Raw genomic sequence first — 1,153,433 nt, 5'->3', positions numbered from 1 at the left:
TTGAGCAATCATCTCATCCACACAAGCCCACTGAATTTCTCAGAGACACTTATACCAGAATCCTTTTTTTAAAAGAAAAGTTGTTTGTTTGTTTGTTTATTTATTCATGAGTAACAGTGAGAGCGAGAGCAAGAGGGAGCATGCTCCTATGTGTCAGTTGACCACCAAATGCCTGCTGCAGCTGGGACTGGGCTAGGCCGAAGCCAAAACCTGGACACTAAGTCAGGGTTTCCCTTGTGCATGGCAAGAACATAATCAACATAATCACTTGAGTCATCACCACTGCCTACTAGGGTCTGCATTAGCAGGAAGCTGGAATCAAGAGCTGTAGCTAGATATTGAGTCCAGATGATCAAATGGAATGTAGATCTCTTAACCAACATCTTAACTGCTACGTCAAATGCCTGTCCCCCACATTCTTTATGTATACGCCCATGTACTCACTAAACAAGATTCAAAGAGGGTGAGAACTGTGCCTGTCTTCTTCACTATTTTTAGAGCAAAGCTTTCCAGACATCACAGACTCTGTAAGAAGTGAATACACTAGAATGAATTGGCTTTTTTGCTTGCATTTTAAAATTATTTTGCTGAAAATATTTATCAAGTATTTTCTCTATGCCAAGCACTAGGGAGTCAATGATGGGAAAGACAAATGTGGTCCCTGCCTTATTTGAAGTTAGAGATTATGAAGGAGACAGCAAAGTAAATAATGTCAAAGGTGGCCAGTGTCACTATAAAACATGCACAGGATGCCAAGAAGAAGGTAAATCTGTATTTCAATGGAAAGTGACATTTAACTTGAGACCTGAATAATGAGTATGGATTATCTATGTGAAGAATGTGGGAAGGGAGAAGCTTGTAAGATGAAGGAACAGCATGTAACAAAGTTTGAAAGAGGAAGAGAGTACGTGGCATTCAAGAACCTGAGAGGAACTCTGAGTCAGAACACCAGGGATAGGAAGATTGGGGCTGATGAGGTTGACAGGAGTCAGAATGGTCATGGCTTTCTAAGTCATATCGTGGAGTCAGACTCTATCCTAAGAGAAAAGAGGGACTTAAGATCTTTTGAAATATTTTAAGCAGCAAGGCAACACCCCGATTGCATCTACTCCCATTACTTCTTGCTTGCATTACAGAGAAGGGGAGTGTGGATTCTGTCTAGATGTATAAGGTGATCACCAGCTATGTCCTCTGCACCAACTTTCTGTTCCTAAAGCCAGCCACCATCTGGTTTTCTTGCTTATAAAAAAAAGGACATTTCTCTGCACTCCATATGATCTCTCCTATGGAAGCAACATCTTGAAAGTTGTTTTCTGTTTGGTTAGATTCTAATTCCTGTTACTTAACCTCCCTGCTTCTGCTCTCCTAGACTCTCCTTTACATAGAGGGGTACTTGGCTATAGCCTCTTCACTTTTCACACTCCTCCAATTCTGCCCTTTTCCAGGCTTTGCTCCTGGCAAGACATCTGATGGTGCTGAGTCCATCTCCAGGTTCCTTGTGACTGCCAGCCCAAGCAGATTTGCAATTTGTTTCCACATTCAATTATATAGTTTTGAACTGTAATCTCTTTGAGTAAAAATTTTGGTTTGTGGTGCTTGAAAGTTCTGTTTACATCTATCCCAGTCTCTGAATACATGCTCCCAGAAATATACATAGCAATTCCCAAAGTTGTGTTGAAAAATCACTTCCCAGGCTCCATTCTGTCTTTGTTTTCTGTCTTTGCACGAGTTCACAACACAGTTTATCAGTCCTGAGGCACTGTCTTTGTGGCAAAACTGCCCTGGCTCATGAAAGCCTTACTGGAAGCAAGCCTGAGTTTGGCCATTTGCGTTCTCATAAGAACTTCTTTGGCCTTGTAGACATTGAGTTTAAAGTTTCCTGTTAATGTTCCAAAAATTACAAATCATTAGAAGATTCTCATTGTTGTCATCCATGTAGCAAAGTTGCACTACCCAACACCAGGGTAATCATTTGAAGCATTTTGACACAAATATTTAAGATAGCATGAAACCTTCAAAAATGATAATAGTAGTGATATAGCAACAGGCAAGCAAGCTGTGATAAGAACAAGAGGCAAGCTATGAACTTGCATTTACAGCAATCATAGCTGTGAAATGTATACATGCTTTCAAATGAGAGCAGGAAGAAAATATTAAAGATGAAAATAATTATAACCAAAGTACCCAGTAAATTACAGTTATGAAGTACTTTCAGGCAAGTTATTTTCATTTAATGCTTAACAACAGCTGTGGAAGGCTGGTGTTATGCTCATTCTGCAGCTGAGTACAACTGAAGTTCAGTGAAGCTGAGCATTGAAGATACCATTGCTATTGAGTGAGGGAATTGGGATATAAAAACTGATTGTGGCTCAGTAATGATGTCCTGTTTGATCCATTCAATTGATGGAATTCCAAATGTATCATTATTTATTTTGATTCCTATCAATATTCCAATATTATTTGTGCTGAAAATACTGAGAAATTTTGAAAACCAACTGGAAAAAATACATTGAGAGCATCCTTTAATAAGGAAGTTAATATAGCTAAGCAGTTGTGACTGTGAGAATATTTTGTAAACGTATTTGCCACATTTTTTTGTAAAATGTTAACCCGAATATATATTCTATTTCTCTGTAGTGATTAACAGGGAAGTTATGACTAGAAAGAAGGAAAGAAAGAGGAAAGAGAGAGAGAGAGAGAGAGAGAGAGAGAAAGAAGGAAGGAACGAACGAACTTGTAATAATTCCTAGCTTTCTTCACATGCCCCTGTTACAGACTTAGGTATTCTTCCTCCCTGCTTTCTTCTTTTCTCATAGAATTTGTTCTACTCCAACAGTTCTGAGAACTCCACTATCCCTATGCTCCTAACACCATTACAGCCATAAAAATACTTCAAGAGCTAGGCCACCAAAGATCTATGATGATTGTTTCCAACTTTGGACTATCTACATGTTTTTCTAACAAAGATTTTATTGCCTGGCCCCATGCTATGGTATGATGTAAGAGTTTAAAGCTGAAACACATGGCTTCTGTCTTGTAAAAGTCATTAGAGAAGAAGTCATAGATTGAAATCCTGATCCATATCTTCCTGGCCATGTAAATAGCTCTGAGTATAGGTGAGGTAGTGATAGAATTAGGCCGCAAAGCACATCTCAATTAACTGCTTTTTAAACCAAAGTTTACCATTTTTACAACTTTAGCTTTTAATATATAAATGGGATAAATATTTCACATATACAATTTTAAAAGCATGATAGTTCCACTATACAGTACCTTGCTCCTCACTCCCACCCTCATTCCTTCTTCTTTTCCTATCTTTCTTTTTTTTACTTTTGTAAAACTTTTTTTTAGTAAATATAAATTTCCAAAGCACAGTTTATGGATTACAATGGCATCCCCCCCATAACTTCCCTCCCACCCGCAACCATCCCATCTCCCGCTCCCTCTCCCATTCCATTCACATCAAGATTCATTTTCAATTATCTTTATATACAGAAGATCAATTTAGTATATATTAAGTAAAGATTTCAAAAGTTTGCACCCACACAGAAACACAAAGTGTAAAATACTGTTTCAGAACAAGTTATAGCATTAATTCACATTGAACAACACATTAAGGACAGAGATCCTACATGAGGAGTAAGTACACAGTGACTCCTGTTGTTGACTTAACAATTTGACACTCTTGTTTATGGTGTCAGAAATCTCCCTAGGCTCTAGTCATGAGTTGCCAGGGCTATGGAAGCCTTTTGAGTTCGCCAACTTCAATCTCATTTAGACAAGGTCATAGTCAAAGTGGAAGTTCTCTCCTCCCTTCAGAGAAAGGTACTTCCTTCTTTGATGGTCCGTTCTTTCTACTGGGATCTTACTTGCAGAGATCTTTCAGTTAGGTCCTCTTTTTTTTGCCAGTGTCTTGGCTTTCCATGCCTAAAATACTCTCATGGGCTCTTCAGCCAGATCCAAATGCCTCAAGGGCTGGTTCTGAGGCCAGAGTGCTGTTTAGGACATCTGCCATTCGATGAGTCTGCTGTGTATCCTGCTTCCCATGATGGATCGTTCTCTCCCTTTTTGATTCTATCAGTTAGTATTAGCAGACACTAGTCTTGTTTGTGTGATCCATTTGACTCTTACACCTATCAGTGTGATCAACTGTGAACTGAAATTGATCACTTGGCCTAGTGAGATGGCATTGGTACATGCCACCTTTGTGGGATTGTATTGGAATCCCCTGGCACATTTCTAACTCCACCATTTGGGGCAAGTCCGATTGAGCATGTCCGAAATTGTACATCTCCTCCCTCTTATTCCCACTCTTATATTTAACAGAAATCACTTTTCAGTAAAATTTAAACACTTAAGAATAATTGTGTGTTAATTACAGAATACAACCAATAGTATTAAGTAGAACAAAAGATACTAAAAGCGATAAAGTATTAAATTGTACATCAACAGTGATGACAAGGGCTGATCAAGTCACTGTTTCTCATAGTGTCCATTTCACTTCAACAGGTTTCCTTTTTGGTGCTCGGTTAGTTGTCACCCATCAGGGAGAACATATGATATCTGTCCCTTTGGGAATGGCTTATTTCAGTTAGCAAAGTGTTTTCCAGATTCCTCCATTTTGTTGCAAATGACTGGATTTCATTTTTATTTTTACTGCTGTATAGTATTCTACAGAGTACATGTCCCATAATTTCATTATTTGCCCTTCTGTTGATGGGCATTTGGGTTGATTCCAGATCCTAGCTATTGTGAATTGAGCTGCAATAAACATTAAGGTGCAGACAGCTTGTTTGTTTGCCAATTTCATTTCCTTTGGGTAAATTCCAAGGAGTGGGATGGCTGGGTTGTATGGTAGGGTTATATTCAGGTTTCTGAGGAATCTCCAGACTGACTTCCATAGTGGCTTGACCAGTTTGCATTCCCACCAACAGTGGGTTAGTGTCCCTTTTTCCCCACATCCTCGCCAGCATCTGTTGTTGGTAGATTTCTGCATGTGAGCCATTCTAACCGGGGTGAGGTGAAACCTCATTGTGGTTTTGATTTACATTTCCCTGACTGCTAGTGATCTTGAACATTTTTTCATGTGCCTGTTGGCCATTTGGATTTCCTCTTTTTAAAACTGTCTGTTGAGGTCCTTGGCCAATCTCTTAAGTGGGCTGTTTGTTTTGATGTTGTGGAGTTTCTTGATTTCTTTGTAGATTCTGGTTATCAACCCTTTATCTGTTGCATAGTTTGCAAATATTTTTTCCCATTCTGTTGGTTGCCTCTTACTTTCCTGACTGTTTCCTTTGAAGTACAGAAACTTCTCAATTTGATGCAATCCCAAATGTAATTTTGGCTTTGACTGCCTGTGCTTCTGGGGATATTTTCCAAGAAGTCTTTGCAGGTGCCTATATCTTGAAGGGTTATTCCAATGTTTTCTAATAATTTGATGGTGTCGGGTCATAGATTTAGGTCTTTAATCCATGTTGAGTGTATTTTTGTGTAAGGTGAAAGGTAGGGGTCTTGCTTCATGCTTCTGCATGTGGAAATCCAATTTTCCCAGCACCATTTATTGAATAGACTGTCCTTACTCCAGGGATTGGTTTTGGATCTTTGATCAAATATAAATTGGCTGTAGATATTTGGATTGATTTCTGGTGTTTCTATTCTGTTCCATTGGTCTATCCATCTGTTTATGTACCAGTACCATGCTGTTTTGATAACAACTGCGCTGTAGTATGTCCTGAAATCTGGTATTGTGATGCCTCCGGCTTTTTTTTTTTTTTATAAGATTGCATTAGCTATTCGAGGTTTCCTGTGCCTCCATATGAATTTCAGCATCATTTTTTCCAGATCTGAGAAGAAAGTCTTTGGTATTTTGATTGGTATCGCATTGAATCTATAAATTCACAATTGATCATACCGATAGGATTAAGAGTCAAAGGGATCATGTAAACAAGACCAGTGTCTGCTAATACTATCTGATAGAATTAAAAAGGAGAGAATTATCCTACATGGGAAGCAGGATACACAGCAGATTCATAGAATGGAAGATGTCCTAAACAGCACTCTGGCCTCAGAATCAGCCCTAGAGGCATTTGGATCTGGCTGAAGAGCCCATGAGAGTATTTTAGGCATGGAAAGCCAAGACACTCTTGCAAAAAAAAAAAAAAAAAAGGACCTAACTGAAAGATCTCTGCAAGTGAGATCCCAGTAGAAAGAACGGGCCATCAAAGAAGGAGGTACCTTTCTCTGAAGGGAGGAGAGTACTTCCACTTTGACTATGACCTTGTCTAAATGAGATCAAAGTCGACGAACTCAATAGGCTTCCATAGCCTTTCTTTTAATTTTTACAATGACATGCTTTCGATTTTCTTTATAATCACAAGCTTAACCCACCATGAAATAAAGAATTCAACAAGTAGTAAATAAGAAAACTTATATTCCATGTGAGTATAAACACAGGCTATAAGCAATATTTAAAATCAAAATGTAAATTTCATTCATGTACATTACTTTTTTTGAACTCCATATATTAGTCACCACAAATCAGGGAAATCATATGATATTTGTCTTTGGGGATAGGCTTATTTCACTAAGCATGATATTCTTATAAGATGAGGTTGTGATGGAGCTAGGCCACAAAGCACCTACCTCTCAAGTAAGTGCTTTCTAAAAGATTTTATTTATTTACTTGAGAGGCAGAGTTATAGACAGAGAAAAGGAAAGACAGAGAGAAAGTTCTTTCTCCTTCTGATTCACTCCCCAAATGGCTGCAATGGCCAGATCTGCGCTGATCCAAAGCCAGGAACCAGGAGCCTCTTCTGCGTCTACTTGGATGCAGGATCACAGCGTTTGGGCCATATTATACTGCTTTTCCAGGCCATAACAGAGAGCTGGATCAGAAGAGGTTCAGCCAGGACTAGAAACAGCACCCATGTGGGATGCTGGTGGGGTAGGCAGAGGCTTAACCTAATATGCACAGCACCAACCCCAAGTAAGTACTTTTTAAGCCAAAGATTATTCTTTTCCCAAATTTAATAAGATATATATATACATACATATATATATATAGTATGTTTTAATGTAACCATTCAAAAATGCTTTCTTTATTGCCTATGTAAGTTAAATGCCCAGTAGGAAAGGAATCTTCTCCTGTTCAACTCAGTGCCACAGGTTTTTTGCTTCAGTACTGAATGGCCTCAGATGGCATGGTTTTTCATCATCTGCTTGACTGCCACTGTAATGTGGAGTATAGATGATAGCACACAGGCTGGGACTCAGGCCATTTTTCATTCATACCATAGTTCTCTAATTTTATCACTGTGTTTCTTTGAGAAATTCATCTAATCTCTCAGTCCCAATTTGTTCATCCCTAAAATAGTATGGAGATGGAGCAAAATGGCAGAAATAAGAAGCCTCAAATCTCATTCCCCAAACAGAAATGCTAATTTAGTAATAATACATAGTCAAAAATTCTGAAAAAGTCGTGTAGAACTTGAGGAACTAGTTATGTCTCTGTAGCACAGGAAAACACAAAGAATAGCCAAACTGAAACCAATTGGAAAGGTTTATCCTTTTCCCCTGTGATAAACTTTTATCAGTGGTACAACTTGATGCCACTGGGAGAAAACACTCAACTCATGACTTATACCATGGGAATAAAAGAGAAGTATGGAATGTGTGTTTAAAATATCCTAGTTTTCAGAGGGTTGCCAAAGCACTAGTTTCTATCTTGCCAAATAGAGAGTGTTGTTGGAGAACTATCATACCTGGAAGTCCACTTAGAAACAAAGAGATTTGCTAGCTTTTTAAACATCCAAATATATAGCAGAGAAAGGAAGAAATGATGAGATCATGAAAATGAAACCAGAAAGCTTCTGAAGCTCTGAAATTAGATGCAGAAACCTAGAGAAAATACTTTCTCAAAGAAGGTTTTTGATTTCCCCAGAATCTCTAGCTGGTTAATTGGTAAAGTTCTTCCTTTGTTCAAAGACAGTTCATAAAAACTGAGAAGACTGTCTTTTTTTTTCATGCACAAATGCCAGCATGAACAAATGAGAAGGCATATGAAGAAACAGGAAAACAATAGCCCAACCAAAGGAGTAAATAAATCTCCAGAGACTGAGCCTAAATAAATTGAGATTGGTGAGTTAATTTGACTAGAAGTTCAAAGTAATCATATTTAAGAACTCAATGAGCCATAACAGAATAAAAAGACACAATGTAAAAAAAAATCAGGAAACTGATGCATAAAAATGTGTGAATATCAGCAATCAGATAGTAACTATAAAAAGAAATAAACAGAAATCCTGTAGCAAAAGAATACGAATAACTTAACTGAAAATTTCACTAGAGGGGTTCAAGTGTAGTTTTGATGAAACAGAAGAAATAATGAACTCAAAGAGAAGTTGAAATTATCAAGTCAGTGGAATGAAAAGAAAAAATAGTGAATAAAAGTGGACAAAATCCAAGATACTTAAGATATCATCAACTGGAACAATATGCACATTAGCAGTTTTCGAAGAGAGAAGAAGGAAGAGAGGAGAGAGAGAGAGAATTTGAAAAAATAAAAGCTGAAAACTTCCCAAATCTGAGGAAGAAAATGGACATCCAAGTCCAACAATCTAAAACAAGGGTAACAAAAATGAAAAAGTGGTCTACACAGTGATGCATTTTAATAAAACTGTCAAAAAAACATGCAAAGAAAGGATCTTAAAATCAGCAAGAGAAAAGTAACTCAACATGTCCAAAGAAACTCTCATAGGATTATCAATATATTTCTCAGCAGAAATCTTACAAGCCAAAAGTATGTGTGATGATAAATCGCTGCTGGAAGAAAAAAATCTTGCTGACCATGAACACTAATTGTGACAAAATTGCCCTTCAAAAAAGAATTAGAAAAAAAAGTCCTATTCAGATAAACAAAAGCTGAGGGAGTTTATCACCACCAGGGATGCCTAACAAAAAATGCTATTGGGAGTCATACAGTTGAAACAAGAGGACTCTAGGCATCAACAAAAAACATACAAAAATACAAAATTCTTTGTGAAGGTAAATATAGAGACCAACACAGAATACTGTAATTATGGTGCATAAATCACTGTTAATCTAAGTATAGCATTTAATAGATAAACAGATCAACACTAATTATAAAACTATGTTAATGAATACAAATTTTAAGTGGTGTAATTTGTGACATTGATAAAAATAAAAGTGTGTGGAGGGAGGAGGTAAAGAAGTAGAGTTTTTGTATTCAATTCAAGTTAAATTGTTTTCAGTTTAAACTATATCATTATAGTTTTAAGATATTTTGTGTAAGGACCTGCATTGTGGTGCAGCAGGTTAAATTGCCACTTGCAATGTGGGCATCCCATACCTGAATGATTGCTCTAGACCTGGCTACTTCATTTTCCATTCCACTTTCTACTGATGCACTTGGGAAGACAGTGGAAGACGGATAAGTATTTGAGCCCTTGTTACCCATATGAGAAAGCCAGATGGAGTTCCTGGCTTCAAGTTTCATCCTGGTCCAGAACTTGTTGTTGTGACCATTTGGGGTATGAACCTGCAAATATATATATATATATATATATATATATATATATATGCCACAGAGGCTTGGTTCAAAGATTAAAAGCATTAGAGAAGAAAACCAACACGTATTCCCACAAATGGCTAAAAATAAATGCAGAAATTCAAGAAACAAGGATAAAGAAGTGAATAACACACACACACACACACACACACATATATATATATTATACCATGCATCATTTCTGACCACAATGGAATGTAGCTGGATATTAACAACTTAAGAATCTCTAGAATATATGCAAACACATAGAAACTGAATAACATTCTCTGGAATGAACAGTGGGTCAAAGAAGAAATCAAAATGAATATTAAAAAAATTCTGGAGAATGAAAGCAATACAACTTATCAAAACTTATGGGACACAGCAAAAACAGTGTTAGGAGGGAAGTTGATGGCAACTGGTGCCTAAATCAAGAAATTAGAAAGGCATAAAATAAATGAGCTCTCAATGCATATCAGTGATCTAGAAAAACAACAAACCAAACCCCAAAGTAGTAGGAGGAAAGAAAGAATTAAAATTAGAGTAAACAAGCCGGCTCCGTGGCTCAATAGGCTAATCCTCCCCCTTGCGGCGCCGGCACTCCAGGTTCTAGTCCTGGTCGGGGCGCCGGATTCTGTCCCGGTTGCCCCTCTTGCAGGCCAGCTCTCTGCTATGGCCCAGGAGTGCAGTGGAGGATGGCCCAAGTGCTTGAGCCCTGCACCCCATGGGAGACCAGGAGAAGCACCTGGCTCCTGCCTTCGGATCAGTGCGGTGCGCCGGCCACAGCGTGCCAGCCGTGGCAGCCATTGGAGGGTGAACCAACGGCAAAGGAAGACCTTTCTCTCTGTCTCTCTCTCTCACTGTCCACTCTGCCTGTCAAAAAAAAAAAAAATAAAATAAATAAAATAAAATAAAATTAGAGTAAACAAAACTGAAACAGAAAATAAAAATATCAGTGAAATAAAAAGGTTTTTTTTTTAAAAAAAATAAACAAAATCAATACACTACTGGCCCAACCAGCAAAAAAAGAAGAGAGAATATGCAGATTAATAAAATAACAGATGAAAAAGGAAACATAAATGTAATAACAGATACCACAGATATAAAAAGTAGCATCATCAATTAATATAAGAGTTATATTCTTTCAAATTGGAAAATCTGGAAGAAATAGAGAGATTCCTGAACACATACAATCTACCAAAATTGAATCATGATGACAGAAAACCTAAACAGACCAGTGACCAAGCCAGAGATTAAATCAGTAATAAAGACCCTCCCAACAAAGCAAAGCCCAGGACCAAATGGCATCACTGCTCAATTCTACCAGACATTTAAAGAACTAATTCCAATTCTTCTCAAGGTATTGAAAACTATTGAAAGGGAAGGAATCCACCCAAACTCCTTCTATGAAACCTGCATCACATTAATTCTTAAATCAGAAAAAAGATATAACACTTAAAGAGAACTATAGACCAATATCTCTGAAGAACATAGATGCAGAAATCAACAACAGCCGGCGCTGCGGCTCAATAGGCTAATCCTCCGCCTAGCGGCGCCGGCACACCGGGTTCTTGTCCCGGTTGGGGCACCGGATTCTGTCCCGGTTGCCCCTCTTCCAGGCCAGCCCTCTGCTGTGGCCAGGGAGTGCAGTGGAGGATGGCCCAGGTGCTTGGGCCCTGCACCCCATGGGAGACCAGGAAAAGCACCTGGCTCCTGGCTCCTGCCATCGGATCAGCGCGGTGCGCCGGCTGCAGCACGCCGGCCGCGGCGGCCATTGGAGGGTGAACCAACGGCAAAAAGGAAGACCTTTCTCTCTGTCTCTCTCTCTCACTGTCCACTCTGCCTGTCAAAAAAAAAAAAAAAAAAAGAAATCAACAACAATTTAGTAGTTGATCGACTCCAACAACACATAAGAAAGATCATTCACCTGTAACAAGTGGGATTTATTACTGGTATGCAGGGATGGCTCAACTTTCACAAATCAATCATTTATTGTGGTATGCAGGGATGGCTCAACTTTCACAAATCAATCGATGTGATGCATCAACAAACTAAAGAACATAAACTAGATGATTATCTCAATAGATGCAGAGAAAGCATTTGATAAAATACATTATCATTTCAGGATAAAAACCTTAAGCAAATTGGGTATAGAAAGAACATTCCCCACCACAATCAAGGCAATTTATGACAAACTCACAGTCAGTATCTAATTGAAATGGGGAAAAGCTGGAATCATTTCCAGTAAGATCTGCAACAAGATAAGGATGCCCACTTTACCACTGCTATTCAACATAGTCCTGGAAGTTTTAGCCAAAGCCATTAGGCCATAAAAAGTGATCAAAGGAATATAACTTGGAAAATAAGAATTCAAATTATCCCTATTTGAAGATGACCTGATTCTATATACAGGGGAACCAGAATATTCCACTAAGAGACTACCGGAACTCATAAAAGCATCTGTTAAACTGGCACGATATAAAATCAACACACAAAAATCAATAGCCTTTGAATACACACATACTGCCACGGCTGAGAATGAACTTTTAAGATCAATCCCATTCATGATAGCTACAGAAGAAATTAAATACCTTGGAATACATTTAAACAACGAGGTGAAAGATCTCCATGATGAAAATCACAAGACATTAAAGAAAACATATAGAGCAAGACACAAAAAATGGAAAAATAATCTATGTTGTGTATTAGAATTAATATCAGCAAAATGTCCATACTACCTAAAGCAATTTAGATTCAATCTAATTCCAATCAAAATACCAAAGACATTCTTCTGAGAGCTAGAAATAATAGTGCTAAAATTCATATGGAAAGACAAGAGACCCTGAATAGTTAAAGCAATATTATACAACAATAACAAAGCTGGAGGCATCATAATACCAGATTTCAAATCATACTACAGGGCAGTTATAATCAAAACAGCCTGGTACTGGCACAAAAATAGACATGTAGACCAATGGAACAGAATATAAACTCCAGAAATCAATACACACATCTACAACCAACTAATATTGGACAATGGTGCTAAATTCAATCCTTGGAGAAAGGACAATCTCTTCAACAAATAGTACTGGTAACTTTGAATCACCACATGAAATAAGAGCCCTACTGTATACCTTATAGAAAAATCAACTCAAAATGGATTAAGGACCTAAATCTATTATTTGATACAATCAAATTACTAGAGAATAACATTGGGGAAACTGCAAGACATTGGCATTGGCAAAGACTTCTTGGAAAATACCCTAGAAGCACAGGCAATGAAAGCAAAAATAGACAAATGGGATTACATCATGATGAGAAGCCTCTGCACTACCAAAGAAATAGTCAGCAAAGGGAAGAGACAACTGACAGAATGGGAGAAAATATTTTCAAACTATGCAACCGACAAATGATTAATCTACAGAATCTATAAAGAGCTCAAGAAACTGAACAACATCAAAACAAATAATACAGTTAAGAAATGGGAAAAGGACCTGTGCAGGCATTTTTCAAAAGATAAAATTTAAATGGCTAACAGACACATGAAAAAATGCTCAGAATCACTAGCCATCAGGAAAATGCAAAGTGAAGTTTTGAACCTTAGTGAGGTGAAACTTCAAAACCACAGTGAGGGTTCACCTCACCCCAGTCATAATTGTTCCTATGCAGAAATCAACAGACAATAAACACTGACTGTTGGTGGGAATGTAAACTAGTACAGTCATTGTGGAAGATAGTGTGGAGATCATCCTCATTTTTGTTTTGGAGATAACTCAGAAATCTGAAAATAGATCTATCATATGGCCCAGTAATACCACTCCTGGAAATTTACCCAAACAAAATGAAATCAGCATACAACCAAGTAATCTGTATCCCCATGTTCATCACAGCTCAAGTCACAGTAGCTAAGATATAGAATCAACTCAGATGTCCATCAACTGATGACTGGATAAATTACACACACACATCATGGAATACTACCAGATGTAAAAAAAAAAAAGAACCAAATCCTGCCTTTCACAAAAAAATGGATGCAACTGGAAATCACCATACTTAGTGAAATAAGCCAATCCCCAAAAGACAAATACTATACATTTTCCCTCATTTGTAGTAACTAATACAGTACCAAATGTAATATGGAGGAATGAAATTAACATATTGAGCTTTGGTGATTTTTTACAGCCATGAGCAGTGTGTTTTTTTTTTCTTCATATTATTTTTTTAACTCTTAACTTAGTATAGGATTGATCTTATGAGTATAAACTACTGAAAGTAGATAATTCTAAAAATTAAGAGAGGGATTAGAAGAGGAAAGAGGAAGAAGGATGAGAGTGTGGGCAACAGAGTGGGTAAAATGAGAAGTATCACTATGTTCCTAAATTTGTATACACTAAATACATGAAATTTTTATACCTTAAATATCATTTAAATTAAATAAATATAAAAAGAAAAAATGAAAAATTAAAACATATCATCACAAAAATAATTAATTAAATGTGAATGTATTAAACTCCCCATTACAGACTGAATTGACTCCCCATTCATATGTATTTGGGGAGGTGTAAATTCATGCATTTTAGGGAGGTAATTAAGGTTAAATGAAGTCATAATGGTGGATACTTAATGCAATAGGATTGTTTTCCTTAGGAGAAGAGGAAAGCATACCAGAGGTCTCTCTCCAGATGAGCACACAAAAAATGCTATTTGAGGAACAGGGAAAAGGTGGCTATACATAAGCCAGGATGTGAGCCTGTAACAGAAGCAAAATTTCCTGGTACCTTGACCATGGACTTCTAGCCTTTAATACTTTGAGAAAATACATTTCTGTAGTTTATGCTACCAAGTCTATGGAATTTTTGTTAAGGAAGTTCTAGCAGACTTATATCTTCACCAATCAAATATATGGATTAGTTGAATGGATTTAAAAGACTCTACTATATCCTGTCTACAAGAGACCAATTTTTTTTTTTTTTTGTCAGGAAGAGTTAGAAAGTGAGAGAGAGAGAGACAGAGAGAAAAGTCTTCCTTTTTCCGTTGGTTAACCCCCCAAATGGCTGCCATGGCCAGCACGCTGTGCCGATCTGAATTCAGGAGCCAGGTGCTTCCTACTTGTCTCCCATGCAGGTGCAGGGCCCAAGGACTGGGGCCATCCTCCACTGCCTTCCCGGGTCACAGCAGAGAGCTGAACTGGAAGAGGAGCAACCGGGACAGAATCCAGCACCCCAACCAGGACTAGAACCTGGGTTGCCGGTGCCACAGTAGGAGAATTAGCCTAGTGAGCCCCGGCGCCGGCCAAGAGACCCATTCTTAAATTAATGGACACATATAGGTTGAAAATAAGGTAATGGGTAAAGATATCTCATGTGAAATCTAAGCAAAAGAAAGCAGGGTCATCCCTATTTATACGAGACAAAATGGACTTTAATAAAGAAACTGTCATGAGATAAATGATGTTCTATAATTGCAAAGGGGTCAACTTACCAGGAAGATGTAACCATTATAAACATAAATGCTCACAACATCAGAGAGTCCAAATATACAAAGTAATAGTTGGTAGACTTAATGAGAAAAATAAGTAATACTAGGAAATTCCAATAGCTTATTTTTATTAATAGAACAAATACACACAAACTCAAGAAGGAAACATAAGACTTGAACAACACTATACACCAATTTGATCTAAGAGACATACATGAGGGCATTTCAAAAAAGGCATGTATTTAATAGGGATCACTTTTCAGTTAAAATATCCCTGTTAAATAGAAGAGTGGGAATAAGAGAGGGAGGAGATGTACAATTTCGTACAGGCTCAAGGTGACTTGCCCCAAATGGTGGAGTTAGAAATGTGCCAGGGGATTCCAATACAATCCCACAAAGGTGGCATGTACCAATGCCATCTCACTAGTCCAAGTGATCAATTTCAGTTCACAGTTGATCACACTGATAGGTCTAAGAGTCAAAGGGATCACACAAAAAAGACTAGTGTCTGCTAATACTAACTGATAGAATCAAAAAGGGAGAGAACGATCCAACATGGGAAGCGGGATACACAGCAGACTCATCGAATGGCAGATGTCCTAAATAGCACTCTGGCCTCAGAACCAGCCCTTGAGGCATTTGGATCTGGCTGAAGAGCCCATGAGAGTATTGCAGGCATGGAAACAAAAAAAAAAGAGGATCTAACTGAACGATCTCTGCAAATGAGATCCCAGTAGAAAGAACGGGCCATCAAAGAAGGAGGTACCTTTCTCTGAAGGGAGGAAAGAACTTCCACTTTGACTATGACCTTGTCTGAATAAGATCAAAGTCAGCGAACTCAAGAGGATTCCATAGCCTTGGCAACTCATGACTAGAGCCTAGGGAGATTACTGATGCCATAAACAAGAGTGTCAAATTGTTAAGTCAACAACAGGAGTCACTGTGTATTTACTCCTCATGTAGGATCTCTGTCCTTAATGTGTTGTCTAATGTGAATTAATACTATAACTAGTGCTGAAACAGTATTTTACACTTTGTGTTTCTGTGTGGGTGCACACTGATGAAATCTTTACCTAATATATACTAAATTGATCTTCTGTATATAAAGATAATTGAAAATGAATCTTGATGTGAATGGAAGGGGAGAGGGAGTGGGAGATGGAAGGGGTGTGGGTGGGAGGGAAGTATTGGGGGGGAAAGCCATTGTAATCCCTAAACTGTACTTTGGAATTTATATTTACTAAATAAAAGTTAAAAAAAGGCATCTAGAAAATGGAATTAAAAGAAAAATTTGTTTAGAAGCAAAAATTTTCCAATTCATGCATATATGTGGTCTTCACAAATTCATGAAAACTGCACATTATGAAAAAACTATGCCTGTAGTTCCATTTTTTGACCAAAATAAGCTTACATTTTACTTCCATTTTCGCATATTTTGAAGCACCCTCATACAGAACAGTCTACCTGTGAGAAATGAGAGAAAAGCAGCCCCTGATATCTGGAAACTTGTTGGTATGCACAGTTAGACTTTGGTGTTCTACTGTTGAACATAACCAATTTCACAGACCATCTATTTGAGTCAGGGATACTGTATCGCCCTGATAAATGAAAGTAATATTAAAATCACTTGTAATCAAGTCTGAGCACAGGATAAAACCACAAAACAGATGCAACATCCCACTATCCTTGTTAGTATGAATAACTGCCATTTCATTTGTTTAACTATTTTCAGTGCTATTCGCATTTTGTTTCTTATCTTCTAGATGAAAATTGAAGTACTTTGATCAAATAATTACTCCCATTTCCTAACATCAGCCAATCCATAAGCAGAGCCCCATCGCCTTGAAAAAATCACCTACTGCAACTCAAATTCTATAATAAGTGCTTTCTATCTCCCTCTTCCTGTGATACCATACAATTCCCCACAGTGTGAGGTCACCCTTTTTGCAATGAATCCATGACTATGATTTGTTTGACTTCATACAGTATGTTCATGATGGTTTCTCACTGTATGAAACTGGAATTACGGACTGTGCACATCAACTGAGGCACTTGGAACAGCATAACATTATAAAGGTTCCCCTGTAATGACAGTGTACTCCAATGAAGTCTGCCCTCTCCTTAGAGTATTCCAGGATTTACCATATCAGAAACAAGCTGTACCACCTCAGCTGTCCCATAGCACTTGTTATGTATCCCATTATCACCCTAGTGCCATTCTTTCTGGAGCACATTCTGGGAGATGGCGGAGCCTCATGAGGGAGAACTTGAGCATCAGAGTCATAGGACTCCGGGTTTGGATCTTAGAACTTCCTTTCATGAGCTGTAAGGCCTTAGACAAGGCATGACATCTTTTAAAATCTTATTTCTGCTGTGTTCCGAAAGTGCTAGTATAAAACTTATTTTGTATTTTGAGGATTAATGAGATAATATACACAAAGTAGTTAATTAGACTAATGCCTGGCATGCAGTAAATACTAATGCCTTGAAGCTGCCAATATTCTGTTTATTATGCAACATTTTTAGCCCTGAAGAATTTTAGACCTCACAGGAAAAAAAAAGGATTAAGGGTACTAAGGTCATGAATCATATTTAAGGCCTCTGTAACTTCACGTGGGAGTGTGTGGATTGGCACCTCTGGGACACTCCTCCCCTTGGACAATCTTGATTTTATCATGCAGGCTGGCCTGTATGGGGTAATAGCAAGGTCAAGCACACTGATGTTGGCATTATGTAACCTTCCATTAATTTATTTTATTTATCCCCACGGTTCATTGTCAGATGCTCCACACCTTTATTGCCTTTCTCTTTTCCTACCTTTTATTTTCCATACTACTGGGTACCTCTTCTGTTCCTCAAATTATTGCCAATAAAAATAGCTTCTTACTAAAGTGTACTGGACCTAAAACTCACACTGAAAACCAAAAGTGAGTTTGCATTACCTTGAATGATATGTGAAGTATTATACTTGAGAGAGATAGCTATGCTATATACAAAGCTGGATGAAGGAAGTCCTCAGAAGTGGTTCAGGCAAAATGTTATAAGAGCTTAAAAGAAGGAGTGTGGGGTATGGCGATTCATGGAGGCTATGTAGAGAAGTCAGTCACTGGTCAAAATGATGGATAGATAGAAGTAGCCAGAGAATGGGGCAGGGAGACCATTCAGAAGGTTCAAGAAGTACTGTGATATTGATTTAGGAAAGTGGGTGCAGATGGGGATGGAAGGGAGGGGACTTGGGACACAGAAACTGCAGACTATATAAAAGCAGCAAGCTGGAAAGGAAAAGCCTGCCAATGAGCTCTGGGATGCCATGCTTATAGATGCATACCACTTACAAGCTGGGTATTGGGCATGCCACTTCCCTTCTCATGCCTAAGTTTTCTCATCTGTAAAATGATGACCATAAGTTTCTACTTCAGAAGATTCTGTGGAAATTATATTTGATAAAACGCCATTCTGTTTTCTTTACTTTTGATGTGACGGTTCTGTAAACATCTTCTTGGAATTATTATTAAAAAAATGGAGTCAGCATCAGGCTCTGTGATGGTGGCAGGTAGACTCCCGGGACCATTTGAAACTTCACCTTTTATCTCTTCAGGATCATCCTGGATAATTCTCCCTCAATAGTGGGGGCATTTCTGTCCAGTGAGAGACCTTCCCAGAGCATCTTCATTCTAAAGCAGTGGGAATGTGAAAGGTCTTAGGACAGAACTGTGTCTGGCCACAGAGAGAGAGTCCGCTGCTTGATTGGTTAAAGAAGCATTCAATCTGCATTCATCTGTGACTGCAAATAAAGAAAGCAATGGTGTCTACTAGGGATGTCTTATGAGGGACTTCCTTCACAAACCACCTTCTTAAGTTTCCTGATTCTGGAAGGAAAATATTCACACATGATACTTTTAAAACATGCCTTGATAGCCATTCAAACAATAGTAAAGCATGGTGCCTGCTTTATTTTGTTTCTTTGGCTGCATGACTAATCAAGACTGGAAGGATGCATTGGGCAGCAGACCTGTTTTATCTCTTATGTGCTTTGTTGCTCTCCAGAGTTCACGGTTCCTGTGTGCAAAGAGAAAAAATGTGAACACCTGCAGCAGCAACTGCTTATGGTTTCCTTGCTCCAACTCAGGTTTAAATGTCTGTAAAGCATAAAGCAAAGAAGTGTAAGCAAGAGAGCCTTCAGACCTCAAAGAAAGCCTAGCACTGTGAAACCAGAGAGGAGAGAGCAGCACTTTCATATGGCTGCCACAATGTTTACACCAATTTATGTTTCCACCAACAGAGGACATGAGACTTCCTGTTTCCCTATGTCCATTCTGATAGCGAGAATTGTCAGACCTCTTAACATTTTCCATTGTTTTGTGTGTGAAAGGATATGTCATCATGATTGCAATGTGCATTCTCTTAATGGCTAATGAGAATGGTCATTTCTCCAGAGAATCTGCCATTGTTGCTTCATCTTCATTTGGTTCTTCTGTCCATATTATTTTGTATTAGCATATGTATTTTTCTAATTAATTTATCATTTATATGTGAGACTATATATTTATGTGTTACAAATGATAAATGTTACAGATATTTTTACCCAGAATATGCTTGTTTTAATATTCCCTTCTTAAATTTTTTTTTATTTAATTGCATGTATTTAGAGGGTATAGTATAATAATTCATTATTTCTACCTCTTTTATTACCTCCTTTGATTTTCATTTCCTTTGTAATTTGTGCTGTTTATAAAATGTTTTAAATTTTTCCTCACTCTGAGGTTCTAAATATATACACCAATATTGCTTTTATAAAAGTTTGAGAAGTTTTACAGTTCACATTCAAATCTTCACTTGGAATTAATTTTTGTAATATGCTGTCTAAAAGGATCCAATTTTATATTTTTCTTTATGTGAACAACCAATTGTCCCAGTACTACTTATTGAATGGCATTTCTATTCATGGTCCGCAATCATACATCATTTGCATATATATTTGGGTTTATTTCTGGGATGTCTATTCCTGTAATCTTACACAGCCTGAAATACTGTTGTTTAAAATTATGTCTTAATATTAAGTAAGGTAAGTCTGTCTACCAAGTTGTTTCTTAGGAATGTACAGACTATTTTAAGATATTTTCTATTTTCATATAAAATTTAGACTAAGTTTAACTGCCTCTGGGGAAAAATTGAAACTTTTACTGGAATGGTTGTGAATCTATAGATCAATTTAGAAAAAAATTACATTTTTACAACATTGTTGATCTAGCCAGGAACATCATTCATTTTCCCATTTATTTAGCTTGCTTTAATGTCTTTCAATAAAAGTTTAATACGTTTTTCCACAAAGTATTTATGTATCTTCTGTCACATCAATGTTTCCAAATATAGTTTTGGAACTTTTAAAATGCTTAATTATTTTTATTTATTTGAAAGAGAGTGAGAGAGGGAGGGAGGGAGGGAGGGAGGGAGGGAGAGAGAAAGAGAATCTATTACATTTGCTGGATCACTCCCCAAAAGCCCATAACAGCCAAGACTGGGATTTCTGGAGCTCTGAATACATGCAGGTCTCCCATCTAGGTGACAAGGACCCATGTATTTGAGCCATCATTTTCTGTCTCATAGGATGCATTAGTAGGACACTAGATCAGAAGTGGAAGGGCTAGAACTCTAACCAGCATTCTGATATGGGATGCCGGCATAACAAACAGTGGCTTAACTTGCTGTGCCACAATGCCCAGGAATTTTTGTACTGTTAAAAAGTATTTAAGACCCCAAATAGTTTTTTTTTATATGGTATATAGTTATCAATACTTACCATACTCAAATTAAAACTCATTCTATTTTAAATAATTATTTATTTTAGAAAAGCAATTATAAACTATTTACAAATGTCTGATTTGACAAAAGATAGTTGAATTTTCACATATCAGCATATGCATTCAATCTGTTGTATTTTATTTTTTTGGTTGAAATATATGAAAGCAATCTTATCCCACAGAGATAAATAACTGGAGGAGTGAAAAATTATTTAGTAGCCCTTTTTATAATTATGGATAGTCTTCTTTTATATTATACCAAATTCTACAAGCAATAGTTTCTTTTTTCCAATTTAAGTCAGAATAATTTTAATATTTCAGAAATTCACTGTATTGTTTCACAGTTTCAAATTCTTTTTTATTGTTTTTTTATTTTTTTAATTTTTTAAACTTTTATTTAATAAATATAAATTTCCAAAGTACAACTTTTGCATTTAGCAGCTTTTCCCCCCATAACCTCCCTCCCACCCACAACCATCCCATCTTCCACTCCCTCTCCCATCCCATTCTTCATCAAGATTCATTTTCAATTCTCTTTATATACAGAAGATCAATTTAGTATACACTAAGTAAAGATTTCAGCAGTTAGCACCCACACAGAAACACAAAGTATAAAGTACTGTTTGAGTACTAGTTATACCGTTAATTATTTATGGCATCAGAAATCACCGGAGGCTCTTGTCATGAAGAAGCATTAGTTTCTAAAAGTTGAAATCTGAATAACAAAATTATATCAAAGAAATTTGCATACTTAGTTATATTAAAATTCCCTGGTCTTGCTTACACTTTAAGTGGATTTTTTACCCATGCATAAGTTTGTAGTAGTATACATTGGCATTTTTTGGTAAACTCTGGTTCACTGAGATATGCAGATCTTCCACCTGTTAATTCATTTCAATATGCAATGTCAAAAAATCTCATTCATTAATATTACTACCTAACTCATTAGAAAACTCATTAAATATTGGGAACATGTCAGATTCAAGGTGTTAAATCCAAATTCAAATTTTCCAAAATTCTAATTTTTAATATTGTTTAATTTCAAGGAAATGTCTAATGAATACTCCAAACTAAATCACTACAGATAGTCTCTGAGCTGTTCTTTCTATTTTTCTTTTTCTTTTATCATAATAGAAAGAGACAGATATGTTATTTCAAGTAAAACTGTTTTTCATGGAAAAAGCAGCTATTGAAGCTTATGACTTCAAATTGAGGCAATCATTGGACTTTATTATGATGTACAAATACGTCTTTTGAAAAATAACTTCTTATTTATTTTAAAGACAGAACAACAGAGATAGGGAGAGTCAGAGAGAAGTCTTCCATTGATTGGTTCACTCCCCAAATTGCTGTAATGGCTGGAACTAGGCCAACCCAAAGCCAGGAGCCAGGAGCTTCTTCTGTGTCTCCCACACGAGTACAGGGGCCCAAGAACTTGGGTCATACTCCACTGCTTTCCCAAGCTATTAACAGAGAGCTGGATCAGAAGAGGAGCAGCCAGTACACGAACTGGAGCCCAAATGGGATGCCATTGCTGCAGGCAGAGTCTTAACCCACTACGCCACAGTGCTGGCCCACACAAGTGCTTTTATAAGTACTTCCCATTTTGTCACAAAATATTAAGAAAACACATACTCAAGGGTCAAGATTTAATTCAACTAAACTTTTAATGATTAATTGAGGACATTTTTATGTGAAGTTGGGACTTATTTTACTGAAAGCCCATAGCACTGAACACTACAATGGCTATTATGATGTTTTATTTTTACCACTGCCTTGATTCACTAAAATCACACTAAATAAACATGCTGTGTATTATTAGAATTGTATCCATGAGCTACAATGAATCTGTTCTCTTTGTACTAATATCACATTTACATGAGAATCATGTTGTAGTAATTATTCTGCATTTGCTTTGACCCTTTAAAGCTAATGTATTAAATTCCTTAAAAATAAAAAAAAGATATTTCAAAGTTAAAGCTTCAAACAAAGGCACTCTCATGAATTTAGTCAGCAGAACAGTTTCTAATCAGAAAACATGCTATGAAATAAAGTTGAATTGTGCAATAAGTTTAAATAACCACACAAAGTGTGGCTTGGAAAACACATGCCAGGTGAGAGATGAAGAGATGGCTTCATGTGTTGTGCTTGTGCAGTATTCCAATTATGTTTAATTTTCTCTGAAGTTTGTTTCCTATTCTATCATTTTTTAATATAGCAATTCTTTTCCCCATACCCTCCCTCCCATCCCCAAATCATCCCACTCCTACTCCCTCTCCCATCCCATTCTTTATTAAGATTCATTTTTAATTATATTTATATACGACAGATCAACTCTATACTAAGGAAAGATTTCAACAGTTTGCACCGACACAGACACACAAAGTATAGAGTACTGTTTGAAGACTAGTTTTATTGTTAATGCTCATAGTACAACACATTAAGTACAGAGGTCCTACATGGGGAGCAAGTGCACAGTTACTCCTGTTGTTGATTTAACAGTTGACACGCTTAATTATGACATCAGTGACTACCCAAGGCTCTTATCATGAGCTGCCAAGGCTATGGAAGCCCCTTGAGTCCACAAACTCTGATATTATTTAGACAAGGCCATAATCAAAGTGGAAATTCTTTCATCCCTTCAGAGAAAGGTGCCTTCTGCTTTGATGGCCCCTTCTTTCCACTGGAATCTCACTCAGAGAGATTGCTCATGTAGGTCATTTTTTTTTTGCCACAGTGTCTTGGTTTCCCGTGCTTGAAATACTCTCATGGGCTTTTTAGCCAGATCCGAATGCTTTAAAGGCTGATTCTGAGGCCAGAGTGCTGTTTTGCGCATTTGTCATTCTATGAGTCTACTGTGTATCCTGATTCCCATGTTGAATCATTCTCTCCTTTTAATTCTATCATTTCATTTTGGTCCAAGAAGATGCTTGGTATGATTTTTATTTTTATGAATTTTCTGAGATTTGCTTTATGGCCTAGCATGTGTTCAATCCTAGAGAAAGCTACATGCACTGCTGAGAAAAATGTGTATTCTGCAACTGTAGGATGAAAAGTTTTGTAGATATCTCTTAGGTCCATTGGGATCTGCTGTTTCCTTGTTGATTTTCTGTCTGGTTGATCTATCCATTGCTGAAAGTGGAATATTGAAGTCCCCCAGTACTATTGTATTGTGGTTTAAGTCTCCCTTTAAATCCCTTAACATTTCTTTTACATAGCCATGTGCTGTGTAATTAGGTGCATATACATTTATAATAGTTATGTCTTCCTATTGAATTAATCCATTAATCATTATATAGTACCCATCTTTGTCTCTTTCAAGAGTTTTTCTGTTAGTCTATTTTTTCTGATATTAAGATGGCTATGCCAGCTATTTTTTGGTTTCTGTTGGCATGGAATATCTTTTTCCAACTTTTCACTTTAAGTCTGCATGTACCTTTGTTGGAAAGATATGTTTCTTGTAAGCAGCAAATAGATGGGTTTTGTTTTTTAATCCATTCAGACAGTCTATGCCTTTTAACTGGAGAGTTGAGGCCATTTATATACAATGTGACTATTGATAAGTAATGAGTTTGCCCTGCCATTCTCCCAAAGATATTCCTAATTTATAGTTTGAAATTTCTTTGATCTTTAACTAAGAGATTCTCTTCCTTTACCTTCTTTCATATTGCTGAATATGTTTCTGTGTTCCTGTGTGTAACACATCTTTAAGCATCTTTTGCAGGGCTAGATGAGTGGTGACAAATTCTTTCAGTTTCTGTTTGTTATGAAAGGTCTTTATTTCAACTTCATTCACAAATAAGAGCTTTGCAAGGCATAATATTCTGGGATGAAAGATATAGTCTCTTAGGACTTGGGCTATATCTTGCCATTCTCTCCTAACCTGCAGGGTTTCTCATGAGAAATCTGCTGCGAGTCTAATTGGAGATCCTTTGAAAATAATCTGGCATTTCTCTCTTGTACATTTTAGAATTTTCTATTGGCCAGTGTCACGGCTCACTAGGCTAATCCTCCGCCTGCGGTGCCAGCACTCTGGGATCTAGTCCTGGTTGGGGTGCCAGATTCTGTCCCAGTTGCTCCTCTTCCAGTCCAGCTCTCTGCTGTGGCCTGGGAGTGCAGTGGAGGATGGCCCAAGTCCTTGGGCCCTGAACCCACATGGGGGACCAGGAGGAAGCACCTGTCTCCTGGCTTCGAATTGGTGCAGTGCACTGGCCATAGCGGCCATTTGGGGGGTGAACCAACCGAAGGAAGACCTTTTTCTCTGTCTCTCTTTCTCACTGTCTAACCCTGCCTATTGAAAAAAAGAATCTACTCTTTATGTTTCACTATGGTGAGTTTGATTACAATGTTTCATGGCAAGGATATTTTCTGGCCATAGTTATTGGTAGTTCTGTGTACTTCTTCAATTTGGACATCTCTTTCTCCAAACCCAGGAAGTTTTCTGCTAATATTTCACTAAAAAAGCTTCTAATCCCTTCTCTCTCTCCATGCCTTCAGGAATTCCTAGAACCCAAATTTTTTTTTTTTATAGTATCCTGTAGATTCCCAACAGTGTTTTTTTAGATTTCTAATTTCCTCTTCTTGTCTTTGGTTTGACTGTATACTTTCCTGTGCTCTGTCTTCTAAGACCAATATTCTCTCTTCTGCCTCACTGATTCTGTTTTTATGGCTCTCCACTGCATTTTTAATTTGTTCTACTGAATTCTTAATTTCATTTTGATTTCTCTTTAATATCTCAATCTCATGTTCTATTGAATTCTTCATTAAATTTTGATTCCTCCTTAAGAATTCAATTTTATGGGAGAAATTTTCTTTCACGTCTTGCATGGATTTCAGTAGTTCGTGTGTTTGCTTTTGATTACTTCTATGTAGTCTGATGATCAATTTTTTGAGTTCCATTTCTTGCATTTCTTCTATCTCATTGTTTTCATATTTTAGTATTGAAGTGCCATGTTCTTTTGGGTGCATTATGATGTCTTCCTTACTCTTGTTTCTTTGATTGTTGTGTTTGTTGTTCAGCATTTGTGGAGATACTCATTGGTTTCTTATTCCTTTTTAATGCTATCGTGGCTTTTATCATTGTACTATGACCCTGTAGATAAGTGGACTGTCTGCTTTCAGTGAATCTCTAGAGGCTTGTAGTGGGTGTGGCCAGAGAGCTCTGTTCAGTTCTCCAGGGTTAAGGCTGTGCCTAAGGTGACACACCCAGGTTTGGCATGGTAAATCTTCTCTCTCTCTCTTTTTTAATCAGAAGGGAAGTATATTCTGCTCAGCTGGGCTCTTCTCCTCGATGGAGACCTGTGCCTGAGTGCTAGCTCCAGTGGGTATAATATTTTTCTGCTCTGTCCCAAGGACCACAAAGTCGTTCAGGGTAAGTTCTAATTCCTCAGCAATGTCTCTCACCAGGTAACCAGGAACCCCCAAGCTTGTGGTGTCTCCCACTGAGACTGCTCAAAGTCCCAGCCACACCATGAGTTCTCCCACACACCCTCAGGTTTTTTTTTTATTTTTCCACAGTCCAGGTTCAGAAGCTTCATATGGTCACAAGCTCCTGACCCCCTGTTATTTCTCCCCACCAGAGTCAGGAGTCTCTGCTCAGCTGATTGTCAGGTGCAGACATGAGCTGGCGCAGCTGTTGTGTTTGTCCAAAATGGTGCCCACTTTATCAGTCCTTTGTAAGGTGATTGGAGAGAGAAATGTATCTGTACCATCCTCTTCATTTCTCCTCTAGTTTGGCTGGTGCACTTTCCCCCATGGGGCTTCAAGCCTCGTTCCCTCTATGCTCTTCCTGTCACTTCTCCACTAATGTCTTGGGCTACTGTGGTATCGTCTCACCTCACGTTTCAGTGCTTGTGTATAGGCTCTCGGCTGTTGGAGTCCTGAGGCATGGGCACCCAAGCCCTCCACGTAGGTCCACCATGTCCCTGTAACATCAGTAGATTTTCCTCTGCCGTTTTTCCCCTAACTCTTCCCTGAGACTATACTGTCTCCACTTTTTAAAAACCATCTTCTCCTGGGCTAGAACAGTAAGTTCCCTCCCTCCTCCACCATCTTGGAACCTAGGTGTAGTCTTGGTATAAGATGACCATGAGCTCTTCCCTCCCAACAAATCAAGACAATGATGAATAAATAATATAGAACAAGTGTAATAAAGCCTTTATTATTTTATACTTTATGTTCCAATTATATTTATTTTTATGTTTTTATGAAATTATTTTCAGTGTTCATTTATCCAATTTCATTTTTAAATATATACACTAATTTGAGAGACAGGGAGAGAGAGACCAAGAGACTTCCATCTGCTGCTTCACTCCCCAAATGCCCACAAAAGTAAGCATTGGGGCAGGCTGAAACAGGGAACCTGGAATTCCATCTGGGTCTCCCATGTGAGTGGCAATGGCCCAAGTATTTGAGCCACCACCAATGGCTTTCAGCATCTGCATTAATAAGCAGCTGGAATCAGGAACCAGTGCTAGGAGTTGATAGATGAGATGGGTGACTCAAGTGGCATCTTAACCGTTTTTCCAAATGCTCACCCCTGTTTGGCTGTCTTTGATTCAGGTGAGCATATAATAATTTATCCAATTAAAATTAAATAAATTAATTAATTTAGACATAGATATGTACTAATTGGTACTTGAATTATATTCATCAGGTGTATTGTGCAAGATGTCTAATGCGCTTCATTAAACAAATTAATCAGCTGATAAATCAATGTAAAGGTGTCTCTATGTTGAGTGTAATCCTATGAAGGGGTCTCCAAAAAGTTCATGTAAAATGTGTACTATAAAAAAACTGTGTGGATTTCAAATTTTAAATGAAAATACTTACCTTTTAATTCCATTTCACACAAAATGAAAATACCCTCATATTTCTCACAATAAAATCTCATTCTCAATGATTGATTCACCACTGTGAATGTATACCTTTATGGATTTATGTCTCTATGCTTTGCAGAAAGGTTTGCAAGAGCTAACAGTGAGGTAATCTATTCGAAGCTCCTAGAATATTATATGGAAAGCAGTGAGAACTCAATAAATTTTGCTGTTGTTGTCATTATAAGACTACACATTGATACCATCAATATAAAATCAGAAGTTCTAATATATGCACATATAAAGGGAAAACAAGCTAACATTAGGGACTAAAAGCTACAGTGATTGAGTATTAAAGTTCATTCTGAGTTCCCTGGCAGCTAGAGAAAAGGTGCAAAACGATTCTCTGATAGAACGAAGCTTATCAATTCTTCAAAAAAAACTTGCTTCTCTAGTTTTTATATTGGGGACTCTGAAAAAATATAATGAACAATGTCTTACATCATGGTCTTGAAGTAAAAGTGTCAACTAATTCATTCATCCATCTTTTTACTCACTCATTTAGTAAATATGTTGTCATTTTCTTTGAACTATCCTTGATAAAGGCTAAGGACATAAAAAGAAAGCAAAACATGAGGAAGGTGTTTTTATAGCAAGCTAACCTAATGAAGCCACATAAAAAGTTTCCCCAAAATTTAAATTCATGAAGGTTGGAATTTACACTACATAGAAGAATGCATGTATATACTATCTTCTTTGATTTTTGTACCTGCTATATTCATGACATGCAGTTCTAAAGTTCATTTTTCTATTATATGTGGTATTCTGTTTAGTTAATTAAGGTAAAAGTTTATACAATTTAGCTCAAAAATGGAGCTATCAACAAGTTGATAAGGCTATTAAAATTGAATATACTGACCAATATTTTTAGTTATATAAAGTTCATCCTGTAGGTAGAACTTTCTGAAAATACAGATCTGCCTCAATTTAAATGTTAACTTCCAAAATCTTCCATCTTAAATCATTTTAACATAAAATCCAATACATTTTCAAAGCAGAGAGACACCAGTTGAACTGTATATGGCCCCCAGGCTAAATATAACAGCTATCCTTGGTGACAGTCCTGGAAGTTACTTATATAACTCATGAGGGTTTGGGGATGGTTCCTCTCACATTTTGAGTAAAATCCTGGAAACAGAATAGAGAAAATTACTTTTATCACATACATTTTTGCCAAATGTAAACTTTTGATTCTTTACTGTGCCATCTTTAAAGAAAAAAAATTCCATAAAAGTTTCTGAGCTCATGGTACCTATCACAGTGAACAATTAGGGGAACTCACATCCTTCTCTTTGAGGGCTCAGGTTCAGTAGGGGAAATATGAAATCTATCCAAATAGAAGTTGAGTGTGAAGAGCCCTGTCTTAGGAACACATAGACTTGAGAGATTCAAGTTCAAGTTCCTCTCCTTATTAGATGAGAACCCTGTGCAAGTTTTTAATCTCTCTCAGCCTTAGGTTCTTTATTTAAAAAAGAGGAACAAAAGAGAATTAACTACATAATGTACATATGATTCTTAGAGACAATGTACAGATGGTGCTTCAAAAATGTGAGCAATGGTTGCTATTATTGTGTTACCATTATAGTTTGAGCAGAGGGTAAGAGAGTTGAAAGTCGTTACAGCTAGCAGGAAGATCTAGCAGGACTACTTGAAGGAGAAAAGATGGCTTTTGAAGATAAATAGGATTAGAATTTGCAATTGCTGGAGGTAAGTGAGGGAGAGTTGAATTCAAAACAGAGGAATATATATATATATATATATATTTGTATGATCAAGGAGAAAGTCGTGCATAGAGAGGTATTAGGCTTTTTTAAAGATTTATTTGAAAGATAGAGTGATAGAGAAGAAAGACAAAGAGAGGAAGAGGAGCAATGTTTCATCTGCTGGTTCACTCACACTCACACACACAAAATGACTCCAACAACCAGGTCTGGGCCAGGCCAAAGCCAGTGGCCAGGAAGTCCATCCAGGTCTCCCAAGTTCTTGGGCCACCATTCACTGCCTCCCAGGAGCACTAGCAGGAAGCTGGGACAGAAGGAGAGTGGCCAGGACTTGAATTGGCACTCTGATATGGGATGCTGATGTTGCATTTGGTGGCTTAAGCTGCTGCACCACATTCCCAGGCCCAAGGGACTAGGGTTTTTATATTGGTTACTTTAAAATGATGATGAAATGTGATAAGGGAAGATGATAAACATTTCCTTTATATATCCTTGGATGGTTTTATTTATTTTGACAAGCTTTTATAATTTTTATAATAAAATATTCATTAATGAAAATTATTTTTATAGATGAGATAACATGGGTGGGAGTGGGAAGAAACCTTAACCAGAGTATGTTGCTATCTAAAATGTGGCCAGTTTATGGAAAGTAATAATTGAAGTCTGAGTTTTCCCTAAATTTCTTGCAGTCATGGTAAATTTTTGATTGTGAAAATAGTTTTAAGAACTGTCTCATTCTTTTTTTAAGATTTATTTATTTGAAACGATTACAGAGAGGAACAGACAGAGTGAGAAAGATTTTCCATCTGCTGGCTCACTCCCCAGATGGCCACAACAGTCTGGGCTGAGTCAGCCCAAAGCCAGGAGCTTCATCTAGGTCTCCCGCATGGGTAGCAGGGTCACAAGTACTTGGGGCATATTCTACTGCTTTTAAAAGGGTGACTTGCCTCCCCGTCAGGGAAACAAACCCCAGTCTCCCACATGACAGACAGGGATGCTCACCACTTTACTAAGGAAGATGGCTTTTTTTTCATTATTAGGTATTTAGTGAGATTCTTCTACAGAATTCAGAACACCAATGTGTGAGGGTAAATTCCATTTGTTAGAGCAAAAACAGATTGCAGGTAGCACTGGAGCTGAGGAATACCATTGATTTTTGACAATATTTGTGAATCCACAGCTTTATGATCAACCTGTTATCTTGTATTTCTCTTTCTCCATGAAGAAGAAAAAAAGAAGTTATGTTTCCATTATGTTGTAATCTATTATTGTAAAAAGCATATCTAATAAACAGTGTATGTGCCTTAATTAAACATACTTTGTCGGTAAAAAGTGCTATCAACTCGGCCTTCACTGAATCATAATCTTTTTTCCAATGTAGGCCCCTGTCTTAATGTTAATGGCTGTTGATTGATCAGGTTGGTAGTTGCTGAAGCTTGAGGTAGCTGTGGAAATTTATTAATGTAAGATAGCATTGAAAAAAAAAAGAACTGTCCCATTCTTAAATTGTATTGGATATTCATTGTTCGATTCACAATAGCCAAGATACAGGATTGACCTAGATGTCTAACAATGGATGAACATATAAAGAAAATGTGATATACATACACACAAAATGGAATATTATTCTGCATAAAAGAGAATGAAATTCTGTTATTTGCAGAAAAATGATGGGGTTGAAGATTATTATGTTAAGTGAAACAAGCCAGACACAGAAAGTTAAATACCACATGTTCTCTATCATACATAGAAGTGCATGCATATATATGACTCATATTTTATGTAGTTCTGACTATAAGTATGGAAGTGTGGAGGGGTCGGGGAGGGTTGGACAAGGGTATTTAAATATTAGGGTGAATTCAACAGATTCCAGTGCATTGCAGTACAATGAGATAACTGGTTCATGATGATGTAAGATATACTCTATAGAAAACTGGGAAAGAGGAGTTGTTATCCTTCAAACACAAAGAAATGATGAGAAAAGCTGATTGTATCATGTGGTTAGTTAAAATTATGGCCATGTCTTGAAAATTGCATTATACACCTTAAAATGTGCAAACATTGCATGTTAATCGAAAACTTAAGAAAATAGACATTTTTGAATGAGGGAAAAAGGAAGACATGGCCTTCTTTGCTGGGAATTGAAGACATTTTTACTTAGGGATTTTGGGTTTAACACATCTCAGGAGCTTTCTGCAGAAACTCCTGGTCTCTTTTAGCTTTGCCTTTGACTTTTGAGTGAATTGTTTCCATGGCTGTCACTTTCATGTGACTCCAAGCTCTCTGAGGGTACATCTTTATCCCTACAGTCCCTCTAACTTACCACTGCTACCACAGGCCATAACCACATGGGGACCATCAATGAATGTTTGCTGTATAGAATGGGAATTTTGCTGTGAATTTCTTTGGTGCCTCTGACATAAGACAACCCCCTTCCCTAGGCCTGAAAATTTAAGAAGGAGGCAAAATCTCCAGAGTTATGAATTACTTCTTACCTAGTGAAACTGCAGGAAAGCCCACAAAATTGCCTGTAAAACAGCAACCTCATTAGTTGAAATTATAACAAATAGCAATGACTCAGTAGTCCACAACACATACCCATAGGTGTAGAGGCCATCTGACAGGCCTCCTCAGTGTGCAGGCCTAGCTCTGGGATACTCAGGAAAGATCCAAGTCTGTCTGAGGGGATTCTTTAGGCAGACTGCAGCTTAAACCCACTCCATGTGAACCCCCCAGTTCTATTTTATACACAAAAGCCATGGAACAGAAGACAGAGCAGACAAACCCTAATCTACAAGTGTGCCTGTTTAAGAACACCATGCCAGCAAGTTTGGGAAAATGTTTATCTCTTGTCAGTTTGATTCTCAAAGTGTGCATGTAATTTATTGTTGACAATTCCTCTATTGGAGTCTGTCCTTCTTTTGAACAACATGTTTGAAAACTGCACTGAGTCACTCCTGAATCTGGCTCTCTCCAAACACTCTCTGGTATGAATTAAACATCAACAGTCTCCAAGCCATGGACATTTTGCTCCACTATGCCAGTGGTGATATTTGACAGATTGTAGGGTCAAATCCATTTATCAACTGATGTCTAATGATCTTGGCAGGTGCTTGCATTGCTAAGCATAAGAAAGCTATGTGAGATGATGTAGTCAGGACAGAAATTAATGCTGCAACAAAGTGACCTTCATATTTCTGCAAACTTAGAATTTTCAGACAGATTTTGTATTAGTTATTGATGATGCATTGGCGATTATTGGGTATTTTTTATTTATCTCTTACAATATTTTTTGGCTTTGTTCACCTTATTTTTTTTCCATTTGTATTCATTTAATTTGTAACTCACACATAAAAATTGTCCATATTTATGAGGTACTATGTAATGTTTCTATACATGTAAACACTGCATAATGTAAAATAAAGACCAGCATACCTACCTTTGGAAACACTTAGAATTTCTTTATGATGAAAATTCCTCTAGTTAATTTTTACAGAAATATGCAATATGTTACAATTATCTATCGTCACTCTACTTTGCAGAACACCAGAGCTTCTTACACCTGTCTGAGTATAACTTAGTCCTTGTTAATCAACCTTTGCCCATCTCTCCACATCCCCACTTTCCTAGATTCTGGTAACCACTGTTATATGCTTAACTTCTACAAGATCAACTTTTTTATATTCCATATATGATTCAGATCTTGTGGTACTTGTATTCCTGTACTTGGCTTCTTTCACTTAACATAATACTCTCTGCCTCCATCCATATTGTTGCATCTGTCAAGACATCAGCTTTTTATATGACTGAGTAGTATTCCATTGTGTATATGTACCACATTTTCCTTATCCAGTCATTGGTGAATTAATACTTAGGTAGTTTCAATTTCTTGGCTATTGTGAATAGTATTGCAGTAGACATAGGAGTGTAGGTCTTCCTTAGACAGAGTTATTTCACTTCCTTTGGATGTACGCATAGTAGCAGGATTGCTGGATCATATGGTAGTTCTATTTTTAATTCTTTGAGGAATTTCCATCCTGTTTTCCGCAATGGCTGTACTAATTTACATTGTCATCAACAATGTGCAAGGGTTTCTTTGCCTTCATGTCCTTGCCAACATTTATTAACTTTTGCCTTTTGATAACAGCCAATAAAACTGAAGTGAGGTGATATCTCATTGCAGTTTTTATTTGAATCTCCCTAATGATTAGTGATGCTGAACATTTTTATATATCTGTTGGCCATTTGTATGTCTTCCTTTGGGAAATGTCTGTTTAAATCTACTGCCCATTCTTTAAAGTGGATTATTTGGATTTTTTAGCTACTGATTTGTTTGAGTTCCTCATTTATTTTATTAATCCCTTTGTCAGATGTATAACTTGGAATTATTTTCTCTCATTCAATAGGTTGTCTATTAATTAGCTGTTTCATTTTTTGTGCAGAAGCTCTTCGGTGTGAAGAGATCCCATTTATCTATTATTGCTTTTATTTCCTGTGTTTTTAGGTCTATTCCAAAAAAATCCTTGCCCATTCCAGTGTCCTGAAGCACCTTACCTGTTTTCCTATAGTGGTTCAAAGTTTCAGGTATTACATTTAGGTCTTAAATTCATTTTGAGTTGTTTTTTTTACATGGTGAGAGAAAGTTGGGGGGGATCTGATTTTATTCTTTTTCCTATGTATTTTCAATTTTTCCAGAACCATTTATTGAAGACTGTTCTTTATCCAATGCCTATTCTCAGTATCTTTATTAAAGATCAACTGACTATAGATGTGTGGATTTACTTCTAGGTGGTTCTCAACTATTTTCTGTTGGTCCATTTGTCTGTTTTTTATGCCATATCATCCCATTTTAATTATTGTATCTTTGAAATATATTGGAAAATTAGATAGTATAATGTCTCCTGCTTTGTTCTTTTTGGTCATGATTTCTTTGACTATTCAGAGTCTTTTGTGATTCTGAAGTAGTGAATTTTATAGTTCTGTGAAAAATATCATTGATATTTTAACAGAGATTGCACTGAATCTATATATCACTTAGGGTGTTACAGACATTGTGATGATATTAATTCTTTCAATCCATGAACAAAGGCTGTCTTTCCAATTTTTGTGTCCTTTTCAATATCTTTCATTGATGCTTTTATAGTTTTCCTTGTAGAGACATTTCACTTCTTTGGTTAACTTTTTCTTAGGTATTTTACTTTATTATTCATAGCTATTGAAAATGGGATTGTTGGGGCCAGCACTGTGATGAGGTGGGTTAAAGTCGCAGCCTGCATTGCTTGCATCCCGTATGGGCCCTGGTTCAAGTCCAGCTGCTCCTCTTCCCATTCAGCTCTCTGCTATGGCCTGGGAAAGCAGTGGAAGATGGCCCAAGTGCTTGGGCCCCTGCACCCGTGGGGAGACCCAGAAGAAGCTGCTGGTTCCTGGCTTCAGATCAGCTCAGCTCTGTCCATTGCAGTCATTTGGGGAGTGAACCAGCAGAGTGGAAGACCTCTCTTTGGCTCCACATCTCTCTCTAGCTCTTTCAAATAAATAAAATAATTTTTTTTTTAAAAAAAGAAGGAAAATGAGATTGCTTTCCTGGTTTCTTTTTCAGATAATTTGCTATTGGTGAATAACAATACTACCTTTTTTTGTATGTTGACTTTGTATCCTGTAACTTTGCTGAATTTATTAATTTTAATAGTGTTTTGGCGGTGTCTTTGAGGTTTTCTGCATATAGACTATATCATCTACAAATGCAACAATTTAACTTTATCCTTCCTAATTTGGATCCTCTTTATTACTTCCTAGTTCCTAATTTCTCTGGGTAGGACTTCCAGTACTATGTTGGATAAAAGTAAAGAGAAAATAGGCATCTTTTTCTTGTTTCAGATCTTGCAGAGAAAGCCTTCAGTTTTTCCTCATTCAGCATAAAGTTAGCTTTTGGCTTGTTATATCTGGCCTTTATTATGTTGCAGTGTATTCTTTCTCTACCTAATGTGTTCAGACTTTTTATAATGAAGGCATGTTGGACTTCATCAAATACCTTTTCTACATCTGTTAAAATGATCGTATGGTTTTTATCCTTCATTTTCTTAATATGATGCAACATGATTATTGATTTATGTGTTGAACCATCTTTGCATTCCTTGGATTAATCCCACTTGATCTTGTTGAAAAGTCTTTTTAATGTACTGTTGGATTCAGGTTGCTAGTATTTTGTTAAGGGTTTTTGCATCTATGTTCATCAAGAATATTAGATGTAGTTTTCTTTTTATTTTTTCTTGTGTCCTTGTCTGGTTTTGGTTTCAAGATAATGCTGGTCATATAAAATGATTTTGGAAGAATTTTCTCCTATTTTTCAAGTAATATAACAGTAATTGGTGTTAACTCTTCTTTAAATATTTGGTAGAATTGATCAATGAGGCCATCTGGTCCTGAGATTTTCATAATTTTTATTTTAGAGAGAGAAAAAGAAATCTCCCATCTGCTTGTTCACTTCCCAAATGCTCAATAACTGGAACTGGGCCAGCACCAAGCAGGACGCTGGTAACTCAATATAGGTCTCCCTCGTATGTGGCAGAGACTCAACTACTTGAGCCATCACTGCTGCTTTCCAGGATAATAATTTTTTTTTAATCAGTCACTCTATATCTTTTATTTTGACAACTTAAGCTATTTGTATTTAAGGTAATTGTTGATACGTAAGATCTTATCATTGCTATTTTGATAACTGTTTTCTAGTTTTATTGTGGCTAATTTCTTTTTTCTCTATCTCTTATAATCTTCCTTGTGGTTAAGTGATTTTCTTTAGTAGTGTACTTTGGTTCCTTATTATTTTCAATTAGTCTATTATAGCTTTTCCCTTATGATTACTGTGAGACTTACAAAACATATTTTTGGTTATCACAAACTATTTTGAAGTGATAGGAACTTGACATTGATTATAGAGATAGAAAAGAAACAAAAAGAGCTATAGAAATGCTAATTGAGAACTATGCACTTATACTCCATTCCTCCTGACATTTTGAATTTTTAAAATACATTCTAAAAGTTTTTGAGACATACAGAGGGATAGAGACAGAAAATGAGAAATAGCTCCCATCTGATGGTCCAAGGCTAAGGGTTGTAACTCAATCAAAATCTCTCATGAGGGTGACAGGAATCCTATTACCTACCTTCTGATATTTTCTTTTTACTTATTAGTTTATCTTTCTTTCTGTTTCAATAACTCCTTTAGCATCTCTTGTAAGACATGTCTACTGGTGATAAGCTCTCTAATGTCTTTACTCTCCTTTATATCTAAAGGACATATTTTCTGGATACAATATTCTTGGCTGGAAATTTTTGTTTTCCTTCATTACTTTAAAAATACTCCCTCTTGGCCTATAAGATTTTTTAAAAGATTTACTCATTTATTTGAGAGGCAGAGTTACAGAGAGAGGGGAGAGAGAGAGAGAGGTCTTTCATCCGCTGGTGTACACCCTGAATGGCCAGAGTTGGCGGATCTGAAACCAGGATCCAGGAGCTTCTTCCCAGTCTCCCACATGCAAGGAACAAGGGCCCAAGCACTTGAGTTTTCTTCTACTGCTTTCCCAGGCCATTAGCAGGGAGCTGGTTTGGAAGTGAAGCAGCCAGGACATGAACTGGTGTCCATATGGGATGCCGACGCTGCAGGCAGGGTGTTAACATATTATGTGACAGTGCCAGCCCTCCTCTATAAGATTTCTTCTTAGAAAAAAATGCAAGCAGGTAAATTGGGACCTTTTCATGTGTTATTTGGTTCTTTTCTCTTGCCTCTTTGAGAATCATCTCTTTATCGTTAATATTGTTTATAGCATATCTTGGATAGGCTTTGTTAAGTTGAATTCGACTGGTGATATATGACCTTCCTTTCCATGAAGAGTATCTTTCTCTAGGTTTCAGAAGTTTTCTGTTATTATTTCTTTGAACATGCTGTCTACTTTTTGGCATTCTCAATTTTCTCTTCAACTCAAATTATTGGTTATTTTCTCTTTTTATGGTGTCCCAAAGTTCCCATAAGCGTTCTTCACTCCTCTTGGTTTCTTTTCCATTTTTCTCTTCCAACTGCATATTTCCAAAATAACCTGTCTTCAAACTCACTGATTCTTCTTTTTTATCTATTCTGCTACTCATGCCTTTTATTGCATTTTTTATTTTGATTCACTTACTTTTTAGTTGAAGAATTACCGATTTTTTTTTTGACAGGCAGAGTGGACAGTGAGAGAGAGAGACAGAGAGAAAGATCTTCCTTTGCCGTTGGTTCACCCTCCAATGGCTGCCGCGGCCGGTGCGCTGCGGCCAGCACACGGCACTGATCTGATGGCAGGAGCCAGGAGCCAGGTGCTTTTCCTGGTCTCCCATGGGGTGCAGGGCCCAAGCACCTGGGCCATCCTCCACTGCACTCCCTGGCCACAGCAGAGAGCTGGCCTGGAAGAGGGGCAACCGGGACAGAATCCGGCGCCCCACCCGGGACTAGAACCCGGCGCCCCACCCGGGACTAGAACCCGGTGTGCTGGCACCGCTAGGCGGAGGATTAGCCTAGTGAGCCGCAGCGCCGGCCCTACCGATTGTTTTTAAACATTATTTACATCTCTCTGCCAAGTCTCCCTGTTAGAGTATTAAATTTTTCTCTGTGTGCTCTTGAAATTCACTGAGTTTCCTTAAAACTTCTGTTTTTAATCTGAGCATTTGACAGTGGAAAGACCAATGTGATTGGTTTCTGACATCTTATTATGATCATTTCCTGAGATTTCTTGATACTTGTTAACATGACACCATCTGAACTTGAAGCATGGATTGTATTCTAGTCTTTTAAATATAGCTTTTTTTGTGGTTGTCTTTTAGAAAATTTTAAGCAGCCTAGTTATTTTCTGTGGGTTTGTGGAAAATTCAACCACTACAGCACTAGGCGGTGCCTTAAATTGAGATTTGCCACAAGTCCACTGCTAGTACACCATTGCTGCCTTAGTGACATCTTGACCTCGGATTTGTCTTAAATCCAGTTGGCATGCTGCTAAGAATGCATCAAAAGGAGGGGGGGCAGTCCATTCCTACAAGCCTCCCTCTGAGGTCAGAGAATGCACAAATACCCAATCCTGTGACCACCAATTTCACAATGCTAGGTCATACCCAGAACAGAGAAGCATGGGGGTAGGACAGAAGCTGTGGTTGGACTCATAGACTGAGACCATGCCAACTAGGCACACATGACGCTGACTGGAGTATAAGTCTAATCACCTGGGATCATAGGACTCCTCCTCACACTGGGGCAATTCCAGAGACTCTTCCCACTGGGTATAGCATATTGAAAGGGACTGTTAGGAACTTCCTAATGTTGAGTTTTACCAGCTTGGCCAGCACTGAGTGCTGATACAGTCCTGCTGGTTCCTTGATGTCTGCCCCAAAATGGAGGAAGGGTAACAAAGGCCACCCCTTGAACTTCCAGGCTGGTACTAGGCTGGAACACACTGTGTCTCATAGGCATCAGCACACCTCAATTTCAGGGGTGCATACCATGACCATAAGACAATGGTGGTGATGCATACAAAAATGAGTCCCTATCGCCATAGCACAAATCTTTGCCTGTTGCTTCAAAAGTATAGAGCCTAGCATCCAAATCTCTTGTGAAGGTTACTTAGTATATGGATATCTTCTATGGGGAGATGATCATTCAATCATATTACTTAGATGTCATTTTGCTCTATCATCCCTATTATAAATTTGAAGGCATATATCTACAAGTAAAATACAAAAATATAAAGAAGTAGGCATTTTGTGCAGTGGCTGAGGCACTATTTGGGAAATTCACATCTCAGAGTGCCTAGATTTGAATCCAGGCTTTCTATCCCAGCTTCCTGCTATTATGCCCCTGAAAGGTAGCAGATGATGACTCAAGTACTTGGATCCTCACCATCCACATGGGTGACTTAGATTGAGTTTCCAGCTCCTGGACATTTGGGGAGTGAACCAGAAGATAGGAAGTCTGTACATTAATATATTCTTAAGTATTTATAGATAATACTCTGAGAAGTTCATGTTAAATTTGATGCGTGAACTCTCCTCATTGAATGGTAATTTATTGAAGGCTACCAAGATTTCTATTATAGTCTCTTTCTGTTACAGATATGAAATTCATAAGCAGCTTAGAATAAACATTATTACATGGTTTTAGAGCAGAAAATTACCTTAAAATTCCATGTCTTTCAGTGTGCATAAGGAACATCGATTCTGAAAGGGGGAAAAAGACTTTTTGTGGTCACTCAGCAAGTGAGAGGGCTGAATCAGGAATGAACCCAAGTCTGTAGACTTACAGGGCTATGTTCTTTTCAGAGAGGTAACTTATCCAAGATTCTGACTTCTTATATTCAAATGTTTCTGAATATCTCTACTTGTTTACACCTCTCAGGCAGTTCAAATAATATATATTTAAAAACCTTTTTTTTACTTAATTGCATCATTATTATCAATTATGAACTTAAAAAGATCATTTGACTAGTAAGATAGCATTGGTACATGCCACCTTGCAGGGATTGAATTGGAATCCCTTGGCACGTTTCTAGCTCTACCAATTGGGGTATGTCCAAGTGAGCATGTGCCGAACTGTACATCTCGTCCAAGGGATCACATAAACAAGACTAGTGTCTGCTAATAATAACTGATAGAATTAAAAAAGGAGAGAATTATCTAACTTGGGAAGTGGGATACACAGCAGACTCATAGAATGGCAGATGTCCTAAACAGCACTCTGGCCTCAGAATCAGCCCTTAAGGTATTCGGATCTGGCTAAAAAGCCCATGAAAGTTTCTCAGGCATGGAAAGCCAAGACACTGTGGCAAAAAAAAATGACCTAAATGCAAGATTTCTGTGAGTGAGATCCCAGTGGAAAGAACGGGCCATCAAAGAAGGAGGCACCTTTCTCTGAAGGGAGGAGAGAACTTCCACTTTGACTATGGACTCATCTAAATAAAATCGGAGTTGATGAACTCAAGAGGCTTCCATAGCCTTGGCAGCTCAGGACAAGAGCCTCGGGTGATTACTGATGTCATAAATAAGAGTGCCAATTGTTAAATCAACAACGGGAGTCACTGTGCACCTACTTCCCATGTAGGATCTCTGTCCTTAATGCGTTGTACTATGCAAATTAACGGTACAACTACTACTCAAAGAATACTTTATACTTTGTGTTTTTGTGTGGGTGCAAACTGATGAAATATTTACTTAGTATATGCTAAGTTGATCTTCTGTATATAAAGATAATTGAAAATGAATCTTGATGAACAATGGGATGGGAGAGGGAGTGGGAGATGGGATGGTTGCAGGTGGGAGGGAGGTTATGGGGGGGGGAGCCGCTATAATCCAAAAGCTGTACTTTGCAAATTTATATGTATTAAATGAAAGTTGAAAGAAAAGCCAAATTGTTTATTTCCCTATACTCTACTAAAAACATCCTCTATTGCTTCTCATCTCCACTCTTCCTTGCCCCTTCAACCTCTTACATTATTGCTTTATTTCTCTGATATGTTTTACTTTCCAATAATGTATTATATAAAGATACCTCAAAATGGTGTATTACCACAAAACATTTATTTTGCTCATGAATTTGCAATTTGAGTAGTGTTTGGCAGGGACACCCAACTCCATTCTACTCAGCCTCAACTGAAGTCTCACTCAAATATCTGATAGTGTTTTTTTCTAGCAAAGTAAACACCCAAAGACTATAGCTACAAAGCTTACAAATATCCTTTCCATGTGGTCAATTGACTTTGTCACATCTTAGTGATTTGATTCCAAGAGCAAGCATTCCAAGAGAGCAATGGAGTGAGTAGGTGGAATTCATATTTCTTTTCATGATTTAACCACACATTGTTACTTCTGCTACATCATTAAAAGCCTGCTCAGGTTCAAAGGTAGGATAAAGCACTCCGCCCTTTGACAGGAGAATAACAATATTCTGCAGAAGTATGTAAACCATAATCAATGCTACACCATCTTGAAATCATTAATCTACATCAATCTCTGAAATACCTCCAGTTTAGGCTTTGGAGGCTACTTTTCTCCTTCAGAACTTTAAGAAAAAGGCATATGGGGTTAATGTGTTTTTTTTTTCATTTTTTAAACACTTTTATTTAACAAATATAAATTTCCAAAGTACAGCTTTTGGATTACATTGGTCCCCCCCCCCCATAACTTCCCTCCCAACCGCAACCCTGCCATCTCCCGCTCCCTCTCCCATTCCATTCACATCAAGATTAATTTTCAATTATCTTTACATACAGAAGATCAATTTAGTATATATTAAGTATAGAGTTCAACAGTTTGCACCCACATGGAAACACAAAGTGTAAAATACTGTTTGAGTACTAGTTATAGCATTAATTCACATTGGACAACACATGAAGGACAGAGATCCCACGTGGAGAGTTAAGAGCACAGTGACTCCTGTTGTTGGCTTAACAATTTGACATTCTTGTTTATGGTGTCAGTAATCTTCCTAGGCTCTTGTCATGAGTTGCCAAGGCTATGGAAACCTTTTTTTTAACTATTATTAAATGAATATAAATTTCCAAAGTACAGAATATGGATTACAATGGCTCCCCCCCCATAACGTCCCTCCAACCCGCAACCCTCCCCTTATCCACTCCCTCTCCCCTTCCATTCACATCAAGATTCATTTTCTATTCTCTTTATATACAGAAGATCAGTTTAGCATACATTAAGTACAGATTTCAACAGTTGGGTTAATGTTATAGAATGAGAATGCTGAACTGATTTTTTTTTCATTTTTCTACATAAGCTCTACAATATGACTATTAGAAAGTCAAGAAAAAGGATATTTTTAAAGATTTTTATTTATTTATTTGATAGGTAGAAGTTACAGAGAGTGAGTGGGAGAGGCAGAAAGAGTTCTACAATCCACTGGTTCACTCCCCAAATGGCCACAATGGCTGGAGCTGGGCCGATTCCAAGTCAGGACCCAGGTGCTTTTTCTAGGTATCCCACATGGCCATGAGGACCTAAGTGCTTGGGCTATCTTATGCTTTCCCAGGCCATAGCAGAGGGCTGGATCAGAAGAGGAGCAGCCAGGTCTAGAACTGATGCCCATATGGGATGCTGGTGCCACAGGTGGAGGATTAAACTGCTGCACCACAGCACAGGCCCAAAAACAGATCTTGATAACTGTTGCTGCATAGGCAGCATTGCATTTTCCAGGACCTATATCCATAACTACTTTCAATGCCCATGGAATTTTGTACACACCACAAACTCAAATGTAATATGAATGAGTGTATTGACAACCATTTTGCAAAAGTTTATGACCTCACACTTTAAAGAACACCTATTTCTTTGGAGAATTTACATATATACATGCATTCACATATTATGATAAGTTTGTTAAAAATCATGCTATTTCAGTAGATCCTACAAATATTCTAAAAGGGTTGTTTTTCTTAATGAAGAATTAACTAAGTATAATGTGAAAATGGAGATAGAAAACTTTATAATCAAGTAGTTAATTGAATCAAAGTATTCATACATTAAAATTAATGGAATCTCGGGTTATATAAAGTAGAATTTCAGAAAAGAAGGGGTAAATCAGCTCCACTGTGTATATTTTAAGCAATACATGGCACAAGAGCATACACAGGCCATGGCCAATATAAAGGTATGACCTCTTGTTTATATCTGCGGATGATCAACCCTTCCTGTATTACACAACCACGAGACCATGCATGAACATAGGAATAGAGAAAATGGCCATGATAAGAAGAAATTTCCCAGGGTGGGGAGAGGTCTCAGAATCATTTCATATGAGGAAGAACTGAAGGACCTAGGGATGACACGTTAGATTAAATTGTTGCCACCAATTCATCACTCCCATGCAATACAGTGGTATATCATCATCTTTGCCATTGCCTTATGGTGGGAAGAGTGTATTTTCCCACCACTTGAGTTAGGTCTTACCTAATATGATATCCACAGATGTAATGCAAACAGAGCTTGAAATGTGCATGTGAAGTTGGGTTATTGTCTTGAACTCCTACATTTTACTATAAGAATATATTCATTTAGCTAATGACCGAAGCAGCAGCAGACATGGATGAAACCTACAACTTGGATCTAAGCCCAGTTCATCCTAGTTTTGATCAGCTTATCATCAGCCAATCCACTGTTGTATGAATATACATGAAATACCTGTTACTTCAAGGCACTGTGTATTGAGCGAGTTTTTTATGCAGCTTGACTGTGATAATTGCTGACCAATACAGATGATGATAACTTAGATTTTAGATAGGATCAGTGTCATAACATACTTAACTATCAGATGGGGTGGGATAGGAGGAAGGTTTGACTATATGAGTACATCATTTTAAGGTCTCTTATAGCCTTCACATTTTTCCAATTTCATGAAAGGAAAGGTTTCTGAAGAGAGAAAATTGGTTTTGATCCATCAATTTTCACAATTTTAGTCCAATCAGATAAATACTCCATGAAGACAAATGCATAAAATTAGATATCAATCTCACTTCAGCTCCTTAAAAGTGTCCATTTTTTACAGGCTGGAAAATAATTATCTGCTTCTGTTGCTTTAGACCAACTTCATTATCTCCAAAAGTTTGGTAAAGACACTGACTCAATGGAACTGTGATCCACTCAAAGTCAGAAGAATGAATTTGAACATAGTTCTTTGGTCAGTTCTCCCAGAGGTAAGCACCCACAAATGATGACTTCCTCAGCTTTAATACATGTCAAGGAGATATTCTTCCTTTAGTAGATTATATTCTACTAAGTACATTTCCTACCCTACAAATTGTATAAAGGGCTAGTAGTGGGTTGACAATCATTTTAATCTCTGTTTTTATAATGAATTTTGTCTCTGAATGTTAGTATATTAGTAGTGCAGCCAGAGATTTTAAAAGTCCAAGGATCTCTGGAGTTAAGGTTTCTTTTATATTTAAAACAATCTGAAGTTGGAGTAAAGTAACAGCTAGATAGGAAAGGAGATTGTAATTCATCATACCACTGACTGACTTAAACTGATTTTCAGTGATATTAAAATCTCCACTAGTATGATTTTTTGTTAAATATTATTGGTTTTGTGCTTTCCTTGCTCCCAACCTCCTAATACAGACTCCACCCTTAAAGCCCTGAAGCATAAATCTTCCTGACTTGAACCTTTGTCCTGGCTACAACAGTAGGTTGAAAATGATTGGTTGAGACCTGCAAATACAGAAAACACACCAGGGTCAACTTAAGGAAAGAAATAGTGTTTTTTGAAGTGCAGGCCTCAGATCGCTAGCATATCACTTATGGTCGATCAAATTATTCCAAAAGAGTTACATTATTTCAGTGGAAAAAGTAATACAATTACTTTAATCACATATACTTCCCAAGATTTAGAGTGTAAGATTAGTTTTGATGGTTACAGAAATTCCTTAATGGTCTTGAAAATCATTGCAACCTTAAAGGTACACATCTACTGTAAAGACAGAATTGATTAGCTTGTCTTACCTAGTATTTAATTACAAGATCAATTTTCACTTTCATATGTTATGTCATTTGTATTGCTTGAGTGCTTTGTTTTTGTGATTCCTGTTCTTTGATTTAATATATCCTTAATAGAAAAAAATTCAATGACTCAAAATGATTCAGTGAAGTGTGAAAGGAATTATGAAAATGGTGACATAAACATCACAACTCAGCATAATGCAAATTTATATAGTGCAGTAGGACTGAGGTACATATACTGACTGCATATCTATATGTTCTAGAACAAGTGAAGGTATGACTGGAATGATTCTGCATAAGCAGTAGAGAGAAAAAGAAATAGAGTGAACGATGGAGAGAAAAAAAGGGAGAGAGGTAGGAAGGTATGACTAGGAAGCTGATGGCAAACTGCTAAAATGCTTTTTAAAAAATTGTTAAATGGTGGCATAAAGACATAATAGCCTTCATGTCCATGTCTAACAGAGTATGTGACAGTACATATTTCCAGTGTAAGTACACAATAATTCTTTCTGATAATAAATTAATGATTTTTCACTAAAAGCAAAGAACAGGCTAAAATTGTAAGAGCATTCAAGGATCTGCTCCTTGTAGCAATACCAGGATGTGACACAAGTTGCAAAGATCATCCAGTTCTGTCTCCTCTCCTTTTTCACAAAGAGAATTTCTGACATTTTATTGGGACACATAGACAGTCAGAATAAATATGGAATTTCTTAGCTTCTTTATAGCCAAGTGTGGCCATGTGACTGAATTCTAGACAATGGAATATGAAAGCAAATGATGAATATGACTTTTGGACTGTATCCTTAACAGCAAGGGTGCTATGTCTATTTCCCTCCTCCATCTTATATCTACTACCTTGTATGTGGATGCTATGGTGAGCCATTGGATTACAAAGGAGTAGCAACACATGAGAGAAGGCAGAGCAACAAGCTAAGAGGAGCCTTGATCTCTTGATGAACTTCTGGAGCAGAGCCTCCCTGTTAGTCCTGAATCTTCTAACTCCAGACTAATATAGACATAGAAATTAATTTCTATTCTGCTCAAATATCTGTTGATTTCAGTCACCATTTGATGCAGTCAAATGCATACTCAGATTCAATATACAGGTATTAGACCACCAAATGCCAGTAAGTTTGTGATAGAGCTGCAAATTTAATTACAAATACAAGTCTGCTCAGAGAGAAAGAAGAAAAAGGTGTTAAGTGACACTATTGGGTATTATAAAACATCAATGGCAAAAAAAAGGAAGAGCAATTACTATCATGTCTACATGAAAGCAGGTATTTCACACTATAGTTAAAAGTACTGCTGACTGGTGTACACAGTATAAATCATTTCTTGGAATGTTTGTGGCATATATGAGTGTTGCATTCCACTATTTTTGTTATCATTCTGTTTGTCATTGACAATCAAGAATACAAAAGGGAAGAGTAGAATTGTTTTTTTTCCTCAAGTAGTTAATAACTGTTTTGTGAGTGATGATTTGAACCTGTGTAAACAGTGTGACTGGATTAATTATGATCTGAAATGTGCATAGAAAAGAAGGGTGTTGTCAAACAAAAAGTTAGAGATTGTGCTGAATGCTCAAACATACACAGGATTCTTCATAGGATATAACTGATGGTTGATAATTTGTCCCCTGATCTTGTCTCGATTTTGAAAGTAATGATGACAATCATGAATATGATCGAATATATCCTCTGAGTGTACTTCTCTTCATGCTGCTGTGAGGAGAGTCAAGCAGTGAATCCAAGAATGTTTTTATACAGCGAAGCAGGCTGGCTGTCAAGGGGTGAGGCAATACATATGATTTTGAAACAAAGGATGCAATTTCCTCAAGACACTGAAACAATGCCAGTAAAGAACATTTTGACTCTGACAGACTTGCTCAAGTGGGGCATTTCAGTGATAGGTTCTTTATCTAGAAGAGTTTGTATTTATGCCTTCAAGGTTAAGCTGGCACAATGTTTTCTGTGGAAGATAAGATACAGGATTTCTCAAAAACAAACTGGGTCAAGAGGCTTTATCTTTGAGAGTTGGACTCTTTCCCACCACCTGCTCATTGTCTTCACTTGTAGGAAAAAGCAACTAATGGCATATTATTGCTTGTGAAGGGATGATGCATCTTATTGGCTCTGATTTCTGTAACAAATTATTATAGACTGAGTGGCTTAACAACAATTTATTTGTTACAGTGGGAGAGGCTGGCAGTCTGAAATCAAGGTGCTAGCATTCATGGATTCATTTGTGTACCTTCTTCTGAGCTGAGGACTGCTATCTTCTTACTATGTCCCATCGTGGTGGAAAGACAATAAGCTAGCTCTTTGAAGTCTGATTTATAAGCGTGCTGATTCCAACTATGCAACAGATAAACGGTTGATAACCAGAATCTACAAAGAAATAAAGAAACTCCACAACATCAAAACAAACAACCCACTTAAGAGATGGGCCAAGGACCTCAATAGACATTTTTCTTTTTCTTTTTTTTTTCAAAAGAGGAAATCCAAATGGCCAACAGACACATGGAAAAATGTTCAAGATCACTAGCAGTCAGGGAAATGCAAATCAAAACCACAATGAGGCTTCACCTCACCCCGGTTAGAATGGCTCACATTCAGAAATCTACCAACAACAGATGCTGGAGAGGATGTGGGGAAAAAGGGACACTAATCCACTGTTGGTGGGAATGCAAACTGGTTAAGCCACTATGGAACTCAGTCTGGAGATTCCTCAGAAACCTGAAGATAACCCTACCATTCAACCCAGCCATCCCACTCCTTGGAATTTACCCAAAGGAAATGATATTGGCAAACAAACAAGCTGTCTGCACCTTAATGTTTATTGCATCTCAATTCACAATAGCTAAGACCGGGAACCAACCCAAATGCCCATCAACAGAAGACTGGATAAAGAAATACTGGGACATGTACTCTATAGAATACTATATAGCAGTCAAAAACAACGAAACCCGGTCATTTGCAACAAGATGGAGGAATCTGGAAAACATTATGCTGAGTGAATTAAGTCAGTCCCAAAGGGACAAATATCATATGTTCTCCCTGATCAGCAACAACTAACTGAGCACCAAAGGGGAGACCTGTTGAAGTGAAATGGACACTATGAGAAACAGTGACTTGATCAACTCTTGTCCTGATGGTTGATGTACAATGTAATACTTTATCCATTTTAGCACTTTTTTTCGTTCTAGTACTATTGGTTGAACTCTGTAATTAACACACAATTATTCTTAGGTGTTTAAATTTTAACTGAAAAGTGATCCCTGTTAGGAATTTGGAAAGCATTATGCTGAGTGAAATAGCCCAGTCCCAATGGGATAAATACCATATATTCTCCCTGATCGGTGAAAACTAACTGAGCACCAAAAAGGAAACCTGTTAAAGTGAAATGAACACTATGAGAAACGGTGACTTGATCAGCCCTTGCCCTGACTGTTGATGAGCAACTTGATATGTTATCCCTCTTAGTATTTTTTTTGTTTGTTCTACTTAATACTTTTGGTTGAATTCTGTAATCAATACACAGCTATTCTTAAGTGTTGAAACTTAACTGAAAAGTGATCGCTGTTAAATATAAGAGTGGGAATAAGAGAGGGAAGAGATGTGCAATTCGGGACATGCTCAAGCTGACTTACCTCAAACGGTAGAGTTAGAAACATACCAGGGGATTCCAATTCAATCCCATCAAGGTGGCATGTACCAATGCCATCTCACTAGTCCCAGTGATCAATTTCTGTTCACAATTGATCATAATGATAGGACTAAGAGCCAAAGGGAGGACATAAACAAGACTAGTGTCTGCAAATACTAGCTGATAGAATAAAAAAGGGAGAGAATGATCCAACATAGGAAGCGAGATACACAGCAGACCCATAGAATAGCAGATGTCCTAAACAGCACTCTGGCCTCAGAATCAGCCCTTAAGGAATGCGGATCTGGCTGCAAAGCCCATGAGAGTATTTCAGGCATGGAAAGCCAAGACACTCTGGAAAAAAAACAAACAAACAAACAAACCAAACACCTAAGTGAATGATCTCTGTGAGTGAGATCCCAGTGGAAAGAACATGTCATCAAAGAAGGAGGTACCTTTCTCTGAAGGGAGGAGAGAACTTCCACTTTGACCATGGCCTTGTCTAAATATGATCAGAGTCGGTGAACTCAAAAGGCTTCCATAGCCTTGGCAACTCATGACAAGAGCCTAGGGTGATTACTGATGCCATAAACAAGAGTGTCTATTTGTTAAGTCAAAAACAGGAGTGACTGTGCACTTACTCCTTATGTGGGATCTCTGTCCTTAATGTGCTGTACATTTTGATTTAATGCTATAACTAGTACTCAAACAGTATTTTTCACTTTGTGTTTCTATGTGGGTGCAAATGTTGAAATCTTTACTTGATATATGCTAAACTGATCTTCTGTATATAAAGAGAATTGAAAATGAATCTTGATGTTAATGGAAGGGGGGAGGGAGAGGGAAAGTGGAGGGTTGCAGGTGGGAGGGAAGTTATGGGGGGGAAGCCATTGTAATCCATAAGCTGTACTTTGGAAATTTATATTCATTAAATAAAAGTTAAAAAAAAAATAAGTGTGCTGATTCCATTCATGAGAGTTCTACCCTAATGATCCTTAATCCCCTCTGCAATACTTTAAACAGAATTTGTATCTCCAATGCATGAAGACATTTAAACTGTAATGTATTAAATTAATGGTGATGAGACTCTAGGAATGTAATAAAATTATGGTGTCTAATGGCATGGCCTCTGAGAAATAATTAGATTGGTTTAGGTTGCTAGGGTGGAGCTCCTATGATCAACTCATGGTGACTTTACAAGGAGACAGCACATAAACAGGGGAAAAACATGTTCCTTGTCTTTCTGCTTCCTGCCTAACCATGTGATCTTTCTTCTGCATGCATTCTGCTATTCACCACATTCACCAGACACCAGATCAGTGTATTCACTTGATCTTGCACAGTGAACCTCCCAAACTGTGAGTCAAAATTAATGTTTTTCCTTCATAATTGTCTTCTTTCATATATTTATTATAGTGACAGAAAGAGGACTAATACAACCTCCCAAAGGCCCCACTTCTTAATACCATCATGTTGGTGGGAGTAGGCAAGATTTTAACATGAGAATGTGTTGGGAGAACACATTTAATGCATTTCAATGCATGAAATAATATTTCACATATTTTCTGATGCATAGTATTTATTTATTCTATCATCCTTCCCGTTCAAACTAGGAAATATATGCCTTAGCTTATTTGGGAAAGAAAAAGAGACTAAATACATCTTATTCAGCTGTGTTTTAGACAAGATACAGTATGAAAAGTTAGGTCATGGACCTGGTAAGAAAAAGTGGATTTACTGGGCAAGTAACTGGATATACTCATCACAAATGCGTGGTTAGAGTTAAGGGAAATGAACAACAAATGATAAGGAACCCAAGAGTTAGAGAAAGGAAATAATTATGGGGATCCAGAGAGTACTGCAACAGTGATTGTAACAGGGAGCTGTCTGAGCAGAGCTGTGACCATTACTAGGTGGAAGGAGCCACCGTTAACTTGTTGTCTGACAGGAAAGGAGCCCAATGAATAAATATCCTGATTCTTTTCCCTTCCAGCATCCATCTTCTGCTGGTACTTCACTTTGGCTAAACCCAATCAGTATGCATAGCACAATGCTGACCTGTATGGAACTCGTCAGCTCTTTGGGTAACAGGGCACAGTGGAAAAGGATAAAGAGTAACTATGGAGGAAGTAATGCAGAATAACCATTATAAGGGAGAGGGAGGGCTTAAAAGACCTGCCTGTCCCCATTTTCATAGAATTCACACCTAACAACTCCACTTCCCATTTCATTTACTAGCACAAAGTTAGTTACATGAACATGCATATATACAGGTGATATTTGTATTTTTTCCTGTATTTTCATCTGGGCACATTCCCCTAACAAATAAATTAAGATCCTATTACAAAGGAAAGAAAGGAGGATGGATAATGAATAGACAATTGGCAGTTTTTGCCACAGCCTACTTTATTTTCTACCAGAATTGATTGTCTAATAATACTTTTTAAAAAAATGTTTGCATGGAGAAAAGGGAACACTTACAAACTGTTGGTGAGGGGCCAGTGCCTTGGCGCAGTAGGTTAATCCTCCACCTGTGGCGCCGCCATCCCATATGGGTGCCGGTTCTATTCCCAGCTGCTCCTCTTCCAATCCAGCTCTCTGCTGTGGCATGGGAAAGCAGTAGAAGATGGCCAAAGTGTTTGGACACCTGCACCTGCATAGGAGACCAGGAAGAAGCACCTGGCTCCTGGTTTTGGATTGGCACAGCTCTGGCTGTTGTGGCCATTTGGCGAGTGAACCAACAGAAGGAAGACCTTTCTGTCTCTCCCTCTCACTGTCTGTAACTCTACCTCTCATTATGCTGAGTGAAATAAGCCAATCCCAAAGGTGACAACTAACTGAGCACCAAAAAGGAAACCTGTTAAAGTGAAAGGGAAACTATGAGAAACGGTGACTTGATCAGCCCTCACCCTGACTGTTGATGAGCAACTTGATATGTTATCCCTCTTAGTATTTTTTTTGTTTGTTCTACTTAATACTTTTGGTTGAATTCTGTAATCAATACACAGCTATTCTTAAGTGCTGAATCTTAACTGAAAAGTGATCACTGTTAAATATAAGAGTGGGAATAAGAGAGGGAAGAGATGTGCAATTCGGGACATACTCAAGCTGACTTACCTCAAACGGTAGAGTTAGAAACATACCAGGGGATTCCAATTCAATCCCATCAAGGTGGCATGTACCAATGCCATCTCACTAGTCCCAGTGATCAATTTCTGTTCACAATTGATCATAATGATAGGACTAAGAGCCAAAGGGAGGACATAAACAAGACTAGTGTCTGCAAATACTAGCTGATAGAATAAAAAAGGGAGAGAATGATCCACCATGGGAAGTGAGATACACAGCAGACCCATAGAATGGCAGATGTCCTAAACAGCACTCTGGCCTCAGAATCAGCCCTTAAGGCATGCGGATCTGGCTGAAAAGCCCATGAGACTATTTCAGGCATGGAAAGCCAAGACACTCTGGGGGGAAAAAAAAAAAAAAACTAACTGAAATATGTCCGCGAATGAGATCCCAGTGGAAAGAATGGGTCATCAAAGAAGGAGGTACCTTTCTCTGAAGGGAGGAGAGAACTTCCACTTTGACCATGGCCTTGTCTAAATATGATCAGAGTCAGTGAACTCAGGGGGCTTCCATAGCCTTGGCAGCTCATGACAAGAGCCTAGGGTGATTACTGATGCCATAAACAAGAGTGTCAATTTGTTAAGTCAACAACAGGAGTCACTGTGCATTTACTCCTCATGTAGGATCTTTGTCCTTAATGTGCTGTACATTGAGATTTAATGCTATAACTAGTACTCAAACAGTATTTTTCACTTTATGTTTCTGTGTGGGAGCAAACTGTTGAAATCTTTACTTAATATATACTAAACTGATCTTCTGTATATAAAGAGAATCGAAAATGAAAAAAAAAATTTCAAAAAAAAAATGTTGGTGAGATTGCAAATTGTCACAGCTCCTGTAGAAAACACTATGGGAGGCCTTCAAACTGCCAAAAATTAGAACTGTATGATCCAGTAATCCTGCTTCTGGGTATGTACCCAAAGGAAATGAAAGCAGTATCTGGAACAGATATCTACACCCCCATGTTTATTGCAGCATTATTCACAATAGACAAGATATGGAAACAACCTAAGTGTCCATCAACAGATAAATGGGTTAAGGGGATGTGTGTTATACATTCAAACACACGCATACACAGAAACTTTAGAAAATAAGAAAATTCTGCCACTTATGACAACAGAGATGAACTTGGAGGACATTGTTCTAGGTAAAATAAGCCAGAAACAGAAAGATACTGTATAAACTCATAGAAACAGAGAGTAAAATGGCTGTAAATAGGAGTTAGGAGATGTTAGACAAGGGGTACAAACTTCCAGTTCCAAAGTGCATATGTTTTGGAGATCTAATTTACAACATGGTGATTATAATTAATAATACCATATTCAATACTTAAAATTTTCTATGAGAGATTTTAAATGTTCTCATTATAAAAATTGAAATGTGTGAGGTGACAGTTTAATTAGCTCAATGGGAGGAATTATTTCAGAATGTGTATATATATGAAAATATTTTGTACCTTAAAAATACACAATTCTTGTTTGTCAATCTCCATAAAGCTAAAAAGAAAGTATTCCAAGACTTTGTTTTTAATGAAAATGTTTGCAAGTATACTTTTAAAATAAAATTTAACTTCTATGATAATAAAAATCAAATCAATAAAATCTTTTCTTTTTTTTTTTTTTTTTTTTTTTTTTTTTTTTTTTTTTTTTTTTGACAGGCAGAGTGGACAGTGAGAGAGAGAGACAGAGAGAAAGGTCTTCCTTTGCCGTTGGTTCACCCTCCAATGGCCGCCGCGGTCGGCGCGCTGCGGCCGGCGCAACGCGCTGATCCGATGGCAGGAGCCAGGTGCTTTTCCTGGTCTCCCATGGGGTGCAGGGCCCAAGCACCTGGGCCATCCTCCACTGCACTCCCTGGCCACAGCAGAGGGCTGGCCTGGAAGAGGGGCAACCGGGACAGAATCCGGCACCCCGACCGGGACTAGAACCCGGTGTGCCGGCGCCGCTAGGCGGAGGATTAGCCTAGTGAGCCGCGGCGCCGGCCTTCAAATCAATAAAATCTAAAGTTAATACAAAACAGCAACAATAATGATAATAACTAGCATGTGTACACAATACCTGGCACTCTAAATATTAGTTAATTTGTTTCATAGTACTTAAATCATTTAACTTTCACAGGTTTCTTTGCTAACTTCTCTTTCTTGAATGCCACATCATCTTTTTTATGTGTTTCTTGCTCATTTTGCTGAAATATAACATTAAACGAATTCAAATGTGACTGTGATTTGTAATTGCTTTTAGTCCAAATATCTCTGAAGTTATTTCTTTTTTACATGTATGCATGAAAGCTTGTTTGGCTTGAGATATGATTGTAGCTTCAAATTCTCATTTTAACTGTCTCATTCTCTTCTAACATCCAGTATTACTGATGAGACGCCTTGATGTGAATCGGATTCTTATTCTTTTATATGTAATCTCTGATAACTTGTAGGATAGGATTTTTTCTTTATATTTACAATTCTGAAATTGCAACATGATGTGTGTTTTTTTGAATAAAGTCATTTCATTTATTTAAAAGAGAGAGAGAGAGAGATCGCTTTTTTGCTCATTGGTTCACTCCTCAAATGTCCACAATGTCCAGGGCTGGGACAGATAGAAGCCAATAACTGGGGGCTTCTGGGTCTCCCATGTGGCTGCATGTGTTCAAGTACTTGCACCATCCTCCTCTGCTTTCCTAGGTAGATTGACAGGGAACTGGATTGGAAGTGGAGCATCTAGGACTCAAACCAGTACCCATATGGAAAGTCAGCATTGCAGACTGAAGCTTTACCCATTATGTCACATGGCCAGCTCCATGTGTATCTTTTTTTTATTGAAACTATTTTTCACTTGGTAGGTCCTAGCATCTAAAATATCATGCCTTCCTTTGCATATGGGGAATTTTCTACTATTATTTGTTTGAATTTTTTATTTTATTTTACATTATTTATTTATTTATTTGACAGTCACATGAGCACACAGGCAGAGGGAGAGAAGTGGGGGTGGTATCTTCCAACCACTGGTTTACTCTACAACAGGCAGGGCTGTACCAGGCTGAAACCCTGAGTTGGGAACTCAATCCATGTCCTCCAGGTGGGTGGTAGGGACTCAACTACTTGGCCATCACCCACTGCCTCACACAGTTGCATTATGAGGAAACTGGAATTGGGAGTGGAGCCAGGACTCAAATCCAGGCATTCATATAGGGGAATGGAGCATTCTTGTGCCAAATGCTGGCTCCTGTCCTTTTTAAAGCTTTTTTTCTCTACATTCTCTCTCATCTCTTTTTCTAGAACTCTTGCTGGAGATAGTGCCTCAATTTGTTACCTTGACATTTATCTTGGAGCCCCTCCAGCTACTTGTATCTACTATTTGAAGAGATCTTCTGTGTGTATGTTGGTCTGTTTCAGTCCAATCTGTTTTCTGTCTTCTAGTCAGGCCTTCACATTTCTGGTCTTCCAATGATAATATTTTTTGTTTATCAGCACTTTCTCACATTTATTGCTTTGCTATATAACCTATTTTCTAATGAAGTGGGGAGGAGGGTTTTCAAATGTATATTCTTCATCTGCTATCTTGAGCTAAGCCTCCATACTTATCTTTGGTTTTCCGAAGAGGACATCATCTATGTTTTCTTACAATCTTTGTGGAACTAGGCAGGTTAAAAATAACATACATAACATCATAGAAGTTATCAAGGTATTACCTGCTCACTTTCACACAATATTTATTGCAAATTCTGCAACTCAGAGATCAGCTGGTCATGTGTTATTTCACAGTTTGGGAAGTTGTGTCCTAAATTATAGGGACACCAGAATCAGAAAGATGGTACATGGTGGAAGAACACCCTTCCACATCCCTCAGAGCCACAAAGGGGAGGAAGAAGTAGATTATTAGGCCATTTATTCAGGACCACTTTGATACCAATGCTCTCTCTCTTGTGCTTGAGCCATTTGTGTTGCTCAATAAGTGAATGGAAATAAAAAGAACTTGTTGCTCAGAAAGATGGTGCCAATGATGCCTTCGCTCTTCATTCTTCCTATTCTGTGTAGAGGACAGAATGATATTTGGACCAATCTCAAGGACAGCCATGTGGGCAAATTCTTCTCCTAGCAATAGTCCAGAATACTTCTTCTATCAGTGAAAATAAAAGCTTACATTTTCTTAGTGCTTCCTCCATGTCATTCTGCTAAGTGCTTTATGTTTGTAATCTCAGTTTATCTTTACAGCAACCCTCTGAGGTAAGCTCTGTGATTATTGCCAGTTTTTAGACAAGAAAATTGAAGCTCAGAGGCATTAAGTTGTCCACATTGACATAGCTAGTTGTAGTGCCAGGATTCGAACTCAGGCAATTGGATTCCAAGGCCCACTGTCTACATGCTGGATCCATTTAAGTGGCACCTTATCTTTAAAAATGTCTTGAATCCTTTGGAGCACTGCAACCTGATTCCACAATCTTTTGGGACAAGGCTTTTAAGTGCTCAGTCTGGTCTTTTATCAGTCAATCCCATGAAGTCAAGACATTGAGCCAGATCTGTGCCAGTGCACTCTGACCCAGTGCAATGTTTCCTCCAACAAAGGTGTCTTGCCTGAAATATTACATATATATATATATATAGAGAGAGAGAGAGAGAGAGAGAGGGTTGTAAATTCTCATAAAAAGCTTTAATGGATAGAAATAATTTCTGAAGTTAATGCCATTAGTGAGGAAACAGTCATTTAACCAATGCTGTACTGTCTTTTATAAGTGATATGACTATGTGCCTCTTCCTACTGAATTACTGACCATACATCTGTGCATAAACTATTTTTTAAGTCTGTCACACACCTCATAAAATGAGCAGGACCAGCTCACAAGTGATGTAACAGTTCTCTCTCCTCCCAGAGGGGCCTTCTCCTTCCTGCTTGATACACATAGTGCTTCAAATCCAGCAGCCAATCGCTTACACATTTATATTTGGTTGTGGTCATTTTTTCCATGTTGCAGTCACAGCTTTTAGCCATGTTTATGAGTGAGATATTATATTAAGCAATGGATTGAGGTATTGTGTTAACCAGTGTTTAGAATAAACACTCTATTTTTGGCTCTATTTCACCATGTTTTAGCCAAGTAAACATATATCTAGAAAATAATTTAGATTTTTCTTTACTGCATGCTAATTTTCTGCTAATTCTTTTTTGTTTGCCTTTTCTTTTGGTTCCATTCTATTTGGACATTTTTAATTCTTGAGAATATGCTCCAAGGACAGGGAAAAATGCCACAGAAAAGTCACGTGTTTTTGTTCAAGGACAAATAATTCATTAAGAGTTATCACAGTGTGTGTGGTGGGGGAGATCTGAATCCTGTAAATAAGGTTACCAACTTGGTCAATATTTGATAGAGGAACAAATAAATTTATCCTTTAGTGATCTGGAAAGGTCTGTTTCTTTACACCTCTCATATTTATATGTTGGAAACTGCAGAGGGAAATATGTCCTGTCTGGAAAAGGTTAAAATAGATTTGTAACCAAAGGGATATGTCCAAGGTATTTTTTCTCCTTTGAGACTCAAATAAACTAAAAAACCTGCCCTTCACTTAGATGGATTGAGTCCAGATTTTCTCTTAAAAAAAAAAAAAGGAAAGAAATTCGAGACCCTCACCTCAAATACCAAAGGTCTCTTACCCTCCTATTGAGACCTATGTAGGTGGGATCAGGTTTCTCTACTTGCAAACACCATTGAATTGGAAACTAGCCTGAACTGATCTCCCACCTGCACTCACCCTCTACCCCCCCTAACCTGGAACTGAAGCCAAGGAATAATTTCAAAGTCACAAATCCTAAGCACAAAAAACCTGTGGGATATTTCTAATACTATTTAAAAACTGAGCTAGCTAAAATTGGCTTGGTTCTCTCTTTTCTAGACCTAAATATATGAGGGATAATATCAGTTACATCTCAAAGGAAAGTTTGCAGGTGAACTTCTTGGATGTAGGCTTTTTTATATATAGATCTGATTAAAAACAATTCCTGTTTTAAAGCAAGTAGCAAATTTTATTCAGTAGGATGAAGGAAAAGCTGACTTATTCTAAATGGAAATCTACACATCGTGTATGTGTGGTTGTGTCTATAGGGAGAGACAATGTGTGCAGGAGGAGGATAGTATGATTTGTGTGTCACAACTCTTGAAATTGTGTTGAAGCTGACAACAAGGTAATATGTCACTTAGCCTTTAATTTCAGCAGAATCTAATTATACAGTGGATTGTCTAGGGCTACTCTGTCTTACCATCTTCACTCTGCAAACTGTATTTGAAATTCTTTCCAACCAACACAAAGACTGTATCTATGCAGCATTCATTGCCAGGGCAAAAATCACTCCAGTGAGAAATTTCCTGAGGGATACCCTTCACCCCCCCACCCCCCCCCCCCGCCACAGCAGATATCATGGTTACTGCCTCATGTTGTCAGCATCTGGAAAGCACATGAAAATTTTCCAAGATGAAACAAACCTTGGGATTTCAGTGCAAGAAGTGAATGGATAACTGTTTTTCCCAGTTCAATCCAAATGACTAAAGTGTAGGTGCAATAAATAAATTTGTCTCCAGGTCAGACTCTGGTCTCTGATACCAACTGCTCTTGGTGTCTTCATGGTGGCGATGTGTGTTGTCGAGAACAGAAATCTGTTCTTGTTTCTGACTTTTATTAATCTGGATTCAAAAGCTCAAATTTTTTTTACAGAACTGGAAGTCTTAACAAGAGAAGTGCAAAAGACAGTGGAAATAGAAATGCATGCTTCCCTGTACAGAACAAAAGGCTTCGGGTTGAAAATGAGCAAAAATTGAATCCCATTTGAAAACAGAATTTGCAATACTAGGTAGCAGCTGTCTGTGAATGTCTGTGGGGAATTTATTTTTTCCAAGTTACAAATTAAAAGGGGTTCTTTGGATAAAGAAAGGTTTGAGGGAAAAACAAACTCAAACTGCCATAAATCTGAGACAAAAATATTCTGAGTGGTAATGAGAGACATTTGGAAGTAATAGCATTGTACGCCTCCTGAATGATTGCTTGATTTTAAGGAAGCAATCTTTTCTTCCTTTTTTTCCTCAAAGGAAACCTTTTGAACTTTCAGGACTCCATTCATTTGTGTTGATCCAATTTTTCAAGACTAAAACGTGCATCTGGGTGAAATTGACACTGGTCTCTCGGCATACATTACATGTCATAACCAGATTACTATTTTCCTGATCCCTCTCCACTGTTCTTCCTCACTGATGAGTCATTACATTGTGGGTTACCACCTCAGGTCACCCGAGAAGGTCTCCATACATCATCACGGCTGGAATCTGTCACTTTTGACTGGCCTTTGTTTTGAAGCTTGTGATCTGGTGTTAGGGTAGTTGGCACCCTTTGACCTTTCTGGTGTAACTCCTGACACAGACTGCTTGTTTGGCTTTTAGAGCCTTTAGGTTGATTAGACAGAGTGATTAAATCTCCCGGATATGTTCACTTACATTTAATGTTCTTGGACATTAATTTTAATGCTCGCTAAATGACTTGGTTTGATAAGGTGTTAAGTGACCTAAATGGATAGAAAACAGCCCAGGGATCTCAAACAGGCTTTTCTCCAAACTTGGGCAGGGAAGGAGGGGGAGTAATCTGTACATTCTTCATCTCTTCTTAGTATCAGGAGGCTCTTAGCTACTTTGTTTCTGGGAAGGATTTGAATGAGTGGTGATATAATGTGAAAGGGCAAACGTGCAAGCATTATGCATAGTAGAGCCATCAGAAATTATTGAAACATTTTATTTCTGAAAAGAAATACAGTTCAGCTACTAAAATACAAAAGCAATTCCCTAAATAAAAGCAATCCTATGCATGGCTATTTGTTTTCATGGACAACCGCAAAGAGAGTAACAGACCATTTTAATCTCCAAAAGTGGTACATTTTCAGTAACTTGTCTTTCATAATCAAGTATTTCACAGTCAGCTCATGACTGACCCAATTGTGCCTAAATATCACATCTCAAGATGAAAATGTTCATTGATCTTCAATAATTGGTGTTAGAGAAAAACGATTTCTAATCTGTGGTGACTCTGCTGCTTGTAGTCCTCATTAGAGTGACATCAATACATATTAAAATGCATGTTAAAATAAATATCATCAGGAAAATAGTTTAATTCCTATTTAATGACAGTTGAATCATTGACATATGTGATCAAGCAATGATATCTTTATAAAATTGAAAATCTTACAAAAGAATTCTCTGTTAATTATGATGGACTTGCTTTCTTTAAAATGAGTTAAAAAAGGTAGAAGAGGAAGTCTGTTTCCAAATTGCAATCTGTTTGATTTTCTCCAAGTGCATTTTAAGGTTATTTTTTAACTTGTATTTAATGAATATAAATTTCCAAAGTACAGCTTATGGATTACAATGGCTTCCCCCCCATAACGTCCCTCCCACCCGCAACCCTCCACTTTCACACTCCCTCTCCCCTTCCATTCACATCAAGATTCATTTTTGATTCTCTTTATATACAGAAGATCAGTTTAGCATACATTAAGTAAAGATTTCAACAGTTTGCTCCCACACAGAAACATAAAGTGAAAAATAATGTTTGAGTACTAGTTATAGCATTAAATCTCAATGTACAGCACACTAAGGACAAAGATCCTGCATGAGGAGTAAGTGCACAGTGACTCCTGTTGTTGACTTAACAAATTGACACTCTTGTTTATGCATCAGTAATCACCCTAGGCTCTTGTCACGAGCTGCCAAGGCTATGGAAGCCCCCTGAGTTCACTGACTCTGATCATATTTAGACAAGGCCATGGTCAAAGTGGAAGTTCTCTCCTCCCTTCAGAGAAAGGTACCTCCTTTGATGACCCATTCTTTCCACTGGGATCTCATTCGCGGACATATTTCAGTTAGTTTTTTTTTTTTTTTCCCCCAGAGTGTCTTGGCTTTCCATGCCTGAAATAGTCTCATGGGCTTTTCAGCCGGATCCGCATGCCTTAAGGGCTGATTATGAGGCCAGAGTGCTGTTTAGGACATCTGCCATTCTATGGGTCTGCTGTGTATCTCACTTCCCATGGTGGATCATTCTCTCCCTTTTTTATTCTATCAGCTAGTATTTGCAGACACTAGTCTTGTTTATGTCCTCCCTTTGGCTCTTAGTCCTATCATTATGATCAATTGTGAACAGAAATTGATCACTGGGACTAGTGAGATGGCATTGGTACATGCCACCTTGATGGGATTGAATTGGAATCCCCTGGTATGTTTCTAACTCTACCGTTTGAGGTAAGTCAGCTTGAGCATGTCCCGAATTGCACATCTCTTCCCTCTCTTATTCCCACTCTTATATTTAACAGCGATCACTTTTCAGTTAAGATTCAGCACTTAAGAATAGCTGTGTATTGATTACAGAATTCAACCAAAAGTATTAAGTAGAACAAACAAACAAAAATACTAAGAGGGATAACATATTAAGTTGCTCATCAACAGTCAGGGTGAGGGCTGATCAAGTCACCGTTTCTCATAGTTTTCCTTTCACTTTAACAAGTTTCCTTTTTGGTGCTCAGTTAGTTGTCACCTATCAAGGAGAACAAGTGGTATTTGTCCCTTTGGGATTGGCTTATTTCACTCAGCATAATGTTTCCAAAGGGGAAACTTGTTGAAATGAAATGGACACTATGAGAAACAGTGACTTGATCAGCTCTTTTCCTGATGGTTGATGTACAATGTAATACTTTATCCATTTTAGTATTTTTTTTGTTCTAGTACCATTGGTTGAACTCTGTAATTAACACACAATTATTCTTAGGTGTTTAAATTTTAACTGAAAAGTGATCCCTGTTAGGAATTTGGAAAACATTTTAACATTATTAAAATCCATATGAAATAAAATGACATTTTGAGGACAGATTATGTGTCTCTTGGGCACTCATTTGGGGTAAGTACTAGAGATACCAAGAAGGAGAAAACAAATAATCATGGAAGTTACAGGTAACAGGCAGGTTTGCAAATAATAATGTTGGAAGACATAAATGATAAATATGATCAGGAAAGTGCACACAAAGTGATCACAGAAAAGGAGGAAACTCAGTTCGTAATGGCAGAGACATTAGAGGTTGATATGAACTTGAGTAACGTGGCAGAAGGCTGAAAGAATGGGAATGCATTTACAGGTGTAACTAGTTTGCACAAAAGTGTGAAACTGTGAGAGATGATCATATATATATATATACACACACATACAGAAAGGTAAATAGTCCCAGCATAACCCAAATTTTGAAAGGGGTGTTGTGATATAAGGATAGAAAAGTAGTTTTAGCACTCATCATAGATCCAAAGAACTCTACTAAGAGACTATTGGAACTCAGAAGAGTTTGGCAAAGTAGCAGGATATAAAATCAATGCACAAAAATCAACAGCCTTTGTATACACAGACAATGCCACGGCTGAGGAAGAACTTCTAAGATCAATCCCATTCATAATAGCTACAAAAACAATCAAATACCTTGGAATAAACTTAACCACGGACATTAAGGATCTCCACGATGAAAATTATAAAACCTTAAAGAAAGAAATAGAAGAGGATACCAAAAATGGAAAAATCTTCCATGCTCATGGATTGGAAGAATCAATATCATCAAAATGTGCATTCTCCCAAAAGCAAATTACAGATTCAATGCAACACCAATCAAGATACCGAAGACCTTCTTCTCAGATCTGGAAAAAATGATGCTGAAATTCATATGGAGACACAGGAGATCTTGAATAGCTAAAGCATCTTGTACAACAAAAACAAAGCTGGAGGCATCACAATACCAGATTTCAGGACATACTACAGGGCAGTTGTTACCAAAACAGCATGGTACTGGTACAGAAACAGATGGATAGACCAATGGAACAGAATAGAAACACCAGAAATCAATCCAAACATCTACAGCCAACTTATATTTGATCAAGGATCCAAAACCAATCCCTGGAGTAAGGACAGTCTATTCAAAAAATGGTGCTGGGAAAATTGGGTTTCCACGTGTAGAACCATGAAGCAAGACCCCTACCTTTCACCTTACACAAAAATTCACTCAACATGGATTAAAGACTTAAATCTACAACCTGACACCATCAGATTATTAGAGAGCATTGGAAAAACCCTGCAAGATATTGGTACCGGCAATGACTTCTTGGAAAAGACCCCAGAAGCACAGGCAGTCAAAGCCAAAATTAACATTTGTGATTGCATCAAATTGAGAAGTTTCTGTACTTCCAAAGATACAGTCAGGAAAGCGAAGAGGCAACCAACAGAATGGAAAGTAATGCTATAACTAGTACTGAAACAGTATTTTATACTTTATGTTTCTGTGTGGGTGCAAACTGATGAAATCTTTACTTAATATATACTGAATTGATCTTCTGTATATAAAGATAATTGAAAATGAATCTTGATGTGAATGGAATGGGAGAGGGAGCGGGAGATGGGAGGGGTGTGAGTGGGAGGGAAATTATGGGGGGAGAAGCCATTGTATTCCATTAACTGTACTTTGAAAATTTATATTTACTAAATAAAAAATTTAAAAAAAAAGAACTAGTCATAGAACAACCTTGAATGCCCAGTAAAAGTGAGAGTTGATTTAACTCTTCAACCCCCTAAACTTACAGCCAAAAATATTGCAACCTAGTCAGGAAATGTGATAGGCCAGGAAGAATGAATCTTGAATTAGGAGAACAGTAAATAAAGGAGGAAGGAAAATAGGCAAGAGAGGAGACAGCTTGGCAGAGTGATGTGGTTTGTGTTTCCTCATTTTTGTTTGATATTACTAAATATGTCATTAAAACAAATTTCTACTTTAGATTGAATGTGAAAAAGATCAAAATTCTTATTTTATTATTATTCTGTGAGATAAACATACACAAAAGAGCTGATAACTGAAATTTTCATAGCATATTACCAGCACAAATATTTATTCATCTGTCTGGGAGATAACCACATTCCCTTATGTGCCAGGCATTTGACGAAAAATTGAAGATGCAGAAAAGAACCAGAAAACTGTGCCCTTAGTCTTCAGGGAGATGACAGAGTATAAGAATAAGAGATACAAAATCCATTCCCACCCAGATGGATCTGTGCTGAGTGCCAAGTTAGCATAAAATGGCATCAAGCGTGGGATGGATCAAGTCTGTTTGTGTGGACCTAAGAAAGTTTCCCAAGTGGGGAGCAACAAGAGCTGCATCTTGTCTCAAAAAAAAAAAAAAAAAAAAAAAGCAGTTCCTTGTTAGCGCTACTCGAGTATGTAGAGAGAAGCCTTCAGGCTGCCATTGCTGGGAATCCCAAGCTGAGAGTCCAGATGTGTAGAGGAAATAGTAGTAGGTGGAGGAGAGGCGTTGATGCCTCCAGGAGTCTCAAGGTTGAATGGACCCAAAGATAACATAGAATTGGATGACAGGAAGGTCAATCATTGTAAACTAGAAGCTCAGAAAGCAAATAATATATGTTTATTTTCTTCTGGGAACAAGATATTATCAATATTTTTGAAGGCTTAGAGCAAAAATTCATGGAAGACATGGTTATTGATCTCAATTATTAAAATGGATTTGAATTAATCACCCCCACCTATTGCTAAGTGTTCTTTTTAGAACAGAAAAGTCAACCTGTTTCTCAACTTGTCATGCTACATATGGCAAAAAAGAGATGGACCGACAAGAGCTAAGCTACTCACAGAAATGATTTGAAGAAGAGATTCTTAACACGAGAACTTACTCTTCTTCAGTTTGTCCATCGTGGCCCTTGGATTCTCCGTGTTCCATTTCCCCCAACCCTGCTGCTGCCACCCTCCTTGTCGGGCACTACCATCTATCTTGCCTCAAGATTTGCTGCAATTCTTATTAATCACAAGTTACAGAGCTCAGATTGGGCCTTGATTACCTAGAATCACCCCAGTTATTTGATGAAGCAGGTAGAATTTACTGTTTCCCATCTGTAGCCTGGTCCTCAGGAATGTTCATAGGAATGGGGCTTGTATCTTTTGGTGAGAGCATCTCTTGCAGCGGCAGGTACTGACATAGATTAAAGCCTGGAGAGCAATTAAAGCCGCTTGCAACCTTAGTAAAGAAGAGCTTCAGGGGTCAAGAATGAGGCCTGTGTATAGAGATAGCAATGGAGCCTCAGTGTGTGCAAAGGGTCCCTGTGTTGTTTTAGCAGATATCATCCTGAAAATACAGTTCTCAAATAACAATGTTTTCCTGTGAAATGGAATTAAAACTTTTGTCTTGCCATTCATTACGTAAAGCATATAAATTAGTTGTTACAGTGTTATAGTGTTGCAGTGTTATAATGCAATATCAACTTCCAGATTGAACTAAGCACTCACTCTCATTCAAAACAAGTATGTGGTTTAAATAAGCAATAAAGAAACAAGTCCCTCAAACATGCTATTTGTGATAGACAACACAGTGTACATGCCTGGAGCTTGTGTTTATGCTATATCATCTAATGATGAAATACAAATGGTCTTCAGTAAATCCATGAAAAATGGGTAGTATGGAAACAACTTTTTTTTTTAATTCCATTTTCCCAAAAACTTTTGGAAGTCCTTCATAGCAATCCCTATTCACTGAGGATCGATTATGTTTCTATAGTTATACATGATTTCAGTTAATCATCACAAAAACTTTCCACAGTATGCACTATTTTACCAATTTTGCAGAGCCAAAGAGAAACAACTTGCCTGAAATCATACTGCCGATATGTCAAATCCTTTCTATACTGTTCCAGTTTGTCATTTTGTTTGTATTTGCATTACTTTGTGGATAGATAAACAGACAAGCCCAACAGTTAAAAAGTATATATTCACTTTTAACTCACTGCTCTGTATCTTGCCTCCCATACTTGTTTCCTTATAGAAATTTTACCTCCTCTTTATCTGGGCTTTTGGCAAAATTAATCCTCCCTGGAGGAGAGAATTGTTGTTGGAAGGGGTCATGAGGGAGTCTGTTGGGATTCAGGTAATGTACTACGTCTTGACCTAGGGCGAGTATCGTGGATATGACTGATGTTCTGTGTGCTTGGTAAATGTATTAGCCCTTTAATCCTGGTTAAGTAATGTTAAAATTTATGGGAGGCCAATATTTTGAACCAGCCTCCTGAAGTAGGCCCCAACAGATCAGGCAAAAACCAGAATGGAGTCACTCATGCTAAATGCCACATAATCAAAGTGAAATGTTAAGGAAACAGGTCAATTCCCAACAGACCCATTTTTCTGAAAACAGGAGATTTGCAGTAGCCAGTCAGGTGGACTCAGTGTATCTGAGTCAGAGTAATAAGGAGGCCCCCCTGCTTTAATCTTTATATGGCTTTTTTTTTTTTATCATTCTACTTCCTTGTTCCCTTTCATCAACTATTTTGTCCTGTCCAGTGAAACACATACTCTGTTTTATAGAATGAAGTGTTGCCCAATTTTAGAGTCACAAATAAAAGCCAATTAGATCTTTAAACTAAATTTGTTTTAATTTTGTCTTTTGATAGTATGATTATGTCTATTTCACACATCAGGAAACTGAAGACCAGAACAAGGAAATGACTTGTCAAGAACATAAACATTGATTATGGTGGAAAACAGGTTAAACTTTATCCTTTCCACTATTCTATAATAACTATAAAGCCAAATCACTTAGCAGGAGGAGATAGGTATATGAATGGAGTCAAACAGCTAGTTATCATCCTAATAAAATCTATTTAACCCTCTCAGAAAGAAACTCCAACCATATATATTTTTTAATATTGATAAGCAGGAGTTATAAAAATCAGGATGGGAGGAGCAAACCTGGGTTTGCATCCTGACTATGTTTATTTTTTTAATATTTTATTTATTTATTTGACAAGTAGAGTTACAGAGAGGGAGGGACACAGACAAAGATCTTCTATTTGCTGGTGTACTCCTCAAATGGCCGCAACGGCCGGAGCTGGGCTGATCCAAAGCCAACAACCAGGAGCTTCTTCTGGGTCTCCCATGTGGGTGCAAGGGCACAAGCACTTCTACTGCTTTCCCAGGCCATAGCAGAAAGCTGGATTGGAAGAGGAGCATCCAGGACTAGAACCAGTGCCCACATGGGATGCCAGCACTTCAGGCCAGGGTGTTAACCTACTACGCCACAGCACCAGCCCTGATGACTGTGTTTAAACTATGGGTCCTTGGATAATTCATTTCAGTGTTCTAAACCTCAGCTTCTTCCCCTCGAAAATGAAGAAAATAAAGCCTTCTATATGACAGAAAAAAGTGATCACAAAGACCAAATATCTTAATCAATGTGGATTGGTGTGACCAAAAACCCCAGATTGAGTGGCTTATACACAATATAAATTTGTTTATTTATATCCTCACAGTTCAGGAGGCTGTAAAGTTCAAGATCAAGTTGCTGGTAGATTTTATGTATTGTGAGGGCCTGTTTCCTGATTCATACACAGAGCCTTCTCCTTTGGGCTTGTTTTATAAAGGCTGCTAACTCCGTTTGTGAAGGTTCCTCATTACCTGAACACCTCCCAAAGACCCCATCTTGTCACAGCATCACACTGGGTATTAGATTTCAACATATGAATTTTGGGATTTGGGGAAGACAAAAGCATTCAAACCCTAACACCAAGGTATATAACATTTAAAAAATTAGTTAATAGATTCAATATAGTTAGTAGATAAAATTCTAAGAATATGAAATTCCCTTCCTCCTTCCTTACCTCCCTCCTCCCCTCCCCCTCTCTCCCACCCCCCTTCCTCCCTCTCTCTTTCTTTCTTTTTGGTTTTGAGATAACATATTTTAAATTTACATTACAACAAAAGGCTTAATGTTTCACCAAATAAGTTTAACGAGTAAAAAGCAAAAAAAAAAAAATCTTTAGTTTAGTGGGAATATAGGCAACAGCTATAAACAATAAGTGAATGGAAAAGTGACCATTATTACAGATCATTAAAACTATAATAGTATAACATTCTTAATCATTGGTTTGACAAAGGTATAAAAGTTTTACAAAACTATATCTACAGCAATAGTGATATACACAGGCATTTCTTTTTCTCTTTTGGTTTTCTTGACTTTTTTCTTTTCTAAAAGAATTTTAGTTCCCACATAAAAAGGAGGACATGCAGTATTTGTCTTTCTCTGTCCAACTTATGTCACTCAATATTATGTTCTCCAGCTTCATTCATCTTGATGTAAATGGTAGAATTCCATTGTTTTTATATCTGAATTATATGCCATTGTGTGTGTGTGTGTGTGTGTGTACATATATATATATATATATATAGAGAGAGAGAGAGAGAGAGAGCACATTTTCTTAAACAATCATCTGGTGATGGACACCTTGGTTAAGTCCAAATTTTGGCTATTGTGAACAGTGCTGCTATAAACATGGTGCTGCAGGTATCTCTTTGATAACATTGTATTGATGTCTTTTGGGTATAGAGCCAGTAGTGGAGTTTCTGGATAATTGGCATGTCTATTTCTAGCTTTTTAAGAAATCTCCACACTTTTTTCCACTGTGGCTTCCCTAGTTTACATTCCCACCAACAGTGTATAAATACCCCCTTTCTCCCACATCCCCATCAGCATTTGTTACTCTCCATCTTTTGAATTTTAGCTATTCAGATGGGCATGAAGTGATATCTCATTGTGGTTTTGATTTCTATTTCCCTGATGGCTAATGATGTTAAACATTTTTCAAGGTATATGGCAATTTTTGAAATAAAAATACTATTACATGCATAGGGAAGAACTATTCAATCACAGACTGGACAGTGACAAGGCATAGAAGAGGCAAAGTGCAAGTAAGTATGAGGGAGAGGGACAAGGGAAGGCCATAGAAAGGAGTAATCATTTCTAGCTGTGTGAGACAGAGAATACATGATTGAGAAATTGACCTTTGAACTGAGCCTTGAAGGATGGGGAAGATTTGTATATGTAGGTGTTGGGTAGAAGAAAAGTGTGAAAGATGGAAAGCATCGCTACAACAAGGGGCCACGGCTTGGTGTGTGTCAGGTTTGTGGAAAGCAGCATGTATTTTAATAGCCTGAATGAGAGGATGCATGAAGAGAAATAGTAGCAAAATATTGGTGTGGAAATATAATACTGCTGTAGTTTCTTATTCTCATGACAAATGATCTTAATGCCACATAGTCATTGACAAGTCTATAGGACTTCCTTTATTTAAAAATTATTATTTATTTGAAAGTCAGAGTTAGAGAGAGAGAGAGAGAGAGAAAGAGAGAGAGAGAAGGGTCTTCCATCCTCTGGTTCACTCTCAGATGGCCACAACTAGCCAGAGCTGCACCAATCCAAAGCCAGGAGCCAGGAGCTTCCTCCAGGTTCCCCACGCAGGTGCAGGGTACCCAAGGACTTGGGCAAACCTCCACTGCTTCCCCAGGCTGTAGCAGAGAGCTGGATCAGAAGTGGAACAGCCAGAACTTGAACTGGTGCCCATATGGGATGCTGGCACTACAGGCGGTCCTTCACACCTCACTAGCACCGCCCCCCCCAAAGGACTTTCTTAAGTAAGCAAATTGCATATGCAAGCATATTGAAGTCTTTCAAACTCTTGTAATGAGAGTAATGGCGGGGCGGGTAGGGTTGGCAAGTGACCAGAGATGAGCTTCAGGATAGAGCTCCTACACAGTGTGTTGGGTGCAACAGCACAGGTGCATTCACTGGGTGGAACAGCACGGGAGTGCAGACCCTAGAGGGATCATTACAGGATTCTAACAGGAGGTAATGAGGTGATGAATAGGGGAAGCCACAGAGAGGATAGAGCAGAGGAAAAAGGCTGTGAGAAAGAAACAACAGGACATAATATCTGATGAGAGGCAGAGAACAAGAGAGAAGGAGCCAAATGTGCTTCAAAGCCTGGGGCCAGAGGAAAGGGCAGGATGGAGAGGACATGGAAAGGGATTGGTCTTTAATATTCAAGACTTACTGCTTACGTCTGGAACAGCGAACTTCCCAAGTGCAGGTACTGGTTAAACTGCTTCTACTATATCATGAGGTCAAACGGGGAAAAGTCCACTCAAATTTGTGTTAAATAAAGCCACTGGTGAGGGATAGCTTTTCCATTTTTTTGTTGCTAATAATATAGTCCCAATTATATCTGTACAGAAAGTTCCAATATGTATTTGCCACTCTCCAAACCCCAAGTTGTTCCAGCACCAGTGACATTGTATGTAGCATGCACAGCAGCCCACTGCTCTCTGGGGTTTAATATGCTGTGAGCACATTTTTGCATCTTTAAATGAACATAAAGCATTTACTGAGGCCTCTGGCCTTGTCTTGGTCCCATTGTTAATATGATAGACCCAGGCAAATGCTATCAGAGAACTATGATTTATACATGAAAGGTATTGTCAGAAATGGTTGAGGAACAATGTATGAAGGAAAATGGGCATTTCATTTGTCTTCATGTAACTCTTTAAAACCAGTGAGAGTAGCAAGATGACTGTATTGTTCAATAAACCTTTGATAAGGCATTAGGAAGCTGACATGGTATCTCTTGATGGGCCATTACTACCTGCTTTGGATGCCAAGTGCTTTCATCCACAGCAGAAGTATATTAATGAGGCAGGAAAGGCGTATCTGGGAAATAAAATCATCATCTAAGCATGGCTTTTCTTCTTTGTTAATCATCTCCTCTTTCTCTTTTCTCCTTTACATTTCAAAAGTTTCTCTGGGTAGAGTGAAGCCTGCTGGGGTTTTAGGAATAAGAAACACATGCTATTGGCTCCCACTGGGTTTCACTGATTTTTTCCCCTAACACATGCAGGGTGCAGGAATTTTGATGTTTGCTCTTGGGCAGCTTTTCTCAGGTGCCTTCCTCCCTCCAATTTCCCCTTTTTCCTGGGCTTCAAAGGGATAAATGAGGAGTCAGTGGCCACATTTAGCAGTTGAAATAGAAACAATGGCTTTTCAAAGGGGTGCCACCGAGGCAGAGGTTTGGAAGGTGGCTCCAGCGGCATTTCTGGGAGCAAGAAGAGTTCAGCAGTGCATGGCAAGTTGCTTCGTGCAGCAGACCTTTGCAAGCATCCGAGAGACTTTCAAATCCAAGCTGCAGTATTTATTTTATTTTAAAGGGGGCAAGAAAAGGAATCAGGAGCATTTTTCAGATGCGAATCACTAGGCGCCCTGCCTGTCTTCACACGGAGGCCTGTGTTAATCCGTAAAAAATTGATTTATGTCACTGCCAGTTATGTGCTCGTGTGGAGACAAGAGCAGGCCCCACGGAGATGAAGGGCTGCTCTTCATGCTGTATTCGTATGAAGAACTTAGTAACAGAATTGCCCTCATCTTCTGCCTCACTCCCTTCTTCTTCTGGGAAAGACAGATTCCGGGTGTGTTAAAGAATAGTGTTTGCTTAATGATGCACTTAATGAAAGTCCTTGATCAATGATAATTTGTGGGCTCGAGTAGAAGAGGTTTGAAAAGCACAATCATTTAGCTAGTAACTATTTTCTCAAGCAAAAAAAAAAGGGAAAAAATCAATGCTTTGAGTCTAGCAATCTGTAACAATATGACAGAAAGATACGGATGGATAAATGCTAGATAGACGAAAGCTGCAGATGAGCCTGTGGGAAGGGGTGTAAAGCAAAGCAAATGAAAAGCAGGGACAGGGAGCACAAGTGTAAACAGACGGGTTAAAAAAAATGAGAGAGGGAATAAAGACAGGATTGAGCAGCAAGGGCATACTTGCTGAAATCAACAAGTTGGGAGAGCAAAAAGGGAAAAGCACAATATGGAGATCAAAACCAAAATTAAATTGTCTATAAAGGAAGACAGCGAAACAAGGTAAATGGTTGTTAAAGTAATCAGCCACTTGACATGTAGCAGGCGGTAATTCAATCAGTAATTCATCAGGGTGGGGAGCTCCTGGGCAAGGAGAGAGCACTGCAGCTGAAGTCCCTCTCCCCGCCAGACCGGCGGGTGGGAAGTCAGGCAGGCTCCTGAGAGAGAAGAGGAGTGACGCCTACCAGGCAGCTCAGCAGGGGCTCCCAAAAGTAAGTGGGACAGAAGCAAAGGGGCTGTGATACCTGTCCCAGCCCTGCCTGCCACTGCAGCACACTAAGTGTGGTATTCTCTACTTCTTCAAACCCATGGAGTTCATGGTCACCAGAAAATGGTAGCGTACTACTCCTCCCACCCTCCTTCTCCTATGCAAACTAAAACCTCACTTCTATGTTCCTACCACTCTAGAATGCTACCTTTGATCTTTGGTTCACATCTGCAGTTTGCAATGCATAAATGGTAGGTTTCCTTCCCTGCACACCTGATTTTTGAAATATATGATTATAATATTAAAAGTGCCTTTTGAAGGGAGGCCTTTTGTGGCACCTGGGACACAAGCACTCCATGTCAGAGTGCTTGGGATGAAATCCTGCCTTTGCTTCTGAGCTAGCTTCTTGATGGGTGCACGTTAGCTAGAGGATGGCTTAAGTACTTGGGTCCCTGCCACCCACATGGGAGACCTGGATGGGGTTCCAACTCCTGGCTTCGGCCTAGTTCAGCTCTGGCTATTGTCGGCATTGGTGGATGAAGTAACTGATACAGGGTATCTCTCTGTCTCTCTTCTCTTCCTCTCCCTCTGTCATTCTGCCTTTCAAGTAAATAAATAAATCTTTTTCAAAAGTACTCTTTGAGGGCCAGCGTTGTAGCATAATGGGTTAAGCTTCTGCCTGTGATGTCAGCATCCTATATGGGTGCTAGCTGCCCTACTTCCAATCCATAACCCTACTAATGCGCCTGGGAAAGCAGCAGAAGACAGCCCAAGTCCTTAGGCCCCTGCACCCATATGGGAGACCTGGATGAAGTTCCTGGCTCCTGGCTTCAGCTTGGCCTAGCCTGGGCCTTTGCAGCCATTTGGGAAGTAAACCAGTAGATGGAAGATATCTCTCTCTCCCTCTGTCTCTCTAACTCTGAATTTCAATAAAATAATATAAAGTAAAATAAAATAAAAAGTGTTCTTTGAGATTCAACACACTCTAAGATTCTGATAGTCATGCCAATGAGTATTTCAGCCCCCACACCCCAGTGAGAGTTACTTATCTAAGGTATCTTTGAAGAGTAAAAGCCAATTAGTATGCATACTTATAGGCAGATTTGGAGATAAAAGTTGAGTCAGGTTTGGTACCTCACATCTCTTGAGCTCCAACTTTGTTCTGTTTCTGCCTCGTTCCACTAACCTCTAATTCATCTTGGGCTGAGTTGAAATATACTTGAGCTTGATTAATAAAAAATCAGCTAGATGAAAGAATTTTGTTACTCAATTTTAAAGGAAGTTGTCTCACCTATCTACTTCAGTCTGGAAACCACACAGGAATCGACCCCAGTATCTAACATAGAAGGTGGCACATCCAAGAATACAGAAGCTATTTGTCAAATAAATAAAAGAAGGAGTACATTTTCAAAATCCTTGGAAATTTGCCATGTCTAGCACATGACCTGTGGTGCTCCTTTCTTGGGTGAGCCTCAATTTCCTAATCTGTTCAAGAAGGATAATGATGTGCCCTGTCATAAGCAGTTCTTGTGAGGATCAAATGTATATCAAAGTGATTTGTAAACAGGGAAATGCAAATATTATACAGAAGAGCACTGTGACTAGGTTTGATAAGAAGCCCAGAGAATGAAGATAAAGTCCCCAAAGAAAAAAAGGAATTATACAAATCCTTTCCCCACTGTGAGTTTCCCTCAAGCAAAATTCCAGTGTACACAGCTTTATCTCTGGATACTCCACCAGAAACAAATCTCTGTGTGAGTAGATGGGAGTCAGTTCTGACAGGGGTAATTAGAGAAAGAGGAAACTGAGGCGGGTAATGGAAAGAAGAGTTGAGGAGTGTTTAAGTTAAGGGGTGGACTTTGGAGAACTGAAAAGAAGCTGAAGCGTAAAAGGAAACTCTGCAGCATCACAGTGAAAATGAAGGCAAACATTTCTAAAATGCAGTGCAAAATTTGAAAGACACAGGTTTAAAAATCACACTGTCTCACATCTTCATGATATATTGCAGAACATATTTACATGATAATTTTTAAAGCACAATGTCAATCTTAGTTAAAATGAAAAAGCAGACAGGGAAAAGAGCCTTTGAAATAGTAGGCAAAATAAAGAGAGGAGAAGAGTAAGATTGCTTATAAATAATTGAAAGAATGGTAAACAGCCCATTTTTTTCCCCTTTAGCTCAAGCATATTTGTTTGGTTACAGTCATACGACATTTAACAGTCAAGATACTTTCTGAAAAATGCAGCTAGCTGATAGTGTCATTTTGCAAACATTTTATAGTGTACTTACACAAACTAAGATGGCTCCGATGTCAGTAGACAATAGAATCTTATGAGACTGCCACCACAGATGCAGACAGTCATGGACTTAAATGTAGGTATGGGGCGTATGTCTGTATGCACATACCTCTATTACCACAGCTAGAGTGAGGCATTTACAGATCAAGCATCCAATAATTGGGTTCTGAATAAAATAGGTGATAGATTGATATGTATAAAACAAGGAACATTACTATGAGGAAGAAAGGAACAGAAGCTAACATGTGCTTTGGAGTGAGTGTTTGGAATTTTGGAATACAGGAAGAAGTGGCAGTTCACAATACAATTGTAATATAGGAAAGTTTTTGAACAAAGAAGCAGACATAGAAAAATAAAGCTGTCTTCTTTTCCATACCTTATGTAACAAAGCAGAACAAATCTAGAAACCTTTCATTGGCAATGTTGGAGGGCAAGATCCAGGGAGCTTTCTAGTTAGTAAAGGTAGATGTGTTGAAATAAGTTTGACAATTTTAATGTATCTGATTTATGATTTATAAACCCTTGTTGAAACCTATATTTAGTGATCCCTTTAAATTATTCTACTGCTGTGAAAGAAGAAATAATTGATAAGGATTTTCAATTACTACTTTGGTGGCACAAGACTTTTTGGGGGTAAGATCTGTCAACTGTGGATCGCAATAGGCACACACGCACACACACACACGCACACTCATTATGGTTAATTCTATGTTACTTTGATTAGACTAAGGAATGCCCAGGTACCTGGTAAAACATTATTTAGTAGTGTGTCTGTATTTGTAGAAGACATTAGCCTTTGGATGGGTAGACTGGGTAAAGAAGATCCACCCTCACCAACATGGATCAGTGTATTACCCAATACACTGAGGATCTGAATAAAACAAAAATTTAGTGGAAAGAATTTGCTTTCTGCTGAAGTGGAGACATCTGTCTGCTTTTATCCTTAGATATCAGAGCTCTGATTCACAGGCATTTGGACTCAGACCAAGACTAATATCATTAGCATTCCAGTTTCTTAGGCTTTTGAATTTGGCCTGAAAGTATACCACAAATTTCCTTGGATCTCCAACTTTCAGAAGTTATGGCACTTTTTAGCTTCTGTAATCATGTGAGCCAAACCCTCTTAATAAATTAATAAATGTATCTTTATCTATATGTACACATGCAAGAGATCTTCAAGAAGTTCTTGAAAAATATTATAAAAAACTATGCAAAGATTTCATATTTTTAAACTTTTATTTAACAAATATAAGTTACCAAAGTACAGTTTATGGATTACAGTGGCTTTTCCCCCCTATAACTTCCCTCCCACCTGCAACCCTCCCATCTCCTGCTCCCTCTCTCATTCCATTTGCATCAAGATTCATTTTCAATTCTCTTTATATACAGAAGATCAATTTAGTATATATTCAGTAAAAATTTCAACAGTTTTCATCCACACGGAAATACAAAGTGTAAAGTACTGTGTGAGTATTAGTTATAGCATTAATTCACATTGTACAATACATTGAGGACAGAGATCCTACATGAGGGGTAAGTGCCCAGTGACACCTGTTGTTGACTTAACAAATTGACACTCTTGTTTATGGCGTCAGTAATCACCCTAGGCTTTTGTCATAAGTTGCCAAGGCTACGGAAGCCTTTTGAGTTCATGAGCATCGATTTTATTTAGACAAGGTCATAGTCAAAGTGGAAGTTCTCTCTTCCCTTCAGAGAAAGGTACCTCCTTCTTTGATGGCCCGTTCTTCCCACTGGGATCTCACTCTCAGAGATCTTTCATTTAGGTGTGTGCTTTGTGTGTGTGTGTGTGTGTGTTTGCCAGAGTGTCTTGGCTTTCCATGCCTAAATTACTCTCATGGGCTCTTCAGCCCGATCCGAATGCCTTAAGGGCTGATTCTGAGGCCAGAGTGCTATTTAGGACATCTGCCATTCTAAGGTTTCATATTTTTGATTGTTAGTTTATTTTTATTTTTATTTTATTAGAAAGATAGGGAGAGAGAGAGAGACAGAGATGGAGAAAGGGAGAGAGAGAGAAAAAAACTTCCATCTACTTGTTCACTCCCCAATATGCACAAAATCAGAGCTGAGCCAGGTCAAAGCCAGGATCTGGGTATTCAATCCACATCTCCAACATGAATGACAAGGACCCAACTACTTGAGCTGCCCTCTATTGTCTCCCAGAGTACACATTAGCAGAGAGCTGGATTAAAAGCAAAATAGTATTGTTTCACACCAGGCACTCTAATATGTTATACAGGTACCTCAAATGGTGACTTAAACACTGCACCAAATGCTCACCTTTATTTCAATTATTTTTACACCAAAATAAATTTATCTTTTATTGCCCTTTCCCCACAAATCTTTTTAGTTTCCTCATATACCCTATTCATTCTGTTTCTCTGGAAACCTTAACTAATATATACACCATGATAATGTGTTGATTGACCAAGCAAAGCCCATTTATTGGTTACTAAAGTAAGAAATATCAATATTTGATAGTCTTAGTACCATTTAGGGCAGGATAGATAAAGATGAGATATGCAATAAGATTTGGGGATCTGATTTAAAGTAAGTAGTTCAATGCTAGGCATGATTAGTATTTGAGATACATTGATGATGTGAAATTGGTAGACACAGTGAGATCACGGGTTTAAAGCAAGCTTTAAACAGTAACAATAACACAGAAACCCCTCTGAATGACCTATCATTTTGAAAAGGGACAATTGCAATTCCCGGGGATGGCTAGTTGATTTTTTTTGTTCGAATATATGTATTTCAGGAAAACTTAAGTGGCCACCAAAGGCATAGTGTTCTGTGAGACCAAAGATGGTAGTGGAAAATCCAGGATTACACAGCATATAATTTGTTAAGGACTTAAGAACAGAAGTGTAGTCTTGGGTGATGACAAGAATTGTGGCTCCCCATGCTATGAAACAGGAGAAAACAGGGTTTATAGACAAAGGTGGCCTGTGGCTAACTGGAATGTACCTGGACTTTCTCAAGAAATATTAACATTCCATGCATCAGATAAGAGACATTCCAGGTGTCAATCCCTGGAATGAAAAGCTAAGTAGATGATTTTAATGACTTTGTTTATCCCATAAGGTTGAGGATGACTGTCAGGATCACCTAAAGGGTAAGATGGTGGTTATGATCAAGATGGCAGCAGTTTTGTCAAAGTAGATCTCTACAATATTAACTCTCAGGAAGTCCCTGAAATAACCAAAAATATACAACTCCATCTTCTCATATAAAAACTTCCTGGAAGAGAAAGATCATATTCTTTAATACAATTAAACTGTGTGACATAGGTGTTTTCAGTTTTCAGGTGGAAAAATTGAAGCTGAGGGAATTCCACTTTCAGATAAGATAGAGTAACTGTACTCCACCTTGTCTCTCCTACTGAATGCACCTGTATAATTTAGACAGAATACATAGGCCAGTTCTTGTATATGAAGATGTTAAAAACAGTGGAAGACCAAAAAGGAAGGCCAGAATTTTAAGTACCATAAAAATGGTGGTGAGTTTCCCAGATCTTTCCTCCAGTTCCAGGCCCAAGGAAGCCCAGAAGCCAGACAGGGCTCCAGGAGAATCCTAGTTCTGGCTAAAGAAGTAAAGGAAATCCCTCCCCCCTTTTTCTCTTTTTAATTATTTTCCACTTACCATCCGGTTTCATGGTAATGTGCTTGGGAAGGTAGTGAGTGATGGCCCTAGTGCTTGGGTCTCCATCACCCATGTGGGATTCCCTAGTAGAGTTCCAGGTTCCTGGCTTTGTCATGGCCCAGCTCAAGCTATTGTGGTCATTTGGGTACTGGACCAGTGAATGAAACATCTCTCTCTTTTTTTTCCCCCAGAGTGTCTTGGCTTTCCATGCCTAAAATACTCTCATGGGCTCTTCAGTCAGATCCGAATGCCTTAAGGGCTGATTCCAAGGCCAGAGTGCTGTTTAGGACATCTGCCATTCTATGAGTCTGCTGTGTATCCCACTTCCCATGTTGGATCGTTCTTTCCCTTTTTTATTCTATCAGTTAGTATTCGCAGACACTAGTATTTTTTGTGTGATCCCTTTCACTCTTAGACCTATCAGTGTGATCAACTGTGAACTGAAATTGATCACTTGGCCTAGTGAGATGGCATTGGTACATGCAACCTTGATGGGATTGTATTGGAATCCCCTGGCACATTTCTAACTCCACCATTTGGGGCAAGTCCGATTGAGCATGTCCCAAATTGTACATCTCTTCCCTCTCTTATTCCCACTCTTATATTTAACAGGGATCACTTTTCAGTTAAAAAAAAAAGGACCTAAATGAAAGATCTCTGTGAGTGAAATTCCAGTAGAAAGAATGGGCCATCTTTCTCTGAAGGGAGGAGAGAACTTCCACTTTGACTATGACCTTGTCTAAATAAGATCGAAGTCAGCGAACTCAAGAGGCTTCCATAGCCTTGGAAACTCATGACTAGAGCCTTGGGAGATTACTGACACCATAAACAAAGTGTCAAATTGTTAAGTCAACAACAGGAGTCACTGTGCACTTACTCCTCATGTAGGATCTCTGTCCTTAATGTGTTGTCCAATGTGAATTAATGCTATAACTAGTACTGAAACAGTATTTTACACTTTATGTTCTGTGTGGGTGCAAACTGATGAAATCTTTACTTAATATATACTAAATCGATCTTCTGTATATAAAGATAATTGAAAATGAATCTTGATGTGAATGGAATGGGAGAGGGAGCGGGAGATGGGAGGGTTGCGGGTGGGAGGGAAGTTATGGGTGGGAAATAGCCATTGTAATCCATCAACTGTACTTTGGAAAATGATATTTACTAAATAAAAGTTTTAAAAAAATAAAAAAAGAAAGATCTCTCTCTCTGTCTCGTTCTCTCTCTCTCTCATTCTCACACACACACACAGACACACACACATTCAAATAAATCTTTAAAAACAGCGTCTTAAAATTTCCTACGTTTGACCAAAAAACATAAATCTGTAGGTCTGAGGCGCTCAGTCAAATCCATGTAGCTTAAATCTAAAGAAATCCATGCCAGATATATCATAATCAAATTGCTGAAAACTAAAGATAAAGAAAAAAAAAACTTTATTGCAGTCAGAAAAATACATTACTTATTAAGAAAACCATTACTTAAATATCTGTGGAGTCTGTGGATTTATCACAGTAATGATACAGGTTTACCATGGCACTCTTGCCACCTTGCATTTATCCACCATTAGCCTTGACGTGTAGGCAAGGCAAAACCATAAACCTGTGATCTTCCTGACACCTGCCAAGGTAGACAACCTGCGAGGAGCTATCACAGGAATATTTCACATTTCCTTCCTCTCCTAAGAGAGGCTGCTATGAGGGAGGTCTGTGTTAACCTCCCTGATTCTGGTGAACTGTAGGGGAGGGAACCAATGGAAGGAAGATCTTTCTCTCTGTCTCTCTCTCTCACTGTCTATAACTCTACCTGTCAAATTAAAAAAAAAAAGAGTTGTAACAATGTTTGATTGGATTGACTTTAAAGATTTATTTATTTATTTGAAAGGCAGGTTGACACAAATGGAGAGAGACGGGGCGGGGGAGAGAGAGAGAGAGAGAGAGAGAGAGAGACATCTTCCATCTGCTGGTTTACTCCTGAAATGGCCACAACAGCCAGCTCTGGGCCAGACTGAAACTAGGAGCCAGGAACTCCACCAGGGTCTCCCATATGGGAAGCAGGAACCAAGGACTTTGGCCATGATATGTTGTCTGTCAGATGCATTAGGATGGAGCTGGATCGGAAGTAGAGACAGAACTCAGTCCCATGCACTACAATAGGTGTTGCAAGCATTCCAAGTGGCAGCTTCACTTGCTGTGTCACAATGCCTGTTCCTGATTAGATTTCAATGTACAAGAATGTAATACATCACACAATTATGACATAGCATGGATGAGGATAAGGGAACCAATATTATTGTACGTTTTCTATATTCCTTTGAATTTGCAATGTTTTAGTTCTCTGTCAACAGTAAAAATATAAATATGTGTATTACAATCACATGAGCAACAAACAAATTGAAGTCATCAAAAATATAATCAGAAACATAATAGACAAATTAACATACATTATTAATGTTCAAATAATGCTGAAGAAGAAAAAGTATAAATAAATGGTTTAAAAATATGGAAAACTAATAATGTATGGGAAATTAAAATTCAGATCTATTAGCAATTCTTCTAAATGCAAATGGTTTGGCACACAAATTAAAAAGTAGACCATCAGAATAAATTAAAAATCCATATGACCCATTCATAAGTTGTATACAAGAAACTCTAAATATAATGATGTTGCTACATGAAAGGTAAAAGAATGTAAAAATATATATAACATCAATGATTAATCACAAGATAGCCAGAGTAGACAAATAAATAGCATACAAATTAGAGTTCCAAACAAGGAGAGTTGTCAATGATAAAGAGGCTCATTAAACAATCATCACAAGATAATTCACCAAAAAGTCTAAATGTGTATGCACCACAACAGAGATTTATAATATATGAAGCAAAAACTGACAGAATTGAAAAGTAGACAAATCCACAAGTATAACTACAGACTTCAATGCCTCTTTCTCAGTAATTGATAGAAGACAAAAAATCATTAAGGATATAGAAGAATTGAACAATGCTATCAACCAAGAGGAATCAATTGTCATTTATGGCACACTAGCCAAAAATGTCAGAATAAACATTCTTTTAAAGTGCATGTGGAGCATTCTCCAAGATAGACTGAATCCTGGAATATAAAAGCAAACCTTAACAAGATTAAAAGAACTGAAATGAAACAGAGTATGTTCTCTGACCACAATGGAATTATGCTATAAATCATAGAGAAGAAAATGAATAAAAACACTCAAATACTTGGAAATTAAATAACATTCTTTTAAACTATCAATGAGTCCAAGATGCAATATTGAGGAAAATTATAAAATATGTTGAATTGAATCAAAATGAAACTAAACTTTTCAAAACTTTTGAGATACTGCTAAAACAGGGATTAGAGGGATATTTAAAACAATAAATACTTGTATTAGGAAAGAATTGCCTCAAATAAAAATATAATATTGTACCTCAATAAACTCAGAAAATTACTGCCAAATCAGAGTAAACCATACAGAGGGAAAGAAATAATAAAGATACAAACAGAAATCAATGACAGAGACAATAAATTGAAAAAATCAATGAAATAAAAAAATAAAATTTATAAATCTTTAGCAAGACTGCTGAGGAAAGAAAGATTAATAGAGACGAAGACATAAAACTGACTCTTTTGCAAATGAAATGATTATTTATGGAAAGATTCTACAGGAATGTAACAATGTAATCACCAAGAACAAATCAGAGGTTTCAAATACAGCATCAATACATAAAACTAACCATATATTATAGTAACAATGAACAATTGAAATGAAATATATACATATACCATTTTTATTCATATTATGTTCAAGAAATTAAATACTTGGACATGTATCTAACAAAATATTTACTGTTAAAATCTTATGAAAAATATGAAAGAAGTTCTACATGATAGAGGAACATACCTTATTCATGGATTGGAAACAAACATATTATGCTGTCTATTCTCCCCAAATTGATTTATGGGTTTAATTCAATTCCAATTAGCATTCCAGAAGGACTTTTTAAAGATTTATTTATTTATTTGAAATTCAGCGTTACAGCGAGAGATGGGGAGACAGAGTGAGAGAGATCTCCCACCTGCTGGTTCTCTCTCCAGATGGCCACAACAGAGGGCTGTGCCAGACTGAAATCAGGAGCCAGGATCTTCTTATGGGTCTTTCATGTGGGTGGCAGGGGTCCAAACACTTGGGCCATCTTCTGATGCTTTTCCTAAGCCATTATCAGGGAGCTGGATGGAAAGTAGAACAATTAGGACATGAACCGTCTCCCACATGGGATGCCAGTATTGCAGGCCACAACTTTACCAACTATACTACAATGCTGGCTTCAAGAATGACTTTTAAAAAATAGATTGAGATAATTTGATTTTAAAATTTATAAATAAAAGTGTGGGCTAGGATAGCTGAACCCGTTTTGAGAAAAAAGTATATATTGGAATACTCACATTATCCTACTTTAAAACTTACTGTAAAGGCACTCATCAAGACAGTGTAGCATTCGCACAGTGATATACAAATAGATGAACAGAACAGAATGGAAAATGAAGTAGTTCCAACATGCATCGCCAATTACTTTTTAAAAACAACTGTATTGAGGTATAATTTATGTAAGTTAAATTCACCCATTTTAAATGCACATTATAATGACTTTTAATAAGATTACTGAGGTACAGTTTTAGAAATTTGCATTATCTCCATAAAATCCCTGAGGCTAGTTTACATTTTATCCCCATTCCCATCTCCATCCATACGGAAGTCTATTTTATTTATCTTTAGATTTTGTTTTTTGCGGACATTTCCTATAAATAGAATCATATAATACATGGTGAATGTGCCTGACTTTGTTCTACGTTGTTCTTAAAATATGTTCAACTAAGTTTATTGACTCTCCACTTTATGCCAGGCACTATAAACTAGACTCCTGGTGACCAAAGTGAGACATGAATCTTAAGGTCTAGTAGTGAGAACCGTTACTACATAACCATACAAATAAATGTAAAATTTCAACCATGTTTCCAGATGCTCTGGGAACATGGCTAAGTTGAAATAGTCTTCCCTTAGGGAGTAGCACAGGATTTAATTAAGTAAAGAACAAAGCATTTTAGATAACTGGAACAGGATATACCCAATAGCAGGAGGGAACATGTTTAACACAAGTGAGAAAATGTTGTTTTCCTGTAGTTCTGAGAAGCAAGAAGAATGATGGAAGATAAGGCTGGAGAAAAAGGCCAGGGTCAGAGCACCTTGGATCTTGTTAAACCATGTTAAATATTTTGGTTTATTTTAAAACTAATGGAAAGTTTTTGAGGTATGTTAAATTGGTTTATAAAGGGAAGGTGAGTGACACCACAGCTTTGCTCAGAAAGACCCACTCTAACTACAGTGTGAGGAATAAATGGAAAGAGAGTCACTGCGGATGCAGGGAGGTCGGTTAGGGGGCTGGTGTGCCAGATAGGTCCTTTTTGGGCCTCCACTGGCATGTCAGATGTGTCTCTTCAGGATAGTCAACTGTCATTCATCAGCCTTTGGAATGAACTTCCCAAAGTCACAAAGCATGGGCTAAGGGCTAAGCTTTACTGAGGAAAATTAAAATTTACAGATCCAGGAAAAAAATCCCATCCTGCTGTCAACCCATAAAGAGGTGAGCCAAGGGCCAGAACACTGCTGGGTCTCAGTAAGTACAACACGCCCCATTTATAGGGCACACATAAAGAATTAGTCTTATTAATGGAGAAACACAGTGCTCAGCAACAGGCAGTCGGATTTTGAGTGCCAGTGCTTTATAGGAGCTGTCAGGAAATGCCAGCTCTCCATGGAGTGCCATAATGGTCCTTACGGGGGTCAACCAGGCATTGGTCCCATAAGAACCTGAGTCTGGGTGAAGATCCTTCCCCTAAGAGAATGAAGAACTGCCAGCCCCAGCAAGTCTATTCTGTAAGGAAAAGGGGCGCAGAACAGAGACGAGACAGGATATGAACTCACAGCCAAATTTATTCACAGAGGTGGGTGACCAACTGCCAGTATGCACACAGACCAAACATGTGGCAGAGGGCCCAATCCTCAGCAGGCTAGGTTTTTTTTTTATATCTTAGGGTGGACTAGTGGTCCAGAGGAGAGGGACTGGGGCAGAAGGAGGTGAGTTTCTCCATACAACTTTTTCGCATTTGGTGCTGGCTTCCAAACCTGAAAAAGAATGCAGGGGGTGGGGTGGGGAATAATAATAATAAATTCTGAATTTCAAAGGATACAGGGATAAGGGTAAATTCCAATTTTATCTACTTTCTGGCAAGGAGCTAGAATGGCTGAGGCTTATGTCCTTGTTCCATCACATTCTCTAAAGCAATCCAGAAGGAACTGCCAATGTCATAGGTTGACAGTACTGTTCATAGCACTACAGCAGCCACTGCTGTAGTCTAGACTTGAGGTAGCAAACTTTTTCTGTAAAGGACCAGATAGAAGAAAATAGTTTCAGCTTTATAAGCTACGTGTTCTCTGACACAACTACTTAACTCTGCTAGTGTGACACAAAAGCAGCTATGGAAATACATTAGCAAATAAATATGTCTGTGTTTCAAAAAAAAACCCAAAAAACTATATTTACAAAAATTAGCAGGGTGGCCCAGGTTTCACCTGTGGGCTACAGTTTATTGATCCCCTTCTACATAAGAGATGATAGTGCCCATTGATTTTTGACTAGGGTAAAAAGCAAGTCGATAGAAGAAGCATAGCTTTTCAACAAGCATTGCTAAAGCAATTGGACATTCATAGGCAAAAAAAAAAAAAAAAACTGGACCTCGATGTCATGTTTTATACAAAAATTTACTGGAAATGTATCATAGATCTGAATGCAAAACCTAAAGCAGCAAAACTTCTAGAGAAAACACAGAAAAAATTGTGATCTGGAGTAAAATAAAGAATGCTTAGAAATAGCACTCCAAAAATAATGTACAAAATAATTAAAACATGATGCATCAAATTTTATCAAAATTAAGCATTTTTGCATTTCCAAAATGACAGTCAATTTAATTCAAAATCAATCACAGACTAGGAGAAAATATTTGTAAACCATATATCAAAGGATTTGTATATAAAAAACATATAGAATACCCAAAAATCAAGAGAAAGGAACCATTCCAATTTTAACAGCACCACACTCTAACCAACTGAGCTAACTGGCCAGATGTGAAACACACAAATTTAGAAAAGTGAGGAAAATGCTTCAATAGATCTGTCACTGGTGAAGACATACAGATGGAAAATAAGCACAAAAAGGTGTCCAGCATCACTGACATGAGCGTATATTAATACAGATTCGTATGCACTGCTACTACAAATCTATTAGAATGGTTAACAATAAAAAATATTGACAATATCCAGAGCTGACAAGGATGCAGACCAACTGGAACTCTTCCATGTTGCTGGTGGGAAACCAAAATAGTCAGTCACTCTGGAAAACAATTTCTTGTGGTAATTTCTTTGACATCAAACACATACTTACTATGTGACTCAGCATCATCTTTTTCAAGTAAAATGGAAGCTTATGTTCACAAAAAAACTTGAACATTAATGTTTATAGCAGGTCTATTTATAATCACCCAAACCTGAAAGCAACCTAAATGCCCTTCAGTGGGTGATTGGTTAAACACATCAGGGTACATTTATACAGTGGAATACTATTTAGCCATAAAAATGGGAGATCTATTGATTCAACACCCTAAGTGAATCTCAGAGGTAGGCTGAGTGAAAGATGCTGATCTCAAAATGTTATATACTGTGTGATTCCATTTATTTCACATTTAAAAGATAAACTACAGTAATAGAGAAAAGATCAGTGGTTGCCAGGGAAGGGTTCAGGTGGGACTGTATTTCACTAAAGAAAGATAGCAGTGGGGAGTCTTATGGATGATGGAGATGGTCTGTATCCTGATGGTGCTGGTGGGAGAACACATTTTTACTCTGTGTTAAAATTCATAGAAGTATACATGCCCAAAAGCCAATTTTTATTTCATGTTAATTTAAAAATGAAAAATAATGTTTGCAGATAATCAGTGATACCTAGAATTATCCTAATTTAATGAATAAAATATTTAATGTTTATATGAGAATTATAATCAGAATAAATGATCTTGTTAATTGGTTTTATTTTTGTTAGTAAACAGTTTCTAAATTCAATGCCTTTGGGATATTTTTCAATAAGTTTGGAAATAATCTTCAAAAAACTTACCTCAGTCTGAGAGAAGTTAACTAACTTGCTAAAGGTCACATGACCAAGAATTCTTCCAGAGGTTTGTGACTTGAGCTCCCACTTTGTTTCCTAGCATGCTTAAGCAGGTGTTTGTTGCTTTCCCCTGTGGCACTACTGTCTCCTCAGTAGCCACGAAGGTCACACATGAGTTTCCTGGGCAGGAACTTGGCTGATTGGCACCTGAGGACCAGCTTTGCCTCACAGGCAGTGTCTTCCTGCCTCTGCCCCACTCCCCGAGAAGCTCAGTACTCTTCTCCATGTTTACAGCCTTGACTAAGTGCATCCCTCTCCAGGCCCCAGTAAACACACTTTTATGAGAATGATGGCTTACTGTTTAGAGGTGGGAAAAGAATAACTTAAAGCTAATTTTAGAGCAAATTAATAATATCAACAATGATAATTACTATATGTATTGCTATTCTTTTAAGTCAAATTAAATGTTGCTATAAACCAGACCTAAAATATGACTTTCTCTACCAGTGAAGTCTTAATTAAAATGATGCATTTTAATATACTTTTGCTGCATGGTATAAATTATTTCTCAGTACCTTGATTTTTGCATTCTTTCCTCTAATAATCTTTGCTGTGCCATGTTAAAAGAGAAGAAAATTGGTTATTAATAAAGAAATGAACAGGTGGCTACACTGCTTCTAAAATATCAGTAGTATAATAATTTCTTAATTATCACTATCCCCTGTAAAGGTTTTTAAATACATGATGATATATTTCCTTCTTCTACTTCTGGCACCCTATAGCTAGTGGCATTACATTTCATTTTGAATAATAATTAATGAGAAGTGAGGTATCTGTATACATTTTATTTCTCCTGTTTTAGTCTCCTAAGTAAGGATCCTGTCACACTTGTTATGCAAATGACAAGGCAACACTTTGTATAATTTCAGCAATCTGGGAGACAGCCTCTTAGAATGCCTTCAAGTACTTTCTCAGAATTAACATTTTATTCCTGAACACGGAATTTTCCATATGCCTTTGAAAGAAAGAAGCAGATGAAAGCCGCATACTTGCTCTGTTTTCATCAAGGTGAAGGAACCAATGAAACATTGCAAATATCAGACAATGGAGGGAAAAAAAAGAAACTTGTCTTTCCTCTGGCATGCTAGTGTCTGTAAAGGGTGCTAAATGTACAATTAGATACAGAGTACCTGGCATCTCCTTAATAACCACCCACTTAGGCGGATAAGTGTCCTGCCTGTCCAGTAAGGCCTGTGTTTGATTAAGGAAAATCATTCAATGTAAATGCTGGTCTGTGTAGCCAATCAAAGATGGAGTCAGTCTGTCTATTATGGATCTGTCAATCTTTTCTGTTTGCTTATTAAAGTTTCTTAAGCAAGCCCAATGGCTTCCCTTTGGTATGCTAAGCAGGCCTAAATGTTGCTAACATCTTGGAGTGAAGTCACAGGCCCCTGAATGACTCTGAGAGAGTCTACAGGCCTTTCCCAATTTACCAAAGCATTTTGTTCCAAAAGTTTGTTTTAAGTCAGTTGTTTGGAATTTAAGAAGCATTTTTCCCATGGAAACAATGTTACAAATGGTGCAAAGTTTCCCAGGCCAGACCACAAAAGCCTATTTAACGGAGAATATGACTGGACTATAGGGCCTATAGCACTGGGGAGTTAGTCGCCATTAAGATTATTGTTTCTATGGGAAAATGTAGTCTCAGGGCTAATTGTGGATGCTAGCAGTGGTTCCCCAGCCCTGTCTAGCCTCTGGCAGCTGGAGCCTGGACTCACTAGGCCCCTCTTTCCTTGAGGCTGCTGAAGAGGAAAGGTGGAAAGTCCTAGGAAAATCAGAGTGGAGACATGGGAGGTCCAGGAGCTTTGGAAAGGAGTACTGGTAGGGACAGGTGGTCAGATTAGCAAATAAAAATACTGAGCACCTAGTTAAAGTTTACTTTGTGAGAAACAATGAGCAGATGTTGATGTTTTTTATGTATGTCTCATGAAATGTTTGGGGCGTGCTAAACCTGTAACAAGTATTCAGGGTATATATCTGAAATGCACATTGAACCAGAATCACCTCAAATTATCTCAAACCATAGGTAGGGATTACAGGCTTGGTGGAATGTAATGGTTGCAAAGATTCTAGGGCAGAAAGACAGGGGTTTAAGCGGGAAAAATGAAATCTTCCTAGAACAGGGAAGGCCTCTTCAAGGGAGACAGCAGAATGCTACTCTTCCATATAAAGGAACATTGCAGATAATTGAAGTTTATAGCTTTTAGCTCAATGGACTTCTTTCAGTTGGAAATCTTTCTAGGGCATTGTCCTTGCTTTCTTGCCTTCATAAATGAATGAAGGAGGGGTTCATGTTGATGATTCAAGAATAGAATTATGACCATGTGCAAATTGCTAACCCCCTGTATCACAATTTATTCACCTGTGAATGAAGATAATGATATTACCTTCTCTGTTGTTTTGTTGTGTGGATGATATCTGTTAATATGCGTAACAAGTTTAGTACTGTGCTTAGCTCATAGTAAATGTGCTATAGGTGTTGCTGATTCTTGTTTAGCTATTGTATTGTGTACTATTTTAACTATACTCTCAGGAACAATGAGCTCTGTGGGATTTCTTGTTCTAAAGCTAAATAAATGGCTCTAGATAATGTAGCAGAAAATGCTTTCTTTCCCTTCCTTCCTTCCTTCCTTCCTTCCTTCCTTCCTTCCTTCCTCCCTCCCTCCCTCCCTCCCTCCGCCCCACCACAGGAGCAGTTATTTTCTTTTTACCTACATATTTCAATGTTTCTAAACTGGTGGCTTATTTAGTATAATTGATCCACTGAAACCTAATTTGGCTACGGGTTGCAGCAAAATGCAGAACACAAATTAGGATATATGCAGGTACTGCAAAAATCTTTGTGAAAATGGAATTAAAAGATACATTTATTTATTTTCATGCAAAAATTTTTTAAATTCACCCATGTGAGGGGTACTCAAAAAATTCACTGAAAATGTGTATTACAAGGATCTATGCATGGATTTCAAAATTCTTTTGCACCAAAATAAGCATATTTTAATTCCATTTTCCATGAAGTTTTTGAAGTACATGTGGGTACACATGTGTGCTAATTTTCACAAACATTTTGTAATGAAAATGCTCACTTTGCAGTAGATCCCCTGTGGTAGACAGCAGTTTAAGAAGACCTTCATCCAATGATACCCACATTCTGATGTTGAAGCCTTTGTGTAATCCTCTCCACCCTGAGTATGGGCTGGACCTATTGTCACTTGCTTCTAATGAACAGAATATGACAGAAGTGATGAGGGTATGCTCCCAAGATTAGCCTACAGAAGACTCCTGAGTTTTGTCATGCTAGCACTCTCTTGTGTCCTCTTGGTGGTTCACCTGTAGGGAAGCTCACTGCCATGTTGAAAGCTGCCCTATGGAAAGGTCAATATGATTAAGAATCAAGGGAGGCCTGTGGTCAATAGACTGCAAGGAATTAAATCTTGTTAACTACCTCTTGAGTGAATTTGGAAATGAATTCATCCCTAGTTAAGCTTTAAAATGATTGCCATACAAGTGACACCTTTATTGTACCTTGTGCAAGACTGAACCAGACAACCCAGCTACACTGTGTCCAGATTCCTGACTCATAATAAATTTGAGGGGATGAATACACGTTGTTGGAAGCCATGCAATTTTGGAGTTATTTGCTATGCGGAAATAGATACAAGACATCTCTATATACTCATACCCTTCAAATAACTTTTTACTACACTGATTTTTATGGCTATACCTGCCATATATATCTAGCCATTCATCTTTCTATTCATCATCAATGTATCATATTTGTTGTTGGTGGTTGTGGCTTCATATTCTTTTCACTTCTATGTTGATGGTTGTTAGAGATGCCTGAGGATATCAGAACATTGGCCATTGCATAATTAAAATAATAGAGTGTTTTTTCCTAAAATTCCAATCAAAAATAATAATTCCATATCCAGGGATAGTCTAACAATAATTTCACTCAGAAAGATGAAGCTGTTGACTCCAAGCCATCCTTCTTTTTTTATATATATTTTCTTTCTTTCTTTCTTTCTTTCTTTCTTTCTTTCTTGACAGACAGAGTGGACAGTGAGAGAGAGAGAGAGAGAGAAAGGTCTTCCTTTTACCGTTGGTTTACCCTCCAATGGCCACCACGGCCAGCGCGCTGCGGCCGGCGCATGGCGCTGATCTGAAGCCAGGAGCCAGGTACTTATCCTGGTCTCCCATGGGGTGCAGGGCCCAAGTACTTGGGCCATCCTCCACTGCACTCCTGGGCCATAGCAGAGAGCTGGCCTGGAAGAGGGGCAACCAGGACAGAATCCGGCGCCCTGACTGGGACTAGAACCTGGTGTGCTGACACCACAAGGTGGAGGATTAGCCTATTGAGCTGCGGCGCCGGCCTCAAGCCATCCTTCTTACTCTGGTTTTACTACATTCATTTGTTCACCTTTTAAAATTGCATATCATGATTTTGTCACTTTTCAGTGCTTCAGTCACATTTTTCTTTTATCATCCTTTCCCAGTTACTTTCACATAATGATTTACTCTGCAATTTAATGTCATAAAATGACAACCATTCATTATGCTCAAGGATTTGTGGTTCAAAGATTTGAACAGGGCAGTGGGGATTGTTCCATGTATTCTGTGGCCTCAGCTGAGAAGACATATGGCTAAGGTAACTTGAATGGCTGGGGACTAGAATTACCTACACTCATATAACTGACACCTAGTCTGTGATGTCTTGAAGGGTGGGCTCAGCTGTGACTGTTGACCAGAGCACCCACATGTGGCCTATCAGTATGAACTGAGCCTCTTGCAATATGACAGCTGTTTTCTGAGACGGAGCATCCTGAGATAAAGCTTTCAAAGAGAGCAGATGTTTCAGGAAAGCTAGGCAGAATCTGTCTAGCCTTTTATTACCTATTCTTGGAAGTCAGTGTTATTTCTGCCATACTCTAGTTGTCAAAGAAGTCGCAGCCCACCCAAATTCAAAAAGAGGGGGCATGGATCCTATCTTTCAATGGGAAGAGTGTCAGAGAATTTTCAGTCATGTTTTACAATCACTTCACATCTTAATTTTTCTTAACTGCTTACTAAAGATGTAGGAATTTTGGAAGATACTGTCACTGTTGTTCACACATCACTTTCAGACAATCACAGGAAATGATCATTGACTCAGTAAACAATGAAATTTCCAAACTATGGCTGTTCTGTGATACTGACGGAAGTAACTGATGACTAACTCGCAAATTAGGAAATCAGAAGCTGTTGATATTATGGAGCAACAGAATATGTTGCCAGCATCATATTTGAAGCACACACACACACACAAAAAGACAAAACTGAATGAGAAAATTTCTCCCTTAAATGACGCTTCTATGGATTCTTTTTTAAAAATATTTATTTATTTATTTGAAAGTCAGAGTTACATAGAGAGAGAAGGAGAGGCAGAGAAAGAGGGAGAGGTCTTCCATCTGCTGGTTCACTCCCCAAATGGTTGCAATGGCTGGAGCTGTGCCTATCCAAAGCCAGGAGACAGGAGCTTCTTCCAGGTCTCCCACGAGGGTGCAGGGGCCCAAGGACTTGGGCCATCTTCTACTACTTTTCTATGGATTCTTTTTTTTTTGTTTTGTTTTACTTTTATTTAATGAATATAAATTTCCAAAGTACGGCTTATGGATTACAATGGCTTCCCCCCATATCGTCTCTCCCACCAGCACCCCTCCCCTTTCCCACTCCCTCCCCCTTCCATTCACATGAGGATTCATTTTCGATTCTCTTTATATACAGAAGATCAGTTTAGCATACATTAAGTAAAGATTTCAACAGTTTGCTCCCACACAAACATAAAGTGAAAAATAATAGATGATTTTTTAAATGCTGATGAAATCAGATCAGACCTATTGTCATGTTTAATCCCAGTGAGAGTCAAGTTGGGAATTGATAATTTCTTTCTTTTTTTTTTTTTACAGAAGATCAGTTTAGTATACATTAAGTAAAGATTTCAACAGCTTGGACCCCCATAGAAACACAAAGCGAAATATACTGTTTGAGTACTCATTATAGCATTAAGTCTCAATCAATGTACAGCACATTAAGGACAGAGATCCTACATGAGGAGTAAGTGCACAGTGACTCCTGTTGTTGACTTTACAAATTGACACTCCTGTTTATGGCATCAGTAATCTCCCTATGCACCAGTCATGAGTTTCCAAGGCTATGGAAGCCTTTTGAGTTCACCGACTCTTATCTTGTTTAGACAAGGTCATAGTCAAAGTGGAGGTTCTCTCCTCCCTTCAGAGAAAGGTACCTCCTTCTTTGAAGACCTGTTCTTTCCACTGGGATCTCACTCACAGAGATCTTTCATTTAGGGTTTTTTTTTTTTTTTTTTGCCAGAGTGTCTTGGCTTTCCTGTTCATCAATATCATCAGAAGTTGATATATTATTTTTTCAAAGAACAATTTGAACTTTGATTACTGTCTCATAAAATATAGGTTTTCTATTTCATTACTTTAAGCTTTTCTTTTATATTTCCTCCTCTCTTTGGGTTTATTTTCCCTAATTTCTTAAGATGAATATTTACTGTAGTAAATTTAACCTCTAAGTTTTCATCTAGCTACTACTTTATCTTGAGATATTTAGATGCAGAATGTTGTAATTTCCATTATTATTTCTTATGTGATCCATAAGCTACTTGGACATGTATTTCTTTTATTTTATTTTAATGATTATTGGATTTATAAAGGATTCGCTTTTTTAAAAAGTCACACTGTGCCCATAAATATGTACAATTATTAAGTGTTAGGATGTGGGGAAAAAGAGACACTAATCCACTGTTGGTAGGAATGCAAACTGGTAAAGCCACTATGGAAGTCAGTTTGGAGATTCCTCAGAAACCTGGATATAAATGTACCATACAACCCAGCCATCCCACTCCTTGGAATTTACCCAAAGGAAATTGAGTTGGCAAATAAAAAAGCTGCCTAAGCCGGCGCCGTGGCTCAATAGGCTAATCCTCCGCCTTGCGGCGCCGGCACACCGGGTTCTAGTCCCGGTTGGGGCGCCGGATTCTGTCCCGGTTGCCCCTCTTCCAGGCCAGCTCTCTGCTATGGCCAGGGAGTGCAGTGGAGGATGGCCCAGGTGCTTGGGCCCTGCACCCCATGGGAGACCAGGAAAAGCACCTGGCTCCTGGCTCCTGCCAGGATCAGCGCGGTGCGCCGGCTGCAGCGGCGGCCATTGGAGGGTGAACCAACGGCAAAAGGAAGACCTTTCTCTCTGTCTCTCTCTCACTGTCCACTCTGCCTGTCAAAAAAAAAAAAAAAAAAAAAAAAAAAAAAAAAAAAAAAGCTGTCTAGACCTCAATGTTTATTGCAGCTCAATTCACAATAGCTAAGACCTGGAACCAACCCAAATTCCCATAAACAGTAGACTGGATAAAGAAATTATGGGACATGTACTCTATAGAATACTATACAGCAGTAAAAAACAATGAAATCCGGTTATTTACAACAAAATGGAGGAATCTGGAACACATCATGCTGAGTGAAATAAGCCAGTCCCAAAGGGACAAATATCATATGTTCTTCCTGATCTGTAACAACTAACCGAGCCCCAAAAAGGAAACCTGTTGAAGTGAAACAGACATTATGAGAAACAATGACTTGATCAGCCCTTGTTCTGACTGTCGAGGAACAACTTACTATTTTATTCCTTTTAGTATATTTTTTTGTCCTTCTTAATACCATTGGTTGAACTCTTTAACACACAATTATTCTTAGGTGTTTAAATTTAACTGAAAAGTGATCCCTGTTAAATATAAGAGTGGCAATAAAAGAGGGAGGAGTTGTACAGTTCGGCACATACTCACTTGGACTTACCCCTAATGATAGAGCTAGAAACATGCCAGGGGATTCTGATTCAATCCCATCAAGGTGGCATGTACCAATGCCATCTTACGTGTTAAAGTGATCAGTTTAAGTTCATAATTGATCATAATGATAGGATTAAGTGTCAAAGGATTACATAAATAAGACCAGTGTCTGCTAATAGTAATTGATAGAATTTAAAAGAGAATATTCCTTCATGGGAAGCGGGATACACAGCAGACTCATAGAATGGCATATGCCCTAAACAGCACTCTGGCCTCAGAATCAGCTCTTAAGGCATTCAAATTTGGCTAAAAAGCCCATGAGAGTTTCGCATGCATGGAAAGCCAAGACATTGTGGCAAAAAAAAAAAAAGGCCTAAATGAATTATCTCTGTGTGTGAGATCCTAGCGGAAAGAATGGGCCATCAAAGAAGGAGGTACCTTTCTCTGAAGGGAGGAGAGAACTTCCACTTTGAATATGGCCTTCTCTAAATAAGATCAGAGTTTGTGAGCTCAAGAGGCTTCCATAGACTTGTCTGCTTGTGACAAGAGCCTTGGGTGATTGCTGACGTCATAAATAAGAGTGTCAATTGTTAAATCAGCAACGGGAGTCACTGTGCACCTACACCCCATGTAGGATCTCTGTCCTTAATGTGTTATGCTATGTGGATTAACAGTAAAACTACTACTCAAACAGTACTCTATACTTTGTGTGTCCGTGTGGGTGCAGTCTGTTGAAATCTTTACTTTGTATGTACTAAGTTGATCTTCTGTGTATAAAGATAATTGAAATGAATCTTGATGAAGAATGGAATGGGAAAGGGAGTGGGAAATGGGATGATTGCAGGTGGGTGGTACGTTATCTGGGGAAAAGCTGCTATAATCCAAAAGTTGTACTTTGGAAATGTATATTTATTAAATAAAAACTGAAAGAATAAATAAAAAAGTGTTAAGCAAACTTTCAAAAATTCAAACTTACAGAAAAGTTGCAATATTAGTAGAAATCATTCGTACCCTTCACTATGACTTATCAACTGTATTGTTAACATTTTTTCCAATTTGTGGGCAATGTCCAATGAATTTTGCCTTTTTCATCAATTCTCATGTTAATGTGATATTAATACAAAGAGTTAGATTCCATGTAGTTCATAGATATAATTCTAAAATATAATGATACTTCCCTTTCTCTCTTCTCCTCCATCCCCCTTCCTTTCTGCCTGCCTGCTTTCCTACCTTCCTTCCTTTTTAAATTTTTGAGATAGCGTATTTTTAATTTACATAATACGCAATGGCTTATAATGCTGTGCTAAATAAAGAGTTCAGCAACTAAACAATAAAAAGATCTAGTTCAGCAGGAATATAGGCAGGGACTACCAGCAAAAATCAAATGAAAAGAAGTTCATTTCATTCTATATGGTAAATTTTAAAATAATCACAGATCATTAAACCTCTAGTAGTAAATTATACTTAAACTCCGGTTTGTAAAAGATATAAAACAAAGTTTGGCAAAACTATATTTGTAGAAATACTGATACACACAGGTTTTTCTCTTTTTTTTATACTTTTTTCTTTTTAAATTTTAGATCTCACATACAAGGGAGAATAAGCAGTATTTGTCTTCCTGTGTCCAGTTTATTTCACTTAATATGATGTCTTCCACTGCATCCATTTTGATGCAAATGGTAGAATTTCATTCTTTTTATAGCTGAATAATATTCTTTATTCATTCATTTGGTGATGGATACCTTGGTTGATTCCATATTTTGGCTATTGTCAAGAGTGTGCTATAAATGTGGTGATGAAGGTATACCTTTGACAAAATGTACTTATGTCTTTTGGGTATATACTCAGTAGTGGGATTATTAGATCATATGGCAAGTCTATTTTTAGTTTTTAAAAGAAATGTCCATACTATTTTCCACAGTGGCTGCACTGATTTATGTTCATACCAACAGTGTATAAGAGTTCCCCTTTCTCTACATCCTTGCTAGCATTTCTTACTTGTTGGCTTTTGGATAACAGCCATTCTGACAGGCTATTATGATGACATCTCATTGTGAGATGATAGCTCATTGTGGTTTTGATTTGAAATTCCCTGATGGATAGTGATATTGAAAATTTTTTTCATATATTTGTTGACCATTTGTATTTCTTCTAAGAACTGCCCATTTCTTAACTGAATGGATTGTATTTTGTTGATGAGTATTTTGAGTTGCTGACATATTCTGGATATTAATCTTTTACCAGATAGGTAACTTGAGAATATTTTCCCATTCTGTTGGATGTCTTTTCACTCTATTGATCATTTCCTTTGCTGTATAGAATCTTCTGTGTTTGGTATATTCCCATTTGTTCAGTTTTATTTTGTTGCCCTTAATTTAGCAATCTTATTCAAGAAGTCAACACTTACACTGATGTCTTGAATTGTTTACCCTATATTCTCTCCTAATAACTTCATAGTCTCAGGTCTTAAATTTAGGTCTTTGATCTACTTTGAGTTGATTTTTCTATATGGTGAGAGGTAGGGATCCAATTTCATTCTTCTACATATAAACATCCTGTTTTGCCAGCATAATTTATTGAAGAAGTTATCTTTTCTCCCATGTATGGTTTGGGCACCTTTTTCAAAAATCAGTTTGCTGTATGTATGTGAATTAACTTGGGGTCTCTCTATTCTGTTCCATTGATCTGTGTCCCTGTTTTTTATGCTAGTATCATGTTAGCTTCAATAACATAGCTTTGTAGAGCATTGTAGTATTCTTTCAAGTCAGATATTGTGATTCCTCCAGCTTGACTGGCTTTTGCTCAGAATCACTTTGGCTATTCTGGATCTTTTGTGATTCCATATGAATTTCAGGATTGTTTTTTCTAATTCTGTGAAGAATATCATTGCTATTTTGCTAGGGATTGCACTGAATCTATAGATTTCTTTAAGTAGCATAGACATTTTAATGATATTAATTCTTCCAACCCATGAGCAAAGAATATCTTTCCATTTATTGTGTCCTTGATTTTTTCATCAATGTTTTATACTTTTCATTATAAAGATCTTTTAATCATTTTGGTTAAATTTATTCCTAAATATTTGATTTTTTGTGGCTATTGTGAATGAGATTTCTCTTTTCCTGAGTTATCATTTAGTATATTAAAAAAAGCGATTGTTTTTGTAAGTTTAGTTTTTAACTTTACTGAATAGGTTTACCAGTTCTTACAGCCTTTTGGTGGGGTGTTTAAGTTTTTCCATGTACAACATCATGTCATCTGCAAACATGGATATTTTTACTTCCTTCTCTCCTATTTTGATGCCTTTTATTTCTTTTTTCTCCATAATCACTCTGGATAATACTTCCAGTACTATATTGAATAAGAGTGATGAAAGCAGGCATCCTTGCCTTGTTCTAGATCTTAGGGGAAATGTTTTCAGCTTTTCTGCATTGAATATGATATTAGCTATTGGTTTGTCCAATATAGCTTTTTTAATTTCGAGGTATGTTCCTTTTGTACCTAATATGTGGAAGGTTTTTTATCATGAAGGTATTTTGAATCTTATCAAATGCATTCTTCACATATATTGAGATGATCATATGGCTTTTGTTTTTCATTCTGTTGTGATTTATGACATTTATTGATTTCTGAGTATTGTACCACCTTTGTATCTCTGGGATAAATCCCACTTGATCATGATGTACAATATTTTTAATGTGGCTTTGGATTCATTTGCTACTATTTTGTTGATAATTTGGCTTCTATTTTCAGCAAGTAGATAGATCTGTAGTTTTTGTGTTGTTTCTTTGTTTGGTTTTGCTATCAGAGTGATGCTGGCCTCATAACAAGAGTTTGGGAGAGTTCATCTTGTCCAATATTTCAAAATAGTTTAAAAAGTATTGGAGTTAGTTCCTCTTTAAATGGTTTGTGGAATTCAGTAGTAGTTCCATTAGTCTTCTTGAATTTTCCTTGACAGAACACTTTTTTAAACTTTTATTTAATGAATATAAATTTCTGAAGTGCAGCTTTTAATTACTGCTTCAATTGCATTGCTTGTTACAGATCTTTCTAGATATTCTGTATCTTCTTGATTTAATCTTTATAAGCTACAGATATCCAGGAATTCACCCATTTACTTGAGGTTTTCCAGTTTGTTAGCATATAATTTTTCATAGTAGTTTCTTATAATCCTTTTTATTTCTGTGGTGCCTGTTGTAAGGTCTCCATTCTCCTCTCTAATTTAATTTATTTGTTTTATCTTTTTTTCTGTAAGTCTGGCTAAAGGTTTGTCTATTTTTTTATTTTCTAAAAAACCCAGCTTTTTGTTTTGTTGATCTTTTGTATATTTTTTAATATCAGTTTCATTTATTTCTGCTCTGATACTTATTTATATTTCACGGATTTAAATTTTCATCTCCAAAATTTCTACTTGGTTCTTTTTAAACATTTCTATCTCCTTACTGAATTTTTTGCTCATGTCACACATTGGTCTCTTCATTTTTTTTAAAAGCTATCAGTATTCTCTTGCATCACATTGAGTTTCCTCACAACCATTATTGTGAATTCTGTTCCTGGCATTCATAGATTTCCTGATGATCAAGACCTATTTCTAGAAAACTAATAGGATCCTTTGAAGATGTAATGCTACCTCGCTTCTTCGTGTTTTCTGTGTCCCTACACTGATGTCTGTGCATCTTGTGAGATAGTCTCCTTTAATTCTAGAATAGGTTTTATTGGAAAATAGTTTAGGGTTTAGATCAAATGCAGGCTATCACTTGGCTTGTTGCTTTGACTTTGGTTCTAGATGAACCCAGAAGTGTAGCAGCTGTGTGATTTCTTTTGTGTTACTAAATGTCAGCTGTGTCTATAAGTAACACTGTTGTCTAGTCTGCTGTAGTTGATAGTGGGTAGAGAGGTGGCTTTGAGGTGAATGTGAGCTTCCTAGGGTGTGTATCTTCAGTCCCTGGAGAATCTGGTGCCAGTTATACTAGATATTGTGGCAGCCAGGGCCTTGTTATTGGTGCTAAGAGACACAAAGGGAGTTGTCCCTTTGTTCCACTGTCCAGCCTGAGTGATGCTGGGGCTTGTGGTGCCAAAAGTTGTGGCTCAAGATTGGGTAATGTGGATGCGCACTGCTATAGGTTCTGCTGGAAGAGTGCAACTGGTGCTGGGGCTTATAACAACAAGAGCCCAGGCCCAGGAATGAGGGATGTGAACTGAACCCTGCTTTGTCCTACAGGGTGACTATAATGTATACAGGAGATTCTGCACTGGCAAGTATGGGTCTCGAGAGGTGGAATGCAGGTAGGTTCTTCTCTAGAACCCAGAGGGTAGATTCCAATAGCTTTTAGCAAATTATTACTGATTGTTACAGTTCTGGTTTTGCTGGGTTCAGTAGAGTCATTATCCAGATTTCCCAGGATGAGAGCCAGGTGTTACAGATAGTGGTAGCCATCTGTCTGAAGCAGAGTGATGCTGATAGTGAACTTCAAGTATTGCAAGTGATTGTTACAGTTCCGGTTGTTGCTGGGTACAGTGGGTCATTGCCCAGATCTCCCAGGGTGGGAGCCAGGTGTTGGAAATAGTGGTAGCCACCTGTCTGAAGCAGAATTATGTACATAGTGCACTCCAGATACTGCAAGTGAGTTCAAATTACTCCAAAGATTATAACACCAACATCAACAGTCCCAGTTATGCAAAACACAGATAAAACATTCCCCAGTTCTCAAAAAGCATATAAGTGTATTGCTGGAGTTTTTGCTCTGGGCTCTGAACACCTTGTGCTAGGAGGTGTGGAGGGAACTTCCTCTGCTCAGATCTGAACTTTTTTTTATTTTTATTTTTATTTTTATTTTTGGACAGGCAGAGTGGACAGTGAGAGAGAGAGACAGAGAGAAAGGTCTTCCTTTGCCGTTGGCTCACCCTCCAATGGCCACCATGGCCGGCGCACCACGCTGATCCGATGGCAGGAGCCAGGTACTTATCCTGGTCTCCCATGGGGTGCAGGGCCCAAGTACTTGGGCCATCCTCCACTGCACTCCCTGGCCACAGCAGAGAGCTGGCCTGGAAGAGGAGCAACTGGGACAGAATCTGGCGCCCCGACCGGGACTAGAACCTGGTGTGCTGGCGCCACAAGGCGGAGGATTTAGCCTAGTGAGCCGCGGCGCCGGCCTCAGATCTGAACTTTTTATGGGTTGGTGCTGATGCTAGTCCCAAGATCTGAGGGAAAACACTTTGGATCATGTAGAATGAGTGAGCAACAGCTCTGAAACTTATTCCCAAAACTCCCAGAGTTGCAGTATGCAGTGGTCTGCTCTCTACCCTGCAAGCTGTCCTAACTCTGGCTCTGGTTGCTTCTGATAACAGCAGAACAGAGATCAGCTGCACAACTCTATGCCACGGAGTCCAGTGCTCTGTAGTTGTGGGGGAGAGGAAGAAGGCAATGTGGCTTCCCTTCTCAGAGCCAAGCAGTCTATCAGATCCCAGTCAGTTCCCCAGGCTGAAGTTAGTCAGGGACTGTGGAATTCTCCCTCAGCTAAAACTCCCCATGGCAAGGTATGCGGCACTTCTTCCTACCTTGACTCCCAGCTAGCAGCTGGCTGTAATGTGTTGCCAGCCTGAATAGCATGTCTGTCCTCTTCCCTCACCTGTCTTCCCTCTTCCCCACAGATCTCTGTTCTGTTCTGTCACTTCTCTTGACAATTTGTTAGTCAATCCTTTGGAAAAAGTGCTTCTTCCTTTGTTTTTCTTGTATCCTGTGCAGCTGAGGTCAGTGTGTCTTCTCACTATTCAGCCATTTCAGCCATCTTGGATCTCCCCTGGATTTGCATTTAAATTGCTTATTTCACTTCAATTTAAGAAGGCCTATTTGGTCTTTTTTGTGTCTGTTATGTATTTTTTGTAGTTTTCTACTTCCTAGAGGTAATTTTGAATTTGGATTTTTTTCTTCCAATCTACAAAATAGGAGCAGGCATTTAGCATAGAGCTTGAGACACCCTTTGGGATGCTTGCATCCTATGTTGGGTGCCTGGGTTTGAGTCCTGGTTCTACACCTGATGCCACTTTTCTGCTAATGCACACCTGGGAGGCAGCAGGTGATGATTCATGTACTTGGGTCCCTGCCACCCGTATGAGAGACCTGGATTTTCAGGCTCCTACCTTTAGCCTGTCCCAGGCCTAGCTGTTGTGGGCATTTCAAGAGTGAACCCTGCTTCCCTAACCCTTCCTGTGCACTTCCCACCCCAGCCCTCAGTCTTCCTGCCTCATAAATAAAAATAATAAAAAATAAGTCTTTTAAAAACAAAGGGACAAAACAGTCATCAGACCAGGCCTCATATATTTCAGGGATTTTGGAATAATCAGACAAAGATTTTTAAAAATATTTATTTGAAAGGCAGAGTTACAGAGAGGCAGAGGCAGAAAGAGAGAGAGATAGAGAAATCTGCTGGTTCACTCCCCAAGTGCTGAAGCCAGGAGCTTCTTCTGGGTCTCCCACATGGGTGCAGGGGCCCAAGCACTTGGGCCATCTTCCACTGCTTTCCAGGCCATAGCGGGGAGCTGGATTAAAAGTGGAGCAGCCAGGATTTGAACTGGTGGCCATGTGGGATGCGGGCACTGCAGGTGGCGGCTTTACCTGCTACACCACAATGCCAACCCCCATACCAAGAATTTAAATCAACTGTACTATACTAAGGACTCTAATGGAAAAAGTAGACAGCTTAGAAGACTGGATGGACGATGCAAGTAGAGAGGTAGAAATTCTAAGAATGAATAAAAGTTCATGAATAATCATAAATGCAGAGAGAGAATAAAGAAACAGAAATTATCATGGTTAACTTATACATTTATATGCTGGACTCAGTGTCTCATTCTATACAGATCTATTATTATGTCTTCAAGTACACAAAGTTTTCCTTCTGTAATGTTAAATTTACTGTTAATCTAATCAAGCATGTTGATTGTCATAAATGCTGGTATTCATATCTACAATTATAAGTTCTTTTTTAAAATTTATTCTCTGATTCTACTAAACTGAACATATCAAACAGTTATAATTATATAAATGTATTAAAATATTCCACTTTTAATGATGAGTTTTCTATATCTCATTGTAAGTTACTTTTTTCTTTATTTTAAGTCTATATTATTCTGTGCATAGAAATGTACATTTTTACATATTCTTGGTATACTGAGTCTTTCTGCATGGGTAGTAATTTTTCATCTCTAACAATATTTTTTGCTTTATACTTGTATTGCTGATAGTAATAGTGCAATTTTCTTTTTGTTAATATTTACATAAAATTTTATCCATCTTTTTATTTCACTTTTTTGTGCTGTGTTTTATTTGTCATTGGAACATCATACAGCTGGATTTTTTTTAAAGATTGACTCTGGTAATCTAATTGGAGTGTCCATCCCATTTATACTTGTGTTTACTGATATATCTGGAGAGTCTCCTGACATGTTATTTTATACTTTTGATTTTTTCATCTCTCCTGTGTCTCATTTTTCTTTTTGCCTTCTTTGGACTAATGAGTATTTTCTTTGAATTCCACGTTGCTTCTTTGAATGTAACGCTATTTCAATCATTTTGTGGTCAATGAATAAATTTTATCATGAGTGCTAGGTATATTAAAATATACCATTAATTAACTTCTTTACCCAATACACTAACAATACAAGAATCTTACATTTTTCTCTATTATTGTGCAAAGAAATTCTTGGATTTTACCTTTTTTTGAGGAAAATTTGAACCTATCACACTATTTTGTAAAGTGTTATAAATATTCCCCACCATGTCAAGCTACAATATGCTTTGACAAATTTCCACTGGACTTCTCTCAAGCATCTCCAGCTCAAGTTACCTTTAAATCTTTATTTTCATCACCAACATGTTTATGATCCATCTCAAATTTTGACATTCATTCTCATCTTCCAGAAATCTGTGCCTCTTTTGTGCTATTGGGAGTTCAATGTTTTTCTAGAAAAAGAGAAGTTTTGCTTCCAAGTTTTCAAATGTGATGTGGGTTGTTTTTATCAATTTTTCTTAGGCCTGATACCCTGGTCGTATTTTGGAAATTGTATTGTTTACTGAATACGTTCTCGTTTTTTGAGAGTGGCTGAATGTGTTGAAAGAAATTATTGTCAGCAAATGTTAAAAAGCTCTGCTTTTTTAGTTGGTACAGTGAAGAGTTAAGGATAGCTATACTGGAACAACATATTAAAATAGAGATTTTGCTTAAGGAATTGAGAAAATCAATATTATATTTCTAATAATGTGAATGCTTGAGATTATATGCAGGATATATGGAATGGAGTGTAAAAGCAGTTGTAGGGCTCTTAAATGTCTTATCCAGATGAAAGGGAGAGTAAGTTAGGGAGATAGTGATCATGAAAGAGGATTTCTTTGCAGAGAGCTGTGCTTTTCATACAATTCTGTCTTCCAAGGAGTAGATTTTAAGAGACATGAGGCTTTAGTCAGTTGAAGAACTTAATAATTTTTCACAGGAAGTTTTAGGGGGAACAGTAACCTTATGTTTTTCTTATTTCTGAAGAATCTATAGGGTAAAAGTTGAAATAGCTAGTTGTTTTGATAGTGGGACCAATGAAAGATTACATTTTGGCCAAATTTTCTATGGTTAATTGCAGTGAAGGCTGTGTGAATTTCACATGAGTCATGTATGAGAGAGTTAGCATGAAGTCATATTACAATCTTTGTAGGAGGGCTACCTGTCAAAACAAATAGAGCTTATCCAAAAGACCCCTGAACTCTCTTCCAAGGGAGTTTTTCATGTGTCTTTTTTTTCTTTTCCCACTAAGCAAATCAACCATGTTTTTCAAATTCAAATAGTCATTAGACAGATCAACATGTTAGTTTAATCACCATTATCCTGTTGGAAAGAGTCTTCATGCAAACAACTTGTAAGCAACTGGTCATTCATTTGTTTATTCAAAGAATATTTAGTGCTTCAGGCTTAGGGGATGGTATTGCACATTGGCCAGCCTACAGATTGGCTTCTTTTGGACCATTGATCCTCTGCTCCACTTAGCAGTGAAGGGTGAGTTTCATATGGTATGGAGCATACCTACATCTGCTAAATGAAGTATACTGAAGTGTTCATGGCAACTTTTAGAGTCAGACCGAAATATTTCCAAATCCTAATCCTATGATGTACTAGCTTTGTGTCTTTGGGTGAGTTGTTTAAACTAAGTCTTATCTAGAACGCAGCAAGCAGAATCTATCATATAAGATGATTATATGATTAAGTTAAATAATATGTAAAGTTTGTCTAGCAAACTATCTAACCATGATAAGTGACCAGTAAAGTTTAGTCATAATAATCATTCCTGAGTAGTAGGATGTATGTGGCATGAAATGGGCACCTACATGTGTATATCAGATCTCCTGGACCTTTGAATCTTAATAGTTCATGTTGGAGGGTTGTATTTTAGGTACAGTTACCTGAGAATAGTTGGCCTCTGTGATAAACTTAGAACTTGTAGTTAGCCCTTTTCGGTGTAAAAGTGAGACCAACAATCCCCATGAGGCAGACCATGGCTAAGAATCAGGATATTGCTTCAAAATAATCATTGAAAGGAATTTTTAAATGCGTTCACATTTTGTTATTTTGTTCCCTTCTTGATAGATTTGTGCATAACTTCTGTTGCATGGTACCAGGCATATAATATGTGCTTAATGAAGTATTTTATTTGATAACTATTTGAAATAATATGTGTCTTATCAGTAAGTGGCAGCTATACTCCCTATGAAGGACACTGAAGGTGCATTTAGCATTTTGAATTTTAGTCCATAAGCATACATACCGATTAGTCTATAGTAATCTATAAGTCAACAGAAAGCTGGTAAAGGTTAAAAATGTTCCCAAAATTATATAACTGGTTTATGGGGGAAATGGGCACCAGGATATAGCATTGTTTGTGAAATTTGAACCCAGTGAACTATTCATAATCTCAGAGTACTTGAAGTTTCCATTAGAAATATATTGATTAGGCCGGCGCCGCGGCTCACTAGGCTAATCCTCCGCCTAGCGGCGCCGGCACACCAGGTTCTAGTCCCAGTTGGGGAGCCGGATTCTGTCCCGGTTGCCCCTCTTCCAGGCCAGCTCTCTGCTGTGGCCAGGGAGTGCAGTGGAGGATGGCCCAGGTGCTTGGGCCCTGCACCCCATGGGAGACCAGGAGAAGCACCTGGCTCCTGGCTCCTGCCATTGGATCAGCGAGGTGCGCCGGCCGCAGCACGCCGGCCGCGGCGGCCATTGGAGGGTGAACCAACGGCAAAAGGAAGACCTTTCTCTCTGTCTCTCTTTCTCACTGTCCACTCTGCCTGTCAAAAAAAAAATAAATAAAAAAATAAAAGAAATATATTGATTAAACTTCTGCATATAATTTAGTAACAGGGGCAGCAATTATACCAATAAAACTATTTGGATCAATTTTAGAAAATAATGAGTCCAAAGGCAAAGTGGATTGAAGCTTCAAATGAGGTTGGATACTGGGGTTGAAAGGAGATTATTATGTAAGAGCCAGAAATTATCATGTAAAATGATTATGTGGATTAAGTGAAACAATGTAGAAGGTTTATCTAGCATAATCTACCTCTGATGGATTTGGTTACTCCAACCTTCCCACTCATGGACAAGGACGGAACTTGTAAGACTGGAATTCTAGGATTTCTAATCCCTATTCATAACTGGTTTATAGCTTTCTAGAAAAAAATAAGCATTGGCATCCATTTTGACATTTAGAAAAGAAATTTTGTGGAAGATTTTAACCCCTATTCTCTCAACAGCTACTCATCCCCAACTTTACTTTCATCAACATAGAGTTTCTATAAACATGTCCCTTCATAAAATTTCATGCCACGGAGATCCTCATCACCAGGTATATTTGCTAGCATTGCAGAGCAAAGAGGGCATATTTAAATGGGTTTAACTGAAAATAATTTAATGAAAGGATCATTTACAGAAGTATGGGCAGACCTGAGGGAATTGGCACACTGATTACCTATGTAGCAGGGCACTCAAAAGCTAGCAAGAGGGGTAAGCATTGTGGCATAGCACTTAAGCCACTTCCTGCAACACCAGCATTGCCTATTGTTCTGGTTCACATACTGTATGCTTCACTTCCCATTCAGCTCCCTGCTAATGTGCTTAGGAAAGCAGCGAATGACGGCCCAAGTACTTGGACCCCTGCCACCCACCTGGGAGACCTGGATGAAGCTCTTGGTTCCTGGCTTTGGCCTGGCCAAGCCCTGGCCATTGTGGCTATCTGGAGAGTGAATCAGTGGTTGGTAGATCTCTCTCTCTCATTGCCTGTGTGTGTTTGTGTGTGTGTGTATGTCTTTCTGTAACTCTTTTACATAAATAAATTTTTTTTAAAAAAAACTAACAATAGTAGGAAGTTGCTACCATCCCTAAGTCCTGAAGAAAATGGGAAAGAACATTGTTAACACATCCCAGTGACAATTGGGGCCATGGAGCTTAAAAGCTTCCCTCTTGGGCTACAAAGGGTAACAGACCCTGACAATTTAAGGCACTGCAGCAGGTGATGCAAGGGAATCAATATCCCAATATTTATCCTCTTACCCTCCATCTCTCACTGTTTCCTTGAATTGGCCAAATTTGAGCAGAAGTTAGAGGCAAGGGAGCTCAGGTGATGTTGTTCATCAAGGTTAGCCTTATGATATACAGAGAAGCAACAGGTGAATAATGGATATGAGTGTGGGGAAATGGGAAATAAGCACTACAGACCACATTGCAACATTTATTCTCATCCTTGCCTATGTGAATAAACTCCCATCCCTAGCACAAAGTCCAAACAGCCAATGTATCACTACAAGTTCATGACATTTCAATCATACTCTCATTTATAACCTACTTTTTAAAGTTAGACATATCAAGAGGACTTGATAATCTTCATGTAACAGCAGAAGGAAGAGAAGATGATTAATATGACACACAGACAAACATTGCTGCTACAATACCTTTTTGTGTACTTGATCGTCAGGAATATATTGATCAATCATATATTTCTTCTTTAATCACTCATTGCATGTTCTCTCTACCATCTGTTATTCTCAAGGTTTTCTGTCTGGCATCATGACCCAAAACTTCATTCCCACAGGATCTAAGTGATTACTGGCTAATGTTTTATTAGGTTGCCTGGTCTTAAATTAACTATCGTTATTGGCAATGTGAATACTAGGAAGACTTCAGGGACTCATCTGGGTCCACATCCAGTGGTCCTGGCCACCACTGTGTATCAGGAACTCAATTTCCTCTCAGCAATCAGACCAATAACCTCACAAACTGTAGTTATCTCCTTCTCAGCTTCTTAGCGCAGAATATTGAGGAACAAAAAGTGATCAGCAGGCAATTTCAACTTCTTATTCATCAACTCCTGATTCAAAAGTTATGTATGATTTTTCAGGCCTGATCATTGGAAATTACAAAGTTTTTATTTGACAGGCCTCATGGGGAAATCTTCCCCCTCCACACCAAATTTGGTGTACAGGAAGGGAGGTAGAACCAAGGCTTTAGGCCCCTATGGACAGCTCTTCATGCTCTTTGCATATTTGCATTCTAAGTTTGGACACCTTCATTCCTGGGTGTCCTCATCTGAGGCTTGCATCTCAGCCACCTCTGCTGGAACCTTTTCATGGTGAAGGAGGGGAAAAACCTTGAAGACATTATTCTCGATTCTCATTCAGTACCTAGTACATTTCAGCTTTAATCCTTCCACTTTCATTCCCACTGCCCAATCCCAGGATTCATTAAATAGTCAAGCCTGTTGTTCGGGTAGCCCTCAATAGTGAGGTTGATGTGGGATAGACAGGCAGTTAGTTAGGTCTATGGAGCAGGAAGTCACAAGCTGCCACTCCACCCCATATATACTTCTACTTGTCAGGCAAAGTGCCCCCCTTCCCTGTTGCGTCTAGAACCAAGAAACACAGGAGATAAAAGGAGGTAGAAGGCAAGAGAGTGCTCTCTTTCTACCTTGGATCTCCCTTACAGGTACTTCTCTGGTCTTTGGCACTCAGATGGAAATTTTCCATTCTTCTGCACTCCTATACTTGGACAGACTTTCCAAATAACAGGTACCATCTTTAGTTTTTCTTTTCTCCCTAATTTATGGGCAAGTCTTTGGCCTACTCATATTGTATATTTTGCTGTGTAGGGAAACCCAGACATTTATTCTCCCACTGCCAAATATACTCTGCTTCTCTTTGCACATAATCCCAGTCTCTGTTTAGTATTTCTGTCTCTGCAGGAGACAAGAAACTGGACTAAAAATTAATAAATTAATTGTCCACATCAATATGACCACATCTATGCTGATTTTCATGGCCCTTGATCTAAGTGCTATTCTGGGGATGAATGTGGGGGAGAATGAAACAGGGACTTGACACTTCCTCTAGTTTCACTCTTGTTTATACTGCTTCAGTAAATGATTAGAGGCTTAATCATTTCATTTGTGACTTGTAGTTTTAATTGATGACACTAACACCTGACAGCCCTGCTCTCACCTAGCTCTACTGAGCACTTGACAAACAGAACCATGATGACTCTATTCTCTGGTGGAAACATTTTTCCCCTGGGTAGTAGCACATCAAAACCCGCTAAGCTGAGGGTTTTAGAGACAGGAAATATAATTATGTATTGTTCATATTGATTGAGCTAATATCTATTTTTACCCTTTCATTCTCAGAACTGTGCATTCTGGCTGGGGTTGTGGGGTATGGGTGGGGATTGATTTATAGGTCGGCTACTGTTTTAAGGCATATATACTGTGCCCTATAGATCAGTGCCTCAGCTTCAAAGTGTTGTCTGCCAGCTGCCACCATAACTGTCTTCAGTAGTCTGATCCAACTCATACTAAATCAGTTGCCTCTGTGCAGTGGGATACAGGTTAACACTAGTGAGTTCCATGGGCAAAATCCCATTGCTTCATTTCTTATTTCTGCAAAGTGAGTCAAAGAAAATAATTTTGTAGGAGATAACAAAGTGAAGTGTAAAATGTTCCATGCATGTTGGAGTTGGAAGAAATGAAGATTTGAAAACAAATCACTGTCCAGAAGAATATCTCTTTTTAAAAAATTTTCATTTAATAAATATAAATTTCCAAAGTACAGTTTATGGATTACAATGGCATCCCCCCCCCAATAACTTCCCTCCCACCCGCAACCCTCCCGTCTCCCGCTTCCTCTCCCATTCCATTAGCATCAAGATTCATTTTCGATTCTCTTTCTATATAGAAGATCAATTTAGTATAAATTAAGTAAAGATTTCAACAGTTTGTACCCACACCGAAACACAAAGTGTAAAATACTGTTTGAGTACTAGTTATGGCATTAATTCACATTGTACAACACCTTAAGGACAGAGATCCTACATGAGGAGTAAGTGTACAGTGACTCCTGTTGTTGACGTAGCAAATCGACACTCCTGTTTATGGTGTCAGTAATCACCCTAGGCTCTTGTCATAAGTTGCCAAGGCTATGGAAGCCTTTTGAGTTTGCCGACTTTGATCTTATTTAGATAGGGTCATAGTCAAAGTGGAAGTTCTCTCCTCCCTTCAGAGAAAGGTACCTTGTTCTTTGATGGCCCATTCTTTCCACTGTCTTTCCACTGGGATCTCACTTGCAGAGATCTTTCATTTACTTTTTTTTTTTTTTTTTTTTTTTTTTTTTTTTTTTTTTTTTTGCCAGAGTGTCTCGGCTTTCCTTGCCTAAAATACTCTCCTGGGCTCTTAAGCTAGATCCGAATGCCTTAAGGGCTGATTCCGAGGCCAGAGTGCAGAGTGCTGTTAAGGACATCTGCCATTCTATGAGTCTGCTGTGTATCCCGCTTCCCATGTTGGATCGTTCTCTCCCTTTTTTATTCTGTCACTTAGTATTCGCAGACACTAGTCTTGTTTATGTGATCCCTTTGACTCTCAGACCTATCAGTGTGATCAATTGTGAACTGAAATTGATCAATTGGACTAGTGAGATGGCATTGGTACATGCCACCTTCATGGGATTGAATTGGAATACCCTGGCACGTGTCTAACTCTACCAATTGGGGCCAGTCAGATTGAGTATGCCCCAAATTGTATATCTCCTCCCTCTCTTATTCCCACTCTTATATTTAACAGAGAACACTTTTCAGTTAAATTTAAACACCTAAGAATATTCGTGTGTTAATTAGAGTTCAACCAATAGTATTAAGTGGGACAGAAACATACTAAAAGTGAGAAAGTATAAGTTGTTCATCAACAGTCAGGAAAAGGGCTGATCAAGTCACTGTTTCTCATAGTGTCCATTTCACTTCAACAGGTTTGCTTTTTGGTGCTTAGTCAGTTGTCAGCCATCAGGGAGAACATATGATATTTGTCCCTTTGGGACTGGTTTAATTCACTCAGCATGATGTGTTCCAGATTCCTCCATTTTGTTTTAAATAACCGGATTTCATTGTTTTTTACTGCTGCACAGTATTTATAGAGTACATGTCCCAAAATTTCTTTATCCAGTCCACTGTTGATGGGAATTTGGGTTGATTCCAGGTCTTAGATATTGTGAATTGAGCTGCAATAAACATTAATGTGCAGACAGCTTTTTGTTTGCGAATTTAATTTCCTTTGGGTAAATTCCAAAGAGTGGGATGCCTGGGTCATGTGCTAGGGCTACTTTCAGGTTTCTGAGGAATCTCCAGACTGACTTCCATTGTGGCTTTACTGGTTTGCATTCCCACCAACAGTGGGTTAGTGTGCTTTTTTCCCCACACCCTCGCCAGCATCTGTTGTTGGTAGATTTCTGCATGTGAGCCATTCTGACCGGGGTGAGGTGAAACCTCATTGTGGTTTGATTTGCATTTCCCTGATTGCTAGTGATCCTGAACATTTTTTCATTGTCTGTTGGCCATTTGGATTTCCTCTTTTGAAATATGTCTGTTGATGTTCTTGTCCCATCTCTTAAGTGGGATGTTTGTTTTGTTGTTGAGTTTCATGATCTCTTTGTAGATTCTGGTTGTTAAACCTTTATCTGTTGCATAGTTTGCAAATATTTTTTCCCATTCTGTCAGTTGCCTCTTCACTTTCCTGACTGTTTCTTTTGCAGTACAGAAACTTCTCAATTTGATGTAATCCCAATTGTTAATTTTGGCTTTGATTGGCTATGCCTCCATGGTCCTTTCCAAGAAGTCTTTGCCGGTACCTATATCGTGCAGGGTTTCTCCAATGTTCTCTAATAATTTGATGGTGTTGGGTTGTAGATTTAGATCTTTAATCCATGTTGAGTGGATTTTTGTGTAAGGTGTAAGGTAGGGGTCTTGCTTCATGCTTCTGCATGTGGAAATCCAGTTTTCCCAGCACCGTTTGTTGAATAGACTGTCCTTGCTCCAGGAATTGGTTTTAGATCCTTGATCAAATATAAGTTGGCTGTAGATATTTGGATTGATGTCTGGTGTTTCTATTCTGTTCCATTGGTCTATGCATCTGTTTCTGTACCAGTACCATGCTGTTTTGATTACCACTGCCCTGTAGTATGTCCTGAAAGGTGGTATAGTGATCCCTCAGGGTTGGATTTGTTGTACAAGATTTCTTTCGCTATTGCAGGTCTCCTGTGTCTCCATATAAATTTCAGCATTATTTTTTCCAGATCTGAAAAGAATATCTTTTGTATTTTATTGGTATTGCATTGAATTTATAAATTGCTTTTGGGAGAATGGACATTTTGATGATATTGATTCTTGCAATCCATGAGCAAGGAAGATTTTTGCATTTTTTGGTATCCTCTTTTCTTTCTTTCTTTAAGATTTTGTAATTCTAATTGTAGAGATCTTTAATGTCCTTGGTTAAGTTTATTCCAAGATATTTGTTTGTTTTTGTGCCTTTTTAATGAGATTGATCTTAGAAGTTCTATCTCAGCCATGGCATTGCCTGCGTATACAAAGGCTGTTGATTTTTGTGCATTCATTTTATATCCTGCTATTTTGCCAAACTGTTCTATGAGTTCCAATAGTCTCTTAGTAGAGTTCTTTGGTTCCCCTAAATAAAGAATCATATAATCTGCAAAGAGGGATAGTTTGACTTCTTTCCCAATTTGTATCCCTTTAATTTCTTTTCTCTCCTAATGGCTGTGGCTAAAACTTCTAGTATATATTCAATAGCAATGGTGAGAGTGGGCATCCCTGTCTGATACCAGATCTCAGAGGAAGTGCTTCCACCTTTTCCCCATTTTATAGGTTGCTGGACATGTATTTTTCATAAATTGCTTTGATTGTATTGAGGAATGTTCCTTCTACACACAATGTGCTTAGAGTTTTCATCATGAAAGGGTGTTGTATTTTATCGAATGCTTTCTCTACATCTATTGAGATAATCATATGGTTTTTCTTCTGCATTTTGTTAATGTCGTGTATACATTGATTGATTTGCGAACATTGAACCATCCCTGCAGACCAGAGATAAATCCCACTTGGTCTGGGTTGACGATCTCTGATGTGTTGTTGCATTCTATTGGCCAGAATTTTATTGAGGAGTTTTGCGTCTATGTTCATCAGGGATATTGGTCTGTAATTTTCTTTCAATGCTGCATCATTTCTGGCTTAGGGATTAAGGTGATGCTGGCTTCATAGAAAGAATTTGGGAGGGTTCTCTCTCTTTCAAGTTTTCTGAATAGTTTGAGAAGAATTGGAGTTAATTCTTCAAATGTCTGGTAGAATTCAGCAGTGAATCCGTCTGGTCCTGGGCTTTTCTTTGTTCGGAGGGCCTTTATTACTGTTTCAGTTTCTGTCCCAGTTATGGGTCTGTTTAGATTTTCTATCTTCATGGTTTAATTTAGGTAGGTTGCAGGTGTCCAGGAATATATCCATTTCTGATAGGTTTCCCTGTTTGCTGGCATACAAGTCCTTGTAGTAATTTCTGATGATTCTTTTCATTTCTGTGGTGTCTGTTGTTACATTTCCTTTTTCATCTCTGATTTTATTGATTTGGGTGTTTTCTTTTTTTAGTTAGTTGGGCCAGTGGCATGTCAAGTTTGTTTATTTTTTCAAAAAACCAGCTCTTCGTTTGGCTGATATTTGGATTCAATCCTGTTGATTTCTTCTCTGATTTTAATTAGTTCTCTTCTCCTACTAGATTTGGGTCTGGTTTGCTGCAGTTTTTCTAGATCCTTGAGATGCATTGAAAGCTCATTTATTTGGTGCCTTTTGAATTTCTTGATGTAGGCACCCATTGCTATAAAATTTCCTCTTAACACTTCTTTTGCTGTACCCCATAAGTTTTGGTATGTTGTGCTGTTATCCTCATTTACTTCCAGAAAGTTTTTGTTTTCTCTTTTGATTTCTTCTATGACCCAGGGTTCTTTCAGGAGTGTATTCTTCAGTCTGCATGTGTTTGCATATGCTCTAGTGATTCCTGAGTTGCTAGTTTCTAGCTTCATTCCACTGTGGTCTGAGAAGCTGCATGGTATGATTCTAATTCTTTTGAATTTGCTGAGACTTGCTTTCTGGCATAGTATGTGATCTATCCTAGAGTAGGTTCCATGTACTGCTGAGAAGAATGTAAAGGCTTTAGATGTAGGATTGAAAGTTCTGTAGATATCTGTTAGATCCATTTGGGCAATAGTGTCATTTAAATCTGCTGTTTCCTTGTTGATCTTCTGTCCTGTTGGTCTGTCTATTTCTGAGAGTGGAGTATTGAATTCCCCCAGTACTATTGTATTGGAATCTAAGTCTCCCTTTAAGTCCCTTAACAAATCTTTTAAAGAAGCTGGTACCCTGTAATTAGGTGCACATACATTTATAATAGCTACATCTTCCTGTTGAATTGATCCCTTAATCATTATATAGTACCCCTCTTTGTCTCTCTTAACAGTTTTTGTGTTAAAGTTTATTTTGTCTGATATTAAGATGGCTATGCCAGCTTTTTTTTTTTTGTTTCTGTTGGCATGTAATAACTTTTTCCAACCATTCACTTTCATTCTGTATGCATCTTTGTTGGAAAGATGTGTTTCTTGTAAGCAGCAAATAGATGGGTTTTGTTCCTTAATGCATTCATCCAGTCTGTGTCTTTTAACTGGAGAGTGGATGCCATTAACTTTCAATGTGACTATTGATAAGTAGTAATTTTGCCTTACCATTTTCCCAAAGATATTTTCTAATATATGCTTTGAACTTCCTGTGACCTTTTACTAGGAGGTTTTCTTCCTTTACCTTCTTTCATACTGATGGCTGTGTTTCTGTGTGTAACACATCTTTAAGCATCTTTTGCAAGGCTGGATGAGTGGTGACAAATTCTTTCAATTTCTGTTTGCTGTGAAAGGTCTTTATTTCACCTTCATTCACAAATGAGAGCTTTGCAGGATATAATATTCTGGGCTGGCAGTTTTATCTCCTAGTAACTGGGCTGTATCTCGCCATTCCCTCCTAAGCTGTAGTGTTTTGGAGGAGAATTGTGCTGTGAGTCTAATTGGAGATCCTCTGAGAGTAATCTGACGTTTCTCTCTTGCACATTTTAGAATCTTTTCTTTATGTTTCACTGTGGTGAGTTTGATTACAACGTGTCGTGGTGAGGATCTCTTTTGGTCATGTTTACTAGGGGTTCTATGAGCTTCCTGTATTAGGATATCTCTACCCTTCTCCAAACCCGGGATGTTTTCTGCTAATATCTCACTAAAAATACCTTCTTATCCTTTCTCTCTCTCCATGCCTTCAGGAACTCCTAGAATCTGAATGTTGTTTTTTTTAATAGTATCCTGTAGATTCCCAACAATATTTTTTAGATTTCTAATTTCCTCTTATTTTCTTTGATTTGACTGTATACTTTCCTGTGTTCTGTCTTCTAAGTCCGATATTCTCTCTTCTGCTTCACTCCTTCTGTTTTTAAGGCTCTCTAATGTGTTTATCATTTGATCCATTGAATTCTTCAATTCATTATGATTTCTCTTCACTATCACAATTTCATGTTCTACTAGTTTCTACATTTCATTTTGATTCCTCGTTAAGATTTCATTTTCACGAGAGAGATTTTCTATCCTGTGCAGTAAGGATTTCTGTAGTTCAAGAATTTGTTTTTGAGAACTTCTATATGTTCTTATCATAAATTTTTTGAAATCCATATATTGCATTTCTTCTATCTCCTCATCTTCATAATCTTGAATTGGGGTGTCTAGTTCATTTGGGAGCATCATAATGTCTTCCTTATTCTTGTTTCCTTGGTTTCTGGGTTTGTTGCTTGGCATTGTGGAGATATTCTTTTTTTTTTTCCCTCGCTGTGGTGGGTTTTCTTGGTATACTATGTCCCTAGATTAAGTGGACTGTCTGCTTTTGATGGATCCTTAGAGGCTTGTGATGGGCGTGGCCAGAGAGCTCTGTTCTGTTCTTCAGGGTTAAGGGTGTGCCAAAGGTGACACACCCAGGTTAGGCATGGTAAATCTCTCTCTCTCTTTCTCTTTATTCAGAAGGGAAGTAAATCCGCACAGCTGAGCAGAGTTGAAGGCAGTACTGAGCTCTAAGCTCTGGCCTCTCTGGGTATAATATTTGTCTTCTCTGTCCCTAGGACCACACAAAGGATCTGTGCAGTCTTCAGTGTAAGCTCAAATTCTCCTATACTCCCCCACCAGGTTGCCAAGGTTACCGAGATTGTGGCATCTCCAGAGAGTACTCACTTCTCTGGTACTCCATGAGTCCTCTCACACATGCTAGGTCTTTTTTTTCCCACAGTCTCAGTTCATTAGTTCCACACATTCACTAAGTCCTAACCTCCTGTTATTTCTCCCCACCAGAGTCAGGTTTTCCTGCTTGGCTGATGGCGGACGCAGCTTTTACATATGTCCAAAATGGCGCCTGCTCTTTGTTTGCTTGCCTTTGTAAGGTGAGTGGAGAGAGAGAATCGTGTCCATACCGGTCCCTTTTATTTATTTATTTGTTTGTTTGTTTGTTTGTTTTTCCTCTCTTCTAGTTAGCCTGGTGAACTTTCCCCCAAGGGGCTTCAAGCCTTGTTCCCTCTAGGCTCTTCCTGCCACTTCCCTGCCAGTGTCTCGGGCTACTGCAGTTTCCCCTTACCTCCCTTTCCAGCGCTGGTGCATAGACTTGGTGGCTGGGGTCCTGAGCCATGGGTGCCTGTGTCCACCTTGTCCCACTTGTTCTGGAATAGTTTCCTCTGCAGATTTTTCCCTAACTTTTCCCTGAAACTACAGTATCTCCACTTTTGTTAAAATATCTTTTTCCGGACTATCAGTGGGCTCTCTCCCTGTCCCGCCATCTTGGAGGACTCCAGAAGATTATCTCTTGCCATACACAAATTTCTGCTTCCTTCATTATGGTATAGAATAAACCTGCCACTTGGTACTTGGTGTTAGTATATAATCTTCAGGGAATGGTACCATACTGGGGGCTCAGCATTGGCCTCTACTGTTGACAGGTTTGGCATTCAGTGGTGACAGTAGCCAAATCAACTTTAGTGAGGGGAGGCCATGTTATCAAGCCCTGGCATGTCCTCCATCCCTGCCATTGAGCAAGCACTGAAGTAGTTGGAGAAAGAGGTTGCTTGACATAAATAGAATGTTTTCTTTTATCCATCAAATAATTGGGGACCTCCTCTGGAATCGAAAAAAAAAAACTCTTTGGCAAGCACTTATATGGGAGGCATATATACTCACTATTTGTATGTCCATTCTGGAATATTCATCTACATATCTCTCCCCAGCCTTGTCATCAAAATTCCGATATTGTTCTTACCAATGGAATGGCCATCCCATTAGCCATAATCAGGAGACCTGGATCTGAAAGTCCTAGAAGTCAGTCTCCTAGGGTGGAGAATACGGCTAATAACTAATGACAAGCATAAAGACTGCTCTGTATTTCACACTCTTTGAGGGATTTGGATATATTCCCCAACTCAACAAGACCAAATTTTAATTATAAAATGACTTCTTTCTGTTCATGGTGCCAGTGGAAGTGGAGGAAGCAGTAATTCTGTCATTGAATTTGGCTTGTGCTTCCCTTTCTCCACCACACATCAAAGTGCCCCTAGACAAGTAAATGTTCAGGAACCTGGGACAGTCATTGTGGTATAGCAGGTTAAGCCTATACTTTGGAATGCCCACATCCTCTTTGAGTCCTGGTTACTCAGCTTCCAATTTATCTTCCCGCTAATGCATCCTGAAGGAAGAAGATGATATATCAAGTGCTTGAACCCCTGCCACCCACATAGTAGACCTGGATGGAGTTCTGGGATGCTGGACTAGTCTTGGCTGTTGCTTCCTGCCTTTCAAGTAGATGAAAAATAAAAATTCTTCTAAAAAAATGAGGAGCCCATAGAAGTAACAGACAGACCTCTAATATGTTTTCAGCTGGCTTTTCAATCATTCATACTTAGTTAAATAAGCCAGTCCCAATGGGACAAATGCACATGTTCTCCCTGATCTGTGATAACTAATAGAGCACCTAAAAGGAAATCTGTAGAAATGAAATTGACACTTTTGAGAAGCAATGACTTAAACAGCCCTTGTCTTGACTGTTGTGGAACAGTTTTTTTTTTTTTTTTCTTAATGGAGAATGGGATTGGGAATGACAGAGAGAAGAGGATGAGGAGTGGGAGTGGTGGTGGGAAGGCAGGTATGATAGGAAGAATCACTATATTCCTAACGTTGTACTTATGAAATTTGAACTCATTAAACTAACAATTTCTTTGGGATAAAATAAATCTTTAACAAAAGACCTCCGTTGGGCTGTTTTTCCTAGGAAAAGACTTATAAGAGGAATGTTAATGAGTTAAATCATAGCCCCCATTTTTGCAGCCTGTCTTGAGGCCCCAGATGATACTCCATGTTTCTCTCATCTTGTTTCCTTTCTAGACCCCTTTTGTCCTCAGTTAGTGCCTCTAGTGGTTTTGATGGCCTGCCTGGTGGCATGATGGTGATCCTTATCTCTGAAGTGTCTGAATCCCCTGATCACAATTCTTTTTTCAGCTGTACATGCCATTCTTATCTATTTATCATCAAGGTTGGGCAATAAACTGGGTCATCTAAGTTCCATGCATATTATTCTCTAGGTCTACAGCCCTACTTTGAAAAGTTTTATGGAAATGAAATTAAAAGATAAGCTTATTTTGGTATAAAATGTTTGAAATACATGTATAAATTTTTCATAGTATGCATTTTCCATGAGCTTTGTAAGGACTCCTCATATTGTATGATTGCACTCCTCCCCACTCTTGATGATTATGACCAATTACCTCTTCCAGGATGGTGTCTTTTTTGCATACTGGTTCCATAGTACAAGAAGCATGGGATATCTAGGCAACAGTTGTAGTTTACAGTTTAATGAGACTCTTACTGTTTTCCTAGTGGAAATGTTTCCACTTTGGAAATCATGACTTTTAAGGCCACAGAGTTCAGATTTGTAAAGGTAGGGAGCACATTTCTCTACTTCTGCCTTTATCTCTTGATTCCAGATCCAATTTATTCTACCCTCTTGGAACACAATACTATGCAAGTGTTGGGTCAATTTATAGTATAGACTGAATCCTTCAGTATAGCTCAAGGGACAGTTTTTGAGCTGTCATGTCCACTATGCCTTCAACAGGCTTTACTGTAACTCTGTCAGGCTGACAGCTTCCAGATGATTGTAGATTTTCTATGACCAGTAGCACCCTCTTCAGCACCTCCTTTGCTATAAAATGCATCCCTTGATTTGTTTCAATGTTCTATGCAATCCTATTCAATTAACTGAAACATTCTTGTGTTGCTGAGGTCATTTCCGCAATATATCTCCATTCCTGTCAAAACGAGTCATTGTTCTGGAGCACACATTTAGTCTAGCAGTGAAGACATCCACATACCATATTGGAATATCTGGGTTGGATTTTCAGCTCTAGCTCCTTACTCCAGATTCCTGTTAATTCAGACTCTTGGAAGCAGCAGTGATGGCTCAAGCAATTGGGTTCCTACCTCCTGTATGGGAGAACTGGATTGTGATCCTGGTTCCTGGCTTTAGTCCCAGCCTATCCTTAGTCATGGTGTGCATTTGGATAATGAACCAGCAGATGGGAGCTTACTTTTGTTTGCTCTCTGCCTCTCTGGAATAAATATTTTTAAAATATGTCACTATCACATGGAACCCCCTTCCCTGGTGGAGTTCCCATATAATCAGTTTACCATCAGATGTTTAATCATTTCTTCAAGGTGTCATACTGAGGACTTAGTGTTGTTGCCTATTGCTGGCAAGTTGAGAACTCTACTGTGGCAATTACTAGATCAGCCTTGATGAGTGGAAGTAGACTCATGCATAACTGCCATCTCTTCCATATGGCTACACTTTTTATGTGTCCATTGGGACAGCACTGGGGTGGCACTGATGTCGATCAGCTTAGTCATTTTGTCTACCTTTATGTCTTTCCATTGTAGAAGTTCTTTGATGGGATTTAGTGTGAAATTATACAAAAATCTTCATAGTTCATTCTTACTTCCATAAGTTCATGCATAGCTCAGGCTTCCCTATTTCCAGTCTGACAATATTTATATTTGTATGCCTCTGACAAACAATTTAACCATTCACAATTTCCCATAAGTCTTTATATACCCTAAGCGTGTTATATTTCTCTTTCCAAATAAAGTTAAGGGACAATTGCACCATCACCCATAACCCTGCACATTCAGAGGATTTACATTCACTGCTGTTTTTAAGATTACCCCTTAGTGGGCTAAATTTCAGCCATGGTTCTCATTTTCAGCTTGCATCTACATATTGATCCCACTCACCTGTAAAACAAGTCCTGTACTTTCCCTCTGCCCTCAGTTGGTCTCACAATAGATTGCTGATGAGCACACCTAACTTTTTGAATGGAGTTCTAAAAGAGCTCAGTTCATGCACAGTAACCCTGGCTGCGAAGTCCCTTAATGGTTTATGGCCAAATAGTTCATCTCTCCTAGGGCCCAATATTATGCCAGAGACTCTTCTTTAAAAGTTGTATAATTTTCCACTGCAGATGGAATGGATTTTCTCTAGAACCCTAGAAGTTTATGTTGTGATGCTCCTATTCAGGTTTTTAATAGACCCAGATGATGCATGGGGCTTCTATTTGGCCTTCTTCACTATGATACCTCTTACATAGCAAGTCAAATAACTAATGTGGGTCTTGTGCCAATTGTCAAATATGTCAATTGTAATTATACATTTGGATACCAGAAGATTAAATGATCATCAAGTGAATCTGGATCCTGTGGACATAATGTAAGCCAGACCTAGTCTAGGAGTGCATATATTACCTAACCCTCATATGCACCTACTGTGATGGAGGTTCATGTAATACTTCAAGCCCTTGGGTTATCAATGGAAACTTATGTTTCATGAATTGTTTCTGCATTCCACTTTCTTGAGCATACAAGTAAGTGGCCAGTGGTCATTATTGAGGAAATCTGTAGGTACAATCACCATATACACTGGCATGGTAATGTATGATCCTTCCTCTGGTGGACCCAGCCTTTCCTTTATTCAGTGGTTCAGAGTTTGAAGGGTTTCTTAGTTCTGGAAACTAAAACGAAAGATTTTGACATTTTGTTGGTGTGATTGCCCACCTTTTCTTGTTCATCCATCCTTGATTTCTTCTGTTTGTATAGTCTGTTTACTGCTTTGCTGACCCCCAAATATCTTGTCCCTAGGAATGCTGTGTTTTAAAAATTCTATCTCTAGTTCTATGTAGATCAAACCATCCTAACAATTCTGATCTTGCTGCACACTATAGTAATTGCACCAATATAGCTTTGGATAGCAAAATTTATCACCTTGCCTCTATTGTTTTCCATGTTGCTATCAGTGAGTTAAGTTCTGATTTTCTTTCTTATCATCTTCCCTGTCATACAAGGGAGATCCACCATGGTCTTCTTAGTGATGCTATTGCTTCTTTCCTCAGTGTTTCCTAATGGCATTGGTGCATGTTACATCCTTTAAGCTTGAACATAAGAAATATTCTTCTGGTTGTGATTCCAGAATTCCATGGGATAGCAACTCTAGCACACCTACTTCTCAAGAGTCTTTAATTCCTATTTTAATTTTTTGTCTCAAAATATGGCATTTCTACTTTGATTGTTGTGGACTATTGATTTTTTCATACTTATAAGAATCATCCTGGGGCCAGCGCTGTGGCGCAGTGGGTTAACGCCCTTTAACACCAGCATCTCATATGGGTGCCGTTTGAGACCCGGCTGCTCCACTTCCTATCCAGCTCACTGCTGTGGCCTGGGAAATCAGTAGAAGATGGCCCAAGTCCTTGGGCCCCTGCACCCACATGGGAGACCCAGAGGAAGCTCCTGGCTCCTGGCTTTGGATTGGCGCAGCTCCAGCTGTTGCTGCCAGTTGGGGAGTGAACCAGCAGATGGAAGACTTCTCTCTCTCTCTCTCTCTCTCTCTCTCTCACTCTCTTTTTCTCTCTCTCTCTCTCCCTCTCCCCCTCTCCCTCTCTCTCCCTCTCTCCCTCTCTCTCCCTCTCTCCCTCTCTCTCCCTCTCTCTCCCTCTCTCTCCCTCTCTCTCCCTCTCTCTCCCTCTCTCTCCCTCTCTCCCTCTCCTCTCTCTGTGTAACTCTGACTTTCAAGTAAAATAAATAAATCTTTTAATTAACTGAAATGTGATCCCTGTTGAACATGGTGGTGGGAATGGGAGAGGGAAGAGATGTATAATTTGGGACATGCTCAGGCTGACTTGCCCCAAGTGGTGGAGTTGGAAGCATACCAGGGGATTCCAATTCAATCCCATCGAGGTGGCATGTGCCAATGCCATCTCACTGTTCCAGGTGATCAGTTTCAGTTCACAGTTGGTCATGGTGAAGGGACTGGGAGTCAAAGGGAGCACATAGACAAGTCTAGTACCTGCTAACGCTAACTGATGGAGTAAATAAAGGGGAGAGTGATCCAACATGGGAAGTGAGATACTCAGCAGACTCATAGAATGGCAGATGTCCTGGATAGCACTCTGGCCTCAGAATCAGCCCTAAAGGCATTCGGAGCTGGCTGAAAAGCTCATGAGAGTATTTCAGGCATGGAAAGCCAAGACACTCTGGCAAAAGATCTCTGTGAGTGAGATCTCAGTGGAAAGAACAGGTCATCAAAGAAGGAGGTGCCTTTCTCTGAAGGGAGGAGAGAACCTCCACTTTGACTATGACCTTGTCTAAACAAGATAAGAGTCAGAGAACTCAGAGGGCTTCCATGGCCTTGGAAACTCATGACTGGAGCAGAGGGAGATTGCTGATGCCATAGACAGGAGTGTCAATTGGTAGAGTCAACAACAGGAGTCACTGTGCGCTTACTCCTCATGTAGGATCTCTATCCTTAATGTGCTGTACATTGAGATTTAATGCTATAACGAGTACTCAAACAGTATATTTCACTTTGTGTTTCTATGGGGGTGCAAACTGTTGAAATCCTTACTTAATGCATACTAAACTGATCCTCTGTAAAAAAAAAAAAAAAGAAATTATCAATTCCCAACTTGACTCTCACTGGGATTAAACATGACAATGGGTCTGATCTGATTTCATCATCATTTAAAAAAAATCATCTATTGTTTTTCACTTTATGTTTCTGTGTGGGAGCAAACTGTTGAAGTCCATACTTAATGTATACTAAGCTGATCTTCTGTATATTAAGATAATCGAAAATGAATCTTGATGTGAATGGAAGGGGAGAGGGAGTGGGAAAGTGGAGGGTTGTGGGTGGGAGGGACGGTATTGGGGGGAAGCCATTGTAATCCATAAGTCGTACTTTGGAAATTTATATGCATTAAATAAAAGTTAAAAAAAAATCTTTTAAAAAATCATCCGAAGCAAATTTTTATATTATCTTTCAGTGAGTGTGTTAATATCTGTATATCTTACCCAGTTTTTTGTTCTGACTCCAATTTGATTCAGTACCCCCAGAATTCTGTCCTATGCATTCTATCCTGGCTCCTGCTGATTGGTTAATGCTGACTAAGCCCAGTAGCTCTCCTGAGGTCAAGTACTTTTCTTCCTTTAGCAGGCCTATCCTTGCCTTCAGCCAGGTTATATTGTGACACAACCTCACTATTGGACTACCATCCAGAAGAGGAGACTAAGACAGATCCTAAGGATGTACATGCTACTTTCAGGGCACGACTTGCCCTCATCCTCAAAAAAGGAAATAAAATTTCTGGAAAAGAGTGGGCTGCTTCTGCAGATGCAAAAGGATTCGAAGAGTATTGAGGCTTCCATATTTGCAGATGTTCTACCCAAGTGTTCCAATGAAGTCTCATTTTTTCCTAATCTAAGCCCTGGCTTTGGCCTAATAGGCCTGTAGTTAAGAGATTATACTCCTTTGGAGCTCTGCTATTCTGATGATTCATTTTTACACCTGGCCCTTAGTTTTCTCTACTCTCTGGATGAAAGAATTGAAAACCTCTTTAGCTTTACCAGGAAAACCCTCTAGGTTTTGCAGTTACCTTTTAATTGCTGACTAATAACTCATAGCATTTTGACCTTGTAAGTCACAGGAAAAAAGTTGGCTTTATAATGCAATGGTAGCTTGAAGGTTGAAAACAAGGAAGAGATGCATGATTAGACTTTTTTCATTAAAACAGCTCTAATTGCAGTGTTGAGACTAGACCAACAATTATCAAAATTTTTTCTATCAGCTAGTATTTGCAGACACTATTTTTGTTTATGTGATCCCTTTGGTTCTTAGTCCTATCATTATGATCAATTGTGAACTGAAATTGATCACTGGGACTAGTGAGATGGCATTGGTACGTGCCACCTTGATGGGATTGAATTGAAATTCCCTGGTATGTTTTTAACTCTACCGTTTGAGGTAAGTCAGCTTGAGCATGTCCCGAATTGCACATCTCTTCCCTCTCTTATTCCCACTCTTATATTTAACAGCGATCACTTTTCAGTTAAGTTTCAACACTTAAGAAGAATTGTGTATTGATTATAGTATTCAACCAAAGGTATTAAGTAGAACAAACAAACAAAAAGTACTAAGAGGGATAACATATCAAGTTGCTCATCAACAGTCAGGGTGAGGGCTGATCAAGTCACCGTTTCTCATAGTGTTCATTTCACTTTAACAGGTTTCCTTTTTGGTGCTCAGTTAGTTGTCACCTATCAGGGAGAACAAGTGGTATTTGTCCCTTTGGGATTGGCTTATTTCACTCAGCATAATGCTTTCCAAATTCCTAACAGGGATCACTTTTCAGTTAAAATTTAAACACCTAAGAATAATTGTGTGTTAATTACAGAGTTCAACCAATGGTACTAGAACAAAAAAAATACTAAAATGGATAAAGTATTACATTGTACATCAACCATCAGGACAAGAGCTGATCAAGTCACTGTTTCCCATAGTGTCCATTTCATTTCAACAAGTTTCCCCCTTGGTGCTCAGTTAGTAGTTGCCGATCAGGGAGAACATATGATATTTGTCCCTTTGGGACTGGCTCAATTCACTCAACATAATGTTTTCCAAATTCCTCCATCTTGTTGCAAATGACCGGGTTTCGTTGTTTTTGACAGCTGTATAGTATTCTATAGAGTACATGTCCCATAATTTCTTTATCCAGTCTACTGTTGATGGGCATTTGGGTTGGTTCCAGGTCTTAGCTATTGTGAATTGAGCTGCAATAAACATTAATGTGCAGACAGCTTGTTTGTTTGCCAATTTCGTTTCCTTTGGGTAAATTCCAAGGAGTGGGATGGCTGGGTTGAATGGTAGGGTTATCTTCAGGTTTCTGAGGAATCTCCAGACTGACTTCCATAGTGGTTTAACCCATTTGCATTCCCACCAAGAGTGGGTTAGTGTCCCTTTTTCCCCACATCCTCTCCAGCATCTGTTGTTGGTAGATTTCTGAATGTGAGCCATTCTAACTGGGGTGAGGTAAAACCTCATTGTGGTTTTGATTTGTGTTTCCCTGATTGCTAGTGACCTTGAACATTTTTTCATGTGCCTGTTGGCCATTTGGATTTCCTCTTTTGAAAAATGTCTATTGAGGTCCTTGGCCCATCTCTTAAGTGGGTTGTTGGTTTTGTTTTTGTGGAGTTTCTTGATCTCCTTGTAGATTCTGGTTATTAACCCTTTATCTGTTGCATAGTTTGCAAATATTTTTTCCCATGCTGTCAGTTGCCTCTTCACTTTCCTGACTGTTTCTTTTGCAGTACAGAAACTTCTCAAATTTGATGCAATCCCAATAGTTGATTTTGGCTTTGACTGCCTGTGCTTCTGGGGTGTTTTCCAAGAAGTCTTTGCCAGTGCCTATATCTTGCAGGGTTTTTCCAATGCTCTCTAATAATTTGATGGTGTCAGGTCGTAGATTTAAGACTTTAATCCATGTTGAGTGAATTTTTTTGTAAGGTGAAAGGTGATGGTCTTGCTTCATGATTCTGCACATGGAAATCCAGTTTTCCCAGCACCATTTATTGAATAGACTGTCCTTACTCCAGGGATTGGTTTTGGATCCTTGATCAAATATGAGTTGGCTGTAGATGTTTGGATTGATTTCTGGTGTTTCAATTCTGTTCCATTGGTCTATGCATCTGTTTCTGTACCAGTACCATGCTGTTTTGATTACAACTGCCCTGTAGTATGTCCTGAAATCTGGTATTGTGATGCCCCTGGCTTTGTTTTTGTTGTACAAGATTGCTTTAGCTATTCGAGGTCTCCTGTGTCTCCATATGAATTTCAGCATCATTTTTTCCAGATCTGAGAAGAAGGTCTTCGATATCTTGATTGGTATTGAATTGAATCTATACATTGCTTTTGGGAGAATGGACATTTTGATATTGATTCTTCCAATCCATGAGCAAGGAAGATTTTTGCATTTTTTGGTATCCTCTTCTATTTCTTTCTTTAAGGTTTTGTAATTTTCATCGTAGAGATCTTTAACATCCTTGGTTAAGTTTATTCCAAGGTATTTGATTGTTTTTGTAGCTATTGTGAATGGGATTGATCTTAGAAGTTCTTCCTCAGCCATGGCATTGTCTGTGTATACAACGGCTGTTGATTTTTGTGCATTGATTTATAACCTGCTACTTTGCCAAAATCTTCTATGAGTTCCAATAATCTCTTAGTACAGTTCTTTGGGTCCCCTAAATAAAGAATCATATCTTCTGCAAAGTGAGATACACAGCAGACCCATAGAATGTCAGATGTCCTAAACAGCACTCTGGCCTCAGAATCAGCCCTTAAGGCATGCGGATCCAGCTGAAAAACCCATGAGACTTTCAGGCATGGAAAGCCAAGACACTCTGGGGAAAAAAAAAAAACTAAATGAAAGATCTCAGCGAGTGATATCCCAGTGGAAAGAATGGGTCATCAAAGAAAGAGGTACCTTTCTCTGAAGGGAGGAGAGAACTTCCACTTTTACTATAGCCTTGTCTAAATGTGATCAGAGTCAGTGAACTCAGGGACTCCCATAGCCTTTGCAGCTCATGACAAGAGCCTAGGGTGATTACTGAGGTCATAAACAAGAGTGTCAATTTGTTAAGTCAACAACAGGAATCACTGTGCACTTACTCCTCATGTAGGATCTTTGTCCTTAGTGTGCTGTACATTGAGATTTAATGCTATAACTAGTACTCAAACATTATTTTTCACTTTATGTTTCTGTGTGGGAGCAAACTGTTGAAATCTTTACTTAATATATGCTAAACTTATCTTCTGTATATAAAGAGAATTGAAAATCAATCTTGATGTGAATGGAAGGGGATAGGGAGTGGGAAAGGGGAGGGTTGCGGGTGGGAGGGACGTTATGGGGGGGAAGCCATTGTAATCCATAAGCTGTACTTTGGAAATTTATATTCATTAAATAAATGTTTGAAAGCAAAAAAAAATTGCCCATTTTGAATCATCTGGTCTTTTTAAAGATTTATTTATTTATTTGAGAAGCAGAGTTACAGATAGAATGAGGGAGAGATCGAGAGAAAGATCTCCCATCTACTGGTTCACTCCCTAAATGGCTGCAACAATAAGAGCTGGGCTGTCCCAAAGCCAGGTGCCAGGAGCTTCTTCTGGATCTCCCATGTGAGTCGGCGGCCCAAACACTTGGGCTATCTTCTACTACTTTTTCAGGCCATAGCAGAGAGCTGGATAGGAACAGAAGCAGCTGGGATATGAACCATTGCCCATATGGGATTCCAGCACCGCAGGCAGAGGCTTAGCCTAATAAGCCACAATGCAGGCCCCCTGGGAGTGATTTTAAAACTATAGACTCCTGGCTCTCACACTCAGGATTTCTGATTTAGTTAGCTTGAATTGTGACATGGGCTTGAGAAGCTTTTAAAACTCACTTGCGAGGAGCAAGCCAGGAAGATTTTGGTTGAGGTTTAAAACCCCAGGATCTGATTTCAGGAAAGTTGTCCTAAGAGCCCACAAGTCGCAGTCTCACTTGGCGAAGAACCTGTCACTCAGAGTCTACAAGCCCTCTACTGCCCGATCTGTATGTCAGAGTGGGGTTTGGAATTCCATCAGCAGAGATTTTCAACCATTCTTTACTCTGTCCTGTCTTATTATCTCAGTGGACACCACCCCAAAAGGCCCAGGACACTTTGATTTCAAGGAAGGGGGATCCTAATAGTCCAGCGAGCTCCTACTCTTATGTGGTGAGAGGAAGTAGTTAATGGAGCAAACTGGAACCCCAGCAGTACTTAGCAATGCCTTCTGTACACATGTAAAACTCTAGCCACTGTATGTGCATATGGCAAACCTACAATAAGTATTAGTCACTGCTATAATGCTAAGTGTCTTGCTCATCTGTGTGGTTTCTCTACCAAGGAGCTGCCCTAAAGTTGTGATGATTAAAGGAACACTGTAGCACAATGTTTCTCAATTCTTTTGTTCATTATTGATCCATACACCCGCATCACCTAAGGAAATTTTCAGATGTTTTTTCCCTTAATTTTTCCAATTTGTCTTCCCCATATATTGTATTTCCACTTGTATTGGCTCATTTCATATAACAACTTGGTTGGACCATGGAGAGCCAGATATTTGTCAAACATTACTCTGGGTATTTCCATGAGAGTATTTTTGGATGAGTTTAACAATATATCAGTATACGTTGAGTAAAATAGCTAGCCCTCCAGAATGTTAATGGGTCTCATCTAATAAGTTGAAGGCCTAAGTTGAACAAAAAAACCTAGCTTCCCCTAGTGGGGAAGACTTCTCCAGCAGACTCTCTCTGGACTTCAACTGTAATATCGGCTCTTTCTGGTGCTACAGCACACAGCCTTGAGACTTGAACTGGAACATGGGCTCTCCAGGCTCTCTAGACTGCCCACCCACTCTGAAAATTGTGGACTTGTCACCCTCCATATTCATGTGAGCCAACTCCTTCTAATAAACCTCTCTGTGCACAAATACATATACCCATTCTGTTAGTTCTATCTCTCTGGAAAACCCTGACTGACATACTATTTAAGTGCTATACAAGGAGTCTTCAAAAAGTTCACAGAAAAGTTAAGTGAAAAAAGTTTATTTTATGCAAAGTATCTTAAATCCATGCATAGTTTTTCCTCATACTATGCGTTTTTCTTGAATTTTTGAAGTACCCCTGTATCTAAGTCATATCCATGAAGAATTCTTTTATCCTGCCAAGTACAAATTATTGTCCCCTTAGGGTCAATATTGCCCCAATTAAAAATGTATGTCTAGAGACATACTGCATGGCTTCAGATACAAAATTCAACTCCTGCTAGCTCTGTGACCTTAGATGATCTGCTTAAATTCTCTGGGCCTCAGTTTCTTCATCCGTCATCATAGATTACTAGAACTGATCTGATAGGATTAGCATGAATATTAAAGCAGTTACTATCTGTAAGACAGCGCTTAGCACATAGCACTTAGTGTGTAATCATGAGCTATTTAGCATCTTTGCACTTAGGCAGTGAACTATAATAGCTAGAGTGGAGACTCTGGAATTAACTGAGTGGGTTCAAATCCTGAGTCACAGCCACTGCTAACCTTTAAAACTCTTTGCCACCTATGAACAGACATTTAGTAAAAACATGAGTTAACAAAAATAAAAGGAAAAGAATAAATATTTCCCAGGTGATTCTAATACTCAGAAAAACTTGGAGCCAGTGCAATAGATTGGAAGAACCGAAAGCAGAAGCTGGAACATGACTGAAGGAGGCTGTAACACAATCCACAGGAGAGACAGGGTGATTTAAAGCAAGAGGGTAGTAATGTGAGCACAGATTGGCTGGCTATTTTCTGACCCCTTCTACTCTGGTTTACTCCTAACACCCATGCTGCTCTTCCAGCTGATTCTGGCCTTTCCAAGCTTGTTTATGCCTATAAGTCTTTGTACTTACTTTGCCATTTGACTAGAACCCTTTCCCCAGACTCAGTGCTTGCCTTCCTATCACACACAGCTCTCTGTTCAAAAGCCACCTCTGCAGAGACACGTTCTTCAAACAACCTCTCTTATAAGAACACCTACACCCTTAACTTCACATAATACGTCACTCATGGACCCCTTTCTCTGATACATTTTGCTTCCTAATGCTTATCACTGCCCTGTATCATATATCCATATGTTTGTTATCTATCTCCCCTGTTAGACTGTAAGCTCCATGAAGGCAATCTCTGTCCCACTTACCTATGCCTGTATCCTTTGTGCGAGATTTGAGTATGTTGTAAGCACCTTCTGGGAAGCTTGTGAACATGTCACCCTGATCCCTGCTGTACTGTGGATTTATTATCATTACTGCAGTGTTCTTTAGGCATGCTCTGTGATGCCGAGTAAACCACAGGGATGGGATCACAAATGAGTGTTCCCTGCCTGGGGTGAATTGATGTTCCTAGTCTGCCTCCATCCATCCTCTCATTCTTTATCCCTGCACTCAGAGCCCCACTCCTTCTCACTTTGGCCTTGGGGACCCACATGTTTATCTAATGGATATTGATATAGATATGAGCCCCTTTAGGAGCTATATCTATAATTAAATGTTGGCACCCAATCTGATTAAATTTCAAGCCACTGAGAATTTCTAGGCTTAGGTTTCTCCTTCTAACCAGTGTCTGTGTTCTGGGCTCATTCCCACAAAGGCAGCAGAAGCCCCTGACTAAAATATGGTTTATGGGATCTAATTTTTATATCATCCCCAGCTCCTGCTTATAGAAGGAAGGATATCTTTCAACTCTTGCAACTATTATGAAACCATTCATGATTTTTTTTTATATTTAGAGGATCAGACAGGTTATATTGCCATTTCTCAGTTGTCATTTCATGAGACAGAAAGAAAATGGACACTTACTGAGCATCTTCTGTGTGCCAGGCACTATGTTACATGATTTTATTTAAGCTATGCATCTGATTTTCAAAGCAAACTGAGAACTAGAGGCCCACTTTACAGGTAAGTAAAATGAGATTTAAGCAAACAAAATAATTTATTGCTAGGAGGTAGTATCCCACTTGGGCTTTGTTAAATTAGGTTTTTAATACATGTTTCTTGAGTGCTCAATGGAAAAGTGGAGAGTGGAGCTGGAATGAAAAGCTAGGTCCAGTCAGTCCTAAATCCCAATTCTGTAAGGAAATGGCTGGAGAAGCTCAAGGGTCATGGATTAGTTGCACTATGGGAACTGCCATCCTTCATTTTGTGCACACAGAGAAATCATAATGCTTGAACTTGATTTGGTTACATTTTAAAATAAATTTATATTTCATTTATTATAATAGCATCTGGAGGCATTTGAAAAATGGTAGCATGCATGTAACAATGATCAAATATTTATATGCTTCACATATTCTCCAGCAAATAGTGTTGTGCATCTCAGTCACACAGATGAAGAAATAAGGAAACCATGCTAGTGTCAGAACTGAGATTTAAAGCCAAGCAGTACATCTGTGGAGCCCCCGCTCTTGTCCTTCATGCAAATGTACCTCTGTGAAGCACCTGTACCATTTTTTCAGTCCAGGGTTGCTTCCATTTCCATGCTGAACACTCTGCATGAACTCCAAAGACCTTCAAGGCTCCATGGTTTTCAGATTTGGGAGTATTGGTCTAGAACTCACATGAAAAGGTCTTTGTCTTTTGTGTACCTCAGGCCAGTTTTCTTTACAATTCCCTCTGTTCAATGTCAGCACATAGAAGCCATGCAAATGGGTCTGAGATGATGATTGACCAAGCACGTACATGAGGGTTCATAATCATGACTGATGGATGAATGAGATCCATCAAGCACACTGTTCTGGCTCTATAATGCTAGAACTCTCCTCAGCCAATGTCAGAAATTCCAGGTAGAAACTGTCCTGTGCCATGCTAGCTCCAGACTGTACAATTTGACTGCCTGGAATGCCTATTGGTACAGTGGACTGAATGTTTGCACCCTTCCCCCTCCTCCCAGTTCCAATGTTGAAATCCTAACCCCCAAGATGATGGTTCTGGGAGTCGGGGGCTTTGGGAGGTGATTAAGTCATCAGGGTGGCACTCTTGTAAGTGGTATTCATGCCTATAAAAGAGGGCCCAGAAAACTGCTTGGCCTCTTTCTACTATCTGAACACTGAACAAGAAGACAGAATTCTGGGACCCAGGGAGGCCCTCACAAGAGCTGAACTATGCTGGCATCCTGACCTTGGACTGCCAGCCTTAAAAATTTTGAGAAATAAATTTTGGTTGTTTATAAGCCCCTCAGCTTTGGCATTTTGTTATGGCGACTGGAATACATTAGGATACTCTGGCTCCATTCCTTGTTCCTGGTCTGTTCTCTTGCTAGCTCCTTTCCTTATGGCATATCAGGACCCATGTAGTGCTTGCACTGTGTTTGGTGGAACTGGTGATTTAAGTGGACTTTCAAGATACTGCTAGACATGTAGTCACTGGTGATTTAAGTGGACTTTCAAGATACTGCTAGACATGTAGTCTATTTTCCTCATTTAAGAGGAGGTGTCACATATCATAACAAATTATGCAAAATCATTTAAGTTGGAAAGACAAGAGGGCTTGTGCCTAAAGTGTTTCTGGGTCCCCTACACTTCCTTGACTCTTCTGGTTTGAAGACGATAATCAAGGTCCTTCGCAGGCTACCACATCCAGCTACTCACTGCTACTATAGATACCTCTGCACATAAATGGTTCTTTTTTTTATTGTGATCAAAAAGCATATAAAAAGAACTCTATCCTTATAACAAAATTTCTACCAACTGCACAGTATATTACTGGTCATTATTTATACATTGTTATTCAACACATTTCTAGAACTTTTTCACCTTACATAACTGAAACTATGCCCATCAAACAACACATTCCCATTTTCCCTTCCCCCTAACCCCTGGAAGCAATCATTCTACCTTTTGCTTTTAGGTGCTTGACTACTTTAAATACTTTACATATGTGGATTCATGCAATATTTGTGATTGACCTGTTTCACTTAGCATAATATCATCAAGGTTCATCCATGCTGTAGTGTGTGACAGGATTTCCTTCTTCTGAATGCTGAATAACATTCCATTATGGGCATATAACCTATTTCTCCTGTATACTCATCTCTTGATGAGCATTTATGGTATTCAGAGTAATCACTGTGAACAGTGTTTCTATGAATGTGAGAATACATGTACATGTTCCTGATGCTAATTTTATATCTTTGGCTATATTGTCAGAAGTAGGGTTGATGCATCATATAGTAGTTCTAGATTTATTTTTTGAAGAACTTCCATACTGTATTCCATATCAGCTACACTAATTTACATTCTTTTTTTATTTATTTTTTATTTTTTTTAGAGGCAGAGTAGACAGTGAGAGAGAGAGAGGCAGAGCGAAAGGTCTTCCTTTGCCGTTGGGTCACCCTCCAATGGCCACCGCGGTGGGCGCGCTGCGGTCGGCGCACCGCGCTGATCCGATGGCAGGAGCCAGGTACTCATTCTGGTCTCCCATGGGGTGCAGGGCCCAAGTACTTGGGCCATCCTCCACTACACTCCCTGGCCACAGCAGAGAGCTGGCCTGGAAGAGGGGCAACCGGGACAGAATCTGGCGCCCTGACCGGGACTAGAACCTGGTGTGCCGGCGCGGCAAGGCGGAGGATTAGCCTAGTGAGCCACAGCGCTGGCCACTAATTTACATTCTTACCACCAGTGTATAATTGTTTCCTTTTCTCCACATCCTCTACAAAACTTACTATCTGTGTGTTTATATGTGTTTGTATGTGTATATATATATGTGTATATATATACACATATATATCATTCTTTTTTCATGAATTTTGGCATCTTTTTTAAAAGTTTTATTTGATAAATATAAATTTTAAAAGTACAACTTTAGGATTATAGCAGCTTTCCTCCCCATAACCTCCCTCCCATTCACAACCATCCATCTCCTGCTCCCTCTCCCGTGGCATTCTTCATCAAGATTCACTTTCAATTATCTTTATTTTTTTATTTTTTGTTTTTATTTTTTGGCAGGCAGAGTGGACAGTGAGAGAGAGACAGAGAGAAAGGGCTTCCTTTGCCGTTGGTTCACCCTCCAATGGCCGCTGCCGCCAGTGTGCTGTGGTTGGCGCACCGCGCTGATCCAATGGCAGGAGCCAGGTGCTTCTCCTGGTCTCCCATGGGGTGCAGGGCCCAAGCTCTTGGGCCATTCTCCACTGCACTCCCGGGCCACAGCAGAGAGCTGGCCTGGAAGAGGGGCAACTGGGACAGAATCCGGCGCCCCGACTGGGACTAGAACCTGGTGTGCCAGCGCCGCTAGGCGGAGGATTAGCCTGTTGAGCCATGACGTGGGCCCTCAATTATCTTTATATACAGAAGATCAACTTGGTATAAACTAAGTAAATATTCCAACAGTTTGCACCCAAACAGATACACAAAGTGTAAAGTACTGTTTGAGTACTAGTTATACTGTTAATTCACATAGTACAACACATGAAGGACAGAGATCCTATATGGGGAGTAAGTGTACAGTGACTCCCATTGTTGATTTAACAATTGACACTCTTGTTTAAGACATCAGTAATCGCCAGAGGCTCTTGTCATGAGCTGCCAAGGCTACGGAAGCCTATTGGGTTCACAAACCCTGACCTTATTTGGACAAGGCCATAATCAAAGTGGAAGTTCTTTCCTCCCTTCAGAGAAAGGTACCTTCTACAGATCTACAGATCGTTCGTTTAGGTCTCTTTTTTTTTTACTTTTATTTAATGAATATAAATTTCCAAAGTACGACTTATGGATTATAATGGCTTCCCCCCCATACCGTCCCTCCCATCCACAACCCTCCACTTTCCCACTCCCTCTCCCCTTCCATTCACATCAAGATTCATTTTCAATTATCTTAATATACAGAAGATCAGCTTAGTATACATTAAGTAAAGATTTCAACAGTTTGCTCCCACACAGAAACATAAAGTGAAAAATAATAGATGATTTTCTTTAAATGATGATGAAATCAGATCAGACCTATTGTCATGTTTAATCCCAGTGAGAGTCAAGTTGGGAGTTGATAATTTCTTTCTTTCTTTCTTTTTTTTTTTTTTTACAGAGGATCAGTTTAGTATACATTAAGTAAAGATTTCAACAGTTTGCACCCCCATAGAAACACAAAGTGAAATATATTGTTTGAGTACTCGTTATAGCATTAAATCTCAATGTACAGCACATTAAGGATAGAGATCCTACATGAGGAGTAAGTGCACAGTGACTCCTGTTGTTGACTTTACCAATTGACACTCCTGTCTATGGCATCAGTAGTCTCCCTATGCTCCAGTCATGAGTTTCCAAGGCTATGGAAGCCCTCTGAGTTCTCCGATTCTTATCTTGTTTAGACAAGATCATAGTCAAAGTGGAGGTTCTCTCCTCCCTTCAGAGAAAGGTACCTCCTTCTTTGAAGACCTGTTCTTTCCACTGGGATCTCACTCGCAGAGATCTTTTGCCAGAGTGTCTTGGCTTTCCATGCCTGAAATACTCTCATGGGCTTTTCAGCCAGATCTGAATGCCTTTAGGGCTGATTCTGAGGCCAGAGTGCTATTTAGGACATCTGCCATTCTATGAGTCTGCTGAGTATCTCACTTCCCATGTTGGATCACTCTCCCCTTTATTTATTCTATCAGTTAGTGTTAGCAGGTACTAGACTTGTTTATGTGCTCCCTTTGACTCTTAGTCCTTTCATTATGATCAATTGTGAACTGAAATTGATCACTGGGACTAGTGAGATGGCATTGGTACATGCCACCTTGATGGGGTTGAATTGGAATCCCCTGGTATGTTTCTAAGTCTACCATTTGGGGCAAGTCAGCTTGAGCATGTCCCAAATTATACATCTCTTCCCTCTCTTATCCCCACTCTTATGTTTAACAGGGATCACATTTCAGTTAATTTTCAACACTTAAGAATAACTGTGTATTAATTAGGTCTCTTTTTTGCCATATGTCTTTGATTTCCATGCCTAAAGTACTCTCATGGGCTTTTCAGCCAGATCCAAATGCCTTAAGGGCTGATTCTGAGGCCAGAGTGCTGTTTAGGGCATCTGCCATTTGAGTCTGCTATGCATTCTGCTTCACATGTTGGATCATTCTCTCCTTTTTAATTCTATCAGTTAGTATTAGCAGACACTAGTCTTGTTTATGTCATCCCTTTGACTCTTAGACCTATCAGACTGATCAATTGTGAACTGAAACTTATCACTTGGACTAGTGAGATGGCATTGGTACATGCCACCTTCATGGGATTGAATTGGAATCCTCTGGTATGTTTCCAGATCTACCATTAGAGATAAGTCCGAGTGAGCATGTGCCGAACTGTACAACTCCTCCCTCTCTTATTCCCACTATTATATTTAACAGGGATCACTGTTCAGTTACATGTAAACACATAAGAATAATTGTGTGTTAAAAAGTTCAACCAGTGGTATTAATAAGGACAAAAAATACTAAAAAGAATAAAATAGTAAGTTGTTCCTCGAAAGTCAGAACAAGGGCTGATCAAGTCATTGTTTCTCATAGTGTCCATTTCAATTCTACAGGTTTCCTTTTAGGTGCTCAGTAGTTGTCATAGATCAGGGAGAACACATGATATTTGTCCCTTTGGGACAGGCTTATTTCACTCAGCATGATGTGTTCTAGATTCCTCCATTTTGTTTTAAATGACAGATTTTTTTTTTTTACTGCTGTATAGTATTCTATAGAGTACATGTCCCAGTCTACTGTTGATGGGCTTTAAGGTTGATTCCATGTCTTGGCTATTGTGAATTGAACTGCAATAAACATTAAGGTGTAGACAGCTCTTTAATTTGCCAATTCAATTTCCTTTGGGTAAATTCCAGAGAGTGGGTTGCCTGGGTCATGTGGTAGGGCTATATTCAGGTTTTGAGGAATCTCCAGACTGACTTCCATAGTGGCTTTACCAGTTTGCCTTCTCACCAACAGTGGGTTAGTGTCCCTTTTTCCCCACATCCTCTCCAGCATCTATTGTTGGTAGATTTCTGCATGTGAGCCATTCTAACCGGGGTGAGGTGAAACCTCATTGTGGTTTGATTTGCATTTCCCTGATTGCTAGTGATCCTGAACATTTTTTCATGTGTCTGTTGGCCATTTGGATTTCCTCTTTTGAAATATGTCTGTTGATGTTCTTGTCCCATCTCTTAAGTGGGATGTTTGTTTTGTTGTTGTGGAGTTTCATGATCTCTTTGTAGATTCTGGTTGTTAAACCTTTATCTGTTGCATAGTTTGCAAATATTTTTTCCCATTCTGTCAGTTGCCTCTTCACTTTCCTGACTGTTTCTTTTGCAGTACAGAAACTTCTCAATTTGATGTAATCCCAATTGTTAATTTTGGCTTTGATTGGCTATGCCTCCACGGTCCTTTCCAAAAGTCTTTGTCGGTGCCTATATCTTGCAGGGTTTCTCCAATGTTCTCTAATAATTTGATGGTGTTGGGTTGTAGATTTAGATCTTTAATCCATGTTGAGTGGATTTTTGTGTAAGGTGAAAGGTAGGGGTCTTGCTTCATGCTTCTGCATGTGGAAATCCAGTTTTCCCAGCACCATTTGTTGAATAGACTGTCCATGCTCCAGGTTTTGGTTTTAGATCCTTGATCAAATATAAGTTGTCTATAGATGTTTGGATTGAGGTCTGGTGTTTCTATTCTGTTCCATTGGTCTATGCATCTGTTTCTGGACCAGTACCATGCTGTTTTGATTATAACTTCCCAGTAGATAGTCTTGAAATCTGGTACTGTGATGTCTCTGGCTTTTTTTTTTTTTTGATATGAGATTTCTTTAGCTATTGCAGGTCTCCTGTGTCTTCATATGAATTTCAGCATTATTTTTCCAGATATGAGAAGGATGTCTTCGGTATCTTGATTGGTATTGCATTGAATCTATAAATTGCTTTTGGGAGAATGGACATTTTGATGATATTGATTCTTCCAATCCATGAGCATGGAAGATTTTTCCATTTCTTGGTATCCTCTTCTATTTCTTTCTTTAAGGTTTTGTAATTTTCATCGTAGAGATCTTTGACATCCTTGGTTAAGTTTATTCCAAGGTATTTGATTGTTTTTGTAGCTATTGTGAATGGGATTGATCTTAGAAGTTCTTCCTCAGCCATGGCATTGTCTGTGTATACAAAGGCTGTTGATTTTTGTGCATTGACTTTATATCCTGCTACTTTGCCAAACTCTTCTATGAGTTCCAATAGTCTTCATTCCTTGTGACCTGAGAAGATGCCTGGTATGATTTTGATTCTTTTGAATTTGCTTAGACTTGCTTTATGGCCTAGCATGTGGTCAATCCTAGAGAAATTTGCATGTACTGCTGAGAAGGATGTGTATTCTTTAAGTGTAGGATGAAAAGTTCTATAGATATCTGTTAGATGCATTTGTTCTATAGTGTTGATTAAATCTGCTGTTTCCTTGTTGATCTTCTGCCTGGTTTATCTGTCCATTGCTGAAAATGGAGTATTGAAATCCCCCAATACTATTGTATTGAATCCTATGTCTCCCTTTAAGTTCCTTAGCATATCTTTTAAATAACCGGGTGCCCTATAATTAGGTGCACATAGATTTATAATAGTTACATCTTCCTGTTGAATTGATTCCTTAATCACTATATAGTGCCCTCTTTGTGTCTCTTAACAGTTTTTGTGTTAAAGTTTATTTTGTCTGATATTAAGATGGCTATGCCAGCTCTGTTTTGTTTTCCGTTGGCATGGAATTTCTCTCAGTAAAAGATCACAGGAAATTCAAAGTATATATCAGAAATATCTTTGGGAAAATGGCAGGGCAAAGTCACTACTTATCAACAGTCACATTGAATGTAAATGGCCTCCACTCTCCAGTTAAAAGACACAGACTGGCTGAATGGATTAAAAAACAAAACCCATCTATTTGCTGCTTACAAGAAACACATCTCTCCAACATGCAGTTGCATGCAGACTGAAAGTTAAAGGTTGGAAAAAGATACATATGAAATTCTAAGAGTGTGAGGTATGTTATCCTTTTTTTGCATGTTGTATTTCTTTACTTGTTTAATTTTTGCACATCACAGGAATGAAGGCAGCATCCTTAAAGGCAAGACAGACAAAGCACCATTGTGGATCCCACATGATTTGGAAGCTGTGTGTGCCTTTGGACAGAAATTATGACTGTTTTTCTGCCTTCTCAGTCTGAGGCATATTTGTTTGTTAAAAGATAATATTTATGTCTCTCTGATTAGTATCCTTTGCACTCTAGAGATTCTTGTGCTTCTGGGAACTGATCTCTCCAATGTGAGAAAGTTGGGATGAGGGCTGAAGACAGTAACTGGTCAAGCCTACTTCTGAGATCATTGTTTGATCACTGTTTTTTGGCACTGTTTTCCATTCAATGGGCCTGCTTCTATTAGTGGGAAATTGTGATATTGGATGTTCACAAACCAGGTAACCAACAAATCATCTCAAAAGAACCTAAAAGGCTCACTCCAAAAGTGAGCCCTTCCATCTCTTTAACAGCTAGATCAGCTAATTCTCCATTAGCAAAGAATGCTTAGATTCTTACTTAGATCTTTGTCCTTTCTGAACGGGGTTTCCTCATGATATGCCAAAGATAAAGGATAGGGAGGCTAGCCAGTATGTTCAAGAGCCACTGTTAAAATGGCTACCATAGTACCTATCCCACCAAGCCCATTTGTCATGATCTTTTGCCTCCAAACACTCAGAATGGACAAAAGTCTTTTCCTTCCATATTTCAGAAGTCGCTTCTCACCCTACTTTAAACATACCATAATGTAAGAGGACATGGAAATAGTGGTGTGGTTTGCAATTATTGAGTCAGAAGCCACTTAGAAAGTGGAACCCATGTGCTCTTCCTCATTCATAGAAGAAGCTTAGCAGAGGAGGTGGTACAGAGAGGAAATCCTTCAGGATGAATTCCTAGCAGGTGCACAATGCCCTTTGCTGTAGTTGAATCACTTATGTCTTGGAGTAACAATGAAAGAAATAGATGACAGAGCTCATGTCCTACATGCCAGGCCACAATTCTGATTTTGACTGGCAGATTAGAAAAGGCAGGGATGAAAGGAACAGCTTGTGGTGCCCTGAGTGCACCATCTTCCAATAAATGTGGTGATTCACCTTTGAAATCTGTTTGCTCACATCTCCATGGCTGCTGGAATAGATGGCAAAAACCAGTTTCCAGGCAGAACAAGGCTCTCTCTTTGGCTTAAACCACACATGGGCAAGACAAATGAGATTTTATCTGGGGTCCCCACATCCTCTGCTGCTTTTGGCATTCGGCCAGCATATTTTGCTCATCACTTTTTCCTCATGTTAAAATTTGTGAGAGCTTCAAGCAAAATCTCATCCAGATGTGCTGAATCCTTTACAATTATAAAAAGGTCATAAGGGTCTTTTAATGTCCTGACAACCTACAAAGCCTCCAGCCCCTTTCTTCTGACTCAGAGGCAAAGAACACTATAAGGCTCCATCAGGTCATGGCTCATGGCCTCATTTCGCAACTTAGAAGTCAAGAGTATTCAAGGATTTCAACTCCAGCCAGCAGCCATCTTGCCTACTTGGCAGGGCTGCCCTGGTTTTAAGGTATGGGTTTAATTGGCATGTAAGGGAACAAATTCCATATGAGTTTTCCAGATGCAGACAGGAGGTTCCACCAGCTGGTGTCTTGGTTTTGCATGTCTGCCAGATTTGGGAGCTGTAGCCAGCCAGCATGAGAACCTGCTGTGAGGAGTGTCCTGAGAAACTTATACTTTGTTGTCTACGTCTTCATGTGTTTTCCCTGTGAAATAGGAGAGAGTCAGAACTGTTAGCAGATGAGAATCAGCACAAAAGTGGGACTCAAGCCCTCTTACTTAAAGGTATAGCATTCACCACAAAATCCTGAAGTCTGAGGGTGAGGACAAAACTGCACAATTTGCAAATGTAGTGTGAAATGAAAGTGCAGGGCCTTTTTAAAAATATTACACATTTCAAGACTCCTGCAGCAGAGCATTAAACCAAGTTCACAGAATTCTTCTAAGCATGGGGCCCTGTGTGGGCACACAGGCCCACACATCATGAATTGGGCTCTGGCTATAACAACCTTACAGCTTGTTGAAGGTGGAGACACTGTGTGGTCCCACCCTGCGCAAATTGTTCCTTAAGTAAAGTCCCTCATGTGGGTTTATGGACCTGAAAGAAAGGTGTGATTGGGTTTGTTCAGGTCTTAGGTTCCTAATCAACTGGCAGATTCAGCCAGCATGTGCTCCTTACCTGCACACATACCATTTGGCTTAGCTAACCTTTCCTGGGTGGGTGGGTGGGAGGCGCTTAGGCAGCATTCACTTCCTGGTGTCCACTGGCTGCTATTCATCCAAGATGCATCACATTGCTTAAAATTTTAAATGGTATGGGCCGGTGCTGTGGTGTAGTGGGCTAAGCTCCTGCCTGCAGTGCTGGAATCCCATATGGGAGTCGGTTTGAGTCCTGACTGCTCCACTTCCAATCCAGCTCTCTGCTATGGCCTGGGAAAGCAGTGGAAGATGGCCCAAGTGCTTGGGCCCCTGCACCCATGTAGGAGACCCAGAAGAAGCTCCTGACTCCTTGCTCCTGGCTTCAGATTAGTCCAGCTCTGGCGGTTGCAGCCATTTAGAGAGTGCACTAGCAAATGGATGACCTCTCTCTCTCTCTCTCTATTTCTCTAACTCTGCCTTTCCAATAAATATATAATTATTTTAAAAAATAAAAGGTAAAATACAACATTTCATGATATAAATCAAAAGACAACTGAAAAACTGAGGAAATATCTACAAACTATAGGGATACAAATATTTGTAGCTTAGATAGCTAATATCCCTGAGATATAACAACTCAATTTTTTTGAGCAAATGACCTAAAACCTGATAGGAAGAGGTGAAAAACATATAAACAATTTTAATAATGAAATAGAGGTAGACCTTAATCATGGGAAATTTTTTAACCTTACTGAGGTAAGTGTAATAAACTGAATATGTACAACTTCCTAAAATTCTTAAGTTAAAAACCTCAGGTAATGAAAGGATGTTAGGAACTGTGGCCATTGGATATGATTGCACCAAGAGGGTGGAATTCTCATGAGTGGGCATATGGCCCCTAGAAAAGAGGCCAGCAGAAATATGTATCCCTTATGTCATAGGAGAAAAAACCTCCTCAAACTGATAAAAAGCATCTACAAAAACCCAACAACGATTGTCATACTTCATGGTGGAGGACTAAATGTTTTCTTCTTTTTTTTTTAAGATTTATTTTATCTATTTGAAAGACAGAGTTATAGAGAGAGGTAGAGAGAGAGAGGTCTTCCATCTGCTGGTCTACTCCCCAGGTGGCCGCAGTGGCCGGAGCTACGCCAATCGGAGCCAGGAGCCCGAAGCTTCCTCCAGGTCACCCATGTGGGTGCAGGGTCCCAAGAACTTGGACCATCCTCCACTGCCTTCCCAGGCCACAGCAAAGAGTTGGATTGGAAGAGGAGCATCTGGGACTAGAACCGGCACCCATATGGGATGCTGGTGCTCCAGGCCAGGGATTTAACCTGCTGTGCCACAGCGCCAGCCCCTAAATGTTTTGTTTGTAAGAATGGGATCAAGAGGCTGGCGCCGCGGCTCACTAGGCTAATCCTCCACCTGTAACGCCAACACCCCGGGTTCTAGTCCTGGTCAGGGCTCTGGATTCTGTCCCAGTGGCTCCTCTTCTAGTCCAGCTTTCTGCTGTGGCCTGGGAGTGCAGTGGAGGATGGCCCAGGTCCTTGGGCCCTTCACCCACATGGGAGACCAGGAGGAAGCACCTGGCTCCGGCCACAACGCGCCGGCCATAGCGGCCACTTGGGGGGTGAACCAATGGAAAAAGGAAGACCTTTCTCTCTCTCTCTCTCTCTCTCTCTAACTCTACCTATCAAAAAAAAAAAAAAGAAAGAAAGAAAGAAAGAATGGGATCAAGATAAAGATGGCCACTCTCATTACACTAAAGTTCTGGTCAGGAAATCAGACTATAAAATGATACAGAAAGCATCATTTGGAAAAGGAGAAGCAGAACAAATTATTTGCCTTTCTGTATACTAGAATAAATAGTCAAAAATTCAAATATATTTTTAATAATTTATTTCATTTTTCATTTGACACATTAAAATTTGTACATATTTATGCAGTGCTATGTGATATTTGTAAAGATTCAATGGGTGTGCAGAAGTTTTTTTTTTAACTTGATGTAATCTAATTTGTCTAGTTTGATTTTTTTTTTGCTTGCCTTTTGGGGCTTAGATTAAAAAAAAAAATCATTGCACATAGCAATGTTATGTAGTTTTCCTCCTATGTTTTCTTCTTGCAGTTTTACAGTTTATGGTCTTATATTTGTCTTTAATACATTATGTGTTACATTTTGTATTTAGTGTACGAGAAGGAGCCAATTCTTCATGTGACTATCCAATTTTCCCAACACCATTTATTTAATAAACTACCTGTAATACTTTTCTTATTCATAATTTGTAGAAAAGGTACGTGCTTGGTTGAAGTAATCATAGGAATCGTCTATTGATTGTTTATAGCAAATTAAGTTAAACAGATGATTGTAGCATAATGAGGTTCAGAACAAAGGAAATGAGAATGTTCTGCCAAAAGTACCTGTACCTGTATTCTGTGTAGTTGTATAGTATTGTTTGAGGATGGCCATATACCATTTAACACTATATATTGTAAATCACAGGGTAACAAACACTGAAAGCTTATACAAGTCTAGTATAATTTATATGTCACAAAAGGGGATAAATTGGAGTCAATAAGATGTTCAAATAAAAGCAAACACTGGAATAAAGGGAGAAAAAGAAAAAAAATCAAAGAAATAAAGAGAAAATTGTTCTAAAGATAAATGTGAATTTTCTAAATAGAACAGTTAAAAGCTGAGGTTATCACAATGGCTTTTAAAAAAGGCCAAAGTATATATAAAGTTATTTCAAAAAGTTAATGGAAAATGGAGTTAAAAGTGTGAGTTTAGGAGCAGATGTTTAGTCTGCCCATTAAGACTCATGTGTCCCACATCAAAGTGTCTGGGTTTGATTCCCGGCTCTGCCTGTTGACTTCAGCTTCCTTATAATGCTCATCCTAAGAGGCATCAGATGATGGCTTGGGTAATTGTGTTCCTGCTGCATAGGTGGGAGATCTGTATTGTCATCCTTGTTCCTGCCTTGGGCCCTGATACATCCCTGTCCATTGCAGGCACTTGGAGAGTGAACCATCTGATGAGAGATATCTCCCGCTGCCTCCAAGAGTGCACATTAGCATTCAGCAAGAATCCAAAGAAGAGTTGGAACTTGAGCACAGGTGCTCCAATATGCAATTGTGGACATTACACTCTGCATCTCAAGTGTTAGGCCCAATGCTCACTCCTAAAACACACATAATAAAACACAGATATGAGTTATTATATTTGTATCTCATGTGTTCTGAAATGGCTAAAATATCTGTAATCCTCACTTTCATTTTAGAGGTGAGACAGCTGAGACTTCAAGAGATAAAGTACATAGCACAATATTATTTAGGCTTCCAAGTGAAGAACTACAAACCACATCTGATTCCATGCTCATGATTTTTCTGTTCTATCTAAGCTAAAAGAAGACAGGTAGTAGAGAAATGTTACTGTATTGTAAGACATGTTTGCCTTGCATGTTTAGGTCATGAAATTGATGGTTCTTCTTCTGGTTCCACTTAACCCCTAATGTGGATTCTTTCCATCAGACAAGAGGAAGAAACATAAAAAGCAACTTGGGCTCTCTCAGAACTGTTCACTGGTATGTATTTTGAAGAGTTATTATTACTCCAATCTCCCTTTATCTCCTCCAAGTCCTCAACTGGCTGAGTTAAAATAGGATGGAGGGTAAAGAGGTAGAGAAAGGGATAAAAAGAGTATCTCTTTTTTTAAAAAAAGATTTATTTATTAATTTGAAAGGCAGAGTTAGAGAGAGAGAGAGTCAGAGAGAGAGAGAGAGAAAGAGAGAGAGAGAGAGAGAGAGAGATGTAGGTCTTCCATCTGCTGATGCACTCCCCAAATGACAGCAACGGCCAGAGCTGAACCCATCCGAAGCCAGGAGCCAGGAGGTTCTTCTGGGTCTCCCAGATGGGTGCAGGGGCCCATCTTCCACTGTTTTCCCAGGCGCATTAGCAGGGAGCTGGACCAAAAGTGGAGCAGCTGGGACTTGAATTGGTGCCCATATGGGATGTCGGCATTGCAGGTGGTGGCTTTACCCACTATGCCACAGCACCAGCCCAGCAGAGTATCTCTTAAACAAGAACTCCCCAAGCTTATCCGAAGACCCAGCAGAGTCACCATTTTCACTTTTCCATTATCAACCTTGGTCAAACTCCCTACAACACTTATTGTAGTGCACCTATAATTTGCCCCCATTTACAAATGAGCTAATTGGAACTTAACAAAGTTAAATGACTTATCCAAAAATTATCCAACCCTGAGAAAGAGAAACAAGAATGGACCTCGATAATACTAAGGCAGATATCAGAGAATTGGGCATAGGGAAGAAATTGAGTTTGGATTCATGCCTCAGCTTCAATTTCCTCAGTGAAGTAGTGCCATAGGGAACCTAGGTGTTCCAGGTGGATCTAAGACTGGTAGTGAATGGGTAAGAGGAGAGATACTATTTAAAATATCAGACATTTAGGGGTGTCTTTGTTAGCATCATTTGTAGTGAAGTTATGTAGGCAGTAGACACTCCAGGAGAATCAACATTTTCTTTGCAACTGAAAATGGACAGAGGGAAAGAAATCATCTAAACTAGTTATTTGACAAAACCCACAGTTGATTGCCTGATATTTTCACTTTTCAGGTGATTTCATTGGCACTTGTATAGAGAGCCTGAGGCTAGGCCTACAGGCCTCTAATTATCTAGGCAACTAAGTCAGTGTTTTCTGTAATTATACAGGAAACGAAGGGGAGAAAAGGTTTGTTTATTTTTTAGGTTAAATTATAAAATATGAACAACCCAAATTTATAAGACATTGCCAATCCTCTGGACTTGGCAGTCTGGATTTGTCTATGTGTGTTTTAGCTCCTGTGTCAACTCCCACACTTAGCCTAACTGGGAATGAATACCTTCCTTACTACACCAGCCAATTTGTATTGTGAAATATTTTATTTAAAACCTTTTAAGGGGGAAAATATATTCCTTCCCTGTGCTGAAAAATGCAATTGATCTTCTCAACATAAGTCATCTACAATTGTTTTAGCTGCCATGGAATCATGATTCAATCAAAGCCTAGTAATTTGACTTAAAAGGTTATTATGGCATCTCAACTGAGTTTTGCCTTCCTTTCATTCTGTACAATTGCACTGCTATTTAGTAGGCATTTAAATGAAAAGAGGTGTTTATCAAGTGAAGGCAAACCATGTTATGTGCTAATTTGGTAAAAGAAAATGTGTTTTTATGTTAAAAATAGCATATTTTATATATCTGTGAACAGCAGACAACTATAAAAATACAACTTTATGGCAACCGAAAATGTCCATCCATGCCAAAGCAATTCCTCATTCCAGGAAGTAAGATCCAATAATGGCCAGGTTGTGTATTACAAACTACAAACACTAAGGGGCCTGAGTGTACCAGTCTATCAAAGGCAACTAGATGAGCTTCTTGTGTTGCTTATAAGGCCTTGGACAATAAGCATCTCAATGACCACCAAGATACGATGGTCACAAGAGTATAGGTTCTTCCTCAAATTACTTGAGTGGAATACACCCTGTTTTTTCAGATACAATGTAAGTGGACAAAATATTTTAAGGAGTGTGGAGCTTTCTCCATCAAGAAAAAGAATCAAAATAATAGAATCCTGTAGAAGGCAGATTAATGGCCCCCAGAGATATCAATGTTCTGAATCAAGAACCAATAAACGGGTTACTTTAAATGGATAAGTTAACTTTTCAAATAGAATTCAAGTTAAGGATATAGAGAAGGAAGAGATTTCCCTTGATTATCCAGGTGGACTCTCAGTCAAATCAAATGAGTCCTTAAGTTGCAAAGAAACTTTTCTGACTATAATCAGAAAGAGATGTCACATGGAAGAAAAATCGAAGAAATGTGACATTGTATACTTTGAAAATGGAATAAGCAGCTATTAGCAAAAGAATTCAGGTTGTCTCTAGAAACTTGAAAGAGCAAAGAATTAGATCCTTTCCTGAAGTCTCTAGAATGGAAACAGTCCTGAAAACATGCTGATCTTTGCCTTGTGATACCTAAGTCTAAATTCCAAGCTCCGGAAATATAATATTATAGGTTTCTACTGCTTTAAGCCCCTAAGTAATTTGTTAAAGCAGCAATACAAGACCAATACCATCTCAGATACTGACCAATAATTGCTTGGTCAGGAAGGTCATTTTCTCTATTAGAGGACAGCTGTGGCAGCATAAATGGGTATAGTCTATGTCTTTTTAACCAGTAGGAGTAAATTCTAGAATAGGTCAAGTGGAGCTCAGAGTAACCACCTGAATTTCGTGCTCTAGAAAAACTGACCCTCATCCAGTTGGTTGCTCTGACATTGGATCATCAGAACTTCCCAACGTTCACTGATTTCTTGACAAGATGCACTTATATGAAAAAGATTGCAAAATTCAGAGAGCAGCAAGGGAGAGGAAACAGGAGTAAGAGTATGCTTCCAGATGTTTTTGGTTAAACTTAGAATATTTGAGCTTGAAACCCATTTTAAACATCAAATTTAGAGTTTTAATGGCTTAATCTTAAAGCATAGTCTCATAGCATACATCATTTATTCTCCCATACAATATCTTCTAATTCCTTAGTTTCAAATTGCTGCTTAAATTGGTTAATGTATACACGCACACGTGTGTGCCTACATGCCAAATTGGCTAAATGTGATCTTTGGCTTCATTCAGAAAAGAACAGAATAGAAATATAAGAAGTCACTGAGAATGTAGGTTTAATGGACTCTGTCATTTTTCCAAATTTTGGCCAAATGAGGTTCCCTTTTTCAAAAAATAAAGTCATGTTAGAAGCACTTTTTTAAGATGTTTATATATGTGGTTAGGCTATTCGTTCTCTATTCACAGAGCCATCCTAATCTAATATGTAACAAGAGTCTAAAAGCTAATCAATAATGGAACACAACTGCCTATGGAAGTACCAGTGCCTCCTCAGAGAGGAAGCTGCACAGGAGAGCAAGCCTCCAAGGGCAGTTCCAACTTTATATTTATTTTATGATGATTCAACTCTATGTGCAATTCTTTGTGTTGTCACTTCCAATTATTTTTGGAACAAAAACGCCAGGGAAATGAGTTACTCATTTCAAAAAGCACATTCATATTTGATAAATAGCTTACAGATTAGAGAGAAGATGTTTACTGAAACCAGGATTCAAAGCTCTTTCTTGGGGATCATACTAAACCACTAGATTAAGGATGACAAATCTGTGTTGCCCAGATCATCTGAAGCTAATAGTGTAAGGCTGGGCTGAGTTGCCTGTTTTGAAAGCATTTCTTCAGGAAATCTCATTAAGATGAAGCTTTCCTTGAATTTCTGGGCAGATGCAAGACTCTGTGAGGCCTGAAGATATCTCCTAACTTCATGTCCAATAGGTCAGAGGGCAGAAAGAGTGGGCAAGGGCCTTTTATGTTGGAGGGAAAAGAACCAACATCCCCTTTTACTGTATTGTATGTACAGTATCCAACTGTCCCCAAGCTTCATGCTCCCTTGTTCCTGAGTTCTGAGTTTCTCTCCTACTTCCACTTCAGGACATAGTGAGGGTCTTGGATACCATAAAATTTTTCCTCTGTATTCTAGCCTCTGGGTCTTGGAAAGTAGAAGTGAAAAGTCTGTTTTTATTTACTGTATTTTATTTACTTAGTTAGCTACTGGATCATTAAACATAAATCTTCTCTGAGAAAATACCTTTTCTTCATTCATTCACCTATTCCACACTTACTATCTCAGCACTGTAAGGCCAGTGCTGGGCACTCAGATCATTTCCATTATTCCAAAGGAAATGCTTCTAGGGATGGTGCTGTGGCGTAGTAGGTTAGGCCTCTGCCTGTGGCAGTGGCATCCCATATGGGTGCTGGTTCATATCTCACCTGCTCCTCTGTTCATCCAGCTCTCTCTAATGCCAACGAAAGATGGCCCAAGTGCTTGGGCCCCTGAACTCCTATGAGGGATCTGGAAGAAGCTCTTGGCTCCAATAGGCTAGCTTCAGATGGGCCCATCTCCAGCCATTGTGGGCATTTGGGGGGGTAAATCTGAGGATGGAAGACCTCTCTCTACCTCTCCCTTTCTCTGTCTGTAACTCTGCCTCTCAAATAAATAAATAAATCTTTTTTATAAGTAATTATTTTCTGTATTCTTCTTTTTCCTTCCTTCCTTCCTTCCTTCCTTCCTTCCTTCCTTCCTTCCTTCCTTCCTTCTTGCTTACCTTAACTGCACTTAATGCACAGGTAGAGAATAGCTTGTGGTACAGAAATGATGGCTTCACACCAACATATCCTACATCAGTTTGATTTGGTACTTTGAGGGACTGTTAGGATTTAAATGTTTGTCCCCTCCAAAACTCATGTTGAAGTTTCATTGCTATTGCAATGGTATCAAGAGAGGGAATCTTCAACCCTCTCTCTTCAACCCTGTGAAAGCTCAACCCTGATGGATAAATGCTGCTGTTTCAAGAATGGGTTCGTAACAAAAAAAATGATTTTGGCCCCGTTTATCTCTGTTTTCTTGCTCTCTTGCTTTGTCTTGCCCGTCTACTTTTCACAATTGGATGACATAGCAAAAAGGCCCTTACCAGATTCAAGCTTTCTCATTTTGGACTTCATGGCTTAAAGTATCACGAGTCAATAAATTTCTGTTCTTTTGAAAATATCCAGTTTTGGGTATTCTGTTAGAGTAGCACAGAATGAAATTAAACAAGGACTAAGCAGCTCCAGGAGCCTCATTCTAGCAACTGTCTAGAGAAAAAAAGGTTGAACACTTGACCTCTCTGACCATATACTTCATAGAATTGTGAGTATTGAATAAATTAAGTACATACTAAATGCTTAGAATAGTGTTCGGCATGTAATAAATGCTCTAAAAGTGAAAGGTATAAGTTAAAATTACAGTCATGCATCACATGATACCATTTCAGTCAACAGCTGACTAAATATACAATGGTGATTCCATAATATTATATCACTTAGTGACATCATAGTCATCCTCCTCTGGGTCCAATATACTCTATAACGTTCACAAAATGACAAAACTCACTTGATGATGCATTTATTAGCACATTCACCAACATTAAGCAATGAATTGCTCTATTAAAAATAATTAAGACTTGGTTTATTCCAGGTGCAGCCTTGGAGCTTGCGTTAGCCAGTGGGTGTGCTATTGCCAATGCCCTGCCTTCATGGATCCTCCAACAACTGCCCAACTGGTATGTGAAACTCTAGTACTTTTTCAAAGAGGGTCTAAGCTCTTGCAGATGAGAAAGACATCTTCTTTCTGGTGGCCAGGCCTAGTAGCAAGACTTTGGCTTTCAGATATTTCTACCAGGCAACTTTGCAAATGCTGGGGAAGTGGGGAGAAGGGTTACTATGGTTTAGGTCTCAGCTGATGTGGTAGACATCTCTGGCCTGAGCTGTGGAAGTCTTACTTGGGCATTTCCCTGAAATCACATTTGTTGAAGGCTAGTGAGTGCACAACAGCACAACTAATGGGAATACCAAAGGTTAGATTTAGCAGTGCCGTAGACTCTTGAATCCTCAGAAAACACCTGTTGACAGGCTCAACCATATTCAAGTATAGCACTTACTGAAGACATTCACCTTTTTATCTTCCAGGGAATCTAAACTACAGAAATACTTTGAGAAAGTCATTGGACTTTTCTTGAGCACAATATTAAAGTAATAATGGCAAGCATAGTGATAATGTATTGAGGACTTAATGATTTCCAGATACTGTACTTATTGTTTTACATATACTGTGCTATTAATCTTCACAACAACTTGATGAATCTAATACTGTTATTCTTTTTATTTTATAGGTGAGGAAATTGAAATCCAGAGGAAAAGAGATTTTAATCCTACAATCACTAAGTATAAGAGCTGGAATTTGAATCCAAGGGTTCTGGACTCTAAATCACTACACATTACTATCTCTCCCAATAGGATTATGTGCTTCCTAAGAACGGGGTCTCGGTCAGATATTTCCTGAGGACTCCATCCAGTGAGTACAAGGTGACTGGTAGACTTGTGCAATGGAAGCTTGAGTGAAGACTGCCATTTCTGAGTGCTGCAGAACCATCCTAATTTTCATTCATCCTGAAGACCACTTGACCAGATATTGGTGGAGAACAAAACTTGCTGTAGCAAAGCACTGGGGGATCCCAGACTTCACTCCATGAAGCTATTCTTTGCCTTTCAAGGGCTTTTGTTGTTTAACATACAACACAGATTATAGAGAGCTCTTTTCAATTTAAATTGGAATACCACGTCTTCCATGTTAGGAGTCTGATGATCCTTTCCCTTGCAGAATAAATACCATTATGACTATTGAACACATCTATCATTATGGATGACCTATCTCTGTCTCTCCATCTCACTCTCCATTTCAAATAAATAAAATAAATCTTTAAAAAGACAAGGAGTAGTAAAGGAGAGGGTACTATGGCAGCACTCTGGCCAGAATGATGGGTAATAAGGTAGGGGGTATCCCCTTGGCATCATACCCTTTCTTATCTTCATGTAGTGATAGTATGTGATCATGTCTGGAATCACTGAGGAAGTCATAGGACAAAGGAGCAGTTTTGGTTTCAGATAAGGGTTTAAGATACAGCTTGCAAAATTTATCTGACCACTAGAAGAATATCCTTCTCCATGAGCGTTTCCAGCCTTGAAGATATGCATCAAAATTCAGAGAGGAAGTAAGTCCTTGTTCATAAGAGCAAAGCTGGGGCCAGAAAAGCTGGGATGAGGACCCAAGACTCCTGTGAACTTTCTTCACTGCCCAGACCTGTTCCAGGATCTCTAAAAACCCAGAGTGGGAGGGTCAATTAACATTATCTTGGAGAGCTGTTTCTGTTGGGAAATATGGATCTTCCACATGGTTGCAGGTTCCAGAATCATTGTCAGGATTTCCTCAGATCACATAGACACTTATTTTTAATTGTTGACTCAATAAATAATAAAGGTTTTTAAAGCATATGATTAAAACCATAATTTGTATATGCAATGTTCTCCTTTATCACTGATTCTGTTACCCCCACCCTGCATTGCTCCACAAGCAGCCTATAACCTCACCTCCAGATGTGTTAACTTGGGCAGTGATTTTGACTTTGGTGGAAGGTCATAGACCACTCTAAATTTGTATAAAATGACCTCACACAATACCCAGCATGCAGTAATACTCACAGATAACTTTTCTTGAGGACATCATTTGTGCCAAGCACATAGTTTTTTATAGACTAACTTGTCAAATTTTCACAACAACCTTATGTGGAAGATAAGTTTTGTTATTATCCTAATTTTATATAAGTATATATTTATTTATTTGAAAGGCAAAGTTACAGACAGGCAGAGGCAGAGGCAGAGAGAGAGAAGTCTAGAAGTCTTCCATCCACTGGTTCACTCCCCAAATGGCTGCAACAGCCAGAACTGCGCTGATCTGAAGCCAGGAGCCAAGAGCTTCTTCCGGGTCTCCCACACGGGTGCAGGGTCCAAGGACTTGGGCCATCTTCTACTGCTTTCCCAGGCCACAGCAGAGATCTGGATTAGAAGTGGAGCAGCCAGGACTCAAATTGGTGCTTATATTATGGGATGCTGGCACTGCAGGCAGTGGTTTTACCCTCTATGCCACAGCACTGGCCCCATCCTAATTTTTAAAAAGGGGAAATTAAGACACAAAGAGCTGAAGTAGCTTGCCCTAACTTCACATAGCTGCAATGTGGCATTGCACATAATACATTCTTAGTAATAAGTAATATTGCTATGTAATTGCTACAAATATTTTAAACTTTTGACATGTTATAATTGTATAAATTGATAGAGTATAATGTGATGCTTTGATACATGTTTATGTTGTATAATTACCAATTCAGGGTTATTAGTACATCTGTCACCTCAAACACTTATCATTTGTTTGTGGTGAGAATATTTATTTTCCTATCTCCTAGCTATTTTGAAATTTACAATAAGGGTGGATATAGTGGTTAAGATGCTGCTTGAAATGCCCGCATACCATATAGGGGTGCCTAAGTTTGAGTTGTGATTCCAGTTTTTTGCTGATGAGCACCCAAGGAGCCAGCAGATGATGACTCGAAGCGATTATTTCTCTGTCACATATGTGGGAGAACCAGAATGAGTTCCCAGTTCCCGGTTTCAGAATGACACACCCCAAGCTATTATAGGCATTTAGCTAATGAACCAAAAAATGGGAAATTTCTCTCTTTCTCTGTGATTTTCTTTTTCTCCATCTCTATCTCTGCCACTTAAATAAAACAGTAAATATCCAAGATACTATTATAAAGTATATTCACACTACTGTGCAATAGAACACTATGACTTATTCCTACTACATAATTTTGCATTTATTCTCTAGCTTCTCCCTCTGTCCACAACTTTCCCAGTTTCTTATATTAGGTGACATACAGCAGGAACAAGAAAAAAGATAACCTACCGCATGATCTTATTCATATGTGAAATGTAAAAATGTTGATCTCATAGAAATAGAAAATAAAATGGTGGTTACCAGAGGCCATGAATATTTTTATCCATCACTAAAAATTTAAAGGTTCCTGAATGACCCCTTATATATCTCATTCAAACTTTTACTTGTGGAGAAACTGGGTCCCAGAAAGTGGAATGGCTGGGGCAAGGTGTCCTTGGTGGTGAATGAAGAACATGAAGGCAGGTCTCTTGTCTCTCATATGGCTCAGTGAACTTTCCAACCCATGACTAGTTTGTGTGGAAGAACAAGACTGCTGTGGAAACCTTTCCAAGCTCCCTTCCCTACCTTCTCTTGCTTGTAGGAACCAATGTTGTCTTACAGCTGAACCTGAGCTGTAAGACAATTCTCAATTCTACTCAGCAAGACTGCTGCAGAACCTGCACTGTAGCATAGTGGGCCTAGCCTCTGCCTGTGGCATCCACATCCCATGTGGGCACCAGTTCCATCCAAGCTAATCCTCTTCTGATCCAGATCTATGCAATAGCCTGGGAAAGCAGTAGAAGATGGCCCAAGTGCTTGGGCCCCTGCACCCACATGGGAGACCAGGAAGAAGCTCCTGGCTCCTGGCTCCGCATCGGCCCAGCTCTGGCTGTTGTGGCCATTTGAGGAGTGAACCAGTGGATGGAAGATCCCTCTCTCTCTCTCTCTTTGCCTCTCTTTGTAACTTTACTTCTTAAATAAATAAATAAATAAATCATTTTTTAAAAAGACTGCTACGGTGAGTTCCTACGGAATATCTTATAAATGAGAATGGAAAGTCGCTTTGTTCACTCTTCTGTGAATAAGAGAAACAGGTGTCATTACCAAGGTCTCACTTACCAGGAAGATTCAGTAACACTCATTTTCAAAGAGTCTTTCTTTCTTTTTTGACAGGCAGAGTTAGACAGAGAGAGAGAGGCAGAGAGAGAGAGAGAGAGAGAGAGAGAGAGAGAGAGAGAGAAAGGTCTTCCTTCTATTGGTTCACCCCCCAAATGGCCACTATGGCTGGCGCTGTGCCGATCTGAAGCCAGGAACCAAGTACTTCCTCCTGGTCTCCCATGCGGGTGCAGGGGCCCAAGCACTTGGGCCATCCTCCACTGCCTTCCCGGGCCACAGCAGAGAGCTGGCCTGGAAGAGGAGCAACCGGGACAGAATCCAGCACCCCGACCAGGGCTAGAACCCGGGGTGCCGGCGCCGCAGGTGGAGGATTAGCCTAGTGAGCCTCAGCACTGGCTGAGCCTTTCAATTTTTAAATGAATTTCAGGACACCCCCCTCCCCAAGCCTATGACTATAGGCTCTTTGATTTAAATGGAATGCACTTTGTTAACCTGGGACCCCTGGGAAAGAGTTGCCTGTGCGTCTTCCCAGGCAGTGCTGACCTTGTATGGACTCCAGAGAAAGAACTGCAGGCTCTCATAGAAGAGCAGTGGTGCTTCTGGGACCTGCTGGCAATCGGAAGTGACAGAAATGAAGAAGGCAAGAGCAGTTTACCCTTCACAAATCTGGATAATTACACAAAACGCAAAGCTATGGCAAGATTCAGAAAGTTCAGCAGGAGTCTTGGGAGCTTTCTGAACTTCTGAGCATTTTTTCTGAAATGAACCTGTACCCTTTTTGCAGTTCATCCTCAGCTAATAAAAAGAAATCAATTGCAGTTATAATTGTGATGCATCCTCCAAGAAGGAAGCCATCAGAGAGGCAAAGCTTGAGACATATTTGTCCTTGGAAAATGGGATCTAAATACAGGAAAACATCCTCTTTAGTTGATACTTCTTTGGCAAGCTGCCTTCCCACTTTCAATGTGTGCAAAACCTTCTTACTTTAGAGATGAGGAAAAATAGTGCTATTATGTGCTTTGAGGGACATTAAAAGTGGAATCCATGCTCTACATCAATCACAGAAGCACACTTCTCAGGGTCAAGGTTTCACCAACATACCAGTGGTTTCTGCAAACAGTCCATGGGAACCAAGCAATTCAGTTCAAACCATGAGGGTCTGTGTCCTGTTTCAAGCCCCTGTCTTTCTGGCTGTGCCATCCAACTTCTAGAAGTCTTAATTTCCTTTCATACAAAAAGAAGATTTTTTAAAAAAGATTTATTCATTTAGTTGAAAGGCAGAGTTCAAGAGAGAGTGAGAAAGAGAGGAAGAAACAGAGAGAGAGATCTTCCATCCTCTGGTCCATTCCTTAAATGGACACAGTGGCTGGAGCTGGCATGGTCTGAAGCCAGGAGGCATGAGCTTCCTCCAGGTATCCCACACATGCACACAGGCCCAAACACTTAGGCCATCTTCGAATGCCTTCCCAGGCACATTAGCAGGGTGCTGTTTCAGAGTAGGACTTGAACTGGCATCCATATGGGATATTGGCATGGCAGACGGCAGCCTTACCCACTATACCACAGTTTTGCCTGCAAAAGGAAATTCTCGTTCTACTAAAAAAAGAGACCATTGCTAACAATAACAGCCAAGTACAGTGAGCATTAACAGAGTGATTACATTGAGGTGGGCACATTTCTCAATACATCTCTTATGTTATATCATTAAATCTTTTCTATCCTCCTAGGAATAAGATGATATTAGGGTAAATCATACAAAATGGCAAAATGGCCAGTGTTTAACCATTTATTACCTACTAAATGGCAATATCATGTGGTGCAACCTAGTGTGGTCCATTTTACAGATGAGAAAACCTAAACATACGAAGGATAAGTAATTGCCTGTGGACACAAAACACTTAAGCGATGAAAGCAGTAAGAAGTAATATCTAGCTGTCATAACAATTTGATGAAGGTAATGCATGTATACCTAGCACAATGCCTAGCCAGTACAAGTACTCTCCTTTATCTCTCTCTCTTTTACCCTCCCTCCCTCTCTTCCTTTCCCCCCTACACTATATATAGCTACTATTATTATTGAATGTTTACTGAAGACAGAGATAGATTCACAGTTCTCAATACATGGTGCAAAATAGAAACATGGGCTGTTGTTCAAAATCACACATATAAAAAATAAACATGCTGGGGCCAGCGCTGTGGCACAGTGGGTTAACACCCTGGCCTGCAGTGCTGGCATCTCATATGGGCGCCAGTTCTAGTCCCAGCTGCTCCTCTTCCAATTCAGCTCTCTGCTGTGGCCTGGGAAAGCGGTAGAAGATGGCCCAAGTCCTTGGGTCCCTGCATCCTAGTGGGAGACCCAGAAGAAGCACCTGGCTCCTGGCATCAAATTGGCATAGCTCCGGCTGTTGCGACCAATTGGGGAGCGAACCAGTGGATAGGATGGAAGACCTCTCTCTCTGCCTCTCCTCTCTCTGTGTAACTCTGACTTTCAAGTAAATAAATAAATCTTTTTTTTTTAAAGAACTAAATGAAAATTTTTGAAAAATGTTAAGTCACAAAAATACAATCCTTTTTCCTTTCTTCCACCATCTCTCTGTGGACCTGTCATGGTGACTTGTCTTTTTTTTTTCTATTTAAACTCTCATTTACTTGTACATAGAGGTATTTCCATGGTGAGTACAGACCCTCAAAGGTACCTGGAGCATGGGCACGTGAGGCTCACCAGTTGCTGGATTCCTTTTTCTCCAGTTCTCCGACATATACAATGCTCTGGCTGAGAGTTCCAGGTTAGAGGGGTCAAGCCCAGCATCCCTTCTTCACAGCAGACAGACACTGCAACTCAGTGCATACAGAATCCCCAGAGACTACAACCTCTGCCCTAGGATACCTGCTGTGCCTGGATAAGGGTCAGATGAGCAGCTCATTGTTGCCTAGTTCCTGAATGTGCTTTGCTGCTATGTCCCGCCCTGACACTCCACGGTGCATGTGTGCTTGGCTGTGATGCACAGGCACTTGCCAGGGACAGAGAGCAACTGCACTCCCTAGGAAGTCGAGTCAAAGGAGAGGCCTGGTGGTGCCTGGGTCAGAAAAGCAGATATCTACAAACCCATGCCAGGGACAGGGATTTCATTTATAAAACACAAATACCAAGATAAAATGAAGAATTTCAAATCACATGTAATAGAGCATTAAGCCGAGCATAAGGACCCTTCTAAGATGAGCATGAAGCCCTGGATGCACGACCATGAGACCGGCTCTGACAGACCACTTCCTCTGTATCAGTCTCTGTGCTGCTTGCTGAAAGTACTCTGTGTGACTCCACCCCAAGAGGTATGCACAGTCCAGTAGCAGAAGCATCCTAACTCCATGCTATGCTGGGTGCTGTGTGAACTCATGGCCTGGGGGTGGATCAGCCACAGCAAGGGTGCTGAATAAACAGAAGGGAGGAACTCCAAGGTTCCAAACAAAGAATAATGACAAGGATAAGGAAATGTCAGTGACCTTGAGTTGATCAGTACACATTGCATACATGTATTGAAATATCACACTGTACCCACAAAATATGAACAAGTATAACAAGCTAATCAAAATTGTAAAAAAAATGTTTATAGTGTCCATTTCACTTCAACAGGTTTCCTTTTTGGTAAGTAAAGATTTCAACAGTTTGGACTCAGCCCTTGTCCTGACCGTTGATGAACAACTTAATACTTTATCCCTTTTAGTATTTTTTGTCCTACTTAATACTATTGGTTGAACTCTGTAATTAACACACAATTATACTTAGGTGTTTAAATTTAACTGAAAAGTGATCTCTGTTAAATCTAAGAGTGGAAATAAGAGAGGGAGTAGAGGTACAATTTGGGACATGCTCAATCGGACTTGCCCCAAATGGTAGAGTTTGAAACGTGCCAGGAATTCCAATTCAATCCCATCAAGGTTGCATGTACCAATGCCATCTCACTAGTCCAAGTGATCAATTTCAGTTCACAATTGATCACACTGATAGGTCTAAGAGTCAAAGAGATCACACAAACAAGACCAGTGTCTGCGAATAATAACTGAGAGAATAAAAAAGGGAGAGAATGATCCAACATGGGAAGTGGGATACACAGCAGACTCATCGAATGGCAGATGTCCTAAACAGCACTCTGGCCTCAGAATCAGCCCTTAAGGCATTTGGATCTGGCTGAAGAGCCCATGAGAGCATTTCAGGCATGGAAAGCCAAGACACTGTGGCAGAAAGAAAGAACGAAAGAAAGAGAGAGAGAGAGAGAGAGAGAGAGAGAAAGGCCTAAATGAAAGATCTCTGCGAGTGAGATTCCAGTGGAAATAATGGGCCATCAAAGAAGGAGATACCTTTCTCTGAAGGGAGGAGAGAACTTCCACTTTGACTATGACCTTGTTTAAATAAGATCGATGTCCGTGAACTCAAAAGGTTTCCATAGCCTTGGCAACTTATGACAAGAGCCTAGGAAGATTACTGACGCCAAAAACAAGAGTGTCAAATTGTTAAGTCAACAACAGGAGTCACTGTGTACTTACTTCTCATGTGGCATTTGTCCTTAATGTGTTGTACAATGTGAATTAATGTTATAGCTAGTACTCAAACAGTATTTTACACTTTGTGTTTCTGAGTGGGTGCAAACTGTTGAAATCTTTACTTAATATATGCTAAATTGATCTTCTGTATATAAAGAGAATTGAAAACGAATCTTGATGCAAATGGAATGGGAGAGGGAGCAGGAGATGGGAGGGTTGCGGGTGGGAGGGAAATTATGGGGGGGGGAGCCATTGTAATCCAAAAGCTGTACTTTGGAAGTTTATATTTATTAAATAAAAGTTAAAAATTATAAAAGATGTTTAAAGAGATGGAAGTGCTAATTAGTTTAATTTGATCATGACATATTGAATATATGTATCAAATCATCACACTGTTCACATAAATATGTATAATTAAATAATAAACTTTAAATGCAATGAAACTGAAGGAATACTGAGGGGTGGATACATCAGAGGGGCAAGCTGGTCATTGAACCTGCTGCCTGGCCTGCTATAGGTCACCAAGCTGTATTTCTGGCTAATGTCCTCTACTCCCTACCCTCACCTGGCTATTCCAAGCTTTCTTACATTTCCTCAGACTTCTCCTCAGCCACATACCAAAAAGACAACTGTGAATTGTTCTTTGATGTAAACTCTTCTTTCTTACATCATTCTATCCGGTTGTCTACCCTAGATTTCCAAATCATAGCTAAGAGTGCCACTCCTCTCTCAGGGAATGTGCCTCAGCAGGCCTCTCACTCCACTGCTCCCCATGTAAAAGGTGGGAGAGATAGCCATTCACTAAAGGAACACTGTGGAGCTTCGGGAGTTAATCTGGCTAAAGCACTCTAAAGATGAAATGTGCGACATTAATTCTACATTCCATTATTGCTAATAAAGGTTCAACCTCTGCACATCAGAACATCCAGAAAGAGACATTTGATTCATGATGAGTCAAGAGTGATTTAAAATGTTGACCCCTGCTCTAAGCATAGCCAGAATTTTATGTGCATCATATAATGCAATAATTGCTATGGTAACTGCTCATTTATATTAATTAGAGGAGTAAATAGAGTTCTGTAATATATATTCCACACTAACGCCAAGAGCATAAGTAAGATCTCCCCATTGAAAGGTTTAATTGATGCACTTGCCTTGTAGGAAAATTTGCTTTTTTTTTCCTTCATAGGTATATTTAGCCCATTTAAAGCAATTTTCTTTTATTCTCCCTCTCCCTTCTGCCTTGCACTGCCTCTGGGATTACAAGGCAATTAGCCATTTGTGCAGAGGAAAAGGAGGCCTTTTAATGCACAGCAATCCTGAAATGTTTTTCTCTCTGTGGGTACTGGAGACATTTCATAAGTAAATAATACCAACAAATCCTTTTCAAACCCTAGTTATTTTAGCAAATCTAAGTATGAAGTCATCAGCAGATTTTATGCCTATCACTCAGAAGATATTAGGGGTGGTCTTCTGGGTTCATTGGGTTCTCCAATTTGTCAGGAGAAAATGAGAAAACAACAATATTAATTGAAAAAAATCTGTCCAGACAACCCAAAGATCAATCACAGACGAGAGATATATTGGTCAAATGAAATCCACACAAACTTTTCCTATTTCCCATAATGCTTCCAAAACTTGCATTTGATGTATAAGCAGACATGAACTGACTTCAGGTCCTAACACTCCTTATTGTAGTAGGCTCAGTCAAGGCATATCATATACTTGTGTTACCTGCTTGTACTCCAATTGTCTAGCAGATAGGGTCAGAGAGCAGCCAAAGGACTTGCCCAAGCTCACACTGTGGATCAATGGCATACCTAAGCTTCCTCGTTCCTGAATCAATGCTCTTTCTGATATTCCACAAGTCACACTGGGGACATACCTATTGGTTTTCGCCTGTGTGGCCTTGCACTTCCATGAATAACTGGACTGGCTGCATGACTTGTGCACCCCCATCTCTGCCCCTCCAACAATGTATTTGTTATTGCCACATGCCATATTCTACATCTTTTCCACTATAGGTCAATTTCATGGATTTCAGCCACTGTTTTTACCAAGTTAGTAGGATACTGACTTCAACTGACACCCGGGATGTGGTAGAAGGTTAAATCCTGAGCCACAAATTGTGGGGAAGCCGTGAATATCTTTCTCTTTAATTAATTGCAAGATGCCTTTCCTATGAGAAATGTCTAAAAGGATTTGCAAAGGCTCAGGCCTAGTATATCCGAAAATTCGTTCTCGTGCAATTTCCTCTGGTGGTTGCTGTCCAGTGAGGTCTCTCTATTGATTATTATTTTTTTTTTTGACAGGCAGAGTGGACAGTGAGAGAGAGACAGAGAGAAAGGGCTTCCTTTTGCCGTTGGTTCACCCTCCAATGGCCGCCGCGGCTGGCGCGCTGCAGCCGGCGCACCGCGCTGATCCGATGGCAGGAGCCAGATGCTTCTCCTGGTCTCCCATGTGGTGCAGGGCCCAAGCACTTGGGCCATCCTCCACTGCACTCCCTGGCCACAGCAGAGAGCTGGCCTGGAAGAGGGGCAACCGGGACAGAATCCGGTGCCCCAACCGGGACTAGAACCCCGTGTGCCGGCGCTGCAAGGCGGAGGATTAGCCTAGTGAGCCGCGGCGCCGACCCTCTCTATTGATTATTGTAAACTGAGCAAGATGAATCCCTCAGGCGCTGCTTCATGACAAGGCTGTGAAAGGTACACAGCTGGTTTTTGGTGTGATTTTCTCAGAGCTTTCAAAGGGAAGCATAACAGAGAATACAGACCAGACTCTGCTGTGGTAACAAACTGGTCCCAATCTGAGTGGCACGGCCTACCAAAGGTCTTTTTCATGCTCACAATACATGTCCAATATGAGTTAGCATGGGGGTTCTGTTCCACTGCAGCCACCCAGAGACCCAAGCCAATGGAGGGTCTATTGCAAGAGTGATCTCATGTGATTACCTCCACACGTGAAAGACAATGTAGGCGCCTGTACCCAAAAGTGACACTATAACTTGTATTCCTATTTCATGGGCAAATGGAGTCACATGACTAAATCTAATTTCAAGGAAGGTACGGGAGTATAATCCCATCATGTGCTCCAGAATAGAAGGAGTCAGAAATATTGGGTGAACTCCATTAATGACTCCCACAGGAGCAATCTTAAACTGATGTTAGAGTAAGGGTGCAATGACACTAGTTTACAGTATTTGAACAAGTTTTACCTTGTTCAACTCTTCCATCCCCAACCCCCCCCCCCAAAAAAAAAAAAAAAAAACCTCAGGGCCTAGGAAAGATAAAAGTGCTTTTTTAAAAAGTTCCTTGTCATTCATCTTGATGAAATTATTTTATTATATTTTTAAATTATTTTATTTATTTATTTGAGAAGCAGAATTATAGACACAGAGATGGAGAGACAGAGACAAAGGTTTCCACTGGTTCACTCCCCAGATGGCTGCAATGGCCAGAACTGTACCAATCCAAAGCCAGGAGCCAGAAGATTATTCCAGGTCTCCCATGTGGGTGCAGGGGCCCAAGCACTTGGGCCATCCTCCACTGCCTTCCCAGGAGCATTGGGAAGGAGCTGGATGGGCAGTGGATCAGCTGACCTAACCTATTATCCACATCTCCAGCCCTGAGATTATTTTATTATCATAAAAGTGTATGGACCCATTCTTGGGGATGCCCTACCCCAATAAAATTTGCTACTTTGCTTACTGCTGCAAAAAAAGTGTATGGGTGCTGGCATTGTGGCATATCTGGTAAAGCTGCTGCCTGTGACTCTGGCATCCCATATGGCACCTGTTTGTATTCAAGCTGCTCCACTTCCGATCTAGCTCCCTGATAATGTGCCTAGGAAAGCAGCAGAGGAAAGACCAACTGCTTGGGCCACTGCACTCATGTGGGAGACTCAGAAGAAGCTCCTGGCTCCTGGCTTGGACCAGCCCAGCTCTGACCACTGCAGTCATTGGGGAGTGAGCCAGCAGATGGAGGATCTCTCCCTCCCTCTGTCCCTCTCTTTTTATATAAAAAGTATATGTTATTATATTAAATACTTATGAAAATAAGTGAAAAACAAAAAAATTAGCAGCAACACATTTCTTAGATGTAATCTGTAAGTATATCGTATATCTTTCCTATCTAATCTTATTTTGCCTTTTTTTTAATCTGAAGATACATTATCTTGGATAGGTATGTATGAGTCCCTACTTCTGGTCTACTTCTTTTTTACACCACCTATATTTTTTTCATTTTTTAACTTTTATTTAATGAATATAAATTTCCAAAGTACAGTTTATGGATTACAATGGCTTCCCCCCCATAACGTCCCTCCCACCCGCAACCCTCCCCTTTCCCACTCCCTCTCCCCTTCCATTCACATCAAGATTCATTTTTGATTCTCTTTATATACAGAAGATCAGTTTAGCATACATTAAGTAAAGATTTCTACAGTTTGCTCCCACACAGAAACATAAAGTGAAAAATACTGTTTGAGTACTAGTTATAGCATTAAATCTCAATGTACAGCACACTAAGGACAGAGATCCTACATGAGGAGTAAGTGCACAGTGACTCCTGTTGTTCACTTAACAAATTGACACTCCTGTTTATGGCCTCAGTAATCACCCTAGGCTCTTGTCATCAGCTGCCAAGGCTATGGAAGCCCCCTGAGTTCACTGACTCTGATCATATTTAGACAAGGCCATGGTCAAAGTGGAAGTTCTCTCCTCCCTTCAGAGAAAGGTACCTCTTTCTTTGATGACCCGTTCTTTCCACTGGGATCTCACTCGTGGAGATCTTTCATTTAGGTGTTTTTTTTTGTTTTTGTTTTTGTTTTTTTTTTGCCTAGAGCGTCTTGGCTTTCCATGCCTGAAATACTCTCATGGGCTTTTCAGCCAGATCCGCACGCCTTAAGGGCTGATTCTGAGGCCAGAGTGCTGTTTAGGACATCTGCCATTCTATGGGTCTGCTGTGTATCTCACTTCCCATGTTGGATCATTCTCTCCCTTTTTTATTCTATCAGCTAGTATTTACAGACACTATTCTTGTTTATATGATCCCTTTTAATTTTATTTTTAACTTTTATTTAATGAATATAAATTTCCAAAGTACAGCTTATGTATTACAATGGCTTCCCCCCCATAACTTCCCTCCCACCCGCAACCCTCCCCTAAATACATCATTTCAAAGTGACTTTTTTTCTGTTATACATTTTCAGAATTTTTGGCTTTTGAACATTTCGACACATATAGGTATTGATTCTCCCAGATCAACAAACAACTAAAATTATTAGAGGGTGATGGTTGTCCCCTATATTATTGAGGTCTCTTAATCTCAGTCTGTCCTGAGACTTGGCTCTGGGAATCCTACTGCCTGACATCTTCATTTAGAATTTCCACAGGCACTTTAAAGTTAGCGGCCTGCCTAATACTAAATTCATGGTATCTGTGCTCACCTCAAAGCACACAAAACATGAAGAAAACATCCTGTTCCAAGTCTTTTAGAATGGCAACATCATTTGTCTAGTTGCTCAAATGAGATGCTTGGAAACTTCTGTTTTTCTCTGCTCTTTGTCTTCTTAATTTATTAAATCACTGGGTTCTATAGATAATGATGATGATAATTGCTAATATTTATTGAGTTAATCTAGATACAGTGCTATGCACTTTGAAAACATAATTTCATCGACCTTTTGAACTACTTTTCTTGTTCAGATCCTTTTCCTTTCTTAGCTAGGTAAGTGCATAGCCGTCTAGTTACCACATTGCAGCAAGTCACATCGTTCTGCTGCATGAAACCCTTCAATGTCCTTCACAGAGAGAGACAAAGAAAGAGAAAAGGATGCTGGTTCACTCCCCAAATGCCCCCAACAACCAGGGCTGGGCCAGCCCCAAGCCATTAGCCTAGTGGCTGAGACTCAAGTACTTGAGCCTTCATCTATTGCCTTCCAGGATGTGCATTAGCAGCAATCTGGATTGGAAACAGGCTGTCTAGGACTCAAGCTCAGTGCTTCAGTATGGCATGCAGCTTAACCCACTGTTGCACAATGCCCACTGCATGTTTTCATGAATTTGACTACCCTAGATACTTCAGTATTTGTTTTTTTGTGACTGGCTCATTTCACTTAACAGTGTCCTCAGGTTTCATCCATTTTGTCGCACATTGCAGAATTTCCTTACTCATTGTTTTAGTGATTTATTTATTTATTTGAAAGGCATAGTTAGAGAGAGAGAGAGATATCTTCCATCCACTGATTGACTCTGCAAGTAGCTGCAATGGCCAGAGCTGGGCTGATCCAAAGCCAGGAGCCAAGAGCTTTTTCTAGGTTTCCCACATGAGTACAGGGCCCCAAGCACTTGGGCCATCTCTTGCTGCTTTTCCAGGTGCATTAACAGGGAGCTAGATCAGAAGTGGAGGAGCAGGGACTTGAATCGGTGCCCAAATGAGACACCACCTATATTTTGCTCGTCTAGTTTCTGCACAGGCTTCCTGCACTCATAAAATGGGTAGTCCTTCTTGTTTTCCTCATGACAGAGAAGGAGGGAAAGCTCATAATGAATGTCTCCAAGTCAAGCAGAACGTTCTTTGATTGATATTTACCAGTATTTATGAAACAATTCCAGTGTCATTTTGAATCCATGGTCTTCATCCCTTTCCTGGGACTTACCACATGGTTCTTATGCAAGGGAGCTGTGAATGGAAGAAGTTCTGCTGTCCACCATATGCAAGTCATGCAACCTACTGAATGCTTTCAATTATTCATCCTGTTTGTTAGGGCATACATTGGGGCCTAATGTCTCCAAAAGTGCTGGATTATATTTATGATGCTTCTTGGTAATAATAAAATCATATCTTGATGACATTGTTTCAGCTTCCTTTTCATGCTGATGTGACAAGTTTTCCACTTGAATGCCATTTCTGTAGTTTCTTGGCTCTCATTCTTTCTTCTTGGATTACTTTTCCCACCACTGAAGTATATCCTTTAGTAGTGGTGACAAATCACTCAGTATTATTTGAGAAAGATGTTTTTATATTACCTTTAACTCTGAATATTATACCAAGTATTTTTTAAAAACTATTTGAGAAGCGCACAAAGAGAAATGAGAGAGAGAGAGAGAGAGAGAGAGAGAGATCCCATTCATTAGTTCACTTCCCAAATGCCATCAAGGACTAGGACTGGGCCAGACCAAATCCAGGAGTTGGAAACTCAATCCAGGTATCCCATATGAGTGGCAGGAATCTAATTAGTTGAACCATCACTGCTGCTGCCCAAGATCTGCATTGGCAGGAAACTGAAGTCAGGAGACAAATCTGGGAATCAAACTTATGTGCTCTTGTATGGGATACTAGTGCCTTAACCACTAGGCCAAGCACTCACCACCCCCCAAATTATCTGAGAGTAGAATTCTTGGTATTTTAAATGAGTTTTCTTACTGTCAAGAAATGATATTTTAAATTTTTTAATTTTTTCTTTAATTTTTTCTGGTTTAGCTTGGAATAATGGAATAAAATTCTAAGTTGCTGGCTGTTTTCCTTCAGTATTTGCTAGAAGTCTAATTTTACTTCCTTTTAAGTAATTTGCCAGTGGTAATACACCTGTATAATTAATGGCACATAACAATCAACCTACTGTCCTTGTGTAGTCACCTGCTCTTGCATGTGGGCTAGGCCTAGTTTCTTTCTTTCAATGAATAGAATATGGCAAATATGAAGAGATGCCCCTTCTACAATTAAGTTACCAGAAACCTTGGATGCCTTCTGTTCTTCTCCCTCTTAGTTGCTCTGATGAAGTCAGACACCCCATTGTGAGTTTCTCCATGGAGCATTGTCCATGGAAAGGAACTGAGAGAGACATTTAGCCAACAGTTAAAGAACTAAGGTCCTCAGTCCATCTTGAGTAAAAAAGCAGAACCTCTGCCAGCTGAGCCTTCAAATGTCACTGGTGTCCCAGTTGATGCCTTGATTATAGTCTTCTAAGTGACCCTAAAGCTCAGTCAACCAGTTAAGCTGCACTCAAACTCCTGATCCATAACAACTGTGAGATAATAAATGTTTGTTATTTTAAGACACTAAGCTTTGGGGCAATTTGTTATACAGCAGTGGGTAAGCAATAACACTTTCTTTACAGCAGTGCTTAAGATTTTCTTTGATTCATTCATATCAGAACATGAGGTTTATTACAATGTGTTTAGGAGTGGATGATGAAAATTTTGTTTTATTATCCTGAATTGGAATTTTAAACACATGTTAAAATACTTTAAGCATAGTCCTTTCATTATGATCAATTGTGAACTGAAATTGATCACTTGGAATAGTGAGATGGCATTGGTACATGCCACCTTGATGGGATTGAATTGGAATCCCCTGGTATGTTTCTAACTCTACCATTTGGGGCAAGTCAGCTTGAGCATGTACCACTCTTATTCCCACTCTTATGTTTAACAGGGATCACATTTCAGTTAATTTTCAACACTTAAGAATAACTGTGTATTAATTACAGAATTAAACTAGTCATATTAAGTAGAACAGGCAAAAAAACTACTAAGAGGGATAATGTATTAAGTTGTTCATTAACAGTCAGGGCAATGCTGATCAAGTCACCGTTTCCCATAGTGTCCATTTCACTTCAACAGGTTTCCTTTTTGGTGTTCAGTCAGTTGTCACCGATCAGGGAGAACATAAGATATTTGTCCCTTTGGGACTGGCTTATTTCACTCAGCATGATGTGTTCCAGATTCCTCCATTTTGTTGCAAATGACTGGATTTCGTTGTTTCTTACAGCGGTATAGTATTCTAAAGAGTACATATCCCATAATTTCTTTATCCAGTCTACCGTTGATGGGCGTTTAGGTTGGTTCCAGGTCTTAGCTATTGTGAATTGAGCTGCAATAAACATTAGGGTGCAGACCGCTTTTTTGTTTGCCAATTTAAATTCCTTTGGGTAAATTCCAAGGAGTGGGATGGCTGGGTCGAACGGTAGGGTTATCTTCAGGTTTCTGAGGAATCTCCAGACTGACTTCCATAGTGGCTTGACCAGTTTGCATTCCCACCAAGAGTGGGTTAGTGTCCCTTTTTCCCCACATCCTCGCCAGCATCTGTTGTTGGTAGATTTCTGCATGTGAGCCATTCTAACCGGGGTGAGGTGAAACCTCATTGTGGTTTTGATTTGCATTTCCCTGATTGCTAATGACCTTGAACATTTTTTCATGTGCCTGTTGGCCATTTGGATTTCCTCTTTTGAAAAATGTCTATTGAGGTCCTTGGCCCATCTCTTAATTGGGTTGTTGGTTTTGTTTTTGTGGAGTTTCTTGATCTCTTTGTAGATTCTGGTTATTAACCCTTTATCTGTTGCATAGTTTGCAAATATTTTTTCCCATTCTGTCGGTTGTCTCTTCACTCTCCTGACTGTTTCTTTTGCAGTACAGAAACTTCTCAATTTGATGCAATCCCAATAGTTGATTTTGGCTTTGACTGCCTGTGCCTCCCGGGTCTTTTCCAGAAATTCTTTGCCTGTGCCAATATCTTGAAGGGTTTCTCCAATGTTCTCTAGTAACTTGATGGTGTCAGGTCGTAGATTTAGGTCTTTAATCCATGTTGAGTGGATTTTTGTGTAAGGTGTAAGGTAGGGGTCTTGCTTCATGATTCTGCACGTGGAAATCCAATTTTCCCAGCACCATTTATTGAATAGACTGTCCTTGCTCCAGGAATTAGTTTTAGATCCTTGATCAAATATAAGTTGGCTGTAGATGTTTGGGTTGATTTCTGGTGTTTCAATTCTGTTCCATTGGTCTATCCATCTGTTTCTGTACCAGTACCATGCTGTTTTGATTACCACTGCCCTGTAGTATGTCCTGAAATCTGGTATTGTGATGCCTCCGGCTTTGTTTTTGTTGTACAAGATTGCTTTAGCTATTCGAGGTCTCTTGTGCCTCCATATAAATTTCAGCACCATTTTTTCCAGATCTGAGAAGAAGGTCTTTGGTAGTTTGATTGGCATTGCATTGAATTTATAAATTGCTTTTGGGAGAATGGACATTTTGATGATATTGATTCTTCCAATCCATGAGCATGGAAGATTTTTCCATTTCTTGGTATCCTCTTCTATTTCTTCCTTTAAGGTTTTGTAATTTTCATCGTAGAGATCTTGAACATCCTTGGTTAAGTTTATTCCAAGGTATTTGATTGTTTTTGTAGCTATTGTGAATGGGATTGATCTTAGAAGTTCTTCCTCAGCCATGGCATTGTCTGTGTATACAAAGGCTGTTGATTTTTGTGCATTGATTTTATACCCTGCTACTTTGCCAAAATCTTCTATGAGTTCCAATAGTCTCTTAGTAGAGTTCTTTGGGTCCCCTAAATAAAGAATCATGTCATCTGCAAAGAGGGATAGTTTGAGTTCTTCCTTCCCAATTTGTATCCCTTTCATTTCTTTTTTTGCCTAATAGCTCTGGCTAGAACTTCCAGAACTATATTGAATAGCAGTGGTGAGAGTGGACATCCCTGTCTGGTACCAGATCTCAGTGGAAATGCTTCCAACTTTTCCCCATTCAATAGGATGTTGGCTGTGGGTTTTTCATAGATTGCTTTGATTGTATTGAGGAATGTTCCTTCCAAACCCAGTTTGCTTAGAGTTTTCATCATGAACGGGTCTTGTATTTTATCAAATGCTTTCTCGGCATCTATTGAGATAATCATATGATTTTTCTTCTGCAGTCTGTTAATGTGGTGTATCACATTGATTGTCTTGCGCACATTAAACCATCCCTGCATACCAGGGATAAATCCCACTTGGTCTGGGTGGATGATCTTTCTGATGTGTTGTTGCATTCTATTGGCGAGAATTTTATTGAGGATTTTTGCATCTATGTTCATCAGGGATATTGGTCTGTAATTCTCTTTCAGTGCTGCATCTTTTTCCGGCTTAGGAATTAAGGTGATGCTGGCTTCATAGAAAGAATTTGGGAGGATTCCCTCTTCTTCGATTGTTCTGAATAGTTTGAGAAGAATTGGAGTCAGTTCTTCTTTAAATGTCTGGTAGAATTCAGCAGTGAATCCATCTGGTCCTGGGCTTTTCTTTGTTGGGAGGGCCTTTATTACTGTTTCAATGTCTGTCTCAGTTATGGGTCTGTTTAGGTTTTTGATGTCTTCCTGGTTCAATTTAGGCAGGTTGCATGTGTCCAGGAATCTATCCACTTCTGATAGGTTTCCCTGTTTGCTGGCATACAAGTCCTTGTAGTAATTTCTGATGACTCTTTTTATTTCTGTGGTGTCTGTTGTTACATTTCCTTTTTCATCTCTGATTTTATTGATTTGGGTCTTTTCTTTTTTTAGTTAGTTGGGCCAATGGGGTGTCAATTTTGTTTATTTTTTCAAAAAACTAGCTCCTCGTTTGGCTGATTTTTTGGAATGTTTTTCTTGATTCAATCCTGTTGATTCACTTTGTTTCTGCTTTGGGAGAATGTATTTTGTTTTCATTTTCATTATTTTTGCTTTATAATTACATGAAACATAAGTCTACCAAAGAATCCAAAGATACTCAGAAAGATATTGATTTTATCTCTATTCTTGCAAATTGTGTCCTCCATTATCTTGTAAGCTGTCATTTTAACAAAATGTTCTGGATGTCTAAGCATATTCATTTGGGGGGGCAAGAGTATAGCAAAGATTCAGATATGTGTGTGCTCATGTGTACATTTATGTATATACATATGTGCGCATTCACATCCTCTCCATTTTGAGATAAATGAGAACACACCACATTTTTTCTACCTTTGCTTTTTTTTCAATTAGGAATGTGTTCTAGGGATTTTATATGGTTTTTATCCATTTTAAGTTTTTATACACATGAAAATGCACAAATCCTAAGGGATGTAGTTTGAAGAATTTCCACAAAGTGAATTCATCAGTGCAAGCACCATCTAGATCAAAATATGCATTGGCAGTATCCAGAAGTCCTTCTCTTGCAATAGCCTCATCACTTCCTGTACCACCTTCTCAAGGGTAATCATGATTCTGTTAGTGCCTTACAGTAATCTGTCTTAAAAAAATTCATATATGTTGAAATCCATACTTGATGTATACTAAGCTGATCTTCTGTATATTAAGATAATCGAAAATGAATCTTGATGTGAATGGAAGGGGAGAGGGAGTGGGAAAGGGGAGGGTTGTGGGTGGGAAGGATGGTATGGGGGGGAAGCCATTGTAATCCATAAGTCGTACTTTGGAAATTTATATTCATTAAATAAAAGTTTAAAAAAAATTCATATATGCACACAGGATCGTATGTTTTCTGCTGATTTGGGAATGGATGCTTCTTTTCAATCCTATTTGTGAAATATGTTCACATTATTACTTGTATAAGGAGACCGGTTTTCCTTATTGCTGTATAATGTTCTATTCCATCATTATAACATAACTGATTCATCTGTACCATTGATAGACATTTGAGATTTTTTTCATTTGGGGGCTTTCAAAAATAGTGCTGCAATGTAGTGCATGTCTTTGGTGTACTATATGTATTTTTCTGTTGACTTCATCTATGAGTGTAAGTGTGGATCATGAGGTATGCATGCACTCAGCATTAATAGATATTGACATTTTTACAGTATAGTTGTATTAATTTATATGCATTCCACTAGTGTTTGAGAGTTCTGGTTGTTGTATCTCCCCACCAACACATGATATTCTTGTCAATCTTTTCTCTAAACTAGCTTGGCAGGTATGTGGTGTTATCTTACTATGGTTTTAATTTGCATTTCCCTGATGATTAATGAGGTTGGGCACCTTTCATATGACTGCTGACCATCTGGGTAACTTCTCTCAACAAATGTCTACTTAAGTCTTTTTCTCATTCTTCTAAAAATGTCTTTTTCTTTTTGGATTCCAAGGATTCTTTAAATATTCTGGATGCAAGTTCTTTATCACATATTTATTGCAATTATATTTTCTACTTTGTTTCTTGCTTTTTGCAATTGTAATGTAGTCCAGGTTTCAATCTTTCCCTTTATAGTTAATGATTTTTTCCCTTCTCTTTAGGACATCTTTGCCTACCCCAAGAATATGAGGATATTCTCTTATGTTATCTAGAGTTTTATTTTCTATAGGTTTTATGATTTTTCTGTAATATTTAAGACAATAATCTGTATGAAATTGATAATCATGCTTTTGCATCCTTAGTTAGATCTGGAAAATTCTCAGCCACTAACTTTTCAAACACTTCTACTGTTTCTTCTTTATAACTCTTAAGACTTGTATGTTAGCATCTCTAAAGCCATTTTTATGCTTATTAGCTGTTTGTCTTAACTTTTTGCATATATGTTTAAAATGTACCTTAATCTCTTTAAATGGACTGTAACATCTTTTAATCTTTGAGCTGATATTTAGATGAATTCTTCAGTATTACCCTCCAATTTACTTATTTGCTGATTCGTTTTTGTCTGTCACATTTATTGGTTGTTATTTCAAACTTTGTGTGTATTATGGTATTTATAGTTTCTAATTGCTTCACTTATTCATATTTTTCTTTCATAATTTGTTATTCATTGTATGGGTTACTCCTTACTTCATCTCTTCTAGAATTATAAACATACTTATTTGAAGGTCCCTGTCTAGTGATTTTGCATTTACCTTCATCCCACATCTCACACTCCCAAGTCCAGCATCAAATCTTCCTCCCCTCAATTATACTGTGAATACCAAAAATCCAACCATAGAAACTTCAGCAGCTTGGCCCAAGACCTAGAGGAGCAGTTTTGTATGCTTTCTGCCATGTAGCTAGATGTACAGGACGGCTTTTGGTAAGCTGTAACCTTCAGTGCAGCCAAACACAGCTGGTTTCAACTTCCTTTCACAGTGAGGGAGCCCTATCCTAGCCCTTCATTTCAAGCAACAAGCCATATCCCTTTCCCCCTACTGTGTAGTGTCTTTCCACATCCCATTAACCCTCAGACACTTCTAGACGCTTTTGATTATTCTTAAAACCAATGCCCTGCAGAAACTCTTGGGCATTTCACCTTGTATGTTGCTTCGTTTTCTGTGTCATTTTAAGTCCAGAGATACTATTTTGTTTATGAACATGGCTATATATATTCTTTTTTTAGTGTTGTTTTCTAACATTTCTCTAACATGTTTTCTCTAAAATTTGTCTAAAATTGTTTCATCTAATGGTGATGTATGTTGGCAGAATGAGAAGGGGAGAAACAAAGAAAATGGGTGATTTGGCAGGACACAGCTAAAATTATGACTCGTCAATGCTATCTTGATTAGAAGCCTCCAGTTTTTTTTTTCATTGCAAGAGTATTCTTGAATTATCACTTCTTATGTAACACTTCTTGTGTAACTTCTTGTAAAACAGCATTATCTGTTTTTTTTTTTTTTTGTAATCTGCTATATCTTGAACAGCTTTGCATATTATTCTACATGAGTGCACTTCCATCTATACTGATGATGATGCTGTTTTTCATGCTGGCTCTCTCTGTCTTTCTCATATAACTCCATTTATTGGCTGCACAGTGTTTCTTGTGGTCTCTGATAGATGGATAATAACAGAAGAAGAGTTAAGACTTACTGGGAACTCCTAAGGTTGGAATAAAGCCACGGCATTTCCTATTGGGTTGAGGTCCTGTATTAAAACAGCTAAAAATGAACTGTAGTTTCTGCTGTTTTCTGTGGCCTGATTGCTGTGTCTAAAAATCCCAGAGTTAATATTTGGGGTCCTTTGACAGCTACTTTCTGACTATAAGTTTACAGTTCTTGAAGATTCCCAATTTAATTTAGAATTTTTAATGATTGTCATTGTCTTTTTTTTGTTCTATTACAAGGCTTCATCCTGTAAATCTGGAAACTGCTCAGCATGGATACTGTCAAGCACTAAAAATGTCAATATGTTTCAAATAAGTACTGTTACATCACATAAAAATCTGTTCCTCATGAAAATCTCCCATTAAATCAATATCATCCATTATTAGTGCTCTATATACCGTATTTCATAGAACAATGAAGACTCTGAAGAGCTGGGAAATCATGTAGTCAATCAAAGCTCTGCCTAATAAATTCAGGGAACACAAATCAACCCCAATACCTCTCTTTATACTTTTTTAGTCTCAGAGTTAACCACCATTGTCTTAAACTCCCTATTTCGAAGATGGTTCCTGAACTTTGGTGGAGGAGTGGTTTGTGGAGAGCTCAGACTCAGCACTCAGAGCCTCAGAGGGAAGAATCATTTTCACGGAGCACAGCTAGAAAGACAGGCTCACACCTCTTGCTAATCCTTCTTTCCTGTGCTGTGACCTCCAGGCATTTGAATCTTCACCTGCTGCAGTATCATTGAATCAAAAGCTCCACTTAATCTAGAGTCATAGTATAACAAGAAAAAGCACCACAGTGAAGAAACCAAATATCTCCAATATGCCAAATAACAAACGCAAAAACCGAGGTAATAAAAACAAGGAAGTCACCATGACGCCCTCAAATGAAAAAGACACCCCAATTCAAGATTATGAAGATGATGACATAGAAGAAATGCAAGAAGCAGATCTCAAAAAATTGATAAGAACATTAAGAAGTTCTCAAAAACAAATTCTGGAACTACACAAATCCTTAATGGACAAGATAGAAAATCTCTCTCGTGAAAATGAAATATTAAGGAGGAATAAAAATGAAATGAAACAACTAGTACAACAGGAAACTGTGATAGTGACTGAAGTGAAGAATTCAATAGATCAAATGAAAAACACAATAGAGAGCCTTACAAACAGAATGGGTGAAGCAGAAGAGAGAATATCAGACTTAGAAGACAGAGAACAGGAAAGGATACAGTCAGACCAAAGAAAAGAAGAGGAAATTAGAAATCTAAAACATATTGTCGGGAATCTTCAGGATACTATTAAAAAACCCAACTTTCGGGTTCTAGGAGTTCCTGAAGGCATGGAGAGGGAGAAAGGATTAGAAGGCCTTTTTAGTGAGATATTAGCAGAAAACTTCCCAGGTTTGGAGAAGGACAGAGAAATCCTAGTACAGGAAGCTCACAGAACCCCTAATAAACACGACCAAAAGAGATCCTCACCACGACACGTTGTAATTAAACTCTCCACAGTGAAACATAAAGAAAAGATCCTAAAATGTGCAAGAGAGAAACGTCAGATTACTCTCAGAGGATCTCCAATCAGACTCACAGCTGACTTCGCATCAGAAACTCTAAAAGCTAGGAGGGAATGGCAAGATATAGACCAGGTAATAAGAGAGAAAAACTGCCAGCCCAGAATATTATATCCTGCAAAGCTATCATTTGTGAATGAAGATGAAATAAAGACTTTTCATTGCAAACAGAAATTGAAAGAATTTGTTGCCACTCGTCCAGCCCTGCAAAAGATGCTTAAAGATGTGTTACACACAGAAACACAGAAACACGGTCATCAATATGAAAGAAGGTAAAGGAAGGAAACCAAGGAAGGAAACCTCACAGCAAAAGATCACAGGGAATTCAAAGCATATATTAGAACTTATCTTTGGCAAATGGCAGGGCAAAGTTACCACTTATCATTAGTCACTTTGAACGTGAATGGCCTGAACTGTCCAGTTAAAAGACACCGATTGGCTGATTGGGTTAAGGAACAAAACCCATCTATTTGATGCTTACAAGAAACACATCTTTCCAACAAAGATCCATACAGACTGAAAGTGAAAGGCTGGAAAAAGATATACCATGCCAACAGAAATGAAAAAAGAGCAGGCGTAGCCATCTTAATATCGGACAACATAAACTTTACCACAAAAACTGTTAAGAGAGACAAAGAGGGACACTATATCATGATTAAGGGATCAATTCAACAGGAAGATATAACAATTATCAATGTATATGCACCTAACTACAGGGCACCAGTTTATCTAAAAGATTTATTAACAGACTTAAAGGGAGACTTAGACCCCAATACAGTAGTACTGGGGGACTTCAATACTCCACTCTCAGAAATAGACAGATCATCCGGTCAGAAGATCAACAAGGATACAGTAGATTTAAATGACACTATAGCCCAAATGGATCTAACAGATATATACAGAACTTTCAATCCTACAGCTAAAGATTTTACATTCTTCTCAGCAGTACATGGAACCTTCTCTAGGATTGATCACATACTAGGCCATAAAGCAAGTCTCAGCAAATTCAAAAGAATTAGAATCATACCATGCAGCTTCTCAGACCATAAAGGAATGAAGTTGGAAATTAGCAACTCAGGAATCCCTAGAGCATACGCAAACACATGGAGATTGAACAACATGCTCCTGAATGAACAATGGGTCATAGAAGAAATCAAAAGAGAAATCAAAAATTTTCTGGAAGTAAATGAGTATAACAGCACAACATACCAAACCTTATGGGACGCAGCAAAAGCAGTGTGAAGAGGAAAGTTTATATCAATAGGTGCCTACATCAAGAAATTGGAAAGGCACCAAATAGATGAGCTTTCTATTCACCTCAAGGATCTAGAAAATCTACAGCAAACCAGACCCAAATCTAGTAGGAGAAGAGAAATAATTAAAATCAGAGAAGAAATCAACAGGATTGAATCAAGAAAAACATTACAAAAAATCAGCCAAACGAAGAGCAGGTTTTTTGAAAAAATAAACAAAATTGACACCCCATTGGCCCAATAACTAAAAAAAGAAGAGAAAAGACCCAAATCAATAAAATCAGAGATGAAAAAGGAAATGTAACAACAGACACCACAGAAATAAAAAGAGTCATCAGAAATTACTACAAGGACTTGTATGCCAGCAAACAGGGAAACCTATCAGAAGTGGATAGATTCCTGGACACATGCAACCTGCCTAAATTGAACCAGGAAGACATCAAAAACCTAAACAGACCCATAACTGAGACAGACATTGAAACAGTAATAAAGGCCCTCCCAACAAAGAAAAGCCCAGGACCAGATGGATTCACTGCTGAATTCTACCAGACATTTAAAGAAGAACTAACTCCAATTCTTCTCAAACTATTCAGAACAATCGAAGAAGAGGGGGTCCTCCCAAATTCTTTCTATGAAGCCAGCATCACCTTAATTCCTAAGCCAGAGAAAGATGCAGCACTGAAAGAGAATTACAGACCAATATCCCTGATGAACATAGATGCAAAAATCCTCAATAAAATTCTCGCCAATAGAATGCAACAACACATCAGAAAGATCATCCACCCAGACCAAGTGGGATTTATCCCTGGTATGCAGGGATGGTTTAATGTGCGCAAGACAATCAATGTGATACACCACATTAACAGACTGCAGAAGAAAAACCATATGATTATCTCAATAGATGCCGAGAAAGCATTTGATAAAATACAACACCCGTTCATGATGAAAACTCTAAGCAAACTGGGTATGGAAGGAACATTCCTCAATACAATCAAAGCAATCTATGAAAAACCCACAGCCAACATCCTATTGAATGGGGAAAAGTTGGAAGCATTTCCACTGAGATCTAGTACCAGACAGGGATGCCCACTCTCACCACTGCTATTCAATATAGTTCTGGAGGTTCTAGCCAGAGCTATTAGGCAAGAAATAGAAATGAAAGGGATACAAATTGGGAAGGAAGAACTCAAACTATCCCTCTTTGCAGATGACATGATTCTGTATTTAGGCGACCCAAAGAACTCTACTAAGAGACTATTGGAACTCATAGAAGAGTTTGGCAAAGTAGCAGGGTATAAAATCAATGCACAAAAATCAACAGCCTCTGTATACACAGACAATGCCATGGCTGAGGAAGAACTTCTAAGATCAATCCCATTCACAATAGCTACAAAAACAATCGAATACCTTGGAATAAACTTAACCAAGGACGTTAAAGATCTCTATGATGAAAATTACAAAACCTTAAAGAAAGAAATAGAAGAGGATACCAAGAAATGGAAAAATCTTCCATGCTCATGGATTGGAAGAATCAATATCATCAAAATGTCCATTCTCCCAAAAGCAATTTACAGATTCAATGCAATACCAATCAAGATACCGAAGACCTTCTCAGATCTGGAAAAAATGGTGCTGAAATTTATATGGAGGCACAAGAGACCTCGAATAGCTAAAGCAATCTTGTACAACAAAAACAAAGCCGGAGGCATCACAATACCAGATTTCAGGACATACTACAGGGCAGTGGTAATCAAAACAGCATGGTACTGGTACAGAAACAGATGGATAGACCAATGGAACAGAATTGAAACACCAGAAATCAACCCAAACATCTACAGCCAACTTATATTTGATCAAGGATCTAAAACTAATTCCTGGAGCAAGGACAGTCTATTCAATAAATGGTGCTGGGAAAATTGGATTTCCACGTGCAGAATCATGAAGCAAGACCCCTACCTTACACCTTACACAAAAATCCACTCAACATGGATTAAAGACCTAAATCTACGACCTGACACCATCAAGTTACTAGAGAACATTGGAGAAACCCTTCAAGATATTGGCACAGGCAAAGAATTTCTGGAAAAGACCCGGGAGGCACAGGCAGTCAAAGCCAAAATCAACTATTGGGATTGCATCAAATTGAGAAGTTTCTGTACTGCAAAAGAAACAGTCAGGAGAGTGAAGAGACAACCGACAGAATGGGAAAAAATATTTGCAAACTATGCAACAGATAAAGGGTTAATAACCAGAATCTACAAAGAGATCAAGAAACTCCACAAAAACAAAACCAACAACCCAATTAAGAGATGGGCCAAGGACCTCAATAGACATTTTTCAAAAGAGGAAATCCAAATGGCCAACAGGCACATGAAAAAATGTTCAAGGTCATTAGCAATCAGGGAAATGCAAATCAAAACCACAATGAGGTTTCACCTCACCCCGGTTAGAATGGCTCACATGCAGAAATCTACCAACAACAGATGCTGGCGAGGATGTGGGGAAAAAGGGACACTAACCCACTCTTGGTGGGAATGCAAACTGGTCAAGCCACTATGGAAGTCAGTCTGGAGATTCCTCAGAAACCTGAAGATAACCCTACCGTTCGACCCAGCCATCCCACTCCTTGGAATTTACCCAAAGGAATTTAAATTGGCAAACAAAAAAGCGGTCTGCACCCTAATGTTTATTGCAGCTCAATTCACAATAGCTAAGACCTGGAACCAACCTAAATGCCCATCAACGATAGACTGGATAAAGAAATTATGGGATATGTACTCTTTAGAATACTATACCGCTGTAAGAAACAACGAAATCCAGTCATTTGCAACAAAATGGAGGAATCTGGAACACATCATGCTGAGTGAAATAAGCCAGTCCCAAAGGGACAAGTACCATATGTTCTCCCTGATCGGTGACGACTGACTGAACACCAAGAGGGAAACCTGTTGGAGTGAGGTGGACACTATGGGAAACGGTGGCTTGATCAGCATAGCCCTGACTGTTAATGAACAACTTAATACATTATCCCTCTTAGTAGTTTTTTTTATCTGTTCTACTTAATATGACTGGTTTAGTTCTGTAATTGATGCACAGTTATTCTCAAGTGTTGAAAATTAACTGAAATGTGATCCCTGTTGAACATGGGAGTGGGAATGGGAGAGGGAAGAGATGTATAATTTGGGACATGCTCAGGCTGACTTGCCCCAAGTGGTGGAGTTGGAAGCATACCAGGGGATTCCAATTCAATCCCATCGAGGTGGCATGTACCAATGCCATCTCACTGTTCCAGGTGATCAATTTCAGTTCACAGTTGGTCATGGTGGAGGGACTGGGAGTCAAAGGGAGCACATAGACAAGTCTAGTACCTGCTAACGCTAACCGATGGAGTAAATAAAGGGGAGAGTCATCCAACATGGGAAGTGAGATACTCAGCAGACTCATAGAATGGCAGATGTCCTAAATAGCACTCTGGCCTCAGAATCAGCCCTAAAGGCATTCGGAGCTGGCTGAAAAGCTCATGAGAGTATTTCAGGCATGGAAAGCCAAGACACTCTGGCAAAAGATCTCTGCGAGTGAGATCCCAGTGGAAAGAACAGGTCTTCAAAGAAGGAGGTACCTTTCTCTGAAGGGAGGAGAGAACCTCCACTTTGACTGTGACCTTGTCTAAACAAGATAAGAGTCGGAGAACTCAGAGGGCTTCCATAGCCTTGGAAACTCATGACTGGAGCATAGGGAGATTACTGATGCCATAGAAAGGAGTGTCAATTGGTAAAGTCAACAACAGGAGTCACTGTGCACTTACTCCTCATGTAGGATCTCTATCCTTAATGTGCTGTACATTGAGATTTAATGCTATAACGAGTACTCAAACAATATATTTCACTTTGTGTTTCTATGGGGGTGCAAACTGTTGAAATCTTTACTTAATGCATACTAAACTGATCCTCTGTAAAAAAAAAAAAGAAATTATCAATTCCCAACTTGACTCTCACTGGGATTAAACATGACAATAGGTCTGATCTGATTTCATCATCATTTAAAAAAATCATCTATTATTTTTCACTTTATGTTTCTGTGTGGGAGCAAACTGTTGAAATCCATACTTAATGTATACTAAGCTGATCTTCTGTATATTAAGATAATCGAAAATGAATCTTGATGTGAATGGAAGGGGAGAGGGAGTGGGAAGGGGGAGGGTTGTGGGTGGGAGGGACGGTATGGGGGGGAAGCCATTGTAATCCATAAGTCGTACTTTGGAAATTTATATTCATTAAATAAAAGTTAAAAAAAAGGAATAAAAGTAAAATAGAAATCAAAAAAAAAAAAAAAAAGCTGTGTCAGCCTTAAGGAGGTTGCTGACAACTGAATGCTTGCAGACACAATTGGAGAGCTTGAACACTGTCTCATGCTCACTTTTTAATGTAAACCCTGTGTAAACTCGGGCTGTGCATTCTGGGAAAAATTGTTCCCTGAAAGTGGACCTCACAAATGTTAGTTTAACAGAATCAAAGTTTGTTTCTTACTCAGAGGGCAATTGTTATGGAATATTTTGGTATCTTTTCCTCCTCATGGTAATGCAAGTTCCCAAGTTCCTTCAATCTTGTGGGTATGTCACAACTTAGGACCTCAGGGAACTTTGCCAGCAGCTGACAGGAGTGGAAATACAACGTAGAAAAGTTGTATCTGCTTTTCAGCTGCTGTAGCCTGGAGTGTACACAAATTACTTCTACTAGTTCTCCTTTGGTGAACATTGGTCTCATACTCCACCTACATGCAGGCAGAGCTTGGAAATATAGTCTGTGGCTGCATTATCAACCTCAGAGTCAAACATGTGTGTCCTCTGTCACAGTCTCTGTTCTTCTGAGAGCTCCCTACCATGAAATAAATGTCCTCTAACGTTTTATAAGAACTTATCTGGGCTAATCCTCCGCCTTGCGGCGCCGGCACACCGGGTTCTAGTCCCGGTCGGGGCGCCTGATTCTATCCCGGTTGCCCCTCTTCCAGGCCAGCTCTCTGCTGTGGCCCGGGAGTGCAGTGGAGGATGGCCCAAGAGCTTGGGCCCTGCACCCGCATGGGAGACCAGGATAAGTACCTGGCTCCTGCCATCGGATCAGCACAGTGCGCCGGCCGCAGTGCGCCAGCCGCGGCGGCCATTGGAGGGTGAACCAACGGCAAAGGAAGACCTTTCTCTCTGTCTCTCTCTCTCACTGTCCACTCTGGCTGTCAAAAAAATAAAAATAAATTAAAATAAATTAAAAAAAGAACTTATCTGATTCCTGTAGCTTGCCAGGGCCAGTATTGCCATTCAGGCTTGGGGTTCAAAACCTAGACTGGGCATTTTGTAGGTTCTAAACACAATAAATGCCTTCCTCAAACCTCACTAAGTATTTTTCTAGTGCTGGGGATTAACCATGTTGGTGGTACCATCAGAACTCAATGCCCTGAGTATAGACAAGGACACTCATGGGGCCCTGTCCCCTCTCTGGGTACTTTGTTGTTATTTCTCAATGGTACCCTCACTCCTGATTGTGAGGTTAACCAGATGTCATGATGAGCTCCCATACTCATACCTACAATTTGCTCTGGTGTATTGTGTGGTCTTTCTTTAGTAGCATTGTGTGAGATTGCACTGCCACCAGCACTGAAGTTTAACCTGCATGTTTGGATTATGTCCATCTGTGGGATGACTGCAGAAAACCTCCAGTGCTGGAGGTATACCTCCAGTGGTAGCGGCAAGAGTGCTTTATCTGGTATGTCCGCCTGGCACTAGTACCCAGGTCACCACTCCGTCTATGAGTTCTGTGCCACTTGTCAAGTAACCATAGAGAAACATCTTTGCTTTGAGGGCTGCTTTTTTTTTGCTTTTTTTGTTTTTGTTTTTGTTTTTTGCTTGCTTGTTTTATAGTGGTAAGCATACTAGCAAAGTTTAATGAAGATAAATAATAAAAAGTATACCTGACAGACAAGGCGAGCATCTCAGTAAAAAACTGAGAGGCAAGTTTGCAGTCAGACTGAAGATTTTATGGATGTTTTGTGTGGGCCTCCTTTATTCTCCCATACACCTTATATGGAATGGTGGAATTCTTTCTAGGTGTGGAATACCTCCCAGAACTCATAGTAGTCCCCTTGGTTTAGAGAAGATGAACTTCTCCTGACTCTAGGGAAAGGGATGAGACTCCTCCACCAGGTTATTGAACAATGGCAAAATTTTGATAAATAAATGCTGGTTTGTTTCCAAGTCTTGCTTCCTTGTTCCATCATACAGAAATTCCCATTTTTTTCTTCAGCCCGTCACACACACATAGGCTCATATCTACTTAGCTACGTTAATGTTCCCCCTTCAAGAGAAGTAATCCATAATCTTAGGAGGTCAACATGGATGAAGGTCCATCTTCTGTGTTTTCTTCAGAGCTCACATATGGGCATAGAACTGGTTATGGGTATTCTTCTCTTGCTATCTGTCTTATTATGTTCACAGGTAGCCTGGGAAAAGATTGTTTTGCATGGTCCAGAGGTCATATCATCCAAAGGGATAAGCTAGAAGATCTGTTTCATGAGCATCTGGAGCAGATAGCTTATACTCTGTTGGAGGCAAAATGTTTGACAGCATTAAAAACATGTGGTCCAAAGAAAAGTAGCAACAGTATATAAGGAGCTGTTGGTACAAGGAGAGACAATAGCCAGGATTTCCATGACTAGATGTCAGGTCCAAAATTGCAGACTTTTTCAGCCTGGTCCTAGAGTTGCTTGGTCTTAGCCAAGAACAGATCTTTATGGTTTTGTACCTATCCAGTTTAATTGACCTCCCTCCAAAAAAAATATTTTTAGACCATGATAAAGATGAACCTTTGGGCAGCAGTTGGCATATCTAACTGCCTGCCTGTTTTGAAGGACTGGATTTAGCAATTTTAATGCATGGGCCCCCCAATTACATCTGCTGTTAACTGGGCAAAAGCTGTGTTTTGTTCTTTCCCAAAGTAGGGGGTCCTGCCTTGACTTGTTCTTGAGAGTCTGATACATAGCCTGCTACAGGAGCTTAGCTATTTCCCTTTACCTAGAGATCTATAACCTGTTAGTTGGACCTGTATTAAGGTTTTAGGAACAGGAATCTACTCCATTTATTGTATTCTCTCTGTGGGCTAGCCTCTGCTCCCCAGAGTTGAGGATGAGCCCAGATAGTTTATTTCCTGATAGATCGGTTGTGCTTTTGCCTGAATATCCAGAAGCCACACTCTGCTTAGAAGTTAAGAGTGATAGTCAAATGCCCACAATTGGAATCTCAGATGGGAAATAGACTAGCAAACCATCTTCATTTTAAATCATCTCTCCACCTTTCCTCAGGATATTGGTCTTTTAGGTCCTCATAAAGGACCTTTCTAAATAGGAAGGAACTGTCTGTAAAGCTTTGTATGGCAGTACTGTCTAGGTTAGCTGTCCAACTCCAGTCAATGGATTTTGAAACTCAAAAAGGGACTGGCTTTCTGGGTCTAGAGATATGCAGAAAAAAGTGTCCTTAAGGACTGCATGGAAAAGAAATTGTCAGTTTGGGGTGTCTGGGTCAGGAGGTTATAAGGATTGGGAACTACTGGATGGAGCAGAACCACTGTCTCATTAATAAGCCTCAGGTCTTGAACAATTCTCCATTTATCTGACCCCTTTTAGATGCCAATAATGGGTAAATTGTAGGGGTTGACACATTCTTTAAGTAATTGCTTTTTTGAGGAGGCCCTTAATGTTAGGTTCCAACCCTCTTTTTTATGTCTGGATAGAGAGGACATTGCTTTTGATGGGGAAAATGGGCAGGACCATGAAGTCAGACTTTTATGGGAGTTGCTGTCTTTGTCCATCCCACAGTTGTCTCATCCATCCATACCTGAGAGTCTACCATTAGCTCAAGGAGGGAAAAACAGCCTGCGACTCCTGGTGGTAATGGGAGCTGTACATCGATCTGGGAATGGATTTCGTGGCCTGATAGGGGAGCGGGTGTTTCTAAGATTAATGTAAAAGAGTGAGTGAAGTTGAGGTCTCTAAGAACAAGTGACACGTTGAGAGAAATATCTTTCTATGGGCTGTCCAGAAACTCCATGGCCACCTTATTATGAGACCTCGGTCCAGGGAGAAAGGGAATGGTAGAGAAATGGGCTCCTGTACTTACCAGGAAGTTTACCAGTAGACTCCATACTGTAAGTGTCACCTAGATCTCCTTGAGTTGTACTGTAGAGTATGTCCCAGGGACCAGTCTTCTAGGGGCCTGGGACAAATTATTTTTCTCAGTGGTCCCCTTTACATATGGTACAGGGTCTATATGTGAGTTGTATCCTCTTGGGACATTACCTTTTGAAGTACCCTGTTTTCTGACAATCAAAACAGATTGGCTTTTCTGCTTCCACTATTTAGCCTATCACAGAGGTGCCTGGCAAAACTGCTATCATTTCATAATGTCTCCTCTCTCTTTTCTTATCTATCACCAGGTCTCAATTATAATAAATCTTTGTGGCTTCAGATACCAGATCATGCAGTGTTGTGTTAGCCTCTGTCACCATATTTTGGAGCTTAAGGCATATGTCTGGAACAGATTGAGGAGCTTGTCCTTGAGAAGCACCTCCCACTGAGGGCTTCTGACATTGTTGCCTCCATTCTACCATGGGCCTTTTTGATAAATATCCTCTTTTGCTTTGCATCAGAAAATTATGAGGTAGTCATTCTGTACATGACAGAGACCACTCTTCATGCTCCACTGATATGCACATTGCTCATGCTCCTTTGGGTGACAGTATGTGGAGTGCAGGAGTGCCATCAAAATGTAAAGATACCCCATTCTAAGAATGCAAGGAGTTCAAGAAAGAACATTGTTCAAATGTGTATAATTCTACATTTATGCTATAAAGCTCCAAACATTATATTGCACCTAACAGCAAAATGAATTATTCACATTTTTCTGGATACTCTGGGGAAAGTACACATTTGTGACCATCATCAACAAAGTGCAGTGACAACATTTGAGAGAGTCCATTGGAAATCAGTGTCCACAGGCAGCCTGATGGGTAGTAGCATCATCATGACTGATGATATAACCAGCATGAAGTTAATGGCATCAGGGATCTGCAGAAGCAAGCAGATCTATATACCAATACAAGTTGGTGCTGAAGAATCATGGCCCTGTGAGTAGCAACAGCAACCCTTCCTTTTCTTCTCATGGGTGATATCAAATCAGCCATACTTAGTAGATGTCTATTTAACCATGGTGTACTGAATAGGAAGAAACCTGAAGACATGATTTCATTTTTCCTCAGAAACTTTGTATTTAATGCATGCAAACTTCATGCATATTTCATAAATACAACTTTAGGAACATAGTGATTCTTTCTACCATATCCCCCCTCCCACCCACTCTCCCATCCTTCTTCTTCCTCCCTCTCCTATTCCAATTTTTTTTTTACTAAAACCTGCTTTCAATTAATTTTATACGCAAAAGATTAACTCTATACTAAGTAAAGAGTTCAACAAAGAGTATGAAAAAAACTGTTCCTCAACAGTTTTTTGATTTCTTTTGACCCACTGTTCATTCCAGAGCATATTGTTCAGTCTCCATGTGTTTGAATACGTTCTAGAGATTCCTAAATTGTTGATTCCCAGCTTCATTCCATTGTAGTCAGAGAAGATGTATGGTATAATTTTAATTTTTTTTGAATTTGCTGAGACTTGCTTTATGGCCTAGTATGTGGTCAATCCTAGAGAAAGTTCCATGCACTGGTGAGAATAATGTGTATTCTGCAAATGTAGGATGAAAAGTTCTATAGATATCCATTAGGTCCATTTGGTCTATAGTGTCGATTAACTGTTGTTGTTTTTTTTGTTGTTTTTTTTTTCTCTAATTGAGTTGTCTGTTGTTGAAAGTGGAATATTGAAGTCCCCCATTACTATTGTATGGGGTCTATGTCTCCCTTTAGATCCATTAACAGTTCTTTTTAATAACCAGGTGCTCCATAATTAGGTGTGTATACATTTATTTTAGTCACAACTTCCTGTTGAATTGATCCCTTAATAATTGCATAGCACCCTTCTTGTCTCTTTTAACAGTTTTCATGTTAAAGTCTATTTTATCTCATATTAGGATGGCTACACCAGTTCTATTTTGGTTTCTGTTAGCATGGAATTTCTTTTTACATCCTTTCACTTTCAGTCTGTATCCATCTTTGTTGGGGAGATGTGTTTCTTTTGGCAAAATATAGATGGATTTTGTTTTTTAATCCATTCAGCTGGTCTCTATCTTTTAACTGGAGAGTTTAGGCCACTTACATTTAAGGTAACTATTGATAATTAGCGACATGGACTTGCCATTTTTCCATAAATATTCCTATCTTTTACTTTGGATTTCCTTTGCACTTTTACTTGGAGATTTTCTTCCTTCACCTTCTTTCATAGTGATGACCATGTTTCTGTGTGTAGCATATTTTAAATACCTTTTGTAAGGCTGGATGAGTGGTGACAAATTCAATTTCTGTTTGTTATGGAATGTTTTTATTTCACCATCATTCATAGATGAAAGCATTGCATGGTACAGTGTTCTGGTTGACATTCCCTTAAGACCTGGAATATATCTTATCATTCTCTTCCAGTCAGTAAGGTTTCTGATGAGAAGCCAACTGTGGGTCTAATGGGAAATCATCTGAAAGTAATCTGGAGTTTCTCTAATACACATTTTAGAATGTCCTGGTGAGGATCATTTTTGGTCATGTCTATTAGGATTTCTATGTGCTTCCTGTACTCAGACGTCCCTTTGTTTCTCCAAATTAGAGATGTTTTCTGTAATTATTTCACTAAAATGCCTTCTAATCCATTCTCTCTTCCCATGCCTTCAGGAAATTCTCAGACCTGTATGTTGAATCATTTGATAGCATCACATAAATCTCCAACACTGTTTTTTATTTTTCTAATTTCTTCTTCTTTTTTTGTTCTGACAATAAAATTTCCAGAGCTTTGTCTTCTTCTTCTTCTTCTTTTTTTTTTTTTGACAGGCAGAGTGGACAGTGAGAGAGAGAGACAGAGAGAAAGGTCTTCCTTTTCCATTGGTTCACCCCTCAATGGCCGCCACAGCCGGCATGCTGCAGCCAGCGCACCGCGCTGATCTGAAGCCAGGAGCCAGGTGCTTCTTCCGGTCTCCCATGCAGGTTCAGGGCCCAAGGACTTGGGCCATCCTCCACTGCACTCCTGGGCCACAGCAGAGAGCTGGACAGGAAGAGGAGTGACTGGGACAGAATCCAGCGCCCCGACCAGGACTAGAACTGTGCTGGCACCGCAGGCAGAGGATTAGTCTATTGAGCCGCGGCGCTGGCCGAGATTTGTCTTTTAATTTGGATTATCCTTTCTTCTGCCTCACTGAGTCTGTCGTTAAGGTGTTTTACTACACTTTTATTTGATCTATTTAATTATTCATTTCCAATATTTCATTTTGAGTCCTCTTTAAAATCTCAATTTCATTGGAGAAATTTTCATTTATGTCATGTATGGATTTTTCCAATTCATGTATTTGCTTCTGATTACTTCTAAGTGATGCTATGATAAATTTTTTGAATTCCATTTCTGGCATTTCTTCAATCTCTTCATTCTGTTTCTTGAATTGCTGCATTTATTTCTGGACTCTGGAGATTCTTGTTAGTTTCTTTTCCCCTATGATGGCTTTTATCTTTGGACTATACCTCTGTGGCTTAGTGGAGTGTCTGCTCTTTCAGTGACTACCTTGAGGCGTGTGCTGGGTGAGGCCAGGGAGCTCTGTTCAGTGCTCCAGGTGATGGGAGTGTCCAAGGTGATACCCAAATTGGGAGTGGTAAATCTCTCTCTCTCTCTCTCTCTCTCTTTTTTTTTTATCAGAGGGGTAGCTTAATCTGCTCTGTTGGTGTAGTCTCACACTCACCTCCTCTCTTCAAAGGAAACCAATGCCTGTTCACTAGCCCTAGTGGGTACAATATTCGTCCCTGCTGTCACAAATCCATGTAAAGGATCCTTGCAGTCCTCGGTGTGAGCATGGATCCTGTAGCAATGACCCTCACCAGGGATTCAGGGAGCCCTGAGTGTGTGGAGCCACCCACAGCAATTGTCCAACGACCCAGCCACACCCTGCGCCCTCATGTGCAGCCACAGTGTTTTCACAGTTTCAGCAAACAGGGATCCCTGAGTCACAAGCACAAAACTCCTAAACATGCTCCCAGCCAGACTCAGCTGTCTCCTCTCTGCTGGGTGCTGGGCATGCAGACACGAGCCAGCACAGCTGTGCAGTATGTCCAAAATGGCGTACACTCCCTCTTGGCTAGTTACAGGATGCTCGTGCTGGTTGGTCAGGGAGAGAGAAACCTGTGCCCTTTTTTCCCCACTAGGTTGTCAGGTCTACCATCCCCCGCAGGGCTCCAAGCTGGACTCATGCCAGTCTCTTCCTGAAGATTTATCTCCACTGGTTTGGAATGCTGCAGTCTGGTTTCTTCTTATTCTCCAAAGCTGGTGCTAAGGCTCTCGGCTGCTGGGGTCCTGTGTTGTGTGCATCCACACCCTCCGTGAATATCCACAGTGTCCCTCTAATTTGCATGGAGTTTCCTTTCCTGTTTTCTCCCTAACTCTTCCCTGAGATTGCACTCTCTCCACATTTTTTAAACTATCTTCCCCTAGGCTACAGCAGTAAGCTCCCTCCGTATTCAAATATCTTGATTTCTCCAAAGACATGGTTTCTTGTCCTGGTCATGAAAATATGGAATCCAAACCCTATGAGGAAACTTTGTGTGCAGTAACAGCATAAAAATCAAACACCTAAATACCTCTTCTTCTCCCTGCTGTATCAGATCTTCATTGGCAAACCACTTTACCTCATACAGACCCATGAATTTGGTAATACATGTTATCATTATATTGTTCAAACTTTTTTAAAAAGATTTCTTTCAAAGGCAGAACAACAGAGAGAAAAGAAGAGATGAGAGAGAGAGAGAGAGAGAGCCAGTGCTAGAGGTCCATTGCTAGGTCACTCCCCAAATAACAGCCAGGTCTGGGCCAGACCAAAGCCAGGAGGCAGGAACTGTATCCTGGCCTCCAGCATGGGTGATAGGGGCCCAAGTACTTTAACCATCATCCTCTGCCTTCCTGGGAACATTAGCAGGACGCTAGATCAGAAGTGAAGCAGCGAGGACTCGAATGAATCAGCAGTCTGATATACGATGATGACATCACAAGTGGCGATTAACTCAGTGTGTCACAAAACTGGGCTAGATTAAATTGTTTCTATAGGCAGACTCCCATAAAAATATTTGCCTGTATAGCCTAGAGGCAGCTCTAACCATCTCAGGAGCCCCTTCCTAGCATTATTCTACACTATAGAATGAGGAGAATAAATTAATTTTGTGTTTTCATTTAAGGTCAATTCTTCCGTGACAGCAGCGTCAGGGCCTGAACAAGGTAAGGGCAGCATTCACATAGCAGGGAGGCCTGGCATAGGTAGTCCAGGATGAGGCAGGTGAGACTATACATAAAGAAGATCATTTTGTGCTATGGAAACCAGACCCCAAGCAAGTGAGGAGAATGTTTATAAACAGGGGTGACCTGATGTAAGAACATGCACTTTTTCTGGGATGTGGAACAAATTTCTTGTAGATTGTAAAAGGTCCATGAAAATCATGTGGTCTGGCCCTTCGAAGGCAACTGCAGGAGGGACTTGAAATTAATAGAACTATGGCAGGCTAACTTCTCAGTTGAAAATTTTGTGTAGTCCGTGAGTGGTGTTATAAATATCCAAATGGTGGGCTGGCACGGTGGCGTAGTGGGTAAAGCCACCACCTGCAGTGCTGGCATCCCATATGGGCACCAGTTCGAGACCCGGCTGCTCCACTTCTGATCCAGCTCTCTGCTATGGCCTGGGAAAGAAGTAGAAGATGGCCTAAATCCTTGGGCTCCTACACCCCCATGGGAGGCCTGGAAGAAGCTCCTGGCTCCTGGCTTCAGATCGGCGCAGGTCCAGCAATTGCAGTCAACTGGGGAGTGAACTAGTGGATAGAAGACCTGTCTGTCTGTCTGTCTGTCTCTCTCTCTCTGCCTCTCCTTCTCTCTGTGTAACTCTGACTTTCAAATAAATAAATAAATAAAATCTTTAATAAATAAATAAATATCCAAATGGATCTTAGCAGAAAAAATATTTGCCACCCCTATCATTCTCAACATCCTTCCCTCCATCCATCCAGTTGAGCTCCTGCTATCAGCCACATACTGTGCTAGGCCACAGTGGGTGCAACAGAAAGGTCTTATTCCATGGCAGTTGCTATTCTCATGCATATAAAGCTCACTTCCGGGCCGGCACCGCGGCTCACTAGGCTAATCCCCCGCCTTGCGGCGCCGGCACACCGGGTTCTAGTCCCGGTCGGGGCGCCGGATTCTGTCCCGGTTGCCCCTCTTCCAGGCCAGCCCTCTGCTGTGGCCAGGGAGTGCAGTGGAGGATGGCCCAGGTGCTTGGGCCCTGCACCCCATGGGAGACCAGGAAAAGCACCTGGCTCCTGGCTCCTGCCAGCGGTGCGCCGGCTGCAGCGCGCCGGCCATGGCGGCCATTGGAGGGTGAACCAACAGCAAAAGGAAGACCTTTCTCTCTGTCTCTCTCTCTCACTGTCCACTCTGCCTGTCAAAATAAAATAAAATAAAATAAAGCTCACTTCCCTGTTGCCTGCCATCCTTCTTGCACAAAGTTCGTGCATCTTCTCTAATACCTGCGATCTTCCTTTCAAATATGGCATTTGTTTTTAAATGTGCCTCTCATGTCTAAGAGGAGCTCAAAGAGCTATTTGCTGTGCCTCATTGTGGTTCACTCCAACCTGTCTTCAGCATAACTTTCTTCCCTAAGGGGCCTCCTGGTGCCTACTCACCCAATTTAGAGGGAGTGTCATGAAAATGAGTAGAAAAATGACTCTTGAAATGTGATTCATGGACTCATGGACATGCCAATACCCTTTGGAAGAATGGTTAGGGTTTAAAAATGTGTTATTTTTTTTTCTTCTGAGTTGATCTCTGAATTGATGATGCAGAAACCATGGTGGGCAAAACTGCTAGCACCTGAGCACAAGTCAAGCCAGTGCCACTGTATAGTAGTCTTCACATTCTTTACTGCTACACACTTGCAATTTTAAAAAAGCCAGCTTCACTTACAAATGCCTTTGATGAAGTAGAAAAACAATTATTAATTTTGTTAAAGCTCAAACCTTCAGTAAATGTCTTTTTAATATTCTGTGTAACAAAAATGGGAATTATATATAAAGCATTTGTTATAAAATGTAGCATTATGTTTGACTCAAAGAAAGCCACTTGTATGATTGAGCTGTGAGCTGACTGGCTGATCTTTTCTTTTACACAAAAATCCATTTTGATTTGCAAGAATAAAAGACAAACTATGGTGCTTATTTAGTAGACATTTTCTTAAAAATTAACAAAGTGAGCCTACCTCTTCAAGGTAAACAACTGACAGTAATTTGTTTCCAGTGATTAAATTTGAGCTCTCAAGCTAAAATTTGAATTTTGGAAAACTTGGCTTTACCACTGTGATCCTGATAGCTATACAGTACTTATAGACTTTTGCCATCAGATCAGTGGAGATGTTAGCAATAGGCTTTGGAATACTGACTAGTGAAAGGTATCATAATCTAGAGAACTGGTACAACTCAGGGCACCAATGTTTTCCAAATGACCAATGCATGGTGTTACAAAATCATGGCTGTTGAAGAGTCATTCAAGCTGCAAGAAAGACCAAATGTGTTAGTATAGCAGAGTACAAAAATCTCATTGATGTGTCTTCAGATCTTTACTGTCACTAATTTTCAAAAACTTCTCTTGCTGATATGCTAAAATTATATTAAAGAAAAATATCCACAACTCTGACAAGTCTATTACAATACTTTTCACTTTTCCAAATGTATGTCTATTACATTTTCTTTGTATCACAATATTCTCAATGCAGTATGTATGACAATGCAGCTAGATTTCATTAATAGAAATATAGTTTTGCAAAACTACAAAACAATGCAATTTTCCTCATTAATTGTTTTTGCTTGAAAATATATACTTATTAAAATATGAAACTTATGTCACTTAACACTGGATTTATTTTCTCTTTTTTTTAAAAAAAGTTTTATCTATTTATCTGAAAGGCAGAGCCAGAGAGAGAGAGAGAGAGAGAGAGATCCTCCATCTACTGGTTCACATCCAAAATGGCTACAATGAGCAGAGCTGGGCCAGACTGAAGCCAGGATCTGAGAACTGCATCCAATCTCCCACATGGGTGTCAGGGCCCCAAGTACCTGGGTCATGCTCCATCGCTTTCTCAGGTGCATTAACAGGAAGCTGGAATGGAAATGGATCAGCTGGGACTTCAACCAGCACCATATGGGATATTGGCATTGCAGATGCTGAATTAACCCACTGTGCCACAATGCTGGCCCCATGTCCAGTAATTGTTAAATTCATGAGGTCATGAATGAATGAGACACTGAATAGCTTCAGAGAATACAGTGACTGGGAAACCAGGTAGAACAGTTTCAGCGTGAAGCTAAACCCGGATGGAGATCAATGATGACATGGTTCCAGAAGATCCAGTTTAGTTTCTTCAAATGTGCTACCTGTGGTCATACATCTGCTGTCAGGGTTTGGGCCCATGACACAATTGACCAGCCTAAGGCATGGACATCCTGGGGACGACTGCTACAGGAAGAAAACTCACATGATATTTGTTGCTTGGCTCTGTAGTAACAACCTCATTCAATTGGAAATATGCATCATCCTGGCTACTGTCACCATAGCAAGCAGGTTGGGGAAGGTAATAGGAAACCAGCAGAGTCTGCATGGACACGTGGCAGAGAGTAGAACCCACTCCAGCTACAGGAAGGGCTGCACATGGTACACAGTCTGACCTATTTCATCATTTCTGGCTGGCTTCAGTTTCCATGAGTCATGCTCATTCTCCAATGGTCATTATAGGATGTACAAAGGCAATCTGCTTAGACATGCCACAGAATCCCATCACTCCTTCCATGCAGGTACAGATAGACCACTACAATACAAATGTCCTTAGTGGTTCAGTCAGACCAGAAGCTTGAAATCCCTGACAATGGGAATTTTCTGATTAGAGGGTCACAGATGTCCCACTGGACTTTAACATATTAATTTGTAGCCATAAAGGCTTTGGTGCATTTGGAATTTGGGCTGCTGTTTGATGGGCAGGACTAGAAACCTGCCTGACACCCTTAGGAATTTGATCAATTGAGAAATATGCCCCCAGCTCTCTGCACAAGAAAGCACTGCCAGATCAGTCTCATTCCTGCACATTTTTCCAAGTGACTATTTCCAAATTAGCATAAGTGTGTGTTTTTTAATATCCTCCCCACTATGAACTTCCTGCTTTATAATCTTAACGTCTTCCATATGACGGAGACCTTCATTTCGCAATCCCTCACTTTGGACTAACTGGGTCCTAACAAGCTCCCAAAAATCTTCACAGGGGATCAACTTTCTGTCTTGCCCTTCTATGGTCTCCAAATTTCTCTCTCCTGGCATGAACCAGGCTTTTATTAGCTATTGTCTACTTTGCCTGAGGAAAGGCCCTGATTGTTTTCACATGCCACTTTGTAGTAACCCATGAATCAGAGTAAAGGGCCAGAGCTAGTTTTGGCTGGGCCTTCATTCTCAGAATTCATAAAAGGCAGGGAGCGCAGAGCAACTCTGAGCTTTTCATACTTCAAACAGGGCTCCCTCTGAGGTCAATTTGGGGGACCATGAGGCCAGAGGCCATAAAATATTTTGTGTTCAAATGGAACATGACAACCTATTGGATTGGGTGGCCTTCTGGGGAGGCTCAGCTTTCAGCTTGGAAAATTATGGGAGTGGTTTTGCTTTGGGAAGGCATGGGTTCACTAAGCAAAGGGAAAGGTAGAACAGTCCAGGTTGCCAGTTACTTTCAGAGCTCCAAGCAAGGCCATATGTTAACTGAGAAGGACATGAAGATCCCAAAAAACAACCTTTGTCACTTAAAGAAAGCAGTGTAGGAAAATGAAGCTACACGTTATTTGGGGGTAAAATGGAAAGTAACTGGGTATTGCAGGATTAAAGAGCTGTATGGGTATGTGTTGGAGGGGTAGACAAGCAAGGGACAAAGTACAGTGAGAAATTCAGCTGGAGTGAGGAGTTTCTTATCTAGATAGCATTTTCTGAACAATGTTTCTTGGAACAATGTTTCTAGAACATTTTATTCTAAGATGTCTGTGCCAATGTGCCTTGACTTCTTCTATCACAATAGATGGACTGTATACTCCTGTGTAAAGTCATCCCTTTGCTTTTTCATTTGATCCCTTCCTCAGCTCTTGCCTTACTTTAGCAGCACTTATCACCTGATATTTTATATGAGTTTACTTTGCACTTTGCCTGTCTTCCTCAGTGGACCTTAAGCTCAATAAGAGCAAGCTTTTTTTTCCTTGCAAATGGTGTATTATCTCTTTTTTTTTTTGACAGGCAGAGTGGATAGTGAGAGAGAGAGACAGAGAGAAAGGTCTTCCTTTTGCCGTTGGTTCACCCTCCAATGGCCACCGCGGCCGGTGCACTGCGGTGGTCCAATGGCAGGAGCCAGGTGCTTCTCCTGGTCTCCCATGGGGTGCAGGGCCCAAGTACTCGGGCCATCCTCCACTGCACTCCCTGGCCACAGCAGAGAGCTGGCCTGGAAGAGGGGCAACTGGGACAGAATCCGGCACCCCGACCGGGACTAGAACCCGGTGTGCCAGCGCCGCAAGGATTAGCCTAGTGAGCCGCGGCGCCGGCCCGCAATGGTGTATTATCAACACCTAGACAATTCATAGCACAACCAACAACTGAATGAATGGTAGTAGTAGTTCAATAAAAACCTTTATCAAATATATTTGGGAACCTGAGTATTTGTGAAAATTAAAGAGTGTTTCTTTTCGAGGAGACTTCTTTAAAAAATATTTATTTATTTACCCCACATCCTCACCAGCATCTGTTGGTGGTAGATTTCTCTATGTGAGCCATTCTAACTGGGGTGAGGTGAAACCTCATTGTGGTTTTGATTTGCATTTCCCTGATGGCTAGTGATCTTGAACATTTTTTCATGTGCCTGTAGGCCATTTGCATTTCCTCTTTTGAAAAATGTCTACTGAGGTCCTTGGCCCATCTCTTAAGTGGGTTGTTTGTTCGGTTGTTATGGAGTTTCTTGATCTCTTTGCAGATTCTGGTTATTAATCCTTTATCTGTAGCATAGTTTGCAAATATCTTTTCCCATTCTGTCAGTTGCCTCCTCACTTTACTGTTTCTTTTGCAGTACAGAGACTTCTCAATTTGATGCAATCCCAATAGTTAATTTTGGCTTTGACTGCCTGTGCCACCAGGGTCTTTTCCATCAACAGATGCTAGCGAGTGGGAATGCAAACTGGTTAAGCCACTGTGGAAGTCAGTCTGGAGATTCCTCAGAGACCTGAATATGATCCTACCATACAACTCAGATATACCACTCCTTGGAATTTACCCAAAGGAAATTAAATTGGCAAACAAAAAAGCTGTCTGCACCTTAATGTTTATTGCAGCTCAATTCACAATAGCTAAGACCTGGAATCAACCCAAATGCCCATCAACAGTAGACTGAATAAAGAAATTTTGGGACATGTACTCTATAGAATACTATACAGCAGTCAAAAACAATGCAATCCGGTCATTTGCAACAAAATGGAGGAATCGGGAAAACGTCATGCTGAGTGAAATAAGCCAGTCCCAAAGGGACAAATATCATATGTTCTCCCTGATCGGTGACAGCTAACCGAGCATCAAAAAGGAAACCTGTTAAAGTGAAATGAACACTATGAGAAACAGTGACTTGATCAGCCCTTGCCCTGGCTGTTGATGAACAACTTAATACTTCATCTCTTTTAGTATTTTTTTGGTTGTTCTACTTAATACTATTGGTTGAATTCTTTAATTAATACACAGTTATTCTTAAGCGTTGAAACTTAACTGAAAAGTGATCCCTGTTAAATATAAGAGTGGGAATAAGAGAGGGAAGAGATGTACAATTTGGGACATGCTCAATCGGACTTGCCCCAAATGGTAGAGTTAGAAACATACCAGGGGATTCCAATTCAATCCCATCAAGATTGCATGTAGCAATGCCATCTCACTAGTCCAAGTGATCACTTTCAGTTCACATTGGAGCATAATTTTAGGACTAAGAGTCAAAGGGATCACACAAACAAGACTAGTGTCTGAAAATACTAACTGATAGAATAAAAAAAAAAAAGAGAGAGAATGATCCAACATGGGAAGTGGGATACACAGCAGACTCATCGAATGGCAGATGTCCTAAACAGCACTCTGGCCTCAGAATCAGCCCTTAAGGCATTCCGATCTGGCTGAAAAGCCCATGAGAGTATTTCAGGCCTGGAATGCCAAGACACTCTGGAAAAAAAAAAAAAAACAAAAAAAAAAACCCTAAATGAAAGATTTCCGTGAGTGAGATCCCAGTGGAAAGAACAGGTCATCAAAGAAGGAGTAGCTTTCTCTGAAGGGAGAAGAGAACTTCCACTTTGACTATGACCTTGTCTAAATAAATTCAGAGTCAGTGAACTCAAAAGACTTCCACAGTGTTGGCAACCCATGACAAGAGCCTAGGGTGATTACTGACGCCATAAACAAGAGTTTCAATTTGTTAAGTCAACAACAGGAGTCACTGTGTACTTACTCCTCGTGTAGGATCTCTGTCCTTAATGTGCTGTACAATGTGAATTAATGCTATAACTAGTACTCAAACAGTATTTTTCACTTTGTGTTTCTGTGTGTGTGCAAACTGTTGAAATCTTTACTTAATATATACTAAACTGATCTTCTGTATATAAAGAGAATTGAAAATGAATCTTGATGTGAATGGAAGGGGATAGGGAGTGGGAAAGGGGAGGATTGCGGGTGGGAGGGAAGTTATGGGGGGAAATCATTGTAATCCATAAGCTGTACTTTGGAAATTTATATTCATTAAATAAAAGTTAAAATAATAAATCTTGAAAATTTATTTATTTATTTTGAAAATCAGAGTTATGGAGAAATGGAGAGAGAAATCTTCTATCTGCTGTTTCACTCCCAAGATGGCTGCAATGGGCATCATTGGTACAGGCCAAAGCCAGGAGAGGAGCCAGCAGCTTCTTCTGCTTCTCCCACAAGGTTGGCAGGGGCCCACATACTTGGGCCATCCTCCACTGCTTTCCCAGATCATTAGCAGGTAACTTGATTGGAAGTGGAATAGCTGGGCCTCAAACTGGTACCCATATGGGATACTGGCATCACACACAATGGCTTAACCTGCTAAGTCCCAACACTGGCCCCTCCAGGAGACTTCTAACAGTCTTCCCTGTGATAACTGGGAGTGAGGGGAGAGAAGATGGTGCCTTGTCCCAGGGTGGAGGCAGTGGACTTGGAGGGAAGCATATAGATGACTTTTGGATCTGATCTGGAAGCAGAGCTGACGGGACAGGACTACTGATGGATGATACACATGATTATGGAAAGGAGAAATGCAAGGATAATTCTGTGAATCTGTGTGTATGTATGTGTGTGGGGGCAGTGGGTAGGTGTGTGAGTCAACATGAGCCGCTGACTTGATTATTGGCCCAGTTCACTAAATCTCTCAAGAAGTGAATGATTGGTTGGAAGAGAAGGGAGAGGACAGCTTCAGAGTAAAAGTAGGAACCAGGTCATTCAGTCTCTTTCACGTTTCGTGAAAGGCTTCTGGATATTTTCTCAGAAGTGATGAAAAACTGTCTTCTAAGGATTTCAAATAGAAGAATCACACAATCAGATTTGCATGATAAAATGATACCCCTGGGATGTGGCATGGAGGGGTTAAACAGATACCTTGTGATGCTGGCATCACATATCAGAGCTCTGGTTGCAGTACTGGCTCTGGGTTGTGTTCCAGAATCCTGCTGATTTGCCTGGAAAGGTAGCAGCAGATGCCCAAGTACTTGAGCCCCCACCACCAATGTGAGAGACCTGGATGGAGTTACACGCTTGTGGCTTTAGCCTGGCCCAGACCTGACTGTTGTAGCCATTTGGGAGTGAACAAGCAGATGGGAGATATTCTCTCTCTCTCTCTCTCTCTCTCTCTCTCTCTCTCTCCCTTCTCACTCCCTTTCTCCCTCTCTCCCTCTCTCCTTCTCTCCCACTCTCACTCTTCTTCTTCTTCTTCTCTTCCTCTTCCTCTTCTTCTCTTCCTCTTCTCTGACACTCTAATAAAGAAATAAATATTTTAAAAATATCCCTGAGGAGTAAAAAAAATGCCCTTGGCTGCTATGTAGGCAGAGTATTGGAAGAGCAAGAGCAGAGGCAGAGAGAACATAAAAGAGTCTTACTACATTGTCAGGAGAGGGCACCATGAATCTTAAATTTTGCCAGGCAGGTGCCAATCAGTACACCTGAACCAGCTACAGGTCTGATCCACTCAGTTCCCATATGGCCCCTCATTTTTCCCACTCCCTCTTGCATAGGGACCTGCTTAAAATGGACTCTTCACACATTTGTATGTAGTGAATGAATGTGCCCACATACACATAGACCCTGAGCCTACTACCAGGTCCTGGTGCTGAGCCTCAAAAACACTGTCATGGACATCCTGGCATCACATTGATTTCTACTCTACAATTAGCAATGGTACAACAAAGGGCCTACATGTTCAGCTGGACTCACCATTTAATATTGGTTCAAATTTCCTTTGCTGCCTTTTTAGTCAAATTCTAATTTATTTTACGTAGATCTGCAAATCCTAACCTATGCACTATGCAAAGCCCAGTCCATGGGAAGAGCATATGCATCACACGGTAGTGGCTGGCATGGTTCTGGCTTATTGGAACATGTGGGTCTTGGATTCATGATATCTAGCAGTTCAGGGGAGAATGATTCAGTGTTAATGCCCAGGGTGTAGGGATGAGACTGGCTAGACATGCACATGTCCTAAAGGCACAGATAGGGTTGGGCAAGCTAACAAGTATCTTCTCCAACCCCTGCCATCTGTAAACAGAGAAGCTGGAGTATGGAAGGGGAGGGGAAGATGAGATACCCAAGTCAATGGATTCTGGCAGTGAATAATTTGAAGGTGGCAGCACAGGTTGAAAAATATTGAGATGATCTGCCCTGAGTGTCTGCAGACCTACTTTTAGGCAGAACTCTGCTTCTAACTCCTTGGACCTCAATTTCCCCATCTGAGCAATGAGAGGGCTAAGGATGCAGCTTAAATATTGCTCAAAGTTCTTGCAACATCATTCAAATGTATCTGAAAATCCCAAAGTTCATTCCAAGTTGTCCCCCATCTCTACTATGGACAACAATGAGATTTTAAGGGCAAGAATTTCAATTCAGCTCCTGCATGGCCCTGTATTTTACAAAGAGCTTCTGAGATTACCAGTCAGACCCTGGCCTCTGGACTTCAATACAGTGAAAAAAACAGCCCTACCTACTCCAAAAGTTTACACCTGAGCAAAAATAAAATTTTATCCAAACAGCAAGCCTGCTAAGCTGCAAGTTTAATAAGCCATTAAACGGCACTGTCTGAAACCTGCAATCAAAGCAAAAACACTGTAAAATAAATCAAGAGAGATAAGAAAAGATTTCACATTGTTAAAACTTTATGCTATTTCTGACTTCCCAAAATGTTACCATTAACCTGGGAGTTAATCAGGCTTTTTCATTTACTCGTTGTTGGAAGCCATAATGAGCACTTTAACAGGGTAAATAAAAAGATCTAAAGAAGCAATAAACGCGAATGTCACAAGTGGCAATCATCTACCTTGTGAGGCTCACGCGGTACAAAGCATCGCACAGCTGGAAACAAATGATTCCACAGAACACTGTAAATAACCTCCAAGCCCACTCCTAATTAAAGTGAAGCCCCACTTTCTCATGGGCATTGAATATATGAACCAATTAAGGAAATATCATTTCTTTCCTAGAACTATGTGTTCTCTCTCCTCTCCTCTCCTCTCCTCTCCTCTCCTCTCCTCTCCTCTCCCCTCCCCTCCCCTCCCCTCCCCTCCCCTCCCCTCCCCTCCCCTCCCCTCCCCTCTCCTCTCCTCTCCTCTCCTCTCCTCTCCTCTCCTCTCCTCTCCTCTCCTCTCCTCTCCTCTCCTTTTCCCCTCCTTCATCCTCTAAAGAATTTCCACCAAAGACCTGGCCCCCAATGTTCCCAAGCCACAGTAATAAGACATCCCTGCTTTAAGCAAATTTTGCACCTGTAACCTGCAGAAATATAGCCGTAGCATTTGAAAAATTACCTCCATGCTGCACAGTGCCATGAAAATTTATCTTTGAGATGATTTTATTGCATGGTTACCCTAGGCAATTAAATCAATAAATCTTAACTGTCAGGAAGGTTGGCCCAGTGCCAGAAATAAATGAAATGCGCAAAATCAGTAAATAAAAGGTTCCTGACAACTCATTCCAGAAATTATTTAGCAGTTGGGGTTGTGGGGGTTTTGTGTTTCACTCCCCAGTCTTTATTGACATCCTTTCTAAGAAATGGTTATGCTAACAAACACAATGGCTCTACTACAAAGAAGTCAGAGTTGGCCAAGCCATAAATTACAGTCCCTGGAAATCAGGAAAGAAATATAGCCACATGACCAGAGGTGATTACCGGTACCAGTTTGGGTTGCAGACAGGTCTAGGGAGCAGGTCCCTGAGACCCTGGGGACAGAGCCTGGCCATGCCTCCTCCTCTTGTCTCATACATCTTCATTTCCCTTGCTTTTGCCCTGATGCTTCCTTAAGGGATCCAACTTGATTTGCCTTGTCATGCTATACCACATGTCATCTGCTCGTGGTCTAAGGAAGCCTATTCTTAGGGGTATGGTTGGTCTGCCCTTCTGCATTTACAGAAACAATACCAATGCCATATATAAGTGTACAGGAGTGGAGTAGGGACTAGGATCCCTATATTGATAGGATCCCTATGTTGATATTTACTGCATATTTCTCCTGTGCTATAGCCTTTAGATTGGCACAAAACTGGGTAGCATCTCATTATCCCAATTTTCCAAACGACAAAATTGAGACTCAGAAAGGTTAAGTGATGTGTTTGAAATGACTGGCAAGTGGTAGAGTGGAGATTGAAGTCAAGGCTAGCCTCCTTGTGGCTCCACCATGCAACATCTATGCTGTCTTTTAGTATGTTTCCCATCAACTCCAGGAGTAGAAAATTCAAGCCAGTGTTAGGGTATGTTTGTTCTTGTTTTAATGCCTAGGCTATTTCTCTTCTGAATTCTTCCTTCCTTTGATGGTCAGTACCTTCCAGTGATGGTCCTTTGGAGCTGTCCCTACAGAGCTAATGATGATAATGGTACTGATGCATGAACCATAATGACCACAAGCATGTTTCAGGGCTGTTTGAGTGTCTACCACAAGGCTCATGGCAAGACCTATCAAAGTGGCGGTGCTCCCTAGCCCTAAGCTGATCTTCATTCTCTTCCTAGTTTACTTGAGGTTTGTTCAGTTTCCAGATTTCAGCTCAATTAACACCTCCTCTAGGAAGCTTTCCTTGACTTGTCATACCTCCAGTTATAGGCTCTTACAGCACCAGGCCATTTTTTATTCCCGTATTCACCTTAGTTGCAATTTCACATTTATTTGTGTGATTTTTTTACTGACTGACTCTCTCTTCCACTGGAGTATAAGCTACATGAGGGCACAGGACATCTGGTTTTGCTCTCCTATTACCTCATATTGTGCACATAATGATTATTTACAGTAGAGGCATACCAATAGACTAGGGATGCTGTAATGAAACAACATAGACTGGGTGAAATAACAGACTGGGTGTCTTAAAACAATAGAAATATTTTGTGGCACAGTAATAGAGACTGGAAATCCAAGGCCAAAGATTCATCAGAGTTGGTTCTTTCTGAGTGCTGTAACAGAAGGATGTATTCCAGGCCTTTCTTCTTTACTTGTAGATATCATCTTCATGTTCACTTGGCATTTCTTCTATATGTGAGTCCATCTCCAAGTGTCTCCTTCTTGAGGTTTGTTCAGTTTCCAGATTTCAGCTTAATTAACACCTCCTCTAGGAAGCTTTCAGTCATATTGCATTAGGGACTACCTAATCACCCCCATTTTAACTTGATAATTTCTATAAAGATCCTGTGTCCAAATAAGGTCACATTCTGAGGTATTGAGGATTAGGGCCCCAACATATAAATTTTAGGGTTAGGAGTGGGATATAACTCAAGGCATATGACCCAGTCACAGAAATTCCTTATGCTTCTCCATGGGAAACATTTAGAATAGTTTTCCAGCTCCAGGCTAAAGAGCATGGCTGGTTTATCCCCTGCTGCTCCCACAATCATACAAATTCAAAACTGGTCACTCTCTTCTGGCAGAATTATGGCTTCATAGGGTCTGTTACAGTTGTTGAGGAAGTCTTAGCAAATGCAAAACTACAGGACATCCATTGGCCAGTACATCAAGTGAGAGGCATGGCAGTAGCCATGGATATGAGGCTCCAGACTTCAGTGTCTCTGCATCGAGGCCCGTTTTCTTTGGCCTTTCACCTATTCAATCCTGTCTCCTGCAGTGGAGACTATCCTTCCCCACAGCAGCTCCCACAGCAGGCCCAGAGAGTTTGAAGCTAGACTGGGCCTGAGATTGCACTTGGGAGGTCTCTCTGGGGATCTGAGCTTCTGGAGAGAAAAGGGTGTGTGTGGAACAGATATTCCCCAGGACCGATAGAGTGGGGGTAATACAAGGAACCATCTTGGAAGAGCACTTACAGCCCAAGAGGAAGGAGTACACACAGATAGAGACTAGAGAGGGAGGAATAAGTTTCCTTGGAAACTCTGATGCTTTCTGGAGAGCAAAGCTAAGATCTTCTGGGTGGGGGCATCCTGAGAAACAGAGACAAAAGTGAATTTTATCCAGGTGTGTTTTTGCAGTATGAAACCCCAAATCATCTTGAAGAAGCTGAAGGCTGTAGTCAGAGGAAACAGGACATTGCTTTGCACCCTGCCCATCAGGTCTCTTAGGGATTGGGGAGATGCTGGAAGCCTAGACCATGGCCATTCTTGGGGTTAAGAGAAGTGAACGGTGGCAAGATTTTCCTCTTGCTTTGTCATCGGTTTTCTTTGAATTTCAGCTAGTGCAGATTTTTTTAAATAATTCTTGCTGGCAAGTTCCCAGGGCAGATAATTCCCTATCCACACATCATGAGCACCAAGGCGGTTATTTTCAATTTAATGGTTCGAAGCAAAATACTAGCATTGTTTTTTGAACTGGGGGCTGATAGATGGCAAAGTGCAAACTTTTTAGTGACAGCCACAAGATTCAAAAAAACAATAATTTACAATTCTACAGCTCTTTCCATCTGACTAATGAGCCTAATACAGTTAATTCATTAATTTATTACGCTCCCTTAAGCACCACAGAAGTGATGCTTGAATAATTTTTCGCTTAGAGAAACTAAGCCAAGGAGAAAAGGATTATGTTGGTGGCAGGGCCATGGTTAAAGAAGCTCTAGGCCCTTGCTGCTAGGATCACAGGGCAGGGGAAGAGTCTTCTGTGTGCGATGGGAAGTCTTCTTATGCTTAGAAGGCACAGAGTAAGCAGAAATGGAAAGTAGCTTGAAAGACTCCTGTCCCCAGTGTACACACTCTACATAAGCACCTCCACCCCCCACAAAGTATGGGCAGGGCTCGTGAATGAAACAAATGCCACTGGTATCATTAGGATTTAAGTAATTAAGGCCCCTAATTATAATGAAGAGGTCATCAAATGGAGATTATGTTAAGTGAGCCTGACCTCATCAGGTGAGTACTTTGAAAGCAAGACTCTATCTCCCATTGGCTTTGAGGAAGCAGGATAACCTGAATCCTAAGGCTGCAAGGTAATGAATTCTGTATCAACCAGAGGATGTGTGGAAGCAGATGAGGCCACAGCTCTGACTAGCACCTTGATTGCAAGCTTGTTAAGATCCTGAACATAAGACCCACCTCCAAGGGCACCGACACCTGACTCATGGCAACAATGAGTTCATAAGCGGATGCATCATTACTCTGGAAGAGAAAACTAATATAAGACATTACCTATACTTTTAAAAAAGATTAATTTTTATTCATTTGAAAGACAGGGTTACAGAGATAGAGACAGATATAGAGAGAAAGGTCTTACATCCACTGGTTCATTCCCTAAATAAATGGCTGTAATAGCCAGAACTGAGCCCATCCAATGGCAGGAGCCAGGAGATTCATCTGGGTCTCTCACGTGGGTGTAGGGGTCCAAGGACTTGAGACATCCTCTGCTGCTTTCCAAGGTGCATTATCAGGGATCTGGATCAGAAGTGGAGTGACCAGGACTCATACCAGTGCCCATATGGGATGCTGACACTGCAGGTCAGGGCTTTAATCTGCTGCGCCACAGTGCTGGCTGCATGCATTATCTATGCTTTTAAGTTTTGTTTTCTGAGATTATTAAGACTCTGGATTCTACTGAAATTAAAATGTAAAGTCCCAAACAGAGGAAATATTTTCTCCAGTTATTGCCACTAGACATGCCCCAAATTGTGGTGTCTCTCTTGAAGAGTCATTCCTTCACTCAAAGACTAGTTAGGATTGGTGGGATCTGAGTGCAAGTCTCATTTCTTTGACATATGCTTTTGGAAAGACTTGCCAGTCAGAGCAGATACATAAAATAACTCGGGATGGGCTCTTAGCAGTGGAGAGGGATACCTTGCCTCTGCTGAACATTGCTCCAGTCTTCCCATAGCCTTGGTTATAAAACTCCCACTTGGCCAGACTCAAAAGGGCATTATGCTCTGCTCCATGCCCAGGCCCTCCTCAGAATCTTTACAACACTGCAACTCTACCCAAGGATTTGTCCTCACCAAGGATTTGGAGCTTTCTGCTCTCTCAATGCTCCATGCCTTTGTACCCCTGCTTGCCCACTTCATCGTGTGTCCTTCTTCTCTTTAAAATTGTTGTAACTGCTGCAAACACCACCTCTTTCAAGAAGTCTTCCCTCATCCCAAGCTTTCAGTCAGTTAATACTCTGAGCTCCTTGTTCAGGCTTCTATTATCATTTAGCTCAAGGAATAACAGCTATTTAGATCTTGGTCTGGTGCCATTCCAGACACCTTTTAGTCACACACAAATTCACACTGAGTGGTGCTGGCTTTTGAGCAAGGCCTTGAGTGAAAAGTGGGGACCATGAAGTGGCCATGAAGGACAGAGGGGAGCATGAGCAAATGATGGAGGCAGTAGAGGACATTAGGAGTGAATAGTTTCCTGAGGCAGAAATACAGGGTATGTGTCCTAGAAGGAGATGATTCTGGGAGAATTTACTGGATTGAAACTCATGAGTTTAGCCAATGTATGAAAAGGACCTGCTAAAAAATTGCAAATTAAAGAGTGACAATGACCAGCCCTATGTTTGGGAAAGATTAACACTGGCTCAACAATAGGGAATGGATTGGATTATAGTGAGGCTAGAGGAAGGAGGTAATAGTTGAAAGACTGTTTAGGTTGTCCACGTAGTGATGAGCACTTCAACTGAAGTAGGGGCCAGGATGATAAACTGAAAGGTCCAAGTTCGAGAGCCACCTTCAGATGCCAATTCATAGTGGGTTTGAACTGGAAAGGACCTTAGAACACATCCAAACCATGGTGATACATTCAAAGTTTGCTGAAGACTCATAGAATGACAATTGCTTTAAGTAACACTCTGACCTCAGAATGAACCTCAAGGCATTCGGTTGTGGCTGAAAAGCCAATGAGAGCATTTTAGGCATGGAAAGCCAAGACAACTGTGGCAAAAGAAATATCCTACATGAAGATCTCTGTGAGAGAGAGCCCAGTGGAAAGAAGGGGCCATTAAAGAAGGATATACTTTTCTCTGAAGTGAGGAGAGAACTTCCACTTTGCTTATGGCTGTGTCCAAATGCTGACGGAGTCTGTGTTTATGAAAGGCTTCCATTGCCTTGGCAGCTCATGGCAAGAGCCTCGGGTAATCACTGACCTCGTAAATAAGAGTGTTATTTTTTTTAAGATTTTATTTATTTATTTGTAAGGCAGAGTTATAGAGAGGCAGAGGCAGAGAGAAAGAGAGGTCTTGCATCCGCTGGTTCACTCCCCAGATGGCTGCAACGGCCAGAGCTGTGCCGATCCGAAGCCAGGAGCCAGGAGCCTCGAGCGTCCTCTGGGTTTCCCACTTGGGTGCAGGGGCCCAAGGACTTGGGCCATCCTCTACTGCTTTCCCAAGGCATAACAGAGAGCTGGATTGGAAGTGGAGCAGCTGAGACTTGAACCGGCACCCATATGGGATGCCTGCACCCCAGGTGGCGGCTTTACTTGCGCTGGTCCCTAAGAGTGTTTATTGTTAAATTAGCAACAAAAGTACTGTGCACTTATTCTCCATGTAGGACCTCTGTCCATAATGAATTGTACTATGAGAATTAACTACAAAACTTGTTCTCAAACAGTACTTTGTACTTTGTGTGTGTGTGTGCAAACTGTTGAACTCTTTACTTAGTATAGAGTTGGCCTTCTGTATATAAAGTTAAATTAAAAAATGAATCTTAATGAAGAATGGGAGGGGAGAGGGAGTAAGAGGTATAATGGGAGTTGGGGTGGGAGGGTGGCTATAGGGGGAAGAACTGCTATATCCCTAAAGTTGTACTTATGAAATTTGCACCCATTAAATGAAAGCTTTAAAAAAAAGTTTGCTGAGTTATAGAATATGCAAAAAGCATCTTTCTGGACCATCAGTTTGGAGATTTTGGGGATGAAAAAAGTGATTTTTATATCAGAAGTATGGAAGTCTTATGGAGTATAATGCGAATGCAAACTACACAAAAGCTTTAGGATGAAACAGATTTAAATTGTTTGCTTTGAAAGGGTACTTTGGGTGATTCTTCAGATTGTAGGGGACGATGGGCAGAGGGGAGGTGCATTTTGGCTCAGCTCCATCCTTAGTGATAACAGTCAGTCTCGGCCCCACAGCAGTCCATCTGTCAAGGATTGTATGTCATGCCCTGATCCTTGTTCTCACCGGGCATCAAGAAAATCTTGTCATTTTCATAGTACCAATGGGACACTGAGGTCCAGAAATGGAACAATATCAGGAAGTACATGTGGCGTCAGATACAAGCCTAGGGCTCTTGTTTGCCCCCAATTAGCGATTATACTCTACAAAGGCAGTGGTATGTCTTGATTCATAATGAGGTACAATTTACAGTTGACAGTTGTGTTAGTAAAGGCTATAATTATTTTGCCGATGATTTTTAACTCTAGAGCTATGTTAAGGATATTCAGGGATCCAAAGAGTAAGTATCATGTGGGGTCTGGATATGGGCTCCCAAGTTTAAAAGTGTATGGGCCTAGAAATTCTGCACCAAAGCCAGATATGGTTTTGAGTGGAGGTGTGGGATGCAGCCTCATTTTCAGGAACTTTGGCCATATTCTTTTTAAAATTTGCTTTAAAGAATTTTGTTATTCATTTGAAAGGCAGAGCTATAGAAAGAAAGGAAGGGAGAGACAGGGAAGAACAGAAAGAGAGAGAGAGAGAGAGAGAGAATCTTTCATTTTCAGATTCACTCCCAAAATGGCCACAACAATCCAGGTGGGGCCAGGCCAAAGCCAGAAGCCTGAAACTCCATCCTGGTCTCTTATGCTGCTTTCCCAGTCATATTAGCATGGAGCTGTCTCAGAAGTGGAGCAGCCAAAACTCTAACTGATGCTCACATAGGATGCTTGTATTGCAAGTAGAAGCTTAATCTGCTACACCACAGCCCTACCACAACGTTAGTAGATGTTGGACAGTTTCATGGGGTATGCAAAAAAGGTAGGCTGTAAATGGTTAAAATGTTGCCTATTGGAACTATATTTAGAACAGGTGTGAAAATAAACACCATAGGCAGGGGCCAACATGCACAAGCTATGTGTGCCCTGCCTCTAAAACACCAAGAGACATTCAGGAAGCCTCATCCCCTCTACTCCACTTACCCTGCTGTTTTCAGTCCTGGGAATATTCCAGCCCAATAAGAATGTAGGGAAAGGCTTTTCAAATAAACGCAAGTGGGATATGCTTCCTTCCTGCTCTTATGATCATCTCTGTGTTCTCAGAATGGTGTATTCTTGGAAAATCTCATATTGCCACCATCCCCCACCTCTCAAACCCACCCACATACAAGAAAATCCTTCCAGATAGGTGGGTCCCTCCTGGTGAGATTTCCCTTCACAACTCTGGGCTCTGGATCTTATTTGGGACATGGGAATGTGTGTGTTCAGTTGAGTTGTGATTTCAGCTACCTCAGAATTCTTAGAGTGACAAAAGCGCAAAAGGTAATCCCTTCTGTGGCGAAGAACACCAAGAGCTTGGATTCCTGTGGGAGGTTTTCTCTAGATTGCTGGTAGCACCATTGGCTCCTGTTCCCATAGGAAGGTGGGGGTGGGCAGGAAGGAGCAACTGGGCTGTTTCTCTAATAAACTTGTAACAATGGTTTTTCATACTGGTTTCACCTGAGAATCAACAAGGTATCTGGTGTCATGGATCTCACACATGCTTGTGAAGTCAGACTCTCTTGGGGTGGAATTTGCACTTGTATTTTTAAATGTCCCCCACCCTCACCAGGTATTTCCTCAATACAGAGCATTAAAGACCTAGAAAGATCTGAATTAATGTCATTTCTTGCCCCTCACTGATCTCCTGAACATACACTAGGTTTTGAGACTGTCAATCACAATAGATGCTGAGTTAATAACTTGCGCAGTTGCAAAGGACCCTGACCACATGCGTCAGTTTCAAATGACTATACCAAAGATGTGTTGGCAAAATGTTCTTTACTAAATTACATGGGTTGCTCTTACACTACAGCTAAAGTTTGGACTATTTTCTTTGCTTTTCTCGAAATGGATGAGTGAGACAAACCATCCCACCTAAGCCCATAATACTTTCTAGAGAAGATCGTAGAGCTGAACATGTTCTCCCTCCAAGACACAAGACTTGGTGGACTACTAGCCCTCAGTCACGGCCTGCCCACTTGTGGTATAATCTCTGCTAAAAATACAACACTGAAGTTGCCCTAACTACTCTTATACCCTCAGAGGATTAAGACTGTTGGCCTTGATAATGACTGTGTGTCGGAGGGAATTATTTGAGGCAACAAAATTCTCGGAGTTACGAAGAGGAAATGTAGGATGAGAAATTCCAGTCTATATGATATCTTACCTCTGGTGGCAGGGGCCAGGGCCGGGCTGGGGGTGGTGGTGCTGACAGCAACTCTGTTTTGCAGAGGAAGAAAGTAGGGCACAGAAAACCCACATGTCATGCTTATGTGAGGCAGTATGCACAGACCCTAAAAATCCTGCCTCCAAGCCCAGGGCACCGCCCCTGCTGCAATGTTCCTGTTCCTTCTCTCAGCAACTACAGTTAGGATCCTAAACTTTGCAAGCTTTCTGTGCTGTGTATTAGGAATCCAGATAACTAAACACTGCAATTTTCTCTCAAATGGGCTTTGAATGATGGTCAGTGGTCTCTCTTATAAAATGAATTGGGTAGTGTGAGTTATTTTCTTTATGGCCCTTAGCTATACAGCTGTTGAGGTAAGTGGAAGCAGTGGCTTTCTACTATAACATGAAAGAATTGGGAACAAGGTACTTATGCCTGGGAAAGTCTGTAAGCAGAATAATCTACATGTCTAAAATGATATTTTCATAAAAATTTTATTTTGCATTTTTAAATAATTCAATGCATTGGCAGTATAGTTAATGCCTCTATGAGAGAAACCAACGCACCAGCTCAGCCAATATCATTTTTACAGAGACATCTTGTTGGAAAACAATAAAAACCACATTAAAATGTTTGTATACAGAGTTACTGTACTGAGAACAAACCACCAACAAAATGCTTGTGCCCCACACATTTGAAATGCAAAGCCACAAAGGCAGATACAGTTTTTGACATATAAAGCACAGTTTTTAGCAACCAGATGACATTTCATTAATTGATGTTAGGACAGTTACCTGGGTCTATACAGAACATCGGAACTTACTGAAATTCTGACAAGACGAGCATGCTTGTTAAGAACAGTGACAGTTGGTGGATCTGCAATGAATGTGAATATCGGAAAGCTGCACCCAACAAAAAGTGGTTCTAAAGACTAACTGGGTTGTTAGACCAATGGGATACTTTCTGAATAGTCATCACATCTTAATGGCCAGCTAGGGTGCCATCAGTGTGGGAGAAGGTCTTTTCCTTGGAGAATGACCAGGAGATTTCCGTCTTTAGGAGCCAGGCCAGGCTATGCCTGCTGAATCTCTTCCTTAACTCACTTGGAGGGCGCCCAGACCAGCCATCAGCCCCAAGTATTTGTACAACATCTCAGATGAGGTCCACTCCAATCCAGAGGGCTCAATACAGTTCAGGTTGCTCCAGTTCACGTGGCCTACATCTCCCCTCCCATACATATTGACCTGCAATTTTCTCTTGGAAACTCAGTGGAATTTAGACAGAAACTTTTCTCTGACCAAAGCCAGTGGAATTTCTTTGATTGAAAACTATATTATGATGAAAGCTTCCAAGAGAAAAGAAGTTTCCGCTTCAAATTTTTGCCTGCATGCAGTAATATAGCCGTGGCCTCTTAGAAATAGAAACCGATGTTTCACAGGAAGGTAAAGCTATCTAGATGTCAAACACACACACACACACACACACGCACACACACACAAGTGATATGTTCTATTTGTGTAGTTATGGCTTGCCACAGTGGTCCAGTGATGTGGTATTGGCAAGCACCCCCCAATACACATACATACACACACACACACACAGAGCATATGATGACAATGAAATTCCCATTTGTATCCAATAAATATTTTCCATGACACTTAAATATATAAAGTTTCTGTTTATGTTATGCATGAAAATGTCTGTTTCCAAGGACAGAGAGTTATAGAATCACCTCTTCATCTACAGCGTGATGGGATAATCTCTCTGGGTATTACATACAGGCTAATTTGAATGTTAGGAAATACTTCAGATGACCATACAAAAAATGAATGTGCCTCTTAGATACAAAGCAAACACATGTACTACAGACTAAGCAGAAGACACCCCTGGCAACTATCAGGGAGTATTTTACAAGTCTCAGTCAAATTACAGGAGATATAGGTGGAGTCATTTGTTAAGCTGCATTAGGTCTCAGAGGATATTATGAAAATGTTCTGCAAAAACCACCTCTGTCCTTCAGACCATTTGTCAGGGTAGGGTGCGGAAAGGCCCAATGAATTTTAAGTGTTCTTTCAAAACTCATCAATGTTCACCTAAATTTCATTCCTGGTCTATAAACTGATCTAATGCAGATTTACCAAAGACTCCCAAGTTCACAGTATTTTAATGAATAAGGGATGGAGTGAGGAAAGGGAGGAAGACAGGTAGAGAAAGAGAGCGAGAGAGAGAGAAGCAATCAAAATATTTCTTCAAAAATAACAGACAGACCCTCTCCAAACAAAAACAAATAAATGAAATACAAAAGAATGGAAAAGGAAAAGGATAAAGGAAAAAAAAAGAATCTAAAAAGTCTTGAATGAAGTTCTCTACGGTATTTCTTGAATAGAGATGTATTGTTCACATTTATAATGGTTAGAGCAGCATCTGAAGATGTTTGCCTTTGCCTGACTTCCAACTAAAGTTCATTGAAAAATCCTGGAATGAACATTGTCTCATCTGCCTGCACACACTCCACTTGTGCCAAAATTATGTAGCAAAGATCAAAATGCTGTTCCACAAAGTTATACAATTGGACAAATGAGTTCAACAGACTAATATTTGTACTGCCACATAATGATGTAGTTATTATAGTATTATGATATCATAACATAGTATGCCTTTGCAGGTGGTATGTTTTAATTCAGGACACACATATTTTTATTAATCTGTTATGTCTGAAAAGAATGAATAAGTACAATTTCACATTTAATCGAACTATCCATTTGTTTAGAGAGAGAAAGGACACTAACAGGAAAGCAAAAGCTGAAGCAAGAGCGAGAATGCAAGAGATAGAGGGAGAAGTAACAACAACCACAGCTACAGGCACAACTACCACCACCACAACAAAAAGGAAACTAGGCTTTTCTTTGAAGGATCTAAACAAGTGTGCAAGGGGGGAATTTTAGGCATCTTCTGATACCAAGGATCATTTCTGAACATGGTATGTCCACAAGATTCATTTTTGACATATTCATTTTATTGAAGACAACACCACATCAACCAATCTTTAAAAGTACTATTCTGATGAAAATAGAAATACAAGAGCAATTTGTACAAAGGAATAAATGTGAGGGATTTCATAGCAGTTACTTCTCTTTATAAAATATCCAGAGAGTAGCATCAAACAGGAGGAAAACTATTTGACAAATTCTCTGGAGACAGAATCAATTTCATTTATAATATTTGTGGGCGAATATGCTTGATTGGTGAGTATGGTTTTGCAATAAGGGATGCATGGGATGATGGTAAACACATTTCTAGCTCTTTCCGGCCATGAAAACCTGCCCATTGCCTAGGGTACTCAAGAGTCCTGGTGTAGGTGTAATGCCAATAAAACAGACCCAACGTCACCATTCTCCAGTTAGGACAAATGTTTCACGAATTGCAGAGGGCATAAAATTCCAAACTCAGCTATTGTGCAGGCCACAGAAAGAACTGCAGATGCAAAAGATAAGAAGTCTAGAAAGAAGGAGCAGGCAGGGATGTCTTCAAGGACTAACATACAAACAGGGACACAGGCCTGGTCAGAACACGGACATGTTTAAAGAGAAACAGGATTTTATGAAAACTTCTTCAACCTTTGCACTTACAAACCTCTCATTAACTGCAAAAGATGCAGAGGACCAGGGGAATGGATTCTTGGAAATTTTTCTATTCTACTCTCAGGATGATTTATGACGAGGTGCTCTAATAAGCAAAGGTGTGTGTGATTGTGTGCATATGTGCTTAGCATCATTCTCTTAGAAAAAATAGACTGCACTCTAAGCCTTCTTGTTAGTGACCTTAGTTTTATCCACCCTGGGTGGAAAAGATAATTATTTTAGTTTGGACAATCCTTTCTGAATATCAGTGAAGTAATTGATACAGAAAACATTCTGGTTTAAATTCAGAGCTGAGACAGTAAGTAGATTGGTTTAATTAAAAACAAATGTTAAAAAAAGACTTAGATTCCTAGTAATATAATATTACTAGAATAGAATACAATAGAATAAAATAGAATAGAATAGAAAGAATAGAATCTCCCGAATAGCAATGTGGAGATGTGGGAATTACTGTGTTTCCATGTTATGAGGAAACATCTAAGTAAATTGTGGATTGTAGTATTCTCCACAGAGGCTCTGTAACTACTTTAGCCAAGTTGGATTTAAAAGTTTGGAATCCTACTTGGGAATCAAAATACTGATAATAGTAATAATAATGGTAAACCACTCACCTATCCTTTAAAACCAATCATGAGTGTTTTCTAAGTGCTTATTTCACATTTAGTTAACCTATGAGATGTAGAGGTGAGGAAATCATTGCCACTGCCTCATCTGTCCTTTCAGCTCAAAAGGGCTTCATCTTTTTAGCTTTCTACTGCTGAAAACCTGGGCCTCCAGGGTGGCTGCTATGTCTCAGGGCCTCATTATGAACCACCCATTCATAAAATACCGATTGATGTTTTAAAACAAAGTAGCAGTTTTAGTCATTGCAACTTGTGTATGTGTTTGTGGGTGTATGTCTTTGTGTGTGTGGTGGGGTGTATATAGGCATGTCCTCAGGGACAGATGTGGGAAACCTGAACCCTCTTTGCCTGGCTGCATGCAGTAGTGTGGTGGAGCTGGCTCATTCAGGCTCACAGGAGATGATTATGTGAAACTTTTCCCAAATCTGTATGCAGTGATGTCACAGTTTGTGGCTTGAAGCCCGTCATGGTGGCAGTATGTACATGGAGGAAATTGGCCATTGCAACAAATCAAGTGTTTTGTCTTTGTCTTTTCAAAGAGCTGACTGATAAACATTTTACCAGCACACCATTGGCTGCACATTAGACTGACTGAAGGAGATGTTAGCTCTTAGGCTGAACTACATGGCAGCAACCCAGCATCTCTGAGGTTTCAGAAATTTGGTTTCCTGCCCAAAAGCTCCTTCTGCCCTGGTTTCACAAGCACTGCAGAACCACAGAAGGACGTGAACACCTGGGATGCATTTGGTGACTCATCATCCCGACTCCGGACTCTACTATCAGAGACCCTTTTGGTGTTTTGTAGGCACACAAGTGATGCAGGAAAAAACCAAATAGGGGAAGCAGCTGAAATTCTCCCTGGATATGGCAGCTGGCTTCCTGCTGCAGAGACTGGAGAATAGTGAGTCCTGGGGGAAACAAGCTATCCCCAGCTGAAAGCGTCCGCTGGGCATTTGTCAGGAAGTCCCCCAGCTGCTCTGCATGCAGTTGCTCACCAGCAACTGCTGCTGGGCAGGCGGGCTTGGGCTTGCCGCTGCAACGTCCTGTCGGGGGCCTGGTAGCAGTTTTCCTTTGCTGTCCCCTTCCCTCCTCAGAGCTGGATACAAATCAAAGAGCCAACAAAATGGAGGTCACTGGCAAAAGAGTTTGAAATTTTGAATGATTTTTATTAAACACCATTAGTCTACACTGCACAGTTAATGAAACAGCAAAGCTCCAATCTCTTTGAAGAATGATGATCGATCATGGATCTGAAGAGCAGTTCAGAGTCCCCTAACCCAATGTGAGTGCTATGAATGATTCTTTAACATCTCATGTCAGAAGCAGAAAGGGCAAGAACTGCAGGCTGGCCTCCCAGGGGCCTCCCTACCCACCACTCCCAATTCCTACCCACACCCCCTCTCCACCTTCCTCACTATGTAATCTTCTAGTAAATAGATTACAGAGAAAAATTTGATACTCTTGGTAAAGAGAGCATCTAGATCTGTGAGGAGGAGAATGGAAAGGGAGTGAATACTTTTTTTTTTTCACCAAAAGTATCAGATGGTAGGATTAATGTCTGAGATCAGCCTATGTGATTAGTCTCCTGCCAGGGTAAATGCTGATTATCAATACACAGATGCCATTTCTGTTGTTGGAGTTTGCTAACACCAAAGAGAAAATGAATCAGAGTTTAATTATAAGAATAAGGCTGTGAGTGGAAATGAGAAACAACAGCAACAACAACAATAACAACGACGACAAAGAATTTAGTCTGCCAGTTGCATAACAGAACACTGACAACTGGCTCAATATTTTTCCCCACAGAATTGAATTTGGGGGCACTGAATCAACCCATTCATTTGATATTGTGTAGCTATATCATCTCGCCACACATTTTTCTCAATGGGGATAGTGATGCTTTTCTAAGCAAACAATTCATTGCTTTACTGAGTAGTCCTACCCAGTGATCCAGTTTGGCGTTCCCACCTGCCAGCTCATGCAGGTGAATTTTATCATGTGTGTTGAGAAGTTTATGAGGGTTTTACCCTCACAGCTCAGTCAATTCTGCCTTCAAAATGCTTTGTGACTCCAAAGTCCAACTTTAATCTCTGGGATACAGATTGGAATAACACAAAACTTTGAAATTGATAGCTTAGGGAAAGACATGGTAGAAAAATATCTTTCCATTGCAGACCAAATCCAATGTCTTTCTTGATGGCTCATCCAAATGAAAACCCATCCATTTGGAAACTCAAAAAAAAAAAAAAAACATTTTAGTCAATGGTATCTAATTTTGCAGCTTGGTCATTGACTAAACATTCAGATCTTTTTATTTCAATACACAGGTAAAAGGGGTCTCAGTTCCAAGTCTTTTAAAAGTAGCAACATCTAATCTGCTTTTCCAATTATGTCATCCAAATATAAAATGACTAGCATTTTCCCAATGAGATTATTAAGTAATTAACAGTCTACAGGCTGGCTAACAACATGCTTATAGCTAAATTCTACCCCAAGAACCACACTAGTAAACTCTTTTCAAATCAATCCTACCTACCAAACTCAGACAGTAATATGACAAAACCACTAAAAAATCCAAAGCTAATTAAAAATACAAGCCAAGCCAACGTTCTAACACAAACTTGTCAAATTCTCTGTGGTTGGAGCTTGGGTGACAAATGAAGGCATAGTGGTGGCCTTATCTGGGTCACCCTGCAGAGCTGAGAATGGGCCATATATCTGCTGAGATGCAGCTGCTCCTTACTCTGCTTGTTACTTTACCTCAATGTGATTATTTAGATGTGTCTCTCCAAGTCTTTGTCTAGGTCTAGAGGCAGTTTCTCTCACTGCCAGCCACATGTCTTGTAACCATCCCACAAACTGGTATGCTGAAAAGATTAACTTGACAACATATTTCAATCCCTTAATCCCTAAAATAGCTGCACACAAACAACACACATTGCCATTTACACTGTGATGAATAGAGTGCCCAGAAAACAGCAACAATCCTTAATTATGACACCAAAAGACCTCTTATCTCTAGGGATAGGAAGGTAATTTATCCTCCATGTTTAATTGGCTTCTAAGCTGCCTTAAAAGCGGATCTACTAGATAATCAGGTGGTGATCCAGAGCTCAACTGTCAGATTGATAACTATGCTGATGACTTGGCACATACTTCACACTCAGCTACCAGAGATGACATAGAATCCTCTTACCACCCTGTTGTATGTACGTAGATATAACAAGTCACTGAAACTAGAGCTGGAAGTCTTTCACACATGAGGCAATATGTTTATTTTCTTGGGAACTGCCCCTAACAGTCTAATATCTAGTTTCTGGAGATTTAATTTCAAGAATCTACTTCTAAATCCATGATGGTTTAGGATTGTGGTATAGGTTGAACTTACAAGTCAAGCAAGTAGGCTTCATTATGCAGTAGTAGCCAGGTACTCTACCTGGTAGGCCATGGAAAACCAATAATTTGAGTTAATGCAAAGTCATCAGGTTAATTTTTATATGTGATACCCATCTTGGGTGTTCAGTGTCTTTCATATTACCATTCTCCTCATTGAAGAGGCTCAGAAAAGATTCTTTCCAGTTTCGTGTGTGTGTGTGTGTGTGTGTGCATATATATGTGAGTGGTGTTGTTGAGACTGTAAACATAAGGCTCAACCACAGTGGGAGCATAAAAAGTGCTGGGTTCAGCTGCTTGGATGCTCCCATCAGTCATATTAAAAACATGCTTCGTCATTGGAGTATAACTTCCACAACCTTATTATACAACAAAGGGCCTTAAAATCAAAGAGGACCAGAGCAGAGCTCAAGTCTGGCTGTTTGCAACTTGGGATATACCTAACCTTGACAATGAGAGTGCAAAATGTTGATCTACTGCTTCTTTCACAGACTGCATGACTTTCTTTAAAAATAATACAAATATGTATCTTTCATGTGCATATCTATTATTTACTTGGTCCTAATTCAGTGAACAGAATTCGATAGCTCAATGGAATAAAGGTTAAATGGAATTATATATCACCAGGTAATTACAAGTAACTAATACATGGATAGTGTTTACTAAAAGTGGGGATTCTTCTGGTGAGTTGGAACACCAAAAAGGATATTTACATTGTGGTTTTTAGGGACAGAAAATGAATGCGTAAGATCATAAGGAATAGGGAAATATTTCCAAATTAGATGAACTCTTCCCATTAGTTAGGGCTTGTTCAGAGAACTGCAGTATGAAGCACTACCACAATACTCATTTTTCTTTATAAAAATGTGGCTACTACTTAGAGAGTTTGGGGTTTTCTTTGGAATTTTCATGTAAATGATTCATGTTAATATTAACTTTAGTAAAATTAGTGACTTAATTTTAGTCACAATCTAATGTGCCCCCAATAAAAAGAAAAGGAAAGGAAATAAAGATAAAATAAAATAGAAAACAGATAAAAGAAATACGGAAGAATGGAAAATGTAGATAATAATTGGAGAAGTCCAGATTTCAAAGCCAGTAGGAAGCAAACTGTATATTATTACTTCTAGGTAATGATAACTTGACTTTTGTTTCCATAGATTTGAGCAAAATGCAAATTAAAAATCCTGCCAGTTAAGGAGGCAGAGGTGTGAATTTCTTGTCAGACATTTTTCAGAACTAACCTATCTCCCAATTCTAAGACTGGAGTGCAGCATTTTGGTTACCAAACTGCTCTTCAAAAGAGCTTTGCACAAAGAGAATCCCAGGTGATCATTTATGCTTCAATTCAAAAATATTTATGCCAGCTGACACCTTAAAGCTGTCAAAATAAATGTTGCCTCTCCTTATCATCATTAATATTTTGAAAAATAGGGAATCAGGTAAGGGATAACAAAAAAATCCTATGCTCAGACATGGTATAGCATCATTTTACAAGTGGGATTGCTATGCTCATTTATTTTCTCATTACTCTTGATTTTGCGGTGTTGCTACAACATCTAAGGCATGGGTTTGACAATGAAAATTCTCATGTGAAGATTGAGTCTGTGGTAATCACCAGAGTTTATCAGTGGATTCTGAAATATGTTCTTTTCTGGACCTAACAGCATAGTTAGCTGAAAATCTTTGCAGGTCCCTATGTGTAAGTTCTCATCCATATTTCATTTCTCAGGAACCTGTCATCAACACAAATACCTCCCATTATTTGTTTTTGATAGTGTGGACTTAAAACAATCTTGAAGGGATGGTCATTCTATAAAGCACAAAATAAATGGTGGGATCTGGGAAATGCATATCAAACACTGAAAAATGACTAAGTAAAAAAACATATACTGCTATCAAGTTGTAGTGTCCACTTAAAATGATTTAAGTTTTTTTTACAGATATCAAAAGAAGCATAAAAACAAACAGAACCAAAGAGAATTTTCCCAAATGAGTGGAGTTCCACCAGTGACCATTGCTGTGCTGGCAGAGGTAGAGTAATGGGTGGTGATGCTAGAGATGGGAGGGCACCAACTACAACAAATGAGCATCGATGCGCAGCCAACACAGTCCCTGGCGAACGTAGCGGACAAGATTGGTCATGCTGCTGTGCTGTGTCAGAGGCCCCATCAACGTGTCCAGGTCACCAAAGAATTCTGAAAATCAGAGCAGTTCTTTGTCAGGCCTTTAAATGCTATCATGGAAATATGCGCCAGACTAAAAAATGGCCTTCACATAACACCACAACAATTAATCATTTGTTCATTCATTCATTCATTTAACAATAATTTACAGAGTAACCACTAGGACACCAGAACATCATATGGACATGAAGTACTGCTATTTTAATCTCTAGCGAACTCCAAAAACTCAGTAGCACAAATGATGTTTGTAAGTGTTATTATGATTAATAAAACACAATTCACTTAAATCTGTATTTGAATTCATACTAATTTTTTAAAAAACAGTACATATCTTCTCAGATATCAGATTCTAAGAGCAAATTAAAACTCCATGAAAGTTTGTTATACACACACATACACATGCACACACACGAAGGTACTTCAAAAAGTTCTGTGGATGGTGCAGGTGTTGTAGTGCAGTGGGTTAAGTCACAGCTTAGGACACTCACATCCCATATCAAAGTGCTGGTTCACATCCTGGCTACTCTATCTCTGATCTAGCTTCTTGCTGATGCACACCCTGGGAAACAGCAGGTGATGGCTCAAGTAGTTTGATCCCTGCCACCCATGTGGAAAACCTCGATTGAGTTCTAGGCTCCTAGCTTCAGCATGACCTAGCACTGGCTACTGAAGTCATTTGGAGAGTAAACCAGGAGATGAAAGATCTCTCTCTCTCTTTCTCTCTCTCTCTCTCTCTCTCTCTCCCTCCCTCCCCTCCCTTCTTCCTCCCCTTCTCTCTCTCTCCAATGCTCTGCCTTTCAAATAAATGAATATATAAATGAATATTTTTAAAAAATTACGAATAAATGGAATTTAAAAGTAAGTTTACTTTGGTACAACAAATTTTCAAAATCCAGGCACACTTTTTTCATAATATTCATTTTTCATGAACTTTTTCAAGACTCCTTGTGTGTATATGTGTATGTGCATGTGAGTGTATCTGTATATACACACATCTATTACTATGTATTATATATAAACATATATTTGCTTATATTTTATATGGAAATTCATATATAATATGTAATATTTATATATGTTTAAAACATAAATTACATGTAAAAATGTATGTCCTATAAGGGGACTGCAAAAAGTTTAAAGGATATTCATATTATCTCTTTTTTAAGACTTATTTATTTATTTGAAAGGCAGAGTTACAGATAGGTAGAGGAAGAAAGAGAGAGAGAGAGAGAGAGAGAGAGAGAAAGACCTTCTATCCACTGGTTCACTCCCCAGCTGACTGCAATGGCTGGAGCTGCGCCGACCCAAAGCCAGGAGCCAGGAGCTTTTTCCAGGTCTTTCACATGGGTTCAGGGCCCAAGGACTTGGGCCATCTTCTACTGCTATCCCAGGGCATAGCAGAGAGCTGAATCGGAAGTGCAGCAGCTGGGACTCGAACCAGCACCCATATGGGATGCCAGTACTGCAAGCAGTGGCATTACCTGCTAAGCCAGAGAGCTAGCCCCTCATATTATCCTTTAATTCCATTTCCAAGAAGTTTTTGAATCTCCTTTGTTTACAATAAAATTGTTGTTAGAAATGTGTATCCATAAAATTGTCCTTATACAAAATATTTCAAGAAGCTCAGTATCAAGCGGTTTCTCATCTTACATGTTTTTGAATTAAAAATTCTCTCTTTTCTTTTTGTCTAAATGAATTGTGGTTACTTATTTTTCTTGGCATTTTATAGACAAAGCTGGAGAATCTGGACAGCAATTATAGTCATCAGCATCCAGAGCCACATGACAGCTAGGATGCATCTGATTGGTAAGTTTTCTTACCAAATACTTTGGAATGTAAAGTGACCTGTGGATTTCTGTCACATCAGGACATGGTTGGTAAGAAGGCGTGGCTGATTCCCATTAAGTTGATGTAAGGAAGGGGCATTCCTGAGACTACTCCACTAACTCATGCAGCAAGAGGTTTAGAGCGTCTGTCTTGGGTGGAGAAGCATGTGAGAAAAACAATATGATATCTGAAAACTAGCCAGATGTCCTCTTTGCACATTTGAACTGATTTTCTAGCACTTGGTTCTGAGAGGGTTCTATGGTGTCCTCTTTGTTAGCTTCTGAAAGAGCAGGCCGCCTCAGTGGTGAGTAAATCACACCTGTGCTGGCTGGAGTGAGGAAGCTGGTGGGGTGGGGGAGCTGGTGAAGACTGTCCTAAACTGGTGGGGATGTTCTCCTGCCTTCTTGGAAAGCAATTTTTGTGTATGGGTTACCTGTGCTTGACTGATCAGCAGATGGTATTTCACTAAATAGTGCATTTACTCTTCATGTTATGTATAACATGTGGGTTGCTTCTTCAGGCATCAACTTCATTTGATTACGTGATAGATATTGTTTTAACTTGTACTATGCAATAAAAATAATTTCTTATAATAAGAGAGCAAATTATCATTGGCATCTAAAATATTTTCTTACATAATACAGTCTTAAAGAAAATGTTAAAGTACCCAGTCATTGTGGAATGAATGTGAAACCTTATATGAACCAGGACGTCCCCTGAGTGTTTTGTAAAGATCTCTCTATGGCATTCTTAACTAGACACCCAGGTCATTATTTTAATAACTGTTTCAAGTGAGCAGTGTAAACAGTTTGGCAGGTAGGCAACAGGACTTCTAGACTAAACGCCAGAGGGCACCATGAACTCCATTGACCCATTTCAACACCAGAATTGTCTTCAATAAGCCACCTGTATCTACATGGGTTGGAAGGTATGGGCTGGAGTGGAGAACTTCCACTGGGACAGCCAACCTTAGTTGTCTATATTGTATCATTGGACGGGAAACTGTGAAAGTACATAGCTGTCTCCAGTGGGATGCAGAACTCCAACCAAATGGAAACCCTCACTTCCTCCATTTCCATACTGACAAACCAGATGAGAGAAGAATCCCCAAATCTTAGCAAATCAAATATTACAAGTGACTTAAACTCAAGCTTTGAGTTAATGAATCCAAACTAGGTCCTCACCATAGTGCACTGAAGGACCCAATGGACAGCATTAGCAGGACACATTTTCTCTCTGCAATTGGGGTGAGGGAGCTGTTCTGACTCAATATTAGAGAATTTAGCAACTCTTTGACATGCTGAGCTAATGACAAGATTACCATTATTTCACTCTAACATCAGCACATTTCACCATGTCACTCCTGGAAAGTTCTGTAGCTAATTTAGAAGGAATTACTTAGAAAGGGGGTGCAGTTTTAGAGAAAATCCATAAATATTGAACTGCCCTCCAGACACCAAAACAAAATAAGAGAAAGGGTGGAGGCAGACAAGCTTGGCAAATTTGAGATGCCCATATCTTTGCTTGCATTCTAGAACCCTGGGATGGTTCTGGTTTTGGGAGCCAGTCATCTCTGTATTTCCAGAAATCTGGAAAAGTAGACAATTTGTGAATTTCCCATTGCTCAGACAACTGAGTTCAGGATCTCACTGAAAGTCTTTGGGGATCCATTGTTAATCTTCCTTGCTTTATGGGCAGTGTAGTCTATTGGTTATGAATTAAGACTCTGGAATCAGACACTTCTAGATATAACAGCTGCTTCTAATAAACATTGAGAGCTGTGATATCATGGGTGAGTTTGTTAATCTCACTGAGTCTCAGTTTTCTTTATAAAATAGGGATAAATGAAGCAACAAATGATCAAAGTAAATAGTATAGTTCCTGGCATACAGAACTGCACAAAGAAATGTAACCAATACATGCACAAATTTCCAGGAGTCTGAGTAAGTTTGTGCTTGGGCTGAGATTTGAAGTCTCAAATTATGTAATGTGCTTTGATGTCCAAAGAATCTTTGTGTTTATAGAAATATAATAATATGGATTAAAAAAAACTAGGTGCTTTACACATATGATTTAATTCAGCCTGTGGCCCCAGTCTGATTTCTGAAATGCCATATAACTGCTCAGACCTGGCATCACCTAAGCCCATCCCATGTACCTTAGATTGTGAAGAATGCTAATGCCTCCCCATTACTGGACATAGGTTTCTACTGTTCAAGACTGCTGGTTATATCATTGTAGTCTGATTCTGAAAGGCCCAAATCTGTCCCCACCAGTAACTGCTTGGCTCGAGTCAGCCAAGCCAAGTGAATGGCCAGGGCAAAAGTGTAGCTAATTTTTTCCCCATCTTCATTAGGATAGTGACACTTTGTTGTGCACCTAAATGACACCTTGTTGTGCACCCCTTTCAAAGTAATTCCTTCTAAATTAGCTACAGAACTTTCCAGGAGTGACATGGTGGAATGTGCTGATGTTAGAGTGAAATAATGCTAATGTTTATAATGGCAGTTTAAATAATGTTCATGGATGGCAGTTTGAGTCACCAAAAATTACTGACTCACTCTCTGGTGAAGTGGAGTTCTCTTTGCATTTGTTTTGTAGCAAACCTCATGCATCACCATGAACAGGAAGGACGCTGATTCTTCATCCAATCTGTCAGTGTGTGAAAAATACCAGCTTAGCTTTGGCCTTTGCTTCCAAATGCAAGCCACAATATCATGTACTCAAGTGGAGGTGATAATTTTGATGAAGGTAGCAACCCTTAGTTCTACTTTACCTCTCCAAAAAAAAAAGTTAACAGAAGCCAGCAGGGTCTTAATTAATTTGCAAATCATTATTTTTGCTTTTGCCTCTGTTTCTCTGTATTGATCTTTATGACTGTGTAAAATTCTAAAATAGATTTTTGCCAACATCTCACAGTTTAGACTTGTTTAAGTTTTAAAGGAGAACACAATCTCAGGCCTTTTTCACTCTTTTGGCAAAAGTAGGTCACTGTGTCAGCTCTGAGATAACTCTCTCTTCCCTCACCTAAGCCCTGGAAGTAAGAAATGCAGGGAGATATAAAGCCACCAAAACTCAAGTCCTTCAAAGCACAATTGACTCCATCAGTATGTGAGCAATGGGTATAGCAGATGATCATACCTTTGTTCTCTCTTGTCAGTTTGTCAGCCATGTCCCAGTGTTCATAGCCCCGTAATACATTGCTAGTGATGTTGACATGACTGGCAGCCATGTGGTGAATACGCTGGGGGATGGTGACAGGGCCGTTGTTACAATTTCCCATGGCATTGATAGGAGAGACATTGTTGAGAGACACTGGGGAAGGAGTGTTCCTGGGAAATGGAAAGACAGTCCTTGTTATAGGCTGACAGGGAAGAATAACAGTGAGCCTCCAATTGACCCTCATCACTCTGGGATCTCCTCAGTATATCATTTGCCAGTGTGACGTTTAGCATGGTGCACAAAGATGATGCCCTCAGTGGAGTGCAGCCTCCCAGGATCTCTTCTTAGATGGCATTCCATAGTTGTTTCCAACATAATACACAGGGTCTTCAAAAATTCTTGGAAGTATGTATTATGAAAAATCTATGCATGCATTTCAAAAAAATTTTTGTACCAAAATAAACTTATCATTTAATTTAATTTTCCATATTTTTGAGGTATCCTGATAGCTTTTTCCAGAGGCGCCAGCATAGAGAGAACTTATCACCACAGTACACCTGCCCCCATAGGGCTACAGTGCCAGGCTGTAGAAGCAGCCCCTTCTCTTTTTCTAGTACAAGGCACCCAATTCTTACTGACTTTGACAACCACTGAGGGCTCTGTGCACACTGCTGCTTTTGTTTGAAAATGCAAAACAGAGTTGAGTGAATCTTTCTCTGGAACGACTCTACCCACAAATGTATCTCTTACTTTGAATATATATGACAAGTTTTGCAATGTTTCAGAGAAAGAAATAGCTCAGAGCTATGATGATTTCTCTACCTGCTGCCAGAAAAGCTACTGGCAGTTAGAAAACACTTGATGTGCAATATCAGTCCATCATTGAAATGTTTTGTGGAAACCACAATGACAGTTTGCTCCAAATACAGTTACCGCAATAAACCAAGTGCAATTGTAAAAGCCCCCCAGGGAGCAGTATTAGGAAAGCTGAAAAAGTGGGATTCTGAATATCTCTTTAAGATTCTTTAAGGCATGTTGCAGGGATGGGCTGTTAATTGCTGACTGTTCACCTGCATGCTGGTTTATAAAAAGAAATCTTCAGAGTTCCTACATTGGGCTGTGTTTGGACACAGATTATCATTGCAATCTTTAACATCAGCAACAAGAAATCACCTGCTGTCTGAAATCACCATAGAGCATGTAGGTAATTTTTCCTCCATGGTTTAGGCTTAGGTAGGCCTAGTGTAGGCTTGCCCAGAGACACGTACTTAAGGGTTAGTGGCTTCTTGTGCAATGTCTTTCTGTTCCTTGGCCTCCTTTCACTCACACTATCAGCAAATGCTCAAGCAAGTGCATCATTTTATCAGGACAAAAATTTTTGAGGGAGTATAAGAAATGTGAGGATTCTGATAGCATATTGATATATATATATCTGATGGCATATTTATATATATATAGATAGTTGATCAATATATTAAACAAGTGGGAATATTCCTTCTTCTGACACCTTTAATGTGGCACCCATAACCACCTGTTTCCTGAAACATCTCTTCCGGAGGCTTCAAAGAGCCTCCTTCTTTAAAAATTTAGTACAATTCCTAGCCGTCTTTCTTTTTATTATCTCTCTGTGACACTGTACAATGTTGCCCAGCCCTTTTACAGTCTCCAAAATGTTAACTCTACATCAGGAGTTGGTAAATCTGACCTACCTTCTGTTTTGTATGGCCTGTGAGCCACAAATGATTTGAAAAGATCAACAGTTGAATCAATTTCATGAGAGAAGACAATCATTTTTATGATGACTTAATATTTCTTATTTTTTTTAAATAATTATAAAAAGGGAACAAATTTCATGTATTTCAGATATACAGTTTTTTTTTTTTTTTTTTTTTTGGATAGGCAGAGTTAGACTGAGAGAGAGAGAGAGAGAGAGAAAGGTCTTCCTTACGTTGATTAACCCCCAAAATGGCCACTACAGCCGGCGTGCCGTGCAGATCTGAAGCCAGGAGCCAGGTACTTTCTCCTGGTCTCCCATGCAGGTGCAGGGCCCAAGCACTTGGGCCATCCTCCACTGCAACCGGTGCCCCAACCGGGATTGGAACCTGGGGTGCCAGCACCGCAGGCAGAGGGTCAGCCTAGTGAGCCACAGCGCCGGCCTTTGGATATACAGTTTTAAGAGCATAATGATACTTCTCACCCTACCCTCCCTCTCTCCCTTAATCCCATCCTCCCTCCTTCTCTTATTTTTCTTTTAATTTTTTAAAATGGCATTCTTTCAATTTTCTTTATAATCACAAGCTTAGTATATGAGTGAATTTGACATTTTGAAATCTGATTATTGTTTATAGCCTTTGTCTATACTATTTTGAAATAGTGTTTTTTCTACTTACTACTTGTTGAATTCTTTATTTAGTTGAGGGTTAAGCTTGGGAACATTCACTCTGAACCCCAATGAGCTAAAATGTTATTTAAAAGATAATTCCAGGGCCGGCTCACTTGGTTAATCCTCTGCCTGCGGTGCCAGCATCCCATATGGGTGCCGGGTTCTAGTCCTGGTTGCTCCTCTTCCAGTCCAGCTCTCTGCTGTGGCCCAGGAAGGCAGTGGAGGATGGCTCAAGTGCTTGGGCCCCTGCACCCACATGGGAAACCAGGAGGAAGCACCTGGCTCCTGGCTTTGGATCAGTGTAGCTCCAGCCATTTAGGGCGTGAACCAACGGAAGGAAGACCTTTCTCTCTGTCTCTCTCACTGTCTAACTCTATCTGTCAAATAAAAAAAAAAATATAATTCCATTCTTATTACTAGATTTATATTTTAAAAGTTACACTAGTTATTATATCTTGATTTCATTAGTAAAAATATAGAAATTGTTTTTCTCTCTTCTATTCTATATAGTAGCCTTAGTTTTGCTCTTGACCTGTAAACTCCAAAACATATAGTACCTATCCCTTTATAGAAAATGTTTGCTGGCATCTGCTCTATAGTAAGGAGATTTTTCTCTTCCTTCAAATTGCTTCTCCGCACTTTCTCCCCTAGTTCCATAGATGCTAGATTCTAAAGGTCTGTTCTCAACCTTCTGCTTGTGTCCCTATATACTTTTCCATGGAACTCTCGTGGGCAATTGACTTCCCAATCACTATCCAGCTTAGCTGGGTTTGAAGTCAGAGAGTGTTTCTCTGGAGAGGTGCCACTGAGAGGCCCTTTGCTGTGACTGTCATCCTTATTTACTTGGAAACCTGGCCATAGTCTTTCTTGCAGATAGAATGCCCTTGCTGGCCATGCAGGAAGGCACAAACTCTCTCCTGATCTTCCACAGCACTTGGTTCACACCTGTCACCTTCTTCTACTAACCTCTGTGCTTCTGGAGTACAGGGTCCACATATAATTCAGCTCTGTGTCCCCAGCCCCTCCCACAGGGCCTGATATGGAAGAGCTGTGCCCAAAGGGCTTGCTGAATGAATGGGATTTAACCACTGGATGGCTGTTTGGAGCTGCCTCATTCAAAAGCTCTATGGCTTACCAAAGGGAGTGTGCTTTGTTCAGACAGAAGCTGCTTAAAAATCATTTCAGGAAGCTTTTAATGTGACTTCACAAGCTTAGGATGTATTCGAGTTTTTTGGTTCTGAATTTTTTTAAATGTGTTTCTCCCAGTGATCCTTTAATACCTGCTTACCTGACCTTGCCCTTGCTTCGCTCTGTGCTCAGATAAAACAACTTTCTCTGGCCTTTCAATAGTTATTTTTATTTCTGAACTTCCAGAGAGAAGCGCTCTTTCCCTTTTGTTCATCAATCTAAGAGTAAGACTTAATTCAACCATCTAAACACTGCTTCCTTTCAATACAATAATTGAGTTAATGTGTGTTTTTTTTTTTTAAATGGATCTGTTCCCTCACTCTGAATGTTTTTATGATCTCAAAGTAGAGTTCATTGTCCCGCTGCTTTTGGAGTATGCTTTATAGATATTTATAAGTGGCAGTGGAAACTATTTTACTCTTAAAGTATTTTGATCAGTGACACAAGAATTTGAAATGATGAGAAATTGTAAAAGCAGCTTGGAGTTATAAAGCAAGCTCCTTGTGAAAACATGCAAGGGATTTTTAAAAAGTCCATGGGAAATGCATATTATGAAAAACTATGCATGAATTTAAAAAAAGTTTTGCACCACAATAAACTCATCTTTTAATTATATTTTTCCATGAACTTTTTTTTTTTATTTGCAGGTCTTCTTTTTTATCTTTTGCCAGGCAGAGTTAGTGTGAGAGAGAGACAGAGAGAGAGTTATGGACAGTGAGAGAGAGACAGAGAGAAAGGTCTTCCTTCCCTTGGTTCACTCCCCTAATGGCCGCCATGGCCGGCGCTGCGCCGATCCGAAGCCAGGAGCCGGGTACTTCCTCCTGGTCTCCCATGTGGGTGCAGGGACCCAAGCACTTGGGCCATCCTCCTCTGCCCTCCCGGGCCACAGCAGAGAGCTGAACTGGAAGAGGAGCAACCTGGACTAGTACCTGGCACCCCAACTGGGACTAGAACCCAGGGTGCCGGCACTGCAGGTGGGGGATTAGCCAAGTGAGCCAACGCGCCGGTCTCCATGAACTTTTAAAAGTACTCTTGCTTGTCCACAGTTACCTAGATTCTCTTCCCACTACTGGTGGGAGGTGGGTGCATGGTGGTGAGGAAGGTTTTGGAATCAGAGGAAACAGTGATGCTCAGACAAGTTAGCAAAACCCATTGCTAACTTAGTCACTTTGTGGATAATATAAAATCAGGATTCAAAATCAATCTAAGAAGCTTCTCCTCAGTGCACCACAGAGGGTCTTGGGGGAAAGTCCCTTCATTTTAGAGATGAAAAAACCACGAGAGAAGAATGGGCTCACTTGACTTAGCCTCTGAGGTGAGGGCAGCTTTAGGACCAGGTCAATGGTTTCTGGACTCTCCTGGTACTGCTGCTTGGACTGAGCTCCTCCAGGGGAGATGCAATTCTAAATGAGGCCACAGGCATGGGGGAGTTTATGCAGCCTCACATCAGCATTACAGTAAATGCTTTTGTACTTTAGACGATGGTCCTTTAGTATTAAATATAGAAATCCTCATGAAGGCCGGGATAATTGGCTAAGTGTCTTCACATTTTCAGCCCTACAATGCCTCTGGCTTTATTAAACAGCACTTATTATATATCAATAAATATTTCATTGGTCTTTCATTACTGAGTGAATCATTGACAAATCACTATAGCGGAGTTCATTTTACCATGCCTCCCTGAAATGGCACGTTGTTTACCATCTCGTTAGACTATATTTTATGGTTACAATTTGGCTTAAAGAAAAAATAGAATTTGGAACAAGATTGTTTTAAACTTTTCTGTCTTTCTGTTAGCTGAAGCCTTGATAAAATTTTGTGTGTGCACAAAAATGACTGTGGCCCTTGCTCCTGAATTGTCAATGCAAAACATTTGGGGTCTATTCAATCACTCACTTTCATGAAAAAGCAATTTTCATAAAATACTTACTTTCCATTGCCTACCCATGGAGATGGTATCTGAGCGACTTTTGAAGCATTTTGCTAAAAGAGAGAGAGAGAGGGAAATAAGGACATCTATTTTGTGTTTTATTAATTCAGAAACAGATGGAAGTGTGATTTAGAGTACATTAATATTGATTGCAGCATTTCGGATGCAGAGCTAGGATGTATGTGCACGTCAGCACACCACAACGCATACTCGATGAAAATAGCTGGGTAGGATAATTAGTGGGCTCCAATCAGGACCATGAAAGTCACTTGATGAAAAATCTTATATACTAAAAGTCCCAGTGAAATCAGATGCGGTTCTCCAAGAAGTGGTTTAATTATCCTCATCTGAAATTTATTCTGCAAAACAAGCTCTTCAGAGTACAAGTAAGGTTTTCACCTTTAACTCCAGTTGCAAACATTTTCCCTGGGATGTAGGGTGGGCTGCAAACATTTTCCCTGGGATGTAGGGTGGGATGTACGGTGGAATGTAGGGTGATATCTCAGGAATGTACCAGAACCAAGCAGTGACTTTGTTGCTATGGTTGGTTGTTCGCAAGAACCATTGATATGCTATCTTTACCTGATCTTTCCTATCATAGCTGAGGTTTTCTCTGGTCAGCAATGCAAATGGTCCAGGGGTTCATTGCATCGGGAAATCGAACTCTAAACATTTTGTTTCATGTCTCTGATGGAACTGGCTGGCTGATAAATGGGCCCCCTGCATTGTTGTGGCCATTTACTTGTGGATCAGTAGGAAACCTGACATAAGTATGACTCCAACAGGACAGGAATCGGGGTCATATATGGCCTGGCCAGGCTGGAGCTTGAGCAGCACAGATGGCCAGGACACCTGTGGCACACAGTCTGTCTTTGCTCTTGGCAGTCATGGCCCTGGTGATGTTTTTCCCTTGTTTCTTGGAATCTAGCCCAGCCCATTTTGCAAAGGGAGTATTAGAGAGATAGTATTTCCATGAGTCCAGTAAGAAAGCAAGGCTTATCTGAAGCTTGGAAACTCACAATTAAGGTGCATTCTGCATATTCCAATTTTTAACCTCAAAGAAGCTCAACACACTCCTGGATGAATGAGTTACTGAATATCTATTTGGTTATTTTACAATACTCTGAAAGATACAGAGGACAGGCAAAGGAGGACAAATGCTAGAGCAGTGGCTCTCAAAGTGTGATCACAAGACCAGCAGCATTAGCATCATGTGGTCACTCATTAGAAAGGCACATTTTGCAAATATGTCCCAGATCTACAGAATCAGATGTTGTTTGGATGCAACCCAACATTCTGTGTTCTCACAAACCATCCAAGGGACTCTGATTTCCAATGAAGTTCAAGAACCACCTTCCAGAGCATAGATTAACAGGGTAGATATGAAAGGATGGGGAACTGTTGTAATGTGGCCTCCTTTCACCTACATGAGCACTAGTTTTATGGCATTATGACCATATCACAGAATAGCTAGGGATATTGGTCTTTTTCCCATTTGAGTCACAAAGTCCCCATACACTAGATGTTTGATGCAAGGTTGTGATCTGATTTATTTCAAAAATAGCTTTGAGACAATTTAGCCAAAAGTTCTCAAGTACTCAGCCAAAAAAAAAAATCATATTTTAGAGCCCTGCCCAACTAAAGGAGATTTCTGCATCCCCAAGGAGGACAGCAGCAGTATTGTGGAGTATGGTAGTCAGCTCCTTAGATGATGGCTTCATTTGTGTTTGTTTGCTTTGGTAGCCAGGGCAATGGGTTATCTTAAATTGAAACCATTGCACTCCAATAGTTTCCATGACCACAAGGCTTCAGAGGGTGTGGATGTCCACCCAGAGCCACGGTGACCACAATGACTTGTCTGGCTACTGGGAGAATCCTGGGATGACCTCTCATTTAACAAGAGATTGGCCATACCTATAGCCACAATCTGTACCCACCTTAGAGGTTGGAGCACACAACAACATCCCTCTGACTGCAACTAAGAGGTCACCAAGGGCCATTTGGTCAGTCAAAAAAAGATAGTTAGGCTTTGTACTAATGTATCTTCTTTCCTTGGAATCAAATCAGGTGTTAAATTCCCTGCTTATCCCCAGAGGATGTATGAGAGGCTCTGGCCTGCTGGGATGAGAAAGGTTAAGCCTTTGGCCTCAGCAACCTTGTTTTTGTCATTTGACATCTAATAACATTCCTGTCATGTCCCATTAGTGCTTTTATCACCTTGTACCTATAAACTACAGAAAATAAGGATTACCTTAAAGTATTCCATCAGTGATCTAGAGTACTTCATAGCATGGTCCTTCTTCAGTTTAAACATCCTCAAGTAGAGAAGTGATAAGCATCGGTAGCTATGGTGACAAATGAAATGATTATATTAAAGCCAGTGTTTAATGAAACCTATAAAATGTAAAAAAATGTTCATTCATATTTTATAGTTACTCTTTTATGGTTAAATTGAGGGATAGAAGCAAATAAGGAAAACTTTAATACAGGAAGGGGGAAGCATTAAAACCACATATTGATAAGTGTATAAATTAGGAGAGTAAATGTTGAGTTAGTGACTAAAGAAATCCACAAGTTGTCTTTTAATAGTTTAATGGAAAACAAAAATAATGATCTGAGGTAAGCAGCTTAAGTTGATATGGAGTCTTTGGATCCTTCTGGGACATTTCAGTGGTATCCTTGTGGCCTCTACGTGACTCACCATAATACTGCAAGTTTTTTGTCCCCATCTGAAGCCAAGGGGCTTGCAAAGTTCTTCAGCCTCATTGCATACCTTTGAAGAGAAAGAAAAAGCTCAAGTGGAGTCTGGATGACCCTTCTAAGAAAACTACCCAGTCATTGATATTCTGATGGACTAACTAGTTGAGCCTAGATTTGCTCTAGAGATGGACTAGTGCTTTCCTGAAAACATCTACAAAATGATGATCAAACAGAATAATAGGACTTGTGTGGCATTCAGAACTGAGCTCCAGACATCAGCTCAACCCTGAGCCCATGTTCTAGGACAATGCTATGGAATTATTGTGAGTTTGTATCTATGTAAAAATCCTGGCAAAACACTGTTTATAGTGTCGCTCCTCCGCGGGCTTGCGGGAGAACGACACTGGACCCGACGCAGTTGTTTAAGCGAATGACTCTGCGTTGTGCGCTCAAGTTTGCTCCTGTGCTAACCGCATTCTAACCACATTCCACTTGGTGTGTGTCCACATTCTTGTTATTCTTTCATCGCGTGGTGGGAGATGTCTGCAGCACCTCGCGGCGCATAAGTGAATTCCCCTGTGCTGCTTCTATCTCGCCTTTATAGTCCTCTCCCACCAATCCGTGCTCTGCTGCCCACATGCTGAGCACGCTGTTCTCCTCCAATCAGAGGTTGGATCAGGAATCAGCTAATTGACGAAGCAGCTGTGTAAGATTTGTTTACTCCCTCTCAGCGCCATATGGTGGGAGATCAGGCGCATAGAGTTAGTCTCAATAGTCTCAGTAGTTATTTCGCCATGTTGCGGGAGACAGGCCCTGCTCCCCACAGGTCCCCCTTCTTTTTATTCTTTGTGGCGTTGATACATGCCTGTCTTCGGTGCCCCGCGACGCATACTCTGTTCTGCTAGAGTTGCCCGCAGGTGCTTATCGCCCTAGGCAGTCTGAATCCGAGCCCTCTCATCGCCATGTTGTGGGGAGACTTTCTTATTTTTTTTTTTTTTCTATTTCCCAACTCTCTTATTTTCCTTTCTCCGGCTTTCTTATTTCTCTCTATTTCCCGGCTTTCTTCTCCCCCTGCGACTTTTTTCCCCCGCGGCTTTCTTTCTCTCCCGCGGCTTTCTTCCCGCAGCTTTTTCTCTCTGTCTCTCTCTCCCCCATGGCTTTTTTCCCCCATGGCTTTTAGTCTCTCTCTCTCCCCCGCGGCTTTTAGTCTCTCTCTCTCTCCCCTGTGGCTTTTCTCAGTCTCTCTCTCCCCACGGCTTTTCTGTCTCTCTCTCCCCCGCGGCTTTTCATCTCTCTCTCCCCCCCGTGGCTTTTCTGTCTCTCTCTCCCCCCGCGGCTTTTCATCTCTCTCTCCCCCGTGGCTTTTTTGTCTCTCTCTCCCCTGTGGCTTTTCTCCCCCACGGCTTTTTGTCTCTCCCACAGCTTTTCTCATTCTCTCTCTTCCCTGCGGCTTTTCTCAGTCTCTCCCCACGGCTTTTCTCCCTTTGTCTCTCCCTGTGGCTTTTCTGTCTCTCTCTCCCCCACGGCTTTTTTGTCTCTCTCTCCCCTGCGGCTTTTCTCCCCCACGGCTTTTTGTCTCTCTCTCTCCCGCAGCTTTTCTCTCTCTCCCCGTGGCTTTTTGTCTCTCTCTCCCCAGTGGGTTTTCGTCTCTCTCTCCCCCCGTGGCTTTTTTGTCTCTCCCGCGGCTTTTCTCAGTCTCTCTCTCCCCGCGGCTTTTCTTCCTTTGTCTCTCTCTCCCTTTACAGCAGTCCGCATCCGAGTCACGGCACCACTTGTCGCTCCTATGCAGGCTCACTCCTCTGCAGGCTCACGGGAGAACGACACTGGACCTGACGCAGTTGTTTAAGCGAATGACTCTGCAATTGTGCGCTCAAGTTTGCTCCTGTGCTAACCGCATTCTAACCACATTCCACTTGGTGTGTGTCCACATTCTTGTTATTCTTTCATCGCGTGGTGGGAGATGTCTGCAGCACCTCGCGGCGCATAAGTGAATTCCCCTGTGCTGCTTCTATCTCGCCTTTATAGTCCTCTCCCACCAATGCGTGCTCTGCTGCCCACATGCTGAGCACACTGTTCTCCTCCAATCAGAGGTTGGATCAGGAATCAGCTAATTGACGAAGCAGCTGTGTAAGATTTGTTTACTCCCTCTCAGCGCCATATGGTGGGAGATCAGGCGCATAGAGTTAGTCTCAATAGTCTCAGTAGTTATTTCGCCATGTTGCAGGAGATGGGCCCTGCTCCCCACATATAGCAATACTCTACTTCAACAACATTATTGGTTTTCCATGAGAGGTGGGCAAAAATGTCAGTCTCAGCTCAGTTTTTGACAGATGAGGTAAATAATACACAGCTGCGTCTGACATGAGCCTGGGGATACCTCAATCACACAGTTAAAATGTCTTTTCTAATGGCTCAGGTTTTGAATATATTCCTATAGACAGTAGCTTGGCTTTTTTTTTTTTTCATTAAAAGGCAGTCCATTTCACAGCATTTTAAGGCCTCTGCTCTTAATTTATGATGCTTGTATATTTTGTCTTCCTATTCTCTTTAATTGTTACTGTTCCACACCAGTGATAAAAGGTTGAACAGTTTCCATCTTTTTTTTTTTTTCTTCTAGCCAAGCACATTCCATTCTGGGCATTTAGACTCTTGAAAAATCAATTCATTGCATAAAATCATTGTCTGAGCTTTAGTGCAATTTCACAGGTACTTGTAGGAGAATAAGTAATGGAATCCAGTGTGGTGGAAGGACGTTTAAAGTGTGTGCACAGGCAGCTCAGATGAGTTCTCATTTACGAGAAGGCGATAGAGACTCTGCAGGATGCAGGGCTTCCACACTTGATGCTTCATTTCAGCAGCCTCTTCAGAACACCAGGGTGCTCAAGTTCACTCCCCCAAGACTCTGAGCCTCCTAATCATTCCACCCTTCTGGTTACTGCTTCAGTTCTTTTGAACGCTTGATATGGGTTCCATTGTTCTTACAGTATTAAGCAAAAGGATTTTTATTTTATAATAAATCTAACTTTGACAGTTGGATAACTGAAATGTCAAGTCTTTGTGATGCCCCACTTGTTTTCACAAATACATTTCTATTGCAGATTCCCAGGGCACAGAGCAACTATAATAACTTGAATGAGGAAAATGGGGCTCTCTCTCTCTTCTCTCTGTAGCCTGCATACTGTCAGGGAGTAATAAAAAACTCGTCAACATAATATTGCAGTACTAAAACTATGTTCATATTACAGTCACCCTCTAATTGTATCCATATTTGAAGTGACTTGGTGGTGGAGTTTCCATTGCTTAAATGGACCAGAAAGTCTAGTTGCTTTAATTCATTTTATTCCCAACTGAAATTTCTCTCATTAAAAAAAATTATACACATATGCATGCAAAAGAAAATAAAAAATACAGAGAAGACACACAAATAAGTGCATATAAAACTGGTGAAATCTGAATTAAGTCATAGATTATATCAATGTCAATGTCCTGGTTGCAATATTGTACTATAGTCATGCAAGATGTTACTATGGGGAAAACTGGATGAAGGACACATAGGAACTCTGTTGTAGTTCTTAAACTGCATGTGAATGTGAAATAATCTCAAAATAAATTTTAAAATATTGATTTAATGTCCATAATTTTTCCATTGACTTCCATCAGGTACCACTGAGATACATTTCTGTGGGGAGTAAAATATGACCTATTGAAAAATAAATGATGGAGCTGGCGCTGTGGTGCAGTGGGTTAATCCTCCACCTGCAGCACCAGCATCCCATTTGGGCACCAGTTCTAGACTCAGCTCTCCATTTCTGATCCAGATCTCTGCTATGGGCTGGGAAAGCAGTAGAATATGTTCCAAGTCCTTGGGCCCCTGCAATCACATGGGAGGCCAGGAAGAGGCACCTGGCTCCTGGCTTCGGATCAGTGCAGCTCCCACCATTGCAGCCATTTGGGGAGTGAACCAACGGAGGGAAGACCTTTCTCTCTGTCTCTTTCTCTCTCTCACTGTCTAACTCTTCCTCTCAAATAAATACATAAAATCTTTTTTAAAAAAAGAAAAATAATTGATGCTTACAAGAAATTAATATTTTTGGAGATAAATAACTAAGGGAAAATGTCTTCTAATGGAAACAAATATTATTTAATATCTCAGTATGCATTTTTACCATAAAATAAAATTTATTTTGCTTTTTATGTTTTTAAGAAACAATGTGTTTCCCTAACGGAAAAAATAACAAAGTATATAGAGAGGGAAAATACTCATAATCTTACTCTTCTATTACAGCTATGATCTCTTTCCCTTCCAGTTTCATTCAGATGCATGTAGAAGCTTTTCATGGTCATACTTGTAGTGTGAATATAAATTTGCAGCTATATTTTACTTGAACATAATATTATAAGCATTTTGTGCAACTGTACAATCTCTACCTTTGCTTCATTTCAATGGTTATAAAGTATTCTCTTGAGTGCACTATGATGTAATTAATTACTCTCCCATTACTGATTATTAGGTTTGTAATTGTGTGCTATTATACATAATGCAAAACAACGCCATACAGATAACCTGTTTTCTTATAATTATTTTATTCAGTAGAGGAAATTCAAATCTCCAGAATTTGAAATACTGGATTTAAATGTATAAATGTTCACTTCTGGAACTTTTTCTACATAATGCCAAGTTTCTCTGAATTCACAATGACCAATTCCACTCCTCTCAGTAGCTTACGAGAAGTTTAATTTGCAGGGATTTTTTCCTTCCATTTTTCTTTTGTTAACTCCAGGCATTAATAATGTAACATTTTCTTGTTAATTTAAAAATACCATTTAAAAACTTGCATTTTTGAATGAATATAGAACATGAATTTTCTCCATGTTTGATCACTAATATTTCCCTTTGATTTTGAATACTGGTAGTTTTTGCCAGAATCTCATCTTGCACATATTTGAAAATCACTGGTAGCCTTGACTGAACACTAAGACATCAAATTTCACTTGAAAGCTACTAAATGGTGATGATGCATAAAGTAAGTCAAAGCGAAATACTATACATTCTTCTCTGATACCTATGCCTTGGAGCAGCACTAAGAGAAAGATGCTTTGACTAATTGGGCAGGCAGAGCTGGGATTTGCTCAGAATCTCCTTGCTTTTGTCACTCTGACAAAACTTCTGATTTTATGTGAGTGGAAGCTTTGTTTTCTTTTAATAATTCCTTATTTTGATCTTTTGAAATTTTTCACTGGGAAAATCTATATACTAAATGTGTCCAATGTTTATCTGAAAGTTTAAGGACCAATGCCCTCAGATTTATAACAGTTTAAGCATATACAAACAATATTGGAAAAATCAGTCTTGGAATTATTGATTAATTGAGCTTGAGGAGCCTGAGACATAAGGGTCTATCAAGTAAAGAACTGCTCACTCAATCAAAAGGGATTATTTAGTTCATTCAGCAAATGATTCTGCTTATTCACTATTAAAGGATGGCTTTAATTATTTTACAAATATCTGCAAGTCACTAGAAAACACTAGAATGTACATTTCTTCTCTTTCCAATTCTTCCTCTTCTTGTAGGATTTTAAAAAAGCTATTTATTTATTTATTTGAGAGGCAGAGCTAGAGTTGAAGGTGGGGAGAGACAGTGAGCTCTCATTTGGTCGTTTATTGCCCACATGCCTAACTGAAACCAGGAGCTTGTAACTCATTCCAGGTCTCCCACATGGGTATCAGGGACCCAAAAATTTGAGTTACCACCTGCTGCTTCCCAGGATATGTATCAGGAGGAAACTGGAATGAGGAGCTGAGACTCAAACTGAGGCATTCCAATATGGGATGCAGGTAACACCCTGCAGCTTAAGCAGTAGGCTATATAATTGCCTTTACAAAATTTTTTTAATAACCCATTAACTCCACTCCAGTATGACCAACAGGCCACAAAATTTCATTTAAAATTCAGGTGAAACCAACAATTACATTTTCTCCTATTCTCATGTTCTTCCTCTCTAGCATCACCACACTCCACCACCTGTTTCCCTTATTCCAGAATCATGGAAAGTCTACTCTATACCTGTGACTTTAAATAGTAACTTTAATTTGGAACAGTATCCTATCCCTTTTTAATAACAAAGATAGAAATTCTTAGAAAATGTGGTTTTTAATAGAAATCTTGAGAGAACAACTTTTTTTGAATTATGAAATTGCACCTTTAAAAAGGCAATCCAATGCCAAATGGTAAAATTATATTTTATTTTTACCTACCACATTTCCATTTTAATTTTATGAATATTGCAAATTATAATGCTCTCATTATAACCTCTGAAGGGAATCATTTATAAAAGCAGTGTCCATCAATTATAAATTTCCCATGGCATTAATGAAATAGCAAGAACTAATTATGATGATTTCTAAGAAGAAGATGCCTTGGACAAATCATTAACATGTGGAAATTATACTTTTTTAAAATAAAGCAGCTTCTAATTCTGGTTGAAATGAGCTTAGGAAGATGACATCAGAAAGACCATTCACCTGAGGAGCTCCACAGTCTCGGAGTACATGGTGTATGGGGACTTTGCCTCCAGAGGGTCACGTTCCATGGCGTTACCACATTCGGTGAAGGAGAGGGCGGCATCGGCATAATTCACAGCTTTGCCAAATTTCTCGAACTGAAATAGGAAGATGACTTGTCAACATGCGACTCCTCCTTTTCCCCTTCATATAGAGGAGTGGTTTTCACATGAGGATAATTTTGTTTCCTTCTCTGAAGGAACATCTGGCAGTCTGGCACATTTTTGGTTGTCACCATTGGCAGAAGGACATCTAGTGCGTGTGGAGGGGGGCAGAGATGCTACTAAGCATCCTGCAATGCATAGGACAGTCCCCACAGTGAAGAATTACTGATCCAATATCTCAACAGTGCCTTGCCTCAGAAACTCCAATATGCAGATAGGACAATGTATGAACTGGTATTAACAGTGACCAGCTAGTTGAGCATAGAAAAATGTAGCCAAGTTCTCATACAGTTCACGGTATTACTATCATCATCTTTTTTAGTGGGCCAAAACCCAAATCAATGCCTCAACCAGGTTCTATTTCACTAAATTTACTAAACTAACTAGTCATAGAGGCAGCACTTGCAACTAAGCTCTGCTTTAAAAAGTGATTTATTTATCTACATGAGAGGTACAGCTACAGAGAGAGAGAGAGAGAGAGAGAAAGAGACAGAGACAGAGAGAGAGAGAGAGAGAGAGAGAGAGGTTTTTCATCCACTGGTTCCCTCCACAAATACTCCAATAGCTAGAGCTTGGCCGACTTGAAGCCAGGAGCCAGGAGATTCCTCTGGGTCTCCCATGTGGGTGCAGGGGCCCAAGGACTTGGGCCATACTCCACTGCCTTCCCAGGCCATTAGTAGAGAGCTAGATTAGAAGCAGAGCAGCCAGGACTCGAACCTGCACTCACGTGAGATGCTGGTACATCAGGTGGAGGCTCAACCTACTACATTACAGTGCCGGCCCAGCTCTGCTTTCTATAAGCCTCACAGACAAGGAACACATAGAGCATTTTATTTAGAATTCTTTGTGAGCACATCAACTCATCCCCAGGAGAAGAGTAACAAATTGATGCTATTGTCATGAAAAATGTGAAGCTGTAGTATGACTGTTGACAATAATCGAATCACTTTCATTGTAAATGATGATCTGAAATAGTGTGCCAAAAACCCCAAAAATATAGCACCACTAAATATTTTAGTTGAGTAAAATTTTATTGCAAAAGGTTTTAGTCCTGATAATGGTCACGATTAAAGTGACTTAGACATACTGATTTCTTTTTTATGTGTAATGAATATTGTATATGACACTTTTATAGTGAGTATTTTATAGCAGGATTTAACATTTTCAATTTTTGATAGCTGGATGTAAGAATTTCAGTAATATGGTGTTTTATCCAAAAGAAGAAATATAATATAGATTTAGCTATTTTAATTTTCTTGTATACCTTCTATCAAAATATTTTCCATGCAACTCTGAATGTTTCAATTCTCAAAATGGAAGAGTAGCTGCGTCTAGCAAAGGATTAAGTATAACTATGAAATTATTAGTTATATGTCCTACAAAATCTCTTATTGTAAATGACTCTTTTTACAATAAATGTTCTCCAGCTTTTATGCACTGAAGGAGTTCTGTGGTTTACCTTCTGTAAGCTATTGTGGAGAAACATCAGTTTCAACAAAATTCAAAGTGATTTGACAAGAACCTGAATGTGTGAATGAAAAGCACCTTCTTTCACTCTTGCCTTACAAGATAATTTCCTTAGGTCATTGGGCTCTGAATGACTTTTCCATTGGGAAATTAATCTTTACATTCTAGTTTTTGAATGTCACTTTTCATTCCCAACTCCAGAGCTGGAATGACCATTATCTATCACGTAGCCCCAATCTTTCCTTGAAAAGGAGGAGACATTGAAGTCCAGAGAAAAAATTACATGGCTACAGTGTTCACCTGCCTAGTTTTCCTCATTTATAAAATGAGGGGCTTGGGGGCCAGTGCTGTGGCATAGCAGGTAAAGCCGCCACCTGCATTGCTGGCATCCCATATGGGTGCCGGTTTGAGTCCTAGCTACTCCACTTCTGATCTAGCTCCCTGCTAATGTGCCTGGGAAAGCTGCAAAGGATAGACAAGTCCTTGGGCCCCTGCACCCACATGGGAGACTCAGAAGAAGCTTCTGGTTCCTGGCTTAGAATCAGCCAAGCTCTGGCTGTTGCAACCGTTTGGGGAGTGAATCAGCTGATGGAAGGCCTTTCTCTCTCTCTCCCCTCCTGCCTCTGCCTCTGCCTCTGGCTGTGCCTCTCTTTAACTCTGCTTTTCAAATAAATAAATAAATCTTTAAAAATAATGAGAGGCTTGGACCACCAAGGTGCTTCTAGTGCCAGTATAGACATATGTCCAACAAAAATATCAATAATCTGTTTCTCAACATTTTTTTTGTACTATCATCACCCAAACGGAGCTTTTTAGATTTTTTTTCATTCACGCCAGTGAAATTTTAATATAAAAATACAATGAGTGTCTATTTATATTTTGGAGGGTCACAAACCACTGTAATGTCTAAGACTTTTCTATCTCACCCCTAGACCTGATTTTTTCCCCATTGGGGCAGTATCTCTGCAGATGAGCATAAATCCTCTGAATAGATTAGACCCAAAGTTATTAAGGACCACATATAAATACAACTCTGGAAAGTAGACTGATGTTAATCCTTACTCATAGATATGTATCTCTGTGGCTCTGAATTGTCTCAGAGTTTCAAACATTTTACCCACATGGCCTCATATGTGTATCCTGGTCTTCACTGGCTCATGTAACAGCTTGTCAAAGGGCATCTATGTGCTCCTTGACCTGATTTTGACAGAATGCAAACAATCAGAGCATTTCTGCAGTGCTGTAGAGTTGAGGACATTTAGAGGAAATCTTTTATCTTTGAGCCAGTAACATTGCCCCCAATGCCTTCCAAATATCTCACTACCATGCAGTAGTCACAGGCTCAGTCCGCCTGGCATCTCTAAGGGAATTGGCAGCCATCCTGCCTTGTCAATTTTGTGTGCAGGAAGATTTTGTGTGCAAATTATTTCCAAGAAGCAATTCATACCACAGAAAGGTTAGTTGTGGACAGTAGCTGAGAGATTTGGCCCATGAGGGGGATGAGAGAAAGCAGAGAAGTGGCAGGTGCAAGAGCCATGGGTAATTGATGTTGGCTACACACTGGTCATGTTGAAGACTATCATGATATTCCACCGCAGTGTTCTCAGTGTCAAACACCTTGGTTTAATTAAGTCCTGGCTGTACAGAATACAATGATGAGAGATGCTATTTTTTTTTCACACAGTGGGGTTGAACTGATGGTTCTAATTGTTAGGAGATTTAGTCAAAGCTGAGGAACCTGACTTTAGTGAATTATCTTGGAACAGTGCTCTCAAATGGCAGCATATGGAAGTCACCTGGGGAGCATTCATACGCTTGCCTGGGTTCCAGTCCCAGAAATTCTGATTTCAATAGTTTTGGGTATAGCCTGGGAATCAAGGTAATTTTAAGACTCTCCAAGTGACTGTAACATGTGTTTGAGATCCACTGTTAGGAGAATAAATCAAGTTAAATAACTCAACATGCTGGGCTGATCACTGGCCTAGGTGGCTAAGAACCTTCGAGGCACTTAGCAAAGTGTCTTGGCGAATCCAGATGGTACCACTTCCTTCCTCTGCTTAGGGTCCCAGCCTTGCTATGGGTCTCACCCTGGGAACATGTAATCAAATGCAGCAAAGAGATGAGATTTTTCTACAGATCCCAGTTTCCTAGAGCCAAATTTTGGGGTCACTTAACCAGCTTTCAACCACCCTACTATTTCCCAGACTAGCTCTGATTTACCAGAGCTAATGGGAAGTCCCATCATCTCAAGAGAAGTTTCAAAAGCATTTCAGATTCACTTTAAGGATAACGACAGTAGTATATGCTGTTAGACATTTGAAGTGGGTGCGAGGGGAAGAAGAGTGGGAAAACAATTAATGACAGGGCAGCCTAGCTCAAAGAACTTTGGGAATTATGGTGCCAATGAGTTAACCAGTTCCAATCTCCCTGTGTCAGAGCCTTAATCCATTGCAAGGTAAGTTTGCATTGTGCTACCAAAACTTTGACTTGTTTATAAAATGTCTTATCTATTTTCTTTCAAAGCATAATACCTCAATTGGAGCAAAGCTGTGAGAGGAAGGAAACCTACCAGTGCATCAGCTTTGTGCTTCAGCTTCTTAGCCTCTTGCATATAATAATCAGCATTGTGAACCCTAAACAAACAAAACAAGCTCTCAGAAACCACTGGGTCATGTTCTTGTTAGAAGATTGAATAGTCAAAAAAAATTCTTTTCCTGTAAGTTCATTCTTCTACAATGTCTTGGAAAAGGTAGACTAAGCTATCATTCACGTCATAACCAACCTTGACATAGTACCACAAATGAAAGCTGAAGTATATAATGGCCCATTAGGATAAATAGCCACATCCTTCAAACCCCATCTTTACAGTTGCCCAAATAGATCAAACAAAACTAGCTCTAAATAAGCCCTTGAAAACAGTAACAAAGTTCCATTATTAAAATAAGGCAAAGACATTTCTTGCTGAGCACAGAGATGTGTGAGTGAGGGGAGCAAGGGATATACTTTCACGGAGATAGGAATGGATGCTAAGGTCTTACTGGGGGTGACACATTCATGACACCAGAAAAGCCATAATACCTCCACCCTCCACCCCCCTTCACCACTTCCACATTATGTCAGCGATAATCTGGGGACAACATACGAGTCATCAAAAGTGAGCTTGGGTCTCCGGACGTTAGTGCTGCTGCTGGACAGAAGGGGCAGTGCCGCCCAGGATGTCATCTCCAGGTGACTGCTATCCATAAGGCCAGTAGTGATGGTAGAGGTGATGGTGGAAATGGTAGTGGTAGTGGTTGTGGTGGTGGCCGTGGCAGTGGTGGTAGCTGTGACAGTGGTGGTGACAATGGAAGTAGCAGTGACAGTGGCAGTAGCAATAGCAGTGTTGGTGACAGTGATGGTGGCAGAGGCTGCCTTTTTTGGAGTGTCTCCCTCCTGGGAAAAAGGAGGACAGATTAAGTTCCATTAGGTCCAGCTTTTCAGAATATCTTTTTGTAAATGCTTTGAGTATCAAGCATACGAGGAAACAAAGTAAGAAAAAGAAAGCAATGCACCCAGCTTGCTATATTTTACAAATGCCATGAAACACTAGCATTTATTCCATGATGATACTGTCCTAATCAGATGCTATCATTACAGAGATACATCATCCTATTAAGACAACCATGCTGAGGTCTAAATCCAGTGGGAAAAATGAGAGAGAAGGGAAAGGCAAAATATAGAGAGGAGGAGAGAGGGAGACATAGGGAGAAGGCAGGAAGGAGGGAAGGAAAGAGAGAAAGAGGGAGGAGGAATAAGATGGGGAGAGGAGAAAAGGGGATTAAATAGAATACTTGATGCAAATGTGGATATTTTTTGAAAAGGGAAAAAGCCCCCAAAATTTCTGTAGGATAAATAAAGTCTTCAGATCACTCTACAAAGTACCAGATATAGTTCACAAAATACCAGGACACCAGCCATCATACTGCAAAAATGAGTGCCCTGGCTGACCTGAGGTTGAAGCAGCCCCTTTGTTCATGTGAGGCCCTTGACCAGTTTCTGGATAAGTAAATGTCAAGTTGAGTGTGCCTTCTCATCTTGAATTCTTGAAATGGTGAAACCTCATTTTAACCAGGTCAACAAGCAAAGGAAAGACTTAGCAGAGCTTCAACTTGATTTGTTACTGCTACAGGCAGAATAGGATCCAAATGAAGAAAGTAGGTGGTAAGATTTGTAATTATGTGACAGTGTGTCACAAAATCACCTGCTGTGCCTCTCTAGCAGACTATGCTCTCCCCACCTGGCAAACATAAGCGATTCCAACTATTTTACCTCTGACCATACTTCACATTGATGCCTCTTCCTCTTTATGCCATTCTAAGTTCATTCCTCAGCTCTGTTCTCTCTTAATCACATTTGTCAGTCTTGTAAGTGTTAACAAAGATTCAACAACAAGCTAATAACTCCAAAATGAAGACTTTAGTCTTCTCCAAAGCACCATATCTGCAATGACCCCTTCTGGACACTTCAACTTTCTCTCAAATAAATTGATAAGTGATCCAGTCCCCTATTTCTATGAATGGTGGAAGATCTTCCCTGTCATTAAGGCTGGATTTATCCATGTCAATGAGGAGTCTCCAGTTGAGTTTGGCACAGTTCCCTAGGGAATTGTGGTAGCACGTGGAATTGGAGCATTAAAACTGGCAGGATGGGAACTGTCCAGCTTGCCTTCCATCTGATCTGCTCTGCTTTTATCAGCTTTAAATATTTAAGTCCTAGAAATGATTTCATTTTGAAAAATGATAATGCTCCTAAAACCGTTTTTGAAAGCCACCACTATACCTTATATTTAAAGTCTTCATCCTTATTACTCTTATCAGATTAGTTGCAAACCCCTATTCTTTGTATCTCTCCAACATGTATAAAATTTGTCTCTCCCTCCTTTGAAGCTTCAAAGTACAGACCATCAGGGTTTCACACTGACAGTAACACATATTCTCCTGGTCAGACTCCCAGTCTCCCCCAAGCTAGCCTCTCTATCCACCCTCAATCCACTGCCTGCCGCTGAAGCTTCCTAAACCAAGTTTGAACATTTCAGTGCCCTGCATTCAAATGCAAACTCAAGACTGAGCTTCTGTGCTAGTTTTAAAGGTCTTCCCTGATCTGGTTTCATCTTTCTGCCTAATCCCTTCTTCTTCTTTTCCATGTACCTTGGTTTCAATGAGACTGCACATATCATTGTATTTTTTACTTTCCTGATTCATGAACTGTCTTAGATTTCAAGACTTGGATTTCAAGAAATTTCATTTCTTTCTTTCTTAAGTTTGTCATAATTTACTCTGTTTATTATTTTGACTTGATTTTTTAATTTTATATTGTGGTAAGATATACATATCATAACATTTTCTATCTTAACCATTATCAAGTATACAGTTCAGAAGTGTTAAATGCATTCACATTGTTGTGCAACTAATCTTGAATTGTTTTCCTCTTGCAAAACCAAAACTCTGTATCCATTAAAAGAAATCACTCATTTCATGCTCACCACAGTCCTTGGCAACTAACATTATACTTCCTGTCTTTATGAGTATGACTATTCTAAGGATCTCATGGAATTGGGACCCTGCAGTTTTGTCCTTCAGCAGCTGATTTATTTCTCTTCGCATGCTGTCATCAAAGTTTATCCATTTTGCAGCATATGACAGAATTTCCTTTCTTTTCAAAGTTATTGTATTGTATGGATGAGTCACAGTTTGTTTATCTACTTTCATTCACTTTTATACTCTAATCATCTATTAAGGTTAAACTCAATAAATACTGGCCCCTATGTCTTACGTCTAGGGCCAGGGACACCTTCATCCTCTTTGGATTTCACATAGGCTTGTCTCTCTCCCTTCTCTAAGATATCAATCACTAAAGAGTGCAAGTCTCACTGTTCACCTTAGGTTGAGAGCTTTGTGAGCACTGTAGCCATCTCTGATTTACGACATAGCCCTTCCACCTCACAGCCTAGTGCTCTCAACTTGCATTGAATGCATATATACACATATGCCTGCATGTAAAATTAAAAGCCTAATGCAAGCTGGTCTTTGCCACTTGATTGTCAAACTTCTGTTTCTCAAATAATTTTTACCACCTACCTATATTTCACTGAGATAAATGTGCTTAGAGGCAACACATCTACAAATTGTTATGTTTTGGATATGCAGAAAATATTTTAAAGATCACTATGGATTTTATTCAGCACAATCATATAAAGGAGGCAGAGCTCTTAAGACAGCCCCATGCCTCCAATGCCAGAGCCTGACTGGCCCAGACCAAGCAGAGGGATAAGTCACAACAATAGTACTTGACTCTGTGGCCATGATAAGTGATAAGAGACCTGAAACACCATGTCCAAAACCACACAGCACTGGTGTCAGCCGTGGCACATTTGAATGGAAATGGTTAAATTCAGCCATGATTATGTCAATTATGTAAACATGTCATCTGTCCACATTCATTCACCCATTGAGTCAGTAGCACTTCATGCCTAAATGGAAAAGAGAAGACTCTGAGAACACAAAATTGAAAACACTCGTGGGGCTAGAAGAAGGCTTATAGACAACCCAGTCAAATCCATTCATTTTATGAACTAAGATATGTTTAATGACTTACTCAGGGTAACAGAGCAAATTCATTGCAACGATAGCACCGTATCAGCTAAGAGTCAAGTCGCTTAATACTTAGACTCAGGCAAACAGTATCAAAAATGTAATGTTAAGGAGTGAAATGGATATTTTAAGATTTGATAATTGTTCACAGCCCTTGTCTCTACTGTTGAGGAAGTGTTTGTTTCTTCTTACTTTGTTGAACTTTTTACTTAGTGTATGGTTAATCTTATGAGTATAAAGTAAACTGAAAGTAGATGGTTGTGGTGGCATGTACCAATGCCATCTCACTATTCCAAGTGATCAATTTCTGTTCACAATTGATCATAATGAAAGGACTAAGAGTCAAAGGGATCACATAAACAAGTCTAGTACCTGCTAATACTAACCGATAGAATAAATAAAGGGGAAGAGTGATCCAACATGGGAAGCGAGATACTCAGCAGACTAATAGAATGGCGGATGCCCTAAACAGCACTCTGGCCTCAGAATCAGCCCTAAAGGCATTCCGATCTGGCTGAAAAGCCCATGAGAGTATTTCAGGCATGGAAAGCCAAGACACTCTGGCAAAAAAAAAAAAAAAAAAAAAAAAAAAACCACCTAAATGAAAGATCTCTGTGAGTGAGATCCCAGTGGAAAGAACAGGTCTTCAAAGAAGGAGGTGCCTTTCTCTGAAGGGAGGAGAGAACCTCCACTTTGACTATGACCTTATCTAAACAAGATAAGAGTCGGAGAACTCAAGGGGCTTCCATAGCCTTGGAAACTCATGACTGGTGCATAGGGAGATTACTGATGCCATAAACAGGAGTGTCAATTTGTAAAGTCAACAACAGGAGTCACTGTGCACTTACTCCTCATGTAGGATCTCTGTCCTTAATGTGCTGTACATTGAGGCTTAATGCTATAATGAGTACTCAAACAGTATATTTCACTTTGTGTTTCTATGGGGGTGCAAACTGTTGAAATCTTTACTTAATGTATACTAAACTGATCTTCTGTTAAAAAAAAAAGAGAAGAAATTAGCAATTCCCAACTTGACTCTCACTGGGATTAAACATGACAATAGGTCTGATCTGATTTCATCATCATTTAAAAAATCATCTATTATTTTTCACTTTATGTTTCTGTGTGGGAGCAAACTGTTGAAATCTTTACTTAATGTATGCTAAACTGATCTTCTGTATATAAAGAGAATCGAAAATGAATCTTGATGTGAATGGAAGGGGAGAGGGAGTGGGAAAGGGGAGGGTTGCGGGTGGGAGGGATGTTATGGGGGGGAAGCCATTGTAATCCATAAGCCGTACTTTGGAAATTTATATTCATTAAATAAAAGTTAAAAAAAATGTAAAAAAAAGAAAAAAATAAAAAAAATCAAGAGAAGAAATAAGAGAGGAAGGAGGGGAAAGGGTGGGAGTGTGGGTGGGAGAGGAGTATGGTGGAAAGTACCACTATGTTTCTAAATCTGTATATAATGAATACATGACATTTGTTTACCTTAAATAAAATAAAATAAAATATAAAAATGAAATGATCTGTTATCCTCATGTTATGATATATACATGCAATAAAATATTATATAATATGTAAAACAAATAAAAAAGTATACCTGAAATTCTCTCAGATTTCAAACTATTAACAGAGAGAAGGCATGGCCTTAGAGGCACTCCCTGTTCATTCCTATCAAATGGATTCCTAGCAATTTCCTTAAGAAGGATGATACAGTTCTAGGAGTAGATGTAAACATATTTCCACATTTCCCTAGTAGTTCTTATGATGCATGGAAATGGATTTGCAGATTCTTATAATCATTATTGTCATTATAACATCTAATTATTTGTGACAATATATTAGGTAGTATCCACAGAGAATTCATTGGATATGTTGCATGTGCTCTAAAAACTTGCAACTAAAAACAGTATCAGTTGGACTTTATAATATAATTACACTCAATATGAAAAATAGATTGGAGAGTGTAATTACCTTGTAGAATAGAGGGTTTAACCTTCAGCATCAGAGTCAGCATATTTAAATGTGGATGGCAGTATCATGTGTGCACACACATGAATTTCACATAGAAAATGGAAACTTTATATTAGTACAATTGCTTCATATCAATGATGAGACTTACCAAGATATATATGTCATCTCATATGATGGAGTACTATAAATTGAGGTGCTTGAAGCTTAGAGGCCTCATGGCCTTTAATGTAGTATAAAAGTGTATTTTGGAGACCCAACAAGTTGGCATCAGACATTTAAAAACATGTTGATTTTCACTCATTTGCTTTGTATTTATTTCGCACTTAAAGGAGACTAAAAACATATGGATGCTGCATCAGCATGCACATGTATTCACATGGAAAGGTAGATACATTTATTATTAACATGCATCAGCAACACGGTTGTTGGTGGTTTCCACAGTTTATGTACCTATACTGAACCTCTGTGTGGGGATATGAGTGTGACACATCTTCTCATTATTCATGCTGAAAGTTTATCCAGCAGCAGGAAAAGTTCAAAGGGCTGGATAATTCTTTAGTTGGGCTTAGAACCATTATGGTGTGATTTCAGCAAAAGATTCACCTTTTAAATTCCATCCTATTTAGTCACTGTAAGAACAATTTACATTTGCAAAGCTGATATTTGGAAAGATCCTACTTGGAGCTCCAGTTCTGTGACCCTGGGAAATTGCCTTCTATCCATTTTTTTTTATTCACTAACTGATTGGTGTCTACTATGTGCCAGGTGATGTGGTTATTTTTAAGGAAGTGTCCTCCCTATCCCCAAGACACAAAGATATTGGACCAAAGGCTGTTCATAGACCCTATATGTACAATATGTTTGGGAAAGCAAGATAAAAAATTGATCTGGAACAAAAAAAATCCTGAGTTGAAATAAAAAATTTGAATAATGGAGGTTTTGTTTATTTGTATAAACACACATAAGCTACCCTATATATTTTTTTCTGCATCTTCGCTCCTTTCTCCTGCATCATCCCCATCTGGTCAAGTCAGATTAGATGAGTTGGGTTAATTTGTTTCTTTTTCTTTTTTTGACGGGCAGAGTTAGACAGAGAGGGAGAGAGACAGACAGACGGACAGAAAGGTCTTCCTTCCATTGGCTCACCCCCTAAATGGCTGCTATGGCACGTGTGTTGCACCAATCCAAAGCCAGGAACCAGGTGCTTTTCCTGGTCTCCCATGCGGGTGCAGGGCCCAAGCACCTGGGCCATCCTACACTGCACTCCCGGGCCACAGCAGAGAGCTGGACTGGAAGAGGAGCAACCGGGACAGAACCGGTGCCCCAACCAGGACTAGAACCCGGTGTGCCGGCGCCACAAGCGGAGGATTAGCCTAGTGAGCTACGGTGCTGGCCAATTTGTTTTTATCTGCTAGTTATAATATTTCTTTCAAGATGCTTACATTTACAGATATTCCTTTGAAGGTAGCACAGAATTTGCCATCACTTCTCTTAGGTTTAGTAGAGGTGATCTGCCCACTCATGGAGATGTTTTTGTCTTGATTGAAGAGACCGTTATTGCCGCTGACATTTCTGCGACGTGGAGGGTCTTCTGGCAGTGGGGAAAGTGGGGGAGGGAATAGCTTTTCTTCCTTTCTTCTATTTGCTCTCCTGGATGAATTATTTCTGTGCAAACAGAAAGTGTAGGATGTCACAAAATCTCCTCTGCCTTTATTCTTATTTTCCTCATGAGTTTGGTACTTTCAACTAAAGTAATATTTTAATTGATGATCCTCTACCTATGATGAAGATTGTATATATATACATATATATATGTGTGTGTGTGTATATATATGGCATAGATATAGATATCTCTATATAGAAATATAGAGATGCATACATATGTGTCCAAGAATAAACACAGGTCTTTGAAGCAGAACAGTATGATGAATGTAAATATGCAATGGAGTATGTTACAAGGTGATAGTTGCAACATTTCAAGACAATTATTAATTAGATTTTTATGGAAAATACAATGCAGACTTTAATACCACCATTTTCAGGATAGTTCCTACCAATTTTGCCCTAGGATTTAATGTCACAATCCTGAAATAAATAGTAGAATAAGCAATCAGTAGAAGAGTATTTTCTTAAGAAATACTATGCTTATACATAGAAATTAATAACACATTAATACTATTGAAACACTACAAATTGTATGAAAAAATGTTCTATCCAATGCAAAGGTATTATGATCCCCTGACCTTAAATTATTATACTGAAAGATGCACATACTCCACTTTACAAAAATCCACTTTAAAAATTCTTTGGTTATAGTGACATGAGACATCTGCAATTTCAAAATACTTCCATGCTTTCAAACTGATTTATCTACCCATTAAATGGGTGCCATCAAATAGACTGAGACTTCAAATAAAACAGAACAACTAACATCTTACACTAGCTGCTTAACATAGTAATTGGGTCATGGATTTTCATTTTAGTTACTGTCTTAGACTAATCAATGAAGATTACTTGAATTTTAATCTTTTCTTAGACAACTAATATTGCACTGTGCAGCCATTTGCTTTTCATGATTATTGACTACAATTTTCAATAGCAAATTAAGTCAACAAGAATTTATGTTCTCTTCTTGGTCAATTTCAGTCAGTGTCTGGAAATATAGATTTACAATATCTCAAAGCCACAATTCAAAGATGAACAAGTATTCAAGTGGTTTGGTTTCCTGAAATAGCAGAAGTCAATGCAGTCTCCTTGTTACACTTCCACTGTGTTGCACAGATTTGACAAATGTAATAATATGTGTCATCTTCTCTGATTTTTGTCTCATAAATGTGGCCCTATATTAATTTCTGTCATGCAGTGAAATTTTTAAATATATTAACTGCTTCTGGCATTACATTAATAGGTTAAAATTAATTATAAAATACTTACCAAGGGATTTTTAGAATTGCTTTGACATGTAGAACTATTTTAAAGTTGTTGGGATACCTGATTAAAATAATTCTTGTCCATGAGGAAGTTCCATCAACAACAGACCACATTAAGTGTAATAATTACAAAAGCGCTGGATCTTTGGAAATTTACATTCATAGATACCAAGTACTGCTGTGAAATCTAACAGAGGCAAATGTTACATTAGTTGTAACCATTCCCTGAATACTTGAGCTGGTTAAGAAGGTAGTAGGGACTGCAAAGAGAAGAGCTGTTTCAGAGAAAGAGTTTATTTGTCATTGCTTACTATAGTCATGTAAATCCTCCCCATTTGCCACTAAATTGACTAGTGGGGACTCAGTGCAGTGTGTGCTTTGAGTATCAGTGACCTGGTCTCCTTTTCATCTGTCTCTTAGGAACCTGGAACCATGGGGCATTTAATGAATTCCTTGGCAAAGGATATCCAGGATATATTTTCTAGAGACCACTTTGTCATTGTTATGGCTTCCAAATTACAAAAACAGCCTTGTTTCTTTTGGTTCCTCTTTCAATAGGCCAGAAGAAAACATCAAAGAAGAGAAGTACATCATCACCCTAACTCATTGCATCAGCAGACCATCTGATGGCTCAAGTGCAAAAGTGAGATGGAGATTGCTCAGCAGGGTTCTTTGGTTGGATTATGAGAAACATTAGCTGTCAGACTCTGATGTGGTATCTTTGCTAATTTTAGGATATTTATTTATAAAAGTGAATCTTGTCTCATAAACATTTCTAAGGATTTGGTTTAAAAGGTCAACAAGGTACAAAGGAGTAAAGGAAGCTTAAGGAGAGGGTTCTCAGGAGAAGACTCCCAAGATGTCAGTGCTTAGATTGTCCCAGAGACTTGAATTTGTTTGATGAGCATAATAACCTGCTTTTGGCCCTTCTGGAATGATACATGCTACTATAGTAACACTACTTTCCTATCTACTAGAAAGGCAGAGAGATGGTAAGTACTGTGGGTTATAAAGGCCATTTTAAGAGAACAAACTCAAAGTATTAGACATGTACTTAATCCTTTGCTATCTGTCTTCTATAAGATGGAGAAAGTGAATCACCTTTTCACTTAGGGATACTAGTAGTGGAGACTGATGATCTCTGTGCCTCTTCTTTATGCATCTGGGTGTTGTGCATGAGTCAAAGCCTGGGAACTGAGGATGTATTGCCAACACAGCTATGGCACTTCAGTCCTTCCTCCTGTCCAAGACCTTGGAATGCCTTGTTGGACCACTGGGGCAGCACACTTCCTCACATGTCTGGAAGGAATGTAAGCTGATCCCCTTCACCTCAGTGGACCCTGATACAAAGAGGGGATCACCTTGCTTCATTGAATGAGTGTCCAGTTCTGAGAACTCCAAGTATGTGAAGGGATGTTTCAGAACAGTTGTACCAGGGAATATAGTTACTCATCCTCAGGGACAAGAGCAGCCCAGGACCCACCATCTCCTCTTTATATAGAGTACAATTAATCATGATTGGTCTTTTTCTACCATTAAATTGAAAACAAGAAGGATCTAGACCAATGCAAGCTGATAACTTATTTCCGACATCTGATATGTGGCAGATTGATGCCATGTCACTGATGTTAAACAGTAATCTGTGAAATCAATTGTTAGCAGCAGTTAGCCAGATTGCCTCTCTGCTCTGGGCTCCTAATAGGCTCCCAAACTGGGCTTTGATGGAAGCAATCTCTAATGTTGAATGAATTTATGGCAATAATTACCCAGACAGAATGGTTCAAGTAGCTGACATGATTGTTAGTTATATGATATTTATAACACAGAAAGAACTAAGACACAGTGCTCTGTAGAATCAGAGGGCAGAACTTCTCCAGGGAAGGCTGATGCTGTCTGAATGAGGAGGGAAGAAGGAGGCCTTTTGTCTGACTCTGGAACTTTCCACACAGTGAGAGAAGGGAAATGAGGGGCTAGCTGGTTGCAATGAACATATCCTGCCCTACCTAGCTATCCTGGGGAGGACAATTCCTAGACAGCTTTTATCACTGGCCTCTGGAGCTCAAAATGTAGCTATAGGTCCTCCAGCTTCATATTAATGTGCAGTAATGTCATTCAAGAAGCAGCAGCTGCATCATCATCCTGTCAACATCAAGCGGCTGCTTTTCCAGGGTAATTGTTTAAACATCATCAGGACTGAATCTGGCCAGAAGCAGGCAATCTGGTTAAAGTGATAGGTGTCCCTTAATGCTTCCTCTTCAATTTGTATATTCCGCTCTGCTCCTTCACTTAAGGCTAAAAGTTTACTTTTGGCTGATTTCAGTGATCGATCTTAGAGTGAAGAAAATTTGTTAACTAATTCATAGAATCACTCCAAATCTGGCAGCATATATTCCAATCTTTATCCTATGCTCGCTGGACCAGCGACCTGGGACAGCTGTCAGAATTGACTAACTTCTGCTTTTTTCCTAACATTCCTCTGAGACAGGATCTCCTTAAATGGGTTTAATTTGGATTTCTTAAAAGTCTGAACATTCACACAAAGACACCATACATAGACAGTTCAAACTCACTCTCTAATGTTGGGAGGCTTGTGGGGTGGGGCTGGTGAGATGCAAGGGGGGAGCAAGCAGATAGTTGTGGCCTCCTCCATGCGTTGCTTCTTCTCAGGGATTTTGTCTGAAACTTCTGTTGGCTTTAGTAGGAAAAAAATGCACACGGCTTAAAATACATGACACTTTCAGACAAGCACATTTCACATATTTAAAACAAGCAAGACAGTTTGCTTATACTTTAACTTTTAGAATAGGTAATGGAGTTAAATGTGCACCTTCAATAAGACAGAAAGCAATCAGCCTTGCCTAGCTTAGTGCTACCAAGAATTTGTCGTTTGAGAACGTTGAACTGTGATGTGAGCCTCTGGTTAAAGATTGGGTGACATAGGAATCTCAACACAAAAATAAATCAAATCTATGCTTTTTAGGCACTTCTCCCACCAACACCACCCCTACTGATGAGTAGTTTAGAACCTAAAATTGTAACCCCAACTTGGCATAAACCCTGTGCAAGCAGCATGGGAATTGTGGTTGATATATAAAAGCTGCTTATGCAATCAATAACACACAAGGAAATGAACCATGGCATGTCTTTGGAACTTGGCATGTGCTGGTTCTGAAGGTATATTTTCCACCCCTGGTTGTACTGTTGTCATCACTAAGAGTGAAAAAAATCAGTGGTATGGGTAGGGCCCCGCATTTCTTGGTCCCTATTTGGACCGTAACTCAGAGATAATAACCTCTTCTTGTTAATCACTGGGGTAAGGCTAAATGAAGATATAAATCATTCTTGCAGTATCCTATTTTGTAGCACAGCCTGGCCATGGGTAGGGCTGCTCCTTAGTGAGGAATCTGAGCCATTTCTGGCCAAACTTAGGTATTTCTGGAAAGAGACAGAAGAAAAGGGGAAATGACTAGAAGCCTCTTCTCTATCCACTACGGTAGTCATTAGAAATATGGCTATCTGAATATTATCATGAGGCAATGTACTCTAAAAAATACCTTGAGATCCAGAAATATATCACAGCGAGGTTATTGGCCACAAATTCATCTCTCTAGACATATTTGAAATGGAAAGGGCTGGGGATTTCATTGTGTTGCAGTCAGTTAAGCCTCCACCCAAAATGCTGACATCCCATATGAGCACCAGTTTGAGTTCCAGCTGTTCCACTTCTGGTCCAGCTCCCTGTTTATGTTCCTGGGAAAACAGCAGAAGATGGCCCAAGGTCTTGGGCCCCTGCCATCCACATGGGAGACTCAGATGCAGTTCTAGGCCCCTGGATTCTGCCTGACCCAGCCTTGGCCATTATGGCCATTTAGGGAGTGAACCTGCAATTGGAAGATCTCTCTCTCTCTCTCTCCCTCCCTCCCCTACCCCTCTCTCTGTCACTTTCCATTTCAAATAAATAAATGTATCTTTTAAAAATGTAAAGAGTAATTCTGGATCCACTCCTGTGATGATACTTTGTAGTTCTGCAATTCAGCCTGTACCTGCTACACGTGAAATGTTCACAAGTCAAGCTTGCTACATAGGCCAGTAATCCTAGCATGACGGGAAGAACATGAATCTGGAGTCTGGTAAAATCAAGGATAGAAAAAGATAACTGGATGGTGGGGGTGCTAACATTTATCCAGAGAAATGAATGAGGTCCTGAGAAAGCTTTTGGAAATTGAGGGCACATAAGCACCCTGCTGATCCAGGGGCAGCAGTTTAAGGAGAAATGACCTGAGTCTGAAAACAAGAGGAGCTTAAGGAGCTGATGCCATGGACCAGCTGCCTGGGAACAGAGACTCTTCTTATTCTTCTTTATGGCACATCATAAATCCCTTAAGTGCCACAGTGGACTTTCTTGTCAATAGATGCCAAACTCTGATAATTTCTAGCACTTCCTCCCTAGTCATGTATCAAATACTGCACTTCTCATGGAAAGCGTTACTGTTTTCACCAAACTGTGTAACCCACTGGCATTGGCTTCATTGAAAACAAGACTGAAGACCAATTTGGACAGCAGATAGCCGCTGCTAATGATCACATTGGACAGCTTACCTTGTGCTTACGCTTGCCCTTAGGGGGCAGTTTTTCCACAACTGGAGGAACAGTCTGACGCTTAGGTTTTGAAGCAGTCTCCTTGTGTTCTGCCTTGGATTGTGCTGTTTGGAGTGAGTTGTGGCCAGGTACCCTAGAGAGCAAGTCCAAATCAATTTTCACCCAAAGGTTTTTCAGATTCTCCTGATCTTGTAGAGGGGACAGCAGCTCAGTTTGTGTGACAGGAATCGGTGAAAAAGTTGGCTCTTCATTATTGATTGTTAAGTTGTTGCTGCTGCTGATTAAGGTGTTCAGGGCCAGGTTGGCACCACAGGGTTCCTTGGATTTAGCAGTATTACCTCCAGGAACAATGCAAGGAGGCAGGACTTTGATCGGCGGGGTCTCTTCCTGATCTGTGTTGGAGTCAGACGTAGATGAATCTGTTTCAATGAATTCCCGGGACTTTGGGATGATTTTTCCGGGCCCTCTATACTTTTTCTTCTCAGCAGCCAAAGGGATATTAGGCCTTGGCTCTTTCCTAGGAACTGGTTTGTGAGCAGCGGCTTTGTTGCGGCCTCTTGGTGGATCAGGAAGCTCTATGCTCTCTTTTTCTTTGGGAGTACTGCTAGTAATGTTTGGTTTGGGCCAGGTAAACTCCTCAATACTGGTGTTCTTCTCCATCTTTCTGGGTTGCTTTTTCCCAATTGTCCTTTGAGAGGCTGTTTCAATTGGTACCGACAGCTTATGTTTCACAGCCTTTGCTTCTGGAGTTCTCTGGGTAGGCCGTGGACGGGCCTTCTCCCTGATGAGACTGAGGAGAGGCCGTTCCTTAGGTTCAGCCAGAAGCTGGCTGGGGTTTGGCTTCACTTTGAGCTGTACTTCCATTGGTTGGATGATAGGAGGAGGCAGAGAAATGGTCTCCATGGGTGTTTCATTTTGACCACAAATAAATGACTTGTTCTGTGATGTCACCTTGTTGAGCCATTTATCCAACTGCCACTTGTTGGTTGAAGGTGGGTCAGGCTGCAGATTGAGAAATAGTAGGTAGAATGCAGTTCACATTTGGGGAATGCACTTCACATTCAGGGGGACTCTCAGCACAGCGACATAATAAAACCTTTGGACATTAAGTGACCAGTTACCCTTACCCCCGCAACATACATATACACACATGTGCACACGATAATCAGATTACCTCAGCTATCCAGAAACAAACCAGCTGTACTCTACATATTTAAACTAATTTTCACACTTCCTCTGAAAACATTCTCCGCTCTGATTAGGAAGGAAAGAATTATTCACAGGGAGTTGTTCCAGAAGGTGTGTAGGCATCTCTGGGAGGGAAACCTATTCACAAAACCTTTTGTTGGGAATCATCATTCACTCTATCACCAGGAGGAAGAGGCAATGGTCTCTGATCCTTAAAGAAATCTGAAGGCACTTTAAATATAATTGAAAAGGAAAGGCTTTCCATCCACCAGGTCTTGCAAGTACCTTGTATATGATGCTGAAATTCATGGCAAATAGAATAAGTCGGGTATTGTTACAGAAGGATGAAAATATTTCACTTACACAAAATCCACTGCACTTACCTTGGTGTATGAGCAATGACCAATTTATGGGGACATGGATGCAGACATTAATGTCTACTGGTAAGCCATGGAAATGATGTGTACAATTTAGTTTCTTGATTCACAGCTCTGAATTCTACCAGTTGAACTGGAAGAGCCATAATTTGTATGAGTAGAGCTTTTCTTTTGGAAGCCATTAGCTGAGGCTTATGGAATTAGTCAATAGATGATGACAGAGTTCAAAACATTTGAGTAGCTGCAATGCCAATCTGCACAGGACAATGGCAGGTAAGAGTTAAGAAAACTGTATTGGCTGCCTCTATCAGTGGTGTAGTTCTGTGGTTAAAAGCACGAGCTTTGGCAGCACACTGACTTGGGTTTCAGTCTTGGCTCTATCACTCTCTTATCTGTACAAGCTTGGGAAAGTTTTTCTTAGCTTTCAGAACCTTATTCTCTTATCCATAAAAGGGATTTTGTAATAGAAAGTGCCCTGTAGGGTTGTTATGAGGATGGAATGAGAAAATTAAAATCACCATCTTAGCACAGTGTCTGATACAAGGTCAATGTTCAGTAAATATTTTTTGTTGTTAACAGTAGTAATATTACTACTGCCTTATTCTATTATTATTTTCTGATTACTGAAAACCAAGTGTTTGAAGAGCCATGGGGTGTTGGGATTCAGTTGCTGTATCAGGTATAGTCTCAGCTGAACTGGGCAGCTATCCTGAACTCAGAGAAAGGAAAAGCCAATTTTTCTTCTTATTATTATATTAATAAAGCAATATTATTATTTTCTTATTTTACAGGGCTGAGTTAAATGTTTTATTATATTATGATCATTTAAAACATGTGACTTCTTGATCATTATAGGGAAAGCATTCATTACTCTAATGGAGAGTAAGGTTGGTGTCCCAAGAAGTAGATTTGATTGGCTTCGTTGGTGCTCTCAAAAGAGAAGTTGCTATCCCAGTCATTACTATTCTCATTTTACACATGAGGAAATTTGCAATTCAGAGTAGCTAAGTGAGTCACACTGCAAATCAGTCACACAGCAAGAAAAGTACATATTTTGGGATTCTGTAAATATATGCTTTAGAGAAAAACAATTCTATCAAGCACCTGGATACTTTTCTGCTGAAGTAGTTATTGTACTAAAGCAATTTATATGCTGAAAGTGTGTGTGTTGTGTGCATGGATATGTATGTATGTATGTCAGGATGCTGTCTGGGGAAAAGTCAGATGGTGATTTGGCCCTGACAACTTCACTCACCTCTGGAGTAGCCACACGAGGTGCCTCATTGGATTCACTGTCAGTGGTGCTGCTTTCGCTGTCTGAGTCTGACTCAGAGCTGCTCTCTGACTCGCTGGAGCTGCCAGACCCTCCGCTGGGTTGTGCTACAGGTAGAGGCTGGGATGTAGCCAAGGGTGGGCTGAAAGAAAAATGACACCACTTATTGCCTCATTCCATCTCAAACCAGATGGAAATAGTTCAGTTACTCGTAAAAGGCCTATGACCTGTGTGCTACAGGCAGAGTAACACGGACTATTCCCATTTTACAGATGTGAAAAGTGAGGCTCAAGAGGTACAGTGACTGGCTCAAGGTCCAATGTTTGATTAGAACTAGATCTGCATATATCTAAGTTATTTGGGTTCCCAAGAAACTGTCTCCCTTCCCAGGAAAGCCATGCCAAGGTTTCATGCTTTCCAGATGCAGTAGAAACTTAGATAATGGTCTCATTTCTTTTTCAGTAAGATAGTGTTTCATTTTCTGTTACTGTCTAATAGGTTTGTTGAGAGGCTCTGATCTTAGCTAAACACAAACTATAGTCCTATTACAAAAAAAGATGAGTTCAATCTTCCTTTTAGTTGGAGGAAATTGAGACCCACAGAGAAGGAAGGGCTTGCCTCTTCCTCCCAGCTGGTTGGACAACCATGACTAACTCTTCTCACATTGTCCTCCCACCTCCCTCCATGGGCAGTGGCTGTGCCAAACATATTCACTGATGAGCGCCCAGCACTCAGCACCAACCTGACTAAAGTTGGCCCTCAATTGCTGTCTGTTGGGTGCATGAATAAGAGAATGAGAGAATACTCTTCTTTGCTTGCTCCACCACAATTTTCGTAAAATTTTGTTGTAAAAATTTTACCAAGAATTATGATCCTAGGGGACAAACCATCTCTAATGATTGATTTTAAATTTGTAAAGCTGACCAAGCAAAGCATTTGCAAAGTGACACCATTTACTACTCTGCTTTTATTGAGAATCGATATTCCTTCCCTACCAATCGTTTGCTCTCTGTGCCCTGTCACAAATCAACCTCAGCTACCTCTTAGCATACTGGGGTATGCCATTGCTTTGCTTTTGCTGGTCTGATTTTTTGGACTGAGTTTTTTTTCTGATTTTTCTCAGAAATTGGGCTCCTAATTTGTGGGAGGGTTCTACTTGCCCTCTGGTTCTTCTACCTAAGCCCCTTTGGAGATAAGCTGAGCTCAAGTGCAACTTTCCTGTGTGTGGGATCTAGTCCACTAATCTGCCTAGCTGTCTTCTGGCCCTCCCTCCCTCTCACACAGGGCAGCAACTCATCTGGCTTTCCTGCCCCCTATTCCCAAATCTGAGGCAGCAGCTCAGTCAAGAGAGACAAATCCTGGCTTTGGATATCATTTGGTTCTGTCATTCCACATTCAGACCTCAAAGGGTCCAAAAGGATTCTTGTGCCTGAGATTATGCAAGCATAGCCATTTATTCTTTGCCTAAAGCCAAACAAGGTTATATTTCCACTGCATATCCTTACTAGAGTCTCTTCCCAACATTACAGCCCTCACCTATTGGGCTGGAGTCATAGCCAGCTGCTGCTTGGGGGAAAAAAAGGGATCCCTTTGAAGCCATCATGGGCTCCTCATCAGTCACTACCCAGCCCCAGCATTGAGACCTTTGCATTGCTTGTGCCTTCCATCCCTAAAGACTGGCCTTTTAATCTCCCCGGTAGGTATTTCCTTTCATAGAGTAAAATGAAACTCATTTAAAAATGCTGTCTCCTAAGTAAATACTATCTGCAAGTACACTGCTCTGCTAAACATGCCAAGAGATTAAGGAAGCACAAGAAATTGGGGACTATATCCCCTGGAGACCTGTGTGTGCTGCCCCAACCATGGGGGTGCTCCTATTTCCCAGCATTCCCCTGCAGCTCTCACTTTAATGTAAGTAATGACTTCATATTTATGCAAAGTCCCTCTTAAATCTAATCAATTCTTCCCTTTGGTTACTAAATAAAGATTGAGAAAATATATCCAAGTGAGACTAATCCAGAGATTACGCTAACTTGGTCTCAATTCCCCCCAGGTGAAATTTTGAATATAATAGTTCATCTACAATACAGAGAATATTGGGTGGTAGATGGAGGGATAAAATCTAATTTGTATCCACATTTATGATTTTCAAGTGGAAAGGCTCTTCTTAGTAGTCTTTCACATTTATGCATTAATTTTTTTTTCTGGCTCCTCATAAAAAGCTGGTCATCCTGCTATTACCAAACCAAAATAGACTCTTTGGAATATGATTGGATAAAATTCCCATTTAAAGAGTTATTTTTGAGCAACTTCTATAAGAAAAAAACAATCCCAGGAATTGTTCCCTCAAAACCAAATGCTCTGAAGTGTTACAAATAAAAAAAGAGGCTGGATTTACACAAATCAACTTATTTCTCAGCTAAATCAAAATAAAAGCTTTATGGGTTTAGTAAAAAATGTGTGTGCGTGTGTGTGTGTGTGTGTGTGTGTGTTCATGTTCATATACCAGTGTCCTTATCCAAATTCCTTCTAAGGACAGATGCATTTTGCTCTTTGGACGTTTTTATTTTAAATAGTAGTAAGGTGAATATACTATATAGAAAACTCCCAGTTGAGACCTTAGGAAGTCCTCCTTAACAAAACTTATTAAAATGCCTTGAGTAATGTTCAGAATAAAAGGAATAAATAAATACTCGACATAAATATCCGCATATCAGTTTACGTCATGTTTTGTCATCAAATGAGTTTGTCTCAGTAAAATAACAACTCTCAGAACTTTTTGAGTTTCAAAATTCCAATTAAGAGGTTATGGACATGATAGAGGCCATATATGAAAATGATTATAATCTTATAACTAAGTGGACATATTGAAATTATTTCTCTTAAGAATTCTGACAGTTACATCTTTTGTTGTGTTCTTAGAGGGGACCCAATGGCCAGTCAATATTGACAATGACCACTTAAGGGAAATGAGTATAAGAATTGGCCACTCTCTACAATCAAGCTGTGTGGGCATCAAAAAGGAAAAGTTCCAGAATGGGTAATGATTTTGTAGAGGGAAATATACATGGGAAGATTTGACAAAAAGTCCATAGGATACTGACCTTGGCAGCACATTTAAAAGACCCAGAACTTTCCAAAGGCATGTAGCATGAGATGTTTGATGCAGCAATCCTGTATTAAAATCTTTTTCTTTTTTTGACAGAGTTAGTAAGAGAAAGAGAGACAGAGAGAAAGGTCTTCCTTTTTCCATTGGTTCACTATACAAATGGCCAATCCGAAGCCAGGAGCCAGGTGCTTCCTCCTGGTCTCCCATGCAGGTGCAGGGTCCAAGCACTTGAGCCATCCTCCACTACCCTCCTGGGCCACAGCAGAGAGCTGGACTGGAAGAGGAGCAACCGGGACAGAATCCAGTGCCCCAACTGGGACTAGAACCCAGGGTGCCAGCGCCGCAGGCGGAGGATAGCCTAGTGAGTCACGGCGCTGGCCAAAATTTTGAGTTTAGTTTAGACTTGCATGAATTTCATCAGCATGATTGTGAGTTTTATAAGGATCCAGTGTAAGTCTACCCAATAATATGGAATGGTTTCATATTTCAGTTCATCATTAAGTTGTAAAAGGATAGGCCTGGGGCAATGGACTCAACATCAAGTAAAAAGTGGGAATATAGGAAGGACTATAAGCAATAATCAAGTGTAAAGATGTCCATTTCACTCATGTAATATAATTTTAAAATAATCACAGATCATTAAGACTATAGAGTATAGCAGTCTTAGTCATTGACAAAACTAGTAGCAATACTGATACACACAGGCATTAGTTTATTCTTTTTTTTTTTTCTTTTCAATCTTAGCTCCCACATATAAGGGAGAACATGCGGTATTTGACTTTGTGTGTCTAGCTTATTCCATTCAATATGATGCCCTCTGGTTGCATTCATTTTGATGCAAATGGTAGAATCTTCTTCTTTTTTCATATGTGAATAATATCCCATTGTGTATATAAAAATATATACACACATATACATTACATTTTCTTTATCCATTCATTAGATGATGGACACCTTGCTTGATTCCATATTTTGGTGACTGAGAAAAGTGCTTCTATAAACACCATGGTGCATGTATCTCTTTGATAAAATGTGGCCATGTCTTTTGGGTATATACCCAATAGTAGGATTGTTGGATCATGTGGCAAGTCTATTTCTAGGTTTTTAAGAAATCTGCATACTGTTTCCCACAATGGCTGCACTAATTTACATTCCTACCAACAGTGTATAAGAGTTCCCCTTTCTCCATATCCTAGCCAGCATTTGTTACTTTCTGCTTTTTGGATAATAGACATTCTGACAGGGGTGAGGTGCTATCTCATTGTGTTTTTAGTTTGCATTTTCCTTATGGCTAGTGCAGTACTAAACCTTTGACTATAATGTAAATTTAAAATATGTTATCTGAAAAATTAAAAAAGAAAGAAAAAGAAAGAAAGAGGGAATTATTTGAACTGTATCTACAAAATACATTGAATTTGTTCTCTTTGTATTAATATCCCATTAACATAAGAATTGATGATGATAGTGTTATAATTATCACATATTTATAGTGACCCTAAGAATAGAATGTATCAATACATTCATTAAAATAAATAAAAACAACTATCATTACAAATATTAAAAAAAGGAATCAACAACCACAGCTGATTTTCTGTATCTTCCTCCCTCATTTTTCTCTCTGAATTCCAAGTTCTAGACATAGAGAAAAAATGTATCTGGTTCATCCCACTAGACTACTAGAGGCAGATCCTCTGAATCCTGAATTTATTCCAACAGGGGGGTGGGATGAATCCATTTTTGTCTGTGTCAGTTCTTTTGAAATATACCCCACCTCTTCTACCTTCCAACAATGCATTTATTCTATTTGTTCAATCAAAAGCATACTGAGAAATAGAAAGCAATAAAAAGTGTTTACAGAAGCATATTATAGTGTAAAACAGACAAAAGCTGAGTTGCTGTGGTGGAAATAATGGGTGTAGGAACAGTGAAGGGCCAGTGGTTTCAAGTAGCTTTCCCGCCTCCATGATATGGGTCCTGAAAATAAATACTGCAAACCCCAATATTACCACAAGAAACTCCAAATCAAGTCTAGTCTGTCCACATACTCTTTTGCCAGTGATGAGCAGATATTTCATCATTTTCTAGTCATGATGGGGACCACAGTCTGATACCGAAAATTTTATAAGGAGATATATAAATTAAGATAAATTTCTGATAAGGATAAATTTTGGCTAATACACATACAATGGGTATTTATCTTGTTTTCTATCCTGGTGTTTAAGATATAGTCTGCTTGATTTATTTGCAAATAATAATGAGATCGACATCTATCCACTCATATGCATGTTCTTGGATAAGTTAATGCACATGACAGCGTTCAAAGGCCTGAATGACTAAAGTGATCTCCGGTTAGCACAATAATGACTCACCCAAAGATGCCCACATCCTCATCCCTAGAACCTGTGAGTGTTTTACCTTACATAGGAAATAAGATTTTGTAGATATGAATATTAAGATCTTGAGCAGATTATCCTGGATTACCCAGGTGGGACCGAGATAATCACAGGGGTCCTTAAAAGTGAAATAAGAAGGCACAATTGGAGGTCAGAGTGATGCAATTTGAGAAGGACTTGCCCTTCTGGCATTGAATATGGAGGAAGAAGGGCAAAAGGCAAAGCATGTAGCTTTTTGTGTGGCTTGCCACTCTCCTAACCCAGGGTCAGTGTCAGCAGTATCCAGTATATGTTGACAAGTGGTCAATGCTGGCTAAAGGCCAGGATGTCTTGAGAGTATTGCAATTTACTCATGAGAGAATAAACTGATATTTCATTTCACTGGAAAGTCTTCTAGAAGTTGGAGCTGGCCCTCAATTTACAACCAGGAAGAAAATGGAGCATTTTGCTCTGTAATCACAAAGAACTGAAATCTGCCAATAGGTCCAAGGAGCAGGAAGCTGCTTCTTCCTTAGTGCTTTCAGAATGCAACTTTGCTGACACCTTGCCATGTTAGCCTTGTGGGACTGAAATCTGACTTCTGACCTCCAGAACTCAATGATAACAAACTTGTATTGTTTTAAACCACTAAGTTTGAGGTAATTTTTTATGTCAGAAACCACACTAAATTTGAGGTAATTTGCTATGGCAGCAATAGAAAGCTAACACAAGATCCAAAAAATTAAATTCTGAGCACAACACATTTTCTCTTGTTTATAAAATTTAGTTTCTCTTCAGAGAAGTCCAAAAATATAAGTCCACTCTGGGATGGGAAACTTGTTTGCCAACTGATGTGTTGGGAACTAGAGCTTGTATCAGATAGAAGCCACTAGATTACTGTCACAAGGAGAGAGATCACAGAAGCCGCAAACCGGCTTCCAGGATACTTTCATGACAGATGAAAATGATTGACTCCTCACATTTTTCAATCACCAGCTGTTAGTACCTATTTCTTGTAACTTACCTGACACTTCCTTTCTGAGGTGATAATAATGAGTGATTTTAGCAATGGCTTTTCATAATTACATTTGACTTACAATCAGTCAGGACTTGGTTGTCCTTTTTGTGGACTGATGAGACCCAGGCCCTTGGCTACTTTTCCCTTCTACTCCCTGTCTCCCATTTTCAGTCCATTTCACACATAGAAATAGCTACCTTTCCCCTACTCGTCATAAAGAGACAGTTTTAGTTCAATATCAGGAGCATGCGATTGGAAGTCAGATGTTATGATCTGCTTTTGACTATCACTTCAGTTACTTTATCACTTTGCTGTGTTATGTTAGGCATTTAACATAGACATCTCAATGTCCTTATCTTTAATCTGTAAAATGGGCATGACACGTCTCAAATGTTTTTAAGAGGACTGGATGAGGTAATTTTGGTGAAAGAACTCAAACATTACTGTGTACAGGAATCACCTGGAGATCTTATGAAAGCATGGATTCCAATTCTGTAGTCCTGAGAAAGGGTCTGAAGCCTGCATTTCTAATACAATCCCACGTGATACAGATGCTCCTAGTAGATGAAACTGAGATTAACAAGGCTAAATTCTACACTTGGCTATGTAGATACAAGCTGTTGGAAGCAAAAAGAAGTTGGTAAGGTATGACTTTGAAGTTAAGGGTTAAAACACAAATTTGAGTCAAGTGTAGATTTAAATTTTCCATAATTATTAAGTAGAACAGATAAAAAAAAATTAATACATTATCTCTCTTAGTAGTTTTTTTATCTGTTCTACTTAATATGACTGGTTTAGATCTGTAATTGATGCACAGTTATTCTTAAGTGTTGAAAATTAACTGAAATGTGATCCCTGTTGAACATGGTGGTGGGAATGGGAGAGGGAAGAGATGTATAATTTGGGACATGCTCAGGCGGACTTGCCCCAAGTGGTGGAGTTGGAAGCATACCAGGGGATTCCAATTCAATCCCATCGAGGTGGCATGTACCAATGCCATCTCACTGTTCCAGGTGATCAGTTTCAGTTCACAGTTGGTCATGGTGAAGGGACTGGGAGTCAAAGGGAGCACATAGACAAGTCTAGTACCTGCTAAAGCTAACTGATGGAGTAAATAAAGGGGAGAGTGATCCAACATGGGAAGTGAGATACTCAGCAGACTCATAGAATGGCAGATGTCCTAAATAGCACTCTGGCCTCAGAATCAGCCCTAAAGGCATTCGGAGCTGGCTGAAAAGCTCATGAGAGTATTTCAGGCATGGAAAGCCAAGACACTCTGGCAAAAGATCTCTGCGAGTGAGATCCCAGTGGAAAGAACAGGTCCTCAAAGAAGGAGGTACCTTTCTCTGAAGGGAGGAGAGAACCTCCACTTTGACTATGACCTTGTCTAAACAAGATAAGAGTCGGAGAACTCAGAGGGCTTCCATAGCCTTGGAAACTCATGACTGGAGCATAGGGAGATTACTGATGCCATAGACAGGAGTGTCAATTGGTAAAGTCAACAACAGGAGTCACTGTGCACTTACTCCTCATGTAGGATCTCTATCCTTAATGTGCTGTACATTGAGATTTAATGCTATAATGAGTACTCAAACAGTGTATTTCACTTTGTGTTTCTATGGGGGTGCAAACTGTTGAAATCCTTGCTTGGTGCATGCTAGGCTGATCCTCTGTAAAAAAAAAAAAAAAAAAAAAAAAAAAAAAAAAAAAAAAAAAAAAAAAGTTGTCAATTCCCAGCTTGACTCTCACTGGGATTAAGCATGACGGTGGGTCTGATCTGATTTCATCATCATTTAAAAAAAAATCATCTATTATTTTTCACTTTATGTTTCTGTGTGGGAGCAAACTGTTGAAATCCTTACTTAATGTATGCTAAGCTGATCTTCTGTATATTAAGATAATCGAAAATGAATCTTTATGTGAGTGGAAGGGGAGAGGGAGTGGGAAAGGGGAGGGTTGTGGGTGGGAGGGACGGTGTGGGGGGGAGGCCATTGTAATCCATAAGTCGTACTTTGGAAAATTATATGCATTAAATAAAAGTTTAAAAAAAAAAAAAAAGAAGTAAATAAATAAAAAAAAAAAAATTTTCCATAATTATTCTGTCTTCCTTTGTCAAACAGAGAAAGCTGATTCCTTGTGTCATTTTATTTAATTTTTTATTAGTAAATATAAATTTTCAAAGGACAGTTAATGGATTACAACGGCTCCCCCCCATAATTTCCCTCCCACTCACATCCCTCCCATCTCCCGCTCCCTCTCCCATTCCATTCACATGAAGATTCATTTTCAATTATCTTTATATACAGAAGATCGATTTAGTATATATTAAGTAAAGACTTCATCAGTTTGCACCCACACAGAACATAAAATGTAAAATACTGTTTCAGTACTAGTTATAGCATTACTTCACATTGGACAACACATTAAGGACAGATCCCACATGAGAAGTAAGTACACAGTGACTCCTGTTGTTGACTTCACAATTTGACACTCTTGTTTATGGCGTCAGTAATCTCCCTAGGCTCCAGTCATGAGTTTCCAAGGCTATGGAAGCCTTTTGAGTTTGCCGACTTCAATCTTATTTAGACAGGGTCATAGTCAAAGTGGAAGTTCTCTCTTCCCTTCAGAGAAAGGTACCTCCTTCTTTAATGGCCCCATTCTTTCCACTGGGATCTCATTCACAGAGATCTTCCATTTAGGTCTTCTTTTTTTTTTTTTTTCCAGGGTGTCTTGGCTTTCCATGCCTAAAATACTCTCATGGGCTCTTCAGCCAGATCTGAATGCCTTAAGGGCTGATTCTGAGGCCAGAGTGCTGTTTAGGACATCTGCCATTCTATGAGTCTACTGTGTCTCCCGCGTCCCATGATGGATTGTTCTCTCACTTTTTGATTCTATCAGCTAGTATTTGCAGACACTAGTCTTGTTTGTGTGATCCCTTTGACTCTTAGACCTATCATTGCGATCAATTGTGAACTGCAATTGATCACTTGGACTAGTGAGATGGCATTGGTACATGCCACCTTGATGGGATTGTATTGGGATCCCCTGGCATGATTCTAACTCTACCATTTTGTGCAAGTCCGATTGAGCATGTCCCAAATTGTACATTTTTAATCTGACCTGATCAAGTTTAAGCTTTCTTTAAACAATTGTACCTGAAGAATTCTTATATTCCATCTGATACTTGGGCTTCAGTTTACAACTTCTGAGGCTATGTGCCTGTAATAGTGGTTCAACAAACACTTTTTTTTTCCTTGAAATGAAATGTGTTCTGTGGATAGCTAATGAGGTTCAAAGTGGCTTGCCACTCTCTTAGCTCAGGGTCAGGGCAGTAGCAGATGTATCCATTACGTGTTGACATGGCACTGGTCAATGTTGGCTAATGAACCATTGTGTCTTGAGCACACCCAGATTTGTGCAGGGGAGAATCAACTGATAGTTTAATTTCTCTGGAAATAATTAACATCCTGCATTGACTTTTCTGCCATCAGAAAGAGCTATTCCAATCAAAGAACCAAACATGTGAGAAAAAATCATACAGTGAAGTATCTATGTACCTTTTTCCTTTGAATTTCATTTTTATAAATGGGAGCCAGTGAGAGAAGGAAGGCAAGCAAGTATTGTGTGAATTCTGATCCCATGAGCCTTGGACTCTGCCAAAACACAGAATGAATTTGATTGGCAGCTTACATTCATAAGGTACCCAGAGAGGGCCAACTTCAAGGAGGCTATAAGAAGGTCAAAGTCTTCCAATAAAGAATTACATATGTCACAAATCCTAGGTAGAGCTGGGTATGTATTTAACTGGTTTCCTTAAACTTAAAAACTAATACTTTTTTTAAATTTCAATAAGTTTTTATTTTGGAATAATTGTAGATTTACAGAAAACTTGGAAAGAGTCCCAAGAGTTTCCACATAGCCCTCTCCCAGATTCTCATTTATCTACTACACATTTGTTAGTGCACTGGTGCTCGTGCTCCTTGATACATTAATTTTTTAAACTTTTATTTAGTAAATATAATTTCCAAAGTACAGTTTATAGATTATAATGGCTTTCCCCCCATAACTTCCCTCCCACCCGCACTCCTCCCATCTCCTGCTCCCTCTCCCAATTCCATTCACATGAAGATTCATTTTCAATTCTCTTTATATACAGAAGATCGATTTAGTATATATTAAGTAAAGACTTCATCAGTTTGCACCCACACAGAACATAAAATGTAAAATACTGTTTCAGTACTAGTTATAGCATTAATTCACATTGGAGAACACATTAAGGACAGAGATCCTACATGAGGAGTAAGTACACAGTGACTCCTGTTGTTGACTTAACAATTTGACACTTTGTTTATGGTGTCAGTAATCTCCCTAGGCTCTAGTCATGAGTTTCCAAGGCTATGGAAACCTTTTGAGTTCGCCAACTTCAATCTTATTTAGACAAGGTCATACTGGGAAGAGACAGTTTAATAAAAGTGGAGATACTGCAGGTTCAAGGAAGAATTAGGGAAGAAACAGCAGAGGAAACTCTTCTGGAACTAGTGAGCAAAACAAAACTAATTTTTTTTAACTTTTATTTAATGAATATAAATTTCCAAAGTACAGAATATGGATTACAATGGCTTCCCCCCCATAATGTCCCTCCCACCCGCAACCCTCCCCTTTCCCACTCCCTCTCCCCTTCCATTCACATCAAGATTCATTTTCGATTCTCTTTATATACAGAAGATCAGTTTAGCACACATTAAGAAAAGATTTCAATAGTTTGCTCACACACAGAAACATAAAGTGAAAAATACTATTTGAGTACTAGTTATAGCATTAAATCTCAATGTACAGCACACTAAGGACAGAGATCCTACATGAGGAGTAAGTGCACAGTGACTCCTATTGTTGACTTAACAAATTGACACTCTTGTTTATGGCCTCAGTAATCACCCTAGGCTCTTGTCATGAGCTGCCAAGGCTATGGAAGCCCCCTGAGTTCACTGACTCTGATCATATTTAGACAAGGCCATGGTCAAAGTGGAAGTTCTCTCCTCCCTTCAGAGAAAGGTACCTCCTTCTTTGATGACCCATTCTTTCCACTGGGATCTCACTTGTGGAGATCTTTCATTTAGGTTTTTTTTTTCCCCAGAGTGTCTTGGCTTTCCATGCCTGAAATACTCTCATGGACATTTCAGCCGGATCCGCATGCCTTAAGGTCTGATTATGAGGCCAGAGTGCTGTTTAGGACATTTGCCATTCTATGGGTCTGCTGTGTATCTCACTTCCCATGTTGGATCATTCTCTCCCTTTTTGATTCTATCAGCTAGTATTTGCAGACACTATTCTTGTTTATGTGATCCCTTTGGTTCTTAGTCCTATCATTACGATCAATTGTGAACAGAAATTGATCACTGGGACTAGTGAGATGGCATTGGTACATGCCACCTCGAGAAACATACCAGGGGATTCGAACAAAACTAATTCTATGCTTGGATTTCCCCACCGTCTTTCAAGAACTGGTTTGGAGATGGTATCCCCTTATCAGTAGAGGGCAGCCAGTCATCAGACTGGATCTCCTAAGAAAGTACAAAGCACACTGTGGTAGTTTCAGGTATTCCTGGAGATATGCTCAGAGCAAGCCTCTGCCTTTCCTCCTGCTTGTTTCCTGTTGCCCAACATGCTTAGACCTGCTATTCCATTTGGCAAGTGGGTGTCCCTCTTCCAATTTCTCCCTAGACAACACTTATTCTGTAATATTTCTCAGTGCCAATCTCAATCTCATTATCAGTATTGTCTGCTCTCCTTCATGTCCAATCTGTTGTCTGATGTATTGCAGCTACCTGATCTAGAAGGTAGGCCAGAGGCTTTATCAACCATATATACTGTAAAGCCCTTGATATATTTAAGACACCTTAGAGTAAAGACATAAAGAAATCTTCTCTATAGATCTTAGAGAGAATTCTCCCTAGACACATCCTCTGCCAGTAGGTAGACACTTAACATCCCTGTTGCCCTGTGCCCCTATGGTCCCAACAGGATATCAACATCATTGAATCAAAAAGACCAGAATACTTTCTTAGGACATTACTCTTGATACTTTTCAAGCAATTTCACCTCCATGACCTTGCCATTTGTGGCAAAGAATTTGATTGCCACAAGAACATTGGGAAATAGAAGGAGCAGCTATCCATCTTCTTTACTGACGAAGCTGCAGGGTCTCTTAGCTACTCTGACAGTTGCCTAAGTACCGAGTCTAGTCTGAGGAAATGAAATGATTAGGAATTCCTGTGAAATCGCTCCTTTTAATCATATCAAAAGGAAAAGAAACTCAGATAAGTTGCAAAAATTTGGTGTTGAAAATACCAAAGGACATCAGCACTTTATGCTAGTAAAACTTGGAGCCATTGGCTCATTCAAAGTCACAAATACAATTTCTAAATTAAAACAGTTTCCTTACTTCATGTGTCTTACTTCATAATTGTGTCTGATATATAGTGTATGTATTCAAGTTAAAAATCTAAGTAAACTGCAAGAGCTGAAACTTGCAAGCTTGCTGTGTCAAACCCTAACAAGAAGCAATAAAACAACACATTGCCAGTAGAGATAGATGCTTCACAAGAAGCCCTACTTGGAGGACACCCAGACCAGATGGCACTTTTCTAATCAGAAGTTTCCAACTGTACTCCTCCATGAAACTTCTTAAAGAAGTGGTCAGAACTTGCTAATTTCATGTCCTCACCACTGGAAGCTTCTTTAGATCTAGTATTCAGGCTTTGGAAATCTTTGGTCAACTAAAACTGCTTCTTAATTGCCACCAGCAACCCTTCTTCCTGACCACTGTCCATTGCAAATAGAATATTCCTTCCTTACTCTCCTAAAAGATTAAAATATTTAACTGGTTTCTACTGGGCTTGTGGCAGCATGTTGTGCCATGAGGTCTCTTGGTTGTAGAATTCATAATGTCCTGCTGGCAGATGGATGTACTCTTCTCTATTAGATTTTCTGTGATCTAGCTCCATTACTGCTCTGCCTTAGCTTCAGTCTTATTTCCCACTGTTCCCAGCATGCTGGCTACTTTTGTCTCCTATGTTCACACACTATCTCTATACCTTGCTTCTCCTATTGGCCCTGTTTAAATTGATGCTTTTTCTCTCTCTTCCACTTGACTAAAGATCTTTCAAGCTCTAATTCAAATAACAATAGGTCTTATCCAATGATTTTAATTCATACAGATGTCTCCCTGTTTTGATATATTTTCATTAACTAAACTACAGTTTATCATTTAATTATTTTCAAGTTAATTTATTTCATTGCACTAACCTGCACGCTAAATTATAACTTCCTTAACGACAGCTACTATACTTTAAAGGCATTTTGTGAATCCTATGGTGACTGGTGTGATAACTTGTATGCAATTTTCTTATAACGAAAAAGGTCCTAATTGCCTTATATTGCCTAGAAATGCAACACAGATAAATTCTCAGCAGAAATCAATACTTACGCCAGACTACTGAATGCCAAAGCATGCTGAGGTCTAAGTTCATTTGATGAAAATAATTAGGCAAATAGGTTGACTGATAATGAATTTATAAACTTTCAATCGACTGTACGGAGGCTGGCCTGTCACAGTAGCAACACCTTTTTGTAGCTTCATTTCCACTCACAAATGCAACCTATTTGAATGGATATTTTCAATGTAATTGATATTTAGAGCAATAGCTGTTGATGGGTCAAAGAATGTATACACATGCATGAATATCAGAAATAAATTGCATGACTCATACAGAAAATGATTGCTACACTCCAACAGACCTTCATATTTTTAATTAAAATGATGATTCCGTTATTTCGGCTTGTGTGAGACACAAGCAATTTTCGTCATATCATTTTGATACATTAACTAGCCCAGTCTGCTTTGTGCCTGATATTAACTCCCTCTCTAGTTGATGATTTTTCCAGTGGCATAATTAATGTCCTCATGGAGGAAAAATATTCAATAAATTTAGGATTAAATACGATGTTGAAGGACTTTCACAGAAGACAGAACTAAATCTCATAGCCCACATGCATTGCTAATTATGACACACTCATATTAAGAACAAGAAGGTGTTCCCTTCCCGTGATAAATGGGCCTGAAAATCCTCCCCAGCGTTTACTATAAATCACAAAATCCATTAATAAATAGGGAGAGAAATGACAGTTTCTACTAGAATTCACTCCCCATCCTTTGCTTAAGACTATCAATGTCACATTTAAAGTCGATGTCTTAAATCTTCAACAAAAAAGCCCTCTAAGTCAAAAAGCCTGGCTATTTTAAACAGAATTTCCTACATCTATTATTTTGAATGACAGCAAAGGAAATACTTACTCTTTAGTCCCTTAACATTATCTTCCTGAAAATCCTACCTTCCAGCTAATAGTCTCCCTTTTCATCAATGCTAAATTGAAGGAGGTTAGTACAGGTAGGAGAAGGGGGACCATGTTTTGTTCTTATACCCAACTTGCCTTTGCATCAGGAGTGAAAGTCTATTCATAGCCACCAGTAATAAGATAGCTAAGTACAAGCAGCCTTATTCAAGACTGACTCCTGTATGGGAACGGCAGGGTGTACAAGTGAATCTAGATCAGTAACAACGGGAACTGCAATCTCGTGTAACAAATGCACACAGAGTCATTAAAGGCTGAGCTAGAAAGAAATGGAAACAAAGTCTGATGTTTCACCAGCAACTGGTAGGACCTGTGATAATGAAAAACAGCTAGTCGTAATAAGTTCAGGGTGGTTGAATTTGTTATTAACAGGAATTTTTATGCAGAGGAATTTGGGAAATTTAGTAGTTCCAAAGAAGGCAGAATTTACAATAAAAAAGGATTAAGAAACTGGCAATTAAAAATACCTTCTGGGGTTAAGTAAATTACATTTGGAGTTGTCTCCATCAGGAAAACATGGGAATCTATATTCTGAGGGTTAGGTCACATATTCTTTTACGAGATTAACAGTAAATCATAATGCTACAGAGTCCCCACCAGCTAAGCCCAAAGAAATGCACATTTTAGAGATTATAGAGTAGACAAGGCCTTCAAAACTTGGGGTGGTGTTTAAAATGTCCCAAAGGAGAAAAATATGTCATTTTCAAACCATGCAAGACATGGTTTAGTGAGATACGAGTATGTTTCTAGCCTGATGGTATCAATATCTCAAGTCTCAAGGCTGTTTCTATGAACCTGACACTACTCTAGATTCCTAATGACAAAATCTGGCCACATTATTCCGCCAGTTAGAAACTTAGGCAGCAAACTGGTAGAGAAATATTTTCCAGAAAGGTTAAATGTCAAAAATGTTCCTTTTGACCATAATTATACTTCAATATGTATTTCAGACAACTATGCCTAATTTCCAGATGTTTGAATGAGAGAGAATGTGAGTGTATGCATATATGTACCTGTGCCTATTAATGTATGAGAATGTGTGTGAAAGTGTGTGTGTGTTCATGCATGTATGCATATCTGTATTTGAGATAGTATATGTATGAACGCATATATACCTATTAGCTAAAATTCAAGATAGCTAATACCAAGAGAAATAAAATAATTTCAGCATTAAGATGTCTATGCAAGAATAAATATATTTAGAGGAGCATCATCATTCAAACGAGGTACATGATATTAATTTTAAAATAATTTTGCTATTAGTAGACTAAAGACAAAAATGTTGACTTCTGTAGCACATTACATGGCCATTAGTCATTTAATAAAGATGATATTTTTGTCAGCCAGTGTTTACATAACCTTTACTTCTGTTCTACCCATGTCTTAACTGCACACACATATTTACTTTTATATGTGTGACAGTCATATGTTACCATTTTGCTTGTATACGCACAATTTAGTATTTAAATAAAAATATGTGAGGCCAAAAAGTCTCAAAGAACTGAAATGATGGCTAATTTTTTTCTGTATCTGTTGGACATGACTCATCAAATATCCAAGGGAAATTTCCACTCTTTCAGTCAGCCATGGAACTCAGGAAAACTGGTAGACTTCCAGTGGTTTGGAAGAACAATGAGAAATTCTCAAGGTAGGTGTCATGTTTTTGTAGATCTAACCTACTCTTCTGGTGGTACACAACATCTAGTGCACATCTAGGATAGATGATCTATTTGATATTGTCAATTAACCTTTTTATCTTCTCAAGAAAAATAAAAAAGAAGAATTATTTTCATTTCTTCCTTCTTCTTCCTCCTGTACCTATTCCTCCTCTTTTCCCTTCTTCTCTTCCACCTCTTTCTAGTATCTTCCTTGCAAAAGGCTCAATTACTCAATACAATACTGTCCACTGGCTCTTTATTTATTAATTATATTATAAAATGACTCAGGAAACTCTGTTTTTAGAGGTGTGTCCAGTATATACTCTTTTTGGATTATTTCAATCATTCTAAATGTAGAAGAATTCTTTCTCCAAATCCCTTCTAAATATCTTGTATGAGCATATTGGAATAATGCTATGAAAAAGAACATTACATGTCAAATACTTAAAAGTTTTTAGTATCTGTATTTGAAATATTTCACAGACAACTCCATTCTAGAATAAATAGGGAGAAAGAAGTTAACCTATATATAACTTTCATGTCATTAACATTATTATAGAAGGGCAAGAAAGGGCAAGACAGATACTGAAACGTAAAGAGATTTTAATCAATGCTTTCATTGCTGTGCTCCTCTTTAGAGATTGCATCTTTGAGAGCCCAATCTGTGTTAAATGTGTTTCCAAATTGTGCACGAATCTGCAAGAGAAAACCAAAGCAACTTTTGCTCTGTGATTTTACTTTCCTTTAATATGATCATTTATACACTAAGGTTTATTCATTTATTGGTCTAATGGCTTTTATGAGTTGTGATTCAACATAGGTTCTTTTCCAGTATCATGTTTTATAAAGATATGGGGAAGGTAATATAAGTCTGATACAATTATGATTATGTGCCATGCAAGACAATACTGTAAATATAAAGAGTCTGAAAAGCTGCTTAGTAAAATGATCTTAATATACCAGGCAGTGTGAAAATGTAAGAGGCATCTATAATGACAACGAAGATTAGCCATTTGCTCTCTAACCTTATTTACAGAAGCAATCAGAGGTATTCAGGTCGAGTTAATGACCCTGTCTCCAATTAATTCAATTGTCTACAAACAACACTGGTGCAGTGGCTGTCTCAAAGTCTGCCACACAGTCTCAGAGGGAATACATAAGACTCCATTAAAAGTGACAATAATAATGCATTTATTACTGAAACACTATTGTATTATAAATAAATTCCTCATGTTAAATTATGCTCCACGCTTTAACAGAAATTCAATTACTGAAATAATAAAAAGACAGTGTATTTGCCAAGTGCTTGGACTATAATTTGGCTGCTTAGTTACCAGCGGTTGGCTGTTTTGCAATTTTTTTCTTCATAGACTATTTCTTTTGAATAAATGCCAGACTTTTTCATACAAATTTTATGAACAAGTTGCAAAATGAAATTTTGAGCTTTTGAATCCAATTATGAAAGACATAACTAAATCTATTATTGAAAAAAAAATTCTAGTAAGCCCTTTCTGCCGTTGTTCAGAACTGTCTGGTAATTGAGGTAAGCACAGGTGCTGCTCATTATGGACCATTGTGCACCATCTGAATTCTGGGAACTGTGAATTCAGATGGTTTAAACTCTGTTTGTGTGAATAACAAACAGGCCTGATTCTGCGCTTGTTTGTACAAGCTTGTACACAGCTCATTTGGGACTTCAAAGACACCTGCTTACCCTTTTGAAGCCAAAACAGTATCATTTATGTTCTGGCTATCCTTTCGATGACAATTTTGCAAAAGCAACATATTTTGTGCTCTCTCTTCATTCCACCATCTCATCCTCCGTGCAGTTATTCCAACATACCCTTGTCTTTGATTATAGAAAAATTAGTTGGGTAAAGCTATTGCAATTATCCAATGACAGGAGAAAACTAGAAGTTGTAGGATGTTTGGGGTGGGGAATGAACCAATTCTTCCCATGGAAAGATGTCTTTGACAAACCAGTGGTCTAAGTTTCAATGGGATTATTTTTTTTCCTGCATTTAGTACCAAGAGATTTTCTTTTCTTTTTCACTTCCATCTTTGGGGTTCTCGCATTTTTCTTTCTGATGTCAAGTCTTATGATCTTTAGAGAGGTCATTTGGAAGAAAAGAACCCAATAATCACAGAAACTTGGTTCTAGCTTTCAGAAGATAAAGAAAAAACTATTTGTAACTTGGATCTTTGTTCCTCTTCCACCAGCAACCAGCAATTGAGCTAGCTTGCTGGAGGAGGCTGGAACCTGCACTGTATTCCTGAGCTTTTGAGTAATGGCATACAACAACCTGAACATTCCAGATCTACAGTGGCTTCTCAGTGCTCCTATAAATTATTCAATGATGTTGTATTTTCTCTTGTTTTGCTGAATTTTTACCCTCTTTAAGGTAATATCTACATCCAATAAAGCAGTGAAATTTTAATTCATGTCACAGAACAGAAAAGGGGGGGGGGGGCGCTGTGGCATTGTGGGTAAAACCACCGCCTGCAGTGCCAGCATCCCATGTGGGCGCTGGTTCAAGACTGCTGCTCCACTTCCTATCCAGCTCTCTGCTGTGGCCTGGGAAAGCAATGGAAGATGGCCCAAGTCCTTGGACCCATGTACCCATGTGGGAGACCTGGAACAAGCTCCTGGCTCCTGGCTTTGGATGGGTGCAACTCCGACTGTTGCAGCCATTTGGATCATCAGTGGATGGAAGATCTCTCTCTCTCTCTCTCCCTCTGCTTCCCTCTGTGTGTAACTCTGACTTTCAAATAAATTAAATAAATCTTTAAAAAAACCTAGGTATTCCTACCTGCAATTCCAACTCTGTGTCCCCCCAACTACAGCCCTGCTCCCATAGTGAGCAACCATAAAAGGTGCATTCTAAAATCTTATATTTGTGAATCTTTATGGCAGTGGTTTACTTTCATATGAATGAAGGAAAATAGTTGAAGGTAAACATCATAATAAATAAAAGCAACAGAATAAATTATGAATGCAATTTTATAGGCGTGAAAGGTCCGCTAGGAGACATCTCAAGTCACCCACAGTGTTACAGAACCTGGAATAGAATTCTTCCAATTTAGCAAATACTTGTACTTCAAAGTTATAGGAATGTCTCGTTGTCAAGCAGAGTAGTCAAGCCATGTCCATCTGAAAAGGCATAATTGAATATTAACTGGTACACTGCTAACTTGATGCTTGGTTACACCTATTTACTTTGTCCATCAGGCAAAGTTATGGTCTTGACAATGCCTAATAAAGACAATCAAAGTGGAGATCAGCCAAAGTAAGTTACTGGATGTCAGACCTTAAATATATCTAATGTGGTTTGACAGTGCTCCACAGAAGCCATATTGAAATCTTACCTTTCCCTGTGATATTATCACACAAAGTGCAAGGTAAAGCTCTGCAGGAATATAAATAATTTGGAAACCCTTATAGACAATATTCTGCCGTGTGTCTCATTTGCACTTTAAAAAAGCTGGCCTACAGACCTATGTACTTTTAAGATTTATTTGAAAGATACATGAAGAAGACTTCCAGCCAAAAAAGTACATATTTAATGGAATTAGATCTCTAAGCAAGAAAATGTCAAAAAAGGGAGAAATACTAAAGTGAATGCGAAGTGCTCCTTTCTACAGTTTGCCTGCTTTGATAAATATCTTCTGGGATGCCATTTACTAGAAAATCATGATTTAACAAAACGAGAAGAGAAAGAGTATAAAATATACTCTCTATTGCTGAAGTTGATATTTTCACATTTCTCTCTGAATTCTGCTTCTGTTACCCAGGGATATTGATATTTGACTTAATATCTGCTTTTTAATACTCTTATTGAAAACATGGTAATTATTGTGAAGTACTCAAATTTTAGGCAGGGGCAGAGGTAGGATCTCTGCTTACTTGAAGTTCTCATCTCCCTTCTGGTCTCTAGGAGGATGCGATTTCGCATGAGACCAAACATTACAAAGTTAGGGTGATTGCCCAGAGCTATGTAAGGTCTTAGAATGTAGTGATATGGACCTAAGGTGTCCAGGAGAACAAAAAGCACAGATAGCATTATACATGAAAATATAGGAGGATTGAAAAAACATGAAATTTGGGTTTGGAGTTGTATAAGGCATATACAGTTTTTTCCATGATGTGCATTTTCTATGAACTTTTAGGGGATCCCTCAGATGTGTGGATTTAAAAAACTTTTCACCACAATGAATTTATTTTTTCACTCCATTTTCAGTGAACTTTTTTTATCTGTTTAAATTTATTTTCATTTTATATCAAAGGCAGAAAGAGAGAGAGGCAGACAGACAAAGTTCTTCCATCTGCTGGTTTCTTTCCCAAATGCACTTAACAGCCGGCAGTGGGCCAGGCCAAAGCCAGGAATCCAGAACTCAATATAGATCTCTCATGTTGGTGATAGGGACACAAGTACTTGAGCCATCATGTGCTGCCTTTTAGGGTGTGCATTAGCAGTAAACTGAATCACAAGCAAAGGGGCTAAGACTTGAACCAGGCACTCTGATATGGGATGTGTGGTGTTCTAAGCAGCAACTTAACAGCTGTGCCAAATGCCTACCCCTCCATTAACTTGAAGTTCAATTGTATATCAATTTATATATATATATATATAATTTCAAATAACAAAAATATTAAGCTTATTGCCATCCTACCAATAATCCACAGCTTAAAGAGTCTTACATAAATCTAATTTTTAAATTAGTTTATGCTCTCTCTTTTCAGTTCGATGCATGAGAGTAAGACCTAATAAGTTATTAGGATATCAGTCACATAAATCATCTTCCATATAAATCATCTTTCATCCAACATGGGTCTTTTACCACTATTGTGATTTACATTACATGTAGTAATGGTAATACTATTAAGACTTAATTTTGTTGAGTTCTTAATATAGGCCATTACTTTGTTCAATCTTTCAAAGCCAGTAAGTGGCTAGAAAGAAACAGTTATGCTTTTTGTTTATGTTTGTTTGTTTTGCCCAAACATACTCTGAAAAGTTCTAATTCATCCAAATGACTGTCCATCCATATGTATATTTTCTGACAGATCTATTGAAGAACAAGTGTTAAAACCCTTAAACATATGCTTTCAAAAATTATTTGTAGCCTTTTCTATGCCTTTCACTGACAAATTTAAGATGTACCAATTATGGTAATGATGATGGCAATGGGTCATACTGTGTGCCAGTACAGTTCTGACCATTTTTCTTAAAATAGGTCTGAGATGCACGTACTGTTTTTAATACACTTTGCAGTTGAGAAAACAGGTTAAATAGTTTAAGCAGCTTGGTTGAATATTTTAATGAACATTGTTTTGTTTTGTTTTGTTAGTTGTAAGCATGCTAGCCAAGTTTAATGAAGAGAGTACACCTGACAGACCAGGTGGGCATCTCGGCAAAGAACGAAGAGTGCCCAGTCTGCAATCAGATTGGGTATGGGTCCCTTCTTTCCCTGGGATATGGCTGGGTAGAGAGCTCCTCAGTGTGGAATTCCAGAAATTTCTCCCAGAACTTCATAATGGACCTAATAGCCCCTTTCTGGTAACAAAAACTATGGTCTTCTACTACTATGCTATACTGACTGACTAGGAATTAATTCTGATATGCAATTTAAATAAAACATACATCATCATCATTTTGATTTCTGGTTCTATAAATATTCAGTTTTAAGAAGCAAATGGCTTCCTTACAGCACTTTCATAGCTACATAGAAGAATCATAGTATCAACGAATCATATGGAAGTAAAGGACCTTGGGGATTTATTAACCCATCTCCATAAATTGTCAGAAGATGAACTGAGGCCAGTCAAATGAATGCACACACAACTAAAGAGCACATGAGTAAGTTCATCAACCTCTTAACCCCCAAATTGATGAGATCAGTTGCTTTGGTGGTAAACAGGAGCTGATGATTTCAGACAATCTGGAGAGGGAAAATACTTTGTTTAAAACAATCAGCCATTTTACTTTGAAAGCTGTTTACTGACCACCCACAAACAAAATATTTGAGATTCAGTGGCCTGAAAATATAAGTAAACTTGCAGTAGGTGTTTGTATATGTGTGTATATGCTTCACACATAGGGTCAGATTCCATGGGTTTGGGAGGGTGAACTCACATCTAGATTTCTTAACAAGTTCCATAGGAATTCTGTTGCAAGTTTCAGAGACACAGGCTTGGGTTATGGAACTTCATGCTAGGTTTATGAGAACACATCAGAGAAATGGCCAGGAGGGAAAACAAGGGGGAAGCATAGACCAGTATGAGAAGAAACGTGCTCATGTATTTTGGACATGTCTCCCTCAGTATTGGTAATGGAAACATAAGAAGCAACTAACATTCTCCCAGCCAATTTGTCGGGGAAAATGATTTAAATATTTCTATGTTCTTTCACTGTCATCAAGCTGCCTGTTAATAATAATTCTGATAAATTGTTCAGTTAATAGCAAATAACTTCTTTCTTAATGCTTGAGCTAGTATTTTTTTTACTATTCTTGATTTCTCTATTTTTTTGCATTTCCTCAATCAACCTGGCAGCAATTCTTCTCTGTTCTCCACTCAAAACATATTCCCAATCCATCCACACTTCACCACTCTCCCAAGCACTCCTCTGTTACAAGTCATCATCCTTTTCAGCTGGATTATAGTGGTAGCCTCTTACTCTTCCTTCTGCATGCAACCCCACATGCTCCTATAGTTTTTTCTTAATAGGTATCCTATGGCTATATTATAAATCATATAATTTCTCTTGTCTGCTCAAAATTCTCCAATTATCTCCAACTCAATCAAAGCCAAAATCTTTCAAATAGCCAACTAACTCTTGCACAATCTGACTCCCAGTGAATGCTCTGAGCTCCTCTCCAACATTTTCAACCTTGCTTATCACTCTGTGGCAGCCAAACCATCTTCTTTATTATTTCTAGAGTATACAAGATATATTCTTACCTCAGTATCTTTTCATGTGCTGTTCCTCTTGCTGGAATGTTCTCCCTCTAAGTCTCAGTAGGGTTCATTCTCTCTCTTCCTTTAGGTCTTTTGCTCAAATATCAGCTCTTAGACTGCCCTTGAATACTTCATTTAAAATGATAACTCTAGCCCATTCCTGTCTAGCATTCTCCCCCTATTTATCTTAGTCTATAATTATGATAAGCTTCCAATATATTTTATTATCATATATTTATATTTCTTATTATCTGTTTCCGCCCAAGAGTATACAGACTTCACTAGGGCAGACTTTTCTACTGCTTAGCTTCTTGCTGTATCTATAGCTCCTAGAACAGTGCCTGATACTTAGTAGGTATTTGATAAATATTTGACATATGCACTAATAAATGTGAATAAATGTAAAATTATGGTAAGTTTGGTGGATTCAAATATGGACAAAATAAACTACTAATAACAAATAAGAATAAGAGCACCCATCTATTGAGCAACTACTCTGTGATAGGGGCTAAGTATTTGATGCAAGTTACCTCAGTCTATATAGTAATTCTCTGAAGAAAGGAGAATAGTACTAAGAACCCAACTGAACATAACTGAGGAGACAGTATAAGTGTGTGTATATGTGAGTTTGATGCTAGAGGATGGGCAAGAAAGGCTCCTAAGCTAGGTCAACATTCCCTGAAACTGAGGTTCAGGTAGGTCTGCCTAAGAACACAGAGCTAACAGTGAGAAGAACCAATAGCCATATCCAGGTCTGTCTACCTCTAAGGCTCTTCCCTATTATGCAGAAAGGAACAACAAAAAGACTGGTAGGTGCTCAAATGACTCAATCTTTCCAAACCTAAAGATGAATTGGGTCCTCTCAACAGGCTTGAAGTTCAATGTGAAACCACAAGAAATTAAAAGTAGATCTCACTTCCAATCTGTAAAATAATTGGGAAATAAAGTAGCCACAACCATAACCAATCTTATACAAGTGGTACCTTCAGTTACATGATTCATTCTCAGGAACAGATCCAACACATAAAATTCCACATAGAAATTTTTAGAACTAGAACTGGAGAGTAACTCACTCATTCATCCCTCTACTTGAAAAAAGAATACAGTGAGGCTCGGACATAAGGAACTTGACAACAGTGACATGCCAAGTTGAAGGCAGTTTTGGTAGGAGAGTACTAGTATCTTGCCTTCCAATAGAGTCTACTACATACATATTTCCATACTGAAGATGACGAAATGAGGCCTAAGACATGTTTCCTGGTGTCAGCATTAGTAGCAATAGCAGCAAAGGCTATAGAAATAAAGACCCCATGACACAAGTTAGCAAATTAACAGTACAAATAAGTGGGCTTAAGGCTGAACCAACAGTGATTACCATGCCTTTCTTTTTGGAGTGGATCCTTCCCACTAGAGTATTCTGAGCTGGTCCTCCAACACTCAGTCAAACAAAAGGCAGAATTTCTAATGTTTTTCATAAAGAGAAACCGACTGCTTTCTGAGGCTAATGCAATACCTGGAGCAGGATAAAACCAATCATGAGGGAAAATAAAAGTTACTTGCCTTTGTCTTTCTGAATCACATTAATAAACTTTCTTAACAACATACGTCTTACAGATGATAAAAGTAGTGCAAAGAACACGAATTAGAAGATGCTAGGTGGTGTGATTTGTGATTATGCAATAGGTAAGGTTATAAATTAATTGAAGAAGTACTATTTATAACTGCACAACTCTGATAAATGGGTTATAATGGCTATTATAACCTTCACATTTTTTCCTTTTATTCTAAGAAGCAGAGATATTATTTAAAATATCAGTGTACTGCAATGGGCAGATACTGTGAAACAACTCAGTGTTCAGAATGCAAATCACAAACATGTCTTGCATTTGAATTCTTAAATGCTCATCTTTGGACAACCACTTGCAAAATGTATACAGTCTTTGGTGAAATGAGTGAGACCCATTACACCGAGGCATTTGCATCTTTCAAAAATATCACTTGTCCCAAGTGATATATATAAAGTCAGCTGGAAGCAACTGCCAAAATAGCACTGTTGTGGCCATGAAACCAGCAGCCCTGTGTTATTTAAGCCTCCATCAGCTGCAGGTTAATAGTGAACAAGGTGACAGACATGTTTCCAGGTCTGGTAGCCAGAGGCCTCAAAAGATCCTTGCTTTATTTGTGATGTACATACAGGGTTTGGACAAATGCAATTCAAATTAGCAGGTTAGAATTCCAATGGTAAATGGGGAAACAGGACAGAGCATTTTGAGACATAGTGGGTTGTAGGTGAGTCACTGTTGCTAATTGACCCTGGCCATTTGATATGAACACTAGCTGGGGAAGGAATATTGGGACAGAGTATGCCACCGGTTCTCAGTGGTCCATGCTCTGGGACACATAAGTCTCTTGAGAGCCCATAAGAAAATCCATTCCTGCATAGAAATAGCAAGTGTTGTGCATAACTCCAATCCCTACCAAAACCACCAATTTGGTCCTTTCCCCCCTTAAATAAGAGGAGCTAATGTGGTTCAGGGTGAAAAGTCTTCCAGATACATGGCATATTCTCTAGTGCCACGTAAGATACTTCCTATTGTTTACTGCAGGTCAAAGTGTGTGGAGAGTCGATATTTTACCTACCTCTACAGCTAATTTATGGTGATAATGCATACTTGCATGTTAGTTTACAGTTTCTTATAGTTTACAAATTATTTGAACCAAGAACATTCTCTCTGTTCCTGGAAGGAACCTTTTGGGGAAGTAGTTGCAGAGAGTATAAACCCACTTTACTAATAACCATTTGTCCACGAAGAAACTGATGTCCCTGGAGGGAACTAGACTAGCTCAAAATCAGAGAACTTGAATACAGCAGTGTCAGAAAGACTCATGTATGACACCTGGATTTTCACGTCACAGTTCTGCATGAAGTTATGATGCAATCCGACCCTGCACCCCCAGGGAAAGTGTGCTACTTTGTGTCATTTAGCCTTCTATGCTGTGGCTACCCACCCACTCTCATGCACTGCGGCTTAACTCATTTTATAGGGTCTTTCAGAAGCTGATCGTGAACCCTGGGGACTTTCAAAACTATTCTGGACTGCATAGGAATCTAGGCTTCTTTTTCATCTTTGGTTTTGTAGGTCAGGAAGGGGATAACACACACTGCAAAGGTTCTTGGCCAGTCTCCCTTTATGCTAAGAGTAGTGAGACATCATCAGAGAGTATCATTCAGGTATGGATTCCTGGGGTGAGCAAGGATTCTGCAAAACACAGACAGAGATATTTCTATCTGGAATCAGAAAGGCTACTTAGATGACAAGAACACCCAGTGCAATCTGTTTTGTCATTTGAAGAAAGTACTTCAATGAATCACAATATGGTGCAAAAATACTTGGATCCTTGTATCAGCTACACTAATACCTGAAGATAATTGCGAGATGTAAGGTTTTCTAATGATATTAAAAGAGGTAGTATTACTATCCATTTGTTTGCAGAAATCAGATTGAGTACAACTGTGATGGAATTTCACTACGTATATCTTTATTAATGGAATGTTGCTCTTTAAAGAAAAATGTTAATTGCAGACACCAGAAGGAGATAAAGACCTGGGTATATTGGCTGTTCATTAGTTTGTAATCAAAAGTGAATCATAAAGATTCATGCTAAAAGATTGGCAATTGTAATATAATTGATTCCCTGACTCTTTGGCAAGATTAATTTAAAGCTAGAGCAAGAAACACAGAATTATAGGTAGGCAGGAGATCTGTCAACTCTTTTCCCCAGTTTGGAAGAACATAAAGATTAAATCTCAATTTGGTAATGCCAACGGGAGCCCAGGTAGATAAATGTGTGTGATGTGTGCCTCAGATCATAACTGACTCATCAACTGACTCATCCCAAGTAGGGGAACCAAGCAACCACAGGTTTGATTCATAACTACTATTAACATCTTGGGGCCTCAGTTTCCTTCTCACTAAAAAGATAGTAAGTGCTTGCACAGAGGCTGAACTGATTTGAGATGATGCATATAGAATTTACAGTTCCTAGAAGCCTCCAGTATAGACAGAAATTATTACTGTGATTGCTTTCAGAAGGCTGCCTGAGACTGCAGAGCCTGAAACCACGGATGTGGCTGGATGTCTGACAGATTAAAATACCAAGCAAGGTCTGCTTCCACATGCCATTTTGGAGTCTGCATCGGCTCCAAAATCCAGAGTCACTGTGTTATCTACTGAACTTCACAAATATTCATTCATAATTTGCTAAAGGATTTTGAAAGATCTAAATGTAACATACAGGGATAACTCCCAAACTTGTTAGTGACAAATGGTTTTGGGTGGCACCTTTCCATTCTGTGGTTAAATAAATCCAAGAAGCACTAATTGCTTTAAGTTAATAAAGACTTTATTGGTTTCAAATAATTGGTGTTTGTTTGGCTGCTATGATGATAGTTACCACATTGTCTCTATATAATGTAAGCTGGCAAAAGTTTCTACCTTTTACAAGTTTTAAATCCCAATAGAATTAACAAAAAAAGCTATAACCACAAATTGGTTTGCAATTTTCCTCTTTCTTCCCAGAAAGTCCTGTACAGTTATATTATGAACTCTGCTTCGCACAAACTGCTTGTGACTTTTATGGCCCTTTTGTGATCTAAATGGCTATCTCATAAGATATTCCATTGCAGCTTCTTTTTCAATTGTTTTCATTGTGAAATGCCCTCATGTAGAGAACTTGGGACCACTTCACACTCTTATGGTATTGATTTGTTAAAGCTGATGATAGGTTTATATTTAAGATAAAGTATTCTATATGAAAAAGAATGGGAAGCTTATGAAAAACAGAACCAAAGCTTCCATTGTGGAGATCTTGGATACCATGTTTAAGAATACAAGAAGCCCTAATCACCATTGCTTTCATATTAGAAATGCAGCACATGGAAATACCATCTGAAAAATTACAGTTGGATCTACTTCCTTAATATTGCTAATTCAGACATACTGCAATCCAGTAGTGAGTATATGAACACATAATAACATCATTTGTCAGGTCTCCAAAAGTAGAGACTTTTGCAGTACTTTTGTCATAAACATTTTTCCTCATCCCTCAAGAGAGAAGTCAACATCTGGTTATAATGAGGATTATTGGACATCTCTTTGCTTGTGGACTGAATTGTAATTTAGTGCTCAAAATAATGACCAAGTCCAAGAGGTTGTTTGGAAACCTCTTATTTCTAGTTCAGCCCCTACTTATCTTTGTTTTTGTTCTATAATCTACAATCTTATGAGAACCAAGCTGAATTTGAATCTGGTGAGTAGAGTATTTGTAAGACAGAGAAGAAGGAAATGAAAGAAAAGAAAGGACAGGGAGGAAATATAAAAGAGAAAAGGAGCAGGAATAGAACAAAAAAGGAAATAGATGGTAAAATTAAAGAACGAAATGGAGTGAAGGAAGTAGAACGGAAAGAATGATCTGTGGTTAAAAATTTGGGGGGGTTGTTTAAACAGAAAAATTATGAAACAGATTGGTTTCACTGTTGTAAGGTTTCTGCTGAGACAGATTCCTTCTTAAACCTTGTCTCAGCCACATTGTCTCTATCTCCAAATAGAATTTACTAACCATAGAACTAGTAGCATAATAAATATTCATGTTCAAGGTCCCAATTTGTCTTCTTTCCAGAATTGATTAGTTTATGGATAAATTGAAAAGTAAAACTCTCAGGCATACTATTAAGAAAAATCTTAACAATACTCAAAGTGGAACCAAAAAGTAAACCAATGATTAGAATTCACCACGACAACCACCAACAAAAAAACCCTCAAGTGCAATCACTAAAAAAATGAGGTCTTAGGTCTTAAGGTGAAATGACCTTAAAATAATTGGTAATAAACAGAGCTATTCAATTGGACTTACCCCAAACGGTAGAGTTAGAAACGTGCCAGGGGATTCCAATTCAATCCCATCAAGGTGGCATGTACCACTGCCATCTCACTAGTCTAAGTGATCAGTTTCAGTTCATAATTGATCATAATGATAGGATTAAGAGTCAAAGGGATCACATAAACAAGACTAGTGTTTGCAAATACTAACCGATAGAATCAAAAAGGAGAGAATGGTCCAACATGGGAAGCGTGATACACAGTAGACTCATAGAATGGCAGATGTCCTAAATAGCACTCTGGCCTCAGAATCAGCCCTTAAGGCATTCGGATCTGGCTGAAGAGCCCATGAGAGTATTTTAGGCATGGAAAGCCAAGACACTCTGGCAAAAAAAAAAAATGACCTAAATGAAAGATCTCTGTGAGTGAGATCCCAGTGGAAAGAATGGGGCCATCAAAGAAGGAAGTACCTTTCTCTGAAGGGAGGAGAGAACTTCCACTTTGACTATGGTCTTGTCTAAATAAGATCAGAATTGGTGAACTCAAAAGGCTTCCATAGTGTTGGCTACTCATGACAAGAGCCTAGGGTGATTACTGACACCATAAACAAGAGTTTCAATTGTTAAGTCAACAACAGGAGTCACTGTGCACTTACTCCTCATGTAGGATCTCTGTCCTTAATGTGTTGTGCAATTTGATTTAATGCTATATCTAGTAGTCAAACAGTACTTTACACTTTGTGTTTCTGTGTGGGTGCAAACTGTTGAAATCTTTACTTAATATATACTAAATTGACCTTCTGTATATAAAGATAATTGAAAATGAATCTTGATATGAATGGAATGGGAGTTGGAGTGGGAGATGGGAGGATTGTGTGTTGGAGGGAAGTTATGGGGGGGGGTATCCACTGTAATCCAAAAGCTGTACTTTGAAAATTTATATTTATTAAATAAAAGTTAAAAAAAAAACAGAGCTATGAGGAAGGCATTAACTGAATACATCATATAGTTCTTAATTTGAGTGTTGAGGGAAAACTCATAGGCTATACTTCCCACGTGACTTTGATGCTTTCACTCTAAGAGGTCATTGAAAGAGATCCACCAATAAATAAAAATCAATGAACTTGAATTGAAGTGGTGTGCACGGTTCAGTCACCAGGAAAATGGTGAAGAGGTCACTGCAATTTGGCAATACTCTGATGTGGGAAGGAGTGTATTGTTGTGAACACTAGCAAGATGGACTTTACTGAATATCCTCTATAATTATGAGCTATAAATTCCACTCTGTAGTCTCCATACGCTACATCTTCATTTAGAAACCATGGCAGCTGGTGCCGCAGCTCACTTGGCTAATCCTCCGTCTGCAGCGCTGGTACCCTGGGTTCTAGTCCCGGTTGGGGCACCAGATTCTGTCCCCTGTTGCTCCTAACAAGATTTCAAATCCAGGTCTTCATATACTAGATATGGAGCTCTTACTACTGACCTCAGATGGCAGGCTATTCAGTACAGGGATGAATGTCACTGCACATGCTCATATAGCTATACCACTACAAGTACCTTACACATATCAATTTATTTAATTTCTATCACAACCCCATGAGGTATGTTCTATCACTATTCCTGACACAGATGATGAAGTGAAGGAAAAAGGAGAAGAAGCAATTTGCTTAAAGCTACCCAATGAGGACATGTCAGAACTGAGAACTGAACCGAGACATTGGAGACTGTGCTCATCACTACTCTAGCCTCTGCCTCACTGTAGAAATGCTGTCCTAAATTCTGAGGCAGTTTTTAATAGTTCTTATATTCATTTCATTTAAACATACATTAATTTATTGCTGTGTGTGAGAGACTCTTTATAAACTGGTTAGACATTCAAATTATTTTTTCAATCTGTAAAATTTACTCTAAAAATGAAAAGACAACGTCATGTCCTTATGATTATTTCTTTGAGATCTCAGTGCAGGGGACAACCGTATATTCTCAAATTTCTCCCTATAGCTGTTCATTGAGAGGAAGCTAGACATTAGTAGATAATAGATTAGGATGCATAGATTAGGCAGGATTTTAATCACTTGGAGCCATAGAATTGATGCACTTTCCAGCCCCCGACACACTTCTTTTGATTCAGGATGAAATGGAAGCAAACTGGACAGCTTCTCTGAAAAGAAAATCATTATAATAATTCAACTCAATATCATGTAGATCTACTTTTCTTCACTGTATAATAGAATGTTAGATTTGATATGTGTACAAGTGTCTTATGTATTTATTTATTGAGGATATGTGACTTGGTGGTTTTATGATAGACTACAAAGTGCCTTCTGGAAAATCTGAGATAGATGAAGAGCACAGAAACTAGAATTCCACAGAAATGGTGTAAGCCCATGTTACCCAAAGGTTGTTGGAATCAGCAGGATTTGTGGGAAGTGTTGGACTGATTCTAACATTTTAAGAATGATTCTGTTATCACACTTGGTTTGGCATCTATCTGAAAGTAGGAGCATCTGTGTATCTGAACCCACCTCCTTGCCTGCATAAACTCTAATGCTCCTGTGGGTGGATGTTGGCATCCTCATTTTGGCATCCCCTAAAGTGTCTAGCTGAGTAGACACACAAAACATTCCCATTCAAGTGCATCAACTCATGCAGAATGCTTTCCTTGGAAGAGATACTAATTGGCTAAGTTATATCCAATTTCATAATCCCATAAAATCAAGCATTGTTCATCTAGATGGAAGTCATGGGGTGCAGATAAGAACCTTGAAGCTAAACAGATTTGCCTTCAGTGACAGAAAACCAATGTTTGCTGAAAGTGTATACAAACACAAACATGCACATAATAGATTTTCAACAAGTCTCACGATCTCACTAGTTTTTTTCATTAGCTGGTAGGTTTAATCACTATGTGTGGGCATTAATTATGTTCCTGAAGCAAATCAAAATGCACACAAAGAATTTTATAATTTGAGTTCCTGTATTCACCCTGTTATTCTAAGAGTTGTTGAGTCTCCTACAAGATATACAAACCTGAGACTCAATTCACTTTTTATAGAAAGAAATGTAAAATCTAGTGATCATTTCTAATGTCATTATCTATATCAATAGGACTGAAGTTTTAAATATAATTAGGCCTCATTTATCTTTAGGAATTTCCAGAATCTATGCTGTGGCTCCAATTGGACATATTCTACATTTACACAAAAGTTAAAGAGAGCCAGACAAACCCATATGACTTCCCTTTTCTGTAACAAATATACTCAAACAGTTCTCCTCCTAAGGTCTAATACTCACCAGCCTCATAAACATATGCAATCGAAAAAGCTTTTTGTTGGATTTAGAAAGTGATTTGGGATCCCGTGGGAAGAAGTATTTGGTACACTGTGGATTCCCTCACAGAGAATAAAACCCTTACAGGCAAAGACTATATACATCCCACAAAGTAGATAGTCATGTATTTTCATAGGAGTTGAAGTATTTTTCAATTCCCTATGCTGTATCGGTGGGACCTCGTTCTACTCTGCGAATACACACTTTGATTTTTAACATATGTCCGTATTTTATCGATCACACATGCTTTATTTTTTACTTAATAGTGAGTTATATATTGTTTGGTAGTTTTCTGTTTCTGATTCCAGAACAGTAGTAGAGTTTAGTAATAATTCACTTAGACCAACATATAATACTGATCTTAGAGGCACTACTGAGGAACGCTTTATTAGGGAATCCAGCTTTTAACAAGGGCTTTTGCCATTTGAAGGCCAAACCTGCTTGTGCCAGACATGTGAGGTACAAAGGTAAACCATCTTAATCCTCAAACTACATACTTATAAAAAAATCTAAATGTATTAAAATATAATTCACCCTATTACATATGGGCCATCATGGTATAGATTCCACCCATTTCAGATTCGTTATTTGGTTTATTATTGTAAAAATGACTATGTACTTTATAAGAGGCACCTGTATAACAAAGAACATGGCATGGGCCAAAGAACATTAATGCCCAAAGATTGCCAGCCAGTAGCATGTTCCAGCTTCAGAATCTGTCAGTGAAATTTGGCAGAATCATGTGCTTCCAATAATAAACATGTTCCTGCGCCAATGGCTATTGAACCTCCTCCACAAGTCAATGAGCTGTTTTGAGTTTGAAGCAAGAGAATACACTTTGGCAAAGAGGAAGCATTGCCATGAATAAAGTATGCCATCTCCCCTTTGATTAGGGAAATGAGAGAGATGGAAGGGGCTTTTCATAGGTGACTGACTTTTAGTGTCAAGAATAAGGTTGGGAAAAGGGATGGAAAGTGAGAAACAGAATCAGGTGTTGGCATTTTGCTAGAAACACACTAACAACTAGGAAGAGATCACGAATGTGTGAGTACCCATTAATAGATAGTAACAACTTAATCTAAAATCCTTTACAAAGTCATTCCAATATCTAATAAGATGGGTATGGAAAGAAGGTCTTTAGATATGAACTACTTTCTAATTTTTCTTATTTTAACAGAAAATATAAGACAGCAGGAGGATGATTCACTGAATTCCAAAAAATCAAAACCACACTCCATGGGGACCAAATGGTGCTGCATTTGAATTATTCTTTAGCCACAAATTAGCACCTCTTAAGAGCTTCATGTTTTTGAGCCATTGATTTTTGATAAATCCTGATTGGCAAATGTGAGAACAGATGTAGGTATGCCAGATGGTTTTTCCAGACTTACTCAGGTCTAACTGCCAGACTTTGGGCCAACTAAAACTGAGGGAATTAAAGAAATAATTTATTCTCTTTTTACTGACTCTGGGGACAGTGGTCTCTGTGCCCACTAGTTCAGGCACTGTGTGCAACAGCATGTATTTGGAAGAAATTCACTTATTCATCTTCTAGGCCAAAAGAAATATGCCATGGGCAGAGGGACCAGAAAGTAGTTTTAAAAATTAAAATATGCCGGGAAATAGGGAAAAGACCAATTATCAGTTATCCAAGATTTTATGAGAAATGCTTGAATCCTTTGAGTCAACAGTGTTTACAGTTGCAGCAATGAAAATTCTAATTTTGTGCTCTAATGAACACAAAACGATCCATACTCAACCTTGGCAAAACTTATAATGACTGTGTAATTGAAGTGACTTTGCCATATTAAAATATTTCATAAAATTATAGGAAACTGCCAAGATGTAAGAACACGGATGAGAAAAATTTAGGCATGTGATATAATAGCCACTCTGCCTCTTTGTTTTGCAAGTAGGATGAACAGCTTACAGAATCAAAACACAGTGTATATACTTAGCATCAGCTTATTAAAAACCAATCCACACAATGTTAAATGCTTTTGAGAAGGCTCCACATAATACGACCATTTTATTTTAAGCATCAGAACGTATCATGTTATAAACTACTTCCGTTTCAGTATCTTTCAACATACATAGAATACTATCCAATTCCCCTTTGATATAAATTTGCAATGTAGAAAAAGAAAGACCGTTTTCCCCTCTAGGACATTCCCTAATTAGAGTTAACTACTTGTTCTCACCCATGCTAAAACATGAAGGAAACTTGAGAGCATGCTAAGTGAAAGAAGCCAGACACCAAGGTCACATATCGTATAATTTCACTTACATGAAATATACAGGATAGGCAAATTCATAGAGATAGAAAGATTAATAGCCAGGGCCTGTGGGAGGGAGAAATGGGAAGTGGTCTTTAGGAGTGCTGGAAATGTTCTGAAACTGTTGTGATAGTTGTAAAAGTAAGTAAATATAACATAAGCCAATTAATTGTACATTTTAATTTTTTTGAGATTTACAATGATGTATTAGAATGAAAGACCTCCAGCCAGAGCGGCATGGAGAGGGGCTTCCAAGAGAGGAAAAAACGCAAAGAACCTCATAGCACTGGGGTTTTGAAGTACAATTTTGAAGGCCAAAAAATTTATGAATTTCATGGTATGTGAATATATGCCAATAAAGCTGTTTAGAAATTATGTAACCCTTTCAAGAAGTCTACTTTATATGTTTACAGTGGAAAAAGCTGTAACAGAGAATTAGACATTATAGGAGATGCTGACCTACACAATATGGGCATTTGTAATCATCTAATTCATTTAGTCATAACTCTCAAGTTTTATAGTTCACATTTCCTGCTTGCAGTGAGTCTGTGGCTTGAAGGCTGTTCAGGACCACTGTCCAATTTGGTCATTCCTGTGGTAGACTGGTGAACCTTCCAGAAATGTGCCCCAGTTGCTACAAATACCAATAACATATTAGTGAAAGATTTTTTTTTTTAATTTCTAACTCAGCAAGGTAGGCTCACCAAAGAATTGCTTTGCTTAACCCATTGATGAATTAAATTTACTAATGCAGCCCAGCTCTACTCATCCCAGTGTGTATCAAAGTAGATTCTGGTATTCCATAGAAATAAAGCTGCCAGGGTCAAACAGGCATAGGAAACACTGAAGTAAACTATATTCTCCTTGTAAGAGATGCACAATGTACACTAGAATATTAAGGTCTCAAATTTCACTTAGAAGAAAACTTTTTTTTTTTATTTATTTTTTTGACAGGCAGAGTTAGTGAGAGAGAGAAAGAGAGAAAGGTCTTCCTTTTTCCGTTGGTTCACCCCCCAAATGGCCGCTATGGCCAGCACTGTGCTGATCCAAAGGCAGGAGCCAGGTGCTTCCTCCTGGTCTCCCATGCGGGTGCAGGGCCCAAGCACTTGGGGCATCCTCTACTGCCTTCCTGGGCCACAGCAGAGAGCTGGACCAGAAGAGGAGCAACCGGGACAGAATCTGGTGCCCCAACCGGGACTAGAACCCCGGGTGACAGCACTGCAGGTGGAGGATTAGCCTAGTGAGCCACGGCGCCGGCCAGAAGAAAGCTTTTTAAAATATTTATTTTATTCATTCATTCATTCCTTTGAGAGGCAGGGAGATAACAGACAAGAGATAGAGATAGTCCCACCCCAGCATCTTAACTGCTGCATCAAATGCCTGCCCCAAGAAAACTTTTAACCCACCATACCACATAGTTATTTGAAAACTCTCCACCAAAACATATTGGCATGCCCACACACATGTGTTTTGTCTTCCTGCACAATATATATTAACATCCTTCAGAACACTACTTAATGGAAAATACCTTGGGAAATGCTGAATTAGCCCATAAAATGGGCTGATGGAATAGAATCAAGACATTATATCTTTTACTATCTGAGTGCCTTATTTTATAACATTTTAATCTTTAAAAAAATTAACATGAATGCACAACATCAAAACCCCAGGATACTATTCCATAACCTTTTACACATATTGGTCCACATAGGGAAGGATTGCAATAGTAGGCCAGGATAAACTAAGAAGTCAAGAGGCTTTAGTGCTCCTAGGCCTGTCATACCAAGAGTTACAAGGAACAGTATATCTGAATTTCTGTGGTGTGTACCATTAAAAAACTTTGGGGAAGTTCTTTTCTAAATAACCTACCACAAAACACCCCAAATCAACTGTCTTCACATAGATTTTTTTAAAGAGCATCTGTCTAGGTAAATCTTATATAGACAAAAGAGACACTGCCACAATGTTTTTCCCATCACTGTGTGATTGACTATCAATTTTGCTGAGGTAGTAGAAAATGCATAGGAAAAAAAAAACAAACAAACAAGTGATTCTACACTGATCTACCAAACCCAGGAGCAGGACTGGAAACAAGTGAGAATGAGACTGAGCATGATTGCATATAAGTATCTACAAATTTTGAGTAACCAGCATTTCTGAACAAATGACACAATGAGAACTATTTGCAGTGATAGTCTTGTATGGTCTTTCTAAATCATCAAAGATTAGGTTATGTAGTACACTGTTTCTTGTTAAGTGTATTCATTGTCTTCTAATTCCTTGAGAAACATTCTCTCTACATGTGGTAGGTCTGTTAAAATTATTTTGATTAACTAGAGAACCTCTTTTCCTAGACCTGTCAAATATCAAAGTCAAAACTATAATTTTTTTTCAAATATAGAAATTAAATTTTATTATTTGTTTGCTATATTATTCTCACTTCAGTGAAATACATATAAAATATAAGATTTTTGTAGCAGTAAAAATTATTTCAAGGATAAGACTTCAGAAGGCTTCAGATTATGTTTTCACTTGAAAGACAAATCCAATTTGACATGAAATTTCATTATAAAGAAACTGTTACATGTGATGACACTGGTTATTGAAAATTGAAATGAAGTGAAAGGAAGCTAACACCAAAGTGTATGAGATTCTTCTTTCTTTGAATAACACAAAGAACTCAATATATCTAATCATCTCTGTTATGCCCATTGGGAACTGAGTTACAGTGCTATTCCACAAGGTTGATTGTTGATTGCTTGAAACCCAAGTATTAAGCTATGTGCCACTTAAATAATAATTAAAAAGCTTTGTGTGTCTGTTAGGTCCTGAGAATTGTTTTATTTTTGCTTTCTTGGATAAAGAATATAATAGTAATAATATGGACAGAAAATTCATAAAAGAAGGGTATCAGCCAATTAGCATAGAACACTTTGGTGTCTACATAAATGTCTGAATTATTACAAATCTAGAAGAATGCACAAGGCACATAATTTCTAAACAAGGTTTTAGTGTCTCTCTGTGTGTGGTCTAAGCAGAAATTTTTAACAGCAACACAACAAGGTTATCTTTGAATCTTCTCCTTGTAGGTTTTACCAAGAAGTAAAGGGCTAGATGTATTATAGGGGCACTTCAAATGGTTCATGAAAAATGAAATTCAAAGATAAATTAATTTTGGTGCAAAAAATTTAGAAATTATGCACATTTTTCATAATACGCATTTTCTGTGAAATTTTTAAGACCCCTTATATGCATTAATTTCAGAAATTTTGTGCACTAAAATAAATTTAACCTTTAATTCTATTTTTCCATGCAATTTTTGAAGTACCTTTAAATGTAGTTCAATGAGATTTGCTGTTTCCCTCTCTTATCCTGGTGTTTCTTCCAACTCTCCCATCATTGTGAATCAACTCAGCTTTTGAGTAACTGTCCTCCAGCCTGCAGAGTTAATGTCATCTGAAAGTTACCAGAGGTCTCTGTTTCCTCTTCCCCTTCCTCCCTCCTAAATGGCTTAATGTATTCCATTTATAATATTTAGTTTACACTTGGTGGAATTTGGGAGCTGGAATACACTTCTGAATTTGGGTCTCCTCATCTCATGGTTAGCTGTGCTGCACTGTACTGCCAAGATAACCTTGGATTCTTTTTATAATTAAAAAAGCCAATAAGCAGGAAATGATTGATTGATGAGTCCTAGCTACTAATGCAGAATGAGGGCTTCACTACTCCATACTGCCATCTTCTTTTCCTCATCCTATTCTCCATGATTCTGCCCTGCCCATCAGCATCTTTGAGTGTCTCAGTCCATTATTAAAAATAGCATTACATTAAGTATTTGAAGTAAAAACAACAGAGTCCTACCAATACTAATAAAACATCGAATGTGCATGTAAACAGCTATAATTTTATTACAGATTTGTTAGTCAATAAGTCTCCAAAACAATTATCTAATATGCCTAGTCATTCTACCCCATCTGAAGAGTTGCTAATGAATGTGTAGCATGAATGGACAGAAAGGTTGGAAATTCAAATTGTGCCATCATGAATAATGTGCCACTTCCACCCGAGGCCAGCTTGTCCTATGCAAGGTTTCATCCAGAGTATGTGCCTCATCTAGATGTGATTTTTCAATAAAATCAGTCTCAGTTATTGTAAGCATAGGAATAATCTCCAAGTGAGGAGATCACACAACTCACTTCTAGAAAATGCTGTATGAAGCAAAACTAACCTTGTAGTACTGCTATTTCCTGATACATTACCTTACTTTTTAGTTTCTTTTGTACTTATCAATATGAAGTGAGAGTTTTTTTTACTGTATCACTGATATGTAACTAAAGATTTTAATTATACATTAAAAGAACATGAATTGAAAGAAAGCTTTTTTTTTTTTTTTTTTTTTTTTTTTGCCTCTCTGCGGTTATTCTGGGTACTCTTCTGGCTAGAAACCTCTGCAACTGTTCTGTGTCAAGCCTTGTTGCTGAAGGACAACTCCCTTAGAGCTCTCCACTTTGTAGGCATCTAACTTATGTATCTATTGGCCAATGGGCAAAGCTACCAAATGCTTCTTCATCCTGTGATAGTGAGGTGTAGCAGGAAGGAGAAATGGGAGATCAGATGCATCTCAGACTTGGTAGCTTTGGGATCCACAAGGAAGGCAGGCCTATACTTCCGGGAATGGAGAGGTCCCTACCTGGACTTGCTGGGAAGAAAAGTCCTTGTCAAGGTCCCTGCGGGTGCCTAAAGGTCAACCAATGAGGATCAGACCCGCCTCAACCTTTAACCCCCATGCCCTGAATCTATAAAAGGAGCCCTCCCAATCTCTGACGCGCGACTTCCCCTGCCCCTGCTCTGTTGCTCTGTTGGTACCGGGGAACTTCGCCCAGGAGCAGAACCCCAATAAAAGCCTGTGAATGAATTGATTCGTCTGCCTGGGAAGATCTGTTATGCGCTGGACACCTTACAAGACTCCACTCACAGAAGAGGGCAAATGTGAATGTGTTGGCGTTGGCTGCCATGTGTCTAATCCTGCTTATCCCTGAGCATTAAGATGGTCTTTCAAAACTGGGAAACAGCATGTGTTATCAGCTGTTAAGTTAATGACCTTTTTTCAGGTTGGTAAAATTATTATATTTTCTTTTTAAAATGTTATTTAAGTTATACAAGTTTCATGTATTCATCATATATACAGATTTAGGAACATAGTGACATTTGTGGCAAAGATTTACCTTATGTCATTATTATCAACACCTAATGACTTCAAACATGGCTGCCCATGCATAATTGCCACCCATAGGAAGGTTGACCAATTTATCCTTGTACCTATTCTTCAAAATCAATAGTGGAAATATAAGGGTATTTTCAAAATGTTCATGGAAAATGGAATTAAAAGATAAATTTATTTTGGTGTAAAAACATTTGAATCCCATGCATAGTTTCTTCATAACATGTGCTTCCCTTGAACTTTTTGAGGTTCTCTGGTATTACTTGAGGAGGAAGGTGGGAACAGATCAGAATAATTACCTGTGGGATAAAACTGAAGTTCTAGAAAGACTATAAGACTAACTGAATAACTTTATATAAATGTCTCATAGTAAAACCAATATGGAGCATAGTCTGTTTTAAGAAAAGCCTGATTCTTTTCTAGGAAAAGTCAGTAATTCACATAATGAGGAATAATTAGTTCAGCAATTGGCTGTCCAAAGGGAGTACAATTTAAGACTAAAATGATACTGAAGTCGGATGGTTGAACTTCAAATCATAGATACCTGCACTCATTCATGCAAGCTATTGAGATCCTGCTACAAAAGAGCTATCATTAGAGATGCTAGGCTTCCAGAAGTGACTAAAACAAAGTTTTCACTCTTATGGCCTCTACATTCTTGTGGGAGGTGACACTTCAAACTGCAGACAGATAGGTAGAGTATGATGATTATTGCTGAAGAGGAAAAAAATAAAGTAAGGAGAAGGGTAGTGGAGTGTCTATGTTGAAGTGGTTGCTTAAAGCCCTTATAAAACTCATCTTCAGGTCAAACACTATCCAAAAAAGAACAATCACTCTCATTTTGAATCATTGTCCACATTACTCACCTTAACTGACCACTTTTGTCAATCTCCAAGTCTCTGGGTCATTGTCTTGGGACTAGTTTACAAAAGTTGAAACCACATTCCAAGGTGTCCCACCCATCACTAAGGAACAGCAGAAGAATCTCACACCTGTTTTGACTGTACTCTCCACAGGGCTGTCTCAGCAGGCTTTGCACTTACCATAGTGTCACTACAAGAAGGGAACAGCTGCACTCTGCTCTGTCCCTACAGGACAGCCTACATGTGGGCATTAATTTAAGAACACACAGCATTTTCTGGTGATATCACATATGTAAACAAATATTTATGTTGTGCTTATAAATAGTAGGTTCCTTATTTTATTTAAACATTATCCTCTACATTCTTATTTCAATCATGTCAAATTCCTATTGGGAATCCTTGCATCATGGTTTGAGTGAAGTTAAACTGTTACTCATTTAGTGTTGGAAGTTAGTACGAGAGAGATGACTAAATTTGTATTTCTATGTGAAGATGTCATTACTAGCAGATTCCCAGCAATGCATGCAGCAGTGTTTTATAATGCAAAAATGAATGAGTATGAATGAGCTATTTGGATGCCTGGGGTTTTCCCTGCCAGGCTTCTTTGGAGAAATACAATTGTGTATTTCATAAGGCTGCTTAAACAAAGGTAAAAATCAACAAGACTTTTCTGAAATGTTTACCTACATATGTGGAACACACTTGTGAGAATATGGTGCTGAGGGGAGATGGAAGGCAATCAAAACATTGATAGGAGGATGAGAGCTGAGAAAAAGATGTGAGAACTTCTCTATAGCTGTCTCAGCCTGCTTCATCATCAGCAAAAATTCTGCCTTGGATTTCAGTTACTATGGTGGATGACAGTCTATTGCTCTCACATATAAAAATACATTGTGCATATAAAATCTGGATTATAATGACATGCAAATCTATCTGTACGTTCTAAATTCTACAAATGGAATGCTTTCCTGCAGAAGAATGATTTACTTTTAAAAATGTTGGCTCTCTAGAAAACTGACATTGGTTTAGGCAAAAGCCTAAGAACGAAGAAACTATGTGGTTCCTTTTTCAGTCCCTGGTCAAAATGGGCCATGTCTACAATTCTCAGTCCCACTCTGCCAAACTGAGAGTCCCCCAAATAAAAATTTATTTCCTCTGGCTCTTGACTTTGGATCCATTATGAAATCAATGGCAGCGTGATTTACTATTTGGAACCCAGTGTGTAGTTACAATTGGAGCATGTATCATTTTGCTAGATATATTAATAGCCCTCCTGTGCTTACATATTAGGCTGATAAAAAGTACATTCAGAAAGAAATTTTAGGTTTTTGACATAAATTCCAAACAATGAAGCTAAAATAATAGTGTTATATGCCATACCTAAAATACTGTATCAGAGTGTAGCCTAGACATTTGAATAATGTGAAAAGCACTGAGTGAAAGAAAAAAAATGTAAGAAAAAAATCAAGGATCCAAGAAACCACAGGGGAACAGCTGGATGCCTAGAAGAACTCTACATAAGCTAAGATTTACATAAAAAGGTCCACAGAGAAGGATTAGCCAGATATAATCAGAAAGGATTTGATATGTCTATTTCTTTGCAAGCAGTTTTAAAAGACTACCTTATAATCCTTAACCAACTCTAACCTATAACTTTCTAGAATAAAACAATTATTTCCAGCATTTTCTTAGTTTTGCTCACTTTGTACTCTCTCCTCTGAATGCTAAATTGGGGGTACAAATCTTTGGCAGTGTGATGCTTTAGGTAACCTGGTACATCCAACTACTTTCTTTTCTAGAATACAACTCACAAAATTGGTATTCTGTAATACTGTGAAACATGTTCCCTCTCCTAAGCCACCTCCAAGTATGAGACATTGTTCACAAGCCAGCATCTGCTTTTGCCTTTTTGGGCTTTTGAAAGTGTTTTTTCAGTGCTCTTGAATGGGCTCACCCCTGCTGTTCACTGGGAAACTTCTGCTGACATAGGGAAGACCTGCTCCAGTTGATTAGTGCTTCATATGTGCCCCCACATGATGTGGTACATGTTCAATCACAGAACCTGTCTATGCTGCAGTAGAATGACTCGTTTGTTTCCCTATTAAAGTGTGAGGACTTCGCATGCAAGGATCTCACTTTACTCAGCTCTCTATCACCTGAGCCTGTCATGTTATAGGTACACAATTAATGTTAGTTAAAAGAACAAATGTATACATTGTTCCTGAACTTCTGGTAGATTAGCTACATGCTTCTGAGGTTTTCACAGTTTTCTGAAAGTCACTAAACGCTAAAGTTAAAGTAAGATTATTGGTGTCATTCCTATGTACTAAAAACTGAGCTTCTTTATGTGAACAAATGAAACAGAATTGTCCATTTTTGTCTAAGCAGCAAACATTAAGAAGTACAGAGTCAGCAATAACACTGGGATCAGGTTGCGTTTTATAAATGTTGTTGCTTAGAAAATGTGGCTTAATTTCCTTTGAAAACATTTGTACATTTGCCAGTTTACTTGAGATTCCTCAGATTCAACAATAAACGAGTGCTTTCTGTTTAATTCTCATGATTATTAGGTGTTCATTTACCACTGAAAGAGATAACGTTCTCATCAAACTCTTGCAAAGATGAGTTATGATAGCTAGGCAACTAATGTGATCAAACGTTTGAAGAAACCCTTTCTTACAGATAAAAAGTTAATATAATTGAAGTTAGCATAATTGCTAGTTTCTGCAAATTTGATGATCCATTAACTTTTGATACACTTGGTGCTGTGCTTTGAGACAATAAACCATTACATAAAGTTGGATAATATGTCTTTAAATAGCAATAACAAGTTTGAAAATGAGAGTATGTGTCACTTAGAAGCAATGAGTGCAAAGTAAAGTTTCTGGAAATGGGGGGGGGTGGTCTAGGCAGTCTGCTTTTTGAGTCCCGGTTGTCTCATCTGAGGTCACGTGGATGATACAATCCCAAATGACAATGAAAAGGTAGGTATCTGGAAATTTGTGCAAGTTTCATTAGCTGTGAGGATGATTTTTGCAAATTCAGGCATCCAACTGTAGCTATCTGAATAATATAAAGAGCTCAAATCATTTTAAGAAGCTGCTTAGAAAGAGATATAATGGCTATATTTGCATTAACTACCCTTAAAATGGCCAGAGCTGATAAGGGATTGACTGGAGGCCTGGCAAGATGGTAAGGAGCACATTGGTGTGGGCGCCTTATTGTCATGAAATGAGTGGACCAGGCATTTCATCTGCTGCTCTGATAAGGCTCACTAGAGTCTGTTGGACTTTACCTATGCCACTCAGATGTATCCATGTTCAAATTTTCCTGTCATTGAGGACTGAGCCTCTGACATACTCAATCCATAAAAATCATTAGAGATGCAGGAGATATTATATGATAATATCTTGGAGGATTTTTTTCTTTCTATGGTTACCTCTTTTTTAAAGATTTATTTATTTATTTATTTTTTATTTATTTATTTGAAAGTCAGAGTTACACAGAGAGAGGAGAGGCAGAGCCAGAGAGAGAGAGAGAGGTATTCCATCCTCTGGTTCACTCCCCAATTGGCCGCTATGGCCAGAGCTGTGCTGATCCGAGGCCAGGAGCCAGGAGCTTCTTCGGGGTCTCCCACGTGGGTGGGAATTGGGCCATCTTCTACTGTTTTTCCAGGCCATAGCAGATAGCTGGATCGGAAATGGAGCAGCCGAGTCTTGAACCAGCGCCCATATGGGATGCTGGCACTTAAAGCCAGGACGTTAACCTACTGCGCCACAGTGCTGGCCCCTATGGTTACCTTTTAAAATAATGTGTTTATTTCAAATACCTTGTTAAAGATTGAATGTGAATCATTGGAGCACTAGGTTTCTAAAACTACCTAGAGAGTCAAAGATTCCATGTGATCATTTTATTTCATATGGAGTTGAGCATCTAATTTTGCATTTGATGACACATTTACTCTGCTGGTTAAAGATGCCCTTTGGTCAAATACATTTGGGAAACCTTGGGTAAGACAAAACCAAATAGAATTCTTTCCACAGACTTTCTTTGAGCCTGAACAAATATGTGAATGTGCACAGTGATGCTCCAGGCAAGGGATGTGAGGGTGTATGCCAAGCCTCCTCAGTGCTGAAGCCTTCTGTAAAGCACAAAATCCCGCAAGACTAATGTTCAGCAAAAACACAGTTCGGTATCAACTGCATTCTTATTCTAAATCAATGTGGTGACTGCTGACATTCTTCATGTGCTGTACACGTGTCCAAGAGGATCATAAGAGATAGGGACTCCTACTACAAAGTTACATTTGGTCAGAAGGGACCATTTCAAAGGCTTTGCCCAACATCCATGGAGATATACTTTTATTCTACCAAACATATCTCTTTAAAACTCTAATGATACAAATTCTTGTCCTTCATTCACAGATGTACCAGACAGAAATGAAGGAGAAAGCCATTATTTGTGATTGTGTGCACATCTGTGTAAGAAAAAACACAGATTTATTATATGTGCAACACCTATAATATATATGCATGTATGAATCTATAACAAGTGATTAAAATATTGTTCCAAAATAAGCATAGTATTAAAATAGGCTTTAAAGCTTTGGCTATTTGTAAGATGTGGAAAGATTATTTCAGCAATGTGGCTGAGACCTGTCACAAGGAAGGGGTATGTCCAATTTCATATTGCCAGGTAATATTCGACTCAAGACTAGAAATCAGGTCTATCAAGTCTTTAATGGTTAATAATTAGTAGACTAGTTGATTATTCACATTCAGCAACAAGAGCTCTTCAATGGTATTTGATGCCAGCAAGTGAATCTCTTGCATTTGGATAAGCCTTGAGTGCTCTAAGCCACCATTTCTTCTCTGCCATAGTTCCAACATGGCATTTTACATCTTGCATAACTTTGGGCAGCCTGGGTTCCTCACATTCCCCTACTATCCCTCAGCATCAGTATCTCAAACCAAAGGTCCAAAAGTGCTGATGCAAAGTCTCTTCTTATTGTCGCTCTTGACCTCTGAATCTCTGATAGTGTTAACTAGAAGCACTTTTTCTCCACTGAGCTTCCTAGTAACCTATCTGTTACCTACTTAACAAATAGCTTTCTATCTTGTATTTAGTTTTTATAAATCAGTTTTTTTTTCTCCTACTGGACTCTGAGCTCCTTGAGTTTAAGGCCTACGTCAAATTTGTTTTTAATTACCTCAGCATCTATCACAGTTCCCTGAATGTTGTATATCCTAAACAAATATCCATTGGAGGAATAAATGACTAATGTCCAAACATCAGGGTTAGGAAAATCTTCATGGCTATTTTTCATTTTAAGTAATGAAACCATCATAGCTGTAAGATAGATCAGTTCCTAAATAAACCTGTAATTTCCTAAGCAGAGTGGATTCTGGTCTTGATTTGTGAAAGACAACCTCCATGTTGTTTAATGTTAAATGGCATAAACAGGGAAGAATTTTATACTTAAAATTTTTTTTCTTTCTTTCTCTCTCTCTCTCTCTCTCTCTCTCTCTCTCTCTCCCCCTGTGTTCACTCTCCCCGCTGCTGTTTCTTGTTTCTTTCATTCCCTCTCTTTGCTAACAGACTTCAACCTTGGTTAGATTCAACTCAACTTATTAGTGCATGGCTTTTAGCCAAAAGCAATTCATATTTTCAGAAGTGTACTATCACATATGTCTTAATAACAGAAATGTGTTTTAAAAAATGTATGTGATAAATCACATATGGTAAAAGAAATCTGTACATATCTCAGGCCTCGCTGTCACAATGAAATCTTGGAGGTGACTTCTGTGGAGTATTTAACACATGAGTTGAATGTCTCTGACACATTAAAGAGCCATAGTTTTAACATACTTATAAGGCTTTGATACTGAAAGGCTTACAACATATTGAGAAATATACCAGACATCTCTTGTCCTGATAACAGACCATAAGAAAATTCAGTTTGGAGTCTTATCTTCAGAAGTAATACTTAATGTTTCAAGGTAAATTCATTAGTGTATTGAGGAGAATTATGTGTTAAATTCATGAGGCAAATATTTGGTATCTCCTTTATATATAGTGTAATTAATGTGTACCACAGTTTTCCTATGATGATGAATGAAGCTTACAACCATGAATGTATTAAAAATAAACTGAAAAAGTAGTTGAGAAATGAGGGCTAGAAGTGAACTTTTTAAAATGGAAAATATTCAAATTAAATGAATATCATAAATTGTTTATCATCACCCTAACTGAAAGCACAGATAGCCTTAGTTAGATGTGTAAATAACAGAGCTTTAAGAAATGCAAATGTTCTTTGCAACATGCTAATCTATACACAACCTGGCAAGTTCATAATGTGCTCTAGATATGAGTGCACTGAGTTCTGTGGCATCACTGCCCTGTTCATGGATCTGATAGCCATATACTTTTCAAATGTAATGAGTGAAGAATGAATCTATTTGCTATGAATTTAATTAGGTGATACCACAGCTCCAGAAGGTCCTGAACATGTGTTAAAGGCTCAGTAATTATCTACTTATTGTATCTAAGACCAAAAGAAAAAGTGTTAATAGTTTAATCTTCAGTTTCATGAAAAAGCTTAGTACCTTTTTCTACTTGACCAATAAGTGCAAGAGTTAACAAGCTTGTTCCATGAAGAGTCAGATGGTAAATGTGCATGTTTGGCTTTGTGTGTTATACCCAGTCTCTGTTGCAACTATTCTACTCTGCCACTGAATGGAAAAAAGCAGCCACTGACAATATGGAAATGAATGAGAGTGGCTATATTCCAATGCACTTTAGTACAGGTACTGAAATGTAAATTTCATATAGTTTCCATATGTCATTAAATCATCTTCTTTTGACTTTTTTCCAATATTTGTCAAACTCTACACCAAAGTACTATATAAAAGTGCTATGGATGATCTTCACCAATCTGTATTCATTCTTCAGTTGCCACAAGACCTTGATTTTCCAAAAAACTGTACACACTCCCATTTTTATTTGCTCAAAAACAATCAAATGTTAATTATAACATACAAGATCAAACAAAGAACTAGTCAGAGGTAAAGAAGCTGAAATAAATGAGAGCAATGTCAGGATATTTTTACATATGGTATGAGTGCAGAACAATAGGACTGGATGAGCTGGGCAGTTACAATAACAGGGGTCCTCCTAACCAAACAGTGGATCCAAATTGAGTTTTTAGGCCAAGTTATTGAAAGGGGTGTTTTTTTTAGATTTGTCCAATTTGTTTATCTGTTCATTCACTAAGAAAACATGGATTAAACATTTAATATGTTTGGGGTCTCAGTAAACTGTGTGTAATTGAAATTTTCTAGCAGACACCAGAAATAGCCATTATTAATCATTTTAAAAAATAAACAAACACAAAACCCCCAACTCTGTTCTTCTGTCAAAAATGTGCTCTGGAGTTACCATCTCTAAGCTGAGGTCTTGGAGAAGAGCTCATCTTAAAGTGTCTACATAGCTGTGGCTGGCCAAGTGAGTTTGGTATCATAAGCCCCAATGCAACAAGATACCCAAACTCATACTGAGAAACCATCTTATTGTAATTAGTAGACAACTGTAAACATGTTCCAGTCATCATGACATAGGTTTATTACTAGATAAATTTTCTAATATATTTAAAAGTAAAAAACTCCATAATCTTTTAACTCCTTCAGTTTTCCTTTGTAACACTCTATAAAGTTCTAGAGGCTAGAGTCTGCACTGTGAATTAACAAGAACTCATAAAAATGTCTGTAGGGGCAAATTCTCAGAGCAAAGAAAAAACTGGCCCCACTTCCAGACCATTTGAATACCATTTAACACAGCCCCACACACTGCCAACTGGTTGTCCTTTGCACATAAAGATGGAGCTCTGGACTCCTGATGATGGGCTTGGAGATGTTTGCTCCACCAAAATCCTGGATTTACACTTCTCCAGCCCTTGCCCCATCCCCTGTGACCTAGGACACACATCTATACACAGGCAGACTAGAGGGAGAAATGCAGGAAAACTGTAGGAAAATCACTAATGGTCCACCCAGGGACTAAAGTTCTGGCCCTGGCCTCATTAGCAGTATTCTCTAATTTGTGAGCCTTGTCAGCCACAGGCTTGCAGTAGAGGAGCCTTTAGGGCATTCAGACAGAAAAGAAATCAGGCTGCAGAAAAGATTTCAATCCTAAATGAACAACGACAGGACAGCTACAACAAAATACATCTCCAGATTAGAGACGCCCCTCTAGAGGCTACCAGAGCCTGATAAGGAATATGCTGTGGCCTAAGAAAAACAAAATTTAAAAACAATGTGTACAGCACATTTTAGAAAAAATGTATGAAAACTTGGATTTAATGGTATGCTAACACTACCCAGGTGCCCTGGAAAAGTTAATTCTTTTACAAAACCTAAGTGGCCTTCTTATCATTGGCATTAGGTGATCTGTTATCTCAAAAACTATTAAAAGTCAATGCACTCCTCATTTCTGTATCTGATATGAACTATAATGGAAGTTGGTGGACATAAGTCAACAGGTAATTTCAAAAGATGTGTTATTTCGAGAACTATAGTAACTCAGAAAATAGAGCAAGTCCTCCCTTGGCCACGTGGCTCACAGGACCAGTATGTATCATAACACTACAAAAAAAGTCACAACCCAAATGACAAGACAACTATCCTTCTTAATTTGAAACTCTCTCTTCTGGAAGAGGCAGGATGTCTAAGAACTACTATATTTAAAAGAATGCTGTGTAGGTTGTTTATAATTTGAGTGTCTTGTAAAATGCCTTGGAAATAGCTCTCTGTTAGCTAGGAAACTTTTAGTTAAATATATTTTTACGAGCTTTTCATTAACAGAGCAATGAGGCCTTGATGCCAAGGTGCCAAACCTTCCCACGTGGCTAAAAATTACTTGGCACACTTTCAGCCATTTACATCTCTGTCATAGGTCCAAGGTTTGCAATTAAAAATGTAATCTTTTTAGCATGTGCAAAACCCAAAGGTTTGAAATACTATTCACTAAATACAGCTATAATAGTACTTGGCAGCTATTCATAGAAAGCAGATATTAATTTATGTAAACTGGGTACAACCTGGGGCATTTCCTCACTAGGGACATGGAAAAATATAACCTGGTCCCTGCTCATTGGACGGTTTTGTTATTGTTGTTGCTTGTTTTGTTTTTGTCTATAAATTATCATAAACACAGATTAACTCAAAATCCAAGTTCTCTTTTATGACCTTATTTTTTCACATGCATAGAGTCCATTAAAATTAACATTTCCTACTAATAAAAATAATAACTTACTTCACGGGATTATTCTTAGGTTTTGCCTTTTCAACAGCCTGTAAACACAAGGAGAAAATGCAATTAGACAACATTAGAAAGCATAATCTTTCAACTAGTTACCAAAACAGTAAGTAATATAAAATGCTCTTCAGAGACATAAGGAGCTAACTGAAGCAGGCTGCAGCAGATAAGCAGACTGGAGACTCAGAAAGCAATTTTCCTCTCCTTGGGATTGTGTTTACCTGTCTAAATGCAGCCTTCAAATACAGGTGGATATTATCTAAGATGCTTGGAAAGTTCATCAGAGGCCATGGAAGTGGCTTTTAAGAGCAGAACTAGGTCCTCTTCCCCAACTTTGATGTAATTTTACCCCATGTGGACCCGATAAGGTTATAGCGAGAAAGTAGAGAGGTAGGTCTGGGGGGAATGCTTGCAGTAACATCCTGGATTTTGAGGTCTGTAATAAGGAACTGTCCATACTGGCATTACTAGTGACACCTGGTTATGCTTGCGCTGTGAAAGAAAAGCTGAAGTGTCCATTTCCAAAATCATTTTTATTAGCAGAAACCACGAAGGTGCAAGAAACGACCCAATGCTGAGACCAATTTCCTCCCACGGAACCTTTAAGAAAATACCCACCAAATCATCAAAATGAGGAAATCTCTGGGTCTCTCGGCCTGTATCACCTTAGACATGGAGCCTGGTTCCAGTTTATTGCTGAACCCATTGATCTGTGTACAGTCCATTTATCATTCATGAAAAGAGCTAGTGATCTTCACAGTATATTAGAAGAAACAACACAGATCATCTGTCAACAGCCCTCTTATTTCTGTTTCCCTCTCCACAGGGATTTCATCTCCTTCGATTCTTCTGGAATTAAAATGTTGCTAAGCAACACAGCTGGGGGTGCTGATGGCAGAATGGCTATAGTCTATCAAACTGTTTAAGCACCTGGAGGGTTTTAGTGATGATTTTTTTTCAAATTTCTGTAGCATAATTATGTAATCAGAACCAAACTTGTACTCTCCTAGACTGTTTGAGTCTATAGGAATAACATTTATTGTGAATAAAATTGAAACAGCCCTTTGACAACTTTGGGGTTGATCAGACCCTTTTGAAAAGCATCCGTTAGGGGCTCTTTATATTTGTGAATTCTGGAGGTGGGTAATGGCTAAAGAGAAGAAAACATTGTCATAAATTGCAATGTCCTTCTAACAGAGAGAATATACTGTCAAGCACTGAACTTTATATTCTGGGTGACAAGCAGTATTCAGAATACTGAACCTTTCTGTGCATATCAATTAAATTGACTAAAAGCAATAAAATAAACAAAACTCTTCCCAAGTTTAGATGTTAGTGCTGGAAACTCAAGTCTTCCTCATTTATTAACTCTTAGGTTCTGCTGCAAGATATACCCATTAATAGTTAGGCACTTTCTTTGGCTTGATAGGCAAAAATCATTTTCTCACCATCTGTGCCTGAGGTTGAATTTTGGCAAGTACTAGGATAGGAAGAAAGCTAGGAAATGAGGCAATGGGTGAAAATTAGAAAACAAATGTGTGGCTGGCTCAATTCACTTCTCACAGATATCTAGGATATGAAATCCTGTCCGTGGGTAGCCCATGTAGAGGATGTTAGCATCACTCATTATGCAGATTCTGCCAGGTCAGATGAACAAAGGAAGAGGAAATAACTGGCAAAGAGTGGAAGACTGGAAATCATTAGAAGCACTCAGTCTGCACACACACACACACACACACACCAAACCCTGAAGTTTATCACTATAGCCTTTATCCCTCAAACCTGGCTAGTTTGGTCAATGTTATGGTAGTGAAATGAAGATATGTCACTGTGGAATTCACATGAATCCACTTTTTTCAATCACTTAAAATCCAAACAAGTCTGTCCTAGAAGACTTGAGTTATCATAAAGTAATGGGCGCTGTGTTCAAGTGGTTTACTTTTAAAGTATGTTGGAAGTGATACGATGAGAATGCCACTGGCAAAAGATGGGGAGCTGTGACATTGCTTCACCTAACTTTAATTCAGGGACGTGCCTTTTGAAAATGTCCTCTCTACTCCATGCTTTGGAACTGTCAGTTAGACCTAGTCCTTTCTTTCTCTGACCAGGAAAATATAATCATGTTTGAGACCAGTTGCTTTGAAAAAAGGTCTTTTTATAAAGCCATCATAGGAAAATAACTAGTTCAAATTAATTTTTCTGGGTTGCTTGGCTATTGATTGAAAATATTTATGCTGAAACGGCCTCTTTTCTTTGGAAATTAACTTACGATCATTCCAACATCCCCACAGCACTAGTCAGATATATGTATGTCATCTTCCTGTGTGCTCATCACCTTGAATTTCTAAACCAAATGGTGGCAGGGAGCAGCTGCCAGATGAGGCACAGCTCACAGATTGTGTTTTTAATTTTCACTGTAATTTGACTTTGTTTTAGAAATGCTATAAGAAATTATTACATTAAGAGGTTCTGAAGAAAAGTTTTTAAGTGAATTATTTGTGTGCCAATGATATACACCTTTAAGGAATAAGGATTATTCTACAAAATTTACAAGGAGAAAATTCCTCTTTTGAAGTGATGAGATATGAGAAGACAATCTCAGGTTCTAGAAACATGTGCTGTAATGTAAGACATGCTGCAAAAGTGGGCAAATTAAAAGGAAAGGAAATGACATAGTGCAATTCACCAATCATTACGGCAGTCACATGTTGGGATTACAGCTATATTTGAATTCAAAAATATGCATTAAAGTATTTAAATTGATTGTAAAATGGTGCCTAGAGGGGCTGGCACTATGGCATAGCAGGTAAAGCTACCAATGCTGGCATCCCATATGGGTGACAGTTCCAGTCCTGGCTGCTTCACTTCTGATCCAGCTCTCTGCTATGGCCTGGGAAAGCAGTAGAAGATGGCCCAAGTCCTTGGGCTCCTATACCTGCATGAGAGACCTGGAAGAAGCACCAGGCTTCTTACTTCAGATCAGCCAAGCTTCAGTCATTGTGGGTCTGGGGCATGAACCAGTGGATGAAAGAAGACCTCTCTCTCTTTTTTTTAAAAAACGATTATAAATTAAAGAAAAATAATTTAACTGTCTAGCTTCCATGTTTTTTTTTAAAAAAAGATTTATTTATCTCTCTGTGTATCAGATTTACACACAGAGAGAAGGAGAGGCAGAGAGAGAGAGAGAGAGAGAGGTCTTCCATCCACTGGCTCATTAAGATTCATTATTAAGATTCTTCATTAAGATTCATTTTAAATTATCTTTATATACGGAAGATCAACTCAACGTAAGTTTTTAAAATCAAATAGAGGGGCCGGCATTGTGGTGTAGCAGGTAAAGCTGCTGGCTGTATGGGCACTGGTTCGAGTCCCAGATGCTCCACTTCCAATCCAGCTCTCTGCTATGGCCTGAGAAAGCAGTGGAGGATGGTCCAAGTCCTTGTTCCCTGCACCCACATGGAAGACCCAGAAGAGGCTCCTGGCTCCTTCCTGTCTTCGGATCGGCACAGCTCCGGCCATTGCGGCCAATTGGGGAGTGAATCAGCAGATCGAAGACCTCTCTCTCTCTTTCTCTCTCTCTCTGCCTCTGCATCTTCCTCTCTGTAACTCTGCCTTTCAAATAAATAAATAAATCTTTTTTTTTTAAATGACCTGGTTGTAGTATCAAACCTACATAGTTATTCCAACAAGGGTTATTCCTTATCAGTAGCTGTGGAGTGAACAGAATACTTCTGTCTTCCAAAGTCCTATCTGTGGAAGACTTCAGTATGTTTAGATACTATTGACATGCCTACAGCAGGTGGTAGAACCTTGGGGGTTTGTGGTAGAAAGGATAGGGCACCTGAGGTGAGAGTGGTGCATGTGCATACAATCAACTCACCCCTCCTCTTTCTTTCTCTCAGCCTGGGATGATACATTCCTGTTTTCAGGTTCTCCCTCCTTTAGCAGCTCTCCTTCCACACCTCACTCCATCATGGAGGCTCTTTACTTTTTCGCTGATGTTTCCAAAAGGGTGGGGAAGCCATGAGGATCCTATTGCAGGTAAGACACCCATGTTTGTGGCATCTTGAGAGTTTATATGCCAGGTAGAAAGCATTTCTCTGATTCCAAGGAGTGTTTATAAGCTGATTCCTCTCTCATTACCAGCATTGTACTGTTCGAGGTATTCGTCTAAGCAGTAAATTCATTTCCTCAGGAGAGATGATGTGGCTAACACAGCCTCAGAGTTGTTCTTTCATTAATCTGTTTTCCTAAAAATAAGAAGAACTTTTGCTTTTATGGGGTGAAACTTTGTGCTGCACTGAAGGTAAAGTGACTCAGAGATCACACTGGATTACAAGATCCATATAATGTAGAGCTAGTGCCAACAAATGTAGAAAGAAAGAAGGATGCAAATAAAGTAGCTGGCATGCAGCAGGTTAAGTCACTCCTTGTGATGCTGGTATCCCATATGGTAGTGCTGGTTTGAGTTCTGTCTGTTCCACTTCAAATCCAGCTTCCTGGTAATGCATCCAGGGAGGCAGCAGAAGATGCCCCAAGTACTTGGGCAATTCCCACCCATGTGGGACACTTGGATGGAGTTTCAGGCTCTTGATTTTGACCTGGCATCTGGACCTGGCTGTTATGGCTATTTGGGGAGTGAACCAGAGACATAGATCTCTCTTTCCCTCTCTATCTGTCTGATACTCTGCTTTTTAATTAGCTAACTAAATAACCAAATAAATAAATAAGGCATTTAAAAATAACTTGTTATCTATTGAGACCCATCCAGTGTAGCCTACATGACATCATATGTATTTATTTTAAGATGTAATTTCATTCACTTCTTCTATAATATATATTTATGTATTTGAAAGATGAAGGGAGGGAGGAAGGGAGGGAGAGTTAGAGAGAGGGACAGACAACATTCCCATTCTCTGGTTAATTCCCCAAATACCTAGAATGGCTGGTCCTGGGCCAGGCCAAAGCCAGAAGCCAGCAACTCGGTCCACATATCCCACATGAGTGGCGGGGACCAGTTACTTAACCCATCACCCCTGTCTTTCAGTGTCTGCATTAGTAGGAAGCTGAAGTCAGGAGCTAGAGACTTGAAACAAACCCAGGTACTGTAATATAGGAGACAAACATCTTAAGCAGCCTCTTAACCACTAGGCTAAATGACATACTTCTTTAGAGTAAAAATGTCACATATAAGGCACTTAGAAATTTTAATGAATTATATATGTTATCTTCTATGATGATTGATAGCTTCAAAAAATTTTTGAGGGGCCAGTACTGTGGCATAGTAGGCTAAGCCTCCACTTGAGGCGTCAGCATCTCACATGGGTGCTTGTTCATGTTCCGACTGCTCCTTTTCTGATCCAGCTCTCTGCTGTGGCCTGGGAAAGCAGTGGAAGATGGCCCAAGTGCTTGGGCCCCTGCACCCAGGTGTGAGACCCAGAAGAATCTCCTGGCTCCTGGCTTCAAGTGGGCCCAGCTCCAGCCATTGCAGCCACTTGAGGGTGAACCAGCAGATGGAAGTACTTTCTCTCTGTCTCTACTTCTGTCTGTCTATAGCTCTACCTCTCAAATAAATAAATAAAAATATTTAAAATTTTTTGATAAGGTAAACCCGTCTCAGTACTGTTAATTGCTATTCTAATCCAATGAACACATGTATTTATAGAAAATTTAGAGAAACTTTTTGAGTTTTAAAGAAGTATGCTATGAACATTTATATCTAGATTTATGATTACTCCCATCCTGAAAAATACAGAAAACAAGCTCAATGTGATATGTTTCCTGTATGCTGAGAACATCAAAGTGAGCATTCAGATGCCCTATAGATATTGTAGTTATGGTCTCATTTTACAAGGCTATGCATTCAGGTCCTTCTTTTTTCTGTAATCAGTAATGCTGTCACTCAAGCCTAAAAAGTGATTTTATTAATATTATTCTACATGGATTTTACATTTCCCATTTATATGTTTTCCCTGGCATTCTACTACCAGATACACCCAACTTGGGTGTCTACATTTCTTAATACAAAGGGGAAAGTCAATCATTCAGATAAATTAAATGAGGAAAACAAGACAGGATAAAAACCAAATCATCAAGAACAATTCATCACTTTGGCTTTTTTTTTTTTTTTTAGCTTTTCACACGATTATTCTGAGACACAGCTACACTCTAAACTAGTGGCATGTATTGGTAAATTGCATTGATTGCTTAAGTTCAGAAGTGAAACTCCTTTATTAACAAATGAACTCATCATTAGGGTATTCAGATGGTATAAAATCAATACCGATGGAATTGGTAAAATCAATTAAATAGACGTATACTGAGAGTACTTGCCCAAATATAAAAACAAATTGTTTAATTACATCATTTAAATAGATTTCACTTGAATGAGTAAAACAGCAACAGGCATTGTATCATATAATAGCCTGGGTTTATGCTTATAGTGGGTTCACATAGTCAGAATGGCAGATTAAGAAGAGAAAATGTCACTCAATATTTTGCAACACCTGGATGTTTTGAATTTCTCACGCACAACCAAGGACAGCGATCTTTAAGAAAATGTCTAGAAACGTGCCAGGGGATTCCAATACAATCCCATCAAGGTGGCATGTACCAATGCCATCTCACTAGTCCAAGTGATCAATTTCTGTTCACAATCGATCACACTGATGGGTCTAAGAGTCAAAGGGATCACACAAACAAGACTAGTGTCTGCAAATACTAGCTGATAGAATCAAAAAGGGAGAGAATGATCCAACATGGGAAGCGAGATACACAGCAGACTCATAAAGGGGAGATGTCCTAAATAGCACTCTGGCCTCAGAATCAGCCTTTAAGGCATTCAGATCTGGCTGAAGAGCCCATGAGAAAATTTTAGGCGTGGAAAGCCAAGACACTCTGGAAAAAAAAAAAAAAAGGAAGACCTAAATGAAAGATCTCTGCGAGTGAGATCCCAGTGGAAAGAACGGGTCATCAAAGAAGGTGGTACCTTTCTCTGAAGGGAGGAGAGAACTTCCACTTTGACTACGAACTTGTCTAAATATGATCAGAGTCGGTGAACTCAAAAGGCTTCCATAGCCTTGGCAACTCATGACAAGAGCCTAGGGAGATTACTGATGCCATAAACAAGAGTGTCAATTTGTTAAGTCAACAACAGGAGTCACTGAGCACTTACTCCTCATGTAGGATCTCTGTCCTTAATGTGCTGTACATTGTGATTTAACACTATAACTAGTACTCAAACAGTATTTTTCACTCTGTGTTTCTATGTGGTTAGAAACTGTTGAAACCTTTACTTAATATATGCTAAACTGATCTTCTGTATATAAAGAGAATTGAAAATGAATCTTGATGGGAATGGAAGGGGAGAGGGAGTGGGAAAGGGGAGGGTTGCGGTTGGGAGGGAAGTTATGGGGGGGGAAGCCATTGTAATCCATAAGCTGTATTTTGGAAATTTATATTTACTAAATAAAAGTTAAAAAAAAAGAAAATGTCATCTGTATTTTTTAATCCTCTGGATAGGTATCTGGAATGGTACATAGAGATAGCCTGTGTTCAATCCTTGAACCTCTAGGAAACAAAAACCTATTGCCAATCTTTACAGCACTACTATTTTCCCAGTTTTGTTTAATTCATTTTTATATGCATCAATGAAATATGCTTGTGCTAGACATAACAGGGGCAGGGATAGATTTTTGATAGGCAGTGATTAGGAAACATTTCCTCGAGGTTGAGAGAACTATATCTTGTACCCAATTGTCACTTAATAAATATAGACTACTTAATGATCCAAGGATGATTGGGCAGTCTGAGAGTCCTGTACACTGTGCTGTGGGTCTGAAAGAATGTTGGAGTACTTTAAGCTACAAATTGAAGAAAAGAGAGGACACCAGTGGAAGAGATGAGCTCCATGCCTGTGTGTCTCTGGATCTATTAGGCATCTAACACAAAGTTCTTGTTCATGCACCAAAGCGGAGGGTGTCTGGAACAGCATTCCTAAAATGAATTTCTCATCCCACTTGCTGACAGAAGGGCTGTAGCTATCTGTTTTCCTCACTTTTGCTGTAGCTATTACATATCTCTGTCCTTATTACCTCTCACTCGGACTATGGTCTTCCCCTCCTCACTGCTCCACTGGTCTCTCTAGTATTGCCCTATTTTATGCTGTACATCAGGATGAATTCCCCAAGGATCCACTTTGGTCATGTTTCTCTCTTTCTTAGAATCCTTCATGACTTCCTCTTGTTCACTGAATTACATTTCAATTCACCCATCCTGTTATTCAAGACTCTGCCATGGCCAGTTAAATATGCACTGTATAGCAAGCCCTACTTGTCCCTGCAGGTGTGTTTCACTAATATAGCAATCAGTCAAGAACTTTTTGAGTGGCTGGCCAAAGATCAAGTGATAACAGGATTCAGAAGTACGTGGATTTTATCTTGTTTCCTATACACTGGCTATTTTGCTGGAACATAAACCCTTTAGGGACCAGTGTTGTGGCATAGTAGGTAAAGCTGCCACCCCTGATGCCAGCATCCAATATGGGTATCAGCTCGAGTCCCAGCTGCTTGACTTCTGATTCAACTCCCTGTTAATGGCTTGGGAAGAGCAGGGGAAGATGGCCCAAGTGCATGGACTCCTGCCACCCACAGAGGAGATCCAGATGAAGCTCCTGGCTCTTGGCTTCAGCCTGGTCCAGCCCTGGCCATTGCGGCCATCTAGAGAGTGAACTGGAGGGTAGAAGATCACTGTTTCTCTCTGTCTCTCCCTCTCTCTGTAACTCTGCCTTTCAAATAAATAAATAAATCTTAGAAACATAGAAAGCCCTTTGGCAAGATATATTTTTCAGCTGCAGATTCCCTTTATAGCTAAACTTTTGGTTCATAATAACTTAATGAAAAATGTACTGTCTTTCATGAAGAAGCATTTTCATCCATAAAACTCATGTGTCAACACCAATCATTCTCTAAGTGAAGTAAATATGAAGATACTAGGCAGGGCCCCAGTATTGGCTTGAGGTGTTTATATTCCCCATTAGAAGGGCCAATGTAAGTGGCACTCTGTCACTCTATTCCCCTGGGGGTTGTGGATTTGAAAATTCAATTTTCTTTCCCCAACCAATTTAAGCCCTCTTGCCCCTCATGCTGGGGGAGGGGGACACACATCACAAAATGACACGTGTCATTTGGTGTGAGACAATCAATATGTAAAAGAGGCTTTCCCTCTACCATATGTAGCCAGAAAAAAAATGAGAATAATATTCTTAGTACATAGTAGGTACTCAATGATGTAAAACCTATGTGGGAATAAATAGTGGCACTATGCCTTAATCATTAGCATAATAATGTGTTCAGGTTTTCTGTTCCTTTAGAGCATGTCATATTTTGGATGATGAGCTATACCCATATTTATTCATATACTAAATGCTAACTGATTTATTTGTACCTCAGTTTCTATATTAGCAGAATTAGAAAGCTGGAGTTAAAGACTCTAGAGTTCTTTTTAGGTCTGTGGCATTCCATATTTTAATACACATATAAGAACACTTTGTATGTACACATGTATGCACATATATATGATTGAGGGCTAAATATGAAATATGAGTCCATATCCTTAACAGTAAATAGGCTCTGACAAGCTTATGAATTTTTAGTAAAGTGTTCCAAAAACTCCTATGATATATTTACTATGTGAAATATGGATTAATTGATCCCATACATCTTGGAAAATTTTACTCCTTTTTTACGCCCATCCACTTCTATTTTGAATGGTTAATCTTTTATAGATAGCTAATCTCAAATTTGGGGAGCTCTTCTGTGCACTCACAATGCTTATTTATTTACTTTTTTGCTTTTGAGAAATAAGGTACATTCCATTTTCAGAACCAGGCCTTTGGCATTTGCAGCCTGCCTATTGGCTTTTCTAGCAGAGGATACATATTTGGGGGCAGAGTAAAGCATGCCTGAGCTCTAAACCAAAGCCCTCATAAATGTTTCAAAGCCAGCATATAAATTTCAAAATCTTACATTTTCTGTTTGGCAAAGTGTTTTATTACACAGCTGTAACTGGACATGTCCATACTGCTCTAGGTATATTCTAGAACCCTGATTAAACTCAACACTTGGAAACTTCCAATAAACTTAGGCACATGTGGTATATTTCCTGAGGCTTGCTTACTAATGACTCCAAGATGCAGTTTCCAGCCTTCAACCATGGAATGGAGCCCAATCAGGATGCTGAAGGTACCTGAGACAAAGGAAGTTCTTGGAACAAATGGATTGGGGTAACAGTAGAGAGAGGGCCAACATTGTCTAGCAACATCTTTCAGTCCAGTGGCAGTGACAAGGGCAACATGATGATGCTTCTTACTTCTAGTACTTCAAAGCAAATTTGTATTTAGATGTCCTTAGCTTGCTGGGGGTGGCTGTTATTTTCACTGCCTATATATATATATATATATATATACACTCTTTGTGGATGAAAGTGCTGTAGTCATTCTTTTCTTATATTAAAGCTGTCTTCTGCAAAATAACTGATAAGAACCATTTATATTTCTGTTTCAATCTTAGGGCAAGTAGGACATCCTTGGCAGTGTCAGATTTAAGTTCGCTGCAAGGAAAGTGCTAAGTTTAGGTAAAAATACCATTAAATTTGCAACTGAAATATCCATGAATAGATAATTCATAAAGCACAGTGGGTATTAGCCAGTATTTGGTCATTATTGATCATGGAACAAGCAGAACATGTAGAACCATTGCCCTTCTATGTACCTCTGTATGCTCAAGGCATTCTATTCTATGGATATTACATGTCAAATATTTAGTAAGAAAAGTAGAAAACCTAATTACAATGAAAAAAAATTCATGATTCAGGTTTCCAGACAGTCATAGACTTGCCTCAAGCATATTAAAAATCACATCATACAAGCCCTAAGCAGTTTCTTATTAATCTAGTCTCTGTGCTAATACAGCCAAATGGGAAAAACAATCTTGGGAATATGAAGGCCAATGTTATTCTATTAACCTTATATGTTATCCTATTTACTTTCTTGTTTTTAATGAACAAATTAAAATGTCCTCTCATCCTCTAATTGCTGGAGACTTTGATTATGACAACATGCACATTTTATTCAGCTACATTTGGTAGCCTTAACAGCCCAAACTTTATCATTTTGCTGAGGATTTCAATGAAAGGCAATGGCAGATAAACTGTTTACATTAAAAGACTCTATCAAAGTTATTTTGCACCCGGTTTTATCCTAATCCATCTGCTGTTTCTCTAGCTCTGACAGGCTGACCTCTCTTGCTGTGTGCTGTGTATTGATGTCATTACCAGAAGAGGCCTTCCTCAGTCTTTCTGTTGATAACAAAGTAAATGGAAATGTGGAGAAACCTTGGGGAAGTAACAACTTGTTCAGCATGATGAGGGAGCACTGTAGCAGCAAAATAGGAATGATTACAGCAGGGAAGACTATCTGTTGTCACAACTAATGTATTCACTACAGCACACCAACTTTGAAAGACGCAGCTGATAGTAAGAGTAACTTTCATTGCATCTTTTTCATTAGCAAAGTTTAAGCATTAAACTGGACCTTTGATTTAATCAGCTTGCTATGTTCTAAAAATCCAACACAGATCACGGATATAAGGAATACATCCTAAAGCTGCCTGATGTTCAGGTTTTCAACTGCTATATAATTAATTTCATTTAAGATTACCAAATAGAAACCTAGCCAGTAAGCTTGTGCAACAACAACAAAAACAAATACAGCAGCAAAAACCAACTAAACAAAAAAGGAACAAATATATAACCAAACTCAAGAATCTAGATTAAAAGCATGCTTTCTTTTGTGTGATTAATTGGAGATCTTTAGACAAGAAAGTAAAATTATGAAGTGGAGTGAAATGGCTATGAAGACAATTTTGTTTTTCATTGGAGTGTAGCTCTTCTGTAAGATATAGGAGAAACAGCCACATTTCTCCAGGAACATGTTTCAAATTAAGTACATATTTCAAAGAGCACCAGGGTAATTTTCAGGTAACTAAATACAATAGGGTGCACTGAAGCCACTTACAATAATGTAACCAGACACATGCACATTAGAATTTATTTGTGCTCAAAGAAAAATTTTACTTGTTCAGCTCTGCTTACAGAACATCAGCATACCACTTCAAGCTTTATCGCGAGTGACCTAGCAGAGCCTGGTCACTAACCAAACATTTCCAGTTAGATTAAACATTTTCTGAACTTCTGTGTTACATGAAATCGTCTAAGATTTTTGTCCAATTCACACTGATAAAAGGATGGTGTTCATATTAAAACATGCTAAGGGCAATTTTTAACAATATCTATTTTATGGTCATTCTATTTTTAAATACTGCTGATTCTAATTCCAGTCTGAGATGATCGGGGCATGAGAGCCATGCAAAGATCTAACCAGTCTTCTGAATCCAAGCATCTCAAAGAATCCTGCCACTAGTGGATAACAAACTGTGTGCTTAGAGCTGTGTAAATTAAACATCACAGCAGCATTTGATGAAACATTAAGTGGACATTTACCTGTTTCTACGAGTATGTGCTGGAGGGAACTCAGCAGTTTGGCCACTACACATTCTAGAAGCCTTTGGAATAGGTCAAATTGTGGCTTGTTTAAACTTTAAAGACAGTGACTTTAATAAACGTGTCAATAAAATTTCTTTGTTAAAAAAACATTTGAGACTGATTAGGCTGCTTAGATTGAAAGAGAAGCACGAGGTCTATATCTTTAGATCTTTTATTGAACTGCAAGCACAGCATCAATAACTGCTTCTCAGCTGTAAATGAAAATTGATTCCAGGTTGAACTCCTCATTTTCAGGGGTTCCTTTAATCCCAAGAAACATAAGAAGAAAAATTTGACAAAAAGGAAAACAAAAGCTACAATGCCATGAGGTTGGAGAATGCAGGGAACACAACACATCCCGCCTTCCAAGAAGCCTGTCCTCCTGGATCAGGACACTCCCTAGCCATACCCCAGTGGGCTCATCGCAGCATCACTGCTTGCCCTGGATGACTGGCTTGAAAATGGCAATTCAATAGGTGTTACATGGGCAAGGTCATGCAGGATATTATATCAGATGACAACAGTTACAGCTGAGAAATAAAAATGCAGTCAGCTGGGCAATGGACATCATGCAGTCCCTATGTCCCAACCATGTCATTGATATCTAATTTTTTCCTAAAAGAACATACTGCAACATGTATACTTATGTAGAAATTAACTATAAAGCACTGTATCCAATTATAACAATTGTGGAATATTGCAATGTTCAATGTCAATGTCAAGTGGTTATTTATGTCCTGTTCAAGGGTAATTCATGACAGACTACCAACATGAATACAGCATCACCACAGAATCTTTGAAATGTTTCTTTAGGGCAGAGTAGGAGCTCAGAAAGAAGAGGTAGGAACTGCAATCAAACGGTATGATTCAACTTTCTACCCACATTGATTCTTTGAGGAAAAACCTTTCACATAATTTCCTGGAGGAGTTGGAGTAGCATTCACTACCTGGCCTTTCTTACTGAAACTTCTAGTTTAAAAGTTGTCAGGGAGGCTTAGAGAGGAGTTGAGGTTATTTGTGTCTGATGGATGCCTTTGGGGGCTACTTAGGACAATCAACCCAGTTCTTAGCAGATCCCTACAGATACCTCAGCCAAAACTGAGGCAAATGTATTTCCCTACAGATCCAAAAGAGAGGCCTTTAGTTAATTTTTAAAACAATCACAAGGAAGAATAATCACTTATTCGTGTAGTATTTGTGGTTTTCAAAGCATTTTCTCATACATTGTCTTCATTCAATTTTTACAATATTCCTAGGAGTTAGACAAGACTGTTTTATCTTAGTTTATTGGTGAAAGATATGAAACAGAATGATGATAAAGATGATTTTCCTGAAGTGATGCAGTTAGTATGCAAGAGCTGGTATTGAAGCCCAGGCTTCTCTATTCCACAAACTAATGCTGTTGACAACTACACTTAAAATTCCTTCTGGCAAGACACACACAGTAAATAAGTGTTAGTATAAGGGGAACTTTTCATTTGTCACATGTATATAATACAACTGCTCTTTAACAACCCATTTTTAGAATAAAAGTTAAAGTAGATCTATCAAACATCTTTAAGAATATGAGACTTTTCATGCCATTGTTATTAGTAATGATGATGATTATGCTCATAGAAAGTAGTAAGTACTTACTGCGTGCTTAGCATAGCAAGCATAGTGTCAAGTGACCTTTTTTTTTTTTACATTGATTCACCTAATCATTGAACTCCCACTATGACCCAATGAAGTAGGTGCTATTGGTACCTCCACTTTATAAACAATCTTTGGCCCAACATCATCCAATTTGAAACTAGAACAGTTAGGATTCAAACCCATGTCTGTCTGACAACAGAGCTATACTTTTACTCACTTTTAGACACTGTCCCAGCTTTTTCCAAAATACCTCACAACATATCATGAGTGTGCCTAGTTCTTAAATTGCCCCAACCAAGAAAACAAAAATGTACTCAGATGTGAAAAGAACACTCAAACTTTTAACAAATGTTTTCAGAGTACAATTACTTTTTGAAATCACATGCATATTTTATTGTGTATCATATCTCTGACTTCAAAGGGTAATTAGACAGTGCAATCTTCTTTTAAAAATACTGTTCTGTGACCCTAAGTCTCCATGGATGACAATTTGGAATCTTAAATTTGTATATTATAATGTCCCATTCTAACTGCTTGCTCCATTTTCCCATTTGAGGAAATGATCTTTAGTATTTAATCACATCCTAGTTCTTCTATTGGTGTTTATGCACAGGGCCTATCAGCCAGTTCCGCATGGCTTATGCTTCTGTGGAAAGGTTCAATGATGGGGCAGGAAAAGGGAAGATTGTTTTGACTATAAAATACATGGTACCAAAATGAATAGTTAGAGAATGACAAGCCTAATCTTGTGTTTAATTTTGATACTTGGTTTGTATGGTAGGGTTATATTTAGGTTTCTGAGGAATCTACAGACTGAATTCCATAGTGGCTTAACCAGTTTGCATTCCCACCAACAGTGGGTTAGTGTCCCTTTTCCCCACATCCTCGCCAGCATCTATTGTTGGTAGATTTCTGAATGTGAGCCATTCTAACCAGGGTGAGGAGAAACCTCATTGTGGTTTTGATTTGCATTTCCCTGATTGCTAGTGATCTTGAACAATTTTTTTCATGTGTCTGTTGGCCCTTTGGGTTTCCTCTTTTGAAAAATGTCTATTGAGGTCCTTGGCCCATCTCTTAAGTGGGTTGTTTGTTTTGATGTTGTGGAGTTTCTTGATTTCTTTGTAGATTCTGGTTATCAACCCTTTATCTGTTGCATAGTTTGCAAATATTTTTTCCCATTCTGTTGGTTGCGTCTTCACTTTCCTGATTATTTCTTTTGAAGTACAGAAACTCCTCAATTTGATGCAATCCCAAATGTTAATTTTGCCTTTGACTGCCTGTGCTTCTGGGGTCTTTTCCAAGAAGTCTTTGCCAGTGCCTATATCTTGCAGGGTTTCTCCAATGTTCTCTAATAATTTGATGGTGTCGGGTCGTAGATTTAAGTCTTTAATCCATGTTGAGTGGATTTTTGTGTAAAGTGAAAGGTAGGGGTCTTGCTTCATGATTCTGCATGTGAAATCCAATTTTCCCAGCACCATTTATTGAATAGACTGTCCTTACTCCAGGGATTGGTTTTGGATCCTTGATCAAATATAAGTTGGCTGTAGATGTTTGGATTGATTTCTGGTGTTTCTATTCTGTTCCATTGGTCTATCCATCTGTTTCTGTACCAGTACCATGCTGTTTTGATTACGACTGCCCTGTAGTATGTGCTGAAAACTGGTATTTTGATGTCTCCGGCTTTGTTTTTGTTTTACAAGATTGCTTTAGCTATTCGAGGTCTCTTGTGCCTCCATATGAATTTCAGCATCATTTTTTCCAGATCTGAGAAGAAGGTCTTCAGTATCTTGATTGGTATTGCATTGAATCTATAAATTGCTTTTGGGAGAATGGACATTTTGATGATATTGATTCTTCCAATCCATGAGCATGGAAGATTTTTGCATTTTTTGGTATTCTCTTCTATTTCTTTCTTTAAGGTTTTGTAATTTTCATTGTACAGATCATTAACGTCCTTGGTTAAGTTTATTCCAAGGTATTTGATTGTTTTTGTAGCTATTGTAACCCTACCATACAACTGAGCCATACCACTCCTTAGAATTTACCCAAAGGAAATTAAACTGGCAAACAAAAAAGCAGTCTGCACATTAATTTTTATTTCAGCTCAATTCACAATAGCTAAGACCTGGAAACAACCCAAATGCCCATCAACAGTAGACTAGATAAAGAAATTATGACATGTACTCTATAGAATACTATACAGCAGTCAAAAACAATGAAACCTGGTCATTTGCAACAAGATGGAGGAATCTGGAAAACATTATGCTGAGTGAAATAAGCCAGTCCCAAAGGGACAAATATCATATGTTCTCCCTGATCGGTGACAACTAACCGAGCACCAAAAAGGAAACCTGTTAAAGTGAAATGAACACTATGAGAAACTGTGACTTGATCAGCCCTTGCCCTGACTGTAGATGAACAATTTAATACGATATCCCTCTTAGTATTTTTTTTTTGTTTGTTCTACTTAATACTTTTGGTTGAATTCTGTAATCAATACACAGTTATTCTTAAGTGTTGAAACTTAACTGAAAAGTGATCCCTGTTAAATATAAGAGTGGGAATAAGAGAGGGAAGAGATGTACAATATGGGACATGCTCAATCGGACTTCCCCTAAACGGAAGAGTTAGAAACATACCAGGGGATTCAAATTCAATCCCATCAAGGTGGCATGTACCGGTGCTGCGGCTCACTAAGCTAATCCTCCACCTTGCGGCGCCAGCACACCGGGTTCTAGTCCCCGTTGGGGCGCCAGATTCTGTCCTGGTGGCCCCTCTTCCAGGCCAGCTGTCGGCTGTGGCCAGGGAGTGCAGTGGAGGATGGCCCAAGTTCTTGGGCCCTGCATCCCATGGGAGACCAGGATAAGTACCTGGCTGCTGCCATCGGCTCAGTGCAGTGCGCTGGCCGCAGCGGCCATTGGAGGGTGAACCAACGGCAAAAAGGAAGACCTTTCTCTCTGTCTCTCTCACTGTCCACTCTGCCTGTCAAAAAAAAAAAAAAAAAGGTGGCATGTACCAATGCCATCTCACTAGTCCAAGTGATCAATTTCTGTTCACAATCAATCATAATGATAGGACTAAGAACCAAAGGGATCACATAAACAAGAATAGTGTCTGCAAATACTAGCTGATAGAATCAAAAAGGGAGAGAATGATCCAACATGGGAAGCGAGATACACAGCAGACTCATAGAGGGGAGATGTCCTAAATAGCACTCTGGCCTCAGAATCAGCCTTTAAGGCATTCAGATCTGGCTGAAGAGCCCATGAGAAAATTTTAGGCATGGAAAGCCAAGACACTCTGGAAAAAAAAAAAAAAAAGGAAGACCTAAATGAAAGATCTCTGCGAGTGAGATCCCAGTGGAAAGAACGGGTCATCAAAGAAGGTGGTACCTTTCTCTGAAGGGAGGAGAGAACTTCCACTTTGACTACGAACTTGTCTAAATATGATCAGAGTCGGTGAACTCAAAAGGCTTCCATAGCCTTGGCAACTCATGACAAGAGCATAGGGAGGGGGCGGAGCCAAGATGGCGGAATAGTGAGGGCGCGCACCGATAGTCCGGGAAAATTTAGTTTAATAAAAGGGGAGTTACGGTAGCCGCAGAAAAAAGAACCAGGAAAAAATTGCACGGGAATCGTGAATCGGAGGACCTACTGGGAGAACAAGGTCGCCCACCGCGCGGAAGCCAAGTCGCGGGACCCAGCCGCAGAAGCCCCAGTGCTCCAAGGGGAGTGCATGCCACACAGACAACAGCGGGGAGACTTGGGACGCTCAGGGCTCCGAGTCCACACATCGGCGCTGGAAGGGGAGGTGAGCTCAATAACCCGAGACATTGGTGGGGAAACGGGGGCCAGAATCTAGAGGGGGGCCAGAAAGTGCAGCAAACTCACTACCGGAAAGAAGGAAAAAAAAGCTTCGGGGGTTTCTCTTCCCCCTAACCTTGCAAAGGTTACAAGGCTGTGAGGCTAGAAGAATTCCCAAGAGACAAAGAGCAGGCCTCCTCTCTGGATTTACATATCAATGGGGGAGAGCTAAGGAACTGAGTCACTACAATTCAGTAGCCTAGGCAACCCAGTGGGAGTCCAGAGGAGCCAAAGACTGGAAGCTAAATACCATCAATTCTGCACAGCCATGCCCTGCGGTGTTACTTACCCCCTGAATAAATAAAATAAATAAATAAATAAAAAGAGAGAGATTTACCACGCATAACCTGAGGGTGTCACCTTTGCACACCCTTAACCTGGAAGAACCAGGCAGAGCTCTCAGGCCGCACCCATCTCAAGCCTCCAAGGCTCCTCCAACAGCAGGCAGTCCACTTAACACGGACACAGTATAAAAAAAAAAAAAACGCACAGTGACGCAAGAAGAATTAACTATGCCGAGTAACAAACACAGAAATAGAGGGAGCAAGATCAACGATGACACTATGATGCCTCCAAATAAGCAAAACACCCCAAGCCAAGAGTATGAAGATGATGAGATAGAAGAAATGCAAGATACGGATTTCAAAAAATTTATGATAAGAACATTTAGAAGTTTTCAAAAGCAAATCCTTGAACTACAGAAATCCTTAATGGACAAGATTGAAAATCTCTCTCGTGAAAACGAAATTTTAAGGAAGAGTCAAAATGAAACTCAGAAACTAGTAGAACAGGAAAGTGTTATAGTGAAGAGAAATCAAAATGAAATGAAGAGCTCAATAGATCAAATGACAAACACATTAGAAAGCCTTAAAAACAGAATGGGTGAAGCAGAAGAGAGAATATCGGACTTAGAAGATAGAGCACAGGAAAACATACAGTCAAACCAAAGAAAAGAAGAGGAAATTAGAAACCTAAAAAATATTGTTGGGAATCTACAGGATACTATTAAAAAAACCAACATTCGAGTTCTAGGAGTTCCTGAAGGCATGGAGAGAGAGAAAGGATTGGAAGGCCTTTTTAGTGAGATACTAGCAGAGAACTTTCCAGGTTTGGAGAAGGACAGAGATATCCTAGTACAGGAAGCTCATAGAACCCCCAATAAACATGACCAAAAGAGATCCTCACCACGACACGTGGTAATTAAACTTACCACAGTGAAACATAAAGAAAAGATCCTAAAATGTGCAAGAGAGAAACATCAGATTACTCTCAGAGGATCTCCAATCAGACTCACAGCTGACTTCTCATCAGAAACCCTACAAGCTAGGAGGGAATGGCGAGACATAGCACAGGTGCTAAGAGAGAAAAATTGCCAGCCCAGAATATTATATCCTGCCAAGCTCTCATTTGTGAATGAAGGTGAAATAAAGACCTTTCATAGCAAACAGAAATTGAAAGACTTTGTGGCCACTCGTCCGGCCCTGCAAAAGATACTTAAAGATGTGCTACACTCAGAAACACAGAAACACGGCCATCAATATGAAAGAAGGGAAAGGAAGAACACCTACCAGTAAAAGAGCATGGGAAGCTCAAAGCATATACTAGAAAATATTTCCGGGAAAATGGCAGGGCAAAGTCACTACGTATCAATAGTCACATTGAACATTAATGGTCTGAATTCTTCAGTTAAAAGACACCGTTTAGGTGACTGGCTCACAGAACACAACCCAACTATTTGTTGCCTACAAGAAACACATCTCTCTAACAAAGAGGCATGCAGACTGAAAGTGAAAGGTTGGAAAAAGATATTCCATGCCAACAGAAACCAAAAAAAAGCAGGTGTAGCCATATCAATATCAGACAAAATAAACTTTAATACAAAAACTGTTAAGAGAGACAAAGAGGGACACTATATAATGATTAAGGGTTCAATTCAACAAGAACATGTAACTATTATAAATGTATATGCACCTAATTACAGGGCACCGGTCTATTTAAAAGATATGTTAAGGGACTTAAAGGGAGATTTAGATTCCAATACAATAGTACTGGGGGACTTCAATACTCCACTCTCAGAAATAGACAGATCATCCGGACAGAAGATCAACAAGGAAACAGCAGATTTAATTGACACTATTGCCCAAATGGATCTAACAGATATCTATAGAACTTTCAACCCTACATCTACAGACTTCACATTTTTCTCAGCAGCGCATGGAACCTTCTCTAGGATTGACCACATACTAGGCCATAAAGCAAGTCTCAGCAAATTTAAAAGAATTAGAATCATACCATGCAGCTTCTCAGACCACAGCGGGATGAAGTTGGAAATTAGCAACTCAGGAAACCCCAGAAAGTATGCAAACACATGGAGACTGAACAACATGCTCCTGAATGAACACTGGGTCATTCAAGAAATCAAAAGAGAAATCAAAAATTTCTGGAAGTAAATGAAGACAACAACACAACATATCAAAACTTATGGGATACAGCAAAAGCAGTATTGAGAGGCAAATTTATAGCAATAGGTGCCTATACCAAGAAATTGGAAAGGTACCAAATAAATGAGCTTTCAGTGCACCTCAAGGACCTAGAAAAACTGCAGCAAACCAAACCCAAATCTAGTAGGAGAAGAGAAATAATTAAAACCAGAGAAGAAATTAACAGGATTGAATCCAAAAAAACATTACAAAAAATCAGCCAAGCGAGAAGCTGGTTTTTTGAAAAAATAAACAAAATTGACACCCCATTGGCCCAACTAACTAAAAAAAGAAGAGAAAAGACCCAAATCAATAAAATCAGAGATGAAAAAGGAAACGTAACAACAGACACCACAGAAATAAAAAGAATCATCAGAAATTACTACAAGGACCTGTATGCCAGCAAACAGGAAAACCTATCAGAAATGGATAGATTCCTGGACACATGCAATCTACCTAAATTGAACCATGAAGACATCGAAAACCTAAATAGACCCATAACTGAAACAGAAATTGAAACAGTAATAAAGGCCCTCCCAACAAAGAAAAGCCCAGGACCAGATGGATTCACTGCTGAATTCTACCAGACATTTAAAGAAGAACTAATCCCATTTCTTCTCAAACTATTCAGAACAATCGAAAAAGAGGGAATCCTCCCAAATTCTTTCTATGAAGCCAGCATCACCTTAATCCCTAAGCCAGAGAAAGATGCAGCACTGAAAGAAAATTACAGACCAATATCCCTGATGAACATAGACGCAAAAATCCTCAATAAAATTCTGGCCAATAGAATACAACAACACATCAGGAAAATCATCCACCCAGACCAAGTGGGATTCATCCCTGGTATGCAGGGATGGTTCAACATTCGCAAATCAATCAATGTAATTCACCACATTAACAGACTGCAGAAGAAAAACCGTATGATTATCTCAATTGATGCAGAGAAAGCATTTGATAAAATTCAACACCCTTTCATGATGAAAACTCTAAGCAAATTGGGTATAGAAGGAACATTCCTCAATATAATCAAAGCAATTTATAAAAAACCCACAGCCAGCATCCTATTGAATGGGGAAAAGTTGGAAGCATTTCCACTGAAATCTGGCACCAGGCAGGGATGCCCACTCTCATCACTGCTATTTAACATAGTTCTGGAAGTTTTAGCCAGAGCCATCAGACAAGAAAAAGAAATCAAAGGAATACAAATCAAGAAGGAAGAAGTCAAACTATCCCTCTTTGCAGACGATATGATTCTGTACTTAGAGGATCCAAAGAACTCTACTAAGAGACTATTGGAACTCATAGAGGAGTTTGGCAAAGTGGCAGGATATAAAATCAATGCACAAAAATCAACAGCCTTTGTATACACAAGCAATGCCATGACTGAGAAAGAACTGCTAAGATCAATCCCATTCACAATAGCTACAAAAACAATCAGATACCTTGGAATAAACTTAACCAAGGACGTTAAAGATCTCTACGATGAAAACTACAAAACCTTAAAGAAAGAAATAGAAGAGGATACCAAAAAATGGAAAAATCTTCCATGCTCATGGATTGGAAGAATCAACATCATCAAAATGTCCATTCTCCCAAAAGCAATTTATACATTCAATGCAATCCCAATCAAGATACCAAAGACATTCTTCGCAGATCTAGAAAAAATGATGCTGAAATTCATATGGAGGCACAAGAGACCTCGAATAGCTAAAGCAATCTTGTACAACAAAAACAAAGCCGGAGGCATCACAATACCAGACTTCAGGACATACTACAGGGCAGTTGTAATCAAAACAGCATGGTACTGGTACAGAAACAGATGGATAGACCAATGGAACAGAATTGAAACACCAGAAATCAACCCAAACATCTACAGCCAACTTATATTTGATCAAGGATCTAAAACTAATTCCTGGAGCAAGGACAGTCTATTCAATAAATGGTGCTGGGAAAACTGGATTTCCACATGCAGAAGCATGAAGCAAGACCCCTACCTTACACCTTACACAAAAATCCACTCAACGTGGATTAAAGACCTAAATCTACGTCCTGACACCATTAAGTTATTAGAGAACATTGGAGAAACCCTTCAAGATATTGGCACAGGCAAAGAATTTCTGGAAAAGACCCAGGAGGCACAGACAGTCAAAGCCAAAATCAACTATTGGGATTGCATCAAATTGAGAAGTTTCTGTACTGCAAAAGAAACAGTCAGGAGAGTGAAGAGACAACCGACAGAATGGGAAAAAATATTTGCAAACTATGCAACAGATAAAGGGTTAATAACCAGAATCTACAAAGAGATCAAGAAACTCCACAAAAACAAAACCAACAACCCACTTAAGAGATGGGCCAAGGACTTCAATAGACATTTTTCAAAAGAGGAAATCCAAATGGCCAACAGGCACATGAAAAAATGTTCAAGGTCACTAGCAATCAGGGAAATGCAAATCAAAACCACAATGAGGTTTCACCTCACCCCGGTTAGAATGGCTCACATACAGAAATCTACCAACAACAGATGCTGGCGAGGATGTGGGGAAAAAGGGACATTAACCCACTGTTGGTGGGAATGCAAACTGGTCAAGCCACTATGGAAATCAGTCTGGAGATTCCTCAGAAACCTGAATATAACCCTACCGTTTGACCCAGCCATCCCACTCCTTGGAATTTACCCAAAGGAGTTTAAATTGATAAACAAAAAAGCGGTCTGCACCCTAATGTTTATTGCAGCACAATTCACAATAGCCAAGACCTGGAACCAACCTAAATGCCCATCAACGGTAGACTGGATAAAGAAATTATGGGATATGTATTCTTTAGAGTACTATACCGCAGTAAGAAACAACGAAATCCAGTCATTTGCAACAAAATGGAGGAATCTGGAACACATCATGCTGAGTGAAGTAAGCCAGTCCCAAAGGGACAAATACCATATGTTCTCCCTGATCGGTGACAACTGACTGAACACCAAAAAGGAAACCTCCTGAAGTGAAATGGACACTATGAGAAATGGTGACTTGATCAGCATAGCCCTGACTGCTAATGGACAACTTAATACATTATCCCTCTTAGTAGTTTTTTTTTGTCTGTTCTACTTAATATGACTGGTTTAATTCTGTAATTATCACACAGTTATTCTTAAGTGTTGAAAATTAACTGAAATGTGATCCCTGTTAAATACAAGAGTGGGAATAAGAGAGGGAAGAGTTGTATAATTTGGGGCATGCTCGGGCTGACTTGCCCCAATTGGTAGATTTGGAAACATACCAGGGGATTCCAATTCAATCCCATCAAGGTGGCATGTGCCAATGCCATCTCACTACTCCAAGTGATCAATTTCAGTTCACAATTGATCATAATGAAAGGACTAAGAGTCAAAGGGAGCACATAAACAAGTCTAGTATCTGCTAACACCAACCGATAGAATAAATAAAGGGGAGAGTGATCCAACATGGGAAGTGAGATACTCAGCAGACTCATAGAATGGCGGATGTCCTAAATAGCACTCTGGCCTCAGAATCAGCCCTAAAGGCACTCGGATCTGGCTGAAAAGCCCATGAGAGTATTTCAGGCATGGAAAGCCAAGACACTCTGGCAAAAAGATCTCTGTGAGTGAGATCCCAGTGGAAAGAACAGGTCTTCAAAGAGGGAGGTGCCTTTCTCTGAAGGGAGGAGAGAACCTCCACTTTGACTATGACCGTGTCTAAACAAGATAAGAGTCGGAGAACTCAAGGGGCTTCCATAGCCTTGGAAACTCATAACTGGTGCATGGAGAGATTACTGATGCCATAAACAGGAGTGTCAATTGGTAAAGTCAACAACAGGAGTCACTGTGCACTTACTCCTCATGTAGGATCTCTGTCCTTAACGTGCTGTACACTGAGGCTTAATGCTATAACGAGTACTCAAACAGTATATTTCACTTTGTGTTTCTATGGGGGTGCAAACGACTGAAATCTTTACTTAATGTACACTAAACTGATCTTCTGTAAAAAAAAAAAAAAAAAAAAAAAAAAAGAAAGAAATTATCAATTCCCAACTTGACTCTCACTGGGATTAAACATGACAATAGGTCTGATCTGATTTCATCATCATTTAAAAAAAATCATCTATTATTTTTCACTTTATGTTTTTGTGTGGGAGCAAACTGTTGAAATACTTACTTAAGGTATACTAAGCTGATCTTCTGTATATTAAGATAATCGAAAATGAATCTTGATGTGAATGGAAGGGGAGAGGGAGTGGGAAAGGGGAGGGTTGTGGGTGGGAGGGACGGTATGGGGGGGGAAGCCATTGTAACACATGAGTCGTACTTTGGAAATTTATATTCATTAAATAAAAGATTAAAAAAAAAAGAGCATAGGGAGATTACTGATGCCATAAACAAGAGTGTCTATTTGTTAAGTCAACAATAGGAGTCACTGAGCACTTACTCCTCATGTAGGATCTCTGTCCTTAATGTGCTGTACATTGTGATTTAACACTATAACTAGTACTCAAACAGTATTTTTCACTCTGTGTTTCTATGTGGTTAGAAACTGTTGAAACCTTTACTTAATATATGCTAAACTGATCTTCTGTATATAAAGAGAATTGAAAATGAATCTTGATGGGAATGGAAGGGGAGAGGGGGTGGGAAAGGGGAGGGTTGCAGTTGGGATGGAAGTTATGGGGGGGAAGCCATTGTAATCCATAAGCTGTATTTTGGAAAATTATATTCATTAAATAAAATTTAAATAAAATTGATACTTGCATTTGAAATGCATTCTCTTGAGATTCTTTATGCTCCAAGCCACAGCATAAGATCTTAGAAAGTTTTAAAAATTTTTGGGGGGAATTTGAGTTTTTTCACTGTCAGGGTGCGATGATTACAGATGAGATGATTTGAAGATGCCTCCAGAAAGCAAATGGCTTTTATACTGGACTATGTGGGCATGATTGCAATCACTGGTTTCTGAGAAAGTTTCTAACTACAATGTTGGCTGAAATAAATTGTATGGTCCAGATCTTGGGCACATTTTTATAGGCTAATGCATTTGTTTGTTTTACCCCAAATATTTTGTCAAAAATAGAAATATCCTGCAATTCTATTGCTCAGGCAAGAGGCCCAAACCTACCTCTGTGGTTTTCTATGAGGTCTGAAAGATATGTTACATCTAACTTGTACTTTGCACAGAGCAAGAATGACTCCAAAAATGGAAGTTTCAATAGTTCTCCTCCTTCTGTTGCTGCAGGTACAATCGTTTGAGTTGTAGGGGAATAATATGTTATCAAAAAGGAAGTGATTTAGGTAGTTCATCAATAAGCAAAACATAGAATTACCATATGACCCAGCAACTTCAATTCTAGGTACATACCCAAAGAATTGAAAACATATGTTCATGTGAAAACATTAACAGAAATGTTTTGGCAGCATTATTTGCAATAGTCAAAATATGGGAACAACTGTAATGTTCATGTGATTATGAAGGATTAAACAAAATGGATTTGACCATATGATGGGGTATTATTCAGTTATAAAACAAAACGAAGTACTGACACATCTACAACAGGGAAGAACCTAGACAACATTGTGGTAAATGAAAGAAGCCAGAAACACGAATCATATGTTATAGGATTCTGTTTTATGATGTACGAAAATACATAGAGAAAGAAGGCAAGTTAGTAATTGTCAGGGCCTGGAGGAGGGTCAATGGAGAGGAACCCCTTAATGGATATGGGGTTTCCTTTTGTGATGATGCAAATGTTATGGAACTGGTGATGGTTGCACAACCTTCTGAGTGTACTAAATGTCATTGAACTATCCCTTTTAAAATGATGAATTTTATGTTATATGAATTTAACCACAATCAAAATAAATTATTTTAACATATATATAAGAGTAGTTCAAAATTTTCAGGGAAAAAGGAATTAAAAGATAAATTTATATTACTGCAAACATTTTTTGAAATCTATGTATATTTTTCATAAAATGCATTTCCATGAACTTTTTGCAAACCCTTTTTTATCTCTAAAATAGAATTTTAGGCTTCATGAAGCCAGAGCTCACCAACCATTGTGGTCATCACTACTATACAAGCATTCTCATTTGATCTATAGCCTTATGAGCCTTTTAACTAGTTCTCAAACCCCATAAGGAAGGTTCTTTTACAAGAGTTCATAACCTTGTACACACTTCTTGCATCCTGATCTCAGCTAGGGGAAATGAGTTGTTATTTGACCTTAACCTTTGACCCACCAGTTCAATCATTCAATCTCTATCAAATTTTAAGTGAGAACCTAAGCCTTGTTGAGGAAGGCATGATTGGTCATGTAAAAAGTTCAACGCACCAATCCTAATGAACTGAGGGTATCAGTACTTACAGAAAATCAGTATATATATATATCCTAAAAATATAGATGATTCAGACAAACAGACCCAATGCCATTTTAGGTCAATACAGATAATAATTTCATAAGTTAAAAAACAGGTTGCCTGTATGTAACCATGTAAAGATTAAGTCAATGTACAAAATCTACTTCTACTTATTGTTCAATTGTGCATTAAATATTTTATTAAAAAGTAAAATTATATCTGTCAAAATCAAAGTTCATAACTCGAGTAGGAAGGGGTTTCTTGCACTCAATAAATGTATAGCAACCCCTTGACAAACAATTGTGAAACTGACTTAATCCAGCACCATATAGCCTTCACTCACTCTGTGTTCTTGATAACACACCAAAGTTGCAAAGATGTAATTCTTTACATATGATCAAAATGCATTTGAGACAGTTCCCTCTCACTGGGAAAATGCACATGCATCATTGACACCACCAAATAACTATTTTTCTCATGAGTCCTAAATGCCACTTGGCTTTTTTGAATCAAGAAGTACAGTCTCATAGAAATGCTGAAAACACACATACCTGCCATCTCATGTAATGGGAAAGTACTGGAAATACTTAAAATGCAGAATGGAAAAATACAAGGGCAGTAGCAAGGTTTTGCCAAATGCCTTTTGCCTAAAGGTTCATGTAAGTTGCAAAATGCAGTGTTTTGTTTCTTAGCGGCATTCTGCAGTGCTGCATCTGGGAAGGGTGAATGGAGCAGTCACACTTATCCCTAAATTAATGAATATGGTCTATAAGCCTCACATTAGAGTCACCAAAGAAAAGTACTCATAAGTAGTTCAAGAGGAGGGAAGATATTCTCCATTGCATCCTGATGACCAGTGTCTGTATGGGCAGTAGACAGAAGTGGGGGTGTGTATGAAAACACTTTTAAAGGACTCATCCTCTCTCCTTACTGTAGTTCAAATGAAAGCATGAGTTCATTTGACTTATCCCAGAACACTATGCCTATCTTAGCTTCCTTCCCTTTCTCCAAAGCACAGGTATGAAGGAGAGAAGTAGAGCGATGTAAGATTTGTGTTTGTCAAAACCATTGCAGGGGCCAGTGCTGTGGCTTAGTACATAAAGCTGTTGCCTGTGATGCCAGCATCCCATATAGGCACTGGTTCATGTCTTGGCTGCTCCATTTCTGATCCAGCTTCCTACTTATGTTCTGAGAAGGCAGGAGAAGATGGTCCAAGTTCTTGGGCCCTTGCCACCCATGTGGAAGACTGAGATGAAGCTCCTGGCTTCTGGCTATGGCCTGGTTCAGCCCTGGCAGTTGCAGCCATTTGGAGAATGAACCAGCAGATGGAAGGCCTCTCTCTCTCTCTCTCTCTCTCTCTCTCTCTCTCTGTGTGTGTGTGTGTGTGTATAATTCTGACTTTCAAATAAATAAATGAATAATAATAAAAAAAACACCTTCCTTATAGTGACCCAGAAAGCCTAGTGCAGAATGGCCCAGACACTTCCCCCTTTTCCTCTTTCACTCTGTTCTGACACCCTTCCTTTAAAAAACATATTAATTTATTTTACTCCCTCCCCTTGGGCCCAAAGTCACAGCTTAACCTCTTCCTACCTGGTACAGCTCAGTAGCAGTGCACTGAGTGGTCAAGGTCTTCACAGGCTCAAGGTCATCTTCATCACTACTCAGCTTCAGGTCATCCTCAAGCATCCTGCAAAGATGTCAGAATAGAATTCACATTACAAAGTATATTTCCTAAATCATCCTCAAATACATCTTGCAAGAAGAATAAAATGTTGGCGCTACAATTCTGTGAAAGGTGCAGTGGGAACCAAAATTCTTTTAGCCAATTAGATTTTTGGGCTCTTATATTTATGTCATATTCTGTACATATATTCCCTTTCTATCTTCCCCCAAATAAATGAAAAAAAAGTATTTCAGCATCACCACAGACTGAAGCCTATATATTTTGACTACTAAAAGTGCAATCAATGTACTGTGTGGGTGACATGGGATCTCTACCGGACAAGGTGCTCTGTTCTCCCTGTAAAGAATAGGGGTATGATAAAAGACCCTAAGTCCTAGAGTCTGTTGGTGAAACCTGTTGGGACTCTCTGGATAACAAAAGTAAATGACCCAGTGAACTTCCAGTGCCCTCTGTGGCTGGGCAGTTCAGTGGCACAAAAAAGCAGTGTGGGAAATGGCTAGTCATTAACATTTTGATATATGGCCATTGTCTTCCTGTAAAATTTGTTCTAAGAGATATAATCCCATAATGTGGATAAGAAATCTTTCTCTCCCTAAGGCAGGGTACCTAAAAATATGAGTTATCTGGATTTTGGTGATGAACTAACACTTTCAAAATTGTTTATGGAGCACACACAGTCTTTTGTTTCTATAGGGGTATTAATTCCAGTGCCATCCATTTCCCCAACTTCAAATTTGAGCTACAGCAGAAAGGGTGGCTTGATATCTTATAATTCCAGTAGTGCAGGCTTCAAATATCATTAATGTCCATATTTTCATTTATTAAATACAAACTTTAGACCTCACTGCCAGGCTTCAGGTAGGGGCAGTATCAAACTCCCTGCATGAATCACCAATTCTCAAGCATTTTCTTCTCTTTCTTGCTTCTAGGCTCAGTACCAAGCACAGCTTCAGGACTAGAATTCCCTTTCCCAATTCCAGAAATCCTATTTTTCCTCTATAGCTCCACTAAAGCTTTCTAGGGAGAATTCCTATTTCAGAAAATACACCTTTTTCCTCTTGTCCTTAAGCTCTGGCTAGATCACAACACTCCTTTTCACTGACTCTCTCCCCAACCATTCACAAATTCCTTTATGGCAATGAGTGCAACTTATTCACCACCATGCTTCAGAGCATCTTCCCAGAAATGAGAGAGTCCACTGGCATCATTTTGCATACAAGGAAGGAAATATTCAGAGAGGTGAAATGTTTTGCTCAGCATCACACAGCTAGTTTGCACAATAGACAGTCCTAAATTCCCCATCTCTAGATTCCCACCTATGTGCTTCTTCCTGAATGGAAAAGGCAGATTCTCATTTGACAAATAGGGGGGAACATTATTTTGGAAGTTGTATTCAAATGTTATAAAGAGATATAGGTTACAGAAGGTATCGAATAACTCTCCAGAGAAAGCACAGCTCCCTCACTTTCACACTCAGCCACATAGGGCCAGGATGTTTTCACTGAGGTCTGAAAATGGAAACTGATATAAAGGATGATTGGTGGGAAGGGCAACTGTTACACTTTGTTTCAGATAAACTAAATTTGAAGGATTTATGACTGTCCTTCAAAAGACTAATGGATGTGTTGAAGATCTTAGAGAAGGAGGAAAAATGCATCTTGGTGTTTATTTTGCAGTTACAGGCTTATGACTCTGAACAAATAATTCTTACAATACATTGTGGGAAGAATGTATCACTTTCATAAGCTCTATGCAGAACTCAAGTACTTAAAAACTACCTATGCTTGTCATTATAAAGGGTTCATTTTTCACATGTGTGCATCTCAGTAATGGAGGGAATATGTACACATTATTTTATTTTCTATTTAAGTGTTCAGCCAGTAAGTGATAAATCATACGCACATTTTGAAATTTCATTTTTTGTGTCATAGAAAGTGCTAAATATCTGGCCAGCAACATGGAATTTGGTCTTCATGGTGATCCTGTGAAGGAGGTGCTGTTATTAGCCTTTATTCCCAGATAAGAATTCTGAGACTTAGAGAGGTTATGGAACTTGCTCATGACCAGCTTGGAATTATAGAGGCAAATATGGAACCCAGATCATCTTCAGCCAGAATTTGAGAGCACATAATATTTTCTTATAAGGTATAACTTATAAAGGATGGTGTATCAAAATCAATAGCAATAGCAAAAAAAAAACCCAGAGACCATATTAACATAGAGTCAAGATATGTGTATTCAACTATAGGATAACCATAAATTCTGATATCTTGGACAAGTCATTTACAACTCTCGGCCTCATTTGTCCCTCATTTGTTCAATGGGAACCTGGTGGTGAGCATCATAACAGCTATTACACATGACAATGTTTTATGACAGCACAATATTAATGCAGGATGTCATCCATTTAGAAATGTATAATCTTGGGGCCAGTGCTGTGGCATAGCCAGTAAAGCTGCCATCTGCAGTGTCAGCATGCCATTTGGGCACCATTTCGAGTCCTGGCTGCTCCACTTCTGATCCAGCTCTCTGCTATGGCCTGGGAAAGCAGTGGAAGATGACCCAAGTCCTTGGGACCTTGAACCCACATGGGAGACCCAGAAGAGGCTCCTGGCTTCAGATTGGCGCAACTCCCGCCATTGCGGCCATCTGGGGAGTGAGCCAGCAGATATAAGACCTCTCTCTCTCTCTCTCTCTGCCTTTGCCTCTCTGTAACTCTGCCTTTTGAATAAATAAATAAATCTTAAAAAAAGAAATATAAATCTCCTTTGGAAATAAAGAACATCATTAATACTATCAATAAATAATCATAAATGGACATCTTTGATCTTCTCATTTTTATTTGCTGAGCAATCCAAAGGTAAGACAAAGTGACTCAGAAAATGTCCATGGCAGACTCAAGGCTAGAGCCAGAAAGAGGCTCTTGATAATCAGATTACTCTCCTTCAGGTAGAACTTGCACATCCAGAGCCACAGCATGGGATTGCAAACTCAGCATTTAATTTGCTCTCCAATGAAGTCTATATGATTTTAACATAAAAATAAAATGCCCTCCAATGTAGTCTATATAGTGATTGCTATTATCGTGCCCATATAACAAGTTTGGTATGGATTTGATAACTAATAAAGGACAATATGATGTATACATTCAAGTCCTGGTAAAAACAAGGAAGTAACTAGGAAGGCAAAAACTGCCTAGTTATCTCTGGAAGTGTTAAGCCTTCATTTCATTCCATTCCTTCTCTGACCTATTAAGCTTTATTATTGAATATACATGTACTCGTTTGCATTTTCTTCCTTGGCTAATACTGAATATTACTCTAGGGAAAGCATAGGATTATGAAAGATTTTGCATTTAATTATTATAGCAGTATCATTCAGAGTCATTGTACTTAAGGTTGTCTCAGCAGAAAATGGTAATCTCTTTTCATGAGGTTATAATTCTGTAGACAAATTCATACACATTGGATAGCCCAAATTGTGAAAAAAGCATGCTCATGTGAATGTATGCTTGTGTGTATAATCTTTCCAAAGCAACAGTTAGGACCTTAACAGTTCTGAGAGTTAAAAATCAACAACAAAGAGTGATCCAGTTATCTGGATCCTTATACCTGTGGTGCTACTTGTAGAATAAGGTAAAGTAACCAAGGATATTCCCATACCCCCAGGGAATTGTGTTCACTTTGGGCAACTTGTCTCTCAGGAAGCAGTTCCCACATACACCTAGCTCTAACATTTGTATGTAAGACTTAGCTTAATATACTATTAGTTGACCTAGAATCCTTGCTCATCAGGACCTTGAGTTGTTCTCAGGGCTGCAAGCCTACCCACCACCTTTATTTGGACTAAAATTTGTTCTTTTTCTGAATAGACAGCACCACTTGGTATTCACTAGTTTCCAGATTACAGGTGTCTACAGCAGTAGCTGCAGTGTTGGTGATGGATACTCAGATATACCCTGACTTTTATGATTGGAAGTACCTATAAGTGCTATCTGCTTCACTGTGTCGCTGTCACTAGTCACCTAATAGAGATATTTATAACATTTCCAACATATCTCCACACGGCCTTTGTTTAAGGGGTAGTTGGGAATACCATACAATTGTTAACAGTAGCTAAGATATAGAATCAACCAGGATGCCAAGTTCATGGCTACCTATGACTGGAAAAAGAAATTTTGGTATATATACATGATGGAAAACTACTAAGTCAAAAAAAGAATGAAATCATCTCTTTTGCAACAAACTGGATGCAAAACTGGGGAACACTATATTTAGTGAAATAAGCCAATCCCAAGGAAACAATTATCATGTTATCTCTGACTTGCAGTAACTAATATACACGGTACAAAAAATGTAATGTATATGAGTAAAATTGACATTTTGAGATTTGATTTTTGTTTATAGCACTTGTCTATGCACCTAAGGAACAGTGGTTTTTCTAGTTACTATTTGTTGAATTCTTTACTTAGTGGAGGATTAAGCTGGTGATTATAAAGTAAATTGAAAGTATGTCATTGCAAATATTGGAAGAAAAATGAGAAAAGAAGAAGGAGGATGGGTGAAAGAGAGGAATGAAGGGAAGGTGGAGGAAGTATCATTATGTTCTTAAAACTTTATAAATGAAGTATGTGAAATGTGTTCCCTTTATATAAAAAAATCTGCACATAAGGGTTATTATGTACTTTTCCTATACCGCCTACCTGTTCTCTATAATAAACGCTTTGGGATTGGACTTCCAATGCTGTTGGAGATGGAGTAGGTTCTGTTGTGTCTGTTGCATAGGAGAGGGAGGAGGCTTTTTGTTTTGATTGAGTTTTAGGCTCTCAACAAAAATAAAGAACCATATCTTCTGGACCACCTACGTTGAGGTCTTCTAATTACCAGTCTAAATTATCAGTATCTTTCTGAGTACCCAGAACTGATGGAAATCAGATTACTTTTCTGATGGCTCCAAGTGAATAACACAACTGACTTTGGGGATAGCAATACAGTCCAGCGAATCTGGCTGATTCCTGCGGATTTCTCATCAAGCAGAGTCTTTCTGTGGATCCTATTCTAGAACAGTAATTTAACTCACTCGACTCCTTAAAGGACACTTCTTCTTCATAAAATCATAAAGTTGGGTGGAAGGAATGAAACATGATTGATTTTGAGTAACTTAGGGATTTGCATATTTGCCTATCTAGAATTTTTTAGTTTTTTTTTAAAGATTTCATTTATTTATTTGAGAGGTAGCGTGACAGACATAATGAGGGAGAGACACAGAGAAAGGTCTTCCATCCACTGGTTCACTCCCCACATGGCCTCAATGACAGGAGCTGGGCCATTCCAAATCCAGAAACCAGGAGCTTTTTCTGGGTCTCCCACATGGGTGCAGGAGCACAAACACTTGGACCATCCTCTATTGCTTTCTCAGGCCGTAGCAGAGTGCTGGATTGGAAGAGGAGCAGCCAGGACATGAATGGAGCTCATATGTGTTGCTGGCACCTTAGGCAGAGGTTTAGTCTTCTATGCCACAGCACCAGCCCAAATGTTTCATAGTTTCTGCAGTATTGAATCATTATTGGTAGTAAGGCAGGTGATAAGGATGAGGTGGTGACATATTCCAGAGCATTCCTTCTGTTTCCTTGAGGTAAACGTCCTTGGGTTTTCATTTTCACCCTGGGAAGAGCTGCATTTAATTTCCCCAAGGTTTTAACTTAAAAGTTTCTGATCTAATGACTACCTCATGGGGTATCATGGAAAACCCCAGCTGGAGGGTCATGACATGGACAACCAGTTTGAATATCTGTACCATATCATATAGGAATAAATTTCCAAGATCTGTCAGGTCAGAACCCCTAGCACAAGGTCCCCTATTGGGCTTACAGCCTGGGTAGAAACTTGATCATACACTCTACTCTGGGCATGCAGATCAGGAAAAGACTATCTTCTATAGCTGATGGTACTCTAGGGGATTCAGAAAATAGGCATCTCCTATGATTACTTTGGTTTCAAGTGTGCAGACCAAGAGTTCTCACAGGGACTATATAGTCTAGAAGTTGGCAAACTACAACCCTCAACTGAAAGCAGCTCTCCCCCTGTTTCCATTCTGCCTAGGAATTAAGAATTGTTTTTACACTTTTAAGTGGTTAAAAATTTCAAAAGAAAATTATTTCATGATTCATTAAAATCATGTGGAACTCAGAGTTCATTACCCATAAATAAAAGTTTATTGGAATATAGCCACACCCATTCATTATGTATCAGCTCTGGTTGCTTTTGTGTTACAATGACCAGACTGAGTAGCTGCAAGAGATCAAAGCTTAAAATATTTATTATTTGGGCCTTTAGAGAAAAAAAGAATTGCCAACCTCTTCTTTAAGCCAGTGCTTTACCAGCTCTTAAACATAAGCATCCATTCCCATGCCAAATGAAATCTTATAAGGAACCCCAAATAAAAAATAGATGAAAGCAGTAATGCTTTGGAGAGCCCCAGGGACTGGAGGAACATAATGTGAAAACAATTCATCTAGTAAAGTCTCCTCATGTTATGGAGATAATTGTGGCTTTGTGGATATTCCATAAGATTCAGTTAGTGAACTTGGGCTTAAATTACTTAACCTCTCTGAATCTCAGTTTATTCTGTTGTGTAATGGGAATAAAAACAATACCTATTTCAGAGATTTAGAAAATGCTGAATACTCTGCTGGGCCAGATTTCTAAGTTCACTAAAAGCAATATTAGGAAAAAGAATATAATTATTCTTTTTCAAGGCATATATGTTGCAGTATGAATTTACATCTATATTTAATATCTAAGCCAAAGCTAATAGTATGAACCCTAAAATATATGACTAAATTGACTTGTATCAAGCCACCAGCTCTTCATCTTTGGATTTCTTAAAAGTGGGCTGGCGCCGTGGCTCAATAGGCTAATCCTCCACCTGTGGCGCCGGCACACCGGGTTCTAGTCCCGGTTGGGGCGCTGGATTCTTTCCCGGTTGCCCCTCTTCCAGGCCAGCTCTCTGCTGTGGCCAGGGAGTGCAGTGGAGGATGGTCCAAGTGCTTGGGCCCTGCACCCCATGAGAAACCAGGATAAGCACCTGGCTCCTGCCTTCGGATCAGCGCAGTGCGCCGGCCGCAGCGCGCCGCCTGTGGCGGCCATTGGAGGGTGAACCAACGGCAAAAGGAAGAGACCTTTCTCTCTCTCTCTCTCACTATCCACTCAAAAAAAAAAAATGATCACATAAATTCTATGCAATTCTAATGCTCTACTCTTTGATCATTATTTTGAACTCGATTTCATTATCTTGGTGTATTTCTTTGTGTGATGTCATTTTCTTCCAATGTGGGAACTCAAGTTATTATGCAAGTGACAAATTACATAGTATAATTCAGATGGCTTTCAAGAATATGTTACACACAGAAAACACTATATTATAATTTTTCAAGTGTGTGTGTGTGTGTGTGTGTGTGAAAACATCTAAGAGTGAATTTCCTCAGAGAAGACAATAATCCAGTGGACCAACTTGGACTTTAAAACAAATGCTGGGATAATTCCAAAGGAGAAAAGAGAATCTCCTGTCTTAAAAGTTTCCTAAGCACAAATCATGATGACTGACATACCATTCTTCAGTAATATTGTACAAGTCATCTTGAAAGAATTTCCTGATTCATATTATAGGCAATATGGAAAGTCAACCAAGTGCAATAATAAGGATTTATTATAGACCACTGACTAGGCCTGATATTTACTGGTGGGATTTCTGGAAATGAAGGCTATACATTGACTAAAAGGAAGAGGCTACAAAGAAACTAGTTAAACCATCATTGTTGCAGTAGTCCAGGTAACAAGGGGCGGTGTCCTGTGTTAGGGTATGGTATGGACAGTGAGGATGGGGAATAGAAGAGACCAGATTCTAGAGACATTTCAGAATTAGTATCAGTTGAATGTAGACATTGATAATCTTGACATCCAAAGTCATTGTAGCCACTTTAAGGATACTGAATTTCTAACAGAGATTCTGCCATCCACTAAAGCAGTCCTTCACACTAGGCTGCCTCTTTATTTTCACAGGGCTCAGATATCTGTGCTACAAGGCAAAGGAGTGTTTACAGTACTCAGCATCTCTCTTTGGAAATAAACCCAGTTAATTCCATTTTTGATGAAGAAAGACAGGTTTCTGGCCAAGAAGCCTTCATTTTGGGGCTGTCCCTCTTAGTCTTCCTTCAACTTCTTAGAGCAACCATAGCTGATTAGAAAGAAGAAATCCCTGTGGTTATGTCCAAAGTACCTCACAGTCACAGAGAGCACTTAATTACTCATATCTCCAGACGATCTCCTAATTGTTAAAGGATTAAGTATAGAACTCCTTTATATAGTGGTCCATTAATCTGCAGGAAACTCTTCAGAACAATTGAAATATTAAGTTGGTGCTAAGTGCACTGCAAGTCCTGTCTGCTGGAAGCTACTGTGCTTTTCATTAAACTCAAGTGGGGCAAGCACCCATTATTAGTTACACTCATATGAGAGGTACTGTAAATTACCAGCCATTGATAGCAAAGCCTTTTTTAGTTTGCAGTGACTCAAATTATTACTCAGACTCAGAGAAAGGTTTTTGAGAAGGGCTATTTATCTGAATTGACATAACGGATAGGATTTCTTTTTCAGATTTTATTTCAGGTTGTTTAAGTAAAATATTCAAACCTGACAATTTTTGCCTAACTAAAATGTCCATAGCAATGTTGAGTTGTTTATAATTTGTATGCTCAGCTCTTTCTGCTGCATCAAAATGACTCTTGACACTTTAGGGTAGAAAAAGATAGTTTGCTTCATAATCTATATTGATACTATCTCAAATCTATAAAATCTAGAGCTGGCACATGTTGCCCAGGATCCCTCTGAACATTCCAGCAGGTGAGCATGGCACGACCTGTCACCTACACACATACAAGACAGTAAAAGTCAAGGTCAAAGCCTGGCTGATTTGACTGGTAAAGATAAATAGATATACTTCTAGATTTAGACATGTTAATACATATGGAAAGTAAGGGAGGAAGAATTGCCAAAGGTATCAGATCCTTCCCAATCCTTATCTCACACACTAAGAAGGTAGACAGCAAAACCAAAAGGGCTAGATTTCTGAGGTCAGTTGTAGGATTCTCTGTAGTTGAAGAGCTTATTGTTGGGCCAGCGCCGCGGCTCAATAGGCTAATCCTCCACCTAGCGGCTCTGGCACACCGGGTTCTAGTCCCGATCAGGGCGCTGGATCCTGTCCCAGTTGCCCCTCTTCCAGGCCAGCTCTCTGCTGTGGCCAGGGAGTGCAGTGGAGGATGGCCCAAGTGCTTGGGCCCTGCACCCCATGGGAGACCAGGAGAAGTACCTGGCTCCTGGCTTCGGATCAGCGCAGTGCGCCGGCCACAGCACGCCGCCTGTGGCGGCCATTGGAGGGTGAACCAACGGCAAAGGAAGGCCTCTCTCTCTCACTGTCCACTCTGCCTGTAAAAAGAAAAAGAAATAAAAAAAAAGAAAAAAAAAGAGCTCATTGTAGATTTCAGCTTTGTAGTTTTATAGGCTGCAGTTTTATTCTGTGGGAGGTGGGACAGGACTTCATCAGAGTCTGGAAGGTGATGGGAAGCAATTTCATAACAGCTTCCCAAAAGACACAGGGAAGTAACTGGGAAATTGCATTGAAATACAATTCAGAATCTTCCTCTCCTTTAGTGTGCAGAGAGGATCACTAGGTATTTCAGCAAGACACGTTAGCTGTGGTTCAAGCCTCTGTTTATGTGATCTTTTTGTTTTTGTTTTTTATTTTTTAATTTTTTTTTACAGGCAGAGTGGACAGTGAGAGAGAGAGAGAGACAGAGAGAAAGGTCTTCCTTTGCCCTTGGTTCACCCTCCAATGGCCGCCACGGCCAGCGCGCTGCGGCCGGCGCACCGCGTAGATCCGATGGCAGGAGCCAGGTGCTTCTCCTGGTCTCCCATGGGGTGCAGGGCCCAAGCACTTGGGCCATCCTCCACTGCACTCCCTGGCCACAGCAGAGAGCTGGCCTGGGAGAGGGGCCACCAGGACAGAATCCGGCGCCCCGACCGGGACTAGAACCCGGTGTACCAGCGCCGCAGGTGGAGGATTAGCCTAGTGAGCCGCGGCGCCGGCCAATATGTGATCTTTTTGGATACTTGCATGGTCTCTGTGGTGGCAAAGTAGAGTTTATCTCCTATAGCATCAGGCATTCTAGTCAATTGCTAACTATACGTTACAGGACCTGGCTTTCAGGTCCCAGATCCCTGAAGAATATTCATTTACTAATATTTCATGTCAAATGTTCTACCCCTAGTTAAGTTCAAACAAAGACTTGTTTCTCCTCTACAGGTGATATTTGTGAGCTAAGTTAGTCATAGCTCATCATGAAACACCCTTTGAGTTCAAGGGCATACATCTACAAGAACTAGCTAATGTCCAGAGTATTTGGAGACAAGCATCTTTTCTCTTTGCAAAGCTATCTGACTTGCATGTGGCTACTGAGCGTGGTGAAAGGCTCAGTGTAGGGTGTGAACCTGCTCTGCAGCCAAATAAGCTCAGTTCGAAACCCTCACTAGTGGTGTCATCTTGAATTAAATACTTTGAACTTCTGAGTGCCTTCATAAAATGAGGATCATAATAAGCACCATCTTATAGAGTTGCTGTAACTATCACATGAGATATCCTACTTCAGTCCCCTAGCACACAGAATCACTTAACATTTATTGTCTATTGGTTTAGAATAGTTAAGTCTAAGTTATCCTGAATACATCAGATGTTTTCTTTGGAAACAAGGAAAATTGGAGAAATATGTTCTCATGTAAAAGCAAAAATTGAAGGAAGAAAAAGTATTGTAGGTTTACACAAAAAGCTTTTGCATGCCAGCATCATAAGCAGATTATTTTCTTTGGTACAAAGCGAATCTATATTAATATTATTTTTGATGTCTTATTTGTGTATTTTCACCTATTTGTAAAGGAGAAAAAGAGAAAGTCTTCAATCCACTAGTTCATTCATCAAATACCTGCAACAACCAGAGCTGGAAGAGGCCAAACACAGGAGAATGGAACTTCATCCAGATCTCCCATGTGGAGTGGCAGGAGCCCAGGCACTTTAAGCCATCATCTGCTGCCACCCAGAATGTATTAGCAGGAGGCTGCATTGCAAGTGGAGTAACCAGGAATGTAACTGGCACTCCAATATGGGATGCAGGTGTCCCAAGTGGCTGCTTAACCACTACATCACAAATCCCAACCCTATATTGATATTACTATATTAACTTTCAAAATCTGGAAAATTTAAACTATATAAAATGCAGCTAAACTATGTATCATAAAGTATTAATATATCAGATTATAGGAGTGCAAAAAAGTTTGATAAAATGGAAAGTCTATTCATAAATCACATCATCAACAAATAAAATAATGATAATCATATGATCACCTCAATTGATACAAAACACATAGTTGGTAAAATGGCATACCCATTCCTAATCGAAATTCATTAAAAACTCGGTAGAGGGGCCTGCACTGTGGCGTAGTGGGTAAAGCCACCGCCTGCAGTACCAGCATCCCATATGGGCGCCAGTTCAAGTCCTGGCTGCTCCACTTCTGATCCAGCTCTCTGCTATTACCTGGGAAAGCAGTAGAAGATGGCCCAAGTCCTTGGGTCCCTGCACCCTTGTGGAAGACCTGGAAGAAGCTCCTGGCTTCTGGCTTCAGATCAGCATATCTCCAGCCATTGCAACCAATTGGGGAGTAAAGCAGCAGATGGAAGACCTCTCTCTCTGCCTCTCTTTCTCTCTGTGTGTAACTCTGATTTTCAAAAATAAATCTTTAAAAAAATCTAGATAGAATAAGATATATCCTGGGGCCAGTGCTGTGGTGCAGTGGGTTAAAGCCCTGACCTGAAGCGCCGGTATCCCATATGGGCACCAGTTCTAGTCCCAGCTGCTCCTCTTCCAATCCAGCTCTCTGCTGTGGCCTGGGAAAGCAGCAGAAGATGGCCCAATTCCTTGGGCCCCTGCACCTGCATGAGAGACCAGAGGAGTCTCCTGGCTCCTGGCTTCAAATGGGTGCAGTTCTGGCCATTGCGGCCATCTGGGGAGTGAACCAGCAGATGGAAGGCCTCTCTCTCTCTGTCTCTACCTCTCTCTGTAACTCTGTTTTTCAAATAAATAAAATAAATCTTTAAAAAAAGATACGTCCTTTCTGGATAAAGAATATGTAACAGTAAATAGTCAAACTAAGATATGTTTTAGTAAGTATAGGAGGTTAGATAAATTTTTTGAAGATGAATTAAAAACAAAAACGGAATCACAGATGACTATGTTTCAAGTGTTTTAAAAAAATCTGTATTAATGTTGATTCATTGGGTAGACAGAAGGAATACAAACAGACTAATATCATCCAATGATACCATTTGTTCTGATAATTACTCCAATTTATACAGTTTTGAGGAATCACATATGGCTTCCACAAGGAATACTTGCCATGTAGGTAAAGAATAAATTAGCAAAATGAAAAGTCTAGATTTTCATTTTTTATTTATTAATCTTTTAAAAACATCACCATTTTATTGGCATTCGTGATGGCCAGCAAGCTTTATAAATGTGGAGATGTTTGGTAACTTGATTGAAAATGTGATTCTATTGTTTTAGCAAAATGAGAATTGTTTTAGAAGGGGCTCCACAATGTCTGGGCATATATTTTCCCTAATGTAACAGTAGGATGCGTGCATTTCTCCTGAAACTTCAACATTTATGTTGATGCACTTGGCTGCAAAGCCAATCCTGCACTGACTCTAATACAGAAGAATTTTTCTGAACATTTTGAGTAATGGGACTGAAACAATTTAACTGCTCCTTCTGTGCATGTTAAATGAGTTGCTTGATATATTTAGCTTTTGCAGAAAACTTGTTTACATTATAAATTATAGCACATGGCACAATTACATTGATATAGAAAGAGCCATGTTGAGTCATTTTGGTCATCTCTATACAAATTTCAACATAGTGCACATGAATTCTCTATAGCTCACAATATCCCAGTTACATCCATAGTTGCATTTGATGTAGATTTAAGGATCCCAATATCTCTTCCTTTGATTGCAATTGCTTTGCTTGCAGTTCCTCTGTAAAGCTGAAATCATTAATTTAAGGGAGTAGGGAGTAGTACAATTGTCTGTATCACATATTTAACAGTCCAGTGCTAGCCTCTTTTCTGAGAGCTCTTGAACAACTCTGAGGCAGAACTGCAGATTACAGAACTTGAAATTCATTAATCACCACTAGAACTAACATCCTCCTGTTAGACTTAAATTGAAATGTTTTTCAGGAACTTCAAGCCTTGGTCCAACATAGTAAGACTGATTCTACCCCTAGACAGAGACAGATGGGAGCTCACATTTTACCATTTCAAAAGCATGTTGGCCCCTGCTACCATCTTATCAAAGGAAGACCATGTACACTGTGGAGGGCTACACACGAACTGATCATGCACTGCTTGTCTCAAGCTTTGGACTATAAGATTCAATGCCTTTACTGCTTCAGGGATTCCAAAAGTTGAATGATAGCTGCCAGTTTCCTTGCTTTATACATTGTAATGAAGACCTATTTTTCCACCATCCCAATGTGAGTAATTGGCTTTCTGAGGGCCTGTGAGTGGACCCAGTTCTGAGGTTCTATAGAAACTTTTCCAACCAGATTTGTGGTTATTCTACAGCATCACCAACACACTGTGGGTGAGTGTTTCTTAATCTAGCAATCCTGCTGAGGATGTGTATGATCATCATCTTAGGGATAGTGATTCCTAAATAACTATTGGAGTAGATGATTTCTGAAAGGGGAGGATTGTCAAGATATGGGAGGCCATTATTTCAATAAGTTTTACACACAACAATTTATTTAATTTATTAATTAAATAAATTTAATCAATACATTTAATAAATTAAATGTATTTATTTAATTAAATTTATTTATTTAATTTAATATTTAAAAAGGAAATAATCCAGGTGGCTAATAATCAAGCAATCTGACAAATCTAATTTTTCAAGAGAGGACAATATGAAAAAAACATAGGGAGTTGTACATATTAGGGGTCCAATCTGGAATCTTGCATTTACTTGCTGTGCAAATTCAGGCAAACTTAGTGACTACTTGGAGCCTATATTTTTTTATTATCTCTAAAACAAGGCTGCTGATAAAACTGTGTAAGTGTTTAATAAATTCTATTTTTCCACTATTTCTGATTTTAACATAAATTGGACCTGAATTCTTACATCAGTACATTCAGATGTAGTGTTAAAAAAATCACTGGGGGCAAGTTGGCGGAATAGCAGCAGGGCATTCCAAGTCACGCAGGGAATAATGGATAATTAATGAATAGAGGGGATATAAGCAGGTGGCAGAATCACCAAAAGTTCATGCAGAGTGGTCCGGGGTCCACCAGAGACTGTTCGGGTCCACGCAGGGAGAAGCAGAGAGGTGCCCAAAGTGCAGAGAAGGAGTGGCTCAGGGACCCAGCAAGGAAACAGGTACCGCCCCTTCAGCCAACCAAGTAAGAGGTTGCGAGCCCACAGAGCTGCAGACAGTGATAAGTGGGGAAATTTGGTAAATAGCGCTTGGAGCCCTAAATGGGAAAAAAGAGAAATTCTGGGGGACAGGCAGAAATTTTGAACACGCCAGGATCCATCGGTGTCTTCCCCCTCCCCCCAACTGGAGCTAAAGCTGGTGGGGAGAAGTCATATTGGTTATTTACATTTTCAAGTGTAGGCAGAGGGCTGCCTCTTTCGCCTCTGGTGCACAAACCCAATTGTGGGGGCCAACTCACAATACACCCCACCAAGGAACAAGGATCACAACAATTCAGAGTGACTTCCCCCCACATCAAGCAAGTTGTACTACAATGAATAATTCTAAACAACGAAAACCCAAGCTCATTTTACAAACAACTCAGGAGGGAACCCAGCCCCAGCAGGTGGGTCTTAGTACACCAAAGCCCTGGTACCCACTTCCATAAAGACCTAGAAATAAACAAAGTTCCAAGAGGTAGAGCTGCATGCTTCCACTTGTTATGGGCACAGACACACAGAGGCTCATAGCAGAGGGAAATCAATTTAAAAATAAAACCAATCAGAAACCAAACAGAAATGTCAAAGAACAAAGGAAAAATCTTGAATAAGAGTAAGGAAGAATTTATTAACTCACCAATGGAGCAATCTACATCTTCAATAATGGAGGCTGAAGAAGAAGAAATTGAGACCATGCCAGAAAAGGAATTCAGAAAATTAATAATCAGATTACTTAGAAACAATCAGAAACAGATTCAAGATCCGAATGAAAAGCACTCCCAAGAAATTGAGATTTTAAAGAAAATCCAAAATGAAATACTGGGAATTAAATATTTAACTGACCAGATAAAAAATGCAGTGGAATCTCTTAGAAATTGAACAGATGAGATAGAAGAGCAAGTATCAGAACTAGAAGACACACTTTTGGATGTAATACACTCAGGTCAAACACAAGAAGAAATTAGAAAATTAAAAATCACAATTGGAGATTTACAAGATTATATCAAGCAATCTAATGTACAGATCATAGGAGTTCCAGAAGGTGTGGAAAGAGGAAATTGATTAGAAGGCCTTCTTTTTTTTATTTGACAGGTAGAGTTATAGACAGTGAGAGAGAGAAACAGAGAGAAATGTCTCCCCTCCATTGGTTCACTCCCTAAATGGTCACCATGGCCAGCGCGTGCTGATGCATAGCCAGGAGCCAGGTGCTTCTTCCTGGTCTCCCATGCAGGTGCAAGGGTCCAAGGACCTGGGTCATCCTCCACTCCTCCCGGGCCACAGCAGAGAGCTGGACTGGAAGAGGGGCAACTGGGACTAGAACCTGGCACCCATGTGGGATGCCAGTGCCACAGGCAGAGGATTAACCAAGTGAGCCACGGCGCCAGTCCCGTAGAAGGCCTTCTTAATGAAATTATATCAGAAAACGTCCACAATAGGCAGATTGAAAGAGACATCTAAGTACAAGAAATACACAGAACTCCCAACAGATGACCAGAAAAGGAATTCATAAGAACACATTGTGGCAAAACTCAGCTCAGTGAAATACAAAGAACAGATCTTAAAATGTGCCCAAGAGAAACGACGAATCACATTCAGAGGTAATCCAATTAAACTCACCCCAGACTTCTCATCGCAAACCCTACAGGCAAGGAAACAATGGCGAGATATATTTCAAATCCCAAGAGAAAAAAAAAAAACTATCAACCCAGAATAGTGTATCCTGCAAAACTCTCATTTACGAGTGAAGGATAAATAAGGATTTTCCACAATAAACAGAAATTGAAAGAATTTGTATCTTCACACCCAGCCATCCAACACTGGCTCAAGGATGTGCTGCACACAGAAACACAGAAATAGGAAACAACCCAGCAAAAGTACAAATGAAAACCAAAATACATAAACAGTTCTATTAAAGGAAACATGGCATGGAAAAGACAGTATTTAGCAATAGTCACACTGAATGTAAATGGTCTCAATTATCCAATTAAAAGACATAGACTAGCTGAATGGATTAAAAAGGAGAACCCATCTATCTGATGCCTACAAGCAATAGACCTCAACAGCAAAGATGCATGCAGACTGAAAGTGAAAGGATGGAAAAAGATATTCCTTGCTAACAGAAACCAAAAAAAAAAAAAAAGAGCTGGTGTGGTCATCCTAATATAAGACAAAATAGACTTTAACACAAAAACTATTAAAAGAGAGACAAAGAAGGACACTATATAATGATTAAAGGATCAATCCAACAAGAAGATGTTACTGTTATAAATGTATATGCAGCTAATTACAGGGCACCTGGCTATTTGAAAGAATTACTAAAGGATTTAAAGGGAGATATAGCCTCAAATACAATAGTAAGAGGGGACGTCAATACCCCACTTTCAGCGATGGACAGATCAACCAGACAGAAAATCAACAAGGAAACAACAGAGCTAATTGACACTATAGAATAAATAGACCTAAAAGACATCTACAGATCTTTGCACCCCACAGCCACAGAGAAATCAACAAGTCAAGAATCTCTACATCATATGCAAACACATGGAGGATGAACAACATGTTTCTAAATGAGCAGAGGGTCACAAAAGAAATCAAAAGAGAAATCAAAAAATTTGTGGAAACAAATGAAGATGACAATACAACTTACCAAATGTTGTGGGATGCAGCAAAAGCAGTGTTAAGAGGAAAGTTTAGAACAATTGATTCATACATCAAGAAACTGGAAAGGAACCAAATAAATGAACTCCCTATGCACCTTAAGGATCTAGAAAAACAGCAGCAAACCAAATGCAAAACCAGTAGAAGAAAATAAATAATTAAAATTAGAGAAGAAATCAACAAAATTGAAACCAAAAAATTATACAAAAGATCAGCAAAATTAAGAGCTGGATTTTTGAAAAAATAAACAAAATTGGTATACCATTGGCCCAACTAACCAAAAAAAAAAAAAAAAGGAAAGAGAAGCCTCAAATCAATAAAATTAAGATAGTAAAGGAAATGTAATAATAGACACCACAGAACTAAAATGAATCATCAGAAAGCACTACAAAGAGCTGTATGCCAAAAAACTGGGAAAGCTAAAATGAATGGATAGATTCCTGGACACATACAACCTACCAATATCGAGGCATGAAGACATAGTAAACCTAAACAGACACATAACAAAGAAATAAATTGAATCAGTAATAAATGCCCTCCCAACAAAGAAGAGCCCAGGACCAGATAGCTTCACTGCTGAAATCTATCCGACATTTAAAGATAAAGTAACCCCAGTTCTTCTCAAATTATTCAAAACAATTGAAAGGGAGGGAATCCACCCAAATTCTTTCTATGAAGCCAATATTACCTTAATTCCTAAACCTGGAAAAGATGCAACAGAGAAAGAAATTTATAGATCAACCTCCCTGATGAACATAGATGTAAAAATCCTCAACAAAATCCTGGCCAATTGAATCCAACTACACATCAGAAAGATCATTCACCCAGACCAAGTGGGATTTATTCCTGATGTGCAGGGATGGTTCAACATTTGAAAATCAATCAATGTGATTCACCACATTAACAGACTGCAGAAGAAAAACCATATGATTATCTCAATTGATGAAAAGAAAGCATTCAACAAAATACAACACCCTTTCACTATGAAAACTCTAAGCAAATTGGGTTTAGAAGGAATATTCTTTTTTTTTTTAAACTTTTATTTAATGCATATAAATTTCCAAAGTACGACTTATGGATTACAATGGCTTTCCCCCCGTACCGTCCCTCCCACCCACAACCCTCCCCTTTCCCACTCCCTCTCCCCTTCCATTCACATCAAGATTCATTTTCGATTATCTTAATATACAGAAGATCAGCTTAGTATACATTAAGTATGGATTTCAACAGTTTGCTCCCACACAGAAACATAAAGTGAAAAATAATAGATGATTTTTTAAAATGATGATGAAATCAGAGCAGACCTATTGTCATGTTTAATCCCAGTGAGAGTCAAGTTGGGAATTGATAATTTTTTTTTTTTTTTTACAGAGGATCAGTTTAGTATGCATTAAGTAAGGATTTCAACAGTTTGCACCCCCATAGAAACACAAAGTGAAATATATTGTTTGAGTACTCGTTATAGCATTAAATCTCAATGTACAGCACATTAAGGATAGAGATCCTACATGAGGAGTAAGTGCACAGTGACTCCTGTTGTTGACTTTACCAATTGACACTCCTGTCTATGGCATCAGTAATCTCCCTATGCTCCAGTCATGAGTTTCCAAGGCTATGGAAGCCCTCTGAGTTCTCTGATTCTTATCTTGTTTAGACAAGCTCATAGTCAAAGTGGAGGTTCTCTCCTCCCTTCAGAGAAAGGTACCTCCTTCTTTGATGGCCTGTTCTTTCCACTGGGATCTCACTCGCAGAGATCTTTTGCCAGAGTGTCTTGGCTTTCCATGCCTGAAATACTCTCATGAGCTTTTCAGCCAGCTCCGAATGCCTTTAGGGCTGATTCTGAGGCCAGAGTGCTATTTAGGACATCTGCCATTCTATGAGTCTGCTGAGATTCTCACTTCCCATGTTGGATCACTCTCCCCTTTATTTACTCCATCAGTTAGCGTTAGCAGGTACTAGACTTGTCTATGTGCTCCCTTTGACTCCCAGTCCCTCCACCATGACCAACTGTGAACTGAAACTGATCACCTGGAACAGTGAGATGGCATTGGTACATGCCACCTCGATGGGATTGAATTGGAATCCCCTGGTATGCTTCCAACTCCACCACTTGGGGCAAGTCAGCCTGAGCATGTCCCAAATTATACATCTCTTCCCTCTCCCATTCCCACCACCATGTTCAACAGGGATCACATTTCAGTTAATTTTCAACACTTAAGAATAACTGTGCATCAATAGAAGGAATATTCTTAAACACAATCAAGGCAATTTATGACAAACCCATGGCCAGCAACATATTGAATGGGGAAAAGTTGGAGGAATTTCTATTGAAATCCGGTACCAGACAGGGATGCCCACTGTCACCATTACTATTCAATATAGTCCTGGAAGTTTTAGCCAGAGCCATTAGGCAAGAAAAATAAATTAAAGGGATACAAGTTGGGAAGGAGGAAGTCAAACTATCCTTATTTGCAGATGACATGATTCTATATATAGGGGATCCAAAAGACTCCACTAAGAGACTATTGGAACTCATAAAAGAGTTTGGTAAAGTAGCAGGATATAAAGTTGATACACAAAAATCAACAGCTTTTGTATACACAGTCTTGTATACACAGTCAATGCCATGGCTGAGAAAGAACTTCTAGGATTAATCCCATTCACAATAGCCACAAAATCAAGTAACTTGTAATAAAATTAATCAAGGATATCAAGGATCTCTACTATGAGAATTACAAAATCTTAAAGAAATAGAAGAGAATACAAAAAAATGGAAAAATCTTCCATGCTCATGGATTGGAAGAATCAATATCATCAAAACATCTATTCTGCCTAAAGCAATTTACAGATTCAATGCTATAGCAATCAAAATACTAAAGACATTCTTCTCATATCTAGAAAAAGTGATGCTCAAATTCATATGGAGGAACAGGAGGCCTCAAATAGCTAAAGCAATCTTATACAACAAAAACAAAGCTGGAGACATCACAATACCAGACTTCAAGCCATACAACAGGGCAGTTATAATCAAAACAGCCTGGTACTGGTACAAAAATAGATGGATATATCAATGGAACAGAATAGAAACCCCAGAAATCAATCCAAACATCTATACCAAATTAAATTTGACAAAGGAGCTAAAACCAATCCCTGGAGCAGACAGTCTCTTCAACACATGGTGCTGGGAAAACTGGGCGTCCACTTATAGAAATACGAAGCAAGACCCCTACCTTACACCTTACATAAAAATCCACTCAACATGGATTAAAGATCTAAATCCATGCCATGACAGCATCAAATTAATCAAGAACATTGGGGAAACCCTGCAAGACATGGCACAGCAAAGAATTCCTGGAAAAGACTCCAGAGGCACAGGTAGTCAAAGACAAAATGAACAAATGGGATTACATCAAACTGAGAAGCTTCTGTATAGCAAAAGAAACAGTTAGGAAAGTTTAGAGGTATCCAACAGAATGGGAGAGATTATTTGCAAAAAACACAACTGATAAAGGATTAATAACCAGAATCTACAAAGAGATCAAGAAACTCCACAAAAATAAAACAACCCAGTTAAGAGACGGGCCAAGGACTTAAATGGATATTTTTCAAAAGAGATAATCAAAAAGGTCAACAGACACATGAAAAAATGTTCAGAGCCGGCGCCGTGGCTCAATAGGCTAATCCTCCACCTTGCGGCGCCGGCACACCGGGTTCTAGTCCCGGTTGGGGCGCCGGATTCTGTCCCGGTTGCCCCTCTTCCAGGCCAGCTCTCTGCTATGGCCAGGGAGTGCAGTGGAGGATGGCCCAGGTGCTTGGGCCCTGCACCCCATGGGAGACCAGGAAAAGCACCTGGATCCTGGCTCCTGCCATCGGATCAGCGCAGTGCGCCGGCTGCAGCGGCGGCCATTGGAGGGTGAACCAACGGCAAAGGAAGACCTTTCTCTCTCTGTCTCTCTCTCTCACTGTCCACTCTGCCTGTCAAAAATAAAAATAAAAAAAAAATGTTCAGGATCACTAGCCATCAGGGAAATGCAAATCAAAACCACAATGAGGTTTCACCTCACCTCAGTTAGAATGGCTCACATACAGAAATCAACAAACAACAAATGATGGAGAGGGTGTGGGGAAAAGGATACTCTAACCCACTGTTGGTGTGAATGTAAACTACTAAAGCCACAATGGGAGACAGTATGGAGATACCTCTAAAATCTGAATATAGACCTACCATATGACCCAGCCATCCCACTCCTGGGAATTTACCCAAGGGAAATGAAATCAGTAAACAAAAGAGCTATCTGCACCTCCATGTTTATTGCAGCTCAGTTCACAATAGCTAAGACATGGAATAAACCTAAATGCCCATGAATTGAAGACTGGATAAAGAAATTGTGGGATATGTACGCTATGGAATCTACACAGCAGTAAAAACGGGATGAAATCTGGTCATTTGCAATAAAATGGAGAAAGCTAGAAAACTTCATACTTAGTGTAATAACCCAGTCCCAAAGAGATAAATACCATATGTTCTCTCTTATCTGTGAGAATTAATAGTACTCTTAAAATGAAAGCTATAGAAGTGAAATTGACAGTTTTAGAATCAATGACTTGAATAGTCCTTGTCCTGACTGTCAGGAGACAGTTTTTTATTGTTACTTTGTATTTTGTATTTCCTTTTTTTCTTTGTTTTCTTTTCTCTTCTTCATACTATATGTTAAAATGTTTATGTAACATAGAGTTAATCATATGTATATTAAGTCAATTGGAAAAAGATCCAAGTAAAAAATAAGAGAGGGAATAAAAGAGGGAGGAGTTAGTCTATAACTGTAATGCTTTATAGTTCTGCATACAGTCCTACAGACTTACTTCTAAGGGTACAGCCTAAAAACTTGTCATGGGACTCCAAACCCATTAAAATTGGTGGTATAAATGACATCTTAATTGTTGAAATGGTCATATTAAATGATAAAGTTAACATAAAAAGAGGTTATGTATGAAAGTGATCATATAAATAACATCAAGTGCCTGGTAATAATAATAGAACTAAAAAGGAAGTAATGTCTAATATGAGAAGCAGTCCACATAATAGACTCCTAGAATGACATTCACTCTAAATAACACTCTGACCTCAGCATCAACCCTTAAGACTTCCTGATCTGGCTGAAAGGCGGGTGAGAGCATTTCAGGCATGGAAAGCCAAGACTCTGGCAAAAATACTCTACATGAAGGATCTCTGTGAGACCTCAGAGGAAAGAAGGGGTCATCACAGAGGATATACTTTTCTCTGAAGGGAGGAGAGAACATCCACTTTGCTTATGGCTGTGTCCAAATACTGATGCAGTCTATGATGACAAAAGGCTTCCATAGCATTGGCAGCCCATGGCAAGAGCCTCGGGTGATCACTGATGTCATAAATAAGAGTGTTAGGGGCTGGCCACGTGGCGCAGCTGGTTAACACACTGGCCTGAAGCGCCGGCATCCCATGTGAGCGCTGGTTCAAGACCCGGCTGCTCCAATTCTGATCCAGCTCTCTGCTATGGCCTGGGATAGCAGTAGAAGATGGCCAAGTCCTTGGGCCCCTGCACCCACATGGGAGACCTGGAAGAGGCTCCTGGCTCCTGGCTTCGGATCAGCGCAGTTCCGGTTGTTGTAGCCAACTGGGGAGTGAACCATTGGATGAAAGACTTCTCTCTCTTTCTCTCTGTCTTTCCTCTCTCTGTGTAACTTTGACTTTCAAATAAATAAATAAATCTTTAAAAAATAAATAAATAATAGTGTTAGTTTTTAAAGGAACAACAGGAGTCACTGTGCACTTACTCCCCATTAGGACCTCCGTACTTAATGAGTTGTACTATAAGAATTAACTGCATATCTTGTTCTCAAACTGTACGCTATATGTTGTGGGTGTGGGGGTGCAAACTGTTGAAATTTGTGCTTAACATGGAGTTATTTCTTTGTATATAAAATCAAACTAAAAATGAACCATAATGAAGAAGGGGATGGGAGAGGGAGTAGGAGGTGGGATGGGAGTTGGGGGGGGGTGGATATGGGGAAAGAACCACTATATTCCTAAAGTTGTACCTATGAAAAAATGTATTAATTAAATAAAAACTTTAACAAAAATCACTGAGGTGGGTATTTGGGATAGTAGTTAAGCTACCACTTGAGACACCCATATCTCATATCCATGTGCTTGGGTTTCAGGTCTGGCTCCATTCTCGATCTCAGATTCCTGCAATTGTGCATATGTGAGGCTGCAGGTGATCACTCAAGTAGTTGTCATCCATGTGGGAGAGCTGGATGGAATTCTGAACTTGTGGCTTTGACCTGGTTCAGCTTAGCTGCTGTGGGCATTTAGAGAATGAACCAGTGGATGGGAGCTCTCTTTTTCACTGTATCTCAGCCTCTCAAATAAAAAAAGAATCACTGAAGATGAAATCATCAGATCTATGGTTGAAGAAAGCAGTTTAAGCAACAACAGACATCAGAGGAGATTTTACAAATGGTAGGTTAACATTTTATGAAATTGAAGATCTAGTCTTTCATGATTCACTTTCAGGTATGAAGATGACAATTATAAATTCTTTCCCTAGCACTAGGCTATTTCTACACTGTTATTCATAGATTTGTATTCTTGATAAATAGGTAACTAACTATCTAGGAAGAAAAACACAGAGAGATATAAATTTAGATACATAGGGAATGAAAGTTCCTGATACTGGCCAACAGTGATCATATAATATCTTATAACTATAAAATCTAATCATAATAAAATGACATCATCCGAAATAAAGTCGCTCCAGTCATTCTGGGAAGAACAACGTGTTAGTAAAATTAAAGTACTCTGAACATTTCAGGTCACACCCATTAAATGTATATTATGACTTGAGCATTTACACCTTGCCTCTGTCACACATTGAAGCTAAGCCAGCCAATACTAGCTAATGATAACTAAGGTTTATTGAGGTAAGCTTAATGGTGTCAGACTTTCTTTTTTAAAAAATATTTATTTATTTATTTGAGAGGAAGAGTTACAGAACAGGGAAGCAGAGAGACAGAGAGAGGTCTTCCATACGCTGGATCACTCCCCAAATAGCTGCAATGGCCAGAGCTGTGCTGATCTGAAGCCAGGAACCAAGAGCTTCTTCCAGGTCTCCCACGTGGGTGCAGGGGCCCAAATACTTGGGCCATCTTCTACTGCTTTCTCAGGCCATAACGGAAAACTGGATTGGAAATGGAGCGGCCAGGACTCAAACCAGCACCCATATGGGATGCGGGCACTGCAGGCAGAGGCTTTACCTGCTACGCCACAGTGCTGGCCTCTCGTGTCAGGCTTTCATTTCTTTAATAATTCTGATGAGTTACCTCATTGACTTTTCCCAAGAAATACTGGAGATTATACATGTTTTTTCTGTTTTCAAGCAAGGAAACAGGGACTTTAAAAAGCTAAGACAATTCATGGAATGGGAAAAACTATTTGTAGCCCATATATTACAGAATGGATAAAGGCTCTGAATAGACATTTTCTCATACAAGAACTTCTTAAAGGCTGAACACATGTTTCCTCAATTCATGTATTTAAATTCTAACCCCTATATGACATTATTTGAAGATGTTGCCTTTGAGAAGTAATTATGAGGGTGCAGCCCTCATAATGGGATTAGTGCCTTTGTTTGAAAAAATTCTGTTTATTTGAAAGGCAGAGTGACAGATTGAGCAAGAGAGAGAGAGAGAGAGAGAGAGAGAGAGAGAGAGAATATCTTTCACCACTGGCTCACTCCCCAAATGCCCACAACAGCAAAGCTGGGCCAAGCTGAAACCAGGAGCAAGGAGCTCCATCCAGGATCTTCTACATGGCTGGTAGAGGCCCAAGCACTTAGACTATTTTCTTCTGCCTTCCCAGGCACATTAGAAGGAATTCTGGATCAGAAGAGCTGCAGCCAGGAATTGAACTGGCATGCTGATATGAGATGCCAGCATCAAAAGCAGAGGCTTAAACCAACTGTATCACCACTTTCCCAGTATCCTTAACCAAACTTTGCTTCTTACCATCTTGTCTTGCTATGGCAGTTCATTCTCTGGCTTTGTGGTGGGACATTATGCAGAGAACCCACTGGAGGCCAAGAGACAGATCAGGCTGTTGACCCACATTTTTTTCTCTTCACTAAATCACAGTTTTCTTTGCAGGAAAGGTATAGAATTGTGAAGCTGTCAAAATGAGGCAGGTTAAATGGGCTGAAGTGTAGGCTCCTATTAACAATAGCAGCTATCTGTGTCAGATTCAAGAGCTTCAGACAGTTAAAAGGCAATTTGGCCCTGATAGGTAGGCAATTAAAAATAACAGCAGGCAAGAAGAATGAGAGGGGAACACCCCTATTACTTCATGGTCTGAAAACCAAAGGGGAAATTGAATATTCCACACTTGGCCCCTAGCCTGCAGTTAGTATGGCCTTTATAGTTTCATGTAAAGCAGGCCCAGAGAAATTTCATTCTCCCTAGAAGCAACCGTGGGTGTTTTCCTTGGTCCAGTCCGTGACTAGAAAATGGGGATAGGGGAGATGGCAGCAAGGCTTGTGTGAAGTTCAACGTAGCTGAAGAGTTCTTAATGCTGATAATGATTGGTATCAGAGTGTTACTGGTGGTGGGACTGTGTGTAGGGTGGATGCCCTTTCCAAGGAAAAGAGCACTGTGGTTATTTTGTTTACTGTCATATCTGAGATTGTGAAGGTTAGACAACAGACAACTAGAAGAGGATTGAAGGAAAATTACCTTTCAGTTCAAGCAAACTCCAATTTAAATTGGATTTGTGATCTAACATTTGCATTATTTTAGGAGCTTCATTCCAGTGCTGTTCCCTGATACAGGAGCCTGACTACCTAATTCCATGTGTCACAGTCTTCAAAATCAATGAGCTGGTGGAACACCAGGCTTGCTGTGGACTCAGCCAAACAGCAAACTCCTGCAGCCTGGGCAGCTTCACATCAGACCAGCAAGAACTAACACCTTTTCCCTCTCTTGAAATACATATTGAGACCCATTTTCCTGATGCTTAATAAATCCCTGTACAGAAAGATGAGTATAGTACCAAATCTGCATCCTCATCCCAGATTCTCCTTTAACTGCTAAAATGTGAGCCTCCCTCCATCAGGCCTGACGGCTAATTGGAGCAAATCATCCCAATTGTCAGCCCACATTAGACAGGTGCCTGCCTGTAGGGTTAATTGGGGGTGAGGCAGGTGATATGGATGGTGGAGAGGAAGCTACTGCACAGATATACTTCTTTCTGTACCAGCCTCGGGTTGGGAAACTGGGAAGTAAGGGCGGGGCAAAGGAGTCGTTATAGACAGGATCTTGGCTTGGTCCCCACTCCATCCAGACAGCTGTCCCTTTAATGTAATGTTTTGTCTCTCCTGGAAAAGACAAAGCCATTTTCCCTTGGTGGGAGTTCTGCTGGCTATATCAATTGCAGTTTTAATGTAGAAAAAAATGGAAAGAGAAAGGGATTGTGTGGGGGAAAATAGCTTTTTTTCTTGTGCCTTTTCTCCATAGATGTGAGTAGGAATGCATCTGAGACCTTCTTCCAATCTCTGTCATGCAGGGCAGTAAGCATGAGTGATTAGGGACATGGGCTTTGGCATCAGGCAGATGCAGGTTGCCATCCTAGCTCCTGCTCCCCATCTTGGCCAGCTGTGAGACATTTTTTAATAACAGTCTTATTGAGATGCAGATGTCATAAAATTCACTGTTAGTACAATTCAATGCTTTTTATTATAGTCTAAGAGTTGTGCAACCATTCCCACTAATTCCAGAACAATTTAATCACTCCAAAAGAATCCCTGTTACATTAACAGTTACTCCCCATTCCATCTCTCTCTATCCCAACCAATCTCTTTCTATCTATATTTGCTTATCGTAACCATTTCACATCAATAGATTAACAAGGCCTTTAGTGAGTGGCTTTTTCCAATGAGTATGATGTTTTTGAGGTTCATTCATGCTACAGCATGTGTCAGTACATCATTTCTGTTTATAACTGAGTAATATTTTACTGCATGGATAGATCACATCATGTTTAATCATTCATCAATTCATTGATGTTTGTGTTGTTTTCCACCATCTACTCCCTGATGACTAATGATATGCAGCATCTTTTGATCTGCTTATCGGTTGTTTATCTTTCTCTCAATCAATTTGGTCTGCTATAGCAAGAATATTATACTCTGGGTGACTTAAACAATAAACATTTATTTCTCACAATTCTAGCAGCTGAGAAGTCTAAAACTAGAGCACAATACTATTGGATTCTGGTAAGTGCCTTTTTATTGGTTTCCCCATATGAAAGTGGCAGGGCAACAGGAAGCAAGCTGCTTCTTCTCTCTTCTTAGAAGGGCACTAGAGGGCCAGTGTTCTGGCAAAGAGTGGTTAAGCTGCCATCAAAGGGTAAGCTGATGATTGTGATATAGGCACCCCTTACTGGAGTGCAAGTTCAAATCCCACCACCTCGGTTTTCTATCCTGCTTCCAGCTAATTCTCCAGGGAAGGCAGTGGATGATTGCTCAAGTACTTGCTTTTCCACTCTCTCTGGGTGGTATCATCCACTTCCCTGATACCTACAGCTATGTCTTCATCCTAGAACTGTCTACTGAGCTCCAGGACCCTAAATCCAGTTTTACCACAATTTCTCACAAATGCCTCAAGCCGAAGAAAGCCAAAACTGAATGCACCATCTCTCACATGCTCCTCTTACTGGTGTGTTTTATTTACATATCTATACAAGTATTCATTCACTCATTCATTTATGCTTTGTTTTTATCTATCAATCCATCCATCTACTTATTCATTTTGGTAGAAAAACATATAACATAAAATATAAGTAACAAAATTTACCATTGGGACTGTTTAACACCAAAGAAAATATTCTTCATTCCATCTATGTATATATATACTGTTGCTAACTGCTATTCAAAGATGTGCCATTCAAAGATGTGTTTTATCCTGCTCAATAAATATCTTGCTCTTCTGAAAGTTGCTCAGGTACCTAAGGGTCTTGCTTGAATAGAGAGCAACTGACTTCCATCATCTTTAGGCCTCTCACCAGGCTGGAACATCAATACTGTAGCTGCTGTGAGTCATTCTCCAGAGAGCCTTTCTCCAGAGATATTCCCTTGCTCTTGGATAGAAAGCCTGTATCTACTGACTGGAATGTGACTAGCCATTGACCAAAGACAGATTCCCTTGCCTCAGGGTAGGGCAATTCCATGGCGCAGTTATACTCCCGGACTTCCCATTGGATCAGGCTAAGCCCGGACTCTAGATGAGACCACCATCCTGCTCAACCTATCCAACTCTCTTCAATTTCTTCAAGGCTTCTTTTTCTTTAGAGTATATTTGCTGTATTAGTCTCTGTCTTCTGAGGAACTCAGAATCCAACCTCACCCCCACACAGAATTTCTTACACCTGTAGTCCTGATGATACTTCTTTGGGTATATTTAATTTTGGCAATCTAATGACTTTTCCTTCCTGGAAAGAAATAAAATGGCTTAATCCAGATTTAAGACCATTTCTTGCTATTCAGAAATGTATACCATAATGCTACAGCATAAGAGAATCTTTCATCTTACTAAAAATGACTTTAATCCATTTTTAGTTCCTTATTAGCACTTAATTGAATAAATGCAAAAATAACTACTTTTGCATAATTCCCTAGCTTGTACTTATGGAGGAGCATTTGCAGAAACCTATGGCACATTTCTACATAGCTTTGCTTAACACTTAACTAGTCTATACCCATAGGCTTCTTCATCATATATATATATACACACACACACACACACACACACACACTGTTTGGCATCACTCATTTTAGAGATAACTTGCAATCATAAGACATCTTTCAGGAAATATGAGGCCAGTAGTATTTCCCCATTTCACAGATGAAGGTGATTACAAAGAGAGCATTGAAAGTTGTGTTGCACAGCAGATTGCAGGGTTTCTGCCACTGCAAAACATTGCACTAGGGTTAACATCTAGAATGTGCTGAGACTGTTTTTCTCACCCATAATACAGCTTCTTTTTTATCCTTCTTCTTCTGCTTCTTTAAGCAAGGACAAACAAACCAACATAAAAGTGCCTGTCAATCTACCGTATTGTTTCCTACTAATTACATTTTATTTAATTAAAAATAAAAGGCAATGTATATCCTAGGCAAAGAATCTTACTAAGTTGACAGCTTAGAAATTTGAGGACTCTCTTTGTTTGGGGGCATAAATAATCCTTGAAGGCCAAGAGCATAAGTTTACCTACATTGCTCTCCCCTTGTCCTGGAAAGAACAGCTCAGGGAGTCAGCAGGGGCAGTGCCATAGAAATAACCTTGTCAATCCTTCCCTGTCAACAAGGGTGCTAATTAGTGCCAATTAAGAGCCTCGGGTTTTTTTTTTTTTTTTTTTTTTTTTTTTTTTTTGTCTGTGGAACATCTGTCCTTAGGCATTGAACTCAAACCCCCAACTCATTTTATCAAGGCCAAAAATATAAGGCAGTTATTCAATTTGATACCTGCTCATTGAGCTTGATTTTAAATTTGCAAGAAGTTTTCATTCTTATTTTTCCTAGTCAGGGTCAGCTACACTATCTCTGCATACTCTAATTGCATTCATATTTACTTTATTTTGACAAAGATATTCTTTTGTGAGATCTACATGTAGTAGCTGTGAAAAGAAGTAGCAAAGATAAAATCAGAGAGACTCAGGCTTCTTGCTTATCCCATATGCTGCACTTTGCCTTATTTTCTTAAAGTAATGTTTTGTTACCCAGATAAATGGTCTTTGTTTTGTCTTTTTAAAAAAAATCCTTGTGGGGGAAAGGCCAGTATGAAATGGCTTCTCTTTAATTGAACCTCTTCTGTGTACATAGTGTGTCCATAAAAGCCTCTGCATCATTAGCGTTTGGTGATGCAAATGAAGGTGGCCCTGCTGTTTCTTTCTCCCTTTATAAAATGCCCTTTCAATCAATGTTTGGGACAGGACAAGACCCTTGTGGCTTGAAGCTTGTTTTATTCTGTGTGGCCACGAGAGGACTTTCATTCATTCCAGGGCAGCTTTATAAGGACATGTTATCACATACAGTACCTAGACTATTCTTTCTACTGGAAAGTACATGGTACATTTTCTGAATTCATCACAGATGAGGAAAGCCATCTTATCTGGCAAAGATTCCTTTAATTTGGGTATTTCTCTGGATTCCATTATGAAGCCTTTGTCCTTTCACTTCAAAGTAAACAAACACACTCATTGATCTTTAGAGGGCTATCGAATTTTACTGTAAAACACATTATTGCCATATCATTTTCTTCAGTTTGCTAATAAAGTTATTTCACATTATTCAATTTGTGACCTGCTTTGTGCTGTGAAATGTCATGAGTCTTCTCAGAGTGCGTTAGTCTCACAAGAAGTAGAGAAATAAATTTATTTAAAATATGATGGAATTCAGGACTGCTAACACATTATAAATTGCTCTCTTTTAAATTCTGAACCAGGCACACTTAAAATACAAGGGCATATTTCATTAACATTTATTCAATTTTTCAGTCGACTTTTGCCAACATTTCACTCATCATCAGATGAGAAGAGAGAGCTTGTCAAGAAAAATTACAGTTAATGGTAGTTAATGGTGGCTAAATTCAATGGACTTGTTTCTGTTTTGTTTTCCTATTGCTGAAAACAATGAAAGTATTACATGAACAATCCTTATGTTGCTTGCAAAAACATGTTCAATTCCAATGGTAGGTAATATACGGCTTTATCTCCTTTATAAAACAATCTATATAGACCAATTTTTATGTTTTACTTGATTCTAGCCATTATCTAGGGCTACAAAGTCATTCTAAAATACATCTAATGGCAGAAATTTGCTGTACTGTGCCAAATTTATCTGCATAAATCTATACCTGTTTCTAGAATACTGGAGTGAATATGTTCATGAAAAAGAAATTCATTCATACTGTTATATTTGTGGAATTTTGGGTAAAGTCAAGCCATTTGGCTTCACTTAAAACAGCAATGATCATCTCCTCAGAGGAACAATCCATCATCTATGTTAACCATACCATCAATAAGACTGCAAATTCCCAATTAATAAAGTAGAAGTTATAAATGCATGGAAGTCTTTCCATCTATCGACTGACCTGAAATCATTGAGTTGGGACCTCAATCAGATGGAGCTGGATATCCTTTTCAAAAACCACATCAATTACCCATTTGAAGCAAGTTCTCACAGAACTTGTGAGAACACTGGGCCTGAATCTCCAGGCCTGATGAAACTGGTTGCAATTAGTTAATCTAAAGGCTACTGGAAAGTTTATTGCTCCAGAAAGCCCTACGCTAGGGATATTCTAATCTGCTAAGACAATGCATTAAAAGTGCCTTTCTGCATGCCCACCAGGTACCTTTTCAGGGTCTATGTGGTGCTCTGCACCTCCCCCAACAAGCAGCTTAAGAAAGGACTCTGCCTGCTGTTCAGACAGAATGAAGCCTAGCTTCAAACCCCCTGCCCTCTCTTGGGAAGGCTCAACCCCCTCTCTCTTAACACCCCACTCTGTCCCCCTTAAACTAAAGTCTTCACTACTTTATTTATTTATTTACTTTGACAGTGAGAGAGAGAGACAGAGAGAAAGGTCTTCCCTCCATTGGTTCACCCTCCAATGGCTGCTGAGGCTGGCGCATCGTGCTGATCCGAAGTCAGGAGCCAGGTGCTTCTCCTGGTCTCCCATGTGGGTGCAGGGCCCAAGCACTAGGGCCATCCTCCACTGCACTCCCTGGCCACAGCAGAGAGCTGGCTTGGAAGAGGGGCAACCGGGACAGAATCCGGCGCCCCGACCAGGACTAGAACCTGTGTGGTGGTGCTGCAAGGCGGAAGATTAGCTTAGTGAGCCGCAACGCCGGCCTTCACTACTTTAAGTAGTTGCTTCCTTTCCTTCTTTGAACCCTTAAGGCTACTAGTCCATGCTGACTTCTCTCCTTTACTGTCATTTCTGACTAAATGCCTCTTCCCTGAGTACCCTCCTTAGAGTGACTCAGGAAGGTTTGGGAGACACCTCTCCAGAACTCCCCAGATGAGTCAACAATTGCCTTGGCCTCTTACCTCCTCACTCCTTGCTCATGTTCTCTCTTCTCTCTAGAGGCTCACAGCCAGAGACCTTCTGCCAGATTTCTCCTCTGTATGCAACATCTGACCTAATTTTCAGCCTGTCCTACTGGTAAGAGGACAGCCCCTGACTCCCCAAAATATGCTGGAGCAAACCGACCATTTTCCCCTGCCTCCGGGAGGTCTGTGGTAGACTTTAGCCCCATTCCCATTTCTGTTTTATTCTGGGAACAAGAGGAGGCCTCCAAGAGGTCTGACGTGGGAGGAACTTGTCCCACTTTCAAGCATGGATGCCTGTCTTGAAAAGTCAGGATCACTCTTACTCTTCTCTGGGAGGAGAGTCCCATTGTGCGAGGGCTCCTTAGGGAATGCTCTAAGTGAGTGACCCTCCAGTCTCTGGACTCATTCTACCTGATCCATGGGTTCTGAAATTTCTCACATTGTGCCTGACTCCGCCATCTCTTGTCCCACCTATCTATATTCAAAAACGTGTGCATGCTGGGTCTAAGAGGGCAGATAATGCCAAAATGGTTAATTTCCTTCTACATTAAAACTTGGTCAGAATTTGTCACTTTTGACCTCCAAATTCTCCATGATCTTGATGGCTTTATAAAGATAAATGACAAATGTTCTAAGGTTCCCTATATCCAAGCATATTTCTCCATAACCACCCTTCATTCTACCACCTATCAGATTCTCTTCCTTAGGAATCTCTCTCTCTATCCAGAGGGATGACTCTCTGCTCTGATGGATGCCCTCCCCATTAAACCTTGTCTCTTGCACTGCTACTCTGCATCACATCTAAATTCTCTCTTGTGCAAAGACAAAACTTCTGTTCCTGCCATCTCCAGTAATATATTTGGCAGAGCTAGCCAAGAAAAAACACAAAAACACTGGTAAGTTCTGAGCAACTTCACTCCGAAGAATGCTCTATGCCTAACCTTCTTCTTTCTTTCCCTCTGTCTTGTCTAGTGGCAGTAAAAATATCTTTGCCAATATTTCATGGAAATAAAGCCTTGCTCACTCTCTTTTAACCTGTCCACGTTGGCATTTCCCTGCTCTGCTCTCTCTTTCAGCCAAAGTCTTTTTGCCATAATCATGTAGGAGGGATATGATACAAAGTGACTGACATGGTTGATCCTATCTGAAAGGATTAATAGCTGTTTTATGTGGTGATCTGCCATCAAGGAGACCCAACTAGGCCAGTCCACCCCCAAAATAACACCTGGTTTTGATGCAAAAAACTAGGGCATCAAAAATACAGCTGCCATGACAGAGGCTGGTTTCCAAGAGAGCCCAATCCACTCTGCCAAAAACCTGACCACTGGAAGCGAGACTGCCGTCAGCATTGCAGGACCCCTGGATCAGAATAACAAGCCTATTGGCCCTTCACTGAAGAAGTTCTTCACTCAACCTGGCAACCTTATTTAGCAGATCACCCAAGGTCCTTGTTGGCATTATAAGTAGGACCACAAATTTCTGTACCTCCTATTACTAGCTAGGTTTACACTAGCCAATGTGTGCAAGAGTGGCTGAAGGAATAATGTGAATTCTGTGTGGCTATATGAGCAAGAGTCTTGCCCTTGCTCATAATCTTGTCAAGGTGGGTTCTAGCACTCTCCCTGGGAGCATCCCAAGAAAATCTCCCCAACCCTGAACCAGAGGAGTTATTAGAACCAACAATTATAACTCATGCCCAACAATCTGGTTGGATGAGTCCCAAATTTCTCCCAGGAGCAGTTTAGCAAAAAGTTTCCCCACCCTATGTGAAGGGGGCTACTGAGTCCACAGTAAAGTCCTGGGAGAAATTTGAGGGATTCCTTGTCCAGGAAGCCATCCACCCAGCAATATTCCAGACAGGGAAAGGAAAGAAAAATGAAGGGCCTGTATACCCCAATAGAAATATCGCTAAAAGACCTTCCTCCATTAAAACTTGAATTCAAAGCCACTCCCATCTAGCAGGAGTGGACCTTTAAGTGAGTCACTTTAACTACCATAGCTACTAAACTGTAAGTCTTTCCAGCCTTCATTCATTTCTACAGGTTAAAACTTACCCTGACACAGGAAGATAAGTGGGGCAAGGCTCTGAAGAGGTGGTAATTACACACCCTGATACCCACATCTCTTTGCTTCACTGCTATTCTGGAAGACTCTGAAGAGATGATTGCTCACAAAACTGTGAGACTCCTCACCCTCCATTTGATCCTGGACACTTCCATGATCTTGTCCTAACCATTCTCAAAACTACCACCCCCATATCCAATCCAAACAAAATATTTCAATTTCCTGTGGGATTGTCTCCTTGAGGGTGATTTTATCACGTGAGTACCTTTATCCCTGGTCCTACTCTTCTACTTTTCTGAGCCCTAACACCCAAAGATGATTTTCATGCTGCTTCTACTGACCACTGACCTGCCTCCCTCCTCTCCATGCCCCATGCAGCATTTTTTGCTGCACATCCCTGAGAACATACACTCAATTTCACATTTTCACTTTTAAATAACACAAAGACCAGTCTCACAAAGGATTGCTGGTTATGTCTCTCTCTGTCCTTCTCTGCTTACACCACAGTCCTTGCCCACAGCCTGCTAAGGTTAACACCACAGCAAAAGGGCAGAATTTTCAAATGTAGCAAAAACTTTTTTCAAAAATTATCTTATAGCCCAACCAGACTAGACCATCAGGCTTTTCAAGGACTATATGTGCAGTAATGATCAAGACTACTGGCCCTTCAAACCAGCAGGCTCACTGGATTAATTACTGTTTCTCCCACCGATCCCAGGCTAAGGGCAAATTCACACAACCTGTTTTGTTCTCAAAGTACTCCACCCTCCTTGTGCCTGACTCCGGCTCTAACTCAAGTTCTGTATAGGCCATCCTTCTATAAGTTATCAGGAGCAACCCAAATTAACCACGACAATTCATTAAAACCTCTTACAGGTGCCACAATCAACATATGGGAGAATGAACCAAAGGAAGAAAGCTGCTGTTATGTAAGTAAGTCCACTCTTTGCTGCTTACAAGTTGGCAGAGCATCCAGAATTCAACAATAAATGTCTGACTCTGGAGACAACTGCTTCCAAAGCCCTCCTGGTTATCTTGGCATGTGTCCCTCCTCACCTCTCATAACAATTCTTCCTTCTTGTTTATCTAAGACTATATACCCTTCAGCTATTGAAATGGTTCATTCATTCAATGGTCCAGGACATCACTCAAACCCTTGTACAATATCCTTCTAGAAGGTACTCAATTCCAGCCAGTGCTCCAGTAATGCCAGCACTGAGAGAATGTGAAACCACTCCGGTAACTCTGCCCCCTCTCAGCAGGACGTAGCCATGGAAACTGTCAGCATCCCCATTCCCTGTTTCTTCCTCCCCCAGGGCTCTTGTCTATGTAACATCATTTTATTTTTCTTTCTTTCTACATATGTATTAAAATGCTGGATTTGTGAGAACACTGATCCTGAACCCCCAGGCCTGATGAAACTGGGCACCAATAGATAATCTAAAGGCTACTGGAATATTTTTAAAGACTTTTTTATGTATTTGAAAGGCAGAGATACAGAAAGAAGGAGAGGCATAGATCTTCCATCTGCTGGTCCATTCTGCAAATGGTCACAATGGCTGGGGTTGCGCCAGTCCAAAGCAAGGAGCCAGGGGCTTCTTTTGGGTCTCCCACATGGATGCAGGGACCCAAGGACTTGGGCCATCTTCCACTTCTTTTCCAGGCGCATTAGCAAGGAGCTGGATCAGAAGTGGAGCAACCGGGACTTGAACTGGTGCCCATATGGGATGCTGACACTGCAAGTGGAGGCTTAACCTTCTATGCCACAGAACCAGCCCCCTACTGGAATATTTATTGCTCCAGAAAGCCCCTCACCTCAGGACATTCCAAATTGCCAGACTATTCATTGTAAGAGCCTTTCTGCAAGCACCCCATCCACCTTGTCAGGGTCCATGTGGTGCTCTGCATCCCCCACAATGAGCAGCTTAAGAAGAGACTGTCTGCTGGTCAAGCAGAATGAAGCCTAGTTTCAAATCCCCTGCCCTCTGTCCAGGCCAGCTTAACCTCACTTTCTCTTTATCCCTTTCTCTATTTTGTCCTCCCTAAATAAAGTCTTCTCTAACTAGCCACCCCCTCTCTTTCTTTGAATCCTAAAATCCTAAAACCTAACAAGTTCACTCTGGGCTTTCAAGGTAAGCCAACTGGCAGAGTCAAATTAAACAATTATTTTGCTTGTTTCTTTTTGAATTAAATATCCCTCATTGTGCATTTACCAAGTGATACAGTCTTGTTCACAGGACACAGTGCATCAGCACATCTTTAAGCCTTTGATTCTGGTCAATTTATCTTTCTTTTGGCTTTCATCAGAACTCGATTGCAATGAAAAATGAAAGGAAAATAAGGACTTTCCGCCCTGAGGACAGATTCCCCAAGGGTTGGTTTGCTAGCAGAAATTTATCTTAGGGCAAACAAGAATCTACTGAATGCAAAAAAAAATCAAACTTCTACTCTGTGTGTAGATGGTAATACATATCCTTCTCTCACATTGCTACCAAGATTTCTAGCATCATTCACATCCATCCCACTTTCTCCATGTGGCAAAGAAAAATCTGACAGCAAGAGAAACTTCAACTCTCAGTGAGAAGCATCCATACAATATGACGACTTCTACTTTAAAAACTAAGCTTGGTATCTATATTTATACTTTCTCAAACAATAATCATGAATCTGGAATTGGAACACTCATTAAAAGTTTATTGGTGTTCCTTTAAATGGTCTTGAAACAGTAACTGTTGCTACTGCTTGGCTAATGTTTCAATATGAGACTCACAAATTCCAGTCAATAGGCAATCAATCAACCAGACTTTGCAAACACTAAGTACAATTGGATGGCTACTTTCTAGTCCAGGTAACTAAGATAAAAGAAAAAATATTCCTATTATTTACTTTGGATTTTTTTTGTACTTCTACTGGGGGATTTTCTGCCTTCTCATTCTTTCATAGTGATGCTGTAATTCAGGAGAATGTATCTCCCCCTGTTGAATTCATACCTAGATCATTTTATTATAAAATAAACAATGCTATGCATATTATGGATTTGGGGAAGCTGCTTCAAGGTTAGAAAGGCAGTGGGGGGTTGGTAACTGGTCTAGCTGTTAAGAAGCAAGAAGTAGTTGAGTAACTGCCACTCACCTGAATGTGGGAAACCTGAATTGAGTTTCAGTTCCTGGTTCCAACCTGAACCCATTCCCACAACCATCCATTGTGGGCATTTAGGGGTGAGTAAGTGTGCACCCTCATCTCTCTCTTTTTCACCCACTTTTTCTGATCTCCCATATATCTCTACCTCTACAGTAAATTAAAAAGACATACATAAAAAAGAAACACATTGGAACATGAGATCAATGGGATAGCCCTGTAGACTGTGCTTTATTAAACATTTAGAAACTGTGGACTTTCACTATTTTTTTTTCTGAGTTCATTTTTGCTATTCAAAGGGAATCATTGCTAATTTTTGAATTACAGACCACAGGAATACGTTTTTTTTTGTGTTAAAACACACTCCTGGAGGCATCAATTGATGATTCTAGTGGTTGGGTCCCTGTCACCACATGGGCGATCCAGATTGAGTTTTTTGATTCTGGCTATGGTCTGGTCTAACCTTGGCTGTGGCGGGCCTGTGTGTCTCTTCCTGTTTTTCAAGTTTAAAAAAGAAGAAAAATGGAAAATGGAAAAAAGCTATATTTACTTTAATAGGAAATTTACAAGTGTGCTTCTTTCCATTAAAATACCATTTTACATTAAAAAAAGACAAATGAGATTAAATCAAGCTAAGCAGCTTCTGCACAGCAAAGGAAACAATTCACAAACCTAAGAGGCAACCACAGAATGGGAAAAATATTTATAAACTATGCATCTGATAAAAGATTAATATACAGAAAAAATAAGGACCTTAAGAAACTCAACAACAACCCATCAAACAATCCAGTTAAGAAATGGGAAAAGGATATAAGTAGGAATTTTTCAAAGGATGAAATTAAAATGACCAACAGACACATGAAAAAATTCTCTGGATAACTAGTCGTTAGGAAAATGCAAATCAATACCACAATGAACTATGACATCACTCTAGTTAGAATGGCTATAATCCAAAAATCAAAAAACAATCAATCCTGGAGAGGATGTCGGGGGGGGGGGGGGCAAAGTTACCATAATCCACTGTTGGTGGGAATGTAAAATAGTGCAGCCATTGTGGAAACAGTACGGAGATTCCTCAGAAAACTAAAAATAGATCTTCCATATGACCTAGCTATCCCACTCCTGGGAATATATCCAAAGGAAATGAAATCAGCATATGAAAGAAATACCTGCATTACCATGTTTACATCAACTCTATTCACAATAGCTAAGCTATGAAATCAATCCACAAGTCCATCAACTGATGATTAGATAGAGAAAATGTGGTATATATACACAATGGAATATTACTCAGCCATAAAAAAGATTGAAATCCTGACATTTATACCAAACATATGATATTGGAGATCATTATGCTAAGTGAAATAAGCCAGACCAAGAAAGACAAATATCGCATGTTTTCTCTTATTTGTTGTACATATATAGAGTATACAAATTGGGTGGATATTATGACATTTAGCATTAAGTTATAAATATTACTTCACTGAATCATACTAAAAGAAATGGAGAGGGAGATTAGTGAGGATTCTTAGGGTACTTGCAATGCATTTATTCTTTAATTTAGGTGTTGGTTATACTCATTTACTTGTGCACTGTTGTGCAGTTCTTGGTATGTATACTGTATTTCAATAAAATGTTTTTAAAAAGAATCGCTTTATGTATAGATAGTGAATTTAGCTAGATTAGGTTTGTGGCTGTCAGCCACCATTCCTCAGGAACTTCCAACCTTGACAGTACGGTGTTATAAACTTTCCTAGCAAATTTTCAATATTTTGCAGTTTCAAGGTTTGTTATTTTTTGTGGATCATTCTTTTATCCCCAAGTTTGCTAATTTAACCCTACCAGTATGCGGAGAAAACTATTGTTTGAAAAAATAGCTCTTACATGCATGCATGAAATAAGTTGTGATGATGAATAATGAAAGTGTCAATATTTGTATTTCCCATATTATAAGGTAATTGTCATGGTAAAGTCCAAATACTATCATTGAACCATCTCTCTACAAATTTCAGGAATGCTAATATAGAGTATATGCCAGGAATAAATATAAAGAAAAATATGTAATAGGTGGAAAAAGAAAGAGTCAACTAATCAGAACTCATCTCTGATCCCCATTAATTTTTTGGGTACTTTCATATCCAATCAACTAATTATCTACCATCAATCTTAGAATAATGAAAATTATAAATTGCTTGAATGTTATATTAATTATTGTAAAATATGTTCAATACTAATGTTTAAGTCAATAAAGTAATTTAAAATGATAATTAAATGGAGTACTGTGTCCACAGAAACATTTTTGTTTTATGTGTGTAGTTCAGAAAACCAGAATCCCAGTTCTTGCAGCTTAACTACTTAGTAAATGCTTCTCACAAAAGGAGATTGGTTATCAAGAAAGTGCTTTAATAAAGGACACATTATTGGCCTCCTTAATGATATGATTTGGTTGTTTAAGAGGGACTATATCAGCTCTGGGTTCCTGGTGCTGATGGAGTCAAGCAACATAAAAAACGCGGGCAAAACAGGGAATCGTTTCTCTGAATTTTATGTGATGCATCATGCTCTCCCAACATTTCCTTAAAAAATTATCTTAATTGTGTTTCTTCTCAGTCTAATATTTAGTGAGTTTGCACTCAAAAAGCACATTCCCACAGAGCAGAGGTGGGGAGGGAAGCCTGGATCTGGGCTGTGTAGTTGCAGCAAGCCAGCTGGGGAAGACACAGTTTGAAGTGGACAATCTACATGCTTAGATTTGAGAGTTGACTTCATTACTGCATTTTCAATAATACCAGCATTCCGAATGGTCTCAAAAGTCACCAGGATAATAGGACTATTATCTCTCTCAGCAATATCTAATAAAAAGCTCTTAAGCACATCCAGTCCCTGGTTTTATAAAACATGGCAGCAAATTATCTCCCAAGAATGTTCAGTGAGTATGCAGGCTTTCTTCCTCTATTCAGCTAGCTTTTCATCCCACAGTGCAGGAAGATGATCGGAGCCAGCCACCCAGGAGACAATTTACAGTTGCAGGTGGCCTGGAAAAAAAACAGACAAAAGGCTCCACACAAAAGAAATCTTCTGGGTGAAAAAGTTGGTGGATTTCAGAACACCTTCAATATCATCAATACAAAAATAAAGCCCCCTGAGTTTTGAATGTTAATTATTTGTGATTTCACTAGACTGCCTCAAAAATGGACATTTAATTTCAAACTCAATTTCTCACTGGGTGGGGCAACTGCATAAAAGGTGGAATGACGGCGGAAAGATAAAAAATAATGAGCATCTATATGCCAGGTGGATATTAAACTGAGTTTACATATGCACGCAGAACTCTGTAATGATGTAGTTATCTAGATTTGCACAGCACAAATGAATCCACAGGATAATAGTAAGTATTCTGGGGAAAAAATTCTGTGACCAGAGCCAGTTTGGAAAACACTTCACATTCTACATCCCTTTGGTAGAAACATAGTAAACATTAGCATATTAAAGGCTCACAGAATTCCTACAATGAAAGGACTTGGTAGTTTTTATAACTCTGTCTTACCCAAAATAAAATTTCTTTTTTAATTTTTAATTTTTTTTTTGCTGAATACCAACTAATGTTTCATGGTAACTATTTCATGTGATCATTTAGGAAAGGTAGATCTAGATATTTCATATTTCAAATAATGTTGCCTATGTCTCCACATAATTGATAGGAAAGCAAGATTATTTTCTTCCCCCCTGATTTTATTTGTCTTAAATCTTCACATCATTTTTATGGCATAAATAAGACCACACAGCCTAAAGCTTTCAAGCAAAGTTGTTTGATAATAACAAGGAAATTTTTAAAAAGCTCAGTAAAAACCAGATTTTCAATTGAGATGAGCTAATATACTCAAATTCCCTACATAATCACCCAGTGACACATACATAAAACACTACCACTGACCTGTCTGGTGGCCCCAAATGAACACAGAAAGGGACCTTTCCTTTTTTAAATTGAGAAGCTCAATTTGTTCTCCAAAATTATCTGAGACAATTACATTTTAAGAAGTCTGAAATTAGTGTTCTATAAATAAAAAAATCAGGATTAACCCTGCGTATTTGATTCAGAAATACCTTTTTAAAACATTTAGAGCTAAATTTCATATGAACATTCAAAAAATGTGTTTAGCCAAGTTACTAGGTGAGGGCCTCAATGCTTGGTTTTATTTTAAGAGCTTATTATTTTCATGTAGAAAGGAACAAGTTTCCAAAACAAAGCTTCTTATTAGAGTGGAGAATCCACATAACATCTCCCTATTACTATGACTATTCCTGTGTGGTTTGACCCTTCCTCCATAAAAGATTAAACAAATTTGTTTTCAAAAATAAAGTCATTATACATGTTATTTAAAATATTATGGTGAGAGCAGGAAAGTGTGTCTTCTGCATTTGAAATGTGTTTGTAAGTTCTTAGGAAAACAGAACTCAAATAATGCTGTTTGGCATAGCTCTTGCCCCTTTTTACTGATATTTTTAACTGTCCAAAATGACGATTCCAGGTAAGCTTTCCATGTGGGTTGCTCAATGTTCTTTAGAAAATTCATGTTCTAATAGATACTATACCACTCTTCTAGTTATTGATCTGTCCATTGCATGCTGAAGGTGTTATTATGCATATCAAAGACTATATTTCAATTCTTTTTTATTACATTCTATTACAAATTTTAGTCATGAAAACCTAATTTTCTCACTAAATTATTGTTTGATTTTAAGCTCATAGAATTTGTCCGTGGAGCAAGCAAACTTAAGGGGAAAGAAGGGACTGGAGGATTAAGTTCCCATGAGAACAAAAAAGCTGTGTTTGATAGACTGCTGCAGAAATACAGCATTTCGCTAATTATGAATGAGCATGATGGAACTACCTCTGAGGCAGCCTGTGGCATCTCCATATCCACTTGTGTTAACAAAATCTGTTGGACTATGAATAATTAATATTAATGATGAACAAACACTTAAACCATAGACTCTAATTTTTTACAAAATAATTTTTGCTTTTTTAATCCTATAAAAGCAAGCATCACTTTCCACAATGGATTTGTTTCTGGCAAGTGCATGTAAATTGATGTTTTGAAAATCAAACAACATTGTAAATGCATGATAGGAGCTTATTATTTAGGGGAACCTGTGGTGAATCATTGTCAGAGTGAAGGATTCTTTTAAGGGTGAAAAATTATCTTTTTATGTGTTTGGAAATAAATGTTAAAATTTTTGTGACAGGTCTGCTTCAAGTGGGAAAACATCTATATATTTTTTTTCTTTTTCTCTCCCACATAAAATTGTGCATTATAATCACTCAGTGATAACTGTCATGCAGCCAAACTATATCGTAATAGGGTGGGCACATGAATGTGCGTGTTCTCAGTTTTTTCATTATGAGAGACTGTCATGATTCATCCTTGCCTAGAAACCAGTGAAACTCTATTTATAAGAATCATTGCTTTGAAACCTTTCCATACGTGCACCACTTAGATTATTGGAATTAAACTAAGAAAAGAGTTTTTTTATATCATCATTCAAATTTGGTAAATTATTTAATGTCTTTAAAAAAGAAATGTTTTGAAATGCTCTGACATGCATAATGAACTGTCTTACCTATCATCTATTTCTTTTCATTATATATCATTAAATTTTCTTTACAACCTAGAATTAAAAGACAGCAAACATGCTAGTAAGTGTTTTATTATAGATATAAAATGTTATCAAAAACAATAGATGTATTCATGCACTGGAACTCCTCCTTTTTTAAAAAAATAATTTCTGAACAGAGTTTCTAGGAGTTTAACACAAAACCTTAGGCAAAAATTCATCTTTGAAAGTGCTACTATTCCACAGATTTAGTCTCTTACACAGGATAGCAATGTTGTTCAGAGAAAGGTCACTTCTAGACCACAGGGATTTGTTTACTTATTTGACATACTTATTTTACCTAGCATCTTAGACTCTTATAATAAAGGTGCCAGAACCAAATATAATGGGTATGAAATGCTGAACTATATTATGTGTAGAAAAAAATTTAATTGAGTGCCTTTTGATTCTATTTTATAAAATTTATATCACATTCAGAATCAAATTGCAGAAGACATTTCTTTAATCAGGATTGTCACCGTCTAAAACTATTTTAGAACCTCACTTAATATACAACTTAGCTAAATTCCTTATGGTATACTTTTTTCTAGCAAGGGAAGAAAGAATTAGTCTATTGGGCCTAAATGAAATATTCTTTAAAAGAACAAATATTTTTAAACAGGGCATATCTACTTTATAGCAATATTCTCTCAACTCCGTGCTGAAGAGTAAGGGAAATAGTACCTCAGTGTATTATTTTTCACTCAGCAACCTGTTTACTAAGTCACTATTACAAGTATATACTTATGTATTTTGATATACAGTGTATTCTACAATAGTGTGTCTTCTGAGATTCCATTCTTATTTTAGAAACCTATTTAAATGTTATTTTACCTTCCCTCCCAGCAAAAGCAAGCTTATTTCTCAGGGGATTCATAGTCAAGGCTGATCATAATTAAAGGCAGAGTGAGAAGTGTCTCTTTAGATCAGAGAAACAGAAGCAGATATGTAGCATTAGGAGTGATCTGCCCAGGCAGGGCAATTGACTCTTTATTTCCCAAAATGGCACAGGTTAATTCTGCGAAATTTTATTCACACGTTTTCTTACTCAGATGACTTCCTTTATACATGCAAAAAATTGAGAATTCAGAAAATGATTCCTACTTTGATTAGAAAACTGGTAACATGCTTGTTAGGATATTTCAAGAGTAGTCACAGATATATAAACAGATATGAATCAGACAATGAACAATTATTACTCAGGAAATTATTCTCGTGGTGATTTTACAAAAGTTCAGGAGCCACCTTGGGAATCAGAAGCAGAGAATGTTTTGGTCAAGTTTTAAACTTTCCATTGTTTCCTCACTCTTGTCTTCCCTCTGTTCCCTCTGAGGAGGTTTTGCCAATTCCAAAAACAATTGATTCAAACTGAAATCTGAAACTGCAGATTGAACTGGAAGGCAGAAAGACTAGGGTTAAGGGCTCTCTTGCTGGAGTCAACCAAACATGGGTTAAAATAATTGATCCTCATATTGGCTGTAAGAATTTAGCTTCAATTCAGGAAGATAAATTCATTATGTGTAAAATGTGGGTTAAGTACCTACACTTTCACTGTTTTGTGAATAGTCAACTAAGTAATGGATATGAAACAGAATAGTGCCTGGCACATAGTAAGTCTCAGTTTTTATTTAAGATAATAATAAAAGTACAATTCTAACTATGATAAGATGTTGTGATGAGCACCAAGAGTGAGAAGAATGCTTCTAGTACCAAAAATACATGAAGAACCATTCTTCATTTTCATTCTGAGGATCAGAGTAGGTGAGTTGGCAGAGGAAATGTTCAACACAGTTTAGGTTTGCTTCTTTTTGGGAAGTCTGGCTCCAGCAGAGGTCCTCTGGAATGAGTCAGGGAGTGGAGTGAAAGGCTGCTCAGGTGGTTAAAGACTGAATGTAGTAGAAATGACATTCATTCAGAACACGGTACTAATCATGAATACAACTAATAACAACAGTTAGTGCTCATTGAGAATTTCTTATGTACCAGGCACTGTGATAAGCAGTTCATATCCTTTAATCCTATGATTCAGTCACTGTTACTATCCCCATTTTACAAATGAGGAAATTGAGTGACAGAAGAGGAGTTTAAGTAACATACCCAACATCACATGGTTAAAATAGATAGAGCTGATATTTGAACCCAGGCATCCTGATTCCAATGCCTGATACTTCAATGACTAATAGATACCTTGTATTGCTTTCTAGTACACCCTTCATCTCACCCCCAACCCCCAACACACACATGCCTGGGTTTTTATGATACTACCTTTTCATTATGGATTAAGGAATATAATAAGGCAACATAGCAAAATATTAATATTATTTCAGAATAACTAAGACATTTGAGGTCATTCTTTCACTGCTGGCAATACATTCAAATGTTTTCTGTTTATCTACTGTGTTGCAGGTCTTATACCAGTTGACCAGAAAGTAAGTGAATGCATAGTACCCCTTGTACTTAGAGATTCACAGCTTTGTGAGCCTATTGTGTTAGGAGAGCCAAAAGTGCTGCCATTTAAGGTTCTTCAGTCTTCCTGTGTATAAGAGTGTAGTAGAGTTGGTTAGTTTGTTGTAGGTTCCTTAATATTCCTTGGGTTTGGAGGAATTCAGTCAAGATTATCACAGTCTCTCTGGCTCCCAGAAGGAGAGTTAGGTGAGAGACAATGCTCCTTCCAGTCTTCAGACAGAACAACCCTTCTAGGTACTTTCTAAACATTAGGGGCTGAGAGTTCCCTTGATTTCAGTCCCTCTGTCTCGACTACTTGATATCACTCAACTGGCTTAATATTTGATAGCTGTTGTGAACAAAAGAATATGCCAACTCTCTCAGAGTGAAATGATCATGTATGGTCTGGAATTGTTCCTTTCAGAGAGTTAAATAATTGTTTTCTATGTGTAGCATTAGAAATAAAATCCTGTTATGAGCATGCCAAAAAAGAAAAGAAAAAAAAAGTCTGTCTATACTCCTCTCCTCCAAACAAATCCTGTTATGGAAATACAGATAAACCCGCAACCAATTATAAAACCAGACCTTCTGTGATGTGTTTGCCTTGAGCGAGAAATGCTCAAAGGAATCCCCCAAATTACAAATGCTTCAATCCCTCATCTTCCTGAAAGGTGATACAGTCTATATTGCTCATTGCATTCCCCTGGCTATAGAAACATCAATATAATTTCAGCTATTTATGGCACTAGACAAATCAATGAATGGTAGGCCCTCTTGATCTGGAAGTCTGTCATGCTGCTGCATTCCTCAACAAACTAGAGGCCTGGGCATGCTAATCTGTGATTTAAAAGTGACTGCCATTTAGATCTTAGACTGCTAGGGTTTTCCTGGGATGGACCCCCAGCATTATCTTCTCTAAGTATGGCTTGCTGCCACCACAAATACTGAATAACACAGCCCTTACTGAATAGCAAAAAATGAGCTGAAGTTGATTTCAATTTCATGCAGAAAACAGCTTTGCTTCCAATTACAACCATTTTTATGTTAAAAAATCTATCAAGATATAATCTTTTTGTCTCCCCTCCCCAAGGCACACACTCTTTCTAGCAGACAGAAAGGCAGATTATTTCAATTAAGAGGCTGTTGCTAATAATTGTAAGCAACCTTTCTTCCAAGTTCATGGCAGCAGTGCACTTTTAAATTTCTTACTGACTCTGTCAGGATCTAATTTTCAAGGTACGGTTACCATAGTAGCAACCTGGAATTTTAATCCAGTAGTAAAGGGCAAGGCAGGTCACCAGTTTCAGGTCCTCTTCAATCTCAGAATCAAAAAAGCACTGCAAAAAAGCCTGAAGAAAAAAGGATAGGACTAACCCTAATTCCATTCTTAAAAAAGTATGTGGTTTTTCTAAAGTTTTCTAATTCTTCTGCAAGTACTCAAACTATCACTAAATTGAGTAATGATTCCTTAGTCTTGATGCACTCACTCTTTTCAACATGGTGTACAGCCTTCCTATACAGAATGTGGGAATATGGTAGGTGCCTAGACGTGGTGGTTATAATCACCTGAGAAACATGCTAAGGACGTTTAATAGGAGAGGAATTGGCTACACAGTCAGTGATATTTAAGTCCATTGCTCTCTGATATCATTGGTAATTGATTCAAACCACATTGACACAATACTTTCGAGAAATAATGATGAATATTAGCCAAAAGAGCTCTGAACTAGGAATTAAGAAACTTAGGGCTGAGCCTTTGCAATGCCACTAGCTTGGTAACCTTGCGAACCTCGTTTAAGCCATCCAAGTAGAACTTTCCTTAACATGGAGAGGAAACCAGTGTAAATGGTGGACTGTAAAGCCCATCCATGAGCTCATCTGATGAAAATGAAATTCATTAAGGAGTCTTAATAATGTATCTGTGTTGACCTATATCATATCTATATTTCTATTTATATTATAAAAAGAAAAAAAGGACCAGAAAAGCAAAGCACCAAGTGAATTCATCAAGTCACATGACAGGGAAGTAGGAGAGCAGGGAGTCAACTCACCCAGAAAAAAAGGTCACACAGCTACCATCTCTTTTGGACAATGATAGCCATCTCCCCTACTTTGTGGCTCTCAGGATTGAGTAAAGACCAAAGGTAACACATATAACAATATCTGTGGAAAATACATAATATCATGGAACTAGAACATTTTATTATCAGTGTAATTTTTCTCTGCACTTAACAATTGATAATATCAACTTAACAGTTGATAATAGTTCAACTGAAACTTATATGGATGAGGTAGATATGGTATAAAAAAAACTATTGAGTTTTGTAATCCAAGAATCTTAGAGTGAAATTTCAGCTCCCTCAGTAACTAGATATGTGATGTTAAGTGAGTCAAACTGCTCTGAGATGAAATTTCCTTCTCCATAAAATTGACTTTCTGATCTACCTCCCAGAGACATTATGAGGATAGAAGGTGATTAAATAAGTGAACCAGTGAGAGAGCCAAATTCAGAGTGCCAGGGAGGCTTTACTTCCAAAATGTTAGCACCTGCATTGGCCATGTGGTCAGAGGTGTTTGTTTGGTACCCTCTCTGAGCACTTGAAAAGAAAATGCTCACAGTCATGATGACAGTGCTGCTGCTGCTTATAATGATGACATCCATCTCAGCATTTCTGTGAGGATGAAAGAGTCGATGTTTGTAAAATGTTTGCCACAGAACCTGGCATACAGTAGGTGCCTAGAAGTGCTACTTATGTAGCACATTGCTCACATATGAGGGGGTCTTCAAAAAGTTCATGGAAAATCCATATTATGATAAATCTGCATGTATTTCAAAACAATTTTTGCACCAAAGCAAACATTTTTAACCATATCTTCCCACAGATTTTTTACAATTTATTAATTTTAAAGAGAGAGAGAGAGAGAGATTGAGATTGCCGCCTCTCCTCGTTTACTCTTCAAATACCCAAAACAACCAGGACTGGGCTGAGCTGAATCCAGGAGCTAAGATCATAACCCAGATCTTTCACAGGGATGGTGACCCAAGTATTTGAGCCATTAACTGCTACCTTCCAGAGTGCACATTAGCAGGAAGCTGGACTTGTGAGCAGAGCTTGGTCTTGGACCCAGGTATTCCTATATAGGATGTGAGCAGCTGAAGCAGCATCATAACTGCTCCACCAAACATCCATCCTCATTTTTCCACAAACATTTTTAGGTGCCCTTACATTTTTTTTTCCTTTTCTGTACTATATGAAACATGAAAATTATTGTGGAGAAACCCAGAATGACCCTTTAAATTTCTAGACTGCCTATATAATTTCTAGATATTATGAGTGTTAGGTACATTTAAGAACATTTTTCTCATGAAAATCAAGGAATAGTCTATGGAGTTACATACAATATTGAGACACTGGTCTTGGATTTTAAAACAAGTGAGCATCTTACACAGAAACAAGTATTGAGAAACCTAGCAATTGAACTGGCAAAGCTGTAGTTTGGTAAAACATTAACTTCCACTTTTCCCTGGATGCTTTTCTCTCCCTCATCACTCTCTTAGGTGAACAGGAACCTTATAAAAAGATAATGTATCAAGGGATTTTGCTGGAAGTTCCTGAGTGCCAAGATCCCAGAGGGTAAAAAACAAAAGAAATTTTGTTCATTTGGTTTTCAGAAGGCCTACACCAACCCCACCCTTCTCCATCCTATCCTCTCTGCCTCAAGCTTGGCAGCATATTTGGAGATGTCAATCAAATAGCTTTGAGACTTTTTTTGTCCTCATTGTTAAAGCGGGTAGATGAACCACAAAGAAATGCATTTGTCTGATTTTTCAATCGATTTTACAGTTGTAATTGTGCATGCATCTGCAGTACTCTACCAACACTGCTCCCCTTCATCAATGAAATGGAAGGGCTTTTAGCAGCTCTGAGAAGGTGTCAAGAGCAGACCATTGAAACATAACATTCCCAGTAAAGTAATTGTGCTAAAGGATCTGGCTGCTTGTGAGATGCTTGATAGGATGGAAAAAAAAAAAAAAAACCAGAATGAATAGTTTAGAAGTGAAGTGGGATGGATGTTTCTTCTCATCTATTCCAGTCTCAGTTGATTTTTTTTGTTGTTTGTTTGTTTCTTTTTAATTTCTAGGAATGATCCATGGGGCTGTCTACACTGCTGCTATATTTTCTTCACCTGGACCTGGAAGAATCGTCAGGGCTCTGATTGATGAGTTTTGGTCCTGCAGCCATCTGTGGAATCAGGGGAGAAGGCAGCATATTTTAATTGGAAGGCAGAATTCTGCTTTCTAGTGACAGATCCACCACTCCCTAGGTAGTGAATTTGGGACAAATATCATCCTTTCTCTATGCCTGGTTTATTTTCACCTGGCTATCTGGCAGGATTTCTGTGATGTTTACATAAAGCTAATATATTGTGTGTAACTCCTTTACAATTATCAGTCAGTATGTACATGAAAATTATCCCTGGGGCTGGTTCAAGTCCCAGCTGCTTGACTTCTGATCCAGTTCCATGTGAATTGCCTGGGAAAAGCAGCAGAAAACGATCCAAGTGTTTGGGCTCCTGCTACCCACATAGGAGACTTAGATGAAGCTCCTGACTACTGGCTTCAGCCTGGCCCTGAGCTGGCCATTATGGCCATCTGAGGAATGAACGAGTGAATGGAAGATCTCTCTCTCTCTCCTCTCCCTGGCTGTCCCTCTCTGTAATTCTTACTAAATAAATAAATGAAAACTTGAGAAAACCATCATTTATCATAGCATTTTACAATTTAATAACTGAAAAAAGAGTGGGCATATGTGTATGTGAATTCTATTACAACCACTATCTTTAGAAGAACCTACTTTTCTGTGATACAGACTGTGTCTCTGTGTGTGTGTCTTAGCACACAATTCCACAACTGAAATTATTTGCATATTAACTTCAGTGCCTTTCGCCAGCACTATTTGCTTCACTTTTAGTTACTGTTGGAAACAATGAGAACTCAGAAATAAGCCATTGTGGTTGATAGTAGATGGGAATGTTTTACAAAATTGTTACACCATAAGGACAAAAGGCTGCTTTCCAATTGTCAAATAAATTGGTAATCATTAAGAGTGATGGATGAATCTCTCATAAAAACAGATAGAACTATCATCTTTTTCCTAATTTTCACTTTAATATGTCAAAAAGGAGATTTCTGGTGGGAAATATTGTTCCCATAATGTGCCTCCATAATCAATTTTATATTAATTTTTTGGTGATGGTGCACGTCCTTAGTAGGCATGGATCCTTCAGCTCACTCAAGGGAGTATATTTTGGTCCTGGTGACAATCCTGCTGCAGGTCTTGAGCTGAGGTTGGACCTGCCTACAAAGTATCCGTATCAGGATGTGCAGTGTATGTAACACCAAACTCAATGATGATATTCAGATCTAATACCTTATCTAATTTAAACGAAAATGGCATATACCATTTTGGCCTGCACTGTATTAGACAACTTTTTCTTAAATCCTATGCAAGATCATACCTGACTTCAGATCAGGAGAGTCATTTCTAAAGTGCCCACGCGATGACTTTTATGTAAGTTAAGAACATGCCTTCTGGAGACAGTCCTGTTCTGGTTCTACCATTTGCTACTGTGACACTTCGAGGTACTTAACGTGTCTGACCTTTGCTTTCTGCTTCTGTAGACAATGATGATAATGAACTGCATGTGTTTGTTATAAAAAGTGGATGGGAAGTGGCTAGCACACAGAAGGCACTCAATAAGTATACATACATTGAGTTATTGGTGTTGCCTAATCTTCACTAGAGCTCCTTGAGAGTAGGTAGTGCAGTGTTTTACACTGAGTTACCTCAATATTAGGCCCAGCACCTCAAATGCAAAAGATATTAAAAGCATATTTGTTGGAAGGAATGAAAGTATGTATGAATGAATGAGATATAGATGAAAATAAAGTAGAAGAGATACTTGACTTATCCCTGAAAGAGAGAATGGGAGAAAGACACTTTCTTCTAATAACAGAAGTGTCTCAAAAATCTGCCTGGAACATACCAATCCTACTGCCATACACTTGGGCCCATTAACAGTACCACAAAAATAAAACCTGAACATTCAACTAGGCTATCTAAGCAAAAACATATAAATGTTTAGTTTGTGTAATGAAAGCAGAAATCCACAGTTCCTTTTGAAGGAGTCCCAGCTTTCAGTTTTGGCACCCATCAAGCCTAGGCAGCATCAGTGCTTCTTGATGTGAACATTCCAAATGCCAATATTGCTTGTTGTCACATTAGCCAATATATAGTCCTCAACATAAAAGCCTCTTGATGTCTGATTACTCTTAAGGACCTCATACTGATTTATTTCAAACTGTGAATTACCTTAAATTCACAGCTTGCTTGAATAGACTGCCAAATTTTGTTTCTCTGCTCTCAGGTGGCTGTCCCTGATGTGGTGGAGAACTTCCAAAAATATATTAAGTCCTTAGGAAAAGTTGGCAAGCTCTGAGACATGGTGCATACAAGACAGGTTAAAATCAGGAATTGGCATACTGCTCAGTTTAAAAATCAGAATGACAGCTACTAGTAAAAGTCACAAAGATTATCAGTTGATCAGATTTGGCTTTTGTAACTCTGCAAATGATTAGCAGTATTTCTAAATTCCAAATACCAAATCATGTATTTTGATTAAGAATTAATCTGATTAACAAAATAGCAGTCATTTTCCCTGCTGCATTACACAGTCACTTTGTTCTAGAAATTGCATCTATGCAACAGACCAAACATCTACTTAGGGAAGAATATATGAAATTGCTAGATAGTGGGTTACTGCTCTGCAATAATCCACAGCAGTTCTGGAATATGAAATCAAATTTTCAAATAAAACATTTTCAATGAAAAAAGTTTTATTAGAAGGATGGTCAGGCTTGCAATGAGTGTGAGGCAGTTTAAGTTAAAAAACTGGAATTCATCTAAGAAATAATGTGATTCATGTGTTGGCTATAACAATCTGGAAAACATTCTCATAATCTTCCTATTCTCTATGGTAATGAAATCTTCATAACATTTAGAGAAAAGCTTAGAAATAATGATATTTTAGTTAAATAAAGCAATTTTGATCCAGTTTTATATCATGCAAAACAGAGAAATATAAATAACTTGTTGTGGGACTCCTTTCCCCCAACTTCAACTCTACAGATCTACTTAAATGTTGTGTCTGGGTACAAAAGGCTAAATCTGGTACACCAAATCCCTGAACCCATTAGATTTCAATGAGAAGAGAGAGAGCTTTCAATGCACAGGGCACTCAGTCTGCATCCAAATGTTCCCACCAACAAACATTTTCAGTCATTGTTGGCTAGTCTTCCCACTGAATTGTGCACATTGTATTCTAGCTAGATTGTATTCTAGCTTCATTCACTAATCTTAAGATGAGAATGATTTGAAGTACCTCAAGGATAGCTGACAAACTTACTAGAGCAGCATACATACAAATGTCTGGCACAGGGCCTGACACATGAGCTCAACAGCACAATGATCTTTGTCTAAGACTTCTGACATTTCTGTGATAGTATAATTTCTTTTTATCATTCCCAGTGCCACATTCAAGCATTTGTGTGCATATCAACTACCCACAAGTAACCATGGGGCTGGCCATAATCAGTTTGTCTCCATAAGGCCTTTTAGCAACTATCTGGATCCATGGCTGGATGTTTTCAGACATATAGCTAATATTATAAGTGGAGGATCTAATTTTATGGTAAGGAAGAAGCATGATAGCTATATTTGCCCTTATGTTGAGATTTTATGGAAATTATGAATGCCTTCTACATAGCATAGCTTAAAATACAGGAGCTGCTTGGTTAAAAGTGAGTCTTTGGATGGTTTCCAATTGGATAGAATCCAAATGCTAACAATCAAGTTTTACATAAGAATCTGATATTTGGAACTGTCATCTTCTCAATGATATTCACCAAACTAACTGAAGTCAAGGGCTAACTGGATGGATACACTAAAGTTTATGGAACTTGTATGAAAATTCACCTCAGGGCAATTGAATATATTGTATCCCATCCTATTAAAGTTGATAAAAGACCTCATAGGTCATGCATTTTTATAAGGCCGATTTACTGACAAGTAATTGACAATTCGATGAAATAATCCACCTCAACAAATAAACTCTAGGCTGTTTGGTTTAGTTTCTGTTTTCTCTCCTATTGTTCCTCAATGGCTTCATTAAGAAACATACAGTGACAATGTATGGTGTGTCCAGTCAGACCCTGAATCTGGGAACTTAAATAAATTCATCTTTTAGAGACTATACAAACATACATTTCTACAGCCCTGAAAATGCAATTTGACCTTCTTAAGCCCATGCCTCATCATCTTTATTGGCACAGAAACTTTTCTGAAGGAGGCTACAAACTCTACTGGATTCATAAGAAATGGACAAAGTCTGTTCCAAGACTATACCCTATCTCAGACTCACTGAGGCTGGAGAGTGGAGGGGAACCAATTACTGAGGATTAAAGTTAAATGGACTTTTACGTTGTTGGGTTTAATTGACAGAATATAACTACTTCCAAAAAATGTTGCTGGCTAATTTGGATATGAATATGTAGAAGAATGAAATTAGATCACTTCCTCTCACCATACACAGAAACCTAAATATAAGACCTGAAACTATGAAATTAATAGAAGAAAACATAGAAGAAACATTTTAAGACATTGGTGTGTGTAATGCTTTTTCAGAAAATACCCTCAAAATGCAGGCAACAAGATTAAAACTAGACAAATGGGACTATTTCAAATTTAGAAACTTCATAACAGCAAAGGAAACAATTAATAAACAGATACCCAACAGAATGAGAGGAAAATAAACTACTTACCTGATAAAGGAATAATATCCATAACATATTAAAGACTCAAAAATCTCAATGACAACAACAAAAATACCCAACGAATCCAGTTAAGAAATGGGCAAAGGCTCCCGAATAGCCAGTTCTCAAAAGAAGAAATAAAATGGGCAATAAATGTATGAAAAAATGCCTAATATCATGAGTCATAAGATAAATGCAAATCAAAACCACAATGAGATATTACCATACCCTTGTTAGAATGACTATTATCAGTCAGAAAGAAAGTAATAAATACTGATATATATTAAGAAATAGGAACTCTTACACACCATTGGTGGTAACATAAATTAGTAAAGACAGTATGGAAAACAATATGGAGATTTCTCAAAAAGCAAAACTATAACTGCCACATTACCTAGCAATCCCACCTCTGTAAACTACCGGGTACATACTTAGAAACACAGAATCATTGTTATTAAAGACATGTCTGCTGCTGCACCATGTTTATTGCAGCACTGCTCACAATAGCCAAAATATGGAATCAACCAAGATGTCTATCATCAAATTAATGAATACAGAAAATGTGGTGTACATATATAATAGAATATTATCCATTCAGCACTTAAGAATAATTGTGTATTGATTACAGTATTCAACCAAAAGTATTAAGTAGAACAAACAAAAAAATACTAAGAGGGATAACATATTAAGTTGCTCATCAACAGTCAGGGTGAGGGCTGATCAAGTCACCGTTTCTCATAGTGTTCATTTCACTTTAACAGGTTTCCTTTTTGGTGCTCAGTTAGTTGTCACCCATCAGGGAGAACATATGGTATTTGTCCCTTTGGGACTGGCTTAATTCACTCAGCATGATGTTTTCCAAATTCCTCCATCTTGTTGTAAATGACTGGGTTTCGTTGTTTTTGAATGCTGTATAGTATTCTATAGAGTACATGTCCCATAATTTCTTTATACACAATTATTCTTAAGTGCTGAAACTTAACTGAAAAGTGATCACTGTTAAATATAAGAGTGGGAATAAGAGAGGGAAGAGATGTGCAATTTGGGACATGCTCAAGCTGACTTACCTCAAACGGTAGAGTTAGAAACATACCAGGGGATTCCAATTCAATCCCATCAAGGTGGCATGTACCAATGCCATCTCACTAGTCCCAGTGATCAATTTCTGTTCACAATTGATCATAATGATAGGACTAAGAACCAAAGGGATCACATAAACAAGAATAGTGTCTGCAAATACTAGCTGATAGAATAAAAAAGGGAGAGAATGATCCAACATGGGCAGTGAGATACACAGCATACCCATAGAATGGCAGATGTCCTAAACAGCACTCTGGCCTCAGAATCAGCCCTTAAGGTATGCAGGTCCAGCTTAAAAGCCCATGAGAGTATTTCAGGCATGGAAAGCCAAGACACCCTGGGGGAAAAAAAAAAAAAAACTAAATGAAAGATCTCTGCGAGTGAGATCCCAGTGGAAAGAACGGGTCATCAAAGATGGAGGTACCTTTCTCTGAAGGGAGGAGAGAACTTCCACTTTGACCATGGCCTTGTCTAAATATGATCAGAGTCGGTGAACTCAGGGGGCTTCCATAGCCTTGGCAGCTCATGACAAGAGCCTAGGGTGATTACTGAGGCCATAAACAAGAGTGTCAATTTGTTAAGTCAACAACAGGAATCACTGTGCACTTACTCCTCATGTAGGATCTTTGTCCTTAGTGTGCTCTACATTGAGATTTAATGCTATAACTAGTACTCAAACAGTATTTTTCACTTTATGTTTCTGTGTGGGAGCAAACTGTTGAAAGCTTTACTTAAAGTATGCTAAACTGATCTTCTGTATATAAAGAGAATCAAAAATGAATCTTGATGTGAATGGAAGGGGAGAGGGAGTGGGAAAGGGGAGGGTTGCGGGTGGGAGGGACGTTATGGGGGGAAAGCCATTGTAATCCATAAGCTGTACTTTGGAAATTTATATTCATCAAATAAAAGTTAAAAATAAAAAAGAATATTATCCATTCATAAAAATAATGAAATCCCATAATTTGCAACAAAATGAACGGAACTGGAGAACAAATGTTAAGTGAAATAAGCCAGGCACAGAAAGACAAATATTGCATGCTCTGCCTCATATGTGTAAGCTAAACAAAATGAAATGCCCAATCTGAATACAGAAAGGTGATTACTAGAAGCATTGAGGGTAGGCAGGATAGAGCAAGTTTAAATAATGGGTAGCAAATAAGATTAAATTGAAGGAGTAAGTTCCTGGTGTTACATAACATAGTAGAGAGATTATAGTTCATAATGACCTAGTAGATACTGAATGAACAAATAGAACAAGAAGTTCCAAGCCTCCAATCATAAAGTAATGTCAAAGAAAAGGAAATGTTAATTAGCCTGATTTGATCATTATACATTGTATACATGTATTGAAATGTCACCTTGTAGCTCATGAATATTTACAACTGTTTTCCATGAAAAAATTTAAAGGAAAGTCACTGCCTATAAAAAATAGTTATTCAGAAAATGTGCACCTACTGGTGTTACATGGGTCAGTTTATGCTATGCTATAATAATATTTTCCCATTATATTTCTAAGAAGTAACTTGTACTTTAAATGGAATTTGGAGCTTTTTGGTCTGTCATGTACCCATTTGACAATCTGTTAAAGTTTATTGTTTTTTTTTTTCTTTTAATGTGCATCACCAAAGATATACAAAGAATATTATCTAAAATATCATTATTAAGATATAAAATTAGCTATCATCCCCTATTAATTCATTAAATAACCAATCAAACAGAAGAAGAATGAAAACTATAATTGCTGTGATTTGTGTTGGTGATAAAATTACTTTTCTATATGTTATTATAATTTGTTGCTTACATTCATAAATAAATGATAGATTTTAAGGAAAATGAAATAACTGCTTACATTTGAATTTGGACAAGTGTTTGTGTGTCATCATAGGTATATACACATATGAGGGGTCTTCAAAAAGTTTGTGACAATTGAATTAAAAGATAGATTTATTTTGATGCAGAAAATATTGAAATGTATGCATTATTATACTCATTAATGTGTTTAATTTCCTTTAATTTATTTTCCTATAATTTCCTATAATTTAAAATAAAAATAAATTCCTCCATGATCTAATCTTAAATCTTCCAAGTACAAGGTCATTTCTCCCCTCACTCCCCACCCCCAAAAAAATCACCTATCATTGAGCAGAGGCTCAAATCCAGGTCTCCAAATTCTCCATTGCAGTGTCCCTGCTTCATGGTAATTTAGAGTTCCAACTGGAGCAGGTAGGCTGTGACCCTATGGATGGACATCTCATATAAAGCACTGTATATCAATGGACTACAGTGAGGAGAAAATATCCAGTCCTCTATAATGCCAGTCATATCACTGGAGTCAGGCACAGCAAATAGCAACTGTCAAGAACAATGACAGAAACTGGCAAATGGCAGATCTGTATTCAGGCACACCGGGACCAATGTCTTCACACCAGGTGCCCATGTGCAAAGTCCTTACAAATAATCCATACACAGATGGCAGATCTGTGTTTTGTCAACCAGATGAATCAAGCTAAGATGAAGAAAATTAATAAAGTGTCCCAGTAATTAAAGAATTCTATTTTATAAGATTCTTTCTCCACTACCCTAAGTGGCAGAAGCATAGCCAGCACATTTGCTCGTCTTGGGTGGGCATCCTAGTGGCCATGTGACTGACTGAAGGGCTGCTTTGTACAGTGCTCCAGTCACCGGTCTGTCTATCCTCAGTCTATGTTCAAAATCACTGTAAGCATTTCAATGCCAAATGGAAAGTCCTAGAAGTTGTCTTAAAAGCACACTGCAGCAAAATATGGGAAAATAATAGTAATGGCTAAGCTAATAATAATTTGGAGATTAAAAATGAAAATAACTATTTTACAACTCTGAGCAGACCTTCATGAAACTCATACTCTACCATAATAAGGGAACTTCTTCCAGCTGATACCTAATGTACAGTATTTGGACTTTAAATCAAGCACTCCAGAAAGAGATCAGTTTATTAAGAAAAAAAAAAAAAAAACTGGACTGCCTTGTAATTCTGTTGGAATTTTCTATAGAGAATTTTAGTCTGACTGTGCTATATACTGCAGTGCTACGAAATGCTGTTCTATGGAAATGTAACATCTAACTATAAACTACAATTGACAAGTTTATTTTTGATAGTTCAAACTACTGAAATACTGCATTCAATAGTATATATGTTGAGCCGGTGCCACAGCTCACTAGGCTAATCGTCCGCCTTGTGGCGCCGGCACATCAGGTTCTAGTCCCGGTTGGGGCGCCGGATTCTGTCCCGGTTGCCCCTCTTCCAGGCCAGCTCTCTGCTGTGGCCAGGGAGTGCAGTGGAGGATGGCCCAAGTGCTTGGGCCCTGCACCCCGTGGGAGACCAGGATAAGTACCTGGCTCCTGCCATCGGATCAGCGTGGTGCGCCGGCTGCAGCGCGCCAGCCGTGGCGGCCATTGGAGGGTGAACCAATGGCAAAGGAAGACCTTTCTCTCTGTCTCTCTCTCTCACTGTCCACTCTGCCTGTCAAAAAATAAAAATAAAAAAATAATATATATGTTAAGTAGCATATTTCATAGTGGAAGCTTAATACTCTTGCTTTAGGAGTATGAGCATTTACAACGGAAGATATACTTTTGTATTTTTTCATGTTTCAAAACCTGCACTGATTTCCTAAATTTGTATGTGTGAGTATGCCTGTTTTTATACATATGCATGTGTGTGTGCATGGGTCTTTTAATGAGTTTTTAATGGGAGTGAGGTGAAGTAGGAGTGGAGACAAGGAGGATGAGATCTGTTGTTTTACTAGGATAACCAGAAAAGAGTAATCCAAAATCTGATGAGTGGAAAAGCTGAAATGAAAATATCAAAGATGGCTTTGATTTCTGTGCTTCCATAAACCACAGGATCCTTAAATTTGGGTTATTGTTTTATTGTCCATTCATTGTATTTTCTCTCTTTTTAAAATGTAAGATCTCTTAAACTGTACCCTTAGAAGGAAGTCCATAGGGATGTATGCAGGACTATACATCTTTACAGTTACAAACTTTATACATTTCATAATTACAACTTTAGGAACATGGTGATTCTTCCCACTGTGCCCACCCTCCCATACCATTCCTCCTTCCTCTGTTATTCTCACTCTTATTTTTTACTGAGATCTATTTTCAATTAACTTGATACACATACGATTAAATCTATGTTAGGTAAAAAGTTCAACAAACAGTATGAAAAAAAGGCCATTCCTCAACAGTAAAGACAAGGGCTGTTCAGAATATTTGTTTCTCAAAGTGTCAATTTCATTTCTACAGATTTATTTTGGGTGCACTATTAGTTATCACAGGTCAGGGAAAACATATGTTATTTGTCCCTTTGGGATTGGCTTATCTAAGTATGATGTTTTCCAGTTTCATCTATTTTGTTGCAAATGACCAAATTTTTTTCACCACTGTGTAGTATTCTATGGTGTACTTATCCCATAATTTCTTTATCTAGTCTTCAGTTGATGGGCATTTGGGTTGATTATGTGTCTTAGCTATTGTGAATTAAGCTGCAATAATCATGGGGGTACAAGCAACTCTTTCATATGCTGATTTCATTTCCCTTGGGTAAATTCCCAGGAGTGGGATGACTAGGTCATACAGTATGTCTATATTCAGATTTCTGAGGTATCTCCATACTGTCTTCCACAGTGACTTTACCAGTTTACATTCCCACCAACAGTGGTTAGGGTACATTTTTCCAGACATCTTTGCTAGCATTCGTTATTTGTTGATTTCTGTATGAAAGCCATTCTAACTGGGGTGAGGTGAAACCTCATTATGGTTTTCATTTGCATTTCCCTGATGGCTAGTGATCCTGAGCATTTATTTCATGTGTCTGTTGGCCATTCAGATTTCCTCTTTTGATAAATGTCTCTTTAAGTCCTTTGTCTATTTCTTCACTGGATTGTTTGTTTTGTTGTTGTTGAATTTCTTGATCTCTCTATATATTCTGGTTATTAATCCTTTATCAGTTGTATAGTTTACAAATAATTTCTCCTATTCTGTTGGTTACCTCTTCCCTTTGCCATGGGATCCCAAATCCCCTTAAGCTGGATGGTAAAAATAGCATTTAAGTGTTAAAGTGATCATATGGATAGGATTAAGTGTTAAAAGTGATCAGTATAAATAGGATTAAGTGTTTGGTAATAATAATAGATAGAATTACATAGGAGTGAATTTTCCAACATGGGAAGCAGTCCATACAGCTGACCCATAGAATGACAACTATTTTAAATAACACTCTAACCTCAGAATCAGCCCTTAAGGCATTCTGGTCTGGCTGAAAAGCCTGTGAGAGCATTTTAGGCATGGAAAGCCAAGGCACTGTGGCAAAAAGTGTCCTACACAAAGGACCTCTGTGGGTGAGACCTCAGTGGAAAGAAGTGGTCATCAAAGAAGGGAGGAGAGAGCTTCCACTTTGCTTATAGCCTTGTCTGACTACTAAAGGTGTTGGTATATTCAAAAGGCTTTCATAGTTTAGGCAACTCATGTCAAGAGCCTCAGGTGATCACTGACATCATTAATAAGAGTATTGACTGTTAAATTAACAATAGTCACTGTACACTAACTTCCCATGCAGGACCTCTGTCCTCAAAGAGTTGTATTAGGAGAATTAATAGTAAAAATTATTCTCAAAGATTTACTTCATTTTAGTGTATTAAGTGCAGGATATTCTTATGTCTCATAAGTTATAGTTATATCAAAGTGCTCACAAGAGATGTATCGTTCTTGAGTTCTTCTTAGGTTTCTCAAAAAAGAATGCTTTAAAAAATAAGTGAAATTAACTTCAAGCCCTTGTCTTGACTACTGAGGAACAGTTTTTTTTTTTTTCATACAATTTGTTGAACTCTTTACTTAGTATAGAGTTAATCTGCTGTGTATAAAGTTAATTCAAAATATATATTAGTAAAATATAAGACTGGGAATAGGAGAGGGAAAAAGAAGGGTGGGAGTGTGGGTGGGAAGGCGGGCAGGGTGGTAAGAATCATTATGTTCCTAAAGTTGTATTTATGAAGTGCATGACGTTTGTATTACTCAAATAAAAGGTTTCTTTGGGGAAAAATGTAAGATCTTTGGTTGTTGAAATTGAACTTTGAATTAGAAGGCACAGATCAAGCCAAAGGGAAAAAAAGAGGACTTATAGCAGGGTCAAAGCTTTTGGATTTTGCAGCTAAATTACCAAGAATATGGAAGTGCCATTGACTTTCTCAGAACCTCAGTCAGTTTAGGAGTCATTCTCAGTTCTTTTATGCAATTTTATTTGTGATCCTCCAAAAGTGAGCAACTAACTTCAATTATGACATTTGGTTACTTGTATGTCAAATTATTTCATTTTGAAAAATGTGAAGTATGCACTATTACTCACACAGAAAAGTTGACTTCCATTTCCTGTTATTAAGAATGAAAGAACTTCAGAGAGAAATATTCCCTTGATACACTCTTAGACAAACTTGATATTATAAAATCTACAATAGTTAATCTCAGTAAATTGGTTTCTCCAAGTTCCTCTTTCCGTTAACATTAATATAAAATGAAGACAGTGCCGAATGAATTACAGGGCCTTGACTTCTGAACTTCAACCTAGTGTCATGTAATCTCTTATTCTATCTCTTCCTTGCCTCCCTCATTTTTCCTTAATACACAGATGCCAGATGAACTTTAAACAGAGTGCTCTTAGGCTGACTGGCCACAGCAAACCACTCAACATTTCATGCCCAATTATGGTTGCTTAGTTGTATCCCTTGTCCATCTTAGGGGCAGCTGAATATTGTGTACAATGATATACGTATCTGAAGTTTAACTATGCTCAAATGAACTAGTCAAAATGCAAGGAAGCAACTTATTGAGAGACATTTTATTTACTGAAGTCATAGTTGTTTTCATATCCTGGATATTGACTCACCGTATTTACACCATTGGAGAACCTAATGGTGTAATTTGTTTTATTGTTACATACTTGCCATGGATGCTACAGTCTTAATATTCGTGCCCTCCATTAATATATTGAAATCCTCACCTCCAAGGTGATGGTATTAAGGTGTGGGACCTTTGAGAGATAATGGGATTAGTGCCCTTATAAAAAGCCCCAGAGAGATCCCTCACTTTTTGCACCATGTGACGACACAGAAAGATGATACCATCTATGAAGCAGAAAGCAAGCCCCCACCAGACACACAATCTATCTTCTTCTTGTACTTTCCAGTCTCCAGAATTGTGAGAAATAAACTTCTGCTGTTTATAAGCTATAAAGTTGATGAAATTTATTATAACTGACCAAATGGGTTATGACCATGGGAAAACTGATTATCCTCTCCTTATCAAACTACATATTACTATGAGTCAAGGTTCATACTTTCCAGGAGCTAGATAGAGAATGGCATTGAGACACTATTTCCTTGTCCCTAAAATATTCATGACTTGAATAATACTGACTTTGTAGAAGCTCTGCTGGTTGGGTCACTCCACTCTGAAAAGAAAGGACACAAATAATTACTGTTCATGTTTTCACTGTCAAATCACTATTCTTAATTAAATTGTTCTCAAGTATACAGCCTTTCAAGTTATACAGTTTTACAGCTTCCTGCCACAAATAACAGATAAAAAAAAACAATTATCCAATTGGATGTGCTACAATGTAACTATTTCTTACTCTTTTTCTTGCATGTTTTAATATTATAAAATAGAAAAGTAAGAAACATGAGGGAGATGGGGACATGGATGTTTAAACTAAGCAGTGTTTTTCAAAAACACTTACTTTGTAAGGTGAATCCTGGGGTCAGATGTTGAGATTCCTATTAGGAAGAATACAGAATATGCAAACATTAATTAAATGATACCAGTAGAACAAAATGTGTATCTTTTATTGCTAGAGATACAGCTTGACTATTGTTTCCAAATAGGAAACCACTGGTTAAAAGTTACATTAATCAGACTTCTTTCTGTAGCTGTATTTGAAGGGAACATTTGCTAGCCAAGCCTGCTGTAGACAATGATCATAATTGTCATTTTATCCAAATTATAAATGGGGGCATGTGGAAATTTGGACAACATGGGAACAAACGTCCCATATGTGTGAAATTCAAGTGTATCATTTCTTACTTAGCTAGGCATGGATACAGATATGATCATAGTTTTTGCAGAAGAAAAAGTAATAGATTCACTCAGTATTTTCCTTCCATAGAAACAAGCCCAATTTTCTACCAGAACACATATGCAATAAATGTAACTCATTTTGTACAAAAGTGGTGTTTTCAAACTCATTACAGAGATAGCTATTTGGCATAGTCATTAAGATGCCTCTTTTTTTAAACTTTTATTTAATAAATATAAATTTCCAAAGTACAGCTTTTGGATTACACTGCCCCCCCCTATAACTTCCCTCCCACCCACAACCTTCCCATCTCCCACTCCCTCTCCCATTCCATTCACATCAAGATTCATTTTCAATTATCTTTATATATCCTACATCAGAGTGCCCATATTCATGTTCCAGCTCCGCTATAGATTCCATCTTCACTCTCTCTCTCTCTCTCTTTTTATTTATTTTTTTTTTTTTTGACAGGCAGAGTTAGACAGTGAGAGAGAGAGACAGAGAGAAAGCTCTTCCTTCCCTTGGTTCACCCCCCAAATGGCCACTACAGCCGGTGTGCTGCACCGATCTGAAGCCAGGAGCCTGGTGCTTACTCCTGGTCTCCCATGTGGGTGCAGGGGCCCAAGCACTTAGGCCATCCTCCAATGTGTTCCCGGGCCACAGCAGAGAGCTGGACTGGAAGAGGAGCAACCGGGACAGAATCTGGTGCTCCGACTGGGACTAGATCCCAGGGTGCTGGCACCGCAGGCAGAGGATTAGCCTAGTGAGTCGCGGCGCCGGCCTTACTCTTTTTGTAAGATTTATTTTATTTATTTGAAAGAGTTACAGAGAGAGGTAGAGACAGAAAGAGAGGTCTTCCATCCACTGGTTCACTCCCCGGATGGCCGCAACAGCTGGAGCTGTGCCAATCCGAACCCAGGAGCCATTAGCTTCCTCCAGGTCTCTCACGTGGGTGCAGGGGCCATAGGACCTGGGCCATCTTCTACTGCTTTCCGAGGCCACAGCAGAGAGCTGGATCAGAAGTGGAGCAGGCGGGACTAGAAGCGGCACCCAATTGGGATGCCAGTGCTTCAGGCCATGGCTTTTAACCCACTGCGCCACAGCACCGGCCCCTCCACTTCTGATTCTAGCTTTCTATTAATTCACACCCTGGGAGGCAGCAGATAACATCTCAAGTAGTTGGGTCCCTTTCACCCACGTGGGAGAACTGAACTGAGTTTCTGGTTCCTGGTTTCTGGATTTGGTATGGTCCCACTCTGGCTGTTGTTGGAATCTGAGAAATGAACTAGCAGATGTCGGATCCCTTCATCCCCCGCCCCTGGCTCTGGATGAATTGTAGGAAATCATGTGAAATATGTTAGTTGAGTCAATTCTTTAAAGGGATTTAAATTTGATTTTAGGGGCCGGCACTGCGGTGCAGCGGTTTAAAGCCCAGCCCTGAAGCGCTGGCATCACATATGGGTGCTGGTTTGAGACCCGGCTGCTCCACTTCTGATCCAGCTCTCTGATATGGCCTGGGAAAGCAGTAGAAGATGGCCGAAGTCCTTCGGCCTCTGAAGCCGTGTGGCAGACCCGGAATAAGCTCCTGGCTTCGGATTGGCACAGTTCCGGCCGTTGCAGCCAATTGGGGAGTGAACCATCAGATGGAAGACTCTCTCTCTCTGCCTCTCCTCTCTCTGTGTAACTCTGACTTTCAAATAAATAAATAAATCTTTAAAAAATAATTTTTAATTTATTTGACAGTTGGAGTTAGAGAGAGAGAGAGAGAGAGAGAGGTCTTCCTTCTATTGGTTCACCCCCCAAATGGCCGCTATGGCAGGCGCTGCACCGATCCGAAGCCAGGAGCCTGGTGCTCCTTCCTGGTCTCCCATGTGGGTGCAGGGGCCCAAGCACTTAAGCCATCCTCCACTGCCTTCCCGGGACACAGCAGAGAGTTGGACTGGAAGAGGAGCAACCGGGACTAGAACCCAGAGTCCATATGGGATGCTGGCGCCGCAGGCGGAGGATTAACCAAGTGAGCCACGGCTCCGGCCCCTAAAAAAGTAAATTTGATTTGAAAGTCAAACTTCATACAATTCATTTCACTGGTGTGAGAACTGCAAATGTGCAGATATCAGGCTTGCTAGCAGTGCGGCCCATCTGTGTGGATCCTGACATAATTCACAGGCAGAACACTACACTGATGTTCAGGGCACACAAAATACAATGCAGATGGAAGAGAGATGTATTATGGACTGCAAAGCAAGCATTCCAAAACCGAAGACACAATCAATCCAACGAAATACAAGAATTTGTTATAACAATCACTGTTGCAAGTAATCAATACATTAAACCTAATCTTGCCACCTTACAGAACAAAAACAAGATCACAATATAATTTATCTAAAAAAAAAGCAAGAACTGTAACTCTGTATTTGAATGAAAAATGAACTTTCTGATCTATTTAGCATGATTCTATTGGCCAACAGATTTGTCTTCTGGCAAGATCACCACTCAAGAAAACCATATAAACTCAACAAGAAGCAGGAAAGTCCTCTGAGCTAGAGAGCTGTCACAAAGCCCATCCAGTTTGCTGCTCAAAGCCTTCTGTTCTCTTGCTGATAAAGAATTGCTTTTTGACAAAGACTGTAAAAAGCTTAACTATTTGATTTGCACCCTTTAGCAAATCACAGATGGCAAGGAAGGGGAAATACTTCTGGTGGCGCAACCATTTGTAACATTGAGTTATGAAAACCCACATTGCAAGATTCCATGGAAAAATGACACAACAAAGTCAGTAGTTTAAAAAAACACAAGAGTCTATGTCCATTTCATAGAGAGGCAAGAATTCCTGTCTGTATATTCCCCAAAGGCATAATTATAGCATAGTATAATAATATAATTCAGTTTGTGGGTACTTCAACAAATTCATATTAAACAGAATTCAAAGATATGTTTATTTTGGTGTAAATTTTTTTATATCCATCCATATGAGTGGTCTTCAAATAGGTCATGGGTAATGGGTATTATGAAAAAACATCTTTGTATGCTACCAAATTCACTTAATATACATACCGAACTCCAAATGGAAATAGCCTGGTAGGGGAAATAATTTGCATCATTCATGTAGTAATTGTTAATGAACATTGTACAAAATTTTAAAAAGTACCTGACTTTGATCATGTACATTTTTCATAGACATGTCATATATGTAATTTTTGCAACAAGATAGAATGATGCAAAATTGCTAACACAAACTTGCATGAGACTATTTTAAGAGCCTTGTTAATAATCTCACAATCAGAAACTCTATGTGATCTATAGTCTAGAGTAGGCATTGGCTAATTTTTTCTGCAAAGGGCCAGATAGTAAATAATTTAGGCTTTGGGAGACATACCATCTCTGTCATAGTGACTTTATTCTCCTCTGTTAAAGAAATCATGGATAGTACATTACCAAATGCATGTAAAACTGAAATATGAATTCTAGATTCACATTCATTCATAATAATATTATTTTTCTTTTGAATTTTTGTTTTTATATTTTAATGACATATAACAATACATATTTATGAAGTACAGTGTAATAATTCAAGTCATGTATATAGCATGTAATGATCAAATCCGGATAATTAGTATTTCTATCTCTAACATTTATCATGTCTTTGTGATGGGGACCATCAAACTTCTCTCTTCCAGTTCTTTTTTAAATGCTCATTTATTTTACTTATTTTAAAGATAGAAAGACATAAAGACACAGAGGCAGAAAGAGACAGGCGTCTCCTGACTGCTGGTTTACTCTCCGGATGGTCACAACAGCAAGGATTAGGCCAAGCCTGAATCAGGAACTCAATCTGGGTCTCCCACATAGGCAGCAGGGGCCCAACTACTTGTGCTGTCTAGCTGCTGCCTCACAGGGTACCCATCAGCAGGAAGCTGTAATTGGGAATGTAGCCAGGAATCCAATCCAGGCACTCTGAAATGGAATATGGACATCCCAAGGATTGTCTTAATTAATGTGCCAAATGACCACTCCTAGTTATTATTTATCAAACATATAATAACTTTTTTTCTGTAAATTATAGTCCCCCTGCCGTGCTATGGAAGACTTGAACTTACTCTTCTTTTTCTATTTTGGTTCCCTGTTACCATCTGATCTTCCTCAGTCCCCCCTTCCCCTTAATCTCTCAAGCCTTTAGTGGACATTATCCTCCTCTTCATTTGTATGAAAACAATTTTTTTAGCTTCCTCATTTGAGAACGTGTTTATTTGTCTTTCTTTCTTTCCTTTTTTAAAAATATTTTTTTATTTATTTATTTGAGAGGTAGAGTTACAGACAGTGAGAGGGAGAGACAGAGAGAAAGGTCTTCCTTCTGTTTGTTCACTCCCCAAATGGCCGCAACGGCTGGAGCTGTGCTGACCCAAAGCCAGGAGCCAGATGCTTCTTCCTGGTCTCCAATGTGGGTGCAGGGGCCCAAGCACTTGGACCATCTTCTACTGCTTTCCCAGGACATAGCAAAGAGCCGGATTGGAAGAGGGGCAGCCGGGACTAGAACTGGTGCCCATATGGGATGCCGGCGCCACAGGCGGAAGATTAACCCATTGCACCACAGCACCAGCCCCTATTTGTCTTTATTTCACTTAACATCTTAAAGTTCCACCCATGTTACAAAAAATGACAGGGTGTCTTTTTATGGCTGAATAATATTCCAGAGTGTGTGTGTGTGTAATATTTCTTGACTTGTTGCAGCACTTTAGAAAATTTTAAGCACTGAAAAAAAGTAAGAATGTATGAGCCGTAATTTGAGAACTTCTGTTCTAGAGGATATTTTTCATCTGGGGTGTTTTTGTCTTTGTTTTTAAATATTTATTTTTTATTTATTTGAAAGGCAGAGTTACAGAGTGGCAGAGGCAGAGAGAGAGAAAGGTCTTCCATCCCCTGGTTCACTCCCCAAATGGCCGCAATGGCTGCAGCTGATCTGATCTGAAGCCAGGAGCCAGGAGCCTCCTCTGGGTCTCTCCACGTGGGTGCAGGGGCCCAAGGACCTTGGCCACCCTTCGCTCCCCTCCCAGGTGCGCTAGCCAGGAGCTGAAACAGAAGTGGAGCAGCCTCGATGCAAACTAATGCCCATATGGGATGCAGGTGCTGCAGGCCTGGTTTAACCCGCTGTGCCATAGCAGCGGTCCCTGTGGTATCTTTATTAAACTTCCCTTAAGGACAGTGTTACTCAGTAAATTCTGCTTACTATGTACTTCCTTCCTTGTAAGAGTTTCCATTCTCTATGAGAAAACATGGCATTTTTCAATTTGGGGTTGGTAAGTGAATATGAGCTGAGAATTTTTCAACTGTATTTTCTGTTATGTATACATTTCACAGAATCATAGAACATTTGATGTGAAAATTCCATTGAGATTATATAGTCCTCAGACCTTCACACCTACAGACACATACCACCCCAGTCCAGATGAGGAAATTGAGGCTCAGTGGAAATGGAGCAGGACCACATAGCCAGCAAGTTGCAGAGCCGGGATAAAAAGGAGCCAGATTGCAATTCTTCAACCAGCACTGTTCCCCTGCTTACCACATTGCTCTAGATGTAGGAAACTGATACTTTCAGAGAGGCAGGTGTCACCTAGGTCTGGTGCAAGCACTCAAAGAGGCAATTAACCCAGTTACCTATACTTCCTGAAGACAGCTATGTTTTAGAAGATGAAATTTGAACTGGGGAGAAGCCCCAGGTTTCTGGCATCATAACACCTGAACCTAAATAATGGTTCCTTCACTTATTAACTGGGTGATTCTGAACACATTACTTACCTATCACGTACCTCAGTTTCCTCCTCTGTAAATTATGAATGATAAAATTACCAATCTTTTGGGGTTGTAATGAGGACTGAATTATTTGCTGTATGTTAAATGCTTAGAATCAGGTGAAGCACATCATACCATTATATGAGGATATATGAAAAAGTTCATGGAAAACTCATATTCCTTTTTTTTTTTTTGACAGGCAGAGTGGACAGTGAGAGAGAGAGACAGAGAGAAAGGTCTTCCTTTGCCGTTGGTTCACCCTCCAATGGTCGCTGTGGCCAGCGGGCTGCGGCCAGCACACCGCGCTGATCCGATAGCAGGAGCCAGGTACTTCTCCTGGTCTCCCACGGGGTGCAGGGCCCAAGGACTTGGGCCATCCTCCACTGCACTCCCTGGCCACAGCAGAGAGCTGGCCTGGAAGAGGGGCAACCGGGATAGAATCCGGCGCCCTGACCAGGACTAGAACCCGGGGTGCTGGCACCGCAAGGTGGAGGATTAGCCCAGTGAGCCTAGTGAGCGGTGACGCCGGCCTCATATTCCCTTTTTACTAAATTTTTCCATGAACCTTTGGAAGCCTTCCCCTATATGTTGTTGATGTCTTTATTGTTATTTAAAATGCACTTTTCTTTCAAACCAACAATTTGGCAGGGATCAAAGGTGGGTGTATACCCATACTGGCTTCACCATTTTATCCAATTGATTTCTACCTTTATCTTGCGACTGGCAGCGCAGTAATTTGCAGAAAATGCAAATTGTGCCCTATTGCAGGCTGTGTATGTGCTATAAGAGCCCATTTATACAACCAGTTCTATTTTACACACTTGTAAATGTGAAAATTGTGACTTGTGCAATTTATCTACCAAATGGGAGAATCCAGCTGAAATAAATACAATTGCCACGGAAGTGTTGGATTTAAAGGCTGGGAAAAAAATGATGGGTTGCCCCCTTTGCTGGAGATGCTGGTGATAAGGATATCAAGCACAGGGCAGCCAAAAGAAAGAGAGTGAGGATACAGGAAGCAAAGATACACCCACAGACTGGGACAGTAAGAGTCATTACTCACTTAGCTCTCTCTCATTTCAAAGGTGACAGGGGATCATGAAATATAGTTTACAAGTAGTATTATTGTCAAAATCATGACTTTGAAACCTAAATAATCTAATTGGGTGTTTCTCCTTTTACAAAACTCCAAACTCCTTGGGGGTAGCATTCAAGGCCATTAATGGCGATGTGCTTACTTGCTCAGAATTCATCTCTTTCCATTGTCCACCAGAAAAGCTATGATCCAGACACATGGGATCTCATACCAGTATGGATCAAACCATGATCCCTCATCTCTCCATGACTTTGCTAATGCTGGTCTTCTGTATGGGATGGTCTTCTCTTGAACCTTTTTCCACCTGTCAGAATCCTAACCATCGTCTAAATGTTGCTACCTCCATGGTGAGCACATGCTCAACTCCCTGCGGGAATGTTAGATACTTTTCTGAGCTTTGTATTGTCTATGAAAATACCAACTACATTGCTTGGTAGTTTATCTGATAACATGTAGAGGACTTTTCTTCATCCCTTCATCCCCGTGGAAAATGGTTTCTGAATTAATGGTAGAAAGGAAAAGAAGAAGGGAAGGAAGGCATTTTCTGTCTTTTAACATGTGGTATTAGAATATCATGTCTACTTAGGCATTTAGAAAAGCTGGTGTTGATAAATTCTTATTCAGAACAAGTGAAGAAAACATTATAAATGTGTGACAATAGAACTGTAGAGGAGAAAGTTCTGTTCTGATAAGGCAGCTTATAAAGATCTGTTCGCTTGTGAGCAAGGACTAGAAGGTGATATATAGAAAGTAAAATTGATCCATTAGAAGGAAGAGCATGGATTTTTTAAATTAAAAAAATCATGGACACTATTGTTGCCTTTGCTCTTTGGTCTTAAGGGGTGAGCCACCACTCTGATTCATCAACTCTGGGGGCTATTATTTGGACAATGGCAATGCTCAGGTAGTAAGATATGCATGTAAATATTTTGTATAGATGTCTTAAAGAATCTTTTTTTAATAAAAATCATATCTACATTACTATCCTGAGGGGCAAGATATAATCTAGATTTTATAGTACTAGGAGACCGATGCCAATCAGATTGGTCTAATTAAAATAAGGTAAAAGAAAATGGATGAAGGAAGAGAACTGACCTGTCCTGGGATGGAAAATGCATGTTGCTCAGAGTTTCCAGGAGTGTGCATGGCAGTAAGAGGAGTGGGCCAGGAATGGGTCATCTCCTGATGAAGAAAAACAAAGCAACTTTATTTCTGAGCACTTAAAAAAGCCCTTATTAGCATTAAACATAGTAGACTGTTCATAAATACTTATTTAATGTATCTTTTTAATATTGAGGACGTTAAGGTAATTCAATATAACCCCCTACCCCACGTTGGTGCTTGAGGTCCTTCTGCAATGCAAAAGCTCATTTGACATCTGTTTGCATATTGCCAGTGACAGGGAGCTCACTACTGCTTGAAGTAGCCTGTCTCATACTGAGACAGCTGGCTCAGACTCTTCTTCCCAGGTGGAAATTAAACATCTGTCAGGAGCTTCTACCTATGGATCACACTTCACAAAAGCACAGAATGCATCTCCTCCTTCTTTCACATGACAATCCCCAACTATTTGAAGATAGCAATCCTATCTGCTGCTGTTGTCTCTTCTCCAGGCTGAGACATTCTCAGCTTGTTCATTCATTTAGTGGGACTCTTCAACTTTTTTTTTCTAACGCTCCAGTTCTGCCTTCTGTCTCTATCTTTGGAGCTCCCAGGAGGGACTCCTAATTGCCTGGGGCTCCTCTAACTTATGGGATTCTGCTCCAGGTATGATCTGCCTGTTCTAGGGAGTGCAGCACTGTCATCACCTCCATTCTTCTCTTGATGCACCCTAACAGTTAGTGACAAGATTATGCACATGCTGTTGATTTTTCCATGCAAAGATGAGACAACTGAAGAAATCTCTGTCTCATTCATAGAGAAGGTTATTATGAGATTTGTAGCTTGATTCCACCCAGTCACACACATAGTGTATTTGTGAGTTCAAATTTTCAAATAGGAAAAGCCCCTAAGGCTCCCACCCTCTGTTATCAGCAGGGTCACCTTCTCAGCTCTTTCAAACACTCTGTTTGAATAGAGGTGCTATTCAAATCTTGCTCTAGTCTTAGGGCATGTGGCCAACATGTTTTACCCTAAGAGCAAAGATAATTAAATCACATGCTCAAAATCCCAGCAACAGAAAGATGATAAATTTGGTGAAGCAGGAGGGAGTCAGCATGTGTTGGATTCATCAAACATTTTCTTATATAAACATTAAACATAAAAATCAATGTAATGATGGAAATAAAGGAGGAGTTTGGGGAGGGGAGGAGGGGATCAAAGTTTATGAGAATGCTTTTTAATGCACAGCTATATAATACTATTTTACAATCTTTATGGGTAACATAATTAGTCATTTCAAAGGTAATATTAATAAGAACTCTCAGGTAGCACTAAAATATGGTTTTTTTCCCTTTTTAATTACCCAGTTCAAAGAGTCTTTGATGTCTGAAGAGTTCTAATGCAAGGAGATACTTCACAGATTCACTCACAGTGGCACTGGGGAAGCAGAATTTGTAAGTATTATACAGACAAGCACTGGCACAGATTGAAATTTACCCAGAACTATTTAAAAGGGAGGTGGCAAGTACATTAAAAATGCACACAGAATTTAGAGGGGATACTTAACCTGCTTAAAAGATAGACTATTTCCAAGTGTTTTTGAGTTGAACATTTGTATTCAGTTGATAATATTCATGACAACTACTAATGCAGCCATCAAAACTAGTCCCAAAGTAACTCTACCTGACATCAATTTAAAGTGTAATTCTAATTAGCTTGTATCTTTAAACTAGTTAATGAACTCTTTTAAAATGTATAGGGTTTTTCTGACTAAGGTTACTCTCCAAAATTAGATCATATAAAATATATATTATGCCTGTGAACTACACTGAATCTGCACCCTTTGTATTAATGTAACATTAACATGAAAAAATAAAGTATCTAAAACTCAAAAAAATTAAAAATGAATAAAATATATAACTAGGGAAGAGGAGGTGTTGGTAAAAAGGCACAAAGTTTCAGTTTGGAAGAATAGCTTCTGCCGATCTATTGTATAACATGTACTATATAATTGAAACTTGCTAAGTGGTAGATTACAAATATTCTCACCATAACAAATTGGTAATTATGTGAGGAGATGGGTATTTGAACTACCTTGATTTAATCATTTTATAACATAAACTTTTATCAGAAAATTGTGCCCATAAATACTGGTTCTACTTGTGACATAAAAAGAAATTATTTTTGAAATTAAATAAAGTACAGTTCATATTCAGTCAGAGCCCACCAAGAAGCAATAAGCTCCAGTCTGTAAAAGGAGTATGGTCTCTTTTATGTAACCAGTGGTTATGCCTCTAGGTTTATTAAAAGGTATTTTGGATACTGAAAAGAATGAAATCACTTCTAAAAGGTATACTTTCTCCCTACATTTTATATACCAGGGGACTATAGAAAGTTCATGGAAAATGGAATTTAAAGGTAATTAAATCTGGTGCAAAATTTTTGAAATCTGCAAAGATTTTCCATAAACACAATTTTTGTGAACTTTTTGAAGACCCCTTATATGCATGGATTTAAAATTTATTTGTCACTAAATAAACTTATCTTTTATTTCAATTTTCCATGGACTTTTAAAATTATCTTTATATTTACTTTGTGACAGAATCTGATTATCTTGAATTACCAATGTAGTGCACTGTCCTACTGGCCAATCCACATGGAATCACACATATTTTTTTTCATATTCAATTACGATTGATTCTCTGTATTAGAAAACGTGAGATTTCATGAAATAGCATGCTGAGTCCATGCTACCACTGATGCATTTGATTACAGTAGGGAGGATGCTGTTGAAAGGAATATAATTTCCTGAAAGGGTATCTTCAGCAAGGAAATTTGAAGCAAGCTCTTTCACTTCTCAAAATGAGTTAGACTTGTAAAGTGTGGCAAGCTCACAGTAGATTTTCCATTGTTATCCTTTTCATTAACACTTGAAGGATTTTAATCTATTTCTGTGTTCTTGCTCTTTTCAAGATAAGAACCCCTATCATTCCTTATCCAGCTGAACTTATATTCGTCCTTCACCAAGTCATCAGGTAGGGATAAGCACCTACTCCAAAAACGTTGCCAAGTCTTTTACAACAGACTATAAGGCTGAACACCTGAACTCAACACCAAGCATCACTTCTCTTTTAACAAAAACACACACACACACACACACACGTGCGCCCGTGTGTGTGACATTGGTCTGAATCTCCACAAATGAGCTCCCCTCTCTCTCCTTTGACCTGCTGGAGAGAGACAACGCATAGATTCCTACCCTCCCTGGAAAACTGAAGTATTAGTGGTTCTGAGAGGTGAGGTCACTTATGGACAGTCTCACATTCAGTTGTAAGTGAATGTTGGTCACTGGTTTCAAAGCACACTGTTTCCAAATGGGTCTCCCATTTTTAAAGTTAATGCGGAAAGAATGAAGCAACACTGTTTTACTTTTTAGTCTTTAACAAAGAATAGGTTTCACAATTGATAGTATTCTAAGTAATTTCTAACAATGCGCAGATGTTTTCTTAATGTGATGTGAAGGCTCCAAAGTCAAACGCAGAAAAATCACAAAAGGTTATATATTCCAGCACATTATCCATACTATGGCTCACAGGCTAGGACCCTAACAAATTGAAAATAACTTTCAGGTAGCTCAGCTTTGCTCAGTAGAAACGCAGAAGCTGGGTACCTCACAGGCTGTGGGTGGAAGACTATCTTGTGTTCCACACTCTGCTAATCTCAAATGTATCCTATACTCATCTAATACAGAGCTTTTGGAATGGCTGTTATCTCAAGTAACTGAAGTATGTTGCCACAAGTCTTATTTTCTTCAACCTTGAATCTCCTGCGCCTATTACATAGTAAGTAATTGTTTTTTTTTTTTTTTTTTTTTTTTTTTTTTTTTTTTTTTTTTGTGCACCACAAACAAAAGAGGCAGTGATTGTTAGCATCATACCCATTTCGCAGCTAGGGAATTGGAAATGCCAAGAGGTGAAGTTACTTGTTCAATGCTACACAACAAATGGCAGGGTCTGTGTTCTACTAATCTTTATTTAGTTGCCGCAATCCGCCAGTCATTGGGATATAGAAATGACAAAGACAAGCTCCTTCCCCAGGACAGATCACTTTGCTTTACATGCTAATCACCTTGAAAGAGAAATGTGTAAACATACAAGGAACATGGTAGCAGGAACAAGTCACTGTGCAAGGCATCTGAGCAAGGTTTAGTGGTGGAGGTGAGGCAAACAGTAGGTGTATGTATATGTATGGTGCATGTATGTATTCCTTTCAGAGGCCTACATTACACCTGATATATACTGGCTGTTCAAACAATATGCACCCAGCTTTAGCAAAATATTAAGGTCTTTACCTTAATATTTGAGCTAAAGAAATGGTTTGAGCTAAAGAGATGGTTATAGCAAATTTTCAAATGACTATTAATAAATACAAATAATGGTGATTTTCACACATATTTCATTAGTTATTGTTATTATAATTAGAAGCAGCTCCAAAAGATCCCTTGCCTAAGAATGATAAAAGAAGAACTTAAGTCTGAGCTCCACAAAAAGTTACCTGAGTGACCCTGGCGAAGTTGCTTGCCCTCTCTGAGCCTCCATTTGCCTATCTAGAACATGTGGGCTTTGGCATGGATGGCCACTATGTGTTCTCCTAGCTACAAATGCTGTCAGCCTCTGATTCTGCTTGTTTTGCCTACCACACAAGCTTGCTACAAGAGGAAGTAAGCTAATACATGTGCAAGGACTTTGGCAACCATATAGTGCTGTGCACATTCAGCTTGCTATTCCCACAACCAGAACTACAGCGTTGCCACTATGAGCCTGCATGCCTCCACTTAGCAAATGGGTAACTTAGGCATTCCTCACAGCTCAAGATGATAGGAGTTCCATAAACCTTCCTCTTTTTCCTATATTAAAATGCAAAGAATAGAATAAATGCATCTTTTAAAATATTTACAAACACCTGTGATTAAGAACATGTGAAATGCTGAATGGTTTTCAAATAAAAAAAGTATGACTGAATAGGAGAAATCTACAAAATCAGGCTGGAGTTTATTTTTACAGGGACTTAGAATTAAATGCATACCAAGTCATGGGAACTGAACTTGGTCTCTGACTTCCTCAGGGGCAGTCTTATTTTTCCTCCTAGGGAGTATACTCCCAAAAAATTAGTACAACAGGACTGCAAATATATACACTGTACAGCCTTAAAGGCTACCACAGCCTAAAGCCACAAAAATATCAGCATCTTCCTTTCTCCGAAACTAATTTAAACCTGAAATCATTGAAACGTACATGTCTGATTTTAGTGAGGGAGATCTTCTCATCAGATAGTCAAATTTGCTTCTTTAGCTAAAGGACTCCCTTTGTTAACACCCCTAAAGGACATGTGTGGGGGTGTTAATAAATGACATCGAACCTTTATATACATGTGCCCTAAGACTCCTCTGAGAATCCAGAAAAAGGGATAGGGCAGTTAAGCCATGGGGCTATCAGGGATCAAGGAACAGGGACTTGGAGTGCCCAGAAGGGGTTATGCAGCGACTTGGCCCTCAGAAGGGAAGCAGCCAAATTGTTTCCTAGCCTTCAATCTGCCATCAATTGCTAACTGGCCTGTGGGAAACTCTGCTCCTCCCTGATAGGAGAGAAAAGCAAGGCAGATGTATTAGCACTGTTATCTGCAGCTGCAGTGGGGTTGTTCATAGGAAATGAATGACAGAAAAAGGATCAGGGTTGGGATGAGCTCATAGAGGGAGGGGGCCAAACCATAATTTGGGAAAGGTGCTGGCTGTAGTAGTCACAGGCTGCTCTCCCAGTGTGGTGTCCAGGAGTGCACCTGCTGCTGAAATGTGAATGTGAACTTGCCTGCTTCCCTTTGTAGGCTTTCTTCAGACAGACATGGGAGGACAAGTGCCCAGGATTGAGTCCTTTACTAGGACCAGACAGCTTGTTTGTTCCGTATGAAATTCCCCTTACAGGGAAGTAGTGCATGTGGGATGAGGTATAGATCTCTTGCCTCTCTGGGCCCTCACAGGATGTACATAATAAGTGTTTCCCAGCACAAGTAAGTTTCACCCTAAAGATGCTCATGTGACATGTAGCATCTACATGGGACTTGGGACCCTTTTAAACCCTGGCCAGACCACAGTCTAGAACATTGACACCGCTTGGGAAATGGGGTCCTCCTTGGGAAAGTGCCCTGGACATCGTATATTTTGGCTTCAACAAAGCATTTGTCAAACTTCATATATAACTCTTGCAACTAAGAATGGAGATGTGAAAAGTGCTTTATCACTGAGTTGAAATAAGCTTACATAAATTGTTGAGTAGCCAAAGTCAACCTAGAAGGCAGTCTCTAGAGGCATACCAAAGCCTTTGTAGTTACCTATCCTTCTCTATTTGCCATCTTTAATAACAACAAAAACAACACTTTACTTTTAACAGTGCTATTTGGTTTAAAAAATGTAGTCAACAACTTAAAAGAGCAACAGCATGTCCACTTACTGAAATTGTAGGTGACACTAAGCTACAAGTAATCAACATTCAGAAAGATCCTGCCACACAGGCCTGAATCCAATAAGGTGAATTTTTTTTTTTTTTTTTTTTTTTTGACAGGCAGAGTGGACAGTGAGAGAGAGAGAGACAGAGAGAGAAAGGTCTTCCTTTTGCCGTTGGTTCACCCTCCAATGGCCGCCGCTGCAGCCGGCGCACCGCGCTGATCCTGGCAGGAGCCAGGAGCCAGGTGCTTTTCCTGGTCTCCCATGGGGTGCAGGGCCCAAGCACCTGGGCCATCCTCCACTGCACTCCCTGGCCATAGCAGAGAGCTGGCCTGGAAGAGGGGCAACCGGGACAGAATCCGGCGCCCCAACCGGGACTAGAACCCGGTGTGCCGGCGCCGCAAGGTGGAGGATTAGCCTATTGAGCCACGGCGCCGGCTTCAATAAGGTGAATTTTAAGAGTAGTAAACTAAATCTGCAATTATGTTCCACAAACCAAGTGTAAAACTGCACTATGAGAGAGACCATCTGGCTTATTACAATTCATGAGATAAAAACCCAAGGATTTTATTTTACTACCCCCAAGTAAATCTGAGGTGTGTTGGCAGCTAAAATAACCTAAACACATTCAGCCAGCATTAAGTATGAGGCCTGGACTGTAGAAGGCAATGGTGCTGCCGGACACTGCATGGAAAAGACCACACTGGAAATAGAGGGAACTAACCTAGATGACTTGTCTCAGCACAGCCATGAGTATAGTGCAATATCTTCAATGGACCATTACTATAAGAGTAGGGCATAACATATATACATGTACTTCAAAACAATCAGTAAAGTTTAGTCTATGAAAAAGGGTGACTTAAGGGAGGTCTACGAAGTGTTTTCAATATATGAAACAATCTCATATAAAAGAGAACTGAGATCTGCCTTGTGTACAAAGAGATTAGGATAAGCTCTGTGGGTAAATGTTATCAGGGGACCATTTTAGCTCAGATGAAGTAAGAATTTCCAAGACATGTAAGCTTTCCAACCACTGGGTTTTCTGTCTTAGAAGGTAGTGAACAACACATCTCGGGAAGCCAATGTAATCAATAAGCTGTACTTTGGAAATCTATATTCATTAAATAAATGTTAAAAAAAAAAAAACACATCTCTGAAGTCAACATGGTCCCTGCCTAGGATAGTGGCAAAGGGATGCCTGGAAAGGCAGAGGTTCAGGGTTGTGGACCAATTGTACTGACTTACCTAGCTAGATAATCATATTCTTTACTGCTCCAAATTCAACGATGTATATAAGAAGATGCAAAATTGAATCTGGAATGGCTTTTTTAATATGATATAGAAATATTGCTGAGAAAAGTAGCCCAGAGAATTCATCATCCTCCCAGGAATGGGGGTGGAGGAAGGTGCTGGGGGGACCTTACTGTCTTATGGTGATACAGATAACAGTCTAATTTGTCCCACTGTTCACTCAGCAACTTGAAAGTTCAACAACAGTGGAACTGTAGCTTATCTTGGACTTGATCACTAACCATTGCTGCTAAGCTTCTCTAGTGGTGGAAACCCTGTTCCATTTAAGTGAATGAATATTCTACTGTTTGGGACACTCTTAAGAAAGTCTCCTGAGATCGTATCTCTGATTTTTAAGCAAGTGAGGGTAGGGAGGAAGTGTAAAATCAACTGTAATATTAAACATAACTTTACAGTCATAGCTGAACAATAAAGCAACACAAAATGCAATCTATCAGTCCAAAAAAGAAAAGGGATGATTCTTTTGAATGTCAACAGTAATTTATGACTTCACTGACATGATATAATACTCTGGAATTTTTTTTTCAAATCCATAATTGATGACTTTATTCAAACTCTTTAGTGCTGACAGTTTTTTAAGAGAATTCAGAAGTTTTCTCTACTGGCCCCATGATATACATGCAAAAAGTCCAGCTCACACTAGTGCCTTCATTCTGTAGCAGCACCCAAGCCATGGTTCTACTAAAAAAGAGAATCAAATGCTAATTTACAATTGGGAAACATAATAATCAGTACCCTGACACTTCATTGTGTGTTCATTCAGACAACCAATCAAGTAAGCCATCTTCTTGGCATTTACAGATACAATCAATTCCATTTCACTCACTGAATGTAATGGATATGTTTCCAGCCATATGCAGGGCCTATTCATACAACTTCATTTGGCCTGTTATTCCTAAGACATTGTACATGTGGGAACTGCAAAGAAATATCTCCAAAGAATACTATGGGGAAACAGAACACTATAGCCATATATTGGGTAAAATTCCACTGGATCTGTTGAGTTTTGCACAAGGTTTGAGCAGCAGCAGCCTGAGGCCACAGCCTATGTTAAAGGTTTGACTTTCCCAACAGATGACTGCCTTGTAAATTTCAATACTTTTTAGGATATGGGTCTAAATCAGGTTTAAACAGAACAGAAAACTAGCTGCCCTACTAGGAAATGTTAGATTGAACAACATTGAATCATTGACTTCCTTTGTAAACACAAAATTAGCACAATTTCAATTGTTAAAAATGTAAGGGCCACCAGAAATTCTTTTGCAAAAACAAGGCAAGGCACAAAGGAAACCTAGTTAGAGGGCTTCTGATCAGTGGTCTATTTCAGGCTTCTGAAGCTTCTGAGGTTTCTTGATGGCCAGTTCTTGCATTTCTATTTTTTAAACTCATCAATTCCTCCATTCTTAAACCAATTTTGACACCAGAACACCATTTGTTGATCTTCTGTATATAAAGATATATATAAATATAAATTGAAAATGAATCATGATGAAGAACGGGATTGGAGAGGTCGTGGGAGATGGGATGGTTGTGGGTGGGAGGGAGGTTATGGGGGGAAAAGCCACTATAATCCAAAAGTTGTACTTTGGAAATTTATATTTATTAAATAAAAGTTTAAAAAAAGAACAAAAAAGAAAAAAAAGTTATTTTTAACTTTGCTGTTGAGTTCCTAGATCTCTGTTTTAAATTATTTTGCCATCAACTACATCCAATGACCATCACTTAAAATATACTGACATGAGATGATTCCCTAGGCTCTCATAATATTACAATCATGTTTTTTTTTTTTTCAGAGTTACTTTACTGGATGAAATGACATGCTATGTCCTCATAGCATTAGGCATTTCTTTATGGCTACCTTCTAGTTTGCTCTTTTAGTTCTAGGTCAGGCAAACCAATTTGATGAAACTAACACCTCTCAACTGACTTTTCCCCAGCACTATCTTTAATGATTCACGATTAATTTCATTTTTCATTAAAAATATCTATTAAGTGTCTACTCTCAGCCAGGAGGCTAAACTAAGCCCAAACTCAGGATATGGCTGTTCTCCAAGTAGCTATAGTATTCATAATTGGAATGAACAGATGCTAATGACAATTATTATTGATCATTCAAAGTAAAACTCAGATAAACCTGCCAGACTTTTATTTTGTTTTATATTTTACAGAGTAGCATGCAATTTGTTATCATGTTCCAGACATTACCAAAAGGATTTGTTGATCTACCATTGCTGGAGAGATACACAGTGTAGAGGAGGCAACACAGCCATCCTTTAGAAAGCCAGCTTACCATATAAAAAAAGGCACTAGAGAAAGAAAACTGTAGTCAAAGAAGGATACATTTCATGTAATCACAAGTCTAAGACTTTTCAAAGAATTACACAAGGCGTTAGTATTCCATTTATAAGGGCTGCTATAGCTTTTCAAACCCGATAACTTTCTTGTGGTTTACACTTATCACATTAAGAAAAATGGTAATGAGGAGTTCATGACAACTTCTTTTAGAAGGAACAAAAGCTCAATGGCTGGGGAAAAAAGAAGTAATATCTATTTTCATGGAAAGAGGCCTCCAGTGAACAAGTTGGCCTTAGCTTTACTCTCTCATTATTTCTGAGCTCAGTAAAAATAAGGCACCAGGCCACTAATGCAGCCAAAACTCTATCCAATAAGATTTGCATGGAATTGTCTTTCCTCTGAAACAGCTATTTCAATCTTAGGATCCCAGAATCACAGTGCCAGGGGGATGAAAGAGAACTGTTTGTCCCATTCACATGAAATTAACTAACAAATCTATCACAATATGTCAATCTAACTACTGAATACTCCTCCTGCCTCCAGACACTCCCCAATAAGAACAAAATAAACCAACAGAAGCATCAACTTCTTTGCAGTAATCTGAATTTAACAACATCAAAAACAAGACTAAGCCCCAGTGAAATGGATTCAGAAAGCCCTGGATATTCCAACCCCCTAGTAGGTGAGTATTCCTGAATGCCTGTCCAGTCACCCCTCCACCCAGATTCTTTTTTCTCTGAAATTATGTCAAATAATGGGAAATAAATAGCATCTGTACTCCAAATTAAGGGTGGCAAAGAAGTAGCAAAATTGAAAGCCCTATCTTTTTTTCTAAACCAGTGTTTGACTAATAGAGAAAGCGAACATTCTACACTCATCATGAACATTCTAGGGGCCAGTGGTGTGGATGTAAAACCTGGCACTGTAATCATGCTGAAAAGCTTCAATTTTGTGTTAAAATCAGGAAAGCAGATCCTTCTCTGTTTTGTTGAAAACAGCAATTTGCCACATAGAAAATGCTAGGAGTAGCTACTAGTAAGTTTTTGGAAATTACATCACAAAGATACTTATACTAAATATCTGTTAAACATAAATCCAATCGGATTCTCACATTTTACTATGTAGCTATTTTTGTTTAAATACAGTGATAACAGTAATGCATGGAACCTATTGTCAAAGTGACTTTCACTAATAGTTTCCAGTGACATCATTGATGGCACTCACATCTGTACACCACGGAGAAGGTAGGGTTGCATTCCAGCTGAACCCCATAAAGCTTCCCTAATAACTACGTGAGAATCCATTGCCCATGGATGTCTGTAAATCCTCTTTAAACCTCTATCTGTTTTCAGCCCATACCATCTCTTGAGGTAACCAGATCGATACTTTTACTCCCAGCTATAAATTTAGCAAAACACCTAATAGAAGATTCAAAGGGAACAATGTCAAACCCTTTGCTGGGAAGGTTCTAGTGGGCAAGTGTAACACTGGGTTAGAGGTAAATAAATAGCACACAGAGGACTCTTGTCTCACACATTAACTTGCCTCTCTCATTCCTGCGAAGCAGGCCTGTTGTTTGTAACCTATTTGTAACTCTTGTCCGAAAGCACATTGTCAACCAGTGGTTTAATACTGGGTTATAGTCATATCTTTTTTCACAGCATGTCACCACTTCACCTCTACATTTGTTTTGAAGATGTAAAGAAATATGTACAAAATTTGTGTACTTTCAGTGTATAATATGCCTTATTTTTAAAGTTTATTGATTTTCATCTACTTAAAAGGTAGAATTATCTATATCTATCTATCTATCTATCGGGAGAGAGAGAGAGAGAGAGAGAGAGAGAGAATCTTTCATCCACTGTCTCACTGTTCAAATGCCTGCAAAAGCCAGAACAGCTAGGATTGGGCCAGGCAGAAAACAGGATCTGGGTATCTCACATGAGAGGCAGGGGCCCAAGCATTCAAGCTGTTATCCAGTTCCTCCCAGTATGCATAAGCAGGAAGCTGAGTCAGAAGCAAAGTAGCTGGGATACAAACTGGCACTCTGATATGAAATATGGGCTTAAGCCACTGCACTACAATGCCTGTCCCAACATGATGTTTTTATATAGTTTTCCCAGGAATTTGAATTCTCTCCATAGTATGGATTCCTTAAATTGAAATATTCAGTGTCCCTCTACAGATGGAGTAGGTAAGCTAAATAAATGCAATGGCACACTGTATTTATAAATCAAAAGATGGAATAGGACAAAGATACTAGTTTTTAACCAAATTAATATATAGTTGTAATATGGTACTAACCAATGCTCCGGCAAGATTCTTTGTAAATAAAAACAATAAAATTCTAGAATTCATATGGAAAATAAAATGACTTAGAAAAAAATTTCAGAAAAATAAAAAAGCTGAAGGTTTCACATTACACTATCTTAGGACTCACTATAAAGTTACAGATATCAAGATATGGTGCTGGTGAAAAGTCATGGATATAAACCAATGAAATAGATTACAGAGAGCTCAGAAATAGACCCATGTAAATACAGTTAATCAACATTCTACAAAAATGCAAAAGCAATTCAATAGGGAAATGCAAAAACAATTCAATGGAGGAAGATAAAACTTACTCTTTCCATTAATGGTGGTGAAATACAATGAATAAAATACATCTCAATATACACCTTATATCAGAAGCCAAAATTAATCCAAAATGGATCAAAGATCTAAATAAAACAGTCAGAATTAAACATTATGGATTTTATGACCTTAGATTAGACTACAAGTTCTTAGACTTGATACTAAAATCATAATCCATAAAACAAAAACACACAAACCAGATTTCATCAAAATTAGAAAATCAGAAAGAAATCATGAAGGGTATGAAAAGACATATCATAGCCTGTTGGAAAATGTTTGTAAATCATATATCTGTGAAAAGGTTTATATGCAGAATATAATAAAAACTCTCAAGTTAAGCAATAAATAAAGTAACAAACCAATATAAATTGTGAACAAATGTTCTAAACAGATATTTCATAAAAAAGATCTATAAATGGGTTATAAGCAGATGGCAAAATGCTCAACATTATTAGTCACTTAGGAAGTCCAATTTAAGATCACAATGATATATCACTACACATCCATTAAAAAGCTTAAACTGAAAAATTAACAATAAGATCAAGTGTTGGCAAGGACTCTTTAAAAAATTGCAGTATATCCATGCAATAGGAAGTTACTCAGGAATACAATGGGATTCTTTTCTAAATTTTATGTATTTGGGAGAGGGAGAGAGAAGGGGAGAGAGAGAGAGAGGGAGAGAGAGAGAATGAATATGAATGAATGAATGAATGAATGAATCATCTCTCTGCTGATTCTCTCCCCAAATCCCAAATGCCCACCACAGCCAGGGCTGAGACAGGCTGAAGCCAGGAGCCAGGAACTCCATGTGGGTGTCCCACATGGCTGGCAGGAGTGTGAGCACTTGGGTCATCATCAGCTGCCTTCCCAGGTGCATTAGCAGGAAGCTGTGTTGGAAGCAGATTAGCCAGGACACAAACCTTCACTTCAGTACGGGATGCAGGCGCCGGTGCTGTGGTGTATCTAGTAAAGCCGCCGCCTGCAACGCCAGCAGCCCATATGGGTGCTGGTTCAAGTCCTGGCTGCTCCACTTCCGATCCAGCTCTCCACTATGCCCTGGGAAAGGAGTAGAAGATGGCCCAAGTCCTTGAGTCCCTGCACCCACATGGGAGACCTGGAAGAGGCTCCTGGTTCCTGGCTTTGAATTGGTGCAGCTCCAGCCATTGCGGCCAACTGGGGAGTGAACCAGCAGATGGAAGACCTCTCTCTCTCTCTCTCTCTCTGCCTCTCCTTCTCTGTGTGTAATTCTGACTTTCTTTTTTTTTTAAACTTTTATTTAATGAATATAAATTTCCAAAGTACAGCTTATGGATTACAATGGCTTTCCCCCCATAACGTCCCTCCCAACTACAACCCTCCCCTTTCCCACTCCCTCTCCCCTTCCATTCCCATCAAGATTCATTTTCAATTCTCTTTATATACAGAAGATGAGTTTAGCATACATTAAGTAAAGATTTCAACAGTTTGCTCCCACATAGAAAGACAAAGTGAAAAATAGTGTTTGAGTACTAGTTATAGCATGAAATCACAATGTACAGCACATTAAGGACAGAGATCCTACATGAGGAGTAAGTGCACAGTGATTCCTGTTGTTGACTTAACAAATTGACACTCTTGTTTATGGCATCAGTAATCACCCTAGGCTCTTGTCATGAGCTGCCAAGGCTATGGAAGCCCCCTGAGTTCACCGACTCTGATCATATTTAGACAAGGCAATGGTCAAAGTGGAAGTTCTCTCCTCCCTTCAGAGAAAGGTACCTCCTTCTTTGATGACCCGTCCTTTCCACTGGGATCTCACTCACGGAGATCTTTCATTTAGTTTTTTTTTTTTTCCCCCAGGGTGTCTTGGCTTTCCATGCCTGAAATACTCTCATGGGCTTTTCAGCCAGATCCGCATGCCTTTAAGGGCTGATTCTGAGGCCAGAGTGCTGTTTAGGACATCTGCCATTCTATGGGTATGCTGTGTATCTCACTGCCCATGTTGGATCATTCTCTCCCTTTTTGATTCTATCAGCTAGTATTTGCAGACACTATTCTTGTTTATGTGATCCCTTTGGTTCTTAGTCCTATCATTATGATCAATTGTGAACAGAAATTGATCACTGGACTAGTGAGATGGCATTGGTACATGCCACCTTGATGGGATTGAATTGGAATCCCCTGGTATATTTCTAACTCTACCGTTTGAGGTAAGTCAGCTTGAGCATGTCCCGAATTGCACATCTCTTCCCTCTCTTATTCCCACTCTTATATTTAACAGTGATCACTTTTCAGTTAAGTTTCAGCACTTAAGAAGAATTGTGTATTGATTACAGTATTCAACCAAAAGTATTAAGTAGAACAAACAAAAAAAAATACTAAGAGGGATAACAGATCAAGTTGCTCATCAACAGTCAACTCTGACTTTCAAATAAATAAACGAATCTTTTAAAAAAGGTATGCAAGTGATGAAATATCACATGATACTCCATAACTATGTATAATTTGTATGTGTCACAATACTTTTTCTTTTCTTAAAATTTTATTTAAGATATATAAATTTCATATATTTCCTATGTATATTGATTCAAAAACATAGTAATACTCCCACATTAACCTCCATCCCACCCACATTCCCACCCTTCTTCCTCCCTCACCTATTCCCATTCTTAATTTTTACAAAGACATTTTCATTTATAATATATTTTAAAAAACTTTAAGCAAGAACAGAAAATTATAGGGAAATCTTCTAGTGTGTATAAACACAAATATACATACTTATTTTTTAAGTTAGTAATAAGATGCTCTGATACATTAAATGAAAATCCATTATAATAAATTGTGTTTATTCTTGGACTAGTAGCTTGAGTTACCATTAGATACTGGAATTAAGACTATTTTAACACATTAACTGAATAAAGGAAAATGTATAATGATCTCAATAAGATACTTTTCCTAAAAACTCAAATAGGTAAATTTTACTGATTATGATTTTTTTAAAATGTGCTGGCTGAAAATCTATACCATATATCAAGAGTGGTCTGAGTGCAACAGAGCATAGGAGAGTGATGGTTATCTTAGTTCTAGATGTTCTAGGTAAGGAATCAGCAAAGCTTTTGCCACAGACCAAAATGACCCACTGCCTGTTTTTGTAAGTTGAGTTTTATTGGAACACAGTTACAAGCATTCTTTTACATATTGTCTATGAATGCTTTCAGGGTATAACATTTTTCAATAGTTGAGACAGAGACAATATGCCCTAAAATGTCAAACATACCTATTTTCTTTTTTTATTTGACAGGTAGTTACTGACAGAGAGAGAGAAAGACAGAAAGAAAAGTCTTCCTTCCTTTGGTTCACTCCCCAAATGGCCGCTATGGCCAGCGCTGTGCCGATCCGAAGTCAGAAGCCAGGAGCTTCTTCCTGGTTTCCTATGCAGGTGCAGGGGCCCAAGTACTTGGGCCATGCTCCACTGCCCTCCCGGGCTACAGCAGAAAGCTGGACTGGAAGAGGAGCAACCAGGACTAGAACCCAGCGCCCATATGGGATGCCGGCGCCACAGGCAGAGGATTAACCAAGTGAGCCACGGCGCCGGCCCCAAACATACCTATTTCTATCTGCACCTTGATAGGAAAAATTTGCCACTCCTGTTCCAGGTACTTTTTTGCTACTAATAGATTTTTGGTCAGTATATATGTTACTGCTAAATTTTTTCTTGTCTACATTAAACATTGTGGACTCAAGTATATTATCATACAGTTAATATGCCTATCGAATTTCATTTTATTAGATTTGGTATATCTAGTAAACTGTTTTCCTGGTTTTGACATGTGGAATTATTAGCAACTCCTCAACTTCTTTGTTATCTACTTGGTCAGGGGCTGAACCTATAGTAGTCATTTAAAATTTACTCCTTCATCTCTGTATTCTAATTTTGGAAGGTAGGGTGCTTAATAGTTAGAATCTCATGGACTCTGGAGCTGTGCTGCCTGGGTTTAAGATATTGTTTCTGCCACTGGTCAACTATTGAACTTGAAAAGTCATGTAAGCTTAAAGTGTTTCTATTTCATTTTCTGTAACAGGGGTATGATGACAGCAATTACTTTCTGGCACTGATATGGTGATTATATGAGTTACTACACAAAATTCTTAGAACAGTGTTAAATACAAAAAACTGCTGCATAAGTGTTTGGTATCATTATTGGTGTGGACTTTGAATCCATGCCTACCTGGGGTTCAATTCTGTGTCAATCACTTCAGTGATTATATGAGTATGCGATTTGGGGAAATTTATTCAGTATCTTTGAGGCTTCCAGGTTGTCATTGACCCATTAGTCAGTGTCCTCCGAATAATGAGTTTAGAACTGCTGGAGAAAGTTACACAATCTACAGATTGGAACATGCCTAAATATAATGTCTTCAATATAAACTAGAGTCTTCACATTGTCTCATAATCTTAGTGTGTTTCCTTAACCCTCCCTCTCTCCTTCAATGATTCATTTAAACCTCCTCCAATCTCTTCAAACTTATGAATTTTACAATTGCCTCCTACACTGCAGATTCATCTCAAGCCTTGGACTAAGAATGAAAAAAAATTTAAATTCTCCCATATTTATTTCTAGTATATTTTGTTTTTGTTTTTAATCTTTAAGGCATCTGGAAATAATATTATAGCATGAGGTAAGGATCCAAGATTAACATAGGGAGAACAGAAATGTCATCTTGTCTAAGAATGGTGTGCCTTTCCTGTTGTTAAATATACTTTGGTGTCCCTCATAATGATGTAGTTTATTCATATATATTTAACGCATTTCTTTTCAAATTATTTCATAGGGTATAAATTGAATCTTTTTGTCCATTATATCTGGATAGTTGGTTGCTTCATATATGAAGCATATATGCTATATATTACACATAGCAAATTTGCTGAATTGTAATCATGCGTAACTGTGTTTTTATGCATAACAGTATTATGCATAATTGTATTATGTATAACAGTGTTTGGTTAACTCTCTTCAAGCTTCCAAAAAATACTATAAATCTATACTTTCTATAAGTAACAACCCCTCCACATTTTAACATCTCTATCTTTTTAATACATCTTCTTTCTTTATTTTGTTTAATTGTCTTGGCTAACCTCCAGAGCCATAGTAAGCAATAGTGGTACCAAAAATTTTAGTGTTTTCTTTGACTATAATTAGAAAGCTTCTAGAGTTTCTCCATGTAATTTGATAGTAGCTCTTGGGGCTGAAATGGATATATTTTATCACTATAATGATCTTTCTGTCTTTCTCTATTTTATCAAGAATGGGGTAGAGTTTTGTCAATTGTCTTTTAGCATCAGGAAAGATGATCATGTACTTTTACTTTTTTTTATTTAATTCATAAAAGGATTTATACTAATGGAGTTCTTAGTATTGAATCAGCTTTGAAATCCTGGAATAAAATCACTTGGTGATGGTACTTCCCTGTGGGGAGCAACTCGGACTAGACTGTTACTGGAATTAAGACTTATTCTATGCATCTGCTCTCCCACAATATGGCGCTGGGAGAGGAGCAAACAGCTTCTACTCAGCTGCCTCCAGTTCAACCAATAAACTGTAGGACCTGCTCCTGATTGGAGGAGAGCAGCGTACTCGGCGTGTGGGTAGCAGTGTTGGGATTGGTGGAAGAGGACTATAAAGGAGGAGAGAGACAACATGCACCAGGAACATCTATCTGAAGGAACACCTGTGCAGCCCCTGAGAGAGCCGGCCGGCGGTGTGCCGCTCCCCCGCGGAAGTGGGGAAAGTGGCTAGGGGGAACCGCCCTTCCATGGAGGTGGAAGGGACGGTAGCCAACCCGGGAAGAACCAGCAGCAAACCCGGGAAGGGCTGAGCAGACAAAAGAACAGCGCAGGGTCTAGTGTCGTTCCTCCGCGAAGAGGGGGAGCTACACTTACCCCTTAAAATGCTTTCTGATTGTGTTTGTTGGCATTTCATTAAGGAACTTCACATCAATATTCATAAGTGATAATCTGTATTTTTTCTTGTGTACTATTTTTGTCATATTTTGATATCAATATTATATGCTAAACTGGCATTTCTAAAAATACTTTGCATTTTTGTTCTATGTTCTATAACAGTTAAATTGTATTGTCACTTATTAATTTGGTTGAATTTCCCCATGAAATCCCATCTGGGATTGATGCTTTTGTTAAAGGATTGGTTGAGTCTTCATTTAATTGGTGGCAGTGTTTGTTTAGATTTTCTGGAATCTGTTTCATTCAATTATATTTCATGAGAAAGATCATCTACTTGTACAATAACTCATGATTACTCTCCTGCAACTACAATCCTCTTATTTTCTGTGTACCTTAGGTTGTTTATCTTTATTACCCTGTTTTATATATTTATGCTTCCTTCTCTTTCCTCAGTGAAGTTAAGTGACAAATAACTTATTTGTTCTTGTTATTATTTTAAGAAAAATACACCTTGAATACATAAATTGTAACAATTTTACGTTAATAATTCATCAGTTTTACCTCTTCATTTATCTACTTTTCAATACCATTTTTGAGCTCTTTTATTACTGATAAAATTAGGTAATATTCCTCATGTTTTAACAAATTCATAAATTCATACCAATATGTTAGTCACAGCAATATTTTGGGGGGATACATTTTTTTTCACATACTGTGCATATGTATACAAAGTTATTTTGGTGATTCCTTTCTTAATTATTACTAAATTTTTAGCAAAAAGAGTTATTTTAAGACCAGTTATGGCTGTGTCTGAATTCATGTCTAGCAGGAATTCTCTTCAGAATGCAAGCAAGGATGGTGACTTAGTGAAGCTGACCTTTACTTCCGTCTTACCAATAGAAACCTATCTTGCAGGCTATTTGAAAAGCAGCACTACATTCTTCTAATTTGCCTCACCAAGAAAGTGCTTTCAATAAATATGTATTATTTATGCAATTTATAATTTAATCTTGCTTTTCTTCTTCTCCAGATATGTCCCAACCTTGGTCCACAAAAGCTCTCATTTCTAACCTTTGCACCCATTCCTATTTTTTTCTTTTTCTTTTTTTTTTTAACTTTTATTTAATGAATATAAATTTCCAAAGTACAACTTATGGATTACAATGGCTTCCCCCCCATACCATCCCTCCCACCCACAACCCTCCCCTTTCCCACTCCCTCTCCCCTTCCATTCACATCAAGATACATTTTCGATTATCTTAATATACAGAAGATCAGCTTAGTATACATTAAGTAAGGATTCCAACAGTTTGCTCCCACACAGAATCATAAAGTGAAAAATAATAGATGATTTTTTTTAAATGATGATGAAATCAGATCAGACCTATTGTCATGTTTAATCCCAGTGAGAGTCAAGTTGGGAATTGATAATTTCTTTTTTTTTTTTCACAGAAGATCAGTTTAGTATGCATAAAGTAAAGATTTCAACAGTTTGCACCCCCATAGAAACACAAAGTGAAATATATTGTTTGAGTACTCGTTATAGCATTAAATCTCAATGCACAGCACATTAAGGACAGAGATCCTACATGAGGAGTAAGTGCACAGTGACTCCTGTTGTTGATTTTACCAATTGACACTCCTGTCTATGGCATCAGTAATCTCCCTATGCTCCAGTCATGAGTTTCCAAGGCTATGGAAGCCCTCTGAGTTCTCCGACTCTTATCTTGTTTAGACAAGGTCATAGTCAAAGTGGAGGTTCTCTCCTCCCTTCAGAGAAAGGTACCTCCTTCTTTGAAGACCTGTTCTTTCCACTGGGATCTCACTCACAGAGATCTTTTGCCAGAGTGTCTTGGCTTTCCATGCCTGAAATACTCTCATGCGCTTTTCAGCCAGATCTGAATGCCTTTAGGGCTGATTCTGAGGCCAGAGTGCTATTTAGGACATCTGCCATTCTATGAGTCTGCTGAGTATCTCACTTCCCATGTTGGATCACTCTCCCCTTTATTTATTCTATCGGTTAGTGTTAGCAGGTACTAGACTTGTTTATGTGCTCCCTTTGACTCTTAGTCCTTTCATTATGATCAATTGTGAACTGAAATTGATCACTTGGAATAGTGAGATGGCATTGGTACATGCCAGCTTGATGGGATTGAATTGGAATCCCCTGGTATGTTTCTAAGTCTACCATTTGGGGCAAGTCAGCTTGAGCATGTCCCAAATTATACATCTCTTCCCTCTCCCTACAGCCGCCGCGATGTTGATGCCCAAGAAGAATCACATTGCCATTTACGAACTCATCTTCAAGGAGGGGGTGATGGCAGCCAAAAAGGACGTGCACATGCCGAAGCACCCGGAGCTGGCAGACAAGAACGTGCACCCATTCCTATTATTCCAATATTGCTTTTGATTTGCATGATGTTCTACGTTCCCTGAAAAATCAGTGTTTCTTAAGCTATGCCCCAAATCCTTGACATTGGGAATCACCTCTTTGCTTCTTCCCTGTTTGACCTTCACAAAATTAGGTGTGGCCTAGGTTTATGGATGCCTTAAGATGAATCAATTGCAGAGATCAAATTTATTTGTTTCATTCTTCTTAACACTTTTAGCGATCTACAAGAAGAGAGGCAAAGCTTTTATTCTTTTAATTCAAAACTGGAAGATGCTTACCAAATGGATTTTTAAATCTGAGAGATTGCTTTCTCAATGCATTATCCAGAGATGGTAGTTTTCCTTTTATACAGATGCAAGTGGATTTGTTAATTTCCTGGTATTATCACTTCTCCACTCCCATCCCAATCCCATTAGCACCCACAGGACCAAAAGGCTGGTTCTCAAACCACAGTTGGAAACTATTACTTATTTCAGATAAGCTTACAATGCTTTTTGACAAAGCAATCCATTGTTTCATTACCCTCTCTGTCCACCCATGATATAGGAAGCAGGTGTAAATTCTACACAAGCCTTAAATTCTCACCTGTTTTCATTTAATTCAATAGAAAATAATAAATCACCATATTTAAAAGAAGAATCAGGCTTACAGAAAACAGACTTTTTTAATAGCACACCTATGATATATAGGGATTCATATCTACTCAGCTATTTTAAGGGGCTAGTCTTGTTCACTCCCTGGACAACTAAATGCTGGGTTGCTAAGGTACTGGTATTTGACATCATCTTCTCCCTGACATTTCCCCAAATTCGACAGGTTCCCATGATTCACTAGGCCACTCAACTCGTTACTCACATTACTCACTTTCCCAGTGACGTCTGTAAAATCATTTAAAATTCACCTCATTTACTAGCTGCAAATCCCCAGATTCCACATGAAAATATTTAATCTGCTTGACAGGCTCTAAATGCATTTGGAAGCACACTGGATGGCTTACCTACATTGTTCACATAATAGTTGTCATAATTAGATTTAGCATCTTCTGTGTTGATTACTGGGAGGCAAATAATGAGTAATATTTCTTATGGGCTAATTTGGTTCCATGAATAGCTCACCTCACATATGCACGCTATGTATTAAGTTCATTAGTGCTCTGAATTAGCTACAGAAAAGGTAATACTCCCTATAATTTACCCAGTCAAGGGCATTTTCACCTGCTGAAAAATTTACATATTTCCCAGTGTCATTATGTAAGAACTAGTCATCAGACTAACAGAGGGTAAAATCATTAGTTAGTTAATTTGTTTGACTCCATCAATGTTAACATAAACTGTAGTCTAAATTATACTTAGAAATTGTTAACTTTCTTAGATGCAACACTATATTATTATCTCAAGAAATGATACTTTAAAAAGAATAGGTTAGATGTTTTTGAAAGAGTCCAGAAGGATGACTATTGAAAGCAGCTATATAGAAAATCATTGGCATGATTCTACTTTAAACCTTATTTATTCATTAATTTGACAGGATATAAAATCAATTGCTTAACTATTGGTTAAATTTATAAAAGAAAGTCTACTGAAAGTTGCATGATTATGCTGTATAGTTGTGATAGTATAATCAAATTTAATTTCAGACATAGTTGTCTGAACAATTTTGCTCCCTGATCCTTTTTTCCTCACTCATAAAATGGAATTTTTCATTTGTTTTCTTGTTAAAAGCTTTTTTAAAAAAAGTACTGAATGTGGCTGTCCTGTAATTATTAGGAAGTTGTTTCCATGCTAAAACTGTAAACTGAAATACAAACCTAATAGGTAGAATTGCCTAATAATTTAGAAAGCTGTAAACACAGATTATAATGCAATCAGAAAGAGGAGTTTATGAAGGTGTTTGCCAACCTGATGCACATGGCAGGGATAAATCTGGAAGAAGATATAGTTTATAAAATCAAGTATCCTAAATCCTATCTAGCAAATTTAGCATCCCTCATGAAGAGTGAATTCTCCTTACAGATGTTTGCCTATGAAATTATCAACTATGGAAGGTACCTTGCAAGGAAACACAATCTGCTCAGCATCAAATCTAAGAGAAGCATTCTATCTGCATTTTTTACTCTATATAGGATTTAATTGATAGTTTGTTGATATATCAAATAAATTCTTTCTAGGAACAAATAAATCATGCCACTGCAAAAAAATAATCATTGAACATTCATCCTCACTTTATAGCATTTAGAGCATGCTATTCTTGCTGGCTTAACTCTTGCAAAAATGATGACCCTATTATCCATAAAACCCCAAGGAGCTCAGAAAGGAAGCTGCTGTTGGTGCCTGTATTATTACATAGGAGCAGCCTAGGAATCCCTCATATGATAGATGTATTATAACTGCCAAATGCCATCATTGGGGCCAGAGTTGTTATGATTTTTCATTTCTGTTTGCACTCGAGAGGAGCTTGACTCCAAAGAATGAATAGCATGCTGATGGAAGCAAGTACACAAGCTGGGCTGTCCTGCACAGATTACTGCCTTTAAGCTTCAAATGTGTAAAATCTGTAATAAGTAATAATATGCATGACAAGTAGGTAAGACATCTGAATTTACACAGCTCATTTTGTGGGAGGTCAGGCTGGTGGGAAGGTGTTGTAGCCTGGTAAATTCGGGTTTGAGAAACTACTTTATTTTAACATAATTGTATTTGCACAAATTGAGGAAACAACAAAAACCGAAATGAATTATTGGCTTATGTCAGCATAAAATATTGATGATAAAATAGAACTGAGTGTGTTAAACAAAGATAGACTCAGGTAAGCCAACAGGACCACAAGAAATGGCTAGCAAGATGGTTTTCAGAGGCCTGACGACTGTGACCTGGGGAAAATTACTTCACCTCTCTAGCTTTCACTCCAGTTCTGTAAAATATGAGTAATTAAAATTCATAGACAAAAGGTGCTTAAGGGTTGTGCCTGGCATACAGTAGGCAGTACTGTATTATTATTTCTTTTATTATTAATAGTAAGTTTGCTATTGTTCATTTTTACCAAACAAAATGAGATTTGAAAATATTAAAAGATAGCAAGAAGGCAGCTCTAGTATCTGCTCAGATTATGTTGGTTTGCTGGAATTGTTAAAGTAGCTAGAAATAAGTCAGCTGCAATCTGAAGCAAACATTTTCAAATGAGATTCACACATTAAGATTGTGATAGGATGGTTGATACTTGGGTGTAGAGCAAAAAAATCACTAGATTTAGAAAACAACAACCAGGTTCTCTTCTACTCCTGCCACATACTAACCCCACCTTTGGTTGCAGGTCATTTGAACTCTTAGCAACTTGATTTCTTGAAATAATAAGGAACTACCTTATTTCCTACAATCAAAATAAGATATAATGAGTTTCAAGTACTTTGAAAAGCAGACACCTGCTATAGGGAAATAAGATTGAATTAGCTTGCTATAATGCGACTGCACCTGCAAGGGTATGAGGGCAAGAAGGAAAGTGGTAGAAAACCAGACAATGTGGGCTCAAGTACTTTACCAAAACCAGGAGTGCAAAGAAAGAGAAGTGTAGGCGTTGATCTGAAGGAGAGTGAGTCTATTGTCAGAGAAATGATGAGTGGGAATTTTAAAGAATTCCAACTGGGTTGAATTTGAACAGCATTTTGAGAAAGGAGTCCAAAGTAAAATGCAGGAGACAAATTTATTTGCATTGCCTGGGGGACTCAGGGACTGAGTGTGGTAAGGAACTGGTTGTGTTATACTTGGTTAAAAAAAGAAGTCTGTTCCAGTGTGAGATGAAGTGTGTCTGCATGTTGAGCCAGGAAAGGGAGATGAGGGAGGTGGGAAAGTTGGGAGAGTAAACAGTGCAAGATTCCCATGTTACACAGACAAACAATGTGTACAGTATAGATTCTTTGACTGAATGTGAGCAGTGAGATGGAGTGGGGAATAATTAGCCCACATTTTTTGATGGAGAGACTGACAAGCCACACAACTAAGAAACGAAGGGCCTCTCATGAACAACTGGAAGCCAGCTCTTCATGCTTCTGGGCTAATGTTCCTTCCTTGGATTCCACAAGGAGAGATGATCTTGCCCTTGATGCTGTTTAGTTTGAAAAGCAAGGAGGGGGGTCAACTATAGGTAGAAAGAAATAGAAAAGATTATTTTCCCTAAGGGGGAGGCAGATGGAGAGCAGAGCAACAAACAGACTTACTGTGGAACTATCCACAGGCCTCCAAGGCCTTCAAACCAACAGTAACATGAATGGGTGATTTTTAAAAAGGCCAGCAAGCAAATTCTGTTGTGACATGCAATGCGGTCTATAAAAATTTAAGAATTAATCATAAAATTTGGAACATAAACTTCAAAAAGCTTATTTTTATTCCAAGCATGTCGCTCCCCCTCTTCGTGGAGGAACGACACAGGACCCTGCGCTGTTCTTTCGTCTGCTCGGCCCTCCCCGGGTTTGCTGCTGGTTCTTCCCGGGTTGGCTACTATCCCTTCCACCTCCGTGGAAGGGCAGTTCCCCCTGGCCACATTCCCCACTTCCGCAGGGGAGCGGCACACCGCCGGCCGGCTTTCTCAGGGGCTGCACAGGTGTTCCCTTAGGTGTTCCCTTAGGTGTTCCCTTAGGTGTTCCCTTAGATGTTCCCCTTAGATGTTCCTGGTGCATGCCGTCTCTCTCCTCCTTTATAGTCCTCCTCCGCCAATCCTAACTCGGCTGCCCACACGCCGAGTACGCTGCTCTCCTCCAATCAATAGCAAGTCCTACAGTTTATTAGTTGAACTGGAGGCAGCTGTGCGGAAGCTGTTTACTTCTCTCCCAGCGCCATATTGTGGGAGAGCAGATGCATAGAATAAGTCTTAATTCCAGTAACTCAGTCTAGTCCGGTTTGCTCCCCACACAAGCATGGGAATGAAACAGTTCATTCTTCAATAAAGCAAAGCTCACTCATTAACGGTGCTATTGGGGAAAAAATGAGAATTCTATACGAGTTTTAGCCCTTCAAGAAAATGGGGTAAAAAGATCTTTCCCTAGATTCTCTTTCAAGAACAACAGAAGGACTTCTGTTACTTTCTCAAACAATGCTAGCTTTTATGAGCTTATTAAGGCAATCTGCTTCACCTCTTTCTTCTACATTTAACTGAAATTCTGTTGTTTCTCTAAGTGGCACCTCCAGAAGCTTGGAGTCAACTGCCTCTGACAGGTGTTCAAATCACTCCATTCATTCAGTCACTATGCAAACCACCCAGACACCAGGCTCAGACTGCTCTCAAGTAGATAATTCTAGTTGTGCCACATTAGATGTTGATTTTGAGACAGTTCTAGCATAGCTTTTGGAGTTAAGGCCACTGACTTCATGTATGCTTGTTACCCAGAGGAGAAACAGAAGATAAACAAGGTTAATGTCTACACTGGAGTTTGGCATGTCTTTCAATGTTATCTTCCATCAACAGCATGGTACTGGTACAGAAACAGATGGATAGACCAATGGAACAGAATAGAAACACCAGAAATAAATCCAAATATCTACAGCCAACTTATATTTGATCAAGGATCCAAAACCAATTCCTGGAGCAAGGACAGTCTATTCAACAAATGGTCCTGGGAAAACTGGATTTCCACATGCAGAAGCATGAAACAAGACCCCTATCTTACACCTTACACAAAAATCCACTCCACATGGATTAAAGATCTAAACCTATGACCTGACACCATCAAATTATTAGAGAACATCACAGAAACCCTGCAAGATATAAGCATAGGCAAAGATTTCTTGGAAAGACCCCAGAGGCACAGGCAGTCAAAGCCAGAATCAACAACTGGAATTACATCAAATTGAGAAGTTTCTGTACTAAAAAAAAAAAAAAAAATAGTCAGGAAAGTGAAGAGCGAACTGACAGAATGGGAAAATATTTGCAAGTTATGCAACTGATAAAGAGTTGATAACCAGAATCTACAGAGATCAAGGAACTCCACAACAACAAAACAAACAACACACTTAAGTGATGGGCCAAGGACCTCAATAGACATTTTTCAAAAGAGGAAATCCAAAGGGCCAACAGACACATGAAAAACTGTTCAGGATCACTAGCCATCAGGGAAATGCAAATCAAAACCACAGTGACGTTTCACCTCACCCTGGTTAGAATGGCTTACATATAGAAATCTACCAATAACAGATGCTGGCGAGGATGTGGGGGAAAAAAGGACACTCATCCACTGTTGGTGGGAATCCAAACTGGTAAAGCCACAATGGAAGTCAGTCTGGAGATTCCTCAGAAACCTGAATATAGCCCTACCACATGACACAGCCATCTTACTCCTTGGAATTTACTCAAAGGAAATTAAATTGGCAAATAAAAGAGTTGTGTGCATCTCAATGCTTATTGCACCTCAATTCACAATAGCTAAGACATTGGTCAACCTAAATGCCTATCAACAGTAGACTGGATAAAGACATTATGGGATATGTACTATACAGCAGTAAAAAACAAACAAACAAACAAACAAAAAATGAAATCCAGTCATTTGCAACAAAATGGAGGAATCCGGTAAACATCATGCTGAGTGAAATAAGCCAGTCCCAAAGGGACAAATTTCATATGTTCTCCCTGATCAGTGACAACTAACCAAGCACCTAAAAGGAAACCTGTAGAAGTGAAATAAACATTATGAGAAAAAATGACTTGATTAGCCCTTGTCCTGACTGTCAAGGAACAACTTACTACTTTATTCCTTTTAGTATTTTTTTGCTCTACTTAATACCATTGGTTGAACTCTTTAATTAACATACAATTATTCTTAGGTATAAATTTGACTGAAAAGTGGTCCTTGTTAAATATAAGAGTAGAAATAAGAGAGGGAGGAGATGTACAGTTCAGCATATCCTCACTCGGACTTACCCCTAATGGTAGAGCTAAAAACATACCAGGGGATTCCAAATCAATCCCATCAAGTTGGCATGCACCAATGCCATCTTCCTAGTCAACGTGATTACTTTAAGTTCATAATTGATCGTAATGATAGTATTAAGTGTCGAGAAACTCTGCAAGATATAGGTACCTGCAATGACTTCTTGGAAAACACCCCAGAAGCACAGGCAGTCAAAGCCAAAATTAACATTTGGGATTGCATCAAATTGGGAAGTTTCTGTACTGCAAAATAAACAGTCAGGAAAGTGAAGAGCCAACTGACAGAATGGGAACAAATATTCACAAACTATGCAACAGATAAAGGATTGATAACCAGAATCTACAAAGAAATCAAGAAACTCCACAACATCAAAACAAACAACCCACTTAAGAGATGGGCCAAGGACCTCAATAGATATTTTTCAAAAGAGGAAATCCAAAGGGCCAACAGACACATGAAAAAATGTGCAAGATCACTAGCAATCAGGGAAATGCCAATCAAAACCACAATGAGGTTTCTCCTCACCCCGGGTAGAATCGCTCACATTCAGAAATCTACCAACAATAGATGCTGGAGAGGATGTGGGGAAAAAGGGACACTAATCCACTGTTGGTGGGAATGCAAACTGGTTAAGCCCCTATGGACATCAGTCTGGAGATTCCTCAGAAAACGGAATATAACCCTACCATTCAACCCAGCCATCCCACTCCTTGGAATTTACCCAAAGGAAATGAAATTGGCAAACAAACAAGCTGTCTGCACATTAATGTTTAGTGCAGCTCAATTCACAATAGCTAAGACCTGGAAACAACCCAAATGCCCAACAACAGTAGACTGGATAAAGAAATTGTGGGACATGTACTCTATAGAATACTATACAGCAGTCAAAAACAATGAAATCTGGTCATTTGTAACAAGATGGAGGAATCTGGAAAACATTATGTTGAGTGAATTAAGCCAGTCCCAAAGGGACAAATATCATATGTTCTCCCTGATCCACAACAACTAACTGAGCACCAAAGGGGAAACCTGTTGAAGTGAAATGGACACTATGAGAAACAGTGACTTGATCAGCTCTTGTTCTGATTGTTGATGTACAATGTAATACTTTTTCTATTTTAGTATTTTCTCTTTGTTTTGTTCTAGTACTATTGGTTGAACTCTGTGATTAACACACAATTATTCTTAGGTGTTTAAATTTTAACTGAAAAGTGATCCCTGTTAAATATAAGAGTGGGTTAAGAGAGGGAGGAGATGTACAATTTGGGACATGCTCAATCGGACTTGCACAAAATGGTAGAGTTAGAATCATGCCAGGGGATCCCAATACAATCCCATCAAGGTGGCATGTACCAATGCCATCTCACTATTCCAAGTGATCAATTTCAGTTCACAATTGATCACAATGATAGGTCTAAGAGTCAAAGGGATCACACAAACAAGACTAGTGTCTGCTAATACTAGCTGATAGAATCAAAAAGGGAGAGAACAATCCATCATGGGAAGCGGGATACACAATAGACTCATAGAATGGCAGATGTCCTAAATAGCACTCTGGCCTCAGAATCAGCCCTTAAGGCATTCGTATCTGGCTGAAGAGCCCATGAGAGTATTGCAGGCATGGAAAGCCAAGACACCCTGGAAAAAAAAGGAAGACCTAAATGGAAGATCTCTGCGAGTGAGATCCCAGTGGAAAGAACGGGGCCATCAAAGAAGGAGGTACCTTTCTCTGAAGGGAGGAGAGAACTTCCCCTTTGACTATGACCCTGTCTAAATAAGATCAAAGTTGGCGAACTCTAAAGGCTTCCATAGCCTTGGCAACTCGTGACTAGAGCCTAGGGAGATTACAGACGCCATAAACAAGAGTGTCAATTTGTTAAGTCAACAACAGGAGTAACTGTGTACTTACTTCTCATGTGGGATCTGTACTTAATATGTTGTCCAATGTGAAGTAATGCTACAACTAATACTGAAACAGTATTTTACACTTTGTGTTTCTGTTTGGGTGCAAACTGAAGAAATCTTTACTTAATATATACTGAATTGATCTTCTGTATATATAGATAATTGAAAATGAATCTTTATATGAATGGAATGGGAGAGGGAGTGGGAGATGGGAGGGATGTGAGTGGGAGGGAAATTATGGGGGGGGCATTGTAATCCATTAACTGTACTTTGAAAATTTATATTTGCTAAATAAAAATAATAAAAAATAAAAGAAAAAATGACAGTATTAAGTGTCAAAGGAATCACATAAACAAGACTAGTGTCTACTAATAATAACTGATAGAATTAAAGAGGAGGGAACATTCCAACATGGGAATTGGGATACACAGCAGATGCCCTAAACAGCACTCTGGCCTCAGAATCAGCCCTTAAGTCATTTGGATCTTGCTCAAAAGCCCATGAGAGTTTCTCAGGCATGGAAAGCCAAGACACTGTGGCAAAAAAAATGAGCTAAATAAACGATCTTTATGAGTGAGATCCCAGTGGAAAGAACGGGCCATCAAAGAAGGAGGTGTCTTTCTCTGAAGCGAGGAGAGAACTTCCACTTTGATTATGGCCCTCTCTAAATAAGGTCAGAGTTTGTGAACTCAGGAGGCTTCCATAGCCTTGGCAGCTCATTATAAGGGCCTCAGGTGATTACTGACTTCATAAATAAGTGTGTCAATTGTTAAATCATCAATGGGAGTCACTGTGCACTTCCTCCCCATGTATGATCTCTGTCCTTAATGTGTTGTACTATGTGAATTAACGGTAAAACCAATATTCAAGCAGTACTTTATACTTTGGTTATCTGTGTGGGTGCAAAGTGTTGAAATCTTTACTTAGTATATATTAAGTTGATCTTCTGTATATAAAGATAATTGAAAATGAATCTTGATGAAGAATTGAATGGGAGAGGGAGTGGGAGATGGGATGGTTGTGCGTGGGAGGGAGGTTATGGGGGGAAAAGCTGCTATAATCCAAAAGCTGTACTTTTTTTTTTAACTTTTATTTAATGAATATAAATTTCCAAAGTACGATTTATGGATTACAATGGCTTCCCCCCCATACCGTCCCTCCCACCCACAACCTCCCCTTTCCCACTCCCTCTCCCCTTCCATTCACATCAACATTCATTTTCGATTATCTTAATATACAGAAGATCAGCTTAGTATACATTAAGTAAGGATTTCAACAGTTTGCTGTACTTTTGAAATTTATATTTATTAAATGTTTTTTTAAAAAAGAAAGGCAGCCAAGAAATGAGCACTGATTGAATCTGTTTTCCTAGTGTCCACCCAGTGGGAAGGAACAACCAGCTGAGTCCATTACACTTTTACACTTATGGATTTCACCACAGCCCCCCCACCTCCAGTTGAGCCCATAGGTCCTAGGGACAGATGACTGAAGGGTTGCTGGGCTCTAATAATATAAATTTGCCAACACATGTGGAATCCATACAGTCTCATCTCTGACCAGAATGATGTGACTCATCTTTTTAATAGTTGATAGCAATGTCCTTGGGTGAAAATAGATGCACGAATATTCACACAAGGTGAAATTGGGTGGCAGGCCATCTTGAGAGTAAACAAGCTTCTGCTCTTTACTATTCCTTAGGCTGTATTTTCACAGGACTTGCTTTGAACACTGGGTTGCTGCAAAGGCACTTACTGGAGTGGGGGCCCAGGAAAGAGTTGGGGTGACTAGTCAGTGAGGAAAGCACACAAAAAATTTTAATTGGCATTCAAATTGTTTTCTTTTCCAGATTAAAAAATTACATGTTTTTTACATTGCTACCCACACCTGCATGAGAGGAAGGGTAACTATTATTGTCCACTTTAGAGATGAAAGGAAGATTCAGAAAGATAAAGCCATCTATCCAAAGTCACAGAAGTGACAAATGGTGATACTAGACAGGGATTCATTCCTATGATTCCTGTTCTTGAAATACCATATTGCCCTATGATGCCAACACCTAGGGTAGTAGGTAGATACATATTTTTTTTTTTTGTTTTGCTTTGGTTTTTTCCTTTGGATTTGTTACTTCAGTGGAGGTGATAGGCACTTTTTCAATTTTGTTCTGCCTCCAGGCCATTCCCATATATCAATTCACTCCCATAAGTAACATTTCCCACAATATGCCACCATTTCCAAACATCTCTCCCTCTCCCCACCCCATATCTCATCCCCCTATTATAAGCCACTGTCTCCATAATTATGGTACATCAACAGTATATTGGGAGATAGCAGAGAAGTTAAAACCCCAGAAAGCAGAAAGCAGAAATGTGAAGATTTAGGGTATGGTTCTTGAACAGAAAAAGTTCCTTAAAGAAGGTGATGGGCCCTCATCCAAAATTCAAAAGGAACTTAGAAGGGCTGGTGTTATGACGTAGTGGGTAAAGCTGCTGCCTGTGGTGTGGGTGTCAGTCTGAGTCCCAGCTGCTGCACTTTCAGCTCTCTGCTATGGCCTGAAAAAGCAATAGGAGATGGTGCAAGTCCTTGGGACCCCGCACCCATATGGGAGAACCAAAAGAAACTCCAGGCTCCTGGCTTCAGATTGGCCCATCTCTGGCTGTTGCAGCCATTTGGGCAGTGAACTAGTGGATGGAAGACCTTTCTCTCTCTCTCTGCCTCTGCCTCTCTAACTCCACCTTTCAAATAAATAAATAAATCTTTAAAAAATAAATAAAGGAACATAGAGAAGGATGTAGGAATAGGATGAAGGCTTCTTGATATTAGATGATGCACAAGAGGACAGGCAAGAGATGAGACAGGTAGTATAAGGAAAAAAAGTCTCAAAGTTGACTGCAAGGATTTCCCATAATGATACTCCTTGAAACAGGAGGTATCTTACTACAAACAGATTAAGCAGATAGATTACTTCTTTATAAGAAGGCACAGAAATGAAGGTTTTAAACTCACCCGCAAGATTTCTTCAACACAGCTTGGATCACTGGGAATGCTTACCTAAAACAAAATAAATACAAAAAATTTAAAAACAATCTAGTTATTTCCAGAGAAGATTATTCTATAAAGGATTACACTGTGTGAAAAATTTTAAAGAAGGAAAAAATGTGGCCATCAACACTTTTCTCTATTAAATTAAAAGCAGTAACTATCTGAATGGCCAAGTTGGCTTTACCTTAATGAAGCAGTAAGAATGTGGAACAGGGAGCAGAAAGAAAATGATTCCTTATTCTTTCACTTATTAGTTGTAGGACACTCAGTCATACTCCTTCCCCATGGGCTTTTTTTTTTTTTTGGCTCATCTATCCAAAAAGGGAGTTTGACCTTGTAATTTTTAAGGATGTTTCAACCTTCTGACATGGTTTAGCAAATTATTCAGTAAAAAACATGAGACCAATGTAAAACACTTCTATGATTCAACTGAGTTCTCTTTGAACTTGGGAGTCCAACCAGATGCCTACAAATCTTATTCTAAACATCAAGGCTGAAATCCTGTGTAAATTGCATGCCTGATTTGGCACTTAGGAAGAGTCTCAGAAACACCATGTGAATTTCATGAGCCATCTTTTGTAATTTGACACTTTCCTAGTCAATCAAAATTCAAGTCGATATCAGAAATGTACTGAGGGTTTAATCCATGTCAGGCACATGGCCCTTTCCTCCAAGGGCTCCAGAGTCAGTGAGGGCAAAAAGCTAAATGTCAGTGTGAGATACCTGCTACAAAACAGTGCATGATGAAGGACTTGAGAGTGGGACAACCACCTGGAGAAATGTCTGTGGTCTGAACATTTCCTGTGCGGGTTATGAGCATACCCTAAATGTCCCTAAGTATTCCCCTCACACCTGCATTCTCTCCAGGATTGCAATCTGATCACTTCCATAATTCTCCTGTTTTGGTAAGAAGAAAGATGGGTCCCTTTCACTCACTGCCTTAGGAGACAAAAGGGAACACTGCTACAGCATCTCTATTTCTCAGGTCTTGTAATCTATTTCTGATAGATTGCAGTATGAACACAACTATATATGGGGAAAGGGTGAATAGATTAGGGCACCTGATTTCTTCAGCTTCAAAAGGTACATGTTAAAAAATGCAGCAAATTGGCCAGCGCCGGGGCTCACTAGGCTAATCCTCCACCTGCGGCACTGGCACCCCGAAATCTAGTCCCAGTCGGGGCGCTGGATTCTGTCCCGGTTGCTCCTCTTCCAGTCCAGCTCTCTGCTGTAGCCCGGGAGTGCAGTGGAGGATAGCCCAGGTCCTTGGGCCCTTCACCTGCATGGGAGACGAGGAAGTACCTGGCTCCTGGCTTCGGATCGGCGCAGCGCGCACTGGCTGCAATGTGCCGGCCGTAGCGGGCTGAACCGGGATGAACCAACGGAAAAAGGAAGACCTCTCTCTCTCTCTATCTCTCTCTCTCTCTCACTAACTCTGCCTGTCCAAAAAATATAAATAAATAAAAAAACGCAACAAATCTTCAATTCACAGGAAACGACTTTACACACATTATTTTCAACCAGTATTTAATGAATACCTTCTATATTTAAGAGTCTCTCCTCCAGGGAGCATTAAATTGCAAGTATGGGAGGCAGGCTGAGACAGAGTCATGGATAATGAGGAATGATCCATCCTGGGTTACTTAGTATGCTTCCAGTTTACACTTGGTATCCAGGCACATTTATTGATAGAATCCCCTTTCATACTCAAATATTTCTCAGTTTCAATGACTTGCTATACAATTACCCTTCCCATAACAATAATACGCTAAAATATTGGGTAGAAGAAGCAGTAGAAAAAAAGGCCCAAAAAGCTAGTTAGGCCTACATTGTAAAGAACCTGATAGGGAACCATGAGTGATTTGGGCTACCACATTTCATTCATTCATTCAACAACAGATCTAAGAACTGTTCTACCATGCTGGCGCTAGGCAGATATACAATGGAAAACAAAAGGAGACATAGTTTCCTCCCTCATGTAATTGTAGACTAAATGGGAAGGCATATATGTAAAACACAAATCACATATCTAATGCATAGCTATAACTGTGTTAAGAGCTACAAAGGACATCATCCCGTGGAAACTAGTTCTGCAAAATAAGAGATTCTGTATCCAGCTAAGTGCAATCCAGATCTTGCTCGAAGTGATCCATGATGCAAATCAAAGGCTGTGTGACACCCATCACATTATTTTAATACAGCACAGTACCAACTTTCTTGACCCTTAAATTCTTGGGTTTTTAGTTACAGTTCAATTTTAATTTTTTTTTCAATTAACAAACATCACTATTCCATAGAAGGACTATTTGTACACCATATACTAGAAGACACTCCTCTAATATATAACAAGATTATAGAACTCAACTGGTAATTATTTACAGCAAGTACAATGTCACTCTATTGTTCAATGTTGGAGCAACTGTATTTTTCAAGACAGTTTTTGAACTTCTAACAAATATCTTTCCTAAACACAAAGGTCAAAAAGATTGTAACAAAGGCTTAAATCTTCAATATGACAGTTGCATTGCATGAATGTAGGCTGCTCAGGGTTAAAAAATGTATGGCCCAGTCTCTTGAAAATGTCTTTTTCTCTTTTTTTCCATACAAACCCATCAAATATTAATTTTTACATTAAAGATGGAAAAATAACAGTGGTATGCAGACATTGTAAAAGCACTTGCCTATGATTCAAAACAATTGTGTGTGAGTCCTGGCCCTATAACTTGAGAACAGAACTTAGTAACTTTACCCATGTGTTCCAGTTTTTCCAACTGTAAAATAAGATAAAATAAAATAAAATGCCTCTTTGGTTCAGCTCTCACAGGATTTCTGTAAGCATCACACATTGTCACTCTCTTACTCCTTGTCCTCTTGTTTTCATTACTTCTATTATTAAAAGTTTGGTCTTCTTGTCTTTTCAAGCTGAGCTCTGACTCACTCTTGCCAACTGCAAATATCATCTCTACACCTGGAACTATAAATGGCCATTTCCATATGGGAGGAAATGCTGTCAAAATAGAAAGAATCGTGTTCCCTGGGGCTTTGTAGAAAATCTAATAATGACTATCAGAGTTGGTAGCACTGAGGAGAACTCTACAGATAAGAGAAGTCAAATCAATATGCATCTGCATCTAGTGTTCTGATAGTTTTTTTAATGGAAATTAAATTTTATTACGGATTACAATAGTTCTGTGAATTGTATAATAAATGCAAACACTGATATATTTTTTTTTTAATACTGGAATCCAACATTCACATTCAGTCAGTAGTTCGGCAAAAGCATCTAGTTCAGCTCCACAGCTGTTTTCTCCGTGAAACAACTACTTAGGAACAGAGAATACTTTCTCTGCTTCCTGAAAGTGTTTCTTAATGGATCAGCAATCATTTCCTCTGTGCCTAGAACAGTGTTGGGCATGGAGAAGTTGGTAAGACAAATAACTTCCAGACCTGGCCCCTTTCTTTCAGTTAAAATGTCTAGATGGGACAGGAAAACAAACAATTAGAGACCCAATGGGACATACATTGTAAGGTAGTCCTGACAAGGGTAATAGGATCCTAATCATTCTCCCAGTCTGCCTATTCATCAGTTCTCCCATTTATTTCTTTAGACAACAAATCCTGATTGAACTCACACTGTGCTCAGGATGGTGCCAAGGAGGATTCAGACACTGAAGATAGCATAATTTCTGCCTTCAGGACTCCACGCAAATGGGGCAGGAGGAAGTCACTTACTGGGGAAACAGACAATACCAAACAGGAGATCTGATTTAGGTGGCAGGAAAATGATACCTACCAGCTTCACGGACAGAGCCATGTCCCATAGAAGCTCCCAGTCAGCAAGGGCCCCACTGTAGTCTTCATTCCATATGAAAGTGAGAGGCCAAGGATTCGACATGGTTGACAAGTTGCTGGACCACCTGAAGCCACTTCAGTCTCTGAGCCCCTTGCTGCATGGTGCTAAGAGTTACTGTGCACTGGAAGCAACCTGTGCTATGGCTGAGGTTTGGCCTCAAAGTTTGACCTCTTACAATCTCCTTCCCTCTCATGCACACATACCCACACCTCTTGCAATCATTCTGTAGGAGCCATTCACACAGGTGTGAATGAAAGAAACTGAGGCCCTGGGATTTAGGACTGTTGCCTCTTGAGCTTCCAAGCTGCCACTTAATTCTCCAGCCACTTTCTCCTCTCTATAAATCCACGTTTGAGTATTCAGATAGTCCACAAAGCACAAGTTAGGCACTTAGAGGCACAGTTTCCTTTCAAATTTCCCCTCTCCCTTCCTACTCTTGGAGTAGAAAGCAAGCTGTGTAATGCACAGGGGAGGCTGTGCTCTCACTCCTAGCCCTAGACTGGGCACAGAGGTGGTCCTATGAGGGCCAGAGAAGGGAGGCACACATCAGGCAGGTGGTGAGTTGACAGAGCCCTCATAAGCATACTCTCTCTGCATCTGATGGTGCAGTCTGCCACCCCATGAAACTACCAGAAAGACCATATACAGATCATCGGAAATGATTAACACACATCTTAAAAAAAATCAGGGTACTTTTAAATCATCAAATATTCAGTCAACTGCAGCAACAATAAATGACTTTCATAGGATGCTATCATCATTCTGAAATTAGCTTAGAGCATACTTCTTAGCAATTAGGGCAACACAAGATATCAAAAATATCCTAATTGTGGCATTGAGACATAAGCATTAATGTAAAACATAGAGATTAATGTAAACATTAAAAAAAGATCATTGCATGGTTAACTCAGAGGAGCTCAATGAATTCCTATGGGTACATTGCTACTAAGGATGTCATTTTTAAATCTAAACTCATTCCGAGGTCATCTCACAAAACCTGACAATCAAAGCCTGGTATCCTAGGTGTATTCCATCTTGACAAAGAATTCTCAAAGTAAAACTTAAATATTGCAAGTTTAATGGCAAATCAAATAACTGGGCCTAGTTAAGCAATATCAACTAACACCTATGGTAACTTCCAAGCTAATTCCATTTGTTTTTTCATTAACAAATTGCCACAGTCATCCGCATGATTGATTTATAGGACACAGAGCTTCCTTGATATGCATTACTGATAAAATGAAAACATAGCCTGTGATATTGTACTAACAAACATTTTCAGACTTTTTTACATTTTTAATCTCTATCATTGGCCATTTATAAAAATATAGGACCACCATAATTCTGAAGATCTTACCTGCATGTCTTTTGAGACGTCTCTATCTCCCACCCAGAATCTGGAAAACCAAAAATTTAGCTCACATCTATGTGTCCCTTACTTCCTGCCTTACCTTAACCCATCCCTATTCAAGTTTGTGTTTATGAGTCTATGATTAAATTGGGAACAATTAATATTATATAAGCTGTAGACAGAATTCCCCAGGTAATACAACTTCAATCAAAACAAAAAAAATTCACAACAGTTATATGGTATAGCCAACCAGCGCATCTTCCAATTTCATTTTAATGCAGCAAAGGGCCTGGGTATCCAAAGTGTTGATATCTATTTTAAAATATTGTGTATGGCCAATTTTTAAGGAAGTCATATGGTTAAAAAATGCCATGTAAAACAAGCTAACATGTGCCACGTTAACATATACCATTTTAAGACAAATACGGAAAATGACCCTTTGTAGAGAATTACGCATGGAAATAAAACTGAAAAACTAAGAGGCAGCAACTAACTTTTGTATACTTGAGAAACATGAGATAAATTATTGTATTTTCTGGGGGTGCCAATGGGTAGTAGAAAGAATATGGCCTTCAAAGCTCAATAGAAATGAATTTAAATCTCAGCTCTGAAACTTCATTTTTGTTGTGACATTTTGGCCAGCCACTTGAACTTCTCTGGGCCACTATTTCCTTATCAACGTAAGAAGAATTTTAAAAATGTACTTGTAGGATTTTTTGTGAAGTTGAATTGAAGTGAGGTATGTAAGAGTACCTTAGCTGAGAAGTGGGTGCATGTTAACTCTCCACTAGTATTTTCTATTCTAAGTTCCATCAGAGACCCTTAGAAAGGCATCAGGGCTCTAAACTATTGAACCACTGAGGAGATAGCTTGGTTGCCTTGTTAAACTGGTCCCCCATGACATCTTATGACTGTGGCTAATTATTATATCTGAGGTAGGAGGTCAGTGTATAGAGTCTCGAGCTGCTGCTCCATCTGCTGGCTCTCACTGGAGGTGACAAAGGAGGCTAGAGATGGGACTTGATGGAGTATGACAATAGAGGGGGTGAGGGTGGGAGGGATTGGGGAAGGGTGGGCAATGTGCTTCATTATGAGGACATCTCTTCACTGCTTGCATTAGGTATGGGCAATGGCAGAATGCATATGCAGAAAGACCCATCATCAGCTGAGAGGATCTAATGGCAGATGGAATTTCAAGTGAAGAGTATTTAATTCAGTGGGCTCTGAATAGCCATTAGCTCACTGTTCATTTATTTGGTCTAATAACTAGTTTCAATAGAAGAGTAAGCTATAAATAGAAGGTATGTGTGTGTGTGTGTGTGAGAGAGAGAGAGAGAGAGAGAGAGAGAGAGAGAAGGAGATTTTTAAGTACACATCTAGAAATATTACCACAGTAAACCAGAAACCTTTCTGGAAGTCCCTGGAGGCTTGAGCCACATTCTTCTAAGGATGCTTTGCTTTTGGTCCCTGGGGCTGGTCAGGGAGGTCATTCTGGTTGCTGCTGTAGCCACTTCTCATACTCATGCTCCATCCATGAAATCTCTTTTGGCCAGATACTCCAAGCCCAGATCCTCTACTCTTGTATTGTCCAGGCTTCTCACCTCAATTCCTTCATTCTGAATGTATATTTAAGCAGTCTCCTCTTTATCTTTGCCAGCCTCCTAGATGCTACCCCAACCCATATGACACTTCTGCCTATGCTTTTCTCAACCTTCTGTCTGTTCCTAGGGCCTTCCCTATAACTCAAAGACATTATGGCTATGGTTCCTTCCTTTTAACATTCCTACGTATGCATTCAACTCCTCAGAGCTCATGGAATATCCATGACCATCCCATGCAAGTCCCACCACTGCTCACAAGGACCACTTAGGATTAAAATCTAGATTCTATCAAATCCATACTTATTGTACTTCCACTAAGACTAAAGGTCCTCTTATGCTCAGGGCCATAATATCTCTTCTAGTAAAAGAGAAGACTGCAAAAATAGAGTTGTACAAATTGGAGTGAAGTAAGAAAATTGCTGAACTGATACATGATATAATTATATAGAAAAGATGTATCAGGAAGCAATTTCAGTAGTTATGTCTGCCAATTAATTGCTATATGTTTTAAAATTGTCATATGCTCCTGATTTCTCCAATATACATAGCAAAATCTAATAGAACAATGAAATAATTGTAAGCACTATCTTATATAGTTTCAAACAAAGTATCCAAGAAAGGAAGGAAAAGAAAAATATACGGACAGTAAGGAAATGGCAGCTCTGTGTCCAAGATCTACCATTAATTATCTGTGTGATTTGGGAGAATTCAATTCCTCATTGTCCAGATAATATTCTGAGGGCACAGTAACACATCATAATGTTCCAGTGTTTTGTATTTCACATAACAGTACAAAAATAATAGGGGATACATATAAGATTGCCAACTTCTTGTTTTGTAAATAAAAGGCATTGCAAAACAAAAAACAACAAATAGTACTGCTATTTTGTGAAAGCAAAACTGCTATAGCATCCAAAAATTATGAAGGGTATACTCTTGGAATAAAGGACAGTTTTGGCCGGCACTGCGGCTCACTAGGCTAATCCTCCGCTTGTGGCACTGGCACACCGGGTTCTAGTCCTGGTCAGGTTGCCGGATTCTGTCCCGGTTGCCCCTCTTCCAGGCCAGCTCTCTGCTATGGCCCTGGAGGGCAGTGGAGGATGGCCCAAGTGCTTGGGCCTTGCACCCGCATGGGCGACCAGGAGAAGCACCTGGCTCCTGGCTTCAGATCAGCGCGGTGCGCCGGCCGCAGCGCGCTGGCCGCGGCGGCCATTGGAGGGTGAACCAACGCAAAGGAAGACCTTTCTCTCTGTTTCTCTATCTCTCACTGTCCACTCTGCCTGTCAAGAAATTAAAAAAAAGGACAGTTTTATCAACATATAGAACAGTTAGCAAATTTATGCTGACATCAAACTGCACACCCATACACACACACATACACACACACTATCGTTCTTAAATCTCCTATTTTGCCACAGAATGACAACACCTTAACATTGAGCTGGTTGCCACTTGAGATGATATTTCGCATATTGTTCAGATTCTGTGCCTTATTTTATTCTATTTTATATGTTTTGCTCTATGCAGTAGACTTAATATTCAATTTTATATCTACTACACATAGATTATTTTCACTGCAGATTTTTGATGCTATTGTTAAATTCTACATACTTTTCCTGTTATCCTAACAAAAGTTTTTAAATGCATGGGAAATGAAAAAAAAACTATTTTACATACCAACATGAAGCCAAAACTTACTTGATTAGTTGTAGATGACATGTAGTATACGTGTATTTATATACCTCCTCTATAAAACAGATTTTACACTTTAGTCATCCTAAAAATTAAAGTGAATTGGGAGACCATTTATAGTACCTTTTGCTAGTTGGCCATACAGCACAGTATACTGTCTATCACATGCCATGTATTACAAAGCCAAACATGAATATTCCAGAGTAGCTACTGGGGCAGGAAGAAAATCTGGCAAGCATAGGGTTACAGAAACCTAGAAAAGAATGTGCTTCACAGACAAAGTGGCAATTAATTAAGATGAGGATTCAGAATCAGCCATTGGTTTTGGAAGAACTACGTTATTGGCAATTTTGATCAGAGCTATTTAGCAGGATGGTGGGTATGTAGATCTAATTTGGTGTCAAGGAGAGAGAGAAAAAAGCAGCTCTTGTGAAAGGGAGGAGAGAAATGGTATAATAGAACATGGTGATGTGGAGGTCAAGGCTTTTGTTTTGTTTTCATAGGGATGATGTTAAGGCATATTTATACGCTGATGGGTATAACTCAGTGGAGAAGGAAAGAATATTGTAGAAGAGAAAGTAGATGATTGTAAAAGCAAAGTCCTTGAGAGGAGAAAGAGAATGAGGACACAATTGGAGAATTTGGCCTGAAAGAGGAGCACTGATACTTCTTCCTCTAGAATAGAAGGGAAGGTAGAGTGCCTAGATGCATTAAAAATGGTGTTGGAGAAATTAAAGATGAAAAGATGAGGTGGTACTTGTCTGATAAAAGCTATTTTTCTCTATGAATCATGTGGCCAGGTCATCAGCTAGAATGGGAAGTTGTTAATGGAAAGGGGTGTGGTGAAAGGAAAGATGGGAAATAGTTTTCTTCAGGAATAGGAATATGGACCATGGGATTGCTGGGGGAAAGTACAATAGAACTATCTGGCAGTTTTCAAGGGAGATAGATGGAAAGAAATGTAGTGTGAAACAGAGGGAGACACTGTACAAATCCAGGGAATAGAGAAGAATTGGAGGCCAAAGAGCTCTGACAATTTACAGGCAGGTGACACTCTGCTCCTCACTATTATCTACTCCACATTCTAACACTGATTAGTTAATTGACCACAATTCATAGTTTTCTGACTGCTATGATCTATAAGAAGCTTCATTGGGATGGAATAAGCAGTGACCCCAGGATTTGGAGTAATGTTTTCCTGGAACCATACAATGGTGACTCCTGTATTATCACCCAGAAGTCCAAGACCAAATAATGTCCCAAAGCAAGAGGACCTCCTCTGGGGGCTAAATGAATTCAGAACTGTCTCTAGGGGAGCACAGGGAACTCAATCAATGCATATCCTACTGAGAAGAGGATTCCTACACAACATTTGAAGAAGATTTGAATTGTTTAAAGAAGATGTATTTTTAATCATTTAAATATTTTTATTTAAGAAATTATTTTACACATTTAATATGTGATTGTTACCAGGAAACATTTTAAAATACAAATAAGCCATACCTCAAAAGACAAATAACACATTTTTTTCTGATTTTTGGTAGCTAACATGTAGAGTACAAACATTTTTTAAAAATCCTGAATGTATAAGTGACTGAAATTGATATCTTATGATTTGATTATCATTTATAGCCATTGTCTATGTTTCTTGGTATATTCCTATGGAATAGTGGTCTTTCTACCTTTTACATATTGAACACTATATATAGTGGAGTATTAAGCCTGTGGTTATAAAGTAAATTGAAAGTATGTTACTGCAAACATTTTTTAAAGGAAGGAGGGAAAGGAGTATTCTTATGTTCTTAGATTTGTATGTTTGAAATACTTTAAATCTGTTCTCTTTATATTAATAAAACATTTTCAATTAAATTAAATGATTGTTTATAGCACTTGTCTCTTCTGTTGAGTAACAGTGTTTTTTGTCATACTACTTGTTGAACTCTTAACTTAGTAAAAATTAAGAGTGGGAATAGGAGAGGGAGGAGGAAGAAGGGTTGGAGTGTGGGCGGGAGGGAGGGTAGGGTAGGAAGTATCACTGTGTTCCTCAATTTATACATGGGAAATACATGAAAGGTGTATAACTTAAATTAAAAATTATATTTTTATAACTTGTCTTTGATTGACATGTTCTTCAATGCATTTATGGTCTCTAAAGATACAAACACTTGTTCATTGGGAAAAAAAAGGCAAGAGATCAAGTTTTTCCAATAGTTTCTGAAGACATTGCCAAAAGCGTATTGTGGGGTCTTAAATTAAGGGCTATGACACCACTTACAGAATAAGCTTTTTAATATGTATCTTTGGCTATTATTTTTGGAAAATCTTAGAAAAGAAAGGTCATCCTTTGACATTCACAATTCATCACCCTAAAGAAATCACTAGTCTTCCTCTAAGGACATAGCTAATGATTTAAATGACTTCTAAAATGAGAAACTCAGATTTCGATTTTATTTTCTTTTAGCTAAATTCCCCTTAAAGCAATGTAAGTGGTATAGACTATATAAATTTTACACACCCGTGCCCTCAATAAAAATGTGACAACAGAGTACAGTTGATAGAAAGTGGCTCCACTTTCAGACTAACCTCGAACAAATTTGGTGCTTTATTGACTCTCTAAACCCTGTATTTAAGATTGTCCTAATTGCCAGTGGATGACACTGCAATTCCACAGGCAGAGTTACAATCACTCTTCTTTGATGGCAATGATCCTAAAGAACAAGCTCTGTGCATGGGAAATGAATCTTCACCAGCTCCCCTATTATTTAGAACTCTAATTAAAACATTTTTTAATCTATTAATGCCAAATGACACTACTAAAAATATTCAGGGAAGTTCACATTTCTTTCTGTGCTTCTGAAATCTCTTAGATCTGTGCTCACTTACATGTGGTTTAACTGTTCACTAAAATGAAATGATAGCTAAGAATAACTCATGTCCATTAGATTTATAAATCTCATTAATTAATTCTACATCTCCAGCGCTGTAGAGACCAAACTCAAATTTAAGATCTAATTAAAGAGAAGTAAAAAATGTTAAGAAACAACACTGAAATTAAAACACAGAAGTAACTGTTTAGCCTCAAATTAATGAAGCACAATGCTAAGCAAGCATGTCCATTAATCCCTAATGAGGATTTTAAACACATTAAAACTTCCTAATACAAAATGTTTGTCTTCCTTTTATCCAGTAACAAATAAGCCAATAATTTTCTGGCTCTAAATGACACTATTAACTGTCATGGCATGTTTTATTTGACAAACCCTCCATTCAAATACTGTAAAACCAATTAATTTGCCTGCTGTGAAATGTGTTTCTTGATAGCTTTTTTGTGATTTTTTTTTCCTACTCAAAGAAATGTAAATAGGAGGTCGATGTAGGTGCCTGATTTTGCTTAAAAAATATACCACAGTAGCTATAGGTTGTCAACTTTGTTTGCATTTCAGATGAACTGAAAGACAACCTCCATTTTCAGGTCATCAATCTCAGATTGGTCTCCCAATAAGCAAACTGTGTCAGAGTAATAGTTTGATTACCATGAAGATGGCTTCATATTACATATGAGAAGGCAGGTTTGGAAAAATAACCATTCTGTTCAATTATAAAAAAATGATTCAAGCCTGGCTCTTAGGCTTCTTGCTTTATAAAGCAACCTGGAGTTGTTACTTGTCTCTGGCTATATCCCAGCCTCCACTAAAGTGCAACTTGTTTGTATGTCTAGGAAATTGGTCTCTAAAATTAGAGTTTATTCCTGATGCTTTTATTTGAAAACAACACAGTTTGTTTCGCTTCTCTGTTGGCAGAAAAATCAATAGAACAAACACAAGAAGTTCCTGTTTTGTAAATTTCCACTGGGCCTTACTTAATATCTTTAATTAGCTTGAAAGAGATGGCCCCAAGAGCCTGGCTACCTAGCATTTACGGGACACTTTGAAACTCTTGGCTCATGGAAAGGCATGACACTTTTTCAGAATATCTCTCTGCAAAACACATACCTTGAGACAGTGTATGCCATAAAGAGAAGGTCACTCTCTAGAGTGTCTCAAGTCCATTGCATTATGCACTGAAGACCAAAGGAGGAGTGATGCATGGTGCATCATGGTTTGTATGTAGAGCCTAGTGTTTTACCAATTAACTTGGGACAGAATATTCATGGTATCAATGACCTTAGTTTGTCTCACAACCACATAGAAACCAGGTATTGATTATTTCTGAGCTGTGGAATTATGTGGGATAGACACCCAGCAGACATTTATAGTTCTAGGTACAAGCAAAATACATAACTGATACAAATAATATAAAACTCTTAACAAATGAGAACAAACTATCCCTACAAATCCAGTAAAGCATCCAAGAGCAAAACCTACAGATATTTGTCTAAGGAGTGTCCATGAGCTATTAATCTTATCCTACAGGTTAATTTGATTTAGAGGATGTGCACATAGGGTCTGTTTCATGTAAGCCACATATTGCTTACATAATCCTTTGTCCTTTATCTATAAACCCCTTACCTATTCTCATAAATGTCCTTGTTTATTCTACTTTCAGTTTACTTAATGATCATAAGGTTGACCATACACTAAGTAAAGATTTAAATAAATTGTATGAAGAAAAAATAACCACTGTTCCTCAGCAGAAGAGACAAAAGCTATAAACGATCATTGAATGTCAAAATGTCTATTTCACCCCAATACATTACAATTTAGATACTCTATAAAGTTATTCCGAATTAGGGAAAACATATGATGTTAGTCTTTTTGGGACTGTTGTATTGCACTAAGTATAATGGTTTCCAAGTGCATATATTTTGTTACAAATGACAGGTTTTAATTTTTTACAGCTGAGTAGTACTCCATAATGTATATATACCAGAATTTCTTTATACAGTCAACAGCTGATGGACATCTGTATTGATTCCATATCTTAGCTATTGTTAATTGAGCTGCAATGAACATGGCAGTACAGATAACTCTTTCAGATGCTGATTTATTTTTGTTTGGGTAAATTACCAGGAATGGGATGAATGGAACACATGGTAGATCTATATTCAAAATTACGAGGTATCTCCATACTGTCTTCCACAATGGCTGTATCAGTTTACATTCTTACCAACAGTGGATTAGGGTGTATTTCCCCACCACATCATCATCAGCATTTGTTGTTTGTTGATTTCTGTATGAAAGCCATTCTAACTGGAGTGAGCTGAAGCCTCATGGTGGTTTTGATTTGCATTTCCCTGATGGCTAGTGAGCCAGAGCATTTTTTCAGGTGTTTGTTGGCCATTTGAATTTCCTGTCTTGAAAAAGGCCTGAAGCTTTGCCCATTTCTTCACGGGGTCGTTTGTTTTATTGTTGATGAAGTTCTTTCTCTATTTATAGATTCTGTACATTAATGCTTTATCAGTAGCATAGTTTGCAAATACTTTCTCCCATTCTCACAGTGGCCTCTAAACTTTGCTGAATTTCCTTTGCAGTGCAGAAGCTTCTTTTTTATTTTTTATTATTTTTTTTTTGACAGGCAGAGTGGACAGTGAGAGAGAGAGAGACAGAGAGAAAGGTCTTCCTTTTCCATTGCTTCACCCCCCAGTGGCCACTGCAGCTGGCACGCTGTGGCTGGCGCACGGCGCTAATCCGAGGCCAGGAGCCAGGTGCCTCTCCTGGTTTCCCATGGGGTGCAGGGCCCAAGCACTTGGGACATCCTCCACTGCACTCCCGGGACACAGCAGAGAGCTGGACTGAAAGAGGAGCAACCGAGACAGAACCAGCACTACAAACAGGACTAGAACCTGGGGTGCTGGCACCGTAGGGGGAGGATTAGCCTAGAGAGTCACGGCGCCGGCCAGCAGAAGCTTCTTAACTTAATATAATCCCATTTTTCAATTTTGATTTTAATTGCCTGTGCTACTGGGGTCTTTCACAAGAAATCTTTGCCTCTGCCAATATCTTACAGAGTTTCCACAATGTTCTCTAGTAATTTGATGGTATTGGGTCATAGATTTAGTCTTTGATTCATCTTGAGTGGATTTCTATCTAAGGTGTATTGTAGGGGTCTAGTTTTATAATTCTGTACATGGAGATCCAATACTATTTGTTGAAGAGATTGTCCTTGTTCCAGGATTGGTTTTAGCTCCTTGGTCAGAAATAGTTGGTTGTAGAGGTGTGGATTGATTTCTGGAGTTTCTACTCTGTTCCACTGGTCAACATATCTGCTTTTGTGCCAGTACCAGGCTGTTTTGATTATAAATGCCCTGAAGTATGTCTTGAAGTCTGTTATTGTGATGCCTCAGCTTCGTTTTTGTTGCATAAGATTGCTTTAGCTATTTGGGGTCTCTTGTGTTTCCATATGAATTTTAGCATAATTTTTTTCTAGATCTGAAGGAATGTCATTGGTATTTTGATTAAGATCACATTGAATCTCTAAATTGCCTTCAGTAGTATGGACATTTTGATTATATTGATTATTCCAATCCACGAACATGGAAATTTTTTATTTTTTATGTCTTCTTCTAATTCTTTATTGTTTTATAATTTTATCATAGAGATATTTGACATCCTCGGTTAAATTTATTCCAAAGTACTTAATTTTTTGACATATTTTGAATGAGATTGATCTTAAAAGTTCTTTCTAAGCCATGGCATTGTCTACAAAGGCTGTTGATTTTTGTGTGTTACTTTATATCTTACCACTTTACCAAATTCTTTTTTCTTGACAGGCAGAGTTAGACAGTGAGAGAGACAGAGACAGAGGGAAAAATCTTCCTTCCGTTGGTACACCCCCCAAATGACCACTACAGCAGGTGCGCTGCACTGATCTGAAGCCAGGAGCCAGGTGCTTCCTCCTGGTCTCCCATGTGGGTGCAGGGGCCCAAGCACTTGGGCCATCCTCCACTGCCTTCCTGGGACACAGCAGAGAGCTGGACTGGAAGAAGAGCAGCCGGGACTAGAACCCGGTGCCCATATGGGATGCTGGCACCGCAGGCAGAGGATTAATCAAGTGAGCCATCACGTCATCCCACCAAATTCTTTTGTGAATTCCAGTGGAGTCTTTTGGACTATATATAGAATCATGTCTTTTGTAAATAGGGATAGTTTGACTTCCTCATTTCCAATTTGTATCCTCTTGGTTTATTTTTCTTACCTAATGGCTCAGGCTAATATTTCCAGGTCTATATGGAATAGCAATGGTGAGAGTAGGCATCCTTGTCTGGTTTTGGATATTAGAGGAATACTTCCAGATTTTCCCCTCCAATAGGATGCTGGATGTGGGTTTGTCGTTGATTGCCTTGATTGTGTTGAGGAATGTTCCTTGTATACCCAATTGGCTTAAGGTTTTCTTCAAGAAATATGTTGTATTTTATCAAATGCTTTCTCTGCATCTATTTACACAATCATATGGTTTTTGTTCTTTAGTTTATTAATGTGATGAATCACATTTATTGATTTGTGATTATTGAAGCATTCCTGCATATTAGTGATAAATCCCACTTGGTCCAGGTTAGTAATCTTTCTGATTTGTTGTTGCATTCAATTAGTTAATATTTTATTGAGGGTTTCTGCATCTATGTTTATCAGGGAAATTTGTCTATAATCCTCTTTCATTATCGTATCTTTTTCGGATTTAGGAATTAAGGTGATGCAGACTCCATCAAAGGAATTTGGGAGAATTCACTCCCTTTCAATTGTTTTGAATAGCTTCTGAAGAATTGAAATTCGTTATTTAAATTTCTCATAGAATTCAGCAGTGAAGCCATCAGGTCCCAGGCTTTCTGATTCAATCTCTGTCCTGGTATTTGGTCTGTTTAGCTGTTCTCTGTCTTCGTGACACAATTTGGGTATATTGTATGTGACTAGGAATCTTTCCATTTCTTCTAGGTTTCCCAATTTTTTGGCATACAGTTCTTTGTAGTAACTCCTGATGGTTCTTTTTATTTCTGTGGTATTTGTTATATTTCCTTTTTCATCACTGATTGTATTGATTTGGGTCTTCTCCCTGTTTTTTTTTTTTTGTTTGTTTGTTTTGGCTACTTGGGGAAATGTATTTATTTTTTCAAAAAGAAACAGCTCTTCATTTCACATTGCAATGTTTTGTGGGTTTTTTTGGTTTCAATATTATTTCTTATCTAATTTTAATTTTTTCTTTCCTCCTATTAATTTGGGGTTTGGTTTGTTGCTGTTTTTCTAGGTCCTTGAGATGCATTGATAGCTTATTTATTTGGTGTCTCTCCAATTTTTTTATGTAGACATCAATTGCTATAAACTTCCCTCTTAACATTGCTTTTGTTGTATCCCATAAGTTTTGATATGATATATTGTTGTCTTAATTTGTTTCCAGAAATTTTAAAATTTCATGTTACATTTCTTCTATGACCCTCTATTCATTCAGGCACATGTTGTTCAGTCTCCATGTGTTTGCAAATTATATAGAGATTCCTGAGTTGTTGATTTCCAGCCTTATTCCATTGTGGTCATAGAAGAGGTATAGCATGATTTCGAGTTTTTTTTTTTTATTTTACTGAGACTTGCTTTATTGCCTCATGTATGGTCCATCCTAGAGAAAGTTCCATGCACTGATAAGAATGTGCAATCTGCAACTGTGGGGTGAAAAGTTCTATAGATATCAGTTTGGTCCATTTTGTCCATAGGGTCAATTATCTCTGTTGTTTCTTTGTTGATTTTCTGTCTAGCTGATCTGTCCATTGATGAAAGTGGGGTTGTGATATCCCCCATTATAAATGTTCTTCTTAAAATTAATCAGTAGATTGATTTTCAGTAGCCTCATTTCAGAGACAGTGCTATCCCTGTCTCTGAAGATGTTTGTAACCACTCAAATTCTAAAGAAAGTATTCACCAACTTAAGATAAATTCACCCCTACTTACGTACAGTTTTCCTTTTTGGACCAAACCAATTTATGTTCACTGTGTAATGATAAATGAAAATTTGCTATTATAGAATTCTAAATTCTGACTAGAATTTGATCAGTTTGGAACACTTACCAATCCAACATCAAGGGAGGTAACAAAACTAGTAACAAGTGTATAGACATATGGCCAGTCCTATGAAAATCGCCCCGTAAAATGACCCTTTAAGTGATTGGTTGGTCCTTAGCCCTGCCCCAATGATTCTGCAGTTTTGTGCTATAAAAGGCTCTGTTAGGCGCTAGACTTGACTCCCCACTGCGTCTGATTGTCTCCGGGATCAGGAGGCTGGGAAATGGGCGAGCGGTGCACTTACCTTTCCTCAGACCCAGTCCATCCTTGTACGGGTGGACTAAGACCCTGCAATCTACCATATGATCTGGCCATTCCACTGTTGAGATTTTAGCCAAAGGAAACGAAATCAGCATATAAAAGTATTATCTGTACCCCCATGTTTACTGAAGCTCAACTCACAGTAGGTAAGATATGGAATCAACCCTAATGTCTATGAACTTATGGCTAGATATAGAAATTGTGGTATATACATATGATGGAAATAACTCAGCCGTAAAAATGAATGAAATCCTGCTTTTGCAACAAAATGGATGTAATAGGAGACCATTATGCTTACTGAAATAAGCCAGTCCTCAAAAGAAAAAAAAATCATATGTTTTCCCTAATATGCTATAACTAATACACAGAGTACAAAAAATTAGTGTATATGAGTGAAATTGACATTTTTTGATTGGATTATTTTTATAGCCCTTGTCTATACCCATGAGTAACATTGGCTTTTCTACTTACTATTGGTGAATTCTTTATTCAATGGAGTGTTAAGCCTGTGATAAATAAAGTATATCACTATAAAATTAAATGAAAAATAAGAAAGGGTGGGTAGGGGCAAGGGAGGGTGTGAACTAGGAAGAGAGATAGGGAGGGTAGGGTGAGAAGTATCATGTTCTTAAAACTATATATGAAATACATGACATTTGTTCACTTTATATAAATAAAAAAAAAGAAAATAATCTAAAATGAAAAATATACAATTCATTCACACAATGCACTGAACTACACATTATGGGAAATTTAGTAAATGATAAATAATACATAGATGTCCACAAAATGGTACGGCTAGAATATTTTTTCCCTCAAAACCCATGTTGAAATTTAATTGTCACTATAACAGTTTTAAGAATTGGGACATTTCAGAGGTGACTAGTTCAAATGGGCTCTGCACTCATGAATGGATTAACAGCATTATTTCAGGAGTGGATTTGTTATCATAGGCGAAAGCGCCCCCCCCCAATCTGTGCAAGTACTCTTTCACTCTCACTTACCCTTCTACCTCCACCATAGGATGACACAGCAAAATGACTCTTACCGGGCACTAGAACATTGATATTGGATTCTCAGCCTCCAAAACTTTGACATTTTTATTCATTATAAATTACCTAGTCTCAGTGGCATAAAATGGACTATGATAGGGGGCATATAATATTTCCAGATGAGTATACGATACCTATATACCTAAAATGATTAATGACAATGCAAGGTAGCACATATGTTTTGATCCCTGAATCCAGCACATATATATAAGAAGGATGTTTCTTTGAATGGGTGCCAGAGGTAGTTTGCATGAAATTATTTAAAAGCCAAATATGAGATTTCCAGAATATCTATCTGTGGGGAGAAAAGTGTTTAGTTGAAATTAGGACTACCTTTGAAATCCAAAACTGTAGTGATCATACTTTAAAATGCCAGATGTTGGCTCTAGTAATAACTGCAATAGAAAACAACAGGAGGGTGGTGCTGTGGCATAGAGGGTAAAGCCACCACCTGCAGTGCCAGCATCCCATATGGGTGCTGGTTTGAGTCCCGGCTGCTCCACTTCCGATTTAGCTCTCTGCTATGGCCTGGGAAAGCAGTAGAAGATGGCCCAAGTGCTTGGGTGTCGCTCCCCCTCTTCATGGAAGAATGACACTAAACCCTGCCTAGGCTTCATATCAGAGTCACGGCACCATTATGTTGCTCCCCGTCTTCGTGGAGGAACGACACAGGACCCTGCGCTGTTCTTTTGTCTGCTTGGCCCTTCCCGGGTTTGCTGCTGGTTCTTCCCGGGTTGGCTACCAACCCTTCCACCTCCGTGGAAGGGCGGTTCCCCCTAGCCACTTTCCCCACTTCCGCGGGGGAGCGGCACACCGCCGGCCGGCTCTCTCGGGGGCTGCACAGGTGTTCCTTCAGATAGATGTTCCTGGTGCATGTTGTCTCTCTCCTCCTTTATAGTCCTCTTCCACCAATCCCAACTCTGCTACCCACACGCCGAGTACGCTGCTCTCCTCCAATCAGGAGCAGCTCCTGCAGCTTGTCAAGTTGGTGAGAGGCAGCTGGGTAGAAGCTGTTTGCTCCTCTCCCAGCGCCATATTGTGGGAGAGCAGATGTATAGAATAAGTCTTAATTCCAGTAACAGTATAGTCCGAGTTGCTCCCCACACTTGGGCTCTTGCACCCACATGGGAGACTCAGAAGAATCTCCTGACTCCTGGCTTCGGATCAGCACAACTCCAGCTCTTGCGGCCACCTGGAGAGTGAACCAGTGGATGGAAGATTCTCTCTCTCTCTCTCTCTCTCTCTCTCTCTGCTTCTGGCACTCTGTAACTCTGTCTTTCAAATACATAAATAAATCTTTTTTTAAAAAAACAGAATAACTGAAAAAGTGATCCCTGTTAGGAATTTGGAAAACATTATGCTGAGTGAAATAAGCCAACCCCAAAGGGACAAATACCACTTGTTCTCCTTGATAGGTGACAACTAACTGAGCACCAAAAAGGAAACCTGTTAAAGCGAAATGAACACTATGAGAAACGGTGACTTGATCAGCCCTCAACCTGACTGTTGATGAGCAACTTAATATGTTATCCCTCTTAGTATTTTTGTTTGTTCTACTTAATACTTTTGGTTGAATACTGTAATCAATACACAATTATTCTTAAGTGCTGAAACTTAACTGAAAAGTGATCACTGTTAAATATAAGAGTGGGAATAATAGAGGGAAGAGATGTGCAATTCCGGACATGCTCAAGCTGACTTACCTCAAATGGTAGAGTTAGAAACATACCAGGGGATTCCAGTTCAATCCCAGCAAGGTGGCATGTACCAATGCCACCTCACTAGGCCCAGTGATCAATTTCTGTTCACAATTGATCATAATGATAGGACTAAGAACCAAGAGGATCACATAAACAAAAATAGTGTCTGCAAACACTAGCTGATAGAATCAAAAAGGGAGAGAACGATCCAACATGGGCAGTGAGATACACAGCATACCCATAGAATGGCAGATGTCCTAAACAGCACTCTGGCCTCAGAATCAGCCCTTAAGACATGCGGATCCGGCTGAAAAGCCCATGAGAGTATTTCAGGCATGGAAAGCCAAGACACTCTGTGGAAAAAAAAAAAACTAACTGAAATATCTCCGCGAATGAGATCCCAATGGAAAGAACGGGTCATCAAAGAAGGAGGTACCTTTCTCTGAAGGGAGGAGAGAACTTCCACTTTGACCATGGCCTTGTCTAAATATGATCAGAGTCAGTGAACTCAAGGGGCTTCCATAGCCTTGGCAGCTCATGACAAGAGCCTAGGGTGATTACTGAGGCCATAAACAAGAGTGTCAATTTGTTAAGTCAACAACAGGAGTCACTGTGCACTTACTCCTCATGTAGGATCTTTGTCCTTAGTGTGCTCTACATTGAGATTTAATGCTATAACTAGTACTCAAACAGTATTTTTCACTTTATGTTTCTGTGTGGAAGCAAATTGTTGAAATCTTTACTTAATGTATGCTAAACTGATCTTCTGTATATAAAGAGAAACGAAAATTAATCTTGATGTGAATGGAAGGGGAGAGGGAGTGGGAAAGGGGAGGGTTACAGGTGGGAGGGACGTTATGGGGGGGAAGCTATTGTAATCCATAAGCTGTACTTTGGAAATTTATATTCATTAAATAAAAGTTAAAAAAAAAACAGAATATAAAACTGTCTATAAATCTGGGGTAGTAAGGAAATAAGTGAGTTAACCTTAAGTAAGCAAAAAATAATAATAATAACATAGGTAATGAGTATGACATGTCAAAAAGATGAATGCTATCAACTCAGTTTTGCTAGTCAAATGTGACTTAATAAGAACAGAAAATGTAATCTGAGGATGCTGGAAATCAGTGTATAATATAGTTTAGTATATCATAAGATCATAGTTAACTTTGTTGAGCTGACCATCTGAAGAAAGTCTGTTGGATCACCAACAAACTAAGACTTTGGTTAAAGTAGAAGTTGCTCCAGATGTAAAACAAAGGGGTTGGCCAATAATCTAGTCTCTAATGTGACTCTTGTCTGTTCAAAGAGTCCATCAACCTGTGGTCCAAAGTTTCAATTCATGTTAGCTGATTTCTAATTCATTGAAATCTCCAATCTAAAATTAAAAGCTACATATATTTCAGACACATAGCCTGCATGATCTGCAGAAGTAAAACTATAAAGCAATTCCAGTAAATATTTTCATAATGGAAAAAGGCAATGTACTTGAGACTTCAGTGGAAGCATTAAAATGTGGAGAGTTCAATGTTTAATATCAGGGATACCAGAGTGATAATTGGATGTCGTTTTCAAAAGTAACATGTCAGCTGGAAAGCCAAAGTGCCACAATCTTGTTAGAGTGTCTCACTGAGTTGGGGGTTATTGCTAAATGATAGTGAAAGTCTAAGCTATACTTAGGTAATTTATCAATTTAAAGTCAAAACACGTAGAAATGGTTCTATATGAGAAGATTATCTAGAATAATCTCAATATTTCTCAAATTTTCTGTTTTAATCCAGACTTGGAAATACGCTGAGACCTACCAGATATCAATTGTGCTTGCAACATTTTCAACTGTCACACCAGAGATCATTATCTTATGCAAATCTACTGAAAGCCTTAAAGGTGCAATGCCAGAGCATGAATCTATTTCACTAGATGGACATTGAAAATATTATTCAAAATTCAACTTACATTCACATTTTCTACTGCTATACTATTGGCAGTCCAGGACAGACCTTCAAACCCTGGTTTCCAATGGAGACCACTTCTAACGGTTTCTAAATATTGGCAGCAAGCATTCTTTCTTGTCAAAAAGATCATCAAATGCTGGATTCCATTAATTTATTTTCAATGACTGCTGCTTACTCTTAGGAAGCTGTTCATTACCTAAGGGATGTTGACCTGCTGTTAGACCCCATTAGAAACAGACACGAAAATATACTGATACATTAAGAGATTGGGAAATTCCTTCTAGTGGCCCTCACAGACTCCACAACTTACAGATTCTCACTGAAGTCATGAGCACAAAAAAGATGTGTGGTGAAGACATATAGCTGGAATCTATAAAAGCTACCACCTCAAAAGAAATGAACTCACCAATACATACTATACTATAAAGTGTTATTTGAAGATCTTTAGAATTATGTTAAGGTCTTTCTTCAAGCAAATAATTACCATATAGAAGAGGGACTTTTTAAGACTAATAATAGAACAATTTAAATGGTGCAATTAATAATATTTAGCCTGTGCATATTTGGGCACACAAAATGTTCTGAGCTGACAACATATTGTAAAAAAAAATTATTACACTCATGCTAATCTTGAACTCACTTAGCTTTGCACTTAGGTATACTATAAAATATTTGAATAATTTCTAAATGTTTTGCCTTTGTTTATAATCTGTTCTCCAAAAGAAAGCATAATACCTTATCAGTATGCTACAAAGTTTTGTTTTCTAAAGTTTACATTTATTTATTTATTTGAAAGGCAGATTTACAGAGAGAGAGAGAGAGAGAGAGTTTTTCAACTTTTGGTTCACTCGCCAAATAGCTGCACCAGCCTATAATTGCCAGACTGAAGCCAAGATCCAGGGACTCCATCCTGATGTTTCACATGGGTATGGGTGCTAGGAGCCCAAGCCCTTGGACCATCCTCCATTGCCTTCTTTGGCACATCATCAGAAACCTGGATTGGGAGTGCAGCAGCCAGGACTTGAACTGGCATTCTGATATGGGATACCAGTATTACAAGCAGTGGTTTAACCTGCTGCATCACAATGACAGCCCCAGGATGCCATAAAGTTTTAGAGCAGTATATCCCATCTGCTGTATAATAAGTTTTTTACTGGGATTTTTAATATTCTGTTTTCCTTCTCTATAAGTGATAATGTAACCCCACAAGAGATTTCCTAAATGCTTTATGTGATTGTATACTCTCCTTAATTCAAGATTCTAAGAACTGCATCCTGGTAGCCTATGAAAACAAAAGGCAGTGAGAATATTTATATGAGTACAATACTAAGAATATATCCCACTGTTACTGCTACTGGGACCACTGAAAATAAAGATAATTCCTTGGAAATCTATGAAGTTTTTACTTAGTAACAAAGTCCTTTCATAACTCTCCATTCCTCACCTCTACCCTGTGATGATGAGTTGCTCCCAACAAACCTATGAAGTAGGAAAAGAAAATAGAATGTGTTTCATTTTTAAGATGAAAAAAAAAAAAACTGAGGCTTCAAGGGTTATAAGACTTGTCGGAGATTTTTTGACTAGTCATTGGTGACTAGTTTTAAGATAGTGAATCCTCCACTATTTCATGCTGCTGGTCTTTAAAATATATATTCATCCATGATGTATTCTCACTGGAATCATAGCAATTCAGGAGTCAAGTTGATTAACTACAATGAAGTCCCACTCCCCCACAAGGTGTAAGGTTACTTGTCTCTGTTATCAGGTAAATAATGTTACCACAAATTCCAAACTGACTATCAATATAAAAGCACAAAACTGGTGGTATAAAAAGGGGCCTACAAAATGGCACAATGAAAACTGGAGAATGGAATAGCATCTTGAGGGAACACCACCTGACTCTATACCTAGAAGAGTACCTGCTATTATCACTTATAGATCAAGTCTTTCCTCCAATGTTGCTAAGCATTGATGACTCAGGTTCAGCATTGAGTTCAGCACCTTGTTACTCTAGTCTTTGACTCCTCCAGCTTTTGTTTCTTGATCATTGACATGCAGTTGAAGGATATTCCTCTAGGTTCACTGGAAGTTCAAATTGTGCCATGAAAACTGTCCTTCCACAAGAGAAGACAATATTGCTTTTAGTAGTCATGAATTTGTGGTGAAATGAGCTTACTGGTGTCCTGTCAAGGCTGGAATGAAGGAAGGCACTTGCTAATTCAACATGACATACACAGCCTTTTTCACTGCTCTCTTCAAGGAATGAGGAAATAGTCCAACTGAGCTGGCAAGATAACACTTCCATCTTTAGAAATTCTGGTCACTTACAATGAGGCAGGCACTCTGAAAACAGACTGCCGCCAGCAGCCAGCCATTAAAGGTACAGTAGTGGCCTTTGGGCCAAAGTCATAAGCTCTGACTGAGAATCACTAAATCTTCTGGAAGACAGGGAGGGGAAGGATCAGGTCAGAAATGAAATAACTCTCTTATAATAAGCATGCCATCCTTTACATGAAGGGTGAATGCTACTGGTTCATTCTCTTTGGAATGCTTTTAGTTGTTTGGTAATGAATGGACACATTCATCTTCTAGATAGGCTCTCAGCATAGAAGGGCCTCTGAGGGATGTATATAATATAATATGATATGATATGATATGATATAATATAATATAATATAATATATATACACATCTCCTAACCTTCTGCCTTTTGGCCCATTTTAAAGATGAAGACAAATTCAGTGCAAAGAGATGAAATTATTTGCCCAAGCTCACACAGTTATGTGAATGGAAGGCCAGAAACTAATGTCAGACTATCTCAAAGGCCAAATTATTGTCATCTTATTACACAACCACTGTTTATATGACTCTCATGACAAGTGACTCAATACTTCACACTTTCATTTTTATTTCAATTTAATTTCATTTTCAGTTAAATTCATTTTTATTTAATTAATGAACTCAATACACTCTAATGAGCTTCTTTATTTTTTTATTTGACAGGTAGAGTTATAGACAGTGAGATAGAGACAGAGAGAAAGGTCTTCCTTCTGTTGGTTCACTCTCTTAATGGCCGCTATGGCCAGCACTGCACCAATCCAAAGCCAGGAGCCAGGTGCTTCCTCCCGGTCTCCCATGCGGGTGCAGGGACCCAAGCATTTGGGCCATCCTTCACTGCCCTCCTGGGCCACAGCAGAGAGATGGACTGGAAGAGGAGCAGCTGGGACTATTACCCGGCGCCCAAACCGGTGCTAGAACCCCGGGGTGCCGGCGCCGCAGGTGGAGGATTAGCCAAGTGAGCCACAGCCCTGGCCTCTAATGAGCTTCTAATAGACTAATTAGATCTAACTACACAATTTCTTCTGTAATCTGTTAGGAGTCAGGAAGGGGAGAGGAGCTATAGTATTTCAAGCTCATGTACATGACCATTGCATAAGACTGGGTCCCAATTTTAGTATACAATAGTAGCATTAATATGCATATATATTACTATTAATATATATTAACATAGTGGCTACTATTAATATAATAACCCTATTGAAAATATGAATTGTTTATTATTTTCAATGTAAAAATCCCTTTGTTGTTTCAGTATAATGTATGAAATGAAAATTAAAATACAAGATACAGTTCAATAGGCCTAATTCGCCCATTTTTCTAATGTGCATAAGGATACATATGCATATATATGTGTGTGAATATATAGATATGTATGAATATTATATATATATATATATACAGCTCTGTAGGATAAGCAAGATATCATGATTACTTTATTTCATTCAAAACCACTATGGGACTAATAAAATCACTTCCAATTGATCTATACATGTAGTACAATGTTAAGCCCAATGGACTATTTCATAAAATCTCAAGAATAACTGATTAAAATAGTCAAGAAAAGATCTGGTGCAATTTTTCCTTGTATATAATGAGTTAAATAAAACTAAAAGTGAGATTATGCTAAAGCTATTGAATAATGACAAGTAAATCAGAATTGAAAAATTAAAAAAATTAATTGGCATGCTTGGATTTCTACCTTTGAAATTTCAGTGTTTCTCCCTGAAAATGTGAAATGTGTGTGTGTGTGTGTGTGTGTGTGTGTATTGGCCCACAGTAGATAACCTAATGGTAAAATGATTCTTCCTTATGAAGATTTCCAAGCTTAGTTTTTCAAAGGACCCAGTCCTCTCTGCTGGTTGGTTGGTTTTGTTTTACTCTGGTGAAAGAAAACCTGTTTTTTCAAATAGTTTCATCCTTCAAAGCTTGCTAAGTGTATATCTTATGGACTAGTCCTGTTGAAATGGTCCTTGAACCTTGAATGTGACCAAGCTAACCTTTTAGTAACCAGTTTCACAATCTGGGCAGTTCAACTTATCAAAAGACTTCTATTTACAACTCTGCTTTCAGATCTGTAGGTTGGTCAACGAAAATATCTCATAATATACCCATGTAACTCTGAGATTACCATGTACCAACAATACAGGGGAACTTTTAAAAATATAGGTTTACCATGGGTGGAGAGGGGGCCCAAGGGAAGGAGCCTTGCAGCTAAATTAAGACCATTGTTCTCCCCCTTTTTAAGATGTCTCTCAGGTTCTTCACCTCTGAAATGAAGAGGCTAAAGAGAAGATATCCTAGGTTTTTCAGAGGTCTCAAGAAGCTGAGACTGTGACTGGTCATCAGTTGAATTGATTATAATCCATAATTGAGGAAGATTAAGTCAAATTATAATACTCTACAGATTATAATTCCTTTTGGGAGGATGTGTTACCATTTTGAACAGAACACTTAGCAAGGGTTGGGTGGTCAGATGATCTTCATTTTGTCCAGGTAAATTTTGAAAACCTCAAAATATATCATTTTGACCATCTATATGTATTGTGGGGTCCATTCCTCACCAGATTTCTTTTATTCTAGCTGTATGTTATTGGTGAATTACCTTTGCTCTCTGTGCCAAAGCCTCCTCATGATGAAATGAAGGGATCTGATTCTCTCCATGGTGTATTGGTATATTTTGACTGTAACGTTATCTGAGTTTGTAAGATTCTTAAGGTTCCAGGAATTCTCTGGTGAAATAATCATCTTTGGAAATAACTAGAATTTCTGTCCAAATTCAGGGAACACAGATATTGTGGAATGTGCATATGATCAAGTAGGAAGAACCAATTGCACCATAGAAAATGCAATTCCACCACCCTTTTAATACATCATGTCCCCACTACTTTTCTGGGGTCTAGATAAGGATTGCAGGACTAGATTCTTAACTGGGTGTGATAAGGCATGAGCAATTTTTTTTTTTAATTGACAGACTGCATTTCTGTAGAGGCAACATGTTCTTAAGATACATTAAAGAAATTTGAAATCAACAATCATTTCAAGAGAAAACTGAAAATAGTATTCTTCAGGAGTTCTGGTGGGAAATATACTGTCAGTGCTACTAAATTCATAAAGAAATTATTGCCTTCTAGGAGTGTCATTTCTCTAAAACATATTCTAGTGGGCGTCCCTAACTGAGTTCAGCCTGTTTTGTAAATATGCAATAAGTTTTAAACATGAGCACAATAATCTACCTTCGCATGTCATATAAGCAAGGCCTGAAACTAATCCTCAGAAATTGTTAAAATGCATTAAAAAAAGAGTAATCATAATTGCTAAAACCTAAAATCTGCAGCTGACGTAAATCAGTTTTTGAAAACTCAACCAAGTAATAGGCAAGCTGTTTTCTCAGAGAGGCTTTCCTTTACTGCCATCACAGCGTTAGCCCTCAGAATGCAGGGACTGTTGTGAGTTACTGAGAGCATTGCAGCAGCTGAAACAAAGAGGGCCTCATTACCATGCGAAGCACAACAACCTTCAGATGTGATGAAAAACGTGACTGCATGACAAACTGGTCCTGGAAGAATTTCAAAATATGACCACCCAAGCATAAAGGAGAGGGTGGTGAGAACAGGAGCATTCCAGTGGAAGGTAAGTTGACTCTGCAGCAAGAATGTTGGTTTAGGCCCCACATATAAACAGCAGCGGCCCCTCTCACCTGCAATCATGCCACTTTTATACTAATAGGGACCCACACAGACACTGTTTTTGATACATGGCTCTGTGGAAGTGCAGTAAACAGAAAACTTAATGGAAGTACAGTGTTCATCCTTCATTCTTATTGCATTAGGTTGTTTTGTATGCATTTTTACTCACAATTCTATACAGCTTTGGATTATGAAATCAATTGCAGCCTGTGGATAATTTTGAAGAAGGATAAACAGTCCCTAAAATGCTCTCTCCCACCCAAATGACTTGTCCATGATATCTAACCCAATTAGGATATGCTGCCAATGCACTGAAACTGTACTTTGTGGGGAGATAAACATCACCTTTTAGATAACACAAATGATAATTAAGTCATTAACTTAGAAGGCTCACATTAGAACCTGGAAGCTGAAAATTAACACAGTCCCCTTAACTCAAATAGGAACCTTTTTCTTCCACTAAATGTGCTATTATGTTTATCACAGTTCTGGAAGGACAAGATAACTGAGAAAGAGAGTTTTCAAATTCCTATGCAATACAACTGTACAGCACTAGAGTCTCTTTACTGATGACAATCTCTTTCATTGCAGTGATTAGAGATTCAGCATCTTTTAATCACCTTCAATATGACAACTACACATATCTATATCTCTGTGATTCACAGCAATTGACACATTGTATAAGATCGTGATTGTATGTGGTTGGCCTTTTAGTTTTACTGATTTTCTGATCTATTTCAACCAAATAGCAAAGACTGTACATTAAGTTATTGTGGTAATGGGGAGGCAAGCATGCAAAAGGAAATCTTAATTTGATTTTGACACTCCTATGTGAATGAATTAAAAGTACAATGAAAAACACTGTCAGCCTGAACTTTGAATTTTGCTAGTCTGTGAAAAAGTGCCTATATTCTGCTTTCTAAATCCGACACATTGTGGTCTATCTGTGATATATTGCTGTCACTGGGTTGTTTTTCTCACAAAATTGCAACTGTTTCTAAAATTACATAGACATATTTCAGTTTGGAGAGATAAACTGCCATTGCCTATCCAAAAATTAAATACCACACCTCAAAGCAGCAACTTGGACTTCTGAACCCTTACCCCATATATACACACACATACACATAGCTATGATGTTGATTGGCATTCAAAAATCGGTGCAGAAATTTGTCTTACTATTCATACCATCCTGAATCAGTGAATTCATTTTTTTCCATTACACATGAACTAAGAATAAAACCATGAAATGAAGTGATAAAAAGTCCAACTTCTGGCAAAGAGTTGTGACTCGACATGTAGATTTCAATCATCCCTCCATACATATATTTATACATTCAGCAAGTTGTTTTGAATACTAATTAGAAAGGTATGAACAATATTCAATGGAAAGGGGGTGGAGATAATGGCTGAGAGAGGAGAGAGAAGACAACAGCACTATGGGGTCGATCTCTCATATTTATAAGAGTAAAATAAAGCAATAGAAATAATGACAGCGATGACAATGATGAAGATAATGGTACAGATTATATCCACATTACTAAATATTTAATATGGGCTAGGCACTGTGTTAAATGTTCCACACGGATATTGCAGTTAATCCTCATAGCAATCTTGTCACATGAGTTCTAGAATTATCCTTGTGTTTCACTGGGCACCTTGCAAGTCTGCTGTCTTGGGTATGAGAGAAGTCAGTTTGGGCCTCTATGCAACAGTGAGGCAGAGCAGACTGCTCTGCCAGACCAATGTTAATTCAAGTGGGTTCCCTTTACCTGTAAGCTCAGTGCTCCCTCAAAATGTTTTCCTATATCACTCACAGACTGATTTGTACTTAGCATGGCCCATTTTCCTTTAGGCACTGGACTTACAAGCCAGTGCTAATTAATTTTTTTTACAGCTGACCTACTTTTCTTTTAGCACAGAGGGTATAGGGCATGTTCCTTATAGCCAAACTTAGAGAGCACAAAGTCAAAACAATAAATAGATGTTGTTGGCTAGAAGAGTGCAAGGTGCAATGTGTACATGCAGCCTTCGGAGTGCCACATACTGGCCATAGCAGTAACTATATGTTTACACAAGTGTATGCCTGTCTACCCTGCTCCGCCCACTAATTCTTCCACTCCTCCTTTCCTCCTTTTCTCCCTCCAGAACACACTCACTCCAGATCATCAAATGTATACATCAAATGTATACTTGTGAACTATGTTATGATACTAACAGATTATAATGACAGTTATAAAAACCTATAGTTTCGATGACCATGTTTTTCCAAACAAAAAAAACCACAGAATTTAAAAATTACAAACTTTTTGGGCACATATGTGTGGCTTGAGTATAATTGTACTGTAACTTTTTTTGCCAACTTTATTTAGTTTTCATATACCTCAAATGGAAGGTCTCTCATATGATACATTGCATTCATTCAAATGCCTTCTATGAATCAGTCACTTTTTAGGTGGTGAAACATTGAGGTTTGTGGAAGGGCTTTGCAACCTGAGCTCCATTAATCAGTTTCAAGGGTTCTGAAACCGTATGCAAAAGCTTGTAAATGCACTATGACAAAAAGTCCCATCATTTTGATCAAAGTATGAAACTACTCTGGGATGTATAGAAAGTTAAAAAATTATGGTTTATTGGGACAACTGGGCAGAGTAGTTGAAATTAAGTTGGTCCTGAAATGCTGATGGAATTTCTACAGTACATCTTCCACAACACAGGGGTGCAAGTGGACCCTACCCTCATCCCCAACAGGAGACTTCAGCAGTTTTCTGACTTGTCTTACATCCAGGAAGGCTGTTTCCAGAGGCTTGCACCAATCCCCAAGGTGAGAAAAAGGTGAGGCACAAATGTGACAACAATCTCTATTTCACTCCCGTAAACATAAGCTAGTGGGATGTCCCAGAAATCCCCTAAATTTCACTTCTCAGGCTGGATCTTCCCTGTCAGTCTCATGAATATCTTGCACTGAGTGTAGATAAATGAGATTCCTGAAACCCTACGGGTGACAGGGAATGCTAGTAATAAAATCCTCGACTAAAAGCTGATCTTTGCAGTCAAAGCAACTATCAGCAAAAAAGATGAGTAGACCTAGCACCACAAATTAGTTTCTGTGTAACTCTGTGTATGTATGTGTGTGTGCGTGTGCATGTGTCCAAGAGCCACACCCCATGCCTCTCTGCCTGGGAGAAAAGGGGAGGGCGCAAGAGAAGCAAAAGCAAAAACAGCTGAATTCTGTCAAAGACCTGATTGTTTTCCAAATGTACAGGCAGCTCTCAAGTGAAAGCCTTGCCAGATGGACCCCCCACTGATGGCCTGTGGCTTTGTGTGTGTCACCCACTTATGTCTGTCTCTGAGAAGGGAGGCCTGTGCATGGAGAATGTCGGCTGTTGGGGATCCCTTTCTGCATGTGTAATTAGTCACAGTGCACCTGTACCTAACTGCATTAACAATTAACACAATTACACACACAATTGTGGAATTGCCCCCACTATTTGAATAATTAGTGAGCTAACAACATGATTTGCAGGTGCAATTGAGCAATTATGTACAGTTCTAAAGCGGAATATGCATATTTAGAGGCTTGGATGAGGCCCATTACTAAATTTTATTCCACATGGTCAAATTAATTTTATTATTAGAAGGAACAGGACTCAGCAAGAACCACCTAATTCTGAAACACTGAAGCATTAGGTGCTGGGGAAAGGTTCATCTCATCAAGTTATTCAGCTCCAGGATTCAGCCAATGCAGATATCCTTGTCAGAATGCTGCTGACCTGTACATGTGGACTTCCGTCTGGCCAACCTGAGACTGCAATATTTTTCCCAATTTGATATTTTCTCTCTTCTAAATGTGGCCTAGTTCTTCCTTAACTAAGCCCCTCTTTCAAGTCTTGGGTTCACTTCAGCAACCCAGGTGCTAAAGGCAGTGGCTAGGTGTTACCCACAACCTGGCCCCAATGTGCAGGGCAAAGCCAACTGCGAAAGCACTGTTGGATATTGACAGCAATGGCTGGTGAATCTTCCAAGTTCTCTGACATAAGTTTCCTTGATCTCCTGTCCTATTGTTACACCCTGGCTAAGGTAGTTTCTCCCGTGCCACTGAAAAGGTCATTCACTACGGCTGAAGTTTCAGGTGTGCACAATGACAAAACCAATTTTCTATGAGTCATTTGCTCCCATGACTATAGAAAGCTCAAAAGGAAAGCCAGCTCAACGTTCTGGAAACACAAGGAGACAGGGCTGCTGATAATACATTGTGGTGCCCACTAAGTTCAAAAGGCTTGCAGCATCCAATGTCTGGTTTACCTATGATCTCAATGGTCCCTTTGAGAGAAGCACAGAATAGACGGTTGTTGTGGCCCAGCAGGTTAAGCTGTCATTTGGGATGCCTGTGTCCCACATGCCAGTGTGAGTCCCGTCTTCTCCACTTCTGATCCAGGTTTTTGCTAGTGCCTGGGAAGCCACAGATGATGACTCAGATACTTGAGTGCCTGCCACCTACATAGGAGACTTGGATGGAGTTCCTGGCTTCTTACTTTTTTGGCTTAGCCCTGGCCTGGCTCCTAGTTGAGGCCATTTGGAGAGTGAACAAGAGAATAGAAGATACTCCCTTTCCCTCCCCTTCCCTCTTCCCCCTCCTCTGTCTCTGTCATTCTTTTTTAAAGATTTGTTTGTTCGAAAGTCAGAGTTACACAGAGAGAGAAAGAGAGGAAGAGAGAGAGGTCCTCCATCCGCTGGTTCACTCTCCAATTGGCTGCAAGGGCCAGAGCTGTGCTGATCCAAAGCCAGGATCCAGGAGCTTCCTCTGGGTCTTCCCATGCAGGTGCAGGGGCCCAAGGACTTGGGCCATCTTCTACTGCTTTCCCAGGCCATAGCAGAAAGCTGAATCAGAAGTGGAGAAGCCAGGACTCAAACCAGTGCCCATATGGGATGCCAGCACTGCAGGCAGTGGCTTTATCAGATACACCACAGCACCAGCCCCTTCCCTCAATTTTTTAAAAGCTATCTGAAAGAAAACTAAGGAAAAAGCCACGTATGGGTCTAATTAGAATCATTGTAGATCCTTCCGATCTACAATCCTACGATCTGTGGAGACAGGTCAATATTGGGATGGTTATTACATTACTGAAAGAACTCAGTGGTATGGTGTCCCAATGCCAATTTAGTCATCTCTGGGAAATATGTCAAGAACATGAACATCACAAACTGGTAGAGTTCAGAGAAACCAGAAGCAAGACTAGATAATAAGTACAGTGCAGCAGGGTTACTGCCAACATGCAGCCTAAGCCTGCTCTTCACGTTCAGGTTTTTTTTTTTTTTTTAAATATTCATTCATTTATTTGAAAGTAACAGTTACAGAAAGAAAGAGAGAGACACAGAGAGAAATCTTCCATCTGCTGCTTCACTCACCAAGTGGCCGCAGCAGCTGCAGTTAGGCTAGGCCAAAGCCAGATTCTTCTGGGTTTTCCATGTGTGTGCAAGGGCTCAAGCACTTGGGCCATGCCCTGCTGCTTCCCCAGGTGCATTAGCAGGGAGTTGCATTGGAAGCAGAGCAGCCAGAACTTGAACCAGTACCAGTATGTGATGCCACCATCACAGGTGGCGCTTTACTCACTATGCCACAGCACCAGCCAGATTCACTTGTAACCACCAAATATAACGAGGGGGCTGAGTGAGGTTTTATTTGTGGGTGTGTGTTTTCTTACTATCAGCTGGTCTTTCATTATACTAATAATGAAAAACATGTCAATAGCTCCATATTTTCATCATCTAACCAATACAATACAAATAGAAAGACATAAGAGTTAAAGTTGGGAAGCAACATTTTGAAAAATTTTTTCAATATTATTTGCTCCCCAACATAGAAAATCAAAAATGAAGGCTGGACAAGGATCATTGTTTGTAAAGATTCTGATTCACTTTCAGTTGTCAATCCTATTTTCCTGATTTGTACTTTGGCTAATTTTTACAGATTGCAATAATGAGGAGAGCTTGAAGATAAACTCTGTGTTTCTTTCTAGCAGGATTTCAGGATAACTTTAATTTTGGACTGTTGCATTTTTCAGCCATTTCAGTGCCATTTTTTTTACTGTTCAGCTGCATGAAAAATTACCTAACCTGTTGAGATATATTTCTTGACCTACGTATAGCTACATTAAATGGTGTAATTTAATGTAATCTAACTAAATTAGCACCAATTAGACAGGCTAAATTAAAGGGCATGTCAATAATAAATTTTATGTTAAACATGTTACTGATAATAAGCTCACTAAAATACAAAATGAAATAAGATATTCTTTTTAGTTAAGATAATATTTGAAAGTCTTTAAAAGTGAAATGTACAAAGCAAAACCTTCACTTATTTGTAGAGAAATGGGAAGATAACATCCTTTTCCACTCGTTACAGATTTCATTTGTTTTTTACATTTGTTACTATGATTTGTTAACACTATTTCTAAAGCATCTCCTCTCTTTCAGACTCTGTCCTAAGTTCTAAAATACAGAGGTAGCATCGAGTCATCTCCAAATTTATTCTAGAGCAGAAATAAGGGCTAATTTAATACAATGACAGAAAGAATGTAGGATTTGGTATCAAGATACCTAGATTCAAGTCAGTGTCAGTTCTGTCACATAGGTGTTGTATAACCTTTGTTGTAGACCTCAAAATAAGTGGTCTCTAAAATACTATTCTAGGTCAAATTCCTGAAATCTGAACATTAACTTTTATGGCAAAAGTGAATAATTTTACAGGTGACAAAGATGTGAATAAGTTTAAGATTTTGGGAAGAGGGCCTTAGCTTGCATTATCTGAGTGGGCCCTGAATATAAAAACAAGACAGAGGCAGAAGGGGTCTGGGGACACAGACAGACAGAAAAGTGAAAGACATAGATACACAGAAGGGACATGGATGTGAAAATGGAAGCAAAAACTGGAGTGATGTTGCTTTGCACTGTGGGTTGCCAGAAGCCAACCAAAAGCTGTAAGAGGCAAGGGTGGATTCTCCTCAAATGCCTCCAGAGGGCTCTGCAGCCATCTTAATTTCTGCCTTCTGGACTCCCAAACTATAAGCTAATACATTTCTATCATTAGAAACCACCAAATTTATGATAGTTTGTTATAGCAGCTATAGAAAATAACCTAACTTTGGACCTCACTTTATTCATATGGAAAATGGGACAATGCCCCCCTCACAGATTCAATGTGGAAAATGCTTGCAAATGAGTAATAACAAAAGCTATCACTCAAATGTTTAACATGTGTTATTAGGAAGAGAAAATGCACAGCAGCATAGGGATCATTACTATTCTAGTTTGTAGGTTTTTAAGATTTTATAAGCTAATTTCAGATACCAGAACAGAACATGAATAATATACAGAATTTATATATACAACTTGCAAGAAGTTATGAATTAAAAGAAATGGACAAGACTTGTTAGGCCACCTACTCATTTTCTTGACAGGCAGACTCAGACAGTGAGAGAGAGACACACACAGAGAAAGGTCTTCTTTTTTCCGTTGGTTCACCCCCCAAGTGGCTGCCAAGGCATTGCAGCCGGTGCAGCACCGATCCAAAGCCAGGAGCTAGGCGCTTCCTCCTGGTCTCCCATGCAGGCTCAGGGCCCAAGGACCTGGGCCATCCTCCACTGCACTCCTGGGCCACAGCAGAGAGCTGGAGTGGAAGAGGAGCAACTGGGACAGAATCTGGCGCCCTGACCGGGATTAGAACCCCGGGTGCTGGCACCGCAGGTGGAGGATTAGCTTAGTGAGCCGTGGTGCCGGCCTCCCTACTCAATTTTTGTAACAAATATACCCTGATATCAAACATATCTAAATGAACAAAGGGGGCCACACTAGGCTGTAGTATAATAGAGCTTTTCCCTAAAGGTATATACATTTCCCTCAATAATCGTTCAAAATAAGGATGGGTTGATTATGCATAGTTATAATGAGTCAAAAAAAAAAAAGAACTATGCAATCAGTAATATTTTCTCTGCAAGTTCCAGTCCACCTCACTCTTTGTGACCACTGAAAAACCCCCCCAAAGTTCATTACATGATGAAATATTCACTGGTTCTTAAATTTCTTTCTGTCATTGAGCTGAAGAACAATGAACAGTTACAGGCAATTACTCTGCTGAGAGCTGCCTGTCCTGTTAGTTATGAACTACTGGAATATTCCAAGATGGTGGAATGGGGAGGCACTCACTGCTCTAGGCTAGAGGAAGATAATTTTTAAAAAAAGAGGAGAGGGTTCAACCTCAGGGAAGAGTTAGGGAATGGAAATTCCACAGAAGGGAGAGGAATGCTATAGATCTATGCGAAGAGTGTGGAAGCACAGTATGAACACAGACACAGCATGAGCCCAGCAGCCAAGAGCCTCAGCACTAGCTTTGGAGAAGCAGGTGAGAACAGAATGCAGAAACCCAACCCATTGGCAATATAGCTGTGGGGAAAGCCTGGCATGAGTCTGGCCTGAAGCCCTGTGCCAACCTAGAGGAAAAAAAGGGGAATGTTTTTCTCTTCCTTTCCCCCCAATAATAGTACCCTGCAACTGACTGTGGATGGGCACCATTTTGAACACATATAACAGCTGTGCCAGCTTGTGTCTGTGCATGCAGCAAAAAGCCAAGAAGAGACACCTGAGCTTGGCTTGGAGAATTAACAGGGGGGCCCGTGACCACACAGGACTGTGAGATGCCCCCAGCCTCCCAGCATGTCACAGACTACGAGACTCAAACTGCTTTGGTGGAAAACCCACAGGCAGCTGGCTCTGCAAGCATCTACAACTCTCTGTGAATGGGACGGACTGGTGGGGTGGAGTGGATCCTCTGTGCTCCGAGACTCTGACTCTCAAAGCCTTGTGTGCTGGAGCTGTGGAAACACTGTGGCTGCATGGGAGGGCACAGGCTGAGGCCGAGTTTCTTGACAGTTACTGTTGGCAGCTCCACATGCTATGGGCTCCCTAATTGCCTGAGCCGGGTCATTGCAGCAGGATCTGTGCTCACATTGAAGAGTGCACAGATTATTTCTGTTGTTCTTGTGGCTGCGTGGATGAATATTGCACCTACTGTGGGCTAGCACCCAGATATTGACCACTTTGGAAGACAGCAGGTGAGGTTGTGACTATACCAACAGAGTTCATCAAACCCTCCCCTCCGATAAAGAGAAAAAAAGAGGAGATCTACCACATCCAACTTTAGTGTCACCCTGGAATCCTCCCAACCCTGTAGTACTAGACAGAACTCCCCAGCCACGACCAGCACAAACCTCTGGATATTCACTGAATAAGCAGATATTCCACTAAGCCACAGGTGCATGGTCCAGAGATAAAAGACATCAGAGGAAACAACAACAACAACAAGTATCTCCACAAATACCTAAAAGTCAATGCAGAAATTCAAGAAACAAGAATAAGGAAGACAACATGACTCTCCCAATGGAACACATCAACACTTCAATATTAGAATGTGAAGATAGGGGCCGGTGCTGTGGCGCAGTGGGTTAAAGCCCTGGCCAGAGGTGTCGGCATCTCATACGGGTGCCGGTTCTAGTCCTGGCTGCTCCTCTTCTGATCCAGCTCTCTGCTGTGGCTGGAATAGCGATGGAGGATGGCCCAGGTCTTTGGGCCCTTGCACACATGTGGGGGACCCAGAGGAAGCTCTTGGCTCCTGGCTTTGCATCAGCACAGCTCTGGCAGTTGCGGCCCTCAGGGGAGTGGACCAGTGGATGGAAGACCTCTCTCTCTGTCTCTACCTCACTCTGTATCTGTGTCTTTCAAATAAATAAAGCAAATCTTAAAAAAAAAAAAAGAATGTGAAGATAAAGAGATTGATGAAGTGCTAGAAACAGAATTCAAAGGTTAATCATATGATTACTCAGAAGCAAATCCATGAATTAAATAAATTCATACATGACATGAATTAAAATTTTCCCATAAAAAATAGAGATTTTGAAGATAAAACAAAATGAAATATTAGAAATGAAGAATTTAATAGATCAAATAAAAATGCAGCATAAAGCTTTAACAACAGACTTGTTGAGGCAGAAGAAAGAACATCTGAGCTAGAAAACAAATCTCTGGAAATTTTACAGTCAGACAAAAAAGATGAAAAATTTGAAAAAATAAAAACTCCTTTGCAGATTTATGTGATACTATCAAAAAACCCAACAGACAGGTCATGGGAGTTCCTGGTGTCATGGAAAGAGAATTGATTAGAAGGCCTATTTTGTGAAATAATTACAGAAAGCTCCCCCAATTTGGAGAAAGAAAGGGATGTCCAAGTACAGGAAGCACATAAAACTCCTAATAAACGTGACCAGAAAAGTTCTTAACCATAACAAATTGTAGTCAAACTTTCCCATTACACCCTAAAGAAAAGATTCTAAAATGTGCACAAGAGAAAAGCCAGATTACTTTCAAAGGATCTCCAATTTGTCTCATATCTGACTTCTAATCAAAAACCATATGGGCTAGGACAGAGTGGAAAGACATAGTTCAAGTCTTAACAGAAAAAAAAAAAAAAAACTTGTCAACCCAGAATACTGTTCTCTGCAAAGGCCTTATTTATTAGTGAAGGTTAAATAAAGACATTCCATAACAAACAGAAATTTAAAGAATTTCTCACCATTCATCCAGCCTTACAAAAGATGCTTAATGATAAGCTACACACAGAAACATTAGAAACATAATCATCATTATGAAAGACTGTGAAGGCAAAAAAAATCTCCAAGTAAAAATACAAAAGAAATCCAAAGGATATCATAGGAATATTTATGGGAAAATGGCAGGGCCAAGTAATTTCTTATCAATACTCACCTTGAATGTAAATGACCTCAACTCTCCAGTGAAAATACATAGACTGGCTGAATGGATTAAAAGATAATTTTTCTATTTGCTGCCTACAAGAAACACATCTCACCAACAAAAATACATACAGACAGAAAGTGAAAGAATGGAAAAATATATCCCATGCTAATGAAAACCAAAAAATAACATCATAATATCAGACAAAATAGACTTTAACACAAAAACTATTAAATGAGAGAAAGAAAGGCACTATGCATGATTAAGGGATCAATTCATCAGGAAGATGTGACTATAATAAATGTATATGCACCCAATTACAGGCCACCTGGCTATTTACAATAAACATTAATGGATCTAAAGGGAGACAAAGACTCCAATACAATACTAATGGTGGAATTCAACACCACACTTTTAGCAATGGACAGATCAACCAGACAGAAAATCAACAAAGAAGCAACAGAATTAATCAACACTTTAGGCCAATTGGAAATAACAGATATCTATAGAACTTTTCATCCTATAGTTGCAGAATACACATTCTTCTCATTAGTCCTTGGAAATTTCTCTAGGATAGACCACATACTATGCCATGAAGCAAGTCTCAGCTAATTCATAAAAAATAAAATCACACCAAGTATCTTCTCTGACCACAAAGGAATGAAACTGGAAACAACAACTCAAGAATTTCTAGAACATATGCAAACAAATGTAGACTGAACAACATGCTCCTGAATCAACAATAGATCACAGAAGAAATCAAAAGAGTATTAAATTTTCTGCAAATGAATAAAGATGACAATACATCATACCTAACAAATAAATGAGCTATCAATGCATCTCAAGGACGTAGAAAGACGATAACAAACCAAACCCACAATTGGTAGGAGGAAAGAAGAATTACAGAAGAAATAAACAAAATCCAAACAAAAGCACAATAAAAATATCCTTGAAATAAAGAGCTGATTTTTTGTTAAAAAAAAAAAAACACAACTGATACACCATTGGCCCAAGTAACGAAATAAACAAGCAAAAATAAGAGGGAGAAGAGCCAAATCAATAAACTCAGGGATGAAAAAGAATGTAACAATAGATACCACAGAAATAAAAAGAATCACCAGAAATTATTACAAAGAGTTGTATTCTAACAAATGGCAGAACCCAGAAGGAATGGGCAGGTTCAAGGAAACATACAACCTATCAAAATTAAGCCATGAAGACATAGAAAATCTAAACAGATCAATAACCCAGATGGAGACTGAATTAGTAATAAAGACCCTCCAAACAAAGAAAAGCCTGGGAACTGATGGCTTCACTGCTGAATTCTATCAGACATTTAAAGAACTAACTCCAATTCTTCTCAAGCTATTCAAAACAACTGCAAGGGAGAAAATCCTCCAAAACTCCTTCTATGAAGCCAGCATCACCTTAATTCCTAAACCAGAAAAAGATACATCAGAGAAAGTGTTTTACTGATGGATTACCCTGATGAACATAGATGCAAAAATCATCCACAAAATACTAGCCAACCAAATCCAACAACACATCACAAAGGTCATTCACCCAGATAAGTGGGATTTATCCTTAGTATGCAGGGATGGTTCATCATTCACAAATCAATAAATGTCACATTAACAACCTGAAAAATAAAAACCATATAATTATCTCAATAGATGCAGAAAGAAAGCTTTTGATAAAATATAACATCCTTTCATGATGAAAACCGTAAGCAAATTGGGTATAGAAGGAATTTCCCTCAACACAATAAAGGCAATTTATGACAAATCCATGGCCAGTATCTTATTTAATGGGGAAAAGTTGGAAACATCCCTACAAAGATCTGGAAGCAGACAAGTATTTCCACTCTCACCATTGCTATTCAATGAAAGTTTTAGCCAGAGCCATTAGGCCACAACAAGAAATCAAACGAATACAAGTTGAAAAGGAAAAAGGAGGAAATCAAACTATCCCTATTGGCAGATGGCATGAATTAGTATATAAGGGATCCAAAACACCACTCTAATAGACTACTGGAACTCATAAAATAGTTTTGTAAAGCTGTAGGATATAAAATTAACACACAAAACACAATAGCTTTTGTATACAAAGACAATGTCATGGCAAAGATCAATCCCATTCACAATAGCTACAAAAAATAAAATACCTCAGAATAAATTTAACCAAGGATGCCAAAGATCTTTATGATGAGAATTACAAAATACTAAAGAAAGAAATAGAAGAGGACACAAAAAATGAAACAATCTTCCATGTTCATGGATTGGAAGAATTAATATCACCAAATTGTCCACACTACTGAAAGACAATTTACAGATTTAATGGAATTCCAATTGAAACACGAAGGATATTCTTCTCAGATGTAGGAAAAAATGATTTTTACATTCACATGTAAACGTAAGAGACCCTGAATAGCTGAATAACCCTGAATCACTGAATGACCCTGAATAATAAAGTCTTATACAACAAACAAACAAACAAAAAAACAAAGCTGGAGGCATCACAATTCCAGATTTCAAGACATTCTACAGGGCAGTTATAATCCAAATAGCCTGGTACGGGCACAAAAACAGACTTGCAGACCAATGGACCAGAACAGAAACTCCAGAAATCAATCCACGCATCTACTACCAACTTATTTTTGACAAAGGAACTAAAATCAATCCCTGGAGCAAGACATTCTCTTTATCAAATGGTGCTTGGAAAACTGAATCTCCTCATGTAGAAGTATGAAACAAGACCACTACATTACACTTTACACAAAAATCCACTCAAAACGTATCAAAGACCTATATCTATGACTGAATACTATCAAATTAGTAGAGAATATTGGGGAAGCTCTATAAGACCTTGGCATAGGCAAAAAGTGCTTTGAAAATACCCTAGAAGCACAGACAACCAAAGCCAAAATTGAAAAATTGTATCACATCAGGATGAGAAGCTTCTGCACTGGAAAAGAAACACTTAGCAAAGTGAAGAGGAAACCAAGAGAATGGGAGAAATTATTTTCAAACTATGCAAATGATAAAGAATTAATTTCAAGAACATATAAAGAGCTTAAGAAATTTATCCAACAAAATAAAAAATTCAGTTAAGAAATGGGCAAAGGTTCTTAAACAGGCATTTTTCAAAAGAAGAAATTTAAATGCCCACAGAGTCAGGCAAAAATTCTCAAGATCCATTGCCATCAGGGATATGCAACTCAAAACCACCATGGGGCTACACCTCACCACAGTTATAATAGCTTTCACACAGAAATCAACAAATAATAAATGCTGGAAAGGATGTGGGGGAAAAGCTACATTAACCCACTGTTGTTGGGAAGGTAAACTGGCACAGCAACTGTGGAAAACAGTATGGAGATACCTTAGAAATCTGAATATAGATTTACCATATGCCCCAACCATCCTACTTCTGGGAATTTACCCAAAGGAAATGAAATCAGCAAATGAAAGTGTGATCTGTACTCCCCCATGTTTATTACAGCTCAATTAACAATAGGTAAGATCTGGAATCAACCCAGATTCCTGTCAACTGAAAAATGAATAAAGAAATTATGGGATATGTACATCATGGAATACTACACAGAGGTAAACATAAAATGAAATCCTGTCGTTTTCAACAAAATGGATGCAACTGGAAACCATTACACTCAGTGAAATAAGCCAGTCCCAAAAAGACAAAAGCCATGTATTCTCTCTGATCTGTGGTAACTGTGTATCAAAGTAGGCAATCTATAGAAATGAAATTGACACTTTGACATGCTGCTATTTTGAACAGCCTTTGTCTTGACTGTTGAGGAACAGTTTTTTTTTTTTTATACTATTTTTGAACTTTACTTAGTGTATGGTTAACTTTGTAGGTATAAATTAATGGAAAATGGATTTTTGTAAAAAATAAGAATGGGAATAGGAGAGAGAGGAGGAAGAAATGTGAGACTGTAGGCGGGAGGGAGGGAAGAGTAAGAACACACACTATGTTCCTAAATTTGTATATATGAAATGAATGAAGATTGCATATTTTAAATAAAGAGTTCCTAGTTTTTTTTTTTAAAAATGAACTGCAGTCCAAACCTAGTAGTCAGAGACCCCCCAAAAATTTTCTCCACATAAAATCAATGTGTTAACAATGATTGGAGTAAGCTGTGGGGGGATTCTAGAAGAATTGAACAGGTTAATTTTAGACTTTTTCAAAAAAACAAAAACAAAAACAAAAACAAAAACTGGTGACCCAACTCATCTCTGCAGTACAGTGGGTTAAACTGCCACCTGCAGCACCGGCATCCCATTTGGGTGCCAGTTTGAGCCCTTGCTGCTCTAATTCTGATCAGGCTCCCTGCTATTGCACCTAGGAAAGCAATGGAGGATGGGCCAAGCCTGTGGACCTCAAAGCAGATTCTTGCCTCTGGCTTTGGCCTGACCTTGAACTTTTTGGCCATTTAGACAGTGAACTACCAGATGGAAGACAGATCTATCCATCTATCTATCTATCTATCTATCTATCCATCCTCTGTCTGTAATGCTTTCAAATAAATAAATAACTAATAAAAAAGCAGTGACCATCAATATTGCAATAGCTTTAACCAAGTTATTTACATCTTGGAAGCAAGGAAAAGCTGATGAACAATGGAGAATTGATTGTAGGATATGAAGTCAGCAAAATGGGAAGAAAGGGAGAAAATGGGAGGAAGAGATAGGACTGTTAATAGTGCTTCTCCTTAAGCACAAGTACACTGTATATGTCAATACTGTGTCAGACACAGAACTTTCCAGAATCTCTTGTTTTCTTCTGTGTTATTCTGGGCTCATATGAGGAGGCTATGCATCTACCTCTTCCAAAAAAGTAATTACCAGAACCTAAGTGGAACTATGGATGATGATTTTATGTGAAGTTCCTGGTATGTCTCTTCCCTCTTCTACATAATTTTTATGGCTTTTTAATTATTACTTGATTTGTCTTTATTATAAAGTATTTAAACATTTTGGCTAGCTTAATTCCTTTTTGGGAAATGTTGTGACATAATCCAACAACAGTTAGTAAATTAAGAAGTGACAGGGATATAAGCAGGTATCTCGACTAGCTATTTCTGACAAGATTGTGCTGCTAACTGTATTTTTAGTTACTCAAAAAGGGTCCTATTTCTTCATTCAGAGGTTATTCTAGGAAATGGGTGTAGTCTCTCAAATGTCCTAGAATGTGTATGTGAAGTAACTAATTAGAACATGGTGATTATATATCTCACAGATTCTAATGCTTTGCAAAATGAATGACTTCTAGCTCTGATTTCCTATGAGGGGTCAAGTTTCATGTGCATTCAGAGGCCTTTTATTCCCAGTTTTCTATTTATGTCTAATGCTGAGTAACTCTGAATAGCAAACATAGCTCCCAAACATCCAGTACAAATATGGGAACTACATTATATCCTATTTTCCATCATAAAATCTCACTGCTCCAAGGGCTCCGGAAATGAGAGATGATTTCACGTAACATTTGACAATGTATTTTTTAAAGATTTATTTATTTGAAAGCCAATTTACACAGAGGTAGAGACTTCGAGAGAGGGAGAGAGTGAGGTCTTCCATCCGCTGGATCACTCCCCAGATGACTGCAATGGGTGGAGCTGCACTGATCCAAAGCCAGGAGCCAGGAGCTTCTTCCAGGTCTCCCACGTGGGTGCAGGGGCCCAAGGACTTGGACCATCTTCTACTGCTTTCCCAGTCCATAGCAGAGAGCTGGATAGGAAATGGAGCAGCAGGGTATCAAACCGGCGCCCATATGGAATGCCGGCACCGCAGGTGGCGGCTTTACCCACTATGCCATAGCACTGGCCCCTCCATAGCATCTTTTTTATTTAAAATATTTCTTTTATTTATTTGAAAGGCAGAGTTACAGAGAGAGATAGAGACAAAGAGAGGTCTTTCATCTGCCAGTTCATTCCCCAAATGGCTGCAACAGCCAGAGCTGAACTGATCCAAAGCCAGGAGCAAGAAGCCTCCTCTGAGCTATCTTCCACTGCTTTCCTAGGCCACAGCAGAGAGCTAGATCAGAATAGGAGTAGCCAGGACTAGAACTGGTGCCCATAGGGATGCCAGTGCCTCAGCCAAGGGCTTTAACTCGCTGCACCACAGTGCTGGCCCCATTCTGCATAGAATCTTATCATTTGCATTTGCCATTATGATTCATTTTCCTCCCCAGTTTTGCATATTTCCAAGATGAATCTCATTTACTACTCAGAAGACTATCCTATTCACAAGTGCTTGTGAAATTTCACTGTCACTCAAATTTGGTTGTAAGAGTCTATGTAAGAAGGGTTGGAAACCCAGGAATGGAAGGTAGTTTTCTTCTCATGGAGATTTGAAAAAAATGTAACCACAATGGTCCCTTTTACTTGAATAGGGCACTGCATTAATTACTACTTTAGAAAATACATAATTTTCTTTTATATCATAAAAATACACAGTTTTTTGTAAAACTTAGAACATTTTGTAATGAAAAAGAAGAATGTATAGCTCACACAACTAGAAATAACCATATTTAATATTTTGATATATGGTCTTTTAGTATTATTTTATACACATGTGTATTTTTCAACAAAAAAAAGAATCATTCACACATATCCAATTACTTCCTTATCAATGACAGATGAAAGATTAGTCACCATTATACTTTATCATCCCATGTTTTATTGGTTAAAATTCCACAGGGTATAATTTCATGACAATGTAAAATAATTATAAGTCATCTGTTTTCTTAATTCCCATTCTAGATTTAGTATCTTTTATTTCTTCATTGCCACCAACTATTTAGAAACTCCTAAAAATAAAACCATCATACACTTTTCCTTATACAGTAAAAGGATTATATCCCAAATAAATTTTGTAATAGTTTTTAATTGAAAATTTCAAGTAATCATTTATTATATCTGAAAATCATATGGGGTTCGGTAGAAAAAAACTCTAATGCAAGCTATTTATCTATAATAATCACATGGTGTTTTATACAACCAATACTAAACTCATCAAAAACATCATTTTACTATTCTTTCCTCTTGGATTCTAAATTTCAAACATCCAAGCTGCTTTTAGATGCCTGTATAATCTTTTCTTCATGACTGCACACTGTGATGCATAAAGGATGAGAAATCAAAGTTGTCAGCCATCTGAGAATTTCATATATCAAACATTGCCTTCTAAATAGATTTCTATTTCATTTCAAAAACAAAATATGAATGATTTGGTCTAAAGAAGTCAGTTGGTTCATTAACCTATAACTTAATCAAAACAAGTGTCAATTACATTGCCATGTTAGATATGTGTTGAGATAATTACCCTGAAAAGAAGATGTACAAATGCCCATAAAGGAAGTGAAATGTGACCTACTAAATCACACTGTAACCTATTAGGGGTCAAAAAACACATTTGTTGGGCCAGCAGTCTCCTGGTTATATTCAGTCTTGCATGAATTCTGCAGGTGTCTTTTGCAAGTAAACTTTTGATCTGTCCTTTCATTTCAAATTGAGGTCCTGTCTTTCTACCTTTTACTTTTCCTGGCTATCTAGAATGCACAAAACTAATTCCCTCTTAAAATTATGTCCTCTAAAAACTATTCACAAAACTGGACATAACATGCCAGCATTGGGGTGAATTAAATCAGCAGACTCATGTGTGTTCACTTTCCTATAAGCCCTTCTCTTGTTAATGCTCTGAAACATTGATGTCCATGATCGAATGTAACATCTGTTACAGTGACAGAGCAAATGAATCCACAATTGGAGTGACTGAGGATCATCTGGTGTCAGATAAGAGAAATATTTACTACTATCTTTAGTTGGATTATTGCCAGTCAAAACACAAAGAAGGTGGCAAGATTATAAATTGGCCCTATTTCAGGAATTCAGTGGGTTGGACTGAAGCTCATTACTACAGTTTCAATATATAAATCAGGGGCCTTTTTCTCGCAATTACAGATGGAAAAGAGAAGATAGTAATTTGGAGGAAATGCAGGTCTTGATTCTGCTTGTGACAAATCAGCAGGCCTTTATAATTGGACATATTGCACTAGACAGTTGCTATTTTCATCTCTCAAATGACACAAAGAAGAAAGTTAGTCCTAGGTACATTTTAATCCCATTAGGTGTGGACATGAAACAATTGAGATGTTTGGAGAATCACAAGAGGGTCTCACTGGACTCAGAAAATGGTTCAATGATGAATAAGGTTTATGATGTTGAAAATATAAATGGCAGTAACACAATGGAAAAAGACATCATTCACACATGCAGCCTAGGCATAGTGGCCTACCTCTTTCAGCTAAGAAATATCTATGATTCCAGATTTCCAGAAGCCAGCAAAGGGCCTACCTTTCCAGAAAGCCCTTCTAAAGACCATAGTTTCAGTATTGCAATGTTAATTCTGTGATGTGAAATATATTTAAATTTTATCAAATTGCAAATAATTTCAGTGAGCAACTGAGAATTCAACATAAACTGATCAAAGAGACTGTGTTAACATGCGTTTTACAATCTTCATGAAAAAGTAAGAGGCTTTCTCCACTCGGACTCTTCAAATGTTATATTCAAGATTCTATAAGGCCTGGAGCTGGTGACAGAGTGCAGTAGGTTAACCTTCCGCCTGCAGAGCCGGCATCCCATATGGGTGCCGGTTCTAGTCTCGGCTGCTCCTCTTCCAATCCAGCTCTCTGCTGTGGCCTGGGAAAGCAGTAGAAGATGCCTCAAGTGCTTGGGCCTCTACACCCGCGTGGGAGACCGGGAGGAAGCACCTGGCTACTGGCTTTGAATCAGTGCATCTCTCGCCACTGCGAACATTTGGGGAGTGAACTAGTGGGTGGAAGACCAATATCTTTCTTTCCTCTCTCCTTCTCTCTCTCTCTCTCTCTCTCTTTCTCTAATAAATGAAAATAAATTTAAAAACAGCCTATCATTTACCTACATTATAAGCCATGCTGTGAAAATAAGCTGTTTTATTTCATGAAGAATAAACAACTGAATCACTAATAATCTCTATCAAGATGGCTAAAATTTGTGAGCCTTTTTTTAGGTTTTAGCAAATTAATTTGTTCAGCATTCAGTTTTAAGTATATTATAAATCACCAGCTTTCGAATGTTTTTCTCTCTCTATGCTGAATTTTAGGTGGCAGGAGGACTTGTGAACAAAATTCCAGAGAAAGCCTTCTGTCAGAAGTCAATCAGTTGACATGGCTAAATCTCTGAATTGGAAACTTTCTTCAGAGTTCATCATCGAGGTGTTTTGTTAAATTCTTAAAGACGGAAATCTTCCTTTAATGGTCATAAGAACACCAATTGTTACTTCACAGTCACACTCTTCCATGATGTCATTTCTTAAATAAAGTACTCTTATTTAACAAATCATTAATATTTAGCATTTACAACTGTATTTTAGTCAACTACAGTCACTTAACCTAATCATAACTGTAATATTTGTCAGAGCTAATATTAAATTATCATCTTGTTTGGGCAATGAAAATCCTCTATCACTTCAAATTGCTTTTCATTAATAAAATATAAAATACAGGAAACTTTTCTGTAATGGATGCTGAAAACATCATTTGTACAATACAGTCTTCTAAGAAGTTATATTCAGATGCCATTTTAAGTGTCATATTACTGTGGGCTCTAAAGTCAAATATGAAGACAAGATTAGGAGTTTCACAATCTTTTTCCTTTGCTTCTGCTTTTAGTACCAATTCAACCAACCAAACAAAACCACAATGCAAACCAAAATGTGGAAGCTAAAGACAGATGTTTTTAACCAGATTGAAGGGAGAATCCATGTTTTAGTGCTTTTTTCTGACATTTCTGAGGTCTGGAATATTTTGCAAGAACACGAAGCCAAGAGGAAAGCTGTTTGAGAAACCTCAATGGTATCACCCTAAACCATCCTTGACAGTTCAGAATCTTCTTTGCTTTTAGAGACATTCTTAGGATGAAAAATCTACAATCATTTTCAGTGATTTAAAAGGGTCCTAGACAATAAGGCATCCAATGCTACCCTCAGCAGAAATCCTATATGTTATAGAAGTGAAGTATACTTTATGTAGAGAAAAACTCCTTACCCAAAGTCAAGAAATAGGGAACTCTGAAATAAATTTCTATTGGTGGTACCACCTTTCTTGCTAGGAACCCATACATTTGCAACTGACAGAATTAGTAGTTTCACAACATGTAATAATATTCATAACTATAGGAAAGAATGAATTTAATGGCAAATAATGAAATTAGTCCTAAGAGCCTCTGGAAAATTGAACAGCTAGACTCACAGTTGCTACTGAGGAGACTATAAATTCCACCTTGGAAGAAGGGAGAGAGGAGAAAGAAACTAAGAACAGAGTAAATGGGAGATAAATCAAGAAGAGTAAATAATATGCAGTGGTAAAGCACTTAGCACCAAGAAATGACTCCTACGTCCATTAGAAGCCCAAAAATGTTGGTCAATACCTTACCCTGCTTCTCTCAATTGTCAGGATAGTTGGAAATGTCACCCAGTCTAAGAGATTAAATCTAGTAAGGGATACAGGAACAAATATTTCAAAGGATTTGCCAAGGGGAAGCAAATGTTCTCTTGATTACATTGATTCACAAATAAAGAATTTGAACTTCAGGTGAAATAAAGGGATTGGATCACCTGGTCTTTGGAGATCTGTATTTCTGAACTATCACAAACTCTGTGCATGCCAAGTGAATGAGATTCTATATTTTTATAAGATGTGTGTGTATTTAAGTATACTAGCAAAAAGAAACTTTGCACAAGAAATTGAATGGCAGATTTTAAGAACAAAATCAAATTCTCAGAAAAAAAAAACACAACAAAACAAAGTCTAAAAAGTTAATAAAAGAAATTAACATCATTTATATCATTCACACCATTAAAATTGTATTCCTAAACTTGTTTCCTGTTCTGATCTTCAACAAACAAGCTAATACATTTGCATGTCCGAGGTTTAATTATTTAAACAACTTATTTTATGGCAAAACCCAGAATTCATCAAAACTGTCATCTTTTAATGCTAATTCTAATTAGAACAAGCATTGCATTTTGTATGCTTGCCAATTATGCATAAGAAAAGTCAGCATAAGTGTCCTCTCTTATCATAATTATCTGTTTATAATTTCAATTTTGGCTATGACTTTGCACTCAATGATGTAAATGTAACTGTTCCTGTCAGATGAAGATTAATTTGATTTAAACCCTCTGTGTTCTAATTATATATTCTATTTTTGCTCACTATGCAAGTTTCTTTCTAAGCCACATCTGTATTTTATCACAACAATGGAGAATTTCTTTGGATATTTAAAAGGCAGCCATAAGATTTCTTTTTGGCACTATTATGACAATTTTCATTAAGTCTGTGCCAAAGGATTTAATATTTCAGCTGAATAATCTACAGATTAATGTAATTATTATTTGAATGTTGAAGCATGAGCTTTTCTGAAATGAAGGCTCCAAAAGTTATTGCTCTAATTATTCCCTCAGCTCCTAAGAAAACATTATCATTGTTAGTTTAGTCCATGAGCATATCCCTCTATTGGGTGACACCTTACATGCTATGCTTCCAACTGGCCCCACTATAAGAGTGGAATTCAAAATAATAATTAATAAGTTGATAATTGAAGATGTCTTTTCTGGAGGTCCAGATTCAAAGAGTTTTTGTATTCATGCTCTATTCCTCTTACTAATTTCCTATCTTGACATTTTATAACAATAACAAGGTGAAAAGTAGTGGATAATAACAAATTAACCCTGTAATAATCTCTTCTTTTTAATTCAAAGCAAAATGTGCTTGTGATATGGCTCATGAAATAAATTCCGGTTCCAGGACTCAGTATTTAAATCCAATCTCAGGTTTAACACTTAACACATTTTACACACATCTTAGAGAGTAACAGTTTAGATTGTGGCCATTTGTTCCCTAGGAAATTCCAAGAGATAAAATATGAAACATAATTCAATTAGGCAAACATTTTCTAAGTGCCTAACACAATGCCAAACACTGGAAAAGTTTTTACCAGAAGTATGATACAAATATAGATGGCTTTAGCCAATAAAATACTTTGATAATCTCAATGCTAAAATTATTTTAAATCAATACTTGTTGTTTTAAGAATGGCTATTTTACATTTATTTTAAAATATAAGGTAATTTGGGGCTGGCGATGTGATCCAGTTGGTTAATCTTACACCTGTGGTGCCAGCATCCCATATGGGCACCGGTTCTAATCTTGGCTACTCCTCTTCCGATCTAGCTCTCTGCTATGGCCTGAGAAAGCAGTAGAAGATGACCCAAGTGCCTAGGCCCCTGCACTGGCATGGGAGACCCGGAAGAAGCTCCTAACTCCTGGCTTCAGATTGGCGCAGCGCTGGCCACTGGGGCAATTTGGGGAGTGAACCAGCAGAGGGAAGACCTTTTTCTCTGTCTCTTTCTCTCACTGTAACTCTACCTCTCAAAAAAATAAATAAAATGTTTAGAAAAAGTTACCATGCAGTAGAAACTAAGCTAGACATTTGGGCAAATACAACAGAAATGGCATGCACTTTGCTCACATTCTATGAGGATAGTGACAGAGTCTTCTGTGTTGTTTGCATTACTAGCACCTAGCATTGTACTTGGCATAGAATCAGGACTCCATAAATGTTTGTTGAATAAATAAATCAGTGAGTCTTCATTCAAAAAAAAAAAAAAAACAGTCTTGACCAGTTGATACAATATCAGGACTTGACCTGAAAAGGAGAGATGGTCTCGACTATGAATGCTTTCAATTGGGCAGATAATGGACCAGGCTTTGATTGTTAAATATTTTTTATGTTGAAGGACAGTTGAGTGGTATATTATCACTATCATCTATCTTCTCCATAATTCTTTGTTTTTATATCAATTATCCCCCATATATGAGGGCATTTCAAAAATTTCATGGAAAAGAGAAAAGATAAGATTTTTTTAAAAAGATTTATTTTATTTACTTGAAAGACAGAGTTAGAGAGGTAGAGAAAGAGAGAGAGGTCTTCCATCCGTGGGTTCACTCCTCAGATAACTACCGTGGCTGGAGCTGCGCTGATCCGAAGCCAGGAGCCAGGAGCCAGGAGCTTCTTCTGGGTCTCACATGTGTTTGCAGGGGCCCAAGGACTTGGGCCATCTTCTACTGCTATTCCAGGCCATAGCAGAGAGCTGGATCGGAACAGGAGCAGCCGGGACTCGAACCGGCACACATGTGGGATGCCGGCACTTCAGGCCAGTGCTTTAACCCGCTGCATCACAGTGCTGGCTCCAAGATAAGATTATTTTCAGGGTGGGCATTTGGTGCAGCAGTTGAGATGATACTTGGAACACTCCCATCCTATATCAGAGTCTCTGGATTTGGGTCCAAGCTTTGCTTCTGACTCCAGACTCCTGCTAATGCCCATGCTGGAAGGCAGCAGGAATAGTTCAAATACTCTGGTCCATGCCATCATGTGGAAAACCTGGATCATGGCCTCTCTGTTGTAGGAATTTGAGAAGTTTACCAGTACATGGAAGATCAATATCCTCTCTCTTTCTCTCTCTCTCTCTCTCTCTCTCTATATATATATATATATATACCCTTCAAATAAATGAGAAAAATGTAAGTTTATTTTGGTGCAAAATTTTGAAATCCATGAATTTGAATGGTCTTTAAAAAGTTCATGAAAATGCATATTATGAAAAATTATGCATATATTTAAAATATTTGTGTACTAAAATAAACTTATACCTCCACTTTCTTTTTTATTTATATAAGGCAAACAAATCTAATGTATTTCATATATACAGATTTAGGAGAATAGAGATACTTACCCTATTGTCCCTTCTACATATGCTCCCACACTCCCTAATTTCTTAATCTTCCTTTTAAATTTTACAATGACGTACTTTCAGTTTATTTTATAATCATAAGATTAACCCTCCACTAAGAAGAGTTCATCAAATAGAAGAAAAAAAAAAAACCATGGTTTTTCAAGAGTAGAGACAAGAGCTGTAAAAATTAATCAACTCTAAAAATGTCAATTTCACTCATATATATTACATTATTTTGTACTCTATTTGAACTCATTTTCTTTTATTTATTTATTTATTTATTTATTGACAGGCAGATTAGACAGTGAGAGAGAGAAAGGTCCTCCTTTTCCGTTGGTTCACTCAACAATGGCCGCTGCAGCCAGCGTGCTGATCCGAAGCCAGGAGCCAGGTGCTTCTCCTGGTCTCCCATGCGGGCGCAGGGCCCAAGGACTTGGGCCATCCTCCACTGCACCCCCGGGCCACAGCAGAGAGCTGGACTGGAAGAGGAGCAACCGGGACAGAATCCGGCGCCCTGACCGAGACTAGAACCCGGTGTGCGGGTGCCGCTGGCAGAGGATTAGCCTATTGAGCCACAGCGCCGGCTGAACTCATTTTCTTTAAACTTTTCGAAGCATCCCTGCATGCATGAAGGACCAGGCTGTAAGTACAATGACTTTTGCTTCTAAATATTCTTAATAGAGACATTAAATTATAGCTCAGAACAATAGCTTGAAACAATAAAAACAGTACAAGCTCTAAAAGTTTTAAATATCTAAGTATTTCAACTGTGATCAGGGATACAACTGTGTATATTTTTATTCAGGCAACATAATGTCACTCACTCTTACTTGTGAGGACAAATCCATGAATTAGCATGGAATATAAAGTTAACTTTATATGCAAGGAAATTGAGGTCACAACACATAGGAATAGTATTCTTAAATGTAAGACTAGGCTTTCTTCTCATACTTTTTAAGGTTATATAGACAGATGAGGTAACATGGAAAGAGTCCAATGCACAAGACTTGCTCTTTGATCTTCTATTGGCCAATAGAGGTGATTACATTCCATGATTGTAGACTTGGCACTGAATCTCAGGTTAATGCAAGAATATTTAAAAATCCTAAATATTTATCTTATGAAAAATCATTTGATATTTTAATAAAAGCTTTATATTATATTTTGTATATGGGACCAACTATCTAACAATGTCTCCCTTATAGTACTCTGGAAATGCTATTATTGTTCAAGTGGATGAAGTATATAAATTTAAGGCATGAACTTCTATATTTCAGAATATCATATTCTCTTACACATGGAAAATTTTCAATTTATTTTATGTGATTTTCCTCCTTCTCAATAACACCAGCTACTTCCATTGTCTCATAATCCATCGAGTCAGTCCATTTGTAAACATGCAATTGGCACTACAAGTCTAAAAATGCCATTTTCCCTGCAGAAATATGACAATTCCTGAAGGCCATCTTTCTTCCTGAGGAGTTACTGTGAGATACACCATAGACAGCTAGCAGAAACTTTTTGTGAATCCTTCTGAAAAGAAGGAAGAAAAGGGATATCTCTTCTCCATCTCTCTGGCTTTTTTAGCAGCTCCGTTCACTGCTTCTTCAAAGACACCAAGAGGCACATCACTGTTTCCATTCAAAATCCTGGTTTGGATTGGTTTACAGTTGGTTATTAAGCCTGGCATATTGGATTTTAGCTTGGGAGTGGATTGATTCCCACTTTATGAAAAATCCAACTATAGCACACTGAAACAAAGGAAATAACAAATGACTTATTTTAACTGTTTTGTTTTTAACTTTGAATCACTATTTGTTATTATGAAAAGGGCGAAAATGGCTTTTGGGTAGATAGGTTTGTTAGAAAAATAAATAAGCTCTTTCAGGTGAATTTTCTACTTTCTACTGGTGGCTCAAAGCAAAAGAGTCAAGAAAATCTGTTTAACAGATATTGGGAGCATGGAAACTGCCATTATTCAATTACTTCACAGTTTATTTCACAATGTACCTAACAAGTTGATGAAAGTGCTGGATTCACTTGCTGGACAATGATTTCTCATCTGAGGCTGAATGTGGTTTATATTTCTTAGACACAGTTCAGGCATTCTCATCATCACAGTACATAGGTGAAGTGAAGTGTGACATGCGATCAATGTCCCTGAAGCAATTTTAATCCATAAATGATGGATATAGAGGCATTTTCATTAACAAAACAATCCCTAGTATAACAAATTACTCTTCCATCCTCAAAATATAATTAAAGATGTCTCAACCCCCTATTTTGCCTACTGTGATTTGGAATCAGCATTGTCTCTGCACAGTGCATTTTGTGGTGACAAATATGTCAATTGAGAGAATATTCCAGAAAATGTCACTTTCAGAAACACTTTTCTTCTTGGAATACACATGCCCTTATGAATGCAGCATGCATTATCTCAGTAACAATTCTTGAACTCATTTCACAATATTTGTTGGTGGGGGACAGGGGAAACCTTAATTCGTTCTGGTTTGGATTTAAATGTGTTTTTTGCATAGTTCAAAAGAAATCAAATATTCCTCAGAACTCATAAAGTCATTTAAATAATGAAGTGCAATACAAAAATATTGTTAAATCTTCAAAAGTAGAATGCATTATCCATTCATATTTTCAAGGATCATGTGACTCAAAGGAAGGAATTTTAACAAAAATTTAGTCTTCTGTAAGGATTCTCTCAAATTCCAAACCCTATGTCTGACATCTCCATGTGACAGAAAGCAAAATAGAATGAACAACTGTCTTTGCTTGCTAGGACTGCCCAGTTTAGTAAGAATATGGGACTGTGACTCTTTTTACCTTAGAACATACTCAATTTCTGTGGTAGTGAGGGCTAAAATGTTCTTGCCTGAGCCTGGACTTCAGACAGCAAGAATAAAATGAGAAACAGTTGTCCTACTTTTGAGAGACACTGTTCCACAGAAGCATCCCGGAGATCCAAGAATCAGCCTGATGTTTCATAACATCTCAGAATGCTTCAGTGACAACCAGTGCAGAGGTAATGGAAAATATTTTGTAACAAACATTTCAAAATGGCATATTCAAATTTTCAAAACAACAAAACTTTAAAAGTAATGCTACTCAGTGCTAGCAAGAAATAAGGTGGGAATATCAACACTCTCATGCAGCTGGGATTTTGGCACAAAGGCATTACGTTTTGAAGGATAGTTGGGAAAAATATATCAAAAACTTTAAACATATTCACATCTCTGATGAAATAATTTTACTTGTACTTCTTAACAGAAAACAGCTATGCATGCATGAAATGATTCATGAAAAAGTATGTGTATTGCAATTCTATTTACAATACCAAAGATTAGAAACAGTCTAAATGTTCAATAAGAGGGGGCAGGATAAATTTAAAATGTACATTTTAGCAAAACTAAAATTATTGTGAGAAAACTGTTGTTTTCTTATATTCTTTGTTTTCTCTTTTTACAAAGTGTCGAGATACATGAGAGTCTAATTTCAAAATAAACTGTAAAGAACAAGAGCAAAAGTGAGAGTGAAAGATGAAAATGTTTCATAAGGATTTTTAAGTATTATCAAGTCAATGGCTATGTTACCTTATTTTAAAAGATTTGTTTATTTATCTATTTATTTATTTGAAAGGGAAAATGACAGAGAAAGAGTCAGAGTGAGAAAAAAATCTTCCATCTGCTGGTTCACTCCCAAATGTTTGCAATAGTCATGGCTGGGCCAGGTCAAAGTCATCTTCTGCTGCCTTCCTAGGCACATTAGCAGGATGCTGGATCTGAAGCAGTATATCCAGTACTCGAATCAGCACTCCAATATGGAATTCTAGTGTCCAAGGTGGTGGCTTAATCCTTTGTGCCAGAATGCCTGCCCTTGACTGTGCTCAATTCATGCAAATGGTCAACAGTTAGGGTAATCTTTCAGTTTACCAAAAACAAACAAGTCTTCTTCTTTACAATTACTTTTTTATATATTTTCTTTCTTTCAATTGATTTTTAAGAATTATTCCATATAGATAAAATTCTAAGAATATAATGATACTTCCTCTTGTGTGTCAAAACACATTGTAAACATCTCATCTTTCTTAAGACAGATTTTTTTAGTACTAATAACTCTTATTTTAAACCTATTGAGAACCAACTACCATGGTAGAAGCATGGTATGGTAATGTCTATTATTTTCTAATATGTATGTGTGGTACACTAAAATTAATACACACTCACACATGAACATGCACATGTACAACTGCAGACACATAATTCCAAAAGTTCATGGAGGGGCCGGCGATGTGGCATAACAGGTTAAGCTGCCATCTGTACCATTTGTATGGGTGCCAGTTCAAGTTCCAGGTACTCCACTTCCAATCCAGCTGCCTGTTAATGTGCCAAGGAAAGCAGCTGAAGATGGCTCAGGTACTTAGGTCCCTGTACTTACATGGGAGACCCAGATGAAGCTCCTTGCTTTGGCCTCGCCCAGCCTTGGCTGTTGCAGCCATTTGGGGAGTGAAACAGCAGATGGAAGATTTCTCTCTGTTTCTCCCTCTCTCTCTGTAATGCTCAATTTCAAATAAATAAAAAACAATCAAACAAACAAATGAATCTTTCAATAAAAACAGCTCATGGAAGTGGAATTAAAGGATGTCTATTTTGGTGCAAAAATTCTTTGAAATCCATGCGTGGTTTTTCCATACTAAACATTTTCTGTGACATTTTTAATGCCCCTATGGGTTTCAAATTTTTGCACCAAAATATACCTTTTGATGCAAGTTTTCACAAACTTTTTGAAGTACCCTTGTGTGTGTGTGTGTGTGTGCACGCATGAGAATATTTTTTTCTTTTTCCTCTAGAATGGGAATTGGCAAACTTTTCCTACAAAGAATCAGACAGATAACATATATTTTTATGGCCATACAATCTCTGTTACAACTACTCAACTCTGCCTATATAAGCACAAAAGCAACCATAAACAAGATGTAAATGAATGGGCATGGATTTGTGCAATAAAACATACTTAGATAAGCAGGCATCTGGGATGGGTAGGTGTTTGGCACAGCATTTAAGACCCCAATTGGGATCCCTCATCCCATATTGGAGTGCCTAGCTTGAGTTCTATTTCATTTGCTTCCAATCTAGCTTCCTGCTAATGTATACCCTGGAAGGGAGCAGACGATGATTCTTTTTTTTTTAACTTTTATTTAATGAATATAAATTTCCAAAGTACAGAATATGGATTACAATGGCTTCCCCCCCATAACGTCCCTCCCACCCGCAACCCTCCCCTTTCCCACTCCCTCTCCCCTTCCATTCACATCAAGATTCATTTTCGATTCTCTTTATATACAGAAGATCAGTTTAGCATACATTAAGTAAAGATTTCAACAGTTTGCTCCCACACAGAAACATAAAGTGAAAAATACTATTTGAGTACTAGTTATGGCATTAAATCTCAATGTACAGCACACTAAGGACAAAGATCCTACATGAGGAGTAAGTGCACAGTGACTCCTGTTGTTGACTTAACAAATTGACACTCTTGTTTATGGCATCAGTAATCACCCTAGGCTCTTGTCATGAGCTGCCAAGGCTATGGAAGCCCCCTGAGTTCACCAACTCTGATCATATTTAGACAAGGCCATGGTCAAAGTGGAAGTTCTCTCCTCCCTTCAGAGAAAGGTACCTCCTTTGATGACCCATTCTTTCCACTGGGATCTCACTTGTGGAGATCTTTCATTTAGGTTTTTTTTTCCCCAGAGTGTCTGGCTTTCCATGCCTGAAATACTCTCATGGGCATTTCAGCCGGATCCGCATGCCTTAAAGGCTGATTCTGAGGCCAGAGTGCTGTTTAGGACATCTGCCATTCTATGGGTCTGCTGTGTATCTCACTTCCCATGTTGGATCATTCTCTCCCTTTTTGATTTTATCAGCTAGTATTTGCAGACACCATTCTTGTTTATGTGATCCCTTTGGTTCTTAGTCCTATCATTACAATCAATTGTGAACAGAAATTGATCACTGGGACTAGTGAGATGGCATTGGTACATGCCACCTCGATGGGATTGAATTGGAATCCCCTGGTATGTTTCTAACTCTACCGTTTCAGGTAAGTCAGCTTGAGCATGTCCCGAACTGCACATCTCTTCCCTCTCTTATTCCCACTCTTATATTTAACAGCGATCACTTTTCAGTTAAGTTTCAGCACTTAAGAAGGGCCCCTGCCACCCATATGAAATACCTGGGTTAGGTTCAGTTCTCCTGGTTTTGGTCCAGCCCAGCCTTGGCTGTTGTGGGCATTTGAATAGTAAACCAATGGATCAGGGGTCAACAATTCAAATGTGGTAACTTGAGAAATCAAGAGTTAACCAATTATCATTCACTCACTAGATATGTGGTACCACAGCTTCATACATGGTAGCTGCTATCTGAAATATAACCTCCAATCATGCACAGTGTGCTTAAGCTGCCACATGAGCCCTCAAAATAGTCTGTACTATCTAAATCCAATCATCCAAAGAGCTCCAAAAAGTGAGGAAACTTCCATGTCTCATGAAAGCAAAACATGTCTCATTTATTTTGTTTTTAAAACCCAAACAATACTTCTGTTCATTATGCCTGGGTAGGCTTCTACACTATTCAGACATGATGAATGAAGACTTTAATCTACAATATTGAGATACTGGAGAGAAATAAGCAAATTTTGAATTGTCTTTTAAAAATATCAAATTAATAATTTGATTATTTGTAGTTTACAAAGGACACAAATAACCACTATTAAATTAAATGTTCCTAGCTAAAAACCATAAAGTTCAAAATTCTGACACTTCACCAGCAAAGAGGAAAGCCCCGTTAACTCTCTCATATGAGTTGCCAATTCAAGGTATACAGCAAAACAAGGAAAGCAGTTCCCTATATTAATTCGCTAACTGTTCTTACCTTGTCATTTTCAGCCACATTTATTCTTTCACCAAACAACTATATTTAAATGTTGGACCATTCACAATACAGCCAACCCTTAGTACTAAGCATTTAACTCAGTTTATTTCATGAAATTCTAACTAACCCTCCATGGGAGGCACTATTATTAGCTCCATTTTGCAAATAATGAAAACAAGACTCAGAGCAATTAAGTATCTTCCCTAAAACTAGAATGATACCAATCCTGGTTGCGATAGTCTAAAGCAAGGGTGAAGAACCATTGTTCTGTCCAGGGCCATTGGGATATTTATAACATCACTCATGGGTCATACACAACTATCAACTTAAAAATTAATCTGCTAGAGGTTTATTGAATTTTAAGTCCCACCAGCAGTTGCCTTGGCAGGGCCAAACCAAATGTTTTTGCAGGCTTTATAGGGCCTTATAGAGCCCATGGGGCAATCTTGGAAGAAAGCATATGTGTATATATTTTCCTATCTTATACTGCCCATTCTGTTGTGATAGTTTGTCGCTCCCCCACTCACGGAGGAATGACACCAGGGCTTGCGCTGTTCTTTTTGCCCGGCCCTTCCCGGGTTTGCTGCCGCTCCCCCACTCGCGGAGGAAGGACGCCGTCCCGGGTTTGCTGCGGCCCCCCTCCCCGCCTCCGTGGAGGGGCGGCACCTCCAGCGCTTTCCCCGCTTCTGCGGAGGAGCAGCACACCGCCAGCTGGCTCTCTCAGGGGTTGCTTAGATGTTCCTCAGATGTTCTTGGTGCATGTTGTCTCTCTTCACCTTTATAGTCCTCTTCCACCAATCCCAACTCTGCTGCCCACACGCTGAGCACACTGCTCTCCTCCAATCAGGAGCAGGATCAGCTCCTGCAGCTTATTAGTCGAATTGGTGAGGCAGCTGTGTACAAGTTGTTTACTCCTTCTCAGCGCCATATGGTGGGAGATCAGATGCATAGAATTAGTCTTAGCAGTTCCAGTAATTTAGTCTAGTCTCGGTTGCTCCCCACAATAGTTTACTAGGATAAGCCTAGTCATCAAACCTGTGAACGATCACTAATTGTAAACATGTAAACTAGTCAATGTTTCAACCCCAGTTGCTCTGCTTTACTGATTTTTCTTGAAGGAACAGTGGGTTCAGATGACCAACAGCCTGTTTGTTTCAAGGAAGGTATTTGGGTGTTCAAAACAAAATTCATGATACATACCATATGATGGCTTGATAGAGAAGCAGATATACTGATTATCTATCGATCTATCTATCTATCTCTACCAATACGTATGTATGTATGTATGTATATATATATATACATAAATATAGAGAGAGAGACTGACTAGATATTTAAATTAATTTTAACAATGCTTGAATATTCTGGGTTTTATTATTAGAAAATTTTATATGCTCATCTGAGAATGAGATGATGTCATTGTATGGCTGTGATCTCATTTCAGAGTATCACGACACATACAGTGACTTCCTCTTTGTTTTTCTCTTTAAAGTTGGTCTATACAGGCAAAAATCTAACATGCAATTACAACTTACTGCAGAGGTTGTCACCCCTCATTGGTTTGTGATTTACTGTAACCTGAACAGGGACATCTCTGATATTTCATTGAGGAGCAAATACAACATGATACAGAACTAGAAGGTCAGATCCAAGGCTCTGATTAAGATAGATTAGAAAAAATGGAAACATTTTTCTGTAATTGAATATCATAATTAAGCACAAAGGACTGTACTGTCTCAGTTTCACAATGATTTGAAAATAAAAGTTAAAAAACAATTTCAGTCACTGTCAAGCTGGTACTAAATGCATAATATGGAAAGAATTGATAGGACATGGGAATTTCTGGTGTGAGTGCATGTAAAATCATATCCTGATGCCATGGTAGGAAGCAATCCAGATGTTTTAAATATCCATCTATTTCTTTAACACCTAAACTCACTATGACAATTTTAAAAATTTAATCACCACTAAAATTGACATTAAAAACTCCATATATGGGAGTATGAAACCCATCATCATGTTCATGACCTCATGCAAATTATTCAATATCCCCTAAAGATTCTGTGAGGAAGAGCCCTATTTTATTTAACTTCATTGTAATTCTTTGTATATTTTCTTAGCCACCCTAATAGATTGTGAGCTTCTGGAGGGCAGGAGTCATATGTATTTTTCCTCCCTTATTCATTAAAAGTACAAATGAATTGAGTGATCCCTCAACAGGAAAAAAGAAAAGCCCTTTAAATCACACAAGTTACCACATTTCAGCCCTTAACAGATCCCCTTTCAACAATGGTTAATTGTTCCTTCAATGATGTAAAAATCAATATCCAAATACTGAATAGGTTCTGTAACAGAACTTTATCCTGCTGGTATACGAAATGGCAAAAGGGGAGTGATACTACTGGAAGAATTGAAAAGTAGTTCATTTCATTAGTTGGGGTTAAGAGGGAACGAACGTTTGGATTCATAGAAATAGAACATAAACAGATAGGATCTTCAAAGAAATAAAACTTTGTCCACCTTTTCATTCTTTCTTCCACCATCACAATCATTTGCTACTTGAAATTTCAAAGATATACCCAATTACGATTTTTTAGGGAGTTGATTGATTTAGGGAGAGGTACAAAACTGAGAAAAGAAGGACCAAGAGGAATTTAGGCATCACACTCATATTAGGAGAGTCCCTGTGATACCTCAGATGCTCAGATGTCCAGATGCTGCAGTGGCTATTTCTGAAGAATGGGTACACATAAGAATCTAGTTCTAAGATGAAGGACATCCTTCTGCTGATAGGCTTTGGTATAAGGAAATTTATGGATATGAGAAAGCCCTCATCAGCTTGTGTTTCTCAGAAAAATATTTTTAAGACATGTGGAAAATATGATCAATCCTCAAACATTTCCTAAAATTTGAAGAAGTCATAAATAATTACTGGTAATTACATGTTGAATTAATGGTCATTAGAGCTAGCTTATTAAATTACTAGGGTTAAAAAGTGTTATATGCCATAGTTGCTTCTGTGTGTTGCATATTATATATGGCATATGGGGTCTATTGTATAATCAGTGTTTATTACTATACATTAGCGTTCCTTTAATAGCCTTCCCCCCCTCCTTTTTTTGACAGGCAGAGTGGACAGTGAGAGAGAGAGAGAGAGAAGGGTCTTCCTTTTTCCATTGGGTCACCCCCCAAGTGGCCGCTACGGCTGGCGCACTGCGCTGATCCGAAGCCAGGAGCCAGGTGCTTCCTCCTGGTCTCCCATGTGGGTGCAGGGCCCAAGCACTTGGGCCATCCTCCACTGCTTTCCCGGGCCACAGCAGAGAGCTGGACTAAATGAGGAGCAACCGGGGACAGAATCCAGCGCCTCATCTGGGACTAGAACCTGGGGTGCCCGCGCCGCAGGCGGAGGATTAGCCCAGTGAGCCACAGTGCCGGCCCCTTTAATGGACTTTAAGAACCCAATTATTTTGAGGGCTTATATTTGTGCATTCTGCTTTCCTGATCTACTCTGGATCATAGCCATGTTTTATTGGATGGAAAGATCTTGATCAGAAACAAAATACTTACATTGTTTATTCATGTGCAAAAGAAAAGTTTTCTTAAATATAGGAAAGTCCTGGGATTTCTGTTGTGTACAACTTAGCTGTATACTTATAGTAATATCATGAGGCAATGATTTATCCAGGAGTTGGAGAGATGTTTGGAAAGCTAAGCAACAGATTAGGTAGCAGTGAGTTCCAAGGGAATGTGGAGCTATACTGAAAGAACTCAAACTCCATGTCCTATTTTCTGTGATTGATCTATGAAAATATTTTCAGTTCAGGATACATGATGGAATTTCAGCATCAACTTATCCCAATCACAATCAGCAATGACAAGCTGCTAATCTCCCCCTTGATAAAAAGGAGGATTTACATAAGAGCTATAGGAGACAAAAGCAGAGACAGTACTATGGTTTCTCAAAAGCTAGAGTGTTGATATTTTTTCATCCAAAGAAATTAGTATAGTTATTACATGAAAAATGTGTCAGAAGAAGTTTAAGGAAATAAATGAAGATATGGCAAATCATGTAATAACAAATAATATGAAATGGAATCACTGGTTCCTGTTACTGGGAGGTTACTCTATAAGTCCATTTAGGCTATTGCCTCATACACTTCCTCCATAGATATATAATTCCACTAAAATATATTTCACAGGGTATACTTTTCTCAGCAAAACCCAAAAGTAAAAAAAAAAAAAAAAAGCTGCAGAACTAGCATAGCAGTTACAATTCACGGATTCTTTTCAAGAATTTAAGCTAGTATTATCAATACCCAGAGGCAGCTATTTTTGTAAAACAAGAAATAAAGAATGTCTTTCACGGCTTCCAGGAAAAAAAAAAACAGTTTATGCATACTATAAAAATGTGGAGTTGAGTGATTCTGGTAGTTTCATTTCATTTAATCCTATTTCTTCCCCCACAGAAAATAGCAATATCATCATAACGTCCCTAAGGTCTTAGAGCTTAAAAAGAAGGGAGTTTTAGAACTGGCTGCTCAATTTCTCCCTACTTTGGCCTACAGACTTGTGCACAGGGGATGCCATGTCCTTGGAAAGGAGGAGGATAAGCTGCAATGTGACTCAGAAGACAGAGTCGATTTTACTGTTAATAAAATGTATAGTCTTAAGAAATGTAGTAGATATTTAAGATTCTTCTGGTCACTGAAGAAATCATTGAGAAGTTCCTGGCAGAATGCCAAAAACTACAGTTAAGAAGACAATTAAAACAGTAGAATGTGAAAGCTATAATTAGAAAAATGTCTGTGCAAGTAACACACTATTTTTCTTCCATGCAGTTAAAAGCAAAACATGAATTTCTGCCAAGTTCATTAGGTCTTCGCCAGATAATACTACTTCATTGAGGAGTTGGTTTCAGCTGCCACAAACGTTAAATTAAAAAACAGCAAATGCCCCCAAAAGGGATATGTCCTTACATCACTACTTAAGAGTTTCACATAACATAATTAAATCAGGGATGTTCTGTGGCTTGTTCAATACTAATGTAACCATGATATTCTCTTACATGAAATACATGTTTTTCTCTAAATAGGAACGCCTTTCATAAAACAAAACAAAACAAAAACAAAAAAACAACTAGGTGTACAAACTCCCTAGTTGGGATTATTAAGGAGCTGTTTGAGTTGGCTGTGTTTGTACTGAACTGTATACTTTTCCTTCCCTCCCTCTCATGCATCCTTCAGTAAACATCGAGATAACTCATCCAAGGTTCAAGACATCCTATTGGCTACTGAACTTACAGAGGTGGGTGGAAGGCCTATCAGTGGATGGAAGACAAAGACTAACAATGTCCATATGATGACCTACTTGCTCTGTTGTCAGAGGTAGAGATGGCTAACTAGCAGAGTAAAGGATGATAACATTCCGGGTAGTGGGACTAGCACATGTACTGAGATCTGAGTGTTTGTGTTCTCCAGCACCCTCCGTCCCCACACCCCAGAAATTCATATGTTGAAATTCTCACTCCACTCCCAGTGGGACATGGGACCTTTGAGAGGTAAGTCGTGAGGGCAATATGTTCTAATGAAACAAGATTCATACCCTTAAAATACAGGCACCAGAGAGCTGTCTTGCCTTATAAGCAATGCAAAGATGAAGGAAGAAGGTAACATCTCTAAATCAGGAATCTGGAATTCATGAAACACTGAATCTGCTGGCACCTTGATCTTGGATTCTGCAGCCCCCAGATCTGTGAGTAACAACTTTTTGTCATTTAGAAAAGCCATTCATTCTATTATATTTTGTTATAACAGCTTGTACAGACTAAGGCAACATGCATAAACACAGAGAAACAAAACATGTCAGGAAAAACAGCCAAATAAACTAGGCATAATACAAGAGGTCTATGTAAGAAATGGTTATGGGCGCCAATACCATCATTTTTAAGCACCTGATATTTGGCCACACAAGATAAAATGGGCTCTATAATACCAAACTCCCCATGTCCTGTGGTACACACCCAATGACATTCAGGACAGATTTCCCAGGAGCACAAACCCTGTCTCTCATAATCTGGTCAGCACATTTTTAATGCTCTACTGTGGTTTGTCCTGTAGGAAAGCCAGTCTGGCCATGTAAATTCCTTGTCATGGTCAATAGGACTTACAAAAATTGTACATAACTGTTTTACAAATCTGGAAAACCCTGAATACTCTGGAAGTACTATACATTCTTCATTCCTGAAGCAGCTTCCTCATTTGGAAGACAGAACTATGGCATAGAGGGAATGACGTAGTTCCAATGTACATCAGAATGAAGCTATGGCCGGCACCGCTCCTCAGAGGGCTAATCCTCCGCCTGTGGAGCCGGTACCCTGGGTTCTAGTCCTGGTCAGGACGCCGGATTCTGTCTTGGTTGCTACTCTATCTAGTCCAGCTCTCTGCTGTGTCCCAGGAGTGCAGTGGAGGATGGCCCAAGTGCTTGGGCCCTGTGCTTACATGGGAGACCAGGAGGGGCCACCCAGTTCCTGGCTTCGGATAGGCACAGCGCACCGGCCATAGCGGCGATTTGGGGTGTGGACCAACGGAAGGAAGACCTTTCTCTCTGTCTCTCTCTCTCACTGTCTAACTCTGCCTGTAAAAAAAAATAAAAAGAATGAAGCTAATAAACTAGCTGCATAATGAATAACGTTTTTGTTTTTGTTTCCCAGCCACAGCAGTCAGCATCCCTCATTGTGAACTGGCTATAAATGTGGACAAACCAAGTCAGTAATCTTACCAAAAATATTGGTGAGACTAGCAGTTCTCTAGAGAAAAAGGTCTTTCCTTGAAATATTAGACAACATTGTTAGCATAGAATTATTATGTCTGTGTTTTAAACATGGTATATTTATATGGCTTCAATTAGAGACAGCAAATGCTGGAGCATTTACAAATAAACATAAGTTGTTAGGCTCAGCTTACAGAATGAAAATAAATTACTGTAAATGCTTGCCATAAAATTATGGGTCAATCATAAGTCTTTTTATTGGGACAGATTGATCTACATTTATCTATAGCTTCAAGTTGCTCATGGTATATCAAGGACACAGATATGGCCATTAAGAACAACAGTGTGGGGCAGCTTGAAACAGACCTAACAGAGCTTGCACTCAGAAAATCTGCTATCATTTGCTGGGTACTTATTATGTGACAGGCACTATACTGAGTCTTCTATCTATGCTATGACATTTTAAATTTTTGAAAATTATTCTTTATCTGAGAAACAGAGGGGGAAAGATAGAGAGCTCTCATCTACCAGTTCACACCTCAAGTGCCCATATTTGGGAAGGAGCTGAATCCACGAGCCGTGACCACAATCTAGGTCTCCCTCATGGGTAGCAGCAATCAAACTACTTGAACCATCACCACTACTTCTCAGGGTCTTCATTGGCAGGAATATAGATTCTGGAGTTGGAACCAGGAGTGGAACCTAGGCACTCCAATGTGAGATTCAGGCTTCTTAACAGCTAGGCTTAAATGCCCAATTCTTCACTATCTCATTTTGAAATTGTTACAACAACCCTATCACTAGGAACTATCATTATTCCCAACTTACAAATGAAAAACCAGAGGCATAGAAATGGTTTTTGGCTTTCCCAAGTGTAATCAGCAAATACTTTGGAGAATCCAGATTTACATTTAAATCTGGTACACACTAAAGACAGCTAGATATATGAGAGTAGATCCTGGAAGAGATTGCACATGGAGAAATGCCTGGTTAAGAGATTACATTTTTGGAATGAAACATCTGATGATTAAGAGCGCTCAAGATTATAATACTGAAATAATCCTCCATGCCAGGCAACAGAAGAAACATCAGAAAATGCCAGGCCATAACACTTGATGAAAAACAATAGAATGATATGTCATAAAAAGAGTCTTCGAAAGAAGGATGGGGAGACATGTCAAATGCTGTTTCTCCAAAAACAGAGGCAAGAAAGATAAGGTCTAAGACAGGAACAATGCTTAGAAGCCCCTTTATTGCTTTGTGCTTATTTATTTAACATTTCTGAGGTTGTTTCTTTAAAAAAAAAGATTTATTTTATTTATTTGAAAGGCAGAGTAAGAGAGAGAGAGAGAGACAGAGAGAGACAGAGACAGAAATAGAGAGAGAGGTCTTACATACGCTGGATCTCTCCCCAGGAGTGAGCCGGGGGCTCCTTCCAGGTTTCCCAAGTGCGTGCAGAAGCCCAAGGATTTGGGCCATCCTCTGCTTCTTTCCCAGGCATTTTAGCAGGGAAGTGGAACAGCCGGGACATGAGCACAGCAGCATAACCCATTATGCCACAACACCGGCTCCAAGGTTCAGTTTCATTATTTGTAAAGGGGGCTTAATGGTAGATAACTACCTTGCAGTCACTGTGAATATTCAAAGGAAAGAGGTATGCTGCATTATGGTACAACATGGAGGATATTGGGGTTAGTCCAAGTGGGGTTGCGGTGCCCTTTTGGTCACGCCTAGCCATGTGGTCTTGGGCCATTCCTCATGTGCTAGCAGTCACCAGAAACTGTTGTTCCTGTCAATATAAAGTAACTAGTCTAGTACAAATTAGGCACTTCATATGTAGCAGATTAAGTATTGTTATTAATGACATTTGGAATTTGTCAATTAAACTAAGTCTACTCTAAAAAAACAATAAGAAAATAGGCAACAGACACAGATGATATAAGAAGACAATACAGTTTTCGCTAGTTTGAATAATTTTCCATCAGTAAAGTGACTGTATTATATGCAATTTTAAACGTGTAAACCCATTGCAGACACAATTATCTTTAGGGTAACAGGAAAACTAATATGCATTTGTAATTTCTGCTATGTACTGGAGTTTTACCTTTTAAAATTCTATTATCCACAGATTTCAGAGTTCCTACAAAAATTGGAGATACTTTTCCTGAGTTTAAAGGATATTATTCTTGGCAATAAATAATCCTGAAATTAATGAGCTATCTACTAAAGATTTACCATTAAAATGTATATGAGAAACCCAGTCTACACAAATTCCATTCCCACAATCTGTAAATGCTATCCTGGGAGTTAACTCAGCACTTACACAGTTCCATTAACTCTTGCAAACCACCTTCATCTCAGTCAGCTGTGAAAGATGGATCTGTTCCATCCCCTCGCTCCTATGGCCTGAAAAAGCACTAGCACTTTTCTAGGAGTGCCTTGTGTCATTCCCAAGTAGTGGTTCAAGTGCTCTCATTTGCTAGGTGGGGTGCTCTCTAAGTTCTCCAATGCAGATAGACCCTCTTCTCTGCAAAGCAAAGCACTCACCCTCTGTAAAGGATGGCTAAGGGCCCACTGTTAATATGACACTAACTGCTTTTATTAGAAAATGAGGAAATGCTAATGAAATTGCTTTTATGGGTTGACATTCATGGATGGCAGAAAGGGACATTAGAGAATGAGTCTAGTATTTGCTCTTTGGGAGTATTTAAGCTCACAGCCAAAGCTCAGTGGCAAAATGCACACGTGGGCACACATGCTCATGCACTCATGCCCGCACACAATCGATAAAGGTCACTGAGCACTTGTTAACCTTGAAGGAGAAAGAAAAACCTCAGTATTTTTCCCCAACAACACTCCAAGCCTCTTGTAAATCATATTCATATTCATACACTTAAGCATTAATTTACATACTTGATTTCTGACAGGCTGACAACCACAGCCCTTCTACCCTCTCAGTGTAAAGTGAGAAGTCAATTGTTATTCAGTGTATCCGTTACAGTGGTAGTGCTGCTAACTGTATTTTATATAATGTGCTATCTGCAGAAAGGCAGATAAGAATTTGATTTAACATCCAATTAAAAGCCGTCATTGAAAAATTACTTCAAATAAGCCTTTTATTTTCTTTAATCAGTCTTCAATTCAAGCCTTCCTTGAACCTACTGAACCAAGCATCAGGACTCATGAATTTTGATTAAAAAATTTGAGGCCATTTCTAACTTAAGCAGATTTTTTTTGTTGCACTGTTTGATAGAAATTTAATAAATCTATGAATCCTAGCCAGCATCATTTATCATCTTTTTTTCCGCAAGACTGGCCTATTATACCTAGGCAGTAAATTATGAGGGAACCAGCAAACCAAAACTTTTCAGCGCGTTACTGAAGAAGAGATATAATCACTTGCATTGAACCATATAATTATAGTAGAATATGAAGCTCTGAAACATTAAGTCCTGTTTTGAATATGTAATGCCCATGCTTTGGGAGTCTAAAAGATTTCTAGCTGATCTAATATAGCTCAGTTTATTGTCATATTAAAGTATCTGTTGTTAATGAAAATAAGACCAAGAAAAAAATAAAGAATAAATAAACAATAAAATAGTCCCAGGCAAAATTGTTTGGGAAGTGACTCTGGGCTTTGAAAGGCAAATGGAGAACCCAACACTTTGAACAGTACATTATAGTTAAACATCTTATGATAAAACTTCTAATTGTGTTACTTTCATTTACTTTTTAAAGTTAAATTTTTTTGCATATATGCCTAAGGTTGTACTTGCAGTCTCTAGAGAGTTTTAGTGGCTATATTGTACATTAATTTCTAAAATATTTATTTATTCATTTCATCTACTCAGAGAGAGGAAGACAGGAGGAGAAGAGAGGAAAGGAGAGGAGAGGAGAGGAGAGGAGAGGAGAGGAGAGGAGAGGAGAGGAAGAAAGCGAGAGAGAGCAAGAGAGAGGGAGAGTGAGAGCAAGAGCAAGAGAGAGAGAGAGAGAGAGAGAGAATGAGTCTCTTCTCCACTGGTTGACTCCCCAGGTGCAGGCAACAGCCATGCCAGGGCAGGGCCAGACCAAAATCAGGAGCCTGAAACTCCGTCCGAGTCTCCCATGCTGGTGGCAGGGACCCAGGCAGTTTTGTCATTATATGTTGCCTCCCAGGGTATGCATGAGCAGGAAGCTGAATGAGAAGCAGAACATCTGGGACTAAAACTGGCACTCCAATATGGGATATGCATACCCTAAGTGATAGTTAACGTGCTGTATCACAACAACTTCTACATTCTTTTGTCTATGTAAAAATTAGTGATCAAGCCCTCTCCTAGGTCATGCACTATCTTGGACCTTAATATACAACACTGAATAAGACCAGCATAGTACAGAAGACAGTCAATATAAATAAAGCAATACAATAATGTGTGAGCAATATTCTGTAAGGGCACATGCAGTTAGGTGTTAAGGGAATCTTCCTTGCAAAATTGCCATTTAAAAAAAAAACTGCCATTTTAATATAGGAATTGAAGCATGAGCTAATAGTTGGCAAAGAGAAGTCTATGTTTTACTAACAACAGTAACTTTTACTGATTCCTGTATCAGGAAACTTCATGTATCAAAGGGTCGTGGTAAAAGTGAACTTTAGGGGCTGGCACTGTGGCACCTTTTCTAATCCAGTTCTCTGCTTATGGCCTGGGAAAGCAGTGGAAGATGTCCCAAGTCCTTGTGCCCCTGCTCCCATGTGGAAGACCCAGAAGAAGCTCCTAGCTTCTGGCTTCAGATGGGCCCAGCTCCAGCCATTACGACCATTGGGGAATGAACCAGCAGATGGAAGATATTTCTCTGTCTCTCCCTTTCTTTGTCTGTAACTCTACCTCTCAAATAAATAAATAAAATCTTTTTAAAAAAGTGGACTTGAAAATTATTTATTTTTCTTAGCGATATATTCAAATATCTAATGTTTCTCTTGTGTGTAGGAACCCCACCTCCAGTCCAGTTACCTCTCTACCTCTATGTCAGTTACCATAGAGGCTGGATTTCTTTCTTGCTAAAGGGGTCAGACCATTGCACATCTGTATGCTGTAGTACAACACCAAGGAACACCAAGGAAAATCTACCAGTGAATTGGCCCTCACTTTCCAAGAAGGGAAGCCACTCTGAAAATCCTTGCCTGGTGGCAGTTAGTCCCTCCTTCCTTGAATTCTCATAGCATCCTGCTCATCCCTCTGTCTTGTCTGTCTTCTAAGACCAATTAAAGCAGAATAAATGGATGGGTGAATTCATAAAATGCTCTTACTATGCTCTTAACATCTTACTATGCCAACTTCTAAGTGTGTGGTAATGCTTTTCTACAAGAGAAGATGCTAGCCCAAATCTTTAGACAGGGCTTGAAAATGCTCTAAGAGATAAATGACATCGATCCCTTTAGCAAAACCAATATTATGATATAATATAGGTAAGGGAAAGGATACTGTCTGCCATTTCAAAATATGTTCTCTTATTTGTAGTCTTTGAAAATACTGTAGGTATAAAAGAAGGTAAATTATGATATGAAATATTCATGTTTGAATCACTTGAGACAGAAAAGAAGGGCACAAGACTGGATGGGTTCACTGCTGAATTCTACCAGACATTTAAAGAATAATTAGCTCCAATTCTTCTCAAGCTATTCAAAACAATTGAATAGGAGGGAATCCTCCAAAATTCTTTCTATGAAGCCAGCATTGCCTTAATTCCTAAACCTAAAAAAGACGCAACTGAGAACTACAGACCAATTTCACTGATGAACATAGATGCAAAAATCCTCAAAATACTAGTTAATTGAATCCAACAACACATCAAAAAGATCATCCACCCAGACCAAGTGGGATTTATCCCTGGTATGCAGGGTAGGTTCAAAATCACAAATCAATCAATGTGATACATCACATCAACAATCTGAGGAATAAAAACCATATGATTTTCTCAATAAATGCAGAGAAAGCATTTGATAAAATACAGCAACTTTTCATGATGAAAACCCTAAGAAAATTGGGTATAGAAGGAACATTACTCAACACACACAACTTATGACAAATCCACGGCCAGAGTCATATTGAATGCGGAGGAGTTGGAAGCATTCCAACTGAGATCCAGGACCAGACAAGGATGCCCACTATCACCATTGCTATTCAATATAGTCCTGGAAGTTTTAGCCAGAGCTATTAGGCAAGAAAAAGAAATCAAAGGGATATAAATTTGGAAGAAATTTGCAGATGACATGATTCTATATACATGATATCCAAAAGACTCTATTGAGAGACTATTCGAACTCATAGAAGAGTTTGGTAAAGTAGCAGGATATAAAATCAATACACAAAAATCAACAGTCTTTGTATACACAGATAATGCCACAGCTAAGAAAGACCTTCTAAACTTAGTCTCTTTTATAATAGCTAGAAAAACAACAAATGCCTTGGAATAAATTTAACCAAATTTGCCAAAGATCTCTACAATGAAAATTACAAAACATTAAAGAAAGAAATAGAAGAAGATGCCAAAAAATGGAAAAATCTTCCATGTTCATGGACTGGAGAATCAATATAATCATAATGTCCATACTTACGAAAGCAATTTACAGTTTCAATGTGATAGCAATGAAACTACACAAAGGACATTTTTCTCAGATGTAGAAAAAGTGCTGAAATTCATATGGAAACACAGGAGATCCTGAATAGCTAAAACAATTTTATATAACAAAAACAAAGCCACAGGCATCACAATACCAAAATTCAAGACATACTACAGGGCAGTTATAATCAAAATAACATGGTATTGGTACAGAAACAGATGGACAGACCAATCAAACAGAATAGAAGTGCCAGAAATCAATCCAAGAATCTACAACCAACTTATATTTGATCAAGGAGCTAAAACCAATTCCTGTAAAAAAAGACAGTCTCAAAAAAAATGGTGCTGGGAGAACTGGATTTCCACATGCAGAAGTATGATGCAAGATCCTTACCTTTACACCTTACACAAAAATCCAAAGAAAATGGATCAGAGACCTAAATCTATGACCTGATACCATCAAATTATTAGAATTATTAGAGAGCATTGGGGAAAAGACCCAAGAGGCACAAGCAATCAAAGCCAAAATTAACACATGGGATTACATCAAATTGAGATGATTCTGTACTGCAAAAGAAACGCTCAGGAAAGTGAAGAGGCAAATGACAGGATGGGAGAAATTATTTGCAAAAAACACAACCAATAAAGGATTAATAAACAGAATCTACAAAGGATCAAGAAACTCCACAATAACAAGGCAAACAACCCAAGTAAGAGATGGGCCAAGGACTTAAACAGATATTTTTCAAAAGAGGAAATCAAAAAGACCAACAGACACATGAAAAAAAAAAATGTTCAGGATCACTAGCTGTCAGGGAAATGCAAATGAAAACCACAATGAGGTTTACCTCACTTCAATTAGAATGGTCTTCATACAGAAATCAACAAACAACAAATGCTGGTGTGAATGTAGGGAAAAAGGTAACCTAATGCACTGTTGGTAGAAATGTAAACTGGTAAAGCCATTATGGAAAGACAGTATGGAGATACATCAGAAATCTAAATATAGACCTACCATATGATCCAGCCATCCAACTACTAGGAATTTACTCAAGGGAAATGGAATCAGCATATGAAAGAGTTATCTTCACCCTCCCTGTTTATTGTAGTTCAATTCACAATAGCTAAGACATGGATTCAACACAAATGCCCATCAACTAAAGACTGGATAATGAAACTATGGAATAAGTACACTATGGAATACTATACAGAGGTATAAAATTGAAATTTGGTCATTTGTAACAAAACGGATGAATCTGGAAAACATACTTAGTGAAATAAGTTAGTCCCAAATGGACAAATACCATATGTTCTCCCTGAGCAGTGATAACCAATGGAGCACCTAAAAAGTATAGAAGTGAAACTGACACTTTGAGAAGCAATGACTTCAACAGCCTTTGTCTTGACAGGTGAGGAACAGATTTTTTTTAAATATGTAATATTTGTTGAACTCTTTATATAATATAAACATATGTGTACAATGTCAATTGAAAATATACCGCAGTAAAAAATAAGAGTGTGAATATGAAAGGGAGGAGGAAGAGGGTTGGCAGTATGGGTGGGAGGGCAGGTATGGTGGGAAGAATCACCATGTTCCTAACATTGTAATTATGAATGGTATGAAGCTCATAATCGTAATTTTTTTTTTTGACAAGCAGAGTTAGACTCTGAGAGAGAGAAATAGAGAGAAAGGTCTTCCTTCCGTTGGTTCACCCCCCAAATGGCCGCTATGGCTGGCATGCTGCACCAATCTGAATCCAGGAGCCAGGTGCCCCCTCCTGGTCTCCCATGCAGGCACAGGGCCCAAGCACCTGGGCCATTCTCCACTGCCTTCCCGGGCCACAGCAGAGAGCTTTACTGGAAGAGGAGCAACCGGGACAGAACTGGTGCCCCAACTGGGCGGGGGATTAGCCTAGTGAGCCATGGCGCCAGCCTATAAGTGTAAATCTTTATAGTTCTGCATACATTCCTATGGACTTACTTCTAAGGGTAGTTTAAAAACTTGCCATGAGACATCAAATCCCATTAGGCTGTGTGATTAAAAATAACATCTTAAATGTTAAAGTGATCATATGCATAGGACTGAGTGTCTGGCAATAATAATAAATAGCATTAAAAAGGAGTGAATGCCTCAACATGGGAAGAAATCCACATAACAGACTCATAGAATGACAATCACTTTAAATAGCACTCTGATTTCAGAATCAGCCCTTAAGGCATTCTGATCTAGCTGAAAAGACCATGAGAGCATTTCACGTGTGGAAAGCCAAGACACTGAAGCAAAAAAATGTTCTACATGAAGGACCTCTGGGGGTGAGACCCAATGGAAAGAAGTGGTCATCGAAGATGAGGTACTTTTCTCTGAAGGGAGGAAAGAACTTCCACTTTGCTTGTGGCCTTGTGTAAATGCTGGCAGAGTTTGTGGATTCAAAGTGCTTCCATTGCTGAGGCAGCTCATGTCAAGAGCCTCGGCTGATCACTAACATCATACACAATTGTGTTAACTGCTAAATTAATAACAAGAGTCACTGCACTAACTTCCTATGCAGGACCTCTGTCCTCAAAGAGTTCTATTATAATTATGTCTAAGTGCTTGCAAAACATGTATCATTCTTGGGTGCTTCTTTAAAGTTAAGTAAGCTTCTAAAAAAGTGCAATTAAATTCAAGATGCAATGACTTTGAATATCCCTTGTCTCAACTGTTGAGGAACAGGTTTTTTGTTGTTATTTTTTTAGGTTTTTTTTTTTTGTGTGTGCAGATTGTTGAATATTTTACTTAGTATAGACTTGGTGTTCTGTGTATAAAGTTGAATGAAAATGGATCTTAGTGGAGAATGGGACTGGAGATGGGAATGGGAGGAGAAAGAGGAGTGGGATAGTGGGTGGGAGGGTTGTTATACTGGGAAGAATCACTATATTCCTAAAGTTGTACTTACGAGATGCACGAAGTTTGTATTCCTTAAATTAAAAGTTTCCTTAGGGGAAAAAAACAATACATAGAAGAGATATGCTTAAGCCTCAGCCCCACCGCTTATTAACAATGCAAGGCACACTGTTAGCTAACTTTACTGAGAAGAAGGATCCAAATCATCACTAGACTTCTCTCTCACAGGGCTATTGCAAGGATTGAATGAGACAAGGTAGAATGCAGCAAACTGAAATGTAAAAAGCTAATCTCTGATTCTTAGCACCATTACTTACACTTTTCCTTGGACATATAACATGTAAAAAATATAAATCCTAGCATAGTGAACAAATAATTACCTGCACACATTTAAACATTTACTTCCATACGTTTCATATAAACCATTTATTTATGCTCCTATATCCTTTTTTCAAGACCATTCACGCCAGCTTGAAATATCCCATAATCAATTAGTGATCCATTTGTGATAGAAGCCCTTGAAGACTTTATTTTAAGTAAAAACAAAACAAAACAAAACCTAGTATACCCTAATCATTCCCCAGACCATTTATTATAGACTTCATGAGAGCCCTCACCTTTTATTTTCATGCACTTTCTCAATCAAGGTTCTTTGTTGTTGGGTAAGTAAACATGATTAAGAAAATAAAGGATTCAGGGTCCTCCAGTAAAATGCAGGTAGCAAAAACAAGAAAATAGGATAGTCCTGATAGTCCTGAAATACACTCATCTCGCAGTTTGAAGATTCATTATGGAATCTTTGTTTTTACTGCATAGTAAGATATAATGAAGAAAATGTTTATAAATACTATATAAATTTATTTGTATGTGTGTTCCTGGAATTCCTTTGCTATAATTCAATATTTGCAACCATTTATATTTTCAGTATTCATTAAAGAAAGTTAAAATGTTGATCTCTAAATACTTTCATCTATTGTCACGAAGAACACCAAACGATTTCCATTATTCAAAATAGAATAACAGTTTCTTAACAAATATTATTACTCTTTGAAAAATACCTCATTCATGCAACAGTTGACTGAATTAGAGCATTATAATACCATTTGTTTACCTGAAGTCCATAAGGCAAAAGTATCAAAAAAGCTTTATGGAAAAATTCAATGGTAATCTGGAAAGAAAATATTAGTTTTAGCATCAGATTTAGAAATAGAAAGTGAATCTGCATGATTGGGTAAGAGGAGATGGCTAGAAATATAGCTATAAATGAGTGAACAGTGCATTTCTGCCAAGAAACATAAAAGAGTAGGAAATCACAAAAAGAAATGAAAAGTAAGATTAGAAGAAGAAATAAGTATTGGATAAACGAAGAAAATATAGGCTAGAACAGAATCCAAATAAAATTACTGAAGCCAAAAGAAGAAATCTAGAAAGCACATGCAGACCTCTTGAAGGATGGCAGAAAGATGGAGTAATGGGAGTTCATGAAGGAAATAGGAAATGTAGGAATAGCAAAACCAACCACTGGCATCTAACAACTTCTTATCCTATTCCCATAGGAAAATAATACTCAATTCACATTTTTTACAGCAAATACAGTTTTGATTTCCCTCCTGAAAACAGTTCTCCAATTGCATTATGTTATAATTTAAAGACTTAAAACATAATTAAGCCATTTTTATTGATATAAAGAAATTCAGTGGATTCTGACTCTAATGTAGCAATTAGTCCATAGTAACATGCTATAGCCCAAAGTAAATGGAAAATAAATGCTTATATAACTTTTAGAAATTTGTATTAAAACAATTCCTTTTTAAATTCAAAACAAATAATTTCTAACACCTCCTGCAAACTTATACAAAATAGAATAATTAAACCACAAGTCATTCTTTCTACCTTCCCATTTTAACAACATAAGTCCGCTGAAATTTTGGGAGGACTTGCCAATCAAACATAATTTTCCTCCAGAAACCACTAACAAATTTGTTGCAGAAAGCTGTCTGGTAAACATTTCCCAATATTAATTTGTGTTTTGATCTGTACAATGTTGATAATAGAATTCTTGACCTTGAGAGTGGCAAAGCATGGAGCATTTTTCAACAAGATGGCAGAATACGGAGAGAGCTCACTGATAGTCTGGGAAAAGATATTTTAATAAAAGTGGAAATACTGTAGTTTCAGGAAAGAGTTAGGGAAAAAACTGCAGAGGAAACTCTTCCGGAACTAGTGGGACACAGTGGACCTACATGGAGGGCATGGGCACCCATGGCTCAGGACCCCAGCCACCGAGTCTACACACCAGCACTGGAAAGGAAAGTGAGGTGAAACTCAGTAGCCCAAGACACTTGCGGGAAAGTGGCAGGAAGAGCCTAGAGGGAACGAGGGTTGAAGCCTTGAAGCCCCATGAGAGAAAGTTCACCAGGCTAACTAAAGGAGAGAAAAAGTAAATAAATAAAAGGTACCGGTTCAGACATGATTGTTTCTCTCCACTCACCTTACAAAGGCAAGCAAGACAAAGAGCATGCGCCATTTTGGACATATGTAACAGCTGTGCTAGCTCAGTGCTGTGCCCACCCTCAGCCAAGCAGAAAAACCTGACTCTGGTGGGGAGAAATAACAGGAGGTTAAGGCCTAGTGAATGTGTGGAGCTTATGAACTGGGACTGTGAAAAAAAAAATGGAGGGCGTGTGGGAGATCTCATGGAGTGCCTGAGATGTACACTTGGTGGGAGACGCTACAAACTCAGTAACATTGGCAACCCAGTGGGAGATTGCAGGGGAATCTGGGCTCCCACTGAGGGCTGCACAGATCCTTTGTGTGGTCCTTGGGACAGAGCAGATGAGTATTAAACCCACAGGGGCTAGCACTCAGGCACTGATTGCCTTCAAGGAGAATAGCTCAGCTGTGTGGAATCACTTCCCTTCTGAATAAAAGAGGGAGAGGAGAGAGGGAAGAGGGGGAGGGGGGAGAGGGGGAGGGGGAAGGGGGGAGGGGGAAGAGGGGGAAAGGGGAAAGGGTGACAGGGGAGAGGGGAGAGGGGAGAGGAGAGAGGGAGAGATTTACCACACCAAACCTGGGTGTGTCACCTTTGGCACACCCTTAACCCTGAATAACTCAACAGAGCTCTCTGTCCACACCCACCGCACGCCTGTAACGAATCACCAAAAGCAGACAGTCCACTTAATCTAGAGTCATAGTATAATGAGAAAAGCCACCACAGTGAGGAAAATAAAAAGAAGAAACCAAAGAATATCTCCACAATGCAAGCAACAAACACAGAAACCGAGGAAACAAGAACAAGGAAGACATTGTGATGCTCCCAAATGAACATGACACTGCAATACAAGATTATGAAGATGATGAGATAGAAGAAATGCAAGATATGGATTTCAAAAATTTATGATGAGAACATTTAGAAGTTCTCAAAAACAAATTCATAAACTACAGAAATCCTTACTGGACAGTATAGAAAATCATTCTCGTGAAAACGAAATCTTAAGGAGGATTCAAAATGAAGTGAGGAATCTAGTAGAAAATGAAATTGTGATATCCAATTCAATCCCATCAAGGTGGCATGTACCAATGCCATCTCACTATTCCAAGTGATCAATTTCAGTACACAATTGATCATAATGAAAGGACTAAGAGTCAAAGGGATCACATAAACAAGTCTAGTACCTGCTAACACTCACCGATAGAATAAATAAAGGGGAGAGTGATCCAACATGGGAAGTGAGATACCCAGCAGACTCATAGAATGGCAGATGTCCTAAATAGCACTCTGGCCTCAGAATCAGCCCTAAAGGCATTCAGATCTGGCTGAAAAGCCCATGAGAGTATTTCAGGCATGGAAAGCCCAGACACTCTGGCAAAAGATCTCTGTGAGTGAGATCCCAGTGGAAAGAACAGGTCATCAAAGAAGGAGGTACCCTTCTCTGAAGGGAGGAGAGAACCTCCACTTTGACTATGACCTTGTCTAAACAAGATAAGAGTCGGAGAACTCAGAGGGCTTCCATAGCCTTGGAAACTCATGACTGGAGCATAGGGAGATTACTGATGCCATAAACAGGAGTGTCAATTGGTAAAGTCAACAACAGGAGTCACTGTGCACTTACTCCTCATGTGGGATCTCTGTCCTTAATATGCTGTGCATTGAGATTTAATGCTATAACGAGTACTCAAACAATATATTTCACTATGTGTTTCTATGGGGGTGCAAACTGTTGAAATCTTTACTTAATGCATACTAAACTGATCTTCTGTAAAAAAAAAAGAAATTATCAATTCCCAACTTGACTCTCACTGGGATTAAACATGACAATAGGTCTGATCTGATTTAATCATCATTTAAAAAAATCATCTATTATTTTTCACTTTATGTTTCTGTGTGGGAGCAAACTGTTGAAATCCTTACTTAATGTATACTAAGCTCATCTTCTGTATATTAAGATAATCGAAAATGAATCTTGATGTGAATGGAAGGGGAGAGGGAGTGGGAAAGGGGAGGGTTGTGGGTGGGAGGGACGGTATGGGGGGGAAGCCATTGTAATACATAAGTCGTACTTTGGAAATTTATATTCATTAAATAAAAGTTAAAAAAAAGAAATTGTGATATTGAAGAGAAATGAAAATGAAATGAAGAATTCAATAGATCAAATGACAAATGCATTTGAGAGCCTTAACAACAGAATCAGTGATATAGAAGAGAGAATATCAGACTTAGAAGACAGAACACAGGAAAGTATACAGTCACACCAAAAAGAGGAAATTAGAAATCTAAAAATTATTGTTGGGAATCTTCAGGATACTATTAAAAAAAACAACATTCGAGTTATAGGAGTTCCTGAAGGCATGGAAAGAGAGAAAGGATTAGAAGACCTTGTTAGTGAGATACTAGCAGAAAACTTCCCAGGTTTGGAGAAGGACAGAGACATCCAAGTACAGGAAGCTCATAGAACCCCCAATAAACATGACCAAAAGAGATCCTCACCATGACACACTGTAATCAAACTCACCAGTGAAACATAAAGAAAAGATTCTAAAATGTCCAAGAAAGAAGTGTCAGATTACTCTCAGAGGATCTCCAATTAGACTCACAGCAGACTTCTCATCAGAAATCCTACAGGCTAGGAGGCAATGGCAAGATATAGCCCAGGTACTAAGAGAATAAAACTGCCAGCCCAGAATATTATATCCTGCAAAGCTCTCATTTGTGAATGAAGGTGAAATAAAGACCTTTTATAGAAAACAGAAAGTGAAAGAATTTGGAACCACTTGTCCATCCCTGCAAAAGATGCTTAAAGATGTGTTACTCACAGAAACACAGAAACACGGCCATCAGTATGAAAGAAGGTAAAGGAAGAAAACCTCCCAGTAAAAGATCACAGGAAGTTAAAAGCATATATTAAAAAAATATCTTTGGGAAAATGGCAGGGCAAAGTTACTACTTATCAATAGTCACATTGAATGTAAATGGCCTGAACTCTCCAGTTAAAAGACTCGGACTGGCTGAATGGGTTAAGGTAAAAAAAAAAAAAACATCTATTTGCTGCTTAGAAGAAACACATCTTTCCAACAAATATGCATGCAGACTGAAAGTGAAAGGCAGGAAAAAGATATACCATGCCAACAGAAATGAAAAAAGAGCGGGCATAGCCATCTTAATATCAGACAAACTTTACCACAAAAACTGTTAAGAGAGATAAAGAGGAGCACTATATAATGATTAAGGATCAATTCAACAGGAAGATGTAACTATTATAAACGAAAATGGAAATAAGAGAGGGAGGAGATGTACAATTTGGGACATGCTCAATCGGACTTGCCCCAAATGGTGGAGTTAGAAATGTGCCAGGGGATTCCAATTCAATCCCATCAAGGTGGCATGTACCAATGCCATTTCACTAGTCCAGGTGATCAATTTCAGTTCACAATTGATCATAATGATAGGTCTAAGAGTCAAAGGGATCACACAAACAAGACTAGCATTTGCTAATACTAAGAATTAAAGAGGGAGAGAGCGATCCAACATGGGAAGTGGGATACACAGCAGACTCATAGAATGGCAGATGTCCTAAACAGCACTCTGGCCTCAGAATCAGCCCTTAAGGCATTCGGATCTGGCTGATGAGCCCCTGAGAGTATTTTAGGCATGGAAATCCAAGACACTCTCGCAAAAAAAGGACCTAAATGAAAGATCACTGCGAATGAGATCCCAGTCAGGCCATCAAAGAAGGAGGTACCTTTGAAGGGAGGAGAGACCTTTCACTTGGACTATGACCTTGTCTAACTAAGATTGGAGTCGGCGAACTCAAAAGGCTTCCATAGCCTTGGCAACTCATGACAAGAGCCTAGGGTGATTACTGACGCCATAAATAAGAGCGTCCATTGTTATGTCAACAACAGGCGTCACTGTGAAACTAATCCCCATGTAGGATCCCTGTCCTTAATGTGTTGTACACTGTAAATTAACACTATAACTAGTACTCAAACAGTACTTTACACTTTGTGTTTCTGTGTGGGTGCAAACTGTTCAAATCTTTACTTAATATATACTAAATTGATCTTCTGTATATAAAGATAATTGAAAATGAATCTTGATGTGAATGGAATGTGAGAGGGAGTGGGAGATGGGAGGGAAGTTATGGAGGGGAAAAGCCACTGTAATCCAAAAGCTGTACTTTGGAAATTTATATTTATTAAATAAAAGTTTAAAATAAAAAAAAAGCATGGAGTTTGAAACTTGACTTTAAGTCATACACACTAATAGAAATTTACTTGCACTGCTCATATATTTTTTACAATGAAACATCCCTTAGTGAATTCCATTCATTCCTTTAAAAAGAAGTAAAAAGGCAGAGGCACTGAAAAACAAATTTGAATATTCTAATATACAGCAATCCTTTGACCTTTTCAAAGAGTATTAACTATACTGTAGAGCAACTCTTCTCCCAAGTGTTACACTTCTAAATAGTCTTAGAGTCTTAATAAAATAAAAAATTAAAAAATAGGAATAGTGTTTGTTTCTTCATACTGTTTGTTGAACTCTTTACTTATTTAATATAGTGTTAATATTATGCATTTAAAGCAAACTGAAATTAGATCCTTGTAAAAATTTAGAGTGAAATAGGAGAGTGAGAAGGAAGAAAGCTCAGAGCATAGGGTGGGGGGAAGGAGAGTGGGTGGGAAGTATCACTATGTTCCTACATCTTTATATATGAAATACATGAAATTTTCATACCTAAAATAAAATTTAAAAAATAGCTCCTATACTGTATTTAAATTCCAATAAGCTAAATGTACAATTGAAAGAGACAATAATAAGGAAAGAGTTGGTATAGGATATATGCATAAATTTATGCAAACCTTCAAATAAAATTGTCCGTCAGATAATCTGAAATAATACATATATACCCATTTTCTGGGAATAATTATTTTACTAGGTTTTTCCAAAATCAAAGATAGTATTCCATCTCCTGCCTTAATGCATAAGATCTACTCTATGTAATTCCCATGCAAACCACTTGTGCATATCTGTCAAGCTTCTACAAAATTAAAGAGACTATTCTTGTCTGAGTTATTGCCTAATGAGTTTGAGTGATCTAATTTATAGTTATAAGCATATAGTGACCTTTTCTTCAGGGTCACGTTCTCAGGTTTTCACTTGCTTGATGTGTGACTTTGGAAAAAAACAACAGTCTCCTTTTCTGGGTCTATATTTATTCATCTGTCAAACATGCTAGATAATCTTGCAGGCTTCTTTCAGTTTCTCACACCTGTTTCTCTGTACATATTTAAACCAGCAGAAGGCACACAAAAATACAAATGCCCAAAGCTTAGGTGAAACCAAATTTATAATGGATTATTTGGTAGGCTTTGGGTTTCACTGCCCCTATTTATTTTGTGGGAATTGTGGAGAAAGGTCCCTCTTATTGTTAAAATTGAGATATACCTTGTTACATTTATGAATTCCTAAAATGTTTTTAGTGAATTTCTTCAAAATTAGGGCAGTTGTCAGTCTAAATATACCAAAGGAACAGCCAGTCTTCAGGTAGCTTTCATTTATGGTATCACCTAAATTCAACATGGAAAGATAGAGTAGGAGTCAGCATGGTGTAGTGAAAAAAAGCACAGGATTGTGGAATCCACATGACCTGGGAATAGAATCCTAGCTCCATGATTTACCTCATGGCTTTGGGAAGTGGCTGATCCCTGTGTATCTCAGTAGGGGTAAAATACTAGCTCCTAATTCATTGAAGTGTTTGGAGGTCAAAAATGATATTTGTATAAAGGTCAAACAGAGTGCCAAACACATAGTGCATGAATAGGAATTTTATTCTTTTGCTTCTCCACTTTTACATTAGTACCCCTGAAATCACCTTTGCAAAACTGAGGACAAATGCCTGAATTGAAATCATACAAGCTCAAGTCCAATCCAAAGAAGTGCTTTTGATAACAGACAACAATTGTAGGCTGAGAAAGTACAGAGCCAATGATTCACCACCCTCCCTGTGTGAGTATAAAGTGGCTTGGATGGTTCTCACAGGTTGCCCTGAGGGCTGTAGCGTATGTTCTGTCCTAGGCTTCTGGTCTCCAACACTATAAATATATAAAGTGATACCATACAAGGATATTTAATAGTCTTTCTAAGAATGGCGCTATTGTTGGAACTATGGCCACTGCATGGAAATAGCTAGGTAGAGTAGTTTCTAGTCTTCTTCTATCAGATTAGAGATCATATACTACATAACTGGCCATTTATGTCTCCCCAAACAAACTAGCATTCGGTTAGGCCCACTGACAAATTAAGACATTGTCCTATCCTTGGTTAGATGACCTGAAAGCCACAATTTTCAGGCATTAACTATATTCACTGGTGTGTCATATCTACTGATATGTGAACCTAACAGTGGTTAAAAAAGGGGGGGATTAAAAAAAAAACACAGAAACACAAATAATAGAGTTTTTCAAAATGTGGCTTTTGCTTTTATAAAATATGTGATTTTGCTTATTAGTGGTGTTTTTTCATAAAAATTGTTTTACAGTTTCTTTCATGTCAGGGATCATAGATAAACCCACTGAGCACCAGTTCCAGAGCACTAGCACAGTTCTTGAGACAGAAAAGCATTCAATCCAAAATTTATCAAGAAAAAGAATGAATGAATGAGTGAGTGAATGAATGCACACAAGAAAGAAACATATATTAGTCTTAAAGAGACAATGCTTTTGGGCAGAAGAAATGTATAGTATTTAGTACCCAAGATGACAGTGCTGGAGACAATAGTCTTGCATCACAAATATCTTTTAAAATAAATGAATGACAATTTCATACATACACTCACACACACACACTTGGTTATAAAATATATATATACAATTATATATATGTATTATATATATGTATATAATGTCCACAATAGATAATATAAAGCAGACAGGCAATATGTTGCATGGGTACTCAAGTAGAACTAGCTTTTGATTATTTTCAACAGTTCATTAATAGGGGAAAAATGAACTCTACCTCAATATAAAATCTTGCCAGTAAAATAATAATTATTATAATTGTTTTAGGTGACCACAATCACTGATGGAAAGTTAATTGCATTCCCCAATCAGAGTCAGTGGTAACCTCTTCAACAAAGATCAAATCATTTCAAAGTTGGTGCTATTTAAATACAAGGAAAACGAAGCCACAAACATCATTCGATGTTGTTTTAAGATGAGAGTGGGCAGCTGGGTTATTGAATTCTTTCTGCCTCTAGTGACAGGTAATTAACCTGGACAATCATGGATCCTTTTCTCATAATACATTCCTGTTTCCAAACAGAAACTCCCAAATAAGTAACTCTTTATAGTTTTCAAAGAGTACAGAAAAAATCACCTTTGGCTCTCCAACAAATACTGAGAGGCTGTTGGAGCAGATACTAGGTATTTCTATTCTGTATAAGAAAAGACAGAAGCTCAGAATGCTCTAGTGACTTATCCCCAAATCACAGTAATTTTAAAAAATTGTACAAATTTTCCAGACCTTTTGAATCTGCATTCAATGCTTTTTAAAACCTTACTTTCCAACATCAAATGGTTTTCTACCATGTTCAAAAGTAAATGTTTTATTCCAAATGCTTCCTCTCTTCTGTTAATTCTGAGGGAAGGTAGAGGCTTAATTCAAGGAAAATACTATTTCTCAGATGCTTGAGAATGGAGTATAAAAAGTGAATCTGCAGTCAGATAGGAAGTTAGGTTCAGTCCCATGCTCTCATACACTCTATCTTTCATTCTAATGAAAGTAATCCATTTAGATGGATTCAAATTCTGCTACCATAGGTTAGGTGCTTTAGGAATGATCCTTTCTCAATACCATCTGGGAAAGGATGCATGCAACCTGACTTGATACTGGTAAGGCTTAAGGTGTGCACAGGCTGTGCAATTCTTCTCTATAAGTTAGTCTAATTCACCTTCTGAACCATAGAAGTAAATTCTTTGGGCTTTTTCAAAGATGAGGTAGCATCATGGAGATATAGGCTACTCAAGGAACTGAAAACAACACCATGAAGTGGTTTTACTAAAATGACTTGTCAGAAAGAGATCAATTCACAATAGCTAAGACCTGGAATCAACCCAAATGCCCATCAACAGTAGACTGGATAAAGAAATTATGGGACAGGTACTCTATAGAATACTATACAGCAGTAAAAAAAATGAAATCTGGACATTTGCAACAAAATGGAGGAATCTGGAAAACACCATGCTGAGTGAATTAAACCAGTCCCAAAGGGACAAATATCATATGTTCTCCCTGATAGGTGAAAACTAACCGAGCACCAAAAAGGAAACCTGTTGAAGTGAAATGGACACTATGAGAAACAGTGACTTGATCAGCACTTATCATCACTGTTGATGTACAATTTAATACTTTACCCGTTTTAGTATTTTTTGTTCTACTTAATACTATTGGTTGAACTCTGTAATTAACACACAATTATTCTTAGGTGTTTAAATTTAACTGAAAAGTGATCCCTGTTAAATATAAGAGTGGGAATAAGAGATGGAGGAGATGCACAATTTGAGACATGCTCAATCGGACTCTCCCCAAATGGTGGAGTTAGAAACGTGCCAGGGGATTCCAGTACAATCCCTTCAAGGTGGCATGTACCAATGCCATCTCAGTAGTCCAGGTGATCAATTTCAGTTCACAATTGATCATAATGATAGGTCTAAGAGTCAAAGGGATCACACAAACAAGACTAGTGTCTGCTAATACTAACTGATAGAATCAAAAAGGGAGAGAATGATCCAACATGAGAAGTGGGATACACAGCAGACTCATAGAATGGCAGATGTCCTAAACAGCACTCTGACCTCAGAATCAGCCCTTAAGGCATGCGGATCTGGCTGAAAAGCCCATGAGAGTATTTTAGGCATGGAAAGCCAAGACACTCTGGCAAAAAACAACAACAACAACAACAACAACAACAACTAAATGTAAGATCTCTGCGAATGAGATTCCAGTGGAAAGAACGGGGCCATCAAAGAAGGAGGTACCTTTCCCTGAAGGGAGGAGAGAACTTCCACTTTGACTATGATCTTGTCTAACTAAGATTGGAGTCGGCAAACTCAAAAGGCTTCCATAGCCTTGGCAACTCATGACTAGAGCCTAGGGAGATTACTGACGCCATAAACAAGAGTGTCAAATTTTTAAGTCAACAACAGGAGTCACTGTGTTCTTACTCCTCATTTAGTATCTCTGTCCTTAATGTGTTGTTCAATGTGAATTAATGCTATAACTAGTACTCAAACAGTATTTTAGACTTTATGTTCTGTGTGGGTGCAAACTGATGAAATCTTTACTTAATATATACTGAATTGATCTTCTGTATATGAAGATAATTGAAAATGAATCTTGATGTGAATGGAATGCGAGAGGGAGTGGGAGATGGGAGGGTTGTGGGTGGGAGGGAAGTTATGGGTGGGGAAAGCCATTGTAATCCATAAACTGTACTTTGGAAATTTATATTTAATAAATAAAAGTTTTTTAAAAAAAGAGCTAATCTGAGACAAAGGCCTCTTGAGTCTTTTATTTTATTTATTTTTTTGACAGGCAGATTGGACAGTGAGAGAGAGACAGGTCTTCCTTTTTCCATTGGGTCACCCTCCAATGGCCGCCATGGCTGGCCACCGCGCTGATCCGATGGCAGGAGCCAGGTGCTTCTCCTGGTCTCCCATTGGGTGCAGGGCCCAAGCACTTGGACCATCCTCCACTGCACTCCTTGGCCACAGCAGAGAGCTGGCCTGGAAGAGGGGCAACCGGGACAGAATCCGGCACCCCGACTGGGACTAGAACCCGGGGTGCCAGCACCGCAAGGTGGATGATTAGCCTAGTGAGCCGCGGTGCCGTCTGCCTCTTGAGTCTTTCCTATGGGTACTCTTCTTGGCTACTAAGCTCCTCATCCTGGAATAAAGTCTTTCAATCTTTGAGCTGTTCGTGGCTCAAAATAAATCTTTTCTCTTCTGCAGTTCAGTTTCCTGAGGTCAAATTACCCCCCAAGAAGCCACATTTCTTATCAATGGGCACTCAGTTCTCATTTGATTGAACTTCCTGGTGAACTGGTTTTAAGTCCTGGGAATGGTTTCACTTGTTTGTTTGCTGGTAGTAGAACTGACATGCGCCATTGGCTTTGGGTAGTTTGATTTGCTTTTTAAGTACTGCTACTATTAGCCAACTAACCTGATAGGCTTTGAAAGGCATAATTATGCCCAGGACAACACATCACAACACATGTACACCTCATGAATGTGCACTTCTGAATTCTTTGGTAAGGGGGAGGAGGAGGAGTGAACCCCTTCCTTAAAGAAATCATTTAAATCATCCCCTATGGGGCCGGTGCTGTGGTGTGGTGGGTTAATGCCTTGGCCTGAAGCACCGGCATCGCATATGGGCGCTTGTTTGAGTCCTGGCCGCTCCACTTATGATCCAGCTTTCTGCTATGGCCTGGAAAAATAGTGGAAAATGGCCTGAGTCCTTGGACCCCTGCCCCCACGTGGGAGACCCTGAGGAAGCTCCTGGCTCCTGGCTTCGGATCTGTGCAGCTCTGGCCGCTGTAGCCAATTGGAGAGTGAAGCAGCAGATGGAAGACACGTCTTTTTCTCTCTCTCTTTCTCTCTCTTCTCTCTTTCTCTCTCTCTCTCCCTCTCCTTTCTCTATGTAGCTCTGACTTTTACATAAATAAATAAAACTTAAAATAAATAAATAAATAAATAATCCCTAATCAGCCAATTTATGTCTTTAACACTCTACAATAGCGTTGAAATCAGTCAGCAAAGGCGTTTATTTCTTAAAGTTTCCATCATCATTTAGAAAAATATCAAAGCATCTTTCTGTCACAGGGCCATTGGGCCACAGGTAAAAGGCTTTGCCAAACTCTGAGACATCCGTGGATTTCAACTGTCACCCAGAGGCTGTTATGCAAACTCATCATGTAAAAAGTCTAAGGTGTTTGGAGCAGCCTTGGACATGATAGAAGGCAGCCTAAAATCTGCTGCAAAAACCTCAGAAATGTTCTTAAGACAACTTTGGATATTACATTTGTTTTATAAAATGACCTTCTATGAGTAAAATGAAAATGGATCACAGAGGATTTGCAAGTAAAAGGGAAGCTATGCAGATTATTGCTTAACTAAGTGGTGCCACCCCTTTATTACATTACATGTTTCCTTGTATTTAAAATATTAGTATTGGTTATGTTGATTTTCTAGAATATCTTGAAGCACATCAGGAGTATTATAAATTTTCTTAATAATTATTTCATACCAAGTATAGCTAGCACTCACAGAAATGCTTACAGCATTCCTATGAGGCAATTACCATTGGTGGCAAAAATTATTTTCCCTGTTTTACAGTGGGTGAAAATACTAAGAGAAACTAAGCAAATTTGTCCAAAGCATAAAATGGCTTTGATGTAGGCAAAGCAAAGTGGAGAGTTAGAAGATTATCCGTCCAAGTCATGCCAATAAAAACAAGTGATTAAGAGTAAAGTGCCTTCTCCTCATCCCTCTGTATTAGCCAGATCACTCTGTGCACTGATTAAATTCACTGGATAATTGTTTCAATGCCCCATTCAAGCCCTATTCGTTCCTCACTTAGCTATGCAGTAGCTCCTAACCAGTCTGTTTCTGTCTCTAGTCTCATGGCTCTCCAGTTCATTCTCCAACATAATAATTCCCAACATAATAATACCCTTCTCATCAGCTTATACTGAACAGATGGGAAATCCTTCACCTATCTAGAAAATAAAATAACCTCGGTAGTATGTCATTTAGACTTTCAATCACCTACCCATCAAGACTCATATCATTTGCCATTCCCCCTGCCTTACATATAACACGCTCTTTCACACCTGGATATCTTTGCTATTTTTCCTTCAGTGAATTGGAAATATCCTTTGTCAATATTCCAATAATCAATATCATTCACATTATTTAAGGCCTAGCTCAAATGGTACCTCCTTCATACAATTTTTCTTTGTCCCTTGAGTCAGAATCCATGCCAGGCTCTGCACTAACCCAAGTTATCCCTTAAAGCTCTATTTTACACATACATAATTCTGTCTTGTTTACATTTCTGTTCTTGCCCTTCTTCTGAACCACTCCATGAGGCTATAAATTCCTTGCAGGCAAAGACAATGTTTAATTCATCTTAGTGTTTCATACACATCTCAGTGGTTAGTGTGGAGGCTAGAAACACACAATGACTATGTATGTAGACATACAAAGATATAGAGGTGTCTCCAGGAATGACACACAAAATGAAGTACACACAAACTGTCCTAAGTCATTACAGCCTATATCCTTCTAAAAGCTTAAAGTTGTTCAATGAATAAAATATGCATTTATTTTATATGTCAGCTCCTATGGGAACAACAACCCTGCACATTACATGGTGATTTTACAATAATTTCCCATTCCCAAATAACTGATTCACTCAACTGGTAGACTTGTATTTTCCATTTATCAGATTTCTAAACCTGTGTGGAACTAGGCTTGGAGGTACTTTGGAATAAGGTGCTTATAAATTACTGTCAAAAGGCATTTCACAGTTGGATCTGCATTTGTAAGCACACTATTAAAATATGCTTTAACGTGACCAGCACATTTTCAAACAGCTGGCATATTCATCTGAAAAATAATTATTTTTCAATAAAAGTTGCTTTTTATTACTCAGGAAAAGTTCTCCGGTGACTTTTAAGGATTTGCCAAGTAACATTTCAAAATGAAAATAGAGAATCCCTGCTGGCCAGTGGCCAAGTAGAATGAAAGATAAACATACTAATTTGTGCCAAGTCCCAGACATGCTGCACTGAGGCAGATTGGGGAAGTGCCCGCCTGGATTTAATGTTACATAAACCCTCGCAGCATCCTCTCCAGTTCTGCAGAAAACTGTTCACTCGGGGCATATGGATTGCAGCAGTTTTATCCCCTCTCTTCTTGTCTGCAGGAAATGAAAATGGGCTCAGTAGATGGCAGAGATTCCTTTAACAAGAAACTGGTCCCAGAGAAGGCTAAAGCCCCTAAGACAAAGGAAAATGGCCAGTAAATCTGCTAATGCTGTGGGAGCAGCTCTGTTTGGAATGAGACCCTCCTATCCCTTCCATCCTTTGCTAGTTAAGTGCTCTACAGGAAAAAAAAAAAAAAAAGAGTGAATTTCTCTGCATAGTGTTTGGGAAGTCCTTTGAGGTCTGTGTGTTGCAATTTCTTCCTCATTCCAACAGCTTTTTCTAAAGCACTCATTGACAGAAATATCAACAGTATCAATTACCAAGACCATACAAAATACAACTTTTTTATCCTCTGTTGATCCTTGAATGAAAACTGTGAGGAACATCTCCAGCGGAAACATCAGCCTCCAGGCACTCTGAGGCTATAAGAAGGCTTGTTAATTGCCAGCTAGGTTTTCTGTAATGTTATTCTTTTCCATGCTGAAGCAAGGTGAGAGGCTAAACGTTCAAAAGCTAGCCTTGTGGTAAATGTGAGAAAAGTACAATTGGGAGTCATAGTCATATCTGTGTTTAAATCCATATTTTTCTAGTTGTTCGCTCAGAGTGATTTTTAGAGTATCCCAAGGTCTATTTATTTTTTATCCTGTAAAATGTGAACAAGAAGGCCAACATCAGAGGACAGTTATGAGAATCAATGGGTCAGTGTTTTAGAAACTCTAAAGTGCTATATACTTATTGAATTGATTTTTGCTCTCTCCATTTATCTTAACTTCCAGAATGTAAAAGCCAATCTTCCACTTAAGAGACTGCAATTAAGCATTTATAGTCATTTGAAACAGAAATGACCAATTATTCAAAGTGATACAGTAAAAATACAATGTGTACAACTGGTAAGCAAAGACTCACCTGGAACCTCTGACCTGCTTTCCAGATGCTTAGAGGGTCATTTTTTATAGGGTCATTTGCATATGGATATATCTTTATTGTTAATGGATCTTGAATCTTGCTAACTATTTATATTTGAATTTGAAGGAAATATAGTGCATTTCCTATAAGATGGATTTTAATAAAATAAGGAAAAATGTTTCCTCATAGAATTTACAAATTATTAGCAGTTACGTAATTTCAAATAGCTAATTCCAAGGAAAAATAAGCAGATCTTCAGTTTATTATGTTTACGTATTTAATGACAATATACCATTAATTAGGTTAAATAAATACATAGATAAATTAACAGATGGTTCTGACTATAAAACATTACTCCTTTTAGTACTTGCCTGTCACATTCTTTTTACATACAGGGCCACAATATAGGTTCTGTTAACCTACACTACCTAGAGTACCCTAACAACTGTAAACTCTGTGTTTCCAGGGGTTCCTTGTGTGGCCTCAGGGATTGTACTTATTGTGTGTGCCCTGGCTAACATTATGTCACCTCAGCTCTGGAAGGTTCTCAGGTCAGCTGCCAACACATTGCCAGAGTTGTGCTATTCCTAAATCAATGTCCCAGGTCAAGTTGAAAAGATTCACACTGAAATTTAAGAAGGAATCCACATGGATTTCTAGACATTTATGATTGATAATATAAATCCAGGACCACTAAAATACATTATTGGGATCAATATTATAAATTATCTCACCCTACCAAATAGGGACATGCTGATAGTGCTTTTTCTATACAAATGCCTTGGTCAAGGACGAGAGAACGGCCTGTGTGGAAAAGAGTTAATACAGCAGATCTGATAGATTTTTTTTTTCTTTAGAAGGCATACTTACAAGGTTGACTCTTGGCTGGAGAGTAACCACTTGACTAGTAAACAGTCCCCTAGAGTAATATGAACATTTCCTTAAATGATAAAGCTTCTTTGCCTACAGGGACCCACCTGAATATCAACTTTCCTTCTTGGGAAATTTAAATTTGAATAGTTGCTAGAAAGAGTGGACCTAGATGACCAGACCCTACTAAAATCCTTGGTCACTAAGCCTCAAATGGTATTATCTGGACAGAAATATTCTGCAAATGTTATTGCATCTTTGCTGCTGTGTGTAGAGCATTCAGTGCGGTTTCCTTATGGTAGAGAGTAAGGATCGGAAACCTATATGTGGTTTCTCCACACTCTGCTTAATATATTTTGTCCTTTACAAATTTGGCTGTAAATCCCTGCTACATCTCTGTAATAAGTCTTAGCCTTCAATTTGACTATATGTTAACTCCTATGAGTCCTTCTAGCCAGCCAATGAATGCCAAGTGGTCTTAGGACATACACCCCCAAACAATCCTCGTGTTTAACTTTTTTATAGATGTTCAGACACTATATTTTTATATAAATTTCTTATTCCAAGAAATAGAAAGTAATTTTGAATTGCTACTAGTTCTTCAACATAGTCTAAAAGATACCCTTGGCCATTTTTGAAAGCCAGGAATGCATACTAATGTGGTCCAAATATTCTGTCCACAAAGGTTTCAAGCAGTCTGATTAAAATAATTCTGAGTCACAAGTTTTCATAGCCAATTGCCATTTAGTGAAAAAGTCAATTAGAGATTATAGATGTCTAATATAATCCCATTAAATATCACAAAGAATTATAAAATTGTAGTAAGTGATGATATGTGTTAAGTAAGAAAAATGTGGAAAAGAAGAAAATAGGAAAAGGAATAAATAAACTGAATGAACTTAAATATGAACATTATATCAAAAATAAAAATGTTCTAAACACAGCATGGATTCTTGGTGAGCTATGTTTTCTTACAAACGCAAGTTTCAGCTCTGCTTGCCCACGAAATTGTGTGAAGCATTTGTTAAAATTTAGTGTTTTTGAGGTTTTCCTAGAGGTCATTTTTTTTGTTGGTGGTGGTGGTTTTTTTTTTTTTTATTGCATATTCTGTTTGTGGTGAGGGGATGATCTTCTATTGGATTACTCAATCTTCTAGACACACTGCCAAATCCTAAGAGGATGCTAGCACTCACTATACCTCTATGGTAACCATATAGGCTTAAGGACAACATCTGGATGGACAATTAGCTGGTATGGGACAGAAGACCAACCCACTTGGGGTTACACTGCTCCTGGGATCCCTGGGGTAGAGATTTGGGGTTGCCTTCTCAATTTCTCACCCTGTCTCTGAGGGGTCTCCAGGGACTGAGGAAATTATTGGTGGATATGGCTAGAGTGGCTTCCTTCAGATACTTTGCCTTTGTCCAATGGCGCTCTAAGGCTTAGGAATTAGAATAGACTAATGTCTCCACCTGAACCAAGCTACTGTATACCAACTCTCTTTCTCTTCACCTGTTTCATGTTTATACCAGTGCTTAACCTTTCTCTAGAGCCAGAACTGAACATTTAGCAGTGATCTACAGAAAACAAACCTCAGCTAAAAATAACAAAAATAATTATAGGTTAGGCATTTGATGTAGCAGTTGAGGCATCACTTGGGATGCCCACATCTGATATGAGAGTGCCCTGGATCAAGTCTCTGCTCTAATCTCAATTCCTGCCCCCTGTTAGCGTGCACCCTTTAGAAGCAGGATGAGATGGTTTAAGTAGCTGGGTCCTTGCCACCCATGTAGGAGACTGGATTGAATTCCTGACTATTGGCTTCTGTGGGGAGCAACTGAGACTAGACTAAATTACTGGAACTACTAAGACTAATTCTATGCATCTGATCTCCCACCATATGGCGCTGAGAAGGAGTAAACAACTTCTACACAGCTGCCTCACCAATTTGACTGATAAGCTGCAGGAGCTGATCCTGCTCCTGATTGGAGGAGAGCAGCATGCTCAGCATGTGGGCAGCAGAGTTGGGATTGGTGGAAAAGGACTATAAAGGAGGAGAGAGACAACATGCACCGGGGAACATCTGAGCAACCCCTGAGAGAGCTGGCCGGCGGTGTGCTGCTCCTCCGCGGAAGCGGGGAAAGCGGCGGGGGTGCCGCCCCTCCGCGGAGGCGGGGAGGGGGGCTGGCAGCTAACTCCGGACGGTATCGTTCCTCCGCAAGTGGGGAAGCGGCAGCAAACTCGGAAAGGGCCGGGCAAAAAGAACAGCACAGGGTCCGTTGTCGTTCCTCCGCAAATGGGGGAGCTACAGGCTTCAGCCTGGCCCAGCCATAGCTAGATTTCTCTCTCTCCCTCTCTCTTTCTCTTTCTCTCCCCCGCCTCTCTCCTTCTCCCTCTCAAATAAAAACAGAATGACGTGTTAATTACTACCACTGCTGTTGCCACTCTTACCTCCCACTGCTATTCTACTACTAATCAACCTAATGTTAGTATATTTACTGTTTATTCCAACATTTATTGGACACCCTATTCTTGAAATACATGGTATAGAAACTAATACTCTTCTCTTTTTGGCTGCATCATTCTTACAGTGCTGGTAATCATGTTTAAAATCTAGGCAGCATTTTTAAGTAACTCTGCTCCCTTGGATAAGCCTTTCAATCTCTGTGAATTAGTCCCTTCATTTGTAAAATGGAGTACAAATATCTCTCAAGTAAATTTCTTGGACAGATTAAGGACAGTACAGCTAAAGTACTTGGCTTAATATCTTATCCATCAAAAACTCTCAATGAATGAGTGTGGATGTAGATATTATTGTGGCTGATGCCAGTATTTTCTACATTGTTTATACTGTTATTATTATAATGAGCATTCAATTTACAACAAGGTATTACTCTTGGATACCTGCAAAGTGTATATGTACCCTCCTCTCTCAGATGTGAGTAAAATAGTGGGCCTTTAAGTGTTAGACACTAAACATGTACCATGGGATCATTTGCTACTATAACATAAACGTGAGAAGAGCTTAGTTCTGAAGTCTGCCATAGAAGAGAAGCCCAGTGATCCTTCCATCTAGTGAAAGTACCATTTTTAAACAACACATTAGATAGATGATGCTTGTGTGTATGAAATCCCATGAAACTCATGAGAATTGGGGATATTTTCATTTGCCTTTGTCCATATTTCAGAATTAACTACAGTTAGTCTTTTGTTTGCTAGAAATGAGGTGGGAAGATGTGGTCAAACTTGATAGTGATTTTCTCCACCTTCTCAGGCATATGCTTGGAAATTAGCATGGCTGTATAATTAACATGAGTAACACTGCCTCCTTCCCATGCTCAATGCCTCCAACAGTATAACCAAAAGAAAAATAAAAAGATTTTTCACACCTGAATACAATTTTGGTTACAGCACAATAAAGGACAGGTGACAGGCCCAGCTGGAAGGCCTCTTTTTCATTTTCCTGTGGCCACAAATCAGACATCTTGGGCTCACAGCAGGACAGGCTCCACTGGCAGTAATTGGCACCATCTGTAGCTGTCAGAGCACTGGCTGGCATTCCAGCATTTCATCTTCCCAGTCAAGGCATTCATCACTAGTCCAAAACTCAGCCAGCTGACACTGAAAGATTAACTTGCATTGATTTGCTTGGCTAAACTCGCCTGAGCTTCAGTTGGTACTGAGCATTTCTATTTAATAGTCATCCCAATCACAAGATGTTTACAAGGTGATTTTCCACTAAAGTTTTCTTTTTTCATTCCCCATCTTCTGCTTAATGAACTCTCAATGATTAGACTATAGGAAATCATGAATTAAGAGAGATAATAGTGATTGCTTCATATGATCCCTGCCAGATCCATACTAAATTCTGGGTGTGTGAGATGTATAATTAGGAAGTTTGTACCCTTATCATTCAGTTGCATTAGAATCCTCCTTGCCACAGTGTCTGTAGGTAGTGATGCTTCTACAAGCCTTTTTTGCCAGAAGACATAATGATGTCAATCATCCCAGGGGTAACTCTAGGCCATGAAGTTGGCCTGCCTGCTGCTTTTATACTCTCCAGCCCATGAAAATTTTTTGAATTCCTGCCTTGGGCTAGGCCCAACACTTAGCAAAAGGGCTACAGAGAGGTATGAGCCACAAGCCTTCTCAAACACATACTGTGTGGTGGAGTAGAAAACAAAGTTAATCATTGATTGTGGTATTCTGTGCTATATTATAAGGTAGAGGATTGAACACAGCTCTATAACTCATAAAGCATGAGAAGAATGAGCAGCTTCCTCACACCAGAAAATAGGTCAGGGAAGGCTTCCTGGAGGAGATGATACATGAGCGGTGAAGGGTGAGAAGGTTCTAAGAAGCCAGTGACAGGAAAGAAAGAGAGAGCATTTTTTCCAAAGGAAAAGGTGTTCAAAGGCTTAAAAGGCACTGAGGTGTGATGTGATACAGGGTGGTTGAGGTGCTGTAAGCAGTAATTCAGTGTGATGATACTTAAGGATGCCTATGGAAAGGATGCCTGGTAGGGAAGAGAAACGCACATTAGGCTTGTGCACTAAACTAAGGAGGTTAAATTTTATCACATGAATGTCCAACAGTCACTGAAAGGATTACCAGAAGGGGGTTGACATGTTCATATTTGCAGCAGTATTGAGGATAGCTAGGGGAAATGGCTGGAAGAAGAGAAATAAGTTATAAATAAGTTGTTGCCATATTTCAAGCAGCAAGAGCACAGGAAGAAGGCCATCTTGACAGTCCCTAGTTCTGCTCTTTCTGAACCTCAGATGACATGATACTCTTCACTTACCAGATCGCTTTCTTCTGCTCTGCCCACCAGTCATTCCAGATCATTGTTGGCCCTTACTAGATTCTTGCTGATACCAGTTGAATTATACAACCTCACCCCTGATATACCAAGATACGCTGAGGTTGTAACCCACAGTACTGTGGATATGATGTTACATGGGAACGTCACCATTACAGATTTAATTATATGGTTAAGATGCAGTCTTGCTGTATGTGTGAGTGTGTTGGGGGGGGGGGGCTCTTTATCTGGTACGACTGGTGTCCTAATAACAAGATGGAATTATGGACAGAAGTGAGATCATGGAGAAATAAATTGAAATATTGTACAAGCCCAGGAACACCAGGGGCTATCAAAGAATGAAAGAAGTGGGGAAAGTTCTTCCTGTAGGGAATTCATAGGAATGATGGCATGGTCATCACTGGGTTTTGGTTTCTCAAACTCCAAAACTGTGAAACAAAACATTTTAGTGTTTAAGCTACCTGCTTTGTAGTACTTTGTCACACAACTGGGAAGCTATTTGTGAATTAAACAACCAAACAAAAGCAAGCCTCCTTCCTGACACTTTCTGTTTCTTCAAGCCAGAGATGATCTGTCCTTAAAAATCAAAAAAATAGAACAGACAAAAAAACTACTAAGAGGGATAATGTATTAAGTTGTTCATTAACAGTCAGGGCTATGCTGATCAAGTCACCGTTTCCCATAGTGTCCGTTTCACTTCAGGAAGTTTCCTTTTTGGTGTTCAGTCAGTTGTCACCGATCAGGGAGAACATATGGTATTTGTCCCTTTGGGACTGGCTTATTTCACTCAGCATGATGTGTTCCAGATTCCTCCATTTTGTTGCAAATGACTGGATTTCGTTGTTTCTTACTGCGGTATAGTATTCTAAAGGGTACATATCCCATAATTTCTTTATCCAGTCTACCGTTGATGGGCATTTAGGTCGGTTCCAGGTCTTAGCTATTGTGAATTGAGCTGCAATAAACATTAGGCTGCAGACCGCTTTTTTGTTTGCCAATTTCCTTTGGGTAAATTCCAAGGAGTGGGATGGCTGGGTCGAACGGTAGGGTTATCTTCAGGTTTCTGAGGAATCTCCAGACTGACTTCCATAGTGGCTTGACCAGTTTGCATTCCCACCAACAGTGGGTTAGTGTCCCTTTTTCCCCACATCCTCGCCAGCATCTGTTGTTGGTAGATTTCTGAATGTGAGCCATTCTAACTGGGGTGAGGTGAAACCTCATTGTGGTTTTGATTTGCATTTCCCTGATTGCTAATGACCTTGAACATTTTTTCATGTGCCTGTTGGCCATTTGGATTTCCTCTTTTGAAAAATGTCTATCGAGGTCCTTGGCCCATCTCTTAAGTGGGTTGTTGGTTTTGTTTTTGTGGAGTTTCTTGATCTCTTTGTAGATTCTGGTTATTAACCCTTTATCTGTTGCATAGTTTGCAAATATTTTTTCCCATTCTGTCGGTTGTCTCTTCACTCTCCTGACTGTTTCTTTTGCAGTACAGAAACTTTTCAATTTGATGCAATCCCAATAGTTAATTTTGGCTTTGACTGCCTGTGCCTCCCGGGTCTTTTCCAGAAACTCTTTGCCTGTGCCAATATCTTGAAGGGTTTCTCCAATGTTCTCTAGTAACTTGATGGTGTCAGGTCGTAGATTTAGGTCTTTAATCCATGTTGAGTGGATTTTTGTGTAAGGCGTAAGGTAGGGGTCTTGCTTCATGCTTCTGCACGTGGAAATCCAGTTTTCCCAGCACCATTTATTGAATAGATTGTCCTTGCTCCAGGAATTGGTTTTAGATCCTTGATCAAATATAAGTTGGCTGTAGATGTTTGGGTTGATTTCTGGTGTTTCAATTCTGTTCCATTGGTCTATCCATCTGTTTCTGTACCAGTACCATGCTGTTTTGATTACAACTGCCCTGTAGTAATATGACTGGTTTAATTCTGTAATTAATACACAGTTATTCTTAAGTGTTAAAAATTAACTGAAATGTGATCCCTGTTAAACATAAGAGTGGGAATAAGAGAGGGAAGAGATGTATAATTTGGGACACGCTCAAGCTGACTTGCCCCAAATGGTAGAGTTAAAAACATACCAGGGGATTCCAATTCAATCCCATCAAGGTGGCATGTACCAATGCCATCTCACTATTCCAAGTGATCAATTTCAGTACACAATTGATCATAATGAAAGGACTAAGAGTCAAAGGGAGCACATAAACAAGTCTAGTACCTGCTAACACTAACCAATGGAATAAATAAAGAGGAGAGTGATCCAACATGGGAAGTGAGATACTCAGCAGACTCATAGAATGGCAGATGTCCTAAATAGCACTCTGGCCTCAGAATCAGCCCTAAAGGCATTCGGATCTGGCTGAAAAGCCCATGAGAGTATTTCAGGCATGGAAAGCCAAGACACTCTGGCAAAAGATCTCTGCGAGTGAGATCCCAGTGGAAAGAACAGGTCTTCAAAGAAGGAGGTACCTTTCTCTGAAGGGAGGAGAGAACCTCCACTTTGACTATGACCTTGTCTAAACAAGATAAGAGTCGGAGAACTCAGAGGGCTTCCATAGCCTTGGAAACTCATGACTGGAGCATAGGGAGATTACTGATGCCATAGACAGGAGTGTCAATTGGTAAAGTCAACAACAGGAGTCACTGTGCACTTACTCCTCATGTAGGATCTCTGTCCTTAATGTGCTGTGCATTGAGATTTAATGCTATAACGAGTACTCAAACAATATATTTCACTCTGTGTTTTTATGGGGGTGCAAACTGTTGAAATCTTTACTTAATGTATACTAAACTGATCCTCTGTTAAAAAAAAAAAAAAAGAAATTATCAACTCCCAACTTGACTCTCACTGGGATTAAACATGACAATAGGTCTGATCTGAGTTCATCATCATTTAAAAAAAAATCATCTATTATTTTTCACTTTATGTTTCTGTGTGAGAGCAAACTGTTGAAATCCTTACTTAATGTATACTAAGTTGATCTTCTGTATATTAAGATAATCGAAAATGAATCTTGATGTGAATGGAAGGGGAGAGGGAGTGGGAAAGGGGAGGGTAGTGGGTGGGAGGGACGGTATGTGGGGGAAGCCATTGTAATCCATAAATCGTACTTTGGAAATTTATATTCATTAAATAAAAGTTTAAAAAATCAAAAAATAATCATCACTCCATGTCGCTCCCCCTCTTCACAGAGGAACGACACAGGACCCTGCGTTGTTCTTTCGTCTGCTCGGCCCTTCCCGGGTTTGCTGCTGGTTCTTCCCGGGTTGGCTACCGTCCCTTCAACCTCCGTGGAAAGGCGGTTCCCCCTGCCACTTTCCCCACTTCCGCGGGGGAGCGGCACACCGCCGGCCGGCTCTCTCGGGGGCTGCTCAGGTGTTCCTTCAGATAGATGTTCCTGGTGCATGTTGTCTCTCTCCTCCTTTATAGTCCTCTTCCACCAATCCCAACTCTGCCACCCACTCACCGAGTACGCTGCTCTCCTCCAATCTGGAGCGGGATCAGCTCCTGCAGGTTACTGGTTGAACTGGAGGCAGCTGTGTAAAAGTTGTTTTTACTCCTCTCCCAGCGCCATATTGTGGGAGAGCAGATGCATAGAATAAGTCTTAATTCCAGTAACTTAGTCTAGTCCGAGTTGCTCCCCACAACTCCATAATCCTCCACTTCTCTCCATTACTAGTCCTAGGTGGATGGTGGCATTCTATTGATGGCCTAATAATATCCTCCTCATGGGATAATAATAATAACTGCTCCCCTTGATCAAGTGTTTGTATGTGCTCAATACTTGATACATATTATTTTGTGTTATTCTCAAAAGTGATCCTAAATACATTTCTTTAATGTGAAACACATAATGGACACCAGGAAACAGGTAGGGTCTATTATAGCCTAGGAAACTGAGAAACAGAGAAAGACTCTCCAAAATGTGACATAGCAAATGAGTAGTACAACCAGTTTGTCTAATTCCAAAGTATACACTCTTCACTACTATGTTCAAGATTCCTTGTGTCCACAGCTATTTTTTTAGCTTTTTCCAATTTGGTTCAGTTTTATACTATTTTATGTGCATAAAAATCCCCTTTACATTTTGGAACATATAGTTTGGACTGTGAAATAGAAACTCAGAAAAAAATCAAGCTCCATCAAGTGAGTTGAATCCTCCATATGTAAGTTTTAAGCCTGTAATGTCAAAAGACAGTTTAGGCAGACATGCTGTTGTAAACTCTGGTAGATTGAAACTAGTCAGCTTCTTGAGGCAAGGAAAGTATCCCAAGGTGTAGAGAGGAGGTGAAAAATGTAAATGTAGATACAGATATATAGACCTGAAGAATATGGAAAATGCATGGATTTTGAATTTCTGCAAAAATAAGTTTATCTTTTAATTATATTTTCTATAAACTTTCTGAAGTACCTCCACATATTATATATATATATATTATATTTATATTTATATATTCCTATATATAGAGAGAGTATGTATATATTATACATAGAGAGATTACATAGTTATAGATATCTGCTTTTTTCTGTCTGAGCATACTTGAAAACATATTATTTTAAAATAATCATCCTAGATTCTTTTCAAAAAACATCATACAACACCCAGGACTTGCTTTGGAAAGCAAAGCAAGTGAGAAATCGCAAGTCTCACTTAAATTATCACCGTCTCACTTGACAATGTAAATAAAATGTTGTGTGAATGAAGATGTAGGAGTCAGAATAGCATGAAAAATATATGTTTATATAGCTATTATCAAAATAATGCTAACAAAGATGCTTCTACCATCTTTTTAGGAGTAATTGATGGCAACATCAATGTTTAATTTGTACATAAGATAAGAAGCACTGAAGAATAACACATGTGTTGCCCTTTTATACCACTGTTACCATTGTTACTCACAAGAAACTTATGATGCATCAACTATCCGTACTTCTAAGCCCAAGGGGAGGGGCCAAGAAAGAATGAACAAAATGTGTAGTCAAAGGATAAGATATATGTAGGTTTATGGAATAAATGCTTGATGGAATAAATGAAAAGAAAGTGAGGGAGAGTGGAAGAGGGAAAGCAAGAATGATGGATGAAAGAAGGGAGGGAGGGAGGGAGAGAAGGGAAAGGAAAGAAAAGCACATGTGCATGGTCTCTTTAAATATTCCCAGGAAATTAGAGCTACATTTCAATAAGTTGTCCTAAATAAATAAATATTCTTCAAAGTACAATGCTGCAGTCACTTGAGCTAGGATTGCTGTGGGTGAGGTATACTGTGCCCACTGGGAAATCAAGACAAAGATAGGGGAGACGAAAATGGGAGCTGAAGAAAGACATTAGAGAAAGGATGAAGAGAACACTGAGGAGTCAAGGAAGTAGAATGAAAGGAACAGAATAGGAAGGGAGTGCAAATGGAAATGATGTTGTAAATGATTTAACTGGACAAAATAAGTAGTTATTTATAGCATTTTACACAACCATTGCTGGATAGTCCTCACGCTGGCTGGTTTGTACATATTTCTTACCTCTCAATGAGCATTTACTATGTACCAGGATGTCTGCTCTCCCATATGGCATGTTTTATTGTAACTGTTGCTATTTAGAAAACAACAAATCTATTTGAGAATAAAGAAGCTACATATCACCTCAACTTTGCCCTTTGTTGTTGATTTGCTCCATCAATCATCAATGTTGAAACATGCAAGTACATAAAGAGCCCATAATAGACTGACATAATTGTGCCGTGGGATAAAGAGCTGCCTTCAATGCTGGCATCCCATATGGCCACTGGTTTAGTACTGGCTCCTCCACTTCTGATCCAGCTCCCTGCTAATGCTCCTTTTTTTATTTATTTGACAGACAGAGTTAGATAGTGAGAGGGAGAGACAGAGAGAAAGATCTTCCTTCCGTTGGTTCACTCCCCCAAATGGTAGCCACGGCTGGAGCTACGCTGATCCGAAGCCAGGAGCCAGGTGCTTCTTCCTGGTCTCCCACGCAGGTGCAGAAGCCCAAGCACCTGGGCCATCCTTCACTGCCCTCCCGGGCCACAGCAGAGAGCTGGACTGGAAGAGGAGCAACCAGGACTTGAACCCAGCGCCCATTTGGGATGACGACGCCGCAGGCAGAGGATTAAGCAAGTGAGCCACAGCACTGGCCCCAACTGCTAATGCTCCTTGGAAAGCAGTGAAAGACGACCTAAGTGCTTGGGCCTCAGCACTCATGTGGGTGACCCACATGGATCTCCAGGCTCCTGGCTTTGGCTTGGCCCATCCCCAGCCATCGTGGCCATTTGAGAAGTGAACCAGTGGATAGAAGAATGCTCTATCTCTCCATCCCTCTGTCACTTTGCCTTTCAAATAAATTATACAAATCTTTTTAAAAAGAAAAAAAAGAGCCCATAAATGGGTTGTGTTGTTTTGGGTTTTTTTGTTTGTTTGTTTTTTGTTTTTTGTTTTTTGTTTTTTTTTTTTTTTTTTTTTTTGAACCTTGTAACCACTCACTATATTTGGCACATGAGAAAACTGATGTGATCCTGCAGGGAAGTCTCAGAATGTCATTTAATTTGTTTTTGTCCACTTTCTGATATGAAGATCTCTGATCTAATCAATCAACCTTTGACTTTAGTTAGTTCCATAAGGGACAGCCAGTTAAGTACTCTCAACCATCTTCAGGACTTTCACTGATGCTTGTCTCAGTTTCCTTGCTTTGTGAGGAGGTAATCCATGAAGATTTTAACTACAAGAACCTGAATTTAAGAAATGATGTTTCAGATACCCCTTTTTACAAAGATTTATTTATTTATTTATTTGAAAGGCAGAGTGACAAAGAGATAGGAAGAGACATACACTCACACACACACACACACACACAAACAGAGAGAGAGAGAGAGAGAGAGAATCTTTCATCTGCTGGTACCCTCCCCAATTAGTTGTAACAGCCAGGTCTGGGGCAGGCCGAAGCCAGGGGCCAGGAACTCTAACCTGGTCTCCCACATGGGTGGTAGGGTCCCAAGTAATTAACCAATCTTCCTCTGCCTTCACAGGCTCATTAGCTTGAAACTAGATCAGAAACCAGGACTTGAACCGGTGCTCCACTACAGTTTAACTTGCTGAACACAACACTGGATCCTCAGATATCCTTAAATCAAAGTAAATACTTCACCATGACTTATTATTTTAAATGTAAAAAGGGAGAAAAGTCACCTGTCATGGTACTGGTTGTTTGTAGATCTTCTTCAGCCTTATACTACCTACCCTCCTCTTGAGAAATGACTGGATGGTTAAAGTTACTTTCCAACTTCCTGCACCAACAAAGTGAAACATTTCTTTCATCTGAGACAGATCAGTGTATCACTGCAACTTTCCTGTGGATCATCACAATTGCAACCAACCTTAACAACCCAGTCTGACTAACTTAACTGTCCCTGGAACGCCATGGATGTACCATATTATTCATTCCAGGTGCTAATAAAGTGAATTAAGACAACATCGCAATCCAATCTTGGATTGTTAGCTTTCTTCATCCACTGTTAGACACCTGGGTACTCAAAATGGTCATGATCAATCCCAGCCATTTTCAAGAACTATGTGATGACAGCAATTAAATTGCAGTTGGATAATTTCTCCGTTCTTTCAACTAAGTCTATGCTCTTACTGTGTGCACAACATTCTGTTCAGCGCCAGGGATACAGAGCTGAATAAAATAGGTTTCCCTTTTCCCAAAAAACTCAGTTTACTTTCACAAAATAGAAATGTTTTCAAATATGTAAATACACATAGATTCTATATAGAGAAATGATGGAAGATTTTAAGTTTTCCAAATAACAGCTTTTCCATTTGATTACTAATAGTAATAATTTCCATTTATGTATTCCAATTGTACTTTTCACACATTTTCACATCTTTGATTCATTTGAACCTTATAGTTACCTGGTGAGACAGCAAGGGAAGGTATTATAATTTATTGATTGAAGATGAAGAACCTGTAGCTCTGAGGTTAAATGCCTTACCCAAGGTTACACAAATGATAAATACAAGAGTTGAGCCTCAAACCCATGCTTCCATTCCTAGTTCTATTGCTCTTACTAATTCCCATTATTGCTTCACTTAGTTTGGTACGTATTTTTGTATGGGAAATAATGACCCTGTTATCCACTTTATGGAGTTGGAAGAGAACTGAGAATACAACAGTTGATGATTAGCCATGATTGTGTTTTCTTCAGAACCATCAAAGAACACAGGGACATACTCTCCCTCTAAACAACTTTCATTTTTTGTGTCTGTCTTATTTAATTTATTCTGACTTAGAGACTCATTGAAATAATATCCCTTTTAAATGGCTGGGAAACACTAACCTTTTTTCACTGATGCTAAAAATGTTAAGCACACCTCCTTTTTCATAATACAAGATATTACTCAAAAATACATTATCACATAATATGTTAAAATAACTAAGCAGATGTATCACTTAAAGGAAGTCCATGTTCAACTGAATGGATAAAATATGATCAAATTTTTGGTCTTGAAGACTATCAGGAATGATTTTTCTGACCCCTTTCCCTTCTCCTTCACCTCACTACTAAAAGGGGGTTACAATTTTCGCCCATGGTTTCTAAACACCAGGTGAACAAGGAAGGCAAATACTGCCACCTGTTCCCTTCACCTATCCTTCACCCACCCCAGAAAAACTGCCTCCTTCCTGTCCTTTGGACATAACAGGCAAATCTCCTCCTCACAATCCTTTCAATGCTGCTCCATCTACTGGGAATGACCATCTCAATGACAACCTTCTTCATAATCACATCCTGACTCTGTACTCTAGATTCCCTTTGCATGCTCTATTTTTAAAAATTGAGGTAACATCATAAATAATACCACCATTTTCAAAGGTATAACTCAGTGACACGGAGTACATATGCAATATTGTGTGACCACTGCCATCATCTACTTTCAGAACTTTCTCATCAAACACAAAGATCCATGAGGCAGTCACTCTCCATTCCCTTACCTGCCCCATGAAAACTGTTAATCTCCTTTCCATCTCTATGGGCTTCCCTATTTCTTTTTTTGTAATATCAGTAGAATTATATAATACTTGACTTTTTATTTCTGGTCTCTTTTACCTAGCCTACATCTGTTATTGTCCAACCATGTTGTAACATAGATCATTATGTCACTACTCTTCCTGACTGAATAACATTCCATTGTATGGATAAATTACGTTTTGGTTATCTATTCATCCATTGGTGGACATTTAAAAAGTTTCCACTTTGCGGCTACTATTTAAAATGCTATCACAAACATAACTGTACAAGTTTCTGAGTGAATGCACATTTTCAGTTCTCTTGAATGTATGCCTAGGGGTGTGGTTGTAAGGTAATACAATATCTTTATGCTTAACTTTTGTAGAACTGCCAGACTATTATACTTTCTTTTTCTTCTAGCACTTAATATCATATGCTCCACATACAATATTATATTTTCTTATTATGCCTATCATTTATCTGTCTTCCATCTCTACAGTATAGCCTCCATAAGGGCAAGCATTTGGTTTTTGTTCTTTGATAGACACTCAGTGTCTCAAACAGGGTCTGGTACACAGGAGTGTCCAACAAATATTCCCAAGTGAAAGAAGGAAGAGAGACATTCCAAGAGACATTAGTAGGGAGGTCAGAGGAGGTCATTAATAAGTAACTGTTCTTCTATAAGTGTATGTATAGGTGGGGTATCTAAGAAACAGGCTCTCTAAATTTAGAAATCCTTTCTGGCATGTAATTACAATGTCATAAAGAATTGCAGCAGATTTGTACCACATGCAGTGATTTCATGGAGAAACTGGCCTATCTACCACCCTGTATATCAGGGAAAAATATATGTAGGATCAAGATCAGCAAATCTAGAGGTCACCCCCAACCACAATGTCAATCATGTCATTAGGAATAAGAAGTTAAAGAAGTAAGGAAGCTCATCTTATGCTGGTTGGGACTCTTCCATAGGAAAAAAAAAAGTCTAAAATTGCATTGCGAGATCAGAAATTCCCCTTTTGACATTTCCCTTGGGAGCACTAAGAGTGGTGTAAAAATATATTCATTGCAGCACTGTTTCCAATTCCAAAAAACTGAAAAACAACTTCAGCAGCCATCAATATGGGGATGACCCAATAAACTGCATCATAACAGTACGTTATTCTGTGCACTTGTACAAAGGACTGAAGTAGAGCTAGCAGATTACTATAACAAATACTTAAGTGAGAAAAAACCAACTTATTAGTGCTAAATTAGTGTTAAATATATATAAAATCATTTATGCAAAATGCACCTATAAAATAATATAACATAGTGGTATTACAGACACATACACACACACAGAGAGCTAAAGATAAAAATGTGGAGTAGAGGGAAGGTAGGAGAGGGGAAGGTATGGAGGAGAAAGAGATAAAGAAATGAATGATGTATGGAAGGATCAAATTACTAGAAGCTTTTACCCACAAAAGCAGAGGTGTCAAAGATTTTAGGAAGAAGTAAAAGGGCACCCGGGGCTTATGTGTAGTGTTTACTAAAGAATGCTTTGCTGTTAATTGTGTAATTAAAATACATTTGAATGTATCGGGTCATAATTTCTTGGTAGGAAATCAGAAAAGATGATTGCATTGAAACCTTTGGATCCCAAGAAAATCAAACTGAAAAGTAGTAGTATTTGAACTTTACTTCATACTTGCTGAGATTGATCATCATCTCATCCTAGGTATCTGCTATTGGTCCTAGCTGCTAGGGGTCTAGGATTTAGAAATTCTTCTATTAGAAAAAATGTGAATCTGTCATGGATATATTTTGTTGAGATTTTCGCAATCAGCAGCATTCAAAATGAGTAATGAAAAATAAACAACACAGCAGAGATAACTTTTTTTTGCTTATCTTACATTGTTGTATCTCTTTTTCCCTTCTTCTTGAGCCAGTTACCACAGCTATAAAATGGGAATGGTGAGACTTTCTCTCAAAGGCTCTGCTGGCAATGAGGTTAGTGACATGAGAGTGCTTTAAAAGGTAACAAAGTGTTTCATGCTGTAATCAAAGGATGCACACCACAAAAGACTTTCACAGTTCAGGCAACACTTTAAAATACATGTGAAATGTCTAAGATGAAAGCCATCCACAGCCAACTTCAGTAGTAAGACCTGGGAAGTATAGGGGGCTCTACCTAGGAGATGAAACCTTATAGTGACATATTGCATCTTGGTTCCTAGGGAGCTGATTAAACAATTTTATGCCTAGGTCAATAGGACCAGTGAATTCATCCATCTGTATTCCAAAGACTAAATGCATAATGCTACCCACCAAAATTAAAATCCTACAGATTTCCTTTGGATATATGGAATATGTGCATTGATCCTTCTCTGTGGTATACCCCCACAGTTAGAATGGACCAAATCTGACAGTATCAGAAAAGAGATGTGCTTAGAAGTAGCCAGGGTATGTATGTGTGTGCGTTTGTATGTCTGTGTATGTGTGTGTGTGTGTGTGTGTGCGAGAGAGAGAGAGAGAGAGAGAGCGAGCAGGAGTGGGTATGAGTTGTGCATACACATGGTAATCTTGGGATTTTGTGCTAAATTACCTACTGAACTTGTTCCCCATTGTTTGTATGAGGAACTAGAAAATAAATGTAGCAACACTGAAGGTGCTAGAATAACATTCTAATGGAAAAGTATCTTTATAAATTGCCTGATAAGAAGCCAAAATCATAACAAAGACAACAGTTGCAGTTAAATGCACCATAGAAATGGTACTGTCTCAGAAGGTTTTGTGCAATCTCACATGATTTGCAGGACTTAAGATACATTGGTGAGAAACTTTTATATCAATGCAGCAAGTACACCAGGGATGTCTTGACCCACTTGAAATTGTTTTAGCTATGCTATTACCTGGGTCACTACTGATGACAGCATATATCAATTACATTGTAGTCATAAAAAAACATGCTTCCTTCACCTAGTCATCTAACAATTCATGTCCTTACATTTCCATACCACTTTCATCATAGAATATCTTAAAAAGACTAAGATGAATACATTTGCCTCAATAAGGCACCTATAAGACATGCTACCCTTAATGAATACCCCTTAAGATTTTTATTTCTGAGGAGGTTAATTTTTCAATCCTCTTCCTGCATTCTTCTCAACCTTTATTATTTGAGAACTTACTACCTAGCATTGAATTTTGGACTCAGGGTCAATAACTGGGCAGCTTTTTCAAGTTTTCACCTGCTAATGGATAGAAGGGATGGCTGAGATGCCTCCCATTAGGCTGACTGCAAGTAGTTTGGGAATGTAAGTATTTTCAAAAATTTTGTGTACTGGATGGAATAGTAAGCACAGGAAATTCTACACTAGATATATTTTCTTTAAAAACTGCTGCTAATTTTTTATGATTAGGGCATACTATTATGCATCTTTCACTGTGAGGCCAACCTCACCACCACCCTACCACCACCACCCCTGCTCTGCCTGTCTCACTGAAGTGCTAGCCCTAGAAGACAGGAGTTGTATTAAATCCTATTATCAGGGCCGGCGCCGCGGCTCACTAGGCTAATCCTCCACCTAGCGGCGCCTGCACACCAGGTTCTAGTCCCGGTCGGGGCGCCCGGATTCTGTCCCGGTTGCCCCTCTTCCAGGCCAGCTCTCTGCTGTGGCCAGGGAGTGCAGTGGAGGATGGCCCAAGTGCTTGGGCCCTGCACCCCATGGGAGACCAGGAGAAGTACCTGGCTCCTGCCATCGGATCAGCGCGGTGCGCCGGCCACAGTGCGCTGGCCGCGGCAGCCATTGGAGGGTGAACCAAGGGCAAAGGAAGACCTTTCTCTCTGTCTCTCTCTCTCACTGTCCACTCTGCCTGTCAAAATAAAAATAAAATAAAATAAAATAAAAATCCTATTATCAGAGTTTACATGATCATATCAGAGGGAAGGACTACATGAGATGCATTTCAGTATCTACCAAAATGTCATGCAATGATGCCTTCCTAGCTGATGCTGCTAAAAACTCCCCAGTGACTATCCATAATGCTTAGAGTAAAATCTAGAGCCTTTACAAATGGCCTGAAAGATATTCCATGTGCTGTTCTCTATCAACTGCAAATCCAATCTTCACTTTTCTGTCTCATCTTCTTCCATTCCCTTCTTTGTTTTTATTTATTTATTTATTTGACAGGCAGAGTGGACAGTGAGAGAGAGAGACAGAGAGAAAGGTCTTCCTTTTTGCTGTTGGTTCACCCTCCAATGGCTGCCACGGCCGGCGCGCTGTGAACAGCTCACCACGCTGATCCGATGGCAGGAGCAGGTACTTCTCCTGGTCTCCCATGGGGTGCAGGGCCCAAGGACTTGGGCCATCCTCCACTGCACTCCCTGGCCACAGCAGAGAGCTGGCCTGGAAGAGGGGCAACCGGGACAGAATCCGGCGCCCTGACCGGGACTAGAACCCGGTGTGCCGGCGCCGCAAGGTGGAGTATTAGCCTAGTGAGCCGCGGCTCCGGCCTCTCTTCTTTGGACTCACTGGCCTGGTTAGTATTTCTCAGACATGCTTCAAACTTGCTGATTCCCCCAACTGAAAAACTGTTCCCACACAGATTCCCCTGGCTTGTTTCCTTACCTCCTTCAAGTCTTTGCTCAAATGCCATTTTAGTAGGGCCTCTCCTAACCACTCTTTTAGGAATTGAGCCCTGGAACTATAACCCATTCCCTCTCTCTTTTATTCTTTTCCATAGCTTTATCGTCACTCTAAATATTCTATATTTTACATACTTATTTGCTTTCCTGTCACCCAAATATACCACTCTGTAGATATAAGGTTAAAGAGGACAGAGTCTTAGCTTACTGCATTCAATATTATATCCTTAATGTCTAGAAAAGTAACTTGCTCTAGAAAAGTAACAGTGATCAATTTCTGTTCACAATTGATCGTAATGATAGGACTAAGAACCAAAGGGATCACATAAACAAGAATAGTGTCTGCAAATACTAGCTGATAGAATCAAAAAGGGAGAGAATGATCCAACATGGGAAGTGAGATACACAGCAGACCCATAGAATGGCAAATGTCCTAATAGCACTCTGGCCTCATAATCAGCCCTTAAGGCATGCGGATCCAGCTGAAATGCCCATGAGAGTATTTCAGGCATGGAAAGCCAAAACAATCTGCGGGAAAAAAAAAACCTAAATGAAAGATCTCCATGAGTGAGATCCCAGTGGAAAGAATGGGTCATCAAAGAAGGAGGTACCTTTCTCTGAAGGGAGGAGAGAACTTCCACTTTGACCATGGCCTTGTCTAAAAATGATCAGAGTCATTGAACTCAGGGGGCTTCCATAGCCTTGGCAGCTCATGACAAGAGCCTAGGGTGATTACTGCTGCCATAAACAAGAGTGTCAATTTGTTAAGTCAACAACAGGAGTCACTGTGCACTTACTCCTCATGTAGGATCTTTGTCCTTAGTGTGCTGTACACTGAGATCTAATGCTATAACTAGTACTCAAACAGTATTTTTCACTTTATGTTTCTGTGTGGCAGCAAACTGTTGAAATCTTTACTTAATGTATGCTAAACTGATCTTCTGTATATAAAGAGAATCGAAAATGAATCTTGATGTGAATGGAAGGGGAGAGAGAGTGGATAAGGGGAGGGTTGCGGGTTGGAGGGACGTTATGGGGGGAAGCCATTGTAATCCATATTCTGTACTTTGGAAATTTATATTCATTAAATAAAAGTTAAAAAAAAAGAAAAGTAACTTGCACATAGTAGGTACAAACAAGAAACATTGTTAAATGAATGGAGGAATGAATATAAATGCAGCTCCTTTTTTCAAATGTGACATTTCATTATATATTGAATTTCTGAATAAACTTATTAGAAAGTATACCTAGCAGCTAAATTTTTATTTTGAATTAAGGTGAGAACTGCCCATTAGATCCTGTTCATTGCAAATCTCTTAGGGAACCAGTTCAAACCAAAGAGCCTACCTAGACAGAGGAATATATATTATGTGATTTTAAAAAAGGATTTATTTATTTTAAATTCAGAGTTACACAGAGAAAAAAGGAGAGGGAGGGAGGGAAGGAGGGAAAAAGAGAGAGGTCTTCCATCCGCTGATTCACTCCCTAATTGGCCACAATGGCTGGAGCTGTTCTGATCCAAAGCCAGGAGCCAGGAGCTTCTTCCAGGTCTCCCACATGGGTGCAGGGTCCAAGAACTTGGGTCATCTTCTACTGCTTTCCCAGGCGACAGCAGAGAGCTGGATCAGAAGTAGAGAAGCCGGGACTCGAACTGGCTCCCATATGGGATGCCGGCACTACAGGTAGTGATTTTACCTGCTCCGCAACAGCATCGGCCCTGTACTATGTAACTTTTAAAGATTTTTCATTTAACTCGTTCCTAAGAAAAGTAACCTCCTCCATCACTGTTTTGAAGGGAGTGAAGCCAGGTTTTTAAAAATATTGAATTCTACCTAAAAATGTTTCAAATGCAATACAATGTTACGTTTCAGAAATCAGCTTTAAAATTCACTTAATCTTTAAATATAGTTCTATGACTTTGGCATATAGCAACATAACCATGCCACAGATATTCCTGTTCTTTTTTAAGATTTATTTAGTTATTTATTTATTTGAAAGAGTTACACAGAGAGAGGAGAGGCAGAGAGACAGAGAGGTCTTCCATCCATCGGTTTACTCCCCAGTTGGCTGCAACAGCCGGAGCTGTACCGATCTGAAGCCAGGAGTCAGGACCTTCTTCTGAGTCTCCCATGTGGGTGCAGGGACCCAAGGACTTGGGTCATCTTCTACTGCTTTCCTAGGCCTTAGCAGAGAGCTGGATCGGTAGTGGAATAGCTGGGACTAGAACTGGCGCCCAAATGGGATGCTGGCACTGCAGGCCAGGGCGTTAACCCGCTGCACCACAGTGCTGGCCCCAGAGATTCCTGGTTTTAATGAAAAACATTCCAAACTTCCAAATCCCACCATGACCTCTTGTATGGGTGAGTCAAACAAAGACTAGAAGAAAAAAATCCTGGGAAATTAACCAGAGTCCATTCTTCCAGGTGAGGATGGAGTCAGGTATGCTTGACTGCTTGAAGTTACTATTTAATCACCTGCTTATTGTATGTGGACTACAGTCAGGGGATGCTTCTCACCAATGCCCAGACTACAGCTCAGTGCTGACCTGAACAATTATAACCACCAAAATCTAAAGGCATAAATGGGATGGGGAGCAAGTGAAAGAAGACAGGCACACTCCAAGATCAAATGGTAGAGGGCCTTTGAACTAGTACCACACAAAGTATTCAGAGAACAATATAAAACATATGTCTTTATTAGGGGGTATGTGTTAAATGATTCAAAATAGCCCAGTTCATACTATCCTTCAAAGGGTAGTAGCTTCTCAGTATAATTGATGAAGTGCCTCCATTTAAAGTTATTAATTGGATAATGGCTATAACTCAGTAAAAGGTGTATATTGGATAAAAGGAAACCCGAACAATATTGTCTTGATTAGCATAAAATATTCCAGGTTCCCCACTATACTTTCCAAGGGGAATGGGAAGATACCTCCATTTTAACCAAATTTTTATAGTTCTATAGCAGCCGTGGTTATGCATGAATTTCAGAATACATTCACTTGGAAATTCATTATATGAAACATTTATCCCATGAATAAATTAGAGATTCTGAAATACAGTTCAATAAAACTTTTGCTGCTAGAAGAATTTTTATGGGTGAAATAATGTGAAAATTAGTAACATCAAACATGATTCCCCTTAACCCAGACGAGTTCCACACACAATTATTTTAACATAGTTTTGTCATACATAATAATACGGATTTTTAAATAATGCTACAGAGAAGACATGTAACAATTCTTATCAGAATTTGGAAATACATGCTGAATCATTGGGTGAGGAAAATGGCAGTTTATCCATTTTACAATATGACACTTCTCTCAGAGCTGATTTAGATTGAAGATTTGTGCTTTCTTAGAATTTGTTTCCTATGATATATTCAAGCAAGGGTAAAGTTATTCTACCCAGAAAAATCTTCTTCATCCCTTGGTTACACAGTTGTTCTTTACTGTGATGTGTGTATTCAGCAAATTAAACATTTCAGCAATAATATTTCTCTATAGTTGGCACATTTAAACATGTGGTAACGCTAGTAATTTCATCAGATGTTTTTCATTACAGATCAAAAGAGGTTTCTAAATAATTAAACAATATATAAATATGGCAATCAGTATTAAGAGTAGTAGAGGGAGCGCACTCATTATTTTCAAGATACTTAATTAATTTAAGCCATATAGCCCATTGACCTGAAGCCAGTGCCATATCCCATGTATGCACCTATTAAGATTTCACAGGTGCAAAATTGTGAAATTTACCTCCAAGAGACACAACATATACCTAGAGCAGATAAAATAATTGCTTAAATTGAATTTAACAGCAACACAGAAAACAAAACAAAACAAAAAAAAACTATGTGAATTATCTATATGGGGATAATGCATTATTCCATTACTATTTTCCAAAAGTAAAGATTTATTTTATTTCCCAAAATTATTCAAAAAGTTGATGGGGAAATGAAATGCAAAGAGAAGTTTATTTTGTTGCAGAAGTTTTTGAGATTCATGTATAGTTTTTCCATAATACACATTTCCATGAATTTCTTGAACACCTCTCATATTACAGAATTTCTACTTCAGGTGATAAAAATATTTGGAAATAAAAATATTTTTTTAAACTTTTATTTAATGCATATAAATTTCCAAAGTACGACTTATGGATTACAATGGCTTCCCCCCCATACCGTCCCTCCCACCCACAACCCTCCCCTTTCCCACTCCCTCTCCCCTTCCATTCACATCAAGATTCATTTTCGATTATCTTAATATACAGAAGATCAGCTTAGTATACATTAAGTATGGATTTCAACAGTTTGCTCCCACACAGAAACATAAAGTGAAAAATAATAGATGATTTTTTAAATGATGATGAAATCAGAGCAGACCTATTGTCATGTTTAATCCCAGTGAGAGTCAAGTTGGGAATTGATAATTTCTTTTTTTTTTTTTTTACAGAGGATCAGTTTATTATGCATTAAGTAAGGATTTCAACAGTTTGCACCCCCATAGAAACACAAAGTGAAATATATTGTTTGAGTACTCGTTATAGCATTAAATCTCAATGTACAGCACATTAAGGATAGAGATCCTACATGAGGAGTAAGTGCACAGTGACTCCTGTTGTTGACTTTACCAATTGACACTCCTGTCTACGGCATCAGTAATCTCCCTATGCTCCAGTCATGAGTTTCCAAGGCTATGGAAGCCCTCTGAGTTCTCCGACTCTCATCTTGTTTAGACAAGGTCATAGTCAAAGTGGAGGTTCTCTCCTCCCTTCAGAGAAAGGTACCTCCTTCTTTGATGACCTGTTCTTTCCACTGGGATCTCACTCGCAGAGATCTTTTGCCAGAGTGTCTTGGCTTTCCATGCCTGAAATACTCTCATGAGCTTTTCAGCCAGCTCCGAATGCCTTTAGGGCTGATTCTGAGGCCAGAGTGCTATTTAGGACAAAATAAATATTTATGGCAAAATAAAAATATTTTGGAAATAGACAGTGTTGATAGTTTGAAAACATTGCAAATATACTTAAATCCATTGAATTGTACACTTAAAAATGCTAAAACTGGTAAACCTGATATATATGTATTTTTATAAGAAAAATTAATGCTATTTAATTTATGAAATCATAATAATCTGAATTTTGCCATTTGTCTAAGTAGGAAGATGAAGAAAAAGGCTAGAGATACTATAAATATTGCCTTCAAATCAATACTGGTTATATGATGGATGGAAACTGCTATGTAGAGAGGCAGAGAGGAAGGATACAGAGTATCTTCAGTTTTGAAAGAGAATCATTTTATCACTGTGTATGTTTTAATAGCCTTATTTGTCTTCTGTTTTGTATCATTTTTAATACAAATCAGAGAGCCAATGAAAATAATTTGATCAAGCTCATCGCCAGCTGAATGCCTAATTTCTAACCGGAATCTTTCTATTAGAAATTATGATTGACCTTGACCAATCTGACTTTATTTAATAGCATCTACATTTCCAAATCTGTTGAGTAACAGATTCTTCCAGATTAAATAGTTCATAACTATATCAAGACTCATAAATCACCATAAACACTGATTTTTAGATTAAGTATAGATCATAGAGAATAGAAAACTATTCTTACATCAAATTTTCTCAGTTTATATTAGGCTTATCACTGACTCATAGTCATTCAATATCTTAGAAATGCTCTTTAGAGAGAATTTGTCTTATAACCCTGCCTTCAAGTATTTTAAGTATTATAACTCCCATGTTACAAACAGACAATTGAAACAAGATAGTTAATGAGACTTTCCTGAGCTGAGGGAATCAGTAAAATTGTGGTGCAGTTATCCCAATCCAATTCTCCTGGCCAGCACTATATTTTCCTTTCTTCTATGACACACTGCTTGTGTTTGTGTATGTGTTTGTGTGCAGGGGAGAATATTTCAGTTAGTTCTAATAGCAAAGTCACTGTACAAAGCCATTTTCCTCATATATACTATCTCCTTTCATATTTATTGGGTGATTATAATGTGCCACACACTATTCAAGGGATTTAACATGGTTACATAATTTATCCTCATATTATAACTCCATGAGATGGGTAAAATTATAATTCTGCAGATATAATACATAATAATTAGATTTTTCCCTTGGTGGGTGCTCACATTAAAAAGTAACTAATTTATGCATTCAATAAATAGACCTTTACTGAGTGCTAGCCACTGTTCTAGTTGCCAAAGAAATATAGAAACCATGCTTTAAAAATAGCCATTCTAATCTTCTTTTCCATTCAAATAAAAATTGGTTAGGGAGGCAGATAAATGAGTTCAGTGCATTTGGCCAAGGCAATCAACTCAATCCAAAACAGGAAGTTTGTAACTGTAAAGCTGTATAGGTCTGCATAGATTCCTATGGAATTACTTCTAAGGGTACAGTTTATTTTTTTTTAATTTTTTAACCTTTATTTAATAAATATAAATTTCCAAAGTACAGTTTATGAATTACAATGGCTTCCCCCCCATAAGTTCTTTTTTTTTTATTTAATAAATGTGAATTTACGAAGTGCAGCCTTTGTACTGTTGTGGCTCCCCCCCCCAACCTCCCTCCCTCCCACGGCCATCCCTCTCCCACTCCCACTCCCATCCCGCCCTTCATCGAGTTTCATTTTCAATTACCTTCATATACAGAAGATCAACTTAGTATATACTAAGCGATGATTTCAACAGACTGCACTCACACAACCTCACAAGTTATAGGGTATTGTTCAACTAGTAGTGTTGTTTTTAAGTAAAACAAATTAAGGACAGAGATCCTACGTGGGGAGCATGTACCCAGTGACTCCCGTTGTTGATTAACAATTGGCACTCTTATTTATGACTTCAGCAATCACCCAAGACTCTTGCTATGAGCTGTCTAGGCTATGGAAGCCCCCTGAGTTCACCAACTCTGAACTTGTTTAGTCAAGGCCGTATCACAGTGGAGGTTCCTTCCTCCCTTCAGAGAAAGGCGCCTTAGAATTACCTCTAAGGGTACAGTTTAAAAACTTGTCATGGGGGCCAGCGCCGCAGCTCACTTGGCTAATCCTCCGCCTGCAGCGCCGGAACCCAGGATTCTAGTTCCGGTCGGGGCGCTGGATTCTGTCCCGGTTGCTCCTCTTCCAGTCCAGCTCTCTGCTGTGGCCCGGGAGTGCAGTGGAGGATGGCCCAGGTCCTTGGGCCCTGCACTCGCATGGGAGACCAGGAGGAAGCACCTGGCTCCTGGCTTTGGATCAGTGCAGCATGCCAGCCACAAGGCGCCGGCCGTAGGGCCACTTGGGGGGTGAACCAACAGAAAAAAGGAAGACCTTTCTCTCTGTCTCTCTCTCTCTCACTGTCTAACTCTGCCTGTCAAAAAAAATTAATTAATTAAAAAAAAAAAAAAAAACTTGTCATGGGACCCCAAATCGCATTAAGCTGGGTGATAAAAAATGCCATCTCTAATGTTAAAGTGATCAAACTAAGTGTTAAAGTAAAAATACAGATATGATTAAGTATTAAAATGATCATATAAATAGGATCAAGTGTCTGCTAATAATATAACGAAAAAAGGAGAAAATGTGCCAACATGGGAAGCAGACTCATAGAATGTCAATCCCTTTAAGTAACACTTTGATCTCAGAATCAGCCCTAAAGGTTTCCTGAGCTGGCTGAAAAACCTGTGAGAACATTTCAGGCATGGAAAGCCAAGACACTGTGGAAAAAAATTATCTACATGAAGGATCTCTGTGAGTGAGACCCCAATGGAAAGAAGTGGTCATCAAAGAAGGATGCACTTTTCTCTAAAGGGAGGAGAGAACTTCCACTTTGCTTGTCGTCTTGTCTAAATACTGATGGTTTGTGGACTCAAAAGGCTTCCATAGCCTAGGCAGCTCACACCAAAAGCCTCAGTTGGTCACTAATGTCATACAAAAGAGAGTTAATTGTTAAATTAACAACAGATGTCACTGTGCACTAATGCCCCTTGCAGGACCTTTGTCCTCTATGAGTTGTATATGAGAGTTAACTGTAAAACTAGTTCTCAGTTTTCTGTGTGTTAGTGTGTGCAAAATGTTGAACCCTTTACTTAGTATAGAGTTGGTCTTATGTGTACAAAGATAATTGAAAATGAATCTTAATAGAGAATGGGACTGGGAAAGGGAGAGCAAGGAGGAAGAGGGATGAGAGCATGGGTGGAAGGGCAGGTATGGTGGCAAGAATAACTATATGCCTAAAGTTGTACATATGAAATTTGTATTCTTTAAAAAATAAATCTAAAAAATTATATTAGTCTGGGGCCAGTGCTGTGGCACAGCAGGTTAAAGCCCTGGCCTGAGGCGCCAGCATCCCTTACTGGTGCTGGTTCTAGTGCTGGTTGTTCTGCTTCCAATCCAGCTCGCTGCTATGGCCTGGAATAGCAGTAGAAGATGGCCCGAGTCACGGCACCATTATGTCGCTCCCCCTCTTCATGGAGGAACGACACAGGACCCTGCGCTGTTCTTTTGTCTGCTCGGCCCTCCCCGGGTTTGCTGCTGGTTCTTCCCGGGTTGGCTACTGTCCCTTCCACCTCCGTGGAAGGACGGTTCCCCCTGGCCACTTTCCCCACTTCCGCAGGGGAGCGGCACACCGCCGGCCGGCTCTCTCGGGGGCTGCACAGGTGTTCCCTCAGATGTTCCCCTTAGATGTTCCTGGTGCATGCCGTCTCTCTCCTCCTTTATAGTCCTCCTCCGCCAATCCTAACTCGGCTGCCCACACGCCGAGTACGCTGCTCTCCTCCAATCAGGAGCAGGATCAGCTCCTGGAGGTCATCACTCAAGTTGGCAAGAGGCAGCTGCTTAGAAGCTGTTTTCTTCTCTCCCAGCGCCATATTGTGGGAGAGCAGATGCATAGAATAAGTCTTAATTCCAGTAACTCAGTCCAGTCCGGGTTGCTCCCCACAAAATACATCTTTTTTAAAGACAAAAAAATACCAGAAAATACAATAAATGGTGGAAAGAATGTATACAAAAGGGAACCATTGCACACTGTTGATGGGAATGGAAATTAGAATAGTCGTTGTGGTAAACAGTATGGAGTTTCCTCAAAAAATGAGAAATGGAACTACCATATGATCCAGCAATTCCTCTACTGGACATATATCCAAGAGGAATGAAAGCAGTTTGTCAAAGAGACATGTGCACTCCCATGTTCATTACAGCACTATCACAATAGCCAAGAAACAGGAACAACCTAGGTGTCCACACACTGAGGAATGAAGAAAGATAATGTGACACATATCCACAAGGGAATATGACTAAGCCACAAAAAATGGTGTTGACATCAATAAAATTAGGATGATAATAACACATACTACAAGAAATCACAAAAGTTATATGAAATGATATATACAAAAATATACTATACTTTTTGAAATATAAGAGATACTCAATAAATGTAAACCACCTTCTTTACAAAAAAAGAAAAAAGAAAAGTCTATTATTTTCAATCATGTGATGGTATATTCTTTTCTCTATAAATCAGTAAATATGCTTAATTATGACATATAGCTTACAAAAACCAAAATGCCAAAGAGATCCTATTCTAGAGAGCTAAAACAGATTAATATGTTAATGATTAAAATACACAGGTTGTAACATTTACAATGAATAGATGAAATTTAATATCTCTGTACAAATACATTGAGTAGAGTCATTTCAACTCCTCAAAGTTAGGTATTTAAGGAAATGTCAGTTGTCACCTTATAATTATCCCTAGAAATAGATGGTCTTTCTATATATTCATCCTCTCTTCTAATTGTCTAACTTCTTCCAATTTGAAAATCAGAGCTATTATTAGAAAAAAGGTAAGACAGATCACAATTTTGTGAATTAAATTAAAACCAGTCAATCCAGCAAACGGCTACATAGCTGTTATTACAGGTACAAGTGACTCTGGCAGGCTCTTTGGACATGAACCAAAATAAAAGATAATCTCCACACTCAAAGAGATGATAGACTACTGAGAAGAATAGTTTGGCCCTAACATCACACAGGATGAAAAAATGTTATCCACCATAAAAGGAGACTCATCTGTTTATGTATGAATCAGATGACACATTTGCAGTTACTGTTTAAATTGGCTGATGATTTTTCCCCATTATACTCAAAAGTAAGTTGCATTCATGGACTATAGAATAGCCTGGCAAATGATCAGTAAGGTGAAGCAGTAATGTAAGAAGTCATATTCTTTTCAAATGAGCTTTCCCATTTGATGCTTTCTAGGCCTTAAAGAAAAAAACAGAGTCCTGGGGCTGGCTATTTCAGAAGCATACCCCATAAACCTAACCTGAACAATCTTGGTTTGGAGAATGAAATGCATAGGTATTTAAATGTATCTGGGACAACTCTGTGAAAACATAGGAACTATAGTAGTGGGAACTCTTGTCTTCTTGTGTGTACCATGAATATTGTATGACATGTGGGTCTTTTCAAAGATTTAAATAGCTGAGCTTTCTAGGACAGGAAGCTTTTATGTTAAGAGTAAATACAGGTGGATTCAACAATGGGAGAACCCTTGACAGAAAGTACAAACAGTTCCTTCTGGCCTACAGTTCTATTTTTCCTTAGGCACTAGATGGACAGTGCTCAAAAGACAGACATCCTAAGAACAATTATAGCTAGGATGGCCACCTAAAGCACTCATCTCTGAAATTGTAGCTTCAATGCAGAACTCTGAAAAACAGGATTTCATTTAATTGAAGGATACACACACATCTCATACTGAAGTGAAGAAAGTAACATTAGAAGCTAAAATAAATCAGTTAAGAGGTTTCAGAAGTCCAGTTGTTTGACAGAGGATCAAAACATATATCTAAAACTGAAGTCCATATATATTGCATGAGATGATAAGGAGGGCCCCTCCCAAGTGTATGGAACCTGAGAACTGCAGAGTGGAAATGTCCTTTTAATTGTGGACATCTGGTTGATGAGTATCCTCATCTGTCACTGAACTCCCCCACCACCAAGTGGCTTTCTAGCCACTCTTTTCACACTTTCTATGACAAAAAATTCATACTTTTTCTTCCCTAAGATGAGGCATATATTATTGGTGTTCTCCTGTCACAACCACTGTGCCTACTAAACCAACCAAACCTGGCCTAATTTGAGTGAGATTCCATCCATTAGAGTCACACAAATAGAACAAGCTTAGTTATTCGTCCTTCCATTTGACAGACTGTCAGATATATTATGAAAGTTCTTGTGTTCCCCTAAGTTTTCCAACTTGGCCTACATGAGAAAGTTGGAACTCTCCTATCACTTTTTTTCTAACTCATTTTACTTTATGGTCTCATTAATTGTGACACTCAGCCCACTGAGAAACTCCCCTGGCACAAAGTACAGAATCAACTGCAATGATCATTGCCCTTTTGCAAGATAATACAATACCCTTGCTATCTAAGAGTTGGTTTACTATTTCCATCACCATATGAAGTCATGCCTCTGCCCCTTTACATTGTGTAGTTATACTTGTATCCCATTTGGTTATGGTTGACTTGATTTATAAGCATTTATAAAGCACCTACTGCGTAAATGGTACTATGTTAGACCAGGATACTTTAATGAATATGACAAAGCATCTACTCAGGAAATATACATCTAGAAGAAAGATACAGGTGTTATAATAAAAAATAAATTGTGATATATGCTGATTCAGATTTTAAAATATCCAAGATGAAAGCACTAACAATTCTGAGGTGTGAGAAAAAGAGGGAGAGAGAACTGTGTATCTCCTCCCTCTCTTTTTCCCACTCTTATTTTTAACAGGGATCGATTTTCAGTTGGGTTTAAACACCTAAGAATAATTCTGTGTTAATTAAAGAGTTCAACCAATGGTATTAAGTAGAAAAATAAAATACTAAAAATAATAAAATACTAAGCTGTTCCTCAACAGTCAGGACAAGGGCTGATCAAGTCATTGTACAGTTCGGCACACACACCCTCAGGGTTACCCCTAAGCGTAAAGCTAAAAACTTAACATGGGAATACAAATCCCATTAAGTTGGCAGATACCAATGCTACCTTACTAGTTAAAGTTCACAACTGATCATAAAGATAGGATTAAGTGTCAAAGGGATCACATAAATAAGACCAGTGTCTGCTAATAATAACTGATAGAATTAAAAAGAAGAGAACAATCCAACATGGGAAGCAGGATACACAGCAGACTCATAGAATGGTAAATGCCCTAAACAGCACTCTGGCCTCAGAATCAGCCCTTAAGGAATTTGGATCCAGCTAAAAAGCCCATGAGAATTTCTCAGGCATGGAAAGCCAAGACACTGTGGCAATAAATGACCTAAATGAAAGATCTCCCTGAGTGAGATCTCAGTTGAAAGAAGGGACCATCAAAGAAGGAGGTACCTTTCTCTGAAGGGAGGAGAGGACTTCCACTTTGATTATGGCCCTGTCTAAATAAGGTCAGAGTTTGTGAACTCAAGAGGCTTCCATAGCCTTGGCAGCTCATGACAAGAGCCTCGGGTGACCACTGACGTCATAAATAAGACTGTCAATTGTTAAATCAACAACAGGAGTCACTGTGCACTTGCTCCACATGTAGGACCTCTGTCCTTAATGTGTTGTACTATGAGAATTAGCAGCAAAACCAATATTCAAACAGTACTTTATACTTTGTGTGTCTGTGTGGGTGCAAACTGTTGAAATCTTCACTCAGTATAGATTTGATCTTCTGTATATAAAGATAATTTAAAATGAATCCTAATGAAGAATGGGATGGGAGAGGGAGTAGGAGATGGGATGGTTTGCGGGTGGGAGGGTGGTTATGAGGCGAAGTCTGCTATAATCCAAAAGTTGTGCTTTTGAAATTTATATTTATTAAATAAAATTTTTCTATTAATAAAAAAGGGAGAGAGAGAGAGAGAGAGAGAGAAAGTAAGCAAGATCAGAAGAAGGAGGGATTTTTGTGGATGGCCTTAAAGGGCCATTTTGATAGGAAGATTGCTCCACTCAACACAAGATTGTGACCAAAGTTCAGACGTCTGAAAGCATTTGGTGCATACAGGGACATTACAGGTTAGAGCAGAGGGCTCATGGGGTGGCTGTAGCTATGATTTAATAGGGGATGGTCTCGTGACTAAACGTTATGGAGTTTGGACTTTATTCTATAGGAAACACTGCAGCACCAAGGTTTTTTAGCAGAAAAATATATGATGCACAGTATTTGTTTTGGAAAATCAATTAATTCATATTAAAATAGAGTTAGATAGATAAAAAATTGGAGATTGCTAGCAGGACCACCAGCTTGATAGGCTTCCACAGTCATTCAGAGAAGAAAAGGAGAGCCCAAGCTGAAGAATGGAGAAGATACCACAGAAAATTGTTCTGTGGTTCATCAATGGCTGTTGGGGTAGGATTTTGATCCTGAATACCCAGGAGAAACAAATTATGTTATGAGACAAGGTGGATTTACATCTTTCTAACTTATTTAATGTTCCATTAATAGCTATAAATGAAACACTTAAGAATATACACAGTGCTTTTTGTAGTATGTGTAAAGCATCCAAGTAAAAACATAAAATGTAATTGAAAACTGGGTGCTGATAGGAAATATGATTTAGGAATCATCAGCATAGGTAGAAAGAAGAGGGTGGAGAAAAAAGTCAGAATTCCATTATGTGTGCTGCCAAATCAGACATTGTCAAGAAGGCGATTCCTCTCCAACACCTATGAAACAAAGGCTAAACTTCAAAATCCATGAACCACCTAGATTAAATATATTGTTCTAATTTCCAAGTTTAATGTGCCTTGGGGGCCGCATATAAATCATGAGAATAATTTTCCCTGGGATATGCACACAGCTGAAAAATGGACAACTATCATTTGAAAGTAATCACTTGACATGACACATTCTCTGTTCATGAATGGGAGGAGGAATGAGAAAATATTTCAAATTACAATAGGAAATATCCTGGTTTAGGCTTTGTATTATTTTGTCTTCATGGCCTTGTGATATTAAAATAACACTGTACATAATTCAATCCTGGACTAAGAGATCACAGTAGATAGTAGAGTGAAAAGCACCAAATTGTTCAAGAAAATAGAAAATACTGACAGTAGGTCAGAGAGATCTAACTGTTTTGACACTATGCCTTCATTAAGTACATTTGTATGTTATTTTGGCTATTCTGGTCCCTCAGATTCTGTCTCCTCCTGACAGATTTCACTATAAGATGAAACAACTGAATCAAATACTGTATATAAATACTGGCTTTATTGGCTCACCTTTCTTCTTGAGCCTAACAAGCAGTGTTCTTGTGACTGGTTGCTTTTCCAAGTAAGTCTAGAAGGACTTGTTTACCTGAGATCAAATTTCAGGAAAACAGTTCACTGTAGCTCTACAAACAAGTTAGATTATGACCTTATACTGTGGCTTCACAACAATCTAAAGCTTTGATGCAGACGGTCTTGGATCTTGGTCTGTACTTTCCACATAATTGGACAAGAAGCCGCTTTTCTTTAAAATGCCCTAGCAAGAGTCATGATTAACCATGTGTGTTTGGACTACAATGTTAAGTAGTTCTTCTGTTCAGGTTTCACTTAAGTGTGAAAGTGACTCATAGGAAATCCCTGCTAGGGAATGTCAAATCAGACTGGTTTTCAAATATCAAGAAGGCCTTTCATGTGACACACCTTTCACAGTGCTAAATATTCATTTCCTTGGCAAAAGGAACTATATGTGCCCAATTGAAGCACTGAAAGGACAGATAGAGCATTAAGAAAAGAAGGGATAAACAAAATATGAGTTCAGTGGAATTTACCAGAACAAACATCAAGCGCAGAAAAATGACCCTGGAAATGTTACTTCTTCTCTTTCACCACTCAGCATTGGTTATTTTAACAACATTTCTACATTTGTATCACATCATGCTCAGTTACCAAAAATGGACACTCTTCTAATGGTGCTGTTGTTACTTAATATTTTTGACTAGGACCAAGTAAAATTTCCTATTCCCAAGCCGTATGATTCAATGGTTTTTAAGTATAAGAAAATTTAGTTATGAGGTTTGGATTTTTAAAAATGAACTATAGTTATGAGTGAGCCCATTAACCAATTCTAAATTCAAGTGTAAATTAAATAAAATTATAGAACATGTATAAAAGAACATGAGACGTCAACATAGATACTAAGTGAATTCATTATACTAAGTACTTTTCCAGTAATAGCAAATGAATTCATAATGATGACACAGTTAAGATAAAATGAAACCTAAAAATATAAATGTCAAAATATCTATATATGGTTCACACTTGTAATTTACCTTTTCATTGCACAGCAAATACAGTGTCAAACAGCTTCCATGTTGAAGATTTTAGTCTAACACTTTTCACTTGTGAATTAGATTTGAGGATTATAAATAGAGTTTTATGTAAATCAGAGACAGATGATAAATTTCATGGGTTGGTCATGGCAGAGATGACAAATTTCACAGTAAATCACAAACTAATATACAGACACATAACTACAAATAAAATCAATTTAATTGCTAAGCAAATTACACTTCAGGGTTAAAAATGTATGCATGAGTACACCACAAAGTGCTCCCATTTAGATGCACTGAAAACTACATTGTAAAGCAACAAGTCTAGAAAAGTTCTTTTTCTGTATAGTTCTCAAATAATATCAACATTTTTTCACTGTGCTTGAAAATCCAAAATCACAAGAAATGGTTGCAAATAATCAACATGTTATGTTTAAAATAAGTTTCCTTGGATTAGCTTTCACCATTTTGGAGTTTATATGAACTCCCTTGAAGTTTTTCCATTTATCATGGCAATGTATTATGGAACAATGAATACATTTTCCTTTTCTAAGAAGGAATGGATATCAGAACAGATCGAGGATCCTGTTGATTTGTTAAAGTATCAGGGGAAAAGGGGCATATTAAATGTTAACACTTGTGAATGATCATCCAGGCCCTGAGAGACAGGTTAGACATTTTCCACATTTAAGTTCATATTCATCAAAACACTTACCAGCACATCACTTAGAACACAATTTTGTCTTCCTATTCAAACATAATTTTTTCTAAGCTGAGGAGGTCTATTTCAATATTATGGATATAATGTAATTGCTCATGCCAGCATTATAGATTTTTACACAGCCGAGTGGAATTCACCAAGGCAATTTACCATAATGGTGGGGGGTAGATGTACACATGGGCTCAAAACGCACAGACACAGACACACATTCCCTCTCTATCATCATCCCTACAAAACAAAGGTTCTCACATATTGCAAAGTTCCCTAAATGACAAATTTAAATTTTATTAGGGAACTTCTAATTAATTGTGAGCATTATTATCTCTAAGAGCTAGAAAGATTTCCAACTACAGAAAACATTTTGACAGGACATTTGCTTGCCAATGAAATCTTCAGGAGTACAGCAAGAGAATAAATACAGATAATATAATTTTGCTGGTTGTTTGCACAGCAGTAAATTACAATCTTGAAAAATATTTGACTCTACAAATGTTATTTCTAAAGAACAAATTTCAAAAAATGTTTTCTGCTATTATATTCTGAAACATTCCTTACTAGCTTTCTCTTCTAGGAAGCATCAGTAAAAGGCTGAAGACAGAATAGCTTACTGGGACAAAGACCTAAGGGGAGTTTGTGGAGGTTGGCTGTGCTTAAGTGTTAAGACAGAGGCTCTTACAGGAACATGGGTTGGCACTTCAGAGCAGCAACCCCCCAATACTTCTACAGCACTCCCTTCTTTGGATCAATATATAGCTAAAACACTCCCTTGGGTAATTCCACCACTTCAGGTGCTTGGCGCATTTAATTAAGCTAACTAGAATGAGAGCCTATACTAGGAGTCAGCCTTTTTGCCTGGCCCTATAGCAAGGAAGGCTGATTTGAACAGAGAATCAGCAAGCAGAGATCTGGCAATTTTTCAATTCATCTGTTCAATGAAACTGGCCAATGTAGATTATATTTTGTCTGAATTATCAAATTTGGCTGTCTATGTTGATGAAATGACCCAGATAATTGCCAAATCTCCATTTTACCAGGCTCCACAATCTAAATACATCACAGATCTTTTGAGGATCAAATCACTTACCCTGACAGTTTCCCCATTTGTTAAATACAATGAACAGGACCTGACATCACAACCCATTTAGAAAGCAATATGTAACCTTCAGATGAAAAGAATAAATTATTTTATGGCTCTGTTTTAACCAAAAATTAAATAAAAAGCACTATAAATGTAGCTTAATATTAAAATCTTGAGATCATACCAGATATACTTGTTTATTTTTTTTATTTTGGCCTTCATTAAAGTTATTATTGGGTTTTAAGTCCACTTGCTATGTTGCATTCCAAGGGAAAACATATGGTAAGTGAAAATTCAAAGGCAGGGACACATCAGTTCTATCTGATGTCTATTATAGAAGCTTGTTTAAGGAAAATTATGGCTTTAACTGAGCTACATTTCTAGAAACTGAGTTTCCTCCTTGGAAGACCTAAACACAGACCCAATGTGACAGTTCATCATTAAGTACCAAGAGTCATGACTTCTCAAATCATTGGAACCTTCTTGTATGATAGCACTTGGTCTCTAGACATGTGTATCCAAAGTCCTTGAAGTATCAGCACCACCCAGATCATATGATAGATTACTTTTTCAAGTTCCACCCCTACATTTTCCTTTACTGCTCCACACACTATTAGTTATTATTCTAGCTGCTTACTGTAAGTCAAAGGATATAAATGTATCTGAAGTCTGACTCACAGGGGTGTAATAAAATAGTTCAGATTGAGTGTGCGCGAGCATACATGCACATACACATATTCACATATGTATGTGTGCATACACACTGCACATACATAAACACACTAATATATTCTAAACCTCTCTGGAGAGATAAACCTATATTTTACCATGAGAAAAGCTCGAATAGATTCTCATCGATAAAACTTTGTCTTCCCACTTCTGTCTTATAGCTAGCTACTACAAAAAAGTCCAGTCAGCAAACTCCTGAAATGCTTACTGAATTCTGGTATAGCTACTCCAACAGAAACAGTAGTATTATATCAATTTGAATAGGAGCATATCATAAGTTCAGACCCAAATAGATTGATGGCACATTCCAAAATAACCTGGAGAAGATTGTCTCACTTTGTTCAATTACTATAATTTGAGCTCCTTTATCGCAAAAAAAAAAAACCACCAAGATTTCATAAAATATCAATCTGTTTACCTTTATATTTAAAAAGTTCAGTTCTATATTAAGTATAGAATCTAGGCTAACATAAAATATAGAGAGGAGATCCATTACTTCAACTGCATATTTCATTTTATTTATATCATAAGGAGGGGACACATCTGTAAACATTTTCAAAGTTTAAAGCACAATGCAGAGGGACTGGCTACATTATTATATATTCAGAGCATGCAGTTTAACATTTGTTTATGCAAACCATATAATTAGAAACTCTGTCCGATTTTTGCTTATGCTAAGTATTCCGTGTATAAATACTATTTCATAGTAGATAAATAGGGTTTTTATTTAGGTCTTATCACCTTCTATTACATATTCATTGATTTCTAAACTGCCTTAAACAGCTCTGTATCTGGGAAATATTATGAATTCAGATTTGGCACCTTGGTATTAAATTTGCATAGCAGGTCACGCGTCGCTTGACATACATGCAAAATTGCACTGCGGCTATTTTATTACAAGCCAGGAAAGATATTCAGAAACTGCATAGAGCATCAAAAATAAATTAAAATGGATCAAAGACCCAATAGGAAGCTGCAATTTTTTATTGTTTTGTGATGCCTAAAGCCATTTAGATGTTCTAGTCAATAAACAAAAGTTAGACTAACAATTTTTAGTCTTCTCGGTTTTATATTCTAATTGCTAAAGGTTAACACAATTTTTCTTTATCACACCAAGACTGACTTCAGTAGTTAAGAGTTCAATATTAAATTCTCTGTAATATGACACCTGCAATGACATGTGTACTCCAGATATACATGTGTTCATTTGTTGTCATGATAAAATTATGCTTTGTTATAATACATTCAGCATTTGCACTTCTGAGGGGATTTGACATTTATTAGAAGTTTATCATCATCCCATTATAAATTACCTGTCTGGTATTTTATGTTGAAATACATTAACAAAACATTTTTGTAGGCTAAAGTTATGACAGGCATTACAAATTAGCTGTAGTCACATCATTTCTAGGTATATTAAAATAGTCTTCAGTATACAAAAGGCTTAGAATTCTGGGCTGGACTCTGTTGCATCACATATATGACACTTCCACTAAGCTACTTGTGGCCCCAATGACCTAAACTCCTTAGGTATTAAGATAATTCAGTCGTCGCTGCCGCTCACTGGGTTAATCCTCCTCCTACGGCGCTGGAACCCCGGGTTCTAGTCCCACTTGGGGCACCAGATTCTGTCCCGGTTGCTCCTCTTCCAGTCCAGTTCTCTGCTCTGGCCCAGGAAGGCAGTGGAGGATGGCCCAAGTGCTTGGGCCCTGTACCCACATGGGAGACCAGGAGGAAGCACCTGGCTCCTGGCTTCGGATCAGCGCAGCGCACCGCCGATGCAGCGCGCCATTTGGGGGGTGAACCAACAGAAAAGGAAGACCTTTCTCTCTGTCTCTCTCTCTGTCTAACTTTGCCTGTCAAAAAAAAAGATATTTCATCAAATTGCTAAAATTCAGAATTGTAAGTTTAACTAAATTGGCTCGTTTTCATAATGGGAACTAGGAATAAGATACATTTCCTCTTGTTTTGGAGAAGAAGGGAAAAGATTAAAAGTCAGAAGAGGACATTGTGAGCAAGAGGAAATGGCACAAATGATGGCCTACAGAAACAAACAGGCCTGAGGAAATTGGGGGAATCTAGGAATGGCCTGATCTGCCTACCATATAAGATACAGTAGCAGGAGATAAAGGCAGGAACTATAATGCCCAACTTTGATAACTGACCTAAGATAGTAACTCTCAGCCTAGGATGATGATACTCTCTGGTTAGAAGAGAATTTCTTTCAACTGGACTTTACTAATACTCCCAGTAGTCCATTGAATCAAAAAAATTTTGTTTAAATTGGATATCACAGCATTTAGTATACTAAAATTTTTTAATTTAATTCATTGTAGTTTAAGGCCATTCATACATATTTCAAACCAAGGCCGAGGACTTTGAATATAGATCATAACATAGTTGTCACATAAACTGCACTTATAATGCATCGTCTAGGATTGACTATTTGAAATTCTTGCAGGTAGACTAGGAAATTCAAGACACTTAAGAAGAAGAAGGTAGAGTATTGGTTTCCCAAAATTTTTCCTTATATTTAATAGTTGTATCACAAATACCTATTGTGATTGCACTTTTTAATATACTGAAATTTACTGAATTTCCAGTATGCTGAGTTAAGGTAGAATGCATTTGGCATGTAAAATAGACATGGACTTGGGTGCGTCAAATGTTAGAAGTGGTAGGGAAAATAATGTTCTCCCTGATGAATTCCATACTCTAGGCCCCCAAACATTTGAATACCTTAAATAATAAAATAGGATTGCAGATGTCATTAGTTAGTAACTTTAGATGAGATTGTCCTAATACATTCCCAAGAATCTTCAAAAGTGAAATAGGAAAGCAGGAGAGTCAGTGTCACAGAAGGCAATGTGACAACAGAAGCAAGGGTAGAATAGGATACGTGGCAATGAAAGCAGAAGTCAGAAAGAGAAAGATATTAAGCTACTGCCTTTGAAAATGGAGGGAAGAATGAACAAGAAATGCAGGAAAAGGCAAGAAACAAATTTTCCCTTAGAGTTCTCCAAAACGACCCCAGACCTATTAGCTCAATGATTTTAACCTTACAATCTGTTCTAGATCTCTGACCTCCAGAACTATAGCAGAAAAAAGTATGGTGTTTTAAGCCATTGTGTTAGTGGTAATTTCAGCAGCAATAAGAAATGAATAGAATTTTCCCAACACATCTAACTTCATTTCATAGGAGAATTTTGTCTTTTTTTTTTAACAACCATTCTTCTTTTGTTGTTGCAATACTTCTTTTGTTGTTACAATATAATTACAATTACAATAATAAGTACAATTATTAAGATTCAGAACTAACTCCTGCTAACCATGTGATTCATTTGAGAAGAGCAGAATTGGTACTTATACCCAAAAGGTACGTTAGGAACATTGGTGTGTATGTCATGGGTAGTAGCCAGTAGATTTCCCATAGGACTTAGAAAGTGTTTGCAAATCTGACAAGTTCTCATTTGGGTAGAGATGAATTAAGGGAGTTTCTATTGTACTTGGTAGTGTTAGAGCAGAAGTGTTCCTCATTGTATGTTCTTAAAGACACAATAAATGACAGACATGCTATAATTTTGATGAATTTTGTCCCTCAAGGATTTCTGTGTCAGAGGCTTGTTCCCAAATGTGGCATTGTGACAGGTTGTGGAACCTTTAAAATGTAGGCCTAGTGTGAGAATGTTAGGTCATTGGAATGCTACAATCTGAAGGAATTAGAGTAGTTCACATGGGACATGAGTTGGTTCTCATTACATTGAGTTGTTACAAGGGTGAGCTCAATGACTGAGTTGCTCTCTGGCTTCCTGTGATGCAATGTGATCTCTTCTTCACATGTGTTCTCACCATTAAACCACCTGTCCTTAGGTCTTCACCAGAGACCAGACACATGTAGTCATTCAAGCTTGGGTTTTCAGGCCCCAAATCTGCAAGATAAATCAACCTATTTTCTTTATAAAATTAGCTGGCCTCAGGCACTTCATTCTAGTAATGGAAAACTGACTAACACAGCATTAGAATTGTAAAATTAATGTTTAAAAATTTTAAATATCTGAAAGGTAAATAGAAACAAAGAGAAAGAGACAAGAAGAGATGAGAGGGAGGGAGGGAGAGAGATAGGTAAGGATGGACAGAGAAAGCATGCTCTATCTACTGGTTTACTCCACCAAATGCCTGCAACAGCCAGGGCTGAGGCGGGTTGAAGCCAGGAGCTACATACTGAAATCCACTTGAGCCATCGCCTGTTGCCTCTCAGAGTCTGCTTTAGTAGGAAGCTGGAATGGATAATGGAGGTGGGACTCAAACTCAGGCAGTATGATATGGAATGCAGGGATCCCAATAACCAATAGCTTAACATATGGCCCAAATACTTGTTCCAGTAAAGTGAATTTTTGAAACTTTATGTAGGAATAGGCATTTGGTTTGAAGCAGTGGTCAGGAGGCAACTTGAGATGTCTACATCTCATATCTGAGTGTCTGGATTCAAGTCTCACCTCTACTCTTCATTCCAGCTTCCTGGTAATGCAGACTCTGGGAAGCAGCAGCTCAAGTATTTGATTCCCTACCACCCATGTGGTTGACCCAGATTGATTTCCAGGATTCTGGTTACAGCCCGGCCCAGCCCTGACTGTAGTAGGCTTTTGGACAGTGAACCAGAAAATAGATCTCTTTTCTCTCTAACCCCCTACTCCCTCTGTGTTTCTGCCCTTCAAATAAAATGAAAATAAATAAAAAAGTCTAGAAAAGAAAAACAAACCCTTAAAACTATAATTAAATTTGTTAATTTCCCTTCAGATAATTTAAATGCCTGATGGTGTCACCAAAGAAGAAACAGAAATTTTGCTGAATTTTCTAGCCCAGTTGAAGATAACTTTTAGAATAATGCTCCTTTTGAAATTACCCTTAGTTATGTATATGAAGACAAATGAAGATACAGGCTAGAAGTTTATCCAGATACATTCATAATTCCTAGGAGTTTGGACTGAAATGAAAATCAGCACCATTCATCATTCCAAAATAATGTGGATGTTCCCTAGAGTTTGTTCTCATGGGATGTGAATGATCATTTGTAATTGTAATTCTAAGCCAAAAATGAGATACCTGATCATTTGGCATTATAACACCAAGCCAAAAGTGGGGTACCTGATAAAGAAAGCATTTGTTCTTAAAAATAGACATTATTTTTCTATCTTGTCAAATGAGTCTTTTTCTAAACATCATCAAGGATATTTAGGATCTTACTAAGTGATCAAATAATGCTATTTTATTACACTTAGCTCTTGTTATACTTCAATTAACATGCTATAGTTTTAGTTAATATATAACAGCTGAGGGTTTTTCCCTGGCATCTAAGAGAGATCACCCAAGATTAGAATTTGTAACCAGAATCACTTTCTGTAGAATACACATTTTAAAAAGGAACAAATTAGTTCAAAGCATTATTACAGACCATCCTGTGAAATTCCCACATTCTTAGCAGTTTGAAAAATGTTTAATTTATGTTTATGTATTCTTATTCAAAATGTTAGTTAACAGCCTGTAGGGACCCAGTAATAGGACCTCTTTTTCTTTTTTATGTTTATTAGCTACATTAATGACTGTTTCTGTAATTCCACTGCAAAGACTTTCGTTAATGAACACCAATTAATTCTGAAATGATTTTAAACAAAGGGTGATGAGAATAACCAATCAACCATGACAGTGTAAAGAGCAAGCAAGCTGTTGTGGCCTAAATTTCCTGCGTTGATTATTTGCTGTTAGATGGTATTGTTGTTCATCAAGCCTGCTTTCAGATTCTGTATACATGTGTTAGACTAGATTGTCATTATCTCAGACATACTTGGGGCCCTGTCCCTAATGACACAGAGTCTATCATGACCAGGTGTCAGCAGCAACCAACTGCATAATATCTTTACCTGTCACCAGATGGGGTCTAACTACACAAATATTATTTTGTATTTAGTGGATATTCAAAAGATTATCAAATGGAAATGAAGATGGATATATAACCATATCTATATAAATGGTAACTGAGTGGACAACTTGGATGATAGTTACTCTATTTATGGTTCAAACCATATATTCTGCTTTCATATTTAAAAAGAGAGCATGAATTCTCAACCCCCCTTACTACAAATAGGTAATCAAGTAATTTTCATAAACCTATTCATTATAATTGACAATAGCAGTATGGATGCTAAATGCTTATGTGCATTTACCTCTCTGGATTTAAAGCATCAAAACATTTAAAACAAACCACAGGTGATTTAGGCTGAACAAAGCCAATGTTTTCTTCTAAGGTTGAAAATAAATATTTTGCTCATGGGATCTGTGGAACTACATGTTCCCTGCTCAATTACCTGTTGCTCCCCCTCTTCGTGGAGGAACGACACAGGACCCTGCGCTGTTCTTTTGTCTGCTCGGCCCTTCCCGGGTTTGCTGCTGGTTCTTCCCGGGTTGGCTACCGACCCTTCCACCTCCGTGGAAGGGCGGTTCCCCCTGCCACATTCCCCACTTCCGCGGGGGAGCGGCACACCGCCAGCCGGCTCTCTCGGGGGCTGCACAGGTGTTCCTTCAGGTAGATGTTCCTCTTAGATGTTCCTGGTGCATGTTGTCTCTCTCCTCCTTTATAGTCCTCTTCCACCAATCCCAACTCTGCTACCCACACGCCGAGTACGCTGCTCTCCTCCAATCAGGAGCAGGTCCTACAGTTTATTGGTTGAACTGGAGGCAGCTGTGTAGAAGCTGTTTCCTCCTCTCCCAGTGCCATATTGTGGGAGAGCAGATGCATAGAATAAGTCTTAATTCCAGTAACTTAGTCTAGTCCGAGTTGCTCCCAGTTGCTCCCCACAGATCCCCCTTTCTTTTTATTTTTGGCGTTGATACGCACCTGTCTTCGGTGCCCTGCGGCACACACTCTGCTCTGCTTGCTAGAGTTGCCCACAGGTGCTTACACGCCCTACCAATCAGGCAAACCGAATCCGGGTCCTCTCTTCGCCATGTTGTGAGGAGGTTTTTAGGTGCTGATGCGTGCCTGTGTTCGGTGCCCTGCAGCGCATGCTCTGCTCTGCTAGAACTGCCTGCAGGTGCTTACAAGCCCTACCAATCAGGCAAACCGAATCCAAGCCTTCTCGTTGCCGTATTGTGGGGAGACTTATTGGTGTTGATTCGTGCCTGTCTTCGGTGACCTGCAGCTCATACTCTGGTCGAGCTGCCTGCTGGTGCTTATCGCCTTACTAATCAGGCAGACCGAATCCAAGCTCTCTCATTGCCATGTTGAGGGGAGGCCTTATTTTTCTCTATTTCTCTATCTCCGGGCATTCCTATCTCTCCCATTTTACTTCTATCTACCAGCATTCCTATTTCTCTCATTTTACTTCTAAACTTCTGTTTCTCTTATCCCCGCGGCTTCTTCTCGGCACCTCGCCCCGCGGCGGCTTCATTTTCCCTAACATTTTTCTCTACCCGGTATGTTTCCCTAAGTTTTCTTCCAACAATATTCCCCTCTCATTTCTCCTGGCTTCTCCCCACAGTCCGTATCCGAGTCTAAGTTTCTTCTAGGTTTCACTTTCGCTTTCAACCTGCAGTCCGTATCTAAGTTTCTTCTTGCTTTCACTTTAAATCCTAACTTCTTTCCCACAGTCCGTATCCGAGTCTATGCCTAGGCTTTCAATAGCTTCTCACCGGCACCTTTTCCGTCCGGCTTTTCCCTAGGCTCTTTGCTAGTCTCTCTCTCCGGTATTTTTCCACTTCTTCCCGTTTCTTCCCGCTTCTTCCCTCCTAGGTTTCCTATCCGAGTCACGGCACCATTATGTCACTCCCCCTCTTCGTGGAGGAACGACACTAAACCCTGCCTAGGCTTCATATCCCAGTCACGGCACCATTATGTCGCTCCCCCTCTTCGTGGAGGAGCAACACAGGAACCTGCGCTGTTCTTTCATCTGCTCGGCCCTTCCCGGGTTTGCTGCTGGTTCTTCCCGGGTTGGCTACCGACCCTTCCACCTCCGTGGAAGGGCGGTTCCCCCTGCCACATTCCCCACTTCCGCGGGGGAGCGGCACACCGCCAGCCGGCTCTCTCGGGGGCTGCACAGGTGTTCCTTCAGGTAGATGTTCCTCTTAGATGTTCCTGGTGCATGTTGTCTCTCTCCTCCTTTATAGTCCTCTTCCACCAATCCCAACTCTGCTACCCACACGCCGAGTACGCTGCTCTCCTCCAATCAGGAGCAGGTCCTACAGTTTATTGGTTGAACTGGAGGCAGCTGTGTAGAAGCTGTTTCCTCCTCTCCCAGTGCCATATTGTGGGAGAGCAGATGCATAGAATAAGTCTTAATTCCAGTAACTTAGTCTAGTCCGAGTTGCTCCCAGTTGCTCCCCACAATTACCTACCTGGAAATGCTGATAAACACTTGACTATATGTAATGGTCCCTTAAAGTTTAAAAGCAGTAGTGCCCAAAGCATGCATTCTGAGTTTAGGGTCATCTCCAGCCAACAGAAACTTCTTCATAAGGCATCATCAATAGGTCATTCCTAGTCAGTTCCATAGCTTTCTGTCTGAGGACATTTTATTTTTAAGCAAGATTCTGCTTTTTACTTTCCTTCCAAAGGAATGGCAAGAGAAAAAGGAGTTGACTCAATGTAAATTTATACCAGATAATAACTTGTTGCAAGGTGACTCCAGAAACACTCATTTGTTTCAAATGGTGATTTCTTTCTAATCAATCCAACAGCTGCCTTTCCTTGGACAGAGAAGACCCAGCAGATTTTGGTTCTCACATATGTACAAAATGGGGGATTATGTCAATAAATAGGAAACAATGGCCTTTATTCAGGTGGCTTGGTCTAGGAGGACAGAAACAAACAAAGTTCAGTCAGTTGAAGAAGTTATAAGGAAAAGACTCATCCATCAGGCTACCCTGGAAAGAAATGGTGGAAAAACTAAAAGTAGGAATGGAGAATCATAAGCTAAAGATCTATGAAAATGTATATCCATCAATGTAAAGACTTGTTTCCATCAGATGTAAGGTATGCATATTTGTGTAGATGCACATGCCCATTTTTTATTCCTAGGAAACCAGATCCCTGCCCCCTTTTGGACAACACTCATTCAGCTGTTACGAGAGATGGTACTAGATGTACTCAACTGAATCAACTTTCTCGGAATTGTCTGTAGCCTATGACACTCCATGATCTAAAGTTGAATCCACTCCCTGGAGGCAGCCTATATCCAATTACTTGTTGATGCGGTGGTTTAAAATTCTGGCACCTGCACTCGCTTCAGTATAATGCTGAAGATTATTTCATTTTCTTTGCTCCTTCACGAGTATTGATCCTAGATGCACACCCCAATAAGTTTCCCCCACACAAAAATCTCCATCTCATATTTGGCTGCCTCATCAAATTGACCTGTGGTGACATCAGTGATAACATCCTTTGTCTCTGCACACAGATAAGATATGACCTAAAAAGTAAATAGAATATGTAATTTTATCTTAAGTTTTATATAATTATGTATATAGCACTAAAGAAATACCTTTATTTTCCCAGAATTTAATAGCACATGATTCTTAAAAACTTACAAAATTCACCAAACCCAAGATTGCTCATTTAAGTACAGTTTATCTTCTTAACAAGAGTCTCTTACTTTTTGAATAAAAACACACATAGAAAAGCAAGACATAGTATAAAAACAACACATAGAAAAGCAGGACAAGGTTTCTAAAATATGCACAGCACATGAGTCTTGTTTAAATCAGTAATGCTTATACTAGGCTATAATTACTTATTACCTTGTTACAATGATAATTAGGGTATTTGTAAGGATTTTGTTTTATTTGGACTTATGAGGAAAATAATTTATCCCTTAGTAAAGGCAAAAATACTAGGATTTAGCCTTCTCTGAAACTTTCTAATGCTGAGTTTTAGACCAAGATTCCAAGGGTGATGATATGATGATGCTATTGAGCATTTCATTCAACTTCAAGAGCCTGATAAGTTCAGGCCAGCATGTGAGGATAGTTTTATCTTTTAAGAAGCTCTCATGAACTCAATTCTATATCTGATACAATTTCAGTTCTTCTGAGGAATGTTTCTATCACATATAAAAATCAAGGAAGAAGCACATTTTGTAAATGAAAAATAATATAGTGTTGGACTACTAATTCTAAAGCTAGTTATCTTTAAGTAAAATGAATGCTTTTTACCCAATTATATTCACTAATAATTACCAGTGCCTATAGCTTGCATTGAAACCCACTCCAGTTTACTGGGAATGGCTGCTTGAAGTGTTGTGTTGAGGTGGATTCTAAGGCCTCATTCAACATCAGTGGGAATGAGTACTGCAATCAAATCATAATGTTGGTCATTTCTGTTAGTCAATTCCAACTTGCAGAATATAAGTCAAACCTATTGAGCATGTCACAAAATGTTGTCTCATTAGATGTGACTTTTCCCAACACAGTTGATGCTCCAGCTCTACCAAACTAAAGTTATTCCACTTACTACCATGCTCTTTCACAGTCCCTAGCCTTTGTATATAATGTGTATTAAGTCTAAATTTTTTCCACTTTGGCTTCCTGGATAATTCTAACTCATACTTCATGATTTAGCTGCTCATTCACATTTCTAGAAAGCTTCTGAGGTTCTCTTGGGAAAATTGGTTCTTAGTGGCTCCCTGCTCATATCTCTTTCATTACACTTATAATAATGTGTCTCTCCTCTATACTACATGTTTCTTTTTTTTTTGTCTTTTATTTAATGAATATAAATTTCCAAAGTACGACTCATGGGTTACAATGGCTTCCCCCCCCATACCGTCCCTCCCACCAACAACCCTCCCCTTTCCCACTCCCTCTCCCCTTCCATTCACATCAAGATTCATTTTCGATTATCTTAATATACAGAAGATCAGCTTAGTATACCTTAAGTAAGTATTTCAACAGTTTGCTCCCACACAGAAACATAAAGTGAAAAATAATAGGTGATTTTTTTTTAAATGATGATGAAATCAGATCAGACCTATTGTCATGTTTAATCCCAGTGAGAGTCAAGTTGGGAATTGAAAATTTCTTTCTTTTTTTTTTTTTTTACAGAAGATCAGTTTAGTGTACATTAAGTAAAGATTTCAGTCGTTTGCACCCCCATAGAAACACAAAGTGAAATATACTGTTTGAGTACTCGTTATAGCATTAAGCCTCAGTGTACAGCACGTCAATGCCATCTCACTACTCCAAGTGATCAATTTCAGTTCACAATTGATCATAATGAAAGGACTAAGAGTCAAAGGGAGCACATAAACAAGTCTAGTATCTGCTAACACCAACCGATAGAATAAATAAAGGGGAGAGTGATCCAACATGGGAAGTGAGATACTCAGCAGACTCATAGAATGGCGGATGTCCTAAATAGCACTCTGGCCTCAGAATCAGCCCTAAAGGCACTCGGATCTGGCTGAAAAGCCCATGAGAGTATTTCAGGCATGGAAAGCCAAGACACTCTGGCAAAAAGATCTCTGTGAGTGAGATCCCAGTGGAAAGAACAGGTCTTCAAAGAGGGAGGTGCCTTTCTCTGAAGGGAGGAGAGAACCTCCACTTTGACTATGACCGTGTCTAAACAAGATAAGAGTCGGAGAACTCAAGGGGCTTCCATAGCCTTGGAAACTCATAACTGGTGCATAGGGAGATTACTGATGCCATAAACAGGAGTGTCAATTGGTAAAGTCAACAACAGGAGTCACTGTGCACATGTTTCTTGAGACCAGAGATGGCACTTTTTACAGTATAAGATACATAGATATAAAATAACAATTCATTGAATAAATAAATTTTATTTACATATTAAAAGGCTGTACTTTCAGGCATTTCATTTAAACTACTACTATGCTAAATCCAGACTATATTCCTAGTGCTGGTTGACTAATCAAAGAAGAGTCCCATGAGAAATAATTATCCATGGGAATAAAAGTACAAAAAGAACCACAATCACATTCTATGTTGATTTCACCTTTCAGGGACATTATCCAGGATTGTCTCTTTAAATATAGTATGTATCCAACTCTCAAAACCTTCTACATGAGGGAAGGTTCAATGTGTTTCAAATTATATTTGTATAATTTGGTATAGTCTGATTTAACAAATTTAAACAAATTGTCTTAAATGCAAACAAGTTTAGCCCATTTAACAATCTGATTTAAAAGACTTTGGATCCTGTTTTTGTCAGTTTATGAATTAAAGATTTATTGGACCCAGGTATTTCCTATTGCTGTGTGTCTATATGCTCAACAGCAAAGTTTCAAAAGTATTCTGAATCGAACTCTTCAGAGCATTAACCAATGTGGGGGTTTATCACATACAAGGTACTATTTAAGCACTCTAGGCTGAATCAACTAATTTAATCCTCACAAGCTTTTGGGGTAGGATCTATTATCCTTCTATTGTACATAAAAAAAAAAAAACAGAGACCTAGGGATATTCATATGTTAATGACCTAATCCCCAGTACCTCAGAACGTGCCTGTATATGAATATACATTCTTTAAAGATATAATTAAGATTAAATGAGGTCATTGGGGCAGTCTTGATCTAATGTGACTGGTGTCTTCATAAGAAGAGAAAATTAACGCAAAGACAAATACTGGGTGGATAGGGGAGTAGACAATCCTGAAGAAAAGGGCCATCTGCAAACCAAGATAAGAGTCCCTTGGATCTTGGACTTCTAGCTTCCAAAACCATAAGGAATTTCTGTTGTTTATGCCACCAAGTCTATGGTACACTGTTCTGGCAGTACTAGTAAACTAACATAGGCAGAAATTACCTTGCTGAATATCATAAAGCTAGCTAGTATGGGGTTCAATTCAGTCAGTGTGGCTCTTGAATACATGCACTTAACCACAAAATTCTATTGCCTCTCAACTATGGTCAGTTACAGTCCCCCTAAGTATAAAGTGGCCAGCAGAGGTCCATTCACTGTGATATGATGAAAAAAGAATATCAGACTGAGGGTCACATGATCCTGGTGCCAACCAAGTCACTAGCCCAACACAATTCACAGAGTAAATCACTTCTATTCTTCAGACCTCACTTTCACCAAATGACTAAATTAGAGTTTGAAAAGGGTGGGGAGCCTTTTTCTGCCAAAGGCCATTTGGATATCTATAACATAATTTATGGGCCATACAAAATTATCAAATAAAAATTTGCCTGCCATAGATTTATTGAATTTCAAGTCTTGCTTGTAGTTTTCTTGGAAAGGCCAAAGCAAATGATATTGCAGGTCTTATATGGCCTATGGGCAAGATATTCCCTATTTCTGAGTCAGTCCTTATTGTTCCTTATTGTTTGTTTCATTCTCTGTGTTCTATGATTCTATGGTTCACACCACCAGAGAAATTGTTACAAGTGATTAGTTGAACAACAACAACAAAAAAGTGATTAGTTGAATAATAAGAAAAAAAGCTTTTTCTGGGTTTCTAAGTTATCCTTGACTTGCCATCAAATGATCATATATTTGAACAGTTTGAGTTATCCTCTTTCTTGATTATCTGGTCACAACAGCTAAATTTATCAGGATCTCTCTGGCTGACAATCCCTCATTGCAAACCACAATGTGGGAAAACAGCCCCTTTCTTCTGGAAGATCTATGATCCTAGATATTTCCTTTCCCCTGCCCTATGTAGTCTGGATTTGCTGACATTAGGGACCTATTAATTCAAACAGGTCTTCCATTAGATGAGCTGTCAGGCCTAGCCACAAAATCTTATGTCTGCTGGAAATATTTTCATTTCATATTTTTGCTGCATTGGGTTCTGGGATCTTGTAAACATAAAATAGACATTGTCATTTAATCAAATACACTAGAAAAGAATAGGCTATAGATAATTTATATGTTTCTGAATAAACAAACAATTCCATTCATCTGTAAGGTGGCAGATGTATCAAAGCAAGCCAGATACTGTGAGTGCTGAAGCTTGCCTTACAGTAGCAAGTTAACTCAGAGAAGTTAAAGTTTTTCAAATATGCTTATAAAACATGAATAGTTAGATTTTATCACATAAACATGAATTCTGACAACAGTGACGTATTGAATAGTTAAAATAGCTTTGTGTACTGTGAGCAAATGAATATCCATCAGATTCTGGCAGTAGAGTTGGCACTAACAAAGGTCACCTGTTTAACTCTTGTCTCCTGGTGAGCTTATTGGCATTGCTGCTATAGGCAACAGGCCACCTGAATCAATTTACTGGAAAAAGGAGAAACTCATTGGCCAGCAGTTGGCTTGGGGAGCACCCGAACTTAAAACCTGGGCCTCCTTCACACTCCATGAGAATTCCACCCTGAACATTTCTATCCATTTGTTGTAATATAGGCCTCAAGCAAGAAAATCAGCTATTAGGGCCGGCACTGTGGCGCAGTGGGTTAACACCCTGGCCTGAAGCACCGGCATCCCATATGGGCCCTGGTTCCAGACCCAGCTGCTCCACTTCCCATCCAGCTCTCTGCTATGGCCTGGGGAAGCAGTAAGAAAATGGCCCAAGTCCTTGGGCTCCTGCACCTGCGAAGATACCTGGAGGAAGCTCCTGGCTCTTGGCTTCAGATCGGCGCAGCTCCGGCCATTGCGGCCAATTGGGGAGTGAACCATCAGATGGAAGACCTCTCTCTCTCTCTGCCTCTCCTCTCTCTGTGTAACTCTGACTTTCAAATAAATAAATAAATCTTAAAAAAAGAAAATCATCTATTCAACTACAATTATTTGAAAAGCAAATATCATTGGCTACATTATACTCCCTCCTGAAATTTAAATGTTCAAGTTTTAAACCTTAGTACTTCAAAATGTGTTTTTAGAGAGAGGATCTCTAAATAAGTAATTAATGTAAAAGCAGACTTCAAGGTTGACACTAATCCAATAGGACTGGCATCCTTTTAAGAAGAGGAAATCAAGACACAGACACACACAGAAGGAAGATCATGCGAAGATACAGGGAGAAGATGGCCATTTGCAAGATAAGAAGAGAGTCCTCAGAAGTAATCAATCCCACTGACAACTTGGTCACAAACTTCTGGCCTCTAAAAGTATGAGGAAATACATTTCTCTTGTTCAATTCCCCCCAGTCTATGGTGTTTTATTATGGCAGACACAGAAAACTATCACAGCAAAGAACACCGAAGCAGGTATTTATTGGGCCTCTATATAAGAAGTAGCTCACATGCTAGACATTGGGAACATAATGGTAAACAAACATATTTACAATCCTTCCCATCAAGGAGTTTCCAGGCTATTGGGAAAGATTTTATGCATACATACATACATACATATACATGTATGTATAAAATATTCATATATACATATATAAATATATGGCATAGGGCATGGCACAAGGGTCAGTGAAGGGGAAGACCAGAGGTAAGAAAACCAGGTGCTGAAATTAGGTGAAACATTTTATATATATATGAGAAGTGCTCAGGTTGAGAAAGGACCACACATCATAGGAATAGAGAAGAGAGATACCTGGCTTGAGAAGTCTTCCCAGGGAATGCAAAGTGTAAATTGAGATAAGTTGAGAGAAGGCTGATGCATTTCATATGGCTAGAAGACATGATGTGAGGGAATACTGAGAGAAGCTGGCAAGCGTTGCAAGAGCCAGATCAAAAAGGCATTTCCAGAGGTTTGACCCCTTTCTTTAGGCAATGAGAAAAGAAGCACTAAAAGAGCAGTCTTGCTGCAACATGAAGAAATCATAGGGCAGGGGTCAGTGAAGGAGAAGACCAGAGGTAAGAAAAACAGGTGAAACATGATGCCTACCTCATGTAAGGTGATGGCCAAAGGGTTGGAGCTATAGTTTCAAAGTAAATGTGGAAGATGGGACTTGATGACTGACAGGCTGCAGAGCAGGAGGGCATGGGAGTATTGAGGAGTTTTAGGAGAGTCCAAATTTCTGGGACTAATAACAGCGCCATCCACTACTTAGTGTTAGTTACAGAGTATTATATGTATACTAGAAATGGGATCATCCTATTAGAGATATCTATGAGACAGTTGAATATGTATATCTGATACCTAGCATAAAATATGGTATCGGATACTGAAAGAAGGGGTAAGGGGGTTGGGAGAAGGAGGGGAAGAGAGTAATGTTTACCATATTCCAGTAAATCCAAATTACATACCAGCTGGTTTTGTTTAACAATTTTAAATGCTTTGAAAATCATGTGTATTTAGCAAGGTGGCACATCCTTCCACATTCTTGGTTGTGCCAATAAAGGAAAAAAATATAAAGAGATCAGGAAGTTAGACACACAAGTTTCTGGTTTCACAGAAGTATAAAGCAACAGGGAAAGCAAAGGCTTAAGATAATGAGCTCCTACCTAAGTACCAATATCATCTTAAGGAGCAAACTAAATATGTAGAAAACTCTAAATTTCATCAACTAAATGACATTTGAAAATATGCTTTTCAACAATTTTTCTAGTATGAAAGGCACTACTAAATTTTTGCTGCTACCAAATCAAAACGTTGATGTGTACCTAATTCATTTTAATTAAAGAAAAGGAAACAAGGTTACCTCCATGAGAAAACCTTGAATTTTTGTAATCTCACTGTTATTTTTAAACATATAAAAAATTCAAACACATCTCCCAATTGACAAAATTATTTCGAAGCAACCTCATGACAAAATGTTTTGATAGTTGAAACTGAAACTTTATGATTAAAAAAAACCCTGGAAATCCTATGTTAAGTGATGGTTACTGACATTTACTCTCTTCCTGTTCTAATGAAAATACCAATATACGTCTTATGACAATGAAACTGGTGATTCATATGTCTGAATATAGGAAGGAAATTTTCCTTAGTTCAACATTAGACAAAAATATATTTAGAAGATAAGTCAACTTTAAGCCCCACAGGTTCTTATATTTTCTCATTGGCCACAGGTATGCTTCACTTTACCTGCATATCTGTACTCATGTTGTTTAAAAAAGTTGTTTGATGGGACCAGCATTGTGGTATAGAGGTAAACCCACTGCTTGCAGTGCTGGCATTCCCTATGGGCACTGGTCATATGGGCACTAGTTCGAGTCCCAGCTGCTCAACTTCTGATCCAGCTCCCTACTAATGCACCTAGGAAAGCAGTGGAGGATGGCCCAAGTGCTTGGGCCCCTGCACCCACGTGGGAGACCCAGAAGAAGTTCCTGACTCCTGGCTTCAGATCAGCCCAGCTCTGGCTCTTGGGGCCATTTAAGGAGAGAACCAGTAGATAGAAGATCTCTCTCTCTCTCTTTCTCTTTCTCTCAACTCTGCCTTTCAAATAAATAAATTTTTTTTAATTGTTTGCCAAATCTTAAAAAAAAAAAGGCCAGCGCTGTGGCATAGCAGGTAAAGCCACCGCCTGCAGTGCTGGCATCCCAAATGTACGCCAGTTCGAGTTCCAGCTGCTTGCTCGCTCTTTCTCTCTCTGTCCTCTGCCTCTGTAACTTGCGTTTCAAATAAATAAATAAACCTTAAAAATTTTTGTTTGCTACACAATATTAAATCAATAGCTAGTGAACTAATTAATTAATTAATGGCATCTTAGCAAATGCAAATATGAATCAGGGCTACACCCAGTTCTCCACTAAATTATGGTCAGAACAGGAGTAAAAGAACATATGCATGCACAGTAAATATACCAATAGAAGGCCAAGTTATAAGAAACATTAATTATGAGACACAAATATTCAGGATGCCAGAGGTTAGAACACTTCCAGAGAAGAAGAAAGGAATACTCTTTGAAGAACTTACCATGAAAAAAGACCATTAGGCACCACACACAAACCATTTGGTGTAGTTGTTATTATCATTCCAGTTGGGAAAACTGAGGCTAAGGGAGGCTAAGTCATTAGTCAAAAATTCTTAGCATGGAATCAGTTGTCTGCTTCATTGTTTCATGCCCCCTTTCACTTTAAAAAATGCACTACTCAGACCAGTAATAAATAATAAATACAGTCACCATTTCAGTACCAACCACAGAGTAAGTGTTCAATCAATTTTGTGCTGATAGATGAACTGTTGGTGTCCCAATTGTGTCATCTCTCTCTTAATGAGGCTGATTCAGAACATGTAAAATTAGGTTCCCAATTTGACCACGCTCCTCAATTTTCTGGATTGCTTCAAATATGTATCAAATTGTTGGGAATTTGTCGAATAGGAACTATTTCAGAAATCTATCTAATGTTTTATTATCATTTTTATTAGTTTTCAATTCATTTAGATTTTGCCAAATATGACAGACTTCAAAATTTCCACTGCTAATATACTGATTTCTGATCAAGTCAATGTTTCTCAGTGACTTGATCAGCCCTTGTCCTGACTGTTGAGTACAATTTAATACTTTCTCCCTTTTAGTATTTTTTGATCTACTTAATACTATTGGTTGAACTCTGTAATTAACACACAATTATTCTTAGGTGTTTAAATTTAACTGAAAAGTGATCCCTGTTAAATATAAGAGTGGGAATAAGAGAGGGAGGAGATGTACAATTTGGGACATGCTCAATTGGACTTGCCCCAAATGGTGGAGTTAGAAATGTGCCAGGGGATTCCAATTCAATCCCATCAAGGTGGCAGGTACCAATGCCATCTCACTAGTCCAAGTGATCAATTTCAGTTCACAATTGATCACACTGATAGGTCTAAGAGTCAATGGGATCACACAAACAAGACTAGTGTGCAAATACTAACTGATAGAATAAAAAAGGGAGAGAATGATCCACCATGGGAAGCTGGATACACAGCAGACTCATAGGATGGCAGATGTCCTAAACAGCACTCTGACCTCAAAATCAGCCCTTAAGGCATTTGGATCTGGCTGAAGAGCCCATGAGAGTATTTTAGGCATGGAAAGCCAAGACAATCTGGCAAAAACAAAACAAAACAAAACAAACAAACAAACAAAAAAACTAAATGAAAGATCTCTGTGAGTGAGATCCCAGTAGAAAGAACGGGCCATCAAAGAAGGAGGTACCTTTCTCTGAAGGGAAGAGAGAACTTCCACTTTGACTATGACCTTGTCTGAATAAGATCGAAGTCGGCGAACTCAAAAGGCTTCCATAGCCTTGGCAACTCATGACTAGAGCCTAGGGAGATTACTAACACCATAAACAAGAGTGTCAAATTGTTAAGTCAACAACAGGAATCACTGTGTACTTACTCCTCATGTGGGATCTGTCCTTAATGTGTTGTTCAATGTGAATTAAAGCTATAACTAGTATTGAAACAGTATTTTATACTTTGTGTTTCTGTGTGGGTGCAAACTGATGAAATCTTTACTTAATGTATACTGAATCGATCTTCTGTATATAAAGATAATTGAAAATGAATCTTGATGTGAATTGAATGGGAGAGGGAGCGGGAGATGGGAGGGGTTTGAGTGGGAGGGAAGTTATGGGGGGAAGCCATTGTAATCCATAAACTGTATTTGGAAATTTATATTTACTAAATAAAAGTAATAAAAGTTAAAAAAATATACTGATTTCTGTTGGTAAATACTGAAATTGAAAAATGCATATGTCTATTGACTTCAAATCACCTGAGAATTAAATGAAAGAGTGTGTGTGTTTGTGTGTGTGTGTGCGCGCACACATGAGACAGAGAGAGCGAGCGAACACTCTTTCACCTGGACACATTCTATGACAAAGTGCTGAGAGTTTACAAGAGTTAATAGTCCTGTAATTTTTAAAAAAGTAAAGATTAAGTGATATTTTGCTAGAGGGCTGTGAGCTCCCTTTCCATAAAGAAGGAAGTATTTGGCAATTCTGAGCATTCAATTCCAAAAGCCATGTTCATTTTATAAAAAGAACAGCTATTTCTCCAATGAGATTTTTCTCTCTCAATCTAGAGTTTGGACCTTTTCTTTAGGTATTCATAATACTAAATGCCTTATTCAATATTTTCAAAAAATACAAATTCAAATTCATGACTCATGGGTAAAACAAAAGAACCATTTGTGGCTGTCCGGGATGAAACCTCAAAATCTATAAGCAAATGCAATAGACGGCTTTATTATTCCTTTGGCACCCTCTGATAATTTCTCCCATAGGACAGGTATAACATATATAACTTAGGTTAAAAATGTTTCTGACTTCGTTTAGATAGCACAAGAACTACCTGATGTGCAAAACTAATTATTAAATGACTTTCAAGCACTGGTCACTATTCTAACATCACTCATTTCCCTGCCCTCCCCCATAGTGGCAGTGCCAAGTTCTGAACTATTCAGTGACCTAAGCGATCACTTCTCAATGCCAAGGGCTACGATTCAGAGTAAATTGGCTCCCATCCAATTTGACTCTAATTTGGGTTTTAGAGCATTTAATTTGCAGGTAAGCACCTACAGATATTTCTATGGTTAAAGATGTCTACATTGGAATACAACTTAAGTTGTGCTGCTTGATTGTCTCCTTATATTCTACAGAAGCTTTTCAACAAGTACACATTTATTTCCACTTAACAGTTGGAGCCTAAGAACTTCATTGGTTTCTAAACATATATAATATAGATAATGCCTGTGGAAAAACAGGCTATAACAAACCCAAGGTTAAAAGATGACAATGTTAGTTAAAATGAAGACATTTTGACAACAATGTGCAGCTGCAATGACTTGATTTCTATTTTACCAATAATTACAACTGTATTTCTCAACTTAGCTACTGGGGTGCTTATTTTGTAAGTTGGTACTTACTGAGGTTCATTTTCAAACTCAGGAGTGCCTCTCTGTCATTTAGAAAATCAAATAGGTGTGTAGGTGGCCAGGTATATATGTTTTCTATGTACAGGAATTTGTACTCTGAATAGAGGGTCCAGGTTAGAAATTGGGTCTCTATAGGTGCATCATTAACTTACTAGTGATTCCTTTAACAATAAAACTCGCAACATTACATTTTAAAACTTTTGTGGAGATGTACTACATTTCTTAGCAAAAAAAAAAATGGATTCATTTATAGTACTGCATGAATATGCTGAATTTGAAGCTGAAGATATAAACTTAAATGTTAAGCAATACCTACTTTTAAAATTGAAATTGCTGGACACTGCTGAATTCTAAGAAGTCAGGATTCTATGGGCTAAGTTTTTCTCATTCTAAAGCCTTAGGATTAATGAGGGCAGATTATATCTGTTAGTGAATTTTTTAATAATAATGATCCTACTCTTTTTAAAAGTAGCCTTCATAGTTTCCTCTCTATGATGCTTTTACATTTTTCCATGATCTTTAGGTATAGATTTCATACAAAACTATCTTAAAATGTTTGCACAAGTTCTTACACAGGGCAGCTTCTATATGGGAGAAACGAATATACACCAGGTACAAGTTCATTTAAGTGTTGAAAAGATAACAGAAAATAAGTCGCTGTTGAACAACATTATCTCATAAAAAGAAAAGCTCTGAATAGTTCCCCACATTTCAAAAGCCAACAAAGTGCAATGATCCAAGAAAAGCAGTCTTCCTGGGGGTAACAAGCCAACCAAAAGCCTCAGACCACAAGGGAGGAGTTCATGTGTAAACTTTGACCAGGAATGGGCAAAGCATTTGGGGCTGGTGTTTTTTCAAGAGAAAGACTGAATCAGATGAAGGACAGCCAGGTTTGGAAAGCTTACAAACAGAAATTGCAGTTGAAACTTAACAAATAGAGAGGGATAAATAGGCCATATACATATATATATATTATATATATATATATATATATATATATATATTTTTACTCAAAAAGACAAATCCCCCAACTATTACCAAGAATGCTGAATTCACTGAAGCAAAATGAGCATAACAGTAATGCAGCAACACTCGAGACCACCTCATCCACAAGAAGGTATAGAAGCAAAAGAGATCAACTCTGGAAGTTTGGGAACTCTGGAAGAAACTCATCTATATACAAAGCTAGAGATGAAAACACAATAGTTTAATCCAGAAGGTCGCTCCATTGAGCTCCTGAGTACTATGTAGACAGATGTTCATATTCACAACCACAATTTAGAACACACATGTAATTTTGACTGTACATATAAAATCAGAGCAGTTATACTGAAGATGTATGAAGCCTTAGTCTTACATGCACAAGGCACTTTGGGTTTACTTGCACATCCATAACCTCAGTAGATTTTACATCTTTTTAAATAATGTAAAGCAAGGGTTACTTCTCACTCAGAGACAATTAAGAAATATTCACCTCAGAAGGCAGATGCAATTTACTGAAAGTATGTGTGACCAATACTATAAGATCCAAGACTACAAATCAGATCAACTAGATGATGGCAAAAGTTCTTTGCAGATTACTGCATTCAGTTGACTTCAGTGGTATAGCAAAACATATATCCACTCTCATTTCTGACCCTCCAGAAATATTTGTCCTTCTAATAATAACAGTGTCAGCAAGAATAATAATATCTGCCATTTCCTGAGCACCACAATTCTCCAATCTATTCTACCAAAGACATTAAGTTCAAGAATTAATATTCTAATCATATCATCAACTTTTTAGAATTTTCCAGGATAAGAGAAAAAACTAAACAAATAATACAAGTTAGGATAATTTTTAAAAAGCTTGTGATTAAAAAGATACATAATTCTAACTGTTGGTAAACCAAATCATAAGTATTTTGCATTGGAAGAGATTGCTTTTTCATATTATGAAAAAGCACTATGTGATGATCTCTTTTGTATATTTTAATTTTTTTTGACAGGCAGAGTGGACAGTGAGAGAGAGACAGAGAGAAAGGTCTTGCTTTACACCGTTGGTTCACCCTCCAATGGCCGCTGCGGCCGGCGCACCATGCTGATCCGATGGCAGGAGCCAGGAGCCAGGTGCTTTTCCTGGTTTCCCATGCGGGTGCAGGACCCAAGGACTTGGGCCATACTCCACTGCACTCCCTGGCCACAGCAGAGAGCTGGCCTGGAAGAGGGGCAACCGGGACAGAATCCGGCGCCCCGACCGGGACTAGAACCCGGTGTGCCGGCGCCGCAAGGCGGAGGATTAGCCTATTGAGCCGCGGCGTGGGCCCTGTATATTTCAATTTTACCATATCCTTAGGCTTGCTTGAAGTGCCTACCATTCATTTATCCATCTGTCCACTTCCTTGTCCACCCATTCCTATCATGTATGATATACCTACTCATGTCAGTTAAAACCTTCTTGCTGGGCTCTAGTTTTTCCATTCTGCATCTTTCTCTGAAACAGGGTGGTATAGCAGTCTTTTCTTTCCTGTGCAACCTTTGAAATTCATGTTCACATGACAGTTGGTTATGGTTCATGGTGGCAGGGGGTCTTTGGCACTTCCAGTCAAAGAACTGTATATGTCAGAAACAAGTGTATCCCACACAGTGTGTGTGTGTGTGTGTGTGTGCACGTGTGCTAGAAGTACTTTCAAATAGTTATTCATGTTATTTTGAAGAAAATAACTGCATAGCAATGAAAAATGAAAGGAAGGGCTTTATTATATGTCACAAGTATTTATTTTATAAATTTTCTTAAAATTAGGATTAGATTTTTTTAGCTCCGCAGTCAAAGCATTCACAGCATACAAAGCCAACCTGAGTCACTTGTATGATGACCAGCTGAGTAACTTTTGATTTTCAAGCCAACCACTCAAAGCTATCAGCTTTCTATTTCTTTATTAAATATCAAGTTTGTTCAGCTACATGTTAAGTTTGTATAACAATGATGGTGTTAGCTCCTGCTTTTCTTCTGTTATTATTCTCTCTCTCTCTCTCTCTCTCTCTCTCTGTGTGTGTGTGTGTGCATGCGTGCGCTCTTACCAAAGCTTGAGACATCCATCAGTAAATCAAAACAAGCCATGGTTGCAGTGTACCTGAGGAAAATGCAAACACAATGCTCTCTGGCAGAGTGGGTGAAACAAATTAGTAAAGCCCTATTTTAACATTCTATCATTCATTCATTCATTCATTCTCTCTCTCACAAACACACATACACACATCTTTTAGTACACTTTGATCAACAACATCTTAATTGAACATTTAAGCTCATTTTCTTTTCCCTTGTTTTTTCCTCCTCAAGGGATAGCTTTCCCTTCCAGATCTAATAACTTCCCATGGGATTGTAGTTCTAGCTTGTCCCCTTGCTCAAAAATGCTTCCTCAGAATTTAAGCTCATTTTCTTATTTGATTATCCTAGAAATTTAATGTAGGATTATATTTTTCAGTTAATTTTCCCCAAGTATTCATAATGTTTTCTATATTGGAGATAATTTTAAAACACAAATAATCCACTGATTGTAAGAAAATGATGGAGGAATGACTTGGTAATGACCTGCCTGTGCCTACAGCTCCTCTGATCTCAATGAAATTTACACACACACACATACACACACACACACACTATGAAAAGGAGAATATGTTTGATGCCTGGCAATAGTATCACATGTTATTTCAAGATCATTCTATGCCAAAATACTCAAAATTATCTTTGAATACAGATGAGAAAACTGAGACCCTGAGGGTTTGAGAAACTTGCCCAAATCAAATAACTAGAGGAAGCAGATTTGCAATCTGAAAATGGCTATACCTCTTTCCAAAGTCAAGTATTTCCCCACTACACCAAAATTCTCATCTATGGGTACAAGGACTCCTTAGAAGGTCTACAGATTGGGTCCGGCACTGTAGTGTAGCAGGTAAAGCTGCTGCTTGCAGTGACAGCATCCCGTATGGGCACCAGTTCAAGTCCCAGCTGCTCCACTTCTGATCCAGCTCTCTGCTACGGCCTGAGAAAGCAGTAGAAGATGGTACAAGTGCTTGGGCCCCTGAACCCACATGGGAGACCTGGAAGAATCTCCTGGCTCCTGTCTTCGGATAGGTGCAGCCCCGGCCAGTGTGGCCAATTTGGAAGTTAACCATCGGATGGAAGAACCCTTTTTTTGTTTCTCTCCGCCTCTTTCTGTCTGTAACTCTGCCTTTAAAATAAATAAATAAATAAATATTTTTAAAAAATCAATGCTGCTAAGCATTAAAAAAAGGTCTACAGATTGTCTTCAGGAAGCCTAAGCAATTGCATGAAACATTGTTTGGATACTTCCATTTGATTCTAGGGAAAGGAGTTAGAAATTTTATCAGCTTTTCAAAAAAGGTTTAAGGCCTCTAAGTACTGCAAATTACCATGATTTCATGCCAGTGAATGGTTTTAGTGCAGATGGCAAAATTTTGCTACAGACATCCTAGATCTGCCTGCACCTCTCTCTTCTCTGAGCTCCTAATGGCATCCTGCCCTCTCCTACAACCCTGATATCTTTCCTTGCTTGTTTATTATATATTGTACATATCTTAGCTCTTCTGTTAGACATGAGATTATTGATGGCATGGCATAATCTTCTCCAACTTTATAGGTGTATGAAAAAGGTCAAAGTTTATTGATTGAGGGAATGGTTGATACTTAGCACAACCTTGCTTACACCTACTCTTGTTCTTTGGTCTTCTAGTTCCTCTCACCAAGAAAGCATACCTCTTCAAATTCAAGACTTGTTTCAAGCCAATCTCAGGGCCTTCATATTCAAGAAAAGCACACACAATATCCTCATATTTTCACCTTATCACAGACTTGATACACATTGTTTTGTGACTATTGTTGAATTGCTTCACATATGATAGGACCCTTCAGTTTTCTGGGGGATTTATTCACTTATTCAGCACATATTTAATGAGCACCTACCTGTGCCAGGCAGGTAGCATGGCTGGAATTGGCAAAAATCCAGTCATCTCTTCTAACTATTTTGGATCTTGCATAAAGGTTAAAATTACATCATGGTGGCCAGCACTGCGACGTAGTGGGCAAAGCAGCCATCTGCAGCATCAGCATCCCATATGGGCGCCAGTTTGAGTCCCTGCTGCTCCACTTCTGATCCAGCTCCCTGGAATGTGTCTAGAAAGCAGCAGAGATTGGCCCAAGTCCTTGGGACTCTGCATCCATGTGAGAGACCCAGGAAGAAACTTTTGGCTCCTGGCTTCAGCCTGGCACAGCTCTGGCTGTTGCAGCCATCTGAGGAGTGAGCCAGCAGATAGCAGATCTCTCTCTCTCTCTCTTCCTCTCTCTCTCTCAAATAAATAAATAAATCGTACGACCTCACGACCTTGTCTAAATATGATCAGAGTCGGTGAACTCAAAAGGCTTCCATAGCCTTGGCAACTCATGACAAGAGCCTAGGGTGATTACTGATGCCATAAACAAGAGTGTCAATTTGTCAAGTCAACAACAGGAGTCACTGTGCACTTACTCTTCATGTAGGATCTCTGTCCTTAATGTGCTGTACATTGTGATTTAATGCTATAACTAATACTCAAACAGTATTTTTCACTTTATGTTTCTATGTGGGTGCAAACTGTTGAAATCTTTACTTAATATATGTTCTACTGATCTTCTGTATATAAAGAGAATTGAAAATGAATCTTGATGTGAATGGAAGGGGAGAGGGAGAGGGAAAGGGGAGGGTTGCGGGTGGGAGGGAAGTTATGGGGGGGGAAGCCATTGTAATCCATATTCTGTACTTTGGAAATTTATATTCATTAAATTAAAGTTAAAAAAAGAAAAAAAGACTACATAATGAACACAAATGTGTTCAATACATAAGAAATGAATAACTATGAACTTTACCTTGAAATTGCTTTTATTTTCTGTAATACCTCAGGAAAGATTACTTTTGTTCCTTTCATTTTTAGAAATACTGATTTTCTTAAGGACTAGGATGCTTTTTCAGAATTAGATGGTTTATTTAGCTTACAAAGTAGTTTATATATTGAATAATATGTAATCACTGTCAGATTTACATTTGAACTCAGACTTTCACATTAATTGCACTAAGAATTCACAAATAAGCTAAAGGAATTGCTTCCTTCTCTACTGAAAGGAGGTGTCAAAGCTTATACTCTGATGACATACAACCTTGGGATTTTATTTATCCAGGAAGGGAGGAGGCCAGGGATAATGACAGAAATTTATTTTCAGGAGAATCAAAATTTAAAAAAAAAATGTGGGGACTGGTGCTGTCACATAGTGGGCTAATCCTCCACTTGCTGCACCAGCATCCCATATGTGTTATGGTTCTAGTCCCGGCTGTTCCTCTTCCAATCCAGCTCTCTGCTATGGCCTGGGAAAGCAGTAGAAAATGGGCCAAGTCACTGGGCCCTTGCACCCATGTGGGAGACCCAGAAGAAGCTCCTGGCTTCGGATCTGCCTGGTTCTGGCTGTTGTGGCCATTTGGGGAGTGAGCCAGTGGATGGAAGACCTTCTCACTTTCTCCACTTCTATCTGTACCCCTAGCTCTCAAATAAATAAATCTTCTTAAAATGTGTTTCGGGCTGTTCTAATTAAAATGCATTTAGACTGGCAAGTTGATGGGTGGTAGAGCTTCCATTTGGCATCACTAATGCTTCAGAAGTCATGATTGTTAGTCAACCAACTGAAAAACTTAGCTCTTTCATCTGGCAAGTAATTATGTCAGTGGTCTTCCATTTATCAAGAGTTTTTTTTTTTTTCAAACACCATATAAATAGTATAAATATTAAATGGGAAATTCAAAAAATCAAGAGTTTTCCTAAACCATGTTTTCAAGACATTTTTATCCCATTTAAATTTTAAAGATAAATATATCACCTGCTGCCTAAAATGTTAACATTGATTATTGGAGTGACAAATATTGTTTAAATTAAATAGGGGTGCAAAGTCAAAAATGCAAAATGGTTTAATTAAAGCAGGAAGGATAACAGTATTATTTCTAGCTCTAAGCACCACATCCTTTTGATATGTGAAGATGCCATGTTTAAAATCTATTAGTAAAACCGTTTTGCCTATATCACTTTATGACTTTATGATCAGATTGTCATTAAAGACAGTGGTAATCTTTTCTCAGCAGTGACAAGATAAAGTTTAAGATTATTTTACTATACACATCACTTCTCAGCCTTTTGGCTGAGAATGTATTTTACTATACAGCTTTTGATGTATATTGTCAAATGATTTGAAAAATACATTTATGTCTACCTATGTAAGTCATATAATGAATTATTTTGCAATTAAAGCCCCCAACTAAATCTGATATTTCTTTATTAATGTATTTTAACTCAATATGTCTTTTGATGATCCAGAGAACTATTATATTATACACAGACAATTTTAACATGGAATCGAAATATTTCATAGTTGAACTAGGACTGGTGTAAAACATACCATACCTTTTGATTTGCTGTGGGGCAAGGGGGAGTGATGGCATTCACTTTTTCAATCTTACCCAATTCTAAACTCAGGAAGATTCAATAACCCACTGCAACTAAAATTCTCTCTGTTCCTCACTAGCCCAGAAGGTGAAACAAATATATTTCTATGACAGAGAGTTCTTTTCCTTCCTAAGTCAAAATTATAGAAGTTAGATGTTGCTTTTTTCATAAGGTTAATATATCTTCTGAAATATACCAAATAAGGAACTTTCATCTATTCCTTTGAGTTGTGGGAAATAGCCAGGTTCCATGATGCACATCATTATTTTTGATGCAACTGTTCTCATATGAAGGTTCACCTGAAACTTTCCTGAGTGATGAATGTGCAACCTAATATGTTTCTATTAAGCCAAATGGACTTACTGCCTTTACAGAGTCCCTTCAGCATCAAGATTCTCTAATTCCATAAAGTGCACCACTACCATCAGTACAGTTTGGCTGCCAATCTCAGCACCTAGTCAAAAAAGACATATCTTTCTCAAAATATTACATTTTCAAATTGCATGCATTAATAGGATATAAGCTATTTTTAAGATGCTCCTTAATTTTTTTTTCTTTCAATGTCCAGAGTTATAAGTAGAGAAGCCAAGGCTTAGTTCTATAATTAACTGTGGTGAGGCCTTAGGGAAGACTGCCTCTTATCAGGTTTCTATGTTTTCCATTGCAAAAAGTGAGGCTCTCAGCTCCCAATATCTCCGCACTTACAGTATTATGCCATTTCAAAATAAGAAAGTATATTTACGTTACAGGGACAATTTCAAACTGTTAAGAACAGACAACTAACTGAGCACCAAAGGGGAAAACTGTTGAAGTGAAATGGACACTATGAGAAACAGTGACTTGATCAGCCCTTGTCCTGACTGTTGAGTACAATTTAATACTTTATCCCTTTTAGTATTTTTTTGTTCTACTTAATACTATTGGTTGAACTCTGTAATTAACACACAATTATTCTTAGGTGTTTAAATTTAACTGAAAAGTGATCCCTGTTAAATATAAGAGTGGGAATAAGAGAGGGAGGAGATGTACAATTTGGGACATGCTCAATTGGACTTGCCCCAAATGGTGGAGTTAGAATCACGCCAGGGCATCCCAATACAATCCCATCAAGGTGGCATGTACCAATGCCATCTCACTAGTCCAAGTGATCAATTTCAGTTCACAATTGATCACACTGATAGGTCTAAGAGTCAATGGGATCACACAAACAAGACTAGTGTGCAAATACTAACTGATAGAATAAAAAAGGGAGAGAACAAATCTAACATGGGAAGCAGGATTCACAGCAGACTCATAGAATGGCAGAAGTCCTAAACAGCACTCTGGCCTCAGAATCAGCCCTTAAGGTATTCGGATCTGGCTGAAGAGCCCATGAGAGTATTTTAGGCATGGAAAGCCAAGACAATCTGGAAAAAAAAAAAAAAGACCTAAGTGAAAGATCTCTGCGAGTGAGATCCCAGTGGAAAGAACAGGCCATCAAAGAAGGAGGTACCTTTCTCTGAAGGGAAGAGAGAACTTCCACTTTGACTATGATCCTGTCGGAATAATATCGAAGTCAGCGAACTCAAAAGGCTTCCATAGCCTTGACAAGCTATGACAAGAGCCTAGGGAGATTACTGATGCCATAAACAAGAGTGTCAAATTGTTAAGTCAACAACAGGAATCACTGTGTACTTACTCCTCATGTAGGATCTGTCCTTAATGTGCTGTCCAATGTGAAATAATGCTATAACTAGTACTGAAACAGTATTTTATACTTTGTGTTTCTGTGTGGGTGCAAACTGATGAAATCTTTACTTAATATATACTAAATCGATCTTCTGTATATAAAGATAATTGAAAATGAATCTTGATGTGAATGGAATGGGAGAGGCAGCGGGAGATGGGAGGGGTGCGAGCGGGAGGGAATTTATGGGGGGGAGCCATTGTAATCCATAAATTGTACTTTTGAAATTTATATTTGCTAAATAAAAGTTTAAAAAAGGAACAGAGGAGTAGATAAGTAAAATAAAAAATATAGTTTGTTTAATGTCCTTATATTTGAAAAACACAATTGCAATCCTGCAAATACAGATTGCAAAAATGTTAGACTTTGAATTTCATTCCTTTCTCATACATCAACTACCAGAATTTCATTGATTTCAACTGAAGGCAATGACTATATCCACAAATAAAGGCAGTTTTTGAGGTAACAATCTATATAGATGGTCAACCAGAATAGCCTTACATCAAATCCACCTAAATCAAAGTATGTAATTTCTCCATCAATGTTACATTATTGGGGTGGGGGGCACCAGATTTGGACAGTATAAAGTATAGCTATTCCAATTCTACTTTGTAAGTATGCTTACAGTATAGCCAGCTTCAGTCTAAAGGAGAAAAAGTCGGGGGAAGATCATAACAAAGCCCACAGTTATAACTATAGCATAAGTCCAAATGGAAATGTGTTCATTTGACTTCAAAATCTTATAAAATACATATCACTTAATACTTAGTATACTGCATTACTAACAGGAAATTGTCACTTCTAATCCTGTAATTTCTAAGAGAGTATTAAGCTTATTTTCCCATGTTCTCTTAAATTGCTATAAAATACTTCTGAGGTAAGATATTAATTTTTAAATGGTGGACCAACCTGGCATTTATAGAAAATAAATTCTTCATTGAAGCATAGGAAAGTAATCATGATTTTTTTACACGCAGCTTTACATAATAAATTCTGTGCAATAGTAATAAAATTTTATGACATTCAAAGCCTATACTATCATGACAGCATGGGAATCAAAGAGATGAAAGGAGAAACCTGTTTTGTAAAGATCTGAGTATGAAAGAAAGGAATCTTGGGTAAAGATATCACCATCCACTGTCTGCCCAAGTCACCTCAGTATCATTTTAGTTTCTTCTCCAATGTCTTTAGTCACTGAATTTCACCAATTCAGCCTTTAAAACTATCTCAAAACTGACCCTAGTACATGAGTGTTTGTCACAGTGGCTTAAGTCATCACTTAGGACATCCACGTCCCACATCGGAGTTCATAGTTCAAGTTCTGGCTATACATCTTTCAATCCGTTTCCTGCTAATGCATATCTGGGGAGGCAACAGGAGATGGCACAAGTGCTTGGGTCCCTGACACCCACATAAGAGACCCAGATGGAGTTCTGTTCTGGTTTCAACGTGGCCCAACCTTGACTGTTGTAGACATTTAAGGAATTACCAAGAGAATACAGGCTCTCTCTGGGTGTCTCTCTACCTTTCCAAGAAAATTATAATAAATAAATAAATAAATAAATGCCCTAGTTCAAGTTTCTAGCATTTTGGCATGGGATATTCCAACAGCCAATTCAACAATCTTTCTGCCTCAAATCTAACCAGCCCTATCATGTTTGGTACTTCCCTTCTCCTACTCCCCTAAAAATTCCTCTGCCAACATGACTTTTCTAAAAAATCATCTTCCACGCCTATACCATACACATTTTAATGGTTTAAAATGCTCTCCATGAAAAGGAACCGACACCAAGTCCCTGATTTCCTATCAAATTTCTTCTCCTAACTTCCCAAATAATGGAGATTTCTTTATGTCTCATGAATCCCGAGAGTTATTAGGTTCACTTACAAGCTTATATGGGTTACATTTCAGGAAGAGCTCATAACCCCCTTGTTCAACCAAACAAAACCAAAAACTTTCAAATCATACTTATAGTCACAGGGGCAGGGATGTTCCCTGCCCACAAAACCAGACTAATTTTTAAATTGAGAATTTTATAAGTCCAGTGAATGACGTTAAAAATATCCAAATGGCCCTTGGAAGCAAATGGGTTCCCCACCCTGCAAAAGCTGGCACTCCAGGTACTACTCTCTTGAAAATGCTTTTGTAAACATCAGAAACACTCTGAGGCATTCTCCTGTTCTTTCATAACATCAAAAACTCGAGCCGGCGCCGTGGCTCAATAGGCTAATCCTCCACCTTGCGGCGCCGGCACACCGGGTTCTAGTCCCGGTTGGGGCGCCGGATTCTGTCCCGGTTGCCCCTCTTCCAGGCCAGCTCTCTGCTATGGCCAGGGAGTGCAGTGGAGGATGGCCCAGGTGCTTGGGCCCTGCACCCCATGGGAGACCAGGAAAAGCACCTGGCTCCTGGCTCCTGCCAGGATCAGCGCGGTGCGGCGGCCATTGGAGGGTGAACCAACGGCAAAGGAAGACCTTTCTCTCTCTGTCTCTCTCTCTCACTGTCCACTCTGCCTGTCAAAAAAAAAAAAAAAAATCAAAAACTCTTCTATTAAATTTAATGGTGATTTTATGTCCATATCGTCTGACTTAAGCCATTCTGGTAAGGTGATAAGTCATCTCACTTTTTCAGCTCCTATCATAGTACTTGGCACACAATAGGAACTAATGGATTAAATAACTAATTCAATGAATTGACAAAAGAAGTTATGGGGGTCTTATAGCTATTATCTTCAATTAATCTTTCCAACAATGTATACAATAGCATTTTCAGATTTAAAGCATCACAATCGGGGTCGGCATTGTGGAATAGTTGGTAAAGATGCCATCTGCAATGCCAGTATCCCATATGGGAACCAGTCCGTGCCCCGGCTGTTCCACTTCACATCCAGCTCCATGCTAAGGGCCTGGGAACAACAGTGGAAGATGGCCACAGCGTTAGGTTCTCTGCCACACACATGGAACACTTGGATGAAGCTCCTGGCTCCTGGCTTCATCCTGGCCCATACCTGGCCACTGTTTCCATCTGGGGAGTTAACTAGCAGATGAGAGACTTATCTCTCTCTCTCTCTCTCCCTTCCTCCTTTCTTTCTCCCCCCCTTTCTCCCTCTTTCTCTGTAACTCTGACTTTCATATAAATTCTGTATATAAAGATAATTAAAAATGAATATTAATGAAGAATGGGATGGAAAAGGGAGTAGGGGATGGGATGGTATGTGGGTGGGAGGGTGGTTATGGGGGAAAACTCAATAATCCAAAAGTCGTACTTTCAAAATTAATATTTATCAGATAAAAGTTTTCTAAAAAAAATTTAAAAATCACAATTCATACTTTCAGACTCACTGTGAACAACTGAAAATTTTATACTATTTCATTTATGTTTGTTCTTGAGACAAATCTTGCCCTCCAGTATTTAATAGGATCATTCTTGTCAAGATTTATTGTAAGTGGATTGGGGGTCAGAGTGAAGGCTCTGGTGTAAGAGAGGTTGTTACCCATTGATCTTGACTATGAAGGAAAGTAAGATCTTCCCATCTTCCCAAGACCTGAAGGCCACACATTTGTTCAAGTCAATATAATGGAGTTGTAGAGAAACAGTTTGGGTAAATCCTATTCTGAGTGAGCATCCAGGTATGCACCTCCAAAAGGTGACTTAGGAAAGCATTTCTGGATGTCTCACTGGAAACCAGTTTCTCTAATAAAGTTCGCATCAAGTTCTGAATGAAAAGCTTATCCCGAAAAGCAGAGGAATATAAAAAACAATAATTTCTTTAGAGCCAGTGACCTCTTCTTAAGCAACCCCAGAGATCATCATTCAAATTTTATTTATATGGATAGTCACCTCTGAAACTCTACTACCTGGAAATTCCTTCTTCCAGCATCAACCATTTTATTGAAATGACAACATAATTGTAAAATTTTTCTGTGATAACTACTTTAAGTAGTAAATGGTCATGATACCCTTCTATCATAGGAAACATGATTCTTGAAGCACCAACAACTTCCAAATATATATGAAGCCCATTTCATCTGGCTATGACATAGTCTCTTTTTCCCTCACAAATCCATGCATTTGTCAAAGCGTCAGCTCAGCTTCACATCATCTTTAAAATGTTAACTAAATAGATCCTTTCTTCTACCACTTCTTCACTTTGTCACCTTGGAACATAGATATTGCCCAAGAAACTGGAAAAAAACCTCAGGAAGTACAAAAAAAAGGCATGATTCTCTAGACTTCCTCTCAGAAGTCAATGGCTTACTCAAAATCCCCAATAAGACACATAAACACCTGATGCATGCATGTATGCACATATGTGCACAAACACCCCTACACATTATTCATGAAGAGCTATAGGGGTTGCCACAGACCATCAATCCTTTCCTCCATTTAACCCAAAGTCTCAGGTACACAAAAAGATGTTTTATTCCGAGAATCATAGAAAGCCCTACTTGTACACATTTAAGTTAAGTATATTATATACTGGTAATACATAAAGGATTTTCAAATCCTAATTTTGTTTTCCCCAAGCCCTTTACCTCCATAGATACAATTACAGGATTGGCTTCCTGCTAGTGGTTATCTCTGGGGTCAGCACCCTGCATCCTGTGATTCTGATCCAAGCCTGGGCATGCTAATGGCTTCTTGCCCTGGGAGTTGACACATTTCAATCTTAAGAAAGCAAACGATGGAGGGTCCTCCAAGATGGTGGAATAGGGAGGGAGTGCTATGATAGTCTGGGAAAAGATAGTTTAATAAAAGTGGAGACACTGCAGTCTCAGGGAAGAGTTAGGGAAAAAACTGCAGAGGAAACTCTTCCGGAACTAGTGGGACACAGTGGACCTATGCGGAGGGCACGGGTGCCCATAGCTCGGGACCTCAGCCGCCGAGTCTACGCACCAGCGCTAGAAAGGGAGGTGAGGCGAAACCTCAGTAGCCTTACCTACTTCATTTATTCGCATAGCAGTTTTCTAAAGTAGACAGTCTATGGATTATTTGCATTATTTTGCCGGGGTGCAGTGAAACTCATTTATTATCTATGAATAAAATTAGGGATCCTGCCGGATCTTTGCAATCTAATTTTGCTCTCATGATCCTAAAGAGTTTTCTTTAATGTAAATATTTTGGAGGGACTCAAATATTTTAGAAAATCTTATTCCCACTATAGCAATTATTTTCATGCCCACTTTTTACTGAACTCTCATTACGCCTAAAGTTTATCTTTAAAGTGGTTGTTACACCACAGAAACCCAGATTTTAGCAGTGTTTTCTGATCACTCTGCCAAAGTCATCCCACCAAAGAGACAAAAAGATAGAAACTTTATGAAACAAGGAAGGTCTGCTAACAAGTTTTATCATGTGTTACTCATTTAGGAATATTCCAAAAGCACTACTTCTCACCATATTTGTAAATTAAAAACACATGAGTATAACCTGTAACACCACAAGAAAAATTGCTCTCTTGGTGTGTTCAGCCCCAGACTTTTGAAATATGAAACCAGTAAGGGAATTTTAACTTAAGTTAGATTCAGTTCATTATGTTCTTGTCCTTTATGTTCCAATAGAGAAGCTACTTTTAGAAAATTATTCCACATATGTAGTAGCACACAAATAACTTCTTAAAATGGCACTGAAAACATGGGTTCTGGTCTCAGCAAGGCCATTTGCTGGCTGCATGACTATAAGGCAAGGGACCATTAGTCTTCTGAAACTAAGTTCCTGCATGTATGAAAAGGTAATGATAATAATCCCAGACCCTGTTCAAATAAGATAATCTATGTGAAGAAATTTGTAAACTATAAACTACAGACATATCAGGATTTTGTTATTGTCACCTATATTAATAAACTCTATTTGGCAATGACAGCATAGTTTTAGCATATTTTTTGACGGGCAGAGTGAACAGTGAGAGAGAGAGACAGAGAGAAAGGCCTTCTTTATCCGTTGGTTCACCCCCCAATGGCCGCTGCGGCCAGCTCGCTGCAGCCGACGCATCACGCTGATCCGAAGCCAGGAGTCAGGTGCTTATCCTGGTTTCCCATGTGGGTGCAGGGCCCAAAGACTTGGGCCATCCTCCACTGCACTCCTGGGCCACAGCAGAGAGCTGCCCTGGAAGAGGAGCAACCGGGACAGAATCCGGCGCCCCGACCGGGACTAGAACCCGGTGTGCTGGAGCCCCAGGCAGAGGATTAGCCTATTGAGCCATGGCGTCAGCTATTTTAGCATATTTTAAAAATGATGCTTAATTAAAGATTGTTTGCACTCATGCCAATTGAAAAATACAACACAGATTTATAATACACATAAAGAATTTTATAACTCATCTCTAGAGCCTTTGCATTTACTATTTGAATTGCATCAATATGGCTATCTACAAGTCAATTTTTCTTATTCTTTAATGTAGAATGAAAGTAGTCTCTTTTATGACTGGCTCAGAAAGTATTGAACTAATCGATATATCTAGTGATAACAGGATAATTTGGAATACACATAACAAAAGCTTATCAGTTCACTGTATACTGAACCTGTCAAAATATTTCTCTGGAAGTAATGTGTAAATAGAGGTCCCCTATCTTTCATTATTTTAGTGAGTAGTGACAAGATTAGGAGCCAATTTGCTGAGTCCACAGCTGGTACTTTCTGGTGAAATGCAGCATATTTCATTTATTTTTTTTAAAAAAAGGAGTGAAAAATAATAATACTCCAGACAGAATTTGTAGCCATGCTCTAAAATGATCCTATTCTACTTCCCCATAATTATTTAGCCTTAACAATACCCAAACTGTTCTGAAGGGTGGTAGCCAGAGGTATGCAGGCAGAGCTCAGATGGCTCCACACTATTCATTCTTTTAAGATTTATTTATTTATTTGAAAGGTGGAGTTACAGAGAAGCAAAGGCAGAGAGAGAGAGAGAGAGAGAGAGTGAGAGAAAGAGAGAGAGAAGTCTTCCATTAGCTGCCATATTGCCTACATACTCACAATCAGTGACAGCCTGACTTTCAAGCTCTATTTCACTTTGGTCCTATAAACTTTCAGGTGCAAACAGGCCTACCCTCAGATTGTACCTCATATTTTTCTGATGTATGTCATTCTCTCCATCCACAAAATATGCACACATATGAACTGCACACATATGAACTGTCTTCCATATTCATCTTCAAACAGTATAATTCTACCCAGGATTCAAGATAAAGTTCAAAATCTATGTCACATTCACTCTCTGTGAAACACTCCCTGATTAACCTTCTGTTTCACTATCTGGTAGATTAGTGCTACTGATTGTGAGTATGAGCTCAGCTTATTCTCCTCAGAACACATTTCCTAATCATAGAAATACAGCACAGCCATCTTAACTGAATTTTCTCTTAGCATCTCTGACTTCACCATCAAAAAGACTGCAAGGCCTTGTGTTGCATTTGTGGTCACTTCATTCAGTCTAGGGAGACATTAATGTTAGAGAGAAATGAAGAGCTATGGTAAGAAAAATGAATTTGAACACCAATGAAACTAAAGATTTAGAAAAGTTAGTCAAAGGTATAAACAAAAAAGCAACCACCAGGGGTCAGATTCATGGGATGGCAGGTACAAAGTATTGCAGATTCTACACAGTCTCGAAAAATGTTAAGGTCAAGAGTCTTTTCTGGCACCCTGAAAGTGCAAGTACTTTTAGAGGTGTCTCCATTCATTCTAGATTGTGTTTAAATTAGACCAGTTATAGCCTGAAACTGAAGATTATTTTATATCCATAAGAATGGACAAAAGAACTACATGATGTACATTAAATGAAAAATGAATTACACACAGCAGCTGGTTGATATTCTATTCTGTAAAGGAGCTGCCTCTATCTCTTTTTTGTAGCTACACAGACATCAAGAACACCAGTAATAAGATCCCATTATTCTCTATAGTTCTCACACAAGGGACTTCTGCTTATTATGTACCTCATAATCAATAAAGCTAATTATACTCACAATGTTCACTGCATAGAGTATAAAACAAAGCAGGCGCAGCCACAAATCTGAATGATAACTTTTCAGCTGGTTGACAAATCTAACCTCTAAAATAAGCTAGACCAATCCCATGTCAGTTCCATTAAACTTTCCTAAGACACTTCTATTTTTGCAGCAATTGGAGACTCAAATAGCCTAAGATCACAGTCAAGAGTAACATGTAAAGCAAATGATCTTTTATTGTGATGACACCCTCCATATTGGGATTGGGATGGAGACACTTAATACATCACACTGATCATTTCATTTGCATGCAGTTATTTTATTTGTCAAAGAATACTAATAACAAATTATACCAAAATGTGAAGCTATCTGTACCAGCAGATTTTTCTCCTAAGGAAAAAATAAACAAAAACCTCTCTAATAAAATCATGTATAAAGCCACATTTACTAACAAATTCATTTCCTAATAAAACACCATCTGCAAGCAACCCTCAGTTTCTACTTGACATAAATAGTCCTGTTACTGTATTCAGATGCAGTTTCCAGAAAAATTCTTCTAAACCTAATTGCAGCACACATCAGCTATTTTTTTGGTTGCCTGGAATTTTAATAAATTCTGTAGCATGGAGTTTTAAACAAATGATTTCTTTAAATTACATACCTCAACTGAAAAAGCTGATCATTTGCAATAAAGTTGTTTAGACTTCTAATATCTTTATTAATACAGAAATTCTAAGCATGGGAATGTTCCAAGGGTAAGAAATAAAAATTTCCCCAATACTAATACAAGTATAGACACAAAAATATGGACACATAAATACACACACATCACATTTCAATGATAGTTTATGATTTCACAATACACAAATATAATCTTATATGCTTATTTGTATATCTTAGAATGCGTCTGTTTTCTAGTCATTTAGCAATTCCTGTTCTACTCTCTGTTCCAAATGCATTTCATTAACAAAACAAGTCAGCCGTCTGTCACTAGAGTCAGGGAAAAAGTTGAGAATGCTCTAAGAAAATCTTTTATTATTGTATGGATAAACATTCTCCACAATAAGTCAAGGGAAAGCTACGACCCATCAAAGATGGCAATACTGAACAGAGACAAGGAACCACTGCCTGAAAACCTTGGTGCCAAGAACTGAAGCTGAATTCTAATGCTAAGTGCTTTTTGAAAAGTGCATCATGGTTTAATAGGGTGAATATTCAGACTTGGTCAGAGTTTTTGCTACATAAATTCCATTAGTTCAAAGCTTCATAATGCTCTACTTTGTCTATATTTATGCCCACTTTTTAATCTACACACTTTTATGTTCTCTGTTGGGCTGTCTAACCTTTCATTTTCTTTCCTCTGGTCTTTGGTATTCACATTACCCTTAAACTATGTATTTTTCTGACTTCATGAACATAAGCTTCTCCCTACCCCTCTTTTGAATCCTTCCTTGAGACTTATATGTTCAAACGGGTACTTTCTTTACTGATCTTCTAGCATAACTTTATTGCAACTGACCCATTTTTCATACAAAAATCTTTCAAAGTCTATCTGCACCAGCACCAAACACTGTATGCATATGGGCTGCTCCTTAGATAATCACCTCTAGCACTGATGACAGCTCAGACTCTTTTTGAAAATGTAACACTCATTGGTGTGTCAAAGCATCAAATGAAAGTTTGAAGTCACTTTTGAATCTGGGTCAGCCATTTTGTGAATGTATAAGAGAAGGGATTATGACAGATTAGATCTTGTTGGGTATGAGAACCGTCAATCCAAATTGCTTTATAGGGCAGTGCTATTTCAAGACAAGTCCTATATGTTGACACCCCAATGTAAGGAGGGAATAACAAGAGACACCAGGGCAAGAAAATGGTAAGAACGACACCTTGGAGCCAGTGCTGTGATGCAGTGGGTTAAAGCCCAGCCTGCAGCACCAGCATCCCATGGGCGCCAGTTCAAGCCCTGGCTATTCCTCTTCCTATCCAGCTCTCTGCTATGGCCTGGGAAAGCAGTAGAAGATGGCCCAAGTCCTTGGGCCCCTGCACCCACATGGGAGACCCGGAAGAAGTTCCTGGTTCCTGGCTTTGGATCAGCTCATCTCTGACCATTGCAGTCATTTGGGAAGCGAACCAGTGGGATGGGAGATCTCTCTTTCTCTGGCTCTACCTCTCTCTGTAACTCTATCAAATAAATAAAATAATTCTTTAAAAAATAATACCTCAAACTCCCACTATAATCTTCCTCTTTCAAAGCGATATCTTTTTGGGTTTTTCAGTATTAAACCGCCATATTAAGTCTGCTGGTAGAAATAAGGATTAGGATTTATGATTATGCAGAAGCAGAGCTGAGTAAGACATGAGCAGACAGAGTGCAATTAAATAAATATGACTGAAAATGAATTTTCTAGCAATTGTTTATCTTTGTTTACATTAACATTATAGCATATAAAATCTAATCATAAAAATTTTTGAAATTAATTTATTCAATATTTATTAAATATCTATTATGTGCAAGGCATTTTCTCAGCACTTGGGGTGCAAAGAATGAGACATTCCTTGCCCTCAAGGAGCTCAAAGTCTAATATAGGAGGCAAACACATAAACACATAACTATAATACCATGAACTGACAACCAAAGTGTATAAAAGAAGACACTAAAGGAATCCAGAACAAGTGGTTTGTAATAAAGCTAGAGGAATCACAAACGTTTTCATAGAGAAAATGACCACTGAGCAGACGTTTCAGGAGAAATAAGACTTCACCAAGAAAACAAGGGAGGGTAGGGAAAGGCATTCTAACTGTGGTGACAGCAGGCCAAAACGCATGATATGACAGGGAACCATGGGTAGTTCTTTAGGGATGGGATTGCTTATGTATATGGAAAAGTGGTGAAATATGAGGCCAGAAAGAGAGAATGAAACCAGAGAGTAAAGAGCTTTGAATATGGGACTAAGAAAGTTGGAATTTGTCCTGGAAGTGATAAGAAGGCATTGAAGAATAAAAAGCAGGAAAGACATGGTCAGAAATGTCCATTGGACCAGCCTGTATGAAGGATGCTTTGGAAGAGATGTGAGCTAGAGTTGGGGGAGACCAATTAGGAGGAGCTATCATAGCAGTCCAAGTACAAGATATTTACAGGTGGTTCAAAGGCAGTGAAGGTGCAGAATAGGCAACAGAATGGAAAGATACTTAGGAGGATGCTTCACAAGACTTCATGAATGACGATACAAAAAGCAAAATTGCCTCAGAAATGAAAAAATATTAAAATCATATGTCTAGAATTTATAAGCAACATCCCCAGATATATCCCTTCCTTTGTGTTCCCATTGTCATCTGAAATCACCGCATCTGCTGAGGATAAGTAAAGGAAGAAGAGCAGAGGGCTTAGATAGTCAGAATTCTCTAATTTGAACACCACTAACTTAGATTCTGCAAAAATTCATCCAGAAAGTCTGTCACGCCTTTTAAGTAAGAATTTCAACCTACTTTTTTCCTCTGTGTCTTTTCAAGCATTTAGTCACCAATAACAGGAATCCAATTTAAAGGAAGTAGCTTCTTCCCATCAATGCTTGAGGTGCAGTAGGTAGCTGCATACATGGTAGTGTCAGAGAGGCAGCCCCATGTACATCCCCTCACAGGGGAACAAGGCCTGGAATTAACTCCTTTGGGAGTGTTTGGTCCCTCTAGACTTCTCTTATACAAGGCAGTGATTCCTGAGATGGGTAGGGCATTTAGTCACTCTAACCCCAGTGGGACTTTGGTTGGTAACAATGCCATTTTTTTAATAGAAGGGATGAAGGTAGTATGAGAGGGCTATGTAGTTATCTCTAGAAGGACATGATGCAGAAGGGAGCACTGAGGGATACAAAAGATAACTTTAAGCTCTTGCCAAGGAATAGCCTTGGGGAATAGCCCTGCAAGCAGAGAGAAAACTAAGATTTTTAAAGAATCCCTTCCACTTCACGTTCTAGCAAATCATACTTGTATGTTCTCACACCTTAAGGAACTTCTGTGTTTTATGTTTATGTTATTTGGTTATTGAAGGTCTTATGTGATTTACACTCTACTCATGAACCTCATACTATTTAACAAGTTAAAATTTTGAATTTTACTAGTTTGTGCATATTGCTAAAGGTGCATTTTCTGAAACTATTTTATAACTCCAACTTTTCATTCAGACTAACCTTGTCATTGGTCATTCCAAATTACCAAAATTTAACTGTATTTGCAGAGTGTTAACTAGTCATGTCTCAAGTGACAGATCAAGAACAAGATTCTGACCTTGAAGAATCATATATGACTTAATAAGGCAATTAAGAGCTTGTTGTGAATATTTGATAATAGAGGTTAGAAAAGTGAAATAAAAATGAAACAAAACTTGAAAAATTACTTACTTCATTTGTTTGGAGGATCGTGAACTTTGACAGCTTAGTCTTTGAATTGGCTGCATTGGGTTTTCCATCCAAGAGTGATCCAAATGACAGATTCCCAAACCCGTTCTCAAATTCAATGGAAGGTTTCAGTGTAGGAGAGATGTCTGGTGCCTGTTCTTGGCCATCCATGGGTCTTACATATGCAGTTGGTTTTTGCTGCCCCATGCTTGTTTTGCAGTAAATCCCTGGTGGGAAGCTTTGAACTGAAAGGCCACTGCTGGGAGCTAATAAAGAAGAGGCAACTAAGGGAGACCCAGGTGCTTGCACTGTAAATTCAGATTCTTCTGCTGAGTTGGATTGAAAGATTTCTTTGAAAGCATCCTCTCCACTGAACATGGGATTAATGTCTTCCTTTGTAGATGGATTTGATTCTTCAGTGGCTCCAACTTGGGGAGCTTCAGCTGGGTAGACAAAGAAATCTTCGAGTCTGGCTTGAGTCTGGTCCTGTGTCAAAGTCTGCATCTTGTTGGGCTGACTTCCGGCCTGGCTTGCTGGTATGGTGCTAGGATTATGACTATCTCGTGGCCACTCAGGTTTTGATTTTCTGTTGCTGTGTATCAGGGTTGAATTCAGGATCACAACAGAAGGTGGAGGCACTGATGCCGAGGAATGGGTATTATCCTGGTGAGATGGTATCATTCGGTTCTTTTGTTCTGAAAAAAAGCTTGGTTCATTTTTGTTGATGGGAGTCTGGGGCACAGAATTCTTTGGGATACCCACTAGATGATTCTGATTAGAATGGTTAGTTAGCAAATCCTTCATTTCATCATAGTTTCCAAGCGTGTTCTGGACTCGGTTGGCAAGTGCATCACCTTTGTTTGTCTAAAATAACAAAAAGATGGGGGTGGGAGGAGAAAGAATGAATAGGTTTGTGTTTCCTAATGTTTATGTTTCAAACAGATGCCTTAAGTAGACTAGCATATAGGGTTCTGTAAAATTGTCACACTTCCATAAAATTTCATACTTTTCATATTCTCTGAGAGAAAAAAAATCAATAACACTACTTAAAGAGCGTCTTGTAAAGAGCAAGTGTGATTAACGTTGGGATACTAATTGGCCTGTCTTAAAGTTATTGAAAAAAGTTTTAAATTATGTTATTTATTAATTAGATTTGAAAGATTATATATTTTAGGTCAGATGAGCTGAACTGTTACATGAAATAAAAACAACTTCACTTTATTGATAATTGGAATTATAACTGAATATTATATATGTTCTTGATACATAAGCCTTTGTACTATATTATACCAAGAAAAAGGCTTAGCCAATTGGATAAGGAAGTCAGCTAAATTGTGTTATCATGACAATATTAAGTTTAGAAAGGGCATGGGATTAAACAACATCTAATTGAGCTAACTTATGACTAAAGTGAAGCTAATTCCTTTTAATCAAAGAAATGTATAAATTACTGGTGTCTGCCTACATATTCTGGGGGTGACTATTTACATACTGATAATTCATACTCATTTACTTTGAAAGAATGCAATTTTCTTCAACAGTGACTCAAATCCTCCTGTGTCTTTTCAGTGATTTAGAAAAAAAATATTCAAGAATTCAAAGTATTGGTTAAGTAAATCAAAGTAATCTTTTCAAAATGATGTTAGTCTAATGGGTAGGAGTTGCAGAAGCAACCAAATCATTCTACGGACAATCATCATGCCATCTACAGCACTCCTATAGGATATATTAATCCTATTAAGATAGTTATGATGATTTTTTAAAATAATTAAGCTCCTGCATAAAATTTGCAACATACAAAGCAAATCTTTCATGACTGAAAAATAGTGGGTATACCTGAATACTACATTGATGAAATCTCAATTGTTCATCCTCAAATTGATTTTTATTTTTTATATGCTAAAGGGGTTATCAAAATAAGTTCCTGAATTCAGAAGGGTAAAGGACTTCTTTGTGCATGGGATTCATTATCTAGGCTTAAGACGTTGCAATAAAAGATGGCTACTAATATCCAAGAGCCATCTGACAACTGGGCCACCAGGTAGGGAAGATACCACCTAATGTGGCCTTCAGGTCCCAGGAGTAACAAACATGTTCTCCATGAACAGGAGGAGGTGAACACCTCCCCGTTGGTAAACTGTCCACTGAAGACAAATGTCTAACATCTAAGGTTTCTTACATGGCCTATACACAGGCTGCTCCCCTAGTATATACAGGGAGTACACTGGCCCAAGTCTGGTATCTCAGTCTAAACCTAACTTATATAGCTGCTAACTATTCTTTGTATGTAAAGATGGGAGATTATGCAGATAGATGGAGGGTGAAGTACTGGAAATAAATGAAATCACCCAGGAAAAGAAAATGTAGAATGAGAAGATCAGGTTGGGGAAGGAAACCCTGGGCAGCGTCAAACTTTAAAAGACTGAGAGAAGAAAAGGAGACAACAAAGGGCATCGAGAAAGAACAATCGAAAAGAGAGAAGCCAATGGATATCTTGACTTTATTACTAGCACAGTCTCTATATACTGTATATGCCTTCAATTCATATATGTATTAAATCAAGGAAATGAGGGAAGTTATAAAGATATGAATTTCAAAGATCAACTAAAGTATGCTAAATATATTCTAAGGGAACACTGGAAAATTGAGATCTGTAGAAATTAAATACATGTGAATTTTAGTATTCTTATCCTCAAGAACATCTTATATTGCATTATATGCAACCTTGGTACTAAAGTAGTGATTAAACAAGTAACATTCCATATAATCCTTAGCTAAATAAACACTGTATTTTCAGAAATACATTTGAAAGGCATATTTAAAAGATAAAGGTGGGTAGGAAACACTTTTATTCCCTAGGAGTCCCTAGGTTTTTCATTTTTAATTGCAAAAATTATGTTTCAGTAAAGGTAAGAATCTACTCTTTGCATATAGTGGTCACTTATAACCGAACTGCACAATGAACCATATGGGCAGCAGTCGAAACTGGTATCTCAATTCAATCCCTAAATTTAAAACAAAGAATATTTAGAGTATTGAGGTTCCAGCCAAAATTCGAGTCAAGCACAGGTTTCTTCTTGCCTCTCAAACAGATAACCTCTTGGGTCAAATGAATGAATGCTGATATCTGGCTATATTAAAGGATCTGACCCTACAAGAGAAAACAACACCATTTCATTTCCCATATGAAACGATTTAGTCTTACTACCTGACTTTCATGGAAACAGAGCTTCACACAATCAGAACCACCTTGCCCTTAGGTGTCACAAAGATACAATTCCAGCTTCTGAGAGGCCATTCTATTCTCATGCTAGACCAATAACATCAGAGCTCAAGAATCACATTTTTGAGAGCAAGCAAGCTAGTCACATCCTTTTTCTTGTTTCAGTAAATAGGAAAGACATGCTTATTCTTGTCCTTAGTGGAGAAAACATTATCTAGTTTTAATGTCTCCTCATTTATGTGTAATGTTATAATGATCTGGGTTTTTGATGTGTGCTTAATCTTTCTTCCATGACTAGGTTATACAAGATGCTTGAAATTTCTGGGGTAACTAATATACTACCTAAAATGTAATGTATTGGAGTGAAATGGACATTTTGAGATTCAATGTTTGTTTACAGCCCTTGTCTCCACTGTTGAGGAACAGTTTTTTTTTTTTTTTTTTTTTATACTATGTGTTGAACTCTTTACTTAATGTAGGGTTAACCTTATGAGTATAAAATAAACTGAAAACATATTGGAGTGAAATAGACATTTTGAGAATAAATGATTGTTTATAGCCCTTGTCTCTTCCACCGAGGAACAGTGTAATGTTTTGTTTTGTATTCTTTCTCTGAATACTATTTGTTGAACTCCTTTACTCAGAGTAAGGGTAACTATACAATAATTAAGTATAATGAAAATATATCATTGTAAAAATTAAGAATGGAAATTCAAGAGGGAGGGGGAGGAAGGGTTGGAGCGTGGGCAGTGGGGGTGGAGGATAGAAGGGGAAGTATCGTTATGTTCCTAAATCTGTATATAGGAAATATATGAGACTTGCAAAACAAATAAAATTTAAAATAAAGAAATAAAAAGACATGTACTTCAGGACTGATATTTTAAAAAAAAATACCCAAAAGAAATCAGCATATGAGTTATCTGTATTCCCATATTTATAGCAGCTCAATTCACAATAGCTAAGATATGTAATCAACCCAGATGTCCATCAACTGATGAGTGAATAAAAAAACTATGGTATATACACACTGTAGAGCACCACTCAGCTGTAAAAATAAAAAAAAATGAAATCCTGTTTTTGCAACAAAATGGATGCAACTGGAAAACATTATTCTTAGTAAAATAATCCAGTCCCAAAAAGACAGATCATATGTTTTCCCTGATATGGGGTAACTAATGGAGTACCTAAAATGTAGTGTACTGGAGTGAAATAGACATTTTGAGATTTCATTATTGTTTACAGCTCTAGCGTCTACTGTTGAGGAACAGTGTTTTTTTTTTTTCCTCATACTATTTGTTGAACTCTCTAGTTGGTGTAGGGTTTAAACTGAAAATAGATTTTTGTAAAAATTAATAGTGGGAATAGGAGTGGGAGGAGGAATAAATGTTGAAGCATGGGAGGGAGAAGGGGAGGGTAGGGTGGGAACTATCACTATTTTACTAAATCTGTATATATGCAATACACTTTGAATAAAATTAAAGAAAATTAGGAGAATTTCTGAACTTATCAATGTCATAATGTGAATACACACACACACGCATATACGAATAAAATTAGGAGGAAATTGAAATTTCTCTGAACAGTACAGAAAAATCAAACTCCTTCTACATAATGTAAAAACTACAACTATGATTTGTCTCACTGAATAAAACTATGAGCTCTTGAAAGTCCAAGGCCACTTTTTATTCATCTTTAAATCCCCAAGACTTAGTACCATGTCTGGTGCATATTAAGTATGAAAAACTTATTGTCAAATGGAATAGAATAAAATTATAGTTCATAACCTCCCTATATCAAAATAAAGAATTTGCAACGGCTTAGAGTAGAAGGCACAGAAATGGAAACGTAAAGTCAGGCTAATTTGGTTACTATGATTGGACATTAAATTGAACTTTGAGCTTCCTCATAGCTAAGGCAAAAAGAAAAAGCTCATAGGTTCTAGAATGCCCTTTGTCTGATGGAAGAAAGCATGTACTAATTAATTAGTTGAGACAAATTATTGCCTGATAATAAAATGTAAAAATAAATTCCTCTAACTGGTTCATTTATAAGAATCTTTGAGCAATAAAAAACAAGTTTTGTTATCAATTTTCCAGAAGATGAATACATGTCCTTTATGTGTTTTTTTTCTCTATTGTGATAAAGAGCAGTACTAAGGAAAGTTAAATCTGCCTGTGGCATTAGATATCTAGGTTAATATAAATAAACTCTGCCTCCCCATAATTAGGTAACTGTCAATGAGTTTTTAAGTTTTGGAAGAAATCTGTTATACAGAAAACCAGTGGGGCTTGAAATGTGTACCTCTGTGTGCACTAATGACACAGGAAGGGTGGAGCTGTAATAACTTGGAGGTATGGAGGGCTGTCATCTCCCTTAGACTAACTTCCTCAAGGAGTAATTGTCTCAAAAGCAGTTGTGACAGGAACTGCATAGCAGACAATTCAAGGATGAATTCATAGGTGATACTTTTCTGAGTTGCTGATTGAAGAAAGAGCCATATGCTTCGCATAACAGACATGCTATGGCTACCAGTCAGAATTACCATGCTCATTCTTAAGACAAATACTGGAAAATTCAAAACACTCATGAGGCAGAATGAGCCACAGAACACGGACACACAGCCTCAAGAAGCCTATCATACAACAGTCACCAACTAATCTAACAGTCCGTCCATGTCACCAAAGCAAACTCTTTTTTTTTTTTTATTGACAGGCAGAGTGGATAGCGACAGAGAGACTGACAGAGAGAAAGGTCTTCCTTTTTGCCGTTGGTTCACCCTCCAATGCCACCGCGGCCGGCACGCTGCGGCCGGCGCACCACGCTGATCCGAAGCCAGGAGCCAGGTGCTTCTCCTGGTCTCCCATGGGGTGCAGGGCCCAAGCCCTTGGGCCATCCTCCACTGCACTCCTAGGCCATAGCAGAGAGCTGGCCTGGAAGAAGGGCAACCGGGACAGAATCTGGCGCCCCGACTGGGACTAGAACCCAGTGTGCCAGCGCCACAGGCAGAGGATTAGCCTATTGAGCCATGGCGCCAGCCCCAAAGTAAACTCTTTGCCTTCTAACTATTAGAGATGATTTAGTGAAAACCAGATTTTAATTTCTCAAGATGCGGTTATGAGATCCACTAAATAGAAAACCCAATGGGTCCTGAAATACATTTATACACAAGTACACAATGTATTCTTATTATACACCATAGCAACTTCTGATTCACATTGAATGTTCTTTTTTGCTCTCCAGAGACTTAGCAATCCTATTAAGGAGCAAGGTAATCTTGGCAGTCTGGATTGGACATTATAAACATAGAAAAATGAAATTTGGCCATTTCAATCAATTACAGGTTTTTTTTCAATTTGGCCATTTTTTTACTTCCGGTTCTAGAAAATTGGTTGATTCCTTAAAGGTAAGCTCTCTAGCCATGATTTTCTAAGTAATCACAATATCTCTATCATCAAGAAAATGCATTTTCCAAGTATTTTAAGGCATAAATTACATGTCTGGTTTGTGGCTCATGACTAACAGAACTCCTTCATTTAAGCTTTTTGCCTCTCATTACTTTAGAAAATGCAAACTTCCCTCAGTTTGCTTTAATGCTGTCTGCAAATAGGAGCATAATTTCCTCACAATACTAACATGAAGAAGGCCACTGTACCAAAGTATTTCTTTTTAATAAAAGTATTAAAAAGCTAGAAATTTTGGAATACATTACTTATTTTACTTTATTGTGACTAAAGAATGCAATTTAGCGATTCTTTTTTCTAATCCTAATATTTTACAGTTAATCACTATAAACAGTAAGTTGTTTCTTTGCCGTAGTTTTAATGACAATGATAGTCTGAACTTTTACAGTACTTTACAGATTTCAAATAAGGTTTCCTAGGCTCTTTCATTTGATCCCTATAACAACCATGTGAGCCAACAGTCACACTCTGGCCTCCATTTGGCCTTTTCCTGTCCCAACATAAATAACCTTAAGTAGTCATTAGAAAAACCTCTTTGTGCCTCAGTTTCCTCACTTTGACTGAGTTGTGTTGAGGTAGAAAATGTTACTCTTATTACTATTAATTATTATGATTCACTTCAGAAATGAGAAAACTACAGGCTAGAGAAATGAAGTTTCTTCCCCACAGTCACCCAGCAGGTAAGCTTATTAAGACTTCTGACTTCCTATCAGAGTATAAACAATTCCTTTTACAAAATCACATTGAAGTGGGTTGAAAAGCCTGTACTCACCATGTACAAGAACGTGAAGATGCATAAAAGCATTTCACTTCTCTGAACTACAATTCTTCATGAGAAACATTGGGAAAATGCAATATTCATATGGCTTTTGTTCAGAAGTTTGTTAATGTGGTATATCATATTGATTGATTTGTGAATGTTGAACCATTCCTGCATATCAGGGATAAAAAAATCCCACTTGGTCTGGATGGATGACCTTTCTGATGCATTGTTGCATTCTATTGGCTAGAATTTTTTTGAGGATGTTTGTGTCTATGTTCATCAAGGAAATTGGTCTGTAATTTTCTTTCAATGCTGCATCTTTTTCAGGCTTAGGGATTAAGGTGATGCTGGCTTCACAGGAAGAATTTTGGAGGATTCCCTCTCTTTCAATTGTTTTGAGAAGAATTGGAGTTATTTCTTTAAATATCTGGAATAACAAGAGCCTCGCATGATCACTGTCGTCATAAATAAGAGTGTCAATTGTTAAATCAACAACAGAGTCACTGTGCACTTGCTCGACATGTAGGACCTCTGTCCTTTTTGAGTGTACTATGAGAATTAAAGGTAAAATTTGTCTTCAAACAGTACTTTATACTTTGTGTGTCTGTATGACAGCAAACTGTTGAAATCTTTACTTAGTATAGGGTTGATCTTCTGTATATAAAGATAATTAAAAATGAATCTTAATGAAGGATGGGATGGGAGAGGGAGTAGAAGGTGGGGTGGGAATGGGGGAGGGAGGGCAGCTATGGGGGAAGAGCTGCTATATTCCAAAAGCTGTGCCTGTGAAATTTATATTTATTAAATAAAAGCTTTCTAAAAACTGCAATACTCTACTTGTCACAAGGATGAAAGAACTACATACAAAAAGCTCTGGCACAGTGCCTTCCACAGAGTTGGCACGTGGTACATGCCAACTCCTCACCAATCTTTCTACACTAGCAAAAACGTATCAAACGGCTTTATATTTCTCACGCACGTTTGAAGACTTCCTTCTCAAAAGGATAATATGAACTCAGATTTGAAAGATGTAAGCTACACAGGTAGCCCTAGACAGAAATTCCCTCTCAGTAACCAAATCTGGGGGTCGCCAACATTCTTTCCATTCCATAGGTGGTCCAGGGAAAGAAAGGAAAGAAATCATCCAGGAAATAAGAGATCACCATTTCTTCTTTCTATTAAGAAAGGGCAGTAGACTCTAGGAACCAGCATTCACTTGGCTAGATCATTAATTACTGACACTACAAGCCAAATGATTAGGCCATGTTCAAGCCTTTGAGATAACAAGAAGCTTCCTGAAAGTCCTGATTAACCACATGAGGAATTTTTACTTTTAAGTTGATTAAGTATTCCCATTACAACCCTAGTGGAAGGTTGTGGTGTCTCCTTGTTTTCTAAAAATGCACTGTGAGCCAGTTCTAGGACTCCTGCTGCCACTAGCATGCCCAGGTACTCCAAGTATCACCAGCTGAGTCTTTTTTCTAAGGTACCTTTTAAGTGCACATTAGTGCTCATATCATAATATAGGAGAAGAAAAGATACATAATCCTCAGTGATCTCACAGGGAATCCTGAACATAAACAGCACAAAATGACAACTGATCATCAACACAAGGGTGAGAGAAAAAGAATTACTAGGTAACCAACTGTTAGTATTGCTCCTTTTTTCATAGTTTAGACCAAAGAACAAAGATTATTCCCCATAAAGAAGTACAAAAGCAACAAGCTACTTATACAACATGCCTGGCCTTGAACAAGGCTAAATGTTTCCATCTGTGTCTCTACTTAATGTAACCTTGTGGTATCAAGACAAATGACTTATGAAAACTTCTGACAATGTTAAGAACAGGCTTTTCATCTTCAAAGCCTACTCAAAAATATACTGCTAGTATCTACAAATAAATGCATGTCTATATGATGGGCGAGAATACATTTACCTTAAAGATAACAGACCATTAATTCAACATGATTTGCAATATTAAGGAAGACTAAATGAAGAGTTCTTCATCTCATAATAGCGTTGAGAATGGGTGTGGACACTGAATTTAAAGAATAGACTCTCTGAGAAAAGTTCATTTTTTCATCCATCCAAAGAATTAAAACTCATCTGTTTGTCCCTCTTTCACCTTGAGAAGGAACAGTATGCCTATCACCCTTTGACCTTCCGCTACTCCCAGTCTTGCTCTATCCCCAATCTTGCTTAAACTTGCCTGCTTTTTTTCTCATTCTAATGTTCCATTCTCTACTTCTTCCCCTGGCTCAGGATTTTTCACCTACTCCTCATCTTGTCATTTATAATGGTCTCCTGCTCTACTCAGCATCAACTCTGTCCTATGCATCTTCCACTTACCCTTCTCCATTGATGTTGATTCCTTCCCATCCAACTCTAAAAATGCTCACATTTCTCTCACTTAAAAAAGAAGCTTCCCTCAATATAGTTGCTCCCTTTACTTTCTAACTTTCCTCTCTCCTTTCCTCCCTGCAAAACTTCTTTGCAAAATCACATCAACTGCTTCTCTTTACTTAACCACTACCTGATTACTCTCCAATCCCTGGCAGGTTGTCTCCCTACAATAACCACCACATCAACAAATAAAAAGACTTTTCCCTAAGGTCACCAGCTACCCTTACCTGAGAAATCCACCAGCCAATTTATAGCTCTTGCCTTTGCTGGTCTTTCATGCAACTATCAGGCCATTCCTCCAAAAAATCCTTTGGTTTTTAGTAAATATTTCTTTCCTACTACTTTCCTTACCTCTCTGATCACTCCTTTTTAGTCTATTTTCTTATACCTTGCTCACAGCACCAGTTTTATTCCTGAAATATTGCTACTACCCAGAATTCTCTTTGTCTCTCTCTTACTCCATAACATCACTCAGTGACTCATTCTCACAGCTTTCACTGTCACCTATACAAAGGTAAAAGTTAAATATAAATTTGCTACTCCCATGAGCTCCCTACACATATATCCAGTGCCTACTGGATATCTCCCCTTTGATATTACATTGATATTTTCAAACCCAACATGTTCAAAACTGAATTGTTTTTTTCTCTACAAGCAACAACCATGTTATCTTCTTGAATAACTTGATAATGATACTACCATACTCTCAAGTCAAAAACTTTAAAATCATTCATTCCTACCCCATACTTTCTCATATTCAATTAGACACCCAATCCTTTCATTTCAGTTTCTTCCTTCTACCTTGAACCTTTGCCACTATAAGGTCCCCTTAGCAATTAAAATAGATTTGTAACCTTCCTCTATTTTCCCATGTCCTGTCCAACATCATCTTTCTAAATTGTACATCTGTCCTGGCTATGCCATGAATTAAAAATTTGTAATGCCTTCTCTTCAAGTACAGAACAGAATTCAAACTCTTTGGAGTGAGGTACAAACTCTTTATTGATCCTTTCTCTGTCTGTTTCTGTAATAGCCTCATTATGCAGCCATATCGTCATTTGTTCATGATGACTTCTACCACTGGACTAGGAATTCCGTGAGTGCAGATATTAAGAATTATTCCTCTTTGTACACCAGTCTAAGAGACTAGTATGCAGTAATCCTTCAATAATTGTGTGTTAAAGGAATCAAATATCTAAATACACACATTCAAATGTATAATATAAATTAAAAGTGGCCGATACAAGAAAAATACATTTTTATGGATTATACTATTATTGACAGTTCACAAACCAATAGTTTTACATTACCTAAGTCTATTCCAGGCATACCAAAATTGGAAGTGACCTGAGTGTCTCAATCAAGAACTGTTTCCTTGTTCTGAACAAGGGAACAAACTGATTGTCTCACTAGTCACCAATTCAGTCAACTTACCCTTTACCCCAAAGTAGCATTGGGCCCTGTACTGTCCTCATTCAAGAACTTCTCTTTTCCAAAAGTCTCTGTAGGTTAAATAGTGTTCTCATAAAATTTCAACTAATGAAAATTTTCTGTTTTATTTATTACATTATTTTTGTTTCACTATAGAAAATTACAATGTTACTAAATTTCAATGAAAACTAATCAACTGCCAGCAGTTGAATAAGATTCTTTCATCATAATCGTTTTCCAGTCACTCCAAATATCCACCTCAGATAGAAAGTTCATAGGCAGTCATTGTGAAATCAATACTTGCAGACATAGCAGTATAATGGTTATTGGAGCTACACACTAGCCAGAATACATGAAAAAGTTAGCATAACTACGCTATCTCAATCTGGTTGAAGCAATTTCTTAACCTATGATTATTTACCACCACAAAAAATTATTGGCTTTTTCCTTTATTCTTCTTTTTTAACTTTTACTTAATAAATATAAATCTCCAAAGTACAGCTTTTGGATTACAGTGGCTTTTGCCCCCCCCCCATAACTTCCCTCCCACCTACAACCCTCCCATCTCCCGCTCCCTCTCCCATTCCATTCACATCAAGATGAATTTTCAATTATCTTTCTATACAGAAGATCAATTTAGTATATATTAAGTAAAGATTTGAACAGTTTGCACCCACACAGAAACACAAAGTGTAAAGTACTGTTTGAGTACTAGTTATAGCATTACTTCACAGTGTACATCATATTAAGGACAGAGATCCTACATGGGGAGTAAGTGCACAGTGACTCCTCTTGTTGACTTAACAAATTGACACTTTTGTTTATGGCGTCAGTAATCACCCTAGGCTCTTGTCATGAGTTGCCAAGGCTATGGAGGCCTTTTGAGTTCACCAACACCGATCTGATTTAGACAAGGTCATAGTGAAAGTGGAAGTTCTCTCCTCCCTTCAGAGAAAAGTACCTCCTTCTTTGATGGCCCATTCTTTCCTTTATTCTTGAAGAGTGGTTTTCAAAGAGTACTCACACCACTGAACATCTGCTAACAAAGTAACATGGGAATTGATAGAAATGGTACTGTGATGGGTGGCAATGATTGGAAGGAGAAATAGGCAACATGCATTGACATTCTGATGAAGACTTCAGGAGTTGTCTCTATGATAATCAAAGCCCTGGAATGCATGGGGGGGGGGATTCCTTGCTGTAGGAAGTGTTAGGAAAACCCTACTCTTCTCATCAGAGAAGTTGGATTTTGTCTCTGAAGACTTCCTCAGAAACTTGTAATTACCCAAATACAGTATATGTATTTATATTAGCTGTAAAATATATTCTTCTGCACGTGACTTGGGAATGTTAAAGGCAAATTAAATGTCGATTCATGAGTAACAGACAACCATTTTGCAGAAAGATGAATGACATACATATTCAGCTACCTTGTAGGGCTCCCCAAAAAGATCAAAGCCTGAAGAAAAGAGATCATCTTCTTGCTGGACTTCTTGATTCCTTCGCTCCCATTCCTTCTTTTTAAGTGCACTACGGTCTTGTTCATAGTGACTGATATGAAAAGAAAATGACAAAAGGAAAGAAAAGGTTAGTGGTAAAAGAAAAATAATTAAAAAGAGGGAAAAAAGAAATTAGAAACTCTAGTCATGACCAGGAGAATATGGCAGAATTCTTTTCTCTTGTCCTTGTTTGATTTTTAGAATCAATCACATGCTTCCCACTGTGCAGAAAGGTACTGAATTAAAATTACATTGTGGTGCCAACTGCCTAGGGCTCAGAATCCACAGATGTCACAAAGTCCCAGGGGAAAAGAATTATCAAACCATGGAGGTACAGATAAACTAGAATTCTTCTCTGAGCCCACAGCCAGGATAAGTCTGTTTTAATAAAGGCACACAAAAATCTAAGGACATTTTTGGAAACATAGACACACAACTATAAATCACTTAAATACCCACACTCCTTTTTGTGTGGTTGTTGTTGTATTGGTCTTCCCATAATTTGCTTCAAAGATAACTGGAAGATTTTTGGGGAAATTCTTCATAAAAAAGGGGTCTAGTTTAAACAACCATTAAATAACAATGAAAAAAGATAGGTATCAAAAGTCTTGAATGATCTTAATGCACAAATGTTAATAAAAATTTGTTTATTCTATGACTCTTATATTTTAGGCTTTCCCATTTGGATATAAAAAGCTTTGAGACAACATTTAAGATATCGGGCTGATTCCAAGAATTGAAGGAAACTGAATTAAAAGATAAGTTTATTTTGGTGTATTTTTTAAAAAAAATCCATGTAGACAAATGCTCTTCAAAGAGTGCATAGAAAATCCATAATATGCAAAAATGGCATGGATGCATGGATTTCAAAATTTTTAGCACTCAAATGAACTAATCTTTAAATCCATTTTCCAGGAACTGTTTCAAGATCCTTCATATATTCTGGGCACTTAGGTGTTACAGAATGAAACACTTCCCTATTAAGAAAACAACTATTTTCTTCATCATGTAGTTCTGCTAATTAAATCAGTCTTTAAGTCCTATGGTACAGGCTGAGCATACCTAATCTAAAAATCCAAAACCTTAAAGTTTTTGTGCATTGACATGATGTCACAGTTGGAAAATTTCACTCTAGACCTCAAAATGCAAGCACACCAGAAGCATTGCACAAATTATGGTCAGACTATGAATCTAAGGTATATATGAAACAAATGGATTTCATGTTTAAACCTGGGTCCCATCCTAAAGCTATCTTATGATATATATGCAAATATTCCCAAACCCAAAATAATGCTAAATCTGAAACACTTTTGGTTTCAGGGATTTCAGATACATAATACTCAATCTGTATTGAATTTTATTTTGTTCAATGGCTTTATTTTTTTAAGATTTTATTTTATTTATTTTAAAAGCAGAGTTTCAAAGAGACAGAGGAAGACAGATCCTCCATCAGCTGTTTCACTCCTCAAATGGCCACAATGGCCAGGGTTGGGCCAGGCTGAATCCAGGAGCCATGAACCAAGAGCTTCTTCCTCGTATCCCATGTGGGTGCAGGGACCCAAATACTCAGGCCATCCTCCACTGCTTTCCCAGGTCATTAGCAGAAAGTGTTATTGGAGGTAAAGCAGCCTGGACATGAATCAGTGCCCATATGGAATGCTGGCACTGAAGATGGCAGCTTAATACACTGCACCAGAGCACCAGCCCTTATTTACTGTTTTTTTTTTCTCCTGCTTTTGATGTTACCCTTATCCATGATGTTACCCTTATCCAAGCTGGGTAAATTTAAATTATATAAAATAAATTATATGAATGTACATATATCAATTGTACATAAATTTCCTAGCAGGTGCTGTATAGATATTGGTTTCCTTCCTCGTGTTAATATTACTGTGTTAAGACTTAGATAATTGACATGCATATTAACATAATAGTAAGAGAAATTACAAGAGATATACTGATGTAAAGTTACAAGTTGACAGGTTTTGAATAAATTTCAAAACCTAATGCCGGGGGACAGGTGCTGTGGCGCAGTGGGTTAAGCCTCCACCTGTGGCACTGGCACCCCACATGGGCACCAGTAGGCTGCTCCTCTTCAGATCCAGTTCTCTGCTTCAGCTCTCTGATATAGCCTTGGAAAGCAGTAAAAGATGTCCCAGGCGCTCGGGCCCCTGCACCAGCCTGAGGGCCCTGGAGGAGGCTCCTGGCTCTTGACTTCAGATCGGCACAGTTCCTGCTATTGCGGCCATTTGGGGAGTGAACTAGCAGATGGAAGATTTCTCTCTGTCTCTCCCTCTCACCATCTGTAATTCTACTTCTCAAATGAATAAATAAAATCTCACAAAACAAAACAAAAACCTAATGTGGGGCTGGTGCTTTAACATAGCAGGTAAGGCTGCCGTCTGAAGTGCTGGCATCCCATATGGGTGCCGGCTCAAGTCTTGGCTCTTCCAATTCTGATCCAGCTCTTTGCTATGGCCTGGGAAAGCAATAGAAGATGGCCCAAGTCCTTCGGCCCTGGCACACATGTGAGAGACCCAGAGGAGGCTGCTGGCTCCTGCCTTTGGATCGGCCCAGGCATTGTGGCTGTCTAGGAAGTGAACCAGTGGATGGAGGACCTCTCTCTCTCTCTCTCTCACTCTCTGCCTCTGTCTCTCTGTAACTCTGTCTTTCAAATAAATAAATAAATCTTTATAAGAAAAACCATAATGCTTAATGCCTATAATTGGTAAGTTAGATTGCTCATGAGTAGCATAACTTTAATTTATAACATAGAAGCCTAGAGCAAGAAGTATCTATGCAGCTTAAATAGATGTTGATACACTCTTAATGTGTGGTGCCACTGCACTTAATTTACCTTTTGCCACAGAAATTCTTGAATTGTCAAATTCAAAGTGTCTTTTGATAGCCATATCATTTGGAGAAATAACACTCATTGCTCTATATTTAAATAGTGGCAACATTTATAGAATGCTTACATTCACACTGCACTTTCATAATGCAGACAATGCCAGATACATAAGAGCTTACTGGGCCACTCATTCGTTTGGCATATGGTACCACTGGCTGGGAAAAGCAAAGAAAACATGCAAACCCCTACTCCAATCCCATGCCACATATCTGCAGAATGCCTGGTCAAGAAGATACCAAGTCCAGGTATTAAAAACCAGCCTTATCTTGTCTAGTCTCAGAAACCCTCTAAACATACCATGTTTTCTCATGCTATCATTTCATTTCTGTTTGCAAGCTGAGATGAGAGCCCCAAACAGTTGCCATGTGTCCCAGTGTCTATGTTGGAGTCTGATGTGGAATGAATCTGGCATTTTTTCAGGGCATCTTCACTCCATTAAGTGTGGAGAATGAGACTGTGCCTCTATGCCACATATACTGGATGTGTGTAATACAAACCCATCAATTTGCCAAAATGTAAGAAAGACAGAGTGTCAGGATAGGGGTGGGAAAACAAGTTAGAATATTTAGTGGGAGTAGAAGGTTTGTTGCAAAGGGGAAGGACACTTAATTTCTTTGCCTTCCATAGCAAATGATTGTCCATAACCAAACAAGAAGCAAAAGAAGTAATGCAAGCAAGATGTCAGTTTTCTAGCTATCCGTTCATTTCATGCACCTGACAGCTCACAATGACAGGCCCATAGATCACATTTAATTCTCCAATGAAGAGAACTGAAGTGTTTTGGTCTCTTGGCTTTGCAAACTACTTTCCTTCTCCTCTGAGGGAAAGATATAATTAAAACCCTAAAGGAAAAAAAAAAGGAGGAGAAGAGAAACGTGCTTCAACTTGCATGACAACCCTTCAAGCGGCCAGCAGTAAGGGCACTTTCGGGGCTTTACACTTGGCTTTGATTTGTTAGGAGGCTCTTGGCTGCATTTTGCATCAGTTCATTAGCTACCAAACTCCAGATGCAAATTTGAATAGCAGATTGAGTGTGCTCACGGGTGTTATCTGTTGCAAGCAAAACTGCCTGCTGCATTTTTTAACACATATAACAAAGAACAGTTAATTCTCATATCGATGGTGAGAATGAATTTAATCTCCATAGAGTTCCACTGTTCCTGGAAGGCAACCAAATATCTCCAACATTTTCCTTTCTCACTCAGCATGGCGTTGTATTGAAAGCTTCACATGGCGAGGTCTAATGAAGAATGAACTACATGGTGATGAGGCTTTCAGTGTATAACGTCACTGATTTCTGACTGAAACCGACATTACTAATTTGAAGCACCAGCTAATTAAAACCACAGCTATGTATTTAGCCTCTTGTTACACCTACTGCAGTTTATAATTATGAGGACCTCTTTATCTACTCAATTAAAGTTCTTACAATTCACCTAGGCTGTGTTTGAAACAGCGAGCCATGCAGAGGCTGCAAGAAAGTATATGTCTCTCCCTTGATGATTTGATGTGTCTTTATACTCTGGAATTTGTTTTACAAAGGAAAAGGGGCTCCATAGCCCCTAAAGAATGTTCAAGCCAGAAAACTGAATTAATCATTATGTTACTGGTCTAAATAACCGCAGCTTATTCACAATGATGAGCACAGGATGAATTGGTCGTATCAGAATGAAAACCCATCTTTATATGGAGAAGTTAAGCAAAAATGTTTGACTCGAAGGTTCATCATTCTTAGTAAGTTGGGAGTATTTTTTCCTCCTGGATATAGTAATATCTGTCACATAAGGATGACATAAAAACCACTGACCACTCAAAACTAATGTATTCATAATAAACCAAATACCTTTGATTTCTCTCTGTCTATCCTATATTTTTGGAATTTCTTTTTCGCTGATGTCCATATCAACGATAGGAACAACACAGAAAGAAGAATAAGTTCCATTTAACTACTTGGTTAACAGTCACTCTCATGCAAGACATGATAGACAGAAGCTTCTTTCCTTCATGAAGTTTTCACATTAGCTGTGATTTCACACACCCATGTGGTTTCTTGGCCCCCAGTAGCAGAGAAACTTCTCACATTTACATAGAAGCAAACTAAGGTCCTCCTAAAATGAGGGATGCTCTCCGAAGTCCTCATCAAATGAGTGGCAAAAGAAGATTTGAACCGGATTCATCCATCTTTAAATTCAAATAGTTCTCCTTTTCCTCTTTTCTCAGACACTCTCCTATCCCTGACCTTAAACTTGTTCTTGTATGTAGGTAACTCTCACGCTGCACATTAGAAGCCTCAGGTATATCTGTGTGACAATAAAATCCAGTGTACAGGTAGATTCACTGAGATCCAGAAAGTTCAATTATGCCATCTTCATTAGCTCACAGTGGTAGCCCACTCAGGCTGACAACACAGGCAAGTCTTCTGAAATAGAGACTTTTAAAAGAGAAGAGACTGTCACAATTACATATGTATAGTGCCCTCATTTTACAGATGAGGAAATTGAACTTTTTAGGTAATGGGCCTCACAGCAGGTTTGTGGCAGAACTAGGAGTCAGGAACCCAGGTTTTCCTGTTCCTAAACTAGCACTCGCCCCAATACCCATGATTTCTTTTTTCTGCCCCTGGTGTTTCCATCACTCCAAAATAAATATAAAATTTTTTTCACTCTATTATTCAACTTTCCTTAGGATTGAATTTTATTAGAAATTGCCAGTAGCAAAAAACATTAGGAATTTAATTTGGATTCAAGTATAGAAAAAACATCAGTTTCCTTTTATCAAAATGTAAATACACTAAAGTGATTACAAAAATTAAGGACATCTATGAGGAAGTGGCTGGGGTGGAGAACAGTAAAGCAGTTTAAGTCCATTGAGCCTATGTATTTCATAAAGCCTAATGATCATTGATTACCTAATTAAAACTACCTGGGGAAGCATTTAAAAACACCTATATTTAAAAATAACAAATTTGTTTAAAAATATGTCTAACTAATATAAGATTTATTTTTGTAACAATGTGCTTGAAAGTAAATAATTCAGCTTTACTATCTTCTAGTCCAACTGCATTAAATGACTTTATTTTGCCTATAAGAGCATAAAATACACATTTAATTCACCCAAGGGAGAAACATAAGCTGTAACTTACTCCTTGTGGTCTTATTGGGATGGGAGAGGGAGTGGGAGATGGAAGGGTTGGGGGTGGGAGGGAGGTTATGGGGGGAAAAAGCCGCTATGATCCAAAAGTTGTTCTTTGGAAATTTATATTCATTCAATAAAAGTTAAAAAAGAAAGAATTTCTCCCTTTTATAAAATGTGTGCAGATTTATCCTTAGCCCATGTTCCAGAGTTCCAAATGCCACTTTCTCAACATTTAGCTATGTGTTTAATTTGATACCAATCTAATCTGCACATATCTTCTATTTCTTAAAAGAGAGACTCTCAGCTATCCAATGCATTCAAAAACAACCCCCAATTTCTTTATTTATTTTCTCTAATAAACTTTAATTGAGAGGTGGTGGAGCCAAGATGGCGGAAAAGTGAGGGCACGCACCGATAGTCCGGGAAAATTTAGTTTAATAAAAGGGGAGTTACGGTAGCCTCAGAAAAAAGAACCAGGAAAATATTGCAGAGGAAACTCTTCTGGATCGAGTGGCCGTGAATCGGAGGACCTACTGGGAGAACAAGGTCACCCACCGCGCGGAAGCCGAGCCGCGGGACCGAGCCGCAGGAAGCCGCAGGGTCTGCGCGCCAGTGCTCGAAGGGAAGTGCGTGCCACACAGACAACAGCGGGGAGACTTGGGACGTCCAGGGCTCCGAGTCCACACATCAGAGCTGGAAGGGGAGCGGACCTGCGTGGAGAGCGTGGGAGCCCACAGTTCGGGACACCAGTGGCAGACTCAACACACCAGCGCTGGAACGCGAGGTGAGCCCAACCTCAATAGCCCGAGACACCGGCAGGCAAGCGGAGAGAGGAGACTAGAGGGAACGACCCCCGGGGTGGGGGGGGGGGAACTTCACCAGGCTAACTGGAAGAGAGAGAGAGGGAAAAAAAAAAAAGGTGACTGGTACGGACACAGGTTTCTCTCTCTCCGCTCACCTCTCAAGGGCGAGCAAGACAAAGAGCAGGCGCCATCTTGGACATACGTCATAAGCAGAGCGACCTCAGGTCTGCATCGGCCCTGAGCCTAGCAGAAAAACCTGACTCTGGGCGGGGCGAATTAACAGGAGATTAGGACCTAGTAAATTTGTGGTGCTACTGAACTGAGACTGTGAAAAAAGAGACGGTCGGGGAGAGAACTCATGGAATTCACGTGAGCACTCTACAGAGACGCTACAATTCTGTAACTTTGGCAACCCAGTGGGAGACTGAAGGAGAATTTGAGCCCACTCTGAGGGCCGAACAGATTCCCTGTGTGGTCCTTGGGAAAGAGCTTCCGATCTCTGGCTCCTGTGGGTATATCATTTGCCTGCTAACTACCTCCAACTTCGTTCAACTGTGCAGAATAACTTCCCTTTTGAATCAAAAAAAAGAAAGAAAGAGAGAGAGAGAGAGGTTTACCACGCCTAACCTGGGAGTGTCACCTTTGGCACACCAAACAGAGCTCTCAGGCCACACCCATCTCAAGCCCTAAGGCTCCATCAAAAACAGATAGTCCACTTAATCTAGAGTCATAGTATAACAAGAAAAAGCACCACAGTGAAGAAACCAAATATCTCCAATATGACAAATAACAAACGCAAAAACCAAGGTAATAAAAACAAGGAAGTCACCATGACACCCTCAAATGAAAAAGACACCCCAATTCAAGATTATGAGGATGATGACATAGAAGAAATGCAAGAAGCAGATCTCAAAAAATTGATAAGAGCATTAAGAAGTTCTCAAAAACAAATTCTTGAACTACAGAAATCCTTAATGGACAAGATTGAAAATCTCTCTCGTGAAAATGAAATATTAAGGAGGAATCAAAATGAAACGAAACAACTAGTACAACAGGAAACTGTGATAGTGACTGAAGTGAAGAATTCAATAGATCAAATGAAAAACACAATAGAGAGCCTTACAAACAGAATGGGTGAAGCAGAAGAGAGAATATTGGACTTAGAAGACAGAGAACATTAAGTAAGTAATGATCCTCTGTAAAAAAAAAAAAAAAAATTATCAACTCCCAACTTGACTCTCACTGGGATTAAACATGACAATAGGTCTGATCTGATTTCATCATCATTTAAAAAAAAAATCATCTATTATTTTTCACTTTATGTTTCTGTGTGAGAGCAAACTGTTGAAATCCTTACTTAATGTATACTAAGCTGATCTTCTGTATATTAAGATAATCGAAAATGAATCTTGATGTGAATGGAAAGGGAGAGGGAGTGGGAAAGGGGAGGGTAGTGGGTGGGAGGGACGGTATGTGGGGGAAGCCATTGTAATCCATAAGTCGTACTTTGCAAATTTATATTCATTAAATAAAAGTTAAAAAAAATAGCACTTGATAAAAATGTATCATTTGGCTGGTTGAATTAGAATTCTCCAGAGAAATAAAATCAGTAGGGGAGAAGGTTATGATAGGCATTATATATAAGGTATATATCAAGGTATATATTTACTAATATCCCACACATATGTAAAAAGTAGTATATGAAGTAGATCAATACATCGAAAGAGATGTATTATAAGGCATTGGTTCATGGGGGTACAGATGCTAAGAAGTTTCACGATCTGCCATCAGCCACCTGGAGCCCTTGGAGAGCCAGTAGAGAAGTCTAAAGGCCTGTGAGCTGAAGATCTAATGGTGCTCAGATCTACCCAAGTCTGGATACACTATGTAACGTACACTCTGTGGAATGGCTAAACCGAGGCATAACACAATTTTGAAATTTTATGTAAGTCTATCAACTGGAATATAATTTGCATGACAATGTAATTAAGAAAATAAATCAAATCATGAAGGATTTGGGGAAAAAAAAAGACAGAGAACAGGAAAGGATACAGTCAGACCAAAGAAAAGAAGAGGAAATTAGAAATCTAAAACATATTGTCGGGAATCTTCAGGATACTATTAAAAAACCCAACATTCGGGTTCTAGGAGTTCCTGAAGGCATGGAGAGGGAGAAAGGATTAGAAGGCCTTTTTAGTGAGATATTAGCAGAAAATTTCCCAGGTTTGGAGAAGGACAGAGAAATCCTAGTACAGGAAGCTCACAGAACCCCTAATAAACACGACCAAAAGAGATCCTCACCACGACACGTTGTAATTAAACTCTCCACAGTGAAACATAAAGAAAAGATCCTAAAATGTGCAAGAGAGAAACGTCAGATTACTCTCAGAGGATCTCCAATCAGACTCACAGCTGACTTCTCATCAGAAACTCTACAAGCTAGGAGGGAATGGCGAGATATAGCCCAGGTACTAAGAGAGAAACTGCCAGCCCAGAATATTATATCCTGCAAAGCTCTCATTTGTGAATGAAGGTGAAATAAAGACTTTTCATAGCAAACAGAAATTGAAAGAATTTGTTGCCACTCGTCCAGCCCTGCAAAAGATGCTTAAAGATGTGTTACACACAGAAACAAAGAAACACGGTCATCAATATGAAAGAAGGTAAAGGAAGGAAACCAAGGAAGGAAAGCTCACAGCAAAAGATCACAGGGAATTCAAAGCATATATTAGAACTTATCTTTGGCAAATGGCAGGGCAAAGTTACCACTTATCATTAGTCACATTGAACGTGAATGGCCTGAACTGTCCAGTTAAAAGACACCGATTGGCTGATTGGGTTAAGGAACAAAACCCATCTATTTGCTGCTTACAAGAAACACATCTTTCCAACAAAGATCCATACAGACTGAAAGTGAAAGGCTGGAAAAAGATATACCATGCCAACAGAAATGAAAAAAGAGCGGGTGTAGCCATCTTAATTTCAGACAACATAAACTTTACCACAAAAACTGTTAAGAGAGACAAAGAGGGACACTACATAATGATTAAGGGATCAATTCAACCGGAAGATATAACAATTATCAATGTATATGCACCTAACTACAGGGCACCGGTTTATCTAAAAGATTTGTTAACGGACTTAAAGGGAGACTTAGACCCCAATACAATAGTACTGGGGGACTTCAATACTCCACTCAGAAATAGACAGATCAATAGGACAGAAGATCAACAAGGAGACAGTAGATTTAAACGACACTATAGCCCAAATGGATCTAACAGATATATACAGAACTTTCAATCCTACAGCTAAAGATTTTACATTCTTCTCAGCAGTACATGGAACCTTCTCTAGGATTGACCACATACTAGGCCATAAAGCAAGTCTCAGCAAATTCAAAAGAATTAGAATCATACCATGCAGCTTCTCAGACCATAAAGGAATGAAGTTGGAAATTAGCAACTCAGGAATCCCTAGAGCATACGCAAACACATGGAGATTGAACAACATGCTCCTGAATGAACAATGGGTCATAGAAGAAATCAAAAGAGAAATTAAAAACTTTCTGGAAGTAAATGAGGATAACACCACAACATACCAAAACGTATGGGACGCAGCAAAAGCAGTGTTAAGAGGAAAGTTTATATCAATAGGTGCCTACATCAAGAAATTGGAAAGGCACCAAATAGATGAGCTTTCAATTCACCTCAAGGATCTAGAAAACCTACAGCAAACCAGACCCAAATCTAGTAGGAGAAGAGAAATAATTAAAATCAGAGAAGAAATCAACAGGATTGAATCAAGAAAAACATTACAAAAAATCAGCCAAACGAGGAGCTGTTTTTTTGAAAAAATAAACAAAATTGACACACCATTGGCCCAACTAACTAAAAAAAGAAGAGAAAAGACCCAAATCAATAAAATCAGAGATGAAAAAGGAAACGTAACAACAGACACCACAGAAATAAAAAGAATCATCAGAAATTACTACAAAGACTTGTATGCCAGCAAACAGGGAAACCTATCAGAAATGGATAGATTCCTGGACACATGCAACCTACCTAAATTGAACCAGGAAGACATAGAAAACCTAAACAGACCCATAACTGAGACAGAAATTGAAACAGTAATAAAGGCCCTCCCAACAAAGAAAAGCCCAGGACCAGATGGATTCACTGCTGAATTCTACCAGACATTTAAAGAAGAACTGACTCCAATTCTTCTCAAACTATTCAGAACAATCGGAGAAGAGGGAATCCTCCCAAATTCTTTCTATGAAGCCAGCATCACCTTGATTCCTAAGCCGGAAAAAGATGCAGCACTGAAAGAGAATTACAGACCAATATCCCTGATGAACATAGATGCAAAAATCCTTAATAAAATTCTAGCCAATAGAATGCAACAACGCATCAGAAAGATCATCCACCCAGACCAAGTGGGATTTATCCCTGGTATGCAGGGATGGTTTAATGTGCGCAAGACAATCAATGTGATACACCACATTAACAGACTGCAGAAGAAAAACCATATGATTATCTCAATAGATGCCAAGAAAGCATTTGATAAAATACAACACCCGTTCATGATGAAAACTCTAAGCAAACTGGGTTTGGAAGGAACATTCCTCAATACAATCAAAGCAATCTATGAAAAACCCACACCCAACATCCTATTGAATGGGGAAAAGTTGGAAGCATTTCCACTGAGATCTGGTACCAGACAGGGATGTCCACTCTCACCACTGCTATTCAATATAGTTCTGGAGGTTCTAGCCAGAGATATTAGGCAAGAAAAAGAAATTAAAGGGATACAAATTGGGAAGGAAGAACTCAAACTATCCCTCTTTGCAGATGATATGATTCTTTATTTAGGGGACCCAAAGAACTCTACTAAGAGACTATTGGAACTCATAGAAGAGTTTGGCAAAGTAGCAGGGTATAAAATCAATGCACAAAAATCAACAGCCTTTGTATACACAGACAATGCCATGGCTGAGGAAGAACTTCTAAGATCAATCCCATTCACAATAGCTACAAAGACAATCAAATACCTTGGAATAAACTTAACCAAGGACGTTAAAGATCTCTACGATGAAAATTACAAAACCTTAAAGAAAGAAATAGAAGAGGATACCAAGAAATGGAAAAATCTTCCATGCTCATGGATTGGAAGAATCAATATCATCAAAATGTCCATTCTCCCAAAAGCAATTTATAGATTCAATGCAATACCAATCAAGATACCGAAGACCTTCTTCTCAGATCTGGAAAAAATGGTGCTGAAATTTATATGGAGGCACAAGAGAGCTCGAATAGCTAAAGCAATCTTGTACAACAAAAACAAAGCCGGAGGCATCACAATACCAGATTTCAGGACATACTACAGGGCAGTGGTAATCAAAACAGCATGGTACTGGTACAGAAACAGATGGATAGACCAATGGAACAGAATTGAAACACCAGAAATCAATCCAAACATCTGCAGCCAACTTATATTTGATCAAGGATCTAAAACTAATTCCTGGAGTAAGGACAGTCTATTCAATAAATGGTGCTGGGAAAATTGGATTTCCATGTGCAGAATCATGAAGCAAGACCCCTACCTTACACCTTACACAAAAATCCACTCAACATGGATTAAAGACCTAAATCTACGACCTGACACCATCAAGTTACTAGAGAACATTGGAGAAACCCTTCAAGATATTGGCACAGGCAAAGAGTTTCTGGAAAAGACCCGGGAGGCACAGGCAGTCAAAGCCAAAATTAACTATTGGGATTGCATCAAATTGAGAAGTTTCTGTACTGCAAAAGAAACAGTCAGGAGAGTGAAGAGACAACCGACAGAATGGGAAAAATATTTGCAAACTATGCAACAGATAAAGGGTTAATAACCAGAATCTACAAAGAGATCAAGAAACTCCACAAAAACAAAACCAACAACCCACTTAAGAGATGGGCCAAGGACTTCGATAGACATTTTTCAAAAGAGGAAATCCAAATGGCCAACAGGCACATGAAAAAATGTTCAAGGTCATTAGCAATCAGGGAAATGCAAATCAAAACCACAATGAGGTTTCACCTCACCCCGGTTAGAATGGCTCACATTCAGAAATCTACCAACAACAGATGCTGGCGAGGATGTGGGGAAAAAGGGACACTAACCCACTGTTGGTGGGAATGCAAACTGGTCAAGCCACTATGGAAGTCAGTCTGGAGATTCCTCAGAAACCTGAAGATAACCCTACCGTTCGACCCAGCCATCCCACTCCTTGGAATTTACCCAAAGGAATTTAAATTGGCAAACAAAAAAGCGGTCTGCAGCCTAATGTTTATTGCAGCTCAATTCACAATAGCTAAGACCTGGAACCAACCTAAATGCCCATCAACGGTAGACTATAGAATACTATACCGCAGTAAGAAACAACGAAATCCAGTCATTTGCAACAAAATGGAGGAATCTGTAACATATCATGCTGAGTGAAATAAGCCAATCCCAAAGGGACAAATACCATATGTTCTCCCTGATCGGTGACAACTGACTGAACACCAAAAAGGAAACCTCCTGAAGTGAAATGGACACTATGGGAAACGGTGACTTGATCAGCATAGCCCTGACTGTTAATGAACAACTTAATACATTATCCCTCTTAGTAGTTTTTTGGTCTGTTCTACTTAATATGACTGGTTTAATTCTGTAATTAATACATAGTTATTCTTAAGTGTTACAAATTAACTGAAATGTGATCCCTGTTAAACATAAGAGTGGGAATAAGAGAGGGAAGAGATGTATAATTTGGGACATGCTCAAGCTGACTTGCCCCAAATGGTAGAGTTAAAAACATACCAGGGGATTCCAATTCAATCCCATCAAGGTGGCATGTACCAATGCCATCTCACTATTCCAAGTGATCAATTTCAGTTCACAATTGATCATAATGAAAGGACTAAGAGTCAAAGGGAGCACATAAACAAGTCTAGTACCTGCTAACACTAACCGATAGAATAAATAAAGAGGAGAGTGATCCAACATGGGAAGTGAGATACTCAGCAGACTCATAGAATGGCAGATGTCCTAAATAGCACTCTGGCCTCAGAATCAGCCCTAAAGGCATTCGGATCTGGCTGAAAAGCCCATGAGAGTATTTTAGGCATGGAAAGCCAAGACACTCTGGTAAAAGATCTCTGCGAGTGAGATCCCAGTGGAAAGAACAGGTCTTCAAAGAAGGAGGTACCTTTCTCTGAAGGGAGGAGAGAACCTCCACTTTGACTATGACCTTGTCTAAACAAGATAAGAATCGGAGAACTCAGAGGGCTTCCATAGCCTTGGAAACTCATGACTGGAGCATAGGGAGACTACTGATGCCATAGACAGGAGTGTCAATTGGTAAAGTCAACAACAGGAGTCACTGTGCACTTACTCCTCATGTAGGATCTCTGTCCTTAATGTGCTGTGTATTGAGATTTAATGCTATAACGAGTACTCAAACAATATATTTCACTTTGTGTTTCTATGGGGGTGCAAACTGTTGAAATCTTTACTTAATGCATACTAAACTGATCCTCTGTAAAAAAAAAAAAAAAAAAAAAAAAAAAAAAAAAAAAAAGAAATTATCAACTCCCAACTTGACTCTCACTGGGATTAAACATGACAATAGGTCTGATCTGATTTCATCATCATTTAAAAAAAATCATCTATTATTTTTCACTTTATGTTTCTGTGTGGGAGCAAACTGTTGAAATCCTTACTTAATGTATACTAAGCTGATCTTCTGTATATTAAGATAATCGAAAATGAATCTTGATGTGAATGGAAAGGGAGAGGGAGTGGGAAAGGGGAGGGTAGTGGGTGGGAGGGACGGTATGGGGGGAAAGCCATTGTAATCCATAAGTCGTACTTTGGAAATTTATCTTCATTAAATAAAGTTAAAAAAAAAACTTTAATAGAGTATCTAAGTGTAAAGGGCTAAATTCAAAATGGCCCAAAGCAAGTGCTAAAAACAGGGCATAATTATATTACACATGTAGAGAACAAATATGAGACCCTTGGATGTGGAGGTATGGGATGAAATATAATCTGGCCTTGAAGAGGAGTTTTCCAAGCGAGTATATTCCCCTAAGCCATAATTAGACAGCATAACTCATCAAGAACTCCAGATATAAACAGACTCTTCAGCAAATGGACTTTCCTCAAAACAAATACTTGCCTTCAAAAACAAAATTATCATGATAAATATGAAAAGGACAAAGAACACAAAAGGTATTTACTATAGCTATCTAACCCATGTGGCCTTTCCAATTTCTTTAGGCCTTAGAGAACTAGGCTGGTGCTGATTCTTGTGGTTCTTTTAAGTGTGTGCTTTTATAAATGATATAGATGACAATACTTACAGAAGTCCTGGTCAAAACAGGCTTAATATTGTAGTGTAGGGGAATGTTGGAGCTGCAACATTCTTTCCTGTTCTGAAAATCAAGGACTGAGCTCATCCAGAAACCCTGTTTAACCATTGTCCAGTGAAGTGGACAGATTCTCCAAGTGCCTCCTTTCCTGCCTTCTTTCTGTCTCACCTGCCTTCTCTTTTCTAGTCCTATCATTTTTAGTTATAGAAGATTTACTAAGAAACAATTTCCATGGCACATAATTTCACCCATTTACAGTGCACAATTATTTTAGTATATCCATGGAATTTTGCAGCTATTGCCATGATATCATTTCAGAATTTCATCAGTGTTGTACCATTTGGCAGTACCCTTGCCCTGCAAGCCTCCCATCCAACCTAGTTGTAGGCAATTATTAATCCACTTTCTCTCTAAGTAAATTTGCCTATTCCGGATACTTCACATACATGTAATCATAAAACATGTGGTCTTTTGCAACTGGCTTTCTTCATTGGGTATGATCTTTTCATGACACAGACACATAACACAGTCAAGTCCTTCATTTTGTTTTATGGATATTGCTGGTTCTGTGTTATACCATGTTCATTAAGAGTGCTTTATGTTGTGTATTTGTAATGATTTAACTATGATTCTCTATGCTACTCATTAGACTATCCACTCCTTGAGGTCAAAGGCATTTACTACACAAGGATACAAAAATACTTTCTACACATAAGTAAGTAATAACAAATGGAAATGTCATGAGGAAAATGTACATTCTCTTTTTTTTAAAAGTATGTGACTAAATTTTTGAACACCTTACCAAACTCCAGAAATGCTGTTATAGTGTAAATACATCAAATACTCAAGCTACAAAGATAATTTAACACAACTTGCAATGCTAAAAACCTAATGACATCATAGAAACAGGTTGCCATGCAGAAAACCTTAAAGAATGCCACAGTGTGTCCAGAAAGATGATATCCAGATTCAGAAGATCTGGATGGGCTCTATCTTGTTCACTTACAATTTAATAAATATCTTTGTAAGCCTCAGTTTCCTCATTTGTAAAATGGGAATGATTTTTATCTTCTCTCTCCATGCTGGTAGTGTAAAAGTAAAATATTGTGAATTAGAAAGGCTTCTATAAACTACTACTGCCTGCTCACCGTTAATGGATAAGTTCAGTGGCACTCTGATCACACTTTATCACACAGAGATTTACTACACATTAGCACATGTGAAACTTAGAAATAACTGGGAAGCTGGTGAGAGTTAAATATAAAAAACTGATGCTCAGATGATTTTTCCAGCTCACACAGCTTATGAAAGCTACATCCAGGTCACCACTCTGCTAATTCCCAATCCAGTGCTTTTTTAAAAAGTCTGAGCTATGCATATGACAAAAGTATTTATATATAGTTTTCATCAGTTCTCTGTATGTTATAAAATTATGGCAAAATTTCATGATTGTTGAAGTACAAATTCTCTCTTATAACCTAGTAGCTTAAGTTATTTTTGATTAGATAAATTCTTGAAAGTTTTTCTCTATTCACTCAAATATGATCATAGATAGAACATCATCAAATGGGTCAGTAAATAAATTTAAATAAAAATTAGTATTGGTTTGAGATTTAAAATAATAACTTTTCAATTTAAATATTCTAAATGAGCTGCTATTGTGACATAGCCAGTTAAGCCATTGTCTCTGATGGTGGCATGCCTTATTGGTGCCAGTTCAAGTCCCGGATGCTCCATATCCAATCCAGCCTCCTGCTAATACATCTGGGAAAGGAGCAGAAGGTGACTCAAGAGCTTGGGCTTCTGTGCCCACGTGGAGGACCCGGGTGAAGTTCCTGGCTCCTGCCTTCAGCCTGATCAGCGCCAGCTGTGGCTGCCATTTGGAGAATAAATCAGAAGATGTAAGAGCTCTCTCTCTTTCTGTCTCTTTCTAACAAATAAATCTTTAAAAAGTTTCTAAATAGTTCTTCCATATCTAGTTCTCCAGTCTGGCTGTCCATAGAAATCAATCAGGAAAGATTATATGAAACCCCAGACCCAATTTACATGTCAGACCAATTGTATCTAAAGCTTCCAGAATGCATCCTATATACAACTTCTGATCTTTGCACATGGTATGATACATTATGTTATTCAGATTTTCTTTATCTCATACATTTGGTCATGCCTAAATCTAATGGACTTAACTTGAAAATACCTTTAACTCTTCATTTCATGAAGGTAAATCAAAGACCAGGCACCTTTAAGAAAGTGATATATTCTACTATACTGAAATCTACATTGTTGATATATCTTTTGAAAAAGCTTTGAAGGTGAAAGTGCTTAATACAATACACTTGTCATGTAGAAGAACAGGAACAATAATACTAATAGCTATAATCAGTTGATTCCTTCCTCTATAACAGGCACTATTATGTGAGTATTTTTTATTTAACATTCACAAACACTCTGAAGAGGTACTGTCATCATTGCTTTACACCTGAAGAAACTAAGAGACACAGGAAGAAACTATGAGACACAGGAAGGTTAATATGTCCAACATCACACAATTAGCAAGTAGTGCAAATAAACAACCACTGAAATCGGAATCTGAAGGCCACCTCTGAGACAAAAAAGACACTAGTGTTCCTTGCAGAAGAGACAGGCACTCACAGAGAGACACATTCACATATTTTCAGCTTTTCTCACACAGTAGATATAGTAAAATTGACCCAGGTGTATATCTAAGAACCTGAACTCCTATATGATATATTGGTTATATAGGACTCTTAGAGCATAGGACAGATTATTCTGCATGGGTAGGTACTCAAATGGATACTGTTTATCAAGAATATTTTAAGAATGCACTAAAACTGCATGCTTTACAAGATTCTATTTTAATGTAAATGTCACTTATATATATAAAATGACCATGACTCTGTCAACCCAAAAATTCCCATCTGCCTGCAACAGTACTTAACATATCAGCAACTCTTTAGAAGCCTGTTAAAATATACTCTAAAAGGAGTCTCTCCAGTGAAATTAAATTACTTTGTTCTCACATAATATAATCAATGGCTGAGCGATATGGCCCAATATCCCTGACTACTTAGGTGAGCTATCTGTCTCTTCAATAAGTGTTACTTCCCTCCTCTCTTAGGCAACTCAGAATGTGTCAGGTATCCCTTTAAACTATGTAACTCTTTGACTTCATCTCCTTCAGCCTCATGTCAAGCATTCCCTCCTCTTCTTCCTTATGTATATATCATACTACAAGAAGATTCCTTTGTACAATAGATATCTAAAGAGCCTTGAATTTCTGCTCTTGTAACATTTTCTTAGATTATCTGATTTCTATTTTTATAAATAATCATTTTAAAATAACTTCAGTTTTGAGTGTGGATGTTGTGAAGTAGCAGGTTAAATGGCTGCTAGGGATGCCCACATCCCATATGGAAGTTCTTGTTTGAGTACCAGCTACCCCACTGGCAATCCAGATTCCTGCTACAATGACTGGGAAGGTAGTCGATGATGGTTCATGTATCTGGTCTCTGCGACCCACTTGGGAGACTCAGATGGAGTTCCTGGCTCCTAGCTTAGGCCTCTACCAGCCCAGGCTATTGTGCACATTAGGGGAATGAATCAACGGATGGAAAAGAGCTCTCTTGCTCTCTCTCTCTCTCTCTTCCCCCCTTCAAATAAAGATTCTAAAAAGTAACTTTATTTCTGACCCATTCATTAAAAATTAGACTTTTCACCCTGACTGTTGATGAGCAGCTTAATATGTTATCCCTCTTAGTATTTTTTTTGTTTGTTCTACTTAATACTTTTGGTTGAATACTGTAATCAATACACAATTCTTCTTAAGTGCTGAAACTTAACTGAAAAGTGATTGCTGTTAAATATAAGAGTGGGAATAAGAGAGGGAAGAGATGTGCAATTCGGGACATGCTCAAGCTGACTTACCTCAAACGGTAGCGTTAGAAACATACCAGGGGATTCCAATTCAATCCCATCGAGGTGGCATGTACCAATGCCATCTCACTAGTCCCAGTGATCAATTTCTGTTCATAATTGATCATAATGATAGGACTAAGAACCAAAGGGATCACATAAACAAGAATAGTGTCTGCAAATACTAGCTGATAGAATCAAAAAGGGAGAGAATTATCCAACATGGGAAGCGGGATGCACAGCAGACTCATAGAATGGCAGATGTCCTAAACAGCACTCTGGCCTCATAATCAGCCCTTAAGGCATGCGGATCCGGCTGAAATGCCCATGAGAGTATTTCAGGCATGGAAAGCCAAGACACTCTGGGGGGAAAAATCTATATGAAAGATCTCCACGAGTGAGATCCCAGTGGAAAGAACGGGTCATCAAAGGAGGTACCTTTCTCTGAAGGGAGGAGAGAACTTCCACTTTGACCATGGCCTTGTCTAAATATGATCAGAGTCAGTGAACTCAGGGGGCTTCCATAGCCTTGGCAGCTCATGACAAGAGCCTAGGGTGATTACTGATGCCATAAACAAGAGTGTCAATTTGTTAAGTCAACAACAGGAGTCACTGTGCACTTACTTCTCATGTAGGATCTTTGTCCTTAGTGTGCTGTACATTGAGATTTAATGCTATAATTAGTACTCAAACAGTATTTTTCACTTTATGTTTCTGTGTGGGAGCAAACTGTTGAAATCTTTACTTAATGTATGCTAAACTGATCTTCTGTATATAAAGAGAATTGAAAATGAATCTTGATGTGAATGGAAGGGGAGAGGGAGTGGATAAGGGTAGGGTTGCGGGTTGGAGGGACATTATGGGGAGAAGCCATTGTAATCCATATTCTGTACTTTGGAAATTTATATTCATTAAATAAAAGTTAAAAAAATTAGACTTTACTATCACTCCTTATGCTTCATTGACTCAGTGACAATTATAAGCATCTTATACTTATGGTGACCAAACCAAGAAGGTTCCAAACAAGTGGATGCCTCAGGAATTTACAAAAGTAATTGCTGAACATTAGTGGGACCCTTGACTGGATACAACAAACCAAGAAAATGTATAAGCAAATAATGAGTACAGTAACTCATTTTATATATTTTTAACTTGTAAATAGGCTCCAAAATTTTAACTATATAAAAAATGATAGAAGACATTCTCAGTCTCACTCTTGTGAACATCTACCATATTCTCTATTGCCAAACAGAAATAATAATTTTTAAATTATTTTCTTGTTGTTTTATGTTTCTTTCAATATTTCTTCATGTACTTTTAGTGTCAACTTGAACTTATCCCATTTATAAGTCTCTAAGCTAATCAGAGTTGACACTAAGACTAAGCTGTTAAGACTTTCTAGATGTAAATCTTTTTCTTTTTTAAGATTTATTTATTTATTTATTTAAGATGCAGCATTACAGACAGAGAGAGGGAAAGACACAGAGATTTTTCATCCACTGGTTCACTCCCCAAATGGCTGCAATGGTCAGAGCTGTGGTGATCTGAAGGTAGGAGCCAGGAGCTTCTTCTGGGTCTCCCTCGCAGGTACACAGGCCCAGACACTTGGGTCATCTTCAGCTGGTTTCCCTGGCTGTTAGTAAGAAGCTGGTTGGAAATGGAATGGCCAGGACTCAAACCAATGCCCTTATGGGATGCCAGAGTGGCAGGTGGAGGTTTGACCTATGCCACAGTGCCAGCCCTGTAGATGTATCTTGATTTATTTCAAGGAAATGAAAATATGCTTTCCAGCATAACAAATGGTTGCACAGATCCATTTGAGAGTAGGCAGAGAGGATGCAGTTATGAGCTTTGATTACTTGTGACAGCTCTAAAGTACTTTGTGCTTTGTTTGAATTCTGACTTTAGATACTATTCAGTTTGTGGAATCTATTATACAACTGAAAGGTCAGCCTTCTCCTGTGCCTCCTTCTTCTCCTCCTCCTTGTCTTCTAGTAGACTGTGACCTGCTTTTTTATGGCTTCCCCCAGTCAGTCTGCCCTGGCATGGCAGACATGGCATCCTGTTCAGTGCTCTAAAGCTTGGCTTGGCCCTCTACCCTTGATGAGCCCTTGTCTTGTCCCAGTGTTTCTTGTTCTCATCCCATGTGCCATGTCCTGAAATCCATAACAGTCACTTCTGTAACCAACCTACACAAAATACCTCTATCCTTCAAAGTAGGCAAAAGGTGCCTGAAGTATTTCATCCATACTCATTAAATGTCAGGCATTTTTTCCAAGTCAAAATTGTAATATAACCTGGTTTCTCATAAATAACCTCTAAAGGGTGTTTTTTTTTTCAGTTAGCTATAAGCAAGGCAATTTCATTAAATACTTAATTTAAAACAATATTTTCTCATAAACAGTATTCTTAATTACTTTTTAAAGTAAAGAAATTAATGCCCTTAAGGAGCAGTTCATAACTGACAATTTAAGCTGACTTTGTTTTCATGTTTCACCAAACCCTTTGATCCAAATGCACTCTCTCATGTTTATACAGGTAAATTCTAACCTCTGCATGCTTAACTTTTTGGGCCCTGCCACTTTCCATGGGGTACCCCCACAGAACTGTGGGCTGATCATGATATCTTGACAGCAGCGAACAATCCTGGCACACCCTGCTTCTCCTGCTGTCTGCAAACTACCATAACTCCAAGCTTGTTTTCACACATGGGCCTATAGGTGTCACTCTCTCATGGGTTACACTTTTCTCTCTTAACCCTGATAAAGTATCTGACACAGAGATGCAGGAGCCTCTTGTTGTGAGTTGAATTGTGTTCCTTCAAAACCCTTATGCTGAAGTCCTGACTCCCAATAACTCAGAACATGACCTTATTTGGAAAAACAGGTCTTTGAAAATGTAATTAGGAGGAGGTCATACATGTGAATGGCGGGCCCCTAAACTTATACAACGGGCATCCTTATAAAATAGGGAAATGTGAAAACAGAGACATACATGGAAAATGTCATGTGAAGGTGAAGGCAGAGATCAGACTGATCATTCTATGACTCAAGGACTGCCAAAAAGTGCCAACACACTATGAGAAACTGGGGTGGAATGGATTCTTCTGTATGAAGGAACCAACCCTGCCAGTAGCTTGATTTCAGAATTCCAACCTCCAGAACTGTGAGGCTATAAAGGTCTGTTATTTGAAGCTCCCCAATATCAGCCACCTTCATAAATGAATACATCCTCAAACCACATTTTTGAGCCAGTTCAAAACGAACACTTCAGGCCTAGACTTTAGGACTTATCATTTCTAGTCCACACTGCATACTATCCATTCCTCTCCCTCTACTCTAGCACAACTCTCCTTTGACTCTCCAATTTATTCTTCTTTCTTCCTTTCCTGTTTCAAGCGAATTTCTAGGTGTTAAATAAAACTGTCTGCCGAGAGGAAAAACACATTTCTTCTTCTCATTTATCTGGAAAAGTGCCATCCTCAGTATTCAGCTCTTAATAAATAATTTTTGACCAAGAGAATGAACAAATGACAGGCAAATATATTTTTTTCTGCCCAAGATCACTGAAAATGTTGACAAAGATATTCACTAATATATTAATTGGTCTATTTAATCAAGAAACATTTAGTGTGTGTCTATATCATACCAGACACTATGTTTGATTCTCAGAAAAGATAGGACATGATACAAGCTTTTGAGAAATTCACATTCCAGAAGGGGAGCCGAAACCATTCCAAAGTGCTTAACATGCAGAAAAAAATGTGAATAAACTCCCATGGTTACACTCTCAGGGTGGCTTAGGGTGGGAAGCAAAATCAGTTGGATTCCAGTTGAGCCTTCAGCAATGAAGAGTTCATATTCTGCATCTCAGCTAACTCAAGTACACATGAACCAAGTTAACACTAGAGGTGATCTCATGGGACAAATGAGGAAGTGTGAACAAGAAACTATATTCAGCCAAGCTCAGTCTGACAGATTACCCATGGAATGTTGTATAAAATTGCCTACAACACTGGCAGAAAAACATTTAAGATTTTCTTCTTTAGGTAGGAGGGGAGGTTGGAAAGTGAGGATTTGGTGTCTGCAAATACTTGTATTCAAAGGTGAAGCCCTAATTTCACTTGGGATAGGAGAGATCTTTGCCAAGAGAAATGGACAACTAAGATAAGCATGCAAATGGTGAGCTCATAAAGAATAGATGAGATTTTCAAGGGAAGCTTTTATTGTTTCTTGTATTATAGCACATTGTCTCTCAATATGATTAGTTATCAGTCTCAGTTATCCAAAACTGGTATGAAATAAAGCGTTTACGCAGTTATGCTTCATTGATGTCAGCTAGGGGAGCATGAAAATCTCCATGAAGGTGGGTAATTGATGTGTAAATCAGAGCTCAATCACTATGTAATAGAAATGGTCCCACTGAAAATATGCTTGTTGCACACAATCACATAGAAGCCAGAGGGAGGGAGAGAGAAAGGGAGAGGATAGAAGGCTTATTTATTAAAAATAATAATAACTGGCAATTTCAGCAATTTTCTCTTCAGCAGAGGGCTGCTGTCAGAAACACTTGTAAGCAAGTTGTGACCAATATATTCCGATAGTTTCCTTCTGTTCTAACGAACTGTTTCTGTACCTTTAAATGCCTGGATATCCTGTTGTCATTTTTAAGCAGCGAATTAAAACAACACATTCATATTTTGAGACATGACACATGTAAATGTTATCAGTTATAGTAATTTGGCCAACAATGCATATTCTAGATATGCTTGCTATTTTTATTAAAATCTGTCACCTTGCATTTGCTCTATGAAGAGCAGTGACTAAAAAGGTAATACTTTACAATTTAGTATTTTAATATTTCACATTTTAAACTAAAATAACTTATTATGATCACTGATCAAATAGCAGCTCCTATTTCCACCATAATTATAATCATTTTCATTAGTACTACTTCAAGTAATGTGATAGTGTTTGGTGGGAGATTTTTCTTACCCACTACTGTCCTCACTGAATAGAGAAATTTATGTGCACCAAATCCTGCCACAGTACCTATAATAGCCAACATTCGTGCCAATTCATATGAAAAAGAGAGGCCTAGCTTTTGTCCCTAGTTCTAGACTCAATCTGAGAACCAGGTTTTTCCTACACATCTGGTGTGGATCTAATGCATTTGTCTTCAATTCTTGAGTCTTGGCACCACACAGAGACACACCCTTACACACAAGACCAGCATGTTAAATATGTGGCAGTCCAGGAGAAACTGTGCTAGTAGAAATGTGCTCTGCTGGGGAGATGAGAGGCCTCTACTTATCCTAGGTCACCAGCTCAGTCTTTCGTTCAAAATTATGCATGCCCTGATAGCTTGTCTCTTACCTAGCAGTGGACAGTCAAGCAGGGCAGGGCATAGGGTAGACAATTGAGGCTTGATTGAGTAGGAGCTTAAGCCTCATCTGTAATGATCTAGTCTTCAGAAGAAGAGTGATTCACCCATGCAGGAACTTCAAAATACTCATGGGAAATAAACTTAAAAGATAAATTAATTTTGGTGTAAAAAATTGAAATCCATGGATACAAGGGGTCTTCAAAAATTTCATGTAAAATATATATTATTAAAATACTATGCATGCATTTAAAAAAGCTTTTGTGCCAAAAATAACCTTTTAAGTTGGATTTTTCCACAAAATTTTTGAAGTACCCTTTTATTACCAATATCACTTAAACATAAATGAATGAATCTGGGGAAAATTTGATTTAAAATTTTTGTTTCTCTTTCAAAAAGTAACAAATTATTAATCTTCATGGTGCTTCACCTTACTAATCACATAACTAGACAAATATGATCATATGTGAGACTTGTAACAATCCTGAGAAACAGGTCCTACATGCACCATAACCACTTTTCACGGATGAAGACACTGAGACCCAGGAAGGGCTAACTGCTCACTACTCAACTGACACACAGGTAATGTCTAATGTCTAACTGCTTAGTGCTCCGTGTTGCTGAGAATGTGAGTGTAAGTTGTCTGGGTCCAGGTTCAGTTTCCTTTTCTCCTATGCCACCCCATGTTGTCCCTGTAAAACGCGTTCAAATTCTTTTCAGAACATGGGAAAAGTTCCTAAATGCTAGACTAAAGGGAAATTATCTTAAAGTTTGAGGAAAATAACTTTCTGTGGGTCATCATTAACTCACTAGCTATTACTTCATAAATATGCCTTTTTAAACTGTTATTTAGTAAATATAAATTTCCCAAGTACAGCTTTTGGATTACAGTGGCTTCCCCCCCCCCTCCATTACTTCCCTCCCACCCGCAACCCTCCTATCTCCCACTCCCTCTCCCGTTCCATTCACATCAAGATTCATTTTCAATTATCTTTCTATACAGAAGATTGATTTAATATATATTAAGTAAAGATTTCATCAGTTTGCACCCACACAGAAACATAAAGTGTAAAGTACTGTTTGAGTACTAGTCATAACATTAATTCACATTGAACAACACATTAAGGACAGAGATCCTACATGGGGAGTAAGTGCACAGTGACTCCTGTTGTTTATTTAACAATGGAAACTCTTGTTTATGGAATCAGTAATCTCCCTAGGCTCTTGTCATTAGTTGCCAAGGCTATGGAAGCCTTTTGAGTTCACAAACTCCGATCTTATTTAGACAAGGTCATAGTCAAAATAGAAGTTCTCTCCTCCCTTCAGAGAAAGGTACCTCCTTCTTTGATGGTCCCTTCTTTCTACTGGGATCTCACTCGCAGAGATCTTTCATTTAGGTGTTTTTTTTTTTCTTTTTTTTCTTTTTTTTTTTTTTTGCCAGAGTGTCTTGGCTTTCCATGCCTAAAATACTCTCATGGGCTCTTCAGCCAGATCCAAATGCCTTAAGGGCTGATTCTGAGGCTAGAGTGCTGTTTAGGACATCTGCCATTCTATGAGTCTGTTGTGTATCCCGCTTCCCATGTTGGATAGTTCTCTCCTTTTTAATTCTATCAGTTAGTATTAGAAGACACTAGTCTTGTTTGTGTGATCCCTTTAACTCTTAGACCTATCAGTGTGATCAACTGTGAACAGAAATTGATCTTTTGGACTAGTGAGATGGCATTGGTACATGCCACCTTGATGGGATTGAATTGGAATCCCCTGGCACGTTTCAAACTCTACCGTTTGGGGCAAGTCCAATTGAGCATGTCCCAAATTGTACATCTCCTATGCCTTTTCAGCAAACAATGAAACAGAAGGACACATACAAGAAGATCAACCTTTGGAAGGAGGAAGTCATATGAGAGAAAGACCTGAGAGTGATTCTGCAACTTGTAGCTTGTGTGATCCTTGGAAAGTCCTTAGACTACTCTGAGACACAGTCAATAGATTCAACCCCGACGCTCACATTCTTATCCAAAGGAGCACAAAGTAAAGTAGGAAGAAGAGATTTAATCATCACAGAATAATCTAAACCTACATTGATACAGTAGACACTAACCAACATGAGCACTTGAAGTGAATAGTCTGAATTGAGCTGTATTCTAAGTGTTAAATAGCCATTGGATTTCAAATACATGGCATATAAAAATTAAAATATTAAATATGGCGCTAATGATTTTATACAGAATGTATGTTAAAATTATATTCTGCACATATTGTCTTAAATAAAATATATTAAATCTCCTGGTTCTTTGGGTACTTTTTTATGTGGCTAATAGGAAATTTAAACTTAGATAATGTGGTTTTTTGTTTGTAGCTCACGTTACATTTCTGTTGAGCAGAGTTATCCTAAAGATAGAGAGAGAGAGAGAGAGAGAGAGAGAGAGAGAGAGAGAGATTTCTAGGTCTACTTATTAAGGCAGTTAGAATTTAAACCAGATTGGTTTGAGTGCTATGCCTCAGAAAAATATTAAAAAAAAAAAAAACTTTGTGCTTTTGGAGTCATTGGAACAGTCTAATCTATGTGGTTCTGTTTTATTATCTCCTCCTCTGCATTCTCTTTTGTCCCCTCAATTCTAATTCCATATATACTTTGGGCACATATGCCAGTGTTTATTTTCATGACTGCTGTATTGGTGCATTTTTGATCAATAATATGCGAGGTGTTGAGCTCTGTTTGTATAATGTGTTTAATATGTTTCTACCCAATACACCATATGGAGTCACTGCACTGTATATTATGAACATATTAATGCTGTGACCCAGTTGAATATCACTGGTGCATAGTAAACTAGCAAAACAAAATTATGCTAAGGAGTTACTGAACATCCTTGTCCCTATATTTGTAATCAGTATTACAAACGCTATGCTGGTGTGTGGGAGCTAGTGCTGAACTATCCAAAATTTTAAGCACCATTCCAGGCTTAATATAAATTTCGTGTTAAGAGATGAAGGCATTTTTCAGGCACAGTAGCTGAAGAAAATAAATAAGTGAGTGAGACAATTTACCAAGGACTGTGTCTTTAAATCAAAACTCCATGTAGTTTTAAAGCATTTTGCCTGTTTTTCTTTTCCTAGGTGCTTGTAGTAGCTGGGAAGAATTCTGAGTCATATAAGGCACCAGCAGTTTTTTTTCCCCTACCTGTTTCACAGACATTTCACACATTACTTTAAGAACTCCTCAGTTTGCTGATATTTTCTTGGAAAATTGCCAGTCAATCTGTAGCAAAATGAAACTGTTGCCTTTCAATATAAAATAATCATTGATTAACACATACTGTTCAAGCCAGATGAATCAGGAGTCTGCAAGGATGAAGCATTTTTTCATAGCAACACACTATTTACACGCTCTGATAGATGTATTCATTTGCTGATGGGCACCTCAACATACAAGATCACAGGAGAACATTCTGTAGTGCTTCCCATTCTTGCTCCTTAGCACACAGTGTGCTCAGCAACAACAATGTAGTCAAATGAACAATTTACTGTGATTAGTTTGGTTTCATTTGTTAATTACAGATTCAAAAAGAAGTGAATGCTGAAGCTTTTCAAGTATCAGATACTCATTGATCCATAGCCCTCTACATGCTCAAGTAATACTGGAAGTCTAATATAATTTATTGTGACTTAGAGCACTGATTGACTAGAGGAATTATACTCCAATAAATGATGGCACTGTCATTGAATCTGCCTGTAATTGCTTCCATTCATTGTAATGTATGATCCAATGCAGACTGAAAAGGAAGGAGATACTTACTTCAAGCTTTAGCTCTTCCAAATTCCACAGTGTACCCCTAAGTTAATAGATGTTGATCATTATGATGATGGATATGCCGTGTTGCACTAGATGGATCTTGAGAGTTATATACATATGTACACTCATCTATTTTGTATGCATATAGATTTCACAAAGATCTATAATCAATACCCACCTGGCGGGCTTGCTGGCCTCCACTGAAGCAGAAGGGATGACTCTGCGAATGAAGGGCCAGGAAAGAGAATCCTTAGGAATGATGGGTCCTCTACTGCTCTGTCCTCATCACTCTGTGCAAATGGAATCCTCAGCCTATTATTTGTTTCCCTCTGGAATGGCCCTACACTGGGCACAGTGACATATAGAAAAATCTTACCCCATCGGTTTATTCCTACAATGCCCCCGAATCTGTGATATCTTCTCTGTTGTGCCTTGTGGAAGCCTTGCCTGATACTTTCCTTTCAATCCTGGCTAAATTCAGACCGTCTCCTCTGCAGTCTCCAGAACTCTGCAGCCCCTGCTCACATCGTTTAGTCCACTTTGATGGAACTGCACTTGCCATTCTTCCAAATTCATGATGAGTACCTTGAGTAGCTACTACTATCAGTTGCCTAGGGCTGCTGTGACAAACTGCCACAAACATGATGGCTTCAAACAACAACAAAATATTCTCTTTCAATTTGGGAGGTCAAAAGTCTGAAATTGGCTTCACTGAATCAAAATCAAGATGTTGGTTGAACTCAACTCCTTCTAAATGCTCTAGGTCAGGGGTGGGAACATCCAGCACGTGGGCCATATAAGGCCTGCAAAGTCTGGACCTGCCAAGGCAACCACAGAAAAAACTTAAAATTCAATAAATCTCTAGCAGACTAATTTTTAAATTGATAATTTTGAATGGCCAGCAAAAAATGTTACAAATATCCAGATGGCCTTTGGCAAAAAAAAAAAAAAAAAAATCCTCCACTCTGCAGGGGATAATTCATTTTCCTGCCTTTTTCAGCTTGTAGAGGTCACCTTCACTCTTTGGATCATGTCCCTTTCCTCCAGCTTCACAGCTAGCTATGTAGCATATATCTGTCTTCTTACTCCTGCTTCCATCATCACATCTCCTACTCAGGCTGACTCTTTTGGATAGCTTTTATCAGGACTCTTTGTGATTGTGCTGGGCCCACACGTATCATCAAAGATAATTCCCTCACTTCAAGATCCTTAACTTAATAATGCCTGAAAACTCCCTTCTGCCCTGTAAGGTGTGTAATGTATTCACCGGTTTGGGGCATTAGCATTTGAATTTATTTTGGAAGGGGATTTTTTTTTTTCTTAACAGAGGTATAATAGTTTATTCACCTCTCAGTGCCTAAAACCATTATAAGACAGACAGTAGAGCTTCAAAATTCTCACCAGGTAAATGAATGTATCAGAATGATTTATCAAATCTTCCAAGAAGCACCTCTCACATACACAGCAGCCAATGGGTGAGGCAGCACAGACCATGAAAGCCTGTGCTATGTACATGTGCTCTGCCATTTAATGCCTTTGAGGGCCAGGGTGACATTTCTTATGCAGCTATCTGAGCCTGACGTTTTTTAATAGTAAGTCTCTTTGAGGATTTCTGTGACCCTGCAATAACATAACTATGTAGCTTTATATGTATTTATATTTATCCTTGCTATTACTAAGAGAAGAGACACTACCTATCTGAGAGAGGGAGAGAAGAAATAAAAGGTCTAATATATTGTGATGTCAGGTATTATTACTCAGTAAACTAAATAAAAACAAACACCCAAAAGTGACCCAGAAAATATATTTTCTACTCATATACAAGTAGCTTAAGAGACTGACACAGGCGGGCGCCGTGGCTCACTAGCCTAATCCTCCACCTGCGGCGCCAGCACCCCGGGTTCTGGTTACGGTCAGGGTGCTGGCTTCTGTCCTGGTTGCCCCTCTTCCAGTCCAGCTCTCTGCTGTGGCCCAGGAGTGCAGTGGAGGATGGCCCAGGTCCTTGGGCCCTGCACCCTCATGGGAGACCAGGAGGAAGCACCTGGCTTCTGGCTTTGGATCGGCGCAGTGCGCCGGTCACAGTGGCCACTTGGGGGGTGAATCAACAGAAAAAGGAAGACCTTTCTCTCTGTCTCTCTCTCTCTCACTGTCTAACACTGTCAAAAAAAAAAAAAAAAAAAACAGACTGACACAAAACATTTGGATTGTCTCAAATAACTAGATGCTCAACTACTCAAGATAAGTGGGGCCATACTTGTTCTCTTAGGTTTTCATTGATACAAGAGTCAAAGCCAGATTCAACACATTTATATATTTTAGTAGTATGAAATCTATGGTTACCCATTTATAAAACCATACTTATTATCCCATCCATTTTATTAATAAGATAGTTCCATGACATTTCAGCAATGGAGATGATGCTACATCTTCCAAAAGAAGTAATATTTTCCTTAAACATATCATACACCTGCAAAACATTTCGTTGTAGTTCAAAACCAGGAACATTAAAAAAGGAGAAAATTAACAATGAAAACAATCTTCTATTAAAGGGTTTTTAAAGGGCTATTAACACTAAAACTTTCATTTCCATTGTGAGGAAAATCAAATACAAGGAGAGGAATTGTTCATTCACCTAGTCAGTGTCCTCTCCTGAACCAAAGCTCAGGTCTCTAGACTATTAATTTAGTGCTCTTTTCTCTGTATCACCATTTGGGTTTCCTGATCAGTATTTACCACTCTCAGTTCACTGATTCCTGAGAGAAAGGGTATATCAAAAAGTGAACAGAATATTATTCTACTCTTGTGGTTTCTAAATAGAAGGTTGAACAGATAGAATGAGTTTAGGAAGTTTCATTTAAATGCTCGTTAATCATGAAAATCTAAACAGGACATAGTTTCTGCAAGCATGTATTCTACATGAAAATACTGTCATATATCAGACTATGTGAGATTAGTTTAGGGAAGAAGTAACCACGAAGACCTTCAAAGAATGCCCATGGTTTGGCACAAGGCAGAGAACATTATTAAATGAAGAAGGATGTGGAGACTAAATGGCCAAGTGATTGACAGTATGCTTTCTTTGTAACGGTTGTCTCAATGTTATCTTGTGGGCACAACCTGAGGCTATAAAGCCAATGATATGACTGAATGCTAAGGTGCAGTGAATGCTAATGGGGCATGCATTTATGTGTGTGCAAATGTGCATCCATAACTTAGGGATGAGTTAGATTTATATTAGAGTTTCACAGAGCAGAAGAGGCCATTGAGGTCATATTGTTAAACTTTCCAGCTTTCTCTCAAGATGTAAAATTATTTTTGTGACTAATGAATGGTATGATCACTTTCAGGGCACTCATGGACTCACATGTTGGTCCAGTTTTCCATTTGCACATGATTAGACTATGAGAAAGGAGTCTGTTAACTTCTTTATTTTCTAGACCTAAGTATAACTGGGTATTTCAGTTTCTTTCAAAAACCTTCAAATTCAGCATTCTAGGAGTGCTTTGGAAAAAATAGAAGCAATTACATGTTGTATTTCAAAATCTTTTGCTTGTGCCATCTTAGTCTCAGCATTAGATAACCCCCAATTCTCCAGGTATAATGACTCCCATATTGCAATTCCAAGTCAAAGTGTATCCTATTTTGAATTCTATACTCCCAATCTGTTTCTCAGTATAAATATTATACTATGCAATGTGTAAATATTAAAATTTAACTTTAACAAGTTGAATCACAGTCATTGGAATTCTGCCAAGACTGTAACACTTTTTCATTATTTCCAAAGAAAGACCAATTTAGGAAACACAACCACCTCCAATTCACTTCAAATTTGGCTTACTGTCAAAGAAAATTTAATGAAATTCTGCTTAAGAATTAAACATGGAAGTATTTATTTGATTATTAAGTCAGCATACTAGTTACACAGAAATTGGTTTTGGGTCTTTCACTACTGGACTCATAGGCTAGTAAAACACAAAAGGATGACTCTATTTCAAGAGAGTACCCCTTTCTATAGTGGTAAGCCTCTGAACATACATTCAGACACAACCTCATTCATCTATACCCTACCTGGTTTCTGATCTTTTGAGGTCAAAGCATTAGAATGGCACCCTGGCAACCTTGCACATATCCACATAGGCAGAAGCTTGAACCATACTTGATCTGAGATTGATGGAATGCCTTGGGAACTCTCAAAACATGAATAGATGCCAGGCCTCTGAGGAACTGCTCAGAGTCTATCTCTCAAATATGTCCCTGCATCCTCTGGATGCCTGTCATTGACACAGTTTCTCATTAACTCATGGATATTGAACTCCTCAACAATGGGGTATCTCACAATAGTCTTCTGTTCTTTTTTGTTTCCCTATTGTCCTTTTTGGTGTGTGGGACAAGGACCATGGGGAGCTGACCCCTTTGTCTAATTTTCCTTTGCGCTGTATATAACCATTGAAGTGTCTGAATCTGAAAATATTTTTTCAATCCCAATCAGTCAGGCTTTGGCCTTGCCCTTGTCCTCTATGTGTGTACTTTACAGCTATATCCTGGTTGAGCATACTCAGAAAACCTTAAATTCAATATGCTTAAAAAATTGGATTTTGGAACATCTCAGATTTCAGATTTCTTTTTTTTTCTCTTGAATCTGGCTATGTGAAATACATGAAATTTGTTCATGTTATATAAATTAAAATTTAAAAGAAAATCTGAATTTTTGAGATGTTCCAAAATCCAAATTTTTTAGCATTTTTGATTTTGGGTTTTCAGATTATGGATGCTCAATCAATAAAATCTATGCATACATTCCAAAATCTGAAAAACTTCAACATCTGAAACACTTCTGGTCTTAATCATGATACATAAGAGACACTCAATCTATAAGTCTCTGTTCTTCTTTGAAAATTTTCTTAAAGATATCCTATACAAAATTGGGAGGGTTTTTTTCCCTCTTTGTTTAGTGGATTTAATGATAAACAGTTTATCAATGTAGTCTCACTCCATTGTTAGACTCAGAAGTGATTTATTTCCTTTAGGTTATAACTTCTCTGGTGGTGAGGTTTTAGGTAAACACAATCTCCTGGAAACTTAAATCCTAACACAAACAGAGAAGATATCCTAGTGTTCGTGGGCACCCAAAGAAAACTAGCATAGCAGAGACTTAAGGGTCAAATTTGGAAGTTGAAAGGATACTTCTTCATTTGAGGGAGGAAGTGAGAGATGAAATGAAGATACAGATACTTAGATGCAGTAAGAGGCATTATGACAGGTGGAGAGGTAAAAGGATAATAAAATTCATGCCAAATGGCCAAATAGCCTTTATCCTCTTAGAGAAACAGAAGATGAGTTCATTTGCTTGGCTCATGGAAGTGAGGAGGACCTAAGATCACAGAGAAAGGAAAGCGCTGCACTGACAGCTATGACAGCTATGAAGAAGAGGTCAGGCTGAACCAGAGATTAACTGAAAAATGATGAGAGAAAGTCTAAAAGGTTAGCAAGGATGGAACTATTCCAGACTCTACTGGCAGCTTTTCTTGTTTTTCTGCCCAGAAATTTGAGCAAAAAATATAAAAAGTAGACAGGCAGGCACAGGAATGATCTACCCCTCCAGTGGACAAAAGTGCCCAAGAGAAATATTCTAAACATTTTACATTTCTGCAACTTTGGCAGGGGGCAAGGGTGTCTAGGGTATGGTGTTGAAGCCAGTTGTTCCACACTAGTGCAACACCATTTGAACCTGCAGTCAGTTGACATTCAATGTTTCCCATTCGCAAGGACAAGGAAAGTCTTTGGAAAAAAAAAAAAAAACAAAGAAAAATGTTTTCTCAAATGTCCTATAATATTTTAAAGGCAAGTGTTATATTTATTTGATCTCCCCAATCATTGCTCCATAATTTACCCCAAAAAAATCAAACCCAAGTCACTCTGGTGTGGACCTCTGCGTGTGTTGAAGCCCAATGAGGGATACCAATAGTTCCTGTGGGATGGCTACCTCTTAGGCCTTGTGTGAAAATTCCACCTTCATCAAGGAGCTTCACACATCAGCACAAAGGTACCTATAGAAAATAGGTACCTTAACAAGGAGACCCTCGTAAGACTACTCACAGGAAGCATTTCTGTGGGGTGCAGTGCTCTCCAGGGAATTAGGCAAAAAGGAATATATCAGCTTCAGGGAAAACAGAATAGACTCACAATACTGTTCTGTGGACATTAGTTGAGAAACCTAGAGGTGTTTTACCTTTAAAAAGGCAATATTTAGGGCACATATAGGCTTTGTTTTTCATCTCTAAAAGTCAGCCTTGGGGAAGATGCAGTAGACTTCTCAGAAGGCACATAAAGAAGACCCAGAGAGGTAGAGCTTGGTTCTACTAAAGGGAACCAAACTTAGCTTAGTCTTCATAGGCTCAGGAGATTTTGATTCAAATACCTGGCTAGGGAGTAGGACTTGACACTGATAATCTTTGGAAGGCCTCTGACTTCTAAAATTCTTATTTTCAAACTCACTGAGGGCATGATCCACACACTCTGGGATGGTACAGTTGCTTGGCCTCAAATGCAGCTTTACTTCTGCAAAAGATCCTGGTAATGGATCATCATTCTTGAAGAAGAGCTAATTCCACAGCATTGTGTAGGCTTTACTCATCAAACTCTGTATCAATGTGCCTTTTGTCTTAAAAAATACACAACAGGAATTTAATTAAATTATAAATTTACATATTACCGACTGGAAATTAATAAACAATTTGTTTTAAGCAGCTAATAGGAACAGATTAATGATGCAATTAATCAAATATTTGACTTTCTTGATTCATTAAAGTAAGCTAACAATTTGTCACTTGAAAATATTTAAGACTTTATCTCAAACTTACAGGCATATGCATTGCTGTTCTATTCAAAATACTAGAAGCACATAATATTTACAATTAAAAAAAATCTGATGTTATAGATAAAAAAACAGACATAGTGAGAACATCACCTTCTTATTATTCCTCAAATACTCTGCCCCTCCAAACTTTTGTCATATACTTGTAATTCACCTAAGACCGATTAATATTCTTCATTAGGTTTCTATTTCCTTTGGATAATTATTTTATAACAGGACATGTTTAAATAAATGCATATTTTATTTCAATATATCTAACAGGACCATGATGGTCATCAAAAATTACACTTAAATATGCTACGAATGCTCATTCCTATGGGCAATGTCCACCAACATGTTAGTCAAACTGTTATCTCAGCATACCACAAAATTCCTGCTAGAGACCACCAGAGTTCACCCCAAGGCAGAATGTAGCTTTCCTGTATGGTGTATTTATATCAATCCAGAGAATTTGTCAAAGTCTTGAAGAAACCACCACCATATCTTCATAGCAATTAGCATATAATTACCTATAAGCACTGGAACTCTACTCCTAAAGATGTGTCTCATAGCTGCCTTCCCCTGATCCAATGTGTGTGACCACTTTGGCTCTTAGGGGGTCATGCTTTCACAACCCTATGAAGCTTTTTTATAATGCCAAGTCAAGATATGCAACTTAGGAAGTAACCTACCATGCCAATATGTTTTTCAAACGGCCAGACAGCAGGCGGATTTTAGCTATAACTAAATGATCCTAATCTAACCACAGGTAGGCATACTTGATCCAGTTATTCATGTATGCTCATCTGCAGGATTTGAGATTGTTGATCAGTTCTACATTTTTTCAGTATTACATGTACCTTGTAGAATAGTGATCTCCAAAAGGTATGTCTACCTGGAACTTGTGCCTGTGACCATATTTGGAAACAGGTCCTTTTCAGTATAGACATTATCTCAAGATAAAATCACCCTGGATTTAGGGAGGCCCCTAAATTCCATGACTGGATCCCTTATAAGATAAAGGCAGAGAGACTGGAGACCCAGAGAAGGCCATATGAAGATAGAGACAAAGAATAGAGTGTTTCAGCTACAAGAAAAGAAACACCTGGGGATTCTAGAAGCTGGACAACCAAGGAAAGATCCTCCCCTAGAGTTTTCAGAAAGAGCATTGCCAAGACAACACCTAGTTTCAGACTTCTGGCCTCCAGAAATGAGAGAGAAATATCTGTTGTTTAAGGCATCAAGTTTGTGGCAATTTGTTATGGACTTCCTGGAAAACTGACGCACCTCCTACATCTCTGAAATCCTATCATCTATCCCCTGTGTCTCTGTATCAGTAACATATACACACCATTTACTCACACCAGAACATAGCACTTGGCACATAGTAGATGCTCACTCAATATTGTTCAACAAATGTGGGAGGAGACGAGGGTGGAAAGAAGAAACTTGAACCTGCACCATTAGGGTGAAGTGGCTTGAATGTGTGCTAGAAAACAGGCCTAGCTGGCTTAATGGTGCTCATTACTGCTCTGGGCCCAAATAACTGACAAAGAGTAAATGGTTACAGAGATGATACTCTCACATGATACAAATTGACATCAGGGTTTCTTTAGTTCAGAATTTCTGAGATTATGAATTAAATAGACAATAGGGAAGGGAGTCCATCAAATTGAGAGGCCTGTCTCAGCTCCACTAATTTTTCCAAAAGGATATTTCCTTAGAAATTAAAAAGAGAAACTCACATTTTTAAATCCATTTACTTTTTTCTTGGACTAATATTATAAAATAAAATGAACAGAGCTCATTAATATAACTCGTGTGCCTCTGTTTTTTTTCTTCAGGTTATAACAGCAATAATTACCTCTCAATGGGCTTTCCCCAGGAATTAAATGACTGATGAGGGTTAATGGCCCTTTGGTTTTGCTATGGGTCATCAGCTCTCCTGAGTCTGTCATTAATCCCCATGATATGCCCTGCTTAAACAGGTCATCGATGATAATAGTCTTTGGTGCTTAAATTGAACTAATGCATTTTACCTTCTCCTAAGAAAGTCAAAATGGCTAAAGGATCCTCTATCTTTAGGAACAAAGATTTTTCTCTGATAGAGGAGCAAAAGTGTGACTGTTTTTAAAACATGTTAATAATAAAACTAGAGATCCTAGGCTCTAGCCTCTGCTGCCATTGCTTGAAGCCAGGTGACCACATGGCCAAACCACTGGTGTCAGCCCCACCCCCATCCTAATAATTGTCTTGAAATCTATAGGCTAAGGATATTTCCAGAAATGTGAGGTCTCAGCACCCCTGTGCATCCTGCTTGAGAGAGGGGTTATTGCCAAAAGAGGTGGCGGGCAGAGAAAGAGGGAAACAGTACAGCAAATGAGAGACAGGAGGAGTGAAGAGAGATGGCGGGGGGTGGGGGGAGTGTGCACAGGCATACAGGCACCTGTGCAGTGGGAGAGGCCAGATTCAAGTAGGTAAAACTGATATAAAACAACTCCCAAAACTGGTTGGAAGAGTTGCTAGAAAAGCTTCAAAACTGAGTCCTAGAGCACCCTGGGCAGAAAGCCAATGACAGACACCAGGCAGTAGGACAAATGAATATGTTAGTAAAATGGCACAGTCTTATCTATGGCGTGATCTACACCCCGGGCACCATCCTAGGCTCTAGCCCCCACTGCCATTGCTGGAAGCCAGGTGGCCACATGGCCCTGTGTCAGCTCCACCTCCACCCTAATGGGATTTGCTGCTCCTACTTCCCTGCCTGCCCCCCAGCAAAGTTTTAAAAGGCCCTGTTCCTTGATCAGCCCTTGCCCTGACTGTTGATGAACAACTTAATACTTTATCCCTTTTAGTATTTTTTGTTCTACTTAATACTATTGGTTGAACAATGTAATTAACACACAATTATTCTTAGGTGTTGAAACTTAACTGAAAAGTGATCCCTGTTAAATATAAGAGTGGGAATAAGAGAGGGAAGAGATGTACAATTTGGAACATGCTCAATCAGACTTGCCCCAAATGGTAGAGTTAGAAACGTGCCAGGGGATTCCAATTCAATCCCATCAAGGTGGCATGTACCAATGCCATCTCACTAGTCCAAGTGATCAATTTCTGTTCACAATTGATCATAATGATAAGTCTAAGAGTCAAAGGGATCACACAAACAAGACTAGTATCTGCTAATACTAACTGATAGAATAAAAAAGGGAGAGAACGATCCAACATGGGAAGCAGGATGCACAGCAGACTCATAGAATGGCAGATGTCCTAAATAGCACTCTGGCCTCAGAATCAGCCCTTAAGGCACGCGGATCTGGCTGAAAAGTCCATGAGAGTATTTCAGGCATGGAAAGCCAAAACACTCTGGCAAAAAAAAAAAATGACCTAAATGAAAGATCTCTGCGAGTGATATCCCAGTGGAAAGAAGGGGCCATCAAAGAAGGAGGTACCTTTCTCTGAAGGGAGGAGACAACTTCCACTTTGACTATGACCTTGTCTAAATATGATCAGAGTCAGTGAACTCAGGGGGCTTCCATAGCCTTGGCAGCTCATGACAAGAGCCTAGGGTGATTACTGATGCCATAAACAAGAGTGTCAATTTGTTAAGTCAACAACAGGAGTCACTGTGTACTTACTCCTCATGTGGGATCTCTGTCCCTAATGTGTTGTACTATGAGAATTAATGGTAAAACTTGTCTTCAAGCAATACTTTATACTTTGTGTTTCTCTGTGGGTGCAAACTGTTGAAATCTTTACTTCTTATATGCTAAACTGATCTTCTGTATATAAAGAGAATTGAAAATGAATCTTGATGTGAATGGAAGGGGAGAGGGAGTGGGAGATGGAAGGGCTGTGGGTGGGGGGGAAGTTATGGGGGGAAAAGACATTGTAATCCATAAGCTGCACTTTGGAAATTTATATTCATTAAATAAAAGTTAAAAAAAAAAAAGTCCTGTTCCTGAACATGTGGCTTTCTTTCTCTCCCTCACAGATCTCTCTCTCTCTCTGTCTCTCTCAATTGCAATCTCTCTGTCCCTTGATCTTTCTTGTTCTCTCTCAATCCTCTCTTACACTCTCCTTCTCCCTCTTTTTCCCTCTTGGTCCCTTCCCTTTGGTCTGTCGGTTTCCCCCAATAAACCCTCTCCCTTAAAAATAATTTAAAAAAAAGACTAGAAAAATGAAAGAAAGGCAACTGGTATTCTGAGTTTGTGATGTCAATCCAGTCCAAACGAGGGAGGGACAAATACTTGATCACTAAATGAAGTATCTTCTGATTGGTGGGAGGCCAGATGTGACTGATAATGAGACAGATTGAGGTATATGTTCTTCCAACGAAAAAGGGTGACCACTCTCCTGTCCTTTGAAGCTTCTTTTTGCTTCATTGACCTTTTTTGAGGGAAGGTGGGGTCAAAAGTCAGTATACTAGGCACATCTGTCACTGACTAGATAACAATTCCACAAGTCACATTAGTCTCAGGACAGGCCAGCACGTTAAACCAGCAGTGGAGAAATCAATCTTGAACTTCTTGAAGGTTGTGCACATCCTAGAAGTCAGAATGCAAAGCTAATGTCCGGACCTGGGTGCTGAGTATAGCACCTCAATTTGAGTCTCCCTCCTCTGGAGTAACTCATCCAAGTGGAAAAACAAAACATTCAGGAAAAAAAAAAATTATTAGGAGGAAGTCAGCAATGAGTGGTAGGCCCCTCCTAAACAAAGAATGGCATAGAAACCTGCAGAGATGGATACACCACTAGAGACACTTCATCTGATTAGTATGCAGAGGGTGAGAACAATGGAGAAAATGAAGCTCATAATCAGAGATTCAAAGGGTTAGCAGTGGTTTTCTCAGGTTCACTTGAATTTTTCTGTAAGCTGAGTGCACTAAATTCAGACATCCTCAAGCAGTTGTTATAACTCTTTTCTTAGGCACACAAATTATTCTGAATATAATTTTAAGATGCAGATAATTTCCAAGTGTAAAAAGGACAGTTACCATATGAGGGAGGAACTATATATGACAGAGGTTTTGATTTCCATCTGGATATTTGGTGTCCTATAGTCTGACTTTGGGCAATAATCATCTTCTTTTATATTGGAAGTAATTGTGAATGTTATTTGGCATTATAAATAGTATTGATAGGCAAGCAAATAGAAATTTAAAGAGAAATGATACTAATTTTGATTATTTTTAGCAATATAATCTTATTTTCCTTCTAACATTGTTCAATAAAAAGTATATGTATACACAATGAGAAAATATGTAAATCAGCCAAATGTTGCTTGCGATGCTGGCATCCCATGAGAGGACTGGTTTGGATCTTGGCTACTTTCTGTCTGATCCAGCTCCCTGCTAATGTACTTGGGAAGGCAGCAGATCATGGATTAAGTCCTTGGGCTCCTATATCCATGTGGGAGACCAGGATGGAATTCCTGGCTCCTGGCTTTGTAGCCATTTGGGGATGAACCAGTGAATGGAAGAGATTTTCTCTATCCTTTCCTCCTTCCCCCTTTTCTCTTACTATGTCTTGTAAACAAATCAATCATTTTTTAAATCAGCACATTAAATATTATTTGTACAGGCAATATAAGAGAGGTGTTTATGCAGGCACATAAAATAAAACAGTGCTGATAATGTGGCTGCAGTAATAGGTGGGAGCAGCTTCAATGCTGATACACCCCCAGAAACCCTGTTTTTAAAAAGTCATTTGGAATCAAATACACTTTTACCTGGATCACCAGAATTTTGTGTGTGCAAAATGAAAAGGAAGATGGTAAAGGATAGAAGTTCAAAATAAAGAATGGCTGGTGGCAAGTTTACAGGTGGTGATTGTGAAGGAACTTTGGAATGGAAAACTTTTGCTAATGCAGAAAAGTTTAACTATTAGAAAACGTATTACCAATACTTCAAAATTGTCTGCTATTGGAAATTTTAAAGACTCGGCCATTTAAAAAGCCTGTGCTGTTACTTATCATTAGCTTGCAATATCTAGAGGTACTGGTTTAGAAACATCTTACGAATTAAATGTATGGCATTTTTCAAACTGCCCCTAGAAAATCACTATCTGAATATAAAACTGCCAACTTATTGCAGCCCTTCTACCAATACTGCAGACTTTAAAGGCACATGTATTGGTGGAATTATGAGTCACATGTTAAAAAAGTAAAGGGTTTCCAAAGGAGCTGGGATGGAAAGTAGCTCATACAGGTGACTGTGGATCTGCTTTTGCCCTTTGGGTTTGATGCAGTTTGAAACATTGCAGCATCCGTTATCATAATAAGTTAATAGCCATCTAGAGTTTGGACTCTCTTGCCCCTCTGCTAGCCTGAGGCAAAGTCTCAGGATGAGTTTACCTCCCTGAGAGGGAACAAATGGTAGTGAAGGTTCTTACATCTGGCTACACTGACCCAAGGATGACAGCAAAACATGGTCAATGCAGTGGGTCCATGTGTCTTGGAGCAAGAATTCTGCTCAGGCCTTGCCATGATGAATGGCAGGGCCAGGGACACTCCCTCTATTGACCTGAGGCCATTGTCTTATACCACAGCACTGTCTCCATGAGATATTGGAAGAGTAAATAAGGGAAAATCAATGCACACAACCTTCTCTGGGTCTCCCAGTGGCTGAGAGAAGGGGCAAGTTGTACCTGGAGTTGGGGTGACAGGTCTCCCTTAGCCCTATTTCTGTGTCCACACTTCCATAACTTGGAGGACCTCATTCCCAACCTCTGCTGACCTGAGCCTTTCCTGTCATACTGAGGCACTGGCTCGGAGTCCCCAGATGTGGAATGGGAGAGCCAGGCTCAGCTAAAGAAGTAGGCCTTGGGGTTGTGCAGGGCTGAGAGCAAAGACAGGACTGAATTCTTTGGGGCCTTCTATGTGGGTTTGGGGCTTCCTGGGTCTCCCTCACTGTCTCCACATGGCTCCTATCACAGTCTGGTCCCTTCCCTCTTTATTCTCAATGGGCCAAAATGGTATACCCTCTTCACTCCCAAAGTTGAAGTCCAGATAAATCACATTTGGCTACTGTGCCCAAGGCTTATAAGGGTTGACTACATGGGCTAAAGGGGAATCTCTGGGGGCCATTCTTCCCCCAGGCCTAGGGCCCTCACCTGGTTGCCTGGATCTGGTCCTTTATATACCGATATCTGCTTCTCACTCACTAAGGGTCTGAGTCCAAAAATCTGGACAGCGGTAGTGGGGATAGTGAAGGGGAGAGAGGCTGACAACCCTACTTATATTTTGGGGACACTTCCATCTTTCCATAGGGTTCTCACCTTTGTTCCCTGCAAAACCTGTACCCCCGACCTCTGCCAACTTGTGTCTGGTCCCCACAGGTTCAAGGCATGAACTGTCAGGAGTCTTTGACATCATCACAGGGGTAGGAGAAGAGGAGTGGTGAAGCTCCCAGTGCTGCCTATGCTTTCCCAAGGCTGTGAGCAGAGGATGGGCTCAATTTCATGGGGTTTCATCTGTTCTGGGGTGGGGGTCCCCTCAATCCTTATCCACCAGGGCTTGCTTCTTAGATCTCCCATATTGACAAAATGGCCCACTACACATGCCACCTTCTTGCAATTTCTGGGCACCTGTCAAGGAGCAATGTATGTAGAGAATTACTGTGGTCCTAGAGAAGTCGCTGGGTCAGGCACTGTAGCACCCATGACCACAGTGCACTGGCAGGGAAGAAGGGAATCTTCTATGGAGTCTCTTCAGCAGCCAAGCATAGGCTTTGGAAATCTTATGTTCTCAGATTTATTTTATGTGGAAAAGGCTCAGCTGCAGCAGCATATTGGGTATGTGGTGCTGATTTGATGTTATCTAACGTTCCATAGTACAGTGCAGAGGTTTTCACATCTTATAGCTCATTCATAGTAACAAATATATTTTACAACTCTTCCAAGTGTATATGTATATTAGATAGATAGTGGATAACTAGATTTACATATTTATACACACACATATATAAAACATATATATATATATACATACATATATAAAAGTCTCCATGATCCTTAAATGATTTGAAGTGGATTAAAACCATTCTAGGGGCCAGCACTGTGGCATAGCGGGTAAAGCTGCTGCCTACAGTGCTGGCATCCCATATGGGTGTCATTTCAAGTCCTGGATGCTCCACTTCTGATCCAGCTCTCTGCTATGGTCTGGGAAAGCAGTGGAAGATGGCCCAAGTTCTTTGGCCCCTGCAACCATGTGGGAAGCCCAGAAGAAGCTCCTGGCTCCTGGCTTTGGATTGGTGCAGCTCTGGCGGCCAACTGGGGAGTAAACCAATGGATGGAAGATCTCTCTCTCTCTCTCTCTCTCTCTCTCTCTATGTCTCTCTCTGTCTCTCTCTCTCTGCCTCTCCTTCTCTCTGTGTAACTTCTACTTTCAAATAAATAAATAAATCTTTAAAAAATAAAAAAAACATTCTAGACCAAATGAAAAACAGATACCTTTAGTCAAATGTTTTAGTAGGACACATATATGAACTACATAGTGCAAATGATAATATACTCTTAAAATATTAGGACTGAATAAACCTTCAATTGCTTAGTCCTCCCTTCACTCAGTTTCTGCAAACATTATTGTGTCATGCCAGGCATAAACTAAGCAGTGGAATGAGATATGCAAAGACGTCATTTCAGTTTTTTAAGGCAGGCCAATTCACGCAAATATTAAAAAAATGTATCTCAATCTCTACGCTTCTCAACGGGTAAGAAAAAACACAATGTTTGCCATTCTTTCAATATTAAAGACCACTCATGGTTTTCTCTATGTAAGACAATTAAAACTATTGATAATTCGATCTAACAGAACACTTCATCTGGTCCCTTCATTTTACACATGAAAAAACTAAGGGTCAGTAAAGAGGAGTGAATTATCAAGAAAGTGTGGGTTTTCTGAGATCTACTATACTTTATGTTATATGATGTGACATTTATAACTTTTAGGGATAATTTAGGAGCATTCTACTACTATTTTTAAAATTTCTGGTCACATCCTGTTGGAATCAATGGTGACACACTGCACTTGAATTATTTCCACTAAGCCTTGCCAGGATGCCACCTCACAATCCCCTTGAAGAGCTTACAATGTGGTTGCAGTGAAAGATTAGTGACAATTGAGCTGAATCCCTGTGCAAGTATGTCTGCCAAATCATGTGCTGAGTGTAAAGGCAATGTGAGTAAGAATGGGACATGGCTGTGAAAGAACAGGCTGTGATAGAAACAGGCAAACACAGCCTATTGCTGCAAATAAGGCATGGGCCAGCCTGGGATTATATCACAGCAAAACACTGATAATGCACTTCCTACTACACCAAAGGGTCCTGAAGTAGATGGCAGACAGCCTTGACTGAGAAGATCCCAAATTTTGAGGGTAGAAACTCAACCTGTCAGCTGCCAGCACTGAACACTGAACCTGCACAGTATAGCACTGTAAATTATATGTGCCAACTTGGCCAAGTTCCTGGGCCAAATACCAATCTAGATGTTCCTGGGGAAGTATTTTGTAGATGCGATTAATGTTTACCATCAGTGGACTATAAGTAAAGGAGATTACCCTCCATAATATGGGTAGGCCTCATTCAACACATTAAAGTCTTATGAGCAAAACTGTGGTTTCCTGGAAAAGAAATTTTGCTTCCAGACTGCAATGTAAAAATTCTAAGTTTCCAGCCTTCAGCTCCAACAATCAACACTACCTGAATTTACAGACTTCCAACCTGCCCTACAGATTTCAACTTTAACAGCCCCAACAACTACATGAGCCAATCCTTTAAAATAAAAGATATTTTCTCCCTGTCCTCCTCTCTTCACCCTTTCCCCTTCTCATTCTCAGAACTTAGCAGAGAACCTGACATATACTAGGTGCTCAGTAAACAAAATAAATTAACAATTGTATGCTCTTAAAACTCTTTATTTGAATAAAGCTAAACACTGGTAATGGACTCCGCCAGATCACATCTGCTCTTATTAGCTGAGCTGTATTTACTACAAGGAAATTCTATTGCTCCTAAATTTGTATATGCCACTTGTAGCTGTTGTCATGATTACATAATTAAAACAATTATTAGACAAACAGATTAAATATGAGTGAAAAACAGTTAGTGTTTCTATAAAAACTAAGTTGCATATTTGGAGAAACTTGATTAAAATACATCAGTGAAAAACTATTGAGATCATATCTCAAGTGTCTTTAAGCTCTGGTAAAGAGATGTAAACTAGAAATGGATTATGGGTGTGATTTATTCAATTAAATAACATGGAATTCTGATCAGTCATCCAATACTCCAATAAAGACCACCAAAAATTAATTAGTGAATATATTTTATAAATGTTAAAATAACATGTTTTAGGGGCCAGCATTGTGGCTCAGGAAGTTCAGCTGCCATCTGCATTGCTGGCATCCCACATGGTCACTAGTTCAGGTCCTTGTTGTTCCACTTCCAATCTAGCTCCCGGCTTATGCATCTGAGAGGGCAGTGGAGGATCTTGGAAACCTGTACTTGCGCCCCTGTACCCATGTGGGAGACCTGGATGAAGCTCTTGGCTCCTGACTTCAGCCCAGCCCAGCCCTGACTGCAGACATTTGGGGAGTTAACCAGTGGATGAAAGATCTCTCTCTCTCTCTCTCTCTCTCTCTCTAACTCTGCATTTCAAATAAATATATCTTAAGAAATAAATGTTTTGAATATCATAATTTTAAAATAATTCTTAGTTTTAACTGAATTATTGCTTTAGCAAACAAACAACCTGTCCCAAACCTATCCAGTAAGAGTACTTCTGATCTATTCACAGGTTCCATGAATCAGAAACATATAAACATTGGCATGAATTTAGGTCCTTAGCCTTTGCCATCATCTCTGCTGTAGTTGCCAGAGCAGGACAGTATTTTTTTTTGTTTGTTCTACTTAATACTTTTGGTTGAATACTGTAATCAATACACAATTATTCTTAAGTGCTGAAACTTAACTGAAAAGTGATCACTGTTAAATATAAGAGTGGGAATAAGAGAGGGAAGAGATGTGCAATTCGGGACATGCTCAAGCTGACTTACCTCAAACGGTAGAGTTAGAAACATACCAGGGGATTCCAATTCAATCCCATCAAGGTGGCATGTACCAATGCCATCTCACTAGTCCCAGTGATCAATTTCTGTTCACAATTGATCATAATGATAGGACTAAGAACCAAAGGGATCACATAAACAAGAATAGTGTCTGCAAATACTAGCTGATAGAATAAAAAAGGGAGAGAATGATCCAACATGGGCAGTGAGATACACAGCAGACCCATAGAATGGCGGATGTCCTAAACAGCACTCTGGCCTCAGAATCAGCCCTTAAGATATTCGGATATGGCTGAAGAGCCCATGAGAGTATTTCAGGCATGGAAAGCCAAGACACTCTGGGGAAAAAAAAAAAAAAAACTAAATGAAAGATCTCCACAAGTGAGATCCCAGTGGAAAGAATGGGTCATCAAAGAAGGAAGTACCTTTCTCTGAAGGGAGGAGAGAACTTCCACTTTGACCATGGCCTTGTCTAAAAATGATCAGAGTCAGTGAACTCAGGGGGCTTCCATAGCCTTGGCAGCTCATGACAAGAGCCTAGGGTGATTACTGATGACATAAACAAGAGTGTCAATTTGTTAAGCCAACAACAGGAGTCACTGTGCACTTACTTCTCATGTAGGATCTCTGTCCTTAGTGTGCTGTACATTGAGATTTAATGCTATAACTAGTACTCAAACAGTATTTTTCACTTTACGTTTCTCTGTGGGTGCAAACTGTTGAAATCTTTACTTAGTATATGCTAAACTGATCTTCTGTATATAAAGAGAATTGAAAATGAATCTTGATGTGAATGGAAGGGGAGAGGGAGTGGGAAAGGGGAGGGTTGCGTGTGGGAGGGACGTTATGGGGGGAAGCCATTGTAATCCATAAGCTGTACTTTGGAAATTTATATTCATTAAATAAAAGTTAAAAAAAAAAGAGCAGGACAGTTCCCTGTAACCACCTATCCTGAATTCATACACTTCTTTGGTTCACCAGCTTTTACTGACAAGGATGGCTCTCTCTTGAGAGTACTTTCTATAATTAATGTGCTTTCTGAGAGTGCCATTACTTGTGCAAGGACTCTATTTCAATACTTACTGATATTGCCAACAAAGGGCAGATGAGGAGAGAGAAGAGTTGAGAAACGCCAATCTATCCTTTATGGCACAAATTGGCAGATCGGATAAAAGGTTTTCATGAAATAGATGGTAAATACAGGTGGTTACAAATTAGAGGCTAAAAGGCACTGCTTTTACTTTGGAGACAACAGAGTCCTGAATCCTCCTAGTGATTAAAAAAAAAAAAAGAACCTCAATAGAGAAATAGTAGTTAAGACATGGCAAAGACATGTAAACTGACTTGCTGAAAACCACAAGGCATGTTCATAATAATTTTTAAAAATATTTATTTATTTGAAAGAGTTAAACAGAGAGGGGAGAGGGGAGATGACAGAGAGAGAGAGAAAGAGATTGATCTTCCATTTGCTAGCCCACTCCCCAAATGGTTGCAATGGCCAGGGCTGGGCCATGCTGATGCTGGGAGCCAGGAACTTCATCTGGGTTTCTAATATGGGTGCAGGGGCACAACCACTTTGGCCATCCTCCACTGCCCTCCCAGGCATATTACTGGGGAGTCAGATTGGAAGTGGAACAGCTGGGACCTGAACCAGGACCCATATGGGAATCTGCAGATGGTAGCTTAACCTGCTAAGCCACAGAGCTGGCCCCTAGAATTTTAAAGAGACCAACTATAATACAGTTCTTCTGATCCAGACATCTTTTACAGAATAAGGCCAGTCCATGTTACAACCCAAAACTCATCATCACAAGAGGAGAGGGTTATACCTTTTATTGAACCCAGGGCACAATGAGTACTTCAGAAACTGACCAGGAGAACCAAAATTCAGTAACTAATAATTTCAATTTCTCCTAAGAGAATGTATTAACACAGAGTTTTCGAGGACCCTGAGCTTGTATTTTTTTCAGGGGTCCTAAGGAATATCCTATGAATAAGAATGATATAAAATAAAAGAGTTCTGGGGAAAAAGACAGTTTTTATTACAAACCCAGCTCTCCTTCCACCTAACTCATTCCCTCAATATTTACTAACCACAATCCACAAAATTTAAATTTCTTAAGGAAATCACTTACTAGTCTACTGAGTAAGAATGAGAGACAATGCTTACTTTATACAATTATTGCCCCAAGGCATTATTTCTCAAGTAAAAAAAAAAAAAAAACTGATATCTTTGACTCCAGTGCTGGTGACAGCTCTGCCCAGCCTGAATTCTAAGGTTTGACAGTGTTAACTACATTTACACACTCATTTTAGTGGCATTCTAAAGACTTAGTCCTTTCAAGTTAAGCACAAAAATGCTTGCGTTGCGGTGGTAATTACTGTCACTCTCCCAAATGATATATCTCTAATCATACTGAGGAAAATGCTTTGTCAGGACAATAATCCTAATTATAAACTTCTTGGCAAAATTGCTAAAGCAAACAAAAATGCGCTCATAGATAATAAAGAATTCATAAAATCACATGTCAAAGTGTAAAATAATGGCCACCAATGCTGTCCCTTGTAAAAGTCCTCTATAGAGGCCAGATAAAGAAAAATGGATGCTATACATGTTATGGTATGTATATTATCCTTTTGTTCTCTATGTAGTGTGTGTAGCTGGAAACTTGTATACTTGCAATATGATGAATCTTCGCCATAATAGTTGTTTACCGAAGGTACATATAGAATATGCTGCTCTATCAATACAGAGAAATCTTAGATTAATGCAGAAATTCTTCTTCCACTCATCTTTTATCATGTGGATATGTAATCACTTTTACATAATTTGCAACACATATAAAAGATAAACTCCACCTATTTCTGTTTGTTAAGAACTCTGCTATAGAATATGTTCACAAAGCACACTGGAGTAACCTCAGAAAATAAGGTGAAATGGTGCTGGGAGAGAAAGTTGGGAGATTTAATTTTTATAAATGCAACCCCGGGATCCAGCTATATATTTGGTCAAAAGGTCTTGTCCTATTTTTGCTTCAACACTAAGACTACACTGCCACACTCCCACACTCAGCACCCATGCTTCTCAGCTCTATTTTGCTGACATTAGCACCTGAGCCCCTTGTGAGAAAGTCTGTAGCCCTAGGATAAGAAAGGTCAGGCAGGACTCACACAGGACAAATTACAGGGTCTTTATGAAAGCCATAAGGGATTGTATGCACAGCTATTTGTGGAATCCTCCAAAACTCCTAGGTTGAGGGATTTTGACAAGGAATAACAGGTCATACAGAAAGAAAATACAATATAGGAAGCTAAGGAAGAAATGGCAAGAAAAGAATGTTCATCTCAATTCTCCCAGAGTCCTTGGGTGTTCCTGTTTAACATCCTTTGACCTCTGAACAGGGTCATAACTTATGGATACTACTTTCATACTGATGGTTATCAGACAGTGGGACTAGGGTCAGAAGCAAGACACATAGTGCAACAATCCAATTCAGTTCAAAAGTCTTGCTCAGTAGGCATCCATTTTACCAAGAGATTTCTCCCAGTGAAGGACTTTCTTATTTCTTTGACTAGCAGAATAGAGTTCCTGGTGAATTTTCATTCTTCATAAGAAAATTAGAACCATACCTAAATAAACTCTCCATGCCAGCATGAATCCCTCTTGTAAAAATCCACCTTGTACCAATGTTGGTTGATGTTATCATACAGGTAAAGAGTTGTAAAGGAATGAAACCCTAAAATTTTTAAAAATAGACTCATTCCATTTCAAAGGCTATAAGCCTCAATTGTTTCCTAGGTGAGAAAGTAAGTTTTATTTAATGACTCAATCAGATACTTAGAATATTTATAAGAGTCATTCATAGGAAGAACAGAAAAAACTAAGGTTATAATAACATTTACCTTTTCTAATAATATATAGAGATAGATATATAAATAGGTAGCTATGTTTTTAAGGTGTCTCCAAAAGTTCCTGTGTTTAAATGTTAATCCCCCATGCAATATTGTTGAGACATAGGACCTTTAAGAGGTGATTATGCTATGAAGTGTGTGCCATCATGAATGTTATTAATGTTGTTATCATGGGAACAGGTTCATTGCCTTAAGTAGGTTTGTTATGAAATCCTTTTCGATTCCCCTTGTTCTGTCTTGCACATGCTCTCTCTCTGCTTTTTCCCACTGAGTGACACAGCAAGAAAGTCCTTCCCAGAATCAGGCCCCCTCAATCTTGGAATTTCCAGACTCTACAATTTTAAGAAATAAATATGTCCTTTATAAAATGCCCAGTCTTATGTATCCTGCTGTAATTGCACAAAATATACTAAGACATACACATACACATACATAAACCCACATACACACCTCAATACAAATACATATATAAACACACACACACACACACACACAGAAACAGTGAGGGTGGTTCATTGAGTATAACATATATTCTCACCAGATGTCATTTCTGCATAACGATTTATCATGTTCTCTCCTGTTGTAGGATGACTTTCAATGGAAAACAGGGGATTGAGGGAGGGAGGAAGGGGGGATATTATGTCTATTTTCTTAGACATGTATCTATGAAATACATGAAATCTTTTTATATTAATAAAAATTTTTAAAATTCCAAGTTTCACATCATAAATTAGAGGTAATTTTTGTATCACTTCCAGCAGTTAATATTTTTAATAACCAAATAGTATGGTCTCTTGAGGACCAATATGAGTTTTTAAAATGGCAACTTTATTGAAGAAGTATACATGAGAAACATTTCATAAGAAGTAGATTTAAGGTGACTGTGTATTGCATAGACATTTTAAAAAATGGAAGGCTCTTTAAAAACATTGCTTTTTGGTTATTATATCCTCTACTAACTTACCCATAAGATGCCAAGCCCACCATATCGCACACAAAGTGATACCAAAAGGCACACTCACACAATAATATTGACAATTTTCATGCATAGTAGAAATTTGGGTTGCAAAGGGGTCTTGGTGAATATTGGGTACCAATACTTGGTGTCTATTGGGTGCCTACTCTTGCCTGGGGTCCTTTCATTTTTAATCATTAAAAAACCAAAAAATCAAGAGCAGAAAAATAAATTCCCATGATCATACAGCTAATAAATTAAATGATAGAGTTGATTATAGCCCAGATCTCCTGACTTGGCCCAAAGTGGTTTGTTTATGAATTACTATAACCAGAGGAAAACACATACTGGAATTCCAGTAAGACCTCAGAATATGTGGAGACTGTAGTTCACCACAACCCAGTATGAATAAATAGAAAAAAGAATGATCCAAGCCTCCAATAAAAAAGTAATGTTAAAGAAGGGGAAATGTTGATTACCCTGTTTGGATCAGAACACATTGTATACATGTATTGAAAAATCACACTGTAGCCCATAACTATGTACAACTATCATTAATAAAACAATAAAAATAAAAAAGAAGAATACAATGATCCCATCCTCTTATTGGTAGTGGAGAGGCAGGGTAAACAGAGGCAGATGAGGGATGGAAAAGCAGAGTGAACATGTCCTTTTCTGCTTGAGCACATGAGTTAACCAATACACAAAGTAGACTCATAGACTGGTTTTGTAAGACATCTGGACAAAAAGTTAAATTTTAGTAAAAACTCCATAAATTTAAGAATTGCCAGCTCATGTCAAGAGCCTCTTGTGATCACTGATGTCATATGTAAGAGTGTCCATTGTTAAATCAACAACAGGAGTCACTGTGCATTTGCTCCCCATGTTGGACCTATGAGAATTAATTGCAAAACTTATTCTCAAGCAATACTTCATATGTTGTGTGTGTGGGGGGGTGCAAACTGTTGAAATCTTAATATAGAGTTGGTCTTCTGTATATAAAGTCAATTAAAAACGAATCTTGATGGAAAATGGAATGGGAGAGGGAGTGGGAGGTGGTACGGGATTGGGGGTGGGAGGGTGGGAATGGGGAGAAGAGCCACTATAGTACTAAAAGTTGTACATATGAAATTTGTATTCATTAAATAAAAACCTTCAAGAAAAAACTAATGTATTTGGAGCAGAATATGGGCCACATGTAAAGTATAGAAAATGATTTTCAAATATATGAGGTCATTCCCCTCCTTCTTCTTAAAAGAAAAGGATATATTCTCATCTAAATATTGGATTGTGCATGGATGGAGCCTTAATGTAGATAAATGGAAAATAAAATCACAAATTTCTATGATTGGGGCATTATTGCCTTCGGGTTAAGGAGGGTGTACAAGGGCAGTATGTTCAGTATGCATGAGTATTTTGAGACATTTGCCGTGATAGATATTTTTAAATTCTTTCTAGTCACACATAGAATGCAAAAATTAACACAAGAATGTCTTAATTGGGGCTATTTTATATACAAAAGAATAATGCACTAAATGGGTTGGAATGAATGCCATATTTATCCTTTAAGGGAAGAAAGACATGATGATTCACAGGCGGCGAAGCCAAGAGCATTAGGCCTTCTCATGAGCAGAATAAATATATCTCCTTTCATAATATTCTGCCTTCTAATCCTTAAAGGCCCCTTAAAGGCTGAAATAAAAAAAGAGAGAGGAACAACGAAAGTGATTCAAGTTAATGTCACATATAGTAATTTTTGTTTAGGGATTATGATGCACAGTCAAAATAATTATTTAACAACTTTGTCTAAATTTTAAACACCGCAAATAACACTGTCAATGTAAAGTCCCATTTTAACTCGTCCCAACTCATCACACAACTCATATGTGCAAGGAAGCCAATGGCAAAGAAACTCAAATTGGTGCATTAGCTAAAGAGAGCTGCCCCTTGGCTTCTTAGTGAATTGTTGTATTTCAGAATTCTGTCTGATGCATATTTACTCTCTAAACTTGGCTTTGCTTAAGCTAAAATCAGCTGGAATTCCTACAGCATGAAATGACAGGAAGAAGAATCAAGCACAAATAGTGCCAGGTGACAAAGGACATAAAAAGTTCTAGAATCCAAGAATTGGTGGCAACATTTTTGGAGCTGAGCATAAAAACTACAACAGCCTACAGAAACAGGCTTTCATTTGGGGAATAAAGAAAGAAGGTGAGTGGCAGAAAATGGTATATAGGAATTACAGGATCATTTTCATCTCTCTTGCATAGGATTATTCATTCACAAAAACTGATTGGCCCTTCATGTTTGCCTGGAAACAGAGGTTAAGATGAACTTTGATTTAAAAAAAAAGAAGAAAAAAAGAAAAGAAAAATGTTCAAAGAAGTAGCCTGCTACAATTATGATGGATCTGCTGATTCTGAAAGGTGTTTCCAACTGCCACTGGCCGGGATGAGGCAAAAGTGCATCTCATCTGTGTTCACCTTGCCAACAAGGGATTACTGCCATGAATGGATGAAATATGTAATGCTGTGTCTCATTTCTTTATTATAGCCACTAGCATTAGATTCATAGATGACATTAACAGACAGTGCTCTCATTCAAAAGGCCAATTCAGCTTTCCATCTACTTCTAAAAGAATGTGAGGAATTTCAGAAAGGCATAGCAGGCTAGAAAAAAAAAAAAAACAGCTTATAAATACATTCCACTATGTGTGACACTGTTTTCTTAAAAAGGTGGGTGTAAATTATACTAGAATCAGTCAATTCCCATTCTCATTGACTGTAGTTTTAAAAGCTATTTGTTTTCATTTCCAATTGATCATCAATTAATAGTTTATCCTAAAAATTCAGCTAAATCTCCAAATGTCCCACAGACTCTCCAACAAGGTCATTAATGAGCTGCCACCTTTTACATGTTATTTAAAGGACTGTGCTCAGATTTTCTCATGCCAATTTTTTCTTAAACTGGATATATGGTCGTTATCAACCCAATGAATTGATGGTGAAACAATTCATTGGATACACAATGAATTCATAGAAATATACAAACGAATGAAAAATGATTCACTCTAATTCAGGGGAAAGTACAAAAACAGAGGTACAATGTGTACCATGGGATGGAAAGTATTTGGAAAAGTTTTTCAGAAAATATAAAAACTTTAGATTTCAACTAATAATTTAAATATATAAAGTAGGGAAAGACATTTCAGAAAGAGGGAACACTTGAGTGACAATAGGAAATGAGACCACAGGGTTTACAACAGTGTGTGGTGGAAGACCAAGCTAGGGGGAAATTGTGCTGGGGCTTAACACAAACACTTGGTTTTCAATCAGATGAAGAAGCATGAAAGGCCACACCACTACTGAGCTCCTGTAGGCATATAGCAAAGCTAGAGAACATCTCAAAACATTTGCATTCCAACTATGCCCCGATTATTTATGTTGTAACTGGCTTAGGGTGAAAGATCTCCTTTTCCTAGTCACAGGAGGTCAAACCTTATGCAGTAATGTAATATTCACTTTAATGTACTTTAGCATGTCTTTCCTAGAAAGGTATGTGTACCAATTTAATGTTCTTTGCATTCATCCCTTCTCAAATTCTGCATCCCAGAACCTAATGAGGCATCCATTTCATAAAATCATTCCCACCAAGGCCTCCCTATGGATGCCTTCAAGATTTTACACCTGCAATTGGCTATTTGACAGCACAATAGGCCCCTTGAGCCTTCCAAATTAACTATTTAATAATAAGTGGGGAGCTGTAATGATAACTGAAAGGCTGAATTCACACTCCTAATTCCTATGGTCTAATATATTAGAAGATGTAAAATGGAGGCAGTGAATAACGAAGCCTAAAAATGATCCTTATAGTCATCATTGAGCCTTTTGGAAACAGCCTTTCCTATTTAAAAACTGAAGTGAAAGACCTTCTTGAAACCTCTGTTGTGATAATTATTTTAGTCTCAGAAGGTAGCTTTTCCGCAAATACAGTGATTATTTTGTAACTTCTCTGAAGGATTGACCACCTCCCTTTTCCCTTTCCCTTCCTTTCAAGAGTCAATTGAAAAAAAAAAAAAAAAGAATTCCAAGAATGACTTCATGAAGGCCACATTTTCTAAGATCTCAAAACAACTTGGGAATTTTCACCAATTAATTCATAAATATTTGCACATTGGTTATCTTCTCTTACAAATCAGAAAATTCCATTGTACAAAATGTTCTGCCCCATCTAGGACTGCTTGTGTCTCTTCAAGATACTGGGCTGCTACAAAAACAAAAACCAATTCAAGATTCTAGATTTTAAATAAGCCAAAAACCCAAGACTGGTTCATTGACCATATCTCCTTTTTTTGCTTTTAAAGCCTCTACATTTTTTGCACATATATGCAGCATCTGTTTTTAAAAGCATTCTATTGGTGCATATGGCTGCATATACTTTTCAGTTTGGCAACATTTACAGCAGTATCTGAAAGAAAACACCCTCTCGGGTAGGCAGGTTATATTCAATGCATTTGTTAAAATAGTTTATTTCTTCATACGGGAGGTCATTCTTGGAGGAAATTACAAAGATTATGCCTTACAAATAGAGTGCAGAAGAAGAGAGGGCTTTGTTTATAGGGGTGGCAGATAACATGAGGATACTCCAAAAAATTTATAGAAAAGTAGAATTAAAAGATAAGTGAAGAAAAATTGAAATTAATATATAGTTATTTTAACATTTTCTTAGCTTTGTTTTTTTAAAATTTTTATTATTATAAAGAGAACAGATTTGATGTATTTCACAGGTACAGTTCAAAGAAAACAATCATACATCCCGCCTTTTCCCTCTCCATCTCTCATTCCCCCTCCTTCCTTCCCTTCTCTCTTTTTTTTTAATTTACAAAAAGACATAATTTTAATTTACTCTATTATCACACTCCGAATTCATCACTAACCATAAAATTCAGCAAGTAAAAAGTAGGCAGGCCATAGTTTCACAGGAGTATAAACAAGGGCTAAAAATAACAATCATATCACAAGATGTCTAGTTATTTACACTATACATTTTTCATGAAGTTTTTCAAGACTCCTTATATTCTTGGATAATAAAATAAAATTGTTTTGCACCAAAATCAACTTATGTTTAAAGTCCATTTTCCATGAACTATTTGAAATACCCTCATATTCAGCAGGGGAAAGAAATATCAATACTTAAGAATTCTTTTAAAATAGGATACATGGACCAAAGCTTAAGAAAATTCCCTACTGTTAGAACTCTACACGGTGCCCAAATTATCAAGGACATATGTGAGCTTTTGTATGGTTTCACCGTCATAAAAATGAGCCAGTACATAATTTTCTATGACAGACAGAGGGGGTTTCCACAAGCAAGCTAAGAAATTAAATGTCAATATATTTAAATTGCATAAAATGTGTGATTAATAGCACAGGAAAATAAATCCCAGAACAAAAGGCCTGCAAAGCTAATCCCTATTCACACACATTGTTATCGAGAAATATGTATTTAAGGCTTACTGGGTGCTAAACACTGAGCAGGCCAATATTAAAGGTATGCTTCATGATTTCAAGATAATTACTTAGATAAATATGACCTATTGACATGTAAAGATAGTTAATCAAATTAGACAACTTTAACAACTGTCAAATGAGTGGTATAGATTCTTATTACCAGATGGCTCAGAGAAGGGAACAATCTTCAAGTGCTAGATAGGGCAAGCAAGCCTTCATAGAGGAGTTGAAACTGAAGCCAAGCAACGGGACAGACATTGTAGCATAGCTGGTAAAGTTGCCACCTGCAACACTGGCATCCCATAAGGGCACTAGTTTGTGTCCTGGTTGCTCCACTTTCCAATCCAGCTCCCTGCTAATGCCCTGGGAGAAGCAGTGGAAGATGGCCCAAGTCCCTGGGCCCCTGCCACCAATTTAGGAGATCCAGTTGAAGTTTTTGGGTCCTGGCTTTGGCCTGGTTCAGCCATGGCAGTTGCAACCATCTGGGGAGTGAACCAGTGGATGGAAGACTTTATCTCTGTATCTTCCTCTCTCTGTGTAACTCTGACTTTCAAAATAAATAACAAAATCTTAAAAAAAATAAAAGAAGGAAACTGAAGCCAGGCAAGACGGGTAGTGAAATTATGTCAGGCTCAGTGACAGGAGTGCACCCAGGCCACTCAGGGAACAGTGAGTGCCCAAGCCTGTCTAAAGAAAGAGTAAATTTAGGAAAGCAAAGAATGATGATTTGGAGAAAGTACGTTGTGTGTGAGTAGATGGAGGGGGTGGTTAAGATTGAGGGGGAGGGGCTTCATGGAAGGTATGGGATACAAGTTAATTTTATCAAATGGTTTGGGAAAGAAGTGATTTGTACCAGGAAATGCTGTGAAATGATCTGGGAATAGGCTCTAAAATAGGTTAAAGGAGAAGTAACTAAAAGCATGCAGTAACTACAGTTGCATTTGGTAAATGGGTAACAGTAGTGGGAGATACCAAATGAAGAATACATTTTAGGGAATAAAATAAAGGAGGTAAGAAACTTCTGAGTTTCTGATGCCTCATATTTCAACTAACATATCACTGGCAACCACTTTGTATTCATATAGAAACTGTCCTACAGGTGTTTAATGAACTTTGGGGAAAATATTTTACTAAACCTAAAGAACATTAGTGCTAATGTCAAAATGGAAGGTCATTTTAGCCTATACTTTATAAATGAAACAACTGAGTCACAAGGGGGTAAATCACACATATGATATTCCCCCAGATATCCACCAATGGCCAAAACCTATGACTATGTTACCTTACAAGGAAAAATGGACTTTGTAGATGTCATAAAGTAATGGATCTTGATATAAGGAGACTATACTGGATTATCTGGGTGGTGACACAGGGTTCTTATCAGAGGGTGCCTATGTCACAGTGATGTGGAACCAATAGTCAAGAAGGTAGTAAGGCAAGGGAAAGAGTTTTCCCCGTAAAACCTTCAAAGAGAATGCAGCCAACTTATTCCTGTCTTCTGACTTCCAGAACTGTAAGAAAATAAATGTGTGTTGTGCTGGGCTACTAAATGTGTGATGTGTGGCTAGAGCAGACATAGGACACTAATCCATAGTGTGTGTGTGTGTGTGTGTGTATATATATATATATAAGACCGTTCTCATCTTCACAAATTTATTATTCTAGACCATACTATCTGAATTCAGTATTTAATTTTGACAAATTCAGACGAGACAGCAAGATATTGACAGCAATCCAGAAGCAGTAAGCAACAAGCCAGCTCTTCCCAAGAGAGCACTTTCCAAAATTCAAATACCTTCTGGGAAGTGCCACCTTCCAAAATCACAATGCTCATGGAGCATTCGTTGCTGTCAATTTTAATAAATCAGAGGGGCCAGTAATGTGGCTCAGGGGCCAGTAATGTGGCTCAGTGGGTTAAAGTCATGGTCTGCAGCAGTGGCACCCCACATGACTGCTGGTTCAAGTCCTGGCTTCTCCATTGCTGATCCAGCTCCCTGATAATATGCCTGGGCAAACAGTGGAGGATGGCCCAAGAACCTGGGCCCCTGCACTCATGTAGAATACTCAGATGCAGCTCCTAACACCTGGCTTCTGCCTGCCTCAGTCCTGGCTGTTGCAGCCATTTGGAGAGTGAACCAGTGGATGGAAAATCGAGCTCTCTGTCTCTCTCTTGTCTCTCTCTCTCTCTGTAACTCTGCATTTTAAATAACTAAATCTTTTAACAATTTTTAAATAAATCAGAAAACTAAATCAGAAGAATTCACCATGGAAAATATCCCACTACCTAACACAACTACTCATCCAGGGCTTCCCATACTTGCCAGAATACTGGACCACAAATGCCCGAGCCCCAGGCTACAAATTCACACAAGTAAAAATCTATCCCAGCCTTTCTGTCTGACCAAAAGTCATATTGTAGCATTCATACACAGGCCTGTTACCCACTGGTAACACTAGGTAGACAGACAAACATTGAGATCCATTATAAGAATTAGAAAACATTATTTTAATAAGTTACTATTTTCAATGTTTGCTAGTATAATTCATTCCAAGAATTGTTTCTTCCCTTAGCTACATTTCTCATTTAAAAGCTTGTGGAATTATTTTTAAAGGGAATTTACTGCTTCTGTGGAAAAATAAAATACATGAAAAACATTTTATTCTAACTCAAACTAAAACACAGCAGAATTTAGAATGACTGACACAACCAGTGGAGTCCAGTATTACTGTGCGAAGATAACCTGATATCATTTTCTAAATGCCAGGTTGTAGTACTGGCCTGGTTATCAATTTCCCAGCTCTCCAGGCACATTCACCACTTGAAGTGCAGGTGGAATGGCACCAGCTCATTTGCATGAATAGATCCCCAGCTGACTCCATAAGTCACTGATCTAACAAGCTAAAAGAGAAGTAGCTACACAACTTTTACCTGTATTATTATGGCTTACTCAAAATGAAAGTGGAAACACAGAAAAGGGAAGTACAAGTTCCTCTGCTCTCACCAAATGTTAATTATTTACAAGAACTTTTGTTTTATGTTTTGTTTATGTTTTGTTTTCTTGCTCAGAAAGGAACTATATAAAAAGATCAATATAGGGGCTAGCGCAGTGGGGCAGTGGGTTAAAGCTGCAGCCTGCAGTGCCGACATCCAAAATGTGTGCCGGTTTGAGTCCCATGCTCCACTTCCGATCCAGCTCTCTTCCATGACCTGGGAATGCAGTAGGAGATGGCCCACGTCCTTGGGCCCCTGAACCTGTGTGGGAGACCCAAAAGAAGCTCCTGGTTCCTCGCTTCGGATCAGCACAGCTCTGGCTGTTGTGGCCATTTGGGGAGTTAGTCAGCGGATGGAAGACCTCTCTCTCTCTGTCTCTCTCTCTCTCTGCCTCTGCCTCTCAATAACTCTGCCTTTCAAATAAATAAGTAAATCTTAAAATAAAGACCAATATAATTTAAAATGGAATATGGAGAGGGCAGACAGCATAACTGGGTGGAAGAAATCCTGAAGTTGGAAACAGGAATCCTAGATTCTATTACTGGACTGACTTACGCTGCCAAATAGGTCTTTTTAGCACCCGTGACTCAATACCAAGTCATTTATAATTACTGTTATCAACAGTAGAAATAGGAACTACACTGAAAACAATACCAGAGTACTTCAAAAATTTGTGGAAAATTGAATTAAAGTGTGTTCATTTTGGTGCAAACAAAATTTGCAGTCCATGCATACTAATGCACCCACACTAATTACCAGGTGTTTGTGCCCTCCCTTACCCCACCTCCCTGTGAAATCTCTGATTCTTAAAACAGTCCTAATGGGGCCAGTGCTGTGGCGCAGCAGGTTAACGCCCTGGCCTGAAGTGCCGGCGTCCCATATGGGTGCTGGTTCTAGTCCCGGCTGCTCCTCTTCCAATCTAGCTCTCTGCTATGGCCTGGGAAAGCAGTAGAAGATGGCCCAAGTCCTTGGGACCCTGCATTCATGTGGGAGACCCAGAAGAAGCTCCTGGCTCCTGGCTTCAGATTGGTGCAGCTCCGGTCGCTACAGCCATCTGTGGAGTGAACCATCGTTTGGAAGACCTCTCTCTCTCTCTCTCTCTCTCTCTCTCTCTCTCTGCCTCTTCTCTCTCTGTGTAACTCTGACTTTCAAGTAAATAAATACATCTTTTAAAAAAGAAACAGTCCTATGAGCTCGATGCCATTCTCATCCCACCTTCACAGAAGAGAGCAGTGAAGCTCACTGAGGTTCAAATTACTAAGTAGTGCAGCCTGGTAGGTGTTTAGGAAAAAAAACCAAAGGCATTCACCTATTCTGCTTTACACTCACTTTAAGTACTACTTGGATGTGGGAGAGGGAAAGAACAGACCACTGATATCAGAAAAAGTCTCATCTCCAGGGCTAGAGGTTGCCTTTTCACAAAAGCAAGGATCAGATATGGTGACAATCTTCATTCTTGAAGTTCCCAGGGTTGGTTAGTTAATCAATACCATGACATAGCCGAATATCTCTGGGGCCATATTTGATGTCTGTGTCTCAGGGTACAGGCTTTGAAAAGGATTGTGTTATTACTCTCCTGGTTATAATGCATGTACTGAGTTGGGAAGGGTACTCTAGGAAGGGTACTGAGGAGGGGAGTTAGCAAGGGAATTATTTTGGCAGTTCTACTTCCACAAAGAATTAAAACACATAGAAAAAGAAGGAACGCTGCCATAAAACTCCAAAATTAGACTTGATTTTGGATCAAAAACTAAGAAAATAGTGAGAACCCCTTAGAATCCAGCCAGTCACTACATACACAAATTCAAATGGAACACAGATCAAATAGTATTCCAGAAACATATCCATGTGCATTTGGAGCTTAATATAACCCAACTAGCATAGAAGGCAGGTGTTAATGCTATTCCCTAAACCACATTTCCATGGCATTTCAAATATTTATAGCTTGTTATAAATTACACGAAGGCCAAATATCAAAGAATGAAAATCACCTATATTAAATTAATCAGATTTTAGAAAATTATACATTGCACATGGCTGTATATAATCCATTTAATGTTTCAATGTCATGGAACATTTGCTTTATAAATAAAATATGAAAGTGATTAAGCTCCCACAGACCCTCAGGAATATGGCAAATCTATATGAGAACCCCCTAAGCCCTGGATTTGTATCTCTGGATTTTGGTTAAAGGAGGAGTAAAATAAAAAAAAAATATGCAACTGAACTACATCTCACTAGCTGCTATATAATTTATCTTAGAAGAGAGAAACCAGGCATTTTTAGAAATATCTTAAAACAAAGCTTGTTCCCTTATAATTTTATACAAAACCAAGTTTCCATGTCACAAACTAATTGATAGGATTTTCATATGGTAAAATAAACAGTTTATAGTAGGCCATGTATGTGTGACATAAAGGGAATTCCTAAAGATTTTGTATAGAGTGGTTACATGCTGCTTTGATGTTGCCCTCTGGTCTAGACAGGTCAAATGTTCAAATGATTTTGTATCCCTTTTCTAGAGAGAACCTAGGATAATACAAAGAACCCAAGTTTTCGAATATTGAAGATTTGAATGAAAGGTCTACTTACTAGAAATTTACAGAGCAAATAGGAATGGTTTACTACTGTGATACTGAGTTTTCTCATTTTGAAATACTAATTCCCAAATAGGATCCCAGTGTTCTTATATCTTGATGTCCATGATCCTAAACATGGTCTAAAATTTGCATGGCATTGTATCTACCAAAAATATCAGTATACTGGTAATTCCATGTGTGTCTCCTATGCTGTAACAATAGTAATTTGATGTTCACAGTAATGATCCAGAGACACTGCAAAATCCTGAAGCTGCTCTTGAATGTCAAAGATTCAGTTACATCCAATCTGGCTTTAGCATTAAAGTAATTGTAAATTGGTAATCTCTGTATGGCACAGAAACTTTTTAAAAATTTAAAGGTAGCTTTTATTTTTTAAATGATAAAGATTGGTTTGTTTTTATTACCATTATTTTGTAAATGTATTTTCTCATTATTATTAAATTCTAGATGGGTAAAATAGAATTTTTCAAAGCTATCTGAATGTATTAGTATAGAACATACAAAAGGCTTTTAGAGTGTTGAGTCTTTTTAAAATTTCTTATTAATATAAAAAGAACAGATTGTATACATTCCATAGCTACAGTTCCAAGAAGACAACCACATTTCCCTCACTCCCCTGCTCCCTCCCACCTTTCCCTCTCTTCATCAGTTATTGAAGGGCATAATTTTAATCCACTCTATATTCACAGGTTTAATTCACAACTAATCATATTATTCAATAAGTAGAAAGTAGGTATATCACAGTTCCACAGAGCCATAGAAACTTGAAAACCTTGCATAGCACCTCCAGATGCTATGGTATACACAAGGCTTGGGAGCATAATGAAAAATATGCAAGCTATTAAAAATAAGGCTGCCTTTAGAAAGCTTTATGAATCTACCTACAAGGTTGATGGGACATTTTAAAATTATTTAAAATGATGTTAGATTTTATAGAAAAGTTTCTAGTACAATGAAATCTTACATAGTCCGTTGCCCACCTGTCCATAACGCTAGCAACCTACATAACTTCAATATAATTATATTTAAAAAACAGGCAATTGATATTATTAAAATACAGTTAATCAAATTACAGTGCTTATTCAAATTTTACCAGTTTCTCTCCCAACATCCTCATGTTATGGAATCTCATCAAAGATCCCACACTGAATTTAGTTGCGTCATACTGGTTTCTTCCAATATGACAATTCTTCATGTTGACTTTGACATGTTAGAGGAATCCTAACTTATTATTTTATAAAGTATACTTCAATTTTGGTTTGTCAGATGTTTTATCATGATTTTAGGGTGATTATTCAATTAATTAAATACCATAGAAGTGATATTAGAGTCATGATACTTGTCCCAGTGCATTGTGTCAGGAAGTGCATGATGCCACTCTTACTACTTGTGACTTGAATCATAAAATATTGCTAAGGAGGTTCCTGTTAGGTACTTGAAGCTACTCTCTTTTTTTCATTAATCTAAATTTGGGAGATTTTTCTTTTTTTGCCAGGCAGAGTTAGTGAGAAAGAGAGACAGAGAGAGTTATAGACAGTGAGAGAGACAGAGAGAAAGATCTTCCTTTTGTTGGTTCACTCCCCTAATGGCCGCTAAGGCCGGCGCTGTGCCAATCTGAAGTCAGGAGCCAGGTACTTCCTTCCGGTCTAATTTGGGAGATATTTTGAAACTATACTAACTTTTTTTTTTTCTCCTCAAACACTCATCCACAGATTTTAGTATCCGTTGGTAGATTTTTTTTCCCTGTGATAGTTATATCAATGTCTTTCCTTAATGGTGACTTTGTACTGCATTCACTCATTGATTTGAGGTGGGATTAAAGGAAAGGGAGGGAGGGAGGAAGAGATAGAGAGAAAGGGAGTGAGAGAGAACAAAGAGAGAAGGAGGGGCGGAGAATTTTCCGATCTACTTGTTCACTTCCTAAATGTTTATCAATAGTTAGAGCTGGGCCAGGCTGAAATTGGGAGCCAGGAACTCAATCAATTTCTCCCACATGGGTGGCAAGATCCCAGTTGTTTGAGCTATCACCACCGCCTCCAAGGGACTGAATTAGCAGGATGATTGGAAACAGGAATCACAGCTGGGTATCAAATCCAGGTACTCTGAAATGGGATGCAAACATCCTACCTGATGTCTTAAGCACAAAACTAAACACCAACCTCCATTCTTTAATTGTTAAAAATGATTAGTACAATAAACTTTCCTTTGGATCCTATGGATTCAAATACATGTAAGTATTTTTATTTCCATACTTTTTAAATATATAATTTTTATTTCTGTTCTTCATGAGTTTTTAAATAGTAGCTTTTAAAATTTTTAGATGAAGGTGATCAATTTTCACAGTTTTGAAATGCTGCTTTGTGTGCTTGCATCCCATTTTGGGGTCTCTGTGTTCAAGTCCTGTCTCTGCTTCCAATTACAGCTTTCTGCTAATTTGCACCCTTGGAGGCAGCAAGTGATTGCCCAAACATTTGGTTCTTTGCTACCCACATGGGAGACCCACTTGGGAGACCCAGACTGAGTTTCAGTCTCCTGTCCAGGTTCAGCCCCAGTCCCAGCAGCTGCAGGTATTTGCATAATGAACCAGTATATGGGAGCTCTCTTTGCATCTGTCTGTCTCTTTCTCTCTTTGTGTTTTAAATAAATAAAAATAAATCAGAAATACTTTTAAATGATTTGTGTGTTTTCATAGTTATGGAGAGGGACAGAGAGAGGTGTCTTCCATCCACTGATTCATTCCCCAAGTGGCCACAACTGCCAGGGTTGCTCCAGGCCAAAGCCAGGTGCCTGGAACTCCATTCAGGTCTCCCATATGTGTGCAGGGGCACAAGCACTTGGGCCATCCTCCACTGCTTTCCCAGGAACAGTAGCAGAGAGATAGATCAGAAGAGGAGTGGCCAGGACACGAGCCAGTGCTCATATAGGATACCTGCATCACAGGTGGTGGCTTAGCCCATGTACCAGAATGTTGGCGCCAATAAAAAAAATTAAATAAAACTTCTAGAAGAAAGTGATTTTTTTAGTTCTTATTTTGTTAGTAATTTCTAATTTTATTGAACTGAAGTTACATGGTATTTTTTTACTATTTTTCTTTATGCAAACCATTCATGTTTTCTTTGTTACTTATATGTAATCAATTTTTGTGAATGTACCATTGCACAAGTGAAACTTTAAGCAAATAAGTTAAGGAAACCCTTCTTCCAAAATATGAAGTACAAGAAAACTATAAGACAATATAGTAAAGAGAATTAAATATATTCAAAAGGAATATTTTCAAAAAGATTTTTAGATATGAAAAATTATCTTGAAATCAAAATGCAAAAACTAAAATCATAAATCTTCAAAAAACAGTAAGAAATGAAAAGTTGATTAAACTCAAGAAATAAATAGAAAAGACAAGAACAATCTGAAAAAATAAATAATATATCACAAGGTACACAAAGGAAAACAGATTCAAGTAAAACTTTTATAAGAGACATTGAATAACAAGGTAGGAAAATAATAAGAGAACGACAGACAAAAAGGCAAAATGAGAAGGTAACTGAAATGGATGGAAGGAAAAGAAATATTCATTAAATTAATGGAACCTACAAAAAATGCTGGATGTTGGAACAGAGCTAACATTTAAAATTATAGTAGATGAAAACCTCTTGACATAGTAAATGATCTGAATTAATGCAATGAAAAGCCTCCCTGAACATCTGGAAAAATTATCCAGAATGGTCAGCTTAAACAACTATGATAACAGAAATTCTAGATTTGAAAGATTACAGTAAAACTCTCACAGCCTCCAGAAAAATAATCAAATAACTTACAAAAGCAAGTGAACGAGATTGCATTAGAGATTTCCAGAGCAAGGCAATAATGAAGAATCATGCCAAACAAGCCAACTAACAAAAAGATAAATGAAAGAAAGTGGCTAGATTTGATATCTAGCCAGTCTGTTGTTCAAATATCAAGGTTATAGAAAAATAAAATTTTTAACAAACAAGAACTTTGGTAATTTGGCACTCACCAGCATGTTTTGCTTTTCTGTCCCCTTTGTTCATTGCAAAGCCTTTATCAGGGCAGGGATGGGGATCAGATCATACTGGGATTTGGTGTTTTCCCTTTTTACTCAGTTATTTCATATTTAACAATTCTCTGTCTTCAAGTTATTCTGAGAATGTTTGGTTTTGTGTAGAATTTATTTTTCCTATATTGTTATTTCCTATAGTTTTCAGGGGGAAATAAGTTAGTTGGCCATGCTGCTGACATTGTATTTGGCCGACTGGAATTCTTGACTTTTTAATGTGTCAAATAACGAATGTCATACTTGGGGAGAGGAGTCTCATCATGATGTTAAGCATTTTGCATGCATTAGTTCTTTGAGATTCAATTAAAAAAAAAACTATGAAGTAGATACACAATTATTCACCATTTATAAATGAGAAAAATGAGGCTTTGAGAAGTGAGGTGAGTTGTCCAAAGTTCAAAATAAAGCCCACTTTATTTCAGAGTTGAAGGTCTTAACTCTTATTCTCATTGCTCTTCTTTCTTCTTCTTCATCCTTTTCTCATTATATAGCCCTAATAGTCACTCTCAAGTCTTCTTTGATTCATTTGATTCACTCAAACCCATGAGCAAGTTTTCTCTGTCTACCCCTATAATTTATTCTGTCTCTCTCCCTCTATGTTTCTATGACTCAAATCTAAGCCAGAAGCAATCCAACTGGTCTCCTTGCTTTCACTGTCACATTTTCCAATGAAGTTTTCACAGGGAACCTAGGACAAATTTGCATTAATGAAATTTGAAATAAATCAGATCTTGTCACTGCCTGCCTTAAATTCTCCAATGTCTTCCCACTACACTCAGAATAAAATCTAACTTCCTCTCTGTTCTGTTATGCCTTATAATATCTGTCCTTACCTACTTCTTTCTTTCTGTCTTTTTATTTTTTATTTTTTGACAGGTAGAGTGGACAATGAGAGAGACAGAGAGAAAGGTCTTCCTTTGCCGTTGGTTCACCCTGCAATGGCCGCCGCGGCCAGCACGCTGCGGCTGGCGCACGGCGCTGATCCTATGGCAGGAGCCAGGTACTTATCCTGGTCTCCCAGCTATCAAGGAATGCTTTCCTCTGTTAAAATATTCCCTTTTCTTTTTTATTTTACAGATAGAGTTAGACAGTGACAGAGAGAGAGAGAGAGAGAGAAGTATTCCTTCCGTTGGTTCACTCCCCAAATGGCCGCCACAGACGGGGCTGAGCCGATCTGAAGCCAGGAGCCAGGTGCTTCTTCCTGGTCTCCCATGTGGGTGCAGGAGCCCAAGGACTTGGGCCATCTTCCACTGCCCTCCCGGTCCACAGCAGAGAGCTGGACTGGAAGAAGAGCAGCCGGGACTAGAACCTGGTGCCCAAATAGGATGCCGGTGCTGCAGGCGGAGGATTAGCCAAGTGAGCCACGACTCTGGCCCCAAAATATTCCCTTTTCTGAAAGCCTTTCTCTGAGCACCTTTGCAAAGGAAATGTTCCCACTCCATCCTTCCATCCCATTCCTCCCTACCACAGTAGCTGATGCTATTTAATTCTTGACAGTCTCACTTTTTACTTCATCTAATACCTATAACAAGTAGCACATAGTAGCCTCTAGATAAAAATTTGTTGAATGGAGAATGAATAATCTTTATATTGAAAAATTTTTCTGTCCCAATAATGGAAACACAGAGTCTAACAAAGTATTTTTATGCTGCCCAAAGAAAGAGACATCTAGAATTTGTCACTGGGATGTTGAAATATGAAAATTTATAAGGCATTTTAATGGTTTATGGAAATTAGATTCTTGAAAATTCACAATTTAGAATTTCAAGCACCAAAGTTTTTGCCTTAAGAATTTCCTACTTCTTGTTGGAGGGGAAAAAAGGGTTGCCTGTAATGCATGCACATATAATTTATGCTGAATGCCAAGTGAGAGTCACAGAAGTTAAATGCCAAGGGAATTTAAAGATCTGGGGAATACTGAAGGGAGATGAACTTAAAATTGATCTTAAGGGACAGGAAAAGGTTAGAAAGCTTTTTTATTGGATTCTTGTTCCTTAAAGGTATATTTGGTGTAAACCCATTGAAGATTTACATATATGCCTCATTCTACTAAAGTGTAGATTCACCTCTCACTGTGAGATATTTTAGGAAACTGCAGAAAGTCTTTGCCTGCACTAGGGTAGAATTTCAAAACGTGAAGTAGATAACTTGCTAAACAGTACCCCTAGTGGTCTCAGAGAGTCCTTTCAGGTTGTTAAGCTGCCTAATTCCCTAAGCAAAAAGCAATTTCACAATTCTGATAATATGATTCATTAGCAATAGATGTGTTAGATTTATCATTACCATTATTACATGGATAGCAACACCTTCCCACAAAACAAAAAAAAATAAATAAAAGAGTTAAAAGTTAAAATATCTCCAATGATTTCTTTTAATGGTGCAGTCACAATCTGTTTGCTGAAAGATCACCTTAGTAATTGACTTCTAGTGGCTTGGCAGAGAATTTAGAGGGGGCAAACAACTAGAAATGGAAAGAGGTGATTTGCCAGGAACAGTAGTTGAGGAACACATAAGAGCTGGTTCCACCACAAAGTGAGAAAAGGTGAATTGTCAACAAATGCTTCCTACACCTGATATCTTTTGTATGGAGAGCTGCACATTTAATAAAGAAGCAGCTGCCACTACTGAACGATTAATCAATACTGGTAAGCTGACATCCTGAGAACTGCCGAACTGAAGCTTTTCTTTCCCTTTGCATTTTACAAATAAAGCATTCACTATTTGACTAAAGCCTGTCAACTTGACCAGAAAATATCAGAGTCCTATTTAAATGACATTTACACAAGATGAGATTTTCTTCTGGCCACAGCTCCTTATCGCTAATAATAACATCAGATTAATGGATTTAGGCCGTTGGACAAGCATTGCCTTTTCTGATCCCTTCTTAAAGCAGCCCTTTCCATCTGTCTAGCCAAGCTGTCCCCCCACTTGTTTGGGCCAATGAGCAATTCCTTGATGACACTTCACTGATCCCATGTGGGCTACTCATCTAAAGACCTATTGTGTTATTCAGTTTTACACAAGACTATCAAGTCTGCTTAACCTGGAAAGATCTAAACACCTGTAATACTTACAGGTGCAAAGATTTCTCTAGACAATCTCCAGTAAATATTGAAAATTCATAAGAATTAAAACAAAAAATTAATTAATCTTAGCTGATAGAACTTTTAAGATGTCCTTCATTCATGAAGTAAGTTTCACCTGATCAGATACAATGACGTGCCACATTTTATTAAAGGCTCAAATTTTCAACAGTTGATTGATTTAGGACAAGGGGAATAACTCATGGCCAAGCACACATATGCACTTAAGTGACTATAGGGGAAGATGCTTTTATTATTTTTACAAGAATTATACAAATCTGAAGACTGAACATGATTTAAAATCGAAATACCAGGTCTCCCAAGAACAAATCTAAGTATTTCTAAAACTCTGTCTTAAATAACTATATTTAATTTCCTTTTTTTCAGCATGTGACAGTTCAACAACTCTTCACAATTTGCACCTATGCTACTTAAGTTGATAACTGACATTTCCTCTTCCTAATACATAATGTAAGCTTGAGAACTGCTGTGAAGCTGAGATAAGCTTGGAGACCAGAAGAGTCAGTATGAAGCCAGTTTCAAGACCATACTGATCGCCTATATCTTGTGCCTATTTTGTTTTTCAATAAAGTCTTGCTCTTTCTTAATGCTAGCCAAAACCAGTTTTTAAATGATAGATAACCTCATGCCAAGCAGATCCCCATGAAGCTGAAGGCTTGACTTGATCAAGCTATATTGCTGGAATGGAATGTTTATCAAGGTTAAAGTGAGACTCCTCTTTTAAAAATAACGCTTGGAGGAAAATCCTTGGGTCTGGTGTCCAGTTGTTTTACCTACATATTTTTCAATGTATCACACTGTTAAAGTTCCATTAAAAACTCAATATAAGAAATTGAAGGATGCTTTCATGGAAAGGATGCACTCAGTCATTAATGTATGCATGCCATAAAGTCAGTAATGTATCCTGAGTATGATACAATTTTTCTTCATTTCCCAAGGTCACAAAAAGTATACTCTTACATTTCCTTCAGAATGTCCATGGATTCTGAATTAACAATCTTATTTTGAAATAAACCTGGAAAAAAATGGATGACCATCTTTAAGAATCAACAGCTACTGAACTAGTATGTTATTGTCCTAGGGTTAAAAGAGAAAAAAACGTAAACCACTTTTGAGAAGACTAATTATTTTAGTCAAAATGGGGGGCATATGAAATAAAATAAGCTCTATCATTTTAGGCATAACTCTTATAAGTATAGTGACATTAATTAAAAAAACAGTTGGTAAAAATCATTGCAGTGTATGAGGTATCCTTTTGTAGTTAATAAGAATGAAATTCTAGACGTTAAATGTAAACACCTCGCCTCACTCCATGGTGGCAGAAGGTAAGTTTGTGAATCACTAGATTTTTATCTCCAATCTTTGTTGTTTAGAATTTGCTGGAGAGAGAGGCAGGTTTTTTTGTTTGTTCACTTTGCTTTTATTCCATGTGACTCCCTGCTCTAACCCTATTATTGCTCCTAAATGAAGAAATAACTTGGTTTTGTGGTTGGCATGGATTCAGCTTTCCTGCAGAATATAGTGTGCAGGTAAGGGCAGGAGAACTCTAATGCTGTGGGACAGTGACACTTTGGTAACCCTGGCACAAGAAGGATATTGGTGATTTTGCTTTGTTTTTGTTTGTGTAGGGTTGCTTTTGTTCATTTCTTTTTTCCTGGAGAAAAACCATGTTCTTGGTACAGCCAGAACTTTCTCCCCTGCCTAAATGGTTACATGTTCTCATCGTATCATAGCTATATAGGAGACAGAGTGGCGGTTTCAGAGCTGGTAGTGATCTTGGGAGATCATGGCAGAATCTACAGCATGTATTTTCTTTTTCTTAGATTTTGAAAATGATATGCCCTACTATATTTTGATTAAATATATAGTATGTTAAAAATATATAGTATGTTAAAGGTAAGGATTTTAAAAATGAAAGTAATTATTAGAAGCATGAACATTTGAAGACTATATTTCATACATCTGAACCATCAGATGTATGCATTCTTAAAAGTGTAAACAACCCATTTAAAATCCCCTCCAACACCAATAGAAGTTGGGAAACAGCATGATTGACTATTTAACCTTCTAAAGCATGCATTAATGTTGTCACTATTAATAGATGAAGTCTTTATACTGTTGTGAAGTATTCCCTATGATCAAAGTCATTTTTTCTTCAATTTATTTCTGGATAAAATGGAAAGAGTTTCCGATTAGCAATAAGATGCTGGCGGGATACATGGTTATCCGAAGGTAATCACAGCCCTGTGGGAGCAGAGGTACTCAACTGTACCTTTTGCTTTGTGACTCCTCAGGGGGGTGATTATCTCATGATAATCATATACCCCCACCCCATTGTGCCTTATTGCTTAATTAGCTACTACATGAAATGTAGTTCTGTTTGCATCAACTTTATGTCTACTATAATTGCCCCGAGTTGCAGTTCCAAGATGAAAAAAGTGGATCAAATAACTACATATATTTTGTTTGATTAATCATGAAAAAATCATTAAGGGATTAAAGTGAAACCATTTTACTCCTGCTGATCATGTTCAGCAATTTGAAATTATTTTATGATCCCGATCAATGTAATTAATGAGAATGGCTGTTAATTAGTTACACTAGCAGGTGGGCCATGAAAAATGTATTCACTTAATACCATAGAACAATATGTGATTAAGGACTCCTCTGCTGACTTTACCTGGAACACAGAGAAGAAATCCCTGTCTAGCTCACCGGCTCTTTGAGATCATTGCATTTCTTTCCTTGCCTACCTCTGTTTCCCCACTCCCTTTTTGGACCATTCCTAGGGCAACACACAAAAGCAAAATTTCAAATGCCATGGCACATTTCTCAGCTTGAAAGCTTTCTTTTTGTTACAATACCCTTTAAGCAGAGGTTCCTGGTAAATTACACTAAGGCACAATATATTTCAAATTAACTAAATGTATCTTCACCATGAAAATAGAGCAATTCAGTCACCCTCATCTACCACCTCTAATGTTACAGCCCTTTCTCCAGAGAGTTCAGTTATAGTAATCCCTTGGCAGCAAATGTCAGGCAAAAAGTTTACCTGGTATCCTGAGTAGTTCATTGGTAGTGCAGAGAGTATATTGGAGAGCTTTTATTGTCACCAAGATATACCACAGTCCCTGAGGAGTCAGTCAATACGTCTGAGGGGACTTCATAAACTTCACAGGAAATAGTATTAAAAGATAAACATGGTGCAAAAATTTTTGAAATCTATGCCTAGCTCTTTTTCATAATATGAATTCTCCATGAACTTTTTGAAGACTCCTATGCAGTCATTTCTACAGTTTTTTACCATTCAGCAATACAAAGGGAAGTGAAAACAGTAACAGGTATTTCCAATATTCTCCTGGTTATTTCTTTAGTCACATCAATTAAATAAATGGCTGCAAATATCTGTTAATAGATGTTCCTGTGTGCTGAACATGTGGATTTCATGAAACCCTGCTAACTGCTATTTAGGATCTGCCCCAGTGTTCATCATATTGCTACATAGCCTAATAGAGAGAGCTGAGATGCTAGAGTGAGGCTAATGCAAAATTTAAGCAAAATCTTGATTCTGATACACAATGGAGATGGGAAAACACTCATAGGCTACATCTCAAGTACCCATTGTATGTGGGTTAGCTCCATTGGATTTGCAAGTAATTAAGGGGAAAGACCTAGCTAAATGAAGGAGTACTTTATGTGCAGTTTTCTTGGCCCCTTAGGTAGTAACCCCAGTGCACAGTGGTCATGAAGTGGGGAGGCAGACTCATGTTCCCTGATATGAATTGCAGTCCATTTTGTTGGTGTTAGGTTGTTTTTTCTTCTAAATTAAAATTTGATAAAAACTTTGCTTTTCTACTGATGTAGTTAATTCTGTCTTTATCTTATAACTAAAATCTGCTTATAAAGAGTCACTATTAGTGCTTTGTTCATTTCATATTCTACCTCAAGGTAGTTTTCATGTCTATCCATGAAGAACTCATAAGTCAACTAGCTCTAAAACTTTGTGAAGACAAGCAGCAGTCTCCACCATTTTTTTTTCAGCTTACAACATTTGTGTAGCTGATTCTTCGGTTATTTGCCCCTATTTATCCAAATATCATGCTTTGATTACTATTTCTTGACTGTTCAGCTTTATGTATTATTGACTGATTCTCCTACTAAGGAAATATTTACCCTCTTGCTTTCCCCTTCCTTCCCCACATATTGGAATAATCTACTCTCCCCAAGATATCTATATCAAAAGTTTAGTAAGATCAATAATATTTTTACATTATTTTTATTATATGTGATATTCAGAGCTAACCAAGGTACTAAACTATGATTTTCCTTTCCCACACAACGCTTTGGATTCAATCATAATAATTGGCTTTTAATATCATTTGCCTTTTCTATGCACTTATCGCTAATCCATTCTCAATCTCTGCGTCTGGGATTCTCTTCTCCATTGCCCTGCAGATTCCTTTGGCCTCTCTCATGTTTCCTATATATTATCCTTTTCCTCGACCTATTGTTTCACTTTGGCAAACAAATACATCTTCTTGTAGCTAACTAAGAAAGGGCTGCTTGCAGGTGATTTTTTTTTTTTTTGAGAATTTGTCTGAAAATGTCTTCATTCTATCCTCCCACTTGACTGATATTTAGTTAGGTAGAAATCATACAGAATTTTTCTCTAATTACAGTGTTTTTGTAAAGTCCAAAGCCATTCTATCCCTTTGTATGATATCTATTATCTCTCTCCCTCCATCCTTCCTTCCTTTTTCCTTCCCTCCCTCTCTCTGGAAACTTGTACATTATCTGTTTATCTCCTTTCCTTTCTGAAATGTCATAATGAGTCCTCAGTGTCAGAGTTCTGAGAGAAGCAAACTGGTGGTCCCTGCCTTTAGCTGGCAGGGAATGCAAGTGAACACTAAATGTTCCTGGTTCTAAGAACATACCCAAGGACAACCCTTTGTTTCACACTCTAAATTTTCAGTAGGAGCCAGGAAATGGAGCTGCTTAAGAGTGAGAGAGGGGAATTAGGGATATAACTTTTTATATGGCTTTTAACTAGTCATCTGTATTTTATTCCCACTCCAAGGTATATCTGGTAACACCAATTTCTGGACTTTTTGAAAGTTCTATGATGCAAACTAAATGGATTCTCAGTTATCTCATTCCTGGCTTAGGTTCTGGATTTCCAGATCTGCTAAATCAGTTACTACTTATCCAAATGCTTGCCATCTCCCAAACTTTTATTATTTCCTCTTCCATTTTCCCAGCTCTTTTTGGGGTTTATACCTTTTTAAAAATCCATTTATTGTACTGTTGGTGTGTCTTTGGGAGAAAGTGAAATTAGATGTGCATAATCAATTCACTATTGAAAAAAATTCAAAACAGCTAATTCACATATGACAACTACATCTCCCTTTCTCTTTTTAAAAGCATCCATTATGTGCCCGTTGTTAAACAGTTAGCTGTGTAAACTGAGAATCTAATCTGAAATTTAGCAGACATAAACATAAGGTAAAGAGGTCCCGAGGAGGGTGTCCCAGATGTATTTCTGAATTGATTCCAGACCTGAGTAAATCCTGACTGGCTCAAACCAAGCAGTTCTAAAGTGCTGTCTTGTAATTCTAGCCAAGGCAAAGAGTACAAGAACATTCAGCCAATGCCCCACTCACTTCAGCATGCATGTCTGCAGCTCCTCAGCTGAGGCTGACATTTCATAAACTGAAATTTCCAGTCCATTCTTCTTACTATTACCACTGCTAATAAACAATTTCCATATGTATATCCTCATACAGTTTACAGATTATGTAAACATATATTAGTTCACTTCATTCACATCTCTGTGAAGAAATTGTTGTCGTAGGGATCACTCTTATTTTCAAGAATAACAATTAAGACCCTGGACTCTGGAATCAACATCTTCTGGGTAAGAGTCTTGACTTCAAGATGATAATTTATGTAACTTAGATAAGCTATCCCAAATCTCTGAGCTGCAGTTTCTGTACCTGTAAACTGGAAATAACCATAGTACTCAATCCTTTAAAGATTTTGTGAAAACTAAAGAAGGGTGTATAAACTGCATTCAGGACAATGGCTGGTACACAGGAAAGCACTAGAAAAATAGCTGTATTTACTACAATACCCATTTTACAGATAAATATCTTGAGATTCAGACAGGTTAAATGATTTATCCAAGTTCAAAGCACCAATAAGGAATAGAAACAAGACAAAGCTCAAACTCCCATTTTGATTCAGAACAGTGATTTTCATCTCTGATGTGTGTACACTTGAATCACCTGGGGGGCTTTGAAAACATAACCAAAAGAGTCTGATTTAACTGCTTAGGTATGAATTCTAGACATAAGTATGCTATACAAGCTCCCTCAATGAGTCTAATGCTAAGTCAGAGTCACAATCCTATGTTCTTCACCAAACCTCCTCTTTACCTTCCATTTAGCCTTGAACTGTGCATTGTATCTCCCATCCATGTTCTAGACTATCAATAGTGAAAAATGCAATCATGATAAAAATAGTTATGACAAGTGTGATAAAATGTTGGGTTTAATTAATAGAATTAATAGCTTTTCAGAAATGACTAGAAATGAGCATGTGAAATTTCAGCTACAATATTGGGAAATTTTCCTGGTTACACGAGGCCACTCTGCGTGGTCAGCTTGGGTTCCCCTGTGGGGTCAGAAGAGTAATCTAGTTAAAACACTGCAGGACAACCTAAGGTTTCTGATCTGTATTTAAAATAGGCTTTTCATTTTCTAAGCAAAAAGTGATACAGAGGGAGGCTGGACAAGGGGACAAAGAAAGAAGACAAATGGCTACTTTTGGGTGAAAGAAAACTCTAGAGTAGGAAAAGAAATAGGCTGCTTCAATGTCAGAACTGTTAGAGGCAGATTGCCCTACCTAAGCTGAGTTTGGATCACAAGGACTTTGTGAGACCAAGGTTACAGATCTGATTCCCAGTGAGGCACTTAATGGAGCTCTATTGAGTAGACCACATGCCACAGTGTCTCACCCTATACAGCTAGCTCACAGGAATAAGCCAGGGCTCTTAGGAAGCCTATCAGTTACAGACTACTCCACCAGGGTAGCATCATTCCCCAAACACAGAAACTCACAGATCACTTTTTTAAAAAAAGATTTATTTATTTATTTGAAAGTCAGAGTTATACAGAGAGAGGAGAGCAGAGAGAGAGAGAGGTCTTCCATCTAATGGTTCACTCCCCAATTGGCCACAACAGTCAGAGCTGCACCGATCCAAAGCCAGGAGCCAAGAGCTTTTTCTGGGTCTCTCACATGGGTTCAGGGGCCCATGGACTTGGGCCATCTTCCACAGCTTTCCCAGGCCATAGCAGAGAGCTGGATCCGAAGTGGAGCAGTCGGGCCTCAAATCGGTGCCCATATGGGATGCTGGTGCTTCAGGCCAGGGCGTTAACCCACTGCACCACAGCGCCAGCCCCCACAAATCACTTTTATCTTTAGCAGCAAATTCATGTTACCTTCAGGTACTCAGAGAAACTTGATTAAGGTACCCCTAGAGTTTGATATGCTCCATTTTCATTTAAACAAGTATATTTGGGAAAAATGCACTCCTTATTAACAGACAGGCTGTGGGTCTAACAAGATTTCTGCTCATGGTCCTGAGAATAATGAGTTTGTCTAGGACATGAAACCAATATGAAAGGCCAAAAGAATCTTAAAGGGAGAATGAGAAAATGTCTAAAGTAGACAAAGCCAATCCTTCTAGGACCTTCTTTCAAAATAGACCAAAGTCAGTTTGCATGGCTCACACAGAGCTCCTATGGACCAAACCTGAGTGATTCTTACCTGGAAGTCTCAACAAAATCTTCTGTTCACAGAACTATATGCTCTTGCTAGCATCTATAGCATCTATTGGCCTCTTCAGATAAAAGACAATTGGCTGTTGTCAGACTCCTGAGCACATTTTCATAATCAGCCAGATCATGGGTGCACAGCAGCTGCTCGATTGATGGTGTTAGACACAGAATAAAGAGAGATGCCAGGAGTGCCCTCAGATCTGACATAACGAGGCAAACATCAGTCATTTGGCTAAAAAGCTCATAAAGGCTCCATCAGCTGTGACACAGGAGTCTGTATCAGGCAAAGCTAATGAGAAAATGTGGCAGTGCGAGCATTTTCTTCAGACAGGAACAAGTTCAGAGTGAGCTGCATTTTTATGAAAAAAAAATCCAGTTGAAAATGATACATATTCTTGTCCTATTGAGAAATGATATATCTACATTTTGAAACCATTGTCTAAGAGGACAGATGTTTTTGAAAAGTGTGTTCCACTTCATTTGTCAAATACTCAAGAGCACATAAAATTAGTACATGAAAGTGGTCCCCTCCAAGGAAAGCAGCATTATACAAAATGTAATCTTGGTCCTCTCAGAAAAGAAATTTCTTGACTAATGATGCAATAAATCTACTCTAAGACTTGAAAGAGTTGATCATGACTGGAAGCCATTAAATAAGGGATTTAGATAATAATATACAAATCACAAAAATAATCAGCATGTGTATGGTATATTTTTGGTATTGAAAGCAGTTGGACTGTATTTCATTTGATCCATCTGATCTTTAGTAGCAAAAGCAGGGCAGACATAATTATTAGCTCCATTCCAGAGAGAAAGAAAAAGATTCCAAGGTTCTCATAGGTTAACTAACTTAAAGAACCAGAAATAAGCAGTAGTGGAGCTGGGTCTGTAACCCAAGTCTCCCACCTCCAGAGATCTCTAGATTAAGCCAAGGGTATTTACTTACAGAGAACCTTCCATGCAAGGTAACACTGCCCAAACACTGCCCAAGTAATTTGACATCATCTAAATATGATGACCTATGTTTCCCACCTACTCAAACTGGTTCATGCCTGTAGTTGCTATATTATCTGTGTATGGCATTGCTATGATAGCAGCATAGCAAGAGCAATAAGCTAAAAGAAAAGAGAATTATACCAAACACTTTTAGATGAAGAATGTCAATGTTTCAATAAATATGGAAGTTGATAATTTATATTGATATGACTGAAATGCACAGGTTGCCACAAGAACACTTTGAAGAGAAACAAAAACAAATATCACATGTATCAAGTAATACTGGAGATGGGGGTTAAATAATAAACTATACCACCCCATTCCCATTAAGTTATTACATATGAGTATTTTCCAAATGGAAAAATCAGAAGGGTGGTCATATGTATTCTGGAGTTGTACTCCAGTCATAGTACACACATGACACTTTCCTCTCCCTACATTTATCCCCCCATGAAAATGTAATTTAAAAGTATCCATTTGAGCAGATCTTGGAAGTACTCTGAAAATTAGCAGCTGTGGGCTCATTTTTACCATGCCCTCAAGATTCTCTGGTTCTTCTAAAAGAGTATATGCTAAGTTTATGGAGCCACTGGACAGATACAGAGAGCATTCTCATACCATAAGAAGCCCTGGGTCTTGAAATTAGGCAATGTTGTTGTTTGCCCCTACTTCTTTGTACAGAATCTGAAGAGGATAGGATACATCTCATGGAGAAGCACTATGTCTCGGGGACTCCAGAGATTAAAAGGAAATAGTGATGGAGGGAGAGAGCAAGGCCTAAAATCCATGAATCTGCAAAAATGTCTTAGTGGAGCACTATCAGCAAGGCCTAGGTAGGTGCTTACTCAATGGGAAAGGAAAGGTGTTAAATAAAACACAGAGGCTGAAGAACAGTGGTTTGCCTAGTCTAGATACATTTGCACAATATGAAAATAGAAAGAGACAAAAGAAAAGGACTAATTGCATACTGATGGATTTTCTTCTTTTGTTTTTGCTAATAGTCAATGGCTATGTTTGCTCCTCAGACAGCCTGCATATCCAAGAACAACTCTGTGTTCACACTGCCAGTTCTTTCTGTGGAAAGTAGTATATTTTAATGTCTTTCCAACTGCATGTTTGATGGTAATGATTAGCAGATGCCCTTACTAAGCAGAGGGCAATTATACCCATGTTCTGGAATAGGTTCTTAATATGGAGAGCTGCTGTTTGACTGGCCTTGGTGCCTAATCCATGGAACAACAGAGCTTTAGTTTTGCTGAAATGTAATACTGCTGTGGTGTTTCACTGTTTTACCTATTTCCATTTCTAGGTGGGTTTCCTTCATATGGTGGCCTTTTTAGGTTACAATAATATAAATAAAGTACTATTGTACAGAAACACTTTCTTTTTAATTTTCCCAACATCTGTTGTACAGCTTACACTATTTATGCTGGTATTTTTTCATAGTATACTTTTTGTATTGTATTTGGGTTACTTATAGAAGATTGCTATTTAGTATAATATATTAGACCATTAGAAGACTGCCTAGTTTGTAAGGAGCTGGTGAAATTTTCCTAAGAAAGAAATGAATACCCTAGAGCCTCTTGGGTGACATACTAAATGGGAAACAATTACAGGGCTTCTGCAAAGCTACCTGTTAGTGGTTGCTGGATTACACAGTGACACTGAGAACCCTGATGCAGTAGGGTCTAAAAGGAATGCAGTTAAAACCATATTTCAAAACTCATACTATGCCAGCATGCAAATAAATAAATTCTCCTTTCCAAATGTCAACACCCAGGTGATTTCCAGGCAGGCACTGCAGTATTTTCCTGAAACTGTAAAACAAGCACAGTCACCTTCCTCTGAATCTTATCTCCCTAGCTTTCTGTATTGTCCCTGGAAATGCAGGATTCATATTCAGAACACTACAGCAGCCTTTTGGGGATGGATATTAATGAAGAGATGGTCTCATGCCAGAGCTTACTCTATCAAAGTGCGAAGGGTACAGCTTGTTCAGAGTAGCTTTCTAATTTTTCATAATTAACCCTGTCAGGATTAACATCCATAGCACCAGTGACAGAAAATCTAAAAAGTCACATTAGCACAGTTAAATGTCTCTAGTTGCATCTCTTCCCCCTCCCTTGCCATGTTGAAAGAGGCAAGTTCTTATTCTGTCATGTTGATTGTCTTGTCACCTCACTGAGAGACTTGCTGGGCTAGGTATGACCAGGGCACTTTTCTAAATCTCCTGCCGAGAATGCCAACCTAGTTCAGTTCTTAACTGGCCATGTACCATATGGATCTATGGCATGAGTTCAGTTTCTTTTACTCAGTGAGACACAGTGGCTCATGTGATCTCCATAGTAAGCATGGAGAACTGAAATCCAGGCATGTCACTGCATTCTTCATAGTTCTAATACTGACTGATCACAGAAGGACATGCCTAGGACTCTGTGACTCACTTTAATATAGCCTCCTACAAGCTGTCTTGCACAATCCAGAGCAGATAATCAGAAAAATAAAGAAGACAGTGGCACACAGGTAAAAACAAGCATGACTTTGCACTGGTAAGCTAGTATAAATTGTATATTTTAATATTTATTCCTTTACTTCACAACTTTTCACAGTGGAGGAAAGTGCACTCCTCGGTTGACAACCAGATTTGACTTTTTTTTAATGTGATCAGGAAGTGATGGTTTTGGAGAAAAATTCATGTAATTTCTACATGTTGAATCACTGAACAATCACTGTACAACTCTACCAGCTCAATATGATCTTTATGAATCCAGGATTCATAGTTCAGTCCCTTCTAGGACCTATATAAATAGCTTCCCTCTGGTTTGTCAGAAGGGATAACGAGGTAGAGACATGTTGAAGTGACAGCCATGAAACCTGAACTGTATGCTGCCCAACTATGTCTTCTGCCAGTTCCCTGAGTGAGCCCCTTAAAGCCACAGCACTCTTGACACATCATCTTTTTGAAGAGTGACATTAGCTGACTCACATAATTGTATTAGAAATGCGTACGTTTTACACATGAACAAATACTGCTGTTTCTGGATTAACTGACATTTCATTCATTTGTAAAGCTGTGCTATGCATATGCTCATGTGAGTACCTGTGCTGCATAAGATCTCATGCTGGAGATAGTAGTGGGGCAAGCTATTTTCCTTCTCTTAAAAATATACCAACAGTATCAAAAGGGCCTTTCTCAGAACTACTGAAACCACCATAGCTAAAAGCACACTGCTGCTTCCTGAAGAGGAGTCTGGAGGTTGCCATTTGGGGGAAGCAGACACCCATGCAAAATCAACAGAATCAACAAACCTGCATGGGATTATACCTACTATGTGTGAAGTACACATGGGTATCTAGGAAATCTGTGAACACACAGAGAATGCACTAAAACAAAATAAAACAGGAAGCAGATCTGTAAGCCTGCTTGAAAAACAAATATATATATATATATATATATATATATATATCTTACGTCCATAGATCTACTTTTTCAATAGGCATGCCTAACTCTGGATTCTATCTATCTCAAGCGCAAAGGCATTTTATGCAAGGCAGACTATGCCACGGAGTTCAGCCACGTTTCACCACACATCCTCTTTCCCTTGGCAAAGACATGAAGGTAACTTCAGAGTGATGTTTCCTTTTCAAGGCTCAACTCCAATGTCCACTATAGGCCCTTTTCAAGATACAGTATTCTAATGCTTAAGAAGTCATGCTTTCTGGTAGTTATTAGCCCCTACAGCCATGTTTTTGTAATCACTATTCTTTTTCAATTATAAAATTTATTACATATTTCATGCTGGATATTACTAAATTCTGAAGCTACTCACAGGCACTTTGCTTAATGAAATATTCATATGCTAAAATGCATGCTTTTTCATCTTCAGTAAGAAGTTTAAAAGTAATTTACCATTGGACATTCAATTTTGAAGTGGCTGGCCCTTTTTCTTGCTTTGGGAACACCGTTAGAAACAAGGTAAAACTAATGGCTCTTCCTGTACATATCCTCTAAAATATGCAAAATGCTGGCTGTATAATGTTACAAATGCTTTTTCTAATGCAGAAATGAATTTCTGCTCTACACTGTCTTATGCAGTGACTCCCTAGCAGAGTAATACACGAGCTCTAGTCTAGGAAGAGTCATTAAAAATACTCCAGGTACTCTGCACTACTTGGTCCCCAGTGCAGAGAATAGGGTCTGACACAAAGAGGCGTCCAGTACAAAAATGCTTGCTGTAGGAAAGTTAGAATCCAGGGAAGAAGAACAAGGAGAGAGAGGAAGAAAGGCAGTAGAAGGATGGAAGAAAAGATGTATTAGGTGTATACCCTTGGGAAAGTGAATGATCCTCTCTAAGCCTCAACCACACTAGTTCAAAAAGAGTGACCTAAGGAGTTTCTAAACTTGCTGTGTGCTCCTTCAGGCTTTGATTCTACAATTTAAATTGTTCATTTATATAAATGACAATACAGATAATAAAAACACTTTGTTCACCAGTGATATATGTAAACGTATTCAGAGGAATGCCTTCCATTAGTCCAGTATCTCCAAACATTGAAGATTTCTTTGTTTCAAATATTTAAACTGCAGTAGAAAGAGGAACTGGGCATATATTTGCTTAATTTGCAGACTGACAGAGCTCAGATGACTAAATGTTTCTATAGGTTTACTAAAACACTTATCACTACTCTAATTCAACAATTTGAGAACTATCATCTCCTAATAATGTATACTTATCGAAGAAAAGAAAGTTAATATCACCTAAAATGAACACAGGTGGAATATTAATCTCTTCATACTCAAAAAGCACAAGAAGTATTTCTGTCATGGTGTGGCTGAGATTTATTGTCTGCTAATTTAAATGCCGCTACCACTAATTGTCTATTTTTGCCTTTAGTGTCTCCTGAGTGTGAAGTAACAGAGTTTTCCAAGTGTCCATAAAACTGTATAATTGAAGCCTAGTAAGTGCTGTGTATTTTCTGAACCACTATTTATATTATAACATGCAAGACTGTACAAATTTACACTCACTATTAGTGAATTTTCAAAGAGCAAAATTATAAATCCTTTAAAATAAAAGCATATTGTTCCATGCTGCCAAAACCTTCTATGATCATATGAGTACACTTCATTTGATTGTATAACCATCAAAACTAAGTTGTTGTGCACATTGTTCCAATGAGACACTTCCTCTGTTATATACCATTATAGATACTAAAAGGGAGGTGTCTAGGAGTGGGGAACTCTCATTATTCATTCATTTGCTTGAACTTTATTTCTCTAGCTCTCCTCCTTCCCTATTTTCATTCTCTTCCTCCTTTAGTAACTCTTTCCCTCTGTCTCTTAATGTAATATAAGAAGTTGGATGAGTGATTACTTAAGCAAGTTGATATAAATAATATTCTTCCCATCTGCACCTAAATTTTTTTTTAAAAAAACATAGGTAAATCTCCATTACTTACAGAACAAAATTCAAACTCCTTTATTTCACACTCAGGATGCTCCAATTAGAAATTACGTAACCTGGGCCAGCTCCGTGGCATAGTGGGCTAAACTTATGCCTGTGGCATCCCATATGGGTGCCTGTTCATGTCCAAGCTGCTCCTCTTCTGATACAGCTCATTGCTATTGCCTAGGGAGGCAGCAGAAGATGGCCCAAGTGCTTGGGCTCCTGCACCTATATGGGAGACCTGGAGGAAGCTCCTAGCTCCTGGCTTCCGATTGACTCATCTCTGGCAGTTACAGCCATTTGGAGAGGAAACCAGTGGATGGAAGACCTCTCACTATCTCTTCCTCTTTCTGTCCATAACTCTACCTCTAAAATAAATAAATAAAATTTGGGGCCAGTGCTGTGGTGCAGTGGGTTAAAGCCCCAGTCTGCAGCACCAGCATCCCATATGGGCACCAGTTTTGAGTCCCAGCTGCTCTATTTCTTATCCAGCTCTCTGCTATAACCTAGGAAAGCAGTAGAAGATAGCTCAAGTCCTCAGGCCCCTGCACACACATGGGAGACCTGGAACAAGCTCCTGGCTCCTGGCTTTGGATTGGCGCATCTCCAGCCATTGCAACCATCTGGGGAGTGAATCAGTGGATGGAAGACCTCTCTCTCCTCTCTGTCTCTGCCTCTCTGTGACGCTTTCAAATAAACAAATAGATAAATAAATCTATAAAATAAATAAATAAATAAATAGGTAAATAAAATTTTAAGAAAAAAGAAGTTATGTGACCTTAGGCACATTAATTGCCATCTCTGTATCTCAATTTATGTTCATCTATAAAATAGGGATAATAGTAACCCTCCCCCCTTTCTCTCCCTTTCCCTCTCATAGGGTTAGAGAGAAGAGTACATGGATTGCTACATGTAAACCACATAAAAGAGGGTACAGCATATGGTAAGTCCCATATAAATATGATTTATAATACTGTTTCCTCTATGATGGCATCCCAACAGAGATTTCACTTTACACACCCACTGCTCCTATCTTGAACATTTCAATCCAATCAGGCTACTTTATTCATTCCTATTAAGTCCTACTTTTGTAATTTTTCATAATAAATAGAAATTATGTATGAGAGAATATTATGTGCCATGCACTATGCCAAATATTTTAAGGTTTATCTTGTTTAAGTATCATAAGATCTCTATGTGGCAGGTACCATTATTTTCCTATTTTACAGAGGAAGACAACATAGCCTTGGAGGGATATGTGAATCAACCACAACTATGGGCTAATAACTGGAAATCCAGGAACTTTAGCTCTGGTGCTCTCCTTAAAACTAATTGCAGTACTATATATGTTTGTATCCGGTAGTTGTTCTATCTCCTGAAAAAAAAAAACAAACAAACAAACAAAAAAACTGGTTCCTCTCACCTATCCACACGCACTACAGAACCGTCTCAAATCCTAATTCATCTTGAGCCATCCCCCAGCCAAGCCAGTTCTCAAAGCTGTTCACCTCTGAACCCTCAGAGCAGTACCTACTTCCTTGGGAGTTGGGATAATTCATTAGTTGAGTAATGATAGAATATCCTGCATGAGTGCCTGTGTTTTCTTGAACTCTGAAAGATTTCATTTTATTTTTTCACATATTTGGCTTGTTTCTCCAATTATATCTGATGCTCTTTAAGTTTAGGGGATGAATCTCGTGTTTCTTTTATGTCCTAAATAGTACTTGGCACAAAGTAGGTAGTTAGTAAAAAAGCAATTGTTTAATTTAACCCCAGAGACAAATAACTAGGTCAAGCTGACCTTGGTTCTTCACTTGAACAGCTGGTATGCAGACACAATAAAATTCAGTTTTTCAGCCCCTTCCTTGATTATTCAATTATTACACCAGCCATTTTTCTAGTTTTCTTTCATGGATACTAATATTTCCTTTAGTTTCTCTGCCATTATTTTCTAAAATTTCCTGGCATTTGAAAATACACTTTAAAATAAAAATATTGGCTTTTCTTGTGAAAAACATCTAAGATTCCTTCACTAGAGATCTGTTTAATTAAAATAAGCATTAAACTGAGTAAGATCTCTATGAACTCATGTGAAGTAAGATCCAGAGTATATTTTTAAATGAAAAAAATTCTGACATTTGCAAGCATGCAAATATTTCACATGGACTTTTAAAAAAAGACAAGAAGTAAGCAAAGGTGGAATATGAAAGTTTTTAAGAGAATTAAACCAGAAATAAATCAGATGCACTATATTTCAAATGAATAACATAATTAACTGATGATGGGATGGGTATGGGGGACTGAGAAATAACTCAGGTGATTTTTATACACAGTCTTCAAATTATATACCCTTTGAATACTGTAATCAATACACAATTCTTCTTAAGTGCTGAAACTTAACTGAAAAGTTATCGCTGTGAAATATGAGTGGGAATAAGAGAGGGAAGAGATGTGCAATTTGGGACATGCTCAAGCTGACTTACCTCAAACGGTAGAGTTAGAAACATACCAGGGGATTCCAATTCAATCCCATCAAGGTGGCATCTACCAATGCCATCTCACTAGTCCCGGTGATCAATTTCTGTTCACAATTGATTGTAATGATAGGACTAAGAACCAAAGGGATCACATAAACAAGACTAGTGTCTGCAAATACTAGCTGATAGAATAAAAAATGGAGAGAATGATCCAACATGGGAAGTGAGATACACAGCAGACCCATAGAATGGCAGATGTCCTAAACAGCACTCTGGCCTCAGAATCAGCCCTTAAGGCATGCAGATCCAGCTGAAAAGCCCATGAGAGTATTTCAGGCATGGAAAGCCAAGACACTCTTAAAAAAAAAAAAAAAAAAACCTAACTGAAATATGTCCGCGAGTGAGATCCCAGTGGAAAGAACGGGTCATCAAAGAAGGAGGTACCTTTCTCTGAAGGGAGGAGACAACTTCCACTTTGACCATGGCCTTGTCTAAATATGATCAGAGTCAGTGAACTCAGGGGGCTTCCATAGCCTTGGCAGCTCATGACAAGAGCCTAAGGTGATTACTGATGACATAAACAAGAGTGTCAATTTGTTAAGCCAACAACAGGAGTCACTGTGCACTTACTCCTCATGTAGGATCTTTGTCCTTAGTGTGCTGTACCATTGAGATTTAATGCTATAACTAGTACTCAAACAGTATTTTTCACTTTATGTTTCTGTGTGGGAGCAAACTGTTGAAATCTGTGCTTAATGTATGCTAAACTGATCTTCTGTATATAAAGAGAATCGAAAATGAATCTTGTATGAATGGAAGGGGAGAGGGAGTAGGAAAGGGGAGGGTTGCGTGTGGGAGGGACGTTATGGGGGGGGAAGCCATTGTAATCCATAAGCTGTACTTTGGAAATTTATATTCATTAAATAAAAGTTAAAAAAAAAAACAAAAACAAAAAAAGATACCCTTTGACTAAAGACAGAAAGAACTCAAAATGCTAATCAATTGGCTTCTTTCCATAGTGTCACAGGTTAGAATTTTTGAAACTACCTTCTGTGTATCCTAGAATTGAGCAAAGAAATTAATATATATAGTTAAAAATGCGGTCCAGATTTCTTTGTGTCAGAAAAGGAAGTTATAAAAAGTATAGAAAGGGAAAACGATAGAATGAACCTTGCGGTGTTGAATAAAGATTAGAGGTAAAAGTACAAATTCACAGTGTTTTTTCCATTGAAGTCTATATGAAAGATGTAGAACTATATAATATGTGCGCATATATATATATATATATCCAAACATGTACACACACATATTTTCTAGCTCCATCTGATAAGAGGGCTTAGAATCAATGGCATTCCACTAGCAATAAGCACACATCACATCCAGAATTTGGTTTTTAAATGCCATACTTCACTGAAAGCATTCCTTAAAAAATAGCTCACTAGGGCTGAAACAGGAAAAGTACAAGATGAACTGAGAGTACATTTTATGATTAAAGTAAGGAAAACTTAAAAAATGATGGAGGCATGTTAAAAAGACACAGGAACCATCCTAATGAGGCATTTATTGGTCATACTGTGAACAAGTTGAGAATCAAAATACATAAGGACAGTAAAGGATTATAACTCACATAAAAGCCTAACCTGAAGGTAGAAAACAAAGGAAGGAGGGAAGGGAGATGAGAAGGATAGAGAGAGGAGGGTGGGAGGAAGAAATGGAGAAGGAGAGGGAAAGAGAGAAGAGGAGGAAGAAGGGAGGGAGGTAAAGAGGGAGAGAGGAAGAGGAAACTATCTTCAATATAGAAAACTTCCATACACATCTAAGGAATGAAGGGATTAGTTTGCAGAAAATTTTCTAGGGATAATGAAACTACTTTGTATGATACTATAATGGTAGGTACATGTCGTAATATTTTTGTCCAAACCCAAAAAATGTACAACTCCAAGCAAGAACTCTAATGGACTATACTGTGGACTTTGGGTGATAATGATGTGTTGATGTAATTGTAACAAGTTGATGTAACTGTAACTGTAACATCAACTGTAATAAGTATACCCCTCTAGTGGGGGATATGGATAATAGAGGAGGCTATGTATGTGTAGGTATATGTATGTATATTTCTATTCACTGTGTTCAATTTTATTAAGAAACAAAAAAGACTCCTAAAATAACTCTATTAAATTACCATTTACCATGTACCATTATGAGTGATTTAATACAATCATCATCAATGAATGCTAAAGCTAGTGAGTAAAATTTCTTTTGTAACAGTTTTAATGGGATATAATTCTTATACCATATAAATCATTATTTAAAATGCATAATTATTAGGTTTTAGTATATTCACAAGATTATACAATCATCAATGTTAATTCCGTATTAACTACTATATAGCAGAGAAAGCATATGATATTGGTATTTTAGTAGTTATCATAGAATAGAAAAATGTACAGGAATGAAACACACATCTTGAGATTTGATTGTTGTTTTTAGCCCTTGTCCATACTCCTGTGGAACTGTGGTCTTTTTATTTTTTTACTTGTTGAATATTATGGTTAGTGGTGCATTAAGCCTGTGATTATAGAGTGGACTGAAACTATGCTTTTGCAAAAATTGAAGGAAAAAATAAAGGAAGGAAGGGCAGGAATTAAATTAAAGAAGGAGGGAAGGAATTAAGATTATCTTCTTAGCATTGTATCTATATATCAATATATTGTGCTTGTATAAGAGAATGTCTTTGCTTTTAGGAAACACATAATGAATTATTTAAGTGGAAAGGAGTACGAAACAATTCAGAAAATGGCATGTGTATGTGCATGTGTGAGTGCAGCTGTATATGTGTATGTGTGTATATACACACAGAGACACACACGTTCATTTATTTTTATGAAAGATGGCGAGGGAGGGAGAATGGGAGGGAGGGGAAAGCAATGTAGCTAAGTGTTAACACTGGGGGGATCTGGTGACAAGTACATGAGGATTCTTTGCATGATTCTTGCAACTTTTCCACATGCCAAAATAAGAAAGCTAAAAGAAAAAAAAAAAACAAATTTTAACTCTGCAAAGTTGGTCTTTCTTGTTATTTAAGAATTATAGCTCTTTAGGGGCTAGCATTGTGCGCTATGGGTTGGGCTGCCATTTATTTACACAAGAATCCCATATGAAAGTGCTGGTTTCAGTCCAGGCTGCTCTGCTTCCAATCCAGCTTCCTACTGATGTACGTGAGAAGCAGTAGATGATGGTAAAAGTATTTGGGCCCCTGTACCCATGTGGGAGACACAGATGGAGTTCTTGGCTCCTGGCTTCAGCCTGACACAGCCCTAGCTATTGTGACCATTTGGGGGTGAACCAGTGGATGGAAGATCTCTCTCTATCTCTCTCTCTCTCTCTCTCTCTCTCTATATATATATATATATATATATATATCTGTCTCACTATCCTTCTGCCTTTCAAATAAGTAAATAAATCTTTTTTTAAAAAATTACAATTCTTTAATTTCAACCTGCTGATTTATATTTTTATTTGTTATGAATTTGTTCCTTCAACAAAGTGACTAACTTCAAATAGTTTTCTTTTAAAATCTTAGTTTTTTTGGTCTTTTCTATAACTTCATCTGAATTACACCAATATTTAAAAGAATAGGAATATAACTTTCAGTTTATTTTACCTATGTTTAATGTAAAGAATTATCCAATGACCTGGATTTTCATTTGGGCATTCTTTTGCAAATAGTAAGTAGGCTTATTCCAAAAAAAAGCCCCTAGGATCATACTAAAACACTCAGTTCAATTTGACAACCACAGGATTCCTTGACTCATACCAGTAACAGCCATCTGATAAATAGGAGGCACTAGGCACAAAGCTCCTGGATATGCATGCGCAAGCTTATTCTGGCAAAGATAGTACTTCTTGGAGACAGAGCTGAAATGCTAGTTCCATAACAGCACTTTGGTTATCTGTAGCAAAGCATATTCAGCTCCCTTTCTAGTCTCTGAACTCAGCAGAGGAGGTCACAGTAACCTAGCCTTCTGCTGGAAAATTTTAAAATGCGTATTATTTCTAATATATAGGATAGTGATGCAAGACCCACCAGAAATTAGTTTAACATGACTACAAAGGAGATGTTGTCCTGATTCTCCTTTTCCTTCCCAGCACACTTAAGAATTACAGGTTGGATTCTTCCAGTCCTTCATTCTACTCACAGTACCCTACAATAATTTATGCTGAGTAAATAATCATAGTTTATCATGTCCATTCAGCTACCTTGCAAATTGAAGGCAATAATGTCTAGCTGGTATTGTCATGACACACTATCCAGGCACACTCACAAAACATCAAAACATCAAACTATTTTAACTTGGTTTCCACATGCTGCATGTAGCAATTGCTTTATAATTTTATTTAGTCCAGTTTTCATGTACGTCTTTAAGCAGCAAAAGAAACTTGTTGTACTATTATATCTAATAAAGCAAACATGAAATGGCATTTATACTGGGAACATAAATGACTAATAGTGTCATTTAAATATATTACAATAGGCAACTCTCTTTACTGTGGCAAATGACAACAATCACTTTCTTTTTCAAAACGTGGAGGCATGATATACATGCTGCTGATAAAAGCTTGTTATTCACTGAACTAAATTGTGTTTGGCCTTGCATTGAACTCAGAGAAAATTGTGCATGTGCATCTCAGGTAAAATTTAGCTTTGTAGAGATGTGTATTACTTCAGTGTTATTTAAATACAAAATATATTGGAGAGAATCTGGTAAAAACGGAGACTATATTCAGCCATTTGAGCCATCAATTGCAGACATACTTGCATTTTCAGTTCAGCAGCATATGGACACTAACCATGGTGCTTAATTGACACAACAAATATGCTTTTATTTCAAATAAGTATGTTGTTTTGTCTGCTGTTGGATCACTGTAAGGTTGCTTGTATTTGTGATCACAGATATACTTTCTCTAAGTTTACAAGAGCCCTGCTGTCTGATGCCTCCAAACAGCTTAGCTACTGTGCTAACAAGCCATGGTTAAAGTATAGCTGACCCTGGCCTAGAAACAAAATCTGCAACTAGTGTAGTGGAGAGGTGCAGTCTCTGGGCATAGTCATCATTTCTTTTAGAACCCCTGGAGCCCCTCTCAAGGGAAGATCTTTTCATTTGTAACTAATTACAGAAACAGTGAGGAATTTTGCTGGGGGTTAGTTTTCTAAAACATTTGCCTAAGAGGCCATATTCTAACATTTATGTTCCTGGTTGTTTCCGTCTACACATTTTTTTGTCCTTAAACAGATATGCATCATAAAATAAGAGACTTGAAAACAATTTAATTTGTTAACTCGATGTTTTACAGCCCATAATCAAATATCTCTGCCAAGCACAGTGCTAACTCAATGACAAATTTATCTTGCAGTGTTTTTTTGACAGGTTGGATCTTTTTCTCCCAAAAGAACACATCTATAGATATCAAAAATAATCCAAGGTAAGAGAATGAAGTATCTTAATAGTCTTTAAACATGAAACCAACAATGCCAGAGTTATTTACTTGGAACCTACTATGTGTAGGACACTGCACAAAGGATTAGGGATAGAAAAATAAATAACACAGGGCTCGTGTCCTCAAAAACTTATATAAACGTTTCAGAACAGCAGGAGAAAAGAGAAAAGCAAGTCATTTGAACAAGTCTGCTTTTGCTATGTTCAATTCATGGGGACATTTGGTTCAGCCTAGGAAGAATGACTACCATGAAAAGGGAAGAGCTGACCCTTAAATGAAATCCTCAAAGGAAGAACCTTGAAAAACTGATGGAAGAAAAGGAAGAGGTTTGGAAGCTATAAAATAATGACAGATTCGCCCTCAAGAAGCTATCAAAGGGAATGTCAAAGAGTCAGTTGAGGGGGCCGGCATTGTGGCATAGCAAGCAAATCCCATATGGGTGCTGGTTCAAGCTCCGGCTGCTCCATTTCTGATCCAGCTCTCCTCTATGACCCAGAGAAGCAGTGAAAGATGTTCCAAGTCCTTTTGCCCCTGCACCCACATGGGAGACGCATAAGAAGCTACTGGCTCCAGGCTTTGGATTGGCCCAGCTCTGGATGTTGTAGCCATTTGGGGATTGAACCAGTGGATGGAAGATTCTCTCTCTCTCTCTCTCTCTCTCTCTCTCTGCCTCTGCCTCTATGTAATTCTGCCTTTCAAGTAAATAAATAAATCTTATATAAAAATAGTCAGCTGAAAGGATAAAGCACAGGCATATGAGAGTAAGTCAGCCAGCCTTGGTAAGTAGGTAACCTTCATAAACATAGGATTCTCTACTTCCCAAACCTAAAAGCACAAACAAAGTGACATCAGAAGGGACACCTCCAATTTACCAGTATTAGGAATTTTTTGACTGAATTGGTTTACAGAAAAAAATTAAACGTTAAGTGCTAAGATAAGTGTGACACATGACCAAATAAAGGCAGTAAGATAAGTGCTGACTGAGGGCCTGGAGAAAGAATTTGGGGCTTTGACTGAAGCATCAGTCTAGCATTTTCCTGGTAATTCCAAAAAGAATCACAAAGGAGCTGCAACTTATCAACAGATGGATGGAAGTTGGGCCAGTGATGCAGTTGGAATCTTAATGAAAACAAAAGCACAGCCTTAGAGGTGAAAAGTAGGAGGAAGCTTATGTGAATGAAACACAGTAGCCTGGTTCTAAAGGCATTCTGAGGAAAAATGGATGAACTGCTGAGCAAGTTCACCATAGAGAAAGCATCAGTGTAAGAGAAGAGAATCTAGGATTCTCAGCAAGACTACCACTATTCAGGAACTCGTGGCCAGGGGGAGTATATAACAAAATAGCTAAAAATGTGTGGGCTTTCATGAAATGGCACAATTTTGTGAGAAAGTCAATATTTTAAATAGCAGGCAGAAAGCTATAAATCAAAACAAAAAATAAGTCTTTGCTGTCTCATACTGTTAACTCTTTCATTATTTTGTTAATGGTATTACTAATAACTCCTTTCATCAGTCTGATAAAGTTAAGGCATGCGAGTCTTGACCTAGCTGCTGTTTGTGGAATAAACCTGAGTAAATCATAGCATATCATGCTTTATGAAACCTTAGAGTTTACACTCTATAAATAACTTCCAGTTTTTCTTATTCTTTACACGTACACTATAACTGAAGACTAGAAGATAGCTTTTGCTATTGCCTGGTAGACTTCTTAAACACACACACACACACACACACACGCATGTGTGCACTTCCAAGGTAATGACAATATTGATTCTGAAAAGAGACTTCTTGAGTCAAGTAAAATTGCCATACAACTGGTGTAACACAGCAGGTCTAAAAACTTCTTGGTGACACTAGGTTTTTCATGAGTATCAACTGTCTAACACACTTGAATATCCTACCTAATAATATCATCAGAGGTTTGAGGCAGCATTACAAAGGATGTGATACCTTAGATATACTCCAGACAGTGAGTGCTCTATGCTATTTTATTAAATTAATTTCTGTATTTTCTCTTTAATAGATTAGTAATAATCTGTGACGGAATAGCACTAGATAAAGTATGAAAACAGAAGCCTGCACATGAAAACATCTCAATTAAACAAAGAATTCAGATATAGAGCAAAGGGAACCAACTAAGCAATTCAAATATAAGCATACACAATAATTATATCATGAAGCATGGGTTAGTTTCACAAACACACAGACCCATATTCATTCAATAAACTGCAAGAATTGAGGACCAGCTTTTGTCTTTGGAGAATATTCACTTCCTTTGGTTAAATGTAATATTCAAAATGTGCCTAATTCTTACAATCCAAATATGTGACACTGCTTGGGTTTCCATGACTACTGCTCTGAAAACCATATTAATTATTCAAGAGGTCCATGCCATTCTCCCTGCATGCCCTAAGGAATGCTGGGAAAAGCAACATGCCATTATAAAGGGAATAGCTGTTAAACAGAGTACACGGCCAAATTTAAATAAGAAAGTTATTCCTTTGAAGTACTGACATCATTTTGATAGCATTATTCAATATTATTTAAGCTGCACAGAACAAAATAAGTGAGAGAATGAGTTCTGCTCCACATTTAGTATCTTTATACTCTAATAAAATCATACAATTGTAGCCTATGTTCATTCCTCTGATAGGATCTTATTTTAAACCAAGTTGGTTGTCTTGAATAGAACATTACTCATTCTATGAATCTTTTACCCCAAAAGCTTCCTTTCAGAAATTGCAGAACTTGCACTAAATCAGATAATCAGGTCATTAAGAAAGATTGTAACTGGGCATCTGGGTGTCATATACTCCAATACCTGAAAATCACACTAACTACAATGTATGCAGTATAGGATATTGCCTTTATCATAAATAATTCTCTAAAACTAGAAATAGGGAGGTCTATCTGTGTTCAAGCAACACACAGTGTTACTGATTTTCTGTCATAACTAAACTTGCAGTGTCAATCCCATGAAAGAGCAAGGATGGGCATTATCAGGTCAATTACTAAAGACAGGGAAGAGGAAAGCTAGAAGCGGCATGCTACATGCTACTGAGTTCCTTCAGGGGTGAGAGATCTTTATACAGAAAATGTGCATTTATTACATACATAAAATATTATATTAGGAAATACGTAACATATTTATGATATAATTCATTATTTGCATTTATATAAGATTTGCATTTATTAGCAAAAGAGACTGACTTTCAAAAAGATAGCTATTACAATAGAGTAGAAGTCAAAGTTTTGAAGTTTAAGTTCTGAGGTTTCTACATTTGGGGCATTTAGCTATTGCATTAATTTTAAATTCTTATTATTATACTCATAAATTGAGGTAAAATGAAGGATGAATTTTCCAAAAACAGAAGATGTAAGATACTTTGGGTGATTTGAATACACTGAGTTCTATACTGCATAATCTTGCAATCACATCTCAAAATAATGTGATTAAAAATTATACCCTGTGGAAATATAATCACCTGCCACAAATGATGAAGAAACAAAATCAAATGATATGTAACAACTATCTAAAACCTAATGAATATTATATTTGCTAATTAAAAGGAAAACATACCATGTGTTATAATTATTATTCAATTTTTAGTAATATAATTTCTCTATAGTTAACTTAGAAGCCTTTTCATGAGTCAAATCCTGTTGGAAAGAAGTGAAAACAGTGATAAATGCTAACCCCACAAATAGACAACCTTTATTATTAATTATTCTTTCCATCAATCAAATACCACCCAAATTGTTGGAAAGCTAATTACAGAAGGAAAGCCAACTTGCAAAATCTATTTAGTGAGACTTTAATTCAGTTCAACCGCTATCTTGAACTTGCCAGGCATTGTCAAACTACTTAGTGCTGTGTGGGACAAAAGAAGTATGGCTTTCATTTACTGAGGGCTTCTCATGTTCCAGAAAAGGTGCTCAGTGACCAGTCATACACATACATACTCCCCACTCCACCAGCACAGTCTATATTCAAGAATCTGCACAATCTCCCAATGGAGGTAAGTAAGGACACTATCTGTACAGGTTCTCGAACTCTCAGTTTCATCATCCCTAAAGTGGAAACAAGAATGTATACTTACCTTTTTCCTGAGGACTAAATGACAAGTAAAAACCATTGTCCCATACTCAAGAATGGTGATTGCTATTAAATATTATCAGATGGGTAAACTCTAAGACTAATGATAAGACTGTACCAAATCATCCAGTAATTTTCATGATGTACAGGAGCAGAAGGAAAGCACCACATATTCAGCCCTTCATATCCTTTCTAGAGATGTAACATCCTCAGTCACAGCCCCTTTCCTGAACAATTTGACCCAAACAAGAACAGATAAACTGATGTGCCACAAGATGAATCCTTGCATTCCTATTATTAAGCAAGATTTTCAGGCTACTGAGTAGGACGAAAGCAACCAGATCCAGAGCTATGGCTATGGCTCAGTTTGTTGAGCTCCTGCCCACAAAAGGCCATGAGTCATAAGTTGGCTTTGTCAACACCAACATTTATACAGCTACTCAATCAGGTCCTTTCACAAAGTCCCAACTCTCTCCTTTGCCATCATGAAAGAATGGCAGGAGATAATCTATATATCACAATCTGCTCATAGATTTGTGAGAACTGATTATCTTGTGAGCAATGATTGAGGTACTATAGATGACTGAAGGAAGATTTTTATGAACCATCAGTATACTGCAGACAAGGGTTACCAATTTATTGAACTCAGTCAATAATAAAATGTCATTTCTTCTAAATCCTTACTGAATAACATTTATTCTTTCTTTGGATGATTCGGTTCATCATAAACCCTGATGCTCTTGTGGAATACATAGATTGGACTAAATCTCTACTATCCCTCTGATATGACATATATCTTTATTCTCTTAAAGGGTTGTTGGCATATACTTTGTCTCCTCCTTATCAAGGTCGAGTACATGATGTTAAGGGTAAAAAATCCATCTCTAAGTTTTTAAGTTTGAAGTCTCAGAAATAAAATTTTGAGGCATATTTTCGGTTTACACTGACTGAGCATAACATGACAGCTAATAATTACATTGTTAAATTATTTTTCATTTATCCCCAAATACACAAAAGGTGCCATTTGTTCCATCTTTTAGCTTTACTTTCCAAATGATAAAATTTCAAATCTCTATGCTGTTTAACCCAAATTTGTTCCCAAGACTGCAAAAAGCACAAACGTTTCTCATATTGTGGAAATAAGAGAGATACTAACCTTGAATGTCTTCTGTTGACTTTTAATAGTTATTGACGTCAAACATAACCATCGTCTCACATACTCTACATTCCTAAAGTTGTATTTATGAAATGCATGAAGTTTGTATACCTTAAGTAAAAGGTTTCTGGTGTCTGTATGTGTGTGTGTATGTGTGTGTGTGTGTGTATATATATATATATTTCAAAATAGCTCTAATGTTCAATGCAAAAATTCTAATTTTAATATCTTTCTATGTGATCATTTAGGACAAAAAATTTTGTTTATCACTATTTTGAAGAGCACAAAGTTAATATCAATTATTGCATTTCTTTTTTGCTTTTTTTTTTGACAGGCAGAGTTAGACAGTGAGAGAGAGAGACAGAGAGAAAGGTCTTCCTTCCATTGGTTCACTCCCTAAAATGGCTGCTATGGCTGACATGCTGCACCAATCCAAATCCAGGAGCCAAGTGCTTCCTCCAGGTTTCCCATGCGGGAGCAGGGCCCAAGCACACAGGCCATCCTCCACTGCCCTCCCGGGCCACAGCAGAGAGCTGGACCCGAAGAGGAGCAACTGGGACAGAATCTAGTGCCCCAACCGGGACTAGAACCCGGGGTGCTGGTGCCACAGGCGGAGGATTAGCCAAGTGAGCCGCGGCACTGGCCAATTATTGCATTTCATAGCCACACACACCATGTAAAACTGTCAGCCTAGAATTCCAAGTTCTTATCCATTCCATACAATACTCCACTCAGGCTAGAGGCCAAGTGTGGACATTCACTGTGCTCACCAGCAATCGGGATCCCTGAGGCTCCAAGAAGGCATGCATTGCATGGCTTATCTTCCAGTTGGAAAGCCAGAAAACCAGTGTGTGTTGATTATCTCTGCTAGCTGTCACAACACTGAAGCCTTTCTGTGTATCTTTTTCCAGAAGCTGGGTGATTCTTACAAAACTAGAGTGATTAATGTGTTCAAATATAATTTTCCTAACCATTTCTAAAGTCTATCTGCTATTTATTATCACCAAGCAGCAGCAACTCTAAATGCCAGTGGTAAAATATTCTTTTCTGAAGAATAATTTGGTTGGTCTAAGATGTAAACAATGGAGCTAGTTACTGTTTCAATGAATCATCAGTGAATGGTAAAGCCAGTGAGTGTAGCTTTTTTTGTAACAGCTTTTCTGAGATATAATTTATATATAATACAACTCACCATTTCAAAGTGTATAATTCAGCAGTCCTTATATATACAGGGATGTGTAACCAACGATCTCACTACCTAATTACAAAACATTTTCATTACCCCAATAAAAAACCCGGTACCCACTGGCAAACAAGTTCTATTCTCTTCCCTACCCTCAGATCCTGGTAACCATTCAATGGACTTGCCTATTTTTGGCATTTTGTATAAACATAGTCACACAATTATGTAGACTTTTGTGTCTGTAATTTTTACCTAGCATAATGTTTTCCAGGTTTATCCATGTTGTATCACGTATCAGTACTTCATTCCTTTCTAATGCTTAGTAACATTCTATTGTATTGATGTAACACATTTTATTTAACCATTTGTCAGCTGATAGACAGTTGGATTGTTTCTACTTTCTGGCTATTATGAATCATGCTGTTATGAACATATCAGTACAAGATTTTTGGTAGACATGTCTTTAATACTGTTAGTATGTGTGTGTGTATATATATACACATGATTTGTGTATATAGTAGTGGAATTGCTAGGAAATATAATTATTTTTTATTTAGCTGTTTGAGTCATCAACAAATTGCTTTCAACAGTGGCTACATCTTTTTACATTCTGACAGGAAAGGAATTCCAATTTATCTTCATCCTCACCAACACATTTTATTTTGTGTTTTTTTGAGCATAGTCATACTAGTGCATATGAAATGGTATCATATATAGGGTTCTGATTTGCATTTCCATGGTGATTATCATGTACAGCATCCTTTTATGTATCCATTTGAATTTGCATATGCTCTTTGAAGAAATGACTATGCATATGTTTAACTCGTTTTTTAAAGTTTTTATTTAATGAATGCATTTTTCAGAGGCAGAACTTGTTTTTAATTGTTATTTATGATTATTGAGTTGTAACAGATCTTTATTGTGAATTCCAGTACTTTATCAGATATATCATTTGATAACGTGAAATATATTTTTAATTTCTTGGCAACATCCTTTGGAACTCCTTAATATTTAATGAAAATGATTAGTAATAACAGGGTCAGTATTGTGGTATAGCAGTTAAGCCAGCACTTAGTACACCTGCATCTCATATTGGTGTGCCTGTTCAATCCCTGCTCCTCTGTTTCTGGTCCAGTTCCCTAGTAAGACACACCCTTGGAGGCAGTGGATGATGATCCAAGTACTTGGGACCTTGCCACCCCTATGGGAGACCCGGATGGAGTTCCAAACTCCCAGCTTCTGCCTGGCTCAGCCTTGGCTGTTGTAGCCACTTGGAGAATGAACCAGCAGAGGGAAGATTGAGTCTTTGATTCTCTCACTCTCTCTCTCTGTCTCTCTCTCTCTCTCTCTCACTCTCTTTCTCTCTCTCTCTCTCTCACACATACACACACACACTTTGCATTTCAAATAGATAAAAAAGAAATCAATTAAAAATCTTTAAAATAATTCCTAATGCTTTGAGCTGAATAATCTCTTTTTTCATAATGTGTAGAACATGCTTGCTATACATAGATAAACCTACAGATATTTGTCCTCCTACCACTGGCCCTCCTGACAATGTGCTGATACTTAGTTAGCTTAGACCATGATTATAAAATAATTTATCAGATGTCCACTTGTCTTTAAGACAATTAACCTCTTCAAACTTCATGGAAAGCTTTAAGTAACATTAAAATAACAACGCTATATTGCAAATACCTGCTTTGGAGCCAGTGAACTCAGAGCCTTTTGTTTCATGAAAAGCATTATTTGGCTAGAAAGATTTGTATTAACAGGTTTTCCCACAGGAGTATGGTTTAGTCACAAGACTTAGAATTCCTCTCTTTAATCAATACTATCTTTTACTTCATACTCCAAGACAGTTTGCTACCTATTTTTCCACTTAAAATTTGTCCAAAAGTTAAAATTTTCTTGATGTCTTTACATCTAGTTACATTTACCAATCTGAACTAACTATCAAGGGTAGAGGGCATGGTAACAAAGGTTGAATTAGAAGAAAATTGAAGTTCTGGAATATCTGGAAAGCCATGCTTCAGTTAATCAGGTATGCAATCACAGGCAGGAAGGCATAAGATTTTATCATTAACCTATCAAGTCCAAAATTATCAATTATGCAAAAATGTCATCATATTTATTTCAGTTACTATAGCAGTATATTTATTGCTCAATGGTCTCTGTTTCTCTCTCTGTCTCTCTCACACACACACATACACAAACATACATGTATATAAAATAATGTGATATGATGGCCAGATCCATAGAAACATGACTTCAAGTCAAGTGGCCTAATCATATAGCCTGGGCAACAATTAAACAAGCCACAATCTCCAACAAGCAGCCTCAAAGAATACAGTTGTTTTTATTGAACTAAGGCTTATTTTGGATCATAAGTGTGAGAGGTACAGCTACAAATAACAAAGCTTGGCAGGAAAGTTTATGAAAGATTCAATCACTTCCCTCCCCACCCTAAAGAAGGGTATGTTTTGAAATTTAACTCTTTGTACCTCAGAATGTGACCTAACTTGGAAATAAAGTAATTGCACAGGTGATCAAGCTAAGATAAATTTATTAGAATGGGACCTACTTCAATATGATTGCTGCCCTTATAAGAAGGGGACATTTGGACAAAGAGACAGGCAGACACACAGAGTAAATGCCATGTAAGGACACAGTAAAAGGACAGTTATGTAAAGGTGGAGGATTGGACTGATGGATCAATATGCAACAGAATATCTGAGGTCACCCAAAGGTAAGAGAGACTCACAGAACACATCTTTCCTAGCACCTTCAGAGAAGGCACAGCCCTAACAACATCTGGATTTTTGAATTTACAACTTCTAGAACTTGGAGACAATAAATTTCTGTTGCTTTAAGAGTTATAATTTTGTGATACTTTGTTTCTACAGCCCTGGAAAATATATCCATAATTCCAGATACTATACAAAGGGACAATTTTCTGTGTCTCAGATGGAAGGGTTGTCATGCACTACAGGGACCTTCACAATCACATCTGCACGAGCAAATCATCAATGTTATAAGATGCACCATCCCTGAAATGGAAAAAAAACATACAGTATATATATTCTATATTTCTTCCCCATAGGTGCACACTTTCGCTTTACTAAATGTATAGAGACACCAAGTCTGTATCTACCTGTATGTGTAATGTGTAAAAAACAAACTTCCGTTTGTTTAGATCAAATTGTCAAGTTTGTGAGCTAAATACGCCCATAAATCACAACTGTATCATTGCCATGATTCATTCTTTTTTTTTGTTTACTTGACATAGTTAGACAGTGAGTGAGAGAGACAAAGGTCTTCCTTCCATTGGTTCACCCCCCAAATGGCTGCTACGGCAGGTGCGCTGTCTCGATCCGAAGCCAGCAGCCAGGTGCCTCCTCCTGGTCTCCCATGCAGGTGCAGGAGCCCAAGCACTTGGGCCATCCTCCACTGCCTTCCTGGGCCACAGCAGAGAGCTGGACTGGAAGAGGGGCAGCCGGCACTAGAACCCAGCTCCCATATGGGATACCGGCACCGCAGGCAGAGGATTAACCAAGTGAGCCATGGCGCTGGCCCCCTCATGATTTATTCTTTATAAATAATGAAGCCATCTTATTGAAAACACAAAATTTTGTACTAAGCATATTAAAAATCTATTACTATGTAGATGTTATACAGCTAGTGAAGTTCAAAGTAGGTTTGATGATGATGACATTGACAGTTTGAAGATTACAGATCAACAAAAATACATACTCTGTACTTGAGTTTGGTAGGTAGTATCAATAGTCTGCATCCTGAACCAGTTACAATTAAGTCAAATACTAATAAAATCAAATGACATGGGTTGTCTGCATGAGATACTGACTATGAATATATATTAATGCAGTCACTGAAATGGATAGAAGAATTCTTTTTCATATACAACCTATGATCGATATCACACATGATTTTGTGGCAGAAAAAAAATCACTGAAAAGTATTTAATTTTTTATCTCATATTTTCATGGGTTCATCCAACAAATACTTATTGATCCCCTATTATGTGCCAGGCCCTGTGCTGGGCAGCCAAGATTCATCCATGCTTAGAAAGAGCTTCTGAATGCTAAAGTCAGTTCAGAGGGTGGAAAGCTAAAGTAAAATGCCATAAAGTGTGGGATATTTCTCATTCAATGTATGTAGATCTTTTAGGGAAATCTGTTTACTTTTCTGACAAAGTATATTTTATCAAAACTTTAGTTTTCATTTAAAAGCAGAAGGATGAAAGCTGAAAGCTTGGTAAACGAGATGCTAATTACTAACACGGTTTGTTCTTACAGAAAGGAGAGAGGTACATGACTCATGTTGTGTACCTCTTATGCATGGTGTTTTCTAAAGTTTTCTTATCTTAGCCTTACAACAACCTTATGAGATACATGCTTTTATTCTTTCTTACTCTTTTTTACCTCGTCCTCCTCTATATCAACATTGGCATTACTTTTCCTACTACTATTTTATAGAAAAAATTAAAATTAGAGCAGACAACTGAATTACCTGAGGTTAACAGTCAGTAAGAGGCCACTGCACAATGCTGTTTCCAAAGGATAGAGTTTACCAGCTTTTAATACACAAAGGAAATCACACAGCATTAACACTTTCCCAACCTCCTGTTAATGACTCACTATAATAGTTATCACCTGTAGACTAGGAAATATGTTCCTTTTATTTCACCATTTACTCCCCCTATGTCTTGTGTTTTCCTGTGATATATTTCAGGTCTGAGGAAGTTTATATTTCAAAATGATTCATTCTGCTCTGCCAACTGCACGGCAAGACTACAATAAATGCTCTCTCGTTTATCAATGGTATGTATTTGTGAGAAGGAAAAAATACTATCTAAATTCGCATCATGTTTGGGACTCCTACCAACTAATACACTGACATGCCAATATACTGGATTGTTTGCATATGACCTAAATGTCAAGGAAAGGGAAAACTCGTTTGTCAGTTACTAGATATTTTTCTTACCTCCTGGGAGATGTCAAAATGAAACAAAAGATGCCTGCTTCATTCTGTCATTACATTTGACCTAAACTTCATTTAAAAGACTGGCAAAATCATTTTAAAGCTGTAGTATTGATTAGGCCTCAGAAAAGTATTTGCTTTCGAATTTGATTATCATAAATCTTTCCAAACATACACTTGTCAAGACTGTAACATCCCTAAAAGTTAAACTGAAAAAAGGAGAAATTTAGTTCTAATTTCATTTAAAAAAGGATTTTGTGGAAGTAGATATATTGGAAAGGTAACAAACTGTCATACCATCCAATGGAAAAACTGCTTGCTTTGGATAATTATCAGTGATGTTGTATGGCAACAACTGGGACATGCATTGCTCAATGGTAAGGAATACATTTAAAGGCCTGTTGACATCTGATATCAGAGCTTTCCTTATGTTTATCTTTTTCTTCCCCTTTTGATAGGAGATTCCTGTTAAGAGACCTTCTGTCCCTGTGATGCTGAGCAACTGTGGACTACAGCCCTACTCAGCCCATGAGGAATCAGGGAGTTTTCTCCAAGATATTCCCCATTACTAATAAGATCAAAGGAACATAGACAGAGGCACTCCCTCCACTTGTGGGTCTTTTACTTCAGCCCTCCAATATGCCAGGGACTGCTGAACTTGGCCTTCCTAACATGCACACTTGAAAGAACACCTCACTCCTCCTGATTGCTCTGGTTTCTATAGAAACAAGAAAGAATCTGTTCTTTTGCTAAAATTTTCCCCTAAAGCTTTTTCCAGTGCTGTATAAAACATTTATTTTTTGCTATCACAGTCCTCCATTTATGGTGTCATTTAACCGATCAAAGAACAATGGGCTGAGTAAAGATGAGCCTGAGCTTCCTTTTAAGAAACCAAATCCTGTGTGTATGAAGCATATTCATCTCTTCTGGGTCATTTTAGGACTCCAGATTCAAGTATTTTAATGTAAATCCTTGAAACAATGGAATATTAGGCAGTTAAAAGTGGTCAAAAAGGTGTTTACTCAACCACAAGCTGAGTTTTTGACTTTGGAATACTTCAGCAGCTACAGTATTTAAATGAACTCTGTCACATCTAAGTCACCATAAATTATCCTTGAAAGCTCCAGAGCTCCTGACCACAGGAACGCAAGTCATGGCCTTGATGTCTGTTTGGCTTTGCTTTGAGATAACGGCTGGGTTTCCCTGCTTTATTATTGTGTGCCCTTCTCGAGGGACCACATTTGCTCAGGAGTTTCTAAGGCTAGTAAATATTGTATCTGTCCTCATGTAATCACCAAGCAAACAGATCTGCCCTCTGTCACATAAAACCCCCAGAGCTGTTAGGTCATGAAAGAGCTATTGAACCAGGGTTGTACTTAAAAATTAAGAATGGGAATCTCTGCAGCTTAAATCAAGACTAAATGTGCTGCATGACTGCATGTGTCTAGTTCTCTATCAGATTCCATTCACTTATTCCTCCATCAATAAATATTTATTGATTGGCTACTATTTGCCAATCACAGGGTTAAGTACTGCAGAGAAGGTGGAGTCCTGAACAAGATACAATCCTTGTCCACCTGGAGTTCATACCAACTCTACACTAATCTAAGGGGCATCAGAGACACCTTGTTGATTGGCTGCCACTTTCCTTACATAAGGCTATAAAGTAGGATATCCTTGAAGATGAAATTATCTTGAAAGTTGTGAATGTTGGCCAGTGCCGCAGCTCACTTGGCTAATCCTCTGCCTGCGGCACCAGCACCCCAGGTTCTAGTCCCGGTTGGGGCGCCGGATGCTGTCCCGGTTGCTCCTCTTCCAGTCCAGCTTTCTACTGTGGCCCCGGGAAGGCAGTAGAGGATGGCCTGGGTGCTTGGGCCCTGCACCTGCATGGGAGACCAGGAGGAAGCACCTGGCTCCTGGCTTCAGATCCAGACAGCACACCGGCCGTGGCGACCATTTGGGGGTGAACCAATGGAAGGAAGACCTTTCTCTCTGTCTCTCTCTCTCTCACTGTCTAACTCTGCTTGTCAAAAAAAGAAAGAAAGAAAGAAAGAAAGAAAGAAAGAAAGAAAGAAAGAAGGAAGGAAGGAAGGAAGGAAGGAAGGAAGGAAGGAAGGAAGGAAGAAAGAAAGAAAGAAAGAAAGAAAGAAAGAAAGAAAGAAAGAAAGAAAGAAAGAAAGAAAGTTGTGAATGTCTTGCAAAATCATGGAACTGTAAGATATCTTGAGAGATGATTGGCTAAACTTTCCAGAATGAATAGTTTTCTCCATTTGGAGATTCTTAAAGATGAGAGTCTCACAGACATCCTTGGTGGCCCATTTGGTATTTTAACACATTGTAAGTTCTGAAGTTCTTTCCTAATTACTGAGATATCTAAAGGACCATGCCATAAAGTAATTCTTCCTAAAGGTGGCCTTCAGCTGGGGAACAGAAGGGAGATGAAACTGCCCTAAAATGCTGCATTTTATTGTTCATAATCAAACAAAACCACTGTCTAAAAACTATCTACTCCCACTCAGGAATGCCAAAGCATGATATTATAAAATAAACAGGTCCTTGATATTCATAACCATCCAGTTTTCATATTCAAACAATCATTTCCATAATTTCATTCTTTTTTTCCTTCTACTTTGAATCAGGGCTTTTGGGAAGAAATTGAGATCTAGTTAAGCCACAGATACTTATAATCATATAGTGTTAAAGGAGCATGAACTTGAAAGTCAGGCATACTTGTGTGTGAATCTTGACTGTAATATCTGTTTATCCATAAATTGATGAAAAATTAATAAATTTCTGAAACTTGGTTTTCTTATCTGAAACAAGTGGATAAAGATAACTCATGGAGTTGCTACAAGTATTAATTATGATCATGCATGCAAATTGTTTGGCATAGTGCTTTGCAGGAAGTAAGCAAGCATTCATGAAATGAATTCATGAAATGAAAATTACTGAGGATGTGTGTGCAAACATCTGACAAGTGCATTTCACTTATGAATACTTCTAAGGGTATATCCACATCATTGATATATACATACATGCATATATACTTTCAAATACTTGAAACGACCTTTTCAACCTTTTTAAATTCAGCCTTAAGTTCTGAACACAGCACACAACTGTTATGCAACAAATAATTGTTGGAAGGAAGTGGGGTTAGGAATAAAGATATCTGTAAGAGTTTAAAAATATAGAGGTTTGGCGCCAGTGCTGTGGTGTAGCAGGTATAGCTACCGTCTGCACCACCAGCATCCCATATGGGGAATGGTTTGAATCCCGGCTGCTCCACTTCTTATCCAGCTCTCTGCTATGGCTTGGGAAAGCAGAAGATGGCCCAGGTCCTTGAGCCCCTACATCCACGTGGGAGACCTGGAAGAAGCTCCAGGTTCCTGGCTTCGGATCGGCCCAGCTCCAGCCCTTTTGCTGTCATTTGAGGAGTGAACCAGCGGATGGAAGATTGATCTCTCTCTCTCTCTTTCTCTGTGTGTGTGTGTGTATGTGTGTGTGTCTGTAACTCTGCCTTTCAAATCAATAAATAAATCTTTAAAAAAACAGAGAGGTTCTGTGTTAACATGCTATCTTCAAAGGCATGTTAACTGGATTGATAAGGGTTTTTAATTGTACTTTTCCAATGATTTTGCACCCAATTCTGCGGTTGATTATGGACAATTTCAATGAAAAAATAATTATAATAAAGCTCTTAGGGTCATAAACCTATGAGCAAGCACATGGAATATACATTATATTTGTACTCAAAGTTTTTAAAACATTTTAGGATGAATTAAAAACTAATAAACATGAGATACTTTGTCATTATTAACTTAAAATGGGAGAAGCTAAAGATAGCAGAACCCAGATGCTAAAATTAATTTATTCAAATGACTATATATTTAAAACTATTATGGCTAATTACCTTAAAATTTTTCTAGCTTTGTTTCCTAGGAGTAAGAACCAAATAATTTCTACTAAAATATTCATAAATCTGTGCTACTGATGCTTTTGGGAAATATTGAATATTCTCCTCAAGTGCTTGAATGAATTCAGTTTTTTACAACCCAAGAAAATAAAATACAGAGAAGACAGAGTTTGTTCTTTTTCATAAATATATTTAAAAACTAGAAATGAATTACATAATAGTTCTCCAAGCAAAGAGATATATTCAATTACTTAACTTTATGATTTGGACAATCTTAGGCTGTAATCAGGAAAATACTGCCAGTTACATGGGTTGAGATCATCAGTCTTGTCTTTAGCATAATTTTTTCCTATAATGCCCTTGATACCACTGATAACAAGTATCGTGCTCTTTCCTCATAATTTCATTTCCATATAATGTATCAGAGCTTATATTTGTTTTGAGCTACTATAAGGAACAGAGTAGAGAATAGCCAACTTTTCACATATTCTTCCTTCTGATAGAGGAAGGAGATGAGAAAAGGTATGATGACAGTATCATAATTCCATGTAGTCATGTAATAAATAAACATTAAGAATGTGTATGTGGAATATAGTTTGTAGGGAATATGGAGGATAGATACATTGTATTTATAGCAGACAGTTATAAAATTAACATAATATAAAGCAGAGAAAACATGAAGAATAAATCCAGCCTGAGGAAGTCCAAGAAGACTGCTTAAAGGTTGCATCCTAGTTGAGCACTGAAAAATAATCAGGTCACCAGAAGTGAAAAAAAAAAAAAAAAAGTGGGGGAGGTTAAGGGGAGAGAAGTCTTCCTGGGCATTGAGAGAACAAAAGTAGAGGTACAGAAGAGGACAAAGAGTAAGTAACTATAAATGGAAAAATTTACAGGAAATGACACAGCAATACGTGGGTGGGGTGAGAAAGGGCAGGTGAGACTCTGTCAAGATGCCTCTTAAATGGCATGCTGAGTAATGTTGATACTTTTTCCTGTAATCAGGATGGAAGCATCAAATGCTCCGGAGGAAAATAGCTTTCCTTCCAGACAGTTCATTGCTTCTACTGCATCAAATGAACAAAGTAGCCCCTCTAGAACTACACAGGCATTTTGAACTTTCTTTTTGTAACAATTTCTTTATTAGTTACTGAATATTGCCTAATGACAGTATGTATGTCATTCTTGAGTGTTCTAGACATGAAGGAAATATATATTTAAAATATATATGGGATTGAATACAAATGATCACCTAGAGCTGAAATTTAATACTAAACACTATGATACTGCCAGCCAAGTTACACAAGTACCAGTATAGATTTATTGAATCCTTGCATAGTGAGGGGAAAAATGATCTACAGTGTGTTTACTATTTTGTTCTATCACATTTTTTCCCTTTTTGGTACGTTGAAACGACCTTTTCAACCTTTTTAAATTCAACCTTTTTAAATTTCTCCCAATCTGCATAGAAGTCCTTATTTTACTTCCCTTTTCATATCCCTTCACTGATAAGCATTGGAAATTAAAGGTAGGCAAGAACTGGAGAGTGGCAGTTGTCTGTCTTTCCTTTTTTCCATTCTACAAGCATTAACAAAATACCTGACATGTTTCAGACACTGACATCGACCCTAGAAGCACCAAGAAAGTAAGACACAGCCTCAACTATTCTCAAGTAGCATACAACTTCAGGGACACAACCCAGGATGAAATTCAGTCCTTAGATTTAGAAATCCTACAAACCAGTGTATGAAATACACAGTAAATGGTTACCACTTGAGTGCTGCAGATACACACACACACACACACACACACACATTGCTATTATCTAACTCAAGATAAAACACTTTGATGAAGATAGTCCTTGTTTTGGAAAACCCATGTCAGTGTATTCTCTGGTTATATAAATATAAAGCATAACAAATGGTACCAAAAGTTGAGACGGCATATTTGACTCCTCCCTTTCAGTCATTTCTCCCACCTGCAGCAGGCAAGATTGCACACCCTGGCAAACACATGATCCATTAGTGACATCTCCAGCCTCAACTTCCAACTGATCTGTAGCTTCCATTCCCCTTTCTCCATTTGAAGCTCCCATCTTGGCCTGTGTCAATGCAAAAACAGTGTCATAGCCAGCCTCCCCTTCCTTTTTGTCTCTCTACAGTTTGTTCTCTTGACAGCAGCAATGTGCCCTTTTAAAATATGTATCAGATTATGCTCCCCCCCTCACCCAACCCCAGCTTATACTCCTCCAAAGGCTTTCCATTGCAGGTAGAATAAAATTCAAATTGCTAGAGCCAGCACTGTGGCATAGCATACTAAGCCTCTACCCATATGGGTGCTGGTTCATGTCCCAGCTGCCCCTTTTCTGATCCAGCTCTCTGCTATGGCCTGGGAAAGCAGTAGAACATGGCTCAAGTCCTTGGACTCCTGTAACTCTGTAGGAGACCCAGAAGAAGCTCCTGGCTCCTGGATTCAGATCAGCTCAGCTCTAGCCATTACAGCCATTTGAAGAGCGAACCAGAGGATGGAAGATCTTTTTATCTGTCTCTTTGTCTATAACTCCACCCTTCAAATAAATACTTAAATCTTTAAAAAAAATATTTAAAAATTCAAATCGCTTATCTGGACCTTTGATGTACCCACAGATCTGGTCCTTGCCTACTTCCCTGACCTCATCCTCTGAAACATTACCCTCCTTAACAAGGCTCCTCTTGTTCCTTGAATAAGCAAGGCATGTCTCTGCCTCAGGACCTTCTATAATTGCAGCCCTATCTCCTTGACATGCTTCCCTAAAGTCTTCACTCATATCATTCTGGTCTTGACTCAAACAGGGTTGTCTCGGACCACCCATTCTTTTTTTTTAACTTTTATTTAATGAATATAAATTTCCAAAGTACAGCTTATGGATTACAATGGCTTCCCCCCATAACGTCCCTCCCACACGCAACCCTCCCCTTTCCTACTCCCTCTCCCCTTCCATTCACATCAAGGTTCATTTTCAATTCTCTTTATATACAGAAGATCAGTTTAGCATACATTAAGTAAAGATTTCAACAGTTTGCTCCAACACAGAAACATAAAGTGAAAAATACTGTTTGAGTACTAGTTATAGCATTAAATCTCAATGTACAGCACACTAAGGACAGAGATCCTACATGAGGAGTAAGTGCACAGTGACTCCTGTTGTTGACTTAACAAATTGACACTCTTGTTTATGGCATAAGTAATCACCCTAGGCTCTTGTCATGAGCTGCCAAGGCTATGGAAGCCCTCTGAGTTCACTGACTCTGATCATATTTAGACAAGGCCATGGTCAAAGTGGAAGTTCTCTCCTCCCTTCAGAGAAAGGTACCTCCTTCTTTGATGACCCGTTCTTTCCACTGGGATCTCACTTGTGGAGATCTTTCATTTAGGTTTTTTTTTTTTTTTTTTCCAGAGTGTCTTGGCTTTCCATGCCTGAAATACTCTCATGGGCTCTTCAGCCAGATCCGCATGCCTTAAGGGCTGATTCTGAGGCCAGAGTGCTGTTTAGGACATTTGCCATTCTATGGGTCAGACCATCCATTCTATGTTAGCCTCTTCTTCTTCTGCATCTGCATTACAGCATCTTTTTCTTATGTTCTTCAAACCACTCATTGCAATCTGAAAGTGGACTGTATATTTCTTTGCTGATTTTTTCATGTCTCCCCACCATGATTGGAATGTAAAATCCATGAATACATGGACAAGTTCCCCACTGAGCTTTCAGCACCTAGCTCAGGGTCTAGCATTTGGTAGGCCCTTTTGGTGGAGGTGGGGAAGGAAAAAAGGGAAGCAGAAGAAAAAAGAGAAGGAAAACAAGGAGGAAGGGTGCAATCTATCATTCTTGGGAATAAGGTTAAAATTACCTCAAACCTGAAAGCGATTGCTTCCATATCTGTTTGCTTTTGAATATTTGAGTTGACCCACCTTCATTGCCAGACAGCTTGGGGAAAGGAAAAGAAGCATGGTTAGTCATATTATTTTCTTTATTTGTTAAGTAAGGGGCAGGGTTGTAGGCCATGGTAGTATGTTATCACTGGACATGAGTGAGGTTTGGGGTCATTTTTAGAGTTTCTTGCAAGAGAAACAAGGCTAAGGGGAGACACAAGTAGTGCTGTTTTTATGAAAAGCTTGCCAAAACTCTGAGCAGTAGTGAATATGATTCTGAGTCTCTATTATTTCAAGAGTTGTTCTTTGTGTCACCTGCTTATTTTTCAGCATTCAACCCTGGCTTCTTAACACCAGATCAATACACAGCTTCCAGGAAGGCAAAGGCTGGGTCTACGTGACACCAAAACAAACTGACAATTGATTAAATGTTATTAAAGAATAAATAAGACAGACTAGTCACTTGATATTAGGTAGACAGAATCAAGATAGCCTTTGCTTGCACTGCTCTGCTTTCTTAAATTGCTGAAACAAGTAAGAATGGGGGATGGGTGAGGAATTCACTACTTTAATTAACATGTCCCATAAATAAGTTCAATAATTTCTCAGTGTCTACAGCTAGGATCACAACTCACAGATCCTGAGTTTTAATTATAAGTGCTCCACATGCAAGAAACTATTTCAGTTAGGACTTTTGATTCTCTGATTTGAAGCGATCATCAATAGTATATAACTGGCACCATTCTGAGTCACTACCATAGAAACAAATAAGACAATGTGGCTTTCAAATAAAAGTGAAAAGCCCGCAACAACTTCCCCCAGCACATACATAATAATCTGATCACACAGAACCCTTAGCTTAGATTTCTAAGGGTTTTAGTATACTCCATGTGGACTTTCTAGGACCAGGGCAGTAGGGGAGTCACCCCCTAGAGATTCCGGGTCAGCGGGGTGAAGGCATCACAGACATCTTGAAGAGTGCCATGCAGCCCAGCTACCCCCTGGTTTGGATGCAAAGCTGGAAAGTGTCGTGCTCACAGAAACATCAATTGAAAGCCAACATCATCTCTATTATAAGACTTTGCTAAATTGGAGTTGAATCATGTTTGAGTTTTTAATAGGCAATGAAAGGAAATCAGTGCTTTGATGCGTTCATGTAGTGGACTTTACCAGTTCCCATTTAGCAAACAAGATTCTACACATGATGTTTGGGATCTAAAATACTCTAGAACCAGTTTGCATCATGTGATTTCAATTTCCTTTAATAAAGAGCAAAATTGATCCAAGGTTATATTTAGGAATAATTGTTGAAAAGTCAACCTACCAACAAAGTACTAAAAATATCAAAGGTTATTTTCATTTATTCATTTAATTCATTAATTTACTTATTTGTTGTGTTTAAAAATCAGCAAATACTTTTTGAGGACATAATGAATGTGTGGCATTAGGGGTGTAAAGAGCAAAAGACATGGTTGTTATTCTCAAGGAAGCAACAGACTTCTAAAGAGGCGTATAGCCAAACAAATAATTACAGTCTACAATATCATCTGTAAGAAGAGCTGGCAAAAGTGCTGTGGAAGCCTAGAGGTAAGATACATTCTGGCTGAAAGGTGGTGGAGAGTCAGGGAGAAATCAAGGGAAAACCTAGAGTTGGCCTTAGAGTTGGACTTTAAAGGAGAGCAGGAAGTGCCATAAAAAATAAAAAACAAACAAAAAATTTAATTACCAAAATGCATGGAAATTTAATGCAACATTTTAAAAAATCGAAATCATTTTTTTTTAGTTTTCTCTTTTGCCCCATGCTCCAAGATGGTTCAAAATGCCACTATTAAAGATCTCATCTTTGTTAAAAAATTAGATTGTTTGTTCATTGTGTATTTTCTTGTATTTAATTTTTTATATATACCATGTTAAAATTATTCATCTGGATTACTGGGTTTTTGGTTTCTGAAATGCTGTAGCCCTAGTCATAGCTCTTCTGTAAGCCAAGCAATCTGTGGGATGAGGAAGTAGAAAATGAGTCCATTTTCCCATGCAATCAACTAGAACAGACCAAATCCAATGGCCAAATTAGTTTCTCCCACAGGGTTGAACCTGTCTCCCTGAAATGAAAACCTCAGTGGCCACTCATGTTTCCTTTTCACTATTTAGCACACTGAAGGCAGCAAGAGCTAAAAATGGAAGATACAGCATTGGAGAGTCATCTCTCTTGCCTCAAAGCCACTGTCTAGAATCCCTGGCATATGTGAATAGACTTTCTCTAAGTGAAAGTACTATTTCTGAAAATGGCTATACCTAGTTGTCAGAAAGTTGAATGGCATCCACTGCAATTTTTCTCCCTCTTACTAAATTAATGTATTTGGGACTGATAAATCAGCTCCCTTTATCAGAATAAAGGTAAAGGGTTGGTGCCAGTCTCGCCAAGGGAAGGGTTGGGAGTTGGGCAGATGGAGTCACTTTCAGGAATCCTTGGCTATAATTTTTACAGTGTTATTACCAAAAAGCAGTTCTGTTTTGTACATCCTTTTCCATTTCTTTTTTATATGTTTGAAGACAAACAGGAAACCATATGTGCTCTCTATTATTCCTTCTCAATACTCTTCTTGTTGAAAAGGGAAAGATAGGTATTGGGGCCCCAGCTTGGTGACAGAGAAAGTGTATATAGGTCTGTAAATGATACAATTGACCGTGTATGGAACAGCATGCAAGCCTCTGGCTTCTGGCTTCAATAGAGTAGAATGTTAAGCAGAAAAACACTTTGAGCTCAGATCCTCATTGATGTTAGCCTGGATTTATGGCATCATTTGTTCCTGATAAGAGTCACTTGCCTGCATGACTCTACCAGGAAAAAGCAAATTATAATTTAGCATGGCAAAATAGAATGGTAGAAGAAAATTAAAAACAAGTGAAGACTAGAAAATAAAAACACTGCTTCTATTTTGATTTCTTTGTTGTTGTTTACTTAAAACAACTTACTCTGTACAAAATGTCTAGAAAGTCCCACTAACAGAATAGTTAGAATGCTGGTAAACAGTAAGCTGTGGTTCTATCCATAAAGAACATATTTATCAAATACAGTGAAGTATCACGTGTGGTGGAATCACCCCAGTTCTAATCCCTGCTCAGCCTTTGTACCTTGAACAAATTACTTAACCTCTCTGTAAATGCAGATGGCACAATATTGGTTTCATGCTAAGTGCTCAGTAAAGCCCTAGCTATTAGTTAGCACGAATAATTTTGAGAATGTTTATATCCATTTGTATAAAGATAATTTATTATCAATGTGTGAGAGTCATAACAATTTTTGCGTCATTACAGTTCACTACATAGAATTTTTAAGAAACTTCTCTTTATTTATATGGAGTTTAGCTATAAAATGGTGGGAGTCTTAATATATCAGATGCCCAGACATATGACATTCAAATGAATGTTGATTCCTTCAAAGCATCAAAAAAAAAAAAAAGATACTATGTATAGCTTTCAAGGAGCCAGACATTGCTCAATCAAGTTTGGAACGCCTCTGAGGGAATTACCTTCAGCAAGTTATGATCCATGCATGAAAATGAGGCTCATTATTTTAGATACACAGTTCATTTTTTAGTAAAATGTTAATTCAACCTTATCAGCCTCCCTACTGGCCAAATCTGGGTTCAAAGTATCTTTGGTTTTTTTTAAAAAGATCACCACTGCCATCCAGAAACAAAAATTTGAGTCCCATAATCAATGACATTCAAAAAGAACTTGCCACAGATTCCAAAGGCCATTCACAAAGATGAAACCATAAATGGTTCCCAGCCTGGTTCAGCAACACTGTCAAACAGAGCCAAATTCAGATTGGATGGGTAAATTTTGTACATGACAGTTAAAAATGTCAGCCACTTTTTACTTCACAGTCAAAATTGTAAAGGCTTTCAAAGGGAATTACAATTCATTTAGAGTAAGTCAATTTTCTAACTAAATGTCAAGAGTATTTCCATTTTTTCAAAATTTTTGTGTCCCTACTTTGAAAGTGTGTACAGAAACAGAATCTTAAAGACAATAATCATATTGAAATCATATCTTTTAAAAGTTACCCAAAAGGTAGAAAGGCCATTCAATTTTGATCTAGTCCTATGTGGAACCCAAATATTTTCTGGAGGAAACAAAATATGCTGTGTCCCACACAGGGTTAATACTGAAAATGCTGATACAACATTGAGTATGGTGGCGCCCAGAACCAGGGCTATAATTAATCTAAATGTTCTGTAATTACACTAAATGTTACTTCTGTAGAATAGTTCCAAATCATGTGGCTTTTTATGCTTAGATAACATTCAGTTTATTTCCAATCATGGATGTAGGCATGATTTGCTAAAGGAACATTAGGTCTGGAAGCAATATCTTAATCAAATCAGAATTTCATCTGTAAAACAAATCTTTGGCTTTTGATGAATTAGTGGCATCAAATGCCTTAGGGTAGAGATGTGAAACTGAGCTAAAATCCCCACTGCTGGCTCTATCCCACTACCCTCTAGCTTCCAGTGATTCACAAGTACATCCATGTAGCCTCCTACCCACACACCTACACTTTCTGTGGTCAGAAACCACCAGAGCTACATCCAAATTACAACCTTAAAACTTCACGTTTCAGATCACTTGTAGGAAAATTCAACTCATGTGGTTTATTCATTTCTTCAGAAGAGAAGTCTGGTTCCTTTTGCATGGAACTCATTTAAACAAAGCCTAAGAGCAAGCATTCATCCATTATAGGCTTATTGATGTATGCATGATTTGATGCATGAAAGCTAAATGAATATTCCAGGGCTGAAAATACAGACTCTTACAGATGTAGAAAGATTTATTCCAGGGATTGAAATTTTGTAGGGGATGACTAAAATGGGCTAGAAAACCTACAGGCATAGGCTGTCATCTTTTTAGATTCTTGGTTCTTCCATGATCTTCTCCTCAGTGCTGTGAGATTAATCAGCAACTGTCCAAAAAAAGGAAATGCCAATATTCCTGAGATATGTAATAACAAATCCAAGTCTGTTGCTCAAATCAGGATCACTCTAGGGCAATACTAAGATGTATCTTGTAAATACAGATCAGGTGAGGGTTAATTGTTCATCTTCATCATGAACAGCAGTGATCATGTCCTCAGAGGTAGATAATGAAAAGACAGAGAAAGAAATAAATAATAAAACACACATTCCAACAGAAATCATAATCCTTTCCTTGCCCTTTGACTACCCTTCATAGCCACAAATAAATTAGACATCACCAAAACTTTTGTCAATGTACTCTGCTTTTAATTGATTTGTGTTCCGTCCCCCAAAATGCAGGCTACTGAGTAGTTCACACAACATATAGGTCTCAGGGCCTGGGAGAACAGAGAAAATAAATCCTGGGACCTGGAGTATCATGAAACGTGGGAGAGATCTTAAAGGCCATGGAGTTGGAACTCATTATTCTGCAGGTTGAGCAACAGGCCCACAGGAGTTGAGTGACTTGTCCAAGACTACAAAGCAAATCAATGGCAGAGACAGAATTATAACCCATATACCCCAACTTCTAGGCCAGTACTCCTATTGAGTGGAAAAATATCACTCTTCTGTAAGTGGTGATTTATTGGAGAGCCCTTGATGAGTCAAGCTGATTCTGTTAATGCTCACAGGCAACAATATATTCATCCATTCTTCCAGCCACTCAACATCTATTGAAACTCCTTTCAGTGTCAGGCGTGGTGGAACACACTGTGCATGAAATGAATCAAGAAGAACCAAAGTGTTGGCAACGATGTGAAATCACTTACTAGGGGTAGGGCGAAAGATGCAGATGTGACATGCTCCCTAAACTTTAAAAGTATGAAATCTCTTTATAATAAGTGTGAATTAAACCAAAGTTTCTCCCATTATCTCTATAACAGAATAGCACATTGTGGTTTTATTTATATATTTAGATAATCGCAAATATTGGTAAACATCTTTAAGATTTTCAAAATGTTTTCAACAGAATGAGGCTTTTGAAAACCCCATCTCTTCCAGTTTTATCTCCTTCCATTAAACTCTAATCTCCCCTCACAGCAGGCACAGACAAAATTGATTTAAATCTCTCACGCTCACCCAAACACACCATGGCCTTTCTCATGTCTGCCTCCCCTCACAATAATAGCAACTACTCTTAATTAAACTCCTCAAGCAGATGTCAAGCTTTGGGAGGGTACATAACATGTCTAACTCATTTGCCTCTGTATCCACAGAAACTAGCCCCAAACCTGGCACACATGACAGATGTGTTAAAAGGATTGTTGGATGAATTAATGAATGAATGATTCAGTAATTATAACAAAGTTTGATATTGGATTTGTTTGCTTCTTTTTTGACAGTTTTGATGAATAGGTGTCATTATCCTTGTTTTAAAGATGATGGAAAAGAGGAATAGAGAGGTGAATCAATTGGCTTAAGGTGACATGGCCTATAAATGATACAGCTGCCCATCAGTCTGTTAATCCATGATGTATCCATTATTAGCACCTTAGATTTCTGCTGGTCTCTTCTTTGTCTTTTCAACTTCTAACCATGCTTCACACCAGGAGTTTCTCCTAACCTGGGGGCTATGTCGCAGTTCTTAGAAATGGTGTTCAGAAATTTCTTCTACTTGATTGTTAGCTGCTCCAGGGCTAGAACAACATCATTTTCTTTCTCTGGGGAACACTAATATTTATGGAAGGAAGTTATGGAGTGGGAAGGGGGAGTAAATGAATAAGCCAAAAAGAATGGATAAAGGGCACAGAGTGAGACTCAGCTATAGTTCCAGTCCTCAGACCAAATTCCAGCAGAAAGCTGTTTTCTGTCCACAGTGATCTAGAATTCAGTATCACCATGAAGTGGTAACCTGGGGAGAGCATTCTGTTTAAGCAACCCATACTCATTTACAGCTTGAGCACTTTCTTTATTTTCTTTTCAGAGAAAGCCACAGTATGTTTCATGTGTATTTTACAACAATTTTCATCCACATTTAAATGTGCTGTAAGTATAAAATATACACCGTTTCAAAGACTTATTACAAAGAAAACACAAATTTTATTATTATTTATATATTAATTATGTGTTGAAATAATGGAAAATACATGGAGTTAAAATTATAGTATTAAAATTAATTTCATTGAATTCTTTTGACTTTTACAAAAGCTTCTAGAACATTTTAGATTACAGAATAAGCTTGCATTGTATCTTTTTTATACAAAGTTGCTATATATCTTGTTTTCTTTCATGGTTACCTATGTGTATACAATTGCAAAATCTCCTTTAACTGAACACCTAAGTCTATGCATTTTACTCTGTTAGTTATAGCTTAAGAAAGCTACCCCCACACACACACACTCACCAAAGAGAGAATCTCACAGACATCTTCTCTTTTCATACCCTCAAAGAATGTGCTCTGACATAGAAGGGAGAAGAGCCTTGAGCACTTTTGAAATCCCCACTAGATGTCAAATATAGTATAATTCCCTGTCTTACCAATGGATCAAACTATTGGGAGTAAAACCTCTCATTTGCTACTGTTTTGCTTTACTTTCCCTCAAAGCTACAAACACACAGAATGGAGCTGGGGCCCTCTCTGACTCAGAAGCAGTTGTCATTATAGTAGCAATAAGTAAAGTATGTCCCCAATTTCCATATCTAGAGGGAAAAAAGCTTTGAATGAAACATTTAAGAGAAAAATCAAAAACCAGAAAGCCTTCCATTCTCCCAGATTTGACTTTTTTAGTTATGCAAAGGCATCTGTGCTGTGAAACCAAGACATGCTTTGTAACATTAAACTGGGCCCTCTACTCAAAAAACAAAACTGTAAAGTGATCAGACCAACAAGCATAGTGGGTGGTTCAGGAACACTGCTCAGAACACACTGAGAACCAAAGGCAATTAGAAGCCATGCTTCTTCTCTGCTTGCCTGGCAAAGGAAACCCTGGTGAATACACCCACATGTCTGACTCCAAGAGAAGGGATACTGGTCAGGGGCCTCCTCAAGCAGATAGATTCCCAGGTCTTCAATGCAAGTTGCTCCCAGGCAGGTACTTGGGCTCCAGCATCCATGTGGCTCACAAAGACCCCACATAATAGAGGGTCCAAGAGTCAGTCGAGGACCTCCATCCAGTTGGAGTTGACATGCAATGGGGGAAGGCCATAAATCTAGAGTCTTCACACCACAATTCAAACCCAACATTCCTCACCATTCTCTGTGAGTCAAAGAACATGTAGTTGTGTCAAGGGTCCCCAAGAATACTCTCAGGTACGATGACGGGCTTACTAGAAGAAATCATATAACTCACAGAAAGTATTATAATCATGGTAATGATTTATTATAGTGAAAGAATACAGAAACCAGAAAAGGAAAAAGGTACATACAGCATGGGTCCACAAGAGACTATTCACAAGTTTCCAGTTGACTTCTCCCAGGGGAGTAGTACAGGCAATAGAATTACTCCCAGCAATAACGCTTCACAACATGTATAAAATATTGGCAGGTAGGGAAGCTTTCCTGAATCTTGGTGCCCAAGATTTTATTGGGGGTTAGTCAGTAGGAATGTGGCACCTACAAAGATGACCTTAGTTATTTACTCTCCAGTTCCTTCAGAGGTCGAAGTGATACAGGATGGCCCAAGGACCCTACAATATTCCACACTGTTAGCATAAACTATCCAGTGTGGCCCAAGGACTCAGGTATAGAAAGAAATTCTTACCAGGAAAAATATTCCAAAATCCTAGATGTTAACTTCCCGGAAGTCAGTCAAGGGCCAGTTCTTTATTTGAAATACACAAAGTGTCCTTATGCTCCTAACTATATAAATGAAACACATGAAATTTCTTCCCGTTATAGAAATAAAAAGTAAAAATAATAATAATAAAGAAATACACAAGGTGTGAACACTCCAAGCATGCTGGATTAACTATTTACTGTACATAGGGCTCTCTACTTAAATGGGGACTTTGTAGTCCCTGTCCAGAAAAAGCTTATTATGATGCCAAGCAGTTTAGACAAAAATAACCTTAACTTTTTCTCAATTCTTTTTTATTTTCTTTTTTGCACTTCTGAAGTCCCTGTAAGATAATTTAGAGTAGAGGAGAAGGACCATAAGTTTATTGTTAACTTGGTAAGAAATTCACTGCTTAGTAACAAACATGCATTAAGTGCTAAATCCCAATGTTTGCATTGCTTATGTCCTTATTCCCCTAAAAGGGAGGGAGTTGGTGAATTATAAAACAATTAATCATTTGATAATTCCAAAACTTCCATTAGACTATTATCCCAAGCTTGCATTTTACTAAGATTGGGGAAAGAACAAAACAATGAGGCAGACTCATGTTATTGGTCACCTTGTTTTCAGTTGCTTGAGCCTTAGTTTTATTTCTATATGGGCTTTATGTCTTGACATTCACTTTTAAAAGAAATATTTGCTCAGTTTCTAATAGTTTTCCATGAGGGGGTGCTTTTCCTCCCAGGATGCATCCATCAATGTCTAAAGTCATTTGGGGCTATCATAGTGCTACAGAAATGGGTGTTCCTCATAGTGGGTAAGGGTGAGGGGTGTGCTAGATAAAGCTCAGGACCACCCATTACAATAAACAGTGGCCCAGCTCCACGTCAGTAGTGCCAAGGTTGAGAAAACCTGATTTACATCTAAATGTTCTTTAGAGAAAACTTTAAAATCATAGAGAATAAAAAATAAATAAAAACAACCCATAATTTCTCCATTGATTGATAGCCATGATCACAGTACCTTTTGGTGTATTTCTTTCATTTTTTTTCCTCACCTATGTATATATGATTTTTTATTTAACAAAATGAGGGTCATACTAAATAAATGTTGGGGTCTTATTTTTTAACTTATTACGTGAGCATTATGAGAGATCTTAAAAATTTTCATGGAAAATACACATTATGAAAAATGCATAATTTCAAAAAATTTTTACAAAACATATTTATTTTTAAATATTTTCTCACTAACTTATTCAAGTACCCCCCCATGAAGGTAACACTAGGTTACTGGGTGCAAGAAGACAAATTATCATCTAATATACAGATATGTTGTATCTAATATATCTAATATACTTAAAACTTTGGACTTTTCCATTTCAGGCTTGCTTTATAACTTATCCAGCATAAACAAATCTATGGAAATCATCTCCTTTCCTCCACAAGGAGACAGGCATATAGCTAATTATTTCTTAAAAATGTATATTACAAAGGTCATACTTCCTAAAATAACTTCTTTTAATAAAATTCACACAATATTTCCTAGGTTAATTTTTCCATTTGTTCTCAATCCTTAACATTTTACCAGCCTTGACATACTTCACTTGACTAAATATGAATTCTGTCAACTCTCATTCTAAAAAAAAAAATCCAGTCTTAGAGATAAGAAGTAATCCATTGGTGGCTAAACAATAGAAAATCAATATTTTCTAGCTAAAGGACAATCTTTGAGCAACAGAATTATATGTGGGAAAATATTTCTCCAGTCCTTGGAAGAAGCTATTTGAAAATGCATAATAAACAATTAAGTATATTGGTTTCAATAATCAAGAGTGAAAGCCTGCAGCCTCCTTTTCTGATGCTGTCTATTCACAATTGTGAGTTCTAGAAATAGCAACTGAAGGAAGGAAGAGCACAGAGTGGTCAAACAAGATTTTACAAAATATCTCACCACAAATCTAACCAAACCCCTATTGTCTTATGGTTTTCTTTATCCACTAATGAAGTCTGTGATTGTCATCATCCAGGTTTAGATACAAAATGCTCACTAATCCCTTTGTAAATCTCACTTTGGCATATCTAGGCCTGGGCTCAACAACAGAGAGAGGATTATGATGCCCTTGGGGATTGGAGAGCCACAGACTCTTAGAGGCTTGGAAAGATGAACCTATGAGAAAAGGTAAACAAGGCTGTGATTATTCAGCCAGGAGAAGAGTGGACTAAAGGAAGATTTAATAACTTCCTTCTAGTATAGAGGGGTAGTAACTCATTGAGGAAACTCACACTCTGAAAACTGACTGAATCTGTAGCACAAGAACATCAGCTTAGCTATATCAGAAACTTTTCTAGTGGCTTGTCTGTCTATTCGTTCATCCATGTATCCTCCACAAATATGTGGTCAAAACTTAGCTGGTGGTTAATGAAAATGAATTTTCAATAAATTCTACAAGTATCTGTTGAACCTCTGCTATTTCCAGGTAAAGAAGGAGATACGTAAAGAGCTGACACAACACCGCCCTTGGGGTTATAAAAATTATTTTTTTAGGACACCATCGGAAGCAAACTGCATTTCCATTTGCCTATAATGGCTAATTGCTATACTATGAGAAAAAATTTAGAGGGCTTCAAAAAGTCCTTCTTTACTGTATGAGTCTTCTTTTTTAATTAAAACAAAAATCATAAAAAGTATTTTACATCACTGCAGTTATTTTCATAACGGAGCATATTTCAAGCCTTGAGGAAATGAGAAAAGATGTATGTAGCCAGTATATATCATAGTACACAGATGTGAAAAGATTAAACCTTTATCCTTCTAATTTCATGAACCAACTGGTCAGAATCCATTCTAACTACAAAAAGTATTCCTACCTTATGACAATATCTATACTGGAAGACTAGAACAGATGTTTTCAAGTAAATGGGAAACAGCTGCTTTATTTTACTGCATTCTTATATGTGGATAGGCATTGCAGTTATAGAAAGCTCCAGTATGCAAATAAGGAGGGCTCAGTGCGTAGCAAAACACTGGGAAACAGTGGTAGATTATCAAACATTTTTGCCAATATCTACACCACAAAATGTCTGTTGATGAAAGCCACTGGGTGTAGAGCACTGTTTGACAGCTGCAGGTGGTGAGAGCAGAAGTTGACCTCTCTCCTACCACCAAGGAATGTGTATACCCACAGACTGGCTGAAAGTGTGACATGAATACAGCACCAAGCTTGCTGAAACTATTTTGGGCAACCACAGTTGATTTGCAGTTGGGAGTTGGTTGAGTCAAACTGGCCACACAATACTGCAATGTCCTGCTTAGCACATGGCCTCTGTTGAGTCATGAGTAGACATCTGGTGCTGAAAAAGCTTTGCAGTGAGAGCAGTATAAATCAATAGATGTAGGAGTAAGAGGAGACATAATGTGATCTTGATACACGGAGGCAGACAGATGACACAACGGGAAAGGGAGCACCTTCAGTGAAAATGGGGTTCTCCGAAGAAGCGCTTTTCCCATGTTAATCTGATTAAACTTAGACACTTGGTAAATTGACACTTCTCTCTTTAGAGTTTCTGAATTGTAAATGGGATTGAAGTAGACCTGGATTAGGAAAACTAAATGTGTTGTGCCATTTCTTATCTTACCCACATACTTATTGAAAGCATTTTGGAAGTTCTGCTTCTAAAAACTATTCATAGGCCTTACCATAAGTTGAGAATAAAATCATTCCCTTCCATGGAGAAATTTTGAGGGTGAAATTAGATCACGTATGTAAGATGCCTAGTGTATTAATAGGTGATGTGTATGGGTTGTGCTGTGGCATGACAGGTAGGGCTGCCTCCTGCACTGCTGGCATCCCATGTGGGTGCCAGTTTGTGTCCCAGCTGCTCCACTTCCGATCTGGCTCTCTGCTGTGGCATGGGAGAGCAGTGGAGGATGGCCCGGGTCCTTGGGCCCTTGCACCAGTGTGGGGGATCTGGAGGGACTCCTGGCTCCTGGCTTTGGATCGGCTCAGCTCTGGCCATTTCAGCCAATTGGGGAGCGAGCTAGCAGATGGAGGACATCTCTCTCTCTCTCTCTCCCCCCCATCTCGCCTCTCCTTCTCTCTTAGTAACTCTGACTTTCAAATAAATAAATAAATCTTGAAAAAAAGATATAGATATATACAGAGATACATATACATATACATGTATGTGTGTCTGCCTCTCAAATAAATATAATTTTTAGTATTTATTTGTTTATTTGAAAGGCAGAGTTACAGAGAGGCAGAGGCAGAGAGAGAGAGAAGTCTTCCATCTGCTGGTTCACTCTCCAGATGGCCGCAATGGCCGGAGCTGTGCTGTTCCAAAGCCAGGAGCCAGGAGCATCTTCTGGATCTCTCACATGGGTGCAAAGGCCCAAAGGTTTGAACCATCTTCTACTGCTTTCCCAGGCACATTAGCAGAGAGCTGGATCAGAAGTGGAGCAAAGCCGGCGCCACGGCTCACTAGGCTAATCCTCCGCCTTGTGGTGCCAGCACACCGGGTTCTAGTCCTGGTTGGGGCGCCGGATTCTGTCCCGGTTGTCCCTCTTCCAGGCCAGCTCTCTGCTGTGGCCAGGGAGTGCAGTGGAGGATGGCCCAAGTACTTGGGCCCTGCACCCCATAGGAGACCAGGATAAGTACCTGGCTCCTGCCATCGGATCAGCGCGGTGCGCTGGCCGCGGTGGCCATTGGAGGGTGAACCAACAGCAAAGGAAGACCTTTCTCTCTCTCTCTCTCTCTCTCTCTCTCTCTCTCACACTTTCCAACCTGCCTGTCAAAAAAAAAAAAAAAAAGTGGAACAGCCGGGACTCGAATCAGTGCCCATAGGGGATGCTGGCACTGCAGAGGGCAGCTTTACCCACTACGCCATAGCACCAACCCATAAGTATTATTTTTTAAAAGCACAAGGATATTCCAAATGCAAGTGCTTACAGGTACAGTCAGTTACTAAAATCATGACCTATTTTTATCCAACTAGCCACCTAACTAGACTCCCTGGACACAATGTCACATTTCCCTAGAAATTCTTTCATTTGTTTTGCCATTTTCCCTGTATCTTCTACTTAGACTGTTCTTTCTTGTATCTTCAAGTACAATATCAATGTCAAGGCCATTCTTTTTTTTTTTTTTTTGCAGTTTATTTATTTTATTTGAATGGCAGAAAGAGGAAGAGACACAGAGAAAGAGGTCTTCCATCTGCTGGTTCACTCCCCAAATGTCCACAACTGAAGCTGGGCTAGTTGGATGCCAGGAGTCATGAATTTCTCCCACATGAGTCTCCCACATGGGTGCAGGGGCCCAAGCACTTGGGCTATTTTCTATTGTGTCCTCGGGCATATTAGTTGAGATCTAGATCAAAAATGGAGCAACCAGGACTCAAACCAGCACCCATATGGAATGCCAGCATCACTGGTGCAGCTTAACCCACTATGCCACAAAGCCAGCCCTTCAAGGCAATTCTTGATTCCTCACCACATGAAGGGAGCAGTCTTTTTTGATAGAAAACTTTTATTTAATAAATATAAATTTCAAAAGTACAACTTTTGTATTATAGCTGTTCTTCCCTTCATAACCACCCTCCCACCAGCAAACCATCCCATCTCCTACTCCCTCTCCCATCCCATTCTTCATTAAGATTCATTTTTAATTATCTTTATATACAGAAAATCAACTCTATACTGAGTAAAGATTTCAACAGTTGTTCCAAGATGGCAGAATAGGGAGGGAGCTTACTGATCTAGTCCAGGAGAAGATAGTAAAAAATAGTGGAGATAGTGTGGCCTCAGGGAAGAGTTAGGGAAATTAGAGGGAGCAGTCTTTACTTTGAATTCCCATCATGATCTCTTTGTATTTCTCATAAATATTAATTATATTGTATGGTATTTGTGGCTTGTATTATTTCCCTGAGAAGACTATAAATCTTTGAGGGTAAGATCAAAGTACTGGTCATACGTTTATTTCTCACAGTCCATTGCACTTAGTAGCTGCCTAATAAATAACACAAAACAACAATTGATACCTAACAAATGCTAAAGTGATATTATTTTGCATATGACCACAGTAAGCACTAAGCAGGGTCATACATCAAAATACCAGTCACACAAAGACACTAAATATCCCTGGCCTGCAGAGAAGTCAACATTGAGGCTCAAGACCTGAAGACTTGGTTTATTATTGAATATATTATTAGAACTATAATAAAGCACCCATCTAAAGAATTCTCTCAGAGACAAAAAAGAAAATGATTAATATTTGTGATACCATTGAGCTGGAAATATTAATGTAGTATGAGAGAAACAACAACATGGAAGTTACATGACGGAGTCATATCCACCGGCTCTCAAATTCAGTTCTTGCATTATGTTCTCCATGTGCATTTCTCTGCCAATAATGAGGAAAGATGCATAAAACCCACACTTAAAAAGCTGGAGATGACATTGTGGAGTGTTGGCTTCTATCATTAAAAAGCAAAATAGAAAAATGCCTATTCTTTGTTTGTCAGTACCATAGTTTGTGATATGTATGCATACATATATCCATCTGTTGGGTCTCCTTTATATGAAGGAACACGTCATGAGGTCAGTTTATGTTCTTAGCACATCAGATAAAATGGTCACTTTCCAGGAGGGAAAGTGTCAATATTCCCCCTTTGGGGAGGGACGGGGGAGAAAGATGCCAGCTCACATAACAGTTCTGCTTCTACTTTAAATAGAAACTATATTGTTATGGCATGGCAGGATAAACCACCATTTGCAATGCTGGTAACCCATTCCAAAACCAGCCGTTCCACTTCTGATACAGTTTGCTATTAATGTGCCTGAGAAAGAAACAGATGATAAGCCCAAGTGCTTGGTACCCTGTCACACACCTGGGAGAGTCAGATGGAGTTGCTGGCTTCTGGCTTTGGCCCAGCTTAGCCTAGGCTGATGCAGCCATTTGGAAAGTGAACCAATAAATGCAAGTGAACCAGTAAATGGAAGGTGTGTGTGGGGAGAGAGAGAGAGAGAGAGAGAGAGAGAGAGAGGCTGACTATGTAGTCAATGTAAAGTTGAAATGTTAGGGGAGAAAAAGCTTTATCAAAATTTACAGATTTATCGTCAAATCAAAGATTGCTCCATCTGACATTATTTATAACTACTTATGGTAGCTGATAATATTGATGTCACATTCCATGTACAGCAATACTTAGCAGTGCTATTACTGGTACCTTTCTTTTGTGTCTCTAACAACATCTCTATAAATATAACTTACTAGTTAGGAAAATTGAAGAGCTTTTAGAAATAAATCTATCTTGTGGCATCCTGCTATAGTGTAACAAAACTACATTCTCTTAAAAAAACATTAATACCCACAAGTAAAAAATTGCTTATTTTAATCAAAATACTAATTACACAGTCTCTCCCTGTCCCTGTAACTGATGAGATCCATCATTTTTGTTTGCTATGAAAACAGGGCACAGTGCCCAAGTGTATTTATTGGTAACTGTGTTTCAGCATGTCAGGTAGAGACTGTGCCAAGTACTTAGCCTCAAGAAAGCAAGGCAATATCCCTAGCCTCAAGTAATAGCCTAGACAACCAAATACTATGGCATCCACTTGAACTTCTCCCTGTGTCCACAAACCAGGATAATCCAAGTTCATTGATAGATTCCAGCACAATTTAAACTGGTTAAGAAGTGTTTGAAGGTTATACTTGTACTTTCCATTGTAAGCAGCTAGAGTGGTTGGTCCATGGAACACTCTTCCTATTATAGAAAGAAACAAAAATGAAAAGCAACGTATGCTTCATGAAATCTAATTTTACTAAGTTATTTCAGAAATGGTTTATTCTGATTAAATTCTCATTATGAATGAAGGGTTCATGAAAGGGTTCCTGAAAATTTTCTCTTCTATTTCTTATTTCTAACATTCCTTTAGAAATGTGCTCAAGGGCCAGTGCTGTGGCATATAGGCTAAGCCTTCACCTGCAGTACCAGCATCCCATATGGGCACTCGTTCGAGTTCGGCTGCTCCACTTCCAATCCAGCTTGTTGACTAATGCCTAGGAAAGCAGCAGAAGATGGATCAAGTGCTTGGGCCCCTGCTCCATGTGGGAGACCTGGAGGAAGCTCTTGGCTTCTGGCTTTGAATTGGCCTGGTTCTGGCCATCGTAACCATCTGGAGGGTGAACCAGCAGATGGAAGATCCTTCTCTATGTCTCTTCTTCTCTCTGTCTGTAGCTCTACTTCTCAAATAAGCAAATAATTTTTTTTTAAAAAAAAGTGCTCAAATGGCCAAGAGACACATGGAAAATGGAATACTACTCAGCTGTAAAAAATGAATGGAATCCTGTCTTTTTCAACAAAATGGATGCGACTGGAAACCATTATACTTAGTGAAATAAGCCAGTCCCCAAAAGACATATATCATGTTTTTCAGATCTGTGGAAACTAATATAGAGTACAAAAAATGCATATCAGCAAAATTGACATTTTGAGATTTCCTATTGTTTAAAGCCTTTTTCTCTAATGTTGAGGAACAGTGTTTTTTTCTTATTATTGTTTGTTGAGTTATTTACTTAGTAGAGTATTAAGCTTATGAATTTAAAATAAACTGAAAGTATTTCATTGAAAAAAATGAAAAGGAGGGAGGGTGGGATCATGGACAGGAAGGAGGATAAGGTAGGAATTATCACTATTCTCCCAAATATGTATATATGAAATACATGGAATTTTTTCACCTTATACAAATAAAATAATATAAAAAGGAAATGTGCCATATCCCTTCAAATTTCCTGTTTGGAACATTGTTTAGTCCAGTAGATACAAATGTGTTGAATAGAATTCATCTGTCCTTAGTCCATGATATATATGGGAGTTTTAATCCAATTTAATCTAATAACTGCATTTAGTTACTTAGTTATTATACTTAGAATTGTGATTAATATTGGATATTCACATTAGGAGGAAGGAAAAACTGATGGCAATTGTTTTTTACTCTTGAATTTATATAAAAGTAAATAATAGAGAAAATGCTTATTTAGACTTTTGATTAGCTTATAATGAATTCAATTATTGCTACTCTGGAAGAATCAATTAGGAATTAATGACTTAATAATGTATTGGAATCTCAAGATAACCTTGTCCTCAGAATCCAGGCAGAGAGGCTCTACATCTATATATTGTGCCTCTGGGGTCTATCCACACAGCTCCCCATAAAAGTCTCCTATCATTAGTTATGTACCTATTTCTTCCTATGACGCTGAATCTTGTACCCACCAAACAGCACATAGTCTGTCACATAGTAGTCACATAACACATTTGGTTTATTCACCAGTGGGTGATGGTCCAATTCTTAGGACAGCAATTCTCAAAGTGGGGTCCCTAAAATACCCCACTGGCAATACCTCAGAGGTTTTCAGAAATTCTCACTCTTATATCTCACTCTAGACCTAGCCAATTAGATATTCTGGTGGTGGAATCCAGTAGTCTGTGGTTTAACAAGCCCTTCAGGTGATTCTGGTTTGGAGCAAAAGTTTGAGAACCAGTGGCTAGGAGTAACCATCTAACTGATAATCTAAGTTTTCACACTTAGGGCAGATGTGTGGAGCACCAGTTAAGTTGCCTCTTGGAATGTGAGCATCCCTTATCAGAATTCCTGGTTCAAATCCCAGCTACTCCACTTCCAATCCAGCTTCCTGTTAACGTGCACCCTAGGATGCAGCAAATGATAGTTCAAGTACTTGGATCTCTTGTCACCCATGTGAGAGAACTGGAGGGGTTCTGAGCTCTTGGCCTGGCTGTGGCAGCCAATTGTGGAGTGAATCAGAGAATGGAAGATCTCTCATTGGCTGTGAAACCTCTCTCTCTTTCAAATAAAATGAAAATAAACAACCAATTTTAAAAATGTATACACTTTTGAAGCAGGAAAAAGCCATTACTAGCTATTAAATCTGGAAACATGCAAAAGTAGGATTTTCCTAGGCAAACTGGGATATATGATCACAGCTGGCCTTTGCTGCCTTATTATGGGGTAACCACTTTTAAAAGATGCACCCATTTTATTTAAAATTCCACTTTACCATGGGACATGTTAGTGAAGGCCTGTGTTTCTGACAAAATGGCTTTTAAACACAGTTGGCTCACACCCAAAAGTTCCTCCTGTACCCAACTTTAAAGTACAATCAAAACTTTATTAGTGAAAAGATAAGCAAAAATAACATCAAGGTAAGACAGAGTACCAAGATTTTTCTCTCAGTGCTTCACAAAGTGGCAACATTTAATGGAGAAAGAACTGAACTGTGAGTTCCAAAAGAGATCTTTCTGTACACAGCTTATGTCACTTAGTGCAATGTTCTCCAGGCTCATTTACCTTACTTCAACTGAAAAGTTTTCATTCTTGTTATGGTTAAACCATGTTCCATTGTGGCTCTACACATTTTCTTTATCCATTTATCCACTGATGGCTACCAAGTTGTCTCCATATCTTGGGTATTGTGAATAGTCAAATATTGCATTTGCTCTCTCAAATGTGGAAGATTATAAAGTTGATCTTATAGAAGTAGAGAGTAGAATAGTGGTAACTAAAGGCTGGGAAGGGGAGAGAGGAGGTAGACATGGGAAAGCTTTATTAATGGACAAAAATTATATTAGACAGGAAGAATAAGTTCTAGTGCTGTATAACATGATACAGAGAATATAGCTAATGAAAATTTATTGTATATTCTAAAATAGCTAGAAGAGAAGATTTTAAATATTTTCACCCCAAACAAATGATAAATGGTCGAGGTGATGTATATGTTCATTTCCCTGATCTGATCACTACACAATGTACATCTGTATCAAAATATTAATTGTATCCCCAAGTATGTACAATTATTGTCAATTAAAAACATAACTTTTTAAAAATAGAGATCTGTGTTTGAGTCCTGGAACTGCCCCAAAGTCACAGCAAGATCTTGCTCAAGACATTCCTGTCTCTAACTTGTTTCCCAATCTTAAATAGAGGAGTTACAAAACCCTGGACTAAAGAAAGAACAACTTGAGTGACAAAATGAATAATAACATTGTTTGATTATAATCCATAGAATAAAATAAATATCCATAAGTTCCTACTGAAAAATAAACAATTGAACAAATAAATACAGGGGAAGAAGGGATAGCTCTTTTTTATAGAATAATTCTAAATAAAGATAGATGGAGTGAGAAAAATAGAAAATCACCACTAGAATGTCACAGCAATAATTTATTCAGGCAACATCAAATGGATGTTACAATCAGTGGGTGAACCTTTAGGGAACAGTGATATCCATAGAGCCTCACAGTATCTCTTCATATTTTGCTTGTGATTATTTATTGTAACGTAGTGTCACAAATTCTGCCTGTAACTGGACTGGCTGTCCAGGAGGACTAAGTTCAGTGAACTTTCTCACTGAAGCCTTTTTGTAAGCACTCCTGCTTAAAATTTCATGCATTTGATAGCATGACAGTTGAGAAAGCCTCAACAATAGAAAAAAAACCAACAGCTTGTTAATACAGAGTTGCCCTACACAATGAGAGTGAAAATATTAAGCACATTGGCAATAAACATGAATGAAAATCTGTCCATTACAATACTGTTCTACAGCAGTCGCAATCCTGGAGAAAAATTGACATAAAGATGTACACAATCACATATGTGTGCATACCCAGATAACTGCTATGAGGATTCTCAGTCTGAATGGAAGATATGAGAGAGAGGAAAAGAGAGGGAAAGGCAGAAGGAGAGGCAGAGAGAGAGAGAATCTAACACAAGCCAACTTGTTTTCTTAGGTCAGCAAATCACTTCACAACTCAGACAATTTTACAAAACAGGTCGGTGTTGTGGCACAGCAAATTATGCCACCACCTGTGAAGATGGCAGCCCATATGAGTGCCAGTTCAAATTCCGGCTGAGCCACTAGCAATCCAGCTCCCTGCTAATGTACCTGGGAAAGCAATGGAAGATGGCCCAAGTATTTTGGCCCCTGCACCCATGTGGGAGACCTGGAAGAACCTTCTGACTCCTGGCTTCAGCCTGGCCCACTCCCAGCCTTTGTGGCCACTTGGGGAGTGAAACAATGCATGAAAGATCTCTTGCTAACTCTCTCTCTTGCTCTCAATCTTGTTCTCTCTCAGTTACACTGCCTTTCAAATAAATAAAATAAAAAAATCTTTAAAAAGAAAGAAAAAGAAGCAGTCATTGGGAACCGGAATTATTTTGCAGCAGGTTAAACCAACGCCTGCTGGCATCCCATATCAGAGTGTCAATTTTCTCTTTCTCTATCTGTAGCTCTGCCTTTCAAATACATAAATACTTTTGAAACAAAGGAAAAAGGAAACAGTCATGAATATGTATGGGAAAAAAAGTCATATAGGTAATAAAAATGGTGAATCCCAAAATTATTTGAACTTGGTTAGGATTAGTTTATATTTAAGCTGGGTAAGTATTTTGTTTTGGGAAAATGTAACCATATAATGAATTTGGGCAAACCATGAAATGAAAACACAATGACTGATGGAGGTGGGTAGCCCTGGGAGGTTCCTTACCTTGCTGTCTGGCTCAGTTCCTCACTCAGTGAACATTTACTCCAAGTTCAAACAATGACCACCACACTATGGCAAAACACAACTTAAACTGAAATGCATTTTTCAATATTTTCTGTCTTTCTAGCTTCCTCTCAGGGGAGGTAATTAGCTATTATGGATTCAAAGATTTCTGCCCTCACAGAACATGGAAGGACAAAAATAAATAACCGATATGGATGGCAGCAGCAAAGGACTTATTAACCTACTTTTCCATTGTTAATAAAAAGTTAGAAGTAAGACTAATAAATGAGCATTCAATAAAAACAAACCTTTGCAGGGCAAGATTGTTTTTCACAATTCCACCAAATATAAATTCTTACATGTTTATCAGGAGATGCTGAAAGCCATCATAAGAAATATCACCCTCATCGGCTGGCATTGTGGCACAGTAGGTTAAGTCCCAACTTTCAATACCAATATCCAATATCAGAGCTCCATTTTGAGTCCCAGCTGTTCTGCTTCAATCTAGCTACATGCTAGTGCATCTGGGAAAACAGTGGTACAGGGCCCAGGTTTTTGGGCCCCTGCCACTCACCTGGGGAAATACAGATGGCGTTCTTGGATCTTGGCTTCATCCTGGACCAGCTCCAAGATTGTGGCCATTTGGTAATTTAATCAACAGATGGAAAAATCTGTCTTGAGATCTATCTCTCTTTTTCTGTCTCTCCCCTCCATCCCTTCCTCCCTCACTCTACCCCTTCTGCCTGTAAAATAAATAATTAAACCTTTTTAAAGTCTGCCTGTAACATGCCAAGACACTGTGCCAAAAAAAAAAAAAATTACCTAAATGAAAGATCTCTGTGAGTGAGATCCCAATGGAAAGAACAGGCCATCAAAGAAGGCAGTACCTTTCTCTGAAGGGAGGAGAGAACTTCCACTTTGACTATGGCCTTGTCTAAACAAGATTGGAGTTGGTGAACTCAAGAGGCTTCCATATCCTTGGCAGCTCATGACAAGAGCCTCAGGTGATTACTGATGTCATAAACAAGAGTGTCAATTGGTAATCAACAATGGGAGTCACTGTGCACCTGCTCCCCATGTAGGACCTCTGTCCTTAATGTGTTGTACTATGTGAATTAACGGTATAACTAGTACTCAAACAGTACTTTATACTTTGTGTGTCTTTGTGGGTGCAGTCTGTTGAAATCTTTACTTAGTATATACTAAGTTGATCTGTATATAAAGATAATTTAAAATGAGTTATGATGAAGAATGGGATGGGAGAAGGAGTGGGAGATGGGATGGTTGTGGGTGGGAGGGAGGTTATGGGGGGAAAAGCCACTATAATCCAAAAGTTATACTTTGGAAATTTATATTTATTAAATAAAAGTTTTAAAATGCCAAAAAATAAAGTCTGCCTGTAAAATAAATAATTAAACCTTTTTAAAAACTATCATCCTAATCATTAGTGTTATGAAATAATAATATGAAATCACTCATTGAGATATCCCATGAAAAAGTAAGCAGCTCCACTTCCTCCAGATCTCCCCTTGCTGCTCCTCCCTATAGCATGCAGTGATAGGAAGGCTTTGAAATGACACAAACGTGGGTTCAGATCCCTGAGGCCTTGGGAAGTTACTTTGTGCCTTTCAGCCTTCAAGTCCTTGTCTGTTTTATGAGGAAGACAATGCTTACCTCACAGGGTAGCTGTGAGAGCTGAACAAGCAGATTGATAAATTGTCAAGTATATTCAGTCACTGGCACAGGGTAGGGGCTCAACCCTTCCCCTTCTTTTGCAAAAGTAAAGCAAAAAGATATAACATTTACTCATTCAATATAAGATTCATATTTCAAGGAACATAAAGCCTTGTCTGTAGTGTGCACTCAACAGCAAGACTTTTCAGTCTTCATCACACAGATGAAACCTCTGGGGATCTTCCACAAATGCTGAATCACATTCAGTAGCTCTGGGTTGGGACTTGAGATTGGTCATTTCTAAAAAGTGAGGCCCATGCTACTGGTCCATGGACTTCACTTTAAATACCAATGGCTATAATCTATAAGACCTACATACCAATCCTAGCTCTGCCTTCAATAGTATGAAACCATTCACTACCTTATGTAGAATTGGCAAGACTGCCTGATTTCAGAAACAAAGATTTCATTACAGCTGTCCCCCTGGTAAACTGCCATGTGATTTGGATGATGAAGCTCTATTTCCACATGTGGACTCACTTGTAAAGATGGTAAGAATAGCCAAAAGATGACAGATTGCTGAATGAACTTCTAGCCAGTGTCCCTTTCCTTTTGTCCATCCTTTGAACAAATGCATACTAAATTACTCCTTTGTTCTAGGCTCTAGCCCACCTAGAGAAATTAATAAAAATATGATGAGAAATATTGTTTCAATTCCCATCCCACTCCCTTCCATCCTCTGGCGACATTTCCCTGACAGCCATTGAGCCCGTATGTATGTGCCTGAGTGTATGGATGCCCAGCAGGCAGCCTCACCTGGTCAGAGGCAGAGCAGATCTGCTTACTCCTCTTTCAGAGATCTAAAGAATAGTGCTAACCTAGTGTAGAAAATCACTATTTGTATTTTCATCTACGTGGGTAAAAGTAAAATGCATGACAACAATTACATGTGCACCATACCTGCACACATGGGTGTGAAGATGCATGCAATTTGGGATATGCTATGATTAGTCAGAGGATCTACTGTTTCTAAGATGCAAATTTCATTAGTACATTAAGGATGGAGTATAGCTTTGACCTCTCTATGTCTTTTAGAGAGAAACTGTCTTAACTACCTGTTGGGACACGTTTGCTTTCTAAGGGCTTTAGGAACAAGGATCATATCTTTAAGAAGACTCTACTTTGCAAAGACATAGATGTTTGATTAAGTCAAACATTTTTAATCAACTAAAATCACCTATAAGGCATTCCTCTTGGTGCTACAAACAACATACATGACTTAAATTGAAAGCATTTGTCTCTCCTGAACATCAGTGCACATGTAGAAGAATGTGCCAAGCCATAGCACAGTGTTTAACAAAATAGGCAAAACGTTCATTAGCCATAATTAAACAGATATTTTAATTAATTCATTTATTAAGGTTCCATTTAGTCCACCTGAAAGACAGAGATACAGAAAGAGGTGGAGAGAGAGAGAGAGAGAGAGATGGAGAAAGAGAGAGAGAGAGAGTCAGTCTTCCATCTGCTAGCTTACTCCACAAATGGCCACAATGGCCAGAGCTGAGCCAATCCGAAACCAGGATCCAGGAGCCTCCTCAGGTCTCCCACGTGGGCCCAAGGATGTATTCCATCCTCCGCTGCCGTCCCAGGCACACCAGCAGGGATCTGGACCAGAAGCGGAGCAGCTGGGACCCAAACTGTCACTGACACAGGATGCCGGCATCACAGGCCAGGGCTTTAACCTGCTATGCCACAGCACCAGGTCCCCAAAACAGGTATTTTAAAATTGTAGGCATATACCTAGTACAGAATTCAACACATTGTTCATTTTCAAGAGATTTTTACCATTTAATGGTTAGTTTCACTTTTCCAGCAAAGTAAATACATGGAAAAAGTACAATTCAAAATACAAAGATTAAATGAGAATTTAAGTGTGAAACCCATTTCTGCCCATCTAGGAGCTGGCTGATCTTCATTCCTTGGATGATTTAGCCTGACTAACCCTCAGCTTGCTCACCTATTAACCTACTGAAAAACGAACTTTGTGAACTCTATAAATGGAAGCTCTTCATGTGGGTCCATGGATGAGAAAGACATGCGCTGTAATATGGTTAATTTAAAATTAAGCTGATGTGGTCCAGCAATGAACACAAACACTGCCACAATGTTAATATGATATGCTGTACTGATTAAAATTTCAACTCTGCCATCCACCCCCATCTCCTAGAAAGTTAATGAATTAATGAATCTTTAAAGGACAGTCAGGGAGGCCTTAAAAAGAAGATGCCTTTTTTAGTAAGGAGAGAAAGTGGTGGATTACAACTTAACGACTTCAGAATAATGGTAATTTCCCTATTTTCTTCACTTGCCTTAGTTCAACTAATGGCTTCATTAATGGCCACACGCCCCAGCAAATAATGGAGGCCCTTGTCACATCGATCATAATCACGTCACAATAAAACCAGTTAAATACAATCCAGCTCACTGTCTCATGCCAGTCAGCACAAGGAATCAGAATTAGGCAAACAATCCATAGCAAGGCTTGCACGTTAAATTCCTTTTAACAATAAGGAAGCAACAGGCTATTGGTAATGAAATGTTAACTCTATTGTACATCCCATGTCGAATAGATAACTATAGCAACAATCAAAAAGCAGTGAGGATGAGTTGCTCTTTATTACAAGTTGAACCACAATGTCTTTTTATTTCCTTCATTCTAGTTTGATTTAAGTAGCATATTTTCTCACAATTAGCACAATCATGTCAAATCTGCAGTGTCATATCATAATATAAAATGTCACTTCATAAAATCAGGCTGCTTGAATGACTGAGTTGGTTCAAAAGTATCTGCTATAACAGAAAGATCTTAAATTTTAGACAGTTTTTTTCCTGTCTTGGCTACGGAGAGGGAAACTCGCACTAAGAGGGTAGTTTTGCTGTTGTCAAGGATGTCAATGATTCTAATTGCTTTGTGGCTTTACAGTGGATAGAACAGGATTCTGGAAATTTCTGAAGCATTTCATTGCATGCATTTTGGGTATTCTCTTATGCACAAGCTATTCCTGAAAATTAGGATGTTTTAGGAGTGACATCCCTTCTTTTTGGATCCCTAGGGAACCACTAAATGTCCTGAAGCAATAACTAACTGGATGAGACCCTAATGGCCAGAGATCAACTGGGAGAGCAGCTACCAAAAATGCTCTATTTGCTCCCAGGAAGGAGTGTCTGCTCTGGGGGAAGCCGTGTCAATGTGAGTGATAGTAAAGAACATCTCTGTTGTGGGGAGCATGAACTTGACATCTGAGACTATGTTCACTTTCCTTTCTTATATTCTGGTTCTATCTTATATTGCAATTTAATGGGATTCCATTTTTAAATTCAGAGAAACCGGAAAAAAAGGTCAATCTTTAGTTGGTCAGAAACAGTCTTTGTTCCTGCTGATATTGTTATCTTTCCCCCTATGGCATGAAGCTTATTTTAGATAACAATTTGTTCCCTTAACTTTAAGAAGGGAAAAGGTGTTGTGCATTTTCAGGGCTTCCCTAATCCCTCCTTCTGGCAATGCTAATGTGAGCCAATTGTACCTGTATATGGGAAGGTTTTAGGTACAGCTCTTATTTTAGTTCTCATCTTGAAATGCTGCTTATATTTAACACTTCTCTTTATTAACAAATGTCATACAAAAACCTCTGCCATATTATTGAGTGACCCTATATTACCAAAAGTACACATTTTTAGCAGATGCCTTATAGTTATTTCTAATTAAATCAACCTGGTATTTAGAGCTAACAGAAATGTCTTATACTTAGCAACTTTGATCATGTCCTTTCAAACCATGGGTACAGATATATTGTAACACCAAAACTTCCCAAGTGATATGTAGCATTTTCCCTTAGTAGGAAGTGAATGGTGCTCCCTTATGAAATTGTGAAGGTGAGGATGAAATCTGTGAATCTGAAGGTACCACAGTCCAAATTCTAGTGTGGCCTAGGTTATGTATATTTCAATCTTTGAGAATCATGGGTAGAGAGAGGAGAGAGTGGAGAGGAAAAGAGAGAGGGGAAGGGAGGGGAGGGGAGGGGAGAAGTGAGGAGAGGTGAGAAGAGAGGAAAGTAGTACAATTTTTGTGGAACTATACTGCTTCCAGTTCTTATAGTTTTTCATCAAAATATCAAGAATTGAATACCTAATCTATGGCAGCATTATGATTGATCTGTGTAACATGTATTACTCTCCCGGTTTTGCAGATGAGGAAGCTGAGAGTCAGTTTTGTAAGGGAAGGAATCCCACACAGTGGACTGCCAACCACAACCCAAGCATCTCTTTAGTTATGCAATGGTGAGCAGGTTAGTGAAATTTGCTATGAATCTTTAGGAAAATGGCTAGAATAAATCTGACCTCAAGGATGGTTAAGAGAATTTTAAAAAACAGATATATAAGCACAAGGCACAAAATAGCTTAATAAAGTATGTTGTCTTTCTATAACTCTCATAGAACATACTAAATTTAAAGATTGCCCAAAGTTTAAGTGATAACTCTATAATCTATCATATCCTTGCTAGAAGATTAAAAAATATTCTAGTTAGCAGAACCTGTCTGCTTATCTGTGTGTAGATACAAATATTCTTCTCTGAAAAAAAGATCAGTCTAAGAAGGAGCAGCAATGAACATAGTTGGCAACAGGATAGACACTTTAAAAATTAAATTAATATCTTGAGAGTGAATATTCTCTGAGTAGCTATTACAAGGAGAGTATAAAGAAGAGGTCATAGGGTTTTAAAGTCAGCCAAGCCTGGGTTCCTATCTGGAATCCACCATTTTCTTGGCTAGGTGACTTGAGTAATCACTCTGGGCCTTAGTTTTCTCATTTGTAAAATAAGGATTTTCTTCATTTACTAATGTTATTATAAGGACTAAGTGATATAGAGCATGCAAAGTACTTAGCACAAAACCTTGTACATAGTAAGATTTAAAAAAATCATAGCTATTTGGGATCAAAGGTTTATTTTCTTTTTAAATGTCATTCATGATAAATCAAATTCTGCAGGTGAGTAAATCAATATGCCTTGCTTATACTGTTAGGTCGATTGAGCCAGTGTTTCTCCAGATCATCTGAGTCACATTCTGCATTGTCACACAAACATCAAATGGTTTTTGTGCACATTTATGTTTGAGAAGCACATATCTAGTAAGGGGAACTTCAACCTCACTACTCCAAGTGTGGCCCAGGGACTTCACCTGGAAGCTTGTCAGAAAGGCAACTTCTCAGGTACCACCCTGCTGAGGTCCAGGAATCTGTATGTTTTCAGGTGTCCAGTGACCTGGTGCTCATTTGTATCTGAGAATTGCATCAGGAACAATGCCTTACACATGACACACATATAATATATGTCCTTCTGGTTTAATTTCTTGATAAATAGTTACTAGATGAGAAATGGTAAATTCCCTTGGAGTTTGTCAAACATCTGTTGGCATTTCTGTAGTATAAGAGATTTTGCTACGAGGTAGAAGGTTGGTCTAATGGCATTGGCGGCTAACTTTGGAGATGGGGAAGGATGGCCCACATCTGAGTCTATGTCTTAACTTCCTTCATTAGAAACCACTGACATACTGCAGATTCTGTGTGACATCATAAGAACACAGCTACCAGAACTGGCCTCACAGAAAATGTCTCATTTCTTACTATTAGATGGGAGAACTGTTTAATCTTGATGCTACTGATAAGGCTCATTTCTGATTCTCCCTAAGCTGCTGTCTTTTTACCCTCTGCTATCAGTACTCCATTTCAAGAGGACAGAACAAAGGGCACCCTCATTATCTTGGCCTCCCAAAATGAAGCTGAGCTGTGAGCTAAGCAGCAGGGAAGAAAAGCAACACATGTTGCCAGGGAATGGACAGTGAGGAGTGAATAGACTTCAGTGAAAAGTCCTAGAAATAAACAAAATCCTCTGCCGCACATTATTTTCCCTAGAGCATAATGGCAGGATCCAGGAGACTCCAATTATACAAGCATTAACTAGACAGAAAGGATACCCTGAAAAAAAAAATCAAAGTTTAGAAATAAGTTGTTTCTCCTTTCCTTTCCATTCCCACAGCTGCCATCAAAGAGCAGGCTCTCTCATCAGTTTATGTCTGGATTATGTAAATAATCTTGGCTAATCTCATCTCTGAACTTAATGTAATCTAGCATTTTACAAGGAGTAGTTGCTCAGTAAATGCATATGTCTATTTCTCAAGTACATGTCACCTAAGCAACAGCTTTTAGTAAACTTCCCTGACATCTGTTTCCGTTTCCATTGAACTTGCTCTCAAGATACTAAGAAAGTGATTTTCAGTTCTGTGACAGACTTTAGAAAAATTTAGACATTTCATAATTCATAATATTCTGGGACTGAAGTGAAATTGACATAATATTATCAATTTGAAACTTAAGAAATGGGCACAAAAACTCTAGGGTTAAAAAGGCAAAGGTTATCATTTGCATTTTATAGCTGGAGAAACTGGTGTCCAGAGATATGCTAACCCTAAAATATTTATTCTATGGAATTCCCAAAGTCACACAGCTTAAAAGTGGCTCAAATCTAGACCTGAATACAGCTTTCTCACTCTAGGTCCATGGCTATTTTGATTTCTCCATTTCATGCTGAGCCACTACCTATGGTACTGTGTGAAGATGCTACTTTGCACAAAAATATTTAGTTTAAGTACTTTCAAATGAGTTCTTCTGTTCAAAGTGGACAGAAATGTACTGAAATATTTCTATTAAATAGAATTTCCAGGGGCAGGCATTTGACCTAGTGGTTAAGTTGCTTATGTTTCACCTCTGAGTACCTGGGTTTGATTACAGGCACTGGCTCCTGATTCCAGCACCCCCCTAGTATAGACCATGGGAGGCAGAAGGTCAAGATGGCTCAAGTAGTTGGGTTCCTGCCCTCAATGTGGGTGACCTGGATTGTGTTTCCAGTTCCTGGCCCCTATCTCTGGTGCCTGTCTTTCTCCTTTCTCTCTCTCTCTCTCTCTCTCTCGCTCTCGCTCTCGCTCTCGCTCTCACTACTCCCCCCAACACACACACAATCACACATTAATAATTAAGCAAAAAGGAGTTTCCCTTTAGTTTATATATGACTCCCCTAAGAAAACTTGATTTGTTGTCTCCGTCTCAGTCTTTCTAAATAATCTCAAAAGCTAGTTAGTCTGCAGCCATTCTCGAGGACAGTCCCTGAGGAGGGCCCTCCAAAGCAACTTGGAGATGGCTTTAAATAATTTAGCACTATACATATAACATTTTGCTACTTAAATGGCATCAAACACAGAGTTCTTGGAATGTAAATTGCCTCCCAATAGGCACCTTAGCATGCAAGTGAACTATCAGTCCAAACTTGCCATTTCTGAGCAAGGTTTTTAATTCAATAAATTTTTCTATAATTAAAATGCAAATATTCTAGGACCTTAACAATAAGTTTTTTACACCAGACTGCATAACAGTCCTGAAAGGCTTGGAAAAAGCATTTCAGATTTCATGGCTCATTGAGATGGCCAAAGATCTTTTTTTAAAAAAAAAAAAAAAACCTTATCAACAGGAGTCACTGTGTACTTACTCCTCATGTAGGATCTCTGTCCTTATTATCTCTGTCCAATGTGAAGTAATGCTATAACTAGCACTCAAACAGTATTTTACACTTTATGTTCTGTGTGGGTGCAAACTGATGAAATCTTTACTTAATATATACTAAATCGATCTTCTGTATATAAAGATAATTGAAAATGAATCTTGATGTGAATGGAATGGGAGAGGGAATGGGAGTTGGGAGGGGTGCGAGTGGGAGGGAAGTTATGGGGGGGAGTCATTGTAATCCATAAGTTGTACTTTGGAAATTTATATTTGCTAAATAAAAGTTAAAAATACTTATCTATCTGCCTAACCTGTTTCAGACAAAAGTACAGATATCACAATGGGTATCTATGATTCACAAACAGAGACTACAATTCCCAAAGTTTGCAGCTAAGTAAATAATGAAGGCACTTCAACATCTCCTCTATGGGTGGTGAAACAAATTTTAAAAAATTTAGGGTAGTAAAATTACAAACTAAAGTTTGATATTAATTAATATTTTCTATGAGAATATTTATTCTCTTCATAAAGTTTCAATGTAAGAAGTTGAAAATTCAATTACTGTAGTTTGGCAGAAAATGAACATTAAATATTTCCATTAGTTATTTCATGAAGAAATGATGAGAGAAGCTATAATGAATTTCTATATCTATTAGCCTAATTGTATGTTGATACCTCTGATACACTGCCAATTCTTATAAAAAATTCATTAATTTCAGAGTCAGAATTATAGAAGAGAGAGAAGAGAGAAGAGAGAAGAGAGAAGAGAGAAGACAGAGAGAGATCTGCCATCCACTGGTTCACACCCCAAATGGCCGCAAAGGCCAGGACTGGGACAGGCAGAAGCCAGAATCCAGGAGCTTCCTCTGGGTCTCTCACATGGGTGCAAGGGCCCAAGAACTTGGGCCATCCTCTGCTGTTTTCACAAACACATTATCAGGGAGTTGGATCAGAAATGTAGCAGCATGTACTTGAAACAATGTCATATGAAATGCCAGTGACACAGGCAGTGGCTTAATCCACTGGACTACAATGCCAGCCCCACAGCCAATTCCATTGTGCAAACATTGAGGGATTGATGGTACATCAACGACGTGGAAAACACTGTGCTAGGTGTTGACGTAAGGGCCAGTGCATCTCACCTTGCAGCTACAGTTAGGCTTGCCAATATTGTGGGGGGAACAGCCAGATGCAAGAAGACTGCCTACCAATGAAAGGCAAGTGGTTTTGAGTCTGATGAATATGACTAAATGGGGATGATTTAATGTCTTAATGGGTAATACAGTGTTCAAAGAAAAAAATGCAAAAGTGCGAAAGGGGGAGATTATATTAAGGTAGAAAGACAGCTTGCACCAGGGCCTAGCAACTATTCAACACTCTGGCTACATATCAGCATCACTTAGGGAAGCTTTCATAGAATACCAATGCCAGGTCACATCACCAAAAACTCTGGTGCTACTGGCCACAGTGAAGCAGGGCAGATGAAAACATGAGAATTATGGGATTGCAGAGCAAGGGAGTAAATGTCACAGTCAGCTGGGGCTACAGCCATGTGGACAGTTGGTAGGCCCTCCATTGCCTATAAACTGCACATTTGAGAAGAAGAAAGCAATATTAACCAAAATAAATGAAAAGAATATCCTTATTGCAATAGTCCACTCAGGGGTCCAAATACTTCCTTGAATAAAGGCCCAAGGGGTAGGTATATTCACAAGAAACATCCTTCCTGATGGTCTTTCCACCCTCCCCCAACAGAAAGATCTGAGGGTGTAGGGGGTATATGTCAAAGTAGGACACCCAGATTTAGCCATCTGGAGGGCTTTACAAAGCTAGTCTCAAGAGATTAGACTTAATTTTTAATAATCATAATAATCAAATCATAATAACAACCACAATGATGATGATTGTAGCAGTTATCATTAAGTATTATGGGTCAACTTCTTGTATATAGATTACCTCACAATGAAGTGACCTATGAATCAGGTACTATGATTATCTCCATTATGCAAATGAGTAAGGGGAAGAGTTAGCATACAAATCCAAGTCTCTCTCATTATAAAGTCATTTTTTAAATCATTTCCTTACACAACAGCTCAGCATGCCATTTGTCAAATTATTCTATTGTTGAGCAACCAGGAAATAAGACTGGATATGCAATTTAGAACAAACAGCATTGACAAATCTAGGATAGTGTAGACAATTGAGTAACGTTTTGAGGATCAAAACTTCTGGTATGTAAATAATGAATACAAAAAGAAACAAAGTTTTGAGTTACTTCTAGTACTTCACAAGTTAAGAACAGTATTTTATTTTGTCATTAATCTAATGTGTCCCTATAGTAACAGCTAACCCTTACTCACTGCCTTTTATGTTCTAGATATTAATTTGTTTAATCTTTACAAGAACCTTAGGAGGTGAAAATTGTGTTTTCACCATTTTACAATTGTGGAAACAGAACTGAGTGACAAGTAAACAGTTGTATAGTTCCAAATAGGTAGTGCTGAGATTCTAATGCAGGCTTTCTGGCACCATAGTTTCAATTGAATTCTATTTGAACCCTTTTTCTCTAAATGACCTAGTAAGCTCTTGTGAATTAAATATTCAAAAAAAAATACAATCCTTGCCTTTAAATCTCATTTTTTCTCAATGGGCTTGTTAGGGCAATGGAAAATCTAGCAAAGGTAACAATGAGGATTACAATTAAGTGTGATTTTTAAAAGAAAACTAAAGGACTTGGTGAGCCATATTTCAAACCATTAAAGTTTAAATGCATAAGTCCTTTGGGATACTTACTAATCATTATTAAGATATTAGCTAACAAATAGAGTTAATTATTAGCTTTTCAAATTTTTCAAAATGTTGATATATCTTAAGCCAAGCAAATTAAAATTGGTTTGAGTTTATGGAAAGTAAATTTATGAAGGCAGAAAATCAATCAATCAATTTCTAATTTGCCTTAGAAAAGTCCTTTTTAGAAGAATAGCAAAAATATGAACCTGGTGGGAATACCATAACATATTCTCTTTAGTTTGGTTAAACTTTCAAGAAAATTACTTCCTATGAATCTATATCTTCCAAATTCATTGCTGATTACAGAAGCAAAATCAATGAAATGAAATGAATTCCTAAAGGCTGACACAATTTACTCATCACTTCAATGTCATGATTCAATATTAAAGCCATTGTTGTACTAGCAAATCATAATTTGCATACCTCTTAACGATAATTTTTGGTGAAGGATTCAGTTTCCTTTTATAATTATTGTGTCAATGTATTTAGTATTTGCATATACAAAATCCAATCTGAATCTCAGAGACAGAAAGATGGTTGAGGGAGAGCATCTGTTGTGCCACAGCTGATTAAGCTGCTAGTTGGGACACTCACATTCATATCAGAGTGCAGACTAGATTTCCAGCTGCTCCATTTCCAATCCAGCTTCCTGCTAATGCAAGTTGGAAGCAGTGAATGATAGATAGTTCAATTACTTGAGTTCCTGCCACGCACGTGTCAGGCCAGAATGGAGTTCTTGACTCCTGGCTTCAGCCTGGCCCAGCCCTGGAGAAGTGAACCAATGGATGGAAGATTTCTCTCTCTCTCGCTCGCTCGCTCTCTCTCTCTCTGTGTGTGTGTGCCTGTGTGACTCTGCCGATCAGTAAGATCATAGGTCTTGAGTTCTGTTCAGTGGAGTTTCAGCATGACTGCATGTTCCTTGTTTCCAGAGAAATAGGCTAAGATAAACTTTCCCAGAGTTTATCTTCTGTGAAACACCACTGAAAATTAGCCAAACTTCTCCCCAGATGCCGACACTTCATAATGTACCTAATATTTGATAGAGTAGGAAGAACAGTATTCCACCCACTGTTAAACACACATAGTCATACTGTCTCATTATAATATTTGTATTATGTCTAAGTGATTTGGGTAAAACCACTATGTACCATGGCAAAAGTGCACACAACTGATCTGACCAAAACAGAGATACATTTCTCATCCATACACCTAGGACACACCTAAAATTATAATTCCCAACCAGCATTCTGCTTAAAGACTGCATATGAAGCTCTGATTGCTTGCTAAATCCTACTTCTTCCAGTTATTCTTTGACTACATCTCTCCTAGAGATTTCCAATTCTCTTATTTGCTTGTTTCCATTTTTGTAAAATAACTTTCATAAAGAATGATTATTTTCATAGATAGTAACTTTTTTTTTTTTTCTGAGTTAACTGCTATAAGGCCATTCCTTGACCATTCTTCTTGTGCCTGTGTGTTTTGGTTGTGGTGCTATGGTTAAATAAATCTTACTGAAATGCACAATAGTGTCATCTACAACCAATTACCATCAGCAATTGCTCTGTAAACACTCAACAATAAAACAATTTATTTTAGTGAACAGAATCTGTGTCAGCCCAACATTAAGTTAAAAAATAGCATGGAATCCACCTCAACCACAGTAGTACTTAATTGCTACTCAATTTGCATAATTTATACAAATTAATGTAGACTCAATAATTAGCATTTTCATATGGTTTATTGGAATCTAAAAGGCATAACAGTATGGTCTGTTAACAATCTGAACATGTTTAAACAATATGTTTTGTGAGTCACTGGCATCTTAAGTTAGAGTTACACAAAATGTGAATCATAAAAACATGGAAAGTCAATGTGTATATTCTGCCTTTGCTGAGTTACTAATTCTAGATTTCAATGATGTAATTTTGATGATGATGATAAACATTGAAAACTACCATTAATGAGTATTAACAGCACTTGCCCTAAATAAGATGGATAGACACTAGTTCAATACGTTGTTTTGTAAAAGAACCATTCATGATCGCTTGTAAATCCTCAATCTTCTCCCATGTGTTCACAACTATTATACAATAAATAAATAAATAGAAGAATTGAAAAAAATCAAGCTGAATTGTGTTGCATTTAAAGCAACCAAATACCTGATCCCTGGTAATAAAAATACAAATATTTACAACTTTCTGTATAGAGTGACAGATGCTGCATAGCTGTATTTCCAAATATAAAAACAATATTTAGAAAAGCACTAACTCCTTAACTATCCCCCACATTTGTATTTTGCTTAATATTCTCCAGGGCCTTCACCTACACTGCCGCCCCACCCCACCCCAGTCTGGGATTTCACAACAACCCTATTAACAGATAAGGAGACTGAGGATCAGAGACATCCCATGTTCCTCCCTCAACTTCAGGCCCTACTAATAGAAATACTCAGGCACAAAGCAATGAATATTTACCTTTCTCTTGCTACAGTGGAACTCATGGTAACTTTCCTGAAGAAGAGATCTCATGTTCCAGAAATCTACATATTCCCTTACTATATCTCCCATGTAGCAATGATAATTCACATTTTTCTAACCTGCCCTTTAACCTGTTCCTCAAAATAATTAGAGTTCTGAAACATGTGATTTCAGTTCATCTGGATCATTAAGTTTAATTGTAATCTGTTGTGAAGTTCAATATTCAATCCCCTCAGCATATACAGAGCTTTAAGAAAAGGGATGCAGAGAGAATTACAGTGTCTGGGTATGTATCAACCTCATTATCCAAAGTGCATCTGAACGTTATGTTCAGACCTTTACTATGATTTTCTATTTTAATAGTTACCTAATATCTTTAATAAAGTCCATTTTGACAGACGGAAGCTCTATTTTTGTAAATATTCTACTATTAAAACAATTTACTGACCACTTTTCCCGTGTGTGTGTGCCTATATAAAAAGAAAAAGACAAGGAAACATGTATGTTTTCTTTCCATTTTTCTTTATCATCAATTCCCACAGAACTCAGATGAGTGCCTGGCAGAGGCACTCAAATATTTGCTAAATGTAAATGATTGGGTAGACAAGAATAAGAGGTATGAAGCTTTAAATTCTCTAACAAGAATGGTCAGGTTAGCACACCTTCAGCCATTACTTGTTGTAGACTGATTTATTTTATACAAACTTACAATATACTTACTTACAAATTATGGCACTAATTTTTCTCCCTGAATTCCAACCTTCCAATATTAAATTTTGAGGCTGAAATATATCATTGCTAGTCATCAGCACCTGCTGGTAATATGGTGAATTGCAGCTTAACTATACCAGAATTTGGAAACAGAAGAAAAAGAGGTGCTAATTTACAACTATTGCCTCCAGACTAAGGAGCTCTCAAGTGTAGGACTTTCTCATATGAAAAGATGAAGGCATGGGAGATAAATGAATATACTGGAATTATGAACAGCTTCTAAAGCAAACCATAGCAACATTTTCCAGGACAATCTAACTTGGAAAATATTTTTTGCTCAACAAAATGAGAGTTTCCTGGGCATTTTATGGGGTCAAAATAATTTTAAGTGGTAATGGTAGGGACTGGCGCTGTGGCATAGTGGTAAAACCACCACCTACAGTGAGAGCATCCCATATGGGAGCTGACTGGAGACCTGGCTGCCCCGCTTCCAATCCAACTCTATAAATTAGGCATAGGAAAGGTGCCCTACAGATCCTCTCAGAGGCTGGTTTATGACAACCCGCTGCCTTGGTCATCATCAGTGAAGCATAGGTTGCAGGGAGTAGAGAGGGTCATAAGCCATGAATTGCATGCACTTCTCCAACCACCAAAGCTAGTCCTGGACTAGCATATATTTTTTCACTAATTGAGGAGGCAGACAGAATGTCCCAGATGCCACACTGGCATGTGCTTTCAGTAATAGTCTTGCAGCACATAAGACACAGACTTCTTTTTGGAGATTTAGGTGTAACTCTTAAAGACCAGTGTGATTTCTGATGCAGTTTAAGACAAACTTTTTATCAATTTGTATCACTATAATTTTATGTTGAGTATTAACTTTATAAGCAGAAAAAGAAAACTAATGAAGTTCCTAAAAGAAGGTCTTTAAAAGAATTTGTCAGTATTTGATAATTTTTTACTTTGGTAATTTAATAGATATTTGTATGGATATGTGCAAACAACTAGAGAAAAACCCTTTAAAAAGAGGGGCCACTTGTATTCCACATGCTGAAGTTGATGCTAATTCCATATTCAGCTGTTTACTTTTTTGAATGAAAGTAACATTCATTCATGTGGCTGTTTGAATACAATGGTCTAAGAAAGTTGAGGACAGATAGTTTCTTTCAGAAATACATATTATTTTAAATCATTATAGGGCTTACAAAAATAATGAATTCAAATGAGTCCAAAATGTGATTAGAAAGGGACTTCTCTCTCTCTAGTTGCTGAAGGTTTCTTAATCCAGATGATTCCCAATAACATAATACCTATCACCAATTTCCACTCTGCCTTTCTATACTATACAACCAGGAGTTTTTCTGAGTAAGGTTTAAGACTGGACACTAAGAATACCAGGGGGATTTGTATAACAGATCTATGCACTTCACATCTTAAGGCATGCGCATAGAGTATCCAAAGTACTATGTGATGACTTATTTTACAAAAGAGTTGACCTCAGGTTCCCTTTAAAGAGTAGGTCTATCACAATAAGCTAAAATAGTATACAATTTACTACTGTGATAAAATTTTCCCGAAGTAGACAAAGCATATTAAGGGTGAATACTAAATTGACAAATGGCTCAAGGTTTCATTAACCCCTTTTATTTATATTTAAAGATCTTATTTATTTGAGAGGTAGAGTTATAGACAGTGAGAGTGAGAGGAAGAGACAGAGAGAAAGGTCTTCCTTCTTTTGGTTCACTCCCAAAATGGCCACAATGGCCAGAGCTGCACCGATCCAAAGCCTGGAGCCAGGTGCTTCTTCTTGGTCTCCCACGTGGGTGCAGGGGCCCAAGCACTTGGGCCATCTTCTACTGCTTTCCCAGGCCACAGCAGAGAGCTGGATTGGAAGAGAAGCAGCCAGGACAAGAACCGGCGCCCATGTGGGATGCTGGCACCACAGGTGGAGGATTAACTTGTGCCACAGTGCCGGCACCTCATTATCTCCCTTTTAAAAAAAGATTTATTTATTTGACAGGTACAGTTACAGATAGAGGAAGATACAGAGAGAAAGGCAGAGTGGGGAAGGAAGGAGGGATATTTCTCATATCTCTCTTGCAACAAGTTTATTTTGAAAGAAAAATCCAAGCCAAAATTAACAATTGGGATTGCATCAAATTGAGAAGTTTCTGTACTGCAAAAGAAACAGTCAGGAGAGTGAACAGGCAACCGACAGAATGGGAAAAAATATTTGCAAACTATGCAACTGATAAAGGTTTAAAAACCAGAATTTACAGAGATCAAGAAACTCCACAACAACAAAACAAACAACCCACTTAAGTGATGGGACAAGTACCTCCACAGACATTTTTCAAAAGAGGAAATACAAATGACCAAGAGACATATGAAAAAATGCTCAGGATCACTGGCAATCAGGGAAACGCAAATCAAAACCACAATGAGGTTTCACCTCACCCCAGTTAGTACGGCTCACATACAGAAATCTACCAACAACAGATGCTGGCGAGGATGTGGGGAAAAAGGGACACTAACCCACTGTTGGTGGGAATGCAAACTGGTAAAGCCACTATGGAAGTCAGTCTGGAGATTCCTCAGAAACCTGAAGATAACCCTACCGTTCGACCCAGCCATCCCACTCCTTGGAATTTACACAAAGGAAATTAAATTGGCAAACAAAAAAGAGGTCTGCAACTTAATGTTTATTGCAGCTCAATTCACAATACCTAAGACATGGAATCAACCTAAATGCTCATCAACAGTAGACTGGATAAAGAAATTATGGGACATGTACTCTAGAGAATAATATAGAGCAGCAAAAAAAAATCTGGTCATTTGTAACAAAATGGAGGAATCTGGAAAACATCATGCTGAATGAAATAAGCCAGTCCCAGCGGGACAAATATCCTATGTTCTCCCTGATCGGTGACAACTAATCGAACACCAAAAGGAAACCTGTTGAAGTGAAATGGACACTATGAGAAAAAGTGACTTGATCAGCCCTTGTCCTGACTGTTGATGCACAACTTACTACTTTATCCCTTTTAGTATTTTTTGTTCTACTTAATACTATTGGTTGAATTCTTTAATTAACACAAAATTATTCTTAGGTGTTTAAATTTAACTGAAAAGTGATCCCTGTTAAATATAAGAGTGGGAATAAGAGAGGGAGGAGACGTACAATTTGGGACATTGCTCAATCGAACTTTCCCCAAATGGTAGAGTTAGAAATGTGCCAGGGGATTCCAATTCAATCCCATCAAGGTGGCATGTACCAATGCCATCTCACTAGTCCAAGTGATCAATTTCAGTTCACAATTGGTCATAATGATAGAACTAAGAGTCAAAGGGATCAAATAAACAACACTAGTGTCTGCTAATACTAAATGATAGAATGAAAAAGGATAGAATGATCCAACATGGGGAGCGGGATACACAACAGACTCATAGAATGGCAGATGTCCTAAAGAGCACTCTAGCCTCAGAATCAGCCCTTAAGGCATTTGGATCTGGCTGAAGAGCCCATGAGAGTATTTTAGGCATGGAAAGCCAAGACACTCTGGCAAAAGAAAAAAAAAAGAAACCTAAATCAAATGATCTCTGTGAGTGAGATCCAAGTGGAAATAATGGGCCATCAAAGAAGGAGGTGCCTTTCTCTGAAGGGAGGAGAGAACTTCCACATTGACTATGACCTTGTCTAAATATGATAAGAGTGGGTGAACTCAAAAGGCTTCCATAGCCTTGGCAACTCATGACTGGAGCCTAAGGAGATTACTGATGCCATAAACAAGAGTGTCAATTTGTTAAGTCAACAACAGGAGTCACTGTGCACTTACTCCTCATGTAGGATCTCTGTCCTTAATGTGCTGTACATTGTGATTTAATGCTATAACTAGTACTCAAACAGGACTTTACACTTTGTGTTTCTGTGTGGGTGCAAAATGATGAAATCTTTCCTTAATATATACTAAATTGATCTTCTGTATATAAAATAATTGAAAATGAATCTTGATATGAATAGAATGGGAGAGAGAGCGGGAGATGGGAGGGTTGTGGGTGGGAGGGAAGTTATGGGGTGGAGCCACTGTAATCCAAAGCTGTAATTTGGAAATTTATATTTATTAAATAAAAGTTAAAAAAAAAGAAAAATTCAGATCTTAGAAAGGTCACAAGACTATTATAAATAAAATTCCATATATCCTTTACCTTAGACATGATGCCCCTCTACCTCTAAATCCTTCTGTACATATTGCTTGAGAATAATGAACATCCTTGGTCTGGTATTGTGGTGTAGCAGGTAAAGCCACTGCCTGGTATGCCAGCATTGCATATGGGCACTGGTTTGTGTCCTGGCTGTTCCACATCCAATCCAGATCCCTGCTAATGGTCTGGAAAAAGCAGTGTAAGATGACCCAAGTACTTGGGCCCCTGGACCTATGAGGGAGATCTGGATGAAGCACGTGGTTTATGGGTTTGGCCTGGCACAGTGCTGGCCATGGAAGCCATCTGGGGAGTTAACCAGTGGATGGAACACCTCTCTCTGTCTCTCTCTCTCTCTGTATTTACCACTGACTTTCAAATAAATAAATAAAACCTTTTAAACATAATAAATAATTAACATCTTCTTGCATAACTGCAATATAATTATCAAAAATTTGATTTTGATAGTCTGCTGTTTTCTGATCTACAATCTTTACTTAAATTTCACCCATTGTCTTAATATATTTTGGAACAAAAGTGCATCAGGGCAAGAAATTGAGAGAGAAGGGAAGGGGAAAGGAGGCCAAAAAAGAAAGTGAAGGGAAGGAAAGCAAAAGACAAAAGGAACCAATTTTTTTTTTTTTTTTAATTTTTGATAGGCAGAGTGGACAGTGAGAGAGAGAGACAGAGAGAGAAAGGTCTTCCTTTGCCGTTGGTTCACCCTCCAATGGCCGCCGCTGCAGCCGGCGCACCGCGCTGATCCGATGGCAGGAGCCAGGAGCCAGGTGCTTTTTCCTGGTCTCCCATGGGGTGCAGGGCCCAAGCACCTGGGCCATCCTCCACTGCACTCCCTGGCCATAGCAGAGAGCTGGCCTGGAAGAGGGGCAACCGGGACAGAATCCGGTGCCCCGACCGGGACTAGAACCCGGTGTGCCGGCGCCGCAAGGTGGAGGATTAGCCTATTGAGCCACGGCGCCGGCTCTTAAAAGGAACCAATTTTGATTTATGCTTTGCACTTAGTTATCATGTCTCTGTAGTGTCCTTTAACCAGGAACAGTTCTTCCAGTTTTTCTTTGCTTTTCATGACCTTGAAATTTTTGCAATAATTATTTTGCCAAATGCCTCTAATTTGGGTCTTGTCTGATATTTGCTCCAAGTTAGATAGGACCATGCACTTTAGCAGGATCACCCCAGATGTGGTATTTTGTCCCCTCAGAGCCCACATTAGGAGGCACATGAGGTTGCTGGGTCTCATTATTGGTGATGGTCATTTTGATCACTTGGGCAACATGGTGTCTCCACTGTCAACTTCTCTTTTATCCATTTGCAATTAACAAATATTTTCTGGGGGACATGCTTAAAAATTATATAAATACCTAATTCTTCATTATTCTTCAAGCATTCATCCACTACGTTAGAATCCATTGATGATTCTTGCCTGAATCAATTTTTCACAGTGATAGGGGTAACGTACATCTGGAAAGTATGTTGTGGATAATGAGAGCTGGGTTTCTCAATGTTTAAAGAGAAGAAGCTGCCACTAACAAAAAGGAGAATACTAGAATGTGGTGTTTGATTGGAATTGGTAATGCTAGGATAATTTCTGGATATTTTAAAATATATACAAATGGGCAGATATAGAAGTATGTGCCTATGTGTATGTATGTCTCTGTTTCCCAGCTCTATCTGCTGAGGTGGTCTACAAACAATGATACTATACCATTAAAAAGTACACCTAGTCCTCACATCTCGTTCCCTAAATACAGTTTTCAAATAAAAGGAATCAGACCTTCTAAGAGATATTATTCCAGCGCTGAAGCAGGGAAAGTACAAGATGAACTTGGCATATCTTGTTGTGCCAGAAAGTAATGATATGCTCAGAAATCAGAGACATAGAAGCCAGCCTGAAGGGGCTCCCACTGGTCATGTCTGGGATAAATTGTTCATCAAAGATGACGAGGTTGCAATGTTTTAGTATTGTTTTGTAAGATGTTACTATTGTGGAAAACTAGATAAGGGTACAAAGAATATATGAGTATATTGCCATCTTTATTTTTAAATACTGAGATGAATGTTGACTCATACATATTTGCAAAAAATAATATACACATGAAAGTACTTAATAAAGATTGTGAAAATTATATTTTTGTGTGAAAGTATTTTGAAATTGATTCTTTTCTCATAAGACATTTTCCATGAACTTTTTGAAGTCTCTCTGTATGATAACTGATTAAATAAAAATTCACTGATTTTAAAAGTAAATTTAAATTGGAAAGCTCTACTTTACATTGGAATGACAACATTTTGATTCATATTCCCTGTTCCATTTCTTTTCTTTTTTTTTTTTTTTTTTGACAGGCAAAGTGGACAGTGAGAGAGAGAGACAGAGAGAAAGGTCTTCCTTTGCCCTTGGTTCACCCTCCAATGGCCGCTGCGGCCGGCGCACCGCGATGATCCGAAGCCAGGAGCCAGGTGCTTCTCCTGTCTCCCGTGGGGTGCAGGGCCCAAGCACTTGGGCCATCCTCCACTGCACTCCCTGGCCACAGCAGAGAGCTGCCCTGGAAGAGGAGCAACCGGGACAGAATCCGGCGCCCCGACCGGGACTAGAACCAGGTGTGCTGGCGCCGCTAGGCGGAGGATTAGCCTAGTGAGCCGCGGCGCCGGCTCCCTGTTCCATTTCTGCCAACACCTTCTTCCTCACTGAAGATGATTTTATCAAGTCAAAGTTATTACTGTGATTGCTCTTGGAAATAAGTGTTTTCACTGAATACCAGAATGTGTCTCTGTGCATTGTGAGCGGTGTGCCTTGCTAGTTCAGAATAGTGGAAGTTCTGAACTTTAAAATGAAGGGCTGATGCCCTATGGAAGTCCGGAGCATATGGAGAACTAAGGACTTACATATTTCTTGGATGTCATCTTAAACCAATAACATTGGATCCTCATCATGGTATGTTATATTTATATATATTAAATACAAGTGTTAATGATTCCTTAATTAATCCACAAACTAAATGAGTTGTTTAAGATGTTTCTCTTGTCTTTCTGTGAATTTCAGAATTCAATTGCTTTTCTAATATTTTAAATCTTTGTAATTATGGCTTACGTATGATCCCTTTTAATGATGCTATAATATTCCTTATTTGTTAACCTGCTACATTTAGTATCCCTCTTCTTATAGCTTTATATATAGGTAAAAAGTGGTAACATCTCTAGGCAAAAGTCTGATGTATTTTTATTAAGTCTCTTATTCTGAATATTTAAATCAAAACTATTTATAGGGGCAACTCCTCCCTTGTAGCCCCCCTCCTGACTGTTGTGGTAGGAAGTTTCTCACATCCATAAAGCTTGAATTGCTAACTGTCCCTGTCCATGTGGAAATTATTCGTCAACTTGAGACAAGAACCACTATCACCTTCATTGTCTTATAACACTATTGTGCCTGGGAAATCAGTAGAAGATGGCCCATGTGCTTGGGCCCCTGCCACCCATGTAGGAGACTCAAATGAAATTCCTGGAGCCTGGCTTTAGCCTGGCCTAGCCCTGGTCATTAAAACCACTTCTGAAATGAACCAGCAGATGGAAGGTATCCCTCTGTTTTTCCTCTCTTTATGTAATTCTGACTTTCAAATAAATCAATCTTCAAAGAGAGACAGACAGACAGACACACACACCCATACAGATCTTCCATGTGCTAGTTCACTCCCCAGATGGCCACAAAGGCCAGTGCTGGTTCATGCTAAAGCCCAGAGCTCAGTAATTCATTTAGGTCTCCCACCTGGGTGCCAGGGACCCACTCATTTGGGCTATCCCCACTACCTTCCCAGATATTGGCAGGGAGCTGGATCAGAAGCAGAGCAGCTGGGACTCAAATCATCAGTCTGATGTGAGATGCTGGTGTCTCAGGTGACCACTTAGCTTATTGAAAAACATTGCCAGCCCCATTCTGCATATGTCTTACTTGTTCATTTTTCTGGAGAACCCTAATAGTTGAAAATCAAACAAGTAGTAACAGATGAACGAAAAATGTCCTCCTTGGATGAAGAAAGCACAATAGAATGGAAAAGAAGAAAGCAGAAGAGTTTTTGATGAGGGCTACTGGAAAATTTTAACCTGCCCAATAACTTTCTTGTTATCAATATTTGAATGACAGCAGTTGGCCCTCCATGTCAGCAGGTTCTGTGCCTGTGGATTCACCTGGTCCCTGATTGAAAATATTGGACAAAAGAAATTGTGTTTGTAATGAAAAAATTATTTGTAAATAATAGAGGTAAGTTAAATTTCAAAACCTTATTAATTGGCATCATTACCTCTTAAATATTGGTTCATGGTATTGGTTTTGTGGCACAGCGGGCCACCTGCAATGCCCATAACACACATCAGTGCCAGTTTATGTCACGGCTGCTCTACTTCTGATCCAGCTCCCTGCTTAATGGCCTTGGAAAGCAGAGGAAATTGATTCAAGTACTTGGGCCCCTGCCACCCACACCAGAGACCTGTATGAAGCTCCTAGCTCTTGGCTTCAGCCTGGCTCAACCCTGGCTGGGAAGTGAACCAGAAAATGGAAGATTCTCTCTCTCTCTCTCTCTCTCTCTCTCTCTCTCTCTCTATCTCTCTCTTTCTCTCTGTAACTCTTTCAAATAAATAAATAAATCTTTTTAAAAAATTGAGCTCATTCACTAGGCTGAGATTATCACTCACATACCTATAGCGTAGTAATTTAATGGTAAGTCTTACAACTTTGTTCTTAAGCTTTAACATCAGCCAGACCTTTTTGATTAAAGTCAATATTAGCTATATAATATTGACATTGGCTGGAATTTCGACTCTAAATATTATGTCAAAGCTTTCAATGTCATGTGCTTCATTATAGAAAAGAAAAAAAGGAAAGTTATCACACATTCAGCAAACCGATAGCTCCAATCTCTCCCTCTTTCTCAAATACATACAACTTATGCATATAAATATGCACGCACACACAAACAAATGAAATTTTGTATTCGTTTGCTTTATACAGCTAGCAGGGTCAATACAGAAAATATTACCAGAACTATTTTTCCTAACAGTATTCTGACATCTCTTTTTCATTTTTAACAAGCTACAATTACAACTGCAGTTGAAGCTTTTTGTATGGCAAAATTTACATTCCAAAAATACTATAAAATTCAGCTGACCTAATTTCTCAAACTTTTCCTGTAGAAAAGCACTTAAAAGGGAGAGGTGCCCACCATAGTTGTCAACAACTCAGACAGAATACTTTATAAATCATAACTCCAAGGGGTGATGTGGCAGTTACAGCTCCAAGAGGGAGGCAAGCTCAGTTTTCCAGGACACACAGGCTGCCTGCTGCCTGCTCTTTGGAAGACAGGGCATGGGCAGCCCAGAGATGAAATGTCTCTGAGTCCATGTATGAAAAAAGCCCTTAGTATGGAAAAGTGCTCTTTATACTAGTCAAAAATTCACCAGCTTAGACTTTCTTAGTCATAAGTTCACCAGCTCAGATTTCACGTTGCATTCCTTTTAAGACAGAAATGCACTGGAAGAGTCTATGTGACTAAATGTTACTGAAATCAAGTATGTAGAGATGCATTTTTTAGCTCTTTTGTGGTTTGTTTATGAAAACATTTGAAAATTATGGAGGGGGTTGTGCTAGGAAAAGAATTCAACTCTATAGCCAAATTAACCAGATTGACACTTTAAAAATAATTTCTTTTGGGAATTACATATGGCACAATTGGAAGGACAAATTTTAATAGCATGTTCTGGGACCAGTGCTATTGCTCAGTAGGTTAAAACCTTGGCCTGAAGCACCGGCACTCCCTTTTGGGCACCGGATCTAGTATGCAGCAGCCAACTGGGGAGTGAACCAGCGGATGGAAGACCCCCCCCCCGTCTCTACCTCTCTAACTCTGTCTTTCACATAAATAAAAATAAATCTAAAAAAAATAAGTTCCTAGGGAAGTACTTATCTGAAAAGCAATGAAGAGATGAGAAATAAATTTACCATTAAGCCTACAAAAATAGAATACTTTCTGAAAGTATAAAGTCATACAAATACTTCTGGAACAGTACTTAGAATGGATAAATTAAGAATGGAAGGGCGAAAAAATATATTACATTCTCTAGAACTCCTCTCAGATTAAAAGACAAGGTTGTCATCCACAGGGTTATTCAGATGATTCTGAACACCCCGTACACATACACACACAGATTTCAACAGGAGTTGTGCATGAACACTGAAGTATTCAGAGTAAGTTTACATGACCAGAAGTAGGGACTCTTCTGTGATATCCCGTGCTTTGAAATACAATCATACTGTAAGACAACTAAGAGCCACTTCAAAATATAAAGGTGGTATCAGTTGCTTTATAAGTCAAAGCACAGACATCTTTGTCATTGATAACTGCTATTGTTTGCATATGATTTAACTGTGTACTCCCAAAGGTTCATGTGTTGGAAACTTGGTCTCCAATGTAGCAGTTTTTTGGGGTGAAACCTTTGGGAGGTGGGGCCTGGTGGGTGCTCCTTAGGTTTTGGAAGGTGCTGCCCTCCCAAGGGAATACTGGTCTCCTGGAATGAATTATCCTGAGAGCAAGTTGTTATAAAAGCTTGAGTCTGATGCTTGAATCTCATTCTGGATTCCTGTTTGGGAATAGTCACTCACTCACTCACATACTCTTACCATTGTTATCTGCCTATGAGGTGATGGGGGTTGCGGGGCAGGGACTACTACCAAAGCCTGTGCCTTGCAACATTGCTAAGTAGACATTCAGAATTCAATAGTGTGAATTACTTAAACTTCTCTTCTTTATTAAGCTAGCCTGCCTCAGGCATTCCATTACAGTGATACACAACAAACTAATACAACCATCCATCTCATCTCTGTCTATATGATTATTCTAAAAAATATGTCAGGGGCCAGTACTGTGGGTCAAAGCGCTGGCCTACAATGCCGGCATCCCATATGGGCACTGGTTCAGTCTCGACTGCTCCACTTTCGATCCAGCTCTCTGTTAATGCACCTGGGAAAGCAGTGGAGGAAGACCCAAGTTCTTGGGCCCCTGCACCCACGTGGGAGACTCAGAACTAGCTTCTGGCTCTTGGCTTCAGATCGGCTCTGCTCCAGTCTTTGTGGCCATATGGGGAGAGAACCAGCGGATGGAAAACCTCTCTTCTCTCCCTGTCTCTACTTCTCTCTGTAACTCTGTCTTCCAAATAAATAAAACTAAATCTTAAAAAAAGTTATTTCTCTCCCAATCTAGAGGAACTGGAGCCAAGGATTTTCTCAAGCAGTTACAGGAATGAAATATCTGCTATGACCAATGTGAAAGGAAAAAAAAAAGAATCAGTCATAATTCACTTTTAATCTTGCATAATTTTAAAAATGCCAAGGAAGAAAGATTAAAAAATATTTGGAAAATATTTTATAAATAGGCATTCCAAAAATTTTTACATTAAATCAAACAGAGCATGCTTTGTTGTTGATCCTAATTTCAAAACACTTCTTGTAAATAGTTGCTAACATCTCTGTGCTGTATGAGAGTTATTTTCACTTGAATTACATGGTATGTAATTGAAGTCAGAGTTCTAAATTACTTGGCCATCTGCCCTGAAGCTCTCACAAATCATACATGGAGAACACATGTATAATCAAAATACACTGACAAACTTTGTGGAGTTTACATGTTTCTGTGATAATTAAATATCTGTCCCACACACTTCGTAGATTCTTTAATAATATGTTCGATGCATTGGTTTAATTATATGAATGGGGTTATGTATATGTGTATGTTTTATAATGTCACAATTACAAATCCAAAGAAAATCATGCAATTGATTTGACATTTTCACTTTGAATTGAAAATAAATAATATTAATCATGCACAGAATCCAGAACTAGTGGCTTTGACTAGCTCATTTGGTTATTAATGCTTAAAATGGACGTTAACCTTAACATTTAACATAAGCTCTCATCTCTCTCTCTCTCTCTCTCTCTCTATATATATATATATATATATATATATACACAAACACACATATATCACTCCTGCACTTCACAAAGATACTACAAGGAGAAAGTGTTTTATTCACTATAGTTGAAGTACAATTTCAAGACATATTCTCAATGCTATTACCAACACAACATTTGACCTTATGAAAGTTGAATGCTATCCATGCCATAGTTTCTCCTTGGTTACTATGTATGTGTGTGATCACATAATACTGAATCTTTATACTAAGGTATTGGAATAGTTTATAGATGAACATGTATCAGAAGTGTAACTTGCAATAAATGAAACTACAAATATGCTGATATTGACAAGATAGGACTATAATAATAAAATAGAATATGTTTGTGTTTCCTTAAAGGGTGACACCACTCCTGCCTATTTTGAGTACATCCTAATACACATTAATAATAAATTATAAGTAATTATACAGTTATACAATTGTACCAGCAATTATACACTGAAAATCTTGCAAAGATCTGATGTTCATTTAAAATGTAACTCCCACTCACCACATCCCTAGAACAAATAGTAAAATAGTGAATGCAGAACTGAAAAGGTCCCTGCAGCATGTTCCCCAAGCAGGAAGGAACTGAAGTCTTCCCACAAAGTCTTTTTTTCCCATTGCTTTGTAGATATAACATATGTCTATTTCATAAACAAACACATGCATGCCCAGAAAGCATACTCTCACCTCTTAATACAAAATGCTCAACAAAATACACCTAATATGAAACCATTGCTGTCACCAGATAAAGACAAGAGTTGATCATTCTGCCGTCATGCAAATACATGCAGATGTCCTCTCAACTGCCTCTGTAACAACCCACATGGTTAAATATAGCATGTCGCACACCTGCAATCCTTGGAGAAGTAATGAAGACTTTAGGTCCAGTCAGGGTAAACCATGTTTCCTCTTGTCATCAGGACAGGTGGCCAGCAAATAACAGTCACAGTTTGACTATTTTGCATCAGAACTTTTTTGGGCATATTTATTAAAAGAGCAATGGGGGAGGTTGAGACTGCCCAAAGAGAAGCTGGAACCCACTGAGGCCTGGTGAAGCCAGCTAGACATTATTGCTGTATGGCCATCAGCATGGATGTTCTGGCTCACTGGCAATACAGTGACAAATGTGTGTACTCTGAAAGTAATCTGAACTTCTCTGCCCCTATTTATTACCCTGACCTGTCAATGGCATAGAATCTGCAGAAAGCTAATGCAACTGGGGAGAATGGAAGAGTCTGTGAAGGGTAGGTGCAAATTCTACTTCTTGAATGTGAGGGCTTGTCAATCTCAGAACAAAAGAGTCTCAGATGCAAGTCATCTGACTTCTGTCTTCCTTTATTACATTCTATCCACATACTCACACATTATAAAAATAAGAGTTTGTGATCACATCCAATCTAATCTGAAATATTCAGGTACAATTTCACATGACCAAATTGAGAAGCTAGGTGGTCATTTAGTCCCTGGCTTTCACATCAGGACAAGTCCAATAGTTGGTATTATATTGACATATAGAAATCCCTGGAGATATAGATATATAAATTATGTACTGTAATTTGGTTCTAATATCTTCTTAAGGTTTATGAGGGAGAATGCAACTATATCTTTTTTGAACTGTATCTATGAAATACATGAAATCTCTTCTCTTTATATTAATACAATTTTTAAAAATTAAAAATATATTTATTTTAAAGGCAGAGAGAGAGAGAGAGAGAGATCTTCCATAAGCTGATTCACTCCTCCGATGGCCACAAAGGCAGTGGCTGGTCCAGACTGAAGTCAGGAGACAGGAGCTTCTCATAGATACCCCACATGAGTTCAGGGAACCAAGGACATGGGCTATCCTCCTTTGTGCCACATCGCTGGCCCTAGGAACTATATCTTCATGACCCAAACAATCGTGGAAGAGCACACTTCATTTTTAATTACCAAGGACTGACCAATATATTTTTATAATAACTTTTTAGTATAAGCAAGGCAAAACTGTTTTTTTTTATTTTTTTTTTTATTTCTTGGAAAGGCAGAGTTACAGAGAGGAGAGGGAGAGGCAGAGGCAGAGGGAGGAAGGGAGGTCTTTCATCTGCTGGTTCACTCCCCAAATGGCTACAACTGCATTAGCTGTGCCAATCCGAAGCTAGGAGCTTCTGCTGGGTCTCCATGAGGGTGCAAGGGCCCAAGGACCTTGGGGCATCTTCTACTGATTTCCTAGGCCATAAAAGAGAGCTGGATCAAAAGTGGAGCAGCTGGGACTCAAACCGGCAACCATATGGGATGCTGACACTAAAGGAGGCAGCTTTACCTACTATGTCACAGTGCTGCCCCTGCAAAACTATTTTATTTGTATTTTATTAAGGTTGAAGAACTATTCTGAATTATACCCAAATATATCTTAAATTCAAAAAATTCAATTAATTACTAGAAGCTGTGTTGGGTTTGGAACCAGCCAACTCCTCTACATTGTCACAGAGTACAGGCATGGTGACAATGACATGATCTGAGGTTCCTCTTGGATAGTACCTGGTAGCCCACTGGCATACTCATATGGCTGCATCCCGGAAGGCCTGCTTCCCTCAAGTCAACCCTCTATGAGGAGGCTTAGGATAGCTTCTATTCAAAATGACAAGCTCATTTTCAGTGCATAGTAGGCCATGCACTGATAAAAGGCTGTCACGGCTCTAGCAATGACTGCTGTCCTTATACTCCACTAAACTGTTTGATTTTCACACAAAGACTTCTTCTCAGGGGCACTGTTTGGGTCATTTTAGAATGGGATTGTCAAAGGGCTTTGTAATTGTAAGCTTGAAGAAATTACTTCAGGAAAAAGGCCAGATCCACCAGTCATAGTCAAAGAGATTGGTCAAGACTGTTAGTGACTACTGTATATCACAATGCTTATTAAATAGAAAACGTACTGTGGGTGAAGTGATTAACATTTTTCACAAAGCTTTATTGTCTAAAGTAAAAGGCATACTGAGCTATGGAAGTTATACTCACTTTAAGACATTTTCTTTCAGATAATAAGTTAGGACAAAGATCTTTATTCTACAAAGAGTTCAATGAAAGTTCTGGTTAACAGGAGTCAATTCCCTGTTCCATTTAAATGTATTTGGAAAACCATTCTGTTGCATGTAAAATAGACAGCTGGTCCAGTGTTAAGCAGAACCAGGAAAGTATCATGACCTGCAGAGCACTGCTAGGCCAGCAGAGAAACACGAGGGCCTAGTGCCCACCACCTGGGGCCCCCTGGCACACTCTGCCTAAGCAATTAAGATCTGAACTCAACCCTGTTGAGCATTTCAGTTTGTTTATCCTCAGCTGAATCAGACATTCTGATGGGAAGTGGAAATGGGGGCCATGTGGAAGGTTTATAAAAGCTTATCTTAAAAAAAGCACAAAACCTTCTAGGACATCAAATGAGTCTTACAAAACAACATTTTGATGAGTTAAGTGTAAATCAATCAGAAACATATGGATTACACTTCCCTCCAAATACACAGGGTTCTAAAAATTAAACAGGAAAAAAGGCTTGGGGCAACATATATTTGGAGTTTCACAAAATCCAAAAGTGTCTGAAAAGAGTTCTAGACAAGCAGCAGGCACAGAATGCATCTGAGTGTATCTATCTTGGACATTAAGGCATTTCACATTTTTTTTTTTTTTGACAGGCAGAGTGGACAGTGAGAGAGAGAGACAGAGAGAAAGGTCTTCCTTTTGCCGTTGGTTCACCCTCCAATGGCCGCCGCGGCCAGAGCACTGTGGCTGGCGCACCGCGCTGATCCGAAGGCAGGAGCCAGGTGCTTCTCCTGGTCTCCCATGGGGTGCAGGGCCCAAGCACTTGGGCCATCCTCCACTGCACTCCCTGGCCACAGCAGAGAGCTGGCCTGGAAGAGGTAAAACCGGGACAGAATCCGGCGCCCCGACCGGGACTAGAACCCGGTGTGCCGGCGCCGCTAGGCGGAGGATTAGCCTAGTGAGCCGCGGCGCCGGCCATCACAGGTTTTTAAAATGTTGGATAATGTCTCCTCTTTGAAGCATCTAAGATGAAAGCTGGCTTCAAATAATATTTTACCTTTAAGTTCACAAGTGATCAAGGCATCTGGCATTGATTATTTTATTCTGAAAAGGAATGTTTAAAATAAAATAATTCCATAATTAGAGCAAATAGCCCTCAACCAGATAAAAATGCTAACAGAATAGAAAAAGTTATTTGTATAAATTGGGAGAACAGAAAGTAGAATGGAATAGCAGAACTATCTATCTTAAAAAGTTGAAGTTTCATCTAAAACCTAGTATTAAAAACTAGCTTATATATGTATATGTGTATAAGTCTGTGCATATACAGACATGTATATAAATATAAATACATAATTATGTATATATACATATGACATATACACACAGGAAGACATTTCCTTGGATCTCTGAATGGTCCACTCTAATGTCATTACTTGATGTCATACACATAGTATATGTCATAATGCATAGAGATATGGAATAGTTTACATTCTTATTTGAGCATTTAAGCTCTCTTTTTCTTTCATTTTTAGTTTCTTCCAGTTTGTATTATTTTCATTTTACATTAGTGGAAAATATTCACTACACACCAAACTGAACTAGAAATGGCTGTGTATTGTTTCACTAGCTATTTGTTAATAGATTATAATAATTATTTCTAGATTTTATGAACAAAGGATAAGATGCTTAGGTTTTATTCTGAATATGCAGAGAAACTGAGCAGATAAGAGGGATATAAACATACAATCTCCATATTTAGAATGTTAACATCTCACTTCTATCCTGGAGAATAGTTAACTTGACTTTTGTTACAAGCATTCCAATAACCAAATTGAGTAATGTGCCTACACCATCAGGAATGCACAAATGGGGAGTTTGGGGAGATCAGCTCCTAGCTTCACTGATTTGTTTACATAAGATGCCATGAAAATGCCAATAGGAAGCAATAGTAGTTAATAGGTTCCATGCTTTGAGCTCATAAGTGAGGCTATAACTAAAAGATACATATGATTCTTCATCTTTTAATTTAAAAAAGCCGTCAAATTTGGGGGTTGTCATGCTATTTTCATTATTTGTTGTATTTTATGTTGCGATAATCTTCCACCAATTCTTCTTCTGCTCCTCTCAAATTAGATAAAATATTCTAAGTAATTTTCTTCTAAAATATAAAATGAATTTAATGTCATTTGATCTGAGCATTATTTTCTGACAGTTTCAAGCTTAAGATTCACAACCTATAGCCTATACTGCAGCTTTTCTCCCAAGGGATTTAAAATTCAGAAGGTGAAACAACCTCAAAGGTCAACTGGTTCAATATTTATCTAATGCTAGAATCCCCTCTACAACATTCCTGATAAGGGTCATCCAGTATTTGCTTAAATACAAGACATACATACTCTTCTAGCTTAAAGTCTATTAGGCAATATCCACCTTTCCCCAACAAAACTCGGTCACAGGTAGGGTCATTGCTTAGGGGAGAGAACAGAGGGCACAGGTTTATAAACTTCTTATCAACGGTATTTGATACATGGTCATGTACAAGTTCTCTTGCAGAAGAAAGACACCATCCCAATGAAGCATTGGAAATACAACACACTACTGCCCAATTAAATATGATAAATTTACCAACACGGAGGCTGTTATCTTTCACTCACACTGATAGTCAAGGTGGATCTCTGGAAGAAAACATTTGGCTCTGTTTGTTCTTATTAGCAAAATCCATACTCCAGCACCAATAGCGGCCCAAAAATGGAATCTAAAGTCCCCTTAATAGTCTATTTATCCAATTCAAGATGAGTCTCCAGTCTCAACTCTGAGCTAAATATTTATAAGTAGCATTTCATGGCAAAAAATAACTTAGGATCCCCCATTAATAGCTGTGATATTTGGCAAATTTATTTTCTGATTTAGTGACTCTTTTCTGAAAGAACTACTACTACATAGTTCAATTCAAAGGTTTATAATAACTAATCAACAGTGAAGCATGGGAAATTTTGTAGAGTAAAGAAATAGTAACGAAATATAGGTTACAGCAAACAATGGGGCACAATGTAATAGGCACTAGGCTTTAACTTAATAGCCTTCTCTGCAAAAAGTGAAAAAAATGAATAGTAGACACTGACAATACTATTCAAGGCAGCATTGGGTCATCCTCTTCCCAGTAGCCACAAAAGAAACCAAGATGCCCTGTGCCATGCATTTCCATATATGACTGATGACTCCAACTCTTTCAGAATAATGTCCTCAAAGATTGTTTGCTGTGGCTTCAAACAATTCTCTGTCTCATGCCGATCTCATTCAAATAATTTCCCAGCATGCATCAACTAAAGAAGTGGTTCTGAAGAACAGGCTGTGTAGAATAGGCCAAGAGTTAACTGTTTTTGTCATTTAAATGTACCATACAACCTGCAACCAGATATAACCTTGAATATCATATAGAATCAGTGAATATATGTTTAATTTTCATCCTATTGGGACTGGCACTGTAGTGTAGTAGGAAAAGCTGCCACCTATGGCACCAGCATCCCATATGGGTGGCAGTTTCAGTCCCAGCTGCTCCACTTCTGATCCAGCTCCCTGGTAATCCACCTGGGAAGGCAGCAGAGGATGGCCCAAGTACTTAGACACCTGCACTCACGTGGGAGACCCAGAAGAAGCTCCTGATCCTGGCTTTGGATCAGTACAGCTCTGACCATCAGGGCCATTGAGGAGTGAAACAGCAGATGGAGCATTTCTCTCTTTCTCTCGCTCTCTTCCTCCCTCCCTCCCTCCCACCCTCCCTCCCTCTAACTCTACCTTTCAAATAAATAAATAAATCTTTAAAAAATTCATCATATTTTAAATATTTAATGGTCTGACTCCAAGGGCCATTTATGTGGTATCTCCAGTGTCTAGTCCATGGTAGACACTCAAAATATATTTGATGAATAAAGTAACTAATGAATGCCATTGCTTTCTTCAAGAGACACTCCACTTAGGATTCCATCTGTCATAAAACCAGAAGTTTGGCAGCAAAATATACTTTAAGGAGGGTGTGGATTCTCAAAGATATAGTGTCTAGAGTAGAATGGTTCTCAGACCCAGTTTCCACCTTCAAAGATGAAGCAATGTCATAGCCAGAAGTATAGTGACTTTTCATAGCATCCAAGTAGTCATTTGTTCAGAGATGTCCAGTGTAGATCAGCATCGCAAGACTTGTCTCTGAGATGCTATCTCACAGTGTAGTATTATAGTACCAAGTTCAAATCCCAGATCCATTACTTCCTACCTATGGAAACTTGAGAAAGTGACTCAGTATCTCTCGGTCTCAATTTCCCTATTGTCAAAAAAATAGCAATAATCAATTTCTCTACTACCTCACCAGCTTACTGGAAGGTTTAAAATACTTTGAGAAGAAGAAGTGCTCAGATGAGTGTCTAAGGTTCCACTCTTGCTCAAGTCTGGGGGCCACTGTTCCCTGATAAGTCTCTGCCAATATGGTGATAGGGAGGGACTTGTACAATTTCCCAGGAGGCACTACAGTTCTATATTCGTTTTTGGATTTCTTCAAGAAAAGTTCCTCGACTCCTGTGGGGTTCCTATATCATGGCAATTAAAGGACAGTATATCTGGAGGGAGGCTCCTTGGGAAAAAGTTGTGAAGGATCTACTTCTCAGCTCATGTGCTCCTCAACAAGTTTCTGTAGAAAGTAGAGAGACCTTGCCTTTGCTTTATTTAAACTAATAGAAGATTGAAAGGTGAAGCCATTCCCCATCTGCATATCTAGAGAGGACCACTTTGAGTTTTTCCAGGATTCAAAGTTTTTGCTAAGAAATGAGAATGCAGTGAACACCCTCTCCCCAACCTCCAGCTCAGGGTGGCCCTCAGACCTGGGAAGTCAGATGAACTGGAATCCTGAGACCATTCCAGATGGCCTCCATGGAAGAACAAAAACTAAGGGCTGGAAGCTCTAAGGAGGCCTCTTTTTCTAGAAATAATAGTATTTGTTTCCGAACTACTCAAATAGGAAGAAATTAGCTGCCTTGAGAGATCATTTTATTCTCCTTCCTATTTGGGGGCTGGCGGAAGCGGGGTGACTACGGGTGAGGACACTGAGGATGCAGTTGGCACAACTTTAAGATTCAGCGCTGATGTTGAGACACAGATTGGGAGCAACTGTTGCAGACAACTAATGGGAGCCTCTCTTGTTTACCATCACACACTGCATGAGAAATGAGTCATAGTTATATTCATCATTTTGCACGCAAGCTACTGAAATTAGTTTGCATTGATTCATGAAAACTGATATTTCTTAATATTTCATAGTTTTTATGATACATTTTAGCCTTTAAGTGAGAGATTATTATTATAAAAAAAAAGAATGTAGCCCACAGAGAGCCTTAATTCTCCTGTTAGTATATAATGGGGAAACGGAGAGGATATAAATTATTACTACAGAAGCTAAGAAGGCTTAGTTATCCACTGCCTATGGAAATTTAGTCATACTATTAAACAATGAAAATATAAACAAGTATGGCTTAATTTGCCTAATCAAAACAGCTAGAAATTCCAGTGTTATTCCATTTACTTAAAAAATAAGGCATACTAATTCAACAATTTAAATACAAGATATTTCTTTGGATATTTTTAATTTATGTGTCATAAATCTGCATTAACTACAACAGTCTTGGGCCTGAAATTTGAAATACAGTGACACAGCTTTCAAGATAGTAAGGCTTCTCCTTTCTGAAAATGCTATTTTTCCCATTGAGGAAACAGTGATTTATTTGCTACTCTTTCAAAATAAACTTATGAAAGGTAAACAATACTTATTTTCTTTAAAATAATGCTTCATTTTGTGTAATCTCCTGTTATTCACTGTGAGCTACCTCATTCAATGCAACCTTTAAATAATCCCATCACAAAATGCACAGTCTTTGGAAAAATTAGTTAAGTGGATCCAAGAAAACAGTATTGTTTTTTCTCTTTCAAAACACTGTTGTAGGTACCTTAGATCACTGATAAAAGATAGAAAAAATCATAATATTTATTGGAGATAATAATACGATTACAGGGAATACAATGAAAAAGGACAATGATTCTCCTGTTATGACTATCTTTTCTAAAATATTGCTAGACCAACCTGAGGAAGCAAGCAAAACAGTAACTACTGAGATTTTGATAGGCATAAATGTCAGGAATTCAAAAAGATAGTGAGAAAGAAGTGTAGGTGATAGAGAAGGGAGGGTTGAATATTTGAAAGTAACAGCAGTTTTGTCCCCATTGGCTGTTGAAGGTGACTTAACTCTTGTTCACAGGGGAGGCAGAGGCATGTTAAAAATCAACATTATGCAGACCAATTCAACTTGGAAATTTCCCCACCTCCAACTCCTACCACCAAAATGCATCATCATTGCTGTGAATCTTTCTTTTAAGATTAAAGCACATCAGAACTATGCTCAGGGAAATCCAGGTGCTACAATGTACATATTTGAGCAAACATGATTCACAAATACACATTTAAGAATCTACCACCTCTCCTGCCCCAGATATCCCACCACAGAAGGCCCAAATTTATAACGGACACTGTGGTAAATTTCAAACATTTATAACATATGGAAAATAAAAGGAAAGATGAGATGTGAGAAAACACCTGGAAAAACCGTTCCAGTTTTAGTGTTCTTCTTCTGCTCCCCTTCTTCCTACCACCTTCTCCCTCCCCCTCCCCTTCCTTCTTCTTTTTTTGTCTCTCTGTATTCATTTTTTTTTATTACTGGCATTTATACTTCTGTGGTTTTTTGGTTGGTGCTATTGTTAAATGAATGCATGCCTATCACATAATATAGTCACATTAACCCCAAGCATCTCCACCATTTTTTTAAGTTGTGTGGGCACAGTCATTCAGTATGTCTTCCCTTTACAAATTACTATGGGCAATACCAAAAGATTAATAATAACTAAAATTCAATGATGATTTATACATAGAACTCCTTCCTAACTTCTGCCACTGTAGTCGGGTGGGGCAGCTTAACTAAAACATCTTTGAGAAGTGCCATGAGCCATGAAGTTTCTGACTTGCATATCATTTATGATACCCTTGGGGAACAGGCCCTGCCTAAGAAAACCAAGGCCCAGCACCCCATAAGGTTCTCATTACAAACAGGAATGTGCCAGGCCAGATGCACTGGGGGTTGTCAAGCTTTGCAAACTCTTCCCCCCTCAAGAAATCTCATAAATTTTGCAGAATATATTGCTTTGCCTTGAATTTTTATGATTATGTTCAAGTTAAGGAAATTTACCCCATACTACATCATTTACCTTAGAGTTTAAGAGTTATGTTATGTCTATGAAGTTCTATGAACTTTGTCCTAATCATGTTTTTTACATCTTAAACATATAAAGCCACATATTTCTACCTAGCCAAGTATTTAAACCTCCTTCCTGCTTCTTATTTTGGCATACAAATGTAAGCAAAACAGACTTCAAAGTTTTTCATTTGGGCAAACTCACCTTTCTATCTTCCATTAAAGCAATGAACCTAATGAAAGATGGAAATAACAGTAACCAGTGTAAAAGCCAAATCTTGGTACTGAAATCATATTTGGGGTGACACTGTAAGGCTCAGGGAAATGTACACCACTGGAACAGCTATTGTTGTGTTGACGGCATAAAGAAAAGACATACTCTACCCCAGAACCAAGGGTAAAAGGCATGATTGAAGATGGTAGATTGGAATGCACTTAGGCAACATTTTGTAGTTCCCTACATTTTAACTTGTTTTAAAGAATTTGAGTGATTTAATGTGATCTTACTAAATTTGTTTGACAAGAGTATACATATATAAATATATATATATATATATAAACATATAACCAAATCTCAAACATTAAAATTTTCAGCTAACCATATATTAAGAGTGGTAATGTCTTTAAAGCTTTTCCTCTGCCTCATTGTGGATGTGGTGGTTCTGATTGTTATACCCAAACCAGAGAGTCTTCCATGCCCACTGTAAAAAGCCGATGGCAAGGAAAGGGATGCATGGTCTGGTGCCATCCAGTGAAATCAAAATAGGAAACCCAAAAATCTCACTCTATCTGTGCACATTTAGGACAGGACTAAACTACAAAGACAGATGTAACCCTTCATTAAATCAGACTATTAGAGGCAGATATCACAACTTTATTCAACATGTCATTTATACTAGGTGACTAAAGAATTATTTGTATAATGTCAAAATTGAGCTTTAATAAATCTTGAAATAAATCAAATGCCCTACTTTATGGAATTTGGGCCAATCCCAATAGGATTCTAGTATGCATAGTTGTTGGTAAAAATCATTGACCAGTATCCTTATAAATTAATCAACTGAGGTAATGCTGGTTCAGCTGTCAGCACTTGCTACTAATCAACATCTAGAATTCACTTTAACTTTTCAAGACTTTTGAAACAGGTTTATCAAACTTCTATTTTTTGTTCAAGATATATGAATCACTGGAATTGTTTGCTATAGCCTGTATGGAAGAAGTCTGTCACGGGTGTCATTTTTCAATGGCATTAGAATGCATTGACATTCCATTGCAACTTCTGGATAAATGCTAATCTGAATCCAACAAGAATGGTCTTCATCATTTTTGATGGGAGAAGTTTTACAACTTTCAGTCGGAATACATTTGCACAACTCAAATTTAAACAACTATAGAATTTCAAAACTAAAGGGCTAAAATGTCTAATTGTCATAAAAGATATAAGTTAACATTTAATGATATTTTTAAAAAGGTCCATCATGGCTACTGAGCTACTACATTTTTCCTGAATCTTTAATTTGTTTCATTTCTGATTGATACCTTATTTATTTATTATTGTTTTACTTGGAAGGCAGAGTTACAGTGGTGGGGAGAGGCAGAGAGAGAGAGAGAGAGAGAGAGAGAGAAATATCTTCCATCCATTGTTTTACTCTCCAGTTGGCCACAACAGACTGAATTAGGCCAGGCGAAAGCCAGGAGCCAGGAGCTTCACTCAGGACTCCCACATGGGTAGCATCTTCCACTGCTTTGCCAGGATATTAGCAGAGAGCTGGATCAGAAGTGGAGCATCCAGGACTTGAACTGGCACCCATATGGGATGATGACAGGAGGTGGCTTAACCCACTATGCCACAAAGCTTATCCCTAACAGCCACTTTATTAAAAACCCATTGATATCTACTGTGTGTTCTTCTAGTAGGTACCTTAATGTCTGATTAATTGAGCTATCTCACTGTTTAATCTCCACTAAAATGTACTAGGTTTCTTTATCACATTGTATCTTTCTGTTTTTTTAGACCTGCATCTTGTCACCCTTATTTTTCCACTATGAAAGAACAAAATATGGATTTTTTCAAGATTACTTTTATTACCTTGAAGTTTTCCATCAAACTCTATTATCAGCTCATTTTCTACTGTGTGAAGGCAGGTTGTATCAGAAAAAAAAAAAATGTGCTTTCCACTCCAGAAACCTGAGTTTGAATCAAAGCTTGGCAATTTACTAATTGTGAGACTTCAGGAAAGTTATGGGTGCACCTTTCTGACCCTCAGCTTTCTGGTCTGGAAAACAATGGTGAAACTTCCCATCTGTCAGGGCGTCTGTTCAATATATTTCTAAAATATATGACATAACATTTTATAAATACTACTTCTCTCACCTCGACTATCAAACCATAGTACACAGTTCTTAAAAATTAACACATATGGAAACTTTCTTACACATACTTGAGATGAAATTTTCATGTGAATCCTCTAGAGACATAAATTGAAAATATGTTCAGTCTTAAAGTATATGTTAGGAAAACCTAAAATCCTAGGTTATCCTCCAAAGTAGGAATCACACACACACACTCACACACACACATACAGAGAGAGAGAGAGAGAGAGAGAGAGCGAGCTTATAAATCTGAAGAAACAATTGTGTGGAAGCATACACAAAAATACTCATTAAATTTTGAAGGTATGCTCTCCCCATTCACTTTGTACTAGATGAAAGCCTCAACTCAGTATGGTAACAAGTTAAGGCACCTTTTCTTCTTCTTATTCTTCTTCTTATTATTATTACTATTTTGTTTTAAGGAGCTGGGTTGGAAAAGGAACAGTTTTAACTCCAGCTGACACACAGACATGAGATGCTGGCATTACCAGTGGTGGCCCAACCCAGTGTACCACAATGTCAACTAAAAGACAGTTTTTTAAAATGTCTGATCACCCTCAAATTACTATTGAAAATATTAAATGCAAGTATATCTTGTGACAAGATAATGCTATACATAACAAGTTGAAATCACAAATCTGGTAAGTTTAGGGCTGTTTGAGATTTTTTTCTCAACAGTGAATTCCCAGCAGGATTCCTGGCAAGTTGGATGTACACAAAAAGCACTTAATTTATAAATTTTAATAAGCATGTTATTTCAAGAAAACACATATTGAAGGCAAAGCAGTATACCTACTTATACCTATCTGTCTGACCACTGAGATTTTAGCTCGTCTCTTAGACCTCATTCTTATACCTCTGTTGTATTTCTTCACAAAATTTGATTATATGATACTTTAATCAGGTTATTGTATATCAAACCATTTATTTATTCAACAAAAAGTAATGATGATTACTGTCTGCTAGACACTGCTTTATGCATGGCAGAAGCAACAGTGAATCAAACCAACAAAGATCTCTACCTTCAGTGATCCCATGTTCTTGTCAAGTTTGAATTAAGTCCAAGTTCATGAACCAGTGTACCTTCCTCCCAAGTACAGAATCTGCTGCCTACCCCAAAGCGCAACAAAATTGTGTGTCTCTTCTTGGAGTAAATATCTGCTCTGTTATAATTTGCATTTTGTTAAGAACTTAAACCCAATGCTGATTCATAAATATAGTCAGCCCTTCATGTCTGTGGGCTCTGCATCTGCACATTTCACCAACTGTGAATAAAAAATATTTGGAAAAAATTGTATCTGCACTGAACATGTAAAGATGGCCCTTTTTTTGTCACTATTCCCTCAATTATACAGTATAACAACTGTTTAAGGGCATTTCCACTGTATCAAGTATTATAAGTCATCAAGAGATTATTTAAAATATACAGAAAGATGTACATTGATTATATGCAAATACTACATTCTCTACATAAAGAACTTGAGCATCCATAGATTTTGGTATCAGTGGGAGTCCTGTAACCAATTTCTCATAGATACCAAGGGATGACTGTATTAAAGATAAACAGCAAAGGCTTCATCCGCCCAGTCCACTGCAGAGATTTATAGTAAGCATGGCTGACTTGTAATAGCATCTATTCCAGGGAATCATTATAGGTTTGCAGAGCAGCCATAGGTTCACATGGCCTGCACATTAATTCCAGCACTGCAACATATTATTTGTGTGATCTTAGGTAAGAATCTGAATCTGTCCTGGTTTCCTGCTCTGTAACATAGAAAAAACAGGTAACACAAATAAAAGCCTGTTGCATAGGAAATATTAGTCTTATTATAATTTTTACTTTTATTATTACTATTACAATTATCATCATGTTTCCTCAACTAGACTTAGCATTGTGAAGATCTAACACAGTGCCTGAATGAATTAAAGAAATGAATAATGCTGCACTGTGAATTGGCAACATTGTTATGACTCTGTGTCAGGCACTAGGAATACAAAAATAAAAGACACTATCATCCCACACCAAAACACAGATGCATGGAGGAGTTGGAAAAGTGAGAAACATGACCCAGTCCAGGTAGAAGTATACTATGAGCAGTGAAGAAGCACAGAGGAAGGATGTCACCAGACAAGGCAGAAATCTATGAGTCTAGCCAGGGGAGGTGGAGGCAGGATTGCTGCTAGCCAGAAGCTTCCCAGAGATTGGACTAAAATTTAAAGTTTGAGATAGGCAGACAATAGACTATTTGTTGGTCAAACAACTAATCATAAACACAGATATCAATACCAATCAGATGGTACCAAGGCACCAATACCAACTCACCTTTTTGAAAAATAGAATGCAGACCATAAAAGAGTTTTTGTTTGTTTGTTTGTTTTAGAAATGGAGACTGAACAAAAGAACTGAAGTATTTGGGTATATCTCAAGAGCCACAATATATGCTTCTTTGGAAAACAGCTATTTTGCCAGCAATTGTGTCGGTTTGTTTCAACTGTTTCAGGAAAACATTTTTTATTTGGTATTTATTTGAAGAATGTTTGCATAAATGTTTCATAGTAAAGACAGTCAAAATAGTTGTTGATAGTTTTGTGCTTGTTCCTCAGCAAATGATGGTTAAGTGTTAATGAGTGTACTCCATCCACACAGCACAACAGGACTCTGGCAATTATGTGATGAATGTGAGCTACTGTGAAACCAGCTAACTCAGGATCTAAAGTCAATTTTCTCATGTGGAGTGCTGGATGTTCCCTGTTCTCTAAACAATCCTAATTTCTGCCTTTCCAAGTCACCGTGGACTGCACTAACAACACTAAAAGTTTCACAGATCTTGTTGAAGATTGCTTCGCTTACTCTAGCTCATGTTCTCTCTTCTTTATTTACAACCCACGTTACATGATTTCCCCAAATCTAATTATATATTCTAATGCCAAGTATGTGAGGCTAGAGGTCATATTTAGATTCTGTTCATCGCCTCCTAAATACAACTCACTAGCAAAGTATTGGACATAAAGTAGAACCCATGTAAAAACAATTCTTGACAGGTGACAAACATTGCATTAGGACAGAAGAGCTCCTGAACCAGCTTCCCCTGGATGTCCTTGAGCAAGTCATTTCCCCATCCTGGACCTTTGTCTCTTCATTTGCACAATGAAGATGTTGGACCAAATGATCCTAAAGGGCCCTCCAGCCTCAAAACAGTAGGTTCTAGGAATTAATTAATCTCTACACACCAGAGCCAAGTATTTTTCCAGCAAATAAATAATAGCTAATTGATGAGACCTCTTCATGGCACTTCATCAGAAACATCCATCACGCTGAATCTAATTTAGTTACTGTGGCTGTGCCGACCTGGCAGGAAAACAATCAGTCCCTTTGGAAAATTAATTTGGTAAAGAAATTAGTTGACTGACATCCTGGAAAGGGAAGTAAACCTTATGTGATTGCATTTTTCACTGTTCAAAAGATAGTTAGGTCATCGTGTACATGTTGCCACAGTCTGAAGGTTAAACTGACCTCACAACATGTTTCTTCTGAGGGGTTACTGTGACCAAATTATACTAGAAGCCTAAAGACCAAGAATACATGACTCCTAGAGAAATTTTCCAATGACTATTAAATCCAAGATTGTCATTTCAGAGTCACTACTAGACAAGTAGTGTCTTATTTTTTTTTATTTCTATACAGAGGGAACCATGCTATTTCTAGGAAACACATTGCCTACAAAACACAAAATTCTGACTCCAGGAATCTGGTTTAATAAAGATCTTTTTGTTTTCTTTTTGTTCCAGCAAAAGGAACATTGACAAAATAAACAGATTAATGATTTTGAGTTTGTAATGAAAACAAATCCCATTTCCTTAGTTTATTCCCCAATGTATGGTTTTCATACCTTCATATACCAGCACATGCCTACTGAAGAACAAAATCAAAGATTACTTTAAATCACCAGATGATTTTATTTTTTAAATGAAGCAAAATGCACAGGTATATTTAAAAATAGCATTCCATAAACTAAGCTATCCATAATCAAAATCAAATTCTAGTTGTAATGCTATTGTCAGCTTTGCTTAAATCATGCCATTTTATTTAAGCTCTCAGATAATTTTTCTCAGCTCGGTAAGTAGGTAGATGTTAGCAGCTAAGGTCATTGAAAAGATTTACTTTAAAATAAATTCAACAACTCAGAGCATCACCCTATCCATAGTGTAAAGTGTGCCTTGCTTTGAACATGCATATAAAATTTCATTAAAGTGCAACATAGAAGTTTTACATTAGAGGAACCTAGTGCTGGACCTTTGTTTAACAGTCATGATAATTTATGGTGTGGATCTGCTACACTTAAGTAGAAAAACAGCCTTCTCATGATGAAATACAAGTCATAAAGGCTGAAACTCAAGGAAAGCTGGAGGAATCCCAACCCTCTGATCACTCATTTCTTCTTCAGATTTTTGTCACACATTCCTCTTTAACGTTCTCTGCATGGATTGAGACACAATACCAGCCTGTTAACTTCTGGACCCCTGTGCCTTAAAAGATATGTTCGTGTTGTTTTCTTCGGTGCTAATGATATCTTAGAATTCACAGAAATTCTATTTTTTAAATCACACTAATAACATGGGCTGTATTTTTGCCATTTCTTATTAAGCTTCTTCTGTAGCCATTGTTTTTACTTGTTATTTTCTGCAAAAGAGATCAGACTGACTAACAGATTTGAGAAGAATGCCAACTAAAAAACTATTTCAGAGGCAGCGAGTTGGTATTATCACCAGGATTTACTGTGCAACTATGTTTGAAAGATACATGCATTTGCATGGAACACTCTTTGAGCTGAGCATAGCTCTAACATCAATCAACAGATGCTTTTTTGAATATCTATGATGGGAAGGCACTGGGCTAGGTGCTGCTGGAGGGTGATCCACCATTCTCTGGTAGCAATTTGGATATTTAAACATAAATGAGTTAGCACAACAGTAGCGATTCAGTGAAAAGAGCAATGAACATGTATCTCAAGACCATCCATTTACTGTGTATATTTATGCAAGTTTCGCAACCTCTCTGAACTTCAGTTTTCTCATCTACAAAATGCAGCTGATAATGTCAGTCCTCACAAACTCTCAAAGTTATTGTAAGGATCAAAGCTAATAATAGATGTGGCAAATAACACAGCTTTGATAAGAAATGTTATCAACTTCCCAACTCCAGCTTGATGGCTTTAAATCAACCAAACTAATCTACCATAGTAGCCTTTATGTTCAGGTATCAAATCTTCAATGAATACTGAATCCTCAATATTTGAGCATTCAAACTTAAATGGACAGTTCCCAGGAACTTCAATTTTGCATCCTTTATACCTGTAATTTTCATTCATACATTTTCATTAAAAGGGCATCTATATAAAAGAGGTACTAAGGGACTGAATCAATTCAGAAATTGTCATTTTTAAACTAAATGACAAAAGGTAGGCCTATTACATGGTAATTCCATATATTTTTACACAGTATGATATACACAATCCAATTCATTTGTTTCAGTGAGCTATTGCTCAGACATACATGATAAAAAATAATGATGCTTTGTGGAAAGGCACCTGACATGGAAATTGTAGATTTCTGACTAATCTCTACTATTAACAAGCTTTATGAATTTAGGGTGTTATGGAGCTCCTTTAGGATTGAGTTTGCTCATCTGAAAAATGGGAATAATACCTGAACATTCTAATTTACAATGATCAAATGAGATGACATATGGAAAAATGTTCCACATGTTGGAAAGCATCAAACAAATGCCAGCTGTTGATTTTACAGACTCTGGAGTCAGCTCCATTTAAGCTGAATCCTGGATTGCATCACTGAATACTGCATGATTTCATTATTTCAATGGTAAACTGCAGATCATAATATATCTAGTCTCATAAAGTCTTCGAGGGAAAGCAACTGAGTATTTAAAGCATTTACTCTTGAGTTTGGGGCATAGAGTGAATATTCAAGTTGCAGTAGTAATGATGATGATGATTTCTATCACAGGTGAAAAATACACACACACACATAAATACACACCTCAAAAAGGATCCTATTATGAACTTGAGCTCTTTAATCAGCAATGTTTTTCTGTCTATTTACCAGTAAACAAGCTTTAAAAATTATTTATTTGAGAGGCAGAGAGAAAGAGAGCATTCCTATCTGCTGGTTTGTTCACTCCCAAATACCTGCAACAGCTGGGGCTGCGGCTGTGCCAGGCCAAGGCCAGAAGTCATGAACTCAATCTGGGTCTCCTACATGGATGGCAGAGACACAGCTACTTGAGCTATCACTGCTGCTTCCCAGGATCTGCATTAGCAGGAACCTGGATTCAGGACCTGGAACCAGGCATTGAACACAAGTAGTCCAATATGGGATGTAAGCATGTAAACTGGTATCTTAACCTTTAGACTAAATGCCTACCCCAGCAAACAAGATTATATAATATCTCTTTATCCCACAATAATCAGTAAAATAAAGTCAAAATTACAAGTGAAGAATGTAGTCACTGTAGCAATTGTTTTGTCTACATGATTGGGTAATCAGTATGTGGTGTTTCCTTCTTTGAGGTATGACCTAAAGTTATATGCTCTCAGGGGTACAGCTTCTAGATTGTTCCAGAGATGGGCCATTTTATTGGCCTTCTACAATTCTGAAATCATGCTAAATATTCACAAATTCTGCATGTAAGATGTACTCTTAGCTAAGAATAATGCACATGAAATAAAGGTTCACCACATTAAAGCCATTTCTATTCCACAATAATTAGCATGTTTAAATACAATATAATTTTTATCCATCTAGAAAATGCTTAAATGTTTGGAATCTTGTTTATGTTTATAATGACAGATTCATTTTTGTGGCAGTCATTTTCAATCTTGATTTGTATATTTTAAAGTTGCTAAATGCCTGACTGAATCATTAGCAAAACAATTCATGTATCATTAAACTGATTTCTAACATAAGACAATTTTCTTCCTTGCCCAATAGATATGCCTTTTAAGATTTACTGAGGTAGCTTTTCTTCTTTGGGGGATTCTGGAGGAGATCTCATCACTAGCTAATTTCACCATCTTAAATCTCTCCTCCCCATACATTCCCATAAGAAACTCAGATCAAAATGGTTTACTGAATGAATGCTCAAACATTGTGCTATCAAACAAAACAAACAGTTTTCTTTCTACCAGACCACAGAGAGAAAGGGGAGAAGATAAATGAATGGAAACAGAGAAGGAGAAATCTTCAGAGACTCTAGGCTTTAGTCAAAAAGGAATGCCCCCCTCCATGGCAGTCCTAGTATCTCCAGATTGCCAAATGAACATTTTGTTTTCTCTGTCTCCCACACCTTCCCATCCATAAACAGTCCTGCTCAGCTCTTCCGGAGGACTGCAGCTAACGAGGACTCTCGGAAGACCTGTGTGCGCAAAGCAGGCGGAGGCAGTCAGGATGCTGCAGTGTATGGGCCATGCTAGGTTGGAGCCTGAACAGTTCACTTTTGGGAAGCAGGGAACCCCCTCCCAGAAAACCTGGGAAAGTGTGGGCTGCTGGGGCAGGCCCTGGGGGCTGCCGCTGGCACATGGCCCCTTCTCAGCCTTGACAGCTCCACACAGACCTTTGAACTTTCTATTTATATAACGGTTTAGTGAGTTTAAATCTCTTCCTGTATAACTGCCCATTTGCAAGCTGGCCTCTAATTATGCTACTTGTGAGACATCACATAAAAACTACAAACAATTGATACCATCCTTCACAGTGAAAAGGCAGCCACTGTCACAGTCACTTTATTACAATTGTCAATTGGCTTTTTCACATTTTCATTTTGCCATAATGTGATTTTCTTTCCGTTTTTTACTTTTAAGGATTTGTTCTTTGCTATATTTACTTCCTTCCTTTTCCTTCCTTCCTTCCTTCCTTCCTTCCTTCCTTCCTTCCTTAATAAAAGGATAATCATCCTGGCAAAGAAACTTGGTCTGTCATAAAGCAATTCCTAATCAATACTAGGGCTGAGGTGCATACAGGACTGAAAGGGCATACACTTTGTAGGTCTTAAGATATTTTCCCCTGTTAAATGAGAATTAATGACTTGGCCATTGCTGATAAACATGTCCAAGTCTAGACACATGATCGCCAGACACCTCAAGAATTCTTTACCTTGTTATCACAGAATGTGTCTATGGAATGATGACATTTGATTTTTAAATTTTATTTCTTTGTATTATTCTGTTTAAGAAAGTGATGTCTTTGATGCACACACACATCTGTGCCTTCCTTTTCTTTCACAGAATGGTTTGCATTAAATTCAAACTCAGGTGAACATTGCTCATTCATCCAGGAATCTTAAAGAACTTGAGCTTTGGCCCTTTAATCGAGTCCAGAGCATGACCCATTAAGATATTCTTGCAGTTTGGGAAATCGAGTGATACGTTCTGTTTGGCATGTGAGCACTCCCAGACATTTCATATACGTACACGCTGCAGCGTCATTCATACCCCCATCCTTTCCATTTGCACTCATCCTAACAAATGTGTGTTTATAAATGGGCATGCACTTTTGTTTACTATAGTCAAGTGCTTGCAAACAACACATATGCCTGTGTATATAAAGTCTTTCTTCATTATGTCTAGAAAAAAATGAGTTTGTTTTTAAGCTGTCCAGATCCACTTATTGTCAGACATCGAGGGTTGTAATAGAGACAGCTCAGAGCATACTGTTCCACAAGTGAATGTTAAGAACAGGTTCAATGAACTTGATTCTTAACTTTGCTGGTGCCTCTTCCCTCCTTGATCATTGAGAGAGTAGATGTCATCACTATGCAGCTACTTATTCCCAAGGAGGAGAAGTAAACATATAAGGAACATGTAACTGGTATGCTCAGCATGTCCAAAGAGTTTGGATTCATACAAGACAATGTCACTTTTTTTAGTTTATGCATTGTTGTCACATTTATGTCTCTTTTCTTCTGTGGAAGTGAACAAAACACAGAAGCACAGCCACATTACAAGGATTTATAAACACAGATGAATAAGGAAACTTGCTCCTTAGAATCAAACAGTAGAAGGGAAAATTTGCCTGGATCATGTGCACAGAGAAAAAAGCAGGCTTATTTATGCAGACATGTTATACTAATATATCAGTATTTCATATAATATCCTCTCAGTGTTCAAATCTCCATGTTTCTTAACTAATGTGGCATAGTTAGGGATCTGTGGGGGAAAATGTTTTGTATTCTCCTTAAGAAAAGAGAATCTTCTAAAGGGAGAAAGAACATAACAGTTTGAAAAAGTGAAATCCAATATAAAAGCTCATCTCTTTTAAACATGCAAGTGCATGTGCATAAGGTTAAACTGGAATTAAGATAATAAAATAAAGATTTTTAAAATCTAATATCTAGTACATGTCTAATATTTGAACTACACCTATGGAATAAATCATAACCATGTTAAATTAATGATATTACACACACCACATATTAGGTAAATTGTATGCAAATAGCAATGCTATTTTTAACAGTTTTCTGCAAAATAAATTAGTAAAGCAGAGTGAAGGCTATGTGAAGAAGCATAATATTTATTTGAGCAGTAATTTTATTGTGACTTTTACTTTTAAAAAACAGCATAATTATTTTTTTTAAATGTAATGTTTTCCTGCAGGGTGGATAAAATCCTGTATGGTATTTTTAAAAATCTCTTTCAGGTTAGTACAGATACAGCATAACTTGTGCTTCAAGGATTTACCCATAACTGCTATAAAATAAAATGCATTTAAGTTCTTATTATCTTGGATTTGCAACTAAAGGAGTCATTATTGGCATAATAAAGCTATTGGCAAAGTGTATGACCCTTTTTAAAGAAGGAAATTGCCTAAAATATCACATCAACAAGAGAAACCCACATAAAACTACACAGCATTCATAGCCAACAGCTGTTGGTAGTTGAACGTTGCAAAAGACTTCGTACTAGTACTCGGTGCTATAGATTATTCTAACTATAATTTAAAAGGCAATGACCAAGAGCATAATTATCAATTGCTATGGCTGCTCTCTCCTGACACTCCGCCCCCCTCCAACCCCACCCCCCGCCCAATTCCTTAAGTTGTTGTGGGAAACTGACCTGTTAAGATGTTATGACAAACAATGATAATGTTTGTAGTGGAAGGTGAAGTTTTTAAAAAGTTAACAGATACATGTATCAGTATTAATCAAAACGCACCGCACATCACAGAGTAACAACTTCGTGCCACCTTCACATCATTTTTCCAAATCTGTCATGGCCAAGTTTCGGGTATTTTTTTGAAGGGCAAGACTAAATCGTTGAATCCGACATGGGTGCTCATTACACAAATTTACGGCTGCCTTCCAGAGGGGCTGAATGGGTCCAACTGGTAATTAAACGTTCACTGACATCGGAGCACCCGACTTCGGGGACCAACTTCAAAAACCCTGTCTTGAGAGGCAAGCAAAGAAGCTGGTCAAAGCTCGGGGTCCGCACAGCGGTGGCCCCCAAAGCTGCCACTCATCGCTGGGGTGTGGAGAACTTGGGTTGATCCTGGGGAAGGGAAGGTGTGCGCGCCACGCCACTTGGGGATAGAGGTAGCTGCGGTGGGGGCGGCGGCCGCGGAGGAAACAGAGGGCGGCCAGTGGCCCCTTGCCCAGCTGCCTTTTCTTGCAGCCGGCCGCGGGCAATGGGCACCTGGAAAGTTGAGGCATTTTTAGCGGGCGGCATCCGGGGCGCACGGAGGCCAACCCAGTGAGTCTCCGGATGGAAGTCGTGCTTCTCAGTCTTTAGGCGGGCGGCACCGAATCCGATGTGGGCCAAATGCAACTCTGTGGACTTGGACTGCAAAACGAGCCTTTCTGCCCCGCATCTGTCCCTCTTCCCGCGCTGCCCCTCACGCCTGCCCCAGACCACGGAGTCACAGTGCCTGGAGCTAGAGGTGACGAAGAGCAAGTGGGAGGGCGTCCGGGGCGCCCCCACGACAGCCCCAGATCCTCTTAACAAAGGCGAAAACCCAAACCCCGCCAGGGGACCCGCTCATCAAAGGAGAAGACAAAAATCAACACCTACCACTGCTGCTCCAAGTCCCAGTCCCTGAAAAAGTCGAATAGATCCATAGCCGGCGGGCGGCGGCGGCGGGAGGGCGTCCGTCCCTGCTCGCTGCGGGTCGGCGCAGCTCGCGGCGCGGCTCGCTGGCTGCTCTCGGCAACCCGGCTCTCTGGCCCTCCCGCCTGGCTAAAAGTGCCCAAGCCGCATAGGCGGCGGCGGCAGGCGCTGGAGATGCCTGCTCTTGCTCTCCTAAGCAGTGGTGGCACAGGGTGGGCAAGCCCCTGGCCGCCCTCTCCGGGCTGCTGGGTCCGCGGCTGCCCGCGCGCCCAGCGCCCGGACTGTGCAGAAGCTGCCGCGGTGGGCTCCTGCCGGCGGGGCCGCCCGCCTGGCGGGCTGCGGGGTGGCGGCACCAGCGGCGAAGGCGGGGGCGACGAGGGAAGCGGCAGCGGCGCGGCAGCCGGGGACGGCAGCGGCAGCGGCAGCGGCAGCGGCGGCGGCGGCTGCACAGGCGGCGGCGGCGGCCGCGGCAGCATCACACACTTACACACTCACAGGGGGCGGAGCCTGGACAGCCCGAAGCCGCGACATGGAGCAGGCACGTTATCATCCCCGGATCTGGCAGAGGCTCGGCCCGCCCGCCGGTGCCCCTGGGACACCCTCCTTCTCAGCCCCCTACCACGCACTGTCAAAATCAGCTGTTGGGAGCTACTGCAAGACCCGGGACCTGGAGTGGGATCCAGGACACAGGGGTAGTTGCAGTGATGTAGGAGGGGGACTGGAGAGGCCCAGACACTGGTTTAGGGAGTGGAACCTTGCTGTCTGAACCCCCACCACCCCACATCCTTGAAAATTACTATTAGGAACCAGAAAAGAGGGTACATATTGCCACACGAATGGAGCCAACTCTCGCTGTCCCGCAATGCGCAGTCCATGCCCAGGACACTCCTTAGTCCCCGGTGCTACTGAGCAAACTTTGAAGGCCAGAGCACCCCTGGTGTCCACACTGCAAGGCAGGCTGGTGCTCGAAAGAGAAAGTCATTTACCCTTCCTGCGCGTGGTGCACCCAGGCCTGCCTGGCACACTGCAAAACTCTGTCAGGCTTCAAGGGCGGTGAGTACCTTGTAGTTTAGCAAATTGTGGGCTCTGGATTTGCTAATCTGCAAAGGTAGGCCCAAATGACTGCCCTTGTGTAGTCCTTGGCTTTGGGCTTTGGACACTGGGAAACTGGCTTCCATGACCATGTTTCTCACATAGCTACCCGTGTGTTGGGCGAAAGCCTTCTGTGCTTTCCTTCTCTAGGAAGTGGAAACCCTCTGAGTGTGCGCTGAGTATCCCATAGACCACCGACTGCCTGTCTCCCTTCTGGCCTGAGAATCTGTCTTTACGTGGAGAGCTTAACCCAGCCTATCCCTTCCTTCAGCCTCCACTTCTGGCCCAGGAAGGTATGGATGTCCTTAGCCAAAGCCCTAGAGGTAGAAGCTCCCTGGCCACCATTCAGAGAATGGGTTGTCAGGTAGGGCAAAACCCATCTTTAACATTTCAGGACCCTGAACTCTCTGGAGTCCCAGGTCTCTGATTTGCTTTTGTGTTCCTATACAAATGGAGCAGTATTGTTACATTGTTGAAGTCCCAAAACTAGAACTCTCTAAGAAAGAGCAGTAACTATTGACAGAATAGAGTGTCAGGGCTCTGTATTACTCCTGGCAAGTCACTTCTTTGGGCCTGAGTTCCTCCATCATAAAAGGAGAGACAACCAGCAGCCATCTGGCTCAAGCTACTCTGACATTCTGCTATCTGAATACTCTTCTTTAATATTATCTCATATTCTCAAAATCATCCAAATAGATTGTCTTTAATTTTTGTTCCCAGAAGAAACTGAAGCCCCTAAAGTGGGTAATTTACTCAAGATTGGGTATTTCCCCTAGAGGGGAATCTAGATTGGAACCCAGGAATTGGAAAGCCACTTCAGAGCTGGACCCAGTATTAGGTGCTTCAGCTCCAGCCTGGAATGATTTCAGGATCTGAGCTAGAAAGGACCCAAGGTTTGATCTTTTCCACAGAATTTTTATTGTAGGGGAAACAAAGCACATCATTAACACACACAAAAACAAGCTTTAAGAGCCTAGTGCTCCAGCATCCGAGGGGGTCTTTGCTCAGATGCTTATTTTGCAGCAGACCAAGTCCTCAACAGATGCAAATTCATTGCCAGGAAACTAACCACTGGGCAGCCAAGAGAAGACTACATTTCAAATTGGCTTCTTAGTTTGGCTAGTTATGAACTCCTTTGGTCAATGATTCTATGACAAAGACTTACTGGCAAAAACACTGCCAGGGATTTCAAAATTATCTCTGTACCTTGATTATTCATGAACTTCCAGTCTTGGGCCCTAAACTGTGAGCCCTTAAGGCAACAGGGACTGCCTCACTTAGATCCATTGCTCCCAACCTCTATGTCCTCAGTAAATGATCCGCGAATTGGATTGGATTGCTAATAATGATTGTTGCTAGGGTTAGTGTTCGATCTGCTTGGAAATCCTTAGAGGAAAACTAGAACCTCTACAATGAACATTTAAATGGTGATTATGGTCACTTTATATCTGGTTTACTTTTCTCGTGAGATTATATTGATTGGGAAAAGGCAGAAAACTAATATGCCAGATAAACAAATTTTCCACAGAAATGAAGCTGCTCCTTTAAGAATTCTAGACCCCCATCACCCCACTGGTACAGTTTCTTCCTAATCAGCGGGAGGACCGAGCAGGAGCAGAAGGAGCCAGCAAGAGGCAGCACTCTGAACAGAAGTGCCTGCGGGAAGGAGAAAAGAGACGAGTGGTGCCGGCTGCTGCTTCAAAAGAGGGGCAGGGGCTTTCCCTTCCTGAGATCAAAACCAAGCAGGAAGGCTGGTCTGGGTGGAAGGAGCTCCCTCTTCCAACAGGAATGAGGCAACACTGAAGGGGCCAGGCTGTCATTGAGACCAGTCAGTGCAGTCCAGCACACCCTTCGCTGTCTGAGCATCAGCTAGTGAGCAGGGGAGCAGCTTTGTCGTCTATGATCCCAGGTGTGCTTTCTCCCTTCCTCCTCCTCCTCCGACCCGTCCCTGGCTCTGATGGTACCAGAAGCCTTTAGAACTAGGCTCTCTAGTGAACTCTCAGATATGTGAACAGGCATGCTACATCCAAGCCACTAAAAGCTGGAAGGAGGGAAAGGAAAGCAAATTGCAAGGAGGGCAGTAGCAAGAGGAAGCAAACAGGCTATCTGGAGTCTGAGTCCACTGCTGCTGTCATTTTGGCAGCTCACCTATTTTCTTTCTGGCAGGAGGGTGGAGGTGAGAAAGTCAAGTTTTTTCCCTCTTATTCTACTGCTTGGGACATTTTAGCCAAGGTGGGAGGCTCCTGTGGGCCAGCTGATATCCTGGCTTTGGCTGGGGAAGCCCCTTTGTGATCAGTAGGCCTGCCTAAGGCCCCTGACAATTTTCAGTTCAATCTAATATTTTGGAATCTACAGACACAACTTACCCCTCTGTCAGCTTCTCCCATTCTGACAGCTACCTGTCCTGCACCTTTTCAATCTTTCCCAGTCACAAGACCTCACTGAAAGGAGCCTCCTGTGAGGATTTTTGGTCCATCTTTTCAGACAGGACAGGTTCAAAACTGAGATTCTATGACCAAATCCATGGAGATGAAACCAGGAATCCTTTTTAAGAGACTTATTTTTATAGAAATGCTGATTCTCAGATTTTCGAAACTGAGACTTTTTACTTGAATTACTTTTAAAGGAGTTTAATTTTGTAGTCTCCAGGTACTAATCTTCATTTCAAAGAACTTGAATTCCTCCATTGGTACAGTGGCACTAAAGGCACTGTCAGATAGATTCTGGCAGATAGCATCTAAAATTTGAGATTAATTTAAGAACATCTCATTGTGCACATCAGTTCCAAGACATGAATAAATTGACAGTGTATGATACATGTGTCATTCTGTCACACCTCAGATTCACCTAAAATATCAAGCATTTGTTTCTGACCTGGTATATAATCAGACTGACTCACTCTCTAACAGGGAATTACAATTAAGGTTGCAGTCCATCTGGGAAGTCTGCTGGACGTAATTCCATGGACTCATCTAGGAATACCAGTTTCCATTACTGTGGCTCCTCCTTTGGCAAGGCAACCTGGCGCTGCCATGACTTTGGAAAAGACCAACATGACTCTGAACATGGTGCAGTTTCTACATGTGAGCCATGATATCTAGAGCAATCCTCATCAAAAGAGCACTTCCATAGTTTGTAACATTCGAATATCTCCTCTTACTTGTTCCAGGTCAGTCCTCACCAGAAACTGTGAGCCTCATGAGAGTAGAATATGAATCTGGGTAATCAACTCCTAGTGCATTATCTGATACAAAGTGGGCCTCTCTGGGGTCTATTGAAGCAGTCTTTTGTGTAGGTGTGCAGAGTTACCCTTAGGTTTTCTGGTTATTGTTGACAGTGATCCCATTTCAAAGCACTTCCAAAAATCTCTGGCTCTGGGTTCCTACTGGGTCCTAAATATCAAACAAAATATAGCCCCATGCCAATTAGCTGCTTAATTAGGTTTATGGTACTTGAAATGTGGAACAATCCTGATTTTATATGGTATACTGCTATAATTCCTTATACATGACAGTATTTAGCATAGCAATAAAACAAACAACCTCGATTGAAACTTAATTATATACCAAGCATTGTACATATTGTGCTAAGCATTGTGCATGCATTATTTCATTTATTCTTCACATTGTTGCTCTGAGATAGGTACTAGTATTATTCCTATTTTCTTGAGGAAACCACAACTCACACATGCTGGGGTAGTCACTTCAAGTTACAGAGCTTGTAGGTGCCATAGCCAGGATTTGTCCACAAGTTTTTTTGTTGCCAGTGCCTATGTTCTAATCTGTGAAGCCACATCCACATTGCTGCAACTCTGCATTCATGAGAGGACTTCATCTCACTGTAGTAGTCTTAGCAGATAAACAAGGAACAGACCATTATCTGCACTTGACCACTGAGGGAAATGAGTTCAAGTACTTTTTCCAAGGTCACAAGATAGCACAGCTGAACAGCTGAAGCCTATCTAAGCATTTAGGCACCTAGGTACAATCATTGGTTTGTTCTACTATTTTTTTGATAGTTCCAAGTACACCCTGGTGAACTATAACACCCTGGGAGTTTGTGACTGCAGCAGAATTGGTTAACTGCTAGATTAAAAAAAAAAATTCTCATGGTGCAATTTCCCTGATCTCAACTGTGGCTGAATTTGGGGGAAGGCAGTTGGCTGAGGCATGCCCTTGCATTAAAGAAAGTCAGTCTGATAGGCAACAGGAAGCAAGAATATGGTGGAGCAATTCTTGCTTCATCATTTAAGGAGACTTAGATGGGTCTTTATCCTGGAGGTTAGACATTTAGGGTTAAGAAAACTTTTTAGTTGACTATTGGGGAGCACATGGTGATGGGCTATAAGGCATTCATGGGGAATTCTCTTCTGTGTAAGACTGCTGATACTCTACTGCAAATCCATATTTACATCTCCTAACTTCTTGTCTAGAAACTAAGGGGCTCCAGCTCTGACAGTCTACGGCTCCTTGATTTGAAGTCCCTTTATACAACAGCCATTGAAAAATGCAGATTCATAGTGATGAGGAGTTGAATAATCGCCTTGGTTTCCCAGATCAATCATCACCATTCCTAAGACACTGATTGAGAAATCTACTTCCTGGAGCTCCCAGGGCTGTCCCTGGGCTACTTTCCTCAATGCATTCAGCAGTGTGGCTGCCCAGTGTCGCATCCTGGAACTCCTCTGCAAGGCTGAAGGCTTGGATTCCAGATGGAAGTCGAGCATTTTTCCAGTGGCTAAAGAAAAAACTTAATGCATATGAAAATGCTTTGTAAATGATCAAGAGCTCCAGATAAATGCCTTCTGTTCTAGTTCCTAGAGCTGGTATCTCAGAAGCTTCTCTTTCAGGAGAAACAAGAGCTGCTAAATGTACTAGCTGAGTTTTACCATTTTTCCATTTTGAGTTTTTTTTCTTTGTAAATGGCCACAAATGGCATGGATTCCAGTGCCTGTTGATAAGTGGCAAGTAATATCCATTTTTATTAAGAGGTATAGACTCCTTGCTTCTTGATAATCACATTTTGGTGGGGATCCAGACCACTGATTTCCATACTGAAATATTTAAATGGTTTTAAATCAGTGTATTTGTTTAAAATAGTTAGCATCATAGGAAAACTTTATTTTTCCAATAAGTTGTTGGCAATCAAATTCTTGGTGGTAACTTTAATAGAAACAAAATGACTGCCTAAAGTAAACTTTAAAATGCTTCTACCTTTCTATTTTCAGAAAGTGGAATGCATTAATAACCTCAAGGTCTGAATTATTCTTAAAATCTTTGATATTGGGATTCAGGGATGGTCATCAGATGTACAATTAGGCCATGTTGTTCTGTGGGCAGTGGGAGAGCAGAGGCCTCAATCCATAGGAACTTTGTGGTAATCACTTAACTTCCTCAGAATAGCTGCTGCAAACAGGCCATACTGCCCTGCCATTCGGTGGTTGTTCCAGTCTCCTTTCACAGCAATTGAAGCAGGTCAGGATGATTCAGAGTCAGTATGACTGTAGCAGTAACATAGCTGTGGAAGCTTCCACCACTTCTCCAACGGCCCTGCTTATAGCTTTCTTCCCTAAACATGGAACCACCTCGATAAATCCAAGGTTTCTGGATCCACTGCCAGTGGTAACAAGGTCTGCTGTGTACAGGCAAGTCAGTGCCTGCCCATTTGCACTGGATAGTGATAGTCTACTTTGCCTTGCTATGAATGATCCAATTTAAGGGTATACTCCAGTGCAAACTTTTTTCACACCCTTCTGAAAAATTTTTGCACCAAATAAACTTACCTTTCAATTACATTTTCCGTAAGCTTTTTGAAGTCCCTTCATAGATCATGAACTTTTGCAATTAAGTTTCATTTTGTCCTCTCTGAAATTTCCATTTACAACATGGCCTTGTCTATCAAAGAGGAGGAGAAAGCAAAAGCCCTGCCTTATAGCATAGAACTTAAGTACTCATGTACTTGATAGAGGCCACAGGATATTTGTTTCTCCAGTTCTTTGGCTCCAAGAGATTACATTTTCAGTATCAGTGTAGTGAGGAACCACTGGAAACTACTGGAAATGTCTTCTGGATTAGTCAGTGTATCATTTCATAAAGTGCTTCTGGAGTTAAAATCTGTCACAGCTGTCAAAATCTCCAGACTTTTGCAGCAAAGAAGAAAAGAATCCTAATGCGTGATTCACTCCGTCCTCCCAAGCTGGGTCTCTTTATTGGCACTGCTTTAACTTCCAAGGTACAGCCCTCACCCCAGGCAAAGCCTCCTGGCACTCTTCAGGTAGTGGTTTGTAATTTGGATCCTCATCTGGTCTTTCAAAAATAGCTTTTAAAATAGATGGTGCTTTCAGAATTCTTATTCCACCAGGCTGATTGGGAAACACATCTTCCAAGAAAAAATATTCAATCACAATACCCAAGAGGTCCAAATGATTCAGTTCCCCAACAACAGGGAAAACTCCATGAGCACTGAGAGCAGAAAGGGGGCCTGGAAGTTGAGAAGGCCAAAAAAGTTCCTGCGGACATATGGGTTCCTTTGGCTCCGCATGTAGATCAGCATTATTGTGAAGGCCTGGGGCAGGAAAACTAAGCTCACAAACAGACCAAAAAGAGTCATTTTAAGAACCCACCAGAAAGGAACATAAATATAAAGTCTGCTGTATGACATAGGAATGAGCCTCCTTTTAGCATTCGACAGTAACAATATAGAAAAATCATGTTAAATAAAAAATTGAACCCAACGGGGCCAAAGAATAAGAAATTGGTGGTTAATCTCCATATTTAAAAATGTTTAAAAATTAACTCAGGATTGAAGTAAAACTGAAAAGGTGTGATCAGGTCCAACTGCAGAGCAGCAGTGGTGAAGACACAGACAGTAGTGCAGGCATAGGTGACCAGTGGGGTCTGCAGGTACTCCATTTTCCCCAACACCACCTGTCCCCTACTTCCCCTTCTGTCAGTAGGCCTGGGCCAGCTCATGAACTCTACTCCTTACATTTAAATTTATCAGAAGGACGATGCCCTAAGGTATCCCTTTCCCTTTTTGTTCAGCATTTAGTTTTGTCTCTCATAGAATCACAGACTATAGTCGCTATCAAGAACTTTATTGATTATCTGTAGCTCAATGGAGGCCCAGATTACTCAGCCCAATTGCACAGGTAGTTATATCAGAGTCAGAATCATAACCAGGTCTTCTTTGTTTCAGTTGAATGACAAAATTATGCAGTATGCAAATCTTACGCTAGTACATCTTGTATCACTATATATCACAAAATACCTGCTATTATTTGAACTGTTAATGAAGGAAAACACAAATTTCTAATCAAGAGTCTATAAGAAAATTGTTAGCTCTCCTCCTTCTTTTCATTCTCCTTATTTTTTAGGATTGGTGATCTCTTTGATCCATAGTAGACAACAGGCTAAGCTCTGAAAGTCCTAGTTTAAATAGACACTTTGTCCTACACCACTGTTTGGAAAGAAACAATGATAACTTCTACTTAGAATTCACCTTATGTAAAGTGGTGCTTCCTCCTGGTCTCCCATGCGGGTGCAGGGCCAAGCACTTGGGCCATCCTCCGCCACCTTCCCTGGGCCACAGCAGAGAGCTGGACTGGAAGAGGAGCAACTGGGACAGAATCTGGCACCCCAACCGGGACTAGAACCCAGGGTGCCAGTGCCGTAGAACCCGGGGTGCCAGTGCTGTAGGCAGAGGATTAGTCTAGTGAGCCACGGCGCCGGCCCAGAGCAGCTGTATTCTATCTCTGAACCAGGCAAAACTTTCCTTATTTGCTCATCTACCTCAAATGCATCAGAGGCAAATGTGGTGCATCAAGAAAAACTTTTGATCTTATATTTAAGAGCTGGTTTAGAATTGAAGTGTTTTCTGGTATTTTGCTTCCATTTCCAAACACCCAGGTTTAGGTTAGTTTCTGCTTTCATCCAAAAGCACATTTTAAATGAGCGTTTTTTTCAGTTCGTTAAACACTACTAATAAGCATCTTAGTAATGAGTTAGAACATCTACATAGCACTCAGTGAAGTGTAGTTTCTGGCAGTTCACTGATTAAAAAAAATATAAACTTTCTGCAAGAACTGTTCTTATTGCTAACCTTTTTAAGATTAAACAAGCAGGGGACTGCTTGGGAAGGAGAAGCTCACAATCTCCATGAGATATGTAAGAAAATTATCAAACAAGGAAGGAACTTCTCATTATGAATCCACTAGTTATGAGCCAGGTAGCCTTTCTGGACCACAAGTAGAACTTCAATTAGCAAACAAGTGATGTGCTTAAGAATATACAGGCTATTGCGATATGTAAACAACTACTTTGTTAAACAATGGGTAATATGTAAAATTGTTCAAAGAGTTTTCTTAGAGTCCCCAGATGCCAAAGGGTATTCATAATGACAAAAACACAGATAGCATTTCCTGACATTTTGAACCATGTAAACATGTCCTGTATAAATGTTGACATATCAACATGTCAATATCAATATCAATATTGATTCCATTGACATACATTTTTAGAAATAGCTGAAAGATAAAATTTTTAATTAAAAACATTGTTATTATAAAATGTTAGAGTGCAAAGGAACATTGAGGATTATGGATCAGTTATGACATTTTACAGCTGAGGAAAAAGATCAGAAAAGAAATATGAGAAGAATAAAGTTTAAAAGCTTTATAAGGAACAGAGTCAAAATTCCAACCCATGTTTCCTGCAAGCCACTTAATACTTCTTATTCTCTGGAAAATGCTCCAACACTTGGCATCCTTTGGAAGACTAACACAACTCCTAAGGCCCACAAAAGTTAACAAGACAGAATTCCAAGTGAAATAGGCAAAAATGGAGAGATGGCATAGGTGAGTCAATGGCTACATGAAGAAACATTATTCTGCTATTCTAGCTATGTTTACAAAATGTTTGTAATAAACTGTAAAGATATTTTATTATTAAGGAAAATACATGTAATACAATCATGTAAACAGTATGAGCCTAAACTACACAAAACAGATGCATAGAAAGAAGACTGGAAGGAAGCAAATGCATTAAAAGTAAATATAGTCTTCAGTGGGAGGTGAAGGAGTGAGATTTTCTTTTTCTGTATATTCCAAATTAAAAAAAAAAACTGTATTATCTTCTCAATGAAAAAAAATTGCTCTCACATTTTTTGTTTAAAAAAGATTAATTATGCACTCAGATTGGATGACAGTATACACAGAACTTCCCAAAGGTCAATCCCCACCGGGTCTCAAAAATGCACTTTCTGGGGCTGGTACTGTGGCTTAGCAGGTTAAATCGCCACCTACAATGCACCCATTTGGGCACCAGTTTCAGTCCCAGCTGCACCACTTCTGATCCCACTCCCTGCTAATGTGACTGGGAAAGCAACAGAATATGGCCCAAGTGCTTTGTCCCCTGCACCCATGTGAAAAACCGGGAAGAAGTTCCTGGATCCTGGCTTCAGCCTGGACCAGCCCTGGCTGTAACAACCACTTGGGGAGTGAATCAGTGGATGGAAGACTCTCTTCCTCCCCCTCTCCTTCCCTATAACTCAGCCTTTCAAATAAATAAATAAATATTTTAGAAAAAGAATATGCTTTCTTTTTTCTAAGAAATAGAAATCAGAACAAATCTTCTCCATGAGAATATTTCTGGGAAGCAGGTAAAAGGACAATCCATTTCAGAGAACAACTTCACCCTAGGAAAGTTAAAGTTGTGGAGAAGTCAGAGACAATGTCCTTTGTATACCTGATTCAAACTCTGTAGTACTCCAGATATTCATAATAACATGGAAAATGCAGCACGGATTCCTACCAGAACCACTGCAGCAAATCAAGAGAGCAAACAGAACTGATAAAAGCACAGGAAGCTGAGTTTGTGTATTCACCTCAGAGAAGGCTTATGGCTGCACATCACCCAGGTTATCATCATATTTCCGTGGAGGATGGATTCAGTTTGCTTTTGAACTTATGCTATTATGCTTATTCTTCATTTTCTTTTTCCTATCAGAATAATAGCTCCAGGAAGGCAGTTATATTTGTCTGTCTTCTTTTTGGAAATAATCTTAGATACACATAACAGTAGCAAAAATATACAAAGAATTGCCATATGCCCTTATATACAGCATTGTGCAACGTAACCATCTTATATAATCATGTAAAGATGATCAAAACCAGGAAATTAAAACAATTACAACACTCCTGACTAAAAAAAAGAAATTACCCAAATGGCAGAACTTCTACCTTTAACGTCATGTTTTTTCTGTACAACAATCCAATCCAGTATTCACATTGCATTTACTTGTCCTCTCCCTTAGTCTCCTCCCATCTGTGAGGGTTCCTCGTCTTTCCTTGACTCTGAAAATGTTGATCAGTGATTTTTGGGATGCCTTTCAATCTGGATTCCTCTAATGTTTTTGCATTATTAGATTGAGGCTATGCATTTTTAGCATGAATATAACAGAAATAATACTGCATCCTTAGTGCATGATATCGTGAGGTTCCTGATGCTAATGGGTTATCATTGGTGATGCCAACCTTGATCACTCAGTTAAATTTTCTGTTGCTTTTCTCCACTATAAGGTAATTGTTTTGTTCTTTATAATTAATAAATATCTTGGGGAACATAGTTTGAGAATAATGTGTTTCTTCTTGATTTTTTGCTTACTAACTTTTAAAAAGATTTATTTATTTTGAAAGAGTTTCAGAGAGAGAGAAACAGAGAGAGAGAGATCTTTTGTCTCCTGATTCATTCTCCAGATGATCACAATTCCCAGCACTGGGTCAGGCTGAAGTCAGGAGCCAGGAATCAGGAGCCAGGAGCCAGGAACTTCATCTGGGTTTCCCATGTGGGTGCAGGGGCCAAACACTGGGGTCATCATCTGCTTATTTTCCCAGGTGCGTTAGCAGGGAGTTGGATCAGAAGTAGAGCAGCTGGGACATGAGATGGCAGCCATATGGGGTGACAGTGCTATAGGTGGTGGCTTTACCTGCTATGACACAGTGCTGGACTCTTGCTCACTAATTTTAAGATAGTGGATCATGCTTGCAAAAATTTATGTGAGATGCATACATATATATTACATACACAAGGGTCTTGGGAAAATATGTTGAATGGAATTGAAAGATGTTCATTTTGTTGCAAAAATTTAGAAATACATGCATAGTTTTTTGTAATATGGATTTTTCATGAGCTTTCTGAGGACTTCTGTAGGGGATGGGAGAGGGGTGGAAGAGAAAGTAAGGGAGGGAGAGAGAGAGACAGACTCTGAGACTATGAGGCAGTGACTTGTGATTATGGAAGCTGACAAGTTCCAAAATCTGCAGAGTGATCCTATAAGTTAGATATCCAGGGAAGCCAATGGTACAGTTCCAGTAAGAATCCTGGAGGACTTAAGACCTAGGAAGAACTGATGCCATAGTTCAAGACAGGAAAATGAAAATGCCTCAGTACAAAGGCTTTTCCAGTAGGAAGGAGTTCCTCTTTCTCAGCCTTTTTGTTTGATCAGATAAGGCCCACTCACCTGAGGGAGTACAATTTGCTTTACTCAGTCTACCTATTTAAATGTCAAGCTCCAGGCCAGCATTGAGGTATAGCGGGTAAAGCTGGTGTTGGTTCATGTCCGGGCTGCTCTACTTCTAATCCAGCTCCCTGCTAAAGGCCTGAGAAAAGCAGTAGAAGATGGCCCAAGTGCTTGGGCCTCTGTACCCATGTAGGCAATCCAGAAGCTCCTGGTTCTTGCCTTCAGTCTGGCCCAGCCCTGAATGTAGCAGCCATCTGGGAAGTGAACCAATAGAAGGAAAACCTGTATCTAAATCTCTCAATCTCTCTCTCTCTCTTTCTCTCTCTCTCACACACATTCTGCCTTTCAAATAAATAAATTAATGTTTAAAAAATCTAGGTGTTGGGGGTGGCACTGTGGCGTAGTGGGTAAAGCTGCTGTCTGCAGTGCTGGCATTCCATATGGGCATCGATTCAAGTCCTGGCTGCTCCACTTCTGATCCAGCTCTCTGCATGGCCTGGGAAAGCAGTAGAAGATGGCCCAAGTCCTTGGCCCCCTGCACTCACATGGGAGACCCAGAAGAAACTCCTGGCTCCTGGCTTCAGATCAGCCCAGCTCCGGCTATTGAGGCCAATTGGGAAGTGAAACAGCGGATGAAAGATATCTCTCTTTCTCTCTCCTTGTAACTCTGACTTTCATATAAATAAATAAATCCTCAAAAATATATAAGTGTTGTGGCAAAAACAATATTGACCTAAATGAAAGATCTCTGCAAGTGAGATCACAATGGAAAGAACAGGCCATCAAAGAAGGAGGTACCTTTCTCTGAAGGGAGGAGAGAACTTCCACTTTGACGATGGCCTTGTCTAAATAAGATTGGAGTTGGCGAACTCAAGAGGCTTCCATAGCCTCGGCAACTCATGACAAGAGCCTCAGGTGATTACTGACATCATAAACAAGAGTGTCAATTGTTAAATCAACAAGAGGAGTCACTGTGCACTTACTCCCCATGTAGGATCTCCATCCTTAATGTGTGGTACTAAGTGAATTAACGGTATAACTAGTACTCAAATAGTACTTTATACTTTGTGTTCCTGTGTGGGTGCAAACTGTTGAAATCTTTACTTAGTATATACTAAATTGATCTTTTGTATATAAAGAGAATTGAAAATGAATCTTGATGTGAATGGAATGGGAGAGGGTGTGGGAGATGGGATGGTTGCAAGTGGGAGGGAGGTTATGGGGGGAAAAAGCCTCTATAATCCAAAAGTTGTACTTTGGAAATTTATATTTATTAAATAAAAGTTAAAATATATATATAAGTGTCAAGTTCACCCCCAAAACATCATCACAGAAACACCTGGAATAATATTGGACCAAATTTTAATAGTTGAGTACCTTGTGGCCCAGTCAAGTTGACACTTAAAAATAACCATCATGACATGTGATGGAACTGACGCTTTGAGAACTGAACTAACTTGTGCAGTATCACACTTCTGGTAGGAAGTATGGGAGAATCAACATTCAAGCCAAGATCTCTTTATCTGCAATGTTCCAATCCTTCCCTTGCCCTCCATCGCCTACAGAGTAAAAGATTCAAAGAAGGTGAAAGGTTGCTAAAGTCATAAATTATGCATGGTTAACCCAGATCCCAGGCATATTGACAGTTAATTTTCCACCACAGTGCTTTGGGAAATTTTAGCGTTATCTATTCTCTTTTTGGCAAATTAAAAATCTATTTGTTTGTTTGTTTTTTTTTAGGTAACATAGCTAGTCCCATCTGTATGATCTCCCACAGTGTGTTTTCCAATGGAGAGCCAAGAATCAGTAATTGGTGAACCATTAGATGAGGAGAGATTTAAACAATCAAATGAGTTCACTATCCACTGATAACCAGACATGACTTGGACTTTGTATTGCATCACAGGACCTAAAAAGGTTCTATGACAATGTTTACTATTATCTCCTCTTCATCCAGGTTCAAAATTCTAATCAGTGGATTTTATAAAGACCTTAAGACAATTTATACAGTGTGAGGAGGCTTCACATTTTGGAGCTGTTAATAATAGAGGTTTGAGTTGTTTCAAAGGAATCCCCAGCCACCTCTTATACATTTAGGCAGTGTTGCTCTCACCTATTCACTAATCCTTTGCAAAGAAATAAAGCTTGACCAGCAAATTTCCTATCATTTTATTGACTGAATGTGGAATATTTACCCAATTATTTAGAAAGACCTCAATAAATTCAAATAGTTCAGTCTTTTTTAAGACATGAAAAATCCTCCAACAAAATATGTTAAACATAGAAAAACTTCGAAAATATAAAAGAGAACATTTCCAGAAATGTAATAATCTTACAACACTTATTGGTTCTAATCTTATTCTTATATTTAGTAGCTGTGCTAGCTTGAGCAAAACACTCTACCTTTCAGATTACACTTTTAGTCCACATACAAAATATCTTCAGGTATTGTGGTGTTGGAATGGAAAAAATAACTACTAAGTTTATAATAGTTCCTAGTTCCTAGTGGGTAGTTGAGTTGAATTTTCTCTGCCTATTCAATGCTTGCTCTCACCATCCTGCTTTAGGGATTTTTTTATTATGCAATATTGCAAATGTTAGTTTATTTTTAAACAGACTTTATTTTTACATTTAAATGCTTGCTCATGTTTTATTTATTTAAAAGGTAGGGAAACAGAGATACAAAGATCTTTCATCTGCTCATTCACTCACCAAATGCCCCCAACATCCAGAACTAGGCCAGTCTAAAGCAAGGAGACAGGAATTCCATCCATGTCTCCTACATGGGTGGCAGAGACCCAAGTACTTGAGCCATCATTTTCTACCTCTGAGGCACATAGCAGGAAGCTGTATTAGAAACAGAGGTGGAGACAGGACTTGATAGGAGGCATTCAGATATGGAATATGTGTGTCCTAGGAGGAGATTTAACTCATTGTGCCACAATTCCAACTCCATGATTTTATTTTTAGTTTCACAGCAAAGTTGAGCAGAGGGTACAGAGATTTCTCACATACCCTCTACCCAACCGTGCCCCAGACAAATAAAGCCTTCCCAATTATCAACATTCCTTACCTGAAGGGTACATTCACTGCAAATGAACCTGCACTAGCAAATCATTATCACCTGAGATCTACAGTCTATAAAAGGGTTCACTATTGGTATCACACATTGTAAGTATCTGGACCAATGTATACTGAAATGTATTCACCATGACAGTATCCTATTGAATGTGCTTACTGTAGGAAAAATCCTCTTTGCTCCACCTACTCGGACCTTTCTCCCCCAAACTCCTGGCAACCACTGATATTTTTACTGTCTCCAAAGTTCTGCCTTTCTCAACATGTCATGTAGATGGAATCATACCATATATAGCCTTTTCATATTGGCTTCTTTCACTTAGGAATTTGAATTTAAGTTTCATACATGTCTTCCCATGACTTGATAGCTGATTTCTTTCTAGTGCTGAATAATATTCCAACACCTGTATGTACCATTGCTTATGTATTTATTTACTATTCACATACTATTCATTTACTTTCTGAAGGAATTCTTGTTTGTTTCCAAGCTTTGGCAATTATGAATGTAGCTGCTATAACATCTATTGTCGCTCCCCGTCTTCATGGGGGGAACGACACAGGACCCTGCACTGTTCTTTTGTCTGCTCGGCCCTCCCCGGGTTTGCTGCTGGTTCTTCCCGGGTTGGCTACTATCCCTTCCACCTCCGTGGAAGGGCAGTTCCCCCTGGCCGCATTCCCCACTTCCGCAGGGGAGCGGCACACCGCCGGCCGGCTCTTCTCGGGGGCTGCACAGGTGTTCCCCTTAGATGTTCCCCATAGATGTTCCCCGGTGCATGCCGTTTCTCTCCTCCTTTATAGTCCTTCTCTGCCAATCCCAACTCGGCTGCCCACACGCCGAGTACGCTGCTCTCCAATCAGGAACAAGTCCTACAGTTAATTGGTTGAACTGGAGGCAGCTGTGCGGAAGCTGTTTACTTCTCTCCCAGCGCCATATTGTGGGAGAGCAGATGCGTAGAATAAGTCTTAATTCGAGTAACTTAGTCCAGTCCGGATTGCTCCCCACAATCTATGTTCAGGATTATGTGAATTAAAGGTTTTTAAAGATGCACTTTTTTGAAAGAGAGTACAAGAGCGAGAGCAAGAGCAAGAGAGAGAGAAAGAATCTTCTACCTGCTGATTCATTCCCTAAATGACTGAAACAGCCTGTGCTGGGTCAGGCTGAAGCAAGGATCCTAGAAGTTCATCCAGGTCAGGGAACCAAGAATTTGTTTCCTTGTCTCCTGCATTATCAGGAAGCTGAATTGCAAAGTTCAGAGTAGCCAGTGGTCAAACCAGGCATTCTGATATGGGATATGGGAGTTCCAAGCAGTAGCATGGCCTCTTGTACCATAATGCTTACTTCATGGATGTTAGTTTTTACCTCCTTTAGATGAATATCAAGGAGCACAATTGCTGGATCTTATGGTAAGAATATTTTTCTTTATATAAGAACTCACTAAACTATCGTCCAAATTGGCTGTACATTTGCGTTCCCACCAGCAATGAATGAGAGCTCCTGTTGCTTCACACCCTCACCAGCATTTGATGTTGTAGTGTTCTGGATTTTTGCCTTTCTGACAGGTGTGTAGTGGTAGTTCACTGTTTTAATTTGTATTTCCATGAAGGCATATGGTGTGGAGCACATATGTTCATTTGCCATCTGTATATCTTCTTTAGTGAGGTGCCTGTGAAGATCATTGGCCCAGTTTTTAGTCAGGTTTTTTGTTTTCTTACTATGATGTTTTAGAAATTCTTTGTATATTTTGGATAACAGCCCTTTATTGAATGAGTCTTCCTGATGTGTGGCTTGTCTTTTCTTTCTTTTGATGGTGTATGTCACAAGGCAGAAGTTTTAAATTTTAATGATATGCAGGTTATCAATTTTTTTCTTTCAAAGATTGTGACTTTGATGTTGTATCTAAAACAACATCACCAAACTCAAGGCCATATAAATTTCTTCTCATCTGTGATGTTTTAATAGTGATTTTCGATTGCTCTCTTTCCTTCTAGATCTCCTAATTGGCATTCTAGTGCAAGGATGAGCTGTCCTATCCCACTTCCCTATTTTTCAAATTATTTATATCAATAGGAACTCATGGATACTTATTTTATTTTATAGCTTATAATCCAATAATGTTATTATTTTTCTGTTTTTCAAATTGTTCTATCTTAGGCTGAGTTCTCTCCTTTTACAACTCAGTTTTCTTTTGACATGCACCCATCTTTTTGAGCATTTCCTTACCTTTATTATCACAAGATGATCACTGTCATTTTGTGTTTCATTGTTCTTGTTCTGGAATAATCCACTTCTTAAAGAGTCCCTGTTTCTTTTTATGGAAGCAATATACTTAGAAGCCAAGATCTGGACAGCAGGAGCTTCATTCCTATGGGGGTATCCTTACGCCTAAGTCCCCTTAGAAGGCAGAACTAGGAAACGTGTTTGTGTATGTATTCATGCATTGTCTGTTCTGGACTCTTCCCAACTTTTGTATTGACTTCTTAGTCATTAGCCCCTCAATTTTTATGAGGTATTTATAGTATGAGAATACACACCTTTTGTCTATGATGTATGTTGCAAGTATTTTTCTGCCAGTATATGATTTGATTTTATTTATAGTGTTCTTTTCCATTTTTTATTGTATATAGTCATATTCATCAATCCTTTTTTTATATTGACTTTGGATTTTGAGTCACAGAAACTTTTTCCTTATCTCAAGTTTAAATATAAGTTCACCCAGTATTCTTCCAGTACTTGTAAGGTTTCATTTTTGACAGTTGAGTCCCAAGCCATTTGGAATCTATTCATACATTTTATGGGAAAGAATAATACAACCTTTTTTTCCAAATGGCTTCCCAGTTCTTACAGGACTGTTTATGAAAAACAAATCCATATTCATTCCATCTTTTCCATTACTACTCTCTGGGATAGGTATTTGGCCTAGACGATAAGATGCTGGTTAAGCCACCTGTGTCTCATATTGGAGTATCCAAATTCTGGTTCTGTTCCTGACTTCAGCTTCTTACTAATGCATACCAGGGAGGCAGTGGTGGTGACTAAAATAACTGAATTTCTGACACCCATGTCAGCAGCCTGGATTGAGTTCTCAGCTCCCAGCTTTGCCCTCTGCCCAATTTGTATATCTTGTACCCATTTTAGGAGTAACCAGCAGATTGGGAGTTCTCTCATTCTGTCTCAAATATGTTTTAAAAAAATGTTTTCTTCAGTGTTTTGTCATTTTGATGAATGGACCTTGAATTTTGCCAAATATTTTTTTCAGCATCTATGGAGATAATATATGAATTGTCCCCATAAATTTATAAAATGTTTTAATGGATAGACTATTATTGAATCAACTTCATATGCCTGGAATAAATCTCACATCATCATGGTATATTGCTGCATAATATAGTATGAGTTAGCTTTTCAATTTATACTAATATTTTAATGTTTTCACATTATATTCATAGGTAATACTGTTCTCTAGTTTCTCAATACTTATTTAGATATTCATGTTATACTTGCTTTATAAAAGGAATAAGGAAGTTTTCTTCCTTTTTCAATGCTCAGGAATCACTTATAGCACATTGGGACAATATGTTAGTGGAAGGTTTGGTAGAATTCCCCTGTAAAACCATCTGGACCTGGCATCTTTGCCAAGTGAGGTAAATTCTTTAATTTTTTTTTCTATTCCTTCTATGGAAATTGTTCTTTCTTCAAAATTAAAGGGGTTTATTTTTAGCAAACTTAATTTTCATAAGAAATCATCAATTTCATCTAAGTTTTCAAATGTATTTATGTAGAGATCTAAAAAGTAGAATCTTTTTTTTAAATAGCCTTAACTGACACATTATCATTGTACATGTTACGAGGTATAGTGTGATAATTTGATACATTTATATAATGTGTAATGATAAAATCAGGGTAAATCAGAATTTCCATCTCTCTTTTTTTTTTTTTTTTTTTTTTTTTTTTTGACAGGCAGAGTGGACAGTGAGAGAGAGAGACAGAGAGAGAAAGGTCTTCCTTTTGCCGTTGGTTCACCCTCCAGTGGCCGCCGCGGCTGGCGCACCGCGCTGATCCAATGGCAGGAGCCAGGAGCCAGGTGCTTTTCCTGGTCTCCCATGGGGTGCAGGGCCCAAGCACCTGGGCCATCCTCCACTGCACTCCCTGGCCATAGCAGAGAGCTGGCCTGGAAGAGGGGCAACCGGGACAGAATCCGGCGCCCCAACCGGGACTAGAACCCGGTGTGCCGGCGCCGCAAGGTGGAGGATTAGCCTATTGAGCCACGGCGCCGGCTAGAATTTCCATCTCTTTAAACAAGTATCATTTCTGTTAGAGCCTATGAACCCCTCTCCTTTATTGTCAGGTTTTACATACATTCTTTCCCTTTTGTAAGTTCTTCTGTAATTTTAATGTATCCCCTTTTTTTATTTAGTTACTGTTCCCACTGTCTTAGTAATTTTCAAGGAAAAACAGTAATTTTGATTTTACTGTTTTGATCCACTCTTTCTTTATCATTAATTTTTGTTTTTGTTTGTATGGTTTTGTTCTTTAAAGATTCATTTTATCTATTTGAAAGGCAGAGTTGGAGAGATATGGAGAGATCAAGAGAGAGATAGATATCTTCCATTTGCTGGCTCAGTGTCCAAAGGGTCACAATGGCTGGAGCTGGGACAGGCCAAAGCCAGGAGCCCGAAGCCTCATCCAGGTCTTCTACGTGGGTGCAGGGGCCCAAAGACCTGGGCCATTTTCCACTGCATTCCCAGGCACACTAACAGGGAGCTGTTCATGTGTGCCCATGTGGGATGCTGGCATCACCAGTGGTGGCCAAAGCTATTATGCCACAATGCTATACCCTCATTAATTTTTAATAAAAAACGTTTATTTAATAAACATGCATTTCAAGAGTACAACTTTTGGATTATAGTGGTTCCTCCCCCCATAATCACCCGCAAACCATCCCATCTCCTACTCCCTTTTCCATGTCATTCTTCATTAAGATTCATTTTTAATTAGCTTTATATACAGAAGATCAGCTCTATACTGAGTAAAGATTTCAACAGTTTGTACCCATACAGACACACAAAGTATAAAGAACTGTTTGAAGATTGGTTTTACTGTTAATTATTATTATAACACATTAAGGACAGTTTCTTCCTTGATCATTTGTGTACACATTTTTTGTGATGAGCATTTTGTTTTCAAATTTTGCTTTATAAAAATGTATAATGCAGTGAATTATCCTTTTATCACTGTTTTCAATGTATACCATTGTTGATATGTAGTACTTTCAATCTCATTATTTTAACTTTTGAATTCAGTATTGTTCAATTCACATTTTTTCTTATACCCAAAACTTGTTTAATAGAATATTTTCTTCAGATTGAAAGCTCATTTTACTTTTTGTTTTCCTAACAATGTCTAGCTTTACTGCATTTTGATTACAATATTGCTTATAATATTTTTACTTCATGAAAGCTATTATTTTTATGTTCCAGTATTGATTAATATTGTGCTTCTGACATTGTTAATTGAGACGCATCTATATTTGCTACTATAAGGAAATTCAATATATATATCCATAAAACACATCCTATCGGTCATGCTGTTAAGATTTTCTCTCTCCTTGCTTAGGTTTTCCATGTTATCAGTTTCATTCTCAGAGTAGTTCATTAAAAATTTCTCCCCTTATTAGTGTCATCTCTTATCTTTTCTTCATATCAGTAGTTGCTGCCTAATTTGGTACTAAATATTTGTAAATGATTATTTATTTATTTTTCATTTTAACTGAAAGAAAGAGAAAGACAGAAAGAGACAAAAAGCAATCTTCCATTTAATGGTTCACTCCCAAAATACCTGCAACAGTAAGAGCTGGACAAAGGTCAAAGCCTGGAGACTGGAACCCTAGTGCATCCATCAAGCTGAGCTTATGAATACAGAATTTGTTAAATTTTTGAATATTGAAAATTTGTTTCTATAGTCTTGAAAGTTGAAAGACAACCTGTTTGCAGATATAGTCTTTGGCTTATACTTTTCATTGAGTGTTTTCTTTTTCTAATGCTGCTCCATTATCGCCCTGCTTTATATGTTGATTCTGAAAAGTTTGTGCCAAATTATTTTATGTTTGTTTTGCCTGAGGTCTTTAAGAATTTATTTTTTTGCATTTGAAATCTACTAGTTACACCAGGTCATGTCTCAAAATTGATAATTCTCTGTTGATCTTCCTGAGTATCCATGGATCAATTTAAGTCTTCTGTGATTTCTGTGAATTTATTGTTGTTGTCATTTTATAGTTGTAAATATCAGATCTGTTTCAGTGTGTTTATTTTTCTTCTTAATGCTTCTTCATCTATTTTCATCTATTTGAAAGTCAGAGTGAAAGAGACATACACATACAGACACACATATACACACAGATTGTCCCATCCACTGATTCACTTCTCAGATGTCAGTAAGTGACAGGGCTAGGCCAAGTCTAAGCCTGAAGCCAGGAACTCCATCTTGATTTCCCAAGCAGACGGCGGGGGTGTAAGCACTTATGCCATCACCTTTTGCCTTCCAGGATACATTAGCAGGAAGCTGGATTGAAAGTGGAGTACCCAGGACCCAACAGGTGCTCCAATATAGGGTGCAGGTGTCCCAAGTGGCAGCACATGCACCATAGTGTTTTGCTTTTTCTTCTCCAAGGACTCCAATAATACAAATATTCTTCTTTCTTTAGGTCTCTTCCATTTCTATTATCTTCTCTCTGAATTTTTTTTACTTACTTTATTATGTTTTTTTTATTCTTTTGGTTTTGTCCTTGCCTTTTCAATGCCCCTTATTAAATTTTTAATTCAACTTCTTTTTCTTCCTTTGGATCTTTGCAATTTATTCTTTCTTTATGAGATAATTTTATTTTTTCCATTTATTTGCAGAATCCATTCAGCTCTCTTGTCATTTCTCCCTGTTTATAGTTCATTTGTAATGTCAGTTTTTCATAGCCATAAGAGCTTGTTTGAATGTATTTAATTCAGCTTGGTGTGTTGAGTTTCTCCTTTTTTAATGCTTATGGTTTTTGTTAGGGTGAGGGTTTTTCCTCCATCTATAGGTATGACATTTTGTTTTCTAATTTTCTTCTATAGGTTTAAACTTGATTTTTGTGTTCATGTTTATTATCATATTGGGACATTTATAACAACTCCTAATTTAATGTTACCTTTTGATATCAGCATAGCAATGTCCAAGTACTTTAGGATGGTGGGACTTGTGCTTACATTTTATGGTTCTCTTTTTCTTGCAGAGTTGTAAACCCTCCCCACTTTCCTTTATACTCTTGTTGCCTACCCAAATGGTTCCTTTCTCTTCCTTCTTGCCCTTTTTCTACTCTCAAAAGCTGGGTGTTTTGAAGGCTGTTTGTTCCTATAAAGACTACCCCTCTTAAGTTATGAATAATTTGAAGTTGTCTTCTTCACACTATGCTCTGATCTGCCTAGAATCTTTTAATATTTTCACACAAAGTAAACTTAATCTTTCTGGTAGTGGTTTTAAAATAAACTTAGCATCTTTTGCTAGCTTCCCTGCTTTGTCTTCACAGAAGTGTTTCATGGTCTGCCTTTGCTTACCACAGAGCCTAAGAAAAGGACAGGCATGGGCCCCAACCGTGAAAGATCATACCCTAGGAATTGGTGAATTCTTTCTTTTCACTCACAACTATTTTGAAGTTTGAGCATTCTCTGTTTTCAAGTTATGCTAAGCATGGTTCTCATGAAGATTCCCCCTTTGCATTTTTTTTGTCATTTTCATAGACTATATTAGGAGACAGATAGCTTAACTGCAAGGATTGTTGTCAGATTTCTGATGGTCTGTTTATGTTCATTTTTAAGATGAGATTTGAGGATGCTTTACCTTCCAAAATGAAAGACTAACTATACTATGTTTTATGGAAAGTAACAGACAAAAGAAACACTGCCCTAATTTAATGGAAAAATAAAAATATAAGGATTTAAATTTGAAATGAGAAGATAGAACATCCACAGTAGACAATTCAAATTTTATTTTTCTAGGCTTTTAAATTTTTAAAATTTTAATTAGTTTTAACAGATCCAAAGTGCTTTGTAGATGCAATTCTAAGAGCATAATATTTCCTTCCTCCCTCCCTCCCTCTCTCTCTCCTACCCTCCTTCCATCTGCCTTTCTTTCCTTTTTATTTTTTGAAATAATGTATTTAGATTTACATTACAGCAAAAAGGCTTAATATTTTGTTGAATAAGAAGTTTAACAAGTAAAATGCAAAGAGACCCTAGCTCAGTGGGAATATAGATAACAGCTACAAACAATAATTGAATGAAAAATGATCATTTCACCCACATACAGTAAATTTTAAAGTAATCACAGATCATTAAAATTATAGATCATTAATCAACAACCAGCCTGGATGTACCCAATCTTGTCTGATCTCAGAAGCTAAGTAAGGTTGGAACTGATTAGTACTTGGATGGGAGATAATTCAAATTTTAGATACAAAAAATGATATCTAATAGAAAATAATTTACTATTATACTTATCTTTCTTATATACTTTATTAAAGATTTTTTGGCAATCTATGGTAAATAAGTCATGGATATTCATTAAAAAAAAGCTATGTTCCCCACCTTTTAAAAATTTTCATGCAAGTTTGTCTACTGGGAATACTCTGGGCAAAAACTAATATCTGATGAATACTGTTTGGAACCACAAAGATATTTACTATTACTTAAAAGAAATATGAAGTAAGGGAGTCTCATATTTGGCCACACAGTTTAACAATGTACTCAGAAATTTAGATCTTTCTATCTCTGTACACTGTTATGTTCTGTGTGTGTGTAGGGAGGGGGGTAATGCGGAACTGATGTCTTACCATCTCATTATCTCAAGAAAGCTTCTATGGCTAAAGACATTTTATCTGTATTTTAGCAGGAAACATGAAAAAGAGCAGATACATGAGCTGTTTTTTCAGGAAAGCATTTCCCCAAGTCTCTAATAGATTTTGGCAAACTTCCCTACAAGTTTCTAGTTTTTTGTCACCTATAGGCAGCAATAGAAAAAAAGAGTTAGAAATGACTAATGTTACATTTGCTAACCAATAATGCCTGCTAATGTTTCCAAAATAATTCTACTAGTGGTTTTAGCAAGACTATCTCCAGTCCAAGGCCTCCAAAACAATAGCAATTGTCAATGACACTTTAAGTATATTTACTATGGAATTTCCAAGATTTTCTAATTTTGACAATTTTGTAGTACTTATGCCTCATTTGTCTCATGGGAAGGGTACAAAGCCACATCCGCATACATTGCTGTTAGGAAATGTAGTGTGAAGGATTGAATGGAAATGTGGGGAACTTGTATGCAAGGCACAGCTTACATAACAGGAATATTCTGCTGTTTGCTCAATGCTTACAGACAGTGACATTTTATCTGACCTGAGTGATTAAAAGACTTAGAATGTCACTGTGACACTGACAGTGAAAAAAGTAAGTACAGAAAATGGCGTAGTTCCTTATTGAATGTCACCAATAGATAATACCCAGAGAACATTCTGCACATTCTAGAGATTGAATTGCAAAAGCTATTAATGGCTTATAGCCTTTCAAGAAAAGGGAATTCAGATTAGAGAACAGAAGTACACCCAAATAAAATTTAGAGAAGGAGATCCAAGATGGCTGAATAGTGAGAAGACACACTGACATCAGTTACAGAAAATAGCAGAAAAACAAAGAAAGGATCACATTTCCAGGAGACCTACTGGAAGAAATTTCAGGGGAGAAGTCATAGAACAGAATAGAGACTCAGTGGGATGGCGAGAAAAGAGGACAGATATGTTGTTACAGCTGATTGAGTGGCATAGCCAGCTACCGGCTGGGTGTTGCCATCTTCCTAAGTCAAGGTAGGACGAAGCTGGCAGCTTTAGTTGAGGAAAAATTCCGCAGTCCATCACTGACTTCAACTCCAGCCTGGAGAGCTGACTGTGGTCTGAGTGATTGCTTGGCCAGAAGAAGGGAAACCACATTGCTTCCTTCCCCTTTCCCACTCCCACAGAGCACAGGACTCAGTTGGTTTTATAGAGTCACACAGATAATCTCTGTTCCACTACTACTAAAAGTGACCAGAAGCAGAGTCAGGGCAACTTGTGGGACATAGGACAGAACCATGCATCTCACAACTTTCGGAGTTTTGGGCATAAGCACTGGAGTTATGCTCACTCACTCTGCATGTTCCAGGGTGGCTTCACCCAGATTCTTGGGATTAGCAGCAGAAGCAGCCCATAAAAAAATCCAGACCCAAGCAGAGGAAGTTCCCTCCAGACCTCCTAGCTTGCAGTGCCAGAAGCACCAGGCAGAAACCCGAGCAGCAGCTTTGTATACCTTGTGAGAAGCTGGGGAACTTTTATCTGTGCCTTGAAAAACCAAGACTGTTTGATGTTGGTATTATAATGTTTGGAATAATTTACACTCACTCACCATACCTGGAATGCTCTATCTGCATTGCTCTACTTTAGACAGGCAGCCAACACTATCCCTGACACTGTGCCTAGCAATACCAGGACTGTAACAATCCGTATTAATTTCCTCAAACCCACTGGAATGTAGCCAGTGGCATCTAGGGAAGAACTCATCTGCATTTCTTATCTCTGCATCAATACCTACCAGTACTCAATCTCCTATAAACCTTATAGTCACCGTGTAGGACCACAGCAAGATTCAGTTCACATCCCCCAGTGCTGGGGATTTTGGAGTTAATAAGCTCCATCAGCAATTGCATGTTCCTATCAGGAACTGAGGAAGGGCATATGCATATCACATAGTCCTAGAGCCACAGATATTTGGTGCCACAAGTCCCAGTATCATTCAGACTTGCCAGTGGGACAAGGGGACAGCCGTTTTGTGTCCATCAGTACCAAAAACAAGGCCATGGTTATCATAAACACTAATATAACTGAAACCAAACTCTCTAGGAATTGAAGATATACACCCTATGAGGCCCACATTCACCTCAAAATCATATACTTCCACCCCTACAAACTGTAGCAGACTAGACCATAGTGTCATTTATAGGAACAGCTGACATTAATGAAGCAAAAGAAATAACTCAGAGGTTACACTTCTAAGGTTACCTAGAACCAAAGCCAAAGCAACAATCCATGTGATACCATGCATTCCATCTAAACCATAAATTATTTTCCAACAAGACCTACTCCATAAATAGTAAGGGACTACTACACCACATGTGTAGATATCAACATAGGGATACAGAAAACATGAAGAAGTGAGGTAGTAGATGACACTTCCAAAAGAACACAATAGTTATACAGAATTAGACCTGATATGAAGGAAATCTATTAAATGGCAGAAATAGAATGATAAGGAATTTCAAAGTGATGCATGAAAATACAGAAAGACAACTTAAATAACTAAGGAAATCAGTGGGTGAAATGAATGAAAAGTTCACTAAGGATATAGAAACCATTAAGAAGAACCAAATGGAAATGTGGAAGATGAAAATTTCAACCAATGAAATTAAAATAAAAATAAAATTGAGATCTTCAACAGCAGAATAGATCAACTGAAGGAAAGAAATTATGGTATGGAGGACAAAACTTTTTAAATAACTCAATTAGGTAATAATAATTTATAATGAATTCTATATGAAATGTGGAATACCATTTAAATGATAAAGGCTATATATAACAAACCAATTGTCAATCATATGGAATAGGGAAAGGATGAAAGCATTTCCTCCAAATCTGGAACAAGAGGAGGATGTCCACTTTCACCACTCTTATTACTCTTATTCAGTGTAGTACTAGAAACATTAGCAAGAGCAATCAGGGAGGAGAAAGAAAGAATTGGCATCAAAATTGGAAAGGAGGATGTCAAATTACCCATGCTTGCAGATGACATAATGTTATACATGGAAAAATCTAAATACTCCACCAAAAAGTTGTTAGAACTGATAAACCAATTAACTAAATTTGAAGGTTACAAAACAGACATACACAAAACAGTATTGTTTTTATACACTAATGATGAACTCACCAAAAGAGAAATCAAACAAAAAATCCCACTTACGATAAAAAAACAAATATTTAGGAATAAATTTCATCAAAGAAGTCAAAGATCTTTCTAATGAAAATTACAAGACATAGTTGAAAGAAATCATTAAGAATACATGTACACACATACACACACACACAAACGTATTCCTTGTTTATGGATTGGAAGAATTAATATAATTAAAACATCTATACTACCTAAAGCAATCTACAGATTCAATGCAGTTCCTGCCAAAATACCAATGATATTATTTACAGAAATAGAAAAAATCCTAAAATTCATATAGAATCACAAAAGACACATAATAGCCAAACAATCCTGAGCATAAAAAGAAAAAATCAAGCAGGAAGCATCACAATTTCTGACATCAAAGCATACTACAAATCTATAGTAATTAAAACATCATGGTACTGGCTGAAAACCAACACAGAGATCAATAGAACAGAACAGAGAGCCCAGAAATTAATCCATGTGCTGCCAACAGATATTTGACAAAAATTCCCAGACCATACATTGAAGAAAGAATAATCTCTTCTATAAATGGTGGTACAAGAATCAAATTTCATTCATACCTTTCCTTTTGCATATTTTGATATAAAAAATCAACTCAAAATGGATCAAAGATGTAAGCTTAAGACCTGAGACTATGAAGTTGTTGGAAGAAAATATAGGAGAAGCACTTCAAGACATTGGTTGTAGGTAATGACTTCTTGGATAACACTGTGAAAACACAGGCAACAAAAGCAAAACCAGACAAATGGCATCATATTGAGCTCAGAAGATTCTACACGCAAATGAAACAATCAATAAAGTCAAGAGACATCCAATACAAAGTAAAAATATTTTCAAGTTACCTATCTGACAAAAGATTAATATCCAGAATATATCAGCAACTCAAAAAATTTAACAACAAACCATTCCAGTTAAGAAATGGGCAGTAGACCTCAGTAGATAGTTTTCAAAAGAAATCGTGCCACTATGTTCATAAAATGGTATAAAGGAAATATAAAAAACTTCTATAACTTTAAAGTTATATATAAAAGTTTATATATAAAAAGTTGTTTTTTTTTTCTATATATGGGCCCGTACTGTGGCATGGTAGTTTAAGCCTCTGCCTGAGGCACTGGCATACCATATGGATGCCGGTTCGTGTACTGGCAGCTCCTCTTCCAATTCAGCTCTCTGCTATTGCCTGGGAAAGCACTGCTCCCAGTGCTTTGGTCCCTACACCTGTGTAGGAGACTGGAAGAAGCTCCTAGCTCCTAGCTTCAGATTGGTCCAGCTCTGGCCCTTGTGGCCATTCGGGGAGTGAACTAGCAGATGGATGAACTTTGTCTCTGCCTCTTTCTGTCTATAACTCTACTTCTCAAATAAATAAATCATTTAAAAAAGAAATATAAATGGTAAACAAATGTGTGAAGAAATGCTCAACATCACTAGCCATCAGAGAAATGCAAGTTAAAACCACAATGAGATGTCACGTCACCCCTGTCAGAATGGATATTATCCATAAGACAGAGAGTAACAAATGCTTGTGAGGCTGTAAAAAAGCAGACACTTATACACTGTTGGCAGGAATGTAAATTCCGTGCAGCTACTATTAAAAACAGTATGGAGATTTCTTAAAAAACTAGAAATAGATTTTCCATAGGATTCAACAATTCCACTTCTGGGAATATACCCAAAAAACATGAACACATTGCATCAAAGAGGTACCTGCACAATCATATTTATAGAAGCAGTGTTCACATTATTCAAAATAAGGAATCAACCAAGGTGTCCATCATTAAATGAGTATATAACTGTGTGTACTATTCACCTATAAAATATTATTTACCTATAAAAAAGAATGAAATTCTACCATTTGCATCAAAATGGATGCAACTGCAGGACATCATGTTGAATGAAATAAGTTGGATACAGAAAGACAAATACAATAAGCTCTCCCATACATGTAGGAGTTAAAATTTAAAAAAAATAAAAAAGCAATAAGAGAAACGGATGTGTGCATGAGTTCTGCTCTAAATATAGTTTTGTCAATCTTTGTTTTATATCTTTGTCAAACCAATAATCAAGAATATTAATATACTATTATAGTTTTAATCTGTGATTATTTGCAATTTACTGTATACGATTAAAAGGATATTTTCTAATCCAATTATTATCTATAATCTTTGCCTACATTTCCACTGAAATATGGTCTTTTTAATTTTTACTTTTGGGCTCTTTATTTAGAGGAACATTAAGCCTTTGAGTATAATGTAAATTAGAAGTATATTATCTCAGGGCTGCTACTGTGGCATAGCAGGTAAAGCCACTGTCTGCAGGGCTGGCATCCCTTATGGGCGCCAGTTCGAGTCCCGGCTGCTCCACTTCTGATCCAGCTCTTTGCTATGGCCTGGGAAAGCAGTAGAAGTTATGTCCTTGGGCCCCTGCACCCACGCGGGAGACTTGGATGAAGCTCCTGGCTCCTGGCTTCTGCTCGGCACAGCTCCTGCAGTTGCGGCCATCTGGGGAGTGAACCAGCAGATGGAAGACCTCTCTTTCTCTCTCTCTCTCTTTCTCTCTGCCTCTCCTTCTCTCTCTATGTAACTCTGACTTTCAAATACATAAATAAAAAGCTTTAAACAAAAAAGAAATATATTATCTCAAAAAATTAAAAAAGGAAGAAATGGGGGGGGGTTGGGTAGAAGGGAGGATGGGAAGTATCATTATATTCTAAGAAGTAAGAAAGAATCTGCTGTTGCTCTCTTTGTATTAATATCACATTAACATGTACCTTGATAGCATTTTATTGTAGTAATTATCATGCATTTGCTTTGACTCCAAGAATCTAATGTATCAAAAAATTCCTTAAAAATAAAAAATAAATAAAATATAAAAAAAATCTTACAAAAGTTAGAATCTTAAAGAAATCAAATCACTCTTCATAAATCCAAACTAAAAATTTGGGTACAGAAACTGATTTGGGCAGAACCATTATCATATTAACACTCACTAATCCTCCCACTATTCATTTTAATATGATCCATCTCCTTATTTATCTGCTTTGACTTCAGTGTAAACTATGCCAGCTGGCATCCTAGTGGAATATAAACATTATATAGTTATTAAACAACAACAAATCATATATTACACATAACATAAACTACCAACAGTTCCTTCGTTTTCTTAGGAGAATAGCAACACTATTTCTCAATAATAAGAAACCAGTACAAGTCTCTGTCAATTTATGCTTTTGCAGAACTCGTTCATTTGATTGTCACAACAAAAGAGAATACATATTATTGTTATTTCTTTGCAATGAGAAATATGGGGTCAGGGAAGGAAAGTGACTTGTCCAAAGCACACTGGCCTCTTAGTAAAAGCAGGAGGAATTGGCCTCAGGTTTTCTGGGTTCATATCCACTAGCTTTTCTACTTTTCCACCTTCTCAGGCTGTTTCCTGGATCACCTCTTGGTACAGGTTTCTGAAATGATGTACTTCTGACTAGTTTATACCCTTGTTGTGCTAAATAAACTTGAAGTCTTAAATCTTTAGTACACCTGGGACCACTATTTCAAAGGAATTAACCCAACATCAAATGCCTTGGCTGACTGTTTCTGTCAGTAAGGAAGACATTTTGTCATTCACAAGCTGGCTCCAATTCCTTTTCAGTCAGACATAAAGTAGACAGTTCACTTGTCACTGGATCAAAAGAAATAGCTCATTTACCAATAGCACAATCATAACATCATTCACTGATAAAGAGAAAGATCAATAGATAATGCAAAAAAAAATAAAGAAAACTGAAACCCAAATCCAGTAATGCAGCCCCAGATAAAATTACAGGAATAAAAACAGGCTATACGGTTAGACTTTCTTCTTAATAATACCCTTTACTGAGAATTTATTTAATGAAATACTAAAAAAAAAAACTAGAGTCAAAAATTAACAGTGAATTTAATCAAACTTTACAAACAACATTAGTTACCAAGATTCTGTAGAATGAACATGATCTTGCTGCATTTTAGGTGTATATATTTTTACAAAACATTATGCTCAATCTCCATGAAAAATTATTTTAAAATTTAAGTTACTTGAAAACTGAATAGTATTTTGTTATCAGTATTTTCTCAAAAAGACTGATTGATTTCTCTATTTAAAAAAATTTCTTAGAAAATGTATTTGAAAGTTTTACAGATTCATAAAGGTGGTTTGCTAGGTTCATCACGGTATAAGCATAGTTTACTTGGATCACTATGACCAGTTATTCAGAAGGGCACAAATACATTCACCCATGCTTGGAAGCTTTCTTGATGTGCCCTATAAAATACAATTCATCATGAATTTCACCAAATTCTCTAAACCCAATATCCATTTTTATTTGAAAAACAGAACAATGAGTAGCATAGAGAAAAAAAAAAGAAAATAAAGGTCAACTTTTCTATCCTGTAGTCTTTTATCTTCACATTTATTTCTACTGTTCTAGCAAGATTGGCCTCCTATTTTCACTGTTTCAGCATCAGCTGGGTAATTTCTGTAACAGCACCATATGGAAGATTTACATGCTTCTTGGCTTATGTCTGCCCATACGTGCATGATTCAACACCAAATAGAAATTGCAGCCAACTTGATAATCCATAAAGGAGAGAGGCATTCTAGTAGAGATAACTCAAGAAAAAAAAAAAAAAAAAAGAACCCACAGTCCATAGTCATTTGTATTTGTCTTTGGAAATACAATATATTTTAGCTTAGAGCATTTTGTCTTTTAATTTAGCCTAGTTTCCTAATTTTGTTTTACATTATTAACATTAGTCAGTATTCCTGGCTAATTAGAATGTAAATAATTTCAGTCAATGAAAGGAGTTGGTCTAGGAAAAGGCTAAATGGGGTTGTGAGAAGCTGATAGAGGCATTAAAAATTAATGCACAAAGAGGATATGGTAATCCAGGTAATCAGCAGTTTATTCCAGTATACTACTTTACTCAGAGGGCTGGAGTTATGTGTGCTTAATCTTGTGCCTTCATACCTGTGGCGAGAATCTTGCCATCTACAGATAACACAAAATTATATTTCTAAGTGGATCTCAAATCTCCTCACATTATTTGGCTGATGATCATGTATTCCTAAAAATGACAGACCCTAAGAAGCTAAGTGAATCCAAAAACATCAAGAGAACTACAATATTAGCAGCAAAAGCAGTTAAATGAGATACTGCTTAAAGGTAAGTCAGTAAAGATTTAAATAAGCTGAGCCAGAATTCCAAACATAGAAGGGAAAGATCAAATATTCTTTGCTTAAGTAGGCAAGATTTTTATAGATAAAAATTGTCATGTATTACGTGTGCTTCTACAAAATGTATAAATTCTATGGCTAAGCTACATGTGTAAACCATGTTGAGAAAAAGGGAACTGTGGCTCAAATAATGACTCACTTCCAAGTGCTTTTCAATTGTAAACAACTGAAACCCAGTTCAGTCCTACCTTCCAATGCTTGCAATGTACTACCTGAAGTTTATTTTAGCACTGTCTCTAATGACTAGGCATGGAATTAGGGTTTCCTTGTTTCTGGATCAGACTATTATCAGTTTGAAATTTCTTCCATTCAATTCTGGATATATTCTCTTATTATGGTTATTTTAATTATACATATTTATGAAGTATAACATAATTTGATACAAGTACACAGTGTACAATGATCAAATCAGTTTAGCTAGCATTTTTACTTCCTTATTTTTAGTATTTTTATTGACACTTCCTACATATTTAAGGACACAGTGTGATACTTAAATAAATATATATAATGTATACTGATCAAATCAGGGTATTTAACATTTACCTCTTGTCATTACTTTATTTGGAGATTTCAAGCTCCTGTCTTCTAATGCTTCATAAAATACGAGGAGTTTTCATAAACTCCATGGAAATGTGCATTATGAAAAATATGTATACATTTTTAAATTATTTGCACCAAAATTTCTCTTGTTTTAATTAAGAATTTTTAAATTTTCATTTATTTTATTTATTTGAAAGAGAAACAGAGAAAGACAGAGGTTTACCATTCACTGGTTTACTTCCCAATTGCCCACAACAGCCAGCACTCAGCCAGGCCAAAGCTAGGAACTTGGACTTGCATCTCATTCTCCCATTGGTTGGCAGGAACCCAACTACTTATGCCATAATCTTCTGCTTTCCAGGATGTACATTAGCAGAAAGATTTAATCAGGAGCAGAGTTGAGACAAACCCAGCATCTTTGATATAGATAGGGACATCCTGAGGGATATCTTAAATATTACTGTAAATACCTACCTCCTAAACTTATCTTTTAATTCCATTTTTATTAACTTTTTAAAGTACCCTGGTATGAGAGAAAATATGCAATATTTGTCTTCCTAAGTCTTCCTTGAATTAACATGATGTATCTCTGGTAATTAATTTTTTGTGCCTCAATGTGGAAAATTACCAGAAGATAGATGCAAGGAGGACAAGAGGGAGTATTTGTCTTAGTGGCTAAGACACCTGCATCTCACATCAGAGTACTTGAGTTCAATTCTCAGCTCTAGCTTCTGACTTCAGATTCCTGCTAGTGAAGACACTGGGAGATAGCAGTAATGGCTCAAGTAACTGGGCTCTTGCCACCTATGTGAGAGACTCATTGTATACTCAGCTCCTGATGCTGGCCCCAAGCATAACCCTGGCCATTGTGCGCATTTGGAGGGTAAACCAGCATGTGAGATCTCCCCCTCTCCTTCTCCCTCTCCCTCTCCCCTCTCTAATAAACAAATAAATTTTAAAAAGTAAGGAACAACTCTAAAGCAAGAAATAAGAATGGCAAAATAGTCTATAAATATATAAATCAATTGTAGAAACTGTCTGTCTGAATCAGGAGGTTGCATAGGTCTTAGCTGCCAAAAAAATTCCAGGTTTAAGTGTCTAAGGTGTCTTTGTTCCAATGACACTCCAATCTTTGGATTAAGTCTTCTTCCAAAATAGTATTCAAGATGTTCTTAGAAATTTATTGTCACTGAGGGCTTGATATCTGACATCTTTATTTCATACTATAAAAATAACAGCATGTCAAAACTGCTCCAGTGAGTGTTATCTAGCTCCTTTCCTGGCAATGAAATGACCCTGCCTTTTTTTTCTTGGAAACTCATCAGGTGTGTATTGAAGACTAGCAGTCCATTCTGGTCTATGGATGGACCTACTCAAGTCCTGAGCAGAAAAGGAAGCCCAGCAGAAGGTAAATAGTGCACTTCGTACAATTTGATTTAGACCAGCTTAATTCTGCTTTCTTGATGTCTAGACTCACACAGTCTCCCTAAGCTCTTGAGAAGCAGATTTCCAAAGTTGGAAGATCAGGTATGGCCTTTAAACACATAGACTTGGCTGGAATTCTAGTTTTGTCACTTGCTACTCTTGTGACTTTAGATAAGTTACTTAAACTTCCTTGTTTATAAAGTGAAGATATGTATAGTATGGTTGTGACTATTAAAAGCACCAAAAATGTGTTTCAGGTGTTAATCTCAGACCTTAACCACAAGTATGTAAAATATGTGACTTCTTTTTTTCTATAACTCATCTGAATTCCTTTTTTAGAGTCCCTATTTTGCTAGGTGGCAGACAATTCATCTCAGTCAGGTCAAGGGCTATCTCTATACTTATTGCTAGTGTTCCATGGCCAAATGTATCTCGTCATCAGTAGGCATCATGCTCTCATGCCAGCATCCTGTTTTAATCTGTTTTGTGTTGCTGTAACAGAATACTGGAGACTCAGTAATTTATTAAAGGAAAACCAGAAATGTATTGTCTGAGAGCTCTGGAAACTGGGAAGTCCAAGATCAAGGCACTGGCATCTGGTTTGGTGAGGGATACACACTCTTGTTTATGGACACCTTCACCACTCCCACCTAGCAACAACGAATAAAATGTATTTATATAGTAGGTGCTATTATTACATGCCAGTCATTGTTCAAGATACTTTTGGGACATAAGTCTGACAGTAACCCAGTGAAGTATTACTGTTTATCGCTATGTTGCAGATGGAGAAATAGAGACACTGAGAAGTTAAGGGACTTGGCTGTAGGTCATATAGCCAGTGTGTGATGGAGTTGGGATTTGCATTCCTGGTTACAGTCATGATCTGATGATACTATAATGCTTCTCAGAGAGTGTTTACCCAGGGAATGGGACTGATTCAGGCTGGTTTCATATCTAGGCTTCCCAGACATCAGAATTTGAAACTCGGAAGTCACAATTTGGCTCCCATTTCCTTCTCATCTCTGTGGTAGTGTCCTTTTCATGTGCCAACAAAGAAGATAGGATAGGAATGCAATATATAATATGTGTGCCTTTGGGAGAGGAGATATTGCAGATAATACTTCACAATCAATATTCTGCCACACTTTTCATGTACAGCTATAGAATAAAATCATTAAATGAGAGTTCTCATCTCTCTCTTCAAGTGCTCTTTCATAGAATTTATGCTGAGAATGAAGTGTTATTCCATACAAAACTATCTCAATTCTACACAGAACCTTTTAACATTAACATTTAAATGGTAAGATTTTCAATGATTTGATTCTATCTTCCTTATGTGTTTATCCTTCAATTAAAGAAATCATTGACTTCATTCCTCCAATGCCTCCCCTTGACATTTTTATCAGAATAATAGGAGATCCTGGGGAAAGGATAACAAGGTACAGCAAAGTTGGTCTTTCTTAGTCCAGCCAGTTGAGTAGATCACCAAAGAATGAAGTCCCACACATACTAGGCCCTCAATAATAGTCATTGACTGATAGACACCAAAAAGGATGTGACATCAAATGAGGAAGCTATCCTTGTCATATGCTTGATTGGATGGTCACACATGGCTGAGAATATTTCTTCTCTCTGTAGGTGTGCTCTACTGACACAGTGTGGCATTTGTGATCTCTGAAGGTCCAAGGTCCATGTCTTCCTCTTCAAAAATTTGTGGGTAATGTTCTCTTCTCGGAATAGCCTCAGAAGGGCAGTTGGCTTATAGCAATGTTTTTTGGTGGAAGTAGTTTTGTGCATATATTACTCATAACAACTGAGTGGTTGATAGGTGGCAACCTCGTATTTACAACTCTCTAGTTTCATTAGTTAGATTGCCATAGAAAATTGATTACTGTGATCTCAGTTCTGAGTGAATTAATATGATAAAATATTGGCATCATGGAGAGTCCAGTCTTTCTTCTCACTGATTTGGAGAAGTGATGACTTTTAGGGAGCTTCAAAGAAGAACAGAATGCTATAACTGCTAGAAATGCAGACACATACCTCTGCCAACTCCCCATTACAAGTCTCTGTCTTCAAATGGAAATTAAATGCAGTGCCAAAATGTGTCATCTGGTGTTACGTTTTTATAATGTGGACAAATGTCGACAAAATCTATGTGGAGGCTCAAAACTCTACTATTTATGAATTAAAATTAAATTTAAGTTTTGCCATGGGTAGAGCCTTAATTTCTAAGGCTGGATTCCCCATTCCTTTATCAAAACAGCAGACTTCCTTCCTGAAATCATCAGTTAAAAAGTAGAAAGGGGAGGCTGCCTTCCCTGAGAGGTGACTGTGAATAACAGACCCTGTGCTAAGTGTTTGTTTGTTTGTTTATCTATCTATCCTTAAATCTCAATGGGCACCATATAGTAGAGCTGATAAAAATGAATGGCTTTATTTTAGGACTGCTTACACTGGAGGTAGTTGTTACATTTCAACCTACCTAATAAACCCATTCATGATTTAAGCAGGCACAACAACTTGTATTTTGTCTGCAAAAAGTGTTTGTGGCTCATCATGTTAGCCTAGATATGTGTCTATCCCTACTGATGCACATAACTTCCCCCTCACAACCTTTTGACTTGTAGCCAGGAGGCAAAGAAAACTGAAGTCTGCCTATATTCAGGAGCTCTCAATTGTACTGTTATGACTACACTGGAAAATATGCCAATAATAATTATATACTCCAAATCCCTGCAAATTGGCTATCTGATACTCATGATTTACATTCACATTTTAATATGAAATAGTACCCCATATGCACATGTGTACAGTAATCTCAATTAAGGAAATGTAGCATAAAAGGGCATACTATTTAGTTTATTTCACTGTTGATGTCTGTCCCTCCAATAAATTATCTGTATAGGTAACACTGACTCTCCAGAGGAAGAATTTGGTTTGTCGGGCAAAATAGCCACTTTTGGAAAGTTGTTTAGAGAGAGAAAACAGGCTTACTGTAATAAGAGATGAAAACAGCTTGGCAAAGATATGTCCACTATTTTGTCCCAAGAATTTAGCCTTGTAATGTACCATATCAAGTAAAAATGATCAATCTTTAGGGAATATTTGTCACAGAGAAACACTGCAAGCTCAGAAGTATCATACATTTCATCATCAGTAATAAATCAAATATGATTACAAATCTTAATTTCATTTGTTCTGGACTCCTCTGTGTTCATAATGGCCAATTCCAACATTTTTTCAAGCTACCAAGTCTACTTACCTTCCTTAGTCAAGAGTTTCATATCCTACTTTAATGATAGAAGCTTCCTTATCTTTCATCTTACTCACCTCAGAATTCCTACCTTTACCCATTTGCTGTGGTTTGGATGTGAATTTGGTGTCCCACAGAGGACCATGTGTTAGAATCATTTACAGCCTCCTGAGGTTCACAGGAGTGGGAGAGTGTTCAGAGGAGGTGGAATTTTTAAAAGGTGGGGCCTATTGAGAGTTCCTTAAATTACTGAAGGGCATGAGATAGTTCTCATGTGACCTCTTGAGTTCTCAAGAGAGTTGCTACAAAAGGAGCAAGTCTGGTCCTACACAGCTCTCCCCGATCCTGGGTTGAGATATAATCGTTTACTTGCTCCCACATGCATTCCTGCCATTTTTAATTAACAATTAATTTTCTTTATTTGAAAGGCAGAGAGACAGAGAGACAGATAGAAAGACAAACAGATAGAGATTTCCCATATATTGGTTCACTCCCCAAATGCTCACAGTAGCTAGAGGTGGGATCAGCCAAAGCCAGGAGAACGAAGCTCAATCTAGGCCTTCCATGTGGTGGCAGGAAGCCAACTATTTGAGCCATCAACTGCCATCTCTCAGTGCACATTATCAGGAAAGTGGAATCAGAAGTGGAGCTACAACTCAAATCCAGGCCCCTTGATATGGGAAGGAAGCATCTAAGCAGCATTTTTACCACTATGTCAAATGCCTGCTCCACTCCCACAATTTCTATCTGTCATCATGAGTTGACAGACCCAAAAGCTGGCCCTTGTCACAGCGTCTTCACCATGCCATTTGGACTCTCAGTCTCCAAAACTCTGAGGTAAATATACCTCAGTTATATGTAAGTAGCTCTGCTCTGTCAGATATTTAATTGTCCTGATGAAAAGCTGACTGTTATGTCATCTTTTCCACTTTCTTTTTATAATCTTTTTTTCTCCACAATTCTGCTCCCTCATTGTCTACTTACTTCTCTTAGTAGGGTTTATGTTCTTGCCATACTATTCAATTTTCTATTTTATACATCAATTATGACTTTGCCTAATGCAATATGTTCTTCCTGATTGACCAGTGATCTAGGATAATATGGGAATTTCCTTCTAAAAACTCGCTAACATCTGTAAATGAATGCCAAGTTGCGTTTGTAGGTGCATCTGTGCATTTATTTGGATAAAAGGATCCATAATTGTCATTGGATTTCTAAGGAATACATAACCCTGAAGGAAATATTAACAATCCCTACTCTAGATTTCCTCCTTGGGCAAATTTTTTATCATCCAAGCCTGAAATTACTATCTTCCAAATCTCAATCTTCCACTTGATTTTCCCGCTAATCTTTAGACCTTTATGTCTAGATAACTCTTATGCTTCCATTTAGTATATAGTACTATTAAGTATTAATAAATGTCCTTTATGGAAGCAAAAACCAACCACTCATTTTACCAGCCCTTCCTTGCTGGGTGCTAATATGGCACAAAATTTTAAACATGCTGCCTTCAAGCAAGCCCAGTGCTGCAGGTACATGGCTTAGTAACAAGCTGGAACTTTGTGAGTTTTGTTGTTGATTCTTCAGTGTACATCTCCATCTTGCCAAGCCTACACATAGCTGATCTTTAGCCTCCTACTCTGTTCAGCAAAGGCCCTCCAGTATCTGTCCCTAACCTCATGCTTTTAGCATTTTAATTCACTAATTCTCTCTATAGAGATTCAATTCCAGCTAGACTGATCTATTCATTGTTGCGAGGATAGATCATATGTGTTCCTTCTCTGCACATATTTTCATATTTTACTTAAGAATCTCTGCCTTCTTCAATATATTTGACTGAGTTTTTACTATTTCACATCCTAGTTCCATTACTACTTCCAAAAAAAAATTTCTCTAACCAGTCTAGTGTTCCTTGATCTCATTGTCTTAAAAAATTATATAGCCCTTATTGTCTATATCAGACTGTTTACTGTGATCACATCTCAGTCTTTGAATCTTAGTGTAGTGCTCTAGGAACTTGCTACTTAAAATGTGATCCATGGAACAACAGAGAGAGCATCTTTCAGGAACTGGTTATAAATGCAGAATCTCTTAACCTAGATATAACGAAAAAGAATCTGCGTTTTAACAAGCTATTTAAGTGATTCTTTTTTAAAGTATTTATTTATTCAAAAGGCATAATGAGAGAGAGAGACAGAGAGAGAGAGAGAGAGAGAGAAAGACTTCTATCCACTGGTTCTGGTTCATTCCCCAAATGGCCACAATGGCTGGGGCTGGGCCAGGCTAAAGCAGGATTCAGGAGCTTTCCAGGTCTCGCACTTGGATGCAGGGGCCCAAGCACTTGGGCCATCTTCTGTTGTTTTCCCAGGTATATTAGTAGGCAACTGGATTGGAAATGGAGCAGCCAGGACTAAAACTCACTACGCCACAGCATCAGCCTCATTAAGTGATTCTTACAAACAATAGGGCTTTGGAAGCAGTGCTCTATGTTGTACATTTATGGTTGGTAAAATATCTTAGTGTGGGGGCTGGTGCTGTGGTGTAGCAGATTAAGCCGCCATCTGCAGCGCTGCCATCCCATTTGGGCACTGGTTCGAGTCCTGGTTGCTGTACTTCAGATCCCGCTCCCTGTTAATGCACTTGGGAAAGCAGTGGAGGATGGTCCAAGTGCTCAGGCACCTGTATCCATGTGGGAGACCCAGAAGAAGCTCCTGGCTCCTGGCTTTGCATTGGCCCAGCTCAGGCTGTTCCGGCTATTTGGGGAGTGAACCAGCAGATGGACGATCTCTCTGTCTCTCCCTTGCTCTCTCTGTAACTCTTTCTTTTTCAAATAAATATTTTTGTAAAAAAAATAGGTACAGGCCATGAATATAACTTATTTTTCTGCTTTCTGATGATGTCTTCTCTATCCATATTGCTTCGCATAATTTCATACATTCTGTGAAGACTTTACTACATTTTCCTCACAGAGAGTTAAGATTTATCTTCTTTGAGTTACTACGGTATTTCTATTACTCATTTTCCACACCTATCTCATATTAAAGGATACTTTGGATACAGGTCTATTAACTACTTTGCTAGATTTTAAGATCTTTGAAGATAGGTATGAAATTTTGTTAATCTATTTATCCTTGACAATTTTAGATAAAGTTCTTGATACCCAGTAGTTAATAATATAATGGCTGTTGAATGAGTGAATAAATAGATAATTTCATAATAAATCCTATTTGTATTGTGGAGTTTACTTGAAAAAATTGTGATATATAATTGACCATAGGTCATGCTGTTCATAATTGCAATGCTTTTCTTTTTTAAGCCAAATATTAATTATCTAAGCTAGTCATGCTGTTTCTTAATGACTTTTAAACCTGTACTACCATGTATACAAGATTGCATGAATTTTTAACAATCTCCAAGTAGTTCATAATTAAACATCAAGTAATTCCACTCACTGAGTCAATCAATGCCTCTGTTTATAGCTTTATTTCAGCCCCATAGAGATAACCAGGAACAACAACAACAATCTCAACAAACCATAGCAGAAAAAATATGATAATCAAAAAGTGTAAGACAGCAACTCACCACCAATTCTATGTGTGGATGACTAGTAACAAAAGGGTAAAATATCAGTAATCATTCAAGTTGTTAAATAAACTAACTCATCTACTTAACACATTCTAGATGTATCAGATGTCTTTAATTTCAAAGTTTATGACTCATGTCTCTTGATCTCTGTGGACCTAATCCCAGAAACCAAAATTAAGGGTGGGGTGCTGCAAATCACAGAGACTTTCTAAATTAAAGCACCTTCTTTTAGAGACTTAGCAACTTCAAAGTGGTTTCTCTGATTTTAAGTTATCAAAATCATCCAAATATAAGAGAGATCAGTTGGTAAGTAGTTTCTGCTTCTATCACCAACCACATTGCAGATTCTTTTTGGGATCAAAATGCCATCACCTTATATTAGAAAGTGAATCTATTTATCAAAGTATTTTCAAAGTATTGTGTTTACCAACTGTTACCATTTTGGAAGGTGATTTATCTGTAAGATTGACTTTTGAAAAATTTAGAATACCTGGTTACTGAAACATGAAAGCATACTATATTATATCCCACATGTACACTTCTACATTTTATATTGCCAATATACTAAAATTTTCCTAATTAGGCTAGTAAAGATGAAAGCCATTGTGGCAGAAAATATCTTTTGTCATAAGATCTGGGCTTTATAAGGTATGGGGAGGCAATTGAGTGTAGTGACTAAAGACAAAGTGTTTGAAATTAGGCTTATATTAATGTAAATTCCAAATTGTTTTCTTAATGTTTATGCAACCCTCAATTCTTCATCCTATGAAGTGGGGATACCAGTAATTCCTGCAGGGTTAAATGTCGTTGTTAATCAAAGTACCTAGTACTTCCCAAGGCTTCTAAGTGTGAGCTTTCATAATTGTACAGTAGATGTTTATAAGGCTACACCTCTTACTCTTCCATTTCAGTGCTCACTGCCTCACCAGAAGTCTGCCTCCTCTGTGGGTTCTTCCCCTATCTGTATCCTTGGAGGTTCATTTGTCTGTTCATCATCTGTCTCTCTCTTGGTGACTCCCCTTCTCTCACCCTTCACTGTTTACACTGATTGGACCAACAGCTGGTCTTGGTCTTGCCCCTTTAATTATTCTTCCTGACTTCAACCCTTTGCAGCTCATGTTAATCTTGCTGGTAAGTGATTTTCAGTGTAGCCTTAATCTCCCTCCACACTCCTACTAAAAACACCTAAACACGTTATCTCAGCAAAACCGCAGACTCCAGGGAGATAAAGGGACATGCATGGACCTCAGAAGTACAGAGTATTTTCTGCAAAATGTTATCCTACATTCCTACGCAGGAAAACATATATTTCTCTCGTCCAATAATTTTGGAAAATTTTGCATACTGTTTGCTTCCTGGAGAGTTACAATGCACCTTAGTATTCAGAGACTTGAACAAAGCAAGGTACCTCAAAGTCTAATTCTGTTAGTTCGAAGACATTTTGAGTAATACCAGTGTAGCTCATGTTCCAGGTCCATTGTAGTAATTTAGCGGCTATTATCACAGATATTGCTAATCACTTTGGCAAAGGAAAAAGAGAGGTCTTTAAGGTGTGTCACTGATAATTAAGTGCTCAGCTCAGAAGTGGCACGTCACAATCCCTAATCACTCATCAGTGGGTTCTAGTCATCTGGCTCCATACAATCATAAGGAAGCCAGGAAATGTGATCTTAGTGTTTGTCTGGGGCAGGGGAAGGGGCGCCAAAACATTTGGTGAACAGTATTAGAGGATGCCATACTGAGTCTCAATATTCATGTCTGTAAAATAGGGAGAACATTTTTAAAAATCTTTGTAAGGTGAAAAATACTCTACACAAGCAATGGAACATTACCAAGAGAACTCATAGGCTTTCTACTTTGTGATGTCAGAATCATGACAGGACCCACAGACAGACTTCCTGGAAGTGTCAGCATAAATAAATTTGCTACACAGGAGTAAGCTTCCATCCAATGTGTCCAAAAGATCACATATTGGAAATGAGTATATTTGAGTTAGTAGTGATTTACCATAATTTTTCATTCAATTAAATCACAGAAGAAATCCTGCTTTTATTCAGAAATAAGATCTTCATATACAATATTTCCTCAGATAGACTCTAGATGTTATTTACATTTACAAAAAAGTATATATTAGTTCTCATCTATCATTCTCTTTTCTCCACATAGAAATTATACAAAATCCTTTCAAGAGGGAATATATTTGCACTCTCTAATTCTTTATATTTTAGAACAGATTTGAACAGTCTGGATTCAGGAAATGCTATGTCCCAATTTCATTTGTCATCATTCATTCCTCCCCTAACATGATCTGAAATTGCTTGAAAATGGCATGTGCTTACATTGCAATCCCCATTAAAAATACTGATAATGCTAATTATAAATGCATCAGAAGCAAGCAGACTAGAGCTTCTCTAGAAATTTGCAAAATCCTGATTATAAACATGTTCTTTTTATTAATATGTCCACATTTATTGGCTTATTTGTTTAATGGTGCCTTAAATGTTCTGATTGTAAAAGGTACTCTTGATGTTCTGGGGCCATTAAGGGACTATTGAATGCCTGTAAGTACAATATCAGAGTTAGACCCTGGGTAAGAGCCTGTGTAGAGTCTCATTAACAACATATCATAGGGCTCCAAACAACTGCAAGGATGGTGGGGGAATAACTATGTGGGGGAGAAGCCAAAGTAGAAATGAGAATAAAGTAGTGCCAATAGTGTTATAAAACCCCCTCACCTCCAAATGTGAAAAGTGACAAAGGACTAGTATAAGTGAGACTTTTTATTCAAATGAGAATTCGTAGAGTAATTTGTAGATTGTTGTTTTGGCTAAAATACCAAAGCCCACAATAGTATAAATTGACTAGTAGAAAGGTTAAGGATACCATGGAGTTCAAAGGCCACAAAGTTAGTTCCCGCAAATGGTAAAATGCTTTCATTTCCCAATACAAAGCTCAATAATATATATAGAAAAATCACATACCACATACTCCAAAGTAAAAAAAAAAAAAATCACAAAATCTGCTATTCCATCAAAAATTATCAAGCATGTGAAGAAGGGGAAAATATTAACTATAATGAGGAGCAAAGTAAATCTACTGAAGCTGATCCAGAGTTAACACAGATAGAATTAGTAGATGAGGACATCACAGCTGTATTCCATATGTTCAAGAAGCTGGAGATTAGCCGGCGCCGCGGCTCACTAGGCTAATCCTCCGCCTAGCGGCGCCAGCACACCGGGTTCTAGTCCTGGTCGGGGCGCCGGATTCTGTCCGGTTGCCCCTCTTCCAGGCCAGCTCTCTGCTGTGGCCAGGGAGTGCAGTGGAGGATGGCCCAAGTGCTTGGGCCCTGCACCCCATGGGAGACCAGGAGAAGCACCTGGCTCCTGGCTCCTGCCATCGGATCAGCGCGGTGCGCCGGCCACAGTGCTCTGGCCACAGCGGCCATTGGAGGGTGAACCAACGGCAAAAGGAAGACCTTTCTCTCTGTCTCTCTCTCGCACTGTCCACTCTGCCTGTCAAAAAAAAAAAAAAAAAAGCTGGAGATTAAAAATGGAAGATGTAGAAAATATCAAAATGGAACTTCTGGAGATGAAAATCATCATGTCTGAAATGAAATGTTCCCTGCGTTAGGACTAATAGCAAATTAGACACTGCATGAGAAAACATTAACAAAATCATTAGATGTAGAAATAGAAAACATCTTAAATTAAAAACAGAGAAGGAATCAAAAATAAATAAAATAAACACAGGATAATCAAGCTGCACAACAACTTCAGACTCCTTAATATATGTGTAATCGTAGTCCTTGAAGAAAGAGAAGAAGGAGGCACAAAAAGATTTAATAGATTAATAGCGGAGTAATTTCCAATTTTGATGCAAAGTACATTCTAGGTGAGAATTAATTGAGTTTAAATTGGAGTAGTAGCAATGGAAGTGCTATTCTGGACATAATTTGAAGGTAAAGTCCATTGGATTTCCTGATGGTTTGGATTTGATATGTGAAAGGATTCAAGGATCACTTGAAGAAATGTGAAGGCTGATGGTAAATTATTTTCCTTTGAAAGAAAAACAGTCAGAATAGGAGCCATCAGCTCAGACATGAGGCAACAGTTTCTCAACTTTCTGATTTATATAGCTGCTGCTGTGTTAGTCTTTCCTAAATGCCATTTGTATGCAGAGCAACAATAAATAGTTAAGATTAAAATGACTCATGCAGTTCTTCCGAGGATATGCCAACCTCAAACTTCCGAAACGGTTCTTGAATGGGAATCTCTCAGACTTCATCTATTCATATTCCCAGCCCACTTTCAGACAGCATGGATTCTCATCAAAGATACAGTTATTTAAGCATCCAACTGTTGTGGTTTGCCCTTTCGTAATTATAACTCCTTCCTCAGAAACAGAGAGAGCAACAGAATGCTGTGTGAATTTCAGCTGCCAGCAGCCTACCAGAATGACAGTGTCCTGGGCTTCTTTGCTTCTCTAGATTGGCTGGGCAGAATGATTTCTCATCATCATTTAAAACCCTGGAACAATCTATGCTTCCAGATCTTGTCTGAATGTGCCCAGGAATAGAGGAATGACAGGGGAAATTGATTTTTTATATATGAACTGACTTCAAAAATAGGATTCAGGTACAATAAAGGGTAGAAAAATTAGGCATCATGATATTTTGTCAACAATATATTGATAAGTAGACAATATAGATGCCATATCTTTTACCATTTAAAGAAAGCCAAGAATAGTAACAATGATAATTTTCTACTAATTAAATTAAAATCAACTTTTAACAGAAAAAGGCATGATTTTTCCATTTGAAAACCTCCCTACTATGTTCATTTTAGGGTCTGTACTTCAGGATGTCTCCCTGGAACGTCAGTATTAACCCAGAAGAAACATAACATCCCAGAGAGCCTCCTAGGGTACTGCATTCTACTCTATAGCAAGTTGGAGTTGGTAAGGTGCTATTATTGCTTAATCACACAAAGATGAATATAATGTGCTTTTTTAATGTAATAAATTTCCTGAATATTTATACGTGTGATCAGGAATGGGATGTGGTAGGTAGGAGCAGTAAAAGAGGTTAGAAAGAGAAAATAGAAAAGATAGGTCAGAATCCTCACCTTAGAACATGTTATAGTTTGGATAATAGTTCAGATATCCCCCCCAAGGCCCATGTATTATAGTTTTGATCCCCTATTCTTAGGTTAATGTTAATAGATTAAGGGTACAGATTTGATCTATTTATTTTGTTTAGGTAGTATGTCCAGGGGAAAGTCATTAGGTCATTGGAGGCTTGCCCATGGGAGGTAGTTCTTGCAAGATGGCTGGTTGTTTAAACTGAGTTTGGCCTAGTTTCACTCTCTCTGAACAATTGTCCACAATGTAATTGCTGCTCTGCACATGCTCCATCATTTCCAGCCTCCTTAAGCACCAGAATGACAAGGGTGACTCTTGAACTGTGAACCTCCAAACTGTAAACCAAAATAAGCCTATTCCTTTTCAAGAGGCTCCTCTCAGGTATTTTAGTTAAAGTAATAAAAAGCTAATTAATACATGGATTCATATATTAATGGAGAAAACAGACACACAGACATATAATAAGATAAACTGACTTCTGCCTGGAGTTCTCCATAGCACATAGATCATGATATAGTCATGATCTTCCATTGTTGGTTAAGCTCACTGAGTGTTTTCTCATAAATCAACCTTCATATTTTGATTTCTCAGGTTGGGAGTAATAGGCAACAGAGGCCTATTTATATAGCTGGACATTTCCATTGACTGACCTTGTCAGAATTGCCCAAATATACTCTGAGAAGGTCAGTAGGCCATTTTAGTCAAGAAAGTGATAGTTAGAAAACAGACATGGATCCACTGCTTGAAGTGAAGGAAAGCATGTGCATTTCAACCAAAACCAAAATACAGACCGAAGTGAAACTGTTCTTGGGTCTTAAAACAATTTTGCAACCATCCTCAGAATGTGTTTCATTTTATGCTGTTTGCATGCTTCATGGCTTCTTAGTTCTACTAAAAGCAGAAGTGCCAAAATATTTTAATGATGTTTCTTCTTATGGCACTGAAAAGGCCAGGTGTTAACAGTCAACAACATTGCAGGAAGAGGATGCAGGGATTTGTAAGAGATTTCAGTCTTACCTTTGAATAGCAGCCACAGGAAAAGTTTGTAGCCTTCAGTTTGCCTTCTCTACAGTGTGCTTTGGATTTTTGGGGGAGACCCATTCAGGATCTAGAAGCACCCTGTTGACAAGGACAAAATAATTTTAAATGCAACAAAATCCAAATGGAGAGATATGTTTTTGTCTCTAACAGAGCAAGGAATAGCAAACTCTTGGTACCTCATAGTTTCACAAAATCAAGGAGCTTGCCTTTAAGAGTAGGGCACTGTGAGTATTACTTATCTAACCACGTGCGGAAGCTGTTGTGTTCACTGATTGAATCACCACATGTTCATCTGATATTAATTTGAGAATTGAGTGTTAAGTCAGGAAGTACAAGTGCTTGGGGTTCTGTAGAAAAATAGGAATTCTCCTTCAATTGTTAATGACATTGTAGTTAATAATAAACTCCATTTTGCCACCCCTAGATTTAAAGCAGAGAATATAAAAAATGATATAAAGAAGTCATTGGCAAGTTTATCCCAGAATAGGGAAATTCAGTTTTTAGCTTATATTCATCATAGTGGCCAACGAGACCAGAAGAGAGGGGTGAGGCTTCCATGAGAAATGACTTTGAGACATTCAAGGACCCACATATATCACACTCTGGTTGGAACACATCAGGGTGCTTTCCTTCGGCTGCAGCTGAGATGGAAGATAAACACCAGATCCAGACTACAAGGACCTCCTTTGCCCACATATGTTTGGACTTTTCCCAGGAGTGCAGATGGAACACCTGACAGGTTTTAAGTTGGGGAGTTTCATGGTTTTATGCGTGTGTGTGTATGTGTTGTTTTTGTTTTTTGCTGTGCTATGGGAGATGGCTTGAAGGTGGCATGGATGGAGTTAGGAAGGCCATATTGTGATAATGTAGGTGAACAATGATGGAAGCCTGAACCAGGGCAGTCAGAATAGAGATATGTTCATTCATCTAACATATTATTGCTTGTCAATCATACGTTGAGCACTAGTATTGAACTTGAGCAATATTGGTGGACAAAAGAGAAAATGTCACACACTAAATTCTGGTGGGGGAAGAGGGAAGCAGATGATTATGTGTTTTCATAGGGTTTCAGTTTAGGTTTGCAATACAATCTTTCCCACTGTGATGTTGGCTATTTGAATGTAAGAGACATATCTTAATAATATTGACAGTCCTTGATACTATCTAGAACGCTTGCATGAGCCTAGCATCTGCTCAATCTGTGAAACTGCAGATTGTGCTATTATGAGAATTAACAAAAATACCTGCATAATAGGCCAGAAATAAATTTATTATAAAAAGGCACTATGAAAACTCAAATCATATCTTGGATTGTTTCTCCATTATAATCTTATGTAGATCAATAATTTATAGGTGAAAAGATCAATTTTAAATCTCTACAAGTCTTTCTGCTATAAGAGCTCACAGCAGCATGCTCTCATCCTCTCTTATTACTTGTCACTATTACAATTTTACATTCATCTGAGTAGCATTCTTTTCCTCTCAAATACTTTGAGCTCCTTGAGAACAATAATAATATGTGGTTTTGTTCAACACTGTGTTTCCAGTAGCTAGAACAGATTTGGTACATAGTAGACACTAAATAAATATTTACAATACAAGTGAATAAATGAACAGATGGATGAAGTGTTGTGGGAAACACCAATCAATTCCAACTGGAGAAGACTCACAAAAACTTCCTGGTCATTTGAGGTGGGCCTTAAAGGGGAGGTGGTTCTTCCAAAGTGAATGATGGTATGAAAGGGAGGAGAGGTACAGATCATTTTTAGCAGAAATACAAACACAAGCAAAAGCTCCCAAGGGCAAGACCACACCCCAGATTCAGGGAAGAGTAAGTGGCTTGCTGTGGCTCACACACAAGACTTGTGAGTATGCTAGTGGTAGGCAATGAAACTGGAGAAGTGGACACCAAGCATTGGTGACAGGGGCATGAAAGCAACAGCAGCAACTTCCATTTATGGTTAGCATAATTGGGGGGCTCTTGAAATGCATCATGCCTCACCCCCACAGTACTCTATATCAGGGCCAGCATCATAAAGTATAGCCCCAAGTCCAGCATCATCAGTATCACCTGAGAATCTGTTAGAAATGCACAATCATTTTTTTTTTTTTTGGACAGGCAGAGTTAGACAGTGAGAGAGAGACAGAGAGAAAGGTCTTCCTTTTTCCATTGGTTCACCCCCCCAAGTGGCCGCTACGGCTGGCGTGTTGCGGCTGGCGCGCTGCACCAATCCGAAGCCAGGAGCCAGGTACTTCCTCCTTGTCCCCCATGCAGGTACAGGCCCCAAGGACCTGGGCCATCCTCCACTGCACTCCTGGGCCACAGCAAAGAGCTGGACTGGAAGAGGAGCAACCGGGACAGAATCCGGCGCCCCAACCAGGACTAGAACCTGGGGTGCCAGCGCTGCTGGCGAAGGATTAGCCTAGTGAGCTGCGGTGCCGGCCCAGAAATGCACATTCTTAAGTCCATCCTAGACCTGCAGAATTGGCAGCTCTTTAGGTGGGTCTCATTAATCTGTGTTTTATCCAGCTCTCTAAGGGTATTCTAATGCAAGTTAAAAATGAATATTCATATTTCACAGGTATAGAAACTAAACTCAGAGTGGTATAGTAACTTTCTTAAGGCCATATAGCTAGCTAATCGTCGGGTTACTTGCCTAACTCCACTCTCCTGACCTTCTTCCTACATCATGCTGCCTTGCTTCTGTATAGAGTATTTTTTGAAGACATCTCATTTGCATTTTGCAAGTATCATTCTGGCAGCATAAAGAGTATATTGATAGAGACCCTCAGACAAAGAAACAAGCTAGGTGCCTACTGGTATAGACCAGGAAAAAGTTTATAATAGCCAAATAAGTGCCATTATCTTAGAAAACTGAAGCACAGCATGCTTTTTGTTGTTGTTGTTGTTGCTGCTTCCTTTATTCTTAAATTGTTGAAGGACAGTAATTCCTGAGATAAATCAGAAATAGTCATTCTGAATTAGATGTTGTATATCTACAGAATTGAAACTTACAAAAACTCTGATTGGGTGGGAACAAATTGGTATTCCTGACAAGAAGAAAAATATCCCTGATTTCAAGCAAGTAACACATATGTGGATGTACCCTGCATCTAGTTTTAGGATCTGGGGGACATGAAGTCTATCTGGCAAACTCATGTATTCTCCTCAACCAACCTCTAAATGTTGGTGCTCCCCAGTCTGGAACCTGTTTTGCTCATCTTCTCTGTCCTCACTTGGCTATCTGGTGCAGTCAGTTTTATCAGTTCTTAAATCATGGCCCATTATAATTTTCCAGCACAAGGCCCTTCTCTTGTTTTATTTATGTCTTTATTTCTTTTTGCCACCATCTTCCAATTTCATTTCCCTTTGGCCTCATGGATAACCCATCTAATGTAGTCAGTGTGAATCATTTTGTTTGCATATGTACTTGTAAAACACACAGAATCATTTTGTATGACTATTTTCTAACTATTGAAGTATAATTGGCAAACAAAATTATATAATTTGCACTGTACAAGATGATATTGAATTGATATATATGAAATGATTACAATAATCAAGCTGAGTAATATACCTATCATTTCCCTAGTTACCTGTATGCATATATTTTAACTCACTTCTTTTCATCTCTGCTCTGTCCCACTCTTCTCCAAGAATATACCATGACATTGCATGCACTAAGTGAATTCATTTCTCAATACACACTTGTTTCATGTATTCATTTATCTATTTGTTTCATATATCCCCCATTGGATTGTTACTTCCGCGACGGCAATGACCATGTCTATCTTGGTTAGCATTGTGTCCCAAAAACCCAGCAGAGGGCTTGGTATTCATTAAATATTTGCTAAATAAATTATTTTTTGAAAGCTGAGCAGTCTAACATCACAAAGGTGACAGAGGGTTCCCTGACCATTTGCTGTAGAATGTGAGCATATAGACCACATGTGGAAATTACTCAATTGAAATTCCTAACATGTATGCCATTATGAAACTCAATAAAGATGGAAATTACTCCTGAATAATTTTAGTTCCACAATGCATAATATAGTATCTAGCGCATAAAATATGTACAATAAATAGCACTGAAATTGATACAGATATGTAATGTTTTCAAGAAATGTTGTAGAAAATTTCTTTTGTTTGGATACATGGCTTTGAACACACAGAGAGCTTCTTTCATTGGTCAGATTTCTGCCTACATCACTAAAATATTATGACATATCTCCAATTATGAAAGTTTCTGGAAGAAACTGGGTTCTGGAATTAAGGAATAACAGTCAAAGAAATAGGCAATATTGGTGGCTACATAAACATTGGGGCTGGTTGACCATTGAGCTCACTCCTTGTTAGGAAGATCTGCTTTGAAGCTCAGCAAGAGCTGATTCCTCAGAATACTGAGACAGGTTCAGAATAAGGATGAAGTCTTCTTTATGTGTGTGAAGACTGATGAGTAGAGATACTGAGGGTTGAGATGGATTTCACCTCAGTGGACACAGAACTACTAGATACAGCCCTCAAATATTGCTGTGCTTCAGAATCACTTTTGGTAGATACATTAAGATGCAGATTCCCAGGTCCTGTCACAGATATTATTTTGAAGGTTCAGGAGTGGGCCTAGGAATCTGTATTTATCAAGTACTCTAGAGGATTGGATCCTCTTTTGGGAAAATGTACATTAGAGAGACTGACCCAACCAATAGACTGGGACAAAGTGAAGATATTAGTATTATATAGGACTGATTAATTATAGGTTCATTATACTGGTTCATCATGTACTGGTTCATTCATAGGACTCTGTTAATTAACAATGAACAGAGACCAGGCCTCAGACAAGTAGAAAAGTACATAGAATGGCCCAAAGTAAAAGGAGTTTTTCTAAAGCTAAGAACTTTAGACTCTTCCATATCCTGTTGCAAAGGGAGTGACTGCAATGTCAGTGAGGTCATACAAGTTTGGTACTTATATCTTTGAGGCTCTCCTCTTTTAAGTCTGATCAGAAAATTGTCCTTCCAAAAATTAATTTATTCATTAATTTAAAAATACCTGATGTTGATTCGCACAAAATAGATACCCTACAAATGTTCTGAATTATTGAGTTTAGGGCTTTATCAAAGAAATAGAAGGTCACGATATAACTCTTCTCCTTCAGAGGATGGCAATGTACTCAGAAAAGTCTTCCGTGTATAAATGAAAACTTCAGAGTATTTTCAAGATGTAGACAATATGTCTTGGCAATGAGAAGCAAAGTAACATCTGAGGTGTCAAGCAGCCAGAGATCAAGCCATCAGATGGGAACAAAGCTGGGAAAGACTTAGAAAATATAAATCTTCACCTGGGTGTAGACAGAAGCAAAGGAAACTTTAGAGTCCTATTCAAAAGAATATGCTTGTTTATTACATATATACTGTTAAAGATGTAATGGGATATACTTAGAAAAGAAGGAAGAAAATGAAGATCAAAAGCCAAACATTTGCCAAGGATGAAGCTTCATTTCCATTTATGTTGCAGGCTGGACACAGGTTTGGGTTGAGGTATACAGCAAAACTTTGTTAAGTCTCTCTTCTTCTTCTTCTTCTTCTTCTTCTTCTTCTTCTTCTTCTTCTCTCTCTCTCTCTCACACACACACAGACACACACACACAAACACACACACGACACACACACATGAACATTATTTTTAAACCATCTCAATTCCACTTCTGAGATTCTACGCTACTGGAATGGTAGACTATCCAAATTTAATCATCATTGGGGATTCTATCACCTGGGATTACACAAAAAATCTCAGAAACTTGGATTATAACAAAGTATTGAGGAAGCCTGCAAGTCATGAAAGTGATACTTCCTTGGACAAATATTTTCCTAGAACACCTGGGTCTCTTCAGGCCTATGGGTCTGTTACTTGGAGCCCTGATTCTTCAGTTAGACAGCTCTTCTACATGCTCTTTTCAGCCAATTCCCATAAATTCTTCCATCTTCCCAGCCCTTTCAGCAAGGCAGACAAAGACATAAGTCTAATTTCCAGCCCGCATAAATCCCCAAGGCAAGAAATGGCTAAGCCAGACAGGCTGCTTAAAATTTGGGTGGCAGGGCCGGCGCTGTGGTGCAGTGGGTTAAAGCCATGGCCTGAAGAGCCGGCATCCCATATGGGCACAGGTTCCAGTCCTGGCTGCTCCACTTCCCATCCAGTTCTCTGCTATTGCCTGGGAAAGCAGTAGAAGATGGCCCAAGTCCTTCAGCCCCTGCACCCATGTGGGAGACCCGGAAGAAGCTTCTGGCTCCTGACTTTGGAAGGGTGCAGCTCTGGCTCCCATCTGGGGAGTGAACCAGCAGATGGAAGACCTCTCCCTCTGTCTCTACATCTTTCTGTAACTCTGCCTTTCAAATAAATAATAAAAATCTTTAAAAAAAAACCGTGGGTGGCATGAGGAAATGTGGAGAATGAAGCAAATGTATGCAGATATATATGTATGTATACAAACATATTCATATTTTGTATATTTCATAACTGGAAAATTAAATTCCTGGTCTTACAGTTCAACTGGGCCCTCCAAATATTGGACAGAAGCCATTTAAAGGCTTTAGGAGGCAAATTGCATTTATAAAATAGAAGGTTGACCACATTCATTTACTCCTATTTCATATTTATATGGTGACTTTTATACTGGATATTCAAATGTGCTTCATTATGTTTTATGACTGTAATTTAAATACTGAAATAATATTTGAATTAAGGCACTTGGGAGTGACTTACAGTGTTTTCAACAGTTCCTGTTCTTCAGATTGAAGGTGATATAGATCTACACAGAGAACTTCAACTGCAGGGTTTTGTCTTGCTTAGACTCAGCCTAAACCTTTCATTAAAATGATCTTTTGCTAATAATACAAAGGCAGCCGTAGCAGTAGCAGCAGCTACTTTGTTGTATTCTGACTGGGGTGAGACTGAACCTCCCCAGCTCTACCAAGTGTAGTAGTAATGTCTACCATTTTACTCCCTCCATTCAAGGCATAGCTTGCTTTCTCACTTTCAAGGCCAGCAGGCTTCCATCAGGAGTCCATGAATGCTGAATAGACATTCAAGTTCCTTCTCTGAGCTGACATCAAGACTTACTTAGCACGGAAATGTAGAGTGCACAAGCTGCTTTGTAGAATGAAAAGTCTTTTCTGTAAAGTGAGATGTTCAGATTTGTTCCAGAGACCTCCAAGGGCAGTGAGTGTTTGGGCTATCCATGGCCTTCTATCTCATCTCCAACACATTCAGCCCCTGTTTGCATATTTTCCATGGATTTTTTTTTGACAAATGGGTTCAATCACTAAAAAATAGAGTTTGAAAACCAATGCCACATACATTTCTCTCTATCCTGAAATCACTTGTCCTTGGAAACAACTCTGATCTTAGTATTACAATCTTCAGGAACTGAGATTTAGCTTTATTGTGGAATGAACTCTATCTCCTACAAATTCATATGTTGGAGCCTCAACTGCCAATGTGACTGTGTTTGGAAACAGGGTCTTTAAAGAGTAATAAAGGTGAAGTAATAAATTTGGATCCTAATGTAACAGGCCTAGTGTTCTTATGAGGAGAGATTAGGGCGCAGATAAAGAAAGCCATGTGGAGACACTGCAACTAGGTGGCCATTTACAAGCCAAGGGAAGAGGATCCAGGAAAACCAACATTGCCAATATCTTCATGCCAAACCTCTAGCCCCCAAAACTGAGAAACCAAATTTCTGTTGTATTCTAGCCTATGGTATTTTGATGTGACAGCTTGAGCAAACTAACACAAGTCTCAATGATTCAACATTTAACTTTTATTCATCACCTACTATGTGCCTAGCACTGTCCTGAGTCCTGGAATCACAATGGTTAAAAAGCCAGACAAAAACTCTTATTGAAGTTACCTAATCAGTGGAAAACTCAGGCTCCAGATATTTTAGACTTTGGACTAGAAACTTAAATTCTTCATGTCTCAGTGTTCCTTATCTATAAAATGGATATATTAACAGTGCAATTTTGGAGTTGTGAATATTAGAAAATATTTTATGCAAGTCACTAAAATAGTATCTGGCCAGGAGAAAGTGTTAGCTGTTGTTATTTTTGCACTGTAGTCTAAACAGACAATAATGAAATGCATTATCTAATTCAAGATAATAATAAGCATTATTAAGAAGAATAAAGCAGGTAGAGGGATGACAATGAAGAAAGCAAGAAAGATTTCCTGGAGGGCTTATTAAGATTAGTCCTGGGGCCAGTGTTGCAGTATAGCCATCTATGCCACGGCCTGCAGTGCTACCAGTTCAAATCCCAGTTCCTCCCCTTCCAGTCCCACTCCCTGCTAATGCACCTGGGAAAGCAGTGGAAGATGGCCCAAGTCCTTGGGCCCCTGAACCATGTGAGTAACCCAGAAGAAGCTCCTGGCTTCAGTCTCGCCCAGCCCTGGTCATTGGGGCCATCTCTCTCTCTCTCTCTCTCTCTCTCTCTCTCTCTCTCTCTCTCTCTCTCCCCCTCTCCCTCTCCTTCTCTTGCTCTGTAACTCTGCTTTCAAATAAATAAATATTTAAAAAATATTAATCCTAAATATTTATTAGTCTTGAATACACTGATTTAAGCTGAACAAAATGGGGGAACAAGTCATATAATGCAGGGAGAATATCAAGAGCAAAGGCCCTGGGGTTAGAAGATGTTTGGCATGTTATAGAAATCACAAAATGACCAATATGAGTGTTCTAGACCAATATGAATGGTATAGAGAGTGGATATGGAGTGGTAGACCAATATGAGTGGTACAGAGAGTGGCTAAAATTAGGCCAAGTGGATAAGGAGGGACCAGGAAATTTAGAGGGCTTGATTACATTTTGAACTCCTTTCAACTTTCCTACATTAAGGCAATCACTTCAAACCCATATTAAATATACAAATTGCTATGATATTTTCTCTGTAAATTCTGATTCAGTAGTCTAAATATCTACTACATAGAAGGCAGCATTTTAGGCACATCAGTGAAGCGCACACAACTCTTTCTCAATGGGGTTTGACATTCTAACAGGAGAAGTCATAAAATAAAATCTTTAAAAGTTATATAGTACATTAGATATTGCTACATGCTTAAAGAAATAAAAAGCTCATCTGATATGTGGGAATGGCAGAGCTGGAATACAATCATATACAATTATCAAGTCTGGGTTGGAAATAGAAATTTGAGAGTTATAAGTGTGCAGATGGTATTTAAAGTTATGAGATTGGATGTGACCACCGAGAGAATGAGCGTGGGTAGATAGGAATCCAAGAAATGACTCTGGCCCATGCCAGGGGTTAGATTGGGGAGGTCAGGAAGAGCATCAAGTGAAGCAGGAGGGAAACTAAGAATTTGTGGTGTCCTGTTTAGTGAAGAAAGCTTCTCAGGAGATGGGAATGGCAAGCTATGTCAATATGCTCTTTCCAGATGAAGTAAAATAAGAATTTTACCATTAGATTTAGCACAAGGGCCAACAGTGTGGCATAGCAGACAAAGATGCCATCTGCAATGCCGGCATCCCACATGGGTGCCACTTTGTATACCACCTGTTCTACTTACAATCCAGCTCCTTGCTAACGGTCTGGGAAAAACAGCAGAGGATGGCCCAAGTACTTGGGCCCCTGCATGCATAAGGGAGAACCAGATGAGACTCTTCACACCTGGCTCCAGTCTGGCCCAGCCCTGTCCACTGCAGCCATATGGGGAGTAAACCAATGGATGGAAGATCTCTCTCTCTCTTCTTCTCTCCCCTACTCCCTCTTTGTCTCTGTAACTCTGAGTTTCAAAATAAACAAATTTTTAAATTAAAAAATCAGCGCAAAATCAGTTTAAACAAATTGAAGGAAGACAGGTAGATAGATATAGGAGCAGAAGTGTAAGGAAATTCCATTTTGATTATTTTAATTTTTCAGCATAAAATGAAGATAGACAGAGGTATAAACTCGGGGAGTATGGAAAGATGAAATTGAGACTGGGTGAAAAGAAGGACCCAACAATTATTATAGGACTGCTGATCTGCTTGAAGTTCATGGTTGTAAATTTAAAGTGACAACAGATAGAATAGTTTTCTCCCAGTCATGTATGGCTACACAAGAACAGCGACAAGGAGAGAGAGAGAGAGAGAGAGAGAGAGAGAGAGAGAGATGGAATTGAGGTTGTGGTTTTGTTTAGCAAAGTAATATAGGAGCAAGATAGTTGAGTATATACATAGAAAGCCACGACTGTGCTTGTCCATGAAATTGAGGAGGGAAAAGGGGGTACACAGTGGATGAGAGGCAATGAAAAGTTTGTAAGACCAATTGTAAGGTTTGCTACAGTTGAAGAGATGTTTTGGAGATCAGGCATTAGGGCAAAAATAGGAAGTGGCAGAAAGATAATCAGATACATGAAACTGAGGCTGTTGGGGTTGTAGTTACTGGTAATGACAAGAGCTAGGAACGTCTGGCTGAAGGGTGGAGAACAAGGCCACTGGAGGGGAAGAAAAAATCAAGGAACTAAGAGGCCAGGGTGTTAAAATTATCATCTATATCAGAATTGAAATCACTACTAATAAATACAAAAGTAGTATTGAGAGAGAGTGAGAGTGACCCAGGAGCTAAAATCATCAAAAAAAAAAAAGAAAAGAAACTAGGGGAAGTGACAGAAGCACTGGTAAAAGATGACAAAAACTTGGCATAGGTGGTGGTATTGTCTTCTGGCATGATGTTGAAAACTTTAAACAAAACTCTGGATGAACCTGCTCTTCATGAAAGGTTGTAAAACACTGTCTACACCATGGGATATTATTCTGAGTGTGATGGGAGGAAATTAGAGAAGGTTGAGAATAAGATTGATAATAAGCCCATGCTTGGTAATCTTATTTATCCCAGCAATTGCATTTTTGCCAATAATTCCTAGTCTTCCACATTGACCTTTACCACCAGCAGCCTGGTTCTTCCTTATCATATACAACCAAACTCCCTGTCTTTTACTGTAATGAATTTCCTGGTTTTGTTTGTCCTTTTCAATTCAGATGTGAATGAAATAAATCCAATCTCTAACTTTTTCCAAGAAACCCACCTTCTCCCCTACCCAGGCAACTTACCTGAATTTATATTCCTGATTTAGGGGAGCCTGTGATTCACATTTATATTGCTACTGTCTAGGTATTATGTTAGATTACCAAATGGTCTAGGTCAAGCAAAAGCAGAAAAGGAGACCAGGTAATTTCGGTATTGTTATCAATAGAAAAGTTTTCCCCGTTAAATGGAGGGCCCTTAAATTTTGTATCAGATCAAATCACCACTCTGTAGGGACCAGATATCATGAAAGAAATAAATATGAATGTGGCAAACATTTTACTTTCCTTGGCTGATAATTGTATAAGTCATTAATTTGATCTTGAGTTCATTCATAAAATGATTAACTATCTTCAGTGAATAGCCACTATTCCAGGAGTTAGAAATGTAACGAGGAAGAACTCTGATGTCACAAGACTCAGTGTCTAGTGAGACAGACTGAAAATAAATAAGTAAACACACATATAATATGATCTCAGTAAGTGACAAGTGCCTGAGAGACAATAAAACCAAAATCTAGAGACTCTCTCTGTGATAAGCATTATTCTAAGTGTCTTTATATAGTTAGCCTACAAAATTCTTATAAAAATTGTATAAATTCAGTACTGCTATTATCATATTTTACAGACAAGGGAAATAAGACCCAGGGAGATTAAATAAGTTATGGAGTTGGAGTAGTTACTTAATTTTTTGTGTTTCTATTCCTTCCCCCGTAAGATAGAAATAATAACAATAATATTAACCATGGCATAAGATTGGTTTTACAATTAAGGGAATTCAAATACAGAAAGCACTAAGAATAATCTCCAGCATATAGTAAGTGGATATATTGTTCTCATTTATACATGATAAAACCATGGCTTGGAAAGGTTAAATATGTTACCCTAGTTAATACATCAAGTAAGTGAAACATGGCAGCTGCTCAAAGAGTATCTAGTTACTGAAAGGCAGGACTGGGGTTCCTATGTGGCTTTTGCTCCCTCCAAAGCCATGTCCTATGAACACTGCATCTTTGTGCACAGGCAAGCAGGAGTTAAACATGGGCTAAAAATACATTTTATTTCAGCTCTATTCTCCACGCCTAGGGATACTCAGCAAAGCGTATTGCAGAATTAGGACATGTGCAGTGTTCAACTGTGGCATCAAATCACAAGGAGACAATGAGAAAAAGTAAGGGCATTCAGTAACATGAGAAAAAAGTTGTAAATAAGCAATATGTCTTTTTTATCATCATCAGATTAAGTGTAATATCTTGTATCTATATTAATTACCATTTATTCAGATTTTATGTTCTAAAGAGGAAAATAGTAATACACACACACACACACACACACACACATATATATATATATTTAACCAATGCATAATGAACTTAAGCTAGATATAAAGTAGATATAAAGGACATATTAGCAGTCTCAGATTCAGGAATAAACACTATAGAGATTGTCCAGTTCTAATTTTCACAGTTCAATAAAATTAACAATTCCATTAGAAAATACCTGGACACATATCAGTTGAAACTCTAAGGCACCCTTGAGGTAAGCTCTCAAATGTTGGCTGCTACCATGCATGGGCTTCTTGATGTTAGCAAGTATAACACAATATTGGTCCATGAATGACAAAGCTCTCTGGTGCTGCTGCCTCCCATAACACAAAAGACAGAAAGAGAGACTGTCATGCTTAAGTTCTAGCTTGTCATATCTAACAGTTCACAGCCCAAGTATTTAGGAGTGAGGGAAATGCTTTCTTATTCTATGATTTGTACCAAGCATATTCTATCCTGAAAATGACATTCATTTCACAAGCATCCAAGAACCTGTGAGCCCATAGGAATCTGGAAATGGTCTTAGTTTTTAAATGCATTTCCTCTAAGGGAAATAGGTGCCCTTATTTTATAGGGCTCTGAGAATAAGGGCAGTCTTTCCCTTTAAATAAGAGAGACTTCTTCCCTGCTCCATAACTAAAGCAAATGTTCTATAATCCTCTTCTAAACACACTGAGTTTGAAATATTTAATAAATCTCCTGCAAACACTATCTCCTAGAAAATGTACAGGACAAGAAGTGAAAAAGACAAACCACGAGCCCCCAGTGGAAACCAGCAAGTCACCTGCCTTTGCACCCCAAGTTCCTGGAAAGGTACATGCAAACACATAAAAGACCCAGACTCCATGTGGATTCCTCTCACTTTCCCACAAATGTGTGGATTGGTCAAAGGCCTTTATGTTGAAAATGCACTATTCGCTCCTGCATAGAATCACAATACAGGCTTCATCAGCTTTCTTCTTCCCTGGGAAGTCTTTCTGGCTGCTGCCCAACAATTCTTCCATGTCCCTACCAATCAAACTTAACAATTTTTAATCCTTCTCCATACCTCTGTTACAGCATTTTTTGGCCTGGAATTCAATTGTATGCCATCTGTGTCCCCCTCCCACAAATAGGCTGTGAACTTTGGGACAGGTACAAAAATAACTCATCTCTTGTTCCTTAGAACCTAAAATGGGGCCAAAGGCTGGGTAGATAAGGGGTGGCAGAAGAAAAGGGAATAGAAAGAGGCAGAGGGAAAAAGATGACATGAGGGGAAATCATATGGGATTTACTGCTACAATCAGACAGATGAATGAAAGTCTCAATATGCGACTTCCTGTTCTAGGTGTTCTGTGCCATCCTCTGCAATGACATTGGGAAGCTTGAATCAGAAGAGCTTCAGAAAACTTCCACCATTCAAGTCAGAAAAATGGATGGTCTTATATATTTCTATCCAAAGTGGAAATGTTTTGGCAAGGAAGTGTATTATTTGGTTGCCTCATTCTTTCCTCCTCCAGCAAACACATTCCTCTTGGGATAAGGAGGCCCCCTTTGAAGACCACTGGAGCTCCACAGATGCAGAGAAGATGGGTAGCTCTTCTACATCATTCTGTGTCTCTCTTTTCTCTAATTTCATTTTAAAACTTTTTTGAAAACCTGTCATAGATTGAGAATATATATTTTTCTCTTACATTCAAAAACATCAGCATCATTTCAGGCAATTTGTCTCCAAATTGTAAGCAGTAATTGGCATGGCACCCTTGCTAAAATTTGAATTGCATCGTTTTATAGTGGCTTCATTTCCTTTTCAAGACCAATCTCAGAATTTTCAAGGCTTTGTGACAGTGAGTGATAGTGTGAGAAGCAGCTCTTATAAAGTGCTAAGAAAGACATCTGCTGTAAGGCCCCTCCCATTTGTGAGTTAGGAGGGCTTAACCCCAAACCTCCAATATATTTAGTCTTCTGTGTTGCCTGGAATAGAACTGCCTTAGAGATGATGTCTCAGCATGAGTCGTCCATATTCTCATGATGCAACAAGACCATCCAGTCTCTTGGTTATTAATTCAGTAAATGTGGTTGTGAAAGTTTGTCATGGGCCCTGCAGGTCTAGATCTAAGGAGGGCAATTTGGTTGGACGCCACGTTTGATATCTTGATTCTCTTTTTCTACCTAAAATGATTTTATTAAATAGATGTCCTGGACTGCCTCTTTATAGTAATTCCATTGGTTGTTTAATAGAATGTGGATTAAAACTTAAAAGGCATTTAAAAACTTCTACTGTCCCCAGAGTACCAGATCTAAGTTCCACTAGGGCAAGGACTATCCAAACCAACCATCATTACCTCCCCCTGGAGGTGTCTGGTACATTTATTCAACTGTGTAGTAGATGGCATGTCATAGACAAATGAATAATTTGAGCAGCAAAGAGCTCAAGTAGTTGAGACCTGGAAGAGTCCTTAGAAAAAAGTTATTACAGTAGTATTTTATAAATTTGTCAGACCATTAGAATCACCTGGTCAATAATTCCCCACTCCTGACTTTCTGGTCACCACATATCCAAGGAGGGAACTGGAATCCAAAATTTAAGTAAGTTACTGAGGCAGTTATTTTTAATTTAAAGTATATTACTCAATCATTTTTAGTATATTCTCAAGGCTGTGTAACACTCACCAGTAATCAATATAAGAACATGTTTATCACCCAGAAGAAAACCCTATTCACATCAAGTGGTCTCTTTTTATTCTCAGCTCCTGAAAACCACTGATGCCCATTCTGGACATTTCTTATAAATGGAATCATATTATATGTGACCTTTTGTGTCTGGCTTCTTTCATTTAGCAACATGTATTAAGGCTCTACCATGTTGTATCATGGATAAGTACTTCCACTTTTATGGATGATATTTTGCTAAATGGAGAGATCAAATTTTGCATATCCATTCATAACTTCATGGACATTTGGGTTGCATCCATTTTTGGAACATTATAATTGATTATTGCTGCTACGGTAATTTGCTGTATGGACATCCGTTTTCAAAACTCTTGCATTGGGTAGTGATAGCAAACAGTAATCAGAGTACTGGAATGGGGAAATAGAGAATTTGGGGAAAAGAATGCCCAAGCTCACAAGGAGTCAGTGGCAAGGCTGAGCCAGAACTCTGTACATTCCCTACAATGGCCACCCCAGTCAGAAGTCTGGGTGAACCTTTTTTTTAATATTTAAGTTATACTAGTTTCACGCATTTCATATACATAGATTTAGGAACATAGTGACATTTCCCCCTTACCCTCCCTCTGACCCACACTTCAACCTATCCTCCTCCTCCCTCTCATATTTCCACTAATTATTAAAAGATCTACTTTCAGTTTACTTAATGACCATATAGTTAACCCCACACTAAGTAAAAGTTTTCAACAAATAGCATGAAGAAAAAAGAAAAGAAAAAATAATGCTGTTCCTTAATGGAAGAGATAAGGCAGTAAACAATCATCGAATCTCAAAATGTCTATTTCACTCCAATACATTACATTTCAGGTACTCTATTAGTTACTGCAGATCAAGTAAAACATATGATTCCTGTATTTTGGGGACTGTCTTATTTTAATTAATATAATAGCTTCTAGTTGCATCCATTTTGTTGCAAAAGACAGGATTTCCTTTTTTTTTTACAGCTGAGTAGTACTCCATAGTGTATATAAACCATAGTTTCATAATCCAATCAACAGGTGATGGACACCTGGGTTGATTCCATTTCTTAGCTATTGTAAATTGTGCTGCAGTGAACAAGGGGATACAGATAACTCTTTCATATGATGATTTACTTTGGTTTGGATAAATTCCCAGGTGTGTGATTGCTATATCATACAGTAGGTCTATATTCGGATTTCTGAGGTCTCTCCATACAGTCTTCTACAGTGGCTGCACCAGTTTACACTCCCACCAACAGTGGATCAGGGTACCTTTTTCCCCACATCCTCAGCAGCATTTGTCATTTGTTGATTTCTGTATGAAAACCATTCTATGTGGAGTGAGGTGAAACCTCATTGTGGTTTTGATTTGCATTTCCCTGATGGCGAGGGATCCTGAGAATTTTTTCAAGTCAGCCATTTGAATTTCCTCTCTTGAAAAATGCCTGTTAAAGTCCTTTGCCTGTTTCTCAACTGGGTTATTTATTTTGGTGTTGTTGAATGTCTTGAGCTCTTTATAGATTCTGGGTGTTAACCCTTTATCAGTTGCATAGGTTGCAAATTTTCTCCCATTCTGTCAGTTGTCTCTTCATATTTCTGAGTGTTTCTTTTGCAGCACAGAAGCTTCTCAGCTCAATATAATCCTATTTGTCAATTTTGGTTTTGATTGCCTGTACTTCTAGGGTCTTTTCTAAGAAGTCTTTGCCTATGCCAATGTCTTGCGGAGTTTCCCCAATGTTTTCTACTAATTTGATGGTATTGGGCCATAGATTTAGGTCTTTGATCCATTTTGAGTGGATTTTTGTGTGAGGTGTTAGGTGTTTCTGGCCAGGGTTTTGGAGGAATATATAAGGTGAGCTGCAATTTATGAACAGTCCCATAATTGGTGAGGTTCTCTCAATAAGTGGTTGAATAACTGCTTCTACCAAACAGTAACAACTCATTGGAATAAAATATATAGCTTTGTGGGGATCCACATTCATTAAGCATGGGTTGAACTGTGGATAATATAACCATTGACTCATCTATCTAGAAGAGGTTAAGTCACTTTCATTTTCTGTCATACCTCAGAGTTGCACTGAGCACTCCTTTTTTCTTGGAAACACTCTCCACTCCACCAACTTCAATTGTTGCTGAACTTGAACATTTGAAGGAGAAACAGTCTGTGAAAATGCATCAATTTTTGGAGCAGCATGACTTGCAGGGGCAAATGTCCATTAGGGACTTATTTTCTAAGCACCAAATACTGATTGAAGGCATAGTTAACTATGTATGAAATTTTAGTTCCCTCAATTAATTGGGGGCACTAAATTATGGCTGCTACAAAGAGCAGAAAAGACTTTATGAAAATTGAACCCGTTAAAGGGAATTCTCCCAGGTTAGAAGCAATAAACTATAGCAGCCTGCAATGATGATGACCTTTAGCAAGAAAAGTGAACTTTCCTGTCAGCGGAAAAGGTATCAGAAGGCCAAGTTTGATGCTATGCAAAAAGAGTTAGAGAAAGGCTAGTCACGTTAGAACAGCCATCAGTCCTAAAATAAAATTAGGCTTCATTTGGTCTCTTAATCAGCACTTAGAATAATAACCATTTTCCCTCTTTTATTCTTTTTTGAAAGATATCTTGCTGGGATAGTCAGAATTTTTGTGTTCATGTTTAAATCCTTAGCCCCAAGGTGAGATAGTATTATGAAGTGGAGCCTTTTAAGCATTAATTAAGTCATGAAGGTGAAGCCCCCAATATTGAGATGAAAACCCTTAGAGAAGAAGTCCTGGGGATCTAACTAGTCTCTCACACCATGTGAGACCTAGAAGATGCTATCTAAGAATCGGGAAACCAGTTATCACTGTATACTAAATCTGTTGGCAAGGGCTAATGTTGTGACGTAGCGAGTTAAGCCACTACTTGGGACACCTAGATCCCATATTCGAGTATCTGAGGTCAAGTCCTTCCTCTGCTCCCAATCCAGCTTCCTGATAATGCATACTGCTGGAGGCAGCAGATGACACTCAAGTATCTGGGTCCCTGCCACACACATGGGACACTTGGTTTTAGCATGGTCTATGTCTGGCTGTTGTGGACACACAGGAATAATATAGGGAAATATCCAGAAGTTAGATTGATTGGATCTCTTTCCCTATTTTAAATAAATAAAAATAAACTTTATAAAATCTGCTGGCAACTTGATCTTGGACTTTGCAGTTTCTAGAACTGCAAATTTCTATTGTGTAATAAGCTCCCCATTTTGTTATTTCATTGTAGCAGCCTGAATGGGCAAAGACACTAATAATAAGCATATGTTCTGTATTAACCAGTAACTTCTTCTGAAAGCAATAATTTGTAGTTTAAATAAGCAATTATTATAGACAAGGTACACAAGTGCTTTGAATTCATTGATGATGAGTTTTAATAATGAAATAAACCCTGTCCTTGAAAGCTTACAAAATGATCATAAATGAAATTCTAGAAATTTCTCAAGTAACAATAATTGAGGTAATGGTAAAAAAAATGAATCAGAAATTACAAAGAAGTACATTTAAACAAAAGAATGGGATCAGGGTCAGAAAGATATCATAGCACATAGTGGTCTTATGCTGGCTTCAGAGTAGCAATGGTAATATCAGAATACAGTAGTAGTCCTATCTGTAGGGGCTGCATTACAAGTATGCCTGAAACATTCGATAGCACCAAATCCTATGAAGACTATTTTTTTTATCCTATACATACATACCTATGCTAAGGTTTATTTTCTAAATTAGGCAAGTAAGAGATTAACAAAAATATCCAATAATAAAATGGAACAATTATTAATGCAATAGAATAAGTATTATTAAGAAAAATAAGAGTTACCTGAACACACTGAACACAAGGACTGTGATGCCATCAAAGTCAGTTTGAAAACCTAGATGGCTACTAAGCAACTACTAGGCAGGTAGCATGTACAGTATGGTTGCTTCTGACAAACGGATGATTCACATTCTAGGGGAGACAGTGCAAAGAATCATTGGATTTCATCAGGCTACTCAGAATGGCTTGCAATTTAGAACTAAGGAATTGTTTGTTTCTGGAACTTTCCATTTAATATTTTCAGATAGCAGTGGAACAAGGGTAAATGAAATTGCACAAAGTGAAGCCATTGATAAATGGGAACTACTGTGTAACAAAATGGTATCCAGACATTACCTTTTTAGTATGAATAAGAATGAGAGGAGGAGGAAGAGAAGGAAATAGTAATACAGTAGAATTGACAGAAAGAAGGAATGAAAAAACATGAATAGAAATGAAGGGACCACAGGAGGGAGGTCAGGGTAGTGCAGGCATTCTTTTAAATCCCAGAATCCTCTGCTATGAGGAATTACCTTAGCTAGCTCCTGGTTTTAAACTTCTTCAAAACCAAGTTAGTTTTTGGACCCACTTGGAGGTTCCATCCTAGACAGGATATACAACCTCTATTTTAAAATGATATTGACTCAAATATTATTGCCAATTCCTGGTCTTCTGTTTAGACACCATCATTTTGTGCTTGGGGTAAAGATTCTGGATGTTTGAATTGGTGATCTCCATTGTTGAGTTCATCTGGGCTGACCAGTGTGCTTCCTCCTGCCCTGAACAGAGTAGGATCCGATGACCAGTATCCAGCCTGCGTGTTCTCTGTTTCCCTATGAGGATGCATACTTAGGCCTCCGGAACTTGCCTGTTTCCCTCTGTTTGGCCACTGAGAAAGTTGCTACTTCACTAAGTTTCTGTCTGGGTTCAAGTTCGGCCTCTACATTTGGCCTTCTCACTTGGGTTGATTGTAACTGTCAGGACAAATCCTAAACAAATTTACCTTCAAGCCAGAGTCCTTTACTGTCTGGTACTTAACACATAATGAACTTGATCAGCTTCCTTTCTGCTCACCTTGTGCCCCACCACTTGAATTTCCTAAATTGTTTAACATATATGTAAGTATGTGAATATTTAACCATGCTTCTGGAAGGTTAAGGCAGATTATTAGAAGATTTTTACTTGACTAAATATTCATTATGCTCTTGATATGTACCAGGCATTAGGATACAGGGATGCAATATGATGCATATTAAATAATGATTCAAATCATTAGCTAGGTAACCTTAACAGCACCTCACGATTGTCCCATTAGCATCTCAGCCTAGGCAGTAATTTACACAGGACAGTACTAGATCCTTATACTTTGGATCCTCTTCACCCCATTGAGATTACAGCCCATTGAGATTACAGGTAAGCACCTTACCTCGGGAAGTTACCATACTCCAAAAAGGCAAGGTAAAGGAAATCCTCCCATTTCAAAGCTTCTGCCATGTGTTTATGTAACTAAACAGTAGCTATTAAGAGGAAAACAGCCCAGAAATGGCTCTTCCTTCTGAGACATCGACAGCTCTGCTTCCAGTCTTGGAAGCAGTGAAAGAAACCAAGAGGAAACTGACACTGTTTGGCATAATACTGCCATCCACGGTTTTTCTTTTTTGTCATTTTTTAAATTAAGTTTTTAATTAGTTTTTAACAGATTTAATGTGATTTGTAGATATAATTTTAAGAACATAGTGATATTCCCTTCCTCCAACACTTCCTCCTCCCTTTATTTCCCTTTTTTTAGTTCTTCAGATAATATTTTAAATTCATATTACAGAAAAAAAGGCTTAAGAATTAACTGAATAAGTAGTTTAACAAGCTAAAAGCAAAAAGACTCTAGTGGGAATGTAGACAATGGCTACATAAACAATAATTGATTGGAAAACAATAAACTGAATATAACTGTAAATGATAATTGAATGGAAAAGTGACCATTTTGCTTATATACAGTAAATTTTAAGGTAGTATTTCTCTTTCTTGATAATATTGAGACTACCATATTTGGAGTGTTCTTATTTGTGATCTGAGGTTGTGCCTCTGTAGATGTGGAGGTTTGTGTCTCTTCAGATCACAAGCAGAATCTAATAAGTGAGCCCTTTACTCTAGCAGAAAGACAAGGAAGACAATGGAATTAGAGTATCAAAACCTTGCTGGAAATCCTGCTGAAGCCCCCATCCTATGCACTAGGGAGAAGGAATGCATTCTTCTGGGGGCTTGCCCAGTTCCTCTGAGTAGCATTATACCCTCCCTAAAGCTAGGAGAGAACTTGAGAGAGAAAATTTGAATTTGGAAGTGCTCTCTATGAAGATGCAGGCTGTTCCAGGTTTGAGCCCCAGGACAAAACATTATTAAGCACAGGAGTAAATGCATAAGTGGATTTCCTGTGAGAGTACACACGTGTGCATTTGTGTATATGTGTCCCTTAGCCAATAGAAACAGTCCTATGAGAATTGCAGGCTGTAGAATGAGGTAGAAATGGGAGAACCAAAAAGGTATCAGCAAGACCCCTCAGAAATACTATATACTCTGATGTGTCCCTTCTAAAATATGTCCCATTGCAACAGATCCTTGGATTACAGGGCTGGTTTTCTGTGTTTCTGAGCAGAGTGATGTCTCTGTAGAATCCTATGTTTAGCAGTGTGGTGCATGCACTGCTTTCTCTAGTGGCCTACGCTCACACTGTTTTACATAGTTAAGTGTGTGAATGACATATTACAGTGATGTCTGTGAGAAACACTGTTTAGCAACACATATTTCTTTAGAGAAGGATGTTAAGACCGTAACAGAGCAAGGTGCATGAATGACTCACTATGGTAATATTTGTGTCACACTGTGTGTAGTACAGTATGTTTTTTTTTTACATTTGCTACTTTGTCAAGTGATGAGAATTGAAACTTTGTTAGCAGAGTATAGTGTGTGTGTGTGTGTGTGTATGCATGCACACATGTGTTACTGAGTAGACATCTTTGTGAAACACTGTGCTTAATTATATATGTTGCTGGAACACTGTTTAACTGCCAGAGGAAGATGCCCAGGAAAGGAGCAGCTCTAACTTCAGGGTTACATGAAATTACAATCTTGACTAGGGAGATTAAAAGATGTAAAATGGACAACAGTATATCTATCTACCAGGGAGCCCTGCCTAAGTATAGTGAATCCTGTGAGAGAAGATCTCCCCGGGGATAGGAAATCAAAATTGGACCTAGAAGAGTGAATAATAAAAACATCCATTTTCTTGCCACTTGATCACTGCAAGGAAGGACTTGCTATGATCAAACCTGTGTAATCCTCACTAAAGTCAGTTATCATAACTGTACAAATCAAGACACTGAAACACATAGTGAGTTTAGGCAGTTCTTCAAGACTGCACCTACAGAGCCTACCCTTGTGACCACTGTAATATAATGCCTATTGAAATCAACTGGCAAAGAAATGGAGAAAACGTATTTTGGGAACAACAAATTCCAGTAGAGAGAATTTATGGTGTGTTCAAAGAACTGAAAAAAAAAAGTCTGGTGTGACAGGAACCCAATGTACCAAGGAAGAACCAGAAGAGATAGGAGATAAAACTTCAGAGAACCACAGTGGTTCAATAACTCAAAGCCCTGTGAGACGTGGGAAAGAATTTGGCTTTATCATCAAGCAATCAGAAGTCCTTGAATAGTTTACTGGTGAAAAGGCACAATCTGTGAGAACTTATGAGATTCAAGGAATAGTTCTTCCTTTGAAATAAATTGTTAAGTTTGTTATTGGAGTTTGAGGATGAATAAGACAAAGGAACAATTAAGTGTATGTTTTCATGTGAACATTCTTGTGCTTAGTGATATAATCTGCTGCATTAGGGATCAGGAAGAAGATAAAGATTATGGAGCGAATGGGAAGCTTTTAAGCTTGACTCTAAGTATTATTCTTTTGGCATGCACATGTCATACCTAGCCCCTTTGATTTATATCACTATATGTCAGTGACCTCCACCTTATGAACATCCGTTGGTTGAAATTCCACTTGTCTTTAAAAAAAACCTGATTCCTGTTCCCCTCCACATTTAAGTATTTTTATCCTCATCTTCCCCATCAAAGTTAAAGGTACCACTACTTCTCTGGGAACCCTAGTTGAAAATCTAGGGGTATGGTTAGATTCTTTCCTCTCTCTTACTGGAAGCTCTATATTCAAAATAAAGTCACAAGTGTACCACTTCCACCTCTCTGTGATGATCGTAACTCCAGTCACATTCTTCTCTCATTTGGCCAACTGTCACAGCTTAGTTGTACTTCACGCTTCCATTGCTATTTTACTAGGGATTGTTTTCAACAGAACAACAAAAATGTTCAGTCTTTCAAAACTATAAATCAAATCTTTCTATGGTTTGAACAGGATCCAGCTCCCTAAACCTATGTAGATGCTCATCTTTCCTGGATGTCTGACTAATTTGGCCCCCTGATGTTGTGCTTTGAACTTCCAAGCTGTAAGCCAAAATAAACTTCCTGCCTCTCTAAGTGGGTCCTCTCAGATATTTTGGTTAAAGTAATGAAAAGTTGGTGAATATACCTACTCAGTACTCTTTAAAGACTTCATTTTTGGTAATTATCTTCCTAATGTCCAACTCCCCTTTCACTATCTAGGTAACAGACCTCCAGCCACACTGATACAGTCAGAGATCTGACATCATCCCAAGCTGGACTACCAGTATTCCTTTACAGCCTTGGGGACACAGAACAGATGAAGAGGACTTTTTTTCCTACAAGCTGAAAACAGAATTTGGAAACCAAGAGGATGACAGTGATCATATTCTGTCACGTGACTAGAAGCAAAAAAAAAATCAGGTATAACTAAATGGAAATCCTGAAATAGAATATACATAGAGAAGAATATGGACACTAGATAGAGTCTTTCTTGAATTCTACTATCTTTGTTGCTAGTTCATGCCTTGAAGATATTCCGGATAAGACAATGTAGCAATCTTGAAAATAAATTATGTTAAATACATAAATTTTTTGAGTAATATTATATTACTTGCAACCAAGATCCCAACTTAAATAGTCTTGGAGGTCAAAAGAGAGATCTGAGCTAAATGTGCCATTTGGTAGGTTATTGACATGTAGACAGTATGGTACAATTTGACAGAATACACAATACTCAGATTTTTTCTCCTTCCTGGGCACATAATATGACTTCCCAGTGTCCCTTACAAGTAGTTTAGGTAATGTTTCCAGTTTTGGTTGTGGAAGTGACACATGCCACTGTAAAGCTGGCAACCAATAAAGGGGAAGGAGAATATTCCACATTTTATACTCCCTAATTTAGCAGACATAAGAGGTAAGCCATGAGATGGTAGCATAATACAGTGACATCCTAAGTACTTGGATTGGTCATTAGTGGAAATAAACCATTGTTGTGTGTTCAGTCTCTGAGATTTCAGGACAAATTTATGATCATATCATAACACCTCATGCTGATTAACATAGATAGTAACTTCAGTCATGAGAGGGTCTAATGAGAACACTAATAGCTAAAGTTCAGGTAGAGAAGGATTAAACATCAAAGACTGTACAAGATCTACCAAATAATTGGGAATAAAACCAAGATTTTAGGTGAGGAGATCCTAAAATCAATTACATTGATGAGTTAATGTATGAGGGTATGCATAAAAGCCATGAAAATCTGATGAAATGTTAAATAAGAGGAGGACATAATAGGGTCTGCTGGATTCTGTAAAATTCCTGACCTTACCTTAATAAGATTGAAATGATTTGAAGAATGAATGGGGAGGAACTGAGTATAACTTATATGGCCTATTTGTTACGTTGCAGCAAATAAATGAGTCAATAGTTGAAGGAGCATGTGGGACCAACAAGAGCTTTTTATCAAAGATTGAAGACACTTAAGAATATTTAATGCTGATAGAAAGACACAAGTCGTGATAGATAATAGCATTAGCTAACACATTCTGGGCACTGTCTAAGTGCTTTTTATGAATAATCTCACTGAAGGCTCACAATAGCCTTATACAATGGTGCTTTCATTGTCCCCATTTCATAGTTAAGGACATGGTAGTGCTGAGAGGTTAAGAGGCTTGTCTAGGGTCCAACACCTGGTGACAGAGGCAGTGTGCACATTCAGGAAGTCTCTTGCTTTTACCTTTTCTTCTCTCGGAATGAAAACTTAAAAAGAAAGGTATGAGTATGACTCTACGTTTTCCAAAGGCACAGAGGTGCTGTCCAGGGTACTGGTTGTTGATGCAGCACAGCTCTTCATGTAAACAACAGATAAGAAGGAGAGTATGGGGCAGAGGCACTCAAACCCAAGGACTGGGTGGTAAACCGTTGAGGCTGTTTTCTGAAGTATCTGTTTTCTCTATCAAGTGAAGGGATAGATCATATGCTGAGAGCAAAATGGTGAAGTGAGGCAAGAAGCTTGAGAGGGTGTAGATGTGAAAGAGTAGATAGAGCAAATGAATGGGTAAGTGATGTTAAGGATGCAATTGAGGCCAGTATCCAAGAATGTAAAGAAGAACTAATTTGACAGGTTGTATGAATTTCTCCAGCAGTGAGCAGTTTTGATAGAATGATGGTGGCTAACTTTTTTCAAATTATTTTTTAGTTCTTTTAAAAACAGTTATTTAAGATATACAAGTTTCACATATTTCCTGTATATAGATTTAGGAACACAGTGATATTTCCCACCCTACCTTCCCTCCTGCCCATGCTCCCACCATTCTCCCTTCCTCTCCTATTTCCACTCTTAATTTTTATAAAGATGTGTTTTCAGTCAAATTTATGCTCGTAAAATTAATCCTACACTAAGTAACAAGTTCAACAAATAGCATGAAGATAAAAACCACTTCCCTTGGAGACAGGGGTTACTTATTATAATTGTATTGTGATTATTTCACATAATTTCAAAATATCAATTTCACTCCTCTACATTACATTTTAGGTACTCTATTTGTTACCACAGATCAGGGAAAACATGACATTTGTCTTTTTGTGACTGGATTATTTCACGAAGTATTACGGTTTCCAGTTGCATCCAATTTGTTGCAAAATACAGAATTCAATTTTTAATTTAAATGTTTTTACGACTGAGTAGTAACAGCTAACTTAATTGAATACTTGGCATGGGTGAGGCGTTGTGCTAAGCACTTTACACATGCTACCTCACAAATTGAGCTCAGTAACTATGAGCACTCAAGTGTTGGCCTGAATAAGTCTGCTAATTCACTTCAGCAGGAGCTAGGCTTTTATTCTTCTTTCTCTCTCAGAAACCTATTTCATCAGTAAACAAGTTTAGTTCATTATTTCCTCACACATTATTGGGCTTGCATCTTCTCTTCTTTATTCCTAATGAAACCCTTCTGGACAGACCTTTCTTACCTCAAGCCTGAATGACAGCAAATGAACTCCTTGGTTGGTCATTCCCTCTCCAGTCTTGGCCTGCTTCAAAGTATTAGTCATATGGCTATAAGAATGATCTACTTCAAGGAGCATTTTGATTTTATTCCTCCCAGACTCAAAAACTTATAATGATTTCACACATAAAGAATAAATTTCTGGGGCCGGCACTGTGGCACAGTAGGTTAATCATCTGCCTGCAGTGCTGGCTTCTCATATGGGCACCGGGTTCTAGTCCTGGCTCCCCCTCTTCCAGTCCAGCTCTCTGCTGTGTCCTGGGAGGGCAGTAGAGGATGGCCCAAGTGCTTCGGCCCCTGCAACCTCATGGGACACCAGGCAGAAGCACCTGGCTCCTAGCTTGAGATTGGCGCAGTGCTGGCAGTAGCGGCCATTTTGGGAGTGAAGCAACGGAAGGAAGACCTTTCACTCTGTCTCTATCTCACTGTCTATAACTCTGTCAAATTAAAAAAATAATCAATTTTCAAATTTTCAGTTGAAGATCAAGACCCTTTATCTACTGGCTTTACTATGTCACTCATTCATACTATTTTATTCATAAGGGTTTTTAAAACCAAAGATCATTCACGATTCTGAATCTTATAAACTACATAGTTTTATTTTATGTTATGGACTCCATATATACTTGTATATAGAAGACTAGAAGACAGTCACCAGTCAAATAATTAAGTCTATATATCTCTACCAAGTTTTAAACTGATATAGTACAGGATATTTAGGCATGTACAACAGAAAACATCCAAATCTAACTTCATCTTCTCCCTAAAATCCCTATCTTAGCCACAACATGCAATAATTACAATTAACTGATGTGCAAATAATTGAATTTCAAACTTCAATGAATGTGAGGCTGCTTTAAAGAGTTTACAGAAAAGTGGAAATAAAACAAATTTACTCTGGTGAAAAATCATTTTGAAATGCATGAACATGGGGAATTTTGAAAATGATATTATGAAAAAATTTTTATGTGTAAAAGACCTATGATAATATTTCATATTTTTTGATATTAAAGTTTTTATTTATGCAATACACAATTATTCTCAGGTGTTTAAATTTAACTGAAAAGTGATCCCTGTTAAAAATAAGAGTGGGAATAAGAGAGGGAGGGGATGTACAGTTCGGCACATGCTCAATCGGACTTGCCCCACATGATAGAATTATAAACGTGCCAGGGAATTCCAATTCAATCCCATCAAGGTGGCATGTACCAATGCCTTCTCACTAGTCAAAGTGATCAGTTTCAGTTCACAAATTATCATAATGATAGGATTAAGAGTCAAAGGGATCACACAAACAAGACTAGTGTCTAATATTAACTGATATAATTAAAATGGAGAGAACAATCCAACATGGGAAGTGGGATACACAGCAGACTCATAGAATGACAAATGCCCTAAACCACACTCTGGCCTCAGAATCAGCCTTTAAGGCATTTGGATCCGACGAAAAAGCCCAGGAGAGTATATCAGGCATGGAGAGCCAAGACACTCTGGCAAAAGAAAAAAAATTACCTAAATGAAAGATCTCTGTGAGGGAGATCCCAGTGGAAAGAACGGGCCACCAAAGGAGATACCTTTCTCTGAAGGGAGGAAAGAACGTCCACTTTGACTATGACCTTGTCTAAATAAGATCGGAGTCAGCAAACTCAAAAGGCTTCCATAGCCTTGGCAACTCATGACAAGAGTCTAGGGTGATTACTGATGCCATAAACAAGAGTGTCAATTTGTTAAGTCAACAACAGGAGTCACTGTGCACTTACTCCTCATGTAGGATCTCTGTCCTTAATGTGTTGTACAATGTGAATTAATGCTATAACTAGTATTCAAACAGTACTTTACACTTTGTGTTTCAGTGTTTGTGCAAACTGTTGAAATCTTTACTTAATATATACTAAATTGATCATCTGTATATAAAGATAATTGCAAATGAATCTTGATGTGAATGGAAGGGGAGAGGGAGCGGGAGATGGGAGGGTTGTGGGTGGGAGGGAAGTTCTGGGGGGGAAAGCCACTGTAATCCATAAGCTGTACTTTGGAAATTTATATTTGTTAAATTAAAGTTAAAAAAAGAAAAGAAAACTCAAGGAGGGAAAACAAACAAACAAAAAAGAAAATGATAATATTATATAAAATGTTTGATGTGTCCTTAACGTGCTGTACATTGAGACTTAATGCTAAAATGAGTACTCAAACAGTATATTTCGCTTTGTGTTTCTATGGGGGTGCAAACTGTTGAAATCTTTACTTAATGTATACTAAACTGATCTTCTGTAAAAAAAAAAAAAAAAAGAAGAAATTATCAATTCCCAACTTGACTCTCACTGGGATTAAACATGACAATAGGTCTGATCTGATTTTATCATCATTTAAAAAATCATCTATTATTTTTCACTTTATGTTTGTGTGGGAGCAAACTGTTGAAATCTTTACTTAATATATGCTACACTGATCTTCTGTATATAAAGAGAATCAAAAATGAATCTTGATATGAATGGAAGGGGAGAGGGAGTGGGAAAGGGGAGGGATGCGGGTGGGAGAGACGATATGGGGGGGAAGCCATTGTAATCCATAAGCTTTACTTTGGAAATTTATATTCATTAAATAAAAGTTTAAAAAAATAGTTTCGAGACTGAGCTATAGTTTTACATGTATCAATGTTCATTTCTCTTTATTACTGAGTAGTATTGCGCTACATGGATACATCACATGCTGTCTATTCAGTTACCCACTGATGGCCTCTTACACTATTTTCAGTGCTAGGATACCATAACTAAAGTTGCTATAAGCATTAATATGCAGATTTTTGAGTATTTGTTTTTGTTCTGATAAGTAAATATCTAGTAACAGAATGAGTCAAATAATGGATATATATTCAACTTGAAAATTGTCAATTTTCCAAAATGGGTAGACCTTTTTACATTTCCATCATCATGACAGTCTAGCAGTCTAGTTATTCTACTAAAACTTAGCAAAACGTGCCATGGTGCATTTTTTTTTATTTTTGTTATTTTTTTTTGATTTTAATTATTTTAAGGATATGTCATTCCAAAAATTATTATTTTAACCGTTTGGATTTTCTTTCTTTAAATATTTTGTTTAAAATAATTCTTGCGGGCACCACAGCTCACTACGCTAATCCTCCGCCTGCGGCGCCGGTACACCGGGTTCTAGTCCCGGATGGGGTGCCGGATTCTGTCCCGATTGCTCCTCTTCCAGTCCAGCTCTCTGCTGTGGCCCGGGAGTGCAGTGGACGATGGCCCAAGTGCTCAGGCCCTTCACCCACATGGGAGACCAGGAGAAGTACCTGGCTCCTGGCTTCGGATCAGTGCGGTGCGCCGGCCGCAGCGCACCAGCCGCAACGGCCATTAGAGGGTGAACCAACAGTAAAGGAAGACCTTTCTCCCTGTCTCTCTCTCTCACTGTCCAAGTGATCAATTTCAGTTCACAATTGATCATAATGAAAGGACTAAGAGTCAAAGGGAGCACATAAACAAGTCTAGTACCTGCTAATACTAACCGATAGAATAAATAAAGCAGAGAGTGATCCAACATGGGAAGCAAGATACTCAGCAGACTCATAGAATTGCGGATGTCCTAAACAGCACTTTGGCCTCAGAATCAGCCCTTAAGGCATTCCGATCTGGCTGAAAAGCCCATGAGAGTATTTCAGGCATGGAAAGCCAACACACTGTGGCAAAAAAAAAAAAAAAAAAAAAAAAAAAAACACCTAAATGAAAGATCTCTGTGAGTGAGATCCCAGTGGAAAGAACAGGTCTTCAAAGAAGGAGGTACCTTTCTCTGAAGGGAGGAGAGAACTTCCACTTTGACTATGACCTTGTCTAAACAAGATAAGAGTCGGAGAACTCAAGGGGCTTCCATAGCCTTGGAAACTCATGACTGGTGCATAGGGAGATTACTGATGCCATAAACAGGAGTGTCAATTTGTAAAGTCAACAACAGGAGTCACTGTGCACTTACTCCTCATGTAGGATCTCTGTCCTTAATGTGCTGTACATTGAGATTTAATGCAATAACAAGTACTCAAACAGTATATTTCACTTTTTGTTTCTATGGGGGTGCAAACTGTTGAAATCTTTACTTAATGTATACTAAACTGATCTTCCGTAAAAAAAAAAAAAAAAGAAATTATCAATTCCCAACTTGACTCTCACTGGGATTAAACATGACAATAGGTCTGATCTGATTTCATCATCATTTAAAAAATCATCTGTTATTTTTCACTTTATGTTTCTGTGTGGGAGCAAACTGTTGAAATCTTTACTTAATGTATGCTAAACTGATCTTCTGTATATAAAAGAGAATCAAAAATGAATCCTCATGTGAATGGAAGGGGAGAGGGAGTGGGAAAGGGGAGGGTTGCGGTGGGAGGGACGTTATGGGGGGGAAGCCATTGTAATCCATAAGCCGTACTTTGGAAATTTATATTCATTAAATAAAAGTTAAAAAAGAATTAGCTAATCAAATCCTGCTACACATCAGAAAGATCATTGATCTGGATCAAGTGGGATATATCGCTGATATATGGGGTGGTTCAACATTTGCAAATCAATTAATATGAAACATCACATTAACAAACTGAAGAACAAAAACCATTTGGTAATCTCAATAGATTTCTCTAATAGATGCAGAGAAACCATTTGATAAAAATAACATCATTTCATGATGAAAACCATCATGGCAATTTATGACATACCTATGGCCAGCATCATATTGAATATGGAAAAGCTGAAAGCATCTCCTCTAAGATTCAGGACAAGACAAGGATGCCCACTCTCATCATTGCTATTTAATATAGGCCTGGAAGTTTTAGCCAGAGACATTAGACAAGAAAAAAACTAAAGGGTTAAGCCGGCGCCATGGCTCACTAGGCTAATCCTCTGCCTAGCAGTGCCAGCACACCGGGTTCTAGTCCCGGTTGGGGCACCGGATTCTGTCCCGGTTGCCCCTCTTCCAGGCCAGCTCTCTGCTGTGGCCAGGGAGTGCAGTGGAGGATGGCCCAGGTGCTTGGGCCCTGCACCCGCATGGGAGACCAGGGAAAGCACCTGGCTCCTGGCTCCTGTCATCAGATCAGCGCGGTGCGCCGGCCACAGCGCACTGGCCGCGGCAGCCATTGGAGGCTGAACCAACGGCAAAGGAAGACCTTTCTCTCTGTCTCTCTCTCTCACTGTCCACTCTGCCTGTTAAAAAAAAAAAAAAAAAAAAAAAAAAAAAAAAAAACAACTAAAGGGTTATAAATTGGAAAGGAGGAAATCAAACTGTCCCTATTTGCAGATGACAAGACCCTATATATAGGGGATCCAAAAGACTCCACTAAGAAACTATTGGGGAGCAAGTGCTGTGGCATTGCAGGTAAAGCTGCTGCCTGTAGTACTGGCATGCCATATGGAAGCCAGTTTGAGTCGCAGCTGCTCCACTTCTGATCCAGCTCTCTGCTATGGCTTGGGAAAGCGGTGGAAGATGACCCAAGTCCTGGGGCCCCTGCACCCATGTAGGAGACCCGGAAGAAGCTCCTGGCTCTTGACTTCAGATCGGTGCAGCTCCAGCCATTGTGGCCAATTGGGGAGTGTACCAGAAGTTGTAAGACCTCTCTCTCTCTGCCTCTCCTTCTCTCTCTGTATAACTCTGAATTTCAAAAATAAATAAATAATTTTTTTTAAAAAAGTAACTATTAGAATTCATAAAAGAGTTTGATAAAGTGGAAGGAGCGATGTCATGGCTGAGAAACAACTTATATATCAGTCCCATTCAAAATATTTGCACAGATTAAACACCTTGGAATAAATTTAACCAAGGATGTAAAAGATGTCTAGGATGAAAACTACAAAACAAAAAAAATGGAAGAAAACATTAAAAATGAAAAATCTTCCATGTACATGGATTGGAGGAATCAATATCATCAAAATGTCCATACTACCAAAAGCAATTTACAGATTCAATGTGACCCAATCAAATACCCCAATCAACATAAATTTTTCTCAGATCTAGAAAAAAATGATGTTAAAATTCATATGGAAATACAGGAGACACTGCATAGTGAAAAACAACTTATAAAACAAAACAAAGCTAGAGGCATCACAATAAATGATTTCAAGATGTACTACAGGACAGTTATCAGAACAACCCGGTATTGGCACAAAAACAGACTTCTAGCACAATGGAAAAGAACAGAAACTCTATAAATCAATCTATGCATCTACAACAATGTTATCCTTGAAAACAGAGTTAAAATCAATCGCTGGAAAAATGACAGTGTCTTATTTTTTTAACTTTTATTTAATAAATATAAATTTTCAAAGTACAGTTTAGGGATTACAATGGCTTCCCCTCCCCATAACTTTCCTCCCACCCACAACCCTCCCATCTCCAATTCCATTCGCATCAAGATTCATTTTAATTCACTTTATATACAGAAGATCAATTAAGCATATATTAAGTAAACATTTCAACAGTTTGCACAAACACTGAAACACAAAGTGTAAAGTACTGTTTGAATACTAGTTATAGCATTAATTCACATTGTACAACACATTAAGGACAGAGATCCTACATGAGGAGTAAGTACACAAATGACTCCTGTTGTTGACTTAACAAATTGACACTCTTGTTTATGGCGTCAGTAATCACCCTAGACTCTTGTCATGAGTTGCCAAGGCTATGGAAGCCTTTTGAGTTTGCTGACTCCGATCTTATTTAGACAAGGTCATAGTCAAAGTGGAAGTTCTTTCCTCCCTTCAGAGAAAGGTATCTCCTTTGGTGGCCCGTTCTTTCCACTGGGATCTCCCTCACAGAGATCTTTCATTTAGGTAATTTTTTTCTTTTGCCAGAGTGTCTTGGCTCTCCATGCCTGATATACTCTCCTGGGCTTTTTCGTCGGATCCAAATGCCTTAAAGGCTGATTCTGAGGCCAGAGTGTGGTTTAGGGCATTTGTCATTCTATGAGTCTGCTGTGTATCCCACTTCCCATGTTGGATTGTTCTCTCCATTTTAATTATATCAGTTAATATTAGACACTAGTCTTGTTTGTGTGATCCCTTTGACTCTTAATCCTATCATTATGATAATTTGTGAACTGAAACTGATCACTTTGACTAGTGAGAAGGCATTGGTACATGCCACCTTGATGGGATTGAATTGGAATCCCCTGGCACGTTTATAATTCTATCATGTGGGGCAAGTCCGATTGAGCACGTGCCGAACTGTACATCCCCTCCCTCTCTTATTCCCACTCTTATTTTTAACAGGGATCACTTTTCAGTTAAATTTAAACACCTAAGAATAATTGTGTGTTAACTAAAGAGTTGAACCAATAGTTTTAAGTAGAATGAAAAAATACTAAAAAGGATAAAGTAGTAAGTTGTTCATCAACAGTCAGGACAAGGGATGATCAAGTCATTGTTTCTCGTAGTGTCCATTTGACTTCAACAGGTTTCCTTTTTGGTGCTCGGTCAGTTGTCACCGATCAGGGAGAACATATGATATTTTTCTCTTTCGGACTGGCTTATTTCACGCAGCATGATGTTTTCCAGGTTCCTTCATTTTGTTGTAAATGACCGGATTTCATAGTTTTTTATTGCTGTATAGTATTCTACAGAGTACATGCCCATAATTTCTTTATCCAGTCTACTGTTGATGGGCATTTAGGTTGATTCCATGTCTTAACTATCGTGAATTGAGCTGCAAAAACATTAAGGTGCAGACAGCTTTTTGGTTGCCAATTTAATTTCCTTTGGGTAAATTCCAAGGGGTGGGATGGCTGGGTTGTATGATAGGGTTATATTTAGGTTTCTTTAACAAATGCTGATGTGGAAACTGGATCTCCACATGCAGAATTATGATTCCAGACCCATGCATTTCACCTTATACCATAATCCATTAAATTGTATCAATGGCTTAAATCTATGACCTCATTACCATAAAATTACTAGATCACTAGTAAAACTAGAAACTCTGCAAGACATTGGCATAGGCAAAGGCTTCTTGGAAAAGACCCCAGAAGCACAGACAATCAAAACCAAAATTGGCAAATTGGATTACATCAAGCTCAGAAGCTTCTGCACTACAAAAGAAACACTCAACAAAGATTCAACCAACCGAATGGGAGAAAATATTTGCAAACTACACAGCCTATAAAGGGTTAACATCCACAGTTTATAAAGAGTTCAAGAAATTCAACAAATTCATACAAACAAGTTAAGAAATGGGCAAATGACTTGAACAGGTATTTTTCAAAAGGGGAAATTCAAATAGCCACCATACACTTGAGAAAATGCTCAGGATCACTTGCCATCAGGGAAATGCAAATCAAAACCACTTTGTGGTTCTACATCACTCCAGTTAGAATGGCTCACATACAGAAATCAACAAACGATGAATCCTGGCAAGGATGTTGGGATAAAGAGACCATGGCCCCCGGTTGGTAGGAATGTAAACTGGTGCAGGCACTGTGGAAAACAGTATGGAGATACTTCAGAAATCTGAATATAGAGTTACATATGATCCAGCCATCTTATTTCTGGGAATTTACCCAAACCAAAAGAAATAATCATATGAAAGAATTATTTGTACCTCCATGTTCATTGTAGCATAATTCACAAAGCTAAGATATGGAATGATCCCAGATACCATTAGCTGTTGATTAGATTTAAAATTATGGTATATTATGCATGATGGAATACTACTCAACTTTAAAAAAATGAAATCCTTTCTTTTAAAACAAGATAGATGCAACTGAAAACCATTATACTTAGTGAAATCAGCCAGTCCAAGGAAGACAGATATAATATATTTTCTTTGATTCAAGGTAACTAATAGAGTATCTAAAATGTAATGTATTGGCGTGAAATAGACATTTAGAGATGTGAATTTTTTTATTTATTTGACAGGTAGAGTTATAGATAGTGAGAAAGAGAGAGAGAAAGGTCTTCCTTCCATTGGTTCACCCCCCAAATGGCCGGTACAGCTGGCGTTGTGCCCATCTGAAGCCATGAGCCAGGTGTTTCCTCCTGGTCTCCCAAGCGGTCTCAGGACCCAAGCACTTGGGCTATCCTCCACTGCCTTCCCAGGCCACCGCAGAGAACTGGACTGGAAGAAGAGCAACTGGGACTAGAACCCGGCGCCCATATGGGATTCCAGTGCTGCAGGCAGAGGGTTAACCATATGAGCCACAGTGCTGGCCCCTCGATGATTGTTTACAGCCCTTGTTTATTCTGTTGAGGAACAGTGGGGTGTTTTTTTTTTAAAGATTTATTTATTTATTCGAAAGTCAGAGTTATACAGAGAGAGAAAGAAAGGCGGAGAGAAGTTTTCCATCTGCTGATTCACTCTCAAATTGACAGCAATGGCTGGGGCTATGCCGATCTGAAGCCAGGAGCCAAGAGTGTCTTCCAGGTCTCCTACACAGGTACAGGGGCCCAAGGCATTGGGTCATCTTCTACTGATTTCCCAGGCCATAGAAGAGAGCTGGAACTGAACTGGATTAACAGGGACTTTATATCCCATATGGGATGCTGGCATGGCAGGAGGCAGCTGTAGTTGCTGTGCCACAGCACTGGCCCCAAGTGGATATTTTGGTTGGTTGGTTTGTTCTCTTTTTTTAACTTTTATTTAATAAATATAGATTTCGAAAGTAGAACTTTTGGATTATTGCAGTTTTTATCCCCCTAAACTCCCTCCCACAAGCAACCATCTCATATCCCACTCCCTCTCTAATCACTTTCAGATCAAGATTCGTTTTCTATTATCTTTATATACAGAAGATCAATTTAGTGTATACTAAGTAAAGATATCAATGCTTTGCACCCACACAGAAACACAAATTATAAAGTACTGTTTGAGTACTAGATATACTGTTAATTCACATAATACAACATATTAAGTACAGAGATCCTACATGGGGAGTAAGTGCACAGTGACCCCTGTTGTTGATTGAACAATTGACAATCTTATTTATGGGGCAGTAATCACCTGAGGATATTGTCATGAGTTGCCAAGGCTATGGAAGCCTTTTGAGTTCACCAACTCCGATCTTATTTAGACAAGGTCATAGTCAAAGTGGAATTTCTCTCCTCCCTTCAGAGAAAGGTATCTCCTTCTTTGGTGGCCCATTCTTTCCATTGGGATCTCACTTACAGAGATCTTTCATTAATGTAATTTTTTTTGCCAGAGTGTCTTGGCTCTCCATGCCTGATATACTCTCCTACGCATTTTAGCTGGATCCAAATGCCTTAAAGGCTGATTCTGAGGCCAGAGTGTGGTTTAGGGCATTTGTCGTTCTGCTGTGTATCCCATTTCCCAGGTTGGATCATTCTCTCCTTTTAAATTCTTTTTTTTTTATTTTTATTTTTTGACAGGCAGAGTGGACAGTGAGAGAGAGAGTCAGAGAGAAAGGTCTTCCTTTTGACATTGGTTCACCCTCCAATGGCTGCCATGGCTGGGGCGCTGCAGCTAGTGCACTGCGCTGATCCGATGGCAGGAGCCAGGTACTTATCCTGGTCTCCCGTGCGGTGCAGGGCCCAAGCACTTGGGCCATCCTCCACTGCACTCTCTGGCCACAGCAGAGAGCTGGCCTGGAAGAGGGGCAACCTGGACAGAATCCGGCACCCCGACCAAGACTAGAACCCGGTGTGCCAGCGCCACAAGGCAGAGGATTAGCCTAGTGAGCCGCGGTGCTGGCCTTCCTTTTAAATTCTATCAGTTAGTATTAGCAGACAGTAATCTTGTTTATGTGACTCCTTGGACACTTAATTCTATGATTATAATCAATTATGAACTGAAACTGATCACTTTGACTAGTGAGATGGCATTGGTACATGCCACCTTGATGGGATTGAATTGGAATCCCCTGGCACGTTTCTAACTCTACTGTTAGGGGTAAGTCCGATTGAGCATGTGCCAAACTGTACATCCCCTCCCTCTCTTATTCCCACTCTTATTTTTAACAGGGATCACTTTTCAGTTAAATTTAAACACCTAAGAATAATTGTGTGTTAACTAAAGAGTTGAACCAATAGTTTTAAGTAGAATGAAAAAATACTAAAAAGGATAAAGTAGTAAGTTGTTCATCAATAGTCAGTGCAAGGGCTGATCCTTGTTTATCATAGTGTCCATTTGACTTCAACAGGTTTCCTTTTTGGTGCTCGGTCAGTTGTCACCGATCAGGGAGAACATATGATATTTGTCCCTTTGGGACTGGCTTATTTAACGCAGCATGATGTTTTCCAGGTCCCTCCATTTTGTTGCAAATGACCTGATTTCTTTTTTTGCTGTCTAGTATTCTATAGAGTATATATCCCATAATTTCTTTATCCAGTCTACTGTTGATGGGCATTTAGGTTGATTCCATGTCTTAGCTATTGTGAATTGAGCTGCAATTAACTTTGAGGTGCAGCAGCTCTTTGATTTGCCAATTTAATTTCCTTTGGGCAAATTCCAAGGAGTGGGATGGCTGGGTCATGTGTAGGGTTATATTCAGGTTTCTGAGGAATCTCCAGACTGACTTCCATACTGGCTTTATCAGTTTGCATTCCCACCAACAGTGGGTTAGTGTCCCTGTTTCCCCATATCCTCGCCAGCATCTGTTGTTGGTAGATTTCTGAATGTGAGCCATTCTAACCTGGGTGAGGTGAAACCTCATTGTGGTTTTGATTTGCATTTCCCTGATGGATAGTGATCCTGAACATTTTTTCATGTGCCTGTTGGCCATTTGGATTTTCTCTTTTGAAAAAATGTCTGTGGAGGTCCTTGGCCCATCTCTTAAGTGGGTTGTTTGTTTTGTTGTTGTGGAGTTTCTTGATCTCTTTGTAGATTCTGGTTATTAACCCTTTATCTGTTGCATAGTTTGCAAATATTTTTCCCATTCTGTCGGTTGCCTCTACATTTTCCTGACCGTTTCTTTTGCAGTACAGAAACTTCTCAGTTTGAAGTAATCCCAATTGTTAATTTTGGCTTTGACTGCCTGTGCCTCTGCGGTCTTTTCCAAGAAGTCTTTGCCTGTGCCTATATCTTGCAGTGTTTCTCCGATGTTCTCTAATAATTGATGGTGTCGGGTCATAGATTTAGATCTTTAATCCATGTTGAGTGGATTTTTGTGTAAGGTGCAAGGTCTTGCTTCATGCTTCTGTAGGTGGAAATCCAGTTTACCTAGCAGTTTGTTCTCTTTTTATTCTTCATACTATTTGTTGAACTTTTTTACTAAGTGTAGGGCTAACTATATAATCATTAAGTAAACTGAAAATAGATCTTTGTAAAAATTAAGAGTGGGAATGTGAGAGGTAGAAGAGGAAGGGATGGAGCATAGTTGGGAGGGAGTATGGGGGGGGGGAGGGAGTGTCACTATGTTCCTAAACCTGTATATATAAAATACAGGAAACTTCTGTAACTTAATTAAAATTTAAAAAAAAAACTTCATTATTTCTCACCTGAGGAACAGTGCCTGTTTCCTAATGTATCTCCCTATGATGATTCCTCTGCAATCCATTTTTCCATAATGATGCCATAATGATATGAAATGGAAAACTGCTCATTTCATTTCCTAGCCAATTATCTGTCAATGCTTATCTATTTCTTTGGGATTATGTGTGAATTCTTTAACATAACTTTAAGATATTAAACTTCCTTAATTTTGTGGTTTCTTCCTGTCTCTCTTGCTTCATCTAGCTACTTAATTTCCCAGTTCTTTAATCAGCCATACTGATTTTCTTAGTTCCTATATTGTGCTATGTACCTCCTTGCTTTCAGTCCTTGGTGCATACTGTTCTTTTCTGCTATTTTTTCCTCCAACATTTTATCAAAATTGGGCTAATATGTACCTATACCTGATAGCTTACAATAGGATTCACTTCCTCTGTACACCTTTTTGAGTCACTGTGAGTGGGCTAGATATACCTAAATTGATATCTGAGTCCAAGAGTTGTCATACCACTGAACATGAACTCACCATACTATGTTTTAAATGTTGGTTTATTATTCTGTATCTTACACAAGACAAGGCAAGGACTATGTCTTATTGTATAACCTCAGCTTTGATCACAGTGTTTGGTACACAGTAGTACCCAATAAATAAATAATAAGTGAATGAATTAAAGACTTCACTATTGTGAAATTTTGTCCAATTCACAGGGATGTCATGCCTTGTTAATCCTCTAATAGGAATTGGCTATTGTCAGTACACCCAGACTAGTCTCCAGTCATTGTATCCACAGAATCTAATATCCTTATATCAAAAAGAAACCAATGTGGCCTTAAACTTCAGGACTCCAGGGAGCCACTAAAGGCTCTTTGGTAGAAAGCTGTCATTAATGTCAGAAAATGTTATTAATTGTCAGAAATTAAGGAAGACATTGGCCAGAGATGGAGAATAGGCTGTGGGAGAACATTTCTGGAAGTGCTGAGGATACTAGATAACTCCAGAAATGAGCCTTCTCCATGAATAAAGAGAGTAGGGCAAGTACACATGATGTTCTCTTCAGGGAAATGTCAGAACATAGTGACAGATGGGAAGTGAGGAACAAAGCATACTGAAGAGCCAAAAGTTACTCTCCAAAGAAAATGTTTCATTTCTTTTTCCCAGGAGGAGGTCTAGTTTCTTTAACTGTTAGATAGACTATAATGTAGTATTATGTATGGAGCCATGGCAGTGCAGCCTTTGGGTTTGCACATACAGTCACCAGAGCATCCTGGCCTTTGTTGACAGGATGGAATCAGTGGATCTTTGGCCCTGAGTGGAGTCAAGAAATGTCTGCAATGGCAGTGACTCAGCATAGCAGTTACAAAATATCAAGAGAGCATTTTCACTGAAGTAGGCCCTTTCCTAAGGAAGATATATGGTTAGTAGTAAATAATGAAATGGAGGACTCATTGCCAGCCTCACTCATGGTTAACACTACACTTACTTCATTCTTTCTCCATCTAATAAAAACTGTTCATTGAACATCTACTATGAAATGGACACTGTTTCTGGTTTTCTAGATATTATAGTAGATAAGATAAAAATGTTGTAAAACTTACATTTACACAGATAAAAGAAATCAAATAGGCAAAATATAACTTTAGGGAAAAAGTACTTAGAGGTAAGGGAATGAATAAATGGAATAAGGATAATTTTAGCTATATGTGGTGAACATTCAAACTCAGAGTGATTTAGAGAATAAGGTAACTGAAGGGCAGAGGCAAGCAAGGTTCCAGAGTTGGTCCATCATTGGCTCAACATCATCAGGAAGGACCCTACTATCTTCATCTCTGTTCTATCATCTATCAGTTTCAACATTTGTCTGAGAGCAAAATACTATAGCAATTCTAGGTATCACATGAAGATAATAACAGAATCCAGAGAAATAATAGAGATGTTCTTTCATGGACTCACAAAAACAGATTAAGCATTATTGTTATGCTAATGAGGCTTAAGAAAGCTTCAGGATACTGTATATACAAAGACTCCTTCCAAAGTCCTGGAAAGGGCCTATAAATGTGTTTACATGGTCAAAGGGTTTTTGTAAAATTTGAGAATGTATTTTAATCACTTCCATTAAAAAATCTCTTTTGTCATTCTTCCCCTTATGTCAGTTGGCATTATGAATTTCAGGAAAATGAAGATGCACAGATGTCATATCATAATATTATGTATGTTACCATCATCAGTACCAGAAATACGTGGTATTGAAGAAAAACCAAGATTTGAAACATTCAGAATCAGAAGGTAGCCTATGGAAAATTCTTCCAAACATCAGACATTTAAAATAATATGGGGGAAATTTCAGTTTTCATTCACATTCATCAAAATATTTGGGGTGAACATTTGCTGCTTGATATGCCCACATTTCATATCAGAGTGCCTAGGTTAGAGCCCCAGCTCTGCTTCTGATTCCAGCTTCTTAATAATGTGCACACTGGAAGGAAACTGGTTTTAGATCAAATAATTGGGTCTTTACTATCCATTGTGGGAGACTCAGGTTGAGTTACAGGCTCCTGGCTTTGGTTGCCTCAGCCTTGGCTGTTGAGGGCATTTGGGGAGTGAGCCAGTAGATAAAAGATATTCTCATTAATATTCTCTCTCTCCGTCTCCCTCCCTCCCCTTCTCTCCTTCTCCCTCTCCTCCTTCTATCTCTCTCTCTCTCCCCCCCTTTGAAATAAAATAATTGATTATAGAAAACAATTAAAAAGTAGAAGGTCTCTCCTACAATCTTAATAATTATAAACAGCCAATAATAAGCATTTGGTTATTCAATATTCTACTCAGTAAATGGGACTGAATCACATAAGTATATTTGAAAAGGAAACTTAAATTTCTTTCCAGTTTTCCATAAATTGATAGATATGGCAAAAGTAATATAAAACTGAATTTGTCACTAAATAGGAATCCTTTTCACAAACTAGCTTATGAGTGTTGTCAATTAAGTGACTAATCTCTGTATGAGATATTTTGAAAAGTCTATCCTTCATCACATATGAAAGGAACTTAGTAGAAGTTTTCTCCAAAATTGGCAATTTAAAAAATCTATCTGATATCACCTTGTGATCCTTCAAGTAGTGTTTCTTAATTGTCAAAGAAATAAAATTGTAATCAACCATGTTAGAGGAAAGACATCTTTCTGTAGAAAATATTATAAAATACTGTCATTAAAAGAGGTTATCACAGAGTAGCAGCTAAAATATCTAGGGCAAATAATGGTCTGTAAGGCAGTTGATAAAATCAATGTGCTGTACACTTGTGATGTCAGATTTTTAAAAGCCATAACTTTGGATTTATTCTATCAATTTAAATATAAAAGTTTATAAGCAAATTTATTTAAAATTTAAAAATTTTTTTTCTTAAAGAACACCACCCCCAAACCATAAAAGCTTCAGTTCCCATATGATCTATCCCCACCCAAAAGAGTGGCAAGATTTCTCCAAAATTCTGCAGCAGACTTCCCCTCATGTCATGTTATATCCATATTTTACTCTTGCCTCTATTGATTCAGCTAAATGTGCCAGGAGAAAAACTTACAACCTTGGGAACATTCTCATTTATAATTAGTGGCCTTCACCTATGATTTGCCTTGAAATCATATTTTCTTAAGTCCATTATTTCATTTATACTTCTGGGAAACTCTTTTCTACCTTCTTTGATAACTAATTTCATGTTTCAACATGGCTGGGCTAAGGGATACCTAGAGAGCTGTTAAAACATTACTTTTGGGTGCATCTGTATGTACATTTTTGGAAGAGGTTAGTATTTGAATGCATGGATTGAATGAAAAAAAGTCCATAATCATTGAATGATGTCACTGGGCACCATCCAGTCTGTTAAGGGCTTGCATAAAACAAAAAAGCAGAGGAAGGGTGATTTCACCTCTCCCTTCTTAAGCTGAAGCACCTCTTCTGTCCTTGGAAAATGAAGCCCTGGTTCACATATTTTGTGACTCTATGATTTACACCAGCAACCTGACTCTCAGGCCTTTGGGCTCATATTGAATTTTACCAGTGGGTTTCCAGTTCTTTATCAGGTCTTGGCACTTCTAGGACTCCATAATTTTGTGGGCTAATTACCATAATTCCCCACATTGTACACATGAGGCACCCCCAAAAAGTTTATGGAAAATGCATATGATGAAAAAAACTATGGCTGACTTAAAAATGTTTGTGCTAAAATAAGTCCATGCTAACTTTTTGTAACACGTCTGAATAGGATCTGGCTTGAGGCACTAGCAAGGATAAGATACCAGCTTGAAAACAACCCCTTTTCAAATCAAAGTAACATGAATTGTGCTATAACTGAAGCAAGAAAAAACATCTAATTTATGGTGATGTTTGGGTAGAAGAATGGTGAACCACTGACAGTTTATGAAACGCTTATGAGGAAAATGCTCCAAAGAATAATTTCTATGAGAAGGGATACGGTGATGTTGAAGATGAATCCCCCAGTGGAAGATGATGTACATCACTTTGTAAGTAAAAGTTAATCTTGCTCATGCCATAATTAATGAGAACCAATAATTAACAGTAGAAACAATAGCCAATGCCATATAAATCTCAACGGATACAGGTAACACAACTATGATCACAAAATTAAAGTTGAGAAAACTTTCAGATCAATTGGTGAAAAAGTGTTGTGCCTAGATTAGTTGTTGACAATATCAGAGTTTTCATGGCAGTTTTAAACAAGTGTTATAAAGATGCTGAAGAATTTTTTCTTTTCTTTTTTTTTTTTTTTTGAGAAAGGTCTTCCTTTTTGCCGTTGGTTCACCCTCCAATGGCCGCCGCGGCCGGCGCGCTGCAGCCGGCGCACCGCGCTGATCCGATGGCAGGAGCCAGGAGCCAGGTGCTTTTCCTGGTCTCCCATGGGGTGCAGGGCCCAAGCACCTGGGCCATCCTCCACTGCACTCCCTGGCCACAGCAGAGGGCTGGCCTGGAAGAGGGGCAACCGGGACAGAATCCGGCGCCCCGACCGGGACTAGAACCAGGTGTGCCGGCGCCGCTAGGCGGAGGATTAGCCTAGTGAGCCGCGGCGCGGGCCCTGAAGAATTTTTTCAAAGAATTGTTCACAGGGGATAAAACATGGCTTCACCAGTATAATCCTTATGACAAGGCACAGTCAAAGCAATAGCTACCAAGAGGTAGAAGTGGTTCAATGCCAAAGTAGACCAGCCATGAGTAAAGGGTTTGGCAAGTTATTTGGATGCTCAAAGCATTTTGCTTGTTGACATTTTGGAGATCTGGAGAATAACATCTGTATATTTAGGAGAGTGTTTTGAAAAAGTTAAATAAAGCTTTCTAAGATAAATGCCAAAGAAAGCATCACCAAGGAGTCCTTCTCCACCATAACAATGTTCCTGCTCATTCCTCTCAACAAATGAGGAATTCTATGAGTGTTTTGATGGGAAATCACTAAGTGTATATCTTAAAATCCTTAAGTCCTGATTTAGATCCTTCTGGCTTCCTTGTTTTCTGATCTTAAAAAAATTTAAGAGGCTCATATTTTATATATGTTAAAAAGATTTGAGATACTTACATTCTCAGGATTCTCATTTATTTAAGAATGGACTCAATAGGTCGTATCATTGTTTATAAAAGTGTCTTGGACTTGATAAAATTTATCTTGAAAATAAAGTTTATATATTTTATTTTTATCTTTTTTAAAATTTTCTACCAAATTTTTTAAGATTCATTTATTTATTTGAAAATCAGAGTTACACAGAGAGAAGGAGATGCAGAGAGAGAGAGAGACAGAGAGAGAGAGAGGAAGAGAGAAAAGGAGAGAGAGAGAGAGAGACAGAGGTCTTCCATCCACTGGTTCACTACCCAATTGGCTGCAATGGCCAGAACTGCACTGATCCGAAGCCAGGAGCCAGGAGCTCCTTCCAGGTCTCCCACACAAGTGCACGGACCCAAGGACTCATGCCATCTACTGCTTTCCCAGGCTATAGCAGAGAGCTAGATTGGAATCGGAGCAGCTGGTACTTGAACTGGTGCCCATATAGGATGCTGGCACTGCAGGATGTGGCTTTACCTGCTACACCACAGTGCTGGCCCCTCTACCAACTTTTTGAAGTTCCCTTATATACATAGCTTATTGATTCTGTTTCTCTGGCAAACCCTGACTAACATACTTTCTTTTCTTTCTTCCTACCTCCAACATTTCCTTCTCACATTATTTTAGCTGATGATTTTGCTTCCTATTTTAATAAGAAAACAGAAGAGAAGTACCATAGTTTTGTTTCTATTTGCATTTCCACCCAGATACTCCTCTTCCCTCCTATCACTGTCACCACAGTCATCACCTCTTGCTTTATATTATTTTATTACCTCTCATTTAACCAAGGGCTACTTTCTAAGAAATCTCTTTGATTTGCATCACCAAGTTCTTCTTCTGCTATGGAACATTCTTATATATATATATATATATATATGCTGTTATTTCTCTCATCTCAAAAAAGAAAAAATAACCTTTTTTCATGACTCTGATTTCCCTTCCAGATGCTACTCAATTTCCTCCATTCCTCTTATAGTAAGACTTCTGAGAGATTAGCCAATGCTCTTTGTCATCAATTTCTCTTCTCTAGTTATTTTTTTTTCATCCATTCCAATCAGGCTCACATGGTGTACAATCCAAATGTTCATGACTTCCATGTGATTAAATCCAATGCTCATTTCTCTATTTTCATTTTGCTTGACACAGCTGAGTACTCTATCTTCCTTGAAATACTTTCTCCATTTGACTTGCATAAAACCATATTTTTAGAGTTTTCCTCCTACATTTTTGACCATTTCCTTCCCTGTCTCCTTTGCCAACTTTCCTCATCTCTTGTACATCCGAGCTTAGGGCTTGTTTCTGAGTCCTATTCTCCTTATACAATTGGTATCAAAGTCATACTATTCATACCCCAGACTTGCATAATCATTTACAAAGGTCTTCAAAAAGTTCACATAAAATATAAGAAAAAACTGTGCATGAATTTTTTGTACCAAAATAAAATTATCTCTTAATTTCATTTTCCATAAACTTTTTGAAATCCCTTCATATATGCTTATTGCAATCAAATTTATATTTACAATCTATACCTCTTTTTTGAACCTCTAAAACCAACTGTCTATTTGATATCCCTGTATGTATATCTAACAGGGATTTCGAAGTTAATTGTCTCAAATTGAACTCCTGATCATCCTACCCTACTTCCCTTCAAAATCCAGCTTATCCTGCCATCTGCCTAATCCAATGAACAACAACTGCTTTCTTTTAGTGTCTCAGGAAAAATTATCTTTGTATCACCCATGATTTCTATCTTTTTATTTGTAACTCACATTCAGTTTACCAAAAAAATTCTAACAATTGTGCCTTCAAAATATGTTCAGAATTCTACAGCTTCTCACTATGTCACTGTCACCACAGTCATCATCTCTTGCTTAGATTATAGCAATAATCTAGATACTCATCCTATTTTTAAAAATATTTTATTTATTTGAAAGTCAGAGTTACAGTGGGGAAGGGAGAGACAGAGAGACTGATTGATTGATTGATTGCTTGATTTCATCTACTGGTTCACTCCTCAGATGGCTACAGTGGCTAGGTCTGGGCCAAACCTAAACCAGGAGCCAAAAGCCTCATCCAGGTCTCCCCGTATCCCAGCTGGGTAACAGGGATGGGCCAAGGCACTTGGATCATCTTCCACTGCATTCCCCAGGCTGTTAGCAGGGAGCTGGATTGGAAATGGAGCAGCCAGAACATGAACCAGCACCGAGACACTCTTCCTATTTTTGCTCAAACTCTTTGTCTATTTCTCACTTATTAGCTCAAACATTTGTCTATTTACCCTTATAAGGGTAAATATTTTTGTTTTCTTCATTGTCATTCCCTCAGGACACAGAATAGTGTCCAGTATGTAAAAGTTGCTATGGTTTGGATGTGTCCCTTTCAAAATTCAGGTGTAAACAATGTGATAGTAATTAAGAGATGAGGCCTTAAAGAGGTGATTAGGCTATTAGGCATCCTTTCTCATGAATAAGATTAGATATCTTTATAAAAAGGCTGGAGAAAGGAAGTTCACCCCTTTTACCCTTCTGCTATGAGAGCATACAGCATTCAAGGCGTTATCTTGGAAGCAGAGAATACATCCTCACCATACAATCAAAAATGTAGGTGCCTTGAACATGAACTTATCATTCTCCAGAACTGTGACAAATAATTTTTTATTGTTTTAAAATTACTTAGTCTCATGCACTTTCTTATAGAAGAACAAATGGGCTAAGACAGAAGGTGTGTAGAACCTATTTGTTGGAGCTGGTGCTGTGGTGCAATGGGTTAACGCCCTGGCCTGAAGCACCGGCATCCCATATGGGTGCCGGTTCAAGACCCAGATGCTCCACTTCTGATCCAGCTCTCTGCTATGGCCTGGGAAAGCAGTACAAGATGGCCCAAGTCGTTGGCCCCCTGCACCCACATGGGAGACCCGGAAGAAGGTCCTGGCTCCTGGCTTCAGATCAGTGCAGCTCCAGCCATTGTGGCCAATTGGGGAGTGAACCAGTGGAGGGAAGACCTCTCTCTCTCTCTCTCTCTCTCTCTGCCTCTCTGATTCTCCTCTCTCTGTGTAACTCTTTCAAATAAATAAATAAAGCTTAAAAAAGAACCTATTTGTTGAATGAATGAATGAATGAATTGTCCAGAGTTGGGTCTCATACCCATTCCTTGACTAACCATTAGCAAGTGAAGTACAATTAGCTGTACAGCAAGTATGATGTTCCTAGAGCTATGGAATGATCAGCTTCCTTTAATATACCGTGCTGGGGCTGGCGCTGTGGCACAATGGGTAAAGCTGCCACCTGTGGTGCCAGCAACCCATATGAGCACTGTTTCAAGTCACAGCTGCTCCTCTACCAATCCATCTCTCTGGTAATGCCCCTGGAAAAGCAGCAGTAGATGACCCAAGTACTCAGGACCCTGTACCTATGTGGGAGACCTGGAAGAAGCTCCTGGTTCCTGGCTTCAGCTCCAGCTCCAGCCACTGAGGCCATTTGGGGAGTTAACAAGCGGATGGAAGACCCCCCCCCCCACCTCTCTTTCTCTCTGCCTCTCCCTTTCTCTGTCTGTAACTGTGCCTATCAAATGAGTCTTTAAAAAAAGAGACAGTGTTAAATTGGGTGAGGAAAAACACATGAAGGAAAGCAGTGCCCTGTAGGGAAGAAAGGACCAATTCACGCTATGTATGCAACCAGCAGCATCCACGACATAGGATGAGGCGCTATGGCACTAGTAAGAACATTTTAAAGTGGTAAGGTAAAGAACTCTCTGAGTGGGTGACATTTTATCTGAGATTTGGAAGATTAGGGTAACAACAAGATATAGGGAAAAATATTTCCAAGTAGAGGGAACCACCAATGCAAAAGTCTTACAGCAGGTAAGAGGTGTTTGTGTGTGTTTGTGTGTGTGTGTGTGTGTGTGTGTGTTTGTTGGGGGGGGGGAGCATGTATAGAAAAGAAGGCAATTTGGCTGGAGAGAAGAAAGAAAAGGGAAGACTGGAATGGGATGAATTAGCAAAGGGAGGCTAGGCTATCTACAAGCTTTGGACACCAAGGTCAGCCATGTGAAAAGACAATAAGAAACCATTGACAGGATATAAGCAGGGAAGAGACATGATTCATCTTTTTGCTTTAAAATACTGAATTTATCTGTAGGGTTGAAAATATGTTGTAGGAGTGCCAGATAAGGATTGGGGAGACCCTTGTTGGAAATCATGGCATACTCACCTCCAAAGACCCTTGTAATACTCTAACTCGATTCCCTGCCTCCATAATCTCTCACTTTCATTCCCCTTATAATTCTGTCAGGAAAACATTTATTTCTTTTTTATCAAACTAATTCTCTTTTTATTTTTTTAGAAAACTTTTATTTAATCAATATAAATTTCAAAAATAGAACTTTTGGATTATAGCATTTTTCCCCATAATCACTCTCCCACCCACAAATCATCCCATCTCCTATTCCCTCTCTCATCCCATTCTTCATTAATATTTGTTTTTAATTATCTTTATATAGAGAAGATCAATTTAGTATATACTAAGTAAAGATTTCAACAGATTGCACCCACACAGACACACAAAGTATAGAGTACTGTTTGAAGACTAGTTTTACCTTTAGTTCTCATAGTACAATACATTAAGGACAGAGATCCTACATGCAGAGTAAGTGCACAGTGACTTCTATTGTTGATTTAACAATTGACACTATTATTTATGATGTTAGTAATCACCTGAGGCTCTTGTCATGAGTTGCCAAGGCTGTGGAAGCCTCTTGAGTTCGCCAACTCTGATCTTATTTAGACAAGGCCATAGTCAAAGTGGAAGTTCTCTCCTCCCTTCAGAGAAAGGTACCTTCTTCTTAGATGGCCCATTCTTTCCACTGGGATCTCTCTCACAGAGATCTTTCATTTAGGTCATTTTTGCCACAGTGTCTTCGCTTTCTCCGCCTGAGAAATTTTCATGGGCTTTTTAGCCAGATCAGAATGCCTTAAGGTCTGATTCTGAGGCCAGAGTGTGGTTTAGGGCATTTGTCATTCTATGAGTTTGCTGTGTATCTTGCTTCCCAGGTAGGATCCTTCTCTCTTTTTTAATTATATCAATTATTATTAGCATACACTGGTCTTATTTATGTGATCTCTTTGACACTTAATCCTATCTTTATTACCAATTATGAACTTAAACTGATCACTTTAACTAGTAAGACATCATTGGTACCTCCCAACTTAATAGGATTTGGAGTCCCATGGCAAGTTTTTAGCTTTACCCATAGAGGTAAGTCCGATTGAGCATGTGCCAAACTGTACATCTCCTCCCTCTCTTATTCCCACTCTTATTTTTAACAGGAATCAATTTTCAGTTGAATTTAAACACCTGAGAATAATTGTGTGTTAATTAAAGAGTTCAACCAATGGTATTAAGTAGAAAAATAAAATACTAAAAAGAGTAAAATAGTAAGCTGTTCCTCAACAGTCAAGACAAGGGCTGATCAAGTCATTTTTTCTCATCGTGTCAGTTTCACTTCTACAGGTTTCCTTTTAGGTGCTCAGTTAGTTGTCACAAATACACTTTACACAAAAATCCACTCAACATGGATTAAAGATCTAAATCTATGACCCAACAGCATCATCGGAGAAACCCTGCAAGATATAGGCATAGGCAAAGACTTCTTGGAAAAGACCCCAGAGGCACAGAGAGTCAAAGCCAAAATTAACAATTGGGATTACATCAAATTGAGAAGTTTCTGTACTGCAAAAGAAACAGTCAGGGAAGTAAGGAGGCAACCTACAGAATTATGTAACTGATAATGGATTAATAACCAGAATCTACAAAGAGATCAAGAAACTCCACAACAAAATAAACAACTCACTTATGAGATGGGCCAGGGACCTCAATAGACATTTCTCAAAAGAGGAAAATCCAAATGGCCAACAGACACATGAAAAAATGTTCAGGATCACTAGCCATTAGGGAAAAGCAAATCAAAATCACAATGAGGTTTCAACTCACCCTGGTTAGAATGGTTTACATACAAAAATCAACTAACAATAGATGCTGGTGAGGATGTAGGGGAAAAGGTACAGGAATCCACTCTTGGTGGGAATGCAAACTGGTAAGGCCAGTATGGAAAACAGTTTGGAGATTCCTCAGAAACCTGAATATAGCCCTACCACTGGACCTAGCCATTCCACTCCTCGGAATTTACCCAAGGGAAATTAAATTGGCAAATAAAAGAGCTGTCTACACCTCAATGCTTATTGCAGCTCAATTCACAATAGCTAAGACCTAGAATCAACCTAAATGCCCATCAACAGAAGATTGGATAAAGAAATTATGGGATATGTACTCTATAGCATATAGTACACAACGGTAAAAAAAATGAAATCCGGTCATTTGCAACAAAATGGAGGAATCTGGAAAACATGTTGAGTGAAATAGGCTAGTCCCAAAGGGACAAATTACATTTCTCATCCCTTCTCCCCACTGTCAGAATCCAATCCAACTTCTCTTCCTTTCTTCAAGCTACATAAACTTAGAGAAAGGAAACGGAAATTTTCTCTAATTTGCAGGAGAGTATGGACTGGTGGTGGATCTGTTCTCTACCTTTTATTGGCTGACTCCAGTTCACTCTTCAATCAGCTAAAGTTGTTTCCCAGAAATACGAACTCTATATTGTAAATTATGTGATTGGTGTCTCTTAGGATAGTGCAACATTGTGATCTAGCTTGAAGTCCATGGCTATGCTAGGTACACCTCTTCTGTCTACCCACAGGCCTGAATCAACAGAATTATGTTAATACGAGAGGTCTTCCTATTTGCTTTCCCCTATCCACTAGAAATGCAGTAGCACCTGCAAAGTTTTCTTTCTCTCATCCATTTCGTTCTGCTTTTCCCGTTTGCATTACATCACACCAGTGCCTTTACAGAGCCTGGGAGAAACCAGGTTATCAGCATTTTTAACTGATTTTATTTATTTTTAACTGATACTGAAATAATAAACATATTTATAAAGTGCCATGTGATGTTTTGATGGATATTTACATTGTTTACATGTTACATTACATTTTAATGTTTAAATGAAATAGATTTTTTCCTTAGAACTTTGTTTTTTTTATAAATTCAAAATTCTTTCTTCCAAATTAAAAATTATATAGTGCCCTGTTATCTAGAAACCCTACTATGCAATAGACAACAGAACTTCTTTCTCCTTACTTTAACTTAATATCTGCTAACCAAGCTTTCCCCATTTCTCACTTGCACATATTCAACTTAACTTCTGATCACCACCATTTTACTCTCTGAATTTCTATGAGATCAATTTTAAGATGCCACATATGAGTGAGATTATATGTCTTTCTGTGCCAGGAAGGCCAGAATTTTTCAAATTGAATAACTAGGCTAGATTTCCTGGTGAGTAAGGACCATTTTTGACTTCTCAATGTGTCTACCACAATAAAGGAGCTTGTGCAGAGAAACTGTTCAATATGTGCAGCAAGGTGATGGTTCAAGTACTTGGATCCGTGCCACCCACATGAGAGACCCAGATAGAGTTGCAAGTTCTTGGCTTTGACCTGGCCTAGCCCTGGCTGTTATGGGAAGGTGAATCAGCAGATGGAAAGTCTCATACTACCTCTTTCTTTCTGTCTGCCTTACAAGTAAATAAGTAAAGGCAGGCGCCGCGGCTCACTAGGCTAATCCTCTGCCTTGCGGCGCCGGCACACAGGGTTCTAGTCCCGGTTGGGGCGCCGGATTCTGTCCCAGTTGCCCCTCTTCCAGGCCAGCTCTCTGCTGTGGCCAGGGAGTGTAGTGGAGGATGGCCCAAGTGCTCGGGCCCTGCACCCCATGGGAGACCAGGAGAAGAACCTGGCTCCTGCCATCGGATCAGCACGGTGCGCCGGCCGCGGTGGCCATTGGAGGATGAACCAACGGCAAAGGAAGACCTTTCTCTCTGTCTCTCTCTCTCTCACTGTCCACTATGCTTGTAAAAAAAATAAAAAAATAAAAAAAAAACAAGTAAATAAGTGAAAAATAATTTTTAAAATTGATCATTACATTGGATACCACTATTTATTTAGAGGCTTTCTATAAATTTTGTTGCACTGAATTTAATGGGGTTTTGTGTTACAAAGCACTCAGCAAAACCATCACCCAAGCTAAACTTACACCCCTGCTCAAAAGGAAGGAAATGCCTTTGTCCAGTTACAAAATTTCTCTAACCATCTTCCATAAACAACTGCTCTTGGCAATCCCAGTCAAACATGGATCCAATTCTAGCTCTTGTGATACTCAGATCCACTTTATGAGAGACTCAAATATGTATCTGAGGATTTTTCGAAAAAAAAAAAAATCCAACCTTAATGACTTCTGTTCCCCTTGGGAGTAGAGAGGTTTTGGTATCCCTCAAAGAGGAGAGATTAGTTATGAAAGAAATCATGCCCACACACAAGAAAATGCCTGAAAAATTACCAACACACCAGTTATTTGTGGTATAGATTCTACACTTGATCTTAGCCAAAAGGCCGAGAAGCGATGTGTGGTATAGATTCTAATCAGCAAACAACATAGCACTGATTAAGATATTTTTGTGTGTTCTTCTTGGTATCCGCATATGTCTTTTGATTCTGGGTATGATAACATGTCATAGTCTTTAGTGCAACTTACCAAATTACACTTCAGAAAAAGAAAGTAATGGTTTGTTCTTTTTTTGGATTGAATTGTGTTTCCAAAAACATATGTTGAATCTCTAATCTGGTACTTCAAGAATCTTGCCTTATTTGGAAACAGAGTTATTATAGATATAATGTCTCTGATGAAGTAATACTGGAGTAGGGTGAGTTCTAATCAAATATGAGCAATGTCCTTGTGAAAATAAGAGAATTTGGATATAAACACAGAAACATACAGTGAGAAAGTCATTTTCATTTGACAATGGAAGCTGAGATCGGACTGATGCAACTATGAACTGAAGAATTCCAAGGACTGCTGAGAATTACCAGAAGCAGGAAGAGGCAAGGAAGGTTCTCCCACAGAGACGTCAGAGGATATGTGACCCTATTGACCCCTTGATTTTGGACTTTTGCCTTGCAGAACTATGAGAAAATAAATTTCTGCTGTTTTAAGTCACCAACTTTGTGGTACCTTTTTACTCCAGCTGCAGAAAACTAATAGTTTCTCATGTTATTATTTATTTATTTTCATTTTATTTGAAAGGGAGGGAGAAAGAGAAAGAGAAAGAAAAAAAGAGAAAGAGAAAGAGAGAGAGAGAGAAAGAGAGAGACAACAGACAGAGTAGGGCCAAGCTGAAGCCAGGATCCCAGAACTCCATCTAGATCTCTCATGTGGGTAAAAGGGACCCAATTACTCCTGATATCACCTGCTGCCTCCCAAAATGAACAGTTAACAGTAAGCTGGATCGAGCCAGGAGTCAAGCCACACACTCCAATATGGGACATAGTTGTCCCATACTGTGCCAAATGCCTTCCCCGCATGTCATTTTAAAGGACTGAAAAGGAAACAAAGAATTACCAAGTGGTAGGACAGTTTGTTTTGGAAGAATATTGGGTTGGACAGTCAGATGATCTGAGTTTAATTTGACTGTTGTTAATAAGTCATCTTGATCTGGGGAAAGACTCAGTTTCCTCACCTACAAGACAGAAATGTGATGTAGTCAGTTTACCTTACAAGACTATTACCTGCTGTGAGGATAACACAAAATAATGTATGAAAGCCACTGGAAATCTGCAAAATCAATCCTAATGTGAGATATCATTACTGCCATTAAAACTAGTCATTTATTTGATTTAAATAAATCCCGAAATAATATCACTGAATTTGTTTTGTAAAAATTAGCATTATAAAAAATTTTGTATTTGGGAATATAGATCTAGTATGAAAGAGAGAAGCCCACTGTTTTGATTAAGATGAAGATGAAGGAAAAAATATTTAATTGCCCCAGGTGTGTGTGCACAGCTGCTTACTGAAATATTTCTTGTTATTGTTTTTGTTAACAATCCAGGAAGTGAAAAATTTAAGCCTATCCATTTTTAAAAATGTCTGAAATAATTATTTTACCACCCCCCACCTTGGCATTCTTGGGTAATAGTAGATTGAGGAAAAAGAGTTTCTTCTTCCACAAACTGGTTTAGGGTTTTTTGTTTTTAATTTTTAGGTTACATCCTCACAAAGATCTTTGATTTTTTTTTTTTTGGTGAGTTTTACTTGCTTTTAGTATTAATCAAAAACATATCAAAAATCTCATTTGCATAAGGTTTCAAGTCTTAGAATATAACCAAAAACAGAAAAGTGAATCATCATTGGCTAACGGTGACCTTAGATACTCCCAAAATGGAAAGTTGAATCATTTTCTAAAATAGTGTAAAAGGAAGAGATCTATCTCATTTCCATCCTCAAGCTCTCCGCCTTCAACCATCTCACTTATCACACACATTCATACCAATGAGGGGAGAGTCCTTTCAAATAGGGACTAAAAAATACATAGAAACTGCTCTATATTTATTAAATAAAATTGAAAATAAATAAATAAACAAACAAATAAAAATAAATCTTAAAAAAAAAGAAACTGCTCTAGGACCTTTCCTCTTGATACTGGGAGCACTCATATGTTTGAGGACAAATAGTTTAAGTAACTTTCTAAATATTGTTTGCTGGGTATACTGACAAGTAATGATTACATGTAACAACCAGAACCATGACATAAGACTGTTTTCCCCTACTCAAGGCTACATCACAGTCTTCCTGCCCTGGTCACCCTCCATAAAACAGTGATAATGTCAACAGTAACTAGGATGATGATAATGATAAAAATGATGATAAAAATAATAGCTAACAATTATTGAGGACCTATGTGATAGTTAATTTTATGTTTCAACTTGAATGGGCCATGGGGTACCCAGATTATACCTTGTTTCTGGGATTTTATGAGTGGGTTGATGGGTAATATTAGCATTTGCATAGAGGGACATAGTAAAGAAGATTGCTAAATATTATCCAACCCCTTAAAGCCTTAAGTAAAACAAAAGGCAAAGAAAGGAGGGTACCACTGCCCAGCTCCTTCTCCACCCCCAGTGCTGAGCTGGGATATCTCTGGGCCTCAGACTGGTGTTTCTACCATAGTCTACCCTGGTTCTCAGATCTTTAAACTCAGACTGAATTATACCACTTAGCATCCCTGGGTCCCTCCAGCTTGCAGATGATACAGTCTGGGACTTCTCAGCCTTTGTAACCCTGTGAGACAATCCCTCATAATATATTTCCTTTTATAAGCTGCTTGCTTCTGTTTCTCTAGAGAATTCTCACTAAACACAGTCTGTTATGTTTCAGAAACTGCACTAGGCATTTCATGTGAACTTTGCATTGATTTTAGTTCAACTAAAGAAATGTAACATTCAGAACACCTCTTGAAGCTCAGTAACACAATATGACTTCCTCAGCATCAAATAATACAGAACACCAGCCCAGGTCTTTATAACAAAAGCCTCATGCAACTGAAAATACATCATCTCCATTTGGAAAATGAATCTTGATGCGAATGGACTGGGAGAGGGAGCGGGAGATGGGAGGGTTGCGGGTGGGAGGGAAGTTATGGGGGGAAAAAGCCACTGTAATCCAAAAGTTGTACTTTGGAAATTTATATTAATTAAATAAAAGTTAAAAGAATTTAAAAATATAAAAAAAAAATAAACAAAACAAAAATACTAAATATCGACTGTGTGCCTGGCCCTGGGCTATATATCCTTTGTACACATTGTCTTTAGCTATCATCACAATTGCCCTATGATGTGTTTGTTATCCCCAAGGGGTTATATACTGTTCCTGAAGTCTCACAGATAGCAAATGGGATATGAATCCAGTTCTGTTTTGTCCTGCAGTCTATCTTAAGCATTTACTGAGTGAGAGAAACAATGACAGCCCTGCAAGATAAGTACAATAATGAAGCCATAGGAATGTTGCAGTGTGGGAACAAATGATGGCATGAAGAAGCTTCCAAGAGCACTCAAAGGATGCTTCAGAGGAAAGCTGAGGAGCTAAGATCTGAAGGGCAGGTGGAAGTGGAAAGCATTCTAATCATAGGGTATGATATATGTCAAGGCATTAGTGTTCACAGTATTTTATAAGAAATATTAATAAGTGGTCTGGATAGAAGGTTGGATCCATTTGATTGATCACAAGAGACCCTGTTTGAAAAGCCAGGTGACAAGGAGGATGAGATACTTTGTAATGGGTCATTAAGTGTCTCCAAAGGCATGGGATTAATCTAATTTAAGGATTTAAAGCAAGCATGACATTTGAACTTTTAGAAGTTCACTGTGGCAACAGTGCATTGGGGGTGAGGTTAAATTTTAGGGAGACAGAAGACTGGTCATGCAGGTGATAATGGATGGTGGTTTTATGAAGAAGAGAAGAGGACATTTCATTAAATGGTAAATGAATATTGTGAAAAATAGTGTATGAATTTAAAAAATGTTCATATCATAATAAACTTTTCTTTTAATTCCATTTCTACAAACTTTTAGAAGTTCATTCACATAGCAAAATGTGTAACTACAAAATTAATGTGCCAAAATCAGTACTTTTTCCATATCTAAATAATAACCACTTAGATCATATAATAGAAGAAAAAATCCTATAATATTAGCAATATAGAAGATAAAATCCCAGGGGATAACATTTAATAAATCTATGTAATTATAATTTTCAATAATCCTATGGAAAAATCTATAGAACTCTGTAAGGGGGTTAAAAGAAGACTTGAATTAATGAAAAACACACCTTGCTTTTAGATAGAAAAACTCAATAATGAAATGATATCAATCATTTATGTATTAATCTATAAATTTAATGCAATCCCAATTAAAATTCTACTGGGAATTTTTTTGGGGGGGATCTTGAGCCTATGAAATTTTTTGAAAGAAAAAAGTGTGTAAGACAATATAGTACAGTACTTAAAAGCATATGCTTTTGAGTTACAGAGACCATATTTCAGTCCTATAACTCTCCTCAAACATGCCTACCACTAGTTTTGTGAACTTGTGTGTCTTCAACTCTTTGCTCCTCGATTTTCTCATCTGTGAAGTGAAGCTGATAGTGCACATGTACTAGACTATTTGCAAGAATTAATGAGGTAATATAAAGAAAACACAGTGACTTATACATATTAAATATCAGTTATTATGACAAAGTGAATGCATTAGATTGCACCACATGAAATTGAATTGCCATTTTTGTAGCTTAAAAAAGCCAGTCAAATATTGGCAATTTCATGTGATTCTATTGAATATACATTAACATATGACAATAATGTAATATTCTTCTTATGTAAATAGTTCTATAATATTGAATAAAGAGTATCCTAATAACACGAATAAGCAGTATACATTTGAAGTGGTCCACAAAGATATAAAGTGGTTCTATCTTACTAGCAATAAAATATATAAATTGAAATAATTATGAGGTATTATTTTGTACTTACATAGACAATAATTTTTTGGACAAAATATTAAGTATTTACAAGGTTATGTGGTTACAGGCACACACATAGCCTATTGGAATCTTAGTGTAGTAGTTTAAAGATATGAATTTCAAGGCCCAAAGTGCCTGGATTCCAAACCCAACCCTGCTATAAAACTAACTGTGAATTTGAGAAGATAATATACCTCAGTTTGCCTTAGTCTGTTCATGTTAAAAGAAGGGTTGATTACATTTTCTGTTTCATAGATATCATTGTGAAATTTTTTGGCATACACATTTAGTTTTATTGTAACAAAGCAACTGGTACACTGTTAATATTTAAACACAAAAGAAAATTTTAAAATAATAGATACAGGGTTACAATAGAGAATATCAATTCCAAATAAGATCCCACAGGTTCTGCTAATTCTCCTATGGAGTGGCAAGTTTCAAGTCATCATTAGGAGAGAATTTTATTTTTAAAAGTATCATCTTAAACCTCAAGGATGTCTGTAAAACATCACAATTAAACATGCCAAGGGAAAAGCCATATGTTTTCAAAATGCCCACTTAAATGAGTTAATCTTAGAACAGGGTATGCTTCGTAGTAAGTACCAGACATATTATTTTTATTTTAATCATGATTATTATGTTTTACACATTTTCACTAATGTGCTTTCATATTATTTGAGAGAGAGAGAGCAAGAGAATGAGAGAGTGAGGGAGTAAGAGAGAGCGAGAGAACTTCCATCTGCTGATTCACTCCTCAATGTACAATAGCAGGGCCTGGGCTGGGCCAAAGACATCATTACTACTGCTGGTGGAAATGAGCCACTAAACAGTTTTCAAATCCTAGATATGTCTTTCTTGATTAACTCTATAACCAAATGATCAAATTCTCCCTCTTCAGTGTGAAAACACTGACAAAATTACTTTCATGACTTCATCATGGCATTCAGCAGCTCAGTATCTTATCATCATTTCATAACCTCATAATTATAAGCAATTTACTTTGTATTGCCCATGTCCCTGAATCTCTTTCCATATCAATACCTATGTTTTCTTTGATTAAATGAGACATACCATATCCATATCCTGCCCCCAAACCTGCACTGCCTCCTTAGTGCTTGTAGGGGTGGGGAACCTTTTTTTCTGCCAAGGGCCACTGGGATCTTTATAACATTACTCACAAGCCACACAAAATTATAAATTTAAAAATTAGCCTGCTGTAGATTTATTGAATTTCAAATCTCCCTTACAGTTGCCTTGTCACGACCAGATGAAATGATTTCATGGACCTTGCCTGACCTGCGGGCCAGCTATTTCCCATTTCAGGAAGCATGAAATTCAAGACACTCTATCGCAATATGCATATTTGTAGCTCTGTGAATTTCTGCAAGTGGGCTGTCACTCTTGGATGCTACTCTATTCTTAATCTCTTTTTCTAATGTTTAGTTATTTTTTAGAAAGGGAGTGAAGGGGGGAGGAGAAAGGAGAGGCGAGAGGCGAGAGGTGAGAGAGAGAATGAATGAGAATATGAATAAATCTTCCCTCCACTAGTTCACTACCCAAATGCCCACAACAGCCAGGGCTGGCCCACACTGAAGCTAGGAGCCAGAAACTTCATCCAGATTTCCCAAGTGCACGGCAGGAACCCAATTACTTGAGCCATTTCTTGTTGCCGCCTAGAATATTCATTAGCATGAAGCTGGATTAGAAAGCAGGGTAGTCATAACTAATACAGGCACTCTTGATATCGGATGTGATCATCCCAAGTGGTGGCTTAACCTGCTGCAACAGAATGCTGACCTGTTTTGTAAGTCATGGCTCGGTGTCACTTTTTCTATGAAGTCTTTCTTGATCTGTACTGCCCTCCTCTGCCAAGTCAGAATTAGTTGATTCTATGTCCTGGGCTTTTATGGCCTGTACATTATTTCTATTTTTATGTACAACATGTCTTCAAAAAATTCTTGAAAATGTATATTATGAAAAAAGTATGTATGAACTTCAAGACTGTATCAAAATAAACTTTTCATTCCATTTTCCCAGAAAGTTTTAAAACTAACTTTGTATTATTCCATCCCCTGTGGATTTGCAATTAAGCTTTGTTTGTCTTCCCTATTTGGATGCAATTTATTTATGAATAGGAACTACCTCTGCCTTTATCCATCTTTCCTGTCACCAACACTTAACATAGAGTTTGCCTTCTAGATTAGTGTATGCATATTGACAAAAACTGAACAAGGCCACTTGAAGCCATACATCCCATCAAGTGATAACAAGGAGTAATTCCTTTGAAGAAGGTAGGATATCTCTACAGAAACTCAAAGATCCATCTGAATATTTCTCAGTTAAATTACATCCCCCCAGACTTCTGCCACAAGGTGTGGTTCATTGTCTACATATCTGTCATAATTTCTATCTCAGACTTTCGTATGGAAAGCAGAGGTTATAAGAAATTGAGAAGTAGCTCCTGGCTGGCCTCATGGATGGAATTCTATTTTAGACTTTATTGAGTCCTGAATAAGGTTAGGTTCTAAATATAGGAAAGTGTTTATAAATATTTATACAGGCAATTATTTACTTTTTCTGTTGTCCCTATTTAAGAAGTTTATTATCCCCAAGTAATATAGTGTACTTTGCTTTACCATGAATTCTTCATATAAAGGTAATGGTCAGCTATTTAGAAAAAGGCAATCTAGTGACAGGCATTTAACCTAATGGATGGTTGAAATGCTTGTGTCCCACATTGGATTGTCAGGGTTCAATTCCCAGCTCTAACTCTTGACTCCAGCTTCGTGCTAATGCACACTCTGGGAGAAAGTGGTGATGGCTCAAGTAATTGGGTTCCTGACACCTACAAGGAAAACCTATATGGTGTGCCTGGCTCCTGGCTTTAATCTGCCCCAATCCTAGAATTTTAGGCATTTGGGGAGCGAAGCAGTGGGTGGGAGTTCTCTATGTGATAGATATGGATGCAGCCTAGTGAAAAGAAGATGGAATTCAGTATGAAAAATATATTGATTCCTACATCTAGCATTTCTAGCTCTATGACCTTGTACTGTTAACTTAAGCTTTTGAATCCTGGTCCTTCCCTCATGTATTAAGTGGAAAAAGATAAAGACTAACCTTTTGGGTGTATAATGATGAGCAATTGGGATAAGGTTCATAGGAGAGCTTCACAAATCCCTCTGTAAACCTTGGCTATCTTTATTTTTGAAGTTGGAAGGTGTTTAGAGATCATTTAATGCATCTGCCTTTTGCAAATGAAAAGATTTGGCTTACAAAAGGGAAGTGGCCTTACAGTTAGAGGTCCCGGAGCTGGGTCAGAAAATCAGTTCTCCTGTCCCCCATGCTCTGGCCATTATATGATGCTTCCTCCCAGACAAGGGAAGCAAAGTAACTAATTGCCTCACAAAACTTGGGACCAAACAAATTAGATGCTTTGGGGTGTTGACATAGTGCCTCATCCCGGAGCTAGACATAATTTTGTTAGTATATACTCTTCTTTCCTAAGATCACTTCTCGAGACCTCCCTGAAAACATATTCATTTTACTGAGTCACTCTTGCCTTGCAGCTCAGTGACTCAGAATCTTATCTCTCCACATCAGAAGTTCAATTTGTTGTCAGGAATAAGATGAAATGAAAAAGAGGCACAGATGCACAGAGAGGCCATCACTTACCAATCCTTAGGGCATAAAGCAATTTGAATAGACGAGCACTAAAGAGGGATACAATCATTAATTTTACTGCAGTATCAGTGCCTGCTGTGGAAATAAATTGGCAAAACAAACACAGAGAGTATCATTTATGGTGTGCAGTGGCCAAGTGCTGGTATTTGTAAAGTGCAGTAAAGAGAGAGTATGGGTATCTGACAAGAAGACAGATAACCTAAATGCTAATATCCATCCTATTAGCAATCTGATTTTAGATATCATCCTTAATCCCAAAGAACCTTGTGGTCTTATCTATGGTCACCCATTCAGTCAGCCTCCCAGGACTGAGTAAAGTTCAAATGCAACAAAGGCATGATGTAAGGCTTCAAGGAGATCAGGAATCTAAAGCTTCCACTCAGAGCCAGACACAGTCAGTTTAACTCAATAAATAAACTGTTTTTATTGTTGTTACCATAATTATCATTGTTTAGCACTTTTTCATTATATGACTACTTCGTCATAGTGATTAGCAATACAACTTTGAAGAAAATCTACCAGAGGTTATTAATAAATAGGACTAAAACAGACAGACCAGGCAAATTTCAGAATCCACAGGACAAGGCATCAAAGAATGTGGGCTCTGGGTCATTTGAGGTTGCATCAGTAGACAGAATGCACTTACTCAAGCCAAGCTTCAGTCTGCTCATTTTCTTTCTATTTATTTATTTATTTATTTGAGAGCTAGAGTTACAGACAGTAAGAGGAAGAGAAAAGTCTTCTGTTGGTTCACTCCCCAATGGCCACAACAACCAGAGCTGCGCCGATCTGAAGCCAGGAGCCAGGAGACTCTTCCTGGTCTCCCCTGTGGGTGCAGGCACCCAAGGACTTGGACCATCTTCTACTGCTTTCCCAGGTCACGACAGAGAACTGGATTGGAAGAGGAGCATCAGGACTAGAACTGGCGCCCATATGGGATGCCAGTGCCACAGGCAGAGGATTAACCCACTGTGCCACGGCACCAGCCCCACGTCTGCTCATTTTCAGAGACCACAAGCTCTACTGCATATGGCTATTGTAAGGGCTAAATGAGATATAGTATAGCGTTTGCCAAATATCTTGATCAGAGAAACTGTTGGGTAACTTGCTAAAGTGAGGACATACATCAAAGACTGTAAAGTGACATAAATATGCAAGAAATTATTATAACAAGGATAAAATTCTGTTTAGAACACCAATATCTAGCTAATTGCATAAATATTATGGAAAATCAATTTATACTGTCCAAATACAAAACATGCTATTTACAGCAGTTAGCCCTACAGCTATACTGATGATAAGGTGGGGAGTATTTGAAGGTTTCTTTTAAACACAGCTGCTTTATATATTATTTCAATTTTCTCTACTCTTTTCAGTTTGATCCTTTGGACTCCATTCTTCATGCTTCTAAAATGGTCAGAACAGCAAACATTTGGTGAAGGTAACTCATAAATGTGGAAGTGAGCAGTCTAAAGTGAGTATGAATCCACATGAACTCCTTTCTCCCAGCGCTCATGGTTTCAATTGATAATTGCTTTGAAATCATGAATATATGAAAGATAATTTGACTTCAGAATTTATTTGGGGGATACATTTTTAAAAAGTTGTTGCTATGAGGAATACATGGAATAAGTTTTCTGATAATAATTTTGGAGACAAAAAGATCTAGAAAACTAAGTATATTAATAAATGCAGCACAAACACAATGTACACATACATATGTGTCCCCTTCAAAAACTTCATGGATAATAGAATTCAAAGGTAAGTTTATTTTGAGGCAGAAAAACTTTAAAATCCATGCATACAACGGATAGTAAAAATTTGATAGAAAATGTATATTATGAAAACAACTACATATATTTTAATATGTTGTGTTGAGATACACATATTTTGTAATCCCATTTCCAGTTAACTTTTTTTTGTTTTTTTTTTGTCTTGATATTCCTTTTTTTAAAAATTTTCAAATACTTATTTATTTATTTATTTTGACAGGCAGAGTGGACAGTGAGAGAGAGAGACAGAGAGAAAGGTCTTCCTTTTTCCAGGGGTGCTCTGCGGCTGGTGCACCGCCCTGATAAAAAGCCAGAAGCCAGGTGATTCTCCTGGTCTCCCATGTGGGTGCAGGGCCCAAGGACTTGGGCCATCCTCCACTGCATTCCTGGGCCACAGCAGAGAGCTGGACTGGAATAGGAGCAACTGGGACAGAATCTGGCGCCCCGACCGGGACTAGAACCTGGGGTGCTGGCACCGCAGGTGGAGGATTAACCTATTGAGCCGCGGCGCCGGCCAAATTTTGAAATACCTTTTTTTTTTTTTTTAGTTTTCTTTTTTAAATTTTTTTAAAACTTTTATTTAATGAATATAAATTTCCAAAGTACAGCTTATGGATTACAATGGCTTCCCACACCCCATAACATCCCTCCCACCCGCAACCCTCCCCTTTCCCACTCCCTCTCCCCTTCCATTCACATCAAGATTCATTTTCGATTCTCTTTATATACAGAAGATCAGTTTAGCATACATTAAGTAAAGATTTCAACAGTTTGCTCCCACACAGAAACGTAAAGTGAAAAATACTGTTTGAGTACTAGTTAAAGCATTAAATCACAATGTACAGCACACTAAGGACAAAGATCCTACATGAGGAGTAAGTGCACAGTGACTCCTGTTGTTGACTTCACAAATTGACACTCTTGTTTATGGCCTCAGTAATCACCCTAGGGTCTTGTCATGAGCTGCCAAGGCTATGGAAGCCCCCTGAGTTCACTGACTCTGATCATATTTAGACAAGGCCATGGTCAAAGTTGAAATACTTTTTAAAATTAAAATTTTACAGTAATTATGCATATATGCACTGTATACTGATAAAATCAGGGTTTTGCCATTTTCCTCTGAGTCATTCTTGTTTTTTTTAACTTTTATTTAATAAATATAAATTCCAAAGTATAACTTTTGGATTATAGAGGCTTTTGCCCCCATAACCTCCCTCCCACCCACAACCATCCCATCTCCCACTCCCTCTCCCATCCCATTCACATCAAGATTCATTTTCAATTATCTTTATATACAGAAGATCAACTTAGTTTATACTAAGTAAAGATTTCAACAGTTTGCACCCACACAGAAACACAAAGTATAAAGTACTATTTGAGTATGAGTTATACCATTAATTCACATCATACAGTACATTAAGGACAGAGATCCTACATGGGGTGTAAGTGCACAGTGACTCCTTTTGTTGACTTAACAATTGACACTCTTATTTATGATGTCAGTAATCACACGAGACTCTTGTCATGAGCTGCCAAGGCTACAGAAGCCTCTTGAGTTCGCCAACTCCAACCTTATTTAGATAAGGTCATAAAAATTGGAAGTTCTCCCTTCAGAGAAAGGTACCTTCGTCTTTGATGGCCCATTCTTTCCGTTGAGATCTCACATGCAGAGATCTTTCATTTAGGTCATTTTTTTTGCCAGAGTCTTGGCTTTCCATGCCTGAAATACTCTCATGGGCTCTTCAGCCAGTTCAGAATGCCTTAAGATCTAAGTCTGAGGCCAGAGTGCTGTTTAGGACATCTGGCATTCTATGGGTCTGCTGTGTATCCGCTTCCCAGGTTGGATTTTTCTCTCCTTTTTAATTCTATCACTTAGTATTAGCAGACACTAGTCTTGTATATGTGATCCCTTTGACACTTAATATTATCATTATGGTCAATTGTGAACTGAAATTGATCACTTGGACTAGTGAGATGGCATTGGTACATGCCACCTTGATGGGATTGAATTGGAATCCCCTGGCACGTTTCTAACTCTATCATTAGGGGTAAGTCCAAGTGAGCACGTGCCAAACTGTACATCTCCTCCCTCTCTTATTCCCATTCTTGTATTTAACAGGGATCACTTTTCAGTTAAATTTAAACACCTAAGAATGAAGTAACCTCAAACACACAGTTAAAGTTGAATGAAGACCCTTCCGGTAGTTTTTTGAGGTTCAACATTATCCTAACTTTTGAAATCAAAGGAATTTATAATTAAATGCACCAAGATCATATTAGTCTGAATTTTACTGAAACTAGAAACTCCCTCTACAGTCTCTCAAGCATATTCTCCCTTTTACTTATAGTACCTTCTACTCACAAAGCAGCCTGTCCCAGCTCTATTTTCAGAAATCACTCTCTTATGCAGAGCAACCAGAAGTGCTCCACAATCTCTAAAGAGAGACTTGACAATTGCAAGCTAGATGGAAGAATGGCTTAGCATAATTTTCTTGAAGTTGTGTGAATACTCATATTTGCCAAAGAAGCACACAGTTTTGACCTAGAGTATAATTTTACTTAAAACAAGCTGGGAGTGGGAGAAATTTTTGGAGATTAAGGGGAACTAAAAGTCCTGTCTACACCATCCATTGGTGCCTTCATTTCTCCAGGAACCTTTCATCCTAGCAGTGGGGCCCTTGACAGAATGCCTACACATGTGAAAATTCAAAGAGTGTGTCAATAAAATGCCAAATGCTAGTTGTTTTTTTTTTTTTTTTGGTACATTAAAACTAGATTACACAAATAAATCATTTCCTAAATCAATAAAATTTCAATAAATCAATTGTGCTGAGCACATTGCAAAGGGAGGATTAGTTCCTGAAAAATATATACCGTCGAAGCTAGCACTGTGGCATAGTGGATAAAGTCACTGCATATAGAGCTGGCATCCCATATGGGCGCACTGGTTCAAGTCCCGGCTGCTCCTCTTTGGATCCATCTCTCTGCTATGGCCTGAGAAAGCAGAAGAGATGGCCCAAGTGCTTGGGCCCTGCACCCAAGTAGGAGATCTGGAAGAAGCTCTTGGCTCTTGGCTTTGGATCCACCCAGCTGTGGCCATTGTGGTCATTTGGGGAGTGAACCAGTGAATGGAAGACCTCTCTCTCTGTCTCTACCTCTCTCTGTCTGTAACTTTACCTCTCAAATAAGTAATTAAGTATATCTTTAAAAAGCCAAAATATAGGGCCGGCACTGTGACATAATGGGTAAATCTGTTACCTGCAATGCCAGCATCCCATATGGATGCTGGTTTGAGTCCCTGATGCTCCATTTCCAATCCAGCTCTAAACTATGGCCTGAGGACATGGTAGAAGATGGTCCAAGTCCTTGGGCCCCTGCTCCCATGTGGGAAACTTGGAAGAATCTCCTAGCTCCTGGCTCCTGGTTTTGAATTGACACAATTCTGGCTGTTGTGGCCATCTGGGGAATGAACCAGTGGATGGAAGACCTCTCTCTCTCTATCTCTCAATCTCTCTCTCTCTCTCTGCCTTTGCCTCTCTGTAACTCTGCCTTTCAAATAAACATGTAAATCTTAAAAACAGAGATATACTTTCAATCAAAATTTATTAAGAAATAATATTACCAATAATGTTCTAAAAGTATTGTAATGACCTCTGTTACTCTGTTTAAACATAAACAAAATAATCAACCCTGTTACCTATCTAGAGATTTGGATCTTTTCCAAATACATTGCTTAATTAACTCTCTAAGGTATTCAACGTTAGATGCTTTAGACACTGTACTTTAAGATTATTAGAGTTGGGGAGCTCACTGAATTTAGTTATTTTATTGATATGATTATATATACTATTTAGACAAATGGAATTCAAAATTTAAATTCATGTGTTTGTAGTAGTAGAGAGTCATAGAATAAAAATTATGATCTCCATATAGACAACTGAAATCAATACAAATGAAATACTCTTGAGATTAATTTTTGTTCTCTCATTACCAATTATAGGAAAGGAAGTTAATCAATTTCTGGTAATCACATGGGGCTATTTCAGGAGGCCAGATTTATTATTTTTTTAACTTTTATTTAATGAATATAAATTTACAAAGTACAGAATATTGATTACAATGGCTTCCCCCCCATAATGTCCCTCCAACCCGCAACCCTCCCCTTATCCACTCTCTCTCCCCTTCCATTCATATCAAGATTCATTTTCGATTCTCTTTATATACAGAAGATCAGTTTAGCATACATTGAGTAAGATTTCAACAGTTTGCTCCCACACAGAAACATAAAGTGAAAAATACTGTTTGAGTACTAGTTATCATCCTTCTATGTATTGCCCTTGCTTCCATCTTATAGAACAATGCAAATTAATGGAAAAAAAAAAAACAAGAAAATATGCAAATAGATCGAAAACTTCCTCACCCATCCTCTATCTTCCTTGGCATCCCTTATTTCTGCCTTTCTTATGAAGGGCAGGCATAGTCCCATTTTCTATTTAAGATGCATCATTTTACCTTTGCTCTGCCTCTGATCATCTCCTTTGAAGGGATCTCACTCCATCAGGCAGCAGTATCTCTCCTATATCCTCAAACCCTCTCTTTCCATTGGTTCCTTCTCAGTAATTAGAAAGGTTCCCTCCCTCATAGTGTGACTACTTCCTACTCTATCTTTCTACTTCTGGAAACAGAAGCCTGGAACTCAATCCAGATCCCCCACATTGGAGGTAGTGGCTCAATTACCCAGGCCATCTTCCACTATCTTTTCCAGGTGCACCAACAGGGAGATGGATCAGAAGTCAATCAGCCAGGACTCTATCTGGCACACTGCTATGGGATATCAGCATGGCAAGTGGCAGCTTACCCCAGTGCACCAAAATGTCCACCCATCTCCCTGAGTATTGGACTGCATCATTTTCAGCGTTTCATAGAGTCAGGTATACTGTCTCTTTGAGATACATCTCACTCTTAGTAACATCAATCTGATATCTGGGAGAGTGAACCAGCATATTGGAGACCTCCCCCATCTGTCTCTCTCTGTCTTTCAAATAAAACAAAAATTAAGAAAATTTACATTCTTTTTTTATGATTTTAAATACTTTATTACACATTCTGGCACTCCTTGAAAATGACATTGGGCCAGGTGGGCCAATAGTGTGACCTATGATGGCAGGTCCTATTTCTTTTTTTTTTAGCTTTTATTTAATGAATATAAATTTACAAAGTACAGAATATTGATTACAATGGCTTCCCCCCCATAACGTCCCTCCAACCCGCAACCCTCCCCTTTCCCACTCCCTCTCCCCTTCCATTCACATCAAGATTCATTTTCGATTCTCTTTATATACAGAAGATCAGTTTAGCATACATTGAGTAAAGATTTCAACAGTTTGCTCCCACACAGAAACGTAAAGTGAAAAATACTGTTTGAGTACTAGTTAAAGCATTAGATCACAATGTACAGCACACTAAGGACAGAGATCCTACATGAGGAGTAAGTGCACAGTGACTCCTGTTGTTGACTTCACAAATTGACACTCTTGTTTATGGCATCAGTAATCACCCTAGGCTCTTGTCATGAGTTGCCAAGGCTATGGAAGCCCCCTGAGTTCACTGACTCTGATCATTTTTAGACAAGGCCATGGTCAAAGTGGAAGTTCTCTCCTCCCTTCAGAGAAAGGTACCTCCTTCTTTGATGACCCGTTCTTTCCACTGGGATCTCACTCGTGGAGATCTTTCATTTAGTTTTTTTTTCCCCCAGAGTGTCTTGGCTTTCCATGCCTGAAATACTCTCATGGGCATTTCAGCTGGATCTGCATGCCTTAAGGGATGATTCTGAGGCCAGAGTGCTGTTAGGACATTTACCATTCTATGGGTATGATGTGTATCTCACTTCCCATGCTGGATCATTCTCTCCATTTTTTATTCTATCAGCTAGTATTTGCAGACACTATTCTTGTTTATATGATCCCTTTGGTTCTTAGTCCTATCATTATGATCAATTGTGAACAGAAATTGATCACTGGGACTAGTGAGAAAACGAAGCTGGAGGCATCACAATACCAGATTTCAGGACATAATACAGGGCAGTTGTAATCAAAACAGCATGGTACTGGTACAGAAACAGATGGATAGACCAATGGAACAGAATTGAAACACCAGCAATCAATCCAAACATCTACAGCCAACTCATATTTGATCAAGGGTCCAAAACCAATCCCTGGAGTAAGGACAGTCTATTCAATAAATGGTGCTGGGAAAACTGGATTTCCACGTGCAGAATCATGAAGCAAGACCCCTACCTTTCACCTTACACAAAAATCCACTCAACATGGATTAAAGACTTAAATCTATGACCTGACACCATCAAATTATTAGAGAACATTGGAAAAACCCTGAAAGATATAGGTACCGACAATGACTTCTTGGAAAACACCCCAGAAGCACAGGCAGTCAAAGACAAAATTAACATTTGGGATTGCATCAAATTGAGAAGTTTCTGTACTGCAAAAGAAACAGTCAGGAAAGTGAAGAGGCAATCAACAGAACGGGAAAATATATTTGCAAACTCTACAACTTATAAAGGGTTGATAACCAGAATCTACAAAGAAATCAAGAAACTCCACAACATCAAAACAAACAACCCACTTAAGAGATGGGCCAAGGTCCTCAATAGACATTTTTCAAAAGAGGAAATCCAAATGGCCAACAGGCACATGAAAAAATGTTCAAGATCACTAGCCATCAGGGAAATGCAAATCAAAACCACAATGAGGTTCCACCTCACCCCAGTTAGAATGGCTCACATACAGAAATCTACCAACAACAGATGCTGGAGAGGATGTGGGGAAAAAGGGACACTAACCCACTGTTAGTGGGAATGCAAACTGGTTAAGCCACTATGGAAGTCAGTCTGGAGATTCCTCAGAAACCTGAATATAACCCTACCATTCAACCCAGCCATCCCACTGCTTGGAATTTACCCAAAGGAAATGAAATTGGAAAACAAGCAAGCTGTCTGCACATTAATGTTTATTGCAGCTCAATTCACAATAGCTAAGACCTGGAACCAACCCAAATGCCCATCAACAGCAGACTGGATAAAGAGATTATGGGACATGTACTCTATAGAATACTATACAGCAGTCAAAAACAACGAAACCCAGTCATTTGCAACAAGATGGAGGAATTTGGAAAATTTACATTCTTATCTTTCTCAATTCATTTAAAATGAACTAAAAAATACACAGGTGAAAGTTTGAGAAATCCTGGCCTACTCTAATTGTTTATTCTTCTTCATGCCCCTTTTACTCCTAATCTGGCTCTTTGGATCTTGGCCTCTTGATATGTTTTTCCCTCTGACAAACCTCTCATCATGGTTCCCAATACATGAAGCCCTATGGTCCCATTTTAGTCCTTTTCTTACTTGTAGATTCAGACTTGATATTGCCCATTCTATCATACTTGTTAAACTATTTTTTCTTGAAATCCAAGTCTGCTCATTCTTTTGGGTCTGCTACACAACCACACATTTTCATTGTCTATATGTTCCCCAGACCTGTTCTGTATTCATCCTTTATTAGTAGTATTTCCCAGATTGTCCTAGGTTCTCTTTTCTTCTCATATATAGTTCATTGACATTAACTCCCATAGCTACCACCTCCACCTAAAATATGATACCTAAGAAGTCAAAATTTCAATTGCAGAGTTCTTTCCTCAGTCTCAAACTTGCATATTTTAATCTATAAAGAGAACACTTCCATTGAAGTATCTCAGAAGTACCTCAAACTCAGCATGAACAATATTAAATATCCTTCTCCCTCAACTGTCAAATCCAGTAAATTCTATTTTTTTGCCTATTGCAGAGCTATTAGGTCCCTAGGTATCAGTGCTCTTAGTCCAGGATATCTCTTTTATGTGTATTTATCTCTACTTGGTCCTGGTGGCTCTCAATTTCTCACTCCCCATGTTTACCCCTTTATTGAATTCCCAGTAAGAAAACCCTTCATTTATTTCTTGTTATTGTTAAGATAAACTTTAAAACTCTTCTGTATGATATGAAAGACCTCTCATACTATTTATTATTTTGTATCAAATGATCATCAAAATATACACCATCATATCTCCTGCGGCTCCAGTACACATATTTAAGGGGTTTCAAAAATTTTTTGCAGCATCACATTTCATCTTCATCACATCTCTTTTTCCCTAATGTTATGTTTCCTCTCCTCTCCTCTTCCCTATATGTCACATCTTCTCTGCCTCAAAATTTACATCATGGCTGACCCTCATGTCATGTCACACTCGCTCTGCTCCACACATCACATCTTATCTCCTCTGCCCTGCATGCCACATCACATCTTGTCTCCCCAGCCCTGCATAGCACATTCCATATTGTCTCTTCCATCTTGTAGATCATATCACATCTTGTCTCCTGTGAACCTCAAATCATATAACATGTCATCTCGATCTTCAGCCCCTACTCCTCCATCCTTAACATCATTGCTTGTGTCCTTTGCTATCCATGTCACACCATGACACCTCTGCCCTGCATGTCATATCCACCATGTACTGGACATCACATCTCATCTTCTCTTCCCTATATGGCAATCCTGACTTTATCATCAGCCCGCATACTACATCTCTACTCCTCTGCCCTAACTCCAGGGCCCCTTATGTCACTTCACTTCTCCTTGGCTCCATACATCAGGTCACATCTCTACTCCTCTAACCCATGTCATTTCTCATCTACCCCCAAACATCATATCTTACTTCCTCCACCCCATATATCATGTCACCTCTCCTCTGCCCTGAATGTCTCATCTCATCTCTGCCAGACATTTCACATCACATCATGTTTCATCTCAACTACTCAGCCACTACTCCTACACCCTGAACATTACATCTTGCCTCCTTGCCATGCAAGTCACTTCACATCTCAACTCTGTCCTGACCTCACCCCGTACATATCATCACATCTCCTCCACCATTTACCATACATCACATCTCACCTCATCAGCCTTATATGGCATATCCTGTCTTGTCTCCACTACCCCACATGTCACATCGTGCCACCTCTGCCCTGAACATCATGTCACAACTCAGGTCCTCATTGCTGTATGTCACGTTTTGTCTCTTCTACCACACATGTCATGCCTTGACTCCTGCACCCCAAGAATTATACCTTATCTAACCCACATTTCATGTCTCTACTCCTTGTCCCCAACTGTTACGTTCCATCTCCTCTGCCCCACATGTCATGCTTTGTCTCCTCTTACCAAACTGTCATGTCTTATCTTCTCTATAGCACATGCTTCATCTTGTCCCCTCTGTCCTGAAGGTCATGTCACATCTTGATTCCTTGGCCCTTTATGCCATGCCACGTCTTGTGGTTCCCTACTCTTCCAACCCAAATGTCACGTTTTGTCTACTCAACCACACAAAACACATCAAATCTTGATTCTTCTGCCCCAGCTGTGATGTCTTGCCTCCTCTGCTTCACATGTCTCGTCTCAACTCCTCTACCCCTCATATCACTTCTAGACTCCTCTGCTCCAACTCTTATGTCTTGTCTCTTCTTCCCTGGATATCATGCCATATATCACTTCTTTGTCCTTGCATTTCACATCACATCTCCACTGTCCATACACTTCTATCCCAAAAATCTTGCTTCTATTCAGAAAAGCACACCATGTTATATCTCAACTCCTCTGCCCCAAAAGTTGTGTCATGTCCTCTCAGTCCACATATCATGTCTTTATTCCTCTATGCTTTGACATGCCTTGAACATCATGTCATATCTCAGTTCATTGGTACTGTATGCCATGCCATGACTCCTTGCTCCCTACACATCTGACCCAATTATCAAGTCTCATCTGCTTGGCCATGCATGTCAAAGCAAACTCCAACTCTTCAACAACAATTGTCACATCTTGTTGGCTCTACTCTGAACGTCACATCTGGCCTCTCCTGCCCTCCGCCTCCACAAGTCATGCCTCTTCTGACCAAACGCCACATCTCATCTCCTCTATACCACCTGTCATGTGACATCTCATTTCCTATGCCTCACATGTTACATCAGGTCCCTCTGCCCTGTGTTTCACATCCTGTCTTTTTTTCTCTTCCTCACATGCCATGTCATGACTCCTCTTCCCTACATGTCACATAACATCTTCTCAACCCTGTATGACACATCCTGTCTTGTCTCCTATGCATGGCATGTCACATCTCACCTCCTCTGACCCACATGTCATGTTATGTCTCTTCTGCCCTGTATGTCACATCCTGTTTTGTCTCCTCTGTCCTAACTTTTCTGACCCATACATCATGTCTCCTTTGCCTCTCACGTCACATCTTGCCACGTTGGTCACACATGTCACATCACATCTTGACTCCTCTGCCCCAACTGTTACATCTTGTCTCCTCTGCCCTGAACATCACATCACATCTTAAATCCTTTGCCTCAACTGTCACATGTTGTCTCTTCTATTCCATGCATCATGTCTCATCTGCTTTGCACTAAATATCACTTCACACCTCAACACCGCTGCCCAGATCCTCCACTGCATACTTCATATGATGTCTCTTCTGCCCTGCATATCACATCTCATCTCAGCCCATAAATCCTGTCATATCTCATCTCTTCTACCCTATATGTCACTTTCTGTTTTGCCACCTCTTTCCTACATATCATGTCTCATATCCCCTGTCCAGCCTGTCACATCTTGTCTCCTCTCATAGAAGTTTTAATGGTTTCATAATTCCATGGTCACTTCTCAGCCCTTGTCTCATTTTTTAATTGATGTAAAATTCACATTAACATAAATTAACATTTTAATTGCACAATTCAGTGGCATTTAGTACATTTCATATGTCATGCAACCATCACCTCTAGTTCCAAAATATTACTATCACCCAAAAAGGCAACTCAATACATGGTAAGCAGTCTTTCCCCACATGTACTCTCTCACAACTCCTGGCAACCATTCATTTCCTTTCTGTCTTTATGGATTGGCTTATTCTGGACATTTCATATAAATGAAATCAATTTGTAGTCTTTGGTAAGTGGTTTCCTTCAATTACCATAAATTTTCAAGGTTTATCCATGTCTTAACATGTACCAATACTTTATTTCTTTTGAATGCACAATAATATTCCATTGTATGGAATTGCCACCTTTGGTAGGCATTTAGGTTGCTTCCACCTTTTGGCCAGTCCTCATCTGATTTGACCTCCAAGAGGCATGAGACTCTACTGACCTTCATCATAAATCCTTTCTTCCCTTGATTAAAATGAACCACTCTCTGGAAAGAATGGGTCATCAAAGAAGGAGGTACCTTTCTCTGAAGGGAGGAGAGAACTTCCACTTTGACCATGGCCTTGTCTAAATATGATCAGAGTTGGTGAACTCAGGGGGCTTCCATAGCCTTGGCAGCTCATGACAAGACCCTAGGGTGATTACTGAGGCCATAAACAAGAGTGTCAATTTGTTAAGTCAACAACAGGAGTCACTGTGCACTTACTCCTCATGTAGGATCTTTGTCCTTAGTGTGCTGTACCATTGAGATTTAATGCTTTAACTAGTACTCAAACAGTATTTTTCACTTTATGTTTCTGTGTGGGAGCAAACTGTTGAAATCTTTACTTAATGTATGCTAAACTGATCTTCTGTATATAAAGAGAATTGAAAATGAATCTTGATGTGAATGGAAGGGGAGAGGGAGTGGGAAAGGGGAGGGTTGCAGGTGGGAGGGACGTTATGGGGGGGAAGCCATTGTAATCCATAAGCTGTACTTTGGAAATTTATATTCATTAAATAAAAGTTAAAAAAAAAAAGAAAAAAAAAGAAAATGAACCACTCTCCCAACTTCATTAATTGCTACCTTTATGTACTCTTTCTCATGGGTGCTTTCAATTTAGGGGTTCCCAAGATACCATACTTAGTCTTTTTTTTCTCATTTCATTCCCTCTTTTTAGTTGCAAGAGCTTAACTTCTCCACAGTACCAACTACCAATGGCTCCTGGAATGAAAGTGTCCATTTCTAGTACAGATCAAGGTGTACTATTGCAAAAATGTGGGAAAAGGGGAAACAGAAGTATTTGGGGGCTCAATATGCAGACTATCTTTGTACAGTTGTAGAAAATTTTATGCTAACTTTCAGTCCCATACCATCTAGGAAAAGTCACATCATGGGAAAGAAGGAAGGATCAAAAGCAAGTGCTTCTCAAAACACTCCCCTATCTACTGTCCCATATTTTACCTTTCAAACTATAAATAACACAGTATCAATTCAGTGGTGAAAGGAGTCAAAGAATATGTGTCATTTGGACAGAACAATTGGTTGACTCACTTTTTCATTTCTTAATCTATTACTTTTTTGTTTGACACAGCATCAGTGCAAAGTTTTAGTGCAGGGAAAGGTTCCATTTCAGCAATTCATGCTTTTGTTATTTTTCTCTTGCCTCCTCCTCCAACTGACACACCTTTGGCTTAAATAAATATACAATTGGCAAATATTGACTCAAAGGACTATGCAATTTACCTCTTAATGCAGAGTAATATCTCATTGCAATTCTCTTGGGCACTATCCTAGTACACGTCTGTCTTTTGCTTTTAGTTAAACTCTATTTTTAATTTCTGTTTTTTTAAATGTTTTTTGACAGGTAGAGTTATAGACAGTGAGAGATACAGAGAGAAAGGTCTTTCTCCCATTGCTTCACTCCCCAAATGGACACTATGGCTGGCGCTGTGCCAATCCAAAGCCAGGAGCCAGGTGCTTCTTCCTGGTGTCCCATGCGGGTGCAGGGCCCAAGCACTTGGGCCATCCTCCACTGCCTTCCTGGGCCACAGAAGAGAGCTGGACTGGAAGAGGAGCAACCAGGACTAGAACCTGGTGCCCATATGGGATGCTGGTGCTGCAGGTGGAGGATTAACCAAGTGAGCCACGGCGTCGGCCCTAATTTCTGTTTTTTAACAAGTAACAAAGATCAATCATTAATGTTTCACAGAATAAAACTAGATAGTGTCATACTAACAGTATCACTTTAAGTCTTTTCCAGGACCAAAAAGTACAAGAATCATTAGGAAGATATTGTATCTCAAGAAAACCATCTATATTGTTAACAAAAGTAACTAGATATCATTCATTCAACCTTAAGTTAGTATCTATTGTTTATCATGTTTTGCCTTAGCCTTCTTGGGTAATATATTGGATAATTTTTCTATTTCTCCCCTTTATATGGTGAGCTGCTTAAAGCAAATACTATGTCTTGTTGATTATCATGTCTACTATTCCAGGCTAAAACTAAGTGTTTGCTCATTTATTCACTCAACAATCGACTAGTTTCTGAGTACCTACCATGCACCTGATATTGTTCAATGTACTGGGTATTAAACAAAGAATAAACAGACAATTATTGCTGACTTTTCTAGTATTTACATTCTCAATGTGTGAGAGTAGGAAAGATAGACAAAACCCAGGAAATTAAAATACACAACAAATTAAGTCATGACAAATGCTATGGATAAAAGTGAGAGATGCTATGGATAATGGAAATGCTATGGATATGGAAATGCTATGGATAAAAATGAGAGTAACACGGAGAAGGTGCTATCTGAGTAAAGAGAAGAAGGAAGAGCAGGAGAAAGCCATGTGAATATCTGTGGAAAAACTATTACAGGAAGAAGGAACAACAAGTACAGGAGACATCAGAAGTTACTGTAGGGACTTTTCTTTTACTTTTAAGGAGATGGGAAACTAGTAAATATTCTGAAGAGAATAAAAGGATATGACATTTTCTAATAGAATTTTCCCTGGATGCTATGAAGAAAATAGACCACAGGTTGCAAGGAGAAAGGCTACAGTAGAGATCATTCAGGTAACAAATAATGGTGACTTGGATCAAGATAGGATTAGTGTAATTTGGGAGAAATGGTTCTGTTTTAGACAACTTTGGAAGGTAAAGCTGAAAGTATTTGCTAAAAGACAAGATGTGGGATAAGAACAAAAAAAGGAGTGAGACATGGCTTGAGAATTTTTGACTATAAAACGAGAGGATAGGGTTGCCATTGACTGAGATGGAAAAATCTCTAGAACAAGTTTATTTGTGCAGTAAAGGAACAGGAAGTCAGTTTGAGTTATATGAAGTTTAAGATGCCAAATAGGGAAGTAGGGAAGTTTAGGAGGCAGCTGGTTGTATGAGTCTTTTTGAAGATTTATTTATTTATTTGAGAGGTATAGTTACAGACAGAGAGAGGGAGAGAGAGAGGGAGATGGAAAGGGAGAGGGAGAGGGAAAGGTGGGTAGGGGGAGAGGGGGAGAAGGGGTGAGAGGGAGAGGTGGGTAGGGGGAGAGGGGGAGAAGGGGGAGGGGGAAACGGGGATGTGGGTAGGGGGAGAAGGGGAGAGGGGGAGGGACGGAGGGAGGGAGGAAGGAAGGAAAGAAGGAAGGAAAGAAGAAGGAAAGAAGGAAGGAAGGAAGGAAGGCCTTCCATTCTGCTGGTTCACTACCCAAATGCCCAAAATTGCTATAGCTGGGTCAATCCAAAGCCAGGAGATTCTGCTGGGTCTCATGTGTGGGTGCAGGGGCCCAAACATTTGAGTCATCTTCTGCTGCTTTCCCAGGCCATAAGCAGAGCACTAGATAGGAAGTGGAGCAACCGGGACACAAACTGGTGTTCATATGGGATGCTGACACCACAGATGTAGGCTTAACCTACTATGTCTGGTTGTATGAGTATTGAGGTCAGGAGAGAGAGAGAGGCCTGGGCTGGAGATGAACATTTTGGAGCAATTGGCATATAGATGGTGCTTAAAACTGTGAATTTTTCATTGGCAGCATGGGGTAAATATTGATGGATTAAAGATTAAGAGTGAGAAGAAATAGGAGAACTCACAGAGGAAATTGAGAAAGAATAACTAGAGAAAGAAGAGGAAAATCAGGATAGTATGCCCTCCAAGACAGGTTTCAAAGAGAAGAAAGTGTTCAGTCCACTCAATTCGTTCTGACATGTCAAACTATACAGTAAGTAGGAGTTAATTACTGAGTTTAAGGAAGTAGAGATCATAATAACAATGGCCATTCTTGGGGACAGAAATGTTTGTTACGAGGAGCAGGTTCCAGAGAAATTAAGAGGAAAAGAAGTGACCATTAATGAGAAAAAATAGGGGCAATGGCAAGGTTGTAGCTAGTTATGTGGGGTAGAGAGGGCTTTGCTTTAATTGGAAGAAATTATCTTATGTATGCATATCTGTAAAAATGGTCCAGTAGAGAAAAAATAATTGATGATGTAGGAGGTAGAGGGAGAATGATTAGTACAAGGTCATTGACTAGTGGTCAGAGGGAGGTGTGTAGTACAAGAGTGAAGAGATACCAATGACAATTTCCAATGTTGTTAGGTGTTTGCATCTCTAACATAGAACTCTCTAAAATCTTAACTCCACAAATATAGGGGCATTTCTGGGGTTTGTTCCTTCACTGTATTCCAAGTCTCTAAAACACAGTCTGGTGCATACCATATGAGAATAACAAATATTTATTGAATAGTGTCAAGTTTGCTTCTAGTGAATGGCTTCAATCCTTCACAATGGACAGAAGAGTCCTATTGAGCTGTTTTTTCTTTAAAAAATATCATTCATTTAAACTGTCATATAAGATTACATACTTTATCACACATAATATATTTGGAAATATGTATACTTTGTAGAAAGGCTAAATAAATTGAATTAATACATTCATTACTTCATTTTTGTGGTAAGAACATTGAAATTCTACTTTCTTGTTTTCAAGAATATAATGCACCACTACAAACTATAGTTACCATGCTGTATAGCAGATCTCTTGAACTTATTCCTCCTGTATATCTGAAATTTTGTCTTTGACCAGTATCTCTCCAATATCTCCCACATCCGCATACCATCATGCCATGGAGTTTTTACAATTAAGTGTAACGGGTTCTCACATTAGTATTCTGGTCTTCAGAAATATATGCCTTAACAATATGTATATTGTTGCCCATAGACATAATCTAAAAGTTTCAGACAAATGGCTATTTAGGAGACAGAGGAAGTGCCACCAAATGCTGTCACAAACGTATCTTAAATCCACGCTCAAAAACTTCTTTACATTTATTGGGGAAAAGCTGGTCTGGGAGGCCACAGTCATTTTTCAGTTGAAAGATAGTTACATAGAGAGAGAAATGGAGAGACAGATGTTTTTCATCTGCTGGTACACTCCCCAAATGACCAGAATAGCCAGGGCTGGTCCAGTCCAAAGCCAGGAGCCAGGAGCCTCCCTCAGAATCTCCCAAGTGTGTGCAGGGGTCCAAGGACTCAGGCCATCGCCTGCTGCTTTCCCAGGTGCATTATCAGGGAGATGGGTCAGAAATGGAGCAGCCAGGACTTGAACTAGTGCCCTTATGGGATGCTGGTGCTGCAGGTAGCAGTTTCACCTGCTACGCACCACAGTCATTGCTGAGCAACTGTTACGAAAGGGTTATGCATGCATCCCTTAAAATCAAAGTTGCAACTTAAACGTGTTGGGAAAAGGTGGATGTTTTACTCTGAGTAAAGTGGAAAAATCACTTCCTTCTAATTAAAGACAACTAGTGAAAACTTTCCTTTCTTAGCACAAGGAAGTGTTATAATAGCTTTTCCCTTTAATTAGTTCTAAAAGCCAGTGAATGAAATAGGAGAGAATTTTCAGCATCACAGACTGTCCCAAGAAGCCCCAACAATACCCCCTCAGAGGAGGTAGTTTCAAAACATGAAAGAGGCATTCCAAATAAAATGTTTCTTTAACTCAATACATTCTTGCAGTGATAATCTTACATCTATATGTGTTCTTCCAGGTGCAGTGATGCATAAATTAATAAATGTACGTTACTACCCTAAGATAGTAGGGTCCAGGAAACAGATAATTAGAGCAGTTAAGGGGTGATATAATGGTGCAGATATGGAGTATAAAGGAAGCACACCTAAATCAGCTTAGTGACATATTTCAAGAAAGAGTCATTTATTTTTTGTTATGTAAAATTTTAAATATACCCCAAAGTAAAGAGAATTCTATATTAACCCCCTGTGAACCTGTATGTCAGCTTCAACAATTATCAATAACTTGCTAATGCTGTTTCATGTATTCCCTCATGCCATTTTCCCCGGCATATTTCAAAGCAAATTACAGAAATTATGTAATTTCTCCTTCATGTAATTTATTACATATCTTTAAGGATTTATTTTTACATAATCATACTTAAAGTAATGAACAATAAAGACTTCTTAAGTAAGGTTATGAAGGAATGCACACCTAGAGAACTTGTAGGAGGGAGACAAGAGACGATAATAAGCAGGAAAGGCTGCATTTATAGCCAAGCGAAGGGAATTAGAAGGACTTCAGAGAGCCAAGAGAGAGCCTGACTCTTGTCAGTCAGTAATTCTATCACAGCTGAGCAAAGGTAGAGGGTGAATGGCTCTAGGCCAAGCCTCTCATTCATACTGTCTTGTTTTCAGATTTACAACAATGGCACTACAACAGGAACATCTAATTAACTGAAACAAGAGAAGAAGGCTTTGAAATGTTAGAGTAACTCGCCTACAGTCCTGCACCTAAACAAATGGAAGAGCTCAGCTGTGAAGTCAAGTCCACCTGATTACCTGGATGCTTAAGTACTGTACCATTCTACCTGCAAAGATGTTAGTGATCATCTCCAATCTCAATTGTTCATACCTTCAATCTTGTTCTATACAATTGTCTACATTACTAATCAATGGCCAACTGATTTGCTGCTTAAAGTGTTAAAGTGGATTTTTTTGGGGGGGAAGGTTGGCTGGGTTTAAAGCAGAAAATATTCATAGTAAGGCATTCCCTTATAATATATGAAACTTCCATAGTTCTAGTAACATGAATTTAACTGAGTCATCTACTGTTGCCAAGTTGTAGCATACTCTAATTGCAAGAAAAACATATAGAAGGGAAAAAAAGTCTCACGAGTGCTGAACTGGCAAAGCAGTGGTGAGCACTACAGATGTGAGAACCCCCTTATTTCCCTGCCTGAGAACTTCCAGTATTTGCTGATGCAGATATCCTATGGTAAGAAAAGGCTAATTATTATGTTTTTATGGGAACTGAATTTTGTATTTAATTAACAGATTAAGTTATTCCCTGTTGCCAACAGGCTGTACTCTCAATGAAACCAAATATTATGACAATTGCCAAGTTTATTAGATAGTTTATTGTATGAATGTTAAAAGTCTATTTTACTGAGATTTGTTCCTCAACCGTATTAGTATCTCCTTCAAGCCAGGGGTTTAGATATCACAATTTCCCTACCATTTCACTTGGAAGTTCTCTAATTCTCATGGTATGTGGTTAGTTTCAGGTTTATCCTTTAGAAAGTGATACCCTAAAGACTGTCAGTCTACAACTTCTGGTTCTGTTTTGGTAACTCCCCGCCCTCCCTGCTGTCAATTATTGCAGTAAAAGAATCAAAAACAGAGAAGGCACATTATAGTGAATCCACTTCATCCCTCATCATGCCAACAACAGGATGTGGGAGTTGAGGATGTTGGCACTGACCCCAGACAGATGGGAGATCTTGTTCTAGTCATACGACTGACAGGCTACCACAGTTTGACACCCAAATCATGTCCTTGGTCTGGTATGTATGTTTTTGCCAAATTGCATAATATCGCCATGCCTCAACTTTCTCAGTGGCAGAATAGGGGTGCTAATAATAGCATCTGCTCTGCGGAGTTATTATGAAAAGAGACTAAATGCTTGGCAAATAGATATTGCCTTTTGATAATTTCCAATATTCCAAAGCAGAGGGGATGAGATAAATTGTGATTGCTGAAAACCTAAAAGGCTACAAAATTCTGTTGTGCAAATTAGGAAGCAAATCAGAGTTCTAGTTGTTTTGTAGGTATATGTTCATGAGAGAAAACTGCAAGTTGCTCATAGTAGTGGTCTCATGAAGGTTATGAGGACCAGCTTGTGGAGATGCCTTCCATGACTGTGTCTGAATGGCTCCTGAGGCTGAAAGCTCCTATAGCTCCCTGATCAAACAACATCTTAAACTTAGGTCATCTTTGTTTCTGCGAAGGGACTCTTACAATGTCTTTGGCACTGGGAACTCCCTGGAGTTGTACCATTAGGTTAGGGAGAATACTGACTGCAGATACATGTCAGAAGCTTCAAGAACAGGTACCTGAATGCCAGATGGAAAACAGAAAACAGGGTGAATGCTAGATCTTTAAAAAACTTTTTGACTGATGTGTGTGTATACTTATGAATCACAGTGTGATGTTTTGATTCATGTACACAATGAGCAATGATCAACTTAGGTAATGAAAAACTCAGGGAAATTAACATATCCACTACCCAAAACTTTCATTTTTTTATAGTGAGTACATTTTAATTACTCTCTCTAACTATCCTCAGGTATTTGAGGGTACTTCAAAAACATGGTAGAAAATGAAATTAACAGATATGTCTATTTTGTTTCAAAAACAGTTGTGCAACCCATGCACAGGTTTTTTTCATAATATGCACTTTCCAATAACATTTTCAATAGCCCCCCATATGATACATTCTCATTAACTATTTACTCTGTGTGTCACACAACGCTAGAATCTATTCTTATTCAACCGACTGCAGCATTTTAGCATGCCTCTTAATAGCCCAGGAGTATTGAGAGCCAACTGAATATATTTTAAATTTTGATGTAAAGTAAGAAGTCTGTTGTGTTTAAAAAACCAAGGTCAGTAGCCTTGTTACATCTAAATGCCACCTGAACATTAAGCAGATCCTGAAGGCAATTCACCTATTCCTAATTTAGGGTGAGGGAAAAGGGGAAGAGGGGGTCAAGGAAAGAAAGAGAAGAAGAAAAATGATTAGGAAGGTCTACAGCAGAGGAGAGGAGGAAATAGAAATGTATACTGCAGAAGTGTGGAAAAAGAGCCTGCACACAGATCCAGGAAACCACACTGACACACAGCTACATAGTGTGTTGGGAAGAACTTCACCTTTAGAACCAAGAAAGCTCTTTAGATGTCACTTAGTCAAACTTTTTTCCTGTTAGAGATGGGAAAACTGAGGCCTGCCCGCTAAGTCACATAGGGAGTTGGTGTAAGAGTTTGGTCAGGAATTTTGACCACCTGCCTCCCTATCTGGAGCTCTAAATTGCCCCTTCTTAAGTACACAGTTTGGTTGGAAATAACTATTTCCTTCCTAGAATCCTAGTGCGAAACTATAGGTAACTTCATGTTACTTCCCACACTAGAGGTCAAGCCATCACTGCATGTTGGGCTTTGTAAATAAAGAATGGTTTCCTGGGTATGGTGGTGGGGGGCGGTTCTTGGCAAGGCTAAGAAGGTAGACAAGGGTTCTGGTGAAGCCCTAGACATGATATTCAAGGATCCCTACTGGCCTGAGAGAAACAAAGAAACCCTGAATCATCTGCAACTGTATCAGAATGAATTAAAAAATGAAGATTGTGATTTCTTTGGAGAAGATATTGATTCTTTGTAGTTTTATTGAAGGGCAACTTCCTTTTTGCTAGAACACATACAGGTGCCATGGAGTGATGACTTGACCCACCAGTACTCAGTAACTTTGAGAGAGATTAAGTTCCTTTCAGTGAAGTGAAGAGACAACCAACAGATTGGGAAAAATTATTTGCAAACCATGTAAGTGATAAAGGATTAATATCCAGAATATATAAAAAGGTCAAGAAACTCAACAATAACAACATAAACAACCCAACTAAGAAATGGACAAAGGATTTGAACAAGCATTTTTCAAGAGAGAAAATTCAAATGGCCAACAAACACTTGGAAAAATGCTCAGGATCACTAGCCATCAGGGAAATGCAAATCAAAACCACAATGAGGTATAATCACCTCACCAAAGAAAGAATGGCTTGCATACAGAAATCAACAAACAACAAATGCTGGCAAGGATGTAGGGAAAAAGGTACTCTAATCCACTGTTAGTAGGAATGTAAGCTGGTTAGTCTCTGTGGAAGACAGTATGGAGATACCTCAGAAATCGGAATACAGACCTACCATATGACCCAGCCATCCCACTCCTGGGAATTTCCCCAAGGGAAATGAAATCAGCATATGAAAGAGTTACCTGCACCCTAATGTTTATTGCAGCTCAATTTGCAATAGCTAAGATATGGAATCAACCCAAATGCCTGTCAACTGAAGACTGGTAAAAAAAATTATGTAATACTTTATACATTTTAGTATTTTTTGTTCTAGTATCATTGGTTGAACTCTGTAATTAACACACAATTATTCTTAGGTATTTAAATTTTAACTGAAAAGTGATCCCTGTTAGGAATTTGGAAAACATTATGCTGAGTGAAATAAGCCAGTCCCAAAGGGACAAATACCACTTGTTCTCTTTGATAGGTGACAACTAACTGAGCACCAAAAAGGAAACCTGTTAAAGTGGAATGAACCCTATGAAAACGGTGACTTGATCAGCCCTTGCCCTGACTGTTGATGAACAACTTAATATGTTATCCCTCTTAGTATTTTTTTTGTTTGTTCTACTTAATACTTTTGGTTGAATACTGTAATCAATACACAATTATTCTTAAATGCTGAAACTTAACTGAAAAGAGATCACTGTTAAATATAAGAGTGCGAATAAGAGAGGGAAGAGATGTGCAATTCGGGACATGCTCAAGCTGACTTACCTCAAACGGTAGAGTTAGAAACATACCAGGGGATTCCAATTCAATCCCATCAAGGTGGCATCTACCAATGCCATCTCACTAGTCCCGGTGATCAATTTCTGTTCACAATTGATCATAATGATAGGACTAAGAACCAAAGGGATCACATAAACAAGACTAGTGTCTGCAAATACTAGCTGATAGAATAAAAAATGGAGAGAATGATCCAACATGGGAAGTGAGATACACAGCAGACCCATAGAATGGCAGATGTCCTAAGCAGCACTCTGGCCTCAGAATCAGCCCTTAAGGCATGCAGATCCAGCTGAAAAGCCCATGAGAGTATTTCAGGCATGGAAAGCCAAGACACTCTGGGGGAAAAAAAAAAAAACCTAAATGAAAGATCTCCGCGAGTGAGATCCCAGTGGAAAGAACCGGTCATCAAAGAAGGAGGTACCTTTCTCTGAAGGGAGGAGAGAACTTCCACTTTGACCATGGCCTTGTCTAAATATGATCAGAGTAAGTGAACTCAGGGGGCTTCCATAGCCTTGGCAGCTCATGACAAGAGCCTAGGGTGATTACTGAGGCCATAAACAAGAGTGTCAATTTGTTAAGTCAACAACAGGAGTCACTGTGCACTTACTCCTCATGTAGGATCTTTGTCCTTAGTGTGCTGTACATTGAGATTTAATGCTATAACTAGTACTCAAACAGTATTTTTCACTTTATGTTTCTGTGTGGGAGCAAACTGTTGAAATCTTTACTTAATGTATGCTAAACTGATCTTCTGTATTTAAAGAGAATTGAAAATGAATCTTGATGTGAATGGAAGGGGAGAGGGAGTGGGAAAGGGGAGGGTTGCGGGTGGGAGGGACATTATGGGGGGGAAGCCATTGTAATCCATAAGCTGTACTTTGGAAATTTATATTCATTAAATAAAAGTTAAAAAAATTATGGTATATGTACACCACGGAATACTATACAGTGGTAAAAAAAAAATGAAATCCTGTCATTTGCATCTAAATGGATACAGCTGGAAAACATTCTACTAAGTGAAATAAGCCAGTCCCAAAAGGACAAATACCATATGTTCTCCCTGATCTGTGGTAACTAATGGAGTACTGAAAGGTGATCTATAGAAGTGAAACTGACATTTTGAGATGCAATTACTTTGAATGGCCCTTGTCTCAACTAGTGAGGAAAAGTTTTTTTTTTCATACTATTAGTTGAACTCCTTAGTATAGAGTTAATCTTATGTGTATAAAGTTAATTGCCAATAGATCTTACTTAAAAAATGAGACAAGGAAAGGGAGGAGGAAGAAGGGTGGGAGAGTGGGTGGGAGGGTGGGTAGAGTGGAAAGAATCACTATGTTCCTAAAGTTGTATTTATGAAATGCATGAAGTTTTTATTCCTTAAATAAAGAGTTTCTGGGGAAAAAAACCTTTTTTACTTATATAATATATTACATAGCTCAGACCTCCAACCAAAACCAGTATTTAGGCTTTAATAACAATAATTCATCTTTCTTAAATAAAAAGTTAATATTTTAATAAGTTTAATCCTGGAAAGAGTGCCTTGAGATGCAGATGAAAGGAAGCCAGTGATTTTTGAAACTGTTCAATATAATTTCACAATACAGACAAAGGCACATGCATACTGCTTCTGACTATAAATTTTCACACCTTCATTGCATCCATAAATATATTTCTCTAGTGAAATTACTGACCACCCATCTTGTTTCTGAGTTCCCATCTGATGTTAATGAATAACCCAGAGCATTACAGAGCAATCTCCTTCATCTGGTCCAGACCTTAGCCTTAACAGCTTTAGCTCATCTTTATGAATTTCAGTACTATCTTTCAGTAAAAACAAGATCGCTATCAACTTGTTTGATGTCCCTTGCAAGCTACAATAGGACATTATTAATTCTCTCCCGAGACCTTTCACCTCTCACCAAAGGATATAAACAGTTATTCCAAACCATTTGCTGTGCTTCGACATTATTTTCAGAATAATTACCCTAACCCATCCACAAGAGCAAAGGAGCACATAACAGATAAGACTACCAGGGTTTAAGCCAAAGATCAGTGAAAATATCCACCACTTGTCAAAAATAATATTTAGAAAAAAAGAACTCCCAGAAAATATTTTATGCTGATTTTCACAAGATTATACAGGGCACTGGGGCAGACCCCATGCTGATTGTTTACAGCCCTTGTCTCTTTTGTTGAGGAACAATGTTATTTTCTTCATACTATTTGTTGAACTCTTAGAGTAGGTTTAACCTTATGATCATTAAGTAAACTGAAAGTAGATCTCTGTAAAAATTAACAGTGGGAACAGGAGAGGGAGAAGGAAGAAGAGTTGGAGGGTAGGCGGGAGGGAGGAAGTATCACTATGTTCCTAAATCTGTATATATGAAATACACGACACTTGTATAACTTAAATAAAATTTTTAGAAATTTAAAAAAGGAATACTGTGGGGAGCAACTCGGACTAGACTAAGTTACTGGAATTAAGACTTATTCTATGCATCTGCTATCCCACAATATGGCGCTGAGAAGGGAGTAACAGCTTCTACACAGCTGCCTCCAGTTCAACCAATAAACTGTAGGACCTGCTCCTGATTGGAGGAGAGCAGCGTACTCGGCGTGTGGGTAGCAGAGTTGGGATTGGTGTAAGAGGACTATAAAGGAGGAGAGAGACAATATGCACGAGGAACATCTATCTGAAGGAACACCTGTGCAGCCCCCGAGAGAGCCGGCCAGCGGTGAGCCGCTCCCCCGCAGAAGTGGGGAAAGTGGCAGGGGGAACCGCCCTTCCACGGAGGTGGAAGGGTCGGTAGCCAACCCGGGAAGAACCAGCAGCAAACCCGGGGAGGGCCGAGCAGACAAAAGAACAGCGCAGGGTCCTGTGTCATTCGTCCGCAAAGACGGGGAGCGACATAATGGTGCCGTGACTCGGATATGAAGCCTAGGCAGGGTTTACTGTCGTTCCTCCATGAAGAGGGGGAGCAACAGAATACTAAAAAAGACATCTAGTAATATATTAATTTTAAAAGTAATGCTTCAAAGTGGCTATTTTTCTTTCAATGAAAGCATTAAAAAAGATCCTCAAAGATAATAGAATTGTGGAAGAAGTTAGAAAGCAAATGTTGGAATTCACTAAACAACATATTGTAAAAAATTCTAAAGAAATGAATGGAAATAGCCCCTTGAATTTCACATTTAGTGATACTGAGGAGTGAGTCAGCAACCAGGGGAGCTGAAATTTGAGCCTAAGCAATCACCTTTTGGAGCCTGTGCTCTTAACCAGGGATGGTGTGAGAAATGGGGTTCAGATGAATCTCAAGAATGGGATGTGTGGTTACTTAGAAGATACCTTCCATTTTCTCTTCCTACTCCCAAGAGGATGTTGGACAGCAGAAGTGATGAGTGTGAGTAGAGCTTCTGAGAGTTAGAAAAGAATATTCCTGTTCTTTGTTTTGTCCTTTGTTAATTTCTAATTCAAGTTTCTTTTTTTTAACTTTTATTAATGAGTATAAATTTCCAAAGTACAGCATATGGATTACAATGGCTTCCCCCCTATAACGTCCCTCCCACCGGCAACCCTCCCCTTTCCCACTCCCTCTCCCCTTCCATTCACATGAGGATTCATTTTTGATTCTCTTTATATACAGAAGATCAGTTTAGCATACATTAAGTAAAGATTTCAACAGTTTGCTCCCACACAGAAACATAAAGTGAAAAATAATAGATGATTTTTAAATGATGATGAAATCAGATCAGACCTATTGTCATGTTTAATCCTAGTGAGAGTCAAGTTGGGAATTGATAATTTCAACAGTTTGCACCCCCATAGAAACACAAAGTGAAATATACTGTTTGAGTACTCGTTATAGCATTAAGTCTCAATGTACAGCACATTAAGGACAGAGATCATACATGAGGAGTAAGTGCACAGTGACTCCTGTTGTTGACTTTACAAATTGACACTCCTGTTTATGGCATCAGTAATCTCCCTATGCACCAGTCATGAGTTTCCAAGGCTATGGAAGCCCCTTGAGTTCTCCAACTCTTATCTTGTTTAGACAAGGTCATAGTCAAAGTGGAAGTTCTCTCCTCCCTTCAGAGAAAGGTACCTCCTTCTTTGAAGACCTGTTCTTTCCACTGGGATCTCACTCGCAGAGATCTTTTGCCAGAGTGTCTTGGCTTTCCATGCCTGAAATACTCTCATGGGCTTTTCAGCCAGATCGGAATGCCTTTAGGGCTGATTCTGAGGCCGGAGTGCTATTTAGGACATCCGCCATTCTATGAGTCTGCTGAGTATCTCACTTCCCATGTTGGATCACTCTCCCCTTTATTTACTCTATCGGTTAGTATTAGCAGGTACTAGACTTGTTTATGTGCTCCCTTTGACTCTTAGTCCTTTCATTATGATCAATTGTGAACTGAAATTGATCACTTGGACTAGTGAGATGGCATTGGTACATGCCACCTTGATGGGATTAAATTGGAGTCCCCTGGTATGTTTCTAACTCTACCATTTGGGGCAAGTCAACTTGAGCATGTCCCAAATTGTACATCTCTTCCCTCTCTTATTCCCACTATTATGTTTAACAGGGATCACATTTCAGTTAATTTTCAACACTTAAGAATAACTGTGTATTAATTACAGAATTAAACCAGTCATATTAAGTAGAACAGACAAAAAAAAAAACTACTAAGAGGGATAATGTATTAAGTTGCTCATTAACAGTCAGGGCTATACTGATCAAGTCACCATTTCTCATAATGTCCATTTCACTTCAACAGGTTTCCTTTTTGGTGTCCAGTCATTTGTCACCGATCAGGGAGAACATATGATATTTGTCCCTTTGGGACTGGCTTATTTCACTCAGCATGATGTGTTCCAGATTCCTCCATTTTGTTGCAAATGACTGGATTTCGTTGTTTCTTACTGCGGTATAGTATTCTAAAGAGTACATATCCCATAATTTCTTTATCCAGTCTACCGTTGATGGGCATTTGGGTTGGTTCCAGGTCTTGGCTATTGTGAATTGTGCTGCAATAAACATTAAAGTGCATACAGCTTGTTTGTTTGCCAATTTAAATTCCTTTGGGTAATTTCCAAGCAGTGGGATGGCTGGGTTGAATGGTAGGGTTATATTCAGGTTTCTGAGGAATCTCCCGACTGACTTCCATAGTGGCTTGACCAGTTTGCATTCCCACCAACAGTGGTTTAGTGTCCCTTTTTCCCCACATCCTCGCCAGCATCTGTTGTTGGTAGATTTCTGTATGTGAGCCGTTCTAACCGGGGTGAGGAGAAACCTCATTGTGGTTTTGATTTGCATTTCCCTGATTGCTAGTGACCTTGAACATTTTTTCATGTGCCTGTTGGCCATTTGGATTTCCTCTTTTGAAAAATGTCTATTGAGGTCCTTGGCCCATCTCTTAAGTGGGTTGTTTGTTTTGTTTTTGTGGAGTTCCTTGATCTCTTTGTAGATTCTGGTTATTAACCCTTTATGTGTTGCATAGTTTGCAGATATTTTTTCCCATTCTGTCGGTTGTCTCTTCACTCTCCTGACTGTTTCTTTTGAAGTACAGAAACTTCTCAATTTGATGCAATCCCAATAGTTGATTTTGACTTTGACTGCCTGTGCCTCCCGGGTCTTTTCCAGAAATTCTTTGCCTGTGCCAATATCTTGAAGGGTTTCTCCAATGTTCTCTAATAACTTGATGGTGTCAGGTCATAGATTTAGGTCTTTAATCCATGTTGAGTGGATTTTTGTGTAATCCAGTTTTCCCAGCACCATTTATTGAATAGACTGTCCTTGCTCCAGGAATTGGTTTTAGATCCTTGATCAAATATAAGTTGGCTGTAGATGCTTGGGTTGATTTCTGGTGTTTCAATTCTGTTCCATTGGTCTATCCATCTGTTTCTGTACCAGTACCATGCTGTTTTGATTACAACTGCCCTGTAGTATGTCCTGAAATCTGGTATTGTGATGCCTCCGGCTTCTTTTTCAAGTTTCTTTTTTTAAGATTCATTTATTTATTTGAAAGTCAGAGATACACAGAGAGAATAGAAAGAGAGAAAGAGAGAGAGAGGTCTTCTATCCGATGGTTCACACCCTAATTGGCCTCAATGGCCAAAACTGCACCCATCTGAAGCCAGAAACCAGGTGCTTCGTCCGGGTCTCCCACGCGAGTGCAGGAGCCCAAGGATTTGGGCCATCATCTACTGCTTTCCCAGGCCATAGCAGAGAGCTGGATCAGTAGTGGAGCAGCTGGGTCTCAACCAGCGCCCATATGGGATGCCGGCACTTCAGGCCAGGGCGTTAACCTACTGCGCTACACTGCCAGCCCCTAATTCAAGTTTCTTAACTCTGTCCTATTGATATAGTATAGTATCACTGAAGGAATTTCTTCTTTTAATGAAGATATTTTTGAAAATATAGTGTTTTTATATTACACTGTTGTAGATTGAGTTGGGTATCCTGAAAAAGGTTTTTTGAAGCCCTAATTGCTATGAATGTCTTATTTGTTAATAGGGTCGTTGCAGACGGAATTAAGTTAAAATGATGTCAACGTCCATTAGGTTATATTACAGATTGGAATGATGCATCCACAAGCAAACGATACTAAGCATTATCGACAACCATGAGAATCTGAAAGAGGTAAGGCAGAGTAAGACCCCTTAGTGCCTTCAAAGAGAGAGAGAGCATGCTCCTACCAACACCTTGATTTCAGACTTCTGTCTTCTGGACTTGTGTGACAATTTATATTGTTTTATGCCACAAGTTTGTGGCAATTTGTTATGGAAGCCCAATGTTTCTAACAAAAACATTATTTCGGGTTGCCTTATGGAACACGGTTACTCCCCCACTGAGATTCTTGGGGTATGTGTGTGTATGTGTGTGTGTGTGTAGAGGGTCAGGTGCCGTTTGTAAGAATGGAGCACTAATACTAATCCACTCTGGATGGTTACCCACAAATACATAACCATACCATTTTTCTTGAACATTAGGGTGATATTTTAATTATGTTATATTGTTCAAAAACAGCTATCTGTAGATAGTCACTGTCAGACTGCTTGAAACTAAAATATTTTCCATGTGCTAAATGAATTCAACTTGTCCTGCCTGATTCATCATTTTCATATTTTTCTGCTTCTTTAGTTCTTTAGTTTCTGCATTCCTCTCTCTGATGACTTTAAAATAACATAACCATTCATGTAAGGTAGTTCTCTATAAGGGGTCAATTGCAAAATTAACCTTTAACCCTCAGAAACAGGTATTTGATGACAAGCAGTACCAAATACCTAATTATTTCCTTAAAAAGCCTCTCTCTTCATTAGCAGTTAGTCATTCTTATTGCTATTCCAGTAGATTTTCATTTTGTATTGCTTTTGATAACAGTATGTGCTTATCCCTTTCATGCATTAAAACTGAAAATTAAAAAGCACGATTTAGTGTATCACTTTGCATCTAAGAGACTCCAGAATTGTGTGGTAATAATTTTGTCATTTGAAAAGTGTTTAAACACACACACACACACACACTCACACACACACACACAATCCCCTTATCATTTATAGTACAGTTGAGAAGCTGGTAGGTCAATATAACTTGTGGTAGGAAACCAAAGCACTTGACTAATCTGGTCCAGAGGCTAGATCAGTAGCTCTGCTATAGATGAGGACATTGACAGTACTCTGCCTATGACATGTATGTTCATAGGCAAAGTGGATGTGCTATGTGATTCTTAACAGATGGCCTTCATCATGCATCTATAGAATTAACGCTACAAAGTGCTGCAATCAAGGAGGTTCTTCAAGGTCACACCTAATCCAACAGATTTTCATATTTACTGGGAGGTTCCTTTTAATCTCTACCTCATTAGTCATTCTTCAAGGTTAGGTAGCTAACAGAGTGCATACATCCAGAAATCTCCCATAACATAAGAACATGTTCCCAGAGGAAGGAAGGAAGATTCGGGTGCATGTCTTTTCTGATTCACATGTTAGGATGAATGTGCTTTCCTTGTCAGATATTTGACATCTTGGAATCCAGAGAGGTTTTTGTGTGTGAAGGATGAGGCATGGTGTGTGTGTGGGGGGGGTGTTAGAAAATAGGCCCTAGCAGGTCCTAGATAATGGTACTGAGGCTGAACATGAAGGGATGCTAAATAATGAATTGAAACTCTCTGCTGGAATTGCTTACTAATGCATCAGCATTCTCAGTTTCTGTCCTTTCCATATATAGCACATGCTTATCCTCTAGACTTGTGTGACGAGCCTTGAGCCTGATATTATACCTACAGATAAATATAATGATCAATAACTTGTACTTTTGCATTGAGGCAGACTTGTATTTGAAATCCCATCTCCATTCTTTACTGGCTATGTGATCTAGGTTAAGTCATTTGACCTTACTGTATATTCAGATTTTCATTTATAGAATGTGGATGATGAAACTTCCATAATAAAGTTATTATGAAGATGAAATGACCTAAAGTTCAATATACTGTCTTGCACATAATAAGCAATAAATAATATTTTGCTATTATTAATGAACACAATCTAGGCAAATTAGCATGTTTCTGATGATCAGTCACTTGAACAGCAGATCAAATGGTTGATTAATTGTCTCAGTTCAGCCCCCTGAGAATTCTAAGATAAACTTACATTATTTGTGGCCCAGTTATATCACTTTACAAATATAATAAGGCAATTCATGGGTCTCATTCACTATTAAGAAATGTAACCATTAGAAATTAATCAGTAAATTGTGGGAAACAGAATGGACCATGAATTTTCACAAGATTCAACAAATACATTTTGCTGATTATGCTTAGGGAAATGTAGATTCCAGTTGTTTGGGCCTCCTCCCTTTTAGGTTTTCCCTTCAGGCACAAAAACATTGTGAACATTTTTTCTTATTAAGGTAAATGACCTTTAGGGAGAAACCTGATGAGGCTCCATGAGAAGCCATACTAGAATGTCAAAATGTTTGATATTCAAAGCCAAAGATGTCAATAGTAAGGAACAAACCTAAACATATTCAAATCCAGAAGGCAAGCATACTAGGGAAAGGTCTAGAGAAGTAGGGCAGTGGGCTTCAAGTATTTGAAGGTTTCCCAAGTGGAAGACAGAGTGGGCCTGTTTTGATTTATGCCAATAGGGCTAGTAGGTAGAATGGCTAGAGAGTCAGATTTGTTAGGACTGGGTTGTTCCAAGATGCAGTGTATACACTGTAGATGAAGATGTCTGAGAAAAGGCTCAATGACCAATTCTTAGGGAGATTCAGGGGGAAAAAACCCTCCCTTGGAAAATATGACTGGCTAATAGCCAAGTGTCCTGCTACTTCTGAAATAATATTATTGGGTGACTAACAAGCTAGAAAATCCATATTTATTATTTCATTATTTCAGGAGGTTTCCATTAGGTTATATGTCACTTTATAGGTAATTCTATGCCAAAAATGATGAAATAATAAAAGGAATACATTGAAACTATTTTATATCCATTAAAACATATTCATTCAGTACAGATTACATTTTAAAATAAGTAAACAGTTTATCTCTAGTACTGGGATTATATCAAGAGCATATGCTATTTTCAGATATGTGCAGTTGGAGGAACAAAATATACCTAAAAAAATTACAGCTCATAACTTTCAACATTAAAAATGCTAATTTAATTTTGTAATCCATCTTTATGAAGATGCTAAAGATTTGTAAGCCTTTGCCTAATGAGAATCTTCCGTATAACAGCCATAGTATTCTAAGGAGAGGGGGCAATGTACCTCAAAAAACATTTGAAAATCCATTTAATTATATCGCGCCCCAAGACAAGCATTTACTAATGCACAATTCAAAAACTAGAGGTGTGATTTGGAATAACATATCATCAGTGAGCAGCAGAAACAACGCTAAGTAAAAGTGGGCTGCTCTTCTCTAATAAACAGGACTATCACAGTTTAATTCAAGTTTTGGTTTTCTCAAGGAATAAACCTACCTGCAGTAAGATTTCAGCTGAATCAAAATCCCTAGTTCCTAATACTGAGTCCTTATAACTTTTGCAGTGCTTGTATATATGCTGTGCATGTTTCTGTGGGGAACCAGTATAGACAACAGAAACTCTGCTAGTCATCCAAAGAAGATATATCCAACAGCATCCTAAGTTTCCCACACAATGCTGTTTGCACCTTAGGTGTTATAAACTGAATGCTAATTAAGCTTTAACACTTGTAATTAGTTGGTTTATTCATGCTGTTATAATGCATTTTTCTTTTTCTGACTTGGTTTCACAGTTTTACTTTCCAGATCACTGCCTGTGCTTTGGTGGCATCAGTGATAACTCCCCAGAGCTTCCATGATTCTTCAGTGCTTATATATTGAATGAACAAACTTGTCAAAATTCTACACCTGTCTTTCTTGGTCACTTATAGTCTGTTGTCAACACAGCTGCCAGAGGGATTCTCTTAAAATCAAAACAAGATCATGGCTACCTCTTCATATTCCTTCTGTAGTTCACCATCTCATTCAGTATAAAAGCAAAACTCATGTTTAAGGGCTGACCAGCAAGATGCTATGCAGCCTTGTCCCTTCTTCCTCTAACTCCTCTCTTACAAATTTCCTCATTCACTTTACCAAGTCCACTTGCCTCCTTATTCTCCCCATTCCCAGAATGTTCCTACCATAGAGGTTTTGCAGTTTTAAAGTTTTTAAGGTACTGGGAATTCTCTTCCTCCAGATATTAGCATGACTACCTCCCTCATGTCCTTCAGGACACTTCTCAAATGCCATCTTGCCTTCCCTACTTGTAATTATAACACCTGCCTCCAATACCCTGCTCTTTTTCATACTTAGAGAAATTGCATAGAATCTGCAATATAAAATCTATAAAATTAAACTGAAAGAGACCAAAGACCTAAGTAAATTGGAAGACATGTGATGTTCAGTGACTAGGAGATTTACATAGTAAATATGTCAATACTCCCCAAATTGATATACAAATATAACACAATTAGTAGCAACATATTAGCAAGATAGTTGTAATATAGGCAATTTGATTTTAAAATATGTATGGAAATTTTTAGAATAGTCAAAACCTTTTGAAAAAGCATGAAGTTAGAAAAATTATTCCACCTGATTTTGAGACTTAGTTTACTTTAACATTGACCAAGGGATGATTAAAAAGTCAATAGAACAGAAAAAGCAACACAGAAGTAGATCCACACAATTATAACCAATTGACTTTTAACAAAGTTAAAAAAATTAACTGAAGGAAAGATAGTCTGTTCAACAAATGGTACTGCAGCAATTGTATATCATAAGGCTAAGAAAATGAACTTAACCTACTGCACCACAAGGTTGTCCCCAAATTATTTTTTTCCTCTGTCAAGAAAATGAAAAGTTAAACCACACATTGGGAAAAAGTATTTGTCAGCTACATATCCAGCAACAGACTTGTGCCTAATGCTGAATAGGGAAAAGATATGCTGATTTTGACCACAGGAGAATAACAGAAGAAAAGCAGAGCAACTGCATTCCCAGGGGACAGCTGGAGAAAAGTTTGCTGTGTAAACTCTACAGAAAGAAGAGTGATGCCATGGAGCAGCAGGGATGGCACAAACATACAACAACTAGTGGGACACTATTGGCGATTCCATCTTCGTAGAGCAAGGTGAGAGGAACCTGTAGCAGCCTGTGCCACTAGTGATACTGGCTAAGGGAGACCTTGTGAACCCCACTGACTTTGAATCCAGCCTGAAGTACTAGTAGGGGCAGGGTGCCCACCTAACCCTATGAAGGGAGAGCATATTGCTTTCCTCCCCATCCCTCATCAAGGTACCTTGCGACTAGCAGGAAGGAAGTGCCATCTTAATAAAATGAGTAGAGGCTGCTTTGGCCTGTACATGACTGGGGAATTTTATCAGAGGGATAAATTCATGGTTGCCACTGAATTTGAGCATGGCCTGGAGGGTTGGCAGGGGTCACTGAGGCCTGTGAAATACTCCTTTCCCCTTACTCTATCAAGGTACCTGGACTTAACATGCCCAAGTGGAGCACTGACAAACTTCTGTTGGGCAGGCAGGTGGCTCTGGGAATGCTGCAGCTTTCACCATGGATGGGGGAGATTTACAGGGATGAGAGTGAATCTTCTGCTCCCTATGATTGTGAGAGCCCTGCATACTATGACTGTGGGAATTCTGTGATTATGCAAAAGAGTGTGGAATGTAGCTGTGTCTTTGGGCAATCATTGTGTCTTGGCTTCAGAGGCTCAGAGTTCCCTGAGTACATATAGTGAGTCATGGAATAGGATTCCGTGCTCATACCAAGGAGAGCACAGATCCTTTGTGTGATTCAGGCGCTTAAGGGGTGAGGTTCATAGCCACTGTGGCCCACCCTGGGTAGCTGACTCATTTTGGCAGTGAGAGGGTGAGGTTGTGATCACCCTAGCCAACATGATTATACTCTCCTCTGCTGACAATAGAGGTCATCTACTTAGCCCAACCATGGTATCATCCTGGACTCTTGCCTCACCCTCGAGCACCAACCAGAGTTTCCTTGATACACCCAGCACATGCCTCTCTATATCTGCTAAAGAGCAGACAGTGCACAAAGGTACAGAGGCATATTTCAAAAATAAATGTCTTCAAAGGATAAAACCAATAAGTGTTTCCAAAAATCCCTAAAGAACCATAGAAGTACAAGAAATATGAACAAGGAAGATAATATGATTGCTCAAAAGGAACACAACACATTGAAATATTAGAAGGTGAAGGCAAAGAAACTGAAGAAATGACTAAAAAGAAATTCAAAAGAATGATCATGGGGCTGGTATTGTGGCACAGCGGGTTAATGCCCTGGCCTGAAGTGCTGGCATCCCATATGGGTGCTGGTTCTAGTCCCAGCTGCTCCACTTCCGATCTAGCTCTCTGCTATGGCCTGAGAAAGCAGAAGATGGCCCAAGTCCTTAGGCCCCTGCACCTGCATAGGAGACCTGGAGGAGGCTCCTGGCTCCTGGGGCTCCCGGCATCTGATCGGTGCAGCTCCAGCCGTTGTAGCCAATTGGGGAGTGAACCATTGGATGGAAGACCTCTCTCTCCCTCTCTCTCTCCCTTTCCTCTCTCTGTGTAACTTTGACTTTCAAATAAATAAACAAATCTTTAAAAAAGAAGGGAAGAAAAGAATGATCATAAGATTACTGAAAAACACAGAGAAGCAAATACATAAGTTAAAGAAATCCATACATGATATGGGTGAGAAATTTTGCTGGGAGATAAAGATATTGAAGAGAGATCAAATTGAAATATTAGAAATAAAGAATTCAATCTGTCAAATAAAAATATAGTGGAAAGTAAACAACAGACTTATTGAAGAGAAGAAATAATATTCAAGCTAGAAGACAAATCTTTGGAAATATTTGTCAGACCAAAAAAAGAAAAAAAATTAGAAAAACTGAAAAGTGTTTCAGATTTATTGGATACTATCATATAACCAAACATATGTGTCTTAGGAGTTGCTGAAGGACAGAATGGAATAGAAGAACCTATTCAGTGAAATAATAGAAAACTTCCCTAAATTGGAGAAAGACTGGGACATCCAAGTATAGGAAGCACATGGAATTCCTAATAGACATGATCAGAAAAGGCCTGCACAATGACATATTATAATCAAACTTCTAGCAGTACAATATAAAGAATAGATCCTAAAATATGCACAAGATATATGCCAGATTACCTTCAAAGGATCTCCTATTAGACTGACAGCTGATTTCTCTTCAAAAATAATACAGGCTATGAGAGAATGAACACATCCTAAAAGGAAAAAAAAAAACTGTCAACTCAGAATACTGTATTCTGTAAAGCTTTCACTTATAAATGAAGGTGAAATAAAGGCTTAAAAAATAGAAATTGAAAGAATCAGTCACCATTCATCAAGTAATACAAATGCTACGTAAGGATGTGCTACACTCAAAAAGAGAGTCATCATCATAGAAGAATGTGAAGGCAAAAAAAAAAAAAACCTAATGAAAGTACAAAGGAAATCCAAAACAAACAATGCAAATATTTATGGGAAAAATGGTAGGTTCAAGTTATTTCTTGGAAATAATAATATTGAATGTAAATGGCCTGAATTCTCTAATTCAAAGATACAGACTGGCTGAATGGATTAAAACCAAGGCACATCTATTTGCTGTCTACATGAAGCACATCTTATCAACAAAGGTATATACAAACTGAAAGTGAAAGGATGGAAAAAGATATTCTATGATAAGAGAAAACAAAAAATGAGCAGTAGTCATCCTAATTTCAGAAAGCATAGACTTTCACACAAAAACTGTTAAAAGAAGAGGGTACTATGTAATGTTTAATGGATCAATTTAACAGGCCCCAATAGAATAATAATGAGGGACTTCAGCACCCCACTTTCATCAATGGACAGACCAACCAGAGAGAAAATCGATCAAGGAACAACAGATCTAATTTAACTCACGGACAAAAAATGGACCTGATATCTACAGAATATTTCATTACAGAGGTACAGAATACTCACTCTTTTCTAATAAGAAAGCTTTTATTTAATGAATACAAATTTCATAGGTACAGCTTTAGGAATACAGTGAATACCTGCCCTCCCATCACCATGAATACCATTCCATTTTCTATTCCCTCTCCCATCCCATTCTTCATTAAGATTCATTTTTTAACTTTTATATAATAAATATAAATTTCCAAAGTACACCTTTTGGATTACAGTGGCTATTCCCCCCACCCCATAACTTCACTCCCACCCGCAATCATCCCATCCTCCGCTCCCTCTCCCATTCCATTCACATAAAGATCCATTTTAAATTTCTTTATATACAGAAGATCAATTTAGTATATATTAAGTAAAGATTTCAACAGTTATCAGCTACACAGAAACACAAAGTGTAAAGTACTCTCTGAGTGCTAGTTATAGCATTAATTCACATTGTACAACACATTAAGGACAAAGATCCTGCATTGGGAGTAAGTGCACAGTGACTCCTGCTGTTGACTTAACAAATTGACACTCTTGTTAATGGCGTCAGTAATCACCTTAGGCTCTTGTCATCAGTTGCCAAGGCTATGGAAGCCTTTTGAGTTCGTCGACCCTGATCATATTTAGACAAGGTCATAGTCAAAGTGGAAGCTCTATCCTCCATTCAGAGAGAGATACATCCCTCTTTGATAGCCCTTTCTTTCCACTGGGATCTCACTCGCAGAGATCTTTCATTTAGGTTTGTTGTTGTTGTTGTTGTTGTTGTTTTGCCAGAATGTCTTGGCTTTCCATGCCTAAAATACTTTCATGGGCTCTTCAGCTAGATCCGAATGCCTTAAGGGCTGATTCTGAGGCCAGAGTGCTGTTTAGGACATTTGCCATTCTATAAGTATGCTGTGTATCCCACTTCCCAGGTTGGATCATTCTCTCCTTTTTAATTCTTTTTTTATTTAAATTTATTTAATTTCTTCTCTTCTCAACATTTTTTTTTGCAGTCAATATTTATTTTTTCATTTTTTTATTTAGTAAATACAAATTTCTAAAGTACAGTTTATGGATTACAGTGGCTTTCCCCCTCCATAGCTTCTGTCCCACTCGCACCCCTCCCATCTTCCACTCCCTCTCCCATTCCATTCACATCAAGATTCATTTTCAATTATCTTTATATACAGAAGATTGATTTAGTATATATTAAGTAAAGATTTCATCAGTTTGCAATCATACAGAAACACAAAGTGTAAAATACTGTTTCAGTACTAGTTATAGCATTACTTCACTTTGGACAACACATTAAGGAAAGATCCCACATGAGAAGTAAGTACACAGTGACTCCTGTTGTTGACTTAACAATTTGACACTCTTATTTATGGCATCAGTAATCTCCCTAGGCTCTAGTCATGAGGTGCCAAGGCTATGGAAGCCTTTTGAGTTCGTGGACTCAGATCTTATTTAGACAAGATCACAGTCAAAGTGGAAGTTCTCTCCTCCCTTCAGAAAAAGGTACATCCTTTTTTGATGGCCCATTCTTTCCACTGGGATCTCACTCACAGAGATCTTTCATTTAGGTCCCCCCCTTTTTGTTTTGCCAGAGTGTCTTGGCTTTCCATGCCTAAAATACTTTCATGGGCTCTTCAGCCATATCCAAATGCCTTAAGGGCTGATTCTGAGGCCAGAGTGCTGTTTAGGACATCTGCCATTCTATGGGTCTGCTGTGTATCTCACTCCCCATGTTGGATCATTCTCTCCCTTTTTTATTCTATCGGTTAGTATTTGCAGACACTAGTCTTGTCTGTGTGATCCCTTTGACTCTTAGACCTATCAGTGTGATCCATTGTGAACTTAAATTGATCACTTGGACTAGTGAGATGGCATTGGTACGTGCAATCTTGATGGGATTGTATTGGAATCCCCTGGCACATTTCTAACTCCACCATTTGGGGCAAGTCAGATTGAGATTGTCCCAAATTGTACATCTACTCTATCTCTTATTCCCATGCTTATATTTAACAGCAATCACTTTTCAGTTAAAATGTGAACACCTAAGAATAATTGTGTGTTAATCACAGAGTTAAACCAATAGTACTAGAAAAAAATACTAAAATAGATAAAGTATTACATTGTACATCAACAGTCAGGACAAGAGCTGATCAAGTCACTGTTTCTCATAGTGTCCATTTCATTTCAACAAGTTTCCCCTTTGATGCTCAGTTATTTGTCGCTGATCAGGGAGAACATATGATATTTGTCCCTTTGGGACTGGCTTATTTCACTCAGCGTAATGTTTTCCAGGTTCCTCCATTTTGTTGCAAATGACTGGATTTCTTTTTTTTCTTACTGCTGTCTAGTATTCTATAGAGTATATATCCCATAATTTCTTTATCCTGTCTACTGTTGATGGGCATTTGGGTTGCTTCCAGGTCTTAGCTATTGTGAATTGAGCTGCAATAAACATTAAAGTGCATACAGCTTGTTTGTTTGCCAATTTAATTTCCTTTGGGTAAATTCCAAAGAGTGGGATGGCTGGGTTTTATGGTACATTTATATTCACGTTTCTGAGGAATCTCCAGACTGACTTCCAGAATGACTTAACCAGTTTGCATTCCCACCAACAGTGGGTTAGTGTCCCTTTTTCCCCACATCCTCTCCAGCATCTATTGTTGGTAGATTTCTGTATGTGAGCCAATCTACCCCGGGTGAGGTGAAACCTCATTGTGGTTTTGATTTGCATTTCCCTGATTGCTAGTGATCCTGAACATTTCTTCATGTGCCTGTTGGCCATTTGGATTTCCTCTTTTGAAAAATGTCTGTGGAGGTCCTTGGCCCATCTCTTAAGTGGGTTTTTTTGTTTTGATATTGTGAAGTTTCTTGATTTCTTTGTAGATTCTGGTTATTAACCCTTTATCTGTTGCATAGTTTGCAAATATTTTTTCCCATTCTGTCGGCTGCCTCTTCACTCTCCTGTTTCTTTTGCAGAACAGAAACTTCTCAATTTGATGCAATCCCAATAGTCAATTTTGGCTTTGACTGCCTGCGCCTCCAGGGTCTTTTCTAGGAAGTCTTTGCTAGTACCTATATCTTGCAGGGTTTCTCCTATGCTCTCTAACAATTTGATGGTGTCAGATCGTAGATTTAAGGCTTTAATCCATGTTGACTGAATTGTTGTGTAAGGTGAAAGGTAGGGGTCTTGCTTCATGATTCTGCACGTGGAAATCCAATTTTCCCAGCACCATTTATTGAATAGACTGTCCTTACTCCAGGGATTGGTTTTAGATCCTTGATCAAATATAACATGGCTGTAGATGTGTGGATTGATTTCTGGTGTTTCTATACTGTTCCATTGGTCTATCCATCTGTTTCTGTACCAGTACCATGCTGTTTTGATAACAAGTGCCCTGTAGTATGTCCTGAAATCTGGTATTGTGATGCCTACGGCTTTGTTTTTGTTGTGCAAGATTGCTTTAGCAATTCGAGGTCTCCTGTGTCTCCATATGAATTTAAGCATCATTTTTTCCAGATCGGATAGAATGTATTTGATATTTTGATTGGTATTGCATTGAATCTGTATATTGCTTTTGGGAAAATGGACATTTTGATGATATTGATTCTTCCAATCCATGAGCAGGGAAGATTTTTCCATTTCTTGGTATCCTCTTCTATTCCTTTCTTTAAGGTTTTGTAATTTTCATCGTAGAGATTTTTAATGTCCTTGGTTAAGTTTATTCCAAGGTATTTGATTGTTTTTATAGCTATTGTGAATGGTATTGATCTTAGAAGTTCTTTCTCAGCCATGGCATTGCCTGTGTATACAAAGGCTGCTGATTTTTGTGCACTGATTTTACATCCTGCTACTTTGCCAAAATCTTCTATGAGTTCCAATAGTCTCTTAGTAGAGTTCTTTGGATCCCCTAAATAAAGAATCATATCATCTGCAAAGAGGGATAGTTTGACTTCTTCCTTCCCAATTCATACCCCTTTAATTTCTTTTTCTTGCCTAATGGCTCTGGCTAAAACCTCCAGAACTACATTGAATAGCAGTGGTGAGAGTGGGCATCCCTGTCTGGTACCAGATCTCAGTGGAAATGCTTCCAACTTTTCCCCATTCAATAGGATGCTGGCTGTGGTTTTTTCATAAATTGCTTTGATTGTTTTGAGGAATGTTCCTTCCATACCCAGTTTGCTTAGAGTTTTCATCATGAAAGGGTGTTGTATTTTATCAAATGCTTTCCTGTGTCTACTGACATAATCTTATGGTTTTTCTTCTGCAGTCTGTTAATGTGGTGTATCACGATGATTGTTTTGCGAACACTGAACCATCCCTGCATACCAGGGATAAATCCCACTTGGTCTGGGTGGATGATCTTTCTGATGTGTTGTTGCATTCTATTGGCCGGCATTTTATTTTTTTTTAACTTTTATTTAATGAATATAAATTTCCAAAGTACGACTTATGGATTACAATGGCTTCCCCCCCATACCGTCCCTCCCACCCACAACCCTCCCCTTTCCCACTCCCTCTCCCCTTCCATTCACATCAAGATTCATTTTTGATTATCTTAATATACAGAAGATCAGCTTAGTATACATCAAGTATGGATTTCAACAGTTTGCTCCCACACAGAAACATAAAGTGAAAAATAATAGATGATTTTTTTTAAATGATGATGAAATCAGAGCAGACCTATTGTCATGTTTAATCCCAGTGAGAGTCAAGTTGGGAATTGATAATTTCTTTTTTTTTTTTTTTTTTTTTACAGAGGATCAGTTTACTATGCATTAAGTAAGGATTTCAACAGTTTGCACCCCCATAGAAACACAAAGTGAAATATATTGTTTGAGTACTCGTTATAGCATTAAATCTCAATGTACAGCACATTAAGGACAGAGATCCTACATGAGGAGTAAGTGCACAGTGACTCCTGTTGTTGACTTTACTAATTGACACTCCTGTCTATGGCATCAGTAATCTCCCTATGCTCCAGTCATGAGTTTCCAAGGCTATGGAAGCCCTCTGAGTTCTCCGACTCTTATCTTGTTTAGACAAGGTCATAGTCAAAGTGGAGGTTCTCTCCTCCCTTCAGAGAAAGGTACCTCCTTCTTTGATGACCTGTTCTTTCCACTGGGATCTCACTCGCAGAGATCTTTTGCCAGAGTGTCTTGGCTTTCCATGCCTGAAATACTCTCATGGGCTTTTCAGCCAGCTCCGAATGCCTTTAGGGCTGATTCTGAGGCCAGAGTGCTATTTAGGACATCTGCCATTCTATGAGTCTGCTGAGTATCTCACTTCCCATGTTGGATCACTCTCCCCTTTATTTACTCCATCGGTTAGCGTTAGCAGGTACTAGACTTGTCTATGTGCTCCCTTTGACTCCCAGTCCCTCCACCATGACCAACTGTGAACTGAAATTGATCACCTGGAACAGTGAGATGGCATTGGTACATGGCCGGCATTTTATTGAGGATTTTTGCATCTATGTTCATCATGGATATTGGTGTGTAATTCTCTTTCAATGCTGCATCTTTTTCCGGGTTAGGGATTAAGGTGATGCTGGCTTCATAAAAGGAATTTGGGATGATTCCCTGTTTTTTGATTGTTCTCAATAGTTTGAGAAGAATTGGAGTTAGTTCTTCTTTAAATGTCTGGTAGAATTCAGCAGTGAATCCATCTGGTCCTGGGCTTTTCTTCGCTGGGAGGGCCTTTATTACTGTTTCAATTTCTGTCTAAGTTTTGGGTCTGTTTAGGTTTTCTGTGTCCTCCTGGTTCAATTTAGGTAGGTTGCATGTGTCCAGGAATCTATCCATTTCTGATAGGTTTCCCTGTTTGCTGGCATACAAGTCCTTGTAGTAATTTCTGATGATTCTTTTTATTTCTGTGGTGTCTGTTGTTACATTTCCTTTTTCATCTCTGATTTTATTGATTTGGGTCTTTTCTCTTCTTTTTTTAGTTATTTGGGCCAATGGGGTGTCAATTTTGTTCCTTTTTTTCAAAAAACCAGCTCCTCATTTGGCTGAATTTTTGTAATGCTTTTTTTTGGATTCAATCCTGTTGATTTCTTCTCTGATTTTAATTATTTCTCTTCTCCTACTAGATTTGGGTCTGGTTTTCTTTTCTTCTGTCTATAAAGTTAATCAAAAATGGATCTTAGTGGAGAATGGGACTGGGAATGGAAGAGGGAGGAGGAGGAGGAGGGGTGGGAATGTGGGTGGGAAGGCGAATATCATGGGAAGAAACATTATACTCCTAAAGTTGTACTTATGAAATGATGTTTGTACTCCTAAATAAAAATTTTTCTTTGGGAAAAAAAGAAAAGAAATTTTAAAGAAGTTAACAACTTAAGAAACTCAAGAAAATAAGCAAACACATAGAGGCTAAATATCATGCTGCTGAATGAAGAGTGCATCATAATATAACTCAAAAGGGAAATAAAAAAATTCCTAGAAATGAATGAAGATTACAACAGAAAATATCCAAACTTACAGGACACAGCAAAAGCAGCGTATAGAGGATAGTTTATAGCAATTAGTGCCTACATCAATAAATTGGAAAGGCGTCAAACAAATTATCTAAAAATGCATCTCAAGGATCTGGAAAAACAGGAACATATGAAAACACCAAATTTGTAGGAAATAATACACACTAGAAAAGAGATAAACAAAATTGAAATTTAAAAAGATGCAAAATATAAGTGAAATGGAGAGCTATTTTTAATAAAATAAACAAAATTGATATACCATTGTCTCAACCATACAAAAATGGGGAGAATATCAAAATTATTAAAATCAGAGATGAAAATGAGTTGTTAAAAAAGATACCACAAAAAAATCAAACACCTTTGTATAATCTTAACCAAGGATGTCAAAGATGTCTACAATGAGAAATAAAAAACTTTAAAGAAAGAAATTGAAGGTACAAAATAATGGAAAAATCTTTCATGTTCATAGATTGGAATAACCATCATCATCAAGATGTCCATTCTTCCAAAAGCAATTAACAGATTCAACGTGATACCAATCAAAATACCAATGACATTCTTCTCAGATCTGGAAAAAAATGATGCATGAAATTTTTATGGAGGCACAAGAGACCCTGAATAGCTAAAGCAATCATACAACAAAAACAGAGCTGCGGGCATCACAATACCAGATTTCAGGATATACTACAGGGCAGTTATAATCAAAACAGCATGGTACTGGTACAGAAACAGATGGATAGACCAATGGAACAGAATAGAAACACCAGAAATCAATCTGAACATCTACAGCCAACTTATATTTGATCAAGGATCCAAAACCAATCCCTGGAATAAGGACAGTTATTCAACAAATGGTGCTGGGAAACTGGAAATGGTGCTGGGAAACTGCAGAAGCATGAAGCAAGACCCCTTCCTTACACCTTACACAAGAATCCACTTAAAATGGATTAAAGATATAAATCTATGACCCGACACCATCAAATTATTAGAGAACATTGGAGAAACCCTGCAAGATATTGGCACTGGCAAAGACTTCTTGGAAAAGACCCCAGAGGCACAGGCAGCCAAAGCCAAAATTAACAACTGGGATTACAGTAAATTGCAAAATTTCTGTACTGCAAAAGAAACAGGAAAGTGAGGAGGAAACTGGCAGAATGGGAAAAAGTATTTGCAAACTATGCAACTGATAAAGGATTAATAACCAGAATCTACAAAGAGATCAAGAAACTCCACAACATCAAAACAAACAACCCACTTAAGAGATGAGCCAAGGACCTAAACAGATTTTTTTTTTCAAAAGAGGAAACTCAAATGGCCAACAGACACATGAAAAAATATTCAGGAACACTAGCCATTAGTGAAATGCAAATCAAAACCACTATGATGTTTCACCTCTCCCCAGTTAGAATGGCTCACATACAGAAATCAATTAACAACAGATGTTGGTGAGGATGTGGGGAAAAAGACACACTAATCCACTGTCGGTGGGAATGCAAACTGGTAAAGACACTATGAAAGACAGTTTGGAGAAAACTCAGAGATCTGAATATACCTCAGAAATCTGAATAACCACACGACCCAGCCATCCCACTCCTCAGAACTTACCCAAGGGAAATTGAACTGGAAAATAAAAGAGCTGTCTTCACTTCAGTGTTTATTACAGCTCAATGCACAATAGCTAAGACATGGAATCAATCTAAATGCCCATAAACAGAAGACTGGATAAAGAAATTATGGGATATATACTCTATAGAATATACTACACAATGGTAAAATGAATTATGGGATATGTACTCTATAGAATACTGTACAGCAGTAAAAAAATGAAATCCAGTCATTTGCAACAAAATGGAGGAATCTGAGTGAAATAAGCCAGTCCCAAAAGGACAAATATCATATGTTCTCCCTGATCGGTGACAACTAACTGAGCACCTAAAAGGAAACGTGTAGAAATGAAACTGACACTATGAGAAAAAAATGAATTGATCAGCCCTTGTCCTGACTGTGGAGGAACAGTTTACTATTTTATTCTTTTTACTATTTTATTTTTCTACTTAATACCATTGGTTGAACTCTTTACTTAACACAGAATTATTCTCAGGTGTGTAAATCCAATTGGAAATTGATCTCTGTTAAAAATAAGAGTGGAAATAAGAGAGGGAGGAGATTACAATGTGGCACAATTCCCTCAGACTTACCCCTATGGATAAAACTAAAAACTTGCCATGGGACTCCAAATCCTACTAAGTTGGTAGGTACCAATGCCATCTTAGTAGTTAAAGTGATCAGTTTAAGCACAGAACTGATAATAAAGGTGGGATTAAACGTCAAAGGGATCACATAAATTAGACCAAGTGTCTGCTAATAATAATAGAATTAAAAGGGAGAGAACGATCCAACATGGGAAGTTGGACACACAGCAGACTCATAGATTGATAAACGTGCTAATCAGCACTCTGACCTCAGAATCAGCCCTTAAGGCATTCCAATCTGGCAAAAAAATTACCTACCTTAAAGATCTCTGTGAGTGAGATCCTGGTGGAAAGAAGGGGCCACCAAAAAAGGAGGTACCTTTCTCTGAAGGGAGGAGAGAACTTCCAATCTGATATGGCCTTGTCTAAATAAGATCGGAGTTGGCGAACTCAAGAGGCTTCCATAGCCTTGCCAGCTCATGACAAGAGCCTCAGGTGATCACTGACGTCATAAATAAGAGTGTCAATTGTTAAATCAACAACAGGAGTCACTGTGCACTTACTCCCAATGTAGGACCTCTGTCCTTAATATGTTGTACTATGAGAATTAATAGTAAAACTAGTCTTCAAACAATACTTTATACTTTGTTTGTCTGTGTAGTTGCAAACTGTTAAAATCTTTATTTAGTATAGAGTTGATCTTCTGTATATAAAGGTAATTCAAAATGAATATTAATGAAGCATGGGATTGGAAAGGGAGTAGGAGGTGGGATGATTTGGGGGTTGGAGGGTTGGTATGGGGGGAAGAACAGCTATAATCCAAAAGTTTTGCTTATGAAATTTATATTTATTAAATAAAATTTTTCTACACAAATAAAATGTAAAAAAGATACCACAGAAATAAAAAGTATAATCAAAATTACTACCTTAGCTATATACAATTAAATTAGAAAATCTATAAGAAATAGATTTCTGGGTACATACAATCATTAAAAATTGAATCATTAAGACATAGAAAACTTAGGTAAACCAACAACCAATTCAGAAATTGAATCAATAATAAAGATCCTCCCAAAAAAGAAAAGCCCAGTATCCTGTGGTATCAATGCTGAATTTTACTAAAATTTTAAAGAAGAACTAATTCCAATTCTTCTTAAAATAGTCAAAACAACTAAACGGGGAATCTTCTCAAACTTCTTCTATGAGGCCAGCATCAACTTAATTCAAAAATCAGAAAAAGATACAACAGAGAACTATAGAACAATATCCCTGATGAACATAGATTCAAAAATCCTCAGCATAATAGTAGCTAATCTAATCAAACAACACATCAGAAAGATCATTCAACCAAACCAAGTGGAATTCATCCTTGGTTTGCAGAAATCGGTCAGCATATGCACATCAATAAATGTGATTCATCACATTTAGAAATTTAAGAATAAAAATCTGTATGATTATCTCAATACATGCAGAGAAAGTGGTTAATAAAATACAACATACCTTTCATGATAAAAACTTTAAGCAAATTGGGTGTAGAAAGAACATTTCTCAACACGATCAAGGCAATAAACAACAAACAGCCTGCATTGTATTGAATAGGGAGAAGTTGGAAGCATTTCCCCTAATATCTGGAACCAGGCAAGAATGGCAATTCTCATCATTGCTATTCAATATAGTTCTGGAATATTTAGCTAGAGATGAGCCGTTAAACAAGAAATGGAAATCAAAGGGATAAAAATAGAAAAGGAGGGAACCAATCTGTAATCTTGTAAACTTGTTTACAGATGATGTGCACCTATACGTAGGGTAACAAAAATATTCTACTAAGAGGTTATTGGGGGGCAGAAATGTGGCAAAGCATGTTAAGCCACTCCCTATAGCAACAGCATCCCATATGTTTTCCAGTTTATGTCCAAGCTGCTCTACTTCCTATCCAACATCCTGCTAATGTGCCTGGGAAAGCAGCAGAAGATAGCCAAAATCTCATGCAGGAGACCCAGGAGAAGCTCTGGGCTCTTGGCTTCAACCTGGCCCAGTCCCAACTATTGTGGCCATTTGGGGAGTGAACCAGACTATGGAAATCTCTCCATATGTATGTCTCTCCCTTTCTGCCTCTCTCTCTTTCTGTAAGTATGTTTTTCAAATTAATAAATCAATTTTTAAAAAGAAGAAAGATTATTGGAACTCATAAGACAGTTTTGTAAAGTTATAAGATTTAAATTAACACACAAAAACAACAGTCTTTGTATACACAAACAATGCCATGGTGGGGAAAGAACTTGTAAGATCAGTACCATTTACCACAGTTACAAAAAATGTAAATGCCTTGGGATGAATATAACCAAGGAGATGAAAGATCTCTACAAGAAAAATTACAAAATCCCATGAGAAGACATAGAAGACACAAAAAATGGAAAAATATTCCATGTTCATGGATTGGAAGAATTAATATCAAAATGTGCATACTACCCAAACCGATTTACAGATTCAATACAATCCCAATTAAAATACCAAAGATGTTCTCAGATCTGAAAACAGTGACCCTAAAATTCAAATAGAATCACAAGAAACCCTAAATAGCTAAAGCAATCCTAAGCAATAAAAATAAAGCTGGAGGCATCACAATATCGACTCTTAAGAAATATTACTGGGTAGTTATAATCAAAAAAGCTTGGTCATGGCACAAAACTAGATATGATGACCAATGCAACAGACTAGAGACCCTAAAACTAATGCACGTATCTATAACCAACTAATCTTTGAAAATAAACTAAAATCACTAACAGAAGAAAGGGTAGTTTCTTCAACAACAGTGTTGGGACAATTGGATTTCTGCATACTGAAGTACAAAACAAGACCCATAACTTACACCCTATCCAAAAAATCAACTCAAAGTTGATCAGTGATCTAAATCTAAGACCTGAAACCATCAAATTACTAGAAAAAAACATAGAGCAATCAGCATAAGATATTGGACTAGGCAAAGAAAGACATCTTAGATAATACCCCAGAAACACAACAATAAAGGCAAAAATAGACAAATGGGATTACATGCACTCAACAAAGTGACTACTGACTTAATGGGAGAAAATATTTGCAAAATATACACCTGATGAAGTATTAATATTCAGATATGTAAAGAGCTCCAGAAACTCAACCACAACAAAACAATTCAGTTCAGAAATGGGCTAAGGATATGAACAGGCATTTTTCAAAGGATGAAATACAAATGACAAATAGACACATGAAAAGTTGCTCAGGATCACTAGTCAACAGGGAAATGCAAATGAAAATCACAGCAAGGTTTCACCTTACCCTGATCAGAATGGATATTATTAAAAAATCAAAGAATAAAACATGTTGGCAAGGATGTAAAAAAAAGCATCATCTGTAAAAAAAAAAAAAAGCATCCTAATAGGTTGTTGGTGGGAATTTAAATTAGTATAACAACAATTATGGAAGACAGTATGGAGAGTCCTCTGTGATCTGAAAATCGATCTATCATATGACCTAGCCATCCCATTCCTGGGAATTTACCCAAAGGAAATGAAATCAGAATATTCTCATGTTTATAAGCAGGTCAACTCACAATAGCTAAGATATAGAATCAATCAAGATGTCCTCAAACTGATACCTAAACAAAGAAATTGTGCTATATATACATGATGAAACACTACTTACCTGTAAAAAATGTCATTCTGTTTTTTGCAACAAAATGGATGCAACTGAGACCACTATGCTGAGTAAAATAAGCTAATTCCAAAATGATAAATATGTTTTCCTGATTTCTGTAACTAATATGCAGAGTATAAAATATGTAATGTATATGAGTGAAATGTATATCCTGAGATTTGATTATCCTTTAAACTACTTGACTATATTCTTGAGGAACAATGGTTTTTCTACTTACAACTTGTGGAATTTGTTACTTAGTGGAGGGTTCGGCTTGTGTTTATAAAGAAAATTGAAATGTCATTGTAAAAATAAAAATAAGAAAAGGAGGAGGAGGGAGGGTGGGTGGGAGTGAAGAAGGATAGGGGAGGAAGTATCATCACTCTCCAAAATCTTTATATATGGATGCATAAGACGGTGAAGTAGGGAGGGAGCTTGCTGCTCTAGTCTAGGAGAAGATAGTTTTTAAAGAAGTGGAAAGAGTGCAGTCTCAGGGAAGAGTTAGGGAGAAAATAGCAGAGGAAACTATGCAAATTGGAAGGACAAAATGAACCTATGTGGAAGGTAAAGAAATGCACATCTCAGGACCCCAGCAGCCAAGAGCCTATACACCAATGTTGGAGAGTGAAGTGAGAACAGGTTGCAACAGTCTAAGCCACTTGTGAAAAAGCAGCAAGAAGAGCCTAGATGGAATCTGCCTTGGAGCCCCATGGGGGGATAGTGTACCTGCCAAATTAGAGGATAAAAAACAAAGTAGGTGGCCTGCTTTCTCTCTCCCTGATCACCCTTCAGCAGCATCCTATAGCAAGCTGAAAGAAAGCAGGCATCATTTTGTACATATGTAACAGCTGTGCCCAGCAACCAGCCAAGTGGAGACTCCTGAGTCTGGCAGGGAAAATAGGGCCTGGGTGCTTGTGACTATGGGAGGATTGTGTGCCAGGACTGTGAAAACACTGAGGCTGTATGGGAGGACTCAGGGTGTGGTTAGATATTTGGGCAGTCATTGGGGGAGGCTCCACATAATCAGTGCTCCCTAGTTAACTGATGAGGGACATTGCTGGGGAATAAGAACTTACATTGAGGACTGCACAGATCCTTTGTATGGTCCTTGTGCCAGAGTGGACAAATAATACACTCACTGTAGATAGTGCTCAGAAACTGGTCTACTTTGAAGGGAGGAGCTCAGCTGAGTCTATGCTAACAGGCAAGAATAAACTCGCTCTGATAAAAAAAAAAAAAAAAAGATTTACCATGACAAACCTGAGTGTGTCAACTCAGACACACTCTTCACCATGGAGCACTGAACAGAGTTCCTTGGCAAAACCCACCACATGCCACTAGGTATTCCCTGAAAGCAGATACTCCACTAATTCACTCAGACATAATCCAAAGATAAAAGCTGCCACAGTGAAAAAGCAAAGAAATCAACAAATATCTCCACAAATGTTGAATAACAAATGCAACAATTCAAGAAACAAGAATAAGAAAGACAACATGACACCCCCAAAAGAACACTACAATTCAATACTAGATTGTGAAGATGATGAGATTGAAAGAATGCCAAAAATGGAATTCAAAAATTGATCATAGGATTACTTAGAAGTAATCATAAGCAAATGCACGGACTAATGAGATCCATACAGGACATGAAAGAAAATTTATCCCACAAAATTAATATATTAAAGAGAAATCAAAATGAAAATTAGGAAATGAATAATTCAATAGAACAAATAAAAAATGCAGGGTAAAGACTTAAAAACAGAATTGGTGAAACAGAAGAAAGAATATCCAACTTAGAAAACAAAGCACAGGAAATTATACATTTAGACCAAACACAAGAAGGAGAAATTAGAAAACTAATAAAGAATATTTGATATCGACAGAATACTATCAAATGACTCAACATACAGGTTCTAAGAGGTCCTTAAGGCGTGGAAAAAGAGAAAAAATTAGAAGGCCTTTTTAGTGAAATAATAACAGTAAATTTCCCCAATTTGGAGAGAGAAAGGGACATCCAAGTACAGGAATCACATAGAATGCCTAATAGACATGACCAGAAAAGATTTTCACCATGACAGATGGTACTCAAAACTCTCCACAATAAAACATAAAAAAAATATTCTAAAATGTGCATGAGAGAAACACCAGATTACTTTCACAGGATCTCCAATTAGACTCACAGTGGACTTCTCATCAGGAACCCCAGACTAGGAGGTAATGGCAATATACATTCCAAATTTTAAGAGATAAAAAACTGTCAACCCAGAATACCATACCCTGCAAAACTCTCATTTATGAATGAAGGTGAAATAAAAACTTTCCATAAAAAAACAGAAATTGAAATAATACTAATAATACTTCATCACCCATCCAGTATTACAAAAGATGCTTAAAGATCTGCTACACACAGAAACACTAGATCAATGAGACAGAAAATAGGCAAGTAAATAGCAGACTTAATTTACACTATAGAGCAAATGGACCTAACAGATATTTATAGAAATTTTCATCTTACAGTTGTAGAATACATATTCTACTCAGCAGTGCACAGAACTATCTCTAGGTTTGACCACTTGCTAGGCCATAAAGAAAGTCTCAGCAAATTCAACAGATTGAAATTATACCATGCATCTTCTTGGACCAGAACGAATGTGGCTGGAAATCATCAACTCAGGAATCTCTAGAAAATATGCGAACACATGGAGACTGAACAACATTCTCCTTAATGAACAGTGGGTCATAGAAGATCAAAAGAGAAATCAAGAATTCTGAAAACAAATGAATATGACAACACAACATATCAAAACTTATGGGATACAGCAAACACAGTGTTAAAAGGAAAGTTTATAGCCATTGGTGCCTACATCAAGAAATTAGAATGGCACCAATAAATTAGTTATCAATGAATCTCAAGGATCTGGAAAAACAACAGCAAACCAAACTCAAAACTAGTAGTAGAAAATTAATAATTAAAATTAGAAAAGAAATCAACAAAATTGAAGCAAAACATTCAAAAATCAGCAAAATGAAGAGCTGGTTTTTAGAAAAAATAAACAAAATTGACACACCATTGGCCCAAATAACCAAAAGAAGGACAAAGAAGACCCAAATAAAAAAATTAGAAATGAAAAAAGAAATGTAAGAACAGACAACACAGACATAAAAAATCATCAGAAATTACTACAAAGAGCTGTATGTGAACAAACTGGGAAACACAAGAAATGGATAGATTCCTAGATACATAAAAACATACCTAAGTTGAGCCATGAAGACTTAAAAAAAATCTAAAGAGATCCATTAACAAGACAGAAATTGAATCAGTAATAAAAACCCTCCCAACAAAGAAAAGCCACTGATGAATTCTACCAGACATTTAAAAATAACTAACTCCACTTCTTCTCAGGTTATTCAAAACAGTTGAAAGGATTCCCTCCCTCCAAATTCTTTCTATGAAGACTTAATTCCTAAACTCAGAAAAGATGCAACAGAGAAAGGGAACTACAGACCAATTTCCCTCATGAATATAGATACAAAAATACTCAACAAAATTCTAGCCAATCGAATCCAACAACACATCAGAAAGATCATTCACCTGGACTAAGTGGGATTTACCCCTGCAATTCGGGGATTGTTCAAAATTTGTAAATCAATCAATGTGATACATAACTTAAACAAATTGAAGACAAAACCAAATGATTATCTCAATAGATGCAGAGAAAGCATTTGATAATATACAATATCCCTTCATGATGAAAACTCTAAGCAAACTGGGTATAGAAGGAACATTCCTCAACACAATCAAGGCAATTTATGAAAAACCCCATGGGGAAAAGTTGGATGCATTCCCATGATATCTAGAACCAGAATAGCATCCCCACTCTCACCATTACTATTCTATATAGTCCTGTAAATTTTATACAGAGCCATTAGGCAAGAAAAACAAATCAAAGGCATACAAATTGGGAAAGAGGAAGTCAAACTATCACTATTTGCAGATTACATGGTTCTATATATAGGGGATCCAAAAGACTCCACCAAGACACTATTGGAACTCATAGATGAGTTTGGTAAAATAGCAGGATATAAAATCAGTACAGAAAAATCAACAGCCTTTGCATACACAGACAATGCCAAGGCTGAGAAAGAACATCTAAGATCAATCCCATTCTCAATAGCTAAAAAAAAAAATCAAATATCTTGGAATCAGTGTAAAAAGGATGTCAAAGATATACATATAATGAGAATTACAAAACATTAAAGAAATAAATAGAAGACAAAAAATGGAAAAATCTTCCAAGTTCATGGATTGGAAGATTCAATGTCATCAAAATGTCCATTCTTCCAAAAGCCACTTACAGATTCAATGTTATATCAATCAAAAATATCAAAGACATTCTCAGATCTAGAAAAAATGATGCTGATATTCATATGGAGGTACTTAGGACCTCGAATAGCTAAAGCAATCTTATACAACAAAAACAAAGCCAGAGGCAACACAATACCAGATTTCAAGATATAGTACAGGGCAGTCATAACCAAAATAGACTACTGCTGGATAGAACAGAACAGAAATGCCAGAAATCAATCCAAGCAGCTACAACCAACTTATATCTTACAAAGGAGCTAAAACCAATCCCTGGAGCAAGGGCAGTCTCTTCAACAAACGGTTCTGGGAAAACTGGTTTTCCACATGCAGAAGTATGAAGCAGTACCCTTACCACACAACTTACACAAAAATCCATTCAAAATTGATTAAAGACCTAAATCTATGACCTGATACCATCAAATTATTAGAGAACATTGGGGGAACCCTGCAAGATTTTGGCACAGGCAAAAAGTTCTTGAAAAAGACCCGAGATGTACAGGTAATCAAAGCCAAAGTTAACAAATGGGATCACATCAAATTGAGAAGTTTCTTTATTACAAAAGATACACTCAGGAAAGTGAAGAGGCAACTAACAGAATGGGAGAAATTATTTGCAAGTTTTGCAACTGATAAAAGATTAATAGCCAGAATATAAAAAGAGATCAAGAAACTGCACAACAGCAAAACAAACAACCCAATGAAGGAATGGGTGAAGGACTTAATCAGACATTTTTCAAAAGAGGGGATCAAAATGGCCAACAGACACATGCAAAAATGCTCAGGATCACTAGCCATCAGGGAAATGCAAATCAAAACCACAATGAGGTATTACCAATAGAATGGCTTTCATACAGAAATCAACAAGCAACAAATGCTGGCAAGGATGTTGGGAAAAAGGTACCCTAATCCACTGTTGGTGGGAATGCAAACTGATAAAACCACTATGGAAGACAGTATGGTGATACCTCAGAAATCTGAATATAGACCTAACATATGACCCAGCCATCCCACTCCTGGGAATTTATTCAAGGGAAATAAAATCAGCAAATAAAAAGTTATCTGCATACCCATGTTTATAAAAGCTCAATTCCCAATAGCTAATACATGGAAACAGGTACCTAAGTACCTGTTAACTGAAGACTGGATAAAGAAATTATGGGATATGAATTCTATGGAATACTACACAGCGGTAAAAAATGAAATCTGGTCGTTTGCATCAAAATGGAGGAATCTGGAAAACATCATTCTGAGTGAAATAAGCCAGTCCCAAAGTGACAAATACCATATGTTCTCCCTGATCTGTGAGAACTAATAGAGCACCTAAAAGGAAATCTGTAGAACTAAAATTAACAATTTGAGAAGCAATGACTTGAACAGCCCTTGTCTTGACTTTGGAGGAACATTTTTATTATCTTCTTCATACTGTTCATTGAACTCTTAACATAGAATTAATCATATGTGAATAAATTAAATTGAAAAGAGATCTCAGTAAAAAATATGAGTGTTAATAAGAAAGGGAAGTGTAAGTTTGTAACTGTAAGGAGGTATAGTTCTGCATACATTCTTATGGACTTACTTCTAAGGACAGAGTTAAAAACTTGCCATGGGATCCCAAACCTCATTAAATTGGGTGGTAAAAATGCCATCTTAAGTGTTAAAGTGTTCATATTATGTGTTAAAATGGGGCTAGCACCGTGGTTCACTTGGTTAATCCTCTACCTGCAGAGCCAGCATCCCATATGGGTGCTGGGTTCTAGTCCCGGTTGCTCCTCTTCCAGTCCAGCTCTCTGCTGTGGCCCAGGAGGGCAGTGGAGGATGGCCTAAGTACTTGGGCCCCTGCACCTGCATGGGACAACAGGAAGAAGCACCTGGCTCCTGGCTTTGAATCGGTGCAGCACCATCAGCGCCAGCCATGGCAGCCATTTGGGGAGTGAACCAACAGAAGGAAGACCTTTCTCTCTGTCTCTGTCTCTCTCACTGTCTATAACTCTACCTGTCAAATAAATAAATAAATAATAAATAAAAGTGTTAAAGTAAACATATAGATAGGATTAAGTGTTAAAGAGGTCATATAAATAATATCAAGTGTCTGGTAATAATAATAGAATTAAAAATTAGAGAATGCTCCAATAGGGGAAGCAGTCCACTCAGCAGACTCATAGAATCACAATAGCTTTAAATAGCACTCTGACCTCAGAATCAACCCTTAAGGCATTCTGGTCTGGCTGAAAAGCCCAAGAGAGCATATCAGGCATGGAAAGCCAAGATACTGTAGAAGATACTGTAGCAAAAAAGTCCTGCATGAATGATCTCTGTGAGTGAGACCTCAGTGGGAATAAGTGACCATCAAAGAAGGATGTACCTTTGTCTGAAGGGAGGAGAGAACTCCCACTTTGCTTATGGCCTTGTCTAAACATGAAAGAGATTATGGATTCAATAGGCTTCCATAGCCTTGGCAGCTCATGTCAAGAGTCTCAGGTGATCACTGACATCAATCAGAAGAGTGTTAATAGTTAACAACAGGAGTCACTGTGCACTTACCTCACTTGCAGGACTTCTATCTTCAATGAGTTGTATTGTGTGTTCAAATTTTTGAAATCCTTACTTAATATAGAGTTCGTCTTCTGTGTGTAAAGTTAATTGAAAATGAATTTTAATGGAGAATGGGACTGGGAATAGGAGAGGGAGGAAGAGGTAAGTTGGGAGACGGGGGTGGGGGGTGGGTATGGTGGGAAGAGTCATTATATTCCTAAAGTTGTATTATGAAATTTGTACTCATCAAATAAAAGAAATATTTGGGAAAATTATATATATGAAATTTAGTTCCTTTATATAAATAAAAAACTCAATAGTCAGAAAATAAGAACCCAATTTAAAAAATGGAAAGCAGGCTTAAGCTAAAATTTTACAATAATGGATATAAGTAAAGAGCCATGAAAAGCTGTTCTGTATCATTAGTCATTAGGGAGATGCAAATCAAAATCTAGATGAGAATCACTATATGCGTATTTAGCACTTTTTTTTTTTTAATGACAACACCAATTGCTGGCAAGTATACAGAGTGAAAGTGCTTCTAATTCATTTCTGGTGGAAATATAAAATAATAGTTACTTTAGAAGATAGTGATGCTGTTTCTTATAAATTAGACATACACTTACCATACACCCATTAATGCAACTTTTAGATGTTCATTCAAGCAAATTCAAAAATTTTATTCATGTAAAAATTGTATACAGATGTTTAAAGTGCTTTATTCATAATTGTCAAAAACTAGAAGCAACAGATTATCATTCAATACCTGAATGAACGAACGGTGGTCCATCCAATCCAGTGTAATACTACTCTGTGATTAAATGGGATGACCTATTAATCCACATAGCAACATGGATGAATAGCAAATTCATTTTTAGAATGAAAATCCCAATTAGAAATGATTACTTATTATATGATCCCACTTATGGGACATTTTACAAAGGCAAAATTGAAAAAAAAATGATTGAGTGATTAAATCAAATAATTGATATTTTCAACGTGTACATACTTTGTGGTGAGATAATTTAAGATCTACTACCAGCAGTTTTAAAGTCTATATATTTATAGTCAACTTGCTGTTCAATAGATCTCCAGAATCTGCTTCTCTTGTCTAACTAAAACATCGCACACTTTGCCCAACATTTCTCCATTTTCTCAAACCTAGTCTCCTGGAAACCATGATTCTTGTCTCTGTTTCTATGAATTGAACTTTTTCGTTAAAGATTATACATATGAATAAGATAATTTTACCTTTGTATGTCTGGTTTATTTCACTTAGTATAACATTTTCTAGTTATATCCATGTTATTTAAAAAGGCAGGAATTCCTTCCTTATTAACTATGAATAATATTTTATTATATATAAATAACACATTTTGTTTATTTTTTAAAGATTTATTTGTTTGAAAGAGAAAGTTACAGAGAGAGAGACATTCCCCAAATGGCCACAACAGCTGGAGCTGGGCCAGGCCAAAGCCAGGAGCCTGGAACTCCATCTGGGTGTTCCATGTGAGTGGCAGGGGCTCAAGCACTTGGGCCATCTTTTGCTGCTTTCCTAGGTACATTAGCAGGGAGCTGAATTGGAAGTGGAGCAGTGGAGACTAGAACCAGCACTCAAAAGGGCTGCTGGCATCACAGGCAGCTTAACCTGCCATTCCACAATGCCAGCCCCTACCACATTTTCTTTATCAATTAATCTGTTGATAGACTCTTAATCTGATTCCATATCTTAGGCACTGTTAAAAATGCTTCAATGAATATGATAGTGCAGACATCTCTTGAAGACAGTGGCTTTATTTCCTGTGGGTATACATCTAGAATCAAGATTGCTAGATTAGATAGTAATTGAGGAAAGTACATACTGTTGCTCATAGTGGCTGTACTAATTTAGAATCCTGGGAAATGCATACAAGGGTTCCCTTAGCTCCACATCTCTGTCAGCACTTATCGTATTTTGTCATTTTCAGCCATTCTAACAAGTACACAGATACCTCACTTGGATTTTCATTTTCATTTCCCTGGTGATTACTGTTGTGAGCTTGTTTTCTCATATCTGTTGGCTTTTTGTATATCTTCTTCTGAGAAATACCTACTTAGATCCTTTGTCCATTTTTAAATTGGTTTATTGGTTGAGTGGGTTGAATTCTTTATATATTTTAGATACATAAACTACTTTTCAGATTATGGTTTAAAATATTTTATCACATTCCTTAGGTAGTCTCTTCATTTTGAGAATTGTTTCCTTTGTTCTACAGAAGCTTTATAGTTTGATGCGATCCCATTTGATATTTCTGCCTATACATTTAGGGTTATAGCCAAATTTCATTGCCAGGAACAGTGTCAAGATTTTTTCTTGGATTTTCTCCTACTGGTTTTACAGATTCAGGTCTTATGTTTAAGCTTTTTATCAATTCTATTGCTTTTTGTATATGGTATGAGATAAACATCTAAATTCATTCTTCTGCATATGGATGTCCAGTCTCCCAAACATCTTTTATTAAAGAAATCAACCTTTCCCATTTTGTGTTCTTGGCACCTTTGTGGAAGATCAACTGATCACAAACATGTGGATTTATTTCTGGGCTCTCTATTCTGTTCCTTTGGTCTATACATGTGTTTTTATGATAGTACCATATTGTTTTGATTACTATAGTTTTGAAGTACTGTTGAAATCAGGTAGAGTGATGCTTACAGCTTTGTTTTATTCAAGATCATTTTGGTTATTTGGGATCTTCACAGTTCCAGAGGTGTTTTAGGATTGCTTTATCTATGTTGGGAATAATCTTATTGAAATTTTTATAGGAATTGATGAAATTTGTAGATTACTTTGGGTGGTATGGATATATTAACAATTTTAATTCCTACAATTAATTAACACAGGGTATCTTTCCACTTATTTGTGTACTTCAATTTACCTCATCAATGTTCTACAGTTTTCAGTGTATAGATATTTTTACCTCCTTGATTAAACTTATTCCCAAGTACTTTTTTGTTGATGCTATTGTAAATGGGATTGTTTCCTTGATTTCTTTTTTTGATAGATCATAGTTAGTATATAGAAATATTACCAATTTTTGCATGTTGATTTTGTATCTCACAACTTTACTCAATTTTTTTTACCTCTTACTGTCTTAAGCCAAGTTCATAGCTTGATATAGCTATGAAAATCCATAAAATACAAATCCAACCTGAACTTCCACATGAGGACAAACTCATGGCAAGGACTCTCAGTATTTTTTTCTATTTCCATCACTTTGTTCAACCTCAGTGGGGGAGCATCTTTGCTTCCTACTTTCCAATAAAATATAATTCTTGGGCTCCAAGTGCAATTGGGAGAAGAGTCTTTCATTACTCTGTTCCCATTGAGCAGGTCTTGGGTGTTTACTTCTGCCACTTTACTCTGTGAGGTCACCAAAACTGAAATCCAGGTTTACCTGGATTTACAAAATGCCTCAGTTTCCATTTCCCATATATTTTGACCTGATTGTACCATAATACCCTGTTATCTCTTTCCTGCTTGAGAGTACTTTACACACATTTTTCTTACCCAGTCTTGAATTTTTATCAAGGGGAATTACTTTGAAGAAACTTAAATGAAAATCTTTACCACATACTTCTTTACAGCTATAATGTAATTAACCTCTGTGTCAATTTGTCTTTATCCCCCCCGCCTTTCTTCTAGATCTCAAATTCTTTTACGTCCTTAGCATTTTGTTCAGCAATTGACACGTTATAAATATAAAATGCATTCCAGAACAATGAATTTCCAGAATAATTTGCATCCAGATCTATGTTATCAGAGATCTTTGGTGGAGGTACAGAAATTTTCACTAAACTTTTATTTAATAAATATAAATTTCCAAAGTACAACTTTTGGATTATAGCAGATTTTCCCCCCATAACCTCCCTCCCACCCGCAACACTCCTATCTCCCACTCCCTATCCCAATCCATTCAAATCAAGATTCACTTTCAATTATCTTTATATACAGAAGATCAATTTAGTATATATTAAGTAAAGATCTCAACAGTTTGCACCCATACAGAGACACAAAGTATAAAGTACTGTTTGAGTACTAGTTATGCTGTTAATTCACATAGTACAACACATTAAGGACAGAGATCCTACATGGGGAGTACGTGCACAGTGACTCCTGTTGTTGGTTTAACAATTGACACTCTTATTTATGACATCAGTAATCACCCGAGGCTCTTGTCATGAACTGCCAAGGCTATGGAAGCCTCTTCAGTTAGCCAACTCCAATCTTATTTGGACAAGGCCATAGTCAAAGTGTAGTTTCTCTCCTCCCTTCAGAGAAAGGTACCTTCTTCTTTGATGACCCGTTCTTTCCGCTGGGATCTCACTCACAGAGATCTTTCATTCGGGTCATTTTTTTTTTTTTTTTTTTTTGCCAGAGTGTCTTGGCTTTCCATGCCTAAAATATCCTCATGGACATTTTAGCCAGATCCAAATGCCTTAAGGGCTGATTCTGAGGCCAGAGTGCTGTTTAGGACATCTGCCATTCTATGGGTCTGCTGTGTATCCCACTTCCCATGTTGGATCATTCTCTCCCTTTTTTTATTCTATCAGTTAGTATTAGCAGACACTAGTCTTGTTTATGTGATCCCTTTGACTCTTAATCCTATCATTATGATCAATTATGAATTGAAACAGATCACTTTGACTAGTGAGATGGCATTAGTACATGCCACTTTGATGGGATTGAGTTGGAATCCCCTGGCATGTTTCGAACTCTACCATGAGGGGTAAGTCCCTCTTATTCCCACTCTTATATTTAAGGGGGATCACTTTTCTTTAAATTTAAACACCTTGAGCTTGCGCCGTAGCTCACTTGGTTAATCCTCTGCCTGCGGTGCTGGCATCCCATATGGGCGCCAGGTTCTAGTCCTGGTTGCTCCTTTTTCAGTTCAGCTACTGTGACCCGGGAAGGCAGTGGAGGATGGCCCAAGTGCTTGGGCCCTGCACCCGCATGGGAGAACAGGAAGAAGCACCTGGCTCCTGGCTTCAGATCAGTCCAGCGCCAGCCATACGGCCATTTGGGGGGTGAACTAATGGAAGAAAGACCTTTATATCTGTCTCTCTCTCTCACTGTCTAACTCTACATGTGAAATAAGAAAAAGAAAAAAAAAAGAAAAAATTTAAACACCTAAGAATAATTGTGTGTTAATTAAAGAGTTCAACCAATGGTATTAAGTAGAACAAAAAATACTAAAAGGAATAAAGTAGTTGGTTGTTCATCAACAGTCAGGATAAGGGCTGATCAAGTCATTGTTTCTCATGGTGTCTGTTTCACTTCAACAGGTTTCCTTTTAGTGCACAGTTAGTTGTCACTGATCAGGGAGAACATATGATATTTGTCCCTTTGGGACTGGCTTATTTCACTCAGCATGATGTTTTCCAAATTCCTCCATCTTGTTGCAAATGACCAGACTTCATTTTTTTTACTGCTATATAGTATTCTATAGAGTACATATCCCAAAATTTCTTTATCTAGTCTTCTGTTCTTGGGCATTAGGTTGATTCCAGGTCTTAGCTAGTGTGAATTGAGCTGCAATAAACATTAATGTGCATACAGTTTGTTTGTTTGCCAATTTAATTTCCTTTGGGTAAATTCCAAAGAGTGGGATGGCTGGGTTGTATGGTACATTTATATTCAGCTTTCTGAGGAATCTCCAGACTGACTTCCATAATGGCTTTACCAGTTTGCATTCCCACCAGCAGTGGGTTAGTGTCCCTTTTTCTCCACATGCTTGCCAGCATCTGTTGGTGGTAGATTTCTGTATGTGAGCCATTCTAACTGGGGTGAGGTGAAACCTCATTGTGTTTTTGATTTGCATCTCCCTAATTGCTAGTGATCTTGAACATTTTTTCATGTGTCTGTTGGCCATTTGGATTTCCTCTTTTGAAAACTGTCTATTGAGGTCCTTGGCCCATCTCTTAAGTGGGTTGTTTGTTTTGTTGTTGTGGAGTTTCTTGATCTCTTTGTAGATTCTTGTTATTAATCCTTTATTAGTTGCAAAATTTACAAATATGTTTTCCCATTCTGTCGGTTGTCTCTTTACTTTCCTGACTGTCTCCTTAGTCCGTGTTATGCATACTTAGGTATCTGAGTTCCTGACTTTTTACTGGTGCCTCATGCCTGACTTCTGTTTGTAAAACCCAGCTCTTTTGTTGCCCAAGGGGCCGGAATTCATCCAGGTAGGCTGGGTGTTGTGACAGCTTTACTTCGAACTCCCTGAGACAGTGAGGTAGGATACACAAATATGGACCTACTGTTATTCTCACCCTCAGCTGAGTGGATCAAATCATCAGTGATTCGGCTTTAATATTATTATGTTCAGGCTGCCATAACAAAAGAGCACAGACTGGGGATTTAAACAACAGACAGTTATTTCCTAACCATTCTTAAACTAGATGTCTGAGATCAAGGTGTCAGTAATGTTGGATCTTTCTTGGGCCTCAGTCTTTGTCTTAGAGGTGCCTTTCTTCTCTGTCTTCACACATTCCTTCCTCGATATGTGTAGGTATCCTAATCTCTTCTGAAAAGGATCCCTAGATCAGAGATATATACCAGTGACCTCATTTTAACTTACCTACCTCTTTAAAGACTATTTCCAAATACAGTAGAACTTGCTTATCTGTGAGGGATGTGTTTTAAGACCCTTCATGGATGACTAAAACCGCAGGTAACACAGACCACTACATACATTAATATTTATCTACTCATACAGATTTATGATGAAGTTTAATTTATAAATTAGGTGCATTAAGAGATTATCATCAATAACTAATAATAAAATAGATTATAACAATATACTATAATAAAAGTTATCTGAATGTGGTCTCTGTCAAAATATCTTATTGTACTGTATGCATTCTTGTGATGTGAGATGATATAACACATATGTGATGAGATGAAGAGAGGGGGCCAGTGCCATGGCTCACTTGGTTAATCCTCCACCAGCGGTGCTGGCATCCCATATGGGCACCGGGTTCTAGTCCCGGTTGCTCCTCTTCCAGTCCGGCTCTCTGCTGTGGCCCAGGAAGGCAGTGGAGGATGGCCCAAGTGCTTGGGCGCCTGCTCTCGCGTGGGAGACCAGGAGGAAGCACCTGGCTCCTGGCTTCAGATTGGCATAGCTCCGGCCATAGCAGCCATTTGGGGAGTGAACCAATGTAAGTAAGACCTTTCTCTCTGTCTCTCTCCTTCACTGTCTATCTGTCAAAAAATAAAAAAGACCTTTCTCTCTGCTTAAAAAAAGAAAAAGAGATGAAGAGAGGTGAAAAATGTAGGCTTTGTGGTGTAGCATTAGGTTACTATGTAAAGGTTACCTGAACACAAGGACTGCTATACTGCCACAGTTGATCTGATAATCTAGATGGCTACTAACAGGTTGATAGTGTAAACAGTAGGGTTAACTGGACAAAGGGAAGATTAGGCCCCAGGTGGGACAAGGTAGCATGGTTTGAGATTTTATCACACTACTCAGAAGTGCACATAATTTAAAACTTATACATTGTGTACATTAATTAATAACATTGATTTTTTACTATTAATGTTTTCAAATCTCACAATTGACTGCAGATAACTGAAATTGTGGACTTGGGTCGACTACTGTACAGTCATATGCTAGGAATCTGTGGTTTAGGAATTCAACATATTAATTTGGGATGGGGGTATAAACCTCAGACCATGACAGCAAACACCAAAACCAAGGATTTCTGTAACTCACTATAATACCAAACGAGTTCATCTTTGTGTTACCTAGGTTTTGGCAATAAGTAACTTTACCTTCCATCAGTATATTGTACTATCTGCCTCCTAAGGCAAATTTTGTGTTATGAGAAAACTGGAAAGCATGAGTGTGAAAGTTTGAATTCCAGATATTAAATATTTAAATATTAATTTGTTCTTTAAATGCTTACCAAAATTACCAGTGTGTTAATTACAAGCCTTGTGACTGTATTTAATATTCACTGATGAAATCAAAAGGGTAGGATTCTACCCCCAGTTCTTTGGTGCTGAAAGTAGACTCATTTTGTTCCCTATGTCATTATTTCCCTTTTCCTCTAATACAAGATTGTAAATATTAAATTCTATGACATGTTTAATTGACAGAATATGGAAAAAATGTTTGTGCCAGTAGCTATAAATGACATCACATGCTCTGGAGGAAAGATGTTTCAGTGGGAAATAATGCAGTAATAATAATACCAATCACATTGGAAACGGGAAGGCATTTGGCTGAGAGAAAAAAATATTCTCTCACAGCATAGAATTTTTGATGGAGAAATTGATTTTAAGTAGGCCTAACATAGTGGGTAGTATGTCAGCACTAACAATTGGCATTTATATATTTTTATCTAACATTATTTATTGCTTCAAAATAAACATTTCATATTTTTCCTGTATCCTAGAAAATAAGTAGTATAAATTTCTCAAGCTCCCTTAGGAAATAATGGCTAATACTTACTGAGCACATCTCTTCCATATACTTCCTGAATTAGTATATTTCACCTGCAACACAATCCTAGGAGGTGGGTACCATTATTTTATTTCCCCAACTTTATTGATGAGCAATCTAAGGATAGTAAGCTTCCACACAACTAAGAAGTAGGGGAACTAGGGCTTGAACTGTCTGCTGACTCCAAATATCCTGTTTTTTAAGTTTTTCTTCTTCTTTTTTTTAACTTTTATTTAGCAAATATAAATTTCCAAAGTACAGCTTATGGATTACAATGGCTTTTCCCCCCCATAACTTCCCTCCCACCCGCAACCCTTCCAACTCCTGCTCCCTCTCCCATTCCATTCACATCAAGATTCATTTTCAATTATCTTTATATACAGAAGATCAATTTAGTATATATTAAGTAAAGATTTCAACAGTTTGCACCCACACAAAACATAAAGTGTAACCACTACATTTAACCTCTTTTTGACCTCATGTTTTCTCATATGTACAATGCATAGGATAAAGCTGAACATCTTGACAAGGTTGAGGAAATACTGTACCTGGAAACATAAAAATGCAAATCTCTGTACAAATAGGGCAGATGTCTAGAAGCTAATTAGGGAAAAGCTAACTCTCACTGCTTGTCAACCAGAGGTTTTGTTGTTTGAGTTTTTCCTAGATTGATAAAGCTAGAAGAACATACTTTATTGTTTAGTGACTTCACTGGCCAATGTACAGATATTCATTAAAAATTACTACCTAGTGGTTTGTTCTACCAATTATCAGTAAAGAAAAGCTTTAAAATGGTTTCCTTATCACTGTTTTCTTGAAACATTGAAGAATAGTTTTGAACTGTTTTCTAGGTGATCCTAAGTAATAATTACTGCAACAAAGAGTAAGGAGCAAGATATTATTTATAACTTCTTTGCTAAACTATTTCATGGGAGCATAGAGGTACAGGAAACATTTTTCTTTATTACTTTGGAATGATGCATGCCAACTAATTGACTTTGAACTGAGGATTTGCAAAAGTATTCACGAAGAAAACTCTTGCCTCAGGTTCAATTGCCAATATCAGGGTGTAACTCTAACAGGACCAGCATTGCAGCAAAGTGGGTAAAGTTGCTGCCTGTGATGCCAGCATCCCATATGGGAGCCAATTTGTGTTCCAGCTGTTCAAGTTCTTATCCAGGTCCCTGCTAATGTGCCTGGGAAAAGGAGTAGAGGATGGCCTAAGTGTTTGACCCCCTGCACTCATGTGAAAGACCTGGATGAAGCTCCTAGCTCCTGGCTTAAGCCTGGTCCAGCCCTGGCCATTGCAGACATCTGGGGAGTGTGCCAGCGGATGTAAATTCTCTGGCTCTCTCCCTCTTTCTGTAACTCTGACTTTCAACTAAATAAATCTTTAAAAATGAAAACAGTAACTATAATACAGCAGCATCAGCAAATTGAAGCTGAAATTTCAAATTACGAACATGGGGCAACACATTGGGCAGAAGAGTGAGGCATCCTGGGTTTTCATGCCTTGTACAGCTGAGGCCCTCATCTGGCCACCTCTCTGGTCTCAGTTTCTCTACTGGAAACATGAAGAGTTGTATCAAGTCTTCTCCATCGTCCATTCCAGATTGAGTGCACTGTCCTCCTGGAAGCCTCTTTCTAGGGCCATAAACTTCATGTCAGGAGGGAATATATTGTCTGTACTTTTAAAATGTTGCTTGTTTTCATTTTATTGGAAAGATAGACAGAGAGAGATGTTACATCTGCTGGTTCACTCCCTAAATGATCACATCAACCTAGGCTTGGCCAGATTGAAGCCAGGAGCTGGGAACTCTATTCTGGTCTCCCACAAGGGTGTCAGGGACCCAAATACTTGAGCCATCATATGCTGCCTCCAATGATTCACATTAGCAGGGAAGTTGGATTGGAAGTGTCCAGGATGTGGGTGCCCCAAGCAGTGAGTTAAGCTGCTGTTCCCAATGTCTGCCACATTTGTCTGTTTCATGGTATCACAAACACAAGCTTTGAAAAGCCAGAGATCTCTCTGACTCAATGTAAACAACCCCTATCACTGAGAGAGATAGTAAATAGCATCAACAGTTTTTTCAGGTATCAGCACAGACCACTCAAGTTGAACTTAACTGATTCTTCTTCCAATTCCCTATATCATCTGATTTATACTTTCTGATTTGCTGTCTTCCCATTATTCTTTTGCACAGTGAGGAAGCTGCTTTGGATTTTGCTTGTTGCCATCGGAATCATCTTTCATATGGGTTTGCAAGTGCCACTGACTCCCCTGCTGCTGTGGAAAGGTTGAGGGTCATCTGCTCCTTCTTAAGACACCAGGGCTCCAAGCAGATGCTCCTTGGTCTAAGAAAAAATAGGCACAGATGATTTGCATGGGAATTCCATTTTTTCAAGGTGCAAGTCATCCATCTTCCTCTGTCTTTTCTGAAAATATACATTGGGTAAGGTTTATAGAAATGTGATTAACATTTTTCTTTGCAAATTGGGAAACCAAGGTGCTAAGGTATTACATAACTTGTCCAAATTCCCATAGAAAGTTGGCGGCACTACTAAGGTCAAGGCCTGAAGACTTTAGCTCTGTTCCCTTTTCCTCCAATTCCGGGGTATTTAATTATAAGACCAGAGCTATTTGTTGCTTCAAACTACAAGGGTGTGATAGTTTAGTTCAGCAAGCTATGGGGAAACCTTGCCCACCAGCTCTCTTTTCCAATAATCTTCTATTGGAACACAGCCATGTCATTCATTTCTGTACTGTTTTTGGTTGTTTTTGCACCATGACAGCACAATAGAGTCTTTGTGAAATAGACCATGTAGTCCTTTACATTAAAGATATTTATTATTTTGTCCATTTACAAAAAAAAATGTTGGCTGTTTCTGGATTAGATGGTAAATGTTTGAACTCAGAATTCTCGTATGCTTAAATTAGCAGTCAAGCCCTGCCACTTTGAAATTGTATCATCTTGGAAATTTGATAACCTTCCTGATCCTCAGCTTCCTCATATACAAACAAATGTATAATAATTGTGCTTGCTACATAGGTTGTGGTTTATCCCTTCATAAAATCAAATGAGCTAACAGTCACTAAGAATAGTATCTGGTATATAGTAAGGTTTTATTCAATGGCAATAATGGTCATTTATGTGGAAAATCAGTTCTCCTTTTGTAGTTGTAAGCTTTCTGCCAGTGATTTCTACAGTTAAGTGAGTTAGATTCAGCTGGACAGAGATTTCAAGTGCAAAAACCTAAAAGACAGGGCCTGCCTACCCCTCCTTGTCATTCCTATCTGCAGTTATGCTTGCTACAACCAAACCCACTTCTGGTTCAGCTTCTGAGCTTGATTATCAGTACCCAGGCCTCTCTTCTATTAGTTAAGGACATTTGACTGCTGCTTCTGCTTGGACACTGTTGCTATGCTTGGGATTTCTACCCCCAGCGGATCTGAGCATTCAAACAAAATGCAGCCTATGACAATAAGTAGCATAGAAGGTGAGAGTGATTCATTTTAGTGTAAGAATGAAATTCAAGCCATTTATTTTTATTGTGCATGTGTGTTCCTTTTTTCAGGTTTCAGGGATTTTGAGTTATCTTCATAATACAGGTTGACTAATTACCTGTTTCAGAGCTTTTATATAACAAAAATGTCATTCCAGTGATGCAGCCCAGTGACTCCAGGTGATGACAGGTAAACAAGTGTGATTGCTACTCTTGTTGATGTAGGTGCTCAAAGGTTAGGGTTTACTTGAAACTTCCTGAACTCCTCTGATAGCCCATTATGACATAAATCATTACATGATTTAAACCAACCAACAAACATACTCTTCTTTTCACCAAGGCCACTTCCGTGTATATTTTCTCATACCACAGACTACACATTTTGAAATATTTTGCCATCAACTGCATTTATTTACTTGAATAACTCTTACCAACTACACTTAAGAGGGAATCATTAACTAAACTTTCCCTTTAAAGAATAATTGAAAGGATAAGGGAACTCAAAATCAGTTCTTTGTCAGCATGAGATGGCCTTAAGTTCCTCATCTGTAAAATGGAGGTGATGCTAGTCATTACTTCAGGTGTTGTGAAGGTTAAATGAGGCAGAAAAATGTCTGGCACACAGCAAGCTCCCATTCAGAGTTAAAAACAATAGTTGTGAAGATTAGGCTAAATTACTAGTACAAAACCATGATGGACTTGACAAAATCTCAGCCAAATGTCAAAGTAGTTGTGGTTTTAGTTGCCTGCACAGTCTTAGAAGGAGTATATGGAAGTTTTTGGCCAGGCTAGGAGGATTATTGTTTATTTTTCTTTGAGAACACCTTGTACACCTCTATAAGGAGTCCTCAAAATGTTTATGGAAAATGTGTATTTTGAGAAAAAATTGCACCTATTTCAAAAAATTTTGCACCAAAATAAGCCTATTGTTTAATTCTATTTTCCATGAGCTTTTTGAAGTGCCATCAAATGTCTCTTCTACAGACTTCTATGTGGTCCTGTAGTGAATGATTTAGATCCTTCTCAAGCTGATCTTCCAGGCTGTACAATTTAATAAATTAGTATTTTGTTCTTTGTGACACAGAAGGCAACTGCCTTAAATTTGTTCTAAAGTGCCTCTGTTCTGTTTCAAGATGTGTCCAAGGTGTGGTGGAAAGGCAACTGTCCTTCATTTTAGCATCCCAGGACTTAATGAATAAAACCAGGTTAACTTATTTATATCTTTCAAGGTGGGAGGTGGTTTGAAGGGTAATTAGAGACAAATGCTTTGAGTCATCCATATCTAGCTTCTCCCTCTGGATCTGCCACATGCTAGTTCCGTAAGATCAGGCAAGCCCCTTTCACTCACTGAGTCTCAGTTTCCCCACCTACAAAGTATAGGTAATGACAGCACCTACCTCATATGCTGTATGTGCAGAAGAAATGAGACAGTGGATATACAATAGCTAGAGCAGCTCATACAGAGGGCACACAAAGAAAGGAAAGGGAGGGGGAAGGAAGAAAAAGGCTGAAGGAAGAGGAGAGAGGCAGAGAAGGGAGAGGGAAGTGGGAGAGGTATCAGTAATCATCTTTGTTTTCTTCCTCCTCATCTGCATACCATGACCATTTCCTCTCTAAGTCTTTGCCTTCCCAAGCTGACAAGTCCAGAGCTGTACAATGTGTGTGGTCAAGACACAAATCAAAAGATAGCATCTTGCTTTATCTGAGTCCTATTTCATCTGGTAAGAGGCAGGTAGGTGAGCAAGCTAACTACAACTTAATGTTGACCTTGTGCATCATTATATTCACACAGCTATTGGGGTTTTCATGATACTGTAACCTTCTTAGAAGTGCTAGAGGGTAACAGCCATCAATTCTATCATCAGGATTCTGCCATACAAACCTTTCCAGTGTCTCTGCAAACTTGTTTCAGGCGAGTCCCAGTCTAGCCTCGTGCTAAATATACATGATGCTCAAATTACTCTGGAGAGGTAAAAATCTATTCTCCTTGTCTTATCAAGATATTACCTACATTAGGAAGGGACTACCTTAATGACCTTATTCCCAGATATCTATGGGTTCTATATCTGTTGATTCAATTAACTGTGGATTTAAAACAGTTTAAGGGGCTGGTGCTGTGGTGTAGTGGGTTAAGCACCTGCCTGCCGCACCAGCATCCCAAATGGATGCCAGTTCGAGTTCCAGCTGCTCCAATTCTGATCCAGCTCCCTGCTAATGTGCCTGGGAAAGCAGTGGAAGATGGCCCAAGATCTTGGGCCCCTGCACCCACATGGGAGACCCAAGAGAAGCTCCTGGCTCCTGGCTTTGATCATCCCAGCTCTGGCAATTGCAGCCATTTGGGGAGTGAACCAGCAGATGGAAGACCACTCTCCCTGTCGCTCCCTCTCTATGTAACTGTGCCTCTCAAGTAAATAAATAAATATATAAACAAAAAGTTAATGATTTTCTGTCATTATTCCATAAATAATAGATTACAACTATTTCCATAGCATTTACATTGCATTAGGCATTATAAGTTGTCTAGAGATGATTTAAAACAGGAAGATGTGCATAGGTTCTATGCAAATATCATACAATTTTGTATGAGACTTGACTATTTGCAGATTTTGTACCCATGGGGGTCCTGGAACCAATCCCCCATGGTTATTGAGGGACAATTGCACATTCTGAGATACTAGGAGTTAGGACTTAGATACACGGATTTCAGGGGGCCTCAATTCAGACCATAACAATATGCATTTCTACACATGAAGGGCTCAGGCTCCCAGCACCCAGCCTCTTACCTAAGTAATGAATCTCCTTCCTTTACAATAACTAGAAATAATAGTTTATTTTTTTCCTCCTCACCATGTGAAATGGTGACCTTGTTGTTCTCTTTTTTTTCTTATAGCTTCTGCTATCAGCCTCCCCCACTCTTCCTAGCTGCAAAAAAATATACAGCCAAATGACTCTGAGGTCATCCAGCTGTGACCTCCTTTTGACCTTTTCCCTCTGAAGAACAGGCTCATTCTGCCTTGCTATAATGAAAAAAATGCATGAATATCAGGGATAGCTACTATCAAGGGATATTTCAGCTTTTCTAGGACAGCCCAGATTTTTAAAAAATTCTTATTTCCTTGTTGGACCACGTTTCTGATTAGGCTCTCCAGTTTGGGATTTGGGAAATGTGGTCACTGCAGATAGAAGCCATACCTCTTCAGAGGCAAATGCATAATTATGTATAATAATGTACCTACAAAGATGCATAATGAATGATAATTAAGATATTTACATTATGCACATGTGCTTTCAGCCCCAGAAAGCCAAATCAAAATGCCAATTGTCCCTTGAAATGAGATTCATGACAAACCTTCATAGAATTCTATTGCAAATATTTTCCTTCAGCTCTGTGGAGTAGAAAGAGAGAGAGAGACTAGAATCAGTGTGCTAACTATATCCTATATATATATATATATTTCCTTTTTCTTTTCTTTTTTTTTTACCCGCCATGGGGTCCTCCTGTGTGGCGGCCTCAAATTTTATAAGCAGTCCCAGTTTTGGATTTGTAAAATACAATCCTCATAACTGCAATAGCCATTCAACAATGACATTTGATTGATTCACTTTAAAAATAATCCACTTTTTAAAATAATCTACTGGGTATACCATATGAATATCCTGGCCATTTTTCCTTGTCAACTGTTTCCCTCTTTCCCCTCTCCCTTTTAGCCAACTCCAAAGAACAAAACCTCAGGCTACCTTTGTCTACTTGAATATTAGTAATGTATAAGAGTCTCTCACCATCACCTTCCTATTTTCTGTAAGATTCAAGGTGTTTAATAATCTCTTACCCTAGTTTGGCTCTAATAAACTTATTCTTATCTCCTCGGGTGGTTAAAGAGAAATGTATAAATTTGACTTTACAAGGGCAGAGGATATAATTAAATAGATCCAATGAGTGGAATAGGAATAAATAACTATTTTTTCTTCCAAGATTTTATCAGAGAAAATTAAACTCTATAGGAAAGTTGAAAGAATCCTACCATGAATAGTATTCAAATGTTTATGTACTATAAAACCAGTAATTTCCCTTTGGTTTTCTCTGCTACACCTTGATCAGGTGAGCTTGGCTAGAAAGGCCTTTTGTTCCCAGTTCTTTTGACAATATATAGCTAAGTGGGACATTCCTAATTGTATCTACTTGTTAAGCAAGTGAATGTAAATATAGTATATTTCTAAAATATATATCTACTATATTTCCACAGGTCTTTGCTACTTCAAGTATCCATCTCTTCCTGGGCCCTGCCATATATCTCCCAATTATCTGCCCCCATACTAACTCATTCACTCACATATCCCTCCTCACCTTCAGTCTCTAATGCTAATCTCTTGGGAATGTGAGTATCAAGACTACAGAGAATATTTAGTTTCTAACTATCAAAGGATATTTAGTGAAGCTATAAGAATGTTTTTATTAAACATCACAGAGAAAATCAAGCAATCTTGGGAAATCTTGTTAGATATAGAGATATCTCTCCTCCCTTTTATTTGACTGTGATTTATATCAAGCTTGAATAAGTGGTAACACAGTGTCGATTCTTCCTGTGATGACTATAAGGCATTTACTTAAATTATAAAATACAAGTTGCAGAATGTAGTTGGATGAGATTAAACTCCATATCAATTGGTGTACATTCAAATAAGTGAAAACACTAGAGGAAATAGAGGCTACTTCCCAAAACATTCATTTTAAAGGGTTTATTCATTTTAGGCAAGTCCTAGCTATGCATCTGAATTGGAAAATATGTGTGTATTAATTATAACATTTCTAATAAGGAAAATAATCATACCTTGCAAATTCTAGACTCTAATTCAAAGACTTTAAGGAAGTTTATAAGCATCAATTACTTCTTTCAACTCACCTGTGAGATAGATGAGTTCAGAATATCCATATGTATTTATTAACTAGTACTCCAAAAATTCTATTTCCTTTTGTTTAAAAATGTAAATTTGGCTAAAAAGTATCTGAGGTGTATATGATAATACTTTGCACATACATGACACCTTTATTCTAAGAACTCTGCATCCTTAAGAGTCACCTCCATAAAATAATTTGGGGTAGATAAGAGGCACTATTGCTCTGAGCTTCAAGATGGGAAAGCAGAAAAGCAAAGCTTGAGTTACACTGACATACATCAATTTAGTTAAAGGCAAAACCCACTTTCTCATTCTAGAGAACATGTTGAGCAGTAACCAATTTCTTGCCAGGAACTTAGCTTAAGAACCACATTCTCTGCTACCAAAATTCTGAGACTGAAGATCACCTACTACTTTCATGACTGTGGCTAAATTTAGCTGGGAAAAATCTAATTTTCTAATTCTAAAAACAATATATTAAAGAATTTCTATTCAACTACTATTTATTGAGTTCCTACTACGTGTTCCAGGAACTGTAGGAACTATCATGACAGATTATATATGGTTTCTTGTTCTCAAAGACAGTCTCAAATAACCCCTAAAAGAAGAGAATCATGTTGATAGAAATATTTAAAGCCATTAGGGGGAGGTGGCATGACCCAGCTTCTCTAAGTCTTCACTAAGTTAAAAAAAATGAGCTGAACATGACTATTCTTTAGGCCCTGGATTTTATGAACAGGATTACAAGATTTCTTCTAAGGCCCTAGATAAGTCACAATCTCTTTGTCTCAGTTTGAGACAAGGGTAGCAGCACTCTTCCAGGGTATTTTGTGGAAATGGATTTGTGATCACCAAACTATTTGAAGATTTTTTAATAAAATTATCCTATTGCATAACTTTGGTCAGAAAATCTTCAAGACCTAAATCCTTATGGAATTTGTTATCTTTTATAATGTATTGAGTAATTTTGGGGGGTATCAGTTAAATGTGTATTTGACCCTCATCTAATTCTTAACAGAGTAGATATCTTAAGATCCAAGATCAAACATAAAATGTTTCTATCCTTTATCTATACACTAAATTTAAAAGTATTTCTTGAATTGAGTCAGAACCATAAAACTGAATGACATATTAAAGATCAGTTATAACTCCCTTTATTTTTGAAATGAGGACATGAAGACTCAGAGAGGAACTGGGATATGTCAAGGGTCAAGTAATATTTCAATAACAGGGCTGGTACTAAAATCCAGGCTTCTTTTTTTTTTTTTTTTTTTTTGACAGAGTGGACAGTGAGAGAGAGAGACAGAGAGAAAGGTCTTCCTTTGCCGTTGGTTCACCTTCCAATGGCCGCCGCGGTCGGCGCGCTGCGGCCGGTGCACCGCGCTGATCCGATGGCAGGAGCCAGGAGCCAGGTGCTTTTCCTGGTCTCCCGTGGGGTGCAGGGCCCAAGCACCTGGGCCATCCTCCACTGCACTCCCGGGCCACAGCAGAGGGCTGGCCTGGAAGAGGGGCAACCGGGACAGAATCCGGCGCCCCAACCGGGACTAGAACCCGGTGTGCCGGCGCCGCTAGGCGGAGGATTAGCCTAGTGAGCCGCGGCGCCGGCCAAATCCAGGCTTCTTACTACTCTCCAAGACCCTTGCTTCTTCCACCACACCATTTAACCATGATGCTTAAGGAAAATAAAATGGTCACAGAAGGCATAAATTGTTCACATTTTGCACACACATAGACATGCTATAAATGTGTCCCTCCCTTTCTTTCATTTTCAACTCCATCCCTTCACTATCAGAAGCATGGCCTCATTTTTTTTTATAAGAGAACTAAAAGCAAACAATGAGCATGTCTTCAAGCTGGCCTCCATACAACACATCTGCAGAAATGTACTCTCACCTTTCACATTCACACCTCTTCATGTGTAATGATAACAATTCCTCTGGATTCATCCTAGAGGATCTTGATTTTTCTCAACCTACAAAAACGTTCAAATTTCACTCATCTGATTTTGAAAACCTCCTTAGTCATAATCCTCTTTTTCACCTTGAACCTTGAATATTCAACCACCTACTGCTTAACTTTTAAGGGATTCACAAACTCTACAAATCTAACTCATCCAGGACTTAATTTATCATCTTTATCCTCAAATTTGCTTGGTTCCTAGTCTTTCTGCACCAGTAAGTGGCATCATCTGTCTGCATTCCATTGTAAAAATTAAAAGAAAAATAAGAAAGGAAGAGGAAGGGAGGATGGGAGTGAGTGAGAGAGAGAGGGTAGAGGAAGGATAGGTAGAGAAGCATCCTTAGTCCTTAAAACTGTATATATGAAATTTTTTCCCTTTATATAAATTTTTAAAAATAAAAATACATGATTTAAAGAAGAAATTTTGATTCATCCTTGATCCATTTACTCTCCCTCATGCCCCTCATCCCACTATTCAACTTTAATGAGATTATGAGATTGTGCCCTTGTACTTTCCAGGTGGCATATAGTTTCTTGCACAAAAAGGTGATCTTCAGATTTCCTGTTGGGAGCTTGCTAGAAATACACAGTCACAGATCAAATGTCAGACTTTTTTTTTAAGATTTATTTATTTATTTGAAAGTCAGAGTTTCACAGAGAGAGGAGAGGCAGAGAGAGAGAGAGGTCTTCCATCCAATGGTTCACTCCCCAGTTGGGTGCAATGGCCGGCGCTGTGCCAATTCAAAGGCAGAAGCCAGGAGCTTCTTCCAGATCTCCCATGCAGGTGCAGGGGCCCAAGTCCTTGGGCCATCTTCTACTGCTTTCCCAGGCCATAGCAGAGAGCTGGATTGGAAGAGGAGCAGCCGAGACTAGAACCAGTGCCCATATGGGATGCCGGTGCTTCAGACCAGGGTGTTAACCCGCTGAAGCACAGTGCTGGCACCCCATGTCAGACTCAATGAATCATAGTCTGCATTTTAACAGAAAATTTTGTTTCATACACAATGAAGTTTTGGAAACCCTGCTTCAGAATGTTTGTGAAGTACACAATTACCTCCATCTTTATTTAGCCTTATTCAATATGCTTTACTTCATTCTCTAGCCTCACTAGCTTTTGATCAGGTCCTCTGATTCCCTGTGTCCCATTCCCTCACAGGCTTGTGTTCATTCATGCTGTTCCATCCCTCTGGAATACAATTCTCTTCCTTTACCCAGATGAATCCTATTCATTTTTCTTACCTCAATTCAACTATCATGGGCTCATTAATCTACTAGCCAGGAGTATATAAACTTCTCTTAATAGGCTACATAGGAAACATTTTCATGTTTGCAGATTGCATGTTCTCTGTTGCAAATATTTGACTCTTCCGTTAAGTTCAGAGCAGCCTTAGAAGACACAAGTGGGTGGTTCTAATAAAACTTTTATTATCTGCAAGAACTTTAGGTCACTGTTTTCAGATATCTGTTCTATTCTGGGACAAAAACATCTGGTATATGATCTCATTATATCACTGTATATTTTTCTTTCAGAGTACTGATCAGAGTTTGCAGTTACATATCCATTGGAGTGACTCTTGGGTCTTCAATATTGAAAGTAACTCACATGAGATCACCCAGAAGATGGACCTACATAGAACAAGAGAGATGGATCCAGCCCTTTGGCACAGCGGGTAAAGCCTCTGCCTGTAGTGCCAGCATCCCATATGTCCACTGGTTCAAGTCTTAGCTACTCCACTTCCGATCCAGCTCTCTGATATGGCAGAGAAAGCAGTAGAAGATAGCTTGAGTCCTTGAGCCACTGTACCCGCATGGAAGACCCAGAAGAAGCTCCTGGCTCCTGGCTTCGAATCAGCACAGCTCTGGCCTTTGCGGCCAACTGGGGAGTGAACCATCAGATGGAAGACCCCCCCACCCCGCTTCTCTGTAACTCTGCCTTTTAAATAAATAAATAAATCTTTACCAAAAAAAGAAAAAAGGAAATAAAAAGAGAGCTAAGGAGTAAGTCAGGGGTTAGGATGAAAAGAAGATATCAATGAAGATCAAGAAGTTAATGGTTAATGAGATAAAAGTAAAAACAAGAATATGGTGTACTGAAAGCCAAGGGAAAGACATACTTGGAGAAAAATGAAGGGACCAACTCTGCCAATGTTACTGCTTGATGATAACCAAGCAATAACTATTGGATTTTATGTCAAAGGAGTCATTGGTAGTCTTGTCTAAAGTAGTTTTATAGGAGGAAGAGCTGATTGCATGAGGTTTAGTGGAAAATGGGAGGAATGGAAACAGAAAAAAGAATGGACAACTCTCTGGGTAAGTGTATTTTGCTGCAAAAAGGGGCAGAGTCCCTGGACAGTAGCTAGGGGAAGATGTGGGATCAAGGGAAGTTTTATAAAAATGAGATATTATAACATGCTTCCATGTTGATGAGAAGCATCCAGTAGTATCAAAAACTGATGATAAAGGAAGGTAAGGAAAGAAGGGCAGAAGAAAGAATAGGTGAGAAGCATTGGAAGGGCTGGCTTCGGTAAAGCATAACCATCTAATCCAATGTGGTGCTTAATTTTTCATGTCAACTTGGTTGGACCACCTTACCCAGATACTTGGTGAAACAGTATCCTGAGTGTTTCTGAGAGGGTGTTTTTGGATGAAATTATCATTTAAATCGATGGACTTTGAGTAAATCAGACTACCTTCTGTAATATGGGTTGGAGTAATGTAATCAGTGGAAGGCCTTAACAAAAAGACTGACCTCTTCCAAGGAAAAGATAATTCTGCTTCTGTGCTGCCTTGGTACTAGAGCTGTAGCCTGAACTCTTTTCCAGGTTGCAGCCTACTGATTTGCACTTCAGATTTTGCATTTGTCAGTTCCCAAGGTTGTGTGAATCAACTCCTTAAAATACATCTATCTATCTTAGTAAAAAATAAGAATGGGAATAGGAGAAAGAGGAGGAAGAAGGGTGGGAGTGTGGGTGGGAAGGCAGGTACAGTGGAAAGAATCACTATATTCCTAAAGTTGTATTTATGAAATGCATGAAGTTTGTATACCTTAAATAATAAGTTTCTGGAAAAAGATCAAATAAATAAATCTATCATCTATCAGATGTGTACACACACACACACAGAGAGAGAGAGAGAGAGAGAGAGAGAGAGGCCCCTGTTGGTCCCATTTTTCTTGGAGAACTCTAATTAATACACTGAATAAAATGAGAGAGAAGACCAGATACATGGTTCAGGTATAGGTGATTTGGAAGATATGATCATGAGAGTTTACAAAAGTTATTTTTTATTGCTTCAGTAATCTCATCATTTGACAGTGAGAATGAGGAAAGGGGTATTGGGTGACTGGAGAGAGATTATGGAAAACTGTCTCTCAAGAGAGAGGAAGTAAGTGAAAAGGGGGAATATAGATGGATCAGGGTTTGAACATCTTATATGCACATGGTTGTGTCAGCCTAGCTATTTACTAATATGCATTTAGATCTAATCATACCTTCTGGACTGAAAGGTTTTCTGTTGAGCTACCCATGTCTGATGTATCCCCGATGCTTAGTTCCATGCTTATCTTAGTAGGTGCTGAGTAAATAAATTTTTAACAAATGACAAATTATTGGATGCAACTGAGACCCTGGGTAGAGGGATAGTGATAAGTGTTGGTAGCCCCTAAAGCCAAGCTTCTGGTGTATCTAGTTCTGTTTCCATTCTGGGAAGTAAAAACGAATACTTCAGCTTCTTCTCTTGACTAGTCGTCTGTATCTGAGATCCAGAGAGTGGAATACTTCATCCAAGCCAGTGGTTTTCAGAATGTGGTCCCCCAGCAGCAACAATATCATTTGGGAATTTGTTAGAAATACTAATTCATGAGCCCAACCCTATGCACACTGAATGAAAAGTGCTGTGTGTTGGGCCAAATAATCTGTGTTTTCACAAGCTTCCAAGGGAATTCTGATTCACGCTCAAGTTGAGGAAGCACTGGCCAAAAGTAAGTGTGACTTACCTTGTTTGGCTTACAGGTTTAAGTCATTCTCTGTTAATCAGAAAGTCCTTGAAAGCTGGAGTATTGGCACATTCATCTAAAACAAGGAAAGGCTTTAGTCTCCCAGAATGATGGATCAAGCGCCTCTCAAGGAGATCATTGGTCAGTTTTATCTAACACTCTCTTCAACATTTTCATTTCCCAGAAATGTTTGATTGGCCTGAAGGATTTGCACTAATTATAGCCATTTATAGAAACCACTTAATATTTTGGCCAAATTACCACACAAATCATTAGACATGTCTTACTTTAACTTTGTAGCAAGTGTTATTTGATTATAATACTAATTTTCTCCTGTGTGCTCTATCTTCCCAGTTTATCATTCATGTAACAGGTCCATCTGCTTCCAACTTAGAAGAATTAAAGAGATCTAAGAAAATATTGACCTAATTAGTCTGAACACATGAAGAGAACAATTACTAACTCCCTGTCCTTGCATAGGAATAGGTTTTAAATAAACTCAGTGCACCAAAAATCATACTTATAAAAACCAATGATGATATTCACATTAAAGAAAAGATATTTCAATTTACAAGAACTTGTTCTACAATAGTGATCATATTATGTTAATGCAAAACTTAATTATATATGCAAGTATGTGTAATTTAAGCACTAATTTTCAGAAGCATACTTATAACATTAACAGGGGGTATACATATAATATTCTCAGGCTGTTGCTGGGCATAAATTGAGAAGTTCAACAGCACTATTTGGATTCTCAATTATTCTGAGGCAGTTCTGTTACAGATATAGTCTGTTCCTGGAGTTTTCTCACTGATGACAAGGGCAGCTTCTTTTATGAAAGCTAGAAAACCTGGCAAGGTATGAATTATAATACAGTAACTCATGTCTTCTGGTTGATTCTTGGGAGTGCTGAAGCCTAAGTGCCATCCGCACAACTATGTGAGAATCAATTGGTAGCAGTTTGGAGAGGGAAGAAACTTATGATTCTGTGCTCAATTCCAAAGTGTTAATTTAAAGAAATATTTGTATTTTTACAAATTTTACAGCAGCTATATAAATCTTGTGGATTAAATTATCATGTAATGAAGTCATGGCTCAGAATTCTGATTAACCCACCAGGTCACTCAATTTCTTCTGCCCACTTTATAATGACAAATAGTCCATGAAGTATTCCATCTGGAAATGGACTTCCTCACAGTGTCTTTCAGAATCAAAGGGGAAATCCCTTGTCTTGCAATTGAACTTGATCCTCAATTATGTGATCAGCCTAAGCTCTGCTGTCCATGTTTCTCTGCGCAATAAGCTTTCCTTCCTGCACGCTGGTTCAGGACTCAAGTGCTAAGCAGACCCAAAACTTAATGTAAGAGGCCTCTTCCTGGGAGTCTTATTGGATGCTTTAAATTTTTTTAAAAAATATTTTCATTTTATTTGTAAAGCAGAGAGACAGAAATGAAGAAAGATATTCCATCTGCTGGACTGCTGTCAAATGCCTGCACCAGCAAGGGCTGAGCCAGGCTGAGGCTAGAAGCCTGGAACTCAATATAGATCTTCCACAAGGATGGCAGGGATCCAAGTAATTGAGCCATCACTTGTTGCCTCCAAGAGTGCCCATTGGCAGGAATTTGGATAAGAAAGAGAGAAGCCAGGATTTGAACCACATATTCTGATATAGGATATGGACATCCCAAGCAGTGACTTAACCAATGTACCACACGCTCACTACTCTTCTTAGAGTAATATCTTGAAATTTATCCCTTTTAGCTCCTCCCTTTCAGCTGGCTCAATTTCAAATCAGACTGTATTATTCTGCATTTAACATACTTCTTTGTTAAAGTAACAAGAGAGGGAAGAAGAGGAAAAGGAGGAAGTTTACATAAACATAGGGCTCAGCCTTAGAAGGAAACTGAATCATTGTCACAGCAAGAATTAAAAGCATTGTAAATTGTCTTTCCAATTTGGTGGGTCTTTTACAATACTTATTTGAAAGGCAGAGTGACAGAGAGAGGGGCACACATGTATGCACACATACACACACAAATTGATTTATTGATATTCCGTACACTGGTTCATCCCCCAAATGGCTGCAATAGCCAGGGTTGAGCCCTGCTGAAGCCAAGAGCCAGGAACTCCATCTTAATGTCTCCCATAGGTAGCAGGAACTCAAGTACTTGAACCATCATTTCTTACTTCTCAGCTGCATTAGGAGGGAGCTGTATCAGAAGCAGAGTAGTTGGGTCTTAAACCAACAGTTCAATGTAGAATGTGGGCATCCCAAGCACTGGCTTAACTCACTGTGCCACAATGCCCACAATGCTAACTCATCTGGTGGTCCTTAACCCTTGGGGGTGGTTTTAAAATCCCTAATACTGGGGCCAGCACTGTGGCATAGTGGGTAAGACTGTTGCTTCCAGTGCCAGCATCCTATATGGGCAACATTTTGTGTACCAGCTGCTCCACTTCTGATCCAGCTCTCTGCTATGGCCAGGGAAATCAGTATAAGATGACCCAAGTCCTTGGACCCCTGCACCCATCTGGGAAACTGGGAAAAATTTTCTGGCTCCTGGCTTCACATCAATGTAGCTCTGGCCATTGCAGCCAAATGTGGAGTGAATGAGCGGATGGAAGACTTCCCTCTCTCTCTCTGCCTCTCCTTCTCTCTCTGTAACTCTGATTTTCAAATAAATAAATAAATCTTAAAAAAATATAAGAGTGGGCCCTTGTCCTGACTGTTGATGTACAATTTAATACTTTATCCCTTTTAGTATTTTTTTGTTCTAGTTAATACTATTGGTTGAACTCTGTAATCAACACACATTTATTCTTAGGTGTTGAAATTTAACTGAAAAGTGATCCCTGTTAAATATAAGAGTGGGAATAAGAGAGGGAAGAGATGTACAGTTTGGGACATGCTCAATCAGACTTGCTCCAAATGGTGGAGTTAGAAACGTGCCAGGGGATTCCAATACAATCCCATCAAGATTGCATGTACCAATGCCATCTCACTAGTCCAAGTGATCAATTTAAGTTCACAATGGATCACACTGATAGGTCTAAGAGTCAAAGGGATCACACAAACAAGACTCGTGTCTGCTAATACTAATTGATAGAATAAAAAAGGGAGAAAATGATCCAACATGGGAAGTGGGATACACAGCAGACTCATAGAATGGCAGATGTCCTACACAGCACTCTGGCCTCAGAATCAGCCCTTAAGGCATTCGGATCTGGCTGAAGAACCCATGAGAGTATTTTAGGCATGGAAAGCCAAGACACTCTGGCAAAAAAAAAAGGGGGGGGGGACCTAAATGAAAGATCTCTGCGAGTGAGATCCCAGTGGAAAGAATGGGCCATCAAAGAAGGAGGTACCTTTCTCTGAAGGGAGGAGAGAACTTCCACTTTGACTATGACTTTGTCTAAATAAGATCGAAGTCAGTGAACTCAAGAGGCTTCCATAGCCTTGGAAACTCATGACTAGAGCCTAGGGAGATTTCTGACGCCATAAACAAGAGTGTCAAATTGCTAAGTCAACAAAGGAGTCACTGTGTACTTACTCCTCATGTGGGATCTCTATCCTTAATGTGTTGTCCAATGTGAATTAATGCTATAAGTAGTACTCAAACAGTATTTTACACTTTATGTTCTGTGTGGGTGCAAACTGATGAAATCTTTACTTAATATATACTAAATTGATCTTCTGTATATAAAGATAATTGAAAATGAATCTTGATGTGAATGGAATGGGAGAGGGAGTGGGAGATGGGAGGGGTGCGGGTGGGAGGGAAGTTATGTGGGGGGGAAAGCCATTGTAATCCATAAACTGTACTTTGGAAAATTATATTTGCTAAATAAAAGTTTAAAAAATATATAAAATCCCTAATACTGTGGTGAAATCTAGAGCTCTTTTGCCTAGAAATATGCTCATGTGTGTAACACAATTAACAATTTATTTGAGTTTATAAACTTCATATGCTCCATCAATAGCTCTCAAGTCAAAAGTCATCAGTAGTGGCCAACAGCTCTCCATTATGAAATGCAATCACACTATCTGTGATTTGTGTGACATTTATTAGAGAATCATTTTATGAAAACAATTTATATAACTTAGAGTTGGCTGGTTTCCTAGGTTCTGTTTGGGATCTCCCTCTGTCCCCATTATCTCCATGTACACTCAATCACTACAAAGGGGTTAACTGTTCCCTGTATCAGTGGCTAATGATTCTAATCATTCTCAGTCTTCCTTGCCAAACTCATTAAAATTACAAAACTTCTATCCAGAAACATGCACATATGCATATACTCATGTCTCTGTAATATACCCTCTGACCTTAGAGGCCCTCATATGTCCCCTGGTCCACCCATGGGCACACTGATAAGAACCTCCAGCTTAGAGGAGCCACATATCCCTCTACAAAATGTATTCATGCATTTTGCATTTTAACTTTCAGCTTAAGTCTATGCCAGTAATTCATAGAAACTGTATTAGTCCATTTGGTATTACTTTAAGTATCTAGGGTAGGATAACTTTATGAAGCAAAGAGGTTCAGTTAACTCACAGTTATAGAGGTTCAAGAGCATGGTACCAGCATCAGCTTGGTTCTGATGAGGATCTTATGGCAGATGACAATGGTGGGAGTTCATCAAGACAGTAAGCCAGAGAGGCTGAGCTTCCACAATCCCTTTTGAGGTCACACTTTCAATTGACCTAAGGAACTTCCTCTAGGCACGAATTTTAAAGCTCCACATCACTTCTCAACATCACTGCACTGAGGACCAAGCCTCCAACACATGAGTCCTTGCGGGATACAACCAAACCATAGCCATGCCAAAGAAAAAAACAAAGTTTGAATTTTCAAAGAGCTATATTTGTGTCAGATATTTCAAACTTCTAAATTGATTATGGAAATCCTGATCAATCCCCTCCAGTGATAAAAATGCAGGTGACTCACACATACCTCTGCAAAGCCAAATTTTGTTTCCTCAGACCTTGGCACAGTACTGTAGGGCACTGCTAGTAAGCAGGAAGGCCTTGGGCTACCATGCTCAACTGGGGACTAAAACAAGTTGCTTCCTTATCCTACAAAACCCCAAGTCTTTTATTTTGATACTATTTATAAGATAACAAGATCTATAAAGCCTAGTCATGAAAAAGATATATTGCTTGTAATGCATTCTAATTTTGAAAGTGGATCCATCTCACATCACTAGCTAAACTAAATATTACTGACCTGCCTTAACCTTGTTTGTAAATGTGATGCATTTGTACTCTTGACAATAAATATTCACAAACTAAGTTAAATTTCTTCTAGAAATCCAGCCCTTTCAAGTGTAAAGTGGAATGTTAAAATTGAAACAGCAGCTTTGGAGGTGTGTGGAAAGTATCTAAGTCCATGTTCTATCACTTCATAGCTGAATTAAATTATTTAAGCTTTCTGAGTTTCAGTTTCCCTGATCAGTAAAATGGGGCTAGTAATGGCCTTTTTGCAAGGTTATTTTGAGGACATAAATTAAATGAAGACTCACAAAAGGACTTTGTAAATGTGAAGTGTAAGATTATAGTTAATGTTTTCTGTTTAGGCACATAAATACTTTTTAAAAATACACATGACAAATATGGGAAAAGAGACTAATGATGTTGAACATTACTCAACAAGTATTAGTGGGAACTCATAGAATTCAGTTTTTTTTCAGTATTGGTATTAACCTTTAAGGATAAAAACACAGTGTTTCCTAGACTTTATGGAGACTAAGCAAATTCCACTGTTGCCAGTCTGATGTTCCCTTTGCAGTCAATGTGGTTTCAACTAAGGGGAAAAGTCACTGGCTAAGAGGTGGGACCTTCATTTCTAATCTGAATTCTAGCAGAACTGTGCCATTTCATGTCTTCAACATCTGCAATAACGTGCCACTCAATGACTTTTCTCATCTGTCAATGGCGCTAATACCATCTGCTCAAGTTATTCAGCATGATTAAATTGACTTTAATAATCAGAGAAAAGAGAAAAATATCTGAAGAATGTCAGCACAGTGGAGGGAGGAGAAAGAAGAGAATGTGAAGAAGGAGATTAAAAACAGTTAATGCCAGCAGCAGCATCTCTCCTCAGTCTTCCATGAGAGCAACAGGCAGAGTGGCAACCAGAAAATAAGATAAGAAAGAAACTTTTCCAAATTGGTAGAGAGAAAGCAAGCAGGAAGCATCATCCAAGGAAAGATTTGACATATAGATCCACTTCAAAACCTGAACAGAGATCGTGTGCAGGATACCCTGATTACTAATCCAATAGGCAAGAACCCTAGGGACATATTTGTTGTAATTAAATTCCCAGAAAGTAAAGGAGATTGATAGAAACTTCAGATCAGCAGAAAAAAAATGAACTTCTTTTGTAGGGTACACTAGGAGAAAAGACAGCAGGAATATGCTGGGAAGGATTCTATGAAATAGGTTCAGGTAACATATTTTCTTTAGGAATCTAACCATAGACTTAGGAGAGGTTTGAACATGAAGATGATAAGACTGTGACATATAAAGAAAGAAGTTTGAGATTTAAGATTTGGATTCTTTAAAGTGGGAGGGAAAGTTTGGTTCAATTCACTTGAAGGAAATCTGCCTTGATAACTTAAGGTCCTAGGCCTTAGGTTACATGTGATGCAAAGTTTTGGCCACTTGATAAATATTTGTTGCATAGCCACTAGATATCAGAGTGTGCAGCCTAGAATGTACTAAACATTGTATACTATAAACATATTCAATCTTCTACTACTCCTGTGACTGGGCAATCTTATTTCTCCCATTTTAGACAGATGAGCAAAGTGTAAAATACAAGATCTACATTTCTATCAAAATGACTGATACTCAGCATTGCATGCTTCTCCAACACCAGATTGCCCCCATTCCATTCATTGGAATAGGGATTTCAGATGGAGATGAGAACATTTAACCAGGGTCCTTTGACCATCACTGATATTGAGTCAGATAATCTTTTGTTGTGGAGGGTTATCCTAGGCAATGTGAGATGTTTAGCAGCTTCCATGTACTCTAACTGCTAGATGTCAGTAGCACCAACCTCCTATCAGCAATATGTTCTTTAGAGGGAGGGCAGGCAAAATTGCCCCCAATGAGGAACCACTTTGTTCCAGCAATAAGGAATGCCATGCATTATATACACATCTGAGGATGGAACACATGCTTTTCAGTCCCTCCCTTCTTTCTCTCTATGCCCCAGCTCAAGCCTTAAATATTCTACATTATGTGAGACTAGCAAATGTTCCTGTAGAACTTCTTCCTCCTATTGACCACTGCAAAGTGCTTATAAGCCCCATCTTATTCATAATGCATGTCCTTCTTTGTATTCAGCCTTGTTTCTTAATTCACATCCTGTTTCTTTGTTCTCAGAGTCCCACAGGCTATGCATGGAGTTTCCTGGGTTCTTATACTATTTGCATATCTGTTCTGAGAAATGCTTTCCTCCACTGGTGTGATTTTAATTAGTCCTTCCAGGTTTCCTTTGACTGCTCTTGTTTTCCCTTCCTCCTGTGTAGCCTCCCCTTAGTGGCTACTCTTCTGCACTTGTCTTTGTCTCTTCTTTCTTGAGCTGGCCTTATCTACCTTGGATCTGCTCTGTCTCTTGTCTTGTTCTCCATTGGTTTCTTGTAGGATTACATCCCCTACCTGCTCTACCTCCACCGCTATCTGATACAGTTTGAATATTGTTAGTGTATATTTAATCTCCGTTGTATCATATTAAGAGGAAATTTAAGCTGAATGTGATATTTAGAGGTGGGTCCTTTGGGAAGTGATTAGGATGGGATAAAGTCATCAGGATGGGGCCCACAAAATTGAATCCAGGTAGCTTTATAAGAAGAGGGAGAGATACTAGGAAAGATACATATGTGCACTCCCTGTCTCTCAGGAATCTTCTAGCAAGAAGGCCAGTACTCAATTGAGCGCTGAGCCTTGGACCAGAACTGTGAGCCAAAATAAGCCTCTAAAATAAGCCTCTACTTCGTGATTTACTCAGTATGTGGTATAGTGTTATTTGCAGCAGAACACTGAGTAAGACATCTATCCTGATCTCTTTCTTAGTGAAATATTACAAGTTATCTCTCCTGGAGGAAGAAATACTCAGCTTCCATTCCCTATCCCAACATCCTTTCCCTGGACCCTCTTGTTCCTGCCAAGCTTCTATCTTTGCTTTTATGCTTTATTTATTATCTATTGCAAGCTGAAGTCCAGCTTTTTATTTTTGGTCTTCTTTCATTTTTATTTTCATTTTAATTAATTTTAGCAGATTCAATGATTTGTAGATACAAGTCTAAGAACATAACGATATTCCCTCCTTCACTCCCTCCTTTCTTCTACCTTTTTTTTTTAGTTTTTGAGATAACATTTTAAAATTACATAACATAAAAAGACAATGCTCCTCACCTCACTGTCACACCAAAAAGAAACTCCACATACATCAGCATTCAATCCCCCCTCCTAAAATCTTCTGGCAAACACTAATCTATTTTCTGTCTCCATGGATTCGCCTATTCTGGGCATATCATATACATGGAATCACACAATGGATGGCTTTTTGTGTTTGGCTTCTTTCTCTTCACATAATGTTTTTAAGGATTATCCATTTTACAGCATGTACCAGAATTTCATTCCTATGTATGCCTAATGATATTAAAATGAACAAAGAGGCCACATTTCACTTATTCATTCACCAATTAATGGACATTTGAGTTGTTTCCACTTTTAAAATGTTTTGGATAATGTCTTATGAACATTCATGCACAGATTGTTGTGTGGATGTGTTTTCAATAATGTTGGGTATAGTCTTAAAAGTTTCATTGCTGTGTCATAATTTGATGTTTGAAGGAACTATGAGACTGTTTCATGGTAGAGAGTATCTATAGAGGGTTCCTATGGCAATATGAGTTAAGAATAAAAGATACATCAGTTTGGTGTTTTCAAAAATATTTCATTCCCCCCCCCCCACACACACACAGATGCTAGAGTGTAAAAGATCTATGTTGGGGCCAAATCTGATCATGTGACCCCTAAAATGAATATTAAAGGGAGAATAATCAAAAGTTGCTTGAGGGGTGATGATGAGAGGCAATGCCAACTGTTTCAAGATGACAGTGTTGGAGGTAGGAAGAAAATGTCAAATGTCCTTGGACCCCTGCACCCCCATGGGAGACTTGGAGAAAGATCTATGCTCTTGGCTTCGGATTGGCACAGCTCTGGCCATGGCAGCCATCTGGGGAGTGAATCAGTGGATGGAACGCCTCTCTTCCTCTCTCTGCCTCTGCCTCTCTGTAACTCTTCCTTTCAAATAAATAAATAAAATCTTAAAAAATTGGCTTAGAAGAATGCTGAAATAAAGGCTAGTTACTGATGCTCTCCAGGAATAAAAGCTACAACAAAGAAGTAGATTGAGAGAGTTGCTAGGAAAAAAATGCTAGAAGAATAGGTGCTGTATAATCAAAAGGAAAAGAAATTGACTTCTCTGATTATGTTCTAGTAACACGAAAAAAATTTCTCAAAAGACAAAACATTTGACATTAATATAGGAATAATATAGAAATTTCTATTAAAAAGACAGAAAAATTACATTATGGCAATGAAGACAATCAAGGAAAGTAATGCTTTTCTGTCTCCCAAAATGTCAGGGAGTTCTGAGACCTGCTAAAAAAAGTGAAATTGCCAAGGTCACAAGAGGTGTGCTTTCAAGAGATAGTTTCACATCTGAACTCTACGAAACTGTATTATGGGAGAATCAGCCCTTCTAAGGAGAACAGCAGCCTTGCACGGTAAAGGAGGGAGATTTTTTTTTTACTCAGGCAAGCTATAAAGTCTATCTTTATGACCTTTGTCAAGGTGCCCAACTCCCTAAGTCTCAGTATGTTAATCTGTAAAGTGAGAATTGTAATAATATTTAACTCTTAGGGTTATTGCCTGATTAGATGATACAACATCTGTAAAGAGTTTAGCATCTGGTAGGCATTCAATATGAATGTACAATAGCTCTTGGTATTATTATGGGGTATAACTACAATACTTGTAAGAGAGATGAGGGATATTAGAAACTGAATACCATCAGCATTATTGAATATAGAGTTACCAGCAAATATACACAGGACAGGCAAGACTTGCAGTGGACCTTATTCAGAGATAACTGATGGACTTGAACTTAGGATATTGAACAAAAAATGCCCATGAAATGAGGTTGAATGGATATTAATTATGAGTAAATAAAGAAAAAATGATTTGATTCCCAACAAATCTTGACTTTCTGTTCATGTCATGATATGGTGGGCTATATAATAGGTACACTGTGATTCCACGTGGATACTTGACAATGCGTTGTGCAGCCCACTCCTCTACTCCTCTTCAGCCACACCAGCCTATTCCCTGTCCTCAAACCTTGCAAGCCTCACACACTTCATGGCTTATTCACCGCTGTTCTCTCCACTTGGTACTTTCTTCCGCATGACATCTGCATGACTTGTGCTCTCATTTCCTTCAGGCCTCTCCTCAAATGTCACCTTCTCAGTGATGCTTTCCCTGACTGCCTGGTTTAAAGTTACCGCAGCACTATTGTTTATGTTTATGTTATCTCTTTTGCTGCACCATTTGCCATCTGCCTAATATTCTGTTTAGTGTCAGCTTCACCAGGGAAGGATTATCATCTCCATGGTTCATGGTTGAAAATTCGGTTCCCAGAACAGCATCTGGAATATGATAGGTTTGATAATATTCCTTAAAAGAATGATTTTATATACTATCAATACAATCACATGCTCAGGATCAATGGTTACAAATGTCAGAATAAGAACAGAAACGAATGTGAATCAAGGAGTGAGGCAAAGCTTCCCACAGAGACCCTTCTTCCATGTGTTGCTTATAGACTGAGTGATAAGGCCTACTGATTAGTGAAGATAAAAAACAATAGTTGATTATGGTTTAAAGGGGAGACCAACACATGATGCCTGGTACAAGTTTGAGATCCCTTCTATTTTGCTTTATTCTCAAAGAAGTAAATCTGTATTCCAAAACAGCAAGTATGATAAGGATGCAGTTTTGAGGTCAGCTTTCCAGCCCTCCTAGGCATCTCTCAAAGGCATGTTCTGAGTTTCGTGGTATTCACAGCTCACAGAAGATGTCCACAAGGTCAGAGATGTTTTGAACATTGTTTTTCACACAGTGTTTGCTGTTATTCATGCCTTTGGTGTTATGGAATGAATGTACATTTCCTCCCCCTCAGAATTCATGTGTTGAATCCCTAACCCTCAATGCAACAGTATTTAGAGATAAGGCCTTTGAGAAATAATAATTACAGTTGGATGAGGTACTAAGGATGGTGCCCTCATGACAAGATCAGTGTCCTTATAAGAACATACAGCTTAAGTCTCTTTCTTCACATGTGGTTTCATAGGAAAGGCAATAAAAACACACAGGCATCTAAAAACCAGGAAGAGAACCCTCATAAGAACCCAACCATGCTGGCATCTTGATCTCCAAATGTTAGCTTCCAGAACCCTGAGAAATGAATTAATTTATCCTGTTTATGCCATCAACTCTGTGGTATTTTGTTACAAAAACCCAAGTTGACCAGTTCAGCATGTGTTCAATTGGACTACCCCTAATGGTAGAGTTAGAAATGTGCCTGGGGATTCCAATTCAATCCCATCAAGGTGGCATGTACAAATGCCATCTCACTAGTCCCAGTGATCACTTTCAGTTCACAATTGATCATAATGATAGGATTAAGAGTCAAAGCAATCACATAAACAAGACTAGTGTCTGCTAATACTGATAGGATTAAAAAGGAGTGAACAATCCAACATGAGAAGCGGGATACACAGCAGACTCATAGAATGGCAGATGTCCTACACAGCACTGTGGCCTCAGAATCAGCCCTTAAGGTATTCGGATCTGGCTGAAGAGCCCAGGAGAGTATTTTAGGCGTGGAAAGCCAAGACACTCTGGCAAAAAAAAAAAATATGACCTAAATGAAAGATCTCTGCGTGTGAGATCCCAGCAGAAAGAATGGGCCATCAAAGAAGGAGGTGCCTTTCTCTGAAGGGAGGAGAGAACTTCCACTTTGACTATGGACTTGTCTAAATAACAGCAGAGCTGGCGAACTCAAGAGGCTTCCATAGCCTTGGCAGCTCGTGACAAGAGCCTAGGGTGATTACTGATGCCATAAACAAGAGTGTCAAATTGTTAAGTCAACAACAGGAGTCACTGTGTACTTACTCCTCATGTGGGATCTCTTTCCTTAACGTGCTGTACATTGTGATTTAATGCTATAACTAGTACTCAAACAGTATTTTTCACTTTGTGTTTCTGTGTGGGTGCAAACTGTTGAAATCTTTACTTAGTATATACTAAATTGATCTTCTGTATAAAAAGATAATTGAAAATGAATCTTGATGTGAATGGGATGGGAGAGGGAGCAGGAGATAGGAGTGTTGTGGCTGAGAGGCAGGTTATGGGGGGGAAAAGCTGCTATAATCCAAAAGTTGTACTTTGGAAATTAATATTTGCTAAATAAAAGTTAAAAATTTAAAAAAAATAAAGCTTTATTTTAAAAGTTAAAAAAAAAACAAATTGACTAAGGCATTTAGTATTTAGCACCTAGAAATAAGCTACACTATATATAGTATTCATGAAGCAGATCATCTGGCCTCAATGTCTGTGTTTTTTAAAATTTGAAACTCCTCTTTTTCTAAATTTGATGGGGCAGTCTCCACTTTTCTACACCTCCACAAAAGGGCTTAGAGTTTAACATTTTGGTTCACATTGGAGCTTCCTTGGTGAAGCCTAGTATGGTCAATCACACCAGTCACAACTGATATAGCTGATGTGTTATATCACATGGCAAGAGGAGTAAGATGGAAAGTAGCATGTATTAAAATATATGAAGAGTAAGCTTAAGAAGCAGGAGTCAAAATTGGTGAAATGAGACATAAAGTAATAAACACGAGGACTCAAATGAAAAAGTATCAGTGTTCAAGATACAAAGGTAGAAAGGGTTATCAGGATGCTTTACAATCATTTGAAGAAAATAATGCTAAAAGAAATTGTTCTTCATGAAAAAAGGAATCCGAAGTGGATAGGATCATTTGGAGGATTTGGTAGATTGTCATTGGGAAATTGTGGAACTACTCAAGAATGTCCTATGGAGGTCAGACCAACATGGATGATATCTATTTATCCATGTATATAGCTCCAGAACAATAAAGGAAAGGTCACATTTCCAAGGGACTTACTGAGGGAAAACTTCAGCAAAAAAGTGGCGGGAACAGCAAATAGTGCAGAGACTCTGAAAATCAGCAGAGAGAAAGGAACAAAGCATTCTGCAGTCACTGTAGTTGCACCAGCTTCTACACTGGCTCCCCAGCTTGGGGAATGACATCTTGTTGGGATAATGAAAGCAGAAAGCACCCTGGCTCCATGCCACCACCACAGACTGGAAGACATAACTACATGAGAATTCCACAGTGCTCACTGACTTGAAATCCAGCCTAAAGAGTTAACTATTGCCCTGGCTCCTATTTTGCTTCAGAATAGGAGCCCACACTGCCTCCTTATGCTCCCAAAGCCCCAGGCTTTGAGCTGCTGTGGGTACTTTTCAGTGCAGTGAGAAGGCCCCCTGCTGTGGGAATTCTGGGCAGAAGACCTGAAGATACATTTTCTTGTTCTATGCAACCCAGGAAAGTTCCCTCACAGGTTCTTGGGGCTCAGCTCCAGCAATAGCCCATAAAAAATCCAAGAGGACCAGACAGGAGGAAGGCCACTCTGCATTTCTTAGCACACAGAGTTGGATTCCCAGTGCAAAAGTACATTGCAGACCTGAAACTGTAACTGTTGGTGCTACAATTCCTGGAGAAACTTGCATTTATCAACTGTATCTGGAGAGCCCTATTCTCATCCCTCTGCTTCAGGCTGGTAAACTGGCAGTCCACAATCTCCAACACAGCATTACCCTAAGAGACCTGGGTAATGACTCTACTGCATCCTGAAGTTCCAGAACTGTGACTTAATATTTGATTCCTCAGAGTCACCAGACTGTATCCTGTAGGACCTCGGGAAGAGCCTACACGTATTACAACATTCCAGACCCACACTTAACAGGGACAAATCCCCAGTATATCTTGTACTCAGCCTGTCAAACTGGAGCAATGTTCCTTTCACATCCTCAGTGCTTTAACTAGGGACTTTTGTGCTATCAGACCTAGCACCAGTCACAATTTCCCAGTAGGACATGGGGAATGTCCCATCCAAGACATACAATAAAAGAGCCACTACTACAAGCTATAGCATCACTCAGACTTTCCTAGCACAATAAGAGGACAGTTTCTTCTGTGTCCCACAGCACTAAGAATGAGGTCACAGGTGTCATAAACCCTAGGGTGACTGATACCAAACTCTCTGGGAACTGAAGATACCTACCCTGTCAAGCCTACATCCACATCATACTCATAATTCTTCCTCCACAAACTTATGCAGACTAGAAAATCATGGCACGCACAGACCCTGTAGACATTAAGCTAAAAAAATCACTCTGTATTTATACTTTTGGGCCCATCTAGACTCAAACTTCAAGCAACAATCCAAGTGATATTTTACATTCCATCTAAACAACAGTGTCTGCCAATGAAATCTACTACATAAAGAAGAAACTGTATGACAGATACACAAATTTCAATTTAGGGGAAAGAGGGAACAAAAGGAACAAAATGTAACACCTACAAAAGAAAATATTAGCTCCCCAGAAATAGATCCTAATCTAAAAGAAATAAAATGCCTTAAAAGATTCAAAATAATCATATTAAGGAAACTCAACAAGATGTAAGAAAATACAGATAGAAATGAGGAAAACAATAGATGATTTGAGTGAAAATTTCAATAAAGAAATAGAGTCAAACAGAAATTTGAGGGCTGAAAACTTCAAACAATAAAGAAAAGAATATAATCGAGCTTTAATAACAGAATTGACCAAGTAGAGAGATGAATTTCTTATTTGGAGGACATGACTTTTAACAAACCACTCAGGCAAAAATAAAGAGAAAAGAATTAAAAGGAAAGAAAAAGGCCTACATGACATATGGATTACCATTAAGCAAACAAATATTCATACGGCAGGCATACGTGAAGGAGAAGAAAAGGAAGAACACATTGAGAACCTAATGAATGAAATAATAGTTGAAAACTTTGAAAGTCTTGAAACATGTAAGGACGTCCAGATACAGGAAGTTCAAAGGACCCCAATGAGACGAAAAAAATTATATATGTGAAGGATCTCTGTGAGAGAGACCCCAGGAGAAAGAAGGGGCCACCCAAGAAGGAGGTACTTTTCTCTGAAGGGAGGAGAGAACTTCCACTTTGCTTATGTCCCTGTCTAAATACTGACAGAATCTGTGGTCACAAAAGGCTTGCATAGCCTTGGCAGCTCATGGAAAGAGCCTCGTATAATCACTGACATCATAAATAAGAGTACCAATTGTTAAATCAACAACAGGAGTCACTGTGCACTTGCTTCCCATATAGGATTTTTGTCCTTAATGAGTTGTACTATTAGAATTAATGGTAAAACTTCTCTTCAAACAGTACTTATACTTTGTGTGTCTGTGTGGGTGCAAATTTTGGAAACCTTTACTTAGTATAGAGTTGGTCATCTGTATATAAAGTTAATTAAAAATGAATCTTAATAAGAATAGGATGAGAAAGGGAGCAGGAGGTGGAACAGGAGTGGGGTTTGAGGGCAGGTATAGGGGGAAGGACCGCTGTATTCCTAAAGCTGTACCTATGAAATTTATATTAATTAAATAAAAGATTTCTGAAAAAATAAAAGGACCCCAATGAGATTCAGCCAAAAAAGACTTTTAAGAGGTATATAATCATCAAATTGTCAAAAGTTAAGGACAAGGAGTGACTACTAAAGATGATAAAAAAATGTCAAGTTATATATAAAGGAAATCCTATTATACTAACCAGTAGTCTTTCCAGAAGAAACCCTACAGACCAGAATAGAATGAGATTATATATTCAAGGACTTGAAAGGAAAAGACTTTCATCCAAGAATACCAAATCCAGCGAAGTTATCCTTTGAAAGTGAAAGAGAAATAAAGTATTTCCTCAATAAGCAAAAACAGAGAATTTATCATGAGATCAGCCTTATAAGGATTCCTGAATGAAGTCCTATATTAAAAGTAGTCATCATGAACAGATATGACCAGGCAAAATTTACTAACAGAGCAGATACAATCAGTAACCAATCAACAAAGTGACAGGAGTTAGTGCTCATCTCTCAATATTATGAATATGAATGGATTAAATTCCCAAGTCAAAAGATAGATTGGCCAAATGTTTAAAAAAAGAAAAACAATTATGTGCTACCTACAAGAAACTCATCTCAAAGGTAAAGACACACATAAAGTTAAAGTGAGAAGTTGGAAAATATATTACATACAATGGAAACAATAAATGAGCTGGAGTACCTATACTCAAACCAGAGAAAATAGTTTTAAATCAAAAAACAAAGAAGGAAATGATATATTGATTAGATGATCATTTCAGCAAAAATATATAATAATCATAAATATATATGGACACAACATAAGACCACCATGATATATAAAGCATATATTATTGGACCTTCAGGGAAAGACAAATTTTAATACAATAATAGTAGGGGATTTCAACACCCCATTCTCATCAGTGGACAGATAAGACACAAAATCAACAAAGATACATCAGAGTTTAACCATACCACAGAGCTAATGGATCCAGTGGAAATTTACGGAACATTTAACCTAAATGCTACAGAATACCCACTCTTCTCATCAGCTTTCGAAATACTTTTAGGGTAGACGATATATTAAGCCACAGACTATAAATCAATAAGTTTAGAAAAACAGAATCTTATCAAGTGTCTTCTAAGATCACAAAGGTATAAAACTAGAAATCAACAACAGGAATAGAAAATTTACATATTCATGGAAATTGAACAACATTCTCCCTTTTGACTAATGAGTCAGTGAAAATTTGAAAAACAAAAAAATTCTTGAAACAAATGGAAAGTACAACATACCAAAATCTGTGGGGTACAGCCAAAGCAATATTAAGAGGGAAGTAGGTAGCCTGGAATGCCAGAATCCCATACGTGTGATACGTGTGCTAGTCGATGTCCCGGATGCTCCACTTCCTATCCATCACCCTGATAACATAGTATGTTCTTCAAAAAGTTCACTAAAAAGTCATATTGTGAAGAAACTATGTATGGTTTTCAATGTGGGGTTTTTGCACCACAGTAAACTTATCTTTTATTTCAAGTTTTCCACAAGCAATGTAAAGTACAATCCTATGTACTGTATTTGAAGGTCAGAAATACCACTTGCTTGATCACTGAAAAGCCATATTGACAGTGCTGTTGAAATTGATTGATGTATAGATATTGACAAAATCACAGCAAATTAGCAACAACAGAGTATTTCTATGTTGAATAAACTCTTAGTCACGTGTATCAAAATTCAATTGGCCTGCTTATAATTTAAGTTCATCTCTTACCATTACTAATCCACCTGAGCAAGGTTTATCTCTGCCTCTTCCTAAAATTCCTGATATGGCCTTTTGTAAGGCCTACTATATGCTATACATTGTTCAAAACTTGGAGTGTAGTTTTAGAATCAGAAAAAGTATTTCACATCTTCAGAGATCAAAGTCTAGCAGGGGATTGAGTTAGGACATAAACAAGTAAACGACCCAACAAGATCTTTTCAAGTGGTAATATGTATTATAAGATAGTAGAACTAAGTGATGAGAGGGGCATGAATCAGTAGTGGGAGAGTATGGAAACTTTAGACATATGGGCAAAGAGGACTTAGTTCCTCAGATTTATTTCATATGCAGAAACCAGCTCCAAATCAAACTGTTAGACAGAATGTACAAAGTACAGAGAAAATTGTTCATCAGCAATTAAAAATAATGAAGATCATTTTTGAAAACACTGTGTTCAACAACAGCAGCATAATGTGGGAAAAGAACATTGATACAGAAATCTAAGCCAGTTCTATTCCTAAGTGATTACTGCTACGGGCAGTAGACAATCAACATATGATGTCCCCTCTTAAGCCTAAATGGCAATGACAAGATTAGGATTGGAAAAAATCTATGTTCCAACAGAATCCAGGGGAAGAGACCAACTCACAAAGAATGCAATATTTCTTTATTTTTTTAAGATTTATTTATTTGAAAGGCAGAGTAAGAGAGAGACAGAGAGAGAGACAGAGAGATCTTCCATCTGCTGATTCACTCCCCCAAATGGCCACAACAACCGGGGCTGTTCCAGGCAAAAGCCTGGAGCCAGGAGTTTCCTCCAGGTCTCCCATATGGATGGCAGGAGCCCAAACACTTGAGCCATCCTCTGCTGCTTTCTCAGGCCATGAGCAGGGAGCCAGATGGGAAGTGGAGCAGCTGGGACCCAAACTGGAACCCACATGGGATGCTGGCATTACAGGCAGTGGCTTAACCTGCTATACTATAATGCGGGCCCCAGACTGCAGATTTCTGTACCATCATTCAAGATTCCTACTTGTCATCTAGTGATACAGAAATTTCACACTACTTATTCTTTCTTTCCAACTTTCTGTGGTTTGTTGGCTCTTTCCCACCAAGATTCACATGGATTTTAATTCAGTATGAGAATAAAGAGATAAATATGAAAGAATAATAAAGTTCAGTAAAAAATATTATAGTCTTGAATTTGAGTGTGAGAATATAATATTCCTAATTCTCCAGACTCAAGAAAGGAAAGTACTTTATGTTCCTTAGTCATAGTTCAAGCAGTGAACAGGAACCACCAGTAACGGCTTTAAACTACTGGTGTCAATGAGAACAGTGTCCAAGTTGGGAACAGAATTTGTTAAATTAGCATTTTCCTTGGTTTCCTCAGTATCTACTATGAGTCAGTGGTACCAAAAGCATTATCTTCCCAAGTAAGTCTCCAAATTACCCTGTATAAAGGAGATCTTGATATAATGTTGAATTTGCACACAGAAAATAGAAGTAAATAACTAAGTAATTATCACAAAGCTCTCTGTACTCAAAGAGTTTGAAAAACAAAATCATATGTAATGTCACATGATTTGAAGTATTGGACAGCATCCTTTATTTTAAAGACAACATGTGCCACAATTTATTTGTATTTTCTATTTTTCTATTGTACTGTAGTCCATCCATTGACTTCCTATTCATTTTTTGCTGCCCTACTTCTTAAGATTTGTACAAATAGTGATTTTATTGAACCTAATCACACATAATTTTTCTACCTTCTGCACCAGTTTGGGAAGTGGAAAGATATACTGAACAAAGGGAATTACATTTCAAATAAGAGGTGGAAGGAGGGAGATGGGGGGAGAGAATGACTAGAGAGAGAGACAGAAGGACCAGATTACTTAGTGACTATTACTCATAATAGAATTATGCTTACAGGTAATAATGTAGGGTATTTGAGTTCAAAGAAGAAACACGAAAAAAATGGAATTTTACAGTGCCTTGGAATAAAGCAGGGGTATTAGAGATAAAGAATCAGTCATTGCTGAAAGAGTCAATTGTTCTTTAATTTCTTCAAGGACACTTTCAACAAATCCCAAGGTATATGGTATTGAAATGGTTACAATATTAAAAAGGAACAAAATATTACAATATAGGGTGAAACTAAATATCAAATGATGATAATTTTACTCAAATAGAGTATCTATTAGTAACTATGATTTTCTTGCTAACCTTCACACATGAAATGGTCTCTTAAAATTTAAATTTTCATTTCTTTGTTTTTCTTTTTAAAAAGCAAATAATTCCTATATTGGTAGGAATATAGCCCTCTTGTAAAGAACATAATCTAGAGTAATATGTGTATACATTCTCTATATGAGCCCTTAACCTTAATTTACTAATATACAAAGTCATTAAAAACATGACTGATTGACTTAAACAATTAAGAAAATCCAGGAGGGAACAATTTTGTTTGATATAGAATAGATAGAAAATTCAGTAAGGCATTTCCATTTCCAGGTCAATGATTTAGAAGTGACATTATTAACATTTGTGATAATACATAAACTATGACTAAATTAATTCTGAATAGTTAAATCTTTATTTATAGCTGTTGTCAGCTCCACATTTCTTAAGAAAATTTTTAATCACCCACAGTACAAACTGCCAACCTGTGTGATTTCTGCATGGAAAACTATTGTTCCCTAGTGAAAAGGGAAAGAGAAAATGTCAAGCAATTGAATCAGTGCACCCTGATGATGACTTCCTCCTCAGAGAAAACAAAACTTTTACCTTTCATAGCCACAAATCAGTCACCCATTGGTTGCTAAAGCTATCAGATACTATTTCAAAGCCAAAGAAGATGCTGTAGAGTGGGCCAAAACTCTGACTTCCCAATCTCTGTATCCCCAAGGCCCAGCACAGGGCCTGGAATGGAAGAAGTACTGTGTGAATGGTGTTGAATGATGTCTCATCTGTGTGATGACTATCTCTGCATCAGGGACTACATGTTACAGAGGTACATTTTGCCAAATTATCAGAGTATTATCATAAGCTAAGTGCCTTTTCTTCAAGAACAAAACCATAGTAAGTTCTCAGAACTACCACTCAAGGATATTGTCCAACACTTTGGTTATTTTTTGCCTGTCAAAAGGAAGCACAGAGCATCCCATGTCAGAATCACCTGATTCAATCACGTAATTAGATTACAAGATAGATGGTCACCAAGATGAAAACTGTATGGTGACATAATGGACCCACAGTTCACTTTATCTTCATGTATGTCAAAGAAACTATTAGCTTGCCTATGACTATACCTATTCTGGAGAGCTACCAAGAAAGATTCACATAAAACTACAACATAGCTCATTTGTTGTACTTTTGTCAATGGAGATGTGCAGCTGAGTATATATAATGTGATCTGATTGATTCAGTTTTCACTGTGATTTTAATGTTTGTCTTAGCTGAAAGGAATACTATAATAGGAATATAGCTTTAAAATCCCATATGTTAAATCATGCAATCTAAAGATAATGGCATTGAACTGTTCTAAGTCTCTTCATCATTATAATAATAGCAATATGATTTTAAAAGGCCATGAAAGAAGGTACATAAATTTTGTTAGCCTATTTATTCAAGATGTTCAAAGAACAACAACCACTAGGAAAACATTGATTTTAGCTTTACATAAATATGTAATCATCTTGGTAGAGATATTTGCTGTAAAACAATACACAGACTTTTAGCTTTGAAGTCTCAAAGTGATGCCCAAGGTTACATAATATCTGTTCCTGTCCTTTGATAGATGGCATTCTAGTGTAGGTCAAAGGCATCCTAATTCAGGACCCTCCCCTGCTGTTTTCAGTAGAGACTGATCAGCAAAGTCTTTTATTTATATATCCTTCCTTGAAACTCTAGTTCAAAATGATGCATATAAGCTTACTGCTCTTGAGGAAAAACACTTAACCCTATTCTTAATCCTTACTCTAACCTGAAATCAATTTGGTATACAAAGACATAAACTACAACAAACTTTAAAAATAGCAAATAGAATAAAATGTTAAACATGAATTGTCAGACATTAGTCAAGAAGGTAACCTAAAAGTTTAGTCTAAGAAAATTATCAAAAACAGTGGAAATAATGAATTGTAGTAGTGTTACCTTCTCTTTAATGTTCTTTCCCTAGGCTCAGCATAGTAAAATAGTGTTAATTCTCTTTTACAATGGTCTTAAATGCCAGACTTGATATAATGTTGGAGTTAAGAAAATGGATTCTGGATCAGACTATCTGGGTTCAAATGCCAGCTCTAAATTTAATCAGCTATGTGGTCATGGTCAGTGAACTTCCCAGTTAAGGGAAAGGAAACATACACATCAAAGAGCTGGATGATAACTACATAAGATAATATGTACAAAATACTTAGAGTAATGTCAGATATGGAGTAAATGCTGCATATACTTTGCTATAATCATTACTAAGGGTATTTATTCCCTCTCTCACAATATTTTTTTAAACATTTACTTATTTATTTGAAAGGCAGAGTTACAGAGAGAGAGGGAGAGACATACACAGAGAGATTTTTCATTAGCTGTTTCACACCCCCCTCACATTCCTGAAGGTAGGAGCTTCTTCCATGTCTCCTATGTAGGTACAGGGGCTCAAGCATTTGCATTATCTTCTGTTGCTTTCCCAGGTGCATTAACAGGGAACTGGATTAGCAGTGGATCAACAGGGACTTGAAGGGACACCCATATGAGATGCCAGTGTTGCAGGCCACTGCTTAATCTGCTATGCCACAATGCTGGCCCCTCTCAAAAGAATTTATCTTTAGCTAATGATTACCTCTCTACTCATGGGTTCACCCATTTCTTCACACACTTCATAAACATTTTGATACTCATTGTACCTTAATAACTGTGCAAGAAGCTAGAGTTTCAAAAGTGAAGAATGAGGTTACTGCCTTTCAGAGGCAAACCCTAACACCATCCCTAATCATTACCCTGACCTGGCTCACTCAGGTATACAAATCCATAAGATACAAGGTATTGTTCTGTTTTTTTTTTTCTTTTCTTTTTTTTTTTGACAGGCAGAGAGAGAGAGAGAGAGAGAAAGGTCTTCCTTCCATTGGTTCACCCCCCAAATGGCCACTACGGCCAGCGCGCTGCGCCAATCTGAAGCCAGGAGCCAGGTGCTTCCTCCTGGTCTCCCATACAAGTGCAGGACCCATCTTGGGCCATCCTCCACTGCCTTCCCGGGCCACAGCAGAGAGCTGGACTGGAAGAGGAGCAACCAGGACAGAACCAGCACCCCATCGGGACTAGAACCCGGAGTGCCGGCGCCGCACACAGAGGATTCGCCTAGTGAGCCATGGCACCGGCCACAAGGTATTGTTAATATACTGTAGTTGCTAAGATCTCAGCATGCATCTCATAAAATGGTGGTCTTAACTCCTCATCTCTGACATTCATTGGCTTTCTGTGCATCTCTGCCTCTTTGCATTCAATTCAGATCCATCCAACAAAATATCTTAAGCCACTAATGTGTAACAGACAATGTTTTAAGCACTGAAGGTATTTGAGTGAGAAAAATATACAAAAATTCCTCTCTCTTATGCTTCAGTGAGAATAGGGTTTGGTAGGATAGAAGATAGATTATATATCAACACATTAATTCTACATGTTACCAGGTTATAAATGCTAAGGGAAATATACAGCCCAGTAAGGAGCTAGAGGATATGGGTGACACTATTAATATGGTGATGAGGTTGGATCTCACTGAGATGATAACATATGAACAAAGACTTGAAGGAATTGTGGGAGGTTGCCCTGATGATATCTGGATGAAGAGTCTCAGTGGTTCAGGAAGAGCAACCAGCTAAAGCCAAGGCCCTGAGGCAGCAACAAGGTGTGCAGTATCGTTTGACTAATGAAAGTAATCAAGGGAGAGAAACAGGAGGTCTAAGAGACAACAGGGTGGATGGGTCATGCAGGGCCTCAGAGGCTACCATGGAGTGAGTTAGTGTTTTATTTTCCATTGGCTAATACATTTTATTTGGAAGACAGAGAGAAAGAGAGATGTACAAAAAAATCTCCTATCCTCTGGTTCATTACCCAAATGCCCACAAAAATCAGGGCAGTGGCAGGCTGAAGTCAGGAGCCCAGAACTCTATTCAGGTCTCCCATGTGGATAGCAGGAACCTGCATACTTGAGGGACCATCTTTCTCTCGGGTTGCACATTAGCAGGAAGCTATACTGGAAGTGGGGCCAGGGTTCAATCCCAGGCACTGTTACATGGGATATCAGCATCCCAAGCAGTGACTTAACTATGGTGCCACATGCCTACCCACAGGAAGGTTTTGGCCAGAGGATTCTTCTCTGATTCACATCTTATCAGGGTCACTCTAAGAGAAAGAAGGTCTGAAAGAGGAGTGCACAGAAGCAGTAACACCAGATAGGAGGCTACTTCAGCAATGCAGATGAGACCTGATGGTGGCTTACACAAGGCTCATAGAAGTGGAAGATCAGGTAATGCTCAGACTGAGGAATGTAATTTAAAGGTACAGCTATACTTACTGGGATAATGGTTGGTCTAGGAGTAGGCTGTGAGAGGTATCAAAGGTGATGCCAATTTTTAGCCTGAGCAACCAGAAGAATGGACTGTTGGGAAGGGGTGTGGAAGCTCAGGATTTCGATTTGGAGCCTGTTAAATTTAAAATGGCACTTAGCAATCCCAGTGGAGATATTAGGGAGTCAGCAGGATAGATAAACCATGAAGGACTAGGTGTGAACAGACTATCTTGGACCGTTTCTCCCACAAGCATCACAAAGGAGAAAAGCTGCACTCCTTCTTTAAATCCATAGACAGCTGTAGCAAAGAGGTGGGGCTACACTGGAAAAGCACTAAGTTTATAGTGAAGAAACCTGGTCTAAAGGACTTAACTCTTGCTTCCAGGAGCAAGTCCTTTCAATTTTCTGGATCTCAGTTTATTTACCTGTCAAAATGGGCATAGTAACACCTACCTGTCTATCTCACACACTGGTTGAAGACTTGAATGAGTGTGTGGATGGTAAAATGTTTTATGAACTGGAAAGTACTGCTTGGAAGTACTAAATAGTATATTACCTAAAATTCCTGGGCTCCAGAGTAATCACCCATCTTTGCTTTGAGGGGTTCTGTCCTTTGATCACTTGAAGTAGCACCCTTTCCCCCACAGGCTGTTTGCTCTATGTCTCTGCAAGGTCTTAGGGGACCTATGCTCTATGCAAAGAACTTGTAGTGTAGCAAGGATTCCTGTGGAATTCTTCAGGGAGAAGTTGGTTGATGAGCTCCCGTTCTTACCTGCCACTTCCTCTTTTTCCATTATCTGGAGACGGCACTCACCACAAGACAGGGGGGTAACTCACTCAACACTAAAACAGAGGACTTGCACTGGACCAAATGAGGGACACTGCAACAAGGAATGAAGGAAGTACCATTTCCCTCATTTACAAAACAAGAACCCTGTGCGTCAGACCACTGGAATGACTTGCTTGTGGTCATGAGACAGTTAAGTGGCAAAGCCTTAGGGTTTTCTTGCCATTTTATAGATAAAATCCATGCAATTTTAGCCCACAGAGAACACCTTATGCCCTTTAATTTGGACAACAGCTGGCCATGTATCTCTGATAATTCACCAGAAAATATGTGTGAATCTGCAGGATGCTCATTTACTGAAAATAAATAGTAAGGATTTTCAGTCTTGGGGCGGGGCAAACATTAAGTCCATGCACCATAGTTTCATCGCCTTTTTAGGATATTGTCAGAGTGAGGAGAGAAGATTGGGGTAGGGGTGTGGGGCAACATGGCTACCTAGCCCACAGACTTAAGCTTCAGAGATGGGTCATTGACTATCTTTCAACCAGAGACCAACCGAAATAACTGCCTTCAGGGCTGAGATGTCATACCGAGATTTCAGATGAAAGCAGAAGCCAGGTAGTAGCTTATGAAGCAATAGAAAGTCTCTAAAGACAGCTTGCAGTCCTTCCTGTGTATGTAAATAAGTATGTGCATGTGTATGTGCAAAGTGCACAAGCATGTTCAGGAGCACTGGGACTGGTTACAAGAATAATGTCATGAAGTTAAATGGCTCTATTAGATTTGTTCTACCTGAAAGTAAAAGATTTTCCCTTTGTGTAAGTACCCTAGCTTTTCCAACTTGATGTAATCTTAAAAATTGAAGTAGAAAGTCTTTCCTTTTGTTTACTAGGCTGAATTTCCAAAGATACAATGAGTACACTGTGAAGTACTTAAAAAGATGCAGCAAATTCCATGAGAAATCGATCCACTTCGGACAGTATTCTAACAGGATGCTTAAAAGCAACATAAACCTTGGTTAGTATTTCTTTTCTTTAACATGAGGCACCCTAAACAGCCAAGCATGTGAGATGGCCTCTGGTGTAGACTCATCAACAGAGGCCAAAGGGGGCATTGACAGGTGACTTCTTACACAAGCGGCTGACGAAATGATGTGAATTAGAGGCAAAGAAGCACACAGACAAGTTTGTCTCAAACAGCTTGGAAAATTTGACCAGTCATCTAGGAATAGACTTGTTTTCTCCTTTATCATGGAAGATACCTGATGAAACTGGATCCAATTTCCCAGCCTAGGATCTTGCACTGCTGCTTTGAAGCATTCCAACTTAATAGCTGGTCATAAAGCCATGGAACAGCAGGATATTTTTTCACATATTAATATAGGCTAATAAGGCATTGAGGCATAGCAGGTTAATCCACCAATTGTGATACAGGCATCCCACATCAGAGTGCTGGTTTGAGTTCTGACTACTTCACTTCCAATATATCTTTCTTCTAATGAAATTGGTAAGGCAGTAGAAGGCCCAAGTACTTGGATCCTTGAGATCTCTGTGGGAGACCAGGGTACACTGCCTGGCTCCTGACTTAAGCCTGGGTCACTCCCAACCACTGTGGCCATTTTGAGAGTAAACCAGCAGGTGGAAGATAGAGCATTCTCCGTCTCTCTCTCTCTCTCATATATATATGTATATGTACATATATATACATATATGTATATGTATATATATATAAAATTTCCCCATTACTCTTTCAAATAATTAAATCTTTAAAATTTGGACTAAAAATAAATTAGGTGACAGCAGCTTAATACTTCTTTAATTGTGACAACTTGATTTTGGAAGGAAGTATAGCATTGTGAAGTTAGGGACATAAGCTTGAATTACAATTCTTTTAATTTTCTGTGTGGCCATGAACAAATGGCTTAACCTCTTTCAGGCTCAGTTTTCTTATTTTAAAATGTCAATATCCTACTTGATAGGGTGAGGATTTGATGAGATCATACTGCATGGAGTCATTATCTCAGTGCCTGGAACAGAATGGATCTTCACTTAATGATAACCATTGGATAGAGTTCAAAACAGTAAATCTGTCAGAGGCTAAATATTTACTTATGTTGCAAAATATTATAAAGCAAATAGTTCCAACCTCCTAACTGATATCCCTATTCAGTTCCTATCTAACTCTAGCCCATATTCCCTGATTATTCTCAATTCAGAAACCAGCATGATCTGATAAAACTTCCTCTTCTCCAAATGCTTCTGTGTCCCTCACCTCATTAACGCAAAACCCAAGTTCTTTTTGGAGAAGGAAAAGTCGAAATTAAGTTGGGGTCCATACCGAGCAGAGAGCAGGCTGAGAGCCACGAGCCACGTGGAGCAAGCATTTGGTTATGAGCAGCCAAATGTAGCTTAACATGAGCAGTGAAGCGAAGGCGTAGAGAGCAAGGGCAGCCCAAAGTCCGCCCACCCCGAAGGCATGGGACAACAAGTGAATCCAGAGCAGCACGGGAGAATAAGGGCCAAGCCCACCGTGCTTCAAGCCTTTTATCCACTTATAAAGGGGCGTGGTTAATTAGTCTGATTGGCAGGTGGGCATACAGGTGTGGTCAGGTAGGGGGATGAGATCACATAGGGGTGTGGTGAGGGCATGGTCTTTCAGCTCACAGATCTAATCAATTTTATCCTATCTGCCTGCCTACATCATTGCCCCTCAGAGAGATTCCAGCCCTTAATCCTAAGAGCTGTTGAAGGGCATAGAATCATCATATCTCAATAGCTGCTTCCTGCTTATGAGGTGGGGTAGTGCAGGCCCTGCCTTCCCTGGGTGTGGAAATCTCTATATCTCATCTAACACATTTACTTTACGAGCTGGAGCAGTCTTGGTCACTGCCAATGGCTGTGTCCCCTGCATGGTCAGTTATTCCCAGAAGCTGAGTTCTGAAACATATTTTTGTTAATTAGCATAAGCAAAACTGGAACAAATTCAATTGTAAGTGGTGTGCCCCTTAAGATGGAAAGAGTATATCTCGCCATCTCCCAGATGCTGGGTGGTTATAGACTACCCCATGTAGATTATAAACCTGTTTGCTTGAGCATAGAGAATTATAATTGAAGAACTCATTAGGAATTTTATTGTCAATAACAGTTTCCAGAGAGAATCAAAAGAAGAGGAGGCAGGTACACCATGTTTGCCTTAAGGTGTAGCAGTTTTGATGTGACAAAAGTAAAGGCTTTACTTATCTTTTTGCTTAACATCTCTGATTGGCTTACAGGAAAAATCAGGTGTGTCTTTTGAGTTCACCTGTGAAGACTTAAGAGCTAGAAGTTTAATAGTAATTTCACTGAGGTAGTTGTGCTCAGTAGCACCTGGTAAGGTCCATGACATTTAAGCTGCAAATGATCTGAAGAGGATCTTCCTATGAATGGCATGCTCAGAATATCTAATATTTGGAGCTTCTATTAAAAGCTCTTTCATTCCTCAGAATACCTTTTGTAGCTCCCCTGTCCAGTACCGTGTGTCTGTGTCAAGGGCTTTTTAAAGCCTCATACAAAGGCTTGGAGTCCAAATCTTGGAATCCATATTCCATAGAATCCTACCATCAGCAATTCCCAATGTTGGAGCTTCTGTTAAAATCTGATTAATTCTTTGGAACAACTTTTGTAGCTACCCTTTTCAGCACAATGTCTGTATCAGGGCCTTTTACAGCTCCATACGAAAGCTTGGAATCCAAATTCCACAGAATATTGCTGCTCCCAGAAATATCCTTAGCTGCCTTTTTAATATAGAATAGCTTCCTTTCTCTTGACTTAGAGAACACACTTTCCGAGGTTAGAACATATCCCAGGTAATCTACCTCTCGTTTAAAACTGAGCTTTGTTTGGGAAGTTCTATATCCTCACTACCCCAGATTTTGGATTTAGTAGGATGTAGAAGAAATTATCCCTTAGGCAAAGGTTTAGCATGCAATAAAATGCATTGAAACAACTGTCTCATTAGTAGTCCTGAGGCCTTTAACCATTCTGTACTCTGTATTTGACCTTATGTTAAAACATATGAGGTATGAAGATCAGAAAGAGACATGTATCCAGAAGTTCATGTTTGAGACACTTAATAAACTTTTAAAAAACACCTGAGAATACAGGCAATGGAGTTTGACACTTAGACATAACCTAAACTCACATTGTTACCAGAACAAAGTAAATCTGGCAACAAGGTTTACTATCAAGGATAATACTGTAGCTCTTTGAGGACACAGGTCCTCAAAAACCCAAGTTCTTAAGAGGCCCTTTAGAATCCTTTCTAGCCAGTCCTACCCCCATTACTTTTCGAAATTCACCTTAATACCTATTTCCCTCTTCCCTCTGACTTCCACATCTCCTGTTGGCTGTTCTCCAAATAACCTAGGCAGACATCTGCCCCAGGGCCTTTGCAATTTCTTTGCTTCTACTTGGAATACTCTTGCCCCAAATACATATATATTATGCTCTATTGTTTCCGTGAGAGCTCTACTTACCTACCCTAATCACAAAACAGACAAGAGCACTTTCCACCGCCACTCCCAGCCCTCCTTATTCTCATGCCTGGATTTACTTGTCTTCTTTGTAATGTATCATGAACCTGCTCTCCAGTGTTCTTGCTTATTTTTTCCCTTGCCCCTCACTCCAACAGGATTCAAACTCCTTGAGGGTAGGTAATTCTTCTTGGTTTTGTTTATTGTTCTATTTTAAGTGCCCTGAATAGTGCTTGGTTCAGTATATGTAATAGAGATATAATATATGTTTGTTGAGTGAATGGTTAGAAAAAGAACCAAAGAAATCACTTATATTATTTCTCAGATAAATAAAAATGTAATAACTAACAATGAGAAATTGGTGTCTGAAAAATGAATCTGATAAGCACTAAAATCAATTAACTGACAAAGCAGGGAGAACATGGTGAATGTTTATTGTTGATTCAAATTACATATCTGAAAATGATGACAACTTACAGGACAAATTAAACTGAATTCTGTGAGTCCCATTTTGGTGTGTGGAAAACTGACACTCAATATCCTGAACTTGATGAAGAGATATTTGGAAGATTTGGCCAAGAGACTGTGGCGTAGTGGGTAAAACCTCCGCCTGCAGTGGCAGCATCCCATATGGGCGCCGGTTCAAGTCCCGGCTGCTCCACTTCCAATCCAGCTCTCTGCTATGTGTCCTGGGAAAGCAGTGGAAGATGGCCAAGTGCTTGGGCCCCTGCACCCATGTGGGAGATCCAGAAGAAGCTCCTGGCTCCTGGCTTCAGATCAACGCAACTCCGGCTGTTGTGGCCGTTTGGGGAGTGAACTAGCAGATGGAAAACCTCTCTCTCTCTCTCTCTCTCTCTGCCTCTCCTTCTCTCTGTGTGTAACTCTGACTTTCAAATAAATAAATACATCTTTAAAAAGAGCCCACACTGTGTGAAGACCTAGGACTTTGGCAGACAGGCTATACAGCCTTGCTCCTCAAAACACAGCCCAAAGCCCCGGAGCTTCAGCATCATCTGGTAACTCCTTAGAAGAGCAGATCCTAAGGCCCTTTCCAAGATCTAAAGAATTTGGAGGTCTTTGTTTTAACAAGATGTTTAGTTGGTCTGCCTGCATGTGGAGGGTAGAGGAGCCCTTGAGTGAAGTACTGTTGAAAGGTTGTCACCTAACTTCAGAATCTGGGCTCCTCTAATGTACTTGTGAAACTTTGTGCAAGTCATATGAACTTCCTGAGCCTCAGTTTCATCATCTGTAATATGTGTATCATAATAACACCCAAATAATAGACAAAGAAATTGTTTATTGAAGCAAAGATAATAGTGGCTAACATTTATTATATATGCGTCAGGCAATGTTCTAAGCACTTTATGAGTATTAACTTCCTTAACCCTAACCATAAAGCCGTGAGGCCTGTGATATTATTATTCCCCTTATAGGAATGAGGAAACATAGGCTCAGATAGAATCAGTGACTTAAGTGAGGCCACTCAGCCAGGAAAGGGTAGGGCCAGGATTGATTTCACTAAGGTAAGTGAGAAGTTGAGCCAGTGATCTATTCATACAAAGTTTCTAGCCACCTTAAAGGTGGTGGCCTTCAAGGTCTTTTTGCTTTTGTTCAGATCAATGACACAATCTTTTCCATGTGTTGTTCTTTCCTTCTCTTGCCTATAGCTCCTTATCCCTCTTTCTGCCCCAGAACAAACCACTAATTCACGGGATTAAGATTCTCCACTAGGGGCCAGCATTGTGGTGCAATGGGTTAAGCTGCCAGCAATGCTGGCATTACACAATGGTACCTGTTGGAGTTTGGCTGCTCCATTTCTGATCCCTTTACCTGCTAATGTTCCTCAGAAAGCAGCAGAAGATGGTCTAAGTCCTTATGCCCTTTGACTCACGTGGGACACCTAGAAGATGCTCCTGACTCCTGGCTTCAGCCCAGTCTTGCCCTGGCCTTTTCAGCCATTTGGAGAGTGAATCAGAGGATGAGAGATCTATCTTTCCTTCACTCTCTGTAACTCTGCTTTACAAATAAATAAATAAGTAAGTAAGTAAAAAAGAATGATTCTCCACTAGGCTGGCCTCCTCTGCACACCTCTGGCCCCCTTGCTCCCTTATGATCAGGGCACCCCACTTTCAACATGATTTCTTTCCCTGCTATTCTACTGGATGGTTCCTTAACTTCAAGGTCATGGACCTGTCAAAGGCCATTACAACCTACCATCTTGTTAAGCTTTTATTTCCTTAAGTGAATATGAACTTTTGGGCTCCTCCAAGATCAAGGTGAATGAAAAAGTCAACATCAGCATAAGTCTGCCAGTGTTGTTGGCATGATCATAATATATCATTTGACATGGTATGGTGTGTTTGGTATGGTGTGTGTGTGTGAGAGAGAGAGAGAGAGAGAGAAAGAGAGAGAATGGGAATGAGTATGTATGTATGCAAACGTGAATGTGTGTGCATGAGTATATGAGTTTTAGATGAACAGGTGTGTATTACTATAAGTGCAAATACTGTATAAAAAACATAAATTAGGTAGTACCTATTCAATTTACAGAAAAAGTCTTCAATTGGAAAAATCACTTGGTGTAATAAATCCTTGATTATCAAGTTGAGGTCACTGAAAATATTATTCAATTTACACATAGTATTTCATAAATGAAGCTACCATAGATCTTAAAGTTCATAGGATATGCACATATATGAGCACATAGAAACTGTCTCTGCCATCCCCTATCACAAACACATTAAGAAGGCAACCCTTGCCTTGCCTAAGTAGGGTAGTTTTTATAAAGCAAGATCAGCGAGCTTTTTTTTTGTAGGGCCAGATAGGAAATGTGTTTACTTTTGGAGGCCAGATGGTCTTTGTGGAAACTATTCATCTTTGCAGTTGTGGTATAAAAGCAGACACAAACACTATGTAAATATTTATAAAAATAGGAAGTGGGATGTATTTGGTTGGTGGGCCATAACTTGCTGACCCTTTTTATAAATATCAAAGGGTATATATTCAATGGAATAGTATATTCATCTATATGCATTAAAAAGAGCGAGATGTTTGTATGGAGATGGAAAATTATCCAAGAGAACTGAGAACAGAAGAAAAGGCAAATGAAAAACTCTTTCTTGTAATAGGAATGAACTATTTTTGTACTTATGCAGAGAACCAGGTTTGTAAGAAATAGACACTAAGCACTTAATAGAGCTAGTAGTTATCTCCAGTGATGTGGGATTGTTGGACACACTCTGTACTGGATGTTTCTTCGTTCTGATGCTTTCCTAAAAAAGCAACTACATGTGTATAATCAAAAAATTAGCTACTTAAAATAGTATGTGTGCATTTCAAAAGCTATATAGATTTCTGTACGTGTTATCATCATTGTTATTCATACTTTGAAAAAAAAACCTAGTGTTTTGTGGATGTAAGCCATTTCACTTGTACTTGATGCTAAGCTTTGTGAGGACAAGGACTGCATGTTTCTTCCTTGTATCCCTAGAACAAATACACAGATATGTAGATATATAAATACATACAAAGTATAGAGAATAGTGGTCCTGAAATGTATACACAGTGTAGACTCACTTATTGATGCATGAAGGATCTTAGATTAGTGTTGAAAAGTGGAGTTTATTTTCAAGAACAACAAAAAGGTGCTGGTTTCATATAAAAAGGCCATGTAATAAGTCCCACATCCCTAGTGTTTATTAGAAATGTCAGATTGTGTTACAGAGGTGTTTGCTGTTGGCCAACTTACATTTGTGTCATATCTTATTTAAAAACACCCTTTCAGAAAGTCATAATTAAAAAAATATATATGATATAGATCTAGACTGCTTAGGGTACAAATATAGAAGAGATGAAAAATATGTTTATTTCTAAACCAAGATTCATCTGAGCCTGTTCATTTTCACCAACCCACCTGGGATGATAGACTTTCTCTCAGGCCCCTAGATGACTCATTTTGAAAACTGACACATGATTTGAAGTCCTGTGGCGTCAGGGAGAACTTTCCATTTCCACATTCCGTACCCTCTCCCCAGGTGAGGGACATATTTAGAGCAGCAATACCAAGCCCCAAGCAGGTTTCTATAGGAGTCACCCTGGTTGATTTTCCTGGTATAAGATACATTAAATTAAGTAGAAAGAACACTGAGCTGAGAGTCAAGACACCTAGATTTTAGTTCTGTGTGTCCTTAGGATGTGTGATCTTAGAAAAATTGTCTCGATTCTCTGTGCCTCAGTTTTCTCACTATGAAATGAGGGTAACAATAGCCCTTTCTGCATGAAGTTCTTGTGTGGACTGAACGTGCTTCCTGGCAGACAGCAACTTCTCAATGTATGTTCACCTATGTTCTCATATGCTTGCTTTTTCTGAAGATTCCTCTGTTTACAAAATGCTTTAGTGGGCATTATCTCACTCATTTTCACAATCCACTAGGAGGTGAGGGTAGCAGTACTGTCACCACCCCCTTTTACAAAGAAGGATGCCAAGAGTGGCTCACTGATTCAGCCACGTAGTAAACACACAAATCCAGAACCTAAAATATAGGCTTTTTCCCCCACACCCTCTCTGATGCTGGAATTCAATCCATAGATATTTCCTGAGTTCCTGTCCTTCACTTTAGGTAAGGAATCGAGCCCAACCCTGGCCCTGGAGATCACAGTTAAATTCGAGAAAGGGAATGCTATAGTGCTGCATATTTAACTAGTTATCACACATCAAGATAAAGAATATGACAAGACAAGCTCAATATCTCCCATGGGGAACCCCAAAGGGAATCAGCTTTGGCATGTCCCAACTGGAAAAACTTGCTCAGAAAGGCCAGTCTTTAATATCATGAAATGAAAATGTATACAAATTTTAAAATCTTATCAGAAAAATGTTAGAAGACAATTTAGTTTCTAGAAGATATCATTTCTGCTTCATATGTGGTCTGTCCTCTGTTCTCATCACCCTCATCTCCAAAAGAAAGAAAGTTATATTGGTGGGTTTATATCACATGACCTACATATGCTAGAATGTCTCAGGGTAAAAGGATGAGTCAGTAACAAGAGATAAAGAAGCCCAAGGAGTTTTCAAAAAACAGACAGGCTATTTTATGGTGGAAAGAAAGGATCCTGGAGTCAGGAGGCCTCAATTTCAATTGGGGCTCTGCCCACCAGCTCACCATGGTATATGAATCATTTCCCTCCTTTTGTTCTCAGTGGATCTATCAAATGAAGCCTCCAATTGATTGTTCTTAAAGGGCTTTTTCAGCAGTAATGTTATAGGATATGATAATATTCAAAAATATCTCAAATATATACTATTTAATGATAGGTCTTTTATCTAAAAACATTATTGCTGAATTGCATGTTGAGGATATTCTAGGGGAATACAAAGGAGTTAAAACATAAATCATTAAGCCATACATACTTTTCCCAGATTCCCTTTACAGGGCTCCTCACTCTTTAGCTTAAACTCTGTACTTCAGATTAAAGTAAGGATCTTGGCTTGATTTGTACCAAAACAATGTCACACCCAATAAATAGATTTTTCCTACCAAATGACCATGTAAAAACTCCCTCACAGTTAAGTGTGCATTTATGTAAACATTCACATATAGCTATCAATCTCTCTCTTTTCTTTTCCTCTGTCCTTCCCATTCTGTGCCCACACATATGATCTGATCTGTTTAGTTAAATATCTGACACTCTTAAACAACATATGCTATGATTAATAAAATGATAATTGTCGCTCCCCCTCTTCGTGGAGGAACGACACAGGACCCTGCGCTGTTCTTTCTGTCTGCTCGGCCCTCCCCGGGTTTGCTGCTGGTTCTTCCCGGGTTGGCTACTATCCCTTCCACCTCCGTGGAAGGGCAGTTCCCCCTGGCCACATTCCCCACTTCCGCAGGGGAGCGGCACACCGCCGGCCGGCTTTCTCGGGGGCTGCACAGGTGTTCCCCTTAGGTGTTCCCCTTAGATGTTCCTGGTGCATGCCGTCTCTCTCCTCCTTTATAGTCCTCCTCCGCCAATCCTAACTCGGCTGCCCACACGCCAAGTACGCTGCTCTCCTCCAATCAGGAGCAAGTCCTACAGATTATTGGCTGAACTGGAGGCAGCTGTGCAGAAGCTGTTTACTTCTCTCCCAGCGCCATATTGTGGGAGAGCAGATGCATAGAATAAGTCTTAATTCCAGTAACTCAGTCCAGTCCGGGCTGCTCCCCACAGATCCCCCTTTCTTTTTATTTTTTGGCGTTGATACGCGCCTGTCTTCGGTGTCCCGCGGCACACACTCTGCTCTACTTGCTAGAGTTGCCACAGGTGCTTACAAGTCCTATCAATCAGGCAAACCGAATCCGGGTCCTCTCTTCGCCATGTTGTGAGGAGGTTTTTAGGCGCTGATGCGTGCCTGTGTTCGGTGACCTGCGGCTCATACTCTGGTCGAGCCGCCTGCTGGCGCTTACCGCCTTAATCAGGCAGACCGAATCCAAGCTTTCTCATTGCCATGTTGTGGGGTGACTTATTGGTGTTGATAACGTGCCTGTCTTCGGTGACCTGCGGCGCATAAGCTGCTAGCCGCCCGCAGGTGCTCACCGCCTCCCTAATCAGGCAGACCGAATCCAAGCCTTCTAATTGCAGTATTGTGGGGAGGCCTTTCTGATGTTAATTCGTGCCTGTCTTCGGTGACCTGCGGCGCATAAGCTGCTAGCCGCCGCAGGTGCTCATCGCCTCACTAATCGGGCAGACCGAATCCAAGCTTTCTCATTGCCATGTTGAGGGGAGGCCTTTCTATTTCTCTATTTCTCTATCTCCGGGCATTCCTATTTCTCCCATTTTACTTCTATCTTCCAGCATTCCTATTTCTCTCATTTTACTTCTAAACTTCTGTTTCTCTTATCCCTGCGGCTTTCTGGCGCCCGCCCCGAGGCTGCTTCTCGGCGGCTTTCCGGCTCTGAGCCGCTTCAGCCCGCGCCTCTCTCATCTGCGCGGCTTCTCGGCTCTGCGCGGCTCGGCTTTGCGCGCACACTCCGCGGTCTCGCACTAGCCCTTTCGCGTCTGAACCACGGCCTCGCGCCAGCCCCGCGTTCCCTATCTATTCACGCCCCGTGCTCTCTCTGCACGCGGCGGCCTCCGCAAGTCACACAGCGTAGCTTGCGTCTCCACCACTAGCATTCAATCCAAGTTCCCCGGGCTAGCCTGGCGAATTCAACCCAGCTTACGTCTCCGCCCCACGGTTTGGCTTCCCGTCCTTTGCTCCCCGGGCTAATCAGACGGATCCCAACCAGGCTTACGTTTCCGCTTCTGGTTTTAACTTTTCGCCCCCTATTCCCGGGCTAACTTGAGAATCCCAAAGTGGCTTTCGTTTCCGCCTCGGCCTGCCCCCCGTGGCTTCAATTTCCCTAACATTTTTCTCTACCCGGTATGTTTCCCCAAGCTTTCCTCCAACAATACTCCTCCCTCATTTCTCCTGGCCTCTCCCCACAGTCCGCATCCGAGTCAGTCTGTTCTAGCTTTCACTTTCGCTTTCGACCTTAGAGATTTCTCCCAGCTTCCCCCCGTAGTCCGTATCCGAATCTATGCCTAGGCTTTCAATAGCTTCTTCCGGCACCCTTTTCGTCCGGCTTTTCCCTAGGCTGTTTGCTAGTCTCTCTCTCCGATATTTTCCCAGTTCTTCCCGTTTCTTCCCTCCTAAGTTTCCTTATCCGTCCTAGGTTTCCTAACCGTCCTAGGTTTCCTAATCCGAGTCACGGCCCCATTATGTCGCTCCCCCTCTTCGTGGAGGAACGACACTAAGCCCTGCCTAGGCTTCATATCCGAGTCACGGCACCATTATGTCGCTCCCTGTCTTCGTGGAGGAGCGACACAGGACCCTGCACTGTTCTTTCTGTCTGCTCGGCCCTCCCCGGGTTTGCTGCTGGTTCTTCCCGGGTTGGCTACTATCCCTTCCACCTCCGTGGAAGGGCAGTTCCCCCTGGCCACATTCCCCACTTCCGCAGGGGAGCGGCACACCGCCGGCCGGCTTTCTCGGGGGCTGCACAGGTGTTCCCCTTAGGTGTTCCCCTTAGATGTTCCTGGTGCATGCCGTCTCTCTCCTCCTTTATAGTCCTCCTCCGCCAATCCTAACTCGGCTGCCCACACGCCAAGTACGCTGCTCTCCTCCAATCAGGAGCAAGTCCTACAGTTTATTGGCTGAACTGGAGGCAGCTGTGCGGAAGCTGTTTACTTCTCTCCCAGCGCCATATTGTGGGAGAGCAGATGCATAGAATAAGTCTTAATTCCAGTAACTCAGTCCAGTCCGGGCTGCTCCCCACAATAATGAGCCAAATCTGTGACTTCATAGTTCAAAGGATTGGATTATCAATTTTTTCTATCTCTTTCCAAGGTCTATGATTTACTGTCCTTTGTAAATGCTTGCAGAGAATAACTCAGATTCACACGTTGATATATGTCATCTCTTGCAAGTAGAAAATCTGACTCCAGGGTTTCTCACAACCACTAGACAAGTTCCTTCCGACACAGTAGTTCTCATGTCATCCCTCCCTCTCCTGGGTCTATGGCCCAGTGAGGGTTGCAAGAGATTGGCTATGTGAAGAACTATACATGCATGTCATTTGTGTCCCCTTCCCTCTCATCAGCCTCTAGAGGTTTCTCCAACATAGTCCCAGTACTGGTTCCAATAATGCTGTAACCTTTCTCCACATTCTTTGAACCTGAAGATGGAGTCTTAGGACTCCCTATCAGAAGTACTCTTTCTTTTCCTGGTTCCCTCTCCCTATTCATCATCATTTTTCATTTTTTAAAAACTTTTTCGTTTATCTATGACTTTGGAAATCTTAACTTTCCAAGATTGTCCTATATCCAATATGTCCTTGTGTGTTCAATCACTGTCATCAGCAGCAGCACTGGCATTACCTCACATTTAACTTATTATGACAAGCATTGTACTAAGCCTTAACTATCACTTCCATTACCCTGCATATTCCTCAATAAAGACCTGTAATGAGAGGTCCTATTTACAACCTTATTCTATAGGTGAAGCAACCAAAACGGTTTACATAGCTAGTCCAAGGTCACACAGGTAATAAGTGACAGAACCCGTATTCAGAACCACATCCGTCTAGACACTAGAGCCCACGTACTTAACCACTATGCTCTAAGGCCTGAATTACTGTCAGACCCCATTACATAAAAATTATGCGGCCCCATATCCTAGTTTAAATATATCAGTGGGCTTCGTGGGCATTTTCAGTCACACCAGAGTAGTTTTCCGATTGAAATCCCAAATATTGAGGAATAATCTTAATTAGAACCATGTGAGACCTACAAAAAGAGGACTATAAAACTGTACTGAGAAATATATAAAAGAGAGTTGAATAAGTAGGGAGAAAGATCATGTTTCAGAATTGGAAGACTGAATTTATTAAAGTGAAATCAATTCTCTTTTAAATTATTTATAATTTTAGCTGTATTCTAATCAAAATACTACAAGGTTCCTTTTGGGAACTTGACAAAGTAACCCTAAGATTTAGTTGGACAAAAAAATAAAAAGAAGATTGTATAGAGAAGTTTGACAAAGAACGGTAACAAGGTGAAATTACCCCCATCAGACGTTAACATTTGTATTAATAACCACTGCATTTGAAATAAATGTAATAAATCTACAATTATTAAAGCACCAGTATACTGGAATAAATATAGGCACACAAATCAATGAAATCATATATATCATTCATGCTGATTCTACTATGTAAGTGAAATTAATATATGACATAGGGGATATCTCAAATCAAGGAAACAGAACATAATTATTAACAAATGGTATTGGGACAAGTAGTAAATTATCTAGGGAAAAATAAATCATTATAATACACCATGAAGTAAATTAAAGATGGAGAATTAAAAGATATATTTATAAATCAAAATGACAACACTGGAAAAAATAAGTATTTATCGAATTTCTAATGGAATAGGACTTTATAAATGTAAAACATTAATTAATTTGAATGCTCACAGATTTAAAAATGCCTATAAAACACCAAATCATTCAACTATGTCATATTCAAGTTTCAAAAGGAATTTTCATGGTGATAAAAGTATTAATGACAAGTAAAACAAAAGATTACTACATGTAATACATAAACCACTCATAAATCTATAAGAAAAATGCTAATATTCAACTTGACTAGTACTTTCAGCACATATTAATTGAAAACAGACTATGTTTCAAGAAATGTACTAGGCACTAGGGAAGGTAAAATTTATAAGAAACGACTTGCTTCTTGAAGTACTTAAAATCTAGAGAGAGATAAACTTGAACAAAAGCAGCACAATCACGTGGTACAGTCAGTATGATGGGAATGTGAATGAAGTGTAAATGAAACAGAGGTAAGGAAATGGCCAATTTTACTAAGATTTGTAGACTCAACATTCACGGAAGAAGTTATTCTTGACATAGTCTTTATTTATGAGAAGATATTCTGCAGTCTAACAAGAGATGGAATGTAAGGGTATTCCAGAAAAAGACAGCGATATAAGCAGGCATAGAAAGGACTTGCGTGTGTATGATGCTGGATGGCAGTGAGACTTTTAGCTAGAGCCATTGAAGCTATAGCTAAGATCATGGCAGGCATTGCTCTATCTCCTAGGCAATGCGAGAAAGCAGTTTTGTGAAAAGTGTTCATTTTAGAAAAAAAATTAACTTCCGAAGAAAGGACACACTGGAGGGCAGCAAGGCTAGAAGTCAAACATCCAGTAAAGGAGGCTGTTTAAAGCAATCTAGGCTAGAAATGATAAGATCCTGATTCATGACACTGAAACTGGGGTAAGAGAAGGGTATGATTCAACAGATGTTTAGAACAATCCCTAAAAGAGGAAATCCAAGTGATTCATATGGAAAATATGTAATGTAAAGTACCAGTAACCAAAGAAAAAAAGCTAAAATTTTAAAAGAACAATTTTCAAGCTATCACATAAATAAAAAATCAAACATGACAATATAAAATACTGACATTGTTGAAGTTAAATATACTCTTATAGCTTCTTTTAATAATCAACTGTCAAATAATATGAAAATGGTTTACTATGATATATCCATTGGCTAGGTTATTGTACAAATGTTACAAAGACAGTTCTGAAAATTGGTAATGACATGGATAAATTCTTATAATACATACACACTTATTTGCATTCAGACATCCAGTCAATACTTTTTGATCACATAATATGCACCAGACATAAAGGGTAGAGCTGGTTATAAAGAAGTAAAAAAGATAAAATGTTTGCCATTATCATGAAATTTAGTCTGTAGTGGATGGCACAGATTAAGAATAACAAAACAATTTATTGAAGCTAAATAACAAAAAATGGTGAGGAGTTAAACAAAAGAAGAGAGCAAAATGTCATCATTAACATAAGTAAAAGGTCAGGCAGGGTGAAAGTAACAAGTTACCTCAGGTAAGATCCCTCTGATGTGACATTTTAACAGATTTACTAAAACGAACTTAGCTACTTGAAGAGCAGGAGAAATGGTTGTCAAGCAAAGGAAAAGGCAAGTGCAATGGCACTGAGGAGGAAAAATACATGGTGGATTTGATTAAGTGAAAGATCAATTGAACTGGGAAGTTGTAAAATTGATAAGAATGATAGAAATGGTGAGAAATGGGAGATGAGCAGAGTCTTGATTAACCAAGATCTTGTAGGTCATGCCAAGGAATTGGTTTGATTCTAAGTGCAAGGGTGGCTATTTCCATTTTCACCTTTAAAATAGGGAATACATCCACATGGATCAAAAGCCCAAAATAAAAAAATTTACTGTGACAAGTCTAGCTCCCACCTCTGTACTTAACTATCCTTACCCATCCACAAATGATATTTTTAATACTTTTTATGAATGCTTTCAGAATTTTGATGCATATATAAACATATATGCTGTTTTACTTATATTTATTTTTAATATTTCATTTTTACTCTTTTTAAAAATCTCTATATTTTGTACCATGATCTCATTTGAGGAAGAATAGAAATGACTTGGTGATATATTGTGAGAAGTAAAGAAAAGGGAGGCGTCAAAGGGTGACTGCTCCATTTTTGGATTGATTCTCTGGTGTAGCATGGTATTATTTGCTAAAACAGGTTAGATTGGGGGAGGCAGGTGTGGAAAGGGGAAGTAATGAGTTCTGTGCATATCTATTGAATTTGAGCTTCTTGTGAAACATTCGAATGAGGATAATAAGTACATGGTCGGCTCCGGGTGCAGTGGATTAATCCTCTGCCTGCGGCGTCGGCATCCCATATGGGCGCTGGTTCTAGTCCTGGTTGCTGCTCTTCCAATCCAGCTCTCTGCTATGTCCTGAGAAAGCAGTGGAAGATGGCACAAGTCCTTGGGTCCCTGCACCCACGTGAGAGACCTGGAAGAAGCTCCTGGCTCCTGCTTCCTGGCTTAGGATCGGAGCAGCTCTGGCTGTTGCAGCCATTTGGGGAGTGAACCAACGTAAGGAAGACCTTTCTCTCTGTCTCTCCCTCTCACTGTCTGTAACTCTACCTCTCAAATAAATAAATAAAAAAATCTTTTAAAAAAGATTATAAGTACATAGTTGGGCTTATGAACTGTGGATCATTTTTTTTTGTTTTAAAATTTAAGGGTTTTTATTTTTTTAATTTTATTTAATAAATATAAATTTCCAAAGCACTGCTCTTGGATTACAGTGGCTTCCCCTCCCATAACTTCTCTCCCACCCACAACCATCCCATCTCCCACTCCCTCTCCCATTCCATTCACATCAAGATTCATTTTCAATTCTCTATATATACAGATCTATTTAGTATATATTAAGTAAAGAACTCAACAGTTTGCATCCACACAGAAACACAAAGTATAAAGTACTGTTTGAGTACTAGTTATACCGTTAATTCACATAGTACAACACATTAAGGACAGAGATCCTACATGGGGAGTAAGTGCATAGTGACTCCTGTTGTTGACTTAACAAATTGACATTCTTGTTTATGGGGTCAGTAATCACCCTAGGCTCTTGTCATGAGTTACCAAGGCTATGGAAGCCTCTTGAGTTCGCCAGCTCTGCTGTTATTTAGACAAGGTCATAGTCAAAGTGGAAGTTCTCTCCTCCCTTCAAAGAAAGACACCTCCTTCTTTGATGACCCCTTCTTTCCACTGGGATCTCACTCACAGAGATCTTTCATTTAGGCTTTTTTTTTTTTTTTTTTTTGCCAGAGTGTCTTGGCTTTCCATCTTTCCATGCCTAAAATACTATCCTGGGCTTTTTAGTCGGATCCAAATGCCTCAAGGGCTGATTCTGAGGCTAGAGTGCTGTTTAGGACATCTTCTATTCTATGGGTCTGCCATGTATCCCGCTATCCATGTTGGGTTGTTCTCTCCTTTTTAATTCTATCAGTTAGTATTTGCAGACACTAGTCCTGTTTGTGTGATCCCTTTGACTCTTCATCCTATCTTTATGATCAATTGTGAACTGAAACTGATTACTTTGACTGATGAGATGGCATTGGCACATGCCACCTTGATGGGATTGAATTGGAATCCCCTGGCACGTTTCTAACTATACCTTTTGGGGCAAGTCAGCTTGAGCATGTTCCAAACTGTATATCTCCTCCATCTCTTATTCCCACTCTTATATTTAACAAGGATCACTTTTCAGTTAAATTTAAATACTTAAGGATAATTGTGTGTTAATTAAAGAGTTCAACCAATAGTATTAAGTAGAACAAAAAAAATACTAAAAGGGATAAAGTATTAAGTTGTTCATCAACAGTCAGGACAAGAGCTGATGAAGTCACTGTTTCTCATAGTGTCCATTTCATTTCAACAGGTTTCCTTTTAGGTGCACAGTTAGTTGTCACCGATCAGGGAGAACATATGATCTTTGTCCCTTTGGGACTGGCTTATTTCACTCAGCATGATGTGTTCCAGATTCCTCCATTTTGTTTTAAATAACCGGATTTCATTGTTTTTTACTGCTGTATAGTATTCTATAGAGTACATGTCCCATAATTCCTTTATCCAGTCTACTGTTGATGGGAATTTAGGTTGATTCCAGGTCTTAGCTATTGTGAATTGAGCTGCAATAAACATTAATGTGCATACAGCTTGTTTGTTTGCCAATTTAATTTCCTTTGGGTAAATTCCAAAGAGTGGGATGGCTGGGTTGTATGGTACATTTATATTCAGCTTTCTGAGGAATCTCCAGACTGACTTCCATACTGGCTTAACCAGTTTGCATTCCCACCAACAGTGGGTTAGTGTCCCTTTTTCCCCACATCCTCTCCAGCATCTATTGTTGGTAGATTTCTGAATGTGAGCCATTCTAACCTGGGTGAGGTGAAACCTCATTGTGGTTTTGATTGGCATTTCCCTGATTGCTAGTGATCCTGAACATTTTTTCATGTGTTTGTTGTCCATTTAGATTTCCTCTAATCTTACATATGAGGTTAATGCTAGTGATAGAAATGTGGGAGGCATGTGCACCAAAGTAATACTTAAGGTCATGATAATTAGGAAAACCATCACACTACACCAGAAGAGAAGAGGGGATGGGTATCAGCTTTGAATTCTAACATTCAGCACTCAGATAAACTCATGTGAAAAATAGACACTGAGAACAAATAGGAAATGAATTCAGAGAAAACTAGGAGAGCATGGTGATGGAGTAGGAGGAAATGGTGAAATGTGTGGGCTGATACTATTAGGTTAAAACAGATGAGAATGAAGAATGATAAGTAAAAGGGTTAGTAAATTGTAAACTCCTTTAATTATGTCTACACACACACGTATGCAGAGATTTCAACATTTTATGTACTTAATTTTTTAACTTCATTTTCCACAAATGTTTTAAAAGCATGCTTGTGTGTGTGTAATAAACACACACACACACACACACACATATATAATTATGCATAGGAAACTAACTATGCATGGAAGATAACTGAAAAGGAAATACATTTAAAAAATATCAATAATCAACTTTCAGAAGTAAGATTATCTCATTTTCTGTAGTTTCCCAGTTTTCTATAATAAAATTTTATTTATTTTATAATGGAAAAACTACATTAAATACAAGATTCTTAGCTGTAACATAGCTCCAACTTTGGGAATGGAAATGCAATATGACTAAGGAGTTCATAGAAGGTCATGCAAATTGCTTCTGTTTGGAAAATGCAATTTATACCTTGTGGGAGTATTCTCCAAAGGTAGACGCTCTATGGATGGAGTATGTGGGCAGGACAGGAGAATTCTACTGTAGGCTAAGAAACCTGATCCTTCTACAAGTTACACTTGCTGATCCTAAGGCATCTATATCAAGATTCTCACACACCCATGGCTCTTACCTTAAAATTGAAACATCCTAGAACAACTATTAAATAAAGCAAGATACACTTAGAGCCTACTGGTGGGTCTCAGTACCTTGTTGATACATCTCAGGATGTCATTCTAAAGGCTATTGACCTGATCCACTTTCAAATTTCAATCTTGCTAGTTTCACACACAACATAGTGGCCACTGCCTTGACTATTTGAAGATAATATTTTCCTGAGCACTTACGGAAGTCACATCAGTAGCCATCTCTCCAGATGGCTAGTAATGATGCATTTGGCTAGCAACCTTCAAGATGGAGCATTTCTAGTCAAGCTCCTGAATTGATTTCCAAGAGTAGTGCCTGCCAAACTTGATCAGTGCCTACTCTATTTGGCAAGACAAAGGGTCCTACAAACCTTCATCCAAATCTCAGCCATTGCCAACATCCAAAGCAAGAATTGTCATTAAGTGAGAATTGTGGCTTCACTCCAACTGCTCTCCTCCTGCCTCACCTTTTCACAAGAATTGTCCCACAAATTATCCCATGTTCATGTGTTAGTATGTGTAGTAGACGGAATAACACCCTCTCCACTGAAGATGCCCATGATACAATTCCTGAAACCTGAACATATATTACTTTATATGATACTTTTGTTTATCATGGATTTTTGGCATAAATTTGTATGAAAATATTTCATTAAAATGTTATTTACATTGATTACTGAGTTTTGAGAGCCTTCTTAAATTTTGTACCCTAGGAAAGTGTCTCACTTACCTTACACTACTCCCAAAGTTGCATAGAGTAATAGTACTAACAACACTGTTACTTAATTACCATTCATAAATATGTCTGCTCCCCAGACTGTGATCCTCTTAAGAATAAAGAACATAATGGATTAACTATGTGTCTTTTGTATCAGCAAAGGGTCTGGCATAGAGGAGGTGCTGAGTATGTTTTATAACAATTCATGAAAAACACCAAGAACTATTCATTTAATTTTTATGAGAACTCGAATATGTATAAAGGTATTTTGGTAAAAAGGATATATATATATATATGCATATATAAGTGCATGTATTATATAGATATGTGCACACCTACATGTATATAAATACACATACACATTGTAGCACTGACCCTTGTTATCCACAAGCAATTGGTTCCAGGATTCCCACAGATTCCAAAATCTGTAGATGCTCAAGTCCCTCATATAAAATGGCATAGTATTTTCATAGAATCTATTCATTCTTCGTGTATCTTTTACATAATTTCTATGTTACTTATAATACCCAATACTATCTAAATGGTATGCAAATATTTGCTATACTGTACAAGAAAAATCTTAATTATAAGTCTTGTATAGTTCCAATTTTTCTCAAATATTTTCAGTCCAAGTTTCATCAAATCCACAGATGCAGAAATCATGACTCACAGGGCCAACTATATGCGTGTGATGGTTTTATCATCAGTTAATCCACAGAGGAGCACATCAACCAGCTGATGCTGGTCATGGAGCAGTAGTTGTCCATAGAGATTTCTTAGAGCACTATGATCCTGCAGATGGTGTTCAGGTTAGTATGCCCTAAAATACCTGACACATCCTAACCAACTTGAGCAAATCAGAATTTTCCACCAATACCCCTTTCTATAAGTGCAAATCAAGCTGCCTCAAGAGAGGGTGGAATTACCTAGACTTTGGGGGTGGGGGAGGAAATCCCTTGGCGCATATTTATATATAGTCATATGTAGAGAGAAAGGCACAGAAAACAAGCAAGGGAGAGATTCAGGCATATAGGCAATTGTGGATCTGAAGAATGAAGCTAGAGTCAGATTTTGATACGTTAAATTCATCCAAAGGCAAGCTAGGGGTCCAGGCTGCCTGCCAATGCATCAGATGTCCAATCCAGCAGGAGAATACAGAAAGAGCTTACATTTGAACAAGCTGGAATAGTGTATAAGTCAAGCTAGATACAAAATGACTGAATAATGACTATACAAAAGGTATAAAAAGGACTTCAAATATTTGATGAAGTTAAGGATTTTGAGATGGGGGTATTACACTAGACTATCCCAGTGACCCATAAATGCAATAACATGTGGCCTTTTAAAGATTTATTTTATTTATTTGAAAGAGAGTGTTAGAGTTACAAAGAGAAGCAGAGAGAGAGAGAGAGAGAGAGAGAGAAAGGTCTTCCATTCGCTGGTTCACTCCCCAGATGGCCGCAACAGCCCAAGCAGCACCAATCCAAAGCCAGGAGCCAGGAGCTTCCTCCAGGTCTCCCATGTGGGTGCAGAGGCCCATGGACTTGAGCCATCCTCTACTGCTTTCCCAGGCCATAGCAGAGAGCTAGATTGGAAGAGGAGCACCCGGGACTAGAACCAGTGCCTATATGGAATGCTGGAGCTTCAGGGCAGTGTTTTAACCCGCTGTGCCACAGCGTCAGCCTTGGCATGTGGCCTTTTTTAAAAGATTTATTTATTTATTTGAAATGCAGAGTTACAGGGAGGGAGAGAGAGAGAGAGAGAGAAAGTCTTCCATCCACTTGTTCATTCCCCAAATGGCTGCAACTGCTGGAGCTGGGCCGATCTGAAGCCAGGAGCCAGGAGCTTCCTCCATATCTCCCAGGCAAGTTCAGGGGCCCAAGGACTTGAGCCTTCTACTAGTGCTTTCCCAGGCCACAGCAGAGAGCAGGATCAGAAGTGGAGCATTCAGGACTTGAACAAGTGCCCATATGGGATGCCAGCAATGCAGGTAGCAGCTTTACCCACTATATCACAACACCAGCCCCCCACATGGAGCCTTATAAAAGAAATGCAGAAGATTTTTCCCCAGAAACTGTTTATTTAAGAAATACAAAAGTCATGAATTTCTTAAATACAACTTTAGGAATATAATGGGAAGCCACTATACCTACCCTCCAACCCGCACATCCACCCCTTTTCTTCCTGCCTCTCCTACTCCCATTCTTATCTTTTACTAAGATCTATTTTCTTTTTTATCTTTTTTTAAGATTTATTTATTTATTTATTTGAAAGTCAGAATTACACAGAGAGAGGAGAGGCAGAGAGAGAGAGGTCTTCCATCCGCTGGTTCACTGCCCAAATGTCCGCAATGGCCGGAGCTGCTCAGATCTGAAGCAGGAGCCAGGAACTTCTTCCGGGTCTCCCACGTGGGTGCAGGGGCCCAAGGACCTGGGTCATACTCCACTGCCTTCCCAGGCCACAGCAGAGAGCCGGATCGGAAGTACAGCAGCCGGGACCCGAACAGACACCCACACAGGATGCCGGCACCGCAGGCGGTAGCCTCACCCACCAAGTCACAGCTCCTGCCTCTGGAATAAATCACTTTTTTTTTTACCGGCAGAAAAAACTTTATTTCCAGCAATATTTGGCTATCTCTCCTCTGTTGGCCAAGCTTTCAAATGCAATTTATTCTTTTTTATTTAATAAATGTAAATTTATGAAGTGCAACTTTTGTATTATTTGTGCCCCCCCAACCTCCCTGCCTCCCGCAGCCCTCCCCTCTCCCACTCCCTCTCCCATCCCACCCTTCACCGAGTTTCATTTTCAATTATCTTTATATACAGAAGTTCAACTTAGTCTATACTAAGCAAAGATTTCAAAGACTGCACTCACACAACCGCACAAGGTATAGGGTATTGTTCAACTAGTAGTGTTATCTTTAACTCTCACAGTAAAACACATTAAGGACAGAGATCTGATGTGGGGAGCATGTGCCCAGTGACTCCTGTTGTTGATTTAACAATTGGCACTCTTATTTGTGACGTCAGCAATCACCTGAGGCTCTTGCCATGAGCTGTCTAGGCTATGGAAGCCCCTTGAGTTCACCAACTCTGAACTTGTTTAGTCAAGGCCATATCACAGTGGAGGTTCCTTCCTCCCTTCAGAGAAAGGCGCCTCTCTCCTTGATGGCCTGATCCTTCTGCTGGGGTCTTGTTCACCAAGATCTTTCATTTAGGTTGTTTTTGCCACCATGTCTTGGCTTTCCATGCCTATGCGACTCTCATGGGCCTTTCAGCCAGGTCTGAATGCCCCAAGGGTTGCTAAGATCTCTTTTCAATTAAGTTATACACCTACAATTAATTCTATACTAAGTAAACAGTTCAACAAATTGTATGAAAAAAAAAACTGTTCCTCAACAGTCGAGACAACAGATATTCAAAGTAATTGCATCTTGAAGTGTTAATTTCAATTCTATAGATTACCTTTTATGTGCTCTATCAGTTATCACCGATCAGGGAGAACATATGATATTTGTCCTTTTGGGATTGGTTTATTTTACTAAGTAGGATGTTTTCCAGTTGCATCCATTTTGTAGCAAATGACTTTTTTTTTTTACCTCTGGGTAGGATTCCATGGTAGGTGTGTGTCTCTCTGTGTGTATATTCCATAATTTTTTATGCTTTCTTCAGTTGACAGGCATTTAGGTTGATTTCATGTCTTTTCTATTGTGAATTAAGCTGCAGTAAACATGGGGATAGAGATAACTCTTTCATATATTGATTTTATTTCCCTTGGTTAAATTCCCAGTAGTGGGATGGCTGGGTCATATGGTAGGTTTATATTCAGATTTCTGAGGTATCTCCATACTGCCTTTCATAATGGCTGTACCAGTTTACATTCCCACCAACAATAGATTAGGATACATTTTTTCTCCCACAACCTTGCCAGAATTTATTGTTTGTTGATTATAGTATGAAAGCCATTCAAACAAGGGTGAGGTGAAACCTCATTGTGGTTTTGATCTGCATTTTCCTGATGGCTAATGATCCTGAGCATTTTTCATGGGTCTGTTGGCCATTTTCCTCTTTTGAAAAATGCCTGTTTAAATCCTTTGCCGATTTCGTAATTGAGCTGTTTGTTTTGCTGTTGCTGAGTTTCCTGATCTCTTTATATATTCTGGTTATTAATGCTTTATCAGCTGCATAGCTTGCAAATAATTTCTCCCATTCTGTTGGTTGCCTCTTCACTTTGCTGAGTGTTTCTTTGGCAGTGTAGAAGCTTCTCAATTTGATGTAATCCCATTTGACAGCTTTGGGTTTGATTGCCTGTGATCTGGGATCTTTTCCAAGACCTCTTTGCCTATGCCAATGTCTTGAAGGGTTTCACAAATGATCCCTAATAATTTGGTGGTATTGGGTAATAGACTTACTTCTTTAATCCATTTTGAGTGGATTTTTTGTAAGGTGTAAAGGAGATGTCTTGCTTCATACTTCTGCATATAGAAATCCAGTTTTTCTGAGCACCATTTGTTAAAGAGAGTGTCCTTACTCCAGAGAATGAGTTTAGCTAATCTGTCAAAATTAAGTTGGTTGTAGATGTATAGGTTGATCCCTGGCATTTCCATTCTCTTCCATTGGTCTGCCCATCGGTTTTTGCACCAGTACCAGGCTGTTTTTATTATGAATTCCCTGTAGTATGTCTTGAAATCTGGTGTTGTGATGCCCCCAGCTTTGTTTTTGTTGTATAAAATTGCTTTAGTTATTTGGGGTCTCTTGTGTTTTCATATGAAATTGAACATTGGTTTTTTTCTATCTGAAAAGAATGTCCTTGGTATTTTGATTGGTATAGTATTGAATCTATAAATTGCTTTTGATAACATGGACATTCTGATGATATTGATTCTTCCAATTCATGAACATGGAAGATTTTTTCCATTTTTTTATCTTTTTGAATTTCTTTCTTGAATGTTTTGGAATTGCCATCGTAGAGATATTTTTTTTTTTGACAGGCAGAGTGGACAGTGAGAGAGAGAGACAGAGAGAAAGGTCTTCCTTTGCCGTTGGTTCACCCTCCAATGGCCGCCGTGGCCGGCGCGCTGCGGCCGGCGCACCGCGCTGATCCGATGGCAGGAGCCAGGAGCCAGGTGCTTTTCCTGGTCTCCCATGGGGTGCAGGGCCCAAGCACCTGGGCCATCCTCCACTGCACTCCCTGGCCACAGCAGAGGGCTGGCCTGGAAGAGGGGCAACCAGGACAGAATCCAGCACCCCGACAGGGACTAGAACCCGGTGTGCCGGCGCCGCTAGGCGGAACATTAGCCTACTGAGCCGCAGCGCCGGCCATCGTAGAGATCTTTATCATCCTGGTTCAATTTATTCTGAGCTATTTGATTCTTTTTGAAGCTATTGTGAATGAGATCCATCATAGAAGTTTTTTCTTAATTGTGGCAGTGTTTGTGCATACAAAGGTTGTTGCTGTTTTATTTTTAATTTGTCAGTCTGTTGCTGTTTGTTTGTTGACTTTATATCCTTACCAAACTCTTCTATGAGTTCCAATATTCTCTTAGTGAAGTCTTTTGCATCCCCTATATATAGAATCATATCATCTGCAAAGAGGGATAGTTTGAGTTCCTCCTTCCCAATTTGTATCCCTTTGATTTCTTCTTCTTGTCTAATGGCCATGGCTAAAAGTTCCAGGACTATATTGAATAGCAATGGTGAGAGTGGGCATCCCTGTCTGGTTCTGGATCTCATGGGAATGCTTCTACTTTTCCCCATTCAACAGGATGCTGGCCGTTGGTTTGTCATAAATTGCCTTGTGTTGACGAATGTTCCTTCTATACCCAAGTTGCTTAAAGTTTTCATCATGAATGAGTGTTGTATTTTATTATCAAGTGTTTTATCTGCATCTATTGAGATAATCATATGGTTTTTAGCTTCAGTTTGTTAATGTGATGTATCACAATGATTGATTTGCAAGTGTTGAACCATTCCTGCAGACCAGGGATAAATCAAACTTGTTCTGGGTAAATGATCTTTCTGATATATTGTTGGATTGAATTAGCTAATATTGGGCCCGGCACCGTGGCTCACTTGGCTAATCCTCTGCCTGCGGTGCCGGCATCCCATATGGGCGCCAGGTTCTAGTCGCGGTTGCTCCTCTTCCAGTCCAGCTCTCAGCTGTGGCCTGGGAGGGCAGTGGAGGATGGCCCAAGTGCTTGGGCCCCTGCACCTTCATGGGAGACCAGGAGGAGGCACCTGGCTCCTGGCTTTGGATTGGCACAGCACCGGCTGCAGTGGCCATTTGGGTGGTGAACCAACGGAAGGAAGACCTTTCTCTCTGTCTCTCTCACTGTCTGTAACACTACCTGTCAAATAAATAAATAAATAAAATCTTAAAAAATAAAAAAATAAATTAGCTAGTATTTTGTTGAAGATTTTTGAGTCTATGTTCATAAGGGAAATTGGTCTGTAGAGCTCTTTCTCGATTATAGCTTTTTCAGGTTTGGGAACTAAGGTGATGCTGGCTTCATAGAGGAGTTTGGGAGGAAACATTCCCTTTCAATTGCTTTGAATAGCTTCAGAAGAATTGGAGTTAGTTCTTTAAATGTATGGTAGAAGCCAGCAGTGTAGCCCTCTGGTCCTAGGCTTTCTTTGCTTGGAGGCTCTTTATTACTGATTCAGTTCCCATCTTGGGTATTGGTCTGTTGAAATATTTTTTTAACTTTTATTTAATGAATATAAATTTCCAAAGTACAGCTTATGGATTACAATGGCTTCCCCCCACCCCATAACATCCCTCCCACCCGCAACCCTCCCCTTTCCCACTCCCTCTCCCCTTCCATTCACATCAAGATTCATTTTCATTTCTCTTTATATACAGAAGATCAGTTTAGCATATATTAAGTAAAGATTTCAACAGTTTGCTCCCACACAGAAACACAAAGTGAAAAATACTGTTTGAGTACTAGTTATAGCATTCAATCTCAATGTACAGCACACTAAGGACAGAGATCCTCAATGAGGAGTAAGTGCACAGTGACTCCTGTTGTTGACTTATCAAATTGGCACACTTGTTTATGGCATCAGTAATCACCCTAGGCTCTTGTCATGAGCTGCCAAGGCTATGGAAGCCCCCTGAGTTCACTGACTCTGATCATATTTAGACAAGGCCATGGTCAAAGTGGAAGTTCTCTCCTCCCTTCAGAGAAAGATACCTCCTTCTTTGATGACCCATTCTTTCCACTGGGATCTCACTCGCGGAGATCTTTCATTTAGTTTTTTTTTTTTTTTTAGAGTGTCTTGGCTTTCCATGCCTGAAATACTCTCATGGGCATTTCAGCCGGATCCGCATGCCTTAAGGGCTAATTCTGAGGCCAGAGTGCTGTTTAGGACATCTGCCATTCTATGGGTCTGCTGTGTATCTCACTTCCCATGTTGGATCATTCTCTCCCTTTTTTATTCTATCAGCTAGTATTTGCAGACACGATTATTGTTTATGTGATCCCTTCGGTTCTTAGACCTATCATTATGATCAATTGTGAAAAGAAATTGATTACTTGGACTAGTGAGATGGCATTGGTACGTGCCACCTTGATGGGATTGAATTGGAATCCCATGGCATGTTTTTTTTTTCTTTTTTTTTTTTTTGACAGTAAGACTGGACAGTGAGAGAGAGAGACAGAGAGAAAGGTCTTCCTTTGCCGTTGGTTCACCCTCCAATGGCCGCCGCCGGCGCACTGTGGCCAGTGCACCATGCTGATCCGCTGGCAGGAGCCAGGTGCTTCTCCTGGTCTCCCATGGAGTACAGGGCCCAAGGACTTGGGCCATCCTCCACTGCCTTCCCGGTCCACAGCAGAGAGCTGGCCTGGAAGAGGGGCCACCAGGACAGAATCCGGCGCTCTGACCTGGACTAGAACCTGGTGTGCCGGTGCCGCAAGGCAGAGGATTAGCCTAGTGAGTCACAGCGCCGGCCACCCTGGTATGTTTCTAACTCTACCGTTTGAGGTAAGTCAGCTTGAGCATGTCCCAAATTGCTCATCTCTTCCCTCTCTTATTCCCACTCTTATATTTAACAGTGATCACTTTTCAGTTAAGTTTCAGCACTTAAGAATAATTGTGTATTGATTACAGTATTCAACCAAAAGTATTAAGTAGAATAAACAAAAAAAGATACCAAGAGGGATAACATATTAAGTTGTTCATCAACAGTCAGGGCAAGGGCTAATCAAGTCACCGTTTCTCATGGTGTTCATTTCACTTTAACAGGTTTTCTTTTAGGTGCTAAGTTAGTTGTCACCTATCAGGGAGAACATGTGGTATTTGTCTCGTTGGGATTTGCTTATTTCACTCAGCATAATGTTTTCCAAATTCCTAACAGGGATCACTTTTCAAAATCTAAAGATTTTACATTCTTCTCAGCAGTACATGGAACCTTCTCTAGGATTCACCACATACCAGGCCATAAAGCAAGTCTCAGCAAATTCAAAAGAATTAGAATCATACCATGCAGCTTCTCAGACCATAAAAGAATGAAGTTGGAAATTAGCAACTCAGGAATCCCTAGAGCATACGCAAACACATGGAGATTGAACAACATGCTCCTGAATGAACAATGGGTCATAGAAGAAAATAAAAGAGAAATCAAAAATTTTCTGGAAGTAAATGAGGATAACAGCACAACATACCAAAACTTCTGGGACGCAGCAAAAGCAGTATTAAGAGGAAAGTTTATATATGTAGGTGCCTACATCAATAAATTGGAAAGGCACCAAATAGATGAGCTTTCAATTTACCTCAAGGATCTAGAAAATCTACCGCAAACCAGACCCAAATCTAGTAGGAGAAGAGAAATCATTAAAATCAGAGAAGAAATCAACAGGATTGAATCAAAAAAAAAAAAACATTACAAAAAATAAGCCAAATGAGGAGCTGTTTTTTTGAAAAAAATAAACAAAATTGACACCCCATTGGCCCAACTAACTGAAAAAAGAAAAGACCCAAATCAATAAAATCAGAGATGAAAAAGGAAATGTAACAACAGACACCACAGAAATAAAAAGAATCATCAGAAATTACTACAAGGACTTGTATGCCAGCAAACAGGGAAACCTATCAGAAATGGATAGATTCCTGGACACATGCAAACTACCTAAATTGAACCAGGAAGACATCAAAAACCTAAACAGACCCAAAACTTAGACAGAAATTGAAACAGTAATAAAGGCCCTCCCAACAAAGAAAAGCACAGGATCAGATGGATTCACTGCTGAATTCTACCAGACATTTAAAGAAGAACTAACTCCAATTCTTCTCAAACTATTCAGATCAATCGAAGAAGAGGGAATCCTCCCAAATTCTTTCTATGGAGCCAGCATCACCTTAATTCCTAAGCTGGAAAAAGATGCAGCATTGAAAGAGAAATACAGACCAATATCGCTGATGAACATAGATGCAAAAATCCTCAATAAAATTCTCGCCAATAGAATGCAACAACACATCAGAAAGATCATCCACCCAGACCAAGTGGGATTTATCCCTGGTATGCAGGGATGGTTTAATGTGTGCAAAACAATCAATGTGATACACCACATTAACAGACTGCAGAAGAAAAACCATATGATTATCTCAATAGACGCCGAAAAAGCATTTGATAAAATACAACACCCTTTCATGATGAAAACTCTAAGCAAGCTGGGTATGGAAGGAACATTCCTCAATACAATCAAAGCAATCTATGAAAAACCCATGGCCAACATCCTACTGAATGGGGAAAAGTTGGAAGCATTTCCACTGAGATCTGGTACCAGACAGGGATGCCCACTCTCACCACTGCTATTCAATATAGTTCTGGAAGTTCTAGCCAGAGGTATTAGGCAAGAAAAAGAAATTAAAGGGATACAAATTGGGAAGGAAGTACTCAAACTATCCCTCTTTGCAGACGATATGATTCTTTATTTAGGGGACCCAAAGAACTCTACTAAGAGACTATTGGAACTCATAGAAGATTTTGGCAAAGTAGCAGGGTATAAAATCAATCCACAAAAACCAACAGCCTTTGCATACACAGGCAATGCCATGGCTGAGGAAGAACTTCTAAGATCAATCCCATTCACAATAGCTACAAAAAAAATCAAATACCTTGGAATAAACTTAACCAAGGATGCCAAAGATCTCTACGATGAAAATTACAAAACCTTAAAGAAAGAAATAGAAGAGGATACCAAGAAATGGAAAAAACTTCCATGCTCATGGATTGCAAGATTCAATATCATCAAAATGTCCATTCTCCCAAAAGCAATTTATAAATTCAATGCAATACCAATCAAGATACCGAAGACCTTCTTCTCAGATCTGGAAAAAATGATGCTGAAATTCATATGGAGACACAGAAGACCTCGAATAGCAAAAGCAATCTTGTACAACAAAAACAAAGCCAGAGGCATCACAATACCAGATTTCAGGACATACTACAGGGCAGTTGTAATCAAAACAGCATGGTACTGGTACAGAAACAGATGGATAGACCAATGGCACAGAATTGAAACACCAGAAATCAATCCAAACATCTACAGCCAACTTATATTTGATCAAGGATCCAAAACCAATCCCTGGAGTAAGGACAGTCTATTCAATAAATGGTGCTGGGAAAATTGGATTTCCACGTGCAGAATCATGAAGCAAGAACCCTACCTTTCACTTTACACAAAAATCCACTCATCATGTATTAAAGATCTAAATACAACGCGACACCATCAAATTATTAGAGAGCATTGGAAAAACCCTGCAAGATATAGGAACCGACAATGACTTCTTGGCAGTCAAAGCCAAAATTAACATTTGGGATTGCATCAAATTGAGAAGTTTCTGTACTGCAAAAGAAACAGTCAGGAAAGTGAAGAGGCAATCAACAGAATGGGAAAATATATTTGCAAACTCTACAACTTATAAAGGGTTGATAACCAGAATCCACAAAGAAATCAAGAAACTCCACAACATCAAAATAAACAACCCTCTTAAGAGATGGGCCAAGGACCTCAACAGACTTTTTTCAAAAGAGGAAATCCAAAGGGCCAACAGACACATGAAAAAATGTTCAAGATCACTAGCAATCAGGGAAATGCCAATCAAAACCACAATGAGGTTTCACCTCACCCAGGTTAGAATGGCTCACATTCAGAAATCTACCAACAATAGATGCTGGAGAGGATGTGGGGAAAAAGGGACACTAACCCACTGTTGGTGGGAATGCAAACTGGTTAAGCCACTATGGAAGTCAGTCTGGAGATTCCTCAGAAACCTGAATATAAATGTACCATACAACCCAGCCATCCTATTCCTTGGAATTTACCCAAAGGAAATGAAATTGGCAAACAAACAAGCTGTATGCACAATTAATGTTTATTGCAGCTCAATTCACAATAGCTAAGACCTGGAACCAACCCAAATGCCCATCAACAGTAGACTGGATAAAGAAATTATGGGACATGTACTCTATAGAATACTATACAGCAGTCAAAAACAACGAAACCCGGTCATTTGCAACAAGATGGAGGAATTTGGAAAACATCATGCTGAGTGAATTAAGCCAGTCCCAAAGGGACAAATATCATACGTTCTCCCTGATCGGCGACAACTAACTGAGCATCAAAGGGGAAACTTGTTGAAGTGAAATGGACACTATGAGAAACAGTGACTTTATCAGCTCTTGTCCTGACTGTTGATGTACAATGTAATACTTTATCCATTTTAGTATTTTTTTTGTTCTAGTACCATTGGTTGAACTCTGTAATTAACACACAATTATTCTTAGGTGTTTAGATATTTTTTTTATTTCTACATGGCTCAGTTTTGGTAGATAGTATGTGTCTAGGAATCTATTCTTCTAGGTTTCCCAATTTTTTGGCCTACAGATCTTTGTATTAATTCTTGATTATTCTTTTTATTTCTGTAGTGTCTGTTGTTACATTTCATCTTTTTAAATTACTAATTATATATATTTCTGTCTTTCCCTCATTTTTTTGGTTAGTTGTTACAATGGGTGTTAATTTGGTTCTTTTTTTTTTTTCAAAAAACAGCTTTTTGATTTGCTGATCTTTTGTATTTTTTGTTTAAATTTTGTTTATTTCTTCTGGAATTTTAATTATTTCTGTTCTCCTTTTAGTTTTGAGTTTGGCTTGCTGTTGTTTTTCTAGGTCCTTGAGATGCATTGATAGATCACATATTTATTGTCTTTCCAGTTACTTGATATAGACACCAGTTGCTCTAAGCTTTCCTCTTAACACTGGTTTTTCTGTATCCCATAAGTTTTTGATATTGTAGCCTTCATTCATTTCCAGAATTTTTTGATTTCTCTTTTGATTTCTTCAATGACTCACTGTTCATTCAGGAGCATGATGTTCAGAATCCGCATGTTTGCATATGTTTTAGAGATTCCTGATTGGTTGATTTCCAGCTTCATTCCATTGTGGTCAGAGAATATGTATGGTATGATTTCAATTTTTGTTGAATTTGCTGAGACTTGCTTTATCACTTAGCATCAATCCTAGAGACAGCTCAATGAACTGGTGAGAAGTATATGTAATCTGAGACTTTTGGATGAAAAGTTCTGTAGATATCTGTTAGGTCCATTTGGTCTATAGTGTTGATTAACTCTGTTGTTTCCTTGCTGATTTTCTGTCTGGTTGATCTATCCATTGCTGAAAGTGGAGTAGTGAAGTCCCCCATTATAATTGTATTGGAATCTATATCTCCCTTTAAATCCCTTAACATTTATTTTAAATAGTCAGGTTCTCTGTAATTAGGTGCATATACATTTATAATATTCACATATACCTGTTGACTTTATCCATTAATCATTAAATAGTGCCCTTCTTTGTCTCTTTAACAGTTTTTATGGTAATGTCTTGTCTGATATTAGGATAGCTACACCAACTCCTTTTTTGATTTCTGTTAGCATGGAATATATTTTGCATGCTTTCACTTTCAGTCTGCATGTATCTTTGTTGGTGAGATATGTTTCTTACAGGCAGCAAATATATGGGTTTTGTTTTTTAATCCATTCAGCCAGTCTGTATCTTTTAATTGGAGAGTTGTTACCATTTACATTCAAAGTGACTACTAATAAGTAATGAATTTGTCCTGCCATTTTTTCATGAATATTCTTATGGTCTAGTTTGTATTTCCTGTATACTTTTATTGTGATATTTTCTGCCATTACCTCTTTTGTAGTGATGACCATATTTCTGTGTGTAGCACATCCTTAAGTATCTTTTGTAAGGTTGTATGAATGGAGAGAAATTCTTTTAATTTTTGTGTGTTATGGAAGGTCTTTGTTTTTCCCTTGCTCATCAATGACAGCTCTTTGTAGGATACAATATTCTGAGTTGACAGTTTATTTTCTCTTGATATTTGGAATATATTTTGCCATTCTTTCCTAGCCTGTAGGGTTTCTGATAAAAAGTCAGCTGTGACCTTAATTGGAAATCCTTTGAAATTGGTCTGGAATTGACAGGGATGCCCACTCTCAACACTGCGATTCAATATAGTACTGGAAGTTTTAGCAAGAGCCATTAGGCAAGAAAAAGAAATTAAAGGGATACAAATTGGGAAGAAAGAAGTCAAACCATCCCTCTTTGCAGATAATATGGTTCTTTATTTGGGGATCCAAAGAACTCTGCTAAGAGACCATTGGAATTCATAGAAGATTTTGGCAAAGTAGCAGGATATAAAATCAATGCACAAAAACCAACAGCCTTTGTATACACAGGCAATGGCACAGATGAGAAAGAACTGCTAAGATCAATCCCATTCACAGTAGCTACAAAAACAATCAAATACCTTGGAATAAACTTAACCAAGGATGTCAAAGATCTCTACGATGAAAATTACAAAATCATAAAGAATAGAAGAAGATCCCAAGAAATGGAAAAAACTTCCATGCTCATGGATTGCAAGATTCAATATCATCAAAATGTCCATTCTCCCAAAAGCAATTTATAGATTCAATGTGATACCAATCAAAATACCAATGACATTCTTCTCAGATCTGGAAAAAAATGATGCTGAAATTCATATGGAGGCACAGGAGACCTCGAATAGCTAAAACAATCTTGTACAACAAAAACAAAGCCAGAGGCATCACAATACCAGATTTCAGGACATACTACAGGGCAGTTGTAATCAAAACAGCATGGTACTGGTACAGAAACAGATGGATAGACCAATGGCACAGAATTGAAACACCAGAAATCAATCCAAACACCTACAGACAACTCATATTTGATCAAGGATCTAAAACCAATCCCTGGAGCAAGGACAGTCTATTCAAAAAATGGTGCTGGGAAAATTGGATTTCCACATGTAGAAGACAGAAGCAAGACCCCTGCCTTACACCTTACACAAAAATCCACTCATCATGTATTAAAGATCTAAATACAACGCGACACCATCAAATTATTAGAGAATATTGGAGAAACCCTGCATGATATAGGTACCGGCAAAGACTTCTTGGAAAAGACGCCGGAGGCACAGGCAGTCAAAGCCAAAATTAACAATTGGGATGGCATCAAATTGAGAAGTTTCTGTACTTCAAAAGAAACAGTCAGGAAAGTGAAGAGGCAATCAACAGAATGGGAAAATATATTTGCAAACTATGCAACTGATAAAGGGTTGATAACCAGGATCTACAAAGAAATCAAGAAAGTCCACAACATCAAAACAAACAACCCACTTAAGAGATGGGCCAAGGACCTCAATAGACATTTTTCAAAAGATGAAATCCAGATGCCCAACAGACACATGAAAAACTGTTCAGGATCACTAGCAATCAGGGAAATGCCAATCAAAACTACAATGAGGTTTCACCTCACCCCAGTTAGAATGGATCACATACAGAAATCTACCAACAACAGATGAGAGTATTTCAAGCATGGAAAGCCAAGACACTCTGGGGAAAAAAAAAACTAAATGAAAGATCTCTGTGAGTGAGAGCCCAGCGCAGCGGAAAGAACGGGCCACCAAAGAAGAAGGTACCTTTCTCTGAAGGGAGGAGAGAACTTCCACTTTGACCATGACCTTGTCTAAATAACAGCAGAGCTGGCGAACTCAAGAGGCTTCCATAGCCTTGGCAACTCATGACAAGAGCCTTGGGTGATTACTGATGCCATAAACAAGAGTGTCAATTGTTAAATCAACAACAGGAGTCACTGTGCACTTACTCCTCATGTAGGATCTCTGTCCTTAATGTGTTGTACTATGTGAATTAACGGTATAACTAGTACTCAAATAGTACTTTGCACTTTGTGTATGTGTGTGGGTGCAAACTGTTGAAATCTTTACTTAGTATATACTAAATTGATCTTTTGTATATAAAGAGAATTGAAAATGAATCTTGATGTGAATAGGATGGGAGAGGGAGCAGGAGATGCTATGGTTGCAGGTGGGAGGGAGGTTATGGGGGGCAAAAGCCACTATAATCCAAAAGTTGTACTTTGGAAATTTATATTTATTAAATAAAATGTTAAAAACAGAAGTGTTAAGAAAAAAAAAGCAAATGAAGTTTGTCCTCATGATTTCTAAATATATTCATTACAAATTTGAAACTTACTAACAGTTTAAAGCAAATTTAGTGGAAGTTAGATCAGATTCCCAACACTGGTTTTGTGACACCTCAGAGTGCTTGCAAGAACCATAAGAAACAGAATGAAATTTTATTCCTCCACCATGAAAATAATTTATATTAATATAAATCTGAAATATAATGAATGTATGTCATTCACTACTTTTAATAGAGCTTGAATGGAAGAGTATTAAAATGAATGATACAACATCTCAACTACAGTGGAGTTAGGATTCCATGGTTCATATTCTGGATTGGATTGACATGAGTAAATGAGTGTCCTGTCCACCCACACCTACTGTCCATTTGTGCTACAACTTCCTATTTCTTGTGGGTATTCTCATACTTCCATACATTTATTTAATCCTGTAGATGCTTCACTAAATTATATAAATTCCTAAATATTATCTTTATGCTTTAACTGTAGACCAAAAATAAACTGCCATGGACTGATAATGTATAGATTTGTTATATACTTCACCTCAAAGAAGGAAAGGAAAATTGGACTTTCTCCTTTCTCTATGTAGTAATTGGAGACTGCTTGTACCTTCTGAAAATAATGATGTCTGGATGTTTGTTCCTGTTTGTCCTTCAAGGAAGAGACAGAAACTCCACAGAGAAGCAGAAAGTCTGGTTACAATCAACATTTTACACTGAAAGTAACACTTTGTAAGGGGACTCATCCTAGGCAGGATAAAAGAAGCACAAACATTCAACTCTTTTGTGGATTTTCAAGTCCTGATGAGACCAATTTCTATTATTCCTATGCACAGATGTTTCCAGCTAGGGAAATATCATAGTGAATGAAATAGTGGTAAATTTGCCTGGTTTGAATAAAATTTTACTCTAACTCCTTATTTTTTTAGTCTTTAAATATTCTGAAACTCATTTTAACTTATTCCTAAGGCTATGAATTCTAGCTCTCAGAATCCTAGGAAAGATTGGATAGGAACCAAAAGCATTACATCAGTTGGGTTTGGAATCATATTTGCTCTTCCTGCCCTCTCTTGATTTCATATACATGTTCAGTTGGTTCATAATGCTTCCAATTTTACAGGGAGCAGTTCTGATAACTCATCTTTATAGTTTTTAAGAACAAGCCTTAAATCTGCACACTATGATAACCAAATCCATCCACAGCATCTAAGTTGAAGGGTAATCTATCTGAAGTGTTAATCACTAAAATAAATCATCTGTAAGCCAGTTAGGTTTTAGATTGAATGAGCCTGAGGTGGGAACAGGCTTCTAAGTGATACCTCCTGTCAGAAAAGGAACGAGGCCAGTGCATTAGTGAGCTGTGAATGCCAGGCCCTTGATGAGACGGTGAGCTTCGAAGACACAGTGTCACTGTATGAATGGCTTTAAAAATACGTGTTTGTAGAGTGCAAAAATGTTTCAGTCACCTGATTATGGCAAAACTAAGTCATTATATAGCCCTAAAAGCGGAAGGAAACAACGAGGCAAGCAAACGTCCATTCAGGACATGGAAGACAGCAGAAAGCAAATACTGATGTCAGGTGCTGAGAAATGCCTCTCATGAAGAGTATTTCACCCATTGTTTAGATCCTCCGACTGTTTTTTTCAAGACTATTCCCCCAATTAAATATGTATCCCATTTATCATTCTGCCCATTAAAGAAGGTTCAGATTCTATACAAGGATAGCCAACCAAACATCATGAGTCTGACAGACAGATGTAGATACAAAAATATAAAAAGTTGCAGAGTACCCTCAGGAGGCAGGGTGGAAGAATAGAAGAAAATAGTGTGACTCTATTTTTTTTCCTTCCCAAGACAGAATTTTTATACACTGTATGTTCTGTAACCTCAACTTTCAACAAGGACAAACTATCTTTGGAATAAAATAGCATTCTGGGTGTTTTGCTAGCCCCAGGTTTAGTAACACAATTGCAGCAGTCAGTTAGCAAGAAAAATCAATCTCCTGAAATTTGAACACACACACACACACACACACACATACTCATCCTCTGCAATGGAGCCCTATCCATTATATGAGCTCTAACACTTCAATCTAAATTAAATCCAATTAGAGGTAATCATAGTGGATCATATTAAACTAATTCTTAGACAGGAAAGATTATAATTTTAAATGACTCCATAAAGCACTAATGAAAAAAAATCATTTATTTCAATTAAGTAGGCCAATAACCAATACCTAAAGGTCAGTAAAAACTGTCAGGGAGGCTATTTCTCTCCTCTGCCTGAAACCCAGCTGAGCCATAAGAACCCAGGGTTCTGAAGTGAGATCCACCTGTGATAGGATTTGGCACAAAGCATCATGTTAGACTGAGTGATCATGGAGCTTAGTAATGACAGGAGTGATTATCTCTCAAGATGGATGTAATACTACATTTCAAAACTTAGGTGCATAACTACTTTTCTATTATTACATCTCCCGTTTGTACTTGATGTATTCTAGTCAGTAGTCCTGTAATTTCCCAAGCAACATTGGCTTCTGTAAGAAGCTCTCCTAATGACCATGCCTAACCTCTTCCTTTTCTGCATGGAATTTAGAGCTACCAAGCACTAAACAAAAGTTGTTTTCCTTTTTACTCTTAAACTCTCAATTTAATAGGGGAAAGAATTAATACAACTTTCTGTTTTGTGTTAATTATTTCTGAAATGTCTCACAAGGTGACAGTTTGAGATGCCTAAAGAGCTCAGGCATCTTATATCTTCCAGTAAATGCCTATTAGCATCTTGACTCTAGCCCAACTGAGATCTGGGTTCTATGACTAACTACTACTTCTGCCTTGTTTGTTGTATGACCTCAGCCAAATAATTTCGCTATTCTGAACCCTTAGTCTTACCATCTGTGAAATTGGTGTGTTTTCTAATTGCTGTTCTTCAGCTCCTGTAAGGTACTTTTTGCGAGGGGCAGTGCAGCTGATAGGTCTAGCTCCTTTTCCCATTTTTACCAAAGAAGTTCTGCTTTCATGTGTGTGGTGTGTGTGTGTGTATTCAAAAAGTCCATTGAAAATTTATATTATCTTTTAATTCAATTTCCCACAAACTTTTGAAACACTCTTATAAAGGGATTTCACATAACATTTCATTTTAAAAAGAATTACATTGCTAGAATTTTAAACCACTTAACTTTAAGGCATAACAAGTTAAGATTTGATGATTCTATTTCTATTCCAATAAAAGAATTAAGTAAGGTAAGTCTTTTAGAAAAAAAAATCAACTTGAAATTAGGATTGGCTTTTCATATTCTACTATGTACAGTTAATATTTGAATAATGACAGTCTGCTTTTTTTCTCCATTAGGTGTCTTTCTTTGACTTGAGTTCACAACAAAGATATTTTTCACTGAAGAAGCTGAAGCAACTGATAAACTTCCTAAGCAACATTTTAACCCTTCATCAGTTTATTACTTTTACTTTTCTTATAACACCTTTTCCAGTTTAGGAGTCAGAAAAAGTATATGCTTGAAATAACAAAAACAATTGATTGGATGGTGTTATCCACACTAGTGATGAAAAAGAGCTTGAAGGGGGAAGTTTCTATTTGACCAAGAAATTCCAGACAAATCATATAAGTGCTTGGAGATCCTCCAATTAATCTGATAGAAAACTTAAGTACGTTTACCTTAAAATATAGTCTGCTTCAATAATATCTTGCATTCTAAATGAAGTAAGGATATTCACAAAGGCACTGGATTGTATTCATTTCACTGAATTCATTTTCAAATATTCAAAGATGTACCTGTACCTACTATCTCTATATATTATTCCTTTAAATGATCTAACATATAATAGCTCTTGTACGAAAAGGGTTGAATAAAGGGTTTCCTCTTCAGTGTAACTGTTAAATCAGCAGCTCATCCAATAATCTGATGCAGAATGTAACAAGTTCCTGATAGAGTTGTGTTCCCTTTGAGAACAAGTATTTTTTCATCACCCTCTTAGTCACCTAATTTGACTGAAATCTGAGATCTTAATGCATCAGTCTTGTTAATTCTCTTGCCAGTAGTAGGAAATTGAAGCAATAAACCCCAACTTGTTTGTAGTGGTGTTAACATTATTAAGTACTCAGCTAGCTGACAAGAGCCCCATTTTTCCATTAAACTTCAGTAGCAGCTTCATGCATATTTAGCTCTTTGGCACTTTTCTTATTTTCCCCTTGATGACTTGTTTGAAAATCTGACCCCCAATTCACTACACTCCACTTTTTGCGAAATCTAAATTTTGACACATTGGCTTAGCAAATTACTATTGTCTTTTTATTACTGTTTTTTAAACACTATTCAACTGCTTGTTATCTGTGAGGACATACCTAACATTTTCTTCTCAGTATGCTAGTTAATGGAAATGGACCTTGAAATTGCAGTACTGAATTTCAAAAATGGTATTTCAATGGTTAGGTATCTTAAAAATCTGTATTATTTATCATTATTGTTAACAGTTGCCCTGGGACTCATTTGTACTTCATTTGATTGATTAATTTGCTCCAATTTGGATTTGAATGTATCTGCTAGAATTCATGTGTTGGAAACTTAATCCCCATTTTAACAGTGTCAGGAAATGGAGCCTAATGGGAGGTATTTCTGTCATGAGGCCTCTGTCATCATGAATGGATTATTTTAACTGTAAAAAGGGCTCACAGGAATGAATTAGCTCTCTTGTGTTCTTGCCTTTATGCCATCTGCCATGTGATGACACAGCAAGGAGCTCCTCACCAGATGCTCATGCCTTGATCTTGGACCTCCAAGTCTCCAGAGCTATAAGCCAAAAAATTGGGTTTGTTATAAGTCACCCAGTCTCAAGTATTGTGATAACAACACAAAATGGAATGAGACAATCTACATTCAAAAGCTTCTGTCTTGAAAGACATAATAGCTTTTCTGCTCAGTGTCATGCGCAGAAAATGTTATGGCCTTGTTATCAGGCCACTACTATAAATGGATTGAATGTAACCACTATGTTATATAACAAGTAGATAAAATCAGTTTCCTACAATCTCCACACCTAATTTGTTGTAGATTATTTGAAAACTTCCAAATTAGTGTCTTTGCATTTTTAAGTCCATATTAATAAACTTTTTTTTCAACATTATTTCCTGCTGTTGTCATACAGGAATCCTGTGTACAAGCTCTATTCATTGATCATCAATAAGATCTTAAACCCCTTGAGGTCATATATCTTTTAGATGCTCAGAATTTAGCATGAAATCATCCTTATAATAGAAATTTAGCTCATTGATATTGTTGATATGAACTAATTTTACATTCTAGTTCATAATTCTGAATGAGATGTCTGGACTGTATTCTCCACTGACTCCTTGGATCCATCTCTTTCCTTGTAATTATACTGCATTGTAATAATCTGTAGGCTCCACGAGAGTATTATTAACTGATAGATAACAAAGCCTTTTCTCCATTTTATGTTTTTGTTTACTCAGAAACTAGTATAGCACCTGATACATAAGGTACCCTCAATAAATTAATGAATAAGTAAAGGAATGAATGGACACCAAAATAACTTTCACATGATGAAATTCATGCTCTCTATGGGCCGGCACCGTGGCTTACTTGGTTAATCCTCCACCTGTGGCGCCAGCATCCAATATGGGCGCCAGGTTCTAGTCCCAGCGGCTCCTCTTCCAGTCCAGTTCTCTGCTGTGGCCCGGAAGGGCAGTGGAGGATGGCCCAAGTGCTTGGGCACCTGCACTCGCGTGGGAGACCAGGAGGAAGCACCTGGCTTCGGATTGGCGTAGTTCTTGCTGTGGCGGCCATTTAGGGGGTGAACCAATGGAAGGAAGACCTTTCTCTCTGTCTCTCACTGTCTAACTCTATCTGTCAAAAAAAAAAAATCATGCTCTCTAGAAGTATGCAAGTAATCAGGTGACTAAAAGCATTCATTTATATGAAAATCAGAATGGCTTCTTAAGACATTTGATTGCTTTTAAAATATTATCTGACAAATTAAAGGTAAGTTTAGGAAGAGGTACAGCAAGATGGTGAGGGTAGGACTCTCCACATATCATACTTTCTTAGAAACATAAATTTGATAAAACTATCCACACACAAAAATAGCTTCACAGGAGCTAACGAAACCAGGTGAACGATCACAGTAACTGGCATTAGCACATTGACAAGAAAAAACACATTGAAAAAAGTAGGAAGGATAGTTTTATATTACCTATATCCCCTACATTAATCTCAGGCACCATAGCATGGAGATTTACCATCTGTTTTGGACCACGATTCTTTATGCTCAATAGTAAAACTCAGTATTGGAGAAAACCAAATTCCCCATATTTCACGTAGGCCCCTGGATTGAGCCTCTAGGCTTGCCTGAGTGCCAGGCCCCAGCCTCAAAAAAAAAAAAAAATGTTCTCCAGCACACACAACTGCGTGACTGACATCAACAGACTCAGACTTCAGGAATTCCTCAGTAGCAGGCAAACCCTTGACCTCAGGTGCATTCCAGATCTGCACTAGCTGCATCTGCCTGGGGCTTCTGGTGTGCCCCAGTGTTACCTACCATGAGATTTTCCCAAAGTCAGTCCATAAAGATAGAAATAAGTACCTATTTTATCTAATGTAGATGTTGACACACAACTGCAAGAATCAAGAAAAATCAGGGAAATAGGACACATATAAAGTGAAAAAATAGAAGCCCCTAACTAACCCTAAAGAAAAGGAGATGTATGAATTATTTAACAATGTAGTCAAAATTAGCAAACTTCTAGAAAATACAGAAAAACAATGCAACATAAAAAGGAAAACAATAAGTTATTGGAACCAAAAAATGTAACAGAAACTGAAATAAAAATCTTCAAGCTGAACAATACAATGAAAGAAATGAAAAAAATATAATAGAGAGCACCAAAAGCAGAATGGATTAAGCAGAGGAAAGAATCTGTGAATTTAAAGTGTATTTGAAAATACAACGTCATAGAAGAAAAACAGAATGAAAAGTAGTAGAGAAAGCTTATGAGATTTATGGGGAAGCATTAAAGGAGCAAATTTTCAAGTCATAGAAATTAAACAAGGAAAGAAAATGTGCTAGAAAGCTTATTTTAAAAAAAGATTACTAGCAGAAATCTTTTAAAACTTTAAGGAAGACATACATATCCAAGTACAGGATGGTCAAATTTTCCAGTATGATTCTATCCAAATAAGACTACACCAATAAATAAACAAGTAGTCAAAAATCAAAGACAAAGAGAGCATCCACACACTTATTAGAAGACTTCTCAGAGGAAAACTCACAGATCAGAAGAGAGTGGGATGCCATCTTGAAAGTGCATAAGGAATAAAACTACAAACCAAAAACAGTGTCCACAGTAAAGCCGTCCTCCATTAATGAAGGAAACACATAGACTTTCCCAAAAAAAGCTGAGGGAGTTTATTACCAGACCTGTCTTATAAGAAATGCTAAGGTACGTCTTCAAAGTGAAAAGATGATGACAAATAACATGAAAATATTAAAACTATAAATAAAGATCTGAAAAGTACATAGGCAAATTCAGAATATTCTAATAATGTAATGATGGTGTGCAAATCTCTTATCTTTAGTATGAAAATTAAAGATAATACTATTAAGATATTAAGATAAAAATTTGCTAAATGATATGCAATATAAAAAGATATAAAGTAAAACATCAAAACTTATTTTTTTCTTCCTCTTTTTATAACTTTTAATTAATAAATATAAATTTCCAAAGTACAACTTTTGGATCATAAACTCCCTCCCACCTACAACCATCCCATCTCCCACTCCCTCTCCCATCCCATTCACATCAAGATTCATTTTCAATTCTCTTTACATACAAAAGATCAATTTAGTATATACTAAGTAAAGATTTCAACAGTTTGCACCCACACACATACACAAAGTGCAAAGTACTGTTTGAGTACTAGTTATAGCATTAATTCACATTGGACAACACATTAAGGACAGAGATCCTACATGGGGAGTAAGTGCACAGTGACTCCTGTTGTTGATTTAACAATTGACACTCTTATTATGGCATTAGTAATCACCGGAGGCTCTTGTTATGAGTTGCCAAGGCTATGGAAGCCCCTTGAGTTCGCCAACTCCAACCTTATTTTAGATAAGGTCATAGTCAAAGCGGAAGTTCTCTCTTCCCTTCAGAGAAAGGTACCTCCTTCTTTGGTGGCCCATTCTTTCCGCTGGGATGTCACTGACAGAGATCTTTCATTTAGGTCTTTTTTTTTCTTGCTAGAGTGTCTTGGTTCTCCATGCCTGAAATACTCTCATGGGCTTTTTAGCCGGATCTGAATGCCTTAAGGGCTAATTCTGAGGCCAGAGTACAGTTTAGGACATCTGCCATTCTATGAGTCTGCTGTGTATCCTGCTTCCCATGTTGGATCATTCTCTCCTTTTTAATTATATCACTTAGTATTAGCAGACACTAGTTTTGTTTATGTGATCCCTTTGACTCTTAAACCTATCTTTATGATCAACTGTGAACTGAAACTGATCACTTGGACTAGTGAGATTGCATTGGTACATGTCACCTTGATGGGATTAAATTGGAATCCCCTGGCACGTTTCTAACACTACCATTAGGGGCAAGTCCGAGTGAGCATGTGCCAAACTGTATATCTCCTCCCTCTCTTATTCCCACTCTTATATTCAACAGAGATCACCTTTCAGTTAAATTTAAACACCTAAGAAAAATTGTGTGTTAATTAAAGAGTTCAACCAATGGTATTAAGTAGAACAAAAAAATACTAAAAGGAATAAAGTAGTAAGTTGTTCTTCCACAGTTAGGACAATGGATGATCAAGTCATTGTTTTTCATAGTGTCCATTTCACTTCAACATGTTTCCTTTTAGGTGCTCAGTTAGTTGTCACCAATCAGGGGGAACATATGGTATTTGTCCCTTTGGGACTGGCTTATTTCACTCAGCATGATGTTTTCCAGATTCCTCAATTTTGTTGCAAATGACCAGATTTCTTTTTTTTACTGCTGTCTAGTATTCTATAGAGTACATATACCATAATTTTTTTATCCAGTGTTCTGTTGATGGGCATTTAGGTTGATTCCATGTCTTAACTGTTGTGAATTGAGCTGCAGTAAATGTAGGGTGAGGAGTGGAGAAAATCTGTACAGGTTTTTTGTAAACAAAGTTGTTATCAGTTAAAGTATTCTGTATTTATAATAAAATTGTAACATATGAAAAAATATATACTACCTATTGTAGACACACCAAATAAATATCAGGGAATCAAATATATCACTCTATAAGTTTGTATATATATATATCACTATATCAAAATATATCACTATATAGGTTTGTAAATATATCAAAATATATCACTATCTAGGTTTGTATATATATATCACTACATACAAAACAGCTAGAAAGTAACAAGCAAAATGTTAAAAAGAAGTCTTTATTAATTACCTTGAATGTAAACTGATTCAATTATCCCATCAAAAGAGATAGAATGGCTAAATGTATTTCAGAAAGACCCAACTATATACAGTTTGCAGGAGACTCAGTTCACCTTTTAGAACACACATAGACTGAAAGTAGAGGTAATAAAATGATATGCCATACAAATGAAACCAAAAGGGAAGAAGAGCAAATTTACTTATATCAGACAAAATTAACTTTAAATAATAAAATTATAATGATAAACAGAGAAGGTTATTTTGTAATGATAATAGAAGAGTTTATAGAAGTAAATATTTATGCACCTAACTTTAGAGCACTTAAAAATTTAAAGTAAATATTAATACATCTGAAAGAGAGAGAGACTGGAATAAAAGTAGGAGACTTCAACACTCCACTTGCAGGAATGGACAGATCATCCAGACAAAATCAATAAAGAAACAGTCAATTGAACTATATTTTAGATTAAATGTACCTAGCAAATATATATATAGCATTCGTACCAACAGCAAGAGAATGCACATTCTTTTCAACTGTATATGGAACACTTGCTAGGGTAGATCATGTATTAGGTACAAGTCTTAACAAATTTAAGAAGACAGAAATCATATAAAGAATCTTTTCCATCAAAATGGTATGTAAACAAAAAATCAACAAGAGAAATTTCAGAAACTTCAAAATACAAAGAAATACAAGAAATTGAAACAGTAACTAAATATTTTGAGACAAAGGAAAATGGAAACACAACATATCAAAAATCTATGGGATATAGCAAAATAAATTTTTAAGATTTTATTTTAACTGGCATAAAATTATTCCCGTGTGATATTTCTATGTATATATACAGTGCAAAATGTCTAATCAGGGTAAACATATTTCATCAAACTTTTAATATTTACTTATGGTGACACATTCAAATCCTTGCTCCTATTATTTTAGAAAAATTGTTAGCATATTATAATTTATAGTCACCCTACTGTGCAATAGAATCCCCTTAATCCTATCTAATTATAACTTAGTACTCATTCATCAGCCTTTTTCTATCTCCCTCCATTCCACCTCTAGTAACCACCATTCTACTTATAACTTCTATGAGATCAGCTTTTTAATATTCCAAATGGTACTTATCTCTCTGTGCTTGTCTATTTTCGCTTAACATAACAACACCCAGTTCCATCCACATTGCTGTAAATGACAAGATTCCAAACATTTTATGACTAAATAGTATCCCGTTGTGTGTGTGTGTGTGTGTGTGTGTAATGTATTCTTTGTCTATTAATCAGAGGATGAGCACTTGGGGTGTTTCCATTTCTTGGCTCTTAGGCATAGTGCTGCAATAAACTTGGGAGTACAAAAGTTTTTTCAGCAGACTCATTTCATTTCTCTTGGATATATACACCACAATTAGTTTTTTGAGGACACTCCATACTGTTTTGCATCATGGGTATGCTAATTTACATTCTCACCTACAGTGTGCAAGGGTCTCCTCCTCTGTACATCAGGGCCAGTATTTATGATCTTTTGTCTATTTTGATAATAGCCATGCTAAAGTAGGTGAAATGATTTATCTTAGAGTGGTTTGTTTTTTATTTAAAAGGCAGAGAGGGAGAGAGACAGAGACAGTACACTCCCATCTAATGATTCATTCCCTAAATGATCATGATGTTCAGGGCTGGACCTGGCTGGGGTAGGTATCAGAAGATCAATCCAGGTTTCCTAGGTGGTTGGCAACAACGCAATTACTCGAACAATTACTGCAATTTCCAAAGGGTTTGTACTACCAGAAAACCAAAATCAAGAGGCAGAGCTGGGAGTCAAACCCAGGCAAACTGATGCAGGACATGGTCCCGGTCACCAAACTGGTATCTAAACCACCAGGACAAATGGCCAAAGGCACACCATTCATTGTGGTTTAATTTGCAGTTCCTTGATATTAGTGTTTCTCAATATTTTCTCTTGTAACTCTTAGCCATTTGCATACCTTCATTTGAGAAATGTCTGGTTAAATCTACTGGCATTTTTTTTAACTTTTATTTAATGAATATAAATTTCCAAAGTACAGCTTATGGATTACAATGGCTTCCCCCCCATAACTTCCCTCCCACCCGCAAACCTCCCCTCTCCCGCTCCCTCTCCCCTTCCATTCACATCAAGATTCATTTTCATTTCTCTTTATATACAGAAGATCAGTTTAGTATATATTAAGTAAAGATTTCAACAGTTTGCACCCACACAGAAACACAAAGTGAAAAATACTGTTTGAGTACTAGTTATAGCATTCAATCTCAATGTACAGCACACTAAGGACAGAGATCCTACATGAGGAGTAAGTGCACAGTGACTCCTATTGTTGACTTAACAAATTGACACTCTTGTTTATGGCATCAGTAATCACCCTAGGCTCTTGTCATGAGTTGCCAAGGCTATGGAAGCCTTTTGAGTTCATCGACTCTGATCATATTTAGACAAGTTCGTAGTCAAAGAGGAAGTTCTCTCCTCCCTTCAGAGAAAGGCATCTCCTTCTTTGATGACCTGTTCTTTCCACTGGGGTCTCACTCGCAGAGATCTTTCATTTTTTTTTTTTGACAGAGTGTGTTGGCTTTCCATGCCTGTAATACTCTCATAGGCTTTTCAGCCAGATCCGTGTGCCTTAAGGGCTGATTCTGAGGCCAGAGTGCTGTTTAGGACATCTGCCATTCTATGAGTCTGCTGTGTATCTTGCTTCCCATGTTGGATTGTTCTCTCCCTTTTTTATTCTATCGGTTAGTATTAGCAGATACTAGTCTTGTTTATATGATCCCTTTGACTCTTAGACCTATCCTTATGATCAATTGTGAACAGAAATTGATCACTTGGACTAGTGAGATGGCATTGACACATGCCACCTTGATGGGATTGAATTGGAATCCGCTGGTATGTTTCTAACTCTACCGTTTCGGGCAAGTCAGCTTGAGCATGTCCCTACATCACTTCCCTTACTGTCATTTTTAAGTTTGATTTTTTTATAAATTTTGCTACTAAGTCCTTTATAAATTATGGTTAGTAAGTTTTTGTGAGATATATTACTTGTCAATATTTTCACAATTTCTGGTGTCCCTTCGCTCTGTTAATTCTTTCCTATGTTTCGTGGAAGCCCTTTAGTTGATAAGCTCTCATTTGCCTATGTTTGCTTTTTTTCTAGTGTTTTTATGGTGTGTTTCAAAAAATCCTTGCATATTCCTGTCTCCTGAAGTTCTCCTTTATGTTTTCTTTTAGTAAAACTATTTCTTCCAGCAAAAATATTTCTAAGAAGGAAATTTATAGCAGTAAACACCTATATCAGGGGTGGGCATTTAGTGTAACACTTAAGATGCTGTTTGGGACATCTACAATGTCCCATATGGGAGCACCTGAGTTCAATCCTCAACTCTGTTTCCTATTCTAGCTTCCTGCTAATGTGTATCCTGGGGAGCAGAAAGTTATGGCTCAAGTACTTGGGTCTGTCACACTCATGTAGGGGACCTAGATGGAGTCCCAAGCTCCTGGCTGCAGTTTGGCCCAGAACCAGCTATTGCAGGCATTTGGGGAATGAATCAAGCAATGGAGATATTTCTCTGTCTCTTCTCTCTGCCTTTCAAAAACATGAAAAAAAAAATAAAAAACATAACCAAAATCCTATCAATAAAGACATAACTCAGATAAATAACCTTAAGAAACCAGAAAGGTGCATGCGCTGTTTCACAGCAGGGTAAGCCAATGCTTGAAATATCTGCTTCTCTTATCACAGTGTCATTTTAATTCCCAACTACAAATTTGCAATCCAGCTTCCTGATAATGTTCTTGGGAAGGAAGCAGATGATGGCTCAAGTACTCCCAGCCAACTACATGGGAGGCACAGAAGAGTTCTTGGCTCTTGACTCTGGCACCCTCTCTGCCTCTCTCTATGTGTGTGTGTGTCTCTCTCCCTTCCTCACTCCCTCACTCTCTCCTTTCCTGTCATTCTGTATTTCAAATCAATCAGTCTTTTAAAAGAGAAACCAAAAAAAAACAAGAATTGAGTTCAAAGTTAGCAGAAAGAAGCATATAATAAAGATCAAATCAGAAATAAATGAAATAGACACTAGAAAAACTATATAAAAGGTCAAAGAAAAGTCCATGAGAGTATTTCAGGCATGGAAAGCCAGGACACTCTGGAAAAAAAAAAAAAACCTAAATGAAAGATCTATGCAAGTGAGATCCCAGTGGAAAGAACGGGTCATCAAAGAAGGAGGTACCTTTCTCTGAAGGGAGGAGAGAACTTCCACTTTGACCATGGACTTGTCTAAATATGATTAGAGCCAGTGAACTCAGGGGGCTTCCATAGCCTTGGCAACTCATGACAAGAGCCTAGGGTGATTACTGATGCCATAAACAAGAGTGTCAATTTGTTAAGTCAGCAATAGGAGTCACTGTGCACTTACTCCTCATGTAGGATCTCTGTCCTTAGTGTGCTGTACATTGAGATTTAATGCTATAACTAGTACTCAAACAGTATTTTTCACTTTGTGTTTCTGTGTGGGAGCAAACTGTTGAAATCTTTACTTAATATATACTAAACTGATCTTCTGTATATAAAGAGAAATGAAAATGAATCTTGATGTGAATGGAAGGGGAGAGGGAGTGGGAAAGGGGAGGGTTGCGGGTGGCAGGGATGTTATGGGGTGGGGGGAAGCCATTGTAATCCATAAACTGTACTTTGGAAATTTATATTCATTAAATAAAAGTTAAAAAAAAGGTCAATGAAGTTAAGAGATGATTTTGGAAATTACAAACAAAATAAACAAACTTTTACCTAGATGATGATAAAAAGAGATTAAGTAAAATAAGAAATGGAAAAGGTGATCTTAAAATTGATTCAACAGAAATATGAGGGATCTTCAAAATATTTGTGATAAATGCATAGTATTAAAAAGCAATGCATCTCTTTCTTTTTTAAAAAAAATATTTATTTTACTTATTTGAAAGACAGAGTTACAGAAAGAGGTAGAGACAGAGAGAGAAAGGTCTTCCGACTGATGGTTCACTCCCCAGATGGCTGCAATGGCCGGAGTTGTGCCAATCCAAAGCCAGGAACCAGGTGCCTCTTATAGGTCTCCCACGTGGGTGCAGGGGCCCAAGGACTTGGTCCATCTTCCACTGCTATCCCAGGCCATAGCAGAGAACTGGACAGGAAGAAGAGTAGCCGGGACTAGAACCTGCACCCATATGGGATTCCAGCGCTTCAGGCCAGGGCATTAACCTGCTGTGCCACAGCATCGGCCCCAGCTTTCAAAAACCTTTACACCAAATTAAGCTTTTCTTTTAACTCCATTTTCCCAGGAATTTTTTTGAAGTACCCACATACAAGGGATTCATTATATGATAAATTATGAAAGTTATGTGATAACTTATGAAAAATTATATGCCAACAAATTAGATATTGTGTGAGAAATGGATAGATTCCTTGATGTATACTACCTCTCAAGACTGAACTACAAATAAATAGAAAATCTTAATAGATAAATAATAAGGAGATTGTTAATAAAAAATTCTCCCATCAAAGAAAATTCCAGGGCTTGAGGGCTTTCACTGATTAATTCTATTAAGCATTTAAAGAATAACATAAATTCTTTTCAAGCTGTTTCAAAAAACTAAAAAGGAAGGTATAGTTTCACACTCATTTTATGAGGCCAGTATCACCTTATATCAAATAGAGACACTACAAAAATGAAGAAACTACACACTATTTTCCTTGTTGAAAATCTTTAGCACTTTATTAACAAATTGAATTCACTAGCACATTAAATATTATTCACCAAGATCACGTGATTCATCTCAGATGCAAGGATGGTTCAAAATATACAAAATAATAAAGGTAATACATAACACCAACATAAGGCAAAATCTATATAATCATTTCAATGTATGTAGAAATATATTTGACAAAATTTAACATAATTTCATGCTCAAAAGCTCTCAAAAATTATAGAAGGAATACACCTGAACACAATAAGTGCTACACCTGATAGAACGATGGTTAATATCATACTGAATGGGGAAAAGTTGAAAGCTCTTCTTCTAAGATATGAAACAAGACAAGTATGCCCAGTTTCTCCATTTCTATTCAACATAGTACTGGATGGCATAACCAGAGCAATTAAGGAAGAGAAAGTTACATTTAACTTGGAGATGAAGATAAAATGTTTCCTATTTGCAGAAGATATGATTATGTGTGTGTGTGTGTGTGTATAAAATCCTATAGATGCCAACCAAAAAAAAAAAAACTCTGTAAGAATCAGTAGGTTTAATACAGTTATAAGGTATTAATCAACATAGAAATCACTACTATTTCTATATGCTAGCAGTGAATAATCTGATAAAGAAACCAAGAAACAACTTCATTTATAACAGCTATAAAAGTAATATACTTGGGAATAAGTTTAACCAAAAAAATTGAAACACCATATACTGAAAAGTATAAAACTCTAAGGAAAAGAAATTGAAAGAGATACAAATAGATAGCCTGTGTTTGTAATTATATTAATTGTTTTTCCTTATTAAATTTTGCTTTAATGGGTCTCAAAATTCTGTGACAATTTTCAGTCACTTTGTTTCTATTAAAATTATTAGTTTTTCAACCGTAATGGAAGACAATATGGAGATTCCTCAGAAATTGGAAAATAGATCTACCACATGACTCGGCCAGCCCACTCCTGAAAATGTATCCAAATGAAATGAAAACAGCATATACAAGAGTTACCGGTACCCCATAGTTTTTGAAGCTCAATTCACAATGGCTAAAATATGGAATCAATCCAGATGCTCATCAACTGATGACTAGATAAAGAAAATGTGGGATATGTACCTTATGGAATGCTACTCAGCTATAAAAAGGAATGAAATCTTATCTTTTGCAACAAAATAGATGCAATTGGAACCCATTATGCTTAGTGAAATAAGCCAGTCCTCAAAAGAATAATATCGTATGTTTTCCCATATCTGTGGAAACTAATGGAGTACAAAAAATGTAATATATATGAGCAAAATTGACATGTTGATATTTGATTATTGTTACAGCCCTTATCTATACTCTTGAGAAACACTTGTGTTTGCTACTTACCACCTGTTGAATTCTTTATTTCGTGGAGGGGTAAGCTTGTAATTGTAAAATGAACTGTTTTTTTTTTTTTTTTAAAGCACTGGATTTTAAAGCTAATATCTTAAAACTGCCCTCCCCACACTAGTGGTCTACAAAACATTCTCCTTTCCTTGTGAAGGTTTTTACCATCCATTGTTATCATTAGCCAGTCTTTTACTATTAAACTCAAATGGTCAATCGAGACAATTGCTTCTGAAGTCATTCCCACACAACTGATTCAGACTGGGCTAGCAAGGGATCAAGGGCAATAGTCACTTGGCCTTCTCATCTGTCTGGGCAATCTCAGTGACCTTGACAACTCTAGTAGCTTTCTTGTTTTTTACTTTGAAAATACTGACAGTAACTGCCGCATGTTGCAAACAGTGAAATGATCCAGAAGAGAAGACTCATCGAAGCTCTGAAAACACATGGGTTTGCCAAGAACCATATCAACAAAGACAGTATTACCAGATTTCAAGAAACTCAGAACATTTTCCAGCATCTTACCAGAAGCAACGCCCAAATTTTACATAAGCTCAGCAAACTTATAAGCAGTATACCCATCAAGTACAGCACTGAGTTGGTTTGGAATACTCAAGATAATCACCTGAGTAGTAAAGCTAGGTGGTCATGTTTGCTGTCATCAAAAATGTTGCAATGATAAACATCTTTGACAAACACATTCATATTTTTAAAGATTTTATTTATTTATTTATTTGAGAGGTAGAATTACAGACAGAGAGAGGGAGAGACAGAGAGAAAGGTCTTCCATATGTGGGTTCACTCCCCAATTGGTCACAAGGGCCAGAGCTGAGCCAATCTGAAGTTAGGAGCCAGGATCTTCCTCTGGGTCTCCTACGTGGGTGCAGGGGCCCAAGTGCCAGGGCCATCTTGCACTGCTTTCCCAGTCCACAGCAGAGCGCTGCATCAGAAGAGGAGCATCTGAGACTAGAACTGGCACATCAGGATTAACCTATAGTATCACAGTGCCAGCCCCCATATCCAGTATTAATAGTGAGTTTTGATGAACAGAAATTAGTCTTTTTGATGTAGTCAGATTTATCAGTCATCTCCTTTATGATTAGATATACCAACTGCTGGTTCACTCCGCAAATGATGGCAACAGCTGGAGCTGAGCTGACCTGAAGAGACAGGAGCCAGGAGCTACTTCCAGGTCTCCCACACAGTACAGGGGTCTAAGCACTTCTATTACATTCCCAGGCCATAACAGTGAGCTGGATTGGAAGAGGAGCAGCCAGGACTAGAAGTGGCACCCATATTGGAATGCCTCTGCCACAGGTGGAGGATTAACATACTGCACCACAGCGCCAGCCTTGACAGACAAATTCTTGACAACAAAGCCCTCATTGCCTCCAGAAGAGCTTCACTCAAACATTCATGCTTCATTTCAATATACTTAACTTCAAGGTTACCACCATGTCAGATTTGAGAATACCAGTCTCTACTCCACCCACAATAGTACCAATATTTCCAATTTTGTAGAGATTCTTCAGCAGCAAACACAAGGGCTGTGAGTTGGATGAATTGGTGCTAGGAAGCAATCCAGAGCTTCCAGCCTTGTGATCCACTGTCATTTCCATATCTATGGGTCTTTCTAGCCTTTAAATGAAGGCATATTAGAGCTTGGCTCCAACATATTTTCACCATTCTACGGAGAAATTCACACAAATGTTGCAATGTCAGTGTTGTAGTCAAACAATGTAGATGCTGAGTTCTTTGGTCAATTCCTCATATCTCCTCTGGATATCTGGTAGCTTAATGGAATCCACGGTGTTAACACCTACAATCACACCCAATATGTGAGCCAGAAGGGCATGCTCATGGGTCCATCCGTTGTTGGATATACTAGCTTCAAATTCACTGGTACCCACAACAATAATCAAGACAGCACAGTCAGCCTGAGATATGCCTAGAAACATATTTTAGACAAAGTCTCTGTTTCCTGGGGCATCAATGATAGTTACCTAGTATTTAATGGTCTCAAATTTCCACAGCATGACAACTATGGCAGCGTCACATTCACATTCAGCTTTCAATTTATCCAAGACCCAGGCACACTTAAATGTATCCTTCGTTATCTCAGCAGACTCCTCCTCAAATTTTTCAATGGTTCTTTTGTCAATCCCATCACATTGGTAGGTTGATAGCCAGCAGGAGATGACTTACCCAAAACTATGTGAACAATGATGGCAATGTTGATATGAGTCTTTTCCCATTCTGGCTTTCATTTAACAGTTTTCATAACACCCTTATTCTGACAGCAAATGCACAGCAAAAAACTAAAATAATTGATATTGTTAAAATGTCCACATTACCCAAAATGATCTTCAGAGTCAGCAAAATCCCTATTAAAATACCAGAAATATTCTTCATAGGAACAGCAAAGCAATCCTAAGTCATATGAAATCTCAAAAGACTCTCAATATCTGAACCAAACTTGAGCAAAAAAGCAAAGCTGGTAGCATCACCCTACCTTATTTCAAAATATACTACAAATATACAGTAATAAAAATAACATGATACTGCCATGAGAATGGAAACATAGACCAATGGAACAGGATACAGAGCCTGGAAATAATTTCACACATATATAGCCAACCGAATTTTAACAAAGGTGCCAACTGAAACAGTATTTTACACTTTGTGTTTCTGTGTGGGTGCAAACTGATGAAATCTTTACTTAATATATACTAAATCGATCTTCTGTATATAAAGATAATTGAAAATGAATCTTGATGTGAATGTAATGGGAGAGGGAGCGGGAGATGGGAGGGGTGTGAGTGGGAGGAAAATTATGGGGGGGGAGCCACTGCAATCCATTAACTGTACTTTGGAAATTTATATTTACTAAATAAAAAAATATAAAAATATATAATGGGGAAAAAGACAATCTTGTCAAAAATTATAGTAGGAAAATTGCACATCCATATGAAGAATGAAGGCAGACTATATCTGACATCATATATAAGAATAACTCAAAGTTAATTAAAGACTTTAATGAAAGGCCTGAAACTGAAAAAACTAGAAGAAAATATAGGAGAATCGTACCATGGCAATTGGTCTGAGTAATGGCTTTTTGGATATGATCTCAAAAAGGAAACTTAGGGACCAATGGTTTTTTTATCTTTTATTTAATAAATATAAATTTCCAAAGTACAACTTTAGAATTATAGTGGATTTTCCTCCCATAACCTGCCTCCCACCCGCAACCTTCCCATCTCCCACTCCCTCTCCCATTCCATTCTTCATCACGATTCATTTTCAATTATCTTTATATACAGAAGGTCAACTTAATATATAGTAATAAAGATTTCAACAGACCGCACCCACACAGAAACACAAAGTGTAAAGTACTGTTTGAGTACTAGTTATAGCATTAATTCACATTGGACAACACATTAAGGACAGAGATTCTACATGGGGAGTAAGTGCACAGTGACTCCTGTTGTTGATTTAACAATTGACACTCTTATTTATGGCATCAGATATCACCCGAGGCTCTTGTCATGAGCTGCCAAAGCTATGGAAGCCTCCTGAATTTGCCAACTCCGATCTTATTTAGACAAGGCCATAGTCAAAGTGGAAGTTCTCTCCTCCCTTCAGAGAAAGGTACCTCCTTCTTTGATGGCCCATTCTTTCCGCTGGGATGTCACTCACAGAGATCTCTCATTTAGGTCATTTTTTTCTTGCCAGAGTGTCTTGGTTCTCCATGCCTAAAATACTCTCCTGGGCTCTTCAGCCAGATCTGAATGCCTTAAGGGTTGATTCTGCATAATAGGTTACACTCTGCCTGTGGCACCATATGGTCACGAGTTCAGACCTGGATCCTGCATTTTGGAAACAGCTCTCTGCTAATGGCCAGGGAAAGTAGCTGAAGGAGGCCCCTGCACTCACATAGGAGACTCAAAAGAAGCTCCTGGTTCCTGGCTTCTTACTGGCTGAGCTCTGGCCATTGTGGCCATTTGGAGAGTGAACCGGTGGATGGAAGATTTCTCTCTCTCTGTTTCTCCCTCTCTCTCCAACCCTGCCTCTCAAATAAATAAATCATTTTTAAAAAGCAAAAGTAGACAAATAGGATTATATGAAGCAAAAAATCTTTTGAATAGCAAAGGAAAAAATTCACAGAGTGAATATACAACCTATAGAATGCAAGGAAATATTTGCAAAGTATATCTGTGGCATGGGGTTAATATGCATAATATATAAGAAATTCAAACAACTCAACAGCAAAAAACAACCTGATGAGTAAATGGCATGAATAAACATTTCTCAAAGGAATACATGGCCAATAGGTATATGAAAAAAAGTCAACATCATTAATCATCAGTGAAATGCAAAATAAAACTTCAAAGAGACATCTCCTCCAAACCTGACAGAATGGCTATTATCAAAAACACAAAAGATAACAAGTTTGAGTGAGCATGTTGAGAAAAAGGAATACTTATACACTGTTTTTATAAATGTAAATTAGTGTTTCCATTATGGAAAACAGTATGGTAGTTCCTCAAAAAATTAAAAATAGAAACCACATGATCCACCATTTGCACTCCTGGATACATATCCATAAGAAATGAATTCAGTATGGCAAAGACATATCTGCATTTCACATTTACCGTAGTTTTAATCACAAGTCATTTAGTCAATATGTGTATGAAATGATGATTGTATACAGAAAATGTGGTATATATATATTAACAATGGAACACTATTCAGCCATAGAAAGGAAATCCCGTCACATTTGGGACAACATGAATGGACTCAGAGGCCTTTATCATAATATAAACCAGGCACTGTAAGAAGAATACTACACAATCTTATTCATACGTGGCATCTAAAAAAGTTGATCTCATAGAAGTGGAGCGTAGAATGGTGATTATCAGCAACTGGTGTTTGGGGGCAGGGAAGTTGGAAATGTTGATTATAGGGTAGAAAATTTCAGTTAGACTGGAGGAATAAGTTCAAGAAATCTATTATATGACATGGTAACTATAGTTAATAATATATTGTATTCTTGATTTATGCTAATAGAGTAGACATACAGTGTTCTTATCACAAAAATGATAACTAAGTGAGGTAAGTATATGTTAATTAGCTAAATTTAGTCATTCCACAATGTGTATATACTTCAAAATATTATTATGTACATAGTGAACAATAGAATTATATATGTCAATTAAAAATAAGCTTGCATTTTTCTTGAAAATATGCATTGCTTATACATGATTTTCACATTTAGGTTCACATCTGTCTCTGCAGACATGCAGACATACACATTTATGTAGGAAGTTCATATTAATCGTCCAACCAGTTGCTATTCCAAATAATAGTTCTTTAGAAAAGAACATGGAAGCTATTCTTTTAAAAGAAAGTAATATGAACACAAACCCTAAATCCCAAAGGGAGTCCCAATGTTGGAGACGGATGCTATTACCAGCCACTATATATCATTCAAATACAGCTTTTAAGAAGGAAACCATAACCCATAGGGATCATGTGGAGGAATTTGCAATTCATCATCTGTATTTTGGGGTCTGGAACTCCAGTCTGTCTAACCTCATTAAATGTTCCCTCCATCACAACCATGCAGGCATTCCAGCTAGTTAGAAACATATTTAGAGTATTATTTTTGAGTGAATAGTTGAACTACATACTTCTTGGTTATTATGTAACTGTATTTTCTAACTATTTAGCAATTTCTAAGAGTTACTGTGCAAAAATTTTATTCCTTTCCCAGGGCCCAAAATATGATCTTAAGAATTTCATAAAATGAGTAAAATAGTACCTATGCACCTAACTACTTTCCTAGGCAGCAATACTTAGATCCATCAATTTCTCCCAATAAGCCAAACTATCCTCAGTTATATCATTTCTCCCACCTATGAAATTCTCCGTAGAGCAAGTGGCATGTTTTGATATTTTAAAGATTTTATATACTTATTAGAAAGGTAGAGAGACCACACTACCCTCCATTGGTTCATTCCCCAAATGCCTGCAAAAGCTGGGACTGGGCCAGGCCAAAGCCATAACCTGAGAATTCCATTCAAGTCTCCCATGTTAGGGGCAGGACCCCAAGTAATTGAGTCATTGTCTGCCGCCTTCCCAGGCACTTTAGCAGGAATCTGGAATCAGAATTGGAGCTGTTATTTGAACCCAGGCACCCCACTAATGGCCTGTGTGTCCTAAGTGGCGTCTTAACCACTGCACCAAATGCCTATCCCCATGGCCTGCTTTCATAGTGAGCTCTTATAGAATATTACCTTTGTGACCAGAAAAGCAATGAGGTTATTTTCATTTTGAAAAAGTAAGGGAGGCATGCTGGAAACAGAGAATAGGGAGGTTGCTGCCAAACCCACACAGACCAGGAAGATGGGAAAAAAATGGGTCCATTGAGCTGCAGCTAGAAGTGGGAGGGAGAGCTTGGTGAATTGCATTTGAAGCTCCACATAGGAAATAAGAGAAGATATAGGGGAAGAAACAGAGAGCCGGGCACCAGCTGCCCATCTACATCTCCCCTCATTTCCAAACTGGTCCTGCAGCCAGCTGGAGAAGCCATATTGTTTGTTTACATTTTCTTTTATTTTCTTTTTCAACTTTTATTTTTTATGCATTTTTTAACCTTTATTTAATAAATACAAATTTGCAAAGTACAGCTTTTGGATTACAGTGACTTTTTCGCCCCTTAACTCCCCTCCCACCCGGAACCATCCCATTTCCCACTCCCTCTCCCATTCCATTCACATCAAGATTCATTTTCAATTCTCTTTATAAACAGAAGATCGATTTAGTATATACTAAGTAAAGGTTTTAACAGTTTGCACCCACACACATACACAAAGTGTAAAGTACTGTTTGAGTACTGAGTACTAGTCATAGCATTAATTCACATTGGACAACACATTAAGGACAGAGATCCTACATGGGGAGTAAGTGCACAGTGACTCCTGTTGTTGATTTAACAATTGACACTCTTGTTTATGGCATCAGTAATCACCGAGGCTCTTGTTGCCAAGGCTATGGAAGCCTTTTGAGTTCAACAACTCTCATCTTATTTAGACAAGGCCATAGTCAAAGTGAAAGTTCTCTCCCCCCTTCAGAAAAAGGCACCTCCTTCTTTGATGGCCCGTTCTTTCCACTGGGATCACACTCGCAGAGGCCTTTCATTTAGGCTTTTTTGTGTGTGTGTGGAAAATGTCTTGGCTTTCCATGCCTCAAATACTCTCATGAGCTCTTCAGCCAGATCTAAATGCCTGAAGGGCTGATTCTGAGGCCAGAGTACAGTTTAGGACATCTGCCATTCTGAGGCTGCTGTGTATCCCGCTTCCCATGTTGGACCATTCTCTTCTTTTTAATTCTTTCAGTTAGTATTAGCAGACACTAGTCTTGTTTATGTGATCCCTTTGACTCTTAAACCGATCATTATGATCAATTGTGAACTGAAACTGATCACTTTGACTAGTGAGATGGTATTGGCACATGCCACCTTGATGGGATTGAATTGGAATCCCCTGGCACGTTTCTAACTATACCATTTAGGGCAAGTCCGATTGAGCATGTTCCAAACTGTACATCTCCTGCCTCTCTTATTCACACTCTTATATTTAACAGAGATCACTTTTCAGTTAAATTTAAACACCTAAGAATAATTGCGTGTTAATTAAAGAGTTCAAAATATAGTATTAAGCAGAACAAAAAAAATACTAAAAGGGATAAAGTATTAAGTTGTTCCTCCACAGTCAGGACAAGGGCTCATGAAGTCACTGTTTCTCATAGTGTCCATTTCACTTCAACAGGTTTTCTTTTTGGTGCTTGGTTAGTTGTCACCGATTAGGGAGAACATATGATATTTGTCCCTTTGGGACTAGCTTATTTCACTCTGCATGATGTTTTCCAGATTCCTCCATTTTGTTGCAAATGACCGATTTCGTTGTTTTTTTACTGCTGTATAGTATTCTATAGAGTACATGTCCCATAATTTTTTTATCCAGTCTACTGTTGATGGGCATTTGTGTTGACTCCAGGTCTTTGCTGTTGTGAATTGAGCAGCAATAAACATTGAGGTGCAGACAGCTTTTTATTTGCCAATTTAATTTCCTTTGGGTAAATTCCAAGGAGTGGGATGGCTGGGTTGAATGCTAGGGTTATCTTCAGGTTTCTGAGGAATCTCCAGACTGACTTCCACAGTGGCTTTACCAGTTTGCCTTCCCACCAACAGTGGGTTAGTGTCCCCTTTTCCCCACATCCTAGCCAGCATCTGTTGTTGGTAGATTTCTGAATGTGAGCCATTCTAACTGGGGTGAAGTAAAACCTCGTTGTGGTTTTGATTGGCATTTCCCTGATTGCTAGTGATCTTGAACATTTTTTTCATGTGTCTGTTGGCCATTTGGATTTACTCTTTTGAAAAATTTCTACTGAGGTCCTTGGTGCATCTCTTAAGTGGGTTGCATGTTTTGTTGTTGTGGAGTTTCTTGATTTCTTTGTGGATTCTGGTTATTAATCCTTTATCTGTTGCATAGTTTACAAATATTTTCCCATTCTGTCAGTTGCCTCTTCACATTCCTGACTGTTTCTTTTGCAGTACAGAAACTTCTCAATTTGATGCAATCCCAATTGTTAATTTTGGCTTTGACTGCCTGTGCCTCCGGCGTCTTTTCCAAGAAGTCTTTGCCGGTACCTATATCGTGCAGGGTTTCTCCAATGTTCTCTAATAATTTGAATGTGTCGGGTCATAGATTTGGTCTTTAATCCATTTTGAGTGGATTTTTGTGTATGGTGTAAGGTAAGGGGTCCTTCTTCATGATTCTGCACGTGGAAATCCAGTTTTCCCAGCACCGTTTCTTGAATAGACTGTCCTTGCTCCAGGAATTGGTTTTAGATCCTTGATCAAATATAAGTTGGCTGTAGATGTTTGGATTGATTTCTGGTGTTTCTATTCTGTTCCATTGGTCTATCCATCTGTTTCTCTACCAGTACCATGCTATTTTGATTACAACTGCCCTGTAGTATGTCCTGAAATCTGGTATTGTGATGCCTCCGGCTTTGTTTTTGTTGTACAAGATTGTTTTAGCTATTCGAGGTCTCCTGTGCCTCCATATGAATTTCAGCATCATTTTTTCCAGATCTGAGAAGAATGTCATTGGTATTTTGATTGGTATCACATTGAATCTATAAATTGCTTTTGGGAGAATGGACATTTTAGTGATATTGAATCTTGCAATCCATGAGCATGGAAGATTTTTGCATTTTTTTGGAATCTTCTTCTATTCTTTATGATTTTGTAATTTTCATCTTAGAGATCTTTGACATTCTTGGTTAAGTTTATTCCATGGTATTTGATTGTTTTTGTGGCTATCGTGAAGGGGATTGATCTTAGCAGTTCTTTCTTAGCCATGGCATGGCCTGTGTATACAAAGGCTGTTGATTTTTGTGCATTGATTTTATATCCTGCTACTTTGCCAAACTCTTCTATGGGTTCCAGTAGTCTCTTAGTAGAGTTCTTTGGATCCCCTAAATAAAGAACCATATCATCTGCAAAGAGGGATAGTTTGAGTTCTTCCTTCCCAATTTGTATCCCTTTAATTTCTCAAAGTACACCTTTTTCATCATAGCAGCTTTTCTCCCCATAACCTCCATCCCACCCATAACCATCTCATCTTCCATTCCCTCTCCAATCCTATTCTTCATCATGATTCATTTTCAATTATCTTTATATACAGAAGTTCAACTTAGTATATACTTATTATATAACAAACTACACCCACAAAGACACAGAAAGTATAAAGTACTGTTTGGGTAGTTGTTTTACCATTAATTATCATACATAAGCAGGGGGCTACTGGCTTTGACTCACATGCACATACCCATCAACTGCGGGGACCACCTCACCATATCCCCCTAACCGAGGAACAAGGACCACAACATGTCAAATAATTTCTTCCCCACCATGCAAGCTGTACAACAAGGAGAAGTCTTTAATATCTAAAACTTAGGCTCATTCCATGCACCAATGAGAGATAAGCTGGCCCCAATTAGATGGGGATCAGTGCACCAGAGCTTGTACCTGCCGCTATCACAATTGAGAAGTGAACTGGGCTCTAGGAGGCAGGGCTGCTTGCTTCCATTTGAAACACACAGACACATAGCAGCTCATATCAGAGGGAAACCACAGCACAAGCACAAAGACACAAATTAAAGAGAACAGTGACCAGACAAAAAAAGAAAAAATACACAAATGCTGAAAAACAAAGGTAAACCCTAAATAAGAATAAGACACTATGAGCACCCCAAAGGAACACTACAACTCTTCAATAATAGAAGGTAAAAATGAAGAGATCAAAGATATGCCAGAAATGGAATTCAGAAAATTAATCATCAGATTACTAAGAAGCAATCAGAAGCAAATTCATCATCCAAATGAAAAGTGCTCCCAAGTAATTGAGATATTAAAGAGGAATCAGAATGAAATACTAGAAATGAAGAATTCAATAGGTCAAATAAAAAATGCAGTGGAAATCCTTAATAACAGAATAGGTGAGACATATGCAAGAATATCAGAAGTAGAAGACAAATTTCAGGAAATATTACAGTCAGACCAAATAAAAGAAGAAAATTAAACAAGAAGAAACAAAGTTAGAGATCTATGAGATTTTATCAAACAAACCAACCTACAGATCCTAGTAATTCCAGAAGGCTTGGAAAGAGAGAAAGGATTAGAAGGGCTTCTTAATGAAATAGTAACAGAAAACTTCTTGAATCTGGAGCTAGAAAGAGACATCCAGGAGTAGCAAGTACACAGAACTCCCAATAGACACAACTGTGGGGAGCAACCGGACTAGACTGAGTTACTGGAATTGGGACTTATTCTATGCGTCTGCTCTCCCACAGTGTGGCGCTGGGAGAGAGGTGGACAGCTTCCGCACAGCTGCCTCCAGTTCAACTGATGAGCTGTGGGACTTGCTATTGATTGGAGGAGAGCGGCGTGCTCAGCGTGTGGGCAGCCGAGTTGGGATTGGCGGAGGAGGACTGTAAGGGAGGGGGGAGACGGCATGCACCAGGAACATCTATGGGGAACATCTAAGGGGAACACTTGTGCAGCCCCCGAGAGAGCCGGCCGGCGGTGTGCCGCTCCCCTGCGGAAGTGGGGAATGTGGCCAGGGGGAACTGCCCTTCCACGGAGGTGGAAGGGATAGTAGCCAACCCGGGAAGAACCAGCAGCAAACCCGGGGAGGGCCGAGCAGACGAAAGAACAGCGCAGGGTTTAGTGTCGCTCCTCCACGAAGAGGGGGAGCGACATAATGGTGCCGTGACTCGGATATGAAGCCTAGGCAGGGCTTAGTGTCGTTCCTCCACGAAGAGGGGGAGCGACATAATGGTGCCGTGACTCGGATAGGAAACTTAGGAGGGAAGAAACGGGAAGAAGTGGGAAAATACCGGAGAGAGAGACTAGCAAAGAGCCTAGGTGCCGGAAGAAGCTATTGAAAGCCTAGGCATAGACTCGGATATGGACTGTGGGAAAGAAGTTAGGATTGAAAGCGAAAGTGAAAGCTTTCATAGACTCAGATGCGGACTATGGCGGGGAAGCTAGGAGATTGAAAGCGAAAGTGAAACCTGGAGGAGGCTTGGACTCGGATACGGACTGTGGGGAGAAGCCAGGAGAAATGAGAGGAATATTGTTGGAAGAAAACTTAAGGAAACATACCGGGTAGAGAAAAATGTTAGGGAGGATGAAGCCGCGAGTGCAGGCCGAGGCGGAGATATAAGCCACCTTGGAATTCTTCAAGTCACCCCGGGGAGCAAGAGGCGAAGATCTGGAACCAGAGGCAGAGACGTGGGCCGCCAGGTTGAAATTCGCCAGGTTAGTCCGGGGAACTTGGACTGAATGCCGGTGGTGGCGGAAACATTCGCAGAAGCCGCTGCGTGCAAAGAGAGCACGGGGCGTGAATAGATGAGAGAAGCGCGGGCTGAAGCGGCGCAAAGCCGGGAAGCCGCCGCGGGGCGGGCGCCGGCGGGGCGAGGCGCCGGGAAGCCGCGCAGAGCTGTGAAGCCACCGCGGGGCGGGCGCCGGCGGGGCGAGGCGCCGGGAAGCCGCGCAGAGCCGTGAAGCTGCCACGGGGCGAGGTGCCGAGAAGCAGCCTCGGGCGGGCGCCGGGAAACCGCGGGGATAAGAGAAACAGAAGTTTAGAAGTAAAATGAGAGAAATAGGAATGCTGGAAGATAGAAGTAAAATGGGAGAAATAGGAATGCCCGGAGATAGAGAAATAGAGAAATAGAAAGGCCTCCCCTCAACATGGCAATGAGAAAGCTTGGATTCGGTCTGCCTGATTAAGTGAGGCGATGAGCACCTGCGGCGGCTAGCAGCTTATGCGCCGCAGGTCACCGAAGACAGGCACGAATTAACATCAGTAAGGCCTCCCCACAATACAATTAGGAGGCTTGGATTCGGTCTGCCTGATTAGGCGATAAGTACCAGCAGGCAGCTCGACCAGAGTATGAGCTGCAGGTCACCGAAGATAGGCACGAACCAACACTAATAAGTCTCCCCCACAATACGGCAATGAGAAGGCTTGGATTCGGTTTGCCTGATTGTTAGGGCTTGTAAGCCCCTGCAGGCAGAGCAGAGCATGCGCTGCAGGGCACCGAACACAGGCACGCATTAGCGCCTAAAAACCTCCTCACAACATGGCGAAGAGAGGACCCGGATTCGGTTTGCCTGATTGATAGGACTTGTAAGCACCTGTGGCAACTCTAGCAAGCAGAGCAGAGTGTGTGCCGCGGGACACCGAAGACAGGCGTGTATCAACGCCAAAAAAATAAAAAGAAAGGGGGATCTGTGGGGAGCAACCGGACTAGACTGAGTTACTGGAATTGGGACTTATTCTATGCGTCTGCTCTCCCACAGTGTGGCGCTGGGAGAGAGGTGGACAGCTTCCGCACAGCTGCCTCCAGTTCAACTGATGAGCTGTGGGACTTGCTATTGATTGGAGGAGAGCGGCGTGCTCAGCGTGTGGGCAGCCGAGTTGGGATTGGCGGAGGAGGACTGTAAGGGAGGGGGGAGACGGCATGCACCAGGAACATCTATGGGGAACATCTAAGGGGAACACTTGTGCAGCCCCCGAGAGAGCCGGCCGGCGGTGTGCCGCTCCCCTGCGGAAGTGGGGAATGTGGCCAGGGGGAACTGCCCTTCCACGGAGGTGGAAGGGATAGTAGCCAACCCGGGAAGAACCAGCAGCAAACCCGGGGAGGGCCGAGCAGACGAAAGAACAGCGCAGGGTTTAGTGTCGCTCCTCCACGAAGAGGGGGAGCGACATAATGGTGCCGTGACTCAGATATGAAGCCTAGGCAGGGCTTAGTGTCGTTCCTCCACGAAGAGGGGGAGCGACAACAACAAAAAAGATCTACACCATGACACGTTGTAGTAAAACTCCCCACATTAAAACATAAAAAAAGATCTTCAGTGATGTGCACAAGAGAAATGCCAAATCATATTTAGAAGAAATCCAATTAGACTCAATGCAGATTTCTCATCAGAAACTACAGGCAAGAAGAGAATGGTGAGATATATTCTGGGTCCTAAAAGAAAAAAATCTCTCAGCCCAGAATACTGTACACTGCAAAGCTCTCATGTATGAATGAAGGAGAAATAAGGATCTTCCACAACAAATAGTAATTGAAAGAATTTCTAACTACTCTTCCAGCCCTACAAAAGATGTTCAAGGATGTGCTACACATAGAAACACAGAAACAGGAACATCACTGCAAAAGAAGATGAATGAAGAAAAGGACCAAGCACAACTACAAAGGAAATCCAAAACACAAAAACAGGACTATTTATGGAAACATGGCAGGACAAACTTGGAACTTAACAATAGGTACCCTGAATGTAAATTGTCTCAATTCTCCAGTTAAAAGACATAGACTGGCTGAATGGATTAAAAAAGAAAATCCATCTATTTGCTGCCTACAAGAAACACATCTTACCTACAAAGATTCACACAGACTGAAAGTGAAAGGACGGAAAAGATATCCCATACTAAAATAAACCAAAAAAGAGCTGATGTAGGCATTCTAATATAAGACAATATAGACTTTAACACAAAAACTATTAAGAGAGACAAAGAAGGGCACTAATCAATGATTAAGAGATCAATTCAACAGGAAGATGTGACTATTACAAATCTATATGCACCTAATTACAGGGCACCTGGCTATTTATAAGAAATGTTAATGATTTAAATGGAGATATACACTCAATTACAACAGTAATGGGGGACTTCAATACCCCATATTCAGCAATGAACATTCAACCAGTCAGAAAATCAACAAGGAAACAACAGAGTTAATCGACACCATAGACCAAGTAGACCTAGCAGATATTTATAGAGACTTCTAACCTATAGCCACGTAATACACATTTTTCTCACCAGTGCATGGAACTTTCTCTAGGATTAACCATACGCTAAGCCACAAAATAAGTCTCAGCTAATTCAAAAAACAAAAATTGATGTCATACCATGATCTTCTTAGACAACAATGCAGTGAAGCTTAAAATCAGCAACTCAGGAATCTCCATAACATACATAAATACGTGGAGACTGAACAACATACTCCATAATAAATGGTGATTCATAGAAGAAACCAAAAGAGAAACCAAAAAATTTCTGGAAAAAAAATGAGGATTACAATACAACATATCAAAATTACTGGATACAGCAAAAGCAGTGTTAAGAGGAAAATTTATACAGCACTCTGCCCTCAGAATCAGCCCTTAAGGCATGCGGATCTGGCTGAAAAGCCCATGAGAGTATTTCAGGCATGGAAAGCCAAGACACTCTGGGGAAAAAAAAAAAAAACCTAAATGAAAGATCTCCGCGAGTGAGATCCCAGTGGAAAGAACTGGTAATCAAAGAAGGAGGTACCTTTCTCTGAAGGGAGGAAAGAACTTCCACTTTGACCATGGCCTTGTCTAAATATGATCAGAGTCGGTGAACTCAGGGGGCTTCCATAGCCTTGGCAACTCATGACAAGAGCCTAGGGTGATTACTGATGCCATAAACAAGAGTGTCAATTTGTTAAGTCAACACCAGGAGTCACTGTGCACTTACTCCTCATGTAGGATCCTTGGCCTTAGTGTGCTGTACATTGAGATTTAATGCTATAACTAGTACTCAAACAGTATTTTTCACTTTATGTTTCTGTGTGGGAGCAAACTGTTGAAATCTGTACTTAATGTATGCTAAACTGATCTTCTGTATATAAAGAGAAATGAAAATGAATCTTGATGTGAATGGAAGGGGAGAGGGAGTGGGAAAGGGGAGGGTTGCGGGTGGGAGGGACGTTATGGGGGAGAAGCCATTGTAATCTATAAGCTGGACTTTGGAAATTTATATTCATTAAATAAAAGTTAAAAAAAGAGGAAAGTTTATAGCCATTGGTGCCTACATCAAGAAATTGGAAAGGCAGCTATAAATGCACCTCAAGGTTCTAGAAAAAGAACAGCAAACCAAATCCAAAACTAGTAGAAGAAAAGAAATAAATTAGAGAAGAAATCAACAAAATTGAAACTAAAAAGCAAAGCAAAATATCAGCAAAATGAAGAGCTGGTTTTTTTGAAAACAAACAAACAAAATTTACTTACATTGGGCAAACTAACCAGAAAAAAGGAGAGAGAAGAGCCAAATCAACAAAATTAGATATGAAAAAGGAAATGTAAAAACAGACACCACAGACATAAAATGAATCATCAGAAATTACTACAAAGAACTGTATACCAACAAATTGGGATACCTAAAAGAAATAGATAGATTCATAAACACATACAAACTACCTAATTTGAGCCATGAAGACATAGAAAACCTAAACAGACTGATAACCAAGTTGGAAATTTAATCAATAATAAAGACACTCCCAACAAAGTAAATCCCACACCGGAAGCCTTCACTGCTGAATTCTACCAAACATTTAAAGAAGAACTAATTTTACTCCTTGTCAAGTTATTCAAAACAATTGAAAGGGAGGGAATCCTCCCAAATTCTCTCTGTGAAGCCAGTATCACCTTAATTCCTAAACATGAAAAAGATATAACAGAGAAAGAGACTGAAGGCCAATTTCTCTGATGAACATAGACTAAAAATCCTCAACAAAAGTCTGGCCTATTAAATCCAATAACACATCAGAAAGACCATTCACACAGACCAAGTGTGGTTTATCCCTGGTACACAGGGATGGTTCAACATTCACAAATCTATCAATGTGATATATCATATTAACAAATTGAAGAATAAAAAACATGATAATCTCAATAGATGCAGAGAAAGCATTCAGCAAAATACAACACCCTTTCATGATGAAAACTCTAAGCAACAATACAATCAAGGCAATTTATGACAACCCCACACTCTTCATCCTATTGAATGGAGAAAAGTTGGAAGCATTCCCACTGAGATCCAGAACCAGACAAGGATGTCCACTTTTACCATATTGCTATTCAATATAGTCCTGGAAATTTTAGCCAGAGCCATTAGGCAAGAAAAAGAAATCATAGGGATTCAAATCAGGAAAGAAGAAGACAATCTATGCATATTTGAAAATGACATGATTCTATACATAGGCCATCCAAAAAAAGACTGCAATAAGAGACTATATTGGAACTCATATGAGTTTGGTAATATAGCAGATATCAAATCAACACACACGGGCAGGCACTGTGGTGTAGCAGGTGAATCCACTGCCTGCAGTGCCAGCACCCGATATGGGCACTGGTTTGAGTCCTAGCTGCTCCACTTCTGATCAGGCTTCCCGCTATGGACTGAGAAAGCAGTAGAAGATGGCCCAGGTCTTTGGGCCCCTGCACTTACATGGGAGATCCAGAAGAAGTTCCTGGCTCCTGGCTTCGGATTGGCAAGCTCCAGCCATTGCAGCCATCTAGAGAGTGAACCAGTGGATGAAGGACCTCTCTCTCTCTCTTCTCTGCCTCTCCTTCTCTCTGTGTGTAGCCCTAACTTCCAATTAAATTAAACAATCTTTTAAAAAATCGACACACAAAAAAACAACAGCCTTTGTATACACAGACAATGCCATGGCTGAGAAAGAATTTCTAAGATTTATCTCATTCATGATAGCTACAAAAAATCAAATACCTTGGAATACATTTAACCAAGAATGTCAAAGATCTCTACAATGGGAATTACAACACACTAAAGAAATAGAAGGAGACACAAAAGAATGGAAAAAATGTCCATGTTTATGGATTGGAAGAATCATTATAAAAATATCCATTCTTCTGAGAGCAATTAACAGATTCAATGTGATACCAACCAAAATACCAAAGACATTCTTCTCATATCTAGAAAAAAATGATGTTGAAATTCATTTGGAAACATAGGACAACTCGAATAGCTAAAATAATCTTATACAACAACAACAAAGCCAGAGGCATCACAATACCAGATTTTAAGACAGACTACAAGGCAGTTATAATGAAAACCACCTGGTACTGGTACAAAAACAGATGGAAAGACCAATGGAACAAAAGACAAATGTGAGAATCAATTCAGTAATCTACAACAAACTTATATTCAACCAAGGAACTTAAACCAATCCCTGAAGCAAGGACAGTCTCTTCAACAGATGGAAAATGGGATTTCCACATGAGAACTATAAAGCAGGTCCCCTACCATACACCTTACACAAAAATCCAATCAAATTGAATTAAAGACCTAAATGTATGACCTGATACCATCAAATTATTAGAGAGCATTTGGGAAACCCTATAAGACATTGGAAGAAGCAAAGAGTTCCTGGTAAAGACCCCAGAGGCATAGGCAATCAAAGTCAAAATTAACAAATGGAATCATATCAAATTGAGAAGCTTCTGTACTACAAAAGAAATGCAGAAGTGAAGAGGCAACTGGCAGAATGGGAGAAATTATTTGCAAACTATGCAACTGATAAAGGATTAATAACCAGAATATATAAAGAGATCAAGAAACTCCACAATAACAAAACAAACAACCCAGTTAACAAATGGGCCAAGGACTTGAGACATTTTTCAAAAGAGAAAATTCTAGTGGCCAACAGAAACATGAAAAAATGCTCAGGATCACTGGCCATCAGGGAAAAATGTAAATCAAAATCAGAATAAAGGGGGCTAGTGTCGTGGCTCACTTGGTTAATCCTCCGCCTGCAGTGCCAGCATCCCATATGGGAGCCAGGTTCTAGTCCTGGTTGCTCCTTTTCCAGTCCAGCTCTCTGCTGTGGCCCGGGAGGGCAGTGGAGGATGACCCAGGGGCTTGTGCCCCCGCACCCGCCTGGGAGAGCAGAAAGAAGCACCTGGCTTCTGGCTTCAGATCGGCACAGCGCCAGACATAGTGGCCATTTGGGGAGTGAACCAATGGAAGGAAGACCTTTCTCTCTGTCTCTCTCTCTCACTGTCTATAACTCTGTCAAATAAAAAAAAAATTAAAAAAACACAATGACGTTTCACCTCATTCCATTAGAAAGGCTTTCATACAGAAATCAACTAACAGTAAATACTGGTGAGAATGTAGGGGAAAACGTACCATAATCTCTTTTTGGGAAAGTAAACTGGTAAAACCATTATGGAAATCAATTTGGAGATAGCTCAAAAATCTGAATATAGTCCTACTGTATAAACCAGCCATCCGACTGACTCCTGGGAATTTACCAAAGAGAAATGAAATCAGTAATAAAATAGTTATCTACACCTTCATGTTTATTGCTGGTCAATTCACAATAGCTAAGACATGGAATCAACTGAAATGCCCATCAACTGAAGACCAGATGAAGAAATTATTGAATATGTACTCTGGAATACTATACAGTGGTAAAAACAAAGAAAAAAAAAGAAATCCAGTCATTTGCAAAAACATGGATGAATCTGGAAAACATCATATTTAGTGAAATCAGCCAGTTCCAAAGAGACAAACACCATGTTACCCTTGCTCTGTGATAACTTACAGAGCACTTAAAAGGAAACATGTAAGATGTACAATTTGGGACATGCTCAATCGGACTTGCCCCAAACGGTGGAGTTAGAAACTTGCCAGGGGCTTCCAATTCAATCCCATCAAGGTGGCATGTACCAATGCCATCTCACTAGTCCAAGTAATCAATTTCTTTTCACAATTGATCATAACGATAAGTCTAAGAGTAAAAGGGATCACACAAACAAGACTAGTGTCTCCTAATACAAGCTGATAGAATAAAAAAGGGAGAGAACGATCCAACATGGGAAGTGAGATACACAGCGGACACATAGAATGGCAGATGTCCTAAAGAGCACTCTGGCCTCAGAATTAGCCCTTAAGGCATTCAGATCCGGCTGAAAAGCCCATGAGAGTATTTCAGGCATGGAGAACCAAGACACTCTGGCAAGAAAAAAATGACCTAAATGAGAGATCTCTGTGAGTGACATCCCAGCGGAAAGAATGGGGCCATCAAAGAAGGAGGTACCTTTCTCTGAAGGGAGGAGAGAACTTCCACTTTGACTATTACCTTCTCTGAATAAGATCGAAGTTGGCGAACTCAAAAGGCTTCCATAGCCTTGGCAACTCATGACTAGAGCCTAGGGAAATTACAGACGCCATAAACAAGAGTGTCAAATTGTTAAGTCAAAAACAGGAGTCACTGTGTACTTACTCGTAATGTGGGATCTGTCCTTAGTGTGTTGTCCAATGTGAAGTAATGCTATAACTAGTACTAAAACAGTATTTTACACTTTGTGTTTCTGTGTGGGTGCAAACTGATAAAATTGTACTTAGTATATACTAAATTGATCTTCTGTATATAAAGAGAATTGAAAATGAATCTTGATGTGAATGGAAGGGGAGAGGGAGTGGGAAAGGGGAGGGTTGCGGGTGGGAGGGAGTTATGGGGGGGAAGCCATTGTAATCCATAAACTGTACTTTGGAAATTTATATTTACTAAACAAAAGTATAAAAAAAGGAAACATGTAGATGTGACATTGACACTATGAGAAGCAATGACTTGAACAGCCCTTGTCCTGACTGTCAAGGAACAGTTTTCTTTCCTTGTTTTTTTAACTTTTATTTAATGAATATAAATTTCCAAGGTACAGCTTAAGGATTACAATGGCTCCCCCCCCATAACTTCCCTCCCACCCGCAAACCTCCCCTTTCCCTCTCACACCCCCTTCCATACACATCAATATGCATTTTCAATTTTCTTTATATATAGTGAAGATCAGTTTAGCATATATTAACTAAAGATTCCAACAGTTTGCACCCACAAAGAAACACAAAGTGAAAAATACTGTTGGAGTACTAGTTATAGTATTAAATCACAATGTACAGCACACTAAGTACAAAGATCCTACATGAGGAGTAAGTGCACAGTGACTCCTGTTGTTGACTTAACAAATTGACACTCTTGTTTATGGCATCAATAATCACCCTAGGCTCTTGTCATGAGCTGCCAAGGCTATGGAAGCCTTTTGAGTTCACCGACTCTGATCATATTTAGGCAAGGTCGTAGTCAGAGTGGAAGTTCTCTCCTCCCTTCAGAGAAAGGTACCTCCTTCTCTGATGGCCCGTTCTTTCCACTGGGATCTCACTCACAGAGATCTTTCATTTAGGTATTTTTTTGCAGAGTGTTTTGGCTTTCCATGCCTGTAATACCCTCATGGGCTTTTCAGCCAGATCCGAATGCCTTTAGGGCTGATTCTGAGGCCAGAGTGCTGTTTAGGACATCTGCCATTCTATGAGTCTGCTGTGTATCTTGCTTCCCATGTTGGATCATTCTCTCCCTTTTTTAGTCTATCAGTTAGTATTTGCAGACAGTATTCTTGTTTATGTGATCCCTTTGGTTCTTAGTCCTATCATTATGATCAATTGTGAACAGAAATTGATCACCGGGACTAGTGAGATGGCATTGGTACATGCCACCTTGATGGGATTGAATTGGAATCCCCTGGTATGTTTCTAACTCTACCGTTTGAGGTACGTCAGCTTGAGCATGTCCCGAATTGCACATCTCTTCCCTCTCTTATTCCCACTCTTTTATTTAACAGTGATCACTTTTCAGTTAATTTCAACACTTGAGAATAACTGTGTATTGATTACAGTATTCAACCAATAGTATTAAGTAGAACAAAAAATACTAAAAAGGATAAAGCATTAAGTTGCTCATAAACAGTCAGGGCAAGAGCTGATCAAGTCACCATTTCTCATAGTGTTCATTTCCTTTCAACAGGTTTCCTTTTTGGTGCTTGGTTAGTTGTCACCGATTAGGGAGAACATATGATATTTGTCCCTTTGGGACTGACTTATTTCACTCTGCATGATGTTTTCCAGATTCCTCTATTTTGTTGCAAATGACCGGATTTCATTGTTTTTTACTGCTGTATAGTATTCTATAGAGTACATATCCCATAATTCCTTTATCCAGTCTACTGTTGATGGACATTTGGGTTGATTCCAGGTCTTTGCTGTTATGAACTGAGCTGCAATAAACATTGAGGTGCAGACAGCTAGTTTGTTTGCCAATTTCATTTCCTTTGGGTAAATTCCAAGGAGTGGGATGGCTGGGTTGAATGGTAGGGTTATCTTCAGGTTTCTGAGGAATCTCCAGACTGACTTCCATAGTGGCTTAACCAGTTTGCATTCCCACCAACAGTGGGTTAGTGTCCCCTTTTCCCCACATTCTCTCCAGCATCTGTTGTTGGTAGATTTCTGAATGTGAGCCATTCTAACTGGGGTGAGGTGAAACCTCATTGTGGTTTTGATTGGCATTTACCTGATTGCTAGTGATCTTGAACATTTTTTCATGTGCCTGTTGGCCATTTGGATTTCCTCAAAATTGTCTATTGAGGTCCTTGGCCCATCTCTTAAGTGGGTTGTTTGTTTTGATGTTGTGGACTTTCTTGATTTCTTTGTAGATCCTGGTTATCAACCCTTTATCAGTTGCATAGTTTGCAAATATATTTTCCCATTCTGTTGGTTGCCTCTTCACTTTCCTGACTGTTTCTTTTGCAGTACAGAAACTTCTCAATTTGATGCAATCCCAATTGTTAATTTTGGCTGTGACTGCCCGTGCCTCCGGGGTCTTTTCCAAGAAGTCTTTGCCGGTACCTATATCGTGCAGGGTTTCTCCAATGTTCTCTAATAATTTGATGGTGTCAGCTTCTAGATTTAGTTTCTTAATCCATGTTGAGTGAATTTTTGTGTAAACTGTAAGGTAGGAGTGTTGCTTCATGGTTCTGCATATGGAAATACAGTTTTCCCAGCACCATTTTTTGAATAGACTGTCCTTACTCCAGGGATTGGTTTTGGATCCTTGATCAAATATAAGTTGGCTGTAGATGTTTGGATTGATTTCTGGTGTTTCTATTCTGTTCCATTGGTCTATCCATGTGTTTCTCTGCCAGCACCATGCTATTTTGATTACAACTGCCCTGTAGTATGTCCTGAAATCTGGTATTGTGATGCCTCTGGCTTTGTTTTTGTTGTACAAGATTGTTTTACCTATTTGAGTTATTCTGTGCCTCCATATGAATTTCAGCATCATTTTTTCCAGATCTGAGAAGAAGGTCTTCGGTATCTTGATTGGTATTGCATTGAATTTATAAATTGCTTTTGGGAGAATGGACATTTTGGTGATATTGAATCTTGCAATCCATGAGCATGGAAGATTTTTGCATTTTTTGGTATCATTTTCTATTTCTTTCTTAATGATTTTGTGATTTTCATCTTAGAGATCTTTGACATTTGGTTAAGTTTATTCCAAGGTATTTGATTGTTTTTGTGACTATCGTGAAGGGGATTGATCTTAGCAGTTCTTTCTCAGCTGTGGCATGGCCTGAGTATACAAAGGCAGTTGATTTTTGTGCATTGATTTTATATCCTGCTACTTTGCCAAACTCTTCTATGGGTTCCAGTAGTCTCTTAGTAGAGTTCTTTGGATCCCCTAAATAAAGAACCATATCATCTGCAAAGAGGGATAGTTTGACTTCTTTCTTCCCAATTTGTATATCTTTAATATCTTTTTCTTTCCTGATGGCTCTGGTTAATTCTTCCAGAACTATATGAATAGCAGTGTTGAGAGTGGTCATCCCTGTCTGTTACCTGATCTCAGTGGAAATGCTTCCAACTTTTCCATATGGGTAGGATTTAATGTTAAAGGGATCATATAAATTAGATCAAATGTCTGGTAATAACAATAGAATTCGAAAGGAAAGAATGTTCCTGCATGGGTAGTAGTCTACAGAGCAGGCTCATAGAATGACAAATACTTCAAACAGCACTCTGACCTCAGAATCAGCCCTTAAGGCATTCTGGTATGGCTGAAAAACCCATGAGAGCATTTCAGGCATGGAAAGCTAAGTCACTGTGGCAAAAAAAAGAGAATGTTCTACATGAACGATCTCTGTGAATGAGACCTCAGGGGAAAGAAGGGGCCATCAGAGAACATGTACTATTCTCTGAAGGGAGGGGAGAACTTCCATCTTGCTTCTGGCCTTGTCTAAATATTCACGGAGTTTGTGAACTCAAAAGGCTTCCATAGCTTTGGCAAATTATGTCAAGGGCCTTGGGCAATCGCTGACATCATACATAAGAGCATTCATTGTTAAATTAACAACAGGAGTCACTGTGCACTTACTTGCCATGCAGGACCTCTGTCCTTAATGAGTTGTACTATGAGAATTCACTATAAAACTTGCTCTCATACAGTTTTTTCTATATTTTGTGTGTGTGTGTGTGTGTGTGTGTGGGTGCAAATTTTTGAAATGAAATCTTTAATTGGTATAGAGTTGGTCTTCTGTGCATAAAGTTAATTAAAAACAAATCTTAATGGAGAAGCGGATGGGAGATGGAGGAGGAATCACAATGGGAATGGGGGGGAGGGCAGGTATGAGGGAAAGAACCACTATATTCATAAATTTGTACTTATTAAATTTGTACTCATTAAATAAAAGGTTTCTTTAAAAAAAGTAAAACCAGACCTATTGTCATGTTTAATCCCAGTGAGAGTCAAGTTGGGAGTTGATAATTTTTTTTTTTTTTTACAGAGGATCAGTTTAGTATGCATTAAGTAAAGATTTCAACAGTTTACACCCCCATAGAAACACAAAGTGAAATATATTGTTTGAGTACTCGTTATAGCATTAAATCTCAATGCACAGCACATTAAGGACAGAGATCCTACATGAGGAGTAAGTGCACAGTGACTCCTGTTGTTGACTTTACCAATTGACACTCCTGTCTATGGCATCAGTAATCTCCCTATGCTCCAGTCATGAGTTCCCAAGGCTATGGAAGCCCTCTGAGTTCTCCGATTCTTATCTTATTCCTCACTTTATGTTTCTGTGTGGGAGCAAACTGTTGAAATCCATACTTAATGTATACTAAGCTGATCTTCTGTATATTAAGATAATCGAAAATGAATCTTGATGTGAATGGAAGGGGAGAGGGAGTGGGAAAGGGGAGGGCTGTGGGTGGGAGGGACGGTATGGGGGGGAAGCCATTGTAATCCATGAGTCGTACTTTGGAAATTTATATTCATTAAATAAAAGTTAAAAAAAAAAAGTAAAACCAAATGATCAAAATCTAATAATGTTGTGTTTTAATTGGGCAGAACTATTTGTAGAACTATACAAGTTGCTAAATGGAGAGGAAAAGAAAACACCAAAACAGGAAGAGGATAAATTAGTTTTACCTATGAATTTTAATACAAAGATAAGAATCAACACAAAATACTATAACTTACAAGAATACCATAGGTACAGAATTTGGGAGTCCTATTCAAGTGATTCCTAATACAAGAAGTGCATGCTGGTGCTTTTAAAAAAATATGCTAGCAAAATTCCCAGAATTCAGCATTCATACTATGTTTAACTGAATGCATCGGTCTTCCAGGAAAATGGAGAGATGAGTGAGGTCACCAGAAAAGGTCTTCCAAATCACCGTTAATGCAGGTATGAAACAATCAGGAAAAAATGAGCCTGCTCTATAGCCCGAGTGAAAATAAAGGAGCAAGAATATCCTACAGTCATTTAGGGTTATAGTATCTACCAAGCTAGGATGAATTTATGAGAAGGGATAAATGGACTTGACACTACAGAAAGCTGAATTTTTGAAACACAGACATAGATTTTTAAGTATTCATAAAATACTCCATAGATATCAGAGGAAAAAAAGTATTGTGGGAGAGAGGTCACATAGTCTACCTATTAGTAACAGGTGTTTGTGGAAAACTAAATGGAGCTAATATATCAAAAACAGCAAGAAGAGTAATAATAGAAGAAAACTTTCTAGTTTTCAAATTTAGAAAAATGATTTGATTGGATATTGGAGAGGTTTGCTGTATTGTATATTACAGACAAAATTAGCAGAAATCAGTATCTCTAGATATGTCCTGTGTAGGTTATTAAAAGGACTCGTGTTGGTACCCAAACATCTAACAAGAATCCAAATTAAATTTTTTATGATTTGTTATTTTTAACAAAAACCATCAAAAGAAAAAAGAGCAATGGGTTTTGAGGGAGAAATGTGGCACTTGAAGGATTGAGACCCAGCAAAGTTGTCTTTCATATATGAAGGCAACAGAAGGGTAGCCTGAGATTTGCAAGGGATCAGATAATTTTCCTTAAAGAGGTGACCTACATTACTGAACATAAAAATGAGCAGACAGGGTAAGAGATGTGGCTAGAAGGAGAGTTTTGAATTTCTCTTCATGAAAATGAAAAAACAAATTCTTTTGAAGTGTTTTCAGTGGTGGAGGACAGAGACCAATGATGATAACCCAGACAAAGGCAGGCAATGGGACAGAAGCAAGGCTAATTAGGTGGTCATTTCTTTTGTCTCAATTTCATTTTGTAAGAATTCATTCAGATACCTGTGTAATCAATCAGATAGGTAATCAGTTTAATATAATGTATTTGGCAAGAAACAAAATATTAAACAGTGTGATTTCTTTTGAAGACCATAACTGTATGAAGAACCTCTAGAGGATAGCATTGTTCTCTGCTCTGTCTCCAGGACCTCTTAGAGTGGCTTGTACAAAACAGGAATTTAGTAAATATTTGTTGAATGAATGAATGAAGAAAGGAGCACCCAAAATGGCTTCACCAATTTTGACTTCATTGGAATGATCATATGAATATTTTTTCTAAGGAGATCAGTCTGAAGGATAATGTTTGTTGAGAAAGAGAAAAATTTGGGTACATTTGTTTAAAACAGGAAGAGGAAGCATAGTAAAACATATCTTCCATTTTGTAGCAACAATCTGCCGTTCATAATTTCACCAATAATACGCAAAATGTCAAATATTGGCCACAGTAGGAAGAAAGTGATAAAATTAATTTGTTGCTTTTAATTAATTTCCTGTGTTCGTGAACATATTCCTATTCCAAAAGCCAATTGCTGTTTAATTATGTTCCCTTACCAAAGAAAAAATGGGATGAACCTGGATTTATTGTGAATGTCTGATTATTAAACTATCTAGGAGAGAAATGCAGCAGCTACCAGTGATTAAATGACTGTCTCAGGACAGGCTCTCACTTGCACAGGATAGAAATTTATTACATTGCTAGTTATTCTTTATTTTTCTTTATCCAGAATTAAAATTCTTCTAAAACTTTTTAAATATTCAAATTTCCATGACTTATGTAATAAAAACCAAATTTCATCCTATGAAATGTGTTCTATAAGGATTTATTAAGAACTCTCATAGATCCTAGGTGTTCAAAAATTAAGACCTGTCCCCACTAGGGAGCACACATTGTAGTGGGCTATATCAAAAATGGGAGGGCTCTGCTGGACCAGACAAATCATTTCATCCAGTATGGTAATGGGGATTTCCTCTAGTAATTTCTTAATATATATTTCATTTTATTGAAAACATACTAAGTAAAGTCTGATTTCAACTGTGGGTTGCATAACAAAGTTAAAAAAAAACACCTAGGTAGCACTGACAAAGAATACGTAATTGATTCTAAATTATGAAAGCCTAAAAGAGAGTCTCAATATCCCCAATGGCTCAGCTCTGCTATCAAAGACCAGCATCTGCCATATACAAATGAGAAAATGGGGGGTTCCTTTTGCTCGTAGGCAACTTGAGTCTCCTGAGAGTTATGAGTACCGCATGTTTTCCACACAGTGGCTATTGTCCTACAGGGAGAGTCCATATAGGTATGCAACACTAAACTCGTACAAGTGAATGCTCTCTCCCAGTTTTGTATCTTCTCTTAGCCTTGCCCAGCAGCATACATTTTATAAAGAAGCTCAAAGTCTGCACTGTCCTCTTAAAATACCAATTTTGAGCTTTACTACAATTCTGTTCTCCCACTAATATATAGGTTGGGGTTTTTGATGAGGTGTCTCCCAATTCAAAAGAGTAATATGTCACTGCTCTTTTCTTGAAAAAGGTAAGAATCAAGATTCAAAGACCAAGAAACATCTGATCCAGAGGCCTTGACCTTGCCCTTGTTGTAAGGTCAAAATATTTGAGATCTTTTTGAGGCTCTGCCTGTGAACATGAAAACTAAAGACAATAAGGAAAAACACAATAGAAGATTGTCTTGGGAGCACTGAGAATGAATACTAGGATGAAATATTCCTCATGGATAATTAGCATAATCAAGTGTGGTATGGATATGAGACTGCAGAAAAAAGAGCAAGTAGGAAGGAAAAAGGCAAGCACACATTTGTATCATAGTTGTGGGAGAGGAATTGCTATTGGCACTGAAAAAGTTAAAGAGATTCTGGAAAATTAATGGAGTGAAAACTGAATTAGTTAATGAAGTAAGCACCACAAAATTAATGAAGCGGAGAGTGGTAGAGCTCATTTTCAAAAAGTAACTCTGTACATGCAAATTTGAAGCCTGGTCTCTGAATGATTTGAGAACCTGGCTACTAAGACAGGATTAGATAATGTCAATGATACTTCCTTTCAAATAATATCAATAAGCAACACATCTTCAAATCTCTAAGCCATGACTTTGTTTTCATCCTGCTGGAAAGGTTGGGCATAAGACTAAATCAGACCAAGAGATCAAAGAATAAAAAATGGGGGAGCACGTGAGGGAAATACTGATTGAAACAGTGACAGCGTCACTTTAAGGGGCTTGCCTCACATGGCTCTCATCACCCATGAGCCACTAAGCACATGTCCTTCCCATACCAGAGATTATGGAAAGAAACTAAAAATGGGGCTTGAGTAACAGCTCTACATTGTTTGGACTGCCCCATTTGACTTGTTCTCCCCATATTCATTTCAAGTGCATCCCCATTTCTTAGCTTTCTACTCTGGCTCCTAGTAAGTGCTCCTGGCTGTCCCTCTTAGCTTCATAGGCTCCCTTGTAAGGTTTACTGATTTTTGCCCTACCCAAGGAAGTCCACAAGCTTCTACCTCCCTATGAGGAGGCAGATGTACACAAGCCCTTTAATTAGACCTGCCATTCATTGAGGGTTTTATAACATAGTAACATGTATTATATATGCTATGCCATTTGTGGCTCATGATCTTTCTCATAACAACTCCATGGACTAGATTTTTCCCTTGTTTCATTTCGTAAATGACACAATGGAGGCCCAGTGAGCTGAGCTAACTTCCCCAGATTGATAGGGCTAGTAAGTGGAATTTCCAGGATCTAAACGTAGGTAAATCATATGCAAGAACCTTATGTGGGTAGAAAAGTTGCAAGGATAGCATAGAGAGTTCTTATATATCCCCCCACCACCAACACTGGGTTTCCCAGCTAGGCTAGCATGATACATTTGTCACAGTTAGTGAATCAATATTAACAGTGTCATTAATTAAAGTCAGATTTCTTTAATTTTCCCTAAAGTCCTTTTTCCCATCCAAGATATCATATCACATTTAATGGTCATGTCACCTGAGTCTCTTAACTGTGACAGTCTCTCTGGCTTTCCCCTGCCCCTGCCAATGTTTTAGTCGCCTTCACAGTTTTGAGGCATATTGCTCAGGTATTTTGCGGGATGTCTGTCAATAGAGATTTGTCTGCTTTTTTTCTGATGGGTAAACTGGGAGTATGGTCTACTGGGAAGAAGTGTACAAAGTGCCATTCTCATCACCTCAAGAGAACTCACTATGAATATGATTTCTAAGTTTTAACATTGACATTGCTCACCTGACTGAGGTAGTTTATACGAAGTATCTCCTATGTAAAGCAACTATTTTATTCCTCCTTTCCACACTGTGCTCTTTATAGAAGGAAGTCACTAGTCACAGCCCATAGTTAAAGAGTGGGGTATTACACACTATCTCCTTGAGATCAGAGTATCTAGATCACTCTTCTGCAACAGAGATTTGCCTTTTTTCCATTTTATTTATTAAACCATTTATACATTACATTTATAATGTATTCCAATTCTACTTCATTTTGCTGCTCACACATTGATCTGCTTTAATAGTTGGGAACTCTTTTAGTTGGATGTACCTCTTTGATATATACATATCAATTTTTTTTATTTCTTCACTTTCTAGTACTCTAAGATACCCTGAATTCATCTTACATATTTCTTGCCCCAGTTCTAGATTCAGTCATTTCTTTAAGGATCCCTGGCTCTCTTTTATCATAACATAGTATTGGAAACAGAAGTGAGCACTAGGTATGATCATTGCTACTAGGGTGTCACAGCTTTTAGGCCCTCTCAGTCAACAGAACAAGGAGATAGATATGTGTACTAACCTGTTTATATGTATAGGCATCACTCTATATCTGTATTACGCTAAACCTGAATTCGTACCAATGCTTCCAACCATCTGCCATGAATTGATTTCATTTTCATACTCCAGGATACATATATAGCAGAATTTGACTTGTTAATCTATACCTTTGTGAGAAACAATTTTATTAAGGAGGTTTCAGAGCTTATGTGCAATTCCTTTGTCTTTAAAGACTGCATTCATTTTCAAAGTTACTTCTGTCAGCACAATTTCCTTCAGAGAGGTTGTTTTGTATATTTGTTAGTCTATTCAGTTAGTCTATTCTGTCACAATTTCCATTCCAATCTGAGCTTCTCACCCTCTACAATAATTTAAGGCATGTTGATCCTACTGAAAAGCCCATGAGAGTATTTCAGGCATGGAAAGTCAAGACACTTTGGCAAAAAAAAAAAAATGACATAAATGAAAGATCTCCGCGAGTGAGATCCCAGTGGAAAGAACAGGTCATCACACTAACCCACTGTTGGTGGGAATGCAAACTGGTCAAGCCACTATGGAAATCAGTCTGGAGATTCCTCAGAAACCTGAATATAACCCTACTGTTCGACCCAGCCATCCCACTCCTGGGAATTTACCCAAAGGAGTTTAAACTGACAAACAAAAAAGTGGTCTGCACCCTAATGTTTATTGCAGCACAATTCACAATAGCCAAGACCTGGAACCAACCTAAATGCCCATCAACGGTAGACTGGATAAAGAAATTATGGGATATGTACTCTTTAGAATACTATACCGCAGTAAGAAACAACGAAATCCAGTCATTTGCAACAAAATGGAGGAATCTGGAACACATCATGCTGAGTGAAGTAAGCCAGTCCCAAAGGGACAAATACCATATGTTCTCCCTGATCGGTGACAACTGACTGAACACCAAAAAGGAAACCTCCTGAAGTGAAATGGACACTATGAGAAGTGGTGACTTGATCAGCATAGCCCTGACTGTTAATGAACAACTTAATACATTATCCCTCTTAGTATTTTTTTGTCTGTTCTACTTAATATGACTGGTTTAGTTCTGTAATTATCACACAGTTATTCTTAAGTGTTGAAAATTAACTGAAATGTGATCCCTGTTAAACATAAGAGTGGGAATAAGAGAGGGAAGAGATGTATAATTTGGGGCATGCTCGGGCTGACTTGCCCCAATTGGTAGAGTTGGAAACATACCAGGGGATTCCAGTTCAATCCCATCAAGGTGGCATGTGCCAATGCCATCTCACTATTCCAAGTGATCAATTTCTGTTCACAATTGATCATAATGAAAGGACTAAGAGTCAAAGGGAGCACATAAACAAGTCTAGTACCTGCTAACACTAACCGATAGAATAAATAAAGGGGAGAGTGATCCAACATGGGAAGTGAGATACTCAGCAGACTCATAGAATGGCGGATGTCCTAAATAGCACTCTGGCCTCAGAATCAGCCCTAAAGGCACTCAGATCTGGCTGAAAAGCCCATGAGAGTATTTCAGGCATGGAAAGCCAAGACACTCTGGCAAAAAGATCTCTGTGAGTGAGATCCCAGTGGAAAGAACAGGTCTTCAAAGAGGGAGGTGCCTTTCTCTGAAGGGAGGAGAGAACCTCCACTTTGACTATGACCGTGTCTAAACAAGATAAGAGTCGGAGAACTCAAGGGGCTTCCATAGCCTTGGAAACTCATGACTGGTGCATAGGGAGATTACTGATGCCATAAACAGGAGTGTCAATTTGTAAAGTCAACAACAGGAGTCACTGTGCACTTACTCCTCATGTAGGATCTCTGTCCTTAATGTGCTGTACATTGAGGCTTAATGCTATAACGAGTACTCAAACAGTATATTTCACTTTGTGTTTCTATGGGGGTGCAAACGATTGAAATCTTTACTTAATGTACACTAAACTGATCTTCTGTTAAAAAAAAAAAGAAATTATCAATTCCCAACTTGAATCTCACTGAGATTAAACATGACAATAGGTCTGATCTGATTTCATCATCATTTAAAAAAAATCATCTATTATTTTTCACTTTATGTTTCTGTGTGGGAGCAAACTGTTGAAATCCTTACTTAAGGTATACTAAGCTGATCTTCTGTATATTAAGATAATCGAAAATGAATCTTGATGTGAATGGAAGGGGAGAGGGAGTGGGAAAGGGGAGGGTTGTGGGTGGGAGGGACGGTGTGGGGTGGGAGAAGCCATTGTAATCCATGAGTCGTACTTTGGAAATTTATATTCATTAAATAAAAGATAAAAAAAAAAGAAAAGAAAGAACAGGTCATCAAAGAAGGAGGTACCTTTCTCTGAAGGGAGGAGAGAACTTCCACTCTCACTACGACCTTGTCTAAATATGATCAGAGTTGGTGAACTCAAAAGGCTTCCATAGCCTTGGCAACTCATGACAAGAGCCTAGGGTGATTACTGATGCCATAAACAAGAGTGTCAATTTGTTAAGTCAACAACAGGAGTCACTGTGCACTTACTCCTCATGGAGGATCTCTGTCCTTAGTGTGCTGTACATTGTGATTTAATGCTATAACTAGTACTCCAACAGTATTTTTCACTTTGTGTTTCTATGTGGGTGCAAACTGTTGAAATCTTTACTTAATATATGCTAAACTGATCTTCTGTATATAAAGAGAATTGAAAATGAATCTTGATGTGAATGGGAGGAGAGAGGGAGCGGGAAAGGGGAGGGTTGCGGGTGGGAGGGAAGCTATGGGGGGGAAGCCATTGTAATCCATAAGCTGTACTTTGGAAATTTATATTCATTAAATAAAAGTTAAAAAAAATTCAGAGTTACACAGAGAAAGAAGGAGAGGCACAGAGAGAGAGAAAGAGAGAGAGGTCTTCCATTCGTTGATTCACTTCCCAAATGGTTGCAAAGCCAGAAATGGGCTGATCCAAGCCAGGATCCAGGAGTTTCCTCCAAGTCTCCCATGTGAGTGCAGGGGGCCCAAGGTCTTGGGCCATCCTCTACTGCTTTCCCAGGCCATAGCAGAGAGCTGAATCGGAAGAGGAGCATCCAGGACTTGAACAGACACCCATATAGGATGCCAACACTGCAGGCAATGGCTTTACCCACTACACCACAGCGCTGGTCCCAAGGCCTACCTTCCAGAACTCTCCGGCCCACTGTCCAGAGTTCAGTTGAGAACCATTTCAGAGTATATTCAGCACTTCTGGTGTACCCAGAAGTGATAGACAACTCAGGGCCTGTAGGCAAACTGTGGGCCTGAGTTCTTACTATGTCCTATTCTTCTTATCTTAAGAAGAAATATAAGAAAGTTGATTCCCAGTGTGTCATTTATCAACTATTTCCAGGTAGCAACTGTAGTTACTAAACTACAAAAGCAGTGCCAGTTTTCTCACTAATGTTGCTCAATAAAGTAGGTAAGCTAATTTGTAATCATTTGAATTTTTGCCATGTGACTCTACACAGCAATTTAGTTTTAAATGGGTAAACATGAGTCCAATGAATACTTTTATTTTCCAAAATTCTTCCCCATGCACAAAAGTTTGCTCACTATTGGAGGAAGGCATGTGCTTTGCTACTCCAGGATACAGTTGATCAGGGTCAGTGATCACGGTTGGAAGTGTAATTGGTTCTCCCATGCAGATGACAAGGAAAGCAAATTAAAAAACCCAGGCTCAAGTCATAGCCCCCTGCCTCTACCACCAAGAATTTTCCCAGGCCCACCCACTCACTCACTTAGCTCTCAACCCATGGCCTCTGACCCTTATCTCCCCAGATCCCAACTTCCTTGTCTTCACAGTAGCATCTCAACCTTTCTCTTTCTCTGATGACCTGTTTGTTCCCTTCTTTGGTGTACTGACCTCAGCCACCCCTTCTTGATTTCCCTAGCCCCAGATGCTCTGGGCCAGACACATTCCCCTCTCCTCCCCTACCCTCACCTCCCCACCCCCGCAGGACCCCCTGCTATTTGCATCCCTGCAGAGGCCCCTACAGCTGCAGCCAGGCTTTATCCTCCTTGTCAGGACACAGGCACATTATAAAGGAGGATTCTTATTCTTAGCAATAAGGCCTTTGGCTTAGGGATAACCACACGATTGTGGCTAAGAGGAAATGATGAGGAGAGATTTCCTGGCAAATAGATCTGAACAGTATGCTTTAGAAAGGATTTAAATATCTGTCTCTCTGACCCTTAGAATCCTTATAGCTACCCAGAAGTTTCCAGTTTAGTGCACACTTTCTCTTTCATGAGGGATACTTATTTTTTCTACTGAAGCCTGGTAGAATTCTAACTATGGTAATCCCTAAAATTAACAGCAAAAATGCAAGAGATGATTGCAAATCTGTTGACCGGGAAGCTAAAACTCAACCCACTCTCAGAGTAAATGATGTCATTTGTCAGTTTGTTCATATAGACAATGAGATTTTCAAACAGTTAAGGTCTCAGGAGTCTTAATTGCTTTGACAATATCAGCCGAAAGGTGATAAAGGATAAAAAAAGGATAATAATTAAGGTTGTATGAAATTTGCAGTTATAAATTCAAACAAGGCTGCTTGAGCTTGATGGTATCCTCTGCTTTCATTCCATCAAAAATGAATACAACCCTGCAACTGATAACTTGACTTTTTGTAAGGCTTACCACAGGTACTAGCCACCACCACCAAAGGAATTAAGCAAAAAACAAAAAAGCAGACTCTGAGAGACACATCAAAATTCAAAGAAATGAGACAAATACATTTATAGAAATATAAATGGCAATTCAAAGCCAACTGGAAAACAGGATTTCTGGAGTTTTCTCACAGTTGAGAATTAGTGGCAAAAGGAAATATGAAATTAGTTTCCTTTACTGAAAAACTGTACAGGCAGAAAACAATCCAGTTATCCCATTTTAGAGGCATCTTCTTCAAACTGTCCTTGAGGAAATCCAGTTCATGGGAAAGCATTAGAAAGTATCTAAGCATCTTGTCAATGCATATGACAACCACAGAGATGTCACTATTGCCACTGTGCTGGGTTACCAGTCAGGACAACAGTGACCACTGCCTCACCTGCACTTTGAGATACGAGGTGAAGGATTAGTTTAGCTGAAAAAGCTGACACAAGATTCACAACTTAGAAAGGCTCATAGCAGGTGACTCAGCAACCAGGTGGAAATATCCAACACAATGATTTGGTGAAACACAAACTCAGGAGACATAAAGAATACCCTTGGGAGAAGTATCCTAGGATTTTGAATGTTTATCCAAAGATGACAGCATTTTGTCCTTAAGCTGCTCTCTGAAAGACACTCACTCACAGAGAGAATCAGCTGTTCACTTTATCAATGTTGGAAAAATAAGACTCTATTGATACACCTCATCCTAAAACCTGTGGTTTATGGACACTAAATATACTTAAATCAGCTCCTCTAGCAAAGGACCAGAGAATCATTGTGAATGAATAAACAAATAATTCCCTAATGTAAATTCTAATTATTTTACCTAATTTAGGTTTTACAGTGTTTAGAAATAAAAAATGGGATGATGGACCAATAAGCCAAAATAAATGCTGGAGGTGCTGCTGTACTGAAGAATCAACCACTGAAAATTCACCAAATTAGTAGCACATGGGTTGGCAAAGCTTAAGCCAGAGAGAAATAGCAAAGAATTGTCAATTCCCCATCTTTTATGGATAGGAGTACTTGGGAAGAGGATGAGCAAAATTTATAATGGTGTTTCATAACGTGCAAGTCATTCCCTCTCTATTATTTCACCTAATCGACACAAAAATACATTCATATTATTCACATTGATTCATTTTTACAGAAAACATTATAGAATACGTACTATGTGTCAGGCAGCTTTATAGATGCTGGAAAACTGGAATAAGACAAATGAAGTCTTGTTCTCAAACAGCTTATGGTGTGGGGTAAAAGTCATAATAAACACAAACAACCCAAATTTAAAAATATGTACAGGGCAGGCATTTAGTGAAGGTGTTAAGACATCCCTTGGATTGCCCATGTCCCATATCAGAGTACCTGGGTTTGAGTCTCAGCTCCCCTTCTGATTCCAGTTTTATGATAATGCATACCCTGGGATACAGAAGTCAAGTACTTCGGTCTCTGTCACACATGTGGAGACATGGACTGAATACTGGGCTCCTGGGTTCAGCCTGGCACAACCCTGGCTGTTGTGGGCATTTGTGGAGTGAACCAGTGTATGAGGGATTTATTTCTGCTGTCTATGACTGTCTCTCTGCCTTTCAAATAAATAAAAATTTTAAATACGTACAAATAAAATAAACGATACCCCCAGTGTGTCAGATGGTAGACAATCTTTCCAACAGAGTGCACAGAAATGAAGGTTACATCTGAATTAAGGCCTGAAGGATTAGAAGAAACTAACCATACAAAATTGGAGGTAGGGAAACAGGGATAAGAGTATTCCAGGAAAAAGGAACAGCCAGGCAAAAGCCTTGATGCTGCGGAGTGTTCCCTGTGTTCTAACTCAAAGAATGTTGCCAGAGTAGCTGGAATTTAGGGAGCTATATGGAAGAGAACACTAGATGAAGCCAAATAAGTCATCGACTGATTGGTGAGGTGCTTACAACCAAAGGAATAGAGTGTGGAAAATGTGTTTTATTCAAAGTGCAATGGAAGCCAAGGGGCATATTGGGTCAAAAACTAATCTGCATTTATTTATTTTAAAGATTAATTTATTTGAAAGGCAGAATGGCAGACAAAGAGAAAAAGACTGAGATCTTCTGTCTGATGGTTCAGTACCCAAATTGATGCAACAAACAGCATTAGGTCAGGCTAAAGTTAACAGCCAGGAATTCCATCCAGCCAGGGGCCAGTGTCCAACATGAACTCAACAACTTGAGTTCAAGAGCTAAGACTTGGCTGGCGCCATGGCTCAATAGGCTAATCCTCCGCCTGCAGCGCCGGCAAACCAGGTTCTAGTCCCAGCCAGGGCGCCAGATTCTGTCCTGGTTGCCCCTCTTCCAGGCCAGCTCTCTGCTGTGGCCCGGGAAGGCAGTGGAGGATGGCCCAAGTCCTTGGACCCTGCACCCTCATGGGAGACCAGGAGAAGCACCTGGCTCCTGCCATCGGATCAGCACGGTGTGCCGGCCGCAGTGTGCCAGCCATGGCGGCCATTGGAGGTTGAACCAATGGCAAATGAAGACCTTTCTCTCTGTCTCTCTCTCTCTCACTGTCCACTCTGCCTGTCAAAATAAAAAAAAAAAGAGCTAAGACTTACTGTTTCCCAGTGATATTAGCTGGGAGCTGAATCAGAAGTAGAGCAGCACAGGCACTCCAATAAGGGAGGCAGGTGTCCAAGCAAGGGCTTAACCTGTCCCTAATTTGCAGTTTTAGAAGGTTACTCTAGGAAATAGATTGAAAGAGAACTGGAGTGGGCATAGGGATTAGAGTTAAAGTGAGAGTGTTGGTGAGAGACAACCAGGGACTGGATAGTACCTAGCTGGAGGAGATGAGGAAAAGAAGCTGTAAACTGGGGCTATGGTTTGGAGGTAGAATTTTCAGAACTAGCTGATGTTTTAGATGTGGGTGGAGGGAAAAGAGAGGAGTCAAAGACAACTCATGGGTGTGATGATTGAGTAACTTATTGGACACTGTTGTCATTTTCTGAGATGGAAAGCACTGAAAGACCAAGATTAGGGTACAATGTGGGTATCTAATGATCTCAGAATGTGTTACACTATTGTTTTACAGATAAGAAAACTCAAACTCAGAACCATGAAGGCAGTATTCTAACTCTGGTATTCCTAGGTCCCCTATTTGTAGAATATCCAGGATTAAAAAGCAAACATTCCTGCAGAGGCCTTACTTTAGCCAGTAACTCCTGCAATGGAAAAAAAAATCCCCTACTAATATCACTTTCTGTGAAATTCTTCCTGTCTTTTCTTCTCATTGCTCCTCTGGTCATTACCCTTGGACTGACACCAGCCACATCAAGGCCTGACATCAGGATGTACTAAAGATTACTTGGTAAACACTATACTTTCAGGGATCATTTCTATAGTTTGTTACTAAAGATTACTAGGTGGCTTATTTCCAGGGCCTATTATTACATTGGAAAAAGTCAACTTTCATACAGTTGTTACCAACCTAGAAATAAGGTTTCAAAAGCATCCCCACTATGCCCAGGTGAGAACCATTCACTAATCTAGTGGGGAATCAAAGTGAGCTCATCACTGGCATATTTTATATCCATTTTGGTCATGATGGAGTTCTAGACACTATCCAAATGCTTTTGTTTGCCTGACAGTGATCATAATGACTGCTTCTTGGAATAAGTGCACTTTTGACTAGGTTTGGGAATCCTGTCACATAGATATTTCCTCTGGAATGGGACTTTTATTCTGGGGATTGGAGTTTTAAGGACTGCACATGGAATTACAAAGAGAAACAATAGTGCACAAATGTTTCTTCAGGGTAAGAAAACACTGTCACTGGGTTACCTTTCAAAATAAAGGACAAAGGGATTTTCCTGAATTGTCCTTGGAAGCAAGCAGATAACCCTGGAAGCAGCTCAACACAGATGGAGGAGAAGGTGTTTTGTGTTGGGCTTTTCTCTAATCAAACACGCCTCTCTGCCCCAGCTGAGGCTTTCTGGGCCTCTCTAAGGGGCAGCCCCAAGGAGTTCAGGTCAGAAGGTTAGAAAACGATGTGGAGAGAGGTCCTAGGGTCAGCTTTGGAAAAAACAAAACACAAAGAGGAAAAGGTTGTTGCCCACTACAGAAGGGACTGACATTTGGAAACACATCTGCTCCTGGGGAGTTCAGGGAAAACGGGGTTCAAAGATCGCCCATTGCCTGTGAGCTCTGACAGCCACAGACCACAAGTGAGAAGCGGCAATTACCTAAAGTCGCTCTATTCTGGTGCCATGGTCCCTAGCTTTTTGTCTGAAGCCGACCCTTTCTGGCATGAAATAAATGTATCAGATGCCCTTTTTCTAAAATTCCATTTGTGTGTTTCCTTTTCCCCTTCTGTTCCTCAGCATCTGTGTTCACAATTACTGTCGTCTTTGATGTTCTGCACTTCCACCACAACTGCCATAGTAAGATCCCCATCATCTCTCACCAGGACTCTCATTAATAGTACCCTGTGATTTCTGTACCCATTATTGTCCCCCCATAAATCTATCTCTCAGAGTAACCTTCTGAAAATGACCTGTTATTCTATCCATGTCTAGTACAACTACTCCCTAGAACCGCATTTCAAACGGAATATTCAGTAATAGATCTTTCTCATTTCCTTGCCCCAGTGTCATCTCCAAAATCTTTCCCATAAACAATAATTTAATTTTTTAATTGTTCTCTGTGCAGTATCCATGCCCACCCAATGCCTCTTACCATTATCACAGCACACTTCACCAAATCCAGCTCCCCTAGTTATCCTGCTCTACAGAGCACAATAAAGGGAGGAGGGAAAGAAAGAGATTTGGAACATGATCTTCCCCAGAAGGAAACTCTTGATACTTGGTTCAGGTCTCCCTCCCAGGATATTGTGAGCATGCCAAATGTCTTCTAGAATCCCATGTTCCCACAACCAGATTTCATGAATGTTGATAAAGGAAGTAGAATGTTTATTTGAGGAAATAAAGAAAGAGGACAGATAAAGAATGTGGAGAGAGGGAAGAGAAATGCCATAGTAGTAAGTGCCATACTAGAAGCTCAAAACAAGTTCCCTATTGGGATTTTAGAGACTATTTCAGGGAGGTGATGATATTTGCAAAAGATCTTGAAGCACAGATAGGATTTATCAGGCAGATATATCCATGCTAAGTTTCTTTTATTTTTAAAAAATTTATTTATTTATTTATTTTTATTTGAAAGGCAGAGAGAGAGAGAGAGAGAGAGAGAGAATGAATCTTTCACCTGCTAGTTCACTCTCCAAATGACCACAATGACCAGGACTGGGCCAGGCCAAAGCTAGGAGCCTGGAACTCCATCTGGGTCTCACATGTAGGTAGCAGAGACCCAAATACTTGGTCCATCTTTTGCCATTTTACCAGGTGCATTAGCAGGAAGGTGGATTGGAAGTGGAGCAGCTAGGACTCAAATCAGCACCCATATGGGTTACAGACAACAGTTTAACCCCAATGCCAGCCCCACCGTGCTAATTATCTAAAGAATAAGCTATGTAACTATGATCATAGAAGTTTCTCACTATTTTTAAATTGAGTTTAACCATACAAAACACTTAAAATTGTGGTATTTATCCACCTGAATACCTGTAAAAGATATAAGATACATCTCCTTTGGGGGAAATTGATTCAGAAATTGACTAGTGAAACACTCAATAGTTCCCACTTAAAACATGTATTTTGTCTCCGTATGTATTTTATTTTTATCACATGGCCAAGAGACCACTTACAATAGTAGGAATTTGTACAAAAGCTGGCATCAAAAGACAGAGCCAATACTGTATTCAGAATTGTGAAATCCACATTGCCTCTTGTACCAGGTCCCTCCATTATGCTTCCTGAGCCAGAGCCCCAGTTAAGGTTCATTAACTCCCATGGCACTGAAGCAGTGAATTCCTAACTAGCTTCCTGATTCTGGCACAACTACATGTACCTGCCAAGTAATCTTCCAAGAGCACATCTCTCAAAATGTTATGCTTCTGCTCAAAAATCTCACATGGCTCCTTATTTCCCATTGACTTTTATACAACCTCCTTGCTGTGCCTTTTAAACCCTACCCACTTAGGCTCTGACTGCCCTACATGGATCTTGTATATCAGATAGATACATTACTGCTGTTCCCCAAGTATGCTCAATAATTTCTTCCTATCACAGATTTCTACATTGCCTCCTCCATCAAGCATACCATACCCATCAATCTCTACCTGATAAAGTCTATCTATCCTTCAAGGATTTTCTCAAATGCTGTCACCTCTCTAAAGCATCCCCCTCACCCCCAACAGAGAACTTGCTGTGACTTTTTCTTATGGTACTTTCATTATGAAGGCATTTTTCTAACTCTTTCCCTGCTCAACTACAATAGTGGACTTATAAATTTTTAACAGTTGCTGATTACCATAATGTAAATAATTACATGGTCATTTTCAAGCTATCAATGTGATATTCTTTAACTGTAGGTTTGCATTATTTAATGTTAATAATAGTTATGTTTAATAATAAGCTCTCAAAATTCCTAAAAATTGTAATGATCTGCCCATCTGAGCTGGTTTACCCCAGTTCCAGAATACCAATGTCCCACTAGCCACATGAACACATAAGATCATTGAAGAAAGATATTGTGTCTTTTATCATCCTTATCCAGTCAGCTCATTACTTTGCATAAGATAGTTTCTAGATAAAGTGTTAGAATACAAAGAACCTTACTCCAATTGGACACCTGAATTCATACCCTGGAATGATGTTCTAAAGCGAGCTGTCCATAAGGATGTAGAATGCTGAGGTCCTGTTATTGACAGAATGGAGGAAAGGGGCGGCAGATCAAGGATGAATTCAGTGCCAAAGCAACAAACTTCATATTTGTCTTGTAGGACCATTCCTATTGCCACTTTTTGTTCCATTTATTGGAATGTAACCATGCTGAGTAAAAGATTTGGGAATGAAGAGCTCTATTTTCTCTAAAATTCTACGACTTAAACTATAGCAAGCTTCAACAACAATAAATGCAATGAAAACAGCATCCTGTGGTTTAATATTTGGATGAATAAAAACATTTAATCCACCAAAACACTGAAGCAGGAATTATATCCTCTATTATACATATAAGGAAACTGAGACTGAGAGAAGTTCATAGACTCGACAAATATCACACAGTTAAAATGTGAGAGAGCTACGGTGTGAATTGTGGTCTATCAGGGTCAGAACTGTATTGAAGAGGGTTAAGCTGTTGTCTGTAGTGCTGGCATCCCATATGGGCTGCTCTTCTTCTGATCCAGCTCCCTGCAAATGTGATTGGGAAGGCAGGGGAGGATGGCCCAAAGGCTTGCTTCTGCAAGGAAAATTCCATGTTTTGTTTCAAGTGTCAGTTGCAGCTGTAGAGGTGGGAAAGAGACAAAGGTCGGCACTGTGGCACTCAATTACTCACATAGAATCCCTGCCCCGCTCCAAATAAAAACTATTCTGACTCCAACATTCACTCCTCCCCCCTCCTCAGTATAATAACACCACCAAATGAAGATAAATTGCCTTTCTTTGGAAAGGCTTACACATATGAACTGGAAGAACCAATTGATGAAGTTACAGTGACTTTAAAAGAGAGCAATCATTTTCAAATCATGTTTAGGTCTCTTCCTATAAGGACAGGCAAAACATTCTCTTTTTTTTTTCTTTTTTTTTTTAAACTTTTATTTAATGAATATAAATTTCCAAAGTACGACTTATGGATTACAATGGCTTTCCCCCCATACCGTCCCTCCCACCCACAACCCTCCCCTTTCCCACTCCCTCTCCCCTTCCATTCACATCAAGATTCATTTTCGATTATCTTAATATACAGAAGATCAGCTTAGTATACATTAAGTATGGATTTCAACAGTTTGCTCCCACACAGAAACATAAAGTGAAAAATAATAGATGATTTTTTAAAATGATGATGAAATCAGAGCAGACCTATTGTCATGTTTAATCCCAGTGAGAGTCAAGTTGGGAATTGATAATTTCTTTTTTTTTTTTTTTTTTTTTTTTTACAGAGGATCAGTTTAGTATGCATTAAGTAAGGATTTCAACAGTTTGCACCCCCATAGAAACACAAAGTGAAATATATTGTTTGAGTACTCGTTATAGCATTAAATCTCAATGTACAGCACATTAAGGATAGAGATCCTACATGAGGAGTAAGTGCACAGTGACTCCTGTTGTTGACTTTACCAATTGACACTCCTGTCTATGGCATCAGTAATCTCCCTATGCTCCAGTCATGAGTTTCCAAGGCTATGGAAGCCCTCTGAGTTCTCCGATTCTTATCTTGTTTAGACAAGCTCATAGTCAAAGTGGAGGTTCTCTCCTCCCTTCAGAGAAAGGTACCTCCTTCTTTGATGGCCTGTTCTTTCCACTGGGATCTCACTCGCAGAGATCTTTTGCCAGAGTGTCTTGGCTTTCCATGCCTGAAATACTCTCATGAGCTTTTCAGCCAGCTCCGAATGCCTTTAGGGCTGATTCTGAGGCCAGAGTGCTATTTAGGACATCTGCCATTCTATGAGTCTGCTGAGATTCTCACTTCCCATGTTGGATCACTCTCCCCTTTATTTACTCCATCAGTTAGCGTTAGCAGGTACTAGACTTGTCTATGTGCTCCCTTTGACTCCCAGTCCCTTCACCATGACCAACTGTGAACTGAAACTGATCACCTGGAACAGTGAGATGGCATTGGTACATGCCACCTCGATGGGATTGAATTGGAATCCCCTGGTATGCTTCACACATCATGCTGAGTGAAATAAGCCAGTCCCAAAGGGACAAATACCATATGTTCTCCCTGATCGGTGACGACTGACTGAACACCAAGAGGGAAACCTGTTGGAGTGAGGTGGACACTATGGGAAATGGTGGCTTGATCAGCATAGCCCTGACTGTTAATGAACAACTAAATACATTATCCCTCTTAGTAGTTTTTTTTGTCTGTTCTACTTAATATGACTGGTTTAGATCTGTAATTGATGCACAGTTATTCTTAAGTGTTGAAAAATTAACTGAAATGTGATCCCTGTTGAACATGGTGGTGGGAATGGGAGAGGGAAGAGATGTATAATTTGGGACATGCTCAGGCTGACTTGCCCCAAGTGGTGGAGTTGGAAGCATACCAGGGGAAAACATTCTCTTTTAGGTTCAAAGTGTTTGAGTCCTTAACTGAGTGCTGATAGGATTCAAATATCACAGTTCAGCTTTGCTGTTTTTTAGTTTAATGGAATAATTTTGTCACTTTCATCTAAACTTAATGTGAGGTTTGTTAGAAAGTGTAAATACATCTTGTAAAAAGCACAATAGGGAGGATTAAAAGCCACTGGGAATGTCTAAAGCCTAGAGACAGTATAGACTACCTTGGAAGTGGGCTTGGAGTTCTTATTTATAATGTTGCCAAGATAATCCAGAGTCCCAGAGTTAGTTTTGTGCCTCAAATGTATCGAAGGAAAGAGGTATGTGGTAATAGGCAAAAGGATTATGGGCGTGCTGAGCCATTTCTATACAGGAAAGTTGGCAAAGGCAGGAAGGGGTAACTGAACCAGAAGCCAAACTGAGGTGAAAGATGAAGAGGAAACAAGGATGTGAGAAAATGGGATGGACTGGTGATTGTGGCCAGCAAATGAGATACTGAAGTTTAGGATATCAAGAGAGAACTCAATGAAGATGAGGAACCTCTAGATTGCAGAGTTCATAGGAATATAAACAGAGAGCAGTAGGACCAGGGTGACAGATAGGAGGCTTTCTACATGAAACTGAAAACACCCGGGATACTAGCAGGCAATAGAATGGAAAGGGAAACCCTGAGTGAGGAGCTGCAAGGGTGTGACCAGGGTAAGTGACTTCAATCAGTAGGTGGTCCAGCACTGAGATAAGGCCATTTTACACAAAGGAGGAAAGGAAAGGCAGAGGGTTGTGGGAACTGAGAGTGCCTCCCCAAGACATGTCCATGTTTTAATCCCTAGAATTATTGAATGTGACTTTATTTGAGGAAAAAAGTTTTGATTAAGGATTTTGAGAAAATCATCCTGGATTATCTGGATGGGTCCTAAATGCAGCCACAAATGTCCTTGTAAGAGAGAGGCAGAATATGACACAGCGACACCCTGAAGAGAAGGAGGCCATGCACTTTCAAAGGCACAGATTGGAGGGATATGACCACACAAGCCAAGAGACACCAGAAGCTGGGAGAGGCAAGGAAGGATCTTCCCCTACAGCCTCCAGAGGGAGCATGACATATCTGCACCTTGATTTTGACCCAGTGATACTGATTTCAAACATGCAGGCTCCAGAATTGTAGGATATTTCTGCCATTTGAAGCCACTAGACTAAAATCTCCTGCCCTGCTGGATTTTCAATAATGGAGGAAACAATCTAGTCACTAACCAAAGAATAGCCCTGACAGTTTTCAAGTTATGAGGCTGCAAAGGACTTGGAAGGAACATGGAATAAGGACTTTCTGGAAGCAGATAGAGGGTAAGCCTATCTCCATCTAAGGAACCAGGGAAGAAGCTTTTGGAAAAGGCCAAACTGAAATTTGAAATATCTCTTCAAGATGAGAAAAACAATATAGGATGATGGAAGTACAGGTCTGAAGGTGAGACTTGAAAAATGGCAGAGTGCATTGAAAGATGAAGAATTTTAGAGTAGCTGAAGTAGGAGAAAGTATGGAGGGATAATGATAGAAATGAGGCTGTTTGAGGAAGCAAGCAAAGTATCCCTCTGTCCAAAGAGTGCCCTGGGTGTAAGTTATCTCATCTGCCTAATTTGATGTAAGGATATCAACCAGAAAGAGTTCTTTACAAAGAATTGGACAAATATGACATGAAAATGCCTACTTTGGTAGTGGGGACAGAAAAAACACTAAATACGTATTATCTGAATCTTAAGTCACTGATAACCTCTCTTGAAACCTCACCTAAGAGAAAACAATAACCTTAAATCCTCAACTCTCTTCTTCACAAGGGTTTGGTGAAGCTCATAGTCACACCTGTGAGCACTGAAAGACATGAATATATGATATGAATTGTCATTTTTCCATGATATCTGACAAGGCCATATGAATTATACAAAGTAAGCTGCACACACCTGAATTTCAATAGTTCTATCCTTTGTCTCATTCAGAGGCATATCATTTCCTAAAGACTGTACTATATATGAATCAATTACATTAAACTCATTGATTTCTTTAAACAATGATTGCATCATCACTATAATTATTGGATTAAGAGATGATTCAATCTAATGATAGAAAAATATAGGTCAGGGGCCAACACTGCGGTAGAGTAAGTTAATCCTCCACCTGGGGCACTGGCATCCCATATGGGTGCCAGTTCTAGTCCCGGCTGCTCCTCTTCCAATCCAGCTCTCTGCTATGGCCTGGGAAAGCAGCAGAAGATGGCCCAAGTCCTTGGGCCCCTGCACCCGCCTGGGAGACCAAGAAGAAGCTCCTGGTTTCTGGCTTTGGATCGGCGCAGCTCTGGCCATTGTGGCCATTTGGGGAGTGAACCAGCAGAATGGAAGACCTCTTTCTCTGTCTCTCCCTCTCACTGTCTGTAACTCTACCTCTCAAATAAATAAATAAAATCTTTAAAAAAAATAAAAATATAGGTCTACTTTAAATTTGGTGGTTTTTTGGTTAGCATCCTTAAATTTAAATTTTGCTATAGGCATTTTTAGCATAACACGTATTGTATATTTTTTACATTTTAATAAACCAATTTTCTTGTACACATAGCACTTGGTAATTCAGAGAAATGTATCTTGGTGGCTCCCAATTGCTGCTTTGTTAAGTTGGCTCATGATTATATTTTTTTTCTTTTGAGTTAAGTGAAAACTATAAATTCTCTGGGAGTAAGAGTAAAATGATTGTCTTTGAGAAAAATAAATTCATTTGTTTCCCTTCCCTTTGTCAGAATCATGTCACATGGAGTGGAAGAAGCATCAGCGATATTTATTTATAATAAAGTGATCATAGGAGGAAAGCAAATGAGTAATTTTAGTGAACATTGTCATTTGCCGTTAGCTTTATACCATACCAATGAGATATCTTCCTACACTTCCCATATTTCCTCAGAGCAAGGAGGAAAGACTCACTCCAAGTATAAGCTTTGCTGCCAAAAAGATCTGATTTTGAATCCTGGTTTTATTAACTATCGGCTCTATGGCAGAAATGATGTTGCATGACTTCCAAGACCATATAGCTTTTGCCTATCCACTAGGGCATTCACATTTGCAGGCCCAGACTGCCAGGCAAGGAGTCTTACCCTGAGTCTGTCATGGTATATGGTGTTCCAAGTACAAGCACTCTTGTGGCAGTCCTCCTCTGTGAATCACTCCGATGTAGCCACAAGATACAGGAATAAAAGCATCTGAGAAACTCCAGATCAGCTCGTGTACCAGCTGAGTATCACTGAGTGACATTAGTTGATTCCACAAAGAGAAAAAGAAACACCTGAATTCTTGACCCACAGAATATCTGAGCTTAAAAAAGTAGTTGTTATTTTAAACCATTAGGTTTTGGGATAATTTGTTATATAGTAACATAATAGAAACAAGATGTAAGTCACACAAACATAATCTCACTGGGACCGGCAAGCCCATGAAAACACCCTAAGCTACAAGTCAATAGGATAAGAAAAATAACAGGAACATCAGTAACAATGAATTGATAGGACGTACTCTGTGTTGGACACTGTTGGCAGTGACTGATGTATATGAACTCATTTAATGCTCACAACAGCCCCATGTGATAGGGGATGTTGTTATCCCCACTTCACAGATGCGGAGGCTAAGTCACAGAGAAGTTAAGTGCCTGGCCCATCCTTCTAGTGAGTGCATGGATAAATGCATGCAATCTGGTGCCAGAATCCTCGCCTTCCTTTAGTCACCACACTATCTAACTTTTATCTAAATTTCTGGCAAATATGCGACAGAAACTTCGATGTTTTGTTTGGGCCTCCTAAAAACATTGGTTTCCTGAGAGAAAGTCCTTATAAAGTCAGCTGTAGAGCTGCCTTCCTGATCCTGTTCACACCCACCAAATCCATCTGGAATGGTGCATCCAGAGAGTTTGGGAATGGGCTGTTCTGCCCCTGGGTCAGTCTGACTCCCAGTCGTGCGCATCTTTTTCCAAATGTCAGTCTCCAAGCTTAGAAGGTGATCACTCCACTTCTTTCTAAAGACTCTCACCCCCTTCTGGGACGTAGTGACAAGAGATACATCACAGAGCTCATTAGTAATGTTATTTAGGATTAGACTTTGTCATTACTGTCCTAGGTGCTGAAGAAGAGGCTCATAAAAATAGCAGCTACAATGTGAGTATTGCTCACTGGGCAAGTCTTATGCTCAGCACTGCACATATAGCATTTTCTTTAATTCTCATTATAACAGTGACCCATGATGTAGCTAACATACTTTATATCATCATTCTATGGAAAAGGAAACTGAGGATTACAGAGATTAACAAACTTGCCTAAAATCTGCCATTCACTAATGGGTAGCCAGAATTTGAACTCATAATGGTGTGATTTTCTTAAAGATTTATTTGTTTACTTGAACGTCAGAGCTACACAGAGAGAGAAGGAAAGGCAGAGAGAGAGGTCTTCCATCTGCTGGATCACTCCCAGATGGTCACAATGGCCGGAGCTGTGCCAATCCGAAGCCAGGAATGAGGAGCTTTTCCTGGATCTCCCACACAGGTGCAGGGGCCCAAGGACTTGGGCCATCTTCTACTGCTTTCCCAGGCCATACCAGAGAGCTGGATCGGAAGTGGAGTAGCCAGGACAGGAACCAGCGCCCATATGGGACGCCGGCACTTCAGGCAGCGGCTTTATCCACTATGCCACAGCGCAGGCCCCAATGGTGTGATTCTAAAGCCAGTCTACTTGATTGGATCAATGTGACTAAACACATTGCATACTACCTTCCTGGCTTGGTGCTCATTTCATCACTTCCACTCTTAGTGGATTTTATTGGAGACAATAAAAGACTGCCTCTTGCACCCTAGGTCTATACAACAGAAACGAAAAGATGTGTTTACACAAAACTTGTACAGGAATACCTATGGAAGCATTATTGTTAATAGTCACAAACTGGGGTTCAGTGCTGTGGCACAGCAGGTTAAAGCCCTGGCCTGAAGCACTGGCATCCCATATGGGTGCCAGTTCTAGTCCTGGCTGCTCCACTTCTGATCCAGCTCTCTGCTATGGCCTGGGAAAGCAACAGAAGATGGCCCAAGTCCTTGGGCCCCTGCACCCGCCTGGGAGACCAGGAAGAAGCTCCTGGTTTCTGGCTTTGGATCGGCGCAGCTCTGGCTGTTGCTCCATCCACTTCCAATCCAGCTCCCTGCTAATGCACCTGAGAAAGCAACAGAGGATGACCCAAGTGCTTGGGTCCCTGCCACCCAGATGGGAGACCCGAATGGAGTTTCAGATTCCTGGATTCAGGCTGACCCAGTCCAGCCTTCAAAGCCATTTGGGGAGTGGACAAGTGGATGAAAGAACTCTCACTTTCTCTAATTCTGCCTTTAAAGTAAATAAATATTTTTAAAAAAAATTACACTAAGTGAAAGAAGCCAGGCATAAAAAGCTCACACATCGTATGATTCCATTTATATGAAGTGTACAGAAGAGGCAAATCCATACAGTCAGAAAATTAGTTGGTGACTTCCTATAACTGAGGGAAGGAAGAGATAGAAAGTGGCTGCTAACGGGTATAAAGTTTCTTTTTGGGGTGGTTTTTGCACATTTCTGTAGATGTACTAAAACCCATTTAGTACATAGTTTAAATGGTTATTCTTATGGTATGTGAATTATATTTTAATAAATCTGTTTTTAAAATGTTGCTTTACCATATGATGTCATTGTTTGGCATAAATGAATTAAGTGCCCAGAACCATGTCTGTTACATAGTCAGAACTAAATACATGTTAGCTATTTTTATGTTTTAAAAAGTTGTACAGAATGTACCAGAACAGACTAGGGATGTTGGTTCTTGTTTGGGCACCATAAGGAATCACATTCAATTTTCACTTGGATTTTATGGTATTTTCTTGAAACTTGTTAACTGTCCTCTATCCTCTCATTTGAAATAAAAAGTAAGAAGTGCCAACTTTCATGGGAGAAATAAGAGAAAAGCAGAATAAAAATAAAACCACTACTCTGATGGGAAATACCAACAGTAGTGGGAAACTATTTCATCCTATTTGTGTTTGGGGGATTGATTAATCATCCAGGAGATACCATTTTCTGGGTCTTTCCAGTACTGCTTCTCTTCTGATCCTGTTGTCACCCTCAAGAACTTTAGCTACTTCTTCAAACACACACTTACCTTGAAAACTGCAAACCGAACACGTACAGGATAGCAGTAACTTGTCCTCATGCCTGGTACAACATGAAGCACTAAGAATCTCCAAGAACGAGCTGTTGATTGGCTTAAGGCTAACTGTAGCCTTGAGATAAAGGACAGCTCTGGGTTGCTTCTCTTTGCACACTGTGGAGCTTCTACTCCAACAAGAGCTTCAAAAAAAGGAAGAGAAATATAAAAGCACTTCAATGTACAGGGGAGTGAATGTGTGTTTCCCACCTTTCCCAAATGTCTCATTCCACTTTAATTAAGGAAATTAGATTGTGTTGCTTGCAGATGTTCTTGAATTAGGTTTCCTTGTCCCTAGCATTGTATCCTAGTAGGAACTTCCTTCAAATAACACCAACATATCACAAATGGCAGGGTTCTGGCAATTTTTCTTCCTCAGATTTTACAGAAGGAGGCTTGGAAAAGGGGCATGTTTCAAAAGCACATTGGTGAGTTAGTCCCTTATGTAGTGAGCTTACCAGTCTAGCTCACAAATGTATAATTAATCTGTAAGCAAGTTAAATATGAATACTTTCAACAGCAGGACCATGATTCATCACCTGAAATACTTGGACCATGTGTTTCAGATGTCAAAATTGTTTAGATTTCAGAATGAAATCCAATGAATATAGCTGTATATCATGTAACACCCCTGTTGGAATCAGCAGCAGCACCCTAGAATAATTATTTTTCTGAGGTGAAGCATATGAATATCCAGATTAAGCAGGATATACAGCCAGGTTAGGTCAAGTAGTCAAGTTCTGACATGAAAGAAGTTTTCTGGAAACACACAAAAAAAACAACTTATAATTTTGTATTTGTTAAATATTTTGCAGAATGCTATACATTAAGCCTAGGCACCTGTACTGAACCCAAAAGTCCAAACTAATACAGAATTTAATCGTAGTAACTGAATTTGCCTGGTTGCAGAAGATCCTGATTGGACTGTAAACAACAAGTTAAGCTGTAACCAACTGTCTTGTTGGAGTCAATTAAGTTGCTTTCTATGTCTCCCTTCCAGTTTTTTACAAAGGCTGTCAGATCATGTTGCTGTGGAGGTCTCAGAACCTGCTATAGCTCCAGGAGCTGCTTGATTTACAGATTGTTTTAATTAGTTCTACTGAAAGAAATTCTGGTAACTTTAACTGATCAAAGCAATTTTCCATTTAAAAGATTTCACAATTACAGACAAGGGATTACAAACTTATACATTCATGTAAATTTACCAGTTTGATAGTCTTGGGCAACTTCTCATTGTCCCCATCTGCAAAATCATGTCAACAATGGTCACCTCGGGGTCAGCATTGTGGTGTAGTAGGTAAAGCCACTGCCTGATATGCCAGCATCCCATATGGGCATGGGTTCCAGTACTGGATGTTCCACTTCCAATACAGATCCCTGCTAATGGTCTGGGAAAGCAGTGGAAGATGGCCCAAGTCCTTGGGCCCCTGCACACACCTGGGAGACCCAGAAGAAGTCCCTCGCTTCTATCTGGCCCAGCTATGGCTACTGTGGCTACTTGGGGAATGAACCAGCAGATGAATGATCTCTCCTTCCCTCCTCCCCTCCCCTCTCCATTTCCCTCAATCTGCCTTTCAAATAAATAAATCTTTTAAAAAGGGTTACCTCATTCAAAGGGACAATGCATGCACAGTTTGGAGCAGTGCCTCACACACATGGTAAGATATCAAGAAATGTTACTTCGGCCTGGTCATTGTGACTCTGTATGTTAATCCCTGCTTGAGATGCCCACATCCTTTATAAAGTGCCTAGGTTCAAGTCCCGCCTCTGTTTCTGATCCAGTTGCCTGCTAATGTCCAACCTAGGATGCAGTGTTGGGGACCGGGATTCAGTTCCTGGCTCCTGGCTTCAGCCTGCCCCAGCCCCAGTTGTTGTGGGCATTTAGGGCGTGAGCTAATGGATGAAAGATTCTCTTTCTCTTTCAAATAATTAAAAATAAATCAATATTTAAAAATTAAATGTTATCTTGGTGGCTACTGCTCCTGAGGTCATTATAAGCATTATTTTTTAGGAACTGGAAGCAACTGAGTGGTGCCAGAGAATCCTAGATACAAAAAAGTTGTTAATTCTCCATATATGTAAAAAAGGCATGTATTCAGGTTTATCACTTTCCAAGTGTTCTGAATCAGCAAAAGAGCAGCTGCTCTTTTGGGGAGGGGCAGTTGCCCGTTTAGCATTAGCCACTAATCATTTATATGCACGAGATGCCTGCTTGTCTGAAGTTTATCAATCATATTGTCAGTATATCAATAATTGCTAACTATTTGTTGAGCTTCCAAATGTTCCCAGCACAACACTAGGGCTGCAGTCTTATACGAAAAGTGTTATTACTATGACTTAGAGTGATTTGCCCAAGATTGTGGAGAAGCTAAGAAATGACAGATCTGGCTGGCACCGCGGCTCACTAGGCTAATCCTCTGCCTGCGGTGCCGGCACACCGGGTTCTAGTCCCGGTCCGGGCACCGAATTCTGTCCCAGCTGCTCCTCTTCCATTCCAGCTCTCTGCTGTGGCTTGGGAGTGCAGAGGAGGATGGCCCAATTCTTTGGGCCCTGAACCTGCATGGAGACCAGGGGAAGCACCTGGCTTCTGGCTTCAGATCAGCGCGGTGCGCCGGCCACAGCGCACCGGCCGCAGCGGCCATTGGGGGGTGAACCAACGGAAAAAGGAAGACCTTTCTCTCTCTCTCTCTCTCACTGTCCACTCTGCCTGTCAAAAAAAAAAAAAAAAAAAAAAAAAGGAATGACAGATCCAAGATTCACCCTAGTTCTCTCTGACATTCCAAGCCTGTCCTCTTTGCACTACACAGCCTCTGCTTAGAAGAATGGAATTTGACCATTTGGTTGACAAATAAATGAGGGTTAATCTAACAGGGATAAATAGAATCACCCAAAGATATCTATCTCTATCTCTATCTCTGCACAAATACACATGTGCACATGCAGAGAGATGATATCTTGCCTTACTTGAGAATAACTGACCATTAAAGCTAAGAAAATAAAACTATGTGAGGCACATGGAAGAACAAATGACCTGTACGAATTCTTCTGGTTTTAAGAACTAATAAACATAACAGTCTATGTATGGTCTTTGGGGGGGGGGGTAGTGAGGCTGATTATTCTTATGAAATTTCATTATGGTTTAATTGTTTTTTTCATGAGGTAAGCCCAGAAGGCCTTTGTTTCAAATATTATTTCTAATTATTCATGGCTTATGAATGCAATCACAAATAAGGGTGAGAAGGTAGGTTTATTATTTAATCAACTGCATAAAAATGATGTACTATTCAAATTTAAAAGGAAAGCAAGTCATATTATAATTAAAGTCCTTATAATGAGGTCTTATTGGTTATATCTATTCTCCAGCTGCTGAAACTTTGGAGGATTAAAGTACTCAAATCACAACCTGGTTAGGGTGGTTCTTGGAGTCTAAAGGATCTCTGAGAGGCCAGCCCCTCACAAGAGAACTTAAGGTCAGATACTCCAAATTTCTATTCTTTGCAGTGAGCCCTTCTGAAAGCCAACTAGTGGTTGATCACCGGGCCTCTGAATTCACACTTTAAATAATGGGAAGCTCACCATTCCATGAGGGAGCTTGAGCTCATTCTTCCGTTGGATAGCCCAGTGGGTCAGAAAGCATCAACCGACATGCTGAAATCATATTTATCTGTAGCTTTTATCCACTGGCCTAGCTTTATCCTCTATAGTAATCATATGAAATCTATTATTCTAAGCCATTTTGTGAGCAAAGGGGCTTCAAAGACAAAGACACACACACACACACATGCCTACCTATTCATCTGGGACAAATAGCTTATTTTCCATCTTCCTCTTAAGTGGTATGATTTCTAGACTTCTTGCTACCCCTCTATGAAGGGACTTTAATAAGCTCATGGAAAATTGAATTAATAGATATTTACTTTGGTACAAAAATTGAAATACATACATAGGTTTTTTATGACCTTGTCTAAACAAGATAAGAGTCGGAGAACTCAGAGGGCTTCCATAGCCTTGGAAACTCATGACTGGAGCATAGGGAGATTACTGATGCCATAGACAGGAGTGTCAATTGGTAAAGTCAACAACAGGAGTCACTGTGCACTTACTCCTCATGTAGGATCTCTATCCTTAATGTGCTGTACATTGAGATTTAATGCTATAACGAGTACTCAAACAATATATTTCACTTTGTGTTTCTATGGGGGTGCAAACTATTGAAATCCTTACTTAATGCATACTAAACTGATCCTCTGTAAAAAAAAAAAAAAAGAAAAGAAAAAAAAAAAAAAAGAAATTATCAATTCCCAACTTGACTCTCACTGGGATTAAACATGACAATAGGTCTGATCTGATTTCATCATCATTTAAAAAAATCATCTATTATTTTTCACTTTATGTTTCTGTGTGGGAGCAAACTGTTGAAATCCATACTTAATGTATACTAAGCTGATCTTCTGTATATTAAGATAATCGAAAATGAATCTTGATGTGAATGGAAGGGGAGAGGGAGTGGGAAAGGGGAGGGTTGTGGGTGGGAGGGACGGTATGGGGGGGAAGCCATTGTAATCCATAAGTCGTACTTTGTAAAATTATATGCATTAAATAAAAGTTTAAAAACAAACAAACAAACAAAAAAAAAACAACAACAACAAAAAAAATACTTTATCAGGTGCATAGTTTTCAAATATTTAAAAAAAAAAAAAAAAAATAATACACAATTTTCCCATGAACATTTTTTAACTTTTATTTAATTAATATATATTTCCAAAGTTCAACTTTTGGATTATAGCGGCTTTTCCCCCCCTAACCTCCCTCCCACTTGCAACCATCCCATCTCCCACTCCCTCTCCCATCCCATTCACATCAAGATTCATTTTCAGCTGGCGCCGCGGCTCACTAGGCTAATCCTCTGCCTTGCGGCACCAGCACACCAGGTTCTAGTCCCGGTCGGGGCGCCGGATTCTGTCCCAGTTGCCCCTCTTCCAGGCCAGCTCTCTGTTGTGGCCAGGGAGTGCAGTGGAGGATGGCCCAAGTACTTGGGCCCTGCACCCCATGGGAGACCAGGAGAAGTACCTGGCTCCTGCCATCAGATCAGCACGGTGCACTAGCCGCAGCGCGCTGGCCGCAGCGGCCATTGGAGGGTGAACCAATGGCAAAGGAAGACCTTTCTCTCTGTCTCTCTCTCTCACTGTCCACTCTGCCTGTCAAAAAAAAAAGATTCATTTTCAATTATTTTTACATACAGAAGATCAGTTTAGTATATACTAAGTAAAGATTTCAACAGACTGCACCCACACAGAAACACAAAGTATAAAGTATTGTTTGAACATGAACATTTTGAGGACCTCTTGTTTCCACCTACTTCTGGGTGTTCTCTTTAATGCAGTACTTCTCACATTGGGCTAAATAATAAAATTCATAGTGCCAAGGCGAACTCCATACCAATTGAATCAGAATCTCGGGGGTTGGGCCCCAGGCATCAGTATTGTAAGTGTTTTCAGGGGATTCGAATGTGTAGCCAACTTTGAGATCTGGGGCTCTAGTCCCTCATTATTCAAACAGTGGTCTATAAACCAGTGGCGAAGCTGACCTGGGACCTTCCTTAGACACATAGGGCCTAAGACCCATCCCAGTCTTACAGAATGACAATTTGCATTTTACAGGATACACTGAGATTCCCACGCATATTTACAATGCAAAATGCCAGGAGAAGCCAGGGGTGTGGAACTTTGCTCTGCTAAGGGCCGTTTGTATATTCATAACATCATCCTTTGGCCATACAAAATTATCAACTTAAAAACTAGCCTGCTATAGATTTATTGAATTTCAATGCCAGCCTGCTGTTGCCTTGGCAAGACCAGAGCAAATGATTTTATGGCCTTCTATGTTCCACAAGCCAGATACTCCCCACCCTTGTTCTAAGGCATGCTCTGTGTCAGTCCTGGTTAGATGTATTATTTTCTTAGATCTTATGCTCAGTTATTCTCAAAGAAAGCAAGACTTTATCTGACACAAGGTTTATCACAAAATGTTGAGACTTACTCTGACTCATTCCTGAGCCATGTTGGGGTTACTAAATCTTTTCAGTCCTCTAGCTGGATCCTGCTCACCCAACTTGCCCATATTTAGCCAGCTTGATCTAGTCCACTGTTTCCTAAATGCAAGCCCACTGTCATATTCTCAGTGTTCTGCCATTCCAAAATAATGTTTTAAACTGGAGATTTTAACCAAATCATAAACTGAAAAATTAATATCAGTATATGAATTTCAGAAACCATCTGGATGACCACCTATAATTAGGCACTGCCTAGTGATTTCAGTGCCCATGTTGGCTTTTGTGTTTATAGTCACACTGAAGCCAATTAGAAATATTTTAAGTTTTTCAGGCTAATGAGAAAATAACAGAGTTCAGTCTAGGATGTGGAGCCAGGATTTAAATCCAGATCTGTGACTCTGTTGCCTGCTCCTACCCCCTTTTGGCAGGTTGGACTCTTAACACAGTGCCTTGCAAGACACTTGGATGCCACCAGCTAACTTCCTAGTTTCTCCACATGCTCCCCCAGGATCAATCCTCATCACCAGAATGCTGCCTGCTTGAACCATTGTCTTTGCTCCATCCAAGACACTTCCAACATGCCCATAAAGTCATGAGAAAGTACTCTGTTGACATCAGCCTTGTTTCTGCTTTGTTCGCTGGGGAGACGGGATAAACTTAAAATTCCTCACCATGAAATACTCTCTCAAGAAGCCATTTTTCATTAGAAATAAATTAATTATGTAACATAATGTTTCTCAAACTGGGGCCAAATGACAAATTTTAGAGGATCCTGGAGTTTTAAAATATTTAGTTTATATTTTCATTTTTATTATAAAGGAATCACTTTCATATAGTAGCCAACTCTTAACTAAATACTGGAACATACTTTCAGAACTCACAGTTGCAGAACAGGTTTTTAGCACATTGGTTAATATGCCACTTGGGATGCCTGCATTCCATGTCAGAGTACCAGGTCTGAATCCCAGCTACTCTTCTTCTGATCCAGTTCCCTGCTAATGCACCTAGGAAGTTAGCAAAAGACCCAAGTATCTGAGACTCTGCCACCCATGGGGGAGAATTGGATAGAGTTCTTGGTTCCTGAGTGGGCCTGGCCCAGACCTAGCTTTTGCAACCATATGAGAATTGAACCAGTAGATGGAAGATAGCTCTTTCCTTCTCCCCCTCCCTATCTGTCACTCTACCTTTCAAATAAACGAATAAAAAGGAGGCCGCACTTGCATTTTTGTACAAGAGCTTTGGTACCAAGTGAAAGCCAAGTTTCATCATAGAAGACAAAGAGGAAATAGAGTAATTCAGAGAAGGACACAAGGGTGATTGGACTGAGATGACATGTGGCCTTTACTCTCTAGGCACACAAAGTTCCCAAGAACCTGCAACACAGCAGTCAAACCAACCCCTATGGGAAACAGATATAACTACCAAGGTGTACAACTAAGGGTAATTTAATGTTTAACAATGAATTTCTCTTTGAATGGTATTTTTATATTTTAAAGTATTTATGAGCACTAAATTTACTCTCTTCTCAAACAAATCAATATTTATCCAAAATCTAGTTCCCCCCAAAATGAAAAATAATAATAAATAAACTGGACCCAAATAATCTGTTATTCTTGAAAGGAAGAGAAGAGGAAGTGAAGGAAGAAACTGGAATATACAATATATCTTTGCTATTACTAAACTCAACAGTAAACATTGAATTTTTTTGCAAGAATCCTCAACCACATTACTGTTAAGCTTATTGGCTGTTGATGTAGCTTCTTTCTTAAAATATCTACAAAGGCATCTGATAAAGGAAGACATAAAGAAATGATAAGCGTTTGAGGATATAGGTAAGTTTACCCTGATTTGAATATTACACAATGTACACATGTATGACAGCATAACATGGTAGATGCTCCATAAATATGTGCAATTTCCATGTATCAGTTAAAAGTGGAGAAGAAAAGAAAGGACAGAATTCAAAACACAGATCACTGGGACTGATGACAAACCTATTGCCGAAATCTTAGGGGTAATTCTTCCAGCTACAACTGCAAAGTAATTGACCCTACACTGGACACTGCATCCAACACCTTAATCTGTGCTACACAACTACTTCTAGAACTTAGCTGACTGATATCTCCCCATTGAGTCAGTTCTGCATGGCTTTCCTAATGAGAAAATTGGGTCTCTATTCCATACTCCATGGGGCAACTTTGTTATATGGTCAAAACATCCCTCAGCCAATTTATATAGCTCTTCTTTATTTAGTTAGAGAATATAACTCCCAATAAAGACTTGGTTAGAAGGTGTATGAATGTGCAATGGTCAGTCAGGTACGTTGCATCACTGGAGGACTAGACTTCACCAACATATGGCACCAGGTCTTCTAAACTGTAGGCTAAGTCCTATTAATGAGATGTGAAATTCATTGGGTTGTCATTGTCTCTTTACAAAAAGAAAAAAAAACGCAGAGATAAAAAGAAGATTGAATATGTCTGACATAGTAAAATTGAGTACTGTTATATAACACTTACATATGAATTATGTGTGCATTCAAGATCACAATGTAAAATGCATTTTGTGTGAACCATGCTTCTGTTATCTAAGACATTATCACTTTATGCATTTTGATTTTATATAAAAATTTGGTGAAATTTTTATATAGATTTTATTTTTTTGAGAGGTAGAGTTACAGACCGAGAGAGGGAGAGACAGAAACGTCTTCCAACTGCTGATTCACTCTCCAAATCACTGCTATGGCTGGAGCTGGGCCAATCTGAAGCCAGGAACAGGAACTTCTTCCAGGTCTCCCACATGGCTGCAGAGGCCCAAGCACTTAGGCCATCTTCTACTGCTTTCCCAGGCCATAGCAGAGAGCTGGATTGGAAGAGGAGCAGCTGGGACCAGAACTGGTGCCCAAATGGGATGCTGGTACAGGTGGAGGCTTAGCCCACTATGCCACACACCAGCCCCAGTGAGGTTTTATATATCCTATATTGCAAGTATGTGGCATGATGATTATGAGGACACACTCTGGATCCAGGCCACAGTCACGCTAGCCTTATCACCCAGGATAGTTTATCTTTCCTTTTGTTTCCATAGTATTATCAGTAGGGTGATAATTATAATAATGCTTACACATAAGGCTGTGTTGTGAATTAAATGAATGAACATTAGTTAAGCAATTGGAATTGTGATTTGATTGCATTAATTGCTGCTTGAGTGTTAGCTATTATTAATATAATCATGATTATTTACCAAAGTCAAAGGAATTGCATTTGGTGGTACCACCAAGTACAGAGCTCCATGGAGACTTCCATACATTAAACACACTGGATATAATAGTTCTACCAGCCAGGAATTTTCTTAACTGTTATTGTATGCAGTTTTCATTTCTCCATTTTCAAGATCCCATAAGATACTCTGGCATCCCATTCATCTCACAGTAAACTTCAAGGTTTCAAGGTTTTCACAATGACAGGAAGACATTATATGCCCCCCCCCCCCACCAATTCCTGCAGTTGCTCTTCACCAGGTACAATCATCTGCAGTTATGCTGGTCTCCTTGCCATTTTTCAAACACTAACCCTTGTGCTTCAGGATCTCCACAGTTGCTGTTCCCTTTACCTCGAATGCTCTACCCTGACAGGATTATGCTTTTCTTGCTTTTCTCTTTCCTTTCTTTCAAGTCTCCACTCACAGTCACCTTATTAGAGGTCAGGCCTGATTATTCTGTGCTAAATAATATCCTCCACCCTAACTCAGGCCCCACCAGCCAAGTATCCTCTAGCTCCTGCATAGCATCATTGATCAGGCTGTACTTATTATTTATTTGGATGGTCTCTCTCTTTCTGACTAGAATGTTAGCTCAAAAACTCATGGATTTTTGACCATCCACTGTTGGGTCCTCAGTTCTGACAAGAGTGACTGTCACAGAGCAGCAGAGAGTTGGCAAATATTTGCTGAATGAATAAATATCAAATACTGTTCAGAATGTTTTTAAAAAACAAATGTATTGCATCTATAGAACTCTCCTGATCAAAGCAGCTAGTCATAGATTTTCAGACTTCTTTTCAAGTAGATGTTTAAGGTATGAAGTTTACATTAGCATGACTTGCTCTCAGTACACATAGAATTTTATATATAATGAAACAACTGTCATTTTGCACAGCATATGAAGCCCTAATAAACACTACTCTGCTGCATTTGTAGATTGTTCTGTGTTTTTGTTGTCACTAGAAATTAGCTCTCTCCAAATGGCCTTGAACCATCATTGATAGGCATCTCAGTTCTGCTTCAGAAGGTTCTCACCGGCACCACAGATGAAATAAAGGTAGGGATTTATACTACTTTGACCAGAGGGTGAAGAAAGGACATATCTTCATCCTGCTTCTATTCAATCTTCACCTTAATAACATATTCAATCTTGAAATCAGATTATAGGGCATTTCATTATTCCTATACAAATTCTAAATTGCTGTTGTGTGCAAATATAAAGCTTCAAGTTTTTGGCTGCTATTATCATTCATTTCATTTATTATCTGTTCCTATTGACATTTTTTACATATTTGTGTTTTTCTCCTATTTTATGTCATTTAACAGATTTCAGTTGTTCACAAGACCTGGTCTGTCTTGCCAAGTTAGCAATATATAACTCTACAACTTGTTACTTGGTGACAGGGTCCTAGGAAAACTTCAAATGAAGAGTACTGATGATCATTGTTCACAATCGATAAACTGCAGAATAAGTAGTCATCAAGCTCCTTCATTCATTTCCAAAGTACAGCTTATGGATTACAATGGCTTCCCCCCATAACGTCCCTCCCACCCGCAACCCTCCCCTTTCCCACTCCCTCTCCCCTTCCATTCACATCAAGATTCATTTTCAATTCTCTTTATATACAGAAGATCAGTTTAGCATACATTAAGTACAGATTTCAACAGTTTGCTCCCACACAAAAACATAAAGTGAAAAATACTGTTTGAGTACTAGTTATAGCATTAAATCTCAATGTACAGCACACTAAGGCCAAGGATCCTACATGAGGAGTAAGTGCACAGTGACTCCTGTTGTTGACTTAACAAAATGACACTCTTGTTTATGGCATCAGTAATCACCCTAGGCTCTTGTCATGAGCTGCCAAGGCTATGGAAGCCCCCTGAGTTCACCGACTCTGATCATATTTAGACAAGGCCATGGTCAAAGTGGAAGTTCTCTCCTCCCTTCAGAGAAAGGTACCTGCTACTTTGATGACCCATTCTTTCCACTGGGATCTCACTCGTGGAGATCTTTCATTTAGGTTTTTTTTTCCCCCAGAGTGTCTTGGCTTTCCATGCCTGAAATACTCTCATGGGCTTTTCAGACAGATCCGCGTGCCTTAAGGGCTGATTCTGAGGCCAGAGTGCTGCTTAGGACATCTGCCATTCTATGGGTCTGCTGTGTATCTCACTTCCCATGTTGGATCGTTCTCTCCCTTTTTTATTCTATCAGCTAGTATTTGCAGACACTAGTCTTGTTTATGTGATCCCTTTGACTCTCAGCCCTATCATTATGATCAATTGTGAACAGAAATTGATCACTGGGACTAGTGAGATGGCATTGGTACATGCCACCTTGATGAGCAACTTGATATGTTATCCCTCTTAGTATTTTTTTTGTTTGTTCTACTTAATACTTTTGGTTGAATACTGTAATCAACACACAATTCTTCTTAAGTGCTGAAACTTAATTGAAAAGTGATTACTGTTAAATATAAGAGTGGGAATAAGAGAGGGAAGAGATGTGCAATTCGGGACATGCTCAAGCTGACTTACCTCAAACGGTAGAGGTAGAAACATACCAGGGGATTCCAATTCAATCCCATCGAGGTGGCATGTACCAATGCCATCTCACTAGTCGCAGTGATCAATTTCTGTTCACAATTGATCATAATGATAGGACTAAGAGTCAAAGGGATCACATAAATAAGACTAGTGTCTGCAAATACTAGCTGATAGAATCAAAAATGGAGAGAACGATCCCACATGGGAAGTGAGATACATAGCAGACCCATAGAATGGCAGATGTCCTAAACAGCACTCTGGCCTCAGAATCAGCCCTTAAGGCACGCGGATCTGTCTGAAAAGCCCATGAGAGTATTTCAGGCATGGAAAGCCAAGACACTCTGGGGGAAAAAAAAACCTAAATGAAAGATCTCTGCGAGTGAGACCCCAGTGGAAAGAACAGGTCATCAAAGAAGGAGGTACCTTTCTCTGAAGGGAGGAGAGAACTTCCACTTTGACCATGGCCTTGTCTAAATATGATCAGAGTCAGTGAACTCAGGGGGCTTCCATAGCCTTGGCAACTCATGACAAGACCCTAGGGTGATTACTGATGCCATAAACAAGAGTGTCAATTTGTTAAGTCAACAACAGGAGTCACTGTGCACTTACTCCTCATGTAGGATCTCTGTCCTTAGTGTGCTGTACATTGAGATTTAATGCTATAACTAGTACTCAAACAGTGTTTTTCACTTTATGTTTCTATGTGGGAGCAAACTGTTGAAATCTTTACTTAATGCATGCTAAACTGATCTTCTGTATATAAAGAGAATTGAAAATGAATCTTGATGTGAATGGAAGGGGAGAGGGAGTGGGAAAGGGGAGGGTTGCGGGTGGGAGGGACGTTATGGGGGGAAGTCATTGTAATCCATAAGCTGTACTTTGGAAATTTATATTCATTAAATAAAAGTTAAAAAAATATCTTTTAGAAACAAGTTTACAGTGCAGTACTTAATTTTGGCTGCTTACTGAAATTGCCTACAGGACTTTAAAAAATCCAGTGCCCAGCAAAACACCAGACCAACTGTGTCAGAATCCCAAGTAGTGGGATCTCAGGAACAGTATTTTCTAAAGCTCCCCCAGGAGGTTCAAATGTACATTCAAGGTGGAGGACCACCGCTATACAGCATTCTATTTCAAAAGCCTATTCACTTTCATGATTAACAGCAGATTCCTCCAGAATTTCCTAGCCTGGGAAAACTATACCGGTGGACCAAGTCCAGGGCTGCTCACAAAGTCATGCACTTCTGAAAATAACCCAAAACTTTGGGGACTAATTATAACCAATTATGGCATTTTTGTGGCATGTTTCCAAGTGATTATTTGCATTGCATTCTTCAAATACCAAAGCATAGGCTATTGTAGACTCTAGTTAAAACAGTGGATGATGTTGAATCTTTTTATAAAAATAATATTAAAATGTTGCCAAGTCTTACACTCTGAATCTCACTGTATCTTAGTTCTCTTTTGATCTTTATAATTTATTTTAAAAATCACATTGTATCTATCCTTTGCTCTATAAGTCTAGCAATGGCCATTGGCCAAAAGTAATAAAATTCTGACCTGAAGATATATAATAAGGAATTCTCTGCTGTTCTTTCCCCAGAAACCTAATAAAAACCATAACACTGTGAGCAAAAGTCTTTATATTCTTTTTATGATGCCAAATAAGTGGTGTTTCCCCAGGACGGTGACAGTGGATTTTAAAACCAAGAAAAACAGGCAATGACAAGTTATTCTCTCTGCACATATTGCCTTAGAACAAGACTGTGCCTATGTCCTAAGTCTACAGAAAGAAGTTATTCCAGAGATGCTCTTTATAAGCCTTTCCCAACCCACTTACCATATTCATAGCCATTAAGCCAATAACGTTGAGTCCTAAGGACATTTAATATATGTTACCGTTAATACTAGCTCAGCCGTCTTATAAGAGGTTAGAGGCAAATGGCCCTTTGAGATAACCAGGCATAACCGCTCTCCTTGCACATATGTCCAAAGTAGGTCCAAGAAAGGACAAGAAATTGCCCAAAGGTTCACACCTCAGCCTTCTGCTGCTTTATCCCTCTTATTTCAATTTGATTCTAGGTGAATCGAAGACACCTAGAAAGATGATGAGGACTATCTCTAAAAAGGAAATAATCCTCAAAACCTGACTTCTCTTCCATTCTAGTGATGATGATAAATGTACTGCTGAAGGTAAAGTGAAGGATCCTGGGGTAATTCCCCAGGCTTCTAGCTCTAATTCTAGTGTTCTCTCTTTAAAACCATTGGACAGAAAGTCCTCACCATTTGAAGTAACATACTTCTAAAGTGGTCCAAAGCAGTCAGGTCTACTCTGTTGTTCCTATTGACTGACAGGCTGAAGATGTCAGCAGAGGGAAAAGAGCTGAGGACTCTGCCATATATTAACTGTATATTCTCTCTCTCAGAGCCTCAGCTTCCCTCTCTTTAAAATGGGAAGAATAATGACAGCTTCCACATAGAATTGGAAGATAACATTAGAGCAGTGGTTCCCTGCTGATAATGAATTCCACCTCGGGACATTTAGAAGTGTCTAGAGACATATTTGTGATGACTGGGGCTGGGGATGCTACTGGCATCTAAGGGTAGAGGCCAGAGGTGTTATTCAACGTCCTATAAGAGCCCTTTACAACAGAGTTTTCCAGTCCCAAACTTTAGCAGCGCTGAGATTGTAAAATGTTTCAGAGAGATGTGTGCAAGGCTTCAAACTCTTTGTGTTCAGAGGGCTTGCTTACAGAGACCAAACTCTTGGTTTGCTCTACAGGAATCCTTAATATGCATAGGTGAATGTTCAAGTGGCTTTCCCAAACAAGCACTAATCAAATGTACGTCCTAAATAACTATTTTGCCCCAAAGAGAACCCCATTTATGTGCAAAGAAATACCTATACTAGTTTGTAATCAGATAGCTTCCTTACTTTGTCATCCAATTTCTCAGTACAAACATGGCTTTTACTCTAGAATCAGGCACAAGCCTCTGAAAATCTGGCTTAACAAGAATTTACACCTAGAAATTCATGGGAAAGGGGGCCCAAGAAATCGTTTTCTAGTTAAAACATGCTTGAAGGAGGAGGACAGGATCCACAGAATTTCTCCATGCAATGTCTTTCCCTTACCTTCTCAGACTAAATGCTGCAGTTGAAGTTAGAAAGTTCTCTTCAATTTGTCTTCAGCCATGAGAATAAATTTGTATTCATGTCTCTGAGTTATGTCAGTATGTGTGTGTGTGCATGCGCATGCATCCATGCACATGCGTGCATGCCAAAACAACAGGTCTTGACAATTCTGGGGCAAAGCCTATTGTTTAGAACTGGCAAGCAGTGCTCATCTTCATGTTCCACAACAGTAGGGAATTTTCCAGGTATGTGGGAGGTAGGCTGCTTGGAGCCATTATAATGCTTGTTCCCAGCATGATTTCCTTCATTAAATAATCTTTTAATGCAACATTAATAGCAATTACAAGATTATAGTTCAAAATATTTGATAATAGCCCACTATGGAGCTGAAACATTATCTTTTTTTTCCTTACAGAAGTAAGTGCAAAGCAGGCCACCTGCACAGTGCAACCACTAAAGTCCCTAGATACAGAGGAAAGCAAACTGTTTGCTATCCCTCTCAAAAATATGGATTGATTAAGCAATAAAAATTCTACTCATATATGAATGGGAAAGTACACAGACAACCATATCTGTTTCAAGAGAACATATACTGCTGCGGCTCACTTGGCTAATCCTCTGCCTGCGGCGCCAGCACCCCAGGTTCTAATCCCAGTTGGGGCACCAGATTCTGTCCCGATTGATCCTCTTCCAGTCCAGCTCTCTGCTGTGGCCCGGGAAGGCAGTGCAGAATGGCCCAAGTGCGTGGGTCCCTGCACCCGCATGGGAGACCGGGAGAAGCACCTGGCTCCTGCCTTCAGATTGGTGCAGCACTCCAGCCATAGCGGCCATTTGGGGGGTGAACCAACGGAAAAGGAAGACCTTTCTCTCTGTCTCTCTCTCTCTCTCTCACTGTCTAACTCTGCCTGTCCAGAAAGAGAGAAAGAAAGAAAGAAAGAAAGAAAGAAAGAAAGAAAGAAAGAAAGAAAGAAAGAAAGAAAACATATACTCACCTATGGACATGTGTACCATATGCACATAATTAATTCTTTTTCTTTTCCTTACCTCCATGACATAAGCCTTTCATTGAAAAATACACAAATACATAGCAGCTTTACATTTATTAAACTATTCCATACCACTACACTGTCTCAATACTGATAATTTTCTTCTTCAAGGTGCTATTCTGTTTTTAAATAGCGTAACTCAGAACATAACTATTGTGCTCCATACCTTCTTTCTTAGTGATGTGTGCATATGTGAGAAAATTCAAATGATTAGTTGACTGATTTTGTTAAAAATGAACTGGAAGGGGGAAGAAACTCATGACACTATCAGTGATTTGGTTTCTCCTCTCCCTTGCTCTATAGGCGTTGTTGTACTTAAGGTCCTGGGCAGCCCCAGTGGCTTGCCAAATCCATGGAGTTTCCAGCTGCTTAAGCGACCACTGCCAAGACCTCACCCACCAAGATGAATTCCCTCTACTCCATCTTTATATCCATTTCTGCAAGGATACTAGTATGTCCTTTTGTTTCCTTCTGACTATCCTAGTGCATAGACATTTTAATAGCCTTGAACTCAAAGGCATCCTGGATGAGCACTTCAAGAGTCCAGAGACAAGTATTTCTTCAGGCACCAAATAGATTGGAATTCAGGGGGCCCTGCCCACATGGAACAAAGGGTTAGGGAATCACAGAATCTGGCATCCAGCAAGGGTGCCATTCTGGTATAAATTGATGAGGAGCTGCCATTCAGGAATGATTGCCTCTGGAAGATTTGAGTAGGAAAGCCAAACACTGTGCCAACCTTAATTTTGCCAGAATCTAACGAACTCCATCAGAGCCTATCTTTATGGAGAGATCCAAGTACAGTCAGGGAACCCCAAATGAATAGTCTCCTGGACTTTGCACTTGATGTATGCCTGCTTCCCTGTCAAAGGGCAAAGATTCATTTCACACTGTCAACATAAGACACATGACAACTGAAGGACTGCTGAACCCTGCCACTGGTTACTACTTCCTGGATGCATTGTCACAAACAAAGCTGAACTCCATCCAAGTATAATTAATCAACTGGGCCATTTTAATGCTCCATACCTATCTTAACCTTTCTTACAAATGAAGATACAATTTCCAAATGAGAGCTCATTATACTGAACAGTCTAACCCCTCCCCCCACCAAAGACATACACAAAAGCCATAGATACTGGGCTTTATTCATTTTATTAAACTGTAGTCAAAGAAACAGGATCTTTAATGGACTCTTTAATCTATTAAGTCCTCTTTAATGTTCAAAAATTGGTCCATTTAACATCAGGATACAGTAAAGAAGTGCTATAGATACGAACACTCTGGATCCAATAATGATTGCAAACCCCAGTAACTCTAAACATAAATTTCAAGACAACCACGGTACTATGGCTGAAGTCTGTGTCCATATATCACTAATCTATTCCCACTAGACTCATATGTACAAAAAAATACCTTATTTCTCTATAGTTTATCAAAACTCCCCCATGAGCCTGACTGTCCCCTATACTCCAGGATGTCAGAAAAACTTTTCTGCAGTTGAGTAAACTCAGTCCAATCCAGTCTCTTTCAATTTTAATTTTCTTTTTAAAATTCAGTCTGTGTGTCTAAATGCTATCACAGATTTCTTCTTCCTCTTCTTCTATTCTTGAATATGATATATAGGTATAAAGGGGCTGAGTCTTATGTAATCTTATATGTATTTGTTTTTATGCTGCTTAATAAGTTATTACCTTAGTGGCTTCAACAACATGCATTTATTTCCTTAGTTTTTAGGTCAGAAATCTGTGCACAGCTTAACTTGGTATTTTGTTCAGGGTCTCACAGGGCTGCAATGAAGGGCATGGGTAAAGATTGGGTTCTCATCAAAAAGCTCATTTTAAGAAGGATCCACTTCCAAGATCATGCAGTTGTTGACATCATTTGTTTCTCTCTGGCAGGTTCATGACAGGTTCTTCCTAACAGAGAAAAAAAGAGACTGGAGACTGTCTGCTATGAAGATGGTACCTTATATGGTATAACATTTCACAGGATTGACAGCTCTTCATGTTTGACATATAACTTGTGCTTATTCAGTCCATGGGGATCATCAAGCATTGCCGTCTACAATATGCCCAATTGCATCACTTTGCTAGTGCTACACTATCGCTCCTGAAGCATACTGGATAAGGCCCTGGGTAGATTTTCTGCAAGAGTCCTGATGCTTCCCCAAAGAATTACAAGACTAGGGAAAACAAAGACCCCAGCATTTGAACTCTTCCTTCTACTGTTCTCTCCTCTCTTCTTTTCTCTACCCATGAGGGCCAAAAGGAATACAATTTCTACCTGTTCTTTCATTTCCTGAGTTCTGTTTTAAGAATATCATAAGCTTCCATGATCTTATCATCCATGCCCTATTTTTTTCATGTTAAATGAGAATCAAAAAGGTTTAGAAAATCATTTGATCCATTAACAGAGTTGGCTTTTAAGATAACAGTCTTTGGGGCTGGCCCTGTGGCACGGTCCTAGATGCTTTGCTTCTGATCCACCTCCCTGCTATTGTGCCTGGGAAGGCAATGGAAAATGGCCCAAGTACTTGGGCCCCTGGATCCAGGTGGGAGACCTGGAAAAAACTCCTGGCTCCAGATCATTCCCAACTCTGGCTATTGTGGCCATATGAGGAGAGAACCAGAAGATGGAAGATTTCCCCTCTCTCTCTCTTTCTCTCTCTCTCTCTCTCTCTCTCTCTCTCTGTTTCTCTCTCTTCCTTTCAAATAAATAAAGTAAATCTTAAAAATAATCAATTTGAAGACTTAAAGTTGATCAACAATCCAACAATCTGTTTTGGGCAGGTTTTTCCCTTTCCTTCCTTAGAGCAATAAGCTTCTTGACTCACTCTTGGAAGTACAGAATTGGATGAGAAATTATTTAAGGGGGAAATATAAATGTATTTCTGAAATATAGATACATACATACATGCATATCTAGGAGTTAAAGTAGATAACTATGGTTGGCAGAGTATTCCTTCATATAAAAATTTGAAATGAAATAGTAAAATCCCATTTTATTGAAATACTCTAGTACAGAGCCCACCATGGGTGCCCTATATTGATCCCTTAAGTTCTGATGGTGGATTGGTGATATATGGGCCAGTCATAAACCTGTCACTTCCAATCCATGAGTAGCCTCATCTGGTTGCCCAAGGAAGCAACAAAGACATCATCACAATCTAATTATTATATGGCATATAAAAGTTTGCAAAGCACTACTGTAAAATACTGTTGTTACAGAGCCCCAAACTAGCAGAATATTAAACTTGGTAAAATTAACTTTTTTAATCATTTATTTTGCTAAAATGGGTTTGAATTATATGTAAACTGATGCTGCATTCGATTGGCAATTATTGGGAGTAATCTGTACTTTGCTGTTTATACTACATCTTGGATTTCCTTATTGATAATTAGTGGCACTAAAAATGAATGGAACTTAAGATAACATCACCCAAGACACTGGCCTCATTACTAGTGTGTTCTTACCTAGCACACTAATTTGCCCCAGTAAACAGACCTGTGGATCCAGATAGTCTACAGTAGGCCAAGAAAGTTGCTGTTGGTGTGTGGGTGGGGGTGGGGGTGGGGGTGTGGTATCATGTTCCCTTGCACTGTTGGTGTCTTGTTGCCTTCCAAGGGAACCACTTCACCATTTTACCTCTCCCTCACCTCCCCCTCTCCATATGTTTTCTTTTCTCTGTCTCTGTGACTATATCCTAACATTTCTGTGGTCTGCCAAATCACAGTATAAACCAAGCAGGGCACACGGAAGCAGTATTCTTACTTCAGCAGCAGCAATAAACACTTCCAGACTGCTAGGATGACAACTCTCATGTGTAACTGATCTTAGTTGGGACTAGTCTGACAGTATGTGGTCCACATTGCAAACATTCCCAAATCTGCATGTTTAATCTGGATCTTGAAAGTTTAGGTTGCATTTAGGGAGAAATTCAATTATTGAGTCTGTGTGCACAACCATATATGAAAAATAAAAACATTGGAAACCACTCCCAACAAAATGCACATGTGGACACAAACATAGACAGACAGACAGACACACACACACAAACACACACACATACACTAGGATTTGGGGAAGAAACATGAAGTGGCTGTGCTTGCTTGAAAGAAGATGATATTAAAAAGGATAGAAAAAAGCTGGATAGTGGGGAGCCCTACATAACCCTATAACTTGACTCAATACTTACATGTGTTGCCTCATCTCCATGCCCATCATGACATGGCTCCTAGTGTCTCTGGGAAGTTCTTCATAATCTCACAGTCCCTAAATATAATGAAAAACAATATAGGGCTTTGATGAAAAGGAAAGAATCCAAATCAAAGAAATCCAGCTGCCCATACCCTATGGAGCTCATAATAATAGTCTTTCCTACAGGAAACAGTAGTCGGAAATTCAAAATAAGAGGAGATAATTCATTTGGTGTATACATACCACCGAGGATGAGGAATTCTTTCCGCATGAAAACACAGCAAGTGGCACCTCGTTAAACAGGACCTAGACTTAATCTGACTTGGAATAGATAAAAAAGAAAGGATTCATATGAATCTCTTCAGCCTAGAGGCTTAATCTCAGAGCTTCTGAGTATAATGAATGAATTAAGTAGGGCAAGTGATTAACAAAGAAGAAATCACTTATTTTTTTTGAAACTGAAATATTAGAGTAACATGTTCATTGTTCATGGATAGAATCAGACCATGCCTTTTTGAGAGACACACAGAGAATACAGAAAAGTCATGGATGGAAGCTGACTCTAAAAAGATAATGTAATTTCCAAATTTTAAAAGTACAGATTCTTATCTTGTTATTTTATTTGATGCCCCCACTTATCTCCTCTCTCAAAAGATGTGGTTTTTAAAAACACAGCCATTGAAAATTAGTTTTGTAGCATGAACATGGTAAAAATCACCACAATGTTCCACAAGTTAATTAGAGATACTTGGGGATACTAGGCAATGAAAGCTGGGAGTGATTCTGCTAACACTGAGATAAAGAGCCATAATACTGAGAAAACAGTTAAGAGAGTCATCTTAAAAAGTAAAAATAAAAACAGCAACCCAGTGAAGGTTATTTTGATGACCACATGAGGTCAATCATCTCAATAGGAGAAAAAGATCAGTCAATTTATACATCAAATTGTAGCTGTTTGTACACCAAATAACTAGTTAACTTCTTTTTTGCTATGCCAAACTGTCATATTTGTAACAAAAATATTTAATATTCAAAGCTTATATTTCTTATTTATTTCTCTTTTTGGCATCAGTAATTGGATTCATGATATATTTTTGTTGACTACATGGATGAGTAGACAGAGGAATGAGTAAATGAATGCATGAAAAATACAACTTCCACAGTTATCTCCAAGCAGTTGTCTTGTTGAAGTAAGTACATACTGTTTCAGTTTGTCTTATATTTTCCCACTAAAGTGCCTCTGGTTGTAGAAGAGGTAGGCTCTATTTTCCTGACTCTACTGGCAGCAAGCTTGAACTGGCTTAAGTGTCAGATTTTGGATTAAATTTCCACACAGGTTTTGCTTTTGTGTACTTAAAGAATTGTTTTGAAAACCTCATATGTGATAGGCACTGCTTCCATACCAAGCTGACTCAGTAAATAATATCAATGCAATTCTTGCCTTCTTTGAGTTAATATTTTAGAGGCAAGAGAGATGACAAAGTATCACAAAATTCAACACAAAATAACAACTGTGATAAGAGCTATATAAAAGAAGAATATACTCAGGGCCGATGCAGTGGCATAGCGGGTAAAGCCGCTGCCTGCAGTGCTGGCATCCAATATGGGCGACAGTTCAAGTTCCGGCTGCTCCACTTTTGATCTAGCTCTCTGCTATGGCCTGGGAAAGCAGTAGAAGATGGCCCAAGTCCTTGGGCCCCTGCACTCACGTGAGAGACCCGAAAGAAGCTCCTGGCTTCTATTGGTGCTACTCCGGCTGTTGCAGCCATCTGGGGAGTGAACCAGCAGATGGAAGACTTCTCCTTCTCCTGCCTCTGCCTCTGCCTCTGCCTCTGCCTCTGCCTCTTTGTAACTCTGGCTTTCAATTAAATAAATAAATCTTTAAATAATTAAAAAAATAAAAGAAGAAGGCCGGCGCCGCGGCTCACTAGGCTAATCCTTCGCCTAGAGGCGCCGGCACACCGGGTTCTAGTCCCGGTTGGGGCGCCGGATTCTGTCCCGGTTGCCCCTCTTCCAGGTCAGCCCTCTGCTGTGGCCAGGGAGTGCAGTGGAGGATGGCCCAGGTGCTTGGGTCCTGCACCCCATGGGAGACCAGGAGAAGTACCTGGCTCCTGGCTCCTGCCATCGGATCAGCGCGGTGCGCCGGCCGCGGCGGCCATTGGAGGGTGAACCAACGGCAAAGGAAGACCTTTCTCTCTGTCTCTCTCTCTCACTGTCCACTCTGCCTGTCAAAAAAAAAAAGAAAAGAAATAAAAAGAAATAAAAAAATAAAAGAAGAATATAATTCTGCAAGAGCCCCAACAGGATTTGAGCTGCTCTTGGAAATAAGTCAATAACTTTGAGCTAATAGCTCTAGGTTCAGTAATTGACTAAAGTAGGTAGGGGGACAGCATTCTGAGCAAAAGTAACCTAGCTTGTACAAAGGCCTTTTAGAAAATAAGAAAAAAATTATATAACTGGATCAAAGTGAAAAAGGGGAAGAGTGACACAAATTGACAAATGAAAAGCAGATTTTGGAAGGATATTGAGCACTCACAGGATTGATGGAAAAGCTTCCAAATAGATATGATTTAGGAAGCTCCAAAGGGATGGAGAACAGGAAACCAAGAAAGAATCTTGTAGTGGGAATGACCAAGACTGGGTGTTACCAGTTGGATGAATCAACTTTAACCAATTTCTCTTGATCACTCTGCTCAGGTTCTAGAGCATTCTATTGGTTTTGTTTTCAAGATGTGCTTATCCCTTGCCTAAAGAATGACAGACAATCTGACTGAGTGTCCCACCAAACTATATCCAATGGCAAAGAAGCACTTTCCTAAAAGAAAAACTGGGATGGGATAAGGAAGGAGAAATGCATACAGCGCAGCACAAAACCAATAATGTCTACTACAGGATGATGGGGATCAAACCCAGAGAGTCTTGTGTATCCAAATATCATAGGTTTTCCCTAATCTAGGGTAACTAATAAAGTACTGAAAATATAGTGGGGGGCAGTGCTGTGGCTCACTTGGTTAATCCTTCAGCTGTGGTGCCAGCATCCCATATGGGTTCCGGGTTCTAGTCCCGGTTGCTCCTTTTCCAGTCCAGCTCTCTGCTGTGGCCCAGGAGGGCAGTGGAGGATGGCACAAGTGCTTGGGCCCTGCACCCACATGGGAGACCAGGAGGAAGCGCCTGGCTCCTGGCTTCGGATCAGCACAGCGCCAGCCATAGCAGCCATTTGGGTGGTGAACCAATGGAAGGAAGACCTTTCTCTCTGTCTTTCTCTCTCTGTCTGTAACTTTATCTGTCATATAAGTTTTAAAAAAAAAGAAAATATAGTGTATAGGAGTAAAATTGACATTTTAAGATTTGATGATTATTTATAGCCCTTGTCTCTATAGTTGAGGGACAGTGTTTTTTTTTTTTCTTTCTGTTTGTTGAACATTTTACTTAGTGTATAGTTAATTTTATGAGTATAAAGTAAACTGAAAGTATATCAATATAAAAATTAAGATGGGGGTCTGGTGCAACCACTGCCTGCAGTGCTGGCATCCCATCCCATATTGTCGCTCCCCGTCTTCGTGGAGGAATGACACAGGACCCTGCGCTGTTCTTTCGTTTGCTCGGCCCTCCCCGGGTTTGCTGCTGGTTCTTCCCAGGTTGGCTACCGACCCTTCCACCTCCGTGGAAGGGCGGTTCCCCCTAGCCACTTTCCCCACTTCCGCAGGGGAGTGGCACACCGCCGGCCGGCTCTCTCGGGGGCTGCACAGGTGTTCCTCTTAGATGTTCCTGGTGCATGTTGTCTCTCTCCTCCTTTATAGTCCTCTTCCACCAATCCCAACTCTGCTACCCACACGCCGAGTATGCTGCTCTCCTCCAATCAGGAGCAGGTCCTACAGTTTATTGGTTGAACTGGAGGCAGCTGTGTAGAAGCTTACTCCTCTCCCAGTGCCATATTGTGGGAGAGCAGATGCATAGAATAAGTCTTAATTCCAGTAACTTAGTCTAGTCCGAGTTGCTCCCAGTTGCTCCCCACAGATCCCCCTTTCTTTTTATTTTTTGGCGTTGATTTGCGCCTGTCTTCGGTGCCCCGCGGCACACACTCTGCTCTGCTTGCTAGAGTTGCCCACAGGTGCTTACAAGCCCTATCAATCAGGCAAACCGAATCCGGGTCCTCTCTTCGCCATGTTGTGAGGAGGTTTTTAGGCGCTGATGCGTGCCTGTGTTCGGTGCCCTGCAGCACATGCTCTGCTCTGCAAGAACTGCCTGCAGGTGCTTACAAGCCCTACCAATCAGGCAAACCGAATCCAAGCCTTCTCATTGCCGTATTGTGGGGAGACTTATTGGTGTTGATAACGTGCCTGTCTTCGGTGACTTGCAGCGGGTAAGCTGCTTGCCGCCCGCAGGTGCTCACCGCCTCCCTAATCAAGCAGACCGAATCCAAGCTCTCTCATTGCCGTGTTGTGGGGAGGCCTTATTTTTCTCTATTTCTCTATCTCCGGGCATTCCTATTTCTCCCATTTTACTTCTATCTGCCAGCATTCCTATTTCTCCCATTTTACTTCTAAACTTCCGTTTCTCTTATCCCCGTGGCATCCCGGCGCCTGCCCCGAGGCTGCTTCTCGGCGCCTTGCCCCGCAGCGGCCTCATTTTCCCTAACATTTTTCTCTACCCGGTATGTTTCCCTAAGTTTTCTTCCAACAATATTCCCCTCTCATTTCTCCTGGCTTCTCCCCACAGTCCGTATCCGAGTCTATTTGTTCTAGCTTTCACTTTCGCTTTCGACCTTAGAGACTTCTCCCAGCTTCCCCCCATAGTCCGTATCTGAGTCTATGCCTAGGCTTTTGATAGCTTCTTCCAGCACCTTTTCCGTCCGGCTTTTCCCTAGGCTCTTTGCTAGTCTCTCTCTCCGGTATTTTCCCACTTCTTCTCGCTTCTTCCCTCCTAGGTTTCCTATCCAAGTCACAGCACCATTATGTCGCTCCCCCTCTTCGT

General features: G+C 38.7%; 1 protein-coding gene and 3 pseudogenes across 5 annotated transcripts; all 4 read right to left on the bottom strand.

Moving 5' to 3' along the window:
• Positions 1 to 214,360: 214,360 nt before the first annotated feature.
• AFF2 (ALF transcription elongation factor 2) lies at positions 214,361 to 811,770 on the bottom strand. Of its 5 annotated transcripts, none has more exons than XM_051831606.2 (21): positions 811,266 to 811,770; positions 627,722 to 627,854; positions 615,026 to 615,886; positions 442,797 to 442,841; positions 409,901 to 409,987; positions 401,584 to 401,620; positions 401,262 to 401,295; positions 338,090 to 338,186; positions 309,555 to 309,592; positions 259,133 to 259,292; positions 256,313 to 257,314; positions 254,284 to 254,405; positions 250,226 to 250,448; positions 243,320 to 243,609; positions 242,747 to 242,810; positions 238,508 to 238,644; positions 231,986 to 232,057; positions 231,536 to 231,629; positions 229,285 to 229,337; positions 223,763 to 223,953; positions 214,361 to 218,806 (listed from the first exon to the last, which is right to left on the bottom strand). In XM_051831606.2, the coding sequence occupies exons 1-21, from the start codon at positions 811,310 to 811,312 to the stop codon at positions 218,685 to 218,687; spliced, it is 3,909 nt and encodes a 1,302-aa protein (XP_051687566.2). In that variant the 5' UTR covers positions 811,313 to 811,770; the 3' UTR covers positions 214,361 to 218,684. The 5 variants fall into 5 exon arrangements, with proteins under 5 accessions (XP_051687566.2, XP_008271683.2, XP_051687567.2 ...); XM_008273461.4 differs by having other exon boundaries at positions 627,734 to 627,854; XM_051831607.2 differs by lacking the exon at positions 409,901 to 409,987.
• A 6,748-nt stretch (positions 811,771 to 818,518) lies between these two features.
• LOC100355654 (derlin-2 pseudogene) lies at positions 818,519 to 819,103 on the bottom strand (annotated as a pseudogene).
• Positions 819,104 to 912,018: 92,915 nt separating this feature from the next.
• LOC127487113 (U2 spliceosomal RNA) lies at positions 912,019 to 912,188 on the bottom strand (annotated as a pseudogene).
• A 167,704-nt stretch (positions 912,189 to 1,079,892) lies between these two features.
• Positions 1,079,893 to 1,100,737, bottom strand: LOC138847565 (elongation factor 1-alpha 1 pseudogene; annotated as a pseudogene).
• Positions 1,100,738 to 1,153,433: the final 52,696 nt, after the last annotated feature.

This window comes from Oryctolagus cuniculus, chromosome X, assembly GCF_964237555.1.
Source record: "Oryctolagus cuniculus chromosome X, mOryCun1.1, whole genome shotgun sequence".
Lineage (NCBI taxonomy): Eukaryota > Metazoa > Chordata > Mammalia > Lagomorpha > Leporidae > Oryctolagus > Oryctolagus cuniculus.
Note: the sequence above shows the minus strand (reverse complement) of the source record. Positions and strands in the feature narration are given on the sequence as shown.

What these genes read in the sequence shown, in the direction of transcription:
- AFF2 (XM_051831606.2), bottom strand. Translation starts at nt 811,312, where the DNA reads ATGGATCTATTCGACTTTTTCAGGGACTGGGACTTGGAGCAGCAGTG. An exon ending in CGATCCTCCAAACAAATGAA is followed by an intron (nt 442,842 to 615,025) that starts GTAAGTAATTTT and finishes ATTTTGTTTTAG; the next exon opens with GTAAGCATTCCCAGTGATCC. An exon ending in CTCGTGTGGCTACTCCAGAG is followed by an intron (nt 257,315 to 259,132) that starts GTGAGTGAAGTT and finishes CTCAATCTGCAG; the next exon opens with CCTGACCCACCTTCAACCAA.